The following is a 1,135,801-nucleotide window of genomic DNA, read 5'->3' on the forward strand; positions in this document are numbered from 1 at the left end:
GGCCCTGTTTGAGGATATGAAATGAAAGAGAAACTGAATGACCTGGACCACTGAAGATATATCCAGCATAGAAACATACACACATGCAATGAAGATGGATTGGAAAAGACCACATAAGTTGGTGGAAGGCCAATATTTAATTAAGTCACAGTCTAGGAATGTCAGAGCTGGTAGGGAATGATGGGGAAACCGAGGCTCAGAGGGGGGCAGTTAATTTGCTAAAGGTGTAACTTGTTTGACCCGGGAACATTTTTTACAGGATTTTTTTTTAGAATCCTGCAGAAACAGTTAAATACATTTTAAGGATGTTGTTGAAGACTCCATCCACTCTATTATTCAGCGTCCTCCATATGATATCCCCACATGAGAAATTTTAGAACTAAGTGCCAGGAAAATCTTTTTTTATCCTGAGGAACTGGTATGCTTTTATTCCTCATGGACAATACAAATCTGGTAAATAACCATGCATGATCATATTGCTTTGGCTGCCAGGATGTTCAGAGCCAAATTTGAAGCTCCAACTTTATTAACCATGTAGGATTCTATGGCTTGAACATCTATGTCCTATTCTGCCCTCTGGCTTTGTTGCTTTTTTTTCCTCCCAATTTTGATATTTAGTTAATATAATTTTTACATGTAATGTGTTGTATGTATAAGTTTGTATACATAAGTATGTATAAGTTGCCTCAAATCCTCTGTGGTATGAGGAAGGACATTAACATATAAACAGACGAATCCTATATTATTTTACCTCTGTGGTATAGTGAAAAAGCACTGGATTTAAAATAGCTTCTAGTCTAAGCGCTATCATTTTAATAGACTTCTTAGAACTTCAGTTCCCTTTGATCAGTTTGGATAGTGTAACCCCTGGCATCATTCAGTTGATTATTAAAGAGGAGAGGTATCTGAAACCTATGTGATGATTGTCCCTGATTTATAAAAGGTGTGTGTGATTTGAAAGAAACTTTTTACTCAATTCTGGATAGGAAACAAGGATTAGAGTAAGTTTCAAGATTAGTTAGAGAACAGTACTTAAAGTAAAATATATTCACTTATTTGATTTAAATTTTTTTTAGTTTTTCAAATTATCATACATACAGTCATACATACAGTATGACTGTATGTATGACAGTAAAATTGACTTTTGGGGAAGTACACAGTTACATGAATTTTAGCACATGTATAGATTTATGTAAACCATCTCCCCAGAAACCTTCCTTGTGCTATCATTTTATACTCACACTCTCCTCCCACCCATATGCCTTGATTTTATTTTAAAATGTTCTACCCAATATTTTAAGAGAATACATTAAGAAGATGAATTTGATTCAACCATTCATTTACTCTAGAGTTCCTACCAGATGCTCACCTCCATGGTAAGTTCTGTAGGCTATGTAAGAAGTATCATATGCAGACCAGGGCTTCAAGGATGTTACAGTATGGTTGGCAAGATCAGCTTAACACATTGGAAGCAATTAGAGGACCATAGAAGACACTGTATAAGCAAGTGCAAATCTGGCACAGATCAGGAGATGGGGAAACATCTGTCTAGGCTGGACTAAAGGCTTCTGCAATTGATGACACACAACTTGTATATGTATGTATCTTTCTGTGTGAGGACAGGTTGGAATGTATTTAGAAATGCAGAGTTAAGTTTTGCCTCTGAAAGTGATATAATAGTCTAAACAGACGAAAGGGAATCACATGCTTGTGAGAATATTTACAAAAGTCTTCAGACTCTACAGTCAAGGAAGTCTACCTAAGTACAAAAGATTATTATTTTACTTTTATAAGACGTGGAGAGACATATGACTGCCAAATGGCTTTGCTCTGTGTCCAGAGAAATTTAACAAAGCTGACATCCAGATATCTATTGCAGAAGTCTAACTAGAATTTTCCATTATGAATACAGTACATGTAAATTCTGAACATATGGCTCCCATCAGTGATCTATGAGGAGGTGATGGAATGTAGGTTGGGGAAGACAAGAGGAAGGCCAAGTCTCTGACTCTGAAGTGAGAGGCAGCTGGACACCATATGTGTGTGTTTGGACTTGGAGCCAGCTTTATGTCGAGGGCATAGGCAGTCACCTAAGCCTCGTGATTTGTAGGGTGTGGGGAAAGGATCTTCCTTTGTCAGATTCTTCCCCTACAGGCAAGCCCCAAGGCCTGAACTTCCCATTAGAGAAAGAAACAAAATATTGTTTGTTCTGGAGCCCCTCTCAAAAATATAGGGAGCTGGATGGGGAGGGACACCAATACATTAAGGTGGAAACAGTTATCAGAGACTTGCTGGGGAGGGGTTTATCTAATTAGTCTAGCAGAACTAGAGGGAAGAATAGGACCCATGGGATAGGGTAGGCGTGTGTGTGTGTGTGTGTGTGTGTGTGTGTGTGTGTGTGTGTGTTTGTCTGTATCTGTGTGCACGTGTGTGCATGCTAAGAGTCAGTGTGTTCGCAAAAGCTGACCCCATACAGATTACAATGATAGTATTTAGTGCACATGTATATATCTCAACTCATTGACCATATGTTTGGTGTCTGCAATGGTTTACTCTCTGAGATATTAGGTTGATTGCAGAGATCTGCTAAGAATTGATCAAGAAGATGGCCCACTGAAGCGTCACTGTCCTGAACATCTCAAGGGGCTTTCTTTTTTTTTTTGAGGATGAGGAAGAAGTTTATTATCTTGATTACTGTGGCAAAAGTTTCATGACTATATACATATGTCAAATCTTATAACATTATACATATTACTTTCAGTCATTGTATGTCAATTATACCTCAGTAAAGCTATCTATTAAACCCACACATATAAAACACATTTTTTAAAAGCCTGGTCATGGGCTGAATTGTCTCCCCAGAATTCATATGTTCAAGTCCTAACCCCTAATACCAAAGAATGTGACTGTATCTGGAGACAGAGTCTTTAGAGAGGTAATTAAACTGTAATGAGGTTATTACAGTGGGGCTGAATCCAGTATGACGGGGTCTTCATAAGAAGAGGAAATTAGCACAGAGACACACATGTATACAGAAAAAAACCTTGTAAAGACACAGGGAAAGACAGCTATCTACAAGCTAAAGAGTGAAGTCTTAGAAGAAACAACACTGCCAACATCTTGATCTCAGACTTCTAGCCTCCAGCACTGTGAGAAAATGAATTTTTGTTCTTTAAGCCACCCAGCCCATGGTGATATATTATGGAAGTCCTAGCAAACTAATATACCTGGTAAGAGATTCCATAATTTATATATGTAACTCACACTCTCCATGTGGCTATAGCATGAGTGCTTTCTTTCCTATCTCAATGATTTCCAGAAAGTGGGGGCAAAGTTAGGAGTGTGAAGCCCATGACGTGAATGGAGAGATTAGCCATTACAGAAGTTGTCACTTCTCTACAAATAACCTAGATAATTTAGGTTAGAAGCAGGACTGTCTGGTGTGTGTGATGCCTGCCAGAAGCCCCACCCTTTCTAAGCAAATGAAGTGATGTGGAAAGCAAAGCTTTCTGATTGTGTCCTCTATACTCTGTACTCTAGGTATGGCCCAGCCTTGCATCCTGAAAACTGACCTTACTTCTTAAAACAAAATTGCCTCTTGGGTCTTCTTTCCAAGCTATTTTTAGCAATCAGTCCAACCTCACTAAGCTGGGAAAACATAAAGCTCCCAGTTTGAAAGTGAAGGAAAATGTACTCTAAGAAGCTATGAAGATGTTGGACTTGACTACTTGAAATGTACAAGTAAAATCAGTCCAGAGTCTTGTCTAACCCTCAGAATATAGAAGGAGCATTGGACCTACAAAGAAGGAACTTTATGGAACTTAAAATCTAAGGCCAAAAGGAATGCCATGGGGGGGGGGGAAGGAATGCCACGTTCATCGACACCTCTTTGACCTAAAATAGTTAATTTATCATCTCACAATCCCATCTCACTTTGTTAATTCTACAACTGAGCCTTTTGTATTCAGAAAGACATGTACTTTTCAGAATGGTTTGGGGTGCAGAAAATCAACAAAACCCCATGTGGGTGTGGTGTTGGCTTTTCTGAGTTTAATGTTGGATGGAAAATTCAGATTACTTCTCCATGAGTCATCTGAAAAAATTGGATTTGCTCATTTGCAGGTGGAAAATTTAATGTGCCCATTAATTTCTTCAGATGATGACATTTAAAGGTGAAAGTGATAATGGTGCTGGGAAGGTGCCTGGCGATCATGATCTTTATGGTGCCGGGGCAGAGAACTACTGTTGCGGTCATGTGAATGGGCTTTGTCAAAGGCAGAAGCCAGGGTTCCCGTATGGTTTCCCAGTAGATTGATAATGGAAATTTCCCATTACAGCTGGTGGGCATGTGATGTATAAGCGATTCATAAATACAGTTCTTGGGACCTGAAACCTACTTTCTGCCAGATGAATGGGTGTTTGTAACTTTTGGGCGGTATCTAGGGTTGGGGCCCTGCTGGCTTTCTCAGCAGCCTGCTCCATTTCCGGGGAAGTCAGGAAACTTTATTTCCAACCATGTCCCTCTTACTTGACTTTTGCTCATTTCTCCTTGATCAGTGTTTCATTTACAATGAGAACAGCTTCTCAGTGCTGTCCCCATCCAACCCCTTCATGGACCATTGGACCATACTCCTCAAGCCTTCTCTAGGCTAAATAACTTTCTGTAGTGACAACATAGGCTTTTCTCAGTTCACTCCAGAAGAAATGAATCTTTAGGTTTCTTGCTTTTACAATAATAATGATAATAATAATAGCTAATAATCATCATTTTTAAAAAAGCTAACATTTATTGAGTGCAAATTGCCAGGTAGTGTGCTAAGGATTTTACGTGTATTAGTTCATTTTATCCTTCCAATAATCCAGTGGGGGTAGATATTATTATTTTGCCATTTTAAAGATTAGGAAACTGAGACTGAGAGTTAATTTGCCCAGGTTCACATACTCAGTTTAACCCATATCTTTCTGTGATGCTCTGTAGCTTCTCTGATTATTAAGAGTACTCTGGTTTTCTTGTATGTTAATTTTTCAAATATATATATATTTGTGTGTATATGCATAACACATACATATATGTGCATATGTAAGTATGTATGTAAATTTGCTAAATGAGTGCCACGCTACTTTGTGCCATGCTGAGGTATTAACACTTTTTAAAGGAAAGACTAGCTGACCTTCATCTGTACTGAAATTATTCCCTCAGGAATATTCCATTTCTTTTTTCCATTAATAAGCTGCCTTGAAGAACAAATTAGTTCTATGAAGGATGCTACATTAAGTTTCAAAGTGCTAAATCCAAAGGAATTTTAATATTTTCACCTTTATTCTATCCACATATGTCATAGTTGATAAAATTTTGCAGTAGCTCCTACTCTGTGCATTGCCTCCCAGTCCTAGGAAATGTCATGTGGTAACTAAGAGGAACCAATGCGTAGCCCCAGTGAATGGACCACAGGCCACTTTGCAACCCTTTATAGTCTGGTAGGAAGAATAAACTTAAGCATACACTGTAGGTGAAAACATCCCACGCTGCATGTGGCTTTTGTGCACTAAGTATATTTCCAGAGTTGCTCCTGGTCCTTGGAAGACTGAGGAACACAGATAGCAAAGTGGACATTTTCAGGGGGTTTAATAGTGTCTGGGAAGTCAGGGTTCCAGGATAAGCCATTCTGTTTAGGATTTGAAGGCAAGGACCCAAGGAGGATTAGAGGAGTTCCTGAAGTGGAATTCATTCGTTTTGTATTGGAATTGAGCTGCTGGCCCCAGATTGGCGCTGCTGTGTGCCATGTTAGGCTGGGGGCAGAAGGAAGAGAAGCGACACTTGAATCCTAAGCTTGGCTTTGCCATTTTGTAAGTTTGCAACCTTGAGCAAGTAAAGTCTTCCCTCTGGGCCTCAGTTTCCTCACTTATAAAGTGGGCATGAGACTACATATATCTCATAGGCTTGCTGTGATGATTAAACAGGTTAATAAATGGGAGACTGCTTTGAGTCTATAGGAAGCATTAGAAATGTTAGTAATTACTAACAATTATATTTTAGATACGTTGTATTCTATATGAAATTTCTTTATTAGCTTTTCTTTCTCAGAAACGTCTATTACTTTCATAAGAGTGTCTCACACTATGGAATTGAAAATATTGTTTTAGCACCTGATACTATTAAGTTTAGCCACTGATCCTATTTTGTCTTAGCTACTCCTTCAGCCCACTTCTGAGCAGACCTAGGATGGCCTTCCCCTGGTTAAGGACACTGTGTGAGCTACTCAACTCTCTTAATTACTCACCCTACCACCCACTTAGTCATTTGGCTTCAAAGTTTATGGCTTGCACTTAATCAGTAACCTAGGCCAGTGGTCTCCAAAGTGGAAGAAAGATGTATGGACCCCCAGGGGGTGTGCAAGATGACCTATTTGAGTATGAGGAAAACATTAAAATTTATATTGAATTTTTATCTCAAAAAGAAAGAAATTAAGCCTTACTAAAGTTTAATCTTTGGATTGACACTGCTCCCCTCACTTGGATCTCTGAGTTAGATGTGTCACATATATCCATCAGCACCGTGAAGGAAGAATGAGTGCTTCACAATTCAAAGTGGTTCTCAGCAGTGGCCTCACTTGTTCTTGCTTTCAGTGTATTACAACACGCTGTGGTCCACCTGTGCAGGGAGAAGGTTATGGCTCAAATAATCTTAAATAATAGAGTCTTTTGAATACTTTGTAGGAAGAATGACCATTGGAAATCTTTTGTACCACCCAGAGGGTTCACGAATTATCTTGAGGAAAAGATTTGAAAAGTAGTTGAACTTAGAGATGTTATACTCTTTTCTTTTAAACAAAAACAAGTATTCCACATTTGCTGACTTTTACTTGCTAAGTAGTTGGCAATAATATGATATAATATTATATATATAATATATAATAATATAATATGATATCCAGAAGAGATTATTTAAAAAGAAAAAGACTTAATCTATCCCTTCAAGGTGACTTTTAATGAGTGAAAAGTAACTGCTTTTAAAAAAAAGTGTCTTTTAAGTGGTTTTGTTGCTTTGTCACCTAAGAAAGATCTCTGGTATCTGCATAATTTTTAAAAATTGAAAAAATATTTCTAACCTCTTTAAAACTTCCAGATGAAGAATTTTGCAGGCATAATATCAGGAAATATGGAAATTTGCTAGACAAATTACAACAAAAACACTTGAATGATTGGAGTATGAAATCTTTAAAACTGCTTTTGTGATGATACATTAAGCACAGACAATGATGTACTTTTTCTCTTTGGATCTGTGTATCTTTGTGTCCTTTCTTTTTCAACCAAGATATCCAGTAAAACCTAGTATTGAAATAACCTAAATTTAGAACCAGTCCTTCAAATGGATATAAGATTTTAAAAATTAAGAAACTGTGTTGTCATATTGCTCTCATTTAATAAATTAAGCTGAATAATACTTTTAAGTGAGAAAGAAATTATTTTTGTACCATTAATAAAAATAGTCTTATTTCACTTATTTTTATGGAGGTATAGTTGATTTGCAATGCTATATTAGTTTTAGGTGTACAACATAGTGATTCAAAATTTTTATAGATTATATTCTATTTAAGGTTATTACAGAATATTGGCTATATCCCCTATGTACAGTATATCCTTGTAACTTATTTCCTTTATACATAGTAGTTTGTACCTCTTAATATACTATGCCTATCTTGCCCCTCCCTCCTAAAGTTTTATTTTAAATACGACTGATTTTATCTTTTCTCATCCTATTAAAATTCATATTTTGTGTATGTTTATATCATGATATATGCAATCCATTAGTATAGTTGTAGTATGTATATATAATTTGTAAATAAATTTATATTTACTTTTTTTTTGGACTATACACCTTTTTTTAACTTAATTGTGTTAAAAATTTGGAGGCCACTGAACTAGACTAACTAGACTACCTACTTGCTCCAGACACTCGATAGGGAACATAACCTTGAATTGTCTGCCCTAGCCCTTATCAAGAGCCTGGTTGAGATAACTGACATTAGGTGAGGGACATGTTACCCACTCCCACCCCCTCCACTCCTATAGGTATTATGTGTTCTATCCTTGGCTCAAGGTAGACCACTGAAAGGCTACGTATCTAGGAGGTCTAAAGATGGGTTAAAGTGAAAGAGTAGAAGCTGGGAAGGTACTAGAGAATGAATATGGGTCAGTAACCAGAGACGGAGAAATGTACCGCCGTATGGTGAGACTGAAATTTTTTGACGCTCTCCATCTCCAGTTTGACCCACCTTTAATCCTTAGAAAGGTCATCCCAAGATAATATTCTACAGCACGTCTCATTCTCCTTATGAACCTGCCTCCAGTCACACAAAGCACACAAGACCACAAAGAGGAATGAGAAGTGCTGAGCAGTATTATCTGGTATTGTTCCTTAATTGTTTTATGCACGTAAGCCCTGGATAATGGAGTAATAGTTAAAAGCAAGAACATCAGACAGACCTTAATTTGAATCCTGATTCCACGGGTTGATTGCTGACTGTGACTTAGGGCAAGTAATTTAACCAATTTTTTGGTTAATCTTTGTTTTGAATCGTAGTTCCTTCATCCACAAAATGAAGATACAGTTGTCCCTTGGTATCCATGGGGGGGTTGGTTCCAGGATGCCTATGGATACCAAAATCTGCAGATGCTCAAGTCCCCGATATAAAATGGCGTAATATTTGCATATAACCTACGCACATCCTCCCGTATACTTGAAATCAGCTCTAGATTACTTCCAATACCTAATACAATGTAAACGCTATGTAAATATTTGCTGACGCACAGAAAATTCAAGTTTTGCTTTTTGGAACTTTCTGGAATTTTTGTTCCCTGAATATTTTCGATCCATGGCTGGTTGAAACTGCAGATATGGAGGGCCGACTGTACTAAACCTATCTTACAGGGTGGTTGAGAGGATTAAATTCATGTAAATTCATGGGAAGCATTTAGTAACGAATCTGGCACAGAGCAGGTACTTAAGAACAACAGCATTATCCCCCAGATTGTTACCTCCTGATGGTTGGGACCATGCTAGATGCTCTATGCTTCTTTCCTATCCCCACACTGCCTAACACAGAGATCAGAGTACACTAGGTGCTCAGTTAGTACTTGCTGAACTGAATAGAAATAGTGGGAAAGACATATCAGGACAAGGTTGATTTAGGAATCTAGTGCAAGCTGAGATTAGAAACTTTCAATCAATTTACCTCCTTCAGCCCACCAAAATACCTTCTTCTGGGACAGCATTCTGAATTTTTTCTAACCTCAAATCTTAGTGCAGCATCTCTTTTCATAGATTTATACGTTTCATCCCTTTAGGGGAAAAACAAAAAGCTTCCCATTTCCATCAGTGGTATCACTTTTTATTAGTAAAGTTTGAAATACTTGGCTCTATCCTCTCCTTCAACCCTAATAGGCCAGTGCTAGCAATATCATTATGCTTCTCTCTGCATAAACACCATCTTCCCTGTTTGCCAGTGAAGCCCAAAGTCCTGAATCTGGCACTGAAGGCCTGATGTTTAACCTGGCCACATCTGACCTATCCAAATCTGTGTCCTACCATGCCTCCTGCTCCAGCCAGATGGGCCTTGCCATTGGGCTCTAAGCACTATGCACAACCCAAATTCTTATCTTTTCCTTTTGCTAGGGAGGGATCTCCCATTTCCAAATGTGACACTCTGCCTAGCTACTGAATGCCCACTGAGTTCTTGTACAATGCTCACTAGCTATACTGCTCGGATTCTTAGCTAAGTGTTGTATGTTGTATATTTGTTTTCCACAAATGAGATCTGACCCCCCCTGAAGGCAGGGAGAGTTATCTATTGCCCATAGTGCCATGTATTCTGCAGAGCACATAGTAAGTGATTGATTAAGATGAAAGAACCACGAAAGTGCTTTGTAAACCTACATATATATCAAAATTCATTCACGCATATAATAATGGTTTACTGGACACTTGCTGTGCTGGATAAGTAGGATAGATCTAAGGAATGTGTAAGTATTCCTTAGGGACTCTCAAAGACTCCGGAGAGGGAAATCTGGTAAAAGATTAGATTTTCTGTAGTTAAGTGGGATAATGCTCAGATTTGGTCATTAAAAGGTTGTGTGACCTCACAGATCAGTTAAATCAGAGATAATTAGGGGGCTTTCCTGGTGGTGCAGTGGTTAAGAATCCACTTGCCAATGCAGGGGACACGGGTTCGAGCCCTGGTCCGGGAAGATCCCACATGCCGCGGAGCAACTAAGCCTGTGCGCCACAACTACTGAGCCTGCTCTCTAGAGCTCGTGAGCCACAACTACTGAGCCCGCGTGCCACAACTACTGAAACCCGCGCGCCTAGAGCCTGTGCTCCTCAATGAGAGAAGCCACCACAATGAGAAGCCCGCACACTGCGACGAAGAGTAGGCCCCGCTCTCTGCAACTAGAGAAAGCCTGTGCACAGCAACGAAGACCTGATGCAGCCAAAAATAAATAAAATTTATTTTAAAAAAAGAGATAATTAGGTTGTAAATGTACTAACCTAGTTGAAAAAAGAATGCACCCATCAGAAGGGATTTGTTAATATCTGTATTACTCACCATTACATCTTACTGCCTAGAACACCGAGTCTGGCACACAGAAGGCTCTTAAGGAACACTGTTGAATGACTAAAGGTGAGACTTCTGGGAGATTCAATTTACTCTGGGTACGCTGACAAAATAAGGCTCCCGAGATCATAAGCCTGAAAGTCAGACAATGGTAAATTCACTAAGTTGCCGTTGCCCCAAAAGAGTTCTTGGAAAACACCCAGCCAGGTTGCTAAAGGGCCCCCAATCTGTCCTTGTCTATTTGAAACTTCCTTAAAAGCACCTTTTGGCAATAATAACACCTTTTCCTCTCATCTGCGAACTAAAGTAACTTGATATATTTTTCATACATAATTAAAACACTGGATCTTAGTTTATCTTCTTTTCCATATCTGGCCTACATTCACTGTGTTACATTTTGTAAGGACCACTCTGAAACAACCTACCTTAGTCAGTGTGTATCTCTTACTTGCGGTATTTGACACTCAAAAATTTTCAGTTAGCCGCCTTCTTCACTTTTAGCAACCTCATAGTAAACCACACCAAAATATGAGAAAACAGTTGCTCATTCTGTCACCTCAGAAGGCAGGTCATTTGGCAGTCATTTAGAAATACATGTAAAAAACTCGAGCCCAAGATGGGCTTGAGGACTAATTACTATTGCTGTTTTTGCTACTCAATCTAGGGAGGGAAAGTTCCCAAAATGATTTGGGAATCATTTTCATTCCACTGCTCAGAGCCAAATCATCTGGTTTGTGTGCTGAGTTCAAAAAAAACACTGCTGCATAGTTTCCCCAAGGAACAAGCCAGGGAGAGAGAATCTGAAAGATCACAGTAGGTTTTAGGTGAGAACTTCCAGAACTTCCTCGAAAATAAAGGTTACATGTGATAAAAATACTGTTTTCCAGCCATTGCCTCTGTGTTTTCTCTCTTGTATTAAATGGCAACGGAGGCAAAATGCCACTTGCCTCTCTGTTCTCTCTTGACCTATTTTTGGTGCTATTTCCTTCACTTCAGCCTTTTAAGTTGCTGTCCTTTAGTGAAAAGAGTGTGAAAGCAAGCATGGGGTGAGGATTGATATCTTGGGGGTTACAGGATGCATTTACCAGGCCGTATCAGCATTGGTCGTGTTACTAACTCTGGGAACAAGCATTGTGGCCTGTGTTCTGCTTGGATTGCTCTTCCTTTGGCTCTTGGCATGTTGAACTCCTAGTTCTTCATTCCTCAGGTTATATGTATGGTTATGTCTTCAAAGAGGCCTACCCTGACCATCCCCTCTAATGTAGCTGGTCTCTCCCCAGCCTATTCGCTCTCTGTATCATATTCCTCTAATGTCTTTCGAAGCAACTTATCACTATCTGAAATAATCTAGTTTATTACTTATTTTTCCCCTCTTCCCTCCCCACTAGACTATAACCTCTATGCAGGCAGGGACCATGTCTGTCATGTTTAGCTGCTGTGTATAACCAATGCTTAGCACAGTGCCTGGTGCATTCTAGGTGATCAGGAGCTATTGTTTGTTCAATGAATGAATGAGGAGGACAGAGGGCAATGCAGGATCGCCACAGTGTTCCTTCTTCCTGGAGTGGACAGCCACAAAACAGAGATTCTGCCAAGATTTGTCAAGCTCACTGACCTCTATCCACATTTGTTGATTCATGTGGGAACAAATGAAATAATCAAGAGACTGAACGGGTTTGTTAGTGATTCTGAAGTTGGATGTGAAACTTGAAGGGCTTGGGAGTTATAGGTAGCATTTTTATTTCTTTCATAGGGTGAAAGGGATGACCTTGGCAGAGAATGGAAGATACAAGAAATTAACAGTTGACCACATTCATGATGTTGAGCAGGATCTAATTTTCTGGACTGTGCCTCATGGTAGAACAATGAGGCTTCTGCTTAAGGATGAAATGTATCTTGTGAAGACAGAAAAAATAGATTTGTTTAGGAGACTCATGAACCTCCTCAGTGTAGGGTTGCCAGATTTAACAAAATCAAACAGGAAACCCAGGATGCCTAATTAAGTTTGAATTTTGAATTTCAGATAAACAATGAATACATTTTTAATATAAGTATGTACCATGCAATATTTGGTGTCCTGTATTTTACGTGGCAACCCTACACTCCAGTTTTCATCCAGTTCTCATTACTCTATAGTATTCACAAGAATATTATAAGAACTTTATCAGATTCCCATCCTCATGTCATGTGACCAGCTTTGCTGAAAGTTTTGGTTCTGTCACTGGGCCAGGTTTTGTACTGGCTGACTTTACCTTTCCTCATGGGTACAAAAAGCACAGAAACCTGAGATGTGGGCCCTGAAGAAAAATTTTACAGTCTGGCTTAGGGTCTTGCTGCTATCCTCAGCTGTGTGAGCAAGCCAGGGCCGTTCAGGAGCCTTCTGAGGTTGTGTGCTCCTGACCGCATATGTGCCCAGCTTAGATGAAACCCTGTAGTGGCAATCATTCATTGCTTTAGACATATTTTGTTGCTATGGTTTTTAAAGTAGAGTATAACAATCTTAGTGTGGAAAAAACTAGTTTATTGTAGGAATTAATTTGTGCATAATTTTCTAGGTAAAGTCAAGAATGCATCTTCTTCAAAGGTAAACTTAATGACATTTGGTTTATAAATACCATCATTCCTCACTGTCAGTCCTCTGTGAATGCTCTAGCCTCTGACATTCAATAGAGCAATAAAGAAATCAAACATGCCTACCTAACCTTTAGGAAAATATTTTAAATTATGATTTAATTTTTAATCTCCCATGGCAGCAGTAAAATAAATGATATAAATCTCAACAGGACCAACTGTCTGCTTTGCAATAACACTTTAGGGTATGGCCTAGACAGTCAAGATTTCCTCTTAATCATAAACCAGTGTGGCATGGGCTAGGAAAAGGGAGGGTGATAGATGTGAACATTCTGCATTTCCTGGGGACCATATATGGTCTTTCACAGTGGTGGAGAGTGGAGAGACGGTTTTGACGTGTCCTGTGTTAACAGTTTGGGTTTTCAAATAATGTCTTGTTCTTCCTTGCCATTAAACTTCTCCCTCTTGCCATTAAATAAACAAATACCAAAACACTCAAAACACACAAAACAACCACCACAACAAGAATAAGGCGCTTCCAATGCAGGGGCTGTGAGTTCAATCCCTGGTGAGGGACCTAAGATTCCCCCATGCTATGTGGTGCAGCCAAAAAATTAAAAAAAAAAAAAAAAAAGAAGAAGAAGGCAAGAAAAAGTGTGGCTTTTCTGTTTAAAAGAAATGAAAGAATTACTCAGTAGTCTAAAAAGATGGGATTTGAGGTTTACAGAGTCCACTGTGAAACCTCTTACACAAGTAGCTGAGGCCTGGGGCACTACACCACAGGAGTGGGAATGGGTAAATTGAGGGATGCCAAATTAAATAAGTTGGCTTATTGTGTTGAAATGATACTAATACAATATATTGTAGATGTAGTAACTAGTTTCTCAGTGTTTCCACAATTTAAAAAGCTAGAATCAAAAACCTCACACCCTTAGGAAGCAAATTTATTAGCTTTATAACATCTTGTGTATAATATATATTACATAAATGAATGGTTATATGAAGCTTAGGTTGTGAATACTTTGAGGCAGGCCAGAATCGGGCTCATATATACGTGCTCAGTACATGTATGTTGACCATGAATGTCTTATACATAACTGCAGTTTCAAGACAAAGTGATTAGATCTATGAGCAGTTGTCTATCCTACCAAATCTCTCTGGAGCCTCTGGCAACTCAGCTAATCTCTTAGATTAAATTGACGTGGTTTCTCAACCTAGGCATTGTTGACATTTTGGGCCAGATATTTCTTTATTGTGGGTCCTGTCCTTTGAATTGTAGAATGTTTAACAGCATTTCTGGCCACTACCCACTAGATGCTAGTAGCACACCCCTAGCTGTGACAACCAAAAATATCTCCAGATACTTCCAAGTATCCCCAGGGGGCCAAGGGGTTGGGTTGAAATTGCCCCCACTTGAAAACCACTGGGTTAGAAGATGGTAAAGGTTCAGGTTTCCATAAGTTGACTATAGTTCTGTATAGATCACAAGGTTCTGCCACACTTACTTTGACAGACAGGATCCAAAGACTTTCATGATTATAAGAGGAGGAGGCTCAAGATGAGAGGCCAGCCCAAAAGTCCACTAAATGGATAAATAAAATGTGATACATCCATATGATGAAATAGTATTCATCCTTAAAAAGAATGAAGTACTGATACCTGCTACACTGTGGATGAATCTTGAAAACATTATGCTAAGCGAAAGAAGCCAGACACAAAGTCACATATTGTATGACTTCATTTATATGAAACATCCGGAATAGATAGATCCACAGAGACAGAAAGCAGCTTGGTGGCTGCCAGAGGCTGGGGGAGGGGAGATGGGGAAAACTGCTTAATGGGTACCGGGTTTCCTTTTGGAGTGATGGAAATGTTTTAGAACTACACAGAGAAGGTAGTTGTACAACATCGTGAATGTACTAAATGCCACTGAATTGTTTACTTTGAAATGGCTAATTTTATATTATATGACTTTCAATCAATAAGTTAAAAGGAAAAAAAAAGGCCGGACAGATCCAACAGAGGCTCCACCAAGGGAGAAGGGAGCAGACTGGAGGAAGTAGAATTGCCCAGGTTTAAAAACTGTGTTTCATAGAAACAGTGAAAAAAGTGGTTGCCAGGGGCTGGGAGGTGGGGAAATAGGCAGAGATTGGTAAAAGAGTACAAACTGTCAGTCATAAGATGAATAAGGTCTGAGGATCTAATGTGAAACATGGTGACTATAGTTGACAATATTGTATTGTATAATTGAAATTTGCTACAAGAGTGGAACTTTATATATATATATATATACATACACACACACACACATATATATATATACACATATATATAGTGATTGATGTTTAACTAGATGGGAGGAATCCTTTCACAGTGTACATGTATATCAAACCATCACAACGTACACTTTAAATATCTTAACAATTGTATTTGTCAATTATACTTCAATAAAGCTGAAAAAATAAAATGCCATCTTGATAACTTTTCTCTTTCATGACACATTTCTTAAAGGGAACTATGAGAATGTGTGGGTGTAGAGGGACTTGAAGAAATGTGCCTGTGAAGAGAAAAACATTGATTGAAGGGACTTTGAAATGAAATGTATTTTGAGTGATCTCAAATTCCATACTGGGAGTTTAGGTGGCTCTTTCAGCTCTTTATGGGGAAAAAAAGGCTTTGGAGTACATCCTTTTCATTAGTATTAGACCAAGTTATTTTATATAAATAAGAAAAAGAAAGGCAAATGGGGGTTTTATGCTTTGGGCATGCTATTACATTTTTTTCCTTCTGATGCCATCTGTCTTCCCAGCAGATTCAGGAATTAGAGGGAGAGGTGAGGTAGAATTTTACCTACATAGAATCACAAACAAATGCATATTTGATCCACTGATGCTTTTCAGACTTCCTCTTTCTTTGTTTTTCCCAGTAGTATTGAAAAGTATTGGCTTCATATCAGATCTAGAAAAAGTTGGAGGGAGCTATGCACCGACGTGAAAAAAAATCACCTGATGAAAATATAATTCCTTCTATATAAGGAGATCCAAAATTGAATATAGATAAACATCTTTTATTGTTTGATTTAAACATTCCATTTCAATGGTAAATTGTATGAGCTTTGTTATTCTAGTGATGGATGTCTATTAGGAATAAAGACCCAGTGATTGGTTTTGCCTTTTCTAAATTCTGAGAAGGAGGTCTCAGAGGTTTCTGGCACATTTCCTACAGCAAAGCACCGGCTCCTTCTGAGAGGAAGGTTGGTTCTTTGGGCTGGTCATCTGGGGCACTCCACCTCGCTGCAGACTGCTTGCCCTGGACTAGTAGAGACTTCAGCTGGCTGCAAAACATGGCCATCAGAGACACATGCTCTTGCGTCTCTCAGCAGACCAGAGATCAAGAAATGAGGCCCTGGACAAGGAAGCTTGTGTTCAAGCAAACAGTAGGATTGTGAGCACAGTAGAAGCCTAAGCAAAGTTCTGACAGTGTTTCTTGTCCCTGAGAGAAGACAAGCCCCCTCTGGTTCCAACACCTTTGTAGAGGCCTTAAGAGTTGAGAGGCAGAGCCGGGAAGGGAGAGGGCCAGACCTTTCAACTCTTCTCCAGTTCCAGGAAAATAAATAAGAATGATTGATTTTTCAGGAAGGGAGCCATGTGCAAAAGAGGGCTCCAGGACCCCAGAAGAAGGCAAGGGGAGGTGGGAGGAAACAGATGTTTGAATAATAGCAAAGGGACCCAGGAGGCTGTTATGCCTTGTCAATGATGTAATGCTCAATTGAAATGACTCCTAACTAGAGATGTGCAAGCTGTCCCTTGTCCTGGGAGTAAAGACTGTTCCCATGCAGGTGCACGTTCCTAAGTCCCAGACAGCAAGTCACAAATAAACTCGTGCGTGCTCCAATCTGTGTATGTCATTTCGGCCCAGTCTGGGTCTTAACGCTTGGATGCTGATTACTCTGGGGATAGAGATGAAGAAAGCTTTGCAATGTGATTCAGGAAGAGCCCACGAACCAGGGCTGGAGAGGGCTGGTGACAGACCTTGAGCAACAGGTTTCCAGCTCTCCCAGTCTTATGCTTTCTTACCCTGCTTTCCTTGGACTGAAGTTCCCCTTTGATAAGACCCAGAACTTTTCTTATCTGTGGATTTCTCCTAGAAATCCCCGACAGTGCGCAGATCGTCCCTAAGGGCACAGATTATCCCTAAGGGCTGGACTACACACTTTATGGTGAGAACTGGCAGATGCCATGAAAGAAAAAAAAGAAAAAAACCTAGTAGAAAACCTACCATTTCCTTTCTTTTTCCCATCTCTATAGATTCATCTTATACCACTCTACCCCCCACTTATTATGCTCTTGTCTCCCTGGCTTTCTATCAGTTTCTAGAACACCCCGGGCTTTATCTCACTACCAGGATTTGGCACTAGCTCTTTTCTCTGCTTAGAAAGCTCTTCCCTAAGATCCTTGATGGCTGGCTCCTACTCATTCTTCAGTTTTCAGGGCCTAGCCAGTGCTTAGTATGTACCTGGCACCGAGGAAACACTGATTGGGAGCAGACTGTAGTGGGATGACTGTGTTTCTTTCGGCCTGGTGATAGGAAGGGGCTGCAGAGAGTTGGTGGAGGGGCCAGGATTGCGGGTGAGAATGAAGATAAAGATGGGGCTGTGAGGCAATTTGTAGCTAGAAGGAACAAATGGAGAGAGTAGAGTGAGCAGGGGAGGGGCAGCGGGCGATCCTTGGGTTTACTCTGTTATCCAAGGCGGGTGGAGTTCTAGTACTGGGAATTCACTGATAGGTGCTGCTATAACCTGAAGCAAGGAGTAAAACACCTGGTCAGACTCACTTATTGACATAATCTAAGAAAGCCAAATAGCAGCCCCTGGGATTGCTAGGGAGAATTTCATTTACATTTTTAATTAAGAGGCTGATTATTGAATTATCATCTCTTCTTGGCTGATCTCCATCTTTGAGAGATCTTTTTCCAAACTCCTTCCCACTCATGGCTGGAATAAGTGTCCTTCCTCTGCATACTTCACGGTACTCTGTGCTTCTCTCCAACAAGACACTCATGTCACTGTACTGTGCTTGGCAGGTATGAGTCTGTCTTCCCCATCTGGTTGTGGGCTTGGTGAGGGAAGGGTCCATATCACTAGCAGGTGCCTGGCAAGTGTTAGGGATTTGTTGCTGGATGAATGAATGAAACATTCTCTGAACTTCCATATAGCTGCCCCTATATATGTGTATATATGTGTGTGGGGGGGCACACAATGTCTTACCATACCCACTCACTCAATCACTCATTCATTCAACAACCCTTTTTCTCTTTTTTAAGCAATGAACTCTATCAAGACTTCTACTAAGCGCTAGAGCTACAAAGGCAGATAGTGGAGGAGACAGACAAGCTAACAGGTTATTGCAGTACAATGTGGTGAGTGCTAAGAGAGGGAATGTAAAAGGTGCTCTGGGGCACAGACAGGAGACTAAAGAGCATTCCAGGTGAAGGAAACAGCATGTGCAAAGGCCTAGAGGAGAGACAATGTGGAGCAATTGAAAAAAAACTGGTTGGAGCTGACAGTAAGTCTATTGTTTTTAGATCTGCCGCCAGCCAGAACTTGTGGCCTTGGAAACTATGTCTTTTGGGTGTGTCATCACCCAAAAGTGAGACAGGTCCTCTGACCACTAGGCCCACAGACCACGTCCTCAAAGAGCTCACAGAGATGAAATGCACCTGCCTCTCACCCCATACAAAACACCAAAAACAAAATGACTTACCATAAACAAAGTGAAAAGACAAGTATTAGTATCCAGAGTATATTGAGAACTATAAATCAAGACCAAAAAGGCAATCAACCGAATAGAAAAATGGGCAAATGAAAGGGAATTCATAGAGTAGAAAACACGAATGGCCCATAAATAGGAGAAAAAATGCTCAACCTCACTAGTGATCAAGGAAATGAAAATTAAACACAATGAGAAGTCATTTTGTACCCATCAGACTGACAAAAAGTGAAAGTCTGACAGTACCAATTATTGGCTGGAATGTGAATCAAAGAGAATTCTCACTCACTCCTGTTGAGTAGGAGCATAAATTGGTTTTGCACACTTGAGAGAGGAATTTGACAATACATAGTAAACTTGACACTGTGCACATAACCTAGCAATTATACTTCTGGGTAAATACCTAGATAACTCATGTACATATGGACAAAAGCCATTCATTTTAGCATTGTTTCTAATGGTGAAAAATTGGAAACAACCTGTATATTCATATGTAGACTTCTAAATAGCAGATGAAAGGAATGATCTATATCCATTTGCAACAAAATGTTGTATGAGAAAAGCAAGTTGCCATATATGTACATTTTAAAACATACCAAAAGTATACTCTGTTATTTATGGATGCATGTAAATGTATTTAAAGTATAGAAGATGTTCTGGAATAACATACACCAAATTTATGATGGCAGTTGCCTCTGAGGAGGGGGAAGGATAATGGTATTGGGAGTGTGGGTCCAAGACAAGCTGAATTTACCTGTACGGGCTTGCTTTCTTTTATATATAAGCAGTAGTGTGCTGATAAATGTCTAACAACTGGTTCTCCAGGAATTAAAAAAACCCTGATTTATAGCATTTGTAGATTTCTGTGGTATAATACTCCCACCATGGAAAATTTCAACCTACCAAAGATTTAGCAGTCAGCTCTCAAAATTCCCCAAAACTTAACAAAAAGCTCTTGAGAATAAGTTATGAACTGGCTGCAGTGCAACAGTGTGTGTGTGCATGCGCGCAAACTTGAAGCATTGATGACAATATTAACAATCCTCAGTTCTGTATAATGAAAATATATGTATTTTTTTATTATCCTCTGAAGTTTTATATACATTTTAAATTTCTTAGAAAAAAAGACAATCTTACAAGAATCAGAGTGAGTAGAAATACCTGACAGTTTAAATTGTAATTGGAAGTAGAATAAAGCAGGGCTTTGTCTTAGATGCCCTTCTCTCTACCTTCCATTTAAATAACTTGATAATTGAATATACTGAATAAACGCATAGTAAGTCAAGCACCTTCTTCTCTGCTGGTGACATAGTTTTATGAACCAGAAGGAGCCTTCAGAAACAGCAAACTTTTACAATCAAATTAAAAAAAAAAAAACTTGTAAGAAAAAACCCCAGCAAACTGAACAGAATGGTGTGAATAATTCCCCAGTATCTCTCACAGGGCCTGACACTTTGTTGATGTGCTGTCAGAATATGTCTCATTCCATGCATGCACCACAAAAACAATTGCTAGATTATTTGGACAATATATTTTTTAATGAGCTTCAAAATCTTAGAGAAGTGATGATATATTATCCTACTGTATATATGCTGTTACTTCTTTCTGTTACTGCAACTGAAAGAGGCTCAACTATTAGTGTGGAAGGAACAGAGCAGTTAAATGTATAAATAATTGTGCCTTGGTTCCCCATTCCCCTGCTATTTAGTGAGTGCCGAGAATGAATCTAGTTCCTATGGCTTTAAAACAGTTGTGAACTAATCAGGCATGCACTCCACTGAAGCATACACAATGAGGAAGTTATTCTTTCCTTAGTGATTGAATCTTTCCTTTGATTTTTGGAGATCAAAATGGGAAACCAGGAATCCAGAAAGAAATGCCTCAAAATGCCTCCTTTCTCCCTCTTTTATCAACCATTTATAAAATAATTTATTTTAGAAATAATATTCAGAAATTAATTCTATAAATAAGCTATATGATATCTGTTAAAAATATATTTATACTTAAAATTAGTATTTTATAAACAAATTCTGTTTATAATATTACAAATAAAATTTATAAAAATTACAAATTTATTTATAAAATAAATTAGGAATAAATTAGATTTATAAAATATACATTTAATAAATAATTTATTTGTAGATTTATAATGTATATATGAATCTTCTATATTTTCTAAATAAATCTGTAATTTACAAATAACACTGGAATAAAATGAATATTAATAAAGGATATTTGTGCTTTAGAATTAGATATAAAGAGAATTATTACTTGCTATGATAATTACATGTAATAAAAAGTCCTGTTATATTAAACATTTGTGTAAAATCAAACATTATAAGTAAAATCCACCCATGGAGGTGCCACACATAGGTTGCATGTTCTTGACCATTTCTAGCTTATGCAGCATGCTTTTTAGACAGATGCTCCTTCCATAGATCCAGGTTCATTATAAACAAAGATATACTCACATTCTTGATCAACTGGGAGTCCAGACCTCACTTAGCACATGCCACTGAAGAAGTTGAATTTTCTTATCTTTAATGCAGCCTATGCTTCCAAATCTTCAAATTGGATAGAGCACAGGGAATTGTTTCTAATACATTAATTTGGACTGTACCACTTAGTTTCCATGTGATGTTTTCTTTATTAAAAATACTTTATTTCTTGGAAAGATATACCATGCTCTTGGATTGGAAGCATTAATATTGTTAAAACGGCCATACTACCCAAAGCAATCTACAGATTTAATGAGATCCCTGTCAAATTACCCATGACATTTTTCACAGAACTAGAACAAATAATCCTAAAATTTATATGGAACCATAAAAGACCCAGAATTGCCAAAGCAATCCTGAGGAGAAAGAACAAAACCAGAGGCATAACGCTCCCAGACTTCAGACAATACTACAAAGCTACAGTAATCAAAACAGTGTGGTATTGGCACAAAAAACAGACATGTATCAATGGAACAGAATAGAGATCCCAGAAATAAACCCACACACCTACGGTCAATTAATCTTCAACAGAGGAGGCAAGAATATACAATGGAGAAAAGATGGTCTCTTCAAGTGGTGTTGGGAAAGCTGGACAGCTGCATGTAAGTCAATGAAGTTAGAACATTCCCTCACACCATACACAAAAATAAATGCAAAATGGCTTAAAGACTTAAATATAAGAAAGGACACCATAAAACTCCTAGGAGAGAACATAGGCTAAACATTCTCTGACATAAATTGTACCAATGTTTTCTTAGGTCAGTCTCCCAAGGCAATAGAAATAAAAGCAAAAATAAACAAATGGGACCTAATCAAACTTACAAACTTTTGCAAAGCAAGGAAACCATAAACAAAACAAAAAGACAACCTACGGACTGGGAGAAAATATTTGCAAACGATGTGACTGACAAGGGCTTAATTTCCAAAATATACAAGCAGCTCACACAACTCAATAACAAAAAAACAAACAAGCTGGGAATTCCCTGGTGGGCCAGTGGTTACGACTCTGAGCTTTCATTGCCGAGGGCCCTGGTCAGGGAACTAAGATCCCACAAGCCATGCAGGGCAGCAAACAACAACAAACAAACAACAACAACAAAAATCAAAAAATGGGCAGAATACCTAAGTAGACATTTCTCCAAAGAAGACATACAGATGGCCATGGCACATGAAAAGATGATCATTATCGCTAATTATTAGAAAATGGAAATCAAAACTACAATGAGGTACACCTCACACTGGTCAGAATGGCCATCATTAAAAAGTCTACAAATAATAAATGCTGGAGAGGGTGTGCAGAAAAGGAAACCCTCCTACACTGTTGGTGGGAATGTAAACTGGTGCAGCCACCATGGAAAACAGTATGAAGGTTCCTTAAAAAACTAATACTAGAGTTGCCATATGATCCAGCAATCCCACTCCTGGGCATACATCTGGAGAAAACTCTAATTCGAAAAGATTCATGTATCCCAGTGTTCACAGCAGCACTATTTACAATAGTGAAGACATGGAAGCAACCTAAATGTCCATTGACAGATGAATGGATAAAGAAGATGTGGTATATACATACAGTGGAATACTACTACTAGGCCATAAAAAAGAATGAAATTATGCCATTTGCAGCAACAGGGATTGACCTAGAGAATATCATCCTAAGTGAAGTAAGTCAGACAAATATCATATGATATCACTTATATGTGGAATCTAAAATATGATACAAATGAACTTATTTACAAAACAGAAACAGACTAACAGACACAGAAAATAAACTTATGGTTACCAAAGGGGAAAGAGGTGGTGGAGGGATAAATTAGGAGCTTGGGATTAGCAGATACAAACTACTATATATAAAATTGATAAACAACAAGGTCCTGCCATATAGCAGAGGGGACTATATTCAATATCTGGTAATAACCTATAATGGCAAAGAATATATATATATAACTGAATCACTTTGCTGTATACCTGAAACTAACATAATATTGTAAATCAACTACACTTAAATAAATACTATAACTTCATTTTCATGTTTTACTAATTGCAATTTTAGAAAATGTACATAATGCTGATTGTAGGGGGAATTCTTGTTTTGTCCCTGACTTTAAAGGAAATGCTTCTAGTGTTCTACCCTTAAGTAAGATTTTGGCATTTGGATTAAAAAACATTTTTATCTTAATAAAGAAACAGCCTTGTATTTCAAGTTTATCAAGAGATTTTTTCATTCTGTTTTTTAGAAGTGAAATTAATCAAATGTACTATTGCCATTGTGTTTATAAACACAATATTTTCTTCCTTTGCTTCAATGATGTGATGAATAGTATGGATAGGTTTCATTATATTCGTTATACTCCTGAAATAAACCATATTTAGCAACATATTCTTTTTATATGCTGTTGGATTCATTTTGCTGGTACTTTATATGGAATTTTTGCACATATAGCTAAAATTGGTCTTATGTTTGTGTGCACACACGCTATCAGCATGGAATAAGGATTATGATTACTTTGAAAAATAAACTGGAAGGTTTCCATTTTTATCTTTGTTTTTCTATTTAATAACTGTCATTTTGATTTCTTCTTTTTCTTTTCCTGTTAACCTTCTGCTTTGCATTTCTGTTTTATCCCACCTTCAATGTGACTATTACCTGGTATCATTTCACTCAACTGTGAGCTCTAAGAGGGTGGGGACAGGGTCTATAAAAGCAACCTAAGTGGCCATCAATAGACAAATGGATAAAGAAGTTGTAAGAGACATATTTATATACACCACACAAAATGGAATATTGCTCAGCCATAAAACTGAAATCCTGCCATTTGCAACAACATGGATGGCCCTAGAGAAGTAAAATAAGTCAGAAAGAGAAAGACAAATATTTCATGATTTCACTTATATGTGGAACCCAAGAAACAAAACAAAGTAGACAAACATAACTAAACAGAAAGAGAGTCATAGATACAGAGAAGAAACAGGTGGTTGCCAGAGGGGAGGAGGTGGGGCATGAGAGAAATAGGTGAGGGAGGTTAAGAGGTACACACTTAACAGTTACAAAATAACTGAGTCACAGGTATGAAATGTAGAGTGTAGGGAATATAGTAAAAAATTATCTAATATCTTTGTATGGTGACACATGGTAACTAAATTTTTCATGGTGATCATTTTGGAAGATATGGTTGAAGCACCTCCTGTACCCTTCCAGGGCCCCATTTTCCTCCATCCTTCCCTGCCCCCCCAACCCACCCCATGCACTATCCTGAACTTCATATTTAACATTTCCATGCATAGTATATACTTTCAATGTATACATATCCATAAATGATATTTAGTATTAGTTTTCTATAAAACTACATAAGTGGCATCATCGTGTATTTATCATCTTGCAACTTGCTTTTTGCTCAGTCGTTTGAGAAATTTTCCACGTTGACACACGTAGCTCTAGTTCACTCATGTTGACTTATCTGTAGTATTCAACTGAATGACTGTATCACAGTTTACTCATCCGTTATCCTGCTGATAATCATTTAGGTAGCTCTAAGTTTTGTTATTGTAAGAAATACAGCAATGAACATTCTTATACTAGTTTCCTTATGTACATATGTAAGAGATTCTCTAAAGTATTTACCTAGAAGTGGAATTGCTAGTGCTCCCTCCCCCTCCTTCTCATCAAATGCTTTAGTAGCTTATTAACAATTATTTAACTTCAGTTTTTCTGAGACTTTATAAGAGTGCCTTGTATTAGAGTTTAGACTAAATCAATATAACGGAGATACAAAATATGCTGGCCAAACAAAATAGAAGTATATTTCTCTCATGTAGTAGTCTAGAGCTCAGTTCAGATAGCTGGCTCTGTTCCATGAGTTGTTTCAGAACCCCAGGTCCCTCTGTCATAATGCTCTGACATTCCCTAGGGCAGGGAGCCACAAACTATAGTCCTAGGTCAAATCCTGTCTCCACCACTTGTTGTTTTATTTTTCCCCACCACTTGTTTTTTTGTTGTTTTGTTTGTTTTGTTTTTCTTTGTTTTGGCCACAAACTACGAGTGGTCTTTATATTTTTAAATGATTGGGGAAAAAAGACTATTTTGTGACATGTGAAAATTAGATGAAATTAAAATTCCGGTGTCCATAAATAAAGTTTTATTGGAACACAGCCATATCCATTTGTTTCCATATTGTCCAAGGCTGCTTTTGAGCTATAGTGACAGAGCTGGGTAGTTGGGACAGAGGCTACATTGCCCACAGAGACTAAAATATTTATTTTCTGGCCCTTTATGAGAAAAAGTTTGCTGATTCTTAGCCTATAGTGTAGTCCATGTCTACATGGTTCAAACTGGATAATGAGCATGACTTCTTCACTCTAGCCATGGAAAGAAGGAATGAGGGGTGGAGGATAGCCAGTTTCCTTTTCAAAGGATATAGTCCACTGATATCTCATTGGCCAGAACTTAGTTATCTTTTTGCTCTAATTTCTTCAACTTTATTTTTGAGCTTTATTTTCATTCTAATTATTCTTTTTCACTCTGTTACCCAGTTTTAAATTTCTAACAGCCTTTCCTTTTGTTCTCCAAATGTTCCTTTTTTATAGAGCCATGTTTTGTTTTGTGGATGCAATCTCCTTTCTTATCTCTATTAAGATATTAATATTTCTTAAAGTTTCCCTCAAATAGTCTGTTTCCTCCAAATTGCTCTTTGAAAAATATTTTATTGTAAATCAAAAGATGCAGAAAATAAACAAAACAAACATATAGTTCAATGAACTACTATAAAGAGAACATTCTTGTAACTATTACCCAGATCAAGGAACAGAACTTTGCCAGCTCCCCCAGAAGCCCTTCCATGATCCCCATCCCAACCGCAACCCCCTCATTCCTGTCCTAAGAAACCACTGTGCTGACTTCTAGAGTAATTGCTTCCTTGTGTTTTAAAAATAGTTTTATCATTAAAATATGCACATTTTGATATATCTTTTAAGTTTGTTTAATCTTTAGGCTCACCCTTTATCCCTCTCTTTTCTTTACAATTTAACTCTCAATGAACTCAGAGAATAAAATCTGTCGTTTCCCAGTCTGGTTTTTGCTGATTTCACACTCATGGTGGAATCCAACATGTTTCTCCGTCCTCTGTGTTTCTGGAAAATTGGCAGGTGAATGCAGAGACTGGATCAAACTCAGGTTTGATTCCTTTGGCAAAACTATAGGTGTTGTTTGGCAAGAATATGGGAGGCATATAGTGTCTGGCCGTCTCTCTTTTTGTGATGTTAGCAGCTATTGATGCTTAATGCTTATATCTATTAAGCCGTAGAAGTTGCAAAATGGTGATATTTTAATTTTATAATTTCTTTTCCATTCATTAGTTGGAATAGATTTATGAAGAGCAATCACATTCATCTACTATTGGGTTAACCAGTGGCATAGTTCCTGTGATTTAAACATATTAGACCTGTTTCAATTCTCTGTAATTTTTATCAGCTTGGCTAAGCTGGAACTATGTTTTTCAGAATGTTCTTCCCTTTATGGTACCAGGTTAGAATTGGCCAAAAGAGAAATTTGTTTGAGATTTGGAAGGGAGAGATGAAGCAGCTATTTCACTCTCTGAAGGCTGTTGTCACATGCAGTGAGAGCCAGATGCAGAGGTGCCTGCCAGTTCCAGCTTGTCCTTGCTTTCCCCCAACTCAGAGTCCTGCTCGTCTTCCCAACTGCCAGACTTGCTGACTAAGGGCTATCCCTGGCTAGGGCTGTGAGTTGCCAGGTAAATCAGGACACCAGTTAAACTGAATTCAGAAAAACAATGGATAATTTTTTAGTATAAGTATGGCTCATGGTATACACGCACACTACCTATATATGTATATATATGTAATTTAAAAATATAAAATATATTTCGATGTAAAATATGTATATATACATATACACACATGCACATATGTGTATGTTTTATACACATATTCAAAACATACATATATATACATATGTGTCTTTATACACATTACACACACAGATTTCCATAGACTTCTCCATCATCAATCCTGTGAATTCCTACTCTGACAGCAGGACATGCCTGGATGTTTTGTGTCTTTCCCCAATCTTCCAACTCTCTTTCTGATCCTTACTGTCCCAGCCTCTTTCACAATTATGTAAAGTTATATTCCTACAACAAATCTCTTATTCCATAATACATATAATTGTTCAGCTTTCTTGACTAAATCCTTTCTGCAAATACAACCACGTTTCATTCCTTGTCCGTAGGCCAACTCTAAAATTAGAAAACTAAGTAAAAAATTACATATGTTCATATAATTATCATTCGATACTGAGTCATGTAATGTTGGGCCAAGAAATGCCAAGCCAATCTGTGTTAAAAGTACATCACATTGGGCTTCCCTGGTGGCGCAGTCGTTGAGAGCCCGCCTGCCGATGCAGGGGACACGGGTTCGTGCCCCGGTCCGGGAAGATCCCCCATGCCGCGGAGTGGCTGGGCCCGTGAGCCATGGCCGCTGAGCCTGCGCTTCCGGAGCCTGTGCTCCGCAATGGGAGAGGCCACAACAGTGAGAGGCCCGTGTACCGCAAAAAAAAAAAAAAAAAAAAAAAAAAGTACATCACATTCTCTATGGATCCTACTATCAAGGTGAAATGAATTTTCTGTATGTGTGTATTTTATAGTATTTTCTTACATCAGTTGAATAAAAGTTATACTAATTTAGTTTGCTTGATGTTTGTAATATGGTTTCTTGTACATTTAAAATTTTTTTCTGGTATTTTATATTGGCTTTATTTCCTTCCTTCCCTCCTTCCCTCCTTCCTTCCTCCCTCCCTCCCTTCCTTCCTTCCTTCCTTTCCATGATTGGCAATGTTAGGTTTTTTTTAATTTTTAAAAACTTTTTATGGGAACTCCCTGGTGGTCCAGTGGATAGGACTCCACACTTTTACTGCCAAGGGCCCAGGTTCAATCCCTGGTTGGGGAACTAAGATCCCACAAGCCACAGAGCGTGGTCAAAATAAATAAATAAATAAAATCTTTTTATTAAAATATAGCACATGTAGAGAAAAGTAAAATGATCATAAATTTATTACAAAGTTAACAAACCCACATAACTACTACCAGGTCACAAAAAGTACATTACTAATCTCCCAAATGTTTCCATCATATAGCCTCCCAATTACCACTCCTCATCTTCCTCCAAAATAATCACTGTCCAGACATCTAGCGTTACAATTATTTTGCTTGTAGCTACAGTAATCAAAACAGTACAGTAGTGGTGCTGGGAAAACTGGACAACTACATGTGAAAGAATGAAATTAGAACATTTTCTAACACCATAAACAAAAATTAACTCAAAATGGATTAAAGACCTAAATATAAGACTGGAAACCATAAAACTCCTAGAAGAAAATACAGGCAGAACGAACACTCTTTGACATAAATTGTAGCAATATTTTTTTGGATCTGTCGCCTAAAGCAAAGGAAACAAAAGTAAAAATAAACAAATGGGACCTAATTAAACTTAAAAGCTTTTGCACAGCAAAGGAAACCATCTACAAAATGAAAGGGCAACCTGCTGAATGGGAGAAAATATTTGCAAATTATATTACTGATAAGAGGTTAATATCCAAAATATATAAACAGCTCATACAACTCAACATCAAAAAAAAAGAAAAAAAAACTTGATTGAAAAATGGGCAGAAGACCCAAATAGACATTTTTCCAAAGAAGACATACAGATGGCCAACAGGCATGGAAAAGATGCTCAACGTTGCTAATCATCAGAGAACTGAAAATCAAAACCACAATGAGATATCACTTCACACCTGTCAAAATGGCCATCATCAAAAAGACCACAAATAACCAGTGTTGGTGAGGATGTGGAGAAAAGGGAACCCTTGTACACTGTTGGTGGGAATGTAAATTGATGTAGCCACTGTGGAAAACAGTACGGAGGTTCCTCAAAAAACTAAAAATAGGACTACTGTATGTATGATCCAGCAATTCCACTCCTGGGCAATATCTGAAGAAAACTAAAACACTAATCCAAAAAGATACATGCACCTCAATGTTCACAGCAGCATTATTTATAATAGGCAAGATATGGAAGCAGCCTAAGTGTCCATCAACAGATGAATGGATGAAGAAGATGTGGTATATACTACACACACACACACACACACACACACACACACACACACACAGACACACACTGGAAATACTACTCAGTCATAAAAAAAGAATGAAATTTTGCCATTTGCAACAACGTGGATGAACTTGCAGGATATAATGCTTAGTGAAATAAGTCAGAGAAAGAGAAATACCGTATGATATCACTTATATGTGGAATCTAAAAAATAATACAAATGAATGTATATAAGAAACAGACTCACAGATATAGAGAAAAAACTAGTGGTTACCCGTGGGGAGAGGGAAAAGGGAGGGGCAATGTAGGGATAGGGGATTAAGAGGTACAAACTACTATGCACAAAATAAATAAGCTATAAGGACATATTGTACAGCAGAGGGAATATTGCCAATATTTCACAATAACTAAAAGTGGAGTATAACCTTTAAAAATTGTGATCACTGTGTTGTACACCTGAAACTTATACAATATTATAAATCAACTATACCTCAATTTTAAATAAATAAATAAATAAAATGATTAGTTCAGTTAAAACAGAAAAAACACTGCTCAAAAAACCCTCAACCACCAGCAGTTTTTTAAAAAAATTAATGTTCAGTATACTTGAAAAATTATAAATGAGTATGGTTAAACTGAAAAAAAAACTATTTTGCTCATTTTGGGACTTTATATGAGTGAAATCATACGGAATATATTCTTTTATGTCTGGCTTCTTATATTCAATCTTTGTGAGATTTCATCAAACGATTGTGAATAGCTGTCATTTGTTCATTTTCATTTCTATGTTGTATCCATGGTAATATTAGTTTTGATCAATTGGTTAAGTTGCCCATTCTTTTTTTTTTTTTAGTTGTGGTAGGAATACACATGACATGAAATTTACCATTTGAGAAAGATATTTAGTACTTTTACAATGTTGTGCAATTATCACCCCATCTAGTCTTAGAAAATTTTTGTCACCCCAAAAGGAAACCTCATACCACTGAGCAGTCACAACCCATTCCCCCTTCTCCCAAGCCTCAGGGAAATGCTGATCTGTTTTCTGTCTCTATGGATTTGCCTATTTCAGATACTCCATATAAATGGAATTATATAATATGTAGCCTTATGTATCTGGCTTCTTTCTCTCAGCATTTGAGTCCAAGATTCATCCATGTTGTAGCATGTATCAGGACTATATTCCTATTTATGGCTGAATAATATCCCATTGTATGGTTATTCCACATCTTGTTTAACCATTCATCAGTTGATGGACATTTGGGTTGTTTCCACTTTTTGGCTACTATGAATAATGCTGCTATGAAGATTTGTTATAAATTTTTGTGTGAACATATGTTTTCAGTTCTCTTGGGTATATTTCTAGGAGGAAATTCCTGGGTCATATTCTATGTTTAACTCTATTGAGGAATCACTAAACTATTTCCCACAGTGGCCACCATATTCATTCCTACCAGGAAAGTATGGGGGTGCTAATTTCTCTACATCCTCATTAGCATTTGTTATTTTCTCTTTTTTTGATTGTAGCCATCCTAGTGGGTGTGAAGTGGTATTTTGTGGTTTTGATGTACATTTCCCTAATGACTACTGATGTTGAGCATCTTCTTCTGTATGGTTGGTAGTAATTTCCCTACTTTCATTTCTGATTTTAGTAATTTCCATCTTCTCTCTATTTTCTTAATCGAGTTAAATGTTTAACAATTTTGTTGATCTTTTTTCAAAGTTCAGAAAACCAACTTTTGATTTAATTGATTTACTTCATTGTTTTTATATTATCTATTTCATTAATATCTGCTGTAAACTTTATTTCCTTCCTTCTGCTAGCTTTGAGTTTAGTTTCCTCTTTTTTTTTCTTCTTATTGATTATGGTGGGAAGCTAGGTTATTAATTTGAGATCTTCCTTCTTTTTTTATTGTAGGTGTTTACATATATAAATTTCCCTCTGAGCACTGCTTTCACTGCATCTTGTAAGTTGTTATGTTATTTTTTCATTTTCATTCATCTTAAAATATTTTCTAACTTTTCTTCTGATTTCTTCTCTGATCCATTGGTTATCTGAGAGTATCCACAAATGTGTACATTTTCCCAAGTTCCTTCTGTTGTTGATTTACAGGTTCATTCCATTATGGTCAGAGAAGATACTTTGTGTGATTTTAAACTTTTCAAATTTATTGAGACTTATTTTGTAGCCTGCCATATGGTTTATCTGGGAGAATATTCCATGTGCACTTGAGAAGAATATACATCCTGCTCCTTTTGCATGAAATGTTCCGTATACATCTGCTAGGTCTAGTTGGTTTATGGTGTCCTCATTTCCTTATTGATCTTTTGTCTGTTCGTAATTAAAAGGGGAGTACTGAAGATTGCAACTATTATTGTAGTACTGTTTCTCATTTCATTCCTGTCAATTTTTGCTTTATATATTTTGGGGCTCTGATGTTAGGTATGATATGTTTATAACTGCTATATCTTCTTGATGGGTTGACTCTTTTATCAACATATAAAGTCCTTCTTTGTCTCATAAAATTTTGACTTAGAGACTATTTTCTCTGATACTTATATAGCCAACCCAGCTCTCTTTTGGTTACTATTTGTATGGAATGTCTTTTCCCATCCTTTCAATTACAAATTGTGTCTTTGGATCTAAAGTAAGTCTCTTACAGACTTCATATAATTTGGCCATGTGTTTCTATCCATTCTGCCAATCTCTGTTTTTTAATTGCAAAGTTAAATTTCTTTACATTTAATGTAATTATTGATAAGGAAGGACTTCTGCCATTTTGTTTTCTATGCCATATATCTTTTTCCTCCTCAATTCCTCTATTACTGCTTTCTTTTACGTCTCATTGATTTTTTTCAGTGTACCATTTTAATTCCTTTCCCACTTATTCTCCCTATGTTTTTAGTTATTTTCTTAGTGGTTATCCTGAGGATTACAACTGACATGCTAAATGCATAACAAAGAAATTGAATTAATACTAACTTGTCTTCACTAGTATGCAAAAGTTGTATATAAAACTCCCATCTCATACAGCTCTGTCCTTTTCCCTTTATGTTGATATTGGCACAAATTACATCTTATACACTGCATGCACATTAACATAGATTTATAATTATTTTATTCATTTGTCTTTTAAATCATATAAGAAAAAAGGAGGAGTTACAAATGCAAAATACTGGATTTTATATTTACCTCTGTATGTAAAGAACATTTACTGGTGTTCTTTATTTCTTTATAGGGCTTTTACTGTCTAGTGTGCTTTAATTTCAGCCTGCAGGACTCCTTTTAGTATTTCCTAGAGGGCAGGTGCACTAGCAATGAACTCCTTCAGGTTTTGTTTATTTGTAAATGTCTTAATTTCTTCTTCACTGTTGAAGGATAGTTTTGCCAAATATATAGAGTTCTTGGTTCACAAATTTTTCTCTTTTAGCACTCTAAATATTTTATAGTCCTGCCTTCTGGCCTACAAGGTTTCTAAAGAGAAATTGGCTGTTGATCTTATGAGAATCCCTTATACATAATGAGTCACTTCTCTCTTTCTTATTTCAAGATTCTCTATCTTTCAACAATTTGATTATAATATGTTTTGGTGTGAGTCTCTGAGTTTATCCTACTTAGTGTTTGTTGAGCTTCTTGGATGTTTAGATTCATATATTTCATCCAGTTTTGGAATTTGGGGGCCATTATTTCTTCAAATATTCTTTCTGCTCATTTCTCTCTCTTTCTTTCTGGGACTTCCATTATGCCTAAGTTGGCATGCTTGATGGTATCCTACATGTCCCTTAGGCTCTGTTCATTTATCTTCATTCTTCTTTTTCTGCTCCTTAGAACCTATCTTTAAGTTCTCTCAACCGTTTTTCCTGCCTGCTGAAATCTGTTGAACTGCTCTAGTGAATTTTTTGTTTTATTGTATTCCAGAATTTCTATCTGTTTCTTTTTTTGTTTGTTTGTTTTTTCAAACATCTTTATTGGAGTATAATTGCTTTACAGTGGTGTGTTAGTTTCTGCTGTATAACAAAGTGAATCAGCTATACATATACATACATCCCCATATCTCCTCCCTCTTGCGTCTCCCTGCCACCCTCCCTGTTTCTTTTTTATAATTTATTTTGCTTTATTGGATATTCTCTATTTGACACAGTATTCTCTTAGTTTCCTTTAGCTCTCTGTCCATGATTTTCTTTAGCTCTTTGAGCATATTTATGACGTTGATTTAAAGTCATTGTTTAGTTAAGTCCAACGTCTAGGCTTTCTCAGGGAGAATTTCTATTGATATCATCTTTTCCTGGGAATGGGCCATACTTAGTTTCTTTGCATGCCTTGAAATATTTTGTTGATAACTGGACATTTTGAATATTAATGTGGTACATCTGGAGGTCAGATTCTCCCCCCTTCCCATGGCTTTTTGTTGCTACTTGCTTTGGGTTATAGTTGTTTGGTTGTTTAGTGACTTTTCTAAACTATTTTTGTATGGATTCTATTCTTTGTTTTGTGTGGCCAATGAAGTCTACAATCTATGAGCTTGGTGGTAAGCTAGTGTGTTGACAGTCTTCTTAAATGCCTGGGGCCAGAGAAGGAAAAAAAATCTGCTGCCATTCTTGACATACTAGCTTTGTCTTGGGCACTCCTTGAAACATTAGCCACATTGTTTACAACTCTGCCTCAGCTTTCACTTCATGCTTATACAGAGCCTGAAGGTCAGCCATAAGTGAAACTTACGGTCTTCTCTGGCCTTCTATGTTTAGTCATTCAGCCCTGGGTATGTGCATGGCCTTCTCAATTCCCTGGAATATCTGGGAGCTTTCAAAATCTGTTATATCCACACATAGCTCCTTTCATAACCTCTGCCTTCCTATATGTTTTGGTCTATTACTTGTCCCCATTGCTGCCCCTTGCCACAATCTGCTGCAGCCAATACCTGTGCCTTTAATTGCTTTTGGTAAATACTACCTAAGAAGCTGTCCCAGTTGTGAGAATACTGTGAGTCATGTGAAACAAAGACAAGCCTTTGTGCCTGTTCTTCAAAGGGCTGCCAGATAGGTAGAAATGGACAAGTCTTTGAGAATAAGTTTTGTTGCTCCCTCTGGTACTAACGACCTACTCCAGGAGTGTGGGCTGCCATCTTTGGAGCCACCGCCAATCTGGAGATTGGGGGATGATAGGCAGGCAATTTAAAATGCTGTATCTCTTTCTTTTACCATGTAGCAGTCACTTCTTTCTTCACCAAGCCTTCTCTGTATGTTTTAAGTTTTTGAGTAGATTCCAGAGTTCTGCAAAAGTTGATTCTGACAGTTTTTGCAAGCTCAATAGTTGCTTTTGTGAAGGGATGGAGCAGTGGAGTCCCCCACTCTGCAGTTTTTGGTGCTGTCACTCCCCTGTCCATTTGTTTTTAAAGAAAAATTACTGGGTAGCTGATGTGGGTTTCCTTTTTGTTGTTTTGGAAACCAGGTCTGTTTCCCAGGTAAAGCAGGTCTGTTTTCCAGGTAGCTCTCTTCTCTAACGGCTGACTGGGAATTCTGACAGGGAAGTCTTTATGAGGTAAGGCAGGCTTGGCAAGCTTTATTTCAGGGTTGGTAAGCTGGGAACTGATTGTCTGGCTATGAGCTCTCTAAATGCCCAGTGAAAAGGGCACTTCTCTGAGAAGCTGATATCCAAACTAGAAGTCTTAACTTTCTCTGTGGCATTCATTAGTTTTTAGATAAAAGCCCTCTAGTTTTTGTTTTGTTTTTAATTTTTTTGCTTGTTGGCAGATGCCAGTAACTGGTACTCTGGGCAAAGAATTCGGGGAAGATTTTGGTGGTGGAGACTGATGCAGCTGTTCTGTTTTACAAATCTTCAATTAATTCCCCAGTTTAAATCCCCACTTCTCATTCCTGCTCCCTTCTGTACTTGCTGACTCAGAGCCCAGAGTATCTCCAGGGTTCTGCCAGGCTGGCTGGCTCCCATCTCCTCTGTAGCTTCCTCATAATATATTCTAGACTGTGGTTTCATCCATCTGTTTCACCTGCCAACTTGCTCATATCCACTTTCCTTCTCCCAGAAATTTGTTGGAACCTCTTTTGTTGGCAGTCCCCTCACCTTCAACTCATTCTTTTTCCTGTTAGAGGTTCAGTCCTTTATGTACTGCTGTACTTTTATTTTAGTGGACTATAGGAGGGATTGTGAACAATGCATATACATAGGTCAATATCTTGAACTGGAGTCTACAAATAGTTTTGAGCACCTTCCCTATACCAGACACTATGCTAGGTTCTGGGGGTATAAAAGTGAGTTAAACTTATTTCCTGGTGTCAAAGAGCTCATAGTGTAGTAGTGAATGCAGTCCTATGCAAAAAATATTAAGATAGAACTTTCCTGTTTCGGTTTTAGATGAGAATCCAAAGTTGAAAACAAAGGGATCACATATTTAAAGCAAGGTGACACACCATCTTTATGGAATTTGCTGAAGGATGACTTCCAAAACATGATCTGTGGCCCCTTAGCCAGAGAATTGATTGAGAGAAAAGTAGCAGAAAGGATGATTTTGAAGAGAATTTTAAGAATGCCTTGGAGTCTTTTCTGCTCCTGGGGGAGTGGAGGAGGTACTTCCTACTCACTTAAGTGGAATGAGACTACAAGAGAAACAATCCAATGGCTTGATATGTATTCTCTGGGGATCGACATTTGCAGGGACTGGCTACTGACTTACATCTGAAAACAAAATCTTAAGGTGAGAGAGGCTATGGCTAAATCAGCCTGTGATAACAGAGGAAAGGGCTGCACTTGCAGAGAGCTGTATTTCCACCAACATATGGGCAAAGCTGTCTATTTCTGAGGGGCCAGAAATAGTCCCCATGGTAGGAATTTAGAGTTGGGTCATCTTATAAGGGATGTCCCCTAAGAAGAATACTCAGAGGTGTGAAGTGACTGCAACAGAGGAATGGACTGACAGAAACCAGGGACAGAGGAGTTGAAAGAGGCTGTTGCCAAAATAAGTTCACGTGCCCAACACACAGTGGGGCCAAACCAAAGTGTTTGGAGTTTGGAGCAGAGAAAGGTTTATTGCAGGGCCAAGCAAGGAGAATGGGTGGCTCATGCACAAAAGACCTTAACTCCCCAGTGCTTTTGGGGAAATAGTTTTTATAGGCAAAATTTGGGGTGAGGGCTATAGGATGAATCACTTTTTTCTGATTGGTTGGTGGTGAGGTAACAGGGCGGTGCTCCAGGAATCCTGTGCTCAGCCTGAAGTTACCATCCTCCACCTGGATGGGGACATTAGTTCCTGCAGAAGAACTCAAAGATATATATATATTGGGTTGGCCAAAATGTTCCTTTGGTTTTTAAGTAAAAATAAAAGACACATTTTTCATTTTCACCAATAACTTTATTGAACAACGTATTCACCCTTTTGCTCCACTACCTGCTGCCGTTTTTCAGGCAACTTCATAATTCCATCTTCCCAAAACTTTTTATCTTTTTGAGCAAAGAACTGTTCCAGGTGCCTTTTACAGTCTTCCAGGGAACTGAAATTGTTTCCATTAAGAGAATTTTGTAAAGACCTAAATAAATGGAAATCCAAAGGTGTAACATCTGGTGAATACGGCAGATAAAGCAAAACTTCCCAGACAAGCTGTAACAGTTTTTGCCTGGTCATCAAAGAAACGTGCAGTCTTGCGTTATCCTGATGGAAGAGTATGTGTTTTCTGTTGACTAATTCTGGTTGCTTTTCGTCGAGTGCCGCTTTCAGTTGGTCTAACTGGGAGCAGTACTTGTTGGAATTAATCGTTTGGTTTTCCGGAAGGAGATCATAATAGAGGACTCCCTTCTAATCCCACCATATACACAACATCACCTTCTTTGGATGAAGACAGGCCTTTGGTGTGGTTGGTGGTGGTTCATTTCGCTTGCTCCACGATCTCTTCTGTTCCACATTATTGTACAGTATCCACTTTTCATCACCCGTCACAATTTGTTTTTAAAATGGAACGTTTTTGTTACGTTTAAGTAGAGAATCGCATGCAAAGTATGGTCAAGAAGGTTTTTTTCTCTTAACTTATGTGGAGCCCAAACATCAAAGCGATGAACATAGCCAAGCTGGTGCAAATGATTTTCAGTGCTTGATTTGGATATTTTGAGTATGTTGGCGCTCTCCCGCATGGTATAACATTGATTGTTCTGAATTAATGTCTCGATTTGATCGCTATCAACTTCAACTGGTCTACCAGATGGTGGAGCATCGTCCAGTGAGAAATCTCCAGCATGAACCTTTGCAAACCACTTTTGACATGTTCGATCAGTCACAGCACCTTCTCCAGACATCACAAATCTTTTTTTTTTTTTTTTTTTTTTTTGTGGAGCACAGGCTCCGGACGCGCAGGCTCAGCGGACATGGCTCACGGGCCCAGCCGCTCCACGGCATGTGGGGTCTTCCCGGACCGGGGCACGAACCCGTGTCCCCTGCATCAGCAGGTGGACCCTCAGCCACTGCGCCACCAGGGAAGCCCTGCACAAATCTTTTTTCTGTGTTTCAGTTGCGTTTTAATAAAGCACAATATGCCAAAAATGTTGCTTTTTCTCTTTCATCTTCAATATTAAAATGGCTACATAAAAATTCACCAATTTTGATACGTTTTTTAAAAATGAATGCTGAAATGACAGTTGTCACAATACAATCTAACAAAATTGTTTCGAATGAAGTTAAAGACAACTAAGCGCTACTAGAGCCATCTTATGGAAAAAAACGAACGAACTCTTTGGCCAACCCAATATATATACATACTTTTTGGCCACGCCGGGCAGCTTGTGGGATCTTAGCTCCCCAACCAGGGATTGAACCTGGGCCATGGCAGTGAAAGCGTGGAGTCATAACCACTAGACTTCCAGGGAACTCCCTCAAAGACATTGTTATGTATAGTCCTTGAGGAGGACAATAAAGCACTCTGCTTTATTGCTGTGCTATTGCTTCTTGACTGCTTCTCCTTTGCTCTTGACTACATTCCTTCCCTTCCCTGATTAGCAACTGTTTGAATTTGCCCTTTGGTACTCAGGGAAGGTCTAGGAGGCTGAAACCTTTTCCCTGCAAACAAGAAACAGGACACAGAGAGGCTTTTGTACCGAGGAAGGCCCCACAGGGTCCTGCTCAGTCTCAAGGCCAGCCAGAGGAGGTGTTGCCCAGGCCAAGGAAACTGCAGGTGAGAGATCTCCAGTGACAGGGGAGTTCCAAGTAACCCCCTGGAGAAAGTATCAGATTTGGACATCTGCGACACTCTCCAATGCCAGGTTAAAATTGAACCAATGAAGGAAAGCTTGTTTAGGTCCTTCCTTCTAGTCCTTCCCTGTGCTTCAACCCTGGAGGCAGGGTTTGAGGCAGTACAGTGAGTGGGGGAGGAGGGATAAAAGAGAAAAATGGATGAGGGGGGAAGCCAGCCACACTCCATACCCTTCCCCCACTGCAAGTTTCCCGGCTGAGTTAGACCTGAGCTGGGAGAGGGGAGAAGCTTGGAAATAGGTGACAGACTGAAGCTGTGATATATTAGACCGGACTGGAATTTTTAATGCCTAAAAAACAAAACTATTTTTTAATATCTGAGAGTGACTGAAAAAGGTATGAGCTCTGTCTGAAATTTCATGCAGGGGTGGGGAAAAATGATTCCACAGAGCTTGTGGTGTGAAGCAGTGGTGTGAAAGAACTATATTGCTTTCTGCTTACACCCTACTGTGTCTAGCTCATTCAATAAACTAGTTTATATTAAGTGCCACACTATATGTATAGTCAAGGTTCAGTGAGTGGTAGCACATAGGAGAAAGTAATAAACTCTTCCCAGGGAGGCCAGGGAAGGCCTGACACCTTCCCTCAGAGGAGTTAGTGCTTGAGCTGGATTTTAAAGTACAAGAAGGAATTTTCTGGGTGAGGATGGGGTGGGAGGACATTCCAGGAAAAGGGAATGGTATGTACAAATGTAGGTATATATGCGCAACTGCATGTGGTTTAGTGATTTTGAATTACTATAGTATAAACTGTGGTTGGGTAGGGAAGGAGGTAGGCTAACATGTGGAAACATGCTTATGAAATGCCTTTTTTCTGAAAGCGACAGAGGGCCAGAAGAGCCAAGTATTTTAAGTAGGGGAGTGACACGCTCATGTTTGCATTTTAAATGATCACTCTTGTCACAGTGTGGTGGGTAGATTGGTAGGGACTGTGGATACTGGGAAGCAATGCCAGGTTAAAACTGACCCAGTCAAGGAGATCTCTTGATTATGTACAAATATCCTAATAATAGACCCATCTAGTTTTAAAAACATTTCATCTAAATATAGTAGGGTTCCCAGCTTGAGTCCTGGCTGGGATTTGGATTTGTCTGGGCTTATGCAATGAACTGCAGGGATGGGCAGCTATAAGTCTTTTAGCATGAGTACTCTTTAAAGAGAACTCATTCTAAGGCAGTGATTCTTAACCTGGGCTTCAGGAATAGAATTCATGGGGTCTGTGAACTTGGAAGGGAAAACAATTACAGCTTTGAAATTTAGCATTTTCCCCCAATTATGAACATAGGCAACAAACCACAATGGAGTAGCAGTATCTGTCACTCTGTCATGGAAACAAATCATAGATATTTTTATACCACACTGCGATTTTTTTCAAATGTCTCAAAATATTATTTACTCATGCACTACTTTGAATTATTGTGGTGTTAGACTTGCTGCTAGATCATTTATTTAACAAGCTAATAAAAAGCATATATATTACCATATAAAATTTGTGTTTAAAAATTGTTTGATAGGGACTCCCTGGTGGTCCAGTGGTTAAGACTTGTGCTTCCACTGCAGGGGGCGCAGGTTCAATCCCTGTTTGGGGAACTAAGATCCCACATGCCACGCAGCGAGGCCAAACAAACAAACAAAAAACCCCAAATTGTTTGAAAAACTGTATTTCAACATAATTGGTTTCCTTTGTAATCTGATGTATTTTATTTTATGCATATGAGAACATTATTCTAAGAAAGGGTCCATAGAGTTCTCCAGACTGCCAAAGGGGTGCATGGCATACAAAAAGGTCAGAAATTCCTATTTAAGGAAAATAGAATCACTCAGATTTGTCTCCCTGTCCATTTAAATGTGAGACTGAGTACTGTAGGGGAGGAAAAATTATTTCCCCTCTACCCTCTACATTCTTGGCTGCGACTCCTCCCTGTAATGAAACACAGATTAACATGAGAAAAATGAACAGAAGTTTAGTAGCATGTATTCCTCCTGCATACATGGGAGAGACCCAGGAAAACAAAGTAACTCTGAAATGGCCCAAGTCAACACCTTAAATACCATCTCCAGCTAAAGACAAAAGATGCTGGGGGCAGGGGAAGTTATGGGAGGTTGCCAGGAAAAGCACAGTAAACAAGGGTAAGGTTGTTATGACACTTTAAGTCATTGCCCTCTCCATTGGTAAGAGTTTCTAAAGATTTAGTCACCTTCCCCTCCTTTTCTTGGGGGAGAGACAGAGAGAAAGAGAGACGTGAGTGCTTTACAAATGGAGATTTCCCTAATAAATTCTAATATATGTAAATTTCTCTCATAAAAGGGTAACTTCTACGTGGTTTTCAGGGCTTCTCCTGTGTCTGCTGTTTTTTTTTTTAAAAAAAAACCAACTTAAAATAATCCTTATGCCAAAGAGGTATAGTTTCATGTTGCAAATTCTGCTCCCCTTTGGTAGCTTATGATGAAAACGATATCTGCATGCTCCCAATAAGAATGATGAGGCTTTTAGTTCACTTATAGTATCCACTCTTCCTCCTTTCACTAAAAATAACAGGGCATAAGCAGCCTTCTTCCCCACTTGTCCACACAGCACCATGCAGATCTGACATCTCTAGACTCCAGTGCCTCAGCTTCAATGAGACATCGAGAAGCCTGGTAGAAGATGGCAGAAGATGACTAGAGGGGGACAGTGGTGCCTGGCTGATGCCATAATGCCCAGCGAAGAGAGTGGGTACGGAAGGTAGAAGCAGAAGAAATGGCAGAAACCACATGGCAGTTGATTAGACAGTGGTTAGAGTTGTTTGTGCTCGCAGGTGATACCCATTCCCCAGGAATGCCTAGAGGGCTCTTAATTGAAGAAGTTGGGGTTTTGGGTGCACTGAGTGGAAGAAACAGTAAAATTTGGTGATTACATTTAGTTCTGTAGTATCCACAGGCTAGAGGGGCCTGAAGAAATTTGTGTTCTAAAGGTATTTGTTGTAAGAGTAACAGCCATCATGTTGGCTTTTATTATTACTTTTTTATATAAAAGATAAAAACCAAGCGAGGTCTCCTTTTTGTGTTCAATATTCCATTAGCTGAACATCCTCTACATGTGTTCACAGAAATATTTTATGACCTGAGTGTAACTTCAGAGGCTGAGAGCATATTTCCCCTAGCAGTTGCTTTAGAGCTCGCTCGAGTAATCACTTCCCAGCTTCCAGAACAAATCTTAGTTTTCTTGAACGGCAGTATCATCAGTCATTCACTGATGTATATTTGAATGGAAAAAATGCCAGGTGTTTCAACTTCATCCCCTGCAGGTTTACAATTAAGCTGTCAGTAGTTTGCTGTTGGTTTTATAAGGTTTGTTTGGTTGGTTTGGTTTGTTTGTTTTATGAACAGAAAAGGAATTCTCTAATCCTTTGGGTGGAGATGTACCACTGGAAATGCTGCTACCCTGTGACAGAAAAACGCCGGGTCTACCATCAGCGGTGTCCACTGAGATTTATCAATTGTAAACTGAGGCTCCTGCATTACAAATGCAGGGTATTCTCTCCCTTTTTTTTTTTTTTTTTGCGGTACACGGGCCTCTCACTGTTGTGGCCTCTCCCGTTGCGGAGCACAGGCTCTGGACGCGCAGGCTCAGCGGCCATGGCTCACGGGCCCAGCTGCTCCGCGGCATCTGGGATCTTCCCGGACCGGGGCACGAACTCGTGTCCCCTGCATCGGCAGGCGGACTCTCAACCACTGTGCCACCAGGGAAGTCCTGGGTATTCTCTTTTTCTGCAGGGTATTAATTAAAACTAGGCCATGGTATTAAATAAAATGATACGTGACAAGTGCTTAGAACAGAGCTTATTGGTACAGAATGAGTGCTTGATAAACGTTAGCTATCATCGTCATTATCACCATCACTATCACCATCATCACCCCACTCAAGAAGCATGAATTTGAATTCTACTCTCTAGGCTGCTGTCCTTCTGTATAGAGTATATATGTGAGCAGAGGGGCAGCGGAAGGGAGGAGTTGCAGACAAAGAAAGTCTTCTCACGTAGGTATGTGTTTGTTTGCAAGGTTATAGTTAATGCAAAAGGAGATAAACTAAAGCTTCAGCCTGGTAAGGGCTTAATTTGTTTAGGAGACAATTTCCCTAACCTTTTTCTGTGGAAAATTAGTCCTGCATGATTCCCTAGGAGAAAAGAGGTCCCTTGTCAAATAAGTTCGTGAAGCACTACATACTTTAGTTCTCTCTCAATCCCCACTTTGGAGAGTCATAATGTCCTTTAGCACATTAAGAGAGCTGAGAAGTCCTCCAGGAAAAAAAGCTATTTAATTTTTAAACTCAGTTTGACAAAATTCCTTGGCCACATAACTCCTTTTTCTGTCACACTTACTAACATCACCAAGCACTACTGTTCTACATGTAGTGGGTGTCCTATCCAATATACAATCAGCCCTCTGTATACACAGGTTCCAATTTCATGGATCCAACCAACCACTGATCAAAAATATTAGAAAAAAATTCTAGAAAGTTCCGAAAAGCAAAACTTGAATTTGCCATGCCAGCAACTATTTACATTGTATTTACAACTATTTACATAGCACTGACAATGTATTAAGTACTACAAGTAATCTAGAGATGATTTGAAGTCTATGAGAGGATGTGTGTAGATTATGCGCAAATACTATGGCAGTTATGCAAGGGACTCGAGTATTCACAGATTTTAGTATCTAGAACCAAACCCCTGAGGATACCGAGGGCTGACTGTAATTATATTTTCTCCTCTTCAGAGAAAGAAGCTGCCAGTTACTTTCCGTACAAGCAGTCAGAAGGGCACCCTGGAGCAGATCTTTGAGAGGCCATCTCAGTTATGCAGATGTTCACCAGACAGATGTACATATGTCTGGGGCAAGGGTGGGCCAGTCACGATGAGAAGTCCAGGGAGGGAAGAGAATTATATGTCCAGCCTCTCTGTCCTGAGATTTGGAGTTAGGAGGATCTATCAAGGTAGAGAGAGTGGCCATTTTTAAGGCCTAATGCCAGGGAAGGATAATAGGACCCATGAAATAAATTTACCAACAGTTTAAAGAGAGGCTGGTCTGGTGGGCTGTCGCTGGCACTGAGTAAAGAGGAGTGCAGGGAGTGGCAGCAGAACTGACAATATAATTTGTGGCGCCCAGTGCAAAATGAAAATGCAGGACCGCTTGTTCAAAAATTATTAAGAATTTCAAGACAGTAACAGCAAAGCATTAAACCAAGGGCGAGGCCCTTCTAGGCATAAGGCCCTGTGCAACTGCACAGGTTGTACACTCATGAAGCCAGCCCATGGTCTTGGTTTTCTGAGGCTGTGCACAAGAGAACTGTTCTTGCCCTGGCTCCTCTAGAGCTGCCTTACTAGGGAGGAAGGAGTTAGGTGTAAAATGAGATTGCTGGCCACTAAGAGCTATAACTAGATCCACTGAGGTCAGTTCCTTCATTTTCTATTGCTGCTGTAACAAATTACTACAAACATTAGTGACTTAAAACAACAAGAAGTTAGGATCTTCCAGTTCTATAATTCAGAAGTTTGAAATAGGTTTCACTGGGTTAAAATCAAGGTACTGGCAGGGCTAGTTCCCACTGAAGACTCTAGGAGAGAATGCATTTCCTTGTCTTTCCTAGTTTCTAGAGGCCACCTGCATTCCTTAGCTCATGGTGCCCTTCCTCCATCTTCAAAGCCAGATTATGTTGCATTTTTCTGATCATTCTTCTGTAGTCACATCTCCCTCTGACTCTACTCTTCGGCATCCTGCTTCCCCCCCCCCCTTTTTTTTTCTTTTTTTGCGGTACACGGGCCTCCTACTGCTGCGGCCTCTCCCGTTGCGGAGCACAGGCTCCGGACGCGCAGGCTCAGCGGCCACGGCCCAGGGGCCCAGCCGCTCCACGGCATGTGGGATCCTCCCGGACCGGGGCACGAACCCACGTCCCCTGCATCAGCAGGCAGACTGTCAACCACTGCGCCACCAGGGAAACCCCTGCTTCCCCTTTTAAGGACATTGGACCCACCTGGATAATCCAGGATAATCTCCCTATCTGCTGATTAGCAAATATAATTTCATCCACAACATTAATTCCGTCTTTCTAGGTAACCTATCATATTCACAGGTTCCAAGGATTAGGACATCTTTGGGGCATTATCCTGCCTACCAAACTCAGGGAGATCCAAACCAAACTGGACCTTGCCTTTAAAACAAATTATTGGTTTTAACATATAAAACATGCCCAAATTTTAAGTGTACAGCTTGATGAACTTTATATAAATATACGCCTGTGTAGTGTGTAAATATACACCTGCATAACCACCACTCAAATCAAGATACGAAATAAATCTACCATGCTATCACATGCTCCTTCTCAGTCAATATCCACCCCCAAGAGGTAACCGGTATTCTGTCTTATATCAATGTATTGGTTGTCTATCACAAACCACTCCAAAACTTGGTGGATCAATACAACAAAACAACCATTTTATTTGCTCATAATTCTGTGGTCAGGAATTTACGCTGGACTCAACTGAAAATTCTTCTGCTGGTCTCACCTGTGGTGACTCATTTGGTTGCAGTCATTTGACAGCTTGACTGGAGCTGGATGGTCCAAGATGGTGTCATACATGTATCTGGTGGTTTGGTACTGGTTGTCAGCTGGGCCCCACTCTCCACATGGGTATTTAATCCTCAAAGAGGTTAGACTGGGCTGCTTCACATGGAGATCTCAGGGCAGCAAGAAGGCACAGCAAATTGCCCAGAAGTTGTACAGTATCACCCCCACTGCATTCTTTCAGTCAAAGTAAGACACAAGGCCATCCCAGATTCCAGGAGTGGAGAAATAAACTCTACTTCCTAATGGCAGGAGCTGCAAAAAAGCTTGTGGCCATTTTTTTCCATCACATTACAATTCGTTAATTTTGCCTGTTCTTAAACTTCAGATAAATGGAATCATACTGAAAGTATTCTTGTTTCTGGCTTCTTTTGTTTAACATTATGTATTTGAAATCCAACCATGTTTTTGTGTGTGGCAGTAGACGGTCCTTTTCTATTGCTGCTGCTCATATTCCATTGTATGAATATGCCACAATTTATTTATTCATTCTATTACTGATGAACATTTGACTTGTTTCTAGTTTGTGGCCATTATAAAAAAGCTGCTATTATATTCTTGTGCATGTCTTTTGAAGGGCATATGCACTCAACTATCTTGGGTATCAACTATCTTGGCTATGTACCTAGGAATAGAATTACTGGATCTGGGAGTAGGCTAGTATTAAGCTTTAGAAAATATTGCCGAATAGTTTTCTGAAGTGATTGCATTAATTTACACACCCATAAGCAATGTATGAGAGCTTTGGTTGCTCCACATCCTTGTGAACACTTGGTACTGTCAGACTTTTAAATTTCAGCCATTCTAATAGGTATTTAGTGGTAATATCATTGTTTTGATTTGCATTTCCTTGATGACTAATGATGCTGAACATATTTTCACGTGTTTAACAGTCATTTGGCTATCTTTTTTGTGAAGTGCTTATTCAGTATTTTTGTGACGTGCCATTTAAAAAATTGGGTTGTCTGTCTTTTTCTTGTTGATTTGTAGAAGTTCTTTCTTTAGTCTGCCATGAGTCTGTTATTGTATATATCAACTGGGCCACACAGCAGAAGGTGAACAGCAGGCAAGCGAGTGAAGCTTCATCTGCTGCTCCCCATCGCTCACATTACTGCCTGAACCATAGCTCGCGTTACCACCTGAACCATCCCCCCAATTGCTCACATTACTGCCTGAACCATCCTCACCAACCCCCACCAATTTTTCGTGGAAAAATTGTCTTCCACAAAACCAGTCCCTGGTGCCAAAAAGGTTGGGGACCGCTGGTATATATGTATTACAAGTGGCTTGTCTTTTCCTTTTCTTAATGGTCTCTTTTGATGGACAGAAGTTCTTAATTTAAACAAAGTCCAAATTATCAATATTTTCTTTTATGATGAAAGTTTTTTGTGTTCTGTGAAATCTTTACCCACCCCATTGGATCCTAAATGAGTTTTATAGCTTTAACTATTACATTTAGGTCTTTGATCCATTTTAAGTTCAGTTTGGTATATGGTGTGAGGTAGGGGTGCAAATTTATTCTTTGGCACGTGTTTAGCTTTTCCAGCATCATTTGTTGAAAAGACCATTCTTTCCCCATTGAATTGTCTTGACATTATGAATGACAGCTTCTCCACAACACTGAAAACTGACAACACAGTAAGGAATTATCATGTCAAAAATGAAGGGAAAATGGTAAAGAGCATGGAAGCTCAATATTATAACAGACAATACAAAATTTAAGGTAAAAATCATTACTAGAGATGAAAAGGGAATCTTCATACAAATAAATGGTTCAATTCACCAAGAGATATAAAAATATAAAACATTTATGTTCCTAATAACATAGCCTCAAAACATAAAGGCAAACATTGAGAATACTACAAGGAGAATTAAACAAATCCACAATCACAATCAACATACTTCTCTCAATAGTTGACAGTACAGGCAGAAAAAAAAATTCTCTCTCTCTCCCTCTCCCTGTGTGTGTGTGTGTGTGTGTGTGTGTGTGTGTGTATAAAATTTGGACAATACAATAAATAAATGTGTTTTTAATAAACTTTTAATTTTGGAATAACTTTAAATATATAGAAAAGTTGCAAAGATAGTATAGAGAGTTCCCATATCCTCTTCACCAAGCTTCTATGCATATGAACATCTTAAGTAACAATAGAACATTTGTAAAAATTGAGAAATTAACATTGGTAGATATATTGTTAATTAATGTGCAGACTTTATTCAGATTTCACCTATTTTTCCACTAATGTCCTTTTTCTTTTCCAGTATCCAATCCAGGATACCACATTGCATTTAGTTGTCATGTGTCCTTAGTCTCCTCCAGTATGTCACAATTTGTCAGTCTTTGTCTTTCATGACCTTGGCTAAATTTGAATGATCAAGTATTTTGTAGAATGTCCATCAATTTGGGTTTGTTTGATGTGATATTTTCTCATGATTGAAATTTCATGATTTCTCTGGGGTTATGGGTTTTTGGAAAGAACACCATAGAAGTGAAGTACCCATCTCTTGCATCTTATGAGGGGGGTATGTGATTTCAATATGACTCATCACCAATGATGTTAACTCTGATCACTTGGTTAAGGTGGTGTCTGCCAGGTTTTTCCACTGTGAAGTTACTATTTTCCCTTTTTCATAGTCTATTCTTTGGAATTGAGCCATTAAGTCCAGCCTGTACTCAAGGAATGGGGTGTTATGCTCCCCCTCCTTTAGGGTAGGGTATCTACATAGTTTATTTCAAATTCTTTTGCATGGGAGATTTGTTTCTTCTCCCCCATTTATATGTTTATTCAATTATTTATTTATATGTGTAGAGACTCATGGATATTTATTTTATTCTGAGTTATAATCCAATATTATTATTTACTTTGTTGCTCAAATTGTACAATGAACAAATTTGAGCTAATGAAAGGATATTGAATACTATACCAAAAACTGCAGAATATAATTTTTTTCAAGGACATGTGGAACACTTATCAAATATGATCATGAACTGGGCTGTAGTGATATGCCTAATATTTCAAATAATTAAAATCACAGAGAATATACTTTCCAACTTTGACATAATTGAATTAGATATGAATTACAAAAATATATCCAGAAAACCCTCACATTTGGGAAATTAAGAAATAGATTTTGAAATAAGACTTGGATCAAATAAGACATTGGAAATTAAGAGATATTTTGAACTTCACAACAATGAATATATTACATATCAAAATCTGTGGGATGCAGTTAAAGTAGTACTTGGAGGGAAAGTTACAGCCTTAAGTGTATATATTAAAAAGAAGAAGCTTGAAATTTAAAAAGCTATGCTCATAAAGTTAAAAAAAATTAGTCCAAAGATTGCAGAAGGAAGAAAACAATAAAGATGATGTGAAAGACAAAATCACTGGACATTTAAGGAGATAATTTTATACAAGCTATTGCAATCAGGTGAATATTCCTTAAGAATGTCTTAAAAGGAAGGGGTCTGGGGTTTTATAGAAGCAGGTAAATAAGGGAATTGTAGGTAAGTCTTATGAGATTCACGAGGAGTGAGGAAGATGGATCTTACTTGAGGTGTTGAGGAAGAGTGGAGAAGGTATGTCTTCTTTAGGGATATGTGAGGGCAGGGTGGTCCTTTGCAAGTTAGCAGGAGTACTAAAGGGTGGGAACACAAAGCTCAGATAATGTTCAACATTGTCAGTAAGAACAGAAATTAATGAAACAGAATATAAAATAATAATACAACAGAGTAGACCAGCAACACCAAAAGTTCTTACAAAAAGAACAATAAAGTTAACAAATCTGTAGCAAGACTGATCAAGAAAATATGAAAACAAAAAATGAGACATCACTACATATGCCACAGACATCAAGTAGATGATAAGAGTGTATTATAAAAGACTATATGGAAAACATTAGATGAAATTGGAAAATTCCTAGAAAAATATTACTTATCAAAACTGACTCAGGAAAAATTAGGCAATTTTACTCCTACTCATCCTTGCATGCCGTGTCTCTATAAATTGAAGAAAATTCATGAAAAGTTGTCAGGTTTTTGTGAACACTCCTTCTTTCCTCAGTACTAATTATGGGAATGGAGGTGGGTTTGGAAGCACCAGATACTCTTTTCCCCTGGTTATCTCTTTTGAAAATTTACAGCATAAGGTTCTTCTCCTTTCCTTGTCTGGCTGCTGTTGATGAATTTGGGGCAGTGAAAACAAGACTGTTTTTTCTTAATTAGCAATCTTAATACAGAATACAGCAGAATGAAGCAGAATTACCTAATTTCAACCCTCTTCCCTCCCAATTCTTACATGGTTCTTCTATGACAGCCCTTAGTAAAAGCCAAACACATATTCTGTGGTAATGTGTAAAGGGGAGCAACTAATGCAGCCATATGTGTTGCTTTCTAATAGTCTAAATTAACATATGGTTAAAGGTGAAAAAAATCTTGAATAGTGAGTGTATGGTCAGAATGTAGCTGAGACCAGTGGTCTACAAACTCTAATTAACAGATCAACTGCATCAGGATCACCTGGGAGCATTTTGTCTGGGGCCAGGCCTGGAGATATGCATTCTATAAGTCCACTGGATAATTCTACTGGACATTGGGATGGGAACCAATGGCTTGGGAACCACTATCTTACACTGTTTCTCTTAGGCATCAGTTGTCTCAGCTCTGCTATTATGTTTAAGATGACTCTGTTTAGTAAGTTCTGAAATGCAGAAATTCTGTATTTGTAATCAGACTGAACTATAAACTGTTAAGACCATTCTGGAGAACAATTCAGCAATGTATAATAAAATTGGAGGTGCCTGTATGGGGAAAATTCCACTTCTAGGCATATACTCACATATATACACCAGTAGACTTGTACAGTGTTGTTGATCACAGCTGTTGCTAATGGTGAAAAAACTGGAAAATGCACATTCATAGAGTGAACTATTAAACAGCAGTTAAAAATGAATGAACTGATTTATAGTTATCAACATGTGAGGATTTAGAAAACATCACGTAAAGTGAAAAATGCAAGTTTGAAAACAGTTAATATCATTTACCACAGAGGTAATACTATATATTATTTATGGGTAAATACATATTTATAAAAGCATACCCAGGAAGATATACACCAACCTTGGGTTACTTTCAGAGAAAGAAGGAGGAAGGGAGAGAGGGAGAAAATGTGATGGAGGAGAACTTTAGTTGTATCACTAACATTAAAGTTCTTTAAAGAAAAAGATTGAAAACAAGTATGCCATCTTCACCAAAGTGTTAGATCCACCACTTCCTAGCTGTGTGATCTTGGGCAAATTACTTAATCTTTATGAGCCCCAGTTTCCTATCTGTAAAAAGGGATAATAATTGTACCTGTAATTCATAAAGTTGTCATGAGGATTCAATGAGGTAATATATAGTTGTTTTTTTTTTTTTTTTGCATAGTCACCACGTGAGCATTCCCTAAATCACAGCTGTTATTACCAGCAAGAAAGTGTCCAAAGCATTCACTCAGCTTTGGTCAGAGCAGATGGGAAAAAGTGCATTCCGGAGAGAGATGCTGGGTGGCACTTCAGAGCAGGAACACCTCTGGTGAGTGTACAGTGCCGAGCGTGCCCTTGAGCAGAGAGAGCAAGGCAGGAATGTTGCCCTCTCATTGTGCTGCTCTGTTGGGTACAGTGTCTGTCTCCCCTGAAGCGTGTGTATAAGTCTGTGTTTCTTGGGGTGGTGGGTAATGAGTGCCCCTATCTGGTACAAGGTTTTAATCTCAAATTTCCATAGAAAGAGGTGGTGCCTCTAGAGTGGTCTGCTGTCTTCCTAGCCACTGACTTGTGAAGAGCAGGACAGTAGTGGAGTGTGGAACTCAGACCCTGGCAGAGCTGGTGAAGAAGTCACCATCCTCTCTTCTCAGCCTTGAGGCAAGTCTGGAAGGATAACTGATTTCTTCTACCAATGGCTTTATGTCCTTCTCAGGTTCGGGAACTCTGGATAAAGTCCTATCAGCACTGCCTGTTGCCCATTCCTTTCTAATAGCTAAATGGAATCCACTGAGCAAGGGTCAAAAAGGTTATGGAAAAATCACAGGGATACCTTAAGTGGCATTTAAAAAAAAAAAAAGGCTGTGAGGTGGTGTGGGGTTAGGCTTGTCAGTGCTACCCTCACCAGAGAAAAACAGAAGTTGACTTCACCTCTTCCTGTTATTCAGTCATCAGCTATAGCCTATTGACCTTTAGGTATCCAGTGCCCTCAAAAGTCTCCTCCTTGCCTTCAGATCAAAACCAGAGCAGTAGTCATTTTACACTCTAGTATAAATGAATTTATATTAATAATATAAATGTATTTTGGAGATGGTGCTATTGGTAAGCTATTTCTAAGAACTGCTAGGGCAAAAAGGGCCTGTCAGTTTTCTCCAATTCTAGTCCAGTGATTTTTCCCAAAGGCTGCATCCCCAGTTTTTCTGTACCAGTCAGCCTATGCTTGTCCTGAGATAACTAGCTGCTCACAGATCTGCCACTTACTTGGTTCCTCCCCTTCTGCTTCAGCCCCCTACCTTCTGTACCAACCTTAAGACTCTCAGATCCTTGGGGATTGAGAGTCCATCCCTCTTTGTTTCACACCGCGGCACTTGGTTGATGGCTCATCTGTCTTTGCCCTCTCCTCCAAGTGTGGTGATCCAAGCATGACTTGCCAGTCAGTTAGTCAGCTGGAGCTTAATGCCCCAGAGTTCCTGCCTCCTTGAGTTCTCCAGGGCACCTTGGAATGTGAGCAGATGTAAGAGGTTGTGTATATGAGTGTGTTTGTGGTGGGAATGGGGGTAGGAAGACATAAAATTGTGAGTGATTTCAGGGAAAATGTTCAATAGTGATGTTACTTACCGATACTTGAAAACTAACATGGAGAAAGGAAATACAAAAATCCAGTTTGTCTGTGTAAAATGAATTTACAGAATCTGCTTACTCTTCGTGGCTAATTTTACCATATAGACAATAATAACTATGCAAGTTGTCAATATGGGTCAGATGAAATTAATTGTAAGCTATATTTACTTACAATGTGATATATTGTGTTCAGCTATGCTCACACTTGGGTTGATTATCTACTATGGTTTCCTGCCCATGTATTGTGCTCACATGGGGAAAAGAATTCAGGGAACGTGGCTCTAGTATTTCTGAGATTAACTGCCCAGGTGCCTCCTCTCTTTTCTTTTGGCATCTTCTGGGCAGCTATATCGCAGAGGTCACTGTGGGTGCAAAGTACAAGAAAAGAAAGCCTATGTAATAAAAGGTGTAAATTTTCCTAAAGCCGTATAAAACTGTTCCTCAGTACTCAGCATATATAGCTTATATTTACTGTATATGCTTTTTCTCTATTCTGTTTACCACCTCTGATTCCTGGGAGATTAAATCTTCACAAGCGTAGATACATACTAATATGATGAACTTTAAAATGTTATTTTCCTTCCTTTATCATCAATGATTATCATTTAAAGTTGTTATGAAGGCTTTGTGACAGAGGTTACACTAAAATTGAAAGTATATGAACTTACTGAAAATCATGTAAAAATTAGCTATGTTTTTAATGTGGTTTCTCAGATTGATTAATTTATGCAATTGAATTGTTCTATTCTCTTGTAAACATATATTCGCACTTTGCAAACTTGCACACCTGCAAAGTAAAGTGTGGTGGTATTTGTGATGTTATCATTGTTTCATCAAGAATGATAACTCAGTCAGGTTACTTTTAAAATCTCACTTTACAGGCCATTATCTATCACTTTCCTGTTTCAGTACAGTGGAAATTGATTCCATAAAGGTCTTAAAGGTCAAATGTATCTTAAATTTAATAATTTTAAAATACCTTGGCATTTATGAAGTGTTGTTGCATTAATTTAAAAATAGTTTGACATTGTTATAAAGTTTAACGTTGTATGAAAGCACTTCCCCACAAGATACATGCATCAGTTTGGCTATGGTGAATTTTTTTCTTTAGGGATGTGTATGTCTTTAACAAAATTACTATTTTGGGGGGGGCGGTGGTCGCGTCACAGAGTCCTAACCGCTGGACCACCAGGGAATTCCCAAAATTACTTTTTAAAAAAATTGAAACCATGACAAGGACATCCCTTTATAGGTTTCAGTTTGAATTTTAAACAGGATTATAGAAGTCATGGAATTGTCTGTTTCTCCCTCTTTCTTTCCCCCCATCTTCCATTATTCTGGTGTTCCTTCCCTTTGGCATTTATAAGCGCTATCATGTAAGTAGAACTATGTTAGGTGCTAGCGATCCAGAAATGAAAGGATACAGTCTCTGCCCTGGAGCGACTAGGTCTAGTTGGTGAAAAAGAAGAATAAAAAACTAATTACAGTATGGCTTGTAGAGTGGTCTTCCTGGAGGAGGTGATAGCTGAGCTGGAAGGATGAATGAGAGATGACAAGGAGATGAAATTAATCTTACTTGGATTATTAATGGTTTGGGGCTATGATAGCTTTCTTTATACCAAAGATGACAGAGTAGGGAACCCCAGGGCTCCATCCCTCCATTAAAGCAACTAATGAGCTGGCAAAACCTGTCAGAATCAACTTTTACAGAACTCTGGAGTCTAGTTGAAAACTTATAACAACCAGGGGAAAGCTTAATGAAGAAAGAAGCTGCTGCATTGCAGCAACAGAGTTCTCTGGTGTTTTAAATTGTCTACCAACCCTTCCCCACATACCAGATGGGAGGCAGCCATGAAGACAGCAGCCTGTACCCCTGGTGCAGGTTGCCAAGTACCTGAGGGAGCAATTACAGACCTTATTCTCAAAGAATTGTGGTTGTTTATTTCAATCTGTCTAGTGGCTCCTGGAAGGACTGGTACACAAGGGCTTGCCTTTGTTTCACCCGGTTCAGAGCATTCCCAGGTCTGGGGTGGCTTCCCAAATGGCATTTGCCAAAAGCACTTGAAGGCAAAAGTATTGGCCAGAGCAGCTTAGGGCAAGGGATAGCAGTCAGGACAAGCAAGAGACAGATCAAAAAGCCTGGTAAGAAAGAATTTGGGAAAGGAAATCTACAGGGGAGTGAGAGTTTTTAAAAGCTCCTGCTTAAGTCAGGGAATTGAGAAGGCCATGCATATGCCCAAGACTGGACACAAGTTCAGAAAAGGCCTAATCCTCAGAAGAGATCCTAAACTTTCACCTCTGGCTAACCTTCAGGCTCTGCACAAGCAGGAAGTAAAGGTGAGGGCAGTATTGTAAATGGCCTGGCTAAGCACTGAAGGCGTGTCCCAACACAGACAATCTTCAGGGAGTGGGGAGAGTTTTAAAAATTCTTTTAAAAAATATTATTGGGCTTTAGGTGTTTGTAGATACTCTGTCAATTCACTAGTTGACCACTAAACTAATGGAACACAGACTTCAGTGGCCACATATGATAAATGGAAATTTTACAAAAATAATTTAGAAAAGTAACTAAAATGACAATAACAAGTAGCAACAACAGACAAAACCAAAAAATTGAGTTAATTTTTGTATATGAGCTGAGGTAGTAGTCTACCTTCATTCTTTTACCTGTGGATATCCAGTTATCTCCAAACCATTTGTTGAAGAGACGATTCCTTTCCCATTGGCTGGTCTTGGTGTCCTTGTCAAAAATCAGTTGACCAGAGATGACAGATTTATTTCTGGACTCTCAACTCTATCCCATTGATCTGCATGTCTATCTTTATGCCAGTATCACTCTGTTTTGATACTCTAACCTTGTAAGTTTTGAAATCAGGAAGCATGAAAGCATGAATCCTACAACTTTATTCTTTTTTTTTTGCCGCACTGCGCGGCATGTGAGATCTTAGTTCCCTGACCCGGGATCCAACCTGGGCCCCCTGCAGTGGAAGCATGGATTCTTAAACACTGGGCTGTCAGGAAAGTCCCTATTTTTCTTTTTAAAAATTGTTTTAGCTATTAGGGTCCCTTAAAATTCCATGTTAATTTTAGGATCAGCTTTTACATTTTTGCAAGAAAAGAAAAGAGTCTGTTGGGGCACTGCATTGAATCTGTAGATCACTTTGACATCTTCCAATTCATGAACATGAGATGTCTTTCCATTTACTTAACGTTTCCTTCACATTCAGCAATGTTTTGTGGTTTTCAGTGTATAAGCCTTGTACCTCTTTGGTTAAATTTATTCCTAAGTATTTTATTCTTTTGATAGTATTGAAAGTGAAATCATTTTCTTAATTTTCTGGAAATGAAATCGCTCATTGCTAGTGTACAAAGATACCACAGATTTTGGCATGTTGATCCCGTACCCTGCCACTGTGCTGAATTTGTTTATTAGTTTTAGTAACTTTCTTGTGGATTCTTTGGGAATTTCTCTATATAGGATCATGTCCTTTATAAAGAGAAACAGTTTTACTTATTCCTTTCCGATCTGGATAGCTTTTCTTTTTCTCGCCTAATTTCTCTGGCTAGACATTCTAGGACAATGTTGAATAGCAGGGGTACAACTGGCATTCTTATCTGTTCCTGATCTTAGCGGGGAAGCTTTGAGTCTTTCACCGTGGAGTATAATGTTAGCTGTGGGTTTTTCATAAATGCCCTTTATCAGGTTGAGGACATTCCTTTCTATTTTGTTTTTTGAGTTCTTTTTTTTTCTCATGAAAGTGTGTTGCATTTTTTCAAAAGTTTTTTTGGTATCTATTAGATGATCATGTGGGTTTTTTCCTTCATTCTAGTAATACGGTGTTTTACACCAATATTTATTGAGCCATCCTTGTTTTCCTGAGATAAATCCCATTTAGTCATGTTTTATAATTCTTTTAATGTGCTGCTGGATTCCATTTGCTAGTATTTGGTTGAGAAGTTTTACACCTATATTTATAAAGGATATTGGTCTATAGTTTTCTATTCTTGTGATGTCTTTGTCTGGTTTTGGTAACAACATAATACTAGTCTCATTAATGAGCTAGAAAGTGTTCCCTCCTCTTATATGTTTAGAAGAGCCTGAGAAAGATTTCTGTTAATTCCTCTTTAAATATTTGGTAGAATTCACCAGGGAAGCTGTTTGGTCCTGGGCTTTTCTGTGTTGGCAGGTTTTTGGTTACTTACTCAATCTCTGTACTTCTTATAGGTCTGTTCAGATTTTCTGTTTCTTCTTGAATCTGTTTTGGTAGTTTTTGTGTTTCTAGGAATATGTCCATTCATCTAGGTATCTAATTCGTTGGCATATAATTGTTCATAGTATTTTCTTATAATTCTTTTTATTTCTGTAAGGTTGATAGTAAATGTCCCACATTCATTCCAGATTTTAGTAATTTGAATCTTTCTTTTCTTGAACAGTCTGTTTGTTTGTCAACTTTGTTGATCCTTCTGAAGAACCATTTATTGTTTCCTTTTTTTTCTATTGTTTTTTCTCTTCTCTATTTTGTTTATCTCCATTCTAATTTTTATTTCCTTTTTTCTGCTTGCTTTGGGTTTAGTTTTCTCTCCTTTTTCTAATTCCTTAAGGTGGGCTAGTTAGGTTATTAATTTGATATGTTTCTTTTTTCAAACATAGGCATTTGTAGCTATAAATTTCCCTCTGAACACTGCTTTCAGAGTCCCATTAGTTTGGGTATGTTGTGTTTTTGTTTTTATTAATCTCAACATATTTTCTAATTTCCCTTGTTATTTTTTTCTTTGACCCAATGGTTATTTAGTAGAGTTATTTAATTTTCACCTATTTGTATATTTTGCAAATTTCCTTGTTATTAATTTTTGATTTCATTCCATTGTGGTCAGAGGACATACTTAGTATGATTTCAATCTTCATAAATTTATTGAAACTTGTTTTGTGGCCTAACAAAAGGTTTATCCTGGAGAATCTTTTATGTGCACTTAAGAATATGTAGTGTGCTGTTTTTGGCTTGACTGTTCCACAGATGTTTGTTAAGTCTATTTGGTTTATAGTATTTTTCAAGTCTTGTATTTCCTTCTTGATCTTCTATCAAGTCTTTCTATAAATTATTGAAAATGGAGTACTGAAGTCTCCAACTCTTACTGTAGAACTGCCTCTATCTCCTCTCAATTCTGTCTACTTTTGGCATGTATTTTGGGACTCTGTTGTTAGGTGCATATATAAGGTGCACATATATTTATAATTGACATACCTTCTTGATGGATTGACCCTTTAAATTTTTTATTTTATTTTATTGAAGTGTAGTTGATTTACACTATTGTGTTAGTTTCAGGTATACAGCAAAGCAATTCAGTTATATATATATACTTTTTTCAGATTCTTTTCCATTATAGGTTATTACAAGATATTGATTATAGTTCCCTGTGCTATACAGTAAATCCTTGTTTATTTTATATGTGATAGTGTGTACCTGTTAATCCCATACTCCTAATTTATCCCTCCCTTTCACTGTCTTTCCCCTTTGGTAACTAAAAGTTTGTTTCCTAAGTGGATTGACCCTTTGTTTAACATTATATAATATCCTCTTTTTTAATCCTAATTTTTGTCTTAAAGTATACTTTGATATTTGGAGAGCTGCTCTAGCTCTTAATTAATTACTGTTTGTACAGAATAGCCTTTTCTATCTTTTTACTTGCAACCAATTCAAGTCTTTGAATCCAAAATAAATCTCTTGTAGACAATATACATTTAGATCATGTTTTTTAAAAAGTATCCATTTTGCCAATCTCTGCCTGTTAATTGGAGTTTAATCTATTTGCATTTAATATAATTACTGATAAGGAAGGACTTCTGACATTTTGCTATTTGTTTTCTAACATGTCTTATATCTCCCCCCATTCCTCCATTACTGCCTTGTTTTGGGTTTCATTGATTTCTTTTTTTTTTTTTTGTAGTTTACCTTTTTGATTTCCTGCTCATTTTCTTTTCTGTATATTTTTTAGTTATTTTCTTAGTGGTTGCTCTGGGGATTACAACTAACATGTTAAATTATAACAGTATATTTTGGATTAATACAAACAATTTCAACAGTATACAAAACCTTTGCTCCTGTATAGCTCCACCCCCTTTATGTTGTTACTGCCATAAATGACACCTTTATACATTGTGTGCCCATGAAGACAGATTTGTATTGTTTTATGCAGTCATGTTTTAAGTCCTATATTAAAAAAGAGGAGTCACAAAATACAGTAATACTGTCTTTTGTATTTACCTATGTAGTTACCTTTAGCGTGTGCTTTATTTCTTTGCGTGGATTCCAGTTACCATTTAGGGCTGCCTGCAGAACTCCTTTAGCATCTCCTGTATGGAAAACACAGATCAAGAGAGAAGCATTTAGTTTAAAATAAGAGAGACATCGTCTGAGAACAAAGTTGATCAGGTAAACATGAGAGTGAAATTACAGGGAGAGTTCAGGAAAAATTCATGGCTCAGTCCCCGGATTTTCTTGATGACAGGGATTCTAAGTTTACCTGTGCAGGATGCTGAGGGAAGCGTGCCGACAGTGGGACTGACTGTATTAAAGGTCTGATGTGTATCTAAGAACTAAGATGAAGCTGAGACAAAAGTAGAACTGCACCCACCTGTGCAGCTCCACCCAGCTAGAAATTCATTCCACCATGCTGGATATTGTCCTTCTGAAATTCTTAGAAACACTAAAGCCTTCTAGACGTTCACTGCGGCACCCAGTGCAGCTTCTGGCCTCTGCCACGTGTGGATTCACTGCTGCACCCAGTGCAGTTTCCGGCCTCTGCCACGTCTGGGTTCACTGCGGCACTCAGTGCAGCTTCCGGCCTGCTCACCCGGTAGGAGGGGCTCTGGCAGCGAGGTTGGTCCCAGCAGGCCTTGCGGAGCGACTCGGAGCTCACGTGTGAACCGTGGCGCCTGCGTCTGCCTTTTGGGGGTTGGCGCAGCGAGGGGATCTGCCTTACTTTCTGTGAGGAAAGCCGGACCGTGACAGAGGAAAGAGGCCGAGGAGGAGACCAGGACTGGGCTAGAACTGAAGGAGGACTGAGCCGGGAGGTGAGGGGCTTTACCGGCGGCGGCGGCGGCGGCGGCAGCGGCATCTCCCGTGAGGCGGTTGGTTGACTAGGCCGCAGCGGCCATGGCCGTGGGCCTTGGGGACCATGCCAGCGGGTTCCGCCACAACGAGGTGATAAGATTCATCAACAATGAAGTCCTTATGAACGGGGGAGGCCCCGATTTCTACGTGGCCTTCTGCTCGCGGTCCTGGAATGAGGTAGAGGATCGGCTGCGCGTCGTCGTCGCTGACCCACAGGTGCCGTGCGCCATCAAGAGGGCCTGTGCCTGGAGCGCGCTGGCCTTGAGCGTGCGTGTGGGCGCGAGGCAGCGGGAGCAGCAGGCGTTCCGGGTTCAGTGGCTGCAGGAGCAGGTAGGGGAACGCGAGGCGGCTTCCTGGGCCCTCTGAGCTGCGGCGCCTGCGCGAGGAGCGCGAGGAGTGGTCACGTAGCTGCGCCTCACGCGGGCCGCCTTGCAGCAGGCGCTGAAACAGCGCGATGTGCTTTGTGGGCGGCTGCTCCTGGTCGAGAGGTCGGCACAGGTCACCCCACTGGCCCAAGAGTTGCTGCCTGGGCCTCGAGCCGAACAACTTGGGGCTGCAGAGTGGCCCATGAGCGTAGAGCAGCAGAGAGATGTGGTAGCCATGGGGGAGCATGACAGGCTGTATTTCAAGAGCCAGATGCCAGCCCCGACAGATGTCCTTTATGTGCCGGGACCCCCGAGTCCTTGGGCCCAGGCCGTGCAACCCCCTCTGCCAGTGCCGATACCATACCCATTTCCATTCCATGCACCATTCCCGATGGGATTCCCATTCTTGCCACCTGTACCACCAGCAGTAGCCATATGGAAACAGAAGCTGGAGTCGTCCCATTTCAGGTGCCTCCTCTGGGCATCTCTCCACCTGGCCCGTGGGCTGCAGTGGTCTTTCAGGGGGAGATGGCCCCACTGTGGAACCAGAGGAGCTACAGCCAGTGGGAAGGTCCTGAGATCCTGCAGGGTACAGTCCCCTTAGGGGATATCAGAAGTCTTAACCAGGAAGAAGGTCTATAGAGGCCCCAGAGGATGGTCCCTCTTAGGGACAGCTGTGGTCTCAGTCAGGAAGAAGGTCCAGAGAGGTCCGAGGGAATGATCCCTCTTGGGGATAGTTGGAGCCACAGCCAGGAAGAAGGCCTAGAGAGACCCCAGGGGATGGTCCACTTGAGGGATAGCTGGAGTCTCAACCAAGAAGCAGGTCCAGAGAGCCCCCAGGGGATGGTCTCCCTGGGGGCCAATGGGAGCTACAGCCAGGAAGAAGTTCCCAAAAGATCCCAGGGGAATGTTCCCCGGGGGGACAACACAAGCCAGAGCCAGGAGGGAGACCTAGAGAGGTCCCCGAGGACCATCCCCCTGGGGAACAGCAGAAGTCACAGGCAAGACGATCCAGAGAGGCCCCAGGGGACTGGCCCCCTAGGGGTCAGCAGAAGCCAGAGCCGGGAAGGAGGTCCACAAGGGCCCCAGGGGATGCCCCCACCGCTGTTCAACAGGAGACATGGCCAGGAAGGAGGTCCAGAGAGGCCTCAGGCAACCGCCCAGGGGGACAGCTGGAGCCCTAGTGGGAGAGAAAACCCAAAGAAACAACAACCTCAGGGGCAGAAGACCAAGCGGCCAGAAGGGAAAAAAGCCTCAGAATCACACCACCAGGAGAAGTCTGCCTCAGGCTGCAGTTCAGTGAATTGGGAGTGCCCCGTGGTGTAAAGCAATGAATTTTCCATGGCACAAGACTTGCTATGAATGCAAGAAAGTCTGCATGGCGGTTGAGAGTGGAGGCCCCGACCCAGGACAAACCCACTGATTTCAGGAAGGTAAGTAAGAATGGAAACACTCCAAAGAAAAACCAGTTTTCTAAGACCCCCTCCTGATTAAAAAGTAACTCATTTACTTCACAGAAAATTTGTAACTAAAATTATGATATAGAAAATTAAATAAAATAATTCATTGTCCCATTACCCCAAATAACAACTTTTTATCATTGAGTACACACATAGATACATATGTATTTATATGCTTTCTTTTTTTTTTTCATTTACTTGAGCAAAGACGGATTGCTTTTGAGTATCACACTCACTCTTTAAGGAATTTCTCCTAATGCATTTATGTTTGCAGGTGCTGAATTCTGGGTGGCTGAAGCTGATTGGTTGACACCCTGCAGAAGCTGAAGTCAAGACTGTTTTTTTGAGGGAGACGCAAGAGGGAAGAGATATGGGAACATATGTATATGTATAACTGATTCACTTTGTTATAAAGCAGAAACTAACACACCATTGTAAAGCAATTATACCCCAATAAAGATGTTGAAAAAATTTTTTAAAAAAAGACTGTTTTTTCCTTTTTCACTCTTTTCTGTTTTCTTATTAACCTTGTTTTCCAGAAAATGCCATGTCTTTGGCTGGGAGCAGCCATGTGTTTTTGGTTATAAGCTATAAGGAATTTTAGGAGCACTGATTTTCCTTGAAAATGCTATCGTTCCTTTGTAAACTACGGCGGTGTTCATGTTTGCTTCTTGTTCTCGTTTTCTAAGTTTTATAGGTGAGGGTCTGTTTTTATGTCTCTGAGCCCCACGGAATTTGCTTGTTGCTGAAGAATCTGAACCTATCCCATTAGAAGATCTTCCAAGAGCCTAAAGAAAAAACTCTTCGTTTCTGACTGACCCACACTCAGTGAGACCCCTACTGACTGGAGCCGAGAAGAGCGAAAAGTCAGGGAAGAAGAGATGCTTTGGCACTTGGGGGAAAAGGGGGGCAAAATAATTTTGTTAGGATGTAATTTCTCTGTTGGGACAAAGAATTAATTCATAAGATGTGGTGGTTGTAGTGTTAAATTGTATAGATGATAGCAAACGTGACGAATTTCATTTAATTCATTAAACAGTTATTGTCTGATATGTGTTAGGAGCTGGACTTATATGTTATTATCTGGTGCACACATTATAACCTGATTTGGTGAGTTTGGTTAGATAACAGGAGAGAGCCTAATTTGGGATACAAGTTATATCAGGAGTGACTTCTTTGCCTTGCATGTAGTGTGACCTTTGGGTAAGCCCAAATGAAATAACATCGAGATATTTCTGCAGTTCCGGGGGCAACAAAGAGACTTTAATGGAAGGACTTGATTGCCGGACTGCTCATCTCACTGGTCCCATGTGAGACAAGTGAGTAGTGGCAAAGAGTGGAAAAGTGGCCTAACAAAATTGCAGGCAGGACTTTTCTGATACTCTCCTCATTTCCTCCCTTGAGAGGGACAGCTAGTTTCCTGGTTGCCTGAAAGACCACTGGGCGACTGTCTTAAAGAAGGACAGTGCTTGGGGGAGTGTTTGAGCCCTCAGCTTCGGGCAGCCACCATCCCAAGCCCCTTTCTGTTCAGTGGATGAAGAACAAAATGGATTCCAAGGACAGACATCGTGCTTTGGATGGCGCTTCTCTTGGGAGGACTAAATGGATTAAAACTAGAACTGGACTGGGACGAGCACGCTTGAGAATGCTCGTGGGCCCTTCTCTTCCACTTGGTGTGTTCTCTGCCAGCTTCTCAGAGGCAAGTGGAGCCCCGGGGCTGGGAAGTCAGATCAGCCTCCAGTCTGAGCAAAACGTGTCCTCGAGTTCCGCCAGGAGATTCCAGCTCACCAAGCTCAACCTTTGTCAGAGGTTTCCTGATTCTAACTAGTAATAAAGAGTGTGCACTTACTTGCTGTGTCTTCTGTGTAGTGTGTACCTCGGGGCAGGTTTGCTCAGAAGCGGCAGTTTGAATCTGCATTTTCCCTCCATCCCACTGAGGTGACAGAAAATCCAATCTCATTCACTATTGAAGGGCCCCTCCTCTTTCTGTGAGTTACTCAAGAATGGGAGGGCAGAGGGTATTCTACAGGGCCGTCAATCCATTGTGATTGTCCCTGCTCCCCTCACTGTCCAAGTCCCCACGGTTCCTTGAAGGTGGGCATCTCTGCTACTCCTGGGCCCGTGGGGCATGAGAGGTGAGGTGAGGAGGGGGCTTCTGCCTAGGCTGGGAGCCCTAATGCCTGGTGTCCAGCCTCCCTACAGGCACCGAGAAGCCATTTCCCTGAGGCCCCGTATCCCAGAGGTCCCTTGAGCAGAAATTTCCCCCCTGCATTTCTGCCCTGCAAGGCACTGCCCCCTCCCTCCTATGCATAATCCCATCAAGGTGCTCAGGATTCTGGAGAACAGCCAGGTTTAGACAGTCAGCTAACAAGACAAATGTTCCCTGAGGCAAAGGGGGGTAGAGTCTGGCTACCTGCTTGGAGTAGAGACAGGGAAGGGGCAGAGAACAGACGTGAACCTGACCCACCAGCATTCTCTCTTCCCTCGGAGTCCTGATTACCAGGAGGCCTGGGTAACTCGGGAGGGCGCTGGGGAGGAAGGGGACCATCAGGGACATCGACCCAAAGCTAGGCTTTCTGGGTTGGAGAATGGCTTTGTGATACACTTGTGTATGCTGATAGCTCTGTAGAATTCTGGGAAGATGAGACTTGGGAATTTTCCAGCATAATCCATTTTGGTGTACCAGCAGATCATTTTAGATCTCACTACATTTGCTTTAATTTATGGTTTCAAATGGACTCTGCTATTCATTGGCATGCCTTTAGGTCTACATGAAAGCACTCACCCTGTGCATAGCTTTTATATAGTTTAATATGATTACAGTCTTTCAGGGCTGACTTTTTCCAAAGCAACCTGAATAACTGAGGCTGTCAAATCACTACTTTCTTCTGGAATGGGTACACACAAGAAAAGGCAGGAGGTTTCTTAGGCAAGAACCTGGGCTTTGGAATTAGAGAGACCTGAGTTCAGATACTTGCTCTGCTGTTCACTAGCTATGTGAACTTAAACAAGTTATTGAACTTCTCTGAGCCCCAGTGAGTGGTTGTTCCCTTTCCCTGCCCTCAGGGTTCTGCTCTGGATGCTGTGGGAATGAGTATAAGGGATTATCAATGGTCGTAAAATCATTAATACCATTGAGTGCTTACTGTGTGCTAGGCACTCTAAGCACATTACCATTTTGGTGACTGTAAGGTATAATAGGTACCTGTATTAATAGTTCTTCAAAGTGAATATTATTACCCCCATTTTATAGATGTGGTAACTCAAAAATTTGGGAATTGGTGAAGCCTGGCTTCAAAATAAAATTTTACTGATTCTAATGTCTGTGCTCTTTCCATTATATCACACTGCCTTAACCTTTTACCCTTACTAAGTAATGTATTTGTATGTTAACATGGATTATCAATGTCTAAGCTCAATGAAATGACTATAATGGAGAGACTGAGGCATAGTGACAGTCTGGTGGTCAGGAGCTGCTCTTTTAGAATCTCTCAGGCTTTGGGATACGTGATCATCTAGGCTGCCAGTAAGTAGGACCACTTATCTCAGGACTGCAAAAAGTAAAAAGGGGGGGGAATGGTAATTTAGGCAGTGGGAGTGGCTTGTATCTGATTCAGCAGACTGGCCTTATGAAAAGATCTTTGAGCCGAGTTCAGTACTATTAAGATAGAGCCCATCTTGATTGCTTATCTAAAGTCTGTCTGAATTACTCAGTTTTTAAGTGGGTAAGGTGCCAGCAGTAACAGTCCAATAGATATGCATACGTACTTTTCAGTGAGGAAGTAGGGGGAAAGGAGACTTCAAAAGCTCCAGACTCATGTTGCAAATGGTAATGGAATCGATGTTTTATTTTTTTTTTACATCTTTACTGGAGTATAATTGCTTTACAATGGTGTGTTAGTTTCTGCCCCATAACAAAGCGAATCAGCCATACATATACACATGTTCCCATATCTCTTCCCTCTTGCATCTCCCTCCCTCCCACCCTCCCTATCCCACCCCTCTAAGTGGTCACAAAGCACAGAGCTGGTCTCCCTGTGCTATGCGGCTGCTTCCCACTAGCTATCTACCTTACGTTTGGTAGTGTATGGAATCGATGTTTTTAAAATCATGGTACTTTACAGATCAAGCAAACAGCATCCATGGAAAGAAGACTTCCTATGCACTAGGCAGCGTGTTAGACTCTGTGAAGGTGATCATTATTGCCCTCAGCGATGTCCTGTCCTGTTAGAACAAATAAGACAAATATACACCAGACACCATTTATCAGTCTTTTTTCTTCAATTTTTCCAACATATTTTCTGGCCTGTAGATGCTGGTTTTCGAAGGATTCTGTGCATCAAACAGCATTATTTAATAAATGATTATTTTCTCAGTTAAAATTAAGAAAGCTGGGAATTCCCTGGTGGCACAGTGGTTAAGAATCTGCCTGCCAATGCAGGGGACACGGGTTCGAGCCCTGGTCCGGGAAGATCCCACATGCCGCGGAGCAACTAAGCCCGTGTGCCACAGCTACTGAGCCTGTGCTCTACAGCCCACCAGCCACAACTACTGAGCCTGTGTGCCACAACTACTGAAGCTCGCGTGCCTAGAGCCCGTGCTCCGCAACAAGAGAAACCACTGCAATGAGAAGCCCGTGTAGCGCAACGAAGAGTAGCCCCTGCTCGCTGCAACTGGAGAAAGCCCACGTGAAGCAACGAAGACCCAACGCAGCCAAAAATAAATAAATTTTTTAAAAAAATTAGGAAAGCTTGTATAAAGTTTCCTTGCACAAGGTTGATATAATTCCAACTAAGAGCAGTCACTTTCCATTTAAGTTTAGGATTTTTGTGAGGATTCAATTAATATTATTATTATTACATGCAGCCTAATCGCAGGCAAATGGACCATTTTACTAGGCTGTTTGTAATACTGACAGTACCTCAGAATCCATCATTACTGCCTTCTTAAACTTCTATGAACCTTGGGAACACAAGTTAGGAACAAGGTGTATAGAAAGCTAGTAGTTTTAATACATGTTAAATACCAGTAAGTGCTAAAGGATTTTAGAGAAGTCCAAGTTCAGTATGGATCATTTTAGTTTGCAAAACTTCCATGATAGCCAGATGGTTTCAGATTGTGCCCTCATTTGATGAAGCAGTTGCTAGAAAAGTTGAGTTTGTTTTACTTCAAAATAATATGCAATATTACAGCTTCATTTGTGACATTCTGCAGCTTTTTGTTTTTATGTTTATATCTACTATTTTATGTTTTATTCTTCATTCTGCACTACATTACAAAAATAATTGCACACAAGGCAGAAAGTTGTGATTACTTTTCTGGCAGGCAGCAGTAAACCATACTCCAATGTTTATAAAATGATGACAAAGAGCCCTCTGAGGGTTTTGTCTGTAAGTAAAAGTTTTAGGATATTTAACCTCATTTACTTTTTTGTTTGATATGTATTTACTTTGATCATTTCAATGAGCCATATTGGTTCCAGGAAAGAAAAGACTGAGCAAATATTGAAAATTTCATGCTTTTGCCACTAAAATGCCTGATATTGTCTAGACAGTTTTGAAACTTCAGAACATATATGACCTGCTTTGTAAAAGACTCATACTATTGAACTCCCCGTTGATCAATGTTTCTAACATTTTTTCATGACATATTTATTATTGAGAAGGAAAAGAAAAATAATGCCAATGTTGCATCTGTAACTACAAAATTCATTCAGAAATCCATTAGCTAGTTTCCTTGCTGGGATATAATTTTTTTTTAAGATTTATTATTTATTTATTTTGTTTATTTTTGGCTGCGTCGGGTCTTGTTAGTTGCGGCACACAGGATCTTCGTTGAGTCATGTGGGATCTTTCGTTGCGGCACACGGGCTCTTCCGTTGTAGTGCGTGGGCTTCTCTATAGTTGTGGTGTGCGGGTTTTCTCTTCTCTAGTTGTGGCACGCGGGCTCCAGAGTGCGTGGGCTCTGTAGTTTGCAGCACATGGGCTCTAGTTGAGGCGTGCAAGCTCAGTAGTTGTGGCGCACAGGCTTAGTTGCCCCACGACATGTGGGATCTTAGTTCCCTGACCAGGGATCGAACCTGCATCCTCTGTATAGGAAGGCGGATTCTTTATCATTGGACCACCAGGGAAGTTCCTGGGATATAATATTTCATTTGTATTTACAAAGCTGCTTAGGGAAACATTTATAAAGTCCATTTCATTCCATTCTTTTGCCAAATTTTGGTGTTTGTGGTGTATAGATCAAACTGGTCATCCATGTTTCAAAGCATCAGAGATTTCCTAAAAAATGTTCAGGGAAAAAAAAAGTATGGATAAAATAGTCTTTTGGACTTTAATCTTTTAGTTTAAGCATCAGTGGTAGAACTTTCTCTTTGAGCTTCCAAGAAAAAGAATAGATTTTTATGAGGAACGCTGGAGCCTCCCTTACAAAGAGGTGATATTTTCTTGTCCTGATATCATACCTTGAGTGCCCACAGCCAGGATGAAGGGAGGTAGGAAGAAGATTCAGACACGATCCAAAGGCAATGGGTTTGAAGAGACCTAAAGGGCTACATGATGATTTATTTGTCTGTCAGGTGCTGAGATGTGAGTTATGAACTGTTGTTTCTATAAACCCATATGAGGCAGACCACAGGATTGTCATTGATAAACAGTGGATGTGAAAGAAGTCAATGTCAGAAATGATATACTCCTTGCGACAAATTTGCAAAGGGTTCTCTACGAAGGGAAAGAGGAAGGGGAAAGCAAGGGAGCTAAGTAGGTGCAGATTCTGTGTTAGGATCTGGGTATGTAAAGAGGAATACGACATCATCCCTGTCTTCTAGGAGTTCACAGACTAGGAGGAAAAGAAACTTTGAGTGTCTCTTAGTTTCCAGGCACATCACATATGTCATTTCATTTTATCTTCACAAGGAAAGATAAGTAAAAACTGGCTAGGAGTGGCCTTCATTTGGTGTAGAAAAAGAATTGGGCAATAAGACTTTACCAGTATATCCAGGTCTTCCCAGGATAGAAGATGTCCAGACCACTTAAAAATCAAACAAACAAACTACTCAGGGATCTATTACTTTGCATGGATAAGCTGATGCTCCAGATCCCAGATCTTAAAGCCTGGACGAATAGACCTTGACTCTGGAAGAGCCTTCCAAGGCATACTGACCAATGAGGCCCAGGATAGAGCAGTGTATCTGATCTCATAAGGCATATATAGATAGACATAGACATGCTACAAGTCGGAGCATGGGAACATTTGACACTTGAGAAGTGTGAGAAGAATATTCTAGAAGTCAAAATTACAGTTGCTAGATAGGAAACTGAAGCCTCACCAGTCTGGTGCAGTGACCTCAGAGTTAATATTGGGAGACAGAAGAGGATATGGTGAGATGCACAGGCTCTGAAGTCAGCTGCCTGTGTTCAAATCCCAGGCCTCACACTGACCAGTTGTGAAACCTTGAGCAGGCTACCCAGGATCTCTGAGTTTTGGCTTCCCCATTGGTAAAATGGGGATAATAATAGTATTTGCTTCATAAGGTTGTTGATATAAATAAATGAGATAATATATGCAAAGTGCTTAGCAGGAAAGCCTGGAATGTAGTATTCAGTTAACATATATTACCTATTTTTCCAAGAATAAAACCTCAGAAGCAGGCAGAGTTTCAGCTAGAATTAGGGAGTACCTTCTGAGTCATGAAGGAGGTAAACTTAGGACAAGTGAAAGGAACTGTACATAACAGACAGAAAGATAAAGACATTGCTGTCTCGAGCAGGTTGTGCAGGTTTAGAATGTAAGTTGAGTTAAATGTCCCATTACTGTGCCTCTAGAGCCCCATCCTTCCCTCTATCGCAGCTCTTATTGAGTTAATTGTAATTGTTTGTTTGCTTGTCTGTCTTCACTACACTATGAGCTACTTGAGATCAGGTATATGCTTTTCTTCTCTCTAACCTAAGTACCTACCACGGTGTCCATCATACAGTAGATGCTCATAAATGTTGGTTGAAAGAATAAACATATTTCTAGAAGGCTTAAATAAACACAACACTGTTTCTGAATCTTCACTTACAAAAGGGCATTAGGAAAATTAACCTCATAGGTAAACCAACATATCAAAAGGAGGTGCTCTTTTTTTTAAAAGATGTAATTTTTTTCTTTTCTCATTTTTGTAAAGGAAGTCAATTTTAGTAAGAGAGAATGTGTAAACTCACCACAGGTGACAATATCATAACACTGTCACAGGAGAATTCACACCTATAGATGAGCTAGTTGAAGAACAAAGTTAGTTTTGAAAGGTTAGAGAAAAAGATTTTGAAATGTCAGATCCACTCTATAAAACTAACCACCCTTGCCATCATCCTTTTAATCTATCTGGGTTTGAGAGTAGCCTAGAGTAGCCTTCATTTGAAATGAAGGCAATTAGCACCTCAGACAGGGCATCCACAAACAAAATGCTGTCACCTCTCAGAGACCTCAGGAGGTGACAAGTTTAGATAAGAAGATACTTTTGACCTTGGCTGACAGTTTGTCAATGCTTTTATATTTGATTTAAATGGCATTTATATTCTAAGAGGTTGTAGTTTGCTTTAAGCTGTGAAGCTCTCTTCCTCTACCTCATGGTTTTTATTTGTTAGGTTATTTAAAAACAACAAGAACAAAAATCTTTCCTCTATTGGGTAAGACCTGAGGAAACAGCTCTTGCTTCTTGCACACAAATGAGTTCAGTCCATTCCCCCCTCTGGTTCTCTCTAAAGTATGCTTGGCTTTCGTTTAAAGCACAGAATGTTAAAGTTGGAAGTAGCCTTAGGGGTCATCTGGTTCAACTCCATTTGACAGATGGAGAAAATGAGGCTCAGAGAGAGGAAGTGATTTAGTGGCAAAATATGGAGTATAATCAGACTCTCATAATTGCTGGACCAGTGCTTCCAATTCATCTTGCTATTTCAAAAGTGGGCCAGAGGCACATAGAACCAAATTTGTGTGTGTGCATGTGTGTATTTTTTCCTCTTATTTTCTTGAGAGCACTAATTTCACTCATTCATTCACTCACTCAGCAAATACATTTAGTATCTGATATGTTCCAGACACTGAGGATACAATGGTGACCAAGGTACACAAAATCTAGCCATCATGGACCCTATGTTCTAGTGGGGGAGACAGACAATAAACAATCAGATAATTCTGCTTCTAAGGGAGCTATATTTGTATCACGGGGCCCATTCTTCCTAAGTCTTTCTCTATTGGTGCCTCTACTATCTCTATTGCTCCCCTCTTGTATTTTTTGCCCTTTCCTCTCTTGTGGGTATGGTGAGAGAGAAGAAAGCCATTACAATTCTTCTTTCTCTATACTTCAAGCTCAGCGTGAGGTTTTGAATTTGCTAAAGTCAGGTTTAGTACTGGTGTAGCACTAGGGTGAAGATAGTATTTTTCATCAACACTGCAGTAGTGGGCTGGCTCAGCTGTCAGGCTGCTTGTGAGATGACAACGAGGGACGGGATGTGAGAGTTGTACTATTACCTTATAATTTATCTGTTCCTTTTTTATACAGTTTTAGTTGTGCTGAACCCCATCGTACCTGGCTGCTTTGACAGGCGTGCTATTTTAGCAACACAGGACAAAACAGAGAACGAAAAGAAGAATGCATGGTACGCTTTTGCTGTCAGCTTGAGGTTGCCCTGTTCCTAAATTTGTGGATGATTTGTTCAGGGTTGTTCAGAGACAAAAAAGCTTAGGTTTTGTTTTTGCCTATGTGACACTGAATGTTCTCACAGTTCACCTCATAGGTGGGCTGTTGTCCATAGGGAGTGAATGTGGGGATCCCCTTCCCTATCATCTCCTTTCGGGTTTGAAATTCCACCACTCTGGGCTAATCATTTGCCCACTAATCTCTGGGCTAATCATTTGCCCACTCAAAACATAAAGAGTTCAGGGTGGACTAACTTCTCAAGTACTTAACATTGGTGTATCCATTCACTTATCAGATCAATTTCTTCCTTGACCCAAAGCATGAAAAAGGGTGAGAGGTGGAGTTGGCCATAGCAAGTGAGGTAGGCAGATAATGAGACAATCTTGGCTCAGTTCCCCAGAGCCATGCCCCAACATCATCTTGAATGCTGTTTTATTTTTTTATTCTTGGTGTTGGAAATGAATGTAGGAGGCTTATGTTTACAGTTTATCTACCAAGGTTGATAGATTCTAAGGCCGAGTATGCATCAATCAAGGAGAGTAACTATGAGCTGCCACTGAAATCGTAGAGGATTGTTTTCAACCCTAGCAGATGGACAGCAAATATCTGGCTTTTGGCGTAAGGCAACTCTGCACATCTGATCCATCTGTAGGACTAGTGAAGATTTAAAAATTGTTCTCCCGGGCTTCCCTGGTGGCGCAGTGGTTGAGAGTCCGCCTGCCGATGCAGGGGACGCGGATTCGTGCCCCGGTCCGGGAAGATCCCACATGCCGCGGAGCGGCTGGGCCTGTGAGCCATGGCCGCTGAGTCCGCGCATCCGGAGCCTGTGCTCCGCAACGGCAGAGGCCACAACAGTGAGAGGCCCGCGTACCGCAAAAAAAAAAAAAAAATTGTTCTCCCTATTGGGCTCCCAGCTGTACCAGGTTCTCAAGGAGCTAGGTGCTGATGTTGTTGAAGAGATACAACAGACAACATAACTTCGGCTACTTAAATTCCAATTTAAAAAATTATTTTACATACTCAAAAGGAAAAATGTAGAAGACCGTTCAGCTTCAAACATTAAACAAAGTCTTGTTCTAGTGAAAAAGGAGGAAGTTTGGGGGAAATATTAACTGCACATCTTGAAATAGAAGAGAGAAGGAAATAAAGGTTGAAAGGTTCTAAAAAATTTATGATAGTTTAGCATGAACTGAACTAAAACCATATTCTCTATTAACAACAGATGATAAAAGTTACAACACAATTCTCAACACTCACAGTGTGATTTAAAACAAGTTCAATGCCCCAAATGCTAAAAGGTGGGCCCTATACATCAAAGGGCACGTACAAGTCCACATAAAGACAAAGCACCAATTAAATGGTTTATTCTCTCATCTAAGACCCATCAAATAGATAAATCTGGAACATTTTTGGATGCAGACTGATTTTTGTACCTCAACCAGCACCTTGGGATCTTGGACAAGAAGGTTGGGAAACTTTGATTTGTTCAGGATCAAGATTGCTGGAGATGACTAGGGCAGGGCGAGAGGAGGCACTTGTCCCAAGTCCGCTGTTCACTTACTACTTCTGATTCTGTAGGAGCCTCTTGGCTGTGCTCAGGGGTGTCTGTTCACTGACAGTACTGAGAGCTTCTGTGTTTTGGTCTCAGAACTTTGGGGCCTTTCATTCTCTGTCAGTGTGTTTCTGCCCCACATGAAGGTCATGTACAACTTGCCTCTATCATCAACCCCTTTGGGGACTGATTAGTTAAGCTAATTAAGTTAAGTCAGTTAGTTAAGCTAAGTCATGGTGGCCCCCTGGGAAAACCGCAAGGACAGGAGCATTACCAAGCATTCCTGTCTGCGTGCGTTGGGAGTACAGGCCAAATCTTGCAAAGTCCAATGGTCCTCCCCTCTCTGTCCACCCGTCCATCCGAACCCTGTGTTGTGTGGGTGGGCCTGGGAGGGGGATGGAACCCTACGGCAATAACCAAGCTGCTAAACTGCTGAGCTGGTTTTAATTGAACCGTGAGAGGGAGGTTTTCAGGCAGGTAGACAACATCCTGTTGTTCGGGCGCTCCTCTCTCTTTTTTGCACATCTGGCTGAACTGGGAGGCGGGTGGCTGACTCGTGTTGGGTTGCGGCAGCAGCAGCAGCAGCAGCGGTGGCATCTGTCCGCTGCCGTTCCACGCCTAGGTCCTCCCAAGAGTTCCCCAGGTCATGGAGGCGGTGGCTGTGTATCATGGCAAAATCAGCCGGGAGACGGGGGAGAAGCTCCTGCTTGCCACGGGTCTGGACGGCAGCTATTTGCTGAGGGACAGCGAGAGCGTCCCGGGAGTGTACTGCCTGTGTGTTCTGTGAGTACATGGTGGGAGCCTCCACTGCCCACCGTGCGGCCCAGGCCCGGCGGATGCCCTTTGGGGTGGGGAAACGCAGTGTAGAATTTACCTTTGCTGCCGAAAGGACTCAGGCTCCCGATTTCAGTTTTGACCTCTAATAGAGGCCAGCAAGGTGGAGGCCTGCGATGATGGTGCAGCGGCCAGCTTTGGGGCCACCTCCTCAGGGAAGGAGAAGCCTCTCTCTCCAGCTCTCTTGAAATGGCTTTGGAGGTGCCTTCCCAAAGGAACGTCAAATTCAAGGAGAGGAAGAAGACTAAGAAACTGAATCTATTACTTTAAGACATCAATACCAGTTAGGTCAGGATGCAGAGAGAGGGATGTTTCTGAATAAAACCACCTCTCTGGATCTACTTACTGAGTTTTCTTTAGAGGAGTTGGCAGGCAGAGGGGGGTTTCAGAAATAGGGCCTTTCTTGATAAAAGCTTGGACTGACAATAGTCATAAAGGGAATGGAGGGAAAACACCCTTGTATGATTCAGTTTTGCTCTTTACCTAAGCATCTTAGTCTAACGCCCCATTTTGAATCAGATGCACCTTCATCTTTGCTTCAGGGCTCCAGAGTCAGGCAGATCTGAGACCTAATCTTGTGCTGGTCTGATGCTGACTTTGGCAAGTTAACCTCTCAGCCCCTCAGTTTTCTTGTCCATAAAATGTAAATAATATTACTACCTACCTCATAGGCGTGTGAGGATTAAATGCCATATGCAGGTAGAAAATTTAACACTGGACCTGACACATACTAAATGTTCAGTAAAAGTAAGCTGTTGTTGTTGTTGTTATTATTATTATATTATTATTTTTTCAGTCTGTTTCTTTCGGTACTCAGTATTATTATTATATTCTTTGTTTTTTTCAGTCTATATCTTTAAGTACTCACAGGGCATTTCTACGGAAGTACCTAGCTCGATCACTCTTTGTTAGCAGGACAAAAACATCCACGAAAACACCAGCCCTGCACAGTAGCTTCTAGACAGAAACAAAATGAGGGGAAATGCTTGGTAGTAATTTCGGTGTCTGACGATACACTGCAAGGTTTTGAAGTTCCTTCTGGGTCATTGAAGAGAGATTGTATTGAGCCTGGTGTTAGAGGATTTTCATTGTTTATTGTGTTTTTTTAAACGGTCAAGACATGTTTGTGGCAACTATCAGGCCACGCTAGATACATTTGTTATAAAAGCTTCCAGGACAATACGTGCAAGCTATTGAATCTCTTGGGCTCAGATCTTACGTTTCCTTTATATTATTGTTTTTCTCAAGTGGAAACTGGAGACAGTCAGTGAAAGCCAACTAGTATTCCTAGGCTCTTTTCTTATCAAAAGAAGGTGAAGGAGTGAGTAGACTGGTGAAAGGGGCTTCTTTAGGGAAGCTGATAAAGGAGGTAATGGGCCCCTTAACCTAGAGGTAAAAAATAAGGTACAAAAGAAGCCTAGGAAGGGGTGGAAGAGCAGGGGACAGTGTGTGGCAGGATGCTCTTAAGACTTCAGACACACTGGCCTCTTTGTTGTTTCTCGAGCTTGCCAAGCTGCTCCCTGCTTAGGATCTTTGCACTTAACTATTCCTTCTGCCTCTTCCCTCAGAGAGGACTTCCTTGACCATCCTATCTAAAATAAGTGCCCTCTCCCTGTCCCAGTTACACTCCATCACTTTATTTTTCTTCAGGGAACTTTAAACTATCTGACATTTGCTTGTCTACTTATGTCTTGCTGGGCTTTCCTACTAAAATGTAATCTCCATGAGAACAGGGACATTGTCTCCCACACCAGGAACACAGCCTGGCACGTAACAGGCATTGTGAGGCACGCAATAGGTGCTCAATAAACGGTTTTGAATTAATGAATGAACTGTCAAGACAAATACTGTTCTTTACTGCAGAAAGCTTTTGGGCTGATATCAGGAGGCCAGGGTGTGGACTCTGGGGAAATCACTCAACTTCTCTGGGTCTTGGTTTCCATATTTGTAAAACAGGAATAGTAATGTATGTTCTACCTTCTGCATAAGATTACAGTTGGTAAAAGATGCAAGAGAGAAGGATAATCTTAGCCTTTTTCCCAAGTAGGCCAGAACTACATAAGGTATTAATTTAGGCAGGTGGGAATTTCTCAAGTTAAGTTTTCACCCAAAGTAAATCTTGCATAAATGCAGTTTTTATGACTCTTAGTTCTCCGTGCACACCTCCTTATGAAGTAGCAGAAAATTGTCGGCAAATTGGGAGTCCCCCTAGCATATCTTACGATGGGCACACTGAGGCCTCTGAGTCCTGGAGGGTGATGGCCAGACTGCTCCAGAGGAAAGACACAAGGATGCATTGCCTTTTATGACAGTTTCTCAGCCTTTTTTGAGCCAAGGATCCCTTTTGATAAACGTAAACATTTCATTTCCTCCTTTTTACTACTACGCTGTAGTAACAAAATCAAATTTTATTTTGAAACAAACCACATACTCATTTTAAACCAAAACATCTATGGTTATGATATACAGCAGAAATAACAATGTAAATGGTGTCATATATATATGAACAGCAAGGTATAGCTAACAAACATATATTTGACTGTAGGGTTCACTCAGAATAGTTTCTCAATCTGTCTTTTGTTTCTTCTCATTATCCAAGAAGGTTTGGTTGAGCTTCAGTTTCTGTATTTTTATTGTAGAAATAACACATTGCATATGCCTTTCTAACTCTACTTTAAACTATACTTTCTAACTAGGTTTGCTCCTTTCCCCAGTTCTGAACCCCCAATCCTGGCCTTTAGATAAGGCCTTTTCCTCTGTTCATTTTGGGAAATTGAATCTCATAAAGTATTAAAGAAATTTTCCATTTATAGGATTGCTCACCTTCATTTAAAGCGAGAAGTTTTTCTTCCAATTATTTTCAATAAGTAAATCTAGATTTTGGTATAAGTCTATTAAAAATAGTTCCTAAACACTCATTCATATTGTAGAAAGTTTTTAAAATGTAGATAATGGAAATGAGGGAAAATCATCTATAGTTTTATAACCTAAAGACAATTATTGTTGAAAATTAAGTGTTTTTTCTTCTGTATTTTAATAAAACAAATTGCTTTATAAACATATGTGCTCTTACACTATTGTATTCTGCTGCATTTTCCACTTAATGTGAAAAAAACACAGTTATATATAATGTTCTTACAAATGATTTTAAAACATTATTTTTAATGATTTCATGATAGTCCAACCAGTCCAACTATATTTTCCTTAACCAGTCATCTATTTTTAGACATTTGAATCATTCCAGTTTTTTGCTATTATAAATTCCGTCATGATTCATATTTCAATCCATAAAGGTTTCCTTGTATTTATGATGACTTCCTTATAATGAATTTCAAGATGTGCAATTTTTAGATCAGAAAACATGAACAGCTTAAGATTCTTGATGTATACATGATCACCAAATATTTTTTCCTAAATGGTTATTCCAGTTTATATATATGCTCACCAGTACTGCATGAAAGTGTCTGTCTCACCGCACCATCCCTAGAAATGGGTATTCTTGTTAAAAAAAAATTCTTCTTGAAATTTGGTGTCTCACTCTTTATTTCATATTTCTTTAGTGATTGAGTGTCTATATGGTTGGTAAACTTGTATTTCCTTGTGCATGAATTGGCTCTTTGTGTACTTTGCCTATTTAACCATTTGGATCTTACTATTTTTCTTAACACATTATGAGGTTTTTTTTTTTTTTGCGGTACGTGGGCCTGTCACTGTTGTGGCCTCTCCCGTTGCGGAGCACAGGCTCCGGATGCACAGGCTCAGCGGCCATGGCTCACGGGCCCAGCCGCTCCGTGGCACGTGGGATCCTCCCAGACCGGGGCACGAACCCGCGTCCCCAGCATCGGCAGGCGGACTCCCAACCACTGCGCCACCAGGGAAGCCCTTTTTTTTTTTTTTTTAATGAGTGTTTATATACTAATCCTTGATCTATTGAAAGTATCTTTTCTCAGTTTGGTGTTTGCCATTACTTTTCTTTGACACACAAAAAATTAACATTTTTAGTAGTCAAGTCCGTCACTCATTTTCTGTGTGTTTGACTTCCCCCTTTGCTTCCCAACTTAGAAAGTTCTTTGACCTGCAGAGATGTCATAAAACTTCACTTCAATTTTTGTTTTAAATTTATGGTTTGGCTAGTTTATACTTAACTCTTTCTTTTTTTTTTTTTTTTTTTTTTTTTTTTGTGGTACGCGAGCCTCTCACTGTTGTGGCCTCTCCCGTTGCGGAGCACAGGCTCCGGACGCGCGGGCCCAGCGGCCATGGCTCACGGGCCCAGGCGCTCCGCGGCATGTGGGATCTTCCCGGACCGGGGCACGAACCCGTGTCCCCTGCATCGGCAGGCGGATTCACAATCTCTGCGCCACCAGGGAAGCCCTATACTTAACTCTTTAATTCCATTTGGAATTATATTTTTATGTGGAGAAAGGATCCAATTTGATTTTGTTTCGAAATAGCTAATAATTTATAAATAGAACTTTCATTCCTGATTGATTTATTAGCCTACTTTACTATACATTAAATTCTTACATATAACAGTTACTGTTTGCAGTTATCTATTTGGCTCAATTGATCTATTTATTCTTATACCACTAGCGCTATATATAGTATGATAATGTTTTAATACATTTAAAAAATTATTTGCTGTTCTTACCTGTTGGTTCTTCAAGATGAAATCTAGAATGATTTTGTTAAATGAAAAAAATCCCATTGGGGTTACCTTAAACTCATTAATAAGGAGGAATTGTCATCTTTAAAGAATTTAGTCTTCCTATCCAAAAACCTGATATGTCTCTCCATTTATTAATTTTTTCATTTACATCCATCAATAGAGGTTTGTAGTTTTCTTCCCATAGGTCTTGCATAGTTTTTGTTGTTTATTTCTAGTTATTGTGAGTATGAATGTATGTGTCTATTTTTTTGTTTCTATCATGAATGGAATCTTTTCCCACTATATTTTCTTTTGCAACAGGAAAGCTACTGACTTTATGGGTTTTTTTTGTATCCATCCAGTATACTAAATGTTCTTATTAATGCAAATAGTTTAAATTTAATTTAATTTAATTTTACTCTTTTTGGTTTTCAAGGTATATCAAGTTTCTTTTCACTAAGGTACATGTGAGCTCTCACATTTCTCCCCTTTTCACCCCTAATGTAGACAGCCATTGGGAAAGTCCTAAATGCCCACTGGGATAGTTTGATGGTGATAAGAGAAAAACAAATTTAAAATATTTAAAATAATTACTTTGAAGAAATAGTTTATTTCTGTACATCCTCTGTACATATCTCAGTTTGCTACTTTTATCTGATGGAAGATTTGGAAAAAGAAATGCTATTATATTCTTTAGCCTCAAGGACACATAATGAAGTCATTTGACATATACGTCTTTAGATAAAAGGATAATTATCTTTTTGTCCTTTAAGATTTAAAGGATGACTGGGAATAAAGTGCCTATCAAACAATTGAACTGGAGAAATGGGTGAAGGAACAGTGACAAAATAAAACTCCAGCGTATCAGTTGTAATTGCAGGGAACAGAAGAATGAGAAATTATAAAACTTAGTTAATTTTTGAATACAGTTGGATATGTGTGTTGGCACCGCATTTATCTTCATGATAACTGAGGCCACTAGAATTACTTTGGATTATCTAAGTACAATCCATTAATGGCAGAGCAAGCCTGAAGGCCAGCCTAGGATTAAATGTGCAAATACACAAACCACCAAATGGACAATTCACAGGCCAATAAATCACGTGCTGACTCTGGTTGACAATGTAAAATTAAGTTGCAAGATTAGTCTGAAGATGTCATTTAGTTTAAAGCAAAAGGGAAGCCTAGGTTGACCTCTTTTGGGCTCTCCCCATCTTGTCTCTATGCTTTATACCCTTCCTTTGCCCTTTCTCTCCGGTCGTAAGGCCAAGCAGACTCCCTCTCCCTTTTTGAGAACTATGCTTTTGGATTCACCTTAAGATCAATTTGTTAACTCATTCCCTCTGATATAAGAGAGAGGCAGCATAGAAAGATGGTTAAGAGCCCATATCTTACAGCCAGACCCTCTGGGTGTGCATCTCAATTCTGGCCCTTAACCAGCTATTTTACCTTGAGCAAGTTACTTAAACTTTCTGTTTCAGGTTCCTTATCTGTGGAAAGGGTGACGGCAATAATAATACTACAGTACTTTACCTCATAGGGTTGTTATGAGAATTATTGCATGAGTTAACATTTGTAAAGTTAATATGTAGTAGGTGTTTGTTAATATAAATAAAAGCTCCATAAATAATTGTGAGACAAAGTTAGACCATTGTATGAGTACTTAAATAAAACGTTCTGTGGCACTTCAAGGGAAGAAGAGATTATATTTATTGTCATGACTCATCGAAACTGGTATTACATAGTTTTACCATCAAACTTGAAGCTGAATGACTTTTGATGGTTCTGAAAAATTCAAATTCACTGAAAGAATGAAGATTGGGCCATAGGAAATTCAAAAACTTCTTGGATCAAAGTGGCTTTCTATAGGATACCATTCCTCTGGGTATAAAAGCTCTGAAATATTTGTTACAAAAACAGTCACATCATAATTGTGCCTTGAATTTTGCATGTAACATTCGTTTGTATAGACACAGACAGCCTGGGCACTAGCTTGCTTTATTTGTGGTGTCATGAAGAAGTCAGATGTACCTAAACCTTTTCTTTTGTGTAGTCCTTGAAGTGGTATAAAGAAGGAATTGATGTGGTTTTGTCAATTGTAAAGCAAGACCTGTCCCCAACGCTGACCCTTTGAGAAAAGAAAAAATAAGTCAGGTTGCTTTCTTCTTGTCTCTTTCTAACCAGAACACTTTTTTAAGAGTTGGGGACAGCTTTTGAAAAATTAAAGGCAAATTTTAATATTAGCAGGGACTGAATCAACACATGCTTTGTGTCATTAAAATGCAAAATGTATTTTTTAAGAAATTAATTTTTTAAGAAAATTAATTAATGGCAACAACAACAACAGAAATCTCTATTGTTTTCTACCAATTATTTATTTTCTAGATTTTTTCATGATAAATTTAAAATTCCAGGCTTATCATCAAGTGTGACAAAAAGGTTTGATGGAGGAAGGAAGTTAAAATTACACTACATTCTTGGTTTGTCTATATTAATGGGGAGTCAGAGGAAAAATAATCCTAAAAGGGATGTAACAGTTTTTAAAGACGAATGATATTTTTCTGATCTGTGATTTGCTTAGGCTAGATTTGTAAAGCTCCAAGTTGTAATTTTACTTCTGTTTCTTTAAAAAAATGTTGTTAGTCATTTGTATAACTTTATAAGGGAAATTATAAGACTTCCCTGGTGGTCCAGTGGTTAAGACTCAGTGCTTCCACTGCAGGGGGCACGGGTTCAATCCCTGGTTGGGGAACTAAGATCCTGCATGCGGTGGCGTGGCCAAAAGAAAAAAAAATGGAAAATTAATATGCAAGGATGCATTTATATTAGTTTAAATTTACTTCTAGTTTATATACATATGGGGATAGTTTTGAACAGTAATCAGAGTGGCGGCTCTCCTTGTGTCCACTTCTTTCACATACCATCATTTTATATCAACATGGTCCAGGTGTTTAAAATTTTTTGAAAAATGTAGCTCTCTAATACCTTTGAACTTTGGTATAGTTTTGAACCATTCTTTCTGCTGCCATTTCCTTATTTTGAGTAACATTCCTTAGGTTAATTCCATTTTTCATTATTAAAATAGAACTACTATGAAAATCTTTGTCAAATTGCTTTTTCCATTTGATTCCTTAGAGTATATGAAGATAAAGAAGGTCATTAGGTAAAAATACGCACAGTTTTATGGCTCTTGTTATAATTTGTCAGTTTATTTCCTAAAAGAGTGATTTTTCAGTGGACAGGGAGAGAGTATGTGTAGTTTGGAAAAAACATAATCAATATTTTCATTTACTTTTGTATTATAGAATTATTGTTTCATAATACAAGCTACAGAAAACAAAACTATGAAATCTTGTTGGGGAAGAGGGAGTAAAAAGTTCAGAAACACTGTTCTGTGAAGACCAAAAGCATTGAAAAAGCTTCAGCTTTTATTTAAATAAAATTTCATTCTTAAAGCATAGACTAAAAAAAAAAATTGAGTGACTATGGGGGTGGTGAAAGAAGCCAGCTTGACTTTGGTGAAATTGCCATCAATATTCCCAATGAGGTGTGAGCATTTTCCATGCATTTTAATCAATCCTTCTGTAACTTTAATGTTCCTACAAATCATCTGGAAATGTTGTTAAAACGCAGATTCTGACTCAGCAATTCTGGAGTGGGGCCTGAGAGTCTACATTTCTAGCAAGGTCCCAGGTGATGCACTGTTATTACCCTGGGAACATAATTTGAATCGCACTGTTTTAAATCTCTTCCATCAGTGATATATGAGAGTATATCAACGACAGTTGGCTACAGGGGATCTTTGGTCAGTGACTTCAGCAACTTGGAAGTGGAAGAGATGAACTTCTGGCTTGTTTGAGGGGTGAAACAATTTTGCTCATTCAGAAATTTGAGGAGTTGTGGAGTAGGAGATTGTTAAAATTGGATGGGTTAATCACAACGAGCTTTATGTGCCACTAGCACCAGGTTGTTCAAGACTGAAGGAGGTAAGGACTTTTGAAGTGGTACTCAGGTTCCTGCTGCTTAACTGAAAGTGCGATAAGATCAGATTCGTTAGGAAATCATTTTCAAAACAGACTCATTTATTTTGACTAAATGAGGCTGAATGATAGTAGGGAGATAGATTCATTGTATCTTTTAGAAACCCACTGTTTGAGAAAGTGGAAAACTGGTTGCCTATGATTTTGTTTGCATCGTTGCTGAAATTTTAAATAATGCATTTCCACAACACCTTTAATGATACTGAATATTGCCATTCATCTCTTCCCATAGGGAAAATGGAACTAAAGGCCTATGCTATTTCCCTGCTCCTACCTCCATTTTGCCGTGTGACTTTTTTTTTTCTTTTCTTTTTCCGGCACCTTGTGGGTCTTTGTTCCCCGACCAGGGATTGAACCCGGGCCCTGGCAATGAAAGCACCGAGTCCTAACCACTGGACTGCCAGGGAATTCTCTGCTGTGCGACTTTAAGAAAACCACTTAAACCCTTATGTTTGGAGTCCCCATGGTGAAAAATGGAAATCAAAGCTCTTGCTTTGTTCCCTGTAGCGTACTTACTGAAATCAGTGAGGTACATTTCAATTGCTTAAAAAAACAAAAGACTTTACAATGTAATATTTTATATTTATTTAGCATATTATATATGCTAAAAAGTATACTATATGCATATATCAAGCTATTTCATATATGATCTAAGTATTCTGGCAAATCTTTATAACAAAAATGAAACATTTCCTGTAATTGTACCAGCAAATTAAATTGACCCTTTTTTGGGTTTCACAAATCGAATGAACGTGATTAGAGTGTTTTAGACCTAATTTTTTCATCCTTTAGGTAATAGTACTGATGGATAGTGATTAAAAATATAGTAATTTAATCCACATAAAGACTTTTAGTTCTATAGGGGATTAATGGTAAGTGAGGTCAGTTACTCAAGCTTGACCCTGTTTGAGATACTTTAGGTTCTTTTAGGTTTAAACACATTTAATTTTACCAGACTTTAGCATGTATTTTTTTTTCTTTTTTTAAAAAATTTTTTGGCTGCACCATGCTGCATATGGGATCTTAGTTCCCCAACCAGGGATGGAACCTGCGCCCCCTGTATTGGAAGTGTGGAGTCTTAACCACTGGACTGCCAGGGAAGTCCCAGCATGTATTCTAATCAAAGATATATTTTGACCCAAACTTGTGCCAAAGAATAGCAATCAGAAAATGTCTGAAATAAAACTCTGTGAAGATTCAGATTCATAATTTGAAGTAATTCAGCATAAAGTTTACCATACTTTTCTAGGAAGCAAAGGTTTGTTAGGCAAGTTAAGTAGCAGTACCATAGATACTAAAATATAATAAATAATCTATATCCATTACAGTGTGGGGATCAAAAGCCAGGGCTCTAGAGTCAAAGATGCCTGATTTAAATCCCATCTTTGATGCTTGATTTGTAGTGTGGCTTTGGTTACTTAACTTCTCAAAGTCTCAGTTTCCTCATCTATAAAATCAATTTCACAATATAAAGTTCATAAGATTACTGTGGGGCCCAAAAGAGATAATGCATGTGCTGTGGGCTGAATTGTGTCCTTGTCAAATTCATGTATTGAAGCCCTAACTCCCGATGGGGATGTACTTGGAGATAGGGCCTTTAAGAGGTAATTTAGGTTAAATGAGATCATAAGGGTGGGTCCCTAATCCAATAGCGTTCTGGCCTTATGAGAAGAGAGAGAGCACCCTCTCTCAATGCACACAAAGAAAAGGTCATGTGAGCACACAGCAAGAAGGTGGCTGTTTACAAGTCAAGAGAAGAGGCCTTGGAATGAAACCTATGTTGCTAGCACCTTGATCTTGGACTTCCAGCTCCAGAACTGTGAGAAAATAAATTTCTTTTGTTTAAGCCACCCAGCCTATGGTATTTTGTTATGGCAGCCTGAGCAGACTAGTACAGATTTTGGTACTGAGAAGTACAGTGCTGCTGTAACAAACACCTAAAAATGTGAAAGTGGCTTTGGAACTGGGTCATGAGTAGAGGCTAGAGGTGTTTGGAGATGCATGCTAGAAAAAGCCTACCAATACTGTGAACACAGTATTGGTAGAATGATGGATGTTAAAGGTCATTCTGATGAGGTCTCAGATGGAAATTAGGAACGTGTTGTTGGAAACTAAAGAAAAAGCCATCCTTAATTATAAATGGCAAAGAACTTGGCTGAACTGTGTTCTAGTATTTTATGGAAGGTAGAACTTGCAAAGTGGATATTTAGCTGGAGAGATTTCTAAGCAAGGTGTTGAAGGAATAGCTTGGTTCCTCCTGACTACTTATAATAAAATGCAAAAGGAGAGACATGAATTGAAGAAGGAATTGTTAAGCAAAAAGAAACCAGAATACAAAGATTTGGAAAATTCTCAGCCTACTCATATGGCAAAAAATGAGGAAGCTTGGTCTGGAGAGAATACCAAGGGAATGGCTGGATAATCACTCCTTAAGGAGATTGCCCATGATGTTAACTAGTCATCTCAACAGAAGCCAGGAATAGAGTTTGGACCAAAGCATCAGAGACACTGTCAGTTTGGACCAAAGGGAATAGGGCAGGACAATAGTGCAGTTTGGCTGCAAACATGCTTTATCTTTCAAGAAAATGGAAGAATGATCCTGAAGTTGTTTCAGAGATCATCAGGGTTACCACTCCCACCACAGGCCGAGAGTGCCTAAGCCCAGGTGGGCAAGGCTGCTTCCACCTAGATTTCAAAGGTGGGATCAGCTGCCCAACAGAGCCAAGTGGGTGGGGCTGCCCCTGCAGAGCCGTGGGGGTGGCAGTGCCACCCAGTGGGCCTGGAGGGCAGAGCGTCAATCCAAAAAGGATTATTCTCAAGCATTAAGATCTAATGGAATTTGCCTTATGAGATTTCGGACATTTTTGGGACCTGTCACCCCTTTTCCCCTTCAGATATCTCCCTTTTGGAATGGGAATATCTGTCCTATGCTTGTCTTCCTGTATTTTGGAAGCACATGACTTGTCTGGTTTCACAGGTTCACAGCTGGAGAAGAATTTTGCCTCAGCAGCAGTCATATCCCCAAGTCTCACCTGTATCTCATTAGATGATATTTAGAAGAGACTCTGGACTTTATTTAGACCTCAGAGTTGATGCTGGAATGTGTTTAAGACTTTTAAGGCTGTTGGGATGGAATGAATGTATTTTGTATGTGAATTTGGAGGTACCAGTGTTGGAATGCTATGGACTGAATCATGTTCCCTCTCCACCCATATTCATATGTTGAAGCTCAACCCCCGATGTGGCTGTATTTGGAGATAGGCCTTTAGGATGTAATTAAGGTTAAACAAGGTTGTAAGGATGGGGCCCCAATCCAATAGGACTGGTGGATTTATAAGAAGAGAAATCTCTCTCTTCACACACACACACACACACACACACACACAAAGAAAAGGTCATGTGAACACAGCTAAAAGGTGGCTGCCTACAAGCCAAGAGTAGAGGCCTCAGAATAAAACCTATGTTACTGTCACCTTGATCTTAGATTTCCAGCCTCCAGGGCTGTGAGAAAATAAATTTCTTTTGTTTAAGCCACACAGACTGGTATTTTGCTATGGCAGCCTGAGCAAACTAATACAACATGTAAAACTCTTGGCATGTAGTAGAAATCAACTATACAGATGTACAATATGCGTACACAGTGAATAATGGGGGAAAACGTTTACCCCATCTAAAAGGACAAGCTAATTTCAAGTACTTTAGCAGGACTCCTTTTTAATTCGAATTACTATTAGTACTATATTATGTATTATAAAGTTATATAGTAATAGTAATATCATAGGAATATACCACATTTATATTTATAATTAATATTATTATTAACTTAAGTGGGCCTGATAGTATCTTATCCCCAGTGAAATGTTTTCACCTTAAGGCTCTGTATGTACTCAAAAAATAATATTACTATGCTTTGTTGAATCTGTTTAATAATTCATAATTTTTACCAATTACAATAGGTCTCTAGTTTCTTTCTGTCCCAACAGTCTCTCACCTTGACAAATCCTTAGAAGTGTGAGCACCCTCGTTTGAAAAAAAAATGAAAAGATAAAGAAGGCGTACTAGAAACTGTGATATGCAAGCAAGTTAGATTCCACAGGCTTTTCTTTCTATGAATGCAGTGGTGCAATATACGTGTGTCCCAGTATATGTATCATTTATATGTAATAGTTAAAGCTCAAATTTAGAGCATCCGTTGTTCTTTTGGAATTTTTCAGTAATGGAAGTTTATTCTTTCACAGGTATCAAGGTTACATTTATACATACCGAGTGTCTCAGACAGAAACAGGTTCTTGGAGTGCTGAGGTATAGCTCTTTTATTTATTTTTGCTTCTGGGGGTATCAGGGAGGTATTTGAAATTTAGACTGCTTTTATAAAAGAGCTGTCAAATTCTACATTCCCAAAATATTCATCAGATTCAAATCACTAAAGCTCCAATCCAAAATTGCTCATGGATCATTAAGAAGCCTTTAGAGAATTTTGGTCCCAGTTCTGTTCAGCCACCACTGTATGGAGTGGTCTCACTTTGGGGGAAAGATAACAAAGTTTAAGGATTGTGTCAAACTTTTGGTGCCTATGTGAAATTTTAGATAGCGTATCAAAAATATATTAAAAAATCAAATCGACAATTATTTACCAAATGATACTAATGCAAGTGTTGGCTCTATGGGGGATTAAACAACATGACTCCTGTTTTCTAACAGCCTGTAAGACCCTTGAGAGATACAACATGAATTAAACAGCAATGTGAGAGCCTGGTGTTTGCTGTCAGGTGGATGTGTGTTCCAGGTCTTATCTACCCCCAACCCCTTTCTGAGAGGTCTATGACCTTGGGTAGGTTACCTAATTTTTCTTTGAACCAGTTTCTTCATCTGTAAAATAAGCCTAAAAATAGTCCCTTACTCATAGGGCTCATTTTGAAGATTAAATGAGATAATGCATATAAAGAAAGCTCTTAGTCACAGGACTAGCAAGCAAGCCCTCGAAAATGAGAACTCACCCAAGTTGCTGAACAATATGATTGTTTATAGTCAAGTGCTATCTAGCACAAGCATTTAAAGAATAGAGAATTTTCCAAGTATTAGGGTAATCAAGGCTGCTCTTCTGTGGAGGCAGGACTCCCAGCTTAGCCATATGGGAAGGACAAGGATAGGTAGAAAAGAGGGAGAGGGAACATTCCAGTGACTCTTAAGCTATGCTCCGCAAAATCCTGAAGTTCTTTCATTTGAGTGCCTTGGAGTTGCCCAGGGGGTTACAGAAGGATAGGAGGATGTGTGGGTATGCTTTGGGTCCCCAATTTGTCTTTAATCTGAGCAGTCCCTTTTAGTTTGCTTATCAACTGGGGCTCTGAGAAAAATTTCCTTAGAAAAATGGGTTCTTATGGCTTTGAAAACATTTGAAAGTCACAGTACCATTGCAAGAAATGCCTGTAGAGTGAATCTCTTTCCACATACCAGGGTAGTATCAATATATTACCATGCTAGCAAAGTAGAGGTCTCTGCAATGGAAACTTCTGACTTCAAATGCTTTCTCTGATTTCTGACTTTTTATAAAACCAGTCTGTCTTTATAATGAAAGGACTTCATTATGAGTTGTTTGAAAACGTAAATGCTAATATCAACCTGTATTAATAACTCAGTCTATGCATTTAAGAAACTCTGAAGTCTAGACTTAAAAAAAAAAGTAAAATAGCTCTAACCTTTACAGATGCACTGGTGAACTAGAAAGCACAAATTGCAGACTACAAATGTTTTGAACTACTGAGATGAATTAGGGCAAGTTTTCAAACACATTGTTGCTTTATATCAGGATAATTGATGCTACCATTCTAATTAGAGGAAAAGCAGTACTATTTCTAGTCAAAACTGTTTATATCCATTTATTTTTAAAAGTTCTCTGCATCACTGCAGAGATGATTGAATAGGTTGTTAAATTTCATTTATTATGAGGAATAGTAGTGTATGATATATACATATATAGTTGTATATAATTTGACCAGAAATAGCCCTTCTTCCTAGAGAAGTAGCCTTCAGCTGCTGAAGAATATTCTTTATGGAAAGGATCTTAAATTAGTAGGGCTTAGGTAACGTTTTCTTTAAACTTGTTTTCTTCCATTTCAAGTATAACATCATATGCAGATTGTTACATGTTTGTGATCATGTTAGGGAAGAAAGGGCTTATTGAACACAAATGCTCTCTCATTCTGTTGTCTGGTCTGACCCGTTTATCTAATAATATTGTAATTATCTGCACCAAGAGAGCAGAAGATTGGCATGTTTTCTCCAAAGGGAAAACAGTTTAAAAAAAAAAACTCTTTAGATTTATTTTTGAAATGCATATTGCATTTTTTTCTATCTACTAAATTTGCCTTCTAGTTATATTTTTCTATGGTGAATATTAAACTAGTGTGTATTCTTAGAGCTCATATCATCTGACTGGAAGAAATTTCTCTAGAGCATATTGAAGACCAGCTATGATCCAAAGCATGTTTCCATGGATAACTGTATGGGAAATGTGCAAATTTGAACAATAGCTGAGTTCAGTGACAGGATGGGAGATGTCAGTGGTACAATTCTTGTGGTAAATGTATTTTCAGAATGGGGTAAATAACAGATAATTTATATTGCTCTTTGGAACAATGCTTTAGTTTGCCACATTGCGGGAAAAATCTTGACAGTAGCACTAAATTTTCTGTGCAAAGATTGTGCTAGAAATCTAGGTGTGTCTGCAGTTTGTTTCAAAGAGTGGAGTGAAATTGAACCCTGGATCCACTGAACTACGAAAGACAAATATTATGTGATTTTCTAGCTTCAGGTAGACTTTTAGGTTTTATCATTGCCTAGTATATTAATTTATCTCATGTGACTCAGGCTAAAATTTTGCCAAATTGTTAATTCAGAGAATTCCATGTACAGTCACCTATCATTTATTAATATGTTCATTGTCTGTGGTACTTTGTAAAAAATGTACTAACATCCTCCTGCTGACTTCAGTGCTTTTGGGCTTTTCTGGATATTTGATCATCAGTAGATCAGTGGATGTTAAATAATTTTACTTATTGACCTAAGCAAAGCACTATAAATTCAGTCAGTTATTTGCCAATGCAACATTGCATGCCAAATTCAAATTGCTTTTTTACCTTCAGTGCTATTATTCCTCTCCATTGGCATGGAGAATCAAGTGTTAACTGCATACAAATCCTCATAAAAAAGATGCTTCTGTTGATAAATGGTTTTACAAGCCACAAGAACAGGTAAAAAGATGTGTGGTTTGAAATCTTTCCACACCGGGGGAGTGGATTAGTTTCTCTTCTGGTTGGTGACTCTAACTTCACTAGAACCTGTTTGGTCTCTAATCTGCCTAATCTGAAAGGAAAGAGACTGGGTCCTGGGATCTGGAGCCAGTTCTGCCTCTGCTTATCTGTGTGACCTTGGGCAAGCTGAATTATCTCTTTGTATTTCCATTTTCTTATCTGTCAAATGGGAGTAACCAAATCAGCCAGTAACTGCCAGGAGATGGGAAAGTGCTTTGAAAATGAACAAGTACTCCAAGGAAGACATAAGAAGGTTATTTTGTGCCTATGGCCTGCCTTTGACATTTGGAGATTCTATCCTGGAGCCAAAGAACTGTTTGGATCCCTGTAAGAATGGCCATATTATTTTGGATGAGGTCTCAATAGAGTTCTGGGAAGGTGTTTTGACTGTAAGGCTGGAGCTGAGTGGGAGCGTATTCTGTATCTACTGAGTAGCTGTGTGAGCCTATGAGCTGACACTAATTTAAAGCTAAAAAGAACTTTTTCAGTGTTTTCAGTGAAAAACTCTTTACCCCAGTGTAGGAAATGACCAAGAGTTATAGTGGACAGTGTGCTGTCTTTAGCATTTTGTCTAGCTGACACACGTCTGTATGCCAGCCTTCATGTTTTCTCATTAAATGCTAACAAACAAATAGCTCCCACCTCAAAAACTTTCTAGATGGAATAGCTGAAAAACAGCTTTCTAAAAAAACTGGTCATTGTTCAATTGCATATAGCAATACTATTTTATTTCATGTAAAATGACAGTTTTGAGCTGACGCTTAAAGCTTGGCTCATAAGCTTTTGCAGGAAATTGTTGTTGATTTCAAGTAGTGTCTTTACAAGAGAATTCATGTCAGGAGAGGAGTACATTTTAATACTCACCTGCAAATAATGATCCCTTCAAAACCAAACAAATAAATAAAGGTGACCTTAGTCTTTCATTTTCGTGTCATAGAGAAAACCTTGTCACAGTGAAGTGTTGACATAAAGAACAGTTTGGGGGAGGATAGGGAAGTTTCCCAAGGAGGAAAAAATTTAATGTGTAGGATGAGGCAGGACATATTGTGAAGTGAAAGAGTGTGAGGACTAACTAGCCTTGCATTGTGTGCCTCATAACAGCCAGTTTTTAATTTCCTGTGTAGCATTTTATATTGTGGAATGATGGCAGGGAGGATGGGTTGTAGTTGTTGTTTTATTTGTTTGTTTGCTTTTTTTTTTTTTTTGGTTCTTTAGGCTTTTTATTAATGACCTGTAGGATCTGTGGTTTTTCTCTGTTTAACTGCATCCTCTCTGTTGGTGAATTCATTGTGGGTAATGGCCTGTATACCCTTAGAGGTTCGGGATGTATGATGGGTAGCAGGCAGGAAGGGCAGGGCGATGAGCAGCAGCTTGTACAAACTAATACCACCCTCGGGAGAACTGAAATGACAGCTCATTAGCTCCTCTTGCAGGGAAATTCAGCCAACCAAAGTAAGCTCTTCTAGAATGTTGTTTTTCCTTCTTCCTTATGTTTTCAAATATTTGAACAAGTTACACAAATGTTACCTCTCTAAGCATCCCTTGCACATTTTGTAGGCCCTTTTTTGTATCATTATGAGGTAGATGAATAATCTGCTTGGCCTTTTATTTTCCAGACAGCACCTGGGGTACATAAAAGATTTTTCCGGAAAATAAAAAATCTCATTTCAGCATTTCAGAAGCCAGATCAAGGTATTGTAATACCTTTGCAGTATCCAGTTGAGAAGAAGCCCTCAGCTAGAAGTACACAAGGTGCTACAGGTATGGTTTACTGTTTATTTTTGACAGGTTTGGAAGCTTAGGGCTATGAGTCACCCTAGTCATAAACATATAGAAAAATGCAATAAGAAGATGGAGCCAGCAGCCCCAGTGAGAGGGGGCTATTCACATACTATGATTTCCACATGCTATACTATAAACTTTTAATAAAACTCTGCAAAAATATAAAAAATTCTATGAGCCCACAACATTTTAATCTCTCTTATCCCGTCTTGTTTTCCCAAGCCTGTTTTGTCGCTCCATGAGTACCATTTCACTTCACTAATTCAGACACAAATAATTTGAAAGACGGGACAATTCAGAGAACATCTGGACTTGTCCTTTACTTTTGCTTATTATCAGGTAGTGTTTTCCCTTCAGGGATGGAAAGGCTAATGTTAGCTTGGTCCACATGATCCCGATTTCTGAATTTGTGGTGCTTGAATTAATACAATTTTATTGTAGCAAAGGAAAGGAAGTTAGTAGACTTTATTTTTCCACTAGCGCAAATTGTTACATCTCCTGAGCAAAGCTATTTTAGTGGACATGTCAAGCTAATCACCGAATACTAGCCAATGTCCTCAGCTGTCAGATTTGTGATAGTTGATATCTATTGAAGGGGGTTAATCATCTGTCTTGAGTAAGAGGATACACGTTGATTGAAACAATAAATATTTATGATTAAATAAAATGAGTTGTTATTTCCTTTTTTGACAGGGACCCAGGCTCAGGCATAAACTGACAATTAGACTCAGACTCAAGTGGTGAATTAAATTAATGAGTAGTTAGCTTTTTTAAAAGAAATGTAAATAGAATTCCAATTTACAAATTGGCTCAGTATGCCATTCTCTATAACAGTTTTAAATACTTGTTGCTTGAGCTATATCATTGGATTGTATCTTTGTGAACTTTATGCAGTTGGAAATTTTATGTTTGAGTTAACCTGTAATTTTAATAGCTTGTAAGTTTATCTCTTCTTGATTTTTGTTATTATTTTTCTTTAGGGAGAAGAGAAGATCCTGATGTCTTCCTGAAAGCACCATGAAGAAAAATAAAACACACCTTGTACTTTATTTTCAGTAATTTAAATATATGCTAAGTCTTATATATAATTGATAATACAGTTCAGTGAGCTACAAAAGTATTTCTGAAACCATCATAGTCCTGTAATGGAAGCATCTATAGCATGATGTTAAAGCTGAAATGGACTTTTCGGATAATGAGGAGCTTTGAAATGAGGATTGGGGAAAAATAATTCCACAGGTTATTTTCAGTTATTGTATTTACAAATGGGAAATGACTTAAAACATAGTGATACTTTATAAAAGATTAATGTCAATTCTTGCCAAATATAAATAAAAATAATCCTCAGTTTTTCTCAAAAGCACCATTTTTAGTGAAATATTATTTGATAGCTACTGATTTTAAAATGTCTTGCTTGATTATATGGCAGGAAGCTGGTTCGTGTCCCTCGTCTTTGTCATGTGCGGTTCTACATTAGGTATTATGCTCTCCAATAGCTATAGTGTTATAGGCTCTCTGGGGATATATGAACTGTGCACTGTGTGCTAAAAACAAGTACTAGATAGAGAGTGAAGAATTTCTGTTTAATTCTGAAAGCAACCTTCTTGCCTAGTGTTCTGACGTTGGACAGTAAAATCCACAGACCAATCTGTAGTTTAAAATTCCCGTAATTTAAAATATGCTCTAAATGTTTATTATATTTGATGCTATAGGATTTGAAATTATATTACAAATCTGATGAAGTGGACTTTTCTTCTTTTCATTTACCTCTGCCCCAGTAGTTGTCACTCCATGTAAAAACAGCAGCTGCAGCTCATCAGCTGTGGCTCATGAGTAGCTGATTTACAAGCAGTCTCCCTATCAGGCCGCCCTACAAGACCACTGGAAGCTTACAGGTTACATTAATTTTTAACAATTCCAAGTAATTGTAACCTAAGTGAGAGCCAAGATTGTAGGCAGTGATGGGTATTGGTATTTTCTTCTCACATTTATATTTTCATGACTCTTACAATTCAATTATATGTCAAGTTGCTTCGGGCCTCATAGAATTCATTCACCAGCAAACACAATAGGCACTGGGGTAGAGAAGTAAAAACACCTGGCCTCCACGCTCAGGTAGCCCCCTGCCTAGTTGGACAAGAAAACAATAGCAATAAAAGACAATAAAAGAAAATAACAATAAAAGACAAGAAAATAACAATAAAAGGTGGTAAGTACATGGTAAGTCAGTGTCCCAACATGTAGGTAGATCTTTTTTTTAAAGGTTCTACTCCATTTATAGTTATTATAAAATATTGGCTATATTCCCTGTATTGTACAATATATCCTTGTAGCTTATTTTATACAGAATAGTTTGTACCTCTTAATCCCCTACCCCTATATTGCTCCTCCCCCCTTCTCTCTCCCCACTGGTAATCAATAGTTTGTTCTCTATACCTGTGAGTTTGCTTCTTTTTTAAAATATTCACTAGTTTGTTGTATTTTTTAGATTCTACATATAAATGATATCATACAGTATTTGCCTTTCTTTGTCTGACTTATTGCACTTAGCATAATACCCTCCAAGTCTATCCATGTTGTTGCAAATGGCAAAATTTCCTTCTTTTTTTTTATGCCTGAGTAGTAGTCCATTGTATATATATATACCACATCTTCTTTATCCGTTCATCTGTTGATGGACACTTATGTTGCTTCCATAGCTTGGCAGTAAATAATACTGCTGTGAACATTGGGGTGCACGTATCTTTCAAATTAGTGTTTTTGTTTTTTTCGGATATATACCCAGAAGTGGAATTGCTGGATCATATGGTAGCTCTATTTTTAGTTTTTTGAGAAACCTCCATATTGTTTTCCACAGTGGCTGCACCAATTTACATTCCCACCAACAGTGTACAAGGGTTCCCTAGGTAGATCTGTCTTTAAAGGAAGAATGAGTTAACCCAATACTCTGGCCCATGGTCCATAGGAAGCTGGTTCATTATAAGTTTCATTATAAACCAGTAACTTGGAATTCTGGGTTGTATGTGAGAGGTGGTGAGCTTGGTTAATAATTAGTGAACTGCCAAGAGACAAAGCTACTCTCTCTGCTGGCAACATCTGATTTCTGAGCATTTAACCTGGATGCTCTGGCAGTGCAAAAGTGGGGTATAGCCACAATGATGTATTGTGCTCCAGTTACCATTTCTGGAAGTAAAAGCATCACTTTAATTTGTAAAGGAATTCAGAAAGCTGACTTTCCAAATAAAATGCATATGTTTAGATACTTTTTAATTATTTGTAGCTTGGGTTTAAATTTTAATAGGTGTAACTAATTTTTACTCTAATTTGTTCATTATGGAATAATCCTAAATATAGGAATTGTTTGCATGTTCCTTTACCAGGGCCTTTTTTGAATTATTTATGTTTTCTCATATTTTAATAAAGTATTTGAAATCTTTATTTTTCTAATTTGTCTTAAAATATTCCTTTCAAAAATATTCAAAGATAGGTGCTATTAATATACTAAATAAAGCATCGATGAAGGTCATCTTATCTTATTGGACTGATTCACTGAAAAAGGTAAGTGCTTTTCTGATTTTGCTATTGTCAAATTTTCCAGTTGATGTGCCTACCCACTGTTTTCTTTTGCTGGCCTTTTATTCATCAAGTTTTTTGCACTTTTTCTTTCCTGGCATGAGCACCCTTGCTATTTCCCAGTACATAATAGCTTGCACCTTTACAGAAAGGTCATATCCTTGCCATATCTAAAATATTGCCATGTTAACATATACCTGTAAGATGCTGAGTAAAGGTAGAAAAATGCACATATATTTCTAAGTGCACACCTTTCTTCAGAAAAAAACGTGTGTCAGCAAGCCCACAAGGAACATGACAGTTTATCAAATACTTGTTCATTTCCTCTGAAATTTGTTCTGAAGAGATAAGGTCAGTAGGGACACAAGCTTAGGTAATTGTCCATTTGGCTGTTACAGGCAGGGAACTTTTGTGGTAGTACATAGGTAGAATAGGTCTACAGAGGATGCCTCTGATTAAGTCTTCTGGTATAAATCAAGGGCTGGATTTAAGATATTATTTGTGGTAGAATGGATAGAAAAGTTAAAATGTGAGAACCAGCTTTAAAATCTGTTAAGAATGTTTAGACATCAGCTTATGCTTTATTTGATTCACTTATTGAGTTCAGAATCCAAAGTCTATTAATAATAAAACCCAGATTTGCCCTTGAGCATTTCAAGGTTACAGATGCCTAGTCTTCCTGTTAGTGGGCTATAAATTCAACTTTGTCACCTATGTTTGCCCTTGCAGTAAATGGGACACCATAATTTTGCAGTTTGCAGCTCAGGGTGAAGTTAAACTGCCCAGTTTGGACACTTTCATAATTTGGGGTCATTGGCCCAACTTGCAGTAAAAGGCTGAATTTTCATCATTAGGTCATTTGCTTTTTAAATGAATATTTTTATGTGGAAAGAATATAACCTGATCGACTGGAGAGAGCCCATCAACATAGCAAATGAGACTTGAATTTGCTTTTCGGCTTTGTCACCGATTATGCCAGTGACCTTAGGTAAGTCAGTCCGTTGCTGGTATTGCATTTGCCAAATAGGAACAATTAAGTCTTGCTCACCTCACAGGATTATTGAGATACTAGAATTATATAAATTTATGGTAGTAATATTACTAAATGTTTAAATAGCATTGATATTTAAAGATCTCTAAAAGTGAGGGTGAATAGGGAAGGAACATGGAGAAATCCCTTATCTCCTTTATAATTTTCTCCACGTAGGAGCTCTTGCTTCTTTCTTTTTGTACTGAGGGTGGGATGCATATTTTGAAAAACCAATCGCCTGGTGTTACTAATATCCCCCAACTCCACTCCCCACCCCCATTGCTTTTTGCTGATTGGTGTGTTGAAACAATCAGGATTGTCTTCTGCTCTGTCAATCTTTTCACTGTATCTCTGTATATATCAGTGAATAAAAGGCAGCAGGGCATTTTAGAGTGGTGTAAATTCCAGGATTCCAAGCAAGTTTCAGTAACAGGCTGTTTGGACTATAGGTACCTCATTACTATCAAGATGAATTTTGGAAGATCTGTTGGCCAGCCTTCCCAGTGTCACTCGTAAATGTCTTTTTGTGAAAAATAAGTGCCAATGGCCATTGTAACTGCCCAGGACTTCGGGCCTCAGAAGAGTTGTTTTTTAGTCTTTCCTGATTGCCTCCCCTGCCCCATTCATTCTTTGCCAATGCGTTGGGTTGCCCTGCTCTCCTAGCTCCCTCCCACCCCTGTTTTTCAATTCTTAATTTTCTTTCTATTGCCCAGAAAGGCATCAGCAGGAGAGAGAACCTTTATGAGTCCTAGCCTAGAGGCATTTAAACTTGAAACAGCTACTCTTTTTTTATTTTTATTTTTATTAAATGGTCATTTATGGCAGAGATCCTATATGTATGAAAAATAAAAGTGAAGAGGCGTCTGCTTAGGATTAGTGCCTTTTTGACTTATGCACCTATATTTTCAAGGTGATGTGGTTTTATTGCTCCCTTTTAGGGAGCCACTTTTCAAATCTCAGGTGACCAGACTGACTTGAGAATGCAGTTTGGCGCATGAATAAAATGGGACACAGTGTTCATTTGCAATTTTATTTTTTAAAAATGAAATATTCAAAGTACTTTTTTCTTTCAAATATCGACACATAATGTTTAACTTTAAATATTTACAGCATGTTGTGATGCTCTTGTAGAAAAATGCATGCTTCTGGCCTGAAAGCCAGAGCAAAATGCAAAAGACCATTTAACTGCAGCCAGAGAACATGAACCTGTACAGTATCCAGTCACTTTTCAGCACAGGATTGAGAGCAGGAATACAAAACTGGAACCTATTGTTTCCTAGCAACATGGCTCAGGCCATTATAACACAATTTCCTGTATGATTAGAACCTCTAACTGTTGTTATATAGAAACTGAAAATCTTGGCATACACTGTAAACATCTTTACTTCTCATGAGAAAGTAAGCAGCTAAAAAGAATATTTTTCTGACGTAAAGGCTATACTTCTCTTTTTCACCTTCTTTCTTACTGATGCTTTTGCCAGAAGAATAGTAAAGATTTAGACATTGTCATGAATCATACAAGTAAAATATTTTCAAGGACACAATCTGATATACTAACATTTATTTAAGAGGTTAAAGTCCACCACTAAATCTAAGGAAAGATTTTTTTTAACTGCCAAACACGTTTCCTTTGACAAATAATGTAAGATGACAACTGCCAAGACAAAATCCACAGCAAGTTTAACTCTAACTATTTTCAGTTACTGTTTAGGAAGTAATTTCTTCTTACACACAGTAGTATATTTGGTCCTTAATAGCTTTCACGTGAAGGACACACTGAAACAGTCACTATTTTGTGGTTGAATTCTTTTTTGTTGTTGTTTGTTATTTTCTGGTTTTTTTCTTTGTTTTGTTTTTTTGCTTTTTTTGTTTTTTTGTTTTTTTGCAGAATAAAGAACCTTACAGAAGGCTGTGGAAGAGCAGTCTGAGATCTGAAGTACTAGTCAGGTCAGCTATGTGTACGTGAGTTCCTCTAAGAACACAAGAACGTTGCATCCAACCTGTAGCCTTCTGTTTTTCCACAAGCTATAATACTCTCCAGTCTCTCCAAAAGTTCCTTTCAGTACTTGATTACTGTACTTTTGCTTCCATTACCACTGAACTCCATTACAGTTGCCCTTACAGGAACATATCTTTATAAATGCAAAAACTTTGCCCTGACTTTCTTAGGTGCTATTACAGTAGGGCCTGGTCTGGTTAAAAATTTTTTTAAAAAAAGGAAAGAGAGGAAAAAAAGTAGAAACAACATGATAGGATGCTTGAAACTGTGTCAATAGTAATGAAAAAGAACAATCTTACAAAAATTAGAATTAATTGTATACCTCTCTACATAGCATGTGAATTCCAAATTATACATCATTAAGTTTTCATACATTTGGCTATGTTGTATATATTATATTATATATATAGTCTATATATTATAGATCTTCTAGATAAATTGACAGTAAAGGACACGCTTATTTTATACATTATTTTGTTGGGTTAAAAATAAAACATATGCCTATTTATATGGTGAGTGTTTTACTAAAAATTAGTATGAATTGGGCTTTATATCCCTTTCCTTCAGGAATCATGCTTCTAATCAGTAATGATTAGAATGACAACTAAAAATAAATATATTTAAATGTCTGTTCAACTGTGAACTTTTCAGCTCATTTGGATCTCTAGACTGTAGTGCAAGAGTCAAAACAAAATAAAACAAAGCACAAATAAAATGGGCCTAACTAGGAAAAAGAAACAACCATGGAGTATTCCCTGCCTCCGGCCCAGAATATTCTTCATAGGAGAGCCCAACTGCTGTGCTCTCACTTGAACTTACTTGAATGGTGTGTGGCTGTGTAGTGTCAGCCACCTGTCTTCTGGGTATGAGAAATTCATATATTTCTCTTTAAAATGCTTTTACTTTCATCAAGAAATACAAATGAATTGTTCTTTCATTAATTTAAACTTCAGAACTACAAGTCAATAAAGGCATCCTTTGTATTCACATGAATAGGAAGTGATGTACTCAATATCTCCATGTTCTTATTAAGAAATGCCAAAATGTTTCTCTTAGATTTACTACTCATTAGTGCTAACCTTTTGGGTTTTTTTCTCTTTCCTCCTAAAAAACTTTGGAAGTGGTAAAGAGAACAGTAGTAGTTCAAGGCAGTATTAAAACCACAGCTCTAAGTGATAAAAAGTGCATTTTCTGAATATAATACAAATATAACTTTAAGAAACTAAAGGCACAAATTAAATATGTATTTCAAACTAGAAATGCACAGTTCATGGTAATTACTATTAAGTAAAAGCTTCAAATACTTGTTTCTAATGGATATTTAAAGCAGTTTGAAAATGATACATCATCAGTGAATTGCAAAAAAGTATAATCGCTTAAAGTATAAGCAAAATAGACTCTAATATTGACATCTTGGATTAGTGATAAAATACATCATCACATTTATGAATGCACTCTTTATATACAGTTCATAAGTTACTTTTCCATTGATTTAAAAGAACATCAGAGGTTCTAGGAACTTAAGGTCCATTTTTAGGCTGGTGTGGAGGTATTCAAATTTTCAACAAGTTTGCTAGTAATTTTAGATCCTGTCCTGAATAAATACTATACCATTAACACAGGCCTGATTCAGGGGAAAAAAACCCCAATATGAGTGAGTTCATCGTGAATTCTTTCTCTCTCTTGGAATACATGTGTAATCCCAACCTGAAGGTTTTGAAAATGAAATGTCTGGATACACCCTCCCCTACTGTCAGTCAGCGGGCCCTTGCCTTTCTCTCACTCTTTGTGTAGTTAGGAGCCAGACTCTTTAAAAACCTTAATGTGAGCCTGGATTCTGACTTTGCATATTTTCAAAAAAGACTGTCATCACAAAGCAAGGCAATGACCCCACACTGCATTTAGGTAGTGGCTGGAAAGAATCCAAACTGTGACATTCCATCATAAATTCTCCTTCAGACATAGTGAGTGTCCAGACCTGGTGATGAAAGTGCTGAAGGTGGCTCAGGAGAATTTTCCACAGGCCACATTGTGCTGTCCTGTATTTTCATTTGTGGTAACTTACAATTGCACAGCAGTTTACAAACTGTCTCTTTGTCACTGGGCACAAAACTCCCAGCTCACCAAGGGGCTTCTTTTACGACAGGATTCATACAGATTGAGAAACTGCAGCTGATATTAACACTAATCCTGATCTTTTCTGCATTTTAAATGATTGTAGAACAAAATAACCCTTCCTGGAAAATAGCTATTTTCCTAGGCAGGAGAGATGATTAAATCAAAAATAAATGGGCAAAGACAGAGAACTAAAATAACTAACCATATAAATTATCTTAGTAAAAAATAGTCTGCCTCTCTATAATTAGTTGAAATGTTTTAGGTTGGAAAGGACTCACTTAATTAAATTTCCTATGGCTGGGAGATGTTCAATACAGAATTGCACATTTGAAAGATAAATCTAAGTGGGGTGAAACAATGTGGCAGCAACTTCCCGTGATGTTTAGTTTGGTCTTCCCTTTGGTACTTTCCTTTCACCTTAGTACTATGTCTATTTTTTTTTTAAAGGTTTTTGGCTCTTATGAATTTCTGCAGTAGTAGTGAGTGTAATGTGTCGGCATCCCAGGCATGTATGCCTGTGAAAGCCTATTTTTTTTTTTGTACCAGAATCACACTTTGTAGTAAATTACCTTTCATGTGCACAAAACCATTGGATTAGTGTATAAATACTGAATCACGAATGTGAAACTATGACCAAAACACACCCTATATATAAATGAGAAATTCCTACCCAGGTTAATAAAAGCTATGTTTTCATGACACTAATACAGCTGGACAACTGAGTACAAAATGTAGTCAAAACAAGTTGGGTGGGAGGAGTTACATTGGCCAGCTGCCTTGGTATCATGTACACACGAGCAAATAGTGGCAATTGGGTTTGGTGACCACACCCACAGGGAAGCGTGGTAGACAGAACCCAGCCACCACACGCCAAAACACAGCACAACAACATGGCATCTATTTCAACAAGCAAGGAGGAATCATCAGGGATGAAGGGCAAATGGGTCCTGACTCTAGGAGATGGTGGCCGAAGACATTTTACACTTCTTTCAAAGTTTCCTATAACAGATCTGGAACATGTGAAAGAGCTGGCAGTCTTTCAAAATGCAAGGTTCAGATATGATTGCACCACCTTTCAAATAGCCCGCAAGTTCTGCCAAAAGCTGAATATGAAACCACGTGTCACAATAGACATAGAGAACCTTGGGTTCTTTCTTTATATTTGAACATCGGCATGGTTCCACAAATTGAAAGCGGTGCTTGCTGAAAAAAATTTTTTTTTAGTTGAGTTCTACTTGTGTTATTTTGAATACTGCCACACAAGAACTAAAAATCTCTGTCATTTCTTAAAGAGTTTAAACAAACAATATTAAAATACCATCTTCCGTCACATTGAAAGGCAGTTGGATATGTTTCTCCTCCATATTTACATATACAGAGTTCTGATCTAGAAAACCAATACAATAAACCATTTTATGTTTTAAAAACAGGCAGTCTTTGGTGACGCAAAGGCAGAGATTTTTTTTGTTACCTCCTGCCTATTTCGCTCTGTCTCATAAAGTGAATATTGTTGGCACTGTCAGAAAGTTCTAAATACTGCTCAACAGACAAAACAAAATACCCATCATAACTTTGTACTCTCCCAGTGCTCAGCAGCTGCTGCTTTTCCCCCTCTGTCCATGCCCGGATACCCTCTTCCCCTTCTTGCAGCCTTCTTTGCTCCTTAGTCCAGGCCTGGGCCACAGCACGCTGTCTGGCGATCTCCAACACGTGATTCTTTTCCTCTTCGACAGTTGTCCCATACCGGATGTTGAAGCACAGAGCCCCGTGCTGGAGCTGGATATCTGCAAACCGTCTAGTCCTCCCATTCAACACCGAAGTCATCTGGGACACAGTGACATTGACACCATTCTCCAGAATGCGCCTCCCCCCAGTGTTCCCGATGAGCACCAGGTCTTCCTCCAGAGACCCAAGCTTAATGAAGTAGTGCGTGTCCCTCCCCTCTATGGTAAAATGTAGGTTTTCCAGGTAATGAGCATTATTGAGAATGGCAGCCAGCCGCCTGCTATCTTCATTGGCTACTCCTATAATATCGGCTGTTACTATGCCATCCTTGATGGCGAATTTTATACCTTTGCCGAAAACAGAAGGAACAGCAGCAAACCTCGGTTGCTTCCCTCCTTCAAGGCACCGTCCATCATTATATCGGGGAGTCATAGGAAGTTGGTCCAAGGAAATGAAATTCCTGAGCTGTTTCTGGAGCTCACACTGGATACCCAGGATGGTCTAGGAAAGAAGAAAGGCACAGAGCAAAGGCAGCAGACGATTAGACACCTAGCATACGCTTGGTCACTGTAGAAAGCAAAGGCTTGCCAGGTTGCTTCCTTCTCTCTTTAATTTGCTGGTTTGTGATTTAAAAACAAGCCACGTTTGGAATCTCTTCACCAGAGCTTTGGAAAAGACTAACAGGTGACTTGATCACCTGGCATATATTTCTTGATATCTTGGTGAGTTAAGAGTTAAGCATAAGCAAATACGTTAAAACTTGATACCACAGAATCACAGAGCTAAAAGGCACTTAAGTGGGTCTAGTTCCCCCCAAACAAAGACATTTTATTTTTACCCATTCAACGAACACTGACTAGCTGTTTCTTATTGGATGTAGAGTAATACATTAGCCACAGTGAGGTATAAAGAGACGGTATAAGGCATCATTCTTGCTTTCAAGTAGCTTATGACCTTATAAATCACAAGGGCAAATCAGCAAGTCCATGGATCTTTTTATGTGGATTTAAAAAAAAAACCTTTTTACTATGGCAGATTTCAAACATACTAAGAAATAAAGAGAAGAGAATAATGAACCTCCAAGTATCCATTGCAAAGCATCAGAAATTTTCAAAATTTTGTTAAACTTTTTTCAGGACGTTTAATTACAAAAAGCATTTACATGTTATATGTATTTACAAAAAGGGATAAGCCTATAGTACTTATTTAGAATTTCGTTTCCTTTATAATTTTTATACTTGAATTTCAAGCCCTCTCACCCCAAGTTTCAGTTTTATTTTGTTAAAGCCATTTTTTTTGGCAAACACAGATATTCCTCTTTCAGCTGAAAGATAAAGTTCTTTTCTTGTTGTCATTTGTACCTCATTAAGTGATGGAATTATCTGCCGAACCTTGAATGTTTTGGTATTCCTATTTTTCCAGAGACTTTCTCTCTGTAATATTTATTATTTTGCTTCATTACCCTTGTATACTGTTTTTTCTTGTTTTTTTTTTTAACATCTTTATTGGAGTATAATTGCTTTACAATGGTGTGTTAGTTTCTGCTTTATAACAAAGTGAATCAGTTATACATATACATATGTTCCCATATCTCTTCCCTCTTGCGTCTCCCTCCCTCCCACGCCTCCCTGTCCCACCCCTCTAGGTGGTCACAAAGCACCGAGCTGATCTCCCTGTGCTATGCGGCTGCTTCCCACTAGCTATCTATTTTACGTTTTGTAGTGTATATATGTCCATGCCACTCTCTCACTTTGTCACAGCTTACCCTTCCCCCTCCCCATATCCTCAAGTCCATTCTCTAGTAGGTCTGTGTCTTCATACCCGTCTTGCCCCTAGTTTCTTCATGACCTTTTCTTTTTTCTTAGATTCCATATATATGTGTTAGCATACAGTATTTGTTTTTCTCTTTCTGACCTACTTCACTCTGTATGACAGACTCTAGGTCCATCCACCTCACTACAAATAACTCAATTTTGTTTCTTTTTATGGCTGCGTAACATTCCATTGTATATATCGGCCACATCTTCTTTATCCATTCATCTGTTGATGGACACTTAGGTTGCTTCCATGTCCTGGCTATTGTAAATAGAGCTGCAATAAACATTTTGGTACATGACTCTTTTTGAATTATGGTTTTCTCAGGGTATATGCCCAGTAGTGGGATTGCTGGGTCATATGGTAGTTCTATTTGTAGGTTTTTAAGGAACCTCCATACTGTTCTCCATAGTGGCTGTATCAATTCACATTCCCACCAGCAGTGCAAGAGGGTTTCCTTTTCTCCACACCCTCTCCAGCATTTATTGTTTGTAGATTTTTTGATGATGGCCATTGTGACTGGTGTGAGATGATATCTCATTGTAGTTTTGATTTGCATTTCTCTAATGATTAATGATGTTAAAGCATTCTTTCATGTGTTTGTTGGCAGTCTGTATATCTTCTTTGGACAAATGTCTGTTTAGGTCTTCTGCCCATTTTTGGATTGGGTTGTTTGTTTTTTGTTATTGAGCTGCATGAGCTGCTTGTAATTTTGGAGATTAATCCTTTGTCAGTTGCTTCATTGGCAAATATTTTCTCCCATTCTGAGGGTTGTCTTTCGGTCTTGTTTATGGTTTCCTTTGCTGTGCAAAAGCTTTTAAGTTTCATTAGGTCCCATTTGTTTATTTTTGTTTTTATTTCCATTTCTCTAGGAGGTGGGTCAAAAAGGATCTTGTGATTTATGTCATAGAGGGTTCTGCCTATGTTTTCCTCTAAGAGTTTGATAGTGTCTGGCGTTACATTTAGGGCTTTAATCCATTTTGAGTTTTTTTGTGTGTATGGTGTTAGGGAGTGTTCTAATTTCATACTTTTACATGTAGCTGTCCAGTTTTCCCAGCACCACTTATTGAAGAGGCTGTCTTTTCTCCACTGTATATTCTTGCCTCCTTTATCAAAGATAAGGTGACTATATGTGCGTGGGTTTATCTCTGGGCTTTCTATCCTGTTCCATTGGTCTATATTTCTGTTTTTGTGCCAGTACCATACTGTCTTCATTACTGTAGCTTTGTAGTATAGTCGGAAGTCAGGGAGCCTGATTCCTCCAGCTCCATTTTTCTTTCTCAAGATTGCTTTGGCTATTCGGGGTCTTTTGTGTTTCCATACAAATTGTGAAATTTTTTGTTCTAGTTCTGTGAAAAATGCCATTGGTAGTTTGATAGGGATTGCATTGAATCTGTAGATTGCTTTGGGTAGTAGAGTCATTTTCACAGTGTTGATTCTTCCAATCCAAGAACATGGTATATCTCTCCATCTATTTGTATTATCTTTAATTTCTTTCATCAGTGTCTTATAATTTTCTGCGTACAGGTCTTCTGTCTCCATAGGTAGGTTTATTCCTATATATTTTATTCTTTTGTTGCATTGGTAAATGGGAGTGTTTTCTTAATTTCATTTTCAGATTTTTCATCATTAGTGTATAGGAATGCAAGAGATTTCTGTGCATTAATTTTGTGTCATGCTACTTTACCAAATTCATTGATTAGCTCTAGTAGTTTTCTGGTAGCATCTTTAGGATACTCTATGTATAGTATCATGTCATCTGCAAACAGTGACAGCTTTACTTCTTCTTTTCTGATTTGGATTCCTTTTATTTCCTTTTCTTCTCTGATTGCTGTGGCTAAAACTTCCAAAACTATGTTGAATAAGAGTGGTGAGAGTGGGCAACCTTGTCTTGTTCCTGATCTTAGTGGAAATGGTTTCAGTTTTTCACCATTGAGGACGATGTTGGCTGTGGGTCTGTCATATATGGCCTTTATTATGTTGAGGAAAGTTCCCTCTATGCCTACTTTCTGCAGGGTTTTTATCATAAATGGGTGTTGAATTTTGTCGAAAACTTTCTCTGCATCTATTGAGATGATCATATGGTTTTTCTCCTTCAATCTGTTAATATGGTTTATCACATTGATTGATTTGCGTATATTGAAGAATCCTTGCATTCCTGGAATAAACCCCACTTGATCATGGTGCATGATCCTTTTGATGTGCTGTTGGATTCTGTTTGCTCGTATTTTGTTGAGGATTTTTGCATCTATGTTCATCAGTGATAGTGGCCTGTAGTTTTCTTTCTTTGTGACATCTTTGTCTGGTTTTGGTATCAGGGTGATGGTGGCCTTGTAGAATGAGTTTGGGAGTGTTCCTCCCTCTGCTATATTTTGGAAGAGTTTGAGAAGGATAGGTGTTAGCTCTCCTCTAAATGTTTGATAGAATTCGCCTGTGAAGCCATGTGGTCCTGGGCTTTTGTTTGTTGGAAGATTTTTAATCACAGTTTCAATTTCAGTGCTTGTGATTGATCTGTTCATATTTTCTATGTCTTCCTGGTTCAGTCTTGGCAGGTTGTACATTTCTAAGAATTTGTCCATTTCTTCCAGGTTGTCCATTTTCTTGGCATAGAGTTGCTTGTAGTAATCTCTCATGATCCTTTGTATTTCTGCAGTGTCAGTTACTTCTCCTTTTTTATTTCTAATTCTATTGATTTGAGTCTTCTCCCTTTTTTTCTTGATGAGTCTGGCTAATGGTTTATCAATTTTGTTTATCTTCTCAAAGAACCAGCTTTTAGTTTTATTGATCTTTGCTATCGTTTCCTTCATTTCTTTTTTATTTATTTCTGATCTGATCTTTATGATTTCTTTCCTTCTGCTAACTTTGGGCTGTTTTTGTTCTTCTTTCTCTAATTGCTTTAGGTGCAAGGTTAGGTTGTTTATTTGAGATGTTTCCTGTTTTTTTAAGGCAGGATTGTATTGCTATAAACTTCCCTCTTAGAACTGCTTTTGTTGCATCCCATAGGTTTTGGGTCGTCGTGTCTCAATTGTCATTTTTTTCTAGTATTTTTTTGATTTCCTCTGATTTCTTCAGTGATCACTTCATTATTAAGTAGTGTATTGTTTAGCCTCCTTTTTTTTTTTATTTTGTGGTACGTGGGCCTCTCACCATTGTGGCCTCTCCCGTTGTGGAGTACAGGCTCTGGATGCACAGGCTCAGTGGCCATGGCTCAGGGAGCCAGCTGCTCCGCAGCATGTTGGATCTTCCCAGACCGGGGCATGAACCCGTGTCCCCTGCATCGGCAGGCGGACTCTCAACCACTGCGCCACCAGGGAAGCCCATGTGTTTGTATTTTTATACTTTTTCTTTATCAGAATAATTTTTTTTTTTTTTTTGGCTGCGTCATGAGGCATGCAAGATCCTAGTTCCCCAACCAGGGATTGAACCTGTGCCCCGTGCAATGGAGGTCAGAGTCGTAACCACCGGACTGCCAGGGAAGTCCCATTTATCAGAATAATTTAATTTGTTATTCCCATGCTCTTAATGCACTATGCCCTGAATTATTTTGCAGTTGGAGATCTGATGTTTTAGGTCTCTTAGTGAACAATTTTCTCTATATAGAATCCATAATTGCCCCTTTTTTATTTTAAAGATTTTTTTTGATGTGGACCATTTTTAAAGTCTTTATTGAATTTTTTACAATACTGCTTCTGTTTTGTTTCGGTTTTTGGACCATGAAGCATGTGGGATCTTAGCTCCCCCACCAGGGATTGAACCCACACCCCCTGCATTGGAAGGCAAAGTCTTAACCACTGGACCGCCAGGGAAGTCCCCCTCCATAATTGCCCTTGGTAGCCCATTTTAGAATTGTTAAAGTTCAGTTCCACTTTTTTCTTCTGCAGCAGTCATCAAGTCACACATTAGTCTTTTCTTTTCCCAAAGCTCCAATTCCCTGATCCTTTCCTCATGGAAGCTTTTTTCTACCTCCTTATTAATCATGGACATTTAAGTGAATATTCAAGAAGACTCAAACATAAGTAAGCAAATATATGTTTCACGGTGTTGGATGCTCTTCTGTTTTTTTCAGCTAAATAGAGATGGTAAAACATATACTAACCTTTCCAGGATCCCACTCTTGAGTTTTTGTCTGAAGCTGTAGAAGCTCATAAGTTAATTCCAAATTTTCTAATTCTGGTTTGGGAAATCCAGGTAGTACATTGTGTAGTTGGAAACCAAATAGCTCCAACCAACTTCCAATGTCTGTGAGACAAAAATTTAAAAGAAAAAAAGATTTTAAAGCCCATACTTTACAAATTTTGTGGAAAGCTTGAAAGATGCCTCTCCTGCCTTCGATATGTTTAGCCAATGGTAAGTTAGGGATAAACTCCCCCTTATGTCACCCACTCCAAAACATATGATCCGTTCCCCAGGGAAAGCTTTTGATTCATGGATAATCACAGAGATCAGCTCAGTTTACTGTGTGGAAATTCTCAATGTGGTAGTGGTAATAAGGCCACACAGACTGTGATATTAGATTTACTTGATGCAACAGAATCCCGATTTTTCTTCTATGAAATTATTTGTAGAAACTTTTAAGAGTGAAAACTACAAAAAGAAAGCTTAAAGGGAAAGAGAAAATGTACTGGGATGCAAAAGCATCATGTTTTATGCCAACATACACAGTTCTGCTCACTCTAGAAGACTAAGGAAGAGAGTGACTGCACAATAACTTGTGGGCTAGCTGGCAGGAAGAGGAAGCATATTTACAAAGGCATTGAGATTATGTGATAAACGAGTTTTCTCTTTACCTTAGCATAAAGTGTTACACCGTTTAAATACCTGTGGTATACTTTGCAACATCTTGAATTTTGCCAACTGGATAGTTATTTTCAAAAGAGTAGAGGTTGAATGGTTTAGGAAGGAGGTTCAACTGTTTCCATATGTGATGATTAGGCGTCGTCCATCTACCAGCAACAACATCATAGTCTCTTTGCCCCAGGTGCACTAATTTAGTAAGGAAATCATAGAGTCCTCCATGAAAACCAATGATGACCTGAAAGTCAGGGTAAGTGTCATGATAGATATCTCCATAAGGCGTGTACAGTATCTCTTTTATCACCTGACCTCGACTGCTGAACACGGCTAGCGGGGTTCCTGTATTATCACAGGCTACGTAATATTCTTCACCACTGCTTAGCTCCATGGCAATAAGGTGACCTTGGAGATCATAATACAGGGATGTAATCTCTGAGCTCGTGTGGTTGTACAAATGAGTAACTCTTATGGGGTTGGCAAGGTCTGCATAAAAGAACTGGAGGTGCTGTCCTAGGCTGGACTTACTGGCGACACGTCGCCCAAGCCCATCGTAGTAATACTGCACAGTCCAGCCAGAAGCCTTATTGTAGGCTTTCTGCAGCAGACCATTAGAATTATATTCGAATATGTCATTTCCCCTCTGCCTCAGAAAGCCATCTTCATCCATTTTATACTGAATTTCTCCTAGTCTGGTGATGCGATCTCGGAGGTCATATCGGAGAGGAGTAAGACGAGCACTATTCCCGTGGCTTAAGAGGTTGATGTTGCCATTCAGATCATAACTATAACGCCACTGGGTTTTATCATTTACAGAAACAGTTTGAAGTTGCCCATCAGCATCGTATTCATAGAAATATCTTGTTATATTGGCATCTACTCCTACTCTGATATCACATATTACCATTCGGCCCATATTATCGTATTGAATAGTCATCCAGTAGGCAATTGCCTTTAGGATTTCATACTGGACTTCAATGACTTGTCCATTGGCGTTGAAGATCTTGGTGTGCTTCATCACTGTAGTAGTTATGACCTGATTTAAATCGTAATTAATTACACTGAATTTTCCAAACTGCTCTGTTCTACCAGAGACATCAACATATCGGTACAGATCTATGGGCAAAGGGGTTTCATTTATCACAGCTTGCATGCTGGTGACGCGGAAGTTGTTGTAGCTGTAGTCAAACCGAGCATTCACAAGGCCTTCTTCACTGAATCTGAAAATCTGGCGCCCAATAAGAGGTCCTGAAGGGATCAAAATAAAAATAATGAGAACAAAGCTAGGCGCTCAACACTGAACAATCAGAAAGTTCTAGTGTTCTTTTCTTTAGTATGGATGCTTTTACATTCAAAATAAAATATTAGAGATTGACCTCTGATATCTAATGCCTGGGCATCTCATCTCATAGATATATATATTCTCATAGTTGTGGTCACCAAATATGAAAAAATTTTAAATACTGTATATTATAGTTATAGAATAATTTAACTATAGGAACTTTAGAAGTAATAACCCATCCAGTAGTTGAGGTGATGAAACTGATATTATAAACATGTTTTTTTAAAAACAATTACAGACAAAAATACTTTCAGTTTATTTAACCTGTGCTACAAAGTCAGAGGGTCAGGTTTTGACCAATTCCAGCATTCAAGTAACTGGATTTGGGCATTTTATAAACCGAAAGGATGAAGTATAATCAAAAGTTGTGACTTTTAAAGACATGTTGCCATCAATTGAGGCTTATAGAGGTTATATAGGGCTTGAGTTAGTTTCAGTGAGACTCATATCTTGCAGCTGCATCTTTGGGAAGATTTGGTGGTGAGTAGGGACCGGTACACAGTTAGACTAGGTACCTAGAACTCAACTTTCTTGAGAGCTGAGACACAGAAAGAGAAATGTACTGTATGTTTTTAAGGAATCAGCTTTCATGTCACTTATGTTTTTCATTTTCAATGGAAGATGATTTGATAATGCAAGTGAAATTTGGTTGAATTGAAGAATGTCTATAGGTTAATGCTTATATCTCAGACTGTGGCCAGCAAAAATTTCATAAGACTGATGTGGTTGTATACATCACCACCCTTTCACAACAAACCTGTTTGCCTGTATCTGATTGTGCAAATGAAGCCATCGTGCATCAGGTGTATTGTCTTAATCACTCCAGAAGACTCTTCATATGTTAATGTGACCTGGGTGGTATCATAGAGAATCTCGGACAGCCTTGCTTGCTTGGTGTACTTGTATAAAACTCTGCGCCCTGTCCCCAGCTGCAGGGTCTGTAGTAGTCGGCCATCTCGACTATAGTCTTGGATAAAAGAAGTGCTACTGTCTGGTGGGGAGTAGATGTTCCGGTAGTAGCCCACTGAAAGCATGGTTTGTAAACTGTGGCGCACCATACTAGGCATGGTGACTGAGAGCAGACAATCCGATTGGTCATACTCAAAGATATAACGCCGCTGGCTATGTAAGAGAAGCATCACAGACTGAAACGAGACAAAGGCACGACAGCATAATAGTACCATTGGAGTTCAGGAGATTAAAGAAAATACACATTCATCCATTCAACACAAATTTATGGAGCACTTACTGTGTGCCAGGCACTGTGGTGGACCCTAGTGGATGCAGTAGTGGGCAATAATGTGTCTATCTTAAACTTACAGTTTAATGGAAGAGAAAGACAAATAACCAGACAATTATAATATAGTGTGAAATGTGTTATGACAGAGGAAGTACAGGGCGCTTATGGGAAGCGGAGGAAGAGCAGCTAACTCAGATAAGAGGTCAAGAAAGGCGTCCTGGAGGCTGGGACATCTGAGTTGAGACATAAAGGGTGACTAGGGGTTGCCCAGATAAAGGCAGGGTGGTGGGTGGAACAGGATGGGGAGAGTATTCCTGACACAGGGCATAGCACTGTGAGGGTCAGGATAAGAAAGAGAACATGGCTTTTTCAGGGAATGACAGGAATTTTGTGTGGCCAGAGTATGGGTGTGTTGGAAGGGGTGGGTGAATGGCAAGAGCTGAGGCCAGGCAGGTAGGCTGGATCTAGATCACACTGGGCTTTCTAAGCCACGCTAAGGAGTTTGGACTTTAACCTGCTGGCAACAAGGAAAACGCTGAAAGCAAATCGAAGGACAGGGCAATCCAGTAGGTATTCCAGAAAGGTTACTATTGCTTCAATGTGGAGGTGGATTGGAGGGAGGTAAATGGGGGGCAGGGCATGCCACATATTAAGTATTAGTCACCAAAAAATACTTATTGACTTTATAGAGGTGTCTTTCTGAAAAGTTGTATATAAAATATTACTATTACAGTAGTCCCCTCCTTATCTGCAGTTTTGCTTTCTGAGTTACCCACAGTCAACTGCTGTCTGAAAATATTAAATGGAAAGTTCCAGAAATAAACAATTCATGAGTTTTAAATTGCACACTGTTCTGAGTAGTGTGATGAAATCTCACGCTGTCCTTCCCAGGATGTGGATCATCCCTTTGTTCAGTGTATCCACGCTGTATCTGCTACCTGCCCGATAGTACAGGAAATATCAGTATATATGGGGTTCCATACTATCCACAGTTTCAGGCATCCACTGGGGGCCTCGGAACGTATCCCCCGCAGGTAAGGGGGGACTACTGTATTGCTCTGCAATTCGTGTTTTAAACTATATTAGGGAAACATGCCATTAACAGTGAAGACTTCTCTGGTTATGCAAGCCCTCTCCCCCAAACTGATCTGTATTTCAGAAACAGTTATTTGTTGAGGTATAATGCTTTGCACGTTATGGGTGCTTCATTGATATTGGTTTATCTTATTTTAATTTTAAATATAGACATAAAAAGAACACTACTGTAGGGAGAACTCAAACCCTATTTCTAATTGAAAAGCATTTAAGCCTCATCTTTCAATAAAAATAAAAATTGTTCACCCCTGGGAATTCTGATATATCTCCCTAAGGGAGCTTTTACCCCTCCTTTCTTGAGAATTGGCTTATCAAGCAAAAAGATTTAGTTGAGCTTTATTTTCTGAAGTTTCTGTTATGAAAACAATAGGTATCTTTTCATTTTCTAAATATAAATTACATAGTTATGAATATGAATTACATAAGCATATATAATGTACTTTTAAAACTTCTAAGTATGAAATTATACTCTAATATTGAACATGCTTCTTGAAACTGCACGTCATCCCTGCTCGTCTGAGAATTGATATGGAATCGCATGTCAGTACTGTGAAGTCAAAGTCAGCACTTATTTGCTTGTTCGCTTATCCTTTCCTTCTTTTCCACCAAGTACTCTGCCCGGGGATACAGAGCTGTGTGGAAATCCTATCACCTCATCACCTGTGGACACCCTGTAGCTCCAGAAAATCTGCTGAACAGAAGGCTGGAGACTTGGAACTCCTGCGGGGGCACGAGGACACAAAGGGACCACTGAGTCCTTGACCACGGCAGAACTCAACAGAACCTGGGAGGAAATTGGTGGGAGATGCCTTTGCATCACCTCTATGCTGAAAGCCAGATTTCTCAGCTACTTTCCACTCTCTTCTGTCAATTTGCCATGAACAAATGACATCTGTCACCTGCGATGTGGGCCAGGGACAATCACCATATGGCTCGCACACATTATCTAGTACCAGCCTGCCTGGGCCAGGCCTTTTCCAGTCGCTGTACCAGCCTTGCCAAACATTTATAGCACATCGCCATTGTGTTCTCTCCCTGCTCTCATCCTCTGCGCTGCAGTAAACTACTGCCTGACCCTGTTCCTGGGTGGTGCTGATGCTGCGCTGTCTCAAAAGCTCCCTGGTCTGTTTTAAAGCTTCCTGCCAATGGCAAAAATGTGGATGATGTGATTAGAAATCTCATGAATGTAACCGTTGCGTTGCCAGACTACCATTTAGTTCTCACTTGCCTGCTTTTTCACTTTGGGTGGGCATTATTATCAGCTCTTTCAAAAACAATACTTATGAGTCCATCCAGTGCCCATAGTGCAGCTATACGGTAAAAGGCCATTTCTTATTCGTTGAAACAATGGAGTGGGAGACTTTGTATTTTTTAAAAATTGATTGTGAGATCCGAAAAGACTGTGACATCATTGTAAAGAAGAAAACAAGAACAATCATGGCTGTATACTCATTTGAACACGAGTAGAAATGAGAAATGGCAGAAATTTGAAAAATTAAAGCATTTGAATGACCACCAGATGGCAGTCTGGGGCCACCTGGAAGCACAAGCCAAAGGCTGCATTCTCTCCCTCGAGGCAGCCTTTGAAAATTTCAGCCCCAAAGAGGCAATTTTGTGTAAATGTATCAGACTAAAGCATCTTATTAAATGATTATAAAATATATTTAAATGTATTTAAAAATGAAGTTCTTAAGAACAATTTTAGGAAATGGAAAGATGTAAATTTACTGTAATACAAAATTTTAGCCCCACAAGTCTTCAAAATATAATTAACTCAGGGAAGGCTCATAAATCAAGATAGAGAATTAATGGCCGCACAGAGAAAACTTAAGAAACAATAATTGATTTTTTTAAATAGAGATGAGATCATTTAAGCCACCGCAGCTATCAGCCAAATAATTATTTTTCTCCTAATGGCTACAAATCATTGCGCATGAAAATGATACGAGTAGTTTTTACTTACTCTAGAGGAAGTCAAACAATTTTTACAAAATTTCTGCACATTAAGGTGAAATATCTGCTGTTTGATTTTTAATATATCATGGTATAGGGATGGCAAGCAAATTTACAGAGGTACTACCAGAAGTATTTTGAGGTATAAAAAGAGACTTATATTTTAAAGTTTGAGAACTCTTACTTCAAAATATACTACTAGAGCCAGCCTCTTTGTCTTGCTCTGCCCCAGACATAGTGAAAGAATGTTCCAGCGAAGGCCATGTTAAAGAGAGGACTTTAAAAGAGCACGGGGAGGCACAGAACCTCATCACCTCACTGGAAAAGTTACATGTTAACTGGATTTTGGTAAATTGAATATTCTTTACCTTTTCTTTCTAGAATCACAATTTCAAAGTTGCTTTAATTTCCTTCCTTTTTTCCTTCCTTCCGTTCTTTCCTGTTTTAATTTACCTTCAAGTAGCAGTAACTGCCAGCCTTTAAGTTCTTCGATTCATATAAATACTAGAATAAATACTAGAATGCACGATTTAAATGGAAAGGAATTAACTTTTATTGAATGACTAGATGTGCTGGGTGCTTTATATTGTTATTTCATTTAATCGCTGCTTCTATTCAGTGAATTGATTATTATCACTGGTAATAATAATGTTAATAAAATCAATCTCGTGATAGATGATTTTTGGAAAGTAAAGAACCATTCCATAATTATGTGTTTTGTAGGTTCTGAGTTTTGCATAATAGCATTGCTTAAGTCACGGGCTATCTTGTAACTAGAGAACAAATTAAATATGAAATCAAGAAAGGGAGAAAAGTCAACTAAAAGGCACAAGCGATTTGGCTGTCTCACTGGTCAGTTAACTAGTCTTTGGAAGTCACTGGGGCTTTTCTCCATACATTGTTTTGTGACAATAAGGTCTTATTTCTGTCTACTGCAGACACTGACAGTCTCAGGGAGCTCTCTTTGTTGTGTTTTTTTTTTTAAAGAATTATTGCCAAGTAAGTTTCTGTAGCAAAACGGACGTATGTGAAGTTTGCTTCACATCATTCTTTGCTGAAATAACTGTGCTGAAATAATCAGTTAATCCAGAAAAGGGGAACAATAAAATTGCTTCATTGGTGTCAGAGAAGAGGCTAAATAACTATATGCAGGGCTGAAATTTAAGTTTCAACAGGCTCTTTTGTCATCGTATGGACAGCCTAAAGGGAAAGTTCTACGAGACATAGAAGCAACTGTCTACAGGCAGTTAGCTCAGTGGCCAGACTGTGGCGCTAATGAGGCTGGGGCTCTGAGTTCAAAACCGTACATACTTTTTTTTTTTTTGGCTGTGCCCGGCGGCTTGTGGGACCTTAGTTCCCCCGACCGGGGATTGAACCGGGCCCTGGCAGTGAAAGTGCTGAGTCCTAACCACTGGACCACCAGGGAATTTCCTCAAAACTGTACATACTCATAATGAGTGCCAGCTCCTTCACTAGTCACACGTAGACCTGTGGGAGGATCAGCACAAACCTATCCTCATTCCTGGAAAGACTAATCAGCCTACATTCTGCTAGAATCAGTGGCATCTTTTTTTCATATGATGGTCATCATTATATGCCTTGCCTCTGTGAACGTACACCAAATCTTTGGATTCAGTTAATTTTTTTTTTTTTTTTTTTTTTTTTTTTTTTTGCGGTACGCGGGCCTCTCACTGTTGTGGCCTCTCTTTGTGGACAGTAGTCATACGATTTTGCCAATCATCCTTGTTACTAAAATTCAAAAGATAAAAGATCTACTCTGTAAAATTCAGATGTTCCCAGTGTAGAGTACAGATTATAGAGATTTCATCGATTTCTTCAGCAGAAAAGGACAGGAGGTGGATACAGCAGAGAACTCCCTCCTTTACCCTGGCTCCCAAGTGGAGCTCTGCTTTATCTCCTAGGCATTCCCAACTTGGCAAATTCCCCAGCGACTGGCTCTGGGAAATAATACAATAGTTTTATAATAACATACAACCGCTGGCACACTTTTTTTAAAAAAAAACTTTCAGGGGTATATCAGAAAGGCTTAGCATCATTATAGTGAAATTTTGCGATGTGAGCTATGAATGCCCATGACTTTCCTAAGAACTTCTAGGGGTGACTTTGCACTGACTACCCTTGAATCCTCAAGGGAAGGCATCTTCCAATTTTCCCAGAAATTAATTCAGGACTGATAAGTTGAATGGATAGATTTGGGAAAAAAGAGACAGTATCTTAGGACATCAGAGATTGAGATGGTAGATAGAGATCAATTTCTCTTATTGTCTTCTGATACTGATCCGGCTAGAAATCATTTTGCTGTGGGGGGCTGATGTTTGACAAATGGATCCAGTGATGGGATTAAAATCCTTGCCCATTCCAAGCAGACAGAGGCCACGAGCTCCTATTACAGATGCTACTGGAGAGTCATTACATACAAAGGACTATTACCAACGAGGCCCCACTGCTACCATTTCCTCAGACCGATTACTTGGGAAAATTAGTCTTCAAATGTATACCGCTAAACTTTTACTGACTATCCTAACAAAAGTAGAAGTCCTTATCCTCTGCGTAAGAGGCTCTTTTCCGGAGCTGCGATACATTAACACGCAATTTTATAATTTTCTACCTATTTTACTTCAGTGTGAGCTTTCATAATAATAAAGATACATTTTCAGGAGCATGAACAAATATGCTCAAATGAGGAGAAATCGAAGCCATTATCCTGACTTCAGTTTGAAAGAGTACCTGGCAGAGCGTGGGGTTGGGGAAAGTTTTCAGCTGAAAAACAGCTTATCCTTACAGGTATAATTTGTTGTTGTTACTTCTATAGAGCAGAACAGCCAGAACACAGACTTTTCTCCTGCAGGTCCTCAGCAAGGCGGGTAGTTCAGTGCCGCTTTCAATATTCTCATTCGGGAACTCAGAACTAGTTTATTTCCCCTACATGCTTACCTTTTCTAAGTAGGTATAGCTCCAAATTTTCCCATCAGCCCAAGTTCTTGAAATGATTTTTCCACTCTGGTCATATTCCATTTTTTCATTCCACGTCCCTCGTTGAATAAACGTCACCAATCCTGAAGGTGAATATGTGATATTCACTTCATTATATCTGCTTATGGGAGACCACAGAACAGGTCGTCCAGTCTGGTCATAAAGAATTCGAAGGGTGAATTTCCGATGGTCGTCATAGATCTTTCCTGTGCGAGTCATATGATCAAAATCTATGGAGAGCAGGTTTCTGTTATGGGCCTACAAAAAAGAGATAGGAAATACATTTGAAGCACTGCCTTAGCTCCCCTCATCAAGTGCATTCACAATTGAAAAGCTTTTTCTGTTTCTCCAGCAATGGGGCGTCTCTTGCCTTTGACTCCACCGGCTTCTCCTCGGATGACACTTGTCTTTATTCTCCCAGCAGACTGTACAGTCTTGGAAGGTTGGGGCTATGTCTTAACTACTGGTATGTGCTAGCTCCTCAACATACGGTTATTGATTGCTTTTGCCCAACTCAAGCCTCAAGTGTGCTGATACAATTTTCAGTGATTATGTAATCTTATTTTATGTGAGTCAGATGCCTACCAAGGAACGGGATTTCCTCCCCCTCTTTTACCAATGAAGTGGCTAAAACATAGAATGGTGAGTTATTTACATAATTAGAAATTAGAAAAAATGAATATAGAGCGCCCCCTCTAATTTATACAGAGAATCCCTTCTTGGGCTTCCTGTTCCTCTGGGCATGGAGCTTTATCACTTCACATCTATCACAGGGGAACACAGAGCAACTCAGATTGTCTCCTGAGATGGAAGCCCACTCAGCAATGTTTTACCAGAAGGTAAATGTGGCAGGTGTTGGTAGGCCCCCCAGTATTTGCGAGGGTGACACCACTCAGTGAGGTTAGAGCATGGAGTTCAATCTGGGTACCAAGTTTAGAAACAATTAGTAGCTCAGCTTGGTTCTGGTCTTAGGCTTCCTTGACTGCACGCCAGCATCCCCTCTGTGTACTTCACGGCCCCAAAGTTGTCCAGAGAAATCCTGCCTCTGAGGAAATTCAGCCTGGTCTACACAAGATAACCAAAGAACTAAATGGCTTAGTTAAAAAGTTTTTAAATTGGACAAAAGGCCACTTTTACTGGGTTTTCAAAGCAACTGGACAACTGACATGATCTGTTCTACTCTTCAGCTAGTAATGCCAATGTTTGGCACTCCTACCAGTAACTGCTATAGCAAGCTGATGACAACACAGAGCTGAAGAAGGCTCTGGAAGACAGGGGTTTTGAAGTAGGTGGGTGAGAGGCCAAGGGGAGGGCTTTAAAAATTTGTTTTATTTATTTTAGTTTAGCTCAGTTAAGTTTTCATTTCAGTGAGTCGTTTGTTTTGTTTTATTATAACTTTTTATGTGGAACTAGTCTGACTCACAAGAAGTTGCAAAAGTGGGGAATTCCCTGGCGGTCCAGTGGTTAGGACTCCAAGCTCTCATTGCCCAGGGCCCAGGGTTGATCCCTGGTCTGGGAACTAAAATCCCACAAGCCTCACAGTGCGGCCAATAAAATAAAATATGTAAATTGTTGGAGCTATTAAAAAAAAAAGAAGTTGCAAAAATGATACAGTAGCCATGTACTCTTCACCCAACTTTCAAGGAAAAGACTTCTTTTGGGTGAAGGGAGTCCAAGCATATCTGGAAGGAACCTTCTAGGTTCTTGGCTGAGACCCCCACACACTGCCACCCTCACCCTGTAATAAAAACAGGAGAAAAACAAACAAGTTTAATAACATGTATACCTCCTGTACACATGGGAGAGACCCAGGGGAACTGATTAACTCTCCAAAATGGCCCAAGTCACCACCTTATATACTATCTCCAACTAAAGACAAAAGATGTTGGGAGGAGGGAGCCAGTTATGGGAGGTGACCAGGCAAAGCACAGTAAACAAGGGTAAGGTTGTTATGCAGATTTAAGTCATTGCTTTCTCCATCAGTCTAAAATAATCTTTATACCAAAGAGGCATATTTTGGGGTGGCAAATTCTTCTCCCCTTCAAATAAAAAAGGAGAAACTTTGAGAAGTATAAACAACAGTGGCTCTCGGGAGTCAGGAGACTGAATTAGCTGCTTGCCTGTGCACCAGCCATCTCTTGTATTCGGGCCTTAGTTTTCTTATCTGTGAAAAGGGAGTGATATTTACCACTCTACACCACACACCTGTGTTAAGAATTAAATGAGATTACATATACGGGTACCTGGTGATGTGTAAAAATAATATTAGTAATTGTTGTTTTTAGATATCATTACTTTTTGCATTTTAGTTAGGCTTCTGAATGGGCCCATGTGTCAGATTCCAAGGACTGTAGCTTGGTGTATTAGATTTATATCTGTAGGAATTGTCAACACGATCCTGAACAGAATATTAAATATCTGTTTAATGAGGTAGGGGAAAAAAACCAACATTAGGATTTGACTACATTAATCATAGTCGGACTAAATGGATTCACTAGCTATTCAACTAAACTTCATGTTCATTTATAATTTTTGTGGTCAAGGATTTCTTTAAATATCTGAAAGCTATGTACTGTGTCCCCAGAAAAACGCACATAAGTACATAAACAAACATTTTAAACAAAATCTCAAGTGGGATCTGAAACTCAAACATGAAACCTTTAGGGGTCTTGAGTCCAATTTCAAACTCCTGGCTCAGAAAGAGGTTTTCAAAAATTTTTTGTTAAAATTTTTTTTTGCTATTTAAAAACTTGAGATATAACTGACATATACCATTATATTAGTTTCAGGTTCAATATGTGTATATATTGTGAAATAATTACCACAAAAATCTAGTTAACATCCATCACCATATGTAGTTACAACTTTTTTTTCTTGTGATGAAAACTTTTAAGATCTATTCTCTTAGCAACTGTCAAATACACAAAACAGTATTATTAGCTATAGTCACCATGCTGTACATTACATCCCCAGGACTTATTAATCTTTTAACTGGAGATTTGCACCTTTTCACCCCCTTCATCCATCTCGCCCACCCTTCACTACCTGCCTCTGGCAGCCACCAATCTGTTCTCTGTATCTATGGCCTTTTTTTTTTTTTTTGATTCCACATCTAAATGAGATCCAGAGTTTTTATCTTAGTGCCCTACATGACTGCAAAGCCAGCATTCTCATTTCAGACTCTGGTTTTCCTTTGCTCAGTAATTTTGTGCACTTTGCTTTTTAAAATAACCTCCTTAACTTCTACCCCCATCATAAAAGTGATATTTTTTCATTGCAGAAAAATTGGAAAATATAGAAATATACAAAGAAAATAATCACCTGTAATCCCATCCTTCAATGTGAATCATTGCTAGTACTTTGCAGCATTTCATGCCCACTTTTGTTTTGCATAATCTATGCCCATACACTTAAAGAATACAATTAGAATTATACTTAAAGTTTTGTGTCCTACTTTTTCAGCTAATGTTTTGTCTTGAGCATTCCTCATGTTATTAAATATTCTTAAAATGTGGATTTTAGTGGTTACATAATATCTTCTACATGGTAAGCATTTATTTTTCCTTTCTCCTATTGTTGGAAATTAGAGTTTTTGTTTTCCATTTTTCTTTTATCTTTCATGTTCTGTTGAACATTTTTGTAAATAAATATTTCCTTAATACAAAACCCTATAAGGGAAATTATGGGGTCAAATGATAACGCATTAAAGACTCCTGATGCAACTCGAGATATTACTTCATGGTGCACAAAGGTTTACAAATTTATGCTCTTATTAACTAGCAGTGGAAGAGTTCAACTCATTCCATCCTTACCACCATTGAGTATTGTCATTGTTAGTATGCTTTTCCCAATATGAGAGTGGGAAAATAGTATGTTACTGTGGTTTAAATTTGCATTTATTTGGTTACTAATGAGGTTGAACCCTTTTAAACGTCTATTCGCCACATGTACGTCTTCTATGAATTGTCTGCTATTTTCAACGTCTTTTGGTTTCAGTTTCTTCATCAGCCAGCTGGGGCTAATGATACTTGCCATTAATTTTGAGCTTCTGCAAGAAAAAAAAAAAAAAAAGGACAGCAAATGTTCCACGCCATGAATTCCAGAAGACTAGTGATTAGATACTCCAATTATTTGGGAGGAAGTCTTGTCAGTTGCAGGGGTAGGTTTCATTCAGGGAATAGAGCCACAGATTGGGAAACATGACTCTTTAACCATCTGTAGCCAATGTGTGCAGTGCCGTGGTGCATAAATACACAGTAAACTGCTGTTATCACCTAAAAGGGGATAGAGAAGCACGTATTTCCTGTCTTTTGATACACAGGGCTTGGAAACCTATACGAAACCAGGTGTTCTTTCTTCTACTACCTTTCCTGTGGTTTTATAGCCACATATCTCTAACTGTAATACTGTTCATTTACAATAGCTGTAAAATATCCATGTACTCCCAGAGACGGTTGTAACTGTTACAATTTATGTTATAATGATAGTTAAAGAGCCAAAGTAACAAGTGATTTCCAGTTCAACTAAATTTGTGGTTTTATTTGTCTGATAGATTAAGTTTACTACTCAAGAACACATTTCTTAATAAAGTCATTACAGCTACACAAGCAGGGACCACTGTTAAAAATCCACTACAGGCACTTCCCTGGTGGCGCAGTGGTTAAGAATCTGCCTGCCAATGCAGGGGACACGGGTTCGAGCCCTGGTCCGGGAAGATCCCACATGCCACGGAGCAACTAAGCCCGTGCGCCACAACTACTGAGCCTGCGCTCTAGAGCCCGCGAGCCACAACTACTGAAGCCTGCGCGCCTAGAGCCCGTGCTCTGCAACAGGAGAAGCCACCGCAATGAGAAGCCCGCACACCACAACCAAGAGTAGCCCCCGCTGGCCGCAACTAGAGAAAGCCCGGGCGCAGCAACGAAGACCCAACGCAGCCAAAAATAAATAACTAAATAAATAAAATTAAAAAAAAATCCACTACAAAGCGAGCAGAAGAAAACTCTGCCTAATGTTCTTTCCCTGCCTGCCAAGACTTCTGCAACCATGCTTCTGTTTCTGGATAATGCACTCGGATATTCAGATGTTGCTGAAACGCTAGTTTTAAAGTCAGGTTTGGAAGATAATGTAAAATTCGGCTAAGAGCTGAAAGGGGATGAAGGAATTGAAGATGCCACAGCCCCCCACCCTGCGAGTCTCCTATGGAACCCACATGTGAGAAGGCTGAGAGAAAGAATGCTAGGCTGACCGCCTTTGACTGCTGGGGTCATGAGCAAGGGTGGGAAAGCAACACGTTCATACAAACTCTTGTTTGCCTGAAAGACAACAATAGCCCTTGACCTAAGTGTGGGTCATCAATCCTTATTTTGGCTCTTCCTCCAAACAATCTATACCAATCTTTGCCCTGGAAAAGAGAGGGGCAAAGAAAAGGTTGACATTTGAGAATAGCCCCAAGTTAAAAAGAGTCTCTTTGGACATTGAGCAAGACACTTGAGTTTGGCAATTGATGAGTTGTATGTTGGGGTAAGAAAGTTGGACTTGGTAATTTTTTTAATAAGGAAAGTATTTATGCTTTAATTTATTCTTCGGTTTTCTTTAGGCTTTTTTTTAGCTTTGCTGAAGAGAAGTAAGGAGAAGGGCTTGCTTTTTTGTTCACACTTCGACCAGAAAGGGAAGAGGAAAGAGCATGCACTGGGGAGCCATGGGTTGTGTTGCCAGCAGAAATCAAAGTGCCTGCGAAGGGTGGGTACAGGCAGAAGCTCCAAAGAAAAGTGTCCTCTGCCTCCCCTCAGATCCTTTCCTTGCTCTTTCCTAGGAGTTTGAGTTTTAATTGCTTAAGAGAAAGTCCTTTCAACCCCTTGCAATTTGAGACTCATTCAATTAGTAGGATAAAAATATATTAGGTTGATAATATATAAAGATATATTAGGTTGATATATAGATATATAAGATATATAGACATATAAATATCCATAGGCAACTGCTGATATTTGAGTGTTTTGGGCCTACCAAAAGGGCAGTTTCCTATGGTTCAACCCAATACACACACACACACGTGCTGAACTCTAAGCTCCAATCATGGCAGTTGATTTTCTTCAGAATAAAGGAGGAGAAGGCTGAATTTTCAAGGATGCTGTCTAGCATTTCAACTCACAAGGCAACTGAGGTACGTGTTTGATTTTTGCTGAAGAAGTTGAAAGGTGAATAAGTGAGATGGGCCAAATAACCACATTACAGTTTGGGAGATGCACTGCATTTAATTTCCATGAAGCTGTGGGAATGGACAGAGTCACAGCTGCTTTTAAATTGGTACACGCTACTCTATTCTCACTGGTTTTAAGGTAATTAGTACGTGACTTTTAGAAATCGATCAATACAATTCTACAGATTTTATTTTTTATTGCTATTGCTACGCTGACAATGCAAACCGACTCAGGCTTGCTTCTGTTTCACAGAGTTGCCTACAGATGAACAGGGCATGTATGCAGGGTTAACATCAGCCTGCAGGGCTCCACTGGGAATTTCTTTATACCTGTTTTTCTTCTTTTTTCCTCCCAAGGCACTCTCTTTACCTCGCCAGACCACAGAATCTTAGTGCCAGAAGGAATCTTACGACATGGGCTATTGACCTGGACTGCCTGGGTTCAAATCCTGTGTCACCATTTACTAGCTGTGTGCCCTCTGTGTGCCTTGGTTTCTTTATCTGTGAGAATGTTAATAAGAAAACACACCTGATAAGGTGTTATGAGTAATAAATGAGTTAATATATGGCCATACACAGATAATATTTCAATGAATGTTAGTTGCTATAATTATGATTAATGGTAATAATACTACTAGTCATAATCATAGAGATTGTATAGCTCATATCCCTCATTTTATAGATGGGAAAAGTGGTGTAAAGTTATGGGCATACCAGTTCTTCTTCAAAACCTTACTCATTCCTCTCACTTGATTTCTGCCATACCATTTAACTTGGACACTTTGTGCACTAAAATAATTTGCTCTTGTTTAATTACTTTCCCGTTGGCGAATTCATCTGGGTAACCGTACAACAGGCATTTAAAAATTTTAATACCAAATCATTAATGCTTATATACAAGTGAAATAGTGTGTGAAATAATACTTTCTGTCTAGCTATCTTTGTGGAGTTGACCCAAGATTAACAAATATAGTAATTTGTTAAATTTACAAATCACAGTAAATTTCTGTGATTTGAAGGCCCCAAGAATCCCCTGACCCCAAAAACCAACACTGCCCAGTGGCCTCGATGCCTTAAATCTCCTGTCTCCAGGCGACTCCTTAGGGGTGAATATACTGCTACTTGGGACTGACACCCACAGATATATTTAAAAAATAGATGAATCTATCTGCAAGCAGGCTCCTTATCTAAATTTTCACAAAATGAAACCCTCCAGCAAACCTAGGGAGAACGAAGTTAAAAGTGTGAAGCAAACACATTTTCTGAGAAAGGAAGGAGACGCTGGAACCCTCTTGGCTGTCTCCCACATTCCCCATCATTTGTCAGCCTGGGACCTTGTGTTTCACCTGGGCTTGTTCCCCCTTTCAAAGCTCAGCTGGCATATGAACAGTCACATGTTGCATTTCAAAACAAATCTACCCTGTTCTCAGTTATCTTTGAATGGCGAGAAAAACAATCAATCGTGAGGGTTTTTAGATTAGTCTTGGCTTCATTTTGCTTGTAAAACATAATCATCTTACTTGATTTGATGACTTTGGTTTGAAGTGCTAAGCTTCTTGGTTTTTGTTTTTTTTTTAATAAAGGAGGCTGCAGTTCTGGAGTTTTGCTGTAACCTCACATCTCAGTCTGCGAAATCTTGTAAAGAGCTCTGAGGTCCAATGCTGGGATAAGTCACATTTAATAGCATTATTAGCCACGGACACAGCAAGGTGCAATCTGGATGTAGTTCCTAAACCAGTGTGCTTTTGGTGAACGTCTAATTTCTCTATTGTCCAGGGAAATGTATTTATGGGGACAGACTGATGCAGCAGATGAGAAGGTACATAGACTGGATGGGAAAGTACTTTGTAAGGAAAATGATTCAAATACAACTCAGGTTGGGGGGGAAATGGCTTTTTAAAATAAATGAAATTTCAGGATGTTAATGTGATTTATTTCACTTAATGGAGCTGGTGCCGGATGGCCCAGAGGTAACAAATCCCTCGCCTGCTCAGGCTAAGCAGGATATCATGTTTCCCAGCAGTTTGTTTCCTCACCTTGAAGAGGACCCCCAGTGTGTATAGAAAAAGAAAATCACCGATGGTTGGAGAAAAGCAACTCTTGTTGCTTTATCTTCAAGAGAGGTCTATCATTTTCTGATTTTTTTTTTTCTTTCCACCTAGAAGGTCTGGGGTGGATGTGATAGGTAGCTTTGGGGAACATTTGATGTCCATCATCTTACCAAGGAAGCCTTTAAACGAACCTGTCATTCTGTGCCCGAACAATTAGTGTTTTATGACCTGCTGCCCAAGCACATTTGCAAATTACAAGCACACCTCTGTGTGGTTTTTCAAAGAGGAGCCCTATTTCCCCCAGGGCAGCAGGGGTTTCTATGTTGTGTGACTATCTGAACCTGTTATTCTGTCTGAAGAGCTCTGGAACAGCAGCTCCTCCAGGAGAAATAGAAGATTCAGTGCAAGGTCTCCAGGTACTTGGGGGCACCAGAGAGCCTTAATCTTTACATAGATGTTTACGAATGGGTCACCGCATATTTGGCCCAGAGAGAGAGAAAGTTACATCTCATGTGTCATCAGTTTGCCCCTTGAAAGCTACCATAAGTGAAGGGGGCACCATCTATGAAATAATAAAGTCAGTAAGGAAAAAGAATTTGCCTGGTTAAAACTGGATCTACACCTGCCTTTGGGGAGCGTATTCATTCCATTAAATTGGATATGTCTAATCTGGGGAAACTGAGGCAGTAATATAAGCCAAAGTGCCTAAGGATAGGGACAGCAGGTAAGGATTACCCAGTTAAACAGCCTCCTTCCTCTTGCCGCCTCCACACTTTGCCTGCCCGGAGGCCAGCCAGTTGTCCCGCACCATCCACACTTGCCAGTACATTAGAGTCGATTATTTGTCTCTTTTTGTCAGCACTGAAATGAGGAGTCAGGCCCTGCCAAGGTGGCTCCACTGAGCGGGGCAGTGATTTATAGATTAATTATTTTAAGGAACAAGGCAGCACAGCATGATGTAGTGGAAAGAGTGCTGCGCTAGGCGAAGCCCTGCATTTTAGTGCTGGCTCGGATCCTTAATAGCTGTTTGACTTTGGGCAAATCACTTAACCTCTCTGGGCCTTAGTCTCTTTATCTGTAAATTGGGAATAACAATAATTGATGGTTGTTGGACTTCCCTGGTGGCACAGTGGTTAAGAATCTGCCTGCCAAGGCAGGGAACACGGGCTCGAGCCCTGGTCCAGGAAGATCCCACATGTCGCAGAGCAACTAAGCCTGTGCACCACAACTACTGAGTCTGTGCTCTAGAGCCCGTGAGCCACAACTATTGAGCCTGCGTGCCACAACTACTGAAGCCCGTGCTCTGCAACAAGAGAAGCCACCGCAACGAGAAGCCCACGCACCGCAACGAAGAGTAGCCCCCGCTTGCTGCAACTAGAAAAAGCCTGCACGCAGCAACGGAGACCCAATGCAGCCAAAAATAAATATAAATAAATAAATAAATAAATTTATTTAAAAAATTGATGGTTGTGGTGATCAAATAAAACCCTGACTATGAAAGCATTTTATTGATTGTAAGGCACTAAACATATGTAAAGGATTGTTATTGTTGTTAGATTGCTAGGGACATGTACAGTAACACCACCTAGCCATTCTTCAGTCCCAGGACCTCAGGAAGAACCCTAGAAGTCATAGAGGAGAGGGCCCTGAATTTGTTGCCCTTATAAGCCGTTCCACAAATCTGCTCAACTCTACCACGGGATGGGAAACGGGTCAATTATCAATGGTACTAACTAAATAACACTTCACTCTACTCAACACGAAAGAGCCCCCGTATGTTTTATGACCATTAGCTTCTCAGTATTAAGAACAATTTGGGATATGAGGTGCAAATTACAATTTACAGTCTCTCTCCATTATCCGTGCATATGGAAGGGAGAAAACAGGGTGGGTGATCGTAGAAAGTGGAAAATACTAAAGTCACATAGTATAGAATGAGTTCTCCTAAAGAATATAAAATCCCAAAGTCACATAGTGTATGATATGATTCACAATGTTTTATTCAGACTATAAGCTGGGGAGGCACTATGAGACCATTTATTTGATATAATTGTTCTGGGGTGAATCCATGAGGTTGGTGAGCCATATGTAGATAATTCTGACTTTTCTCTAGTATGACATTTCATTTCACAGGTGAAGAAAATAAAGGCGCTCCTTAAGCCAGTTGTAAGACTTCCCCATCGAGGGTTCTACCCAGGAGATCTCATTTCTAGAAGAACTCTGATAGAAACCCTCACTGCTCTCACACAGACAGGTTTGACTATTTGGACTGGTTTCACCTCCCAATTCAGTGGCATACCTAGTAAATAGTCTGGCCAATGGAATCAAAACCTACAAATTGACTTGTGCATGTAGACAACCTTAGTAGCTGTTACAAAAAACAAGCATGGAAGTCTGTGTCTTTGTGTTACCAACAGAAGTGACTGGAAAGTGAGCGCTAGTGTAGATCATTTAGTCCGTATCAAGCCATGGGACTGACTTGACGGCTTGTCACTGGAATTGGGTGGTTGTTTGGCATTGCGTTGCCACAGCCTAGAGGTTACCACATTTTTACTGTGAGTGAAATTTTACTGTGAGTGAAGAAAATGCAAGTGTTCCAGGTATCCCAGGCACGACACAGGTGCTCAAAGCAGGCCTCAATAATGAGTGATCTTCTCCCTCAGGCTGGCAGTTGCTCTCGGGCTGATATTGAATGTTACTATACTTGGAAAGTTGGTCATGTCATCCTAACATTGGTTCATGTTCAAGAAGGGACAGGTAGACAGAGCGCTGTGGTGTCTGTAGGCTTTGTGTGCTGCAGAAAGGCAATTTCGATTGAATGATCCCTGGTTAACTGTGGTGAACAGTGCTTGGTAAGAACTTGAAAACCCCCAAATCTTTCATTTCCCCGGGCAGCTGTCTCTGAGCACCATTAGCCCAATGTGAGTACTAGTCCTTGACCCCTTTGGCCCTTAATATGTATATTCATGACAATGATATCATTCACTGTTTTTGCCCTTTATCTTGCTTTTGTCCAGATGTTGCCTGATGTCTCACATCCTTCTGTGTGTGCCTGCCTGGCCTTTCCAAATGAAGTATCAACTACCGCAAAGCAGGGGTCTGGGACAGCTCAGTGGACCTGCTGACCATCTGCAGGCCTTGTGAGGGATTCTGGAGGGCCTCCCGACTAAACACATTTCTCTATCCAGATGTTCTTGGGTCCTGAAATTGCTATTGTCAGAGCACTTTAGCTGGCTAATGACAAAGAAAGCTCCTATTAGGAGGGGGAAGGGTAAGCTGTGACAAAGTGAGAGAGTGGCATGGACATATATACACTACCAAAAGTAAAATAGATAGCTAATGGGAAGCAGCCGCATAGCACAGGGAGATCAGCTCAGTGCTTTGTGACCACCTGGAGGGGTGGGATAGGGAAGGTGGGAGGGAGACTCAAGAGGGAGGGGATATGGGGATATATGTATACATATAGCTGATTCACTGTGTTATAAAGCAGAAACTAACACACCATAGTAAAGCAATTATACTCCAATAAAGATGTTTAAAAAATAAATAAATAAATAAAAAGAAAGCTCCTATTAGAATGTTCATTTCAGGGTACTGAACCATTATCAGCCTTTAGCACCCTCTCTTGAATTAGTATATCATATAAGCTAGTCAGTCAGCTAGAAAAGCTTTGGAGAAATGGGACTTCCAAAGAGGGAGGCTCTGCCGTTTTCAAAACTGAAACACCAATTCTATAGCTTCTATCAGGTCAAGCCTTACCCTCAGCCTTCTTTCAAAAGCGGAAATGTTGCCTTTGTTCTGCTCCTTCCGCTGCCGCCACTCGATGAGGTTGGCGTTGTGCTCTCCGGGCAGTGAGATGTTGCATTTGCCCAGGGTGGGGTTGACCGCCCCGGACAGGATGTGGGGCTCTGAGCTGAGGCTGATCTCCATCCCGCTGGCAAAAGTGACACGTAGGGAGCCGTCTGGACTCACCCGATAGGTACTCTGGGTATTTTCTGCAGACAGAGGAGCAAAGGAGGAAGAGGGGGAAGAAAGGGAAGCACAGAAGCAGAGGAGAGACAAGTTTAGCTTTAGGAGGTAAGGTTGGGAAAGGATGAGCAGGTGGGGTGCCGTGGACCTAACTGCCCTCTGGGCTAGACAACCACTCTGACAGGCCAACACACTCTGTCCATTTGGGTCTCGTTATTTTCACAGCTGGGCTGTCTTGTTTCTTGGATAAAAGACTCCTGTGTAATACTGCAGGCTGTTTTTGTTTTGAGAAACTTTCTCACTTTTAAAGAATTCCCTCACAAACTCCCTTTCTGACTTGGTGGACTGGCCTCCTCCATTTGATATGCTGGGAGCTAGAATGGGCAGAGTATGAAGTTTAACTCAGTATCATCACTGCGGGGGGACACCAGCACGGTTGCCGGACTCCACAAAATGATACGCTGACAAAGGTCGCCACCGATCCTTTTACAGTGGCTCAGCCTAACAATAGAAGGAGTCCTTAATGACTGGGCAGAGAGAAAACAATTTCTCTGTGTCCACCTCCCTCAGCTTCCAAGATATTCTTTCCAAATCCACCTCCCTCCCTCCCTTCCTCCCTTCCTTCCTGTTTACTCCTCTATTTCTCCCCCTCTCTCTCCTCACTTCCCTCCTTTCTTCCTTCCCTCTCTCCCTTCCTTCTTTTTCCTTCCATTCCTTTACTTTCCTCTCTTTGAACAGAATGAGCTTTTAATTCTCTCATTTCCCTTATATTCCTGCTTGGTGTGTATCCTCATTCATCCTTTTTATTCACCCATGTCATCATTGCTCTAGAATGCTAATCTCAGATGGGACACAGACTTCATTTCTTTAGTATAACCCAATTGGAGCTTAAAGAGCCTTACAAACAGCTGCGTGTTGGGAAATGACTTGATGGAAGAGTAGATTTGGCAGGGATTTAACCTCATAACTCCCACTGGGATGTGGCCCAATGTTGCTATAGGAACTTTGTGAAAGGTGTGACTTTGTCTGGGCTTCAGCCTCCATAGCTGGAATATTGGGAGAAGAAGTCATCTTCTCAGCCAAAAGTGAATTCTAGTCATTGACGGTGTGCAGAGGTTTGATGGTAGAAGTAAGAGAGATGCTGTTAGAGTCTGGCGAAGTTGGAAATATTCTTACCTTGTTTTAAAATATATATGGTACTAGTTGCTGTCAAATTGGTTGACATGAGGACGTTTTCGCGGTTGGAAGTATCTAGCTCCACTTTTGTCAGCTTCTCCAGGTCACTGTGGAAGCTGCTGACCTCTCCAGTGGGAAACGTTGCATTGGTCAGATGCCCCTCGGGGTCATACCTGAGGAATGTAACCAATCCCAATGTTGAAGTCTCTTGGCAGTGATAACAGGCTTTTGCAAAATAAAAATCACTTGGCAGCTAATACAGTTTAACTTTGAGTGATAACAAGTATTATTAACCTTGTTCAATAAGAAAAAAAAGGTCAGAGAGATGATTAATCAAACGAAGGTATTTTTTGCTGCTTCTGAATTCTTGATGACTTCCTTGAGCTGTGCTGTTTTACAGAAAAAATATATCTGGTAATGAATCACTAGGGTGGAAAACTGATTTATGAGTCATGTCCTGCTGTGTGCAATGTTGCAGGGAGCCCTCCGTTTGCAATTTGGGTCGATCCCATCAGATGTGATGGGTCACAAGGACCAGCAGAGGGTGCTGTTGACAAAGAAAAAGGAGGCATGACTGTCCGCCGCCCCGCCCCGCCCCGCCCCCACCAGCCTGAGAAGGCTAATAAACTGATTCTGCACTGTGATAGGAAAATTATGTTTGCTGATCTTTAAGTTGCCAAATTTGAAATGAATGAATCATTCTTCCAACAAAATGACCAAGCACCGAAGACAATGGAAACATGTTCATTAAAACATTCTGGAGCCCCCTGATCTCAGTGCCACTTAATTTTTTAATCTTTTTATAATATAGTACATAATGTGTTGTAATTTGCCTATATGAGTAAGAGACGAAAACAAATAATTACCTGGGATAATAGGCAATAACCTATATCTAGAAATATAGTCTTGTGAGTTGACTTTTTTTAAAAAATCAGAATTGGCAATCTCACTGTCCTCCAAGTGGAAACTGCCTCCCTGAAGGCTTTTGGTGTGGAGCTGTTCTTTTATTGCCAATAGAACCATGAAAAATAAACCCTTCATTAAAAGTAAGGACATGCACTTGGAAACCCATTACTGCTTTCAAGTTGCAAATTACAAAATAGTTAAGTACTTTTTTTGTTTTTAAAATGTTAAACAATTATATTCTTTTTACCCAAAGTGAGCAGGATACAGCCTGGACACAGTGGTAGAGTCTGGCTCTACTGCCTTCTCCCACCAAAATTATGCAAAATGGCCTAGTGATTCAGTGTTAATCCACTACGCTTTAAAGAACTCAGCCTGGATAGCTGCTGAAATTTTAAAACTTAGACCAGCCTTTGGTAGGCTTGGGAAAAGGGGCTAGACATTATTTTATAGGACAAAACTGAACTTGAGGCTATACACAATGCCATCTCAAGTTCAGTTCTGTTTGTACATGAGTGTGTGCACTGCACACACATGCTATCAGTTAAAAGAGTCAGGCACGCAAATAAAAATAATCAAATAGGTCATTTGACATCATAGATATGGCAAGCCCTAGTTGTTTAATTGGATGCACGCTTTGCTTAAATGGATTTCAGTCAAAAAGGTTATTGGCATGTTGCAGCTATGCTGCTAAGGCCTCATTATCGAGGAAAGGCTGAAGGGTGCTGTTTGCGCCTGGGGTTAATGGCAAAATCCTCCCCCCTGCTCAGCCCGTTTGCCCGTGGCCTGCTCGGGGCTCTGTGGCTGCAAGAAGAAGACCCCTGATGAGAAAGGGGAATGGAAGGGCCTGAACACCTAACACAGCTCCGACTTTGTCTGCCTGGTCTTCCTTCCAGGAGAGGAAAACGATATCCAGTTTTGATTCTTGCAAGGTACCAACCTGCTTTTCCCTGTAGGGAGGAGTTTCCAGGCAGCAGACAGAAGGGAGCTGCTGCAGGCCCCCCTCACTATGGAGACTGTGGTCCCACAGCCTGGACTACTCAGGCAGTTCCTCTCTGTTTCACATCCATCACCAGCAACTCTGCCTCATTGGTTTCCCTTTCCTGATTTCTGAAGGGTTTCCTCAGCACTTGGCAAGGTCACTCTTCATTATTCCTCCAGGAGATCTGACCTAAGATGCTACGCATGCAGGTTTCCAACGGGCTTTCCAGCTCAGGGCAGCTTCTTTCTTTCCCAGTCACATAGCCCCTTGTTTGAAAGCAAGATTTCATTGAAAGGTGATGGCAGTGGTCGTGCCCACTTCTCAGGGCAAGATGACAAGATCAGATGCTAACTGAGCCATCCATGAGCAGAGGTCAAAAATCTGAATGAACCTCAGCAGTGGCCTGTGGTGTAATTCCCTGGATAGATGTAGCTGGGAGGCTGCTGCCTGGCTCCTCGTCTGCTGAGAGAGGGAATGCAGTGGGGATAAGATAGAATTTCCCACAGTCCTGCCCAGGCACTAGAGAGCTAGAAAGTTGTATTGTCTGATTTCCTTTCTGTGGCTGGATAAGCCTCCTTATCTGAAAGTGTACATTTGACTTTATCATAAACAAAGCACTCTACCTTGAGGGCGTTATGCTAAGTGAAATAAATCGGACAGAGTAAGACAAATACTGTATGATCTCACTTATGTGTGGAATCTGAAAAAAAACAAAACCAAAAACCCGAACACAAAAAACTCATAGAAAGAGAGATCAGATTTGTGGTTACCAGAGGCAGGGGGTGGGTGGAGGAATGGGACAGAGGTGGTCAGAAGGTCAAAACTTCCAGTCATAAGTTACATAAGTACTGGGGACGCAATGTACAACACGACAATAGTTAACTGCGGTGTGGTATGTATGAAAATTCCTAAGAAAGTAAATCCTAAAAGTTCTCATCAGAAGGAAAAAATATTTTTCTTCTTTTTTTTTTGTATCTATATGAGATGACGGACATTCACTAAACTTACTGTCATCATCATTTTGCAATATATATAAATCAAGTCATTATGCTGCATGCCTTAAACTTATATAGTGCTGTATGTCGATTATATCTCAGTAAAACTGAAGGGAAAAAACCCAAAAAAACAAAGCACCCTACCCCCCCAGTACACTCACCCGCCCCAATTCTGCTAGTCACAGCCAAAGCAATGGCATTTGGTGTCTGCAGTGTGGTGCCTCTCCTGGGCTCATTCAAAACCTACAGGCCCAAGTCTCTTCTGTGGGGTCATGTTCAAAGGAAGAGCAGATCCCACAACTTTGGAAAGATTGCTCCAAACTGGATAAGAAATAAAGGAAGCCTTTGATTTCTTATGGCTTGCTTGAGGTTTCTTTTTGTTGTTGTTGTTGTTGTTTCCCCTCCATCACAGGGGACTGCATGTTTCCAGAGTGAATGTCAAAGAAACAAGTTTAATCAAAATCTCTTACGCTGTTCTGTGGGCTTCCCTCTGGTGCCTGCATCCTTTGGTGCAGAGAACACAAGCCAATATGCTGCAACTGATCCCTTCAGGCCGTAACAGGGTTGTAACTTCCACCGCCCTGCCCCCACTCCCCCTCCCTACCCTGGGCTGCAAATTCTGGTCGGTGAATTGTGTGATCAGGCATTGACTGTTGCCTTCATGGTCATCAGGAGTGAGCTTGGGAAGAGGAGCTTTGCCATCACCTTGTCCCTTCCCGTCCCTGATTTTACAGAGTTCCACTGTGTGCGTGCGCACACACGTGTCCCCGTGGATCAAAGGAAACATTTGTAAAGGAAATTCAGAATTCATTCTTGTCCTTGAGGAACATATAGTTTATATTAGGGGAGATGATATTTACACATTATTAAAAATATATTTGGTCTGATATTTTCTCGTAAGGGATAGCCTGCCCTTTCCCTTGAGGACAATTTAAGCCAGAGCTAAACCGGGCAGGGTAAAAACTAGTAGCTCTTCCATCTTTGCTCTTCTTAAGAAAATATTGAAGATTATAGAAGAAAAATTCATTACTTATTTTTTTTAAAGGAAATAGACCCTCTTTACCCTCTCATGCCGGAAACCTGACCAACCTAATAAGCGTTCTTTAGGAAATACTGGATTGCCCTTTCTTCACCAATAACTTCATGTGGCCCCCTATGATTCAGCCCATGTCCATAATGCCCTTCTATCTTCACTTGTCCTTCACTCAATAAATATCAGTCTTGCGCTAGGTACTGGGGATACTGTGGTGAATGAACTTCAAAGTCTAGTAGCGTAGATAAGATACGCACACAAACCACTCTGGTGCCAGAACATTGCCATATACTTCTGTAAACAAGGAGCTGCAGAAGCTCAGAAGAGGCAGAAGTTACTTCCAGGCAGGCTGAGCAGAAGAGAAGGAGGTGGTACTTGAATCCTGGAGGGTAGCTGGAGATCAGTCCCTTGATAGGTAGAGACTGGGGACGGGAGGAAGGCACTCCAAAGGTAGGCACACCGGTGGCTGGGATGACCATCGAGGGAAGGATGGTGCTGGAGCACACAGGTCCTCTCGGAGGGGAGTGGGAGATGAGGCCGGAGAGGCACGTTGGAAGCAGAGCACGGGGAAACTGGGGTGTCAGGCTCTGGAGGAAAGCATGCAGTCAGTAGACAATGGAGAGGCGTAGGAAGCTCTTCAGGGGGAGAACGGTATGATTCAAGCAGTTCTTTGGTGGCAGTGAATCTCGGAAGGGAAGCTATGGAGCAGGGAAACCTGTTGGGAGGCTAACGCCTCAGCTTGTGTAAGAGAAGATGGTGGCCTCTTGCCTTTATGAAATGCGTTGTGATCGCCTATCCTTGGGACCAGTCTTCCTTCCTAGGTTGTAAACTCTCGCATCTTTAGAGAGAGGACAGTGTCTCATCACCTCTGTATTTTCGGTGTGTGGCACAGAGCAGACTCTCACTGCATATACTTGTTGAATGAGAGAAACAGGATCTGCCAGTGGAAATGGGAAGGAAGGGGTGGGTATGAGAGTCAGCGTGGTGAGAGGATAGACAGAGCCATCCCAGGTGGTGTGGAGGCTTAGCTTACACGGACGTCCTGTGAGGTGCAGCTCATTTCCCAGCCAGGCTCTGAAAGCTCGTTCGGCCAGCAGCCTCTCTTCCTTCTGTTCAGTCCCTTTCTCTTTGGTAGTTCTCTCTCCCCAGCATGAGCCACGACAGTTCTCTCTGCCCATTCCTGAGCCTTACCAAGGGCATAAAGCACAGGGGGAAGGAACTGAGCAAAGGTGTCCAGTCTGTCTCTGGAGGACTGAAGGAACTGTTGGCAATTCTACGTTCTTCTTGCTTAAATGAAATCCCTCACCTGCCCAGAGGCAGGGGCCTGGACCATGTGGTGCCTTAGCTCTCTCCCTACTCTGAGATTCTCAAAAGCACTGGAAACACTTCGATGTGTTTGGACTGACTATTCACTTACATAACCAGTTCCGCATGGGAATCACATCCTCTGCTTAGGCAAATATCTCACCCGGAGACGTGGCTTGTGTACCTTGCCCCGCCTCCCCGCTCCCCGCCCCCGTTCTGCTAATCTTATCAGGGAGGAGAGAGAACCTCCCATTAGCCATCTTCCATAAGACTGAGCATTTGTAAAACAGCCTAGAAGGCACCCAGAGCTATCGTGAGGGCATTTCCAAGTTGTCAGTAAATGGCGTTTTCTTGGGGGGGGGGGGGTGGGGAATGTGCAAACCAAGTCCCGGGATAGAGAGAACACAGAAAACCAGGGATCAAGAGATTGTGCTCCCACAAAGGTCAAGGGCCTGAGGAACTGTCAGCTCGGCCTGCACTGGCAGCAGTGACAAAACTGACACTTTGGCCTCAGTCTGGGACCTTTTCAGTTGAGCGTAGCAGAAGCCTTTACCGGGGAAATGCTTGCGAAACAAGCAAGGGTGTCCTGGCTATCCTTGCAGCCTCTGCTGGGGCAGGGTCATCGCAATTAGGAGCCCGCCAGCCCCTCGGGCCAGAACCCCTGCCTCGTTCCTAGTTCTGCTTTGACAGCCATTTCTCTGTGGTCAGCTTTTCCCCTGACACTCAGGACACTTAGGCGCAGTCACATCAAGTACTAATACTTGGGGTGTGCAACTTTGATCCTGGTCCGAGTCAAACGGAATTATGGAAAGCAATGAATTATTTAAACAACATCACACTACACAAGACAAGCCCACATACTACCACGGCACCAGATGCATTTTAAAATCCCATTTGGACTGTCCACACTGTTCAGGGTCATCTGTGTCATTTCTCCCTGCGTTGTCGCTGATAACCGAAAGTTGAACGGATTACTGGCTTAGCTACCTCTATGCAGCAGTCTTCCATCCTTCCAACAATTTTGCTTCTGTTTCTCTTTTTCTGTTTCTCATCTCAGAACAGAAATCTGATGTCCACCTTAGCAAAGGATTTGTCACCTTTTGGCCAAAGAAGGCAGCCTCTCTCTCACCTCTGAGCAATGCTCAAGTTCTTTTAGGAGGGCCTGGTAACAGTGGCCCAAGGCCACCTTCTACTGACCTCAGCATGGCTGTAACCCTGACTGGAAGAGTAGGTCCGATTCGGTGCTCCCTGGCTTCAGAAGGAGAAGGAAAACCTCGAAGGAGTGCTCAGAACCGGCTAAAGCGTTGGAGGATAAAAGTGAAAGAAGCCAGAGTTTGTACAGAGTAGACTGGGAAGAATTAGTTTCATTTTGAAGGTTGGGAAGTTGCTCATTCCCGTATGTACATGCAGGAACCGACAGGGACAGCATTCCGTTGGGGACAGAATGCACTGCTTCAGGAGGAAGAGGAATCTTCTCTCCACAGAGGGTTTCCGCATAATACTGGCTGGAGTCGAGAAGGTGGGAGAAGGACGAAACGGATATTCAGCCTCCCTTTCTCTTTCATGGCGCTCTCATACTCCTCTTGTCCTGCTACTGCAGCAGAAATCTTCTAGCTCCCCAGACTTCCCATGGTCACTCCTGTAATCCCAAATCCTCTTCCTTTTTCTGGAAGGCAGTGGGGTAGTAGTGGAAAGAGCAGTGGGCTAGAAGCTCAAAGATCTGACTCTAGACCCAGCCAACCAGCAACATGAATGGGCAAATTAGTCCCCTACTCTAGGCCTCCATTTCCTTATTTGTAAAGTGACCTCTGATGTCTCCTTGTGGCCATAAAATTCCATGATTACCCCCGCGTGAATGCCTGTGTTTCTCATCTCTTAATGCCTCAAGATTGGTTACCCAAAAACAATGATGTTAGATGCTACTTTTTTCTCACTGCCAGCTGAGTCCTGGTAACAGGCCTGGGCTCTGCTTGCTGTAAGTATCCGCCGGGACCACAAACTATCCGACTACAACATTCTGCTCTCTATCTGACATCATCAGTTTTCCCCTCTGTATTGGATTATTTTCATCAGCACACAAATGTACCATTATTTCTTTCATTTTAAAAACCTCCTTCTGATTACTCTGTTCCCCCCCCCCGCTCCAATTTCTCTGCTCGTTACAGCAGTGCACTTCAGAAGGGTTCTTTACTCATTGTCCCCAAACTCTCCTCCCAGTTGCTCTCTTTATTATTATGATGATTATTATTGAAATATAATTAACATAGCATAAAATTCACCATTTAAAAGTACACAGTACACAATTCAGTGGCTTTCAGTACATTCACAACGTGTGCAACCGTCAGCACCATTTCTAGAACATTTCCATCACCCCCAAAATAAACCCCGTACTCACTGGCAGTCACTCCCCGTTCACTCCTCTCCCTAGCTGTTGGCAACTGCTAACCTGTTATACTTTGTCTCTATGAATTTGCCTTTTCCGGATATCTCATATAAACGGAACTATATAATATCTGTCCTTTTGTGTCTGGCTTCTTTCAGGTAGCATAACGTCTCTGAGGTTCACCCATGCTGTAGCACGTACCAGAACTTCACTCCTTTTCATGGATGGATAATATCGCATTGTATGGATATACCACATTTCGTTTGGTTATTCATGACTGGATGGACACGGTCCTCTACACCTCTTGGCTATTATGAATAACACTGCTATGAACATGTGTGTATCCATTATCTCTTAAACCTCCTCTGCTAAAGCTTCTGTCCCCCAGTGCCCACAGCACCTGTTCTTGTGAAGGTACACAATGATGTCCACAGTGTTGGATGGAACTGTCATTCTCCGTGCTTATCTTACTTGACTTATCAGGAGTATCTGACACGGCTGATCGCTCCTTCCTCCTTGCATCACTTGTTTTACTTCGCTTCCAGGACGTCCCACTCTCCTGGTTTTCTTCCTACTTCACTGGACTTTCTTTCTCCGTCTCTTTTGCTGGTTCCTCTTCATATCTTCAACTCAATGTTGGGGTGCTCTAGGTTCCATCATCAGATCTCTTTTCTTCCTTGACTACACTCACTTTTCCATGAAGATCTCGTGGCTTTAAACACAGTCAAGACACTGGTGGACGCTAAATTTGGATCTCCAAATTTCACATCTCCAGCCGCTCCCCTCAATTCCAGACTCATAAATCCAACTGCCAACTTGATATTTTCCCTTGGATGTCTAAACTGATCATATCCAACCCTGAACTCCCACCCAGTATCATGTACTCCTTGCCTGGTCTTCCCCATCCTGGTAAATGGAAAGTCCAACACCCACTTGCTCAGGCCAAAAACTTTGGAGTTATTTCTGACCCTTTTTTTTTCTCATACTCCACATCCCATCTGTCAGTCCTGACAGCTCTATTGTCAAAATATATTTAGAATATTATCACTTACTGCCCTCACTCCCTGGTCTAAGTCACCATTTTGCCTGGATTATTGCAATAGCCCCCTCCCTCCATTAGGTTCCTCTACTTCCACCATACAGTCTGTTTTCAATACAGAGTGATTCTTTAAAAATGGAAGGCAGATTCTGTCACTCCTTTACTTGACGCTCTCCAGTGGTCTCACCTTTTACTCAGAGTCAAAAGGTCTTTACAGAGGCCTGCAAAGCCCTATGTGAAGTGGCCCTGGCCACTTCGTTGATTTTGTCTCCCTACTGTGATTGTGCACTCCACTCCAGTCACAGTGGCTGCCTTACTATTCCTTGAACATGTCAGATTTGTTCCTGCTGCAGGGCCTTTGCACTTGCTGTTCACTCTGCTTGCAATGTTTTCGCCCTTCCTCCCTGGCAGATACCCACACGACTCACTCCCTCACCTCCTACAGGCCTTTACTCAAATGTCACCTTCTGAGTGAGGTCTTCCCTGACCACCCAGTCTGAAATAAAAACCCCTTCTGCCTCCAAATCTTGATTCCCCCTGACCCTGCTTTATTTCCTCCACAGAGCTTATCACCATCTGAAGTTCTGTGCATTTTACTTGTCTCCCTCCAGTACAATGTAAGCGCTGTGAAGGTAGGGATTTGTATCTGTCTTGTTCACGGCTATATCCCCAGCACCAGAACACTGCCAGGTGTATACTAGCTGCTTAGCAAATATTTGTTGAATAAATAAATGAATGGTTAAACGGTTATTTTGTGGGGGCTTTTTCTCTAGTTTTATTGAGGTATAATTGACAAATAAAATTGCATGTATTTCAAGTGTACAATGTGATGATTGGTAAATAAGTAAACGGTTGAACTGGTTATTTTGAAAACTAGTTAATAATTCTGCCATTTCTTGTTGCTTAACTGAATTTAACCATTAGTTTTCAAAATAGTTGTTTGTCGGGCTTCCCTGGTGGCGCAGTGGTTGAGAGTCCGCCTGCCGATGCAGGGGACACGGGTTCGTGCCCCGGTCCGGGAAGATCCCACATGCCGCGGAGCGGCTGGACCCGTGAGCCATGGCCGCTGAGCCTGCGCGTCCGGAGCCTGTGCTCCGCAATGGGAGAGGCCACAGCAGTGAGAGGCCCGCGTACGGAAAAAAAAAAAAAAAGTTATTTGTCTAATTTCAGCTGCAGTGTGATCTTGCATGAATTTTTGAAAAAAGATATTCTCATTAGAACTTTTATCTTTCTTAAGGGTAGTATATTTCAAAATGTGGGCTCTTGAGTCAGACTGTTGCAGTTTGAATCCTGGACATCTGTGTGAATCAGGACAAGCTCACCATGCTGGGCCTCAGTTTCCTCATCCATAAAACAGGCAAACCAGGAGCACGTATCCCATGTTGTTATTTTGGAGATCAAACAAAATACTTTATGTAAATCACCTACCCTAGGACCTAGCACATAGTAAACCCTCAGTGAACAGTAGCTTTTATTACTTTTATTAAGATGTAAGAGAAATTTTTCCAGAAATAGAGGAAGACCTGCGACAGAAACTGAATACATTTTTCTCAGTGAAACTAAAATAGCTGTCCAGCTCTTTTGTATAAGTGGCATTTCTTTGGGAAATGATCCAAAACTTGAAGGCCAACTGTTTTGTCCCTTTCCTCAGGAGGGTTTCGTGGGATCCAGTCTTTTCATATTCCCTACATTCTCACGGAAGAGTCACACCTGGAACTCCTCGTATTTAGTATCTCCGCTTCTCACGTTCCCCAACTTGAATGCCATTTCAGGCTCTGGGTTCAGTTCCATGCATTATCTTCACTCTGTAAACTGGTTAAAAATTCAGCAACTCCCTTCGTGGGGAAGAGGCTTGCCGAGCGCTGGCAAACTAGCTTTCTAAATGGGTTGACTTGCAAATAACGTTGTCCAGCCTTAAAAGGCAAGGACGATGGTCTCTATGTCCATGACAGGACACCTCCTAGTAGCCTGCCGTCAGACACACCTTCTGTTAATTCCCAGTTAAACAAAGTTATCACAGACCCGGTCTGTGAATACCCAAATGTATTGGAGTCTTTGCCTTGTGCAGGGAAACTGGGGGGAGGGCGCAGGCCTGTACTGAAGCTTTTGACTCCACATTTCCCAGAAGCAGCCAGTGGAGTGCAGCTTCTCCTGTTTCAGCATTTGCCCCACGTCATTTCACAACTTAAACTGAGTTGGGCTGGGCCGGGCTGCGCACACATTCATTCATTCATTAAACCCCACAGCGATCAATAAATACTAGTTAAGCTACACTGCTTCTTTGCTACTTTAGAACTATTTTCTAGTTTTGTCATTTAAATGAAATTTTCCCTTGTTTTCCCAGCTATGCTGTAAATTTCTCGAGCACGTGGACTTCCGCCTCATTCTTGTCTCGTGCAGCGCCATGCTTGATTCTTCATTCAGCCTATGTGTTTATTATTATGCTCTGCAAAAGTGCTTGCTCTGGAGAAATGGGTTCGAAGCCTAGGAGTTGGGTAAAATTTTCTCCTTGACTTTTTTTTTTTTATTGTGGCTGTTAGGAGAAAATAGCATGCAACACGCAGCAATTACTAAGTCATTTTCCCACTGTAATACAACTGCAAATACAAACCTAACAAAGCCCATGTTGAGATTTAGAAACTTACTCATAAACGGTTGTCCATCCATTTTCGTTACTTTTGGTAGCCAGAAGCCCCGTGTTTCCTGGGTAGGTCATCAAGGCCAGATTGTAGCCTTGGGCTGACACTCTTTTCAGGACTCCGTTGCTGCTTATGGTCAGCCAGTACACCTGCCCGCCAGGCACCACAAGCCAAAGGGGCATCCCGCTTGCGTCTCGGCGAATGTGCACAGAATTGCCGTTGTTGCTGGTAATCGCACCCAAGTCGCCTTCGGCATTGTAGGTGAAATTATACACATAGTCCCTCGTTATCAAGTTCAAGGTGTGCAGGTGGGTTCCATTGACAGTGAACTGGTACAGTTCCTGATCAGCAGGTGATGCAATCTCATAAAGGTTCATGTCATTCAAGTGGGCTTGGTTCCTGCTAATGGTACGAATTCGAACATTCCCAAGGTCTGCCACGTAGAGGGTACCATCAGGTGACACTGCTAAGGAGGAAGGGGCTTTCATCTTTGCATCTTTGGCATAGCCACCATCACCTGTGGGAGAAAGACCCTGATGTTAATAGTTGTGGTCACAAGCACTTATACAAACATACCACATACAGAAATCGCTGTGCATCAAGAATCATTTTAAAGGGAACAGTCAGTGAACCAACATTCTCCACATGCCCCAGCTGGATATTTGAAACCCATTATTCCCAATTCTTGAGTCAGTGCCACTAAAGATGAACAGTGAGATGCAATTCTCTCAGTTAACACCAATTTTGTGAAATCGTCAATCCTGCTCTTCTGTATCTAAAGATACAAAAACAGCAAATGATGACAGTCACCCCAAATCTAGCCAGAGACTTACGCCTGTCCATGCTCATAGCATCTATCTCAGGGCTTTCCAGTCCTACTGTGCCCAGACACCTTTCTTCTGTTAACTTTCATTGTCATATTGTCAAAGTACACTAAGTCTGCAAGTACGACAATGATTCAGAACATCAAATTTGATAACTGGAATAAACATTCCAGTTTTGCCTTGAAAGAAAGATATCAATTAGCAAAATAACTATAAAACTAGTTGTCTAGGAAAACATTGGAAATATCAATCAAAAGTAGTATTGACCAAGTTGCTCACTCTTGATTCCTCTGTCCCAAGGAAAGGCAAAGGTTAAAAGAACCATCTGGGCGTGGATGAGCAGTTTAATAGGGCGGCATGCAGCATGGAGGGATGTCCACGTACCAGCAGTAAATGCATCTATTGACATTTACAGGACTGTTTACTGTCTGGAATATCCACTCTGTGTTTTGGAGAAAAGGCTCTTTTCCCCCCCTCTATTTCAATTGAAGTAAAGGGCACTATTGGTTATGGAGAAAATTTTGGATTAAAAAAAAAACAATGTAAGTAGCAGACTGATGTCCTGAGAACCCTCCATTGTGAGATTTAATTTTGCCCTTGTATCCTGAAAGCAGTCTGCTTCTAGTCCCTTTGGGTTTCAAATAGCACACATTGTTAATCTGGAAACCAGTCACTTATTGGAAGTAATTTTTTCCTTAGCTAAATCAGTAAATGTAGGTTTTACCTAGCTTCCCTTTCTCCAAAGTACAAATAATATCATGATCTTACATTTGTAGAGTGGTGTTAACTTCTTAGAGTACCAAAACTTTTATTATACTAGTTTATCTTCAAAACAGCAAGGTGATATAACTGAGACACGTGGTCCCTCTACTTAGCAGATGAAGTGAGTCATGAAGGGGTTTTATGGCTTTCCTAGGGTCACTCAGTGAGTCAGCTGCAGAACAAGGACAAGATACTAAGCTATCTGACCCCCAATCCATTGCTTTCTCCAGTGCCTCACACCAATGTTTACAAGTAATACTTCTGTTCTTTTTTTGACTTTTCTGATGCACGTTTTTCTTTTGAAAACAGAGAGGGGGAGCTACTGAATTGCTAGAAAGGTCATACCTGAAAAACAGTCACAGTTGGGATCAATTTTGCAGTCACAGTCAGTGGGGGCACCAGCCATGATGGAGATCTCCCCATTGGTGGTAACTTGCTGAATGCGGTTTACTTTCCTCTCGTCTGTTTCAGCTATGAAGAGCAGCCCGCTGTGGGAGACGCTGATGGCCCTTGCTGACTCCAGAGTGGAGTGAATTGCTACCTTGCTGACCAAGAAATGATCGATGCCTGGCACCTGGCAGTGAATGGGGCGCCCTGCAATGATCCGCACTCGCCTGTTCTCAGAAATTTGAAGCACAATGTTGTTATCCAAGACGTACAATGAATTGTCCAAGGGATTGACTGCAAGGTCTGTTGGCCACTCTAATCGCACCTGCAAAAAGAACAGAACACACACCATTAGGTTACAATATCTTTCCGGGGCCGTTTTACCTTGAAAGAAAAATTGGCTTATTGGTTCCCCGTCTCATGAATTTCAGCAATGTTGGTGTTATCCGGCAAAGTTCGGAAGGACAGCTGATTAAGTGCTCTGGTAAACACATTTACCATTTATGCCATTTCCAACATAATGTGAATTATTTTCTGCTATAACTCCAGAAGGATCCTTCTCAGAGTGTGGTCTCTGGACCAGCAGCAAGAGCATCACCTGAGAACCAGTTAGAAATGCAAATCCTCAGGCCCCAACCTAGACTTATTGAATCAGAAACTCTGGAGTTGGAGCCCAGCCAGCCATGTTTTAACGAGTCCTCCACGTGATTCTGAAGCACAATAAAGTTTGAGGACCACTGCTCTAGGGCTTCTGTGGCACTATGAGATGCAAATCTCTCTCACTGCTCTGTAGATGCATGGAACAGCAAAGTCATAGAGGCATCTGGACAACAGAGTGCTAGAGAAACCCGATTTTACTCTATCAGCAACCTTTGGGGACAGGACCTTTCCTTGCACAGACCTAGCAGCTGTCTTGTGGAGTACTCAGGTACAGTTCATCAGCTGGGGATTTGGAATCCTAAGTTGTAATGCACTGCTCATGTGGCTTGACCTGGTTCACTCCACATCCTTCTTTCCTCAGCAAAGAAACAGGTTGGTTTGTTCTTTCATTGGATGTTTGCTGCGCACCTTCTCTGTGCTAAGCCTTGTGCTAGGCTTTGGGCATTCAAAAGATCTCCAAAATGACACAGCTTCTGTCTTCAAATGCCTCATGGTCTACAAGAACCCTTGGAGAGCCATCAGGCAATTACTCTCCATGTCATGAGAAGGAGGCAGCGGAGAGGACGCGAGAGCTCTTTACCCAGACTAGGAGTCAGGAGGCAGGGTATTTCCAGAGAAGGTGGTACCTAAATAGGGTCTGCAATGACCAGTAGGAGAGGAATGGGGTGGAAATGGCAGGCAGTAGAGTTGAGGGCAATCCAGGGAGAGGGAGCAGCATGGGTAAAGGTTCAGAGATTAGAGACAGTATGGCCCATCCAGATACTACAAACAATCCAGTAAGGCTAATACAGGCTGAGTGATGGAGAGGTGATCGGTGAGAATCAGGAGGTAGACAGTGGCTAGGTATCAGGACTGAATTGTGCCCCCCTAAATTCATATGCTGAAGTCTAACCTCTAATGTGACTGTATTTGGAGATGAGGCCTTGACAGAGGTAATAAAGGTTAAATGAGGTCATAAGGGTGGGGCTCTCAGGTCCTTATAAGAAGGAGGAAATACCAGGAATGTGTATGCACAGAGAAAAGCCCATGTGAGGACACAGTAAGAGGATGGGCGTCTGCAAGCCAAGGAGAGAGATCTCAGGAGAAGCCAAACCTGCCGACACCTTGATCTTGAACTTCCCACCTCCAGAACTATGAGAGTATCACTTTCTCTTGTTAAAGCCACCTGGTCTGTGGTGTTTCGTTGTGGTAGCCCCAGCAGACTAATACACCAGGTAATGGAGAGATGTACATGTCCAGTTTTATTCTGATGGCTTTAAGTAGGGATGTGACATAATCATATTTGGGTTCTAGAGGGATCACCCTTTCTGCTGTTGAGATCATATTGGAGGAGGAGGTGAGATGGGAAACAGGCCGCTAGTTAAGAGGCTCCTGCAGTGGTCCAGGTGAGGGATGATGGTGGCCTGAATTAGGTTGGCGACAGTGGGGATGGAGAGAAGTAGATGGATTTGAGACAGAGTTAGAAGCAAAAGGACTGGGGTGTGTGTGTGTGTGTGTGTGTGTGTGTGTGTGTGTGTCTGGCGTGCTGGTGCCAAGTGCTGTGCTGGGCACTGGGACACACAGGCCAAGCAAACACGGATCTACTCTAGCTCCTTTCTCGACACAGGAGTCAGCCCAATGTCTACCCTGACATCTCTTCGACACGACAGCTGCTATTTATCACCGGGCACTTCTCAGAGAACTACGTTACGTGCACTCTCGACTCCACCACTCACTTATTCTGTACTTTATTTCTCTTCTCTTATGGCTAGGCAAAGGCAGAAGAGTCTGCCCCATTCCTGGCCAAGATAGTAACAGTAATGTAGCTGCAATTCTTTTTGCCTTGAGTGAAAGCCCGAGGAAAGCTTTGTTTTTCTCATTGAATCCGAAAGTCTGAAAACAAGATATATGCTATCATCGCATTCTGAGGCCCACTATTTCCAGGTTGGAAGAGGCCTTCCACTCAGTAATGAAGTGGACAAAGGCCAGTCTGAGATAAAGCCCTTCCCTCTAATTCTGTCTCTTAATGGAGGACAACTGGTGATGTTATAAAGAAGACAAAGGTTGTCTTTGACCTCCCCTCTTGTACCACTTGGGTCTCTTTGTCCCCTGTCTCTGAGTGTCTCTCCCAGACATCCAGCAGCCTCAACCTGTCCTCCTGTCTCTACATGCCCTCAGCCTCGACATAGGCTGGCCTTCTCTGGTCAGTACCATATGCCTCTGGACAGCTAGGAATTTGAATGCTAATGGAGTATAAAGCTGAGCTTCTGTTATGCATGTTCTACAGAGCCTTTCAAACTGAGGCCATTGGATAAACATTAAACACCAGCCTTAACAGCTCCCAGAGCTGTTTGCTGTGATGTGTTCCTCAGCACGTCTGTCTGAGGCCCTTGCATGTCAGCGCCCTGCCACGGAGAGGGAGAGCAGGGAGATGGAGCGCCTGCGCTGTGGACCCCTCCGCAGCCCTCACTCTGGACCTCTATACACACCATCGGGCTGCTACAGAAGCTGTCTGTGTGCGCTGGGCCTCTGGAGCACGGTCCCCCAGGAAATAAGCTGGGGCTGGCTGAGGAAGAGGAAACCAATTGATTTCAGTCCAACACTCGTATTTTGATCAAGTCTGAAGTCAGTGACCCAGAAAAAACAAAGCTGGCAGAAATGACGTTCTAATTATCCCCACTCTGAGAGCTGAGGCCGGGCCAGAGGCCGGGGACGGCACACACCTGGCAGAAGTCAGAGAAGGCCATGTTTTGGACTCTGCTCTCTGCTGTCAAGGCGGCCTCTGAGATAAAGGCTGGTAGTTGGAAGACGAGCTGTTAAATTCTCCGACTCGCCCGAGCTGATTTAAGTCAACGCTACTGGTGTCATGTTTATTAGGTTTAAAATTGCCTCAAAAATACACCAGCTATTGTGTCTGTTTGTTTTCTGTTCCATCAAATAAGTCACCCTCTGGCAGTTTCCTGTGACTAAAGTGGCCTCTGTGCTTCTGAGACACTTTCTGTATGAGCTACACAGAATCCCTTTAATTCCCATTTGATTTGTCTCTGAAAACGCCTCAGATGAAAGATGTGTGGCTACTTAGTAGTCTAGGGTCTGTCTTTTCAGAAACTGGACCTCTTCACCTCTCGTAGGTTGTTAGTTCCTTCTATCTGCTTCTCATGGTAGATACTCTCTTTTCCACGTAATTTTTCAAGGAACTGGTGCTTTATACCGAGGCATTTCCATAACACACAATGTAACATGCGGATTGGAGTCTTCGCCTCATTCCGGCTGTCAGAATTAGCATCTGTTAGCTGCAGAGAGACCCCAGAATTATAGACTACTGAGGTGGGACTAAGGTTAACCCCTGAGGGCTGTTGGCATTTGTCCAGGTGGAGAAAAATAAACATTTCTTTTGGGGGTGGTGGGAGAATCTTTGCACAGTAACCCAGCCTGCAGGGAAACCATTTGGCCTAATTTGTGGTCGGTGCCCCACCTTGTAAAAATACATTAATTTGCTTGAAATGTCAAAATGTATTCAAGCTAAACTAGCATTAAAGGTCACTGGTGTAGCCGCCAGCTGGTAGAATGTGCCCATCTCCCAACAACCTTCCCTGAGAAATAACCCAGAGCAGAAAGGGGCTCTTGGTCTGGATGTCAAGCCTTGACAGTACCATGTCTTCCTCTGCTAATTGAAAATCTGCCTTGAAGGCGCTTGGCCCTCAGGTCAGCCAGTCTCATGGCTGGTTTAAAGAGTCAGCTAATTTTGACCTAAGTAGTAGTTTATAAAGCAACAGAATCCTATCGGGGAAAATCCATGTGTAACAGCAATATCTAAATATGAGCCCTTGATTAGACTAAACTAGAAAATTCCTCAGTTATCCCACACTGTAGACACAGACCATAATTTCTAAACTGAGGCTCTCCCTAACAGTTTCAAGGCTGGTTCCTTCCCATACTAGTGTGTAACCCTAGGCAAATGAGGTATCTTCTGTGAGTCTCTGATTTCTTCATCTGCAATAAGGAAAAGAAGCTGATGATAGTCTATCTACTTTTCAGAGATATTGCATGGATCAATTGTGATAAGGAGGCAAGGTACTGAGCCCAGTGCCTGGACAAAGTATGGGATAGCAAATGGTATTAACATGAAAAATGGTCTCAAAGTCATAAACCTTTAGCGCTAGAAGGAACCTAGTCCAGTTACCATTCAATATAGTTCCTTTTCAGCTCCGTTTCCCAGACTTCAGTTGTCCACATAACAGCTTCATGAATTTTGCCTTAGCTGTCCACCACTTGCACTATTATTGACTTAATATTTTTCTTTAAATTGACTTATTTTTAAATATAAATAGGTGCTGCCCCTTCCTTTGAACTGGTCCTAATCAGTAACATCTGTAAGATTACAGGCCCACTCATCTGAGCCTTTAATATAAGTAGCTACTGTTTACTGAGTGCTTCCTGTGTATCAGGCTCTTTACATGGATTATTCCTTTATATTCTTAGAGCAATCACTTGAGAAAGGAACTATCAATATCCCCATTTTCAGATGTCTGTGCTTTGCCTCTATGCCGTCTGATTCCTCACCTAGAAGAGTGGACATGTTTCTTCACGCTCTCCTCACCAAGTCTGGCCTCCCCTTTACCTGGTTAGATTCAACCTAAAGGTTGATTTCAACCTTTTGTTTTGTTTTGTTTTGTTCCTGGGAAGGTCAAAGCTCATTAGGAGTTGAGTGATTGTCTTTCTCTCTGTCATTTGCTATCTTTCAGTTCAATGCTTTGTGGTGCCTACTCTGTCTCAGGCACTATTATAAAGGTAAATAAAAAAGGTCCCTGCCCTTTATGAGTTCACGGTCAAGTGACAGAAGGCAGATACAGAAACAGGTCATTTCAATATCACGTGGTTAAGTGACACGATAGACACATGCCCAGGATGACATGGGAACACAGAGGAGGAAGCTTGGGGCAATACTCCTAGAAAAGAAATGTAAACTTAATCTTGAAGGATGAAGCAAAGGTACTGAGAAAAAGCAAGGTGGGAAGAGTGATCTCAGCAGAGGGAAAAGAATGAACAAAAGCACAGAAGCACGAAACCATATGGGAGTGTGGAGCTCACCGGAGTCTGGGATTGCTGGAGCATAAGTAGGGTAGGCAGTGGTGGTAAATGAAGTTTCAGTGTTTGCCGGGGACTAATTTTAAGTCTCTCCACTGAGGCACTATTGTCATTTGGGACCAGGTGATTCTTCGTTGTGGGGCCTGTCCTGTGCAGTACAAGATATTTAGCAGCGTCTCTGGCCTTTATTCGCTAAATGCAGGTAGCACCTTCCCTTGAGCTGTGACAACCAAAAATGTCTCCAGACATTACCAAATGTCCCCTAAGGGGAAAACTGTCCCTTGTTGAGAACCGCTGCATTAAGCCATGAAGGGCTGTGTAGGCTAAGGACTTTAGACTTGAACTGAGGGTGTTGAGGAGTCAATGAAGATCTTTAAAGTTGGGGGTTGACATGGTCAGACTAGGGCTTTAGAAAGATTACTTAGGCTGCAGTTTGGGGAGCAGGCTGGAGGGAGACCAGATTGATGCAGGAGAATCAATTTGGAGGCCAGATCTTCACCAGTACATTCACACATTTACATAGCTGTCCCTCCACGCCTCTCGCAAATATCTGATGCTGATTCAGACAGACAAGGTCCCTGCCTTCATGGGCTTAGAGTCCGCTACACTGTTTCTCATACTTTTTTGGATTTACAAAGTCCTTCGAGAATCTGATGGAAGCTATATACTCTCTCCGTAGAAAAAGGCTCAGATGTAGTAGAAGGAAGTGGTTAGGAGCTGGGGCTTCAGAGTTAAGACTTCCTGGGTTCAAAATTTTGTTATTTGCTAACTCTGTGACCTTGGAGCAAATCAGTTAACCTCTCTGAGCCTCAGTTTCCTTATCTAGAAATTGGGTATAGTAATAATACCTTCTCAAAAATTTATTATAGGAATTATACCAAAAAAATCTACATAAAGCACTTAGCACAGTGCCTGGTACACAGAAAGGGCTCTGTAAAGGCTACTTTTTATTATGGAACATGCCTGTATTTCTTCTCATTCCTGTCTGACTATGGACATGTTCTATTCCTTGGCTATCTCATGAACCCTTATTTGATTTTTTTTTTTTTTTTTTGGGCTGTGCCTCACGGCTTGTGGGATCTTAGTTCCCCAACCAGGGATTGGACCTGTGCCCCCTGAAATGGAAGTGCAGAGTCCTAACCACTGGACCGCCAGGGAAGTCCCTCTCATGAACTCTTAAGGGCAGTCACATCGTCATGCTCTTTCAATGTTTCCCTTGCTTCTCTGTCACCAGCCATTCCCTCCTTGTTCATTTATTCCATTGCTTGAGAATCCTTTTAAGCTATGTGTCCTCCAAGAAACATTTGGCTTATATTGGGATATATTATTTCTCATACATTTGTCAGCCAATTTCATGGCTAATATTTCAGCTTATTACTGGGATTCCCCACTGTTATTTGTAACAGTACTCTTGGTGCAGTTCCAAGTGTAGAACACGCTACTTTATTTTCCTTTCTTCTGCCAATAAATGGCTCTTTATCCCATTTTAGGCATTATGCTAGGCACTAAGGAGCCAGCTCTAACCAACACAGACTAGGCCCTGCCCTCATGTAACTGACAACCTTTGGCTGACTTCATTTCCTTCATTTTCTAATAGATACAGGGTGTTGCCAGTGACACAGAGCAGTAGACTACTTCTGTTCCACTCCATCCATTTTAAGAAATTACTTTCCATGGAAAAGCCTCAGAAACACATCATGACTGTTACTATATTTTGCCATTGCTACCAAGTGCTAATAACTTCTTTTCCCCAAGTTCAACTGTGCTGAAGAAACCAGCTGTTTCCCAAACGGCCCTGTCTCACTATCCTAAACAGGACACTTCTCATCTCCCTCCTTTAGTACATTTCCAGCCTTGTGGCTCATTTGAAAAGTGACTGTTTGCTTTTGATCTCTGAGGCCTCTTCAGCAGGAATTTCCAGGAAGCGTATGATTAGTGCTTCTGTAGTACGCCAACCTGGGGGAAGATGCAGTGACGGGACGCAGTGCTCTCTGCCAGGTGTTCTGCCAACTCCATGTTAGACTTCCCCATTCTTCTAAAAGCTGACAACTGCAGACTGTTAGCATCACTTTCTGTCAGTTTGCAAATGGCCTTCTCGTTTCTTGACACTGATACTGTCTGAGCTTCTTCAAATTTATAAAAGAGGGAAAAAACCGTCTGGAGAAAGTTTGGTTTTCTGCAGTTGGAAAGCGCGATGACACCTTTGAGAGCGATGGCCCTTATTGATCTTGCTTTTAAAAAGTGGAAATTATTAGAAGATGAAATACACTGAGACTACACGGACTCGTCAACCGGCAAATTATTTCCCATTATCTCAGATCCACATTCTTGTGTTTCTCTGCATAACGGCTGGAGAGTTTGAGGAACCCCTCAACCTTTGGTCAAATGTGTCAGCCTGGTCTGTGTCCATGGCTGCCCAATCAGAATAACTGACACGTAAGTCACATTATTCATTGCAGATGAATTGCCAGGATCAATCTAATCAAGAGTTACAATTGGACTGATCTTTAGAATCATTTTGCTGCAGAGCCTATAGATTAAATCACACCTACCCCAATGTTTCAAAAACATTGTGGAAGTTGAGGAAACAAAGCAAAGCAAAACAAACAAATAAAAACCCCCCAAAGCAGAGCTGGTATGTTTCATCTTGCAATAACTCACACTTTTTAAAAGGAAGATCAATAGGAACCATCACTCTGAAAAGTCATTGTGCTTTCCAAGTGCCCCAAACCAAATTTTTCCAGATGGCTTTTAGAAATTTGAAGAAGCTCAGACAGTATCAGGGTCAAAACAAAATGCTGAATTTGTGGTTACTAAGATGCCTGCGTTAGAGACTACTAGTTCTAGACCTACCCTATCATTCTTTCACTCTCTCCTCCTCCTTTAGTGCACTAATCTTAAAATTTGGGCATACTGCTATCTAGAATCGAAGGCATTCCAGCCTGATTTGCAGTTACCTGTAGCCATGTGATAAAGTTCAAGGCAATACGATGTAAGAGGAGGTGTGGAAGTATCCACACTTTTAAATTGATGCTGCTTAAGGACAGCTGACCCAACTGGAAGGAGCCTCTTTTTGCCCTTTCTTCCAATATGCAATATGGATAGAAGTGGTGGGAATTTTAGCAGATGTCTTAGACCATGAGGTGGCCATGAAAATGGAAGTTCTGTGCCGGGTGGGCAGGGCAGAATTATAGGAGCCTGGGTCCCAGACGACCTCGTGGAACTGCCATCCAGTCCTGGGCTATACTAATGTGGCTGCTATCCTGCTTATGTCACTGTTGTGTGTGTGTGTGTGTGTGTGTGTGTGTGTGTGTGTGTGTGTGGCGGGGGGAAGGGGCTCTATTATTCTCAGCCAAATCCAATCACAACCAAGAAAATGTTCTGTTAAGCTCTGTTTTTGACTGGCGCTACTGACTATACCAATATGGTCAATCCGGTCTAACAAATTTCTAGGTTTACATCTCTGGATAGATCACCAGTGTTTGCAAAATTAAATTAAACTGACATAAATTAATGTCCCAAAGAGACTGACACATGTGCCAAAGTCCACTAGGGCAGCCCTTTGTTATGAGGATGACTAATTGCTTACACTTAGTGATTAACCTCAAACATTCCTGAATACCCAGGGCTCCATCTTTGGGTACTTCAAGCTGTTCTTCCAGGTCCATGACTCATTCAGATCCAATGCTTCTCCATTATACTATAAATATTTGTTTGCCTTCCTTTGTCTTCTATTAGGTCTGTGAGTCTTCAAGGGCAGGAATGAGGTCTCATTCATTTTTGTATTTCCAGTATCTGGTATTACAGTTGACAAATGTTTATTGAATGAAAACATTAGTGCCTCACTGACTGTAACATCTTCAGTCCATGAATGCATTTTAAAAATTGTAAAACACAAATTAGCTCTAAGAAAAACTAATTTTCCTCAACATGTTCCAGTCAGTAAATCTGCATTTCCAGAGACCCACTGAGGTTAGTGGGAGTTGCCATATTTCCTCAATCTTAAGAACTGTATTTCCTACCCCTTCCATATTTTAAATTTTCTGAAGTGAGGTTGTGTCTTATAATCAACGCATACATTTAATGGAGCATCTCTCCTCACCACCTAAAGTTATCAAATTGATGCTACGTTTTAGAATACATGGTGTCTTAGAACTGAGGAAATATGGTATTTCCATTTTGGTCTGCAGACTTCGGGGATCCCTGAGACTCTTTCAAGGAGGTCTGTGAGGTCAAAATTATTCTTAATACTATTTGCCTTTTGTACTTTCTTATGAGTATATATAGTGGAGTTTTCCAGAGGGTGCCTGAGGCTACTATAGCTTTGTGTTTAAAAAAATTCACACTTTTACTTTCTAATAAAGTAAATAGATAAAACCCACATAGAGAAAAGCTCTTTGAAGTCTCCAACAATTTTTAGGAGTGTAAAGGGGTTCTGACACCAAAAAGCTTGAGAATAGGAAAGAAACAGTGAATGAAACCGCTCTGCTACATAAGAGTTTCATTCAAGCTCATTAAGAAAAAAGCACGTATCCCTTCCAAGATGGTTCCTGGGGCCATAAGCTCTGTCCAAAAGCACACTGACCGAGTGGCTGAAAATCTTTCCTTCCTCTAGAGACCCAAGGCCTGATGGGTGCTATAAAAGTTTGTTCTCAGAGGCTCCCTCAGAGCAATCGGCACGTACACACTCTGTATGAGTCTGCTGTGTAATTGCCACTACCTCATCTTCATAACAGGCATAATTGCTCTGAGTTTCCGTCACCCTTTCTTGCATCTCCTCTCTGAAGCCTCAATTTTGGAAATGGCACTTGTGAATACACAGAATGTTTAACCACTTCCAGTTTTTAATTTACAGTCAAAGTCATCTATCAGCAGGAGATGAAGGCCCAGTGTGAAAACTACAGCATGTCCTTCAGACTCCACAGCTAATTTGTTTGTAAATTTGATTGTTATTGTAAGAACACATTGTACACGATGCTACTTGCCGATTTACTATTTGTATCTCTCTGTATCTTGGGCTTTATCATTACAGTCAAAGAACTTAACACTTTCAGCACTTCTGCGGGTGGGGAGAGGAACATGAAAGTTGTACTGTTTTTTTGCTTTTTCTTTTGTGTCTCTATTTCAATTTAATTTTACATGTATTTCTTAAATTCCCAGTGTATAGCCAGCACTGTGGGAGATACACATACAGAAGGGGAGATGACCAGAGAACAGTCCAAGGTAACACGAAATCCAATGTGAGACCAGGTGATGAGACCATGCATTCTGAGAGAATCTGGAGTAAAGAGAAGACCATTGTGGGTCTTCATGCAGTAGCGGGTGGGGCTCTTGTCGACAGCCAAGGCTTTGCCTGCGTAGGAGCCAGGGACTTTGAAGAAGGCCCCAGAATCATTTGGTAGCGTTCCTTCCTGTTGAGCAGTTGCAGAAACTTGTCTGTTGCAGGTTGTTAATATTATAGTATTGGCTCGACAGGATAGACCACGCTTCCAATTCCCTTTGGCACCTAAAGCAATTTACGGGCCAGAAGTATGACTGCACTGCTTTTATGAAATGTTCTGATTTCATTGATCAGCCACTCTGAGATTATGTTTTCATTTCTGTAGCTACTGCTAACCCTGTTTTCCGGTATAATATTTCAGGAAGGAACTATTAAAAAATTTCACCATGGAGATCATTAGAAGTGGGCAGGGTTCTAAATGGGAAGAGAAATGTCACAAGTCACGATTGCTCTACTCAAAAGTTCATTTCAAGTTAGACTAGAATTCCACCACAGATTGTGTCTCATCTTAACTCTGTAATGTTTCCAAATGATAAGGACACTAATAAGAACAGATGGCCTAATGAACATTTAGAGGGAAGATTTAACTGGTCTTATTTTCATTAGGCCTCCAGTGCACTTCCGGGTTTTGCCCACCACTTCCCTGTGTGTAATACAAAACAGCACATCCTCAACAGATGGCCCAGCTCAGGCTTCATGCTTCTAGAACTCTGGAGACTGGCCATCTGACCACTTACCATGTGTACAGAATCATTTAAGGAAGCAGGCAGGCTACGGACTTGAGCCTGAACAAAAGCAAAAAATTGTGATGCATATTGAGTACCCGAGTTTCAACAACAGGGGAGTCAGAATCACTAGCAAACAAACTGAGCAGCTCTGGTTGAGGTCACCCCATAACAGCTTCTTATGGATTCAGTAATGATGAAATCCTCTGTGGCAAACAGTCCACTCTAATTAACATTTCATCCAAACCGTAAGCATATGTGAGTGACTCCGGCAGCAACAATGACATGGAAATCCAACACCTCGTTGCACAGTGTGTTAGTTAGTGAGCTATTGTCTCCCAGCTCCAGACTCACTCCTTTAAAGACACTGCTTTAGATGAACCGGTTTGCAGGGCAGAACTAGAGACACAGATGTAGAGAAACAAACGTATGGACACAAAGGGGGAAAGCGGCGGGGGGGGTGGGGGGGTGGGAAGAACTGGGAGACTGGGATTGACATATATACACTAATATGTATGAAATAGATAACTAATAAGAACCTGTTATATAAAAATAAATAAAATAAAATTCAAAAAAATAAATAAAGGGCTTCCCTGGTGGCACAGTGGTTGAGAGTCCGCCTGCCGATGCAGGGGATGCAGGTTCGTGCCCCGGTCCGGGAAGATCCCACATGCCGCAGAGCGGCTGGGCCCGTGAGCCATGGCCGCTGAGCCTGCGCGTCCGGAGCCTGTGCTCCGCAACGGGAGAGGCCACAACAGTGAGAGGCCCGCGTACCGCAAAAAAAAAAAAAAATAATAAAGACACTGCTTTGTGATACTGGGCTTGGGACTCTGCAAACTACATTTCTCTTTTTACCAGCTGGATATTTGATCCATCCTGACAATCTGGGAAATAAAGCGACTCTGGAAGGCTAGAGGAGGGCGAGGGCACTCACTCCTTCCTGCTTGCTTTCTGTTCCAGTCAGTGTTGCTATAACAGTAGCCCTTCATCCTGGTGGCAGTGGCTGGCTGCACTTTCCAGCTCTTCTCCGTAATCGGAGAATTGGTCTCATCATGCTCCCTCTCAGGGGCCGGAAGCAGGTTGACTGGTACCCTCTTCTCAGAGGAGTAGGTCCCACCTCTCTAGGTTCTGACAAGTCCAACCCCTTTCTTTTGTTTCCCCAGCCCTAGAGGTGGTGACTGCCTCATGCAGATACTACCTCTTTTCTTGCAACCCTCTAACACCTGTGCAGTCCATTCCCTATATTAAATCTCTCTCTGTTAAAATCACTAATTTCTGTTTTTCTGACTGGATCTTAACTGAGATTCACAGCATCAACCCATATACGACGACAAAGGAAGAGCAATACCCACTGCAGGGCAGTGGTAATAGAAAACTAGTAAAAGTGAACCAGAAGCAGCAAAGACTATCTGGTACTGAGAGAATTTATTAGTCAGTAGCATCCTCAGTGTATCTACTGGCCTGTGAAGCTGCCATGTCCAGAAAATAGCCACACAAAATAAATCCGCTGTGTTTGGACTTTAATGAAGTTCGTTGTGATTGACTTTAACCAGAGCTTCTCTGACTCTCTGGCGCTGCCATGTTGATGTCCTTACCGTTTAAAAGCTTCTCACCCTTGTGATTTTTGAGGATGATTTCATAGTGGATCATGCCACTCTCCCAAACATCTTTTGGAGAAAGAATTCTGTACTGAATGATTCATAAGGTGGGCCCATGACAATAGTTCCTGTGTGCTTAGAATTTACTTATTAAATAATAATACAATGGGCATTTACTACTAAATGTCTTTTATATTCTCTCTTGCTAGTCTCCTTGTCAGAAATTAGGATTGCTCCTTCAGAATCCTTTTCCCCTTGATTTGGAATGGGGAGTGTATTCTGAGGCGGATCAAATGAACACCAGTTTTTCTTATGTATCTCAAGATAAACACCTCTCAGCAGGTGTAGCCTCTTGGTGTTTCATATGTTCCCGTGTTCACTTTTTACATATATACTAACTTCTGCATGAAAAGATGACACGCCTCATGACAGCTAACAGAACTTTCTCTCTGAATTGTGTTTCCATTTAATAAATATGGGTTGGCACTGAATCATGAACTTCCCCCTCCCACAGTTAATAGAGAGCAAGGCTACATTTAAAGATAAAGTCTGAAAGATAGTTAGGCCAATTGGCTCACATTTGAACTTAGCCCAGGATGTTGGCCATAGATAAGCCCTAGATACTAACCACTGAATTTTCCAACCAGATACCTCTGCATCTTAGAGAGTTTCAGGTTTATTTCAGGTTATGGCGCCTGCCAGGCAAAATGTGTGCAAGACTGAGTGGTTCAAAAGTAGTTTGCAAGCTTTGCATCTTGTGACTCTCCCTGAACTCTGAAGATGCTTTTCCTCTAGTGCTTCATAGCTTTAATAAGAGCTAACATGCCATTGTCCTTTGTGTGGAAAGAGGACACTGCTGAGGGAGTTTTATTTATGCGATAAATTACGTTTTCGATATAGAATTGAGCACGGTACTTGACTTTTATTTTAAGGCCCCTGACAACTCTGGCTATTTGCTTGTGTGCAGACATTTCAGCAGAATTTGGATGTGCTGGAGTTGAAGATGTTGGCCTGCTGTTCTCCACTTCTTATATAAATAACCGAGCGTTCACTTTGGAGGGAGCAATGCAAATATCTTGGGTAATAGGCTATTCTACTCTGATTGTGATTTTACCTAAGAGATGTGGGCCTAAAAAGTGCAGTTAAAAGAAAAAGAGTTTGAATGAATTTGGAGAAGGGAAATGATTGATATTTAAAGAAACTCTGGGACTTCCCTGGTGGCACAGTGGTTAAGAATTCGCCTGCCAATGCAGGGGACATGGGTTCGAGTCCTGGTCCAGAAAGATCCCACATGCCGCACAGCAGCTAAGCCCGTGCGCCACAACTACTGAGCCTGCGCTCTAGAGCCTGCGAGCCACAGCTACTGAGCCCACGTGCCACAACTACTGCAGCCCTTGTGCCAAGAGCCTGTGCTCCGCAACAAGAGAAGCCACCGCAATGAGAAGCCCGTGCACCGCAACGAAGAGTAGCCCCAGCTTGCCACAACTAGAGAAAGCCCACGCGCAGCAACGAACACCCAACACGGCCAAAAAAAAAGAAAGAAACTCTGTGGGTAATTTTATTGTAATGCTTCTCCCAGTTTATAATTTTGTTAAATTTGGGTTTTTATACATTAGACTTTTAAAAACTGATTGACATGCTTGGAACCTGAATATCTTGATTAAAAAAAAGAAAAAGACAAAGCAACTCATAGACTAAACTTGCTTCAAAAATTCTAGGACACTGCGCTCTTTCTTATTATGAATATATTAGCCTCATAACTTCTTTCCTTTTGATTTTCCACTTAGCTGGGAGCCTCTGTTTTGTCTTGGGAGAGTCATATTCTTCGTATTGACCTAGAAAAACCCTGTCATCTTACTTATCTACTTTCATATTTAATTTTTTTGTGAAATTGACCCATCTAGGATGGCCACCCACTGAATGAGCTGCTCTTTACCTCTTGATTTCAAAGTGATGGAAGATGATCTAAAATCTATACATCTCAAATTCACAGACGTATGAAACTCACACTACATTCCAACCCTAGCTCCACAGTCCACGTGACACTTCTTGACAGTAGAAAGAAAATGAAGGATTTGGGGCAGCATTCAATGACTGCAGTGAACACGCTTTAAGCAATCCAGAGAGAGCGTCACATTAGCATTAGGCACACGAAACATCCTGTGAAGGTCACAGTAGATTAAGATCAGTCTCTGGAGCATATGCTTGATACAGCCCATGAAACTCATATACAGGTTTATGCATGCCTCTCTGCAAAAGGTACCCCTATGTACAAAGGACGGAAGGGAAGATTACACAATTTCTATAGCAGTTCCAAACTTCTTGGTCCTTTTATGTCTTGGTTCTGTAAATTATCACTTCAATTTTCTGTTCTGTGAATGGAAGGTCAAATACTACTACTGGTGCTGCTACTGCTCATCCTGCTAATTTATTGAGCACTTACGAGCCAGGTACTTTGCTAAGTGATTTTTTATATATCAGTATTATCTCATTTAATCCTCACAACTTCCCTATAGAGAAAAGTATCACTGTCATCTCCATTTACAGATAAAGATTTTTTCCCAGAGGCACACTTCTAGCAAGTGGTGGACCTGGGATTCAAATCCAGGAGGTCTGTTTTCCCAACCATTCAACTTTACTGAATTTTTATATTAATATTATTATGAAGGAGAATCTACCCTAAAGGCCTGATTTTTGTCTCCTGCACCCTCTATTAAAGGATTAGAGAAAAGTTTGGCTCCCCTTTGCAGTTCCAGAAGGTGTTTTCCTGCATCTGACAGAGCAAGGAGAGTAGGTCTGGACTGAATGAGCAATAAATAACATTATCCAGGAAGGCATTTAAAATAGAGACTGACAATCACAGATATTACAAAATCAGAATAAACACCTTGCAGACTTATTTTGTTCTTGTGTCCTCCCATTTTAGAAAGTGTATGATGAATCAACAGAAAATATTTCCTGAAGATGCCAATTAACATCTTACATCATCCCTTATATTTGTAAAGCAGTTCATACTCTTCCAAGTGCTTTCACATTAAAAAAAGCGATGACACTTAATCAACAATTGGGTCATTTACTGAATTAGCCTTCACAAGGAGGAATAATTAACCAGCTCTAAAATTCTAATGTGTGTTTTCCAAGTGTAGTGCTGAATTGGAAATGACAGAGAAACCTCTTTTAGGTCAAGAAGTAGACAAAAACGATTTAATTTTTAAAAAATATATTGCCAGAGGGAGAGACCTTCAAGAGGCAGAGGAGTAAGAGGTAGAGATCACTTTCCTTCCCACAAATACATCAGAAATACATCTACGTGTGGAACAATTCCTACAGAACACCTACTGAAGGCTGGCAGAAGAGCTCAGACCTCCCAAAAGGCAAGAAACTACCCACATACCTGGCTGTGTGGCTGACAGGGTCTTCGTTCTCCAGCCGGGCGCCAGCCCTGTGCCTCTGAGGTGGGAAAGCCGAGTTCAGGACATTGGTCCACCAGAGACCTCCTGGCTCCATGCAATATCAAATGGCGGAAGCCCTCCCACAGATCTCCATCTCAACACCAAGACCCAGCTCCACTCAACGCCCAGCAAGCTACAGTGCTGGACACCCTATGCCAAACAACTAGCAAGACAGGAACGCAACCCCACCCATTAGCAGAGAGGCTGCCTAAAATCATAAGGTCACAGACACCCCAAAACACACCACCGGACGTGGACCTGCCCACCAGCAAGACAAGATCCAGCCTCATCCACCAGAACACAGGCACCAGTTCCCTCCACCAGGAAGCCTACACAACCCACTGAACCAATCTTAGCCACTGGGGGCATATACCCAAAACAATGGGAACTACGAACCTGTAGCCTGTGAAAAGGAGACCCCAAACAAAGTAAGTTAAGCAAAATGGGAAGAAAGAGGAACACACAGCAGACGAAGGAGCAAGGTAAAAACCCACCAGACCAAACAAATGAAGAGGAAATAGGCAGTCTACCTGAAAAAGAATTCACAGTAATGAGAGTAAAGATGATCCAAAATCTTGGAAATAGAATGGAGAAAATACAAGAAACGTTTAACAAGATCCCAAAAGAACTAAAGAGCAAACAAACAATGATGAACAACAAAATAAATGAAATTAAAAATTCTCTAGAAGGAATCAATGGCAGGATAACTGAGGCAGAAGAACAGATAAGTGACCTGGAAGATAAAAGAGTGGAAATGACTACTGCAGAGCAGAGTAAAGAAAAAAGAATGAAAAGAATTGAGGACAGTCTCAGAGACCTCTGGGACAACGTTAAACACACCAACATTCGAACTATAGGGGTCCCAGGAGAAAAAGAGAAAAAGAAAGGGACTGAGAAAATATTTGAAGAGATTATAGTTGAAAACTTCCCTAATATGAGAAAGGAAATAGTCAATCAAATCCAGGAAGCACAGGGAGTCCCATACAGGAAAAATCCAAGGAGAAACACGCCAAGACACATATTAATCAAACTATCAAAAATTAAATACAAAGAAAAAATTTTAAAAGCAGCAAGGGAGAAACAACAAATAACATACAAGGGAATCCACACAAGGTTAACAGCTGATCTTTCAGCAGAAACTCTGCAAGCCAGAAGGGACTGGCAGGACATATTTAAAGCGATGAAAGGGAAAAACCTACGACCAAGATTACGCTACCCAGCAAGGATCTCATTCAGATTAGACGGAGAAATTAAAATCTTAACAGACAAGCAAAAGCTAAGAGAATTCAGCACCACCAAACCAGCTCTACAACAAACGCTAAAGGAACTTCTTTAGGTAGGAAACACAAGAGAAGGAAAAGACCTACAATAACAAACCCCAAACAATTAAGAAAATGGCAATAGGAACATAGATATAGATAACTACCTTAAATGTAAATGAATTAAAAGCTCCCACCAAAAGACACAGACTGGCTGAATGGATACAAAAACAAGACCCGTACATATGCTGTCTACAAGAGACCCACTTCAGACCTAGGGACACATACAGACTGAAAGTGAGGGCATGGAAAAAGATATTCTATGCAAATGGAAATCAAAAGAAAGCTGGAGTAGCAATTCTCATATCGGACAAAATAGACTTTAAAATAAAGACTATTACAAGAGTCAAAGAAGAACACTACATAATGATCAAGGGATCGATCCAAGAAGAAGATATAACAATTGTAAATATTTATGCACCCAACAGAGGAGCACCTCAATACGTAAGGCAAATACTAATAGCCATAAAAGGGGAAATCGACAGTAACACGATCACAGTAGGGGACTTTAACACCTCACTTTCACCAATGGACAGACCATCTAAAATGAAAATAAATAAGGAAACACAAGCTTTAAATGATACATTAAACATCTAAAATGAAAATAAATAAGGAAACACAAGCTTTAAATGATACATTAAACAAGATGGACTTAATTGATATTTATAGGACATTCCATTCAAAAACAAGGGAATACACTTTCTTCTCATGTGCTCAGGGAACATTCCCAGGAGAGATCATACTTTGGGTCACAAATCAAGCCTCAGTAAATTTAAGAAAATTGAAATAATATCAAGTATCTTTTCCAACCACAATGCTATGAGACTAGATATCAATTGCAGGAAAAAATCTGTGAAAAATACAAACACATGGAGGCTAAATAATACACTACTTAATAACCAAGAGATCACTGATGAAATCAAAGAGGAAATCAAAACTTACCTAGAAACAAATGACAATGAAAACACAACAACCCACAACATATGGGATGCAGCAAAAACAGTTCTAAGAGGAGAGTTTATAGCAATACAATCCTACCTCAAGAAACAAGAAACACCTCAAATAAACAACCTAACCTTATACCTAAAGCAATTAGAGAAAGAAGAACAAAAAAACACCAAAGTTAGCAGAAGGAAAGAAATCATAAAGATCAGATCAGAAATAAATGAAAAAGAAATGAAGGAAACAATAGCAAAGATCAATAAAACTAAAAGCTGGTTCTTTGAGAAGATAAACAAAATTGATAAACCATTAGCCAGACTCATCAGGAAAAAAGGGAGAAGACTCAAATCAGTAGAGTTGGAAATGAAAAAGGAGAGTAACAACTGACACTACAGAAATACAAAGGATCATGAGAGATTACTGCAAGCAACTATATGCCAATAAAATGGACAACCTGGAAGAAATGGACAAATTCTTAGAAATGCACAACCTTCTGAGACTGAACCAGGAAGAAATAGAAAATATGAACAGACCAATCACAAACACTGAAATTGAAACTGTGATTAAAAATCTTCCAACAAACAAAAGCCCAGGACCAGATGGCTTCACAGGCGAATTCTATCAAACATTTAGAGAAGAGCTAACACCTATCCTTCTCAAACTCTTCCAAAAAATAGCAGATCTATGAGGCCACCATCACCCTGATACCAAAACCAGAAAAAGATGTCACAAAGAAAGACAACTACAGGCCAATGTCACTGATGAACATAGATGCAAAAATCCTCAACAAAATACTAGCAAACAGAATCCAACAGCACATTAAAAGGAGCATACACCATGATCAAGTGGGGTTTATCCCAGGAATGCAAGGATTCTTCAATATACGCAAATCAATCAATGTGATACACCATATTAACAAACTGAAGGAGACAAAACCATATGATCATCTCAATAGATGCAGAAAAAGCTTTTGACAAAATTCAACAACGATTTATGATAAAAACCCTCCAGAAAGCAGGGCACAGAGGGAACTTACCTCAACATAACAGCCATATATGACAAACCCACAGCCAACATTGTTCTCAGTGGTGAAAAACTGAAACCATTTCCTCTAAGATCAGGAACAAGAAAAGGTTGTCCACTCTCACCACTATTATTCAGCATAGTTTTAGAAGTTTTAGCCACAGCAATCAGAGAAAAAAAAGAAATAAAAGGAATCCAAATTGGAAAAGAAGAAGTAAAGCTGTCACTGTTTGCAGATGACATGATACTATACAGAAAGAATCCTAAAGATGCTACCAGAAAACTACTAGAGCTAATCAATGAAATTGGTAAAGTAGCATGACACAAAATTAATGCACAGAAATCTCTTGCACTCCTATACAGTAATGATGAAAAATCTGAAAGAGAATTTAAGGAAACACTCCCCTTTACCACTGCAACACAAAGAATAAAATACCTAGGAATAAACTTACCTAAAAAGACAAAAGATCTGTATGCAGAAAACTATAAGACACTGATGAAAGAAATTAAAGATGATACAAACACATGGAGAGACATACCATGTTCTTGGATTGGAAGATGAACATTGTGAAAATGACTATACTACCCAAATCAATGTACAGATTCAGTGCAATCCCTATCAAACCACCAATGGCATTTTTCACAGAACTAGAACAAAAAATTTCACAATTTGTATGGAAACACAAAAGACACCGAATAACCAATGCAATTTTGAGAAAGAGAAACGGAGCTGGAGGAATCAGGCTCCCTGACTTCAGACTGTACTACAAAGCTCCAGTAATCAAGACAGTATGGTACTGGCACAAAACCAGAAAGATAGATCAATGGAACAGGATAGAAAGCCCAGAGATAAACCCACGCACATATGGTCACCTTATTTTTGATAAAGGAGGCAAGACTATACAATGGAGAAAAGACAGCCTCTTCAGTAAGTGGTGCTGGGGAAACTGGACAGCTACATGTAAAAGAATGAAATTAGAACACTCCCTAACACCATACACAAAAATAAACTCAAAATGGATTAAAGACCTGAATGTAAGGCCAGACACTACCAAACTCTTAGAGGAAAACATAGGCAGAACACTCTATGACATATACCACAGCAAGATCCTTTTTGACCCACCTCCTAGAGAAATGGAAATAAAAACAAAAATAAACAAATGGGACCTAATGAAACTTAAAAGCTTTTGCACAGCAATGGAAACCATAAACAAGATGAAAAGACAACCTTCAGAACGGGAGAAAATATTTGCCAATGAAGCAACTGACAAAGGATTAATCTCCAAAATTTACAAGCAGCTCATGCAGCTCAATAACAAAAAAACAAACAACCCAATCCAAAAATGGTCAGAAGACCTAAATAGACATTTCTCCAAAGAAGATATACAGATTGCCAACTAACACATGAAAGGATGCTCAACATCACTAACCATTAGAGAAATGCAAATCAAAACTACAGTGAGGTGTCACCTCATACCAGTCAGAATGGCCATCATCAAAAAATCTACAAACAATCAATGCTGGAAAGGGTGTGGAGAAAAGGGAAACCTCTTGCACTGCTGGTAGGAATGTTAATTGATACAGCCACTATGGAGAACAGTATGAAGGTTCCTTAAAAAAGTAAAAATAGAACTGCCATATGACCCAGCAATCCCACTACTGGGCATATACCCTGAGAAAGCCATAATTCAAAAAGAGTCATGTGCCACAATGTTCACTGCAGCTCTATTTACAATAGCCAGGACATGGAAGCGACCTAAGTGTCCATCGACAGACTAATGGATAAAGAAGATGTGGCACATATATAGAATGGAATATTATTCAGCCATAAAAAGGAATGAAATTGAGTTATCTGTAGTGAGGTGGATGGACCTAGAGTCTGTCATACAGAGTGAAGTAAGTCAGAAAGAGAAAAATAAATACTGTATGCTAACGCATATAGATGGAATCTAAAAAAAAAAAAAATGGTTCTGAAGAACCTAGGAGCAGGACAGGAATAAAGACGCAGACACAGAGAATGGACTTGAGGACACTGGGAGGGGGAATGGTAAGCTGGGATGAAGTGAGAGAGTGGCATGGACATATATACACTACCAAATGTAAAATAGATAGCTAGTGGGAAGCAGCTGCATAGCACAGGGAGACCAGCTCTGTGCTTTGTGACCACCTAGAGGGGTGGGATAGGGAGGATGGGAGGGAGACGCAAGAGGGAGGGGATATGGGGATATATGTATATGTATGGCTGATTCACTTTGTTATAAAGCAGAAACTAACACACCATTGTAAAGGAATTATACTCCAATAAAGATGTTAAATAAAATTTAAAAATAAAATAAAATATTGAAAAAAATATATTGCCATATTTCAGAGGAGAACAGAATAAATGATTCAGAAATAGATGTTCTGGGCTTCCCTGGTGGCGCAGTGGTTGAGAGTCCACCTGCTGATGCAGGGGACGCGGGTTCGTGCCGCGGTCGGGGAAGATCCCACATGCCACAGAGCGGCTGGGCCCGTGAGCCATGGCCGCTGAGCCTGCGCGTCCGGAGCCTGTGCTCCGCAGCGGGAGAGGCCACAACAGTGAGAGGTCCGCATACCGCAAAAAAAAAAGAAAAAAAAAGATGTTCTTTTCCTCAAATCTAGATATGGCAACTAGAAGAATTGTTTATTTAGTGCTATTTTGTAATTTCCAGCCATAAACGCTAATGGATCACTCCTTTACAGGTGAGTAATGTGGAGAGTCACTAGGGACTCCTAAAGTCGACTTTCTTTATGGTTCTTGGTGCTGTTGTCAAATCAGAGTCTGAACAACAGTAACTGCCATCTCATGCTGTGTGACAGTATACTTTGATTGCTATATAGTTGGAGGTTTGTGAAACCTTTCCACATGCCACTCACCTAACTGGTGGGGCGAAGGAAAACAAAAGCCAACGTTACATGTAATGCCATATGACCTCTCTCTTCACTTCTGATTAACACCAACAATTTACAGTTGCAAGTGCTTTTCAGAAAACAAAGGTCTTTCATATTTGTTTTCTTGTTTAACTATCACAATAGCCTTAGGAAACAATACGGGCTTTTATCCCACTTTCTATTGTTGAGGAAGCTCAGGCACAGAGACTTTAAGTAACTTGCCTGAGGTTGCACTGCTAATAAATGGTAGAATCTGGACTCACACCCAGGACTGGCTATGTTCTTTCTACTAGACATGCTACCTTAGTCAAAGGGAAGTGGGTGATTAGGAAATTGTCCAGAGAACTGGTAAAATATGGCTTAGTACTCCTGAAGAAGTGAATAACTGTTCCAAGCTTATAAACGTGTCTGACAGGAAGTTTGCTCATTTTTAGTCAATTGTCATCACTCTCTAATTTAAGTACTTTCACATTTAAGGTTATCGATATTTTGAGCTCTTTGAGAAGAGCGTGGCTAAGTTAGCAGCGCCTTCCTGCCACGGTTGGTGTAGACTAAGCTTCCTCTTTACCTTAGAGAGTAGCACTTCCCCCTCCCCCATTTTTACGTTCATGAGCCTTTGGATCTGCGGGAGGGACTGGCCGTGACTGATGTGGGTTGACAGAGTGCACGTGGCTCAAATGAATAGAGCAGAACATTCCTGACTTAGGATGCTTATATCTGGACTGCTGCAAGAACCGACTGCCGAGCAGCAAGACTGCTGCACTAATGATGCTGTCCAGGCATGAGAATAGGGAAAGAAAGTGAGAAAATCCATTGGAGGTTTGGTCGGTATGAGTTTATCATTATTATTGTAAAAAAAAAAAAAACCCACGCATAACATTTTTACCATCTTAACCTCGTTTAAGTGTGCAGTTCACTTGTGTTAAGTATATTCACATTGTTGGGCAACAGATCTCTAGAGCTTTTTCATTTTGCAGTAATGACACTCTATACCCATTAAACATTAATTCCCTCTCTCCATTCCCCTTGGTATCTACCTTGCTACTTTCTGTCTCTATGATTTTGACTACTTCAGATACTGCATATGAGTGGACTCATATAGTATATGTCTTTTTGTGACTGGTCTATCTCATTTTGCATTTCCTCAAGTTTCATCCATGTTGTAGGATGTGACAAGGTTTCCTTCTTTTTAAAGGTTATATAATACTCCATTGGCTGTATGTACCAGATTTTCTTTCTCGTGGTATGTTTTAATACCATCCAGTTCATTATTTGGTGGTCACTATAGAAGTGGTTGATTCAGGGACTTCCCTGGTAGTCCAGTGATTAAGACTCTGCACTTCCACTGCAGGGCACATGGGTTCGATCCCTGGTTGGGGAGCTAAGATCCCACGTGCCGCAAGGCAAGGCCAAAAAAAAAAAAAAGTGGTTGATTTAGTTGTTTAAACTAACCAGCCAAATAGGATGAAGTAAATGGTTGGCACAAGGGCTGTCAAATAACTTTTTTGGTTTCATTTTACTACTCCCTGGGCCTCATTAATCTGCTCTTTGAGCCATTCTCCACTCCCTAAACTTCTCTTATCCTTTCTGTCACCTCTCTTTTACTCCCACCTAGCTGTCCCTGCTGCCCACTGGCATTGCTGGCTCCTGATAGAGGTGTTTACAGATATTTCAGATTAACTTGCTTACATCTTCCCTGTTTGCCATTTACTGGCAAGTCACTCCTTCCTTCCACCGCACATCCCTTGGTCTGAATTATCTGGAGTGTGGCCACAGACCGTTTCTTTGCTTTGACAGTGAGATAGGTTCCATAGTCACTGAGGCCTTGGGAGGGGGTGGTGGAGGGGGTGGAGGTGGTGAGATTTTCATCTCTGGTGCCAAGAACTTTTAAAGTAAACTTTCTTTCTTTTTTTTTTCTCCCTGGGAAACCCCTTTATTCAAGCAAACCTATTATAATTCATATTTTCTTGATTCCCTACAGAGCTTCACAAAATTCAGAAGTCTGTCCCTGCAGGGAATTTCACTTGTAATGGCCTTCATTCCAAAGATATAATTCTGTCCTCTTTCAGTATGCACATGGGAGAGTGATGGAAGTGCATGAAGAAAGGCAAGTAACCCCTGAAGAACTTGAGTTTCAGTAGCTTCCATATCACTCAGGGTGATGGAGGACGTTCTGTAGAAATGAAAAGGTTGGCAGGGGAGAGAAGAAGAGACGATGAGGCACATTAGGCAAGAGTTTAAAAAGGGGAAAAGAAGGTGCCTTTTCTGTACTAAAATGACTGTTACTTTTCTTTGTTCTCCCTGGATTGCTGTAACTTTTCATGCATGAATGTTATTACATATAGTTTTTCAAAACAACAGGAAATGCTGAATCCACTTGTATAAAATTGAATTGACATGTAGATTTCAAAGAGGAGGCTTATATTTCTCCTTCTATCCAGTTGTGGTTAGGGTATCTGAGACTTGCAAAAAGTTTAAAGAACAATAGAAAATAGCTTTTCTTCAGGCACACAGAGACCTGAAATCTTTCAGGGAAGGCAAAGGTCCTCGGCTTGGGGCAGGTGGTATAATGCAGATGGATGAGAGAGAGGAAAGTTTTGTTTCCTTTGTTAAACAGAATGACCACAAAGAACATTGAGTCAAAGTTACTAAAGTCCAAGATGGGTGAAGGGACTGTAAAATAGCACCAAACTTCTTTAAACTGAGTTCAAGTTTCCTGGACAGAAAGAACTACCTCTTAGAATTGCAAACGAGTTTTTAGAACCAAGTTTTACAATTACTGAGAAATACTGGGCAGTAGAAGATATGTTGGACGATTAGAGGTGGTTAAACATAGGTCTGACCTCAAGAAGAATCCGAAGATGTGCCCCACAAACTGTAAGGAGGGAACCTGATGTTGATTTAGGAAAGGTCTTGGAATGGGTTATTAAACAGTTGTTTCTTAGTTCTTAGATGAGGAAATGGTGTTTATAGATACTATGGCTGGAAACAAATTATGTCAAGGGATTCTTATTTTCTTTTAAACAGAGTTACCAACTTGGTAAGGTTTCTCATGATACCTTCGTGGATGAGTTAGGGGAAATATAGGTGAGTGTAGTGGCTTTCAAGCTTGTTTTGACTGTGACCCTCAGTAAGAATTATATTTTAGACCATTATTCAGGATATACAATTGAAATAAAAGTTTCATGAAACAATACTTATTTACCCTTACCACACATGATACACTCTGATTTTTTTTGTTGTTGTTCTATTTCATTTTTCTTGAAAACTAGTCATAGGCCATCGTGTTGCTTTCCTGATCCACTATGAATCACAACCCACTGAATCTAATGAGATGGAATTGAATACAGACTAACATAAGATCCGGTACTATGATGTATGTGTAGTAAGGGTAAGTCAGTATTGTTTCATGAAACTTTTATTTCAACTATATATCCTGAATAATGGTGTAAAATATAATTCTTACTGAGGGTCACAGTCAAAACAATCGAAAAACCAACAGTGCAAGTACAAGATGAGGAGATGGGGATGAGAGACATGTGAATTTTTAGTCCTCTGTACTCACATCGTACGTCAAAAGTGTCCAAAAATCCAACTCAACTTTAACTGTGGTTTCTTAACCTGTGCTCTTTATTTCCCTAGCATTTTGCCCAAGTGCTTTGGGGGTTGCCATGCAAACTACCACTGGGTGGGAGTGAGCTTGAATAGAGAAGGTTCTAGGATACTACTTCTTGTTTGAATTTGCTGTTTGTATCAATTTTATAAATGGGGACTTCTTCTGTTTGAAGTAAATGTTCTTTGGCAAAAGTCCTTCTGAAAACCACCAGGCAAAATGACCCGAAACAGAGAATACAGAAAGAGGGTTCTGAGTTAGTCAGAGCACATCTGGATTATTTTACTCATTTCTGGAAGCCTCACTGTCAAAGAGATATTGATAAATGGGAACATGTTCAGAGAAGAATGAGGAGAATGGTGAAGGAACTCAAAACCGTGGCAAGTGAGGTACAGTTAAATGAATCAGGGATGTGACTTAGGAGGCCTGAGAGAGTTGTTCACATATATTGAAAAGGCTGTCATGTGGAGAAGGCAGTTTGGTATAATAGTTTGGTGAAAAGAATGTGAACTTTGGCATCAGGTCAACCAGGTTCAAATTTCAACTCTGCCACTTATTGGTTGTGTGACCTTGACCAAGTTTCTCAACTCCTCTGAACCTTGTTTTTCATGTTTATTAAAAATAGGGGAATATAATACTTCCCTTGAAGGACTGTCATGAGGATTAAATAAGATAATATATATGAAAGTACTCAGTATAGTGCTTGGTTCACAAATATATTTATTTCATAGAAGACAGATTAATTCATACCACGAGGCCTAAAGAGTTGCAGTAAAGACGAGATGGTGAAAGTTAAAGGAAGATTAAAAAGTTAGAGGGATCCCAGAAGAGTTTTCCATCAGTCAGAGACATTCAAGGATGGAATGCGCTGCTGGGGAAAGGTAGTGAGTTCCCTATCCCAAGAGGCATTTGAGGAGACGCTGGACTATTACTAAATGGTGAGAATATTCTGTAGGGAATGACTGGGGAGAGGAGGAGAATTCCCAGTAGGCTAGCTCAATAGATTGAATGCATGGGGTCAAGCTTGGCTCCTCCAAAGAACCAGATACTGTTCTTCTTTCATAACCATGAATGATGCCTCCTTCCACTTGTTAGGCCCATCGGACAAATGAGTGCTTTGGGGAAGCACTTTGTAGTATAAAGATGGTCCAACAAACATATACGGAGGACTGGTTATGTACTGGATACTCCAAGTGTGCACATTATGGACAGTGGGTGAACAGGATTATCTGCATACAAGAGGTCCATGGTGCTCGTGTATCTGCTATTGGGCTGATTTTGGGGAGAGCACTGGGCTGGCCCCAAGGAGTAAATCAGCTCTCAAATTTGGTAGCACACCAAGAGACTTGGTCTAACTCCCAATTCCATTCTAGTCAGGCACAAGATGGAAGTGAGTTACCAGAGCAAGATGATTCAAAAGCAGCAACGGAAATAAAGAGCCCAATCTCTTCATAATCACCTCATCTCCTGAAGTGAAAGGCCTGGTTGTTTATAGCAGTGCTGACAATGGGAAGTTATGCTTCAGAGTTTATACCGAGAGTTGTTTCACATTTCAGTAAATCAAAAAAAGATATTGATTTTGAACAAATGGCTGATTTTATTGTCAAAGCAAATTTCATTTCTTGAGATGATTAGATTTTACTAAACTCTTTCCTAAGTGCCACTAAACACACATTCTGTGAATAAACAGCATATTCCTCAACCAAATGACATTTGTCACCCACTAAATACAATTATATTTGGTCATCTCCAGTTGTCATTGAAAATGCAGAAGTGGGAAAATTGCACACTGGGAGTCAGAAAGTTTTTGCTCAACTCTTGGCTGTATGACTTAATAATTCTATGGTCATAGCACAATACATAATCCTTCTGACTACCAGTTTTCTTCTCTTTAGATGGGGAGGGTGGCTTCTTCTCTCAAGGGTGGTTGGGTCGTGGAGATAAAATGGAACAGTGTGAGTAAGATGCTTAGCATAGTTCCTGGCACATAGTAAGCTCTCAATAAGTAGCAGCAGTTATTATTAGAATTAACAGAAGGAGAATATTCATAGTCTGTTGAGGATTAGGGCACGCTTTTGAGGATTGATTCTTCCCAGGGGCTCAGGTTTGCCTCAGAAAAGAACAGAAAACAAAGGCATCACGTCCCAGCTTCCAAAGGTATTATACTATGCTAGCATGAATGGGCCTTCCCATGTTGGGGACTTTTTGTGTGTGTGTGGGGGGGATTTTAGTTTCCCGACCAGGGATCGAACCCAGGCCCCCCAGGCAGTGGAAGCGCTGAGTCCTAACCACTGGACAGGCAGAGAATGCCCAGGACCTTTTGGTTTTGAAATGTAGGGAGAGTAACAAGGAACTTTAGCAATTGGGTTATATTTCTGTAGAGAAACCTTCATGATGTTGTAAGGGCCCTTGAGAAAACAGTTGATCCATCTTCCTGATTCCAGAGAGGCCTGCATTCCAAGCATTCATAGATTACTGCTATCCAACATTTGCTTTAAAAGTTTCAGAAGGTGGGGATTCTATAAGATCTTTGGATAATGTATGACACTGCCACATTGTCTTAGAATCAGTAAGCTCTTCATAAGGTCTGATTCAAATCTTCATGCTGCAGCACAGGCCTCTATTTTTTCTCTTGCCTCTGCCTGTCAGCAGAATCTGTGTGCTCTCATTTAGACATTTGTCTCTACCCTCACCCATCAATATATTTTGATTTACTGAAATATAAAACTGAGCACTGTAAGCTCAGCTGGATCACTGTAAGTACTACTATAAACAACTGGGGCTTTCCTCTTGGAAGGTGTTATGAAGCTCCCTATTCAGCTTTCTTCCTTCCAGCTCAAGACAGCCCATGTTCTTAAGCAGAGTCATGGGAAACCTAAGTCCCCAATCTGCCACCATTGTCTAAACAGACAGTGGAAACTCTGTCCGTAGAGGCTGAGCACCTGGGAAGCTGTGCCACGCGCTGGCTTCCTCCCGGTAGACACTTTGACCCAGAGCATTTCCTTTGGTGTCTTCCAGCTTTTGTCCACCTGTGCCGCACCTGGGTGCTGATTTGCTTCAATGCCAGATCCTCCCCCTTCCCAGCCAAACATCTCAAAAGAGTGATCTATTTTCACTTTCTTCACTTCCTCACCTCCCACTCTACCACTGCAGTCCAACTCCAATTAAATTGCACTGTACCAAAGGCACTCTTATCAGAGTCACGAATGCTGTCCAACCAAATTGCTTCTTAAAACAACAACAGGGCTTCCCTGGTGGCGCAGTGGTTAAGAATCCGCCTGCCAGGGCTTCCCTGGTGGCGCAGTGGTTGAGAGTCCGCCTGCCGATGCGGGGGACACGGGTTCGTGCCCCGGTCCGGGAAGATCCCACATGCCGCGGAGCGGCTTGGCCCGTGAGCCATGGCCGCTGAGCCTGCGCGTCCGGAGCCTGTGCTCCGCAACGGGAGAGGCCACAACAGTGAGAGGCCCGCGTACCGCAAAAACAACAACAACAACAACAAAAACACACCTTATTTTACGCGACCTCTAAGCAGCATTTGATATCAACCGTTCCCTTTTGAAAAGCTTGCTTCCCTTGCGTTTTCGGACCACATGCATTCCTGGTTTTCTTCCTACTTGTCGGGTCTCTTCATCTCACTCTCCTTTTTGTGGGTTCCTATTCCTCATTCTTCTCTTGAATATTGTTATCGTTGGAGTTTGGTCTGAAGCCTTCTCTTTTTTTCTGCTTATGTACCCTCCCTGGGAGATCTCACCCACTTCCCTATTTACCATTACCATGGGATAAAACTGATAATCCCAAATCTCATCTCCATTTTAGGCCTTGATATCCAATTGCCTGCCAGATGTATTTACCTGACCATGCAACGGTACCTCAAACTCAGTTTGCCCCCAGATAAACCCCTCACCCAACCCTCACCCAAACCTGCTTCTCCTCTTCTTGTATTTCTTATCTCAGCGAATGGTACCACTCTACACATACATCCTTAATTCCAAAATTGTCAGTCAGCAAGTTCTTTGATTGTAGCTCCAATATTTCACTAATCTGTCTCGCTTTCTTAATCCACACTGCTGATACTTTAGGCTTGGCCATTATCATTGCGTGCCTATGTAACCCGCATGAAGCTGGGCAGCTTCACGGTCAGGGTCATCACGGAGTTGTATCTCAAAGAAATATCACCTGAACAGCCAAAAAAAAAAAACTGGAAAGCAATTTAATTTGCACTGAAGTTTCTTGAAAGGGGACTAATCATTTATTTATTGATGTTTTGTCCCTGTCACACCTACATTGCTTTGACTGCCTCTTAAGTGGTCTCCCTGCCTCTAATACTGTTTCCCTCCACTTGATTCTCTATACTACAGCTAGAATGCTCCTTTACAAATGGATTTCCATGTTTAAGACTATTTTAAAAATGCATTTTCTTGCTTAATGCTCTCATTGGCTCCCCATTGTCCGCTGGATAAAACTGGAACTCCATCACGCTTATAAGGTCCTTCACCACATTGCCCGCACTTAACTCCTTCATATTCTTTGTACCATATAGTGTCTTTTTCATATTGGTATATGTGTTAACGATGCCTGCTGAGCACTTACTATGCATGTCCAAAGAAGGTACAGTGGGAAACTCGTTGGATACATAGTTTGGCAACAGAGAGCGAATTATATATTAAACATTGTGATGTTAAATTCCAGGAAGGGAATGAGACCACAGAGAGGATTAGAAGCATTAGGGAAGGGTCCCGTGGAAGAGGTGAGGTGTAAGGGGGGTAGGGAAGGGGATTTGGACCAGCAGAAGAAGTTCCAGTCTGAAGGATCGGGGCCATGAGAAGCAGGCTCCTAATAAAAGTGGAAGGTCATACTCTGGACACTGAAGTAGACATCAGTCCAGACTCATTGTCCTGTGCAGGCCTAAGAGGAAAAATGCCAGATACTCTTTAGGGTGCTTGAAGCACACAACACGAAGAGATGGCCAGCAGCGGAGATAGAAGCCAAATAATTTGGACATGAAGCCTGATTTCTCTCCCAGGCTGTCCTGCTGGTTTCGAACACGTACCCTGACCCACCCCACTTAACTCTCCATCTCCTCCCCACCTCCCCCGCCAAAATGACTGTTTTTCTCAAGCCGATGTTGTTTAAGGAAAAGGGAAGGGGGATACTGTCAGGGAAACTGAGGCTTGAAATGAAATGTCATAGAGAAACTGTGACTCTGTCTCCTGTTCAGTGGGCTGCACTCTGCATGCCAACCTGAAAGGGATGAGGTAGCTTTTACGGCGGCAGTTATGGCTTACGAGGTGTCGTGTGAAAAAGGACCCTTCTCACGGTGATGAAGATCCTATGTTTGCTCTATTTAGACAAAGAATTCTCTTTTCAGCATAACTTTCCACACCGAAACACAAATTGTTTAGAGCTGACTGACTGCAATACTAAGTGTTCTACTTTAAAACTATTCCCACAAGTGAATCATATACGCGCATCTTCTCTCTTTCGTCCCCCTCCTCCATATAAACACATTCACGCCCTTCCTCACCGCCATAAATAATGCTCCTTTTGCTTGCCTCCCGCAGGACTTTGCATCGTGGAAAATTAGGCTGCTCTAGGACTTGATAGCCTGACCCACTCTTATCTCTCTTAAAGAGTGTTCATTCATTTTGTCAGTTTTCCAGGCCTTCCAATTCCGATTTTATTTTTGTAGTTGACTCTATTTGACTATTTTCTGAGGTTCTGGGGTGAGGCAGGGGCATCCTAACCGTGGAGAATATTGCTGGTTGCCTACTGAAGAGTAATCCTTCATTCCTTGCTAACAGAACCCTGATTTGGGTTCTAGAATTAGGTAGCAGTCTGCTCAGGGAGGTTGACCCAGTTCCAGAGGGTCTGAATCCATTTTGGAGATCCCATTTCCCCTTTGCCAGTGACTCACTTCTGGCCAATGTGACACAAGAAGGAAATCTGCCGGCATCTTTGCCTACTTCTGGTCATCTCACTATGTGAATTAATGAAACCTTATTGTTCAAATCACTTTTAGTTAAGTGTCTTACTACTTGCAGTCAAAACCATCCTCTCTGATACACTAACCAATTCTAAAACTCTCAACTTCTACTGTGATTCATTTGAAAAGATAAATCATCTACTTCATCAGAGTCATAGATTCATGGAATGTTAGTTTGAAAGTCCGTTTGACGACTGTCTAGTCTGTTTGCCTCACTGAACATACCAACTGCTTGTGTCTGCAAACTAAGAAACTCATCCACAAGGTGCTGGGACTGTGCTCTATGCTCTGTAATCTCTACATGTCTAATCCTGATTTTGCATAATTCTGGTAAAATCAGAATTTTGAACTCAGACGGGAACTACACTGAATTTTCCCTTTTATTCTCATTGGCAAAAGGCTCTCCTAAATACATGTAAAATAGATCTCAGAGGGAATGTTGCTTTTACTTCAAAAAAAAAAAACCCCACAAAAAACCGCCCTAGAAATAGCTATTTACATAGACATGAATGATAAGTCATGCTCATATATTCATTAAAAAAGATTTCCAGACTTTAGTAGTCAGTACTTTTCCAAATGTGAGTTATTGTATTATTCAAAAATAATAAAATTACATATCTTGGACCATGGTCAATAAGTGAAATTGGCCTTACCCTCTAATTGATTCAAATTTGAGAGACTTTAATGTTCACGCCAACATTCCACCCAGTGGTACTCCCATCCTAGTTTACTCTTTTCTCTCAACTGAGTTTTTCTGAGGAGGAAAAAAGTAACTTACATAAAGAGAAACTTCTGCTATCTGGTGTTATAATGGATACACCAGGCTTCCTTTCTACCTAATTTCTGTATGAGAAAATTGTTATCCGTTTCCATGATGCCAAATGGTGATAGCGCTTGAAAACCATTGGTGCCTACCTGAGTGATGTCCATTCCCGAGTCACAGCTCAGTGGCTGTGTGGAAGTCAGACCGTTTGAGCCGATTACAGTTGTGATCACACCATTCTCATCAATTCTCCGAATCATAGTCCCATCCACAAAGTAAATGAATCCATGCCTATCAACTGTGATGCCTGTTGGGGAAGAGCAATTGAGCATTAGTAGTCTAGAGGGCCACATTTGCGCCAAGATCAGTATTTTGAAAGAAGCCATAGAAATGAAAAGGCATTTTAAAGACATATGGATTCAATTTTGCTCAGCACAGACAGAACAGTAACGGGAGAGGTTTGTTTGGACACACATTCACTCCTCTGTGTATTGAGAAGAAACGACAAAATGTAGTATGTGGAGAGAAAGCCAGTCTAACAATTTTGTTGTCCAGTTTTACATTTCCACCCCCTGGATACTTGCTTACTCCCACAAACAGGAAAAAAAAAAAAAAAATCCTCTAAGACAAATGGGAAAAGACAGGGGAGGCAGTGTATGTTACATTTCTTTTAGAGTGCAGATGCACAGGCCGCTGCTTGTTTTCATAGTTGCATTAGAAATAACTGACTTGGAAAGCATTAAAATTATTTTCATCAATTCACTCTCAGTTAACAGAGTCTGTAATAATTCTGATAAACTGGACTGAGTTTTTTCTCTGTATTATCTGTTAAGAGGGCAGCTGGAGAGCAAAATTATGGTGTCACAAAAGGAATGGTTAAGCTTCTAGAAAAAATACAAGTCAATAAAATTCTCACAGTAGTTTTACACACTGTGCTAATTACAGTCTTGTTTCTTGGAAAATATATAAACGCGGTTAGAAGGCTGGGGTTCTAATACTGAATGCACCACTTACAACTGATGTGTGACTTTGAGTCATTCAGCCTCCTCTTTGGTAAAATATGGAAAAGATTATCTGCCTGTGATATTGTGATTTATAATAAAGAATTTTGGTCTCCGTTCCCTTTTCTAACACAGAGCTCCTAAAACTCTTGGGATGGCCTGTGGTGAGAGAGATAAAGGGGACTTTTGTTATGTTAATGAGGTGACTTTGGCTGCACTTTGGCCGAAAGAATAGGCTGGTTGCCAGGAGAACCAACCTGGTGATTAGAGGATTGGAACTTTCAGTCCCACCTCCTGACCTGGGCTGGAGATTGAGTTCAAAGGCCAATGGCCAATGATTTAATCAATTATGATTATGAGGCCTCCACTGAAAACCCAGAAGGACAGGCTTTGGAGAGCTTCCATGTTGGTGAACACAGGGCGATTTGGGGAGAATGGTGCACCTGGAGAGGGCCTGGAAGCTTCCTCTCCTTTTCCCCATACCTTGCCCCATGCATCTCTTCCATCTGGCTCTTCCTGAGTTACATCCTTTTTATAATAAACCAGTTATCTAGTGAGTAAACTGTTTCTCTGAGTTAGCTGAGCTGCTCTACCAAAATAATGGAACCCAAGAAGGGAGTTGTTGGAACCTCCTATCTACAGCAGTTCTGTCCGAAACACAGGTGACAACCTGGACTTGTGATTGGCATGTGAAGTGGTGTTGGGGGAAGGCAGTCTTGCAGGACTCACCCCTTAACCTGTGGGATCTGATACTATTTACGGGTAGATCGCGTCAGAATTAAGTGAAATCGTAGGACACTCAACTGGTGTAGAATTGCTTGGTGGTGTTGTTGGTGGTTCTCCCCATGCTGGAAATTGGTCTCAGAATACCTTTTATTGCTTTACTTGGCTAAAGTGACCAACTGTCCTGGCTTGCATGGGACTGAGGCAGGGTTCAGTTTTAAACCGGCGACAGTCCTGGACAAACTAGGATGAGTTGGTTATTCTATGCCTAGGTTGTAGTAAGTATCTGATGAAATAATGCATTTAAAAAGTGTCAGACACTGATAAAGAACATATGGTTCAACTCCTGCTTCCCTTGCTACTTTGAAAATAACCACATGGCATTACTTTAAAATTAGTTTACAATTTAGTCTTTTCCTAGTTCTCCTTTATTCAGACCTTGTGAAACTCACAATGTATGTTAAAGTTAGGAAGATCTGTGATAACCAGCATGTCCTCTTAGTGCTCATGCGTGCACCCACACACACACACACACGCACAATAATTTTCCTGGCAAAGAGTGAACTCATCTAAAGACAGTTTATAAACCCAACTTAATAAACTGCCTTTAGATGAGTTAGTTCATTGGCAGGAGGTTAATATTAAGGCTCGACTTTATGATGTACTTTGATTAATCCTGATGTTCCTCATGAAGTATTAATCCTTAACATCTATGAAAGTTACAGATTCATTTTTTAAAAATAAATTTATTTATTTTATTTATTTTTGGCTGCATTGGGTCTTTGTTGTGGTGCGTGGGCTTCTCATTGCGGTGGCTTCTCTTGTTGCAGAGCACAGGTTCTAGGTGCGCCAGCTTCAGTAGTTGCAGCACGCGGGCTCAGTAGTTGTGGCTCGCCAGCTCTAGAGCACAGGCTCAGTAGTTGTGGCGCACTGGCTTAGTTGCTCCGCGGCATATGGGATCTTCTGGGACCAGGGTTCGAACCCTTGTCCCCTGCATTGGCAGGCGGATTCTCAACCACTGTACCACCAGGGAAGCCCCAGATTCATCTTAACTTTCCCTGAATGCCTCTAAAGTCATCTACGTTTTGGTGAGTTCTCCAAGGAAACCAGCGTGTCCAAACAAGGGCAATTCCATGTCAGTAAGTCCCTTTATTATTCTGGGTGGCATAAAGACCTTAAAGAAGGTTTTTAAAAAGACTTTCAAGACCACGGCAGGTCAAAGGATGATGGCATAGGAACATTTCTTTCATCTCCAGAATATCTGGACTGAAGATGAATCAAGGGGTATTTCTGCTTTCTATTTTTCTTTGTGTTTTGGCGAAATCAATTTCTTAAATGCCTAGAATTTGGTCTGGTGTGTGGCAGGCCTATGATTTGGGGTCACCTTCTATGACCTCTGTATTCAATATCACTGAATGTGAACTTGGAAATCTGGCTGTCATAAGGGGATGAACTGAAAGATCAAGACTCAAATCTGGAGAGAGAAAGGCTAAGAGCAGACAGGCTTGAAGTGTATAAAATCATGAATTATCTACCAAACGCATACTGAATGGCACTGTGCCAAGTTCTGTGCGCACTAAAGGACGAAGAATTCAGGTACATGGAAAGCAAGACTAAGAGGATACTGTGAAGGTGCTGCTCTAACTGGGAGATGATAAACTTAGAGAATCAAATCCCTGAAAATTGAAACAGATTCCCAAAAGGTAAAGACAAATGTATTCCTCCAGAAACTAGCAGTACAGAAACATACATCTTTATGCTGACATCAGGGAGGACCATTCTGTTCCTTGACTACTACACTCCTCACCCCCGCCAGAGGGTGGAGCTTGGCCTGAGCTGGGGAGGATAATCTTGGACTTTCATGGTTTTCCCACTTTTAATTTTCGTGAACTTCTAAACACTGAACTGCTCTCTCTCTGTTCCTGTCAGCTGAACTCCACAGATGAGGCTTATTAAATCCTCGCTGTTGGCCTTCGGGGCTCATTTGGCTGACAGTTTGTAGGATATTCTCCTTTCATATATTTGTGTAGCAATTTCTTTTATCGCGGTCCAAATTCCAAAATACTCCAATTTTTGAGATTCTTTAATTAAATTTAATTGGGTTATACTGATGTTCGGAGTTGAAAAAGAAATAGTAGAAAGGGCTTTGAGGGACTGTGTGATAGGTGCTTTATTTATGCATCTAGGCATATTTTCTATGTACATATTTTCATTTCCTCTCATTTTCCTACCCCAACCAGTGAACCAACCAAACAACCAACACACAGACAAATTCCCCAAACAACTAGTTTTACAAACTCTTTGCTGGTGAGGTTTAAAGGGTATTTAATTTTCACTGAGGTTGAAAACCAAACTGGAAATCACGGGTAAGAAAAAGAGAATTATTTCTGCTATTATTTGGCTGGGGAGCGGGAGGGGGTGTGGTCATCTCCCATAATGAGTATCGGTATAGCCCGGGGATGTTGATGACGCAGTATGATCTATTACTGTTTGTTAGACTGAGTGGGAGGAGGTAGCACATGCCCAGTCTATTTTAAATTTTAGTCTTCAGAGATGGGGACGTGAGTGATTTCAGAGCACATAAAGCCATCTGGGGCTAGCAAGATCTTACAGATTCAATAAGACGTTCATATTTTGATATAGTTGTACCCAGATTTCCAAAATTTGTTACCCAATGCTGTGGGCATAATTTGTTCCAAGGGTCACGTCCCTTGATGTGCTTACTTGACAGGGTTTTCATTAGCACTTAAAACACAATGGAAGGCACAGTCTTTGAATGAGAAAGGAATTAAACTGCATTGAAAAGACTCACTTCCAGGGTTTAAAATTTTAACCAGTATTCATTTTTAGAGCAAGCAAAAAATATATAGCTCTGTGCGATTACCACAAGGTTAGGCAGTGATGCGGGGTGGGTGGGATAGGGGTGGGACGAACCACCAAGGAATACACTTCCCTCAGATGCCCAGACAGCATGTTTAGCTTGGAGCACATTTTTACATTTGTGAGAAAATAAATAAATCCTTGTAAATTAGTGCATATAATGAAAGCACTGACAGACCATAACCTGGAAGTGTGAATGGTACTGTCTCCATTCATCAGCATTAAGCCCTAACAAGCTCTTTCTATGGAGGAAACTGCTCATAAATAAAGTGCATCTTGTAAAACAAAAAATTATTCGCAGTGTCTTATGCAAAGTAGGGGACATTATATAATATCTGAACTGCAGGCTCTTTTCTCTGTGAAGCATAGCTCTGTATGAAACAGCTGCAAATTAACGGGCGAAAGTATTTGACTTCTACCCTTGTCTTATTATCCTCTAATGAATAAATACTATAATTCTTAAGAAGACAATTGCCTAAAGCTGGGGCAGCCTGGATAGTTACTAATAAATTTATCACCTGTTGGGGAAGAGGATGCTGCTGATCGATACTGAAGCAGCAGGGGCAACCTGATGTGGTATCACTGAGAGTCCAGATGTGGAGGTTAACAGCCTGGAAATAGTAGCTAAAATCCCAAATTAGATAACAGAGAAGATCAGAGTTTTTGGCTGTGCAGAATGCCAGTTTCAAATGTTGGCAGAAGGCATCTCTGTATTTAATTTATAAAAATTACAGCTGTTGAGGCCACCTACATTTTTATTATTTCTGTATTAAAAATGAACCTTCTTTCAGAATATAAGCTTTGGAAAGTAGTCATAAAATTCTCTCCATCTACAGCCCTAGCAACCACAAAACTGAAATACTGCTTTTTTTTTTTTTTTTCCTGCCACAATCTGCTCTTTAATTTTATGAGACAGAGGTAAATGGTTAAAATAAACTTTCAGGGAATGTCTTAAGTGCAATATGGCATCAGCTCAATCTCCAATACTGAGTGTGCTGAATTGTGTAGCTGACATTAGCCAGTTGATCATAAAGTGCCCTTTAAGTCAAAGAGTTTAAATTTTTTGCTTTGTTTCTGTGCATTTCAATTCTCTGAAAATTGGTATCATATGTGTGGTCTATATGGAAATTCTCCACTAGGCAGAAAAGTCCATTCCCCAACTGATCTAACTACTGTCCACTTACAACTACCTACCAAAAATCAGAAAGGGCCAAGTTACTTCTGTACAATAAGCCTGTTATCTTGCTAGGTAGACACCAAATGGAGCTTCTAGAATTTGGAGGGATTACAAATATCTGTGTGTTACTAGGGTTGGAAGGAAGCAGAGCTTAATGACCAGCTGAGATGATTTCACTGTGTGGTTAACAATGAGAACAGGAGTTCTCAAATATGACACTCTAATAAACCTACCGTAACATTACAGGACAAGTGAATAGTGTGAGTTATTTAATCAGATGACCTCTTTAATTAAAAAAAAGTTACACTATATTCTAACAGTAAAGGTCAATTTCCAAAGAATTTAAATACAAATTAAAAATGATAAGCATTCAGACTAATATGTCCTTCCTTTCAAGACTCAGAAGGCACTCAGAGACATCACGAGGAATGAGAGATTCGTGGGCTAGTTAAACCAAGAATTGTGATTGAGAGAAAGGCAGGTAAGGCCACTTGTCTTCACTTTCGCTCCTTCTGATTCTCTCAAAGCTTTAGCCCCCCAGGCAAGGAACAGTGAATGAAGAGCTCTCCCACCTCCACCAGCACTATTTTCCTAAAAGTTTACTGGGAAAGTTGTTTTTGTCCTCACTTATTAATTTATTCAGGATTTATTTTGAACCTATTATATGTCAGGCACTGTGCTAGGCACTGGGACTACTGCAGACTATAAAACAGATATGGCACTGCTCTTGAGAAGCTCAGAAACCAGTGGGGGAGACGGAGAAATAACCAGGCAATTACAGTGCCTTGAGATAAACACTAGTTTGGGGCAAGTCCACGGTACCATGGGAGCAGCCTTGGGGGATGGGCTGGGGAAATGAAGGTCACTAGTGTTTTCTCAGATTATAAATCACACGTAAGCAGAAATCTGAAGGACTATGTTGAATTTCTGATGAGCCCAGTGTGAAACCCAGGTAAGCACCACAAAAAACCCATTAAGGCTGACTATTATCACTAAATAATAACCATTTTCATTTGCTGAGAATACTAAGATATTCCAGGCACTGTGCTGGACTCTTTTTTTTTTTTTTTTTTTTTGCGGTACGCGGGCCTCTCACTGTTGTGCCCTCTCCCGTTGCGGAGCGCAGGCTCAGCGGCCATGGCTCACGGGCCCGGCCGCTCCGCGGCATGTGGGATCTTCCCGGACCAGGGCACGAACCTGTGTCCCCTACATCGGCAGGCAGACTCTCAACCACTGTGCCACCAGGGAAGCCCTGTGGACTCTTTACATACATTTTCTCTTTTTAATCCTCACAGTAGCCCTGTGAAGTAGGTATTATTAGTGTCATTTTTTAGAAGAGGAAATAGAGGTTCAGAGGTCAAATGACTAACTCCAGGTTGCCAATGCTAGATTTAGCTCATGTTCGTCTGACTTTCAATGTCCATTCTTTTGATCCCTATCCCATGTAGCCTAAGTGGGGCTATCAATCACTTTACCACAGGAGTGGTGTACAGAATGGTTTCTGAGGGTCCAGAAACTCCATGAAATTATCTGCAAAAAGTTTCGTGTATGTGTATCGTCATGAGGAGATGGTCCATTGCTTTTGTTAGATGGTCAAAGTGATCCATGATCCCTCCCCTGAAATTGTAAGAATTCTTATATTCCTGTAGAGCTCCTGGACCTTTTCAGAATTATTCTTCAAAGATATTCTGCAGCTTCATTCCTACAGAGCTGGTGAGTTTTAGGAAAGCACCCAGAGTTTCCATGTGATAGGGACTTTGGTAACTTGACTATTATTTATGATCTACTAAATAAAAAGGAGACCCCAGAAACAAGGGTCACAAACTCATATGTCATCAGGGGACAGGCAGGTAGCATTAGTCTGTGAGTTAGGTCAGGTGTTACATTATACAAGTTCTAGGGGAAACGAAGGTTAACTAAATAATGCATGTCCCACCTAAATGCACTCAATCTTTTTTTTTTTTTAATAAAGACACAGAGTGGGACAAATGAATTATATTTTGAACCAGATTTATTCCCTGAGTTGCCAATTTATGATGCTTGCTAGAGAACAATCAAGAGGAATATATCGTCAGTGAAGAGGCTGCTGTGAGCAGACAAGATCCATGAACTTAGAATAAATCTAATAACTAGTACTGCCGTTAAAAGTTATGTCCTGATAACAGAGATTTCCCATAAACCGCCTGCCTCCACATGCATACCTCTCCCACTATCAATGTCCTGCACCAGACTGGTATGTTTGTTACAATTAATGAACCCACACCGACACATCATTATCACCCAAAGACCATAGTTTACATTAGGGTTCACTCTTGGTGTTGGACACTGAGTTTGGACAAATGTGTAATAGCATGTTTCCACCTTTAGAGTATCAGACAGAGTAGTTTCAGCGTATAAAGATTCTGCTTAATTTTTCTGTGAACCTAAGACTGCTCTAAAAAATAAAGTCCAGTTAAAAAGAAGTTATGTCTTGGTTTATAAGCTCTGAGAAACCAAAGATAATCAAATCTAGTTCCAATTCTCCGTCACGGGAAAATGAAATCCCTGGATGGCTAGTGACACAATACTTGCTAAGCATGCAGCTTCTTTTGTTCCCACCAAGATCAAAGCTCAGAATTTATGACAAGTTCATCAAATTTAGTCAAATCAAACCAGAAAAGTAGGTGTTCAAGCTGAACTTGACTTTGCTCTTGCTCTGTCCCCCTTCTCTTCCTCATCCTTCCTTCAGGAAGCTCTCCCCCTTTAGTACGGCGGAGACAATGCTATGTATTCAGGTCATCCTGTCTGTTTTTCTTTCTGAGAATACAGCTAGATTACATTTCCCAGCCTCCACTACAGTTAGGTGTGGGAAGAAGTGATATATGCTACTTCTAGGCCTGGTCCCTAACAAAACCTCTGTTGAGCTCCTTTATGGAGCCCCCCCTCCCTCTAGGCTGGCTGGATGCAGAGTACCCACTGGAGGACTCCAAGGCCTAAGAGATTGACAAGCCACTAGATGGAAGGAGCCTGGCTCCTGAGTCACTGCTAGGAGCAGGGATTTCTCCTATCCCACAGGCAACCTTTTACTGCACTGTGATGTGAGCAAGAAATAAACGACTATTTTGTTAAGCCATTGAGATTGTGTGTGTGTGTGTGTCTGTGTGTAATATATAGTTGTTAGCTTGGCCTCACTATTACATTCACCAACCACCAATTCAAATCCTGTTTATCTTCTAAGGTTTTTATGAGATGTTTCTTTTCCAGGAAGCCTTCTCCATAAACTCCACTTTCTGGTCTCTCTGTTTTCTAACCTAAAGAAGCTTCTTTTTTTTTTTTCAAATGTGAATTATCCAGTCATGCTCTGTCTAGGCAAAAAGCTCCTTGAGGGCAAGAACTGGATTTTATGCTTTAGTTTTACATCTCAACAAATCCAGTAGAGCCGGGCACAAATGTTCAATAAACCTTGTTGAATTACAGGCTTAACTGCCACGCATCTATAATGAAGCACATCTATCTTGAATCAAATAAAGCATGCCACGATGTCAAGATCTGCATATGAATTTCTCTAAAAATGAGTTTAGAAAGGAGGCAATGGTAATCTCTTTCTCCAAAGACCTTTAAGAGGAGTACAGCCCCCTATCAATTAGTGATGATGAGAATATGGGAAAAAGGGGAATCGACCACTCGGAGAAAATAGCATAAGGACCATGGATCAATTTAACTGCAACTGAATTTGATCCATGTAGATAGCTACACTGAATAGCTCAGGTTCCCTGCAAATCCACTTTGCTCTATCAACACAACTTTGTGTTATGATCTTATGACCTCTTCCAACCGTACTCTAATGTTAGGAGTTCTAAGGAAACAGCAATATCTCAAGATTTCACCTTAATTTGCTTCACTCTGGACCACATAAGGGAAAGCAGAGAGAACACTGGCTCCAGGGTCACATCAGGGGATCTGGGCTTCAGGATGACCTCTCTTACAGATTAGCTGTAGAACTTGTCTTGATTTCCTAACCCACACCCTACCTACTGCACAGGGTTAAAACAGTGTGAAGCTCACAAGGGCCAATGAAATAAGAGCCCTTTGAAGAGGATGAAGTCTTACAGTGGTGCTAAGTGGTGTCCTAATTGCTCAGTCATTGCTGTAATTCTTTCTGAAAGTGACTTTTCTAAGCCTTAGAACCATAGACAAAGATTTCCACATAGGCTCTGCTTCAACATTTTAGGCTCTTCTATGTTGGACAGACATAGTCGAAGCTTTAAGTCCATAACACGGGTCAGTGGCACAGTGCCCTATGTTAGATTCACCACAGAGACAAGGCAGAGGTTGAAAACAATTTTGTTAGCTTAGGGGAAATACTGCACTACTGAACTACTGGTGTAGAAGCCTTCAAGCTTTTATAAGATAGCTAAAGTTTTCATCCAGAGAATCAAATAAATGAAGCTCCATGCTGTGCAACTGGCTCAGGGAGACCCTGGGCTGGGGGTGGTGCTGGTGTCTCAACATTTAACAGTGACACCAAACACTAGGGATGGTATGAGTTATTTTTCCTTGCTTTATAGAGGTCTGTGTGTGTGTGTGTGTGTGTGTGTGTGTGTGTGTGTGTAAGCGATTGGGTTAAATAGACAGTTCTAGTTCAAGTTGAAATGCATACCTCATGTTTTATTTTTATGCTAGAATTCTTGCTCAAAAGATGCCTATAGGTTGAGATTTAAGGGGACTCAGTACATTTGGGCTAAGATAAATGAGGTTTATTGGACACGATCTGAATATTTTATATCCCCCCCCTTAAAAAATTCTTCAATTATCAAGCAACTGTATCTGGGACACTACTCAGATACATTTTGAAGAAATGCCTTTGTCATCCTAAGGAAACAAACCACCTCACAAGAACCTTACGCGAACAATTAGCTTGAAGAGGGAAAGTTCATTTATTGCCCATGAACCAGCAAAAAACTAATTGCAGTTGTTACACTCTGGGGGAAAATGAGTCTCTTTCAAGATATGTGAACGACCAAAAGGTTCTGATAAAAAAGCAAACTAAGTAGAATACCTTGGCCTGAATACTCAATAAAAGGAGGATATGAGGAATTAAGCCTGACAGTGCTTACTATTCACAATAGTGGGCTAACTCAAGAAGAATGAAAATTTCTGCAGGAAAGTTATTTGCATGTAGTATCTATTCAAAGACAACGCGGAAGGCCCATTTAAAATTCTTCCAACAGCCGTACATCTTGACTAATGAAGCTAACACTAGAAGAGAAGTTCAGGAAGCCAGAAAGGCAGGGTGATGAACACTCTGTGAATACAATTTTCGAACATTTGAAATGAGGTTTAAAGAGACACTTAGGAGGACCAGTTTGGGCTTAATCAAAAATATATTATTAGAACAACAACAACAAACACAAATATGACAGTTGAGTAAAAGAAAAAAATTAAGCAAAGCAGTTGTCCAATGAGACAAACAACTCTTTGACTTTTTCTTTTCCACGCTCTGACCTACAGGTTTGACAATCTGAGTGCAGAAGAAGGTTACACTGAAAGGTATTGAAAAAAACTGGGATTTGCTGTTCAAAGGGGGCTGGTGACACCTCTGGCCTTGTCTTGATTGAGACTGGGGTTTCCAAGGCCATTTCCCCACCTTTTTCCCTCTAAGTTCAATTACCCAGACATGTTCAGGAGAGCTATGAGAGTAGCACATCAGGGTAGAAGCTATGAGGAGATCCTGTTGTGAGGCTGACTGTGACTTTCAAAAATTTACATAATCTCCCAGTCCTTGGGGTTTTGCCTTTGTCTAATTGCGAGAAGAAAAGCTGAGATGCCCATGTCAGTGGATTACTGTAAAGACCAAATAAAATCACATCGGAACAGAATAGTCTGTGAAATTGTTTTGAAAGGTTAACACAAATGGTGTTAATATTTCTGTCTTTGATTAACTGTTAGGTTTCTGGCATCTTGCTGTGGATTACCTGTTACATGATGACCTGCTTCAGCACAGCTTGACTTAGATGGCAGGAACCCTCTGTGCAATTCTGTCAGCGTCTCCTCCATGCTGATGGTGACGAGCAGTCTGTACAGGGGTCCTGTGTTACTTTTCCAGTCAAACTGGTCTATTCACTGTCTCTGAAACACATCTTTCTCTTTCCCTGGTTATCACTACATATTTGCCTGCACTACTCCTGTGCCCGGAATCCCCTCTCCCTCTCCTAGTATCCAGATCCTACTCATCTTTTAAGACACAGTGCAAAGTCTAGCCTCAATAATTATAATATATAAACTAACTCAAAGACTTGCAGATATCTTGATGGAGGTACTTCCTTGTCGAGTATATCAAACAATTTCATCAATCTTGTCTGATGGTAGAAATCTGAGCCTCTTAGAAGAGATGTGTTATTCCACCGATATAAGTGGCTGGGAATGAGGATCACATCAGGTATACATCATTAAGCTGCAAATCTAAAGCGTGGCCTGTAACTAAGAGTGTGAGGCTTTTTGACTAGACTCAAGAATGCATTTTACATACTGAGATAGGGTCATTTTAACCAACCCATTTCAAGACCACCCCAGCCTTCGTAGGAGGAGCTGAGTCATTCACTTCCCACTTAGGTGGCCTCTTTGTTCTCCACTGCCCTACCCTTACTTCTTTGCCTTGTTCTTTGATCTCATTCCTTTATGAATTCACTTAACCTACCAGGAAGAGAGGTTAGAATCTAGTTCCCAGTTTTTCTTTACCCACGTGTCCAGTCCTTTTTCAGATTCCTTTCCTTTCTTCCACATCTTCCCCCTTCTGCTCATTTTCCTCTCCCCTTTTCTCCAAATCCCAACCAGCTCTCCATTCTCTGAGCCCCTCGAGTGCTTATGGTTTATATCACACAACCTAATGCTGATTACTGTTTCCTCTGACGATGTCTCCCTTCATTGCCTAACCAGATCATATTTCACTCACAGGCAGGGATCAAGCCTTTTTACTGCACTTATAATTTCCAAATTTCCCAATGCAGACCAGATTGTCTGCTGCTTGAAAAGCTCAACAAAACACTGAAGGTCAGTGAACATGGTTCTTTTTCTACTAAGATATACCAGGAGCATGACATGGGTCTGACAGAGTAGCTAAAACCAGTGGGAGTCTTATAAATAGTATAGTGGGTCATTGACACTAGTGTCTCATTGACACTAGTTAAATATGTTGAAAGTATTAGTTAAGATGATGGCACCTCTGGACACCTGCTTGATAACCAGGAGATCTTTGTTGTAACAAGAGATGGTTGCAGTGTGTGACGACAGCATTTAGCATAGTTCCTGCCATACAGAAGTGCTTTATAGAATAATAAATGACTAAGCTCTATATTAGAAAGAGAACAATTTGAGCAATTAGAAAAACCCAAATTAATAAGAGCCAGCAAGTCTAATAAAGAAGGTAAAACAAAAGGAAACAGGCATTTACAGATACTGCTAGATAACATTTTGCAGCTGCAATGGTTCCTTAATTCAACTGCTCAAAATATATTCAGCATTTCCAGGAACCAGGAAGATATCAATTTAGGGCCAATTCAGAAGGCAGTGGTTTTGGTCATGTATTAATTGACTAATTTTTTTTTAAACATTCAAATAGATTATTTGAATAAAGACATGCTGTTAAAACTAGACCAGATATACTTGGGAAATAAAATAGTGCCCAGCATAACTAAAAAAACCCAAACAAACAAACAAAAATGAACACACACCCCCCCCCCCCACACACACACAACCACATAAAGAAAGGTTTTGAGGGCGCTAAGTGCTGATCTCTGGGTTTTCAAAAATTTCAAGCCTAACAGGCTAAAATCAGAAGATGTAAAAGTAGCCCTTCTTCAGACCGCTCTCCCCAGAGATGCCCCCAGTTTCACCACTCTGGGAAAAGTGGGAGGCACCTTTTGAGGGACCTCAAGCCCTAAGGTAGGGCTGGGGCAGTTGACTGCCTACAGTTCTGGTTTTACTTTGTTCAAGAGAACACAGAGAAAAGATTATAGAAACCAAAGTAGATAGTCTTGGCAGAAGGCATTCTGATGGGTTTTTGACTGGGGGGTGGTAGTGGGGAGGAGGACAAAGCAGACCTATCAATCCATTACCATGGCTTCAGTTTCCTTGGGTTAGAGACGCCTTCCACAATGAGGAATGATTCCTGCCTTCTAAGGGAAATTACTGCTGTAATCAGCTTTCTTTCCTGAGCAAATACTGGTAAAATGGGGCACCTACCCACCTTCCTTTCCCCAAAAACCTCTTATACAGTCTAACAAGCCTTTTGAAAGACCAAATGGAATAGCTAGTAAATGAAACTGGAAGAAAAACAGAGCAAAAAACACTGCAGCTTCCTGGCTAGGCTTTGATATTTGGGGCTTAAAGACAGCCTCACATTTCAGTTATTAAGCCTTTGATTCCTCAGAGAGAAACTTTAAATGGCCCAGGACTCACTCGCAAGGGAACAGTGACTTTCTTTGGTCAATGATAAAGCTGACTCATTATATCAAGGCTCTTTAATATTAAGGAAGTTCAGTGTCAGCCATTTAGGGAACTCCACATATGGACACACACTAGATGTGTTGGTGAGCTCTGCAGCTAATGGAAGAGCCTCACTCACATCCAATCAGTTCAGAAAATAAGGGATTAATACTGGCCACTGTAGGGGTCCCTGAAGACCCTACTCCAGGGCCAAAGCTGGTGTGTGTTCTGATATGTTGGTTCCTGTGCTTTAAAGGTTGTTAAATATTTTGAACACTGTCTCTGTATGACTGAAAGCCTTATTTAAAACAAACACTTTTTAAAATGGAATTTTCAGGTATAAATTTGCAAGTTGTTTTCTAAACCCTATTTCTGACTTAACATTTTTTTTAAATTATGAAAGATTTCAAATGGTCGACAACTCAGAAAATCATTACACACTGCCATGCATCTACCACCCTAATTTAATAGGTGTTAACATTTGTTTCATATAGCTCTTAAAAAAAAGAGAAAATATTATGAATACAGCCAAAACCCATGTCTTTATCTCTGTTCCCTTTTCCCTTCCCTCCTCAGAGGTAAGCACTAGTCTGCAGTTAGTGTGATCCCCTTGCATGTTTTTATACATTTGCTACATATGTATATGTCAAAAAATAATATACAGTATGTTTTTATGCTTCAGAAATTTATGTAGGAGATGGATGGTGGTGATGGTTGCACAACAATGTGAATGTACTTCATGTCTCAGAATCGTACACTTAAAAATCGTTAAAACGGGGGAATTCCCCGCTCCAGTGGTTAGGACTCCACGCTTTCACTGCCGGGGCCTGGGTTCAATCTCTGGTTGGGGAACTAAGACTCCGAAAGCCGCAAGGTACAGCCAAAAAAAAAAAGTTAAAATGGTAAATTTTGTTTTGTATATTTTACCACAAAAATATGCTAATGATATCACATCATATATATTCTTTTGTAATTTTCTCTTTCATTCGTGCAACCTTATGTTTTGTGACTTAATGTTTTTACACGGGCATCTAGTTAATTCATTTTTACTGTTGTATAATATTCCATCATTTGACCAAACCCGATTGACAGATTATTAGGTTGTTTCCATTTTTTATACTGTAATGACAGCGTAGCACATCTCCTTATACACATGTGTACTTGTGACTTTCCATACATTTTTCTTCAGCCAAGCTCCCTTCAGTACCTCTCTCCAAGTATTTTAAAAACATAGTTGCAAGTTTTCCTTTTAGTTGGACAATGTATTTTGCAGGCAAAGAGAATTAAAGTAGGGCTGTGTATATACAATCAACAAAGTTTGACAGAAGAGAATTTGAATACAGTAAAACAATTTTGAAAACAAAATGTTTACTACTAGTCTTGAAAACAATCCAGTTAATATTAGTTTAAAAAATTATTGGGCTTCCCTGGTGGCGCAGTGGTTGAGAGTCCGCCTGCCGATGCAGGGGACACGGGTTCGTGCCCCGGTCTGGGAAGATCCCACATGCCGCGGAGCGGCTGGGCCCATGCGCCATGGCCGCTGAGCCTGCGCGTCCGGAGCCTGTGCTCCGCAACGGGAGAGGTCACAACAGTGAGGCCCGCGTACCGCAAAAAACAACAACAAAAAAACAAAACAACAAAAAAAATTATTTACTTATCCTCCTTATCATCATACTTTATTTAGTACTTCATCTGTGCCAGGTACTGGCTTAACCCATATTGTGTCATTTTATCCTCTATAACCCTACAAGGAAGGTAGGAGCACTGTCTCCATCTTACAGATGAGAAAACAGTGGCTCAGAGATGTTAGTAATAAATTCGAACTCATTCTTACCTGCCTGATTCCAAAGTCTCTGGTTTTAACTACTCTAAACACTTCCTAAGTTTTCCAGATTTCACGGGGCCCAAATGGGAAATACAAAGAGTACGATTTAAAGGTCATTGAGAGGCCTGCCCACTTGCCTTAAAAGTACCTTTACTACAGGAAGGCTTTTCTAGAAGGACACAAACTTTAGAGATCTTAAGGACATATATTGCATATATTGCTAAATCTGACCAAATAAAGATAGAAAACTTCTACACTGTTAAAAGAAATGACAAACTTGGAAAATATTTGCAACACATAGGAGAGACAAAAGGATGCTTTTCTTAATTTTCAAAAGAGAAAGATCAACGGCTCAGTAGAAAATTTGGCAGAGGATATGAAAGTGAGTTTACTGGAAAAGAAATACACATGGTCACAACAGATATGAAATGACACTCCTCTTCACCTAAAATTAAAGGAATTCAAATTAAAGCTACAAGCTATGAGATACCATTTTCCACTGATCAGATGGGCATATATTAAGAGGTTTAATGATAGTGTGGCTGAGGGTATGGCAAAATGGGCATCCTTACACGCTATTGGTGTAAATGTGTTCAATCTTTTAGGAGGGCAATTTGGTAATATCTACTACTGCCGAAAATTAATCCGGTGTATATACTCACAAAAGTGTTTCAAAACACGTGAATTAGGTTGTTCAATGCAGTGCTACAGTGATAAAGGATTTAAAAAAAAAAAAAAAAACAACATCAATCAAGAAGCAAATTACTAAAAAAAAAAAAAAAAAAAGAAGCAAATTACTTAATAAATTATGGTATGTCCATATGTTGTAATATCATACATCTCTTAAAAACAGAGGCAGATATATACATGCTTTTATGGAAAGATCTTCAAGAAATATAATCAAATGAAAGAAGGAGGGTGAGGAGTAATGTATATGATATGATTCCTTTTATGTAAGAGAAAAATACATATAGAGGTCTCAAAGGAATCGCAAGAAACTGTTAACACTGGTTACCTTAGAGAGAGGGACTGGGGTGTGTGTGTTTGTGGTAAAGAAGCCTAGAATTTTCTTTCTGTGCTTTTCTACAGAGTTCCAACTTCCAAACCACAGACATATATTACTTCCATATTTTTATCTTTCAATATCAACAGGGCTTATCTAGATGGTGAGATTATAGGCCATTTTAATTTGTATTCTTTATATTTCTCTTTCTTAAAAAATAATAAATATAATTAAAATGTCTTTTACTACGGGCCTGCCAGGATGCCTTCAAGGTCTTCCACTGAGCTTTTTTCCTTGGCTGATGGTATAGCCCCTCCAGCAGGTCTCCAGTAACATGCTCAGATGAGAGCAACCCACTGGCAACCATCAGTACTATGAGACCCTCTCTGGAAAGCTGTCATTTATGAAAGCAAAGAGACCTGGGTCCTCAGAGGTCGGTCATAGGACAGGACAGAATGTGTGTGTTTTAAAATAATATGCTTTGTCTTTTGTTGCATTATAAAAATAACAAATGCTCAGAAAATTAAAGAGAACAAAGGCAAATCACTCAAAATTCCTCATGAAGCAATTATCATCGCTAACATTTACTTTCTTTATTTTATTTTATTTAAAAAATTTTTTGGCCATGCCGCACAGCATGTTGGCTCTTAGTTCCCCGACCAGGGATTGAACCCACGCCCCCTGTATTGGAAGCGTGGAGTCTTAACCACTGGACCGCCAGGAAAGTCCCATTGCTAACATTTAGATAAACTTCCTCTCAATTTTTTTTCTCTGTACATATATACCACCCCTGCCGCCTTACAGATGTAGCAGTATACAGTACATAGTTTTGTATCCTGAACTTTCCACTGAGTATTATTTTGTGAGTATTTTCCTTATACCTGCAGGTTTGGGGGCTATGGGAATGGTCTGTTCTGGGTGCAGACAATGAGGGGAGTGCATTTTTGATAGGAAAATTAAAAACAATAATAAAACTGATGAATAACAGGACTGTGTTTACTATCCCCATTCACTGGAAATTGTAAACAACATCAGGATAAAATATTCTTCGCACTGTCCAGTCTCCCTGTAGCATACACCACTGTATGCCCACACAGCTCTGACTAGGGGAGAGGGAAGGGAAAGGCTGGATTTCTATCTCGGGAAGACAGGCTGAGGGCTGCAGGGAGGGGGCTCAGAGTTAGCCAGGGGAGTCCCTGAAAGAGGGAATGAAGAGGTGACATTTCAAACAGCCTCTCCTTTACTGCTAGTTTGTTGCTTAGTTAGATTCAGTTCACTTGAGAATCTGCTTGACTTAAAAAAAAAAACTTAGCAGTTGTCTTATGTGCATATAACTTAAGTCATTAGTACCTTCAGAATGCTGGTCTAAATACCCTCTGTTGTGCCATCTCTAATCCTTGGTCTGAAATGGCCAAAAAACGCAATTAATTGATCAATTATAAAATAAAAATGGGCTTCCTGACTCCATTTCCAGCTGTGTTTTAGCCTGTGATGATGTTAAAATAATGGATTTCCTTAGTTATCTAGGTTTGCTGCATGTTGTTTGAGTTTTACACTCTACTAATTCATCCAGTATGGCTGGAGGATCAATGAAGCTAAAAACATCTTCTGATGACTCCTCTGTTGTGGAGCGAATATTCTTGGTTCCCTGGGAAGTCAACCCACGGTAGATTTCAGATTCCTTCAAGAATCAGCAAAGCATGCTAGACTCACCAGGAAATGACTTCCTCATTTCTTTGATTTTACAGTCAGCTCCATGCATTTGGTAAACTTGAAATTACTGGGCCATCTTATACTGATGGTGGAGCAATATGGGGCCATGATCAAAGCTTTAGCTCTAATACAGTTTCATGTTTTAGAACCTTAAAAACAAACATTTTGCATTGAAAGAAATTTCCTAATTAACTTCTGAAGAATTTGTACATTAAAACATCTTACCCTGCTGGAGAAGACTGATAGAGCAAACGTACTACCTTCTGCTGAAGAGAAACTGTATTTAGAAGGAACTTGCTATTCTCATAAAACTTTTAATAGGAAGAAGTGAATCAAATTCCTTAATTACCATTTTATGGTTGGTAAAAGGGCAAATTACATGCCATCCATTTCTAAACTTCTAAATGTCTCTGGTGCTTTTAATTAAAGCTGCCATCTAGAAACTACTAAAGCAATTTTACGCAATTAGTTATTTATAGGTTACCATAATACACCACTCAAAATATGATTTTAGTGATTTGCAGTCTGTTAGTGTGTGATCCCTGTCATTTTTGTTTGATGGAGAGGGGGTTCTTTTTTTAATCAGCTGAGGTGATGTGACACTGACGAGCTGTGATAAGGAAAGTTTTGGGGGCTAGTGATCTCAAATAAAAAGAGGAAGAATCATAATCCCGTTCTGTCTGTCCTGATTTGTAGGGGTTGAAGTTTCATTCTAGACAATACTGCAGAGAAGTATATCATGGTCATTCTCCCATCTCTCTCCACTTTGCTGCCCTTCTGCCCGATACCTAGCACTGCCCTTCCTCATGCTACCTGGAGTAGTTGCCACCTTGGCTTGTCCCCCTCCAGTGATCTCATCTCTCCAAACACATCCATCCTGTGCTCCATGTCCTTAAAGCCCCCATAAAGTGTTTTAATGAGGAATTAATGTGTTGCTCTCCTAGGCATTATCCTGCATTCAACACTGAAGTTCACATCTGAAGAAAACCCTCATGGAATGAATTTAATGGTAGGCTGCTAAGGGAATTATTTTGGTTACATGGGTCTTGGTGGGGGGGCTCCTCAAAATACAACACGTTGGAAAGACCCAGCACTAGAATTACTGCATCTCAAGGTCGGGAGGGATCAGCTAATCAAATCACATGTAATACTCGAATCCCACCCTACCTTGACTCCTGCTTCTTTTGTGGCACCATTCTACCCCAGAAATGACCAAGTCTCCTTGGACAATTTGGAACTTGCCTCCTTTAAAAGTAACTTGTTCCACGCTTGGGTCACTATTATAAGCAGCATTAGTATTAACAACCAAACAGCAAGCCTGATCATAATGGCAGGTAACACTTAATGTGTACACCCCACAGGCTGGGCACCGTGCTTTACAATGCACTTCACCTGCATTACCAAACACTCTCATGTAGGCACTATTACTCTTATTCTAACTTCATAGATGAGGAAGCTGAAGCTCAGGGAAGTTAGGTGACTTACACAAGGTCACACATTTAATGAGTGGTGGATCTGGAATTTGCATCCAGTTGTTTGACTCCAGAACCTGGGCACTTATCTCTCATGGTATTTGGCCTCTAAAGTATTATCTGTTTGCTAGAATGCTATACATGCATGAAAATTAAAATAAATGCAGAAGAAAAAGTCATTTAATGATGTATTTGTGGCTTTATAAAACCTGAATGAACTTAATACAAGTTCCGCCGTATTAACCATGGATGTGACCTGGACCAATTAGCCAAGGCTAGAAGTAAGTGCCTTCCTTTTGTCTGACTTCTCCACCAAAAGCTTATGGCTTTAGGATTGTGACAGAAAAGGCAGAAAAGGTTCTCAGATTCCAGCTGCTGACATAATGTAAGGTCTAAATCTTTTGACTATTCATAAGCAGATGCATTAGACCAACTGTGCAAATAACAAGTTAAGCTCTCATTCTGGTTGTATCACAGGTGCTAAGTAAGTCATCAGGTGTAGCTACCGTAAACTGAGAGACCAATAACATAGTTTAGGAAGGAAATACCCAGGAGTGGAAACAGCACAGGATCACTGAGTAATAAGGAACAAATATTTTACCTGAATTCTAAGGCTTTGTCAAACATATTTTTCTCAAGATGCCTCTGATTCTAGGACAAGGATGTGGGAGGAAAGTTCTCACAAGAAATGTCTTGACACTGAGCTGGGAATTTGGCATGGGTGGTAGAATGTTGATCTTACCCAAAAAGCTGACCTCACTAAGTGGTGTTTCCGAACCATTCTCACATACCTCAAGGCCTAACTGTACTTCCTCATTTTTAGCAGAATAGACGCACTTCTTCTAGAACACTGAGGCTATCAGAATGGAGTACCATCAACTTTCTAGCACCTTCTATCTACAAAGTTCTCAGCCTTACACCTACACATTATCTTAGGATGGTCTCTGCAATCTCCCCTCCCATTCAAGGCCTGCTCCAGTTTCCTCAAGATCTGGTTTCATCATTTATCCTCTGTCTCCTGTATCTTCCCATTTACCTATCATCATTGCCATGTCTCCCACAGAAAAAGCCTCCCCTGAGCGCCTTGTCCTCTTACTACTTATCACTCTGTCTTTCACATCCAAGCCTCTCAGAAGAATGATCTTCACTAATCATATTTACTTCCTCACCTCTCACTGGCTCATCAAATGCCTGAAATCCGGCTTCCACCTCTACCACCATTCAGACCACCAAAGGCAGGGTCACCAATGAGCTCCTCCGTGCCTCATCCAATGGCTACAAATGTGTGACATCTGATATTGTTTTTCACACCTTCTCGAAACAAAGGATTCCCTTGGCTTCCTGGACACCAAGCTTTCTTTGTTCACTTCCTTTTCTTGTGAAGATTTCCTCTCTCTTTCATTAGATGCTCTTCCATTGCCTACCCTATAAATATTAGCATTCCCTATGATTTCTTTGCCCCAGTCTTGCTCCTGTGCATTTACCCTGTCACAAAACAATCTATCAAGAATGCATCCATCAAGTGATCATGTCACTTTCCTGCTTCAAATCTTTTGCCTACAGGACAAAATGCAAACTTCTGATTCTGGCCCTGCTCCTATTACCCTCAAATATGTTTACTTTAATAATACTGGATTATTTCCCAAATATACCATTCATTTTACTCGTGCTGCAGCTTGCCTGTAATTTTGGTGAGGGCTGGCCCTGGTGCCAATCCAAATGGTTACGTCACCATAATGGATCATGTACTAAAGGAATTTAGGAAAAGTCTTACTGCACCCTAGTTGCATAGTAGAACCAGAAGAACATTCTCATGTGTGCTTGTGCACTACACTCTCTCCCTCATAGATACCAGTTACATGAACAAGATGTCACTGATGAGAGTTTTACCATCTTTCCACTAACCCCAAGTTTAGCCTTTCAGAATAGCATTTAGATACCAGGGGAATCAGCAGAGCTCCAGGATGCACCCCGGATAGATCTGGGTAGGGACAAAAACAGATTGCTTTTGTCTAGACTTTACCATACCCAGCTTTCTTAATTGCCAATGAAGTTAAAGGAACTCCTGTGTGATTAGTGTCATGAACAACCTAAAAACACTTTCGGAAGCCATCAAGATTTAAGGATCATTTCCCTCCTTGGGAGCGGCTCCAGGGCTGTTTGCATTTCTGGGGATACTGCCCAATTCCTGCTGAGTTCTGAGGTCAGTTATGCTTAAAGATGCACATGAAAATAGAAATATACTCCATGGTGAGGTCCAAGAAGACCAAATTAAGTCATTGATTAATTTCATCCTGTCCAGTCACTCCTTCACCCTCTGTAGCTACTTAAAAAAAATAAATGTATTCAGCTTGTCACAAATTTTATTTTATATCTCCACCTAGTAGCATTTCACATTCTGCTTAAGTACTTGGTCATCTATTACATGACTCATTAGTTTGAGTTCTCTGTAGAATTAAAGAACGTTGCAGTAAAAATAATAAATGGAACCTAAGTTTCAACTACATCAGCCATGCATGTTTTAAAAGCATCTTGCAAAGTCAGTTCAAACTCATATACAATGCCAGGGATTAGCACACCATCAACTTCTTTGCTAAACTTTTTTCCTTGCCCCATTACATTGAAGTACTGATGAGTAAAATGGCAAATGTTTCTCTTTACTGGGATTCAAATCAAAGTGTGTAAAACTGGATCAGATAAAGACTTCTTCCCAGGAGAAGTACCCAGGGGCTATCTTATATAAAACTCTATTCAGGGGTACTTCCATTTTTCCTTTAAACACAATTTTTAGCTACCAGTTGTAGTCAGTTTAATGAAGTTAAGGTTTCCTGACTCCATCTCTTAAGAAAAAGTTGAAGTTGCTAACTGCAGAATCTTCCAAAGAGATGTGACAATGTTTCCTGGAGATTTATTTGAACAATTCCATTTACAGATTATGCAAATGCTATGGAGTGCACTATGGGTATACTATCGGGTCAGAAAAATCAGAGGAATAGTTTTAATAGGAAAAGGAAACTGGACTGAAAGTCATTCATCTTCCAAATAAAAATATTTTGTTTTCACTGAATACATGTCATTAGATTGAAAAGCATTTTCCACTATTTCCTACCCTCCTAGAGAAGCCAACAGAGATCATGGATTTTAGCTGAAGGGAAGGCTACCCCGCCCCCCACCCCACCTCATGGGTTTTGGAGTCAGGTAGACCTGGTTTGAATTCCAGTGTTATCTGTAAACTGTCTGACCCTAGATAACTTTCTTAAGGTATGTGAGCCTCTATCTCCTCATCTTTACAATGGGGATAATACTATTTACCTTGTGAATTGTGAAGATTAGAGATACCCTGTGTAAAATATCGAACACAGTGTACAGCACACAGTAGACACTAAGTAAGTTAGAGCTATGGTTATTTTAATACATTAGAGCTGGGAGGGAGATCATCCCAAGCCCTTCAGTTTACAACTGAGCAATCTCAGGACCCAGTGTGTATATGACTAGTCCAATGTAACAAAACTAGTCAATGGCATCATTAAGTCTATTTCAGCGTTCAGGGAGGTACGGTGACTTTCCAAGAAACAGTGGCATTACATGGATGGAACACGAAAGCCTAGGCTCCCTAACCCAATATTCATCAAAATTTGCTGCCATTTCTCAAAAAAAAAAAAAAAAAAAAAAAAAAAAAAAAAATCCCATGGCTTCTGACCTTTTTTTTTTTCTGACCTTTTGCTGACTGGTTTTAATCCCATTTGATAATTTATTCCAATGTTAGGACAAATGATCTGAAAAGCAAATTTTATTTCATCCTATTTTTAGAATAGATTCAGAAAATAAATTAGCTGTCTTGCAGATTAACATTTATTTGACTTACCTTGCATAATTAAGGACATGCTGGAGAGCCTGCCTGTAATTGCAATATGTTGCTTGTTAAAGTCTTAGAGCGAGCTCTCTTTCCTAACCTAGAAATGATACTCCCTAGATGTACATTTCCATTTTCTACTGATCTACAGCTTTTCTTTATTAGCTTCTAGGTGGAGAGAAAAATCAAACCTCTCCTTCAAGAAATCCATTAAACATTTGCTGTCTTCTAAGGGGGAGGGATGAAGGAGCTGATGTTCATGGTAGCTGTAAAGCCAAAAAACAAACAAATTGGGCTTTCTTGAGAGATAAAGAACCTGCAGGAGAACCTCAAAGACATAATTAGCAATTAGCAATACTCTCCTCTCAATATGCCCACCGTGCCCTAATGACTTCCTGCATATTTCCTTCCTCTACGGAAGTCTACGAAATTGCCCTGCAGCATTCCATATAATGAGAACCTCACTTCTGATTCACTGCCAAGGGTAAGTGCTGTCTAGATTCAGCGTGGAGATAGGTGCCCTAGCTAGGCACCTCAGTGTTCTGACCAGCATTTTCAGATCAACCGATGTCTGGACATAGGTTCTGCCATCTGAGTGATTTCGAAGATCACTAACAGGGTCCTCAAACACTGTGAATATGGTTGAAGGAGGTGTGATGGACACTTAGTGTGAGTCACACATTCCCTCCCTTTAAACATCCTCATTCACTCACTGGATCAGAGCAGATGTTGCCAACAGCAGCTTTAGTACATTATGTGAAAGCTGTCTTGGATGGATTAGACATTCAGCTGTCTGAAGACTGGGCCAGCTGTTCTTAGGGCCCCTTACTGCTTTGGGATGAATAGTGTACCAGATTACTGTAAAAGCCACGCTCAGATAGAAGGTTGCGTAAGTCAAGCCAAAGGAAAATGTGCTACTAGCTATGACAAGAAGAAAAACTTAGTTTAATGTTAACTTTAATAGATATATAAATTTTGACACTCTCATTACTGACGTTTCCAGAGTTCATGTAAACCCTGCTCATCAGGACTCTATTATTGCTGCTTTCCAAGCCAAAAAAAAAAGCAGAGCTGCAGTGAACCAATTATTTGCTTTATTTGGAAAAGCTGACATTCATCCTGTGTGGCAGGTTGAATGTGGTAGGTGAGATGAGTGGTTTTCACACCAGCAGCAACTCAGGAGGGTGTCAATTTCAGGCACAATACAAGCTTGATTCCTCCCTATTTCTCATGCAGAAATCCTTATAATACCTGTAAGCGTTTTAAACCTGTGTAAAAGGTGGGACCCAGCCTGACGTATTTCCTTGAAAGATGAGCTGATTATATGTTGCACCCAAGTTATGCATTCACTCATCAAATATTTATTGCAGACCTACTATGTGTAAGGATGGAGCACAGGTACAAGAGGAAAAAAGAAACATTCCCAAACACTTTACCATGATACTTATGGGTGGGGACGCTTATGTTCCCTTAGGGAAAAAAGGTCATCCCCTTTAAGTGCCATTGAAATTCCTCTTAGGAATACTTGGGTATGGATAAGAGTTACCTAATTGGTCAATTACATAAGAAGCATGTGTAGTGGATCTCACACTGTGCAAGATATTGCTGAGGAGGTGGGGAAGAGTCAAAAGAAATATTAGATATAGTTTCTCATCTCAAGCAGCTCACTTTGGTAATAAAAAACACTCCATTCATGAAAGGACTGGAAAGTAAAAGAAGGCAAAATATAATCAGGTGCTAATTGGGTAGTGGAGACACTCTTAAAGAAATTCAGATTTAATGGGCTGGGTTAGCCAGAGGGGCTTTATGAAAGACACATGCCTTGAGTATGGCGTTGAAGAAAGGGACGGCTTTAAACTCCGACTGTAGTTGAAATTTAATCCCCATACGGCAAATGTCAAATAGCTAAAGAGTAACCTCTTAATATTTGAAATAGTAAGTTGACCATCTAACAAATTAAACACATTGACCTCACTATATTTTTCGGCATGGAAAGGTGTTCATAATACATTACGTATGAAAAGCAGATTACAGAACAGCATTCTATAATACGATTCCATTATTAGAGAATAAAATATATGATATGCATAGAGAAAAGTCTAGAAGGATATACACTAAAATGTTAACAGTGGCTTTCTAGATGTGGTAGGATTATGCGTGACCTCAATTAAAAACATTTTTTGTGTTCTCTCTTTCCTAATTTTTCTGCAACAATTGTGTATTATTTGTGTAATAGTTAAAAAGAAAAAACACATTGGGTTCTTAAAACCCACTACAATGAATACTTCATAAAACCTGCTGAAATAAAAGCACACATACACACAACATCTTGGAGAAGGAACAGAGAAGAATGATTAAATAATTAAGGAGATAGGGTGGATGATATATGACGACAGACTTAAAAGTTGACTATCCTTCAGCTTAGTGGCCTAAGATGGGAATATGATCCAAGTCTATAAAATCATGAAGCTGACTGGGAGGACACGTTTATTTACAAATCCCAGGCAACAGAATTGAGGGTTGGCCCTTTAAGGTTGAGAAGCTGAATTTAGAAAAAAATAACAGTAAGGCTGAGCTCTCACAGAAGGCCAAAAAAAAAAAAAAAAAAAAAAAAATTGGAATTTGTTATACTAGGGGTGATATAAATTGAAAATATAAATAGCTTCAAGAATGATTTAGATAAATTAATGGAAGATAGGTTCATTAAAGGTTGGTTGTTAAGGAAAAGCCAGGAGTGTCTAAAGTCTGTGAGATACTCAATATATTTGAAAGTGGTAGAAGGTGGCACAGACCTGATCCCCAAACCAGTGCAGGCCACAGTGCTAAAGCCTTCCTCCTGGAGGCTCTCTGCTGGCCAGGAGTTAACCCTTTAGTTGTTGGACTATTGGGAGTTTCCAGGAAGGAGATCATGGGGAGAGGCTGGGGTGTCCGGGAGGCAGAGGGTTCTGGGCAATAACTATTTATCAACCAGAAAAGAAGCATTCCAATATTTTAATAACAGTTATGACTATACTAATGCATATTGGCTAAAAATTAGTCCTGGGTGTGCCTATCTTCCGAGATAGACTTCAGAGATGATGTCTGTCAGAGGTACATTGGGACGGATGGACTACAGTGTGATAACAATCTTAGGATTCTGCCAAGTCAAATGAAACGTTTAGATAACCAAAGGATTTTTTATTTTTACCTCGAGGGCTGTTCAGTGAAGCTTCCGATGCTCTCCCTCCATCTCCACAGTGACTCTGGTCAAAGGGAAGGCACTGATCTCCTGTTCCTGCCACCACTTCAAAATTCTTGGACAAGTCTTTTGTTTCCACAAGAGATTTCAACTTGTAGACTTTTCGGGTATTGGTGTCTGATAGATAAAGTGATTCAGACACAGGGTCCATAGCCAGATAGTATTTGTGAGCAGGACTTGTGCTAAGGAAGAGAAAAGTAAAGTTATTCAAAGCAATTTGTTCAGCATACACTCCCTGGGGTCTGCCTTTTGTCACAAATGGAAAATTCTCTTAAGAGATAAAAGAATTAATGTATCTTCCTTATGTATCGAGCCGATAGGTACCTCTTTGTTTTTCTAGTAATGGGTCTGGGATTAAAAAATAATTCAGTGCGTACTGCTAACCTGTAATGTTCCTGATATTCCAATACCGTCCATTTGGGGGTAGAGAAAGAAGCAGAAGATAGAAAATCCCAGGAGATCCTTTTTCTCATACATACCTTTCATACCCCCCTCAGTTCTCCAATTACCTACTAGATGACTGCCTGGATGTCTAAGTCACCTCAAACTCAACAAATCCAAAACAGAAGTTATTCTCTTCCTGCCTTCCCCATCCTTCAAAAACCTACTTCTTGTCTTCTGGGCTTCCTGCCTCACTTGCAGTCACTACTGTCCTCCCAGGGTGCTGCTGGAAATTGAAAGGCATGTACAAAAAGGGAGGAGTGTGTCTTAGGGAGGGCTGTGCTGGAGATACTCTTCCACTCCAAGCTTCCTTTTGTTAGCTGACCACCGTACTTCTCTAATACACTTTTTCTTTTTCAGGACATAACAGAAGTGATCATATTTGACCTTGTCTTGGTTATAATTAAAATCATCCATACCTCCAAAAGGTGACACTCAAGTTACCTTGATCGGATTTTGGTATTCCTGAAACTCTTCAGTTCCATATTTTACATAGGATCTTGTGTTATTTTTATCTGCATACATGGCTGAGCTTATTCATTAGTTTTGACTATTCCTAATATCATTTTTCCAATAGCTGCAGGAACTTTGGTTTGGGGGACATTTTGCTTGAACTTAAGGTTCCTGTACTGCTGATATCATCCAAGCTCCCAACATGGAAGTCTAACCCTTACTCTCCCCTTTTCTCTCCACATTGTGCCTAATTGTGCCTGAAAACAAGCTTTCAGAAGCTTTGTCCCTCCTGCCATCACATTAGTTCTAACTCTTATCATCTGTGGCCTGGAATATTTTCTATAGTCCTGCCCATAGGAGGTGTTTTTGAAATCTTAAATCCATTTTTCCCCCATACTGACTCCAGGGTTATTCTGATCATTTGGTTCCCATCTTTAAAAACTGTACAAACTTTTAAATGTTCCTTAGTGTGGTGCACATTCCTTTCTTCACTTAGTAATTAATTCTCTTTAACCTTTTAAGGCTTTACTCAGGCATCATCTTCTGAAGAAAGCCTTCCGGAAATGTCTAGGCTCGGTTATTTGCACTATGCTTACCTCTATTCTCGGGAATCACACATCATATTACTTTTTTAAAAATGTATTGGTATGCCCCAGTAAACCATGAGAGCTTGGAGGAGAGTAATCTTGTCTTATCTCTAATGTGCTCACTGCACAGCACTCTGCCTCACACCCAATGGTCTAAGCCAGAAACCAGAAGCCATTCTTTACTGCTCCTTCTTTCCGCCGTTCCCCATATCCAGTAAAACATCATTAAAAAAAAATTCTACCTCCTAAACTCTTTTCCAATCTGCCCACTTCTCTTTATCTCCACCGTCATTAGTCCTGACATCTCTCAGCTGCACTCCTTGCTTGGTAATACCATTTCTGTATTGTGGATTTATTCAAGTCATTCAGAAGTATTTACTAAGTGCAAACAATGTGCCAAGGAACTGTGCTATGGTCTGGAGACCTACCTGTGTGCCCAATACAGCCCCTTGCTGCATGGAACTCACAGTCTAGTGGGGGAGTCAGATCAGTAAATAGGCTATGACTGTCATAAATCCAAGTGTTACAACAGAAGAAGAAAGGGAGAGAAATGAGCAGATAGGAGGGACACGTGACCTAGCAGCAGCTATCACATTGTATTAGCATTATTGTTTTAAATTATGAGGTCCATACTTTACTCCTATTTCCTTAGTTTTTAATTAATATCCTTTTTCTGTTTCAGGATTCCACCTAGGATACCAAGTTATATTTAGTCTTCGTCTCCTTAGGCTCCCCTGGGCTGTGACAGTTTCTTAGACTTCCCTTGTTTTTGATGACCCTGATAGTTTTAAGGAGTACAGGTCAGATATTGTGTAGGATGCCCCCACGGCATCGTTGTCTGATTTTTCTTTTTTCTCATAGTTAGACAGCGACTACAGGTTTTGGGGAGGAAGACCACAAGGGTAAAGTGCCATTCTCATCAAATCAAATCAAGGGTAGTAATATCAACATGACTTACTGTTGATGTTGACCTCGATCGCCTGGCTGAGGTAGTGTTTGTCAAGTTTCTCCTCTGCAAATTTACTTTCTCTCTTACTTTCCACATTGTATTCTTTGGAAGGAAGTCATTCTGCCAAGGCAACACTTAAGGAGTAGGGAGTTATACTCCACCTCCTTGAGGGTCGAGTAGCTACATAAATTATTTGGAGTTCTTCTGCATGAGAACCTTATCTTTTCTCCTCCATTTATTTATGAACTCAACCATTTATTTATATCAGTATGGACTCATGGATATTTGCTTTATACTTTGCATTAAACTCCAATGTGACTTTATTTTGTTGCTCAAATTGTTCCAGCTTTAGCCATTGGGAGTTCTTTCTGTGGGCTTATGTGCCCCTCATAAACCCCCATCAATGTCGGTGCGTTTTGGTTTTTTTTGAGCACTTCCTTACTTTCTGGAAGTACAAGATGTTGCAGGCTCATCTTGTATAATCCCTGCTCCAGGACTGGAACGAATCATTTCTCCAAGGACCCCTGGTTCCTTTCATTGAAGAATGGTATTAGAAACTGAGATCTGAGTGCTGGGTGTAAGCACTATTTTTTCCACATCTCTCTCTCTCCAGATACACTGTGAACTCTTTGCAGGAAAGAACATTATTCCGCTCTCTACCTCAGTGCCAACAGAGGGTCTGACAGGGTTGATGTTCAGGAAGTGCTGAACTAAACTGCAGGACATGAAACTAACTAAGACATAGAGGAGTTCGGGCCTTGGCTACTTAGCCAAGCAAAATGGAGGGGAGAAGGTCATTAGAATAATTAAGATACTCTTAAGGACTGGCATGTTCCTGATTGTATTTGTAATTGCATTTGCCCTCTAAGCATATTTATATTAATGATAGTAAGGCTGGCAAATACTGATTTGAGACCCAGTTTATGGTTTTAATTGGAAAAAAATCAAATCCAATCGGAATACTTGATTTTTTTCTACTTACCTTCATCAAATAAGAGAATCCGGTAGATTCCAGGGACATCTTCAACCCTGGAACCACCATGACAGCTGCTGTAAATAAACTGTAAAGGGTCCCAACAGATTCCAGAATTGATTTGGCAGTCATATCAGACAAAGCATCTCTGTAGCAAAGACTGCTTAAATAGGGGTTTGAGTAAAAGTTTTGACATATTTACTTGCACTTTTTGCCTTCAGAATAAAATTTTTCCAGTGCCCTTCGATCTTTCTAGAATACAGAAGGGGTCACAACCCTTCCCTGAAATAACCTTCAATACTTTGGTAGCCAGTCTGTGGAAGTTTCAACTGAGCCAGATCAATCATGTTTTGTTTAGGAGAAGTCCATAGGCTATTTTTCCAAGAGAAATGTTACTTGCACAAAAGCACTTTGGAATGCATTCCATTCATTTACTATCGAATATCCCCTATGTGCCTGTGAGGGAAGTTGGAATTATCATTCTTCTCAAACCTCAGCTGGGGAAACCCAGACACATAGAAGGCTCGCCCAAGGTCACCAACAAGCCTGTGCTTGGACTAATATTAGATTAGATCATATGTGACTGTGTATGCAAAATAAATACCTACAAGAATAGTCTTGTTCTGAAAGTGGCAAAAAACCAAAAAAATCAGCGTTACTGTCTTCTTCTAACTATGTTGCTCAGCGAGGCTGTTCTCAAACTTTGCACACTGGCCTTTAGAAAACAGAACAGCCCAACGCACCAAATTCAAATCTGATGGTTATTTTCTTGACAGCCAACAGTCAGGAAGGTCTCCAATATTGAGATGTAATTTCTTGCCATTTCATGCCATTTCCCAAGTGCACGTCAGCTCTTTTGAGATTGTTTCTTTCTACTTTGTGGAAACATGCCAAACCTGAGAAAGAAAAACCACTGGACTACATTCCAATTTGTTCTAATCCCTTGTGTCTAAACGCGTATTGCAATTTGAGATACGTGAAGATTTCTCTTACAACTTCAGTGTTGTTACACTTATTGTCACCTTCTGGTTCGTTTTATATTCAAGCAATGCCCTTCAACTTAGCAAAGATCCCTTCATTCATGCTAGTTAAAATCACACAGATTGTTAAATGGGCAATTAATGCTTATAATTAATACTGGGCAACATTTTCCCAGAAAGCAATTTGATAACCAATTTAATTTGCTTAAGGAATCAGTTATGCCAAAGTAGCAAGGCTGATCTTGTGCACTGGTATTTAGGAAGTGGCATCTCCCAAACAAAATCCAAATTACAAACCCTACCAGCGCCATTTTGATGACAATTGGCATTTGAAAGTGAACAAATTCAATTTTCTCCTTTGCAATTTCAGGTAATTTAGAACAGTTTTGACAAGTGTAATGCATAAACAAATTGAATACAAATACTCATTATGACTAATTTCAGAGTTATGTGCCCTTGTCAGTAAATGGTCAGTTTAAAGTTTATTATTTTTTTGGTGGGATAAAATAGAAACCATGAGGTCACATAAGAGGAAAATGGAAAAATCTTATTCAAGAAGGTCATCATGGGCACTCTCTCTTAATACACACGTCAACTACATTCCTGGAAGCAGGAAGATTGCTGTGCTACCTCTCTCTCTACCTGCAACTTGAAAACATCGAATCTATTTGAACTTACAGACTCACTTGTGATATCACCTAAGGAAAACATAAGCCTGAAAGTTTTGCTTTCCCATGAAGTACTGAACGGCCAGCTTTCACTTATCTTGTTTTCTTTTTGGTATATTTTGATCCTCCAGCAAATTCCCACTTAGTGGAGCTCTCTCCTTTTGGAAGACACTTACCTGAGTTATAACTTCCAAGTTCATGTTCACATTATGCCTTTAACCTTACTTAAGAAGTTTCCCTGTTAGCGCATTATTAGGAGGTGGCGTCTTAGGCAAGAAGGGGCATTAGGTAGCCACCCATGTGATTTGCTTACCTATGTCTGGTATCTCTGTTTCTAGGGTGCACAAGGTATCCACGAGTGGCAAGTAAAAGCAAACAGAGAGTCATCAGTGTCATTCAACAAGCCAAACCTAACCAGACACACCTATTCAATTCCTAACTCAGCTTGTGGCTATTAGAGGGACTCCACAGGGATCACTTAGATGTGCAAGCCAATCCCTCCAGATGTGGACCCAATCCCTCCAGGCTGCTCCTCCTAAAATGGTGTCAAGGTGACTGAATATCCTGCTTGGTGGGTGGGCAAAGCTCTAAGGCAGTTTTTTCAAAAAGTTCACTCGGGACCGTTTTCATTGGAATCGGTTGGGTTCTTGCCACTTACGCAGTTTCCTGGGGCTCTCCCCAGTCATATGAATCAGGACCTTGAAGTGGGAGTGGAATTCCCAGGAATTCCATTTTGAACGAACTCAGGTGGTGATTCTGATGCAGAATAAGGTTTAAGAACCACTAGGCTAGGTTTTGAAGAAGCAGCCACTGCAAAGGGTCTGACTGTTCTAGGCTCTATTTTGTTTTTCTGTTTTTTTGAATTTTATTTTATTTATTTTTTAATACAGCAGGTTCTTATTAGTTATTTTGAAAGCCACTTTATCAAAATGCAAACTCTTTCATTATCAAGTCTTGCGTGCAACAGACATCCCAAACCCAACTTTAAGCCACTTATATGATTGCAGAGATAAGACAGGGACATGTCTTGTGAACATTAGCACATTATTTAGCAATATTAAACAATTTAACAAATTGAAAGTATAAAAGTTTTCTCTTCGACCATGATAGAATGTCCCTGGCATCAAAACTGCTGCCTCAAAATAGCTTCAATAAAACACCATTTACATCAAACTCCTAGGGCCTTGTGTTGTCCAGTTATCCATGCACCAAGGGGGCAACCGGGGTGGGCAAAACAGAACTATGTCAGAAGCAGCAGAACGCTTCGGGGAGCCCCTGATCTGTAAGCCTCTTGGCACAGGGCACTGCCTAGGCTATTTCACTCTGCGACCTGGTATGGGTCTTCTCACCCCGGGAGCGCAGTTCGTGGACAGGCCTGACTTTGGGTCAAATCTACCCAGAATTAAAAGGCTATAATCATCTGTGAAATATAGTCATTTAAATTTTAAAATCCTTTTAAACCTGGCCCTTATGTCATTTTGAAAAATATGAAGATAACAAATCTTTTTATCTAAACTAGAAAATGTTCTTATTCTTTGGAACATCAGGAAAGAAGAAAAGATACAAAATGGTTTCTTTTGAAGCCATCTGCAACTACTGATTCAAGTCTTTCTAAAGAGAATCTTTCTGGGATTTTACTAGTTGGGTTATGGTGAGGATCCACTGACTTTTCTGTTTCATGGGGCCACCTCAAAAGGGTGGTATCCCCTGGGTTGACACAAAAGATCAAAAGGTAAGGGTGGGGAGATGTGATTAGAAATCTGGCCCCAGACATTTGAACCTCTTTGAGTTTTTTTGTCTTCAGACACTTCCTTGTTTTCATGGTCTCTAAATTACAGGCTGAGTGTGCTTGAGGCTGGCTCTAATCACCATTACAGGGTTGATCTTCCTGAAGGAAGCTGAGTTGTAAAAATACTAAAAGGATCTCATTAAAGCAATGGTTTCGTCTACCACAGAGTCTCATGGTACAGAACCATTTGTGTGGCTACAAAGGGTTCTGAAATTCTTAGGTGATGGCAAGGTGTGGGGAGGGGGATGGTCTGAGTTTCTTGCAGCTTCTTCTGATCCTGCCAATAATGTCACTGTGAATTTGGAAAGATGTCCCATATTATGCAGAACAGCTTCTCTCGTTAGCATCTCAGAGGGAGGAAGTGAAAATGACGGAATTTATTTCCAGTGTGTGACCTTGTTCTGTCCCAGAATTACTTTTAGTTAAAGATTTAGGATTGAGCTACCACCAAAGTCGGTCTGCTGTCTAGCTGGCAATGGACTGCATGCTGAGGTGTCAGCGTGTGAGCGCTTCAAAAGTGCCTGGGCCCATCAGCGGGCATCACCACCTGGCAACTGACTGACTTGAAGCTTGCGGTGAGTTCGGAGAAAGGAGTGGAATGGCGAATCTTTTTAGAGCAATAAATGCTCCTGATGGTAGGACCTTTAAGTAGATCTTTGATTTTGTTCAGGACCTACATGATTAAAAGGGTTGTCTATTCTTTTTTAATTAAAACCTTTTTATTGAGATATAATTCACAAACCATAAAATTCACGCTTCTAAAAAGTGCAATTCAGCAGTTTCCAGTACATTCATAGAGTTGTGCAACCATCACTATCACTGAATTCCAGAACATTTTCATCATCCCATGAGGAAACCCCGTGCCCATCAGCAGTCGTTCCCCATTTCCCCGGCTCCCCCAGCCCCAGGCAACCATTAATCTGCTTTCTGCCTCTATGGATTTGCTTATTCTGGACATTTCGTATGAACAGAATCATATAATACGTATGCTTTTGTGTCTGGTTTCTTTCACTTAGCATCACTTCTGACCTATTCTTTATATATTCAGTGAGGTGGGGGATGGAGAAAAAAGGGACATGCCAACTTCGGAGGTGCTGTCTCGTGACCAGTCGTGGCCTGCTCTGTGTTGGTTGCAGCACTTTGCTTGTTCTTCATGCTGTTTTCAGCTTCTTCCCTCATACGTAGCCAGAAATATCTGAAGTCAAAGAACGAACTTCCCTGCCTGCTCATCGTCCCATGGTAGTCTTCCTTTGAAGACCGAGTTCCCACTCCTGCCACTCGTTGACTTCTTAGATCTTCCAACTTCAGCAAACCCTCATCTAAGACTGTCCTCATTCTCTGGCTCTGTCCCTTGGCCTTATCTCAACTTACCTGTCTTGTGTTTAGGGTCCTGCTTTCAGCTAGCAGTTCGTTTGAAAAGCAGTCTCACAAACGAATCCATGCCCAGGGATTAATGATGACTTTAGCTTGATGGGTCATTCTAACACAGGTTCCTGTGTTGGGGACTCTTGGAGAGGCAATGTCTCAACTCAGAGGAACACATTTCTTAGAGTGGAAATTGGGGCACTGTGGAAGGCCAGCGAAGATGTTTTGGGGTGACGTAAAGGGAGCCTTTGAGTGTCAATGTTAATACATGAGATTACACTGGGAAGGTAACCACCTATTTCATCTACGTGTAGTTTGTTTCTGTCTTTGTAGCTCCAGCGCTGCTGACAAGAGGAAGGTTCTTGGTCACTTCTCAGATATTTTCAAAGCCCTCACAGTCCACATTCCATATGCCCCTCAGCATGCTAACTGCCCCTAAATGGGTGCTATTCCAGTTCTACTCAATACCTAGTCAAGGACAGGAGTTGAGTCCTGAGAACAATGTAGGAAATATTCACCAGTCACTGTAAAAGAAACAGTAACATCTCAAGAGAAATTTTCATGTCACATTGACATTTGTCAAGTCCAAATTACTCAAGGTACCAAGAAGCATCTGCCAGGCTCTTACTGTTTTTTCTTTCTTTCATTTTTAATGAAAGGACAAAATAAATATCTGGAGAATAACAGCATCTTGAAGAATAACAGCATGAGGTTTTTATAAAGAATAAGTCATTTCCAGTTATGCTTAATAAGTTTTCTAATAGATTCATGAAATTAGAAGATGAGAGGGGAGCAAGAGGATATTCATACTTAAATTCTTGCAAAGCACTTGACATGGTGTCTCCTGTTTTTACTTATATAACTATCCATGTAAGTTTTAGAAAACTGAAAAATGACCCTGAGGCCATAATCAAAGGAAGAGGAAACAGAGCCATTAATTGATGAGAAATAGTTGAAGGACTTGGGGATGTAGAGAATGAAGAAGAGAAAGCTCAGGAACCTATGGTAATCTGTCTTTACACTTGTGAAAGTTTCTCAGGTAAACAAGGGAAGTGGCTTCTGTGCTTCAGATGTTAACATTTGCCACTACTGAGTGGATGTTTCATGAAGACAATATAAGGAAGAATTTTCAACAGAGCATTCCAAAGATGCAGTGGACTGTCTAGAGAGATACGTAAGTTTTCTGTTATTGAAAAGGATCAAACAAAGTAGAGATGATCAACCGTCAGGGATGCAGTGGGCACTACGTTGTACCAGATACCTCCATGGACTCTTTCTATCGCTAAGCTCACAAATCTGTGATATCACTTTTGCGTTACTGAAATATGTGTGTGTGTTTAAAATTTTAACACGAGAAGCAAGTCACTAGGGATACCTAGGCCTAAACTATCTCATATGGAAATAAATCTATCTTAAAAAAAAATCTTCACAGAATGTATTTTTGAGACTCCCTCGGGTTTAATCGCATGATCTTATAAGCTTCCCTTCTTTATTATTTTATCTCAATTTCTCACTGGAAGGAAGCACTAAGATGTATATGTGCAGATGACATCTGCAGTAAACAGGCAAAGGGATACTATATACTTAAATAACAAGAAATAATATTGGTGTTCTTGGCATGTTGCTAATAATAATCACATAACTGACTTTTCCTTACCCTCCCCATTCAGCCAATGGGGGATCAGCTTGAGGAAATAAATGATCATCCAACAATGAAAATGAAATTATTTTTGAGGTCAGATGAAAGAAACTCAATTGGGGACAGTTTGGATCGGTAGAGCTGAGAGGAAAAATCTATAGTCTTCTAATCTTTGAAATGTCAAGGGGCATCTGGAATTGTTCAATGTGGCCCAAAATGGAACAAGAGGATGAAAGAGAAGGAAATCTAGAAGGGCAACCAGTAGGAGCAAGCTTTATGTCCTCTCAAAATGTCATCAAACTCTGGGCTGAGAAGTACACATCTGTGGATCTTAAAACAAGTTAAACCGTATAAGACATGTAAGAGGATGCTCAAATATTAACGTGAAGCCAATTTTATAGATAGAAAAGTAGAAAACAGAGTAGTTAAGTTATATAATGAATAACCTGACAGAGAGTGAAGATCTAGAATGTTCTGTATCCCTTTCTGTAACAACTTGTTGACGATATTGCTCTTTCATTCACAGCTTTAAATGCAACTAATAACATAATGACTATATATAGTCTGTGTTTCCAAGGAAACAGATGACTCAACCAAATAAAATGACTAATATGCACTGGAGGGGGGGTAATTAAATTAACTGATTTTAACATCAACCAAAAACTGGTACAAAATGAAGTTTCTGTCTATCTACATTAGAATTCAATGAACATTATGGTTGTTAAGCTAGCAAAGCCCCTTATATCAACTTATTTCTCCCCAGGAAGTTTAAGCCTGGAAAAGTTACAAAGCAAATATAAAAATTCACCAATTGTATGTGAAAGATGCAATGTGTACAGTATAGGCTACCGATCAGGATAGATACTTTTTTTAAAAAAGTGAATCTAATAAGAGCTATATTAGTTTCTGAGTAAACATGACAGATAATGTTTGCTGTCACAGACTGGGTGGATGGTATTGACTGCAGTCAAATAGGGAGTTACCTGTTAATTAGGTCAAAATGATCATATATATATATATTCAATCAGCTTATTCCTCCGATGGCCAGTCAGAGGAGTGTCGGAGTAGAGAAGGAAGAACTATTTTTTTCTTCTTGAACCTAATGCAGGGAATCTTAACCATGAGTCTATGAAAGGGCTTCATCCACAGGAAGGGGGAATGTGGGGAGAGGGAAAATATGTGACCCCTGAATTTTTTGTGAATGTTTTTTTCTGGGGAGAAGGCACATAACATACAATAGATTCTCAAAAAAATCTGAGAATTTTACAAAAGAATGTTAGGGGGCTTCCCTGGTGGCGCAGTGGTTGAGAGTCGCCCTGCCGATGCAGGGGACACGGGTTCGTGCCCCGGTCCGGGAAGATCCCACATGCCGCGGAGCGGCTGGGCCCGTGAGCCATGGCCGCTGAGCCTGTGTGTCTGGAGCCTGTGCTCCGCAACGGGAGAGGCCACAACAGTGAGAGGCCCGCGTACAGAAAAAAAGAATGTTAGGAAGAATTGCTCTACAGGAAGTCAGCTCAGAAGAGTCAGCTAGGGAGACTCAGGCTAAGTGAGAGCCTGGGTGTATGAGCTCATGGTGTGCACTCGCCTATGCATTTGAAGAGCTGTGACAGTGAGAGAGAGCAGTGTTTTGGAGTAAGAAGGAATAGAGGGATTGGAAAATACTTCACGCCATCAGAAATGAATTTTCCTTTATACTGAGAAAATCACTGCAATTAGGGTCCAAGTTATTCTACTTTAGTCTTCAAATGACTTTGTGTTGAAGGTCATAAGGTACTTTGGACTAAAATTCAAATTTGTGAACTGTTAAGGATCCTTGACGAGGGAGAATCTCCTTGATGAATGACAATTGCTCCACCTTAGGTAAATTTGCATTTAAATTACAACGGAAGGGACTAAATTTAGCTGGGTTTTCTTTTTTGTTTTTATAGATAATCCTATGGCTTTTTCCTCTGAGGAGTTAGCTATATAGGGGCTAGCTATATAGGTTTTATAGGGTTGGCTATATAGGGTCAGCAAGACAAGGTCTCTGTCTACCCGATGGCCAAGATCTGCATGCCTGGAAATATTCAGATGGTGAATGAATTGTTCAGTGCTCCACCCATGTTCGGCATCAGGTGGACAGAACTTCCCTAGGATTTTGAAAACAACATAGAATGTTGTATAAAACATTTGCAAATCCAGGCATACAGCCATCTTGGCCTTCCTTATTGACTTTCCAGTAAGTAGGTACCCAAAGGGATATAGTGCTTGTAATGACAAATCCTGGTGAGGTATGACGTCCCGAGGTACATGAACATTTGATTAGGGCAGGGTGCTATGAATTAGTACCTCTCTAGACTCTGTAGATGTGCTTTATCTTTATAAAATCTTAATTTTACAATCTATTTTTTTATCAGTCAAGGGATTTAACAGCTTTGTTCTCTATGACAGCGTTTGCAATTATAATTAAGAAATGTATTAAAACTGGAGTGAATTAATGTGAAAAATGGATGGGGGCTTGGGACTAGAAGATTTCCCCAGCTAGCTATGAAAGACTAACTCAGTCTGAGAAACGGGAGGTAGATTCCAAAGCAAAGCACGAGAATCTGAAAAATTTCGAGGACTGTCCTTATGTATTCAAATTTCCACGTTTGTGTCAACATGAGTATTAAATGAAAATGACCCAAGATTTTGCATGTGCTTTCACTGGTCTTGACTGTGCTTCCATACATACAAGTTGTTCCATCATTGTCTCTATTCTCCCAGTCACTACTTTTCAGGTCAATGAGGTGATGAATGAGGCAAGAACTGTTTTGTGGAATAGTTTATAGAGTGGCGCCAAAGTCTTCTGGAACATAGGGAAATTTTCAGCCTAATGCCCTGAAGGCATGTGTCAGGGATAAAGCTGTGATAACCAATGAGAAGAAAGGCTCTACCAGTTTACCCAGGGAAAGGGAAACAGGTCTGTTTATCTCTACTGGGATGAGAGAGGATGTTTTCCTTTTCTAGGACTCCAGGGGACATATATTTGGTCTTATATCCTTAGAAAGGGAGAAATAAAGCTGATTAAGCCATGGTCTATTTACTTGCTATCTTTGTGTAACTTCAAAATATGAAATACCAAAAGGTATGAATTCCTTTCAAAAGGTGCCAAAATACTTTGTACTCTCAAGAAAATTCCTAAAACAGAGGAAGAAAGCCTAAAGATGAATGCTTTAATCATTTTTTCCAATGGATTAGAGCTTTTAAGGATAAAAAAGTAATCCTTCCTCAAAATGTCACACAAACACAGACGGCAATTTTCCTTTTGATGAACTGATGACTTCAAAAGACTGGACCTGGAGAACTTAGAAAATTTAGCCTTTTGGATTTGACAACACCTCTACCTGCTAGAATGAATACTAGATATTTCTGATCAGTCTTCATAGTGGCCAGAGCACGGGTTGAGTGACTTACCTGAGCACTCAGAAGTACTGAGATCCACGTCAGTGACAGGAATGCACCCAGGGAAGGCCACACATACAGCGATGTCAACACTTCCTGGTTCTCCAAAGCAGTGCTCAAAGGTTTCTTCAAGTACGAGTAGCCATGGTGACCCTATTCCTGCATCTTAGCTCAGTACTACAATATGGGCAACTGCATTTTCTGCTCCTTCTGGCAATGCCTTGTCTCTTCCTGTTTTCTCATTCTTGCTTTTTCCTTATCCACTAAGCAAACACAGAGATTAGAGGAGACTTACCTTAATTCCAAAATACTAACGGAGTTTCCCGAGGGAAATATTCGCCTTACAAAATTGAAGTCACCAACATACACACTACCATCAGGGCCAGAAGCTAAGGCAACGGGAGCAAAGAGTTTGTTGTTGTGGGCGAGGCCATTGCAGTTGGTGCAGGCAACACTCCGTTGGTGTCCATTACCCATTATGGTTGATATGACTGGAGGCTGCTGGGAAATGAACATATTTTCTCCATTCCCTTTGTGTATGATTCCTAGATCCAAGGGAAAAAAAAAAAGAATTAAAAAAATTACCACACAGTATTCTCAGTGATATTTTAATTTCTCATTGTTCAAAGCAGGAAGGAGCGTTGGCCTGCTATAAAAGAACTTGAGAGTGAAGCGCATTGCCCCAGGTTTTAGTTAACTGCACAGCTACAACAAATGGCAGCATAACACTTTGCCTCAGTTTGCCCATCTGTGAAATGGAGTAATATACCCAGTCCTTTTAATGTTGATTCTAAATGCCTCAATGGAGCATTTAATGACTAACTTTTAATGATCTCCTGTTCACTTTGGGCTCTGTGAATCATCCATGGCTGATTTTTCATCTCTGGCTGGCTTTCTTCTGATGCCTGGCGCACACCTGTCTGACTTCAAACCACCCGCACTATGCAACGGCTTCGTGAAAAGGGAGTTATCAGTCAATTTAATATTAACCTTAGCAAAACACAATCAGGAAGGTAATCTACTTCTGTGAAAAGAAAAGAAATCATATTGCTAGAATGCACTTCAAAGATATAAGAAAAGGACTTGAATTTTCCACTCTTTTGGACCATATCTCACTATCATCAGTGCAGGAAATAGAGATACTGACTTATGAGAATGCTGGAAAATACTCTGCAGTCATTTTCTTTGGGCAATCTCATCCATTCCCACGGCTTTAACTCCCATCTCTCTATGCTGAAACTTTCTCCTGTCTAGTCTAGAGTTTTCACCTGACATGCAATTTCCTAGTAGATCTCTTTACTTGGATGCCTCACAGGTACCTCAAACTCAACAAATTGAACACTGAACTCGTTATTTTTATTTTATTTTATTTTTCTGCACTCCCCTACCAAACCCTCCTCCTCCTTCTGTGTTCCCCACTGATCTTCCGAGGTATCACTAGGCGTGTATTTACCCAAGTTGGGAATGTGGGCACCACTGTGGCTCTTCTTTTCCTCACTCTCTAAACCTAATTAATTACTAAACCCCCATTGAGTCTATCTCCTAAAATATGTTGAACCAGTTTCATGGTCTCCGTTTCTACCACGACTGCTTTCGTTCAGTTTGTCTTAAATTCTGGGTCTCCTGGTCTCCATGCATACCCATCTCCAAACCACTGTCCACACGCCTGCCATAGAGATTATGTCAATCTGTGGCTGAAAACCTTTTAATAGTTCCATACCCTCTGTGGAGTAAGGGGTCCATTCCTTATTATTAAGGAATACAAAGCCCTTCATGATTTGGTGCTTGCCTCTTTCTTCAGCCTTCTGTCTCATCGCCCTCTCATGTGTATCCCGAGCTTCAGCTACAGCAAACTATTTACAAGTATTTTCACATGCTTCCATTCCTCTCTGCTTTTTAAAAAAAATTATTTATTTATTTATGGCTGTGTCAGGTCTTTGTTGTGGCACGTGGGCTTCTCTCTAGTTGCCGTGCAGCATGTGGGATCTTAGATCCTCGACCAGGGATCAATCCCACGTCCCCTGCACTGGAAGGCAGATTCTTAACTGCTGGACCACCAGGGAAGTCCTTCCTCTCTGCTTTTGTACTTCGCTAGTCCCTCTATCCTGAATGCCTTCCTCATCTTGTTTGTTTGGGAAATTCTTACCTATCCTCCAAAGCTCAGCTCAGTTCTTCCCCAATGCTCTATCCAGCCAGAATTAGTTACTTCCTCCTCTGTATGTGCAGTTTTCCATAGCTCTGTTATAACACTTGACACATGTATGATACGGTTTTCACTACTTCTCTATCTTCCCCATTAGAACATGAGCTCCTTGAAGGAGCACCCTCTGTCTTACTCCTTCCTGTGTTTCAGCGCCCATCCCTGTGGCCAAGTTGTTATAAGTGCTCAGTAAATGTTGAAAATAAGCTTTGAGTCTCTTATAGTTTCCTTGTCCAAATTCCAATGATTTTGAAAACCTGCTGAGCCTGGGCAGAAAACCCAAGGAACAAGTACTGCTGTGCTAAATAGCTCAAGTCTGCCAGAATGAGCCAGGACAGGTATTAAAAAAAAAAAAAAAAAAAGCCATGTGGTGAGAAGGCATGCCAATGTGTCAGGCTGAAGTAACTGACAGCAAATGAATGAATGCAGTTATCCTGTCCAGTCTTATTTTTTCTCCCATGACCCCTGCTATCTATCTCCTCGGACTACCTGTTACTCTCCCTAAACATTTCCTGAAATGTCTCCCTCGGTTTTCTTCCAACTTTTAGTCCCATAGTCCTACAATAGAAACTACTGATCACTCTGAAATAGGAATGTTGCTGGCAAAAATAGACAAGAGGGTAAAACACGCACAAAACCATGGCACCAAATATGAACCTAGAAGGGGCCTTCCAGGAAACAGAAATCCCATACTCATATAGCCTTTGCATTTCAAATCTAAAGTAATTTTACTTTCCCTCACAAGGTGATTTCTGGCTATTTTTTCAACATATGATCTGCAGGACCAGCTATGAGCTTATGCCCCAACAAATTGGTCTGTCATTGTAGAACCATGAGATAGATATCTTGAGGCTCACTACTTTCTTATTTATTTTATTAATAACTTTATTAGGCAGTAAAGAAATTTCTTAAGATTTAGAGGAGTTAATTAAGTTAGATTAATAGGATGGAATTTCATTTCTCAAAAAACACTTAATTGCAATGTGATCAATACTGCAATTTAAATGAATTGGGAGAAAGTGAATGAGAACTGGCATGACGGTTGCACAACATCATTGAAAAGAAATCTCCTGATGATCACTCACTGAATATCCTACCAATGAGACCATGATATGTTCTTTAATAAATGAGAAAACCAACTGTTTAGCATGTCAGTATTTCAGCAATGCACTACAGGGTATATCATTCAAAAATATTTCCAAGTATGGGCTTGGAAATAGCAGACTTGCTATTAACATCTATTTTCACAGATAGATCTCCATTTTTTTTATATTAATATAATGGTATAGTTAACAATTACCTTCAAAATGACATGTTATTACCAGGCTCCTGCCAATTTAAAAACTAAGATGGCTATTCCAAACCATTCTTCTAAGCCTGCAATTCTAAAACTCCTCTTTTCTATTAGAAAGCCCAGCACTCCATCAAAGAAGAAGAATGATTAAAGGAAATAAAACATAAGGCAATGTACTTTCTGATTACATCTCAACAATTGATGTCTTGCTTTCATGCAAGGTACTAAAGTGCCCGTGTACTGAAATTACCATTCCTGTTTAAAGCTGAAGCAATCAAAACAAAAATGGGCAAACCCCTTTTGTATTGCCCTGGAAAGATAGATCATTTTGAAGGGTGTTTTTGTTGTTTCAAGAATCTGTTTAACCTTCCATTACATAGAACCGGGGCATACCATCTAGCAACAATGATTTAACACCAATTCTTCTGCAAAAGGTTGCTTTGAAAAGATTTTGTTTATGTTCCTGGAAATCTTGATCAATTACTGCTGCCTCCTTTCCAGTTTATTCTGCCACACATGCTCATTTTGAAAACAGAATCAAATGATCCTGAGACTACGCACATTATTTATATGAAGGCCAACTTCCTGCTAAGGATTGCGTGTCTTGTTTACAGTCAACAAAGAAACCCCACTGGCTGGAGCCCTACAGCACATTTTAGATCTCCCCCAAGGTTTCCTTTCCTCTGCCAAAAAGTCAAGCCTGTTGTATAGTAAGTTAAGCGTACTTTTAAACACACTACTCATACCTTCCTGCTACCTTGCTCAGAACTTCTTTTGAAGCTTATAAGTAAGTTTGAAATAAAAATTCCCCTTGGGAGCCAGTGAGTGGTGCTTTATGCTGATTTCAAAGAAGAAACCATTTTTCAGGCTTATGAACAACATGGGACCCAATACATATTTCTCTTAGGACTTGACTGAGAGGATATAAACACAAACTGGGAGATATGCCAACATGATCAATGGAAACTTACTTGTCCTCCCACTAAAACCATTTGCCAACAAACTACTGGCCTATCTTGGAAGCTAAGTTAAAGGAAATTCTTTATCCATTTCAGACAGATGACAATACCCAATTAGAACCCTGGATTGTTTTTTCTAATAATTTTAAACACTCAACTGGCATAATTTTAAAGAACTGATTTATCTTAAAAGAATAAATATGTACTCTCTGTAATCACTAAGAAGATGTATTTTGAAGGAATAATATTGAAAAACACAAGTTCCTAGTTGTTTTTTTTTTAATCTCACAGTGAAAGCAGGAACCATCTCCATATATCAGGCATAATATTTGGAAACAATGCTCCACAACCAATGGTTAATTGTCAGGTAAATACAATTGCTGCAACTGAAATGACAAATGGTCTGAAAACACTGCCTACTAGAAACTACCCGCTGCATAATGATTTTGGAGCCAAAGAAAAACTGCAGAATTGAATGGCAGCAGACATCCAATCTAATTACAGGTGTCTTTTTAACCAGCGAGAGGAAATTGGGGGAAGATAGATTCTTGTTTCTAATCTGCTATCTGTCTCAGATCAAAAAAGCGGGGTGCCTAAAGAGTTAGGCTCTGGCCTTAATCAGTCAGAAAAGACTGTCTGACCTGAGGGGGAAAGAGCATTGCTTTCTAATTGGTCCTCTCAAAGCTGCTCCTTCACACATATCATTCCTGTTTCGAAAACTGCATTTATGGGTGGGATTTAGGTTCTGAAAATGTCCCAAGAGAGGTGTTCGTGTCCAAGGGCAGGCTGAAAGGCACTGGCAGAGCTGCCTTCAGATCTGTTTCCTGGCAAGTGTGACCAGTTCTTGGTGAGAAATACAATGTGCCTACAAATGAGATGATAAAATGAACAAATCTTCCTTTTAAAAAATCTATCTTAAGTAAGGTTTCTTTCTCAGAATAAAATTCTCAGAAAGAGACAGAAAGTAGATTTAGTGGGGTTGGGGTGAGTACAAGGGATCTTTTGGGGTGATAAAAACATTCTAAAACTCTGTGGTGGTGACGGCTGCACAACTCTACCATTTACTAAAAAGCATTGAAGTGTACACTTAAAATGGGTAAATTTTGTGGTGTATAAGTTATACTTCAGTAAGGCTGTTAAAAAGATTCCCAGAAATAACTTGGTACCTATTACCTAAAAACCAATTACTGGTGAATTAGGGGTGAAAAGGACACATCTGTGGAAATCAGGGGGGCCCCTAAAGCCAACTCTCTGAATGGCTCCCCTCTGTTCTGAATTTTTAAACCTGGGTGAAGCAAATGGTAAGAGAATATAGGACTGGGAGCACACAGCTGGGGGCTGGATTGAGGTCATTTCCACTTTGTGTTTAATGTCAATGACAGGCATTTGAAAGAGACAATCCATACGAGCCAATAAAAGTGAGTGGAAAAGAAACGGCTGCTTAAAATGTCAAACTCTTTCAAATCAAAACAAAAAACCTAATAATTTAATAAGTGGCATCTGCCCTTTCGTTTTTATACTTTTAAAACTGTGATTCTCCTTTTGACAACAGAAAAAAAGTTGATATTTTATATCCGTGCCTGAATCTTTGCTCTTAAAAAAACAAACAGTCGGAAGTGGAATTTGGGATCTTCCTTGAATGGGGGGAAGAAGGTATAACACGGGCATATAGCAATGGACTCCACCTTCAGGGCCCACACTGGGACTCTGGTAGGTGGTCTCATTCTGTGGTTGAAGCAAACCTGGTTAGCTTTGCCGATCAAAATTTCCCAGCCTGTGTGGCTGGTTGGATTGGTTGATTTAACTACGGTGCAAATGAATAAGACCATAGGTGTGATTATAAAACAGATCTCTTAGCCTTGGTCAGTTCATGGCCTTACAAGATAACCCGGCCTTAGCCAGCTATTTCACAAAGGTAAGAGGGATACAAGGGCAGCTGGATGCAAGGGTGTAGCTGCCTCATATATACATTCATTTCCCCAGTCCTGGAGAAATAACCCAAAGTACACGTTCTACTAAAGGTTGGTCAGAAGCTGCCTCTTCAGATGAAAAGGAATATGATTTCACAGTGAAAACTTACCAGTAGATGTTCAAATGACGCTGGATGGAAACACCAACGATTGGTTTCCCAGCAAAAGGAGGTGAAGTGACTTGGATGAAGCATTTATAACCAGGGTAGCAAAATCAGTTTGTCTGAGAGAAGCATGGACTTAAGGGCCACCTGTGGTCTCCTCTCCTGATTTATTTAACATTTAAATTACAAACTAGGAGAAAGCGACAGCAGGAAAAGTGGTACAAAGAAGGCAAAGGTTGAAGATGAGAGTGTCCTGATTCTCACTGCTTTTCCCTCTTTCCTAAGTCCAGGACTTAGGAGGCTTAAAACTAAGTGAAGTCCAGAGCTGTAGCCTTTTCCCAGATTCTTTCTCTTCTTCCCCTGCGTTCCTCTTACCTCTTTTTCTCTATTACCCATTACTGTCCCTTTACTCTACCCCTAGCTTCTTACTGCATATACTGACATTTATGTGGATAAAAAACTGGCGTAGAGAAAGAGCACATGGACAGCTCTTGGCCACTTACTGTGAGCCCTAGGGGAAAGTAACGTGACTCAGCTTCGGAGTCTTGATTTTTAAATGGGGTTAAGGCCACACTGCAGGGTGGTTGTATTTAAAATGGGACAGAGTTCACTAAAACTCTTTGAAAACTGTATCACTTAGATTATTCATTAATTCTAAGATGCATATTTTGCTTCCTATTTTCACATCTCTGGAATAAGTATGTATCTTGCAATCAATGTGTGTCACTGTTTAATTGACACCGTTTTCCATAAAATAATGGTGTACTTATAATCGATGGTGTCTTAGATCATATGAAATACGGCAAATATTATTCCAATTTTTAGAAGTTGGTTACAATGTCAGATAAACTGGTTAATCACCTGGGATAGTGCAGTAATGACAGATGATTTTTTAAAAATAAATTTATTTATTTAATTTATTTTTGGCTGCACTGGGTCTTTGTTGCTGCGTGCGGGCTTTCTCTAGTTGCGGCGAGCGGGGGCTACGCTTCATTGCGGTGCGCGGTCTTCTCATTGTGGTGGCTTCTCTTGTTGCAGAGCACGGGCTCCAGGCGCGCGGGCTTCAGTAGTTGTGGCTCGCGGGCTCTAGAGCGCAGTCTCAGTAGTTGTGGTGCACGGGCTTAGTTGCTCCGTGGCGTGTGGGATCTTCCTGGACCAGGGCTCGAACCCATGTCACGTGCACTGGCAGACGGATTCTTAACCACTGCGCCACCAGGGAAGCCCCGACAGATGATTCTCAAAACCCAGTTTCATATTACTTTGTGAAGAGGTCTCACTCTACTAGCACTAATTTGAAATCAGATCCATTTGAAAAGAAATATAATGTGGTCATCTCTAGGTGGTGGACTTATAAGTACTTTTTTCCTTGTACTTTTCCAAATTTTCTGCAATAAGTATTACATATATACGTATATAGCATTAGGAAAATAGTATTAATAAATATCAAAAAATGTGCTTACCACTTTGAGGGTTCAAAATATGATGCTTATTCAATGACCAGCCTCCTAGATTAGACGCATCCATCTCGAAACCTTGTAAGATAACAGTCCTTTTTTCCCAGAGAATAAAGTCGGGGCACATTTCATATTCATATCCCACAGACACTGCAAACAAAGAGTTAATAACACATTAGAACATTTAAAAAGATTTGCTTCATTTTTGCACTGGTTGGTAAACCTCTGGCTAACACATCTGCTATTGAATTCTGATTTGGGTTGAAATTTGATCACAAATACTTTTCACCTAGCATAGCATCGGGCATCCGAAAGTGACCAGTCAGTGCATATTGGATAAATATATGAATGAGTGACTCACTGAGGCTGTCATTAGGTATGCACCATATGTTTTGGACATCAAGCTTTAGTATGGGCTTTTGGGTAAAAGGCTGCGTTGTAAAACTGAAGAAATAAGCTCCCTGAAGGCTTAAGCTGTGGTGATACAATTTCTTTCTTTACCTTTGTAGTAGAAGTGCAGGGAAAGTTGTTTTCTGATCTCTCTGGAGTGCAAAATGCACTTAGGAAGTTGGCTTTGGAGTACTGGGTCACTTATACAACAACTGACTACACATGAGACTAATAAAAATCGATTCGCCCATTTATATTTTCTCCCATGCTAACTGGCCTTTAGTTTGCCAAGAAGTCTGAGTTTGCTTAGAGTGCTACAAGCACTGTGAGTGTAAATTCCACTTTGTGCATGTCAGACTTTGGTTTCTAACCAATGGGACACCGCTGAACATTTGGCTCCAACCCTTATGAAGCACGGATGTCGTGCATTAAACTGGGAACCCCAGTACGGCGCTAAAATGGGAAGTGCAGAATGTGATAACTTGGGTGCCTCTGCTCTACTGAAATATGTAGAACTCAAGTATACCAAGTCCCAACCATTTTCTCAGTTGGTAAATCTGCTTACCTGTTGGAACCCCAGAGTTCTGATTCTTGAATTTAAAATGCTTTGTGTCCTCATAATGTTCTAAGCCTGAGAGTATTGGCTCATCACACTGCATGGCCCAAAGCTAGCTGCTTTTCCCCCTTTCTGGCAGCTTAAAATATCCCTAGCTGGTCGTGTGCTATTGCTTTCGAGTACCTGCCTCTACCTGACTCTTCAGATGCCCCTGGAGAACTCATTTCTTTCTTTGTCATCTGGTTATGAAAACTGGTAATGAAAATGTGTGCTTAAACAATGCCAGTGCAATAGGTCCTAAGAGGAAAAATTCAAGCAGACTAGTTTTGGATTTGGGCATTAGGTGAAGAGAAAAGATGGTAATTTTAGTCCAACTGATTTAGGTGTGCACGTGCATGTGTGTGTGCAAGCACATGCACAGATAAGCCAAAAAGTCCTTATGATTGTGAATATACAACTCGTTACCTTTGGGGGGTCATCTGTGGCCAATTTTAAACCACAGGCTGACTTCTCTTTGTCCCCCCTCCATCAAAGCTTTAAAAGGGACCAGGACCATCTTCACGTTTAGAAGGGCCCCATACTTGGTTTAATGTTCTCCTGTCACTGTCTTGAAATCCTTAGTACTTTTTTAACAAGAGGCTGGGTATTTTCATTTAACACTGGGCCCTGCAAATTATGTAGCTGGTCCTGATGGGGATGCCCTTCTACCCTGCCATCAGCTGGTGAAGACTCTTGGAATGCAAACTCATTTTAGTATTAGCCCTAACCAAGCACTATTAGCAAGGGAGATCAATAGGAAGCAGGAAAGACTAATCATACAGTGGAAATGATTTCTAAAGGGAAATTAGTTTGGGATCATCTGGTTCAATGCTGTTCTCTATTAAGATGGATAGAAACACAGAATTTCAGTGGTGAAGAGGATCTCAAAGGTAATCTAGTTCAGGTTACACGTGTGGCACAAATCATTGCTGTCTACAATCTCCTTGATATCTTATCATGTCCCCAGTGCTTTGCTAAAACAACTATGGTATAGTGGAGATAACTGGTTTCAGACCTAGAGTCAGAAGAGACTTCAATTCTTGGGTCTGCCATTAACTAGCTTTGTGGTTGCAGGCATATTATTCTCCATCTCCGGGAGTCTGTTCTTCATTGTAACAAAGGAGGAGGGGAGAGGATGGACTAGAATTGGTGGTTCTTAGACCCTTTTGGGTCAGGGAACCTTTTGTTACGAATGTGATAAAAGTTATGGATCTTCCTCCTAGAAAATCGCATATGCACACAAAATTTTAAATATAATTCTAGGGGGTTCACGGATCTCCTGAAGTCTAAATAAAGATCTCAGATCAAAGTCTGCTGTACTAGATAATTCTTACAGTCCCCCTTTAGCATTTCACTCTATGATTCTAAAGTGCATTCTTTCAAGATTGCATTTGATCAGTTCAAGTTGGGGAATCAAACCCAAAAGCCAAAGAGAGCACTGTATCTCATGTTGGAAAAATCAGGGGGTGAGAAAGCACACTTAGGGCCATGTTGGTGTGAAGAATAACACAGTTTCTGCTTCTCTTGCCAACACTTAAAAGTCTTGATTAATAAATAATCACAACGATAATGATTACAAGTTCCCTTAAAGCCACATCTCCTTCCCCGCTATTGTCAGGATCTGCCTCTTACACATTTGAAGCCTGATGTGCTCCCCTAGAATCTCTTCTCCGGAAGTTGATTGTGCAGTTTTGCAAGTAAGTAGTGTGCCCTGGTGACCTCCGATGGTGGTTTGGAGCCTGCTTTTTCCCTCTCAGGAGCAAAGATCCTCCCAACTCTGTGGCAGGAAATGCTTATATAAAGTATCCTCAGTGCAATGGTAATGAGACATCCTCTTCACCTCCTCATGTCTGAATTGCTCTCTAGCCCACAACAAAAAAGTGCACTGGCTGCAAACCCCACAATTATATTATTTTTTCCCCTAGTCATAGCAAATAGCAACAAGGCGGCCACTTAATAAGTTCCCTCTAATTTTTATTAGATTTACTTTCTCTTGAGAAAACTCTATGAGCTAATCATGTTATGATTTATACTTAAGACTTGTCCAAAATTCCAACTGACTTTAATGAGAATGGCTGTGTGTGGCTCCTTGCTCAGAGTAACAAGGCAAGGTTTCTTTCTGACAGCAGCCGCTTTAACAGAATCCTGGAACTTGCAGTTGGTGTATGAGAAGGCAGACGTTTCACCCCGCGGAGTTGAGCTGCTCTCCAAATGCACAAGGAACTGGCAAATACAGTAGCAACCAATCCTAGACTTCCTCTCATGGAAGCAGACTGTAACGCACTGAATGCCTACTCTTTTTCATATAATTAAATATGGGGGGAAAAAGGGCTACTCAGGGGTTGGCACTGAAAAGGCTGAGCACCGACATTACACTCTGCCTGGTACTGTGACAGCTGAGTCTCAGTTAACTAAGCAGAGTGGACCCACTACCACTTCCCAGGTGGCCTGGTGCCTATCACATCTGATCATCAACACAGCATGGTGTAGGCAAAGGATTCAGCCTCCAGCATTCTGGAGTGGGGCCTGGGAAGAACAGTGTAATAGGAAGAAAAGAATAATTATTCATCAACATTTCAGAGGCGCTATGGAGGACAGACCAGGCTGGCAGTGAGTGGAGACAGGTGGGGAAGGAGGGGGTCCCGGGCTATACTTCCTAGGGGCTGGTGTAGTGGTCCCATGCTGGTGTGTACATATTGGGAAGGCAGTTGAGAAAGAGCCGTTAATATGGCAGAATACTTTCTCAGAACCATGTGACTGCCTCTCTTGTGACACCCTTAATTCCGTCTGGATTTCTGTCTTCCCATATTCTCTCCCTCACCTTGACACAGAGATATTAATGGGATGTTCCTTAACCAAGAGTCACTGATTGTCAAGATAGCCTTGCTACTTTTGTAGAGGATGCCGTCCTCTGGTCACAGGATTTGCACCTGACTTCACTGTTAGTCATCTTGCAACAACACTGGCTTATAAAGAAGACTTTATTCTACTGGCTTATAAAGAAAGACTGCAGCTTGCTCCCCTAAAGCCATTTGACATTAGAAAAATAGTAACTGAATTACACTCTACTTATCAGAGCAGCAGCATTAGTGTGATGCAGGGACTGCAAGAAGGTGGAGGGCCACAGCGCTCCTGACACCCGACTTAGTGACTGTGACATTCACCTATAAAGGTTGCGATAGGAGACTGACATTATATAGCCAAGGTAAAGATGCTATGCAATGAAGCTGATGTGCAAAATATGACAAGATTAAGCAGATGATTTTCAACAGCTTCAGGCTAAGGCTTCAGAATTCATAATGGCTGCATTTATGAAGGCAATATATAATTAAAAGTAGTCTGATAGTCAGTGTGAGAAATTTATGTTACCTTCATGAACTCAAGGAACATCTAAAAATAATTTCATCACATTTAAAAGGTAAGTAACAACAAGATCGAAACGTTCTTATTGAAAAGAAATCATTAAATAGAACAAGAAATATTTCCCATTCTTTTAAAATAGTAGATTAATATAAAACAACAACAATAAAAGACGAGAGGCCTAACAAACCAAATGAAGGCCACGGCCACAATAGACAAAAACTACAGATAAAATGCTATCTACTGAGAACGGGTACCTGCTCCCAGAATGACTTCTACTTTCTCCTATTCTCTAGTGATTTCTCATAGGATAGGATAACCCCAGAGACTCCTCAATTTGACACAGTGCCCAGTGGCCTGAAATGCTTTGTTTATCTATTATTCCTGGCTTACTAAGAGTGTCAGAATCAGGTGATGAATTTTTACCAAGTGCCTTTTCAGTACTTATGGAGATATTCACATAGTTTTCTCCTTTAATCTATTGAGGTGGAAAATTCTAGCAATACATTCCCTAACGCTGAACCATCTTTGAGGTCCTAAAATACACTCTACGGTACTTAGTTATGATGTATTATCTTTTTAATGAGTCACTGGATTTGATTTGGTAATATTTTACTTAGGATCTGCACCTAACCAGTTTACAAAAATAACCCTACCAGTTTAAACATCATAGTTCTAAAAGCGACACAGTAGTTGAATGAAGAGAAAATACAGGTAGAAAAGGTAAAAAGCATCCAGGAGTGAGGTAGCCACACAGAGTTTCGGCCAAGAGGTCCTGTACACTGACAACTTATCTTATGAATTTTTTTTTCGGGCTGCTTTGTCCGAGCCTAGCCGCATAAAAGCGAACCCAGAACCCAGATGACCTGTGTACCACAGAAGGCAGGGTGAACAAATTCACGATATTTAATGAGTACCTCCTGTTGTCAGGCACTGGGAATGTGAGAATGAACAAGATAGCACTCCCGCCAGCGGAGCTCACGTTGCTCACATTCTAGTGAGAGGGACAAATATGAAACAAGACAACACGTACACACACAAATCATGATAACTGCTATGGTGGGAAAGTGCAGGGTATCATGAGACAGCGTAACAAGGGAATTTAAGTTGGAATGGGAAGACAAGAGAAAGCCTCTTCATGTAGAAGGGGTTTACCTCATGAAGAACAGGGAAGAACATTCTAGGCAGAGAGCATGGCATGTGGGCAAGGCTTTGAGGTTTCATATCTTTGGGAGATTGAAAGAAGGTCAGGGTAGCTAGACAGTCAATGTCTGGGGAGTGCATCAAAAACAAATGAAGGGGCTTCCCTGGTGGCGCAGTGGTTGAGAGTCCGCCTGCCGATGCAGGGGATGCGGGTTCGTGCCTCGGTCCGGGAAGATCCCACATGCCGCGGAGCGGCTGGGCCCGTGAGCCATGGCCTCTGAGCCTGCGTCCGGAGCCTGTGCTCCGCAATGGGAGAGGCCACAACAGTGAGAGGCCCATGTACCGGAAAAACAAAAAAAAATAACAAAAAAACAAAAAGAAAAACAAATGAAGAACAATCCCTTCCCCTTCCCCGCTCCCCCGCCCCTCACCCAGTACAAAAGAAAACAAAAGGTTACTATCTTCTAGCAGTATTTAGGCATTTTTCTTTGGGAGGGGGTTTAGGAGATGGATTCACCTTGAAAATGGACTAGTTATCCTTTGAAACAATGTGATTGATTAACGGGGATGCAATACTGTAATGGAAAGAAAGGTGCTGGTTATTTAATGACTCAGCAAACCTTCGCTGAGCAGTTCTACGTGCCAGACAGGTGATTTGCTAAGCACTGCAGACACAGTGGATATTACACAGGGCAGGATAATTCGTCATGTCAGAGAGGCCATACCCTGAAGGGTTACCTGCCTTTTGGAACTTTCATCCATGGCCTCCTTAAAATAATATCACCTTACATTTGCATAACACCTACCATTTTTGTGTATATTACCTAATTTGAAGACTCATGCAAGCTCATGAGGAAGATATATTTACTCCCATTTGATAGATGAGATAATAGACTCAGAGAGGTGAAGTGACTAGTCCAAGGTCATCTGACTAGTAGTAAATGGCAGAACCAGAGCTCAAACCCAGTCACTTCTTAGCAAGTGCCTTTTACTTCTATGCTAGATCACAGCTATTAAGGGAAAGACCCATGATTCAGAAGTGCTTTAAATAAATAACCTTTCATTTGCTCTGAGTTTAAGGTATAAGGATTGGAAGCTAGGGATAACCTTGAAGCAGAAGCACCATGTATCCTGGTTGGCCCAAAACAGTATCCAGTTATGCTATTGTTAACAGCATCCTCTTTCACTCTCAAGAGTATATTGGTTTGAATGACAAATTATATATATCGTCACCTAATCTTGAAGAGATATCACCATAATGCCCTGAGATGGGTTGGTAGCAGGGACTGGGAGGCAAGAACAGTCATAAATGCTGACTTGGAAAATAAACCATATGGTTTGGTAAATCATTTAATTTTTCTGTCTCTTGACTATATTACCTTGCCAATGGCTTTCAAATTCTTATGCCTGAAAGTCATTTAATTGTGACCCAACACACATGTAAAGATACACACACACACACACACACACACACACACACACACACACATATAAGTGAAAGGAAGTTTTCCCAAACCATACTCTCCTCATAGTTTTACATTCTGATCTATTCTATTCTATTCTATTCTATTCTATTCTATTCTATTCTATTCACTTATGTTCTATTCCATTCCATTCCATTTTATTCCATTAAAAAATATTGATTGACTCACCAAATGGATTTCACAGTCTAATACTGGGTGTGACCAGCAGTTTGAAATGGGCACAGACCACTTGCTTACCAGAGTGTCAATCAAGGGTCATTTAAAAACCCTGGTAAGCTCTAGGTACTCTTCGGAGGGCCAATCTCACATTTTATCAGAAATATTAAAATGGATACAACCCACAACCCATATCCAACACTGAACACATTTCACGTGTAAGTGTGAAAATTGAGTTGGAGTTGACAAGCTGACATAATGCTCCATTTTGCAGACATTTATTTAAACAATTTATTAATGTTGATTCCTGGTTTTCTTTGCACATTTTGGTGCCAATAAATTTATTTTTCAGGTTGTGAAGTTTTTGTAGGTCCTTGAAAAACTCATATCCTTGGTGCTGTGCCTATAAAGCTGAATGGATAAAACAGCCCTGCTCTCAGTTAATGATTACGAATTCATGAGTGGAGAGAAATGATGAAAGATTATTATCTCTGCTAGCTTCTTTGACAGAAAGCCACTGGGGCGTTGAATTGGGTACTCAGTAAAGTGGGTTGGTCCCTTTAGTGAAGACAGGCAGCAGTAAAAAGGCATGCAGAGCTCAGGACTGGGAGACCTGAGTTTGAATCCCTGCTCTGGAACGGTCTTTCGGCAAGTCACTTGTTGTTTCTGAACCTCAGTTTCCCGCTCTGTAACATGAAGATCATATTCATTGTGCCATACCTATCAGGCAGGAATGTTGTAAGGATTAAAATGAGAAAATGTATGTGAAAGAACTTTGTAAATTGCGAAGCACTACCCATTTATTATCGAAATATTCAGTGGATGCTATTTTTGTGGCTGCCCAGCCTGCTTAGGTTTTACTGAAGGGAAATTTATGAACACTAAAGCATCATTCTTGGGGATGTTTTGTGCGCACAAAGCAAACTTAGCTTAGCACCTATTACCATTAATGTTCCCCTGTTTCTCTCTAACACAATTTAGACAGACTCCGTTGCGTCGTGAACCTTTAGGAAGTCTAGTTCTCCCTGAAACACCACTCCTTCTTGCCAAACTACTGTACTAAATAATTATGCAGTTGTTGTTGCCAATAACCTTGAAGAAAAATAGAATTGTTTATAGCAGTGCTACTAAAGGCGGATGGCTGATTTCCTGCACTTCCAGGACTCCAAACCACTGCAGTTTAATTTAATTAAAATGAAGACCAGGCAGAATGCATTATTATATATTGATAAGGTATGCGGACACAGGCGGACATAGGGAATTATTTTGACAAAATTCATATAATGGATGCAGATCAGAGCCCCTGAACAAGCCAGTTTGTCAAATTAAATAAGCCGTCTCTAGAATTTTAACAGCACTGTGAACTTAAAAATGATTTTTTTTTACACTGTTTTGCAAGCAGCAGAGTTGGGAAAGAAACTAAATAATATACAGTGATTTCCAGACATCACACCTTATTTAGAGCCAGAGAATAAAGCACTAAGGGCAAATTAGTTCAAATGCTCACATGGAGTTTTTAGCAGGGGAGTCTTGTCTGTGTATCAGACACCAAAATCTTTAAGCCGGATGAACTAGTGATTGTGGTTTTTGTATTGCAACCCCGAGGGAGATTTTACTCTTCTTCCACTTGATCAATATTGTACTTGGATTAATCAATCTTATCAGCTGCCATTGATACTTCTCCAAGGAATTAGTTCACACAACCTCTGTTGGTAATTTATTCACTCTGGTATTATCCCTCTAGTTGCAAAATCTGTGTCACTGTAAAAACTGGTGGGATACCCTAGGATCTCAAGTACTCCTTTTCTCATTTTGCCTGTCTCTCAACAATCTGTTCTTCTTTTGTGACACTCTAGGCCTTAGAGATCACACCAATCTCCCACAGCTGAGCCATGGGGGAAACAAGAGTCCCACATTTCACACTAAGTGGGCATTTCAACTTAGATATTCACCATCATTTCCAATTCAGCTTGTTTAAATCTGATCTCTTTCTCTATCACCCAGAAACAGGTGGGAGAGGTTCATATTTAACTGGCATGGGAAGGAAGAAGAGTGGGAGACCTTTCAAGCCATAGTTTTAATCAAAATCCTAGCTATAACTGGGACTGTAAGGATAGTGGTCAAGGTTTGTTTCCTATTGCTGTTGTAACAAATTATGACGAATTTAAAGGCTTCAAGCAAGACAGATTTATCATCTTATAGATAAGGAGGTCAGAAGTCTGAAAAGGGTCTCACTGAGCTAAAATCAAGGGGTCAGTGGGCTGAGTTCCTTCTGGAGGCTCCAAGGCTCCATTTCCTTGCCGTTTCCAGCTTCTAGAGGCCACCCACATTCCTTGGTCCTTGGCTCCCTTCTTTTATCCTCAAAGCCAGCAAAACTGCATCTTGCTGTGCCTTTCTTCTATAGTTATATTATCCTCTAACTCTGACCTACCCTCTGCCTCCCTCTTCCACTTTTAAGGACCCTTGTGATGACAGTGGGCCCACCCGGACAATCCAGGATAATCATTCCATCTCAAGGTCAGCTGATTGGCATCCCTAACCCCATTTGTAACCTTAATTATCTTTTCCCATGTAACATAATATATTTCCATCTTTGGGAGGTGGTGGCTATTATTTTTCCTACCAAAAGCCTATACTAGGATTTCTGAATTTGAAGCAAACCTGAGAAGTGTCATATATAGCACCATTGTTAATATCTGGTGCAAAATTTAGTCTGTTTCTTCTAACATCAGTTAAGTGATTAAAAAATATGGCTAGGAGTACAACTAAATGTTTGCTTCTTTGTTTAGATTCAATCGTATCTATTAAGGTGTGAATTCAGTGGTAACATACTTGATCTCTTTGTGTCCATCCATTTATCACCTGAACTATTTATTGTCTGTTATGTTCTTAAGGCACTCACAATCCATCTTCAGAGAAGTAGATTGTCCATCTTCATTCTACCACACATCCTAATGCTTTACCACTGTCAAGAAAATTCCCTTAGTCTCCGCGGAGATGGAAATGGAGACTAGGTAGTAAATAAAATCCCTTTAACCATGATTAAGTTATCAGGAACACTTCCTACAAGGTAAATAATCCATATTCCATCTTAGGTACCACACCTGAAATTATTTTGGCTGTTTTCCTTGGGATCCTTGCCAATTTCCTTTCTCTACTCTAAAAAAAAATGTCCCTTAAGTATACACAAAACACCACGAGGAACATTTTTTCCCTCTCCCTTGGACACTTCTGAGTGGGTCAATTGTCTCTTGCTTTTATTACTGTTACTAGCCTTAAAAGGGAACCAACAATATATATTTCAGCATTTTAATTAAGGCCATGTTTATAGTCAGAATGCTGGAGCAAGTTTTGACCAGGAACTCAACTGTAGAAATAGGAAGTAAAACAACATCCATAGGCAAACAATACGGATGAAGCCTTCATCACTGGCGTGTAGACTAGAACACCTTTGTTTTTCTTTGTGTTTTAGTTGTTTATTCAATCATCCATGGATATATCAGAAACTAAGTCATTAAGAGTGCTTAACTACAACAAGGAGGAAAATTCTAGAATCTTCAGCACTGGGAGTATTTAAAAGGAAGATGTATAACACATTTTTATGCATAAAGTGAGGTTGATAAAATAGTGCAGTCACTGTGGAAAAGAGTTTGGCCACTCTTCAACATGTCAAACAACTACCATATGACCTACAGTTCTACTCCTAGGTATATCCCCCAAAGAATTGAAAACAGGTATTCAAACAAATACTTGTATGCAAATGTTAATAGAAGCATTATTCACAACAGCCAAAAAGTGGAAACAACCCATAAGTCCACCAGTTGATGAATGGATAAATGAAACGTGGTATATCTGTGCAACGGAATATTATTCAGTCATAAAAAGGAATGAAGGACTGACACCTGCTATGACATGGATGAACTTTGGAAACATTATGTTAACTGAAAGAAGTCAGATACAAAAGACCACATATTATATGATTGCATTTGTTTGAAATATCCAGAAAAGGTAAATCCACAGAGACTGAAAGGAGATTGGTGGTTGCCAGGGCCTGGAGGGGAGGGAGGAGTGACTAGTGACTGCTAGTGTCTATAGGGCTACTTTGTGGGGTGATGAAAATGTTCTGGAATTAGATGTTGGTGATGGTTGTACAACACTGTGATAATACTAAAACCCACTGAATGGTACATTTTAAATGGGTGAACTTTATGGTATGTGAATTATATCTCAATAAAGCTTTTACTTTTTTAAAAAAGTCAGGCTGAGTTGCATTTATGTGAACCCTAGCAAGAAATGACTGCTAGACACTGTCTTGGTCAGCTCTTCATCAGAGTACTGGGTAAGTTGCTAAGTGTCACAACTTAAGAAAAAAGTAAAAAAATAAAAACAAAAAACCCCCCAAATCTCACAACTTGGCAAGGGTTCTGAGCAAAGCCATAAAGAATTGGAAAACAAAGCCCTATGGAGAAAAGTTAGAGGGATTTTAGATTATTCTAGTGAAGCAAAGGCTTTAGGATAATATCCTGGAGAGGGGAATATGAGGCTTTGAGGAGGCATCAGCCAGGCTGTGATATTTGACTCCCAGCAGGAGTCAGATATCACACTCAGAAGTGTTCACAGTAAAGAGCTGTATGAAGGGACTATTTAAAGAAGCATGAGCAGGGTGAAGGGAATCAACAAGGGTCGTGACCCACCCAGGGACTGGCAACATTGGGAAGCTGTCTGGGCTTGCAGAGAGGGGTAAGGGGAGGGAGTGATACAGGAGACCAGAGAGAGCCTGGGGATTTGGAGGAGGGGCTACTCAACAGGAGCTCCCATCTTCCAGTGTAGTCACTGCCAGAACTGCAGTGAAGCAGGGAGAGGGATAAATACCCTGACCTCTCTCTCCTTCCACCCTGCTGTCTCCTGATGGTGCCATCCATTGACCAAATCAAGAGGGAAGCCAGAGAGCAAAGGAGTCCAGGCAATGTGGTCCACAGAAGCCAGTCTTTCAAAGCACAGAGACGGTCACAGAAGAGACTGTGTGTGCGTGTGCGTGTGTGTGTGTGTCTGCGTGTGTGTGTGTGTGTGTGTCTGGGAGGGCAAATGGAGAATAATTAACACAGTACCTACCTGTTAAGCCCACAGCTCCCTTATTAGAGAAGCTGAGGCAACAAACACCTGCATAGGCGCCATGCTTTATACCTTGTGATTCCAATATGCTGACCATACCAGCAACCAGCACTCACTCACCTCATTTAATCCTCATAGCATAATAATAATAGCAGGTGTGGTACCATAGCATAATAATAATCCTCATAGCATAATAATAATAATCCTCATAGCATAATCCTCATAGCATAATAATCCTCATAGCATTTAATCCTCATAGCATAACCTGTAACATTCTCTTTATGATAGATGGAAAAACTGTGGCATTTGGAGATTAAGTAATTAGATGGAAAAACTGTGGCATTTGGAGATTAAGTAATTTACCCAGTGTTGCATAGCTGCTAGTAAGTAGAGAAGGGATGATGTGAACTCAGGGAGGGAGTCTGGCTCCAGAGTTATTCTCTTCATCACTACACTCACTGGACTAGGGATTGGGCAGGACTCCACAGGCTGGCCAGCGACCTCATTGATAGTTAGCCTAACGGTAGAGCTCTGCCTTCGGATGTTCTCTACTGCATGGTGATTGGCTGACAAAACCCAATATTGTAAGAGAGATCTGAATGCAAAATACAGAGCAAGACACCAGATCATGGAGTTGGTAAGAGCTGAGAGAAAAAGGGGTAGTTAGTACCACAGGAGAAGTAATGAGCTCCACCATCACTATGGCTGGGTCACCATGGTGGGAAGCAGTGGACTCTTGCTGCAGAGGGGACAACTAGAGCTGTTGCTCAGCTGATAGAGCAGATGCTGATCTTCTAGGACTACAGTGTATCCCAAGCCAGGCTGCAATTTGATGAGGCCCACCTTTGAGGCTGCTGATGCCTTTTCTTGTTCTTTCCTTACTTTCCCCTGTGTCGTTACAATAATTCCTCACTAACTGAGGCAATCTGAACCACTCCATGGTCCTTGCATTCTAATAAAGCCCAACAGAGATGAGTTGATTATTTAAATATATGAGGGTCTCTTGGGCAAAGAAGAGTCACCAGTCTTTTTTTTTTTTCCCCCTCCCTATGCTTCCCTCTGGAAAGAAAGAGAGGAAATCGACACACTGTAGTCTAAGAAATATAGGTCAGTTATATGCGAATTATACCATGATAGACACTTCCAAGGGAGAATATGAAAAGATCTCCTCTGGAGAACTTTAAAAATAGTCTTCTCATCTGTCCAAGGGTGGTTTCCATGAGCTACTGCCTGAAGGCACAAGAGTCAATGGCTCCCAACCGTGGTTCCGAAGACCTGTCAGGTCTCTTAGGAAGTTTTCACTGTCTTCTACAGACTGAGAGAAATAAAGACATTGGTGTCTCTCTGCCTATCTGTCTGTCTGTCTGAGCATCAGTATTAGATTGCTTACTACCATTTCTTAAGACAGACTATTCCTTTTTTTGATGCTAAGGTATTCCTCCTTGATGAAATTATGGTACTGGTAGGCAATAGTAGATTGTAGGGGCTTTTTTTTTTCCTTTAAAAAATATTCTTACTTGGCAAAATAAAAAGTTGGCAAATCTGTCTCAGTCTCATTTTAAAAAAATGCCGTTTGTCTAAAGGAATTAAATATCTGAAGATCACAGACCCCCAAGGACCTCTTAAGGTCCCCGCTATTTGTAAGATTCTAGGTTTTAAAGTCAAAAGGACTAGGAAGGCAGGATGACTTTTTATTTAACCTACCACAGTAACAAGTTAATGGAGTCTAACTATCCTAGACATAAAAAATAGTACGTGGAGATGCCTGTAAGTTAAAATTTTGTACTTTCTAAGTGGAAATGACAGTCTAAATGTCAAATATGAAAGCATGACCTGAAGAACGCCACACCAAAGGTCACAGTTAGAAGTCAACACTCAGCTCTGGAGACAGTTACAAGTCAGATATTGTGTGATTCCACTGGTATGCAGCCATCATGAAAGAGGAACTAAAATCGTTTTGAAGCAAAAATGTGTCAAAAGGGAACTCTAAACAGGCCCAAAGGGAGTGTTTAAATGAAAAAGTGCCTTAGATCCCTCAAATAGAAGAAAACCCATAATTATTCCAAATACAAATTAATATGCAGCTAGTACTTTCTGTTTTGTGAACACAACACTGCTATTTACACAGAATTATTTCAACATACCCAAAGCCTCTGCCAGGCCCCAAACCTTCTGTCCATAGATGTCGGTCTTGTTCCAAGCAAATGTGTAGACAAGATTAATTGCAGCGGGAAACCACTTCTGTGTGAGTCGCCCTTCCACAGCTACTGTGAGGTGTACTTTTATCATCCCCACGGGAATGGTTGAATGTGTTAAAAGGATCCGAAGCAGGGTTTTATACCCGGGGGTGCGGCTGCTTAGGTAACTCAGCCTCACAAAGCTGGAAGGAATGGGGATCTCCTCCTGTACAACCTGAAAGAAAAAAAGTCACATTGGCTCTTATCAGCGGTCACAGGTAGGCAAGGATACTGCATGCTTTTGTCTTAGAAACATGCCAGAGGAGAGAGCTTAAAGGGATTATGGATGTCAAGGCATTTGGTCTAGAATCTTTGTGAGGCTACATGACCATAGGTTTCGAATTTTGCACCAAATCTGCATGCGGACAAGACGTCTAGCCTATCCTGAGGATTGCTCTCCTTTTTTTCCTGCCAGGAGAGACTGTGAAAATAACAATTTTGGTTTTTCAACAATGTTCCAAAAATTGCTTTGTAGGAGTTGGAGAAGATCACACTGCTGAATGTCAAGGATTTCAGTGCTATGGGTTCCATCAAAGGTTTTTTCTCATATATTCAGACACAAAAGCTTGTTCAATGTGTTAAGTTATATATCACAAACCACTGTTGTAGCTCTTATTCAGGTTAGGCTCTCTAAGAGGAAGGACTCTGGAAGCAGGCCCAGCAAGTGATATTTTATGACAGGTGTCTCTAGAACTAATCTTTCCTGATGCCATCAAACTTGCCTTCTTTGGAGCTTTGCAATGACCCCGAGGGCCAACTTTTTAATCAAATTTTGCTTGCATATTTCTCTGTGTTTGGATGTATCAATAGTTAGCAACAAGTTTTTCCAAGCTGGCACCTGTGACTGAGAAGCAAATAACTCCCATTAACTCCTCTGCAAATCTTTTACAAATGTTGGTCCCAGAGTGAAAATAACTCTTGGCTTCCTTAATTAATTACTATTACTTATTTGTTTATTAGCATGGATGGAGTTAACCAAAGGGGTCACTAAAATTACATCTTGTATTCTTTGTCTTTATTCCCGTCTTGACCCTAGGTTCTTCATGACCACCTAGAGGGGTGGGATAGGGAGGGTGGGAGGGAGGCAGACGCAAGAGGGAAGAGATATGGGGACATATGTATATGTACAGCTGATTCACTTTGTTATAAAGCAGAAACTAACACACCATTGTAAAGCAATTATACTCCAATAAAGACGTTAAAAAAAAAAAAGAAAAATGCTCAGGAATCCTAATATATGAAGTTTCAAAAATGTCTTCCTCTGACTATAAAGCTTGAACACTTAGAAAGCAGTTTTAGAGAAAATGCATAGGCTTGACAACTACCTTTACTAAACACAGCTAAACAAGAGGAGTTGTCATGACTTCTAAGAACAATGACAGCAGATGCAATTTAGACAGTGGGAGAAAACTAGATTTCTTAAGGAGCTTTAATTTCAGAACCACAAATGGTCCCACCTCATTGATTATACTGTTATCACTATTGAGCCAGTAAGCTCTGTTCTTTTGAACACAGTGTTCATCAGGTCAAGGTTTGGGGTCTAATCCTCATGACAGCTAGTTCATCTTGCTTTGTTCCATGGCCAGAGATAGCACCTTATAACCCCGGCCAATCACCTTGCAAATGTGTGCCAGAGAGATTACATTTGAAGGCTTCTCTTGGAAAATGAAGGGCAGCACATTTTAGGGCTGGCAGGAGTACCAGGAAAAGGAATCTAGCCATTATACACTGTTGAGCACGCCATGGATACTATGATTTTATACTTTCAAGGTCAATGTACCCACCTGCAGCTCAGGAACAATAGTTCCCCTCTCTGGACAGGACCCTCCAAATGATGTGAGTGGTGAAGGAAGCACAATAGGGTTTGGGCTGATAAAGTTGGAGATATCGCAGGATGGTGGGTCTGATACAACTCTCTGCATGGTCACTTTCTCCACCACAATAAACTGATTCCAAGGCAACCAGAGCGTCCTCTTCTCAGGTAGAAAAGGTGACCGATCAAAGATTAAGACGACAGAGATACCACCGACAGCTACGAGGTCAAAGCTGAGAAGGAAAAACAGAAGATAGTTTCAACCAAATGAACAACTAAAATAAAATTAAAGTTTAAAAAACAGGTAATTTCAGTGCTCTTTCCTTCTTTTGGGATGCAACTATATCCACTCGTATTCTCTATTTTATTCCTTCTATTCCATCTAACTAAATATTCATTTCATGGAGTGTTCTTTTCACTATCCAGTAGACTTGGTGAGAAAAAATTCCACATCACCAGTTGATATTCACCTAGGATTTATAAATCAATTTTAATGCTTTCTTAAACAAAATCACTGCATGTATTTCTGCAAAGCCAAATCCGACATCACTGCTCCTCCCTGTGCTAGAGAGAACTGAAAGATGGCCATTGAACATTAAGCAACATCTGTAATATGCTGCATTATTCATCTTAAAAAAATTCCTATAATGTAACTCAATAAAAGTAAGGAGCCAAAAGGTTAAATACCTTGTTCACAGTCACAAACATAGTGTCAGAAACCTGATGGTGACTTTGAGATGGCATTTGGAGAGAGATACCAGCTGAGGAAATTTGTTCAGTGAAATTTTCTTGAACAATACCATGCTTGAACCCTCCATATCTGGCTGCCCCCTTTGGCGCCTGATTCTACTTGAACTCTAGATTTAGGATTTCTGGTTCGCTCTAGAATGCCTCTTCGTTTCCTGTTGTAAGGAAGTCTGCAATGGACCCTGTCCATCTCCACTGACAACTCCTTCCATATCTCTGACTAAACAAGACTACCTCTTCTGTAAGTCCATCTGTTGGTGTGGTCTCTGAAATGACTCTTCAGCTGGAGCATAATAGACTGAGATTTCAGTTCATTCTGCACTAGATGGCTCTACCTTCCTGCTCTTTTAAGTACAATGATGTCTTTGAGATAATGTACTTGAAAGCATTCAAAAAGCATAAAATACTATGTATACAAGATAATGATAAATTATCATTATATCTTAAAAATGGATAAAGGGCAATGGATACTCCTTAATATTCAAAGCAACTTAAATCCACAGGAGAGAGATGTAAGCAATTCTGTGTTTAAAAAAAAAAAAAGAACTTTCTTAACACACTTTTCAATGGTAAAATGCTCTGATAGTGAATCAGACTTAATTATGGCTATCTCACCACTCCCTTCATATGACATTTATTATATTTATTATAGTATTACCAATTGTGTCCTGTTGCAGAAATCTGTCATGTAAAGATAAGTGGACAGTAACTAAAGGATAGCTAATACTGTATTTTTTATTGTTGCTTTTTCAGTCAAGTAGCTGTAATATTAAGGCAGTTTCCAAAAAGAGGATTTGAAGAACTGCATTAGCTTTAGAAAATAATTCAGGTTTGAAGTAAAAAAAGAAAACCCCAAACAGCTTATGGTTTAAGACAGAGAGGCTGAATTCATGATAATACAGGAGGAGTTTAAGGCAAGTGTAGTCGGGGAAAATCCTACATTGCTTGTCAAGAGACCTTTTCTCTGGTTCACATTCTACACTGATTCAACTGTGTCCTTGGGCAAGTTTATTTGCCTCACCCAAACCTCAGCTCTTGAGTCCTTAAAACTGAACTGCTTATTTATTTGAAAACAAAAACAAATGCAAACACGAAAACAAAATAAACTACCCAAACAAGAACATATGTACCTGGGAATTATTCTCTACTTCTAGAAAGATTAAGCAGACAGGCCAGGCTTCTTGTTTTGTAGAAAGAATGTGATTTTGGCTTCATACACACCTGGGTTCAAATCTCAAAATTCAAGCTTTGTCATGTTAACTTTGTGTCTTTGGGCTAATTATTTAACCTTCATGAACTTCAGTTTCCTCATTAGGAAAATGGGGCTAATATGGTCTATCACTCAGCTACTGCCATAAGCGAGTAAATAAGATAAAGACTTAAGAACCAAGCATATAGTAGGGACTCAACAAATGTTAACTTTCTTCTCAAATCAGATCCATTGCCCTATTAAATTTACAGATGTCTTCTCTTGTAGTTCAGATGAACTCTAGGCCAGTTTTTGATTATCTCCATAAGCAGATACTGAGTTTTAAGTTCTCCTGGGAACTTCCCCTAAGCATCCTGTGTTGGGTTAGTTTTATGTGTCAACTTTGTTGGGCTACAGTACCCAGTTATTTAATCAAACACTAATTTAGGTGTTGCTGGGGAGGTATTTTGTAGATGTGGTTAATATCTACAGTTAGCTGAGTTTAAGTAAAGGGGATTACCCTTGATAATGTGGGAGGGCCTCATTCAATTAGTTGAAAGAGCAAAACTGAAGTTTTTCAGAGGAAGAGGACTTCTGCCTCAAGACTGCAGACGTAGCATCTACTCGTTGCCGAGAGATTCCAGTCTGCTAGCTTACCCTGCAGTTTTTGGAGTTGCCAATCCCCACAATCACATAAGCAATTCCTTGAAATCTCTTTCTTTCTCCCTCTCTATATACAGTTAACCCTTGAACAACGTGGGGGTTAGGGTTTCCCCCCAAGCACAGTTGAAAATTTGCTTATAACTTTACAGTTGGCCCTCCATATCCACAGTTCCACATCCACGGATTCAACAGGCTGCGAATCATGTAGTACTGTAATACATGTTTATTGAAAAAAATCCACACGTGGACCCATGCAGTTCAAATCCATGTTGTTCAAGGGCCAACTGTATATATATTATACATATATATAATATACATTATGTATATTATAATACATATTATAATACACATGTATATGTATAATATATATAATATATACACACATGTATATACACACATATGCATGCATATGTACATGCATATATGCATGCATACACACACACACACACACACACACACACACAGAGGTTCTGTTTCTCTGTAGAACCCTGACTGATTTCTCCTCTTCCCACCTAGCTATTATATATAGTAAACACTGTCTGGGTGGCTCATTAATTGCCATGGTGGTGGAAGGTGGATCTGTAGCCAACGATCCATCTAAACGATTGCAATACCCAATAGAATGCTCTCTCGATGATTAATTCCTTTGGGATTTCCCCCACCACAAATGGTCTCCATTGGCAAGAGTCAGTAAGAACAGGTTACAAAGTCACGTGAGAGTGAGCATAAAACACCCAAGGGAGAGGGCATACTTGTCTGGAGACCGTTAATCCGTAATAAGTCAGACCCGTCCTATTCATAGATGGAAGACTATTGTAGCTTATGTAAAATGCTTATTTCTGCCTTATGGTATCCATAAATGAACAAACTCTTACCTTGAGGGGAATCAGAGGAAACCCTCTCTTCATCTCCCAAAGTCTTCTGAACAAAGTTCTTGAGACCTTTAATGCTCTCAAGAATCTTCTAGGAATGTCAGTGCTTCACCTATTTTGCTTATCATTAGCTGAACTATCAATATGAGCATCTGTTACATATCTAAGTTGAAGGTGGTAAATCATAGAAGGTAAGAGCAAGATTACTTGGGTTCAACTTTTGGCTCTACCCTTATTAGCTGTGTTAATTTGGATAAGTTTTCTCATCTGCCAAATGGGGAGGATGATAATTATGATTCCTATCTCATAAAGTTGTTATGAGGATGAAACAATATGTATGAAAATGCAAGGAATACAGTAGATACTCATACATCATCTTTCCTTTAGAATTGCCTTTTTTTTCTTTTCTGCTACTTTGGCCTCTCCCAATCTGCATACCTAATCTCTTCTTACTTTTAGAGGGACCCGTCTTCCACTCCCACCCTTCCTTCTGCTTTTTATACATCACTTTGGTCTCATGACCTAGACTTTTCCTGGTTCCCTATGGAAAGTTGTCAATTAACTTGTGCAGATGGATGATAATGTGGGTAATTAGTTCTCCGGCCACCATAACATATTTGCATATAACAGGGAGTTTGAAAGAGTCAATAACTTAACCCAAAGCAGTGATACCATTGATGGGAACAAAAGCCACAGTGGCAGAGAGGTGGGATTGAGATTTGGAGACAGAAAGCCAGAACTTTACAGCATTTTGCATATCACACCCTGTCTACCAGGTATCTAAATGCTAACCTCAACCTTTCTATAATCCTTTTGCCCTCAGGTATACAGATGGTCCCCAAGTTACAATGGCTTGACTTAGGGTTTTTCAACTTTATGATGGTGCAAAAGTGATAAGCGTTCAGTAGAAACCATACTTTGAATTTTGATCTTTTCCCGGGCTAGCGATATGCGATAGAAACTCTCTTGTGATGCTGGGCAGCGCAGCGGGCCACAGCTCTGTTGGCCACGTGATCACGAGGGTAAATAACTGATATGCTTACAACTCTTCCGTACTCACACAACCAGTCTGTTTTTCACTTTCAGTTCCGTATTCAATTGATTACATGAGATATTCAATACTTTATTACAACAGGCTTCGTGTTACATGATATTGCCCAACTGTAGGCTAATGGAAATGTTCTGAGCACATTTAAGGTAGGTTAGGCTAGGCTATGATGCTTGGTAGGTTAGGTGTATTAAAAGCATTTTCAACTTAAAATATTTTCAACTTATGATGGATTTATCGGGATGTAATTCCATCATAAACTGAGGAAGATCTGTAGTTTCTCTAGATATTCTACTTCTGAAATGTACTTAACTCAATCTGAGGTAGCAACCAGCAGAGACATATAAATGGAAACTCTCATCACACTGTCACTTTATGTCTAAGAGATGATAGTGGGACTGTCTGGTTGGTATTTGGGGCATATATTTTGAATGCCTACATCCTTTGTGGAGCCTGAGGGAAGAGTTACTGCCAGAGGGGACTCTGGCTAATATCTGTCATCTATATAAACCTGGTTCTCACAGTGAGCTCAGTGGGAGGGTCCTGGTATTTTACTTAAGATTAAAAACACAAAAATAACAATAAAAATTGTCATTCTTTAATGCTTTCTATAAACTGGAAACAGAAAGTTTATAGACTTTTTAGACATCACATTTCTTTTAGGTTCTTTTGTGAATATCGAATAACTCACTGAAACCTTTGGACACAAGCTAAAAAACCTAAGGCACATCATTTCTCCATAAGAAGCCAAATATCCCTGTGGGCATATTCTATTTAAAGAAATAATCCATTTCTCAATTTCTGGCACATGGTTGAACCTGCTGGCAAGGGAGAGGCCAGTTTTCTGTACCAGCTACTGGTGCGTGAACTATCAAAATTCCATCATTCAATCTAATTGAGAAAAAAGTCCATTTGAATTAGTAGAGAGCTCTGATTATAGAATATTTGAAAGGAAATAGTTTTTATTGCATATATATATATATATATATATATATATATATATTCAGACTAGATGCTCCCAGAGTAGTTCTGCTGAGCTTGTTATAATGAATAGATGGCTCATTTCTAATTAGCAATATAATTTACATACAAATAATTCATATAATTTCCTAAAATCTTAAAAAGTTTTTCTTAAATAGGTTTAAACTCTTCCTTAGTATCTTCTTTAACTATTTTTTGTAAGCCTTTTCTTGAGAGGCAGTTGAAAAAATAAATTCAGCATAGCCCAAGTTGAACAATTAACAATTCTGAAGTGGCTAGGACTAATAATAACGTCTGATTTTAGGTTCTTGAAATGACATAGTCTCTCACACTGTGATAAAGCTTCAAGGCAATAGGTCTCTTTATATGAGTACTGAAGCGGCTTGTTATCAGTAGGACATTTCAAGGGTAGCCACCTGGAGTCTAGGGTACCTCAAAGCCATCATTACAATGTTCCTGAGAATCATAAATAGGTACCTTTAAGCTGGACACACGGGCCTATTGACTCAAATATTCTAAACGAATGTCTACCTGAAGGATGGCAACAAAAATGTTTTTGTGAGCAAACCCTTTTCCACGAGGAAAAGATTTAACTAGTGGTCTTGCTTTCCAGGTCTCTGAGAACCTGGGGAAGCCCTTAGAGAGCAGCTTGGTGGTTGGTGCTTAAGGTTAAATCACTATGGTTATATAGACACCAAGGGAAATTGGTTAAGCTGGCCATGCTTTTCGACCTGTTATAGCCACTAGTAAAATAGGCAGTCTAGGGAGGACACATTTTTTTTTTCCTTTAATGTCTCAATGTGGTTGAATTGTATACCTTTGGAAGAAACCTTTTGGACAACTTTACCTCTGAAATATTTTGAGGCTATCATGGAAAGAACAGCCTAGGTGTTCAATGCTTCATTACCTGCATCATCTTACTGGATTTTGAATCTGTATTTATAAATGATGAAGGCTTAGATGAAGGCTAGACAGCTTTCCACATGGCCAGGGTTTCAGGAAGACTTGACAGTAATAGTACAGGGTTGGTTAGGAGCTAAACTTGGTTTGATTTAGATGGGGAATAGAGGAAATAAATAACACCAATGACTTTTTTAGATACAGCTTGAAGGAAGATGGGCTTATAAACACTGTATCACTTGAGCCCTGGTTTGACTCATGGCTAGAAGTCAGTATTTGGCCCACACAATGATCAGAAGCAATATTGACGTACCTTCCATCTTGCCGGCTGATGGTAAACCCATAATCACTGTGGTGCAAGAAACTAACATTCACCCCTACTAGAGGGGTTCCATCTACAGCCATCACTTGGCCTCGAATCACACAAGCACGCCTGCAACACAAGATCAAAGGCAAATATAAAAGCATGTTGAAACTAGATTCTAGAAGCCAAGTTGGAGAAAGTTTGGAAAACACAGTTCAGTATAACAAAGAAAACAATAATTTCACCAACGAGTAGTAACTTCTAATAACATTTTGGTGACGGTATGAATACCTTTTTTTACCAATAAAAATTGGGATTATACTCAGTATAGTTCTGAATCCTGATATTTTTTTCATTTTTTTTCTTTTTCTTTTTTTTTTTTTTTTTTTGCGGTACGCGGGCCTCTCACTGCTGTGGCCTCTCCCGTTGCGGAGCACAGGCTCTGGACGCGCACGCTCAGCGGCCATGGCTCACGGGCCCAGCCACTCCACGGCATGTGGGATCTTCCCGGACCGGGGCACGAACCTGTGTCCCCTGCATCGGCAGGCGGACTCCCAACCACTGTGCCACCAGGGAAGCCCATGAATCCTGATATTTTAAAGTTGGCAGTATATTATTAACACTGTCCAATGTAATTAGAAATTCCTTAATATATCATTTTGATATTAGATAATATAGCCCTAAAACAGTATTCCTTGTTTAATCCATTCCCTATTTTAGGATATTTAGTTGTTTCTTATTTTTTTCTGCAATGAATTTCTTATTATTTCCTTGGGAGATAGTCCTAGTCATGGAAAGATACTTTTCTCTTATTAAAATTAATTAAAATGAAAATTAGTTAATACATAAATACACTGTAGACGTGACTAAAGTCCCTGCTGACCACCTCCCTCCCAGTTCCTGGTCTTCTCCCCAGAGGTAATCAGCAATATCATTTTGTTGAGGGCATTTTCTATGCATTTACATACATAGGTGTGAACACTTTTAAGGCTCTTAATACATATTGCCAAATTACTTTTTCTGGAAAAATAATAATAAAAAAAAAAGCAGACTTAGTTGGGCAAATTTTAACAGTTAAAGTCTGCAAAAGAGACATGGTCCCTGACTATATAGCACCATGTTTCTCTGGCCTGATTGAAATAAAATATTTCAGGAGATTTTCCCTTTAAACAAATGAGTTTCATCTTTGCCAAATAAGAGGATTCCATTAGACTAGCCCTTAACAGAGCTGTCTCCCAGGGACATAGTCCACTAAAACGAGTATACTTTCAGCTCTAGCTTGGCCAACAAGTTGTAACAAAGTTTAGGAGCTTGGCAGTTAAGAAGGCCCAGGGGCAACCCCCAAGCACAGATTTTTCACTTGTCTGTCGTTTTTGGGGTTGGGGGGAAGGGGGTCTCACCAGAGTCCAGTCCTAGCCTTGGCAGCCCTGAGCTCTAGAACGTGCATTTTATAGCTGGAGCTGGTAGGGTTGAAGAGGTTGGGCAGGGTCAATGAGTTTTCCTAGGGCATTAATGTCATTTTTTTCACCAAGTGAGATCAGGGTATCCAGGCAAGCTCAATCTTGGATTAAAAGGGGCCATGTGGGCTTCCCTGGTGGCGCAGTGGTTGAGAGTCCGCCTGCCGATGCAGGGGACACGGGTTTGTGCCCCGGTCGGGAAAGATCCCACATGCTGCGGAGAAGCTAGGCCTGTGAGCCATGGCCGCTGAGCCTGCACGTCCGGAGCCTGTGCTCCGCAGCGGGAGAGGCCACAACAGTGAGTGGTCCGCGTACTGCAAAAAAAAAAAAAAAAAAAAAAAAAGGGGCCATGTGATTTGGGCAAACATGACTTTCCAAAGTAACCATAATAATTCCACCCTGGCATTATACATTCTTTCAATCAGCAAGTCAAGGCAATGTGTCTAAAGGCTCTTGGCCACAAAGATCGTTCAAGAGAAAAAAAAACTGTGAAAAAGCAAGAGACAGTTACCAGCCAAAGCTTGTGTTGTATGTTATGGCCAATAAACATCACTACTAAATTCTACTGCAATCAGAAGAACTGGGATATGTTATACTGATAGGATTTATCCTGCATCACCTAAAGCCTTCCCCCAACACAAACTATAAGCCATTAAGTATTGCACAAAGCTAAGCTAGTATAATTGTTGCTATTAGTGTCTTTATTGAACTCTTCAGACCGACATTCCTAGTTCTGACATAAATTAGTGGGTTTCTTCTTTCCAATGAGCTGTCCATCTTATGAATTCTGTAAATAATGGTTCTGAATGGCATGCAAATGGCACACTGGCACTTGCTTTGCCTTGTCTGATTCTTCCAGTTCCTTTTTGGGGAGATTTTGAAATCCCATTTGTTCTAATAGAGAAGATATTTGAAAGTCACCAAGTTCTGGATTTTGAACTAATCCTGACAGATCTGGTCCCTGGTTCTAAATCCAATGTAACAAGACATGAAAAGAGAAGGATGGCTCTAGTTTTATACAGTGACATTTTGAAGGTCTTTACAAAGCAAAATTTGACAAACTGTGTATAGATTAAGTAGAAACCAGCTGAGAAAATCTCCTGCAAACTACATAGGGATCGGAGCCAGAGGGGCTGAGAAGAAACGTGCATTAGTGAGGCCACCTTCATTTGAAGATCAGTTCAACATTGCTTCCTGAGCCCTATGTGCTGATGGCTTTTGGAGGGGTGTGGTAGGGGGTAATTATGAACTTGCCAAGTCTTTACCAGTTAACAAGGTGGGCTTTTCAACAGTGATGCCTACTTAGGTGGTCACTGATTCCCTACTGGCAAGACAATTCTACACGCGCTTATTTTACTTGTTCACATTAATCTAGACATTGTGTCTTCCCACAGCTGCACTAGGCTCAATTATTTTTGTTTTTATTTTGTCAAGCCTAGTTGACATTATTTGCTCATATTTTATGACAGACACAGATCTGTCTCTTCTCTTAGCTGCTCTTTTATTTTCTATACAGCTTATATTTATGAAGGATCCAGGCTGGTGAGTGAAAGTCTCATAAAAGTCATCATTATTCTGTGCACTTCTCTTGTATTCTTCTCTTCCTTCATTCTGTATCTCATTCTGAGTAGACTTGTCTTTTGAATCCTCTTCTCTTTAATATTCCTCATATTTTATGAAGCACACAGATTTGTGTGATAACGACTCATCAAAGTCATCATTATTCAAGACATTGTCTACCTGTTCTCATTCATTTCTCTCATCATTCATAAATAATGCTCAGACTTGTCTTTCAACTCCCCTACTTTTTTTATTCCTCATATTTTATGATCCACACCAACTTACAGCATATGATAAAGCCCCATAAAACTTATTATTTTACATTTATCAGCATTGAACTCTCTTTGTAATGTACTGGATTTTAAATGTTCTAAGATTCCCTGTATCTTGCTGCATTTGCTTCCATTATTTACACACTCCATGTCATCCATTTTTCACAAGAATAACTCTTAGCTCCTTTCATTCCTGGGTTACTAGTACTTACTATAATCTTTGACCAACATCAGCCATCCTGCATCAGTATAAGTTGTCTAAATTTCCGGACAGTATTATTCTTTTTTAATTGGCAGTAATTTGGATTGGCACTGCATGCAGAAACCTAGGAAAAAAATCTTCTCAGGCAAACTCTCCATTTCAAAAAGAATGCTCTCACGTCTGCTCGCTTCCCCAGGCTACTCGAGCTCCAGATGGCCCTTAGGGAACCTTCAGATGTAGTCTTGGCAGGTATGGTGTATTGTGCCACTTCATACAGCACAACTGCCACTTTGTACGCTCCAGCTTCTAAACTCAACTTTCTTCATTAATTGTGGGGGGTAGCCTTGTATCTGCTTTATTTTTCCTGATTTACGCAACCACTAAAATATACTTTCTCCCCCATGTACATAATCTGTTTGTTTATGTTTCCAATATCCAAGGTGGCCTGCATAATTCACCTTTTTCCTAGGTTAGATCCTTGCTGAAGTAGTGAGGCATCTATGGCTGGGGTCTGTCTTCAGTCATCCCACAATCCTACTTTCCGTGTTTTTTGTCATGCCCAATTGCGGTGCCTCCCTGTTTCCTGTCCAGCTTCTTCAAATCACCATTTAAGTGAGGCAGTCATACTTGGCCTGTCCTTGGTCTGTCCTGAGGAAACATCTTGAACTCTTAAACTTTTGCCACATGAAAAAGTTCAACGTGAGTCCTAAACCTTTAAGGACCTGTCTTTCCCTGAAACCTTTTCAATTAAGTAATATACGGAACTCTTGTGAACCTTCCAAACTAGATTACAGAAGCTACTGTCTGGACTATCATGAAGCTGGCCCTGCACATGTGTATAGCAGGTATGTGCCCAGTGTGACTGTCTTTTGTGTTGGTTGTGTGTGTGTGTTTGAGTACTCTCAATGGCGGGTACTGCATGCTTTCCATCTTTGTCCGGGGCTCTCCTTCTTTGATCCACAGACTTGGATGGGATATTTTGCTTCCTTGAACCTCTAAAAACAAGGACTTCTCCCTGCTATTGTGGGTTAGAGCAAGATAACTTGAACTTGGATGAACGTGTCCAATGTGACTTTAAAAACATGTATGGGGAAGATCACCCCTCACAAGTGTCTCTCTTCTTCTTCTCTGGATAATACAGGCCAAGCTGTCGACCTGCTGTCACTATGCTAAAGCAGCAACCTCAGAGGAACTGCTTCTCCCTTTAACTAAATGCTGAATCCTCTAGGTGTTTGGAGCTTGGTCTGAAGAACAGGGCATCTTGGGAAACGCAAGTCAGTACACTTTACCGAGAGCCTTATTTAACTAACAAGCTGCTTGTTAGACAGTTCTGATGCAAAAGGTCTAATTCATTCTGTATTTGCTATTTTCGTGGCATAGTCAAATTATCCCTAGGCTTCAATAAATTCTTGGTTTCATTTTCCTCTTCCCTTCTTTGTTGTCTTTTGTCTTGGGTGTCAAATTTCCAATATTCATTCAACACCTCAGGCAAAAAACATTAACCTCAAGCACAAAAGTTGGTTTGAAAAACAAGGCTGAAAACTAAATTGCTGAAAGAAGATGTAATTTACTGCATGGTATTTCTGATTAAAATCTTTCGTAAGGAAAATGAGGCTCAAGGGCTAGGGAAGTTATAGCTATTTGCTTTTGTTGCTAACAGGAGCATAAGCAACCTTTGAAGGGTAACATTCAAAATCAAGGACCTGGCCAGCAGGGGATCTAGCAGCAGGTGGACAGGTTAGGTTGTTTTTTCCACAGGAACAGATGAAATCCTTTCCACAGCTGACAGCTCTAGTCAAGAGATAGCATCGAGAAGGACTGGGCTGAGAGAGGCTATGTGAATCCTCTGCTCAGTGGTGTTGGAATCCTGCCCTGTAAATTCCTCTATGAGTTGTCAGTTGGTTCAAATCTCCAAGGGACAGAAACCTGCTGCATATGAGGTGTGGTTTCATGGTTCTCCTGACATCTTCTCCGCGGGCTTATTATACCGTAACGTTCCACAGCTGTAGACTGTGTCATTTGGGCTAAATCACTGCTGCTTCTGGGGGCGCTACTGGAATGCAAATACCTCTGAGCGGTTGGGACAAAGGGCTTATGATGCCCTCTTATCCACTGTGGCACACAATGAATAAAGGATCTTCTTTTAAGAGTGTAATTTCGGGACTGTAGTATTGGTCCTCAGTCCCTTCTGGTTATCTTTCTCTCATATACACCGGTGACTCTCAAACTTGATCATGCACCAGAATCACCTGGAAGTCTTGTTAAAACACAGGCTGCCGGGCCTGCCCTCCTGTGTCCCCTGCATTGGCAGGCGGACTCTCAACCACTGTGCCACCAGGGAAGCCCCAACTCAAATATTTTTATATGAAGTTGTAAAATACTTCCGGCCTATCCCACAGCACTACTTCAAGGGTTTCAGAGACCACTTTGAGGTTCCTGTGTAACAGTTCATTTATTAGAAGCCAGCATTCTGGATTGTGAATTACGACCTTCTCATCATGAGAGTTTTGTCTGATAATTGACTACTTCAGGGAATTAAATAGTACCCCTGTGATTGGAAAGAATGAATGGTCCTCCTCAAATGCTTAATTTATGAACACTAACCCCATTATTCCTTTATATACAACTATATAATTACAATTTGGTATTTCATAACTCAAATACATTTGAGGGTTCTAATATTCAGATATTTTGGGGGTTTCCACACATCACATGCTAGTTTTTTTTTGATGTATGTTATCTAAGCTGGTACAGTACCATGAAAACATTTACTTCTATAGCATAAACCTGTTTCCATGTTCTGCAAATGTGAACGCAGTGAATGTTTATATGTAAACCCAATAAAATCTCATTAGTTTTTAGTTAAATAGAGCAGGCTGATTTAATCCTACTCAGTTGGTCACTAGCCCAAATAAATAATACCTACCAAATGGGTAACATTAAAAGCAGCTAGGAGCATTACCCATCAACATTCTAGGACTTTGGGAAAGGTGGTGCTATTGCAAATGCAGATAGCTTTTTAAGAAGAATTATTTTCCTCATGGCTAGTGATGTTTCAAGTAAAACAAAATGGGGGCACTCACCCTGAGGTAGGGTGCCTATTTTCCCATCTGCCCTGGTAATTGCTTGTCAAAAGTAGACTTGCTTTTGATGCCTGAAATCCCCAAAGTAATGGGAAAAAGATCAAGTGTTTTGAAGCAATAAGAAAACTGACAACACAGTCACATTTTCAGGACTGCAGAAGTGCCAGTTTGCTTCATTTAGACACATGATTATTTCTGTCCAGAATTTGAATCCTGAAATATTTGCCCTGGAAGCCCTTGTAACTCTTGAATAGTCTCAAGTTTTATTTTATTTTTTTGGTTGGTTTGTTTTTGTCCTGTTTTCCACATTACTCAAATGGTTTATCTTTGTAATCAGCCTTATGGGGTTTTGTTAACCTCATTAACCTTTCCTGTCACTTCTCTGTGAATCTGCCCTTCAAATAAATGGATAGTCGTTAAATACAGGGCAAGTCTGTCTTGTTGGCTATAGCCTGGCCATGGATTACTCTTCCCTCCAGGAGGAAAAAGTGTGGCCTAACTGTCCACGCCAGTTCTAGCTCTGGCTTGTTAATAATCATCGATGTGACTTTTCCTAAGAAATGGGATTACTCTCAGCCTCCTTTGTTCCTTATGGAAAGTGAGAGTGATAGTTCTTCCCTGTCTTATCCCCAGTCACCTCACAAAGATGCTGTAACAATAAAGTAACCCAGTAAAGTGACTGTCTTTTGAACTGGAACTTTCAAATTATATTCTATTATGTACCCTATATATATAAAGTATATATATATATATATATGTAAATACATGTGTTTGTATAAATAAGATATTAAGCACTTACTATGAGTCAGGTACCATGCCAGGCACTTTTCTTATTTTATTTCACTTACCATCAATATAACCCTGAGTAGGTACTACTATTAGCCTGTTTTAAAAAATGAGGAAACACATTCAGAGAGGTTAAAAAAAATTGCTCAAGATAACGCAGCTAGTAAGTGGTAGAAATGGTGGACGTCTTTTGACCTGGACCCTAAATGGCCTAAGCTGTAGACTTTTTTAGTCAAGATGTAAATAATGTGGCTACAGATGAAAAGAAAGTGCTTTTCATCCACAGGATGTCACTACTTTGTAGACATTTACCAGCTGCTGAGCACTTTCTACGTGCAGGGTGTATGGTGGAGATGCACCACAAGATGTCATTTGTTCTTTCTCCCTAGACTTGCATTGACTCTGCCCTCTCCAGGGACAAGATAAGATGACAGAACTAGCTAGAGTCACTGCAAGCAAATTGTATGGCTGAGAAGTAGGTATTAAGGATTTGATCCTTTCGAATTTCAATCCTAATTGAGCAGTAAGTAAGATAGGTAAAATATTAGAAGACACCTATTCACACCGAGATAAGCTGTAGACAGCTACTGGTACTACTAATCACCATTATTAAGCACCTCAGAACATCTGAGTTTCAAAATATCACAAATAATCAATTGCACAGCTTTTGAAAGATTTGTGCTCAGATTTCTTTGCCCAAGAGCATTTGCAAAGAAGTGAAAGTCACACATTCCTTCTTTTTTGGTACCTTTAGGTGTTGACTGCTGATGTCAGGAGCTAGCCAGCACTATAAATCTTGGAACCTTCAGCACTTTGTAAGTTTTTAAATGTGTCTTGAACATGTTTCCTGAACTTTAGCATTAGACAAAATAGTTGTCTGAAAATCAGGAGATCCCATCTTCACACACGTAACACCTTTCACATACACGAGATCAAAGTGCTTTATTAGCAAGTAGCAGAAATCTTACTTCTCACTTGGGACGACTACAGAAGTGATAAGCAAAGGAGGTTGCTTAGGAAAAGCAACATGGGAAGACAGACAGACTCACAAGGAATCATGGCAGAGCCAACCCACTCTTGGGTCCCTCTTCCAAATGTGGGCAGGTTATGTGCAGTGCCTCACTTTAGAAAGAAAGGTGAACACAAGATAGATTTGCAGGTGCTGATGCCTTAGAAAGAGCTTCCCCCAGTCCTTAGTTTATTCAATTTATTCAGCAATTGTTGCATTGTGTGTTCATCAGTCCCTAGTTGTGTACCTGGCATAATGTCTTTCACATTCTTAAGATTAAAAATACACAAAGATTTGCCATTAGTAAGTATACCTGGAGGTCCTTAACTACTAGATTCATGAAAAAGTTAAACACAAAGCATATGAATTCAAATTTGTTCCTCAGCAAAATTATGAATGATTAGGTACAGACCTTCTGGGGGATACCTGTACATAGACTGTGAATGTTAACTCAATGAATGCTTTAATGTTATAATAACATTGCATTTCCTTATAAATATTCTAAAATATAAGCTTTCCTTACCTCCTCTTTTTCATAATTCCAAATCAGGATGTGGTTTCTACGTATCTGATTTCTTTTAGGGTCAACACTAATTGATGACAATCTGCTATTTTAAAAAATTCTTTTCATGACTTAAATGGTCGAGGGCTGTTGCTGATTTCTCTTTCAGAGGCCATTCAGTTTGTCTGAGGTATTCAGTTTTTCTCAATGTATTCCTGAAGGACAGGCACCCCATCCATTTATCAGTAAAACCTGGTACAATAACCAGTATGTAGTAATTCCTTGAGAAAGGTTTGTTCTACCTTTCTGTTTCACACAATGCCACAGAATCTTGATTCAGTGGACCCTAAAAGTGACAGCCAGGCTCTGGATTGTGTGATAAGCTGCTGCAGAAGGGTCCAGGTGGCAGGAAACATTCTTGCCAAGATCATCTAACATATAGATGAATGCTATGAGCTCTCTGCTCTAGTGCCAGAGAGGATTTCCCAGACCACTCTGTCTAAAATGGTCACTCTCTGTCCCTAAATTTTCTTTATCTCGTTTGACAGTACTTATACCTACCTGACATTTACCTTTTTCATTATTGTCAGTTTTCCTCACTAGACTGTATGGGGAAGGCAATTTGCTGTAGGCCAGAGCCTAGGACAGTGCCATTATGCGAACCAAGTAAACACTGCCATGTTCATCGATCTCAAGAGTGAAATGATTAATCTTCCCCAATGTGGATTATCTTGAAAGAAACTGTAGGGTCTATCATTACAAATGACGCCAAAGTGTGGTTAAATGGGAAGTTTTTTCAGTGTGGTAAATGGGAATTTTTTTGGATGATTGTTTTTTCCCCTTGAATTCATCTGTTTAACACAAACATTTCAAACTGTACTAAAATTATTTATAGGCCCAGATGTCAAAGGATGAAACTTCCTGCGAATAGTTAAGCTGCTCACCGTCCAAATAAGCTTTGTATTTTTTCTTGCAAGTCATCCAGGCGCCTCCTCAAGCTCACCTGAGTCGATTAGTCCCATCCCTGAGTTTCTGCTGAAAACTTCCAGGTCAGTCTCACTTCTGTAATTGTTTAATGACTTGGTCTCATTTGCTAGAATACCTTGTCTTACCTCCATTATGGTTACCTGACTGCTTCATCAAAGCAGTCGAATTTGGGACCCTGAGTTGATGAACCCCAAGCTCCCTGATGTTCCATTATCCACAGAATTTATTGCAATTTGTAATTCATTTAATTCTTTATGTATCTACTTGATGCTTTGACTGCTTCTACCACTAGAATGTAAAGGGAGTTCTGTGAATAAGGGGACTCTGTTTCTTTTGTTTACCTCCATCTGCACAGTTCCTGGCACAGAGTGGGTGACTCAAGAAATATCTGTTGAATAAATGAGTGAATACATATCCTCATCACTTTATAAAAATGAGTTGATAGGAGGATATTAGATTACATTAGAGACAGCAGAGGACTTTGGTATCTCTTGTAGAGAAATTTAAAGTTCTCAGTTACTCTGGAAATACTAATATTTCAATAAAATGTACATTTTAAAAAACAGGAATTTGTATCTGTCAAGTATGGTTATTCTTAAGTCTTCATCAGATCCGAGATCAACAGCAATGATCATCTTCCTGCAACCTTCGCCTTAACCTCATTCTTGATTTAATAACTCATTTTGCCATTCACAGGATTTCAAATGGTATACGTTCCCAGATCAACTAAGTGCAGAAAGGCATAATTTATTAAACAAGTTATGATAGTAATCATGGCTGTTGCCAGGTATCATGAATAATGATTTCGTTACTGAATGGGGTATAGTAAAGGAAGGGAAGGACTTGGGTAGGTAAAGAGTTTGCCAAGAATGCCATGCTCAAGGCATTTGCGGTACCTCAATTAGTTTTGGGGTGCTTGTCTTTGGTTTTCTCATGAGCTGGAACAGCAAAGTGAGCCAGTTCACAGCAGTATTCCTATGACTTCCTGATATTGCTCCTTATTTTCTAATTTTTCCTTGGTTTCAAATTTTGATTATCTAGCCCACTGAAGGCAGAGAGGATTATTGATGCTTACACAAAGTTATAAATGATGTCAATTATGAACAGGCTCTGGCAGTGGTGGAATGTCTCATAAGTTTAAAAAAAAAGAGTAATTACTTTGCTACTGTTATATAATCACTTCATCTTTTATGAATTTGTTCCTGTGCTATTTGGAGAACAGTAATCTTACCTTTAGGCTGCTTCTACATTTGGGAATTGACTTATTTGAGGTCCTAATATCATCTGTGTGTTCTAGGCAACCAAAAAGAGTTTTTCACTAGCAAATATGAGAAGAGCACTTCAATATCACTACAACTAAGCCACTCACTCATTCACTCATTTTCTTACCAATTTTCTGCCAGATGCTGTGTTCGGATCTGGGGATACAGTGGTATGGCAGATTAAGGATGGCCACGAATTCTTTGATACCTCTCTCCGCTAGAGGTAGGATTTATGACCCTCCCTTTGAATCTGGACAAGCTCTGTGACTACTTTGATAAACAGTATATAACACAAGGGACACTGGGACAATTTCTGGACCCAGGCCTTAAGAGACTGGTATCTTGTTGTTTCCTGTCTCTTGGAACGTTACCTCTTGGAGCCCTGAGCCACCGTATAAGAGCTCTGACAAACTCGAGACTGGCTGCCATGCCCATAGGAAACCCAAGTAGAGAGGCTGTGGGTAGAAAGAGGGATTCCTGGCTGCTGTCCAGCTGTTCCAGCCCCCAGCTATTTGAGTTATACCAGCTGAGAGCCCAAATATCATGGAGAAAAGAGAAGTCATCCTGGCCATACCCTGTCAGAATTTCTGTCTTTTTTCCCTACCCGGGAAAAGAAAAGAAAAGAAAAGAAAAGGAGAGGGGAGGAGAGGGGAGGAGAGGGGAGGGGAGGGGAGGGGAGGAGAGGAGAAAGAAGTTTCTTTTTTCTAACCCACAGAATCATGAAATGTAATCATAATAAATTGTTTTAATCCGTTATGTTTTGGAGTAGTTTGCTACACAGTGATAGATAATCAAAACAGGGAGAGAACAAATCAGACTTGATCCTTGTCCTCAAAGAACTTAGATTTTAGCAATGAGGACAGTTCAGAACTTAAATATTGCACATCCCAGTGTGGAGCAAGAAACTGAAATACAGCAACTTCACAGAAAGTTAGCACTAGAAGAAACCTATCACCCTGCTCAACCTCTTCATTTTGTAGCGTGTTAACAGTGCTGTCATGTGCTTAGTGCTGGATGAAGTTTGGTCCCAACTCTAGAACTTTTCAACTAAGGCTAGGGATCCCACCAGAAGCAGGCACAAGAGGCAGCCACACCCACACCCAGCAGCATTGCTGCAAAGTTTTAGATCTTTAAATTGTTCTTAAAACTTACTCTAAGTGACAAACAATCGTCAAATGCCTCTCAACATACACATCTTTCTCATAGAAAGTGGACATTTTGCTTCTACTATGGTGGGACCTGGGGGTTTATTACTCTAAGATGTGAGGCAGAATGTACATCAACTTATTCATGAGGTGTCCACAGGTCCCCAGTGAACTAAGGGGGGAAATATCCTTCCATTAATGTGGTTTTTAGCTTATGTTCGGTCACTTTTTTTCTCTTTTTAAACCAACACAGCAAAGGTTCAAAAATTAAGTAAAGAGTTAAGATTGGATTTTTAAAGACTCTCAGGGAAACAGATCAGAAAGAAAAAAAACGAACACTTGTGGCCTTTCCATGAAAAGCTATAGAAGCTGTGTAGTCCAGAGGTTACGAACTCAAAGGCCAGCAGGGCCAGGCAGGACCTTGAAAGTGAGGGAAGTGAGTCAGGTGCAAGGGAAACAGTGAATGGTGAGCTAGAGAGGCATGTCATAGTCATTCCAGAGGGGTAACTGGCCCTCAGCTCTGGATGGCCTCTACCAGAGATGTCAAGCTTTGTCAATTTTCTAGAGAAGGAAGACATTCCAATTTTTATGTTAGATCTCTTAGTTTCTAAATGTTGGGCCAAACAAAATACATCTGTGGGCTGATATTAAGCAATGCCTGATGTAGACACCTGACATGGACTGATGTGGGGATCAGCCTCTCGTGGCTACAAAACAGACAAATGAGTTTGGCCAGACCTTGCTGTCAGCGGTTGCACTAACCCCGGTAGGATTTTGTTTTTTAAATGCACTTCTCCATTAGTGATGATGAGTGAAATGTCCGGCTTTGCAAATTACTGCTGTCGTTTAGTTTAATGTACTCTTGTTTTTACATATTTATAAAAACCTTTTACATTATTAATAGTGATTAAATGCTTAGACACTGAAGATCAATAATGCTTCTGTTCACCTATTTACATTATTAAAAAGTAATAAGTCATACAGGGCACGTAGAATATGTGGTTTACTTTGTAGTCATGTTTGGAGTCGACTGAAAACAAGAAACTCAGGTTACAGGGTAAAATGTATTTAAGGAAAAAATGGTAACTGACTTGGGCTTGCTGGAGACTCTACCATGGGCAAGTGGCATGTTCCCAGTGACATGACACCATCAGGGACACAGGAGGTCTCATGTTCCATGTGCTCTCACATGCCAGTGCAGCACACTCAGAACAAGAAAGGCTAGTCTCACTTGGATGCACAAGGATGCACAGTTATTTAACCTTTATCTGTCCTTGCAACAGTCAGTCACCTATATGCCACCATCTTTAGCTCAAAGGCCTCTGATGGTGGCAACACTCAGCAGCAAGTCCTCCATGCGGGTCACATTTTGCCAGTAGGCAAATGAGCCCCTCGGCAATGCCTTCTTCATCCACCTACTCAGCTATCACTCAATTATGTGGCAAAAGCCAAAGAGGAGAATGGTTCCCCTGATTATAGTACCTAAGTGTTCTAGATCTGTCTGAGGAGAGCAACCCCACAGTCACAGATGGAAAAGGGTCATAAGTCTTCAGCAGAGCTTTCTAAGTAGCCAAAGTGGCTCAGCATGAGGTCAGGCTCTCAGTATGAATCTGCTTGGTTTCAAATCCTGGCTCTGACACTCACTGGCTGTGACCCTGGGCAAGTGACTCACTTGAAATCTCAGTTCTTGTTTTCTCACCTGAAAAGTGGGGATCGTAATGGTGCCTACCATATCGGGTTTTTGTAAGGATTAAATGAGATAACACATGTAAAAGCTTGGTAAGAGACCTGACACATAAGAAGTGGTTAATAACAATTTACACGTAGCAAAAGGCCTGTTTTACCAGTTGTTCAAAAGTGTTCTTCTACCAAGAAGCTCATTACCATTGACTCAGAGTTTGTAAATAATGTCACTGAAATGTGTTAAAATGAGCTGGATTTTACAATATCGCTCGGTTTCTAAGTTTCTTGTGTTAACCCAGATGTCATTCATCCAGTAAAAATGAGATCTGAGTCACTAGGCTCATTTAAGGACAAGTTGAAATGGGGCAGCAGTGGTATAACAGAAAGATTATAAGAGTTGCTACAAAGAAACTTGCTGGCTGTGTGATGTTGGGCAAGTTATTTAATCTCTCTGAAGCTCAATTCCCTCACATATAAAATGCACCAAGACAATACCTACTTCACAGGGATACTGTGAGGATAAGATGAAATAATGTACGTTTGAGAGCCGCACAAACTAAAAAGTACTATTGAGATGTAAGAGCTTGTACCTATTATTACTTATACTCTACATGATCAGAATTGGATTGATTTTATCCAGAGATAACCCGAATAACACTGCATGCGTTGATTTTTTAAAGGAAATATAGTTACATTGCTTGTCCTCAACCGTTTCCCTTGGAAAAGGCCTGCACCTTTTCTGACAGATTAGACATGTGTGTCAGAGCGGAGACCACTGGAAGAAGGAGTCGTTCTGAATTCAAATGTGACTTACAGGCCAAATGATAACTTGGAGCCTTTTACAAAAGAATGAGGAAAACTCAATCAAACCAGGAGGAGGAGAAGGGCATTAAGTACCACAAGTAATAGGCTTGTTCACTCTGTGAGTGGCTGGCAACGCTGCTGAAGCATGAAGCTGAACCGCAGGGGCTGGAGTTTCCCTTCACTTTTCTAAGTTTATTGCTCAAACGCCCTCCTCTGGATCACAATGACTTGGCTCCTGTCTCTCTCAGGTCCTGACTTTCTCCCTTTACTTGAGTTCAGTGAGTCATTTAATACATATCTCCGTGTCATGGCGGTGGTTATTTCATTTACCTATTTTTTTTTTCTTTTGGACTGACTTTTCCTTAAGCATGAATAATACTTTTTGTTTCCTTTGTTCGTCTGGTGTGCAATAAGTAAGGCTTCACTATCTCAAGAATTACTTTGACTACAGCCATTTGAAATTACCCCAGAGTTGTTAATGAGATGGGGGAAATACTTCAAAATGGGGATGACTGAGTCTCTTGGGAGAAGGCAAACTTTGACTAGATCCCCTGGCAGAAAAGGCCTTTCTTGTGATGCATTGGCAGTTGGCTTGGGGTTCTGTCAAAGATTTAAAAGGTTAGAACTGCACATAATAAACATAATGAGAAAGTTTTAAGTTTCACTAACAGTTCTAGTGTACAGTCTGTGAGAAGGATGCTGAGTGTTTTAAATTTCCACGCACATCGTTTTTTTTCCCTTTCCTAGTGTGTATAGGTCAAGATTGAGTTGTGATTTTCTTAGATTATCACTCATATCAATATAAACTCTTGACCGAGTTTTTCCTGGGGCCTGATAACACCCACCAGGATGCAACTGAGTGGGTGGGATGTAGACAGGAGCTCCTGGACAAATACTTTCCAAGTTTTTTTTTTTTTTTTAATTTCTGTTTGTAATAGTCTAGAAGCTAGTGAAATATGAGAAACAGTCAGAGTGAAGGGAAGAGTTTATATTCCATGCTTGGGGGAGTATTTTTCTCTTTCTTCCTTTGGTCCTTGTTGTATCTGAAGTGAACCTGCAGCTGCCACAGCCATCTTGCTACCAACCTAAGAATGAAGCTTATGCTGAAGATGGTAGAACAGAGAAATGGAAAGGACCTGGGGCCTAGATGATGTTACTGAACGCTTAGGTCAGCCAACCCCCAAGCCCAACTGCTGGACTTTCTATTCTGAGAGATAAACATCCTTATAGTTTAATAACAATATTTACACATGTTGAATTGTGGCATGAACAAGGCATGAACATTTTTAAGAGATCAGAAATGTTGACTTCAGTGACTTACTTATATCTAGTGCTAATGACTAAAATATATCATTGCTGAAGATGAAGCTGAGAAGAACAACGAGCAAATTCATGTTATTACACTTCAAATAAGTAAGTTAGCATTTTAAAATTTCTTCATCTTATGGGTTGGACTTCGGTCTCAGGTCTTTAGTGACAATTCACGCATTTGAGCTTGCCTAGAAGACAGATTTTCACAAGTCTTGCATTTCACATTGGGACATCAGACTCACCCAACTCATATGGAAACATTTTACACCATGGAATAAAACTTAAAATTTGGCTTTTGAAATTCAAGAATTTTTTAAGGGATCAATCCAAAAGCTGAACAATAAGTTTGTAAATTATACTTCTGTTTTTGTCATTAAAAGCCCCATTTATACTTTACTACGAATAATACACATCATGTGTTGTGTGTGTGTGTGTGTGTGTGTGTGTATCTTCCTTTCACGGTTAAGGAAAAACATGACCACTGTTCATTAAGGAATAGAATAAATACATATATACCTGCTGTCAAATGAGACCTCTGGAGGAATGACATGAGTACTGTCCTTGCCAATGAGGAATTTGATTCGATCATAGAAGAGTCTCGAAGTGTGCTGAGAGAAGAGCGGCTGGCTTTGCTGAATGAGGTCAAGAGGATCTGGTGAGCCTTGGCAGAGAGGACTTACATAACAGTTGCTTTGTTGACAACAATCGGGGTCCACACAGTCAGTCAAACCATCTGAAAAAGAATTTTTGAAATTTAGTGTCAAGAGAAACAACATAGTTAGTAACATGCACAAATGGAGAAATATCTAGAATATCGCCAAAGGTAATGGTCCACATTTTGAGTTTAGAATCTATTAAATTCACATGTCTCTCATGAATTATTACCCACTCTGAATTTACGTGGCACATCAGTGAAATTCAAACTATTGTGTTCATAAATCTTTCCTGAATCCTCCAGCAGTACTACATTGTTTAGCATTTGAAGAGAGTATTCTGTTAGTTATCACTCTTTTGAAGTTTCTTTCTTCCTCCGCAAGACCATTCCTCTGGGATTGCAACTATTTCTTATAATTTTTTGGAATTTCTCACATCATGTACATTTATGAACACATAATTAACAAATGTTTGCCAACCTGAATTTGTATTTTTAAAAGATTCTCCCAATATACTTGTCTATTCCTAATTCCCACAATAGAAGCTGGTATTCTGATGGTGACAAAGTGTCTAAAGCAGGGCAGTGATTTTCAAACATGTAGTCAATTACCTGGGGAGTTTATTAAATTTGTATATTCTTGAGTCCCGCCTATTGAAGCAGAATTTCTTCAGAGCCCAGGATTATGCCGTATTTAATCTGAGTGATTCCGAAGCATACTAAATTTTCAGAACCACTTTTTTAGGAATCTGTAGAAGTGACTAGAGCTTACTTGTTCCTAACTGCAGTTATTTGAAGCAAATACTAAGAAATTTCCGGTATATAGTGATGAATGGCTCTCTTTCATTTCCTAGGCCTTCACCATTTACTCCAGACTCCTGAATCCATGGTTGTTCCAACAAATAAATCACATAAAAGCTTCATTCTTTGGTAGAGGAATGATGTGGGACACAGGGGTTACAGAAGGAGGGGAGACTGTTGAGAACCTGATATAGTTGTCCCTCGGCATCTGAAGGTGATTGGTCCCAGGACGCCCGCGGATACCCACATCCGAAGATGCTCAAGTCCCTTATATAAAATGGCACAGTATTTGCACATAACCTACGCATATCCTCCCGTATACTTTAAATCATCTCTAGATTACTTATAGTACCTAATACAACGTAAATACCATGTACATAGTTGTAAATACAATGTAAATGCTATGTAAATAGTTATGAGGCACGCGCCAAATTAAAGTTTTGGTTTTAGAAACTTTCTGGAATTCTTTTTTTTCCAAATATTTTTCATCCGTGGTTGGCTGGATCCAAGGATGCAGAACCTGAGGATACGAAGGGCTGACTGTAGGTGCACAACACTGTGTTAGGTGCTTGGGGAAGGAAAGAGGTAAAAAAGAACCCTTTCCCTGTTTTTAGGAGCTCAGAATTTAGGAGGAATAGGTGCATAAAACAGCTGACTCTTACACTAGTTAAACCTGCAATAAGTGTTATAAGAATTACGTGCAAAGAGAAGGGGTTGGAGTGATTATTTGAGCATATGGACACTTCATTCCACACTCAATAAGCAAAAAAAAAAAAAAAAAGTTAAAGCCCTTCCATGGTCCTTAAAGCAGACCAGTAGCTCTAATTCAGATTTTTTGTTTGTTTGTTTTGCGGTACACGGGCCTCTCACTGCTGTGGCCTCTCTCGTTGCGGAGCACAGGCTCCAGATGTGCAGGCTCAGCAGCCATGGCTCATGGGACCAGCCGCTCCGCGGCATGTGGGATCTTCCCGGACCGGGGCACGAATCCTCGTCCCCTGCATCGGCAGGTGGATTCTCAACCACTGCGCCACCAGGGAAGCCCTAATTCAGATGTTTAACAAGGGTAAATATAAAAATGCTCATCTTCTTGGCTTGCAGTGGAATAGGGAGGTTCAGATGGATCACCCGCTCCTTAAGGCTGATGATGAAAGTTACTGGCACCGGTTTCACGCGGCTCTTTTGCTCGCTCTCTCTCCTTTACATGGCTGCCCCTGTTGAGCTGGAGGGGGAAGTACCACAGCTGGGGGCAATGAAAGTCAGGAACACCTAGAGAGCAGGCGTTTGGAACAGTAGCCCTAGGGCACCCTGGAAATATTCTTCCCCACATGAGGTCCTTTCAAATTCCCTGTACCATAGACACTACTTTGATTTAAAATGCAGTTTGCTGCTTTCTGGCCTCTACCCTGTTTGTTCAGTGTAGTTCTGCCCCTGATTTTTACTTCTCTGTATATATATTTCTTTTTCACTGATGAATAACTTTTGTGTGCATTAGTTTCCCTAAGAAGTTCCCTTCTGCTCCCCTTTCTCCCCTCATTCAGCAAATTACATTAACAGATTTTCTATAGATTTTAGATGCCACTATCACCTCTCTCTCCAATACATTGTTCTCAGCCTCCTATTAGCACATTATCTCTTTACTCTGCCAATTAAACATCTGGATGTGCTGGAAAGCTGGCAAAAATATCAATCTGATTTAAACAGTTTTCTGATGTCTGAAATTGATGCATAATATACTAAACAATGAAAAACTGCTTTTCAGATAGCCAGTCACCTTTATCTTTCAATCGGCAGCAAGTGCAGTAGTAATAATCAGATTGGGCATTCACAGGTTTCGACCTGTCAACCACACAATTCTAACTTATTTTTGAAAAGAAATAGATTTTAAATAAATAGTAATGCCCCAACGATCTTCAAAACCAGATTCTAAAACTAAACACAGAGCCAATTCAAAATTGGGACTCACATTCTCATCTAGTTATGTGCTATAAATTCCAAGTTAATGTTTCATATTCACTAATTGCCTATTATACAGGGCTGACCCTCTAAGACCTCTGTTTTCTGAGAACAGCAAGACTTCTGTTGAATCTAGAAAGGCTGCAGGCAAGCAGACCAATAATGGTATGCAACCCCGAATTATAATTCATAGGTAAGCCCAGTACATGGGCAAAGATCTACTTACCAATTATCACGTTGGATAACACTCCATACAGTATGTCTAGACTGTTACAAAGAAGTGCAAATGATATCACACTGCTTGTGTGGGTTTCCTTTTTTCTTTTTCTTTTTTTTTTTTTGGCTGTTAATGGTTCTTTTATCACCCTGAATTGGAAGCTGTGGCACCCTTGACAGCCAGGCTCAAGGTGTCAGATATGGACATATCAAATGTTAGCTTACTTTACTTTTAGGGCCTGTTCCCTTTAAAGGAATAAAAATAAAAGCTAGCAAAATAAAAGGGAGGTTAAATTGTCTTGAAGGACTAAACAGGGCATTCACTGGTCCTAGCTTTGCCAGCCAGTTAGGGACTATGCCAGCTGGCTCAGTTGGGGTTGATGAAGGTCAAGGACACTGGTTTCTTCTGTACATGATCAAGTCACTCACTATTAAACTTTTACCTACTAGATGTATGCCCTTGGTTGAAAGCAGGATTGGACAAGGGAATATGAACAATATAGGGAAAACCCACATTTTCCTAATCCTTAAAATGAATTTACAAATATATATCCTCTTAGGGACAGCACCCATATTATCACCTTGATAAAAACGGACAGCAAGTTCCATGGCAGGCTATCCAAAAGGATTTGGCACCACGTATAGATTAGTTAATATTTGTCAGGTATGGCACTAGGTACATCCTCATGTAGTATTTTAACTAAATCCTTGTGACAACCCTGTTAGGTAGACATTCTCATCTCCATTTTACAAATAAAGGAAGGGAAGCTGAATGTGGTTGGAAGAAATATGGGAGTCATATTAACACCCAGTGCTCTGACTACAAATCACACGTCCAACATCACCATCCAAGACGTATGACTAGTACTACTGACCTAGGCTGTAAGACCTCCAAGTGACTGATCAATGTAGGATTTAGAACACATGAAGTGGTTAAGGTGAAAGAATCAGACGACTTTGATTCTAATCTTGACTTTGCCACTTACAATGTACACGATCCTGGACAAATCAGTGCAACTCCTGGATTCTCAGTTTCCTCATCTACTAGATGGGATGAGTAGAACTGTCGTAAGGATCACATGCTCTCATAATCATACCAGCATCGTGCTTAGAGTTTAGTAGCTAGCACTCTCGATAAATGTTAGCTCTTGCCATTAACCAAATTATAGACTGTACAGGCTACAAGGAGTCCAGGGATAGAGTCCTGGGGTAGATGCCAATGGTCTGCAGTGGCAGCTGAAAATGTTCAGACTCACTTTTATTTAAGTTGCCTTATCACTGGCCAGAGGGCAGTTAACTTTTCTGTAGCATATTCAGGTCATTAAAATGTGTTCATTTTGTGAACTCTGCTTGGTTAGGTTGTCAGATAGGTAGGAATCTATGTGGCTCTAAACAGACACTAATGCTACAGTAAATCTTTATTCATTGAATTTCACAAATTCAGAATTTGTTATCATTTGGACAGGGGCTGGACTGAAGCTTAACCTTTTCAGCATCGATAGAATAGAGCGTCTACCAAGCAAATTAATAGTGAAAAAGAAACTGAAGGGCTGATCATTCCAGTGATTCAGTTGAACAAAATCTTCTCGGGCATTTTAGAAACCTACAAACAATGGACTCATTACAAATCATTCATAAATTTTTACTAAAGCAGGCCCTCTACTAGGCACTCCTGGTAGCTTAGTTGTTGTCATTATATGCATTGAAGGTAATATGACTGTATTTCCTTTGGAAATAGTCTCTAATTCATCTTTTTTCATTTATTCAGGCTGACTTTCACCCTAGTATTTTGCTGTATTGGTAAAAAGAAAGTGGGAGAAGTTCAAGTGCACTTAGTACTGGAACTGCCCAAATCATTGTTATAATATATTGTTATATATACATTTGTTTATTTGTTATATACATATATGTTATATATATATGTTAATATATACATATATTAATTGTTATATATACATTTATATATAAATGTATAACCTATACATTTACTTTTTCTGCATCAGGAAAGTAAATTGTTTATATGCCACTAATGTTCACGTCCTCCCCACCTGCCATCAATGGCTTCCCAAATCGCTCAGAATAAAAGCCTGTGTCCTGACCAAGACCTACTTCCTCACAGTCTGGTTCTTTACTGTCTCTCTCTTACCTCTCTGACCTTACCTCCCATTACCGTATCCCACAACCCCCTTCCCCACTGTTCCTATGCCTGGAATCTTCTTTTCTCCAATGTCAGTATGGCTCATCCCTCACCTCCTTTAAGTCTTTACTCAATTGCCACCTTCTCAGTAAGGCTTCCTCTGGCCACATTATTTAAAATGCCACCTCTGTCGCACACTCCCTATCCTTTTTTAACGGGCTTAAAAAACAATTTCTCCATAACACTTACCATCTTCTATCAGACTATTTAAAAAATTTTTTAGTTTATTGTCTGCCTCTCAAAACTAGAATATAAGATCCATGGAACACAGATTTAGTCTTTTTTATTCATTGCTATTTCCTCAATGACTAGAATAGTGCCTGACCCCAAGTAAGCTTTCAATAAATATTTATTGAATGAATAAATGGATGTCCTAAAAGTCCTATTTTTAGGACATTTATAAATGCACCTAGAGATTAATAAATGTTCAATGAATGCATCAAAATATGTTAAGTTACAAATAGATTCTTCATTGATACCACATCTTTATCACACACTTTATATTACTGTATTTCAAACATTCTCATTCATTTTCACCACTACAAAGTAGGAAGATGTCAAGTATTACTAGTCTTAGTCGATAAATAATGTGACAGTTCCATTATAGAGGGGTTAACTGAGTTATAGAGTTTAGATGTTCCAACTTCCACTCGTATCTGGAATCACTTGGCAGTTTAGGCTCTCATAACTAAGTGATGATCTTCTAATAAATGGGTTCCTTGGAAATGAGGGGGGTATGGTCAGAAGAGAATAATTAGGAATATGCTTTCTGTTGCCAGGTCTTTTTTCCCAGCCAAATCTTAAAAGTAAATGCAGAGAGGGGCCCTTAAACAGAGCAAATGTTACCAATTCATTGCTCCTTCTATTTCATTTTCCTATTTATTAAACCCTGCAGCATGCTGGTGACATTCAAAACATGAGGCTTATTGATCCATGAGCTTATATGTGTTCATAATTCACCCATGGTGCTGATTTCTAGATCTAGAAACACTGCATCATAAAACAGGCTTGCAAATAGCTATTGTTCTTAATGAATGGTGACTTGTTATGAAGAATGATTCCTGGAAGATCATTCTCTTTTAGGCAATTAACTTATTGATTTTACCAATGAATATGAATATAGACCACCGGAAGAGTTTATATAAGAGAAGCTTGGACAAACATGTGACAAACACTTAAAAGATCAGGGGGAAAAAGAGTGTTTTGATTAAACACTCTTATTGTACGTCTTTTTAACCTCCGTGACAATCGTTCCACAGTATCAGAAGTCACCTTCCTTCCTCTATGACTTGAGGGACTAAACTGTAATCTTGGATAGCTGAAGATCTTTAAAAATTTACAATGTTCTGTATAATCAGGCCAGTGCCTACCTTTATATTCTCATCTCCCACCAATCTCTCCCTGACTCATTGTATTCCAGCCACAATGACTTACCTTTCACTTTCTAGAAGAGTCTAGTATATTTCCACCTCAGGGCATTTGTACATGCTGTTTCCCTGGCCTGGAACATTCTTCCCCTGACTCATGTGAGGCCTTCCTTGCCATATAGACCTGGTTAGGTCCTGCTATACATGTTTATAGCACTCTAAAAACTTTACAGCACTCTAAACAATTGTAAATATATAGTTATTTGTGTGGTTTCTTGTTTAATACCTAAACCATAAGCTCCATGAAGGCAGAAACTTGTTTGGCATTTTCTCCTCAGTGTCAAGCACAATACTCGGCACAAAGTAGTCATGAATGAATGGAAAATTGGGTGCCCAATCTGAAATGTTTGGCTGAAAGGTAAATAACTCTTTGAGTCAAACATTTGGATCAGCGCTATCCAATAGAACTTTCTCCATTGATAGGAATGCTCTAGATGTGCACCAACACAGTAGTCACTAGCCTCATGTGACTGTTGAGCACTTGAGATGTGGCTAGTGCAACGGAGAAATGGAATTTTTAATGTTATTTAAAGAGTCATATGTGGCTAGTGGCTACCATATCAGACAATGCAGATTTTGGTATCTCCAAATAGATGTCGGATGGTCTATAAAACTTAGCCAAAGAATACAAAGAAGTTGGAAACTTTTATGAAGTCCAACTTATCATTTTTTTCCTATTGTGGTTTCTTTCCTAGCTTTTATGTTTAAGAAGTCCTTTCCAATCTTGAGATCTACCATCTATGTTTTCTTCTAATTGTGTTTGAGTTTTCTTTTGCCTTCAACTCATTAATCAGCTGCAGTGTTTTTATTTATTTTATTCTTTTGGAATAAGATATGAATTGAAAATCTAAGTTTTTTTTTCCTTAATAGTTGTCTCAGCACCACCTATTTCATAATGTTTCTTTTCCCCAATGATTTTTGATGCTGGTTTTATAATATCCTAAATATTTGTACTGGGGTGTGTTCCTGAAGCTTTTATTCGGTTGTACTGATCTGTCTATGCTTACATCAGTACCATTTTGTTTTAATTATCATAGTTTTAAAATATTATTTTAACATCTGATAGTTCTAGCTTGCTCTCACTATTCTTTGTTTTAGCTATTCTGATTCAGTTAATATAATGTCTAAACTTTTTTTCTCATGTCAATTCATATGTGCATGTAATGTATGGTGATTATATTTTTCAAACCCTAAATCAGGACACATGATGAACACATGAAAAATGTGGTCACCATAAGGTTAAGTCTCCTCTTCCAAGCACAAGGTTGTGTCCATGGTATGTGCTTGTTGACTAAAGGGATACATGAGGTCAAGACATTTGATAGATTTGTGATTTCTGTAGTAATTAGTTCTTAAATATACAATGTAAAAGACAGTTTTCAATTTTTTTGCATGTTAAGAAAAAAATCCAAGGGTTATTTGTTCTTAGCTCTGTTTTTATTATTCAAGGAGCTCTTAGGTAGCTCCTAGACCTGTGTCACCCACATATTCAATGAGCCCAACTAGTTACTAAGAGTCACAATGCACTGAATCAGAGTGTAACTAAAGTCAAAGCTTCAGGAAGTAGCAGTAATACTAATGAGTAATCAAAGCTGATTAGAATGCAAAAAAAAAAAATCCTGCCATTCTGTAAGTATCAGCAATGATATGTAGTAATCAGGAAGCAGCTACTTGAAACAACTGCTTGAAAGTGATTTTTTTTTTTTGACTGGGAAGATTTCTTAAGAATTAACATTTAAAAAATTAGGACCGGAGCAAAGAACAGACGCCCTCCGGCGACCTACACGCACAGGGGGGGCCAAATCCAAAGCTGAGCCCCTGGGAACTGTCAGAACAAAGAAGAGAAAGGGAAATCTCTCCCAGCAGCCTCAGAAGCAGCGGATTAAAGCTCCACAATCAACTTGATATACCCTGCATCTGTGGAATACCTGAATAGACAAGGAAATCATCCCAAATTAAGGAGCCCTGTGGATGAAAGGCTCTTGGTGCTGCAGCCAGGACTCAGTGCTGTGCCTCTGAGGTGGAAGAGCCAACTTCAGGACACTGGTCCACAAGAGGCCTCCCAGCTCCACATAATATCAAACAGCAAAAATCTCCGAAAGATCTCCATCTCAACGCCAGCACCCAGCTTCACTCAACGACCAGCAAGCTACAGTGCTGGACATCCTATGCCAAACAACTAGCAAGACAGGAACACAACCCCACCCATTAGCAGAGAGGCTGCCCAAAATCATAGTAAGTCTACAGACACCCCAAAACACACCACCAGACGTGGACCTGCCCACCAGAAAGACAAGATCCAGCCTCATACACCAGAACACAGGCACTAGTACCCTCCACCAGGAAGCCTACACAACCCACTGAACCAACCTTAGCCACTGGGGACAGACACAAAAAACAACAGGAACTACGAACCTTCAGCCTGCAAAAAAGGAGACCCCAAACACAGTAAGATAAGCAAAATGAAAAGACAGAAAAACACACAGCAGATGAAGGAGCAAGATAAAAACCCACCAGACCTAACAAATGAAGAGGAAATAGGCAGTCTACCTGAAAAAGAATTCAGAATAATGATAGTAAGGTTGATCCGAAATCTTGGAGATAGAATGGACAATAGAATGGACAAATTGCAAGAATCAGTTAACAAGGACCTAGAAGAACTAAAGATGAAACAAGCAACGATGAACAACACAATAAATGAAATTAAAAGTACTCTAGATGGGATCAAAAGCAGAATAACTGAGGCAGAAGAACGGATAAGTGACCTGGAAGATAAAATAGTGGAAATAACTACTGCAGAGCAGAATAAAGAAAAAAGAATGAAAAGAACTGAGGACAGTCTCAGAGACCTCTGGGACAACATTAAACGCACCAACATTCGAATTATAGGGGTTCCAGAAGAAGAAGAGAAAAAGAAAGGGACTGAGAAAATATTTGAAGAGATTATAGTTGAAAACTTCCCTAATATGGGAAAAGAAATCGTTAATCAAGTCCAGGAAGCACAGAGAGTCCCATACAGGATAAATCCAAGGAGAAATACGCCAAGACACATATTAATCAAATTGTCAAAAATTAAATACAAAGAAAACATATTAAAAGCAGCAGGGGAAAAACAACAAATAACACACAAGGGAATCCCCATAAGGTTAACAGCTGATCTCTCAGCAGAAACTCTGCAAGCCAGAAGGGAGTGGCAGGACATATTGAAAGTGTTGAAGGAGAAAAACCTGCAACCAAGATTACTCTACCCAGCAAGGATCTCATTCAGATTTGATGGAGAAATTAAAACCTTTACAGACAAGCAAAAGCTGAGAGAGTTCAGCACCACCAAACCAGCTCTACAACAACTGCTAAAGGAACTTCTCTAGGCAAGAAACACAAAAGAAGGAAAGGACCTACAATAACGAACCCAAAACAATTAAGAAAATGGGAATAGGAACACACATATCGATAATTACCTTAAATGTAAATGGACTAAATGCTCCCACCAAAAGACACAGATTGGCTGAATGGATACAAAAACAAGACCCATATATTTGCTGTCTACAAGAGACCCACTTCAGACCTAGAGACACATACAGACTGAAAGTAAGGGGATGGAAAAAGGTATTTCATGCAAATGGAAACCAAAAGAAAGCTGGAGTAGCAATTCTCATATCAGACAAAATAGACTTTAAAACAAAGACTATTAGAAGAGACAAAGAAGGACACTACATAATGATCAAGGGATCGATCCAAGAGGAAGATATAACAATTGTAAATATTTATGCACCCAACATAGGTGCACCTCAATACATAAGGCAAATACTGACAACCATAAAAGGGGAAATCGACAGTAACACATTCATAGTAGGGGACTTTAACACCCCACTTTCACCAATGGACAGATAAAAAAAAAAAAAAAAAAAAAATTAGGACCACTTTTTTTTCCCCCAAAAGGTTCAATTGGCACTTTCTGATTTAATTAAAACTCACACACATACATGCACAAACAAGTATGCAAATATTAATCATTAGCCATATACAATCATTCTGGATGGCTGGAAATGAATCCAGCCATTCTGGATAGCTGGAAAGCTGAGACCACCAAATGCAGGGCATTTAATATATTCTTAGGGATGTTACTTAAACAGTATAAAAATGGATTTATTGTCCAAAATCTTAGTCATGAGGCTTTCAGAGGTTATTTAATCCATCTTTCCATCGCAAAGTAGAACTAAATATTTATTTGTCATCAGTATCATCTTAATACTACCAAATGAAAAAATGGTAATTGAATATCTCAAGGAGCCTCCCCCTGCTACTCCCTAAAGAGACAATCATAAAAATACACTAAACTCACATCAGCGTCTTTGATTCCCACGTAGATACACAATTTTAAAGGAATGTTCATAGGTCAATACACATTCAGCAACATCTTCTATACCTTTTGTATCTATATATGCCACAGATATTGAAAATTGATAATCCATTATTTCATTAATATTTAATTGATCCATTCCTTAAACATTTTTGGCTCCCTTGAGGTGACCTTGACGCCACAGAAAATGCTTGATAATTATTCAATTATTTTTATCAAGCTGTACTTTATTAAGCAGGAAACTTATTTTAGCTCAACCCTGAGTCAGAAATTATACTTGGGACTTCCCTGGTGGTGCAGTGGTTAAGATTCTGCCTGCCAATGCAGGGGACACAGGTTCGAGCCCTGGTGCAGGAAGATCCCACATACCATGGAGCAACCAAGCCCGTGCGCCACAACTACTGAGCCTGTGCTCTAGAGCCCATGAGCCACAACTACTGAAGCCCGCGTGCCTAGAGCCCATGCTCTGCAACAAAGAGTAGCCCCTGCTCACCGCAACTAGAGAAAGCCCGCGTGCAGCAACAAAGACCCAACACAGCCAAAAACAAATAAATAGAGAAGGAAAGAAAGAAATTATACTTGCATAGGTTGTTAATGTATTTTCTGAGCATAACATTTTAATCAATATATCAATTGAGAAATCTCCATTACTGCCTCCGATCTGTTTTGGAATGAAGCAGACCACCTAGGTTTACACCCTGGCTCTATCGTCTACTTTCTATATGATCTTGAGCAATTTATTTAACTTCTCAGTGCCTCCGTTTCCTAATTTGTAAAGTAGTGTTAATAGTAGTTTCTACCTCATGAGGATTAAGTGAAATTATTCACATAAAGGACTCAGCACAGTGCCTTGTACATAGTAAACCCTGAATACAAGTGAGCTAATATTATTAGTAATTATATTGGGCATCAAACTATGGACTCTGAGTCATACTTAACATGTAACAAGGAAACAATATAGACAGGATATAATTTAGTGCTTGATTGTATGGTGCATATGATAAACACCATGGTAGGCTGGGGTGGTGGATGTCAGAGGTATCATGGGAAATATGGCTTGAGTTGGGACTTAAATGATGAACTGAGAATGATGGGTGTAGAAGACGAGTCTTGAAAAAAACAAAAAAAGAAAATGAGTCTTGGCGGACCACAGAAGTCAAGTAAATGGTTGATTAGTGTACCATTTAATTGAAAATCTCACTCTGGCCTCCCCAACAAAAATTTCAAATTAGATAGGAAGTAAACAGTCTCTTCAGAAAATGGTCTGTTACCCTAAATTTAGTGTGTGTGTGTGTTTGTGTGTGTGTTTGTGTGCACGTGTGCGTTGATTGGTGTAGTTTATCACCCTTTAAGTAGTGCACATGAATTATCTTGTTTAATTCTTATAACAACCCTATTAGACAGTTATTATTATTATCAGCCCCATTTTGAAGATAAGGAAATTGAAGCACAGAGATAGCAAGAAACTTTTCCCAAACCCTACAGCCAGAAGTACATAGCAGAGCTAATATTTGACCCCAGAAATTCTAACTTCAAGGCCCTGTGCTCTTAATCAGAAAGTTGCTTCTACTTAAAATTCATAAGGTCTTATAACTTTTAAAGGTAAACTGTTAGCCAGAACAATAACAGAGGACACTTTTACACCTAATTTGGTGCTTAAACGATGACTGCTACCTTATTGTTTTAAGCCCCATTTGGATTCAAATGACAAGGTATATAATTGTCTAAGCACAAATAGAAACCTTGAGGAGTCAAATTTAACAACCTACTTCATTTTAAGTCAATATACAGAAATTAGAAATAAATTTTTTTGTCAATTTCATGTTTTATTGAGTAGAAAGTAAGAGGAAAGTGAGGATTTGTTGTTTTAGGCTCACTCAGAGGTGATTTGGCTGTTTTGAGGCCTGACTGTACAATGTATTAGATGCCTTTGTTTGCTTGATTAAAACAGAAGTGGATACCCGGAGGCCTTGGAGCCACATACGGCTTTCTAAAACATGTGCGGCTCTTGAATTAAATGTAAAATACTCTACTGTGAATTGTCATGATGCTGTGTCCTTTGAAAGATGTAAAGTGGTACTAAAAGGTAAAGACACAAGAGGGAGCTCTAAATAACTAAGAACAAAGAAAACTACCTCATGATGTGTATAGTGCAAGCTACACTAGCATCTGACAGTTTAGACAGTGGTACGCTGATTTAATTTAGTAGAATAAATGCCACAGATATGGGAGGCAGCATGGTTGTAACAATTAAGAAAACAGAAACTGAAGTCATATAGCCCTGAATTGGAACCTTGGTTCTGTTACTTTCTAGCTGTGTGATCCTGGAAAAGTCACTTACCATCCCCACTCCAAGTATTAGTTTTCCCATTTGTAAACAAGGAAAATAGTACCTATACCTGATAACGTTATTGTGAGAATTAAATGAGATATAATACATGGAAAGAGTTTGGAGTATTGCCTGGTTACTGTAAATATTCAATAAATTGAGATTTACAAAATAGTGTGACTTTATAAGGATTCCTAATTTTCACTCTTGGCCAGATTGGTCATCACTGTGCTAGAGGCTGGGCTATTCCTTTCTTTTATGAACATTTAATAAATGACTCACCTCCATCATTGTCCAAGTTATCTCCACAAAGCATTTCCATGACAACATTGCAGCCTGTCCCACTCCAACCCACCTGACACACACAGTGCCAACCATTTTGATCCAGGGTACATCGCCCATTTCCAAAGCAGAGCCCTGGGCAGCCATCTGAAAAGACAGCAGAGAGTAACAAATTCAGAGACATCAGAATGGGTTTGGCCAACAATGATGTATCTGCCTAGAGGGAAAAATCGAATCATCTGGGCTCCATTCAGATGAGGTGTTGAATAAATGGAAGAGGAGCTTGCTTGCTTATACCACCTTCCCAGGGAACTTGTTATCCCTTACTCTGCTGTGCTTTTCCTTAGAGAGCCAATTAAACGTTATTAATGCTAACCCCAATTCCCAACCTCTGATTCAGACAGGATAAAAACTATGATGGGGACAAGACATGTTTTTTGTTTCTTTTCGAAAAAGGTATCTCCTCATCTCAATCAAAACTGGATGGATGATATTGTATCTAGTTATGACCAAAAAGTTGGGAAAAGACAGCAGTTTCTATGAAGAGATACTTCTCCTAACAACTGCTACTCTGTGCTGATTTTTCCCTTGTGATATGTTGCTTCAGGACTTAGGTATGTTGGTATACAGTTCAGACCATTAATTGCCCACATGGTGCCTTAGAAATGTGCTGCAGTTGCTTTACACCTATTCAGCTCTTCTCTTCAGGATTATTATTGATCTGAAAGCTAAGGATTGATTTTTTTACTTATCTGGTATCTCTCTCAGAAACTAGCATAATAGTATACCTGTAGTAAGTGCTCAACAAATGTTTATGGAATTAATGCACACCAAATTTAGACTTTCAGAATTCTAGAGAATAATTGGATAAATATAGTCAAGAGGAAATTATAATGCTTAAATGACTTCTATCCATTGATAACCCTAACCACAAACACTAACGACGGTCTCTATTTAGACTTTTAATTTCTCAGGGATGACCTACTCTTTCTACCAGTGGTTCAGAGATAGGCTATTCCAAAGGGCAACTCTGCATGTCCCAAGTGCTCAGTGGGCAGATGAACAGAGAGAGCAATAATGGCACATAGCTTCTGGAAATTTCCCCAGTAGCAACACAGGACCAGATCTGGATTTTACAGGAGAGAGTCCAATCAATATTCTTTCCATTTTCTGTCTTTGAAAGAAAATTCCAGAAGTATAAAAAGCAAAAGAACTTTTAAAAAAATCTGTAGAAGTAATCCAGTGTTTCTTGCAAATGGTTTTCCTAGCAACTCTCAACAGACCAGAGGAAGAAAAGACTTTAAAATAAAATGACAGATGGCTGTTAGAAAATATGAAAAGATTATATATATATTCCTCACGCACATGTATAAGATTAAGAAAGAAATTTATCTAGTTCCATTCTCATGCACATACAGTGGATAAAGAGAAATTAGGGATAATTTGAGTATGACATTTTCAACCTTCTGAGGCTGAGGTAATGAAAGGCACCAGGAAATCTGACAGAAAAACCCTTGCAGTCTCTATCGAATGCAGATCCCTGGTGGGGATGGATGATGAGGTACTAACAGGGGAATAATTCTTCTGCCATTGTAGGGATACTCTACACGGACTTAAAGCTATATTGTTATGTTAGAGAGAAAGTTCAGCTGTCTACCTAAACCTAGTTTATTTAATAATTACCTCTCTGTCATATAAACAGACACACACACACACACCCCTCGACATCAAGACAAAGAAAAATAATTCTTAAAACTGCTTATCAGTCTATTAAACTCTACGGCAAAAAATCAATCTTTGATATTGGGAAAGCAAATTACTTTTAAGTCTATTACAGCATGAACCTGACAATATTGCACTTAAGTAAGACTGCCAACATTAAAAACAACAACAACAAACAACACCCAAACCCCACCAACACTTCCTTTCCCACATGCATATTTTCAGTTTAAAGTATTTTTCTGTTATAAAACTAGAGAGAATGGGCTTACCTCGGACAGCATCTAAGTAGTGAGCTAAAAAGGGGGGAAAAGAGTGATTGAATGAATTTCTGGGAGACCAAAGCTATACAACAAGTACTAATGGTTTACCATCTGTTGCCTGGGAGAACAGCAAACTGTGAATTCTGAAATGCCTGCAGCTCAAAAGTTAGTACACTGGCCTGTGTGGTTTGTGAATAATATTTTCTGTGGGAAAGATATTAATGGCTTTTCTGTAAGAAACTCTATTAGGCTTCCTAAAAAAGTGTCATATTTCATTAAAAGTATAAGAACTGCATTTTTACATTTCAGTAATAACTCATGAAGGAGTGCTAGCTTGAACTTCTTATTAGTAATATCTTTAGAAGGGAGTTCTGGAGTAACCACCTTTGGTAATCATGACAATATTTAAATCCTCCTATGTGAAGGCAATAAACTTACTCTAGTGCAGGAATGTAATTACTTAAGCTGCATCTGAATCTCACCCCTCACCACCTTTTTAATGAATCTTAAGTATTTTCCACAGTCACAGAACAAGACTGACTGTAGTTGAGTAGTAATGCAGTTTATTAAAATTATGTTATATATATTATATATACTATACATTACTTTGGCAGGTTCCAACCATTATAACAAAAATCACCTAAAAATGAAAGCTGTAGTACAGTCTAGAGGGGAAAAAAAGCCCATAAACAATGAACTGTGTACCCAGAGGCCCACGCTTGCTTTTGCACTGTATGAATTCTCTGTGTGCTCATAGAATGACACTGGAACACTCTGTTACCCACTTTCCTTAGCTGAACAGTGGTAAACATACTTGTCCCTCTGTATATGCAGGGAACCTTGGTGGCAGATACATGTGTGTGTCAAGGGCTTTGATATTTTTCTCAGAAAAAAGTATTTTATAAATGAAACTTTCACTATTATTAGTGTTTTTTATGGTGTGAAGACCACGTGATAGATTAATTATTACATAGACTTTCTCACACCCACAGGTGTTCTCCCAGGAAGCAGCCTGAAAATTAGTGAAATTGGTGACAAGGGACGAGAGAGGGTGGATGCCTCGGTACGAACTCTCTATACTACCCAATAAACAATTCAACACAGATGTTCTATTGATAGCAGGTCAGGAGTATCTTCCTTATACACATTAAAGACAGCCCTTAATGATACTGAATGGCCCCTGATAAAGTAGTCCCATTTAATGAAACTGCCTCTAAGTGCTTTCAACCAAAACAACCTATACTTTTCAAAAGGAAAAATGGCCAGTGAATGTTAACTTTACAACAAAAGCACTTTTCTTATTAACTAATGACACTATATTCTAATGTATCATCTTTCATTTGAGTAACTCAAAGCACTTGAAAGCAGAAAATATAAAGAATAATGAAGTAATGAGAAAGGAAAAGACACAGAAATAAGTAAAATATTATCAACAAAACAGGAAACCTCCCAGTTAAGGAAACTTTCAAACTTATGGCCAGCCCTCCTACTTCTTCCCTCTTCCCATCTCAAATTCTACAAACAGGTTGGTGATTGACTTGCTAGACTGCTTTACTTCTTCAATTCATCCAATTTACTTTGTTCAAAGTATGGTGGTACTTACCGATTGTACAGTGGTCGCCCTCCCATCCAGGGCTACACTCACATTTTCCATCTTTGCATTGGCCATGCTCAGCACAATGAGAATGACAGGAGCGTTCTTCACATGTTGGTCCTACCCAACCTTCTTCGCATTGGCAAATTCCCCTTGAGCAGACTCCATGGCTACCACACTCCATGGTACAGAGCTCTGTGGGGAATTCAAAGAAGATGTATTTACATATTTTATTACAACCAGAGCCTACTTTTTCAAAAACACATTAGAATTATCAAAATCTCAGTCTATACCTGTATTTAAAATATATAATCAAAATGGCACAAAGCCCTCTAGCATTTGAGTGAATGTACAAGGAACTCTGTTAAAAAAGGTAGTTATATCTCAATGTATAAAATAAACTCTAAATCATATTGCTTTTGAGCAGTCCACAAAATGATAACAGCACTCAAGGCTTAGAAATGAAGTCAGTGCCAAACAAATGTCAAGTGGTTTTCACTAAACATTCATTAAGATTACAGGTAATGTTGTAGGGATTTTGTGATGCTACAAGAAATCACTGGGGAAAACACACAGTGCCCTAATTTCATTCGGGTTTTACAATCAGAAAGATGATAACTTTCTAATAAAATTCATAATATACAAGAGGTAAAGCTGCCAGTGACAGTAATCAACTGCTTTCTCTGATCATACTAACAATATTTGCATTTATTTTAAGGATTTAAAATGACTCCTGGTTGATTAAAATACACAGTCTTCTTATCTCAAAATGCCATTCAATATTTAGCCAATATAATCAAGGTGTATTATTAGCTCTGCCCAGTTTCTCTCTTCTGTATCCCTGACTTTTTTTTTTGAGAAACACTGAATATTAATAAAATCATGACAGTAGAAAACCAAAATAAAAGTTTGGCTAGCTTGTTTCTTCATAAAATTCCCTTGCTGGAGGAGCAGAAGGGAGATAAAAGCCTATCGAAAGAATGCAATAGGTTTTGGGTACAATTGGCCACATATCCTTGAATGAAAAAGAGGGTGTGCTGGAAGCCAAGTTGTCTATCTTTCATAGTCTTAAATTCTGAAACTGGTTTTATATATTGATAGATATTGACATATGATGATATAAGTATTACCCTATATTACATGTAACAAAGCTCTTCATATGTAACAAAGGTTCTACACTATAGGTAGCAGAGTTAATTTTTCAGTAGGTGAGAATATTCTTCTGATAAAGCCATGATTATGAATTTTATTACTATCTGGATCAATATATTCACTAATTCATTCACAAGTATTCTTTGAGGGTCAAGATTTCACAGAAAGAGTAAACGGTTTGGAATAAGAATTCCTCTGCATAAAAGCTGCGTATCCTTAGGCAAATTACTAACATGCTTTCTTAATCTCTGCTTGTGTAACTACACAATGAAAGTAATAATATTTACACCTGACAGGGTCATTGGGCAGTTTGAGGTATATTTTGGAGGTAGAACCAATATGAATTGCTTAAGAGAGGATATAGGAAATGAAGGAGAGGGAAAAATAAAAGTTTTGGCTTAAACAAATGGGTGAATAATGCTGCCACTAACAAAATGGAAAAGGATAAAGGAAGAATAAGATGGGAGATCAAACAGATTAACATTGAGATAACGTATAGATAGCCAAATGAAGATGTCAATTAAGCACTAAGATATATGAATTTGACAGGCCAGGGTTAGAGATATGAAATTGGCAACCATTAGCATATAGGTGGTATTTAGCATCTAAGTTTGAGACCAGATGATATCCCCTAAGGAATGAGCCCTGAGGTGTTCTGTGATTTAAAGATAAGGTAGAAGAAGAGGAACCATCAAAGGAGACTGGGAAGGAGAGGGCAGTGAGTGATAGGAGGAAATCTTATAGATTGTGGTACAGCTAAAGCCAAAAGAGGACACTTTTTCAAGAAGAAGGGGGTAGTCATCACAGGGACAGAGTAAAGGGCCAAAGTAGGTGATTAAACAGTTAATCCCACTAGGGGATTATAAGTAAAGAAAAAAGTATAGGAGACCCCTGTAAGTTAATGATCACTCAAGAAAGCAGGTTTGCTTAACCACAAAACCAAGCAGGCTTGCTTAGCAACAAAACCAGGTAACAGAAACATGAGACATGCCCCCAAACAATAAAACAATGGTGGCATGAGACCCACATCCTTCCCAGTGAGCTCAGTAAGTTAATGATTACTAGGACACGCTCCTCTGCACGCACTAAAAACAAAAATATAAGGAAAAGGTGACATTATACTAAAACCTGAAATGATTTAACATATTTTAGTATATGTTATTGCCTTTTTGCTCATTTCCATTGCACCATGACAGTCCCAGCTTGACCATGTAGGGACAAGAAAACTCTCCCACCCGACGTGGAGGAGGAACAGATGACGATGGAATTTTGATGTCTATTCAAGAATGAGGAAGAAGGTGGTTTTCTCCCCCTCCCCACTTTTCCTTTGATCATAAAACTGTAGCCCACTAAGTTCTTGGGGTGCGGCACCCTCTCGTCCACCTGCTTGTAAGCCTCACAAGTGTCCTATTCTAGTAAATCACTTCTTATCTATCACTTTGCCTCTTGCTGAATTCCTTCTGCGTTGAGACATAAAGAACTGGAGCTCCTCGGAGCCCCTGAAGTGCCACCTAATGGTTTCAGTTACGTAAAAAATATTGCTCAGAGGTCAAGTGAGACATGGGCAGAGAAGTACCCATTGGATTTACCACATGGAAATTGTTGGTAACTTCAGGAAGAGCTGTATTGATAAAGTGGTAGTTGTAAAGCCAGACTGCACTGGGTGGAAGAGTGAATAGAAAACTGTGTGTGGGATCACCAGGTTGTGAGAAAAGTCTAGGACCCAGACAATACCAAAAAGGGGGGACTTAGCCTAATAAATGGTAGCTCAAGTAGGTTAATCTTGAATTAGCACCAACACTCTATATCTTGATTTTGAATCTATGATTGATAATCTGGATTTTGAAATTCACTTCTTATAGCGAATTTGCTATTGTAATTCTGCTCCCCTTAATGGCCTCCCTCAAGACACTAAAAGCTGAACTGAAAGGGCATTTCTAAGATTAGAAAGCTAAGTGGTCAAAGCCAATCAAGCCAGAGCTGACTGAAACAATGAGAGGCAAACATTTTGCATATATTGCTTTATACAACTATAAATTTTAGACATAGGAGTACATCATTCTGATGATTTCCTGAAAAGTAGTAGGACTAGATGAAATAGTATTCATCTAGTATTCATTCACTGTTCAGAACTAGATGAACAGTATTGGCAAAATGGCAGACTAGGCTATCTTTAAACCACCTTGATATAAACCCTTAGAAATGGTGAATATAACGTAATAATTTTTAAAATTGCATGTCTTAGTTCACAAGAAAGAGAAATTCTCAAACACTGGAAGCAAAGAGGATGCTAACAGTCAAAGACGTAAGCATATAAGTCAACCCTCTGGCAGCATAGAGGGGTTATTATACCCAGTAATGACCAGGGGATTGGGTATCTGTGTCCACAAAGGGAAAAGAGATGAGGTCTTTGGCCCATTTAAGATGGAGAGTTGGACGGAAACACCTGCAGAAAGCAAGGACAACCCCTGAAAAGCTGCAATCTCAATGAGATGGGGACTAATAAACTATCCACTAGCTCAGAGAGATGGCAAAGAAGCACTGACTATATAATAGTAACAACAACAACATCAACAACAATAACAATTGGGGGGTTAGAAGACAGTAGTGAAATAAAATATTACCTTATTATAATATGTGCAATGGAGTACCCTGTGTTCAATATTTCTAAAGCCTTGTATTTTTCAGGAGTTAGGTAAGAGATACTTTGTCAAGTATGCATATAAAAATGTAAAGGTGGAGCTCTGTTTCTAGTGATTGTGACCTAAATAATTTTTACTATTCTCTTCTGATGAGAACTAGAAAATCTAGACAAAATATATTCTAAAATTTGTTGGATATTACTACTAGAATTCACAAAAGGGTAAAGAATTGCTGGGCCAAGTTCCAGCAATTATATTTGCTTATTATAAAGCTAGGAGAAAATGAAAACCCAGAGAGGTGTCTGATATTTTTGGATGCTTCTTTTCTAGAAGTGTCTGTCAATTCTGGTAGATGCAGCTGGAAGTTTCAAAGGTTGGGTAAAGCTTTTGTCAGTCTCATGGGGACAGAAAAAATACTTGACTGGATAATGGCTAGGAAATTTCCAATACTGAAGAAAACACCAAGCCAAATATTGAAGCAAAACTGAAGGAACAAAAAAGAGAAAAAGGCAGATTCACAATTATAGTCAGAGACTTTTATGACCCCCTTTCTCGTTAACTAACTGACAGAACAAGCAGACGACTTAGAAAGAATATGGAATATTTGACCAACATGATTAACAAATTTGATCCAATTGATACATACAGAACACTGCATTAAATAACTACAACATACACAGAAATTCCAAGTGCACAAAGAACATTTACAAATATTGACCACATGCTAGGCTATAAAGCAAGTCTCAACGTATTTCTAAGTATTGAAATTATATATAGCATGTTTTCTACCTACTATGGAATTAAACTTGAACTCAGCAACAAAAGATAATTATAAAATCCATATAATTTGGAAATTAAGAAATAGACTTCTGAATGAACTACAGAACAGAGAAGAAATCATCATGGAAATAGGAAAATATTTTTTTTTTTTTTTTTTTTGCGGTATGCGGGCCTCTCACTGCTGTGGCCTCTCCCGTTGCGGAGCACAGGCTCTGGACACGCAGGCTCAGTGGCCATGGCTCATGGGCCCAGCCGCTCCACGGCATGTGGGATCTTCCTGCACCGGGGCACGAACCCGTGTCCCCTGCATTGGCAGGCGGACTCTCAACCACTGCGCCACCAGGGAAGCCCAGAAAATATTTTGAAATGAATGAAAATGAAGGTACCACATATCAAATTTTGTGTAATATAACTCAGTCCCTATGTATAGGAAAATTTATAAGGTAGAACGGAAAACCACCTGGAGAACAATGACCCAAGCATCCAATTTTAAAAAATTAGGAAAAGAAGAGCAAAGTAAACTCCAAGAGGTATAAGGAAGAAAATAATAAGAGCTGAGATTAATTAAATAAGAACAAACATATGATAGAAAGGATCAACAAAGCCAATACCTGATGATTTGCATAGACTAATAAAACTGATAAATCCCTGATGGGGACTGACCAAGATGAAACTACAGAAGACCCAAATGACTAATATCGGGAATGAAAAAGATGACATTGTTGCAGATCCTTCAGACATAAAACATCATAAGAGGATATCACAAACAACTTTTTGTCAATACATTTAAAACTTTCAGTGGAATGGAAAAATCCCTACAAAAATACAGCTTACAATAATAAACACAAGAAAAACAGGAAACTGAATAGTTTCTATAAAAAACCTTAATAAACAATGAAAAATATTCCCTCGCCCACAAACAATTACAGTCTCAGATGACTTCATTTGTAAATATACCAAACTTTTAAGGAAGAAAAAATTGCCAATCTTGAGTAAACTTTTCCAAAGAATAGAAAAAGAGAAAACACTTCACAAATATGCTTTATGAGTCCAACATAACCTTGATGTAAAATTCTGACAAGTATATTTTAAGAAAAAATACAGGCCAATCTCACTCATAAGTATGGATGCAAAAACTCTAAACAAAATATTAACACAGTAAAACTGGTATTACACAACAAGAAATTGTATAATGACCAATTTGTGCTTATTCTAGAAATGCAAGATTGTATTAAAACTTGAAAATCAATCATTGTAATTCATCATATATATGGAATAAAAGAGAAAACTCATATGATCATCTCCACAGATATATAATGAGTATTTGATAAAATACTAAACATTCATTTGTGATAAAAACTTATAGCAAATTAAGACCAAAAGGAACTTTAACTGATAAAGATTAGCTGCAAAACCCCCCCACAGCAAACATTATTTAGTACTGAGATGTTGAATTCTTTTCTTCTACTACTGAGACTGAGAAAAGATGCCTATGATCATCACTGCTATACAACATAATTCTAGAGGTCCTAGCCAGTGCAATAATGCAAGAAAAAGAAAAAAAAGTATAAAAATTGAAAAGCAATAAATAAAATAATCATATGGTAGTTCTATTTTTAGTTTTTTAAGGAACCTCCATACTGTTCTCCATAGTGGCTGTATCAATTTATATTCCCACCAACAGTGCAAGAGGGTTCCCTTTTCTCCACATCCTGTCCAGCATTTATTGTTAGTGGATTTAAAAATATATATATTTATTTTATTTATCTATTTTTGGCTGCGTTGGGTCTTTGTTGCTGCTCGCGGGCTTTCTCTAGTTGTGGTAAGTGGGGGCTACTCTTTGTTGTGGTGCACGGGCTTCTCACTGCAGTGGCTTCTCTTGTTGCAGAGCACGGGCTCTAGGTGCGCGGGCTTCAGTAGTTGTGGCATGCGGGCTCAGTAGTTGTGGCTCACGGGCTCTAGAGCACAGGCTCAGTAGTTGTGGTCCACAGGCTTAGTTGCTCTGTGGCATGTGGGATCTTCCTGGACCAGGGCTTGAACCCATGTCCCCTGCTCTGGCAGGTGGATTCTTAACCACTGTGCCACCAGGGAAGCCAATTAGTGGATTTTTTGATGATGGCCATTCTGACCAGTGTGAGATGATACTTCATTGTAGCTTTGATTTGCATTTCTCTAATGACTAGAGATGTTGAGCATCCTTTCAATCCCACTACTGGGCACATACCCTGAGAAAACCATAATTCAAAAAGAGTCATATACCACAATGTTCATTGCAGCACTATTTACAATAGCCAGGACATGGAAGCAACCTAAGTGTCCATCAACAGATGAATGGATAAAGAAGATGTGGCACATATATACAATGGAATGTTACTCAGCCATAAGAAGAAATGAAATTGAGTTATTTGTAGTGAGGTGGATAGACCTAGACTCTGTCATACAGAGTGAAGTACGTCTGAAAGAGAAAAACAAATACTGTATGCTAACACATATATATGGAATCAAAAAAAAACAAAAACGTTCTGAAGAACCTAGGGGCAGGACAGGAATAAAGACGCAGACGTAGAGAATGGACTTGAGGACACGGGGAGGGGGAAGGGTAAGCTGGGACGAAGTGAGAGAGTGGCACTGACATACATACATTACCACATGTAAAATAGATAGCTAGTGGGAAGCAGCCACAGAGCACAGGGAGATCAGCTCGGTGCTCGGTGACCACCTAGAGGGGTGGGATAGGGAGGTTGGGAGGGAGACGCAAGAGGGAGGGGATATGAAGATATATGTATACGCATAGCTGATTCACTTTGTTATACAGCAGAAACTAACACAACATTGTAAAGCAATTATACGCCAATAAAGATGTTAAAAAAAGTTAAGAAAATCATTATTCACGGATAGTATGATTGTGCATGTACAAACTACAAAAAGAATCTGTATAGATAAATTATTAGAATTAATATGTGAATTTAGCAAGATCTCTAGATACATGGTTAATATAGATAAAAAAGTTATTTCTATATATGAACAGCAAACAATGAGAAAATTTTAAAATACCATTAACAACAGCATCACAATATCATATACCTAGTAATAATTTTAACAAAATATTTGCACGATCTATACTGGAAAACTATAGAACTTTATGAGAGAAACTAGAGAAGACCTGGATAAATGGAAAGCTATAACATATTTGTGAATTGAAAAATTCAAAATTAAAGATGCCAATTTACCCCAAATTCTTCTGCAGATTCAATGCAACCCCAATCAATATCTTGGAAGTTGTGTGTGTGTGTTTGTACATTTATGTGAATTTTGATCAGCCAAAGAAAGAAGCAGAATAAAGTGAGACGACGTACTCTAGCTGATAGCAAGACTTATTATAAAGCTATGTTAATTTAGACAGTGGGCTTTGGTACAATGGCAAATAGACCACTGAGAGTAAATAGAGTCCTAAAACAGATCCATACATATAAGGATACTTGATTTATGGTAAAGGTGGTACTGTAGGCAAGTGGGAAATGACTACTGTTTTATATTAAATGGTTCTGGGAAACTGAATATCCATTAAGAAAAAATTCATCTTTACCTCAGCACATATACAAAATCAAATCCAGATAGAATGTACTAAACATAAACTGATAAAGCTTCTAGAACAACATAAGAAAACAATTTCATGATCTTAGGGTACAAAAAAATTTTTTTTAACTGTACACAAAAATGCTAACCATAAAGGTAAAAGACAATAAATTGGACTGTATCAAAATTAAGAATTTCTTTTAATCAAAAGATAGAGAGGGCTTCCCTGGTGGCGCAGTGGTTGAGAGTCCGCCTGCCAATGCGGGGGACACGGGTTCGTGCCCCGGCCCGGGAAGATCCCACATGCCGCGGAGCGGCTGGGCCCGTGAGCCATGGCCGCTGAGCCTGAGCGTCCGGAGCCTGTGCTCTGCAAGGGGTGAGGCCACAGCAGTGAGAGGCCCGCGTACCGCAAAAAAAAAAAAAAAAAAAAAAAAAAAGATAGCGAAAAAGCATGCTATATCAGTGGTAGAGTATATTCACAGTGGTTACCAGGTGTTTCTTACTTGGATAGTTCACTGTACTGTACAGTTAGGACTTTTGTCCTTTTCTCTGTGTGTGTGTTATATTTTAATGAAATGTTAAGAAATTAAAGATAATGACCATGGACTTCCCTAGTGGTCCAGTGATTAAGAATCCGCCTTCCAGTGCATGGGATGTGGGTTCGATCCCTGGTCAGGGAACTAAGATCCCACATGCCACGGGGCAACTAAGTCACATGCTGCAACTACTGAGCCCACGCGCCACAACTAGAGAGCCCGCATGCTCTGGAGGCCACACGCCACAACTAGAGAGAAGCCCACACACTGCAATGAAGAGCCTGCGCGCCGCAACAAAAGATCCCACATGCCAAAACGAAGCTCCTGTGTGCCGCATCTAAGACCCAATGCAGCCAAATAAATTAATTAATTAAAAAAATTAAACCTCCCTTAAAAAAAAATAAAGATAATGACCAAAAGAAAATAAACAAAATATATAACTTCCTAACCAGAAAAAGAGAAATAAGAATGAAGATAACCCAGTCAATCAGAGCAAAGGCAGAAAAAGGGTAAAAGTCAGTGAAAAAATAAATGATGTAAATAGGAGACACAAAAGAAGATTATAGGATATAACTCCAAACATGTCAGTAATACTAGTAAATAAAAACAAATTGAACTTGCAATTTAAGAGTGAGACTCTGGAACTGAGTGAAGAAGAAAATCTAGTTATGTTCCTTCTGTTAATAAGAGATGTGCTGAAACACACTAATACAGAAAAGTTAGCAAAAAGGGAAAAAAGGCACTGTAGTAAAGTACCAAGAGAAACTTGATATAGTTATAATATTATCAGATGAAATAGATTTCAAGGTATAAAATATTATTATGGATAGAATCATTATGTAATGATAAAAGGATTAATTCACCAGGAAGATGTAACAATCCTGATCCTGTAAGAAAATACAGCTTCAAGATATATAAAGCAAAACTCGACATACTTATATTAAGACAAATTGAAAATTTCAACTTCAGGAATAAGAAGATAAAAAATTAGTGGATGTAGAAAATTTGAATAGTACAATTAACAACTTTAATGGACATATATAGAACCCCAAACGTATGACTATACAATACATATTCTTTTCAAGAACACACAGAATACCCACAAAACTGACAATTATTAGTTCACAAAGCAAGGCTCAACAAATGACAAAGATTCGACACCACATAGATCATGCTGTTTCAGCAAAATGCACTAAAATTAGAAATCAATAAACAAAAAGCAAAAGAAAAAATGCAGAAAAGTGTTCCTTAAAAATACACTTTAAAATAATTTATGAATCACATAAAAATTATATTGGAAATTAGGAACTGAATAACAATGAAAATACTATTTATAAAAACCTGTGGGATACAGCTTAGACAGTAACTTAGAGGAAATGTACAGCCTTTCATACATTTAGTAGAAAAGAAGAACAACTGAAAATTAATGAAGAAAGCATCCAACCCAAGGAGTTAGAAAAAAGACTACATATAAGTAGAAGGGAGGAAACAACAAAAGAGCTAAAGTTAATGAAATGAGAAACAAAGAAACAATAGAGAAGATGAACTAAACCAAAATCTGTGTCTTTGACATGAATAATAAAATAGAGAAAGCTTTGACAAAGTAGAACAAGAAATAAAGAAAGGAAATGAACAAGTAAGCATTAAAGATTAAAATATAAAAATAAATTAGAGAGTGCTATGAACAACTTTATGCCAGTAAGTTTGAAACCTTAGATGAAGTAAATTATTTTTCAAGAAAAAAAAATGAATTTGAGAAGAAACAGAAAGCCTGAATACACCTTAAAGACATTGAAAATGGCCCAGATGGTTTTACAGGTGTATTTAGCCAAACTTCTAAGCGACAGATAGATAATCTCTATTTTAAGTCACACCAGAGAACACAAAAAGAGAAAAGACTTCCTGAATCATTTTATGAGACTACTATAATCTAGTTCTAAAATAAGGTAAGTAAAGAAGAAGGGACTTTTTTGTAGGCCTATCTCACTTATAAACATGGCTGCAAAAATCTCCAATAAAAGATCTGAAAATCAAACCAGCAATGCACACACACGCGCACACACACACGTGCACACACACACACACACACATAGAAAATTACAACCAAGTAGGCATGAATGCTAGGATGGTTTAACTTTTGAAAATCTATTAATGCAATTCATCATTGAATTAATCTGTTTCACTTTAATCTCATTTCATAATGTATTAAAGAAAAAATATCTTATATACGGAAAGATTATATATTATATATTTATAAAATAACTCCTATTTATGATGTAATCTCTTAGCAAAATAGGACTAGAAGGGAATTTACTGAATATAATAAAGGTGATTTACCAAAATCCTAAAGTAAGCGTCAAATGTAGTAATAAAATAATAGAATTCCCTTAAAGTCAGAAGTACTACAATTAACTGCTGCTTCGAATTCAATGTGGTACTGGAGAACTTAGCTAGCACAATAAGGCAACCAAAAATATAAAATGTTTAATGTCTGGAAAGGAAGACACAAAATTGAATATACAGGTAAACTATGGAAACAGGAAGAGAGGATAGCAAAGTTATTGTAAACAAGATCAACAGAAAAAAATCAACAGCCTGCCTATATATCAGGAACAGCCAATTAGAACATGTAATTTTTTTTAAAAAGATCTCATTCATAATAATAACAAATCTAGCAAAAAAAGTTCAACATTCTTTTATATAAGAATTTAAAACTTTCTGAAGAACACATACCAAGACTCAATCAATGGGGAGATATACTGTGTTCATGGCTCACACACCTCAATATCATTAAGATGTCAATTTTCCTCTACTAGTTCTGTAAATTCAACAACCGTTTTCATAGAGCTTGAAAACCTGATCCTAAAATCCGTATGAAACAGAAAAGACTAAGAACATTTTGAAGTATATTCATTGATGTGTGTATGTGTGTCCAGCCTAAATGTACATCAATAGGAAAATGGATATATAAATTTTGGTGTAGTCATACAATGCAAAAATATACAGAAGTTAAGTTGAATAAAGTAGAGGTACATGCCTCAAAACGGATAAACCTTAAAAACATAATAATGGAAGGAAGCAAGTTATTCATATGAAATTTAAACATACGCAGAACAATATAGTTTTATGGGTATATACATATTTGTAAAAGCCTAAAAATATGTACAAGAATGATTAAATTTAGGGTAGTGGCTTCCACTGCAGGGAAGGGAGGGGACTGGAAGCACAAAAGGATACACAGGGAGTTATTTGTATTTGTTACTTTTTAAAGCTAAGTTGTGGGTTTACAGTTGTGCATTATATTGTTTTATGTGTTTGGAATATTTAGTAATAATATCCAAAAGAAAAGAAATAAAGAATAGATAAGAAATGACTGTCTTAGGACTTTCCTGGTGGTCCTGTGGGTAAAACTCCTTACTCCCGATGCAGGGGGCAAGGGTTCGATCCCTGGTCGGGGAACTAAGATACTGCATGCTGCAGGACGGGGCCACAAAAAAAAAAAAAAAAAAAAAAAAAGAAACGACTTGTCTGTTCTGGCTGCCTCTGAGTCTGAATCTCCCAAAGAACAAATTTCTAGGAGGCACTAGATTGCAGAAGAGTCGGGGACAGCATTCTCTCAAAGACCTTACATATTATATTGATGCCATACTCAGCAGTGAGCTATTCTATCCATTTGGGGAAATCTCCATAATTTTCAACTTGTAATCTTTTTAAAACCTTCCTGTATTTGTTACACGTGTGTGACCTGAGTGGTGTTGTCAGTGTTTTTGTCAATATTTACTATGTTTTTCTATTTAGGTTAATTCCAACAATTTTGTACTTTAATAAAATGTTGTAAACAGTGCAAGAAAAAGAAACAACTGTCTTTAGGGACCACTCTGTTGAATAAATAAGTGGAGATGTGACTTAACCTCAACACGAAACCCCCCACAGACATAAGCCACAACTACTAATCTGATTGACAGTTTCAGCACTGCAAGGATCCAGGCGGGAAGTGATATCTGCATGAGTAAGGGAATCCTCTAAGAAATAAATTACTACACATGGAGAAGCAGATCTTCAACAAGAAGCATTCCTCACTTTGAACTGCATCAACATTCCTGCAATTGCCTCCATTTCCAAATGAAGTTTCTGGACTCATCTAAGATGTTTTTCAATCCCAATCTTTCATGATTAGCAGTGGGGTGGGCGTGGGAGGACTAACAGAAAACAGATGCTGGCAATTGTATAATTTATAAACATGCTAGAAATGATATTTGCTCTAATATATTTGTCTTATGAATAGTTCTATTCCATGTGTAATATTTTCTATCTGGTTGAAAATACATTAACATTACAGGCTACAAAATATGACAAAAGAATGCTAAAATATAAACATTCTTTTGTGCAAATGTATTGGAAAAGAACATGAAAAATATAGGCAGACACTTTAAAGTTCTATTGAGACATTTCATTTTTAATAAGTTTCTTTATGCATGTCAACAATGAACAACACTTGTATAAACTGAACTAGGATACAACTGGAACACTTCTTTGTTGCATGCTGACAAAGAACAATTTGATTAAACAGTAAATCCTTCAGAGCCTCCCTCAGAACCATTTCTCTTAGGTTTACTTCTTAGACAAAAGTTCCCAGTAAAGTAAATTCTGTTATTCTTAGCACTTTGGCTGTGCCCAACATTAGACAATGATAATATTGGGCACCCTGAAATATTAAATCTGGGTATTAGTTAGGCTCTAAAATACACATTTATGTAACATTTTCAATAATTCAATATGGCATTCTAAACAAAGAAAGGACACCTTTGATGTAAAAATTCATGAAAATTAAGGAAGTATTACATGTCCACTTGTTCAACATCTACTAGAATCAGTTAAAGATCAAAGGAAATCAGGCTGGGAGCATAAGGAAAATCAAGAATTGGGAATGAATGAACCTGAACAGATAGAGACCTTCTCTTTGATAGACTATCATACAATTTTTATTGGGGAAACTATGAGATTTTCTCATTGTTTTATGTGATTAATATGGGAAATAAGAGTAAGGAAAAAAAGTAAGTTGATTTGATAAGTGTGAGCAGTACCAAGTCAAGCAGGTTAAGGACTGGAAAAGTTTTTACAGTGTATCCCAGGCTCTTCACTAAAATCAAGCAATGAATCAACCAAGAATAATAAATATTATTAAGAATAAAGGTTTGTGTACTTGGTATTATTTTTCAAATATTTGAATCGTTTTTATTTTACTACTACAGGTCCTTGCATTCCTCAGTGGCAGACATTCTACTTGAGAGTGGGACTATTATAAATAACTGTTAACTTTGTAGAACACATGTTCAGGCTCGTACACATGCAGGTTCGCACATAGACATGCATACACGCACACTTTTTGGGTCCCTGTTTCTCTGAAAAGCAATAGGGAAAATATTATCTATTTTATTGCACAGAGTTAAATTCAATACCACCTCCACCCGATCTTTATCAGTACGTTGCTATGACAAAGATTTGGTTTTACTGTGGGCCATGTATCACATTTTCTGTGTTTCAGGTGTAATAGTGTATCTCTCATTTTAACACAGAAACCTATGACATAAGCATAACACTTGTCTTTCAGCCCCAACATTACAATGAGCTTCAATATATTTTAGTAATCTGAACACTGTCTTACATTTGAACAACAATTTGATTGAAGAGACTACAAATGATACATGTCAGCTAGCTCTTTCTGTACAAATAGCAACATAGAAGCAGCAGTAACAACACCACCACACTCCATCCTATAAAACTCCTGAGATGAGTCTCAAATTCTCGGATAAGAACTAAATCTGAAGGAATCTAGTATGTGAAGATCAAAAGTTGAATTGACTTTCAGCTTAATGTTTCATGGAGTATGGTTATGACATGGCTTTGGATTTCCTTTATAAACTGGTGAACTGCTCTTTGGTAAACGTGAAAAACCTGACAAGACAGAAAAAATCATGCCTGGCTTACAACTTTTGAATTCAATAAAATACTCAACTGGCTTTTTTCAGTAGCTAGACTCTTTCCTTTGGAATAAATCCTGTTTGCTTTTCGGCCAAATGAAATATTCTCCCATAACTCTAGAGATCATATTTTGTTTAACTCAGTGATCAGAAGCTGGAAACACTGAGGCTGAGGTGAATTTCTACTTATTCATAGATACAGATGCAAAACTGTCTCAATCCTTTGATTACGAACCCAACATACTCGTCTATCCAATAATATCCCCAACTGACAAAGAATGTTGATATCTAGACACTTGTCTCACAACTGCTTTTCACTTGACCCAATCAGGTACCAGATTGTCAGGGTAATACCATTACCCTTAAGGAGAAAATATTAACTTTGGAAACTCCAAACATATGATTTGTAGCAGGCCCTGTGCTCTGAACTGATTGTTCAGCTGTGGAAAAGTTTGTGTCAGTCTATCCATAGTTTTGTGCTTAGACTTTCTTACCATCGTTGCTACCTATTTGCAGTCTGTGACCACCTAAAAGGGCAAGCCTCACTGGCTCATCAAGGTATCAAACTCATGTCCTTGGCCTCAATAAGACAGTGCCCTCACTCATTCAACTATATACAACTACTACTGGAGCAATTATCATTACATCCTGGCTCAGAGTGGCTACTTAAGAAGTATTTATTGGTAAGTCAGAAAGCTGTTCTTTATATATATATAACGTTTAGCATTCTTTTTGGCATGATTAGACATAATGTTAAAATTGTGCTAAGGAGAACTTTCTCTTCCTTCTGATTGATATTAGACCTCTTCTTGCCTCTTGAAAAAATTTTGATATTACCTCTCTTCTCCCCAAAATGAATTTCATTAAGCACATCTAAAACTCCTGCTTGGTGTTTTTCTGAGGCAATAAGCCTTCCAAGTGAGCACAGAAAGGTCTATGTTCCCTGAAGCGCTACAAATGATGGACTGAGAGATCTTCAGACACATCCAAGCTCCAAAACACATCTGATAGCATACTTCAGGGGTGAAGCCAAAGCTGTTTGCTGGAAGGACACTTCATGCAGACTGGAAAATTTACTCTGAATAAAAGAAAGCTTATATAACTGTTTTTACCCCATTCAACACTCTTGCTAAGGGCTCTCTGGATTTAGAAAATGAAGTCTAATTGGAGTCCACAAGAGAGACAAGGCTAGCAGTCATCAGGCAATCTCTGAAACTGTGGTAGGCTCCACCTGCATCCTTAATGTGTAAGGTGTGTTCAAGGCATTACACAGGCACAGAAAGCAGCTTTCTGTCAAAGACCTGGGGAAGGGCTGCATACATATTTACAAAGCTGCCATCATTGCCCAGCAGACCATGCACCTACAGTTTATTTTTACCCCTATAAATAAATATGACACGGAGAAATGAAATGTAAAGAATCCAGCGTCAACAAAATCCTCTGCACGATGAAGACAAAGGCATATAAATGCCTTATATATCATCTGAAGGCACAGTTTAGTGCTATTTAATACATTTAGCTTTTAATTTATAATTTTACTCTATGGCAATCACTAAAATGCTTAAAAGGCTGTATGGTTATTAGTGTCATCTGAACTTCAAGAGACATACTTTATATGTTTCCTAAAAGCTACCATATTCATTCTTCTAAGAACTAATAATGGGATTATTATTATATAAAGAATTTGACTTCATGTCTATCCTTGTGCCACAATATCAACATTCCACAGAGGCTGTACTGTACTGTGGGAAAGCTATGGGTAGGGAGTATATTAACCTGGCTATATTAAGACAAACTTAAAGTCCTTGACTTACTTTCAATTCCACAGATATCATGCTACATATTTCTACTTGGCTAGGCCATCATCACCTTAAACTCAAAATATTTATAACCTACCTTTTAATTTCTACTCATAATCCCATTTCTTACCCTGATTTCACTTTTTTTTAACATCTTTATTGGAGTATAATTGCTTTACAATGGTGTGTTAGTTTCTGCTTTATAACAAAATAAATCAGTATACATACCCATATGTCCCCATATCTCTTCCCTCCTCTTGCATCTCCCTCCCTCCCACCCTCCCTATCCCACCCTTATAGCTGGTCACAAAGCACCGAGCTGATCTCCCTGTGCCATGCGGCTGCTTCCCACTAGCTATCTATTTTATGTTTGGTAGTGTATATATGTCCATATATACACTACCACTCTCTCACTTTGTCCCAGCTTACCCGTCCCCCTCCCCGTGTCCTCAAGTCCATTCTCTAGTAGGTCTGCGTCTTTATTCCCGTCTTGCCCCTCGGGTCTTCATGACCTTATTTTATTTTTTTTTTAGATTCCATATATATGTGTTACAATACGGGATTTGTTTTTCTCGTTCTGACTTACTTCACTCTGTATGATGGACTTTAGGTCCATCCATCTCACTACAAATAACTCAATTTCGTATCTTTTTATGGCTGAGTAATATTCCATTGTATATATGTGCCACATCTTCTTTATCCATTCATCTGTTGGTGGACACTTAGGTTGTTTCCATGTCCTGGCTATTCTAAACAGAGCTGCAATGAACATTGTGGTACACGACTGTTTCTGAATTATGGTATTTTCAGGGTATATGCCCAGTAGTGGGATTGCTGGGTCGTATGGTAGTTGTATTTTTGGTTTTCTAAGGAACCTCCATACTGTTCTCCATAGTGGCTGTATCAATTTACATTCCCACCAACAGTGTATGAAAGTTCCCTTTTCTCCACACCCTCTCTAGCATTTGTTTGTAGATTTTTTTTTATGTTTCCAATTGAATTTATTTATTTATTTTTAACATCTTTATTGGAGTATAATTGCTTTACAATGGTTTGTTAGTTTCTGTTTTATAACAAAGTGAATGAGTTATACATATACATATATCCCCATATCTCTTCCCACCTGCATCTGCCTCGCCCCCCATCCCATCCCTCTAGATGGTCACAAAGCACCGAGCTGATCTCCCTGTGCTTTGTGGCTGCTTCCCACTAGCTATCTATTTTACGTTTGGTAGTGTAATTATGTCCATGCCACTCTCACTTTGTCCCAGCCTACGCTTCCCCCTTGCTGTATCCTCAAATCCATTCTCTAGTAGGTCTGCATCTTTACTCCCTTCTTGCCTCTAGGTTCTTCATGACCATTTACTTTTTCTTTTTAGATTTCCTATATATATGTTAACATACGGTATTTGTTTCTCTCTTTCTGACTTACTTCACTCTGTATGACACTCTCTAGGTCCATCCACCTCACTAGAAATAACTCAGTTTGTTCCTTTTTAATGGCTGACTAATATTCCATTGTATATATGTTCCACATCTTCTTTATCCATTCATCTGTCGAGGCACACTTAGGTTGCTTCCATGTCCTGGCTATTGTAAATAGGGCTGCAATGAACATTTTGGTACATGACTCTTTTTGAATTATGGTTTTCTCAGGGTATATGCCCAGTAGTGGGATTGCTGGGTCATATGGTAGTTCTATTTTTAGGTTTTTTTTTTTTTTTTTTTGCGGTACGCGGGCCTCTCACTGTTGTGGCCTCCCCCTTCATGGACCACAGGCTCCAGATGTGCAAGCTCAGCGGCCATGGCTCATGGGCCTAGTCGCTCAGCAGCATGTGGGATCTTCCCGGACCGGGACACGAACCCATGTCCCCTGCATCGGCAGGCGGACTCTCAACCACTGCGCCACCAGGGAAGCCCTATTTTTAGGTTTTTAAGGAACATCCATAGGGTTCTCCATAGTGGCTGTATCAATTTATGTTCCCACCAACAGTGTGTGAGGGTTCCCTTTTCTCCACACCCTCTCTGGCATTTATTGTTTCTAGATTTTTTGATGATGGCCATTCTGACTGGTGTGAGATAATATCGCATTGTAGTTTTGATTTGCATTTCTCTAATGATTAATGATGTTGAACGTTCTTTCATGTGTTTGTTGGCAATCTGTATATCTTCTTTGGAGAAATGTCTATTTAGGTCTTCTGCCCATTCTTGGACTGGGTTGTTTGTTTTTTTGATATTGAGCTGCAAGAGCTGCTTGTAAATTTTGGAGATTAATCCTTTGTCAGTTGCTTCATTTGTAAATATTTTCTCCCATTCTGAGGTTTACATTTTCGTCTTGCTTATGGTTTCCATTGCTGTGCAAAAGCTTCTAAGTTGCATTAGGTTCCATTTGTTTCTTTTTCTTTCCATTTCTCTAGGAGGTAGGTCAAAAAGGATCTTGCTGTGATTTATGTCATACAGTGTTCTGCCTATGTTTTCCTCTAAGAGTTTGATGGTGTCTGGCCTTACATTTAGGTCTTTAATCCATTTTGAGTCTATTTTTGTGTATGGTGTTAGGGAGTGTTCTAACTTCATTCTTTGACAAGTACCTGTCCAGTTTTCCCAACACCACTTATTGAAGAGGCTGTCTTTACTCTACTGTATATTCTTGCCTCCTTTATCAAACATACGGTGACCATATGTGCATGGGTTTATCTCTGGGCTTTCTATCCTGTTCCATTGATCTACATTTCTGTTTTTGTGCCAGTACCATACTGTCTTGATTACTGTAGCTTTGTAGCATAGTCTGAAGCCAGGGAGCCTGATTCCTCCAGCTCCATTTTTCTTTCTCAAAATTGCTTTGGCTATTCGGGGTCTTTTGTGTTTCCATACAAACTGTGAATTTTTTTGTTTTAGTTCTGTGAAAAATGCCAGTGGTAGTTTGATAGGGATTGCATGGAATCTGTAGATGGCTTTGGGTAGTACAGTCATTTTCACAATGTTGATTCCTCCAATTCAAGAACACAGTATATCTCTCCATATATTTGTATCAACTTTAATTTCTTTCATCAGTGTCTTATAATTTTCTGCATACATGTCTTTTGTCTCCTTAGGTAGGTTTATTCCTAGGTATTTTATTCTTTTGGTTGCAATGGTAAATGGGAGTGTTTTCTTAATTTCACTTTCAGAGTTTTCATCATTAGTGTATAGGAATGCAAGAGATTTCTGTGCATTAATATTGTACCCTGCTAGTTTACCAAATTCATTGATTAGCTCTTGTAGTTTTCTGATAGCAGCTTTAGGATTCTCTATGTATAGTATCATGTCATCGGCAAAAAGTGACAGCTTTACTTTGTCTTTTCTGATTTGGATTCCTTTTATTTCTTTTTCTTCTCTGATTGCTGTGGCTAAAACTTCCAAATCTATGTTGAATAACAGTGGTGAGAGTGGGCAACCTTGTCTTGTTCCTGATCTTAGTGGAAATGCTTTCAGTTTTTCACCATTGAGGGCAATGTTGGCTGTGGCTTTCTCATATATGTCCTTTATTATGTGGAGGAAAGTTCCCTCTATGCCTACTTTCTGAGGGTTTTTATCATAAATGGGTGTTGAATTTTGTCAAAAGCTTTCTCTTCACCTATTGAGACGATCATATGGTTTTTCTCCTTCAATTTGTTAATATGGTGTATCATGTTGATTGATTTGCGTATATTGAAGAATCCTTGCATTCCTGGGATAAACCCCACTTGATCATGGTGTATGATCCTTTTAATGTGCTGTTGGATTCTGTTTGCTAGTATTTTGTTGAGGATTTTTGCATCTATGTTCATCAGTGATATTGGCCTGTAGTTGTCTTTCTTTGTGACATCTTTGTCTGGTTTTGGTATCAGGGTGATGGTGGCCTCGTAGAATGAGTTTGGGAGTCTTCCTCACTCTGCTACATTTTGGAAGAGTTTGAGAAGGAGAGGTGTTAGCTCTTCTCTCAATGTTTGATAGAATTCGCCTGTGAAGCCATCTGGTCCTGGGCTTTTGTTTGTTGGAAGATTTTTAATCGCAGTTTCAATTTCAGTGCTTATGATGGGTCTGTTCATATTTTCTGTTTCTTCTTGGTTCAGCCTCAGAAGGTTGTGCATTTCTAAGAATTTGTCCATTTCTTCCAGCTTGTCCATTTTATTGGCATATACTTGCTTTTAGTAATCTCTCAGGATCCTTTGTATTTCTGCAGTGTCAGTTGTTACTTCCCCTTTTTAATTTTTAATTCTATTGATTTGAGTCTTCTCCCTTTTTTCCTTAATGATTCTGGCTAATGGTTTATCCATTTGCTTATCTTCTCAAAGAGCCAGATTTTAGTTTTATTGATGTTTGCTATCATTTCCTTCATTACTTTTTTATTTATTTCTGATCTGATCTTTATGATTTCTTTCCTTCTGCTACCTTTGGGGTTTTTTGTTCTTCTTTCTCTAACTGCTTTAGGTGTAAGGTTAGGTTGTTTATTTCAGATGTTTCTTGTTTTTTGAGGTAGGATTGTATTGCTATAAAGTTTCCTCTTAGAACTGCTTTTGCTGCATCCCATACACTTTGGGTCATCGTGTTTTCATTGTCATTTCTTTCTAGGTATTTTTTGATTTCCTCTTTGATTTCTTCATTGATCTCTTACCTGTTAAGTAGTGTATTGTTTAGCCTCTATGTTTTTGTATTTTTTACAGATTTTTCCCTGTAATTGATATCTAGTCTCATAGCGTTGTGGTTGGAAAAGATACTTGATATGATTTCAATTTTCTTAAATTTACAGAGGCTTGATTTGTGACCCAAGATATGATCTATCCTGGAGAATTTCCATGAGCACAAGGGAAGAAACTGTATTCTGTTGTTTTTGGATGGAATGTCCTATAAATATCAATTAAGTCCATATTGTTTAATGTATCATTTAAAGCTTGTGTTTCCTTATTTATCTTCATTTTGGATAATCTGTCCATTGGTGAAAGTGTGGGGTTAAAGTCCCCTACTATGATTGTGTTACTGTCAATTTCCCCTTTTATGGCTGTTAGTATTTGCCTTATGTATTGAGGTGCTCCTATGTTGGGTTAATAAATATTTACAATTGTTATATCTTCTTGGATTGATCCCTTGATCATTATGTAGTGTCCTTCTTTGTCTCTTGTAATAATAGTCTGTTTTAAAGTCTATTTTGTATGATATGAGAATTGCTACTCCAGCTTTCTTTTGATTTCCATTTGCATGGAAGATCTTTTTCCATCCCCTCACTTTCACTCTGTATGTGTCCCTAGGTCTGAAGTGGGTCTCTTGTAGGCAGCCTAGATACGGGTCTTGTTTTTGTATCCATTCAGCCAGTCTATGTCTTTTGGTTTGAGCATTTAATCCATTTACATTTAAGGTAATTATAAATATGTATGTTCCTATTACCATTTTCTTAATTGTTTTGGGTTTGTTATTGTAGGTCTTTTCCTTCTCTTGTGTTTCCTGCATAGAGAAGTTCCTTTAGCATTTGTTGTAAAGTTGGTTTGGTGGTGCTGAATTCTCTTAGCTTTTGCGTGTCTGTAAAGGCTTTAATTTCTCCATCAAAACTGAATGAGATCCTTGCTGGATAGAGTAATCTTGGTTGTAGGTTTTTCCCTTTTATTACTTTAAATATGTCCTGCCACTTCCTTCTGGCTTGCAGAGTTTCTGCTGAAAGATCAGCTGTTAACCTTATGGGGATTCCCTTGTATGTTATTTTTCCCTTGCTGCTTTTATTATTTTTTCTTTGTAATTAATTTTCGATAGTTTGATTAATATGTGTCTTGGCGTGTTTCTCCTTGTAATTATCCTGTATGGGACTCTCCATTCTTCCTGGACTTGATTAACTATTTCCTTTCCCATATTAGGGATGTTTTCCACTATAATCTCTTCAAATATTTTCTCAGTCCCTTTCATTTTCTCTCCTTCTTCTGGCACCCCTATAATTCGAATGCTGGTGTGTTTAATATTGCCCCAGAGGTCTCTGAGACTGTCCTCAATTCTTTACATTCTTTTTTCTTTATTCTGCTCTGTAGTAGTTATTTCCACTATTTTATCTTCCAGGTCACTTATCCGTTCTTCTGCCTCAGTTATTCTGCTAGCGATCCCTTCTAGAGAATTTTTAATTTCATTTATTGTGTTGTTCATCATTGTTTGTTTCTTCTTTAGTTCTTCTAGGTCCTTGTTAAACGTTTCTTGTATTTCCTCCACTCTATTTCCAAGATTTTGGATCATCTTTACTATCATTACTCTGAATTCTTTTTCAGGTAGACTGCCTATTTCCTCTTCATTTGTTAGATCTGGTGGGTTTTTATCTTGCTCCTTCATCTGCTGTGTGTTTCTCTGTCTTCTCATTTTGCTTAACTTACTGTGTTTGGGGTCTCCTTTTTCAGGCTGCAGATTCATAGTTCCCATTCTTCTTGGTGTCTGTCCCCAGTGGCTATGGTTGGTTCAGTGGGTTGTGTAGGCTTCCTGGTGGAGGGGACTGGTGCCTGTGTTCTGGTGGATGAGGCTGGATCTTGTCTTTCTGGTGGGCAGGTCCACGTCTGGTGGTGTGTTTTGGGGTGTCTGTGGACTTATTATGATTTTAGGCAGCCTCTCTGCTAATGGGTGGTGTTGTGTTCCTGTCTTGCTAGTTGTTTGGCATAGGGTGTGCAGCAGTGTAGCTTGCTGGTTGTTCAGTGGAGCTGGGTCTTGGTGTTGAGATGGAGATCTCTGGGAGATTTTTGCCGTTTGATATTACGTGGAGCTGGGAGGTCTCTGGTGGACCAATGTCCTGAACTTGTCTTTCCCACCTCAGAGGCACAGCCCTGATGCCTGGCTGGAGCACCAAGAACCTGTCATCCACAAGGAAAAAGAGGAAAAGGGGAAAAAATATATATATTGTTGCTTCCAAAGTCCACCTCCTCAGTTTGGGATGATTCGTTGTTTATTCAGGTATTCCACAGATGCAGGGTGCATCGAGTTGATTGTGGAGATTTAATCCGCGGCTCCTGAGGCTGCTGGGAGAGATTTCCCTTTCCCTTTTTTGTTCGCACAGCTCCCAGGATTCAGCTTTGGATTTGGCCCCACCTCTGCGCGTAGGTCACCTGAGGGCATGTGTTCTTTGCTCAGACACGTTCGTGGGGAGTTTCTTGCCTTTTGGGAGGTCTGAGGTCTTCTGCCAACGTTCAGTAGGTGTTCTGTAGGAGTTTTTCCACGTGTAGATGTATTTCTGATATATCTGTGGGGAGGAAGGTGATCTCCACATCTTACTCCTCCACCGTCTTGAAGCTCCTCCTGATTTCACTTTTGTTATTACTGTGATAATATTCCTGGTTTCCAAACTAGGAACCTTGTCATTATGTGTTCATCTTCTTTTTCCCTTCTGCTCGTATCTAGCCAGGTCTTTCAATTCTTCTGTTTAATTTTCCCCTTTTATTTCTCTCTCTGAGAGCCAGTAGAGCATAGTAGTTAAGAGTCTGGACTCTGAAGCCTGAATTTGTTGCCTGGAATACTAGGTGAGCTATGGATTAACTATGTGACCTTGGGCAAGTCACTAAATCTTTCTGTGCTTTGGTTTCCCATCTATAATATGGGTTGCTGTAAGGATCAAATGAGTAAATATATGTAAAGTGCTTACAACAGTGCGGGGTAGATAATAAATGCTATGTATGTGTTAGCTATCATGATGATCTCTGCTTATCAGGGCTTTCATCATTTGTCCTGAGTCTCACAAAAGCCTCCTTATTGGTTTCTCAAATGTTCTGTTCTCTCTTTAAACACGCCACAACCAATTATCTTCTTTCTTTCACCAATTTATTTTATTTCTGTCCGTTTGATCTACCAGAAATTGACATACTCTCTCTTCCACTGGTCTGCCTCTCGGATAATTGAAAATAGTTACGTGATCTCAAAGTTTTTCTTCTAACCATTCCTGAGTTCTTTAGGTGTTCTTCGTATTACATGGTTTGTTTACAGTTAACATCTTGGTTTCTCTTCTCTGGACAAAGCACAGCTCTGGTCACACATTATGTGTAAAAATATTTCATAATTTCCCAAAGCACACTAATGTCCAAAATCCTTAGCCTAGAAATTGAAATTCTTCCCAACCAAACGATGCACATTACCTTTCTGACTTTAGCTTTCATTATTCTATTTGCATCCTTTGCTACAGACAAATTTGACTACCAGCCTGTTCTGGAATCACCTTCCTCTTCATGCATCTGGAGCTACATCATGTTTTCCCTTCCTTCAATGCTCTTCCCTCGGTCTATCTCTATCTGCCCCAATGGTCCTTCAGCTTACAGCTTGAATGACACCTTCTTAAAGCCAACAGTCTATGGTCCATGATGCTCCAAGGCAGGGATGATATGACCCTCTTTGTACTCCTACAGTGCTTTGTTCACACATCTATTATGGCTGTTACTGCATATAATCTGTTACTGTAGCTCTGTATACATATTGTCCCTACTGTATTATAAGGTGATGAAGGCAGCAGCTGAGTCTCAATCTTTTTTCCTCTCTTTTACATTTCCTAACACATGATAAGCACTCAATAAATACATGTGGAATTATTTCATTAATTCACTTAGTAAACATTTATTGAGTACCCCATGTAGCTCAGGGTATAACAAGACCTTAATGTATGTTTTTTTTTTTAAGAACTTTCTGGATTGGTTTATTTATTTAATTAATTAATTTATTTATGGCCGCGTTGGGTCTTGTTGCTGTGCGCAGGCTCTCTCTAGCTGTGGCGAGCAGGGGCCAGTCTTCGTTGCGGTGCGTGGGCCTCTCACTGTGGTGGCTCCTTTTGTTGCAGAGCATGGGCTCTAGGCTCACGGGCTTCAGTAGTTTTGGCACACAGGCTTAGTTGCTCCGTGGCAATGTGGGATCTTCCCGGACCAGGGCTCAACCCGTGTCCCCTACATTGGCAGGTAGATTCTTAACCACTGCGCCACCAGGGAAGCCCCTTAATATATGTTTAATACATTGATTACTGATAAACATAAAAGTGTCTGACTGAAATTCTCAGTCTGGGTGACTACAAAAATGTTGGCACTATTGAGAGAAATCAGGAAGTCTAGAAAAGGCAGTGATTGATTGGGATGAGCATTGTGTTTGGTTTTGGATGTGTAGAATTTAAAATGCTGGCAAGAGATGCAGAATGATAGATATTTACGAAGCTGGCACATTGCAAGCTCCATGCTAAGTGCTGTTGTGGATACAAAAAGAAAGCAGGCACTCTTGGGCATATATCTGAAAACTCTAATTCCAAAAGATACATGCACCCCAATGTTCATAGCAGTGCTATTCACAGTAGCCAAGATATGGAAACAACGTAAATGTCCATCAACAGAGGAATGGATAAAGAAGATGTGGTACATATATATATATATATATATATATATATATATATAATGGAATATTACTCAGCTATAAAAAAGAATGAAATAATGCCATTTGCAGCAACATGGATGGACCTAGAAATTATCATACTAAGGAAAGTAAGTCAGAGAAAGACAAATATCATATGATATCACTTATATGTGGAATCTAAAATATGATACAAATGAACTTATTTACAAAACAGAAATAGGCTCACTGACATAGAAAACAGCTTATGGTTACCAAAGGGGGAGGGGAGGGATAAATTAAGAGTTTGGGATTAACAGATACACACTACTATATATAAAATAGATAAACAAAAGGACCTACTGTATAGCACAGGGAACTATATTCAGTATCTTGTAATAACCTATAATGGAAAAGAATCTGAAAAAGAATATATGTATACGTATAACTGAATCACTTTGCTATACACCAGAAACTTACATAACATTGTAAATCAACTATACTTCAATTAAAAAAAATTTTTTTTAAAGGCAGGAAAGGGGAGAGTGTTAATTCTTAAGCACTTGGCTGAGATTAACAATAAATCAAAGTAACGAGATAAAACCAGTGGCTATGAGTCACTACGTTTCTCTCTTAGATACCTGAATCTCTATTTTCATTCTTATCCTCATTTAGTGAGGACTTCATTCTATACAATTGTTGGTTTGAAAGGCCTAGAATGTGAGTATAGTTAAGTTTTGCCTAAACTTCAAAAGTCAGTTCTCACAAGTTACAACCTCCCAAGTCACTTGCAAACCAGCAATAGACACACTAGACAAATGCCTTTGCTCTTTTGGAGGAGCAAAATTTTGTTTTAATTTGAGGTTTGGTTTCCAACGTTTACGAACACAAGAGCAATCCAGATTCAAAGGACAGAGGTGGCTTCCACTCACTCTGCTGTCAGCTACCTCCTGGGGAAAACAATGTTTTGATCCACCTCTGAGTCAATCACCCCCAGAAACCAAAGTGTCCTTTAACTTGAAACAATATGAAATATAAATGATCAACAAATAAGTCACAATTATGTGAAATATTCTTTTATCAAAGTAGAAAATATCAGCTAACTTGAAAATTATGGAATGTATTTGCAAATAAAAAACAAATATTTTGATCACTTATAAGGGAAAATAACCCCTTAATCTTTTTCATTTTAGCATCTAAGTCCAGGCTGAGATTTATTTGGTTGGCTCTTATAAAAGGAAATGAAAATCAAAATTCTTATTTAGCTTCTAATATAGTCAACCACATTTCAGATTTTCTTTAACAAGCCTAAATATTAAAACAGCTTTTAAAAATGAGCACATAAGATAAACAAATCATCTTTATCATGAAAGCACTCTGATTTTACTTTCCTGCATATTTAAATGATGACCCTTTTAGAGTTATCCAAACCCTGTAACTGTCAAATTCTTAACTTTCCACTTTTTAATAAAAATGATTTCCATAAAGTTAGAAATTAATCTAACCTGACTCTCAAATCTAATATATTTTAGGCTGGAAGCTGTAAAAATTCACCTATCTAGTTTTAATAAAGACAGTTTTTTTCAATTTAAATATACATTGCATTTAATAAGCTTGCATGATAATTTCAACAATGTTCATGGGTTCTTTAAATTACCTTCCTGCTGTGTCCAGGATACAATCCAATTTCATTTTTGAGCAACTGAGTTAAGAAAACGTTTCAAAATCACAGAGTGATTTCTGAATGACACAAAGTGAAATGATTAGAAGCCGGCCAATCAAACTGGACCTTATGCCTGACTTTAAAAAGTAGTTTGCCTATATTTATGTAAACTTAAAATATGTGATTATTTGGATATATCTAAATGTTTGACTGAAATCTCTTACCCAAATATTTGTCTTTGGGAGGATCAGTATTCCTTCCTTTTTTACTTACTTTTAACTTTCTATCCATTCATCCATCTCATAAATATCTGTTGAATGTGCACCACGAGTTAAGCACAATGTGCTAACTGGTGAAATTACAATAAAGATAGATATGGACTCTGCCTTCATGAGCATAAAATCTACTGCATAAACATTCAAAGAACTATGTAGCTAGAAACCGCAGTAAGTACTATGGAGGAACAATACAAAGTGCAATGAAAGAATGTAACAGGGTGACCTAATTTAATTTGAGGATGTCAGGATTTTGACCTCATTCAGGTACTGGTATTTAAGTTGAAACCCACAGGATGTGTGGGGATATGCGTGTGGTGATGGGGTAGATAAAACAGATAATGTGTGTTCGAAGCAGAGTAAGACAGAGGAGTAGAATGGTGTGAGATGAGACTGGAGAAAAGACAGAGGTCAGAGAATTCAGGGCCTTGTAAGCTTTGCTAAAAATTTTGGACTTTATAGTAGTAGCAATGGAAAAGTATTGAAAGGTAGTAAGGAAGTGACAAAAATCAGATTTGTATTAAAAAGGTCTCTTTGGATACAATATAGAGAATGGGGTGGAAGGAAGAAGAGATTCAAGGAGATCATTTAGGTGACTATCATAAGAGTCCAGGTGACAGACGATGGTCGCTAGGGCTAGGGTAGGTGCAATAAGACTTAGTGAATTATTAGATAAAACAGGGGTAAAGGATATGGAGGTACCATGAATGATGTCTAGATTTGGCATGGGTAACTGCATGGGTAGTTAGGCTATTTCTATCAATATAGGGAATAATGGAGGAAGAGCAAGTTTTCGGGGGAAGATCATGAGTTCAGTGTTAGACATGTTAACTTGAGGTGCCTATAAGTAAAGATATCAAGTAAGCAGATGGGTTTATGGGTCTGGAATTAATAGAGGTTAGGACTAGAGATTAAATTTGTGAGTCACAAGTAAAAATAGTAATTGAAGCCAAGGGAATGAATGTAGACTAAGATGAGAAATGAATGGGGCCTAAGACTGAGGAACTTTAACATTTAAAGGTCAAGTAAAAGAGGCAGATCCAGCAAAGGAGAGTGAGAGGGATTTGCCATAGACGTTAAGAAGGAAATCAGAAAAATGTAGCATCACAGAAACCAATGGAAGTGTTTTCCATAAATATGGAGCAGTTAGCTATGCCAAATGCTACTAAAAGTCAAGTAAGATAAAGATTTAAAAGTGTCCATTGTATTTAGTAAAATGATGATCACTGGTAAATTGAGTGACAGCTGTTTTGGTGCAGTGATGAGGGGTAGAAGCCTGAATCAATAGGTTGATGAATGACATTATTAAGTACATATCATATATATGTATTATATATATTAAGATATATTAAGAGTACATATATTAAGGATAAGGGAATTAAGGCTAAACTCTTTCAGAGAAGAGACATACAAATATGAAAAGGGAGAAAACTAGAATAGACATTGTGTTGTTGGATCGGAATTGGAACTATTAATGGAAATTCATAGTTTTCTATAGATAGATAAAGTAATATAGATGTAAATAAGTATATTATGCTTGTAAATGTATGTGTATATTCCCTAGCCCTGTTCACTGTGAGGGTCTAGCAATGAATATACCTAGTGCCCAGAACTTGACTTCTAAATACCATTACACCAAAAGGAATCAAGCTCTTTGAAGAAATCCTGATTCCAGGGCTAGAACAGGGAAAATACAAAATGAGACTGGCACATCTTATTGTGCCAGAAAGTAGTGAAGTGCTCAAAGAATGATGAGGATATGTCCAAAGGACACAAAAGCCAGCTTGAAGGGGTTATTACTGGCCAAAACGAAACAATTTGAGTAACAAAATAAAAATAGCAACAAATATAATTTGTTGAATTATAGGGGAAACCATGAGTTCAAACAGATATAAAAAAGTGAATGTATAAATTGAAAGTTTGATGAGTAATAGAATATATACATAGTTTCAAAGTACCTCCCCACAAAATGCTTATTAATTACAAGTGGAAAGGGGGAGAGTACAATGGAGACGCCTTGCAGATACCATCTTAAGTATTCAAAGTTAACTTCACTGGTAGTGGGACAAATCAATAATGGACACCACCTGATGGGATACAATGAGAAGAACACAGCATTAATTCTGTGATATTCTTGTCAAAGACGCATAACCTAAATCTCATTATGAGGAAATATCAGGAAACCTAAAATTAAGAATCATTCTACAAAATAACTGGTGTACAACCTTCACGAATGTTAGTCATGAGAGTCAAGGAAAGACTGAAGCACTGTTCCAAGATGAAGGAAAATAAAGGGACGTGACAACTAAAATGCAATGCTTCATTTTGAACCAGATCCTTTTGCTATAAGGGACATTACTGGAACAAATGGCAAAACATGAATGGGGTCTGAGCATTAGATGATAGTGATGTTTGAATGTTAATTTCATTATTTTGATAGCTGCATTGTGGCTATGTAGAAAAATATCCTTATTTTAGGAAATAGACAATAAAAGAATTGGGGAAAATGGGTCGACAACTTAATCGTACATGTTCCGGGGGAAATTCTTTACTTAAAATTCTGTACTTAAAATGTTCTGTAATCTTGTGACTGTTTCAAAATGAAAAAGAAGTATGAATGGGAGGAAGTGAAGCAGTGAAGTTGAATCATGAAAGGGAGGAAAGAGATGATTGGCTAGCTAGCAGAGAATGTAGGATTCCAAATGAAATTTTTTTCAAATGAGAAAGACAAGATCATGTTTAAAAGCTCTTGAAAAAGATATAGCAGAAACTTTGGAGTTAAACTTATATGTGAGAGAAAATGAAACAGGGGTAGGGTCTTGAGCACAGGCAGAAGGACTGACGTTTGACAGGCAGGAGGAAGAAAGAGGGCATGGGCGCAATCTTATTTAAGATTTGATGGCGGGAAATTGAGAGAGTTCTCATGTGATGACTATTTTCTCTGTGAGGTAGGAGGCAAGGTCATCCATTGAGAGTGAATGGACAGTGAGGAAGTTGAAAGTTTGAGAAAAGTATTGCTGCGCAATATTACCGTTGAGGGCCCAGGTGAGGTTGGTGATCATGAATTTTTCTTGGTACCAATCTACACAAATGGTGATTTTTCTCCAACAGAGTTTGGCTGCTGGGTACAGACAGGGACAAGGCTACGGGTGACATCGTTCCTTGTTTGTTTTGCCAGGAAGGCCCAATGGGGCAGGGGATTTTAGGGTATTTGCAAGAGAGATTGAAATGACAGACCATTTGCGTTGGAACTCGGGGGAAATAAGTATTTGTGCATTCTCCCTTAAATGAACTATTTATATAGAAGTTCTGTAACCTTTTACTGATGGGGAAAAAATAAAACCCACTGAACCTATAATTTAGTAAACTTCTGAGGTGTCAGAATAAATCTAAAGTTGAATACTCTCCAAGCTGAAAATCTTACTCTTCCCAATAAATTACAGTAATGTTCCCTAGTTTGCTTATCATTTGAAATCACTAATGAGAACTTTAAAGCACTAGCACATAATTACAGATTTTAGGTTGAGAAGGTCCTATCTGTTCAGTATCATTACAAATGGGTTAAATATATTGATTCTGGAGTCAAAGGACAGCTACTCCTTTGCAGCTAGTGCCTGAAATCTCAACAACTAAGATATTATCCCATTACAGTTCAGATACCTCCATGTCCACATGAACAGCTCCACTGTTACCTGTGTTATTTATTGGGGCTCTGAAGAAGATTTAACTGGAAGTTTCTGTTGCCAAAAATGGAGTTCAAAAGTCACTGACTGATCTAGTGAAAAGAACCCCTAGCCAGTGTGTCAGCTTTCTCACAAATTTTAATCTTAAGGCTGACATTATTTTCCTTACCAGATTTTTAGGAGAATGCACTAAAAAGCATTGTTAAAATAAATGATAATAAGATTACTGGGAATTTGCAAGGAGAAAATTAAGTCTTGAATCTGAAGTGCTGCTCAGGGTAAAGAAGACTTGGGGGGGATGGCAGGTGGGTGTCCTAGGCAGAATGAGGGTGCTATGTGTAGAGGAGAGGAACAGAAGAGCCACATAGGGGAAGGCAAGAGCCTAGGGAGAGGTTATAGGCCACTGAAGATAAACTTTGCTATTTTCACAATTTTGATGAAATTATGTCTTTGAGACAAAGACAAAATGATACAGCTCTTCTATAGATTGACTGTGTCCCCACCCCCACCCCCAATTCATATATTGAAATCCCAATCCCCAGTGCGATGGTATTTGGAGGTGAGAACTTTGGGAGGTGATTAAGTCATGAGGGTGGATCCCTCATAAATGGGATTAGTGCCCTTATAACAGAGACCACAGAGAGCTAGCTCACCCCTTCTGCCACATGAGGATGCGGCAAGAAGGCATCATCTATGAACCAGAAAGCAGGCCCACACCAGACACTGAGTCTGCCAGTGCCTTGATCTTGGACTTCCCAGCCTCCAGAAATGCAAGAAATAAATTTCTGTTGTTTGTAGGCTACCCAGTCTGTAGCATTATGTTATACCAGGCTGAACGAAAAAGCCCTTTCCCTGATGTATCACTCGAAGAGTTGATGAAGGCAGAGGAAATGAAACTACAGATGTTTTACCTAGTGTGGTGAGTAGAATAGTATGTCCTTGTCATAACCCCTAGAGCCTATGAATTTGACCCTATTTTGAAAAAGGGTCTTTGCAGATGTAATTAAGTTAAGGAGTTGGAGATAATATCATCCTGGATTAACCTGGTGGCCCTAAATCCAATGATAAGTGTCCTTCTAAGAGACAGAAAAGGAGAAGAGAAGGAAGACCATGTAAAGATGGCTGCATAGACTGGAATTATGTCATAAGCCAAGAAATGCTGACAGCTACCAGAAGCTGCAGAAAGCAAGAAAGATTTTTACTCTAGCGCCTCCAGAGGGAGTGCTTCCCTGTTGGTATTTTAATTTCAGACTTCTAACCTCCAGAACTGTGAGAGAATACATTTCTATCGTTATTTAAACAAACAGTGGTTCTACTGTAGCTATCAAGACTACATAAAGTATTCTCAACCTGTACACCTGTTGGCACTAAGCAAGAATAATGATAGTAATAGCCATTGCTAGTATTTACTGGGAACTTTAGATACTAGACACTGTACTAAATGATTTAAATGAACTCTTTTCCTTAGTTCTCACAACGGCTCTATGAGAGAGGCACTGTTATGAACCCCACTCTACAGATGAAGGGATGAAGGCTTAGCAATTTGCCTAAGGTCATATAACTACCAGGCAGTAGAGCAGGGATTTGAACCCATACAGTCTGACTCTAGAGCCCACACTTTTAACTCCTATACTGGACTGCTTTCAAGAGTAGTTTGTTTGTTTGCTTGGGTTTTTTTGCGGTATGCGGGCCTCTCACTGTTGTGGTCGCTCCTGTTGCGGAGCACAGGCTCCGGACGCGCAGGCTCAGCGGCCATGGCTCACGGGCCCAGCCGCTCCGCGGCATGTGGGATCTTCCCGGACTGGAGCGCGAACCCATGTCCCCTGCATCGGCAGGCGGACTCTCAACCACTGCGCCACCAGGGAAGCCCCTCAAGAGTAGTTTGGATGCCCTACAGCAGTTGGTAGGCACTTGTATTCTGACTGGCTGGATAAGAAAGGGAATTTCATTTTTAAGTACAATCTAAATTCAGATAGTCATTGCTATATAATAAGCGCAAGTGTACATCACAATGAACTGGAAGCTTTACAAGACTTCTTATCACTTAGTTCAAGTGACCAGAGGCGACAAAAGCAGAAAAATTGTAACTTTTGCAACACCATACTTACCGCAGCCAACATTAAATTGGGATGTTATTCTAATGTGTCCAATTTTTCTTTTTTTCATTTAAGCTATTTGCTCTATAATATATGCAAATGACACTTTAATAAAATCATTACATTATCAGAATAACATTTTCACCCTTTAATTTGACTATATTCCTCTTTTATTCTCACACCTTTGCACTAACTTCTGTTGTAAATTTATTTAATCTACATATGTTTAGCATAATGGAAAAAAGACACAGTGATATGGTGCCATCTCAAAATCAGCAGTTCCCCCTCTGCTCTGCCCTGACATGTGGATTGCTCAGCTGTCATAGGAAATTCTTCTACTTAGACACCTTCCATTCCCTTGGCATTATCTCTTGATTATATTTTTATTTATTTCAGAAGTTAACAATGACATAAGAGAGTACTAATGTGCAGTAGGTTCAATCCCTTCTTTTTTTTTTTTTTTTTTTGCGGTACGCGGGCCTCTCACCGTTGCGGCCTCTCCCGTTGCCGAGCACAGGCTCCGGACACGCAGGCCCAGCGGCCACGGCCCACAGGCCCAGCTGTTCCGCGGCACGTGGGATCCTCCCGGACCGGGGCATGAACCCGTGTCCCCTGCGTCGGCAGGCAGACTCCCAACCACTGCGCCACCAGGGAAGTCCCAATCCCATGTTTTTAATATCTCTCTATGTATGAGATATCTTCAAATGTTGCCTTCCTCAAACAGAATCACATTGCTTTTTTCCAAAATTTCATTCCTTCAAGGGATAGAGTTCTTTACTTTTCTGTATTAAAATGCCCCAAATGATCAGTTTTTAAAGCGTTGGGGCAGAAACTCATCTTTAGGTACAAAGTCACTGATGTGTGACGTAGAATCAAGAGACCCAGCTGGGAGTCCCGGATCTGCTAATTATCATCCACATGAACTTGGATATGTGATTTAATCTTTCTGAGTTTACGTCTTTATGTGCAAAAGGAGTACGCTGTCACCTACCCTAATTTACAGGAATATCAAAAATATGGTGTAAATATGTGCAAACACTTTGAAAGCTTAAACAATAAACCAGAATAATCTTGATATACAGGAATAGTATGAGCTTTCATGATGGACAGACTTAGATTTGAATCCTGGATCTGCCATCTTCTAGATGTGTGGACTTGCAGAAATTAATCTTAGTTTCCTAATCTGGCAAATGAGATAAAAATAGCTACTTAAAAGGGTTGTTTTAAACAGGTGATATGGGGACTTCCCTGGTAGTCCAGTGACTAAGACTCCATGCTCCCAATGCAGGGGGCTGGGATTTGGTCCCTGGTCAGGGAACTAGATCCCACATGCCGCAACTAAGAGTTTGCATGCCGCAACTAAGGATCCCGCATGCCACAACTAAAGATCCCACACCGGCAATGAAGATCCCAAATGCCACAACTAAGACCCGGAGCAGCCAAATAAATAAATATTTAAAAATAAAATAATAAATAAATTAAATATTTATTTAAAATAAATAATAAATAAAATAAATATTAAAAAAATAAACAGGTGATATGTATGAGAGTATTTAGCACACCGACTGTCATATCATATCATTCCCTTCCTATCTCTCCCCTTTATGCCCTTTCTATTTCTGAAGAACACCCCTAGACCCAGGACAAATATGATAACCCATTTAGGACCAATATTTGGTTTCCTCTACATGGAGCTCATAAAAAAAAGCCCTGAGCATGTAAAGAGAGGAACCGGTCATGTGTATACCTTAGCAGGACTCTCAGGGTTTTCTGGAGACTTTATCAACAACTAAAATTGTCTTCTTTGATACCCTAGTTGGCCATCTCAAATAAAAAATAAAAAAACTCCAGCCTGAAAAGAAAAAAAAAGCCCTGAGGACGGAGCCCCAGGAACTACTGTGAAGTCAAAGTGTCAGGCTCCAAATTTTCTTAGAAAAATCAATTTGAGTCCAACCAGAAAGGAGGCTGCATTTTGGAAAATTGGCCTTTAATATCTAGAGTATGAGTTTTCAAAGTGTTCTCTAAATTCAATACCACTTTCACCATACTAGATGGGCTTTTCTTTCACTACAGATAATAAAAGGGGTGAATTTTACTACTTTTGACTGGGTGGTTTTGTGTGTATAAGAACAGTTTTGTCCTTTCTTAGGTCCAACAGAAAGTTTCACCTTAAAAATCACACATAAAACAACTTTTTTTCTCCTTTGGTCTATTGCTCAAATAACTCCAGGTGTGATCTATATATGGAGTCAAGGGGCAAGAGAATTGCTGGTGAGCTTTGGGAGCAAATTCCATTTTCTAATCTTCAGTATCTTTTCCCAATATTGAAAGCACAGCTACCTAAAATTTATGAATACCCTTCTGGTTTTGTTTTGCCAATTTCGTCTTTGGTAATGTTTGCTTTTCTCAGTGTTGTATTTTCAGCCTTTGAGGACTGATGTCACTTGTCCAGTAACCTAACAATGATTTTAAACTCCATTTTCCCATAATGAAAGATTATTAATCCTTGGGGTGTTTACTGTAATACAATGTATTAGATAATATGGAACATGATCTACTGTTCCACTGGAATGCCAATGTCATGCATCATTAATAAATGCACAGTTCCCATTAAGTGAGAGGGTTTTAATTAGCATACATACTTTTGTCACCATATATCAAACCAAGCAGACTTTTTTTCATCTTGTGTTACTTTTGCTGACTTGAAAAGCTGAATTCTTACTGTGGCAGTGTGTATTAACGTCTGAAATTTATAAACCACTTCAGTATGGAAATGACAATTCGATTTTCTCCAAGCTTTCTTAAATGAAGCAATGTGATGATGTTTTTCTTCTTAAAAATAATTTCTGTGGCACCTTTGCAACAAGACCATATACTGTCACCCTAAACCTGGTGCGTTTGGATTATATAAGTTTAGCTAAGTATGGCCCCCAGACCGCCTGCTGGAGATGCATTAAATATGTAGATTCTTGGGCCTTACTCCAGACCTACTGAATCAAAATGTGAGGGAGGGGCCTGGGAATTTGCCTTTTAACAATATTCTAGGTAATTTTTATGCATTCTAATATTTTAGAGCCACTGATTTGGGGGAGCAAGCACTCTTCAATCCCTCTCTTCTTTCCCTCTCTAAGAGCCTTTATCATCTTCTTCATCTGAATCCTTTCTCAGTAACCTCAAGCTGCCCAGCTGGCTGTTAAGAGATGTGTAGGTGTTCCACTGAGAATACAAGATTGGGAATAAGAAGGTTCCAGTCCTCATTTTGCCTCTTATTATCCATATGAACTTGGACAAGTCTTAATATTTCTGAGCTTTATTTTCACCAACTGCAAAATGGTGGAAGGTAGGAAAGGAAGGGGAGGAAGCAAGATTATTAGATGAGTTAATGTTTAAGATTTTGTCTGGATCCAACATTCCTGTATTTTATGAATGTTCTAGCTGCTACAGGGAGAGTAGCGGAGGGAAAAAGAGGACAGGAGGATAAGCTGAAAAAGCCACTAGGTTTGCAGGAGTGGAATGAGCATGAGTTTTGGAATCAGACAGACTGCAGTTTAGGTCATAGCTCTAATATACTATTTGAGTCATCTTGAGCAAATTACATTACTCTCTGGGTTTTAATTTGCTTGTTTATTAACGTGAGGATAATATACCTTATAGAGCTCATCATAATGAAAAGAGTGAGAACAATATCTGCAACAGCACCCAGCAACAGGTTCCCAATACATAATAGATGTGATAAAGAAGAGAAGGAAGGGAAAGAGGAGGAGAAGGACAAAGGAAACGAGGAAGGAAAGGAAGGGAATGAGACGAGATGGTCGGCCTTTTCGTGCTCTGGTAGATTTGTTTGCTAACAAATATTGGTTGGGAACTTATGATGTGCCAGGTACTGTTCCAGGCACTGGAGATACAGCAAAGACCAAAACAGATCCTTTCTACCTCGTGGAGCTTATATTCTGAAATGTATGTGTATGGGGAGGGGGTATGGGTAAGGAAGACAATAAATAAATGAATATGGAATATTTCAGGTGGTGATAACTGCTGTGATTAAACTTAAAGCAGTGCAAGGGGACAGAGTGATGGAGGGTGAGGAGCTGCCATTTTACATAGGGTGGTCTCTCTAATAATGTATCAATTATTAATAATGTTTCAACTGAACAGATAATTGAAGTGAGAAAGCCTTGAAGCCCTTTTGGGGAAGGGCAGAAGGAATAGCAAATAGAAAGGCCCAGAGTGTTGAGGAATAACAAGGAGGACAGAGTCCAAACTATGTAGCTGGAGAAGGGTGAACGAGGGAGAGAGGAGATGGTGTGAGAGAGGTCATGGGAGTGGGAGGGAACAGATTGTGTAGAGCCTTGTAAACTGTGGTAAGGAAGTCAGCTTTCACTCTGAAATGGGAAGACAATAGAAGGTTCTGAGCAGAAGAGTGACATGATGTGACTTACAAAGGACCAGTGTGTTAAGAATAGACTCTAGGGGGACAAGGTGGAAACAGAGAGACCAGTGAGAGGCTATTGCAATAATCCAGGCAAGAGATGATGGTGGCCTGGGACCAGGATACTAGCTGCATAGGCAGTGAGAAGTGGTCAGATTCTGGATATATTTTGAGGATGGAGCCAGGAAGATGTGTTGATAGACTGGATGTGGAAGGGAGAGAGAATGATGACTTCACAGTTTTTGGCATGAGCAACTGGAAAAACAAAATTGCATTTCCTGAGATGGGGAAGACAGTGGGCGTAGCAGGCATGGGGAAGATAAAGTACATAGGCGAATCAGTTGATATCGTGAGAAGAGTCAGTCAACTAACATTTAGTGAGCAGTTCCTGCGTGAGGAGCCCAGGAACAGGTGCTCTGGGATTTTATTAGTAAAGTGCTCTTGTTAGTATTATAAGGGAACTAGGGAATGCTGTCTTTAGCTTTAGCATAGTGCTCAGAAAATTATTTGGGGAATAAGCTGCAGTTTTCCTCATGCAAGGGAAGTCCACATTCAGCGTTAATATATATCACTTTTCAGCTTTCCAAAGCCACATTCATTATCTCTGAACTTCAGCTTTAACCAAATCAAATGAAAACTAGTACAAGTTGAGGGGCTGCAACTTTGCTATTTGCTTACTCACAGTGATGCCTTACCATCGCTCCAGTAACTGCCTTAATTGCTTTCTGGAAATAATCCTACCCCATCTGGTGGGATGTTTCTGAAGCATTAAGTGCTCCAAGAAAAAGAGCTTCTATGCTTTACAGTAAGCGCACTGCCATCAGGAGCCTCACTGACTGTTTTGTACTCAGTTTGTGCTGCTTCCCAAAGAGCTGAATGGAACGCTATTGTGTCATTTAAATCTAAAGAAGGCATTTGCACGCTGATGATGTTATCTCAAGTCCTAATTTGTGCAAACATTGATCTGCTTTGAACAGAAAAGAAATCTCCACGCAGACAGCAAGGACTGAGCTCAGATTAATAGTCAGGGGAAAGGACTAAAGCACCAGGAAGGGTAAACTTTTTTCTTTTTTTTTTCATTTTAGGATGCTTTATCAGATTTTCTTTCCAGATTTATTTCTGCTCCAACGAAGAATATTCTTTTTGAGCTAAATCCAATTTGTATATAAAAAATACACACCCATATTGATTTCACTCCGGTTTAAGATGGTATTTTTGCAGTGCAAAAATCTAATCAATACAGTCTTATGAGTTGGACTGGTAATGGTAAACATACTAACAGATATTTCATTTCATGGGGCCAAAGCTCTGGAAATTGATACTACTGAAAAGGATTACTCATTCACCATTGGGTATAACTTTGTTTACCCAACCATGATATAGGTGTAAAGCAGAAATACAATTATGCTGTGGCCAACACACAAGGGGTTTTTGAATAGTAGAACTTGCCTTCCGCAGTCCCCCCTAGGGCCCATAGATTGTATAAGTTGGCAGATCAAATAAGGATATTGTGGGAAATCGTTTACAATGAATGAAAAAAAGCTTAATCTGATAGGGTGGAAAATTAGACTGACATAGTTGTTGAAGAAATAAGAGTCTCCCAAGCCAAGATCAACTTTTTAAAAATGAAGCTTTTAGAGGAGATGGATTTGCAGATCCTTGAACCAGTGCTGTTATTTCTTCTCTCACATGTTCTCTAAAACATTCGGTTTTGAGTAAGGCATGCTACAAGTGAAATTGTAAGACAGTTGTTGCCAGGGGTTCAAATTGCAGCCAACAAGCCTTTTAACATGCTTAATCAAAATTGTGGCAACACCGAAGGAACTGTGTTCCATCATTTCTAGTGGACTTGGGGTGGGGAAATGAAATTCATCAAAAGATATAACTCAGACTTGCCTCTGTCTCATGCTCACGTAACCCTTGGTTGCCCTCACTGGAGTTAAGAGTACTTGAAACCTAGAGTGCAGAAGCACACAAAGAGTTGAGACTGGGAGAAATAATTCAGCTGGAGTACAGGAAAAAGCAACATTGTCCCTAAGGATTATGACTCTTGAATATAAGATTGATGCTTAAAGCCAAGGAAGCATGAAGGTAAGGAAAACATATGGCTATGGCTGTAAATATACCGTCACCATAAGAGGTAGATATTAAAAATTCAGACATAAATTTTACCCTGGAATCACCCAAGGGCAGTCTAGGCAATAAAGATTAATGCCGGTAAGCACCATGTTGTGATCACTGTGGGTGATCAGAAGATAATAATTGATACTTCCTATAATCGATTTGTAAGTGAGGGCTTTCTCACAATAGCTCACAATGCTTTCTAATTCTCTAACCCAAGTTAACATAGGCACATAATCACCTCATTAGAGATGGATAGCTATTTTTGTTTTGATAATTGAAAAAAAGAGGCCCAGAATAATTTGTTGAAAATCCTATAGCAGTTTCATTGTATTGCTTTAGACTCCTTCAGAAAGTTGACAATGTATAAGCTCAAAATATCATCTGATTCTGCTTATAGTGTGCAAAAATAGGAGCTAATAATTCAGAAATGAATAGGGAAAAAGATTGTCTTCCATGACATACAAATTTATACAGTTTAGGAAGTAGGTATTTGCTCTCTACCTTTGAACATATGAAATAACTGTAAGAGAAACACGTATTTTAAATGTCCAAATTTCAGTGTCCTTGGAATCTATTTTGTAGTAATTGTGTCATAATACAGAAAAGCTATGAATTCTACCTTTGTTTGTTGGTCTTTTACAAACTTTGTAAAGTTTACCGCCATCTAAATTCTTTGATTACGACGTCTTGCATTTCTTCCTATAAGTGTGTAGTCAAATCTCAACAGGAAATATTATTTCTTGGTGGATCCTTAGTAAAATGAGTCAGCCAGATTTAGGTATACTAGTGGCTTGGAAAAGGGATGATGCCTCCTTTACATAAGATCTTTTCTACCAGGGGAGGTACTAGGCACTTGGGAGAAAACACTTAGGAATTTGGTCTTTTGTTCTCCCCTTTAGAGACATTTTCAGCATTATATTGATTTGCAAACATTTATATTGGTTAGAGTTAATAAAATGATACTATAATTAAATAATTATTCTTTCATATCCAATATATCATTTTATCTCCTAAACATTCTATGAAGCATGCAGCTTACTTATTTCTGCTTTTTAATTTTTATTTATTTATTTATTTTAACATCTTTATTGAATTTGTTACAATATTGCTTCTGTGTTGTGCTTTGGTTTTTTGGCCCCAAGGCATGTGGGGTCTTAGCTCCCTGACCAGGGATCGAACCCGCACCCCCTGCATTGGAAGGTGAAGTCTTAACCACTGGAACGCCAGGGAAGTCCCTCTGCTTTTTTAAACAAGAGGAAATTGAAGCTCAAAGAAATGAGTGACTTGACTAAAGTCACAGTGTTGGTCAGTGGCAGAGCTGGAACTAGATCTAGGGCTCCTGACATTCAGCTCTTTCCATTATAGCAGTGGCTCTGAAAGGTCACTCTTGTACTAGTCAGTATAGGTTAGATCAGGTAACAAATGAGCCCTCAGCTCTCAGTGGCTTGAAACAACAGAAGCTTATTTCTCATTTATGCAACATGTCCAAAGTAGTTCAGGAGGTGATGTTCTGATCACTATTTAGAATATTGCCATTATGACATGAGGCTTTTCTTTTAGGGTTTTCCAAGACAGAATAAAAGAACTTGGAGAATTATGCAGTGGTTCTTAAGTGCTTCCCCTTGGAAGTGTTACACGTAACATCTGCTCATATTTCACAGGCCAAAGCAAATCATGCGGTCACACCTAATTACATAGGGGCCCCGTGCCCCCTAAGAGAAAACAGCTGGAATCTTGGTGAACACTAATATGTCTACCACAACACATTTTGTTCAAATGAAATCTTAATTAGAACCCCTGTTTATATAAAACAGATACAAAATGGTGAAGACATAAAAACCTATTTAACTTCCCCTTGCTTTTTAAAAAAAATTTTTTTAACATCTTTATTGGAGTATAACTGCTTTACAATGGTGTGTTTCTGCTTTATAACAAAGTGAATCAGCTATACATATACATATATCCCCATATCTCTTCCCTCTTGCGTCTCCCTCCCTCCCACCCTCCCTATCCCACCCCTCTAGGTGGTCACAAAGCACCGAGCTGATCTCTCTGTGCTATGTGGCTGCTTCCCACTAGCTATTGGTTTTACATTTGGTAGTGTATATATGTGCATGCCACTCTCTCACTTTGTCCCAGCTTACCCTTCCCCTCCCCACGTCCTCAAGTCCATTCTCTAGTAGGTCTGCATCTTCATTCCCGTCCTGCTCCTAGGTTCTTCATGACCATTTTAATGCACAGAAATCTCTTGCATTCCTATACACTAATGATGAAAAATCTGAAGGTGAAATTAAGGAAACACTCCCATTTACCACTGCAACAAAAAGAATAAAATACCTAGGAATAAATCTACCTAAGGAGACAAAAGACCTGTATGCAGAAAACTATAAGACACTGATGAAAGAAATTAAAGATAATACAAACAGATGGAGAGATACACCATGTTCTTAGATTGGAAGAATCAACACTGTGAAAATGACTATACTATCCAAAGCAATCTACAGATTCAATGCGATCCCTATCAAACTACCACTGGCATTTTTCACAGAACTAGAACAGAAAACCTCACAATTTGTATGGAAACACAAAAGACCCCAAATAGCCAAAGCAATCTTGAGAAAGAAAAACGGAGCTGAAGGAATCAGGCTCCCCGACTTCAGACTATACTACAAAGCTACAGTAATCAAGATAGTACGGTACTGGCACAAAAACAGAAATATAGATCAATGGAACAGGATAGAAAGCCCAGAGATAAACCCACGCACATATGGTCATCTTATTTTTGATAAAGGAGGCAAGACTATACAATGGAGAAAAGACAGCCTCTTCAATAAGTGGTGCTGCGAAAACTGGACAGGTACATGTAAAAGAATGAAATTAGAACACTCCCTAACACCATACACAAAAATAAACTCAAAATGGATTAAAGATCTAAATGTAAGGCCAGACACTATCAAACTCTTAGAGGAAAACATAGGCAGAACACTCTATCAGATAAATCACAGCAAGATCCTTGTTGACCCACCTCCTAGACAAATGGAAATAAAAACAAAAATAAACAAATGGGACCTAATGAAACTTAAAAGCTTTTGCACAGCAAAGGAAACCATACACAAGACCAAAAGACAACCCTCAGAATGGGAGAAAATATTTGCAAATGAAGCAACTGACAAAGGATTAATGTGCAAAATTTACAAGCAGCTCATGCAGCTCAATAACAAAAAAACAAACAACTCAATCCAAAAATGGGCAGAAGACCTAAATAGACATTCCTCCAAAGAAGATATACAGATTGCCAACAAACACATGAAAGAATGCTCAACATCATTAATCATTAGAGAAATGCAAATCAAAACTACAATGAGGTATCACCTCACACCATTCAGAATGGCCATTATCAAAAATCTACAAACAATAAATGCTGGAGAGGGTGTGGAGAAAAGGGAACCCTCTTGCACTGTTGGTGGGAATGTAAATTGATACAATCACTATGGAGAACAGTATGGAGGTTCCTTAAAAAACTAAAAATAGAACTACCATATTACCCAGCAATCCCACTACTGGGCATATACCCTGAGAAAACCATAATTCAAAAACAGTCATGTACCACGATGTTCACTGCAGCTCTATTTACAATAGCCAGGACATGGAAGCAACCTAAGTGTCCATAGACAGATGAATGGATAAAGAAGATGTGGCACATATATACAATGGAATATTACTCGCCATAAAAAGAAACAAAATTGAGTTATTTGTAGTGAGGTGGATGGACCTAGAGTCTGTCATACAGAGTGAAGTAAGTCAGAAAGAGAAAAACAAATACTGTATGCTAACACATATATATGGAACCCCTTGCTTTTTTAGAAGATAGTAAGGTACCTTTTAAGGAACCTCAGATTTAGTGAACACAATTCAAAATCGCTGCCCCAGTACACATACAAAGCAAACATATAGAATGAGTATCTTTATATTACAGATAAGAAGACCAATAATCTCTTTCAGGGTCACGAGATAAAATGGAAGCTATAATGGGAGCAAATCACAGAATGATCTATTCCTTGTCTCTTGTTTTACTCACTATACTTTGGTTCTCCCACTGTGATACCCAATCCTCAAGAGTATTGTGACTTTTTATATCACAGTGTATTAGGTGCACATAATGTTACCCATAGTGAATGCTGAATCTCAAGTGCACAGCATGGTTTAGAAACTAAATTCCAAAGGAGGTATACATTTTTAGATCCATTTTGAACTTCACAGCTGCCTATTACCACTAAGCAACTTGCCTTATATGCAAGAGTAAATGTTTTAATAAAATATGCCTATAAGTTTTTATCCTTGCTGAATTTTAAAATATGATTTGTTCAGAAAACAAAAATTCTTTATTGGATATGGCTGGAAGAAAAATGATCATTTCGAATATAAGAAAGGTCATTCAGTGTCACCAGCTTTTATGAGTAACAGTTTCAATCAAGACAGAAAAAAATCAGAGTATGTATATTTCAGGAGCACTTGTTTAGGCATAGAATAAAAATGGTTAGAACGGTGATGTCAAGGCGTGTGTGTGTGTGTGTGTGTGCGTGTGTGTGTGTTGGGGGACATATCAAAACCACCTGGGGGAGCTTTTTCAAACTATACCCACTCTACCACACCCATTCTGATAACTACCCCCTATTAAGAATCTATACTGTGAAAAGTTATCCTTACTGAGAGGAGGAGCCTATCATAGCCTTCAGGTAGATCAGATAGAATAAAAAGCTTGAAATCTAGTAGATTGAAGCAATATTCTGTACTGCAAACATATGTGACAATGTTTTTCCTAGGAATTAAACCCAGAATTCTCTTTCCAACAGTGTCATCCATCCATCTCCAACTGTGGTGATAAAAAGCATGCCAACAGCAAATCCCCACGAGAGAAGACATTTCTTATTGTGCTATGCATTTGAAATGACAACTGATTACGTAACTATACACAGAATAAAGATATTTTTGTTCAAGGCCTATAATTTCCAAGTTGGGGAAATAGAGGGAAGAGGAGGACCTATTAACCTGAATGTTCTCCCTTTCTCCCTTCCTGCCTCTCTCTCACTCGCATCCATCCATCCATTCATCTACTTATCTATCTATCATCTAAGCACATTCCCACATCAATTTTGTGTTCACACATGAATGCAAAGACTTTTCACGTATAACACATATGCAGTCGATCATATAAGAGATTAGCAAAACAATCTACTAGTCCCTCAGTCCATTTTCTTCCCAGAGCAGGAAAGAAAAGAAAATCCATATTCCATTCTATTGCCTAGATGTTACCTTTCTTTGCTTTCTACATTCTGTAAAGCTGAGTGAAGGCCTTAGCTCAAAATTCCCTTTTGGTGTTGAGTGAGGGGTACTATCTGAAGCAAGTCTGCTACAGAAAGATGCTGCCTGCTAAGATGATCAACAAGTTACATTTGTATAGAACTTTACTCTTTACCAAGCACTTTCTGATCCATTATCATAATGCCTCAAGTCACGTACATCACCTTAAACTTTCCCTGCTTCCTATGCCTGAGGCATTATGAGGAAAAAATAGAAATGACCAGGGCAAGAAATAAAGTTGAGAAAATCCAGGAAAGGGCCACCTGCTGATCCCAGTGTACTTGATTTTAATGTATATGCACACTGAACTTAATACGAAAATAAAATAAAAGAAGAATAGAGTAGTGTCCTAGTTTCAATAAACCATTAACAAAACCAAGTGTCCTTGAAAATTCAGACAGAATCCAGGCACAGAATGAAGAGACAGTGGGAAATGGAAGAACCAACTATAATATAGGTCAGGTGGTCATGAAGTATTTCATTCTTCAAATTATTTTTGTAACCTTTAAATCTGCCCATCTCATCCTCTGTTTCATTTCACTGCCTGATAACATCTCACCTGAATCACAAAACTCTTTTCCCCAATGTATTTTCTGTAGCACTAGATGGTTGGGCCTTAACAATACTAAAAACTCCAAGACACTATATCACCCTTAGACCTGGGCAACTAGGGTCTCCTTTGAGCCCATTTTGAATGGCCCCACCTGGCCTTCCTACAGCCACACTCCTCCTTTGGGGCAAGAAGTTCACTGGGTCAATGGTATATGCCTACCTGGAGTTTGCATCTCCAATCCCCATTAGACCACTTCCTGGGCAGCTGGGAGCCTGGAATTCCCTGTCTAAATGGCCTGAGCCTACTATGTAGGACTCTGCCTAGTAGGAAATGTATTGCCAATATGTGCACCACTAAGCTTGAGCAATGGCCAAAGGACAATTGTTTTTTGGGGGTGAGAGGGCATGGTATATGGATAGGGTGTATCCAGGAACATCCGTATGAAGCCCCTCATTGATAGTCAGTGCTGGGAGGAGACGGAGGTCTGGACGTAGGCAGGTCTCCATTTGTATCCTTGCTCGAGGCTCCACAAATATTAGCACAAATTTTAGGGGTGGCCATGTTTGCCCCTATTATACTTGTAAAGGATGCAGCCCTCACATAAGATTCTCTTTTGACAGCCTAATATGTGGAATGTCAAGGCAATCTAAAAAATTAGCCGTGGTATAGATGGTTGCACCTAAGAAGTTAATATATCTACCTCCCAAGAAGCTCCATGCTATGCTTGCTGCCCCATGAAAACAATCTCCAATTCTTCCACTTCTAGGTCATGCATATACAACAAGACTACACTGAAATGTGGTGGCTGCACATAGGATGGCATACAGGAGGAAAGGAGCCAGGGTTTATTCAAGCTAGAAGGGAGGTTACCCAGATAGCATTTTAGACGTACTGAACAGTAACTAGAAGGCAGAACCAAGGATGGAAACTAGGAGGAATTGAACATGCTTCAAACTGGAGGGAATTTGGTTGAAGGTATAAATGTAGAAGGGGGTTAAATATCATAATTAAAGAAGTTTGAAGAAAAAAACAAGAATTGAGGTATGAGATGGTCAAAGCCAAATGGTTTAGGATCTAAATCTATAAAATCTGGGCACAGAGTGGGTAATTTCTTTTTTGTGTGTTTTGGTTTGCTTAGTGCATTGGGCCAAATGCCCCTATCTGGGAAGTTATGATAAAGGTATTTCCAAGAGCAAAGTAGGGTCTCTTTGCTAAGAACAGGCCAAAGATTTAATATTAGGCCAGTAACTATGAACTATGTGACGTTACGCCTAGAATCCATCTTCTCTACAGCATTCTTAATTCCTGTTTCATCCACAAAAGGAAGAAGAAAGCAATGTGTATTGATGATAATACAAAGATTTATATTTACTTTTTTTTAAAATTACAAATGCATTGGAAGTTTCCTGGGTACTCTTTATTTTTTAAATTAATTAATCCATTCATTAAGTTTTATTTTTGGCTGCATCGGGTCTTCATTGCTACGTGTGGGCTTTTTCTAGTTGTGGCGAGCAGGGGGCTACTCTTCGTTGCGGTGCGTGGGCTTCTCATTGCGGTGGCTTCTCTTGTTGTGGAGCACAGGCTCTAGGTACACGGGCTTCAGCAGTTGTGGCATGCAGGCTCAGTAGTTGTGGTGCACAGGCTTAGCTGCTCTGCAGCATGTGGGATCTTCCTGGACCAGGGATCGAACCCGTGTCCCCTGCATTGGCAGGCGAATTCTTAACCACTGTGCCACTGGGGAAGTCCTATATTTACTTTTTAAAAAATGTGTAGCACTGGGTATAGCAGGACAATCAAAACAGTTGAGTAAATACTGGTTGAGGTAGCATTTCACGCCTAGATCAGACGTGTTTCTGCATGAAAGTGTCGTGGCTTCAAACCCTGAATTGAAAGGCTGTTGAAATTCAAACACACTTTACTGATACTCAAGCATGATCTCAGTTATTAAACAACCTGTACACAGGGTGAACTGGACTCGCTCAAGAAACTTAGTATTGGGCTTCCCTGGTGGCGCAGTAGTTGAGAGTCCGCCTGTCAATGCAGGGGACATGGGTTCGTGCCCCGGTCCGGGAAGATCCCACATGCCGCGGAGCGGCTAGGCCCGTGAGCCATGGCCGCTGAGCCTGCGCGTCCGGAGCCTGTGCTCCGCAACGGGAGAGGCCACAACAGTGAGAGGCCCGCGTACCGCAAAAAAAAAAAAAAAGAAACTTAGTATTTACTTGAGGCACTTCATGGACTGGGTGAACTTGAGCAAATCATGTATCTTCTCAGGACCTTGGCTTCCTCATCTGTCTAATGGTAAGAATATTTCCTTATAGGATTGTTGTATCAAATGCAATAATGATTGGGAAACAGCTTTGAAAAGTGCAATGCCACACAAAGGTAAGCTAGCATTTTTTAAAAGCCAACACCTCTTACAAAAGCTAACAACTTCTAGGAAATAAGGTGGAAAAAGAAAGATAATTCATATATTGCCTAAGTGTTTTCTCTTACTTTATCTTTTTATTTTGGTTTTTGGTAGTGTCATATACTCTACTATCACAACTACTTAATGACTTTTTTTTTTTTTTACTTAATGACTTTTCAATACCGATTAACTTCTATGAAGTCTGGATCATTCTGTAGGGAAAAGATATTTATTGAGCACCTACTGGAGCCATGAAATAAACATTTTTACATGTTATGTCATTTAATCCTGGCATTATTGGCATTATTATGTTCCTTTAGGGATGAGGACATAAATATTCCTTGCCATCATTAGTTGTCAACACTCAGATCTGAATCAGCCATTGGTGGATCGAAAAATTAAACCGTTTCAATAGAAATTACTTAGAGCGTTCTTCTTTACGCTTTGTCACCATGATTAGGAAAGAACTACAAAACCGTCCTTGCTGTGACTTGCCAGACTTTGGACATGTCTCAGTGTTAGTATGGCACCATCAGCTCAGTTATTTCGTTGGGCATCTTAATGGTTGAATTGACCACATATCTGTTCTGATAGATTGCACAGCAACTGGCTATTAATATGGCCGAAAGCCCAAAATCAACCACAAAATGGTCAATTCTGGGCTGTGTCTAGACTTCTTATATAAAGAAGATGCTAAGCATCTGTCTTCTGTGTCCAGAGAAGACTGAACAGAAAGTTAATTGCCTTAAATTAAAATATGTGAAATACTAATTAGCTATGAGCAAAAGTGCAGGCAGTGTTCTCAACGTGTTGTCCTTCTATCATCTGCATCGCAATCATCTGGGAAGCTTGTTAAACATGCTGATAACTGATCCCCATCCCAGGCTTCCCATAATAGAATCTGTGTGGAGGGGGGAGGAGGGGGGAGTGCAAAAATGTGTATGTTCAATAAGCACCTCAGTCATTTCAGATGCACATTCAAGTGAGATTTAAGAAACATATTCAACAAGGGAGTGAGTCCTTATTCTCGGTGAGGGTGCTATGGTAGAAGTAGAATGCATGGTCTCTATGTACCAGACCACCTCAAGTGTGAGTTCTATGAAGGGAGGGAATGGGTTAGGATTTTTTCACCATTGAATCTGCATCATGTAAGCACAGTGCCTGGCATAGAGTGAGTATTGGTTAAATATCTATAGAATGAATCAGTGGAAGAACTTACATAGGAATTCAGAGAAGAGGAAACAACAAAAAAAACCTACCTGCCCAAGATATTTCTATCTGAAGGAGGGAGGCTCTACCTTATTGAGAGTCCTCCCCGCTTTTAGACTTCCTTTGGATCATGCCAAAGTTCTGAGTGTCATTACTACTGATGTTAATTAGGTTTCCTTCTTTAAAGCAGAAATTAAGGTGCTTAGTATCTTGCCATACGTCCTAAGAGGTGTCACTAAATAGGAATGCCAAGGGTGACTTGAGACAAAAGGATACTAAGGGATTTCTAATCATCCCTCCCTAATTTTCACACCTGACTAGATTGAACAGTGCCAAGTATGAGGAAAATGATATATGTGTAATAAAGGTAGGCTTTCTGGAGAAGGTTTATTTTTGAGATAACTGGAGCTGAAGCAGAGGGGAATTGAGAATTGACTAGATATAACACAAAGAGGAAAGGGGGCAGGGAAGAGGCAATATTTCTGACCCTCCTGCCGGTAATATCAAGCAGCAAATGATCAAGTAAAGGTTGGCAGGCTAGCCTCTGCCTTGTAGGTTGCCTCGTTGTAACTCTAATACCTTTGACATATCCTATCTTTCAAATCAATGAATGACTGCATTAGGCCCTTCTGGTTCAGCTTGGACTGGTTCCAAAAACCTAGGGCTTTCCATCTTGCTGCCCTATGATTTTTACTTTAAATTCCTAGGAGACTTGAATTAAGCTTTTGTTCCTGTTATGATGACGATTTTTTTTCCCAGAAAGGAAACTTGTTCACCAGTTAGTTTCCCCCCTCCCTGAATTCTTTTAGAGTCTATAAGAAATACTGAGATTCCTGGACAATGAGACCTTATTTATAAACTCACCAGAAGAGGCAAGAGGTTGTGGATGAAATGAAAGTGAGGGTCATATATTAAGGAAAATAATACCTGGCTTCTATCACAAACATATTCATCCTTGAGAACTTCCCCTATCATTTCCTGTGTCATCACAGGAAAGTAAAATCTTTAAGTAAAAATATAGAACCTAAGAACCATGAAAAATCAGTATATTTAAACCAGTACCATTCAAAATTCTTTACGCTGTGGAATTACTCCTACTCTGGGGAATTCTATTCCACCCATCATTTTCCTACTTATTCAGAGAGACGTGGTAAGACTTTCATGCTGCTTGGGCTGGGATGAAACTTTTTGGTTTATCCATCCTATCCTTATTGATTTATCATACTCCAAATTCTTATGTGTACTCAGTTGCTTTCTAGACTTTCTATCCCATTCCATGATGTGTCTATTCAGGCATCAATACCAACTTGTTTTATTTACTTAAGTTTTATAACACATTTTGACACCTGGCAGGGCATTACTCAGTAGTTTGATACTTTTCTTCACAGTTCTGCACATTTTGTATTATTTAATCTTAAGAATTTTTTTTCCTTTTGTAAGCATGATTTTTTTCCCACTATATTTTGTCTCTCCCAGCAAACCCTGTTGCCACCATCCTTTTTAGCTTTAGCCTAATCTTCCTAGTTTTTTTCCTTGTCAAATGCCATGAACATCTATTTTAAACATTTGCCTCCATTTCTATATTGTATACCCGTTTCCTAATTTTTATTCGTCTTTAATTACATGCTATTACAAGTAATTAAAAAATACATTTTCACTGTAAAACTTTTGACTACAGATAAAACAATAATACATCTTGAGCCACCAGTCGTAGTTACTTCTCAAGAGGGTAACCACCAATAACTCTTTGATAAAATTCTCTGTGGACATCTTTCTATGCAATAAATTGATACACGTACACAGAGATACATGACTAAACAGTACTTTAACCTAAATGGTATAATATTGTATATATTTTTCTAGAACTGGGAAATATTTCTAAGACAATATTATTGTTCACTTAGAACTAACTCATTCTTTTGGTATATAGCATACCCTAGTCTGGATGTTATATAGTTTAATCTTTACAAATGGACATTTAGATAGTTTGTACACTTTTTTCTATTGTAAACACATGTGCAGTATTTCTCTAGGATATTTCTTAGAAATGGAATTACTGGGGTGAAGGCTATCTGCATTTTAAATTTTGATAGATACCGACAAAAGACTGTACCAATTAATACACCCATAAGGAGAGTGAAAGAACACTTGCTTCTAGATACTTTTGACCAATATGAGTGAAAAAAGAAGTCTCTTTTTGATTTTTATTTCCCTGATTACTAGTGAATTGAGCATCTTCTCCAGTTGCTTTCCTAAAGACTATCAAGATAGATTTGAACAGAATGGCCCATAATAAAGGGTATAATGTTCAGAGGCCAGAGTTATAGCATGTGCTCTGAGGGCACAAAATAAAAGATGTAATCAAAGGACGAAGTAATTTCAAGATTATAATCAGTTAACCCTTCTGCCTTTAGGAGACTGCCCAGATTGTTCCTGAATCTTCATAGGCAGATGAACAAATTGCTGTTCAAATCACCTAAAAAGGAAATGCCATGATTTGCCATCATAAACAATTCTGATTTTTAAATGATCTCCTCCCCCTATGAAATTTTCCCAGATGGCCAAACTTGATTTCTTTTGCTGTATTTTACTTATATCTTTTTACTCTCTCTCTCTCTCTCTCTATATATATATTTTTTTTTGTTTGTTTGTTTGTTTGTTTGTTTTTCAGTACGCGGGCCTCTCACTGTTGTGGCCTCTCCCGTTGCGGAGCACAGGCTCCGGACGCGCAGGCTCAGCGGCCATGGCTCACGGGCCCAGCCGCTCTGCGGCATGTGGGATCTTCCTGGACCTGGGCACGAACCTGTGTCCCCTGCATCGGCAGGCGGACTCTCAACCACTGTGCCACCAGGGAAGCCCCTTTACTCTATATTTTTATGGGGTTGGGAACACCTGGTCACTATACCTTATCTGAAAGCTTTACAAGTACTTGAAGACTATTACTAAGTCTCTTACAAACTCTCTTTTCTCTGAATGAACAAGGGCCTTAACTTATCTTCAAGTATCTTTTTGCCCAGAATTTTAAATTATGTTGCTCTCTACATTCCTAAATCCTGTGAGTCCCTAATACAGAAAAGAGTAAAGAAGAAAAAGACAGCCCCCCAGTCCAGTGAAAAATGCTACTGATATTTTGGCATCTTTCCTTCTATTCTGTACTTTATGGACATATTAGATACATTTTTTTAGTTTACTTTTGGACTTCCTATATCTTGAGAACTTTCTAATATAAATTAAAAATTCTTTGTAAACATTGTAACTATATTCCAAAACGCACCCTAATTTACCTAACAATCCTGATACTATGGCACATTTAAGTTGCAGCTGATTTCTCTCTCCTTTGAATAACAGGCATACTGTTTGGATTACCATTCTGTTTGTATGTCCCATTCTCACAACACATAGGATTCAGCACATAGTAGGTGCATAATATAAGCCTGTTGCCTTACACAGAGCCTGAGTAAGTTCTTTTTTCAGAGCTGAAATCATTCTTCTTATGGAGATAATTACTATAAATGGTCAAGGTCACAACCAAACAAAGCACGCAATATCACCAGTATGTACCTGAAGAATAAATAACAGGAGGAGTTACCTAGAAGAAGGGGGTAGATTGTATCTTGTCACTCTACTCGACAGGAGTTGCTAGAGACCCAAGGAGATAGGAGAAGAATAGAATAGAACAAAACTGTAGGTACCTGTATTGACAGAGACTGGGTTCAATCCATATAATAGAGAAATCCAGATAGAGTTGAAGATTTCTTAATCCTCCTTATGCAGGGGTAGCTGAAGATAAATGTTTTCAGCATGGAGATGGTTCAAATTATTAAGTATTATATTTGGCCCTGATAGTAAAAATGGAGAAACCCTTTGGGCAAGCTAGCTTACACACTGAGAACAGCCTGAATAAATGAAAGATCCAGACAAGGGAGGATGCACTTAAGTTTACTTGTATTGCAATTTGGACTGTTTAACAACATACCTGCTATTTGATTTCAGCCAGTTAACTTCTGAGTTATGTGTGGCAGGTTGGTTTTATTCCCATTTTTTAACACATGAGCTACTAGCAATTAAGTAACTAGCTACATGTCTCTGAAATGATTTTGAGATCACTTTTATTTTCAGTATACTGCTGGGGTCAGCACTCCTTTCCCTCCGAAATCTAGTTTTATTGAAAATATTAGCTTGAATCGTATGAAAATATCACATTTATAGGTTAAATATCAGCAATTTCATACAGTTCAATCTAATATTAGGGGTGGGGAAAAGAGGAGATGAGTAGCTTGACCATTTCCTCCAGGCTAGTGTCACCACCGTCCTTTGCAAAAAGATCACAGGGTCAAGTCTTCCACTGATAAGAGGTTTGCAAGTCCTTTGCAGAAGGTACCTCTTACACTGATATGTAATATAAGCAAAAGGACGTCCCACCAGAAACCAAAACAGAGCAGCAAACCCTGGGCACAGCTCAGTTTTCAAGAATATTTTAAATAGACATATGTTTTATTTTCATTGACAATCCTTGTCCTTGCCAAATCAGGATGACTGACACCATTAATTTGCAATTTCCTAAATTTCAAGAGGTTTTTTTTTTTGATTGCAATACATATAATGGTTTACCTAATTATTTTTTTTCAAGGTTTGGTTTTTGATGTTTAATTTCAAAATCAACTTAAGATGTCTCGAGCTCCATTAATACACTGTGATACTGCTTCACTCATTTTCTTGTGAGGCACTTACTTTAAAAAAATTCATCTTTCTAATGACTTTAAATTACTCTACAGTGCACATACCAATTTACAACTATTACAGAATTTTACATTTTTTTCCCAAAGCACTTCAGTTTTAAAGATGTTCTGTATTTGGAGGTAGAATGAGAGAGAGTTAACTTTCAAAAGGGCATGAATACAATTTGCAGCCTCTAACATTCTCTACCCTCTCTGATGTAGAATGTAACCAAAGTAAATAAATTCTTAAGTGTTCAATGGGCACATAAATAAGCTTAGGCTGAGGATTTTATAAAATAATTTTCTTTTCATTCAAACTAATGACAATATTCTTTATAAATGGACGTACACTGTGTGTGTGTGAGTGTGTTAATGTGTGCAAGTGTGCAGGGGTGTGAATGAGGGAGCAAGCATGTGTTTGAGTGCATGCATGAGTGTGCGATGGTATATTTCAGTATATGTGTGACTGTGCAGTGTTAAAGACTGTGTGCATGTTATTTTTGGTGTCTTCCCCCAGTGGCTAAGGTTGGTTCAGGGGGTTGTGTAGGCTTCCTGGTGGAGGGGACTGGTGCCTTTGTTCTGGTGGATGAGGCTGGATCTTGTCTTTCTGGTGGGCAGGACCATGACTGGTGGTGTGTTTTGCGGTGCCTGTGACCTTATGATTTTAGGCAGCCTCTCTGCTAATGGGTGCGGTTGGAGAACTATGAACCTGCAGCCTGTGAAAAGGAGACATCAAACACAGTTAAGTTAAGCAAAATGAGAAGACAGAGAAACACACAGCAGACGAAGGAGCAAGGTAAAAACCCACCAGACCAAACAAATAAAGAGGAAATAGGCAGTCTACCTGAAAAAGAATTCAGAGTAATGATACTAAATATATCTAAAATCTTGGAAATGGAGTGGAGAAAATACAAGAAACGTTTAACAAGGACCTAGAAGAACTAAAAAGCAAACAATGATGAACAACACAGTAAATGAAATTAAAAATTCTCTAGAAGGAATCAATAGCAGAAAAACTGAGGCAGAACAACAGATAAGTGACCTGGAAGATAAAATAGTGGAAATAACTACTGCAGAGCAGAATAAAGAAAAAAGAATGAAAACAATTGAGGACAGTCTCAGAGATCTCTGGGACAACATTAAATGCACCAACATTCGAATTATAGGGGTCCCAGAAGAAGAAGAGAAAAAGAAAGGACTGAGAAGATATTTGAAGACATTATAGCTGAAAACTTCCCTAATATGGGAAAGGAAATAGTCAATCAAGTCCAGGAAGCACAGAGAGTCCCATACAGGATAAATCCAAGGAGAAACACGCCAAGACACATATTAATCAAACTATCAAAAATTAAATACAAAGAAAAAAAATTAAAAGCAGCAAGGGAAAAACAACAAATAACATACATGGGAATCCCCATAAGGTTAACAGCTGATCTTTCAGCAGAAACTCTGCAAGCCAGAAGGAAGTGGCAGGACATATTTAAAGTGATAAAAGGGAAAAACCTACAACCAAGATTACTCTATCCAGCAAGGATCTCATTCAGTTTTGACGGAGAAATTAAAGCCTTTACAGACAAGCAAAAGCTAAGAGAATTCAGCACCACCAAACCAGCTTTACAACAAATGCTAAAGGAACTTCTCTAGGCAGGAAACACAAGAGAAGGAAAAGACCTACAATAACAAACCCAAAACAATTAAGAAAATAGTAATAGGAACATACTTAGCGATAACTACCTTAAATGTAAATGGATTAAATGCTCCAACCAAAAACATAGACTGGCTGAATGGATACAAAAACAAGACCCGTATCTAGGCTGCCTACAAGAGACCCACTTCAGACCTAGGGACACATACAGACTGAAAGTAAGGGGATGGAAAAAGATATTCCATGCAAATGGAAATCAAAAGAAAACTGGAGTAGCAATTCTCATATCAGACACAATGGACTTTAAAACAAAGACTATTACAAGAGACAAAGAAGGACACTACATAATGATCAAGGGATCAATCCAAGAGAAGATAAAACAATTGTAAATATTTATGCACCCAATGTAGGAGCACCTCAATACATAAAGCAAATGCTAACAGCCATAAAAGGGGAAATCGACAGTAACACAATCATAGTAGGGGACTTTAACCCCCCACTTTTACCAATGGACAGATCATCCAAAATGAAGATAAATAAGGAAACACAAGCTTTAAATGATACATTAAACAAGATGGACTTAATTGATATTTATAGAACATTCCTTCCCCAAACAACAGAATACACATTCTTCTCAAGTGCTCACGGAACATTCTCCAGGATAGATCATATCTTGGGTCACAAATCAAGCCTTGGGAAATTCAGGAAAATTGAAATCATATCAAGTATCTTTTCCAACCACAACGCTTTGAGACTAGATATCCATTACAGGACGAAATCTGTAAAAAATACAGACACGTGGAGGCTAAACAATACACTACTTAATAACCTGAAATCACTGAAGAAATCAAAGAGGAAATCAAAAACTACCTAGAAACAAATGACATTGAAAACACGATGACCCAAAACCTATGGAATGTAGCAAAAGCAGTTCTAAGAGGGAAGTTTATAGCAATACAATCCTACCTCAAGAAACAACAAACATCTCAAATGAACAACCTAACTTTACACCTAAAGCAATTAGAGAAAGAACAAAAAAACCCCAAGTTAGCAGAAGGAAAGAAATCATAAAGATCAGATCAGAAATAAATGAAAAACAAATGAAGGAAATGATAGCAAAGATAAATAAAACTAAAAGCTGGTTCTTTGAGAAGATAAACAAAATTGATAAAACATTAGCCAGACTCATCAAGAAAGAAATGGAAAAGACTCAAATCAATAGAATTAGAAATGAAAACGGAGAAGTAACAACTGACACTGCAAAAATACAAACGGTCATGAGAGATTACTAAAGCAACTATATGCCAATACAATGGACAACCTGGAAGAAATGGACAAATTCTTAGCAATACACAACCTTCCAAGACTGAACCAGGAAGAAACAGAAAAAATAAATAGACCAATCACAAGCACTGAGATTGAGACTGTGATTAAAACTCTTCCAACAAACAAAAGCCCAGGACCAGATGGCTTCACAAGCGAATTCTATCAAACATTTAGAGAAGAGTAACACCTATCAATCTCAAACTCTTCCAAAATATAGCAGAGGGAGGAACACTCCCAAACTCATTCTACGAGGCCACCATCACCTTGATACCAAAACCAGACAAGGATGTCACAAAGAAAGAAAACTACAGGCCAATATCACTGATGAACATAGATGCAAAAATCCTCAACAAAATACTAGCAAACAGAATCCAACAGCACATTAAAAGGATCATACACCATGATCAAGTGGGGTTTACCCCAGGAATGCAAGGATTCTTCAATATATGCAAATCAATCAATGTGATAAACCAAATTAACAAATTGAAGGAAAAAAACCATATGATCATCTCAACACATGCAGAAAAAGCTTTTGACAAAAGTCTACACCAATTTATGATAAAAACCCTCCAGAAAGTAGGAATAGAGGGAACTTACTTCAACATAATAATGGACATATATGACAAACCCACAGCCAACATCGTTCTCAATGGTTAAAAACTGAAACCATTTCCTTTAAGATCAGGAACAAGACAAGGATGTCCATTCTAACCACTATTATTTAACATAGTTTTGGAAGTTTTAGCCACGGCAATCAGAGAAGAAAAAGAAATATAAGGAATCCAAATCAGAAAAGAAGAAGTAAAACTGTCACTGTTTGCAGATGGCATGATAGTATAAAAAAAAAAGTCTGTGCACCTGCACCCAACTACATGTTTGCAATGTACCACAATGTTCACTGCAGCACTGTTTACAATAGCCAGGACATGGAAGAAACCTAAGTGTCCATCGATAGATGAATGGGTAAAGAAGATGTGGCACATATATACAATGGAACATTACTCACCCATAAAAAGACACGAAATTGAGTTATTTGCAGTGAGGCGGATGGACCTAGAGTCTGTCATTCAGAGTGAAGTAAGTTAGAAAGAGAAAAATACTGTATGTTAACACATATATATGGAATCTAAAAAAAAAAAAAAGAAATGATTCTGAAGAACCTAGGGGCAGGACAGGAATAAAAACGCAGATGTAGAGAATGGAGTTGAGGACACGCAGAGGGGGAAGGGTAAACTGGGACGAAGTGAGAGAGTGGCACGTACATATATACACTACCAAATGTAAAATAGATAGCCAGTGGGAAGCACTCGCGTAGCACAGGAGATCAGCTCGGTGCTTTCTGACCATCCAAAGGGGTGGGATAGGGAGGGTGGGAGGGAGACGCAAGGGGGAGGAGATATGGGGATGTATGTATATGTATAGTTGATTCACTTTGTTATAAAGCAGAAACTAACACACCATTGTAAAGCAATTATACTCCAATAAAGATGTTAAAAAATATAAATGCCTTTTTAAAATCTGAAATAAAGAAAAGAGTGTGTGCATGAGTACAAGTGTGTTAAGAGTGTGTGCATGAGTGTTTCAGTGTATGCATGTTTGTGCATTTGTGTGGCTGTGAGCATGTTGGACTGTGTGTGACTTTCTGGTTTAAATATGTGCTTGGAGATTAAATGCGATGTGCACTTTTATTTAGGCAGTCAGTAGAGTGTGCTCTAGCCTCAGCATAGAATGGGGGAAATGCCCCCCCACCAAGTGTATCTGGAACACATCTATAAGATATTTGCATAAACACGCACAGAATTTATACCTTGCTTGAAAATTTGCAGGGAAAAAACAGCGATATTTAAATTTTGCCCCAGGATTTTGCACCTGGTTATATCAGTTTAATAGATGTAAATCAGCTGCCAAAGTTGGGAAATGTTCCTTCCCTGTTGCTTTAAAAATTTTTTTGGATTACTTTATTCTCTCTGGGCTCCTTATTCTTAATGACACATGTCACTTTCACAGCGATTGAGGATACTTTGAGATTGATAGTTAAAAGACTGTAATTAACATCGTTTCCACTTCAGACCACCTTGAGGGCGCCAGGCACATTTCTGGGACCAGGTAGATGCCCCTTCGTCGATACATTTCCCTTTTGTTGGTTAAAGTATGCAGCTCTAGAAGGTAGAAGGCAAAGTCCTAGGGGCCAAACCTACCATGTCATGAGTGCCAGGTTCAGTGCTAGAATCTTTACATACATTACCGCGTTTAATCTTCATGGCAACCTTGCAAAGTCGTGTTAATTCCATGTTTGAGATGAGGTGTTGTTGCTCAGAGAGGTTAAATGAGTTGCTTAAGGTCATGTGGCTAATTAGGGGTGAGGCTGGCATCAAACTCAGTCTGTCTGACACTGAATTGTGTTCTTTGTATTACCCTGTGCTGAACCTTTTTGACTGAATCTGAAAGTATGACCTTTACAGAATTTATATCTTCCCTCCCTGGGCCTGGGGTTTATTTGATTGCCTGCTACTCTCTGGCCCTCAACTGCCTTCTCTAATGATGCCTAAAAACTTGATTGATATCAAGTTCACATCTATCTACCTTAGAGGTAATGAACAAATTCACGAACCATACTTCCAATGATGTTAAACCTCACTATGTGTTTTTTAAAAAAATATTTATTTATTTTGGCCGCTCCAGGTCTTGGTTGTGGCACGCGGGCTCTTTAGTTGCAGCATGCAGACTCCTTAGTTGCAGCATGCCAACTCAGTTGTGGCATGCATGTGGGATCTAGTTCCATGATCAGGGATTGAACCTGGGCTCCCTGCATTGGGAGCACAGAGTCTTACCCACTGGACCACCAGGGAAGTACCTTGCTATGTGTTTATTTCAAAGTATACTGGCTTGATTACACTTGTTTTAGAAACTATTTACTAACCATTATGTGCCAGAGATATTACACCCATTTTACAGATACTGACATTGAAAATTCAAGAGGTAAGGTAATTTGCTTCAGACTACATAACCAGAACCAGCCAGCTCTACAGTCCTGTTGACAGCCCTGGATAAGCTTTTCTGGCAAGGTCTGGGTAAGTCATTGGATCTAATCAAGCCTCATTTTCTTCATTTATAAAATGGGAATAACAGTACTCTCACTGCAGGATTGTTACAAGGATGAAAGGCAATATACATATAGCATATTGAACATAATAGTTAATACGTGATAACAATTATCTGAGTCATTACAGTTAATGATGAGTATGGGCTTTGGCAATAAATAGACCTAGCTTCAAAGGTTCTGCCTCCAAATGGCTATGTGATCTGAGGCACACTGCTGAACTTCTCTAGGTTTTCATTTCCTTATCTATAAAATGATGATAGCATTCTATAGCACCTTTTCCCAAAGTGGTTCCAAAGAGCACTTCTATCTCTGCAGGATATAAAGAAATGTTAGGTGAAACCGGGGTTTACTGATCAAAATTTTGTGGGAAGCTCTGGTAGACAGCTTTCCTTACGCAGGGAATTTTTAGAATCTATAACATGAGAATGTGCTTTGTGAATTTTCAAGTGGGAACTAACATGTAGATTTCTCCTTTTACTTTTTCACCATAGAATGGTTTTTGTTTGTCTATAACATCTTGCAGTAAACAGTTGTATAGAAAATACTTTGGAAATACTGACTTGTCATGAAGATTAAATGGATAATATTTGTAAAGCACGTATATAGTAAGAGCTCAATAAATGTAGTATCTTTGTCACTATTATTATTATCATAATCATCATTATAGTCATTAGTGAGCCCCACCATGGTACAGATTACCTGGGCCAGAAAAGGTATGTCTAATACATTTGCAGAAATAGGGGGTCTTCCAACTTTGCAGACAGAGGTTTTTGTCTGCCAGATTAGGTTGAATTTGTCCAGTGTTGGTAGAAGCTTCAACAGACAATGTACTATATAATAATTATATTGGTTGTATCTATCTATATAAAATAGAGTCCTCAGAGTCACCAAAGTGTTCTTTGATGACCAGGATTTTTCTGGTACATCCCAGGCTGGAATTCCACAGGTAGAGACCCTGTTGTTACACTGTCTTTTCTGATTGGTTTAAACATGTTCATGAGACCTTGTGTTTAACATAGGTATCTTCCCATATATGACAGTTTTGCCTCTTTCCCTCTCCACTTAGCTAAGAAACAATAACAACTACAAAACTTGGCAGAGGTAAGGTGAACCGCTATTGAATGTCTTGACTTATATACTGGACTGTCTTCCTTTTGGTCCTGATTCAGTTCGCTGACAATCTGGAAATGATTTGCCTTTACCCTTGTATATCTCCTGTCAAGGTGCACACAGTTTGCTTAGATATACAGCCCTTTTAAAATCATCTTTAAACTTTTATCCATTCTCTGCTCCTTTTGGTAGAATTAGTCATATCTTAAGAGTGGAATTCTAGGATGGTGGTGGATCCTATTGCTTTCTACCAGAAGTCTTCAGGGACTATGTGGGTTGCTTCCCCAGGAACCAATCTTTTAGAGAGAGATACATTTTTAGAGGGAGATGTATTAGCCCAAAAGGAAATTTCCTCACACATAAAAAATGTTTTCATGCACCAAACCTGCTGGTACTGAAGAGTAGGATGTGGGATAAATGTACAAGAAACTTTGTCTGTATCTAGCCTGGAGGCCAACATTATAGATTTTATTTGCTATATAGGATTATTGACTAGGATTAGCTTCTCTTTCTCACTACCTTGCTTAGATGGATATTACGAAACAGGCAGAAATTAATAATTTTGTCACTATTTTAACCCTTGGTATAGCTGTTCTAGAGCTTTCTTGCATTTATGTTTGGACTAACAATGCCAGGAGGCTGAGAGGATTGAGATGGACTGGGAGCTATCACACTCCATTGATTCCCAAGGACCGTTTCAATCCTTCCCTCATGGTCCTTAAGCGAGGGACATCTCTCATTATGAATGGGTTGATGATAATTAAAATGGATACACTCTCTGTCTCTACTGTCCTAGTATCTGGTTTGCCAAGAATGCTGGATAGAGAAAAACAAACGTGGTGACCTTCCTAAATAAAAAGAGGCCATCGGATTTTTATCAAAGTCAAGCTGTGTTTATGAAAAGCTTATTGCTAAGTAAAAACTCAGATTTCATATGACCTTGTGGAAAGATCTGAATTTGGTTGTTCCATAAAGAGGCCAGGGTCTGTGGTAGTTACACAGGTATGTACTTAGAGAGCAAGGTCATGGCATCTCAGATGACAACTGACAACTTGGTGATCCGGAGCCACCTCTGTCTATGTTTTAGTAATTCCCCCTTATATAGCACACATGATTTTTTAAACAATCAAGCTAAATAAAGCAGCTGAGGAAGATTTCATGGTTGAAGAACCACCCAAGAGCCACTCTGAATGACAAGCTCTAATCCGTGCCAGTTTGTTTATTATCTCTATAGGCTTTCTGGCTGGACTCAAGAGTGTTCTAACTCATTTTATGACATAAAAACTCTTTCGTCCATCCAAGTTAGAAACCTATTACTTCATTAGACATATTATTTAAAACATATACTGGTTTCCTTCTTGAGAGATTAAAAGTCTGGGCTTCACAGGCCTATGTTCTATACAAGAAGTAGGTTATCATTAGGCATTTAATTATTCTACTGTTGTCCCACATTTGTATTCTTTATCAGATTTTGCAGAACTCTGAGTATAATGACTTGATGCTTCTCTCTTAGGAAATATAAGTATAAGCATTCTTCTATACTTCTTTCTTATGGGCTTATTGTTATAAACTAGAACTGGATTTAATAATGGTTACCCTTGGTGTCTTAGTGCCAAAAAGGATTGTTGATCAATTATACTAAAACCCAAATCATCATTTTTGGTAAACCCTTTTCCACATATAGCTGACTTTGTTGACAATCCTATATTATAAGGTACTTATTCAAGTTACCTTGCTATCTGAATATGTTCAGTTTAATTTGGAAGATACATTTAGTTATATTATGTTCAGTTTAATTTAGAAGATACATTTAGTTATATTTTCCAGGCTAAACTTAATACTGCCATATGCTAGAGCAATGCTGTCCAATAGAAATATAATGTGAAACTCAAATGCAAGCCACAGATGTAACTTTAAATTTTCTAGTAGCCACATTAAAATATTTTTAAATACAGGTGAAATTAATAATATATTGTCATTGTCAAAAATATTATCATTTCAACATGTTATCAATACAATAACTAATAAGGAGATACCTTAATTCATTTTCCATACTAAATCTTGAAGAGGATCCGTAGGTGAAGTGTCTCACTGTCCCAATACAAAGAAAGTTTTATTTCCATTGAGCTATGGGTTTGGCTTTATGTTGAGGACATGGTGAGTCATGGAAGTGATCTTGTTGCCCTGGTGTGTTGGTTGGAAGCTAGAAAACTACAATGAAATTTGATGTTATTTAGCTGTGCACATGGCTTCCTTAAATAAAGATTACATTTCTTGGCTTCCTTTGCATCTAGGTGTGGTCACACGATTTAATTATTGGTCAATGAGATATAAATAAATGTTTCCAGCAGCAGCATCAATGAAGTCTCCTTAAAAGAGAGGAGACAGGCCCTTTTCTCCTCCATTCTTTCACCTTGCCTGAAATGAAGATGTGGTGGCTGGAGCACTGGCTGCCATTGTGTACTATGAGGATAAGGGTCCCATCTTAGGGATACTAGAGGTGTGAGCCAGCAGAAACTTTCTTTCTGGAGTCATCATATAAGCCTTGGTCTGCCTACCTCTAGATTTCTTTTGTGTGAGAGTAAGGTCAAAGTTGTATCTTGTTAAACCTACTCTTTTTTTGGCCTCCTCTGAGGGAGGTATTTCCTGTTACTGAATCTAATTTAGCAGACAGATCAGGAATATAAATTTTCCTTGAATGTGATTTTATGATGAATAGCAGGACTTAAAGTAAAGGGAGTGAAGAGATAGAATAAATACTTTATAGCCAACTTTTCAGTGAAACATCTATTCTACAAACACAAGAAATAATACCATTTGGGAAGGGACCAAAAAAAATGTAATGACTTTGGAATAGAAAGAATTTTCATACTCCTTTAAATTAATTCAGCTTTACCACGTCTGAAAATGAATTTCTTTGAGACAGCTACTAATCTATCTTCTACTTACAAAAGATTTGTCTTTGAAATGTGTCTTTACAATGAGAATTGAAATATAATGACAATAATGGCTACCATTTATTATTATAATTTAATGTCTACTATGGGAGAAGCACTATGCTAGGTGTTTCAGATATATTATCTCATTTAACCCTTACAACTACCCTACAAAGTAAGAATTACTTTCCCATTTTACAGGAGAGGCTCGAAGAAACCAATTAACTTACTCAAGGTCACACAGCAACTCTTAGAAGCAGAGCTGGGATTTGAGTTCATTTCTGTCTGAATTTCTCTATGCTGAACCTCTGATGATTTTCATAACATTGTTTTTTTTTTTCCAACACTGGCTCAGATCACTTTCATCAACCTACTTCTCCCCTAAATCATAACATTCTGATAGTCAAGGAAGAGACAGATGCTGGGATCCTGCCCTGTATATATGCTCATTGCCAATTTTCCAGAGATTCAGTGGCAGTGCTGACAAAGGAAAGGTAACATCTGTTGAATTTGAACAAGGCTCTCTGAATGGTATATTGGACAAAAGGTCTAAACCAGAAATCACGAGACTTGTCTCTCATATTAACTATATGTCTAATTAGCTACTTGACCTTACACAAAATCATTCAACCTTTCTGGGCCTCAGTTTTCTTTTATAACAGGAAGGGCAAACCTAGGTGATCTCTAAGATCTAATCCAGTGTCAATATTCCATGATTATGCCAAAAGTCTGTCAAAGGAGAAATAAACAAAGATGGTTGGAAATGAAAGCAGGCAGTAGTATTTAGAATGCTTTACCTCTCACTGCTTGACATGCAGAATTCAATTTTAAAAATGAATGGACCTAGCAGAGAACTGTGGGAAGCTCTCTTTGATTGTTGAAATTGTTTACTCTTGACTCTACCGTTAACTTTGACTGCTATGGCTTCAGAAATATCTTCTGAACAATACTTCTCAGAACATTCTTCCAATGCATACTAACTGAACCATTTTGCTAGCTGGAATAAACTCTTCTAGGTTTGTTGGACTCTAATGTGTTCACACATACCTTAGTAGAAAAAATTCTTGATTTAATTAGAACTTAAATATTTTTTCTCCACTTAAAGTGAAAAACGTTAATTATTAAAAATAAATTGAAATGCAAATTTAGCTGAAAAACACATTTTGCAGGTGTATAAACTGAGATCCATAGTGGCTGATTAGCTTAAGATTATATGGAGAGTCAGAGGTATGCCAGTACACCAGAGGCATCTGCTGATCTGGGTGACCTAGAGTTCTGGTGAGGGTCCAGAGTGGGAAACAGACTGTTAGCTGAACCTTGGGCCTGCACAGGATCAGGGATCCATATTAAAACCAATCTAGATGAAAATGTGCCTTGCAGAAACAGACTAGAAGGAAATAATCTGTCTCAGGCTTGGGTCTGAGGATGTTAAATAACAAGCCTCCTCTGATACTTCATGGTGACTAGCCAAGTTTCATGTGGGTTTGGGGCCTGAATTTGTACCATCTGTATGGTCCGAAAAACTGTAACCCGAGATTTTTAATTTAAACTTTAAATTAGGGCTTCCCTGGTGGCGCAGTGATTGAGAGTCCGCCTGACGATGCAGGGGACACGGGTTCGTGCCCCGGTCCGGGAAGATCCCACATGCCGAGGAGCGGCTGGGCCCGTGAGCCATGGCCGCTGAGCCTGCGCGTCCGGAGCCTGTGCTCCGCAACTGAAGAGGCCACAACAGTGAGAGGCCCGCGTACCGCAAAAAAAACCAAAACCAAACAAACAAAAAAACTTTAAATTAGTACAAATAGTTACCATGTTGTACACCTGAAACTAATATAATATTGTAAGTCAACTATACTACAGTAAAAAAATAAAGTTTGCCCTGATCTGTAGTGCAGACAGGTTCTGACAGAAACAAATGTAAATCTTCCCCAGACTCAGAATTTAAACATATTTGAACCAACAATTAAAAAATAAAAGAAACAAAAAAGCAAGCCATCATATACAAGAGTTGACAGAAACAAGAAACCACAGACCCAGACCCACAAAGCCTTAACATGATCTATTTTCAAATATAGCATATAAAATAACTATGTTTAGTATGTTTAAAGAAAAGAAAGTAAACAAAAACAGGATTAAGGAGCAAGAAATTGCCAAAAATTAATGAGGCATATTTGAAAAAAAACTGAATTAAAATTTTAGAAATTAAAGGAAATCACTGAAATTTAAAATCTAATGGAAGGGTTAACCATCATAATAAACACAGATGAAGAGATATTTAGTGAGCCAGAAGACAAATTTGAAGAAATCACCTATAAAACAAAAGAGAAACAAAGAAATGTAAAATCGGAAAAAGAATAAAAGACATAGAGACCAGAGTGGGACGGTCTAATGGAACTTCTGAAAGGAGGTAACAGAGAAAGTGGGAAAATCAAGATTCGATGAGATGATGACTGAACATTTTCTATGATTTATGAAAGACATGGGTTCTTTTCTTTTTTAACATCTTTATTGGAGTATAATTGCTTTACATTGTTGTGTTAGTTTCTGCGGTATAACAAAGTGAATCAGCTATACATATATCCCCATATCCCCTCCCTCTCGCGTCTCCCTCCCACCCTCCCTATCCCACCCCTCTAGGTGGTCACAAAGCACCGAGCTGACCTCCCTGTGCTATGTGGCTGCTTCCCACTAGCTATCTATTTTACATTTGGTAGTGTATATAAGACATGGCTTCTTATATTCAAGAAGCTCTGCAAGTCACAAGCAGGATAAAAACAAAATTAATCCACACTGATCCTTAGGATAGGACACTGGGCTGTGAATTCTATTGCCAACCTCAACTCTGAAGCATACACAATAAAGTAACTTTTTCCCTGTGTCTCACAGCAAATTAGTTCCTTCAGTTATAAAATGAGGAAACTTATTACCAACCCTGCTTAGACCTTATGGATGTTACGAGAGTAATAGAAACCTGTTTGCTAGGTTATTGGGAATGTGGAAGTACAAGTACAAGTCAAGTTCTTTATAGCAGAGGCAAGTACCCATTCAGAATTTCTATGAGCTCCACCTTATTAAGTTTCCAGGTAAAAATGTATGTCCTTACTCTTTAATGAAGGACTAATCTCTGTCCTTCCTATGCCTCTTCTTCTTTCCAATGACTCAGAAGAATACATGCAGAGCAAATCTCTGGAACAGTCCTGGAGGTATCTTGTATCATTAAAGCTCAATATGCAATCCACATTCTAATAATGACCCCGGCTTATGGCCATAATAATGAAATGAAGAAAATGGATATGTAAGTATTTGGAGAAAAAATTAAAACCAACAGATAAACGCAGGAAGTTTTAATTACAGGAAGGAAAGTATCCTTCAGTTTATTTGGGGGAGATGTATGGGGTGCTCTTCAATATCTCTAATCATTTGATTTTGCACAGGACTGGGACAACTTATTCTGATCCTTGCCCATGTCCTGGCCACCGACTGTGCACAATTGATTTCTGGCTTCCTTCGAGCTCTCTCAGTCATCTCCACTAGAGAAGCAGGCGGCAGGTCAGACTGTGGAGGTGGGCACCCAGGTGGCCACTTGCCCTGCAGGATCTCACCTACAGGGCCAAATACACCTTCTAGATACACCCTTTTCTGGGTCTGTTTTCATTTCATGTAGATAAATGTGAATTGAGAAAAATGCCAAATAGAAATAGAAAATGAACTGGAATTCAGAATAAGAATTTGGGTAAATGAGAGGAATGCATTTAATAGTGAAGCACAGAATTTTCCTGTTTTCTTTTGATGCCCCTATTGGTCTGTCCCAATGCATTCCTTATTATTAACTGTACTTTAACCATGTAAGTAAGCATGCATCTTCACACTCATGCTTACTTAATTACATTTTCATGCTTCACAGTTGCCACCTTATTTTAATATATGTCCCTGGTTTGAAAAACAATTTTAAAGCTTTAATGTCCTGGAACAGTCAGCAGAGTTAGTTCAGATTTACAGAGAGGAAGCTGCAAATGTACCTCCTTTTTCAAACTTGTCAAATTGTCAAAAGTTTCGCTGGATTTTTGCATTGCAGCCTGCTAATGATGGCAGAACAGGCATGGTTTTTATTGTCTCAGAACAGAATGTAAAAGACGTATTTTGAAAACATTTGATATTTGATGCGCTTTGAATCACCACACTGTGTATATAATCTTATGGCTATTAAATGAACTCTCTTTTATAAAAATAAGGGATTTTTGAATCTGAGAATATTTTGGGGTTCAATTTCTATTTTCACTTGAGACAAAAAAAACTTAGGGGGTGTCAAACCATCTCTGAGTAGGATGTGTTGCTAGGAAATCATGATAATAGTATGATTTTTTTTCCATTTCATATCTACCTCTCAAAAATATTTATGTGGATTCCATCTTACACACTTAATTTGAATTGAAATTCTATTAAGGATGCTCTTGGGTTATATTTCTAGTGTCACCAATGAACTTCATTTACTGATTCAGTAAATCTACAGTTAAGGTTTTGACCTCACTGTAGTGTTAATGGTGTAGCCACTATGTTTCAAGCAGGGGTTTGTTTTATTAAATCAATCAAATCAGAGTCACCTTAAGGTTTACCCTTTATTTTTTTACTGAGTAGAAAAAGAATTACTTTAAAATAAATTAGATCAGAGGTTGTCATACTTTGAATGCAAGTTAAAAATAATTAAGCCTACATAGGAATTAGTCATAAGCCTTTTGTCCCTGTACGCTAAAAAGTACTTCCCATGATGTTTCGGTGACTAGTTGTCTATATTTGAGCTTTTCTTTAAGTCCAGGGAATTTGTAGCATTATAATATATTAACATTGTTTACTAATTAATAGAAACTTTTCTTCTGAGAACTCAGCTACTGTGCCTAAGAAATTCAAGTGTGTTCCCCGAACTGAAGAGGGAAAAGTACCTGCAATCCTAGGTTCCTAATCTGGGTACATTGATTATCTATTTTCTACTGAGATACTTAATGGTAGTTACTTTATATATGAGTGGATTTTTCTCTTCAGTGGCATGATGAATGACTATATCGTTGTGCCCGCAGCATGTACATTAGATTTTGAACAAAGCTTCTTTATCAAATGGCAGGTACAACCCTGCTGTTACTGTAATATCTGTAGGAAAAATACAGCGTACGCACTAATCATTTCAAATGGCCTAATCAATACCTGGAAATTGCAGGAAAGTGATGCATTGCATATGATAGGTATGTAGAATCAGATGAAAATCTTTTGATTATTGGCACTTTCAATAAAGGGGAAAACTAATAATGTTTTAAAAGCATATGATACTTGTGTAATCAAGGAAAGTTTTCCTAGCAATAATAATTATGTGAGTCTTTTACAACTTCCTCCTCTAATTATCCGTTTTATTAGTAGATGCATATCACCATCCATTAGGCAACACTTAAAAACATAACGAGACATTGTTATATATACACATGTATATGTGTGTGTGTGCATATATATCTCTACAAATAGAGGTAGATTCTCAAACAGCATGGTCTATATATCAAAGTATGTTTGTCCTTATAATGAAAACAAAACTATTTACAGTTAATGTTTCTTAACTCCATAAACAATATGGAGTTAAGAGAGTTTATGGACTACATCCATGAACCATTCATAATCAGTGTCAACAGCTCAATAAACAGTATCAAGAATCATAGATCTCAGTGTTGAAAGGGGCCTCAAGGGTCATTTGGCTAATCTTCTACCATTTCAAAAATGAGGCAGCTGAGACTCAAAGAAGTTAAATTAGTTACTCAAAGTCACTGTGCTGTGAATAGACACACAGGTGCACACGCACACAAATACACACACGCAGTGTCATCTCTCTGATGGACAAGATGGCCACATGTCATAGGATAGCCTGAAAACAAATATCCTTATAACAAAGCCTTCTGGGATCTTCAGGAACTAACCCGGCTTGGAAGGGGTACATGATGATAGTACCTCAGATGATTTCTGTTATATAGCAAAAACAAAAAATATATAGCAAAAAAATATATATATATATCTGAGGTTCAGAAATACTTCAGGGCGTAATGTTCCATCTCTCTAGCTGATTAATCCAGTTCTAAGATCCAGTATAATGAGAGGTAACCATGGTAGAAAGAGTAGAAGCTGTCCTCTCTTTGTGAATGCTTACCTTCTATGAGCTTTTGTGCTCCCCTTCAAAGACTATGTGACCAGGAGAAGCCAGATTTTATGAAAGACATGTAGTAGATGCATTTTACAATGCTGATATTAGAAGCCAAGGCCAGTATCTTCAGTATAGGCTAAATGTATTACTGAGATTTCATGGCAAGGAGTTCTATTTTAAGGGAGTATGATTTGACCTGCGGTATATCCAAATCTAAACTATGTTATAACTAGCTTCTATTGTATTCCTCTTGAGGTATTTTTAAAGACTAATGAGTTAACCTTTGTGAAGTACCATGAGACCTTCAGGTTAAAGAATCCTGTATCAAGTATCAATTCACTGCCACTAACAATACTCAACATACCTAGAAAACAGACTGAAAATAATCAGTAAACCATTCACTGCAGTCCCCTTGGTATCAGAGCAGCACAGTTAACATGCTAACAGCTAAGCGTCATGCGCTTAGAGGAATAAAATGATCAATGGCAAAGAGCATATCCACCACCTTTGAAGTGACATGATCCATTATAAGAATCAGATGTTAAATTGCATCCTGTACTGAGCACACTCAATTAAAAGTCTGCACAGTGAGATCATCTCGATGGTTAAGTATGCTCTGTGGGAACAACCTTTATGGAGCTTAAAAATCACAGAAGGACTATTCATACCATGACACCGGAGATTTGGAAGGCATTTCCTCCCCCTATTTTTCAAGTTGGTAGTTTTATTAGGAAGCCTTTTTCCTGAAAGGCTGCAAAGTTTTGGATCATACTTATTCACTCTTTTGTTTCTTTGAGCAAGAGATGCTTCAAGTGTTTTTTCTACTGGGTCTAGAATGGATGAACGTGGCTTTAGTCTGCATTCTAATTTAGTCTACGTTTAGTCCACATTGTATCTGGACAAGAATGTGTCATTCATGCACTTGATATTTGATGCCCTTCATCTCCTTGAACTTTCCCTTTTCAGTAAGCTAATCTATACACCTGAGTCCCTGGCTCCTTGTCTAACTCTTCCTTTGGTGGGGGTGAGGGTGGAGGCTAGAAGGAACGCTAGATGTAGAATGAAATCAACAGCCCTGGTTTCTACTTGCACGTTTGCAAATTAGCCAGGTCTATGGCCTTGGACAAGTCATTGAACCTCGCTGGTCCTCAGTTTCCTCATGTTTCAAAAACTTGTACACTTCTTGTTCATCGTTTACTGTCTATCTCTCCCAGCCAGACTGCAAGCTCCACTAGTGCAGGAATCTTTGTATTCCTCACTGATGTATCCCAAGAGCTAGCACATGGCACATAGTAAGTGCTCAAGGAAAATTTGTTTAATAGAAGAAGTGTAGAGATATGTGGTTCAATGTTTCACAAATGTGGTAGCCTCTAGTTCACCTGTCTCAGCACCCTTAAGGATTCTAGTGCACTAAAGCCAGAGAGGCAAAGCAGTTTGCCCCTAGATGTGAGAGCTAGGGCACCATTCTAACCTCCTCATTTAATTGTCCATTGGCCAAACATTTATTGAGCCCCTATTATGTCCCTGTCATATATGTGGAATCTAAAATGTGACACAAATGAACCTATCTACAAAACAGAAACAGACTCACGGACATATAGAACAGACTTGTGGTTGCCAAGGGGGGGTGAAGAAGGGATGGATTGGGAGTTTGGGATTAGCAGATGTAAACTATTATATATAGAACGGATAAATAACAAGGTCCTACCGTATAGCACATTCAATCTCCTGTAATAAACCATAATACAAAAGAATATGAAAAAGAATGTATATATATGTATAACTGAATCACTTTGCTGTACAGCAGTAATTAACACAACATTGTAATTCAACTATACTTCAATAAAATAAATTAAAAAAAAAAAGACTTTTCCAAAGTCTTCTTGGCTGTAGGGTTTCTTCTCAAATAACCCATGCCCCCCTCTTGTGCTCTGCAGTACATGGCCTTGGACACAGCCTAGCAATGATACCTCTTTATACATGGTGAATTAGGTGATGGGCTCCCAGAGGACAGTATAGTACAATGGTTCAGTGCATGGAGCGTGAAGCCAGAATACCTCAGTCCAAATTCTGACTCTGATACTTGTTATAGGGGTGACTTTGGGCAAGTTATTTAATCTCTCTGTGCCTCAGTTTCCTCATGTGTAAAGTGGGCCTAATTACAGTACTTATCTCATAGGGTTGTTATGAAGATTAAGTGAACATAAGTCCAACAATTAGAAAAGTGCCTAATACACAATACTTGTTATGTAAGTGTATGCTCTAGGCCATGATACTATATCTGACACATGGAAGGATGGAAGGTATTTAATAACATTTAGTAAATAAATTAATAATCAGGTTAGAGTTATACTGTACAGTCCCCTAATATGCAGTTACTTCCCTTTTGTTAACTATCTTCTAATTGTTCAATGTGTGTTCTCCACTAGCTCCTTGTGTGCAAGGACCACGTCCATCTTGTTCATCACTATATCCCCAGCACCAAGCACCATGCCAAGCACATAGGAGGCACACTACATTTGCTAAGTGTATAAATGAGTGATTTTTAAGATTTGCATTTTAGTTATTATTACACTGTCTTTAGCATTTTAATCATTTTCTGAAATTGTAAAATGCCATCCTTTCTCCCATATTATTTCTATGTGAGGCAACAAAATTTTGTACAGTGAAGTATTAGGTTAGAATTAATTCCCTTAACAGAGCAATTCTCCTGTTTCTTTATAGTACAGGATTGCAGATTTTTGGTTCAAGACTATTTCAGGTGCTCACAGAGCACCTGTCCTTCTTGCTTATCACGTGCCATTTTACATCCGCAACAAAATTCATCAGCAGAGGCTTTGTAAGAGCTATTACTTATTAATTCTACTTACTTAATGAGCACATGGTCTGAGGATAAGAAAAAAATATATAAAGAACGATCCCTTATTTTTGGTTTAGGTGGAAAAACAAGTCACGTACTCAAATACCTACATCACAACGCCTTTTTTTTTTTTTTTTTTCCGGTATGCGGGCCTGTCACTGCTATGGCCTCTCCTGTTGCGGAGCACAGGCTCCGGACGCGCAGGCTCAGCGGCCATGGCTCACGGGCCCAGCCGCTCCGCGGCATGTGGGATCTTCCCGGACCGGGGCACGAACCCGTGTCCCCTGCATTGGCAGGCGGACTCTCAACCACTGCGCCACCAGGGAAGCCCCACAATGCCTTTTTGATTCTCTAGCAATGAGTGCGGTAGGATTTCAGAGGATCCTGTTGATGTGATCAGGAAAAGTTTTATAAAATGGCTAAAACTGTAGTTGGTCTGGGTGGATGAGTTGAATTTTCACAGGTGGAGAGGGACTAGCATTCCTGCTGAGCAAAGGGCATAAAGAAAAGTGGGGGTAAGGAGAGCATACAGATCACTTTAGTGCAAGGAGGGATTTATGCAGGAAGCAGAAGTAGAAGATAGGCTGGAGAGAGAGATATGGAATAGTTTGTACTGGGCTTTTGGTAACAGGCTAGGATATCTGAAGGTTTTCTATAGACAACGGAGAACTGTGGATGATGTTAGGGTAGAGAAGCAAAGTTGTGGGACTATTAATTGGGCAGGAACATGGCAATATAGAAATAAAGTGCCTGGCTAAGTTGAGTTTTTACATGATGGGACACCCAGTGTAAATATTCTGCAGATGGCTGGAAAGGAAGGACTACTTAAATTTGGGGAAGACATAGATTTCAAATAATCTGTATAGAACTGATAACAAAAGACTTGAGAATGGATGAAATAACTACAGGAGAATACAGAACGAGGACAGAAGTTCAACTACAGAACTATGACAATGAAAAATACGATTAAAAGCCCAGCAGTATGTTGTATATGAAAATCCAGTAAAATACTAGCCTAGGGAATACCTGGAAGCCCTTTATAACCCACGAAGGCATACAGATCAGAGTTTCAGAGACACTACCTTAAGGTAAAGACCAGTAAGAACTTGGGAGTGAAGGAAGAAGAACAAGAAGAAAACTCTGACATACCTGTTGAGCAGTCAGATCCTGTCCACTTGGGATCGCAGCTGCATGTTCCAGTGTCCAGGAGAAAAGTCCCGTGTCCTGAGCACTGCTCTTGACATATGGGAAGTGGCGTTTCACAGTTGATTCCTCCCCAACCAGTAGAACAGTGACATTCTCCTTTTACACAGATGCCATGGCCAGAACACATTGGGTCTAAGCAGTCCTCTGAAGGCCCCAAAAAGGAGGGAAAAGGTTGAAAGTAAACAGGTGTGGCCAGTTTACCTTAGGACAATGAAACCGAGATACATTGATTTCCTAATATTATATCATTTATGCTGTTTTAATTAGGCAATAAAATGACTCATGTAAACGCTGTGTTCAAACCAGAATATTATTAGCACTAAAAACATGGTAGGCTATCATAAAGGTTGCAACCTAAATTTAGAAGAAGGAAACCACACATATGTTATGTGAAATTGTGAGCAGTGTATAGTACTCCCACGCAAATGGGTTGGTGGACCAGTGTGGGCCTTCAATAAGAATTCCTTGGCTTTGTAAGAAAGATCAAGAATTTTTAGTAAGTCATTCCTCGTCTTTTCTGAAATTGGAATCATAGTTCCCAGAAATGGCTTTTATTTGATGTGTCTAGAGGAGTTTTTATATATATTTAAGTTTGGATTATTTAAGGTATTAGGTGAGGTGACTGCTGTTTCATGAAATCATACAATATAATCAATTTCTTATAATTTCTCATTTATCCCTAAGAAGCACTGAAAATGAAACATTTTTAATGTAATTTCAAAATTCTTTTCCTTGTGGCTTCTCCTTCTACCAGGATGCTGTGACATAGTTTTCAATGCTTTAGAATATCACAGACTCAATTATATTTGTCTCGGATTCTGTGAAGTCTGGAAATTTTTGGACACATTCTAACAAACACTCTATTTTAGAAGTAGATTCCTATGTTTGCCTTGGGGAAAATCATTTTGTGCTTTTAATTGAGTGACCATCCCACGGGAAATGGGAAAGTTGATTTCCAAATTTTTGATCTTCCCATACAAATAAGATGAGACCAAAATAACTTAACCATGATGAGGATGTATGCTTTGAATTACTTTTCCAGCAATGGAAATAGACTGATACAATCTTCCATCATCTGCAAGACTGGCCTACTTTTAAGGTGTGGCATGTACCATGGAACAGAGTAAGTCTAACTAAGCAGTATTATAATTAGTGTTATTGCCATTATAATTAGCCCATGATCTCAGGATCATTAGCACAATGCTTTAATACCTGAGCTAATCAGCAAATAAACACCAGAAGGTACATCTGATTTCATCCGTTCATTATTTGGAGGGAGAGGAAAAGTCTAAAATGTAGAATATTGTTTCAGAAGGAGGTAATTTTATTACATCAAAATACAATAATCTTAATAAATGATATAGTATTTAACTTAATATAGTTTCTTTTTTTAGAAGGCCACCTTCAATGAATAGGCAAGTCATACGTAAGTAAGAGGCACAAAGTCATACGGCTGAAAGGACCAGGTTGGTAGTATACATGAATGAGATGGGCTGGATGTAAGAAAACAGGGTGTCAAATGAGTTGAAAATTACACCCCCACGAAAACCTGCCCATGGATGTTTACAGTAGCTCTATTCATAAGTGCCTAAATTTGGAAACAGTCTTGATGTCCTTCAATAGATGAATGGATAAACAAACTGGTATATCAAGACAATGGAAATTCAGTGAAAAGTAAATGAGCTATCAAGCCATGGAAAGACATGGAGGAGACAAATTCATGTTGCTAAATGGAATAAGCCAGTTTTAACTTTTCCATACTGTGTGATTCAAATTATATGACATTCTGAAAAAGGAAGACTACAGAGACAGTAAAAAGCTCAGTGGTTGCCAGGGGCTGGAGTAGGACGAGGGATGAATAGGTGGAGCACAGAGGACTTTTAGGGCAGTGAAATGATTCTGGATGATACCATGATGGTGGATACATGACATCATCCATTCAGCAAAACCCATATAATGCACAATACCAGGAGTGAACCCTAAGTAAACTATGGGCTTTATTTAGTTACTAATCATAATGTACCAATACTGGTTCATCAATTGTAACAAAGGTACTTTACTAATGCAAGGTGTTAATAATAGGGGAAACTGTGTGTGTGTGTGTGTGTGTGTGTGTGTGTGTATGTGTGTGTGTGTGTGTGTGTGTGTGTAGGGGGTGAGGGCTATATGGGAACTCTGTACTTTTTGCTCAATTTTTATATCAGCCTAAAACTTCTCTAAAAAATAAAGTACATTAATTCAACAATTAAAAAAACAAACAAGGTGTGCTGGGAATAAGTGTCCAGTTTAAAGGAAGCTGCTGCTAATTGGCTACAATCATTGCCACCACATAGGAATGTGGGTCCAAGGTTACCAGATTTTCTAGTTGTTCAAGAGAAGCTAGAAACAGAGACTTTTATATGACATTTCTCTATTTTAAATTTTGGGAAATACGTCACATTAAACAACAACGAAAACACCACCACTACCGCTTTGTGAATCAAACAAAACCCACCCATGGGCCCAGTTCAACCTGTGAGCTCCTGGTTTGTGATGTCTGACTTCAAATATTTTTTGTTAAAAAACTGTATTTGAAAAGTTTATACCTTTAAACATGGTATTCCTTGCTATCTTGGTTATTCTGTAAATTTTCTTAGTGGCCCCTAGAAGGCAAACATAAGCTAACTCTTTTTTCCAAAGACTTACAAGATTTAAATTAGAAGGGTCTAAATTAATTAGGTTAAATGTTTTTCAGGGCAGATTGTAGACGTTGTGATAGACACCATTTTTTGGTGAATGTCTGTGTGTCCATATAGCATCTGAATATACAACTTAAATATCATGATTGCAGATGGATTCCCATAAAAACAGCTTCCAAAAGTAACTCAGGAACTCTACTGCCTTCCCTAGGCCCAATGACATTCACATTGGAACAGATACAATCTTTACACCAAAATTCTACTATGGCTAATGGGAAGTGGAAAGCTAAACTCTGGCTTGCTCATGGAGTGGAATGAGATCAAACTCTTTAAAATGCTGTGTAATCGTCTCAATGAGCCATCTTTAAAAAGCAATTATAGTGCATTTTCAGCAGTCTCTTTCCTGAACAACAGTTGTGATGAGACCATCTCCCATGGTAATGGTTTAATATTATTTCTGAAAACAGTCTTATTTGAGGAATGTGACATGAAAAAGGTCTGATTACTAGTAAATTTATTTTCCAATGTGTCTTCTTTAAATTATAAAACTATTACTATTTTGAAGTATGTTTTGTAAATGATAAAACTATTGTGTGTGTATGTGTAAAGGCTCCTTTGGGGGTGAATTTTAATATAAAGGCACTGCCTCAAAACTCATTAGTGCTAAGTCTACTTCCTTAGGCATGGACGTCAAGTTTCAGCAGGAGGTATGTAAAAATAAACAATATAAAGCAATAATAATAATGGTAATTACAAATCACTCCCAAAGAAAACATTCGTGAAATGGTTCCAAATGTGCACGTATTATTTTTATTATGTGCTTTAAAGTAAGATGTAGCCTAGTGCACTCTGTAATAATGAAAGCATGTAAATTAACACCTAAAATCATCAGTATGGAAATTCTCAAGTTATAAAACAGTGTTAAAACGAGGGGGGAAATGCCATTTTTCACTACTGCTCTGCAAGGGTCACAGATAAAGCCTCATGTTAATATTAGAGGCTGTCAGAAGAGACACGAACTCCCCCGCTCCATGTACTAAGGAGACATGTTGAGCATTTAATGGTTTGCAAAGACCACTTACATCTCTACTAGAAACCCAGAATGACACCTTGGACAATTCAGTGAGAGAAAAGCCTGGAGCAATAGATTAACACAGGGCTCTGACCTTCCTCGCATATTTCTCCTTTGTATCCTGGCACACAGATGCAGACTCCCATGATGCAGGTGCCGTGGCCAAAGCATGTTGGGTCAATGCATTGCTCTTCTGGAACGTCGCACTCTGGTCCCTTCCAGCCATTTCGGCAGACACAGTGTCCTTTCTCGTATTCTCCGTTCCCACCACACAGCACAGGGCACGAATCTGAAGGTTGGCAAATGAACTTGTAATGTTCGCATAATGCTTTTAAAATCTCCAAAGAGCAATTCTCTATCGATTCTCGTATAATATTTCTGGTAAAAAAAATTGTACTATTTCTGTCTTGCCATTTATTAAATCGGCACATGTTCGTGATTACAAACAGAATTTTCCTCTTATGGGATTGGGGGAAAGATAAATTATAAAAACATCCTGAGTGGAGAAATTATTTCAAGTACTTGCTTTTGATTCCACCATACTCTTAAACAATTATTATTATCATCATTATTATAAGCTAGGATTTTTCTCTTTTATGGTTTTTCTTCCTCAAGCAGATGTATGCTACTTTCAGGAAGAAAACCCTGAAAATCTGTAAAACTAGTAGGCAGTTATTCGTATTATAGAATGTTATCTTTAAAAAGTTGTGCATTTATTGAAATAAAAATATATATATAAAAATAAAAAGTTGTGCATTTAAAGAGATTTATGCTGGACAGATGTCTGTGCCTACCCCACACTGTACAGACCTTTATTAGAACACTCACTCCGCTTTGTCACTGTATGTCTCCTTATTAAAAATATGGGCTTCCTGAGGGCAGGGCCTGTACCTTCTCTTATTCATTTTTTCAATACCAGCCATCACCTCTACTTCTACCTCCCACCTCCTCAAGATCTATCAGAGAACTTGGAACCTAGCAAATGCTGTAGAATTTTCTGTTGAAAACAAATATCGTATATTAACGCATATATTTGGAATCTAGAAAAACGGCACAGATGAATCGGTTTGCAAGGCAGAAATACAGACACAGATGTAGAACAAATGTATGGACACCAAGGGGGGAAAGCGGGGGTGGGTGGTGGTGGTGGTGGTGGGATGAATTGGGAGACTGGGATTGACATGTATACACTGATATGTGTAAAATAGATAACTAATAAGAACCTGCTATATAAAAAATAAATAAAATAAAATTCAAAAAAAAAAGAATTCTCTGTTGAATAGAATTTAATCTAAAGAAAACGGAGTGGCTGAGAAACCTGAGATTAAAGCATTAGCAGACTGAGAACTTTACGAACACACTGCGAATGAACAGAAAGCATCTCTAAAGTAATAACTGGAAGTCTATGGGGAAAACACAGTGTGATTTATCTACAGCTTTTCAAGAATTAAACTACGGGCAAGTCTAGTTTTAGTAAAGTTTGAAAGTTTAACTTCTGCCTTTCCAGTCTTTCCTTTCTAGGCTACTCACGGATTTGGTGACTGTCTACCCCTTCCTGTTTACCTTGGTGTGTACAACCGGTTACCCACTCTGCCCTTTCTTAAAGTTCATCCATTATAAATGAGTTTATGAAGGGAATACAAGTATCATGGAGTGGTTGGGTCAGAGGATCCAGGTACAAATCCCAGCTGTTAGATAACCTTGGTATTTCACCTCTCTGAGGTTATTTCTTTGCCCATAAAACTGTGATAATAGATCTACATCGTAGGACTATCGTAGGATGTAGGAATTAAAAGAAGTACTGCAAAGTGTTTACAACAGTGCCTGGCAGAGCAAGTGCTCAGCTTTTGGTAGCGGCAGTTCGGGTGTTGTTGCTATTGCTGCTGCTACTGCCACTCCTGTCCCTCCTCTTCCTCCTATTGCTACTAATTCTGAGTTCTCAAACGACATTGAGCTCCCTAATCAATCAGTGTAACAGAGCAACCTCACCTCTAGCACAGTCAGGCCCAAGGAATCCTGGGAAGCAGTGACAATGGCCAGAGATACACTCTCCATTTCCATTGCAATTGGTCGAACAGTCATCCATTATTTCTGTTAATAGAGAGAAAAAGAAAAAAAAGAACAAACCTATAGATTGTAGAGTCCTTAATTTTTTTCTAAATTGCGAAAACTCTGGGCCTGTAACAATCTTTGCCCTCTGCTGTCTACAAAGCACTTCCTATTTAAAATCAGATGCCAAAGATTTCTGTAAGATGTCATATGCAGCACCAAATTATTAAAAGCGCCCTGGATTTGCTGAATTGGCTATTCAGGAATGAAACTAAAAACCAACCTCACCTCTAAAGTGCATAAAGGGTCTAGAGGAGTTGTATTCTTATGAGACATTCACGATAAAGCTAAAAATGTACGAGGATTATAAGTCATTTCTCAAAAGCAAAATGGACTTTAAAATGTAACCCAGAAGACGAAGTCTATTGTTTATTTTTCAAATTTAGGTTGCAGCAAATACAAATTTCTTCTCTAGCACCTAAAATGCTTAATCTACTATCTTGACAGCTTAAATACGATAATCAGTATTTCATTTTCATTAATAAGTGACAACGGAAAGCTTTTAAAGTAAGTGTTCATATTAAATTCACCACCACTAAAAGCATTAGAACCTAAGTATTTTGTTGAGAAATGCTTTCTTGACTGTAAATGCTTATCAGTTCTTTGCCACTAATTTCCCTTCAATCCATTCTTAGAGAAGAATAGGTTTCAGGGGAATTGAGAAGGCTTTGAAGGTGCCCATAGGTAGTTGTGGTGACATAAAGATGTGCAATGCAACAGTACTTTGATAAGTCTTGTGTTAAGTAACTTGACTGAAGAGGTATAAAGTTATACAAAAATCAGTCTCTGACGAGGACGTTAAAAACGGTTTTTAGTTTAAAACTGTATTTGAGTATGATAGCATCAAATTCCAAGTCCGTGAACTATTATGATATGCATGTTTTACTCCTGTAGCTTAAAAAAATAATCTTCTCATTACTCTTTTCTGGAAGTTTTCCATAACTTAGCACTCCTGGATTCTGACTTTTATGTTCTAGCCCATTACACTCATACTTCTCGTATGTACCAGTTTTTTCTTTTCAATCCAAATTATCTACTTCATCTAGTTTCACTTGGATAAGCTATTTCCAATTAGAAGGAAATATTCTAGTAAGTAGTCTTGGCATCTTCCATTAAACTATGAGAATTTATAAAGAGAGTTGGGAAATAGCATTTCTTCAGTTGTGGCCTTTTGACCACCTATATCAGTAGGATCACCTGAGGCACTTAAAATGCAGATACCTGAGCCTCACTCCAGATTTACTGAATTGGCCTCTGAGGGATGCAGCCCAGTAATCTACATTCTAGCAAATACCTCAGGTGACTCTACAGGTGATGACCGAATTAAAGCATTGAGAACCAATGCTTCAGATAGTAAATTTCCAGGTTAGAGGAATTCTAGTCTAGACTTGGAATTCTGCAATAAAACCAAGAGGAAGAAAGTGGTATCTAGTCCATTTAGGTCATTCTTAGAAAGCTGAGAATGAATCCAGTGGCTGTGTGGATAGCCACCCTATTATCAATCAGAGATTATTCTTCTGACATCTGTGTGAATACATCAGATTCCTTTTTGCAGGTTTATGGTGGCCTGTTTTCTGATCCCTGTGCTAGAAAACTGAACTGGATAAGAAACTGACACGTGTCATTTGCTGAACAACTGGGCTGGCAGGAATGTAACATTTGACAATGAGCTAACCATTTTTAACTCATTAAAGCATTAGTTATTTTCAGAAAATCATTAATTTATTTAAAAGGTCATTACGAAAAGGCACAAAGGGTCTTTTTTTCTCTTTTCATTCAGAGATGGAACAATTATTATCTATTTTCTTATCTTGCTTTCTTGTATCAAAAAGTAATGGCAGTTCTTAAATCTACATTTGGATTTCCCCTGCCCTGGATGGTTAATAGGAGGCCATGGAGGAAGCTTTCAAAGGTAAATATACTTGAATTTAATTTCACACCAGGTCCTATTGACAACTTTATGGAAGCAGCCTTGTGGGAATGTAGCTATTGTAGAAAAAATGTTTAATAAAGTTTCCTATCAAAATGAATAAAAATCCCTACATCTTATTGACTTATCTAAGAACCGTTCCTGGGCCCATAATGCCGCACAGAGCTTAACACCTGCGATGCAAATGAGAAGAGAAGGCAATATAGGAGGTTTTGGAAGCTGCCATCTCCACTGGGTATCAAAGAGACATCAGGATAGCCTAGGGACTCCAAAAGGAGGATGGCTACAGCAGAAACACATAGATAACTAGTGATGAAAAAGAATGTGCTTTTCTGTTTATACTGGCCTCCAGGAAGTTTGCCTTCTATCTTTTAAATCTTACTTCAGACTCACTTCCTAGACACCAGTTCATTAGAGTTGAGAATCATTTTAAAGTTCTATGCTTCAAACCCTGTTTTTATGCTACAGCCTAAAGCCCCTTGGTTTCTGCATCTGCTCTGATGATGGGTTTTGCTTCTGGCAGGTTTTCTCATGGGAAAAGCCAAAGCTAACGAATAATCGTATGGAATGAGTATGGTCTAAAGGGCAGGGGTTTGGAATCAGAGATACTGAGTGTCTCCAATCTCAATTTTGCCACTTGTTGGCTGTGAGACTTTACCAAATTATTTACTCATCCCAAGCCTCTGATTCCTTACTTGTAATGTAAGTAGCACTATACCTATGCTATCGAGGTTGTGATGAGAATCAAACAAGATAACTGAATGTAAAGCATCCAGCAGAGTGCTTGGGGTGGAATGGCACTCCATAGATGGTATATATTATCATGTTATTGAGCAGGTTGGCTGAGATTAGGGGATATTGATAACTGTGTCTATACAGCTAGAAAATAACATATAATAATATAGGCCAGTAGCTAGCCTATATTAGTCATTCAATAAATGTTGGTTATTAATGCTGTTTTGATCCCTATGAGTAGCAGACCAAATATAGTTAAGATCAATCAACTGACTCTAACATTATCATGAAATAGACAAAGGAGCAACATTTAGAACAGTTCATACAGACCTTAATTTGTTTAATCAAATACATTATCCTCTTTTTTACTATGATTAAGATAAAGTACAAAAACATAAAAATAATGGGGAGAATTTAGAGTGAATAACTTATATACCTTTGACATTTTGGGAAATTTACTTGGATTCTCTTTAAGTGGAATTATAGGAGAAATGTTTCTGTTGCTTCTAATCTTAAAGACAACAGAAGAGTAAAGAAAGTGACTTGCATAAGGAAAAGCAAATATGTTGTTGCAGATGAAACTAACAGCTTCATCTCTGGATAACAGAAAATTATATCTCAAAGGTTAGGTTCTTTGGGGGGAGGAAGTAAGGAACAGGAAAAAAACTTCAAGCATGTTTCTGGGTCTATTGATTTTTGGAAGGTTAATAGCTTGGTTAGTGTTTTAACTTGAGCTTAGGGGTAAGGATAACAGGAAGAGAGAAAATCTTCTTCCCAAATGTTTTAAATCTTCTAATTCCTCTGATTTCGTAGGAGAAACTCAACCTCTCATAACTCATTAGTATTTGCATTATCAAAACTAGGTCTTGGTGGACAAATATCATGAAAGGTGTGTCTGCTGAATTTGCCCCACCGAATCTGTGAGTGGCAAAACAGTGTCATGACTTAAAATACTTTTTTCTCTAATTTAACAAACACTTTGTCTTTTGAAGATGTAAGATCAGTGGAGTTTTCTCTAGGGGGAAAATCATCAGTGCATTTTTATTGCCTTTCTGATTACTTCAGAGGAAAGTTTTTGATAATCTTGCAGCGGGAATACCATTTTCTACTGACAAAAGGTCTTCAGCATCAAGTAAAAATAAAACATAATTGTTATAAAGAGCAGATGGTATATCTATTAACAGTCAACACAATTTCCTAAACATATGGTTGAACAGGTTAACTAAAGGATAAAGTGGTGAGAGGTGTATAGAAAACTGACAGCTGTAAGATACTGTCCCTTCTTTTAAAAGACATGTGTTTTAGGAAAATTCACACAGTAAAATACTGTGTCTGTGAGTTGTTTACCCTTAGGGCTCTAAATCTGCTAACGATCTCAGCTTTATTCACACAAAGGGTTATGAGGAATGACTTCACCCAAAAAAATGACAAGAGCTTGCTGTCTCTGATTAACTAGGGTGAAAGTGAATAACAGTGTGTGTAGACATTGTATTAAAAAGAACATGCTTTAAAAGGCTCTGAGTGCAGTGAAAGAGCCATTGTGATGATTTTTAAACTAAACAGTTCTAAAGAAAGAACTTTGAATGACCCAAGTTATTATCCTTAAGACTCTTCTCTACTCTTAAATTGTATTTTTAAATCTTAATGGTTCTAGAATCAGTTGTTGTAAAGAAGAACTGGATTGATGCTAGTTTTTTCATTTAAAAAGGTATTTATTCGCTTTTTCTTTTTTAATAGCACTTGAATTAACAGGGCTTCTCTTGCTTATCTCCCTTCTTCATGAAGTTGTTCATCTATGTATTCTCGGTAACAGTATTAATATTATCCAGGTAAGTATTCCTGTTGAAAACATATAAAAAGGAGCGTGGCAAGTAACCTAAAATAGCAGCAAATAAAGGAGCATTTTAAAAATCTTAATCAACATTTAAACAACATTACTGACAACAACAATATAAACCTTTCTCATTGTGACCTATCCCGAGTAATGACTTTAAGGTAGAATGAGCAATATGCTTAAATAACATCTGTATCACTTTCACCGCTGACTGTGTCTTTCTGGAGTTATACTGTCAATTCAAAATCATAGCCAAGGCAGCTTACCAATTGCTGTAGTTAACACAAATACTTGCTCCATCTTTTTTCCATCATTGTAAAATGCCAGATACCAAGGCCCTTGGTCCATATACTCTATGAAACCTGTTTCTTGCAGTGAGGTTAAGATCAGGTTCCGAGGGGAGTGCTGGGTATCATCAGAGCTCTTGGAGTCCTGTTTGACCAGTTGTTTTCCATCCATTAGTTTTACAAAATCAAACTGGAACAAATACAAACACAAATATGAGCTGCTACTTTTACTTCTAAGGCTGATAAACATCTCTCATTTCAATTGTGCTACTTCATACTTCTTTGCTTTGGAGGTGAGCAAAGTGGAAGAGGTTATTCATTCTTAAGACTATCTAAACCCAAAAGCATATTATTAATTCTGAAAAAAAAACTCTCTACTATATTTATAAATGTTATAAACCTTTCGGTTTTAGAGTATTAAAAATAACTGTTTAAAAATAACAAACCAAGAAATATAAAAATTCTTATTTAGTATTATGCAAGAGAATCTTGATATTTTACTAAAGTATCTGATAGAAGATACTTGAAAATAGACATTCCCCTTGAAATGTTACCATGACCTTCTTTACAAATTAAAAAGTTTTACAGTTTTTAAAACAAATAAATGAACAGTTGAAAACTTGAGAACATTCATCATAATTTACTACATTTGTGGTAACATATTTAAATATTCAAAGACCCTGTCCTTTTTTTTTTCCTAATCGGTGGACAAGCACATGGCACATGTATCCCAAGCCCCAGATGGTTATGATTCCCCATGCTACTTCTTAGATGGAGCAGGGCCTCAAATGGGTTCATGTAAGGAAGAGATAAGGGAAGGAAATTAAGGGAAATGATGTGGCAAAGGTTTATAAAAGGATCTTGTAAACCATAGAGGTTTTACATATTTGTGTTTTTATTAACAATAACAAGGAAAAAGTTTTACCTGCAAGACAAAACGTGCCTTTTTGACTCATTTCCCTCTTGATTTGCATTCCTTTATTGGGACCACAGGTCAGGAATGTATGGAAGCAGCGGAGGAGGTGTGGGCACCAAAGCTAATAAGTAAGAGGAGGGGGCTGGGAAGGCTCATGACCACCCTGTTCCAGGAAGCAGAACTCAAGTTGCAAGAATATTTTCTTAAACTCCCTTTTTTGAATCTGCTCTGCTAAATGCTAGTCCTTGTTTCTCAGTACCATTTTTTTCATTCGCTTGACTGTGATTATTCTCGATATTTGCTCATTACAAAAACTGTCTGCCTTCACCTTTGACTCCCACATACTTTGCAAGTCACAACCCCTAAACTATTCATCTCACCACTCTCTAAAAGGGTCAAGAAATACCTATAATATTATCAAATACCTGAGTATGTGTAGGTGGAATGTTTCTTCTGCCATAAATTCCCAGCAGAGAGTCCTTGGCTAAAGAAATATTGAATTTCAGATATATAGGATGGTGGATAGTAATCTGGAAACGCCAGAATAAGCCAGGTGGAATGGTCTGCATGACCTGTGCACCAATGTCAACTTCTCCGGTGTCTATTGCCCGTCCCTTCTGAAACACTGGTTTTAAAAGTAAAGAAAATTACACATAATATTAATCTTAATTTATAAAGCAATGGTTTTTAGATTTTCAAAAACAGGTATATCAAAAAGACTTACTCAGCTCTTTCTTCCTCCTCACCCCACCCATCTTTTAAGACTTTACCCAAATTTAATATCTTCCAAGGAGCCTTCCATAACCAACCACTATATCAGTCTCTCTTTCCTCTAAACTACTATTGCATTTATTTCCATCATTTGAGTCATTTTAACCATTATTTACTGAACTTTGTCTTGATAGCTGTAGGAGATACAAAGATGAGTAAAATACAGTTCTCGCTCTTAAGGAACTTTGAATATAAAAGAGAAAATAGGACAAGTACACAAATATCCACACTGTAAAGAAAAATACCTGAGCTGGGTATACAAAGGAAGGAAAAGGTTTTGGTTGGAGGATACTCATCATTCCTAGCTGTCTCAGTCCCCTTAATATTCTTTAATTTTCTCCTTAGCACTTATCACCACCTAACAGAGCACATGTTTTATTTATTTATTGTTTATCACCTGTTTTCTCCCAATAGAATATAAGGTCCATGAGGCTGTGGCTGTTTTGTTTATTGCTTTATCCCCAGTAACTAGAAAAATATAGGCAAATAGTATGTGATCAGTACATATTTATTCAATGAATGAATGAAAGAATGAACCAGAAAAGCCTATGTATGGGAAGTGGTACTGAAGATGGGCCTTAAAGGATGCAAAGGATTTCAACAGAGCAGTTGGGAAGGATTTCCCATGTGAAGGGAACAGCTTGAACCAAAACAAAGGGAGAAACCGTAAAGCTAAGGTGCAGGGTATGGGTATATAGAGAGGAGCAGTTGGAGATAGGGCTGGAGGGAAAGGACGGCATGATATTCTATAGCTCCTTGAGAGCCAGTCCTAAATAGTTTACTTAGTAAAGGATGGAAAGCCATTAAAGGTTTTTAGGAAGAGGGGAGAGGTTGGGTACATTAGAAAGGCTAATTTTGGGACTTCCCTGGTGGCACAGTGGTTAAGAATCCACCTGCCAATGCAGGGGACACAGGTTCGAGCCCTGGTCTAGGAAGACCCCACATGCCCTGGAGCAAGTAAGCCCATGCACCACAACTACTGAGCCCGTGTACTGCAACTACTGAAGCCCGCGCACCTAGAGCCCATGCTCTGCAACAAGAGAAGCCACCGCAACGAGAAGCCCGCGCACCACAATGAAGAGTAGTCCTCTCTAGCTGCACCTAAAGAAAGCCCGTGCTCAGCAACGAAGACCCAACACAGCCAAAAAAATAAATTAAAAAAAAAAAAGGCTAATCTTGAGGCAGAAAGTAGGATGCTTTAGAGCAGGAAGGCACAAGAACGATATAGGAATTATGGGGCAATAATTCAGGTGAATGACATGAAGATCTAAATTTAGGGTAGAACCAACAGCTCATGTGGAAAAAGTACATTCAATCAATTGTAAAATTAATAAGTGGGACTACATCAAACTAAAGAGATTCTGCACAGCAAAGGAAACAATAAATAAATTGGAAAGGCAACCTACAGAATGGGAGAAAATACTTGCAAACCATATGCAGCCATCCCTCAGTTCTGTGGGGAATCAGTTCTAGGATCCCCACGGATCCTAGAATCTGTGGATGCTCAAGTCCCGTATATAAAATGGCAAAGTATTTGCACGTGACCTACGTACATCCTCTCATATACTTCAAATCGTCTCTAGATGGCTTACAATACCTAATACAATGTAGATGCTATGTAAATAGTTGCTCACTTGTGGCGAATTCATATTTTGCTTTTTGGAACTTTCTGGAATTTTTTTCCCTGAGTATTTTTGATTCGAGGTTGGTTGAATCCGCAGATGCGGAACCTGAGAATATGGAAGGCTAAATGTATCTGATAAGGCATTAATATCCAAAATATATAAAGAACTTGTACAACTTAATAGCAAAACAGCAAATAATCCAATTTTTAAAAATGGACAAAGGACTCGAATATATATATTTTCTAAAGAAGACATATTAATGGCCGATAGGCATATGAAAGGTGCTTAACATCACTAATCACTGGGGGAATGCAAATCAAAATCACAAAATCACCTCACACCTGTTTGGTTAGATATTATCAAAAACACAAGAGATAGGGCTTCCCTGGTGGCGCAGTGGTTGAGAATCTGCCTGCCAATGCAGGGGACATGGGTTCGAGCCCTGGTCTGGGACGATCCCACATGCCGCGGAGCAACTGGGCCCGTGAGCCACAACTACTGAGCCTGCGCGTCTGGAGCCTGTGCTCCGCAACGAGAGGCTGCCATAGTGAGAGGCCTGCACACCGCGATGAAGAGTGGCCCCCGCTTGCCACAACTAGAGAAAGCCCTCGCACAGAAACGAAGACCCAACACAGCAAAAATAAATTAATTAATAAACTCCTACCCCCAACATCTTCTTTAAAAAAAGAAAGACAAGAGATAAATGTTGGTGAGGATGTGGAGAAAAGAAAACCCTTGTGCACTGTTGGGAGAAATGCAAAATGGTATTGCCATTTTGGAAAACAGTATGGAGGTTCCTCAAAAAACTAAAATTAGAACTACCATATGATACAGCAGTCCTACCCCTGGGTATATATCCAAAGGAATTGAAATCAGGATCCCAAAGAGATATCTGCACTCCCATATTCATTGCAGCATTATTTACAATAGCCAAGATATGGAAACAACCTAAATGTCCTTCAGTGGATAAATCGATAAAGAAGATGTGAGATTTTATATATATATATATATATATATATATGGGTATATATATATATATATATACACACATACATATATATATATTACTCAGCCATAAAATATTACTCAGCCATAAAAAAGAAGAAATCCTGCCATTGGCAACAACGTGGATGAATCTGAAGGGCATTATGCTTAGTGAAATAAGGCAGACAGAAAGAAGTCGATTTCATGGAAACAAGAATAGAATGGTGGTTGCCAGGGCTGGAGGGAGGGGAAAATGGGGTGATGTAGGTCAAAGGGTACAAATGTTCAGTTATAAGATGTTTTGAGGATCTAATGTACAGCATGGTGACTATAGCTAATAATATGGTAATGTATACTTGAAAAATGCTGTCAGTAAATCTTAAGCATTTTCACCACACACACACACACACACACACACACACACACACACACACACACACGAGTTGACTGTGTTAACTATGCGAGGTGATGAATGTGTTAATTATCTTGATCTTGGTAATCATTCTACAATATATATGTATACCAAATCATCATGCTGTATACTTTAAATATATATGATCATATTTGTCAATTATGCCTCAATAATGTTTAAAAAAATCACATATTACCTGGGAAGTGTAAAACTGGATTATCCTGAAGAATGGTACAAATATCAACTAACTTCAGATTATTATAAATTTTAAAAATCTTATAACTTCAAGCATAAATACTAAAAACGAAAAATTTATTTTTTGAACTAGCATAGAGAAAATAATACTGAGATAAAAATCATTTATCTAAACAAAGGTAAGAAGGGGAAGACAGACTAGATGGGACAATTAGAAAACATAAAAGAAGATGGAAGATAAATTTCATATATCTATATCTATAATTAAAAATAAAGAGTAATGAACTAAACGTTTGTGTTAAAAGGTAAGAACCACCATTTGGAATTAAGAAGTAAAATCTAATTATGTTTCTTACAAAAAACATATCTAAAATATAAAGAGAGTTATTTATAATAATAAAACAAATTATTTCCCCAGGAAGAAAAGACAAAAAAAAGAAAAAAAATGGAAGAAGACAATGTAAAGGACAGTTCTATAGCAGTGCTTCTCAAACTGGAATGTGTAGGGACTTCCCTGGCGGTCCAATGGTTAGGACTCGGTGCTTTTCACTGCCGGGGCCCGGATTCAATCCCTGGTTGGGGAACTAAGATCCTGCGAGTTCCCAACTAATGCCCATGCTTCGTGGTCCACAGCCCACATTCTGGGAAGCAAGGTTCTGAGGACCCTGGGAACCTACGTGTGGGGAATGCGGTGGGGTGGTCAAAATTGTAATTTTGTGTGACTTAGTGACAGTAGCAAAAACAGGAAACCTAGAAGGAGCTGGTTAGTATGAGACAATGTTAGTGTATCAGGTCTTTATTATTTCTTACCATATTTTCGAATTATTTCAGCTGTGCTAGCTTAATATAAGTTTCTTGGGATTCTTTATTATGTGGTGGTGGGGAGGGAAGAGAGAGAAGCAGAGGGGCAAGAATTAGTTTGCCTTGATTTTAAGCAAGGAGGATTACATCTCAGGAGGGCAAGTTCAATTTGGCCTCATTTCACTCTGCCTTTATATTTTGCAGCCATCAACTCCTTTTCCACACCAAACACAGTTTAAAAACACACATGGTCTCTGTCCTTTGTGTTCACCCACTATAAAATTAACAGCCCATTAAGAAACACACCTGCAGTGGCTTTATTCAGAGGCCAGTGCCTTGCAGCTTTTAACTCCCTAAAATACCTCCATTATTGCTTTCTGTGTTAAGGCTAAGAGTAATAACTATTTTAAGAATGTTCACTGTTAACTGTTAATAATAGATTTCAAATGCAATTTTGAACATAATTATGTATTACAGGACACATAATTTTGTGGAATTGACATTTATAATAAAATATGCCCTTTGAGATGATAAATGACCAACTGAGGACCTTATTTTTCAGTGGAAGTTACTTTTTTCCATGTGAGGCAGAACAGTTTGGTCCCTAAAGGGTTGATTATACATTTAACTCCTAAGGTCCTGGAGCGGACAAATCTCTTCAATCAGCAGTAATTAACAGACCATGTTTATGTGGACACGTCTGTTCTCAATTTAATGTTCAGTTTGTTCAACTGCTATCCTCATTAGGGGCTTTTATCACTTGTTAAAATGCATCATTTGGTCATGCAAACAATATTATAAACATAAGAATTTAAAATGTTTTAGGTTCAGTTTCTCCAAAGAAGACATACAGATGGCCAAGAAGCACATGCAAAGCTGCTCAACATCACTAATTATTAGAGAAATGCAAATCAAAACTACAATGAGGTATCACCTCACACCAGTTAGAATGGGCATCATCAGGAAATCTACAAACAACAAATGCTGGAGAGGGTGTGGAGAAAAGGGAAGCCTCCTGCACTGCTGGTGGGAATGTAAATTGATACAGCCACCATGGAGAACAGTATGGAGGTTCCTTAAAAAACTACAAATAGAACTACCATATGACCCAGCAATCCCACTACTGGGCATATACCCTGAGAAAACCATAATTCAAAAAGACACATGCACCCCAATGTTCATTGCAGCACTATTTACAATAGCCAGGTCATGGAAGCAACCTAAATGCCCATCAACAGACGAATGGATAAAGAAGATGTGGTACATATATACAATGGAATATTACTCAGCCATAAAAAGGAACGAAATTGGGTCACTTGTAGAGAACGTGGATGGATCTAGAGACTGTCATACAGAGTGAAGTTAAGTCAGAAAGAGAAAAACAAATATTGTGTATTAACTCATATATGTGGAACCTAGAAAAATGGTACAGATGAACTGGTTTGCAGGGCAGAAATAGAGACACAGATGTAGAGAACAAACGTATGGACACCAAGGGGGTGGTGGGGGGGTCGGATGGTGGTGGTGTGATGAATTGGGAGATTGGGACTGACATATATACACTAATATGTATAAAATGGAAGACTAATAAGAACCTGCTGTATAAAAAAAATTTAAAAATAAAATTCAAAAAAAAAAAACCCAGCATGAACATGACAAGTGCTCAATAAATGATCGTTATTATTTGTATCTAGAAATACCATCATTCCTGGTGCTGTGCAATGTAGATTTTCACCATAGTATTTAGCTCATTAACAGCAAATAAATTCACTTTGAAATTTTAAAAAAGTGACAAAAAATGTTTTAGGTTCAGCAAACGGTATTTTAAAGGTGCTGTGAACAGTCTCCAATGAATATAGATTCTGTCATTTTTAAAAAATCAGGACAAAACTGGCTGATGGACATTAACCTTTATATATGAGCTTTACCGAATGCTACACCATCTCTCCTTCTGTATTTTACAGCATCATATATTGCATAATAAGGCCACTTAAATGTTATTCACCAAATCTAAAGAAACTCATGAAGTTGTGTTGTTGGGGTTTCCTAGTTATTAGCATTACCAAATATCCAAAGCACATATACATGTCATTTATAAAAATGATTTTAAAAGAAGATGGTCTTACCCTTTGAGAGCCTGCATCACAGTTAAGACAAGGTAGGTAAAGAGACGTGACAACATGAATGAACATGTGGGCTATAACTTAAATAAAAATAGCAAAGCAAGCTTTTTGCAGTGATTTGGTATTAGAGAAATTCTCACAGCTTGCAGATGGAAAATTTCTCAGCCCCTAACCTTTTAGAGCTTAGTGCATCAGAAAGGAAGATATCTCCCTGTTAGCAATTTACTTCACTAAATAGACTGTTCCTTTTCCACTTCTCCCAAAATTAGTTATGGATTACAATGTAGTGATTATTGGTTAATTTATTATTTCATTATTTTTCTTACTGTAGTTCAAAGGAGGAAACTAAAGAGAAATAAATTACATGCAAAAAAACAATATGTAATGTGATTTCATGATGAAATTCTGCATCAATATATGTAAGTGGAATAAGTTTGGACAAACTTAACACTGATTCTGATCCTTCATTTGCAAATCGTCAGTGGCAGAGTTAAAATACAGCACTAAGGGTACAGATTTCGTTTTAATTATCATTTTAATACTCATGTTTTAATTATCACTTAATCACTTATTTTACTGAAGCATATCAGAAGGCCCAAGAGGGTCATATTCTTCAGTAACAGGCACTTCCTTGCACAAATCCAAGATGAAGTGCAGACAGCCACGGATTATATCAGACTGTGAAGTACTGTAGCTATCACAGTCTCACCAATATCCACCAATTTAGTTTGAGCTAAACACTCTCTTTATAGGTTGCAACACAGGCATCAACTGCAGAGTAGGAAAAAACAATGGCAGATAGGCTGGGCTGAATGATGGCAAACTGATGGTGCAAAAGGAGAAGGTCAAGCTACCTGAAAGATAAAATACAGAGGCTGGAATTGGTGACAGACATCATATGTAGTGGTTCTATTGACTAAACCAAAGCTTCGTTCAGACACATACCTGACTACTAATAACATGATTTTAATAGATTGTCCTTATAAGAGAGGGGGTAAATAACTGGACATATACATGTATTTGTTTTTTCTACTTAATATAGCTAGACTGGATTCAATGATTCTGTGCAAAACTCAGTGGGACATTAGTAGAAGATACTGACACATGGTTATTTAAAAGATTCCACTATCAGGTCCTTGTGTAAAAATGACTAGTTTAAAGGCTTTGGTTGTGTCCATAACAGCAATCTTAGAAGTCTTTTAAAGACATTTGCAAATTCCATAAAAAGTATCTAAGCTAAAAAAGTACTGTTTTAACTGAAGGGAATGTTGTCCAAAGAGATGAAAAAGAAATATGCCTTAAGATTCTATTTCCCCTTCACTTCATCCTATAGCACAAAATACACAATCAAGTGGCTTTGGTACATCTTTCACCTGAATTAGTCCTAGTGTGTCTCTCATGTTTTAAGTACCATCTTCTTTGTGTTCTTTCAAATACAATAATTGTTCCACAGTAACAAGTCATTGTGAAATTTAGAATATCAGTGCTTGGAGCAAAATGGGCCTATTCCCTGTGATCCAAAGGTGTTAAGAGATGAAAAGGGGATGGGGAAAAACCTAACCTGTCCATCTATGTGGCTTTGTATAATTTTCCTTATACGAACCATTGAAGAAAAGTATGTATTCAACTCACTTTCCAGATGGTGTATTACACAGGCCTTTTATATTGTTATACCCAGGAGTACGCAGGAGAAAGAAAAGGAAGAATGAACCTTGTACATAGTAGGCGCTTGGTAAATACTGTTTCAGTGAATTAATAAAATAGTAATCTTGATAATTTATTTAGTACTGTTGATCATTTATTTTGACATTTCAGTACAAGGTTTGGTGCGAGGAAGAATTGAAATCATCTACATACATAGACCTTTGGGAATTGACTGTGAATAAAATATGTTCAGCAATGACATACCTCTGTCTTACTGACAATGATAATAGCTGATTGTGTAGAAAAGTCCATTAACTAATCTTACACTTGAGAAGGACACTACTGTATAAGTGTAAATAGTTATGTCCACACACTGACAGACTTCAGATTCCAGTACAGTATCTTATCGAGTATTGCATACATCTTCTCAGACAGAAATAAAATGGCATTGTTAAAATCTTACCCTTAATTAAAGGACTAATTTTGAATTGCTTTTTGACTCTATAGATCTATTTTTGAACACATATCAGCATTATTCATAACAGCCAAAAAAGGTGAAAATCCACAAAGATCCATCAACTAATGAATGGATAAACAAAATACGTTATATCCATACAGTGGAAGATTATCATACAATGGAATATGATAAAAAGGAACAAACCTTGAAAACTTTATGTTAAGTGGAGGAAGCCAGAAAAGAAAAGGCTACACATTATGACCGCATTTATAGGAAATGTACAAATAGGCAAATCTATAGAAACAGAAAGTAAATTAGTGGTAGCTAGGGGCTGGGGAGAGCTGGGGATAGGAAGTGACTGCCAGTGCCTATGAAGTTTCTTTTTGGCGTGATGAAAATGTTCTAGAATTAAATAGTAGTGATGGCTACCCAACTCTGAATATACTAAGAATCACTGAACTGTAAACATTAAATCAGTGAATTATATAGTATGTAAATTACAGTTGGCCCTCCATATCCATGGGTTCCATATCCGTGGATCCAACTAATGGTGAATCAAAAATACTCAGAAAAACAAAATCCCAGAAAGTTGCATAAAGCAAAACTTGAATTTGCTGCACTCAAATATACAACTATTTACATAGAATTTACATTGTATTCGGTATTATAAGTAATCTAGAGATGATTTAAGGTATATGGGAGGATGTGCATAATTTATACACAAATACTACACCATTTTATATAAGGGACTTGAGCATCCACAGATTTTGGTCCCTGGGTGGGTCCTGGAACCAATCCCCGTGGATACCAAGGGACAACCGTATATGGATGCACATATTCCTGTCACTTTTTAAAAAAATTCTGATCATACAACTGTATATCTCAACAAAGCTATTACAAAAAATATGGTTGGAAGGTATAAATTGCCATGGATAACCTACACACACATTCACACAAACTATCATGCACTGTCATAAGAGTTTTGATGTGTTTCCAAATGGTATTAGAAGGTCACCTGTTACCTAGAAGCTGAACTGTCTCCTGGCCAGTACTTTTAGGACATGTAATTGGTAGTTCACAGCAGGGACGCCTATTTTCTATATTTTATACAATGTTAGATGTTTGTTATAGGTAGGTTACTATGATCACATCCTTCTGGACTTTGGGATAGTGGCAGGAGGGCAGGTCATGGCTCATTTTCTGTAGCTTCCCCCTTTGTATCTTCGAATATAAGTTCCCAGAGGACAGGACAGTCACGTCTGTCTAAATTCTTGACATCTACGTACCAGGCATTTAATAAACACAATTATATTATGACCCTCCTATCCCATAGCTGAGAGTAATGAGGGGGGTACATATCTTCTTATGCCAGGTCTTGGGAAAGAGAAGCAGCCAGCGTAGGCACCAGTTCTCATGGGTTGTCATATTGCTACAGATTTTGATACATTTTGAGAATCCAGAAAATCTATAATTATATCAAATTAAAACTTTGTGACTTCCCTGGTGGTGCAGTGGTTAAGAATCCGCCTGCCAATGTAGGGGACATGGGTTCAAGCCCTGGTCCGGGAGGATCTCATATGCCGCAGAGCAACTAAGCCCGTGCACCACAACTACTGAGCCTGCACGCTAGAGCCCGCATGCCACAACTACTGAGCCCGTGTGCTGCAAGTACTGAAGCCCGTGTGGCTAGAGCCTGTGCTCCGCAACAGGAGAAGCCACCACAATGAGAAGGCCGCACACCACAATGAAGAGTAGTCCCTGCTCACCGCAACTAGAGAAAGCCCGCACACAGCAACAAAGACCCAACGCAGCCAAAAATAAATTAATTAATTAAAAAAAATTAAAACTTTTCTTCACAAATAAAACTCATTACAGAGAGTAATAATAATAACATAACATCTATTGAACGTATTGTGTCCTCTCTTTGAACTCCTACCTCTTATTTCCACAATATCAAAGTGTCTCTCTCATACACAGTGTGCCATACAATCGGTGTCAGTTTATCTCTGAGGCTCCTCCCTCCCCTTCTCTCCTCCTCAGAGACTTTGTCCCTTTACCATCTCCTTTCTTACTAGCACCATCCATGTCGCCCTCTCTACTGGTTTCTTATTCTGTATATTCAAAGAACCACACATCTCTCTTCTTTAATAAAAAAAAAGGAATAAAATGAAACAACTGCCCCTTCATCTAGTTATCAAACTATTTATATCCTTCCTTTCCTTGCCAAACTGTCTCCATCTGCTGCCTCTATTGCTTCATTATTCATTTACCACATAGGTTATTACCACCTGCATTTCCCCCTTACCACCCTATCATTCCAGTCTCCTAAACGTGTGCTCTTTAAGGTCAACTAGGATTGATTTTTCTTGTTTCTCAAGGCTCAGCTCAAGCTACTTCTATAATAACAATCATCTTTTCATCTTCTTTCTTTTAAGTCTCTTAGTCACCTAACCATCTTATTTCTATTTCTGTACAACAGTTGGTTGCATGTTATTTTGCACTGTGTGTGTATGTATGCATGTTTCTTCCAGCTCTACTATTTAATAGGAACTTTCTCAAGGGCAAAAGCTATGTCTTCTGCTTCATTTTTTAACTCTCCACAGTACTTACTACAGTTAAAATAGCACCTTGACTCAAAGTAGCATTAAAAATCATGAGCTTCTACTCTATGTTTCTGAATACTAAGATTTCATTTTTCTTCCCTTGATATTATTTTAATGGAGAGTTTGAGGTGGTCAAGAATCTCATACAATTCAACTTTTTACATGTATTCTTCCCTCTCACTGAACCACTGGCAATGGCAAGACGGAATCCGTATACAGTCCTGGTGAAGACACCTTTGGTAGGATATAAAATGGAAATAGGAAAAGGCAACTAAAATGACTAAGGGAGCACAGGAGCTACAAGTAGTGTACAGAAGTAAAACCAAAGACTCTTAGTATTAGAAAAGCAAAGGCTAAGAAAGGATTTGTGATTATTATCTATGGGATTGCCAAAGTTATGCATAGGAAAAAATGCAGACTTGTGCATTAGATCCTGGAACTTTAGCACTTTATTTTCAAAAGTAAATTTTACATACTAGAGTTACCTTGACTTCACGAAAAAGCTACTAAATGTTTGAACTTCCTCCAAAAATAATACAGGCCGAAAGATATAACTGGACACTCAACAGGATTAGATATACACATGGTTGATAAATTTCTACAATGGACTGCTTCTTTCAAAAAACTAAGACATTATAAACATGTTATGGGAAGATCCCGTAGCTTTCAAAGGACTACTCCAGGAGGATAAATATGTCATTCTATAGCATACCATTTAGTGCCTCTGTCAGGTGTAGACTATTGGGGTAGAGGGACCAAAAGGCAGACATATTTCATAGGCATCACAGGAAAGGTATGTTTAAAAAAAAAGTTTAAAAAAAGGGAAAATGAGGATTAAAATGAAACAAGAATGAAACGTAAAACATATATGGCCAAGAACATTTAACATGAATTTTTTATAATGTAAATAAGTTGGCCTTTTAGCATAGTGAACGCTTTCCATAAATCTTTTTAGAAGTCAGGCCTCCAGTATGCTTTAGAAAAGCTTTTGTTAAAACTGAGGTATATTGATAAAGTGATTTAATATAGTGGAAAACAAGCTGCAGCACTCTAGCTGGGCCCCCTGAAACCCTGTGTTAGAGAAACATCTATATAGCATTATAGGAAACATTTACTGTAATTTGCCATCAATCTTTAAAACTAATAATGTTATGCTCCCAACACTGTTGTCTCTGTTAGTGCATTACTACTATTTTATTCATGTGGTTTGTTGTGCTTATATGAATTATTCGCAATTCTACAACAATATCCTAGGCTCTAATATCCTCTAAGTAAAAGATACTGAAACTATGGGCTGACTCAAAGGGCAACTGAGTGCATTTTAATATCGACAAGTCCTATGGACGAATATTGAAGAACCACAGAATTATAATGCAGGACTGTGTTCCATCTGAATGCACAATGATTACCTGGGTGGGGATGGTGCAGTTTTTTACTCTGGTACCACAAAATGGATCTTCACTTACTGACTGGGTCTGTGAAATAAATATCAGTGAAACTGTAAGTAAATTTAGAATTCAACCTGTTATTCAGGGCCCACAACTGTTATAGCATAAATTGCCTCCAAATGTATCTATGCTGTAGGTGGAAAGAAAACAAAACAAAGCCAAAAAACAAGCAACACACACACACACACACACACACACACACACACACACACACACACCCCTCTTCAGCTAAGTCTACAAGGAAAGGAGGTCAGAAAGGTGCATTCTGTGCTGTTGTTTAATTTTCAATTCCCAAGGGTACTTGCGTGTGTGCAAGTGTATGTGTTCTCCTTTGAGGAGAAGGGAGTGCTTGGGGAACCTAGATCTTTGGTGTGAAATGTAAGATTTGCAAAGTACTCTTCGGGAGAGGAGGGAGATACAGATGGCAGAGTAAGAGGACATGGAGCTCACATCCCCCTACCAACACATCAAAAATACATCTACATGTGGAACAATCCTCACTGAAAACTAAATGGAAACTGGTTAGAAGGACTCCTATACAACCAAGGTTATAAGAAAGATACACACATAATCGGGTAGGAGAGAAAGAAAAGTCTTGGCTTGGGACCTGTGCACCTGGGAGGGGAACTGGAGGAAAAGGGATATCACATAGGCAGATACCGGCCCTGGGGAGTGAGCAGGTCGAGCCACAGACTGGACGTCTCAGTCCATGAGTACTATGTGGAGAAGACAAGCCCCCTTAGCTGTCTGGAGGACCGCTGGATCAGACAGAAAGTCTGGTGAAGCCTGGACTCTGCTTGTGAGGTCTGCCCCAGCAGTTGCTGGGTTTCCTGAGACCACCATGCCATGAACCACAGCCTGAGCTGAGTGAACGCTCTGGCCCCGGTCACTCCACGCCATAGCACGGCACTGGATCTGGGGCTGATATGACCGGGGAAAAGATCAGATCACGGGCCGCCGAGGTGATCCAGTGCGGGGGCAGAGCTATTGTTAGCACTTATTCAGGCAGTGCCTCAGAAGAAGCCCAGATCTCTGACAGCAGCCGCTCTACTGCAGCTCACTACTTGATACACACGGAGAGTCCAAGCGGGTCCCGCCAGACCTGTGGAGCAATTCCACAAGGGGGCAGGGGTGGTGGAGGCAGTGGGCAGTGATCAACTGTGAGAAACGAAGGGGTCTCGCACCCGAGGCTGCATCTGAATGAAGCCTCAGACACCTACACAGGCAGTGCATCAGACCTCTGTCTGCACATGGGCCCCGCTTATTTCAGCACTCCCCTCCTCTGGGGCAAAGGTCTCAGTGTGGGGAAGGTGAAAATCACACACTTGAAACAGAGCCAGCTCAAGTCAAACCCTTGGGGCTTCTGCTCCAGCAACTTGATTAGACCCTGCCCCTGACAGGGCGGTGATAACCACTGAGGAGAGAGGAAGTCCCACCTCACACCCTGTGCAGCTCTAGTTCCTCCATTTCCAGCCCCACACCTTACCAAGCTGAGAGCTGCCAGCACACCCTGAGGGAAGATGTGATTTGCATCCACGTCAAATCCAGTCCTCCCATCAAAGGCGCTGGGCACTAGCAGTCTGTCTGGGGCTGCTCCCACATAAGAACACTCCTTCAAGACCACAATAGGTAACTGTTTCACCTAAATTCATACAGATGGAGAAAGTTAAGCAAAATGAAAATGCAGAGGAACTACTTTCAACTGAAAGAGCAAGAGAAAAGTCCTGAAAAAATGAAACAAAGTATCAGATAATAATTTATCAGATAAAGAATTCAAAACATTGGTATAAAAATGTTAACTGAATTACAGAAAAGAAATTATCTAAACAATGAACATTTTAACAAGGAATCAGCCCAAACAGAAATGAATAATCAAAAGCTGAAACAAAAAACGTATTAGAATGAATGAATATCAGACTAAGTGATACAGAAGAATGCATAAGTGGTCTGGAAGATAGAATAATGGAAATCACCCAATCAGAACAGCAGAAAGAAAAACAAATTAAAAAAAAAAATGAAAGCAACTTAAGAGATCTCTAAGATAATATCAAGCTTTCCAACATTTGCACTATAGGGGTTCCAAATGGAGAATAGAAAGAGAAGGGGATCAAAAATGTATTTGAGGAAATTATGGCTAAAAATTTCGCAAACCTGAAGAAGGAAACAGATATCCAGGTACAGGAAGCACAGAGGGTCCCAAACAAGATGAACCCAAACAGCCACAGCGAGAAATATCATAATTAAAATGCCAAAAGTTAAAGATAAAGAGAGAATCCTAAAGGCAGCAAGAGAAAAACAAAGATTCACATACAAGGGAATCCCCATAAGGCTACTAGCTGATTTCTCTGCAGAAACTGTGCAGGTCAGAAGGGAGGGGCATAATATATTCAAAGTCCTGAAAGGGAAACACCTGCAACCTGAGATACTTTACCTAGCAAGGCTGTCATTTAGAATAGAAGGACAAGTAATAAAATGGCAATAAGTACATACCTATCAATAATTACTTGAAGCGTCAATGGACTAAATGCTCTGATCAAAAGACATAAGGTGGCTGGTTGGATTAAAAAAACAAGACCCTTCTGTATGCCAACAAATTGGACAACCTAGAAGAAATGGACAAATTTCTTAAAAGATATAATCTGCCAAGACAGAATCAAGAAGAAATGGACAATACGAACACAGAGACCACTAGTAGTGAAATTGAAGCTGTAATAAAAAAAACTCCCAGCAAACAGAAGTCCAGGACCAGACAGCTTCACAGGGGAATTCTATAAAACATATAAAGAAGAACTAATACCTATCCTCAAATTATTCAAAAAAATTGAAGAGGATGGAACACTCCTAAATTCATTCTACGAAGCCACCATCACCTTGATACCAAAATCAAACAAAGACATGACCAAAAAAGAAAATTACAGACCAATATCTCTGATGAATATAGATGCAAAAATCCTCAACAAAATATTAGCAAACCAAATCCAACAATACACAAAAAGAATCAGACACCATGATCAAGTTGGAGTTATGCCAAGGACACAAGGATGCTTCAAAATTCACAAATCAATCAATGTGATACACAACACTGACAAAAGGAAGAACAGAAATAGAAATCACATGATCATCTCAATAGACACAGAAAAAGCAGTTGACAAAAATTTAACATCCATTGATAAAAACTCTCATCAGAGTAGGTATAGAGGGAACAAATCTCAATATAATAAAGGCCATTTATGACAAACTCACAGCTAACATCATACTCAAGGGTGTAAAACTGAAAGCATTTCCTCTAAATTCAGGAGCAAGACAAGGATGGCCACTCTCACCACTTCTATTTAACACAGTATTGGAAGTCCTAGCCACAAAAATCAGACAAGAAAAAGAAATAAAAGGCATCCAAATTGGAAAGGAAGAATTAAAACTGTCACTCTTTGCAGATAACATAATACTTTATATAGAAAACCCTAAAGTCTCCACCGAAAAACTATTAGAACTAATAAATGAATTCCACAAAGTTGCAGGATACAAGATTAATATACAGAAATCTGTTGCTTTTCTATATAATAATAATTAACTATCAGAAAGAGAAGGAATAAAATATCAAGGAAAAACTTAATCAAGGAGGTGAAAGACCTATACTCTGAAAACTATAAACATTGATGAAGGAAACTGAAGATGATACAAAGAAATGGGAAGATACCCCATGCTCTTGCATTAGAAGAATTAATATTGTTAAAATGTCCATAATACCTAAAGCAATCTACAGATTTAATGCAATTCCTATCAAAATATCCAAGACATTTTTCACAGAACTAGAACAAATAATACTAAAATTCATATGGAACCACAAAAGACCCTGAATTGCCAAAGCAATCCTGAGGATAAAGAACAAAGCTGGAGATATCACACTCCCAGAGTTCATACTATAATACAAAGCTACAGTAATCAAAAAGCACAGTACTGGGGCTTCCCTGGTGGCGCAGTGGTTGAGAGTCCGCCTGCCGATGCAGGGGACACGGGTTCGTGCCCCGGTCTGGGAAGATCCCACGTGCCGCGGAGCGGCTGGGCCCGTGAGCCATGGCCACTGAGCCTGCGCGTCCAGAGCCTGTGCTCCGCGACGGGAGAGGCCACAACAGTGAGAGGCCTGCGTATCGCAAAAAAAACAAAACAAAACAAAAAAAACGCACAGTTACTGGCACTAAAACAGACACATTGATCAATGAAATAGAATAGAGAGCCCAGAAATAAAACCCATGCACCTATCATCAATTAATCTATGATAAAGGAGGCAAGAATATACAATGGAGAAAAGACAGTCTCTCCAACAAGTGGTACTAGGAAAACTGGACAGACACATGTAAAACAATGAGATCAGAACATTTCCTCATACCATATACAAAAATAAACTCAAAATGGATTAAAGACCTAAATGTAATACCTGAAACCATAAAACTCCTAGAAGAGAACATAGGCAGAACATAATTTGACATAAATCATAGCAATATTTTTTTGGCTCTGTCTCCTAAGGGAAAAGAAATAAAAGCAAAAATAAACAAGTGGGACCTAATCAAACTTAAAAGCTTTTGCACAGCAAAGGAAACCAGTGACAAAATGAAAAGACTGCCTATTGCATGGAAGTAAATATTTGTAAACGATATGACCAACAAGGGGTTAATACCTAAAATATATTAACAGCTCTTACAACTCAATATCAAAAAAAACCAAACAACCCAATCAAAAAATGGGAAAAAGACCTGAACAGACATTTTTCCAAAGAAGATATACAGATGGCTAACAGGCACATGAAAAGATGCTCAACATCGCTAATTACTAGAGAAATGCAAATCAAAACTACAATGAGATCTCACCTCACACCTGTCAGAATGGCTATCATCAAAAAGTCTACAAATAATCAATGCTGTAGTGGATGTGGAGCAAAGGGAATACTTGTACACTGTTGGTGGGAATGTAAATTGATGCACCCACTGCGGAAAATAGTATGGAGTTTCCTCAAAAAATTAAAAATTAAACCACCATGTGATCCAGCAATCCAACTCCTGGGTATACAAATGGAAAAATGAAAAGATACATGCACCCTAATGTTCATAGCAGCTCTATTTACAATAGCCAAGACATGGAATGAACCCTAGTGCCCATCAACAGATGACTAGCTTAAGAAGATGTGGTATGTATATACAATGGAATATTACTCAGCCATAATAAAGAATGAAATACTGCAAGCTGCAGCAACACGGATAGGCCTAGAGAATATTAAGCTTTGTGAAATAAGTGAGACAAAGACAAATACTGTATGATACCACTTATATATGGAATCTAAAAAATAATACAAAGGAACATATATGCAAAACGGAAGGAGATTAACAGATGTAAAAAAACTAATGGTTACCAGTGGGGAGAGGGAAGTGGCAAATTAGGGTTATGGGATTAAGAGATACAAGCTACTATGTATAAAATAGATAAGCAACAAAGATATATTGTATAGCACAGGGAGTTATAGCCATTATCTCATAATAACTTTTAATGGAGTATAATCTGTAAAAATACTGAATCACTATGCTGTACACCTGAAATTAATATAGTATTATAAATCAACTATATTTCAAAAAAATTTTTTTAAATAGAAAATGCAGAACACTATGGAGACAGGTGAGAAGATTAAGTATACATCTGAAATTAAGTAGTGATGGCAACCAGATGTTAAGGATACAGCAAGAGAAAATTGATAAAACATGGTGGATATGGTGACTATTTATATTGGTAGTGGGACTAGAAAGGGTATAACTAAAGATGACTATCCACATGGGGAAGATATGGTAATGTATGTAGTGGGAGAATAAAAGACTTAAAACGAATTACAAGGACAATAAAATATCAATAAAAAAACTGCAGAAAATGGCAAACAAAAAGTATTCTTAGGAAGGGATGTGGCTATTAGCATTGAGATCTCTAATCAAGACAGCTGTTACTTAAACAACTGGCCTTGAGAATAGAATTTTTTAAAAAAGAAAGAAAAGACCCAAAAAAGGGTGCTGAGATAACAGTTAAGAGATTGGATCCTAATCTCAGCTCTGCCAGTAGTTATGTCTATTATGTAAGGCAAGTCACTTAACCTTCTTGTGTTCTCCTTTTCAACTGTAAAACAAGGGTAACAATAGCTGCTACAGCATAAAACTGTTATGTGGATAAAAGACATTAAGGTATTCTGAAACTGTAAATGCTCTCTAAGTGCATATGATTATTGTTATATACATGTCAAAACCCGAAACTTATAATGCAGAAAACTGGGAATTAATTATTTGAATGACAACAGAATTCTCTGCAAGTACTTTAAATGGGAAAACAGCGGTTTACAAATTTTACAGACACACATTTCAACCACTTCCCAGGAGTATATCCCCTTTTGCAAAACTAGGTCAACTTTTACTTGGAATGGCTAATTTTTCTTTGTTAACTGCATAATTCGGACTCACTGACTCATACTGTATACAGCTAGAAGGGACCTTAGAGATAAGCTAGTCCTACGGAGCAACACCCCGTCTTGTCAGAGCCTTAGCGGCTGGGAAGAGAATGGAGGAAAAGGAAGGAAAGAGTAAGGAAAAGAGAGGGGTGGCAGGAGTCTGCTCCCCTCCCTCACCTTATCTGGAGAAAGGTGGCTCTTATCTGCTATATATTTCTAATTGCTAGGTAAGATTTCATTTGCAAAAAGTGTTTCACTTCCCATGACCTCTCCCCCACAAAGGGTTGCAAGCTGAAGGGGAGCAGAATTTGCCACCCCAAAATATGCCTCTTTGGCTTAAGGATTATCTTGAGCTGATTATTTTTACAAAACAGCAGACATAGGAAAAGATCTGAAAAGTGAATAGGAGTTACCCTTTAGCAAGAGAGCCTTTAGCAAGTTAAAAATTACAAGTTAAAAGTTACCCTTTGCAAGATTTATAAGGGAAACCTCCATTTGTAAGGGTGTCTCCCCCTCTCTACCAGGAAGAGAAGGATAACTCTAAATCTTTGGAAACTCTGATCAAAGGAGAAGGAAATGACTTAAATCTGCATAACACCCATACTCCACTTACTGTGCTTTTCCTGATACCCTCCCTTAACTGACTCCCCTCGCATCTTTTGTTTTCAGATGAGATGGTATCTAAGGTGATGGCTTGGGTCATTTCAGGGAGGTGCTCAGTTTTCCTGGGTCTCTCTCATGAAAACAGGAGGTGCACATGTTATTTAACTTGCTTGTTTTTCTCCTATTTATCTTTCTTTTTATTACAAGGCGGTCTGAGCCAAGAACCTGAAGAGTAAAGGTAAAATTATTTTTCCTTCCCTTCAAAGCCAACTCCCTTTTTTTTCAGAGGAGAAACTGGAGCCCAGACAGGTGAAGCTATAGTCACAGTTTGGTCCTGGCTGAAGCATCTTCACGACAGGCTATAGATTGTGTCGTATGAATCAGCTATACGTTGTTTACATGGTCGTATATTCAGCAGACATCGACTAGAAAATGTCTTTTTTTTTCCTTCAACTTTGCAGAGATAGATTTTGTAGGATGAACTTAAAAGAAATGTCACTTCCTCCCAAGGCCAGCCTTTTGCAAAAATTGTAAAGGAGATAAAGGTTGTCTTTAGTGTCCTTTAGTTTTCTGTCTCTCTACCCACCCTTTTTGTTCCTGGGCAACCAACCTGCAGGAATTCAGTACCCTCATCTACCCAACAAACTTCTTCCTCATTCAGATTGTTACTGACAATGTTGGATTTTACCTGAGCCCTATGCCCCTGGAAAACAGAGCTGGTTAAGAGATTACCCCAAACTTTTGCTTTCAGATATCCTTCCACGCTTTTATGATTTAGGAAGTGGCTTACCACAAAACAAACAAATAAATAAGCAAAAATAACCAAATTGAAAACCCTTTTCCCTAAGACTTATTAGAGAAGGCTCTCTGTCCATTCTTTCTCAGCACTCCCGTAAGAATTGCACATGACTCCTTTGTTACCTGTGACAAAGCCAAACACAGACCTTTCCCCTTTTGCTGGAACCTGCTGAAAAACCAGATACAGACCCTCCAATTTCCCATTCTTTCATAAATAGTTATCGGAGTTTAGAACTGTTTGTTCCCCTTCAACTAGCTAGACACAGAGAAAACATTTCCTGTTCATCTGACTCACTGAGATTTGCCCTGAGTACAAAACAATTCCAACTGTAAATCATCCCGCTTGTAGCTCATGTACTCCTCCTATAAAAGCCTTAGGCAAAACTGATCTTTGAACCTGAGGTGCTCTCCCTATTGCAACAGCCTGAATAAAATTAATTTTCTTACCAGCTCAGTTTCTGTCTTTGATTCCCCCTTAGAAAACCTCTTTAGGAATTTACATGTTTAGATTGTGTTACATTATTACAATAATAGAAAACAGAAGAGGTGGAACCAGGAGTCCTTGGTTCTAGTCTCAGTTCTCTGTGTGTTCTTTTTTTTTTTTTTTAATTATTTATTTATTTATTTTTGGGTGTGTTGGGTCTTCGTTTCTGTGCGAGGGCTTTCTCTAGTTGCGGCGAGTGGGGGCCACTCTTCATCGCGGTGCACGGGTCTCTCACTGTTGCGGGCTCTCGTTGTGGAGCACAGGCTCCAGACGTGCAGGCTCAGTAGTTGTGGCTCACGGGCTTAGTTGCTCCGTGGCATGTGGGATCTTCCCAGACTAGGGCTCGAACCCGTGTGCCCTGCATTGGCAGGCGGATTCTCAACCACTGCGCCACCATCTCTGTGTGTTCTTGACCCCTCTGGACCTCAGTTTCTTCATCTTTAAATAATGATATTGGATTTGATAATCTTGAAGATTTTAACATTCTCTACTAGTTGATAAATTACACTGTAATTATTTTCAGTTCAATTTATGGACCTTACATGACTCAGGTCTAGGAACAAGTCTTTCATTTGTTCATATCCCCTGCTCTGTTTAAAGCAGCTGTTAACATAATATTTACAAGTTAAAGAGAAAGAGTGAGTTATGACTAGTTTGTAAGCTTCTAAGGTAGTAGGGCCTGTTTTAGTGCAATACTTTCAATTTTACATTAGTGAAAAACTGATAACTGATTTTTCTGGTAGATTCTGACATATGGTTGTGACTTATATCTTCTTTTTGAAACTAAATTTAAATTATTCAAATAAATTTAAAAAAGAAAATTTTAGCATACTAAATAATCAAATATTCTTTTTTTCTTTCATTTTGAAAATTAAGTGGTGAGAAAATTCTTTAATCTCCTAATGAGAAGCAGATACATATAGCTACTGTTAATGGGGAACCAATTCCAGTAAAATTTGATTATTTTTAAAGTGCTATTCTACTTATCCATGGCTTTGGTGATGAAAGTGATGATATTTTAAAAATAATAGATGTTAAATTGGTAAGTAAAGAGAAATCAAACTTTAAAGAGAGAAAACATCTAAATCCTAAGGAGGCCATCATTCATAAAAAAGTTGATGTCAGTTTGAAAGCAGGATCTATAGTATCTAATAGGATGCCAATACAAGGTAATTTTCCAATCATCTGACCCAATAATAATTATTTTGCTAAATTAAACAATGTCCTTTACATCCATTGTCTCACTTACTCCTTACAGCCACTCTATGCGACAGGTACTATATTATCATCCATATGTTGCAGGTTAGGACACTGGTTCAGCAAGGCTCTGTCAATTAACTGCCTGAGGTTGGAGTGCCAGCAAATGACAAAGTCAGTATTCAAAGCCAAACCTGACTCCAGAGTCCAGGCTCTTAACTACAGTGCTACACTGTAAAGTGCTACACTGTAAAGAAAACAGTGTAAAAAGAATTACCTGGTTTTCGAGTTTAGAACTGTATTTATGGAGTTGTGTGATGTCTAGAAAATTGTAAAAGGATACAGGTGACCATTTGAAAATATCCTTACAGTATATTCCATCTTCTGCAAGGTTTGGTTTAGTATACACAGGACTTTATAAAAGAGGAGCTATGTTTTTACTTGGTAAGTAATACACAGTAAAGACCTAATATAACAGAACTATGATGTGCAGCTATTGCTAACGTTTTGTCCAGACTTCCATAAAAAGTCAGTTTAAGATAATAATTTGGTATACATGGCATGAACCTTTAATGATTTTTCTTAATAAAGAAATTGGTTTGGCCTGCTTGTTGTTGTAATTGAGCAGAATCTTAAAAACATTTTCCATTTATGAAACTTGTCACAACACATTAAAATACAGAATTTACCTAAAATCTATCATGAATAGACACTGGGGCTTTGCTTTCAGGGTGTAAAATGTCTTTTGTGGTTTTCATATATGTTTCATGTGTGGATTTCAGTATAATGCAGAAGTTAAGAGACAAGTCTCTGGAATCAGACCACCAGTTTCTAGCTCTGTGACCTTGGGCAAATGACTTAAACTCTCTGTGCTTCTATTTCTCATTTGGAAAATGAAGACCATAGCATTACTTTCATGATATAAATACATGTTTAGTGTCTGGAGTAAATCTTGGCACATGGTAACTGTTTAATACAATTTAGTCATCATCATCAAACTATTTTTTGGAAAGGAATTCTAGAAATCTGAATTAGAATAAAAAAATGAATATGCTCTGATGACAACTATGTGATGACCTTCTGCTGTCTTGTATGCTTCATTTTCATCAAACAGATAATTCATGATTTTCAGTGTGACTGGCAAAAAAAATCCCTAAGCACATGATACCAAATGGTGGCTCCTGTACTTGCAGATATAAAGGAATCAAATAGCAGGAGGGAAGGTAAGGGAGAAAATGTCCAAGTGTATTCAGACCCTTTCCTCTGCCATTTCTGACCCCTGCACTACCCTCAGTCCCTCTCAGCAGCAACAATGAAATTGCTGGGAAAGTTCAGCCCAGGCTAGAAACAGTAATTCTAAAGGACATAAAGCAAACTGCACTGTGAATTGAAAACTGGAATAAACCATAATGTTTTCCTGAACCCTAAGCATTAATTTTTACTGAAGCATAGACCAAAGCAAAGTTCCTTTTTCAAAAGCAAACAAAAATAAAACAAACCCCACAAATAACTCCCCAGAAGGAACTAAAAACACAAGAGTAGTAATTGAAACAACTATAAAAATCTCTTATTTTCAACTAATGAACCAAAACTGATTTTCCACCTCTATAAAATTATAAGCTTCTTAATTTAAGGGTAGGGTTTGGGTCATTCATTCATTCATCTTTTTATATTTAATCTAAAAATATTTAGGATAGTACTGGCTATACGTTTTGTTTTCAAATTTTACTTTTTGAATTGACATCCCCGATATTTTACATGGCTCAAGGCCCTCTGTACTGTATCTTATATCAAGAGAAATCACAATACAAATTTTCAGTTATTTTCAATATTTGAATATTAAGACTAAGATCATTCAACATGAATAACATGTTGGGACTGCTGGTACAGTACTGTGACATTTATTGTAAATGTCAGGTAGTTCAAGCTTATGTTGGTTAAATTTAACAATTCAGTACTCAAAGTGCTTTTTTCTTTTCCCCAACTAGGAAGAATTCATGTTTCCCAACTAGGAAAAAAATTCATATTCTCCCACTTTGACATAAACATTCGCCGTTGTATTACACATAGAAGGCATTTTCTTATTATAAACAGAAGAAATTTCCATATATCCTTTGTAAAGTGTTATATATAAATGCTGGGCTTGGACACAGAGAACTTAATCAAAATCCCACGTTGCTTCAGGGTACTTATATGTGAAATGCAATTTCCATTGTATTGAAACCTCCATCCTGTAAATATTTATCTATTTTCAAAATTGCCAACATATTTGAAAGGTTTAATTGGTTTATATTCAAGGCACTAGAGAAAGGAAAATCTGCTTTCACAAGACATTTACATGTATTTATTCTGTCCACGTAGAGTATTTCTTTCGAGTGATCATGAAATTTAATGTGAAGTGAAACCATCCCAGGTTTGGTTCTGATGACTAAATTAGAAGAAAAGTAATCAATAATCAATCAGTCACTTTGATCACTGTACCTTTTTTCTCTGATTTATTGGAAACTTTTCCTCCAATTGGAGAGTAAGTGGTATCCATGGATTCAGTCCCTCTGTTCCCCTTGCTAACTCCATTTTCATAGAGCTGTCCTTCAGCTGGTTGCAACTGCCAAGTCAGGCCGAACAAATGTACTGCTGCAAGAAAACAAGCCATACATGAACTTATTCCAGACTTGTCAAAAAGTTCTCTAAACCAGCTGTCCCTTTCCACCCAAAAATGCCATGACTGGTTTTCTTTCAGTTAGGCCAAGCAACCTGGAGTTGATACCCACATCACACATGTAGTGACTTTCCCAAACAGTGCTTAAAATTTTGAGGCTGAAGCTATCCCAGTGATAGCAGAAGTTGAAATTCTGGTCAAGCAATTACAGTGGGATTGGACTCTGTTCCTCAGTGCTGTGACCCCTTCCTCTTCCATTTCCCTCAGTCGTGTAACTCTAGTTTGCACATGGAAACCGCAGAGTAATGGTGGACAGGCTATCGCGAGAACATGAGAGACCTTCTCTATGGCCCTTGTTCAATTCAATTCAGCAAATATTTCCTGAGTGCCTAGTATGCATAAGGTCCTATGATAGCTACTCCAGATGTTAACATCTAGATGCCTATTAGGGTAGGAGCTGAAAGTAATACAAGTATAAAATAATGATAATACACAGAATAATTGAGGTAATACAGGTTCAAATTGCTATCATATGGCTTCCTTATATGATAAGCCCGTGCACAGCAACGAAGACCCAACGCAGCCAAAAATAAATAAATTTATTTTAAAAAAATTGCTATCATAGGATTAAAAAATACTCAGTGTTGATCAGCATGCAGGAAAATGGGGACTCTCATACACTTTTTTTTTTAAGTCAATCTTTTTTTAGATTGACTTAAATCTTTTTTTAGATTGCGCGGGGGTTTTCTCTAGTTGCAGCGAGCGGGGGCTACTCTTTGTTGCGGTGCATGGGCTTCTCACTGTGGAGGCTTCTCTTGTTGCAGAGCACGGGCTCTAGGCGCCCAGGCTTCAGTAGTTGTGGCGCGAGGGCTCAGTAGTTGTGGCTCGGGGGCTCTAGAGCGCAGGCTCAGTAGTTGTGGCGCACGGGCTTAGTTGCTCCACGGCATGTGGGATCTTCCCGGACCAGGGCTCGAACCCGTGTCCCCTGCAGTGGCAGGCAGATTCTTAACCACTGCGCCACCATGGAAGCCCTCTCATACACTCTTTTTTTTTTAACATCTTTATTGGGATATAATTGCTTTACAATGGTGTGTTAGTTTCTGCTTTATAACAAAGTGAATCAGCTATACATATACATATGTTCCCATATCTCTTCCCTCTTGTGTCTCCCTCCCTCCCACCCTCCCTATCCCACCCCTCTAGGTGGTCACAAAGCACTGAGTTGATCTCCCTGTGCTATGCGGCTGCTTCTCATACACTCTTGATGTGAGTATAAAAAACCAGTCACCTTTTGGAGGGTAACGTGGCACCATTTATTAAGAAAACTTGAAATTTGGCTGAATCTTTTAGGAAACAATTCAATTTCTATGAATTAGCTATGAATGTGTACTAAACTACAAGTCTATCCATTGAAACATTTAAAAACTAGTAAAAAGTTATGATCAATCTAAATATTCATCAAAAGGAGATTAATTAAATAACCGATGATATAAATAATACAAGATTAAGCAGTTATTAAATCTTGTTGCAGAAGACTATGTAATGGCATGGGAAATATTTATGATGCATCAAATGAAAAACATCAGGCTACTAAACAGTATGAATAGTATGATCTATATTGTGTGTGTGTGTGTGTGTGTGTGTGTGTGTGTGTGTGTGTGTGTGCGTGCGCGCGCACATATGTTGCTGTGTGGAGAAAGAAAGGGCTGAGAGGATGTATTGCAACATAGTAACAGTATGCGGGGTTTATGGAGGATTTTATTTTCTTCTTTATGATTTCTGTATTGTCTATATTGTTTACAATGAATATGTGTGATGTTTGCCATCTGGGGAAAAAAGAAATTTTTGTTTTAAAAGAAATGGTTTAAAGGAACAATAGATAAAAATTGGCTTGGTTGATCAGGGATGATTTAATGAAGGAAGTAGGATTAGAGATAGACCTTGAAGGATATGTGGGGCAGGTGTCAACAATAGGTGGGGTGAGGGGGCAGGGTGAACAAAATATGACTTTGTAAAGCACAAGATGTATTTGAGGCAAAGGAAGTTGATGGGGTTGGTTGGAGTTTAGCTACATATAGAAGTTAGTGGAAGTTAAGGCTGGAAGGGTCGATAAGGGCCATATTGTGGAGGGCATTGAATGCCACACTTAGGTATTTGGATTCAATTTACTGGGCAACAGGGAGGCACCGCTATTTTCTGAGCAGATGAGGGCTATGATCAATTTTCTTTAGGAAGATTAATTTAATAGCAATGAGGAGCACTGATGATTTCTAGGCAAATAAATGATATCATCAGAGCACCCTCTGTAGAAAGATAAATCCAGTAGTAGTGTGGAGAAGGATGGATTGGAGGCCTAAAAATGTGGCAAGAACACAAACTGGGATGGCACTGCAATAATCTAGGTGAAAAATGATGAGTGTCTCATTTAGGGCCGTGGCTGTGAGAATGCCAAGAAGGCAATTCCTTAAGGAGAAATTGCATAAATGTCATTTCAGGATTTGGCAACCAGCTCTGTGTATGAGTGGGTGGGTGTGTGCTTGCACGCTTGTGTATGTGTGTAGGTGTGCTGGGGATGGGCATAGGAAAGAGTGACAGAAAGGGAGGAATCCAAAACGTTAAGGTTTTGAGCCTGATAACTGAAAGCACTGTGGAACCATTAACAGAGTTAGGGAATTCGCACTTAGCTCAGCACTAGCTACGAACAGTTGGTGCTGGATATGTGTTTGTTGAATGCTTACTAGTTGGTCTGGGGAAGGGTGACGTGATGGGAGGAATACAATGAATTAATATTTGGAGATTCCAGGTTCCAGGGACTGATGGGCTATCTAGATAGTCATGTCAGACACAGGAGTTTGAAGTTCTGGAGAAATATTAGGTCTAGGACAAGACTAGAATCACACATGCACATAAGCAACAGTTGAAGTGAGAGCAAGTGAGATTACTGAGTGGAGAGAATGTTAGGAGAAAACAGTGCCTCGGACAGAAGCTGAGGACATCCTTTTATTTGTTTTCTTACTGCAATTTTCAAATCAACCAAATCTTACCAAAAGGCAAAAAAAAAAAAAGTGTATCTGTTCATAAGCCATCTCATATTTTTCTTTATGTTCCTAGGCAGACTGAAAGGGGCTAATTTATATGTCTAACACAAATACATAGCATATGAATTAGCAACCGAGAACAGGAAAGCTAGCCAGATAGCCTATTTAAAAATCATTCATCCACTTTTAGTTGAGCTAAAGAGATTTCTAACACGTACCTTCTAATTTATCCTTAAAACTTTTAAGCATTTAATTGGTTTCTACCCTTTTCTTTGGATTAAGGCCAGTACTGCCTGATGAATTTCTCTTGCAATTACTGGAAACAAATGAAACTCAAATGATACTGGTTCTGAGTAAGGTACAGTATGGCATGCTAATAGAGCTATATTAGGGACATCCCTGAGATTTCCTTGCCAAAAGACTCAAAGTACAGTTGGTTTAACATCCTCGCTCCAATTAAAGGTATTTATCAGCTTTATAGAAAATTCAGTCTACTCAGTCCCCTAATAATTTGAATATGATGGATATTAGAAGCTATATTGAAAATGTGTTTGACTTTCTTGGTTCTGTTACTTTTTTGAAATTAGATGGGCCATAAGGAACAAAAGGCACAGTAGTTCGCATTTTGCAGATCAAGAGGGCTATTTTAAATACTTTATTTAAGTTAAGCCAGTTTCCTGAGGGCACTTAACAATGAGAGAGAAAATACATGTGCTGAGAATCACTTCAAAATAATAAAATAAGGTTTAATTTTTCACCATCAAATGAAAGGGACTGCTTGTAGCCAATCATGACAGATAAAGAGGTATGCACAATTAGTCAAATACCTGTTGAGGGTGGTAAAGCTTTATAATTTTTCGAGTTTACTTATGCCTTTTCTAGGCAATGAGCTGTGTGTAATGTACCCATTGTTTTGTGATGTCCCTATGTATGAATACATAATGAAAATGATTTGCTACAGACTATGGGTACCATGGCAAGGCTATGGGTCTTTTCTCTCCTCCAAACTGAACTTCCATATACTGAGTTGTGAAAGGAAATCAAAGAGTGCATTTATGTGCAGGGTAGACTGAGGTAACTAAATAACTCCAGTGTTTGTGTTCTGTTAGAAATAAATAATACTTTGTTCACACTAACACCAATACATAAAACTATGTTGAACTTTGGGATATACCAACACACCACTAGAAAGATATGGCAATACTTCTATTATGGGGATGTATTTATTGATTCATTCAACAAGTATTTTCAAAGCATATGCTGAGCACACCAGGAATGTCGGGAACACAGGAAAAGGTAATAAACAGCCAGGACTGCAAAGGTATTGGCTGACCCATACGGATGTTGGATGTAAACAACCAACATATCCTGACCAGGACCTACTGGCTGCGTATCAGCCTTGGATACACAATGAGGAAGATACAGAGTCCTTACCTTCTAATAGATCACCATTCAGATCTATGCTATGTATTTATAGCCACACTTTAAGCAAGTCCCCTAAACCCAAGTATAAACATTATGAGCCCACTCATAATGAAATAAGGGTACAACTGGTAATGAACAAACAGGGCAGTGTTAAGTATTATTCATATATTGATTCAACAAGTATTTCTTGAGTGCCTACTTTGTGCCAGGCACTGTTTTCCTAAGTTTAGAGCAGTGAATTAAAAAAAAATCTCTACCCTCCCAGAACTCATGTAAGAGGGTGGTAAGTTAAGAGAGGCAGACAATGAATAAATATATGATGTAATATAATATGGCTATATAGAAACAAAGAAGCAAATAAGTGAAATAATGTCCAGTAGTTACAAATGCTATAAAGGAAAAAAATAAGTCCGAGTAGTCAGGGAAGGTCTCTTGGAGTAGGTAATATTTGAACCAAGATTTGAATGAAGTGAAGGCATATGAATATCTAGTTGAAAAACCTCCTAGGAAGAAGTAACAGCAATTACAGAAAACCCTGAAGTCTTGTACGGAATATGTGAAGAACACTAAGGAGCTCAGTGTGGCCAGGGCTCAGTTAGGAAACAGAAGAGTGGTAGGAAAACTCAAAAACAGGATTGGGACCATAATCCTGTTATCTCTGTGCTCTAACCAACTTCACAAACTGGTCACCAATAAACTACAAATGAATAGAAAGTAATAAAACTAAAATCACACATGCCCCAACATATACCTACAAATGAGCACTACTGGTTATAGTAGGTCTAATATAACTACTCCTGACCCCAAACAAAGTTCTCTTTCCTAAAGACATATATAAAAATATACATACTCAATGAGCAAGGTTGGACACTAGCCAGATCTCTCAGGAAGTACCAGTTCCATTATTTGCACTTCACTAAAGTTCAATGGCCGGACAGAATGTGTCTGCCTATTCAGATATTCCAGGAGTAATGTCTTTTCAGCTGAGTAAGAATGGCAGTCCCTAATGCTCTCCTCACAAATGTTCCTTAGTGCTGAGTCCTGTAGATTTTATAATTCTTATCCTTCTTGTTTTATCCAATCGCAAAGAGCTATGCTCCGAAATTATAAATTTATTACAAAGTTAAGGTAACAAATGGAGTATCTTGCTGTCCCCAAGTGTCAAACTCAATCAAGCATCTTGGATCTCAAGGCAGCCTGACTTCATAAGAAGCCCTTCTTAACTTGCATATTTCTATAGGCTGGAGCCTCAAAGCCTCTCTGCAGTTATTTTTCTGTACTCTCTGTTAGGATGTTGGTCTTTGTTTCTCTTAAGTAAGACTGATGGTCTCTGGTAATGTTTATAATTGATAATGCTTCCCCATTCCATGCCCCTTCAAAAGGCAAATATTCACTTATAAGGGAGAGACTGCAGAAGTGCTTCAGAAGTAGATGTAGGAAATACATGCTGAATGACCTAGGTCTGTACTGTCTAATATGGCAGCCACTCACCACATGTGTCTATCAAGCATTTGAAATGTGGTTAGTCAAAGTCGAAGATTTCATATGAAAGTAAGAATGCAAATTATCCAATTAATAATTTTTATATTGATTATACGTTGAAGTGTTAATATTTTAGATATGTATTTCATTAAATTAAAAATCTATTTAAATTAACTCCACCTGCTTATTACGTTTTTAATGTGGCAACTATAAAATTTAAAATTATATATGTGGTGTGGGTTGTATTTCTATTGGAAAGTACTGATCTTGACTATCTAGAACATTTCACAAAGAGATATGGTGTTTCTCTCTTAGCACCTCGTTATAGAACCCACCATGCTATGTTGAAGATACCTATTTATATGAATGCCTCATCATTTTAAGCACTGAGAGGGTGGGTACCATGTCTTCTTCATCTTTTTGTCCCTGGTACCTAACTCAGCACCTGGTAGTCAAGAAGTACTCTTGCTTAAGCACTGCTGATAGGACTGTAAAGTGGTAAATCGGCTTTGGAAAGCAATTTTGTGATTGCTATTGATTGTCTATCAAAATTTAAATTGGGAATGTTCCTTGACCAAGGAATTCTACTACTAGGAATCTGCACTAAAGAAAGAATCACATACAGGCATGCCTTGCTTTGCTTCATTTTGCTTTATTATGCTTCCCAGCTATTGTATTTTTTACTAATTGAAGGTTTGTGGCCACCCTGTGTCCAGTAAGTCTATCAACACCATTTTTCCAACGGCATTTGCTCACTTCGTGTCTGTGTCACAATTTTGTAATTCTCACAATATTTCAAACTTTTTCATTCTTATTATATTTGCTGTGGTGATCTGTGATCAGTGATCTTTGATGTTACTACCTTAATTGCTTTGGGGCGCCATGAACCGTGCCCATATAAGACAGCAAACTTAATCGATAAATGTTGTGTATGTTCTGACTGCTCCATTGGCCATTCCCCCATCTCTCTTGCTCTCCTCCTGCCTCCCTATTCCTTGAGACACAGCAGTATTGAAACTGGACCAGTTAACCCTACAAAGTCCTCTGGGTGTCCAAGTGAAAGGAAGAGTCACATGTTGCTCACTTTAAATTAAAAGCTAGAAATGATTAAGGTTAGCAAGGAAGGCATGTTGAAAGCTGAGATAGGCCTTTTGTGCCAGTTAGCCAAGTTGTGAATGCAAAGGAAAAGTTCTTAAAGGAAATTAAAAGTGCTACTCTAGTGAACACGTGAATGATAAGAAAGCAAAACTGCCTTATTGCTGATTTGGAGAAAGTCTTAGTGGTCTGGATAGAAAATCAAACCAGCCACAATATTCCCTTAAGCCAAAGCCTGCTCCAGAGCAAGCCCTCCTCTTTTAATTCTATGAAGGCTGAGAGAGGTGAGGAAGCTGTAGAAGAAAAGTTTGAAGCCAGCAGAGGTTGGTTTGTCAGGTTTAAGGAAAGAAGCCGTCTCCATAACAACAAAGTGCAAGGAGAAGCAGCAAGTGCTGATGTAGAAGCTGCAGCAAGTTATCCAGAAGAATTAGCTAAGATAACTAATGAGCTGGATACCTTAAACAACAGATTTTCAATGTAGATGAAGCAGCCTTCTACTGGAAGAAGATGCCATCTAGGACTTTCATAGCTAGAGAGGAGAAGTCAATGCCTGGCTTCAAAGCTTTGAAGGACAGGCTGACTCTCTTGTTAGGGAGTAATGCAGCTGGTAACTTTCAGTTGAAGTCAATGCTCATTTACCATTCTGAAAATCCTAGGGCCCTTAAGAATTATGCTAAATCAACCCAGTCTGTGCTCTATAAATGGAGGAACAAAGCCTGGATGACAGCACATCTGTTTACAACATGTTTTCTTGAATATTTTAAGCCCATTGTTGAGAGCTACTGCTCAGAAAAAAAGATTCCTTTCAAAATATTCCTGCTCACTGACAATGTATGTGGTTACCCAAGAGCTCTGATGGAGGTGTACAATGAGATTCATGTTGTTTGCATGCCTGCTAACACAACATACATTCTGTAGTCCATGGATCAAGGAGTAATTTCAACTTTCAAATCTCACTATTTAAGAAATACATTTCATAAGGCTATAGCTGCCATAGATAGTGATTCGTCTGATGGATCTGGGCAAAGTAAATTAAAAACCTTCTGGAAAGGATTCACTGTTCTAGATGCCATTAAGAACATTTGTGATTCATGGGAGGAGGTCAAAATATCAAAATTAACAGGAGTTGGGAAGAAGTTGATTGCAATTCTCATGGATGACTTTGAGGGGTTCAAGACTTCAGTGGAGGAAGTAACTGTAGATGTGGTGGAAAGAGCAAGAGAACTAGAATTAGAAGGGGAGCCTGAAGATGTGACTGAATTGCTGCAATCTCATGATAATACTTCAACAGAAGAGGAGTTGCTTTGTATGGATGGGCAAAGAAAGTGGTCTCTTACTACTAGAGCTAATCAATGAATTTGGTAAAGTAGCAGGTTAAAAAATTAATGCACAGAAATCTCTTGCATTCCTATACACTAACGATGAAAAATCTGAAGGAGAAATTTAGGAAACACTCCTATTTACCATCGCAACAAAAAGAATAAAATACCTAGGAAAAAACCTACTTAAGAAGACAAAAGACCTGTATGCAGAAAACTATAAGACACTGATGAAAGAAATTAAAGATGATACAAACAGATGGAGAGATATACCACGTTCTTGGATTGGAAGAATCAACACTGTAAAAATGACTATACTACCCAAAGCAACCTACAGATTCAATGCAATCCCTGTCAAACTACCAATGGCATTTTTCACAGAACTAGAACAAAAAATTTCACAATTTGTATGGAAACACAAAAGACCCCTAATAGCCAAAGCGATCTTGAGAAAGAAAAATGGAGCTGGAGGAATCAGGCTCCCTGACTTCAGACTATACTACAAAGCTACAGAAATCATGACAGTATGGCACTGGCACAAAAACAGAAATATAGGTCAATGGAACAGGATAGAAAGCCCAGAGATAAACCCATGCACATATGGTCACCTTATCTTTGATAAAGGAGGCAAGACTATACAGTGGAGAAAAGACAGCTTCTTCAATAAGTGGTGTTGGGAAAACTGGACAGCTACATATAAAAGAATGAAATTAGAACACTGCCTAACACCATAAACAAAAATAAACTCAAGGGCTTCCCTGGTGGCACAGTGGTTGAGAGTCCACCTGCCGATGCAGGGGACACGGGTTCATGCCCTGGCCCGGGAATATCCCACATGCCGCGGAGCAGCTAGGCCCGTGAGCCATGGCTGCTGAGTCTGTGCGTCTGGAGCCTGTGCTCCGCAACGGGAGAGGCCACAACAGTGAGAGGCCCGCGTACCGCAAAAAACAAAAAACAAAAAAACAACTCAAAATGGATTAAAGACCTAAATGTAAGTCCAGACACTATAAAACTCCTAGAGGAAAACATAGGAAGAACACTCTATGACATAAATCACAGCAAGATCCTTTTTGACCCACCTCCTAGAGAAATGGAAATAAAAACATAAATAAACAAATGGGACCTAATGAAACTTAAAAGCTTTTGCACAGCAAAGGAAACCATAAACAAGATGAAAAGACAACCCTCAGAATGGGAGAAAATATTTACAAATGAAGCAACTGACAAAGGATTAATCTCCAAAATATACAAGCAGCTCATGCAGCTCCATATCAAAAAAACAAACAACCCAATCCAAAAATGGGCAGAAGACCTAAATAGACATTTCTCCAAAGAAGATATACAGATTGCCAGGAAACACATGAAAGGATGCTCAACATCATTAATCATTAGAGAAATGCAAATCAAAACTACAATGAGGTATCACCTCACACCATTCAGAATGGCCATCATCAAAAAGTCTACAAACAATAAATGCTGGAGAGGGTGTGGAGAAAAGGGAACCCTCTTGCACTGTTGGTGGGAATGTAAATTGATACAGCCACTATAGAGAACAGTATGGAGGTTTCTTAAAAAACTACAAATAGAACTACCACACGACCCAGCAATCCCACTATTGGGCATATACCGAGAAAACCATAATTCAAAAAGAGTCATGTACCACAATATTCATTGCAGCACTATTTACAATAGCCAGGACATGGAAGCAACCTAAATGTCCATCGACAGACAAATGGATAAAGAAAATGTGGTACATATATACAATGGAATATTACTCAGCCACAAAAAGAAACGAAATTATTTGTAGTGAGGTGGGTGGACCTAGAGACTGTCATACAGAGTGAAGTAAGTCAGAAAGAGAAAAACAAATACCGTATGCTAACACATATATATGGAATCTCAAAAACAAAAAAATGCTTCTGACGAACCTAGGGGCAGGACAGGAATAAAGACGCAGGCGTAGAGAATGGACTTGAGGACACAGAGAGGGGGAAGGGTAAGCTGGGACGAAGTGAGAGAATGGCACTGACATATATACACTACCAAATGTAAAACAGATAGCTAGTGGGAAGCAGCTGCATAGCACAGGGAGATCAGCTTGGTGCTCTGTGACCACCTAGAAGGGTGGGATAGGGAGGGTGAGAGGGAGACAGAAGAGGGAGGGGATATGGGGATATACGTACACTTACAGCTGATTCACTTTGTTATAAAGCAGAAACTAACACACCATTGTAAAGCAATTATACTCCAATAAAGACGTTAAAAAAAAAAAAGTGATTTCTTGAGATGGAATTTACTCCTGGTGAAGATGATGTAAAGATTGTTCAAATGACAACAAAGGACTTAGGATATTACATAAACTTAGTTGATAAAGCAGGGGCAGGTTTTGAGAGGATTGACTCCAATTTTGAAAGACATTTTACTGTGGGTAAAATGCTATTAAACAGCATTATGTGCTACAGAGAAATCATTTGTGAAAGAAGAGTGAATCAGTGAGGCAAACTTCATTATAGCTTTATTTTAAGAAATTGCCCCGGCCACCCCAACCTTCAGCAACCATCACCCTGATTAGTCAGCAGCCATCAACATCGAGGCAAGACTCTCCACCAGCAAAGATTATGACTTGCTGAATGCTCAGATGATGGTTAGCATTTTTTAGCAATAAAGTAGTTCTTAATTAAGGTATGTACATTGTTTTTTTAGACATAATGCTATTAAACATTTAATAGTCTACAGTATGGTGTAAACATAATTTATATACGCACTGGGGAACAAAAAAATTCATATGACTCACTTTATTGCAGTGGTCTGGAACCAAGCCTGCAATATCTCTGAAGTATGCCTATACATGCATAAACGGGCATGTACAAGGAAGTTCAAAACAGCATTGTTAATATAATGATTTTGTTAATATAGTAAAGAAAAAATACCCCACCAATATATCCATCTATGAGAGAATGGTAAACCCATAATATAAAATCCTACATAAGAATCAAAAGGACTGATACTGACAAACTGTCAGATTAGAGGACACTAAGAAGACATCACAGTTAAATGCAATGTGGTATACTAGATAGGATCCTGGAACAAGAAGAACAAATAGTGTAAAACTGAAGAAATCCGAAATAAACTCTGAGTTAATAGCACCATACTAATGCTAATCTCTTACTTTTAACAACTGTACTATGGTTATGCAAGATGTTAATATTGGCAGAAACTGAATGACAGGTTTACAGGAATTCTGTGCTATATTTGCAACTTTTCTGTAAGTCTCAATGCATTTCAAAATAAGATGCCAGAAAGAAAAAAAAAAACAAGAGAGAGAGAGAGAGAAAGGACTGACCTAGTGGTGTGATAGAGCCAGCTTCTACTGGTTTACAAGAGCCAACTGTGCACATCTCTTCCAATTCCACTTTCAGTGACTTCACATTGGTAGTTGAAATCACCATGGTGGGTGTTTTAACACTCCAGGAATCAGCAAATGTTGCACATCAAGGCTTTTTTGCCCAGAGAGCTGGTTGTTAAACATTTATCAGCACACCACTAGATGACCTATATGTACTGACATAGAAAGAGCTCTAAGATTTGTATAAAAAACAATGTAGAACAAGGCACATCCAATGACCCTATTTAAGTAAAAGAAAAGGTATCTCTATGTATGTAAATGCATAGAAAGAGAAATGGAAGGATTAATATCAAATTATTGATCTTTAGAGTGGGGAGCTGGGGGAACTTCAACATTTCCATAGTATTGTTAGAATCTTTTACAGTGATACTGTATTCACATATTGTTATACAATAAAAAAATAGTAGGTGCTCAACAAACCTTTTAAAAAGCTGAATGGATAGATGCATTCTTTTATTCCATCTCTTTAATTTTTGTTTTCTAAAATAGGGCTTTTCAAAACATTTTAAAGCAGTAGAACAATCCAGCAATTAAATATGAATAACCCTCAAACCCATCAAAAGATAAAACAGAACTCTTTTGACTGAAAGGAACTGGGAGTCCAAAAGCTCCACAGATATAGTTTGAAATGTACTGTCCTAAAAAATTATCCTTGAAATTATCTGAATCAAGAAAATTTGGGTGCTGGGAAGAATTCTTTCTAGGCAATTAAATTTGTTGGAATAGTTTCATAATGCCAGTGTCAGAAGATATGAAACCTTCCATGTTACTCTGTATCTCTTGGTGTTTTGTGTCCACTCTTTTACAGATAATATTCCAATCCACTTAATAATAAGGTAAATAGAGCTCTGATGATAAATACACAAGTAACCTTGAAATTGCAATATTTGCAAGGCAAATACAAGTTTGCTTTCAAGAAATTCATCTTGCATCTCAAACTGCACACATATTCAGCTAAGGGTGCTATATTTTTTATTACAAGAAATTTTTTGGTGCTATTTTCAAATTTGACTAAAATTTATTTTGAAAATTTGAAATCTGTCTTACAGATAAAAGTCCTGCCCATTATAGATGATGTCATAAGCTTCAAATCATGCCAAGACAAAAGCATGTGATATTTTTCAAGGTAATTTGTTTTTCCTCTTTGTCAGCAATTTTTGCCCCCACTAGTTCCCTTACATATCTTGCTTCATATTCCTTCAGGCTAAGGGATGCTACTGCTTTTGTACTTGCAAAGCTTGTCAAAGCTACAGATCTACTTGTATGTTGGACAGTTCCCTTCCTGAAAAATATACCAGGTACATTACCCAGATGGTGACCCCTGATGACTTCAGGCTTTCAAGTTAACTCCTGTTGGAAGCAATTTCACCAGACCAATACTTCAGTGGACATCGTGTGAAGCAAGAGGCTTCCACAATAAGGAACATCACTGCAAAAATAAATGCTACCTGAATTAAATGCAGTGACTGCTAACATTACAGAAACCAGGTTATCTTTCCATCTTAAAATAAATCCCATTTTCATTACATTAAACATCAAATTGGTGTATGAGTGAACTATAGCCCTTTGATAAATCACCTTCAGATCTTGGCTTTATCCTGGTAATAACCAGATTATATGCAGGATTGAAAACCATTAGTTTTCAGAGAAACATTTTTTAAGAACTAAACAGAGGAAGTAATGCATGTTTATTTATGGTACCTTACTTTTGCTTCAGCAGTTTCATTCAAATTTTCTCTTTTTTTCCTAGGGTTATACATATACATTTTCTACTAAAAATATTATCTGTGGTTGCACGACATCATAAACATAAATAAAACAGACTTAAATGTTCCTTTTCAAAGCAATTTGAATGGAGTCAGTATGGCTATGAGATTCCTTTCAAACCTTTTTAAAAGCTGTCATGTCGGGTATGGGTAGAATTTCCTTTGAAAGAAGGACTTCATTAATTTAAAAAAAAGTGAAAAAAAAGCGTTTTATAATTTGAACAGTTTTACGTAACACATTTTGCTAGTCTGCCACAGTGAAACAGTAAAATTAAATGCCAATTAAAGAGAAGACTGAGACAGTACAACAGAGGTAATGACACCTTTCTTGTTGCTCCACATGTTTGAATCCCTACATTTCCTCTCCCAAATGAAATGAAACATTCTCTACTGCAGCATACATTTTTTTTTTTGCCTTAGTACAGTCCTAGTTTTATCCAATATTGAAGCTAGAAAAGATTCTATCAAGGTAATAAATCATTTTAATATCCCAGTTCTATATTACATTATCTTAAAATTTTCATTTACTATGTATTTTATATTTTCCATTCCAAGGTTGCAGCAATATTTATAAATAACATGTCTATTTGGGTACCTTATCACAGGTTTAATATATGATCTCCATTTGAGTTGCGTAACGGGCCCATCTGTGTATTCCTTATCAGACAGACACAATTATTTAGTGTTTTCATCTCAAGTCACAGCACCAATAAATAAGTGCTCTCCATAACTCAAATCTTATTTACTTTTGTATTATTATTTGCTTTGTGGAGTCAGGAGAAATAAGCAGCATAATGATGGGACACTTTTTTTTTTCCCCAAAAAATCCCACCTTAATGAATAATGCAGCAAAAATGTCAATTTAGCCAGGACTCGGCACTTTTGATTCTTCCTTAAAATTTTCTTTTTCTTTCTCATTTTACTTCGTTTTCTGCTCAATGAAGTCTCCCTTTCGCTATGGTCCAAGTCATTGCCTATTACTTCATCATTACTGATGATGGAAGTCTCTTAGATTCCTAAACAGTCTCTCATCCTCTTTCCTGGTTGAATGCTTATTGGTAATAATATGCATATTCTTTTAAAAAGATCCATATAAAACTGGTGACTGGAAAGTGAGAAACAGACTTACACAGAAGCTCTCTCCTCCTCTTACTCATTTGACCTGAATGTATTTAAATTTAAAAAATGGGAATGTATTCATTGATTTATGTCCTCAACCCCTGGTAGCTGATGCTTTTAAACTCACTTTCCTGATCTGGCATCATGTTGTCACAGCCATGGATACCTGGCATGTGTTCTTCTGCAAACTTTTAGATTTTGAGATGTTAAAACCCTTTCCATTACCTGCTTATTCAGAGTTAGCATTAAACAGTAGGGCTCAGATGAGGTTGGGGAGTCAGAATATATAATAGAGAAGGTGGAAAACAGATGAGTAGGAGAAAACTACAGCTGGGTATGTACCAAGCCCTTCTACCTGCCTTATAACATTTGATCGGATGGGGCGATACAGAGAATGAACTGGTGGAGATTATAATGGCCCAGTTTGTTCTGAGTTTTCTGAGGTGGCATCATGACGGTGTTCTTCTGGAAGAGTCACCAATGTTTGGGCTTGATTCATGATCAGGATCCTCAAGCCTTTCCCTCCCTTCATGCAATAATTATTTGCTGGCCGACTACTAGGTATTAGACACCGTCCTACGTGTTGAAGATACAACAGTAACTGCTTGGTTACAAAAACGCTTGCCCTCCTGGAGCTTTACACTCTATCTAAAGGGAGGCAGTTGTCATGTGTCTGGAGCGGAAATGTCTTGTTTCAAATCTCAACTCTGCTACAGTTAGTATCAGAGGGACCTTGGGCAAGTTACTCAATCACCGTGTCTCAGTATCCTCACTATAAAATGTGCATAATAATAGCACCTTCCCCATAGGGTTCTAGTGAGGACCTTGTGAGTCAGTACATGTAAGGCACCTAGAAAAATGCTTGGTACATAATAAATGCTCCATAAATGTTAACCATTATTATTAGGCCTGGTTAATTGTCCCCTTAAGCTAGGCTTTCCAAAACTATCTTGGAAGTGGAGAAAGGCAGAAGGTCATTTGCCCATCGCATCCTTTGCTTTCTTGCCCTAAATGAGGTTTGTGTAGTTGCATTTTTTTGGCAAGAGCAATGTAGAGGGACTCAAGTCTCTAATAGAACTTCAGCTACCATCTTCACACAGCTCTACAGCAGAATTCAGACAAACACACACCTCACCTGATTTCCTAATTCCAAATCCTCAACTTAATTTAGAACAGACATTCATTTCTCTCCTCACCCTCACCAACATCCCCCAAACCTGCTCGTTTCTTCTTCTCCATCATATTGATCACTGGGATTTGGAAGTTGTAGATTTGGGGTTCTCTTGGTAAAAGGTTTCCAAAAATCAGAGCATCCTTAAAATTTGTAAAGTCATCATTTCTTTACTAAGAAATGTAGAGTGCACTTTCTACAAAGAAAGTGATTAGAGTCTCATTCTATGAAACATAATGGAGATTTCTCACATAGCCATATAGTATGAAATGGGTCCCAAGAAAATTTTCAGCTGAGTTACCCAGCACAAGTATACATTCCTGGGTAATGGATGCAACTCTAGCAAATTGATCTGTGCAGGTAAGGGAATCTGTATGTAACATAATAAAATCATGGTATGTCAGAGCTCAAAAAGATCACAGGCTAATGGTTTAGAAAAGAGGGAGGGAGTAACTTTACAGTAGAGAAACCCAGAAACACAACCTCAGCCGAGTGATCAAGATTAACATCATCAGTGATAGCATGTACATTGATAGCATGTATCCTTGACATGATGCGATGATAATGCACCTCTGTAGTCTTCCTCCTCCAAACCTATAACCCCAGTCTAAACATGAGAACGACAACTGGCAAAACTCAAATTGAGGGACATTCTGCAAAAAACCTGACCACTGCTACTCAAAACTGTCAAGGTCATCTAAGAAACTGTCACAGACTAGAGGAGACTAGGGAGACATGACACATAATGTAATATCCTATCCTGGATGGGATCCTGGAACAGAAAAATGACATTGGGGAAAAACTGGTGAAATCTAAATCAAGTGTCAGGTTCAGTTAATAGTAATATTCAATGTCGGTTTCTTAGTTGTGACAAATGTACCATGGTGATAGAAGATGTTAACAATAGGAGACACCAGATGAGGAGTATATGGGAATTCTCTGTACTACTTTTGCAACTTTTCTGTAAATCTAAACTTGTTCAAAAATTAAAAGCTTCTTTTGGAAAAAAACAAAACAAACAAACAAAAAAAGACCACAGACCAACCATTTGGTTCAATCTCATTTTACAGAAGAGGAAACTAAAAGCTGGAGAGGAAGTGCTTTGCCCTAGGACACACAGAGACCAGTTTCTCTCTTATTCGGGACCAAGAGAAGATGTGATCCATTTCTGCTAGTCACTGACATTTTGTACTGAAGTAATTTGGTTGGAATATTGGGCTAATGAGGCCAATGTTATAGGTTAAAGTTTTATGCCAACCAGTTGCTTTTGCATAGAGGAAAACTCTGCTCTTTGCCCACAGAATGATTACTCAAACTAATTTCGTCCATCCTTCTCAGGTAAGTGCATAGGAGAGAACTAGAAGCTCTCTAACAATCTTTCATCAATTCAAAATACAAGAACATGAGTAGAATCATCTTTTTATATGGACACTGATTATTTTATTGGATTTCTGGGTTACATGTAAGTGAAGTATACACCATATATTTTCTACTGGTTTTACAGTCTGTTTTCTTTTTTATCTCAACCTTCTTAGCATTTCTGTTAAAACTGATCACTTTGCTGTCCAAGCCTTGTTTTCTATTTTTGAAGCAGATTCAAGTTTTGCTTTAAAGAAAAGGTAGGCTATAGGAAGTTTACTCAACTTCATATAATTATCGAAAATGGGTCTAAATTTCTTTTTACTATTTCCTGAAATGTCTTGCCAGGATTTCAGGAGATGTGGGAAAAGAATATGGCAGTCTCTCAGTTTTATTTTTTTTCCCTATGATTTAAAATTTTAATTTTGATTCTTTTTTAGTCAATGTTAAAATATGCAGTTTATGTCAAAATCTTTAATATATAAAATTCCTTATAAATCAATAAATATCAGCTGACCCTCTAGTAGAAACACGGACAAAAGGTATCAACAGGCAATTCACAAAAGAAGAAATGCAAGTTAGCAGTGACATTTTAAAATGTTCAACCACACTGGTAATTTTAAGATGCAAGCTAAAACACTGAAATATCATTTTGCCTATCAAAATGGCTTTTTTTTCTTTTTTTATAATTGACGATATCAAAAGTTTTCAAGGGTTCAGAGAAATGAGCATTCTTGTGTACTGCTGGCAGGAGTGTAAACTGTTGCAAAATGTTTGGGCAAATTGGCAATATATACCTAAAGTGTTGGAAATGTTTTTAAACATTTTGATCCAGGAATTCCATGTTTAGAAATTTATACTAAGAAAAGGATCTGAATAAATTTTAAAACAACGATATTCAACATGATGTTGTATATAACAGCAAGATAAGGAAAAGTACTTAAATGTCCAGCAAATAGGGATTGATTATATAAGTGACTGTATACAGTAGAGGATGATGCTGCAATTAAAAATAATGTTGTAGAAAAATGTTAAATAATAGAAAAAGATGTTCCCAAAGCAGGTTATAAGACAGTATTTGTTATATGAGCTCATTTTTAGAGGCCAGTTAGTGTAATAAGGGCACCATAGGCTCTTTTTGAAAAGTCAGACAGACCTTAAGGTGATGGTCCTTCCTCTAACTAGCTGTGCGGTTGAAGGCAAGCTGCTTAACCTCTCTGAATGTCAGTTCTCACATATAAATTAGAAATAATAATACCTAATTTGAAAGATACTATGAGTATGCATAAAGGGATCTACATGAATTACAAAATAATTCAGATCTATTTCTAGAAATTAAGTGCCTTTTATTTTTAAAGTATTACAATAGACTCAGATTCTTTTTTGTTGTTGTCGTTCAACGTATAATCCATTACCATCATTACATACTCAAATTTGGCCAGTGGGAGCTCCTCTAAATTGGTTTCTGTGTCATTTTGACATGTCTCAACTCTTCCTTGCTTTCTAGCACAAGATATTCCAGGCTTAATTTGCACTGACTTTTTCTGACAGACCTAGAATCAGCCATTTCTCTAAGGAGCTTTCAGTAGAAAATGTATTTAGAAACCAAAGTCTAGTTTTAAGATATGCTCATTACTACTGAGGTGTCGTTGTTTTTAAGTCCTTTCAGGGAAAAGAGCAAGGATATAGACACATAGAACAAAACCTTTAGATTTTATCTTTGTTAATGTGTATGTGTGCGTGTGTGTGTGTGTGTATGTACACATATACACACGTACATATATCTGTATGTATGTTTTTTAAAGAATGAGTGCATATTGATATTCCCAATTCTAATCCAGCACCACAGAGCTCTTTCTCCCTAATCCCATAATTTTATCTCCTTTTTCACAGAGTGAACCAAATTCTCAATAACATCAATGTATTTACTCATTTGCTTATTGTACAAGACACACAAAATAAGTATTAGAGTTACTACACCAATGCCACTACCAGAATTAATCCTACTAAGTTCAAAGTTTGTGTTTTTTTTCCTTAGAATATATCCTCCTGAGGGTGTACAGAGTTGTGTATTAAAAATAGTGAATCTTCCTAATACGTAAAGAACTCTTAAAAATTGAGACAAAGAGGACCAAAAAAAAAAAAAAAATAGAAAAATGGACAAAAGATATGAACATACAGTTCACAAAAAAAGATCCCTAAACACATGAAAAGATATTCAGCTTCACTGAATATTCTTTCATAATAAGAGAAATACAAACTAAAGCTACCCCAAGGTACCCTTTCTAACCTATCGGATTGACAAAGATCCAAAAACTTGTGACACACTGATGGGAAGTCCATCAGGACATGGGCACAGTCACACACTGCTGGTGGGCGTACAGAATGCTACACCCCTGTGAAAGAGATTCATGCAAAGTAGCCACTTACCATGTTTTTAAACTTTCCTCTGTATCAATGGATATTTCCCGTCATTTCTTATTTTGCATACATTTCACCCTTTCCTCTTGATTTAAGGTAGCTTGTGGTCTGCCTGTTTGTTGATTTTTAACACCACTTTTCTATTACTTTTCTGTTTTCTACCCCATTTATTTCTGCTTTATTTTTATTATTTTCTTTCTTGTACCTTCTTCTAGCTTATTTTATGGCTTTTTAAGCTTTATTTTCATTCTTTTATTTTTACCGATACAAATTTTTTCTTATAAATGGTTTACTTATATCCCATAAATTTTGACATGTGCTGGGTTCATTATCATTATTTCTTAGAAATTTTATAATTTTAAAGTTTCATTTCCCCCTTTACCCGAGACTTAAGATTTTAAAAATTTCCAGGTGGAAGGACTTTCCTGGTTTTAAAATTTTTGTCCTAATTTTCAGTTTCATTTCACCATGATCTGGGAATGATGTTTGTGTAACTTCTACTTTATGAAACTCACTGAGGTTCCTGTTATGACCTAATACACAATCAAATTCTGTGAAGGTTCCATGAGTACTTGAGAAGAAGGTATATCCTCTATTATCAGGGTGTTAAGTTCAATATACAGCCATAGATCTATCTTACTGATTTTGCTTTTTTAGGTCTTCTATATACTTAATAAGTTTCTATCCATGTGACCTGAGTGATGGGTTAAAATATCCTATTACTAGTTGTTTTTGTTTATTCCTCCTTGAGCTCTTACAGTTTCTGTTTTGTAAAGGCAGTTGTTATTTGTGCATAGATAGTCATAGCTTTTTATAGAGTATACTCTTTGTTGTGTTTAATGGTTTTTGGCTTGAATTCTACTTTGTCTGATATAAAGATTATAAGCTTTGCTTTCTTACTGCTTCTTCCATTTGCCCGATAAACCTTTTGTCTATCCTTTAATTTTTAGCCATTTCTGACTCCTTTCATTTCAGGTGTGTCTTCTAAACAGCATAGAATTAGGTTTTGCTTTGTGAGCTCTTTTGAAAATCTTTTCCTTTTACTAATAGGTGATTAAACCCACTTACATTTACTGATATGACAGATATGTTTAGCCTCAACATATTATTTTGTTATATTTACAGTGTTATGTTAATTTTATTTCTTTATGTAGTTTGTTTCTTTGGTTTTTTAAAAATTTCTTTTGATAAACTGGAAGATTTGGATTGACACATACACACTACTATATATAAAACAGATAACTAATAAGGACCTACTGTATAGCACAGGGAACTCTCCTCAGTACTCTGTAGTGGCCTATATGGGAAAAGAATCTAAAAAGAATGGACATATGTATATGTATAACAGATTCAGTTTGCTGTACACCTGAAACGAAAACAACATTGTAAATCAACTATACCCCAATAAAAATTTTAAAAAAATTTTATTTTGGTATTTAAGAAGGTCTGTATTGTTGTTCTATTGATTACCTTTACGCTATTACTTTTTATAAAGCTCTTCATCCCCCTTCTGCTCGCTTGGCTTTCTACTATTTGGTTTGTCAGCCTGAAATTATACTCTCTCTATGTGACAATCATTGAGCTTATTTTACTTTTTTATTTTCTTCTCCCAAGCTTTAATTGTAATAACTACTTTATCAAAAATACGTAACATTTTAATACAATTCTCCATCGTTGTCCTCACCTTTGTTTTAACCTTAAATCTACAATTAAGCATATTATCATTCACCAACAGCCCTTCTGCCAAAGTTTCCCTCATTAACTCTTAGGTGGATTAAGCTTGCTCTCTAGATCATAAGTCAAAAAACTACAACTCTTGGCCAAATCAAGCCTGCTTTCTGTTTTTGTAGGGTCTGAGAGCTAAGAATAGCTTTTTTTTTTTAAGTTTTCTTTTCATTTTTTAAAAATTTAACTTATTTATTTGGCTGCACAGCACAGCTTGTGGGATCTTAGTTCCCCAACCAGGGATCTAACCCGGGCCGCTGGCAGTGAGAGCGCAGAGCCCTAACCACTGGACTGCCAGGGAATTCCAGCTTTTACATTTTTAAATGGTTGAAAAAGATCAAAAGAATAACAATATTTCAGGATACATGAAAATTTTATGAAATTCAAATTCCAGCGTCCATAAATAAAATTTTATTGGAACATAGTCACACTGATTCATTTACAGATTGTCTACGGCTGCTTTTGGGTATAAGTTGAATTGTTGTGATAGAGGCTGTATGGCCTGCAAAGCTTGAAATATTTACTACTATCTGGTCTTTTTTTTTAATATAAATTTATTTATTTATTTATTTATGGCTGTGTTGGGTCTTCGTTTCTGCGTGTGGATTTTCTCTAGCTGTGGCAAGCGGGGGCTACTCTTCATTGCAGTGCACAGGCTTCTCATTGCGGTGGCTTCTCTTGTTGCGGAGCATGGACTCTAGGCACGCGGGCTTCAGTAGTTGTGGCACGTGGGCTCAGTAGTTGTGCCTCGCGGGCTCTAGAGCGCAGGCTCAGTAGCTGTGGTGCACGGGCTTAGTTGCTCCACGGCATGTGGGATCTTCCTGGACCAGGGCTCGAACCCGTGTCCCTTGCATTGGCAGGTGGATTCTTAACCACTGCGCCACCAGGGAAGCCCCCAAGGGCATTTTAATTGATCAATTCTGCCATTGCTAGGCCCCAGCTCTCACATCTTCTTTTCTATTTAGTCTTCGTTTCACTCTTGGCTCTGGCATGGGCTACAGAGCTAGTTCTGCTTCTTTTGAGTATTTTTCTCTCCTTATGTGTAATTTGAAGTGTGTGGAATTCCATCTCCTAGTTATGCTATTGAAGTGGGTTATGTGTGGTTTTATTTGCTTTCCTTGCTGATCTGAATTTCTTTCTGGAGGACGGTGTGGAGAGATTTGAATTTAAGGGGCCAGCATTATTCTACGGGAACTCAGAACGCACTATTAGTATCTACTTTTACATTTGTATAACACATATTCAGAAACATATACTTGAACATTGTGTACCCAGTATTTACAGGACATTCATTTGAAATGAGGCTCTAATAATGAAGATGTGTTATAAATTTACCTGTCACTGTTCTTTATGTTCAATTCCATGCATCTATGAGATAGTTGGCCATGGTTAGGGCTACCATTAGTAACTGTGAACAGGGTAAGATTTTAATAGGGTGATTGTGTTATATTTTTCTGCCCCTTACATAATTTCTCCTCCTAAACTTCTAATGATAGGAAATTCATAATGAGTATTTCATTTCTTTGGCTGAAAGTAGTGATGGCAAATATATTCCAACTTCTGAGTAAACTCAAATTGCAGAATCTAGACTCAGCAGGAAAGAATGTTTGTTGCTTTGATTACTTATATCTTCCATGGGTCTGGGACAGGGAAGCAATGACATTAATGTCAGGGATTTGCCATTCTTGGCGTACAACTCTGTCTTCTGTTAAAATGCAAATAATCTTGGGGAGATATAATACATTTTCTTTGTCACAGCCCTTTTTACTTCAGTGTGAATTATCTTATTACATAGGTTGCAAGCGTAAATGCCAACTGAGAAGGAAGGCAGGTAGTATAAAAAAGTGAAGAGGGCAGTATGGCTACTCTGATGGACTGGAGAGTTCATGGGCCTTTTGGGAGCAGCCCCTATTTAGCTGCAGTCAATGGTTTTCATATTATTTTTGCAAAACAAAAGACTAGAATAGTGTGTAGCACATAGGTACTCAAAAATGTGTGGATGAATGCGTGAATGCACATCTGGGAATGTCAGATCTTCTTATTTTTAAAGAGAGGCTAGAAATTTTATGTAAACCAGAGATTTTATGTAAAATCTCTAGACTTAAGTCTTTAAATTAGTTGGGAGCATTTAACAACTTCTACGTGTGTCAAGCAAAACCTGCCTAGTTTATCAGATTCATTTCTGAGTTCAGGTTTTGTTAGGGGGTAGAAGGCAGGACTAGGTTTCTGATTTGGGGGATGGAGAAAAAAGGGAGATTGAGACCGTGGGCTTTAGTAATGAAACAGAACAGAGCTAAAAGGTTGAAACAGTAACTGAGCCCATGACCTTGGCCTCATTAGTGGGAATGCTGCTGAGACAGTCAGTAAGTAATCTAAATATTTTTCTTTCCTACCTACTCAAATCACAAAAGATACACACACTATTATTTCCAATAAAAATAGAACTATATTCACCAATTTGCTGTGTATGCTAACAACTAATTCTGTTTATTTTGGGGCAAAAGACATACCCATCACTGGACCCCATAAACTCATGTCATTTTTTTTTTGTGAATGTTTATTTATATATTTGATCTTGATGGCCCATTGCATCTCTTATTTTTAAAATTTAGCTTTTTTTCTCCCTCTGTTGATGGGTTCTTATCTCTACATTTTATATTTCACTGTTTCAAAAGACTAGACTGGTGCCTGTCGGCAAGGAGACTTACGCCAGCTAATCCAAGGGCAGGATTTGGTCAGGGAGACCAAACTAATAACATACAGCAGATAGGAATAGAAACCAAAGACACTAATGGTTTATTTGGGTTTTGTTCAATCTTGGAACAGGCTGTATTTTAGCCATGACAAAGGAAGAATCTATTGTGCCATCTGGCTTTCAAAAACTCCCACAGCCTTCTGTGTTGGTAAGTCTTAACTAGTGCCATGTCTGCAATATCCTACATGATAATCCTTGAGCATGTGCTATTACAGCCTGGAGTAGCACCGAGCATGTGCAATGCTTTACCACATTTTCCCACTGGCATAAAAATTTTCATCTCCCCAAAACCAAATAGTTCAACTAGGTTCAAAAGTCATCTGACCTTTCAACTACTCATGGGTTGACTAATGCCAGCTTTACCACCAAGGTGAATGATATAAAAAGACTTATTGCCTCTCTGTGAGGCGGTGGGGAAACTACTAAACTGTCTGATAACTTCAGAGGGTTTGGATTTATCAGAATTCTGTCTGGAGGCAGCACATGATCTTTTAACAAAAACTGCTTCATTTCAAAAATTTCCACTTTCTTTCATAGCAAAGTACACTTGTTCCTAATTTCTTAATAGCGGGCATCTCTCTTAAGCACTGTGTACCCAGTATTAGCTTGGTTGCTTGCTATGAGTAAAATCCAAAGTCTAATATGTACTCTCTCTTGATATTATTTTCACTTAACCCCATAATTTTATTAGTTAATGTTGCAAAGTATTTGGACCTATGGAATACAGAAAAGACACTGTGGTATTGTTATTTGCTATATTTAACATCTATGTTTAATTAAAATAAAGTTCAAGATCAAAGGGAATCTAGGTTCTTCCTTCAAGGAACAAAAGGCAAAACTGAATTAAGGTTGAAACAAAGTTATCTACAACATAAAAAGTGGGGCTGGTTGATTTGGTGAAACCTATGAATATCAAAAAGCAAAATCTGCCTCTTCTGTACCAGGTGGTAGAACAGCACAGATTGCTTGCTGTCAAAATCCCATTTGTACTCATTTTTGGCCATAGCCACAACTAGTTTATCTGAGAACTCACAACCTCCTCTGATGTTCCATGTACATATGCTAGCCTTCAGTCTCCTGATCATTTGATCAGGACATGAAGCTCATTTAATATAAAAGAAATGAAATGGAATCAAGAGTTTTTGTTTTTTTACAAAGCACCATATCATAAGTCTTTTCTTCCAGTTAAAAATTTCCTGTTGCCAATTCAACGTGATAATGAGACATTTGTGAGGCCCTTCCTTAGAAACTCTCATGGTAAGCAATTACTCTAGATGTTAACTATAATTTCTTATATAAGGTCTACATTAATTAGATTGGCAAAGCTATAATGAGGTTTTAATCAGCAGAAAATTACAGTGGGTCATCTTGGATCCTCTTAATTTGTTCATTATTATCCCACAGAGATCAACAGGATCCCCAAGAAAGGAGCTCTTGAGGAGCCATACTGTGATCTAGGATTCCACATGGGTCTTGTCTATATTGGAGGATCCAATACAATGTGGTGCTCTTATTTAAACACTATCCACACTTTGGTGAGCTTGTGAGTCTACCCAGGGAAGACCACCTTGTGAGATTATCCCTAGCTAAGAATCTAGTCTTCCCTGAACAAATGATTCATCTGGAAGGAGGTCCTCATATATGTTCCTTAACTAGGTCTAAAATATACAGGGGAGTCACATGTTTATGCTCCAAGTCTGAAATCTAAAATTCTGATACACTAGCCTCTGACCATCTCATTTTAGCTATTCAGCTTGCTCACAGCTACAACTACCCTACGATATCATTGATAGTTCTAGACACTTGGACCCACCTCTTGTTTAGAATGCCATTAGTTTCTTCTTCCTATTTGCCTTCCCTACTAAGTTTGATACTTTGGTTGACCACTTTAAAAACGTTATTAGCAGCACCTATAATTTCCTTATCTGTTTTGTCTTCTTTCTGCACTCGCCCTGCAAGCCTCCGTTTTGGTGCAACTTGGTCCTGTCTGCCAATTCCAACTTCCATACTGCCATTAGGGTGATTTTTCTAACCGCAAATCTGAGCAAATCATTTTCTTGTCCTAATGAAAGACCATAAAAAACTTCCCATTTGCTCTTAGGATAAATGCCAAGCTCCTTACCATGACTTAAAATGCCTTTCGTGATCTGCCCCTGCTTATTATCTTCATTTCCTGCCACTATATCCTCCATTTGTGCTGCCTCAGGTTTTCCAATATATTTGTATTTAATAAAACATATTATGCTTTTTCACCTCTCTTTAAAGGGAATATAGCTAAGCTCCAAATGTATGTGTCTCCACCCTGTAAGATGCCACCTCTTTGTTTTGACTGTGATAAATCAGATACTCTGCTGGTGATCCTGGCCCTCCCCATTCTGGCTGTTCTATATGAAAATTCAGTCACATTTCTGAAGTTTAAAATGGGTTAACCTGCCATCTGTTTCAAAGCCATTGCTCTAATTTAGTTTATTCTTATTCACTTCAGAGTAAGTATAGCTTAACGACTTACGCAATGTGGGTCTAAAAATATTCATATAACATATCTATATATGTATCCTATATATATAATTTGGATGAGCAGAAACTAAGCTAAACAGGAGTGAAATTTCCTTTATGCAAAAGAATTCAAATTATTTACTTTTTTATTTTTTGCGGTACGCGGGCCTCTCACCGCCGCGGCCTCTCCCGTTGTGGAGCACAGGCTCCGGACGCGCAGGCTCAGCGGCCATGGCTCACGGGCCCAGCCGCTCCGCGGCATGTGGGATCCTCCCGGACCGGGGCACGAACCCGCGTCCCCTGCATCGGCAGGCAGACTCTCAACCACTGCGTCACCAGGGAAGCCCTCAAATTACTTACTTTGAAAGAGATTTCTTGAGAGAGAATTTTTCCCTTGAATTTGCAAGATTGATTCTTGCTGTTGTAAAACTTCTTAAGCATGTAAACCTCCAAAATTACTAACATGCTGCCCAGTCCTCTTTCACTATGCCTTCCAGTGGATCTTTATCTATTGGGCTGGCCAAAAAGTTCGTTCGGGTTTTCCATACGGTGGTACCAAAAACCCAAACGAACTTTTTGGCCAACCCCATATTTCACAAATCCTCATTTTAATTTCTCTACCCAGGCTTAGACAGTGGTGTATGGGAAGTACTTAGTAGGGTGAATACCTCTCCTTGAGACAAAACAGTAATCTCTTGATGCAAGACTTATGTTTAGTATCCATTACTCACTCACCCAAGAAATTATCTCTCTTTATGTCTTAAACTACAGCATGCTAGAGTTCCAAAAAAAAAAAAAATAGAAGTATAGTATTTGCCTTTCATTAAAGTGCCTTCATTTTCAGCAATAGGTGCTAACTATGGTTCTGAAATTAGTTGTATGTGGCACAGGTTCTTCCTGTCATTTTAGTATGTTTAATTCAGATTGAATCTATACTTTTATTTATGACAGGTAAAAGTGCCACTTAACATAGTGGGGATAAAACTTATGGGACATATTACACCAAAAAGGTGATGTCAGATGCAAATATAAACCTTTTTTTTAAAGAAGAGTTCTGATAAATGCATGGATGGCAGATTTATAATTAGACTGAAGTTATACCACCATTTTCCAGATCCCTGCCTAGAGAGATGGCTAGAAAGTTGGTAGATTCATGGGCAGGAGGCAAAGTCAATGCTAACGCAGAAACTGCCATCATTATCATAAATGGGTCCACAAGAGTGAACTGAAAGTAGTAATAAGTATAAATGTGACACCAAAAGGATTGATTATGGTCTATAGGATAAAGTAAAATGCTTCTTAGCATTTTATGCTGAGTCATTTCTTGAATGTTATAAGCTATAATGCATTTTAAAGAAAATGTGTTTCAACCTAGATATGGCCTCCAGATAGAAATACAAAACCATTTGAAGGGCCAAAACACCAAGGAAAAGGGAAATTAGTAAAATAAAGGCAAAGTTACAGATATTATAGACCAGGCAGAAGGAAACAACAAACCCACTAGAGGATTCTTGTGAAACAGATATTCCAGCTCTGAAAAAACTGTTCTAGATGACTTTGGGAGGAAGGAAAACAAAAGTAGTTTATGTTAGGATAAACTGTATGCTCATTATGCTTATCTCAGCTCAAATTAATAATCCTAATAATAATCCTGTTCCACTAACAATAAGCATTAATCTTTACTTAGATCTGCTAAGCAATGTCCTGGGTGTTTTACATGTTTCCCTTCATTTAATTAAAAAGAAAATCTATCAGGAAGGTATTATCAACATTCCCACTTTATAGACGAGGAAACTGAGGCACGGAGGCATTAATGAAGCTACTAGTAAGTGAAAGAGATGGTTTTTGTTAAGTGTATTTATCTATACTTAGCAAACTTTGTGGGAAGGGGCATTGTCTATCTAGATCTGATGGGGGAAAAAAACTCCATTTCAATTCTCTCCATTAAAAAAAATAAGTTCTTGAATTTTCCAAAATCAAAATTTGCCTTACTCTATTTTGTTTCTTCCCTGTATTATAAAGTATTTGCATTTTTTTTTGTGATGGAGGCAAAATAAACACACTCCACTCCTCTCATTCTATCACTTTCAGCATGTTCTTATTCCACCGTCATAACAACCCTAGAAAGTAGAGCAATTTGGACTAGTATAAAGGAGGCAGAAGAAAGCACTAAAATCATTGTTACTCGATTTTGATGCAGAGAGCAAGGTGCAGTAGGCCCTTTGCCCTGTCGAATAGTTTCATCCCTAAACTTTCAATCACAGAATTGGGCTCAATATTCTATCTCTCCTAATTCTGTATTAACAACCATTCTGGTCAACTTTCTACACGTGGGCTATATAGTATGTCACGGCAAGGAGATTCACGGACTTAAATTATTTCATCTGTAGAGTTTGGACACTACCTGCATCCCCTGAAGGTGGTATGAATCACTACTAATTTCATGGCAAAAGAAGAAGAACATTGATATCATTAACTGATGATATTGGGTTTGAGAGACAGAAATCCCTACTCCCCAAGTCATTCAATGCAACAGTCCATTTGACCCCAGGCACAATGTATTCTTGTGAGTTTCTATTGCCTCTTATACAAACTGCTGACTGTGGAGAAACTTGATCAAAACATCAAAGATTACCAAAGAAGCCGAGTTTGTGCCCTTCACAACCATTGATGAAGCACCTTAACCTCGCCTCCTCTTGATGCCTTGCAAATGGTCATCTGTCTTCCTGACTACTACTTCATATGGCTTATTTGTAAATTCAAGCAAATGTGCTTCTGACTGGCACTGATACATCACTGATGCCAAAATATCAGAGAGGATGAAGTGTAAGGACATATTTTCTGATTCAGATGGAAAATATTACAGATTTATGGGTAAGTGATGACAATAGCCATTCCATAATATCTTCAAATAATCAGTATCTTTCCATGCCTCCCTTCACTGAATTTTATGACCTCAAAACTTATTCAAAGAAATTATCTACTTGCTGACCCAAAAGGTATAGTGGGTAGGAGTGGGGATGGGGCTGGTTGCCTGAATAATCCAGCTCTGACTTTTCACTTGTTGGATTTGCACTGCTTTCCAATGACCACTTACAGAGCCATAATGCACAGAACATCTATTGATGGCCCATTGATACTGATGTGATTTCCCGTAGTGGATTGAGGGCAGCACAGCCTATAGCCATTCGTATCTAAAGGTTATGTATAATGGATAATAGAGGAACATGAAATAGCAGAAAGAAATTTGCACGGGAAACAGAAGCGGTAAATAGTTTCAGTGAAAGATCTTACTTGGGTTATACAGAAACTGCAAAGGAGGACTGAAAAAAAACCAGATGACTCTTATAGACTCAGCAAGAGTTGAGAGTGAAATGGTTTCATATTTTGAAATATAATACTTTTTTATTTCAACCACAGAAAGCCATTTAAAAATCATCTTGTATGTTACAGTTCTTATGCGACATCTTTCACTTGAATGCCTCTTTATGAATTCTTACTCTGCCCTCCTGAGGTGGTCAGTGATGGATGAGGTAAGTAGAGGAAGAGATTTTAACTGATTATCCAAAGTCACATCATGTCCAGTCCATGACAGAACTCAGAACAAAGTTCCAGTGTTTGCCATCAACATCTCCTCATTTTGAACCCACTCAACCTACTGTGCTAGTATTTAGCCTGATACTTCTGCATTTTCAAAGTCACACAGAAAAGCATTTCAACAGATATCTCTCACTGATCCACGAATCTCAGTTGCAGTAACTACTGCAATGGATGACCTGGTAAATCTAATTTAATTTGTGATTTAATAAGAAAAAAAATGGTGGATTTATTTAGTAGACCAAGAAGTAAATGATCTGTAAGTTCTGCTGCAGTGCTAGAAGGGCAGCAAGGCCTAGCACTCAACAGCATGTCCTCTGGGGTCAGTCTGCTTCTCTGGCTTAAAGCTCAAAGCTCAGGATCCCTACTTTTTAGTGCTGTGACCTCTATGTGATCTCTTACCTTGGCTGTGCCTCAGTTTCCTCATTTATAAAATAGATTTAATACTGATAGCTACCTTAAGGACTGTTCTGATAATGCAATGAGCTAATACAAGTAGAGTGCTTAGCATAATTTGTTTTTTTCAATAAACTTTTACCGACAGGGCTGCTATGGGCCAGGCACTGTTCTTAGTGCTGGGGTACAGCCATGAATAAAATGGCTAACTCTGAGAACCAGTGAATTTTAATAGTGAATAATGATTATATAGGTAGTTATGGTAACAACAACAATAATAATATTTAACATTTATAGTATACTTACTGTGTTTTAAGTCCTATTCCAAGTTCTTTAGTTATATTAACTCATTTAATTCTTATGAAAACCCTATGTTACAGATACTGTTTTAAGACAGTTTTACAGATGAGGAAACGGAGGCCTTAAAAGGGTGAATAATTTGCCCAAGGTAACATGCCTAAGAAGCGGCAGAGGTCTGAAAAATCCATGCTCATAACCGTTGTACTATACAACCTTACTGTCATATCAGATTTATATGCCATTGTTTACCCTATTAAAAAAGGCAGTCCTTGAAATAACTGAAACATTCTGCTTTCACTTTTTTTTTTCTTCTGGCCGCACCACATGGCATGTGGAACTTCCCCGACCACGGATCAAACCCGTGCCCCCTGCAGTGGAAGCGCAGAGTCTTAACCACTGGACCACAAGGGAAGTCCTCCACTTTTGCTTCTGAAATGAATCAACATAATCTAACTAAACAAGTCTCAGAGTATATAATACAATTTTTTATATGAGTGGCCATATAATAAATTTAAATAGAAACATAGGTTTGAACACAGTATAAACCTATTAATAAGAAGCTTGCTATACCTGGATTTGTTTATTCCAGAGGTAAAGTCTTGAATCTAAAATATTATCTCTCTGTATAGTAAAAGTTAATAGAAGCTAACCTACAAGATAAGAGTTGGTCTCATAATTGAACAATAACATTTTAAAGGGCCTCTAATGTATTTCAACTTTTCAAATTACTCCTTGCTTTGAATGATACCATATTAAAACCCTGTTTATATTACAGTACTTTCTCATCTCCAACCTCCATTCCTTCAGCGCTATTCCTCATTAAACGTTATTACAAAACAAATAAACATACATGTTGGGTTATCCTGAAATGTCTGAGATAAAGGACACATTTTGATATTATAGGTTAATATTATCCACATTTAATAGAAGCATTGTTCAAACATATTCAGATTGTACGATGAAAATAGAAAAGAGATAATCATGAACATCAATATAGGCTATGATCCTATACTGTTGACATTATCAGTGACTCCCCTACAAAATATATCTGTTTATTTAACTTACTACCCTTTGTTCTGTGACTCTTATAAAAACTGGTTATGGGAAATTTCTTATTGTTCACGTTTTTTAATAAATCAGACTCAACAAAACTTACTTTTTTATAATTATAAGAAACTCTAAATCCCTTTTTAATCTATCTCTCAGAATCATATTCAATGTATCTTTGTGGGTAGCTCCCCTTCAATTAAGAAATCAGGCTAAACCTGAAAAGAAGATACAAGTGACGTACTTAGAATTCTTTTTCTACCATGATATGTTATTCTTCTAGGAAAAGTGCTTCCACAAAATACATGTTTTTTAAGTTAATTTACATCTTAGACTGTAAAACCACTCAGACAAGGAAATTAATGTTCAGTCAAAATAAAATGCCAGCCAGAAAACTCAATACGATTTGCTATCAAGTAAGGGTGACTTTAATCAAGATGCCTCAAGAACAACATTTTTCTTAAAAGTGGAAAGTGTGCCTCACTACTGTTTTCTCTTCTACCCTCACAAACACAGTAACCACACAATTCTGCAGCCATTTACCTAGTGAAAATAAGAAGACATTTTTTTTAGTCCCAGTGTAAAACTCTGCATTCTTGGAAAGAGATTATGCCCTGGATTTTCCGATAGCTTCCAAGTAACTACTACTTTAATGAAATTGCTACCTGAAAGTTTGGTAGCAGTATTATTGTTTAACTGTAATTTAAGAAGCTATTGTAGATTGGTACTTATGACTTCTAATGAGAAAACCGTAACAACCTTTTAATTGAAGGGGAAATGGTTAACTACAGTAATTGCAATCAATAAGACTGTGCTAGTAGCATAAATATTTCTTCTCAAAGAGCAATCCTTACGCTCCTCAGCAGTATTTAAGGTTAGGAAGTACCAAAAAATAAATAAATAACCTAATTAGAAATCTATTTGTTATTTTTTTTTTACATCTTTATTCGAGTATAATTGCTTTAAATGGCGTGTTAGTTTCTGCTTTATAACAAAGTGAATCAGTTATACATATACATATGTTCCCATATCTCTTCCCTCTTGCGTCTCCCTCCCTCCCACCCTCCCTATCCTACCCCTCTAGGTGGTCACAAAGCACCTAGCTGATCTCCCTGTGCCGTGACGCTGCTTCCCACTAGCTATCTATTTTACATTTGGTAGTGTATATATGTCCATGCCACTCTCTCACTTTGTCACAGCTTACCCTACCCCCTCCCCATATCCTCAAGTCCATTCTCTAGTAGGTCTGTGTCTTTATTCCTGTCTTACCCCTAGGTTCTTCATGACATTTTTTTCTTACATTCCATATATATGTGTTAGCATATGGTATTTGTCTTTCTCTTTCTGACCTACTTCACTCCGTATGACAGACTCTAGGTCTATCCACCTCATTACAAATAGCTCAATTTCGTTTCTTTTCATGGCTGAGTAATATTCCATTGTATATATGTGCCACATCGTCTTTATCCATTCATCCGATGATGGACACTTAGGTTGTTTCCATCTCCTGGCTATTGTAAATAGAGCTGCAATGAACATTTTGGTACATGACTCTTTTTGAATTATGGTTTTGAACCAGGGACCTTTCGCGTATTAGGCGAACGTGATAACCACTACACTACGGAAAGAGCTCTCTATTTGTTATTGATAATATTAAGCCTTAGTTCAAATTTGTAGGTCGCAGAGTAGAGAGAGAAACTCCCCCCGGCTCCCAACTCCACCACAAGCAAAACAATACGTTGATTAAGAAGAAAAGCGAAGCATGGAAAAAAGGGCTTACCAATCACATAGGCTAGTAACAAGGCCAAAGTCACTGTGATTGCAGTGGCACTCAAGGCCGTGCACTTCCAATTGCAGCACCTGTAGGGTTTGTTGAAGGTAAAGGCAGGTCTGGAAAAGGTGCTTCGAGGAAGTGGCCTGGGAGGAGGCGAGTACACAGTATTGGATGTCAGAGGGTAGTTCTGACTGGCTGCACTGAAGATGGCCGAGGAACCAGATCCATGTTTGAACAGGAAATGCCTGCGGAAAGGAAACAAAAGTTTGGGCTATCAAAACCAAAGCCACTTGCTACAGAAATACAAATTCCACTAATTTGAAACAATCATGCTATGACAAAGCACAGGACAACTAGGAGGAACTCAACAAAATTTTCTTATACCTAACACTTAACTACAAAGTGCCATTGGTGATCTCCTTTTTGTTTTCCTATTTTAGACTTTTAAGAGGAGGAAAGAGGTCTTCTGTTCCCTGACTTGTTGACTAATGAAATTCTCAAATTCTAAGCATTAACATTCCACATTTGATGGTATTAACTATACTGCTCCCTTTCATTAAATATAATACTCAAAAAGAGAAAGAGAAGTATCATCAAGCATTTTGATAATATCAATGGCCTAGAGACCAGTATTTTATTTAGAGACCAGCTTTGACAGACATATTTTCACCCAATATTTTATTATAAAAATTGCCAAACACATAGCCAAAGGAAAGAATTTTATAATAAACACACATCTACTCAAGAGAATATCAAGTAAAGAGATTCAGTAAATCTGGAGTAGGTCCTAAGCATGTATTTTTTAATAAAACGTCCTAGGTAAGTTTGATGTGCGTATCCAGTTGAGCAGCACTGGCCTTAGAAATGCTAGATTCAAATTTTAAAAGATTGTTATCAAATAAACAATTTTAAAAATTAAAAAAAACCCAAAACCACAGATGTACTTGTCAACTAAATTCTATATTTAACATATGACTATATTCACTCTATCACATATTTATCCATCTCTCCATTCCTATCTTAGTCCATCTTTTTTTAAAACATTTCATTTCATTTTTTATTCAAGCATTTCAAAGTAAGCTGCATACATCGGTACACTTCCCTTCACATATTTCAACTTTCATATTATTATCTAGAGTTCAGTAATTTTTTTACAGATTTTTAATGTAAAATTTATACATGATGGGTTTGAGTTTTTTAGATTCCACATATGAGTGATATCATACAGTATTTGTCTTTCTCTGTCTGATTTATCTCACAGCATAATATCCTCGAGGTCCATCCATGAACTTGTTAAAAATGAAGAGGAGAGTGTTGGTTACCGGGAGCTGAGAGGTGGGGGATAGGGAGATGTTTAAGGTTACAAATTTGCAACTAGCAGATAAATAAGTCTTGGAGATCTAATGCACAGTATTATTATAGACAATAATAATGTAAAATAAATATCAAACTTGCTGAGGCAGTAGACCTTAACTATTCCCACCACAAGAAAGAAATGATAATTATGTGACAGAGGTGTTAGCTAACATTACAAATGGCAATTGTACTGCAATATATAAATGTACCAAATCAACATGCTGGACACCTTAAACTTATAAACTGTTATATGTAAATATAATATAAAAAATTATACACAATGAAATGCACAAATTTTAAGTGTACATTTACTGAGACTTGAAAATGCAATCACCTGTGTAACCTAAACCCCTATCAAGATACAGAACATTCCCATCACCCCAGGAAGTGCCCTCCTGCCTTTTGAAGTAAATCCCTATTCCCTAACCCCCAAAGGCAACCACTATTTTGCATTTTTTCTACCCTACATTACTTTTGCCTGTCCTGGAACTTCATATTGCTGTCATGTTTGAATTACTAGAGGATGATTATTGACAGCTCATGACTATTGTAATATGGGTATTTCATAAACAGTAGTGATTTATTCACATGTAAGGAGTTGGCATAAAAATATGTTTTTGTGCAATACTCTACCCTTATCGGGTACTAAGTGCCATGCATTGTGTTAAACACTCATTATCTCAGTTAGTATTCATTCATATGAAATAGGCTACATTATTATCTGCATGGTGTATTTAAGGAAATGGAGGCCGAAAGAGGTTAAGTAACTTGCTTAAATCCACCTAGGAAATGAATAACAAAGCCAGAATGAGATCTCAAGCCATTCCAGCTCCAAAGTCCTCAATCTACTCTACTATGCTGCCTGGGGCAGTAAAATGCACTGCTAAACAAAAAACATTCTGGTGCCACATTTTCATGTAATACATCACAAGACCCTTCCGCTGAGCAAAGAGCCAACATCACCTTGTACATGTCACATACGCCCAAATGCATAAATCATTAAGAATATTTTAAGACTGATTTTAGCTTCCATTTTTAAAGAACAAAAGCATACATGTTTAAAGGAAAAAACAACTGTCAACATGCCAGTTAATGAAAATATCCACATTAGAGTTTTGCTTTAGTATATGAGGATAAAAGTTATTTAAAGGGCAGGATTGCCGAGGGGAGTGGAGATTCACACGCCTTTCTGGAAGATAATCTGGCATTACGTAACAAAAGACTTAAAATATGCATATTCCTTGTCCAAAAATTATGCCTATAGGAATTTATCCTTAGGAAATGATGTGTATGACAATGTATATAAAAAGTCATTCATTGAAGTGTTATTTATAACAGCAAAAGATAAACACCCAAATGCTCATTAATAGATAGTTGGGTAAGTATATTATTTTATAAACACGCAGTAGAATACTATACAACCATTACAAATTGTACTGTAAAAGAATATCTATTCACTAGGAAAAGTGTTTACAGATATCACCAGGTAAAAGCAAGTAGGTTTCAAAACAATATGGGCAATAGAATACAATTTTTAAAATAAAAAAATATATATGCTCATGGAAAGATAATAATTTGTGTTACCTTTGGATAGTAGGGGTATTTTTTGAAGTTTTCTGCCTTGAGCTTGTATTGTTCTTGTAACTAGTATCAAAAAGATTGGGAGTGGGGTCAGTGGGAAAAATGCAGTGACTAATACCAACCACATGAATAGTGGGTTCTATTTATGTGAACATAATTTATTGAGCACCTAGAAAAGCCAGGCACCAAAGTAGGTACAGTATATGCAATATTTTGATCCTAATACATCTGTGGGGTTGATATTATTATTATAATCTTACAGATGATGAAACAGAGATCGAAAGAGGTTTAGTAGGAGCAAAGAGGTAATGATAATAGTTATCATAATAATGATAATAAGAGGTAACATTCATTAAGTGCTTACTTGTGCCAGACATTATTCTAATTAATTCAGAAAGCATTACATAATTTAATCTTCACAACAATCCCATTACAGTAAGTATGTACATTTACAGATGAGAAAACCAGTGCACAGAGAGGTTAAGTAATTTGTCCACGGTCACGCAGCTAGTACTGGTAAAGGCAACTTTCAAGTCCAAGCAGTCTGGCTCCAGAGCCATTGATCTTAACCACGACATTACAGTACAGTATATCAGGGTTCTGCAGTTAGTGGACACATGAAGCTTTGAATCCAGGCCTTATAGGGCACAGAAGAAGCATGCTTTGTGTTGATTTTGGCATGTGGATGATATTGGATTGAGCCACACTTTTACCCTTTTTCTCTCAGGCCTTTGGGACCTGAGAGAAAAACGTGAGAATGATGGCTACAGAATCACAGAGTTAGAGAGATCTCAGAAATCAGCTAGCAGCCCAACACCCTCATTTTGCAGTTAGGGAAATGGAGGCCCAGAGAATAAAAGTGGATTATTTAAAAGAAACATCAGTAGTTAATGATATCAATGTAGTTAGAATCGAGGACTTGCAAAATAGTGTATTTCCACTACACTGTGCTACCTGCCAACCAGTCTTCACCAGATTACCACCAGGTTCTATCTAATCTTCTGGGTTAACTGACCAGGGCTAACCAAATACAATCTATTCAAACAGTACTTCATAATACATATCTATTTTTCTGTATGTCACATGTTCTCATAGTAAGTTTTAAAGACCACCTTAACTTTTTTGAATGAATGGGGAACCATTAGAAAGAAGCTAGTCTTCAGTCGTTAAGACTGTAAAGGAGTTATTGCTGCTTCTAAAGGCACTGAACGTATCCCCAGAATGGACAAACAGTATGTAGTAGAAATAAGATAAACATATTTTATTGAAAAAGTGACTCACAGCATTATGTTTCTTCCATTTGATTGTACTTCCTCTTTAGTCCCTGAAATAATCACCTCCATGTCATAAGGAGGTAGATTTCTTCTTTAATGTCTGGTTATCTCTCCCAGCCTATGTTTTCCCCTTTGGCCATCTAATTGACTAGTTGAGGAAGAAGTATAGCACTTTACAAACAGCAGAGTGGAGAAGCCTCCCCATTTCCCCACCACAACTTTGTGGTTACACTGGAGGCGATAATATGTCACTTGCATATAACTGATCCTATACAGCAACACTCTGATATGTTCCTATGGGATAGAAGAGAAATCTAGCAGTATGGGGCTTTTTTATTCACTGTTTGGAGATTAAAATCTTCGATCCTTTGCGTATTTATGAAGGAGAACAATTGGATTTTTGAGACAATGTAAGTGGCCCCATATGCTGGATATTGATTTGGTTTGGTATATCATTAAGAGGTAGAAGAAAGACAAAGAAAGACAGAGAATTGTTGGCTATTATGATGGCAATTACAAGCAATAATCAATATCCCTGAGCACTGTAATTTCATCTTGATATATACCAAAGGATTTCCAAATGCAGTTTCATAAGTAAAATATTACAACATAATGAATAAATTCGACAGTTGCAGCAGAGCAACATTTAAACTAATTCATATTTGAGTGGAATCCAAATCACAGTCCTCAGTGAGGGTAGATAATAAAATGAGTTCACATACTAAGGTTCCTGTTTTCTTATTAACAAACTGAGATTAAGATTCTCTGCTGAAAGTGATCTATACTTTGATGTGCATCATGAACAACAGCAATGCAAATGCTATGTACTGTCAAAGGCTTTGCAGTCCATTGTTGGAAAGCGAAACTACTGCCTAAATGTGTTTTCATAGTCCCTGAAAAAAGTAGGAGCATAAAGACAAATGCACACTGCTAGACTTCAGCTATGTGCTCATAAAATCAGATCATCTGTCTAAGCACATTGCTTTTCCCAGGGGACCTGAGGATATACTAAAATGTTGCTATCAATTTCATACAATTAGGTTTTTTTCCACAGAGGAAATGATAAAAATGCAGTTCAAGAGTTTATGTGTAAGTAGTACTCTCCTTTGCATCTGTTTTAATATTCAATTTCAAATTTAAAAAGGAAAAGTAAGATATTGCCAAAAGGAAATGGGCATATAAGGAAATTGAAAAAAATATATATCTTTAAGACTGATGAGACCCAGTGCTGGTAAATGGGAATTTAATAAATATTCCTGTAAGGATTTTAAAATCATCTATAAAAAAGGGGAAAATGTACTTTCTCTTTTTAAACCCTACATACAACATAATTCTGAGGGTACCTGTTAGCACTAAATGATGCGATTTAATGTGGCACTTGAAATTCTATAGGAAATAGACAGAAATCTACAGCTTTCTAACAACAGATGCATAAATGACCAATGAATTTTTTCTTTTACATCTTGTAAACATACTTATGAGTCTCTAAACCTGCATTCCCTTAGCTACAAATATTAGACTAATTTTTATACCCAAAGGAAGGAATTCAACTTACCTCCAGTTAGAAGCTGAGGTTGATTTAAAAAAAATAATAAAGAAGAAGACTGCAATAAAAAGGCCTTGAGTCAAGGTGTTAGGGCCAAATCACATTCAGATAAGACAGTGGAATTCAGGTATTTATTCTTTTAAAAAAATTATTAAATGCATTTTATTGTGATAAAAAACACAGAACACAAAATTTACCATCCTATACCGTTTTTAAGTGTATATTTCAGTAGTATTAAGTATATTCACATTATTGAGAAAGAGATCTCCAGAACTTCTTCATCTTGCAAATGTGAAACTCTACACTCATTAAACAACTCCTCTTTCCCCCTCTCCCCAGCCTCTGGTAACCACCATTCTCATTTCTGTTTCTACAAATTTGACAATTTTAGATATGTCATATAAGTAGAATCACACAATATCTGTCTTTTTGTGACTTGTTTACTTCACTTAATTTAACGTCCTCAAGTTTTATCTGTGTGACTGGATTTCTTTCCTTTTCAAGGCTGATGACTTGTACGTATATACTATATTTTGTTTAGCCATTCATCTGTCGATGAACATTTGGGTTGCTTCCGCCTCTTGGCTACTGTGAATAATGCTGCTATGAACATGGGTGTGCAAATATCTCTTTTGAGATTCTGCTTTCAATTCTTTTAAGTATATACACAGAAGTGGGATTGCTGGATCATATGTCAGCTCTATTTTTATTTTTTTGAGGAATCTCCATACTGTTTTCCATAGTAGTTGTATCATTTTACATTCCCACCAACAGTGCAAAGCGTTCCATTTCTCCACATCCTTGCTAACACTTGTTATTTCTTGTCTTTTTGATGATAGCCATCCTAATGGGTATGAGGTGATACCTCATTGTGGTTTTGATTTGCATTTCTCTGATGGTTAGTGATGCTGAGCATCTTTTCATATGCTTGTTGGCCATTTTTCATATCCTCTTTGAAGAAATGTCTATTCATAGGTATTCATTCTTATGCCTCCAAAAACATGAGAAGATAAAAGAAAATGTCATGCTGAGTCAGCCCCATTTTCTTCTCTGACAAGAATATCTAGTGAATATCTAGTGTTCTTTTGTGGCAAAGCGTGGTTACTGGCAAGATATCAACCTCAACATCTCTAGTTTTTGCATAATAGCCTATTCTTGATATTCCTTTTTAGGATAAATGCTCCTAAAAAGAGTATTTATCCAAACTCTCTCTGAGCCTAAATGGTATTATCAGCTTGGACAACCTCTTGGGGGTAACAATTTTTTTTTGTTATTAACAACTATATAAAGGTGGATTTCATTTTATTTGCCCTAGGTTTCTTTCTTCCAAATTTTAAGTCACCCTGTCCATATGTCCCATTCAAACCTTATATGCCAAGTGTTCATAAAAAAGTTTATAGTCTCTCCATGTTGTTCATAATTTTTAAGAGATTTTTAAAAAAATATACTTGCAGGATATATATATATCTAAACCTTAATTTTTCTAGGCTTAAGCCTTAGTTCTATAATCTATTCTTAAATGGTAATACTCTATGGTCTAGATTGGTATTCATGTGATTTTCCAAATGAGGTAGTTAGCAGCTAATGGGAGAGCTCTTTTAAAAATCTTTTTTGTGGCTATTATTCCCTCTTGTCTTTTAATCAGAAGTAGTATCTACCCTACCTCCTCAACTGCCTCTGGATTGTATATTCCGTTAGGGCAGGGACCAAGTCAACTTCTAGGTTCCTTGTCTCATACTTCAAAGGTACTCAATGAATATATATTGATTTGCATGATGTTTTTGCTTTTTCTAAAGGCTCTTGATTCTCTGTACAGAATGAATGAGGCTTGGGGACTCTAAAATAACTGTTTCACTCGTGAGCAAATATCTCCTGGTTTCCTGAATATAAAAGGACAATTACAAGCTTTCATTTTATTTTCACATAATCTAAAGGAAACAAATAAGTCAAAAAATAGTTGAGTCACATTTCGTCTCTATTTGAGACATCTGAGTAAGGAAAGAATTATTGTTAATAAAAATACTAATAATTAGAAATAATCGCTGTGAATGATAATGGCAATAGCAATGACCACTTACTGAACATCTATGTGCCAGGCACTCTGCTAAAGTAATTTGTGGGGTTTGTTTTCTCACTGAATCCTCAAAGTAACCCTATAAAGTAGATGATATTATCCACATGTCATAGTTTAGGAGGCTGAGGTTGAGCTACTAAGTTTAAGTACATTTCCCAAGGTCACGCAACCAGTAAATGATAGAATCTACTTCAGTTTTTCTGATTACTAGGATGCAATCTACATGAGAGTAGAAATTTCGTTTGTCTTATTTATTGCTGTATCCCCAGCATCTAGAATTGTGCCTCACAAAGACTAGGTGCTTAATAAATATTTTTACTTCTATGCACGAACAATGAAACCCATTTACTTAACCACTGTGCACATACTAACTCATGACATCCCTGATGTCACTCTTACTGCTAATCATTAAGGTAATAAAATCTTCTTAAATCACATGATCATCTGGCATTTCTCTGTTCAGAATGAACATATATGAGCGTATTATTCCACTGAATATGTTTTTATGGATATATTTATTTCAACTCTTTTAATTGTAGAATTGACAAATGATATTAGGAGGATACATACTTATGAAAGTGAACTGTCATGTCTCCTTGTTTAGAATACATCAGAACATTTTTCATTCAACAGTGTATCAGACTTCCCAATATAAATTAAACATTTCTGTAACAGGACATTTAGAGATACATTGGAGCTAGCAGGGTTGGAATATATATATATATATATATACATATATATATATATGGCATATATATAAATGCTAGAGAAAGAAAATACTACGTATTCTATAATGTTTGACCAAGATGCTTTAGTAGACTCCAAAATAAATGAAAATGAACAATTATCCTCCACTTCATAATAATGCCCTTTCAAGTCATCCTCTCTATCTCTAAGTTAAATCCATGCTCTATAGATGTACTTTATAATTTAAAAATCGATATTAAAAAATCCTACACCACTTGAAGGGTAAATATCAAATTAGTATTTTCTATTAATGTACACGTTCCTGTATTAAAAGGATAAGGCCAACATGTAAAAATTATTTACTTAGATTAGTAATCTTACCATTTTTTCATTCTCTTTGTATTTAAAGGTAATTTAGGTCCCAAGATATGGTGTGGAAGCTGTAATCCTTTCAAACTAGAAACAATCTGGAAAGCTACTGATGGGTGAGACTTTCAATCCTCTTATGATTTTATACATCTTCTCCATGAAGGCATAACAAAATGCCACCCCACAGTTTTCAAGAGTTCATTTCCCACCAGGGAACCATTTTAAATGGGAACAAACATGGAACCTAGGCAAAATTTATTAGCACACGTTTAAAATTAAACCAGACCCCAAATTTTCTAAGATTTAAGAGAATTTCATTCATTTTATAAAGAAATTCAATTATGCTTCCCTTTACAAAAGCTGAAAGTCCATTCCCAATTTTACTCACCAGAGCAACCTGCTGATTTTGTAGAATTGGTCTTCACTGGTTACTTGGCTTATTTATTTATTTCTCTTTTTAGAGGAGTGGATAGCGGGCAGAGTATCATATACCTTAATTACCTTTTTATTCACCCTCATTTTCCTCAGATATGTATTATCCTCGTTTGTTTTATGAGCCAGTTGACATGGTATACTTTTCTGTATCATTTCTTTTTATTGAATTGTAATCTATATTAGCAAAGACATTTTATTTTAAAGAGAGAGTGTTTCAAACTAAATACAAAGGAGTATAATAAGGACAGAACCTGAGAGTTTACCACTGAGCTCTTCAGGTTAAAAATCTAGATTATCATTCTCATGCAACTTTTAAAGGATGTTGATCAACACTTGCTTTCATTAGCTTTCACTTCTCTGAAAGTCTTACTCATACATGTATAATAAAGGCAAGAATGTTTTTTATAATGTTATAAAATAACATAAGAAATGCCACTCAAATCAGTCCTCTAACCTATTCAGCATAACGTTTCTCTAAGGGAGAAACTGGCAAAGGGCACGGCTGTCCTCTGAAATATCAGCCTCAAAAATCAAAGATGTGGCCTGAGGCAGAAACTGTCCACTCCTGACCAACGTCCATGTTCTCCTTTTCTCTTGGGCACACAGATAGACTACGTTTCCCAGTCACCATTTCCATTAGGTATGGTCATGTGACTAAGTTCTGGGTAGTGAAATGTGAAGGGTGAGAAAAAGTGGTGTTTGACACTTCCAGTCTTCAGCCCTAAAAAATTCCAACCCATGATTCTCAATGTCCTTTTGCATAAGAGAGCAGATTCAAATATGGAAGGAGTCTAGTCCATTCATTCCATGGAACATTATGACGTCAGAAAAAATATTAAGAATTTTTAACCATAAAAGCATATTAGATATGCTGACCTTTGTCTCTCTGCAAAGAGCCCTGGACAGAGCATCCCTATCCATGACTTTCCCAAACCCACTCCCCACTGCTCACGGTCATAGTTAATTGGACCAGAATTGGACATCCAACCTCAGAGACAATGATATTTTCTCTCCCTCCCTCTCTTCCCCTCTCTCTCTTCCTCTCTCTCTCTCTTCCTCTCTCTCTCTCCATCTTTCTCTCTCAGAAATCTAGACACAGAAACCTGTCAGCTAGGAAAGCCAAAATGCAAGGTCATTTTGAGCCAGAGCTGAAGTTGCAGCAGAACAGGGGAACAGATTAAAAAATCCCATTTAGAATGAAGCCTGAGAATAGAGCATGTGTGCAGAGAGAAGCACGCATGTGGCCCCAGAAAGAAACAGAACAATGGGGAGAGCTCTCTCTCTCATTAGGCCTTGTTGTACTCACTGTCCTTTCCCTGTGAGACTATCCTGTATCATTTTTTAAAACCTCCTTTTTACTAGATTTGGTTTTTTAAAGCATTTCTGTTCCCGTTAACCAGATAATTTCTAAGGCAATAAGTGGTTTTCCATGTTGGGAAACAAAACCCAGAATTCATATATACAGCACAACCACAACTACGTGCTGTCCCTTCCCACACAAAAACAACAACAATTCCAATTTCAAATCCCTATTCTGCAGAAATCTAACCCCAAAGAAAACGTATGGAAATCTTAATAGTAACTATCTTTGGGTAACAGAATTTGTAGATACATTTTTCTTTCTGATTTCCTGTGTTTTTCCTGTTTTTGAATGAAGGTCTGTTACTTTTATAAGAGCCTTCATAATTTGGCCTCTGCAGGCCTCTCTGACTCACCTCAGCTATTGTCTCCCGTGCTCTCTAAGCTCTGAACATCCTATGTCATATACGGTTTCCCAAATATGCCATTTTTTTTCAGGCTTCTGTGTTCTCATGTAAGCTTTTTAGAAATATCAGAAGAGCTAAGAAACGCCCAAGAGTGGTGTAGATATAAAGATAAGAAAGAGAGAATAAAGTGTGAATATAGGAAGAATGAAGAGTGTAGGGGAAGAGAAAGGAATAGAATAAGAAAGGAAATTTTATAGAGAGGTAGATGATGGATAGATAGATGATAGGTAGATAGATATGGCTGTATATGCAAGGGTAGGAGATCATTTGTTAGTTGCTTTAGGGGTCACTCTGGCCTCCCTTGTTATAGGCTGTCTAGCTATTAGTCAGCAATGATACACTGACTAAATGGATTTAGTTTAGTGGTTGTTTTAGTCCGCCTGGGCTGCTATAACAAAATACCATAGACTGGCTGGCTTATAACAAACAGAAATATGTTTCTCACAGTTTTGAAGGCTGGACGTCCAAGATCAGGGTGCTAGCATGGTAGGGTTCCAGTGAAGGCCCTCTTCTGGGTTGCAGACTGACAACTTATTGCTGTGTCCTCACGTGGCAGAAGGGGGTAGGGAGCAATCTGAGCTCTCTTTTATGAGAGCACTAATCCCATTAACAAGGGCTCTTCCCTCATGACCTAATCACCTCGAAAAACCCTACCTAATACCATCACCTTGGGCGTTAAGTTTTCAACATGTGAATTTTGGGGCGATACAAACATTGAATCTGTAACGGTGGTTTCCAACCCCAATTATGTTATAGACTGGAGAATTATCTAAACCCTCCAACAAAGGCTTAAGAAGAAAGGAATAGGAAGGGGGAAGGTGGGAAGGGAAAAAAGAAATTGCAAGAGTCTGAAGAGGGGTGAGTAAAGTGAGCAGGTAAGGAAACAATAGATTTTGTCTAGCCATTAATCTAAAAGGGTGTTTCTCAACTGGGGACAAATGGGCCCACATTTGGCAATGTCTGGGGACATTTTTAGTTGCCATGACTGAGGAGCAGGGACCCTGGCATCTAATGGGTAGAGGTCAGGGTTGCTGCTATACAGCCTATAATGCACAGGACAGCCTCCCACAGCAATGAATTATCCAGGCTGAAATATCAACAGGGGCAAGGTTGAGAAACCTTCGTTGAAAACTATTCCTCCGATTGGAACATGCAGTTTTGAAGTATTCCATGTCCCTATGGGAAGGAATCTGTCATTCTTTAAAGACTCTCAGAGAAAGATTTTCTTGCCTTTCTCCCCAAGCTCACAGCCGTTCCTCCCTTGAGACTATCTGCACTTGGGATTGTTCTATTATCCAAACAAATATCCTGAACCCTAGGACCAGAGAGCATATACAACTCACTCATAATTACCTCCAACGTTTACGCTGCTGACCAAATAAGAAATCTTTCTGAAATATGGAGAATAGAAAACATTTTCTACTTTCAATTTTTTTAAATTGCTTTTCAAACTGTACCCCTCATGAACCTGTCATGAGACATAAATCCAAAACCTGAACTACTGATTAAAACATACACAGTTGGGACTTCCCTGGTGGCGCAGTGGTTAAGAATCCGCCTGCCAATGCAGGGGACATGGGTTTGAGCCCTGGTCCGGGAAGATCCCACATGCCGCGGTGCAGCTAAGCCCATGTGCCACAACTACTGAGCCTGCATGCCACAACTACTGAAGCCTGCGCGCCTAGAGTCCGTGCTCTGCAACAAGAAGGGCAACCACAACGAGCAGCCCGCGCACCGCAGAAAAGAGTAGCCCCCGCTCGCTGCAACTAGAGAAAGCCTGTGCACAGCAACGAAGACCCAATGCAGCCAAAAAAAATAAAATAAATAAATTTTAAAAAAACAAACATGCACAATATATAATAATCACAGCAACTGAAATAGCATTAACTCCCCTCAGGTTAGGCCACCTAACAAACAGTCAAATTCAGCTTTGTGCCATGCTCTAAACTCAGTGATTATATTCCCACTTGAGCATAGAAGAATTTGTGGAAACCAGGTCTTCCTTCCACAGAAATATTCTCTCCCTGGTTCCCTGCTGAGCGGATTGAAGAACACAAAGGAGAAAGATTGGTTCATGTTAATTATTCAGGGACAACACAGAAAGATCAACAAGGTAAGACCAACTTCAAGAGTATAGTGATTTCATGTACTTCTTTGACCTCTAAACATACATCTCCATTGGGCAAATATATTATTAAACCTGAGCCTATTTTCTCTCTGCATTGTTGTCACTACACAGAAAAAAATTATCATGAATTTACACAATGCGATACAGTAGTGGCTGACTGGAACTTAAACCCAAAACAGACTGTATTTTTACCTTTGAATAAGAAACACAAAAATGAAGTTATATTTATATCACAATTAGACAGAATGACAATATGAAAGAAAATATTGAAACTACTGCTGCTTCACAATATGACCCAAGGCAAGATAAATTTCTGCATAAGGTGTTGCATGTTGAATCCTTTCTCTATGAAGGATTTTGTTCTTAAATTCATTTATTCAACAAACTTTTACTGAATACCGATTATGTATCAGGCAAAACGGAATCATAGACTAGTCATGCATTGGCCTAAGACTGCCTTCTTGATTATACTTGCCTGTCATTATCGCTACCCTCTGACACACAGGGATATATAGTGTTTTCCTCATTTCCTCTTGGCTACCGGAAATCCTGAAAGGAATCATGATTTCTCAACTTAAATTTATCTGACTTGTTTGGGGACCTCACCTAGAATTAGTAATCTTGCAATTAATTAGCATCCAACTAACTGGAAAGCTCAGTAGAGTCAAGGAGCAAATGACAAGAAGGCAAAAGCCATAGAATAACAGTTAGTAAAGCCAGAAACGACTTCAAATATCATTTAGCTTTATTCTCTCACTGGACTGTTGAGTAAAATGAAGTTGGGAGAAAGAAAGACACGTTATTGGGGCTTCCCTCGTGGCGCAGTGGTTAAGAATCCTCCTGCCAATGCAGGGGACACGCGTTCGTGCCCTGGTCCAGGAAGGTCCCACATGCAGCGGAGCAACTAAGCCCGTGCACCACAACTACTGAGCCTGTGCTCTAGAGCCTGCGAGCCACAACTACTGAGCCCGCGAGCCACAACTATGGAGCCTGCATGCTGCAACTACCGAGCCCATGCCCTAGAGCCCGTGCTCCGCAACAAGAGAAGCTACCGCAATGAGAAGCCCACACACCACAATGAAGAGTAGCCCCCGCTCACCACAGCTAGAGAAAGCCCACGCAGCAATGAAGACCCAACGCAGCCAAAAATAAATAAATTAAATAAATAAATTTTAAAAAAAGAAAGAGACATTATCAAGGTCACACAACTATTTAGTGGCAGAATTGGACTTGGACTCATGATTTCTAACTCTAAATTCAGTGCTTTTTCAACTACTCACAAGAGGCCATCCAAAATTTACAAAGGATATCCCAGGACTGCTAGACATTTTGTCCTATCAATATCTTTTACATCTAGAGTGCTGTACAATAAAAAATCACGTTCAAAATGACAACCCTCACTTACTGTAAGATTTTCAATTATAAAAGTTTAAATTATGATCATTTGGATTAAAATGGAAAGTAGATTCACATTTAAGAATGATTTTCAACAAGAATGGTAATTTTTCAAAAGTTCTATTTAACCTTAAGCTAACCACCAAATCCAATTAACCAGAACCCCCAGTTTTCTGGGCATTTAGGCTCATCAAGATTTTAATATAAATAGAATAAAACCTAGATTATGTCTCCAGGCAGGGAAATTTAACTGAACTATAAATATTCACCAAAAGACAAAAAGGGATGACTTGGGGTTCTTTATATTCCAGAGGCAAATAGTTACAGTACAAAGAATATTGGATTGGTTGCATGGAGACTTGCACTGTAGCTCCAAATCTTGTAAAAAACTGCCATGGGGAGAAGTGAGTAAAATTTCCCAAGACCCAGTTTCTTTATCTTTAAACTGGGCATGATTTCTATTATGTCTACCTCCCAGGGTTGTTAAGAGTTTAAAATGAGATAACGAGTGAAAGGACTTTGGACAGTAGATAATTATACATACATATTTATATATACACATATGCCTACATGTGTGTTCACACGCACATGCACATATATACAATATATTATCTAAAATCGGAGTATTTTGAGTATTACAAATAAGGAAAAGTATTTAGCTACAAGCGTATCTACTAAAAAGCAACCAACCATGGTGTTATAAAACTAAGTTAATGATACTATTCAGTATGGTAAGTGACAGATTTGAAAGATCTGACTGTCATAGACCAAAACCAACCAATTATTTTAGTTGAAAGGTTGAACGGTGGGGGAAATAGCAGATTGCAAATATTTTATTTGAAAAGAAAATCAATTTACTTAGGAGACTAATATAATGCCACAAAAGAAAAGAATCAATGATATCTTGATATTATTTTTATATCGTACTTGATATTTTGATAGTTCAATCGGAAATAGTCATAAGTTAGCATTTATGTCATCAATGAGGCCCTGGGCATACGTCACTATTGAGTACCTTCATCAACAACAGGGGACTGCCTAGAGTTTTGTATGTGCCAGGTGGAGACCAGAAGTCTGAATTATCATCTTGGGTTGGCCAATAATAGCTGCTTGCCCTTGGAAATGTGACTTATATTTGAAAGTCAACTTTAAATAAGCAAGGTATAATACCTCCCTCTAGTATGAGATTAGCAAAGACAAACTTTTTGCACCTAAGGGATGCATTATTCCCCAAAGGCAGTGTCATTATCAGTTGTATGCCCTTGTTGAGACTTGGCAACCCAGGATGCCTGTACCACTGTGGGATCATGCAGTTTTCCTCAGCATTATGTGATCATCTCTGCAAGTTTCCATATTCTTTACCATTAAGGAAACTTGATCTCTAACTTGGTCTGTAGGTTTCCTTCTGTCAATCACATCACCATCCTGGTGACTACTGTGTACCTCCTTATTAAATATAGTTCTCCCCTTTTCTTTTTCCTCCTTCCAATTTATAAGGACGTTTTACCCAGATTCAGCTTCTTCTCAATCTACTGTTCCATTTCAAAACAGTACTCTACCTTCTATTTCCATTTTCTCCCCTTTTACCAATTCTTCAAACCCATTGCAGCCTTGCTTCAATTTTACCACTGTACTGAAATTAGCTGCTTAAAAATCAAGAAGCCTGTAATGGACAGAATCAATGATGTTTTCTCATCCACATCCTATTTAATTCCTCTGAGACATTGGAAATCATGATCACTATCTCCTTGAAATTTTCTTCTCCCTGGTTTTGTTCTATTCTATGATTACTCCTCAGTCATCTGTACTGGCTTTCTCTCCTTCATGGACTCCCAAAAAGGGTTTCCACGGTTTGGTTTACTGTCCTCTTCTTACACTAAACTCTCCTATAGGTTTTTCAGTATTTCTTCCATCATTCACAGAAATTCAGTTATTATGTCTACCTATGAAATTCTTAGTTATCCACATCTATCATGAGCTGGCTTCATTACATACTAACTGGTGACCTTGTGGTACATTTTTCAACTTCTATAAACCTCAGTTTTAAAAACCGTAAGTTGGAATAAATGTGATAATGGCTTGGCACAATATTTGGCACACAGAAAGCATTCGGTAAGTGGGAGTAGAAAAACGTTTTTTCCTTTCCTGGGACACAGATCCATATTTGCAGCTATTTATTAGATATTGGACATTTCAAACTGGATGTCCCACATACATGTTTATAAAATAAAACTCACTGCTTCTACAAACTACTGTTTCTGATTTCAGAAATCTACTCCATCTGTAGTTCCTTGCTCACTTACTCTATCGGTCTATCCATATACCCTATAAAAATTTTGTTGAACTATATAAGCCAAGAACTAAGGAGTCAAAGTAAAAAAAGGGCATAGTCCTTCACTCACGTTGCAACGGGGAACAAAGACAAGTAACTGAAATATTTCGAGTGCAAATATACAATGGAATAAGGTCTTCACAGACACATGAACAGGGTGCTATGAGACCATAGATAAGGGGCAATTCTATGAAAGTTGCTGTGGGGAAGTGAAGGCAGGTAAAAGAAGACTTCTAAGAGGTATCTTCGTACCCTCTCCCCTGTCTCCCATATTACATCTAGCCAGGCCACAATTCCTACAGTATTATTAGTCTCAATATAATCAACATTTTAGGGTAAAAACTGTCTCCCCCACTAGAATGTAAACTCCATAAAGACAGAGATTTTGTCTATTTTGTTCTCTGATGTAGCCCTAGCAACTAGAACAATGGATGGTACGTGGTGGGCACTCAGTAAGTATTGGTCAAAGTTTGTTAAAACTCATCCATGCTAGAATTAATTCCTCATAGTGTTTATAATGAATCGTTTTTCATTAAAAATATTCACATTGTACACATTCTTATACCTTCAGATATTGTACCAAAAAAATTAACAGAATGGTGAAGCAGATGTTACTGTTTATTTGCTTATTCGTTCGCCAAAGGGGGCAATTGTTTTTGAGCTTTCCTGTTCTTTAAATGGAATACTCAGTACCACACTTTCACAATTCTTGCAGAGACATTTCAAAAACCTCAGGACTTAACCTGATCTTGTCTTTTGCTTTTAAAGCTACAAACATTTTTGTGTTGTGGAATTAATAAAAAACCAGCTAGATTTTCCCAAAGGGAGATGTTTAGTAGCATGTCTTTGACACACACACACACACACACACACACACACACACACACGCACGCATCCCTCTGTAGAAAATAAGGAGAATAATTGACAGGAAAATCATTTTTTGCTACTTCAAATATATTTTATACTTTTAGTAAAATACAACAGACAAGTATCTATTAACTCGACATGGCAATGAAAATATTTATTATGATTAACTGGATAAATAACTTTGTAGTCAATGAAGAACTAGTTTGTCTCTGGATCAAAACCGGATATTTTTGTTTAAACATACAACCCAGAATAGGGAAGTATATATGATGAGGGAGGGCAAAAAGGTTAGTACAGAGATTCCTCTAAAATGTATTTTTTGTTTGCTATACTTATATATTTCACCGATCAACTCATTTTTTATAATTCCTTAAAAATATCTGTTTAGATTCACATTTAGATTGCTAAATAAATATTCTCCATATTAAAACCAGATTTCACCTCACCTATAGTTAAATTCCTTTTCTTTATAAAATGAAACACATTATGTTTGCCTATGGTTTTAATTTTCAATTGAAACTATAGATAGTCAATTCAAAAGCATTTAAAAAAATAATATCACTACCAAAGTGACTAGAGACTATATCATGATAATCTCTAAAATATTGCTCTTCACTGTCCAAGAGCAATAGACTACTATAGATATATTTTTATTCTCAATATGTAAAATATATTTTAAAGGCTACAGAGTTCTCCTTCATGTAAATTTAACATATTCCACATCCATCATTTGGTGTAGGCTGAAAAGCTTGGTTGATTCCTGTTCATCTGTAGTAAACAGGATTTATAGGTCATAGATTAGTCCTACGAAGTCTTTTCTTGTCTTAAAAAGAATCTTTAAATCTGTGGCTGAAGATAGATTTTGCTAACCCCAGTGCTGTTAAAGGATTCAAGCATGCGATATTGTTGGATCTAAGCACTGAATATGTATATTCTGAGCTTGGAAAAAAATGATCACTGAATCTATTTTTCCACAGCAAACACCCTAAGGGAAAAAAGAAAACCTACTTATAAATGTTAGGTAGATTTTAGTAGTACTATAAAATAAAGATAACTACCACTAGAGACCTTACATTTATGGGTTAATATTTAAAGAGTATTATCCCATAGATATTTAAATCACTGCCATCACCACTAATGAATATTTCTTCCAAATGATTTTTATTTCCCCAAGATAGACACTAGCTGTATAAGTCTGGTAACAAGCATTGGTCATGTAGATTTCATTTCTCTTTCCATTCCTTGTCAACATCTCCTCCGCCAATGGCCCTGGCTCTTCTTTTGTAAAAATAACCCATTGGCTCCCGTTAACTGTCACATTGGCCTAAAGCCACCAAGGGCAGTTAGCCTCATAACAAGCTACAGCCATCTGTCAGAATATGCTAAAAATCAATGAAGATAGTTGCTACCCATTATTCTGGCCTGACTCCTCCACACAATTCTGATTTGTCGTTGTGAGTTGAAGTGGTGATGTTAATATCAGATCCAAGTTCTCCCTAGTACTGAATATCACAGCAAAACCTTTAAGCAGGATTCATTTTGGTGAAGAGATCAGGGAGTCTACAATAAGCCACTTGGCCAGATGGAGGAAATAGATGCTCCAACACAGTTGCTCCAAAAGTGTTCTAAGAGTAAGTGTAGTAAACATGAGTGGTTTCAGCTCCATAGACATCCACTAGACGTATCCTTTAACTAAAGGCCAACATCTGACAAGTTTTCAACCTCCACTGTTGACAACTCCACCTCCCAGAAGGTAGAGAAAATGATAAGGATATTTGTTTCTCTCACTGACTAAAAAAGAGAAACTGGTGAGTCGAAGGCAATAGAAACCTTCAGAGAAAGCAACCATTTTAGCTTAGAGTTCATAAGTATTTTATGAAGCAAAATCCTAGACTTTAGGAAAGCAGTTCTCTAAAGTGAAGTAGGTATGATTCCATGCCCGGAGACACTCTAAAAAAGGGAGATGAATTAAGAGTCAGCTGGGGAGCTTTGCTGACTATTGAAACCAGTGTGCCTGTACTGGGTGCTCTCCATCCAGTTTTGATTTCTAAAGAACATGTACTGAAATAAAGGGATGAAAATCAAGGATAAATAAATAGAAGAGGGCGTGGTGAAAAAAAATGCCAAGAAGATTCATATCCAAAATGACCCTAAAGGTTGAAAAATACCTGCTAAAGATGACAGAACAGTTTTTTTTGTTTTTTTTTTTGCGGTACGTGGGCCTCTCACCGCCGCGGCCTCTCCCGTTGTGGAGCACAGGCTCTGGACATGCAGGCTCAGCGGCCATGGCTCACGGGCCCAGCCGCTCTGCGGCACGTGGGATCTTCCCAGACCAGGGCATGAACCTGTGTCCCCTGCATCGGCAGGCGGACTCTCTTCCACTGTGCCACCAGGGAAGCCCAACAGAACAGTTTTTAAAAAATACGTTTAGAGCAAGAAGAGCAAGGATAGGATAGACATGCAACTCATGGAATAATATCGAATGACTGAATCTTTTTTGTGAAAAAGAATGATTCTAGACTTAAAAGGGTAGTCAATATCATAACCATAAATTGAAGCCTAAGATAGGCAAGGTGTCCCTAAGAAGGCACTCAACTGTTCTAAATGAATTAAAATTACATTGCAGAGTGGTGAGAGGTCTTGTGGATTGGATGGCCCAGTCACAGTTGCTAAAGTTTTGGGACTGTGGTATGGGTGACGTATGTCAGAAGACTGGAGACCTTAGTATTGGCTTTGGTTTTGAAAAGGGACAGAAAGCACATGGGGTCCTTAGATTAGGCAAGGGACATCATGTTGATTGAGTGCAAAAGCCTAAAACAGGTTATTAAAAGGATGATTTGTTAATGCTTAAGAAAAAAGTAGTAACCGTCAGAAGGCAGCATAAATTCTCTAAGAACAAGTCATGTTAGACAAATCTCATTTCATTTCTATTTTTGATATCATTATTGGATTGGCAGATCAGTAAAAATGTAGGCACTCTATCTGGATATCAGCAAGGCATTTGACAAGGTCTCTCATGATATGCCTGTGAACAAGATGGAGAAATGTGGGTTGTATGCTAGTAAAAGAATGCTGCCTGATGGATAAATGTCAACCTGCTGGGAGGTTTCCAGTGGTATGCCACCAAGCTCTGACCTTAATATTATCCTATATAACATTTTTATTAATGACTTACATAAAAATGAGGAAAACATACCTAACAAACTTACAGATGATACAGTTATGAGAGCAATAGAATGCAAATATTGGGATGGCCAAAAAGTTTGTTCGGGTTTGCAACATCTTTTGAAAAACCCGAACAAACTTTCTGGCCAACCCAATACTTTGGATGGCAGAATTAGAATTCAGCTACATATCCACAGGTTAACAAGATGAAATCAAATTAGGCCAAATCAAACCTCTAAACCTATTTACACCTACATCTTCCCAATCCCAAACACACAATTAAAATACCCACCAACTCTATAATTATAGAATAACTAAAATGTGGCTTAGCCTCAGAACTCGTTTAAAAGTTTTAAGAGTTTAGTTACTTAATGTTTTCGGTGTGTATCAGTAGTGTTATGTGTTCACCAAAAATGCTGATATTGGAGTAGACGGCATTAAGAGAAACTTTTAGTTAGAACCGGGGAGACATCTGATTGTTGGTCATAGCACAAATTCCTGAATGAGTCAGTCAAGTTGATTGTCTGCTGAGACTTCCATCTAAGGTACCTCAGATCTGCTCCCAGCTCTTGCTCAGGGGCAGCCATAGGTGTCCATACTGTTGCTTTTTAAATCACATGATCTTTCTCTCCCCTTAGTCTCAGCTGACTGAGAGAATAACTGACAGGGCTTGCCAAGAAACTTAAACACTGCCTGGTACAGAAGGGATGACCTGGGCTAATCAAATTCACTCTCTTAAGGTTTTTTGTTTTGTTTTGTTTTTTTTCGGTACGCGGGCCTCTCACCGCCGCGGCCTCTCCCGTTGCGGAGCACAGGCTCCGGATGCGCAGGCTCAGCGGCCATGGCTCACGGGCCCAGCCGCTCCGTGGTATGTGGGTTCTTCCCGGACCGGGGCACGAACCCGCGCCCCCTGCATCGGGCAGGCGGACTCCCAACCACTGCGCCACCAGGGAAGCCCCTCTCTTAGGTTTTTAAACCTAGAACTAGCAGGAGAATTAGGCAGGTAGCAATGGAGCAGGCGGTGAAGGGATAAAGTAAGAGGTGCTGGGAAGTATACTTGGAGTCACGTAGTGCAATGAAAACCTGACATTGCTATGAGAAGGTAGAAACTACGTGGTAGACAAAAGAAATATTAAGCTGACAATAAGCTATTGGGCAAAGAAAAAGACAGAGAGTGGCAAAACTGCAGAGAATTGCTGAGTCATATTGGTGCCAGAGATCTATAGGCCTTATCCTTCCTTGTGGGTTGACCAGTATTTCCTGGGTTCCCAGGGAGAGATAATAGTCTTAAAAAGATGTTCTCAATTATTTGAGGCAATCTGAATGACCTCTGCTCCTTTCAACCAAAGAGCCTAATAACCTATACCTGCATTTAACCTTGGCTGTGACACTTCAAGAGCAGTCTGGACAGACTGAAGTATGTTCTAAGGGAAGAGACCTTAGATGGAGGATTGAGGATTGATCCTCAATCAATGGAGGATGGAGGATTTGAAACCAGTTAATGTGAAGAGCAAGTGAAGGAACTGAGGAAACATTTAGTAGAGAAGTATCAGCAACAGTGAAGGGCTGTCAGGTGTGAGAGGGTTTTTATTTATTTTGTGAGACCCTAGAACTAGACCTGGGAGGAATGGGTAGAGTTAAGAGGTGGGAGATTTTGGTTCAATAAGACTCTTCCGGTAGTTGTCTGAGATGAAATGGAATGCCTTAGGAATGAGTCCATTCCTTATTTTGGAGATATTTAGGCAGAAGCAGGTAACCACTTAGTAGGCAGAGCAAGATTACCTTTAAATTCTATAATGCTTTATGATGTATGAGGCACATTCTGTTACACTAGCTTGATCTTCTTAACAATCTGTTGAGACAGGCATTTTTATTTATTTATTTATTTTTTAAATCGAAGTATAGCTGGCTTACATATCCATTGTTTTATTTATTTATTTATTGGCCACGCTGTGCAGCAGGCGGATCTTAGTTTCCCAACCAGGGATCGAACCTGTGCCCCCTGCATTGGGAGCGCGGAGTCTTAACCACTGGACTGCCAGGGAAGTCCCGAGACAGGCAATTTTATATTCATGTTTACAGATGAGGGAGCTGAGGCTCAGAGCGGTATGTCACACAGCTCATGATTAAGTGCCAGGGTACTCACAGAGTTACCTTCTATTGACTACATGTGAAATGAACACTGTAAAGGATAAATTTGGAAAATCCTTGCTGATCAAGCTGATAGGGTTTCTAGGTTTTTTAAAATTCAACTTTGTGACGTTGAATATATTTTCAAATGTACTAAAAAGGTACTCTCTCTCTGCTCAGTCTCACATGAAAACTTATGTTCTTCTCTGCGTCTTATGAAACTGAGACCAATTAATACATTCCTTGCATAGATACAGAAGGTCCGTGGGTGCAGTTTGTACAAACATGCCTAGATGTACATTTCAAATAAGAATAGTTTTCTCTTCGCATTTGCCTCAGCCCATTCCCCACCCTCCTTCCAGATTTCCTGTTATTTGGCTTCTTAGATGAAAGAAGTGTGTTTGCTTATCAAGATTGCTAGTTATCCAGATTGGCCCACTGCTTTCTTAGCTATCACTAGGCCCTGCAAAGGAATTAAAAGAAGAGTGAGTAAATCAGCACTGTCAGTGAAAACTCCTTGAAGATATACACTGCTCTCTGCTTCTCTCACTTCATTCACTTCCCTGCCTTTCAATTTAAAAATCAAAAAAAAAGGAACGATACACAAACCTTATCACTAGCACAGTGATAATTCAATTATCTTCACCATAGGTGCTGACCGCTATTTTACCTCTTGGGAAAGATTAGAAATATCAGTTTATGAAGCTATTTAATCTAGTTAGTGAGGGATGATATAGAGTTTCCTGGATTTGGGCCATAGTGCCATCAGTTTGTTGGTGGTGACATATTTCTGATGCTATGGTTGGCATTTAAGTTAATATGCTGCTAAAGAAAAATAGTCTTATAATGTGAGTTTATTAGTCTTCCCCTTTCCATTCCAATTCTCAGATTATTGGGATAGAAGTTGATCAGAGTTGACACCAGACATTGCTTATGAAGTGATATATTATACCCACAGTGTTTACACACAAATGTGTTTAGAAAAAGCTTTGGTGGTAGATCTAAAGACGACATACAGAAGGGGAAGTCCTTCAGTTTAACAAGATAACAGAATACTATGTTTTATTAGTTAATGTTTTTCTACTTTAATAGAAAGTTGTAATTTTTGACTTGAGAGAGTAACTAGAAATGATGAATAATTTCTCAATTAATCGCATCTAGTGCTAAAGTCTATTATGATCAAGGCACATAGAACTGTGGAGGAGTAGAACTTTAATCACCTGACAAAGACTTGAGGAGGAATCTGGAAACCTAATATATGAAGCAACAGAAAAACAGAGGCAAACTTTTTGCTCAAAAGATCAAACTTCATCCTAAAGGCAGAATCAAGTTTTTGAAATTACACATGGACTTCCGATGGAGCAAATCGTTTTTAAAAATGTTTGAAGGCAACTTACTTTGTCAAAGAATCTTAAAATAAATAAAATGTAAACTATCGCTGTTCCTCCAATTGTGTCTGGATTTTCCTGTAATATCGCAGCATCTGAAAACAAGGGACAAAAGTCTTTTCCTTCGAGGATACAATGACAGTTTGGGTAATTGCTTGGTTTCCTATGTTTTTTGTGGGTGTCCACCATAGGGGTGTTGATGCATCTGTGGTTTCCTCTTTACACGGGCGTCTGCTTTGGTCTGTGGCTGTGCCTGGATCTAGATTGTGTGCCTGTGGAGGGGTCTGCCTTTTTGCCCAGGCATCTGGGTGTGTATCTGTGTGAGTCTTTGTGCGTCTCTGCAGATGTCTATGCGTTTCTGTACTCAGTGGAATCATCCTGTGCCAATATTTAAGTTCAGTGGGATCAATAATAGCTCAAGTACCTGGTCTCCAACGGAATGTTGCTATTCAAGACCCAGCTGTTATGCAGATGAACTGAATCCTGTGTACTGGTTGGGGGAGCTGGAGCGGCTGGGCTGGGCTGGCTGCGGGTAGTCATTGATCTCCTCTGGAGAGAGTCGGCGGCAGAGGGCGGCTTCCTGGCGCAGGTGCAGGCGTGCGGAGGCGGCGGCGGCGGCGGGAGGGGTCTGAAGGTGAACTGGTTGTGTGAGCTGCTCTGCATGTCTAAAGAGGAGAGAAGGAGAAAAACACAAAATAGACACAGACTCTCTCACTTGGCAGGCAAGAAAACAGCACGGCAGACTTATCAGGATTTCAGAATAATATAACCTGTGGGGTGGGGGGAGAGTCTGAAGTTCAGTCTACTTGTAAAAATGTCACTTAACTTACAAAAACACGTGCAGCACGCTTATGAAATGTAAAACATTCACAGTCGCATTTACATGTAAATTCTTCAGGGCTATAGCAGCTCAAAAGTAAATGAGGCCGCCTCACACAATTTGTCATCGTTTCTGCTACTGAACAAATAAATCATCAACAAGACACTGAATTACAGAACAGAAGTGAGCCGATTTCCATGGTTGCAAAAGTCTCACTTCGGAAAACACCAGTGAAAGGGACAAATTTGTTGCAAGGAAGATCATTCCACACTTCAAATAAAAGTATAAGGCCACCTTCTAGCTTCCTCAGGAAAGGATGCTAGCCTGCCTACATGGGAGCAAATCCATACTTCGGAAAAACAGCTCACAAGTGTGTAACTGAACTGTGTGAGACTAATCTCTTCGCCAGCCCCCCAACTCAGAGTGCTACTTATAAAAGGGAGGCTAGAAGGAGTTTGTTTAGGTTGTTACACATATTTCCATGGCCACGCAAAGCACAGTCCACACTCCACCCACCTTTGCCACACCCTTCTAGAAGCTCTACCATATTAGCTGCAGCTTAGGCAGCAGATAGACTGTTCTTTCTGCCTGTTTGCAGAGGGGGCAGCCTGGGACAGCGGTCCTCAGACTTCTGTTGTTGTTATTGTTTGGTATTTTTCCTCCGTTTTCCTGGCAGGCACACGTACACACAGTAAGTTAGAATTTGGCCCATGAGAAATACCCCAATTAAACCTCTTTGAAAAGAAATCACTACTGTAGTTGATAACCACCTCTCTTTCACGGGAGAAACATAGCAGATGTCAAGTGATTTCTTGTAACACCAGCACATTCCAGATGAACTTTGTAGACAGCATGGCTTTGTCCCACCTCCCAAATGACTGAGAGTTGAAAAGCAGAAAAATGCCACAGACTTTCGATGCCCAGCAAAGGGCTCAGCTGGTTTGTGCCGAGACTCACTTTGCAGTGGCTGATCGTAGAAAAAAAAAAAAAATCACTCTTTTCAACCCTTCCACCTCAAACTTGAATTTTGAAGACACAGGCATCATTTTCGTATTTTAAAACGATACTAGTGCCCCAAGAGCATGACAAATTCTTGGCTGTGTTTTCTAGTACAGGTGGCTCTCCCTTTAAATAAGCTTGCTATATGAAGAACGCAACTGTACAAAAGATAAGGAGTGGTGATCATTCATTTTATACAAGAAATTCCTTTAGAAAGTCAGCTACCCTTGTATATTTAAAAGGAACTAAAATGCTTCATGAATTTTCTAAATCACCCCCATTACTCCAGGCCCAGCCCAAATCCCATATCCACTAAAAATATCATCACAAGTACTTAACATCTAGTTAATTTTTTTAAACCTCTGGGCTCATACTCATAACCTTAACCAGAAGCATGCTTTCCATCCTTGGGGCTCAAAGAAGCATTGAATGCTGGAACCCAAAACACCCGGGGAGACTCTAACTTTGTAGATGAGAAAACTGATGCCCAGAGAATTGCTTGTCCAGATACTTGGCAAGTTAGTGGCATGGCCAAGATCAGAACCCACACCTCCTGACTCTGGCCAATGCTCCGTTCACTGTCTTGCAGATCCCTGTAATACAAGTTCTCTTTACTTCCTTAAGATACAGAGATACAGATTCCTCCACATTTTCTGGGTTCTTCACTTATGACACACCACCTGCACTGCAGTTATTTGCTTCTATGTCTGCTCCCCTCTTAGACCGTTACAAAGGAATGCATACTGGTGTAATGGTGTGCAGCACAGCACAGTGGAAAGGGCACAGAACTTGCAGGTACGAAAAGCCTGGGTTTGAGTTCTGCCTCTACCGTTTAGAAGTTTTACTCCCTCATATGTTAAATGGAGATAATAATCCTTTTTCCTAATAATTAACTTTAATTCATGTAAAATGTGCTCAGACGTAGTATGTCAGTGACTGTCTTTTGAAGGTAGCAGGAGTATAAAATTTTAAGACTGGAGAATTCCTTGGTGGTCCAGTGGTTAGGATTCCGCCCTTTCACTGCTAGGAGTCTGGGTTCAGTCCCTGGTCAGGGAACTAAGATCCTGCAAGCAGCGCAGCATGGTCAAGAAAAAAAAAAGAGAGAGAGACTGGAATTGACCATAGGAATCACCCAGTTCGGCCCTCCCTCATTCCCTCTCCATTTTACAGCTGAGGAACCCAAGGCTCAGAGAGGTGAAGTGATTTGTTCAAAGTCATTCACCTTGTATGAATTTGCCTGCCTACGTCTGATGATTCCCAGCCCAGAACTCTTTGCATTATACTACTGCAGAAAATAAATGACTCTCTTCTCTGACTTCAACACTTACTATTTTTATCATAAAATTGGCCTCTGAGTTTGTAATTTTACAACATTCCCTTGCTACTCCATGTTTTTGTCCTATCTCCCCAAAGGGACAACATGTTTCTTAGAGCAAATCACCTTCTACCTTTCTTGAATGCCACGTAAGATTGAGCACAGTGCTGGGTACAGAGTAAGATCCCTAAAAGTTTTTTTGTTTTTGTTTTTGTTTCTTGCGGTACGCGGGCCTCTCACTGTTGTGGCCTACTCCCGTTGCGGAGCACAGGCTCCGGACGCGCAGGCTCAGCGGCCATGGCTCACGGGCCCAGCCGCTCCACGGCATGTGGGATCTTCCCGGACCGGGGCACAAACCCGTGTCCCCTACATCGGCAGGTGGACTCTCAACCGCTGCGCCACCAGGGAAGCCCCTCCCTAAAAGTTTTTATTGATAGCAAAGTGTTTCACTGGTCTGTGGGACCTAGAGAACCACCCTTAAGGTTCCCTTGGCTCTTCCATTCTGATATAGCCACTGGATTTCTAGACAGCTCATAGAGCACTAGGTTTCCCCCTTGGAGGTCTCAGGGACATCTCTCCCAGAGCCATGGGGAAGGACAATGATACCCTGAAGAGGGTGCTTAAAATCATGCCCTCTAAGATGCGAAGAGAGCAGCAGTGACACTCTACAGATTTGTCACCTAAATACATGAACTTAATGATGCAAGGAAGGGAAGCAAAAGGTGGGAGCCCAGAGTTAGAAAGAAAAGGAATCAGTTTTAGGTCTTGTGTTCAGAACACCTTCCAAGCAACACGTGTGACATCTACTCGCCTAATGAGTAGGTGTTTCTGTCAGTACAGTTGTTCGAAAGAAAGTTCCTGTTCAGTACAATTGTTCAAAAGAAAGGATCACTCATTATCATTTGGATTTACTGCTTGTTGGATTTCCTCAAAATCTTTGCAACTCCTTTCTAACTATGAAAAATGATAAAAATTCTACTTCATTGAAAAGTACAATCATTCTATTATTATAACATATTATATCATTTCTTCCACAGGTAGTACTGCTTTGTATAGTCATTATGATTATATATATCGATTATATGTATTGAAAACATATATTTTGATTATATATATGTATATTTTTATTTATATCTATTTTATTGTCTATTTTTGTTTCCACATTTTAAATATGCAGAGGTTTCCCTACTTGTTAATACTGTCTTTAAAATTCAGAATATTGGACTGAGTGGAATATATCCGGACCTTAAGCCTTTATGAAATGCAAATCATCTCGGCTTCATTCTTTTTTTCACCTCAAGAAAAAGATGGGGAATGCACTGGTTCCCTCCCAAATGAAGTAATTTAATCCTTGGGCTCCATGAAATGGGACTTCTCAACATTAAATACTAATAAAAACTACATTAGGGTTCAGTGTCAGGAGCTCTAGAACACCAGTTCCAAGGGGTTAAGAGTCACATGCACTCACTTCCAAACGTATCTGGCAACCATACATTTCTGTGCCCAAGAGAGAGACGCAAGGGAGAAGGGGGGAGTAGTGATTATGCAAATATGGGTATCCAGACATACTTATAAAGCTTTCTGAAAGTAAATTAAGTTTTCAGATGGAAAGGTCTAATTCACATAATATACTTGGGTGGGAGCCAGTTTCAGGTTTAAGGTCCTAAAATAACTTGGAAAGAAAATCTCTCGGGGGGTGGGGGGGTAGGAGTCCTCCAAACTCTATATCCAAGGCATTTTAGGTGTGGCAGAGCTGTTAACTGAAGTATAAGCCTTCAGAAAAAACATGATCCTTGTTGTCAAAAGGTAAGTGGGAGAAGAAAGGTGTCATGCATAGACTTTTTTTTTTCTCTTTTTCTGCAAATAAACCTTCTTCTGGATCATGTGTCAGAGAAACTTTTCACCAGAAATTAGAATATATCTGCCCAGAAACACTGTGTGGGAACTTCTCAAGGTATCCGCCAGGGTGTTTTACCCCTTTCATTTCATTAACACATATGGTCAATTCAGCTATAAGGTGATGTTTGCATTTTGAAAATTCATTGCGTATCACAAAATCATGCATGGGTAAGGGGCTTATGGGAAAAATGGGGTTTGGGCACAATATCTGAATGTGCTTGTGAAAGTGGGTGTCAGAAGGGTTGCAACCTGTGAGTTATTGTGAAGTGGTGGAAGGAGGGTTATCTGAATCAGACAGAAAGTTCTAACACCAGATGTGGATGGGCAAGGCTTCTAATACATGTGGTGAACGAAGATAGCTGGTGGATGTTTCAGATGTAAGCATGTGTGCATTTTGTGTATTCCTCCATGGCTCTATCTGCTGTATGCAGTTTCCTGCACTCACCTAGTATTTTTAACAGATGGATCGCACATATGCAAACATGCAATTTCTCTTACGTTCAAATTGTTCTCAAATATACCGATAGCATGGGAACAAATTAATGTTTTCAAAACATGCACTGTAGCAGAACTGACTGTACAGGCAAAATAACTTTCGGTAGGTGTTAAAAAAAATATTGTCATTAATATGGTAAAGTCAAATAGATAATTTTTCTTGAACAATTTGACCAAAGTGGACACAGGCCTAGTTTTTTAAACTCCATGTACTTAATTAATTAATTGATCATTCTTTTCTATAGTGACACTATGACAATATCCCCCAAAATATGTTTTTTCCTAAAGTCACTATACAGTATACTTTGCAAAAGGGGGCGCATATATTCCTATAGTTCTAGGAAAAGGTCACAGAAGGTCAGAGAACATGTCTGTACTTTCTCACTTTAGTCTTTGTTTCATTACCCCATTGGCCAAAGCAGGGATAGCTCCACAATGCTTTGACTGCAATTCTGGAATTGAAAAAATGTCTGAAAATGGAGGGGTTTTTTTCTAACTCATTGGTGGGAAAACCTAACCAGAACTGATATGAGGATATTTACAGTCTTTATGTATTTCATTTAGTGAATTCTCCTACCTTTAGCTACAAAAATACTGATGCATTTTATTAAGAGGTGCTGGCCCACATCCCAATCCAGGGGTTGCACAACAGACAGTATATATTTATACCATTGCTTTTATAAAGTCTGAAAAATTCTAAATTCTGAAACAAGTGGACCCCAAAGATTTTGGATAAAGGATTATGGGGCTGTATTTAACCACCTCTCTGAACTCTTATAAGGCAAAATTAATTAATACTTCTGAAGACCTTAGTAATCTACCTGAGCAAAGAACATCAGGGCACCAAGGGTTATGGCCATAACTACTTATATCAAGTCTCTTGAGGCCAATTGTAAGCCTTTGGTTCCTTGGGTTGGTTTTCTGAGCTGTTCTCCCTCCCAGGAAGGAGAGGGGATATAAAAAAAACAGGTTTAAAAGAAAAAAGAGAGGTTTATTAGTAATATTAACTATTCCTACTAATTCTAAATGTATCAATATATTACTACTTTATAGTACTTGTCACAAGGAGCTTTCACAACCGGTGAGGACATAGTTTATACATTTGCATGTTATGGCTAATATCCATTAACTTGATAGTGTTCAGGGATCATCAAATTAGTCTTAAGTGTATCTGGCTGTGGACATTTCTGTTCTTAACCTTATAATTATTATTAGAGGCTCAAAGAATATGAAGGTAAGAAAATTGATTTTCCAAAGAAAATTGAACAAGTATACCTTATTACTCTTCTGGCTCAAATAATACTGCCTTAAAATTAATATGCTAACAACCTTTAATAAAAGCAGATTCATTAGTTAAATAAACCATTAGATTGAGAACAGAAATAAAGTCTATTACATAGCTAATGCTTAATAGGTATTTGTGTGTATGTATTAGCATGTGAATGAGTGAGACACAGAAAACAACAGAAAGAGGCAGAAGGAAAGAGAAACAGAGAGAATTTGCAATGAAAGCAGATGACTGCAGGAGAGTCACAGAAGCCCTGCGGGGAAAGCCAACAATAATAAATTATAATGTCATCCAGTTTACATGATTTCAATCGGGTTCTGGATTACTGCCCTCTGCCTGCTCCCGAGCCCTGCAGTGTTTTGTACTATCTTTGAGATTGTAAAGTCCATCCCTTTGAGGACTTTGAATGGTCCTCTCACTAAGCCAGCAAGTAAGAGAATATGCTCTATTAATTTTTGTCAGTTAAGTTGATCTTCGTTACAACCACTAGAAATAAAGGTCAACAGTGAAGCACCTACTATCCTTTGACATGTTTGTGCTGAAACACATATTTGCACTTCAGTCTCTCCATAAGCTGATGCTTATCTTCAAAGGATGTGCTAGTCTACCTCCAGAAAACCTAAACTTTCTATCTTCTAGGTCTCATTAATCTCTTTTCCTGTTTTCCAGTGTGTTGTACAAGCATAACAAAGAGTTAAATATCCACAAGGCAGGACTCCCGCAATCCATTTCTCCTTGTCTCTGTTTTTGGGGGAACCCAACTGTGCTGCACGCTGTATTGGCTCTACATAGTGCAATTAGCCAATCTCAGGCATAATAGTCAATATTCCTGCCAATAAATGCCTGGTCTGTTAACTCAGTCAACTCTCTGACATAGATTAAGACAAACAAACTAGGACTTCACAACCAAAAAAAAAAAGAGAGGACTGTGGCTAAATGCTATTTTGCTTAAATTACTAATGTAAATGTTTAAACTATCTGATTTTCTTGGTTGTGAAAATACAAGAAGAATACATCTTTGCTTATGTTTTTAGAGTAATTTGGCAGTGTTAAAAAAAAAGAAAAGAAAAATGAATCCAATACATTTATTACCTATTTATTTTTCTAAGCAGAATGGTAAAGAGCTCTACTTCATGGCACAATTTGGAATTTTAAATGTCAAATTCTAAATATTAATATATGATATTAACAATTAAAATTAGTGGTTGGCCAAAGCCTTTTCCACTATGGTCTTGAAGGAAACTCTGTTATTCATTATGTATAAAACATGAAATAGATAATTGCCCTGTTTTATCTTATGCTGACAATGATGCTGTGGCTTCCATTATTAGTCAGTGAAGTATATCAAAAAGAAAATATAAAAAAGTAATGATCCTTAAAAGTTCATATTTAGTTTATACTCAAACTAAAGTCGTATGTAGGTATTTCAATTATTTTCAGTCCCCAAGTTCATTATTTATTTGCAAGTAGGTAATGGAGGGTTATGAATTAATTGACAGTGAATCATTTAATAAATTAGCTAATAACAGATATTATGGAATTTTACAAAGTTTTCATTTTCAGAGCTTCATTTTTCATTAGACTATTAAAAATGGTCACCCTATATTTGTTCAAAATGCAATGGATGAAAATCATTCTAATGTTATTTATGAAAATGGAATTCTGAATGTTTGAAGCACAAATTAAGAAAACATTGTGACCTGTGTCTAAAGCTCTAAGAAAAATATTTTTCAAACTACCATATGTTAAATAATGAGGGCAAACTATATTGAGTAATAAAAAACAAAAAGCAAAAGACAAAAAATTCCTAGAGGATAAAAAGAAAGCATGGAGAACTAGGAAAGGCTGGGGCAAGTTTTAGCCCCTCCACCCCAAGCTTTTCTTTTCAAAAAAAGACTGAAGAAAAAGTTCTTATTATTAACCATTAATAATGTTACATTAAACACCATCTAACAATCATTGTCTGGCTATTTGATGAGAAAGTTCCCCCATACCCTGTAGGTCCTCCCCCATGAACAACAGGGACCCACAGATGCCCAGTGGAGTGGTGGAGAGGGGTTCCAACATCTATACTTGGAAACTCAAAACATACGTAGTCTCCACCAGGGACAATGGGAAGAGACAGCACTGTTACAGCAGTATTTACAAGACCCAGATGATTCTCAAATTTCACCCATGTTTTGGTCTGTTGCACTAACTCAGCAGTTCTCTGCTACAGGATCTAAATAAACCAATGTTTTGCAATCGCCTGTTACTACAATAGAGGACTAAAGTTCACAGACAACTTATTTTAAAAATGGTAGATGAAAGTGAATTCAAGGTGATACCTCTAATACACTCTGAGTTACATTTGGATATGCTTTTCTGGATGGGAGAAAAAGGGGTGGGGCTAGAGTTAGTGCTAGTAATTGGGTACAACTCTGATCCCATAAACCAGTTCCATATCACATGCTTGTAAAATGAGTCTATGCATATAACAGGGATGATGAAAGTTTGGTTATTCTCACCCCCAAAAAAGAAAATGGGGAGGGGTGAATTGGGAAAAAAATCTTGGCATTTTCACAGGAGTGTTTTATACATGTACATGTTATTCAAATATATTGGAGCCAAATAAAAGGAGAATTGTGATATAAAACACTACTGGCTTCCATCAACCATTCTGCAGGATATCTTTTGGATTACTGAGGGAATCTCCCAAAAGGTATGGCTGAGAAGCGATAGTTCTGCAGGAAGGAGAGAGTATGTTTTATTTCTGTCATGCATTCAAGCGTTGCATCTACTTGTCATATATCAAGACCCAGGTCTGAATCATCTTTATAGCTCCCACACACTTAGCTCATAATTTTATTCAATACAGCTTTATAATTTTGTTTGCAAATTTAATTAATTTGAATGAATTCAAAATTCTAAAGTTTGAATTCAATTAAAATTTATTTTTAAAAAACCAATTATAGCCACTATGGTGGGAGAGTATTTGATGATGACAAATACCTTATTTGACTGAATTTTTCACATTCCTACCAGCTGTTTTGGCATTGTGTGGGCACAGCCTTTATCTGAAGTTTTCTGCCTGAAGTGTTCTGAAATGTTCATTGATTAATTCACTCATTATTACAAATTTTCATTTTCTTGTTTTTCAACATGTTATTTTAGTGAGACGTTAAATAGAGTTAATTTTTGGAGAGGTGCCAACATTAAGACCTATTAGTAAGCCTGCCTTATAAACTTTGTTTATGCTAAGCTACGCATATTTAACTCATTTTATTTTTCCTTCAAATTCTGATTCATTCCCTCAATTACATTACTGCTTATCTCCCTGGACTCCCTCCAATTTAACTAGGTCTTTATGGTTCCCCAAACAAAATGCAATATTCTGGATGAACATTGCCCAGAATACAAAAAAGTTATCTGAAAAATTCTTTTGTAATGATGTCTTTTCACATGTATCCTCAAATTATGTATAGATTGCACTTGAGACTTCATTAACTGGAAGATGGCTAATAAAGTCATGAGAAAGCGGCTCAATTAGGAAATATACTGATATATTGGTATAGATGTGTCTGCTAGAGGATCAAGTGAAAGGTCCCACAAAAATAAGCAAATTAGTGCAATCTATTAATATAACGTTAGACTTGAATGAACAACTGGTGAATTCAGACAAGTTCCTCCCAACTCTCACCCACTGAGATTTAATGTATAGATGCCTTAGGAAAACTAACAAATTAACTTGTCTCAAGAGGAAGAGTGTCAGCCTGCACAAACAGAAGGAAAAATGAGAACATATGTTGAGGAAACTATGAATATCTGAGACTGCAGTAACAAATAAATATAAATGGTAATCCTAGAAATTAAGAAAATATTTCATAGGTAGTGATTGATCAGTGTTTCCTTTAAGAAAGTATCTTAAGCAACTTAATTCTTAGTCAAGGTCATTTAAATAACCTTTTTCAAACGGGACTCAGGGGAAACATTTTATGTATGATAGATGAGATGCTGAGAGGGACAGAGGATTTAAACACACATTGCTTATGTGAAGCAGTTCTCAAAGAGACCTCTTGTAGTGCCTGAAATCAGTGAATGAGTGCACAGAAGCTCCTTCCTGTGTATTAATAAGGGGGATCTGCACCAGGCCAAACTGCAGTGTGATCTGGGTTCATGGTGGGGTGTGATGACAAGCTGGACTTGACTCAAGTTTGCTTTGTCAACTGCAAAAGATACTGAATAAAATTTGAACACAGGCATGTGTACACGGCTCCATTTGCCTCCCTTGTACTTCATGAAAACAAGCCTTGATTTGGTGGTTGGTAGCCTACACAGAGTGAAATGTCTAACGGGGAAAAGAACATAGTATTACAGGATTGCTGTCTTTTGTACTCCCAGATTCATTAGCATTTGGAAACAGCTTATGTAAAGCATAGTTCTGTGACTCAGTCATATCATGCAGGGTAAATGTCCAACCAGCTCCCTGATCTTCAAGTTCTTGCTATGGCCACACTAGGGAAATGTCCCCTTATCTCTCTGCACAATACAAGTTCTAGGTGTTTCCCATTTATTCCCACTTAGGGGATTTACATGGGCAAATTGGGCCACAGTATACCACAGGGCCTTCTAGTAGTAATCACAAAAAGTCAGTTGCAGGCTTCTCTGGTGGCGCAGTGGTTGAGAGTCCGCCTGCCGATGCAGGGGACACAGGTTCGTGCCCCGGTCCGGGAGGATCCCACATGCCGCGGAGCGGCTGGGCCGGTGGGCCATGGCCGCTGAGCCTGCGCGTCCAGAGCCTGTGCTCCGCAACGGGAGAGGCCACAACAGTGAGAGGCCCACGTACCGCACACACACACAAAAAAAATCAGTTGCAGGTCAAGGTATAGAAATAAAAGGTCAAGTGTGAACCACTATTGAAATATACTTTTGGGGGGTGACTTCCTTGGTGGCACAGTGGTTAAGAATCTGCCTGCCAAGGCAGGGGACACGGGTTCAAGCCCTAGTTCAGGAAGACCTCACATGCCCTGGAGCAACTAAGCCCGTGTGCCACAACTACTAAGTCTGCGCTCTAGAGCCCATGAGCCACAACTACTGAGCCTGCAAGCCACAACTACTGAGCCCACGAGCCAAAACTACGGAGCCCGTGAGCCACAACTACTGAAGCCCGCACGCCTAGAGCCCGTGCTCCGCAACAAGAGAAGCCACCACAATGAGAAGCCCACACACTGCAACGAAGAGTAGCTCCCACTCGCCGCAACTAGAGAAATCCCGTGTGCAGCAACAAAGACCCAACGCAGCCAAAAATAAATAAATAAAATAAATAAATTTTAAAAAAAGAAATATACTTTTTTTAAAAGTAGGGCTCATATCTTACTCGTATGTTATTACTGCTTATAATGTGCAACAGAAATGATAGAGGAGCCAAATCAGAGAGGGAATTAAACCTAATTAGTTATGGAACACCTTTCATTCAGTAGCAGAAGACAAAGGAGAGGGTGTCTTGGTTTCATTTGTTTATTTTCAATAAGGTGAAACAAGTATAGAGTACTTTCTCTAGTACTCATCTACTTAGAGAACTCAATCTGCACATAACTTGTTTAAATTTGTAAGTACATCCTGACATTTCCAAATGACAGACTTTAAGATGAGATCAATCTGAGTTTAAATCATAGCTCTGCCGTTTACTATCAGTTTGATGTTGAGCAATCAAACCTTTTTGAGACTGTATTTCCTTATCTGTAAAATAGGGATAGTACTAAACATCTCTTAATGTTTTTGTGAAAATTAAATGAGGTCATGTGTATAAAACACTTAGTAGAGTACCTGGCACATAGTAACCACTAAATAATATTATTAAATGAATGATCAGTTATTGAATCCAGCAAAATCTGTAAAATTCAAGCACTAGCTAGTAAGTAACCTAAGAAAAAAATCTATCTGATTCTAAGCTTTTTGATTATTTAAAACTTCTCCATTATAGTTAAAAAATATTTTACAATTTTCACACGTTTCTTATTTTCTTCCCAACAGTTCTAAGAAGCTATTATTGAAATCATGAGTCAATATAAGAACAGTTGAATCCTATCCTTTCCTCTTCCTCCAAGCCACACCAAACACTCTCTATTGATTAGCTTTATTATGCTCTCAGTCCCTTTTACTTCAGATAACAGACTCTATTTCTAAATGATAACACCTCCGGGATTTTAACATTAGAGCAAAGGATGTGAAGAAAAACCATTTTCATGAATACAACATTAGTGCTTTGTGTTTAGGAAGCAGCTTTCACCTGCATCCCTCAAAGACCTTCAGAATATTATCTGATGCTTTATTCACCGGGCCAAGCTGCAAACAAAACTGCCTTTCAATGAAGTTCGTCAAAGTACATAAAACCCCACGAGGGAAGGAACTGTAGATAGCTGGTTAAAGTGTCAAGAATATTCAGAGACATTTACAAATAGTATATACGAAAATATCAGTGAACAAACTATGATTACTACTTAGAAGTATGGGGTCCCATAGGTATAGCTTTCATTGTAAATACATACACAGGAACTTTGTTGTATTGGCACTGAGACCAATATCCGCATTATATGCTAATGATATTTGATCAATTTTGTAACCTATATATATATAAACACTGCATATTAATGATAGTCCCTAGTACATATAAAAAGCATGGGCGGGCTTCCCTGGTGGCGCAGTGGTTGACAGTCCACCTGCCGATGCAGGGGACACGGGTTCGTGCCCCGGTCCAGGAAGATCCCACATGCTGCGGAGTGGCTGGGCCCGTGAGCCATGCCGCTGAGCCTACGCATCCAGAGCCTGTGCTCCGCAACGGGAGAGGCCACAACAGTGAGAGGACCGCGTACCGCAAAAAAAAAAAAGCATGGGTGTCAAACCAGAATTGTATGCCAAGTACTTAGCACAGTGCCTGGTCCTCAATTAATGTTAGTTACCAAACTAATTATTATTGTAATTATTATCATTATGAATTTAGATTAGGAAAACATGGCTAACGTGCATGGCTACTTGCACGTTGAGACCTCTTCCAGCCTTCCGACGGGAATCATTTACACAGTGTCTGTTTGTCACAGAGACTATGGTTGTGGATATGTCCTTAAAACACATGGGTAATTCTGGGGGGTAGGGGAGGGGAGACTGTATCAAGTGAGAGCCTTTTTATAATCCAAATGAAATAACTGACAGAGTTTTAATCAATTGTATTGGTGCCATGAACACACATTAGTCTACACACATTCACAGTGGAGATACCATCAGCTTCATTTACTGCTTCTTAGTGTTAGTATTTTTGGTCCTCTATACTCTATTATCGTACCTTCTTGTTTACATAACTAATATGTTGTGAAATTGGACTATGAAAAAAATATTAAGAATGTGGGATTATGAAAGTCTTCTGAGGCGATGAATAATTTCCACTTCTTTGAAGAAAATGCATTGTTTTAAAGTCATATATTGTTCCGCCTTTAGAGATGACGAATATGAGGCTTAATGAAGTAAAGAACCTGGTCCAAGGCCTTGATACCATAGTACTGAACTAACTCCATTAGCTGCCACTCAGCCATCTCTCCTGGGATTCCAAGCAAATCACACCAACGGTGCTTCTATCACACTTGCCATTCATATTTATAGCAACCAATGAAGATAAAATGCTGTGACTGAATTAGCTATGTAACAACTCATAATGAAATCTAGGTAGTGGGTTACTCTATCTGTAAACCCAGTTCAGTATGCTCGTTCACACATCATTAAGTGCTTCTTTTTAATTCTCAGTAGCAAATATCCTCATTTCAGAAGTGTCTATATAATTTATGTGATCCTTATTAACAGTCTTTAACTTAGTTGGTATATCATTTTATCCGAAGTTGATCCTGAAAATATCAGAAGAGATTGCTTAATGGGCTTGCTTTAAAAAGACAACTGAGCAATTTATTTATGTTATTTTTCTTCCTTCACGTTAAAACCTAATCATATTTATTAATGAAATACTATGGCTCTAAAATAAATTCTTGTACAACTGGCACTCATGATGACCATCTCTCTATGGAGAGTACAAAATTGGTTTCAAACACATGTTATTAAAATAAAATGGATTTCCTTCAACTACGAATCACATGTAGGGATTTTTGTTTACTAAATATGTGTTAGAGTTACAACAATGGATAATCATGAGGATGGCTTAAGTTAGGGTAGTTCAAGTAGCAACCCTAGAAGTAGTACCACTACATGTCACTCAGTAAAATAGCTCTAACGGTTGGCTATATTATACAAATCCATAGTGTAATGCTTCATGGATATGTCAAAATCTAAACTCTAAAAATGCTAGGGATATTAGAGGTGGCTTTTATTTTTAAAGAGGAATTAAATGTTATTTTGTATTTTATGGATTTTAGTAACTCGTTATGCATCAATTACTGTATTCTTTATAACACAACCATTCTAATGTAATTTGTATTGCGCTTCCATTTGAAAGACCTGAAAATGTAAAAAAAAAAAAAAAAAGGAAAAGAAACTAAAACACAACATTCTCTAACACCATATACAAAAATAAACTCAAAATGGATTAAAGGCCTAAATGTAAGACCAGAAACCATAAAACTCCTAGAGGAAAACATAGGCAGAACACTCTTTGACATAAATCGCAGCAATATCTTTTTGGATCTGCCTCCTAAAGCAAAGGAAATAAAAGCAAAAATAAACAAGTGGGACCTAATTAAACTTAAAAGCTTTTGCACAGAGAAGGAAACCATCAACAAAACGAGCTACTGATTCAGACAAACTACTGAATGGGATAAAATATGCGCAAATGATATGATCCATAAGGGGTTAATATCCCACATGTATAAACAGCTCATACAACTCAACATCAAAAAAACAAACAACCTGATTTAAAAATGGGCAGAAGAACTAAATAGACATTTTTCCAAAGAGGAAATGCAGATGGCCAACGGGCACATGAAAAATGCTCAACATTGTTAGTCATCAGGGAAACGCAAATCAAAACCACAATGAAGGGACTTCCTTGGTAGTCCAGTGGTTAAGAATCCACCTTCCACTGCAAGGGGCATGGGTTCGATCCCTGGTCGGGGAACTAAGATCCCACATGCCACGATGCAACTAAACCCACGTGCGGCAACTACAGAGCCCATGCACCACAAAGAAGAGCCCGTGTGCTGCAATGAAAGATTCCACATACCGCAACTAAGACCTGACGTGGCCAAAGATAAAATAAATAAATATTTTTTTAAAAACCCACAATGAGATATCACCTCACACCTGTCAGAATGACTATCATCAAAAATAACACAAATAGCCAACATTGGTGAGGATGTAGAGAAAAGGGAACCCTTGTACACTGTTGGTGGGAATGTAAATTCATGCAGCCACTGTGGAAAACAGTATGGAGGTTTCTCAAAAAACTAAACATAGAACTACCATATGACCCAGCAATTTCACTCCTGGGTATATACTGGAAGAAAACAAAAACACTAATTCAAAAAGATACATGCACCCCAATGTTCATAGCAGTATTATTTACAATTGCCAAGCTATGGAAGCAACCTAAGTGTCCATAAACAGATGAATGGATAAAGTAGATGTGGTATATATACACAATGGAATACTACTCAGCCATAAAAAAGGAAATGTTGTCATTTGCAGCAACATGGATGGATTTGGAGGGTATTATGCTAAGTGCAATAAGTCACACAGAGAAAGACAAATACTGTATGATATCACTTATATGTGGAACCTCAAAAATACAACAAACTAGTGAATAAAACAGAAAAGAAACAGACTCACAGATACAGAGAAAAAACTAGAGGTTACCAGTGGGGAGAAGGAAGGGGGGAGGGGCAATATAGGGGTAGAGGAGTAAGAGGTAAAAACTATTAGGTATAAAATAAGCTACAAGGATATATTGTACAACATGGGGAACATAGCCAATTTTTTATAATAACTATAATTGGAGTATAAAAAGTTTACAAATTGTGAATCCCTACATTGTATACCTGTAACTTATATAATATTGTATAGCAACTATACTTCAATTAAAAAAAAGCAAAAAACAAAACCAAAAACAAACCCCTAATGCCCTAAACATTACAACAAGTTTGTTTATCCAGGAATCCAATGAGCAGAAGTATCAGAACAACATATTTTTCCTAAAAATTACTTTTTAAATGATTGTTCATTCTGTGAAGCAAAGGAAACAACCTGCAGAATGAAAGGCAATCTATGAAATAGGAGAAAATATTTTCAAACCATATATATCAGGGGTTAATATACAGAATATGTAAAGAACTCCTATAATTCAACAACAACAAAAAATCTTATTTTAAAATAGGCAAAGGAAGTGCAAAGACATTTATCCAAAGAATATGTACAAATGTCCAACAAGGCTACAAAAAGATGTTCACCATCACTAATCATCATGAAAATGCAAATCAAAACCACAATGAGATATCGCCTCATATCCATTAGGATGGCCACTATCAAAAAATAGAAGATAATGAGTGTTGGTGAGGACATGGAGAAATTAGAACTTTGTGAAGTGTTGATGGGAAGAATGTAAAATGTTGCAGTGCTATGGAAAATAGTATGGAGGTTCTTCAAAAAATTAAAAATAGAATTACCATATGATCTGGCAATCCCACTTCTGGGTGTACATCCAAAATAATTGAAAACAGGATCTCAGAGAGATATTTGCACACCCGTGTTTATTGAAGCATTAGTCACAATAGCCAAAATGTGGTAGCAACGTCAATGTCCACTGGTGGATGAATTGAAAAGAAAAATGTGGTATATACATACTATGGAATACTATTCAGCCTCAATAAAGAAGAAAATCCTGTTGTATGCTACAATATGAATGAACCTTGAGGATATTATACGTGAAATAAGCCTGTCACAAAAATACTGCATGATTCTACTTATATGCAATATCTAAAGTAGTAGTCAAACTATTAGAAAATGAATGGTGGCTTCCAAGGGTGGAGGGGAAGTGGGGAGCTGTTCAATGGGTATAGAGTTTCAATTTTGCAAGATTGAAAAAGAGACCCACTGCAAAACAATGTGCATATAGTTAACACAACACCACTGTACACTTAAAAATGGTTAGGATGGTAAATTTTGTATGTTCTTTTACCTCAATAAAAATGTCATGCCATTCTCCCACTAACTGAATCTTTATTTTACCTTAGTCATATAGTCATAGTGTGATAATGTGGGTTAGTGATATCACAGTGGCCAAATCCAAGCATTATGGACAGGGTGGACAAATTGTAATAGATGATGACATGGTCATCATCATAGATCTTGCTGGTAATACAAGAATTGTGGTGTTCCTGGCCATTTATGCTTTAATGGGCAAGAATAGTTTTAATGCACTGAATTGTGTAAATATGTACAGCCTATTCCTTAATTTATACAATGGAAAGAGAAAACAAGTGATTGCATTTGGAAAATTTGGGCCAAATATTTACATAAATAGAATGATAAGCAGCCAACTCTCTTCATCAGATCAGGCTGCTATAACAAAATGCCATAGACTGGGTGGCTTAAACAATAAAAATTTATTTTCTCACAGTTCTGGAGGATAGAAGCTTCAGATCAAGGTGCCAGCATGGTCAGTTTCTGGCCTTACTTGTAGATGGCCACCTTCTCACTGTGTCTTCACATGGCAGGGAGACAGGGAGACAGGGAGAGAGGGAGAGAGGGAGAGAGGGAGAGAGGGAGAGAGGGAGAGAGGGAGAGAGGGAGAGAGAGAGAGAGAGAGAGAGAGAGAGAGAGAGAGAGAGAGAGAGAGAGAGGGAGAGGGAGGGAGGGAGGGAGGGAGGGAGGGAGAGAAACCTCTCTGATATCTCTTCTTATTAAGGCAATGATCCCATCATTAGGGCCCCTCCCTCATGACCTCACCTAAACCTAATAATCTCCCAAAGGCTCCATCTCCAAATATATCACATTGGGGGTTAGGGCTTCAGCATATGAATTTTGGAGGGATGCAATTCATTCCATAGCATTCTGCTCCTGGTCCCCCCAAATTCATGTTCTCACATGCAAAATATTTTCACTCCATTCAAACAGCTCCAAAAGTCTTAACACATTCCATCATCAACTCAAGTCTAAAGTCCAAATTCTTATCTAAACATCATCTAAATCAGATTTGGGTGAGACTAGAGATATCATTTATCCAGAGGCAAAAAAAAAAAAAAAGGGAAGGAAGGAAGGAAGGAAAGAAAGAAAGAGAGAGAGAGAGAAAGAAAGAAAAGCAAGGAAAGAAAAGAGAGAGAAAAGGAGTGCTAGTTCTCTGGTGTCTTTTGTTATAAGGGCACTAATCCCATCATTACGACCCTGCCCTCATGACCTCGTCTAAACCTAATTTTCTCCCAAAGGTCTCATCTCCAAATACCATCACATTAAGGGTTAGGATATCAACATATGAATTTGGGAGGGGGGATGGGACACAATTCAGCCCCTAGCACCAACATATTCCTTAATTGATCTGGATAATAATATATAAATACTAAATAAACATTTTCTAAGACTCATGCTTTAAAATCTTATTTTCTACCATATTTTGCATTCCATATTATGTTTCATACTTCCTAAAAGTGTTGATTTAAAAAATTATTTGTCACTATACTTTACCATCCCACACTATATGGCATAATTTATGAGCTAACATCCCTTTAAAAATTGTTATGCTCATTTAGAATTAGGATATCTAAACACTGATATAATTAATGTAGAACAGATCAGGTCTCAGACTTCCCGAGTAAATGGTTTTCTACTGTATTTAATTACTCTCAGTTCTCTGACACAGAGAGAAGTGCAAACATCATTCCATTTACATATCATTCTCATTATAAGATGTGGTAAAGTATTATGATTTTACAGTTGCTGGTGCAATACATAAATACATTTAAATATAAGACGAAAATGAAGCACAGAAAATTTATGTTATTTGCCCAAGATCACACGGTCAAACAAGGGTGGCATTTCTGATGAAGGTAGCTTTACTCCATGTCATAATCACTTTCCACCTTTATACCAAATGATCGGCATCTTATGTCTTTCCCAAAACACACTATAGGCTGAACTAAGGAAGAACAAAAGATACATTTGTGTATTCTTTACTGACTAACCTCATTCCAAAGATTACAGACATAGAGCTGCCATTCAACCCTTTCACCCTTCCCCTAACATAGGCATTGGCCTGAAAAATCACCATAAGAAACAATGGGTGGTCATCAGAGATGGTAATACAACCGACACAGGGGGAGGGGAAGCACATTCATATGAACCTAACTGACTTAACCAGCAAGGAACAGTAAAGAGTGATACAGTTAAAAAGAGAGAGCAAGAGAACAGACGCATCTATAAGGTTTCACAGAAAAGTTGAGTGATAGGGAAGGGAAGTGGCCTGAGTGAAAGGGATCAGAGTTTGTTGGTGGCTTAGTGAATGACATGTAGGAATGGCAAGGTGGCAGGAGCAAATAATGAGATAAAAGATGGGACACAAAACTATACACATGCTAATGCTGAGTTAATATTTTCCCTACTCCAACCCGGTTATTTAATTCTCTAAATAAGCATTTATAGACTACTTATTAAGGGTTAGGCATGTTTTATACACAAGATATAATGGTGAAAGTGAATGTCACAGCTCTCAAAAGCTCACAGTGTGATGGGTTGGGGGCCGGAGCATGGGGGACAGACATGTATACAGTTAAAGCATATCACAAGACCATAGTTTTTTAAGTGCCAAGTCCATTTGTTTTAGAAGTATTTTCTTATTGCTGTAAATTATTTTCCATGAATCTACTATAACTTTTTATATTGAACTAACGGTATCTTGTTTTAATACCTTATAAATACTATTAATCCAAGATACTAGAAAGAAGTTCAATAAAACCAAATTACATGTTAAATCTTCAGCTTACATAAGAAAGCTTATTTCTATTATTTTATTTTATTTTATTTTATTTATTTATGGCTGCATTGGGTCTTTGTTGCTGCACTTGGGCTTTCTCTAGTTGCGGCGAGTGGGGCTACTCTTCGTTGTGGTGCACGGGCTTCTCATTGCAGTGGCTTCTCTTGTTGCAGAGCACGGGCTCTAGGCAGGCAGGCTTCAGTAGTTGTGGCATGCAGGTTTCAGTAGTTGTGGCGCATGGGCTTAGTTGCTTCGCGGCTTGTGGTATCTTCCCAGGCCAAGGATCGAACCCGTGTCTCCTGCATTGGCAGGCGGATTCTTAACCACTGCGCCACCAGGGAAGCCCCAAGAAAGCTTATTTCTATTATCATGCAGTCATACACACACATACACATACATCTTCTTCGAGTCAATTTGAAGAAATGGTGAGAACATGAGGTTCTTTGTCTCTGTAGAAACCTGTCTGCTATTCTCAGTAGAGCTGCCACTACTAATGGCCACATCATTAATCTGTATATAATCACTCCACAAATATTCTAAGTTTCATGGGAGGACACGTCTCTGTTTCTTTCCAGAGCCATTTATATGTGTGCTTTACAAGGTGATCAGTGCTATGGCAGTAGTTGAATTAGGTAACAGGCATAGAGATATCTCTTGGGTTTGAAATTAATTTGGAATAGGTGTGGATGCGGTCTTCTCTTTCTGGAGGGCGTTCAAGAGAAGCAAGAAGATACCTTTCTATCCTGGAACAGACTGGGACTTTGTTGAATCCTATTGTAATCAGGTCACCTTGAATTAGTTAGCCTCTATTTCCTGGAGAATTAGTAAGAAAAATAAAACACTTTTGCTAGTACATCTCAACTATTTAACATATAACTGTTATTTGCAGGGTTTGGTTAAACTTTGACCCAACACTTATCAAGGAATTTATGTGTTAAGCTCTTATTCATGTTACTTTATCAAAGGCAATCAAATTTTATCAGTGATTCATTGTTTGCTCTTCTGCCTTCTATTAAGAAAGACACTGAGATCCTCAAAAGACAGTATTTTCCAATGATGAATAAGTCTGAGACTCTGGAGAGGAGAGCATGGCTAAGTACAAATGGGAACAACATAGTCAGATGAGTTTGGGGGTGGGCAGCAATTGATTGTTGGCCTTTAAGCCCAGGACTAGATATTTCAACCTGAGAACCAATTAGGTGTCTCTTTGTGCTGCTGAAGGGTAGAGGAGGAAGGGATCTGAAAAAAGGTAAGGGGACAAGAAAGCTAATAAGGTAGTTGGGTAGTACTACCTGTGTACAATGGTTAGGGATTATGCAAGCACTTGGTGACAGCTGTCTACAAGTACCTGCTTCTGATACCATTATGTCTGTGTTTGTGCTTGTTTGTCTTGTCCCTCAACTAAATGGTGAATTCTAAAGACAGGGAATTTCTTATTTTATCAGTCCACACACTGCCTAGTGCTGTGCCTCACTAAATAACCTTGTCAATGGAGTGACAAATGTCTTCCAATTTCTGCAAAATAAACAGAAGAAAAGGCCAGTGGAAGACATTTTTTTGAAGTATGCTCTGTACAAACTGTTTCTTAAAATGGAAAACTATTTATATATATAATCATTTTATAAAATATATTATTATAATTTAATATGTATATAGAGATTGGTTACATTACAATTCAATTCAAAATTAAAAAAAATATATTTGGGAGGTTAAAAGGGCATCATTTTGCTGCAGTCTACCTTTCGCTACTTCCTCTTCTCCAACCAAATTGCAATGTTTGTCATTTAACAGACAATTAATGCATTCCATTTCTGAATGTTTATTTTCATACCTGAATTTCCACTTTGGGTGTCCTTTCATCTCATATTCTGTCTACATCCCACTCCTCCAAGGCCAGTTACCAATGTTACTCCTTTCATTAAGCATTCCTTGAAATCTAAATCTGAATAAAGAAGCAATGTTTTTCACTTCTGACCTCCTACAGCACTGTATTCCTCTTATGCTCTCAGCACCTCCTAAGACATGTGAAGCTAGGTGGTGGCAGGGAGAGAAGCAGATGGTCACAGAAAAAAGCAGACACGAGGCCAGTCACTGCATCATACCAACAGCAGAAGCCTAGGTAAAGATTCACAAATTTGTACTGCTGAGGTTTCTAGAGCTGGATTCATTTTCAGTCTTTGGATATGCACGCTGACAATAAATCCTTATCACCTGAGCTACTCTGAGCAAGTCTATGTTTCAAGCAACCGAAACAACCTAATATTGTGCCTTGTGTTTATGTACTTGTTTTACCTTCCCTAACAGGCCATAAATTCTTTGCAAGGCAGTGACCATGGCTTCTTTTTTTCTCATGACTCCACTAGTACCTGCAGTGTGGCACAGTCAGTGTGCCATTTATTGAGTCAGCGCTCAATAAATGCTTGCTGGAAGGATGGAGAAAACTGGGCAATTGATCATCACGTCATATTGCATTTCAGGTCATTTGTAGCAAGGCAAGAACCAAACACAGGTAGTTCATAATAATACTTTACTAAACATTGCTTTTTCAAATGAGTGGCTTGCCTGTCTCTCTCTTTCTATTAGAGTTCTGCAAACGTGTTTATGACATATCTTCGCCAAAGGCTAACTTTAGCAGTAGTACCATGTATCATAAAAGATGTGTCATATAAGCAAATTACATAATATGAAGCCATGCATTCCTCCCATTATTTTAACAAGTATCCTTGTTTAAAGGGTGGTGATCTGTATCAGGTTCTCTTCTGAGAGGCCAGAAATGTAAACTGTATTGAACTAATGTCACTGTTGTCTCTTATTCAGAATGGGAAACACTTTGTCAATCTTATTTTCATATATATCTGGTGTGGCTAGATACCCTCAAGGAAATTATTTTTCAAGAACGAATTTGAAGGATTAAAAGGTTCGCCAAAGTCACATGAAATACATAACAATGAAGTATAGTCTCATTTCATGGATATCACCTTCTTACACCTACATAGTGTTTTACGGTTTGCAAAGCACTTTGAAATATATTATCTCATTTGTTCCTCACAACAGGAGTCTGTGAGATAGACACAGAAGGCATCATCCCCACTTTGTATATTAAAAAATGGAGAAGTTAACTGAGTTTGCCAAGGTCACAGAGGTAGGAAATAGTGAAGAGAGCTAGGGAAAGAACCCAAGTCTTTCAACTTCTAATCCAGTAGTCTTCTGACTTCAGATCCAGTTTTCTTTCAACTAGTCTATCTATGACAGTGCTTTTTAAACTTCTGGCTATGACCAATTGATCGGTTGTGAGACCAACTTTGACCAGCATTTAAAGAATGAAATAGAACATAATATATCACAGAGCATTAGCTCCATGACTTCATTTTTTACTGTAAGTAAGAATTTGTTTAGTAAAGGAAAGAAGTGTTTCCTGAAACTTTTGTTTCAGTTTTGTCTATTATAATGTAAAATATGTTTCTGTGAGAAATTTTGAGAAAAGTACATCAAAAGTCACTGATCAGTATACCATGTTGCCCATTAAATCAAGTTGCTCAAAAGTAATTCATGATGCCAAAAAAGTCTCCATGTTTTTGTTTTTAACATTAAAATAATTGTGGATAATAAAAAAGTATTTTCCGGCAATCTTTCAGTTAGGTATTAATTATGTGGGGTAAATTCATTGTTTGACCTCTTTTAAGAGTTCTACTTGAATATTATATTTAAAAATTGAGGGTTTCTATATAGACATGATACTGATTATATTCAAGCTTTTATGGGAAAAAATGTTAATCATGCTTTACTAAGAAATCATCTTAGAAAATCTTTACCTGACTAAATATATTTAGGGTAATGTAGGAAACACTGAGTATAGATAACACCCTGGAATTCAAATATTTGATTCCTATCAAAGTAAGAATATCTGACAGCTGTGGAATTTATTAACAACGTATTTAATTACATATATGTATTATCAATGAATAATCAAAATGAATGAATCCACAACTGTTTTCTTAATTACGATTAATACAGTGGCTCTTCATTGCCTATAACAGGGGTTCCCAACTCCTGTGCTGCGGACCATTACCGGTCCGTGGCCTGTAAGGAACCGGGCCGCACAGCAGGAGGTGAGCAGCGAGCCAGCGAAGCTTCATCTGCAGATCCCCATCGCTCGCATCACCACCTGAACCATCCCCTCCCCCGCCCCTACCCCGGGTCCATAGAAAATCTGTCTTCCACGAAACCTGTCCCTGGTGCCAAAAAGGTTGGGGACCGCTGGTCTATAAGATATAGTGCAAAATCCTTAGTAGAGCATATAAGTGCCGGGAGCTTTATCTCCTGTCCCTCAACTTCATATAGGCCACGCTCTTCCATGTCTCTATAATTTTGTACATGCTTCCTTTGCTTGGATGCCATTGCCTCCCACCTTCCTCAATGAAGCTGGGTCTTAAAGGATGAATACAAGTCTTCTAGGCAATGTTACCTCCTCTGTGATGCCTTCATCCATTCCTTTTCAAGTGTTCTCACATAACTTATTACAGTTTATTTATCAGAGATCTCACATTACTATAATTATTTCTTTGTGTGAGTTTCTTCAGCTAGGCAAGGAGGTACTTGAAGTTGAAGTCTCTGTCTTATACATTCCTGAATCCTTGGTGCCCAGAACAATGCCTAGGACATAAGAGACACCTGATTCGTTGCTAAATATGTGAGATATATTATTTCGTTTTAATGGACATTTTGCATTTTGTAAATGCAAAACACAAAGCATTTTACAAGAGGTCATAAGAATTTTAATCTATTGTCTACTATTTTTCACACTGAAAGCTTCATTGTTCACTTCTAAATTAAAATATTAATTTAGGGGCAGAAGATTATACTTCTATCTATTATTCTGTGGTCCATATGTCGGCAAAAGAGCTGGCTGATTTGGTCTGTTCAAACCAACATTTAATCAAACTGCTGACATCATTTTATCTGATTATGTGCAAGATACAGACCAAGGCATTTTTACTTTTCCATAGGTTGAGATGGTGGCTTAGAGATATAGCCTACATGTTAGAATTTTCCCTCCAAATTTTAGTCATCATTGTATTAAGAAAAAAATGAAAAGATAAGCAATTTTTCATGGATAGTTGGGTCATTTAGTATTTTGTGATATGGTACCATTAAAGTTTCATTTATATTCCTATAGGGTTTTCTCCTCACTGTTTCAGCTAATAGATTTTGAAGTCCCAGTGTGTCTATCACTCCTTTGAGGGATTTTTTTTTTTAATTGTTGCTCTGAAAACACAGCACTAACTTCCTCAAAAGATAAAACAGAGAAACCACAGCTGGAGAAGTGTGAATGCCAATTTACTCTTCATAGCACAAAAAATTATACTCTATGATTGTAGAGGAAGGCAATATTTAATTGACAGATATTCTAATACATAAATGTATTAGGGTGACATCTGTTTGAAGGCTCTACTGTGCATATCTATGCTACAAAATAATTTCAAAAAATTATGGTAGGCTATGAATTTCTAACTCACGTGTGAATCTGAGAGACAAGTATTTTTTATTTTCCTCATTTGAATTCTTCACACATTTCTCCCTTGTATTACAGCTGATTGTTTACATGTTTAACCTTCAACTCAATAGAAAGCTTTAGGATGGTATCCAAATCTTACTCAGCTCCAGATTCCCAGTGTGGTCAACACCATGTTGACACATAATAAATGTTCAGCAAATGTTTATTGGAAAAATAAATGAATAGATTATTAAAGCCCTGATGCTTTAAACATCTCCCCTAGGAGCCATTTGATATTTCTCCTGTGTTATAATGTCACAAAGATAAAAACCTCACAATTTCTTTCTTTGCTTATTGAAAAAGATGGCAGTAATGACAGAGGAAGTTGGATTACTCATAACACACAAGACAATCTTTTATAAAAATCTAACACTTTGGCCTCCAGGTGTGAAGCACCTGAACCAAAGGTGAAAAATTCAATAAAATATTTGGATTTGTATCTTCAACTAAAAACCAAACTGTTGGATAGTAGGAAACATCTAGGTGATTAAACCATGCACATATTCAGTATTCGCCCAGAGCCTCGGGAGTCTAAATGTTGGCTATTGCTTTCAGGTTACTTGTAGAAATCACAACTGGCTTCCCTGCCTTTTCATCTGAACTTCAGTGTAACCGAGGATTCATTATTTTTTTTATATTTTGAGGAGCCAGCAAGTCATATTGTGTATTTTATCAGAACCTTGCCTTCTAGGTTAGTAAAATGCCTTTTAAAATAATGTTTTTTTGGATAATAGAAATTATACCTATCTAATATTAAATAAAACCATTACTATAACAAATATAAAGAAGTATTCAGCAAAACATACTTTATCAACTGATTCTAACCAACAAAATATTTTGAATGAGTGCACATCTATTAAAAGAATCCTCAAGATGCTGTAATTATTATTCATTTTCTGGAATTGTTTCACCATGAAGCTTTATGCTTCTATGGGGACTTTAATGTTTATGTTTTGTGACGGCTGCATTGACTATTAAAAAGCAATTTGGCTGACATTTTAGGTCTTTTGTTGCCAGTTTTAATTGGATTGTTCATCAAGCATCAACTCCCCCGTTAACTGCAAAAATTTCAGGCCAACGTCAGTTTACAGTAATGACTGTTTAATGATTTTATCCCGTCAGTATGCAAGCTTCGTATGGATATATGCATGATTAGTTTCATATCAAGACCTGTAATTAAATAATTGAAGCTTAAACAGAATGGATATCAAACGTGAACACATATTTAATAAAGACTCAGAAGCTTATCAAAATACTGATTAACAAGTCAAGTCAATGTTTTGAGTTCATCTGTGTTAGTACACTTATGGTATCTTAAAAAATATTTGTATAAAGTTTTTACCCAACGTTAAAAGAAATTCTCTTTAGCACAGCAGTAAATTTGGGTTTTGAAAAGGTAATTTATATCTACTTTCAAAAGGTAATTTATATATAGGCATCTATCTGCCTGAGTAAGAAAACTCACTTTAACTGTTACTTTTTCTGGAGAAAAATTAGCCAAAACAGAACACCCTAGAGCAGCAATAAATATTCTTATCAGTCACACACAATTCCAGTCCTTAAGAAGTTGACTTAATATACCCATATTATGCTGTCACCTATTTGCATTTCATAGAATGTTAGAGCTGGAAGGGACCTTGGAAACCATCTCTTCTAAATTCCTTATTTTACAACACTGAAGTCCAGATGAGTTAAATGAGTTGCTTAAGGTCATATAGCTAATTAGTGGCACAGCCAAGAAAAAAACTCTAGGTCCAACATGTTAACTTATGTATTCCTGGAGAATCAACAGGTAAAAAAGAATTTTATGTATTGGTATTGGTAAATTCCTTTTCTCCTGATTCCAATAATTAACGTTTCAAAACTAAAAACAAACCAACAAACCCCAACCTGTACACAGAGATATACACTGAGAAGTTTCATTTTCTCTTGTTTCCCAGTCAACCCCATTCTTCCTCCAACCCCTGCAGGTAACCATTTTTACTAGTTTCTTATTCATCTTTCCAGTATTTTTTCATGCCAATGCACAATGTATGAATGTATATTATTATTTTCTCCCTTTCTGTACGTAAATATAGTACACCCTACATACGTCTTTACATCTTGCTTTTATTCACTGAAAAATACATCTTGAGATCATTCCATATCAGTGCATAGAAATCTTCCTTGTTATTTTTTTCTTTTAAGCTGCACAGTGTTCCCTTGCATATATATTACAGTTTATTCAATGTGTTGGCAAATTACGAATAATTAATTGAAAATGTTTTAGATGCTAAAAATTATTTCACTCTACCTATAAGAAATACTTATCTGCATAATGGAAAATGTAGAAAAAATATATATCACGACAAAGACAGGGCAGTGTGCACAGCACTGAAGAAAAACTAGAAAAGCTATTACTTTCCCTTTGATTTAAAGTCCTAGTCTTGAAGCTCATTGCATAATTAAGATGTTTTCCCAGGGTTTACTGGTATGGGTAAGTGAAAATATGTGTTATAATGAAAATGTTTGTAATGCAGCACATAGAAACTTTTACTTTTATGTTATGTTCAGTAAGCATAGCATTTCAAAATCCTTCTATCTTCAGTCCAATAGATCATACTACTTATCCTCTGCTCATGGTAACCCACATATACCTTGCATTTTAAAATAGTTTCATTTCACATTGGAATGGAAGGCCTGCCTACACTGCTGTAGTATAGTGAAAGACATTAGGGGGACAGACCAATCAAGGTAGAAGCAGAATTCTTATCAAATGACAGGTCCCAGATTCCCATTTCATGAAACATGTACTCCTGCTACATGCCAAATTCCTATTAACTTCAAGAAGGAATTATGCACAGAAGAAATATGTAGGTTGAAGAGGGCAGGATAAATTAGTCCAGAGCGATCCTTAAATGTCAGTTTAAAATTCAGTGAACGCTTTAAATTATGTGTAGTCATGTTGTTTGCATTGAATATTACCCACTCACACCCTGTCTCTGACAACATCTTCAAAATGAATGAGACAAAAGATTACTTGAAATAGAGAAGAGACATGAGCAGCTCGATGTGGGATTGTAAATAAAAATGGAATCCAAAGGTGTGAGTAATGAAAATGTAATGATTCCTTAAGAAACAGCTTAAGAAAAAGAAACTGTGCTTTCCCTCAGTTTATAAAATATTTACATTTAAGAAAATGGGTAGAAATGTTTTTCACCTCTATAAATTCAGCCTAATTCAAAGAGTCAAGTTTCATTGTTAAGTTTGAATCACATTTAAAATACAAGTATGTTGTATTTACTTTCACGTGCACTGCAAATATGTTGCTACTACTAATGTCCTATAGAGGCACTTAGGGTCACGGATAAACAAAAACTGTAAAAATGTCTATTTGTTCTTATTACTGCTTTTAATGTGCTTAAAATGGTTTATGCTCTTAAGCAGGTGAAACGAGCTCTCTGTAATCTTCATAGTACCCTTTTCATGGGCTATTTCAAGGTAAATTTCAGCTCAACCCTGTCAATGTAAGTCTTAAAATTATGAGATTTTGCTATATTAAATTAAATAAAAAATTGTCCCTTAAATGGCATATAAAAGGTGTAAACATTATAAAAAGCCAATCTCTAATTTCCAATAGTTACTTGGTAGATAACAATTTAAAATCCCCTTTCTAGGAACTCTAAAACAATATCACAACATACTGTAAAGGAGATACCTTATTAAAAAGCAGATGTTGAAAGGCAGATATATGTCACTCTGTGTCAATTATATCAAAGAATGAACCCGTTTTTATTTTTGTTAATTGCATCGACCTGAGTTTGCATTTGTCACTAGATAGGACCTTGAATCTGTGGTTAATAATCTAGCAGCTGATTTCTTTTCACCCAGCTTTTACAGGATTCAGTAACATAAACTTTCTTAAGAAAAGTAAGTCTTTATTGACAAAATAAAACTTTATAACTTACACAACTAGCCAACTGGGTCACAATAGGCTTATTTCCTCACTGTTTCTTACCAAATGATAGAAAACAGATAACATTAAGAGCAATTTCCTTGAAACAATGGCTTATGCTAAAAAAGGAGCAATGTGACTTTCCAAGTACTCTCTAGAAAAGACCTCTGCTTTTTCACTGATGTAATGGTAAGACTGGTTAAAACATTTTCAAGCATCTCTCTGTCTAGAATGTCTGAGACCTCTCTAGTTGCCCTGGAAGCACTACAGTTTTCTCTGAAGTTAGAGGAATCAAGATTTTTTTCTAATAACATGGTTTCTTAAACTTTAAAGAGAAGATATGTCGATGGCAAGTGAAGTTTGATGCTTGGAAACCAAACTACAGGGAGATAGTATAGAGGAAGAATGAAGAATTCAGCTTCTGGAAATACTAGTAGACTAGAAAACCTAAAATTTTACACTACAAAACACTTAGAAATGCTGGACGAACACAGCATAGAAGAATGGCACTCAGAAGAAGTAGGAAAAAAACAACAAAAGCCAAAGCCAAGGTGGGAACTGTAAACAAGAGTGGCATGCTCAGGAGTTGATGCTGCAGCTCCCCTTCAAGTGGTAATCTAAGGACATAGGTTTAAAGGCTAAAGTGAGACAGGCAGGAGGTAGGCTTTGGGTCTTTGCAAGGCAGGGAGTTGCCCATATATATATGGACCTTTATACATGCTACAGGCCAAAAAAGGGTATGTTAGAAAAAGAGTCTGGTCTTTGGGGGGCTAATGGTGGACTCTGGGAGAGCTGACGCCAAGGAGTACTTCCCAGAACTCCTCCTACCAGTGTCCTTGTCCTCACGGTGAGCCACAGCCACCCTCCGCCTCTGCAGGAGACCTTCCAACACTAGCAGAATAAGTTGAGACCTGAGGGCAGACAGCAGAAGCAAGAAGAACTACAATCCTGCAGCTTCTGGAACAAAAACCACATTCACAGAAAGACAGACAAGATGAAAAGGCAGAGGGCTATGTACCAGATGAAGGAACAAGATAAAACCCCAGGAAAACAACTAAATGAAGTGGAGATAGGCAACCTTCCAGAATAAGAATTCAGAATAATGATAGTGAAGATGATCCAGGACCTTGGAAAAAGAAAGGAGGCAAAGAACGAGAAGATGCAATAAATGTTTAAGAAAGACCTAGAAGAATTAAAGAACAAACAAACAGAGATGAACAATATAATAACTGAAATGAAAACTACACTAGAAGGAATCAATAGCAGAATAACTGAGGCAGAAAAATGGATAAGTGACCTGGAAGACAGAATGGTGGAATTCACTGCTGCGGAACACACTAAAGAAAAAAGAATGAAAAGAAATGAAGACAGCCTAAGAGACCTCTGGGACAACAACAAACGCAACAACATTCCCATTATAGGGGTCCCAGAAGGAGAAGAGAGAGAGAAAGGACCAGAGAAAATATTTCAAGATATTATAGTCAAAAACTTCCCTAACATGGGAAAGGAAATAGCCACCCAAGTCCAGGAAACGCAGCGAGTCACATGCAGGATAAACCCAAGGAGAAACACACCAAGACACACAGTAATCAAATTGGCAAAAATTAAAGACAAAAAAAAATTATTGAAAGCAACAAGGGAAAAATGACAAATAACATACAAGGGAACTCCCATAAGGTTAACAGGTGATTTCTCAGCAGAAACTCTACAAGCCAGAAGGGAGGGGCATGATATACTCAAAATGATGAAAGGGAAGAAGCTACAACCAAGATTACTCGACCCAGCAAGGATCTCATTCAGATTCAATGGAGAAATCAAAAGCTTTACAGACAAGTAAAAGCTAAGAGAATTCAGCACCACCAAACCAGCTCTACAACAAATGCTAAAGGAACTTCTCTAAGTGGGAAACACAAGAGAAGAAAAGGACTTACAAAAACAAACACAGGGCTTCCCTGGTGGCACAATGGTTGACAGTCCGCCTGCCGATGCAGGGGACGCGGGTTCGTGCCCCGGGCCGGGAAGATCCCACATGCCGTGGAGCGGCTGGGCCCGTAAGCCATGGCTGCTGAGCCTGCGCATCCGGAGCTTGTGCTCCGCAACGGGAGAGACCATAACAGTGAGAGGCCCGCCTACCGTAAAAAAAAAAAAAAAAAGCCCCAAAACAATTAAGAAAATCGTCATAGGAACATACATATCGATAATTACCTTAAACGTGAATGGATTAAATGCTCCAACCAAAAGACACAGGCTTGCCGAATGGATACAAAAACAAGACCCATATATATGCTGTCTACAAGAGACCCACTTCAGACCTAGGGACACATACACACTGAAAGTGGGGGATGGAAAAAGATATTCCATGCAAATGGAAATCAAAAGAAAGCTGGAGTAGCAATACTCATATCAGATAAAATAGACTTTAAAATATTTTACAAGAGACAAGGAAGGACACTACATAATGATCAAGGTATCAATCCAAGAAGAAGATATAAAATTATAAATATATATGAACCCAACATAGGAGCACCTCAATACATAACGCAACTGCTAACAGCTATAAAAGAGGAAATTGACAGTAACACAATAACAGTGGGGGACTTTAACACCTCACTTACACCAATGGACAGATCATCCAAAATGAAAATAAATAAGGAAACAGAAGCTTTAAATGACACAATAGACCAGATAGATTTAATTGATATTTATAGGACATTCCATCCAAAAAGAGCAGATTACACTTTCTTCTCAAGTCCGCACGGAACATTCTCCAGGATAGATCACATCTTGGGTCACAAATCAAGCCTCAGTAAATTTAAAAAAATTGAAATCATATCAAGCATCTTTTCTGACCACAATGCTATGAGATTAGAAATCAATTACACGGAAAAATATGTAAAAAACACAAACAAATGGAGGCTAAACAGTACATTACTAAATAACCAAGAGATCACTGAAGAAATCAAAGGGGAAATCAAAACATACCTAGAGACAAATGACAATGAAAACACGATGATCCAAAACCCAGGGGATGCAGCAAAAGCAGTTCTAAGAGGGAAGTTTATAGCTATACAAGCCTACCTCAAGAAACAAGAAAAATCTCAAATAAACAATCTAACCTTACACCTAAAGGAACTAGAGAAAGAAGAACAAACAAAACCCAAAGTTAGAAGAAAAGAAATCATAAAGATCAGAGCAGAAATAAATGAAATCGAAACAATAGCAAAGATCAATAAAACTAAAAGCTTGCTCTTTGAGAAGATAAACAAAATTGATAAACCATTAGCCAGACTCATCAAGAAAAAGAGGGAGAGGATTCAAATCAATAAAATTAGAAATGAAAAAGAAGTTACAACAGACACCACAGAAATAAAAAGCATCCTAAGAGACTACTACAAGCAACTCTATGCCAACAAAATGGACAACCTGGAAGAAATGGACAAATTCTTAGAAAGGTGTAACCTTCCAAGACTGAACCAGGGAGAAACAGAAAATATGAACACACCAATCACAAGCACTGAAATTGAAACTGTGATTAAAAATCTTCCAACAAACAAAAGTCCAGGACCAGATGGCTTCCCAGCTGAATTCTAACAAACATTTAGAGAAGAGCTAACACCCATCCTTCTCAAACTCTTCCAAAAAATAACAGAGGAAGGAACACTCCCAAACTCATTCTACGAGGCCACCATCACCCTGATACCAAAACCAAAGATAGTACAAAAAAAGAAAATTACAGACCAATATCACTGATGAATATAGATGCAAAAATCCTCAATAAAATACTAGCAAACAGAATCCAACAACACATTAAAAGGATCATACACCATGACCAAGTGGGATTTATCCCAGGGAAGCAGGATTCTTCAATATACGCAAATCAATCAATGTGATACACCATATTAACAAATTGAAGAATAAAAACCATAGGATCATGTCAATAGATGCAGAAAAAGCTTTTGACAAAATTCAACACCCATTTATGATAAAAACTCTGAGAAAGTGGGCATAGAGGGAACCTACCTCAACGTAATAAAGGCCATATATGACAAACCCACAGCAAACATCATTCCCAATGGTGAAAAACTGAAAGCATTTCCTCTAAGATCAAGAACAAGACAAGGATGTCCACTCTCACCACTATTATTCAACATAGTTTTGGAAGTTTTAGCCACAGCAATCAGAGAAGAAAAAGAAATAAAAGGAATACAAATTGGAAAAGAAGAGGTAAAGCTGTCACTGTCTGCAGATGACACGAAACTATACACACAGAATCCTAAAGATGCCACCAGAAAACTACTAGAGCTAATCAATGAATTTGGTAAAGATGCAGGAAAAAAAATTAATGCACAGAAATCTCTGGCATTCCTATACACTAATGATGCAAAATCTGAAGGAGAAATTAAGGAAACACTCCCATTTACCATGGCAACAAAAAGAATAAAATACCTAGGAATAAACCTACCTAGGGAGACAAAAGACCTGTATGCAGAAAACTATAAGACACTGATGAAAGAAATTAAAGATGATATCAACAGATGGAGAGATAGACCATGTTCTTGGATTGGAAGAATCAATATTATGAAAATGACTATACTACACAAAGCAATCTACAGATTCAATGCAATCCCTATCAAATTACCAATGGCATTTTTTATGGAACTAGAACAAAAAATCTTAAAGTTTGTATGGAGACACAAAAGACCCCGAATAGCTAAAGCAGCCTTGAGGGAAAAAAACAGAGTTTGAGGAATCAGACTCCCTGACTTCAGACTATACTACAAAGCTACAGTAATCACGACAACATGGTACTGGCACAAAAAAAGAAACACAGATCAATGGAACAAGATAGAAAGCCCAGAGGTAAACCCACGCACCTCTGGTTAACTAATCTATGACAAAGGAGGCAAGGATATACAATGGAATAAAGACAGTCTCTTCAATAAGTGGCGCTGGGAAAACTGGACAGCTACATGTAAAAGTATGAAATTAGAACACTCCCTAACACCATACAGAGAAATAAACTCAAAACGGATTAGAGACCTAAATGTAAGACCAGACACTATAAAACTCTTAGAGGAAAACATAGGAAGGACACTCTTTGACATAAATCACAGCAAGATCTTTTTTGACCCACCTCCTAGAGTAATGGAAATAAAAACAAAAATCAACAAATGGGACCTAATGAAACTTCAAAGCTTTTGCACAGCAAAGGAAACCATAAACAAGATGAAAAGACAACCCTCAGAATGGGAGAAAATATTTGCAAACGAATCAACAGACAAGGGATTAATCTCCAAAATATAGAAACAGCTCATGCAGCTCAATATTAAAGAAACAAGCAACCCAATCCAAAAATGGGCAGAAGACCTAAATAGACATTTCTCCAAAGAAGACATACAGATGGCCAAGAAGCACATCAAAAGTTGCTCAACATAACTAATCATTAGAGAAATGCAAATCAAAACTACAATGAGGTATCACCTCACACCAGTTAGAATGGGCATCATCAGGAAATCTACAAACAACAAATGCTGGAGAGGGTGTGGAGAAAAGGGAACCCTCTTGCACTGTTGGTGGGAATGTAAATTGATACAGCCACTATGGAGAACAGTATGGAGGTTCCTTAAAAAACTAAAAATAGAATTACCATATGATCCAGCAATCCCACTGCTGGGCAATATACCCAGAGAAAACCATAATTCAAAAAGACACATGCACCCCAGTGTTCACTGCAGCACTATTTACAATAGCCAGTCATGGAAGCAACCTAAATGCCCATCGACAGACGAATGGATAAAGAAGATGTGGTACATATATACAATGGAATATTACTCAGCCATAAAAAGCAATGAAATTGGGTCATTTGTAGAGATGTGGATGGATCTAGAGACTGTCATACAGAGTGAAGTAAGTCAGAAAGAGAAAAACAAATATCGTATAATAACGCATATATGTGGAACCTAGAAAAATGGTACAGATAAGCCAGTTTGCAGGGCAGAAGTTGAGACCCAGATGTAGAGAACAAACGTATGGACACCAAGGGGGAATGCCGCAGTGGGATGGGGATGGTGGTGTGCTGAATTGGGCGATTGGGATTGACATGTATACATTCATGTGTATAAAATTCATGACTATTAAGAACCTCCTGTATTAAGAAAATAAATAAAATTAAATTAAAAAAAAAAGTCTGCCCACTTGTATAAGGGAACAAGAAAGAATCTTTTCTGTCCTGGAATGACCTCCGGGTGAAAATAATAAACACTCATTCCTGAGAATTCATAAGCATGGGTCTATGTCATGCACGGATTTAGAGTTGAGTTTACAGGGACTTCTCTGGCATCCATTGGTTAGGACTCTGTCCTTCCACTGCACGGGGCATGGGTTTGATCCCTATTTGGGGAATTAAGATCCCACAAGCTGCACTACATGGCCAAAAAGAAAAAAAAAAATGAATAGAGTTGGGTTTACAATTTCTGTGTGGTCTCAAAATTAGCAGTATGAGACCTTAATATAGAAGTATCTGGAGGCCTTGGCAGAGGCAACTGCAAATAAGATCACAATCCAAAATTAAACATTATATGAGGAAACAGTTTACCTAAACAAAAGTCAACAGATTCAACAAACTATAAGATTAGATCCCTGAGAATTTCAAATAATAGTGCCATTATTTAAAGACTGTAAAAAAGCATATGTTTCTATTCCTGTCCTGCCCCCAGCTCGGTGCTTTGTGACCACCTAGAGGGCTGAGATAGTGAGGGTGGGAGGGAGGGAGACACAGAGGGAAAAGATATGGGGATATATGTATACATATAGCTGATTCACTTTGTTATACCACAGAAATTAGCACAATATTGTAAAGCAATTATACTCCAATAAAGATGTTAAAAAAAAAAAAAAAAGTCTGTGCACATGCACCCAACCACATGTTTGCCATGTACCACAATGTTCATTTCAGCTCTATTTACAATAGCCAGGACATGGAAGCAACCTAAGTCTCCATCGACAGATGAATGGATAAAGAAGATGTGGCACATATGTACAATGGAATATTACTCAACTTAAAAAGAAACGAAATTGAGTTATTTGTAGTGAGGTGGATGTACCTAGAGTCTGTCATACAGAGTGAAGTAAGTCAGAAAGAGAAAAACAAATACTGTATGCTAACACATATATATGGAATCTAAAAAGAAAACAAAAAGGTTATGAAGAACCTAGGGGCAGGACAGGAATAAAGACACAGATGTAGAGGATGGACTTGAGGACACAGGGAGGGGGAAGGGTAAGCTCGGATGAGGTGAGAGAGTAGCATGGACATATATACACTACCAAATGTAAAATAGATAGCTAGTGGGAAGCAGCTGCATAGCACAGGGAGACCAGCTCGGTGCTTTGTGACCACCTAGAGGGGTGGGATAGAGAGGGTGGGAGGGAGACACAAGAGGGAGGGGATATATGTATACATATAGCTGATTCACTTTGTTATATAGCAGAAACTAACAACATTGTATAGCAATTATACTCTAGTAAAGATGTTAAAAAAAAGTATATGTTTAAAGTGGTCAAATGAAAACATAAGAACAAAACAGTATTTAAAAAAAAAGATCATGTAGACAATAAAAAGAACTAAGAGAAATTCTAAAATTAAAAAATATATAATATTGAAGTGAAAAACTCAATGGAAACTAAAACATAAAGGACAAGTTAAATAGCAAGTAAGGCATAAATAAAGCAAGAATTAGTGAACTTGAATGTCTGTCTCAGGAAATTACACAGAATGCAATACAGAGAGATAGAGAGATGGAAACTTTAAAAGAAAGGGTAAGGGTCACGGAAGACAGAATGACATGGTACAATATAGCTCTAATAAACGTTCTAGCAATAGAGAATAAAGAAAGTGGGAAGAAGCAATGATGGCTAAGAATTTCCCAAGACTGATTCAAGAATCTCAGATTCTGGGAAAATTCTCAGATTCAGGAAGCACAGCCCCCAAGCAGGAAATATAAAAGTAAATCCACACCTAAAGAACATCTGAGGCAGCCATGAAAATGCACCACACAGATCTGCTATGGGTGCAGAATTGACCAGTTCCGGCCCTTTTGAATCCAGTACCAGGTTCATGCTAAGGCCTACTCCTAGGCAATGATTGAATGAGGTTTAGGTACTAGTGCAGGCCATTCCTGCAAGATGGGGGACTCCTTTAATTGTAAGTTTGGTTCTAGGACTCTACATAAGCCTGGCTAAAACTTTCCTGGATCCACATTGTAGTATGAAATTCTTCCCACTCAATTTTTCCTCCCCTACAGGACAGACCTTGCATCTTGGTCTGAAAATCCTCCCTGGCTTCAGCTCTCTCTCCTGTATCCTTCAAAGAGACTTCCAAAAAACTCTTGCCTGTCTAATCCCACCTTGGCATCTGCTTCTTGAATTATGTGAATTATCACAATATCAAAGAGAAAGGGAAAATCTTAAAACAACTAGATAGAAAGAGATAACCTACAACGGAACTATATATACTTAATTAGACTGACAGCTGATTTCTCAACTGCACCCCAGGAGCTGTAAGACAACGTGTGCCAACCACTGTAGTTTGCCTACACAACAGTCATTAACCTCTTCTGCATTGCTAACAGAACCCTTAGTTGTTCGGGTATGAAAGATGTACCCCACCCTGAGTTCCATTACTGGTTTAAGCAAATCAGGGTATTTCATTCTCTTTTTGCCAGTGACTGGGTTAGAGGGTGGACATGTTTCTGGCAGAGAGGAAGTCTGAAAGAGGCTTTTGGGAAAGATTACCCTATCTGATATAGAGAGACAGACAAGGAGAAATCTGTCCTCTCCAGCCTCTGGACATTGTCATTGTGAGGACATGATGTTTGGAGCTGTTAGCCATTTAGCAACTAAAACAGACAAGCCAAAAGAGTCACAGAGAAGCTGATCAACAGCTCTCAATTAATCAGCTGCTCTCAATTAACTGAGCTTCTCAATTAATCACCCTTGCCTTGCCTAGCTCTGAATTGCTTGTTATGCGAGGAAAATACATATCTCTATATTTTAAGCTATCATTTCTGGATATTATATTACTTGTACCACACAATCTAACTGATAGAATTTTTTCAAAATGCTTAGAGAAAACTGTCGATATTGGATTCTATATCTAGTGAATTTGTTAGTCAAGACTGATGCTGAAATGAAGAAAATTTCTGACAAGGAAGGAGAAATTACCACCAACAAACCCTTGCTGAAAGCACTATGAGAGGAGGCACTTCAGGAAGCATAAAACTGAGTCTAGAAAAAAGGAGTGAGCTACAAGGAGTGGTGAGGAAAATAACTGGTAAACACAAGGGTAAATCTAAATGAACACTGAATGCGGAAAATATTATAATAAATAATTTTGGTGTGTTAAGAAAAAGTGATACCAAAAAACTAGATAATAATTACATGTAAGTGAAGAGGGGAGGATCAAATTAAAGCATTCTAAGCTCCATGTATTATTAAGGAAAAGGGTAGAGAAACTAATTTTTAGACTTCAAGCCAAAAAAGGCTGATAAAAATTAAAGTTATCTACTAAAATAATGGAATTAAAATGAATAATTATTAATAGAGGGAGAAAAGAATAAAATCAACTCAATAGAGGGCAGGAAAAGATAACAATTAAAAAGTAGTGATCATCTTTACTATCATTACTCTGAATTCTTTTTCAGATAAATTGCTTACTCCTCTTCATTTAGTTGTTCTTGTACTCAGCCATAAAAAAGAACAAAATAACGTCATTTGCAGCAACATTGATGGACCTAGAGATTGTCATACTGAGTGAAGTAAGTCAGACAAAGACAAATATTATATGATATCGCTTATATGTGGAATCAAAACAAGGCTACAGGGGCTTCCCTGGTGGCACAGTGGTTGAGAATCTGCCTGCTAATGCAGGGGACACGGGTTCGAGTCCTGGTCTGGGAGGATCCCACATGCCGCGGAGCAACTAGGCCCGTGAGCCACAACTACTGAGCCTGCGCGTCTGGAGCCTGTGCTCCGCAACAAGAGAGGCTGCGATAGTGAGAGGCCTGCACACCGCGATGAAGAGTGGCCCCCGCGTGCCACAACTAGAGAAAGCCCTCACACAGAAACGAAGACCCAACACAGCAAAAATAAATAAATAAAAATTAATAAACTCCTACCCCCAATATCTTCTTTAAAAAAAAAAAAGCCTTCAAATGAACTTATTTACAAAACACAAGTAGAGTCATGGATGTAGAAAACAAACTTATGGTTACCAGAGGATAAGGGGGGGAGGAATAAATCGGGAGATTGGGACTGATGTATACACACTACTATATATAAAACAGATAACTAATAAGAACCTGCTGCATAGCACAGGGAACTCTACTCAATACTCTGTAATGGCCTATATGGGAAAAGAATCTAAAAAAGAGTGGATATATGTATATGTATAACTGATTCACTTTGCTGTACACCTAAAACTAACACAACATTGTAAATCAACTATACTCCAATAAAAATTTTTTAAAGTAGTGATTGTGAGAGAATGAGAAAAAGCACACTATAGCCAGACTTAGTTCAAAGGCCTAATCCCAGCTCTGCCACTCATGTGCTAGGTAATCTTGAATAAGACACTTATTACTACTACTGTGTTTTTGGCTTCTTCAATTTCAAATGAAGATAATAATAGATTCTATGTCATAGGGATTTTGTAAAGATTAATGAATTAACCCACAGAACATACTGTGAATAGTGCCTGGCATATAGTTATTACTCAGTAAGTCACATCTGTTGTTGTTATCATTATTCATTCTTGCGATAGAACTGGTTTAATCAATTAAACATAGAAAAACATATTAATGTCATGAACAGAATGTCAAAAAATACTGTTTTTTTCAAAGAAGTAATAAACTTTTCCCATGAATACTGGCTGAAAAAGCATTCCAAACTATATCTCTGTTCATGTGCAAATTTATTAGGTTTAACATTTTACAAAATTTGATGAGTAAATATTAAACACAACTTTTTTTCAGTATGTCGCAAGTATTTCATAACAGGAAAACAAAGGACAAAATAAGTGGGAGACAGCAACCGAGCATAAGCCTATCAGGACATGCTGGAAATTAGATGGGCTGGACACACATATTCCATTTCTTTGAGTAAGCTTTCTGATTCACTTTCAGTAAGACACTGCTAATTGAAAATACATACTTCCTCTCCACGGAAGAGGTAGACAGAAGAGAGAGATCCAAGCAAACAGAACTTTAAGACTCATCTTCCCTAGCTTCATCATCACCTTTACTTCTTTGTTTTTCATATCTTGGCTTTCCACTTGAAATTTTGTTTGAAGAAAGGATTCTGCAAATAAAGTCTGAGTACCACTCCATCTAATTGTTTCCCTGTCTTCCTGATGCTGAACTCCTGTATTTCAGAAATGACTTTCTGCTTCTCCCTCAGATTCTGAATGTCACAATAGCTCCCTCTGTGGGATGGCTTGATATCAGTGTTGGTGTTTGTTTGAGGCCATTGAGTGATATTATGTCTGAGTGCATTAAGGTTGTACAACAGGGAGGTTAAAATGTTCTGTTTAATTTTCAATACCCTTTCTGATAACAATTAACATTTAAAGTAAAGTGGTGTCAGAAAACTATAAGCCACTGATGAAAGAAATAAAAAATGACACAAACAGATGGAAAGATATACCATGTTCTTGGATTGGAAGAATCAATACTGTGAAAATGACTATACTACGCAAAGCAATCTACAGACTCAGTGCAATCCCCATCAAATTACCAATGTCATTTTTCACAGAAATAGAACAAAAAAATTGACAATTTATATGGAAACACAAAAGACCCTGAATAGCCAAAACAATCTTGAGGAAAAAAAAAGGAGCTGGAGGAATCAGACTCCCTGACTTCAGACTATACTACAAAGCTACAGTAATCAAGAGAGCATGGTACTGGCATCAAAACAGACATACAGATCAATGGAACAGGATAGAAAGCCCAGAGATAAACCCACGCACCTAGGTCACCTAATCTATGACAAAGGAGGCAAGAATATACAATGGAGAAAAGACAGTCTCTTCAATAAGTGGTGCTGGGAAAACTGGACAGCTACATTTAAAAGAATGAAATTAGAACACTCCCTAACACCATACACAAAAATAAACTCAAAATGGATTAAAGACCTAAATGTAAGAGCGGACACTATAAAACTCTTAGAGGAAAACAAAGGAAGAACACTCTCTGTTATAAATCACAGCAAGATTTTTTTGACCCAACTCCTAGAGTAATGAAAATAAAACCAAAAATAAACAAATTGGACTTAATGAAACTTAAAAGCTTTTGCACAGCAAAGAAAACCATAAGTGAGATGAAAAGACAACCCTCAGAATGGGAGAAAATATTTGCAAATGAAGCAACTGGTAAGGGATTAATCTCCAAAATATAAAAACAGCTCATGCAGCTCAATATCAAAAAAACAAACAACCCAAATCAAAACATGGGCGGAAGACCTAAATAGACATTTCTCTAAAGAAGACATACAGATGGCCAAGAAGCACATGAAAAGATGCTCAACATCACTAATTATTAGAGAAATGCAGATCAAAACTACAATGAGGTATCACCTCACACCAGTCAGAATGTGCATCATCAAAAAATCTACAAACAGTAAATGCTGGAGAGGCTGTAGAGAGAATGTAAATTGATACAGCCACTATGGAGAACAGTATGGAGGTTTCTTAGAAAACTAAAACTAGAACTACCATATGACCCAGCAATCCCACTACTCGGCATATACCCTGAGAAAACCATAATTCAAAAAGAGTCATGTACCACAATGTTCATTGCAGCACTACTTACAATAGCCAGGACATGGAAGCAACCCAAATGTCCATCGACAGATGAATGGGTAAAGATGTGGCACATATATACAGTGGAATATTAGCCATAAAAAGAAACGAAATTGAGTTATTTGTAGTGAGGTGGATGAACCTAGAGTCTGTCATACAGAGTGAAGTAAGTCAGAAAGAGAAAAACAAACATCATATATTAACGCATATATGTGGAATCTAGAAAAATGGTAGAGATGAACTATTTGTAGGGCAGGAATAGAGACACAGATGTAGAGAACGGACATGTGGGCATGGGGGTTGGGAGGGAGGCGGGTGAGATGAATTGGGAGATTAGGTTTGACATATATACACTACCATGTGTAAAAACAGATAGCTAGTGGGAACCTGCTGTATAGCACAGGGAACTCAGCTCAGTGCTCTGCGGTGACCTAGATGGGTGGGATGGGGGAGGGGAAGGCCCAAGAGGGAGGGGCTATATGTATTCATATAGCTGATTCACTTTGTCGTCCAGCAGAAACTAACACAACATTGTAAAGCAACTATACCCCAATAAAAAAATATAAAAAAATAAAGTGGTGTAGAATATTCTCCCTATATTTATGAATTTGCTTCCATAATCCTACAATATTGAAATATTAAATTAGAATTTAATATTTACCTGAAATAACTTAATATTGCATAAGTCAGCAAACGTTTTCTGTGAAGGACCAGACAGTAAATATTTTGGGCTTTGCAGGTCTTTATGGTCTCTGTCCAAGTATTTCACTCTCCAAAGCAACCAATACATAATTAATGGGTGTGCCTGTGATCCAATTAAACTTCATTTATAAAAACAGGCAGTAGGCCAGGTTTGGCCCACGGGCCATAATTTGCTGACCCCTGTTGTACTGGTTTGGTTTTCATTGCTCAGTGAATTCATTTCACAAAACGGAGTTCACTGCCAGGATTATTTAATTGTCCTCTTAAACTGCAAACTACTTTTGTTCCACTGAGTGGAACTTTTGTGAAAAATTTGCTTTTAAGGACTGAAAGAAATGCTGCCTTGGTTTTTCAATATTCTAAAGGTACTTCAGCTTACAAGTCAACGGGATGCATTTATTATTAATTTTTAACATCTTTATTGGAGAATAATTGCTTTACAATGTTGTGTTAGTTTCTGCTGTATAACAAAGTGAATCAGCTACACATATAACATATATCCCCATAAGGGGATGCATTTATAGTTCCAATATATTTTAAGTCATAAAAAAAGTAAAAGAAGGAATTTCATCTGTCAATGTGTGTAAATTATATTCAACTCAATCACTTCCAGGAAGATTATTACAAATTTTACATTTAAATTCACAGATGGCACCTAATCTGCTTATAATTTTGTTGACAGCTGAATTTCTGTTCTTTTACCTATCTACAGAGAAGCCCTTGAAATTCAAGAATCTCTGTAGTTTTAATGCTTTATTTGAACACAATTCCTAAAGATTTTGTAAAAATTTTTAAGTGAAACTTACATTTTTAATTAGCTGCCATTTTAAATTACCCAAACAGTTCACCTTCATTAAAAAATGTGGATATTGGCAGGGTCACTGTGTAATGGTCAGGAGGTTGCACACTACAAAAGAGTGCACCACCCCAGGGAGTGACAATTCACATTGGGACACTATGGATCATTGAGTATAATGAAAATCTACAGATTTATTAAAACAGTTTTCTGGAAAATGGCTGTAGAGAGTCTTATTCTAACAACCAGTATTTTACAGTCATGTTTTGATGGATTGTAATAAAGTGTCTTGAGGAAGGGATGAAGTTTATATTCACATTAGAAACAAAAAACAAAAAACCCATAAACATCTGTTCCAGTAGTAGCCTTGCATTATATGAGGGAATTAGTCCCTTCCTCTAATAATTGTGGGCACAGGTGGTAGCTATCCTCCTTGGCAAGACTGCAAGAAAGATAGGAAACCATGAAAAGTTTATACCTCTCTATTCAAAGGACATCCATTTCCATTTTCTTCTTTTTGAAATGCTAAGGTCAGTAGGCATAGTGCACAATTTTCTTGTAGGTTTCTACTGCAGTGATTTCATCACACCAACCATAGAATAAATATTTAGATCACACAGGGATCTAACAGAAACTATACAGTGTTTTCCTAATCATCTTGCTATTGTTCTTAAAGTTACATTTTAAGTTTCCCCAGTCCTTTTAAATGTGTGCCACTGAGGGAATGGTTTTCAAATTGTGTTTCAGGAACATGTCTTATGGACTAGGATGGGGGTTGGAGCTTTGAGGTCCTCACTTTCACTTTTACCTGTTGTGTATATTGAAGTTGCACATAATACCTTGGTGCAAAGGGGGGAAAGTTTTAAAAGTGTTACATATGCAGAGGACAGTTCCAAACACGCTTTCCTCCTCCCCCAGAATAACTTTAATTGAAAGATGCAGACAACAATACTGGCGGCAATAGAAGTTTCCAATCTTTAAACACCTCATACTTGGTGATTTCCACAATATAATCTCTAAGTCTCAAAAAATCCTGCAAGAGGGTAGCTGTTACTTACAGACTGCTATGGAAGGAATGTTTTGTCCCCTCAAAATTCGTATGTTGAAACTTAATCCCCAATGTGATAGTATTAGGAGGTGGGGCCTTTGAGGGGTGCTTAGGTCACGAGAGTGGAGCCCTCATGAGTGGGATTAGTGCCCTTAAAAAGAGATCCCACAGAGTTCCCTGGTCCCCTCCACCATGTGAGGGTACAGTACAAAGAGGGCCATCTATGAATTAGGAAGTGGGTTCTCACCAGACACTGGTTCTGCTGCTTTCTTGATCTTGGATTTCCCAGCCTCTGAAACTGTGAGAAATAAATTTCTGTTGTTTATAAGTGACCCAGTCTATGGAATTCTGTTATAGCAACCCAAATGGACACAGATGAAGAAACCAAGGCTCAGAAAGGCTACCTTGTTAGTAAGTGGCAAACCTGAGAGCTGAACTTGAGTCTGTCTGACATCAAATATTCACCCTACCCTATTTTTATTAATGTAAGGTATTTATTAGTAGGAAAACACCAAAGAAGCTTTAGGTATACCTCATTTTAAAAGAGCATCAATTCTGCCCAGGTAGATTAGGAATTGAGCTCATGGAAAATTAAACCACAAAGTTTAAATTATAATAGATACTTATTTTATGCATAAACACACAAATGAGGATAGATACCGAAATTCCAATGAAATAAAATTACATTTTCAAACACCTTGCCCAAGTGCTCATTTCTTAACTTATTATCCTATTCTGAAATATTCCAGGTTAAAATTATTACCCTTTAAGGACCAAAGGGTACTTACATACTTCAAGCAGTAAATTTCACTAAGAAAATATGGTTGTTAGCTTTTAAGAAATATAGTTCTACTACAGTAAGAGAAATTCAAACCACTGGTGATTCACATCGCATAAAGCTTTTTTTGTTGGGCCTCCCTGGTGGCGCAGTGGTTGAGAGTCCGCCTGCCGATGCAGGGGACGCGGGTTTGTGCCCCGGTCCGGGAAGATCCCAGATGCCGCGGAGCGGCTGGGCCCGTGAGCCATGGTCGCTGAGCCTGTGCGTCCGGAGCCTGTGCTCCGCAACGGGAGAGGCCACAACAGTGAGAGGCCAGCGTACCGCAAAAAAACAAAACAAAAAAACTTTATTTGTTGCCTCAATCTGATTTTGACTTCAAGATGGTATTTGGTGACACTATTATTTCAGTTAGGCATCTCACTTTGAACAGAAATTGGGATTCAGAAGGCTTATATCAGTGATGGTTTGCAACTGTGATTTAAAGCAACCACATACACCAGCAAATGACTTTGTAGCCTTAGGGGAATGCAAAGTGAGGTCACCAGCAGGGACAAGTAGAACCTTCAACTACTGATGGAAAAATCATTATTTTACCACCTCTGTTAATTACTTTGATGTCTGAAGTTGGAGAGAAGTAAACTAAACATACTAGCAAGGACTATGAAAATGCATACAGGGATAGAATCCAACCTTTCTGAGCATCTGCGAAGGGCTAAGGACTATGGTAGGCAAGAGGGTACAGATATTAACACAATCTGGTTCTTACCCTCAGGAGCACTATACTTCACCTTCTGCCTACTCGTCATTTTTCCTTCTTTGCCTCTGTATTGGAAAGACCTTTCTTCACTCATCTTTCATCTTTGGTTTGTGTGGTCACCTGCGCTCTTCTTTCAAGACAAGCTCAAGGGTCTCCTTTACAAATACTTTCCTGAACACTCCTTCTTTTGTGCCCTGACTGGACCATTCTATCCTACCACCCGTTACACTTTTTCATACTAGCTGATTTACCTGTATGTTAATCCTATTGAACATATTACTTATTTCAAATAAGTCCCTCAAAAGCAAGGACTGTGTTTTATTTGTCTCATTAAACAATATTTAATTCAATAAAAAAATTAATTCAGCCCCTTTATGAGCAAGGCACTACAGTTATCAAGCACACCATACATTTAATACATGTTTTTTAAAAAGGAATAAAATCTAAACCCCAAACTTAGTCCAAATGATCCCATGTACCCCTGATCACAACTCTCCCCTGAATATCTCTAGCACTCTGGATTCAGTTTGTGGTGAATTAATTTATGTTACTGATACACACAAAATTCTCAAATTCTTCTTTTGGTATATTCTCCCTCCCCGGATAGATGAAAAACTCCTTGAGGGAAAGGGCTCTATCAAATATTTCTACTCTATCTGCCTATAGTTCTTAGTAAAGGGCACCGATCAATTAAGCACTCAGTAATTATGAGTCTAAGAAAGCAACCTTTTACTTTTGGATGTGCATTATTGACATGAAGCAGAGAATTCACCGTTCATTTAGTTGCTCATGTTAACAACCTCCCCACCCCCAAAATCTCAGTCACCTAATTCTGCCTCTGCAGTATATCCCTGTTTTACCCTGCTGCAAATGCCTTAGGCATTGCCTGAGGGGCCTCATTATGTCTCATCTGAACTATTACAACAACCTGCCTTTAGTATCCTCCCCTCCAGTCTAGCAGTAACATTGTCACCAGAACATGCTTTCTAAAAACTAAATCTGACTGTGCAGAACACAGACTACCTAGCTGTTCACCACCTTTTTCGTCTTCCAAGGAACACAGTTAGACCACATTTTCCAGCCTTTCTTACAGATAGGTCTAGGTATATGTCTGAGTCTAGAAAACAGAAGTGTTGAGCACCATTTCCAGGTCTGATCCATAAAAAACTCCTATTCATGATCTTATTTGCCCCTCTCCCCTCCTCTAGCTTAATGCAGACAAACATGGCAACTTTTCAAGCCATCTGTAGAAGACAGTGGAGCCATAGAGTGGAAAGAGCCTGGGACCTGGGTCAAACCTGGGAAAACTGCCTACTAATGAGGAATTCTCAGGTTGCATTTAGATGAACAAAAAAGAATTTACTATTTTTGAGCCAGTGTACATTTTTTGATTAGTTTGTAACAGAAGGTGGTACTGTCTTAACTAACACACCATGCTATTCTTCTGGTCAAAATCCTTCACCCATTGGCTATCATGCTCTACACAAATTCCTTAGAAGGACGTGTATAAGGCCCTTTATGATCTAAATGTGACTCACTCTACCAGTCTCATTCTACTTTAAATCCTTAACTTTTACCCTCCCACGGTCATATACCATAACTTCTGCTTCAACCACAATGAATTACTGTAGTTGGCATTCTCAGAAGGAAAAAGAATACATTCATGCCAACACCCAAGTTGTTCCCTCATCTTAGAATCCATTCTCTTTCTTCTGTTGCATACTTGAAATTATTTTTATCATTCATGATCCAGTTCACATGTCATCATCTCTGAAGACATCTTTCTCTGTTCCTCTTTGTCAGAATCAATTGCCTTCCCATTGGCACTCCCATAACACATTAAAAAAAAATCTGTATCATTAGCATTAACTTTATTTCTAAATTGAAATACATTTTGGCTGTTCATATGCCTATTTTCAAAACTAGATTGCTATCACCTTGAGGATAGGGATTGCTTCTCATTTATTCATATAAACCCCAGCAATTAGCACAGACGCTTACTGAAGAAATATAGGTTGAATTGATATTACTTGGTTTATTTATCAATTTAAACTTTTCAAAGTATTTTTCATATATATTATTTCATTGTTAGCCTTATAATGATTATGTAGACTTAAATGATTTGATTAAAATAAGGACAGTTGGTTAAATGTATAGTCTAGATCTCAGTATTCTGACACTGGTCATGGGCATGGTTTAACCACCTAAGGGAGGAGGAAAAGAAAACTAGTTTGTGATGCTACCCTAACCATAAAAATTCATTCATAAAAATGACCATTGCAACTTTCTCTATGAAAGTACCCAGTCTGTGAGTGTGTATGTGTTTGTGTGTGTGGATTGCAGTAGTAGTAGTAGCAAATTTATTTTAGATAATTCAAGATTTAAAGTGACTTGGAGAGATATCTATAACATAGTGTGAGTGTGAAAAACATATTGCAGAAAGATGATATGTAGTATAATCTCATTGGTGTAAAAAATATCAGGAAGAATACTCACCTCTCAGGGAGGAGAATGACAGGAGAATTTAAACTTCTAAATGTACTTTACATCATTTTGTGGTACTCGATTTCATGAATTAGTTAATATATGTAAAGTGCTTAGAACAGGGCCTAGCACAAATTAAGTGGTATACACATGCTAGCTACTTTTATTATATTGTTTTTACAGTAAACATGTGTAACATTAATTTGAAAAATGAAAAAAGTTAACTTATCATAAAAAGCAGTGAGAGTTATCCAATAAGTGAAGAGAAGTGTATAGCTGAGGAAACTTCTACCTTACTCTGCCCTCCTATAGACAATAACCACTGGACAAACTTCAATTAAAAAAAAAAATCAATGACCTTAGGCACTGGAGACTAAACAAAGGCAAGCAGATTCTGGTGGGGAATCGAAACTTGAAAGAAAAGAAAGTGTGACTGAGTTTCCATTTTTTATGTTTTTTTAACCTGAGGGTAGGGAGTGGTCAGAGCTGCAAAAAGTGGCAAAAACTCTGACAGAAAACTCTTAGTATCTGTGAGTTAAAGAACCAGAAGACAGGGACTTCCCTGGTGGCGCAGTGGTTAAGAATCCTCCTGCCAATGCAGGGAACACGGGTTCGAGCCCTGGTCTGGGAAGATCCCACATGCCGCAGAGCAATTAAGCCCATGTGCCACAACTACTGAGCCCACATGCCACAGCTACTGAAGTCCTCATGCCTAGATCCCATGCTTCACAACAAGAGAAGCCACCGCAAGGAGAAGCCCGTGCACCGCAGTGAAGAGTAGCCCCTGCTCGCCACAACTAGAGAAAGCCTGCACGCAGCAATGAAGACCCAATGCAGCCAAAAATAAATTTAAAAAAAAAAAAAAAAAAAAGAACCAGAAGACAGAGTTCAGGCAATGACAGTCACTGAAAAGTAAAGAGGGAGCCTCCAAAAGGAAATAAAGAAGCTACACCCCACATTCTGCATATAAACTCTGCCCCAGTCTCTGGCTGACCCGGGAGCCATGCATGTGTGGGGCAAACTCCAACTGAGAATAAAGGAACTGAATTGAGATTTGAGCTGCAACCCAAGAGGCAGAGTTTGCTGATTGAGTGAAAAAAAAAAAAATTGAATTGCTTGCTAAAGATAAAAAGGAAAAAGAAAATCAAAATTCTTCAGCAGAATATAACATAACACATTTTTTTTTTTGCATCCAAAGGTCCAAAGTTTTATTGTTTTGAATACATTCTCCAGCAACCCCCAACTTCCCTCCCCCCAACCTCCATCCCCAATACAGAATAAGGCTTGACCACAGACCCCCAGCCCAGGGGCCCCAGCTGGGAGGCAGAGGGGGCTTCCAGTTTGGTTTCAGGGCATCCTCTTCCCACCTGCCTGCCTACGGGCTAGTCCTAGGAGCAGCTGGGGGTGAAGGGGTTGGACTGGCGCTGGGGCGGGGAGTAGGAGAGGGATAGCAGGCACTTGTAGAGATTTGTGGCCTATGGGCGGCACCCCTCACCCTCCTCCACCCCCAACTCCCCCACCCACAGAATTTTTGTTTCATCATAAAATGTTCCTCCCTCCTCTGCTGCAACCCTGTGGGGGGCTATGAGAAACCCAGGCACTCATGGCCCCTGGAGTAACATAACAATCACAATGTCCAAGATATAATCCAAAATTAATAATATGATAAAATAGGAAAAAATGACCCATTCTCAAGAGAAAAGATAACCTTATAGAAACTCACCCCAAGGTAACCCAGATGCTGGAATTAGCAGACAGGGATTTCAAAGTAGCTATTGTAACTATGCTTATGAATATGAAGGAAGATATGCTTATAATAAATGGAAAGAAAGTAAATCTCATCAGAGAAATAGAAAATATTTTAAAAGACAAATGGAAGTTCTAATGTAAAAATCACAATAATTGAACTAAAAGGTGAGGATGTGTAAGTCAAGAACATGACTAATTCTCATTACCCTCTTCATAGGTAACAATTTGGGGGTATTTGCTTAGTTCACCCTCCCTTTTATTTGAAAACTGCCCAACACCCACAGAGAAAGGGCTCCTGTGACACTTAACGTGATTCTTCTTCTAATATTCTGAGGGCTAAATATCTTGGCAGTGGGCCCCTGATCCAAGATTTACTAATTAGATATCTCTCCTGGGATTTTAGAATTAGAACAGAGCCTTAGTCAGTCTCAGTCAAGTTTTTAAATTGAGATGTCATGTCAATTCTAAATCAGAGGTGTGGCCCTTCCCAGCCATGTACAGATTTAAGCAAACAGAACTCATCTGCAGAGAGAAACACATGGAGAAATTGAGACTTTGGGAGTTACTGATTTTTTTTTCCAATTCCTGGTTCCAGTCCCTCATTAGGCCTTATAATGATTTATGTTCTTGGGTTCTCTGATATGACCCTATATTTTTATAAGAAATTCAGTTTCCCACTTTTCTTGTTTACATTTCTGTTACTTGCTATCAAAAGAGTCTTGATTATGTGGCTATGTATATATCTATTCTTTGGCTATTCACCTATGCGTGAAGTGCGGGATGTGGCAATAATTCAAGGCTGAGAAGCGGAAGCAATAAGAACACGCAAATAAGGTATCTTCTCAAATTTAAAAGTAAAGGCCATTAATTGAGAATGAAATTAGGAAAATATGTAGTGAATGAGATCAGTTATTTGTAGAAGAAACCCATCCTGAACAATAATCTATAACTGAGTGGTCAAGTATTTCAGGAACAGCTAGATGTGATTAAATTGACATGCTAATATAGTTACAGTAGTTTATCTGAAGAAAGAACATGCTATCAGAAACATGAGTCATAGAAAAGGGGAATCAGAGGAAGAATTCATCACTGTCCCCCTTGCCCATTTTGTCTAGTGAAAGGGGTCCCCTGATTCAGGAACCTAAGTATCTGGCATTAGACTAGGTCTATCCCATACTGGGATATTCAGTTTGATCTTCCAAACTAACTCCTTTTTTCCCTCAAATCCATTGTTGTCAAGTGAGGGGGAGCAGAACACACTGCCCCAAAATGTAACACTTTGGCATATGTATTGTTTTGAGATGAAGGCAATTGAGACCAGCAGACTCAGGAAAAGCTTTTTACCTCCCCCTTAACTGCCTAGAAGAATTGAGGTAGGGGGCCAGTACCAGGAAGACAGCTATTACCAGAGAGAACTTCTATATCACAAAGCCTTATCTGCATGGCATGGCAAAAATTTGTTTGCCAAACATTTGCTCATCTTCCTGTGAATTGTTTTCCTTCCGTCTGAGGCCCTAGACCCCTACCCCCCTTCTGCATAGCTCAAGATGGTATATGAGTATTTTTATGGGCTCCTATATGTATGAAATTTGTTTTTCTCCTGTTGATCTATCTTGTGTCATTTTAATTATTAGATGAGCCAAAGAACCTAGAAGGGAAGAAGGAAAAATGTTTCTACCCCTACACAAGAAGAGTTCTGGTTATCATTTGATTTCCCATGTAGCTTCCCAAAGGAAGTTAATGCTTGGACCACTGACAAGAATATTTTAACCTGTTTAATAGCTATATTTCACATTTTAAAAGAATCAATTTACCTACTGGTTTTATGCATCAGTATCTTATGAGTTTGGCTAAGGAAAGGCAGACTCCCACTGGTCAAATAACTCTAGATGTCATAACAAAATAAAATAGACTTAATGTGCCAAATAGTGGTATAGGATAGTACCTCCCCAAGAGGCCCAGATTTGCAATCCAGTCTTTCTAGGTAATGACTCTATCCTGTCATTCACCCAAAAAAAATATCCAAGTAGGTTAAATTTCAAATTATTCACAAATATTGTATTTTGCTCAATTGTGTTTACTCTAGTCCATGAATATTTGGAAATTCTTATAGGAGCTTCATACTGAAAATACATTTGTCTCAAGTAGGAACTATATATAGCTGATGTATTGTATTATTCGTGTAATAGACCAATTTTACTTTTGAATATTAAAAAATATATAGATATATACAAATGTTCTAGGGCATTTCCAGGTAAAACTGGAAAATGTACATTGTAAGAATGTTGACTATAAAGCAAAATATATATTCACTATGAAATTATCTTACTTAGAAGCAGGGAAAGAAAACCACTCTATATTCTCTACCTTAACTCTGCACTTTCAAAGTGGGAAGCAGCTGATATTTATACAGGAAGACAAATTAATAAAGGAAATTTGCTTTTGCCAACGAGTTTTCAGACATATCTCTTCCGTGTGCAACATATATGCTCTGGCAAGTGTATATACATAATCAGTGCTCTGTTAAATTATATTTTAACCACATGATTTAAAATGAACTTGTAATAAATTATACTGCAAAATAAAGTATTTTTTTCTGTAGATCACTCCCTCTAATACCTATACACACCAATTTAGGCTTATGGTGTGCAGGAATACCGTGTGGTCAACTTCAAAGGATTTAGTGGACCATCAGTCAACATTCAAATTATTTTCTCAAACATTCAGGGAATTCTTAAGTGAACACTACCCACAAATTGAACATTTTGGAAATCAACTGTATCCAAATGAAAGAGCTTAAAAGAAATATATTTAATTGTTACAAAGCAGAAATGAAAAACCAGTGGAAGCCTGGTGCTCCTATAGCTGAGTTTTAATATGGAATGCAATATTATCACGGTCCAACAACTTGCTAGATTTTCATTTGAGCCACTATTTATATGGACAAAGCAAGTTATTACACAATGCTTGCCCTTCCTCTTCTTATCCATGATAATGCAAAAAGCAAGTCAGAAAGACAAAGCAAAGGAATGAACATGGCCTAACAACAACTCAATGCAAGTATGGGATGGAGAGACTTTTTTCTATTCTTTAAAAAATAATGGGGCTTCCCTGGTGGCGCAGTGGTTAAGAATCTGCCTGCCAATGCAGGGGGCACAGGTTCGAGCCCTGGTCCACGAAGATCCCACATGCCCCAGAGCAACTAAGCCCGTGTGCCACAACTACTGAAGGCTGCGTGCCACAACTACTGATGCCCGCGCGCCTAGAGCCCGTGCTCTGCGACAACAGAAGCCGCAATGAGAAGCCCGTGCACTGCAATGAAGAGTAGCCCCTGCTCGCCGCAACTTAAGACCGTGTGCAGCAAAGAAGATCCAACGCAGCCAAAAATAAATAAATACATAAATTTATTTTAAAAATAATGTAACTCACTATGAAAATGTGACACCAAAATCTCACTTTGAAAGAGGTTAATAGTTCTATAATCACGGGAATTCTATACTTTCCTCTTAGTGTTCATGAAAACATTAGTAATTTCATTCAATACCCCTTACTCTATCATTTAAATGAAAATGTTATTGCTCACCCAACACAAATCTCAGTTTTAAATGTTATACAGCATTTCATTGCGGTGCTAATTGTTAACACTTCTATACAAAAGCAGATGCATATTAGTTGCAACTGAAATATCTGAGATCATCAGCTATGGTATTGATCAGGCATCGAAGTTAATATTCTGCGAAACTGGGAAGTTTAATCCTACTAACAATCACTGTCTCTCTATAAACATTTTGTGTGTACCTTCACCATATGGAATTAATTCAGTTAAAGGATTTCACAAACTTTGGGAAAATTATCCTCTTGTAAATCTTGTCTTGATGTTATTGGCTATCAGCAGAATTTGAGATCAGGTTGTTTTTGGCTTCTTTCCAGTTTCTTTTAATTCTCTGACTTCAGGCCCTGCCTTTAGTAATACTCTTGATGTAGCCTGATATTCATAGTTTAGTACCAGGGTCAACCTCTATCAAAATGGTATTGGAGGGTCGCCACTTGCCAATAAGTTCTCGCTTGTCCCTAGAGATCATATTCAAATAACAGCATCAAACTACACTAGAGAAGCTCCTAAAACCAAGTAGAAGTTATCCTTTTGTAAGAGATATTTACAGTTATGTGGAAAATCTCCATTTGTAAGGGTATCTCCCAGTCTGTACCAGGGAAAGAAGGATGGCTCTAAATCTCTAGAAACACTTTTATAATAGAGAGTGTAAGGACTTAAATCTGCATAACAACCTTACCCTTGTTTACTGTGCTTTTCCTGAGCCTCCCATAACTGCCGCCCATGCCACCACAACATCTTCTTGTCTTTAGTTGGAGAAGGTATTTAACTTGGTGGTTTGGGCAATTTTGGGGAGTTACTCAGTTTTCTTGGGTATCTCCCAAGGTATACATATTATTAAACTTCTGTTTGCTTTTCTCCTGTTAATCTGTCTTCTTTATGGGGGTAGGGCTCTCAGCCAAGACCCTAGAAGGGTAGAGGGAAAACTGTTTTTCCTTCCCCACAAACTTTTAATATTATTTTATAAATTTCCAATTAAAACTACTTTAAACCTCCTCCCAGTTCCCTAAAGATGTGCTAAATGATTTACAGAAATCTAGAAAACAGTGAAAAAAGGAGCTAGAATGTAAAAGTACATGCACTTGAACAGGAACAAATAGACTAGTAATTTTAAGGCAGCACAAATTTGGCTAAGGCTTTCATCTGGAAAGCCTGTGGTTGCACTTTGTCATACCTTCCCATATTCTACTTTTCCTAACACTTGATGACAATTGTGTGGTGCTTTATACTTTATAAAATGCTTTCACCTGATCATTGGGTACAGTCAGAGAAAGTCAGGGACTACAAAAAGCTACTTCATAAACCATTTCCAAATGCAGTGTCATTTTCTTCAAAAGCTGTGAGGAATACTACTTCTCCAGAAACTTTTATTGAGAACATATCTAAAAAAAGAATAGTCAGTGGAAAAGAGGAACATTAAAGACTATTATTTCTATAAGCTGCCCCCAATTAAATACAACTTAACTTGATAAAGGACAAGTTTATTTTCTCTTCCATACAGCAAAGAAAAACTCAAAAGCAAAACTACAGGAATAGCATTTAGTTTTGGCTGAAAGAGTTTTATAATTTTATTATTTGACTATGTATTATTTACCTCATTTTTATTTATATATACACTATTTACAGCCAACGACCAAACAGTAGGTAATGCTAGTACAGAGACAAACAAGAAGTAAATGAATGAATCAGCATTTTACCTAGGCTTCTACTGTGATGAATACTAATTCGTTAATGTGCAAGTTTCCGCATTAAAGTGCTAAATTAGCCTTGGTCCTTGTTGTGAAATTTAGGCAATCAGAAAAGTTCAAATACATTATCACATATTAATTGCCAATAATGACTTGCATCAAGGTAATTTGTGTTATTTAAAATAGGTTAACAGAAAGAATCCTAATTAATGAATTTACCAATTATCTGTCTTGCTATAAGTATGAGCTTGTGTTTTGTTTTTAGCCCTATCCACATCCTCTTTTGAATTCTACTTATAATGATTTCTGAAGCTACAAAGGTTGGCTACATGACCTGTCCTATTCTCGGTGGCCATCATTTCTTTATTCACTCAATGCTTTGTCAGAGAATGAAGGTATCAAAGCAAATCAGAGTGTGTGTATATACAAAATATTTCATTAGGAAACAAATTCTTAAAAAAAATAACTTCATAAGGCACCCAAACAATACCACACATAAAAGAGAAATAATTCAAGTGAGGCATTGTATGATGAGACTTAATTTTCTCCCATTCTCTTAATATGCGTGGACCAAAAAAAAGCTTCTTTTCCATTACCTCATCTTAAGTAGTTTTTCAAATCAAACCCATACTCACACTCATGCTGTCACTGATAATGGATCTTGTCTCAAAGAAAAAGAGTATAAAGGACCCGATAATAAGTGCAATTATCAAACATCAAAAATGGAGATCAAAGTGGATTTCCTGACTCTTCCATATGCAGTCACTTCACAGCATTTTACTATTCATATCATGTGGCCCTGACAGGATATATTAATTTTCTGTATCATGAGAGCAATGGGATTGGCATACTTCAGTCAGAAGCTGGGAATAAGTAGAGTCATTATTTCTCTACCTTAATTTTAGTGGGGTGTGTGTGTGTAAAATATACCCCCCAGCACATCACACTGTGTCTCCAGAGGTGATAGCGAGCCTTCAGGGAAATGTTAACCTCCCTATAAAGGATGGATCCAGGCAAGGATTTTATTTCTTTCGGATAGTACAATATTTCCTCTCTCCGACCTATCTTTGGGAGGACTGAATTATCTCAGAGGGAAACTGGGAGTATTTCTAGAAACTTGCCAGCCTGAATCATTTCAATAACTCAAGTAATCTGATTTTCCACCTCCCTAAATCCCATACTCTCTCCTTTCCCCAACACTTTTCCTTATACATTTTTTCTTTGAGAGAATTTGCATTTTCTTTTCCTACTCAATGCTGAATAAAAATTGTGTGCTAAGTATTCCGTAGGTAGATTTCCAGAACTCTGATAGCCTGCAAGCTTCCAGTAACTGTAGGTCATTTTGTTTTATAGATTTTGTCTATTATTTGGTCAGGGCATTAAAAAAACATGTCAGTGACACAGGAATTACCTCTAAACCGACCTTCCATTGAAGTACTGTTGATGACGATCAAAAGAGAGAAAATTTTCTCATAATTTTTGCAAAGATCCATCAATAACTTCAAGAGACAGACGTTCTCAGTAATAAACTCTTCAGAGTCGTAAGTTTTTACCATTTCTCAGCCACAGAATAAGAGCAACCTCTGTTTCATATTTACTATAAAAATTGGGAACATATTTATTAAAAGGGAAGTAGATCATTTGCAAAAGAAAAAGGGCAAGACCATAGGCACAGGGACAGATGGGAACCAGGCATAAGGAAAAAGAAAAAGGTTTCTTTAAGATTTTTTTTTTTTTTTTTTTTTTGCGGTATGCGGGCCTCTCACTGCTGTGGCCTCTCCCGTTGTGGAGCAGAGGCTCCCGACGCACAGGCTCAGCAGCCATGGCTCACGGGCCCAGCCGCTCCGCGGCATGTGGGATCTTCCCGGACCGGGGCACGAACCTGTGTCCCCTACATCGGCAGGCGGACTCTCAACCACTGCGCCACCAGGGAAGCCCTCTTTAAGATTTTTAAAAAAACATTTAAAAAAGGCAAAACACTTTCAAATTAGTAAGTTGAAAATCAATTGATTACAATAAAGTTTCAATGAGTTTTAAGTATTTTGAGGTTAAAAAACAGCCAGTCATTAACATATAACTTTAAACTCAATAAAAGATCATTTTTGTTTTGTTTTAAACATCTCAATCAAGCTTTTCTCTACACTTGGGTAGTTCTTGAATGTTAGTTTGAAAATAGACTGGTTTCTAAACACGGGCTTAAATATATGACCAAACTAACTTAAAACTATCCCATTAAATAAATAAATATCATAATATATAGATTAGCCAATTAGCATGCCTCATTTCTCTCTGTGGAGTAAAATGGCTCAGAATCTGACACAGCTGCTGAGGTTGTTCACCACAATACTAGTTAGATATAAGTTTCTGGAATTAAATGTGCCAGGTAAGAAAATAATTTTATAGTCTTCTCCCCATGGGAGGAAATATGGTTAAAGAGTTTGAGATGGCAGACTTCATCAATAAATTATGGTCAGTATAACAGGGTTGCAGAATTGCGTGGTGGTTTCTATCCCAACCAGTGAATACTGCTCTTGTTACTGTTTTTAAAGGGCAAAGAGCTAGGAAATAAGAAAACAAAAATAAAATAAAGTAAAATAAAAATCACGAAATATGTAGACCAGGAAGCAGATATCTTCATGTTACAGAACCATCATCACAATTACTCTCCATGCCATAAAGTATGTGGAGCTTACAGAATGAAAAATAATGAATATTAAGATGTCAGTGGCACTCATGTTGAAAGACCGACTTATTAGAGATACATAAGGCCATTTACAATCACATTTTTATATTACTTGCAAACTTAAATGTATAGTGTAGTGTTTAGACCAGGGGTTCTGGAAGCTGACTACCATGGTCTTAATCCTAGCATACCACTTAATACCTCTGTTAATTTAGGCATTACTGAACCTCTCTGGGCCTGTTTCCTCATGTAAAAGTGGTCAAATAACAAATATCCCATAGATTTCTGGAGAGAATTAAATGAGTTAGTTCATGTACTTAGAATGGTGCCTGGCATATAGTAAGTGCTCACTAAATTTTGCAATTCTTATTAATAAAGAGGAATTCAGAATAATTTACATATAAATATTTAGTAGTAGGCGTGGTTCTATGCAAAGTTGTGAAATGACTCAAAGTTTCGTTTAGAGCACTTTCTTCCCTCTTTCTTTAAAACCCCCTTTCCTTTACAGCTTCCTCTTTTCCTCCCAAGTGGCCCTTTCCCCTCTGGCTACGAAATCTCACCCAAATATACATTCTTAAATAAAACTATAATCGAGTCCCTTTAAAAAACTTTTCTGTATCCCAACAAAACTCATTCAACCTGTGGCACATTCTCTCAAGTCAGTGCCGTGAGACAGCATCTGGAATGATCAACTACCATGGAGGTGGTGCCGATATTTTGAGTAGAGCCTTCAATGCCTGAATCCAAAGGGGTAAGTATTCAGGGACTATCATCAAGAAATGATGACTCTAAATGCAGCTGTTTGCTGACTCCTCCCAGTTAGTTGAAGGCTAACTCCAGAACTCCTAGAGCCTAGGTTTGTATATCCAACTGAAATTCAAGATATAGTCTGGGTATCTCATAAGCATGCATTTAACATCCCTAAAATATAACTCTTGATTTCCTTAATCTCACCACACTCTTTTCCTCATCTTACCTAGGTGACACCACAAGGTACCCAGTTGCTTAAGCAAGAAAATGGAATTATCTCAGATTTCACCTTTTTCCATACCTCCTACATCCAATTCATCACCAAATTCTATCGGCTTCCTTCAGAAGTGTATCTTGCACCTATCCACTTCTCTCTGTTTCCTATTCCAAGCTACTTTCATGTCTCACCTGAATAACTGCAATAATCTCCTTCTTGGTCCCCCGCTTCCAATCTTACCCTCTTCAATCTATCTCTTGTACAGTAACCAGCCCTAGACACACCCTTCCCTTGCTTACATCCCTTCAAAGGCTTCTTATTGCATTTAGGAAGACGTTTGAACTCATCATCATGGCCTCCAAAGCCTTGTGACTTGACCGCTGTTTAGCTTACAGTTTCCTGCTGAGCTGTTCTCCATCTAGTCCACCACATTTTTGGCACACTGGTCTTCTAGCAGTCCCTAGATGGGGTCATCTTTTCCCACAAGTCCTTTGCCTATGCTTGAAAGATTCTCCCTACCCTACCCTTGCCTCATCACATCTTGTATATTTCCTTCATAGTACTTACATCTTTAATTCAAAATTTTGTCTTTGTTTTTTTGATGTTCCCCTCTTTTTCCCACTAGAATATTAGCTCCATAAGCAGCATTATTCAATGCTGTACATCCAGTGTCTGGCTGTAGTTGGTGCTCAACAAATATATGAATAAATAGTACGTTTCAATACTTGTTTAATGAATGGTTGGGAAGGAACATGTTTTTTTAATCTCCTCTAAAACTGAAAGATGTACATAGCTTCTCATTGCCACCATGTATAAGACCAACCCATCATCTAAAAATAGTTATCTCAGTACAACACCCACTTGTCATTTTGATTATCTAAAAGCTAACTATCCTTCAGAAGGAGCTAATACTTTAAACAAGACAGTCAGTAAGTGTAATACTGCCTGCTTTTAACTGTCATACAACGTGTTCCAGTTAATACCTATAATATTTGCAAAATGTCTTTGCTTTAAACCTCCTATTGAAATAGTAGGTTCTGTCATTCCTTTTACAGATAATTAGAAAAACACCCTAAGAAATGAAATGTCACTTTAACCTAAGGTGGTGGTTTCTGAGTACCTAATATGTAATGAGATGCTAAAATCTTGGAAGAAACTTAAGTTTAAAATGAAAGGCATGAGATGGCTCTGGACTCAAACTTATCTTGGGGATTTATTTTCTAAAGATGGCCTCAAAAAAGCAACAAAAAGAAATTAGAATAGTAACTTTATTATAGGCACTTTCCTTTTAAAGATCAATAAGGGTTACTTGGTTCTATTTCATTCTAATAATATTCTAATGATGTCAATTAAAAGTCACTCTTATCTACTCTCAAGGACTGAGATAGTCTCTTAATCAAAGTCACTTTATTAGCTTTAGATTTGATCCGTGCCATGACATTCAAAAATAATTTTTTCTGGGCTTCCCTGGTGGCGCAGTAGTTGAGAGTCCGCCTGCTGATGCAGGGGACACGGGTTCGTGCCCCGGTCTGGGAGGATCCCACATGCCGCGGAGCGGCTGGGCCCGTGAGCCATGGCCGCTGAGCCTGCGCTCCACAGCAGTGAGAGGCCCGCGTACCACAAAAAAAAAAAAAAAAAAAAAAAGGAACAAGAAAAAAAAATAATAATAATTTTTTCTTTTTTTTAAAGAAATTTTTAGAAAATTCAAAATAGAGACAATAATATACTTTCACCTCCAGACTTACTATTTAAGCCTAAAGAGAATCTTATTTGTGTTATCTTCTGGTACCATAATTGCTGTCTGTGAGGAAGTAGTCATTTCTTACAGAGAACTCATATCCCTACCTCCTTTAAGTGTTTTTGGTATCAGATTAAATATTAATTTGAAGTACATCTGTGCTTATTCAGTTCAGCAGGTCCTGCTTATGAAGGGTGGTATAACACATTTTCATTTTGCAGCACATGGCAATATGCACTACACTGCTTTTCCACTAGGGATCACTATTTTGGAACAGATAGCAGACCCCTATGACCTTTGCATTATATTTTATGCACTTTTCTATCCAAGTCAATATATAAAATCAGGACTTCTCAACCTTAAAACACAGGATAACTCTTCTGTTTTCTTCTTTCTAAAACAAGTACCTTGAGTACCACTGTCTCGCGACCAGCATCAAACATTAGATTTCAAGAATGTTGTGCTCTGCTGGGGAGAGCTCATTATTATACTAAATATGGAAGATATACTTTGTCAAACAGAATAAAATTTCTGTCTGAAATTTTATAAAACATAATGTACAAAGCTATATCTTCTGGAGTACCAAATACAACCTCAGTTATTTAAACCTCAACTGTAAGATTTATACTTACGGGACCTTGACATTCATTGTTATAAATGGACTTTTTATGAAGGAAAAAAAAGTATCCCTGGATTGTAAAAGATAATCATACATCATTAATTTCACTTTGGTATTTAAAACAGCCATTTAAACTACAATGAATATTTCTAGATTTCTACTAATTTGTCTTCCATGAAAATGTGATAAGAATAAGGGGCATCAGTCCAACTGGAACCGTTTTATCTAGGAATTGAAAGAAATATAGTCATTTCCCATTCCCTGGCCACCTCTGCATGTCCCACTCTCCCATTCTTACTCCTATTCCAAAGTTAAGTAGAATTTGTATTTCATCTCCACAAGTAGACTATAAACTCCTTGTGTATTCAGGTTGTATCCTACTCAGTTTTAGCCCATGAAGTGCCTTGTATATGGTAATGACTCAAATATTTGTTGAACTGAAATTTAGTCCTACTGTGAGTGAACTGGATGTGAGTTTGGCTGGCGGTGTCCCACACAAATTCTCTTTTCAAGTCATATCAAGAATTTCAATTGCTGACAACTTTTATTAACAATTCTCCATGTTTCTGTCATTGAGGGAAAAGGAGGAAACAGCCTCCCTGGTGTATTTCTCATCAGAGAGGCATGAGTATTTTGCGCCTTCTCAATTTTTGAAGTAAGCTACATTTCAGGAGATGAAACAAAGGAAACTCTTAACATCTGTCAATATGTTTCCAGTTCTTATATCAAAGAAAGTGAAATAGCCACCAATCCTAAAGAAAGAAATCAAGTTTTATAATTTACTTAATTAGAAGATGTGAAGTCTACTTTGGCAAGCAAAGTGTTGTTGACAGAAGCTTTCAGGAAGAAGCACCTTAACTGCATGAGCCTTTCTGGTTATGTTTCGAAAGCCTCCGGGCTTAGCTGAGCTCCCCAGATGCTCTAGCGTGTGTGCGTGCGTGTGTGTGTGTGTGTGTGTGTGTGTGTGTGTGTGTATCTTCATTTTATTTTATTTTTTAAGCATCTTTATTGGAGTATAATAGCTTTACAATGTCATGCTAGCTTCTGCTGTACAACAAAGTGAATCAGCTATATGTATACATATATCCCCATATCCCCTTGTAAACCCATCATGTGCATTTCTCAAAATAAGCTTTAGTCCCAAATTCATTTTCACGTAGGTGAGTAGATGAACAAGAGCAATTTCCAGTTGATTATTTTCTAAGTGGTTTTCCATATCACATAGTTTTGGGGGACTTCGCAAAATGATTTATAGGAACCGTTTTCTCTCCAGCTTTTCAGTCACTAGGTACTCCTAGAGATTTGTTAATCCAGGTATAAAACCTTGATAAAGCCTAAAATACCACAATTCAAGAAATTCCTTTCAAGGATCTCCTATTTACTTGACTGCAGTTTTCAGAGAGGGTGGCATGATTTATTTTTCCCTGGGAACATAATTAAAGTCTTAACACTATAACTGAGCTAGCTAGGTGTTACCAGCATTTGATGCAGGATTGGCTTATTTAGTTGATCTTAATACAGGGATTTGGCTACCTGAAAAAGTCCCACTATTTAAGTCCCACTGTTTTAGCCCCAAGTGGTCTTATAACTATAAAAACAAATTATGGGACCTAAGAGTGGGGTGCGGCAGAAAGATGTGCTTATTGCCATGTTACATCTATTAATATCACAGCATTTATGTCATCTATAGGTAACGGGGTTTCCTAATAAGTGTCAGTAGCAGCTAAGGATGTTGACTACCTCAAGCATATAGAGTATTTTTCTAAAGACTAAATTGAGGCAAAAATAGATTAAAAGTTTTAACTCTACCTTATAGCAAATTAAACCCAGTTTATGCTACTGAAAGAAATTTTCAACTCCATCTTTTCTCATTTGTTTTTTCCCTTCACTGATCAGGTATTTCAATCACACAGAAAAGTACTGAGAGTAGATAACAAACATCCATAAATCCACCATGGGAAATTAACAAAAGTTAACCTTTCATCATATTAGCTTCATATCTCTTATTAAAGAATTAAAACATTACAGCTACTCTTGAAGTCCCATTCTTACCTCTGCTAAATTCTATTCTGCTCCCTTGTTCCCCAGAGGCAACCACTATCTTGAAGTGGGTATTGTATTCTTTTTGTCAGTTCTTTGAAGACATCAAGCTCTTTCCTGCTTCAAGGCCTTCCTAAGCACTGTTCTCTCTTGCTAATATGCTCTTCCTCACTCTCTTCACTATCACCTGCTCATCCTTTGGGTTTCAGCTGAAATGTTGCTTATTAATAGATAGCTTCCTAACTCTACCCAAATTGTGTCCACTTGACCCCATCATGTTTTCAAATGGCACCCTCTCATTTCACATGAGTGCTAATAATGATATTAATATATTTGTGTGTTTATCTGTATGTTTACTGTGTGTTTACTTGTGGAGCCCAACTAGACTATGAGCTCCATGAGGCACAGACCATTTCTGCCTTGTTTACCGCTGAATGCCTTGCACTTAATGCAATTCTTTACATACGGTAGGAACTGAATAAATATTATAACCCATAATAAAATCTCAATATTTGGCTATGATCAGTAACCAGCCAATGTACTTTTTACTTACCATTCTAACCTCATACATGACATTCCGCAAAGGAATAGCAACTTGATGCACTGTGTAATTAAAAGTACAAGTTATACATTATATGCCTTCTATGAACCTAAAGCACTAAGATGTATATATTTTTTAAAATTTTATAGGTGCTATAACTGTGTTCCCATAGACTTTAATGTTTTTAAAAATATTAATTGGCAGTAATTGCATTATTTACATGTTAATGAACAACACCTGGCCTCAGCTGGGTATAAAGACGCTGACAATGTTTTTCTCTCACCTCCTTGGCAAGGAACTAAGCATATGCAATTTTAAAGAGACCTGCTTGCCAGAAATAACACATTCATAATTGGTAGGACTATACGAAATTAGTTCACTCATTTCACCATTCTCAAACAAATGCATAATATTTTTCATGTTTAAAAGCTTTATGATTCAAAGAGGACCTTATTTCCTACACTTGGTGATTATTCACAATCATTAAATTATTCCTGTCAATGAATGTGCCAGTAACTGGCTAAATGGAGGCCCAAGTGGCCTCCTGTAATAAGGGCCCAGTTCCTGGCTTAATCCCTTGAAAAAAACCTGAGTTTCCTTTGAAGTCATTCAAAATCTGTAATTAAATATGTTAATTTCCTGGTCCCTCTATCCTATGATATTTTAAATCACTACAGTTTTTATTCCATTTTCCCCTACAATCCTAAAACCAATTAAGAGGTTGAAAAATGACTTTGAATAACAAAGATTTTGTGAGTCACAAAATGGTTCTTGCTAAATTTGTGTATCCAGTCATCTATAAACCAATAGACATTAGCAGGGACCACAACAAGACAAAAAAAGAAGTACCAGGTCCTCAAATTATATGTGTTCCTAGAATTATATCTTACCAATTGAAGAAAGTTTGACGCTGCTATCCTATTTTCACACATAGACAAACCAACCACCAAATATTTATTGAGTACCTGGTATCCTTGGCATTATAACACATGTTTTGGGGAGGGGAGTAGTGGACATACAAGGAGAAAAGTTTCACTTCAAGATGTTTATAATCTAGTTAGGGAGAAAAAAAATTACAAATAGCATCACTGCAAGATAGCATTGGTTTGTGTGACACAGGGAGTGTTTGCAGTTAAGAGGAGAGAGAGATTAGTTCAGAGGAGTGTGCATTCAGTGAAGTCTTCAACGAAAACTATGTGGAGTGAGGCTGGAGAGAAAAAAATTTAGTGTCTTCTAATGTGCCAGGAAATATGTTACCTGCTTTATCTCTTTTAACTTGCTCAAGGTCACACAGTTATTAAGAGCTAGTAAGATCTGGGACAAGAATCCAGATATGACATTATGTGTATTTCTCACTCAGAAACATGCTAGCCTTGAAGGATGGAGAAAACAGATAAGGTGAGAAGAACAACATGAGTAATGAGAAGAGTGATTTTGAAGTGTGCTGTGCTGAGGAGATTATTGCAAGAGCAAATATGTTGAGGAGTCTTAGGAAAATAACATCAAATAGATACAAAGGGAAGTGACAGATGATATTTCCAACCTTGAAAGCCTCAAAGAAGAATTTGGACGTAATGAGGTAGAAATTCAAATCAAATGAGATACGTGGTAAGATGGAACACACTAGTTTTTCAGAGGTTGATAGGGTAATAAGAGGTGAGAGAGGAATGGAGTCAGTATTATATAGTAGAGCTGGAGAGTCATGATGATAAAAAAAGGCAACTTCATTAAATAAGCCAGAATATATGCACCTCAGCGGAGCTGTATCTCCAGCCTTTAGCACAGTGCCTATATAATAAATGCTCAATAAAATTATGGTGATTATCATAATGAGTGAATAAAGGAATGAATGATTACGGGAGATATTTCTGATATCATGGACGTAAACCAGACAGAAATTTAACTTGACACTAAGAAAATGCTTTGGAACACAAATGAAATTATTTGTGCTAATAACTAACAACCATTTAAATCATTTCTTAACAGTTATCAAATAGGCTTGGTATGTAATGAGTGCTCAAGATAGTATTTCAAAAATTAAAAGCAGCTAAAATAAGAAAGCATTTAATGTGTCATTATTGATGACTTTTAAAATATTCATGTTTGGCTGGCATGAAAAGAAACAGGTGATCTCAATCATTGCTAAATATTAAGGTTTTATTTTACATTCCTATAGATAAATACAACTACCTAACAAATGTCATGACTTTATCAGTAGGCTTAATGACAGTATCAGTATCATAAAATTTGGTAACTTTTTATAATCCATTTTGGAAAAAGTTTTCCAATTTGTTTCCACAAATCAGAAACAAGGATCACAACAAAAAAATTATGCTGAAAGGTTTTCTTGTTTCTTCTTATTCTATTTTTACATTTATATGAATACACTGTGGTAACAAGAAAAAATATTTTTATGCATTTTATATGACACACTGTTCCAAGCATACAATGAACGCTTATACAAAATCATTTTTAGAATTAAAAATCTAGAATAGAAATTTTGAAATAAAGGATAAAAGTAACTAGTTTTGATTAAAATAAAACAAACCACTAGAACCTTCCCAACTACATCAAAAATTAGCCAGCCAATTTTGAAACTTTCTTCCTTCAGATTTCTTGATTAGTAAGTACAGTCTGCTTTTTACAGTACAGGTATTTTTAAACCATATAGAACATTTTAAAAAAACTATTATTCATACACACACACACACACACACACATACACACACACACCATTAAAAACATAAAAGAAACACAATGAAATGGAAAAAGTATTTGCAAATCAAATCCCAAATAAATGACTGGTTTCCTTAATATACAAAGAGCACCCTACAAATCAATAATAAAAGACCAACAATTCAATGTGGTAAACAATATGGTTTATAGAAAATAAAATATCAGTGGCTCTTGAACATATGAAAAATCCCCCCTCTCATTCATCGTTAGTAAAATGCAAAATGAAAATACACTAATATTGGATTTTGACTCTATCAGATTGGCAGAATTCAATAAGTTTGATAACACCCTGTGTTTGCAAGTGTTTGAGGAAACCGGCACTCTCACACATTGGTGATGAAATCAAATTCATCTAACTTCTGTTGATGGCAATTTAGCAATATTTGACAAATATTGTCAATGTTTATCAAAATTTAAAATGCACAGATACTTCAGAACAGAAATTCTACTTCTAGCACTTTTTCATGTATAAAATGACACACATAAAAATATTAACTATAGTATGTTTTTATAATAGCAAATGAAAAAAAGAAGAAAAAAGCAAATGAATGAAACTAATTTAAAGCAGTATTGGTAAACACATTATAGTACATTTGTGTAACTGGAAACTTGGTAGCTGTTTAAAATAAGGATCTTTAAGATACTGCTAAATGACAAAACGCAAGGTGTACAACAGTAAGTATAGTGTGCTTCTATTTAGGCCAAAAGAAGGAATATATATGTGATTGTATATTTACATAATATCTCTGGAAAGATACCTAGTATCTAGTAGGAGTGGTTGATTTCAGAGAAACTGGGGGGGGGGGAATGGGAGATATTTATCTTTACTGGATAACCTCTACATTAGGTTGAACTATAAGAAATTGCCAATACTGAACTGTTTTTGATATACAAAAACATCAATTTCATATGGTTCAAAAATAACATTACAATATCTACTCCTCCATGCATGTGTTTCCTATTATTAAAAAGGCATTTTTTTTCCTTTTTTTAATTGAAGTATAGTTGATTTAAAATATTGTATTAGTTTCAGGTATACAACACAGTGATTCAAAATTTTTATAGATTATACTCCAGTTAAAGTTATTATAAAATATTGGCTATATTCCCTGTGCTGTACAATATGTCCTGGTAGCTTATTTATTTTATACATAGTAGTTTGTACATCTTAATCCCCTACCCCTGTCATGTCACTCCCCTCTTCCTTCATCCCACTGGTAACCCTGGTTTGTTTATATCTGTGAATCTGTTTCTGTTTTGTTATATCCATTCATTAAGTTTTACCTTTTAGATTCCACATATAAGTGATAACATACAGTATTTGTCGTTCTCTGACTTATTTCACCAAGCATAATAACCTCTAGGTCCATCTATGTTATTGCAAATGGCAAAACTTCATTCTTTTTTATGGCTGAGAAATTTTCCATTGTATATATATATATATATATATATATATATATACCACATCTTCTTTATCCATTCATCTGTTGATGGACACTTAGGTTGCTTCCACATCTTGGGCTCTTGTAAAAAATTCTACTATGAACACTGAGGTACATGTATCTTTTTTTTTAAATTTAATTAATTAATTTATTTTTGGCTGCATTGGGTCTTCATTGCTGTGCACAGGCTTTCTCTAGTTGCGGCGAGTGGGGGCTACTCTTCATTGTGGTGCGCAGGCTTCTCACTGCGGTGGCTTCTCTTGTTGTGGAGCACGGGCTCTAGGCACATGGGCTTCAGTAGTTGTGGCTCGCGGGCTCTAGAGCGCAAGCTCAGTAGTTGTGGCACCCAGGCTTTGTTGCTCTGTCGCATGTGGGATCTTCCCGGACCAGGGCTCGAACCTGTGTCCCCTGCATTGGCAGGCAGCTTCTTAACCATTGTGCCATCAGGGACGCTCACATGTATCTTTTCGAATTACTGTTTTCATTTTCTTTGGCTATATACCCAGAAGTAGAATTGCTGGATCATACGGTAATTCTATTTTTCGTTTTTTGAGAAAACCCATACTGTTTTCCACAGTGGCTGCACCAATTTACATTCTCATCAACAGCGTTCAAGAGTTCCCTTTTCTCCACACCCTCTCCAACATTTGTTATTTGTGGGTTTTTGATGATAGTCATTCTGACAGGTGTGAGGTGATATCTCATTGTGGTTTTGATTTGCCTTTTCCTGATGATTAGTGCTGTTTGAGCATCTTTTCATGTGCCTGTTGATCATCTGTATGTCTTCTTTGGAAAAATGTCTATTCAGATATTCTGTCAATTTTTTAATTGGGTTGTTTGCTTTTAAATATTGAGTTGTATGGGCTGTTTATATATTTTGGATATTAACCTCTTATCAGTCATATTATTTGCACATATTTTATCCCATTCAGTAGACTGTCTTTTCATTTTGTTAATGGTTTCCTTTGTTGTGCAAAAGCTTTTAAGTTTAATTAGGGCCCATTTGTTTCCTTTGCCTGAGGAGACAGATCCAAAAAAATATTGCTACAGTTTCTGTCAGAGTGTCTGCCTATTTTTTCCTCTAGGGGTTTTATGGTTTTCAGTCTTACACTTAGGTCTTTAATCCACTTTGAGTTTATTTTGTAGATGGTGTGAGAAAATGTTCTAATTTCATTCTTTTAAATGTAGCTGTCCAGTTTTCCCAGCAGCACTTATTGAAGAGATTGTCTTTCTCCCATTGTATATTCTTGCCTCCTTTGTTATAGATTAATTGATCTTAAGTGCATGGATTTATTTTGGGGCTCTCTATTCTGTTGCATTGATTTATGTGTCTGTTTTTGTGCCATACTACAGTGTTTTGATTACTACAGCTTTGTAGTATAGTCTCTAGTCAGGGAGCATGACACCTTCAGCTTCGTTCTTTTTTCTCAAGATTGCTTTGGCCAAAAAGGAAGTGTTTTAATAAAAGCTGCAAGGCATGCAAAAGGTTTTGTTGTCTCTTACCAAAATTATTATAGTGTCATCAAATTAACTTAGGACATGGTCAATTATGTAGATGGCTGGGGAATGGAATGGCCAAGAGGGAAACAGCATAGTTTTTCTTTGGGAGGTAGTGTAGCGTAGAGGTTAAGAGCCCCATTTATGGAATGAGACTGCCTAGATTTGAATCTTAGCTGTGTGACTTTGGGAAAGTTAAATTATCTTTCTGTACCCCAGCTTTGTCTGTACAATGGAGATAGTAGTAGTGCCTAACTCAGCAGGCTATTGTTGGATAAAATAGACCTAATGTCTAATGTGCTTGGATCAATACCTGACACATAGTGCTCCACAATGTTAGCTACTATTATCATCATCATCACCACCATTATCATTGTTATTATTATTATTAACATGGCTTACTCACTTCTCCAGAGCTTCAAGCTCACTTTCATCCTTTTGTTCTCTCCTCATTTTCCTTCCAAAAGCCCACAGCAATTGTGCTTGTTTTGGATCTGTTTGCCCTCAGGTGCAGTATTCATGGTTCTCCTCCTCTGTGCCTTATCCCTGCTCCCCATTCCTAGGTTTCCATGTCAGTTGACTCTTCCCTTGTCCCTTCACCCAAGAGGCAGTGGTGGCTTCCTTCCATTTCTTATTGTGGTGGCCTCAGTGTCCCATATTCAGTTCTTCAGTTCCTCCACGATTTGTGTAACCAAGTTCCAATGTTAACTCCCTCTATTTTAATTTCTATTTCTCTCTTCCTGATTAGACCTTAACTGACACAGTAGGGCCAACACAAAGAGGTGTGATAAAGGATGGAAGGCAGGCAGGATGTGATTCACGTTGGTGGCCAGGAATGATTCCAGTTCCTGACCAGTCTTATTTAACTGAATCCTATGGGTATGAACTTACACTGAATGTTAGTACTGTGGTAACCAAGTCTTAACAGGATTTAACATTTTCACTAAATCAAACAAAAAAGTTATGTCTGCCTTGATGGCATATATCTAATGTTTCCATTAGCAACTGCTGGAAACTATTAATTAAAACTCTAGAGTAGGCCTAACCAGTACTGAAAGGCAATGCAGCATCAGTAGTAATGCATCATCAATTGAATATATTTATGACTGTTTCCTCATTATTTCCTAATGAGGAATTCAAGAGGCTATGCATGACTGTAAATGGCTGGCAGGCTACTACATCAATACCTTGGGTCTGTCAGAGTCAACTCAGGGTTTTAGAAATGCTTGTTTATACACTCCACGGAGCCCATGTGCATAAAATAAAAGGTTTACTCTCTACTTATCCTCCACCAAATCATATGCTGTAGCCCAAGTAAATACAAATAAATACATAAAACAATGTAACTTACAGTGCTCTACAATGTTTATGAAGACAATTTTCAATTTGGTCGCATGAAACAATACATTAAGGAAACATTCCTAAAACCAAGACACAATTGACTTACTCTGTTAAATCCAGGGATTTTTATTCCAACCCTGATTTCATTATACAGTAAATTATAACATTCTAATTGGGACTCTACAAAACACCAGACAATATTAAATTTTAAATGACTATTGTCCTCTGAAATCATTGCCAGAAAAATTATGGGCAGAAGCTAAATAGATTCTATTTTTTTTCTTTAAAATACCATCAGTATATACATAGCATTTTATACTTCAGAGATAATTTTCAATAATAAAAGATTCTCTGTTAATTAAAAAAGAAGTAGTTTAGGTGAATAAAGCAAATTTTATCTAAACACTGTACTCAGGGAAATAAAACTGATTTAAGACATTGTGAATTGTTCGATGAAACAGAATCGTTCAATGAAACAATCTGAAAAGACTTGGCAAATAGTTATTTGAACTTTAGATAGACTAGGAGAACTCGTATGAAACAAAAGCACGTAAAATAGAGAGAAGGATTCCTCTGTGCAAAAAATAGTATTTGTTTCAAATTTCAAGCAATTTTAAAGGAAATTACTTTTACTTAGGGGTTTAACATATTTGAAAAAAGTATTTTAAAATCTTGTAAAACTGTGTTAATGAAAATAAATTGGATATGAAGTTTGAAAATGAATGGAACATGTTTCTGTTTCTTTCTAAATATTTTGGAAATTATTCTATCTGTGAATGTATCAAGAGATGATTACAAAGATGAAAATCATACAGCTGTCATAAAGACAAAATCAATCATTGGGCATAAAATGGTAATTACATTAGTATGCTGGAAAGAAAGGAGATGATAAAACACAACAAAATAACCTTTCTTTCGGACCAACTTGCAAAAAGACTCATAAGAATTATAGTTCATTAAAAAGCAAACGATTAATATATGCATGTATGTATATATGTGTGCATGTGTGTATGCAGTTGTGTATGTGTTCACGCAACATATTTAAAATATATACAAGAGTTCAACATAGGCTAAAGAAACACTCCTAAGCACTTGCTTTTGGAAATATAGAAGAATGATTCACAAGTTGCATATCAGTTATTTCTATGTAAACGAGTGCTTAGAAAGTGTTTGAAAACACTTTGGTTTCCCTGAAGTATTGTATGCTATTTGCCACCTTATTCTATGCCTGAATTTGCTTATCACCTTACATAGAGCAATGGGATGTAGCCTAGCCATTGCACTCATAATCATAAATAATTAATAGTTTCAGGATTAATAGATTTTACTATACAGAATTCATAAAATGGACCATTTGCTGTAAAACTTTAAAAATTACCTTAGTTATTTTGGATTAGTATTTTATCATTGTCATTTGTTATAAAAGGAACAAGGTACTTTCATAATTAATTATCTGTATACAGCCCATTTGAGATTTGTCAACTTTCAAAGAATATTCTCTTGCCTATGCATCATACTTCATGTGTTTCTAAAGCAAGATATATGTTTTAAGTTGTCTTTCAGAGTGCATGAGATTCTCACAGCAGCGGCAACTATGTGATTTACATACACTACTCGTTCAATCTTCACAACAAACCTGAGACTAAGTGGGATTCTCCCCATTTCATAGAAGGGGAAACTAAGACTCCGAGATGTTAAGAAAATTGCCTAAATTACATGACAGCTAAATGACAGAACCAGGATTCTAATGTAATCTTTTCATACTCCAAAACCTGTGCTTTCTCCACTGTGCACTACTGGCTCTCCATGAGACCACTGGCAGAGGAAAACAAGGCTATATTAAAACATTAACAGCGTAACCCTGCCCACACTGGCGAGAAGGAAAAAACAACTTCTAGAGAATGTTATGAGATTATTTATGCATTTAATCTAATGTATTACACCTTCTCCATTTATGATTCTGTGTGAAACAACTGATGCTTGAAGCTTCTCCTGGGACCCTGAGAAAATCTTCAATCAGCTAATCGAAAATTCAAGAATGTCCTCTAGATTCTATTTAGTGAGGCAGGAAAGTCACTAATTTTTTTTTTTTAATTTGCAATGAAAAGGGTTAAAATAAAAAGGAAGTGTGATGCTCTGTTAATCATAAAATTCAATCAATTAATATACTTCATTTCTAGAACATTTATATTAGTAAAAGCTTTACTCTATTTAACTTGCTTTTCACATAGGTTTATATGGTGAGTAAATGTGATAATGCCTAGAACAGTGCCTGGCCCATCAGTTACTGAAATTTTTAGCTGTTGCTGTTGTTCATTTGTTCATGCAACAAAAATTTACTAAGTGCCTAGTATGTTCCAAGCACAATTCTAGGTGCTGGAGACAGACTGGTAAATAAAACAAAGTTCCTGCCCTCATGAAATTTACCTTTTGGGGATATAAATGTGATGTAGTAATGTGGTTGCTACTTTTATTGTTATCTTCTTTCTTATCATGCTTATCATTGTCATTTCTCAACCAACCAACAACCCAGGATACACCATCTCTGAACTTAATACCATGATTACATAGTCTTCTCACTATCAGGAGCACCTTTTATAAGACAGGATTAACCCATAATATCTTTTAGGACTCTCTTAGAGAAGTTGTCTGGCTGAATCTCTTAAGCACCTGAAAGGACAGTGAACTGGGATTTCCTTGAGTTTAGAGAACACGCTGAACAAACTGTTTTATATGCTAAACTGCTAATAAATGTTAATAATATATGTGTATATGGCAGGATTTGGTTTGAGATTTGCTTTTACTGTAACCTGATAGTGAGATTTTGGAGAGAGTAACCCTCAATCATCTCAAGACTTTTCCAGAGGCTACCGTTACTTATTAAAAAACCCTAAAAGTTCTGCATGCTCAGGTCAGTCCACAGCAGAAAGCTGTCAGGTTGTGTAAGAATACTTTAAACATTAAAGAAGAACTAAACAATTTGCCTAAGAGCAAATAGTAACCTCACAGTAAGGTCATTGCAAGGCTATACACCCCAGGCCAATTTTGGACAAAATAAGATAATGATGACATGAAGATAAATGATTCCGGGAAGATAACAATTTAATCTAATCCAAAAAATTGTAAACACCCCAGCCACAAATTTCAGTGCCTCCTGGTCTTAATCAGGCTATGGATTATTCTTATTATTAACAGCAATATCAAGAAGGACTTGCATGAAATAATTTGAGAAATTTATCTGAATTTCAAAACTTCCAGGTGCTCCAACCAATCCTAAATTTAAAAATATTTTCATTGCACAATCTTATGAACCAAGTCACTTAAAATTAAAAAAAAAATAGGACAGCAAAGAAGAAGGTACAAGAAGTTGGTGAATTTTTATAGCACCTTAAAAATCTCAAAGTGATATACCCCCTGTTTGATTCTTATGACATTCAACTCCATGAGGTGCAATCCCTATTGGCTATATGAGAAAAGTTATATAGATAGGTTCAGTGACTTGGCTAAAAGCTTGACATGTCATTGATGTCATTGGCAGAGTGTAAACCAGACTCTAGAATTGCCACTAGATCATGTGGTCTCAATGGTTTGACACCTAGAGTCTAAAGCTCTAATTCTTTCTTTATTACAGAGTGTTATAACGGAAACTTTTCCAATACAAAGTCTTTTTCAGGCAACAGGCAAAAGAACATAATGCCTGAGACAGTAGGAGAAAATGTTTCTGGCCTATATAATTGTAAGAAACTTCTTCCCCTTCTTTAATTACTGCTAACCTTCACTCTCTCTCACGCATAAGCACCATGAAATTCTCAAGTTCCAAGTGTTTAAATTAATCTGAATGATACTGGGCCATATGAATTTAAAATATTCCAGCCCCATTCCTTTTTCATATATCGGTCAATGTATTTTTGTCCTAGTGTTGCCGTCCCAATTTCACTTTCTGACATGCAGCCCATCATTTTCATTCCAGTTCTCCCCTGTATCAGACAACTCATTTCTCTTTCTGCTTGGCTTTTACTTATACTTTTCAGTAAGTCATACATTATTTTCATGTCTTCTCTTATTCTGATTACATAAATTAGAGTTTATTATCTTATCCAAAGTCAGAGAACCAACCCCCACCCCTTCACTGTTGAACACACACAGACCTTCAATTTTTATTCTTTCCATCTGGGTTCTCTCTTAATTCATCTGATGAGTAGAGATTAACTTGTGAAAATAGCATCCAATTTATATCTTCTAGGGGTTTCAGAGAGAAGAAGAGAGATCTCACTGTTTGCCCAACAGTAATCATAAAGTCCTCACATTAGAAGCATTCTTGAAGGTCACTGAAAGCAATCACTCGAAAAATCTTAGATAATATTTCTCCATTAAATATTATCGTTACTGGGAAAGTGAACTTCTCACACTTGTCTTGTTTTCCCTCAGTGTTCTGTATTCTCTATCAATAGGTAGTTTCTATTAAGTGTACAGCTACATAATTCAAATAACCACATAATCTCTTTGGGATCATAGTCGACTTAATGCAACCCCCTCATATTGCAGGTGGGGAAACTAAGGCCTAGAGAGAAGCAGAAACCTGCTCAGAGTCGCATACTCAGGTGGAAGATATCCCGGAAGCCACATCTCCTGCCTTACAGACCAGTCCTTTTCTTCTGATATAACCTATACTTAACATATTGCCTTGTCCTTTTGAGTAAGTATATGTTGTCTTCTATTTGATAAAGGCAAAGATCAACCAAAGGCTGAGTTCACTCTTCCTCCTTTATGTAACCCTCTACAACATCTAGAATAATATCTGGGAGCAGCAGTTAATTTATAAAATTTCATAAATATGCTCTTATTTCCTTCTCCTAATTTTCAAATTTCTCAACACATTAAGATAAAACAGATTTACCAGTGACTTACTAAATACTTCCCTTATTTGTCATTTATCAATATCTTGTTCTTATCATCATTTAGTTGACAATCTAACTCCAAGACTGAATTAGCATTGCAATTAAAATTCCATAAGATAAGTGATCACTACAGACATGTGGCTTCTTGTCCTTCCATTTCTGAGTTACAAATAAATCATCATGTCAACGGGATACAGGATGAAAAGTTGCTTAAAAATAGACATTTCTGCACAGCGTTCAATTGGTATAATTCCCAAGCTTGGATAAGATGATGCGCTACGTCTTATCCAAGATGACTATGAAAAATTAGAACAATTAGAAAAGTACACACTGTGAAAGCTATAAACTTCTATGACATTGATTATTATCCGTTTAATTTACTATAAAATATTTCACAAATAGACAACTATTATTTGAAACTTCAAAATGAACTGTTGAAGATTTTTTTCTGTAAGTGATTTTTAAAAGGCAAAGGAGGGCTTCCCTGGTGGCACAGTGGTTGAGAGTCCGCCTGCTGATGCAGGGGACACGGGTTCATGCCCCGGTCCGGGAAGATCCCACATGCCGCGGAGCGGCTGGGCCCGTGAGCCATGCCCGCTGAGCCTGCGCATCCGGAGCCTGTGCTCCGCAACGGGAGACGCCACAACAGTGAGAGGCCCGCGTACCGCAAAAAAAAATAAAAGGCAAAGGAGAAGAATTTAGTATAGAATAAAGTATTTCAACCAATTTTCCCTTGCCACTCTATTGTGAAATGAATTAATCAAAAGAGCAGGGCATTTGGTGCTGGTGGATGCACTGGTTTTGCAATTCACTCTTTTATAACCCATTGCTTCACAGCCTGATACTTAGGGGCAAAGATATGAGCTTTAAGCAGTCAAGGAAGTTTACTCAGTGATAGCCTGAGCTAGGCTTGGGAATGGTTTAGATCCTATCCTATAGAAATAGTGACAAGAATATCTTGGGTTTGAGTCACTTACATAATAGAAAATTCCCTGCTTAGGGAGATGGACTAGCCATCTCAGATCACTGTGGTCCATTTATGGCATGGTAATAATAGTGTACTGTGCAATAGGAATAATAGCTGTGGCAGAGACTACAAGCTCTATCCACCAAAATCTGTCTTCTCTTTCTTCCTGAGTAACATTTATAGAAATCACGTGACTGCCCAGCCAGAGACCACATTTTCCAGCCCCATTTCAACCAGGTGACCATGTGCTCACCAATGGAAGCCTTAACACATTGCAAGTATATTCCTCCATTCTTTCCAACTTCCTGTCTGCTGGAATTAGGATGTAGTAGGAGAAGTTTCAACTATCCAGATGATAACAGTGGCCCTAGGGATGATGGAATAACGTGAAGAGATGAATCTGGGTCTCTGCATGGCTGTGTGCAGCAGAGGTGTCTGCTCACCCACCTTGGACCGTTGCATGAGAATGCAATAATTTTCTTTGCTGGGTCTTTTTGTTACAGCAGCTAAGCCTTTTACCCTAATAAATGTACAAATATGCCAGAAACTTATTACACACCAGAAAGTATTTAAAGAGCTTATTATTACTTGTGTCCATTGCATCCATCTACTTGTGCCAACATGCTCCCCATAGTTTGGGTCATAACTGAAATGCAACTTCTCCACAAATCTTCTCCCCATTTACCTCCAAGCTCCCACTAGCTGAACACAACCTTGTTTGTTCCTTTCTCACGGGACTTCTCATTTTCTAACCTCATAACGTAAGTTTTGTTTGTGTATGTCTTATCTCTTCTACCAGAGCAAACTTCATGAGAGTGAGTTCATGTTTATTCTCCTGTGTAACCTCTAAAGTGCTAGTACTGTGCCTTTCTCAAGAATTGCTTACTGTCTGAATGAAGGACTGAAACATTTGAGCTTCATGCTGTTTGTCTATAACCCACTGTTGTAGCTGAGTGAGCCTGGAGCAAGGACATATTTGTCACAGGCAACAGAAGCAGAAAAGAATCTAGGTCCCAGAATCGATGACAAGTTGACCTCAAAACAACTTTTACCTATGACCTTGCTATCTTATGTCTTATGCTGCTTTCCGTTTCCAGCATTTCATAGCACCAAAGAAGATAAAGGATGCATGTTAGTTATCTTAAAGAGTTTACATTCACTTCTGACCAACCCCTGACTGGATTGTGGCAAAGTGCTCCTTCGTGGCAACTTTTGTCCCTTTACAAAAGCTTAGTAGAGTCAGGCACTGAATAGGCCAAGAACCATTTCGAGTCGAAAACCTACACTGTTATATTAAGCTGCTTTTCTTTCACTTGTCCTCACGTGCCACCATCATTTTTACAATATGGCAGAGACCTGTGTGTTATATTTCATACTAAGGAGCAACAGGCATTTGTAAAACTGGAAACTTACCTGAACTTTTCAAAGAAATTACTCAGAAACAGATAAATAAATATGCTTACCAATTTGCACATGAGATCTTGGGCTGAGATTTATTATTTTTTTCCTACCGTTCTAAATCAATGTAAAATAGGAAAGTTTGAGCAAACAGTCTAACAAACTTATTTTCTTCTTTGTACTTTGATATGTCATCATTCAATAACATTTCTCAATTCCCTGTGCCAGGCAAAGAGGAAAGTGAAAAGACAAAAGTGTAAAACACTAAATAATAGGTTTTTATCTGTGAGCCTAAAAGGCTAGTATGAGAATATACTATCCTTACAGAGTTCGTTTTCTTCCTTTACGTGAAAATATTTTAAATTTATGAAAGTAATGTAGGTTTCATACACTCATATGATGCCCAGAGATGACCATCATAAACAATTTTGTGGACATTCTTCTGGTTGATTTAAAACACATATAATTATGTTTTCCAAGAAATCGTGATCATTACATAGACACTGTTTTATAATTAGCGTTTTTTCCACTTAACACATCATGAAAAATGTCTCATGTCATTAGTCTTCTAAAGCATTATGGTTAATGCTGCATAATGTTCTGCTGTACAGATATACCCTAACTTATTTAACTAGACCTCCATTATAGGACTTCCCTCCTGTCTCTATGTCTCTTTCTTCCCTCACATTTATTTCATTTATACCTAATTACACAAAATGTGGGGGTAAAAATACTTATCAATTATTTAATAAGATATTTTAAGAGGAGTTTGCTTTTGTCAAAATTTTTCTTAAAAAGTTTTAAAAAGAAAATTGCTGCTTCTTTAGCCAATTAAAGGTAAATGAGGCAATGGGACTTCCCTGGCTGTCTAGTCGTTAAGATTCTGCACTTCCAATGCAGGGGGCACGGGTTCCATCCCTGGTTGGGAACTCAGATCCCATATGCTGCACGGCGTGGCCAAAAAATAAAAAAATTAAAAGGTAAATGAAGCAAATATCCCTGACTATGGCTCTCTGCACCTGTCAGCATATCTTTTCCTTAGCTGCTATATCCACTGTAGACATTTTTTGTTCATGCACTTCATGGAGGGCCACAAAACACACACATGAAGTGGGGTTAGTAGCCACGTGATGGAAGGAAGAACCAAATAGGTAAGTACAAGAGGGAGTATCACATACATGCATTTACATGGGCAGCCTGTAATGAAATGTGTGTGTACTTAATTCCCAATAATCTTATAATTTTCATCCCCAGTCTTAAAATTACTATTATTTCCATTTTACAGATTAGAAAACTTAGTTTCCAAGTATTTAAACTAAGATCACACAGCTGGTAAGGGGCAGCATCAGAATTTGAGACTTTGAGTCTGTTTGACTTCAAAGTCCATGCTCCAAACCACTGCCAGGGTGTTCTTATCATGTCCAAATAAAACAATAGCAGGATGTAACTTAGAAAATTACAAACACAATCCACTTAATGTGCAGTATTACTAACGTGCATTATTACTTCCTTTTTAAAAATTTATTGGAGTATAGCTGCTTTACAATGTTGTGTTAGTTTCTACTGTACAGCAAAGTGAATCAGCCACATGTATACATATATCCCCACTTTTTTTGGATTTCCTTCCCATTTAGGTCACCACAAAGCACTGAGTAGAGTTCCCTGTGCTATACAGTAGGTTCTCATTAGTTATCTATTTTATACATAGTATCAATAGTGTATATATGTCAATCCTGCATTATTACCTCTTACCTTCCATACTTTAAGGCCAGAGTAATGTTATTAAAGGACAGCATTTTTTCCAATTAGAGGATTTCTAGAAATAAACTGATTTCACATCCCAAACTTTTCCTTACCAAAAATAAAATTTTAAAAAGGACAGAAATTCTTTTCTCATTACACACATTTCCTTCCGCTGAAATAAAAAAAATGAAATGGGAAGGTGATGAAATATAGGAAAGTAAGGCAAATATTATTATTTTTTTTTACCAGATACAGTTAATTTCTTAACTCTCTACCCATGCTTCCAGGTTGGTTGAAAGAAAACATTTATCGCACATTCAGGCTTGGCTACAAACATCACACCAAACCAAAGCAAAGCACTCCAGGACGGGAAAGACAATGCTTAACATTTTTTTCTCTCAAGCTCTTCCCAGAAAGGTGATAATTTGGAAAATACTGTTATACTATAGACTGATTTTGAATTGAATGATATTCTAACAAGTAGAAAATGACAAGTTTCTCTTTCACACGAGTCAACTTTCTTTATCCCCTTTTAGCTAGAAAACTGGGCAGAAAATATCAATCCCAAAAGATCCAAACAATTCAGGATGACAACTTCTGCATGTTTTTACTCTTAAGTCTATGGGTTATGATATCCATGATTGAAAAGAAAAAAAGAATCAGGCATTAGTTATGCAAGCATTTTTCCTTTTGAACCATCCTAATCCCCAATTAACCATTTTTTGCATTTAACTGATATAAAATATGTGTGCATGATATACTTTTTATATCATTTCAAATATGCAGCAATACTGAATAGGCAATTTTTACTGTAAATAACGTGTCTCACTTCCTGAAGAAGAGCCTGTGGTGCAGGATCTGGCCTTCAGGTCTGTCATCAAGTTTATATTAGTTTGAAAATTGATCAAAGGCAAAAAAGGTTATTAAAACACAAAACCACCCTTTACCAACAAACTTAACAAAGATTAAAAAGATATTAAAACAGCGTTGGGGAAAGTGAGTAATGAGACAGGTCCTCTCATACATTGTTGTCTGTAATATAAATTAGTTACGTTTTTCTGGAAATTAATTTGAAACCATAATAACAGAAATCTTAAAGATGTTCCTCTGTTTGACCTATTATTTTATTGCTGGAAGCTCTCCTAGGGAGATAATCTGAAATGTATGCAAAAATTCATGCAAAAAGTAGTCAGTGTAGAATTATTCAGAATACCGAAAAACTGGAGACACCCTAAATATCCAGCATCAGGGGAATATTTAAGTAAATTACAGAACATGATAGAGCCACTAAAATAATTTCCAAAAAGTTGTTTACTGGTATTATAACTTACATGTGACTAGTGTTGAACAAAAGGCAAGATATGATATAAATAATACAATACACGTTAAATAAAAAATGAAAAACCTGTAAGAAAATAAGCCAAAACGTTGACAGTTGTTCCTTCTGGGTTGTGGGAAAATAAACAGTTTTCCCCCTTCCACTTTTATACTTTTCTGTATTTTTGAAATTTATTGTTCTGTGCTTTCTAAATTTTCTAGTGATCATCTATTTCCTCAAAAATCAGGAAAAAAAAAATTTTTTTAAATCACCTGACAGCAAAGGTTTGGACTCTGTTTTATTGACAGGACTAATATTTGTGAAGGTCACACTTCTGTCCACTGCAACATCCCTTGCTTGTTTCTGACGCTAGTGTTGTTTCAAATAGCGAAAATGTGTCACTTTTCTCCAAATTGCAGATTCTTTACAAGAGCAAAGCAAGGCAAGAAAAGTGAATTTGCTAAAAAGTTTATGTGGGTTTTCTGATTTTTATCAAGCCCACCTGGATGACTTTCACTTTCTAGTTGAGAGGCTTGCAGGCAGTCAATATGGAAGCATAAATACTGCCCAAGCAGCCCCATGCGATGCGACAAAAGGGCCTCACACTAAACCTGGGAGGGAGTGAAAATGCGATTATGTTGCAGTGAAGTGAATCTGAGGAATTCTTGTGTGAAAATTTTGCTTAGGAGCCCCAAATAAAACTTAGACCTTTGGCTCAGATCCAAAGTCTGTGACCTTCCCAACAGCCAAGGTTCACATTATTATTTTTTATATGAGGGAAGCCCTGACGCTGGGATTTACACCAAAGTCAATAAAACTATCTCCTGCTTCTGAAAAAAGTGTCAATCGGATAAGCAGCATGTGTGTCCTTAGTATCCTGAGAAGAGCCTGGTTATAATGCCAAGTCAAAGGCTATTATCTAGCCTCACTGCATTAAAAAAAAATTAATGTGCAGTTTAAAATATTTTTGGCCTGATTTAACTAGTCGCAGGTTTTTCCCTTTAGGAAAAGTCAATATAGTGAACACAGACTTAAAAGCATCGGCAAAAAAAGGTAAATTATTATTCACATAGAAAGTCAATCCTTTTCTTTCTCTGTATATATTTCAAAAGAAGGTGACCCTTAAAATAGAAAGGGCCCCAGTGCTAGTACTGTCAGATGATATAAAGAAAGCAAGAAATTAAAAACTTAAGATAAAACATTAGGAGTCATGGTCAATTTCAGAGCAATCAGAATGGAAGGTAACAGATTTCAGAAATTTGAAAGTAAATCAAATCAATTTAAAGACAGGCTTTGATTAACAACCATTTACACACATTTTCCAACGATATTTTCATTTCAAACAGTGACTTATCTTACTCTAGGGTTATTTCCTGGAATACTACAGTCCTTCTGCTCTGATATTAAAATCTAAGTATTTATAATGGCTAAAGGATACATTAGAATATCATTCTTTTGAAACACATTTTTCATAATTCTCAGATCTGTTAGAGTCAAGCATGGAATACAAGCAGTGTCTGCTGTATGCTATACTCCTAGTATACTCACTATCCAATTGTTTTAGCCATGACTAAATAAGAGATAAATTTAATTTCTGGCAAGCATTTGCAATTTATGAGTCAAGAACTCTCCGAGAAGAGAATTTGATGCACTTTCCACCTGCCCTTTTATCAACATTAAACAAACAGTATGTTTTACTACAACTCACTTCTGACATTTATCAGTTGCTTTTATTTGTTTCTCTGCCAACCTCAGCCTTGTCAGCGGGACTTCAACATGACAGCAATGGCAGCTCATGCCAGTTAGACCCTTTTCAAATAAACTGTTCTTTTTAGCACAGTACACATTTGATTAGACAAAAGGAATGTAGAGAATGATTATCAAAGAGGCCGAAGGCAAGGAACTAACCCATTCTACGTGTACCCATTCCTTTCCTTATTGAAGCAACAGAGACTCCCAACAGAAAGAAAGAAGGAAGGAAGGAAGGAAGGAAGGAAGGAAGGAAGGTAGGTGGAAAGGAAGAAAGAAACCACAGAATGTAAGTTCTTTGGTGACTTGAAACACACCATGATATTTATATGTTGTTTGGAAACAATACTGATGATTAGAGTATATTCCCAGGGCTTGAATTAATAACAAGTGATAGAACTCCATTTTTTCATGAATTATTATGAAAGTAGTAGATGGGAATTTTTGTCCTGAGGATTCTACCCACACTCTTCCCACACACATATGTACAAATCCTCTGAAAAAATGGCCTCAAGAAAGTCTCCCCTCTCTTTTATTTAACAAGGCACCACGCAGCTTGCCATCCTGGGCTAACAGCCAGAAAAAGATTACAGCAAAAATAATCACCTTTGCAACATTAAGGAAAACTTGAAACTGGCACTATGATTCAGGGGCTTATTTCTTTCCCTCTAAATATGATACCACGTTTTTGTATTTTATTTGGGAAATGCTTTTCTGCAAGACGTATCTGAAAAAAAAAAAAAGACTTGTTTTCAACAAATAGCTAGAAGTGCTGAGAGATTTCCTGTTAACACCATGTAAGGCATTCCACTACTTAAAAGGGAATTTAGTGTTGACGAAAGATGCCAGTTTGACAGCCATGGAAAATGAAGGAAGCATCCTTTATTCCCAGGGCACATCATCTCAAAACAAGGAATCATCTCTTATGGTTAGGAGGGCCATACCTTATTGTTTAATATTCATTGAGAGTACACGCATGCTAGATGACGGAAAGATACACAGGAGACACAGTCTGTGTCCTCTAAGACATTACATTCTTCAAACCAACATATCTCAAGTTTCAGGGGCATCATATATGAGACCAGTGGCCTCTACTTTTAAAAGGTCCAAGGCGGGGCTTCCCTGGTGGCGCAGTGGTTGAGAGTCCGCCTGCCGATGCAGGGGACGCGGGTTCGTGCCCCGGTCCGGGAAGATCCCACATGCCGCCGGAGCGGCTGGGCCCGTGAGCCATGGCCGCTGAGCCTGCGCGTCCGGAGCCTGTGCTCCGCAGCGGGAGAGGCCACAACAGTGAGAGGCCCGTGTACCGCAAAAAAAAAAAAAAAAAAAAAAAAAGGTCCAAGGCAACAAAAGCTAGTGGGTGAGAGATTCAAACGGGAGGGTGAAATCGCTCAGTTCAGAAATCTTTACTATTTCCTGTAAGTGTTCACCCTGTGTAATTAAAAGTTGGGACTTCTTGGGCTCATAGTTGTGTGCTGGCTGTTACATAGTTTATTATGTTATGATCTGTGGGCAATATTCATCACAAACTACCTCTACCCCACCTCCCCATAAAACAAAAACAAAACCCAAAACACCTCTTCTTAAATACTCATTCCTCATGTTTCTTCAAATAGCACATAAAACCTAGAAAAAAACATTTGGCCCCAGTACCTCAAACATAGTAAGTGGCACTAGGTATCCCAAGTTAGGTGGTTAGGTGGCACTAGGTATCCCAAGTTAGGTGGTTAGGTGGTCCTGACCTAGTATAAACTGAGAGTGAGCCTGGGAGATATAAGAACTCCCAGGGGAGTTTATTTGTATGAATGAATTAAATAGGGAGTAGGAGGAAAGATCTTTGAGTACATGTATTGTATGGAAATTTGTAGTGAGGGATATCTGGCCGTCAGAGATGGAGAACTGAGACTGGCCTGACGTAACACATTTTCTCTGCCTGCCCCCGGGAGCCTGTATGTTAATAAGGGCTGCTGACAAAAATGGAAGGATCTGTGTTCATGAAGGATTGAGCAAAAGTGAGTGGCGATGCTTCAGGGACCAGGTGGCAAAAGTTGACATAGAATAGGGGAGAGGGACAGTTTGATCATTTCTGTATGGAAAACAGTATGACTCTGGCAACACAGCAAGGGCTGAGAAGTAGTGGTAGAGTTTGGTACATTGAAGGGGTGGGTAACATTCGGAGTCCTGAAGGGGAAATTGGCTACATAAAGAGTGCATTAGTTGCAGCAATGGCAATAGAAAGGCAGAGCAGAAAACTGTGAAAGGATTGGCCTTGAGCATGTAAGGTACTGGGTGATTCCAGAAATAACTGGAGAGACAAAGGCAGCGAGAAGCTGTGATCCTGCACATTGCAGGGAAAACCTGTGAGTGCTTATTGGGATGTTAGGGAAATGTGAGTACTGACGTCCACGTGACCTCATTCGTTTCCAGACAGATGAAGGCCTATGGTCTTTGAATAATGAAAAAATTCAAGGCATTTTCTAAACAGGCTGTTGAGCTTATTCACAACCAATCCCACCTCTTACACACACAAGGCTGGCTACAAAGTTAGGATACTGAACTCCACAAGCCCTCGCGAGGGGACCAAAGAGCATCACATACATGTCAAAAGCCACTGGAGTTCCAGACTGGTTTTGTTTGTGTTCCAAGTTTTCAGGTATTCCTGGGAGTAACAGGCTGTGATGATTTAGCACGGAGGCAAGTCCATAGTTGTCTTCGTCTTAGTGAAGGACAATTTTTGAAGATCTGAATGTCCCTTGACTTTTTTCCTTGTTCCCAACACAACATTTTCACAGCTTCATTCTCTGTCCCCTGACTGCTCTACCTCTGGAGATTGTTTCTTTAGTTTTCACAATCCACTGCAGCCTTCTGCCTCTCCTCCCTTAAATTTCTTCTTAGGGCCTGAACTGAGAGCTTCCCTAGACAGCCTCTCTTTCCTAATCTCTTACTCAAAAGTTCTGAACAAAATCCTAGAGCATCTGGAAGTTCCTGCTGATTTAAGGCAGCTCACTCACTGTACCAGTATCCCACAGGCTGCACTGAATACTGAAGTGTATATGTGTGTGATGAGAAATGGTACTCAATGACTCTTGCAAATTTGGAAGCTGCTTCTTTTTCATTATCATATTTTATTCATCAGTGACCAGAAGGCTGAGACTTTAATGAACTTTGTACCAACAGAAATGTATTATATAAGGAACTTCACTCACTGTTTATCCAACAGTCCAGAGAAAAAGCAAGTTTATAGTCTATTAAGGCATGATGAAGAAGAACTTCGGAATTGTCTTCAAAACAGAGTAGTATTTAAAGGATTCTAAACCTTGGAAGTACTTTAATATAGGATCTACTGTTTTAAAACTATGAAACCCCGAATTCGCATTCTGAGAACTAATAATGCAACATGTTAGCATCAAGCTTCAGATGGAGTGGTATTTATTGCATTATGAAAATTGCGCCCTCTGTGAAGTCACCTAAGCATAGCTTGGGAGGGAAAAAGGAAAACCTTCAAGATATGGCAGCAGTCAGTGACTTTCCAACCTCTCCAAGTACATGTTTATCTCAGAGAAATATTTCACTGACTAGCACTTTGTCACACGGCTCACTTCTCATTACCATTTCAAATGCACTTTCTGTGCTCTGAGGTACTTCTCTGCTACCCCAGGGTTTTGCCAAGACACTAAAAAGTTTAGTTGCCATGCATAATATACAACACAAGTTACTAGTATGAATTTTTAACATTGTTTTGCTTTATCACATGCCAGAGTCCCTGGAGATCCTGGCAGGGGGTGCTTATTTACTTATTTATCCCCACCCCCTTCCTTTTTTTAATGCAACCCTTGCTATTGCCCTGGGTGTATATTCATAATAAGAAACTTAAACAAAATTTGAACAAATGAAAACATATGCATCTTAAGGCAACTCGCAAAACAGAAATAAATGCCTGGATGAAAACTTTAGCAGAGGAAAATGAGAGAAATAAATATTATTAAGGGAGTTATAATCATACCTGAACAGAACAGTGCTGTGTAATGTTCAAAACAGTGTCTGTTTCTTAGCCAGCAAAACATATTAGTTAGTATGATGAGAGGGTAAGAGCCTGGCTCTGGGGTCAGACTGCCACTGCCTGTGTTTGAATACAGGCTCTGCAATTTACTAGCTGTGTGGCCTTGGCCAAACTACTGAAGTTATCTGACTTCGATTTCCTCTTTTGTGAAATGGGAAACATAATAGGGTCTCTCTCACGTAAGGATTAGAGGAGTTCATATACACAAAGCACTTAAAACAGTGTCTGGCAGACAGTAAGTACGCAATGAACACATTAGATGTTATTGACACTATTAGATGTAATAGGAAAAAAGTTTTTGGTGACATGCCTTGTGGCCATCAAAGGACGTCTTTTATGGAAATAGCAAAAAATAAAAGTAGCTGAAAGAAAGGTCAATAGAAATTTTATGTCCTGTACTGATAGGTGGAAATTACCAAGAGCCAAAAGCTAAAAGTTAGGTACACATTACAGGTGAAATTGGTAGAGAGAAAGATGAACTTCTAAACGTAGGCTGAATCAGCTCAAGAGATTTTTACTAACACTTTTCAATGCTAGAGCTATGAGTGGTTATTAAATGATCCCTCTAGGTCTGGAGAAGCATTTCATGGAAAATCACCACCTTACTTTCCAAAATGTCTCTGCCCAGGAGATCCTGAGTTGAGTGAACCACAAATAGAGATGCTTATGTGCTTAGTGGATTCTTGGAGTTGTAGGTTTGGCAATTGAACTGGACAGACTCTACAGTTCATTTTGGCTTTAGGATTCTATGATTCTATGACACACAATATTTCTCATACTTTTAGTACATTACTTTCATGCTTAAAACTGTCCATTAGCTTCCTACAAAGAGTAACTCATTACCTCAATGTCCCATCTATCTTGCTTACCTTTTCTTTTTATCCTTAGTTCTCTACCCCGTAGTCACCAGACACTGTTCCTATTTTTAAGCCATATCCCCAAATATAAATGTACAAATAAGATTGTATACTTTTTCTCTCATTACTGAGAAACAACCATTTATACCACTCTTCAACTTCTCAGGGGCTTTGCTTGCCATTGACAACTTTATCTGAAGGGAAAACTTGGGGGTCATTGTAGATTATGTTCTTTCTTTCAACCCCTAGGTACAACTGGTTACCAACTTCTGTAGATCACAGCATCCAAATAGTAAAATAATATTAATTATTAATTGAAAGCTCACACCGGGCACCATGCCACATCACTGTATGCTCAAAGAAGTTAATAACTTTCCAAAAGCCACAGAGACAGTAAATGGTAATTGCTGGAATTAATAGTTATTTCTGACAGACTCCAAAGCCCATGCTCACACCATGTTGCCTCTTCCATCACCTTATTTCATCTTCCACAATGTTAGTCCAAACCATTATTTCTCATTTGGATCAATGGAACAACCTCTTAATTGGCTTCCTTGTCTCCAGATTTAACCATCTCTCATTCAGTCTTTATTTCAAGCTGCTGCTAGATTTAGCTTTCTGAAATGCAAATGCAATCATGTCACTTGCATGTTCCCCGTTGACTTTAGAATGAAGTCCAAATTCCACAGAGGACATAGAAGGAAGGCCCTTGGTAAAGTAGTCCCTGCCCACCTCTCTAGTCTCAACTCCCCCACGGGTACCTTTTGCTCTGGGTAAACTAAGCTGGCCTTAGTTTCTCCCATAATTCCATGCTCTCATGCCTCTGTGATTCCCACTGCCTGAAAAGGTCAACCCCGTTTCGTGACCTAGACTCCCATCTGTCCTTTAAGCCTCCTCAGCACATAGGATGTGCTCAGTAAATATCTTTTGGCTAAAACAACAATTATAAAGGCTATTTCCTTTTCAAAATTAAGGGCTAGAGATGAACATGGGTAAATACAGTAATCTGATTTGCTAAAATGCTATGAAAAGTACATTTGGGGCTTATGCTTCTAGAAATTGTTTTCCCAGCCATGACCTCTCATCTGTAAAATGTTGCCCAGTGAGCAGATCATAATTATGAAATATAATGTTTGGATATTAGGCAGTAGAATCCTTGCCATGTTCATTAAATATACATTAGTTGATATTTATAAATGTTTCATATATATTGCAAAATGTTAAAATACATTTCTGCTCTATGAATGAATTCATTACAACATTTGACTCTAGTTTTTATTAACATCTTACCCTAAGTGTTAATATTTCCCATCCTATTGGGAGCAATAGGACGCATTCCCCACATTAGCTTCTAAGAGGTCACTGATTTGTTTTCAGTTTGCTGGTCACTAAGAGTTGGCACAGAGAGTTACCTTCATAAATGATTCAACGTAATGGGAAATATTAAAATTAAAGAAATAACAGCAAAAATGGGGCTCCAGAAGTGAAAAATGATCATTGGAATATCACTCCTCAGGGGAATCATCTCACTTAGCCATTCATTAAAAGTTGCTTCAAGGACATAGGAAAGAGGCACAGCTGTTGCATGCACAATAGGGATGTTTTTGGAGGGGGTGAAATTCAGTTTAAAATACATAGTGTGGGCTCTGGAAAGACTCATGACGACTTTGCCAATAAAATGATTTTCCACGGACCACAGGTGGCTTAGTGATATTGGTTTAAGGGATAAGCAGGTGAACATTTTAAATCACAATCTCATGTCAGACCAGTAAAGCACGTTCAACATAACTTGATTTTAAGAACTGTTGTCTAAAATATATCACTTCCTAGGCCCACATCAGTACTCTGTACAGAAGAGTACATATATACCCAAATGATAAACATATTTGTGATTATGTAGGAAAATACGCCTTCCCTCCTTTCAAAGTACCATCTCTCTTTTATCTCCAGGTCCTTTACAACCCCCTCTTCTTTTTTTTTTTTTTTTTTTTGCGGTACGCGGGCCTCTCACTGTTGTGTCCTTTCCCGTTGCGGAGCACAGGCGGCCATGGCTCACGGGCCCAGCCGCTCCGGCAGCATGTGTGATCCTCCTGGACCGGGGCACGAACCCGCATCCCCTGCATCGGCAGGTGGACTCTCAACCACTGCGCCACCAGGGAAGCCCTACAACCCCCTCTTCATCATTAGTGTCCGAGTCTCTCTCCTAGCTCCCTCACAACCCTTACTTCAAAAACTTTGTATCTTCTTCCTCTTTCTCCTCCTCCCTTTTCCCTCCTTCTCCCACTCCTCCCTAGAGTACTTGTAATCAGTCTGACTACTACCCTTTATCTCTATATAAGCATAATAAAATCTTTATCCTTTTGAGAAGGGAGACATTTTTCTTGTAATTTTTTACCTCTTGCATATCCAAGCTCTAGAAAATATATAAAGATTAAAAATGCAGAACCACCTAAGTATTCTGCACCACCATCTTATTTGCCTGACTGTTGAACTGCCCCTCTCATAAAAGTAGACAGTTTCCTGATATTTGGATTTAGCATTAGTCCTCTGTGATGTGTCACATCCTAGAATCAGACTTAAAACACTTAGGAAAACAGCCTCCATGCAATCTCTTGATTTGCTATTACTTTATCTTTGCTTTACTTCCTAGAGCTCTGGCTTTCTAAGTTTGGATCTTTGTCACTCTTAAAGGATTTGTTTGGATCCTTGTTCTCTATCTGGATTTGGACTCTTACTCTACTGATTCCAGTTTGTTAATCCCATGACTTGTGATGTTAATCAGGTTATGTCCCTGGGCTGCTCACTTGCCTCAACCTGGTATGATCTAGATTGTAGTTTGAGCCTTAAGTTTTGCCATCCAACTATGACACATAGATCTTATTCTCTCTTACTCGCTCTGTCTTGACCAGTTGGTTCAGTGACACATACCTCTAATAAAACAGAGTTGAAAAAAAAAAACTACTTATTTCCCTTGAAGGCAATTATGTCTAAAGATGTGAATATGGCTCCATCAGCGTAGGAAACAAAGGCAGAAATGTTCTTTGCTTGGTGAAAATCAGTGAAGTGTAAAATGGGTTATGCTCAAACCATATAAATGCCGCCTCTAAACATATCATATTACCATCCATCAAGAACCTGAAACAATCAAATCTGAGTGAATGCAACACAGCCTCTTCCATACCTAAAATGTCTACTGGGCTTATGGGATAACAAAAGGGAATTACTGAAACTCACAAGGATGATGACAATGGAAAAATATTTTAAATGCGGCTTTATTTTAATTATAGGTTAGGGGAAAAAACACATAGAGTTTTGCAACACTGCAGAGAGGGATGTTAACTGTTGCATAGTTAAGGTGCAAAAAACCAACAACGCATCGCCAAATATTTTGTATTTTACAGATGTGTATTTTGGAAAAGTATGCTCCCTAATGTTATTCACAAACAGAAAATACATTGCTCACACGTAAAGAAAATGAAATCAAACAGGATAAAACATGAGCAGAGAGACTTCAGACATATCCCCCAGGCATACCAGCTCATCAAACTTGTGAAGAAGAGCAGTTCTCTAGCTAGATAGAGAGATTCTTCCTCCACCTGGGCAGATGGGTCTGGTAAATGCATAAGCTTTTGTGCTTAAGCAGAAAGACCAAGAGGAAAAGAAATAAATGTGCACCACATCAGTGCAATCCAAAATTAATCTTATTTTGCTCTGTAATCATAGAGATGCAGTAATCATTTTAGAATTTGAGCTGGATTTTTTTTTTTTAAAGTTTGAAAGTTATATGGAAGACAGGAAGATCAAAACAATTGTATTTACAGAAGGCATCTGTCTCTTAACAGGGTGTGAAGCTAAGTTTTCCATAATTTGTTTTCCATCAGAAAATTGAAATAAAAGAAAAAGATTGGAAAAGGTTACAAAACCATAAACAAAGTGAAAAGACAAGCCATAGACTGAGAGGAGATATTTTCAATGTATACAGCTGACAAAGGATCAGTATCCAGAATATATAAAGAATTCCTACAAATCAATTAGAAAAACATTAATTACTCAAAAGAAGGAACAGGAAAAGGACAAAATGAGGCAATTTACAGAGGAAGAAACTCCAGTGGTAACTGGTTAACTCTGGGAAGGAAAGGATGGGGTACAGCTTTACACAGGTCTTTAACATTTTATTTCTTTAAAAAGAAAGAGCGTTGTGGAACAAATGTGGCAAAATGTTAATATAGGTTTAATATTGGTTGTGGACACATAAATTTTATATTTTCTGCACTTTTTTGATATGGTTAAAAGGTTTCATACAGAAAAATAAAGTCTGTGTCTGTCTTTAGAAAAGACTAGGGGGCTTCCCTGGTGGCGTAGTGGTTGAGGGTCTGCCTGCCGATGCAGGGGACGTGCGTTCGTGCCCCGATCCGGGAGGATCCCACATGCCGCGGAGCGGCTGGGCCTGTGGGCCATGGCCGCTGACCCTGTGTGCGTCCGGAGCCTGTGCTCTGCAGCAGCGGGGGGTGGTGGGGGGTGGTACAGCAAAAAAAAAAAAAAAAAAAAAAAAGAAAAGACTAGGGACAGAAAATGGAGTGCCTCTGTACAAAAGGGCAATGGAGAGTTGCTGATTAGACAGAAGTGACATTATCAGCTCTGTTCATCTAATGAAAATGTTTATCAGCTAGTCATAAAAGGATACCATATTCAGAACAGGGAAATTAATGAAACATCTTCACAGCACTTTTTTCTAAATGAAGTACATCAGTGGTCATTTTAGGCATGGACCAAAAAAAAAAAAAAAAGTCCTTTTAAATCATCTGGTCCCTGTCCTTCAGATGTAATCAGCCTCAATCCATTCTGTCAAGTGATTGGACCTCATCTCTTTGGCATAGCATAAGTGAAGGAGATCCTGCTGTTTTTAGTTCTGCTTATAGTAAATCCTTGGCTTCACAGCTGAGTGACAGAAGTGGATAGAGTACAGGACTGGAGCCTTGAGAATTCAATCTCTGGCAATGACTTCTTAAAAGCTGGACATGTGGTTTGACCTCTCTGGACCTCTGTTCTTCCACCTTTCAAATGAAGATGATAATATTGACACTACTTTTAAAATATACTTCTTTTCTTGGATACTCATCATTAGATAAATGCACGGTGCTACACAAAAGCCTTATGATAATGATGTCATTGGAACACGTGGTATAAGATTCCCTTATAGTCAAAGGTCACCTTGATAAGTTCTTTTGGTACCCACCCCCCATCAAATAAACTGTCTTGGGAGGGCCTAGAGATTCATCTACTTCACAGTGATTATAATATGATTATAAAGTATTTATTAAATTTCCCAATTAACCTTCACTGAGCTATGAGTATTCACTATTCATTTTGCAATGAGACTTAGTAATAAACATAGCGGAAACATGGAAAAAACATTCAGACATTTATTTAACTCGCAGAATGACTTCTAAGGTATCTTTATGTGTACAAATTATGTTAGATGGTAAACTTTAGAAACAGCTTAGGACTAACCTCTTGAATGCACATTTGTAGATAAATGTGAAAAAGATAAAGGAGAGGGGCTGCCATATAGCTCAAAAATCATACAAATCTGCCAATGCACGTAGCATATCTCTGAAATGCCTTATATTCCAAAAAGCTGCTGATCTGTTCTCTTTAGGTTAAACAGATCATGCTTAAAATATGCGATACAATGAGATATCATCTCACACCAGTCAGAATGGCCATCATCAAAAAATCTAGAAACAATAAATGCTGGAGAGGGTGTGGAGAAAAGGGAACACTCTTGCACTGCTGGTGGGAATGTGAATTGGTTCAGCCACTATGGAGAACAGTATGGAGGTTCCTTAAAAAGCTACAAATAGAACTACCATATGACCCAGCAATCCCACTACTGGGCATATACCCTGAGAAAACCAAAATTCAAAAAGAGTCATGTACCAAAATGTTCATTGCAGCTCTATTTACAATAGCCCAGAGATGGAAACAACCTAAGTGCCCATCATCGGATGAATGGATAAAGAAGATGTGGCACATATATACAATGGAATATTACTCAGCCATAAAAAGAAATGAAATTGAGCTATTTGTAATGAGGTGGATAGACCTAGAGTCTGTCATACAGAGTGAAGTAAGTCAGAAAGAAAAAGACAAATACCGTATGCTAACACATATATATGGAATTTAAGAAAAAAAAATGTCATGAAGAACCTAGGGGTAAAGCAGGAATAAAGACGCAGACCTCCTAGAGAACGGACTTGAGGTTATGGGGAGGGGGGAGGGTGAGCTGTGACAGGGCGAGAGAGAGTCATGGACATATACACACTAACAAACGTAGTAAGGTAGATAGCTAGTTGGAAGCAGCCGCATGGCACAGGGATATTGGCTTGATGCTTTGTGACAGCCTGGAGGGGTGGGATAGGGAGGGTGGGAGGGAGGGAGACGCAAGAGGGAAGAGATATGGGAACATATGTATATGTATAACTGATTCACTTTGTTATAAAGCAGAAACTAACACACCATTGTAAAGCAATTATACCCCAATAAAGATGTTAAAAAAAATATATATGTGATAATCAGTACCCAACTGCCTATTTGACAACCTCAAGTGAAAAGAGCTAAAAATACCTGGAGATATGCATACGTATCTTCAGGTACGTACACACACACACGTTATAATTTTACTTAGGCGTTAATATGTTACAGCAAAGTTAATATGCCATTTTACTTTTACATTTCAGCTCGATTTCTCTAGCAAAAAAGGAATGAGGTTAGAATATGATTCGCTCTGCTTATTTCAAGGTGATTTACACTTTTTTGTTGATCAAAATAGGGACTTAGTCACCATGGATAAGATATTTCTATGCCTAAAATTACTTCTAGAGAGTTTATACCCAAGGGCTCAGAAAAGTAACACCTTTCCATGTAACTAGATACTTTTGGTAAAACGACAGGCAACAAAAATAGAAAATAGTTAGCTGTTTCTAAACATTATCCTCAGCTGGGTGGAGAAAGCATTTTTCCTGATGCCTTCCTACCTCAGTGGAAAGCACACAGTTAGATAAACACACCATCTTTCGTCCTTTTGGCTAAAGAAAGGGAAAACAGGAGAGCAACCAGATAAGCAATAGAATTTAAACTAAAACTAAACCTACCTACAATATTTAGGGAGCTTGTATTCTGTAAATGAAAGCAAGGACTCCTGGACTCCTGCAAAGGCAAAAAGACTTCCTTGGTACACAACATGTGTTCCCCATTATTAGAAAAGAGTGGACAAAACTCAGCTCAGAGGAGTACCAATCATGTACAATTGCTTCTGCATCATTCCCAGTAACCTGGGGCTTCTCAAAAGCTCTGCATGCAGAGCATAGGTTGTGACCCATCTTGGCTAGCAGGTAAGTAATCTGGCTGCTTCTTTCTGAGAATGATTAAGAAAAAAAAGGGAATGAATTTGGAGAGGATTTGATAGACACAGAATCAACATGCCACCTACTGGTCCTTTTACCTGTGGTCAAGACCTACTATGTCTTTATCACCTCAGATGCTCTCAAACCACCACCCACATACGGATCAGGAAGATGTGTGATGCCAGGATCACCTTCATGGAAACAAGAGACCCTGCTGGGGATTATATAAACTTCTGAAGATCTGTAAACAAAACCTCCAGGACATATCAAGAACATGTTGAATAACTTTGTCTTTCATGAATAATCACTTTAGGTTTATTTAGGTGATCTGTTTTGTTTTGTTTTGTTTTCATTTTTATTGGGGTATAGTTGATTTACAATGTTGTGTTAGTTTCAGGCATACAGCAGAGTGAATCTGTTATACATATGCATATATCCACTCTTTTTTAGATTCTTTTTCCATATAGGCCATTACAGAGTATCGAGTAGTGTTCCCTATGCTATACAGTAGGTCCTTATTAGTTATCTATTTTATATATAATAGTGTGTTTATGTCTGTGATCTGTTTTTCAATAGCTAGTTATACTTGCCATTGAGCAGTTGGCCTCTAGAAAGTCAATGTGGTTTCCTAGAAATACTTCCAAGTTTGCAGCACTTAATGTCTTACTTGCAGTGTTATCAGAGCTGAGTGTAGACAAAATCATGACACAGGTGTTTACCTTTCTTCCCCCTAAGTTTACTATGTCTCTTCTGATATTTTTTCATCACACCTTGGGATTTCCATGCTCTCAGTCTACTGCCTAGAAATCCATACTACCATGACCAAATGCCTAGTCTACCCTCTGATGCAAAGTATGCACTTAACAAATATTTGTGAAATAAATAAATGAATCAATGAAAAAAACCCCAAGGCCTGATAATTTCTCAGAGATGTGGGAAATGACCAGAAAAATGAGATAAGCTCATGGGTTTGAAATAATTAAGTTTGATATGCAAACATTGTCCATTCTTTACTCCCAAGCAGCAGATTCCTTTGCTGATGCTCTATTTATGAAAAGGAAACTAAGTTGGAAGTTGAATGACAACTACACTGCGTCTTAGTCAGCTTGGGCGCCATAACCAAATACCACAGATGGGGTGACTGAAACAACAGGAATTTATTTTCTCACAGTTCTGGAGGTTGGAAGTCTGAGATAAGCGTGTCAGCATGGACGGATTCTGGTGAGGACTTGCGGATGGTCACCTTCTTGCTGTGTCCTTACATGACAGAGCAAACACAGAGACAGCAAACTCTGTGTTTCACCTTATAAGAGCGCTAATGCCATCATGAGAGTCCCACTCTCATGACCTCATCTAAACCTAATTATCTCCCAAAGGCTCGATCTCCAAATACCATCACATTGGGGGTTAGGGTTTAAACATTTAAAATTTCAGGGACACAATTCAGTCCATAGCACACTGGTTTTGTTTTTAAGTTAATTACTAAGGATTTCTAGTCTGAAGGTCAGAATACAGTTAGAATAAATTTCTGGAAAAAAGCCCTGCATAGAATTCTTTGACACCATTACCATCAGCCATTCTATTCGGGTTCCCTTGTATCAATTGATGCCACTGCCTACATAGTCCCACCTCTTCTTTCAAACCTCAGGTCCTCTCATCAAGCATGAACATATCTGTATTAATGAAAGCCTCAAATGCTGTCATTCATTTTGCCTTATCTGAGCTCAAATGCAAGCAGTAACAAGAAGCAATCATGTACTAAGTATCCCTATTGGCACACCAGCCATATTAGAACTAGATAGCTAACAGCATTTCTATTACCTGTAATTAACAAATAAAATTTGTTCCCACTAAGCGTTGTTTCACTTTCAAAATGAGATAGTGGTTTTTTCCTTTATTTTTTGTTTTTATCCAAGCTGCACTCTCTTCGACTTTTCTAGATCTATGCCATTAACTCTTGGAGCAGCTTTGCCCAGCATTCTATTCATCTGGAACCCCTTGTTCTTACGGCTATTTGCCACTTCATTCAGAGCCTAGGAGTGTATTAGCCACAGCTGATTCCTGTTGCCTCTCCACTCCTCCTATTCCTATCACAACCTCCCCCATTTCAGAGACCTGATCCTCACTGCACAACGCCTCCTTAGTTGTTCTGCAGCTAATTTGAACAATGCTCAAAGCTGAGTGGAAGCTAATCAATTTATTTTTCACCTATTTCATAAAACACTGCAGCAGCCCACTGGGAGGAAATTCAGATATCATTAGCAGTTTTCTTTCAACCAAAAAACTGCTTTTTTAAAGGAAGGGTCCAAACTTGATTCTGTTTCTTCTTTATAAATCCGTGTAAGTAATGACACAGATCTCCGCTGGGCTCCCCTACCTCCTAAGCGGCGCCATGTGGTACTCATAGATCCATTCACTGAGATGCCTACTTTCCTTAGTGTTCTAGTTTGTGTTTTTGTTTAACTTCCTTGAGGTTTTATGTTTTATGGTGCTCTCCTCCTGGGATGCCCGAGGAATGCAATGAACAGATGCATTCAATGACTCATTACCATTAGCAGCCAGAGTGGAATCAAGAACTTTATCAACTTCCCTGCCGCCTCCTTTGGTTCACAGTGGAAGTACATAATGCCTCACCTTCCTCTCTAGATGCACAGTTTATGTAACAGACTTACGTTCTCCAGTTCAGTGCTCTGTGGAATCTTTACTTACCATAGGCAAAGCCTCTCCTTTACTGCTACATCTAGAGTTTACGGCACTGGACCTTCTAGCCAAGTAGAAAGGAATTTTCAAGGGCACACAACTATAGACATACTTTACTATTTTTAGCACACAAACTATTGTAAATGTGTCTTCGAGGTTATCACTTCCGATGTATCTAATAACTCAATACTAGAATCTGTTGCTAGGCATTTAAATAGACACATCCTGACCCAAGTTATTCTCAAGTTCTTATAAATGCATGGGCTACAATCTATAGATCTACATTGGATCTTTAAGGGAAAGTTCCCCTTCTGCAACATTCCCTTTGGTGCTCCCAGCAGCAATTTCTCATTCTTGACGGACTATGTGGTTGAATGGAGTGGTAGCAGTGGAGGACGAGGGGTGGTCATTTTGTACTACGTTTTGAGTGCTTCCTGTAAAAGACTATATACACTCTGATAGCTAATGATAGCTAAGGCTTTTAACCACAGGCCCTTCCACAGAACTAATACTTCATGTTGAAAAATTATGTGTCACTAACTGTGGAGCTTTGGCAAACATGAATAAAAGTTGTGCTGGAGGTAAAACATGTTGTTCACCTGGTCCCTTGAAAATAAACAATCTGCCATTTGGTATTGTATTTTTAAGGAAGTATCTACAATTGGCTTGATGCAGATGGTGTTTATTTTACTATATTTATATTGCATTCTCTCTCCTTATCACTCCCAATCTCCCACTGTTTTTCAAAATGAGATCCATGGACCATCTGCATCACACTCACCTTTGCAGCTTGTTAAAACGGGAGATTCATGAACCCATCACAGGCCACGTAATACAGAATCTCTGGGGCTGTGGTTGAGAAATCTGCATGTATAATAAGCACTCCAGGTGACCAAGGGGTTAAAAATAAAAGAAACACAATTATTCTAAAAATGAAAAATTAATATTTTGTCTCATTTTATAAAACACTGGGACTTATACTTTTTTAAAAAAAGTTTGACAAGGCGGGGAAATTACACGGTGTGACTGGATGTGTATGGGAGGGGGTATGGGAAGAGTCGTGGAGAAACTGGCGTTGAAGTTTAGATCTAAAGGCTGCATAGGAGTCTGGTAGGCTGGGAAGGAGATGGGTGAGTGGATGGGGGGAGAAGAGAGAGGAGGAGAATGTTTCAGGCACAGGGAACAGATTATACGAAGGCTTAGAAGTGATAAAAGTTTTGCATGAATAAGCACTTGGCCAAAATGTACCTTTCACAGAAAATATATTTAGACCCAAAGGAGAAGGTAATATGAAATTTCAGGCCTTGTGACAATTGTATAAATACTTTTTTTTTTTTCTTCTTGGGGGAAGCAGGGTAGTTGGAGGGAGGTTAGGAAGATATATGCCCCAAATCAGACTAGGTGTAAGCCTTGCCCATGATATAGTGCAGGGGAAAAAGGAAGCTTTAGTACTTTCGTCCTGCTAGGAAATTGCTGACCTGCTTCTTTTGATTGTGAAGAAAAACGACTTCAGTGGGTGTCAAGCGGCAGGTGGTGACCACTGTTTCTTTAAAGACAATGTATGAAACACTGAAAATTTATTTCCTAATAAACTTGACTTTCTGAGCTGAACCAAAAAAAAAGTGCCATACGATAAAAGCATAAGGAATAAGAATATTTCCAACTGCTATTAAATATAATCCAAGTGAAGTGATTCACTGTGGCTCAGGTGCAGGCTCCCCATCAATACAATTTATAATGGTTCAGCTTCAAAGCTACACTTCCATTTGACAGTAATTTCCTTCTTTATTTTGTTTTGTTTTAAGTTGACTACAATTTTCAATCACAGTTATCAGTTCATCACTTGGATGAAGGTGACCCAGCAGCCCTTCTTTATCAAATTCCCGAGGTGCCCTTAGATTATCTTTCACAAGCAAAGTCTACAATGGTAACAGGAAAAATAAATTCAAAGATGAGGGTTTATCAAATGCCATCTTCTGTGGGCTGTGTTTTTTATTAAACATGAATCAAATAATCTTCTGAAATGAGGGGTGTGGTTATCCAGAATCACCTTCTTCCCCATTGCATGGCTAATTCAACAATCTTAATTAATAAGGCTTTTATGATGAGTTTCATAAACAAAAGCTGCCATCAATTTGCCAGCCAAATGTATATCTTATTATTTTGAGATATATTTGTATTTTTAAAAGGAATGAAAATTTTCATCAAATGAATCAAAAGGAATGACATGAAACTAGCATGGTAAATGTTGAAATAAATATTTTACAGCTAAATAATTCTAATACTAGTAATGATATCTCTTAAATCAGCATTTCCTAATGTATGGGAATGTTCATGAGTGTTTCAAGAGAAAAAAGTTCTCAATACAAATAAATTTGGGAAACTTTGTGTTAAACACATGTTTAACAGGTTTCTTAATTACAGGATGTCTCAGAGTCTTTAATATGCTGATAGGTATCATCAATTACCAAGAGAAGGATATGGTAAGCAGCATTTCCTAGACACATTGACTGTTTATCTTTTTCAGTGCATAGTTCAAAACTAGGGCTTCACTTTAACATATTTTGAGAAATTACAATATATTGGAAATAATCATTATTTCTAAACTTAAGAAATGGTATAAATCTTGTTTAATCACTCCTTTAAAAACTGCCTGTATTAAAAATATCTTCAAATCTCTCAAAACATTTCACCAATGCTGTCCTCTAATCAGCAACTTTCAGCGTTGGCAGTGTAGTGTGTCTATAACTTCCAGATTGGACATGCAATTCAGGGTAATTAAACAAACTGGACTAAGCCAACACTACCACTTTACATGATCGATCCACAAATCGTCGACATAAAATTAATGAAAAGTGTGTGTGTGCAAAACAGAAAGCATGGAGAAAGAAGGTTTATTTGCTTGTTGTATTCCTCCTACACATTCTCCTTCAAAACAGAAAAACTAAATTGGAGTAGCTATCGGAATGGAGTTGTCCAGAAATTGGATAAAATTGAGTGTTTCTGCAGCATTCATAATTACTTTCAGAAGACTGAACAAGCAATGTGGGTCTCAACAAGCCACAATGGTTTGGAATGAGCCTTGGTATTCTGAGTAGGCTTTGTAATCAGCAAATTGAAAAATCTCCATGCAGCCCCAGAAATACCATCCTACAGTGTATCCTTTGGCATTATTATATATTATGAAAGCCACTGTATTTCTTTTTGGGGGGTTATGTATTGTGACATTTTTACATGATAGCTCTCAACAGGCTTTTTAGTACTCTGAGAGATAACCTAGTTTACAGAACTATTTTACTTGTTTTAAGAGGTCTCTAATCATGTAATCATAGATGATTTGGAAATGGCTTTGAAGAAGGACTCTTAGAGCTGTTGAGTTAATAACATGCGTTACCAACATTCCATGATACTTTTTATACTCCCAAAATGTTCACTCTCTAAATGAGCCATTCTCATTCTCTTTCCCTCCTCCTCCTCTCTCCCCGTCTATGTAGGTATGTGTACATAATGTGGGCTGAATTAGAATGAGTACTCTAATTTTATATACCACAAGAGATAGCATCTCTCGATATAATACAGCCCTGAAAGTCATTTTCAAACACTATTAGGATACTTAAGTTTTTTGTGGCCAGCCAAAAGGGCACTAACCTTGCCCATCGTTTCCAGTGCTTTCCCACTCCTACTCATGCCTATGCTCATCAACTTCTACTGCTCTCCCTATGGAGTTGATAAAATGTAACATGTTACTGATTTTGGAAAAGGCCATTCTCTGAAAAAGAATGGGTACTCTCATGTACACACTGTTGGTAGGACTGTAAACATATGCGGACTTCGGGGAGGACCTTTTAGCACTATATATATATCAGATATCTTTGATTATTTTCCTATCAAGATATTAAATGCGTATACCCTTTGACTCATCAATTCCACTTCCTAAAGGATAATTAACGCAGCTGCACAAATATGTATGCACATGGAATTCACTGTAGTGTTGCTCATGTAAGTAAAAAATTAGAAATGGCCTATTTGCCCCTACATATAAAGGAATATCAAGCCGCAGAGGTAGATCTATATATACTGACATAAAAGGATCTCCAATGTACATTGTTAAGAAAGGGAAGAAGCCAGTCATAAAACACATATAGCATGATCCTATTTAGGTTTTGAAAATATTACAGAAGGATACCTCCCAAACTATTATCATTGAGTACCTCTGGATAGGGGGATGGGTTAAGACAGGGTGGGGTGGAAAATAAAGGACTTTTCAGCTTTATACTTTTGTATGGTTTGTTTCATTTTTGCAATAAGCATATAACGCTGTATTAATTGTGTAACTAGTATTTTTACAGTAAAATGATACTGCAATAATCTCTGAAACATTAGTTTCAAAAGTCATACACTCAGAGAAAAGAAATGAGAGGCATTTGATAATAGTTCTCATCAGGCATATTAAAGAATTATTAAGGGACACACCCATTATTTGTCTTAGGTTTTAGGCCAGTGAAATACCTATTACAGTAAGTCCCCCACACACGAACCTTCAAGTTACCAAATTTCAAAGATGCGAACATGCGTTTGCATGTCCAATCACGTAAGTTAGTTCATGTGTCTGGCGTACATTGTCACATGTGTGCATCCTCTACAAGTGGTTGTGCTTCTGTGTACTTTACTGTACAATACTGTATAGAGTACAGTATCTTTATTTCAAGCTCAGGATGTCTGGAAGCAAGCGTAAAAGAAGTGGTGATGTAGCTGGTACTACTGTACTTTTCAAGGTACTGCACTGTAAGATTAAAAATGTTTTTTTATTTTTTGTATTTGTTTTTTATGTATTATTTGTGTGAAAATTATTATAAACCTATTACAGTACAGTAATATATAGCCATGTTAGTTGTGTTAGTTGGGTACCCAGGCTAACTTTGTTGGACTTACAAACAAATTAGACTTACGAACTCACTCTTGGAATGGAACTCATTCACATGTAGGGACTTACTGTACTTCTTTGAGTACTGTGGCTCATGGACCCTAGAATGTCCCCCATGTTCATGCCCTTACATAACCCCCTCCTTTGAGTGTAGGCACAGCCTATGACTTGCTTCTAACCAATAGAGTATGGCAAAGGTGATGGAATATCACTCCCCTAATTATATTACCACTTAGACATGTAAGACTCATTTTACCAGCATATAATAGAGAGTCTCTCTCTCTTTCTCTCTCTCTCTCTGATGCTGTCTTTGAAGAAGCTGCCATGCTGCGAATGGGCCTATGGAGGCAGTGTTGGAGGAGGTCATCAAAAAGACATGACCACCAGTTAACCCTGGAGCTGAACCTGGACAGTCAGAGGCTCCTCATCCCCTCCCCTGCCCTTGGATTGTACGTTCTGCCCACAGTTCCCACAGTAGGAGTTCTTTCAAAGAAGCAGCCTTGAGAAAGTAAAATGTTGTGGAGACCATCTGGATGGTATAAGTGACCAAACCCAGTTAAGGTCTCTACGTAAACTTTTAAGATTGTGACGAGCTGGTGCAGAGATTTACTCATCTTGCAGCCACCCAAGACAAACCTTGTGTGTAAGTTTCCTTGCTTATTAAAACTGCTACCTACCAATCTGGAGTGGTCTGCATCTTTCTTCAGTCTCTCCTTGCCCTCCATGTATGGGGGCATTTCAGATTTTACCTGGGGAACTCCTGAGTTTGCATACCAACAAGGGGGCCACGTGGCGAGGACTGGAGAGTAGCCTCTGGTATCTTGAGAGCGATCCCTGGCTTATAGCCAGCAAGAAAACAGGAAAGTCAGTCCTACAACCACAGGAATTTAATTCTGCCAACAACCACATGAGCTCAGAAGAGGATCCTCAGATGAGACATCAGTCTCAGCTAACATCATGATTTCAGCCTGGTAAAAACCACGTGCAGATAATTCATTTGAGTGTGCCCGGACTCCTGACTCATTGCAATTGTGAGATAATAAATGTTTGTTGTTTTAAGTCCTTAAGTTTGCACTCATTTGTTACACAGCAATAGGAAACTAATACAATTACGTTGTTTTACAATCTGTCTGATGCCACAGTAAGGAGTAGAAGACAAGAGAATGCACTCAATCAGCTAATTTGTCTACCAACTCCCTCTCACTGAATCATTAATGAGCGCATACATGCAAACTTTATAAATCACATTCTGTATGTTAGGCACTATCCTATGCATTTACATCCCTTATCTTACAACATCCTCACATGACTCCTATGAAGTGGCTACACATAAGGATGCTGTGGCTTTAAAAGGTTACAAAATTTGCCCAAAGTGGCACAGCTAGTAAGTAGCTAAGCCAGGATTTATACCCCAAATCTGTGTTTAACATGACTAAAAAAAAAAAAAAAGAAAAAAAGAAAAATCAACAAATGACCCAACGTTTAAAAAGTCACTTCACTTTCAGATAATACATTCAAAATCAGTGATTAAAAAACAAGATGGTAGTCTGGCAATCCACCCAAATAGTAGATCAAATGCTACTTCTTTCCCCTCAAATATGTTACATTTTCCAGTGATTTAAAATAAAAACTCAGTAAGAGTTATTAACAGTAGAACTTGGCTACAATACCACACAGCTTTATGTATTCTGCCATTCACATAATTTCCTCTTTGAGTTACACCAAATAGAGTAGTGGTTGATAACCCATGTCAAGGGTAGTTCTGTTCCTTAGTATCAGGAGATCAGTGACTTTTTAAGTTCAAATGGACTTCCTTTTAAAGGAAGTAAACCCTACAAAACTAAAAAGCCAGAAGCATAGAGCTGCATATCAGAATATGACACAATCAATGTAATCATCAATAGGCAAGTTGAGATAAACATCATACTGACAGGATATGTTGCTGAAAAAGGCCAGAGGAAGAATGACTTAATTTTACTTTTCCCATGGGCAAAGGCAGAAAGAGTGTCATCATGAACAAATTAAAGTCCTACCACAAAGCATTTGTACACTGTGCCATGCCAGAAAGCAAAGGGCAAACCACTAATCTCCACAGATAATAATTAGAAAAAAACAGTACAGAAAATATCAGGAATACTAAGGGCAAAAGGATGTTAGGAAATATCATTATCAATTGTGATTACTCTTCTAGAATGTGCATTTTGACTGATTTTATAGGTTGTGATTTTCTTACCGCAGGCACTGAGAATTGGCATTCAAACACTAGGAGAGCAAAGTTTAATTAACATAGACTTCTGAATAAAGAGACAACCAGAAAGCAAAAGGGACATCCAAGGCTATGGCTCAAATTTGCGGTTCAAACTGCAGACTATATGCACTGCTGCTTTTATTGCCTCTTCACCTTACCAGCTGAAAATTGTTGCCACATCAAGAAAATGATCTCTGTGATCCACATTTTATCCCATTTATGACCTCTCATCTTTCTGCTTTCCCTTCAGAATCAGTGCAATGTATAACTTGGACCCTGAGATCAGAGACTGAGGTCAAAATGGAGTAGACTCCAGAAGGACAGCGTTGAATATTACAGGATAATGCGAGAGGATAACCAGATAGATTCTCTGAGGACTCCAGAAAACTTTTGGTTTAGATCTGGTCATTTTAGGATGAGAATGGACAGAAAAGGACAGATAATAGGGCAAAATATATCTTGTATCTAAGTGGCATGCATGTGCCTAGGCACACACGTACCCAATACAAAAATAAATTCATGATATTCAGGCAACCCATAATCAAGTTCAAATTTGCCTATCCAAATATGCATCTCACTACTCTTCCACTTGACCTTGAGCAGGATGATGAAGCGACATCAGTGGAGTCTAAAAATTTTGGAGAACGTAGAGAAATCATTTTTCCCAAGGGAACAATTGAATAATAGTACTAATTTCTACGGAAAGTTTAAGTAGGATGAGAACTAAAATGAGGATTTGGCCAAAATGTTAGTGATGATCTTTATGACTAATAGAATAGTGGAAATAGAAGTCAAATTACAGTTTATTTTATTCATTTGATTCAATAAACTTATTTTTCTCCTACTATGTGCCAAACATTGTTATAGCTGACAAGGATTCAGACAAAAATCCCTGCCCTATGGAGTTATATTCTAGTGGGGAAAGCAGATATAAATGATAAGACAAGTTAAAGTATGTTAGATGGTGACAAGGGCTAAAGGCAAAATTAAAACAGAAGGGGGATAGGGTGTACATGTATGGGTAAGGAATCCAAAGTTGTCATTTTAGATTACATGGTCAGATAAGGACTCACGGAGCAGGTTTTCATTAGGTAAAGACCTGAAAAAATTAAGGAATAATCCATGAAGACTGAGGGCTTACTGGTAAAGGAAGAAGTATTTACAAGGTAACGGAGAAATTAATAATACACGTGAGAGAGAAGTAAAGGTTTAAGCTCCAAAGGAAGTGAAGAATGTACAGGATTGAAAACACAGAATGGGAATTGACATTGAAAAGGGGGAAGGCAACTTCTGACTGTGAAATTTCTGGTGAGACTGAGTATAAATACAGGAATGTTAAAGGTGGGGTGATAGGAAGTTGAGACAGAAAGCAAGATTTTCTGCTGTCTGTGAGGGTGTGAGTAAAGCAAGTAGTTCAAAGAAGATGGCAACAGAGCAGTAAGAATGGGGTGCTTAGAAAAGAAGCTGACTTAGGGATAAAAATAAAGACAAGGGGTAGTCTTAAAGACTTGGCTAAGGTTTGATATTATGAATTTGAAGTGGCACCAATCAATGAGGCATGCGATTTTCTTTGACAGTTGTCAGCACAATGGGAGAAGGAAGAAAGAAAACATCAAGTGAAAATGATCAACGTTGAGGATTGGCAAGATGGTGCAATACAAGGATGTCAATGAGTTAGTGGTAAGAATGTGTTGGGATTAGTAAGAAAGAAAGCATGAAAAGATCTGAATGGTAGATAGGTAGCTAGGGAGTTGTGAGGGCCTAGAGTTCTTGATGATACCAGAGGTGATTTAATGAGAGGAAACGAGTGGAAGCAGTGGAAGTGACTTGCTCATGAGGAGTGCAGGCAATGATCACTGGCCTGAAGAAGGTCAAGGAAGTATGAAGTAAGTTAGGGTTTCAGATGAGTTATCTATTAAAACATACAGGCAGATAATTTCAGATATTTTTTCTATCAAAAAAGTAGATTTCAGCCCAAACCAAAAATTCAGCAGAGTATAAATCTAGTACATGTTGTATCATCCTCATGATCCAATAAAACACTGAAATGCCAATCATAAAAGTCCAGCTAGAATTTCCCTTCAAGTGAAGGCTCCTTGCATCCCTCTTTATTCTGTCTCCTGGCCAAATTACTTACTTCCTCCTCTGCATTCCTTTACTCCTTTCTTCATATCTCAAGTATGGCATATATTATACTGTTATTATAGGATACTTACTTTTCTGCTTGTATCTTAATCTTATGGAGAGCAGGTACAATATATTGTTTATCTTTTCATCATTAGAGGCTGGCATGGTGAAAGAGGTAAATAAATGAACTGAATCATAGATCTATTTACAGTTGTCAACAGCCATTTAGTAAATGAGAAAATATCCCCCAAAATGCCAATTATAAAAAGCTCATTTCAATAGAACAACAGAAAATGTTTTGTAAATACTATTTGGAGAAAGAATCTCAAAATCTGAAGACACACTTTAACTAAATAGATACTCTCACTGTTGTTAGGTAAAATAGTGGAAAACACGTTTAAGTTTCAATAATGACTTTCAAAGTAATAAAATGCATTAACTCTGGGCAAGTAGGATAAACTTATTCAGTAAAAGATAACACGAGTCCAGCTATATACTGCATTAAACTCTGCCTGGTAGGATAAGAGAAAAATGTAAAATTGAATTGGGTTAAAAATGATTTTTTTTTTGGAAACGAACATGGAAAGAATATTTTATACTTGAAGACTGAATATTAGCCAACATCACTAAAGAAAAAAACTCATTAATTCAAGTCCACTTCATAGTCATCTAACCTATGTAATTGTCATTAGTGTTATTTTGAGATGTTCTGGCTTAAAGTCATTAGTCCCCAAGAATAAATGAAAGCATGTTTGCAATTTCGCAGGTAGGTGAGACTTTCATATACTTTACATTTGACAACTTTCATATATTTTACATTCTTGTATTTACCTTTATGTCATAATTCTTAACTGAAATCAGGATAAAGCTTGACTATAGAAGCATATACTAAACTTTTCATCTATGTTTTTTCTTACCTTATTTGGGCATTATCTGCCATTTAGAAAATATATATACAAAACCATCTTCCCCAGCCATTATTGGGCATTACTTAAATGCAGTGCTTTGTGTGAAATTCTCCACCCAAAGAAATAACAAATCGATACAAAAAAGGCTAAAATTGGATGTTTGATGGAGCTGTTATGATGACCTATGCTGGAAATATAGATTTTAAAAAGGATAGAGCTTGAATAAATAAAATGAAGAACATGTAACATGCTGGAGGGTTCTAATACCTTTACGTTCTTCCATTGTAGGATTCCCTCAGCCCTCACTGTGTGTGGTTACTTCTCAGTTTTGATTTTGCAGTAATTTTGCAATCAAAACTTAAGTTCTCTGAAATATCAGGGTGATAGGTAAAGAAGAAAAAAGGGAAGTTGAAGTTTCTGCCCTTCCCCCTCTAATCCAGATTGTATTTTCTGTCAGTTTTACATTTTGGATTCTTTTGGAAATGAAGGCCACAAGTATAAGAGGGAAAAGAAGACTCTGGACGGGGTGGTGCGGGAGGAATAGGAAATAAAGATAAGGGGAAAGGAAGGTTTGTGTATACGAGGTAGGAAGGTACTTTAGAGCAGTTTTCCCAGCTTATATGTGTTTGGGGAGAAGCGTGGGAAGGGAAAAAGAGTAAATTCAGCAATAATGTCCTATAGAAAGAGAATAAGAGTACTCTTCTACTTAGGAACCATGAAGAGGTGCTATGTAAGGTTGTAGGAATTGTAGTTTTAAAAAAACAGGCTGCTATTATATAGTATCATATTGTGTCCTAGACACACATTTTATTCACAGTTATTTCAATTCTAACTGGCAATTATCCTTCCTTCTAGAACCTAAACTGTTAAAACCAAATTTAGTAAAGCAGGGCATATGAAAAAAAATCTCAATAGTCTTTCAGGTTATTCTAGTTTCCACAGGGAACATTTTACTAATGTTTCCTTTGGACTTGTCACTCCAGAGAAACCTTGTCACCTTAAGACATCCTTTAAAATACAGGTGGGGCACATGAAAAGATGCTCAACATTGCTAATCATCAGGGAAATGCACATCAAAACTACAATGAGATATCACCTTTCACCTCACACTTGTCAGAATGGCTATCATCAAAAAGATCACAAATAACAAATGTAGGCAACAATGTTGAGAAAAGAGAACCCTGGTACACTGTTCATGGGAATGTAAAGGGCAACACGGGGTTAGGGTGCTATGAGGGACAAACTATTACGTAAAAAATAAGCTACAAGGATATATTGTTCACCACAGGGAATATAGCCAATTTTTTTATAATGACAATAAATACAGTATAACCTTTAAAAACTGTGAAACACTATATTGCACATCCGTAACTTATATAATATTGTACAGCAACTATATTGCAATTGAAAAAAAAGGAAAAAAAATTAGTGCACATGACAAATAACAAAATGAAATAAAATATAACACGGATGGGAAGTCCCATAAAGAGTTTGTCATGGTAACAACGTTTAAATGGTAAATCTTAGATTCTTGGTACAAAAGAAATATTATGGGTCATAAGAGGGAAGGTGATTCCTAAGAGAAGGGAATAATATGCATAGCACAGTTACTCTAATTGTTCCCAACATGACAAATTATGCCAATAATTACTCTTTTGCTTCTCAAGGTCAGTAGGTTGAGAACAAAGTTGTCATCATAGGGGCTTTCTATTATCCACAAACATTTGATGGGTATCAGACAATAAAAAATCATTCTTTAGCCATTACCTCAGAAAGATGAGAAAGTATCTTTCTGGATAGTGTTTTTGAATCTTCAGGTGGTGATCCATTAGTGGGTTGTGAAATCAATGTATGGGATGATGAAGGGCACTTTAAAACAAAAGAATATTGTAGGGTAGGGTAGAAAAGAATAGACTAGAATAGGATAGGATATCACAGTGCATTGGTATGCAGTGTTTGGTGAACTGTTTTGTGAAACTTTAGTATATTCATATATATTATGTGTTTACTGGGTTGCAATGGAAAATGTATTTATTATGGTGGATCACTGCCAAAAAAGTTTGAAAGTTACTGTTTTAGGAGCTGCTCTACATCTCACAGAGAGTAGAGAAAAGCTTTACTTATGACCACAGATATGACCAGAAGATTATTTTCCTCTGAGGGAAAACCACATTTATCTCATTCTCAGGAGAACAAATACTTCTCAACTGGGAAAAATGATATAGATGCACATGAATCTCCAAGATGATAAAAAAAATTCAGCAAGATGGAACAATAGAAACATAAAAGAAAAAAAGAGTAAACTCCCTGTGAAAATTTCCAAGAACTGGTGGATAAACAGATGTGTTGTATCCATACAATGGACCATTACTTGGCAATTAAAAGGAATGAAATGCTGATGCATATTATGCCATGAACAAACCTTGAAAACGTACAAAGGGAAAGAAGCCAGATGCAAAATGCCACATAGTATATGATTTCACTTCTGTGAGATGTTCAGAATAGGCAAATCTATAGAGACAGCAAGTAGATTAGTGGTTTCATAGGGTTGGGAGATACTGGCTTAGGGGTGTGATAGCTAAGGGGTTGGAGTTTCTTTTTGTGGTAATGAAAATGTTCTAAAATTGACTGTGGTTATGGTTGCATATAACTGTGACTATACTGAAAACCAGTGAATTGTATGGCATGTGAACTATATCTCAATAAAGCTGTTGAAAAAACAAAGAACATTCTTCAAAAACAAGAGGCTCAGTAGCAATCAGTATCAATATTAAGCACAGGTCAGGAGAAAGAACAACTAAGCCAAACAGTGTTGATGAGTTGTTGTTTTTGCTAGCCAGTACTTTTCAACCTTCTTTTTATAAAACTGTACCTTAAATATTTTCTTGTAAACTACCCCTCTATAACTCTCATGTTTTGGATGAGACTGATCTCATTCTCAGCTCCATAGGTAGGCCCTTAATGGGCTTAAACAATCAGCAAATCTCACTCCTCTGGCCATGGTGATTAGTTCAGGGTTGGGCAAATGACTAACCACTAACCAAAGGGAATGAGATGCACTTAGACATTTCCTAGAGTTTCTGGGAAAGAAGAAGGTTTTCCTCCCCGCTCCAGAAAAGTTTGTCACCACTACATAGCCTGACAATGTAGCTAAGACCCCAAGAGTAGACCTGAGCCAAGCAACAGAGATAAATTAGATCTTGGTGACATAGATTGAGCCCTGATCAAGATCAAGCCATATCTGAAGACAAATATAAACCTGAAGTCCAACATTCACCTCGTCCTTAGGCCAGATTAAATCAGGTGATCTGTCACTCTCAAACTGAAGGGTACTAACTGATATAGATACTAATCATGTATGCACAACCACACATACATACACACACACTTATACAAGAAAACAAGGAAAAATACAGATGCTTGTTGTGAGGAGAATAAGACTTGCTAGAAACCACAAGAAAAAGTACAATTTACTTGAAAAGTATATCCATCCTGCTACAGTAACCTTAACTAACTGCCTATCACTTCATCAATTCAGTTCAAGTGCAAAACCACCACCACCTAGTATTTGCAGTACATAGGATTATTGCAAAAATGTACTTAAAAATTAACTCAGCAAAATCAGAGGTACCTCTCTGTTTCCAAACAGACCTATATGGAAACAAGTGTGGAAGAGGGAAAAAAACAAAACAGAGGGCTTCCCTGGTGGTGCAGTGGTTGGGAGTCCACCTGCCAGTGCAGGGGACACAGGTTTGAGCCCTGGTCCGGGAGGATCCCACATGCCATGGAGCAACTAAGCCCGCGCACCACAGCTACTGAGCCTGCGCTCTAGAGCCCGTGAGCCACAACTACTGAGCCTACGTGTCACAACTACTGAAGTCCGCGTGCCTAGAGCCCGTGCTCCGCAACAAGAGAAAACAATGCAATGAGAAGCCCGCACACCGCAATGAAGAGTAGGCCCCGCTTGCTGCAACTAGAGAAAGCCTGCGCACAGCAACAAAGACCCAATGCAGCCAAAAATGAATTAATTAAAAGAAAAAAAAGTTTAAAAGAAAATCAATAAAATTAAAAAAACAAAACAGGGACCTAAGAGCCTAACATATAATGTATTTAGGTTAGTAACAGTTCATTAAAGATATGTATTTACAGAATAGACAGGTAAGGCAGTTATTGTCTGACTTGAAGAGGCATCAACAAGGGTCCTTTTGACTAATAAATACATTACCAACTAGCCTCATTGCCTGAAATCGATGAATAACTACATATACTGCAGGTCTACATTAGACAAAGCATTGTGCTAAGTCCTGTGGGATTGTATAAGGCATTCTTACTGTCTAGGAGCCTATAGACTATATGGGGAGAGAGGAAAATACGTGCACAAACACGCACATAAAAAGAACAATGAAAGATAGTATACAGAGTTAAGGAAACAGAGATAGAACGAAATGTGAGTACTGCAGGAGTTAAGAAAAGGTCAGTGTGGGCTAGAATACATAACAAGCAGACTCCTGATGACCCCATATATGAGATACACTTTGAAGAAGGGGTAGGATATGCCTGAGTAGAGAAAAGATTCAAGCCTATTCTCAGTAGAACAATCTAGGTAAAATCAAAAAGAGACAGAGCTGACTACAGTAGAATTTTCACATTGTTGAAATTAAATTAGAGATGAAGAAGAGTCAGATTATGGATCATTTTAAATGCCAGGAAGGGAAGTTTAAATTTATTATAAGAGAAATTAGGAAGTAGAAGGGATTCAATGTGAAGAAGGTTCTCCGTTGCTGAGATGGAAGAGGCTACAGGACAAAGACCTGAGAGGTGTCTCTAGGAGCTAAGAGTGGTGCCTTCTTTTCTCTTAATTGATATGGTATATATTTTCTCTGCTGTGTGTATTATATGTGCATATTTCTTCTGATAATGTGGAAGTTTTGTATTCTGTTTTTAGTTCTACTATTACCTACGAATGGTTACCTTTGCAGTTATAAATTATTTATTTATATTTATAACATATTATATACTTTTGTAGCCAGTATCTGGGGCTGGTATTAGGGAGAGACAAGTGAGGCGCCTAGAGCACAGAATTCAAGAAGGCACTAACTCTTTTGTGAAGAGTAGTGTTGGCACCTGAGATTGAGTGCTACCTTAAATTCAGTGGTCTAGACACCTTGCTTGCCTCACATTTCTTGAGCTCTATTTTTTACCCCAATGACTTTGTAGGCACTGATTCACTATTTACTAGTGTTGAACTTTATTGTGAAGTAGTCTCAGGGCACCCTGTTTTACCTAGGTGTGCTAAAGATTCTTGAAATCTCATCACTTTACCAGTGTGTGTCTCAATGATCATCCTTTTAACACTTTTCCTGGGATATGTTGTGCTTTTTCAACCTACAAATTCAAGTTAATTTCTAGAATGTTTTCTTGAATTTTATCTTCACATATTTTTGTTACTTTTGTTTGGTTCTTGTCTTTGGGAATAACATGTGCACTTAGATGGGATCTACTTTGTCCACATTAAATAGATTTGACTTTCTATTTCTTTAAAACTATTTGTTTATCCCATTAATTTCTTTCCCTTTTTTCTGTTCTGTTCTTCATGTGTCTAAACTGTATTTTTGGCAGTGTCTGTTCTCCTTACTGCTGCTTCCAATGTTTTCTTCATTTTCATGATTATTTTTTGCTCTTTTGTTATTTTCATGAGCTTCACTGTCTCACATTATTTCCCTTTATGTTGTCTGATTATAACTTTATGACTCTCTTCGAGCTCTCTGATTTATATACTATGTCCTTTCATGGCTATATCGTTTGTTCCAACTTTTTTCTGCTTGTGGGTCATATTTCTCTAGCGAGTGCTTAACTGCCATTTGTTTTTCCTATTTTTTATTTTTCTTCTAGTTCCTTTGTATAGATTATGTTCTGGTTCCATTTAGATTATTACTCATCTTTGAATAAGGTTAGTTCTTTCTAGACCAGCTATTAGTAATAGGTTCAGGTAGGGGACAGGATAATGCACTGTTCCTGACTAACAGAAATTTCCCCTGGTTCAGAATAAAGATCCTTTCAACACGGGTGTGTGTGTGTGTGTGTGTGTGTCTGTGTGTGTGTGTGTGTCTGTGTGTGTGTGTGTGTCTGTGTGTGTGTGTGTGTGTGTGTGTGTGTGTGTCAGAGAGAGACAATTGTTTTAGCTTTTATTTATCTCCAGTCAATGAATATTGGAAGTTGAATGGCTACTCAAAATTCAATCCCTCTCCTCTACCATTCCTCAAAATGATTACTGCAAAGATGATGTATGCACATGCTTCCTTCTTCAGACTTGAACTCCCTTTGGCCCATGGAAGCTTCCACCAACAGTCTATAACCCTATTCCCATTTTTCTAAATAAAGGATTATTGGTTTATTTCACAGTATGAGCTGATTACTTTGAGAATGTATGCTCTGCTTTGTCTGAAAACTAGTCACCTCTAGGCATCTTCCCACACTCCTTGATCATCATGGCACTTGGCAGGCTTTATCCATTCATTGTGATTCAGACATAAGGTTATTCTGCTTTTCATTCTCCTTTTGTATTTGGGTAATTTTAGAGAAAAGAAAGGGCAGGGTCCACTTTACTATGCCACTGTAAAAATGTAAGTCACCTCTAGATTTTCCTTATGCCACAATGTCTTTCTTCTCTGCCCATGTGACAAAGTTCTACTTTTCCTTTAAGTCTTAGCTAAACTGTCAACATACTTTCTGAAATGTTATCTTACTTCCTCAAGATAACTTAGGCACTCTTTGCTCTCTGTTCTCATTGTATTTTGGGCATAGTTATAATAAAGGACATATTATGTTGAATTGTAATCGTCTGCATATCTGTCTTTCTAACCAGGCTGAGTTTTCTAGGGCAGGGGCTATGATTTATTGGTCTTTTTATCTCTACCACTTGCCTGACAAATGGTAAGTATTCAATAAATACTGTTGAATTAGTGAATGAATTCCAATCAATATTCTGCAATGCCATAAAAGTTGTCTTTCTAAAGTACAAATCTTATCACATTAACAAATTGGTGGAGCTCCATATTTTTAGGAGAAAAATGCCAAGCATATGAGGCCCTTGCAAACTGTCCCCAAATTATCTTGACGTATCATCTTTTATCTGTCTCTGTTAGTATGCTATCACTTAGCCAGACTCAAATTCTTGCAATTTCTAGAATATGCCATGCCCTTTAATGCCTCTGTGCTTATGCACATTCAGTTCACTCTGCCTGAAATATCCTTCCTTTCCTTTTCTGCCTGGTAAATCTGTATTCATACTTCAAATATCACCTTCTGTGTGATGGCTTCCCAGATTTCCCCCGTTTGTTATTTTATTCTCTATGCTTTCATTGCATGCATTTTGCTTATATCTTTATTATAAAACTTACTACATCAAACCATAATTATTAGTTTGTCTACTCATCCACCCTACCAGCTGACAGTGAACTTCTCAAGGTCAGGGAAAATGTCTAATTATTCATTTCTGGGTCCCCAGTCCTTTGCATATGGTAGGTGCTTGACAAATGCTTGTTGAATAAATAAGTTCTAGTGTTGAAACATTCTTTAATAAATGCTAACAAATGTTTTCACTTTAAATTGCTAAAAACATCTTTTTCTACTTATATCTTTAAGACCCTTCAAATGACTTTACTCACTGAATCAATTCTGGATATAAATAATGACTTGCAGAAATCATCTGATGAGCTTGCTCTTATGGAACTGTTCCACCACATGGTACTTGCCTACTAACTTGCATTTGAATTTCCTCCAAGTGTGATTTATTTCAGTAATCTTAACTAATGAATTGGATCAACTGTGCAGTGATCTAGTCAAACCCGTGGTGATTGGCTGTCTTGACAATTGGGAAAAAAATACTGATCTTATTTGGTCAACTGGCCTAGTTGTATAGAGATAGGCTAATAATGCCATCAGAATTACTTTTATCAACACCATTAGGTCCAAGTAAGCAAGCTGTTAAGTAGAAGGCCTGTGACCACATTTGTTTTTAATCCGTTATCTCTCCCCGCACACCTCCCCATATCTTTCCTATAACAATGCCTTGCCCTCAAAGGGAATTTTAAAGTGTTTAACAACTTTGAAGTCTCACAGAATGGTAATAATGTGTCATACAATATCTGAAGTAAAGCAAATTCATACATTGTAGTTAATTATGTTTAAGGCATCAAACTGATTCTTTTTCTCTTGTTAACTCACCGGCATATGCAGCGTGCTGCTAATTATATAGGGAAATCTTGTCACAATGGCTTGGTCTAGAGAAGATTAAGATTGCAACATTTATATTTAATAGTCCAATCATATATCCATAATATATTTTTCTCTTCTAGAAAATGTTTCCCAAAAGAAATTTATTTCCCTTCTGAACCAATAAAACTAAATTTAACTGAGTTTCTTACTAAAATTCCTCCTTTTGTAAATATGTTCACCATTTCCATCTTAATTTTTTAATCTTTTGGATAGAGGTACCTGGGAGTTTAAATATTTCTGGAGCCTAGATGAGCCATTAAACATAGTAAGGCTTCAATTTGGTATGGGGTACATCATGTAGGAAAACATTTATTACTACTTAATATACATACTATCCCCAAAATGTGTGAAAAGTTTGAGGTTCATTTCTTTATTACTCTAACTGTTGAGGTGCACTGTTAATATAAGACTTCAAGTTTTGCAAAATACATGGGATAAATATAACCAGTAATTTAAATATTGTTCACAATGCAGTATCTTGAGAAATGATCCTGCCTGGAGCAAGTGTTTTGTTTTCTTATGTCCATATCCCTCTTGGGTTAATTAAAAATGTATTTCATCATATCCATGTTAGAAAATGTGACATTTAGCACAACTAATTTATTTAACAGAAAAAAGATGAACAAATTGCTGACCTAATTTTTTCTCCCACACATTTCACATATTTGAACTTCACACCTATCACAAAGAATAAGAGTTATATGATGAAACAATTAAAATCATAAGAAACTTGAAAGAAACACTAAATATTTTTCCGTCAAAAAACACAAATTTCTCCTTTTCTGCAAATGACTAATAAGTTTTAATTGCACTAGAAATAGGGGCCACCTTTAAATCCAGCAAACAAAAAGCCCAAGTCATGAAAATCATCAATTTGGGAGCAGGGTAATTATTTGCATGATAATGTGACCAGATTTTCTAAAAAATTAGTTTATATACTGATCCCCTACAGCAGGTAAACTATGAAAAGATTTGCATATGATGCTTTTTAAGAACATGCTTTGTGTGGGGATTAAGAGACACCTGAGCTTCAAAGGGGCACTTAAAAATCTACATTCTTAAACAAGCTAGCCAGTACTCAAATGCACCATGATAAGGCAGCAATTACTATGCATTAAAGTTACAAGACCTATAAATATATTATTGGAGAATGATTTTCTGAAGCAAAACAAAAATTGAACTGGCATGGAGAGGGAAAGAGCCAGAACAGTGAAGAACAAGCAGCAGTCTTTTCTCATCCATATCAGGACTGTGTAATAAATTACCCTCTTCTCTCTCATACTGTCAGGAGAAAACGATGTTTAGATTAAACCTCGCTAAGGCCTAAAAGGATAATTTGTCAGTATTTTCCAGTTTACTACCAATGCAGTATTGATTTGCTAGGGCTCTTCTTTCTATTTTATTTACACTAATTCAATCTGGAACAACTGAAACTTAACTTGTTGGAAGGCAAGATATTTCTTTAAGTCTCACAGGCCCAAGGTATAAGGTATAAGAAAATATGTCCAAATTATTCTTTCTAGTTCTTGTGGGTAAAGACCAACCTCTTCATTGGAGGCAAACCATTATCAGAGAAAACCACTTTTCTGCTGAGATTTACCTTGGGCTAATTTCTTTTTAGAAAATTATGGTTCTTAGAAGAACGTGATAAAAAACAAGTTCCAAATGACTGCCCAATTTAGCAGACTCGTGACTCCAGTTCCAGGCAGCTCCTTAGAAACAAGAAGTGAAACAGTATCACCTTGATAAACCTTCTTGTGGCTGAAGCTGATAAAAATGGCAGTGTTAGTCTGATGTACAAATGACAGAGCTCAGGGAGAAAACTACACTTGAGGGAAAAGATAAAATTACTTTCCAAATCCTTACTGCTTCCTGTGCAAGTTATACAAATTAATAAACGGTATCCTACAGATCCAGGACTAAAATGAAAGCAGCCAAAGGTTAAAATAATTTATGCACATATGTCGTGGGTAAGTAAACACATATATATCAAGTACTTAATTCATAGAGCTACTGCTTCCTTTCTTTCTTTTTTGTGGTTGTTTTGTTGTGTCTTGCTTTTCCTTCCTGAGGTACTTCAATATCGGTTGTGGCACTGTTTTGACACCAGTAAGTATGGAAGAACTGGTGAAAATGTCATGAGTTGATGGGTTCATGACTCTTTCAAGGCTGAAACGTTGAAATTTCATTTCCCACTGTTTTTTCAACTTGTACAGACACTTCCTCAAACTCTGACATGACTCAGGATTAGTAAAATCTCACTTTAACATCTTCATATAATTTCTTATCCTAGTCTTAATTTAGACTTGACTGTCCTATAGACTCACATTTCAATTTTGACTGAATTGATTGATCAATTCTAATTGGAATGGTTTTTTAAAAAATCAATTGATGCGTCATTTGACAAAATATGGTTGTGTCTTCATAAACAAAAGGTTCAATAACTTCCACCGGAATGACCAGGCAATTCAGTCAGACAACATATCAACTTAGGCAATGTCTTAAATGAATCAAACTGCTTGACAATTTTGATTGACTTGCTTATTTTCATAAATCACTCAAAAAGATATATGTATGCGCTTATTTATTTATTTAATTATGGATACGCAACCGATTGGTATTTGCTATTTCTTAGTCTTAAAACCAACTATGCTGACTATAAAGTTCTCCTACAATACTCATTTGACTTGTAGTTTAATTGTGATTGAATATGGTTATGTCTACATGCATTGATTTGGCATATCAATTGCAGTGGTTTTTCCATGCATAAATTAGCTTGAATATTTTACCTATAAAAGCCAGTACCGTCATCACAAACTGAAACTAAACAAATCCAGGAAACAAGTAAACAGGTCTGACTGATTCAACTATTAACAAAGGGGTTTAAGAACTACTGAGTTTATTGAGCTGACCGATCAAATCATTCAGAAACCAAATTGGTTTACGCATATAGACAAGGCGCTAAAAAAATCAATTGTGCAAGAAATAACAGTTCAAATCAATCAAAAACAGTTACTCAGTTCTGTGCAAAGACACAGTCAAAACATATATAGCAAGAATTACATCTCTATATTTATTTATTTGTTCAAAATATTTGTTGAATACTTACTAAGTGTCCAAAACTATTCTGATAGAAGCTTTAAATACTTCAGTGAACAAAACGGAAAGGATCCCAGCCCTTATGGAACTTGTAATTCTGATGGGGGGAACAGACAATAAACAATCATCACAGTACACAAGTAAATTATATAGAAGATGATACTTGAGGATGTGTGAGAGTTAAAGATGCAAGATCTGGAGGAAGAGAGTTCCAAGCAGAGGACTTAGCTAAGACAAAGTCCCTAAGACAGAAGTGTGCTCCAGTTTTTCTGGAGAGGGACAGAGATGCCACTGAAGTGGGAGCAGGAATAATAAGGGGAAGTGTAGAAGGAAGTGAGGTCAGAGAGATATCAGGGAGGGAATTTTAGACCACTGTAAATATTTTACTCTGAGTGAAATGAGAAGCCACTGCAATATGTTTAAGCAGAGCAGACTGACATTTTAAAAGGATCATTCTAGGAAGGAGGGAGACCTATTAGGGGGTATTAACCAGGCGAGAGATGATGGTGGTTTGGACAAGGGTGATAGCAGTAGGGTTGGTAATAAAGGAACAGTGTTTGCTGATAGAGTGGATGTAAGGTGTGAGAGTGAGAGAGCTTTCAGGACGATGCCAAGGTTTTTTGGCCTGAGCAAGTGGTAGGCTGGCATTTCCATCAACTGAAATGGGCGAGTCTGCAAGTGGAGCAAGTTTGAAGTAGAGGGAGGGTTAGGAGCTCAGTTTTGGACAAGTGAAATTTAAGATACCCATTAGCCATCCAGGTGCAATCATCAAGTAAGTTGAAAATGGATGTTGGAAGAGAGGTCTTGGCTGAGATATGAATTTGGGACTCATTTGTGTATTAGACAGTGTTTTAAGTATCAAGACCAAATGAGATCACTCAGTGAGTGAGTGTAAATGGAGAAGACTCTAGGACAAAGACAGCACTGGGACATTACAATATTAAAAGGTCAGAGAGAAGAGGAAGAATCAGCTAACAAGACAGAGAAGTGACTACTGAGATAAGCGGAAAACTAGGAGCATGGTAATCTGGAAGCCAGGTGAAGTAAGCACAGAAAACTCATGAATTCATCAGGAAATGAGATACTCCCTTAGTTTTAACCATCTCTTGTCTTGGCCCCTCTTTAGCAGAGGTAACCCAAGGTTTATAAAAAATGTGGCAGAAGGGAAATTCTTGGATTATTTCACAAGGCTGCCAATTTTCTCATAGTAAAAGTTATTAAACTTTTGCACAGAAGATTTCTACAGGCCACACAATCTCTCTAGCTGCAGGATTAGTTCAGCGAATATAAACTTGCCAAGGGACAATGAAAATAAAAGATAAGTTATCTCAAAAAAACTAGTTTTGCACTTACAAACAACAAAATAAATGAAAATTATTTAAACACAAATTTCTAGATGATAGGAGAATAAAACTGAAAACAAAAAATTAAAAATATAGACCTTGGAGAATAAAGAAATGCTATTTAAAGTCAACCGCCTAGTATAATAGTCATTTGTTCATGCAAACACAATTATGTGTACATTGCTGAAATTGTTAAATGACAAATACATGTTTTTGGTTTCAAAGGAAAATAGTATGGTATATATTACATGAAAGGTTTGAAATTCTCAGCTGTCTTTGTTTTAAAACTGCTCATTTTGGCAGACAACTTTTAAACATAAAACTGCTGGTCGGCTGGATAACAATACTTCCATGCCTTCCTTGCTTTCTCTGTAAGGCAGAAACGATCTCCAAACATAGCTTTTTTCCAAGTAAATAGAAGAATATGGCTCTTCCATAGACAGGGCTCTAATTTCATAATGACAATTAAAATGAGCAAGTGACTTAATGGTAATGTAAAGAGCAAAATATTACCCTTGGTCTAATAGATTTGTTTCTCATCTTATTTTTACAAGGAACACACACCAAAAAAGCTGTGTTAAAGAAATAAATCAAGAGCTACACCTGGAGACTGCCATAAAGGGAATATTTAATAATCTTGCGCTCATTTGTTTTAGGGAAGCTTTTATTTTTTTCATTTATTTTCAAACATTGGAAAGAACCCTGTAAGCAGCAATTAATTACTGGTTATTTTTCTTTTTTTTCTTTAAACATCTTTATTGGAGTATAATTGCTTTACAATGGTGTGTTAGTTTCTGCTGTATAACAATGTGAATCAGCTATACATATACATATATCCTCATATCTCTTCCCTCTTGCATCTCCCTCCCACTCTCCTTATCCCACCCCTCTAGGTGGATACAAAGCACCGAGCTGATCTCCCTGTGCTACGTGGCTGCTTCCCACTAGCTATCTAGTTTACATTTGGTTATTTTTAAAAAGTGGTCTAGAAAGCAAGTGAGTTGGATTCATTCCTCCTTGATACCATTGTCATTTTATTTACTTTTTAGTTATGTTAAATTAAAAATTTTAATAACACATGGTACCAAGTTCTAAAAGTGCAAAAGAGCACAGATGAAAATAAATCTCCCTCCAACCCTATCCCACAGTCACCTAGTTCCCTTCCACAAATGCAATCAGAATAATCCATTTACTGTGAATATTTCCAGAGAAATTCTATACATCTACAAGCATATATACATGTTGTTCCATTAAAAATCACACATCAAGTGTAGTGTACTGGACACCACAGTTTTTAAGTTGCAGGTTGTGACCTATGAATTGGTTAAGAAATAAATTTACTGGATCACAGTTAACATTAGAATGACAAGAAATAAAACAGAACAGAAAATGTCAGAGTGCGCTGTTCATAGTAAGGGTAGGTATTGTCTTATGAAAATTTTTTCTAGTTTTTATTTTTGTTTATAGATTCATTAAGAATTGGGTCACAATGTAAATTTTATTTCTTACTCTGGGTCACAGACAAAAAGGCCATTTCTATATACGATGATTCAAACCCTGTGGTTTTTGTTTAATGATGTATGTTGAAGATTGCTTTACTTCGATACATAGTTGTCTCATTTTGTTTGTGTTAAGTTTATGAAAAAATATTTCAGACATCCATAAAAGTGTATAAAGAGCAATAATGTAAACACTAATGTACCCCTACCACCTAGTTTAAGAAATAAAATATGATAAATAAATATGCAAATAAATATAGTGTCAACAGAGTTGAAATCTCCCTGTGCCATTTCCGCTAAGGCATTCCACTTCTCCTTCCACCATATATATTCACTCTTTGTAAGGCTACAGAGTATTCCATTGCATGACTCTACCATAAACTATACAAGTAGCCTCCTACTGATTTACATTTTGATTGATATCCCTGATTTTTAGATATTTCAAACGATGCTACTATGAACATCCTCACACGTTTCACTGCATACCCATTGACTAGCTGTAGGATAAATTCCGGGAAGTGAAATTGCTAAGTAAAAGGAGGTATATTTTTTGCTAGATATTGCCAAATTTTCTTTCATAGAGATTGTATCTATTTATACTCCTATAACCAACATTTTATACACATTTACCAACAAAGTATATTATCAAATTTTTTATTTCCAATGTGATCAGTGATAAATAACATAGTTCTATTATGCATTTCTCTTAGGAGTGAGGTTAACATATTTCATAGGCTCATGAACCATTCTTATTTCCTTTTCTATGGCCTAGAGTCACTTTATTTTTCATTTTATTGTTGAGACTTTTTTCTTATTGACTATGAATACTTTTTACATAAGAGAAATTAACCCTTTGTCTTTGGATGCTAATACAGATAGCATGACAACATTTTTGTTTATGGCTTCTTTTTTTGTTGTTGCTATATCTATAAAAGCTTTTCTACTCTAAGGTTAGGACAAAATTCTCCCAAATTTCCTTCTACTATTTATTTTCACATTTAAAATTTGATTCACCAGAATTTATTTTGGTGTAGGAAGTGAGGTAGAGAATCAATTTTATTGTTTTCTCGACAGCTACCCAATTGTCTCAACACCTTTTTTAAACAATCCATGTTTTCCCTATTGATCTGAAATGCTAGCATTATCATATATTATATTCCTATTTGTATTGGGTCCATTTGCAGGCTTCCTTTGCCATTCTAACACTTTATTCATGTATTAGAATATTAGTTTAATTAAAATGAACTTAAATATATTTAAACATCTGGCAAACTTATTATCACAACATTATGTTTTTTTCCAAATATTTTCAAGGTATTCTTGCATGTTGGTTTTTTTTTTCCCATTTGAACATTAGCGCCAGTAAATCAGAGTTTTTACATGACCAATTGATATTGTTATTGGAGCTATGTTAGAATTATAGATTAATTTAGGGAGAATTTTATGATAGTGATACTTATCATCCAAGAACAGGGTAGGGCTTTCCATTTACTTATGTTTTCTTCTATATTCCTCAATAGCATTGTTGTGTGTGTGTCTGTGTTTGTGTGTGTAAACGTATGTGTGTATGAGTGTGTGTCTTGGTCTTTTTGCTAGTTTATTCCTAGGCATTTTGGTTGTCATTGTTGCTTTTGTAAAAGTAATAATTTATTCAACCACATTTTCTAATTGGTTGTGATTTATATGGAAGAAAACTATTAATTTGGTGTCCTAATGTTATACCAAATTAATTTACTGAATTTTTATCATTTGTATTAATTTATTGTTTAGTTTTCTTAGAATTTTTAGATATACAACTGTATAACTTACAAATAATAATTGACCTCGTTGTTTCTAATTTTATTCCTCTTACTTCAGTCTCTCTTCTCATGGTTACAGTTGCTACCTTCATTATAAGTTTAAAGTAATTGGTGAAAATGGACATCCTTTTTCTGTTCTTGATTCTAACAGAAATCTTTGTAGTGTTTCCTCACTTAGAGTAAAACTGGATTTTGTGATTTTACATAAGAAATTATATATATTATATACTTTTTAAAATTAAGAGTCTCTATCAAAAATTAATGAGCAGTAGTATAGCACAGTGGATTTGGAATCGGACTGGATTTAAATCCTGGCTTTGCCACGTACTAGCTGAATAACTTTTTACTTATCCTCACTGTGCCTCAGTTTCCACATTTGTAAATGGGGATGTTATTAGTACCTAAGTCATAGAGTGGTTGTGAGAATTAAACTCATTAATATCTAAAATACTTAACAGTATCAAGCAGAGAGTAAATATTATGTGTTTGTTTAATACAACATTGGGTTTTATGAAATGCCTTTTTGTCATCTATGCAACTTTTCATATGGTTTATCTATACTTATCTATTCATATGATAAATTAGAGTAACAGAATTCCTAGTATTGAACTATCCTCGCATTCCCTAGTATGAACTGCACTTAGTTGTAGTGTATTATTCTTTTACTATATTGCTGGACCTTGTTTGCCAGTATTTTACTTAAAAATTTTGCATCAGTATTCACAACTACAATTGGTTTGTAGATTTACTTTGTGATTTCTTTTTCTGCTTTAGATCTCATTGCTTTTCTTCCTTTCAAAAAATTAAAAAAAGATTTGGAAGCTTCCACTTTTGTTATGCTCTGAAAACATTTAAGTAGCATTGAAATGATGTATGTGTTCCTTAAAGTTTTGGCAGATTTTGTCTATGAAACTGTCTACATTTGCTACTTTTTTTGGTTTGGGTGGTTCTTTGGAAATTTTATTTCTATAATATAAATTAGAAAGTTTATATTTATCTATCTTCTCAGAACATTTTGGTCATTCATATTTGTTCTATAAAATCATCTATTCCACCCATGTTTTCAAGCATATCTTAAAAGAGGTACACAAAGTAGTCTCTTATGAAGCAGCTGCCTCTTTATTTATAGTTATTTTGACATGCTTATTTCTTATTGTCTCCCATTTTCTTGATTGTCTTATCTATTTTATGCCCCCCATCCCAGAATTGGCTCTTGGATTTATTCATTAGTTCTAGACTTTTATGATACATATTTTCATTTTAACTAATATATTTTAAAATACTATGAACATGCCTATGTTTTAATTCAACTAAAATATCAAGTTGCATGGATCCTTATAAAGTAACATGCTGTACTGTAAGCACATTAACTCATTTTGGGTTTTGTTTGTTTGTTTGGTTGGTTGGTTGGTTGGTTGAGTTTTTTGGCCTCACCTCACGGCTTGCAGGATCTTAGTTCTGCGACCACTGATTGAAACCCTGCCCTCAGCAGTGAAAGCGCTGAGTCCTAACCACTAGACTGCCAGGGAATTCCCCACATTAACTCATTTTGGCTTCTTAGTACACTACTCATTAGTACACTATTTAATGTACTAATAAATAAGTGGTTAAACAATATATCAAGATCAATCATGATGACTAACCTAAAAAATTCTAATTTAAAAATTACATTATTTATGCTGTATTTATACTGAAACTACTTCCACATTGAAGTCTGTTTTCAGGTAAATATAACCATGATGCACACTACATTCATGCATACCATCCATTTAGATTTATGATCTGTATATAGATATTTATATTCTAACCTAAAATGAAAATAAATTTTCAAGCAGTTTACTTTTAGAATTAGGGACATTATAATATTGTTAACAATTATATCTGTATCTTTACCTACTATCTATTATCTCTCTATCTATCTAATCTTCATATACTTCCATAAGCTATAAAGTATAGATGGTTGAATTTGACCACTTAAAAATATAAAGCTCTATATCTACAAACACAACTGCATCATATGACCCTATTTCAAAAGGCAAATGAAAAACTAGGAAAAATGCATAATGCATTCAAGGTTTTTTTTTTACCTCTTATATGTAAAATGTTCTTGAAAATTAATAAGAAATATGAAAATTTGTATTAGATATAGAATGGATAAACAACAAGGTCCTATTTTATAGCACAGAGAACTATATTCAATATCCTGGGATAAACCATAATGGAAAAGAATATAAAAAAAGAATGTATGTCATATAACTGAGTCACTTTGCTGTACAACAGAAATTAGTACAACCTTGTAAATCAACTGTACTTCAACTTAAAAATTAATTAAAAATGAAATAGAAAAATTCAAATAGAAAAAATTGGTAAAGGATGTCAACAGACAATTTAGGAAAAAGAAATGTATATGGTCCATTAACATACAAAAAGATGCCCAAGCTCACTCATAAGTTAATTGCAAAATAATAGCACAAAAAGATACCATATTTCATCTAGCAGATTGGGTATTAGAAATCTTTTTCATTCCTTGCCAGTGTTGAAAAGGATACAGGAAAACAGATGCATTAGTAGTATATAGCATTAGTAGGAAGATAAACTGGTTGTTTAAAGGGGAAATTTGGTAATATCTATAAAAAATGTCAAATGTACATATCCTTAGCCCATCATTTCTACTTCTAAGAAATTATCCAACAGGTATGCAAAAAGATGTGTACAAAGATGTTAAGTACAGCATTGTTTTTTGTTTGTTTGTTTACGGGCCTCTCACTGTTGTGGCCTCTCCCGTTGCGGAGCACAGGCTCCAGAAGCACAGGCTCAGCGGCCATGGCTCACGGGCCTAGCCACTCCGCGACACGTGGGATCTTCCCAGACCGGGACACGAACCCGTGTCCCCTGCGTCGGCAGGCGGACTCTCAACCACTGTGCCACCAGGGAAGCCCCAGCATTGTTTTTAATATCAAAGTCCTGGAAACATAGATTTCCATAAACAGGGGACTAAGTAAAAAATGATACATACAGAAACAGAATACTATACAGCTATTAAAAAGAATAAGGCAGGGGAATTCCCTGATGGTCCAGCATTAGGACTTGGCACTTTCACTGTCAGGGCCTGGGTTCGATTCCTGGTCGGGGAACTAAGATCCCACAAACCACTCAGTGTGGCCAAAAAAAAAAAAAAGAATAAGGCAGATCTATACTGCAAACATGGGAAAATATAATATTAACTAGATGATAATATTACATATATTATATAGATATAATTTAACATTATATATATTTAATATTATATAGGTATAATATTAACTAGAAAAAAGTTATTGGTCTTCTTTTACTATGTTATCCCATTTGTACATGTACAGAACATTTGGGCAATGATACATAATACACTGTTAACACTGGCTACCTCTCAAGAGTGTCTTGATAATTTCTTGCCCTGGTGATACAACTGGAAGTCCTAGTTATAAAATTACCTAAAAGATTTATATACCGGTTAATAATTTTTATTTTCTTGCATATGCACGATGGAATCTTTGTAAACCTATGACTTTTATACTTTATATAGAAGCGTAAAGAGGGAGAGGATTTTCACTTTAAACATGTTTTTACTGTTTTAATTTTTAAACCATCAGCTGATATTACTTTCATACTAAAAAAATAGTAGTTAAAATTCCCTACTAAAAAGGAAAATATAAGCTTGTTATATCTAACTTTATAATGGCTTGAAATTTCAATATCATCAAAATTGTTTTCAACTGTAAGAGTATCATGGTCAACGCAGAAGTGTCTCACCCACACATAAAGTGATCCCAATGACTTACACTCTTCCTCTGATTGTGTAACGTCTCCAAAGGAGCCATTACAAAGTCATCTGCACTGTCTTATACATGCCTAATGGATCCAACAGAGCCATTAGGATGTCAGTTATATGGCAGGGCTCCTGCCAAAGCTATTACCAAGTCATTGCATTGTTTCACACACTTCCTTCGACATTCAGATGGTTCCCGAGGAACTGTTATGGCTATGGAAGTGTCCTGTATAACTTACACTATCAAGGGAAAACAAAAAAAGCAAAAGAAAGAAGTGTAGAACAAACAAATCCCTTCCATTAAATGCACATGAATGGCCCCACATGGTCAAATATCAGAAGGCATAACTCCTCATTTGGGTATAACTATTATATGTCATTCAAGAAACCCAGGTGTTAGGCTAGCTATTTTTTCACCACTCCTGCCTGCTGTTCCGATGAAGCAATTCAGGGTCTGAGAATGACAAATGCATGGCTATGATGGTATGGTGTTTATTGGTAGTACATGGTATATTACCAGGTTTCTGTGGTATGCAGTACAGAAGCAATAGGGAGTAGTACTAACGGATTTTTTGGCTATCATGGGATTGTATCAGATAATCTGTTACCTGTAAAGTTCCTGAGCAGTGCATAGGGAGCTCAGCTGCCCAACAATCATGGAAATCAACAGGGCTTCTGAGTAACTGAAATTCCAGCTCTACCTTAAGGGGCTACTACAATGACAATAGGACATACAATAGTACAAAGTTAACCCTCAACCAGGTTGAAGTGCTTCATTGAATTCCCTCTCATAGTCTTCTCTACTTAGAACAAGATTGTTGGCTATTAAAATGATGTATTATTTAAGGTAAGACAAGTGCAAGGAATTTTACCCAGTTTGAAATGAGAAGGTAGGCTGAACTCTGCTACACTAGAGTTTCCTGGGACACCAGATGTTTCAGAAGCCACATTGCATGTCTGGCTAATCCTTGATAAAAGAGACTTCACCCTGTAGCACCTACCTCACAATACATGCATAATAAATTCTTGTTGTGTGAAAGATAACCACGACTAAGATTTATTGAGCATTTAATTTAATATAAAACACTGTAAAGTGCTATATGTCCATTTTCTCATTTAATCCTCACATACAAAAACTAAAATAGGTAATGTCTCCATTTGACAGACAAGGAAACTGAGGCTTGGAGAGCTTTAGCTACCGGTCCAAGGACACACAGTAAAGTGGCAGAACCATGGCACAAACCTAGATCTATCTTATACCGCAGTCCATGTTCTTAATTACTCACCGTCCGGAGAACATTGTTATTTAGATTGCATTAATACAGCAATTTTTACTTTAATAAATGATTTCACATCCCTTGTGTTCTCATAGCAAGCTGCACATATTTTTTTATCAGGGTACTAACTAAATCATATTAAAGTTAGCTCTTTATCTTCTCTGGTAGACCTCACTGGGTATACATGCTCACTTGACTCTGACCGCCTGCATTGCAAACTGCTCCAAGAATCCAGTGGATGGGTTCCCAGAAAGCAACATTTGTATTGCTGACCTTACTCCCTGGTTGTAGCTGATGTGACCAGTGGTAGACATCTGACTCAAGCTGGGAAAATTAATCTGTCTCATTGGAATTTAGAAACGGCATTGAAAAACATCCAGTTAATCTCAACTTCTTTCCTGAACAGAAGAAATATAAACTGGAGAACTGTATGAGGTTTTATGCCTGCCTTGTGGATGGAGATTTAGAGAAAGTAAATCTGCAGAGACAGGACTGAAGGAAATGGATTCAGAAGCAAGAGGCAAAGCCCAGGCAATTCTTCTAATCTAGTTCCTTCTTTTGTCCTGGTCCCATGAAGCATTCACATGCCCTTTTTATGAATTTGTTTTTCTCTCTTTAAGCTAGCTCAAGCTGTTACCTGCAATAACAATAATAAATAATAATAAACAATCCTAATTAACAGGGCATCAATCTTGCCCACTAGACTGTAAATTCCTTGGGGGTGGAGATCATGTACTGGTCATCTTTTATAAATCCCCAGTCTCCAATACAGAGCCTGGCGAAGAGTAAGTGCTCAATAAGTATTGCTTACATAGAAATAGCATTATCAACAAGAGAATAGCCATAAATAATTTCTTTGCAACTTATACTTTATTAAAGGTTATAAATGTCTTTTCTCTACCTATTTCCCTCTATTTAGCTTCTTGATAAGCAATTTCGTTTTCACATTTTCTAATCCAAGTGTTTCATTTAGGCCATATGTGAGAAACACATTCTTGGAAATTGATTATTCAGATTTAGCTGTTGATATAGTTTTTTCCTCCAACCTAATGTAGAGTCAAATGTAATTATTGAGGAACACCCTAATCACTGAGGTTAATGCTCAAGTAGGACTGCCAAATCCTTCTAAGAAAAGCCCACTGGATCACCTGTTAGAGGCAGTTGTGTGTTAGATGACCAGAGGTTTGACCCACTGTAGCATTTCTATTAGAGAAGATCTACAAAATATATTATCTCTCAGTTTTAATTCTTCCCCTCAGAGCAAAGCACATTTTTCATTTATTTAGTGCCTACTGGGCTCCAGATCCAGTGGCTAAGTACTGAAGCAAAAATATGGAATAAACCAGGCTTTGTCTTCAAGTAGCTTCCTATCTAGTACTTATTAAAAACCATCGTGAAGATAGAAAATACACAACTCAAGTATAATGAATAGTAAGGTTGGTAGTAACGTGGAATGGGAGTAGAAAAGGAGTAAAATGAATAAAGTATTATGACTGATATCAAAGTGTCCTGCTCACGGGCCTCAGGCTGAAGCTAACTTGAGTAAATCTGCATTTTTCCTAACAGCCGATTAAGCGTCAATAGACAACAAAGGGTTTACTTAGGACAAATTTCAGGGAATGGAAATAAAGTGCCTTAGTGTTCTGACTGCCCTGTGAAAGATGAGAAATCCACATTCTCTTCTGTTACCTGCTGCTCTCCCTTCCTTGTACTGCAGACCTCTGTCTGTTTCGGTACTGAAATGGAAGGTTATTTATTTTAATTTTTCATGGGTTAAAGCATATCAGAAACTTCAATTCAATTAAGGGTAACCAAATAGAGTTTACGAAAATGAGAAAAAATAAATATTTTCAAAGGCTTGATCGATTAATTAAATGAAAGAAATAAGTCCTTATAGACATGATTTTGGAAATATAAGTAGAAAATCCAAGACATTATAGCCTAGGATGGATAGAATTCAAAGTGTCTTTGAAATCACATCTCAGAATCTTTCTCAGTTGAACAGCACACCCAAATTAACAATTTCCCCAATCTTCACTTCTCTCCCAAATTTACAGGAGTGAAGCTTAAATCATCCTAAACCGATCCATGATATTGTGCCCATTGCCTCATCAATAATCTAAAAATCAGAATGTATATAGGAAGACAGAAACAAAATAAAATGTCATTGACATTAACTGAAACACAGGGATGCAGTGGCATGGAGTCTGAGGTAGTGAAGTATATAAATCCCTCCAATTTTAAGCTATTTACTCTTTTCAACATAGTATATAGAAACTCAAATTACTGAAATAGATTCCTTGCTAGGCCTGCTTTCACGAATGTATGAGATCAATGGGAAATAAATAGCCACATTTGCACACAAATGTTAATTCGTTAAAAATAACTTGTTTTTTCAAATTAACATTTTTTTAGAAAAACCATTTACACTCTCAACTCAAACCTCCTCTGTGAGAATCTATGGAAATGTTGAAGGCAGGCCAGGCCTGGTATCACTGACTGAAAATTTTTGGAATCTAAATTGGTGAAATCTTACTCTAAGTCATAAGATTCCAAATTGTATACTCCTTACTGAAAATTACTAGTAGGAGCAGAGTAAAACTTAACAGAACTCTGAGTGGAGAAAAGTTGTTCAAGTTCATATCTTATATTCATTCATGATCCAAGGGAGGAAAAAAGTGGCTATTTGGAAAACAATCAATTGTATTTAGCTAACTTGTTTCTGAATTGCTGTTTAACTCTTCCTCCTATGTAAAATGCTGACAACAATAGAATCATTCCACAGATGGGAATGAAATGAGAGGAGGATGAAATGAGATAAAGATATTAAAAGTGTGTTTGGAAATTGTGAAGTGCTGATCAGTAAGAATAGTGAACATTCTTATTGTACTCATATGTTACAAGTACTATTCTAAACCTTTATATACATTAATTTATTCAATCATCACAAAATCTTAGAGGTAGATAGTAATATTCTCCTTGTTTTACAAATGATGAAGTTCAGGCACAGAAACTTTAGACAACTTTCCCAAGATCACACAGCTGGGATTTAAATCTAAGCTGTCTGGCTTCACAATACAAACTTTTTATCACTATGTTCTACTGAAGTCCCCCTTGGAGGTGCACATTGGGTCAAAAGAGGCTTACAGTTAAGGACTAGTTTTTAGCAGAGCGGATCATAGTTTTATATCGGCGCCCTGCCCAATTTTGTGGTCGCGCATCCAGTTCCTAAAATAAATCATAAGGAAAATAAACCTATAAAGAAAAGAAAAGATACACAGCCTTTACTCCTGAGTCTTCCAACTCTGTCTCAGTAAACAGTGTTACATGATCAAGGTAGATGGCTGATTATAGACTGAAGGCAAAACGAAACTGAACAGCCCCAAACATTCCTGAAGGTTCCTAACACATCCAAGGGACGTGGCACGTGAACACAGTGTGTATAGTGGCTCATCACAGTAAGCAGTTCTCGTGGTGGAAGAAGGGGAGGATAATATGCATTTTGATGAAGCTGATTCTAATATATCTTCCCTCTGATCCATTTCCCCCAGTTTCTTACATATTTTGAGTCATTGCCCTGTGGTCAGATGTGAGGATTCCCTCTGCCACAAAGTGTTTGATTTTCATTAAAATCATTAATAAATATTGCTTTCAGTATCCCTCTGCAAAGGGGCAAAGCCCAATGAGCACAATGAAGGCAAAAGTAAAAGGACACCAATGTCCCCTCACTAAGGAATGACACAGTATAAAAACAGGTCTACAGAAGAGAATGAACAACATTTCCTTCATTTGAAGGTGTTATTTATAATTGATGACATAGGTATAGTGTGATTCTTAAGCCAAGCCAGAGTGTCGGAAGGAAAAGACCAAGACCATTTGCTAGGTGTAAAGTTATGACAGTATCTGAACTATATACTATGTTAATGGCTAGAGTCATGTAAAAAATCATAGATAATGTATTGATAGAACAGAAAGTCATGAGGCCAAAACCAACCCAACCTGATGTAAATCTCTGCCTTCATGCTAAATCAACGTTTCCCTATTCTACCTAGCTCCCCCCTCACCTCCTCATTACTATCAACATACACATACATGAAGTCTTCCACAGGAAAGCAAACCAACAAGCTACCAATAAACTAATCTTTGACAGGTTAATTAACCAGGCCTGTGTGTTGTTTATCAGACAGGCAGGGTTGAATGTTGTAGGGTGGGTGTCAGGGATGGGGTGAGGTAAAATAATTTGTCATTGAATATTTGGAAACACTTGCCTTGAGTAGACCCAGCTTGAGCCTCCATGTCACAACAAACAGGAGAGAATTTAAAACCTGTAATAGCAAACATTTTTACTAATTAATCCTTGTCCAAGTCATCTGGGATTCTTCAATCTTCAATCCTTACCCTTCATCCAGTAGTATTTTTTAAATAACAAATTCAGTGAAATACGATTCACATACCATAATGTTCACACTCTTATTAAAGTGTACGATTCAGTGGCTTTTAGTATTTTCACAGAGTTGTGCAACTACTACCACTATCTAATTCCAGAGGTTTCATCACCCCAGAAGAAACCCATACCTAGGGTCTTGCAGGAGTAGAAGAATGGTGGAGCACTACGGGGAAATTCCTTTCTTTTATTTTAATGTTTCAACCCAGTGAACTGGCTATAACTTCCTTATGTCAGGAGTGAGATGACGAAGAACAATGTCTTTGAAATACAGGAGAGCCTCTATCACCCCATTTCACATAAATTTGGTCGTTATTTTTCCTGTTTGACAGTTGAGGCCCCAAAACTGTAGGGACTAGTCCAAGGTCCCCCAACTGCCATCCTATTGCTGCTTCACTTACATGAATATGCACGACATAGATCAAATATGTTCCCTTCTCACTTCCACACTTCACCTCCTCTACACTCTTCGCCTAAGTCAACAATACATACATACATACATGAAAATAAACCTAAAATATCAAGACCCTCAAGGATATTTGGTGATAGGATATTTAGTGATATTACAAATGTCATTCCTGATTATATCCTTGTGGCCAATGTCTCCTACAGGCTGAAGGAGGCAGAGGAGGATAGAATAGAAACAGCTGCAGGTACAGGGCTGTTGGCTACCTCTCTGACACCTGAGAAAATACTCATTAGCCACTGCTAACAGACCAGGCTTTGTGGTCATGGTGATGGGACCTATGAAATTTAGACAAACAGAATGAGGAGGAGATTAGATTAATGTGTTTAATAAGCAGTAATGTGATTTTTATGAAAGGACTTTGTTCTTCGGTAGGGACAGAAAAGCAGACAACAAAATAAATTAACCTCTTCCCAACAAATCAAAATGACAAACCTTTTCCATTTCTAAAAGTTGTAAGAAAATAATATATAACTACAATTTAATGACACTGCTGTTACTACTTATTGTCTGGCAAATGGCTGATGTTCACCTTCTGTTTTTTTTTTAATCATTTCAGTCCAATCTGGTTAATTTGCCTTTCTCTGTACACTTGGCAGGTTAATCTGAATCAGAATAGAGAGCACATACATAATAAGCTTGCTATACAGCTGTTCGTCTCATTGTTCATATATTGATACAAAGCCAAAATACATGACATGAGTACTTCTAAAATAAATATCACTAGTATTGCACTGGAAAATAAAGATGAAAATGAAAGGTGAGTAATGAATAAGACATGCACAATATTACTGACTCTATGAGATTTATTTCCTTCGGGGGAATCACCAGAAATAAAAAGTACTTCATCTATTATTGTAAATGTATGTGTCTATTTGCCAGATACTTAGGTACATGCCTTGTCCATGGGACCCTGCTAACCTGCATCTCCATTCTGCAGACAGAATGAAGGGTAGGCAGACATAGGGAAGGAAAACAAATCAAAGGCTAAAACCTGCATCCTCTCTGGGTTTTATGTAAACAATACAGATAGCTCTATTACCATTCTCTCCATCAGACTTCCTTTCATGGTCAGTGTCAGTCAAGGACAATGCGGAGTTGGCCCGGCTGGACAAACAGGAACTATGCTCTGACTTCATCCCCCTTATCCACATTCTCAGCGCATGGTCAGGTGAGGCAGCACCTTCGGTCTCCGTGTCCACATCAGATCCCATCTCTAGCTGGTAGCCATGCCGAGAAACACTGTGCATGTCTGTCTGGTAGCCAGAGCACAGAGTGTGAGGGGTTTCACAAAATTCCATCTCTGAGAAGACACAAAGTTCAGAGAAAAGGTTTATAAACATACAGAAATACCTGGTAAAATTCGACCTTTTTGTCCTTATGTCCCTCTCCCCCATTGCTAGTATTTATGTGTTTTTGCCAAGTTAGAATTCTGGTCTTTATATTTATGGTAGCTAGGATTCTGTGCTTATTTTGCACTTCCGTAGCTTAAAATTATGCTCCTGTTGATTCTTACAAGGTTCTGGAAAAAGCATGCCCAAAATAGCTTTATACCTACAATTTTAGGTTGCACAAATGTAATGAAATAAGTGAGTGCAGGGGAGTATAAAGTGTAGAGAGCTGTCCTTTAAAAGATATTTCTCTTCTAGGAAGAATATATATGATCTGCAGAGCACACCTATGCTTAAAATATTAAAATTATTGGCTTTTCTAAGTATTTAATATACCTTAGGGTTAAGAAGAAATAATTCAATGTGAAAACTCTGAGGAAAAAACATTAAGTATACTTTCTGAAAGTATTTTTCCTAAAACACATTAGTCTAAACTCTAAAATTATGAGTATTTAATATCACTACTTTCCATTGTCTCCAAAGAAGTATGAGGCTGACTTTATGCTAATTATTGTTTCATTCATTCTTTCAAGAAATACATAAAAAAACTTTCAATCGTATATTGCACCTCAGCAATGCTTCAAGGCTTGGATTCTCCCCCCAGTTCCCCCTAAGCCTTAGAATCATAAAATGTTTAAGGTCTTAGAGATGCTGTAATGAATCCCTTCTGCTTACAGTTGAGGAAAATGAAGTCCACAGGGTAGATGTCACTTGTCCATAGCCAATGTTAGATAGCAACAGAGCCCTTTTTCCTAAAACACTCATCTGGGCATGGTGCCTGCTAGACACCAAGGAAGCCCCATCAACTTACTGCATGAATATCAGGCATTCATTCAGTCTTCCAGTCAATTTTGCATTCAATTATGGCAAGGTGTCAAAAGGGGGAAAAGATGCTTTAACAGACCTTAATAAGTTAATGATGAAAAATGACCACATGCCAAGACATATCATCTGAAATGTCCATGTAATACTTAGATAAGGTAATCCGGGGATGTTGTACACTATATAGGATTTTCTCAGACTGACATCAGAGACAGGGTATGTCATTTGGCCAGGAAGAAGCTTAACTGAGCGCATCTAATCCTTAGCACATATCAATAAAATGCAAACCCTAAAATGAATTTAATTCTTTGAATACAGAAAGTGCTAGAATTTAGACTGACCGTATACTAGAAAGAAGAGTACAGAATACAAATATATTTTTAATAGCAATTTTTGTGACATGTAATTGCCAAACAAGGGTTTAACAAATCATATCTTAATGCTTATTCAACAGCCATTAGGTACCCAGCACTGTGTTCTGTGAAACAGGTATTACAGGTAAATAAAGCTACTATATTTTATTACGAAAAGTCAATTATAAATTCTGTCAGGGTTATATGTCACTGTTGAGGATGTTACTTATGATTTCTGTGATGAATGTCTTTTTCAAAAATAAATTTATTTATTTTTATTTATTTTTGGCTGTGTTGGGTCTTCGTTGCTGCGCGCGGGCTTTCTCTAGTTGCGGCGAGCGGGGGCTACTCTTTGTTGTGGTGCACGGGCTTCTCATTGTGGTGGCTTATCTTGTTGCGGAGCACGGGCTCTAGGTTTGCGGGCTTCAGCAGTTGTGGCACGCGGGCTTCAGTAGTTGTGGCTCGTGGGCTCTAGAGCGCAGGCTCAGTAGTTGTGGTGCACGGGCTTAGTTGCTCCGCGGCATGTGGGATCTTCCCGAACCAGGGATAGAACCCGTGTTCCCTGCACTGGCAGGCAGATTCTTAACCACTGTGCCACCAGGGAAGTCCTGTGATGAATGTCTTTAAGAGTAATTCTATTTTTCTACCAAAATTGTCTAAATTCTATAGGAGTGATGCTTAAGAAACGGCATGGTTTCCACTTGTCAAACATAAAACCTTATGAAACTGTGCTTCTTGACATAAGGCTAAAAGTAAAAATCCATTTTGCCCAATATAAATCTTAGTGATCTAGAATATGGGATTGGTTAATATTCATGCGTCTTAATTTCACAAAGTTTCATTATCCAATCCTACTGTGCAGTTGTTGCTACAGCAACCTCATCATGAATCTGTCAGCTTGGAGCTGTAGGAAAGGAATTTTATATAGGCCTGCATTCACAACTTCTTTCATTCCCCTAGACCAGTGGGTCCCAAACTTTGGCATGCTTCAGAATCACCTGGAAGGCGTGTCAAAACACAGACTGCTGGGCCTGACTTCCCCACGCCCCCAGTTTCAGTGTCTGATTCAACTGGTCTGCAGTTGGGCCAGAGGATCTGCATTTCTAACAAGTTCCCAGGTAAGGCCTATGCTATTTGTCCAGGGACTTTGAAAACTTTGAAAACTGCTTCTCTAGAGATTTCTCTGAAATCAGCGGGAGCCAGGAAAAGGGGAGAAGTGAGAGAGCAACCTTATTGTGGCATTACCAAAGATTTTTCAACAACAGCTCAAATTCTATTTGGAGACACAAGCAAGAAAGTGTTTGAACTGAATTACTGTGAACTGCTGCCCCCCCCAACCCCCCATTTATTTGCCATGGATTCAGGGCACTAATCAGGAAATTTACTTTAGGAATTAAGTTTACTTTAGGAATATTTAGGAAATAAATTTACAGACTTGCATTTATTTTCACTCATACGATGGCATATGAGATGAGACTTTCCAAAGATTTTAATATGAGCATCTGAGTCATAGTAAAGACATTCATTGGAAAAGGATGAGCAAATAAAAATAAATACATGGCTAACCTGTCATTTCAGATAATAACAGAGAAGTTTTTAAAAATAACCACTGATGGATGTTAGCACAATCCCTCTTTGTTAAAGAGATTTGTTTCCCATTCAAAAAGAAACTTGAACGTGGATTTGTTCCCTTCTAAGGAAATGTGGTGTAACACGATAAAAAAATTACATAATATTTCTATTGGAACTATGATTTGAATACAAAAAGACTAAACCCCACATTCTCTTAGATACAGTCAGATAAAAGTACACTGCCTTGCCGATAACTAACTTTTGAATGAAACAATGCAAGTAAGTTATCAGTTGTTCATTTTTTAATGATAAAGAAAGAAATTAATAAATAAATAAGGAAAGAAAGAAAAGGAAAAGTTTCACTTATTTACAGTAAGTGTTATTCATTGAACAGCCTCGCTTCTCATTCTTGAAATCAATGTTACCATTGTAAATTATTTCCTTAAATACACAAATGTCTTGGTGGTGTTCAAAATTCCCACAGGATGCATTTTCTATAAAGCATTTACAAAGCACCATAAGTGGATGTTTTTAGCCTTGCACATATAACCTTGTTACTAAAATGCTACAGATTCCCTAGAGAAGATAAAGTTCAATGGATTTATTATAGATCTATTCTTACCAAAAAGCTAGTCACAAGAGAAATATAAGTACAATCTTAGAATATCTAGGATTTAAATGGACAGACTGGAAACATGAGAAACTACATTTCAGGAGTAAACAGACACAGATGTTGCCAAGTGAATGATGTATGTGGGCCTTACAAACATGTATTTAATTCTTATTGTAAGGAAAACCTATTTTGCAGCCTTGTAGGAGACAAAATCTGAGCAAATTAATAAAGAGTTGAAATCCAGTTTTTAAAATGGGCAAAAGATTTGAAGAGATCCTTCACAAAAAAAGATACAGGAATGACCAATAAATGAATGAAACGATGCTCAACCTCATTAGTTATTAGGAAAGTGCAAACTAAAACCACAATGAGATACAACTACAGACCTACCAGAACGGCTAAAAAATTCTGATCACACCAACTGTGGAGCAACTACATACACGGCTGGTAAGAAAGTAGAATGGTACAACCACTGTGGAAAACACTTTGGCAGTTCCGTAAAAAGGTGAAGCTAAATTTAACAGGAGAGCAAGGCACTTCTGGTCATTTATCACGGAGAAATAAAAATTTCTGTCCACACAAAAATCTGTACGAGGTTGTTCAAAAGGTTTACTCACTAACAGCTAAAAATTAAAAACAACCCAAGTGTCCATGAATAGCTGAAATGATAAATCATCTGTGGTATATGCACACTATGGAATACTACTCAGTCAAAAAAAATGAACTATTGATATATAACAAGATGCATGGACCTCAAAATAAATGAGTGAAAAAAGACCAACAGAATGTGTATGTAATGCATGCTTCCATTTAAATAAAGTTCTAGAAAATGCAAACCAACCTATAGTGACAGAAAGTAAATCAATGGTTATCTGGGGAAGACAATAAGGGAGAAATGGAGAACAAAGGGGCACAAGGAAACCTTTGGGACGATCTAAATATCTGCTATCTTGACTATGGCAATAGTTACACATGTGTGTACATACCAAAGTTTATCATATTGTACACTTTGAGTATGTGTAATTTATTGTACTTCAATTATACCTCTACAATTGTTTTTTTAGTGGATTGTACCCCACCAGATAGTAAGAGAGTGGAGTTAAGCGTCTCTGAGCCAGAAGGAGGCCCTGCTTTTTTCCTCCTAGTGGAAGAAAGCACATGCAATATGAACAAAAAGGTAGTCAAAATTCTGTTTTGCTTATTTATAAGTCAAGAGGCAATCAAGGCTAAGTGACTCGTGATTTCTCACTGATCCTCTAGGGAGCACGTTTTTCCTAGGAACATTATTGAAAACCATTTTTCGAAAATCAGTTTTAGGGGGGAAACTGAAGATGAAACTGATCACTGGTAGCTTTCAGCAGCTAAGGGAACATTCTGTAGTTGGAAATCATGTGACTAGATTGAGTGGATTGGCACGAAGGATCACTTTAGGCCTCTACTAATGCCAATAATTTAATAATTTTTAAAAATTCTATGAAGTGCTGAATAAAATGAACTATTGTATATTCTCTCTGAATCTAGGGATTGATCTTCAGGTGTTCAGCCTGGAGAAGTCATTTATCAGAACTTGAAAGGGAAAGTAATACTTATATCAGCATTTTTCTAGAACTTCTGAGTTTCTGATGAGCTCAAGACTTTATTTTTCTTTAAATTCTACCCATCCACACTTCCTCTTAAAATGGAGCTTTAAGTCATCACACTCCAAATAAATAACTGGAGGCCAAAAAGCATGGTATATCTTAGCCATGACCTGAGTGATTTGGAATATAACTTCCAAAGAGTGTAGTCCATTTCCAAAATAAGAAAGAGGGAGAGGGGATAAAATTATTAGCTTTAATTACTGTAATTCATAACAAGACTTACAGACTATATGCAAAGACAGCTGTTATTAATTAGCCATGCAGTTTTTGGGTAAGTCATTTAATATCTTGGAGCCTCAGTTTTCTCATTTGCAAAATGTTCAGGTCCAACTAGAAACAAATCTCTAGGTGACCTCCCTTGACCTCTATAAATTTCTGTAATTATAACTTAAGCCTGTTATGGAAAAATGTGGAATGGTTAATATTTTCAAATTGGAATGGGAAAAGAACTAGTGGTTTTATGAGTCAAGGTGCTATTCATACTTCCACTGTGAAAGATAATCAGTCATATTAGCTAAATAAGATCTTGTGTCATGATTACAAGTCTTGCTATGTTAAAGTACTGATACAACCTAGGTAATCCATTGTGAATTGCAAGATTATTAATAAACCGAGTACATAAAATATATCATGTAAAAAGTCTACTTAATAAATAGTTCCTCATCAAACATGAAATTATCAGTTTATAAACATGGCTATTACAAACTGTACTCTATGGCATAGTGAATAAAAATTCACACAATTAAAAATACTACAGGGTTTCCCTGGTGGCGTAGTGGTTGAGAATCTGCCTGCCAATGCAGAGGACACGGGTTCGAGCCCTGGTCTGGGAAGATCCCACATGCCGCGGAGCAACTAGGCCCGTGAGCCACAACTACTGAGCCTGCGCGTCTGGAGCCTGTGCTCCGCAACAAGAGAGGCCACGATAGTGAGAGGCCCGTGCACCGCAATGAAGAGTGGTCCCCGCTTGCCACAACTTGAGAAAGCCCTCGCACAGAAACGAAGATCCAACATAGCCAAAAATAAATAAACAAATTTAAAAAAAATACTACAGACCCACTAATAATTCATTACTGGCTCTAGGGAAAAATACAATGAGTTATTACAGTCTTAAGCAAGAAATACAAAGGAAGGAATGAAGGGAGGGAGGGAGGAAGGAAGGAAGGAAGGAAGGAAGGAAGGAGCGGAGGGAGGGAGGAAGGAAGGAGCAACACTACACAGGAGGCAGATAATTTTCACAACTGGCTACCATTTTATATTTCTCAGTTTGGGGGCTTTGAAGGGGAAATGATATCAAATTGTCAAACAAATCAGTTCATCTAAGTTTACTTAAACACACCTCTGCTGAACATCCACTCAATTTCAAGTCAAGAAAACAAAACAAAATAGACTTCTCTGATTTCCCCTAGTCTTAGAAAATTAGCCCAATTTAATTCTCTCTTCTCTTCTGTTACTTTGTGAAAAAGGTGTATCAAATGCACAGTACTGTACTAGGCACTGAGCAGAGTGAGTTAACAGGACCATGTCACGTCCTTTGGCTAGTATCACAGAGAGCCTTTTTAAAGGTCCAAATGACAACAGAGTCTTAAAGGCACACCACCCAGACCTGACCTTTGTTTTTGTGCTCAGGGATCATCAGCCTTTTCTGGGGCACCAGAGTGAGAGATGGAGTGCTCCCACATGCAAGTCTGGAGCCTGTGGATATCAGATGACTTAAATAACTAAGCTTCCTGAAGCCTAATCTCCCCCCTCACAGTTCCAAATGCACCCATTATTTCGGTACTCAGGACCTACCAATTTTGCCTTATTTAATTTTCAAGATTTCCCCATCTGTCAGTATAGTGAAAAGTAAGGCAAAAAATCTGGTAGAGTTAAAAGCCCGAAGTATAAACATTCATCCTTTGTGACCGATATTGGCTAACTGGAGCCATCGCAGAACATAGTTAAAAGACTATGTTAATGTAAAAAAAAGATGCTCTCAAAAGTATAGTGATTTGTACACACTGCTATATTTAAAATGGATAACCAACAAGGACCTACTGTATAGCACAGGGAACTCTGCTCGATATTCTGTAATAACCTAAATGGGAAAAGAATTTGAAAAAGAATAGATACATGTATATGTATAACTGAATCACTTTGTTGTACACCTGAAACTAACACAACACTGTTAATCAACTGTACTCCAATATAAAATAAACAGTTAAAAAAAAGTATACTGATTTGCAAATCTGTAAAAATGGCTCAAACCAGAGAAGGACACAGAATTATAGCATAAAGTCAAAAGGAAGGGAGATGAGATAGGAACCTAGAAGAAATCAAAAGGGACTCCAATCTTATTTAGAAAAAGATGAAAATATCCTTCAGCAATCTAAGGAAGGAAGGAAATTTGATGTGGGAATAAACAACTTCTATTTATTTCCTTGAACTAATATTCATCTTAGTGCAGGGTCCAGCTTAGACTGTCCTCACATAAGATGGGAGAATTTGCTCTGAAGCTAACTCAGACAGCAGTTACCACTACAATAAAAAAAGGTGAGGCCTGCTCTACAGCCTTCATAACAAGAGTCTGGAAAAATAATCAAGGACTAGAAAAGATGGTGGGAGGTCCTGGACTTCAACAGAAATTTAGATCAATGAGAACCTGTGCATGTTCTCTTTATTTCAACATTTCAAATGAGACTGAGACTTCCTGGCCTAAATGAGAGATTTTCAGGGCTACTGAACACTGAAAATGCATGATGTTCAATGGCCCTAAAAATTTCTCATTTCTTACCTGTGCTGGTCCAATTTTCTGGCTGTTCATATCACTTTGGAGCCTGAATCTTTATTGACCACTATGGTCTTCCATGTATACTTCCATATTTTCATTATGTTCACAAAGTATGTGAAGCTGTTTGCTTAATGTATGTATTTGTATGTGTACGTGTGTGTGTTAAACTGCATTAATGTGCAGCACAATTTCATCTAGAGAAGTGAGAACAGTGAGCTCAAGAGTTAGATGCCCACTAAAAACACTTGAGAGTGCTTCAAACACATACTCTTAAAAGCAAACAATGTGACGTCTACAACATTCTACCCTAATCTGTAAGCATTTATTTTGTGATGATTCAGTAAAGATGTCAAGGTAGAACTGTGCACCAGAGTCACTGTCCACAAAGAACTACTGAATAAACTACATTCTGCTCCATTAGGGGATTCCTGTTAACCATCTTTCACAGATGACCTATTTATTTGTGCCTCAGTATCTTTGGACATGTTGTGTCAACCACCTGGAATACGGCCCTCTGATTTTTCACCAATCTAATTCCTAATATCCAGTTTGGGTCAGTACCTTCACAAAGTATTCTCTGACTTTCTTCTCCCTCCTCCTAATAATCTCATCCTTCCTTATAGCATTTCTATTCTTTACTACATGGCTTTAAGTCTGATTTTATATTTTTTTCTCTATATGTATATCATCTGTATTACCTCCTGAATCAGACCTCCGGATCCTGGAGTTTTCTAAACTTTTTGGTATCTCTCAAAATCAAATGAGATAATTTCTGCAAAGTGTTGTATGATCTATGAAGGAACATATAAATATAAGGTAGTATTGCCATCCCTTCCAGCCTTAGAATAATTCTAGGCAAGGAGTGAGCATAAAATACCAAAGTTTTAAAGTCAGTACTTAATATGAAACCACTCTTGAAAGGGTTAAGTTCTTGAACCCAATTCTGACACATATGAGATGGTTTTATTTAACATAAAACAATGCCTACCACTGCAAATTGAAAAATTGCTATTTTGGTAAATTAGCTATGCATTTTGACTGATGCGCCACAAATGTGGCAGAAAGAGAAAGACAGCAACACACTGGCTGTGGATTTAGGGAAAAAATCCAATTTATAGCAATATTAAACTAATGGGGAACAAGCTCTCTGTACCATCTTCTGACTGAGATAGTCTCACCAAGGAAGCTGTCCTCACTATTCTTTTTGGCTTAAAGAATTGGGAAACTAATTCCTATTAAAATTTTTCAAAATATACCCTAGGGTACAGAACTGGGAGGGCTTTGATCAAACCAGCCACAAAGCCTTGGTAGAAGACGATCTCTCAGCTGACTTGAGTCAAAACTTCTCTTGTCCTTCTTACCCATTGGTTCCATCCCATATACCAGATAGAAATTACCATCTTGGCAAATTTGTAGAGTGTCCTGGACTAAATAGGTGGCTCCTCTGAGAGACTCTGTTTTCATGAACTCAGAGAATGTGTCTTTTTTTTTTTTCCCGAGAGATAGAAGAAACTTTCCAAACGGGCAAAAGTTGTAGAAAGAACTTTTAGGATACTCATCAGGGACTTCTGAATTTGAATTCAGTTTAGAGAAAAACGTTAAATTCTGGAGAAGAATTCCACTTCCAGTCAAGATAGGGTGACAGGGACGAAATTTCTCCTCACGCCTGAAACAGCAGCAACAAAAACCAGACAAAATATATGTAACAATGGTTTTCAGACATTGGGCAAAAAAGGACGGTAATCCCTGAGATGTCGGAAACAAATGGGATGAGCCCTATGAGTGCGCCAGCTTACTGCCTGCAAAGAGTTTCCAGGCCTTAGCACAGGGGAGGGAGACTGTAGGGGAGCCTGGCAGTCTCTCTGAGTTGTGGAGACGGACCTGGTAGTCTGGGAAAGCCAAGACAGCTAGAGTTAGCAGTACAGAGTACCAAAGAGGAGAGAGCTGCAGAGAAAGAAAATTCCAGAGATCTGCAGAGGGTCCCCCTGGATGTTCACCGGGTCCGGAACAGCACATGGATGCAAGGAAACACTTGAGACTGGAGAAAGAACCATCTGAAAGGATTAAAGGAAGCAACTTTGAATCTGAAACAGGGCTACAAATCTGAAACAGGACTGCCAATAGTCCCTGTTCTCAACCAGAGTGAAAAACCTCATAATTCATGAGCACTGAGTAGAGTACGCAAAAAGGGTTTTGCATTCCTATACCTATTATTGAACTTTGTTTTGGTGTGTGGTCCATACTTGGCAACGGTTTTACCCGTTTGGGTCTTGCTATTAAGCTTTGTTAGGTGGGTGGAGTGCAACGTTTGCTCTAGGGCTAATTAGACCTTCACGTGTTATCAAGTTAAACATACACCTACCATATGATCTAACTATTTACCCAAGAGAAATGAAATCGTGTGTCCATACAAAGACTTGTACATAAACAACAGTTTTATTTGTAATAGCCAGAAGTTGGAAATAGCTCAAATAGCCATCAACAGGTGAATAACTGTAAACTCTCATATATCCATACAATGGACTACTGTTGAGCCATAAAAAGGAATGAACTATTGATACATACAAAAACATGGGTAAATATCAAGCTATGCTGGATTTTTTTTAAAGGGTCAAAAAGTCCATTTATGTAAAACTCTAGAAAATGCAAACTAATCTACAGAAAGCAGATCCCAGGTTGCCTGGGAGTGGAGTAGGTTGGGAGTGGTAGAGGAAAAAGCATTACAGAGTGGCAAGAGGAAACTTTGGGGTGTTATGGATATGCTCACTATGATGATTGTGGTGATGTTTTCATGGGTCAAAATTTGCCAAATTGCACACTATAAATATGTACAGTTTACTGTATATTAATTATACCTTAATAAGCAAGTTTTTAGAAAATGGAGAAGACAAGAATGTTTTGTTTGCCTAATTCAAATGTCACAATTGAACACTGGGAGCAGTGAAACAAAGTAACATAATTGATAAGACTGAAAAACCAATCTGTGTTCACAAACCGCCATGAATGAGGGAAATGACAGGTGAATTTCTCTTGACTTGTCTGCCATTTTGCCTTCATTATGGTGAAATCAGAAGGGCTTCGATTCTGGACACTAAAATTCCTGAATGCTTTGATTGTTAGACTGATGCAAACATGATCAACAAATTAGGTATGATCCTAATGTGGCAGGAAGGATTCATGGGCCAATCTGAGCTCAGCGATAAAGTACTGTGACAGATCAGGTGGACTCAATACCAGTGACACACATTTGCCATTCCTACCTTAACAGGCTAGTTGCCTTTGTTTTAGTCTACAGCTATAGATTTCTCACATAATCCTGGCTAACTGTTCTGTTCAAATGCATGTTATTCGTTTCAAAGAAGACTTAGATGAGAGGAAATGGTTAACTCAGTGCAAATGCAGCCCTAACCTTCAAAAGCTATCTCTCACTAATGGGAGGTTAGTAATGTCCCCTTTGTTTACCACTAATTTCTACAAGGGCTCTTTAGTAGCATAGTGTATATATAGTCAATTGTAGAATAGGTTATTACACAGAAACAGTAGCACAGTAGTCAAATAACTCTAGTAATCAGGGCCAGTCTTGACCTCATTCTAAAGTACAGTTCAACTGAACTGTATATTCTAATAATAGAATTATTTTTGAGAGTTGTGTTTACATTACAATCCTACCTGTACAAACCTATATTTAGAAAGAAAGGCCATTCTCTATTTGCTGTGGAAATTGAGATACTAATCTACCTCATTTACCAGGAAATTCATTTGTAACTGACAAAGTACAAGGTTTTAGACTTAAACACTTTGACTAGTAATTCTGATTTCAAAGCACACATTCTCCAGTCCTAGGGCACAAGCGGATGGAACTCAAGCTACCAAGGAACATGCAGGGGGATTTTTTTGCCTTTTTTTTTTTTTTTTTTATGTATTGAAAAAAAAGTACATCTGAGGCAGGAGGACCCTAGGCTGATACTCCAAGATAAAGATAATGGCAGGAGCAAGGAGGAACTGAGTCCTGCTTGGATAAAAGATAAAGAGACCACATATTTCTCCTTCTTGAGGTCAAGGAGACCTCCCAGACTACACATGCACAGGAAGCTCCTCAGAGGTCAGAGAAGGGAGGGGGCGCCAGACCATAATATGTTTGGTCTATTTTCCAGAAACCCTTGGAATCCATCTGGCTAAAAGATGCGTGCACACACAGGGGAGGGCCCTGACTGAGACCAAATATGGACACAGAGCCTGGCAAAGTAAGATGATTGGCCAGAGGAAACCCGGAAGAATTGCCTCCATATAAGTGATTTAAACTACCACAAAGGTGTGACTCTTTCTCTGAGCCTGCCCATGTGTGTCTATCCACACGTGCTTTTTTCCACCTAGTAAACACTTTACTTGTTTCACTACTTTCCGTCTTTCTGTTGAAATTCCTTTCTCCAAAGTAGACGAGCCAGGGCCTTGTAACCAGCCACTGGCCCTCGTGGTCTAGTGGCTAGGATTCAGCGTTCTCACTGCCGCAGCCTGGCTTCAGTCACTGGCCCTCGTGGTCTAGTGGCTAGGATTCAGCGCTCTCACTGCCGCAGCCTGGCTTCAGTCACTGGTCGGGGAACTGAGATGCTGCTTCAAGCCGCTGCAGGCCGAGGCCACCAAGATCACATCCAGATGTAAATTTAGCACCTTCAATGTACCAGGTCCCAAGACATACATTATTTTATATAATTCTCACAGTATGCCCTGTGAGAAAGGTTATTATTATCCCTATCATTTAAATAGAGCAACTGAGGCTCAAAGAGAGTTTATGTAAATTGTCCAAGGCCACATAGATACCAAGTGGCAAAGCCAACTTGGAACAATGTTATCACTGAGTCCTAATCACCTTATACAGCATATGAAGTTATAAGTAGCACATTCGAATTCACAGCCTAGTTTTCCTCTTTTGTACAGTGTGCATGTGGCTCATGCTAGAACTTCCTGCTTCTCGCCTTCCCAGGTTTCATTCACCTCGCTGCCGTTTCCATCTGGATTTTCACAGCCAGCCGCCAAAATACTTTGAGGGATATGGCAGCTGGGAGGCAATGAGCATTTCCTTTGTCACTGACAGTATGAAAAAGAGATCCTTAAACTATGCATATATAAGCTCATTGCTCTTATAAGAGTTTAATATATTTTTATACCTTTTGAAGTATTATTTCACTTTGTACAAATTCTTATGGATTCACTTCATCACCATCATGGCACTTTAAGTCACTGAAAGCAACAGTGATATTTTAGAGCATATTCCAGGCTTCCAGACAACACAAACAACATCTGTGTCTACAGGCGGACAAATAAAACGCTGGCCTCTCCTGTGTTTAGATCCCTAGCTCACAGCAGCTGCCTTGAGTTTTGAAATTATTTAACATTAACAAAATTGAGAGGAATATTATTCATTGGGAAATGCGTGTTGGAGTATTACTTCAACACATGATCACCCCTCCAGAGGAGACAATCAGATCAAAATTGGGGGCATTTCCTGTTTACAAGGTAGCATTACCATTTCAAGCTAAATAGATTGAGGCTAAATCTGTGATCTACGTTCAGAACTTTACATGTATTACAGCATTCAGAGAATGGCTTTGAGTTCAAAATATTCCAGTTTCTGATTAAATGTTGAGGAAGTTTCTCTTTATTTTAAATTTATCAAGGAGGTATGAAATTAGAAAAAGGCATGCTTCTCTTTAGCTATCATTTAGTGCTAACACTGCAGGCGATTTCTACAGAATGTGTTTTCCAAAACCTCTTAAAGCTAGAAAGCAAATACAAACAGCAACAATAACATTAATGCTTTTGAACTGGAAATTCATATGGCCCAATTCCTTATTAACGTTGCTCTAAATATTTAACCCAAACAAGCAAACGAACATTTCAGGCACTTAAAATACAATGGTCAATCTATATACATGAATGCAACTGTGTCCATTTTACAGATTTTGGAAAGATGTTCGGGTGAATCAGTCTATGAGAATTGCCCAACGACATTAATGATATAAGGACAGATATAATATGAGTCTACATAATGCCTGAACAGTTGACTCCATTCAGTCCCCAAATCATCACCTTGAGGGAAAAAAATCAACCTACACAAACAGCCAAAGAGAGATTTGATGTTGTATTGACAAAACATCTGCTTGGTTGAATACTCACTTCCGACATAGTCACTGGCTCTTTCAGTGGTTCCAAGGTTTGTCCTAGATATGATTCTAAGGCAGGTCTGTTCCTTTTGTCCACCCACTTGCCCGTTAGCCTCTCTGACTCCATATCCAGCATCCATTATTTTTATTGTGTCACCTCCTTGCCTAGAACTTTAACTCCATCTGTTTATTCTCTTTCTTTTTCAACTGTTCCTTTGTGTGGCCAGTTACCTCAAACCACAGCACTGTGCTAGCAAATCTGATAAATTTAAGCCAGGTTTAGTATACTTACTTTTTCCAAACTCATGCCAAATTATATATTCTCATTTTTAATAGAACACTCCCACCTTTAGTTTTCATACACTCAGTTCGTAAGTTATTTAATAAGCATTTATTAAGCACCTACTGTGTGATATACACTATGATATGATCCAGGCAGATAAGAAAGAAAGGGAAAAAAGACATGTCCTCTGCCCTTGAAGGGCTGACAATCCAGTGCAGACCTGGAAATGATGACAGGACAAGGAGGTAAATGCCATGACAAATTTATGCATAAAGGACTGTGGAGCCCAAGGGATGTGAGGGACTCCTCCTGCCTGGAAGATTGAGAATGGCTTCAGAGAAGAGATGATACTTTGAGTCGTACCTTAAAAAAGGATGAATATGCCTCTGGCAAGTTAAAAAGGTGGTAAGAGCATTTCTAGCACAGAGAAAGGCAAAGGTATGTGCAAGGAAATGGTAAATTCAAAGAATAGCAAATGATTTGCTGTCTATGCTATAGGTGTATAGGTAGAGGGGCCAGTTTGCAAAGGGCCTTACTTGTCTCAAATTATATCCCATGCTGCTTACTGTGCCTTATATGTAAGGGTGTCAGAATCATTACACACAAATAATCAAATTTTAAGACATTTTCAGAAATCTATGAAGCATCCTGGAAATTCTGGAGCTCTGAGTTTTCATCCAGAATGTAAGAAAATTCATTTTTTTAAGCAAATATTTATTAACCATATAATGTGGCAGGCACTGTTCTAGGTACTAGCGAAAAAGCAACGAACAAGACAGACAAAAATCCCTGCCATCATGGAGCTCATATTCTAGTTGGAATAAATTTGTAAGAATGGTGTTCAGACCAAACTCAGTATCAGTATTACACAGATTTTCATCTGTGTATTATTGTCTGTGTATTTCATCGGGGGGTTAATTTAAGGTCTTTCCAGAGGCTTCATTAAATTGTGTATATGAAAGCAGTGACACGGAGGAATTTAGCTTCTTGTAACACCTGAATCTACTATGTGAAAACAATGTCTTCTGTGCATCCTCCAGCAGGGAAGTTGAGGACCTCAGGAAGCTAGGCTGAGATATGCTACATTTGGCCCTGCTATATGTATTCACTTTGCTTCCAAAAATATTTTTGGCTAAATACTTGAGAGGTTAAAATAATCTTGAGTGCAGGGGAGGAAGTGAGAGGCTAGCCTGCAGTGACTGGGATTTGGTAGGGGGGAGAAAGAGAAAAATTGAATTATTCCACAGTTTATCTATAAAATGATACGTCTATCAGTGTTCTACTTCATGATATATAATCAATAAAAAAAGTACATTCTGGATAGGGTGCCCCATTTAAATACCAAATAATAGTTGCTCTAAGAATTTCAAGTCTGGGCAGGGTTATTTAAAACAGTCAATTTGTGAAGAGTTTAATTTTAGCATTAGGCTAAAATTATAGAAAGATAACTTTCACTCATCTAGGAAATCAGTTTTATTTCTTAACCTACATAAAATTCAAATGGGCCTTAGGAGAAGTGTGAAAAGAAAACTGGAAAGGCCATTTGGAATTCTAATTATTCATATATGAAATTGAAATATATATTATCTACTGGTATATTAAAAATGCAACTGGATTCCAAATTCACATTTTAATAAAAAAGCCCTTTACAATAAGAATTAGAATAATTTAAGTATAAAATTAGACTCGGCATGTAAAAGACTGGAAAAACGTTTATTATAACTTTTTTTTTTACTACTACTATTCGTGTAAAAGAGACACTGGATTTTTATAAGCAGAGGTAGCAATTTATGTCTACTATGCACTTATATACATTCCCAACATGATTCCATACATAAATATTTCATTAATTTAAATAAGGGGAAAAAATCCACACGGCCTCCCAAGGCTCTTCATGTTAAAAAAGAAATATCCTTGTTCTCTTGGTGAGGTGACAGAAAACTACTTAGTCTTCAGAGATACATTACTGAGGGGGGTGGGGATGGGGGTGGTGACTAGGGCATCATTAAGGCAACTGGAACAAGTAATTTATAAAAAGTACCCCCTACTTGTTTAAAGAGTTAATATGCTTCTCTCCTCTAAAATGAGTGATTTCTTTTCAGTTGTTAGCAACATAAAAACCAGTACATGGCACGCACCATAAGCAATGGGTCCTCTTAATAAAAATGATTAATACGTACATATTTATGTACATATAGCCACATGTGCACACAACTCAACACATTGTGATTTCCAGCCATACCTTAACTTATGCTTTCTGAAACCCAAGAGACTGTCTCCATTAGAACATTCTCTAAAACCAGGAGCCAAGCTCCAACCAGGGATAATGAGGACAAATTGACAGCTGATCTCCACTAGATGTCACATTAAATTATGGTACCTTCTGATCCTTACCAAAATAATAACAACAACAACAGCAACAACAAACAGTTACTCTAATGCTTACCATGTGCCAAACACTATGCTATGCACTTGGCAGATAGTATGCATTTAATCCTAACAATAACTCTCTGAGAGAGGTATTAGTATTATCCTGAATTAACAAATGAGGAAACTGAGAAGAGGTTAAAATACTTGACTATAGCCACCATTGCTAGTTAGAAGTGAAGTCAAAATTCAAATCCCAGTCATTTAACACCTTTTACTTCTAACTATATACTACCTAGTAGCAGAAAGGCTATACATTCACTTTGTTACAGGTAAAATGAACTCTTACTATATGTAGAGCTAGTGGCGGTAGTGAAGCATAGTCTAATCTAACATGGTCTCCAATTTCAAGGAACATACACGTGGTAGAGTATAAAACTGGAGCCCAATGAGTGGTCCAGACAATAAGTACTAGGAGAGCAGAGAGGAGAGGAAGGTCAGAGAGAAAAATAGCTCGGTGACATCTCATGGTGGTGGTAGATTAAGCTAGGATTTAATGAATGGATAAGGTTTGAATGAGCAGAGGGAAGAGTTTAGACCCAACACTGTGCTCCAGATTTGTATATCCAACTGTTCATCTGTCATCTAACTTAGATGCTTAAAATGTACCTCAAATAAAAAGAAAATATCCAAAGCTAATATGACTATTATTGCCTCTAAATCAGATCCTCCTCTTGGCATTGCCTTTTAGTGAATGAAACCACACAATTGCAGAAGCCAGAACCCTAGGAGGCATCCCCCCATCCCCGTATTCAACACAACATCAAACCCAGTCATTGTTATCTCTTAACTATACCCTGAACCTATCCAGTTCTTTCCTTTGCCACTTTCAATAATCCCTGGCTTAGATGACTGCAGTAACCTAACTGGTCTCCTTGCTTCTAATCTTGTTCCGTTCCAATCCATTCTCTGCATAGCCACCAAAGATATGATAAAACTAACCACATCACCCCCTTTCAATACTTTATTGTAATGTTTAGGGTAAATCCCGAAGTCCTTAATATACTGTCCAAAGCCCTCTATGATGTGGCTCCCTATCTATTTCTGTAGCCTCTTACTCTCTTCCTCCAGCAACCTTGTACTTCTTCCACTTTCTCAGATGTGTCATCCTCTTCACCTCATGATATTTGTACATATCGTTCCCTCTTCTCCTTCCCATCTCTTTACTCTTTACCTGGTTAATTCCTTCTTATCTTTCAGATTTCAGCTCACTTCTTTGGCCCTTCAGCCCAGATTAGGTCCTTTTTTCTTCGTAGCACTTACCACAGTTATAATTTTTGGATTATTTACATAATTATGCAATGACTGTCTAACATGACCAGAGTGTGAATTCCTTGAGAGCAGGGACCATATCTGTCTTGATCATCATTGTATATCATTGTATATAGCCGTGTCCAAAACAACTTTTTATACAAAGAAGCATCAATACATACTTGGTGAATAAAGGATTGCATTGGGAAGGCATTCTAAGTGAAGACAGTAGCATAAGCAGACAGATGTGAATGAGGATGTCAAATCTAGGGGACTGATGATAGCGTGAGAGTGGCTTCAGCACATGGTTCTCTGCTCAGGAAATACACCAGTCTGGCTGGATTAGAGTTCATATATAGAGGGTGAAAAGAAAGATAATATCATGAAGGACCTTAATTAATAAGGTAAGTATTTCAGAATTTATTCTGTAGGCAATAGAGAACAACTGAAGGCTTGAGGTGGTCCAGACATGCCTCTTGGTATCTGCTGCTCTCACAATCGCTCATGTAGTCTCCATTTCAGCCTAGAGTTTCCAAATACCTGTCCCAACCTTCAGCATCGCTAGACCAGCTGTGATTGGAAAGGTTCCTGCCCAATGGAACTGCCACATGTTTGAATGACTGGCTCACACTGATTTTCCCAGTGACCACTCTATCTGTAATCTCACTTCTTTAAGGAAACCATTCTTTTTTATCACCATTTTAGACTTGTGCTTTTGGAAAACAAGCTCCTACATTTGTGTTGCAGTCTTAGCCACAGTGATTATTCAAGAGGTAGACAGCTGACCTAGTCTGGGACCTAGGCCAGGCCAATCCAGGCATGTCCTCAGGTTTTCTTCCTTTGCTTTTTAAATGTTTTCTGCAAATAGGCAGAAGAGGACCCTTTCCTCTTAGTCAGCTAGGTAGGTTGATGGCCCAGAGCAGTCAGCACGGTCAGATTTCCAATTTTTGTACACAATGAAGCTGACATGCAGAGAGAGCTAGGCTTAAGAAGAGGTCTTGACTGTCCTCAAGTCCATGGTTCTGGCCTGTGTTCTAGCTTTCCCTAAGACCAGGTCCACCTCGTTGACTGGTTATATGAACCAAAAAAATTCTTTTCTTTTCTTAAGCTAGTTGGGGTTGGGTTTCCATCGTTGCAATCAGAGTCCTGACTACTAAAATAAAATCAGAGGAAACAGTTGTAGAGTTGGATTTAGAAAATATCTTCATGGTCAAGTCTCTGCTAATGGATGTTTGTATCTCATCCCTTAACCCCACACAGATTTACTGGCTCTTGTTTTTTGACTTGGATTTTTAACTGTCCTTGGGTGTATTCCCTGTACATCCCAGGACCAAGAGGAGAGCCTGGTCCATTATCAGTGCCTGTAAACTGTCTATTGAATTGAATTGTGGTAGATTCCTCCTGTAGATTTTTAATTTTCTTATCTCTTCAACTCCAATAAACTCTGTTTATGTGCTTGTTCTGCTAGCTGGTCACACTATTTTGCTATCGCCTGATATGATTTAACTCTGGACACCCCTGTTTAACTTATTCACCCTCTGCTTCTTTCTAGTACATTCACTGGCTCATCTGACTTTCTCACCTTTATCAAGTAAAATTAAGTCGCTTGCCTCAACACCCTTCCGTGGTAGCCAGGTAATGTATATACTCAGAGCTCTCTGACATCAGCTCTGCCCCCTAGGAACGAAACAGAAAGGGAACATGTAGCTTATAAGATCTGGACTCAAATCTCAAACCCAATTGTGATGCTGGTTTCTCAGCTCAGGTTAACCAAACAAAAACCTTGTCTACATTCTTCCTTCTTTCTATCCAAACTCCTTGGACTGAGTTTCACATCCTGGCTTGGGCTGTCTCTGAAGTACAGGAATTAATATTTACATATAAGAATTAGGAAGAGGAAGACAACTCGATGAAGATGCTGAAAACTTGAGTCAGAGAGTAGTCAGTTTTCTAACAGAAGCAAGGAAAAGTGTCATGGTGGGGCTCTAAGCCTGAAGAGAAATTCCAAGAAAAATATACTGCCCATTACCTATTCAGCCAAGTGAAAGAGGCCTTACTCAAGTCAATGTCAAGGAAAAGAAGAGAACTGACTGCAGTTAAGGGCCTACTTTGTGCTAAGAAAGAGCTTTACATAGATTTCACATTTAAAGATATAGTCATCACAGTTACTCAGAGAGGTAGCCATTATTAACTTTATTTTACAGATGAGAGAACAGGGTCAAGCTAAGTAACCTGGCAAGTTAAGTAACGTTGCCAATTTTTTTAAAATGGAGCTAGAATTTTAGAATAGAATTAAAATGGAGCTAGAAACATATCTGTTTCACTCTAAAGCCTGTTCCTGCCTAGCCTGAGTAAGGCAGGCCTTCAAGTACCTACACTCCAACCACACCTATGCTATTCAGTATTTGAATATTGTCCTTAAATTCCCACTTTTGCACTCAAGTGACTCTTTTGCACAGAAAGTTCAACCTCTCTATATTTGCCTGTTGAAAGTTATAATCATTTTTCAAGGCTCACTTCAAATCATCTCTTTTCAAAGTCTTGTTCTAACCACTTAGTCTTCTATTTAGTTTTATTTTACTCATTACTAAATACTCACTATTAAATGCCCTGTAGTAGTTCTTTGGTTTGTCTCTTTCTTCTACTACCAGACAGTCATAGAATGAAGGTTCAAAAGTGTTTCCTAGATATCACACAGACAGAAAAGGAATCATTTTTAAAATATTTTCAACAATTAAAGGTTGAAATTTTTTTAAAGTATGGTTAACCCTGAATCAACCAAAAATATGGATTTACTTGAATTCCTCGTTCTGTAAGCATCATATTAACTGATACATATCACAAGTTCTGTAACTTGTCTCTCTCACCTCTCAATACTATATCATGGACCTTTACCGTGTCAGAATATATAGATCTACTTCCTTCTTTTTAATACTTGCAAGGAATTCCACTGTCTGAAGATATCATGATTTATTTAACCAGACCTGCATATTTAGCTTGTTTTGAAGTATTTACTATTACAATCAAAGTTCAGTGACTCTCCTTGTACAGACATCTTTCTGCACTCTTGCTATTTTTATATAAGATATATTCCTGAAAGCCTGATTGCTGGGTCACAGCATATATGCTTTTTAAGTTTTGTTAGGTTCTGCCACGTTATGCTACAAAAGATTATTCTAATTCACATTCCCACCAACAGTGTGCCCAAGTGCCAGCTTCCTTATGTCCTTGCCAACAGTAGATCTTAGTCATCTTTTTGTTCCTTTTGCCAAATAAGAAGGTAAAAATGTTATTTCATTTTTATTTGCATTCTATTTATACGTATTTATATTCTTTTTATTTGAATGTCTTTTTATATATTTATTGGTTATATGTAATTCTTTCATTTGTACATGGAATGTGCTATCCCGTTGCATTTTATATGTGCCAAATATTATCTCTCAGCCTATTGCTTCTCCCTTATTGTTTCTTATGAGTGTTCAATTTTCATGTTATCAAATTTGTCAAGTTTTATCCTTTACAGGTTCTGGGTTTCATGCTTTGCTTAGGAAGGCCTTCTACATAACAGAATTGTTTTTATACTTTTTTCCCCTTTAATCTCACCCTCCCTTTATTAATGACTGAATTATGCTATTAACTCAGGTTTTGACTCCATCAAGAGAGATCAAATTCCTTCTACTCACCAAGAGCCATTGCTGTCTATTTCTCTTTCTCAGTCCATTTATACTATATAAGATGGTTTTGAAATTACCAAAACATTCCTCATTATAACGACTCAAACAATACAGATGTTCATAAAGACAAAATGAATTAATAACTCCTTCTCTGCCTCCTCCAATCCCATTACAAGGCAACTGATATTCATTAAAGAGTGACTGTCTTGCCTTACCTTTCTCTAGGCCCATAAACATATATACAAATATATAGACACATATGAATAGACTTTCCTCTTATGTTTATGAAAATGGGATATTTTATAAATTACATTACACTTGTTTATTTTACTTAATGATATAATATGGATGTTCTTCTATGATAGGATATGCATCTAATTCATGCTTTCCATATCTAGGAATATTCGATGTTATGAATGTGCTGTTAATTATTTAAACTAGTGTTCTATTGTTAGATATCCAGGTTGTTTCTTTTTCTTATTATTGTTAACTGTAAAAATGATATTACATTCAATATCTTTCTCCCTTATCTTCCTGACTTCATGAGATTTTCTGAGTGCTGTTACTTCCCCCCTTTTCCTCACCCCCAACTCTTATGTTTTGCTGAGATGGTTTAGTATTTTTAGTTATAGGTTTTCATTGTCCAATTATGGTAGCCTGTGACTATTGAGCACTTGAAATGTGGCTAGTCTGAACTGAGATGTGTTACGAGTATACAATACATATGTGGGGTTCCTAAGATTTAGCATAAAAAAGAAAGCAAAATATCTCAATAATTCTTTACACTAATTATACGTTGAAGTGTTTTAGATATATTGAGTTAAATAAAATATATTCATCTGTTTCTTTTTTATTTTTTAAAATGTGTTTACTGAAGAGTTTTAAATTAGATTTCATATTTCTATTGGAGAGTCTGTTCTGAATGTTATTACATTTCCCTTATAAAATATCCTTTCTGTTTAAAGAATACTAATTTAGACCTTTATCCGAAGCAATCTGCCTTTCTATTTAGATTTAAATATTTTTCCGGAGAGCAAGGTTCATTGCTTATCCTTGTTTCCTCCCTTATTTATCTTCTCTCACCTTGAAGTCTCTGTTCCGATTAATTTATTGTTGGGTTTGAGTTTTTTCTCAAATATTTTTTTCAATGCTGTATGAGAGTGATGTACTTTCTGAATTCTGGTATGTCCTCAAACATCTCTCTCTGAATCAAACAGGTGAATGATATCCTGATTGGGTAATAAGATGCTTGGATTGTCCTTTTTTCTTGGAAATTTCTAGATGCTATTACATTATATTCTAGCTTCCACCATAGAGATGAGAAAACCAATGCCTGTCTTAATTTTTTTCTTTGTAGATAACTTGCTCCTTCTGCCAGGAACACTGCAAGATTTTCTCCTTATTCCTGGAGTTCAGGAAATTTATCAATGTATGTTTCAGTGTAAAACAAAGAACTCCTGTTCTGTACATCTTTTTGTAGAACGAACTTTTGGCTTTTAAATTCTTTAAATAATTTTACCTTAGTTTCGTATGACTACTTTCATGTGATACATATATTTTTTCTTTTTCTGTTCCCTTGAATTGGATGTTTTCTTTCCAATATTTCCTTAAATTCATTTAATGCTATAAAATTTCCTTTGTGCTGTTTTTAGCCATATCCTTAGGCTTTTTATGAAGTAATCTGATTTTTGTTTATTTTTAAATAATTTTAAATTTGTTTAGACTTCCTTTCTCATCCAAAAATTATTTACGAAGAGTATTTTATGATTCCAAGGCTTTTTCCTATTTACTTTTTTGTCATATTTTGTATTGTTTATTTCTAAGCTTTATAAAATTCTCAACAGAGAATGTCACCTGTCAGTTCTCTACTTGGGAATTTATCCAGGTTTTTCCTGTGGCAAAGTACATGATCAATTTTTTTAATGGTCCAGGGCATATGATATGAATGTGTATTCTTTTCCATTAAAGTCTATAATTCTATGTATTTGTCAAAATATTAGGTCAAGTTTCTTAATTATATTATTCAAATACATTGTATTGTTACTTTTTTGCCTACTTATTTTTCAAATTGTGAGAGTTGCATCCCACAACTGCCTTTGTAGTTTTACCAAATCATTTGTGTATCGTTCCAAAGTTATGTATAATAAATATTTCTTGAATAAATGAATACATGTAGGTTCTACTTTAATGCTTTTGGCCTTAAATGCCACATTACCTGATACTGGCCTCTCTCTACTCTACTCACTATTTATTGAAAGTTTTCTTACACCTCTTTGTTTCTTTATTTTGAAACATTTTCACCATTTTGCTTAATGTTTCTCTCTTTTAGGCGTACATAAGTTAAAATTTATAAATCTGTGTGTTTTACTCCAGGAATAAGAAACGTCAACCCATTTTTATTATTGTGACAAACCCAATGTCTTAATCAGTGTAATAATTTATATTTATTATATTTGTGGTTGGCAGGATAATGGTCCCCCCAAAGATGTCTATGTCCTAATCCCGATGCCTTGATTTTAGCCCAGTGAGACTCATTTCAAACTTCTGACTTCCAGAAGTGTAAGATAACAAATTTTTGTTTTTTAAACCCAGTAAGTTTGTGGTAATTTTATTGCAGCAGCAACAGAAAATGAATACAATATTGTAAAATGTAGGTAACGGTACGTTTCCAAATTACTGGGGGCAGAAAGGAGAAGTAGATGGATAATGAGAAAAAGTCAATTCAAGAATTAAATAAGGATATTAACGTTCACCTTTGTTATTTATTCTTTACATTTTCTTATTTAATTTTTAAATTGGCTTTTTCTCCCTTACCTGCCCCTTCACAGCAATTTGCAACTTTACTGGTATCTTTATTTTACAGTATATCTCAATCTAAATTAACAAAAGCTTTCAGTTATAGTGGCCCATTCCTCAAGCACTAATACTAATTGAAGTCTTACTATCCTTTTAATTTATAACCAACAGATAACGTGAGGGTTAGCCCCAGGGAGGGAGTAGCAGGAAGTAGGTGAAATTTAACCTTATTTCACTTTTACCTCCCCATTTTACTGTCCCTTTCCTTTATCCCCAACCAAGAATGGACTGTTCAAGGCTCTCCACCAAAGAGTGCCATGACCTTCCTGGTGAATATCTTATATCTGGATCCAATTATTCTCTCTCTTCCCTTAAGAGTTACCTGTTCTGTGTCCTGTTCCCCTAGGGACTTGCTCTATGCTCCATGACACTTTGGCATGCAAAGCAATGAACAAGTTCATGCTGTTAATGAAACATATATTACTTATATGGGGGACAATGGCTTCACTTTTTTTCCTAAGCGGTTTTGCTTTCCAAAAGGGAACAATAACTATACTCAAAGAAATGGCTCTCCAAGGCTGGGAATCCCAGGCATTGTGGCCGGCTACATAAGGAGACATCTGTGGCTGGCTACATAAGGAGACATCTGTGGCTGGGACAAGGGAAGGGGACTTCGCATCATACTTCACCCTGCACTATGTAAGTGAGCTCCAACTACACCTGTGTGAAATCAAACAAGTAACAACAGAGTATGAACCACCAACCAAGACTTAGAGGTGACTGTGCCTCAGGGCAGCTCTAAGGCAACTATACGGACAGATAATTGGGCCTGTGAGATGACAAAACAACTTGTACCCATAACATTAAACACAACTGTAATTCACTCTGACTCTAGCAGAGGTTCCATTGTTTACCACTATAAAATAAATGCTATAAATCTTATAAATACGGAGAGAAAAAGAATTTAACATAATAATGCAATAGGGTACCTTATATCACGGAATACTAATAAAAACTTTTATATTATAGAAATACATTTTAATAATGCTGTGCTTAAGAATAATTATACTTTGATTTTCATGAAAAAGATCTTTTCCCACACACTTTTCAGTATTATCATTGGATTTCTCTTCTCACCAAAATTAGCTTAATAAATTATTTGGATCTTAAAGGTTATGGTGAGTAACAGACTTAACTAAAACATGGACTTCCAAACTGGCTTACATGCTTCCACACTGGCAAAATTCAACTACCATTATGAATTACTTGTTAATTATGCTGTTTATATTTTATATGCATGCTTGAGACTTAACATGTTTAGCATGTCTCACATTTTTTTTCCTTCATAAAGACTCACTGGATCATATTTTTAAATGGAAAAATAAAGAAGTTAGTGTGCAGTTTTGATTACCACTTACATGGTTGCTAAATCATAAAATATAAGCAAAGCGAGAAATACATGAAGGAAGAAAACTCACTGAAATATAGCTAAGGCTGTCAAATAAATAGTTAAAAGCTTAAAAGAAAAATATAACGTTTATAACTGAATTTTCAACATTGGATTATATTTTGGAACTGGAAGGGGCTTTTCAGACCATGTGGTCTAGTGAGTCACACATTCAAATACCTGCATGGGTCGGGTAGGTAAGTAATATAAGCGAGGGAAGTGGGTGGGTTATGGCCATAAGGATTGGTGGAGAGCCAGAGAATATACTCTGTCTCAAAGAGGTGCTACTGCTCAGCTTCAGCTGGTGTTGACAAGTGGTAATACAGGCTTGGAGGGGGCGGGGGGCAGACTTTCCAATACGTAAAGACAAGTTGGAAATCAATAATTTTAGACGAAATATGTTACTTTTAAATGCTAACTACTTCAATTTTTAAAATGTTACTATCTGCAAGACATATAGGGTGCATAACATGCCAGATTTAAATTTCTGATCAAGTCCAACATTCTTTTATTACAGAAAGGAATATGGAAACATAGATGAAGTCACTTAAGTACTTAGCCACATGTAGCAGAAAGAAAATGGGATTTGAACTCTGGTATATCTGAGTCCAATTCTAATTCTGTTACATAGCTACTATGTAACCTTAGGCAAGTTTCTTAAACTCTGAGCCTAGTTTCCCTCTCCTTAAAACAAAGGTAATAATACATATGACATAAGATACTTATGAAGATTATATAAACATAACATATGGGAGGTGCCTATAGTGGATCTTGACACATAGAACACATCCACTATTTTAGCCTCATTCATCACTCTATGGCCCTACCCTGCTCTATTTTTTCCCAATAGTAATTCTGTGCACCTGTAGTTTTATTATGCCCCACCTCTTAACTAGAAAGTAAGTTTCATGAGGGTAGGGAATGTGTCTATTTTTTTCACTACTTTATTCCAGGCTCTAAAATATTGCTGGGCATATAATAGGTGTTGAATAAATATAGACTGAATAGATTAATTAATGATTTCAACAAATGATAATGCCTTGACTCCTTCCCCTTAATGAATAAACAAATGCAAGTACATGTATGTGTATGCTGCCCAAGTTCAAAATGCAAGTTAATAACTGTACCTTGAACTTAAATTCATATCAACTTTCTTCTTTAGGATTATTTCCATAGCACTAATGAAAGCTGCCAAAATTACGTAATGTCCTACATGGACATAATTCTCTTTCAGCTTTATAGAGAACACAACCTTTGAGGAAAGAAGCCTTTCAAAAACAGTCTATTTCTTTCACTTCTACTGAATTTGATGGTTAAAGGCACTTATAGTGCTCTATTGATTCTTCCAGGCTTTTCATCCTGACAAAAAGTCTATTCGCTGGCTTTATAAATCATAATAACAATTTTACATATATCTAGCTTATTGTACTTAAAAATACTGTCAAATGAACACTCATAACTATAAATTTCAACTGAATTGCACATCAACCCTGTGAAGTAGATAGGGCTGAAACTATTTTCCTCATTTTACAAAGATCAGAGACATCCAGTGACAAGTGCCTTACCTAAAGTCACAATACAAATAACTAAAAGATCTAGCAATAGACTACAGTTCTAAAGTGGCATTTTCTATCCACAGGATCTAGCCAGGACTTTCCCGCTACAGCCACCACCAGTGCCTCCTACAATCTGGATTTTTCCTGCCCCTCACCCCTTATATAAAAACTCATGTGTCCTAGGTCCTATTTCCAATCCCAGTTACCACTTATATCTCTACTTAATATTAATTTAACGAACTTTACTGACCACAGCCCAGTGAGTGACATAAAAGGGAATAAAACTAGGACCTGCCCACGAGAGCTTTCAATCATCAGTGTAACATTAGTTTTTAGTCTCGTTAAAATATATGTCCTTTGCAAAAAGTGTTATGCCTTAAGGGACTATATAAGGAGGGAAGAGGGAAAGATGCTGGCTACCTATACCTATTACAATCCCCTAGGGAGCTTTGGAAAATACCAAAGCTTGAATTAATCTAGGGTGGAGTCCCAGCAGTGAAATTTTTTTAAAGTTCCCATAGAAATCCTAATGTACAGCCAGCGTTGAGAACCACTGGGCTAAAGGAAAGAAATCATGCTGTAGGGGAAGAACAGAGGAAGGCAAAAGACAAATAAGTAAAGATATACTTGACTTTTTCCCTTACAGTGTCATTTAATTAACCTCTCTTCTTGCTATCAATTATCTTTAAAAGGTTTTCATTGTAGAAGTAGCTTTCCTGAGTCTTCATTTCCAATTTGTTAAAGAAAAGTACTTCCTTCCCTCAAATCTAGCAATCAAGTACCCTTTGATGATGATATAAATATAACGAAGTTTACGCTTACAAAGTTTAACAGGAAAATAACCAAGTGCATGAATCAAAACTGAAATAACTAATTGTCTTAATGTTCATGTATAATTCCGCTGATATTTACTTTATGTCCTGAGTTCTCTGCAGTGCCCATCTTCTTATTCTAGTTTGTCTTTCTTTGGGATGGCTCTTGTTTGCTTTTCTATTTTCAGCTACATCCTGGGTTTTGGGTCGCCCACCTAAATTATTTTGATTTGCGTACATTTTCCTCTTGAAACACACTGTTTCTCCTAAAAACAAACAAACAAAAGAACTCCATCTTCTTTTATACGCTCCACTTTTCCTACAGTAAGAGTTGCCAAGCTATTTCATCAGCCTTAGATGGAGAAAATTTGAGCGCTAGCTCTAATAAAAAGGAGTGATAATTCCTAAAAGGAAATCTGTAGAAACCGAATCAAAATTGAGAACTGGAGATTTTCTACCCTGAGGTAAGTGCATGGTCCCTCTAACAACGGAATCTAGGACTTTGTTGGGAATGGCCTGCATGACTTCTTTGAGGGTGGGATTCAAGTCAAATATGTGCTTTTTTTTTTTTAACATCTTTATTGGAATATAATTGCTTTACAATGGTGTGTCAGTTTCTGCTTTATAACAAAGTGAATCAGTTATACATATACATATGTTCCCATATCTCTTCCCTCTTGCGTCTCCCTCCCTCCCACCCTCCCTATCCCACCCCTCTAGGTAGTCACAAAGCACAGAGCTGATCTCCCTGTGCCATGACGCTGCTTCCCACTAGCTATCTATTTTACGTTTGGTAGTGTATATATGTCCATTCCACTCTCTCACTTTGTCACAGCTTACCCTTCCCCCTCCCCATATCCTCAAGTCCATTCTCTAGTACGTCTCCGTCTTTATTTCCGTCTTACCCCTAGGTTCTTCATGACCTTTTATTATTTCCTTAGACTCCATATATATGTGTTAGCATACGGCATTTGTTTTTCTCTTTCTGACTTACTTCACTCTGTATGACAGATTCTAGGTCCATCCACCTCACTACAAATAACTCAATTTCGTTTCTTTTTATGGCTGAGTAATATTCCATTGTATATATGTGCCACATCTTCTTTATCCATTCATCCAATGATGGACACTTAGGTTGCTTCCATCTCCTGGATATTCTAAACAGAGCTGCAATGAACATTTTGGTAGATGACTCTTTTTGAATTATGGCTTTCTCAGGGTATATGCCCAGTAGTGGGATTGCTGGGTCATATGGTAGTTCTATTTGTAGTTTTTTAAGGAACCTCCATACTGTTTTCCATAGTGGCTGTATCAATTTACATTCCCACCAGCAGTGCAGGAGGGTTCCCTTTTCTCCACACCCTCTCCAGCATTTATTGTTTCTAGATTTTTTAATGATGGCCATTCTGACCAGTGTGAGATGATATCTAATTGTAGTTTTGATTTGCATTTCTCTAATGATTAATGATGTTGAGCATTCTTTCATGTGTTTGTTGGCGATCTGTATATCTTCTTTGGAGAAATGTGCATTTAGGTCTTCTGCCCATTTTTGGATTGGGTTGTTTGTTTTTTTTGTTATTGAGCTGCATGAGCTGCTTGTAAATTTTGGAGATTAATCCTTTGCCAGCTGCTTCATTTGCAAATATTTTCTCCCATTCTGAGGGTTGTCTTTTGGTCTTGTTTATGGTTTCCTTTGCTGTGCAAAAGCTTTGCAGTTTCATTAGGTCCCAACTGTTTATTTTTGTTTTTATTTCCAATTCTCTAGGAGGTGGGTCAAAAAGGATCTTGCTGTGATTTATGTCATAGAGTGTTCTGCCTAGGTTTTCCTCTAAGAGTTTGATAGTGTCTGGCCTTACATTTAGATCTTTAATCCATTTTGAGCTTATTTTTGTGTATGGTGTTAGGGAGTGTTCTAATCTCATACTTCTACATGTACCTGTCCAGTTTTCCCAGCACCACTTATTGAAGAGGCTGTCTTTTCTCCACTGTATATTCTTGCCTCCTTTATCAAAGATAAGGTGACCATATGGGTGTGGGTTTATCTCTGGACTTTCTATCCTGTTCCATTGATCTATATTTCTGTTTTTGTGCCAGTACCATACTGTCTTGATTACTGGAGCTTTGTAGTATAGTCTGAAGTAAGGGAGCCTGATTCCTCCAGCTCCATTTTTCTTTCTCAAGATTGCTTTGGCTATTCGGGGTCTTTTGTGTTTCCATACAAATTGTGAAATTTTTGTTCTAGTTCTGTGAAAAATGCCAGTGGTAGTTTGACAGGGATTGCATTGAATCTGTAGATTGCTTTGGGTAGTAGAGTTGTTTTCACAATGTTGATTCTTCCAATCCAAGAACATGGTATATCTCTCCATCTGTTTGTATCATCTTTAATTTCTTTCATCAGTGTCTTATAATTTTCTGCATACAGGTCTTTTGTCTCCTTAGGTAGGTTTATTCCTAGATATTTTATTCTTTTTGTTGCAATGGTAAATGGGAGTGTTTTCTTAATTTCATTTTCAGATTTTTCATCATTAGTGTATAGGAATGCCAGAGATGTCTGTGCATTAATTTTGTATCCTGCTACTTTACCAAATGCATTGATTAGCTCTAGTAGTTTTCGGGTAGCATCTTTGAGATTCCCTATGTATAGTATCATGTCATCTGTAAACAGTGACAGCTTTACTTCTTCTTTTCTGATTTGGATTCCTTTTATTTCTTTTTCTTCTCTGACTGCTGTGGCTAAAACTTCCAAAACTATGTTGAATAAGAGTGGTGAGAGTGGGCAACCTTGTCTTGTTCCTCATCTTAGTGGAAATGGTTTCAGTTTTTCACCACTGAGGACGATGATGGCTGTGGATTTGTCATATATGGCCTTCATTATGTTGAGGAAAGTTCCCTGTATGCCTACTTTCTGCAGGGTTTTTATCATAAATGGGTGTTGAATTTTGTCAAAAGCTTTCTCTGCATCTATTGAGATGATCATATGGTTTTTCTCCTTCAATTTGTTAATATGGTGTATCACGTTGATTGATTTGCGTATATTGAAGAATCCTTGCATTCCTGGGATAAACCCCACTTGATCATGGTGTATGATCCTTTTAATGTGCTGTTGGATTCTGTTTGCTAGTATTTTGTTGAGGATTTTTGCATCTATGTTCATCAGTGATATTGGTCTGTAGTTTTCTTTCTTTGTGACATCTTTGCCTGGTTTTGGTATCAGGGTGATGGTGGCCTTGTAGAATGAGTTTGAGAGTGTTCCTCCCTCTGCTATATTTTGGAAGAGTTTGAGAAGGATAGGTGTTAGCTCTTCTCTAAATGTTTGATAGAATTCGCCTGTGAAGCCATCTGGTCCTGGGCTTTTGTTTGTTGGAAGATTTTTAATCACAGTCTCAATTTCAGTGCTTGTGATTGGTCTGTTTATATTTTCTGTTTCTTCCTGGTTCAGTCTTGGCGGGTTGTGCATTGCTCAGAATTTGTCCATTTTTTCCAGGTTGTCCATTTTATTGGCATAGAGTTGCTTGTAGTAATCTCTCATGATCTTTGTATTTCTGCAGTGTCAGTTGTTACTTCTCCTTTTTCATTTCTGATTCTATTGATTTGAGTCTTCTCCCACATGTGCTTTTTTTACAGCTATGGTAATATTTGTATACTCTTCTCTCCCTTCTCTAACCTGTCCTGTATATCAGTATCATATTCACCTTCTTAAGATACTCCCTTAACGATCATGCTGTACTCCTATCTTGCAACTATCAATGGTTCCCCATTTCTCAATATATTTAATTCAAAATATCTGACCTGACTATTAAGGTCCTTTGACAATCTGGCCGTACCTAACTTATTTTCTACTGATCTCAAACCTGTCTTCCATGCCAATCAAACCAGTCTCCTTGTTAAACTATAAGAACACCAGGTTTCTTCTTTGCCTTCCTTTGAATTATTCTCCACATAAACTGATTTCCTTTTTCCACTCTGGAAAAAGTGGAAAAAAGAAATCTTTCCTTCATGAAGACTTCCCCAATCTATTGAGCTAACTGATCTCTCCCTTTGCTAACATCCTAAAATACTCACCCTTCTCCCAAGATGGCATTTGATTCAATATAGCCTTGTCACTATTTTAGTTACTTTAAGTATGTCAGCTTGGTTGCTCAAACTAGACTAAAGTATTTGAGGGGATTGTGTATGCCTCTTCTTTTATAACCCCCTCATTTCTAGCTTGGTGCTAGGCACATGGTCAAGACATAATAAATATTTGCTGACTGCTAACTGATTGCTGGTGTTGTCTAGTAGCCTGGGCCGATAGACACTGTCAGTTTTGTCAACAGAGGCTGTGAAATTTCTGCCAGAGATTACGTCTGCATAAAAATAAGCCTCTGGGGGCTTCCCTGGTGGCGCAGTGTTTGGGAGTCCGCCTGTCGATGCAGGGGGCGCGGGTTCATGCACCGGTCCGGGAGGATCCCGCGAGCCGCGGAGCGGCTGGGCCCGTGGGCCGTGGCCGCTGAGCCTGCGCGTCCGGAGCCTGTGCTCCGCAACTGGAGAGGCCGAAACAGCGAGAGGCCCGCGTACCGCAAAAAAAAAAAAAAAAAAAAAAAAAAAAAGCCTCTGGCATAAATTGTGATAACGGCCACTAGAGAATTCACCTGCAGGAAAGGGACCTCAGGCGTATTACTTGGTGCTCTAGGAAGCTCTTATGCCAGCTTTTCCAGTGTCATAATACAGCTAAGCCATGTGCTAATGTGATGATGTGAGTTTCTTAAATAATTCACTGCAAATCTCTACCTGCTTAGTTTTCTGACATGGCTTTGGCATTCTAATTTCCAATAGGCTATGCCCTAGACTAACCATGGATTACAAATATGTGGAAAAATTGGGCATACTCTAGAAGTCAAGAATTTAGCACTTTAAAGACACACTTTATTTTCTGTGAAAACACTATTTTCAAATTTAAATGTTCTCTTTCATTATGCATGAGCAAAATAAGTCCAAGGTTTCACTGACAAATCCATTCAGAAGGTAAAGAATTTAACTCCAAGATCTAGAACTATGAATTCTTCTCTTTGAACACACTCTCTTTTCTTGTACTCCTTTCCTCATTTAACTTACTATTCACCTATACTGTAACACCTAATTCCCAGACCCTGCCCTATTCTCCAAGTTTCTCTCTCTCCCTCTCTCTGTCTCTCTTTTTTTCTCTGCCTCTCTCCCTTTCCATATGTCTCTGGCGCTCTCTCTCTCTCTCTCTCTCTCACACACACACACATCACCCACCTCCCCAGGTAGACTGCAACCCATGGTCATACACTTAACACTTCAAGAATGTATTTCTTGGTAATTCCCTGTGGTCCAGTGGCTAGGACTGCGCGCCTCCACTGCCATGGCCTGGGTTCAGTCCCTGTTCAAGGGACTAAGATCCCGCAAGCCCTGTGGTGCAGCCAAAAAGTTTTTTAAAAAATGTATTTCTCTAAAGCTTATATTTTCTTGTTCTCTTAATTTTTCCACTCATTTTACACTGACACAGAGTAAAAATTCAATAAATAGTAGCAGTTATTATTATTATCTTATAACTCTATCAGAAGACAAACCTGTTTTCTGCACTGTTCATTCATCACCTTTACTGAAGTCCCTGAAAAGCCTCATGAGAAAAGCTCTTCCACTCACACCTTTCACTCCTCTGAAGCTCTCACTAAAGACGCCTACCTCCTTCCAACTGTGATCACACATTCATTTTATGCATCCCCCCCTTATGTACCCAATGGGCACTTGTGTCACTGTTACCCATCCGGTGCCTTCAAAATACACATAAGCCTTTTATTTGTATGCACTCTGTCTCCCTCAGTTCGTCTTAAGTTCCAGGTCCCTTGATTCCTTGAGTGTTGGAATGGTATGCTTGCTTCTTTTGTATCTTACCAGGGGACCACTATAAGGGTCCTGCACACTGTTCGGGCTCAGTAAGTGTTGTTATACTGAGAGCCGAGTGCATGCCTGAAAGTATTCCTTTAAAGCTAACTCTCAAATATCTACAAAATGCCCAAAGGAGCCCAACAGAGGCATAGGTAAGATTGAGCAGCAGTACTTATTAAAAATGATCTGGGTCTGTAATATAATTTCCTTGGGACTGGATTTTTCCTTAGGCTTAGGACATGTGCTAATTCTCTCAGCTGCTTTAATCATGTAGATATTAAACAACATGGGGGCATCAAATAGTCCTTTAGAGTTATGAGAAGTACACGCTATGAATAGAAACAAGGGAGGATAAAAGCCAAGCATGTTGTGACTGGCGGTCCCAGCAGCAGGTGTCTTGACTGAGGACAGATCCCAAGATCTACTGGAAAAGGCAAAAATGGAGAAACCCAAAGCTGTCACAGAAGAAGCCTTCAAAACTCAATCCAAATCAAAGAGGGCTGCGGACTTTCCTGGAGGCTTTTAAAAGGAAAACGTTAAGTTTGTCTGAATTGTAAATAGAATCCATCTGAAGACATATTTTCCCTTTTAAAAAATCAACACAAAGGCAAAAAAAAACCAAACAAACCAACAATGACAACAATGACATTTCAACAGAATATAAAGTCCAACGATGGCGGTTGACATCCAAACCTTTTTTAAAGTAATGGTAGCCAGGAAAGAAGATGATGGGTTGTAAGAATTCACCACCTGGAAAAGGGAGTTACCTGGGGAGTGACAGCTGCCATAGGAAAAGTAGAACAAACACACCTGCTGTCAGGCACACCTGTTCTTTTCAGGGAGAGGAACCATGAGGCTGAAACAGCAGAAAACGCCCAAGTGCAGGATAGGATTCCTCTTGCGACCCTGAACTATTGTCCCTGATTCCTCTGGAGTTATTTCCTTGGCAGGGCTGGCTTGCATAAGATTCCACGCAGGTCTCTCAAATTTTATAGTATCTCAAGTTGTTTTTCTGGCAGATAGAGGGAAATTTCTCAAAGATCTGAGCAGAGGAGAGAGGCAAACATTTTCTATGGCCTACGTTGGAGAAAGAAGATAAATTGTTATGTGCTATATTAAAATATGACGTAAGTATTAGAGCTCAGGTGGCATGAGGCCTATTGGGACTGGCGGGGCAGATAAAGAGGCCAAAAGGCCCTTCGTCACCACAGGAAGTGTTTGGTCTTTAAAAGTGTAGATGGTCACTTGTGAACATGCCATAATTTCTGGTTCCACAGAGTTACTACCTGGTCACCGATGCTTGCAAAAGTCGAATTCTGAGCTTCCACAGTCACCTAGAGAATACTGCAGTCCCATGAAAATAAATCAGACCAAAAGGGTAAGATAGCTCTATAACAGATTAGCTATACTAGCTTTGTAAATGCTCACAGTGCCCTACAGGAAAGCCTGCTGCCAGCAGATAAGCCAAACTAGAGTTCAGTATCAGTGGCAATATTTTGTCCTGCTTTGTAAAAAAAAAAAAAAAAAAAAATGATATAGTAAGCGATGGAACTAATTGAGGCAGTGGCAATAGTGAGATACAAAGAATTTTTAATGTAACTTGCGTAACAGCCTGAAAATGGACTAAAAATAAATCCAATATTACTGAGCACCCACTAGGTCCTCTATGTCAGGTGCTATAAGGAATTCAACAGACCTCTATGTCAATACAATTAAAACTATTTATAGTTCCTACCCTTAAGGAAGCTACCATTTCTTTGCAGAGACAAGCTTTATTACCAATGCTTAAGCTAGTAGTAAACAGTCAACTGCAAGACTGTGAATGTCAGACAATAAAAACCATAGGAGTTCACAGAAGGCAGTGCGCAATACATGAGGAAGTGGAGAAGGAAGACTTTATCAAAGGCAGGAGACTTGAGTTAGGCCTTGAGGGATGAGTAGGATTTGCAAATGCAAGAAAGAATCCCAGAAAGAATGTTTGTAACCAAAGCTCAGGGGAAATATGAGATTCCAAATATGACCTTCAGCATGAGTCACAGTTACTATGTTTACTCTTGAGTATAAGAATCAGTGGAGATATTCTTATTAATATGGAAATTAAAGTCCCTAGAGATTAAAATGAAATAAATCACAATTCATGTGGGGTTTTTTCTAAACTTGCCTATGATGCAAACAGAAAAATAAATTTAAAAAATTTATTTTAATTAAATTTCAGGCATCTCTGCATACTTCCGTTCAAGATCAGAATCAGTGCCAGAGTAAAAAAATCCCAAGAGGTGCCTCTGAATGTGTTTCATAATAAAGTCAGTACACTTGGTGAGTTCATGTTCAAATCAATCATAAATTCTGTTTAAAAATAATCCCAGGAATAATAGTAAAACCAAATCCTCCAACTCTACAGATTCTGACTCTTGATTATCCATGTGGTAGCAGTAGAGAAAATTAACCTGTGGTTTTCATAGAACCCTCCTCCTAGATTTTTATCCTGGGGGCAGCAGTATTAACCAGTTTCCAGCACTCTCAGGAAGGTGTTAATGAGCAGCTAAAAGGCCAAAGGCCAGCAGCCACAGAAAAAAAGGCAACCACAGTCTACCAACTGGGAAAGCCCTCTTTCAACAACCCAAAGTTGTGAGCGTCCGGCTCACCAAACAGAACATATCTATGATTTCAAAGAGGAAAAATAGATCTAAAGACACATCAAGGGTGATTAGAGCAATCTTGAGTGACTTCTCAACTTACAGACAATATTCAATTCAGTGTTTCAAAGAGTACTTTAAAAGAGGGATTAGATATTATCCATTTAATTTTAAAAAATGGGTAAAATCCTCTTTCATGGTCTAAAAATCCAGAATTTGTTAAAATTCCAACAGGCTTTGTCAGAAATTTACTATTAGTGAAAAAATACACGTAAGACAAATTAATTGCAAAATTAAAATTTGAAGAGAAAAAGCTTCAGCTATTTAAAATAAGCCTTTTAAAAAGTGTTTTAAAGGCATGCATTTACATTTCCAACAATTGGTAATCATTCTTATCTGTTCATTAAAGCAGACACCAAAGAATCTCTATTTGGCCACACTTTACCCAGTTTAAGTTCCTCTGCATTTAAAAATCATTTTGATATATTTTATTCCATAATTTTTATATAGCTATATAACACTATGTATATTATTTTGCACGATATATTTTCCATACAAATATTTTCACGTTATTTCATACTTTTTCATTATAAAAAAAATACTTGCACATGGTAAACATTTCCAAAAGAATTAAAAAAAGTATAGAATGAAAAGTGATACTTCCTCTATCGCTGTTCCTAAGTGCTACTCTCCATAGGTAACAGTTAAGAATATTTGTGTATCTTTTATGCATATACACACCTATATGTGTTTGTAATTGTGTGCGTGCTCCTTTGTATATGTGGATAAAAGTATAGTGCATGCGTATTTTTTGTATGAGTGTATGTATATTTTTTTTAAATTTTGGAACTTTTCACATAGGCTATTCTATACTTTGTTAACTTTGTTTAACAATATAATATCTTGGAGATATATCCATCCACATCCTTTTTAAGGGCTGCATAGTATCCCATTATATGGAAGAATTGTTTGTTTGTTTTTTTAACCAGTCCCTACTGACAGAGATTTAAGATGATTCCATTTTGTTTTTGTCAGATACTAGCACAATCTTCCCCCAAACAGACTGCATGGACTTGCATTACATAAGAGTGCTGATTCTCTATATTTTAGAGTAATAAGATTGCAATTCTTACTAATACATTCAAACGTTCTGAGGAGCTTCTTTTCAACTGGTCTAAATTAGTGAGGACCAGTATACAATCCTTTCCTTTGATTCTGAAGACACTGCTGCTACTGTGACATATTTTGCCCTCTTTGCTAGTTTTCAGCTCATTTATACTGTCTTTGGCATTACAGGGAGAGGAAGAAGATGAAAACTGTGTTATTCTCTGCTTTTGTATTATTTTGACTATATGGTTTGTGAGGAGCTGCTTTTCCTAGTATGTACCAAACTAGAAACAATGGTGGCAGAACAAGTAGGAAATCAATGGTACAGCTGAACAGAGAGTTAGTCTGGCAAAGGATAGGAGCAGTAGAAACAAAGGGCTAAGAGACAACCAAATGTAACTTAACTATGAATAGTCAGTTCTTTCATCTTTCCCCCAAAACACTGGTATGTCCTGTGGAAGAAATGGAAACATAAATGGCTTAGGAGGTAAAAAGAATGTTTAACATTCTTAACAATTAAGAACATTCTTTTGAAAGACTATATGTTAATGTTGCCCTATAAAGTTAAACAGTCCGTTTAATTGCAGATACCACTCACTGAAGGATTGCTTCACATTATTCCCTGTGAATTAAGGGGGAAAAAAATAACAGAGCAGAATCGGGGTATAAACGTAATCTGCCTGAGAATAAAATACTCTTTTGTAATAAGTAAACAATTCAGTGGTTTAAATTAATGCTTTGGGAGAGGGACCTTCAAGACAGCAGAGGAGTAACACGTGGAGATCACCTTCCTCCCCACAAATACATCAAAAATACATCTACATGTGGAACAACTCCTACAGAACACCTACCGAACACTAGCAGAAGACCTCAAGACTTCCCAAAAGGCAAGAAACTCCCCACGTACCTGGGTAGGGCAAAAGAAAAATGAAACAACAGAGACAAAAGAATAGGGACGGGACCTGCCCCTCTGGGAGGGAGCTGTGAAGGAGGAAAGTTTTCCACACACTAGGAAGCCCCTTCGCGGGCGGAGAATGTGGGTGGCAGAGGAGGAAAGCTTCGGAGCCGCGGAGGAAAGCACAGCCACAGGGGTGCGGAGGGCAAAGCGGAGAGATTCCCGCACAGAGGATGAGGGCCGACCGGCACTCACCAGATCCAGAGGCTTCTCTGCTCACCCGCCGGGGCGGGCGGGGCTGGGAGCTGAGGCTCAGGCTTCGGTAGGACCGAGAGGGAGTCCGGGGAAAAGTCTGGAGTTGCCGGAGAGGCAAGAGACTTTTTCTAACTTCTTTGTTTCCTGGTGCGCGAGGAGAGGGGATGAAGAGTGCTTCTTAAAGGAGCTCCAGAGACCGGTGTGAGCCGCGGCTAAAAGCGCGGACCCCAGAGACGGGCATGAGACGCTAAGGCTGCTGCTGCCGCCACCAAGAAGCCTGTGTGCGAGCACAGGTCACTCTGCACACCTGCCCTCCCAGCAGCCTGTGCAGCCCGCCACTGCCAGGGCCCCGAGATCCAGGGACAACTCCCCCGGGAGAATGCACGGCGCGCCTCAGGCTGGTGCAACGTCACGCCAGCCTCTGCCGCCGCAGGCCCACCCCGCACTCCGTGCCCCTCCCTCCCCCCCGGCCTGAGTGAGCCAGAGCCCCCGAATCACCGGCTCCTTTAATCCCGTCCTGTCCGAGCTAAGAACAGACGCCCTCCGGCGACCTACACACAGAGGCGGGGCCCAAACCAAAGCTGAACCCCAGGAGCTGTGCGAACAAAGAGAAAGGGAAATCTCTCCCAGCAGCCTCCGGAGCAGCGGATTAAATCCCCACAATCAACTTGATGTACCCTGCATCTGTGGAATACCTGAAGAGATAACAAATCATCCCAAAATTGAGGCGGTAGACTTTGGGAGCAACTGTAGACTTGGGATTTGCTGTCTGCGACTGACATGCCTCTGACTTTCATTTTTATCTTAGTAGAGATTTTAGCGCCTGTTATCATTGGTGCATTTGTTTATTGGTTTGGTTGCTCTCTTCTCCTTTTATTTTTTACTTTTTTATTTTAATAACTTTATTTATTTAGTCAGCCTTTGTTTTTTCTCCCTTTTCTTCTGAGCCGTGTGGCTGACAGGGTCTTGGTGCTCCGGCCTGCTGTCTGGCCTGAGTCTCTGAGGTGGGAGAGCCGAGCTCAGGACCCTGGTCCACCAGAGACCTCCCGGCTCCAGATAATATTAATTGGCGAGAGCTCTCCCAGAGATCTCTGTCTCAACACTAAGACCCAGCTCCACCCAACGGCCAGCAAGCTATGGTGCTGGACACCTTATGCCAAACAACGAGCAAGACAAGAACACAACGCCACCCATTAGAAAAGACGCTGCCTAAAATCATACTAAGTTCACAAATACCCCAAAACACAGAGCAGACACAGCCCTGCCTACCAGAAAGACAACATCCTGCCCCACCCACCAGATAACAGGCACCAGTCCCCTCCACCAGGAATCACACACAACCCACTGAACCAACCTTACCCACTGGGGGCAGACACCAAAAACAACGGGAACAACGAACCTGCAGCCTGCAAAAAGGAGACCCCAAACACAGTAAGTTAAGCAAAATGGGAAGACACAGAAATACACAGCAGATGAAGGAGGAGGTAAAAACCCACCAGACCAAACAATGAAGAGGAAATAGGCAGTCTACCTGAAAAAGAATTCAAAGTAATGACAGTAAAGATGCTCCAAAATCTTGGAAATAGAATGGAGAAAATACAAGAAACGTTTACCAAGGACCTAGAAGAACTACAGAGCGAACAAACAATGATGAACAAAACAATAAATGAAAGTAAAAATTCTCTGGAACGAATCAAGAGCAGAATAACTGAGGCAGAAGAACGGATAAGTGACCTGGAAGATAAAATAGTGGACATAACTACTGGAGATCAGAATAAAGAATAAAGAATGAGAAGAATTGAGGACAGTCTCAGAGACTTCTGAGACAACATTAAACATACCAACATTCGAATTATAGGGTTCCCAGAAGAAGAACAGAAACAGAAACGGACTGAGGAAATACTTGAAGAGATTATAGTTGAAAACTTCCCTAATATGGGAAAGGAAATATTCAAAATCAAGTCCAGGAAGCACAGAGAGTCCCATTCAGGACAAATCCAAGGGGAAACACACCAAGACACATATTAATTAAACTATCAAAAATTAATTAAAAAGAAAAAATATTAAAAGCAGCAATGGAAAAGCAACAAATAACATACAAGGGAATCCCCATAAGGTTAACAGCTGATCTTTCAGCAGAAACTCTGCAAGACAGAAGGGATTGGCAGGATATATTTAAAGTGATGAAAGGGAAAAACCTACAACCAAGATTACTCTATCCAACAAGGATCTCATTCAGTTTTGATGGAGAAATTAAAGCCTTAACAGACAAGCAAAAGCTGAGAGAGTTCAGCACCACCAAACCAGCTTTACAACAAATGCAAAAGGAACTTCTCTGTGCATCAAACACAAGAGAAGGAAAAGACCTACAATAACAAACCCAAGACAATTAAGATAGCGGTAATAGGAACATACACATCGATAATTACCTTCAATGTAAATAGATTAAATGCTCCAATCAAAAGACATAGACTGACTGGATACAAAAACAAGACCCATATATGTGCTGTCTGCAAGAGACCGACTTCAGACCTAGGAACACATAACGACTAAAAGTGAGGGGATGGAAAATGATATTCCATGCAAGTGGAAATCAAAAGAAAGCTGGAGTAACAATTCTCATATCAGACAAAAGAGACTTTAAAATAAAGGCAATTACAAGAGACAAAGAAGGAAATTACATAATAATCAAGGGACCAATCGAAGAAGAAATAACAACTGTGAATATTGATGCACCCAACACAGGAGCTCCTCAATAAATAAGGCAAATGCTAACAGCCATAAAAGGGGAAATAGACAGTAACACAATCATAGTAGGGGACTTTAACACCCAAATTTCACCAATGGACAGAACACCCAAAATGAAAATAAATAAGGAAACACAAACTTTAAATGACACATTAAACAAGAGGGACTTAATTGAGATTTATAGGACATTCCATCAAAAACAACAGGGTCCAATTTCTTCTCACGTGCTCAGGGAACATTCTCCAGAATAGATCACATCTTTGGTTACAAATCAAGCCTTGGTAAATTTAAGAAAATTGAAATTGCATCAATTATCTTTTCCGATTGGAATGCTATGAGACTAGATATCAATTACAGGAAAAAAACTGTAAAAAATAGAAATACATGGAGACTAAACATTACGCTACTAAATAAAGAAGAGATCACTGAAGAAATCAAAGAGGTAATCAAAAAATACCTAGAAACAAATAACAATGAAAACACGAGGACCCAAAACCTATGGGATGCAGCAAAAGCAGTTCTAAGAGGGAAGTTTATAGCAATACAATCCTACCTCAAGAAACACAGAAAATCTCAAATAAAACCTAACCTTACACCTAAAGCAATCAGAGAAAGAAGAACAAAAAGACCCCCAAAGTTCACAGAAGGAAAGAAATCATAAATATCAGATCAAATGTAAATGAAAAAGAAATGAAGGAAACAATAGCAAAGATCAATAAAACTAAAAGGTGGGGCTTCCCTGGTGGCACAGTGGTTGAGAGTCCGCCTGGCGATGCAGGGGACATGGGTTCGTGCCCCGGTCCGGGAAGATCCCACATGCCGCGGAGCGGCTGGGCCCGTGAGCCATGGCCGCTGAGCCTGTGTGTCCGGAGCCTGTGCTCCGCAACGGGAGAGGCCACAACAGGGAGAGGCCCGCGTACCAGAAAAAAAAAAAAAAAAAAAAAAAAACTAAAAGGTGGTTCTCTGAGAAGATAAACAAAATTGATAAACCATTAGCAAGACTCATCAAGAAAAAAAGGGAGAAGATTCAAATCAATAGAATTAGAAATGAAAAAGGAGAAGTAACAACTGACACTGCAGAAATACAAAGCATCATGATGGATTAGTATGAGTAACTCTATGCCAATATAATGGACAACCTGGAAGAAATGGACAAATTCTTAGAAAAGTACAGCCTTCGGAGACTGTACCAGGAAGAAATAGAAAGTATAAGCAGACCAAGCACAAGCACTGAAATTGAAACTGTGATTAAAAATCTTCCAACAAACAAAAGCCCAAGGCCAGATGGCTTCACAGGCGAAATCCATCAAATATTTAGAGAAGAGCTAACACCTATCCTTCTCAAACTCTTCTAAAATATAGCAGAGGGAGGAACACTTCCAAACTCATTCTATGAGGCCACCATCACCCTGATACCAAAACCAGGCAAAGATGTCACAAAGAAAGAAAACTACAGACCAATATCACTGATGAACATAGATGCAAAAATCCTCAACAAAATACTAGCAAACAGAATCCAACAGCACATTAAAAGGATCATACACCATGATCAAGTGGGGTTTATCCCAGGAATGCAAGGATTCTTCAATATACGCAAATCAATCAACGTGATACACCATATTAACAAATTGAAGGAGAAAAACCATATGATCATCTCAATAGATGCAGAGAAAGCTTTTGACAAAATTCAACACCCATTTATGATAAAAACCCTGCAGAAAGTAGGCATACAGGGAACTTTCCTCAACATAATGAAGGCCATATATGACAAATCCACAGCCATCATCGTCCTCAGTGGTGAAAAACTGAAACCATTTCCACTAAGATGAGGAACAAGACAAGGTTGCCCACTCTCACCACTCTTATTCAACATAGTTTTGGAAGTTTTAGCCACAGCAGTCAGAGAAGAAAAAGAAATAAAAGGAATCCAAATCAGAAAAGAAGAAGTAAAGCTGTCACTGTTTACAGATGACATGATACTATACATAGGGAATCTCAAAGATGCTACCCGAAAACTACTAGAGCTAATCAATGCATTTGGTAAAGTAGCAGGATACAAAATTAATGCACAGACATCTCTGGCATTCCTATACACTAATGATGAAAAATCTGAAAATGAAATTAAGAAAACACTCCCATTTACCATTGCAACAAAAAGAATAAAATATCTAGGAATAAACCTACCTAAGGAGACAAAAGACCTGTATGCAGAAAATTATAAGACACTGATGAAAGAAATTAAAGATGATACAAACAGATGGAGAGATATACCATGTTCTTGGATTGGAAGAATCAACATTGTGAAAACAACTCTACTACCCAAAGCAATCTACAGATTCAATGCAATCCCTGTCAAACTACCACTGGCATTTTTCACAGAACTAGAACAAAAATTTCACAATTTGTATGGAAACACAAAAGACCCCGAATAGCCAAAGCAATCTTGAGAAAGAAAAATGGAGCTGGAGGAATCAGGCTCCCTTACTTCAGACTATACTACAAAGCTCCAGTAATCAAGACAGTATGGTACTGGCACATAAACAGAAATATAGATCAATGGAACAGGATAGAAAGTCCAGAGATAAACCCACACCCATATGGTCACCTTATCTTTGATAAAGGAGGCAAGAATATACAGTGGAGAAAAGACAGCCTCTTCAATAAGTGGTGCTGGGAAAACTGGACAGGTACATGTAGAAGTATGAGATTAGAACACTCCCTAACACCATACACAAAAATAAGCTCAAAATGGATTAAAGATCTAAATGTAAGGCCAGACACTATCAAACTCTTAGAGGAAAACCTAGGCAGAACACTCTATGACATAAATCACAGCAAGATCCTTTTTGACCCACCTCCTAGAGAATTGGAAATAAAAACAAAAATAAACAGTTGGGACCTAATGAAACTGCAAAGCTTTTGCACAGCAAAGGAAACCATAAACAAGACCAAAAGACAACCCTCAGAATGGGAGAAAATATTTGCAAATGAAGCAGCTGGCAAAGGATTAATCTCCAAAATTTACAAGCAGCTCATGCAGCTCAATAACAAAAAAAACAAACAACCCAATCCAAAAATGGGCAGAAGACCTAAATGCACATTTCTCCAAAGAAGATATACAGATCGCCAACAAACACATGAAAGAATGCTCAACATCATTAATCATTAGAGAAATGCAAATCAAAACTACAATTAGATATCATCTCACACTGGTCAGAATGGCCATCATTAAAAAATCTAGAAACAATAAATGCTGGAGAGGGTGTGGAGAAAAGGGAACCCTCTTGCACTGCTGGTGGGAATGTAAATTGATACAGCCACTATGGAAAACAGTATGGAGGTTCCTTAAAAAACTACAAATAGAACTACCATATGACCCAGCAATCCCATTGCTGGGCATATACCCTGAGAAAACCATAATTCAAAAATAGCCATGCACCACAATGTTCATTGCAGCTCTATTTAGAATATCCAGGAGATGGAAGCAACCTAAGTGTCCATCGACAGATGAATGGATAAAGAAGATGTGGCACATATATACAATGGAATATTACTCAGCCATAAAAAGAAACAAAATTGCGTTATTTGTAGTGAGGTGGGTGGAGCTAGAGTCTGTCATACAGAGTGAAGTAAGTCAGAAAGAGAAAAACAAATACCGTATGGTAGCACATATATATGGAATCTAAAAAACAAACAAACAAAAATGGTTCTGAAGAACCTAGGGGCAGGACAGGAATAAAGATGCAGATGTAGAGAATGGAACTGAGGACACGGGGAGGGGGAAGGATAAGCTGAGACAAAGTGAGAGTGTTGCGTGGACATATATACACTACCAAATGTAAAATAGAGAGCTAGTGGGAAGCAGCCACATAGCTCAGGGAGATCAGCTCAGTGCTTTGTGTCCACCTAGAGGGGTGGGATAGGGAGGGTGGGAGGGAGATGCAAGAGAGAGGAGATATGGAGATACATGTACACATACAGCTGAATCACTTTGTTATAAAGCAGAAACTAACACAACATTGTAAAACAATTAAACTCCAATAAAGATGTTAATAAATAAATAAATAAATAAAATTAAGCAAAAAGAGAAACAATAAAATAAAAAAATTAATGCTTTGGGGCACCACTTAGACTTTGCATTCACAGCATACTTAGAATATTTGTAAAGGAAAAAGTAACGGTGGAATTGATTCTTTAGAAAGGCCTCTTTTCTCAGTCTAATTCCGCACCTGTAAAACTAGGTGGCTATGCCGGATGATTTCTAACAGCTCTTTCACTTCTACGATTCTGATATTGGGGACATATTCAATAATCATATTGTATAGACATAAAATATTCTGTGGTCAGAAAAATACTAAAATGCTCCTTTTCAGATTTATCATAAGTCCATTATTGACACAATTCTTTCCAATAAAGATACTCTGGAATGACTTCTGCTTCTCTGTGCCTGGCTAGATTTTACTTTTGAACCAAACTCAGATATCATTTTTCCAGGAATCTTTCCCTTACCCTTCCAATCCCCTATTTGAGTTAGATGTTCCTCCTACTGTTATTATCACACTGGATTTTAAATTATTCATGTTTTTTTTCCTCCAGTCTCCTCATTAGATTATAATAAACTCCCTATCGGCAGTGACTATGACTTACTATTCCTAGTGCTTAGTACAATACCTGCCACATAGCAGAGACTCAACAAATGTTTGCTGAATTAATTAAAGCATGACAGTCAAACCACTCTTGTCGATTATTTTCATGGAAGAAACTTCGGAACTTCCTACATCATTGTCTAGTAAATAAAAATACCTATTTATATTCTTAGATATCTAATGAGTGTCTCTAAGTGAAGATGTTTAAAACAAAATTCTTCATTCACAGCCTAAAACCCATTCATTTCTTATTCTTCTTCATATCAGTTGCTCCAGCCAGAAACCTGACTCGTTCTTGATTCTTCTCTCTCCCTCTCCACTTAAATATAACCTGGAACAGAAAGTCCTATAGGTTGTATCTCCAGAATATATATCAATTTAGTCCACTTCTCTCTAGCTTTACCTCTTATGTGAACTTCTGCAATAACTTTATAATTGATTTCTCCTATCCATCTTTTGTGTTCTCCAGTCATTATCCAATCAGCAGCCAAAGTAATCTTTTAAACGTGTAAATCCCCTCCTATCACAGATTAAAACCCATCAATATCTCCTATTACCCTTAAGAGAAAGACTAAAATCTTTAGCATGACCTACAGAGCCCTAAGTCTGGTCTTTTCCTATCTCCCCAGGTTCAAGTAGCACCTTTTCCCTCTTTCTTTGCACTACAGCCACAGAGGTCTCCTTAAAGTTTCTGAAACATACCAAACTTTTTCATGCCTTTGAGACTCTGCATATGCTGTTCCCCTGCTCAGAGTGCTCTGTCCCTGGTTCTTCACGTGCTTGGCTCTTTCTTATTCTCTTATCTCAGTTTAAAGATTACTTCTTTAGACAGGCCATCCCTGAACACACTAAGTAGGCCCCTAGCTTCATCCTCACATCTTCTAACAGTACACTCTGTTGGTTACCTTCATAGCACTGTTTGCTGTGTGTATCCCCTAGTAGATCATTAACTCAATGAAGGTAGGATCTATATTTCTTTCGTGTACCACAATAGTCAGCATATACATTTCAGTATGTTGAAATGTAATCCTAAGCAAATGCATAATAGATACCGATGGAGAGTACAAATAATGACAACACTGTCTTTGGTGCAAAAGCAAAATATGGTTAATCATGGAGGAGGGGTGTTCTTAATAAATAGATCTTTAGTGGTTAGTCACAATTCTTATAATGACCTATAATTATTTAGCACTTATCCACCACACCTCACCCACAAATACTAGCAAGAACCACTGAAAACATTCACCCATTTATTCAGTCATTCATTTAACAAATGACATAGTAATATGGAATCAATAATGACTATGATAACCTATATGTATAAAAACTGTTATCATAAATGGATGGATCCAGTTAAAAATAAAATAGAACTTTTTTTTTTTTGGTAAATTATATTTAACTGCCTGTAAACTCCTCCACAGGTATGTGCTTATTCTTCCTATGTATGGAGAATAGACGCTATACGTGGAGAGTAGCAACTGTAGATTTTATTTTTATCGTTCCAAGAGTGCCTATTGCAGTGCTCAACAAATAAACGATGCTCATGTCAGGGCTTCTCCCTGTATTAACAGACATAGACCATGAACTTTTCCATTAGGAAATTCACACTAAGATTCAAATGGAGACATTTCTGAGAAAGCACAGAGAAAATATAGATAAGAAGAAAAAACCCTAATGAGAACTGGAAACTTAGTCAGTGATGATGGGCACAATCACACTAGAAGAAGCACTATCATGCGGCATCGAATGCACATTCACATTTAATTTAGGGGTGGTACTAGGCTCAACACTGTATGTATACTAAGTTTGATTATCCCTTCTAGTAGCTTACCATCCAAGATGCTGATCATACTGTAAGGTACATAAATAAATCAAGGGCTATTATTCATGCTGCCTCATATAGCAACTCGATGGGCTATGTCATTGCAGTATATTATTTGTTATTGAACTTCCTCATTTTCATTTGCTGAGCTGATTTTTATCAATACTATCACAGCTTCTTTTTATTTATAGCTTCTATTAATCTTGACTGTGCATTGTTTGCATTAAGGAGTGGTCTGAAGTGTTTCTATTAAAATGATTAACATTTTTTTTCACTGAAATTTAGCCAAAATACTAAAGAAAATACATTGTGATAGAACGCCATATATGTTGGTGCAAAGAAAAATGTAATTTAATTTCAGTTGTAAATAACCCATCCTCCATAATATTATAAAACACAAATATAATATAAACTCATAAATGCTTGGACATGGGTACCATCCCCAAAATAGCATAGCATGAAGTAATATTTGACCAGAGAGAAAAAGCAAGATTTGGAAAATATCTTCTTAAAGGTAGTAATATCCTTACAATTTCAACTTCAAATTATAAGGACAAACTTGGGTAATTCAAACTGTTTTCAACAAGAAAAAGGAATTTAGGAGTGCCCTCATGTTTTTTCTGCCTATGAGATGTCAAGTATCTGGTTTATTTAAACTGTTCAACTTTCAAGTGACTATTGCAGTATCATACAAACACTGCCAAACGACCTTTACCATGAGCAGGCCTGTGATATGTGTGGATGACTACCACAACTTTAGGTTTCACAATAGCCACAGTAAGCGATTTGCGTCTAGCAACTCCATCGACCTACATGTCAGGAGAAGGACATGGTTTAATAAATTTGAATTGGTTCTGAAATAAGAATTGTGTAAGGATGACGATAGTGAGAAATATGGTATAATGAAAGAACTATTTTGAAATCTCTTTTCTTCATGTAGAACACTACTGAGAGTTTGAAGAATTACTGAAAAGGGCGAAAACTACATTTGTGGATTTCTTAGTGAACATAATCTCTCCACAGATTCCTGGCTAAATTGTAAAACTGCAGCATTCTGGTAAGTAATTGTATATACAACAATGCTCAAATGAAGGCATTCTGTAGAAGTTGTATGCACAATAAATCACCATCTGTACTTGGCCCTTGGAGTCTATTTGAATGCCCATTCAGTCCAAGGCGGCTGGCTAGATATGTCATTGATTTTCTTCTTCAGTACCATCCCTGGGAAAAAAGCCAGTGTTTAATAATGGAAAAGATCACAATTTAAAAACAGAGGGAGAAAAAGAGAGGGTATTTTGAACCCACATTAGAAAGTTCCTGGAAACTAGGTACATTAACAAAGTATTCAAGCATGTAGGTTAGACATAGGTAAAAATATGAAAACAAATATTCATCTGAACAAGAAAGGGCATTACAACACCTTTAACTAGGAAATCCCCCTCTGACAATGATTTCCTACCCTTCTACCTAATGGATTTTATCATGGCCGTAAAACCTACTCTTCAATTTGGTGGTCCAAAAACCACAAGGCTGAGGACATCTTCCTATTCTCCCAGTCTATCAGCCCCATTCTGCTTTACTTTATTCAGTCTATCAGTAGCCAGAAACATCTTGTTGTTTATTATCAGCCTCCCTTTATTAGAGTGTAAGCTCCCAGAAGTAGGGACCATAGCGACCACGTCTATGCTTTTCATCACTGTGTATCCAACACCTACAACAAGACCTGGCACACTCTAAGCACCCAATAAATACTTACTGAATTGATGTAATGAATTGCCATAGTTGATCAGTTCATGTGTGAGCACCTGACCCAAGCTTTATCAATCAGGGTACATTTCACAGGTCCCACCCACCCTTGGTCATAACTGATGGATCCGGAAGTAGGCAATTGAACCATGCAAGAATAATCAGAGTCCTTGCTTACTGTTTTAGGACTTAGAGTCCATAGAATAGAATCCTTTTCGCTCAGGGTGGCTAGAACTATAAGAGGAGAAGCTCATGAGCCCTTACCAGCCATGTTTCTGACTCTGTGGAGAAATTCTATGTGCATAAAAGAAAATGAAGCTTAAATATAAAGACCACTAGAAAGATTTAAAGACTATGCTGGTAATATTTGGTTCATTAGCTCTAGTTGTTTTTGGTGTCAGTCACAACCCTACCTTTTCCGAAGTTTGATATTCAAATTTTTTTTTCTAAAATTCTCTAAACAAATAAGTTCCCATTTTCTGCTTTGGTTAGTTTGAGTTGACTTTATCACTTAAAACCAAGATCCTAATTTATATGTTAACCTTCCCTGCAATCCTAATACCACTTAGCATATTTATTCCTAGTATGTTCAATGTCTTAATTATTCACTCTGCTAATGTCTTACCCCATTCACAACCGTCTCTCACTGAGTATTGGTAAATGACATTGTCTCCTACTTAACATAGAAAACAGATATTAAGAGACATCATGAATGCCTTCAATTATCCCTCCTTCTCTCATGTTTCAGAGACTCTTTCATCTGTATTCCAGATCCCATCCCTTTTGGCTTTCTCCAGGACCTTGCTCTATCAGTTATTACCTGTCTTTCCTATCACTTAAAATTTTCTTTCTTCATTAGTCCTTTTCTTTCATTGTATAAGCATCCATTCATTCACACTTCAAATATTTATTCATTGCCACTGTGGGAGATACAGGACTAGGCCAGCCTACATGCTCAAGTTTTTCTTTTTTTCCCATAAAATAAATAAACAAGATGAGAAAAATTCCTTCCTGGAACCTGTGCCCTCCTTAAGCTACTGTCCCTATCCTTGACCATCCCATCCCTTCTCAGCCAAGCATATTAAAAGCTTATACTTAATGTCCCCACTTCTTTCCTTTCCTCTCATTCTTCAATCCACTGGAATCTGTCTTCTGCCTTTGCTATTCCATTAAAAACTCTCTTGGTGAAGTCAGCAATGAACTCCTAATTGCCAAATCTGGTAAAGATTTCAGAGACCATTTTTCGTATATGATACTGTTATCCCCTCTTTCTGGATTCTGTTCTTTTTTGACTTCTGTAATACCACTTTGTCTTCATTCTCCATCTAGTTCTCTAACTACTCAGCATTTTTCCTGGGCTCCTCTTCCTACCGGTCCTTTAAATGTTTGTGTACACTATGATTTTGTCCATTATCTGCATTTTTCTGTGTTCTTCTCACTGTATATGCTCTTTCTGTGTGATCATATCCAATCTCATGTATCGATTATACATCAACAACTCCCAAATCCATTTTCCAGCACCACTACTTCAAGTTTATATCTAACTTCATACTAGATATTTCTACCTGGAAAACCTGCAAAGTCATGTTCAAATGAGAACACTTTTTCTCCAAAACTCTGTCTTTCTTGCTTCCCTACCTTAATTGTTAGCACCCCTCTTCACTCACTTACCAAAGATGGAAACCTTCATTCCTCTCTCTCCTTCATCACCCACATCCAATCAGCCACCAAGTCCTGCAAACTCTAATTTCTCTCTCATGTATGTCTCCTTTTCTTTACTCAGATATTCGATGCTTACGTTAAGCTCTTCATCATCTCTTCCTCTGGATTATTGCAATGCCTTCCTAACTGGGAACTTTTCAACCTGTCTTTTGCTCTTCCAATGGGCCCACTACATTCCCAACAGAAACCACAAAAGTTAGGAAATCTCCCCCAATGTACAGGAATGTGCTTAAAATACACCAAAGTCCACCTTGAGGACTGTACATTTTCCCCCCACCAGGCTCATTATAAATGATTCAAAAATGTACCTTTGAATGTTTCAGAGTTATTTTGATAAGGCTGTAATTAACTAAGTAAAGTAGAAGTCTATTAGTAGCAATAAGAAGTCACTGAATACTGGTAATAGCATTAGACAAAGAGGTAAAACAGTAGAGAAAAAGAGATGGAAATGTAATTTAGAGGAGAATTAAATTCTTACCTGACTTCTTATTACAATTTGGATATTGCTAGAGTTCAATCGCTTCTTCTGAACCATATCTATATGCAGATCAAGCCCGATATTATATGATTAGCATATATTGGAAGTCATTGCTGTTCTCTTGTACCTTAACACAGGCATCATAAAGAAATATCACCAGTTTTATTATTTTTATTTCAAATAGATGTCAGTCTCGTCATTTTCTAAGGTCTGTTCTTCAAATGAGGAATTATAAAGAAGAATCTCAGAAATGAGTATTTCAGTTTTAGGAGACTAAGGAGGATCAGACAGGCCAGTGCCAAAAAACAAAATCATCACACAGAGATATTGTTGATTATCTTAGCAAATCTCCCTTTCCATTTCACTTTTCTTCTTTGGTTCAAAGATTCTCTCTAGAGGCAGAAGGGAGGGCTGCACATTTCAAATCATTTTTAGGACTTTGATTAACTGTGCCACAAGACCCCAGGTGACTATTAATATACTAGTAAAGGCAGTTAAAAGAAGACCTAAGGTCATTCAGTGAGTGAATGAAGCAAAATTGAAAGCATGAGTCTTGACCCAGTGATGTGATCTTTCTGGTAGACAATATAGTAGAGGCTATCCAAAAGGGGGCAAATGGGAATAAGGGACACTATCTGCACAAAAGGTTAGAAGACAAGGCTTCTCAGCATGGAATTCTGTATTAAAATAAAAGAAGTTACCAAGTGAACTTTCAATGCATCCATTCTATCTCAATAAAGCACAATCCTGTTACAACGCAGCCCACGATTATAAGGCTGCAGATATACTATAGAGGAAATCCTGCGCCTTGAAATACAAAGGCTCAGTAAGACAAAAGCCAAAATAAAAAAGCTACCAGTTATGCTTCCAAACATTAGCTTTACAAAGGGCTGCTGCTGTATTTAATTTGTGACTGTGACCAAAAGGAAATTCTCTGAATAGTAAATGCCCCATAAATGCTTGTCTAATTGAATTATCTAATTGGCTAATGTCAATTTTTTAATGTTTAAGGAGCATTTGGGATTTTACATTGATTAGCTAACAAGTACTTCTCATCCAAAGAAAACCGGAAGCTCATGCCATAGCTTGCCAAGGTGTTCGCAAGAGGAGACAAACATTTATAAGATTGCTGCTAATTATGTTTCCACTTCTCATGAATTGTTTACTTTTATTATTTACCTATGTCTTGAATGGTATTGAAGCAAGCCATGTAAGTCCCTTTGTCAACTGCCAGAAGTATAATTCTCCACAATTAATCAGTAAAAAGAGAATTAAGCGTTGCTTCTTTAGAATTAGGAAAAACCTGCCGCTGATAAATTGAATGCATTAAGAAATTAACATACCAGTAAATGATTGATCATTATAATTACCTGAATTTGCATTTCTAGAACTCTACTGAAAGAACTCAAAATCACTCTTCTAAGATATTTTTAGCCACATTCCCCAACTGGATAAAGTAGTGCACAAGAGATGTGCTACTTTTTATTACAATTAGAAGTTCAAGCTTTTTTTTAAGATGTTCACAACTGGACTTTAAATAAGCTAATCCAATGTTCTAAAACACGAACTTCCTACAAGGTTTTACCAGCTAATTTTTTAAATCTGCTCTGATGTATAAAAGAACAGTTCATCAGTATGTCAGGAATCACAAAGGATTGTAAGTCACCCAACTATGAGGCATCTTGATTAAAAAACTGGAGGAGGGCAGGCCATTTCAATAAAAATTATTTGGCAGTTGCAAGCATCTCTATACAGGTGGCCCATGAAAATACTACTGGAGAGTAAATAAAATAGAGTAATGCCACCCGATACACCATTCTCAGTCAGAGCTAAAAGCAATCACTTCTGTTTGATGATAAATAGTAAGTACTGGTAACAATAACTAATATTCATTGAGAGCTAATTATGTACCAGACAGTCTTCTAGTGGGTTTGCATTAATTCAATAAATATTTATCAGATGCCTAATATGTTCCAGGCAATGTTCTAAGTACCAGGATTCAGCAGAAATCAAAACAGATAAAAAGTCCTGCTCTCACAGAACTTAATTCTAGTGGAGGAGATAGAAAATAAATGAGTAAAGTAAAATATAATAAAAATACAAATAACTATGTATTTAATTATACATTATGGTATACATACATAGTAAGTATAAATATATAAAATAAAAATAAGCAAAATAGTATGTCAGATGGTGATAAGTAGGGTGACCATAGTATCTCCGTTGTCTCAAGCAGTCTTGGCTTATATCTGTGGTCCTAGTGTGATTTTTCCTAGTGCGCTCTTTCACTCTCAAAAATGTCCCAGTTTGGACAATAAATTATACAGTCACCTAAGTAATAAGAACTATGAAAAACAAAAAAAGCAGAAAAGGAGTGTATGGGGGGAAGACTGTAATTTTCAGTAGTATGGTCAAGGAATGCCTCACTGAGGCGACATTTGAGTATGGACCTCCATCAGGTGATAGACCAAACCTGGTAGTTATCAAGGGGAAGAACATTCCAGGCAGAGGGAATAGCAATTACAAAGGCACTAAGGCAGAAATATGCCTGCATTGAGAACTATCATAGAGGCCACTGTGGTTTTAGCAGGACGACTGAACAAGTTAGTAGTCGATGAGGTCACAAATGTGAAGGGAGACCACATTATGTAGACTCTTATGTTCTGAGTTAGATGGAGAGCCATTGCAGCTTTTTTTTTTTTTTCCCTGCACCGTGCGGCATGTGGGACCTTAGTTCCCCGACCAGGGATCAAACCAGTGCCCCCTGCATTGGGAGCGCAGTCTTAACCACTGGACGGCCAGGGAAGTCCTGCCATTGCAGCTTTTGACTGGGGGGTGGGCATGATCTGCCTTAGGTTTTAAAATTATCATTCTGACAATTGTATTGAGAATAAATGTTGGAGTAGAAGGGCAGAAGCAGAGAGACAGGTTAGAAGACTACTGCAAAAATCAATATGATAAATGATACTGGCTTAGACTAGGAGAGTAACAGAGGAAGTAGGAAAAGTTAGATTCTGAACCTATTTTGGAGGTAGAGATGACAAGGTCTCCTGATAAAATAGATGAGGTTAGTGACCTCACCAAGGTTTTTGATAAGAGGACCTGGAAAGAAGAGCTGCCATAATCTGAGATAGAGAAGTAAGTTTTGGAGGGAGAACCAGGAGTTTGGTTTTGAATAATGTCTCAGTCAGGTTTCCCAAAAAGCAGAACCTGAGACAAGAGATTGTGTTGCCGGGAGTGAACTTTGGGAAGTGATTCCCAAACAGGAATGGAAGACCAGAATGGAAAGTCAATCCAAGGGTGAGTTTTTGAGCCAGTCACAGCTATGGGTAATTGAAGCTTAATCTTACTGGGGGCCCTCTGAGGAGCTTGTAAAATGCCTGGAAGATTATCTGCTTGATCTTAGAAGAGGGAGACATTCACGACTGGCTTTCTGTCTCTTATAGGTCAGGAATTGTCCCATGCCATATTAACTCTCTCACACTTCCCTGTTTACACATGCTTCAGATTGACTGAGTGGGCTCCCACAGGCATTCCACACAGAGGTAGCAGAAAAGACAGGAAATAGAGCTATCTGGTGCAGCTGAGAGGAGATGTTGTTAGTGTACATATGCACACAGCTGGTAGCTGCAATAACAGCTGGAATAAAAAGGTGGGATGAGAGAATGTGAGGTGGAGAACAAGAGGTGTTTGGTATAGATATGTTAAGTTTGAGATACTTATCAGCCACCCACGTGGAGATGAAAAATAGCCAGCTGGATATACGAATCTGAATTTGAGGGGAAAGTTCCAAGCCGGAGCTGTGAATTTTTTTTCAGCATATAAATGGTATTAATATCATAAGACAGGATGATAGGACCGAGGGAATAAGTGTATCAAAGATAAGAGAAGAAATCTTCGGGCCCTCCAATGTTTCATGGTTGGGAAGATGAGGAAAATCCAACAGAGAATCACAGGATGACTCAGAAGAATACAGATATCCTGAAAATCAAGTGAAGAGGAAGGAGGCGTGATCAACGGTGTCAAATGCTGCTGAAAGGTCAAGACGAGAACTAAGAACTGACCACTGAATTTAGCAACGTGGAGGCCTTGGTGATCTTGACAAGTGCATTTACTAAAATGCCAAAGAACTCTAAGGGTTAGATGTTAGAAAAACTGTTAACCTCAATGTTGGATTTCATGTAGATATTAGTAGAGAATGAAATGATGCAACATTCAGACACTGAAAAACACCTGTCAGTAGTCTGAAGATTGATAGACCACTTTAATGAGGCAGAAGGAAGGAGAAAACAAAAGTCAGATGGTATGAATTTCAACAGAAGAAAGGCTGTTAAACTGAAGGCCTGGAATAAATAGTTTATCAGTGAGTACACTACCTCTGGCTCAGTTAATTCAAGTAGTTAGAGCATAATGTTAGAATAAAGTCAAGAATTTGACCCTAATCCTAGATAGCTATTCTGACAAAGAAAAGAACACTGTCCCATGGCCATGGCATACACTATAGTCATGCACAGCCATACTGGCCTGATGCCAATGACAGTGGATTCCTGACATTAAAGAGCAGAAGGCTCAGGGTGTTACCCTATATCTAGGAAAACCATAAAGATATTTCTAATGGTAGGTAAAGAGCATCATCTTCTATTATAGACCTATTTGAACATCAACTACTATATCTGATGAATGAATTTTATATACACAGTATACTGATTAAGAACATGACCTTTAGGGACTTCCCTGGTGGTCCAGTGGCTAAGACTCCATGTTCCCATCGCAGGGGCCGGGGTTTGATCCCTGGTCGAGGAACTAGATCCCACATGCCACAACTAGGAGCCTGCATGCCACAACTAAAGATACCACATGCCGCAACTAAGATCTGATGCAGCCAAGTAAATAAATAGTTTTATAAATAAAGCAAGTATTTACCCTGTGTTTAAAAAAAAAAAAAGGACATGATCTTTAGTATCCAGCAGACATATGTTTAAGTCTCAACTAGGCCACTTACTAGATGTCATATTGGGAAAGGAACTTCCCTCTCTAAGTCTCAATTTCATCACCTGTGAACTGGGATTATAAGTGTGTCTAAACGTCATAAGTTTGTCTTAAAGTTCATGCTTAGCACAGTGTCTGACACATAATAAATATTAGCTCTTACTGTTCTTGAAAATGGGAAAGCATGAGCATTTATTTGCTGAAATATAATTGTTTACAGGGTCCTACCGTGCTGTCTTTGTTAGCCTAGAAGCGTTTTTCTGCAGCAGCTTTCAACTTTATTTTAAACTTGGGAACTCAACAGAGACTAATTTTTGTTTGTTTCAGCTTTTCAGAAGTCACCTATGAAGTTAAGCCTCTTATGTGGATTAAGTCAATGGCAATATTGATTTGGGCTTTTTATGAGCTATGAATTCTAGTTATCATAACCTTTCAAGGAAGAAAGAAAAATCCCCTAGAAGATTAGAAACTCTCCCATTCTCACTCTGAGTAGACTAAACTGTAAAATAATCCAGTGGATGCTTACTTAGGAAGGCTGTCAGGATAATAAAGAGCAATATTTCCATTTATTCAAACTACAACATCAATTAGAATGTGCCTCCTATACTCTACCAATGAAGGGAAGTGTTCAGATAAATTTGTTCAATTTTTTAACAGTTCCTGAGAACTCCCAGCATAATAGACCTATTAATATGTACAGAGTTTTGATTATATATATAGGTGTGCAATGATAGTAACTGAGATGAGATTGGATCACAAAACTTTTCAAATGGGTTTGTGGCATGAAGGCAATAGAAGGTGATAAAGAATCCAACAGGATAAGACTCATCTGCTACTGAAAGGTCTTTGAGGTCAGTGCTGTCAGCAAGTATTAAAGGGAGTACATGCTGAACTACTTTGGATAGAGTTTTTAGAGACCTACAGTGTAACAAAAGCCATGACACTTCTGCTAGATTATAGCAGAGGAAGACTCTTCTAATCTAATTGGTTAATATGCATGACTACAATACTGAAAAAGATGGATGTTAGACATTTGATTCTCATCAATATTCTTTCAGGATTTAAAATTTTTATTATCTGGTGTTAATCACGTCATTTTTAGCAGACATTCTCAAGAAGATCTGAAGTGAAAACCATTCTCTGGTGTTCCACAGCAACTTAATTGGAGGTCTTACAATTATAATCACTATGACAGAGCCAAAACATTTGTTAAGCCTGTTTCCACTACTGCTCATCCATATAGTTAAGCTACAGAGCAAATACAGAAGAATTTACGATCCTCAATGGACTCAGACCAGCTGGTGTGGACATAGCATGTGCCCTTATTCCCATACATAATGTTCTGCTTCATTCATTTTCATATTATTTCCAGTGACACAATTTCCTAGATCCTAAGAATGGGCAGGAAGTCACTCTCTGAAAACGGCTGTAATTGGCATTCTGTGAGTGGAAGGCACCTGTGAAAGGATTTGACAATTGGGAATAATATTTGTGTCCCAGCAGCTTTCAGAATGATTTATGTATACAATCTCAGTTGATCCTCTGTACCACAGTAAGCAAATACCATCTTCATTTTACATAAGAGGAAACAAAACCTTGTAAAAGTTATCTTATTAAAAGAAAAAATATGTTTTGAGAACTTACCTATGTAGCAAAGTCTACAAGAGTAAAAAAGACAGTCCCTGCCCTCGAGAAGTTTACAGTTTAGTTGGAGACACAAACAAGTTAATAGTCAGTTACAATTAAGAGTGATTGGTGCTTTGGTAGGAATATGTACTGAGTGCTGTAGGAGCACATAGGAGGGGCATCTAGCTGAGATTGCACAGGACCAAGAGAGGATTTCCAGAGCAGGCAGTGTCTAGATGGAAACATGCAGGCTAAGAAGGACCTAGCCAGGTGATGAGAGGGGAAGAGCAGGTTTATAACAATGCTTCAGCCACAAATGAAAGCTGGTGCAAGTGAACCTGGGGCTATAACAACATTTGGAATCAATAGGAAGAATTTTACCAGTTCCAAAAACAATACAGAAATAAGGGACCATGCCAGTAGGGTTGGTAAAGTGGTATAGCTAGATGGCATGCACCACAGACCATGCCAGTAGGGTTGGTAAAGTGGTATAGCTAGATGGCATGCACCACAGAGGAGCAGGATTTTTGTTTTATTGAGGTTTGTTGGTTTTTAACGTAAGGGTTTTAGTGCTGCAGTGGGAACTGAGGTTTGTGGAGTGTGAGAGAGTGAAGAGTAGCTCCAAGAAAGTGGCTGATGGAGAAATAGTAGCCTCAGAGGAGAGTCATGTCTGAGGCAGGATGGAAGGTATGAGGAATTGCATGAGAGGGTTGCAGGGGAAGGGGTGCCCAAGGCTTCATTCATTCAATTCAATGCCTTCAATCTTTGAGGAAATAGTTACTAAGCACTTATTCTGTAATGACACTGTGCTAGGCTATTAGGTAAATCACTGTTAGTTCAGTAGCCTTTCTCTTATACCATCCTGAATAATTTATCAACAAATACATCAAAACCAAGGTATTCAACTTTTTAATTCAATTTATAAATATTTGTTCAATTCCTGGCTCACTATGTGCAAAATATTGCACTATAAAAAATGCCCAGTTACTGGTTAATAATGTCTGGTTTTAATCCATAATCTCCAAGGATGGGACAAGGGGAAAGGGGCTTAAAGTTCTACCTGTGGAATTCTGGTAAAATACGCTCAGCAATAAACATTGTCAAACACTAGAAAATGGTACAAATTCCTTGATGCCTTCAAAATCAATAATCAACAAATACTTATTGAATGCTTCCTCTGGAAAACAATGATTACTGCGTTGAACTCTGGTGAGACTTAGGGTATAAAGAATGAATAATTAGAAATGCTACACTTACATAGGGAGGGAAAAATCAACACACCCCACTATCACCAAAGCTTGGTGATACAACTGAAATAGAACCAAATTTCTCAAAACTCGTAGAGAGGTAGGTTTAGTGTGTTCCTGCCTGAAGGCATGTTCTCTGAAGGTCCTTGGCAGCCTTGTGATTCAATTTTAAGTGCTTTGAACTTTGGTTCAGAACCTGAGTAATAAAAACTGCTTAATTGGGTTCCTTTTTACAGCTTCTATTTTGTTAAGCTTTATTTTAGCAGAAGTTCAAGTGTTTTACCAAGAGAATGACTCATGAGAGTTTGTTTACTTTATTGAAAAGGTAACTTTTTGATGGTACTCTTGTTGAATCTGGACATCACATAAGGTTACAAATCCGGGACAACAGCCCTCCACCGTGTTCTATCCTAACAACATGGGCTCCAAACTTTATACTGAAATTTACATTTCAATCCCACAATATTCAAGTATGTGCAAATAAGAATTGCAAATAGACCTTTTAGATCATCTTACTAGTACAGCATAACCATGATTAAAAGTCTAAATAATAGGGAGTCTCATTTAATTGGAATTATCTCCCTTTCCACTCATCACTGGCAGCTGGCATTGATAAGAATGAGATAAATATGAACAATACAAAGCCACCTCTGAGCTTTGTTTCTATATTTCTACACTGAGGTCATTCTTCATTGGCTTCTACATCTATAGCCTAGTACAATAAAACTGGAAGTAACTGATCAGAATAACACCCTCCTCATACACAGAAAGTCACTTAAACCAATCCCACATCCAAATCCAACTCTACAAACTAAGGCATGGGAAAAAAGAAGACTCACACATTTTAGAAAGCTTTCTGTCAATGAATTTTACGCTAACTGTTGTTAACTGCAAAAGGTTTTGAACTTATATTTTCAATTTTATCTAAATTTGTTATTTATGGTATGGCAAAGACTACAAACCATTCAGACAAAGTATCATACACTAAAACTATCAAATACTCTTCTATGAAAAGTAAAAAAGATATGTAGCAATCAAGGTGGGCAAAATTCAAATTTGAGCCTCTTACAAATTTAATTTACCAGAAGAGAATATTAAGTGCGACATATTTAATGAATTCATTTGTTCAATAAATATTCATCAAACACCTATTATGTGCCAAATACTGTTCTAGGCTCTAAAGTTAATTCCAAAAGCATGGTGGCAGAAAGATGGCATAGCCAGCCCAATTGTAAGTCAAATAGATCAGACAGGTTGCATAGCCCACTGACCATATATACTGGCCCCGCCAATCACAGTGTGGCTTGGAAACAGCATGCTGACTGAGGGACTTGGCAGTGTGTTACAGTTAGGATGCAGCAGAAATCAGCTTTATTGCCATCTATTTAAGAGGTAGTTTGAGAGGAACAATTGAGAAGCACATAGTTTGCCAGCCACTAACACTTGCTGAGCGTACTTGGAGCATAGGGCATTTGGAGTGGGAAACTATGGGAAAAACAGGAGGCATGTATCCATGTTCGAATTTTAGATGCTACTTCATATAGCTTCTCTTCTGTTTTGCCTCTCCATTATTATATACAAGTATGTCTTGCTTAAGAAAATGCAATCAATAGGAAAAAAATCAGAGAGCCGTTCCATTAAAAATTAATCTACCTCACTGTTTCTTTAAGTTACATATATAAATTATATAAATATAAAACTATACATTATGTTACATATATATAAATGATGATCACAAAGTATATGATATAAATATGTGTATTTATACATAGAAAATGTACAATAAAATTCTGCATTTCCTGTGACTCTCATTTTTCAATACCACACATTACTTTTTTTCCAATTAGTGAAGGTGGTTTTGGACCATATTTATTGATTAATTTCAGACACATTAGCATTCAGCCTACTTGTATGTCAATGTGATAATTTTTTAAAGTGTTCTCGAAACTCTAGACTTGAACCATTAATGAGGAGACATAATTGGACTTTAGTAGCGAAGCCTTGTAAATGTCTTAGTTGAAGGTAGAGAAATGAATCTTACCTTACACCTTTAAATTCTATGAAAGGTTTGGGCGTGTCCTTATTAATTTCATTTTTTTTTTTTTTGCCTTTGAGCTCATTTCTAACTTCTTCTTACATGACATAAAAGACACAAACGGTCATTTGCTCAAACAGTTAAAGGCTCAAGAGTAATAAAATTAAATACTTCATGTGTTACAGGAATGACTGGCACCAAAATAGCACTGCATATGGTTCAGTTTACACTGACGGGACAGCAGAATCCTCAGCTTTTAGTATAAAGGCTTCAAATGAGACTATTTCCAAGGTTCCAGAAGATTCAAGATTTATCTTCTGTCACCTCTAGACCCTTTCAGAATTATAATGAGAAAGAAAAGTGCTGAAGATAATAAATAGAACTTATTTGTATATGGAGCTAGTTCTGCATCACAGATGACCAAAAAAGCAGAATAACCGTTTTCTGACAGGGCAATTTCCTGACAGGACATGTTGGCATACCTCACAGTCATTCCTTTGCAAATATTTAAAACTGTTTTTTGCTGTTCACAGAAATATAAAGCTACATTTTCAAATGCCAATTCTGAAATCTTGTTCAAATCTTTGTAATAAAAGAGAATCAACATGTAACATGGATATAGTCTCAATCAACTCTATGAATCCTTCAAGACGCCACAGCTTCCCTGTTATGTACTGAAACAAATCCATGCCCCTTCACTTCACTTTTTAGGTTTAGCAACTGCTTTCTTCTATGTTTCACCAACCTCCCTTTTTCATCAATCTTCAATAGTCTCTCTGCTTCAGCCATGTTATCTATCATGTTTGTCATTCAAATGATCTGACTTACCCTTGTCCGGCCTTTGTGTTAACCATATAATAAATGGGCCCTAAAGAGTTAAAAGGAAAAGAACAAAGCTTTTTTCCCCCAGTCTTCACAACCCCAGGGTATATATCCCCTTTGAGCCTGCCCTGTAGCTGAAGCAGTTCAAAAAGAGCAACCAAATTATGCACCTGAAAAGAGGACAGTTGCTTTGTTTCCCGGGGCATAGTCATTTCTGTGACACTCAGCCAGGGAGCCAGTCTTTTCCTTCTGAAATCATGTAGATCCTCAAAGGAAAATACATAATTCCACTGAGTAAAGAGTTATTTAAGAAGAAAACACCAGAATTATTCTCCATACTGTGGTGTAGGTTTTAATCTAGATTGAGAAAGAAGCATTAAAGGGTTAAACAAAGTATTAAGCAAAGTGGGCTCAGGGATAGGCAGCTGAAATGGATGAGTGTGCAGAGATGAGATATTTTCAGACTGAGAGCAAAAGGCCATGTAGCCTCAGAAGCAGCAAGGCTGAAGAATTGGGAAACTGACCTAGCTATTCCTGGATAAAGAGTGTCCATCAACAAGAGAGATGGTCAAAGGTAAAACCACACTGTGTAATATGTCTATAATTAGTGGTAACTGCGTATTGTTTTATAAAGTTAGTTTAAGAATCTATATAGAGAATTACTTCCATGCAATTTAGCCCTACTAGGTGAACCTCCCATTTGATAATGACTTGGTATCTAGGAAGCGACGAATTGTGACCGACTGTGGCTACCTATACTCGTGGCTAAATGAAGAGCAAAGGGGAGTTTTACAGAAATGAGGACTTCCTGAAGGTTGCATGAAGGGACAACTTCTATAGTGCATCACTGTAAATATCCTTCCTCCAATTTTCCACCTGTTTGGTTCTCTTCCCTTCTCCACAGTCGGCATCCAAACTTACCTGTGCAATATACATTTTTGCACATATCAGCCTAACTTAAAATCATTTGTATGTAGGGGTGTGCTATATAAGTGTCTATATAAGGAAATATTGTCTCCCTTGTTGGAAACAAAATGCAGACAACCTGTGGATTTAGCACTGGGTAGAAAACTTCCTAGCTGATGAGGAACATAATAAATCAAGGTGACTGAGTGCCAAGGGAAGGTGAAATTCAGGGGCTGAGTCTTCCACCCCCAACACCTTCTCCTTGTAGCTTCTACTTTTAGTACTAGATCGTGGAAGATCTAAGTTGCATTAACTCAGGGGAGATGAAATTCCCTTAGCAGAGAATCTTAACCCATGGTCCATGGATGTAGAATGACTTCAAGCTTCCTGAAACCCTTGAAATACATGGCAGATACTGTGTGTATGTGCATTTTTTTCTGCAAAGAAGACAGAGAGCTTTGACTAGACTCTCAAAGCATTTAGTAGTGTGCCCCCCTCTACCCCCTGCTGTGAAGAACCACTTCTCTGGGCATTGGGACGTGCTGAAGGATTTTCAGAAGAATGGTGTGATCTGATTTGTGTTTTTACAAAGATCACCGGTAACAATATGGAGGAGAGTCTGGAGTTCCCTTTTCATTAGAAGAAGAAACTTTAACACATAAAGTAAATACCCTATCTCCTTTAAATCTGTTACAGAGTGGCATCCCCCAAAATAAAGAATTTCCAACTTCAGTTTGGCACTCAATACTGTTTGGAAACCATTTTTTCAAATGAGAATATTGAAAGCATGGAGCACAGTGTGGACATCATGTACTAGGGCTGCACCTAATAATGTAGTGGAAAGAACATCGGTCATAAATTTATTTTTTAGCTCTGCTATCCACTCAAGCTATGTACTTCTATAAAATAGGGGTCATGACGATTATCACTACATCACAGGGTTATGACAAGGACTAAATACAAGCAATATGTGAACCCACTCAGCAGACTACTTGACACATAGTGGTCAATAATATTTATTGTCATTAATATTCCCACATCTCCATCTTCCGTCCTGCATCACCTGAGCTGCAGATATGTATGTACACTCCATCTTGGCCAGGTCAAAAACCTCCCTCATTACTCATCTGAAGCTCCTGACGCACACTTTGAGCAGACAACCTTCCCCTCCTTTACCCAAGACTCGAACTTCAACACTTGCCACTCCGTTTTGGAATTTACTTCCTGTCTCAGAGGAAGCAATGAACCCTTTCAAAGCCTTTCCTTCCACCTGAGATTCCGAAACATTCTCCAATAGAGCCTTATTCCAGTCATTATATTCAGTTGTACTCACTCTTCAAATCCTTGGATTTGGCGTCTTTCTCTAAGATTATTGAAACTGTTTACTCTAAGGCAGTAGATCCTCATCTGAATGCACATTGGAATTCCTTGAGATATTTTTAATGCCTGGGTCCCACCACTGAAAATTCTGATTTAATTGGTCTGAAGAGCAGGGTTGGCACTGGAATTTGTAAAACTCCCTAGGTAATTTTAATGTCCAACCAAGGTAGAGAATCTCTGGTCTAAAGTCAGAAGTGACCTTTTAATTGCCTGTTTTATTGCTTTTTCTCAATTTTCATTCTATTTGTTGAAGTGTTTGACTATTTAGTCACATCTTCCCACTGGAAAGCCTCTTCCCTTAGCTTATGTGATACCCCTTCCCCTTGATTCTTCTCTGACATCTCAAGACCAACTCTTTTCTTCTGCCCACTCCTTTAAATTCAGATGTTTCTCAGGGTATTATACTTGGCTCTCTTTATTTCTGACTGTACATATTCTCACTGGATGATTTTTTTCTACTCTCACTACTTCAGGAACCATCTATTTCTAGATGATTTTACACACACACACACACACACACACACACACACAGTGACACCATTTCCTTGAACTTAAGATCTGAATTTGGAGCTATCTCTGCATACAGCAGTTGGATCTAATGTCAGACTGCCTGGGTTCCAATGCCAGTCCTATGACTTACTACCTCTGTAATATTGGGCAAGTTATTGAGCATCTCTGTGCCTCACTTTACTCATCTTTACAATGGGGATAATAATGATCCCAACCTCATAGCATATTGGGAAGATTAAATAACATAATCCATCTAAAGTGCCTTACTCAATGCCTAGTGCTTAATGAATGTTAGATATTTCACTTATAATCATCGTTATCATTCCCCAAAGAGAGTACATGTTTCTAGCTTCTAGACTCTCATAGTACTTTACCTACACCACTATTGCAACATCAATCATATTGCAGCACTGTAGCTGGTTTATACCTGCCTTCCTAAACGTACTCTGAATTCTTTGAGGGTAAAGATTGCTTCTTATTCATCTATATCTTCAGAGAACTTGGCACAGATAAGCAGAACACAGATAGGAAATAGGTTTCATCTCTCTTGCCAACTCTAATTGACTGACAATGTTTGCATGGAATGCTGTGATGATAAGGATGTGAGGCCGCAGTTGGGCTCAACAAGAAAGAGCACAACTGTTTGATCAGGGATGTCTGCCATAGGACAGGTAGAGAGAGCAGTGGCACAAGTGCCATTGATATCCCATACCAGTTTTAGACGCTATATAAATAATTATTTATTGATTAAATTTTCATGAACAAATTATATTGGCTGAAAGACATGAGCAAATTGGAGTTGTTGCTAAATAACTTACTTTTCTCTTAGAGTTTAATTTTTTGGGCAGTCATTATAGATTTTTATGCTAGAAACTTGTGACAACTAGAAGCATAACATACTTACAGCAGAAAATTCATCACAGGTGATCAAATGCTGTTGAAATTTTCATTTCATAGGCTTTGCTACATTATATTACACCTGCCATCTGTGACATTTACCACGTAAATACAGATTCTGAGGTTGAGTTCTTTCAAGATTTTTGTAGGAACTGTTATCCAAACTGTTTAAACATAAGCCAACAATAGTTTATACTACTGCTAAGTGCTTGAAATAAGAGTCAAGAAATGTGCTTTTCAAATCTGGGCTTCTGTCTACACCTTGAACCCACAAGTGGCAATACTGTTTGAGCAGCTTCCGCTGTGGGATGAAGTGGCTTATTAGCCAGGGGCAATTAAGAGGAAAATAACAGTCACTTGTGCCCATTTATTTCAAGATGAACTGCATTCACCTACCAAAGTACCTGGAACAGTTGACACTAAATGAATGTTTGATGCATAAATGAGTAACTGAAAAAACGGATGGATGGATAGATGGATGACAGATAAGCTTTGCTCCCATGTAATCTTGGTAAATACAGATTGGCAGTTTTAGTTTTTTTCCACCAGATGGCGATAATGTGAGATTTAGGTTTAGGCTGTAATACAGAAAGCAGAAAACAACCAACCAAACAAAAACCATATTAGGAGAAAGAGAAGCCACAAAACAGAGGTTAAGAAGGGAGAAATGAAATGTCTGTGTCAGCTTCAGTATCTCAGGAGTCTACGATCTTCTGGGATTTGTAATAGGTCCTCCCTATACCTTTTTTTATGCATGGGTGACTTTCATTCATAATTACTTTTCAGTAAAACGGCTATATTCAAAACTAATCTTACCTGTTATAAAAATTATAGGGCAATTCTCATAACTAAAATTATTATCCTTGATTTATATAACGATATTTTTTTTCATTTTTTTTTACTAATTTCTTAGTTAACGGATGCCTCCCTTGGAAGTGAGGCTGCTTGGGAAGAGTTGCTAGCCTGTGTGCCTCCAGGAAATGTACCCCTGCTATTAGACCTACCAAAAGTCATATTAAGTAAGCTTGCCTAAGCCTCATTCATCCTATTAGCAAAGAATTGTGAATAATATTAGATTAGTGTCCATCTCTTAATTCGAAAGCTTTTGGAAAATAAGAAAAGCAGTTTTAAAATCCAGCACTCTGTGTACATGGCGGAAGGGGGATTCTGCTTTCTTGGCAAATAAAGATAAGAATATGAAGATACTTTTAAATGGGATCAAGTATTTCCTCTTATTAATGTTTCCCCCCAACAAGCCCTGAATTGAATGACACAGTAACTTCCCTAAAAAGTGAAAAACAACAAACAGACTCAGGAATATTTCATTATAAATTACATAGCATATCATCTACCCTTTACTAAAGAAAATCAGAACAGAAAGCCTTTTTAAACCTCCTTGTAAACCCTTGGTCATCGGAACACAAAGAGGCTGACAAGTCTTTTAGGGAAGGAAATGAAGGGAAACTAACAATTACTGAGTCCCTAAAAACTTTCACACTTATGATCACAATTAATCCATATCACAACCTTATGATGTACATACGAGAGTCACAGACTTGATTTCCAAACCCAACTCTTACTACTTCTTAGCTGCAGAAACTGGAAAAGTATTTCTCTCCAAGCTTCAGTTACCTCATTGGTAAACTGGAGATAACATCTCATATCTCATAAGGCATGCATGAGCAGTAAATTTAAGCATCTAGCAGAGTCCTGGAAAAGAGCAGGTACTATTCAAGTTTTTTTATTATTATTATTACTACTTTTATCATTGTGATTATGGTGTTGATGATGATAATGATGAAGTCAACTTTGCAGTGAACTTTACAGGCTCAGCGGGCTGAAGTAACTTGCTTAAGGCTGCACAGCTGGTGAGCTTAAAAGGCATCTAGCACAGTGTCTGGAACTATAGCAGGTGTCCAATCAACACTATGTTATCTTTCTTCCTTCCTATCTTAAAACTCAATGATTTTCTAAGAATTTTACTCCTTAAAAATAATGTCAGGCTCACCTTTAGCTAGGTCGATGCAAGATGCTACCATGTATTTGTGAAAATCAACATTTTTTTTTACACATAGGTAGCAATATATGGACTAGAACAACAAAGAGGATTCCAGACTTCACAAAAAAGATGATCACGGGGCCCACAATTTTGCCTAATGCAGGTTAATTCATTTCTCTCCCAAAGAGGTACATATTTCCCTTCCTAGGCGTCTGTAAAGATCATGAAGTCAGTAGCAAGAAGACCCCAAGTTTCTAGACCTTCACCTCCTGGATATTTATACTTTACATAAGTCAATATAGCAAAGGATGGTGCTAGTTAAAATTTTAAATAGGTTGAAAACATGTTTATTTCAGTTCATGGATGATAGAATCAGGTTTTTGCCCTTGACTTTTTTCAGGTCTCACTCTACACATTCTACCTGGGTAATCTCATCCATCCCCAGGCATCTCCTACTATAAGAAACCTGTGAATTCAAATCTACTTATATCAACAGTCCAGATCGTTCCTGAACTCTAGGCACACATTAACAACTGCTTGACAGGAAAATCTACCAGGATGTCACCCAAGCAACTTAAACTTAACATGTTCAGAAAGAAACTCATTCTCTTCCCTTCCAAACCCACTCGTATTTTACTTCTCTTGGTAAATGGATCACCATCCTCCCAGTTTTCCAACCTTGAAATTTAGAGTCATCCTTGACTCTGTTATCTCTTTCAACCTCGACAAGTAATCAATTACTAAGTCTTATCAATTCTACCACACTAATACCTCTTGAATATGTTTCTTCACCTCTACTGATACAGCCAGAGCTTAGACATTCATCACCATTCTTAGCCTGGGCTATTTCAGTTCCTTCAGAGATTGTCTCCCTGCACCCAATTTTCCCCAATTGCAATCAATCGTCTATACTGCTGCTTACACAACTACAATTCGCTTCTACAATTATCATCCTAAAAATTATAATTCATCGTGAAATTCTCTATCACTTAAAAGCTTTTTGTAAAAAAAAAAGTTTAAAGAAAAAAAGGAACTCCTAAATTGGGCATGCAAGACTTTTTGTCATCTGGCGCCAATGCACCTCACTCTTTTTATATTGAAATTTTCATCATGCTAGGCCTTTTCACAGTTTTATCCTTTGCACCTGCTAATCTACCCTCTTGAAATGTCCTTTTCCTAGTAAACTCTTATTCAAATGTCAAGACCTTGATCAAATATCACCTTTCTATGGACCCTGACTCACCCATGTACTTCCATAGCACTTTATCTGTAAAAGTACTTACTACATTTAATTGTAATGATTTGTTGGATGTCTATTTTCTCCACCACATTATGAGTTTCCTACAAGCAGAAACTATCATGGTCATCTCCATCCCCAGCATCTGACTGGAGGCCTAACACATAGCAAGTGCTAAATAAAAACTTAATGAGTAGAGACCACTTCAAGATGGCAGAGGAGTAAGAAGTGGAGATCACCTTCCTCCCCACATATACATCTACATGTGGAACATCTCCTACAGAACACCTACTGAATGCTGGCAGAAGACCGCAGACCTCCCAAAAGGCAAGAAACTCCCCACGTACCTGGGTAGGGCAAAAGAAAAAAGAAAAATCAGAGACAAAAGAATAGGGATGGGACCTGCACCAGTGGGAGGGAGCTGTGAAGGAGGAAAGATTTCCACACACTAGGAAGCCCGTTCGCGGGCGGAGACTGTGGGTGGCGGAGGGGGGAAGCTTCGGAGCCACGGAGGAGAGCGCAGCAACAGGGGAGCGGAGGGCAAAGCGGAGAGATTCCCGCACAGAGGATCAGGGCCGACCGGCACTCACCAGCCCGAGAGGCTTGTCTGCTCACCCGCTGGCGTGGGCGGGGCTGGGAGTTCAGGCTTGGGCTTCGGTCGGAGCGCAGGGAGAGGACTGGGGTTGCCTGCGTGAACACAGCCTCCAGGGGGTTAGTGTGCCACGGCTAGCCGGGAGGGAGTCCAGGAAAAAGTCTGGAGCTGCCGAAGAGACAAGAGACTTTCTCTTGCCTCTTTGTTTCCTGGTGCACGAGGAGAGGGGATTAAGAGCGCCGCTTAAAGGAGCTCCAGAGACGGGCGCAAGCCGCGGCTATCAGCGCAGACCCAAGAGACGGGCATGAGACGCTAAGGCTGCTGCTGCCGCCACCAAGAAGCCTGTGTGCGAGCACAGGTCACTCTCCACACCTCCCCTCCCGGGAGCCTGTGCAGCCCGCCACTGCCAGGGTCCCGGGATCCGGGGACAACTTCCCCGGGAGAACACACGGCGTGCCTCAGGCTATTGCAAAGTCACACTGGCCTCTGCCACCGCAGGCTCGCCACGCATTCCATACCCCTCCCTCCCCCGGTCTGAGTAAGCCAGAGCCCCCGAATCAGCCGCTCCTTTAACCCCCTCCTGGCTGGGCGAAGAACAGACCCCAGAGGGTGACCTACACGCAGAGGCGGGTCCAAATCCAAAGCTGAATCCCAGGAGCTGTGCGAACAAAGAAGAGAAAGGGAAATCTCTCCCAGCAGCTGCAGGAGCAGCAGATTAAAGCTCCACAATCAACCTGATGCACCCTGCGTCTGTGGAATACATGAATAGACAACGAATCATCCCAAAGTTGAGGTGGTGGATTTTTGGAGCAACTGTAGACTTGGGGTTAGCTGTATCCAACTGACTAGTTTCTGATTTTTTTGTCTATCTTAGTATAGTTTTTAGCGCTTGTTATCATTGGTGGATTTGATTATTCGTTTGGTTGCTCTCTTCCCTTTTTTATTACTTTTTAAACTTTTTTGAAATTTTAATAATTTTTAAAATTTTAATTATTTTATTTTACTTATTTTTCTTTCTTTTTTTTTTTCTTCCTTTTCTTCTGAGCCATGTGGCTGACAGGGTCTTGGTGCTCCAGCCAGGCCTGAGACTCTGAGGTGGGAGAGCTGATTTCAGGACAATGGACCACGAGAGACCTCCTGGCCTCATGTAATATCAAGCAGCGAGAGCTCTCCCAGAGATCTTTGTCTCAACATTAAGACCCAGCTCCACTTAGCGACCAACAAGAGCCAGTGCTGGACACCCTATGCCAAACAACTAGCAAGACAGGAACACAACCCCACCCATTAGCAGAGAGGCTGCCTAAAATCATACTAAGGTCACAGACACCCCAAAACACACCACCGGACATGGTCCTGCCCACCAGAAAGACAAGATCCAGCCTCATACACCAGAACACAGGCACTAGTCCCCTCCACCAGGAAACCTACACAACCGACTGAACCAACTTTAGCCACTGGGGACAGACACCAAAAACAACGGGAACTACGAACCTGCAGCCTGCGAAAAGGAGACCCCAAACACAGTAAGACAAGCAAAATGAAAAGACACAGAAACACACAGTAGATGAAGAAGGTAAAAACGCACCAGACCTAACAAATGAAGAGGAAATAGGCACTCTACCTGAAAAAGAATTTGGAATAATAATAGTAAAGATGATCCAAAATCTTGGAAATAGAATTGAGAAAATATAAGAAACGTTTAACAAGGACCTAGAAGAACTAAAGAGCAAACAAACAATGATGAACAACACAATAAATGAAAATAAAAACTCTCTAGAAGGGATCAATAGCAGAATAACTGAGGCAGAAGAACGGATAAGTGACTTGGAAGATAAAATAGTGGAAATAACTACTGCAGAGCAGAATAAAGAAAAAAGAATGAAAGGAACTGAGGACAGTCTCAGAGACCTCTGGGACAACATTAAACGCACCAACATTCGAATCATAGGGGTTCCAGAAGAAGAAGAGAAAAAGAAAGGGACTGAGAAAATATTTGAAGAGATTATAGTTGAAAACTTCCCTAATATGGGAAAGGAAATAGTCAATCAAGTCCAGGAAGTGCAGAGAGTCCCAAATAGGATAAATCCAAGGAGAAACATGCCAAGACAAATATTAATCAAACTATCAAAAATTAAATACAAAAAAAAAATTGAAAGCAGCAAGGAAAAAACAACAAATGACATACAAGGGAATCCCCATAGGGTTAAGAGCTGATCTTTCAGCAGAAACTCTGCAAGCCAGAAGGGAGTGGCAGGATATATTTAAAGTGATGAAAGGGAAAAACCTACAACTAAGATTACTCTACCCATCAAGGATCTCATTCAGATTTGACAGAAATTAAAACCTTTACAGACAAGCAAAAACTAAGAGAGTTCAGCACCACCAAACCACCTTTATAGCAAATGCTAAACAAACTTCTCTAGGCAGGAAACACAAGAGAAGGAAAAGACCTACAATAACAAAACCAAAACAATTAAGACAATGGTAATAGGAACATACATGTCGATAACTACCTTAAACGTAAATGGATTAAATGCTCCAACCAAAAGACATAAACTGGATGAATGGATACAGAAACAACACCCATATATATGCTGTCTATAAGAGACTCACTTCAGACCTAGGGACACATACCGACTGAAAGTGAGGGGATGGAAAAAGATATTCCATGCAAATGGAAATCAAAAGAAAGCTGGAGTAGCAATTCTCATATCAGACAAAATAGACTTTAAAATAAAGACTATTACAAGAGACAAAGAAGGACACTACATAATGATCAAGGTATCAATCCAAGAAGAAGATATAACAACTGTAAATATTTATGCACCCAACACAGGAGCACCTCAATACATAAGGCAACTGCTAAGAGCCATAAAAGGGGAAATCGATAGTAACACAATCATAGTAGGGGATTTCACACTCCACTTTCACCAATGGACACATCATCCAAAATGAAAATAAATAAGGAAACACAAGCTTTAAATGATACATTAAACAAAATGGACGTAATTGAGATTTATAGGACATTCCATCCACAAACAACAGAATACACTTTCTTCTCAAGTGCTCATGGAACATTCTCCAGGATAGATCATATCTTGGGTCACAAATCAAGCTTTGGTGAATTTAAAAACATCGAAATCATATCAAGTATCTTTTCCAACCACAAGGTCATGAGACTAGATGTCAATTACAGGAAAAAAACTGGAAAAAATAAAAACACATGGAGGCTAAACAGTATGCTACTAAATAACCAAAAGATCACTGAAGAAATCAAAGAGGAAATCAAAAAATACCTAGAAACAAATGACAGTGAAAACACGATCACCCAAAACCTATGGGATGCAGCAATAGCACTTCTAAGAGGGAAATTTATCACAATACAATTCTACCTTAAGAAACAGGAAACATCTCAAATGAACAACCTAAGTTTGCACCTAAAGCAATTAGAGAAAGAAGAACAAAAAAACCCCAAAGTTCACAGAAGGAAATAAATCATAAAGATCCGATCAGAAATAAATGAAAAAGAAATGAAGGAAACAACAGCAAAGATCAAAAAAACTAAAAGCTGTTTCTTTGAGAATACGATAAACCATTAGCCAGACTCATCAAGAAAAAAAGGGAGAAGACTCAAATCAATAGAATTAGAAATGAAAAAAGAGAAGTAACAACTGACACTGCAGAAATAAAAAGGATCATGAGGGATTAGTACAAGTAACTATATGCCAATATAATGGACAACCTGGAAGAAATGGACAAATTCTTAGAAAAGTACAGCCTTCCAAGGCTGGACCAAGAAGAAATAGAATATATAAACAGACCAATCACAAGCACTGAAATTGAAACTGTGATTAAATATCTTCCAACAAACAAAAGCCCAGGACCAGATGGATTCACAGGCGAATTCTATCAAACATTGAGAAAGGAGCTAATACCTATCCTTCTCAAACTCTTCCAAAATATAGCAGAGGGAGGAATACTCCCAAACTCATTCTACGAGGCCACCAACACCATGATACCAAAACCAGACAAAGATGTCACCAAAAAGGAAAACTAAAGGCAAATATCACTGATGAACATACATGCAAAAATCCTCAACAAGGAGCCTGTGCTCCACAACGGGAGAGGGCACAACAGTGAGAGGCCCACATACCGCAAAAAAAAAAAAAAAAAAAAACTTCAACAAAATGCTAGCAAACAGAATCCACCAGCACATTAAAAGGATCATACACCATGATCAAGTGCGGTTTATCCCAGGAATGCAAGGATTCTTCAATATATGCAAATCAATCAAAGTGATATACCATATTAACAAACTGAAGAATAAAAACCATATACTAATCCCAATAGATGCAGAAAAAGCTTTTGACAAAATTCAACTCCCAAATATGATAAAAACCCTCCAGAAAGTAGGCATATAGGGAACACACCTCAACATAATAAAGGCCATATATGACAAACCCACAGCCAATATCGTTCTCAGTGGTGAAAAACTGAAACCATTTACTCTAAGATCAGGAACAAGACAAGGTTGCCTGCCCACTCTCACCACAATTATTCAACATAGTTTTGGAAGTTTTAGCCACAGCAACCAGAGAAGAAAAAGAAATAAAAGGAATCCAAATCAGAAAAGAAGTACAACTGCCACTGTTTGCAGATGAAAGATACTATACATAGAGAATCCTAAAGCTGCCACCAGAAAACTACTAGAGCTAATCAATGAATTTGGTAAAGTCACAGGATACAAAATTAATGCACAGAAATTTCTTGCATTCCTATACACTAATGATGAAAAATCTGAAAATGAAATTAAGGAAACACTCCCATTTTCCACTGCAACAAAAAGAATAAAATACCTAGGAATAAACCTACCTAAGGAGACAAAAGACCTGTATGCAGAAAACTATAAGACACTGATGAAAGAAATTAAAGATGATACAAACACATGGAGAGATATACCATGTTCTTGGATTGGAAGAATCAACATTGTGAAAATGACTATACTACCCAAAGCAATCTATAGATTCAGTGCAATCCCTATCAAACTACCAATGGCATTTTTCACAGAACCAGAAGAAAAAAAATTCACAATTTGTATGGAAGCACCAAAGACCCCAAATAGCCAAAGCAATCTTGAGAAAGAAAAACGGAGCTGGAGGAATCAGGCTCCTTGACTTCAGACTATACTACAAAGCTCCAGTAATCAAGACAGTATGGTACTGGCACAAAAACAGAAATATAGATCAATGGAACAAGGTAGAAAGCCCAGAGATAAACCCATGTACTTATGGTTACCTTATCTTTGATAAAGGAGGCAAGAATATACAATGTAGAAAAGACAGCCTCTTCAATATGTGGTGCTGGGAAAAACTGGATAGCTACATGTAAAAGAATGAAATTAGAACACTCCCTAACACCATACACAAAAATAAACTGAAAATGGATTAAAGACCTAAATGGAAGGCCAGACAATATAAAACTCTTAGAGGAAAACATAAGCAGAACACTCTATGACATAAATCACAGCAAGATCCTTTTTGACCCACCTCCTAGAGAAATGGAAATAAAAACAAAAATAAACAAATGGGACCTAATGAAACTTAAAAGCTTTTACACTGCAAAGGAAACCATAAACAAGATAAAAACACAACCTTCAGAATGGGAGAAAATATTTGCAAATGAAGCAACTGACAAAGGATTAACCTCCAAAATTTACAAACAGCTCATGCAGCTCAATATCAAAAAAACAAACAACCCAATCCAAAAATGGGCAAAAGACCTAAATACGCATTTCTCCAAAGAAGATATACAGATCGCCAACAGACACATGAACGGATGCTCAACATCATTAATCATTAGAGAAATGCAAATCAAAAGTACAATGAGGCATCACCTCACACCGGTCAGAACGGCCGTCATCAAAAAGTGTACAAACAATAAATGCTGGTCGGGGTGTGGAGAAAAGGGTACGCTCTTGCACTATTGGTGGGAATGTAAATTGATACAGCTACTATGGAGAACAGTGTGGAGTTTCCTTAAAAATCTAAAAATAGAACTACCATATGACCCAGCAATCCCACTACTGGGCATATACCCTGAGAAAACCATAATTCAAAAAGAGTCATGTATCACAATGTTCATTGCAGCCTTATTTACAGTAGCCAGGTCGTGGAAGCAACCTAAGTGTCCATCGACAGATGAATGGATAAAGAAGATGTGGCACATATATACAATGGAATATTACTCAGCCATAAAAAGAAACGAAATTGAGTTATCTGTAGTGAGATGGATGGACCTAGAGTCTGTCATTCAGAGTGAAGTACGTCAGAGAGAGAAAAACAAATACCGTATGCTAACACATATATATGGATCTAAAAGAAAAAAAATGGTTCTGAAGAACCTAGGGGCAGGACAGGAATGAAGATGGAGATGTAGAGAATGGAGTTGAGGACACGGGGATGGGGAAGGATAAGCTGGGACAAAGTGAGAGTGTGGCATGGACATGTATACACTACCAAATGTAAAATAGATAGCTAGTGGGAAGCAGCTGCATAGCACAGGGAGATCAGCTCAGTGCTTTGTGTCCACCTAGACGGGTGGGATGGGGAGGGTGGGAGGGAGACACAAGAGGGAGGAGAAATGGGGATATATGTATACATATAGCTGATTCACTGTGTTATACCGCAGCAACTAACACAACATTGTAAAGCAATTATACTCCAATAAAGATGTTAAAAAATAAACTTATTGAATAATAATAGGTTATTAAAATGAAATTAGGGTGACATCTTTGAAGACAAACTTCTCTTGTCTCAGAATTCATTTTGATCACAATGCAGAGAGACAAAATCCGAGGCTGGCTAGTTCTTTATATTGACTTAATATAAAATTGCTTATACTTTTAGAACAAACTGTCACCAGAAATACATTCTTATTTAAATTCACAACATTATTAGGTCAGGCACTCTACACTCCAATTCCATAAGCCACAAGTCACAATTGTAAGTTCATATTCTGTAAAGACAAACTTAATAGAAAAATATTTTAATGGTAACTACACATTTCTTAAAGTATAATAGAACACCCCCCCAAAAATTCTCATAAGACATTTTCCAATTTCCAGTTACGCAGAAGAATAAAATTACTCATAACAAAGTTTCAGTCTTTAGCTGAATAAATAGGGAAGATTAAAATGAATTACTTGAAAAGACAGATATAAGACCTTTAGCAAGTATGTTAAGAGCTAAAAAATGAGTAACATAGTTAATATAAACATTTAGTGCATATCTAAATGTTGGTATGAATATCTTAAATCTTTGGCTCCATTTAAAGTTTTTCTAACATAAGGTTCCAATACTAATTAGAATACAGCAATTTTCATTTGTAATAACCACACTTTACATGATCTTTGGTGATCCCAGAGAATTTGCCTTTCTAACAAGTCTGTGGGTGATGCTGTTCCTGCTGGGCCAAGGTCCATGCTTTGAGAACCACTGATCTAGATAATAAAATTATTTTTTTTTTAAATCTCAACACAGACTTCTTCTTTTTTAAAAAAAGTAACCTGTGCCAATGTCAGTATCTTTTTTTTTCCTGTGTAGTTAAAATAGTCTAATACCACGTATCTATCAATTGAAAAGAAATAAGGAAATAATATTTCTATCTGTTTTCTATTTATTAGAAACTGTCTTGTCAATCCATAATTGAAAAACCAAGGCTGTCCAAAGGATATGCCCCACATTACGGCTGTGGTAGGAAGGGTTCCAACCAATTCTTACCTTCCCTTAGGACTGTGTTGCACAAGGTTTCAGCATTCTGTGGACAAACTTTCTGGACCTTTGCTTGGTAGTCCCCACTAACCTTTTTAAAGCTCTTTTAGATGCCAAATATTTATTTGAGACTTTTGTCCCATATAGGCAATGGCTTGAAAAGCACTTAGCTGTTTACTTTTCATCTTACTATAAATTATTTATCCTTCAGTCTGTAAATGGCTATTTGTAGGATTAGACAAATTTTGAATGCTCTGATAAGAGGATTGTTGCATCCAAATTCATGCACAATCCGACAACCTCAGCTGGATTGGCATATGAAACAGATTCACTAAGCATATGTAAGTAGCGCAAATTATTAACCAGTTAACATCAGCAAATTTGTTTTTGAAACTTATGTTTATGCATACAAGCATTCCCTAATGAGAAATAATATTAGCTATAAAAATCCAATAAAAACATACCTTGAGTAGATTTCTCTACTTCTTTCCTCTTCCTACTCTGGCTATTGTAATTCATCCTCAGCTCTTGGTTATACTCATGCAGAGTTTCTCTGGAGTTGTATGACTGTCTTGGTTTTCTTCCATCTTCACTCTCATCGGAAGAACTAGTATAAGCTAGGTCCATTTCATGCTTGACTTTTGACAGAGGCTGATAGGGTTTGCAGTCTGTTTGCTCCATCTCTGATTAAGCAAGCTCAGTTTCATGAAAAAAGGAACTCCTTTAATGTAAGCAGTCCTGAAAGAAAGAGGGAAAAACACAAGCCATCTTAGATTTGTCCTTTTGCGAGAAAATGCATCTGGCCGATTCACAATTGGTCCTGATAATACTGTCAAAGGAGGGGAGCAAAAGACAAACTAGATGACATGAAGCTAGCCGGAGGCAATAATAACACTGTGTTACACGCATACCTTGTCAAGCAGTTAGGATTAAGCTGGAGGTAGCAGTATTAGAAAATACTCAAGGTGAAAGAGAGTCTTCAAAAATATTTGTATTGGAAGGCAAATAAAGGACAGCGTTTTTCTATGGTGTGTGCATGTGTTTAATGTTAAAGTCTGTGGTCAGATTAAAAAAACATTATAAGATTTGAAAGTGGCCAGAAGTACAAATATTAACCCAGCACATCCTACATCTGAAATGAAAACTGGTAAGAGAACTACATTCAGAAAAAAACACATACTTGCCTCTGGTTTAATACTGCATTTAAGAAAGGGGCTCTGAGGAAGAGAATGATTCTGAGTTAGAGAGGCTCATGAAATAAAGTGTCCTTAAGGGGGACCGAGCTCTATGTGTTCATACAGTGGCTTCTGCGCCTCAGGCTTGCAGAGCATTTTTAATGAGTTAGGTGGTGGTAAATTTTTGTTCTTCATAGTACCGAGAGGATATAAACAACACTTCTGGTGAGTATACTGGTGTAGGAACAGCAGGATCTAAATTGGGTTTAGAAATAGAGATTTAACACTTCATGATAAATCACTGAAAGAACCCCCCTTCCCCACAGAATGCTGAGCTAGGAGCCACTAAGGCTCTTAAGACCCATAGAGGCATTATCCACCTTACTTAGCACAGAGTGGTCAGAGAAGATCAAATGCCACCTGAGCTGTCAAAGTCTTCTGAAAAGTTTAAAGTCCTGTCAAAATGTTCTTATTTTCATTCTCATTTTCATCCACTGTTGTAACTCTGCAACTTGGTCCTTTCATACAATGTTAAAGAAACCTAGCTTGAAACCAAATAATGCCATGATTTTATTTTGCAGTGAAAATGACTCCCTTATTTTTCTTCAGCTCTTCACCATATGCATTGTCAAAGAAATCTTCAGGCATCTATGTAGTGGCTCCTTTATCATGTACAGTATCTCACTTTTTGGAATTTCTATTGCATGTACAGCAAAAAGAACACTGAAATCACTCAATAAAGCTTATCAATTGACTGATATGCATTCAATGGTACATAATGCTTCATAGTATGAGCAACGTTTCACCAGTTGAAGCCTTAGTTCCCTAACCAGGTCCTTGAAGGCAGACTCTGAGTCTTATTCCTCTTTATGTCCCCCATACCACTTAGCACTACTCTAGGCACATACATAGTAAAAACTATTTAACTCCTGAATCTACAAATTCCATTAAGTGGCCCACGGAGACACCTAGCTTGGTTGAATTGACAGCAAAGTTGAGCATCCTTGGAGAGAAAGCAGATAAAGTATTATAAATGAATATATACTGATGATTCAATAATAATCTAAGCTCATACCATCTGACGGCTTCACATACTGACTATACACTCACAGTCCCCCAATCTGTAGCTCCAGCAGAGGTCCCTCCCCTGAGCCATAGACTTGAATATCCAACTGCTTACTCTATGTCTCTACTTGGATATCTAAAAGGTATCTCAAACTTACTATGTTCAAAACTGCTTCCCTTCCCAAAACTGCTCCTTTCATAGTCTTCTCCACCTTGGTAAATGGCAACTTCGTTCTTCTGTTTGCTGAGGCCACACTACTTGAAGTCATCCTTGATTCCTGTCTTTCACATCCCACATGCAATCCATCAGTTCATCCTGTAGGTGTTACCTTTGAAATATATCCAGAATCCAACAACGTGTCTCCACTTCCCTACTACCACACCAGGATTATTGCAATAGCCTCCTAATTGATCCGCTGCTACACCATCAGTCCCTTATAGCAAGTTCCCCACACTCCAGCCAGAATGAAGCTTTTAAATCTAAGTCATAGCATGTCTCTTCTTGGCTCAAAAGTAGCAATGGCACCCTATTTCCTTTAAAATAAAAGCTGAAATCCTTACAATGACCTAGGTGGACCCCTACAGTGTCCACCTCTCCCTCCCCTAACGTCTCCAAACTCATCCTCTGATATTTCCCGCATCTCATGCACTCTAGATGTACTATCCTTCTTGCTGTTTCCAAAAATACCAGGCACGATTCCACCTCAGGGCCTTTGCAACCTCTCATTGTAAACCACTGAAAAGTGTCATTTCTCATCCTCCTTCCTGTCTTTCATAGCACTTGTCACTAAATGATATACTGTATATTTTGTTTATTGTCTGCCACCTGTCTCTCCCCTCTGAAATGCAACCTCTATGAAGGTAGATATTTTTATCTGTTCTATTCATTCCTATATCCCCAAAATGAGCACAGTGCCTTGCATATAGTAGACCTTTGCTAAATACCTGTTAAGTGAAATGAATAAACCATTGCCAAGACTCACAAGAGGGGCCAGGGAGAATATAGAAATGAATAGGCCATAGTCTCTGCCCCCAAGGAACTCACAGTTGTTATGTAATATAAGTGATAAATAAACAACTCTACTACAAAGCATAATGAAATGACTCAAAAAAAAGACAAAGTAATGTTTGAGCACCAAAGATGAAGATATTGGGAAAGGACTGCTTATTTGTTCATCACCGACACCATCACCACAACCACTGAAATTCCATTGAGCATCTAAAGCCAATTTTAATCTCTCTCTTCTTAGGTTCCCATAGCATATTCTTCAGAAAGTAAACAGTTGCCTGGATTTTAGACCTTGACTTAGCTACAAACAGTGCAAAGTGAGAAATGTACCAATAGCAGACTTCCCGAGATGCATTGTTGCAGCTGAAGATTGGACTTTCACCCAGAAAAGGAGGCATCAATAAAATTCACGCCACTTCATTTTAACCAACACATACAGTTCTTTGTTCATTAAAGACTGAAAGTTTACTGAGCAGGGCTGGAGAGCTATTTTCCACATAAGGTCATTGATAATGCAAAAATATCAATCAAGGACCTTATAATTAAAAAAACCAATAACATGCTTGATAAAATGTTATAATAAGGAGATAAATAGATATTATTTTATTTTCTAAAGCACACTTCCGATCTCTCACTTGCTCTTTCAGTAAAATCTTTGGTTCACTCTGCTTGGGATTAACATAGCAGAGGTATGGCCAAAATAATGCTCCCTCTTAAGCCTCAGCTGGTTATAAATTTATACCACTCGAACCTAACAAGTTAAATTTAAAAATGAAAAACATCTCACTTCTAATGCCTAACGTTGTGTTTTTGGTTACTATGATTTATCATGTTAAAATCACCTGTATTTTTATGTATGAAAATCTAGACATTCTTCTTTCCCTCAGTATGTGTACTTGCAACATGAAAGTGAGATGAGAAGAGAGAGAGATTCCTATAGCCATTCTGAACCATTCTTGAAGTTCTAATCACAGCTATTCACAGCTATAATCAGAGTGTCCGTTGGAAACAATCTTACATCACAAATTGGTAAAAACCAAGAGAAAATAATCTTTCCCTGTTCCCTGACCCTCAACCACAATTTCTTATGTTAAAATCTACGTCAGTGGACAGAGATGGCAGAAGATATACTCCAGCTCTCTTCAGACACGTGATACGGAGGCACACATAATCATGTGCCTAGAGCTGTGAAAGTATACAACTGTGAGATTTAACAAGGTCTTGAGAGACAGAGCTTGATGTTACTCAAAACTAGTTCACCTTTTGAAAATAAAAAAGTGGTAAAACATTAAGAAAGAGATTAATATTTTAAATGTAACGAAGTTCGAAAGCACAATAATTCTGAAAAGATGCTGTTCTAAATACTCTAAGGTAAAGAATAGGTTCATATCTGCTTAACTGACGTTTTCATTCAGTGCCTGGAGGTCCACTGACAAGCCAATGTCATTTAGACATGATGATGACATTATCAACTCGTAGAAAAACCAAAGGTACATATAATGCAATTCACATCAAAATAATTTTTTATTTCTCTATTATTTTGATAATGATAAACTTTTTTAAAAAAAGCAATTGTGTAGGTAAACGCATGCTGCTAATGTAACAGAGTAAAAAACAGAAGTCAATTATCTTTGCTACTGCAGAAGATCCATTCAGATAGATCACATAGTATAAATTTAAATGTCACCACCTGTGGTTTACCCTTGTGTTTTCCACTTTCTACTTGCTAACAAGATAAACTCCAAGGTGACTTCAGAGGAGACCCAATGAGGTTTTATGTTTATTTCTTTAGTCACATAAGGCTATGGACAGACAATTTGGTATGGGGAAATCACTGGCCTTGGAATGGCAGGATTATCACAACAAAAGCAGCAGCTGCCCCAGCAGCAGCTAACTCACGGCAGTTACCAGGTATCAGGCCTACCAGACACTGTTGTAAATGCTTTTCATATATTACCTCTTTTCATTCTTATAGCACCCTATGAGGTAGGTACTACTTTTATACCCATTTTATAAAGAAAACTAAGGAACAGAACAGTTAGGTGACTTGCCCAAGGTCACACAGTTAGTAAGCAGAAGAGCTGAGATTTCAATTCATACAATCTGTCTCCAAAGGACACACTCTTGATCACTATTCCACTTTGTCTTTCAGAAGAATACCTGGAATAGTGGCCTAAGGTACATCATCTTCCCTCTCTCGGGGCCTCTAGTTTACCTAAATATAAAAGGAGATTAGATTATCTCAAAGAGCTCTTCCAGCTCTAAAATCCCATGATTGTATATGAAATTGAAGGGAAGCTTAAATTGATTGCCTCCCCAAATGGTGGGTATGTTCAAAGCCAAGTTTACATTATTTATCATTCCTCCTCCTATCAGCTTGCCTTCCTTCCTTTCCCCTCCCTTTTCCCAACCCTTCATACTCATTCCAATCTATTATAGGGTAGTTTAAGTAAAATACTGCTTTTGAATCCGTGGGTCTGTGTATACATCTATTCATTGAGGATAACCTCTCTTCCTCTTCCTCTATTCCTGTTACTTTCTTTCCATATCTTGTTCTTTATCATATATGGCTGCCCTCTCAAATCGGAAAACAGACTTGTCCTACTCATAGCAACTGTTGGGGCTTTCACCAAAAAGGCTCACTCCACCCTAGAAAAAAAATTAAAGGGTACAGAGCATATTGCCCAAGGAAAACAGGCCTTCAGAGCACACCAGACAAGACCAAATGAGGCCACCAAGTACCTGGAGAACAGCTAGCAAAAGGGGGATCGTACTCTTTGGAATTATTACAATAATTTTCCTTAATAAGGACCTTTTATTTTGATGCAGATTGACTGACTCAGAAGACATTGGACTTCGGAAGTAAATGTGAATTCTTCGCTGATTCTTCTCTCACCTGTCTTTGTTTTTCTTAAGCAAACATTTAAGTAGTGAACTGTTGGGGGGCGGGGGGAAGCTTTAAAAGTAACATAATCACTTGCATCTTTGCAAAATTGAGGGAGAAATCTCCCCCATAATCCTACCAGCCTGTAAGAGTGACTGCTGTCATTCTGGCCCATTTCCTTACAGTCATAATATACACATATATTTTTTTCATGTTGTTTCCTTCACAGTAGATGTTTTTTGCATGTTTCTGTAGAATTTGTGTAACCATCATTTTTAATAGCAGTGTAGTGTGGATGTACTGTAATTTACACACCCATTCCCCTATTATTGGGCATTTATATTCTTCCCTTTCTATTTACAAGTATTCTAACTGGAGTCAAATAAAAATAACATGAACATCTTTGATATTTTTTATTATTTCCTTAGGGTAGATTCCAAGAAGTTGAATTAATGAGTCAAAAGGTTTGGAGGATTATAATGATTTACCCTGCTATTAGCAATGTATGGGAACACTCTCCTTTCGCTCTACCCTTGTCAACTTTGAGTATTATTTTTTAATGTCTACTTGAAATAAGTAAATTAAAGGTATCCACTTTTACTTTGCATTTCCTTGATTATTAGTGATGTTGAATATTTCCTCTGCATGTGTTTGCTAGTTCTTTATCCTCTTTTGTGAACTATTTATGGCTTTTGTGCATTTATCTACTGGGGTCCTTAGTGAGTTTTAAAAATTAAGCTATATTGGTACAATACGGCAAATAAATTAAGCCTTTATAATATTTGCTGAAACTGCCTTTCACAGTTTGTTGTTTGCCCTTTTTATTTTTGTCCTTTTTAGATGAATGAACTTTATACTAAAAGGAAAGCATGATCACTGGCTGGACATAAATCAGTTGCTTTAGATGCTTTAGAAAAATATGACAAACTTGATAAAACCAAGAGGCTTTCTGAAGACAATTTGTTAGTATCTAACTACCCAGCAGCTGTTTGATTGACTTCATTTACTCATACACCAAATAAACTGTAGTCTGACTGAATTCTATTATTTAAAAAACAAGAAAACCTATCAATATGTGTATGATGAGAGCCTAGATAGGTACATAAAGCCTAAAGCACTAGTTTGCTTTGTTATGGATTTGGCCAGGTATTATGGTGTCTCATGGATACTGCTATAACATTTTAGTAAATAAAAAGAGAAATAAATCATCATTTTTCAGGAGATAGGCTGAGAATTTTATGTACTGCATATGGGGCTTCTTATCCAGGAAATGATACCTTTAGAAGTAGACTGCTTTTGTGGTACATAGATATCCCATTATATCAAAGAGATAACACTCAAGAGTTGAAATGAAATTCTGTTTACCGCATTGGTTCACATGAGTTTGTTTAACCTAATTGTTCTATTAGTGCTTTTAAAGTCTTACAATGGAAGCATGAAAGGTCCCTCCTGGAAAAATATTCCTCTAAAACTGATTTGACTCAGTTGTGAGAACAGCTGCAGTGGATTTCCTCCCAGTGCCTCGGCAGGCTCTTTAGGCCATTTTGAAAAAGAAAAATGGAAGTCATTTAATTCCACAACTAAATAGTGATGATTAATCTCACATCTCTTTCTGTAGATGCTCTGTTTTCTTCTGGCTTCTTGTGTCTATTTTTTCTCATTATTTTTGGATAAAAACTCTAAACACTTTTATGGATATGGATGCTAGATCACATGAGACAAGCAGGGAGAGAGAAGAATTAGTAAATGGCAAAGTTGGTGTTGTTGCCAGACTCCACAAAACACTCTAATCTGGAAAATGATTTTAAAAGGAAAACATCTAGAATTCTAGACCAATTATTTTAGACACTCTAATTTCGTATTCCCCATTGCTGCTTAGGGAATTTGGACTCCAAAACTCACACACAGACACAGACACACAGACACACACACACAGACGTTTGGTCAAAGTTCTTGGGAACTGGAACAATATATATCATAATTTTAAAGATTTATTGAGTATTTCATAATATCCCATTAGATAAATGGCAACAGCTTACCACATGCCAAAATGAGGGCCCAGAATCTCTGGTTCATATTTCAAATTTGTTGAGGCAGGGATTTTTTAAAAACTGTGTACAAATACCTAGCACATCTCTATACCTTAGTAATTTGAAAATAATAATACATCTCTGAGTTGCAGTGACATCTATCTGCATCACACCATCCCTCTTTTGGAACTCCAACAACTACCTAAAGTAATTTCAAATTATCTTTCTCTTATAACTTCTCAATATCCTTTGTGGCAGATTATGTAAATCAGCTAAACACTTAATATGGGGAACACTCTTCAAAAAAACTGTATGTATACAGGTAACTCAATGTATAAAAGTCTTCTCACTCTTTGGAGAAGAACAATAGCTGCTTATTTCCCCCAAATAAACAATTACAGTCGATTCATTTTTCTTACAATGAAATCCACTGGGGTGTTGTAAATTTCATAGTAATTTTAGCATTAACACACTTATCCAAAATGTAGCATCAAATTTAACACAGTATCTTGAAAAGTAATAGGCTTTAAATATGACATTGAACAACCAGAGATATCACTTTCTTCCATAGTTTGCAAATAGCAAATACTAATCATAGCCTTCTGTTGCCATCCATCTTCTACATTAGTTCAGTGAAATTCGCACTTTATCAGTAACCCTCTCAAGTTTCATGTAAAACAATTGGGAGCAGAAACATTTTCACTACTTACTGCTTGAACTTCAATTTCAATTATGTTAAATATTAGGTGGAAAAGAAGCTAATCAAATTAACATAACATATGCTACAAAGATGTAGACCCTTTAGTGACTTAATTGTAGAGGTGGATACAGGGGTTAATAATGATTGCTGAGTTTTGCACCAAGTATTTTGCTCCTTTGGGCAAATGCTAACTATGTTAAAGGCAGCAGGCTGTATTAGAAAGAGCCCCATGAGAGAATCTTAAAATGTGTGTTCCAGACCCAGCTTTATGACAAAGTAGTGTACCACTATTTTCTTTTCTGTAAAGTGGGGAAAATACCTAATATCATTAATCCTATGAGCCTCACAGGGCTGTTACGGCTAGCACATGAAAATAATATGATTGAAAGTTGTAAAAAACAAGTACCAGAGGAAAGCCTGTAGTATAAGTTCAAGTTTTCGGCTTGCTTAAATAATAATTCTTCCTCTTCTTCTTCCCCCTCTTCTTCTCCTTCTTCTTCTTCTTCCTTCTTCTCCTCCCCCTCCTCCTCCTTATTATTATTATTATCAGAAGTAAAAGGACTAAAAAGAAGATCCAGGAACTCTTTTAAGCAATATACATCCATGATTGCATTTAATCCTCAAAATTTTCATAATGAGATATGTTTTCCTCATTGACAGATAAAGAAACAGAAGCACTGAAAGGTTAAGTAATTTCACCAAGATCACACAGCTAGTGAAGCTAGAATTCAAATCCAAAATGTCCAGCTCCATAGCCTGTACTCTTAGTCTCTTTGCTATGAGGGTCACAGATTCTTCGAAATAAGATTCAGAGGAAGGTGCTGGAACCAGAGTGGGAAACTCAGGCAAGATTTTAGTTTGCAGTTCAGCAGCTTAGGAGACTAAGTGGCTTCTAGATCCTACAAATCATCTGAAAAAGGTATTGCATATGTAACAAAGAGAATAAGCTTCATGGACAAGGATGACATAAAGATGCCCAGGAAAGGAGGAATTTAGATCTAAGTGGAAGGGTCCTACAATACCATGAGTGATACCAGTAAACCTATAAAAACATGGCTGTTCTGCAAACGCTATTGGGTATAAATCTCCAACACAATTTCTCCTGCCTACCACATTTTGCCTTTACTAGACACCCAGATGAAAGAGACCTAGAACAGGCTTGGTGTTGCTGGGTCAACGTGTGATCAGTTTGATACAGATTTCTGCACCATTCCAGGCCACAAGCCAGAAGTTTACTAGACTTCCTCAGCCTCCCTACCAACAAATGCTCAGTAAGAACAGAGCACAGATTGAGTTGTAATTTTCACCTTTGTGATTCCCTCTTCTAATATCTAAGGTTCCATATTTACCTACAGGGAGTAGTACAATGTAATTCCAATTGGGTTGCTACCACAGAAAGTGGGGTTGATATAATATAGCAGAAAGGGCACTGAACTTGGAGTCAGAAAGTCTGAGTTTGGGCCCATCTTGTGTCACTTACTGTATGGCATCGGATAAATCAGCTAACCTCTTCTCCTTTTTGCATAATAAAGGCTAAACAACCTTCCTCCCCCAGAGTGCTGACAGATGACCCCAATAAAATATATGAAATATATGAAAGCCCCATGTAAACTGCAAAACAATTTATACAGTTATGATTATTAATTAATGACTTTTGCAACTGTAAATGTAGCAATCCTAGGTTATCTGTTGTTTTGAAAAAATAATATTCAGGGAGTCAATCGTTACTGATCTTTTTGTTTTGTTTCTGTTGTTGGTTTACTATTTCTTTTTTAAACTGCTTTATTTAGATATATAATTTATATAACATTTATAGAGTTCATTTATAGAGTTGTGAAACCATCACCACCATCCAGTTTTTAAACATTTCCATCATCCTAAAAATAATCCCTAAATCCATCAAGCAGTCACTTCCAATTCAACCTCCCCCCCAGCACCTGGCAACTACTAATACACTTTCTGTCTATGGATTTGCCTATTCTGGACATTTTCTATAAATGGAATCACACAATATGTGGTCTTTTTGCATCTGGCTACTTTCACAATGCTTTCATAATGCTCTTGTTCATCCATGTTGGAGCATTTATCAGTCCTTCATGTCCTTTTTATTTCTGAACATAATCCTTTTTGTATGTTGTTGTGTTAAATTTGCAAATATTTTTGTTAAGCATGTTCTGCCACCCCTTTCTTTTTCCACTTCCTTCTGGGATCCATATTATGTATATGTTGGGTTTTTGGTGGGTTTTTTCTTGTATTCTTAATGTTGCCCCACATGTCCCTGAGGCTCTGTTCATTTTTCTTTGATTTTTTTTTCTCTCTGTTCTTCAGATTAAATAATTTCTATAGATCAATCTTCAAGTTAACTGTTTCTTTTACCATCATGAATCTGCTGTTGAGTCCCTGTAGTGAATTTTTTATTTCAATTATTTCCATTTGGTTTTTTTTATATTTCTACTTCTTTGTTGAAAATCACTAGTTTGTTCATTTTTGTCACAATTTCCATTGTCTTTATTCATGGTTTCTTTTTCTTCTTTGAACGTATTTATAATAGCTACTTTGAAGTCTTGTCTGTTAGTTACAACATCTGGCGATATTAAGAGACAGTTTATATTGACTGATTTTTTTTCTTTGCATATTTCATAATTTTGTGTTGAAAACTGGACATTTTGGAAATATAACAATTCTGGATTCTGACTTTTCCCCTGAAGGTAACTGTTGCTGATTTTTTAATTTATTTACTGACACGCCTGGGCTAAATCTGTGAAATATGTCACCCGATGATGTACGGCTGGTTTCTCTGGTCAGTATTTTTGTTATATTCTTTTTTAAGCTTGGTTTCCTAAGGGTGAACTCTGTGTCCCTGTAGCTTTGTGATCAGTCAATAATTGCAAAGAGGTTGTCCTCAACCACCTCGAATCTATAAGGGTTCTATCTTCTGCCAATGGATCTGTGTGTGGAAAAGGGAGCACATTCAAAGTTCATGACATTTTTAAGTTTGCCAAAGCTTTCATTTTCCACTGGGCCTCTTCACGTCTCCTCTGTGCACTGCCTCAGGGTTGATGAATAGAGCTGGCTTGAGGCTCTCTCAAGTCTCCACTGCCTACTGCACATGTGCACAGTCTCAGACAGGAATACGCTTACCACAATCTCAGATTAGCAGAACGGTTGGCCCGCCCCACTGGTCAAACTCCACTGAGATTATCACTTATACCAGCAATATCACTGGACGTGGGCATCGTGCACCTCTCCACATTAAGTGAACCACTGTCAACCATGGCAGTGCAGCTACAATTCTTACTGCCTGTCCCACATGGGCACTGATCAGTCTGTGTGTGTGCGTGCGTGCGTGCGTGCGTGTGTGTGTGTGTGTGTGTGTGTGTGTGTGTGTGTGTAAAGAAGGGGGGAGGGGTGTGTGTAGAGCACGAGTATTCCCAGGCCAAAAAACCACAGAGTCCCACTACTATTACTTAAAGTCCAATAGTTTACTCAAGTATGGGTGCCTTTTGGATTGTTGGAGGCTTTTGGTTGACTTCCAGGGTGCTTAAATGGTTGTTTTTGTCAACTTGTAGAGCTTCATAGTTTATAGCTGTTTTTTAGGAAGTGGTTTTGTAGATCCTTACTAGGCCACAGCCAGAAATCTAGCCCAAATCACTGATCTTTTAACGGCAGGACTTTATAAAAATGCTACACATTAGGGATTTATAGCCTTTTTGCTTAGTATTTCAAAGAATATAATAAAAACCATTTTAAATGCCTCATCAATAATTTTATATTGATGTGATAACAATTGGGCGTATCGGGTTAAGTAAAATATATTATTAAAATTAATTTCACCTGTTTTTTTTCCTTTTTTCAATGTGGCTCCCAGAATTTAAAAACTACATATGTGTCCTGCATTATATTTCTATTAACCAGTGGTGGTCCAGATCTAACATCCAGTTAATAGGAAATACTAAAGACAGAGAAACACATCAAATAATGCAACAGGAATGCAAAGAGCAAAATCAAGAGTGTGAGAAATGATCGAGTTTCCTCAACAAATAAATTGCAAGGAAAAAAATTAATAGCAGGAAGGGAAATACAGGAATTGAAAGAGATTTAAGAGACATAGCTATAAATTGTAATATGTACATCTTACTAGGATTCTCATTTGAACAAAGAAATGAAAAACTACACATACATTTATGAGATAGTCTGAGAAATCTGAAAATGTACAGCATATCTGATGATATTAAAGATTTATTGTATATTTTTAATGTGCAATATGGTATCAAAATTAGGTTAAGGAAGAGTCTTTATATCTTGTAGTCATATACTAAAGTTTTATGGATGAAGTGATATGATATCTTGGACTTCAAAAAAGTCTAGGGAGGCAACAGAGGGAAATGAGTGAGATGTAGATAAAGCATGATTGCCCATGAGTGGAAAATTACTGAAGTTATGTGATGGCTAAATATTGGATTCATTCAATCATGCTCTCTACTTCAATATATATTTAAAATTTTACATACTAAAAAGTTAAAATAGTTTCTGAGAATTTTTAATGATTTGGGGAAACACTACAATACAATGTTAAATGAAAAAAATAAGGTACAAAACTGAAATACTGAAAAATTGTTAAACCTAGTTTCATAGGAAGAGGGGTTGATTACAGAGAACTATTAAATTTTCTATAATTAACTTCTATTAATTTTTAACCAGAAAAGCAGTACCCCTCATACACAGAGGTTTATTACCAATTATTTTTTGAAAATTAAAAACTGAAAGGAAATACATCAAAATACTAATGGTAATTATCTTTGTGTTGTGTGACTATGAATGATTTTTATTTCCTTTATATTTTCCCTATTCTCTACATTGAGGATGTATTACTTTTTCACCAGAATATTAGGAATGACAAGTTTTGTGTGGAAAACTTGAAATTTTTACTGTCCTTCCTGCTTTTCCTATCCACGTTCATATATGCATGGCTATTTGGCCATTCATTAGAAGGTATATATTAAGAGTACCTCGCACTTTGCAAAGTACTTTAGACATTTTCAACTTTTAAATTTCACATACAATATTACAATTTATATGCTTACGCCCCTCTGACATAGCACGTTGGCAGGATATTATTACTCCCACTTTCAGATGAGAAAACAGAGCCTCAAATATTTGCAAAACACAGCAAGGCAGTAGCAGACTTTGGACGAGAACCCAGGTTTCATTATTCCTAGTCTGCTCCTCTTTTCACTATAACATGTTACCTCCCATAAAGAGTATCAAACTCAGAATAGTGTTAATTTAGCAAATAACTAACTTAGGCCCAAATGAATTCAAGTTATTTACATCAATTAACTGTACTATCCATTTTACTTAACTGCAACTGAGAGCCATGTGCAGGAAAGAGGCACTCAGATGAAATAACAGGGAGGAAGCAGTAGAATTTTGTGACATATGGCATGCTTGCTGATGAAATCAAAGGTATGTTTCATGCCAGCTTTTGGTCTGCAAAGTGTCTTTCATTTCACTAAGAGGTATACTCCATGCCAGGAAATGCACCAACCTCCTAGCCCTTTCTTTTAAAATCTAAACCTGTGAGAGCATGGACTTGGCATGACTTGATGGAACACTGAATGCAATATGCTTGACCCATTTGTGGATACAAACTATCCAGATTATCCACTGTGGAGAAGGACTCTAAGCTGTCATCTGGATTCGTCATCAGGTCAAGGAAAGTGGGGATACAACGGAGCCTTATGTTTATCTCTGGCTAGCGAATGGGGATTTATAATTTCAGAAAATGAAAGTAACCTCCAGGAAAGAAAATGAAAGTTAAACCAGGAAGCAACCAAGAATACTAAAAGCATAAGGGCAAAAGTAGCTAAGGGCTCCTATGCAGAATAATATCTTTGCCCTTTTTGCCCTCGGAGGTTGTAAAATCTCCAAGTAGCCCTTAGTTTGATACAAATGATCTAATCATTGCAAGTGAGTCTACTTCTTCTCTAACAGGGAGGGAAGATGCTGGAGAGCAGGGCACTGTGGAATATCTGAAGAAGACATTTCTGGTTTTGTCTGTTTGTTTTTGGCTGTGCCACACGGCTTGCGGGATCTTAGTTCCCCGACCAGGGATTGAACCCATGCCCCCTGCAGTGGAAGCGCAGAGTCTTAACCACTGGACCACCAGGGAAGTCCCATGAAGAAGACATTTCTGTAGATTTTTAAGAATAAGAAAATTTTGCTTTATCTGCTACAAGAACATTTGCTATCAGTTTAATAGAAACTCTCAGGGAAAATACCTCCTGTTTAAGTGAAGGGGTTCACTGAGTGAGACAGGGGACTTTTCCAGAAATATCACTGTCACTTTGGATGACAGACAGTGTCACTTGGTCCTCCAGCAGGTATGGTCAATCTTTTTTATTTGGTAAACCTTGTCTTACATGCATATGACTCCTTACTGGCAAGTTGTTTTGTATAGGGGAAGAAATGAAATATTTTGGAGTTCAGCCTAAGTGCAGATGTCTACTTAGCTAAAGGGAGGAGTATGTATCCTCAAATACCTCTATTACAGAAGAGTGAGAAGAAGCATACTGGAGAATGCTCTTGAGTCAGACAGACCTGGGCTCTACTACCTTCTCTTCCATTCACTTAACTTCATGTTTGCTCATCTATAAAATTAGAACAACAATATCTACCTTGCAATGTTGATGTGAGAATTAACAAAAACATACCCTGGATGTATTTTGTAGCAAAAGTTTGAAAGTATATATATCATCAAGGTATCAACAATGGATAAGATGGTAGAATTCTTAGGTTAATTATTAAATAATAGCACTAAGGCAAATTTTTACTGTTTTCTACCATCTTATTTTTTCTTACAATGAACACATTCTAATATTATAATGAGGAAAAGGATATCACATACTATTTTAAAATAATATATGTGAAGTTCCTATTCTAGTGTGGGAAACAGAATAAGGACTCATTCCTCATTGGTGGCTGCCATCATCATTGTCATTGATATCATCATCATCTTATTCCTCCTATTACAGCTGTGAAAATAGAGGCCTAAAGAGGTTTGGTAGCTTACTTATTAATTCCATGTATCTCAGAAGCAAGCAAAATGCCTAACATACTGCTTGAAATCTACACATATATAAACACATCTCATTTTATGAATCATGAATAAGTAGATTTGGTTGAGAAAGTCACCAACCCAAACTTGAGCAACACATAAGCCCTCACTCAATCCGACTGCTTAAAATGGAGCAAAATTTTGACAAGGGGACAAATGTATGCAAGAAATTATATGAAGATTTGAAAGAGTCATAAAATCACATCAAGAAAAGGAAGGGATTTCCAATATTGAAAATTAAAGAATAACAACAGTCTTCAATAATAATTTGCCAATTCTCAAAGATTTCCATCAGTAGGTAAAGCTTTTCTCTCTCTCTCTCAATATTGTATAGGTGCCTGAACACCCACACCCACACTCACGATCCCTTCCCCTTATTTCTTTGGAATTCCAGTGGCTTTTTGCTGCTCCCAGACTGAATAAAAGATCCTACCACAGTACCTTTCCTTCATCCCTACTCTAAATCTATCCCTCTTTCCTCTCCTTCATCAAAGGTTACTTGATCTGTCTATAAATCCCTTTCTCTCATGTCTTTTCCAGATGTTACCTGTCAACAACTTATTCAAAGTGATTAATGACTAATCAGAACTAAATGGGTTATCCCTACCAGAAGAAGTTAATTTTTACAGAGGGCATTTGGAAATTCAGCATCTTTGACTAAAGGTATTAATTTCTAGTTTTGAAAAATAAGCCCCATAGTAGACCATTAAGAAGATAGCCTGTGACTAGAGAGTGCTTTCCTTTGTGCTTCTAAAGTCAAAGTATTCCAGCAACCACCAACTTTACAGGGCTGAGTTCTAGCCAGACATGATTTTTTAAGCCTTAGGGCAGAGACAGGACTGGCCTGAATCCTCACGGAATGTCTCCCATGGGTTTAATATTAAGTGAGGAGAATTGAGCTCATCTCTAGATAGAAACTAACAAATGATAAAATTTTTCCCCTCTGCAGCCTCAGAGGGACTCAGTGTTACATCACTGGTTGCTTAAACATATGAATTAACACTGCTGAATAAGGTTAAGAATTTGTGACTTCCTATGAATAGTTGTATTCCTGTGCTTATATAAAATTCCTCTAATAGGATTCAGTGATACAAAGCTAGGGCTCTTTTCCCCCTCTGCCAATGCTGTAAGAGTCCTGAAGAAGCTACCGGCCTCAAGTTACTGAGAAGGAATTGGTATTTCTAGAATTTTTTTTTTCCACTGAGTCTCATTTGGTGTTTGTTTCAAATATCTAAGGTTAAAAATGCCCACAGTAACTGACTCTAACCCTTTTGTCGTCAACAAAGCATGTGAATTACAGTCAACACTCTGTGTTCTGGCATTCTGTCAGTAAGAAATCTCTCTTGATTGGGGCTTCAGTCAGTACTATAATAGCTAATTCTAATGATGACCCTGAAGAAGAGCCTCAACTGGAAGTGCCTTCTGAATATTCAAAGAAAGACTGTACTCCACTCATGGAAGATTTACATTTAAATATTGTTTACTAAATTCTCATTCCTTGGAAGTGCTACAAAGCATATTATTTGATTAAGCTGGGCATCTGATTATTCAATCATACTGCAATTATAAAAACACTGCCATCAAGACACAGACCTCTGAATCACCATCTAGGACCACTATAACTTTCTTTGATGCAGTGTCACCTTAAAACATTTACTCATGAGCAACTGTGACTAACACATGGGTGACATCCACTATGCTTAGAGATAAGTAGTCATTTGTATCTCTAAAGTATCTTGACATCAGAATACACATAGGTTGACAAATGTGGCATGAGCTGTAATCATTTACAAACTCCTTGTCACAGAAAATGAACTGGGTGTGGGCTATCTTTTGGCAATGCTGTCAGTGTTTCATATAATAGGTAGCCTGGACCTCCAACTGTGTCTAATTAAGAGAATATTATAAACACTAATTGGCTGCATAGTTTAAGAGGAAAAAAACTGAAAACAATAGACATGGTCTCTGTGCAATGTAATTAATGTTTGGGAAAAGCACAGCATAATGAGGCTGACAAGTCAGTAGCCCTGACATTTCTACACAACATCACAACTCAAACATCATTTTGAAAAGCATGGAAAATTAAATATGGCACATCAAATGTGCTCAGCTGCAGTGCCAGTGATGGGGGGAAATCTGGTAGTTAAACGTTTGCAGTCTCTTACTAATATTCAGGACATAGGTTAGAAAGAATGGTGTATGAGCTGACACAGTGGGGGAAATATAAGAAGAGGTGATCACTATTAATTTTTTAAATAATACTAATAATAATAGCTCTAGGGGCTTCCCTGGTGGCGCAGTGGTTGAGAGTCCGCCTGCCAATGCAGGGGACACAGGTTTGTGCCCCGGTCCGGGAAGATCCCACATGCCGCGGAGCGGCTGGGCCCGTGAGCCATGGCCACTGAGCCTGCGCGTCTGGAGCCTGTGCTCCGCAACGGGAGAGGCCACAACAGTGAGAGGCCCGCGTACTGCAGAAAAATAATAATAATAAATAAAAATAAATAATAGCTCTATTCAAAATCAGATAATCAGATATCTATTAAACAAGGAGTTATTTCATGTTCTATTTCTTATATTCCCTTTTCTTTGACCTAAGACCTTTCCATCAGTGAAAATGAAATACTAAGGTGTACAGTTTCTTTGGGAAAGGCTAGCCCAATGTTATCACATAATATACTTTTGAATTTTTTCAAGAATCTTTCTGAGCATGATGGTCAGGGTGACCTTTCTCCTCTTAATTAAGAAATGAAATGGAGTTGTCACTTTCACATAATAATACTTAAACCTTATGCTGAGGAAGAATTTGAAAGCCTCCTGGACTCAAGTGTGGAGGCTGCTGTCCTAGGGGTTACTTGATCACACAACACTCTCTTTTAGGCAATCTCTTATAAACGTTTCCCTCTGAATACAAGACAATATAATGTCCAACAACCTTAGAAGCATTTGAAGCTTTGAATTCTTACAGAGAATATTTAAGTGATTTTTCTATGAAACAAGGGCCTTCCCAGTGGATGTAACTCACCTCTCTCAGCAGCAGGCTTTAAGATGCTACATGTCTTCTTACTCTTCAGGGGAATTAACTGTACACCTTGCCCTACCATTCCTTCACCACATCCTTCCCCTAGACCTGGGTTCCTTATAAATCCATGATCTTGAAAGGCTTAAAGTTTTCCTGTGTTTCTGCTATACTATACCTTACCTTTCGCTCTCAAGAATTTTTTTTTTAGTATGCCAAATTGAGATCCCATGATAATAATACTAATTACCATTTTCAACATGTAAGGAATTCCAATAAGAAGTTTACGATCACAGTCTCTGCAGTTAGCCTAATTTTAAAAAAGAATCTGGTGGCTTTCCTATTTAACACTCGATTACAATCTCACCCCTATGAACCCATCCTAATTAAAAGAGACAAAATATTGGGGAAAGTTATATATATGAAGATGTTCATCTCAGCATTGTTTAGAGAACTGAAATACTTAGGGAAAAATCCAATGGGTCAAGGTAGGGAAATAGTTATATTTTGGTATACCACTTGATTTACTATGATGCCATCATTAAAAGTGAAGGCAACGAAAACTATGTAGAGACTTAAAGACATGTATATGATATACTGTTAAGTGAAGGAAAAAGAAATATATCCTATTGTTTGTAACTAAGTCAAAACAAATCTGTGCATAAAAACGACCAAATGTAAACACCTAAAAAGGACCAAATGAAAATGCATGAAAATGACAGCAGTTAAGATGCTGCAACTATAGATGATATACATTGCCCACATGCTCTCCATTTTATATATATCTTTTAATTTTAAAAGATGGCATAAGACTATCTTCAAAGACATTTATCTAATTTTCAACAAAGATTTTATACTTCCTAACAACCTTTATGTTTCTCCCCCTAGGAATTTAGAAGACAATCTCTAGAACCATGAACTCTGGCTGATTAATTCAAGCATTTACATTAACACCAGATTTTTGGTTGTTCCTCAAACAATCTGAAAACTTACTGTAGCTTAAAGTTCAAAGTGGTAGCTATTTTTGGAGTCAGGTTTGATTGGCTCAAGGTAATGGATTGTTTCTTAATGATTAAAACTTCCCTGAAAAAAAAATAGCAGTAATTTATACAGAAAAAAACTGTTTTTCTGTCACAGACATAGAGAATAAATCTGTGGTTGCCAAGGGGGGTCGGGGGTGGGGGAGGGAAGGATCGGGAGTTTAGGATTAGCAGATGCAAACTAGTATATATAGGATGGATAAATAATGAGGTTCTACTGTATAGCACAGGGAACTACAGTATATTCAGTATCCTGTGATAAACCATAATGGAAAAGAATATATATATGTATAACTGAATCACTTTGATGTACAGCAAAAATTAACACAACATTTTAAATCAACTACACTTCAATAAAATATTTTTTAAAAATGATTTTTCTGGGTAATTGTAGAATTTTGGGAAGGATGGAGTGGTAGATTATTGAAGAGAAGGAGAAACAAGTGCCTAGAGTTTAAGAAGCACTGACTATGGAATTCAGGATTGACCTATTTCTTCACTACCACCAAATAAAGTGGAAGACATATCAGGAATGAAGGTAGGGATATCAATACAGATCCCATAGACATTAAATAGGATAGGGACAGCTTTACAGCAATAAAAACATAGGTAAAATGGGCAAATTCTCTTAAAAATTGGCAAACTTACACAAGAAGCAATAGAAAATCTAATTATGCCCATATCTATTAAAAACATTGAACTTGTAGTTTTCAAACCAATTTCAGAAAAGAATTTTTGACCCAGATGATTTTACTGGTGGAGTCTATCAGACATTTAAAAAATAAATAAATAATAATCATCTTAGACTATTTCAGAAAATAGAGGAGGAAATATTCCCAACTCATTTTACAAGGCCACTATAACACCAATACCCAAACTTGACAAGGACATTACAAGAAAAAACATTATGCATCATTATCTGTCATAAACATAGACATAAAATCATCAATGTAACAAAGGTAATCAAGCAATATATAAAGAAGGATAATAAATCATAAATACATAGGGTTTATCACAGGGATGCAAGGTTAATACAACATTCAAAAACCAGTCAGTGTTATTCACACTATTGAGAGGATAAAAGATAAAATTCATATGATCACCTCAAAAAATGCATGCAGAAAATATTTGACAAAAATTAACACACACTTATGATTAAAAAAACTTTTGGCAAAGTATTAAAAAAGGGAACTTTCTCAATCTATAAAGGGGATCTATAAAAAATTTATAGTTAATATTATAACAGTGAAAGACTAAAAACTTTTCTCCTATGATCAGGCACAGGCAAAGGATGTATGGATTCACCACTTCTAGTCAATATTGTACTACAGGACCTAGACTATGCAATAAGGTAAGCAAAAATACAAAATAAACGAGATACCAGTTTTGAAGAAGGAAGTAAATCTGCTTTTATTTGCAAATTACAGGATACCTAGAGAATCCTAAGGTGCTAACAAATTAACTACTAGAAACTAATAAGTGAATATAGGAGGGTCACATGACTCATGATCAATATATGAAAATCAGCTGTATTTCTACATACTGGCAACAAACAACTAGAAAATCAAATTTAAAATGCCAGTAACTATAGCATAAATGAAAACATAAAATATTTAAGAAAAAATTTAACAAAAATGTGCAAGACCTCTATGCTTAAAACTATGAAATGTTACTGAGAGAAACTAAACAATATTTAGATAAATGAAGAAATATACTATGTTCATGGATATATATCATTAAGATGTTGATTCTCCCCAAACTGCCTCCCCAGTCAAAATAACAGGCTTTTTTTGGGTAGAAACTGACAAGCTGATTTTAAAATTTAGGTAGAAAAACACATAACTTAGAATAGTCAGAATAATCTTGAAAAAGAACAACGTTGAAGGAGTTATGCTACTTGATTTTAAAATGCATTACAAAATGGCAATAACCAAGAACGTATAGCATTGGTGTAAGAAAAGACAAATAGACCAATGGAACCAAATGGAAGCAATTTCTTAAAGAAGCCTTATGCAGGAAAAAAAGTCTGAAACCCCAGGTCTGGCATAAGGATATATGAAATGTATTCACTTATTAATAATCTTTACATTCCCCATAATGCCTTTCACAGTTCTGGTACATAGTTGGTGTTCATCAAACATTTGTTGAATAAATCCATCTTAAGCATTCAGGCTAGGGCAATAATCCATTTGGCAGAAATTTAATTAATTCTCTGTGGTAACTGACATCATATTATTTGAAAATAATCTAACTCCATCAACCTCAAAATTAATCATTTATGTGTAAAAGCAGATTATGTGCGTATAGCTTAGCAAGGTAAAATTAGCAAACCTTTTAAAATCTGTGGTAATATACTTCTTACGACCTCTTTTTTTAAATAGAATTTTTAAAGGTTACTCTTATGACCTCTTAAAGATATAATTGACCCCAAATGGAATACACCATGGTGAGTTAATCTGAAGCCTCCTGGATAATAGAAAGCAATAGAGTGAGGTATTTGTCTCCTCTTCTAAGATGTCCCACTACATGCTCCCCTTCCCAGTACCAAGAGAAAAATTACATTCAAAGTGGCATACTGTACGCACTGCAAACAAACATTTCATAAGAATACATTTTGGATAAATTTTATCTGGAAAATAATTTCAATTCAAATCCTAGCTAATCTAATTTCACAGCACCATGCATCTTATTAGGCTTAGCCATTCATCTTTGCCCAAAAGGTCTTGAGGTTTTGCTCTAGAGAATCCACAAATCTAATAAAATACTAAGGAAGGACAACCATAGATCATAATTCTGGCTTTTAAAAATTACTCATCAAAGCTGGCACAACACATAAGTGGAGTAGGTAGCTGTCTATATGGTGTCACTTCTGAGATATGTACATCACCACCTTCCTCCCCACCCCTACAACTGCAGCTTGGCACTGACTCTGGCTTTCTTACCCTGAAGATTCAGTCCTTTGACTTAAGGGATTATCTCCAGAATTGCTCCATTAAAATGCAAATAAGGTATGTAGGAGGGGTGACACATCAACATACTCACAGTAATTATGTGCTGCTATCATCCTATCAGTATTATTTATCAACTGTCCAGCAGAAACAAAAGCTCTGAGGGTATCTAATGTAGGAAAGATACAACTTAATGTGGGTGGAGCTAGGGATGAGCTCAGGTGTTGAAACCTAGGTAGAGCACTGTGGTGGCGGAGTTTGAGCAGCAAGGGAACAGCACTCGCTCCCTCAACCAGTAATCTTCCATTGAGTGCCTGTAACATGACAGCTACTGTGTTAGTCACTAAGGCTAGAAACAAAAATAAATTCATTTTTCACCTTCCTCACAGACACGGAGAAGAACTGGTGCCTGGAAAGACAGAGAATGTGCCTCCCTCACAAAACTGTGGTAAGGACTGAATGTGATAATGCATTAAGTGCTTAATATTCTGCTTGGCATGACATAAGAACTCAAAAATGGTTGCTGCTATTATTATTATTAAATTGGTTCTGGTACCAATTCCAGTGTGGCAGTGGGGGTGAGTCCTCACACAAACAAGCACTTCTCAGGACACCAGCTGGGTGGCCTACAATTAATTCAACTCAATTCTAACGCCTATCTACCCGGGGACAGCATTACATTCCACAGGTTAAGACTGCCCCCCTGCCCACTTTGGCCAGCAGTTGCAAGCCCAAACTATTTACCTGTGCTTCTGATAGACCAGCTATAGACTAGAGATTCCCATGACCTACTCCTTGGACTTCAGATGGCAGTTGCAAGTCCAGGTTGTTACCTGTACTTGTGACCAACTGGCTGTAAATCAGAGGATCCTAAGACCCCCTCCTTGGGTTTGATTCATTCGCTAGAGCAGCTCACAGAACTGAGAGAAACATTTTACTTACTAATTACTGGTTTATTATAAAAGGATATAACTCAGGAACAACCAGATGGAAAAGATGCATAGGGCAAGGTATGAAGAAAGGCTGCAGAGCTTCCATGCCCTCTCCCAGCACCTCCATGTGTTCACAACCCGGAAGCTCTCTGAACCCCATACTTTTGAGTTTTTATGGAGGTTTTATTACATAGGCATGAATAATTAAATCATTGGCCTTTGGTGATTCAACTCAATCTCCAGCCCCTTTCCCCTCCCCAGAAGTCAGAGGAGTAAGACTGTAAGTTACAACCCTGTAGTCACAGGGTTGGTTCTCCTGGCAACCAGTCCCCATCTTTAGGTGAGGTCCAAAAGTCACCTCATGAACATAACAAGAGACACCTTTATTGCTCTCATCACTTAGGAAACTCCAAGGGTTTTAGGAGCTCTGTGCCAGAAAAAGTGGATGAAGACTAAATATCTATTTCTTATTATAAATCACAATATCATGATTATCTATTATCACTGAGTGACAGTTAATTAAAAAATTAATTCTAGGGGCTTCCCTGGTGGTGCAGTGGTTGAGAGTCCGCCTGCCGATGCAGGGGACACAGGTTCGTGCCCCGGTCGGGAAGATCCCACGTGCCGCGGAGCGGCTGGGCCCGTGGGCCATGGCCGCTGAGCCTGGGCGTCCGGAGCCTGTGCTCCGCAACGGGAGAGGCCACAACAGTGAGAGGCCCGCGTACCGAAAAAGAAAAAAAGTTAATTCTAGAAGTGAAAGGAAATGTTGAAATAGGTCCAAAGCACATGAAATAATATCAAGAGAAATTTCATGAAAGAGAAAGGGTATTTAAGATATGATCATAAAACTAATTAGAGTTATTATATATTGAACATATTCTATGTGTCAGGCACTGTGCTTTGCACTTTTTATTCATTTCTCATTTAATTCTCACAACCCTCCTACAAGAAAGGGACTATTATTACCATTTTATACACGAGGAAATTAAGGTTTACAGAAGGTGAAATAACTTGCTCACAGTCACACAGTAAGTGGAAGAACCATGATATAAATAATATAAATAAATATATATAAATAAATGTAAATATAAAATAAATAAGCTCACCACAGACAAGACTATGTACACTTAAGGCTGGCTCTGCTGTCTTCTTGTGGATCCATATATTTGTGAGAGTGGAAGTGGTGTGTGTGTGTGTGTGTGTGTGTGTGTGTGTGTGTGTGTGTGTGTGTGAGTGACAGAGAAAGAGCATTCAAATTCATGTAGCAAAGTTGTTCTCATGACTCTATCATTTTCACTCAAATGATTGACGGAAAAGGGAAACTTATCATCCTGCTCTGACAATGACAGGATACTTGACTCCATATTCTTCTAATATGAGCAGCCAGTGTCACTAGGTACCCACATTTGTGTTCAATGCTCCCCCCTCCCATCTTTGAATCTGGGACCAGTTAGACAAGCGGAAAAATTTTTTAAAGTTCTAAGTGACTCAAGTGTCTGGCATCCAATCAACTTTGCTGCTAGACTTGCTCTAACCCTGTGAACTCTTAGTATTTCACTATTGCTCCTTTACAATTAAGCCCCACCCATGATCCTAGTTCCAGGAACCAAGTCTTTGTCTTGCCTTCTCATAACTCTCTAGCCTAAAACTACAGTTCCCCGGTCATGGCTAGTACCTTCACTCTAGTATTTCTGGGGAATGGAAACCTGGCTCTGAATCTCAGGCCCCATCAGCTCCTGGTAGAGCTAGACCTGACATTTAGCGACTACCAGAATACCTGAATATCTGTCACTGGCCTTCTCTGATACATGTTAAACTTGCTTATTAAGACTTTTATTTACTGCTTGGTTTCCCTGAGGACAATTCTCTACATGTCTAGATTTCCTTCTATTTATTCCCCACAACCAAGACCTTCCTGGGTTTGTGTAATGCTCTGTCTAGTCCCTCTCCATCTGCCTGGCTTCCAGATTTTGGCCTCTTTAGGTTGCCCTCACCGCTGGTCATGCTCCACTCACGAGAGGCAGAGACAGTGGCTTTGACTCAATGCTAGAGCAAAACTTTTGCTCAGAATTGGTGTCAACTAAGACTTGGCAAACGCCCTTCTTTTCCCCCTGCAACCATCTCAGTCTATAGTGTTCAGTAACAATAATATAGCATGAAGTAAAAGTATCTCATTAAATAAATCATGGAAATGTCAACCTACCTGTCTCAAATTGAAAGAATTTTATGAAAAATATCTTTGGTTTTAGGCTTAGCTTCCTTACATTCATTCATGACAAGTTGTAAAGAATGGAAACGAACTAGTATTTCATAAGGATGAATTATGGGTATGATTCCATTAAAATTTTTACTTTTTCCTGAGATACTCAATTATTCACCCAACTGCCATAGTCCATATACTCAGAAGCCTCATTTTGCACACCTATTGCATAAGTCATGCTCACGGTTAACCCTTGATCATCCCTGTTAATGGTGAGGAGCAGAAAAACATTTCATCAACAATAGTATATTATTCAAAACTTAAAATCTTCTGAGCTTTGGGAGTACATTATATGATGCTTCTACCCCATTCCCACACAAACATTTATTGAGCAGTGGCTACAGACAAAATATATACCAATTAAGGATGAGAGGAAGCTATTTCAGAAAACTTTGAGTGGCAAGGATAAAGCCAAATGAGACTTAAATACAGACAATTCACAAAGCTAAGAATAAGCATTTTTCAACAAAAAAGTTTATAAAACTAAGAGATGTCCAAAACATTCATTAAGTTGAAAAATCAGATTGCAATATAATATTCTTCATATAGTTTTATTCTGCCAAACGTGCACGTACACACGTATCATTTATGTACCTGGGCTGTCCCACTAATCTGAGGCTGCAAAACAAGAGGCAATGGCAACACCCATGACTGGAACAGGAAGTAACATCTGCAAAAACAATAACTTCTATTCAGAAAGTAAATGTCTAGTACAGCCCTCACTTCACAAGGATTGCTCTGATTTGCTTTGTTTAGTTATTGCATTGGTGGGTAATCCATACCTTCCTGATTGCCACCCCTTAAGTTGGCAGCTGGGTCTGTTATAGTCATAATACATATACTTATGTCCATTCAAGTCTACTGCTTCAATTAATTTTACTGATTTGACTCATTAACTGAATATACAATCAGTCCTTCATTGAACTGACTGATTATTTCCTGCAATTGATCAAATCAGTTGGCAGGTTTATGTTGACGTGGTCTTAAGGACATTATATCTGATAACTGAGGTAGAAAGCTTTAATCCAGCTACAACAGCTAAGTGGAGTAGTTGCAACAGAGGCCGCATGTTTCACAAAGTCAAAAATACCGTCTGGTCCTTTACAGAAAAAACTTGCTAACCTCTGCTCTAGAGGACACAGAGACCTCAATGAATCATCACCCTCATCTTACAGATTAGGAAATTGACGCCCAAACATGTTAAATGACTTCAATTCAATATATCTGATTTAAGAATGCATGGTTTTTGTTACCCTCCTGGACCCCCAGAATAATCACAATTCTTCTACAGTGTTCTTCATTTCAAGGAACAACACACCATCTACCTAGTTAGACAAGCCTGAAATCCACAAGTCATCTAACAGACCCCTCTATATCATCCCTAGATCCAGTCTAAGCTCTTCCAGTTTTGTGTCCTCCCTATTGAATCTTTCCACTTCTCTCCACTGCCACCATTCTAGTCCAAGCTGCCACCACCACTCCCCTGTACCACTGCAACAGTCTCCTAAGTACTCTCCCTGCTTCTCCTCTGGCCCTACTCTGATTTGCTCTTCATGCTGTAGTCAGAGTGATCTTTCACAATGCAAATCTGATCACAACTTACCTCTGCCTAAAAGTCTTCAAAGGCCTCTGATTGATCTTAGGATGAACAATAAACTTCTAATGTGACCCAAAAGGCCCTATAATATCTAGACTCTGCAGACCTCTGCAGTCTCATCTTGTTCCACCTGCATCCTCACTTTCTGCTCTAATCATTCTAACTTGCTTTCAGTCCCTTAAACTTGCCAAGCTCCCTCACACCACAGGGCCTTTGCACATGCTTTTCCTATGTCTGGACTGATCTTCCCTCCCCCTCTTTGCCTAATTTGTACCTTCAGGTATTAATCATCACTTCTTCAGGGAAGCCTGTTCTGACCTTCCTGACTTGTTCAAATTCCCCTATTTTATGCTCTTATTTAGCACTGTATCTTTCCTTTCACATACTTATCACAGGTACAGTTTTATAGTTTAGATGTATGATTATTTTAATAATGTCTGTCTTCACCACCAGACTATAAGTTCCATCAGGGCTGGGATCCTATTTTATTTTACTGTAGCCCCAATACCCAGCTCAATGCCTGCCCTTAGTTCAATAAATATTAATTTAATAAATTAATGCATGAATTTCCAGAAGTTCACAGAGTTAGAATTCAAGTTTCCTGAGTCCTAGTTTGGAACTCTTCATAGTACAATGCTGCTTCTATTTAGGTCAACAACACAGGATTGGGACATTTTTCTATTTCTTGGCTTCATATTAACCCCTTAACTTCTGCCAGCTGCTACACATATGTATGACATTTTTCACCAAGGGGAGTGTATGAATGCATTAGCAACTCAGTCCCACTGGTAGAACAATAAATCACATGCTTTAAAGAATGTGAGCACAAAGTGTTTTTATTATCATCAAAGTAGTACGTATATATGTGAATTTTAAAGGTAAGTAATTGAGCATTAACCATAAAAGGAAAGAATGTAGTACTATTACAAGCGCATTTAAGTTTCTTTTGAAAGTTTTTCCCAATACTTTCAGTTTGCTAACCTGGGTTTCTGCATTTCATTCTTCTTTAAAATGCCTAATGTTTTTATAGAAACATCACAAACAACCTTTCACAGACTAAGTTGTTACTTATTTGGAAGGAAAAAATAAAACAGAACACCGTTCTTCCTTAAAGAAACATAAGTGGAAATATGTATTTACGTTTTTAGATGTTTAAAGCTAAGTGACATAATAAAGAAAACTGATGAAATGCTTTTCTGGAAAAACTACTTATAGAAGGTTTTTATTTTAAACTCATAAGTAGACTTGTAATAGTGAAATCTGAGAATTGTGCATATTCTTTAGAAAATCCAAGTTATAATCCTGAAGTACTAAAATCATCTAATAGGTGCCTGATCTTTCCAATTCTTTAATCCTTCTCCATATTAACTTTTTGACCTAGCTTTTTGCAAACCCTCTTAAGTCCCTGAAAATATGTTAGTGACACAAAAACCTAATTTATTCAGGTTACCCTATGTTAGCAACTATCTTACAGATGTAGTTTGGTTCTGAGTAGTCCATATGAAAACATATGTCTAATACAGACTCCTAAAAATAGATATTCTAGTCGAAAGTCCAATTTTATTTTCTGAATTGCAGGATTAGAAACCTAACAGCTACTTACCAACAGATTCCATGTTAAATCAGAAGGGGATTTACTGCTTCCATTACAGCTAAAAGGCAAATAACCAAATAACAACAACAAAAACCCCAAACAAACAAATAAAAAAACCACAACTACCACCATCACAACAACCAACCACTTTTATCCTTCCAGAATACTACAACTGCATTTTCAAATGAAATTCAACCCTGTACTTCATTCATCATGAAATTCTCACTTTCTCAGAATCCTCCTTATAGTAGGCAATATATACTCATCAAATAAACAATTTCAAAGGTACATCAGGCCAATCAACCACTCGATCATAGATCAGTAAGTGTTGTTTATACGCTTAGCACTGTGCCAGGCACTCTGGAGGATTTATAAGTGAATAAGATGTGGTCCTTGCCCCTTTAGCCATTATAATCTTGTTAAAAAGATCTATCTTTGTAAAACATTTATCAACTAGCCAGCAGAATCTAGCACCTAGCCCCAAAGAAATTAAAGTAAAGAGGGAAAGCATAGAGGAGGCTATACTACAAGGAAAACTTTCAAGAAAAGGTGGGATTTAAGTAGACTTTAAAAGACAGGTAGTTTGAAAGCACAGAAGTATGAAGACAGCAGCTTGATTAAAGTACAAGGAAAGCTGGGAAAAGGAGGAATATACTTGGTTTATAAAGCAACTACCTTGTGCAGGGAACTTACAAGGGAATTTATGAAAGGAAAAGGCAAATTGGGACCAGATTTTGGAAGGTCTGAAATGCTAGTAGATTAAGGAGTTTGAATTTGAGCCAATAGCAATTAGCAACTCTATTCCAAAACCTCTCCAAAGCACAACTTTAGCTGAGAGTGCCATTTGTCTATGGCCCTGAGATACAGTTAATTCCAACTCTTCAAGGTGAATGAGTTGCATAATGGTACAGAATATGGTAAGTATAATTAATTAAAGGAAGAAGGCCTTTTAATTTTATGTTGGGGCAACAGGATGCTCAACTATAGAAATGAAATCCAAATGGCAGCAAATAAATTGGATCACAGGAGAGTCCAACCCAGATTAAATATGGGTCCTCTTAAATCTCACTTTAAAACCAAATGTCAAGTATCAACAAACGCAGATGTACATAGTGATTTGGCTGTTTCATTACTTTGTGTAATGAGAAATCTCAAAACAGAACATTATTCTGCAGAGACAAAAGGTCTCAGTTTAATGTGATTTAACATAACTGGTGTGCTCTCATCACAAATGCTTCCATTAATTTAGGTCAAGTGAACGATAAGAACTTTGACCATGTGCTCTGTCAAATGCCAAAGTCTCAAATTCCCTGGTACAGTTAGTGCCAGGTGTGAGGCAGTGGTTCTGGACACCACACGAAGACACAGAGGAGACCTGAACACAAACTGGGCTGTAATTTTCGACTTTAGATCTGATTGCTCCCTTGTCCCATTTTCAACATGGATAGTAAGGTTATTCAAGTAGAACAACATCTGACCATTTTTTAAACCACTCTGGAAAGCCTCCATCTCCTAAACCACTCTGTTTTCATCTATGTACAAGGTCAAGGCAATGATCCCTGAGTCTGTTTATTAACAGCATCAGTTGTCCATGTTCATTTTAGAAGGGATGAGTTTTTCAATTGCTTCACCTGTGATTCTATATTATGGCCAATCACCATGTGGCTTTGAACTGGGGAGTTTCATTTCAGAAAAAACTTTTTGTTTCCCACAAGTGCCTTTCTGGTTGCTGCTAGTTCTTCAACATAGCTCATTATGGTATTACTGTTATTTATTAACATAATTTACATGATGCTAGATACCATAAAGACATATAGTCTCTGACTTCAATGAGTGTAATAGGATATAAGCATTGAAACTGGCATCAAAGGGTTTTAAGTTAGAACAGAATTAAATAGGAAGCTACGGAGAGGTTTCAAGAATAAGAGAAAGCTCAGAAACAGATAAAGATGATTTTAGCAGGAGTGCTGTGTATGGTCACTTAACATAAGACGACTGGGATCCAAAATATGAAATGTGACCAGAGGATTTGAGAAAAGAAGGTAGACATGAACAAGGATTTATAAAGAACCAATGTTAACAAGAGCAGTTAATATTTACTGAATATTTACTGCATGGCAGGCTCAATGTATAACTGCTTTCTATGTATTCATATTTAGTGTTCATAGTATCCTATGAGACAGGCCTTATTATAACCATTTGACTTATGGGAAAAGTAAGGCACAGAGAACTTAAGTAAGTTTCCTGAGATTAAATGTCAGGTTGAGGCATGAGGTTACATTCTGGTTGAGGCAATTTAACATATGCCTCCTGAGAACACAGCAACCATGGATGATTTTTAACAATACAGCAGAATTTATACAAACAAATGAGGACTGTCTTGTTCAAAGTAGTCACCTTAGGGAGCCATACACTTACTACACTGCTGCAAACATTTCAAAACTCTATTTTTAGTGACTGTGTTCTAAACCTGAAACACACTTATCCTATTCACTAGTGGAAACCTTCTAACCTTGAGGTGAAGTTTAAATTTTGTAAATACCTAAAAATAAATAAATAAATTGGAATAAAGTCTGTCAAATGAAGTTAGCTATCAAGCTACATAATTTCATTGGGGATCAAGAACATGATGTGACATGAAGAAGTCAGATGGAATTTTTCTCTGAAAGGACTCCCCCCAAATTCTGGAGCAGTGGCAGCATCTTTAAAATCAGCAATAATTTCCCTAGAAGAAAACCTAACTCTATAAATTCTGGTTCTAGTATGTGCGATATTAAAATGCAAATCTTTATATTAAAATTAAGAGGTTATACATTTTACATCACACATTTCATGTAAGACCATTAGAGAATAATATTCCTACATGTGGATATCCATGCACAGATACATTATAAATACTATGGGTATTCAAATTATGTGGAGATCAGTATGGACTAGACTAGCTGACAAGGGCTTTATTGGAGAGATGTAGGGATGACCTGGGCTTGAAGAACGAGGGAAATTACAGTAAGTAAGGGAAAAGATCTTCCATGTAGTGTAGAAGAATCTGACTTGATGAGTTAATAAAAGTGGACTTGAAAAAGATTCTAATCCATGAAATAGAAGCCCACCTGAAACTCATTTTTAAACCAAACATCAGCAAAAGCAGATGTTAATATTAGAGAACAATGAGTGACAAACATAGACAATACGGTAGACCCAGATTACAGGGGGAGGAGGGCTGCCAATGAATGCTAGCTGGGGAGTTTGAGCATGATCTAAAGTTAGCCTAGGGACTTCCCTGGTGGCGCAGTGATTAAGAATCTGCCTCCCAATGCAGGGGACACAGGTTCATTCTCTGGTCCGAGAAGATCCCACATGCTGCGGAGCAACTAAGCCCGTGCGCCACAACTACTGAAGCCCGAGCGCCGCAATAAGAAGCCCGTGCACCGCAACCAAGAGTAGCCCCCGCTCGCTGCAACTAGAGAAAGCCAGTGCACAGCAATGAAGACCCAATGCAGCCAAAAAAAAAAAGTAGAAAAAAGCACAAAGTTAGCCTATTATCCTTCCACCTGTGATTTTGTAAGTCTCAAGGATCTGTCAAGGCCCACTAATAAATGTCTTGCTCTACAAAGGCAATTTAAGAAAAGAAAAGTAACATGGATACTTCAAATTCTCTCTCCCTTGAGTAAAGGCCCTCCCACTGACCTTGCTTTAAAGACAGGGCGAGCTGGCAAGATCGAAAAGGGGCCATCAGCAGCGTGTAGATAAGCTTTTATAAATGCCTTATTGGCTTTCAAAAGGATGAACAAGTTTTCAGGTAGAATTCAGTACATGCAGAGAATTCTTTTAACCAAGTATGAGTTTCCTTGGTTATTGGATAATTATTTTCTATATAAAATATGGCCCTAAAACAATCCTTGCTATTTTCTTAATTAAAGTAAATACTTGTTTACACTACTCTACTGAAAATCTTTAAAATGCAAGACAATAATGAATCCCATTTCACAGTGCATTGTAAATCATATTAGTAACTTCTGGTGTTCTCCAGGTTCAATAGGTGATAGCTTATTATTCATGTTCAGCATAAACTAAGTCATTAAAATTACAAATTTACAAGTAAGCTACAAAAATTATGCTTATCTTCAAGATTATGATTTTAATAACTGAAAATACTATCTGACCTAGAGGAAGGAAAATGTTGAAACTTGAAAGTTCATCTGAAATTCATGGTTGAGAATAACAGAAGTCTCTGAACACTGGGGCCATCTTTTTATTTATGTCAGAATAGAAAAATATAGAATACATGAACAAAGAAAATTACATTGTTTTGTGGAATTTATAGTTCCAGAATTCCTTTAAAACCATCATACTTCCAAAATGCATACGTTACAAATATGAGAGGAGCAAGTTAATGTACATCGAGTTAGAGTCTGGCATGAACAGATGTTTGCCTTAATATCAAAATAGTAAGTTTGTTTTTTTCACTAAGTGATAAACTGTATGGAAAATTCTGAACTCTGTTTGAGTCTGCTTTTTCATATAAAATGAGAAATGACCATGTACATGTTGTATTTGTTGCAGCCAGATGGTTTCTTGCTGGCCCACAAGCCCAGCCATCTAAGAAGTATATTCTGAAATAAAGTGTTTCCCAAACTCACCTTGAGCTGCTGACTCTATGAGGGTGAGGATTCTGTTTCTCGTTTTTGAGACTTCCAACGGCTTCTAATCGCAACCAGAGACTGACTCCACTGGAATTCAATTTACTGTACTTGAATGAGCTCAATTTTTTTTCCCCCACCTGTTTCAATTCAAATTAGTGTCTTGATTAAGCTCCAGAGAGGACTTTGCTTACAAGCCTGCCAAGGGCTTGCCCGCTGTCCTAAGAGTGTATTCCAGTCATCCCATATGTACATGTGCGACCTTGTTTTTATTTATTTTTGTCTAATTTCAATTCTTTTCAAATTCTGCTGTATATTTGAAAGGATCCTCGTACACATAAATTTATGAGATGAGGGAGGCAAATCCAAGCATCAGAAACAGTGAATAATGTGGATTAACTAAAACACCCCTCCAGCCTCCCTTGCAAAGTATAAGGAAGCAGGGCCCACCATAGTTAGCTACCTTTTATCATCTCCTTTGGTCCCACAATATCCTTTCCATACGAGATAGGACACACTTGGCTGACTGTGTCAGGTGAGATTTATTGACTGAAATGATAGTCTTAGAACTATTTGCTAGACTTCAGTTTCCTTGTCTGTAAAATGAGGTAGTTGGGACTAAATGATGTGCAAATTCTTTCCCCTGCTTTAACCATCTACAATTCAACTCACTTTAAATGTGCTCTATCATTTGATTTAATAATCTACACACATTTAGAAAATTATCTTCAACAAACATATGATAGGCACTGGGGAGACAAAGAGGTCTAAGATTCTACAGGTGGCTAGAAACCCAGTTAGAGAAATAAGATTATATCCATACAAGGATACAAAACAGTGCAGGGGGGCTTCCCTGGTGGCACAGTGGTTGAGAGTCCGCCTGCCGATGTAGGGGACGCGGGTTCGTGCCCCGGTCCGGGAAGATCCCACATGCTGCGGAGCGGCTGGGCCCGTGAGCCATGGCCGCTGAGCCTGCGCGTCCGGAGCCTGTGCTCCGCAACGGGAGAGGCCACAGCAGTGAGAGGCCCGTGTACCGCAAAAAAAAAAAAAAAAAAAAAAAACAGTGCAGGGTAGGAAAAGGCTACTATGTACCAAAATGAGAAGCACAGTGCATAGAGTGGAGTCCCTTAACTCCCACTCCCACCAATCCACACTGGACTAAGAACTAAGCAAAAAAATAAACTTTCATTGTGTTTAACCACTGTGATTTGAGGCTGGTTTGTTACAGCAGTATTGCTTACCCTAACTTCGTATATACTTCTACATATACCTTTACCTCTATTTGTCTAAAGAGGTTACACACACACAGGCACACGCACACACTTCAGGTCAAAGCATGAGGCCCTACTGCTCATCAGGAAGGTATCTATCAATACGACCCCCACTCCCCCACCCCCCCACCCCCATGACTAAATTGATCGCACTGGGGAGTATAGGTATAGCTATTGAATTTTCATCCCTCCTAGACTATAAGCCCCAGGAAGGCAGGGGTCCTGTCTTTTATATTCATCACTGCCTTCTCAGTACCTAGTGCCAGGATCATAGTAGGTGTCCAGTAAATATTTGTTTAGTCAATGAAGGAGGCCTTAAATTACATGGTGCTTCTCACCTGGGCTTCCTGCACCATCCTTGCACCTATCACTTTATACTGTAATTGCTATATATTGTCTGTCTCCTTCTTTAGAGAGCAAGGTGCTCAATAAGTATTTGTTTAATCAAGGTCTGAACTCAGTGAATGTTTTCATACTGTAAGTGGAGAATGCCTTCTGGGGCCAACAAAAGAGTTCTTGCCTTGTGTACATAAAGACCCTCAGTCAAACCTGCCCTCTAAGTCGCTTTCCCTTCCCCTGAGTGACTGAGGGTCCTTCCCTGCTTAAGACAAAGCTCAAAAGTGTCTTGGTACCCCCAAATCTCCTGAACCTTGTCCTTGTTCATTGCAAACTGGCCTGTAACCTGTCCTAGACTGAAAGCCTGGTTTTCTGCCAGAGTCCCCAATATCATTAAGAATGGTGGTGGCCAGGGGCTGGGGGTGGGGGGAATGAGGGAGATGTTGGTCAAAAGGTACAAACTTCCAGTTATAAGATGAATAAGTTCTGGGGACCCTGCAGCGTGGTGACAATAGTCAACAATACTGTGCACCTCAAATTTGTTGAGAGTAAATCTTGCGTTCTCACCACACAAAAAGGGTAACTATGTGAGGTGACAGATGTGCTAATTAGCTTGATTGTGATCAACATTTCTCAATGTATACATATATCCAATCACATGTTGTATGCCTTAAATATTATACAATTTGTTTGTCAATTATACCTCGATAAAGCTTAAAAATAGCCTCAACATTTATTGGTGTACATTTGACTCATAAAAGTAAGCCCTTTCCAAATGGGTTTCAGTTAAAATACTTCATATAGATTTAGATGAAAATAAAAGAAGAAAATGAACCACTTCCGTAAGACCTGCTCCTTCATCTTTTCCTCTTTACTAGACTCTGTTGTAGCAACTGCCAGAGAAAGACCCAGTAAATGGGTCCTTCCTCTACATACCCAAGTGAGTCTACTAATTAAAGGGCCCTCTGGTTTCTACAATTCACTTCTTCATAACTTGACTTAACTCTTGACTGTCCCAAGAGATTTGTTAAATGGAACTGGAAATTTTTCACAGTCCTAATGGCTCTAGAATTGAATAAATTAAAAGTAGGCAGGAAAGGAAACATTGTAAATGATATAAACCTATTGCAATACTGACTCATTGTACAAAGTGAGAACATGCCCTTGATTTGCCAGCAGGACAGCGCCAGTACATCTCATACTACAGCTGTCATGATTAGAAATGGCCATGGTGTCTATGAAGCCAAAAGCTTCTGCCATTTTTTGATGGGGCGACAGAAATAGGGAGAAGGTTCGAGGAAATTACCTGTAATGCTATGTCTGATCCTGTGTTTCCATGAACATTTGGGAAGAACGTTTGCCAAGCGTTAGCATAAAAAGTGAAATGCGATCAACAAAATGGCCTTCCTCATTAAGAAATGTAAGAACAGAGGGTTATATTGCTTTGCATTTAGAATACATATATAATGCCAAGTATGCAATTAGAGAAAAGTTCCCAAATTTCCATTTTCTCATCAATCCCCCCCGTATGGAAATAATTCTCCTCTTCTCTAATTCAACAAGTTAATAGAGGAATGTAGAGCATTGTGAATTCCTCTGAAGAAGCGTGATTTAGGATTTTATTTTCAAGTTATAAGATGTTAGCCACCTCTACCATAGAGCCTCAAGGGACAGAGTTTGGGCTGCTTTATAATTTTTGGAAGCCTCAGCCTGATGACTATGGTTTCCTTTTGCTTTTTACCAAAACTGAGAAGGACATTTCTACTTTAGTAACTAGTTCTAGTTAAATAGTAACTGAACCCGAACTCTGTGATCCAGTAAATTGAGTGCTTTTATATATGCTGCGGGCATGGAGATGGGATGCGACCCATCATCTATAGATAAGCAGACCCTGCTAGAGAATATCCTTGTCACAAAAAAACAATAAGCCGTCCACAACAACTCAGAAGATGTGTCTAAAAATACCTGCACAATGAAAGGTTCTCACTGCATGCCATAAGCATGCCTTGTGTGGATGGGACTGCTGTGGCACGCAGCAAGGCTCTCAGGTCATTAAGATAGTAGACACATTCTCAGCTCCTACCTCAATCTACTCACCCTGTGTAAACAGTGCTCAAAAGATGGAGAAGCAGGTTAAGTCAAGCAATGATACAATCTCTGTTAACTTCTTCCTATTAGTATAGAGTTAAGAGAGAATTAACACAATGCTAACGATAGAGAGTTTTCATACTGCACTTCAGTCTATGTAGATCGACACAATAGGTTAGAGCAGTGATTTGTGATTTTAAAAACTGAGCATGCATCAAAATCATTTGGGGGGGCTTGTTACAACACAGATTTCTAGACTCCGCCCCCAGAGTTTCTAACTCAGTAAGTCTGGGATAGGACCTGTGGATTTGCATTTCGAGCAAGTTCCCAGATGATGTCAATGCTGCTGGTTCAAGGAACACACTTTGAGAATTACTGTGCTAGAGCACGGTCATAATCAGCCTAAGGTTTTAAGTTCAAATCTCATTTCAATCAGTTGGTTTTACACAAAGAAAAATTCTGATGTGATCACCCTAACCAGATATGACAGTTCAACATTTGTCTGCCCTAGGTTACAGGGAGGACAAGACGGCAAAATAGGCATGCTTCTTTGTAATCTTATGTCCTGTTCTGTACAATCATGCAAACATGTCTAAATTGTAACTGCAGCTTTACATACAAAGAGCATACCACTTTTTTTAATTTTTAAAACTTTTAATTCAAAAAATTTTCAAACAGATTAAAAATAGAATAGTATAATAGACACCCACATACCTAGATTGAATAATTATTAATATTTTGCTAAATTTGCTTTATTTTTCTTTTTTGCTGGAGTATTTTAAAGTAAATCCCAGAAATATCTCTCCCCAAAGTATTTCTGTATATAAAAAGAACATAACCTTTTATATTGTACTTTTACTTCCAAAATATTTAAATTTCTACTATTTTCTCAACATCTATTAAGAACGTAGGTCAAGAGATCTTCCTTTTTTTAAGACAAAGAAACTTAAGAAATGTTCAAAAGATTGGTCTGAGATACCAAGGCAAGTTTGTAACAGAACAGAAACGATGGATCCCTTTTCTGTGTCAGACATTGGGCTAGGCACTAGGAATAAGGTAATGACAACTTGCCTGCCTCTTAGCTCAATGCCCTTTCCAGGAAACTAAGTTGCTGTTCAAAATTCATTCCAAAAGAATATTGAAAGAAATTAGACTGAGTCAGCATTAGCCAAAGTGCGTTCCACGTAATACTCATTCATTAGGATGCTAACAGGTGTTACACACACCCACAAAAAGACTGCTATGGTCAAATAAGTTTGGGAAACCCTGGTTCGAATAAACAGGTTTCTTTGTTGCAGAACTTTATAGAGCCTCTAATTAACTAATATACATTGGGAATCTCCAAGATAATATTACAGTTTGTATGCAGTATTTCTCCATTGTATTAAAGGATGAACTTTTGATTGTTGTTGCTGTGTATTATTTTTGTTGTTTAAGGGGTATCTCCAGAAAACATTTTGATAAATGCTCCACTAAGAGAATCTAGGGTTTGCTTTACTTTACATGTTGAAGAAAACTTTCAAGGAAAAATGATGGAATATTCCAGTGAGAGAAACTAAGAACAGATTCCTGTCCACTTTCAAATATTAAAATGAGACTACCCATGTAGAAGTGAATTGCTTCCTTACAACTTAAAAATATTAAAGTAGATTTTCAAATTAAATATATTTATAACTGTACTTTAAAATAAAAGAATCATATAATTATAATAATTTCATCATACCATCATACCCAGAGCCAGTTTTTTAGGTTGTAATAATTTAATTAAAGTGTTCTTTTTGATATATATCTTGATAATCTCATTATAGTAAATTGGAAAGTGACTTAGATATTCACAGAATAGTATAATAATTATATTTGCAAAAAATACTCTAAATCAAGTGAGAATCATATTTAACCCGAATTATACTTTGTTATCCCTAAAATCAATTTAAATAAAGGCTAAAGGAAGGAAACGTGAAAACACTGATATGGCACAAGACCAAAAATGGGTGTGCAAGAGATCAAAACAATTCATGGATATTAGCTGAGGTCATTTGGTGTCTAGTTGATTGATTATCATGGTATTTTAGTTTTATCTAAAAATATACGAGATGGCTAGAGCAACAAGCTTGTCAAGCATCTGATTTACAGATGAAAATAAACAACCAGATATTTTCAAAGTATCTGAAAGTTGGGCATTGTATAGATTGACTACCTAGTTAACAGGCAACATTTCACTTTTTCTATGAATGGTTTTTTTTATCCGGAAGACAGAACACCAAAATATTCAATATCTACAATTCTGTCTAGTGCTGGCTGAGGACGAAGATTCAGAGAAGTCCCTTATGAAGTTACCTCATCTTCCTGCACCTCACTGTCCCTCATCTCCAAAGCAGCTGGTAACATGTTTAGATTTATATGATGATAACCAGAAAAGACAAAACTGGTTATCTCAAAAATCAAGATGTCTACGCAAATGGGGATAGGCAATCATAAATGTAGAGTAACTACAAAATGATTGCTTTAGGTTAGAATTTTAGACACTTTATCTAAATTTTATTGCTGTAGAAAGTTTGTTTCGACAGTGAATTTTAAAGTGAGCCTGATAAATATCTTAGTATTTAATTTTAATAATAATCAGTGCTTAATACTTTAATCTACAATAACCTTAAAATACATAATTCATATTACAGTAACCACTAAAGATCCTGATTATTCATTTCTGCCTTTGGTTAACATGAAGAGCTAATATTGGATGTCAATTAGTAAAATGGTGTTTTCACACCTTTCCACCAAAAAATTTCACGGGGTAATTTGTGTTTTCCTTTATTTAGGAGGCTAGGATATGCCACAATGATAAACGATGGTCTGTGCTTGAGTGATATTATGTGATAAACTCAGAAATCAGTTTAAGTTTGGTATTTATTTTAGGTTGATTAAATCAAAGGGTAAAGATTTCTGAGTCACAGTGCTCTCCAACCTGAAAAGAATCAGTAAGTCCTAGTTAACTGACAGGCAACAGCCTAACCCGATTAAGCGTGTGAACCCTGGGCTGCTACAGCATTTCAGCAAGCTTAATCCACAAGTGGATGATACAATAGAAAACACTGCTATTACATATTTTTTGCATGATGCTAAACCTATCATTTGGGTGAAAATAAAACAAATATGTACAAGGAGAATTAATACATATCTCTAAGCTTCTTTCCTAGAGCTGTAATTGCCTAGATATTAATCTTCTCATAAAAACTTCCTCCTTTAAATCTAATAGTTCATATATCAATAGACACTTGAAGCACAGAAATGTGCAGTAATGTAATTTTTTAAATTAATTCAATAGAAATAAAAACAAGCTATGGTTTATAATAAAGATTATGATCTGATCCTCAATAGTTTAACCAGGTATCTCTCCACCCTGAGTTTTAGCTTTTTCATCTGCAAAATGGGAATAATATAATCATATCCCAGTGTTGAAAAGATAAATTGAGAAAAAATGCAAGGTATTATAATTTTACACTTGTTAACAATAAAAGGCTTTTCAGATTTGTATGTGGCCATTTTTAAAGGCAGCAGTCTTCTGCTTACCTATTTCTGGGCTTTCATATGGACCAGTGGTTTCCAAACTGAAGCTTTCTATCTCTACAACAGAATGGAAAACTGTAATTTTGTAATACACATTAAAATAACTATATAATTATATTTAACCTTTGTTGAAGTTACTCTTTGAGAAACACTGATTTAGCAAAAAAGAAAGAAAAATTTAAATGGATAGCTTGATTGAATACTTGACTTTTCACTGATTGGTTTTGGCATCTCTTAGACCACTGATTCTCAACTGGGGGCCTAATTCTCCAGGGTTGGATTTCAAAATCTCAAGAACAATGTTATATGGAGTGTAACTTGAAAAAGCATACTTACTATCATAATATAATTTTATATATGTAAAATGGAAAAGATTAAATATTTTCATAAAAGAATCTACAGAAAATAACACTCTCAAGGGAGTTCAGGGCCATAGGTTTTTATGTTTCTTAAAAGGAGATATGTGTTTGAATAGGTTAAAAAATAGTTCAAAGGTTTAGCCCCAGCTCCCAAAAGGCTCTGGGGAAAGGTTTCTGTTATGCCTGGATCACTAATCTGTTAACAGGTTCTGTAAATTGCTAGCATTAGCAACTGGCCCACAGTGATGCTCTGAAGATTCACTGACACACAGTAAAGAGAACAGCTAGCAAAGCAATCACCACCACTATTAAAATCAAGCAATGAAGAGCAGGCTGTCAAAAAGCAAATCAAGACAACCTTACATGGTAGATAATCTAGGATTGCCAGATTCAGCAACTAAGTCCCAGATGGGACATACTTACACTAAAAAGAAATATTAATTGTTTCTCTGAAGTTACAATTGACTGGGCATCTTGTATTTTATCTGGCAACACTTAGTGAAACCTTCCCTCTAGAGCATCAATAAGATAACACTTCCCAAGGGATTATGCAATATATCATAGAGCATACATGTAATATATCAGAGCAAGCAATTCAACTTGATCATTTATTCAGAAAATGTTCTTGCTCCCAGTGTTGCCCAATAGCTCTTTAATGAGAAAAAGCTGTGCTGTACATTAGTTTCAGCTGTCACTGCTGAGCTCCAACCTATAAAATAAAAACTGACCCCTTTATGGAGGAATCATTATTAACCTTAAAAGTTCCATATATATGCTTTGATATATTATCAATACTTTCTTTGTTTTGAGAGTGCAGCCTTATACTGGGACACAGTCTAAATAGCCAATCACCTACCCAACCCAAGTCAATGGAAATTAGGATTGAGGAAGCAAGGTAAATTAATTAAAAGAAACATGGTGCTGTAGAGGAAAGGGCAGTGAGTGGAAGGGGATTCAATTCTTTCCTCTTCTACCATTAACTTGTTGTGTGACCATGTAAAAGTCATTTCACCTCTTTGGGCCCCAGGTTCAAAAATAGTAAATAACAATAAGTTAGACAACTGACTTACTCATCAGTTGTTTACTGAGCACCTTTTATACACTAGACCCAGAGCTAATCAATCGAGACACACCTCTCAAGGGGCTCACAGTCCACTATGCTTCTGGTTCGAATATTCTACAATTTGGATTTTGAAATGACTTTTCAGGTCTTATCTATAGGGGAAAAAAACATCTCTAAAACTCACAACGTTACTTATCCAAACTTCTCCAAATTCTCTGTAAAAGTCTGAGTAACTTAAAAATTAAAAGCAGACTATTTCAATGGTAAATTTCCTAACTCCTTCCTCAAAACTAATACTAAACCCACCTAAAATTAACTAAGTTACAAACCTTAGAGATGATGACACTACAGTCTTTGAAATTTGCATCCTTTCTTTAGAGTGTGTCACAACTGTAATGTTAAAGTGTAGATAACCTTTTGAATATTGTCTTATTAAGAATCACTTGAATTATAGGTCACATGTAAAGCAGTTTAAAGGCCTTATTGACAAGCACATCCCTGCAGACTAATATGAGTAGACAGATCTTAGCTTGTCAGTTCAGCTTGGATGAAAACATACAATTAACAGATTGAACAAGCAATATAGATGTTTCACATCAACCTTTGACAAATGAAAGGTAAGCAGAGCTGTATGACTCTCATAAATTGCTGATTTTGTTGTGCTGAAGCTTGTGTTATATTGAAAATGCTTTACATCTGTGAATGGAAAATGAAAATCCTGTCAACCATAGCCAAATGTGTTTTGCACATAAGACAATGTGCACTACTTCAGTATGGACATAAACTCAATGAATACCCCACAAACCCAGGCCACTGCAGGTGGGCATTTTAGCATTAGTGCCAGGGAGGCTCAAAAATAAAAACAAAAAGCAAAACATAAAATAAACCAAACAAACCCCACTGAATTGCAAATTTACACTATGACTAATTCTATGCTCAAAGAACAATTCCCCTTTTAAAAATAAACCTATATGGGCAGAAGACCTAAATAGACATTTCTCCAAAGAAGATATACAGACTGCCAACAAACACATGAAAGAATGCTCAACATCATTAATCATTAGAGAAATGCGAATCAAAACTACAATGAGATATCATCTCACACCAGTCAGAATGGCCATCATCAAAAAATCTACAAACAATAAATGCTGGAGAGGGTGTGAAGAAAAGGGAACACTCTTGCACTGTTGGTGGGAATGTGAATTGATACAGCCACTATGGAGAACAGTATGGAGGTTCCTTAAAAAGCTACAAATAGAACTACCATATGACCCAGCAATCCCACTACTGGGCATATACCCTGAGAAAACCAAAATTCAAAAAGAGTCACGTACCAAAATGTTCATTGCAGCTCTATTTACAATAGCCCGGAGATGGAAACAACCTAAGTGCCCATCATCGGATGAATGGATAAAGAAGATGTGGCACATATATACAATGGAATATTACTCAGCCATAAAAAGAAACGAAATTGAGCTATTTGTAATGAGGTGGATAGACCTAGAGTCTGTCATACAGAGTGAAGTAAGTCAGAAAGAGAAAGACAAATACTGTATGCTAACACATATATATGGAATTTAAGAAAAAAAAAATGTCATGAAGAACCTAGGGGTAAGGCAGGAATAAAGACGCAGACCTCCTAGAGAACGGACTTGAGGTTATGGGGAGGGGGAAGGGTGAGCTGTGACAGGGCGAGAGAGAGTCATGGACATATACACACTAACAAACGTAGTAAGGTAGATAGCTAGTTGGAAGCAGCCGCATGGCACAGGGATATTGGCTTGATGCTTTGTGACAGCCTGGAGGGGTGGGATAGGGAGGGTGGGAGGGAGGGAGACGCAAGAGGGAAGAGATATGGGAACATATGTATATGTATAACTGATTCACTTTGTTATAAAGCAGAAACTAACACACCATTGTAAAGCAATTATACCCCAATAAAGATGTTAAAAAAAATAAAATAAACCTATAACAATAGTGATATTTACACATGTTGAGTTACTTTGAAAAGAGGAAGCCCAAAAAACTAAACATGGGTAATCATGTGTGATACTATATAAAATCAATCATATCCTCTATTTTGATCACAAATCACTGTGAAGTTTCAGATGGAAAATTTTGTTCTGATTATTTTTCCTAAGTAGCACATATTAAACCATCTTATTTTATCAGACAGAAATCTGTTGTCTGTTGTGGATATTAATTAGTATTCAGACATTTATAATTCCAGGTATAGCTTAAGATGGAATGGTATAATAAAATGAGCAATTTGGAAATTTGGAACAAAAAGTCTGAATTCAAGGCCCTACCTGCACAATTACTAAACTGTTCTCTGAGCGGAGTTGGGTAAGCTACTTGAGCTCCCTGAATGCCAAGTCTTCTTTTCCATAAAACGGGGATATTATGAGGACCCACACCACATGAGGTTCAAATGGTATGATATATGTGAAAACATCCCTTAACTCTAAGAGTTATAAAATCTTAACCATAATCTAACAAAAATAATGATAGCAATAAAATCCATGTCATAATTGTCCCTCGAAGGTGTTTTTGAGAACTGATTGGAAAACACAGGTTGGGTTTCAATGTTGAACAAAATCAAACAGTCTCTGGAATGAAATCTGCCTCCATACTGGGGTTAATTTCACATATTTCCATGTATCTTCTCTATAAACTCCCCATGAGTTTTCATCTTTCAGGTCTCAGCTCAAAAGCTACTCCTCAGGGAGGCCTTTGCTGACCATAGAGTAGTACCTCTTATCTCACTCTCTGTGGAATGACCTGTTTTTTTTAATTACATGAAACTCATTGCTTCCTGAAATAAGTTTTTTAAATACAGTTTTCATCTATCTCCCCCAACAAGAATGTGAGCTCCAAAGAGGCAGAGAACCTATTTGTCTTATCCACATGTTTACCTCTGTATTCCCAATAGTTCCGCAAGTACTTCGTATATAGAAAGATTTCATAAATATTTACTAAATCAACAAGTGAATAAATCTGCTAACTCCATGAAGCAATATAACTGAATTTTTTTTTTTTTTTTTTTTTTTTTTTTTGATCAAGAAAGGGTTTGGGCCTGTCGCTTCTGGGCTCAAATGTTTCCAAACTTGTTCCTTGGAGGGTTTTTCTAAATGGAAGGCCCAGGTTTATTTTTTTTTCCTAGTCAAATGCTTCAAAATTCAAGTTAATTCTCCAGGTGAGTAATTAGGATAAAACTTAAGTCTTCAGATGATTTCTAAAGAATTGATTATTTCTCCAGAGGCCATTGGGCTGCATTTAAATCACCATTTCACTTTGGACTCTGAATGATCCAATTTACAAATCCCCATGAATCAAATTAACTAGGTAACTGCCAAAATGTAATCCCATTTGGGGAGTGAAGTATCTGGTTTTAGTGTCTACATTAGTTAAACGAACTCCATTAGTTAAACTTCACTTCCATTTGTGCAGTTTTAAGATAGCCTATGTTGTAAGTTTGTAGTCCTAAAAATGGCTGTAGTCCTAAAATCTGCCAAATTTTCCTTGTATTATTCAAATTTTAATATTCCATTTTTTCTCCCTCTACCACTGAATTAATACGCTACACACTTACCCCATAGGAATATAAATATCTCACCAAGGCTTTATGTTGTGATTGTAAATAAATTGCCAAAATTTTCTATATGACTCATTAATAAAATAAAATGTAACTTTTACTTGAACTGGTTGATGTTATGTAAATTTTAAGGAAGTTAAGGTTTTGCCTTAGAAAACTGCTTTATGGTCTAGTAAAATTTATTGAGCTTTTGTTGGGCTGTCTATTAAAAATCCACCCCAGAGATTATACACATGAATTAAAGACAAATAATTATTTTGCCTGTGCTTCTTAATAGGTCTTTGGTGCAATTCCTATTATCATTTATCCTTTTTTTTTTTTCCCAGTGAAGACTTTCACATTTCCATTTCAGTTCCTATTCTTTAAACATCTGGCTGCAGCTATACCTGTAGTTTTGTATGAATGTGGACAATTATGGTAGGAATTATTGTTCTGTTCTTGGGCATTAGCACCTGTTACCATTAAAAAGGCCTGCAGGCAAATAGCTCAAAAATAATAGCAACAGATTTAGAAATGAAAGTCATAACGATTTGTGTTTATACTGCACTGTTTTTCCCCTAGTTGGTTTCTTTATGAGAACCATTTCATCAATCCTCTAAGTCAGGGGTTGGTAAACTTTTTTCTTTCTGTAAAGAACCAGATACTAAATTTTTTAGGCTTTGCAGTTCATATAGAATCTGTCATACACAGCTCTTCCTTTGTAGTGTGAAAGCAGTAAGTATGTAAGTAAATGAACATGGCTGTGTTTCAGTAAAGCTTTGTTTATGGGCACAGAAACTGGAATTTCATATAATTTTTACAGATCACAAAACATTATCCTCCTTTTGATTTTTTTGTTTCGACCATTCAAAAATGCTTCTTAGCTCACAAACCACAAAAAAAAAAAACAAAAACAGGAGGCAGGCTGCATCTGGTTGAGGGTTGTAGTTGGCTCACCCCTGCTCTAAGTTGTTCCGTGACACTTGTACATAGCAGAAATTATCATCCTTTTCTCCTCTGATGATGATACAACACTAAAAACTTAAGGAAGTTATAGCAAGTACTAGCACAATATATGGTCATTCATTCATTCAGCAAATTATTTGTTGAGTGTTTCTTTGGCTAGAAATGAATGTGTTAGCAACATCAAGCCCCTCCACCCCAATATTCAAATAATTGATATGTGCCTCACCCCTGTAGGGCAAATACATAGTTTTTCCACAAGGAAAAAGACCTCACTTTAGAGCTTAGTGACTCTATACTCGGTGGCTGAAAGACCCAAAGAAACTAAAATGGTAGAAAAAAATAAAACCAGAACCTTACAGGTTTCAGTCTTCTTAGTACTGACCACATCTACTGTCCCTCTGCAAAGAGGAAGCCAAAGAACTAGCAGAAGTGGTGCTCAGGGTTCCGTAAAAATAGGCTGAATACAAGATGAAAGCTTTCAGGTCAAAATGTATAAAATACATGATCTTGTTTTAGGTTAACTCCTCAGAGATTCGGGTGGCATTATAATATGGGGGCCAAGTAGCAAGATTATTACAGTAAACAGAGTTTGATGCTTGGTCTTAGCAACTTCAGTATAGCCCAGTGCTCTAAAACCTCCAGTCTCAAACATGATATATAATGAACCTTTTAAAGAGCACTTCTATGACTACTACAAAATTACTTTAAAATGTTTCTGTTTAGCATCCCAAGCATCAAAGGGCTTAATTAATTTAGAGTAAGGCACTTTCTACTAAAACGGACCATTTATCCCTCCAAGGTATGAGTTAAAGTACAATTGATTTTATATTTGAGAAACTTAGGTCTGCATTAAATGTGCATATATTCCCTGTGGATCCCCAAGAAATACAACTTAATTCTGTAAGACTTTTTCATTTCTCTTTCTTGTGTTACCTTTTTAAATGTAGATTTATTACACATCACATATTCTGCATATTGAATGTACAAAAATAATATGCAGGATTAAAGGAATAAGTGGTCCACTAAGCTTTGGGCCACATGAGTTCTGAAAGCCACAAGTATCAGGTTGTAAATCCACCATTTGGCTAAGTTTTAGGCATGGACATGTGACAATATATTTCGAAGACTGACCAGAGTCTTACAGCTCTTCATCAACTGGGCAGGTTAAGATTCTGGAAAGGAATAATGCTCCGGAAGAGTAACATTGGATGATGACAGATGATAACATGCATACACTTTTACTGAGTAGATTGTGCCTCATGAATAAAGACAAAAAAAACTAAAAAAAATTCACTGGATGGGTCAGTGGTATAAATAATGCTCCCAGATGATTCAGTATAAAGCATGCAGCCACTGTTCTCAGTCATGGATGCTGGTAGAGGAGATGCATTCTACAATGCCTCCTTTAACCCAAAACCTATACTCTTACTACCCATTAAAATATGCTAGTTAGCTTTATTATTCTCATCTAATTACTATCAATATGCTTTACCTAACGCAAAAGGGATCTTTACATTTTTAGCTGTTTTTGCAGTGAAGTGATTAGCTTTCACTAAATCTCCTGATAAGCCTCGAGAATGCAGAGTCCTGCCAATTCCCAATCAATTCTGTTTGGCCTTATGATTCACTGTTACTTGAGTGAGCTGGTTATCAACAGGCAGCATGACCTTCAGTTTTATACTGAAAAGTTGAAAGTTTTTAAAAAATTATGTTGAGAATATTCGACACAAAAGTATTATTTTATTTGGGAATAACACTTCTGAAGGCTCCAAAAAACAGGGTAATGTTCCTATAAGTATTAAGCTGCCTGACCATAAAGCAAAGAGGAATTTTCAACATTGCATGAAGAGGGGTGTTTAGTCAAAATACAAGATTAATTTAGGCTATAAGTATATATACTGTTGCTTGCGGGGCAGGGAAGTGAAAGTGAAGATGTTATACCAGTTCTTTATCTTTACAAAGGAATAAAATGCCTTAACAATATGAAAGCTACCGGAAGTCAAAATGACTCATCCCTCTATTCGCAATACACAGAAATGATAGATAATTCATACAAAGGGAAAAGCAAAACAGAAAAAAAACATAGCTGGATTCAAAGACAAGATTAGCATCTCCTTGGACTAGGAACAGAAGAGAAACTGCAAAGTGGTGTAAAGCAAATGATGTGCTGGGTTCTGAGTCCAAAAGCATGTGGTGCTAACCAAGATTTCAGTTCCAGAGGACTGTCAGCAATAAAAGTGCTCTGAGGCAGGCTAGGTGAATAGTAAAACGTCCTGATGGCAGGCCACCTGAACAGGGTCACAGATTTATAAGAAACTGCTGACCTAGGGAGAAAAGATAACAAGGCACAGACACCAGCACTGAGCTAAGTACCCACTGGCTCAGGGACAGGATTAGTGAGAGCCCTTGAACACAGTGATGAGCACTAAGAAATCAATGTTAACAGGACAATCCTTAACCCCTAGATGTATGGAAACTTTAACTGCACTGCTAAATATCTAATGAGTTAAATATGAAATCATAATGGAAATTAAAAAACACATTTAGAACTTAGAGACAGCAAGGGTCCACGTATCAACAACTATGGGACACACCTAAAGTTATGCAATGAAGGAAAGAGATAGCATTAAATGCCTTTATTAACTAAAAAGAAAAATGGAAAAATAAGTCAGTTAATATTTATTTCAAAAAGTTAGAAAAATAACCTCAGACTAAACTTACAGAAAGTAAAAGGAAGGGAATATAGAAATATGCACAGAAATTATTGCAATAGAAAAAAGGAAGCAGAGAAAGGAACAGTAAAGCTAAAAGCTGGCTCATTTTAAAAAATATACATAAAATGAACAATCCTTTGGCAAAACTGATAAATAAAAAATGAGAAAAGGCAAAGTAAGACCAAACAGAAAAAATACTAGTATAATAAAAACTACAAAAACCATAAAAGATAACAATACACATCTTTATGCAAATATTTTTGAAAAACTATATAAAAGGAATATTTTTTAGGAAAATGTAAATTACCAAAGCACTTTAAGGAAGAAATTAAAATTGAACAATAACCATTATACAAATGCAATGTGTAATCAAAAATCTCCCACTCTAAGATACAACAGGCTCACACAATTTTAAATGCAAAATTTATGACTTTCAAGGAATAGATAACTTCTGTCTATATAAACAGTTGCAGAGACTAAAAAAAGAGCGAAAGCTATCCAACTCATTCACTGAGGCTTGTATAACCATGATAGAAAAACCTGACAAGGGCAATTTAAGAAAGGAGAATCAGGCTTCCGGGAAGATGGCGGAAGAGTAAGACGCGGAGATCACCTGGCAGAAGACCTCAGACCTCCCAAAAGGCAAGAAACCCCCCACGTACCAGGGTAAGGCAAAAGGAAAATGAATAAACAGAGACAAAAGAACAGGGATGGGACCAGCACCAGTGGGAGGGAGCTGTGAAAAAGGAAAGGTTTCCAAACACTAGGAAGCCCCTTATCAGGCGGAGACTGCGGGTGGTGGAGGGGGAAAGCTTCGGGGCGGCGGAGGAGAGCGCAGCCACAGGGGTGCGGAGGGCAAAGCGGAGAGATTCCCGCACAGAGGATCAGGGCCGACCGGCACTCACCTACTCGAGAGGCTTGTCTGCTCACCCGCCGGGGCGGGCGGGGCTGGGAGTTGAGGCTCAGGCTTCGGTCGCAGCGATGGGAGAGGACTGGGGTTGGCGGCGTGAACACAGCCTGCAGGGGTTAGTGCACCACGGCTAGCCGGGAGGGAGTCCGGGGAAAAGTCTGGACCTGCCGAAGAGGCAAGAGACTTTTTCTTCCCTTTTTCTTTCCTGGTGCGCGGGGGGAGGGGATTAAGAGCGCTGCTTAAATGAGCTGCAGAGACGGGCGCGAGCCGCGGCTAAAAACGCGGACCCCAGAGACAGGCAGAAGACGCTAAGGCTGTTGCTGCCGCCACCAAGAAGCCTCTGTGCGAGCACAGGTCACTGTCCACAACCCCCTTCCGGGGAGCCTGTGCAGCCCGCCACTGCCAGGGCCCCGGGATCCAGGGACAACTCGCCCGGGAAAAGCCACGGCGCGCCTCACGCTGGTGCAACGTCACGCGGCGCGCCTCAGGCTGGTGCAACGTCATGGCGGCCTCTGCCGCCGCAGACCCGCCCCGCACGCCGTGCCCCTCCCTCCCCCCGTTCTGAGTGAGCCAGAGCCCCCGAATCAGCGGCTCCTTTAACTCCGTGCTGTCTGAGCGAAGAACAGACGCCCTCCAGCGACCTACACGCAGAGGAGGGGCCAAATCCAACGCTGAGCCCCTGGGAGCTGTGAGAACAAAGAAGAGAAAGGGAGATCTCTCCCAGCAGGCTCAGAAACAGCGGATTAAAGCTCCACAATCAACTGGATGTACCCTGCATCTGTGGAATACCTGAATAGGCAACGAATCATACCAAATTGAGGAGGTGGACGTTGAGAGCAAGATTTATTATTTTTTCCACTTTTCCTCTTTTTGTGAGTGTGTATGTGTATGCTTCTGTGTGAGATTTTGTCTGTACAGCTTTGCTTCCACCATTTGTCCTAGGGTTCTATCCGTCCGTTTTTTTCTTTGTTTTTTCTTAATTTTTTTTATTTTAATAGCTTTATTATATTTTATCTTATGTTATTTAATTTTACTTTATCTTCTTTCTTTCTTTCTTTTCTTCCTTCCTTCCTCCATCCCTTCTTTCTTTGTTTCTTTCTTTCGCTCTTCCTTCCTTCCTTCCTTCCTTTCTTTCTTCTACTAATTCTTTCTTTCTACTTTTTCTCCCATTTATTCTGAGCCGTGTGGATGAAAGGGTGTTCCTGCTGCAGTCGGGAGTCAGTGCTGTGCCTCTGAGGTGGGAGAGCCAACTTCAGGACACTGGTCCACAAGAGACCTCCCAGCTCCACATAATATCAAACGGCGAAAATCTCCCAGAGATCTCCATCTCAACACCAGCACCCAGCTTCACTCAATGACCAGCAAGCTACAGTGCTGGACATCCTATGCCAAACAACTAGCAAGACAGGAACACAACCCCACCCACTAGCAGAGAGGCTGCCTAAAATCATAATAAGTCCACAGACACCCCAAAACACACCACCAGACGTGGACCTGCCCACCAGAAAGACAAGATCCAGCCTCATCCACCAGAACACAAGCACTAGTCCCCTCCACCAGGAAGCCTACACAACCCACTGAACCAACCTTAGCCACTGGGGACAGACACCAAACACTACGGGAACTACGAACCTGCAGCCTGTGAAAAGGAGACCCCAAACACAGTAAGATAAGCAAAATGAGAAGACAGAAAAACACACAGCAGATGAAGGAGCAAGATAAAAACCCACCAGACATAACGAATGAAGAGGAAATAGGCAGTCTACCTGAATAAGAATTCAGAATAATGATAGTAAACATGATCCAAAATCTTCGAAATAAAATGGACAAAATGCAAGAAACATTTGACAAGGACCTAGAAGAACTAAAGATGAAACAAACAACGAGGAACAACACAATAAATGAAATGAAAAATACTCTAGATGGGATCAATAGCAGACTAACTGAGGCAGAAGAACGGATAAGTGACCTGGAAGATAAAATAGTGGAAATAACTACTGCAGAGCAGAATAAAGAAAAAAGAATGAAAAGAACTGAGGACAGTCTCAGAGACCTCTGGGACAACATTAAACGCACCAACATTCGATTTATAGGGGTTCCAGAAGAAGAAGAGAAAAAGAAAATATTTGAAGAGATTATAGTTGAAAACTTCCCTAATATGGGAAAGGAAATAGTTAACCAAGTCCAGGAAGCACAGAGAGTCCCATACAGAATAAATCCAAGGAGAAATACACCAAGACACATATTAATCAAACTGTCAAAAATTAAATACAAAGAAAACATATTAAAAGCAGCAAGGGAAAAACACAAATAACACACAAGGGAATCCCCATAAGGTTAACAGCTGATCTTTCAGCAGAAACTCTGCAAGCAAGAAGGGACTGGCAGGACATATTAAAAATGATGAAGCAGAAAAACCTGCAACCAAGATTACTCTACCCAGCAAGGATCTCATTCAGATTTGATGGAGAAATTAAAACCTTTACAGACAAGCAAAAGCTGAGAGAGTTCAGCACCACCAAACCAGCTTTACAACAACTGCTAAAGGAACTTCTCTAGGCAAGAAACACAAGATAAGGAAAAGACCTACAACAACGAACCCAAAACAACTAAGAAAATGGGAATAGGAACATACATATCGATAATTACCTTAAATGTAAATGGACTAAATGCTCCCACCAAAAGACACAGATTGGCTGAATGGATACAAAAACAAGACCCATATATTTGCTGTCTACAAGAGACCCACTTGAGACCTAGAGACACATACAGACTGAAAGTAAGGGGATGGGAAAAGATATTTCATGCAAATGGAAACCAAAAGAAAGCTGGAGTGGCAATTCTCGTATCAGACAAAATAGACTTTAAAATAAAGACTATCAGAAAAGACAAAGAAGGACAGACTCATCAAGAAAAAAAGGGAGAAGACTCAAATCAATAGAATTAGAAACAAAAATGGAGAAGTAAGAACTGACACTGCAGAAATACAAAAGATCATGAGAGATTACTACAAGCAACTCTATGCCAATAAAATGGACAACCTGGAAGAAATGGACAAATGCTTAGAAATGCACAACCTACCAAGACTGAATCAGGAACAAATAGAAAATATGAACAGACCAATCACAAGCACTGAAATTGAAACTGGGATTAAAAATCTTCCAACAAACAAAAGCCCAGGACCAGATGCCTTCACAGGAGAATTCTATCAAACATTTAGAGAAGAGCTAACACCTCTCCTTCTCAAACTCTTCCAAAATATAGCAGAGGGAGGAACACTCCCAAACTCATTCTACGAGGCCACCATCACCTTGATACCAAAACCACACAAGGATGTCACAAAGAAAGCAAACTACAGGCCAATATCACTGACGAACATAGATGCAAAAATCCTCAACAAAATACTAGCAAACACAATCCAACAGCACATTAAAACGGTCATACAACATGATCAAGTGAGGTTTCTTACAGGAATGCAAGGATTCTTCAATATATGCAAAACAATCAATGTGATAAATCATATTAACAAATTGAACGAGAAAAACCATATGATCATCTCAATAGATGCAGAGAAAGCTTTTGACAAAATTCCACACCCATTTATGATAAAAACCCTGCAGAAAGTAGGCATACAGGGAACTTTCCTCAACATAATAAAGGCCATATATGACAAACACACAGCCAACATCGTCCTCAATGGTGAAAAACTGAAAGCATTTCCCCTAAGATCAGGAAAAAGACAAGGTTGCCCACTCTCACCACTCTTATTCAACATAGTTTTGGAAGTTTTAGCCACAGAAATCAGAGAAGAAACAGAAATAAAAGAAATTCAAATCCGGAAAGAAGAAATAAAGTTGTCACTGTTTGCAAATGACATGATACTATACATAGAGAATCCCAAACATGCTACCAGAAAACTACTAGAGCTAATCAATGAAGTTGGTAAAGTAGCAGGATACAAAATTAATGCACAGAAATCTCTGGCATTCCTATACACTAATGATGAAAAATCTGAAAGTGAAATCAAGAAAACACTCCCATTTACCACTGCAACACAAAGAATAAAATATCTAGGAATAAACCTACCTAAGAAGACAAAAGACCTGTATGCAGAAAATCATAAGACACTGATGAAAGAAATTAAAGATGATAAAAATAGATGGAGAGATATACCATGTTCTTGGATTGGAAGAATCAACATTGTAAAAATGACTATACTACCCAAAGCAATCTACAGATTCAATGCAATCCCTATCAAACTACCACTGGCATTTTTCACAGAACTAGAACAAAAAATTTCACAATTTGTATGGAAACACAAAAGACCCCGAATAGCCAAAGCAATCTTGAGAACGAAAAATGGAGCTGGAGAAATCAGGCTCCCTGACTTCAGACTATACTACAAAGCTACAGTTATCAAGACAGTATGGTACTGGCACACAAACAGAAACATACATCAATGGAACAGGATAGAAAGCCCAGAGATAAACCCACACCCATATGGTCACCTTATCTTTGATAAAGGAGGCAGGAATGTACAGTGGAGGAAGGACAGCCTCTTCAATAAGTGGTGCTGGGAAAACTGGACAGGTACATGTAAAAGTATGAGATTAGATCACTCCCTAACACCATACACAAAAATAAGCTCAAAATGGATTAAAGACCTAAATGTAAGGCCAGAAACTATCAGACTCTTAGAGGAAAACATAGGCAGAACACTCTATGACATAAGTCACAGCAAGATCCTTTCTCACCCACCTCCCAGAGAAATGGAAATAAAAACTAAAATAAACAAATGGGACCTAATGAAACTTCAAAGGTTTGCACAGCAAAGGAAACCATAAACAAGAGCAAAAGACAACCCTCAGAATGGGAGAAAATATTTGCAAATGAAGCAACTGACAAAGGATTAATCTCCAAAATTTATAAGCAGCTCATGCAGCTCCATAACAAAAAAACAAACAACCCAATCCAAAAATGGGCAGAAGACCTAAATAGACATTTCTCCAAAGAAGATATACAGACTGCCAACAAACACATGAAAGAATGCTCAACTTCATTAATCATTAGAGAAATGCAAATCAAAACTACAATGAGGTATCACCTCACCCCAGTCAGAATGGCCATCATCAAAAAATCTAGAAACAATAAATGCTGGAGAGGGTGTGGAGAAAAGGCAACCCTCTTGCAGTGTTGGTGGGAATGTAAATTGATACAGCCACTGTGGGGAATGGTATGGAGTTTCCTTAAAAAAATACAAATAGAACTACCATATGACCCAGCAATCCCACTACTGGGCATATACCCTGAAAAACCATAACTCAAAAAGTGTCATGTACCAAAATGTTCACTGCAGCTCTATTTACAATAGCCCGGAGATGGAGACAACCTAAGTGTCCATCATCGGATGAATGGATAAAGAAGATGTGGCACATATATACAATGGAATATTACTCAGCCATAAAAAGAAACGAAATTGAGCTATTTGTAAAGAGGTGGAGAGACCTAGAGTCTGTCATACAGAGTGAAGTAAGTCAGAAAGAGAAAGACAAATACCGTATGCTAACACATATATATGGAATTTAAGATAAAAAAAATGTCATGAAGAACCTAGGGGTAAGACAGGAATAAAGACATAGACCTACTAGAGAATGGACTTGAGGATATGGGGAGGGGGAAGGGTAAGCTGTGACAAAGTGAGAGAGAGGCATGAATATGTATACACTACCAAACGTGAAGTAGATAGCTAGTGGGAAGCAGCCGAATAGCACAGGGAGATCAGCTCGGTGCTTTGTGACCGCATGGAGGCGTGGGATAGGGAGGGTGGGAGGGAGGGAGACGCAAGAGGGAAGAGATATGGGAACATATGTATATGTATAATTGATTCACTTTGTTATAAAGCAGAAACTAACAGCATTGTAAAGCAATTATACTCTTATAAAGATGTAAAAAAAAATAAAAAGAATTACAGACTAATCTTAACTCATGCAAAAATCCTTTAAAAAAAAAGAACAAACCAATCCAGGAATGTGTAAGAAAAGATAATGTATCATAGCCAAGCTGAGTTTATCCAAGAAATGAAAGGCTGGTTCCACATTAGCAAAATTAATCAGTGTAATTAACCAAATTAACAAATATGGAAACAAAAATGCATGTTATTGGAATAGATACAGAAATAGCATTTAACAAAATCAGCATCTATTTATGTTTAAAAATCTATTTTTATATAACAAATTAGGAATACAGCAGTAGTCCTTTGACTTCGTAAAGGGTACCTATTAAAAACCTGCAGTAAACAGAATAATCAATGGTATAATTTTGGAAGTGTTTCCATTAAAGTCAGGACAAAGACACCCACTCTCACTACTTCTATTTAACATTTTAATGGAGGTCCTGGACAATGCAGTAAAATAAGGAAAATAAATCAGGTATAAAAATGGAAAGGATGAGACAAAATTGTTATTATTTGCAAATGATATAACTGTCTACATAAAAAAAAAATCCAAGAGTCAGTAGAAACTATTAGAACTAACAAGAAAGTTTAGTAAGGTTTCTGGAAACAAAATCAATATACTAAAATCAATAGCAAACCCCTATACAAGTAATAACCAATTAGATAATTCAATAGAAAAAAAAGTAAGATCCTATTTATAGTATTAACAAAAGCTGAAAAGAACCTAAGAATAAATCCAGCAGAAGCTCTGCAAAACCTTTATGGAGTAAGCTGTAAAAGTTACTGAAGGACATAAAAGATTATAATGAATGGACGACTTAAAATATGTTCATGAATTGGAAGACTCAATATCAGAAAGATATGAACTGTACTCAAATTAATCTATAAACCTGTTGCAATGCCAATCAATCAAAGACACAAGAAACAAACTGAAAACACAAATCACAAACTTGGAGACAAAAACTGCAAAGATCCTAACTACAATGATTAGTGTCCAGGATTTATTTCTTTAAAAACTACAAGAAAAAAAAAAAAGTAGAAAAATAAACAAATGATACCAACAGGCAATTCTCAGACAAAGAAACCTGGAAAAGCCCTTTACTTCACAAGCAATCAATGACATATAAATTAAATCAGTGAGGAACAATAACATGCATGCAGACTGGCAAAAATTTAACAAAAATAAATGTTGATAAGAATATAGAGAATTAGGAATTTCAGGTAGTGATGGTGGAAGTCTCACCTCGTGCACTTTGGAGAGCAATTTGGCAATATCTAGTAAAGTCGAAGATACCCATGCTCTTTGACTCAGAAATTCCACTTCTAGGTATATACTCTAAAAGACTCTCTCACACATACACACAAAAAACACTCATGAGAATTTCTACTGCAGCTGTTTGTAAAATTAAATTTGAGGAACAGTCTAAATGTCTATTAGTAGGGGAGGATTAGTATATTAATTTAATAGACCATTTATATAAGTTAACAGATTGAAACAGAGCCTCACATACCAGTATAGTTAAATCACAGAAACAATGTTAAGAGACAAAAGACCATTGACGAAGCATATGTATTTAATGAAAACTTATGTGTTTGCTGAAAAAAAAGTATACATGAGAATGATAAATATCAAATTCAGGATACTGGTTACATCTGAGAATTGTATTTGAGAGCGAGGAAAACGAGGTGGGGGGATACATAAAAAGTTTCAATTTTGTCTGTAATGTTTTATTTCCTGAAAATAAATCTAAAGAAAATATGGTGACATGTTTAGATCTGAGCTGAGAAAAGAGCGATGGGTATACGCATATTTGCTATGTGAAATTCATGTATATTTGACATATTTCATCATTAATAAAAATATTTAGAGGAAAATAAAAACCATTTCACCCAATGTTCCTAAAAATTTCTCCCAAGTTTAGGAACCAGCCTGGCATTAAAAACCCAGGATAAACTCATCCAGAATTAAAAGTTTTATCCTGAGGTTCTAGTTAAGTTGGCATTTAGCAGCTGTATGCTGACTTCACATGCCACTAAAGATTTCCAAATATTGACTCCAAAGATACCAAATTCTATAAAACATCAAATGATTTAAATGAACAGAGAAGTTGGTTTAAATATATATTAATGCATCTTAATGCCCCCCCCCCAAAAAAAACGGCAGCAGTTAAAAGAGAAACCAAAGAAGCCTAAAAATTGTGAGCTGAGCAGAATTTTTTAAATTTCTTATGAATTGCTGCTAGGTTAAAGGTGCCTTTTAATGATATTTGACTTTAGAAGTCAAATATCTTACACAGTAATTGCCCAAAGCTTCAACAAAGAAGACAGTAGAGAGAGGGAGAGGAAGATAGGGAGGGGGAGGGAGAGACTATGTTCTGGGTATCCAAAACCCTGGAATTCCCCAAAGAGCTAGAAACCATTTCCAAGATTTTTAAGGGTTTCTTCCCCAAGTCCTTATCCCTGATGGCAGACATGATTTCTGTGTCCATATCCCCAGGTCCACTGGGGTCAAGAAGTAGCTGTTTGCAGGAGATGTGGATGGAGTTTACACATTGGCTGGAATGTCAACTGTGTATATGTGAGGACACTTAGAAGTGTTCTAAATTTGAACCTGACCCTCTAGGTCACTATGAAGATAAATTTCATAGGCAGGAAGGTGTACTACATTGTATTTCAAAGTATGTCAGTTTAATATACAGCTTTAACATTTTTAGTCATATGATAATATATATATTCTTACCCTGAGGCCTGGCAAATGTTAGGGGTGGGCCTGTCTTGATCTTTTATCCTTTTACTGCTTCTCCCAAACCTGTTTCCTGTCTATTAAAAAAGACTTTTTAAAAAAGATAAAAATAGCTGTCATGCCTCTCCCACAGACTCGTGATGAGAATTAATTGGCTTTATGGATGTGAATCCTATTGTCATTAGATAAAAATATCACTCTTGTTTTCCTGGTATAGTCCTCCATTTTATAGACGCTGGCCATGAAATATTCTGAATTCCTGCTCTGCGAATACCTTGGGCACTGCTGATCCTGCCGTGATGAACACTGAGTAATGATGACACTGGGCTTCAGGCTGGTCCTCAGGCTGCCTGACGGTGAACTTATAGGTAGTTCTTTCAACCTTCTTCTGGAGAGCTCTCTGGTTCCAGTCCATTGAAGTCTCGCTTTTATCTATGTTCTATTTGATTTTCCTTAAATCTATTCATAAGCCAGATGTTAAGAATAGTTCTTATTTATTTTTATCATCATGCTAAATCTCAACAACAGGTATTAATCACTCTTGGAAGCAGTCTATATTATATCAACTCTTTCCAACATCCAGAAAATACCCCATCTCTTCTTATGTCTTGCCACACTTTAAAATCAAAGCATTCTAGCAGGTAATAGGCATACTTTTGGCCATTTTACAGATGGGGAGCCTAGGCTCAGAGTGGTATAGCAACTTGCCTGAGGTTACATGGCAAAGCTCATGTGTGTCAAATCTGGGATTGGAATTTAGGTTGGTCTGATTACAAAGTCCGTGTTCTTCTCCTACGTTTAAGATAACTTAGTTAACCTCAAAAGTAAATATTACACTGCTCTGCTCTTCTACTTTTTGGAACTCATGCAACCAGCACAATAAGAAAGCTGCGGAGTCCTCCTGTAGGGAACACAGGCCCAAGTTCACCACAGGCCTCTTAGAAAGCCAAGAGGAAACAAGTGGCACTGCATATCCCTATAGTCTGCCCATGGCCTAGGCAAATAGAGACCTTGAAGTTGACACATGGACCAACCCAGTTCCCAAGGTAGGGCACTGATGAGAACTGAGGACCAATGTTACCAAGCAGGGGGCACATTGGCCATGGTAGATATTAGGAGGCCTTTTCCCCCCTCTTCAAATTGCAGAATCACAATTGGCTAAATATTACCAAAATTAAATCCTGAAAGATTCAAAGGTTGGTATTTAGGGACACATGAAGCTCAAATGAACTCTTATGGGAAAAATACATTTCTCACTCTTAACTACATTGTTGTCTTTGCTTCCTAAATGTATTTACTTTAACCATTCTTTTATCGGCTTCCCAAAAGACTTCAGTTCAAAAAGATGTCAAAGAAAATTTAATTATCAAGGTAAAAAGCCACTACTCTAGTTTTGAGCCACCACAGTGGCTTCCTATATCATGTAGGATTTTGTATTCCATACTTTCTTAACTACCTGTTCATGAAAAACATTCAATCTTATGTTTTCTTTTCCCCAGACTTCTCTTTCAAACTATATATGACAGATGTCAGAAGTTCATTTATCTCTACCCAAACAGTCTAACAGTTGTTCTGCTTAATGTTATATGTTAACACATGTAACATACAGAGGGTAAAATCTTAGTGGTGTAAGAAAATTGTGAATTTTTTTAAAAAGGTGTAAATTTTAAAATATTTTAATTAATGCAATAGTTTCATTAATTTGTAAACAATGATTCTTGTTAACTGCTACATGATGTTCCCTTAGGGACATTTAACGACTAGATTAATATGAAATTGGTATATTGATTGTATATAAATGGGCACTTGAGTAAAACTATGTTTTGGAAATGTATTTCTTCCGAAGTTTAAATCACCAGCCTAGGAATCTTGTATTAGTTATTAATCTGAATTGTTTTATAAATTAATAGACATTAGTGAGTTGTTGCCATATTATATTGCTATATTAATAACTATATTGCCCCTTTTCTGGTTACCTTAAGTAAGTAGCAATTGTTCTGAGAAGTAAGGACATATATCATTCCCTCTTCTAACCCTCTTCCAACTGAAATTTTAAAACACTGACAATTGAATAAAACAATCTGCTAAGAAAAACACAAGTTAATACAGTCCAATTCATCGTCAAGTTTTTTGTTTTTCAGAAACTAGAAGGCATTGTTCCTCTGTGAACTTCATCCATTCATATTTAAGAATTAAATTTTAGAGTTAAATGTTTCCTCTTATGCTCCCATTTCTCCTAGGAGCAGAGCAGATTGATGACTGAGTTGATTCTTGTTTCCATCTTCCAGTACTTTAAGGTTTTAAAATGTGAAATAAAGACTAGAAGATAAAACTATGCAGATTTTTAAAAATTATGCAAGTAATAGAATATGTTCCATTGGTACTAGAAAGGCAAGGAGAAGTAAAAAAGAAACATTAACAAATTTTGGTATCAAAATACCCCAAAGAGATGAAGAAACAGTAAAAGAAAAATGTGGATGGGAAAACAAAAAAGAAAAGGGAATGACATATTTTCCAACTAGATTATGGTAACAATTCCTCACTAGTCACCACTATGTGCCTTCTTATATCCAAATTATACCCAAATAACCAAATTCATCTTCATAAAATAAGACTTCCACTTTGTTATAACCTTGTACGCGAGCCTTTGGGAGCAAGGCTCAAGTCTAGACTCTTTGGCTGTCGACAGTCCGGTCCACTCCTACATAAACAAACATTTCTTATACTATCTCCCCAGTCTTCTAACCCAGTCAGCATGGCACCTTCCAAAACCTACTTTTATTTAATTTTGCTACTCTTATTTACAGAGGCTGCTAATCTCCCATTCAGTTTTGAAAGTCTACCTAGCCTTTAAGGCACAGCCCAAGGTAACAATTCATACAGCCCAGCATAATACAGTATTGCTTCCCAGAGCCCTAATGTACCAGTATTCTGTTCCAAAAATTCTTACATGTGATTTCATGTTCTTTTGAATTATTCTCCAATTGTTATGTTTTATGAATTCATTCCTTCAGAAAATATTAACTGAGCTCCCATCATATGCAAGGTAACATCTATGAGGCTACAAAACAGCAACTCTCAGTTGAGGGGACAGTTACCCCAAAGGTGGAAATGTGCGGGGGTGGTTTTGGTTGTTACAGTGACTGAGAGATGCTACTGGCATTCAGTGTACAGGGTCCAGGAATAATAATTCTCATGCAATGGTGTGGAGCAGTCCCATATATGAAGAATTCTCCCTCCCGAAAGGTGAGTGAAGACCCCAAGGTGAATGAGACATGGCTCATGGCCTCAGTGAGCTTACTGGTTCAAAGGGAAGATAGCATGAGTGTTATACATAAAAATGTTACATCTCAACATGTAAACTATTTGGTGTCAGGACTGTGTTGGTTATTTTCCATCAGTCCCTTGTGGTATCTAACACTAGTCTGGATACGCGGTAGACACTAGGTAAAGACTTACTGACTTGAAATCTATTTTTTTTAAAAAACCCAAAATTCAGTGTTTATTATGTCATCCAGGGGAAGGATAGTTCTACAGATAATCATATCATCCTTACCGCATTTTAAAATCAGTGAAGAAGACAAAGCTGTGACAGTAGAGCCTGCTCAGCCTCCTGAGGGACAGCAATGGGGTTTTAAGAGTGGAAAACGCAGCCTCTGGCAATAAGTAGTAGGAGACAGGGAACAACAAAGGGTCGGTAAAACAGTGGAAGTCGCAATTCCTTCTCTTGAACCATGAGTTTGCTATAGAACATTTTACTTTATAGAGATTGGTGCTGAATTACTGTGGATTTACTTTCTTTTTTCATATACTCTTCCTGACTATAACAATCATAAACTGCATGCATTGCAGAAGAAAAATGTACTCAGCTCATCTATACAATATTCTTCCTTTGTTCATAACCAAATTTTATTCATCTGTACCTCTTGTTGGGCTGCAACAGTTAAATAAAATGACAAATAGTTTTCATTATACATGTCAACAATGAAAAAACACATCATACGTGCATATCTAAGAACACTACTTTGGATGTATATTGTGCCTTTCTTCTGAAAGGAACACATTTTTTTTTTCTTTGCATTTGTCCTTATACTAGCACTATGAGATAGACATCATCATCCCATTTTATAGCTGTATAAACCGTGGCCCCTAGAGATAAAGTAACCTGCTAGATGTTACATAGTCTGTGTCAAGGCCTGGACTAAAAGCTAGAGTTCTTGACTCCCTAGGCAATATATAACTCAGGAGACTTTATTTATCTGCCTTTATTGCTTCACAGATAAGAGTCCTCCAGGAAAAGCAACAAATCTACATACCGTCCGAGATGCTAGACTTCTGCAATCTGTTTGGTTTTGCAGGATTTTCTATGTTATACTGCTCTTAGTTAACTATACACCAGAGGAGGCGGGAGACCAAAAATTGTCATTTGCAAAAGTTGGCATCAATATGCACTGATCAACAAATTCTAATTCAGTAAGTTGAGCCTGCTCTAAAGAAACAAGCTTGGGACTGCCTCATGCCTGCAACTCCCATGGAAAAAAAATGAAATTTTGATCTAAGATCACTGGTAGGATTATAGTAAACGCACAAACTAACACAAACCCAACAGGGCTGTAGACTACTTAATAGAAGATAAAGATCCTGTTATATGTAATGAAAAGCTTTGGAATAAAAAGCACAAAAGCAGATTGGTCAAATGAAGATTAAGATTTTACTATAATATCCTACTATATTCTTGATAAATCATTATAATATTCTATAAATCATTTAAAATTAGACATACAAAGGTTTTAACTTCAGAGACACCTACTTGAATTACCAGAAATTCTAAATTAATTGGTTTGTGAAAAAAATGAGAATGCAATTGACTTGGAAAACTGGATGTTGGACTTTCAGTTTATTTTCGGGTAAAACCCCTTATGCCTCTCAGGCCATCCTAAGGAACCAATCAGATGTAACTTTTATGACTTATCACTTCAAACAGATTACAGACTCCTTAAGAGCAAGGAGAACCCCTCATATGCTCATCATTAAAAGTAATAAGATATAATGCATGTAAAGGGATTACCCAATGTCTGACATATGGTGAGTGAACAACAAATGAAAGCTTCTATATTAATATCTTTATACACTGTAGTGCCAAGCACAGTGTTTGGATATAGTTAGGGCTTATACATACTGCTATTTAGCATCTAATTTTCAGATAAATAGAATGCTCTCTAAATTCTTAATAGTAATATAAGTAAAATTTACTAGAAATGATATACTACTTTTGGGAGTATCAAAAAGTGAGCATGGATAGCAGCATTTTAAAAATCTTTTTTAAAAAGCCCTCTTTGGGGATTTTTTTGTGCAGAAAATCTCTTAACTTGCAATCCATAATCTCCACATTATTAAAGTAAAGGTACATTGATTCTTTTAAAAAAGGCCGGTACTGGTCTTCAACTCCTATGATGTAAAACATTTTTCTAGATTTCTTTGTAGAGCTGATATTAGCACCAAGAGTCCGTTAAGATTCAGATGCTTCTGATACTCTGCTCTAATAACCAGTGAAGAGCAACTTCCAAGCTCATTAAGGTAGTAAATACAGTAGATCCTTGGAATTTATGGATTTAACATTCGCAATTTTGACTATTAATGAAGTGACTCCATGGGTCCATGACCTGTAGTAACCGGTTGTGTTGCTGACACAGGAATTTGGATCTTTGGTGTTGAGAGGCTGGTCTACTAAAGTTGGTATAGCTACTGAGTAGCTGGCCAACTACCCAGCATCCAAAACTCTATGCCCTTCTATATGTGTTGGGGTGTATGCAGCAAGTCTACTGAAGTGATAAAAGCTAACTTTATTTCTGTGTGAAAAATGGCCCTGAAAAGAAAAACAACTGCTAGTGAGAATCCTGGCAGTGAAAAGAAAGTGCTAGTTCTTAGCTAGAAAATGGCTTTGTAAATGACTTTGGTCTTCTATTTATAGAATCATTAATGGTCTGAAAAGGGTCTGTTAAATTTTTCAGTTATACTTTGCTACATTTTATGAGGGAAATTATATGCTAAAGTGATATTTGAGGACATGGGGAGTCAAGAAGGTCTCAGGGCCTATCCCTCGTGAATGGAGAAGGTGTGCTGTCCTCCCATTACGGTGCTCCACTAGAAACAATAGCATGTCACTCTCAATGGACAACTTTATAAAAAAAGACTGCAGGAACTATCTTGTGTATTATCTCAGGCTACTCTGCAGACTGAGGGCTAGTAGTCGGGTTAAAAGGACAATCTAATCATTATTAAAATTCCACAGAAACAATTAAAATGCATGCTCACTCTAACAAAAACTGCAGGTCCTTATTAATTGACATTTCACAAACAGAGATGCCTTTAATCCTTACTAAATAAATGTAAATGTATTCTTTAAGTCTTAGCAACATTATGTAGCAGTTGGCACTTAGTCAAAATTTTCTATTTCCACCTGATTTATCTTTTAATGTAATTTATGCTTGGTATTGCTTTTGTTATACTCATTTTAAGGATGCATTTGTTGAAAGTTCAACCACTGTATCTTTAAAAAGAATGATTTTTCACCCTAAATAAAGCATCACGGTTTTGCAACATATTTGTGTTGATTTTAAACATCTGAGAGTTAAAAAAACATTTAAGTTTGAAATGTTTACGAGTTAAGGTGTCAAAATGTGCAAAGAATTGTAAAGGGGAAACAAAGACAAAAACCCCATAGAGTTCAACTATAATACAGGGTACTGGGGAGAGGTTAGGACACGATACACTTGTATTTACATGTACAGAAATGCCCACCACAACTTGGAGTGTCTATGAGAATATTCGAATGGCCAACTGGGACTTTCAACTTAATGAACATGGGTGATTTCTAGTGACAGAGAATCAAGAGGATAAGCAAATGCTTTGGCAAGCTATTGTATAAAATAATCTTCATTTCTTCTACCAGAACAATGTTGTGAAACACGGTGATTTATTTTTCTTTTTGGCGGCACCGTCAGGCTTCTACTCTGTGCAGAATGACTTAATTTGAATCCAAAAGTGAGTGCTTCAATAGTGGCTCATTCTGAAGTCCTAACTTCCCCCAAGGAGTTTAAGTATTATGACGACCCCTGTCAACACCCTCCTGATAAGGTAGGCATAATCAGGGATACAAGAGCAGGGAGTAGTCAAAGGAAGAGCTTAAACATCATTCTGTACCAGTTCACTGAGCACCAGATATATATATATATATATATATATGTCAGGGCTCCACACACAGTAGTTAACTGACCTGATGAGTATGTATTTTTTGCTAACCATGTTTTACAGATTAGGATATTTTGATTCAATGAGATTTGTTCATTCATCCATTTATTCAGTCTATAAATAAGTGAATACTTACTATGTTAAGTAAAATGCCCAATTTGCAATGTCTAATCTCCTGAGTTCCAGCCTCTGGTCTCAGCTTGAAATAATACTTCCTCCCTCAGGAGAACAGGTTTTGATTCTCACTGGTGCCCCTCTTGCTGTAGCAACACCTATCCAGGGAACCAGGCACAAAAACTACTGGACGTGCCACTGGGCAATAAAAAGAAAAACATAACAACCTTAACTCGCACTATAACATTGTTATGAGCTAGATGGGCAATGACCTTCCCAACTCTAAGGGATATCAGACTCTAGAACCAGAGTATTTAACCTAGACTACACCTCTTGATATACGTCACTGCACCTTCTTGTAAAACTTACTGATATTCTTAAAACCCATATTGGGCCCTTTTATGTTTTGTTTTATTTTCTGAATCTATTTTACAGTATAGTAGATATCACCTGTCAAGAAGGTTTATACACCAAAATGATCCATTCTGTAATTCCAACTAATGTTTCTAGTTCATCTATAAGTAAATCCCTTCTCTCCTTGTTATACTTGTTCTTCAAATACTTATAGACAGGTCTCATGTTTCTCATTAGTCATTACTTAACCAAGCTGTATATAATTAATCCTTTTAATCTTTCCCCATAAATTAGTCTCTCTAGACTCTTGAAATGTTCTCAGTACTGTGCACTACTTTCTCCCAGACTTTTGTTATAAGCTGCCCTGTCTTCCTCATGCCATTACGACAGAACCAAGTGGGAAAGAACTTTGTCTGTTTCACATTGGTATATGGAACACCACATTCACAGGTGTATTTCTGCAGGGGCTGTAATCATTACCCCAAGGCAGAAAGACAGAGTCAGTAAAACAACAGAGCCTCACAGCCCTGTTTTCCACACTTCTCCAGCCATGCTTGTCTCACATTTCCTCTCTGTCTCATACTAGCCACTCTTGCAGATTATTATGATAAGTAGCTCTTAATAACTACATATTCTTCAGAATATAGTTTTGTAGATGTGAAATAGCTTTGCTTGGCTACTTTCAGAGATGTTTCTACACCCTTTGACAGCTTAGCCTTCCTTTGTTTTCCTTTATTCAGTATGGCTCTGGAGTCAGAAAGTTCAATCCTTCCATCTGCCACTTAGAGCTCTGTGAGCTTAAACAGGTTACTAAGCCTCTCTGTGTCTCAATTCTATCATCTGTAAAATGGACATAATAAGAGTGCCAAACCTCACTGATGTATTAAAAAGAGTAAATCAGTAAATATATTAAAGCACTCAGAATGGTGGCTGACTCATAGTAAGTGCTATATACATACATTTACTGTACAAAAAGCACCTTATTGTTTATAACAGCTATTATAGGCACGTGGCATTCTCTGCTATTTAAACTGAGACCTCTACTATAATTTTCTCTGAGGGCCACATCTAACTATCTGCAATAGATATCGTGGTCACAGGGACATTCACACCTGTTTTGAAGTATGACATGCATGTCTACAGTAGACGATTTTCAAGTTAAAATTTTAAATCAGCCTATAAAGTTGTCATTTTTCAATTTATTTTTCATGTCACAAAACCCACTGTAATTGACCTAGACCTCTATACCAAAAGTGAATAGCAGAAAAGGGAGAGTGAATATGAATTTAGTGGTGCATGAGCAGATGGTGACTGCAATGCTCATCAGTGGCAAGTGGCTTACAGACCTCAGTTTAAAGAACTCCAGACTAATATTCCAGAAGACTAAGCTAAAAAAAGTTTGATGCTCAACATGTATTTAACTAAACAGACTTTTGTCACTGGAAGGGACTAATTCCTATATGTTACAGAGAGGGACAACTTACAGAATTCAAGTGACATTCCTGAAGTCATACAGTTAGCTAGTAACCAAGTCAAAGAGTAGAACTAAGGTCTCATTCCCAATGAGCCAATTTATCACACTTATATCCCTAAATTCAAGTTGCGTGTGTATGAATACATTCCAATGACATTCATTATCTTCTTCTTGACTACACACCTTTAACTAGATTTATAGCCAAGCTCTTATCAGTTTTATATTTGGCATGGATCGATATCAGATAAGGTTTTTTTCCTTCCAGCAGGTTTAATTTTTCTGATGATTTGTGTTTTCAGACCAGTGTTTTAACCCCAAACCATAGCCAGAATGGTGAGAAGAATTTCAGGCACCAGTGCAGAACAGAGGGGGAGACATTCTGCAAGTGATCTTGTGGTGCCCCACAAATGGTACTACTCAGCGAGCCAAAAGCTTCCCTAACCTATATCACTGGTCCCAAAAGCATGAATCAATTGTGCTCATCCACCATTAGTAACCACCAACATATATTCTAACTTTTCTGCTAGTAATGATATACATAGACCTTAAGAAAAGCTTCTAATGAATTACAGGAAAAAAAGGCATAATTAAACTTGAAACTGATAGATAACAAAGTGTGTGTACAAAGGTTCTTATTGAAGCTGAAATCAACTTGATGCTGTTACTTTGTGAACTACCCAGACAGTAGACTCAGATGCCTAAAACTATGGTGATTCTAGATTAAATTGCAGACTATGTATCACAAATTAAAAACTGAATCATTACTGTAATCCTAGATTTCATTTTACATGTTATACAAGACCATCTGTTTAAGAGGGCATTTATGAAATTGTTGAGCCTTTTCTTATTAACCTTGATCAGACTGAATGTATTTCTTGGTAATTCCCATTTCATTGGTATAAAATGTACTACCAATGATTTAAAATAATTGTAACTAAATTCCTCAAGATGCACTGCATAAAAATATACCAGATTGTCACAGCACTATCAAAGTTTAATTGATCTAATTTAGATCTCATCAAACTGTGCATTATAATTTCGTCTTTCTTTGACCAAATGATTGCAATCTTGTCACTTGTATTTATACATGTCATTAGCATATCAAAACCGCTGCCAATATCAAAGGGTTGTGGCTTTTGAAAAATTTCCCTTTCCTTCACTGATCAACTACTGAATTATTTAATGGTGTGTTCTGCATGCCAGAGTGGATTTACCTTGAAGCTTAAGCCTCAGGGCACCTCACTTGCATAGGCCCCTTCTAAATATTCACTTTCATATCTAATTTTGCATTTGTGATCTTGTATTCTTTTTTTAAAGCGGGGCCCCCAAATTGTATAAACCTCAGGCCTCCAAAAAACCTGGATCTTCACCTGCCTGCATGTCTTCCAGAAGTGTTTCTGAAGGAAAAGCTGTAGAAACTTGGACACCAAAAATCGAATAATTGGAACTCTATGGAAATTAAACGTAATGATATGATATTTATTTCTCTCCCTCATGGTCAGCACCTCTTTAACGCTCCGATTGCAGTTCTCAAGAACTGGAGAATCTCCCATCCATTGCAAAAACCCATTCAGATGCTTAATATAGGCAACTTTCATCAGTTACAATATTTTAAAACATCTAGATACATGTTATGACATCAACTGTCTTCCTAATTAATATGACATATTTTAATTAATAAGATTCCATTTGGATCCACTGTTTCACTGCACAATAACTGTTCTATTTGGATTCACTAATTACATCTGTTTTGCTATATATAACATCCTTTCCTCTGATTTAAAAAATCTGAGCTGAAGGAAAAAAATTGATACTATTCATCATTTGGAACTTTGCAATAAAATTTAGGCACGTGACCTCAGTAAACTGGTTTTCACCAGATATTGCTATTTGTTTTCAGAAAGTAATCTTCTAGAGTTGGGAGAATCTGACCTACAATTCACTCTCCTTTCTATTAAAGGCCACTTTCATTGAATATTGTTTAATGTCAATTAGGGAGTTGTTAAAAACAATAAAAATTGCTAATAATACAACACCCCTCCCCAATCTTCCTAGCCATATTTCAGAGATTATCTTAAAAGTTGTAGACCCTACAAGGAAGGGTTCTATTTCAGAACCACCCTTATTCCTCCCCCTTTGGATTATTTTCCCTATGTTTGCCATTTCTCTATTTAGTATTACTACAGTATTATTATGTAGCATGTTCATATGAATATTTCCACAGAATAGGAGAAATTTGAGTGAGTTAAACAAAAAGTAATCACTGGACTAGTTCAATGGATAGAAAGAGGTCGGATTAGGAATCAGAATCAGGGCTTCTAGTAACACCTTTCTCCACAAAATAGTTCCGGGACTATGAGTTCATTTTAAAGTAAATGGAAGAACTAAGCTTCCACAGAACTGATAATGGCCAGAGAAGGTGAGCCCTAATGTTCTCTCATTCATCTATTTTACTCACTGAACTTTCATATCAAATCTCATTTAATGAAAGGATTCTGAAACAAAACAAAAAGAAACAAAAAATAAATCCAACTTTAATTAAAAACTGGAGAGGAGGGCTCCCCTGGTGGCGCAGTGGTTGAGAGTCCGCCGGCAGATGCAGGGGACACGGGTTCGTGCCCTGGTCGGGGAAGATCCCATATGCCGCGGAGCGGCTAGGCCCGTGAGCCGTGGCCGTTGAGCCTGCGCGTCCGGAGCCTGTGCTCCGCTATGGGAGAGGCCACAGCAGTGAGAGGCCTGCATAACGCAAAAAAAAAAAAAAAAAAAAAAAAAAAACTGGAGAGGACCTCAAAAATCCTTTCCAACTCTAACATGCCAGGTTACCTAAGTCTTAAGGAAATGGAACATTTAATCTTCTCTCTGCCTTCTAAGAAATAAATGTAAGTATACTTACTTTGGACATAGGCACTACCCGTATGGGTTTTTTTGTTTGTTGTTTTTTTATTTTTTAGGCTTAGCCACAAACCATAACGAAAATGGTGGAAATTTCAGGCACCAGTGCAGGACAGAACAAAAAACACTAGCAAGCAGACCTTGTGGCATCCCTCAAATGGTACCATTCAATGGTACCACTCAGGGGACTATATATACTTTAGCCTAGCAATGTTGTGAACAGCTGAAGGAAGCATGAATGAATAGTAAGGAGGATAAAAGGGAGAAAGAATAGAAAAAAAATTGAAGAGGATACAACCACAAAGGTATATACTGGCAAAGCTTATGTAAACATAGCAGGTCAAGTAGAATGTGTGCGCTTTAATGACTTTTAAAGATTATTCATTGTACTCTCCAAAGGATGATAAAACCTCTCATATCAACACATATCCCATACTTCAATTAATGGGCACTTTCTATTCAACAGCTTTAAGTATGACTCTAGTGCACTTTAAAAAAATACCGAAAAGCTGAGGTTGTTCATTAATTTCTCTTCATCACAGAATTAGACACAGTTTAAGTTTAAAAGCAGCAATATACCTTGAAGTGAATGCCAGTAATGAGCTGAGTTACATTTTTGAATCAGTGTTGGGCAGAACAGTAAAGTAGGTAATGTTGGTCTTTGCAGATCTGCTTTTCCTTCTAAGTCCTCTTTCCCTGTTTCTATAGCCCTCCCCTTGTTTATCTTAATAGGTAACACTAGTAATTTTAAACAGTCTTCTCACTTAATAGCAGAATGGACAATAATATGATCTTCAGGCTTTTTCCTCTCCTTCCCAAGCCAAGCCAAAACTTAACCTTTCCCTTAGGACTCTGCTCTCAAATGAGAAACCTGAAAATGACTTGGATAAACTAATCAAACAAAATATGTCAATACAAGTAATTGCATTTATAGCATGGGACTCCTAGAGCAATGATGCCTTAACTCTCAAGAAGGAATTTTAGGTACCATAGTGGGGTTGGTCAGAGATGTTTGGGGAGAAAATAAAAATGTGTAGATACCTAAAGAGAGGGCATTGATATGGAATTCCTCCTCTTTTATAATATACCAAGTGGAGCTCTTAAAACAAATATGATCGACCCATTAGAAGAGGATATCATTAGGTAACAAAGTTCAAGACCCTGAATAGACGCTGACATTTAAAAAATACCTGGAGGGATGGATGGTAGGTGACAAAAGTCAGATTCAGGCCTAGAGTTGAACAACAGGTTGGTCAGCACACTATACAGATTAGGGTATTACAAGGCAAGAAAATCATATCTGGGTATAATGTTTAGGAACAGGTTAATTTGACCTTCATCTTTAAAGATGAGTAGGTACCTAACAAATTACAGAGATTTAAAAATTATAAAATCATCAAATCGTATGTAATCTTCCTTAATAAACCCCGAAATAGAAATATATCTCTTTGGCAGAAGGATTCCTCACTAACCACAACAGAGACTATATAAATTCCAGGTGGTGGTATATTATCAGCCTAGAAAGCATTCACATCCAACTCATTATACAAGGATATTCTTCTATATTAAATGACAACTGAACCATTTGCAGGAATGGAGAGCTAACATACTACCAAATTTTGTAACTTGATGAGTAATTTCAAATTTGTTACAAGATATGACAATGACTTTATTATCTTTATACTAACGTTCGTATTCCATTACTGATTCAATTCTTAATAGCTAGTTCTTTGATTTCTTTCTGAAATATACCTAAGACTAATGATATTCTACGTAATCTCAAAGTTACGGAGTGGTCTCTAGTTTTGTTGTTGGTTGCAAGTACACTAGGTTGTAGATTGACATATTCCATTCCTATGCATATATCCAAAGGGAAAGGCGGAACGATGTTTGTTTTTTCTTTTTCCTTTACTCCTGAATGTTTTACTACCTGTGGCTATAGCTCAGCATTAAATGCCAGAGAAATTATCAAATCTATCTTCAGGATTCAGCAAATCCACATTCCTTAATCATTATGCCAGTTAGGCATAACTCTTGTCAATGGAAATTCTGACCATCGTTGTGACTTCAGTGAAAGTAGAAAATAGTCCCAACACCCAAGTAACTGAATTATTGTCACGAGTCAGCTCCAGATTCTTTTCTCCAACAAATTCTTCATTTTTTGCAAGAGTTTAAAGCACATCAATGACTCATTCAGTTTAAGCCAAAAACAGTTTTACCAATTAATTTCAACTTAATTTCAATTAAAATATTTTCTCTCCTGAGAAAATATTTGCAAACGATGTGATCAACAAGGGCTTAACTTCCAAAATATACAAACAGCTCATACAACTCAGTAACAAAACAAACAACCCAATCCAAAAATGGGCAGAAGACCTAAATAGACATTTCTCCAAAGAAGATATACAGATGGCCAATAGGCACATGAAAAGATGCTCATCACTGTTAATTATTAGAGAAATGCAAATCAAAACTACTATGAGGTACCACCTCACACCAGTCAGAACTGCCATCATCAAAAAGTCTACAAATAATAAATGCTGGAGAGGGTGTGGAGAAAAGGGAACCCTCCTACACTGTTGGTGGGAGTGTAAATTGATGCAGCCACTATGGAAAACAGTATGAAGGTTCCTTAAAAAACTAAAACTAGAGTTACTATATGATCCAGCAGTCCCACTCCTGGGCATATATCTGGAGAAAACTCCGATTCGAAAAGACACATGCACCCCAACGTTCACTGCAGCACTATTTACAATAGCCAAGACATGGAAGCAACCTAAGTGTCCATCAACAGATGAATGGATAAATGAGATGTGGTATACATATACAATGGAATATTACTCAGCCATGAAAAAAGAAGGAAATAATGCCATTTGCAGCAACATGTATGGACCTAGAAATCATCATACTAAGTGAAGTAAGTCAGACTGAGAAAGACAAATATCGTATTATATCACTTATATGTGGAATCTTAAAAAAGGATACAAATGAACTTATTTACAAAAAGAAATAGACTCACAGACACAGAAAATAAACTTATGGTTACCAAAGGGGAAAGGGGGTGGGGGTGGGATAAATTAGGAGTTTGGGATTAGCAGATACAAACTACTATATATAATATAAAACAGATAAACAACAAGGTCCTGCTGTATAGCACAAGGAACTATATACAATAATCTGTAATAAACCATAAGGGAAAAGAATATGAAAAAGAATATATATATATATATATATATATAAAGTATATATATGACTGGATCACTTTGCTGTACACCAGAAACTAACACAACATTGTAAATTAACTATACTTCAATTAAAAAAAAGAAAACTCGGGGTGGTGGTGTGATGAACTGGGAGATTGGGATTGACATATATACACTAATATGTATAAAATGGATAACTAATAAGAACCTGCTGTATAAAAAAATAAAGAAAATTCAAAACAAAAAAAACTCTCATATGCATTAGTATACCATTTTCCATTTACAAATACTAGAAACATTTCTTTTTCTCTTGAAGAAGCAGAGCAACCACTTCCTATATTTGCACTCCTGACTTGGAGGTAGTTTGGAAAAAACAAGATATTGGAAGAGTAGTACTAAAAATAAACAAAACCTCAAATTCTAAATTTTGCCAATCCATTTCTGGTGATAGAAACTAAACTGAGAGGAGGTCCACTAGGTAACCAAATCTGTTCACTTTTTATTGATGTTATTAAAGGATGAAGGAAATAAGTACAAAAACACTACCCTTTTAGAAAGTGTTATTTTTATCTGTATGCCTGCATTTAAAAAAGAGACAAACTTGCTCATGCACTCATACAAACTAAAAATCTTTCTTTGACCTCAGTCCAGAAACCTACAGTGTGTCTGAATTCAGTTTGATTCTGTTTGAAACCTTACACATGAGATATCTTAAATGGCTCTCCAAAGAACTCAAGCGCTTGAGCCTTTCAGAGGCATTCCTAATGAAGAAAATGTCCTAGATATCTACACTATATCTCTGTCATATAGCCATGAACTTGCTAGTTGCCCTTTGCTACTTGCTCACTTCTATATAATCCCATATCCATTGGTTAAAGCCCAGCACTAATGAGGCCGAGGTAGGGGTTTGATCTTCAAATGGACCAGTTCCCTTTTCTCTCTTCCATGGATACAGAAGAAAGCCTAACCCCAACCAGCTGCTGCAGAAATGTTCGCCACAGGGAACAGAGGAACTGGCAAGGTCATCTGCATTTCTAAACTCAAGGGACATGGCCTACTGACTGTGGGTCAGTGGGGTCATCTTCATTTCACCTCTAAATCCTTCCATGCCTCCAAATGAACGCCCCTAAAAACCTGGCAACTGAGAAGGTTAAGACAATGGAACCCACAGCGTATCTGCTCATTCAAACGTGTGTGTTGGGGGATGGGGTGAGAGCAATATATTTGAATAAGTAAATAAGGCTTATTACTACCCAGGCACCATTTAATAGAAACACCAGAAGAGAGCATGTGCACTTCTGGGGGAACAGTTCAGTTTTGAATATTCCAAAAGAGCAGTGGTATTTTTCAATCCTTTCCCCAATGTTTCCTGTTCAGTAGATGATTATATTTACATATTTCTGGTTCTAGAGGTCACAAACTGACTTCCAAAAAATGAGATTCTAAATACTATTTTAGAGTAAGAACCTTGTTGCATTTAGAACCAATTTTTAGAATTATTTAAAAAACACTGGCATGTCTGAATTATTAAATCTTTTAAGCATCCACCATGCTTTGAGTATATCAAGCACAAAATAGGTGCTTAAGGTTTACATAATAAGAATAACAATATTGTTACCCACTTTTAGCTCAGAGTTGACAAGCTATAGGCCTCCATTATGAGTAATGCATATTAGTTAGAATTCACTACTAAGCTGTAAGTTCACTATAAATCATTTTTAGAAACCCCAGCTATATTTATTATGCTATCTTTAAAAATAAATCATGAAGAATTTCTCAGGGCAATATGACATTGCCAAATATCTGGCCAGGTTAAATGAGAAAACACTAATTCTTAATTCCAATAATATAACACTCATAAACATATTTCAGAAATTAGTGGTAATTAAAACTCAAGGGCATTAGTATGTGCACTGTGAGTGTGATCACAGAAAAAGATTCCCAGAAAGAATACCTTTCTACTCGTTTTGCCTAAACCACTAATCCCTACTAAACTATACTACAGATCCTCTCTCAAGCATATACCCTCTCTCAAATACCTAGCCTGGTACTTAGTCAAGTACGGTCAGTTTCATTAATTCAAAGGTGACTTTCTAAATCCAACTCCAATTTAGAAACTCCCTTTCATGTTTTTGTTATACTTAATGAGGATTTTAAACTCCACCTTTTAATTTTTAGGTTAATTGTAACCCAGGGGGCACTAGTTACCTTTTGACACTCCCTCAAATTACTTGTTAACTGGAAGACATGCACTCAAACTGAAGTCAAGAGGGTCAGGAGGAAAAGCAGTAGCTTCGGGACAAGGAGGGTAGGAAAGGTTTTCTTGCAAAGCCACTTAGCAAAACCATTTAGCTAGAGGGCATTGTGCCAATTTCAAAGTCAAGGAAAGTGTCTAACAATTTCTGTATCCTTGCTCAGAAGCAAAATATACTTTTTGCAATCAAGATTTCCTTTTTTTTTTTTTGGTTAGACCCAGCTCCTCAGTAAAATAATGTAATTCCAGAAACAGGGCAAATCAAAACCTGCAATGTCCCTCCTTTGCCTTCGGTCCATTTAAATCATATTCAGTTATTCCCTTTTCTAGCCATGGAGGTTTCCAAGCCATTTTTAAAAGGAACTCTACGTTCTCAATTCCTTGGTTGTATCTATATCGACTAACACAATTTTAACAGATAATACAGTGATGCAAGTGGCTACAGGTAGCATTATCAATCTACCAGCACAGTGACAGATTAGTGGTTACTTAGGGCTGGGGGTGGGGGTAGGGGTTGTATGTGTTATAAGATGAAAATGTCCTAAAATTGACTAGGGTGACAGTTGCATATATCCGTGAGTATACTCAAGCAAAGAAACAAACATTGATGGGTGGTTCATTTAAATGGGCAAACTATATGGTATGTTAATTATATCTTAAAGTTATTATAAAAAATATAGGCAGGAAGAACACGTCATAGTCAAGACGGCCAGATGGCTATCTAGATGCTAAATTCCAGTCCTTGGACTTTTTAGCTTATGGGACCTTGGGTACATTATGAAGTAACTTAAGTAATGTTACTAAGCTTCAATTTTCAGATCTGTAAAAAGGAGAAAACGTATATTATCTATGCACATACAGTTGTTCTGAACATTAAATATGATCATGTGTTGCAAAATGCTTAGCCTAATGCCTAGAATCCAGTAAGTGCTCAATGTTGGCTATTATTCTCTCCCTTAAAAAAAATTAGTAACAGCTTTGAGATCTAATTTACATACTATAAAATTCACCCTTTTTTAAAAAAGTGTACATTTCAGTGATTTTTAGTGTAACCACATAATTGTGCAACTATCACCAGTATCTAAATCCAGACTATTCCCATAACCTGAGAAAGAAACCACTCATTAGCAGTAACTCCCCATTGTCCTCTCTTCCCTCAGTGGCAACCAATAATCTTACTTTCTATCTCTTTGGATTTGGCTATTCTGGACATTTCATATAATACGTGGCCTTTTGTGTGTGGCTTTTTCACTTAGCATAATGTTTTTGAGGCTTACCCACATTGCAGCATGTATCAGAACTTTATTCCTTTTTATGGCTGAATAATATTCCCTGGTAAGGATAGTTCACATTTTGTTTTATCCATTCATCACATGATGGACATTTTGTGAATTTCTATTTTTTCACTATCATGAATAATGCTGCTTTGAACACTCAAGTAAAATGGACATGTTTTTTGTTGCTGTTGCTTTTTTCATCAAGAGGGGGAATCAAAACTCCGTATGCCTTCCTACCCAACATCCCATATAAATATAGACGGTCTTAATGGCAAAGATATGTGTATAGGATAAAATGGTAACATTTTAAATGTTCATCACTGACAGAATATAAAAGTAAATGAAATCATCTTTTTAAGTTATGAAAAAGGAAAATATCTACTTCTATTTTATTTACTTATTTATATTTTAAATTGAGGTATAAGTAACATAGAACATTATATTAGTTTCAGGTGTATTAATGATTCGATATCTGTATACATTGTGAAATGATCACAACATGTCTAGTTAACACCTGTCACTTAAGAGTTTCATTTTTTTGTGTTGAGAACTTTTAAGATTTACTCCCTTAGCAACTTCCAAAGATGCAACCTGTACGTTACATCCCCATGACTTACTTACTTTATAACTGGATGTTTGTACCTTTAGACCCCCTCCACCCGTTTCGCCCAACCCCTATCCTCCACCTCTGGCAACCACCAATCTGTTCTTTGTACCTAGGAGCTCGGGGCTTTTTGTTAAGCTTCCACATACAAGTGAGATCATAGGGTATTTGTTTTTCACTGTCTGACTTATTTCATTTAGTATAATACCCTCGAGGTCTATCCATTTCGCAGATGGCAAGATTTCATTCTTTTCTTATGGCTGAAGTATATGCCACTGTATATGTGTGCGTGTGTGTGTGTGTGTGTGTGTATTTATATATAAAATCACATTTTCTCTCTCCATTAATCCATCAGTGGACACTTACATTGTCTCCAAGTCTTGGCTATTGTAACTAATGGTACAATGAACATGGGGTGCATAAATCTTTTCTAATTAGCGTTTTCATTTTCTTCGGATACATACCCAAAAGCGGATTCCTGGATCATATTGTAGTTTTATTTTTAATTTTTTAAGGCACCTCCACAGTGTTTTCCATAATGGCTGTACCAGTTTATATTCCCACCAACGGTGTACAAGGGTTCACTTTTCTCCACACCCTCACCAACAATTGTTATCTCTTGTGTTTTTGATAATAACCATCCTAACAGGTATGAGGTGATAATATCTCATTGTGGTTTGGATTTGCATTTCCCTGATGATTACTGATATTGAGCACCTTTTCACATACCTACTGAGCATTTGTGTGTCTTATTTGTAACACATCTATTCAGGTCCTCTGTCCATTTTTAAAATCACGTTATTTGTTTTTTACCTATTGAGTTGAAGGCGATCCTTTTATATTTGGATATTAACCCCTTATCAGATACATGATTTGCAAATATTTTCTCCCTTCCCCTAGTTTGCCTTTTAATTTTGTCAATTGTTACCTTTGCTATACAGAGCTTCTTAGTTTGATATAATCCCACACTTTTGCTTTTACTTTGTTTGTGTGTGCTTTGGTGGCATATCTAAAAGCATTGTACATTAAAAAAAGAAAATCATTGCCAAGACCAATATCAAGAAGATTTTACTTTATGCTTCTTCAAGAAGTTTTATGGTTGTAGGTCTTACATTTAAGTCATTAGCTATTTCAAGTTAATTTTTGTGTATGGTGCAAGATAAGGGTGCAATTTCATTCTTTTGCATGTGGATATCCAGTTTTCCCAACACCATTTGTTGAAGACACTATCCTTTGCCTATTGTATATTCTTGGCTCCTTTGACTATATACGTGTGGGTTTCCATTCTTTTTTCTTTTTGTTCCTTCAACTGGCTAATTTCAGATGACCTCTGTGAGTTTGATGACTCTTCCTTCTGCATGATCCAGTCTGCTGTTGAAGCTCTCTACTGAATTTTTCTGTACTATCATTGTATTCTTCAGCTCCAGGATTTTTATTCCACTCTTTTATGGTTTATATTTCTTTATTAAACTTCTCATTTTATTAACGCATTATTTTCCTGATTATTTTTTAGCTGTCTATCCATGTTCTCTTGCAACTCATTGAGCTTCTTTAGGAGGATTATATGAATTCTTTGTTAGGCAATTCATAGATCCCCATTTCTTTGGGGTCACTTACTGAAACTTTATTAGTTTCTTTTGGTGATAGTATGTTTGCCTGATTCTTCATGATCTGTAGAGCCCGGCATTGGTGTTTGCGCATTTGAAGAAGCAAACATCTCTTCCAGTCTTTAAAGAATAGTTTTGGCTGGTAAAGTCTTTATGTCAGGTCCCTCATCTGATGGTACAGAGTCATAGTCAAGCCATTTGGAGCTAGGTCACGTGGCTGTTTTTAAGTCCACAGTGGAGTGCATGGTTGGCGGGCCTATGACCAGGGTCGCAGGTGAGTGTGGATTCTGTCTGGCCCCTGAGTGGATGAGACTTCCTCCAGGACCTTGGTCAGTAGCACTGGGACTGTGACAAGCGTTCCCCAGTGTCTTCAGACAGCAAGACTATTTTCCAGGTATGCAAACAGTTGTGGCTCCTTCTGAGTCCCTGGGAAGGCTCCCAACAGGCCATTGGGCGGGTGGGATTGGCCCCGGATCACAGCTGAGTGGGGCTGAAACTGAGTAACAGGACTTCTTCAGGGCCCACAATTGGGACCGAAGATTATAGGCCTGCCTCAGGGCCACAGACAGGCATATCTCCCTCTGGGTCCCTGGGCAGACAGGACTATTCCCAGGCCATGGCTGCAAGCAGCTGGAGCCAGGTTACAGGACTGTTTCAAGGCCCACAATTGGACCAAGGTCAATGGGTCTACCTCCAAAGGCACAGGCAGGCATGGCTCCCAGTTGGCTCCTGGGTAGACAAGAATATTCTTGGCCCATGGCTGAGAGGGGCTTGAGCTGAGTTACAGGGATCTGCAGTTGGACCGATGTCACCGGGCCTGCTTCAGGGACATGGATGGGTGCATGTCTCACCCGGTCTCTGAGCAGGCCATGGTTAATGTTGCCATGTGTTGTCAACCCATGGCTGAGAGGGGCTGGAACTGAGTCATAGGCCCATTTCAGGATATGAAGGCCTGTCTCAGGGCACAGTCAGGCATGTCTCCTGCCCAGTCCCCAGGCAGGACTGATGACTGTGTGGGACTGGAGCCGGGTCATAGTCACAGTCAGGATTGAGTTCAGCAGGCCTGTCATCTGGGGCACGAGTGGGCATGATTTCTGCTAAGTTCTTCAGCAGATGGTGGTGGTAAGGCAGGACCAAAGCCAAACAGGGCTATAGCTGAGTCCACAAGGGACCATGGTTGGGGAATCTGCCACCTGGTCAGGGGCCTGACTTCTCAAAATGCCCTCCTCAGTGTTGGATTCCACCAAGGTTTTACAATCTCCTACCTATCTTCCCCTTCCCCATCCTTCACCTTCATCCTCCATCTTCAATTATTATTATTGTTGTTATTGTTATTATTACTATTACTTCATCTATAGGAAGCAAAAAAGTGCTCAGTAGAAATACTGATGCAATCACATTCCCATTCATGTTTCCTTGTAATTCTAAATGATTCTGATGTAAGCAACACAGGCAGGTTACTCCAGAACCCGACAGCTGGAGAAGTATAGAATCTTCAAAGTGACAGCAGAAACAGTATCAAGTGTCAGCCAGAAAGCAGGGTCTCAGGGGACATTTAATGTGCTGTTAAAAATAACGAGTGAAGCTAACCAACCATGCTTAGGGAGACAGACCAAAATCACAGAAAATCTGGAAATAGCAAATGGACGGGGTCAAACAGAAACAGCACCAAATGGCTCTTCAAATGGTTGTTTTTTGCATTGCTTTACTTTTTATCATCCCATAAATTAAAAGAAATGCAGAAACGAGAAAACATAATTACAGTGGAATGCTATCCTTTTCAATTACTGAAGTAATTGGATGCAGTGGGGAAATTTAATGCATTCAGTTTTAACCAAAAACACTTTATACGGGAGAGAGCAAGCTCAACTGCTACCATAGTGCCACACAACAAGCAACCAGATTTCTCCCCTCCTTCAAAGACATCACCACCACCATCATCATCACAACAATAATAATATGAAAAGGACATTTAGTTCATTTTGCACATGAAGACCAATATTGTTAAAATTTTTTAAAAGACCTGCAATCCAATGGATAGATCCCTCAAATAAAGCAGACAATCCAACTCCCACTCCACTGCTTGCCAGCACCAAGTACTTTTATGAGCGGAACACAAATGTTTCAGGCTTTGCCAACAGAAAACAGAAGCAGAGAAATGGTTGTTTGCCCAAACACATTTTCGAAAAGTGGCACAAATTTAATTAAATAAATTTTAAGGTAGCATGTTGACATGATAGTTGCTAAAACTATTATAAAAAAACAGTAGAAAGTGACGGAAAATTGTAGGAAAGAAAAATACTAGGTAATATTGATTGAAAGTTTACTATATTCGAATTTACTATGCTCTAATTTAGTTGAGATCAAACAAAGTTGAGATGACTTCAAAATCAAATATCTAATCTATGACAAAGTCCTCTTTGGGGAAGATGGTAGATGTGGGAGCCAACATGTAAAAATACCTGTATCCTTTGACATGCTTTTCTGCATGGGTTCAAATTCCATCTCTGCAGTTTACTAGTAGCATGACCTTGAGCAAGTTATTGAACTTTTTTCAAAATGGGAACTTTTGTGAGGACTAACTGAGTTAATACACCTAAAGCAATTTTCTCATTTGCCAACAGGTGACTGGCTTAGACTGGTGGTTTTCAAATTATTTCCAGGTTTTCAAAGTCTCTCCAGACTGCCTCTATTGGAAGAAAAAGGAATGGCTCCACATTGGTAGTGACTGTAGGGTGGAGTGTAGCTGAGCAGCACTGTCACTTCTGTCACCCTCTCCCATTCAACCAAAATGGTTTTCTTTTGTCTGCTGTATAGGCTTGGGTTCTATAAAAGATTATTTTTTGGAAAAATATTACACATTTTAATGATACTTTCTTGGGTGCCAAGCAGTGTTCTAAGCCTTTTTTTTTTATGCATTAGCTGATTTAATCAGCACATGATCCCCATTTTTTCAGATGAGACAATTGAGACACAGAGAAGTTAAGGATCTTGCCCACGTTCTCATAGCCAGTAAATAAAAGATGCAAATTTGAACCCAGGCAGTCTGGCTCCACCACTCACACTGTTCACCACTATGGCTATGCTGTCTCGAAAACAGAAGTTTCTGTTGCTTAAAAAATAAAAGGTAAAATTTTGAATCCCATTAGACTATATAAGCTCTAAAGACCTCTTTAGCTTTAAAAAATTCCATAGCTCTACAATGAGCTAATTAAATTAACATCAGAATTTACAGCATGGACACAAGGGTCTAGATACAATCAACTAAACCACCTATACCATCTCTAGGTACAATCCTGCACAGCAAAAGAAGAGTGTTTCAGAAGAATGAACATTATATATCTCAAATTTTGAATTATTTTGAAGAAGTATTCACTTATCTGCAATACTTTTTTATTTGTTCCTTCACTAGCAGGAGATACACAAGAAGCTTCTAGTTGAGACAGTTGTTTCAGAGGTTGGGGCTTCAGGATGATGTCCTTGCTAACAGTGTCTCATGTTTGCTATCCAAAAGCTATCCTAAATCCAGAGTATATCCATTACCTAAAGTAATCTGTGTTTTCTGTGCCCTGACTTGTAACTACTTAACTGACTCCAAGCCTCTAGCTGCATTTTCTGGGTTTTCCAGCTGCTGACACCCCGGCCTTGTACCTCACCTTAGAGGACCCTAGACACTCTCCTGCTCACAGAATGAGAACGTTGCAGAGCCCAGGGAGCCATGCCCACACTGAGCCTGATCTTCCCCTCCATCCAGACCATGTTGTGCCCCACAGTTCTTTGCCCAAAGTGTCTACAAAGAGCTGCGGATGGCAAGGAAGGGGGTCAGTTCGCAGGTCTGAGGCTACATTTGTATTTTTGTTCCAGGACCCACTGGGATGAGCCTGCTTGCTAGCTTAGGGAATGTCTTACCCTTCTCTTGTGTTCCTAAGCCTTAATTTTGGCTCCCTCGTCCATTTCTAAGGTTCTGTAGTCCATTTTCTAATTCTCTGCCCTCAGTGATGCCAAAGGTTTCAGAAAGATTAATTCTTATTCACAATTTAAAATCTATTCAAGTGTCTTATCTGTAGGGAAGCTTTTCCTGACCTCTTCAAAATGTGTTAGTCACCCCTTCTCAATGTGTCCTTTGCACAGTATAATGATTTGTATCACTTGTACTATTTCTGGAGTTTACCTATGTTTTCCCTAGTAGATTAAGCTCATTAAGGAGAGGAACGATGTCTTTCACCCTCATGCCTAGTACACAATACATACTCAATAAAGTTTGCTGAACTGAACTCAGGTTTCTCTTGTACTATTTCTGTACTTTTCCCTGGTACACTGATCTGCCCTTCTTTTATTAGAATCCAGTGCAAGGCTTCTCAACCTCAGCACTATTGACATTTGGGGCTGGATAATTCTTTGTTGGGGGAGGGAGGAGCCCTGTCCATTGTATGTTTAGCAGCATCCTTGGCCTCTGTGCACCAGATACTAAGTAGCATCCCACCCCCAAGTTGTGACAATTAAGTATGTCTCCATGAATATCCAAATGTCCTCTGGAGGGCAAAATCACCCCCAGTTGAGAACCACTGCCCTAACACAACAAATTGTCGTCCTTTCTTTGCATTGATCATTCCTGCCTTTCCTCCACCTTTCAACTTAAACGTCACTTGCTTAGGGAAGACTTCCCTGCCCACCAGAATGAGTTTAAGGCCATATATATATATATATATATATATATATATATATATATATATATATATATATATTTTTTTTTTTTTTTTTTTTTTTTTTTTTGGCCACGCCACGCAGCATGTGGGATCTTAGTTTCCCGACCACAGATCAAACTGCACCCCCTGCAGTGGAAGCGCGGAGTCTTAACCACTGGACTGCCAGGGAAGTCCCCTCTGAGATTATATATATATATTTTGTGTGTGTGTGTGTGTGTGTGTGTGTGTGTGTGTGGTACGTGGGCCTCTCACTGTTGTGGCCTCTCCCGTTGCGGAGCACAGGCTCCGGACGCGCAGGCTCAGCGGCCATGGCTCACGGGCCCAGCCGCTCCGCGGCATGTGGGATCTTCCCGGACCGCGGCACGAACCCGTGTCCCCTGCATCGGCAGGCGGACTCTCAACCACTGCGCCACCAGGGAAGCCCCCCTCTGATACATTTTTATACCATTCGGTAATTATCCTTCAGTATACTTATTACAATTTTAATTTTATAACTATTTCTTGTCTGTCTCATTATTAATTCCAGAAAGCAGAGACTGGGTCTGTTTTTTCATTGCTAATTACCCAATGCTTTGCATAGTAACTAGCATATAGTAGGTGCTCAAGAAATATTTCTTAAATGAATGAATGATAGCTATTGAAAAGATAACTGCCCTATCTTATCTGTTCATATTTCTATCACAGCACTCACCAAATTTCTACAGTAAGTCTCTATTTACACTGTGACCCTTCTTCAAGATGAGGGAAGGAGGTAGCATCTTATCTGCTTCCTCAGTATGTTTCACAATAGCTGGCACATGATACACATGTATTCCTTAATATACACATATACAGTGTGCTATCCACGCCTTTATTGAATTTACTAAGGAAGTAAAATTACTTACTGGGCTTTTTACTAGTAATAAACTAAAAATGAATTTAGGCTTAATAGTCAGTTAACAAAAACAAAATGTGATTAAGTTGACACTCCTACTCCAATGCAAATATTATCTCTCATTTGAAAGATACATTTAAGTCTGTACCAACATATCATAAAGTCAAAAGGCTCGAGAAGTGCAGTCAGTTAAAAAAAAAAATCTGTCTATAAACTGCCAACTAATTTGGCTGATTTTTTCCCAATAACTGAATGTTTCAACATTAAGTAAAGCAAGCTTGAAACCAGGGACATAAAGGACAGAGACAGGAAAACAGCACATAAAACTTTCTGCCATAAGTCAGGTTGAAGTATTTGTTTCTTTATTCAATGCTGGCCTTTCATGTCCTAAAGTGAGTCCAATTTTAAGGCTTCAGTTTGACAGGGAAGATATCAGAGACTAGAAAGGAGACATGTGGAGGAAGGGAGGGGAACGTTTTTCTGTGCACACGTTTCCTTGGCATGACCCTTACAAGGGAAGTATGAAGGAAAAATGTGTGAGACAGGAGTTAAGTGGCAAATGAAATTATTGTGTTTAAGGCAAGCGTAATATGCATTCCATGCTGCACAGATAGGAAATGTGTCACCATAAAAGCATGTTTGGTGTGATCTATAAGCACTTGTAAGGCTTTGGGAAAATAGTCATTTTCTTTTCTAATGTTTGTCACTTTTTAAATTGTAAAAATCATGTTTCCGAAAAGAAAAAAAAAAAAAAACTCAGCCACACAACTGCAATCCATATAAGCAAATTATATATTAATAATCATGATCTTACTTACCATTTATTTGACTGTTCACAAAAGACTAGTCACACTATATGCATAAATTATAAAGTTCACTGAAATTCTGTGAGGTAATTATTATGGAATTTGAATTCAGGTGTGCCTTTTATTTATTTAATGGAGGAGGAAATCGAGAAAGCCTTTAGTATAGTCAATCAATACCATAAAGACACTTCTTTCTCAGCACCTTACTCCAACCTCTGTCCTCAGACTATGAGTTCCTCAAGGGCATATGCCATCTTCTTCATTTCTATATTCCCAGCACCTACCACAGTGATGGGCACATAGTAGGTATTCAACACATGCTTTTTGAATGAAGGAATGACATCTTGTCAACATAAGTTCTATAAAACCATTTGAAGACGATTCTACCCACATTTTGCCCATTCAGTTGCAGTGAAGGGCCATGTTCCAAAAAGGAACAAACTAGTGAATAGAAACATGGAAGCCCGTATTTAACAAGAACTGGGACTGCCTGACACGGGCTTCACTGTATATAGACGTGAACAGTTGTATATTTAAAACAACATAGGATTAACAACACAGGATTGCCCCATCACATTTCATCTGAAAAAAAAATATGTTGATGGAAATGTGCAGTTAATTTAGAGGACTATTCTTCATTTTGAAAGTCAGGGCTCTTACTAAGAATCCAAATCATTGGCCTCCTCCTATCTACCCTGTCATATTTAGAAACCAAGTTTCACTTCTTATGAATGGCTTTTATTATTACTTTCTTTCATGCCCAACACATGGTACCACAAATCCTCTTTATAATCACAGTGCAATATTTTTCCTAGTTCTACTGCATCTAGCATTTGTACATGTTACAGAATGAAAAACAAATATTTGTGCCACAGTTCTTACCTAAACTAGGAAAGATTGACCATAGATTATTATTGTGCCCTCCATTAATTTAAATCTTAAGCTTCTATACAGGCCATCAAAGTCAATGAAAATAGCAGCTGTCCTGAAGCAAGAAACCCTTGAATATTAGGACATAATAATGATTTCATTAAGTGACAGCTTTTCTTTTTTTGTTTTTTTTTTTTGTTTTTTTTTTTTGCGGTACGCGGGCCTCTCACTGTTGTGGCCTCTCCCGTTGCGGAGCACAGGCTCCGGACGCGCAGGCTCAGCGGCCATGGCTCACGGGCCCAGCCGCTCCGCGGCATGTGGGATCTTCCCGGACCGGGGCACGAACCCGTGTCCCCTGCATCTGCCGGCGGACTCTCAACCACTGCGCCACCAGGGAAGCCCTAAGTGACAGCTTTTGAAAAGTTTTTTTTAAGTGTCTCAATGTGAATGATGATAGAGAATGTCATAAGATGTATATCTTACTTCTCTGAAGAGATAAGAGATGAATTTAAGCCAAACTAAAACAATATATCTGTGTCAGAAACAGACTATAATCAGACATCCTTTTAAAACTAGGTTTCTTTTTTAAAAAAAGAGTCTTTGTACAATGGGTTATTAAAGACTGCCAAAAAAATTCAGGGGGCTCTTCCTTACCTCTGCGATTGTCATTATACCCCTCGGGGCTACTGTCAGAAGCAGAAGTCTATGCTGGATGTACCACACTGCTGACCTAGAATGAGGCTTCTTCCCTTAAGCAGGGGAACTAAGGCAAATTTTATAAGTAGAACTCTGATATCCAAACACCAGTAAAGTGGCATTCATACATTCAAATGAGCCTTGGCTCCTTCACTGATTCGGTCATCTTGTGATGCCGTAAACATACAAACAGTGTTGTCATTACTCAAAATACAATTCCTCATTGATGATTATCTTTAGTGTTTGTTTATGGGCTGCTTTAAAAATCAGCTTTACTGTCTGGAGTTTTTGATCAAAGGTCATACTACATATTTTGAACACCTATATTCAACAGACTTGACTCCAAATAGCATTTGCTTATTCCCCCCAAATCAGTTCCATCTTCAAAGAAAACAAATTCCACCAGTGAGCACATTTCATGATAATTCGCAAGGTCTAAAAGCAGTCGTCAGAAAGAAACCCTAAGAAAATGTTTAGCAGTGATGGCACTAGATTTAGTGTATAGGCTGAGATGATTATTCCTAAGGGAATCACACTCATCTGTATGCATTTATTCTTGCAAGATGATATACTGCACACCCACACCCACATACCCATTTGTATTTCCATAGGAAATTTCAAGAAAAATACATTAAAAAAACTTGTACCTTCTGGGGCATTTCAATGGAGAGTTGGGGGGAATGCAGAGTAGGGGAGGTTTTACTTTATGTATCCTGTTTCCAATGATATATCTATATCTATCTACACACACACACACACACACACACACACATATTTTTTTTACCGTGTGTGTAATTGCTTTCATAACAAGGAAGGGAGAGAGGAAGAAAGGAAAGAGGGAAGGGAAAAAAAGCAAAAATGAAGAAACTAAAATAGAAATGAGGGAGAGAAGGAGGGAGAGATGAAGAGAGGGAGGAAGGGAAGAGAAAAGGAAAGTAGTACTAACAGCTAATACCCTATTGTCAGGTCTTCTGTGTTTTTAATTGCATTTTCTACTTTAAACCATTTTCTGTGCCTTTTTGTCTCCATTATAAAATTGTGTGTTGTAAAGACTCTTATCTGGTATATAAGAAAAGAGTAATAGAGTTATATTAGCATATAATGTAAGCACTGTGGCAGCTGTTATATTGAGTGAAGTGAGAATGCCTTGGCAAAAGAAAAATGATCTGAAATCTGTTCAATGTTATCATGTTTTTATTGATCAATCTGTGTCCAATTAAAAAATAAACAACCAAAAAATACCCTTAAACTTGAGGATGAGAATTAAGGAATATCTGATATCTATGAGGACAAGGGTCTGTGAAGTGGAGTATTGACAGCACTGGTAATTTGAGGGTTTCCTCCAGAGGGGACTTCATGGCCTCATCGAAAAAAAATAAGTCACATAAAGGTGTGATTTTAGTGTGAACTATATTTTCTATTGTACATCCCAGTCTATTTGAAAGCAACAAAGCAAACACTTTAAAGAAGTACCCATCCAAAAAATATCATAAACAGACAATAAAGAAAAATGAAACAGTGGGCAATCTTGGCAGCATTTATGACAGACAAGGGGCTAATTTCCTTAATGTTTGAGAGCTCTTACAAATCAATAATAAAAAGACTAATAGCCCAATAGAAATGTGAACAAAGCATACAGAAAATTCACAAGAAGAAAACATATGAGAAAATATAAGATGTTCAACTTTCTTCACAATTAAAAACTGAAATGAGAAAAAAATTTTTTTACTTATCATATTGACAAAGATTAACGAGTTTGATAATACCCAGTGTTAATTAGGAGAAATAAGTGCTCTCAAGCCCTGTCAATGGGAGTCTAAATTGGTCCAACTATTGTATAGGGCAATGAAGCAATCAATACTTATCAAAATCCAAAATGCACATTCCAGAAATAGAGACACAGATGTAGAGAACAAACGTGTGGATACCAAGGGGTGAAAGTGGCAGGGGGTGGGGGTGGGGGTGTGCTGAATTGGGCGATTGGGATTGACATGTATACACTGATGTGTATAAAATTGATGACTAATAAGAACCTGCTGCATAAAAAAAAAATGAAATAAAATTCAAAAATAAAATAAAATAAAATGCACATTCCCTTTCACTAGACAATTTCATGTCTCAGAATTTATCTTACAGACATGTTTCTACTGTCTTGTGAATAAATATGAAAGAATGTCTATGCAGCATTTTTGCAAAAACTGGAAAGAACTAAGAATTCTGCGGGAGGGAAATGTTTAAAAAGACTGTGATGTACCCACATAAAGGACTACTAGACAGCTGTTCAAAAGAATGTTAAAGCTGTATATGTGCTGATACAGAAAGTTTTAAAACATCATGGAGTGAAAAATCAAGGGACAAAACAGTGTTTCACCACTGAGTGAAAAATCAAAGACAAGACATATTAACAGTGGTTACCAGTAAGGAATGAGTCCCAGGGTGAGTGCAGATTGGGATGGGAGTGAAAGGGAGACTAACTTTCCAATATATATTCTTCAGTGTTGTTTGAAACTTTTCCTATGTGTACATTACTTTTCAACAGCTTTAGTGAGATGTATTTCACATACCATAAAATTCACCTATTTAATATGCACAGTTCAGTGGTTTTTAGTCTCTTCAGAGTTGTGCAACCATCACCACAATTGATTTTAAAATATTTTCTTCACCTCAGAAAGAAACCCTGTACCCATTTGCAGTCATTCCCCATTTCCCACTCTCCCCCTCAGCCCATGTTAACCACCAATCGTTTCTGCTCTATGATTTACCTATTCATGATACTTCATATACATGGAATCATACAATATGTGGCCTTTTGGGATGTCTTATTTCACTTAGCATGTTTTCACTGTTCATCATTACTGTAGCATGAATCAGAACTGTGCCCTCTTTTATGGCTGAATAATATTCCATTGTATGTATATACCACATTTTGTTTATCTATTGACCAGTTGATGGACATTTGGGTTGTTTCCACTTTTTAGCTATTAAGAGTAGTGCTAAAAAAAAAAAAAAAAAAGAATAGTGCTGCTATGAGCATTAATGTACATGTGTATGCATTACTTTTAAATAAAAACTAGTTCAAATATTAAAAATTAATATAGCCACCACAACTATTAGTTACTCAGAGGAAACCTCCGTAAGATGGTAAGACGGTGCAAAAGCAGATAAGGGTGGGTTTTCTACGGAGAGTTACTGTACCATCAGTTACTTATAGAATAGAAAATTCGAGGAAGTCTTCAATAGGAAACAGATTTAAACACTTTGTTTTTCTTTTCTGAAGGCATATTTCTTAGGATGAGTTTGTTACAAATAAAAATATCTACCTTTATATATTATATTCATGACAATGTTGAATTATACCAAAGCTTCAGAGCTAAAGTTTCACCTTCCCAATTTACATTCACGTTCCTAAAAGATAATCTACAATCTGGAGAAGCAGACCCTGAATAGTACAAAATTCTCTTGCTATAAAGACTTAGATGGTTACTTTTACGTGTAAACTTGGCTAGGCCATAGTACTCACTTACTGGTCAAACACCAGTCTAGATGTTGCTGTGGAAGTCTTTTTTTGGATGTGATTAACATCTAAATCATTAGACTTTGAGTAAAGAAGATTATCTTCCATAATGTGAATAAATCTCATCCAATCAGTTGAAGGCCTAAGAGAAAAGACTGAGGTGGCCTGAGGAATAAGGAATTTTGCTTCCAGACTTCAGACTCAAGCTGCAACACTAACTCTTCCCTGGGTCTCCAGTCTGCCAGCCTACCCTGCATGTGAGCCAATTCCTTAAACTCCCTCTCTCTCACTCTCACTCTCTCTGTCTATATATATATATCATATATATAGTTCTATATATATGATATATATATATTTTATAGATCAATCAATAATCAATTGATCCTATTGGTCTTCTTCTCTGAAGCACTCTAATTGTTGGAAAATACCTTAAATATCATCTAGATCGAATATATCATTTTATAGTTGGGAAAATTGAGGACCAAAGAGTTTAAGTGATGTGTATGTATGTACAGACAATCCTACAATCAAAGGAGAGTAAGCTAAGGACTTCCCAGGATGATAATTTATTCCAAAATTTTTTTAAGGTACATGAGACTAATGTCACAAAACGTGTCCCCATACCTGCGTGATTAGGAAAGGTGAGAGGGTAAGTAAAATTATCAAATTATCATTTAAACATATACAATGTGTTGAAAAACATTCAGTTTCCCAGTTTCCCCAAACTACTTTATAATATGATTATATAGTTCCTGGAGGCTAGTTATAATTGAATTATAGGGTGCCTTGTTCACATTCTAGCTGGTGAAAAAAAAATTGCTCAGCTCTGCTTCGTGGTTCTCTAAACACTGGCTAGAATACTCATGAGGCAGCTTATAATTCAATTATAACTCCCCTCTGGGAACCATATAATTATATATAAAAGACCTAAGCCGTCATATGTTCTCCATTTACTTTTTGTTATGAAAAGATTTGTCTAAAGTCTGATATTAAAATTTGAATAGGTCTGAGTCAATTTTTACCTCAAGATTTACCCGGATACTAAGATAATAAACTGTATTCACCTACCTGAAACACACTACGAGTTCATCTGTTTACCCAAACAAAAAACACATAATATTCTTATCTGTCTTTGGAGATTATATAAACACACATCCCATACAGATACACACTTGTGTTTTTAATTGAACTTGTGATGAGACAGCATAGTAAACTGCTGGCATAATTACTATGACTCAGATCTGAATAAGAGACTTTAACACACTGGATCAATTAGTTAATGGTTCAAAAGAGTGTATATTTTTCAGAAATAAGGCAGGGGGGCCACTGATACGGATCTTAATCCAAGGAAACTCTCTCTGCCTCTCTGACTCATTCATTTATTCATTTAGCAGTCACTGAGCATTGCTCTATGCCAGGTATTGTGTTTCCCCTCACTACTCACAGCTCATTTGAGAATGTGTTTGAGCTCCTGAGTGTGCACATGCGCACACACCTCCTCTAGAAAACAGCCCATTATATTTTTTTGAACAATGAATTCCAAAGTTTGTCACTTATTTAATTCCACAAGGATTTCACATACACCCCACATTTAACATCGTGCTTGGCTATAGTATGTGGGAAACATAAACCATACCCTCTAGAACTTTACAATTTAGCTGAAGATCTAAGGATAGCTTACAAGTAGAGAAAACCTAGAGACTGGCAGCAAGAAGCAGTAGGGTAGTTAAATGTGCAGAAGAGGAGATGAGGCATGCCAAAAACTAATTCTGTACACCCCACAGGTTTGCCTGTAAGATGTTCTGAGACTGCATCATGATTGCCCTGACAATTCAGCCTTTCAGTGTCTGACCTGTGTTCTCAAGCAGTAGAGTAAAAGTTTAGATCCCAGGCTATGGAATCAGAATGCAGGGCTTCCAGCTCTGAGACTTACTAACCATGGGATTTGGGGCAAGCTCTATGCCCTCATATGCTCATATGTGAAATGGAGATGATAGGATTTATCTCAAAGGGTTGTTGTAAAAATTAAGAATTAACAAGGGAAAAGCACTAGGAATATGTTATGGATTGAATGTTTGCAGCCACCCAAAACTCATGTTGAAATCCCAACCCCCAATGGGACAATGTTAGGAGGTGGGGCCTTTGGAAGGAGATTAGGTCATTTGGGTGGAATCCTCCTAAACAGGATTAGGACCCTTATAAAAGAGACCCCAGAGAGCTCTCTTGCCCCTTCCACCATGCGAAGGCACAGAAAGAAGTGGGCCCTCACCAGAACCTGGGTCAGCGGGCACCTTGATATTGGACTTCGCAGCCTCCAGAACTGTGAGAAATACATGCTTGTTGTTTATAAGCCATCCAGTCTATGGCACTTTGTTACAGCAGTCTGAACAGACTAAAACAGAATAGCTCTTGGCACCTAGGAAGTGCTTAATAGCTGTTAGCTCCTAGAATACTTTTGTTGCTGTCACTGCCATTTTCATAACCTTCATCATCATTATCTTAGTACTATTGACAGGAGACCAAAGGGAAATTTCCTTAAGATTAAGATATGGCTACAACTGGGAACTTTTTCACAAAGTCAGATTTTTTTTAAAGATGATGCTAAAAGATGAGGATAATAGCATATCATCAAGAATAGGGTCTGATTAGCTAAGCCTAATATAATCTAGGAAAGATGTGGAGGCCCAAAAATTCAGGGGTGGAGGGTTTTTAAGGTGTATCCAGGGCATGACGAAAAATGAGTGAATATGAACCCTGCTCGAGTCAGTGGCGTAATGATGATAGTCGTCAAGCAAACCCTGGAATCACTAAGTAGATAACCCCTACTTTGCATCTGTCTTTTCTATCAAAGAGATTTTTGAACTCGAAAGAATAACAGAATCATTAGTAAGAATAAATTGAAGCCCAGGATTCATGAGGAAGTACTGTTAAAAGCACTTATGTTTCTTGGCCCGCATGAGAGACTTCTGAGAGTACTGACTTAGCTCTGAGACTAGGATGCATCCAGAACGAGTAGCCAGCCTAGGCAACTCCGAATATGTCTTGACAGACTAACTTCACTTTCCTTTTGAGCAGGCTGACTCATTGACAGAACAGGGAAATAGGTAGATGTGTTTCATATTCAGCAAAGCATTCTGCAAAGTCTTTCGTGGTATACTATTAGATGAGTTTAAACAATATATGAGACAAATGACGGTGCCAATTAACACATAAATGAACGAACAACCATACCAAGGTTTAATTTGGTTAATTTGTCTCTAGCGATCTCCTTTCCTTCATCCTATTTAACATTTTTTTAAATCCATGCCATGGGTGAGGAAGTAGTTTTTAGGTGACACACAGCTAGCCAGAATAGCTAACATGTTGAATAATACTATCGTGATGCCCCAAATTGATGCCAGGATGGAACTATAAGCCAAATACGACATGTTATAATTTCATACACAGATATATAAAATCTTGCATTTGCATTAAAAAATATCAATACTACATAAGTACCTCGTGGGAGAAACTGGCTTTAAAATAGTGTGTGTATAGAGACTAAGAGATTTTAGTTGACTGTAAGCACAATGAGTTGGCAGGATGATGTGGCTGACGTGAGCATAGGCTGTGTGAATGGAAACGTAGACTCTAGGAAGAGAAATATGATACTCTTGATCTAATTTGGGCAGCCCAAACTATACCTAGAGTGTTGTATTCAACTACGGGTTCCCCGTCTTTAAAAGGCCATGGACCAAATAGAGCATGTTCAGAAGAGAGTGACGAGGATAGTTGAACAGCATGAAGATATGTCATCCCTGCATGTTTTTAATTGCCACTTGTCAAGAAAGTTGTGGAAAGGACTCAAACAACAGGAATAGATGACTTACATACCTATAAGGATTTTGCCAAGCCTAAGTCTGTGCCTTAAAGAGGCAAACTGGTGGGAAGCTGGGAACTAAGGCACACAAGATTGGTACAGAATTAAGGGTATTTCACAGATAAGTTTCTGTCTGGGTCAGCTTTTCTCTGAAACTCAGAAGGTCTGTGACAACCTTCCCCAGTTCCATCTACTACCGGCTTCTAGCCCAGAGTCCCTCCCTCCAATAAGCCTGATTCTGAGCCTAGCTACTTATGCTAATGAAGAGGAACAGAAACTTAGTGGCAACTTTTCACGCCCTTCATTATTGTTCTCTTCAAGTTACAATCCCCAAAGTGTTGACTACAGAGGGAACAACTTGCAGTATTGGAAAGATCACTGAACTGAGAGGATACCAAGGTTACATAAGACCTGCCCTTAGTTCATTTTCTCTGGGTCTCAATTTTGTCATCTGAGAAAGGAGGCAGTCAGATTAGTCTCTAAGGTCATTTTCAAATTGAAAATATACTATAATTCTATCACTATTGTGTTAATTTTTAAAGAATATCTTATGATATTTTTCAAAGGCAGTAACAAAGCATGAAAATAAGCCATCATTTGACTTAGTGAATTAAACTGAATGAAATAACTCCACACTACATATTCAGTTCAGAGAATGCTAAGAACTTTAAGGTCAGTGATTCAGGCAAACATAGTTTTATTTCCAGTTCTAATTGCTTTAAATGGTCTCTTGTTTGTTGTTTGGTTGGTTGGTTTAAACTCAGGTCCATTTTTTACAACATTAGTTTAATCTGGTAGAAATTCACACTATCCTTCTTTAAAGAGCTGCCTCTTAGCAGAGCAAATGCCAGGACAAGCCAAAAAGGAACTTGGAGCCAAAATTCTATGCTTGAGACAGAAGGTCAGAAGCCCTAAAAGGCCACAGAAGAAAAGTGAGCCTGCTATGAATTTTCCCAAGCAGGGTTTCTTCAAATTGGAATAGCTCCTTCTAGTTTTTGATTCAGGTTACATATTTGAACTTAAATGTGTCATTTATTTAAAGGCAGAAATATCTCACATTAGGAAAAAGTAAAAGGCCTAAACATACAGTATTTATAGATATAGAATTTAAAGCATAAATGCTTCATTTTCAGTGACTTTCAAATGTAATTTTTCTCAGAAATAGAAATGGCAGCTCAGAGACCAATTTTCACTTCTCACCATAATAATACATCGGTTTGCAGAGATGCACACCAAATGTTAACAGCTCATTCTTGCCTCAACACCCCCAAAGAAAGGGTTCATTCTCCTTAGAATTCAAGTCAAGGGATCTGGGGGAAAATCCAGTCTCATAAAAAATCCAATGACGTGGAGAGCTTCCCAAGCATTTTAGGGCATTTATTCCCAAAATAACATTGGGGTTCAAATAGATTTCAGTTTATCATGTTGGAGCCTTCTGGGTAAGGGACGTTTTGCCAGAGACTCTAGGTTAAAGAATTTGAAATACTATTTGTTGACAGGGAAGGGAAAATATAGTTTATCTAATGAAAGCTTTTCCTATTGCTCCCCTGTATTTTAAAAACCATTCAACTTTGCTCATCACTTCTTGGGTTCCAGTTGATCGACTATTATCACTTATCTGGGCTTTCAGTAACTCAAGTTCAGTCATTAAAAGGAATTGCTATTCAAAGATTGGTGAGGCAGGCAAACTTCTATCATGTCTGATCTACATAGCAGGCCACAGCTTTCTTACTGCTGCCAAATTTTGAAATGGCCTCTCTAGGTGGTTGTTTCTTGCTTTTGTTCTGTTTTTTGTTTCAGGAGACTGTTTCTGTTTTCAAGCTTTCACCTAAAGAAACTAACTTCAGGCTCCCATTCAACCTTTATACTTTTGCTTCTCATCCTTCCTCTCCTTTTTTGAGAGAATAAAAGTTGGCTTTGCAATATCCTGTAATTTTATATAAATTCCAGTGAAAAGTTGATTTAGAATTGATCTGCAATGCTTTGGAAGATGCATGTTCAAAGGAAGAGTAAGAACTAACATTCTAGTACCACACACTAAAATGCACATAATTTTAAGGACGACACTCTCTGGATTTGCATTATTGAGCAAAAAAAGACAAACTAATAATAAGCCACTGACTTGGAAATAATCACAACCGTTATGTGATTCAGTGAGAATCAGAAGCTGTCCTGGGGGAAGCAAGCAAGAATGAAAGAAGTAGTGATGGTAGTAGAACAATGCTGAGAATTTTCACCTAGGATGAATGGTGCTATCAGTTGCCATGGTGCCTCTCTCCCCACCCCTACCCCAATTATTCCTGCTCAGTGTTCTGCTCCACAACAGTTATGGAAAAGATCCAGAAAAAACCTCAATTAAAGGAATGGGGAACAAAAGAAGGTTCTTCAATCTGGAAAGACAAAGGTTAAGAAGAGAAGTATATGATAGAAATCTAACAAAAGAAGTTACAGATTGAATGAATCACATTGCAGAAAGGTAAAATTAGGTAACATCCTATGAAACTGATGAATGAAGTTTATGACCAATGAAATGAAATACTACTTTATATATCATTTATACATTAAATTTTTTCAAATATGTTAAATCTATGGGAAAGAAATATGAACAAGATATGGTATTTAACCTCAAGAGTTCACATACCAGTTGGGCAAATACATAAAACCTAAACATGATAAAATGTTATAAATGATTTAAAAGAGTTATGGGCTGTGAGTATAAGAACATATTAGGGGACTTCCCTGGCGGTCCAGTGGTTAAGACTCCGTGCTTCCAATGCAGGGGGCATGGGTTCAATCCCCGGTCAGGGAACTAAGATCCCACATGCAGCATGGCCAAATAAACAAAACAAAACAAAAAAAAGATGTTGTACATATATACAATGGAATATAACTCAGCCATAAAAAAGAACAAATTTTTTTTTTTAAAGAACATATTAGGGAATAGTTTTCTGATGGAAGGAGATGGAAATGAAGAGAAGCATAGGAAGATTTGACAAAAGAGAGGACATTTGACCTGGACCTTGAACTTGAAAGTTCACTGGTCTCAGAAGCGAAAGAAGGCTATTCTAGAAGACGGGCATGAATTAAAACAGAATAAATAACTCATTAATAAAACAGAGAAAGGTCAAAGGAGGTTGGAGTAAAGTCGGCATGGGAGAAATAATGGGAATTAAGGCCAAAGGTAGGCAGATCCTTAAATGCCATGATAAGGAACTTGGTACAATATCTTGGGCAACAGAGAGCCAACAGCAGATTTTAAGCAGTGGAGTGTTCTTGGTGCTACCTCCACCCTCTGGAGAACCAGTCTACTTGTTAAGATTCTGGGGCAAAAATCAGATCCAATAAGAGGACATGATTAACTGTTATTCAAGTATCTGAGGGGTTATGGTATGAAAGGAGTATGGTATGAAAGCCGTATTCTGTACATCTTAAACCAGCAAGCAGATGGACATATTTGAGATCAACATAATGAAAAGCTAACAAGGGCAGACATGGGTGGAATGGGCTGTGTCAGAAGTTCTCCAGATGATCTCAGTCACTTAATGGAATGCTGTAGAAGGGATTCAAATATTATATAGATATGTATAAGAGGAGGTATTGGAATAGGCAATTTTTCAGATCCCTTCCAAGTGGAATTCTACTCACTCTTCCATAAGAGAGCTCTTCAAAGAGATGAAAGATAGATCTATCTCCTGTTCTTTTTTCTTCAACCCGAATATATATATACATATATGTGTGTGTGTGTATATATGTGTATGTATGTATGTGTGTGTGTGTATATATATATATATACACATATATAGATATATATATATAGATATATATATATATATATATATATATATATATATATATATATTTTTGGCCGTGCCATGCAGCTTGCAGGATCTCAGTTCCCCAATCAGGGATTGAATCCAGGCCACGGCAGTGAGAGCACCAAGTCCTAACCACTGGACTGCCAGAGAAGTCCCTCAACACAAATATTTTAAATTTCTTTATCCATTTTGCATAATACATCTTAAACTTACACAATCTTATATGCCAATTATATCTCAATAAAGCTGGGTAAAAAAATAGCAACTCCCACATGCTTTACCTTTACTTTCTGGTTGATCTCTTCTGGATACCATGATGTAGTCAGCCCCTGTTCCTAACCAAATCTGGCACTGAAAGCCGAATGTACTAATTCCCAAAAACCCAACCAGATTCCCATGTTACTAATTAGGATTTTATGTACAGTAAAACCTTAATTAACTGAAGCCAAACTGATGAAACATTTTATTTCATGTTCTATACTCAACTTTTATGAGAAAAAGAAACATGGTGACTAAGCAAGCAGATATCTTGAATGTACTTAAAGAAAACCAAACTCATCTCCTAAGAAATGGTGTGGTCCAATATAAATTCATCACAATCTCTTGCTTTTCCTGTACAATAAGGACTGATTTCAGAATTATGAACTTGAGACCCTGAAAAAAATTCCAAATACTAAAGTAAAACTCAATTATGTTCACTAAACTGTACTTATTAAGGTAGTAAAATGGACTACAGTTTTATAAAATGTTTTAAACACAAAGACTGAGATAAAAGATAGCTGTACTGCTTAATTTTTTAAAAGCCTCAATTAACATCCCTTTCCCTAAGTATCTACTTAGTCAAGAATTTTCTATATTATAGAACCATGTCCTTCACTATTATGTGTGAAGGGAAAGGGACTATTTCATTTTCACTTCTATATTGCCGTCACGTCATACAACTAAGGTACATAATTATAAATAAGGTACATATGTATTATGTACATTCATCATTTTAGACTATAAGATATTAAAACCAAAAGGGAACCTGAAGGTCATCTAATTTAACCATAAAATTGTACAGAGGTGGAAACTAAGGTGCAGAGAACTTAAGTGGCTTGTTAAAGGTCATACAGCTTGTTAGTGATAGCGGTAGGACTGAAACATTGGATTTTCTTTCTCTTGGTCCTGTGATTTTTCTTCTACAACAAACTGGCTCTGCATTTTTTAAAGTCAAGTATGAAATAGGTATACATTTTTTTGTGCTGAAACAAGAAGTTTCTCAGAAATGTCATTCCATTTTGACACTAGAGTGCTCAAGCACAAAGAAGGCTGGTTTTCCTCTCCTTTATGAGAAGGGTATCTTGTGTATTTAATATTATATTCTTGCTACTCTAAAAATCAATCTGATGATGTTTTAAGAGACAATAAAAGCTGTAATAATAAGTCATAGATTTATCTTTTAGTGGCAATAATGCAGGAACTGCCATCTACTATTATATATCAGTAATTCATAAGCATACCTGTTGAGCACCACGATATGAAGAATTGATTTGTGTTATCAAACTAGTATCTTCTCCCTTTCTTTTTAAGAAATTATAATTCTTAGTAAATGAGTTGCCCACACAGGGACTGTCATGAAGCAAGGTTTGGGGCTGTAGTATTCAAATTTTGAGGGTCTGTAATGAACAAAAAACGTTCGAAGTCTAGGGAAGAAACTTCAAGGCAACACTGGTAAGCCTTCCATCTCTAGTGGAATCTTCCATGCCACCTTGGTTTTATATCTCATTTGGTTTTGACCATTATGAATGTTACATTATGTTCATGTTCGGTAAAGCCTTTTTATGATGAAGGGGGAGGTTTTCATTCATTTGCCTTATGATCACATCGAGAGAATAGCTCTAGAAAGAAGTTTCAAAAACTATATATAGTCTGGAATGACATGCTAAAATCTAACCTGGACAAAAAAAAAAAAAAAAGAGTTACTCATGGCAAACAAGCCTCAATAGGGATTCAAGAGTTGCTAGTCTATAAGAGTATCAAATATTTCAGACTGTACCCTATGTATCACATTGAGGCACAAAAGCAGGAGGCAGAAAAACGAATATGCTGTATGCTGTCAATCCTCTAAGCACTCAATAATCTTTGTGGATACAGAGGGAAATTTTAACAGAAAGAAACTTGATAACTCATGAAAATATTAAGAAAAGCAATAATGACCAAAATAATCCCATTTCTTCAGTTTGTGAACTGTAGTATCTATGGTCTTTGGGAAAATGGGACACATTGATGAAGAAGAGATTAAAAGCATTCTAAAACTTAATGGATGATCAACTCAAAAATATCACACACTTACTTTGTTGTTATGACCAATCATAAAGTGTACCTGAAAAAATAAAGATGCAATTTCAATTTCCTTGATCTTTTATGTTTATATTATCAAAAAATGATAGCATAGCTCTTTAATTTATACATCAGAACAGCCGTTTGAGGAAAGATGGGCTTTTACAACTCTAATCCTTTATAGGCACTTTTTTTCACTTTTATAATGGTGATTAAAACTCAAGATAGGAGTTACCCGCAGTATTTTTCATTTCTGTATCTGTTGATTGTCAACACTGGTTTTTCTGAGTCATTGTAGGTATGTGGGTAAGAAAATGAACAGTCATCATTTTCAAAATAAATCACAGTATGGATAGTGGGCAGGAGGGACTAATGGCTGTCAAGGTTTCTATTTAGTTTATCACTTCAAGGTCTACTTAGTGCATTTTTACTTCATTAATCAATGGCCAAATACTTAATAATTTCCTTCCAAGTTAAAGAACATCACTCACCAGACCCCATCACTGCAGAGCTGAGTTGCAGCAGATTATTGCCACAGTAGATTACTGAGATGCTTCACAAACTAGCTTATAATGTTTCATTCTTCCCCTGTCACGTAAAATTTAGCGGAATTAGGATTGACAGCAAGGGCATTTCTGAAAATGTCATGATCTTATCACATCGCTTAGATTAAGCACTGTAAGGATTTGCTTCAAGTTGGGTGGGAAATCTTTAAAATTCTAGACAACTTCTAGAAGACATGTGGAGACTTCTCCCCCAGAGACCTCACTGAATTTGTTGGAAAGCCATAAGGTTGACGGGGCTGCTTACGTAATTAACTCATAAGACTGGAAGGTAGTGTAGTCAGCGCTTCTTACCTAATTCTGGAGCAGCCAGAGAAAAGATAGCCAGCTGGATCACCACTTTTTTTTACCTACATGTCTCCACAACTCTATCTTTACCTTACCTGCTCCCAAGCTAGTCACTCTGGGCCTGACTCCTCAGGCTGGCCCTTCTAGCATACTTGCTCAGACATAAAACTGATCTTACTATGTAAGTTACTGCTTAGACACCTGTCACACCACATCACACCCCACCAGTATCACATCCTATCACCTAAGCTCTTCCGAACGAAATCGGCCTCTAAATGGTTTGGATCAGCACCAGCCAGCTGACAAACTGTCACTATCACCTGGGTGCTCTATCACTCAGACCTCTTCATTTCTACCTACTCGTCACCGGTATGTGTCTTCAGTGTGATTGCAGCAGTTCCTTATCTACCAATAGCCCCTAGTAGACTCCATACTCTAGTTAGCTCTAAAGCAATACTCATTACATTAGGCCTATTTCTCACTCCAGGCCACTACTCACACTATTTCCTTATCCTTCCTTCTTTCCTTCCCCATTATCTAGCCAAAACCTACCCACCACCCATCATCAAAGGTCCCTTTCTTCAGAAGGCCTTCCCTGATTGCTTCAACAAATATAAAAGCAATTATATTATAATATATTAAGCACATATTACTTGACACTTTGAATCCATTACAGTTTTATTGAGGTATAATTTATATACCATAAAATGCACCTATTTAAAATGTACGGTTCAATGGTTTTTAGTTAACTTACTGAGTTGTGCAAACATCACCACAAACCAATTTTACAATACTTATATTACCCCCCAAATATCCTTTGTGCCCATTAGCGGTCACTCCCTGTTCCCACCCCCAGCCCCTGGCAACGACTAATCTATTATTTGTCTCTACAGATTTGCCTTTTCAGGACATTGTCTATGAATGGAATCATACGATATGTGGTCTTTTGCATGTGACTTCTTTCACTTACCATGACACTTTTGAGATTTATCCATCAGAACTTCATTCCTTTTTATGGCTGAATAATATTCCATTGTATGGATATTTTACATTTTACTCATCAATTCACCAGTTGATAGACATTTGGGGTGTGCCTGCTTTGGGGCTATTAGTAATGACACTGTTATGAACATTCAAATATGTTTTTATTATTCTTGTCTCTCTACCTAGGAGTAGAATTATTGGATCATACGGTAAATTTTTACAATTTGGTAAATTTATATTTAACTTTTTGGATATATATATATATATATCACCTTATAATTCACCCATTTAAAGTATACAATTCAATGGATTTTAATATATGAACAGAGCTGTGCAACCATCACCACAATCACCTTCTGGACATTTTCACTACCCCAAAATGAAGTCCCAAACCAATGCATCCATTATTGACAATCTTCACAGGATCCCCTACAAGTTAGGTATTACACCCCTAGTTTTACAGATAAAGAAACAGAGGATCAGCAAAGTCACACACCCTCTAAGCATCAGAGCCTGCACTTGAACACAATCTGTATGACTCCATAGCTCACAATATTTCCACATCACCATGTAGTCACTAATCCTCTTCTTTGAGATCACTCTAGGATATTCACTTGATTTCCTGTTTACATCTTTTAGTATTTAATCAACAACTTCCTTATCTATGTCTTACACTTCAAAACAAATGCCTTGTATCTACGACCAAACCATAAGTTTATGAAGAGCAAGAAGTATGTACAGTAGCCCGCCCCTTATCCTTGTGGAGGTGATGGGGGGATATGTTCCAAAAGCCCAAGTGGATGCCTGAAATCTCGAATAGCACCAAACCCTATATATACCTTTTCTCCTATACATACATACCTATGATAAAGTTTAATCTACAAATTAGGCACAGTGAGAGATTAACAACAACTAATAATAAATAGAACAATTATAACAATATACTGTAATAAAAGTTATGTGAATGTGATCCCTCTCTCAAAATATCTTCTTGTACAGATTTAATGTCTTTTCCATCTTAACTAACCGCTTATCATGCACCGTGGCCATAACTTTAGCAGTTTGAGGTGCAACAGCAAAACTAGCACGAATTTCTTTTTCTTTCTTCAGTTTTGTGGAGAGGTTTGTTCTTACCATAGAGCTTACCAACCTCAGCATGCAATTTTTTTTCTTTCCTTATGAAGTCAAGAACTTTCACCTTTTCACTTAAAGGAAGCACTCTACAGATTCTCTTTAGCACATCAGAATTGCCAGCAACACTCCACTCGCACTTTGAGGCCATTATCAAGTAAAATAAGGGTTACCTGTTGATCTGATACCCGAGGTGGCTACTGAAAGGCAGACAGCGGGTTACGGCGGACAAGGGCCAAAGGCAGCGCGAGATTTCGTCACACTACTCAAAATGGCACGTAATTTAAAACATGAATTGTTTATTTCTGGAATTTTCCATGTAATATTTTCAGACCACAGTTGACTGCAGGTAACTGAAACCATGAAAAGTGAAACCGTGGGTAAGGCAGAACCACTTACTATATTTCCTTTGACTTCTCCTCGGTCCCAGAAAGTAGCATAAACAGAGCTCAGTATTTTTTTTTAATTAATGAAAGTTATTCCCTAATATTAACCTAAATCTTACTCGTATTAAGGTCAATATTCCGTCGTTTCCTTTAGTGTCAGTATGGCACCAGCAGCTGAAGCACCATCATATTTCGTCACGTCATCCCATAACAATCTACCTTTACTCGGAATTGCTCCAACAGCATGTATTTAGTCTGCTCCAGGTAGTCTTTTAGAGACTTATGTTTTACCTGAACTTGGACTTGTCCTCTAGGTGTTGCTGTAAATATGTTAGACCCTTGTCTTCCCTAATTGATAAAAAGCTTCTCATGGGCGAATACCATGTCTTTTTGTTTCGGATCCCCTGTGTTGACCAGCATAGTGATGAATAAACAGCATGTTTCTAATAAATGCTTCTTCCTGTGTTTGCATACTACCATCATCTCTCATGAGGATGTGTTATTTTTCTCTAGAAGAGTGGAGCTTGGCATTCTTCTATATGCTGAGGCTGCTACTATTTCACTGTGGGCCTTTGGAAAAATTGCTGCCCAGCCCTGGGCCCCTGTTTTGCCATCTGTAGCATGGGCACCGTTTGAATGAGAAAAATCTCAGCAGTGCTTCCCACTCCTGAATCATATGTTCAATATGCTTACTAGAAGTCCTCAGTTATACATTCAATAGTTTCAATATTCAATCATTTTTGCCTTACATTAATGATGTGGTAACTAAAAACTCTTACCGCCTTCCTAAATTCATTTTTATTAACCCGGGCCAGTTTTCACTTCTTTGTGGCAAATAAGTATGTAATATCTTTCACTCAACTTGAGATACTTTTGTATCCTTATCATACTTTCAAATTGCAGAAATATTTTCTCATGTCTAAAATTCTTTCCTTCAAAGGACAATCTGCTCTCCTGAATTCCCTTCTTAGACACATCCTATAGCAACTTTCCCACGTCATTATGCTTGTGTTTGCATTTTTCTTTTCTGCTAGTTTTTTTCTTTAGAAAAAACTGAGACAGAAATAAGACTTGGACATTAAATGCTGTCGTATTTCAAAAGAAATGGAGCCTTTTCTCATTAACTGATAGAAAAACGAGCATAAAATTTGATAAGGAATAAAATAATTGAGAGAAACTGGAAGTTTTCCAAAATTTTCATCCAGAGAAACCATTTAAACAGACTATCTTATTTTTTTAACAGCACCTTACCTTTATATATAGTCTTGAAAGTACCTAAACTAGCATGTTAATTTCCAAATGTTATTAGATAACATTCATACAGTTAATAATAGATCTTGTTGCCATGGAACCTTAACTGAATTTTCTAGCTCTGAGAGTTGATTTTTCAGCAATTAAGCCCTCAGCGCTAATGTTTCATTAACAGATTTTTTATATGAATGTAATTATTTGAATGAGGATATTGAAAACATTTCCTAGTTTGCAAATCATACTCAAATTGGAAGAAAAGCAAATGATGAAGGAACTGTAATCAAAACCTTAAAGACACATATTATTCAGGTGACTGAATCAATATAAGGCAAAGTATATTCTCACATTAAGGATATTCGGGCATAAAAAAGTACATTCGGGATCTTCCTACTCTCTGATCTATCACCATCTCTATACCTAGCCTTGAGCAACTCCCCCACTGAACACACACTCCATAAGAATAGTAAGAAATAGAAGTGATCAGGAGAGAAAGGAAAAACTCTTGAAATTATTGGCCCCAGGCAAAGTAGAACTAGGAGATTATTAGTGGTTTAATAATCTGCCAATGCCAAGACTATAAGTCAACCGAAGTAATCCTATTTATAGCCAAGATACTCATTATAGTACAACTGCACTTGAACCAGCAGTATTGATCATTCTCTTCCTGTTCCAGACCACTGCTTCAGAGTAGTACTTACTAATTAAAATGTGATCGCTAGCCCAAGTATTGAAATAGATGGAGAAATACAAAGTTTTCACATTTGGATTATTCTCACTGAATGGAAAATCAGAAATGCATTATCATAACTCATACCTACGAAGAAAAAGAAGACAAATTCTGGGGCATAATAACAGAGGATGCGCCGTCTTGGGTTGGCAGTAACTAGGGAATTTGGAGGAAATGGTCAACTCATGTGGTTCTGGAGGCAAGAGCAGCAGCCTAGCAGGGAAATGGCAAAGGATTTAGATTTAGAGAGTCTTTCTGTACAAACATGGGTTCTGAATTCCAAGTTGTCACGTGGTTAGTGAGAAGCAGAACTGTTATGTGAACTCAATTCAGCTGTTTTAACCAAGAATCATATCTCAAAATTTTTTTTAAGGGATAAGGCAAGGGAGTATTTGCAATTAGTTAAGTAATCAGTTTGAATCCTATTTGAGTGGCCTGAAACTTGCTATTAAATTTCTGTGAGTTTCAGTTTTCTAATTCATGTAATTAATGTGAAGAATAAAGGATATGACATAGTGTCTAAAACAAAGTAAAGCAGGTACTTGATAAATAGGATTATTATAATTAGTATTAATTATTAGTGAGAAAATGTTTTCCATTTACCCCACCTCATTACTTGCTTATTGATGGAAGCGTTTCCTAATTGCAGTTTCTAATTTTTTTTTTTTTTTGCAGTATGCGGGCCTCTCACTGTTGTGGCCTCTCCCGTTGCGGAGCACAGGCTCCGGACGCGCAGGCTCAGCGGCCATGGCTCACGGGCCCAGCCGCTCCGCGGCATGTGGGATCTTCCCGGACCGGGGCACGAACCCGTGTCCCCTGCATCGGCAGGCGGACTCTCAACCACTGCGCCACCAGGGAAGCCCTGCAGTTTCTAATTTTTTATGTATAATTTACTTCATGGTAGTTGCATCTGCAAACCAAATCTAAAGTGATGATGGCAAACATATAGAAATAATAATGCATTGAAGGAAATAAACAGAAAATAAAAGATATTGCTCCCATAATTAAAATGTATTTGTAGTCTGGCTGGGGAGATAAAACATGAGCACTGATAGGAAATGGTTTACCATTTAACATCATTAATCAGATTATCCAAAATATTTTGAATGCTTAGTAAGTGTTCACAAGCACACTGGTCATAGTTTAGGCTGGTTTAAAGTATTAACTCATTTATTACTTACAACAACTCTATAAATTAAGGACTATTATTATTCCTATGACTATTATTATTCATCATTTCACAGATGAAGAAACTGACATCAGGACCTTAAGTTAGCTCTCCAAAGTCACACAGGTAATAAGTGGCAATGGCAGGATTCGAATCGGTCTCTAAAGGCTATGCTCTTAAACACTTCACTATACTGCCTCTCATATCAATCAATCAAGTACAGAAAAAATTCCTAAAGGGCTGTGGATTGATAATTTTAAACAACAAAGAAAGACTGAACAATATACAAAGATAATAAATGCCTCTAAAATAATGGGATAAAACTTAATGTTTTATTCATTAAAAGGGTGGATCATGTTGAAAAGGCCAAGATATCTGAGGATATTCAGCGGTATCTGAATATACTGTCTATTTCAATCTCCATTTATCAGAGGACTTTCTTGAGGAAGGACTATTTTTGCAAGAAAATATGCTGGTCATATTGGAACAATATATTTGAAAGCCACATTTTTTATCCCAATAATCATAATGAAAGTCTTTCTGTATGTTACAAATATTTCTGATAAACAATATGCAATTTATATTGAATGATTTTTCAACTTTGCCCGAATTTCATTTTTAATGGTTGCTCATGTTCTGCAACAAACACTTCTCAGATAAACTTCTTTTAGTTGTGGGAACACTTTCTTGGCTACATTATTTCTCCATTGTCCTATCCATTCAAACAGGTTACAATAAAATCCCATTATGTGATTTTTCATGGAATTGAGAAAACATCATAAGGAGGAAAATGATAAAAACAAGATATATTACTCCATGGAGACTTTCCTCAGAAGCTCTCTCTGTAGTAGACAGCTGTGCACGCACATCTGTTTCAGGACAACATGGAGGTAGTAAGGGATCACATGCAGCGTTCTTGTTTTTGTTACCAGGGTTCCCCACCCCGAAATGCTCTCCTTACATGGGGTGTAATGTGAGAGAACCACTTGAGGCTGAGATGAGAAGCAGAAGTAATCACGGCAAGTGTGCCTCACTTATTTGAGACTCACATCACTGATTGTCCCAGCTCTATATTTTCTAGTGTTCTCCAGATAGGTTTCCTAGCTCAATGCTACTCAAAGTTTGTTTCATGGAAAGCAGAACCAGCATCAGCAACTCCTGGGAACTTGTTAGAAATGCAGAACCTCAAGCCCCACCCTAGACCTACTGAATTGAGATCGGCATTGCAACAAGATCCCGCGGTGATTCCTGAGCACATTTAAGAAGCACTGCTCTAGAGATAGTAAGATGCCCAGTTGAAGAAAATATTTTCTTTCTCTCTGAGATAGCTGAGAGGGGACATATGAAAAGATCTTGACCCACACACAGTGAACAATGAAAGGATGAAATTAAGAAAAAAATTTAAAAGTACAAAACCAGACATATTTACCAAGCATTGACATCGATTACCTATGAGCCTCAATTAACCCGGTTTCTTCCCTCAGTTTGTTGGGAGGAAATATCAGACTGATGGAAAGCAATACTAGCTCAGCTGTAGAAGATTCTCAAACTTTATTATCATCAGAAGCAGTACTATTATAACATTTATTCACTGTGTACTATATACCAGGCAACTTCTTAGATACTTTCCATACTTTTCCATACTTTTCACTTTAATCCACACATGACTTTGGAACCTGAGCTCATAACCAGTTACTGCCTTTTTGATCTTTTCTCTACTTGTGACTCTAGGATGCCTTTTCTGGCACAATGTGAATGTACTTCTATTCCATATCTACCCTGAGTAAGAAAGATATTTTCCCATAGACTCAAAAACTTCTATCCAAGGCTTCCTCTGCCTGTATGTTCTCCAGAGATACCTAACCTCACTTCTGGAGGGGTCCCTGACTCTGATCCTCTTCTGCTTCCCCACACGTATCCTGAATACTCATTTTCTCTGTCTCCTGGTTTAACTGGAGGATATTGACTTAGCAATTGTTATGTTTGTTTTACTCTTTGTAAAGCTCAACGTTTTAATCTATCTTTCTGGGCGACACTTTTCTCCTAATCCTTTTATCAGCCATGCAGCTTTTCATTCTAAGCTCTGTAAGGACAGAAGCTCTATTTGGTTCTCCACTACATTCCCAGAGTTTAGAACAGTGCCTAACCTGTAATAAGCACTCAGAAACATTTGCTGACTGAACAAATAAATCTCAGTGAGAGCAATTTCTGTGGAATGCATATCTGTTGGAGCTCTTCTCTATCTACACCCATTCCCTAGATTATTACATCCAGTCCCACAGTTTAAATACTATGTATCCACTCCTCAAACTGTAACTTCAATCATGACTATACCCTGAACTCATGTATCCAACTACTTACTCCTAATGGCCACTTGGTAACAGTACAGACATCTCAAATTTAACATGTTCAAAATCTGTCCCTTGATTTGCGTCCCAAACCTTCCCCACCTTTATAACCCCACCTCTATAAATGGCATCACTACTTACCCAGTTACTCAGACCAAAAACCTTGGTGCCCTCTCTGGTTCCTCTCTCCCTTCCATCGCACAGCCAATCAATCAGCAAATTGTATCACGTTTACCTTCAAAACATCTGAATCTAGTCAGTCCTCACCACACCCACTCTCATCCACACCACCATTAGCCTGCACCTAGACTATGGCAATAACCTCTTAACTGGCCTCACTGTTTCAATTCTTGCCTCCCTAAAGTCTCTTCCTACCCAGCAACCAGGGTAATGTTTTTAAAACATAAATCAGATCACCTAACTCCTCTGCTCAAAGGCCTCCAATGGCTTTCCATCAAACTTGAAGTGAATTCCCCATCATGGCCTACAGGGTCCCACACAAACTGCCCCTGCCTCCTTCAAAATCACTCAGCTCCAACCTCACCGGCTTGTTTCTGTTCTTCTAACACTCCAAGCTTAACACCACCCCAGGGCATATTCATTTATTGATCAATCTGTTTGCAGTGCTGGTCCCTTCCCTGCTAGGCTTTGCATGGCTGCCTCCTGCACTTCATTCATGTCTCTGTTCAAGTGTCACCTCCTCAGGAAGAAGGCCCCTGATGACCATGATAGCCAAAATAACACTCCAACTGCACTATACCATTCTTTATCCCCTTGTCTTGATTTATTTTCTTTATAACATTTATCCCTAGCTAACACATTATACATGTTATTTGTTTATTCATTTATTGTTTGTCTTCCCATTAGAACGCAAGTTCCATGAAAGCAGAAACTTGGTAGATCTTGCTTACTGTTGTATCCCTGGTGCCTAGAACACTATCTGGCACATGGAAGGCACGCCAAAAATATCTGGTAACTGAATGAATACTGGCGGACACCACCTTTGTCTTTGAAACCTTCCTCATTCTAGTATTCTCTTTTGAAGCCAACTAAGTATGTGCCCTTTTCCTCTTTCATAAAGCCTGACATCTCTTGTGGTCTTTCCACAAAGATTCACTTTCTCTTTGAACAAGTGTATGTACTTTTTGGTTTATTTACAAAGCATACATAATTATCATACTCCAATCCCAATAAATGCTTAATCCTCCCTTCGAGTCCCATTTTTATTCCTGAATTCCTGGGGTCTAGATTCTATTATGTTACCCTTATCAGTCAAGTCCGCTTAACATCACATCTATTGGCACCCACTCCTCCACCACTTCTGAAGCTGAACGTGTCCTACCTGGGCTTTTGTACCCTGGTCATGACTATGGAAAAATCTACCAGTCTGAAATCCTCATAGGACTTCCTACAATAAAGAAATGTGTATGTGTGTGTGTGTGTGTGTGTGTGTGTGTGTGTGTGTAATCTGGGAGATTACTGAATTTTTTGAAAGCCCCTCAGAATCCTTGTATTTTAAAAGATTCCAAAAACCATGGCAACCATGTGCTTCCAACTTTTTTTTTTTTTTTTTTTGCGGTACGCGGGCCTCTCACCGTTGTGGCCTCTCCCGTTGCGGAGCACAGGCTCCGGACGCGCAGGCTCAGTGGCCATGGCTCACGGGCCCAGCCACTCCGCGGCATGTGGGATCTTCCCGGATCGGGGCACAAACCCGTGTCCCCTGCATCGGCAGGCGGACTCTCAACCACTGCACCACCAGGGAAGCCCGTGCTTCCAACTTTTTAGGACAGCCCTAATTTCAGAGAATTTTATTATTTCCAATAATGGTAATTTATTAAAGGATATATGACATATATATCTTTTGAGATTGTCACCATGAATGCATTCACATATTAAAAAAAAATCTTTGGTCAGACCATGTGTCCCAATTTAAGGCTCAGAAAATAGGTCACTCTGGCCATGGTCCTTTTGCTCTGTTAGCCTAGATTCTGGATCCCCACAGACTTCAGAAATAGCTCCCTGGAGTAGTCTCTGCCTTGTCATCTTGTCACTAATTTTCACTAGGAGGGTGGAAGTGAAGAAGGGGATTCTCAAGTCCATCAGTAAGGCCGTAAGAGTTTGCCTTTCTTACAGTATGTTCCCTGCTATTTCAGTTGGGTGTGAAAACAACATAAAGGACATGAGGGGCTTCCCTGGTGGCGCAGTGGTTGAGAGTCCGCCTACTGATGCAGGGGACACAGGTTTGTGCCCCGGTCCGGGAAGATCCCACATGCCGCGGAGCGGCTGGGCCTGTGAGCCATGTCCGCTGAGCCTGCGCGTCCGGAGCCTGTGCTCCGCAACGGGAGAGGCCACAGCAGTGAGAGGCCCGCGTAACGGAAAAAAAAAAAAAAAAAAAAAAAAAAAAAGGACATGAGGATCGTAATTCAAAAAGTTGAAGATGTTTTCACACCCTTGCATCTCCCTTTATCTTACCTTTCCCGTCTCTTCCCAGTTACGTATGTCCTCTCTTCTCCAGGCACACATGCACTGTATTCCTTCACACTACTCCCTGGCTACCAGGGGCTTTGATTTGTCACACCTCGGCCAGCCAGCCAGCCAGTGAGCCATCCATCCATCCATCTATTCAACAAATCTTTGTGTACTACTACCTGCTCGGAACTGTGCTAGGTGCTGGGGATAGAGAAATGGAAGAAATGGATGAAGTCTGTAAGAGCTACTTGCTCAGAACATTTCCTGAGAGCTACTTCTTTCCTTTTTAACTTAAGTACTTAGACTGGCAGCTCAGCTGATATTCTGTCCTTCTGGTAGCATTAGCTGTTAATGATAACAATAAAGTACCTTTTCCTAAAAACCTCAGTATTTTCTTTAGACATTCATTGTCTCCTGCAGTCCCTGATACACAATAGTAGTAACAATAGCTACCATTTTAATCGCCTACTATATCTCAGGCAATGAACTAAGTGTTTTATATATATTTTATCTTTTATTCCATAACAAACTAAGGCTCAGAGAGGTTAAGCCATTTGCCTGAAGTCACTACCTAGCTGGTAGAAAAGCTAGGTATATCTGACCCCAAATTCTATGCTCATCATTCTGTTTCATGATAGATTAAGTGTCTTAACCCAAAGCACAGTCATTTTCAATGGCAGAGGGTTGTCTGGGAGACCTACATGGTATCTCCCCCTTCATACTAGGGAGACAGTAGAGGACAAATTTGAAATATGGGTGAACAACCAGAAAGAGTAGCGACCCAGCGGTAAGGAAAAGAGAGTTTCAGGAAAGTGAATGATCAACCTTTTGATGTACCTACTTGGGAGTAGAAACTGAGTTCTTTACTGGGACATAGTTTCTGAAATCTTTTCAGAGTTAGGTGATCTAAGCAGGTCGCAAGTACAAGTGTAATTTGATACTGCAAAACAGCAAAAGAGCAAGGTCCTGACCCAGGCCAAAAAATCCAACTGGAAACAGTGAATAGCACCTGTGTATAGTTTTGGAAATTCTATAAAGTTTCCTTGATTCAAATATCAATCTTTTAATTTGATAAGGCTCAGGGATGAAAAGTGCAGGATGAGAAAAAGTTACCTACTCAAATGACAATTCAAATCATGTAAGCCACATGGTTGTAAATGCCTGCACATTATGCTAATGGGTGTACTATAATTTTCTTTTAATATTTCCATCTTGTAGGTATTTAGATTTTCCCCAGTCTTTCACCACTGGTAATAATAATAAAATGACTGACCTTGCAAATATCTGTCCACATCCTGATCATTTTCTCTTGATTGTTTTCTAGGTACAAGATTCCTGGATTAAAGCTTAATAGCTTTGTAAAGTTCTTTGTACATATTACCATTTGCTTTCCAGAAAAAATATATTAATTTACACTCTTCTAGAAGTACAGGAGATTGCCTGTCTCACAGTACCTTCACAAGAACTTCACAAGAACTAATCTCTGTGAATATCATTGGCAAAAAAAAAAAAAAAAAAAAATCTGCTTTTCCAAATGTTTATTGTCCATGTGCATTTCTTTGCATTTCCTACTCAGATCTTTGCCTTTTTCCTACAGGGGTGTTCACCTTTTTCTTAATGATTTATGAGACATATTTATATATTATTAGGCCTTTGTTATATACATTGCATATATTTTGCATGTTTATGATTTGCCTTTTCATTTTGTTAATTATGTTTTTTAAGAAAAAGTATTGGTTGTTATAGATTTAAACCCATCAACCTTTTCTTCTGGGATTTCTTCTCGTCATAAAGTTAGTTAATAGCCAACTGTATTTGTTTTTATTTTTAAACTTTTAAAACATTTAACTCAAATGTTTCAAAAATTTATTTAGGCATATAGTGTGAAGTGAGGCTCTAACCTGAGATTCTACAGTAAATTCCCTCACCTCTCAAACAGCCAATTTTCAAAGAACTATTTATTGAATTATTCTTTTCCCCATTTTTCATGTTTTTTATTATAAAAATAATACTTTTTCAAGGCTATCTGGTTCATTTTATTCACCTTTCCATTCTTACAACCTTACCACGCTAATAATTATAACTCTGTGATACATTTTAATATCTTTTATTGATGTTTTTAAAACACATTTTAACTATTAAAATCTGCTTATTCTTCCAAAATGAACTTTAGAAACTTTGTCCAAAAAGTAAACAGAAATTTTTGTTGCATTTATATGAAACTTACAAATTAATTTTTAATTTTCTATACTTGCAAACCTATAAATTAATTAAATTGGAAAAACTTACATATTTTAGATATTCAGATATCCTAGCCAAGAACATGATGCATCTTTCCATTTAATCAAATTTTACTTTAGTTTCTCCAGAAATTTCGGTAATTTTGAAGAAAATATAGGCCTTATAGTTTTCTTGTTAAAACTGTCCTTAGAATTTGAAGATATTTATTTTTAAGTATTGCCAATAAACTCTTTTTTCATATTTATAATTTCTAACTGGTTATTGTGGCTACATCAACAGAGAAATATAGCACAGCCCATAGGGACTACATTAATAGGCATAAAAAAAAAAAAGGAAGACGGAACACTGTCATTTCAGAAACATTCTCTGCTGGAAGTTGCCTTCTGTAGAATCAAAGAGTTATGATATTACACATCACCCATCAAACTCAGAGAATTTAAGGCCATGTTCTCATTCCACAGTCATCATTCTCAGATGAGAGAGAAACCATTTATCAAGACACAGGAAGAAAGTAGCTATCCACAAGTCAAAGCACTGGGACAATAACAATGATTCTGATTAAATTTTCAAAGGAAATTTTCACAGTTTGCAATTGTGTTTGGCAAGTTTAAATCCCAAATGAAATTTTAGAGATGTTATATGCCCTTGAAAAGCAAGTTTACAATGAAAATGCTGACAGACCTTATGAGAGAAGACTGTAGTATCGTGAGCACCTCTAATGTCACTTATGTGTAAGTGGCAATCTCTGTATACATAGGCAGTATATGTAAACTGATAAGGTTTTTTTTTTTTTCCTGAAAATCATTTTCTTATTTATCATATCTAGTGTCCATTGTCTCCCTTAAAGTTACTATTAGGACATAATCAATCTACATAGCCTTTCAATTATTTAGACAATATATCATATTTTCAATATTTTATACTGAAAAATGTCTTCTTCTAACTCATTAATTGTAACTAATGCCTATGATGTCTGGGCACAAACATATCAACTACTTTTTTCTAAAGACTAAGGTTGATTCAGTGAATCTAAAATCCACAGAAGGCTTTGTAAATTTATGAAAGTCATCACCCACAAATTCCAGTTTAGTAGTATAGAAAACAGTTTAATTTTTTGGGAGATCAATATAAAGCATGAGAAGAATTCTTATTAACTGCAATCTGAAGTCATAGATGAGAGACTAGTAAAGGCTTAAGTCATCCCACTTTTCTAAACTATTAATCAGCTTGTTCTGGTCATCTGTGATCATCTAACAGCTTCACAAAAATCAGTAAGATTAAAAGCAAAGAGCTGAATGTACAAAATGAAATGGAAATGAAGAACAGGAGCATCCCATTGTTCCAAAAAATAAGTAAATGCTTAAAAAAAAAATAACCGACATTGATGGGAGTATGTCAGAGGGTCACAGGAACCAAGTGAAAGATCTCCTAAGTTGGAACAATTTGAGCAACAAAAAAAATAGTATTGTACTATAACCCAAAGTATAAAATAAATATCCAAGAGTCCCTACTGATATAAATAAATGATTGAATAAATAAATGAATGGGGGAGAAGAGACAAATATCCTGTGCAGTATTGCAAATAACTTGTATAGATATTCTACCTTCAAGGAGGTGGACTCTAACTCTACTCATTAAGTGTGGGCTGCACTTAATGATTTCTTTCCAGGGAGTATACTATAGAAAGGAGGAAGAAGAGTAAGCTTACGGTGGAGAACCCTAACAAACACTATCCCAGTAAGGTGATGTAAGGCCAATATCAACAATAATTCTTGTCGATAATATGTACCTGTGATAATTTGTGAAGAAGATTTTATTTGCCTCTGTGGTCTTCCTACCAAACACCCATGACCCCAGTCTAATCATGAGGAAAACATAATACACATTCCAATAGAAGGCCATTCTACAAAATGTCTGACCTATACTCCTCAAAACTGTCCAAATCATCAAAAAACAAAAAATCTAAGAAACTGTCAGAGCTAAGAGGAATATAGGGAGACATGACAAGTAACTCTAATGTGGTAACCTGGATGGGATCCTGGAACAGAAAAAAGACATCAGGTAAAAACTAAGGAAATCTGAATAAACTATGGACTTTAGTTAATGAATCAATGTAAATTTCACTAATTGTAACAAATGTTCCATAATAATGCAAGACGTTAATAAGAGGGGAAATTCTGTGTGTGTGTGGGGGGGGGGTATAATGGCAAATCTCTGTACTATCTGCTTAATTTTTCTGTAAACCTAAAACTATTCTAAACATAGCCTATTAATTTTTTTACTTCATTTTGTAAAACAGCAGTGGTCAGAAAAATTAGGAGATTATAGTGAAGAAAGAGGAAAAAACTGAACTCCTGGACCTCTTGGAGGAAAATGGGTATAAAGACAACACCAGACAAGCTTTTCCTAACATCAAATCCACTTCATCTAAATGTCAATGTCATAACATAGCTCATTACAGTAGGATAAATTACAATATGAATAAATTCATATATCATGAGTCAAATCATAGCTTCAAAAATCCCTATACACAGTAAAATCTAGATATAAAACAGTTCTCCCCCAACACCAGTGACGTAAAGAGGGCTCACTGTATTCCAAATTAGCCCAAAGACTGTTCACTTTCCTAAATGGGATGCCAAAAAAGGGATAAGAGAGCTGAATAGAGGTTTGTCCTAGAATGTATGATATCAAGCATGCATTCTAACCATAGGATCTTAGACCTCAAAGGACCTCCAAGTTTATTATTGTCTGTAACATTTTACTGGGGTGTTGATCTTTTATAAAGATCTCCAGAGAAGGTTCATAAATTATCAGGGTCATCCTCACAGTTAAAGATCCCTCTGTTATGGTTTTAGCAATTACTTTGTAACACCCTATTTTGTCAAACTTTTCTTGGAGTTACCTGCACTAAGATACTTTTAAGACTGTTGGCTCTAAGATTATTGATTAGTACCACCTAACTTTAATCACCCTTATAAATGACTGGTAACTAAATTCCAAAAAACTACTTAAAAATTTAAAAGCAAGAGGAATGCATCATTTCAAACTAGTATATGAGAATATGACATCCACATAGGGCATGATGAACATTTTTCTGAGTACTCTGTGGTTTGGCACACAGTAGGTACTCTTAATCTGACTGTTGAATTAATGAATAAATAGGGCAGTCTCTCAACACATTTGGTTTAGAAACTCATAATTTAAACTCATGTTATGCCTCTTAGTGGGCGGTTAGATCTATTTAGTCTTTTGAGACAGAAGTCAATAAAAATATTAGGCATGCTGTATGGGATAAAGCCAAATGGGAGGAGTCCGATGATGGTAGCAGGTGAGGAAGGGAGTAAGTTGAACCATCCTTCTTTTGGTGTTTCTACCATGGAGAAGCACAAGGAAGGACATTCAGTAACACCACAGTCAAGCGGTAGACATGACCCTTTGGGAAAGTATTTCTGGAGAGAAATGAAAGATACGGACTTCCTATATCCATCTAGGAGGACTACAGGAAGTGCCAGATAGAAAATCTAGAAGTGTGTGTGGAAGTCATGGGATGGAGAGGGGACCCATCATTGTCGGCCATTCTGCCTCCCTGTTTCTCTTTCTATCCCTGCACCCCTACTCCCCCACCACCAACACAAAAGACTCAGCTTGTGTACGGCTTTAGCAATCCCATAACTATCTCTGCCACTATCCATGTCATCTCCAACTTTGACTTTGCCAATTTTGTTGTAATGCTGTTTATCTTTTCAAGTGTCTGGAGTTTGAGGCTTCAAGTTATGCTTGACTATCCAAAATGAAATCTGTTCTGCTCGCTTGTATTTCTTCTACTTGCTCATTCAATAATATGGAGTATCTAATGCACGTCAGGCACTCTGCTAGAAAACTGAGAAACAAACATGATTAGGACTGGATGCTCACAAGGCTAGTAAGGATAGAAAGGCATGTAAACACATAATCGAAGGCAATGTGGAGACCCTGTACAGAAATATGCAAACGGGGCCATGGAAATGTATAGAAATTGAATGCTGCCTAGAGGTGGTCTTGAAAAGGCTTCACATGGAGGCAATATTTCAACGAGGTCTTGTAGGATGAGTAGGAACTTACTATGTCCAGAAGATATTGTAGGAAAAGGGAATAGAGATAGCTTCATGAGCAAAGCACAGAGATATAAAATTACCACTCGAGTGGCAAATCGCTCTGGCTACACTGAAGAGAATGGATCAGTGGGCTGGGGGACAAGACTGGAGACAATGTTAGTTATAAGATGACAGATGACGACAGTCTGAATTATCAGATTGTAGCAAGAAAGTAGAAAGCAAAAGGACAAATGAGCAAATACTGGCAAAACAGGTTTGTTACTCAAAAACAGGGAAAGAGGAAAAATGCTTTGAGCATATTTTTAAGCCTATTTTGAAGCATATTTTGAAGATAGAGGTGAGGAAAGTTGAGGGCGTTCATGCTTGACAACCTCCATTTTCTTGGTGAAATTAGAAGGCCTAATCATCTACTGTGAGGCAGACACGGCTGGAGACAGCTATTGAAAGGAATGGAAAAAGAAGCTTGTCTTATAAAAGAAATGCAGAGAGCTCAGCTAAGTTGGGAAGTGTTAAATGGTAGTACAGTCAACTCACAGGAGACCAGGTAGGTTAAGTGTGTTAAGTAAATGACACAGGGTGTCAGGAGAATTGATCCATGGGGGAGCATAAAGACAGGTGGCCAGAAACCTGCTCCCGAGCAGACAGAATACCAAGAAGGCCATCTAGGGGTCAGGAGGGCTAGCCCAATGTTCATTCACAATAAAGAGTCCTAAGATCCAAATCTATCAGCTAGGGAACATAGGAAAGAAGAGAAAGTATTTCCTTTGCATCTAATGTGGACCTATAATTCAAACCATGAGTAGTATTTCTAAGGGGAGAAATGGATGATTTTGTGGTAATTAGGACAAAGGATTGTTAAAAGTTTTTTTTTTTTGGCTTGGGATATTTACACCATTATCTGCCAAAGTGATGTTTTGAAAAGAAAGATATCCACATGAAAGTAGGAAAAGAAAATGTCCAAATAATCCCTACCAACGGCAGAAATCTTGTCCCACCCTTGTATATAAATTCTTTCAATCAAAGCACACATCAAATGAAACTCTCTAGAATGTGACAACTCAAAACAATCTACCAAACAAACACATGCCTTGCTTAAATAGCTTATCAATCTAAGGATCCCAACAGACGGAAGCTATTCAATCAAGAAAACAAAGGGGGGGGCAGAGTCAAGATGGCGGACTAGGAGGACGTGGAATTCGCATCTCCACACAACTAGGGCACCTATCAGGCATCAGTGGGGGACCACGGACACCTAAAGGGATGGGAGGAACCCCCAGTGACCGGGTAGGATGTGGGCCATGGGGGAAGTGAAGGGGGAGGGGAAGTGGAGGTGGGATGGGACTGGGCCCCTGAGGGTGGCTGGGGGAGGGGACAGGATCCCACGCCAAAAGGGGGAAATTGGGGGACCACTTGGAGGGAAGAGGATCAAAAGGGAGTGTGGCCAGTTTTCCCCTGCCCACTTGGACCCCCAGGAACCTGCTGAGATCTGGGGCCTGATCCTCTGCCCACCGAGGCCCCCTCCAGCTGCAGGGGTCCTGAGGGAGCAGGAGGGACGGAAGGGGGAGCAAAAGTAAAGGCTGGACCTACAGGACCGGCACCCCTGAGGGGTGGCTGGGGGAGGGGAAGAGTTCATACACCCAGCGGCACCCACCCACGGTTAGGGGTCTAGCAGGGACGGGGAGACCCTGAGGGAGATGATGGGGGGCGGCACGGAGGAACAGAAGGGAACGCCGCCAGCACTTTCCCTGTCCACTTAAGCACCAGGGAGCCTGTTGAGCTCCCAGGCCTAATCCTCTGCCCTTGGAGCCTCCCTCCTGCCTCGCAGAGCCCAAGCCCCGCCCCTACACCCCCACCCAGGGCCTCACCTCTACACTTAGAGACCCCCTCCAACGGGCCGGGCCTAAACCCCACCCACACACTCTCATTCAGGGCCCTACCTCCAAACTCCGGAACCCCACACTCCCGAGACCCTCCTTTCCATGTGCTGCCTCTCCCCTTCCACTCAGGTCCTAAGGAGAGGCCCTGCCCCATGCTTGAACTTGAACGTTGCCCTGCCTAAGCCCCGCCCCCAAGGCCTTTTCCGGCTGCATGGGTCCTGAGCCTAGGTCCTGCCCCACCCTAAACCCCACCCCTGCCTAAGTTCCACCCCCGCCTGAACTCCACCCCAATAGACAAGGCTTTTTTTTTTTGTTCCTCTTTTACACTGGGGTTCTGTTTTACCTCATTGATTCATTGTTCTTGATTCATTTATATTTTTATTTCTCCTAATAAATCTTTTATTATTCTAATTTTGTTTTATTCTTTATACTTCCTTATTGTTCTTTCCTTTTGGCTTGTTCCGCCCACACCCCCTTTTTTTTTCTTTTCTCTGTTGTGGTTTTATTTTAACTTGTTGCAGGTGTTTTAATTATAATTTTGTTTTTTCCAACTATATTTTTATCTTTCTAATTTTATTTTGTTTTTTATTCTTTGATATTGTACTGCTCTTTTTTTTCTTTTTTTGCCATGCTACGCAGCTGGCAGGATCTTGGTTCCCAGGCCGGAGGTTGACCCAAGCTCCTGTGGTGGGAGCTCCGAGTCCAAACCACTGAACTAACAGAGAACCTCAGACCCCAGGGACTACTAATTGGAGTGAGGCCTCCTGGAGGTCTTAACTCAGCACGAAGACCCAGCTCTATCCAACTGCCTGCAAACTCCAGAGCTGGATGCCTCAGGCCAAACAACCAGTAAGAAAGGAATACAGCCCCACCCATTAAAAAAAAAAAAAAAAGAAACAACAAAAAAACACATTACAGACAAAGGAACAAGGTAAAACCCTACAAGACCAAATAAATGAAGACGAAATAGGCTACCTACCTAAAAAAGAATTCAGAGTAACGATAGTAAAGATGATCCAAAATCTCGGAAACAGAATGGAGAAAGTACAAGAAACATTTAACAAGGATCTAGAAGAACTAAAGAGCAATCAAACAGAGATGAACAACACAATAACTGAAATTAAAAATACTCTAGAAGGAATCAATAGCAGAATAACTGAGGCAGAAGAATGGATAAGTGAGCTGCAAGATAAAATGGTGGAAATAACTGCCAGGGAGCAGAATAGAGAAAAAACAATGAAAAGAATTGAGAACAGTCTCAGAGAACTCAGGGACAACATTACACGCACCAATATTTGAATTATAGGGGTCCCAGAAGAAGAAGAAGAACAGAGAAAGGGTCTGAGAAAATATTTGAAGAGACTATAGTCGAAAACTTCCCTAACATGGGAAAGGAAACAATCAACTCCAGGAAGGGCAGAGAGTCCCACAAAGGATAAATCCAAAGAGAAACAACCCGAGACACATATTAATCAAACTATCAAAAGTTAAATACAAAGACAAAATATAAAGAGCAACAAGGGAAAAGCAACAAATAACATACAAGGGAATCCCCCATAAGGTTAACAGCTGAACTCTCAGCAGAAACTCTGCAAGCCAGAAGGGAGTGGCAGGACATATTTAAAGTGATGAAAGGGAAAAACCTACAGCCAAGATTACTCTACCCAGCAAAGATCTCATTCAGATTTGATGGAGAAATTAAAACCTTTACAGACAAGCAAAAGCTAAGAGAATTCAGCACCACCAAACCAGCTTTACAACAAATGCTACAGGAACTTCTCTAGGCAAGAAACACAAGAGAAGGAAAAGACCTACAAAAACAATCCCAAAACAAGAAAATGGTAATCATATCGATAATTACCTTAAATGAAAATGGATTAAATGCTCCAACCAAAAGACACAGACTGGCTGAATGGATACAAAAACAAGACCCATATATATGCTGTCTACAAGAGACCCACTTCAGACCTAGGGACACAAACAGACAGAAAGTGAGGGGATGGAAAAAGATATTCCATGCAAATGGAAATCAAAAGAAAGCTGGAGTAGCAATTCTCATATCAGACAAAATAGACTTTAAAATAAAGACTATTACAAGAGACAAAGAAGGACACTACATAAAGATCAAGGGATCAATCCAAGAAGAAGATATAACAGTTGTACGCACCCAACATAGGAGCACCTCTATACATAAGGCAAATGCTAACAGCCATAAAAGGGGAAATTAACAGTAACATAATCAGAGTAGGGGACTTTAACACCCCACTTTGACCAATGGACAGATCATCCAAAATGAAGATAAATAAGGAAACACAAGCTTTAAAAGACACATTAAACAAGATGGAATTAATTGATATTTATAGGACATTCCATCCACAAACAACAGAATACACTTTGTTCTCAAGTGCTCATGGAACATTCTCCAGGATAGACCATATCTTCGGTCACAAATTAAGCCTTGGTAAACTAAAGAAAATTGAAATCATATCAATTATCTTTTCTGACCACAATGCTATGAGACTAGATATCATTAACAGGAAAAAAACTGTAAAAAATACAAACACATGGATGCTAAACAATACATTACTAAATAACCAAGATATCACTGAAGAAATCAAAGGGGAAATCAAAAAATAGCTAGAAACAAATGACAATGAAAACACGACAACCCAAAACCTATGGGATGCAGCAAAAGTTCTAAGAAGTAAGTTTATACCAATAAAATCCTACCTCAAGAAACAAGAAACACCTCAAATAAACAACCTAACCTGATACCCAAAGTGATTAGAGAAAAAAGAACAAAAACCCCACAAAGTTAGCAGAAGGAAAGAAATCATAAAAATCAGATCAGAAATAAATGAAAAAGAAATGAAGGAAACAATAGCAAAGATCTGTAAAACTAAAAGCTGGTCCTTTGAGAAGATAAACCAAATTGATAAACCATTAGCCAGACTCATCAAGAAGGATAGGGAGAAGACTCAAATCAATAGAATCAGAAATGAAAAAGGAGAAGTAACAACTGACACTGCAGAAATACAAAAGATCATGAGAGATTACTAAAAGCACCTCTATGCCAATAAAATGGACAACCTTGAAGAAATGGACAAATGCTTAGAAATGCACAACCTTCCGAGACTGAACCAGGAAGAAACAGAAAATATAAACAGACCAATCACAAGCACTGAAACTGAAACTGTGATTAAAAATCCTCCAACAGGGCTTCCCTGGTGGCGCAGTGGTTGAGGGTCCGCCTGCCGATGCAGGAGACACGGGTTCGTGCCCCAGTCCGGGAAGATCCCACATGCTGTGGAGCAGCTGGGCCCGTGAGCCATGGCCGCTGAGCCTGCGCATCCAGAGCCTGTGCTCCACAGTGGGAGAGGCCACAGCAGTGAGAGGCCCGTGTACCACAAAAAAAAAAAAAAAAAATCTTCCAACAAACAAAAGCCCAGGACCGAATGGCTTCACAGGAGAATTCTATCAAACAGTTAGAGAAGAGCTAACTCCTATCCTTCTCAAACTGTTCCAAAATATAGCAGAGGGAGGAACACTCCCAAACTCATTCTACGAGGCCAACATCACCTTGATACCAAAACCAGACAAGGATGTCACAAAGAAAGCAAACTACAGGCCAATATCACTGATGAACATAGATGCAAAAATCCTCAACAAAATACTAGCAAACAGGGCTTCCCTGGTGGCGCAGTGGTTGAGAGTCCGCCTGCCGATGCGGGGGACATGGGTTCGTGCCCTGGTCCGGGAGGGTCCCGCATGCCGCAGAGCGGCTGGGCCCGTGAGCCATGGCCGCTGAGCCTGGGCGTCCGGCGCGTGTGCTCCGCAATGGGAGAGGCCACGGCAGTGAGAGGCCCGCGTACCGGGAAAAAAAAAAAAAAAAAAAAAATACTAGCAAACAGAATCCAACAGCACATTAAAAGGTTCACACACCATGATCAAGTTGGGTTTATCCCAGGAATGCAAGGATTCTTCAATATATGCAAATCAATCAATGTGATACACCATATTAACAAACTGAAGGAGAAAAACCATATGGTCATCTCAATAGATGCAGAAAAAGCTTTTGACAAAATTCAACACCCATTTATGATAAAAACGCTCCAGAAAGTAGGCATGGAGGGAATCTACCTCCACATAATAAAGGCCATATATGACAAACCCACAGCCAATGTCATTCTCAATGGTGAAAAACTGAAACCATTTCCTCTAAGATCAGGAATAAGACAAGGTTGCCCAGTCTCACTGCTATTATTCAACATAGTTTTGGAAGTTTTAGCCACAGCAATCAGGGAAGAAAAAGAAATCGAAGAAATCCAAATTGGAAAAGAAGAAGTAAAGCTGTCACTGTTTGCAGATGACATGATACTATACATAGAGAATCCTAAAGGTGCTACCAGAAAACTACTAGAGCTAATCAATGAATGTGGTAAAGTAGCAGGATACAAAATTAATGCACAGAAATCTCTGGCATTCCTATATACTAATGATGAAAAATCTGAACGAGAAATTAAGGAAACACTCCCACTTACCACTGTAACAAAAAGAATAAAATACCTAGGAATAAACCTACCTCAGGAGACAAAAGACCTGTATGCAGAAAACTATAAGACACTGATGAAAGAAATTAAGGATAATGCAAACAGATGGAGAGATATACCATGTTCTTGGATTGGAAGAATCAACATTGTGAAAATGACTATACTACCCAAAGCAATCTACAGATTCAGTGCAATCCCTATCAAACTACCAATGGCACTTTTCACAGTACTAGAACAAAAAATTTCACAATTTGTATGGAAACACAAAAGACCCCGATACCCAGAGCAATCCTGAGAAAGCAGAATGGAGCTGGAGGAATCAGGTTCCCGTATGCAGACTCTACTAAAAAGCTACAGTACTAAAGACTGTATGGTACTGGTACAAAAAAAGAAATACAGGTCAATGGAACAAGATAGAAAGCCCAGAGATAAACCCATGCACATACGGTCACCTTATCTTTGATAAAGAAAGCAAGAGTATACAATGGAGAAAAGACAGCCTCTTCAATAAGTGGTGCTGGGAAAACTGGACAGCTACATGTAAAAGAATGAAATTAAAACACTTCCTAACACCATACACAAAATAAACTCAAAATGGATTAAAGACCTAAATGTAAGGCCAGACACTATCAAACTCTTAGAGGAAAACATAGGCAGAACCCTTTATGACATAAATCACAGCAAGATCCTTTTTGACCCACCTCCTAGAGAAATGGAAATAAAAACAAAAATAAACAAATAGGACCGAATGAAACTTAAAAGCTTTTGCACAGCAAAGGAAAACATAAACAAGATGAAAAGACAGCCCTCAGAGTGGGATAAAATATTTGCAAATGAAGCAACTGACAATGGATTAATCTCCAAAATATACAAGCAGCTCATGTAGCTCATATCAAAAGAACAAAACAACCCAATCCAAAAATGGGCAGAAGACTTAAATAGACATTTCTCCAAGGAAGATATACAGACTGCCTACAAACATATGAAAGAATGCTCAACATCATTAATCATTAGAGAAATGCAAATCAAAACTACAATGAGATGTCATCTCACACCAGTCAGAATGGCCCTCATCAAAAAATCTAGAAACGATAAATACTGGAGAGGGTGTGGAGAAAAGGGAACCCTCTTGCACTGTTGGTAGGAATGTAAATTGGTACAGCCACTATGGAGAACAGTATGGAGCTTCCTGAAAAAGCTGAAAATAGAACTACCATACGATCCAGAAATCTCACTACTCAGCATATACCCTGAGAAAACCATAATTCAAAAAGTCATGTACCAGAATGTTCATTGCAGCTCTATTTACAATAGCCAGGATATGGAAGCAACCTAAGTGTCCATCAACAGATGAATGGATAAAGAAGATGTGGCACATATATACAATGGAATGCTATGCAGCCATAAAAAGAAACAAAATTGAGTTATTTGTAGTGAGGTGGATGGACCTAGAGTCTGTCATACAGAGTGAAGTAAGTTAGAAAGAGAAAACCAAGTACCGTATACTGACACATATATATGGACTCTAAAAAAAAAATTGTTCTGATGAACCTAGGGGCAGGACAGGAATAAAGATGCAGACGTAGAGAATGGACCTGAGGACAAGTGGAAGGGGAAGGGGAAGCTGGGACAAAGTGAGAGTGGCACTGAGATATATACACTACCAAATGTAAAATAGATAGCTAGTGGGAAGCAGCTGCATAGCACAGGGAGATCAGCTAGGTGCTCTGTGACCACCTACAAGAGTTGGGGGGGGAGGGAGACACAAGAGGGAGGGGATATGGGGATATATGTATGCATATAGCTGATTCACTTTGTTATACAGCAGAAACTAACACAACATTGTAAAGCAATTATGCTCCAATGAAGATGTTAAAAAAAAACTGAAAAAAAACTCAAAAAAAAAAGAAAACAAAAGGGAAAGTTCAAATTAAATTTAAGTGTTTTATGCATTATAAAATTACTATTTTTGCCAATATTACTTTTCAGTTAAACGTTTGTAGACTTTATAGCAGCCAAAAAATTGCAGAACTAATTTAACGTTTCTCCCAAAAATGCTGTCAATAAAGGCAACAATAAAAAATCAAAGACACATTAAAAGTAGTCATATGAAAGACAATATTCTTCAGGAACATAAAACCCAACTGCAGATGTGATTCCAAGGAATGTAGTTGCTACGAAAACCAATTTTTGGATGAAGCTTAATTCTATGGTCTAATATGGGAGTAAGGTGCTCCAGAAAAGTAGAAATTTGTGAACCAGGGAAACTACAAGTTAATATGGGTTCTGACCCAAGTACCACCAGAAAATAACAAGGATCATATATGGAACAGAACTAAATATATGAATCACATCAAATTATAAAAACAACTAGCAAACAACACACAGAACATTCTCTATGATTCAATGTTGTTTACTAAAAGTATTTACATGAAAGGAAATCATTTTTCGTAAGGCTTCTTCCCATATTCCTAGAGCTAGTAAGAATTATGGGGATATTATTGGAGCTTGATATTTTTAGTTATGTATTTCTTAGGTTACACCTCAGGATTCCTGCTGAACATCTTGTGCCTGACTAACAACTGCAGAATCTATATACACTGCATATTCAAATGAGGAAAACTACCTAGAACCTTCAGTTGGTTTTTCCCATTCCTGTGTAAACAAGAACCTTGGGATATTGTTGCTTATAAGTATATTCTATATGTAATAGGCTCTTCCCCCAGAGAACTATCTCTACTTGGAAAATTAAAGGAAAACACAAAAAACTTTGTTAACAGAATAGGATTTTTGTAGGTCACCTATCCATTTCTGAAATATACTTGTAAGGCTGACACAGTGGACGTTGAAATGTGACCTGGTTTGCTGCTCTTGAATCTCAAGCTATTCAAAATGTATTAGTGTAGGGCATCACCCCTCTGCAGCTCAGACCCCAGTGGGCCAGATAACAGCATGGGGAGTCACTCCCTCTAAATCCTAGAGGTAGTCATTATATACGAGATGGTTCCCTGAATTCCAGAATTCACACAGTTGTAAGAATCATACATATATTCTATCAGTCAACGTGAATCACAGGTGATTTTTACCTATAGCAAATATTGTAGGCAGGATGACTAGCTCGCTTTAAAATAGCAATCTAGTCATTTCTTTGTCTCAAAAATCATTCCTTTCTATTTATGTACCAAATTTCACCAAATTTCCTTTCTATTTATGTACCAAATTTCACCATTCCTTTCTATTTATGTACCAAATTTCAGTAAAATTCACAGCATATATGATCATTTAAAATGTTATAGAGATGATGTACATCCCAAATTTTTCATTAACTTGACCAAGGTCACAAAGCAGTAACTGTTGAAATTACGATTAAAACCCTGGGCTTTCTGACTACAAAGTCTCAGTTCTTTCTATTATAACACTAACGTGATCCTTGTATGATTTCTAGAAATATTATGGAACTCTTTTGGTATTCTGAGACTCAATTTCCAATGGGCGGGGGTGGGTGAGTGGGGGAACACCAGCTGGGTGTCCTACAATTTAACTCAATTCTGACACTATCCACCTGGAGACATAATTGAGACAGGAGCTCGATGGGCCCCAGGCTGTGCAGCTGGAGTTCATCCCCTGTGGATAGACTCCAAGATGAAGACAATAACAGGAGGCAGGAGAAGCTAAGCCCTGCCCAGAACGTCAAAAAGGGAGGGGACGCCACCCAAAGTAGGTGATGTCAACCTACCCATAGGCCTCTTCACTAGAATCCATCTTGGCTAAATGATGCACACGCACACACATGGGAGGACTCTGAGATAAACCAAATATGGACTCAGAACCAGGCAAAGCAAGATGACTGACCAAAGGAAACCCGAGAGAAATGCCCCATAAAAGTGATTCAAACTACCACAAGGGCTTGACTCTCTGAGTCCACCCGAGTGTCTATCAACTTGTACCCTTTTTCCTCCTAATAAACACTTGTTTCACTACTTTCCATCTGTATGTTGAAATTCATTTCTACACAGCTGATGGGCCAGGGCCTTGTTACTGGCCACTGGTCCCTGTTGATCTAGTGGCTAGGATTCAGCGCTCTCACTGCCACGGCCTGACTCAATCTCTGGCTGGGAACCAAAATCCTGCTTCAAGCTGCTGCAGGCCGAGGCCACCCGAGATCAGAATCAGATTCCGCACAGGTAAAAGGCTCAGTCCCACAAGACTGTCCCCCTGCCGCCCCCTCCCCCAACTTCAGAGTGAAGTTGCAAGTTCAGGTTATTTACCTGTACTTCTGACCAACTGGTTATAAATCAGAGGTTCCCATGACCACCTCCTCAGGTTTGATTAATTTGCTAGAGCGGCTCACAGAACTCAGAGAAACATTTTACTTACCATGTTACCGGTTCCTTATGAAAGGATATAGCTCAGGAACAGCCAGATGCAAGAGATGCATAGGGCAAGGTATGTGGAAAACGGCGAGGAAGCCTGCATTCCCTCTCGGAGCTCGCCATTCTCCCCAATCTCCACTTGTTCACCAAACCAGAAGAGTGCCTGTTCGGGTTTTATGGAGGCTTCGTAAAGTAGTAATGTTCGGTTAGATAATTGGCTATTGTCCATTGATTCAACCTCAAGCTCCTCTCCCCTCTCCGGGGGTTGGAGGGTGGGGTGGAAATAAAAGTTCCAACCCTCAATCACTAGGTTGGCTCTACCAGCAACCAGCCCCCACCCTTAGGCTTTTTCCAAAAGCAATTATTAACATAACAAAAAACACCTTAATCTCTGTCAACACTTGAAATTCCAAGGGTTTGGGGAGCTGAGATCCAGACACCATGGATAATGGTCAAATATATATGAGAAATATATTTTGGTCATCTAAATGACCAAATATATTTTTTTCTTATAAATCACAATATCACAGAAACCAAGAGGGACCAGGTTATGCCTTTTCAGCCCTTACCATAGCACAAGTTCTCCATGAAAGTGTTCTGTACCTTTAAGGTACAGTCAGAGGCACATGAGAGTAGAAATATCTTTGTGCAAAATAGAACAAGACAGTCCCTCGAGTTGGAGGAATTACCACAGGGTACCATCTCCAGGCAGAACAACTACAAAGGGCCCACAGTGAGTGGAGCGCAGACTAAATTTCAACCCAAATTCATGTCCCCTCAGTAGGGCATCCTTGTACACAAAACAAATCGCACAAGCATCTGTGAGGCCCTGCTGACTGCCTAAAATCATCTATTGGATTTGTTCTCTGGAGCTATCACTCCAGAGGACTTGGGCTGTTGGCTGGTATTTTCACCTTAGATCTTCACGTCCTCACAGGATTGGTGATCAATAAACCTGTATATCGCCAGCCACTTCAGTAAACAAAAGATGTGGCCATAAAGCCACCTGCCCCTGGTGCACCCTGAAGGGAATTCAAGATGGAAAAAGACAGGATACTGGTGCTAGATAGTTAAGGTTTATATCAAAGGAATAATTTCAATTAGCCCAGACTCTTGCCTCTTCCCATCCGTAGAAAAGCACTAAAATTATTAACTTGAGATGTCTGTTTTTTGTGATTAGCAGTAATCTTTTGATGTCCAACTATATGGTTTGTTTGTTGTTGCTTTTTTTTCAGCAAAAACTCCTATGAATTCTGGCTCCTCCCTCACCTCATTGAACAGTTTCTCAGGGCTCTCTACACGGCTGTATCCCAGGCTTACAGTCCTCAGTAATGCCCCAAATAAAACATCATTCTCAACTTTTAGGTTGTGCTTTTTTTTTTCAATCGACAAACCTCATTGTCCTTTTAATATTAAATAGGGGTCTACTCTATCCAAAGACATTTTACTCTGAGCCATGATGCACCCTGCTGTATTTTTGTAACTTAGGCTGTTCCTAAGAAATGAAAAATACCCAGAAAAAATTTTAATCAAACTAGCTTGCTTTGATAGGGAAACAAAATATCCAGAACCATGTTCTAAACTTCAATTAACTTAAAAAAGCCCATTTGCACTTTGACAAATTCAGACTAGTCAGATGCCCCATGGAAAGGGCCTGTCGTTTTGTTTTGTTTTGTTTTTTCCTACAGACTGAATAGTGCACTGTGGTAAGTGCTGTGATTGAGATATGTTTTGGATATTATTGGATGGTGGCTATATGAAATAGACTGTCTAGAACAGTCTGAATTCCAACTATGCTGCCATGTTGTATGACTGTGAGTCAGATAATATAAATCCACAGTCATCATGAAAATTGAAGACTTTTGAGAAATATAACCATTTTGATTGCCAGAGCGCTGTGGAAATAAAACTTTGACATAATATGCCAAATTTTTCTGGACATTTTAAGAGTTTTGCTTATAGATGAAACTTAACAGATTGATTATCACTCATCCAATTCTCAGTGTGTGTAAAGCAATGTGGTAAGTGCTTTCTATAAATACTCCTCATGTAATCTTTAAAGCAATCCTATGAGGTAAGTATCCATCATCATCCTCATCTCATAAATGAAGAACTGAGGTTCAGACACATTAAATAATTTACTACAGGTACCTCAGCTAGAAAATTGCATGGTGTCAATTATGAACTCACGTGTTTTCAGTCTCAGAACTTGAGGTTTCTACTGCTTCTAACACACTCCTTTCTAAGTCAACCTTAACAATGAAAATATAAAGATGCTCTGATATTGAAAAGTAGATTCAAAATCTCAATACTACTACCCTAGTGATTTGCACACAATGCTAAAATTCTTCTCCAGGATTCGATTTGGTGGAAATAAATAGTTGGGGCTAAACTTTTGCAAATATACTTGCACAAATATAAATAAACTATATTAAAAATAGGATATTTGGGGCAAGTTTGGGAAATCATTGGATTTTTTTTTTTTTTTTTTTTTGCTTTGTGCAGAGATTAATTAAAGTAGACCCCCCCCCCCCCCCCAGGGACTTCCCCGGTGGTCCAGCGGTTAAGAATCCACCTTCCAATGCAGGAGACGCGGGTTCGATCCCTGGTGGGGGAACCAAGATCCCACATGCTGCAGGGCAACTAAGCCCGCATGCTACGACGAAAGATCCCACGTGCCGCAACTAAGACCCGACGCAGCCAAAAATAAATGAATAAATAAATATAACAATAGACCACCCCAAACCTGCAGTTATAAGAAAAATTAATTAATACATGTCTTTTAAGTGAAATGATATTTAAAGAGCAATTATTTTTAAATGCTGCATTTGAAAGCCTTACCTCCCACACATTCAAAAATATCTATTATTTTACAAACTACACTAATTAGTGTATACAATTTCAAACGACTATTCCTCCAGATAGAAAATTACAATACAAGTATACTGAAACCACACCAACTAAATTATCTAGGCACAGAAAGACACCCCAGTGTTATAAGACATCCCAAAAATATTTTCTGCAAAAATAAAGCAGGATTTTGACCAACATTACTTCCTGAAAAGAGGTGGCATTGGCTTTATGAAGAGTTGATGAGCCACTATATTTAGAAACAAAATTATTACCAGTTTTGCTCTGGAAAAAATTGGGAGAGCTAATAATAGGAAAAGATGATTTGCCTCTTGAAAAAAAAAAGGTTTGCAAACCACAAAGACCAGAGGCCCGGGCAACTGGAAATTCTCTTCTCAAGGATTTGTTACTGATTAGGGAAATTAGCAATCAGAACCAAAGGGTGATGGTTTATGGAATGATACCAACCTTGCCCAGTCCTGTTCATCATTTCTAATCAACAGTTTGAATAAAGATGTAGATGGCATGCTCATGACATCAGTGAATAGCACAGATCTCAGACTGCTGATGAATGTACGGGATGACACAGTCAGGATCCAAAAAGGCAAGCTGGAGAGGTGGGCTGGATCCAATAAGATGAAATGTAAAAAAGAAGACCAATACTTGAATCCAAAAAGCCAAGTGCAGCAAAACAGGAAGATGTGACTGAACAGCAAGTTGTAGTAGAGAATAAGACTCAAGGAGTCTAAGGTCAGCTTGATATGAGTCCAAAAAGTCAATGCAATTTTAAGTTGCTTTAATAAATATGTATTATCTAGAAAGACATATACTGAAGCATTTTCTGTAGAATGGATATTAAAATATGTTATATGGGAGAAAGAGGTTTCATGACCAAATCAGTTGAGGGAAGCTCTAGGTTAATTTAAACAAGTCTATTTTCTGTAGGAATACTCAGAGCCTAAATGGTGACCATTACTTCTCAAACTTATTTGACCATGGAACACTTCTTTTTGTAAAGTACCTCTTGGGACTGCCACTAAAGAAGATACCCCTGAGGAAACACTGAATAAGGGCTGTCTCAGGAGGCAATGAGTTCCTTGTGAGATTCTTTTTAAAAACAGAAGACAACCAAACATCAGATGTATGTTGGCCTAAAGACCAGAAGGTTGCCTCCTACCGTGGAAGTCTGTGATACCTGATTAACTAGACCTAATACATAGCACTAATTCCCTATGACACCTGGAGCACAGTATCTAGTGAGGAAAATTTCTCTGGAGAACTACCACAGTAGCAGAGTGATGGGAAAAACAGTTTCTCCAGCAAGCACATGCTTCAGAAAGGCTATCTTGGGACTTCCCTGGCCGTCCAGTGGTTAAGACTTCACCTTCCAATGCAGGGGGTGCGGGTTTGATCCCTGGTCGGGGAGCTAAGATCCCACATGCCTCGTGGCCAAAAAACCAAAACATAAAAAACAGAAGCAATATTGTAACAAATTCAATACAGACTTTAAAAATGGTCTACATCAAAAAAAAAAATCTTAAAAGAAAATACATTTAAGATGCAATCACTCAGGCTGCATGATAAACACACGTGCACAAATACACACTGACATTTAGGAAAAAAAAGGCTAACTTTTCAACTATCTTAATGGTAAAATATTAGGAGAAGGATTATTAAGATTGGTGAAAAGAGACAGCAGTGTGAAAACAAGAGCCCGGTAAGTCACAGAAAAGCTGGACAAAGAGTGGCACTGTGTTTCGTGTGCTCAGCCACCACAGAAGAGTGCGGCCCTGTGCTCCAGGGCTGTCCAGTCTCCACATTCACCAACCACCACTACCCGACCCTCCTACTAGAAAGCTGGTTCCTCATCTGGGCCTACCTACTGAAGACTGGGTTTCTGGTACCGAGTGGTAGTTGTGACCTAATACCTGAGAACAAGTTGACGTGATGAGAGGGTATTTTCTGTTCCTTCTTTACCCCCTTCAGTATAATGTAAACTAGCTCAAACTCCAGAATATTTTGCTGGCCTACACCATAACCAATCAGGAAGGTATACATTGAATTAGACAAGTGGATTCATTAACTATGTTGTGTCTACCAGTTTTGACTGAATCCAACCTTCTTTTCTCAACTGGGGTCTCAACTGGTGTGTGTGTGTGTGTGTGTGTGTGTGTGTGTGTGTAGAAACAATCACAAAGCCCCATTTCTACAAATTCAAACAATGTTGTAAAGCAACAAAAAGCATTTTTTAAAATCTCACCTAAGGTGCAAAGACCTGTTACCAAAAATTCCAAATAACCTTCTCACACCCCAAAAGCCTCACTGATTTTTAATTTGTTCAATTTTATTTACTAAATGTATTAAAATTGAGGTCTGTGACACAAACATAGTACAGTATTTCTTATTTTGATCCTGAGGTAATGTGCCTTCCTGGGAAAAAAGCTTAGCAATGTAAATCACATGATTACACAGACCATTACAGAAAAGTCTGTCAGTGTTTTCTTAAAAGGCTACCAGTCAAGCAATTTAAATTTCCAAAAAAGTCACTAATTCAGCAAATATGTTGCTCTTTGCACAGTTACTAAGTATTAAAGTTTTGAAAATATACCATGCTTACTGATAAATATTGCCACCAATTTGGCCTCATTCTGCTAAAAATCTGATATTTAAAATTTTTAATTTTATTAACTACAAATTTTAAACTTAAGAAATTGTCCTGCTATGTTCGCAAAAAGCATCATAAGGTATATTTAGCACAATGCCTTGAACAATGTGATCAATAAATGAGTGAATAAATGAATGAATGAGTGAATAAATGAATAAATGAGTGAATAAATGAGTGAATGGATAAATAATAAATGAATAAATGAGTGAATAAATGAGTGAATGGATAAGTTTATAATAAATGAGTGAATAAATAAATGAGAATAAATGAGTGAATGGATAAGTTTCAATGTTGAAATTTACTTTTAAATCGCACTGGTAGACAAACTGATGGATTGATTGGAATTGTACTTGACACTTATGTAGGAAGAACAAAATAAGTGAATATTGGCTTAAATTGCGGCCAAAAATAGCCTTATTTCTTTTCAAGTTCATAAGTAGGGATTATCAAGCCTAAAGAAAGCATCAAGGAAATGAAAAACATATTATCAAAGCAAAAAGGAGCATCTCCATCTCTATATCTTTACAGGGCATGGAAAACTTTTGCTTAGCAAGCTGAAACCAAGGTTTTGTTCTGCAGCTCTGTGGATCAGAGACTGTGATTAGACACTATCTTTTGCCCAGGAAAACAAGCTAATGAAATTTACCATCCAATTCATGTAAAGAGTAACAGCAATTGCTGATTAGGGACTAAAAACTAGTTGCAACATTTTAATTACCTTTCAATGCAAGACTATAAATTAATTTATCCAGATGAAATACTGTACTATATTGGTTTACAAAATGGCTAATTAGCCCATCCAGAACTTGAAGGAGACCAAAGGACTTTCTATTTAATATATAAAGAAAATAATGAATAAACAACCACCAGCAAATTACTTCAAGGACATAAACATTTATTTCAGGCCAGAATCAATATTAGCATAGATCTTACTTCAACCTCAGTCCTTCCTAAGTCACTGCTTAGCAGCAGAAGGCTCAGTATTTAATGAGTGTTAAGAAGTACTTCTGATACTTGCTTCATCTTTTGAGCTGCACAAAGACCAAAGGGTTTAGAAAAGAGTGAAAGAGGTTTTTGTTTTTATGTCTGTCTGCTTGTTTTTTATTGTCCATCCCATTCAGTCCCATAAGCTCTATTGAGCAGAACCCAGACGGTAGCATTAATCTACCCTACCCATGAGGCTGCCTTTAGAGAAATGCTTTTAGCAGAGTATAAGCTCGTTTAGGCTATGTACAGATTCCATGGCAATTACCCTTTTTTATATATTGAAACCATTCTTTAAACAGTGCCATTATTTTTCTTCTATTATTTACAGTAAAGATACGGATGCACACCTTTCAAGAAATCACAGTTATCAGAGAATGAAGCTTGTAATTTGAGGCTCTAACAAAGGACCTGGAATGTCATCACATCAAAGGCAGTTCTGCCCTCTCCAGTACATCTGGCACTACACCTCAGAGACCAAGTGGCCAAAGAAAGCAGCTTTCAGTGAATCTGAATGCTATCAGTTCCATCTCCTCTTTTCAGGATGTATTCTCTGTGTCTAGAAACCAGAGGTGACAATAGTGCCTAATCATATCAGAAACTTTTTAAAGGTTAATGAATTCTGGCATAAAGTAATGTCAGAGCCATAAACAACTCATAAATACAAAAATCTAGGAAAACCACGGAAACACCACACTTTTGAGAATGGTAGAACCCCGGATGATAAAACCACCATGGACTTTTAAATTATTCTTTTAATAAACTTGGTGGAGTATTATACTATATATCAATATTTATGATACCAGCTAATGATAGTTTAGGGATACAGAATGCAAAATTCAGTCTGCCTCAGTTCAGTTGTGCGCTGCCTTGGTAATTACTTCTAGATTGGAAACGGGATTCAGTTCAACTTAGGTAACAAGGAAATCAGTTTCCAATTTGGCAAGGTAGACATCTAATTAGCAGTCTCCTTCCTCTTTGTCATAAACCCATCACCACATTCAGGTCAGTATGTGGAGTACGTTTGGAGAGAACTGGAATTATGTGTTACATTGTGTTATTTATTTATCTGTAGAATTTACAGGTGGAACACATTTTTAAAGTCTCTCGAAATTTAGGGGGAAAATGTATCTACATCCAAATTATTCAAAACTCTTGCCAGAGGCTGAGTAGAAATGAGTTTACCTCATATGGTGAACTTGACAAATTAAGAGAGACAATAGAGTCCTAGGAATCAGGTACCATTCGGTAGAATTGGTAGAGTGAGGCTTAAAGCCATAGAAGCAAAGAAAGTTGCAGTTAAGGATCAAAGTTCCAATATCTAGTCATAATGTATTTCTAGTCTTAACATTTCAAAACGGTACCACTGGGTGCTTTAATGCTGTACTACTCAATTTGATCAATCCGTGAATCTGAGAATCTATACCAAAAATTTACAGCATTTACAAAATGGAAATATATGCGCTCTGGTAAACATTCAGGGCAGATGCAACTATTTGTGTGTGTGTGTGTGTGTGTGTGTGTGTGTGTGTGTGTGTGTGTGTGTTCTTAAAAGTCAGCACTTAGCATTATATGTTATGAGTGAGCATGTTTCCTGGGACTAGTTGTTGCCCTCTTCTTCCTCCTTCTCCTCCTATTTTTGTAAAGTACAAATGCTACTTGTGTGGCACTTTTTTGTCAAAATATGGTAATATAAATTCAATTCCTTTCATCTTTAAACCAACATCATTATTTTGATGTGACTCATAGATAAGGAAATTAAGGCAAGATTGACTGATTTGTCCAAAACGGTCGTACATAGCTAATTGCTGGCAGAGTCAAACATGAAAACCCACTATACAAGACTCTGTCACTGTTTGATCTGGAACAAATCATTTAATATAGCGGAACCTCAGTTCCCTATCTTTAAATATAGATAGTAATACCTAATTTAGAGTCTTATTGTGAAAATTCGATAAGCTAATATATACCTGACACAGAATACTCACTAAATGTTATTTCTCTTCCTAAGATCAAATATGTTTGCTAAATGCCAAGTTAAACAAATTAAACAGATCTTTTTGCTGCAAGACTCTTTGGAGCCTTTAATATGCTATGTGATGCTCCAAGAGGCAGAGTATGTCACATTTCTCCTAGCAACCAAGCGAGCAGTTATTTTTTCAGGAAGCATCTATTCATATCTCATGAAATACTAATATTCCATAGGACACACTTTGAAAACTCTGCTGCAGACCACAAAATATTTTGGGAAATATGTGAAATAAGTTATTTAGGTATGTAATTAATAAATTAATGGTTTAAATAGTCTGATCTGAATTCCTAAGCACCTTTTTGAGGTCACCCAAAACATCTAATACACAGGAAGTAACAAAGACTGGGAAATGGAGCCCCAAGCTCAGGAAAACACTTGAGTGTGTCAATTTTATTGCAGGTCTCTGTGAATGTTGGACACATTGTATGGTTATTTGTGCTTCCAAAGTAAAAATACAGGCAGCTTTCAAAAGAGGAAAGGTTCTTAGTGATTCTGCCTATTTCCCCCAGTGTGCTACATCACCTTTTCTGTGGTTTGTTACTATACGGGTCAAATCTTCAGGACAGTAAAGTGAAAGGGGAAAAGTGGGGGAGGTTTTTCATTTTTTCTCTATCACTCTTAATTAACTAGAATCCTCTGTGTCACAATGGATGAACTCTGCTCATTGAGTGGGGTACTGACCATTAAAACTGTGCTCCAGTGCGTGGGAGCTGTGACCCACATATGTGTCATCAATTCAACAACAGTTTATTAAATGCCCAATTCTGTGCTAAGTAGTTCAGGTTGTAAGAAAATAGATTTGAGCAACTTAGAATCCTGCAGGTGAGATATGACATATCCAAAAGGAGAAGTGCAGGGAAAGTATACCAAAGAGTACCTAATGAAGAGCTAGATCTTCAGGAACAAACTGTAACTGTCATATGAACCTAGAGAAAGAGGAAAAATCACTGAGCATCACGGGCTGGAGTTGGCACTTGAGCTGGACCTTGAAAGCCTGTAAGGGGGTTGCCACAGGGCTTCTGTAAGCAAAGCCAGTTCACCCCCTAATGTGCACCAACTGTCAAGGGGGTATTGGGGCCACTCTTCCTTTTCAGGAACAATAGAGGAAATGCAGAGATTTTTGCTTCTTTGCCTCTCCTCCTCTCTGCAACGGATGGATGTATCAGCTAAAGAGCCTCAAATCAGTAGCCCTTCCCTCTGGGTCACAGTGAGGATTTGGCTGCTTGCTTGTCCAATAAAGAAATAGGAAAAAAAAAACATCAACCATAACAACAACTTGAGGGTTAGAGCTGCGTAAGAACAATTCTGCAATAAGAGAATCTACACGGGCTTGTGTGGAAAGACGAGTGCTATTTTCTGCTTGAGTCTGTGACTGGTAGAGAATCACTCAAGCCTATGATTGTATTATTTATACAGAACTCACGAGGGCACCATCTGGTGCTAAGCTAACCGCAAAAACAGGAAAATCAAACCCAAAGCCAACTGTCTTCATTGGAGTTTTTGCTAATGACCTGTTCCTCGCCAATATTCCAACTGATCACATTCTAGTTTGAAACAGGAAAAGACATTTAATGCTTTAAAGGGAAGTCTTAAAGGGAATTTAGTTAGACATACCCTTGAAAAGATTCTGTACCTATCTAGATCTTCTCAGCTGAGAGGGCACTGCCCCTATTTCAGGTCTTATTACATCTTATTAAGTTGTCAGATCAAGTTCATAATGTCCCATCTCAGTACCCACTCACCAAGAGATAAGGGTGACAGCTGATCTTGCAAGATCATGTCCTGGAGATGGAAACTTAAGCCAAAACAGTGAGGAAGTTTCTGCTGAAGTATAAGAAACAAACTAACAAATGTCATGATGAAAATAATTCTAATCTGAAATGATTTTTAAATCCCACATTTTGACTCTCAATAAATTATTCTTGTTGAGGTAGCAGACTTGACATTGCACACATATTTTCCTTTGTAATCAAAAATTTTTAAACTATAATGCAAAAGGTAAGTGTGTGTGTTGAATTTATATACTCTTAATTTTTAAAAATCCAAATATAAAGATTTTCCATTTTAGTTATTTTTAATTTATTTATTTTATTTTTTGGCTGCATTGGGTCTTGTGTGTGTCATATTTTATTTATTTTTTTATTATTTTTTTAATGTTTATTTATTTTCTTATTAGTCATCCATTTTATACACATCAGTGTATACATGTCAATCCCAATCTCCCAATTCATCACACCACATGCACTGGGTCCTTTGTTGCTGCACGCGGGCTTTCTCTAGTTGTGGCGAGCGGGGACTACTCTTCATTGTGGTGCACGGGCTTCTCCTTGCGGTGGCTTCTCTTGTTGCGGAGCACGGGCTCTAGGCGTGCAGGCTTCAGTAGTTGTGGCTCACAGGTTCTAGAGCACAGGCTTAGTAGTTGTGGCACAAGGGCTTATTTGCTCTGCCACATGTGGGATCTTCCCGGACCAGGGCTCGAACCCGCGTCCCCTGCATTGGCAGGCAGATTCTTAACCACTGCACCACCAGGGAAGCCCTCCATTTTAGTTCTTATTGTTTTTCTTAGATTCTCCCAGCTCTAGTAATTTTCTTTTTGACATACGTATTGTAAAATGGTACCCCAAGTTAATTTGGTTTCAATATTATAAATTCAGCATGAAAGCTGTGAACATTTCTAGTCCCATTTTGTTCTCATTTGGAGCTAACACTTCAGGTCTTAATGATACCTCAGTACATAATCAGGTGCCTTGGTTCCCATGCTGGCTAGTGTTTGGAGTTCTCTTTGGCCCATGGTGCAATTGTTCATATTTTTAGGGCTCTGTTTTCATACAACCCTTTAGATATTTTTGACAATCCCAAGAAAAAGCTAATCACATATCCCCAAACTGTGATATTAAGAGGGATTGCTCTCCTAAACTTGACAGCAAAATGAAGTATCATATAGAGTGGTTCCATAAAGTATCTTTCCATAATTCAACCATCTAATTATTTCCAGAGTTAGGGAGGTCAATCTTGCTTGCTTAATGTAAAATTAAGACTTACTTACAGTCAGAAGCTTCGTTATGATGCACATTTAAAACTACAAATAAACCAGCAATTTTAAATAAGGCAGTTCATTCATGTCATCACAAGGGCTGTAGTGTAAAGAGAAGGTAGGCTGTGGTTTGAATCAGGAATCTGCCACTTACCAGCTTTGTCCCTTGAGCAAGTTACTTAAACTCTTTAAGGGTGAGTGGCATCCTTTCACCTGTTAAGAGGGCTTTACATTTCCTCCCAGTGTTTTTGTGGAAAGTGGATGGGATAATATTTAGAAAAATCTTGTAACAGTTCCTGGCACATTGTAGGAGGTCTGTAAATCTGAGTTCAACTGCTCTTTCTCAGTTACTTCCAAAACTTTTCCCTAAGACCAGCAACTCTGAAAGGGAAGTGATTTACATGTAGCACATCACTGATTACAAAAGCCTAGGGAAACTAAGATCTATCTCTAACTCCATCCTTCATTTAAGATATTGTCAAATGTCCTTCACAAAATTCCGGACCTCGTTGGACCCAATTTGTCACTGTATAGCTGAAGTGTGCTCTTCATTAGTAAGAGCTTCTTCAAAGATCCAATTCCCTCCATCCTCAACCATAAGGGAACAACCAATTTCCTCACATTAAAAAAGAAAGTTTTACATTAGTAAACAGAGTACTTATAAGCAAGCAGAATACTTACAATTGGACAACTTAATCTAGAGCTACCCCAAGGATGAAATAACTAGAAAGGAAAAAAAAAAGAGAAAAGCCTTCCTAAAAGTTTTTATTTTAATTGTCGGAAACCTAAACACAACAATGTGTTGGAAGAATTAATAACTGCTTTCTAGCAAGAACTATAGACTAACCCTAACTAATTCAATTTCTCTGTCTGTAACAATGGCAAAGCAGCTATATTATTCGTCTTCCACATCTAATCCATAAAAAATATCCTCTTGGCTCTATTTCCAGGATATTCACCTCAATTTTTGTTCATTTCCCTACATTTTATGTAAAGATTGATATTTTCTTGGGGGCACTTTCTATGAGCTTTAACTTCATAATCTTTGACATATCATAAACCCTACCTTATAGGATTGGTTTGATGACTAAACTAGATTGCATATATGGCAATATTTGTGAGCATGGTACAAATAGAAGTTGCTTTTAACAATAAGAAGGCAGTTTGGTGGGCATAGAATCTGAGAAAGGGGCTTGGAGAATTCAGCAGGCAATATTATCCCCACTCTGGTGGAACCAAAAAAAAAAAGTCCTACTGCACTATAGAGACAGCTTTTCTAAGGACTCAAAGCCACCACACGTAGTCTCTGTGCCTTGGACATGTAGAGAAATCTCAGTCTCTAACACCTTTTTCCAAATTCCTTATTAGACACCCAAAGCTTCCATCCTCCTGCTGTCTCCTCACGAAGCACATGCTGAAATGACTGATGCTGGCTGCAGGGTCTCTCCCCGCCACAGCTGCACCTTCACTCCTCTGTCTTGAGGTTCAGCTGCAAGAAGTGGCACTGACCTACTCCAGGAAGATTCATGTTGCCTTCCATCTTGGGGGGGGGGTTCTTTTTCTGATCTGGTCCCCCAGTTCTGGCTGTGCCCTTCTGTTGAGAACAATGAGGGGTTCCCACTCTGAGCCAGGGCAGGGGTGAAATTGGGGAGGGGCAGTGACAGCATAGAATGGATGGTTCTAGAATACCGGAGATCTGAGCATTCCTCTGGGACACTGAAAAACAGGTATCATTCACTATAGCAAGAAGCAGGATGAGGGGACACAAGGGGCCCAAAGGCAAATCTCAGAAGCCGGACTGGTAAACCCAGTGTGGACTCCCCACTGTCCTTGGAATCATACCCAAGCTGCATAGCCCTTGAGGCCCCAAGTGACCCAGACTCCACCTGCTTCTCCAACATCACCTCATATACTCACTCCCCCCCTACCCCATCACTAGCTCTGTCCACACTGACCTTCTTTAGGTTATTTAGACCTGCCAACTCATTCCCAGCCTGGAGTCTGTGCACCTGCTCTTCCTCCTGTCTGCGACCCTCTTCTCCTATATGTCCTATATCTTTGCCTGGCCGAGTCCTTCCCCCCATTCAGGTTTCAGCCCAAATGTCACCTCCTCGGGGGTGGGGGGGCTTCTCTGACAACAATCTTAGTTGATGTTTCCCAGCTCTCCAATACCACCACCACCAAATCATTCTATCCCGTTATCTTGTTCTATTGTCTACATGACACTAATCTGAAATTACCTCGTTTACTTACGTATTTGTTTGTCTATTACCTTTCTGTCTCATTACAGAATGTACAGTCAGGATCCTTGCCAGTTTTGCTCACCATGACAGCTCCAATGCCTAGCGTACTACTATAGTACCTGACACATGGCAGGTACTCAATACACAATTGTTAAAGTTTGAATGATTTAATGAATATTTCAGGACATGAGAAATGGCTATTTGTAAAACTATCTGGGATATTAAGAAAGGAAACAACCTTTACTATGATGCAAAATACCACTGGGGATAGGAAGATCTCATTTATGAGCTGTGTTATAAAATGGGTAGTAGTGGGGACTACCCTGGCGGTCCAGTGGTTAAGGCTTCGCCTTCCAATGCACAGGGTGTGGTTTCCATCCTTGGTCGGGGAGCTAAGATCCCACACGCCTCGCGGCCAAAAAACCAAAACATGAAACAGAAGCAATATTGTAACAAATTCAATAAAGACTTTAAAATTGGTCTACACCAAAAAATATCTTAAAAAAATAAAATGGGTAGTAGGGACAGGGAGAAGGGGAAGGAGCACGGAAATGCCAATTAGTTAACGTTCTGCTTCAGACAGAATGATAGAAAACTATTAAGAGCTTCGGCATCAGTGCAGCTGCACGCTTTCCAAATGGGCTCTGCATCAGTTAATTCTTTATTTCTAAATGTTACTGTTGTAGGTTGGGTCATGGTCCTACATTTAGTTAATCTGAGGTTAAAGATTTGCATGGCTGCATGTACTAATTCAGAGTAATCAAGTATTGATTTTGTCTTTTAGCAACAATGAAATAACAATAGTCGGCTTTTATTCGGTGCCCTGAGTCTTCTCAAATCCCGGAATAACCAGTGAATAGTTCATTTAAACAGTTGCATTGTGAGGCATAGTTGAAATATTATTCCTAAATTTTAAAACAAAAACTCAGTTTGCTCAATATCTTGTAATAACCTATAATGGAAACAAATAAAAAAAAGAATATATATATGTATATATATATATATATATATATATATATATATATACGAATCACTTTGTTGTACACCTGAAACTAACACAATATTTTAAGTCAACTATACTTCAATTTAAAAAAAAAACTCAGTTTGCCATTTACTCAGTTTGTCAAAATTTTACGGAAGTTTTCTTCGCAATGTGAAAATTCAAAATGAAGACTTCTCTCTGCCTCCATTAAATTCTATCAAACATCAAGCCTGAGAATATTTACTTAACAAAACATAAAATTAATACTTTTGGAAATGACTATATTTCCACCTTTAAATGAGGGAAGTAGCCCAACCCTTGGTAAGACTGGAGCAGTAGACACTTTCTCCTCGATTCCATTGCTCCCGATGCACAGCTCTCACCCAAAGCCCCTCATTTATGGTTTCTCAGAGTCCTATCTGCAACACCATCTCATGTTCCAAGGCAATCCACTATAATGAATTCACACTATGCACAAGGCTCTCTGCTAAATGCGTGCAGAAATTAATCAGAACAGTCTCGGTCCTCAAGTAGCTGATAATCCACAGACATCAGACAGATTTAAAACAAAACTCTATAAAACACTAGGAAGCTTATGCTATTTAGCAAGGAAAATGTAAACAATTTTCAAAGGAAGGAGCATTCTATCCTTGGTGCTCCACTCTTTTACACTAAACTCCTATTATTGCCAATATACTGATGGTTCTAGATCTGTATATCCAGTCCAGATCTCTCCATGTGTATTTATAAATCTCTAGTGACCAGCTTCAATCCCCTGGAAGATCCTGAAGTTTATGAAACATCCAAATCCAAATTCATGAATACTTCCCACCACTCCTCTCCCTCCTAATGCAAATGGGTTTACCATGTCCCCCAAACCACATCTCCCCAGGTAGAAACCTTAGAATCATCCTGAATGCCTCACTCTACTTCATCCCTCTACATCAAGCCAATTACCAAGCCACATCAACACTATCTTTCTACCTCATAGGATGCCTCAGAGGACGCAACTCCCCCTGCTCTATATCCATGTTGCTAACGTCACTGCCTCATTCATTCATGTTCATGGACTCTGCGGTCATTCACACCTAGGTTTGAGTCTTAGCTCTGCCTTTTCCAGTTGGTAATCTTGGGCAACTACTTATTTTCTGCCTCAGTTTCCTCAACTATAAAATGGGGATAATAATATTCCTTATATCTCATATGGCTGATAGAAATCTTTGGAAAAGGCAATGTATATACAGCATTTAACACACAGCAGGTGTTCAATAAATTATAATTGCAATTATTACTGTAATATGATCCACAAACTGGCTCTAATCTACCTTCAGAGCCTCATTTCTCATTATTTTCCACTCCCTCCTCACCCCAATTCTATACTGAAACCTCATTAGACTCTGTGATTCCCTGGACACACAGAACCCTTTCACATGCTCAATCCTTCTGCATCTTCTGTTCCCTCTGTCTCAAATGTCCTCAGTGCTCTTGTTCACCTTGAAATTTTACATACCTCAAGTTCACACTCAAATGTTACTTTCTTAGTGAATGATTACCTACATCCATTTGCCACATCTCCCTCTGTGTTTCCATAGAAGACATACACAAGGATACACACACACACACACACACACACACGCACACACAGAAGGGTAGTACCACATCATATTACAATTTGTAAAATTTGTAAAAATTGTTTTCATGTGTGTCTCCTGTTTGTGATGAACTCTCAGGTCACTTTGGTCCTCATTTCTAAGGTAATATCTTACACACAGAGTTGGTGCTCAGTACCTGGTCTTTTAAAGTAACACTCCCTAGCTGAGATAACCTGGACGTACTTCATAAAAGGATATTTTACTGGGAGAGGGGAGCAGAGAGAAAAAGAGAAAATTTTTTTCAATCCTGCCCTCCCCTCTTTGAAATGCTATCAGCACTTCCATCATCACACCACCATCCACCCCTGCAATACCAAACCTCCCTATCCTTAAACAACAAGCGCTCTGACCTACTGAAGAAACCCTGGGGTCTACTAATTGAGCTTGAGTGAAATGTTCACGTAGAGTGGTAGGGAGGAAACAGCTGGGGTCAGATTGTGGAGGACCTTGAATTTTGAGCTAAGAAGTTTGAACTTTACCCACTAGATAATACAACACCATTGGACACTGTGTGGCAGGGCACAACAGGATCCAAAAGCTGTTTTTAGGAGATTGCTATGGTTGTAGTATACAGGATAGTTTGGACTGGGGAAGGATGGGATGTATAGAAGTTTATTCAAGAATAAAGTCAATTCTTAGGGGAACAGAAGAGAAGGACTAACATTTGTGGGAAACGTCTATGTGGCAGTCATTATTGTAAAAGCACTTTATATACATTAACTCATTCAATCCTAGCAATAATAATATATCCATAAAGTACTATCATTAATTCTGAGTTAATAAAGCAATGCTTTAGAGCGGTTAAATAAATTGCAAAAGTAACAAGGTAGTAAATGGAAGAGCTGGGACTCAAATGCTAGTCTGCTTGATGTCAAAGTCTAGACTGGATATTCTTGATTGACTTATGTACCCTGGAGGCATTTGAGGACAGAAACTCAAAAAAATGAAAAGGCAACCTACGGAATGGGAGAAGGTATTTGCAAACCATCTATCTGATAAGGGGTTAGTATCCAAAATATATACAAAAACTCATACAGCTCAATAGCAAAAACAAAAACCTGACTGAAAAATGGGAAAAGGATCTGAGTATAGACACTTCTCCAGAGAAGATATACAAATGGCCAACAGTTACACGAAAAAGTGCTCAACATCACTAATCACCAGGGAAATCTAAATCTAAATCTCAATAAGATATCACCTCACACCTCTTAGGATGGCTATTATCAAAAAAACAAGGGATAAGTACTGGCAAGGATGTGGAGAAAACGGAACAGAACCCTTGTACTCTGCTGATAGGAATGTAAATTGGTACGACCATTTTTGAAGATAGTGTGAAGGTTCCTCAAAATATTAAAAATAGAACTACTCTGTGATCCAACAATCCCACTTCTGGGTATAAATGCAAAGAAAAGAAATCAGGATCTCAAAGAGATACCTGCACTCCTATGTTCACTGCAGCATTGTTCATGCTATTCAAAAATATGGAAACAACGTAAGTGTTGATGGATGAATGGATAAAGAAAATGTGGTATATAAAACATATATATACAGTGGAATATTATTCTGCTTTTAAAAAGGAGAAAATTCTGCCATTTGCAACAACACGGATGAACCTGGAGGACTTTTGGCTAAGTGAAACAAGCCAGCCACAGAAAGACAAATACTGCATAATTGCACTTACGTGGAATCTGAATAGTTGAACTCATAGAAGCAAAGAGTAGAATGGTGGTTGTCAGGGGCTAGGGGGAGGAGGAAATGGGTGATGTTGGTCAAAAGGTACAAAGTTTCAGTTATGGAAAATGAATAAGGTCTCAAGATCTAACATGCAGCAAGGTGAATATAGTTAACAATAATGTAATGAATACTTGAAATTTGCCTAGAGGGAAGCTCTTAAGTATTCTCACAGAAAGGAAGGAAGGAAGGGAAGGGAGGAGGGAGAAAGGAAGGAGGGGAGGGAAAACGGTAACTTTGTGAGGTGATAGGTATGTTAAATAGCTTGACTGTTTTGACTATTTCACAATGTAGACATGTATCAAAACATCAAGGTGTACACCTTAAACATACACAATTTTTTATCTGTCAATTATACCTCAGTAAAGATGGAAAAACAAACCCAAAAAACCCCTCCTTCTAAGTGAAAGAAGTCATATACAGAAGAGTAAATACTATATGATTACACTAATGTGAAATTCTAGAAAAGGCAAATTTAATCTATGGTGACAGAAGGCAGATCAGTGATTCTCTGAGACTGGGGATAGCGCAGAATTGACCAGGAGGGGGCAAAAAAAAAAAAAAAAGAAAGAAAGAAATCTATCCTAAGTCTTGAGCAGTGGTGGTGATTTTATGGGTATATATATTTATCAAAACTCATTAATGTATGTACTTAAGATGAGTGCATTTTATTGTATGGTAATTATACCTAAATAAAGTTGATTTTAAAAGGAACAAAAAATGTTCTCTAATTCCCTCAAAATTTTTTGCACAAATTTTCCAATTTAAATTTAGTAGTTAATTAGAAGGAACACCAGGAGAGTTACTTTTACGTGAAAAAGGATTATATGAAAATATCATAATGCTTATTTAGAAATATTGGGGTTTTCTAAATGCACACTTCTCTGGGATCTCAGAATCAACAATTTTTGTCATTTAATGCTTTTTCTCTTCATGGTAATGGATCTAACACCTTCTATTCACATTTTCTCCTGCACTACCCAAAGCAGAACATAAAGAGCATCTGACCCAAGACAGATTTTCTCATCTAAGTGTCCAAAGTACTTGTTAGGGGTGCTTTGACTTTAAGGTAAGAAATGCAGAATGCTTTCCAAGTTTGTTAATTAATAGCATCCCTAGACAAATACCGTCTTACTGCTGTGCCTGATTACTAAATCTCTCTGCTTCAAGGCAACAGATGGCTTAAGTTCTCCCAGAATTAAAAAGGAAATAATCTAGAATTCCTTGTGATTCAAGGGACTAAATTTAATCAGGTTATCCTATTTTACAAGCTATAAATATCCTAGAAAAAAATGAAGATGATCAAAATGGAAATGAATGGTTGCTATCTTCTAATTGTGTGAGTAGTGAGTAATAATCTTTATAGCACCAGTTGATGACATACTGTTACCATAAAATCAGCATGTACTAAACCCAACCAAAGCCTCCAACAGTCTTTCTTCATGAACTTCTTCTTATGATAGCACTCTTTCACTCTGGACTTAGAAGATAATATAGATTGCAGGGTTCCTTGAGCAGTCTTCAATACCTCTGATTCAAAAGTACGAGTGACAAAACCCTTTCCTAGAAATTTCCTCTTAAGGTTCACTTGGATCAGAGATCTTTTCTGGATTAATCTGGATAATAACTATTCTATGCACTAACAATATTTAAATATCTGTCTGAGCAACGTTTAAAAAATTGTTCTTCTTTACAGTGTCATATGGTCCCCTCTAGGCTGAAAGTTGTCTAAAGGCAAGAACCAAAATGCCTGCATCCATTATATTATAAAAACACACTGCTCATAGATCCTCAACAAATGCATAATTATTGACACTATTTTAACATCTGCCTGTTGTACGGGATATGCCACGGCCAACGTAGCCTTATAAAGTATATCACCAGCTTGTTCCATATCGGTATTTTCTTTTCTTTCTTTTTATTGGAGTATAGTTGATTTACAATGTTGTGTTAACTTCAGGTGCACATCAAAGTGATTCAGTTATACATATACATGTATTGGTATTTTCTATTATCATTCTACTCACTCAAATCTTTGTCTGTTACTATATAACTATAGTCATGCAGGTTGCTTGCAAAAATAGGGCCTGTTTTTTAACACAAATATCTCTCCAAATCTCTCTCATCTGTATTTCTTGCAGATGTTCTGGCCTTTCCACTGCATTTTCCAAGGCATTCACTTTGAATAGAGATTAATTTTTACTTTGAAAGCACATTTTAATATTCTTTATTATTTAGCAATATCTTACAGTTCTTTAGCTATACAATTTTAGAATTTTTACTTGTTTTATGACACAGAAGCAGGGAATCAAAATTTTTAAAAAATCAAGGAAAATGATGCCCAGCCTTTTATACCAACTGCATACATCATTCTCCACTCCATCCCCACCTACCAACCCCGACCTGTAGCACAACTATCAACCACTTGCTACTTTGGTAGAGAGAGGAGACAAGAATATTGAAAAGAAAAGAAGTGGGTACCTTATATTTTAATAATGTGACAAGGTTTAACCAACAAAATTAACCAACAAAATTATTAAATATTCAGATTATTTGAAAGCAAGCAATATGTGAAGCAGTCATCCTCAGTCTGTCTTTGAGCCTCACCCCATCCCTGATCTACATGCCGGAAGAGTATTAAATGACAAGAAGCTCACAAATAGAGTAAAAGATGAGGTTGGCCTTCGGCACCATCTGGCATCCACATGACATAAAACTAGGAGCCACGTGCTTATCACACATGCTCTTCTCACAACGGAGTATCAGTCATAATTCATTTTGTTTGCTGAATGGTCACCATTTCAAATTGGATGATCTCTTAAAGTTACAATGGTCATACTTAATCTCTAGTGATATACAGATTTAGCCTTGTAATCATGGAATTTGTCCTGTTTTCCAGTAGAATATGTTTTTTAAATGGCTATTTGTTTTTTGGTAGGTTTCTTGATTTCACTAACCCCATAAGACACTGGGGATGATGGATGAGAATAATTCTTCTAACAATTTCCACAGTGGTATACATACATTATATGGTAGCACTCTTATAATCATGGTTTTGGAAGACAAAACCACCCCTCTCCCTTGGAGGTTAACTCAATTGTATGCATTTTTAAAATACTTCTCTTTTTTATGACTATAAAAGCAATATATTTTAATGAAAAAAAATCAAACAATTTAAATACGAGTAAAGCAGGAAGAGAAAGAGCCATGCAGTCTGAGTGGTAGAGATAGAACTAGGTTCAGTAATGTTTGATATGATATACAATCCTTGGAAGGAAAAAAAACAGTGATTTTATATTTGAAAGTATTATTTAGATGTGGTTATGTCAATATGCTCCATCAAAAAAGTCCTGTCAAAGAGCCATATCAAAACGCTCTGCTTTGAGAGGGAAACTAGTGAAACACAAGAGGGAAAGTATAGGGTAAGATGTGGTAAAGGAGGCATGCTCTTAAGAGGTCTATGTCATTTTTATCAATGTTGGGGAAGCTATCAAAGGGATCTGATAAGCAGCTGCAGTGTAATTGAGGGTTCATTCATTTTAAAGATCAATTTCTGCATCAGATTTTAAGACATTCCTAAATCATATTTCAAAAATGCTAAATTATATGCACAAACATTAATTGATTCCATAATAATTTGATAGCTACTCATTGCTAGGCACTGTTCATTACCCTCTTGTACACTATATTGTGTAGTTATCATAGCAGCCCAGAGTCGTAGTTATTATCCCATTTCATAGATAAGAAAGGAAAGCTATGGCCTCAGAGAGGTTACAGAACTACAAGGTCATATGGACTTCAAGGGTTATCATAGGTACTTAGCACTGATTCATCTGGTAAAGAAATAGGAACTTATTTTGCTGCACTTTCTGGCATAGTTACTATTTCTAATAAATACATTTCTAAGTTTAGGTTATTCTTTCTATAAGTCTGCAAAAAAAGTGTCATTTAAATTGAAAGTGAAAAAAATAAAAACATTCATAAATGATTAGTAGCAAAATAACAGGAATGCAATTACATTGTAAGATTTCTATACATGTAGAATGATACAATTGCTTTCCATAGTAATTGGCCTCTTTCTCCAGCAGAAATATGTCAATATTAAATTGCAGTGAAATAATTGTATTACACCCTAAAGCTAAAAGTATATTATACAATTAAACATATTTAATTTAAGTCCTCTTTTTAAAAAGTAATTTGCATCAGAATATCTTTAACAATCCTCACACCTAGCAACAGATAGTTCAAATCTGAAGCAATATCATTTTTCAATTTTGGTAGTTGGCTTATTTTATATATGAGGTTGTAGAAGATAGAAATTCCAGCTTTAAAACCCATAATTTTATCAATGTGTGAGTGCAAATAACTTTATTTTTTCCATTAGTTGTGTAGATTGTTCCTATATGAAAATCATTACTATAATTTATAAAATAGCATGAATATAATAAACTCGATTCTGTACATTCTGATATGATTCATGCATTTAATTTATTCCAGCAGCTTAAATAAAGCAATTTAACAAACTAAACACATACTTTACCTTGATGAATGGTATTATACAGATTTACTCCAATGTATTACAATATAACCACTATTATCCAACATATTCTCCACGTTTATTTAAAAGCTATGTAATGTGGTAGTTAGAACCAGGCAGATGTACATTTGAATATTGGCTCTGCCACTGAGTAGCTGGTGTGTCACTGGAGAAGCTCCTTAACATCTCTGAGGTTGGGTTTCTTCCTCTATAAAAAGAGTGATAAAAATAACTACCGCACAATGTTGTTGTGAAGTTGCTGTTAAATAAGTTTACATACATGACAGTGTTTGGCCCAGAGCAGGCACTCAGTGCACGTAAGTATATTTCCTTTCTCAAAATATTACATGACTAATTTGGAATGGGGTGCTTCCAAGTATTCAGTTAAAAAGGCTTATCTCTGTGTTTTAATTTAACTACCCTACATAAGCAACCAATTCTCAGCATTGTTTAAAATCAGTTAGTATAAAAAATACACTCTAGCTATTCTTTGTCAATTGTCACAAGATCTGAGAACTTAGTGACATGCGTTTTGGATTGGACTAAAAAACCCAGGGTTTTCTTCAAAATGACTATGAGTATGCATTCAGGTAACAATAAAAATGAATGCTGGGTCATTAGGTTCATCTTCTGGCTTTTCCATTGTTTAAAAAGATAGATTAAATAATTATTACACAAATCATTTGGGTGCTGTGATGAGAGAATGAGATTAGGAAGGAGCTTTATTACCAGCCTATAAATGTGTCATAAAAGTACAAAGTCATTTTATTGCCTTTTCTATTTCAAGCAGCTGTCATTTTAGTCATATGTGTTTTCTGCCATCCATGATACATAAGTATGTATTTTCAATATTTCTGACCAGTTAACAAGACAGGTAAGTAAAAGGCAGAATTTCCTAAGTCCAAACTCAAAGTTTTTAAGAGGCGAATGCAATTTTTTAAAGCTAAAGCAATTTTTAAAGCATTTTAAGGGAAAAAGTCACTTGCTTCATGTTTATATATCTTTGTCTAACCTAGTGAATTGTAGACATCTTAAAGTGGAAATAACCTCTAAGCCTCTTTTGACAGTTGGTGAATATTTCTGTCTGTGGTCTACATATCAACCAGTGTCCTGGCATAAAAGTGTTACTTATTTTAAAGAACTAGGTCAAAATAGTCCTTAATTTTTATTTCAAAAGGACACTTCAACCCCCCACCAAGAGTAAATAACAGTGTTAATGATGGCCTATACAATTAGAAAAACATTTCTGAATCATTTGATCATTTCACTGAAAAGGATGGTCAAGATATCATTAAAAAAAGTAAATGTCAAACTGATTAGTTAAAGTGCAATGAATGGCTGTTGACTTGCATTGACTCATATCTAGATAATTCTGAGTGAGAGCGACACATAATCTACCTTAAATAAATGTGTTCCTTTGATCCTGCCAAGAAATCAACAAATGACCTCATCGGGTTTGGCTAATAATAGACTAGTGAAGAAATAACTTTAAACAAGTATCCAATGCAACCCCAGATAAGTTTACACCAAACTCAAACAACATGATTTTTTAAATTTACTATTTAGAAGTTATTCTTAAAATTCTCTTTGGAAGTCCAGTCCTATGATTAACTAACCTTTCAGTGGAGAATTCCTATAAAAATAACCTCTCTCTTGCTACATCTGAGCCAGTGCTCACCTATTTGTCCTATGTTCAAATTTCAAGAAAACAAGGGCACTTACAGAGCCAAAATGGCAGTTTGAGGTTTACCTTTTCCAAGGCTTTAGATGCCAGAGTGCTTTAACATTGCCCAGCTGTTCCAGTTACTTCCACATGTCTTAAATTTCCCCTTCACTGCGACCTTAATGTGCCTGTCTAATGTACAGCTGCACTCTCTTGAGTAGGCAGGTTCCTCCCACAGCATAGTTAGTAACTTAGTGGTACAGAATCAATACATCATAAGAATCGTTTGACTCACTTTGGAGGAAGGCAGGTAAACTTGACATCTGTAGTCATGATTCTTTCCAACCAACAGGAAGCTTTAAAGCCTATCAAAAGATGCTATTCAAATACTATGGCTACAAATAAATAAATCCCATCACGAGCCTATGAGCCTATATGCCAGTCCCAAAGCATTGCTTTTTTTTCCCCATCTTAAACTCAAAAATATATTTTAAAAATAGTTCAAACTGGCTGTTTCTAAACTTTTACTTTAATGTACACTAAGCCTTCAGAAATAATTATTCATAGCAAGCCAATTTATGTGTAATGTGAGTCTAGGAGATTATCACACTTATCTTACCATTTATTGAAAATACTTTATTCCAGGAAGACTCCTTCTGTGTCACATTTAATTGCCTTTGAAGCTCCTGCCATTTGAATCTGTCTTCTGGAACATGCATTTCATCATTATTTTTTAGCCTTGTTACATCAATCACCACAACTGCTATAGAAGATTTCTGGGCTGTGAAGTGATAATTTGTTCCAGTGGTATTAATGAGGCAAGCAGTGGTCTTGAGGGAGGTGACAGCCCATTGCTTTACAGACAGCACCAGATTAAGGTGCTGGACAACATACGAGGATTTCAACATATACTCTAGAGCCTTTGGAGCGTTTTATAACTTTCCTTATCAAACTTAACATAGAAGAGATACCTCCGACACCTTATCTACAATGAGCTAGGCATATCTAATCACCAAGGGGGGAGCGTTAATAGTGTTGCTCAACTTACTTTGAGTTACAGACACATAAGAGAAACTTTGTACTGCTCCCAACTTGAAGGCTCCCTAATGCCTTATAGGCTCTGAATTGGTCTATTTCCATTACCATGGTTGTAATGGCATGTCCCTAGCCACAGAGGAGTCTAATTCCCTGAAGTGCAGCCCATGAAAACTTGTATTTCTGGGAATTAAGTCCCAGAACTAGGAATGCCGATTTGTTGTTGTTATAATACCATGCCCATGAATACTGCCTCTAGGAAGCAGTACATCTGGAAACAACAGATGGTACATGTGGAAATGGGTTGGATGGAGTATTTTAATATCCACACATCTCTAATTCAGTTCTACAAGTCTGGTTTCAATGTTTTCTCAGATTATAAAGTGTTTCAGAATTGGTAAGACAGGTCTGATCCATATTATTGCTACTATCAACAGCACCAGATGAAAGCCTAATGTTGTAATGTCATTGTCTATGAACTCTCATTTGACCACATATATATGCACAGGCAACAATCTGGACTTAGCTTTTAATAATGGAACAGGTCAGTCCAGTGCACTTCCCTATCTCGTTACCAACAACCACAGAACACAAATTTATTTTAAGATGAAAGTATCCCAGTGTGCTACTCTCCTTAATATAGGAAGGAAACATTTAAGCTCTTTCACACTGTCTAAACACTTTATCTCCCTCCACCTTCAAAAGCTACCAGAACTATTATAGTATTGGAGAGATTTCACTTAATATGGTAGGAGAACAGCTTTACTAGAGCAATACTTCCTTCTTGTGCTTCAAGAAGGCTGAATTAAATTGTCTTTGAGATATGTTGGCATTTTTAAGAAACATACCATCTGAATGGTAGAAAAATAACTTTTTTAGGAGCTTAGAATTTCATATTCTATAGTTTCTTAGTGCAACTTAGCTAGAATTAGGATAGTATGGAACTATCCATCAAAAGAAAATGAACTCTCTTCATAGACTGGAAGAATATTGTTAAAATGATCATACTACCCAAGGCAATCTACAGGTTCAATGCAATCCCTATCAAAATACCAATGGCGTTTTTTCACAGAAATAGAACTAATGATTCTAAAATTTGTATGAAAACACAAAAAACCCTGAATTGCCAAAGCAATCCTGAGAAAGAAGAACAGAGCTGGAGATATCATGCTTCCTGACTTCAGACTAGATTACAAAGCTACAGTAGTTGAAATAGTATAGTACTGGCACAAAAACAAACACATAGATCAGTGGAACAGAACAGACAGCCCAGAAATAAACCCACTCACTTATGGTGAATTAATCTACAACAAAGGAAGCAAGCATATACAATGGGGCAAAGGCACTCTCTTCAATAACTGGTGCTAGGAAAACTGGACAGCTACATGTAAGAGAATGAATTAGAACATTTTCTCACACCACATACAAAAATAAAGTCAAAATGGATTATAGACCTAAACGTAAGATCAGAAACCATAAAACTTCTAGAAGAGAACATAGGCAGAACACTCTTTGACATGAATTGTAGCAATATATTTTTGGATCTGTCTCTTAAGGGAAAAGAAATAAAAGCAAAAATAAATGAGACCTAATTAAACTTGAAAGCTTTTGCACTGCAAAGGAAACCATCAACAAAACAGACAACCTATTGAATGGGAGAAAATATTTGCAAATAATGTGACTGATTGGGGTTAAAATCCAAAATTTACTAACAGCCCATACAACTCAATATCAAAAAAACAAACAATGCAATTAAAAAGTGGGCAGAAGATCTGAATAGACATTTTTCCATAGAAGACATACAGATGATCAACAGGCACATGAAAAGATGCTCAGCATCACTAATTATCAGGGAAACGCAAATCATAACCACAATTAGATATCACCTCACACCTGTCAGAATGGCTATCATCAAAAAGACCACAAATAACAAATGCTGGCAAAGATGTGGATAAGAGGGAACCCTTGTGCACTGTTGGTGGGGATGTAAATTGGTGCAGCCACTATGGAAAACGTATGGAAGTTCCTCAAAAAACTAAAAATAGAACTACCATATGATCCAAAAATTCCACTCTTTTGTATATATCTGGGAAAAACGAAAACACTAATTCAAAAAGATACATGCACCCAAATGTTCACAGCAGTATTATTTACAATAGCCAATATATGGAAGCAACCCATGTGTCCATCAACAGATGAATGGATAAAGGAAATGTATCAATAGTATATATATACAATGGAATACTACTCATTCATAAAAAAGAATGAAATTTTGCCATTTGCAACAACATGGATGGACCTGAAGGGTATTATACTAAGTGAAATAATTAGGACAGAGAAAGACAAATATGGTATGTTTTCACTTATATGTGAAATCTAAAAAATAAAACAAATGAATGAATGTAGCAAAACAGAAATAGACTCATAAATATAGAGAAAAAATTAGTTGTTACCAGTGGGGAGAGGGAAGTGGAGAGGGAAAAGATAGGTGTAGGGGATGAACAGGTACAAACTAATATGTATAAAGTAAATAAGCTACAATGATATATTGTACAGCACAGGGAATATAGCTAATATTTTATATAATAACTTTAAATGAGTATAATCCATAAAAATTTGAATCTCTATGTTGTACACCTGAAACTAGTATAATACTGTAAATCACCTATACTTCAATAAAAAAATTTTCTTTAACTCTCAACTACAATATAAGAATGGAAAAAATAGATGTTTGTTGAACATTGCAAATCAACCAATGCACCATTTAATGTGGTACAATGGAAAGGAAGCCCAATCCAAGTGGCTGTAAGTCACCCCAGATACAAAAAACAAGTGGCAGCCTATTGTCATTTATATTCAGTACTGTATTCACTTAGATAAAAGGGATGGGGGAGTCTCTTATCCCCGCCCTGTCTTGGATCACTTCAGGAACCTCTTAGCTCAGTGGGAAGCAGTACCCTATTCTTGACCTTTCAACTTCTGGTCAACACAGACAAATGGATTCAGATTCCAAGATGAGTTTGCATGGTCTCTTTGGACAGTACAACCTCTTTTGTTGAAGAGGTAGTCATGGGTGGACAGACAAAAGACTTCATATACTTTGATATAACCATCATACCCTAAACACATTCAAAGTAACTCTATTAATTTATGCCAATGAGGAAAAGACCCTAATGGTGAATAAGCTTCTATTAACAAGTACAAATAAGATTGAATATAATGAACAGCATCCAACACTTCCACCAAAAGCTTGTTATTCTCGTTTGTTCTCCCTCTCTCCTTCCTTTATTTCTTCTTTCCTGTTTTGTTTCCTTCCTTCCTTCCTTCCTTCAGCAACAAAACAAATTAAAACTAAACAAACTGATCTATTATCCAAACATAGCAACTTGCTAAAACATCTTTGAGGGATGGTTGAAACATTTCAAATATTCCCTATAGTAATGAAATAATACTTTTATCCCTAGTTCATAAAGAACAGCATAGCGTTTAAAAGCAAACCTCTGAAGTTAGACTGAGTTCAACACCAAATTACTAGTTGTGTTACTTTCAGCAAGTTACTCATCCTTTCTTCATTGGTAAAATAAGCACAACGATGGTACCTACCTCAGTGGGTTACTGTGAAGATAAATGAGTATGCTAGAGGTTGCTAAAGCTCACCAAGATCTGTATTTCTTTGTTGTCCTCTTCCTCAACACACAGGTAGACTGCATCTCTCAGCTGTTAGGTATAACCATGTGATTAAGTTCTTGCTAATGAAAAGTGGTAAAGTATCATTTTCAGGCACAGACCATAAAATCCTACCTTTTGCAATCCTCACTCTTTTTTAATCATCCACTGGCTAGACTCCTAGGACTTAGAGGAAACCAGAGCCATGTGATGGAAAGAGTTTGTGTTTTAAATAATTACATGGAAAAGAGCTCCTCTCACTGACCCTCATGGGATTGTGATGTGAATGCCAAATAAATATTTATTGTGGGGAGTTACCAAAATATTTGACTACTACAATGAGATAATTCATTTAAAGTGCCTATTACAGTACCTGGCACATCCAAAAAAGTGCTTGATAAAAGTTACTCTAAACATTACTGTGGTGATGCTCTTGCAGTTTGTTATGGATTCAATGTTTGTGCCCTGCCTCAGATTCTTTTTTTTTTTTTTTTTTTGCGGTACGCGGGCCTCTCACTGTTGTGGCCTCTCCCGTTGCGGAGCACAGGCTCCGGACGCACAGGCTCAGTGGCCATGGCTCACGGGCCCAGCCACTCCACAGCATGTGGGATCTTCCCGGACCGGGGCACGAACCCATGTCCCCTTCATCGGCAGGCGGACTCTCAACCACTGCGCCACCAGGGAAGCCCCCCCTCTCAAATTCTTATGTTGAAGCCCTAACCCCCAGTGTGGCTATATTTGGAGATAGGGCCTCTAAGGAAATAATTAAGGTTAAATAAGATCATAAGGGCAGGTGCTGATCCAATAGGACTGATGTCCTTATAAAAAGAGACACCAGAAAATGCTACACAACTGCTCAAAACAGAAATAAAAACTGAAATTAAATAGTAAAATGCTAGTAAATTGTAGTGTTATCACTCCATTTTGGTTAACTTACTACTGAAATTTCTTCAAAATGGCATTATGTAAAGGAACAGTAACCTTGTTTTATTATTATTAAATCCTAGACTGCTGTGCTTAACAAAAAGGATTTCTTTCCTCATAGGCTCTGTTTCAATATTTCATGGGCTCACATCTTCATGTATTCTCCTTTCTCTAAAATGACAGCTTTATTGATGCATTGGTCTAAACATGCATTTATAGAAATCCCTTACATTTATATTAAGGATCTCCTGCCACCTAGTGAATAAAGAGAACACTACTTTGATTACGGTATCAACTGCCCCACAGGTCAAAAGTCCCAAGTCTCAGAATGTGGGAAATTTCTACTCAGAACTTAAAAGTCCCACTTAACCAAAAATGGTTAACTCTTCATCAGCTATTGTCCAATAAGTTTGTATGTTGAACTTCAATACTCATGAAAGTAACTCAAGCTTGGAACCAGGAATTTCTCAGGTGGAAGGCATCTGGCTGAATACCCTTGGAAAATGGTGTAGAGACTAAGAATGAATTAGTAGAAATGGTGATCAATTACTAGAGGAACAAGTGAAAAGGATCCTATTTATTCTCACTTTTATATTAAAATGAAGGTCAAACCAGCAATGGCAGGAATCAGGCTAATTTAGCTCCATCTGCACACAGCTGGTTACTTTGTTGAGTGCTGTAAGAAGAAACATGGACATTCAGGCAAATGATCTGAAATTGAGTTAAAGTGGCCCAACCTAATATTTTCACATAGCTTTTGCACAATTTGAATAATATTTGGCACACAAAAAATCCATGGCTTTGAAAGTTCAATAGATTTAACTGATCAATTTAATACTTAATGATTATTCCTTATATCTCACAGGTAATGGAACTGATTTAATTCAGTCATTAAGACAGATAAACATGTTTGGTTGACCATTATTTTCCATTGCATGTGCATGGCCTTACAACTAGTTTTGAACCCTCTTTGAGTTACAGGCCAGAACATTAGATGAATTTTACGTAGTGGGTTTCTCAAACAGAGCTTAATGAAAGCCGATCGATCAATCTCATTGATTGATCACATGTTGTTGGTTTTTTTTTGTCTACAATCTAATGACCTTAGGGGTTTAGAAAGGAAGGGTTGTTTTAGTGTAGGACACACTGAGTGTGGCACCTGAGACAATTGCTAGCCAGTGGCTTTCTAGTGACCATGCCTCTTAGTATAAAGTTCCATTTATCTTTGTTTTTAAATTTTGCCCTTATTTTTTTCTCACTGCCTTATCTTTTCATCTCCTGCTTGTACGCACTGACTTACCGTGTCTCTCCTTACCAACATTCTTACCACTTGGAAGCACTATACTGTTGTGGAAATAGCAAGAGCTTTAGTGCCTGACATGTTTGGGTGGTAAAAGGGTGGTGATGATGACGATGACGATGACAACGATGATGACTACAAATAGATATCCTTTCTGAGCAGTTACTAACAGTATGGGACAGTGCTAAGTGACTTATACACGTATGTCATCAAATATCCACAAAATGCCTTTGATTATATGTGCTATTAAAATGTCTATTTCAGAGATGGTGAAAACAAGGTACAGAGAAAGTTTAATGATCTGTCCCAAGGTCATACTGCTAGAAATTAGGGGCAGCTAGAATTCAAACTCAGCTTCCTCTGCCTCCAGGGCCCTAATTCTTAACCACAATGTTTAACAGAGTTACTTGACATCTCTGAGCTTCAGTTTGCTCAACTGTAAACTGAGCATCCAGTTTACTCAAACAAGGATGATAATATATACCAACTCATAATGTTATTATGAAGATCAAATGCACAAATGGTGGGTGGTTTTCTCTCCCATTTCTCCCTCTCCATTTCTTAGGAACCCAGGAGAAGCTTCAATTCTTCAGGTATCACTGAGAACTTATTTTTGTCAGACTCAAATGGAGCCCTAACTTTCTTGGACTTATTGCCCCAGAATTCTTTAGGGCAGTCTCCCCTATCATCTTTCCTGCCCTCAGGGTTCCAAGTGATACTCTCTGGTTCATTGCTTCAACATCATGGCATAATGCCATCAAAAGTAATTAGCAGCTTGTTAAGCATCCCCTTAAAGACCTTGCCTCCTTCCCCTCTCACTCACCCAAGGGCTTACGTTTGCCTTTATTCCAGAAAGGGCACTAGTATCTGTTTATCAAATCACAGTTGACACTATGAAGAAATAATATACATCACTGTCTAAGTTGAAACCAGTATAGTAGCCAACGTGCATCAAACTAAATGACTAGAAGTACAAGTTGAATGTTTTAAAATAAAAATTGAAATAAATTTTTAAACAGGGACTAATTTGGTACTTACCACTGTACTTAACAGATTCACTGATCACCTGGAATTTACCACAATCTAAGAACACTTTCTGGGAAATCTACTGTCCTTAGGGACTAAGAGATGGGAAAAAAAGTTCTATTCAGATACCAATTGGTTTCCTCTGTTCTAAATGTTAAAAGCTGCTTTGATAGGAGTCAGCCTATATTCTGTATTTCATTGCCAAGAAAGAAGGAATTGTAAGAAAAGGTCCGATTCACTGTAGCCCTCAGACACTAGATATCATTTGACCTTCAAATGAATGTTTATTCATATTAATATGGTGTCAAAGGTAAAATTATAAGAGCTCACTCCAGGATCCCAGTCTGTGTTGCAATACCCAGGATCAGTAGCAGCCTGCCTCACCTGAGGAAGTAGCCCAAACCAGTATTCCTAAACCAAATATATCAGAAAAGTTGTTTAAAATCAGGGCAAGGGGAGGAATATAGATTCCCACCATGGTTGTGTTATTAAGTAGACATGCCTATCTGTTTTGAATCTGGGTCAAAACTCTTATCACCTGTTTCTTCTTATCTGACATGAATGTACTTGGACTCCATTCCTGCCTGTACCCTCTAGCTGTGCTTGATCCTCTGGATGCAGTTCTTTCTCCCATCTACACAAACTAACCAGGCTTCCATTTGTGTCCCTATCATGGCTGGACTTCTTATATGGCCTCCCAGCTCCCCTGACATTCCCAATTGTGACACAGGTCCTCTGGTTTGAACGGACAGCCTGACCCCAAGTTTGCTCACCAAGATCACGCATCACCTCGTCCTTCTGCACAGTGATCCACCAAACCTGGCACGTACTCTTAAACTTGAACACTCAGAGGGCAGAAAATGTGTCTCTGTAATTCTCTTGGCATAGCACACACGCACTTAAGTGCTTTTTGATTATGATAACTGAATGTGCTCAGAAGTTCTCATAATGGAAACAAATTAAGTCCCTTCACAATGAAATTTATGAAGGCTTAGCAGATTAATGCTACCTCAGAGTGGTGGAAGAAAATGTCTTTTCACCACCAGTAGAAATGAATCACCCTCAACTAACAGGGCAATGTCTTTATGAACAGGTAGAAAAGGAAAGTTGATGGGGGAGGAGAAGCAGAAAAGGCCCTGAATAGCAAAAGGCACACAGAGACCTGCAGAAACCAAACAAGAATCTTACTAACACCCACTGCCTTCAACATCCTTTATCTAGATTCACTTCAGTTAGTGCAATTTCTTTAGAAAAATCAGGAGAAACAATGGTGTTGGGTGGGTATTCTATGAACATGATTGCAAAGTGTTTTTTTATCACTGAAAGTTGCTGGGTTTCCTCCTTATTAATACAACTTTTTCAAAAGCCTAAATTATATAACATTCAGAGTAAAAAGAAGATCATTCTACATGTGTGGTCTGTGTTTTAGCTCCCTGGGGATCTGACTGTTTCTAACACAGGCCTATAAAGCAAATTCTGCATTGTTGGCTCTCAAATGTTTTGCAGCAATGATTGAAAGAAATTGGATAGGAAGTTTAAAAATTAAAGTTCTCGTTACAATGGTAATTGGTTATATGCAGGATTTTGGATTCACTGGATGACTACTAAATGATGTCTATCAAACCCTGGGGCTAATTATCTTTTTCCCCCCTCTGAATATATATCACTTTTATCAACACCAAAATTTAGGCAAAGCATGTGTTTCTGTAAACTGAGCATTGCATTAATAAGAATTCTACAAGTGAAGCTATACACCAGAAATCCAAGGAAACTCTAGAATGAAGTTATTAACATTGCAATAGATGTTAATCACCTTCTACCTTCTACTTTTCAAGGAGATTCGAAAGATCACTGATAGGCTTTTACTGGAAAGAAGGAGGTGGAGTAGCACATGTCCCTGATCTTCGGGAGAGTTCAACTCTACGGAATTCCTATATTTTTTTTCCCATAAAAGTGATGCATAAAATGTATAAGCACAATTTAGTTGTTACGCCTCCATAATCTTAGCCTATATATCAGACTAAAAATCTGAAAAAAAAAAAATTCTTTGTTAGACCATGTGTCCCAATCTTTGTTTTGGAATATATAAGAATCACAGGGCCAGGTAAATAGGCATGAATTCTGCTCTTACATTTTAAAGGTTTATAATGCTAGAACACATATGATTTGATTTGATTGGGGTTAGTTTATATTTTTGTGGTTATTCTTTGGACCTTAAGGATGGGAAGACAGGCTCCTAAAAAATCTAAGTTTGAGAAACAAGATTCTTTTGCAATGATAGCCTCCATTGAACTGGTGAACCTAAACTCTGGGTGATAAGAAACATTTTCTGGCCCTGTTGGAACAAGAAAACCTTCTGAGGGAGGCAACCAAGTTAAATATTGAGCAGGGGAAGAGAGACTGCCAAGGTCCTATAAGTTCAAAAACCATTCCTAGTATCACTGTTATTAATATTTCTTGAACACTTACTATGTGCTCTTTATTATTTTGATATATGCTTTCACTTGCATCATCTCATTTAATCCTTAAACTAGCTCTGTGAGGTTGGTTCTATTATTTGATCTACTTCACAGAAGAGGAAGCTGAAGTTCAAAGAGGTTAATTAACTTGCTACATACAGGTCACATAGGTGACAGGAGGAAAAGGCAGGCTTCAAACCTAGGACTATCCAATTCTAAAACCCAGTCTTACCAATATGTCAAAAATGACTGGGAAACAAATCAGTTGAGCGTATAAATATATCCAAATCAGCAGTTGTGTTTGTTTCAGAGACTTATTTTAAATACGCCAGGGTTCTCAAAGTATTAGGAAAATATAATGCAGAAAAGAAACGTGGGCCTTGGAGTCAGATAGACCTGAGTTCATAATTCAGTGCTTGGAAAAACCAGCTATGTGACTGAGGGCTAGTTATCTGACTTGGCCAAGACATACTTCCCTCATTTATAAGGGAAGTAATAATGATACCTGCTTTGCTGGATCACTGAGAGAATTAAATGAGATAATATATGTAAAGTGCCTACCAGTTCCTGGCACCTAGTATACACCCAATAAGTAGTCTAAGTGGTATTGATTACTATTGTGTATGGAGCCATAGTGGCCTGCAAAGACCTCTCAAGTGGTGTCTGGCCTGGTTCAATATGCAGGTCACACAAAATTGTGGGTTTTAAAAGTGTCATTTTGACCACTTTAAAAGGCAATAAAAACATTTTAAAATGAGGCCCAGTAAATAATAGCTCTTTATTCAAGCAACAGCACAACACCTTTTTTTTTTTTTTTTAATGTGCGGTACTAAGAGTGGAAGGAGGAAAATAAATGGTGTCTTTTGCCTCCAAGTGGTCTCTGGCATAAAGTCGGAAAATGCTTGAGAGGGAGACAGACACACTGCATGAGCCAAAGGCACATCTTATTTCATTCCTTAAGTTTTAAAGCATTTTTAAGGCTTGAAGAACCCTGATCATGATCAAATGTAAAGCGAAAGGCCTTTTCCTTCTAAGATCATGTCAACCAGCCCCCTGGCTCCAGGCACACTTGCCTGAGACTCATGCTGAACACATGGCCACCGATTCCCCAGCTGTCTTCAGTAATTTGTGCAAGTGTTTGGCAACCTTGTCTGTCAGGGAGTGCTTCCTCATTATATTGGACTCTAGAAGAGTTACTCCTCACCTTCCATAGATTATTTGCTGCCACATGTATTTTTAAAAAGAGATTTTCTAAGGGAAGGTTATTAAGGTGTATTTAATTAAAGCTTCTACCTTTCACTGTCACAAAAACATATAACTCATGATTAATAACTCGAAGAGATTTCTTCATCCCGAAGGCCTGTCCTTGCCAATTTTAAATCACACATAGTATCCTATTTTTATCTGTCTCTGTGTTAAAGTCCAGAAACTTAATCAGTTTTTTCATCGCCCCTCCCCCCCGTAGGTCTTCTCATAACCTCATGCATTGAGAAGGAAAGAACCATGTTCCAAAACTCAGTTTAATAAACACCTTCAGGACATATGCATTAAGAATCAATAATTAAATGCTGCCCCTGGTATAAAGAAGTGGTACTACTGACACACCTCAGGGAGAGAGCATGGGCTCAAAAGACTTTTTATTTTTTTGCAGTAGCAGAGATGGACTTCAGTGGATCAGTAAGTATTTTTCCCAAGGGAAAATATTTGTAAGCTACATGTCTAAGATTTGGGAAGCAAGGGTAGAGGAAGCAAAGAAGGCCAAATGAACTTAATAGAACATGGCTCACCTCAGCACATAAATCTCCAATCTTCACTCTGTATGACTAACCTCCTTCTCCCATTACCTTGGCCTCTCACTATGTCTTGGGATTCACTTCCACTATTTAAAAAGATTAAGTGTGGACATGCAACAATATGGCTGATGGATGAATCTCACAAACACGATATTGAAAGGGTACAGACTATGATTCCATTTATATAAAGTTAAAATGGACAACTAATGTATGCTGTTAGAAGACAAGATGGTGGTTAACCCTGAAGGGATAATAACTGGAAGAAGGCATGAGGGGAGCTTCCAGGGTATTGGGGATATTCAGTTTCTTGATCTGTGTGTTGGTTACATGTTCAATGTATGAAAAACATTGGCCTGCACATTTATAATAAGGGAGACTTCCTATATTTATATTAAACTTTGATAAATATTTTTATTTTATTTTTTGCGGTATGCGGGCCTCTCACTGTTGTGGCCTCTCCCGTTGCGGAGCAAGGGCTCTAGAGCGCAGGCTCAGTAGTTGTGGCGCACGGGCCCAGCCGCTCTGCGGCACGTGGGATCTTCCCAGACCAGGGCACAAACCCGTGTCCCCTGCATCGGCAGGCGGACTCTCAACCACTGCGCCACCAGGGAAGCCCCAATAAATATTATTTTTAAAAGGTAGGCGTGAGGACTTTTCATGTAGTAAGATTTGCTCAAACTCCTCAACCCTTTCTGCATGGATGCCACTAATACTAACCAAGTGAATATGAGAGACACAGCCAGTGTGGCAATAGATTTCTTATATGTTTTCTAGAGTGAAACAATGGCTTATGCGTCTCCTTTGTAATCATGGGTGATAGTGTTCCATTGCTTTCTTCATTCATCCATCCATCAAATACTTACTGAGCACCTTTTATGTGCGAGGCACTGTGTAAAGCACTGGGGATACCAATGGTGACTGACATAGATATGGTCCTTGCCCTCTCAGAGCTTACAGTCTGATGGGAAAACATTCAATAAAGCATAAAATGATTAAATAACTGTAGATTGTGATAAAGAAAATGTAGAAAATTAAACAGAGTGTAAAGTGAGATAATAGGAGGGATGAGGAGGCTGTTGTAGACAGGATAGCTGGGGAGGGCCTCCCTGAAGTGACAAGTCATCATCCATGAAGTCTAGGGGACTCATCACATATGAAGGCCCTGAGGTAGAAAAGCTTGAGCAACCACAGAGTGGCTAGCCCTCTCTAAGCTAGCACTAAACCTGCTGACACTGTGGGGAAGGCAAGAGGTAGTATCTAGAAGCAAAGCATCTCCAGGAAAAACTCTCAAACCTGAAAGTGATATGCTGCCGAGTTTGAGGAGTTGTTGATTATGACCATCTTCTTTACTTCCTCAGTTAAACGTTCATAGTGAAAGATGCCCGAGGAGTACCAAGGAAGCCTTTTTAGGCTTTTTAGAAAATTAAAGAGTTGCAAACTCACAACATGATACATCAAGACTAGACTCATGTACCCTAGAATTATCTTAACCACTTCCTTATATATCACAACTCTTATCATCTAGTTAAATCATAAGGGCCAAAGTTTGATATAACCTTATTAGCCTATAATGAAAGCATTACTCCAGCCTCACACTGCAATTCTCCATTCTCATCATAGACACACACACACACACACACACACACACACACACACACACACACACGAGTATAAAAGGGCTGCACTGTAGTTTGAGGATGTTCTTTGAAGTCCTGGGCCTTAAACGGCAGCAGCATTATAGATACTTCTCTTTCGTGTATGCATGAACCTACGAGAAACAAAGCATCCAGTACATCTTATTCACAGAAATACGTTTCCTACTATTTGCACAAGTAAGACAACTCCAGGCAAGGTGGACTACATTCATGTTTCTTACCCATGTCTAAAGCAACTCTTCAACATGGTAAAGGCTTTTTATGTTGTTCATTCTAATTCAAAAAGTAGTTTTATAAGGATTGACTCCATACAAAAACAAATACCCAAGAACATTGTTTTCCATTTATTTTCCTACAAAGGTTTCTGAGCCCTCTGCCACTCTCTGGGATGCCCAGATCTAATTGAACTAAACATGTCTCCTACTACGAGTCCTGCATGGAACAATGTGACCTCCTTTGTAGGAGAAAGTCCTGCTAGCTACCACAGTCCCTCCTTCCCTCCTATCCTAGAGTAATTCGGGTACAGGGGAGAAGAGTACACGTGGAAGCAAAGTCCAATATAAAGGAAAGTATACATGACATGTCTTGGGGTTTAGGCCCTACCTAGAGTCTCTACCGAAAGGACTATATCTGAACCTGTGAGCCTCACCAATATAGCTGACTGGACCAGGGATGAATACCTAATGCAAGAAGGAGGGACTCTTCCGGAGCTGGGCCGAGCCAATCATAAGCCATCAGGAATTTAAACCTAGACATGTGGAGGAAAAGTCCAGGTACTGGATCTGAAAGCTCATGCCAAGTTAGGGCTTGGACATCCATAGTGACCAATGCTTCAGAGGACTAAGAAGAGGAATCCAATTAAGGGGAGTAGAGGTGTGAGGGGAGAAAGAGCAGATGTTCCATGAGAATCCGGGAGAAAGTAGCGGGCATAAGAAAAACCATGCACTTGCAGAGAGGTGGAAAGAGATGCCTAAGTTTCTAATATAGTATTCGTGGGTTTTTTGTTTGTTTGTTTTTTGGTCATGCCACGCGGCATGTGGGATCTTAGTTCCCCGGCCAGAGATCGAACCCATGTCCCCTGCAGTGGAAGCGGGAAGTCCTAACCACTGGACTGCCAGGGAAGTCCCTAGTATTCGCGTCTTGCCTTTGCATTCTGTGAGCTAGCTCTGTTTTTTTCAATAACCTCCCCACTTTACTATCTTAAGTGAATTTCCATTTTTTGTAATCAAAAAGAACCTTGACTAGAGGAGAGGAGGACCTAGCCCCCTTAAGACTGTGCAACTCTCTCCCTACTGAGAGAGAAGGGAAAGGAGTAAGGAGAAAGAATATACTAAATATATTGCAGATGAAAGGAAGAGGTACTAGCATAGTAGTACACAGGCAGTAAATGAAAAAGACTGCATTTGTGGTCAAAGGCGTCCCTATGCAGATTTTCCAGAACTCTCTTGTATTTCCCTTCCATGATATCCTTGCCTCCCCTCATTATATTATTGGGAAGGTAGCATAACACTGGGGAAAGGGTATGGGCGTCAGCCAGCCAGTTTAGGGTTCAGAATCCAGATTCTTCACTTCCTAGCTGTGCGACCTTAGATAAGTTTCTTTATCTCTACAAGCCAAATTTTCATTATTTGTTAAATAAGAATAATGGCTATCTCCCAGGGTTGTTGTGAGAATTAAATTAGAGAATATAATACACACGGCAGGGCACCTGGCAGGCCGTAGATGCTCAACAAAAATTAGTTCCCCTCCTGCCAGCGGGGTGGATATGGGGGTAGGTGTGGAATCCAGTTTTCAAACTACATGAAACTTCATCACGTTTCATATATTTACTTAATCTTTTGTTAAGATGGTAAAGATGGACAGGTTTTTAATTCTTCCTGCATCCAGTTTGCATAGCAGGACTATTATTTTTATGTGAACTGATATGACTTTCCTAAACAGCTGACACTCCAATTTTAAAATGTAAAAAAAACCTTTTAAATATTCCAAAGTCAATGATCAATGATTTTCCAAAAAATTTTATTATTACCCCAGTGGTTTTCAATCTCATTTTTCAGAGCACTCAGGACTCCAAAGAGGTATGGGATAACGAGGAGGTCATGCAGAAGGCAGAGCAGACGAGAGACTGCTCTAATCCAGGCAAGTTCATTTTCTTAATTATTTTAGATATTGGAGTTCCACATAGGATTTTACTTAAAAAGATGGTTGTATTTCTTTAAGGAAAAAAGCTGTAAAACCCCACTGCTATACAACATGGCCTCTTTCCCTTGGCATGGACAGTCAAGCCTGGTCTGCAATTCCACTTGAGTCTAACTCTTCCACATTTCTAGCCATCTCATTCTAGTACAGCTATAACCATAAGGCTTCAGGTCATTCTAACATGGATCAGAATCGCTATCTGAAAATATAACCTATTCTAAGTATACTTGTATAAGTGCATGCTGCCCAAACACAGTCATGAACAAACTTATACAAAGGAAATAGCAGTAGGGGTTTGGATTCACCAGACCAGTGGCATGCAAGAACCCTTTGGAAATAATATGTAGGCCCCTGAACTGACTCTCCAAGAAAATGTCTGTTAATGATCAGTAATACTTGACAGGGTCTACCAAAGGAGAAAAAAGAAGGAGATAAAAGAATATGAACACTGAAGACAGTTCAAGTATGAAGCATCATCATGGGATACATACACAAGCAAAAAATGTAAAAAATAATAATCTCAGAGAGTCAAACAGGGTTTTTCAGGCAAGAGAAGCTATCTCAGAGGGTCCTTCTGGAACTGAACAAACTGATTTTTTTTAAGTTGCCCAGAGAGTGTATGACTATTAATAACATGATTAGTCTCAGAGTCACAGATAAATGGGTTCCCAACAGAGCAAGGGTATGTATCTCCACTGTACACAGTATTCCAATATATTTTTTTACTCAGTCTCAAACCAACTCCCTCTAATTTTATTTAAAGGAAAGGTTGTTATTCCTGAATGTGTAATGATACCAGAGCTAAAAGATTTCCCAATATAGACTCAGCTGGGATGTTACTCTAATATTATTAACCTAAATGAAAACTTTCTTGAGCAAAGCTGATCTTATTTCTATATTGTCAAGACTGACAATAGCTTATGTATCTTCTGCCATGGAAACTAATGTTAGCTACTAGGTAAAAGTAGTGCAACCATTTGTAACTTTCTTTAAAGTACCTATCACCAAAATACCTACATGCTAACATAGCGGTATTAGAAATCTGAAATTCTGTCAAAGAGAAATTAACTATCCTCTACACAAAGCAAAGGCACATAACAGTCTAGATTGTGAAACAAGAATTTTTCTAATACTGTAATGATTAATCCCATGAAGAAAAAAATCAGAAAAAAAAGCCATAAGTCTTCTTGGAAAAGAGACTAATATAGCATTTACTTTTTCTCCCTTTACATTATCTAAAGTATCAATAGCAGATTTGGGAAAAATAGTCAGTGTAGAGGTTAATTTTCCTAGACCATGAAATTAAACACCTGGATGTCTCAAAAAACATATGGATAACTTATACACTTTTATTTTTCAGAGTTTTAAAAAAAATTTTATTTTATGCTGGAGCATAGTTGATTAACAATGTTGTGTTAGTTTCAGTGTACAGCAAAGTGATTCAGTTATACGTATACATATATCTATTCTTTTTCAAATTCTTTTCCCATTTAGGGCATTATAGAATATTGAGCAGAGTTCCCTGTGCTAGACAGTAGGTCCTTGTTGGTTATCTATTTTAAATACAGTAGTGTGGTGTACATGTCAATCCCAAACTCCCAGTTTATCCCTTCCTCCAACCTTTCCCCCCCTGGTAACCATAAGTTTGTCAGAGATATTTCTGATGTCTTATTGACACTGAGGAATTCTGAGTCATAATGCAAATCCTTTTATTTAAGAGAGCAAGAAGTAACTAAATTCCTCAAAACAGAATGATTTTGAAATGTTTTTGTTCCCTAGTAAAGTACAGAATGGTATGTTACTACATCCAAATGTACACGATGTCTGAGGATCATTCTGATGATAACTTTTGGTCAAATTCATTAGCATTGTTAGCGATCCTGAGTCATTTATAAGTTAGGAAAACTAACCTTCCAATAAATCCAAAGATGTAGCTCACTTTTTACATTGTTCCTCTCTTATACATTAATACTTGTTCTGACAATACATAAAAATGTAAACACTGAATAAAACAGTTGCATTCATAATCACAGCTTACATCATAAAACTAAAATAAGAAAAAAAATGGTCTGGAATAAATGTCACTTCTAACTCCTGTGTAGCCAAACTGGGCTTCTAATTCCTGTCACTTTCCAAAACAATCATGAAAAACTTGAAATGGAGTCCTGTGCTGCCTATAGAACACATCCTATTTGCTAATCCATTGTGAAAGTTTAGGCAGGCAGTCAAAAAGGGAAAGAGGTAAGGAGAGAACAGCTAAGTTCTTCACATCAGTTTTGTTCAGCAATAACTCTCCTCCCTTCTCTCCACCTCTAAATCTTAATCATCTTTATTAAGTTAGGACTTTGACCAGAAAGATCCAGCCAAATTCCCCAAACAACTAACAATACCAAAGAAGCACATGAGCACCACATTTGAGAAGTAAAGGGATGAATATCCATGAGGGCAAGAACTGTCTTATTCACAGGACCCATCATAGACCTGACTCATAATAAATGTACTCACAAATATTTAATGAATGAATGAGTGAAATGAAGACATGTCCAAGGCTTTCTCCTTTCCCATTTTCCATTTCCCCCCTAACTATTATTTTAACTCCCATCTCCCACAGAAAATCTGGGCCTGACTTTTTCTTTGAGGCTGTAAGCATTTCACTGCAGCCAGAACATGTGACTCCCTTACGGGGTTCATAGTGGTGGGACTGACTTGTATTAGAGCATGGAGGTTTCTGCTTTTCAATTACCAGATACCTATATGTTTTGCATTAGTCCTCATTTGTTTTTGTTTTTGTTTTTGTTTTTTTGCGGTACGCGGGCCTCTCACTGTTGTGGCCTCTCCCGTTGCGGAGCACAGGCTCCAGACGCGCAGGCTCAGCGGCCATGGCTCACGGGCCCAGCCGCTCCGGCGGCACGTGGGATCTTCCCGGACCGGGGCACGAACCCGCCTCCCCTGCGTCGGCAGGCGGACTCTCAACCACTGCGCCACCAGGGAAGTATGATGATTGAGACATCACTACAAATACTGGAAATCATTAAAGCTATAACCAGATTTTCTCATAAATATTTCAAATAAATCCAAGTGATTCTCCAATTTTTAAAAATTTACCAACAAATAAAATGCACCTGAAAATTACAACTTAGCCTTAAGCTCTATAATTGCTATAGATTCTTAGTTTGCAAAATTTGCAAAATGTAACCTTGTATTTATTTAGCAAAGCTACATTATGTGCAACTTTAATATTAATAAAACAAGCCATCTCATTTATCTTTATTAACAAGACTGTCACTTCATAAATTTTCAACTAACACTCAATGACTTTTTATATTTGAATGCAAAAAAGACAAATTAAAATTCCTCATCCATTTCACTTCCACTGAGGGAAATCAAGCAGAAAACACTGAGAACAAATGCCCTCTTAGATCTGAGAACTCGAGTTTGGTTTGATCAAGGTTGGGTTCACTGGCATAGGACAAAGTTAAATTTTTACAACTTGCTTTCTAACTTTCTTAATCACGGAAACCATATTGATTCAGGACACTATGATAGCAAAACTAACTAGAATGCTGTCCCTTTTCAGAGAGAGCCTTTACACCTTTTAATCGGCACAAATGATCAGCAAAATTTACTAGGCAACATATGTGAATTTTACACAAACACAAAGTCAATACATCAACATAGAGGTATAAAGATCAATTCAAGAAGACATTTCTGAGGTAGAACCAACCATAATTAGGGACCAACTAGATAGGGGATGAGAGAGAGTTAATGGTAAATAGAGTGAAGGGTAGAGTTAATTGGCAGTTTTTTCATATTAATAAGGAAAATTTATTCACGTTTTAGTGAGATGTAAAAAAACTTAAAAATTTATTCACATATTTAGTGAGGTGTAAAAAAACGTAAAAGGTTCATGATTAGCAAGCCAGACCTTCCTCATCCATGGTTCATTTTTGCCTCCCAATTAACCCAAAATATGCCATAATTGAATTTGGTTGATTTCTAACCATTTCTTCAATATGTAAAAGTCATTTTTGAATTCTAAGCCCACCTACCAAGAATCTAAGCATAGCCCCTAATAGTTTCTGTTAGCTTCTCTCAGGTCCAATCTTTCCCTTTTCAGTTAAACACAGATTCATCTATTTTTTCAAGCTTTTCTTGTTTCAAATAGGCTGAAATAAAAATATATAATATATATCATATATAATAAATATTAATATATATAACAATGTATATATGTTTGTGTATATATAAACACACACAATATATATACAGAGAGAGAAAGAGTATTCCATTTCCAGCTTCAGTTTTTCTGATTTTATTCCTATAAACTTGTGCAACTCAAATCACAGGCACACACACCTCATGGGAGTCTAAAGATTCTTTTCATGTTTTACTCAACATTACTTTTTAGTTATAAAAATTAGTTAAGCCATAATAGACTCTCTGTTTACATCTGCAAGACTCTAACATTATAATTAGATGTTAAAATATACTTTTTCACTCCCGCTAAATCTGTTTTTCAACCTCAATGAAACCTCCAATTACATCCTAGTCTATCAGCCTCTTCCTGACTACCCTTACATGCCCACCTGACACTCATCAGTAATCACAGTTCCCTTGTGCCCCTGACCTGCCAACACATGGGACCTGCCAATTCACAACCCTGTACCCATCCCTCCTTCGTTTTTTGTTTTCTTCTCTTTTTTAACTCTTCAAGCTCACAGGCAGCTGAAAGCAAGAGAAAACCCACATGACCTTGCTGATTGGTTCCACTGTAGAGCTGGAATTTTTTTTTAACAACTGTTGGTCCTTAAAAATCTAACATTGATGCTTTTACTCAGCCCTACTTCATTCAGGCCAACTCACTCTCTTGGTCATGGATGACTTTTTCCCTTATTCTTACAGAAATCAAGGGTCATCAGGTCTGAACTCTCAAATTCCCTTACTTATACCTTCAAAATGTATTTTCATCTATTCTTACTCTTTTCTGCATCAGAGGAAGAAATGTCCTCCTTATTTTCCAAGAATCTTCCCACATCTGTGCTTTTAATTCCATCTCACCTGTATGGTCTTTTCTGAAAATTTGCTCTGTTAGTTATATTTCCTTTCAAAATTCTGTCTCAAACTGTGTGTGTGTATATCTATCTATCTATCTATCTTTCTCTCTCTTGCTCATTCTCTTGCTCTCTCTCTCTCCCTCCAGCATTCAATATCTTTCTCAATCACTCTGTCTCAATTTCTCTCTCAATCTTTCTCCCTTTCTTAATTTCTCTCTTCTCATTCCTTCTATTTTTTCTCATTCTCTTCTTTCAAGTTTCTCAGCAGCACTCTATCCTAGATCTCCTCTAGTCTGATCATGACACCTCTAGCTTTACCTGCTTCTTTTTCTCTACCAGCTTCTTAAAACCTGTCTTTCCCCTGAGTTTTGTCCTCTTCCCTGTACTCTTCACAATTCTATATGCTCTCACTGAGCAATTTCACTCAGGTCATGGTTTTAACTACCCCGTATATGCTGATGACTCTCAAATCTGTGTCTGGCTCTAAATTCTCGAACTCCAGTTCCATTGTTCTGAATGTTCTGCATGCCTAGCGTTCTACAGTAATCTTCTAACAAACACATCCAGCTTCCCCTTCCCCAATCAAACCTCCTCCCCTCCTCCCCCTCCTCCCCCTCCTCCCCTCCTCCCCCTCCTCCCCTCCCCCTCCTCCCCTCCCCCCTCCTCCCCCTCCTCCGCCTCCTCCTTCTCCCCCCTCCTCCCCCTCCTGTATTCCTCTAGCTGGTAGCTGAAGCCTTTGGGTCATGCTTCCCTATTGTTCCTTATGCCCCAAATGTAATTAGTTACTAAGTTCTGTCTATCATATTTACAAAATATTTCTTCCTTTCCATTTACATTGCCCATGAACTAATTCAGACACTCATTATCTATCACCTGTATAATTGCAGTGAACTCCTAACTGATTCCATTACATCCCATATCCTTTCCCTCTAATGCATCTTCAATACTGCTACCAAAATTCTCTCTATAAAATGGAGATCATGCCAGAATCCTGCTTAAAACACTTCCAATGGCTCTCTATGCCTACAAAATAAAGTCCAAATTCATTAATTGGCATTCGAGGTTCTATCTTTCTAGTATTATATACATTAAATTGTCCCAATGCAACACTGGAACATATGACACAGATGTCAAACAAGTCATGTACTTCCATGCAACAAAGGATAAATTCTATTATACTTCGAGTGCTATGGAATCGAGTATATCTAAGCAATTGTACTGTAATGCTATATAAGACATTTTTCTGTCCCCATCTGGGAAGAGGAGTTAACTGTGATCATTGAAGGAAGTAAATGGAGAAGAAAACAGAATCATTTTTCACTTCTAATCTAAGAATACCCTAATCAAAGGAAATAAAAGTACCTTTCATATGTGAGGCACTGAACTAGGATGGAAGTGTACAGTGAGGGAATATAACATACAATCTAACCACAACTTACATCTTTTAGGTATCTGAGGACCCACTTCCTCTAGGGTCCAACACAGGCAACATCCTTATTTTTTAGCCTAATTATACCATTATTTCAGCAATGAACACATGTTTGTAAAATGTGTAATGAGGATCATCACTAGCTAAATATTTCTATAAGAAATGGAAGGAAGGAAGAGAGGGAGGGAGATAAGGAAAAGTCCAAAATGGTGGTTAGCTGTGAAAAGGGACTTTGCACATAGCAAACACAGACTCTGTTTACGTAAAGCCGGAATGAATAATCTGAGTTATTATTTGGTTTTCACTTCTATTTCCTCCTCTCAACTGTTCTAAATAGATCTACATGAGCTGTAAAAATTAAGGCCTAGTCAAAAGTCACAGAAAGCATATTGTAGTTGAAAAATACTAAAGTAAATAAACCTAGTACTTTATATGATTCTAGCAAATTTTCTCTATGGTGACTGAAGTCTGCCGAGTCTACATTCCTTTCACATGGTCTCTGTTGTGACAGCTGGCCTGGGTAAGAGGGCACAGACTGGCAAGAACACAGAGTGAAAATAGGTGGCTCATTTGGGGGAATTCTAGCTTGCTTCAAAGCAACCAGTCATATACTATTAAACATACATGTGGCTATTCTACCACATCTCCTAGTGAATATTTAACCTAAAATAAAGTTGTAATCTTGTTTTGTCTCTAAATATATCTACAGATAAAGATTTAATAAATTAAAAGCTATCAACATATTAAAAGTATGCTTTTTATTCATAAAAATATGGGTAAACAAGCAGGACAAAGCATCACAATAGATTTTTAACCAGACATAATTTCTAGCAAAATTTGAGCACAGAGAAAACTTCTGTGTGATGAAAGTCTTTCTAAGAAAAATTGTTTCAGTGAGATCGTGATTCAATGTTTGACATTCCCTATTGTTTTCTATTAAAAGGCTTTTAGCAGTTCTCAGCAGAAAGTCAAACCAGTTCATGCACCAATATTTATTACTTAAATAGCACAGTGAGGTTTATACAAAATCAAAGTTATCTTTAAATAGGAAATCTGTCTGTATAAAATTCCTGCAAATGTGACGGGAAAAAAATCGAAATTCTAGTGGGCTGACTGGTCTTGAAAATGTATGATGCATCTCAAGCTTATAGCAGCAGTTATGTTGAAAGGGTACACTTAACAAATAAATCATCAGAATATGATATCTTAAAAAGCAATGCTGGCTAAAAATCCTTAGTAGAAAAGAAATCCCCTAAAATATTAAAATAAAGTGTCTTTAATCTTTCCAGCAAAGTTACAAAGCAATGAAAGTATTTATCCAAAATAGTTTAGCATCACTGCTTTAAAAATAATGGCAAGTCAGCATAACACACGGATCAGAGACCAATGCAGAAAACGACACAGATGAACTGTTTGTGGTATATTATAGATTATTGCTTTGTAAGAGAAAATGCTTGACAATGGGGCTTGGGTAAGGATATTATAAATTACTTTGATAATCATGTCACAGTCATAGAAAAGCGATGAGGCTATTTTTAACTCTTCAAATATAGGAAGTATATTCAGAGTCATGAGGGTATTGTATATATAGTTTATATTGGAAAGTGATTGTATCTTTTTAATGAAAGGCCAGGCCCAAGATACTCAAACCCAGTAGGTATCAACTGGAGGAAATTTTGTCCCCATCACCCCCCACCCCCCGCATGGGGACATTTGACAATGTCTGGAGAAATTTCTGATTGTCACAGTTAGTGGGGGATATGCTACTGGCATGTAGCAAGTAGAGGCCAGGGATATTGCTAAACATCCTACAACACAGAGGACAACTTCCTCACAACAAAGGACTGCCAACCCCAAATATCAATAGTGCCTCTGCAGAGAAACCCTCTCCTAAGTGACTATATCGAGACCTCACAAACCTTAGATAACATCAACTGAAATTTGTCACAAAGAATACCATCTTAGATCTCATGTCCAAGCACTGTACAAAACATATTAAAAGATATTTTTACCTAGGAGTTGATTTTACTTTTAATATGTGTGTCTTCCTAGAAAGCATTATAATAAATCTACTCTGTGTTTTCATCTAGTAGGGCTATATACTCCATGGAAGGCAGTGAAGAGTCAGAAGTACTGTGAATGTGCAGAGGAATATGTGTGTGAATGTGAGTGGCTTTAAGAAGATAAAAGATGACTTGATCAATTGAAGGGGAGCAGAATACACCATCCCAAAATGTGCCTCTTTGGCGTAAGAATTATTCTAGGCTGATTATTTTTAAGAAACAGCAGATATAGGCTCTTCAGGCAAGGGAAACAAAATAAGAATAAACCAATGGGACTACATCAAACTAAAAAGCTTTTGCACAGTAAAGGAAACTATCAACAGAACTACAGCGCAGCTGACTAACTGCAAGAAAATATTTGCAAGTGGTACATCTGATAAGGGGTTGATACCTAAAATATACAAAGAACGCATACAAATTAACATCAGAAAAACAGACAACCCAGTTAAAAAGTGGGCAGAGGACCTGAATAGACATTTTCCAAATAAGATATACAGATGGCCAACAGACACACGAAAAGGTGTTCAACATCACTCATTATCAGGGAAATGCAAATCAAAAGCACCATGAGATATCACCTCACACCTGTCAGAATGGCTATCATTGAAAAGACCACAAATAACAAAGTGTTGGTGAGGATGTGGAGAAAACGGAACACTTGTGCACTGTTAGTGGGATTGAAATTGGTGCAGCCACGATGGAGAACAGTATGGAGTTTCTTCAAAAAATTAAAAATAGAACTACCATATGATCCAGGAATTCCACTTCTGGGTATTTCCACAAAGGAAACAAAAACACCAATTTGAAAAGATATATGCACCCCAATGTTCATTGCAGCATTATTTACAATAGCCAAGATATGGAAGAAATCCGTGTGCATCGATAGATGTATGAAGATGTGCTATATACATCACACACACACACACACACACACACACACACACACACACACACACACACACACACAGTGGAATATTACTCAGCCATAAAAAAGAATGAAACCTTCCCATCTGTGATAACACGGATGGACCTAGAGGGTACTGTGCTAAGTGAAATAAGTCAGACAGAGAAAGACAAATACAGTATGATTTCACTTATATGTGAAATCTAAAAAACAAACATAACAAAACAGACTCATAGAGAACAAACAGGTGGTTGCCAGAGAGGAGGGAAGTGGGGGGATAAGTGAAATAGGTGAGGGAAATTAAGAGGTACAAACTTCCAGATACAGAATAAATAAGTCAAGGGGATGTGATGTACAGCACAGTGAATATAGTCAATACTATTGTAATAATTTTGTATGATGACAGATGGTAACTAGACTTATTGTGGTGATCATTTTTTTTTTTAACATCTTTATTGGGGTATAATTGCTTTACAATGGTGTGTTAGTTTCTGCTTTATAACAAAGTGAATCAATTATACATGTACATATGTTCCCATATGTCTTCCCTCTTGCATCTCCCTCCCTCCCACCCTCCCTATCCCACCCCTCCAGGCTGTCACAAAGCACCGAGCCAATATCCCTGTGCCATGCGGCTGCTTCCAACTAGCTATCTACCTTACTACGTTTGTTAGTGTGTATATGTCCATGACTCTCTCTCGCCCTGTCACAGCTCACCCTTCCCCCTCCCCATAACTGATCATTTTGTAATGTATAAAAATATCAAATCACTACGTTGTACATCTGAAACTAAAATAATATTGTAAGTCAATTATACGTCAATAAAAAATTTAAATAAATAAATAAATAAATGAAATAGCAGACAAAGGGAAAGCTTGAAAACCCCTTTTGTAAGAGATATTTACAAGGGAAATCTCCATTTGTAAGGGTGTCTCTGTCTCTGTATAAGGAAGAGAAACATGACTCTAAGTCTCTAGAAACTCTTATCAATGGAGAAGGCAAGGACTTAAATCTGCATAACAACCATACCCTTGTTTACTGTGCTTTTCCTGGTAACCTCTCATAACTGCCCCCCACCCAAATCTTCTTTTGTCTTTAGCTGGAGATGGATTTAAGATGCTGGCTTGGGCCTGGAGTTATTCAGTTTTCCTGGGTATCCCCCATGTATACAGGAGGTATACATGGTATTCCACTTCTGTTTGTTCCTGTTAATGTGTCTTTTATTAAGGGAGGTCTCAGCCAGGAACCCAGGAAGGTACAGGGGTAATTATTTTTCCTCTCCCACACAATGCAGATATGGTTGAGGAAGAGAAAATAGTCACAAGTATGGAATACTACTTAGTTGTAATTAAAGGAGAGGACATGAATTATACAACAGAAAAATGATTATTTTTGTTCATTTGGTCAAAAACAACACATGCACTTTGAATCTCTGTTCACAATATTCAAAGGAAGCTTTCCATATGACTTAGGAGCCATCATTACATAAAAAAATTTCGAATAAGAGAGCTACAGCCATGTAGTTCTAGGAATACACAGAAGCAGATTTGCCTGACCAGTTTGTGCAAACTGATATTGTGAAGAAGGAAGCTTGTGAAGACCAAGATTACTGCCACCCCAAAATACCTTCTGGATTCAAGATGTGTTATATGGTCAAGAAGCTGGTAGATGTTATTAAAAAGGACAGTATGACAAGGCTAATCCAAAGTATACACACTGGAAATGTTGCTTCAGAAAAGGGAAAAGAGGGAAGGAATAGAGAACCATTAAGTCAGTGATAATGCAAAAAATGGAGGTGTGTCTTAAAATCCCAAAGAAACAATTCCTTCCTGAGCAAGCTGAGTCTCAAATGAAAAAGCAAATCATAAGGCTAGAGTCCCCCAACTGCTGTTTCCTCACTGGAGGAAATGTCTTAGTAATTCAGTTACCGCTTAAAGGAGAAAGGAATCTGTCAGGAGCCCAGGAAAAGCTTGAGGGAGACTCTTGTTTCCCCAAGAAGGAGCTAAATCAAGGAAATTTGGTGCTTAAGAAGGACTGCCACCAAGTGTTCTTTTTTAACACTGGAAAGGTAAAACAAGCTGAGTTCTCCGAGTTTCAACTGTTAGAATGCCCTTGGGTGGGGCGGGGTGGGGGGTGGACGGGGGATGGGGGACGGGGGACAGGGATTCTATTCAAACGCAGTTTCCAGAATCACTTACTGCATTAATTATAGGCCTTTCTACACTAGTTCAATCCTTTGGAGAAAAAGGTCTTTTCCGCTTTTAGATGTAAACTGAATTAATCTCCTGAGTGAAAAATAATAATAAAGAAAGCCTAACTGGCTTAAATTCCTCAGGTGAGTCTACTAAAACAGAAGTGAAAGTTACTTCTTTTTTTCCCCCTGTTTCTTGATGGGTAATCAGAGAAAGTTTACTAATCAGCAAAAAAGAGGGTGTTTAATGCCAAGCACACTTGAGTACAATAACCCCATCTAACATTCTGAAGCTTTCATTTTCACAAAGCACTTCCTCACTGGAGTCCTCTTATACCAACTGTATCTACATAAAGCTGGGATTTTCAGATTAAGCTATTCTTTGACCCTTAGTTTCTCCCTACTCTGGTACTGTGATTCTGCTAAAAGTCAAATTGGGTGTTAAATGTAAGGCACAAATTCACAGACAGCAATTCAGCATGAAAGTGCTTCAAAAGGGAACACTTGGAAAGGATTTGAATGTAGTGTCTGAGCAGAGATGAATAATGCACACTCACGTCATCCAGCAATGACACAGAAATCTTTTACACAAGACATCTGTCTCCACACTTAATAGATTGGTTGATTGTCATTTTCACTGCATGTAAGTTGTATTGACTATTGTTGAGCGGTATTTCTTCCATACCATAAGCTAAAACTGCATTTTAATCCTCACGTCGTCTCCTTAAACATTAGTATTCTCAAGACACTGTGTGATAAAATATAACACCATTCTCAAAGAACAGCGGGATGTTTTTACTGCTTCATACATAACTCAATTGCAAACATGGAATTAATAAAAAGAAAATACAATCAATTAGTTAAATGTTACCTGATTCACTACCCAACTAGATTTACTATAGGCCAAAGTAATTATCAAATCCCAGCTATGCCAGCATTTGGAGCCAATCTACACTAAAAAGAAAGGGCACTGGCATTACATTTCTTAAATTTACATATTTAAATAGGAGTCATAACCCTGGGGTATGGGATAAACTCTGAAGTCATTGAAGTTATGACAGAGTAAGAGATGGAAACTAGTTTGAAAATTTTCTGTTTGGAAAAGTTTCTGAGATGCAATTAAGAGTAAGCTAGATCTCAAAGTAGGAAGTTACACCAAGAATATAAACCAGAGACATTACTGTGCTACCAGACTTAGAAACTACCTTGAAAATTCTACAGAGGTCTCTTGCTCTGTTTACTCAACATATTTTCACCTTCCTCCTCTTTATATTATTATGAAAAGAAAAAGCAGACCCACCTGAAGTAGTATTTGTTCCCATTTCTTAAGGGAGTAAAGACCAGGAAGGAGAGCACACAAAATGGAGAACATGGAAAATTAGTAAAACTATGTAGGTTACAAACACCTTGAGGTCAAAGCCTGCTATATTTTTGTTTTTGACACTTTTGCATTTTAGGCAAGACACAAACATAATGGGCCATTAGTTAAGAAACCCTCCTAATGAGGGCTTTTGTGAGATTATATTCTTTGTAACCACTCACAGCTCTCATTAAACATTTAGCAAATGTTGCTATTTGAATGCCTAAAAAACTGAATCTAAATGTTCATGTTTCTACCAACTCAACTGCTGATAACTTTGCATTTAACAAGTATTTATTGTGTCAGGCACTGGCCTATTCTCACAAGGCATACAGTTAAGCCCAGCAATTCTCAACTTCGGTTCAACATTACAATCATCTCGGGGACTTAAAAAAAATACTGATGCCTGGGCCCCACTCCAGACCAATTAAATCAGAATTGGTGAGAGCAGAGAGTGAGTGTCATTATTTTTTAAAAATTTCCCTAGCGGATCCTAATATGCTGGCAGAGTTGAGGTAGTCATACATGTAGACATAGGCTGTTTGCCTTATATTAGAAGCACTAGGACAATGTTATACTTCTGTTTAACTAGCTTGTTACAGCAATCACCCCAATATGCAATACAGTTTGAAAATAGCAGCACCAGGTCACAATCCAAGTACTCAGCACAAGGCTGCATGCAGATAGACACTTTTATATATTACATATACTTTTGTATCCATCGACTGATATCATGTTTTTGTTGCTCTTATAGATTTTGGAGCACTTTACACTATGCACATGTAATAAAACTTGATGATGATTGTTTTCTCTGGGAGTAATTTCCAAGAATGGCTGACCTCCTAACGAGTCTATCTGGTGTGAACAAACATGCTGCAATTTCCAAATAACTTTGCATTATGAATTCAACACTGATGGCCATGTTTGGAATGCATTTCTAAAGTGAAAGGAATCCACAACCAAGGTATAAAAATAAAATCATGTTATTCAGAGCTTAATTAGATTACAATTCACAAAAGAAAACCTAGAAATGTCGAAATATGTTCCCCAGCACACTACACTGGGACATATATCTGAGCAATAATCTCACTAAATCAGGGGAAAAGGGTCATCATTTGAACAAACTCACTAGCTGATAAAAAGTAAAAGAGCAGAATACTCAATATGCTTCAGTATTCCTAAAACCCATCTTTTCAACTGAATGTATACAGCATATATCACACTAATGTGAAGAAACTGAACTTTCTATGATACACATCCCTAAACCAAAAATAAAGACATCGAATTTATGGATGGGAAGGAGTATTTTTTTGGATGTGTTCTTACCTACATCCTGACATAGATAACAAATATATTTTTAAAAAATCACAGAAAATACCAAACTGAATCAATAGGGTCCTTCCCAGGCAAGATGGTCTTTGTAGAGGTATCAAGGAGCATTTTGGAGTAGGGATAAAGGGTTGTGAGTGTCTACATGATATCAACCAGAAAAATTTAGGGTAGTATCCGAGCATAGCCCTTTATGGCATTAATATGCATACTTCTCAAAGCAATTTTTTAGGAAGTTAGACTAGACGCACATTTTAATTACTCTTGGGAACTCGTAAAGCACCAATTTTGGGTTCCACTCCTAGAGATTCTGATAATAGGTTCCCAAGAGAGAGCAAGGGCCCATATGGTATTAGTAGGCAAAATATGATGCTCAGACCTGTTTCAAGGAACCACTGTATAAGTGTGAACCTGACCACTAATAGAGGTTAGTGTTTGAGATGCCAAGCCTATTGGCTTGAATGTAGTTCCTACAGTTAGAAAATGAGGACTAAACGACTTTTAAGTTCCCTCCATGTATAAAATATCAAGTATGATTATGACTCTAGGATTCTAGGATTCCTGAAAAATATCTGATATTATGTTAACAAAAAAGGAAGAGCAGATGGTTGTTGGATAGGCAAGTAGTGGTATCTGATCTTACTTATGCGCTTATTCAAACAAGGAGAGTTAGAGTCATCTCCAGAGATCCAAGTTGTGTAGGAGAGCCAAGGCAGAAACAGTCCATAAACACATGAAGAGGTGAGATTTTGAGATCCAAAAAGGGCACAACTAACCAGTAGGAAACCAAGTTCAGTCAAAAAAGAAATTGTACAATGACCCATAAATAATCAGGGAGGTAACATAAAGCACTATGGGCATATAATTGCTAATCACAAGAAAGAAGCTATAGACTCTCATTTGGTTTTAAGCCCCTTAACTTCTCATGTTAGCCCCCTTGACATTCTCAGACTGAATTTAGCTTTGGCCTATGGATTTACAGGACTCACACCCCCATCTCCTGAATAAGTCTTCCTATGTGCATGATCATGTTTCTAAAAAAATTTAACTTTGCCATTCTTCACCAAACCCAACTCCCAGTCCTGGGATAAATGGACCTGACAAGTATTCTGGTCTTCTGGGAATTGATGTTATAACATTGATTATTTCTTGTATCATTCATACCATCTACTGGGGGTAATTAATACATCAGCCCAAATGAATTTGAAGAGTTATATTTTTCATACCATATTTTAGTTATAGAATTGATTATTCATGGTCTTACATTTAGGTCTTTAATCCATTTTGAGTTTATTTTTGTACATGTTGTGAGAAGATGTTCTAACTACATTCTTTTACATGTAGCCATCCAGTTTTCCCAACACTACTTATTGAAGAGACTGTCTTTTCCCCATTGCATATTTTTGCTTCCTTTGTCATAGGTTAATTGACCATATATGCGTGAGTTTAATTTTGGGCTCTCTATTCTGTTCCATGGACCTATGTGTCTGTTTTCATGCCAGTACCATGCTGTTTTGATTTCTGTAGCTTTGTAGTATAGTCTGAAGTCAGGGAGCTTGATACATCCAGTTTTGTTCTTTTTTCTTAAGATTGCTTTAGCTATTTGGGACCTTTTGTGGTTCTACACAAGTTTTAGCATTATTTGTTCTGGTTCTGTGAAAAATGTCTTGGGTATTTTCATAGGGATTGCACTAAATCTGTAGATTGCCTTGGGTAGTATGGACATTTTAACAATATTAATTCTTCCAATCCATGAACATGGTATATCTTTCCATTTATTTGTATCATCTTCAATTTCCTTCATCAATGTCTTATAGTTTTCAGAGTATAGGTCTTTCACCTCCTTGGTTAAGTTTATTCCTAGGTATTTTATTCTTTTGATGCAATTATAAGTGGTATTGTTTTCTTGCTTTCTCTTTCTGGTAGTTCATTATTATTGTATAGAAAAGCATGAAATTTTGCCATTTGCAACAACATGGATGGACCTCGAAGGTATTATGCTCAGTGAAGTAAGTCAGACAGAGAAAGACAAATACTGTATGTTATCACTTTTATGTGGAATCTAAAAAATAAAACAAATGAATGAATATAACAAAACAGGAAGACTCATAGATACAGAGAACAAACTAGTGGTTGCCGGGGGGAGGGGGTGGGGAGAGGGGCAAGATTGGGGAATGGGATTAAGCGGTACAAATTACTAGGTATAAAATAAATAAGACACAAGGATGTAATGTATAGCACAGACAATATAACCAATATTTGATAATAACTTTAAATGGAATATAGTCTATAAAAATATTGAATCACTATGTTGTATACCTGAAATTAATATAACATTGTAAATCAACTATACTTCAGTTTTAAAAAAGGATGATTATATCCAGGTATGTTTGCTTATTATACTGAATCTTTCTCGAGTCAGTAACTGAGAAATTCTGAGAATTCAAAGAAATGTATAGAATATGAAGTTGAAGGGGGACTAGAGAGTGACTACTTAAAGGGTATAGGATTTCCTTTAGGGGTGATTTAAATGTTCTAAAATTGACTGTGGTAATGGTTGCACTACTCTGTGAATAGACCAAAACCATTGAATTTTACACATTAAATGTGTGAATTGTATTGTGAGTTATATCTCAGTAAAGCTGTTTTAAAAAGTCCATCCACAGCCCCGTCCTCAGTCCCAGCTAAGGCTGCAAGCCCAGACTCAGACCCAGACTCAATCACAGAGTGTCACTCTTGATTAGTGTACGTAGATTATGGTAACTCCACTTTCTTTGGTCAGCAATTGGCTAAGGAAAACTCATGCGACCCAATTTTAGCCAATAGGATGTAAGGGAATGGTTTCTTGAGGATAAAAGGATGAGAAAGATTTCTTAGCACTTAGAGACTTACAAGAAACAAATAATTCTTTTTTCTGCCCCTTTCTGCATTGTTGTATGACGATGTGATACCTGGAGCTGTTGCAGCCATATTGATATTACGAGGGGCAAATTACTCTACATATTGTGGATGGAAGAGCAGGAAATAAAATGATGTCTTTATGCTACAGAAGTGACAAACACTACCTTTGGAGTTCTTGTTATGGTGAGATAATAAATCTCTTCATTGTTAAAGCCACTCTGAGTTGTATTTTTTTCAATTTGTAGTTGAGAACATCCTAAATAATAAAAAATATTTATTTATATTCCATCTTATACCAAAATCACTTGAAGTACCTAAATAATCGTTTAAAATTAAGCATTATAAAAGTCTTTAGGAGCTCATATTACCATGTCCATCAACCCTATCTGACAGTGAACCCTGCACCCCATTATTGAAGAGATGATAATTATTTAAATCACTAGTAGACTTTTAGAGAATGAATGCATTCCTCTCTCTCCATCACTTTTCAGTGTTTAACAGATCTCCTGGAAAGTTCTTCCTTGTATATAACCTGATGTGAAAAATCTTAACATTATATAGAAACATGCAAAACCACTGGTAGTATAAATTTTAGGCACTACAAATGTTTAGAAATTGTAAGTTAACAAGTAGTTCTAAACATAATAACCAGGTTAAGTAGATTTGATGCAGATGCTTAAGTCTGGATGATAAACCAATTAGATGAAAGAATGTCAGCAATGTTTTGTCTGAGAATCATGACAAATGTTTAATGAAACAAAACTCTAAATCATTCTCGGTTCTAGACAGAAAAGCCTCCATTTCACAATAGACTTTAAGTCAGTGTGTGTGCATGTCTATTTAGGTTAGGGAGTTTCTGGAGTTTCTGTTAAGATCATTTGCTAATATACATGAAGTCCCTAGTTATTACAACTGCTTTGAAAAACAGACAAAGAAACTAGGGGCATTTCACCACAAGCCCAGTACCAAACACTGGCACTGAAGAATAAAAATGTCAACTTCTCCTTTCTCAAAAGACATGGGAGCACGTGTGAGCCCTTGCCAGTGGAAAAGCTTTTATTTGGTTGTTTTTCCCTGAGGCAATCAGTGTGTTAAGACAGAGATTCTCAAGGGAGTCGATTCAATTCAACTAACAGTTGTTGAGTGCCTACTATGTGCCAGGTGCTGGGAGACCCAGAGGAACTCAGAAAAGGATTCACTAAGGGAATGACTTCCTTGACTTCATCTCTGTTGCTCCCTGTTTTGGCTGTGAAAATTACAATGGCTGTTGACAGAATTTCACAGTGCTATACTGGATTCATGGGAGATAAGCATATGGACTTGGGGCTATACCTAAGGAAGCATTTGTGCACTGTCAGAATTAAAATCCATAACCTTAAGGCAGTTTTCATATTTCGTTTTGCTTTATCACCATAGTTCCTATCACTGATGATACGTGCCCTAGCATGTATTTCCTACTTCTACTTCTTCAGTAACTCATTGCAATCTGATATCTGCTCTTTCCACTCCACTGAAATTGCTCCTGAAATAAAGGTCACCAAAGTGTCAAAGTGCCAAGTGCCTTTTTCAGTCCTCAGTCTCTTCAACTTTTCTGCAACATTTCATAGTGCTGACCACCCTCACACCTCTTGATTCCCTCTTTTCCCTTAGACTCCAAAACACTACATTATCATGGTTCTCATTCTATCTCTTTTTTTTTTTTTTTTTTTTTTTTGCGGTACGCGGGCCTCTCACTGTTTTGGCCTCTCCCGTTGCGGAGCACAGGCTTCGGACGCGCAGGCTCAGCGGCCATGGATCACAGGTCCAGCCGCTCCGCGGCATGTGGGATCCTCCCGGACCAGGGCACGAACCCGCATCCCCTGCATCGGCAGGCGAACTCTCAACCGCTGCGCCACCAGGGAAGCCCTCATTCTATCTCTTTGACTGCCCCTTCACTAACTCTTTGATTGGCTACTCTTCCTCCACCAGCACCTCAAGGTCTTTTCCTCAGTCCATTTTATTTTGCTTTGTTTTCTTTGCTCTCTATATTCTCTCCATGGGCAATTGTATCCATTGCCACAGCTTTAGTTAACACCCAAACTCTGAATATACTGATGAATTCATATCTACATCTCCAGCCCTAATCTCTTACCTAAACCCCAATCTCACAATCCCAACAGTCAGTTGACTTTTACCCCCTTGGGCACCTCAAAGACATGTCCAGGATGGAACATCTTTCCCCATCACAAACCTACTCCACCTCCTAAATATCCAATTTCATTTAATGGTACCCACACTCCCAGTTGCCCAAGATTGAAACTTTGGAGTCATTTTACCTTCCCTCTCACTCTTAACATTGCATATTCCCAGAGTTACCAAAGTTTGAATGTCTCAATCGTATGTCCATCTCTTAACTACCCGCACTGCCAATACTTTAATTTGGACAAATGTCAACTCTTTCCTGGACTGTGCCAATGGCCTCTTAAATAGTATTCCTGCCTCTAGTCTCTCTGGATGCTGTATTACTGATATAGCTATAAATTGGAAGCTGGAAATAAATTAGTAGTGGCAGCATGTGGTTATTGGGCAAGAACTGCCACAGAGAAGTGCTTCTTTTCTCAAAGGGATTTTCTTGCTTCATATTGCCCCACTTACCCTAGGGCACATGCCATTAGTCAGTGAGTAACCCTTGCCACTGGTTGTCACAACCAGATTAACTTACTCAGCATTGACAATGTCATCATAATAGCTATCTAGAAAGCATTGATAGCTAATGTTCAAGAGAGATTGATATAACTAACTATTCTATGTAGATTGGCTATGAGAAGCAAAAATAAAGATGTCCCAGGATATCATTAAGGATAGAGTAGTTGGTTGGTATTCCTTCAGGAAAAGTAAGTTTGAAACATCATTCAGATCTGAGAAAATGAGTGTTTAAAAAAATATTCATGACCCCTGCTGAATGTTTAGCATGGTACTAACCCTTTGGAATATGGTTTTGACAAATGAACTCCTTCTCTTCAGAAAAGACTGTTTCCTTGCAATAGCGTATTCTTCAATATGGATTATTTTCAACATGATACATAAAATAAAGTGCTTTTAAGTCACCTTTTTCTCCTCAACCAGTCTCCATTCTGTAAATTTTAATTTATAAGTTAGCAAATTCTAAACCACTGAAAGTAATTTAATATACCATATGGGTTTTTGTAATTTCTTTGCTCAAGGATTTATTTTGCTACGGGAGATAACTTAAGTCTTTCCTAACACCTAGAAATTCTAACATATCTCAGTACTGCCTGCCAATATCTTATGTAACTCTTAAAAGGCTGTATCGACACAACACTGAAACTTCCAGCTGAAAAGCCAAATTTTTAGGTAATCTACAAGCTGGTTTGCTTGTGAGCCATGAAACAACAAGCTTAAGTGATTTTTTTTCTGAGTGTAATTAACACATAGTGCTGCTATAATAATGAGCTGATTTGGAGAGAACCAACTGAATTCAATCAAACTGGTTGTTTTCACAACAGTTTCAAGTCACTTAATTTCAAAACAACTAGGTCTTTGACTTATTGCAGTCACGTGTGAACACAAAGCCTGAACTGGCCATTTGTTTAAGTAATGTACAAACATAGTTTACTGTGATACCCTTTTAAACGATGAACCCCCATCCTCCCAAGCCACTTTCAATCCCTCCAATACTATCATTTATCATGTCACCTACCTGCTTAAAATCCTCAAGTAATTTTTTCTTGCCTACAAATAAAGTCTGAGCCTTTGATTATGTCATTCTGCCCAAATGGAAAATTTTCAATCTTCTTCTCAATCTCTCCAGATTATAGATTCTCCTCAAGCCCCAGTGTCTCAACTCCTCTACAAAAGCAACCATAACTACTACAGTGTGCACTAAGTTTCTCTTCTCTGAGTATGTATTGCACTGAAAATCTAAAGAACAGAAAGTTAACATGTGAAAAACACGTGTCAAAATTATTGCTCTGTACCTGGCAGAGTACCTAACAGAGTACCTAGCACATAGTAGATACTCCATGGACACCTGTAAACTTGTCTCATCGACTTCTACCAATGGAATAAGAATGCACCTAAGGTGTGATAACAACCTTCCAAATTATACTTCACTTAGTAAATAACAGGGAAAATCTCCTTTCCTTTGTGCCTTTAATTCTCCACTGAATCAATGTTAATTTGCATAAGTATACCATAGTTGTAGGCACTGTTCTATCACTGAAGACATAACAGAGTGGGTCAGCCTGCAATGGGCAGTAGGTTTCTGCAGAAGGAGTTAGGGCTTTCTTCCAATACCAATCACCTCCTCCATTCAACTTCTACCAAAGAGGTATTCATGACTGAATATCATGTTTATGACTAGAAAACAGACTTGATTCAGTAGGACAAGGGTTGCTAAAGCTGGCATAAAAAGCTGTCAGTGACACAAATGACACTGAGTATCATTACAGATTAGTTTACAGTGAGAAAGCGATTCTCATTCACATTATCTGGGCCATCAAAAGAAACTTTCTGTATTAATTTGCACAACCTCTATTTAATGAAATTATACCAATTCTTAACATTATGAGGATAGAAGAGACACAGGAGGAGAAGGCGGGAAAGAACAGGATGGAGAAGGATTGGTTTTGCATATTAAACAGAAATGTGGAGGAAGTTGGATTTTTGCCATATTCTCTGGCTCTATTAATAGACAATACACCAATGGTTCAAAACAAAATCATCAGACACTAACAGAGAGAAATGTGCATGCAGATCTGACACATTATTTTATTTATAAGACATCCTCTCCATAGGAAGACTAAATTTACTACACTGCATGAAATAAAAAGTGGAAAAAGAAATATTTAGACATCTGCATCATAAAGGCATCACAATGACAGGTAATATTCCTTGATGTGGTGAGACTCCCATGGATACAGGTGGGGGAGGAGAAGCAGAGACGCTTTTAATGACAGTAGGAAGACAAAAGCTGAACTACTTTTCTGTTCAACTTTTGAGAGACTGGTGGTACCAGGTCCACAATTCAGGAAGAGAATTATGCTAACTCCTTAAGCTTGTTTCAACAGAGGACACAGGTAGTGAAAATTACATGGACTTTTTTTTCTGGGAAAACATTTTGTCTTCTCCCTGTTCACCAAATATTTTATCACTACTATAATTAACAAAGTAGTCACATTTTTAAGCCATCATGGTTGGTCTGAGGTACTTTCTGGGCGCTTCAAGAGCCACAAGTCTTGCCATTAGAGAGAAAAACAATTTTAGTAAAGAATGAATCAAATGACTTGGTGCTGATGACATTCAAGTTTTGCACGTGTGATATATACTGACATAGAGCATTTTTTGAAATGCATATGGATGCACAATAGCATTGCAAGCAGAACAACCCAATATCTGTTCCTCATTCTGTACCCTACTTGTTAGGAAGTAGAACCTAGTAACATATAATGCCTTCTTTAAAAAAAACATATCATTAGGAATCTTTGAGAAACTTGGCCCTTTTCATTTACACCTGATAACTTTAAAACATCATAACCTCTTTAGGAAACAACATTGAAGTTCAGATGAAGCAAAGCTAACTTAAGAATGCTCATATTCACACTAGGGAATGAGCACCATTTACAAAAGTTTTACCATATGAATTTACCATATGAATTTAAATAGTAACCCCAACCAAGTTATCAACATTTGCTATTATTATTAATAGCTACTCCTTCCACTCCACTTCATTTTCTGCAGAGTATTTCTGCATACACTATCTTGATTTTTCATCACAGTAGCCTTGGGAAATAAACTAGAAAACCAAGGCCTAGAGAGGTTATGTGAATTCTTCAATGTCACACAGCTAGTTAGTAATAAAGTCAGCAATTGAAATTAAAGGACCCAGATTACTAATCTAACGTACTTATAGTATAAAATGAAAGGCTCATTATGTTTACACTATAACATATTAAATATTGAAAAACTAGAAACATTTAAATTTATTCTTCTTAAAGAGATTTTTAGAGAAACAGGATACCAAAAATGGTTGGCTGTAAGGGTTGGTATAACTTTAATGTGTCTGTGAAATGAGATACAAATAATTGAAGACAGATAAAATTGAATATTAGGTGGTATCTAAATGGCTATGGAATCATAAATTCCATTTCCCCATAATCAAATCCCCATAACTAGTTTGGTTTGCGGCTGTTAGCTTCAGCCAGATATGACACTGTTGTTTAATCTTTGAGTTTCACCTGCAGAAAACAAACAAACATTGCAATAGAATCCTGAGAGAGCTTTTGCAATTACCTTTCGAGATACCTATATGAAGCAAACGCCCATTCCTCTCAGGATTTAGTGCCCAGCACACTCTCCCACTGACAGGACAAGGCAGCTCCAGGTGACTAAGCAGTAACTCCAGTATACCATGTAAAGTCTACATGCAGACAGTAAGGATACAAAATTAAAAACTGACTAAACATTTGGCCTAAAGTAGTCTGAATAATATTTAGCACATAAAATCTGGGGCAAAATTGGATGAACTGCAAACATCCCAAAGTGGGTTTGAAAAAGCAGACAGCAGTGTCCTGAAATTTATTATCATCACTGTCAGTTGTGCAATAGCCTATGTGAAATGATTTGGTGATTTCAGTCTCATTCCCAATGGGGCAGATATTCACATCATTACAATCACTGTGAAAACGGTACACTTGTTTGTAGTCTCAGTAGAAATATCAAGAAACTTATGGAGCATGGAGAACCTAATCGTAAGAAGTGGTCTCTCTAGGTGTGTCTGAGGACACTTTTTAGGGACAATGACTTTTACTTTCATAAACTCTTGAGTATAAATACTCTGACTCCATAAAGAACTCCAACCTCCATGGTTTGGGGCTTCAAAATGAACAAGGTTAAAAAAGGGCCCACCAAACACAGAATAAAATGGGAAATCTTGTATTACAAAATAGAACTAGAGAAGCTGGATACTTTTGTTTTCTATACTATTTTTTTCTCTCCACCTTCCTTCCTTCCTGTTAAATTGTAAGTATCCTACAGAAAACTCTGGATATGGAATAAGAGAGACCTAGGTTTTTGCCCTTGTTTTCTGCTATATCGCTTATGTAATTCTGGACAAAGAATTCCTCTGTAAAGTGGGAGTGGAACTTTGCTCTGTGTATGTGATAGGATTCAGATCCAAGAGAGTCAAACAAATTGTAAGTGATATGTTAAATGCCCTGACTGATCTGAGAAGCTTCTTTGCTCACCACATACATTACCTGAATAGACTCAATAGTGAGAACTTCAAACCCTGGCCTGGATCATTACAATTTCCCACCTTCCTCACAAGCTAAATAAAGAGGCCAGAATAAAGCAATCACAATTTTGTGTCCAGGGATATATTTGCAGATTGTTATATACAGTCAAACTCACTTCTGTTGCTTTGTTGACATGCTTATGTGTGTGTCTGTGTCTGTCTGTATTGTACCTCCACAGCAAGATATAAAGAACTCATGGCTATAAGTAAACATATTATTATCATCTATTTATTTAGTATTTCTTTTTCAGACAAATACATCTAATAGGGTTCTGGAGTGTTCTGGAACTGAACATTGTTTGTCCTCAAGAGTAACCTAAGGTACTTGCCACTCAGCATTTACTTCAACCTTAGAGCTTAACAGACGGCCTGGTGTACAGTAAGCATACAGTAAACGTTTGCTGAATAAATGAGCTACCCCCATGCAGGGTTTACCCATTTTTTCTGTGTTCCCTCAGTCCCTGTGCACACTTTACACTTAGATTTGTTGTCTGGACCAAGGTACTTGTATAGCCTTTGCTTGTATTTAGTGTCTGCTGTACGTGGCAAACACATCCTAGGATAACACCCAATAAGTCATGCCCTTATGTTATCCCTGCCCCTTGTGTGTGGACAGAATCTGTCACTTGCTTCTAATCAATAGAATATGGAAAAGGCAAAAGGATTTTTCAGGTATAATTAGGACCCCCTAATGAGTTGACTTTAGTTTAATCAAAAGAGAGATTATCCTGGGTAGACCTAATGTGGACAGGAGAGCCCTTTAAAACACTGTTAAGGCCATCTCTGAAATTAGAGATTTGAAGTAGCAGAGTCTCTCTCTCTCTCTCTCTCTCTCTCTCTCTCTCTCTGTGGCTGACTTTGAAGAACCAACCTGCCATGAATTTTATAGTTGGAAAGAAATTAACTCCAACAACAACATAAGGGAGTTGGAAGTGGATTTTTTCCCCAGTCTAGCCTCCAGATGAGAACAAGCCCAGCCAACAACCTGAGTGCACCCTTGTGAGACTCTAAGCAGAGAAATCGTGGAAGTCATGCCCAGACGTCTGACTTACAGAAATTGTGAGCTAATAAATTGGTGTCGTTTTCAGCCACTCAGGTTGTGATCATTTGTTACAGGGCCATAGAAAACCAGTACACGCTGTGTGTGTACAGATCATACTTCTCATCCTAGAGGATAAACACTTTGAGGGAAGAAAGCACATCTTTTGCTTTCCCTCTCTCTCAGTGCCAAGTGCCCAGCCAAGTACACAGCACAGGCATACTTGTAGGCTGAAATAAATCGTTTCTACTTGTGAGCACTAGGTATTATACTGTACTTTCTGCTGAAACTGTTTTCTACTGAGGAAGTGAAACGCAATATACTGACTTCTGTTTTGTCACATATTTTTCAGCAGAGTGGCAAAAATTAGACACACATGAAAAACAGTGGGAGCTGTGTACCTACTTATCAATGCATGAAGCTGAAAAATGACCACATTCCTTTTAAAGATGGCAATAATGTAAGATGAAAAAAAAATAATTCAGCAATCCAATTACAATGAACTGACTAACAAACTGGCTATGGTGGCCACACATGGCTGGTATAAATCAGAATTATTTTCCTCTTTCTTAATTTGCTTCTCAGTCAGGCTACAGCTTTGCTTTTAAAGTAACGGAGGTATCTATTTCCTATCTGACCCTTGGAGAGTTTTTAAGAGATTTAGTTTTATCTTAAAACTAAACACCCCGAGCCCATGCTAATTTCCCTACAAAAAATGCAGTTCTCTTAATAGCTAAGTTTCTATTCAAAACCTTAACACTCTCCTTGCCAATCAAAGATCAGTTTCTTAAACTCAGCAACATGTAGGAGAAGCCAAAGTAAAGGTCTTATAGGAAAGAACCCAAGGCCCGGAAAACCATTTCTTCATTCAGTCTAGTTTTTTTTCTTTTGTTCTCACTCTCTTTTTCTCTCCAACTAAAATATTGTTTATTCATTACTATAAAGGGAAACAATAAGTGTGGGAAATAGCATGGAGAATCAAATCCTTCATACAGTTTTTATTATAGAAATCTAGCTATATATTCTTATTTCAGTTGCAAGAAATATCAAAACTCAAGCAGCTTAATATTATGGGACAAGATGAAAGGACATAAAGTGTTATCAGTGACTTCTTGTTAATGTTGAGGTAGCAACTACCAGGGAATTCTAAAGTCTGTTATTTAAGTTAAGCAAGGCCTTTATCCCCTTGTTAAAATGCAAACAGCACTGGGAGACCATCTCTCAGAGCCTTAAGTCACTTTAGGGTTCCAAATGACAAAGTTTATCAGCTTCTTTTCTGAAAGTAGGCTTTATGTTTTCCAGGGAGTAGACACAAAGGAAGAGGGTAAACTTAAATCCCCTGGTTGCCTGAGGCAATAGGAGACATCCACCACTGAGACTTGAAAAAGTACCCAAGGAAGCGAGATCCGCATTCCAAACTGCCTGAAGAATTTTTCTGTATTCAAGCCTGAATGGGATGTAGTGTCAGCTGTCTGGGTGGCTGCCTACTGCTATGAGTTGTAAGATTTCAGTTTCAGGTGCATACTTGTTTTTTCCATTTTAATTAGTCATTAAAATGAATTAAGACAATCTCATCATTCCTAATGCAATGGAAAAGGACGAAAAATTACTGCGTGGCATATATAGAACAGTTGAAGAAGTTGACTGAAAATTTTATGGCAGAAAGGAATATATTTCCACAAATTCCTCTTGTATACTATCTCCCCCACTGCATGGCCTTCATCACTTTTAGAAAATGCTCAATGATATATATCCTTTAGGGAATTAAATAAAAGTACTTGGAAGATCAGTGATAAGCTAGGAAGCAGGCCTGCTACTCCAGTCCATTCTTCTGAAACGATTTCCCTAAACATCCTATAATTTAGCCATACCAGATGGTCCCTCAGACATACCATAGATTGCATGCCTTTATGCTTTTACTTATTATAATATACCCAAGTTAGATTCACTTTTCTATCTTTTCTAACAGCCAAGTTCCTAGTCATTTTCTAAAGTCCAAATAAATGTCACCTTTCTATAGTATATTCCCAGATATAAAACATGAGATACAGTCAGAGACTTCCTTCTCTGTGACTCTAAATCACTTCATATATACCTCTATTACTGTTCATTTTACATTATATTGTAGGGGGTTTTGTTTGTTTGTTTTTACGTTAGTTGTACCTCAACTTCCACACTGTGAACGCCTTGAGGCTAAAAATTATGTCCCATCAGTCTTTACACACAGCAGTCTTCCTCCAAACCCATCACAGTGTCTACAACAGAACATGGCCATAGTGTGTGCTCAATTTATGTTGGCCGGATTGGATTAGAAAATTGATATTAGAGGTCCAGAGAAGAAAAGTAACCAAAATAGCTCTTTCTTGCCAAACAGGTACTTGTTTCTCACAAATGGAATCCCCCAGATCTAAAGAACCAGAAACATTCTTTTTGGTTGGAATATTACTTCAATTTAAAGGCTCTAGAGCAGTAATTTCAGAGGAGGCCTCTATACCCTTTTTTAGCTACCAGAGAATCAACTGCCCATGAAAAGAGGCTATCTTTGTTTATACTCCAAATTCTTTCAATACAGGCGATAAGCGATTCACATCTCATCCAAATCAATTAATAATTTTATGTACTTCATAATGTAACAGGTTTAATGAAGGAAATAGGAGAAATATAAGACATATTCTTATATTAAAAACTCCTGCAATATAGTGGGGGAGATCATTTTAATGCACAAAAAAGAATTAGATAAAATGTGACTATACAAACATGCAAAATTCTGCATTCTGACTATATAAAAGCTGTACGCATTCAAAAAATGGGAAAGTCAAGTTAGAGTCATGCAGCTTAGAATATTTCATGGGCCTGAAAGAATTTAATAATGCAAAGAGAGTTGAAATAAAGGCTGCCTAAGACTTAAAAACATCTCAAAGAATTCTAGACCACGCAAGGAAATTAAGAGACGATTCTTCCTAAACTCCGTATTTTATATAAGAAATAAACCCAGATAGAGAAAATGACTTACCCAAGGTCCCAAAGTGGATGTGTGCAATGCTGGGAGAGAATCTTCATTGCTCCTATCACCTCAAGTAGTCTCCTACAAACTCACTTAAATTACATACAGGCTATTTGTTTTCTATTTATGTGGGGGAAGATGTGCTCAGATGCAAACTTTTTTTTTTTTAACATCTTTATTGGAGTATAATTGCTTTGCCATGGTGTGTTAGTTTCTGCTTCATAACAAAGTGAATCAGCTATACATATACATATGTTCCCATATCTCTTCCCTCTTGCGTCTCCCTCCCTCCCACCCTCCCTATCCCACCCCTCTAGGTGGTCACAAAGCACCGAGCTGATCTCCCTGTGCTATGCGGCTGCTTCCCACTAGCTATCTATTTTACATTTGGTAGTGTATATATGTCCATGCCACTCTCTCACTTTGTCGCAGCTTACCCTCCCGCCTCCTCGTATCCTCAAGTCCATTCTCTAGTAGGTCTCAGATGCATACTTTTTTGCTAGGAAAAACGCCCTGTTAAAACATTGTCTAGATCAATTTCTAAAAGAGAACCTGGAAATGTTGACAATATAACCATAAAAACTTGAGTAAATCTATTGCATTTAAACAACAACAGAAAATGACTTCTGGGGAGGGAGATGCATAAAACCAGAATAACATTTCTATTATAGACTTTGTGTTATAGAGATGAGTTACGTCATCACATACATAGGAAACAAGAGTTCCCCAGAAATATAATTGAGCTTGTATTATAAGTGAATTATACTTTTTTCTTTTTTCAAAATTAGCCAATGGTTAACAAAAATGGCACTGCCCAGCAGAGACTATTGGCCCTCTGATAGAAGGTGTCTTCTGTTTTTACATGCTAATCCCTGACACACAGAAACAATTTTAATTTATGTTCTGGCAGCATCTGAGCTGCAAGAAACTGAGGCTACCGACATCTGGCTTGATAAACCACATAGCTGTAAGCAAGCTTATAAATTAAATTATTTAAGTATCCCCATTTAATTTCCAGCATCTCTAAGCACAGGATGACAGACTGAAATGTGTCAAACTCAAAGAAACCAGCCTAAACTCATCTCAAACATGACACTTAAAGTAATTCAATAACATTCCACATTTCACAAACAGACATGAAAACACATTTCACCCCATCAGTATAATTTGTAGTGCCCAAGCAGAATCATGCCATGATATCCCACAAGAAGCATAATTTAGAATGGACATAAATTTTACTTAAAGATTCAATTATTGCCTTAAATATATGACTGTGTGGAAAAATCTCAGTATGTTTGGTACAATCCCCTCAGTCTAATATATTAGAGCAAATGAGGCAAGTCATCAGGAGACTTTTGTTCTCCCATTTGGGGACAGCATAGTTATCATTATCATTGGCATTTATTCATTAATTCATCCAACATATATTTGTAAATACCTACTAGATGCTAGGTACATAGCTAGGTGCTGGGGATCTGGCAGTGAATAAAGTCTAGATAGTTTCCACCGTCATGGAGATTATTATCTCACCCTCACTAGATAAAACGTACTGATTGTCAACAGGAACTCTCATGCATTGCTGGCAGGAACGCAAAAATGGTGCAGCCACTTAGGAAGACATTTTGGTGCTTTCTTAAAAAACTAAACATAGTTTTACCAGACGATCCAGCAATCATACTCCTTGGTATTTATCCAAAGGAAATGGAAACTTATGTTCACACAAAAACCTGCACAGAGATGAGTATAGCAGCTTTATTCATAATTGCCAAACGGAAGCAACCAAAAGATGTCCTTCAGTCCTTCAGTGATGGATAAATAAACTATGGTACATTCAGACAATGGAATATTATTCAAGGCCAAAAAGAAATGAGCTATCAAGCCATGAAAAAACTATGGAGAAACCTTAAGTACATATTACTAAGTCAAAGAAGCCAATCTGAAGAGTATTTCAACTATAGGACATTCTGGAAAAGGCAAAACTATGGAGAAAGTAAAAAGATCAGTGGTGCCAGGGCCTGGGGAAGGGAGGGGAGGGATGAATATGGGCGATGGGTGCACAGAGGATTTTTAGGGCAGTGGAACTATTCTGTGTGATACTATTATGGTGGATTCATGTCACTTTACATTTGTCCAAACCCACAGAACATACAATACCCAGAATGATGCTGATGTAAACTGTGGGCTTTAAGTGATTATGGCATGTCAGTGTAGGTTCATTATTTGTAACAAATGTCCACACTATGGGGATGTTGATGCTGGGGGAGGCTGTGCATCTGGGGGGGTGGGGGCAGGGGGCATATGGGAAATCTCTGTACCTTCCTCTCAATTTTGCTGTGAACTTTAAACTGCTCTAAAAATTTGTCTTGTACTGATTGTCCTTCTAAAGCTTTGGAACTCATTAATTCAGGATCTATTTAAATCCCTTTCCCCCTAGCAGCTCACAAAAGATAGATATATAATACTGACCCTGATAAAATATATACACTTGGCTACAAAAGGAATATTGCGCACGTGCAGGAAAAGATGGACTTCCAAAAATCTGGTTCCAAAAGTGACTTGCTCATTGTTGCTAGAGGTAGGAGGGAACTTGTGCCTCAGTCAATCACAAAACAAAAATACACTGAGTTCCTGCTACGGGCAAGGCAACACACTAAGCTTTGGTAGGGCACTAATGAGCAAGATGCTAAACTGTCTAAACTAGAGGTAAATCTCATGGCAGTGATATAAAAAAGAAAGGAGGGAAGTGAAAGACATTACGAACCACCAATGGGACACAGTGACTGATTATATACAGAAAGCAAAGTACAAGGAGGGGGCAAAGAAAGCCTCAAGGTTTTAAGCCTGGGTAGCTAGAAGAATAATGGAATTTCTGACAGAAAGCGAGAAGGTGAATAGGGGATCCAACCTCTATGTTTCCAACCTCGGAAACATGATGTGCTCACCTTTAGAAACGCAATGCGTTTCCCACATCAGCAGAATATCCAAGCATACATATGTGGCAGGAAGTTGGAGATTATGGGACCATAGTGCAGGAAACAGATTTTTAAAAAATAATTTATATAAGAAATGGTAGTTAGACTCATAAAGGTAGATGAAATCTCCAAGGAAGAAAAGGTAGAGGAAGAAAAATAATGGATCTTGAATATATCCATAGTTTGAGTATAAAAAACAAAATAATCCAGGAAGAAATCTCCATTTTCTTTACTCAAGAAAGCTTCACGGGAAATGAACAACACTGATATCAGGCAAAGAGAAGACAAACAAGTTCTTCTCAGAATGGTGATATGAGTAGGCAAAAGATTAGGGGACACCACAAAACCAAGTTACTCTGATTCACTTCTCCTTCCTTCCTTCCTTCCTTCTTCTTTCCTTCCTTCCTCTCTTTCTTCCTTTCTTTCTTTCTCTTTCTTCCTTTCTTTTTATTCAGACTACTGCAAACACTTTTAAGACTATATTTCAGAATATACCTACTAGAATTATACTTTGGAGGCATCACATTAGGATCCTTTAGTTGAGGTATTCTACAATAAAAGCACTCTCTGGGCAGGTGTCTGAAATTCACCTGCCATATCCAAAGGTCCAGTCCAATATTCAGATGCCTTAACTTAGGAATTCCAAAATTTGGAATTTAAAAACAAGTCAGAAAACAAGAAAAACAAGTCAGATTTTAAAAAACCAGAGTTCTTTTCTTAACTGATTTAGTAACAAATAGAGATATAAGAGTAGCTGAAACCATATTTGTATACTGGCCATACCACTCAGTTTCTCTGTAACCTGAGCCAAATTACTTAACCTCTCTTGGCCTCTGTCTTCTAAACTTTATAACTGGAGATGATAGTAGTACCAGCTTCATAAAGTTATTGTGGGGATTAAATGAGATAACAGGTGTAAAATGAATGGAATAGTTCTTGGCGTAAAGCAATTGTTCATAATTTGTTACATCACACCCGTCAATAAGCAACACATAGAAAATTCTACATGATTTTTTAAATACTAGGTCAAAAACTGAATTTTCTACTATTATTTAAAATACAAGTATGTCAGTCACATAGGATTATCTATCTTCTAGGCAGAAAACTGAGAGAACAAGATGAAAAGTTATTTATAAAGACCTACTAAGTTTATAAAATAAAAAAAAACACAAACTCAAGAATGAGAAGAGAAAATATAAAATGAAGAAAGTATATTCACCCTCTTTTGCCAAATGTCAAGAATGAGAAAAAAAGATTCTCATGTGATTTGGCAAACTGGAAATTTAAGATGGGAAATCATTATTTAAGGAATAGTCTATATGCAGCCCCCTTTCCAATTCTAGTCTTATCCAAAAGTACTATCATTAAAGAAAGGATCTTAAGACAATGGAAGTAACTGTCAATGCTATGTGGATATCAAATTATTCTAGGCCAATTTTATCCCTTTCCAAGATAAAATGACAAGTCACAGAGATGAAGGCAAAATGATAAAATAATCTATTTTGATTTCTATAAGAAATTTAACTTCAATTACGTGACATTCTTAAAAGCAATGAGAAGAAAGGAGGCTTACGCTAGAGTTCAGTAACCTCATTACCCTGGAAGAGTGCTAAGGAAGGCCTGTGGCAAAACAAAGAAACAAGCAGTGGAAAAGGGAAGCAGAAAAAGATGTACTAAGAAAAATTACGGGAAAAAAGAAAGACTAGAAGGAGGGAAAAGCAATGCCATGACAAATGTGTCCAGCTAATGTTTGTTAAGTGCTCAGAACAGTGCCTGACACACAAATGCTATATATATATATATATATATATATATATATATATATATATATACACACATATTTGCTAAATAAAGGATTCTATACTCGTAACGCTGACAACATGACTCCCTTACCCTTTGTATAGACATTCACATGCTTGAAAGCAGAAGCCTAGAGCAAATGATTTCTCAAGGTCCTCTGCAGCTCAGTTATTTCATAGCTCTATGTTTTCCATCATTTTAAGAGATTTCACTAGAGAAAAAAACTGATGGCATTGTTGACGCATCAGAAATCTATTTTCTACATCATCATTTTCCATTTTACCTAAAGGTATGATAGAACTACTTTTTTACTAGACAGCACTCATTTGGTAGATTTCTTAGAATTTGTGGGCTTCATCTAATACTAAACACATTAATAGCTAGTATTCTTTAAACAGCCCGTTCATTTATAAGGTACCCCTGTCAGTAAGCTCTACTGTAGATCATTTGGTACACCGAACTCTGTATTCCCATCAGTAATGAAGTAGGCATTTTTATTCAAATGTAGCAGGATGTTCAGCTCCCAGGATAATGATTAAGTGAAGATCTTTTTTATTCTGCAGACAAAGCAGATACCATACTTACAGTTCAGGCTCTCAGGGACAAAAATCTTAATGGGGGCCAAGATTTCCTCAGACTTTATGGAAATAATCTTTTTGAAAGTTTGCGTTCTGTGGTCCCTCTCTATGGCAATTCTGATTTCTTTTTCCTAGGGTCAGAGTATTCTTGACAGGCCTCCCACTCCCTTGCTATTCTTTAATAGTACTGTGATTTCCTCACTACTCTTTCTAATGAATATTTCATCTGTCTGAAGGAATAATCATTGTGTGTTTACCAAATGACAGAATGACTTACAAAAATGTACTTAACTGAAAATCAGCCTTTCTTAGAATTACCAAACAGTCTTCTTTCAGCTCCTTCCTCCACTTCCTCAAACTACTGTCAACAATAAAATGAGTAGTAACTTCATGTGCTCTCTTATGATTAAAACTATAAGCTTGATGTAAATTAGTACTCATAGGTAGCATTCACATCATACAGTATGTAGATGCAAGCTTAGATCACGGCATGCAAAGAAGTGCATCTTTCATTTTGTGTTCATACACAGGATACAAAAGAGTCAAGCATGAATCAGAGTGCTTTTGAACAAAGCAGTGTGTAAAATTAAATAAAATTAAGAAGGGCATTGAAAACTTGTATTCTTTACATTAATTTATCATTGGAGGTTTACATCATACACTATGAATTATATCTAACCCACTTAACCAGGTGAGAACTTTGCAAATAGGAAGAGAACAAATCAGTCATCTATTACACACAGTGATAGTCAACCATATCACTTAAAGTGTACCTTTCAAAATTAAAGTTCACATGCAGTCGTACAGATGAGTCTGGGACAAAATAGGTAGCTGATGTGTTCTCGGAAAACAGCCACTTAAAATCATATAAGTTGAATAGTTTCATCTGACATATGTCAGACATCTAGCGAAAGCAGAACAATATTTGAAGGTCACCAATTCAATGCCTATCCTATAGAAAAGACCCTGACTACTTCGGGTAGTGCACCACACGGCAAGGGATTACATTGCCCCTTTATACTTATTTCAGAATTTTTGTCATTGATTTTTCAATTTTTTTTACCTTTTTAAAAAATAATATATAATGATTCTCAATATACCTTGTAAGTATGTTAGGCTGAAGAAATAGTGATTTCAAATTTATAATGGTGAGATGGAGGGCTGGACTTTGCCTCACCCAAAAGACACTTTGCCACATTCAGCTGTCAGGTTAGCAATATTATGGGGCTGAAATAACACTCCTAAGGAAGATCATCTACTCAGAGAGATTTTCCAGAAACCCTAAGAGCCATTTCTATTAACTCTGATTCCATATCCTAAACATCCAATGTTGGACTTTCTGTTGGGAAATAATGGATGCATTTCAGATTCTGGCTTATCTAGAAACACTTAGGAAAAGCCCAAGGCTTTGTTTTCAGTTTTGTGATTGTGTGTGTGTGTGTGTGTGTGTGTGTGTGTGTGTGTGTGTGTGTGTGTGTGTGGTGTGTGTGTGTTTCCTGGAGTAGAGGAATAAGTACCAACTAAGCAATACTTCCATTTTCCTTAAAAGATTAGAGCTAGGGCTTCCCTGGTGGCACAGTGGTTGAGAATCTGCCTGCCAATGCAGGGGACACAGGTTCGAGCCCTGGTCTGGGAGGATCCCACATGCCGCGGAGCAACTAGCCCCGTGAGCCACAATTACTGAGCCTGCGCGTCTGGAGCCTGTGCTCCGCAACAAGAGAGGCCGCGATAGTGAGAGGTCGGCGCACCGCGATGAAGAGGGGCCCCCACTTGCCGCAACTAGAGAAAGCCCTTGCACAGAAACGAAGGACCAACACGGCCATAAATAAATAAATAAATAAAATAAAATAAAAAAGATTAGAGGGCTCCCCTGGTGGCGCAGTGGTTGAGAGTCCGCCTGCCGATGCAGGGGACGCGGGTTCGTGCCCCGGTCCGGGAAGATCCCACATGCCGCGGAGCGGCTGGGCCCGTGAGCCATGGCCGCTGAGCCTGCGCGTCCGGAGCCTGTGCTCCGCAACGGGAGAGGCCACAACAGTGAGAGGCCCGCGTACCGCAAAAAAAAAAAAAAAAAAAAAAAAAAAAAAGATTAGAGCTAAATGCTATAAGAAAATGAATTGAATCTACAAGTTAAGTATTTCTGCTCCCAAATTAAGATAATTCTACAGTTTCATGGAATTATAAGCTGACAAGTGAATTGGGAATCTATATATATCTATATATCTCTATCTACCTGTCGCTATCTATCTGTCTACCTATCTATCTATCTATCTCTGTAAGGATATACTCTATGCCAGAAAAGATCGACTTACCTGTACAACTGCCCCCTTGCAACAAAATCAAGTCTATCGGTTTAATTCTTCTTGCTTAGTATCCACTTCTTCTGCTTCTCCAAAGTCTAATAGGCTGTTTTATTCCTCATGTCACCATTGCACATAGGTACTTCATCCTATTGTAAGATCTTTTCTTTGCCTACTCTCAACCTTACAGAGATAGCTTGTAGCTTTGGTGAAAAATCTGAACATTACTGAAATAGGCCACACACAAAAAAAGAAAAGTAGAAAAAAGGGCAACCTAAATGATACTCTCTTACTCTCCCCTACTTAACAGCATGGATATTCTGCCATACTTTGATTTTTCTTTTAGGTGAAGCGGCAATATAGAGAAAGCTAGGTCACAGGAGGGTTCAAGGGGAATTTAAAAATGAACATGTTTGGATTCACCGATCTATACTATAAAAAGGATGAGTGTCAGCTACGAGCAAATTTAGCACTGAGAAATCCTTATAGGATTGACTGCAAATATACAGGAAGTCACTAGATGAAAGCTCAATCTAACTACAGGACCTATACCTTGACTATTCTGCTTTTACATAAAGAAAAGATGATGACCAAACTGAAATGAGATTAACTTATTTTAAATTCAAAAAACCTAAAAAACCCTAAAGCTTTAATTATTTTTTTGAGGTTCCCTCATTTAGATGCCCCATAGGCTCCTTAAACAAACAGGTATAAAATGGAACTCCTTAACCTACCTCCCCTAGACCTCTACTTTCACTTCTATCACCAAGGCAGGTAAATGGGATTGGGGTGGGGTGCGGTAGGGTTGGGAAAAACTGGTACAAAAGTACAGGGTCAAGATATCTAAAAGAGGGCCCTTTAAATCCTATTTAAAGATTTTTAGCTGAGGTTCCCTTGCTAGGGTCATGAAAAAGAATTTTTCAACTCAGCCTAAACTTGATCTCAGTAACACTGAATGGTATCACCATCCACTCAGTCTCCCAAGCCAGAAAGCTTTCCCCTACTCCCCATATCTACTGAGTGACCCATGCCTGTCAGTTCTACAGTTAGCATATCTCAAATGTCGAGATTCCCAAATTGTAGTCCCTGAACCAGTGGCATCAGCATCCCCTGAGAACTTGTTAGAAATGCAAATTCTTGGGCCCCACCCCAGACTAACTGAAACAGAAACTCAAGAGTAGGCAGGGTCTAGAGATTTGCAACTTAACAAGCCCTCCAACAAACCCTCAAGTTTGAGAACCACTGTTCAAACCTATCCCTTTATCACTGTTCCCACTGCTAACGGCCACCTGGCCCTCGTCATCTGTCATCTGGCCTATAATAATAGTTTCCTAACTGGTTTCCTGGCCATCAGAAGTTCTGCCCCCTCCAATCCATTCTCCATACTATCACCAGGGTGAACCCTCTATATCACGAATATGATTATTAAAGTCCTTTCCTAGTTCCTCTATGACTATAGAAGTGGCTTTTAAGCTGTGTTCCTAGGTAAACCTGTTTCAAGGGTTGCCTGACAGACAAGACGAAAGCTCAGTGGGCAGTACACCAAACTTCAAAGTTCATAGTAGTGTTAAAAAACACTGGTCTCCTGGACCATCATCAAAAAATCTAGAAACAATAAATGCTGGAGAGGGTGTGGAGAAAAGGGAACCCTCTTGCACTGCTGGTGGGAATGTGAATTGGTACAGCCACGATGGAGAACAGTATGGAGGTTCCTTAAAAAACTACAAATAGAACTACCATATGACCCAGCAATCCCACTACTGGGCATATACCCTGAGAAAACCATAATTCAAAAAGAGTCATGTACCAAAATGTTCACTGCAGCTCTATTTACAATAGCCCAGAGATGGAAACAACCTAAGTGTCCATCATCGGATGAATGGATAAAGAAGATGTGGCACATATATACAATGGAATATTACTCAGCCATAAAAAGAAACGAAATTGAGCTATTTGTAATGAGGTGGATAGACCTAGAGTCTGTCATACAGAGTGAAGTAAGTCAGAAAGAGAAAGACAAATACCGTATGCTAACACATATATATGGAATTTAAGAAAAAAAAAATGTCATGAAGAACCTAGGGGTAAGACAGGAATAAAGACACAGACCTACTAGTGAATGTACTTGAGGATATGGGGAGGGGGAAGGGCAAGCTGTGACAAAGCGAGAGAGAGGCATGGACTTATATACACTAACAAACGTAAGGTAGATGGCTAGTGGGAAGTAGCCGCATAGCACAGGGAGATCAGCTCGGTGCTTTGTGACCACATGCACGGGTGGGATAGGGAGGGTGGGAGGGAGGGAGACGCAAGAGGGAAGAGATATGGGAACATATGTATATGTATAACTGATTCACTTTGTTATGAAGCAGAAACTAACACACCATTGTAAAGCAATTATACTCCAATAAAGATGTCAAAAGAAAACCCAAACAAAAAACACTGGCCTCCTGGAAAAAGGAGATGTTCTTAGGTCAGAGAAGTCCCTCTTCATCTGTCCCCAGCCTACCTCTCCAGCCTCATCTTCTCTCATGTCTACCTTCTACATCACCCTTTAGCTGAACAGGATGATTGCAGTTCCTCTAAGAGACCAGGCTATTTGGTGTTTTTGTGCCACTGCTTCTTTTGCATAGAACATCTGCCTATCTCCACCATTTGTTCATCAGATAATACCAAATTGCTAGTCCCTACCCCCACCAGTGCATACCTACAGAAACAGCTCCAGTACTAGCATTACCTTCTCCATGAAAACTTTTCAGATGCCTGCTTCTCATCCTTTTACTAGATGGACTTGATTAACCCCCCTCTGTGCCCTCACAGTGGTGATAATAGTAGTGGGAGTGACAATTAATATTTATTGAGGATGTACTATGCTGTATGTGCAAAGTGCTTTATGTGTCACGTGCAGGCTATTTTAAACTTCACAAGTCTATGAGGTGTGAGGTATAATTATTATCCCATTTTAGAGGTGAGAAGACTAAAGTTAGAAAGACTCTGCTTATTCTACTTGCCCAAGTTGTACAGCCAATATGTGGCAGAATTGAATCATCTCACCTATTTAAACTCCAAAGCATTTGCACTTAACCTCTACAGCACAGGGACCAGGATCATAACACACAAGTCAGGTAAGCAAGGAATAAGACAGTAGGGGGGTGGCAGACACTATGGAATTGAACAGGGCACACTCAAGCTATAAGCATTTTAAAAAGGAAGGGGAGCGGAGAGGAAGGAGTGAGGAAGAGGAGAGTCCTGGGATGCAAACAAAATATATCTGAGGAATGATCCTGAGCAGTAGGCCACTAGCTTGAGACTCCTGTTTCATACTATATTCAATTCCCAACTTTATGCTTGTCGTAAAGCCCCTGCCAGGATAATTTATTAGATAGTAGTGCCTGCATCTTTCTCACTGCTGTAGGTACCCCATGAAAGCAAGATAATTTTCCACTTTTCACCTGTCCACAAACCTTGCATCCTAGACCTCAAGGCAGAGGGAGGAAGGGCAAGGGGAGGGGAGGAAAGGGCATAAGTGGTCTACAGAAGAAGAGGGAAAGAGGGCTACATTCTCCTTGAGACTCGGGGTGGGAGCAAAGGAGAACTGCCAGGTATTTCAGGGATCTCATAGTGGTCATACTTCTAATAGAGGGGCCTGATATGGATATCCAGGAAAAATAATCACTAGACAAATATCTCTGTGTACCAAGATCAGCACAAACCATACCTTTCAGCCACAGCAATTGCTAACAACTAGAGACTTCTCCCCAGATTTTCTGTATTGGGCAGACCTCAATATACTTGTTCTCTATTACCATTGTAATAAACTACCACAGACTTGGTGGCATAAAACAACACAGATTTATCTTACAGTTCTCTAAGTCAGAAGTCATAAATGGGTCTTGATGGGCTAAAATCAAGGTGTCAGTAGCACTACATTCCTTTCTAGAGTCTCTAGGAGATAATCCTTTTCCTTACTATCTCCAGATTCTAGAGGCTACCCCCCATTCCTTGGTTCATGGCCACTGTCTTCAAAGCCAGCGATATCAGGCCGAGTTAACCAGGATAATCTCCTTATTTTAAGGTCAGCTGAATAGCAACCTTAAATCCATCTGCAGTCTTAATTCCCCTTTGCCATGTGATGCAACATATTCACAGGTTCCAGGGATTAGAGCATGGACATGTTTGGGGGCCATTCTGCCTACCATGACCAGTGATTCCTATAGATTTTTTGAGTGGGGGGTTATCGAGACTATACATCTCACTGCCCTACTGGTTAGGTTCTGATGTGTGAAGTTTTTTTAATTTAGAAAAAAGAATATGAATGCCATGAGCAAATAAATTCATATGCATTCCACACCTACAACACTTGATTATTTTACTTCTTTCTATATAGGTCAGTCCTCACCTCTCTATCAATAGCTTGTGATTGGGGACCGTGTCCCTCACTGATTTTTGTTTCCCCAGCAACTAGCACCATGCCTGGCACATTGCAGAAACTTACTGTTATCACAGTAATAAATAAATGAAAAATGCTTCCTCTGGCGAAAAAAATCATAGAGTTGTATTTGTTACTTATTTCAGAGCTGTACATATCTCGAAAGCTGAATCTACTGCTAAAAAGGGAGAAGGAAGCTGAACATACACGATTTAAAAAAATCTATTTAAAATAGACGTCAGAGGTATTTTTTAATTATTTCTAAAATGGATCATTCATCAGTGGAATAAGAAGCAAAAGAAAGGGAACTGTTCCCCTAAACCATATGAATTCTCATTTATATTTCATTTCAACCAATAAGGGGAAAGTCACTTCTAAAATATTATGATTCATGAACTTCATTTACCGCTCCTTCTCTTGGTTTGATCAGAATAGACATCTTTATATAGTACTAGAATTGTTGACATTTTATTGCATTACCACATCTCATTATTATGTATTAAACGCTATTATTTATGGCTACTACTTAATCTGATGTGAGACAGAAAAATTATTGAAGGCTTGGCATCTCAGGAATAGGCATTTTATAGGGATGAAGGACTGACTAGGAAGAGTCAACGGTCCTTCAGCTGCCCCTCAGATCATTAACTCCAAGTGGTTATTTGCTCCCAGGCACTGTCCTGTGCCCAGGGTGTTATTGCTGTGATATGTAGATGAAGGAGAATATATTTTAAGTGCTTTAATATGAATTCAATGCTATGAAGGGTGCCAGATTGAAAGCATTGGAGTCTGAAGTCATCGGGTTATGCACTTGGCTGGTTCCAAGTTTCAGAGAGATACTTGACCTTGAATGACCACCTTGCAAGAGGGAGAAAACATACAGTTTTGCTGAACTTCAACAGACTGACAGAGGAGCGGCACAGCAGCACCCCAAAGTTGAGCATTTTTATCAAGGAGGAAAATGAGACTACTAACTAAACTTCTACTTGAATCTATTTAGTATAATGCCACTACTGGTGTGCACAGTGGAGGGTAGGGGGGTGGGCAATGGTGTTAGCATACACAGTTGCTTTAAGATAAAAAGTAAATAAATGCCCTATTACCAATGCACTAAACCACTTAAACAAGCAGCAGTCAACAACTGGTGTGCGTATTCCAACTTAATGGCCAGTTTAACAACTGGTGTGTGTATTCCAACTTAATGGCCAATCTTGACTCCATTTTGCATACTTGAGAAGAGCCCTTAATTTTTTAAAAATCATGGACTGTTTTATCAGGAAGAAAGTTTTTATTATAGATGTGAGAAAACCAAGGCTCAGAGCAGATAAGTGACCTAGGAGGACCATATCGCTCTTATAAGACTGGGAGTAGATCCTATGTTTTCTGATTGATAGGCAAGGGCTTTTCTGCTATACCATGTTGTCTCTCTAAGGGAGGGAAAGTAGCTGCTCTCTGAACCTTTTAAATATTTAGTGCCAATTATTTTCATAAGTGTGCGTTCTTTTGGCCTGCTAGGCATTTTTCCCCCATTCTTTGCAAGACCATCATTTTTCACACATTTAAACCTTTTTAGTATGAAAAAATACCTTTCAGTTAATATTACACAACTGGCAGACTCACAATTCCCAAATTAAGAAAATTATTTTCACAAATGACACAATATGCGAAAATCTCTTATTCCTTCCCAGTAAGTTTCTTTTTTAATGTCATTTTATTTTCTGATCTTACTTTTTTTTTTCCTGTAGTGAAATGAACTTTTGGCAATGGTATCCCCTTAAAGGCAGTACCTCTAGAAGAATGGCAAATAGAACTAAGCGCAGAGTTAAAACTGGCAAATCCATTTAAAATTTCCCTAACAGACTAATCTCAATTAACTGGAGCCCAATTAAAAAACAAAAACAAAAACAAAAAAACCCTTAATGTATTTGTAGTGTATTTTTTGAAGGGCAATGCAAATTCCAAGATTTTAAAGATTTCATTTTTTATGTAATTTCATTGTTTAATGTTCTTTAAAGGAAGTATCAAGTGATTCCAAAAACTTAACACAAATTCAGGTCATTCTTTTGATGGGTGAGAATTCATATTTGAATAACGATACGTAGCAGTGCCAGATACAGGTATTAAAGAAAAAAAGTCAATGCTTCCTATTCCCTACTTACTAAGAACTTAACAATGATGAATATTTCTAATAAGAATGAAGCCCAGTGAGGGAAGTCTTTTAAGTAATTGAAGATTTTGATTAATCTGAAAATCTCCCCCATCTTGCCACATTTTCTCACATATTTCACCTAACATAGGACTGAACATAGAAGCAGTCACTGTCTCAATATTCCAGGTGAATTCTATCTACATTGGCATATTTACCAAAGGAAAAGACACAATGACTTGCAACCAGTATGGTTCAACAGATGGATAGATGAAAGGAAGTAAAAATGGAAGGGTAAATAAATTAATGTAATACCATGACAATACAGATATTTTACTTCAGACTTTCCTAAAAAATTAAAACATTCTTTTCAGGAGGCAAATATTTGTTTTGTCAGTAAAATTATCTGCATGGAAATACTTTTGCCATTGTTATGGAGAAATTCCATGTTTATTTGCAGTCAATGTTAACTACTAAATGGTTTAGCAAACATCCTCATTGGCCACTGCTGTTCCCTTGTACTCTGCAGATATTCCCATTAGTTAAAGAGTCTCCTGGTTTTAGTAGCTGTGTGTGGAAAAGGTCACAGAATCATTCAAATACAGAGGGCAGCCTGCATATTTGGTTTTGCAAAGACTCAAGCAATTATGGAGTACAGATACAAGCTTATCTATACAATGGCCGGATGGGTTTTTTAAAGTTTAAAACAATGTATTTCATTCACGTGGCACGCAATAAATATAACTGATTATAAAGGTGGAACATTCTGTTCTTTTCACATTATATATCAATGTGTTCAATTTCCAAAGTAAATTTCAGTGTAGAATGCACATACCTTGATAGATCCAGAAGTTATGGGAATCAAAAAGGAGACAGCTGAATAAAGGTCACCCTTGTAATTCCTGTAAACAAATTAGGCCAAATTATCCTTCAAACATATGTACAAGCAGGTCCAAAGCAGTCCTTATATGAGGGAAAGGAAGAGACACGTGCGGTGGGGGTGGGAGTGGGCATGGGAGTTGTGAATATTAGGCTTCATTTTGCAATTCACAAAGGATAAAGGGGTCAGTTTCTTAAAAGATCTGCTTGAAACTCCAAACAATTATGTTAACTATGCTGCTAATAAAGAATTTCTTCATTACGAATGAGTAGACCTGGAGGGCTATGGAATTCTCACCTACAAAGACTCTTCCAACTTAATACTATTCAATTTTTGCTCAATATACCGCTCATTTTGAGATGAAATGCCCACAATTTCAAGAAATTTTCACCAATGTAAACAATTTATAATAATTGTAATTTCTTATATTAAAATAGTCCTTTACAATTTACAGAAAACCTTCATATATACATTTCATTTAATTCTCAGGAAAGTGAGGCCCAGAGGGATTAAATGGCTTGCATAAAGTCACATAATGTGGTTAGTGGCAGAGCCAGGACTAGGATCCATGTCTCCTCACTTTGGTTTCCCAAGTCCCACATGACTTCCTTTATTCAAGTTATAAAATGGAGCATATGTCTCCATGTGCCACACTTGGTACTGGGCAATAGGGCAGGAAGTGTACCCTATAATGATCCCCATTAATTTATTCCACCTGACAGATATACTTCTCCCTCTGATTTATATAGGGCCCAATATGAAGTCACATAGATGTTTAACATATGAACTTTAAAAAACCCTTCAGCAGTAATATAAATTGGTACAGTATTTTTGGAGGGGAACTTGTCAATAGGTACCCAAAGCCTTAAAAATATGCGCTCCCGGGCTTCCCTGGTGGAGCCGTGGTTGAGTCTGCCTGCCGATGCAGGGGACACGGGTTCGTGCCCCGGTGCGGGAGGATCCCACATGCCGCGGAGCAGCTGGGCCCGTGAGCCATGGCCGCTGAGCCTGTGCGTCCGGAGCCTGTGCTCCGCGACGGGAGACGCCACAACAGTGAGAGGCCCTCGTACCGCACAAAAAAAAAAAAAAAAAAAAAAAAAATGCACTCCCTTCAATCGACTTACTGCATGTTTATATATTTATAAGGCAATTATCAGAGATGTATACAAAGAAGTATAAGAATTTTTTCATTGATGTTTTTTACATAAATACTGGAAATTACCTAAATGCCCAATCATTGGAGTTTGGTTAAATAAATCAAGGAACAACCATAGGATGTTTTACTATGAAGCCATTAAATATGATGTGAGAACTGTCAGGATGTTAATTGTCATTCCATATCATCTCTACCTATGGCTTAATTTGCTGCTTTTAAACTATACTCTGGAAGAGCGGGGGGAGTGGAGAATTACAATTATTTTTTTACATTTTTGGTTGTTTTTTCACCTCTCTGTGTCTCTGTCTCTCTGTCTCTGTATGTGTGTGTGTATACATATATATTTTATTGAAATAGAAATATGTTAACAATATATTGATAAACAAAAAAGCACATTATTTTCTAATTTTTCTAAAATGAACTTATATCACCCATATATTAAAAAGCTACATGTTTTAAATTCTTCAAAAATCCATTTCAGAAAAGGCAGTGTGGGGACTTCGCCGGTGGTGCAGTGGTTAAGAATCCGCCTGCCAATGCAAGGGACATGGGTTCGAGCCCTAGTCTGGGAAGATCCCATATGCCGCGGGGCAACTTAGCCCATGTGCCACAATTACTGAAGCCCACGCACCTAGAGCCCACCGCAACAAGAAGCCTGCGCACCTCTGTGAAGAGTAGCCCGTTTGCCACAACTAGAGGAAGCCTGCACACAGCGACGAAGACCCAACGCAGTCAAAAATAAATAAATTAATTTAAAAAAAGAAAAGAAAAGGCAGTGTGATGAATTATAAAGCAAAAGAAAAAGGAAAACATTAACATTCCAATATTTTATGACTGGCAATTAACCTGATGGCCCCAACTTATCAATCAAGTAATTCCCAAACCTATTTCTTTAATATTTGAGGCAAAAATCTTAGTAATAAGGGCAAACAATTTAAAATTTCTACACAGTGAATCAAGACAGAAGACAATATCTAAATGCAATTTTTTAAAAATGTAGGTCAATAACATCATTGTCACCTTTGACAAAGATCACCAAGGTGACCTTGCAATGATAATAGAGTATAATATTATTAGTAATGATCTCCATATCCAGTACACTATATATAAATCATTCATAATAGACTAAAGTGGTGCTCTTGATTAGTTGCAATCTAATTGCCCGATGTGCATTTTTCATCACTGTTAATGTTGCTCAGAAAAGACATGGTTCTGCTCAAGTGTTCATGTAGTTCCATAATAGTGCTAAGATAGAATCTTTTAAGGGAAGACATTTCAGAAAGTACTTAGATCTAGACTACAAAAAGTATTTCTGGCTCTTCTGCCACATACACCAGAGCAAGTCTGTAGAAATTGGCTTCATACTCATCAGGCTGATTCTGCAAGGCAGCTAGCAAAATTGCTTTAAAAAACAGACTGCCCTATATGCAGCATTTTGCCTGGGTGAGATCCACAGAGGACTGGGAAGCAAGAGGGCTTTAAAATCATATAGCTCTTCTCTGCTCACTTCTCAATTGCCTTCTGACTGAAGCCTTTAGGAGTCTATCTCCCCCTTTATGATTAGAGAAGGCCAGTTCACACGATCTATGTAAGATACCCCAGGTTACTTTCCATAACTTACCAGTTCCCAACATGTACCACGTCCCTCACCTTTTACCTTTTTGTTTGACTCAAGAATTCATTTCCACAAAAGAAACTGTTGACTGTCTTAATACTGCATGAGGGCTAGCTACCCTTAGAGTAAAAACAAGTTAGAATGTTTGACAGGACCATCATTGAACGCAACCAAATAATGCATACCAGAGGCAAAAACAGCAGGAGCCACAAATGTTAGAAATGCATCTCACAGAACAAGCTCTAGTCCTAAATCTAAATTGGAAAAGCTCATCAAGGGATCATCTAACCCAAACTTTCATTAGTGCCACTACCTCTTGTTTGGGCCCACCTAGAGAATAATATACTACATCCTTCAGTTCTCAGCTTCTTAAAATGAAACTATCATCTGAAACTGGCTATGGAGATAAAATGCATAAACTGGAGGTGAGCAGAAGAAAGGTCTAAAACTCTGGTTCAAAAAATATATACATATATATGAACATGCATATATGTGTGTATAGATAGATATCTTTCTCAGATGCATTTAAAAAGTATAATTCCTACTCATTTAGAAAATGGGACTTTTTAAACTTGTTTTTCAATAATTACTCAGTTATAAACTAATTATAACTATAACACCTATATTAACACTATATTTTCAAAAGACTTTGGGATGCATACAGGTCACACTTTATTTTACTAATGAGTGTATCTTTACATATTGCTACACATGCTTTGACACCCCTAATGCTATTTTTCTAATGGGACGTTTACTCAAAGACCTTGTAGAAAATAATTGTGTTAATAACAGAGACAGTTTCCCCATTACAATGATCAGTGCTCTCAGACAATTAATGCTGCAACACTCTGTATTGTCACTTTCTTCCTCAGGGCCTAGAGAACATCTAGGTTTACATTATTGGCTGCAGCTTCTTTTTTTTCTGGCAATATGGGCATTTCTAATGATGAGACCTGCCAAAACTTGTCAATGCTATTTTTCTTCTTTTCCATTAGAGGTGACTGTGGCTGAATAGCCAAGTAATCTATAGTCTAACTTCACTTAATTGTTTTTACTACATGACATGAAGAAATATAGTGAGTAATCACTTCTGTTTTACATGAAGCAAATTGCTAGTGCTTTCCACAGCAATATGAAGAAGACTTAACTTGCCTAATCTCCCTCGAACATCCTGTTTAAATCCTGACATGATAAACTCAACCTTCCTTGGTTCTCCAGTGAGTGAAGACTAGATTGGATCAGTGGATCTCAATTATTTTCCCTGGCTGTGGACCTCTTCAAAGTAAAGCTGCCACAGAACAGTTGGCCCCAATTACAATTGGTATATTCCTCTCCCTCCAGCACCATCTCTCAAGGAGAATAGGTTTATTCTCCTTGTTTTTTATTACCTAAACCTCACTTGTAAGGTGGCAATATTTATATTTGTGTTTTTGTTTCCTCTTTGTTTTATAAATGTATTTTTTCTGTAGTGAAAGTTATATGGACTTATTACAGAAAACCTGAAAAATACAGAAAGGAAAATATCACCTATTACCCACCTCCTCCAAACAGAGATAATTATTTTTGGCACTTTTGTGCATCTTTTTCCAGTCTTTCTTTTCTTACCTATTGGGTATATATAATTTGGTATCCTGCCTTGATAGTATAACATAAACGTTCTCCTTTTATCATAAAATATTTGTAAACATCATCTGTAACAGCCATAAAATATTACATTGTCTAAACGTACTATAAATCACTTAGCAATTCCCTTGTTGAACATTTAAGTTCCTTCATTTTTTCCACTATTACAAATAATGCTTGGTGAAAATCTTTGCAAATAATGCTTTTTCTGCCTTTCACATTATTTCTTTAGGACAAATTCCCAGAAGTAGAATTATTGGGTCAAATAGTATGAGCATTTTTAATGCTTCTGCTGCAAACTGCCAAATCTATACCAACTAACATTTCATCATGTCCTTATTATTCATTCATTTATTCAACCAATTCTTATTAAACACCTACTGTGTACCAGGCACTGTGCTTGCTAGGTGATATGGATGCAGTAGTGAACAAAACAGACATCAAGTCCATGCCCTCAGGGAGCTAGTATGTTAGTAGATTTCATAAATCTAAATAAACAAACATACAGTGTGATACCAGGTAGTGATGAGTAATATGAGGAAAAACAGAAGTGGATAAAGGCATAGAAAATAAACCACGATAGGACTCTTTACATAAGATGGTCCGGGAAGGCCTCTATGATGAAGGAAAATTTGATCAAAGATTTGAATGAAGTGAGAATTCATTTCAAGCAGAGGAAAGAGCAAGTGCAAAAGCCCTGAGAGACAAAAATGCATGGCATGTTTACGGAACAGAATGGAAGGCAGTTTGGCTAGAATGTTATGAGCAAGGTTTGGTGGGAAAAATGGAATGATATGAGACTGGATAAATAGGGAACAAATCCTGTAGGACTGTGTAGGACATGGTAAAGATTTTTTAACTTATTTTAAAAATTTTATCTTATGTGTGATAAGAAGCCAGCCATCAGATGACAGAGTGGGAAAATCAGAAGATCTTATTTATTTTTTAAAAGGATCACCCTAGCTGCTGTGTGGAAAACTATGTGGAGGCAAAAATGTATGTAAGGGCATCAATTAGAAGGCTATTTCAGTAGTCCAGATTAGCTAGCGGTGATGGTGGTTTAGACTAAAACACTAATGGTGAATGAGAGGAGAGGCAAATGATTCAAAGGATATGGCTTGAAGGTAGAGTCATGTCAGGTGTGAAAAAAAAAGGAATCAAGAAAACTCTAAGGTTTGGGACTTGAGCAATTACACCGAGCATTATCTTACAAAACAAACAAACAAAACAACCCTTGTATTTATTTTTTCTAATTTGCATTTATTCTGATTACTGAAGACTGAGCTTTTTTCACATTTATTAGCCATTTTAATTGCCTCTTATGAATTAGCTTTCCACGCCTTTGCCCAGATGGCACTTACAAAATCCTTTCCTCCCTTAGCTTCTATTTCATTATTTCCTGGTTTGCCTCCTACGTCTCTGACCTTATTCTTGACCTGCTCTCTCTTGAAGTCTCCTCTTATTTCACCAACCTCTTTAGTTCAGTGTGTCTCGAGATTTCATCCTTACTTCTCTTCTCCCTCTACATATACTCCCTAGGTGAACCCACCTTCCTATGATTTCAACTACTACATTGACTGATGACACACAGATCTCTACTTCCAGACCTGATCTTCAGATCTGTAATTTCCATCTGTGACAAATCATCTCTATCTGGATGTCAAGATAGTGCCTCATATTAAATAAATCCAAACCTGACCTCATTATTCCCACCCAAACTGGCTTTTTCTTCTATGTTCCCTGTATTGCTTAATGGCATTACCTAATTTTCCAAGCCAAAAGCCTCAGTGTCTTTCCTCTCTCTCCCTCAGCCTCTAAATGTAATCAATTCCCACGTCCCACTGATGTTACCTTATGAGTGGCTTTCAAATTTTCCCCCTCCTCTCCATCTTTACTGTCACTGCCATGGTTCACACCTTCATAACCGCTCACCGTTGCAACATAGCCCCTTAATGTCTCACTGCTACTACTCTTAATGCACTTTAATCCATCCTTCATACAGGTGCCATCTTTCTAAAACTCAAAGTTGGTGACCTGCCCTCCCCTCACTTTAAAGCCCTTCATCTAATTCAGTAGATTCTGCTACAATGCATTACATTGTGTAATTTTGGATAAACATCATAAAAACCACAATTCTCCAATATAATTCTCCATGCAGGAAAATCCTAACACATCCAGTCATTCAATAAATATGTACTAAGCCCCCTCTGGGTGTCAGACACATGTAAGGAAATAAAATAAGACATTATCCCTAACATCTGTTCCCCAGATCTGGGTAGGAAATAAAATGACACTCTATTTTCCTGGGTTGGTATTCCCCAATTCTAATTTAGCCATGTACCCTTTCACGATCTTTTAGCCCTGTGGACTGTGGGTCTCCATAGTCTCTGACTGAAAAATTCTTAGCTATTCTTTAAGAGCCAATTCAAATGTCTGTCTCCCCCATTAGATGGTAAGTTTTTTTTTATGTCTTTGCAGCACTGGGTAAACAGAGACATTTAAAAAGTTTTGATGAATGAATGAATGAATGATTGAACAGATGAAGTTCTTTCCTCATGAAGATTGTTTTATGATGTATAACCAAAACCCTGTAATACTGAAGTCTTCAGTAAAAAAAGAAGCCAGTCCATGAGACTTGGAGAGTCTTTGTGGAAAACACTTGAGATTTCAAGACCCATTGTCCTAGAGCTCTGGGTAAACATTGATTCTTCTTCTGCCTTTTCAACAGCAAAGCAGTCCCAAGCATTTTGCTAAATGTCTAGGACCAGTGTTCCCTTCTTAGTAAGTCTAGTGCTGTTTTACACATTTTCTTCAACATGTTTTACTCCATGTTTAGCAGAAATATATCATTAAATTTTTCTCTATTCCGTGTTAAATTACCCTTAAAATATTTCCCTTGCACTGAATTCTAATTGTTTGTATTAAAATTACCTCACTTTCACAAGTTGTCCAATGTTTCATCAAGGCAATGGCTCAAATAGGGGAAAAGAACAAAACAAAAAAGAAAATGTAGCACTCTTGTGTTAACACTTCATGTATTTGAAACCAAAAATAATGATGTCACACCTAAGGGTTGACGTTTTATTAGACTAAACATGAAAGATCAATCACAAATGCACTCACAATGAATGGATACATGCACAGAGTAAATCTGTAATAAAGGGTACCAATCCAGAAAATCGGTATGTTATTTTAGCTCCTACCCAAGATAATTGAAAGAATGTATGAGCCAAAAACAATATAAAAATAATATTTCACTTTATACTTATATTCGCTAGTATATACCTAAGGAATTGGTCAGATTTAGAAAAAGAATAAAAAGATTAATCACTCCAAAAACTTTAGTGAATGTCCCAGAGTTTCTTTTCTCATAAATCTATATACTACCTCAACTCTTGGAAACAGCTGAAAGAAAGAAAAAGAAAAAGAAAGGAAGGAAGGGAAGGAGGGAGGAAGAAATGAGAGTGATGTTATTGGTATTTCAAGGTACAAGAGTCTTCTTAAGTCGAAGTAATAGGTATCAAGTGGCCAATCAACTGCACAGCCTTCTCCCTTAGAGGTCACTAGATCTCCTTAGTGAAATTTATAAAAGGAGTTTCTTATTTGACTTGCACAGCAATTCTGTCAATGTTTCCCTACATCGCTTAAAGCTCTAAAGATATGTCACAATCACAAAAATATATTCATTTCAAGCACGCAGTAAGCAAATAGGTGATGTATGTTTCTGTGAACGATGCTTGCAAAATCCACATCAAAAATGTACACATAATTTTTAATAAATATTCCTTTAGTCAAAAAATCCCATCCCCACACACATAAATACAAGTATATTTGGGGGCTAGTTAATGGAGCAGGAGATCACACATCAATATCACTGAAATGCCTGCAATTAAGCAGAGCAGCTTTAAAAAAAGAAAATCATTAATGCTAAAGGGGGGTAATGCACAGATATAAATTCAAAATGTTGATAAGAAACATTTTGTTGATAGCAATTGAGTTAGCTAGGAACACTTTGGGTTTAGAAAGCTTCCAGCCACTGTGTGGTTGTAGTGTATTTATACACCTCTATATTTAAACACAGGTGGTAATTAGCAAGATTGAGACACCTTTAATAAGGCATCATCATAGGTGCAAAGGATGTGTAGTATGAGTTCATTATCAATAACTTTCCTGAATTAATCATCTCTCAGGACATTTAATTTTAAATGTACCTGAAAAAACCTGGATTACTGAGATAGGCCATCTGCAGTATCTTTTTCTAATTTCCCTGAACAACTGAAGAGTTTTCTTAAAATGTCTATATACATCTGGGACACAGGGAAGGCAATATCTAATAAACCAATTGTCCAGCTAATCTGGCACCTTCTCTTTGACAGGTGTCTAAACCAGATAGAGGCATTAGAAGTAATATAAACACTTAGAATCCACCAATTATACAAAACCTTGGAACTGGGAAATTTTCTCCTTGACCTTAGCCTGCGATCATATTTTCCCTGACGTATGCAAACTGATAGCAACGTATTTTTTATTTTGGTTGCTTTAAAAACCCTCATTCAGACAGGCAGTTAAAAACACTAAGCAGTGATTCCAAACATTAAAATGAAACTGGATTTCCTTTGATAAAACCATATAGGGGTTCTACTTAAAGTCACACACATATACATGCACACACACACATATATATATGCAATCAACATTCTGAATATTTACAGTACCTTTCATCTAAATAGGAAAACAATTTAAAAGTAAATATACAGTCATTTCTAAAGGGAAACTGAGGCTGTATCTTCACAATATCATTTGGTTGAACAGTTAAAATTCATTGATCAGATCTTTGGAACTATTCAGATGATTGACTAATTTTTTTTTTCACTGTACATCCAAATGCCAAGCATCTGCTGAAAGGTTAGAGGAAATCGACATGACAAAGAAGATATGACATAGATAGATACTAGGAAATCTACATGTTCAATAATGATGATTGACTGAATTTTTCATGTTTTACTCAGATATTTTGGTATTTTTACTCAGATATAGCTCAAGTAACAAAAATAAACCAGTTATCAAAATATATGCAATTCAATACCCAACAACTGGATACTGATATCAAGAATATTCTCTAACATGTAAAAATGAAAATATTATTTTGCCTAAACTTTTTTTTTTTTGGCCACACAGCACGGCATGCGGGATCTCAATTCCCCGACCACGGATTGAACCTGGGCCCCCTGCAGTGGAAGCACGGAGTCCTAACCGCTGGACTGCCAGGCAATTCCCAATTTTTCCTAAACTGTTAAATCCTACTTCATTCTATCTTTAATAATTCTGTCTGGGACATTTATATTTTGAAATTATAGTCACTTTAAAACAGAAAATTACCTGGTGACATATAAATATAGATATAGATTTAGATCTCCATTCTTTTTTTCCTTACCAAAATCCTTTTTGGGAATCACTCTTTTTAGCCATAATACAGAAATTTGTTTACAGCTATAAATTCAGACAAAAAAAATTAGTTTATCAGAACCAATAGCTGATAATATTGCAAAAGGCTTAACATGGATTGAAATTCAGCTCATATTAGAGTTTGTGATCCCAAAGTTCAATTTTGCAAGTCATAATCAGCCACAAAAATGTTACAACAGAATATGAGAAACATTAAAAGGCAATTTCCTCATTGTTGACTACTTATCAACTGATAACTTAGTCAATTAAAATTAAAACAATCAGTATGCTTTATAGTGATGGGTAAAATGAGTGTTTTACAGATTTCAAATAAATGTATTCAAATCCATTTGGTCTCTGTAATAAAAAAAAAGTGGGGCACAGATATTTTAATAAAATTGTTTTTATACTTGAAAAGGAAAAATAACTAATCTTACCAGAAAATTCAAGCATGATTTATATTTAACTTTACTGTGATCTCTAACTAGGCTTCTTCAAAGTCTACAAAATCATAATTTGACTGAACATATTTTTTCAATGTAATAGCTATTATGAAACTATTTAACAGCTGTGAATGTCCTCATAGAACAAAAAACTCTCTGTAGCATACACATAAATACCAATAGGAATGCACAAATCAAAGCTCTATTTCTGTGATAATTTTTAAAGAACTGCTTGAGTAGGGACAAGGCAGGTTGCATAAAATCTTCAGGAAAATGACAGAGATGGCACTGATTTTTGTTCTGCTTAATCATTTATTGCTCGCAAATTCAATCTCCCAGCCCTTTACAGTTACTCTCAGGGACCAACAGGCTGGCATGAAATTAAATTAACAAGCAGGTTCCCATCCTGAATTAGTGACTCCCAGCTGTCTGTCCCACCTAGTTTCCATGGCAGTAGAAGAATAGGTGAAAAGTGAGGTGCAGGAAACTGTAAGAAGCCAACATATCAAACTCTTTAAGTCGATTTCTTTAAGCTGATGAATCAGTACCGGGGGCGGCGGCGGGGAGGTAGAACTGAAGTTAAAGTGTTTTATTTCCTGGCTTTTTGAAAAGGCCAGTGTGTTTCTGTTTTTGTCACTGCTGAGGGATGCAAGCAACAGCTCCTTACACATTTCATAGAAGACTGTAGATTCAGGATGGCATTTGGCTCATTATGTATTTTATAGTAACCCAAGAATGTTTAAGGGTCTCTACATGTATTTTAAAGCGTTTCATTTTATGTTTTTCTTTCTTTTTTGACATAGATATTAAGATTCATCAGCCTGTTAAATGACTCCAAAACATCCAGAAACTAAGTAAAAAATTCTCTCAACCAACCAGATGTTTGTTTGCATCACCTCAAACAGCTGGATGGTTGACGGAACTTTTCACTCACATATTTGGGTGTCACCTAGATACAGCCATAGAGACCTGTCATAAGTACCCAGGAAAAAAATATTAATCTTGGCACATACCTACCATAAACACAGATATGAAGGCTCTGAGTAAGAGCTTCACAGGGCGTAATTCACTGATATAAAAAGAGATGATTTAACACATTTTCCTGTGTCCACTTTCCAATTATCTTCTCCACTCCACTTAGAGTAGGTGGGAATGGAGAACCCAATATTTCAGAATCATTACATCACATTGAAAACATCATCCAAGAGACAGTGGTTAGTTGGCATATATGCATGTTTCACCATATGCTATTGTTTACCTAAAGTGGAGGCCTGGACAGGAAGTAAAAGTCAGAATTTTTTTTAAGTTGTAAATTATCCAAGATTATACTCCCAGGTGTAGAAATGTGTCCTGAAGTTACATAAGAATTTAACAGGCTTTATTTATCAGACTCTAAATTATTATTTTTAAAACATTAGTGATCCAACATCAATTGTAAAAATATTTACTAGCTCCAATTAAAACTAGTTTGCTTTGATTATATATAGAAATGTTAGCAGTACAATTAGTACAAATATTGTTATAAAACAATTTTCAGTTTAGGCCATTATATTCCAATTTCCTCAGCCCCATTTTTCATGGGTTCCAAATGTAAGCAATTTCATTGGTCTTGCTAAATTGTACCATAGTACAACTAGCAAACTACAAAATCTCTATACATTATATAAATTGTCATAACTGGGTACCACATTTGGAAGAGACACATATGGTTGGACCATCAAGGTTGTTAGGAATAATCCAAAGCTGTGTGAAAGCTTTTATAGCATTCACCTGCTCAAACTAAGCACAATTCTGGCTGGTTCTATTTGATATTTACTTTCCTCAGTTCTAAAAAAAAAAATCGATGGAAAACAGAAAGGAAAAGAAATAATACATTAAGCCAGGATTCAGAATGTTTTACCATTTAGGGGAAGGAAACAGACTAATTTCAATTCAAAATAATGATTTAATCTAATACTCAGAATCTGCAGAAGATTTAAAGCAGTTTTTGTATATGGAAACAGTTCTGAAATCTGATTCCTTTTAATTTTTTATAATCAGCAGCTATATTTCTAGCTATTGATATATGTTGTTGATCATAACTGCTAAATACTATCCCTTACAATATTCTTCATCATTTAATCTGCCTGTAGTTGTGCTAGTAATCCAATTCAAACCACTCTGGTAAAGGATGGGAAGCTTCTTTAAAAAAAAAAAAAAAGCACGCATGGATTACTACTTTTAAGGGTAAATCGACAGGAACTTAAATATATGTAATATTAATAAAATTATCATACATGTCTCATATCTGATGCATGGCACTCTCATGAGATTGCTTCTAAACGTGTGTGTGTGTGAGAGTGCTAGAACAAATATGTGAATATTATAAGAAAATCTGTTTTCGTTAAAATAATTAATCATTGTGTCAAGTATTCAAAGTACTGGTCTTCTTTTGACCTCAGGTCAGTAAGTATGTAAGTAAATAAATAGATAAATAAATCACTTGTTTGGGAAACCTTAGAAAATTTATTAACCATAATCTATACCAAGTACTTGATAACTATACTGAAAACTGAAACTGATGGACTTTCCAGAAAAGCAAGCTTCAAGTAAAATTTACATGGATTCTAATTGCTATCTCTAACATAAAATGGAAAAAATCTTTGTTAATACTGAACCTTCTTACCATTTCCAAGTTTTTAAGGCTGTCATGGAAAATAAATTTCCACTAAGCCTTCTGTTTTCAGAGGCAACATATCAAAAGAATATTTTGCAGTCTGACAATTTAAAGTCATATTGTACAGAATAAACTTGAATGTTGGACAGTTCTGCTTCAGCAAGAATCTTTGTATTAAAAGCATCAGAAAGGTGCAATGACTATAAGGGAAACTATGATCATGTCAGCATTATTTACACATATGATAGCTGAAATGAAACACCGAGACCTTTAGAGTACTCAGATTTCTAATTAGGCCTTTGAAAGAGATGGTAGTTAACATACAATCTGATTTTACTTTTTAACACATCTATTTGTTTGAATATTTGGAATCTCACTTAATCTTACAGCACAATGATTCCACAAAGCATTCTTTCCTTCAGCTCCATTGTATATTTTGTCAAATGACATGATGGTTCTTAATTCATAATGGGGACTTAGAACTAATGGTAAATACTAATTCATGTGTTCAAAAAATACTCGTTTTCTACTATGTGTCTGGCATGGTTCTAGGGACTAGACTCTATTGGTTTTATTATATAAATGTTAACATTTGTTCGTTGAGTTGTTTTCCCAGAAACACCTGTTTTTCAAAAACATTCTGGGGGACAATCTGAAAACTTTTAAATAACATTTAGAGCATGGCTTCATTTTAGAAATTACCCAAACCACCTTAAAATGCATCTTGTGACTTTCTTTTATTATCATTAAAAGGTTCCAACATGACTTTGGCATACTTGCAAGCTTTTAACTACCTTTTAAAAAAACTTTGCAAAGGTAAATTATTTAACGCATCACACACACAAAAAGTCTTATGAACTTGGACAAAAATGGCAAAACTAGGATTCTGTTCTTCCAGTTAACTACTTAAAGGGTCATACTATGCCTTATGAAAATTCATTTTTCCCCACGTTGAAAATATTAAGAGCAAGGGTGAGGGGGCGGTGAGCAAGCAAGCAAATGCTGGGTAACCATGGAGCAGAATGTAAAGCTGTGGATCTCATCATCATCATCATCATCATAATAATAAGCCCTTTCTTCTTAGACTGTCATCTTTCTTGGCAGCACTGGAGTACCCTATGCTCCAAATCGGAAGTCTTCGGACTAAGAAGATGGACAAGGATATTTCAGCCAAAAGATAATAATAGAGCAGACATTTGCAATGTTTTCCCCAAACAGGTTAAGAGTAGCGATTGATTCTCACAGTACAGTGTACCTGGTTTGTTAATTATAATCATAGAACAACAATCTAAAATTCAAGGAAGCTGTCTGTGACCCTCACCACGAACGCGATCAATTAAGTGCTAATCTAACAGTACCTAACAGGATCCACTGGAGTGTTTCGTTTCCTTTTGGTTTCTAAACCCGAGGGGCTACTAATTTCCCTTCTATGGCACTAGGAACTTCTCTTTGTATTTCTTCGGGCCACCTCAAATACTCCTCAGGATTAACAACCCAGGGGGGGAAAAAAAAAAACGGGAAAGTTCAAGACGTCTCCTGACCAATTGCTTCATTTTGAAGACCTACCCATATTATCATATCGCCCGTAACAGTGATGCAGATCCGCTAAACCCAAAGCTGCCGACGGCAAGCAGGAGCTGCAAACCAGCCCCCGCCCCCGCCCCTACTCTCCCGGTGGCGAAATTGATGTCGAGAAGACTTGTACTAGTGGAGTGAGATCGTCTGTCTCCGCAATTGTAAACAACCGGCTGCACTGGGTTTGCTGAAATCTTTAAATACACTCCTGACTGCAAACACATCCACTCACCAAGTCGCGCTAACAGTCTCCCCTTCTCCACCTCTAGGAAAAGCATCCTAAAACTGAACTGGCAATTCGCCCGTTGTGGAGTGGAAGAAAGTGAGGTTACATTTCCTCAGGCATGCCCAGTGGGTACTTGGCAGTCCGCAGAGATGCTGGCCGCTGCTAGATTGCCGGTACCACGTCTCAGGATGAAATGCGAAAACACACAAACCCGCACAGCTTAAGCGCGTGGTTAAAGCCAACACCGACGGCTCCCAGAGCACCTACTGCTGCGTAATGACTGTCTCTTATGACAGAGATTGGGGTGTAGGAAGGACGCATTGGGTAGGGCCCCAGACGGCGTAGGTTAGAAGGAGGTCCTGCAGTTCCCCCCGGAACATGGGCTCCCCGAGTGAGGTTCAAAGAGAAATTCAAAAGCAAACTGGTACTAAAGTGCCTCCTAGCCCCTGAGCATCTTCTCTCAGAGAGACGGCAGGAGCGGGACCCGAGTGGCCGAGCCCCTGGCGGACGCTCCTGGTGGGAAGGATGCTGGAGAAGAGGCGCCCCCTTGTCTCTTCTCGGACCGAGCCCACCCCCCACTTCCCAGCGTCCAGGTCCACTTGTTAGAGCGCCAGGGCTCTGAGCGAGAGCTGAGGAGAGGGCCCCCCTTTCAGAACTGGAGGAGTTGGTTGGCAAAAGTGTCGCCTGAGAAGGCTAATGAGCCCTCGAAGGGCAGCGCCCCCAGGGCCCGCTGAAAGCTTGAACTGAGAACAAGGCCGACCTCCCATCTCCCCCGGGTGGTCCAGAGCCCCGGGCCGGGCGAAGAGCAAAAGAAGGAGCCGAGGTTATGCCACCTCAGGCAGGACTCCCAGAGCGGACGCTGCCCGCCACTCACGGCCGGGAACCGCCATCCGCCGCCTGCAGCCTTGGGGCGAAGTTCGCCGGGAGTCCTTGGGGTGGGAAGTGGGGGGTTGGGGGCCGCGAGCCAGAGGGAAGGAGGTGGGAGCCGGCAGCAACGCACCTACCTAGTCCAGGCGTAAGTTTCGATGGCGTCCCCAGGTGCGGTCCCCCGCCCCCTCACCAGGTGCTCAGCCCCGCCGGGCGCTGCCCGTGCCCGGGACCTCAGGCGTCTCAGCCGGTTCCTGCGGGAAACGACTGTAAATCCACATTACTGTTCGAGCTGCCGCTCGGGCCCCCGCATCGCTCTCCTCCGGTTTGCGGCGGCGGTGCTCTCAGCCGGCAGCCGCCGGGGGCAGGGACCGAACCTGGCTACTACCGCGCCAGCGGACGATCGCTGCCAGGAGGGTGCTTGCGCCCGGGGTCGTACGTGGGTGCGAGAGTGTGTATACGCGTTTATGTCCGTGAAAGAGAGAGTGTGCGTGTGTGTGCGAGCAGAAGGGGTGAGCCCAGCCCCCGGGGCACTCGGAGGTGAACTCCGGGCTAAGCCGGAGCCCGCCGCGCTCCCGGGTGCGGGCCCTCTGCACGGCTGATGGCTGTGCTGATGTTGCCGTGGCCGCCGCCGCCGCGCTCTAAGGCTGGTCGCGGTGGTGCAAAAAATGTTTCTCTTCTACTCGAGACCAAAAAACCTGCCCTGTCTACTGAGCATGCCCGGTTTGACAGCTCCACAGCCAAGGTTTTTTTTTTTTTTTTTTTTTTTTTTCCTTTTCCACTAAGACTCCAGGTTTTAGCCGCAGCTGAGATGGGGGGGCGGGGGGGGGGAGCTCCGGAGGAGGAGGGCTTAGGGACCAGGTAGCGGGCAAAGGAAGGGAAATCGAGATGAGAAAGATCAGGGTGTTAGAGGGTGGAGAGAGGGAAGAAGAAAGCTGGGGGTGGGAGCAGAGGAAGGAAATAAGGATCAACAAAATTTAGATTTCGTACCACAATGAGTTCCCGGCCAGGGTACTCTCATGACCAGTTTCTATTTTTTCCGGAGGGTTAGGTGGGGTGGGGGTGGTTCGGAGGAGTGTTTGTCATCCCCAAAGCAACCTGGAACAGTGTTTTATAGTCATGACATACACAAACGCGCGCGCTGTTGCACACACACACACACACACACACACAGGAGCGCGAACGCTACAGCGATGTGTAAAGCCTGAGGACTGACTTAGAAAGAATGCAAAGTCTCTTGCCAGTATAACTTTGGCAAAAAAAAAAAAAAAGAAAGAAAGAAAGAAAGCGAGCGAGCGAGAGACCGAGAGAGAGACAGGGAGAGAGAAAATTGTTTGGATTCCTCCTTTCCCCCTCTTCCCCGCCTTCCAGAAAAGCCAAGCCCGTGAGTGCGGTGCGTAAGAGACCCGCAAGCTTTCTAGCGTGCGTGCGTGTGAGAGCACCGCCGACTGCCTCCCGCTGACAGTGTGACCCCAGCGCGCCAAGGCCGGCCGGCCACATGCAGCAGCCTCCTGGCGGCGCGTCGGGTCAGCGCTGACAATCTCCCCCTGGAGAGGGGCCCTGCGCTCCAGCTTCGACCCAGCCTGGCCGCCAAGGTCCCTGGGCTCCCCAACCCGCTCCACCGCTCACCCAGCCAGGCACGAGGGCAAGTACCCGGACGAACCCAGCGCGCTGCCCCAAGCCCTGGATCCCTCCCTTCCCGAGTGTCTTCAGCTTCCTCGAAAAAGCGGAAAAGCGGAATCTGCATGCCCAGAAACTCGCTTTGGGAGCCTAAGGAGTCCTACTGGGCATGCTCAGGACTTGGGGCGCCTCGCGTGGAGGAACTCTCCAGCCGCCAACATCTGCACGGCTGGGCCAGATGTGAGTCTGAGGTGGGAGAAGTTGGTCCGGGATTGGGGTTTGGCTCCGGTTCCGTGAAGGGCGGCGGCGACGCCCACAGTCGCCTTCTCCTTCCTGGCTTCCCAGCTAGAGGAAGACCGTGGGAGATACCAAGTGCCGAGCCAGGGGAGAGGCACCAACAGGAGTCTAGCGTACTCCCAGACCCCCTTCCCCCCAGCGCCACCCCTGCCGTAGGCAGGTAGGGGGCGCGCAAAGCAGCAAAGAGAGCCTCGTGTGTGTTTGCAGGGACTGCTAGCCTCTAGGTAAAGAAAAGAGAGCGCGAAGAGTTGAATCTTTAGGAGACAGACGTTACTGATGGTTTTCTTGAGTGAAGAAAGAAGGGCATGTGTGAATGTGTATGTGTGCACGCATGTTTGTAATTTTTCTCCTCAAGAGCAGGGACAGGAAAGCGAGAAGCTACTAATGAGTTGAGAGCCCGCTAGGGGTTGCGATGAGGCACACTTGGAGCCTTGGCTGGCGCTAATTACCGGGAAGAGTTGCTCGCGGCGCGGTGGGCGCGCACCAAAGCTTCCAGCTGTTCTTCTCCCTGGGTGGTGGCAGCTGCGTGAGAACGGCTTCCGGGCTGGATGGTCTCTGCGCTCCCTAGCAGGGGGACCGGATTCAGTTTCCTAAAAAGAGAGAGTATAGGGTGACGCCAGGGATAGATCTCGGAACCGTGTGTTCCCATCTTCCTGGTTTTTGATACAGGTATTTGCAAAGAGGGAGCATTGTAAGCCCAGCACACTAACGAGGGGAGGAAATATAGCGAGCTGAACACTCTCAGGGTAAGAATCGGGGAAGAAAGAGCATGTTTATTCCCATCGTCCCTTTTTAAACACTGCCTTCAGCTTCGGGCAGGAATCGTTTGGATCCCAGCCGCTCACCATCACCCCTCCCACGCCCACCCCATCGCTCTGCCGACAAAGAAACAAAAGATGACAACTCGACTCTGTAGGGGGATAGCAACTGCTTCCAGAACCATCTCTCTGTTGGGCGGTTGAAAAAGCAGCGGGGAAGGGATGGCTATAAAACCTGTGTCTAGCCACCAATATGTAAACGAACCTTCCTAAAACCCCCTACTCTCCTCCCAAACAAAACGAAAACATATATTTAGGAGCTATAGGAGATATGTTTACATATATCTCCTAAATAAAATAAAGATTTCCCATTAAGAACTACATGAACTGTGGAGGGAAAAGACTCAGGATACCTCCCCAATTCCCATCTAAGAGTTCTGGAAGGAGGAAAAAGAAACATCTGGCCAGTTAGTTCTCCAGTGACTGGAAACACTCTGAGTCTAAGGAAACTCTGTCACCAATGATTAAAGAAAGAGCTCCTCATTAATGAAAAGGGAATTTTGGCAGAATGAGACTTGGACAAATCATAACAGCCATGGAAATGGAATATACGATTTAAAACCATGATCATCATCACGCTCACACTCGCTGCCTCTTTGTTACTCTTTTCGAAGACATAGGGAGGAAGGGACAGTTGATCCCCAGGGATTTCATGAAAGGAAACTCAGCTTGTTTCTCTCCTGGCGATTCGGCAGTCTGTTTAATCATTTTTAAAAAACTCTCTCCTCTACCGGCTCCTCCTTATGTTTTCTCTCACGTTCTTCCCTCTCATTTTCCTTATCCATCTTCCACAGCTCCCTGGAGTCCTTAATTCATTTGGTCTGCGCCTGTCTCCCTTTAGTCCCTTCAAAAACATTGTTTCCCTTTCTAATTCCAAAGTACAGAGGGCTCTGTGACTTTTCTCCATTTCCAAAGAACTGATTTACTGCTTCTAGAGGTCCATAGCCTGAAACTGTAGGTGGATTTCCTAAAGCGTTTATTCAACTTTAGAGATTCCCTAGACACATTTAAGCAACAGGAAATTGCAGAATTTTTAAGTCGTTTTGCTCATGGGACCAAGAATTTCTATTTCAAATGTGGATATCAGGAAGAAGCCACACTAAATTGCTAGTTTCAGAATGGCCAATGTGAAGGAAAATATAACCAATTGTAATGGAGCATGCAGTCTGTGTAAGACAGTTACCCAGTTGCCTGGGTTATATTATTCAAATAATGTGCTAGGAATTGTTAAAGAGATTTGCCTTTTCGTTAACAAAGACCACACACACGCATGCATACCCACCCTTATACATATTCCCAGAACTAATGTAATTACATAATTCAATTCAGCAAATGCTTATGGAGCATCTACTATGTGCCAGGAACTGTGCCAGCACTGAGAATAGGTAAAGAAATTACAGAAGGTAAGATATGTTCAAAGATTTTTGAACAATTCACTAATCAACAAGTCATGTACCTAGAACAATTACCATGTACCTATGTTACCATGTACCTAGAACAATTCAGTCCTAGAGAATAGTATTTAGATTTGATTTTTTAAAGTATTTGTTTAATCCATAGGTTGCATTCTCTGCAAAGAATGGAAAATGGAAAATATCACTTATTTCAATCTTGTTTCTAAGTACCCTCATAAGTAAAAGTGTAAGTACAATAATATTAAAAGACTGAAGTCAATAACAATTACATAAAGAAAATCAATGTGAACCATCTGAAATGGAGGAGTTTTGTTTGGTTGCTTGTCTAATGCGAAGATGATTTCAAAGGCACACCTTCAATACATACTTCTTGTGCTGAACCATTATTTTCTATTGCAATTGATAACAGTGTCGTCTAGAGATTAACTACCAGAGATTATGAATGGTGCTGGCACCTCAACTTTTGGCTACAATGATTGGAAGCAGGAAAGGTAGCTTAATGATTTTCTACCCAAACAGTTTTCATAAACAGAGTTGTAAAATTGCAGTCACCAGTTTGCTGCTAGAGAGTGCCCATTTCCAGTTAGCTATGGGCCCCTCTGGGGGAAGCAGCCACACTGAAGGAAGTTCACTTGAGCCTGGATGTGAACAGGTTGTGGCCATGATTCTGCATCCATAGGTTCGGAGCAGACAGGCACATTTTTTCACTCTCAAGCCTCAGGAGAACCACAGACAAACCAATTCAAGTCTTCTCTTTACCTATCCCTACTTAGTACCCAAATGGATCCTCCGGATCCACTTCTCTGGCTAGAGTTCCAAGGAGAAGCGAAATACTTTTTTTTTTAACTTTGGGCTTTAGCAAGTCACTTTGTATTCCATATAGCAAGTCCTGTTCATGGAAGTGTACATTCATACAGAATATCCCTTACTGGAAGGGCTCCATCAATGCTTCTGCACCTTACTCTCTGCACCTTACTCTCAAAATAAAATGTAGCCCTAATACAGATTAATCATAACCTTCAGAAACCAAGGTTTCTCAATAGGGTGTAGTGGCAATTCATCTGTATTATTGATATAATGGATTCAAATAATTGCCTAAATTTAAAATTATAGACAGTTAAAAGAATGGCACCTTGGTCTTTAATTTATATGAAATTCACTTATATTTGATATGCATACACATAAAAATATGGCAATAACAATAATTTGTACCCTCATAAAGATGACATAGTACCTTCCCTTGCAGATCTGAAAGCTGGCCTTATGCTAGTGTTTGCCTTTTTATCGTAAATATTTTTAAGAATATTACTTTTTGGCACACTTTAACTATCACAGTTGTTGAAAAGGGGAAATACTGATTTCAAAATGTACCATGATTTCTGTTTGAGAGATGAAATTACACTCCAGAAAAAGAATTTGAAAAGAGTATAGAACAATTAGGATTGTTCTGTTGGCATTTAAATGCACTTGAACTTCTCTCTAACTTTTGACCTCATCGTCATAACCTTTTAAGTGAATTGTTATCATGATTGACGTACAGGTAACTATTAATTTGTATTGAAATAACTAAAGCATTTAGTGCTTCTAAAATGCATGCTTAATCATGGCCATAAGAAGACTTTTATAGCCACATACATTAACAATTGCTATTAGATGCTAACAATTATTAGGATAGTCTATCATAAACAGATTTTAAACACATTTTATAAGAAAATTGGGAACTAAGATGCTATCATTTTCCATGCAACACAATAAACACGAAAAATTTCTTCTCAGATTAAGGAAACAGGATCTCCACACGTATCTTCATTCTCTCATTCATACTTTCATTAGGCAAAGATTTATAGAATACCTACTATGTACCTACTCAGTGCTAAGTACTGGGAAAAGAGTGATAAAGAAAACATATCTGTTCCTGCCTTTGTGGAGATTACAGTCCACCGGCAGGAGATGGACAAAACCAATCCCACGATGAGGGCTCTGAAAGAAAGGAACACAGTATTGGCTAGAGAACGGAAGAGTCTCCATTTAGATTGAGGTAGGCGTCCCTGAGGCAGCAGCTACTAATCTGAGGCATGAAAGAGTAGTAGTTAGCATTCCAGGCACCGAGTAAAGAAACTATGGTATTCGACATGAGAAATATGCAATGTCAAGGTACACAAGGACAGCCTGTGCATCTGGAGTGTAGTGCACATAAGTAGTGTCCTGGGGGTTGCGGGTGGCGGAGAGTGACATAAGATGAGGAAGGAGAGGCAGGAAGAAGCCAAATCATACAAGGGTTTAGGGGCCTTGATAAGGATTTTGGATTTTGCCCTAAGGACAATGGGAGGATGTGTTATGATCTGATTTACAGTTCAATGGCTCTTTACCTGCTCAAATTCTGATACTTGCCAACTCTCAAATAGTAACCCCTTTTCTATCCTTATTCCTCCTGACCTCTCTCTGGTCCAGAGACTCCTGGGAGTTCCTTAGAGACTTAAGGTGTCTGTGTAGTCAACGTTATTTTCACAATAATACCAAGATAATATTTGCCTTTCACTCACATTCTCTTACAAATGTACATCAATTAATTGAATACAAAAACAAATATGAGAATTTAGCTGTTCTATTAAGCCAGGTATTAAAGATAACAATATAACTTCTCAATAATTGGGAAAATATAGTACTTTTTCATGAAACTCTTATTTATTTTAACATGTATTAAGTTTATTACTGTTATATTAAGTACATCAGTACATAAATATTTAATTTCTTTCTGCTTTAACTTCTGATAAATAAATATCAATAGAGATAACCCACAAAGACAACAGCACTTTGGGGTCTTCAAAAAATTTTTAGAGTATAAAGCGGTCCAGAGACCAGTGCCAACCACTGATCTTCTTCTTTTCTTAAAACTGCTTTTGGTTTCCCTCCTATCAGTATCTTTTTCTGTTCCTAAAGGCTCAGTCTTAGATTTACAATAAGAAATTGACTTTTACATTGCAATCCAGAATGATTACTTACAACTACTCTATGATGCATTTTGAAATGATCTATTCTATTCCAACCAAATCAATTGCTTTCTTAACCCAGTAAAAAGTTTGGGTGATCTCACCCCATTTCCAGGTTGCAATAATTACTTCTAGTTTGATAACTTTGAGACCATATTCCCTGTCCCAGCATTCCTCCCAGGTGCCACCTCTAACAGCTGGCTAGACATTTCCTCCTTAATATTTCACAATTACCTCAAACTCAACTTGTTTAAAACTGAACTGATCCCCCAAATATTTTAAAATAGGAAATATGGGAGATTACAAAAGCATGTAATCTGAGATTTATATGAATTGACTAAAAATAAATTATTTACAAATAGATGCATGGAGAAGGGACTAGGAAAAGGAAATCACAGTATTAATAGTGATTCATGGGATTGTTAGTAATTTTAATTTTCCTTTTTCTATATTTAATTTTCCATAATAAATATGTACTAATTCATAATCAGAAAGTTACAATTAAAAAATTAAAACAGAACTAATCTTCCTTACATATCCTATACGTCTTCATGCCTTTCATTTAAAGGTATGATTTTATTTATCTCAAAATTTGCTTTAAACACATTTTTTCAGTCATGATCATTTTAATAATGCAGACTCCTCCAAGACCACTTTATTTTATTACCAAAGGAATTCCAATTGCAGGATGGGTATAGGTAGGAGTCACATACCACCACAAAGCAGGTTCATCAATTTTCTAGGACACCTAATACATTGGTTGAAGCTCTAGATGCTATAGGCTACTGCGTTCTCTCTTTTTTTTTTAACATCTTTATTGGAGTATAATTGCTTAGTTCTTAGTCCATGTCGTGGGAATGTCTAAGAGGTAATATTGTGATTGAAAGAGATTCTATGTATCTAATAAATTAGGCTTTTTGGATATGGTGTCAATTATCTACTGCTGCATAACAAATTACCCCAAAACTTCATAGCTTAAAACAACATTTTACCATTTCTCACGATTTTGTGGGTGAGATGGGAATTTTTTCCTGCCAGTCTTGTCTGGGCTCACTCAAGTAGCTGCATTCAGTTGGCAGGTCACATGGCCTTATGTGTCTGGTGACTTAGCTGGGTTGGCACGAACAACTGAGGTGTCAACCTCTCTCCGTGTGGTGTCTCCATGAGATGCCATATCCTCTGTATCAGTTAACTATTGTTGCATAACAAATGACCCTAAAACTTAGTGGCTTAAAACGACAGCAATTTATCATTTCTCATGATTCTGTAGGTAACTACACGTTTGCTCTGCTGATTTTTCCTTGACACATTCATGTGGTTTCATTCAGCAGGAGGGTTGGCTGGGCTCAAAGGTACAAGGTGGCAATAGGTACTGGGTGCTGTCTGCATGCCTTAGTTGTCAGTTCTTCTCCACATGGTCTCTTTTTCTAGAGTTGGCTACACCAGCTGCCTCAAATGCTGGTGCCAGGGCAGCGTCCCAGGATGGCAAATGTAGAAGCTACAAGGCCTGGAAAGGCCTAGGCTCTAGAACACACACAGTGTTGCTTCTGCTGGGTTCTATTATTCAAAGAAAATCACAGGACTGGAGAAATAGACTGTTCATCTCTTGATATGAGGAGCTGCAAAATAATGTGGCCATGCTTTTCTTTGTACCATAGGCACAATTTCAGACATGAATTATTATAAATTCGATGTTCTACTGGATTCTGATGTAGTTAAAATTCCAGTGCAGGTGATATAATTTTTTCCTTTTTTCCCTTTTTTATTTAGAAGCATTTCTGTCCCATTCTCATTTTTTTCCTTTTTTGTTAATAAGAAATCCATGAATGCATTCTTGTTGCAAAATGTTTAAGGCATACAATAATAGCAGACTCTTATACAGTAAGCTCATACTATGACCAGGCTTCATTTTAAGTGCTTTATATAACATTGCCTCCATTAAACCTCACAAGTCTTTGAGGTAAGCAATAATATCACCACCATCGTGTAGACAAAGAAGCTGAGGCACAGAGAGCTTAACTTAGAGGTCTAACTTGCCAAGGTCACATAGCTAGTAAGTAGCAGGCCACTAAATTCTGTGACCACAGAGCCTATGTACTTAACTACTCTGCTATAACTCTCCTTAATCTTGCCGCTACTTTCACCCTGTTGACAATTTGATATGCATTTCTTTAGTACTAGTTCTACACATTTATGTATATGAATATGTTCAGATGCATTTTCCTTACCTAAATTGGATCACATTATATGCTGGATTCTGAAACTTGCCTTTTCTACTTAAAAATCAGTCAAGGTGATATATCAGTATCTACAGATCTATCTCCTTTTTTAAACAGCTGCATAGTATTCCATTTTGTGGATGTACTATAATTTATTTAACCATTTTCTATTGATGGACATGCAGGTAGTTTCCAATTATTTCCTTTTACAAATAATGCTATAATAAACATTCTTGAATTCGTTCTTTTTTTATTCATTAGAAATTTTTGCGTACTTGTATGAGAATTTCCTTAGAATAGATTCCAAGAGTGGCTGTGATGAGTTAAAGACCAAGCTCTATACTGCCAAATTTCCCTTCAAAAAAGCAAAAGTGTGTGAAAGTGTGCATTTCCCCTATACTCAACAACATTGTACAGCATCAAACATTTTAAATTTGGTGGACAAAAATATCTTATTGCTTTGTTGTTGTTCGTTTTGTTTTTTCTCATTGACATTTTACTACGAATTTGCTTGATTACTACATATTTGCTGAACTTTTTTCATATGATTATTGCCTTTTTAAATTTCTTTTGTGAAGTACCTGTGTCATTGTCTCATTTATCTAATAAATTATCTTCCTTTTCCTCATGGGTTTGTTGGAATTCTGTTATATTCTAGGCATTACTCTTTTGTATATGTTGTCGGTATCTTCTCTCAGCCTATCATTTGGTGTTGTCAAATCTGTCAGTCTTTTCTTTCATGGAGTCTGGGTTTTGTATTTTGCTTAAGAATATTTTACCACCCACATATTTTTAGAATATCCATTCTTTTCTTCTACTATTTTCAATATGTTTTAAAACCATGACTCTAATGTTTATTTTTGTTAGTGGCTTCTATTTAGGGTACAGCCCTTTTTTTTTTTTTTTTTGTCCATTTGATTGGCCACTTGTCCCAAAACCTTTAATGACAGGTCCGTCCTTTTCTCAGTAATCTGAAGTTTATTATAAACCAAATGAGCATACCTTTATACATTTTTTAAAATTTATTTATTTTATTTATTTATTTCTGGCTGCATTGGGTCTTCATTGCTGCGCGCGGGCTTTCTCTAGTTGTGGGGAGCGGGGGCTACTCTTCATTGCAGTGCGCGGGCTTCTCATTGCGGTGGCTTCTCTTGTTGCGGAGCATGGGTTCTAGGTGCACGGGCTTCAGTAGTTGCAGCATGTGGGCTCAGTAGCTGTGGCATATGGGCTCTAGAGCAGAGGCTCAGTAGTTGTGGCGTGCAGGCTTAGCTGTTCCGTGGCATGTGGGATCGTCCCAGACTAGGGCTCGAACCCGTGTCCCCTGCATTGGCAAGTGGATTCTTAACCACTGTGCCACCAGGGAAGCCCTACATCTTTTAAAAAAATTCTCAGTTATGCTCCGTGGATTTGACTGACTTTCCTGAACGAATACCATCCTATATTAACATTGTTTTATAGTGTATTTTGACATCTCTCCAGGAAGGCATTCCGCTTCCTCTCTCATCCTTCTTTTTTCAACTTTTTTTGTGGTTAAAAAAAGAAGAGTATTTGTGCACGTTTTTCCCCTATATGAACTTTCAAGATCTTTCTACTACACAGAATTTTTTATAATGACCCCACATGTCTATCAGGAATGCTCTGGAAACTTGATTATGAATTTGGATTATTGTTACATGACAGTATTTGATAATGTATTTCCCAGAAGAAAATTATCTGTAACACCAAGGAATAAAACTTTCATCAGAAAAGAGAGTCCATGTGAGAAATTCACAGAGAAATTCGGTTGGGAGCCCCATGAGGCAGATAAAGAGGATCAAATTATTATCTTGAGTGAAGGGCCCAAGAGCTAGGACACATAAGCTAAGCTTCTTGCTCTCATTGTCCTACTTACTCAACCATACCTAATACATGTTTCAAATAAACAATTTTGGAATGGAGCTACTCACTGGACAACTTTCACTTTCACCAGGGATTGCTCTTGGTATCCACCTGTCTCCCAGGAGCCACAAACTACTTGGACCTGTCCGTCTACCTATAGTAGACACCCTCCTTTACCAAACATCAAATAAACCAAACACTAAGCAGCCAGCAGTTTGTTACTCTTTCCCCCTTTTCTTTTGTTTGTCTAATCTGAAGGAAAGGAGGAAGAAAGAAGGATGAGTAAAGCCACGTAGAGACATACAACACTCTCATCATGGCAGAATCTTCTAGAAAGATGGGGGGAGCTACTAGTTATATCATTATGCAGAGTTGTTGTTGTTTTGACTATTTACTTTATGCTTCTTTTTGATATACCTGGTAGTACTATATGCCATTAACAAACTATTGGTTAGTAAGTATATTCAACTCATATTTTTAAACTTAGAATCTCCTCAAAGCAGGAGTAGTCTATTTAAGTATAGCCTCTAAAATTGTCCCACTAGCAAAGCAAATGTAATCTATCAAGTGTTAGTTTACAATATGCTTGTTTTCTAAGTAAGGTAAAGATGTTGCACATTGTACCTTCACAGGAAGACTGCCAAAATTATTAATATAATTTCTTTGGAGGAAAGGAGGAGAAATTGTTTCCCTGATGTCTGCGTAAAATTTAAATGGAAATGAATGTGATTTGAGTGTTAGTATTCAGGACTGCTAGTTCTCTGTTAATTTACATTTATATTCTTAATGTCTAGGTTGAGCCTAGGGAAATTTAAAACTCAATTTCATTAATGCTATAACTTCCATAGGAATCTCAATATGCACAGAAGTTCCTAGATCGTGGAGTTATTGGATGAGAATATAGCAGCTAAGCATAACTGCTGAGTGGTTATGGTAGTTAAATATGTACTGTGAATTTTGATTTTCGAAATTCCTCTGGGCCTAAACCCAGTGTCCAAAAAATTTTAAAATATGACGCTAATATAGTAATGAATTTTAACATCTTTTAAATGGAAACATTACATTTCTGAACTATTGCCCATCTCATTAATTATGATTTAAAGTAGACCATGTTTCACATTTGCAACTATTACATTGACATACGTAATGTTTGCAATTACTGTATAACTTGAGGTTTGTAAGTTCAGCTCACTAGATTTAGGGATTTTTTCATTTAGTTGCTTTTATCACAAATATGATCACTACTCCCAGTTGGCAAAGGTACTATGAATAGGAATATTGGGTCCAAACAATAATGTTTTCCCCTGTGTCTCAAATAGATATACCTTTATTTTTCTTCTTTATAAGCTATGTATAGATATACTTTAAAAATATAATATTTAAAGATTATGCTTATGAAGTAAGCTTTTGGGGAAGAAAATCCCTGAACATCCCAGAAATCCTCAACAGAAGCAACACTTTAAACTTATTCTTAATTCTCACTTTGGTTGTTTTGATAATACTACTCATTAGATTACCCTGAATTGTGTTTTAGAATTATACCCACCCCAGAGAAGTTCTACAGCTCTAAGACTTCAGACTTTTAAGCCTCTTGCAACTCTAGGCCATGAGAACCTTGGCTTCAAGACTCATTTATCTTACTGCCTTCTTTCATAACCTGAAGCTGAAGTCCTTTTTATAAGTTTCAATTAACTTGCAATGGTAGTAAGGTGAGAATAAGGGAGAGAAAAAGGAGGAGGGAAGAGGAAGGGAAGGAGGGGGAAAGGGAGGGAAATACTATACTATTACACAGTGGTTATCAACTGCTCTGTCTCTAATCACACTCATGGCTATACTGAAGGCTACAGCAATGATTCTTTACCAAGGAAACAACCTCCCCTAGCAGGTAATATCATAAGGTGGGGCAGAAAGGGAGGAAAAGAAGAGGGCATATGTGTCAGGTTTGAAAAGTTTTGCAAGTGCTATGGAAAGTAAAAAAAAATTTTATGGATAATTTTTTTTCATAGAGAAAGAATTGTCTACTTTCCTCTTATCAGAAAAATGAAACAACAGACCTAATGGCTTTCTGCTCTTTGTTTCTGAAGCTGGAGCCAGGGGTAAATTTATTTAGACAAATATGTCCTTTAACAACTTCCTAGAAATAAGACGAACACAAATTTATTTGATATAATGCATTATGGTCTTCTCAATGTTTCTATTCTGCGAGATATTTTAAGTACAATTGAAATGAATTATTTTGAAAGAAGACTTTAACTTCATGGTAACATAGTTTAATATCCCGCTTCCATTAATAATTTTGAAAATTTGATATTTTAACGGGGAATAAATGCATGATATGCATTCAGCTAGGAGTGTAAGAACCTAATTTTTTTATTGTTATCAATATTGCAAATGAAATATGGTTACATGTAAATATACATTAAAGGTTCACTCATCCAGCATGGTTAAGTGGGGCATAAGCCCTTCCAGGTACACATATTCAGGGTATACTGAGGGTCTTGCCTGCCACTGTTCATTAGAGATTGTGTGTGGTGTAAGACCTAAAATTAAGGCCGCGAATTATGTGCTGCTTTGGCATCTCGTGAAACCAGGAGCGCCTCAAATAGCCCAACCATATTTTTCCTCCCCACTCTGCTCCCATGGAGGAGGTCCCCTTGTCTAACAACCGTCCTTATCCAGGAGAGCAGGCACAGTTCCTGCTTATCCCTGAGTAGTGAGCTTCAGTTCTTTGTCAATCTATGGAATTATTCAAACAAACCAATCACATCCTCCAAGGGCACCAGGGGTCACCCCTCCCTCCTGATAATATAAAGCCTGCTTCCTGCAGCCCCTTGTTCTTCACTTGGTTCCTGAGTACAACCCCATCCCCACTCTGTATGATGTTGCATAGCATGTGGTGTCTCCTGCCCCAGACTGTGAGTATATGTGATTAATAAACTGCTTCTAATCTCATCTGTCCTGTGTTGGGTGTAATGTGTTCAGCCTTCTCCATAACCCTAGGGTGGGAATACCTCCCTCACCAGTAGGGTGAAGAGGATGAAATCCAAACATAGTGAGGCCTTGTAGAATACGTTTTATTACCAGACTAAACAATAATAAAATCTCCAGTAATTTTTCAATTTGGGGTAGGAAATGGAGGGTGCTGGGACACAAGTGGAATTTGCATTTTTTCCAGTTGACTATCATGATTTTGTAAGCATTAAGGAATACAGTGATTTATCAGGCGGTTCCATAGCTGTGTCAAATAAGATAAGCTGGTTTTCTGGACCATGGTATAAACCAGCATTTCCTCAATTTCCTGGATAAGATTCACTAGAAGGAATTATTGACAAAACAGATAACCAAGCCCCTCCTCCTGAAGATCCTCATTCACTGGGTGTGGGGTCTAGAAGCTGCCCACATTTCCTTGTCATGTGATCTATCACTGATGGAGGTTCACAACATGGATTCTTATCATCAGGGAAATCTGGGAAACACTGTTAAACTGTAGTAGTGATAGGCTCAGAAAAGTGGAGAAAGTGAATTTTCTGGGCCAGCAGAAGTGTCTCTCTGATGTTTCACCTTCTTTTAAAGAGCTCACCTGATTATGCCAAGCCCATTTGCTTTTGATTAACTCACAGTCAACTGATTAGTAACCTAATCAGAGAAGTGATATCTCATCATATTCATAGATTTGATCATATTTAAGAGGAGGAACTTATGTAAGGCCTGTACACCAGAGGGGAGGAATCTTTGGGCCCATCTTAGAATGCTGCCTACCACAAATGTGATTCATAATTAGAAGGCAATGATGGAAATAAAGAATAAGAATTGTGTTATGACCCAGTTCATCAAAATGAGCACCCATATGAAAATCCAAGAATCTTAGTGTAGAAATGTGGTGCAGATATTTTATTAGGTTAAAGGAAAAAGAGGGAGAATTTATATGATTTTTAAAAGCATATATACACTACCCAAATAGACAGAGACTATGGTAGATATCTGTTTTAAAATACCCCAGTTCTTACATAGGCAAGACATCATAGGGATTAGAGTTTCACCTATATACATATTTTAGAGTTATTTATGCTAAAAGTAAAAACACTTATATATTCCTGTCTTAATTGTTGTTGACGATTTAATTCCTCACAAGGAAAGAAGGAGAAAGCACCAATGGGAAACATTTCTTTGGACTTTATATTTACTAACAATGCAAAACTAATTGAGGAAATGATAGCAATAGATGCATTCAGAGAGAATGACCTCTTTTAAACTGAATAAACAAGGGAAAAAAAAACCATAGACAGTTAACATACCATAGGCCTTAAGGAAAGTAACATTCAAAACGTTAAGACAAATAAAGTTAAGATCTAATGACTATATATTCTAAAAGCAAAGAACTATAGGAGGATCTAAGAGGTAGAAGGGAAATGAGTCAAGAAAGAGTCCTTAGAGGAAAGAACTCCTGGGCTGAAACTTGAAGGACCAGAGAGAACAGACAGGTTCAGAATCAGGGAAATGGTGGTGAATGGAGTGAGATGAGAAGAAAGGGATTCCGTTTCCAAAAGAAAGGGTATAAAGTAAAAACAGAAGAGGGACTTCCCTGGTGGTGCAGTGGTTGAGAATCTGCCTGCCAATGCAGGGGACACAGGTTTGAGCCCTAGTCCAGGAAGATCCCCACATGCCGCATAGTAACTAAGCCCGTGTGCCACAACTACTGAACCTATGCTCTAGAGCCCCCGAGCCACAACTACTGAAGCCCGCACACCTAGAGCCCGTGCTCCACAAGAAGAGAAGCCACCGCAATGAGAAGTCTGCGCACCACAGCGAAGAGTAGCCCCCGCTCGCCACAACTAGAGAAAGCTCACGCACAGCAACGAAGACCCAATGCAGCCAAAAATAAAATTAATTAATTAATTATTTTTTAAAAAGTAAAAACAGAAGAGATCCTAGGACAGAATGGGAGGAACATCAACAGGTAGGAGATGGTCAGAGGAGTATAAGAGATAAAAGGATAACCTAGAGAAAAATAGTGTCATAAGAGCCAAAGTAAGAGATCATTTAAGAACGACGTACAGCCTTTGACTGGTATGTCTAAAAAAAAATGTATCAACTGGATTTGTCAACAAGCAGACATTGAAGACCTTGGTGAGAACCCCTTACTTGCAAATCCTGATTGTTGCCTAGGGTAGTTTAGCAAAAGGAGGCAAGGAAGCATAAATGAAGACAATGAATGAATATACTCTAGATATCAAGAGAGTCAGTAGCAGGTGGCAACAGACTCCAAACTCAGTCCTACAAATTTTTGTTTGTTTCATCCTAACTTCCAGATATAACTGTCTTCTATCCCAGAAAAAGCATCTGCAAGCTGATTGAGTGTCTAAAAACTAAACCGTGGAAAACTGACCAGGAAATCTGTGGATTATAGTAATGGAGTACGTTAGAGAATGGTAAAGCCATCCTCAAGAACAAGATATGTTAGCAGGAAGGTGAAGTAAAGTTTTGAAAGCAGTAAAGGAGAGCTAGCTAATACTTATTCCTAGGAACACCCTGTCCTCTCCCCTCACCCAAAACATAAGGATGAGTAGCTTTTCCTCCAGAGGACTTCTTAGAGGAAACTTCCTTGTCTTTGGGAGAGAACAAACAACAGGAACAAAGGAGAAGAGGTAGGTTGTTTATCATGAAACAGATTGGCATAGTGGAAAGCATTGTAAGGGAGGAAGATGTTGGAAGGTTGGAGAGGGGAACCCTATCCCCATTGGAAGAATGGGAGGAAGGAGAAAGTTCAAGGCAATAGAGGGTTGAGAGTTTGAGAAAGCATATGTGATGAGAAGACTGGAGACAAGCAGATGGCTTCAGGTTTCTGAATAGAACTTTGGTCTCAGGGGAGAAAAGATAGGCTATCCTTAATTTTTGAATGCTTGACTTTCAAGCCTTCTCCTCACCTCGTCTTGACTCAGATCCACACAGTGAAAAAAAACCTCATGTTTATGGCATCCTAGGGACTGTAATTGATGCCAGTATGAGGATAAAACTGTAAGGTAGGCACAAAGCCAATATAATCAACAGTTAAAAGAAAGTGTGCTGGGCTGATACATGAGGTGGAAAACCTTTTTTTTTTTTTTTGCGGTACACGAGCCTCTCACTGTTCTGGCCTCTCCCGTTGCGGAGCACACACTCCAGACGCACAGGCTAAGTGGCCATGGCTCACGGGCCTAGCTGCTCCGTGGCATGTGGGATCCTCCCAGACCAGGGCACGAACCCGTGTCCCCTGCATCGGCAGGCGGACTCTCAACCACTGCGCCACCAGGGAAGCCCCGGAAAACCTTTTAACTGCATGGATGCATGGTCAGATACAACAAATTCAAATGCCTCTGAATCAAGCAAGAATTTTGGCAAAGACATTCTCTTTTCAGATTGCTTAAGAACATGCATAGTGAAATATCAGAGGAAGATGTTTTTTTCTCATGAGATCTGCTTCAGGAAAAAAAATAGATAATAACTTCAGAATTGAGGGAAAGCTGCAGATATAAAACAGGGAACTCCTTTCTCTCTTAAAACTTACAAGGTTCATCTTGTGATCTTTGGCCCAGAATAAATGGGGAAGTAAATTAAGAGTTGCATGTTCTTTCTATGAAAACATTCCATACGAAGAGTGGTTAACATAATCTGCAGTGATTAGCCAAAGGAAGAGAAAAAAACATAATTGCTACCTTAAAATACTGTCATATGGAGAACAGATTACGTCTAATTTTGTCTTCTTCAGAAAGCCAACTAGGCCTAATAAATGGAAGTACAGACAGTCTGCTAAAACAACAAAATCTAAAATTACTGTACAATAATGGAATGGACTACTTTTCATGCTGCTCGTCACTGGCAGTGTTAAGCAGAGACTGGATATCTACCTACCAGGCATAATGTAGAGGGAAACTCTGCACTGCTCATAAGCTGTGCTCAGGAACTCTCACAATCTCTTCCAACTCCTAGATTCTATGGTATCAAAACGATTTGCGAATTTGAGCAGCATGAGGGGGTGAGCCAAAGAGTGCTTTGGCATTCTGCAAACATTCATACATGTATTATTATTATTTTTCTTATTATTATTATCTTACTTCTTCTGGTATCATGTAGTAATAGAGATACCCCCATTTTTAAAACAGCAATGGATAGCAAACAGTGCTTTCAGTTAAAGCCTTTGGCTCTTTTATGTTTTAATGTTGTCCTCTGATTGTAATGTTGCACTACTGTTACCTCCTCAGTGGGCCATAATCTTTGGTTTCCATTTCAGTAGAAACAACAGATTTGTTATGAGTTGTTCATCTTCTCTGCCCAAATCCTCTTTGTGTCTTCCATATATTTATGAAACTGATGGGGTTACTGGTCCAGTCTGTTACTTTGTAACAAAGTAAAACAAACAGCTTTATCTACAAGGCTATCAAAATGTTGTCATTTTTAATCCCATTCTTCAGCCCACTAAACTGCAAACTTTAGTTAACTTGCTGAGTGTATTCTGCATTTGATTCATGACATACATGTGTCTTACTAATTGAATCTGGTTATTACTTTGCAGTCATCGAAAACTTTGTATGATCATTGGCATTTTCAACAGAAAAGTAGAATACTAAAATATTATAATAACATGGAAAGATAGTCTATGTGGAAGCAGTATAATATGGTGGTTAAATGTATAGGCTCTGTAGGCAGACAGACCTAATTTAGGGTTAAATCCCAACTTCATTACTTACTAGCTTTGTGATCTTTTCAAATTACTTAACTGCTCTGTGCCTCAGTGTCCTCACCAATAAAATGGAATAATGAAAGAAACTGTTTCAAATTTTGTCATGAGCAGTGAATGAGATAATACATGTGAAGCCAAAAATTTAACTATTGTTATTACTACTCTGATTTCATAACTATGTGAGACTGAGAATGTTGTAAACTATATAATCGCATGAAAAATTTAATTCAGTTTGAAAATAAACATAGGAATAGTCTTTAATAAGTATATTTTATGATATATTCATCTATCCTTTCCATATATAATGACTCATTCTGTTCTCCCAAAGAAAGCAATGAATAAATATAAAATGTGCAATAGCACATTTTAGTTTAGGTGTAGCTAAAACTGTCCTGGAGGTAATAAAATATAATATAAAATATCATCTGTTGCATTATGTAAATCAGAAGAGCTTATTAAAACTAATGAACTGAGTTTGTGAAACAAAGCTTACATATTAAAAAAATATGTGGTGGTTGAATGCCTAGTTGAAAAGCCATGCACAATAATAATAGCATTTTCCTACTAAAGGAGAAAAAAACAAACTTTGATTTGCTGTTAGATACCCAAGCTTGATTTTTTTGATTAACATAATCTTTCATAACACAGTGAAAATAAAGATTTGTATGATTTCTCACTCTCCTTGTATTGCCAAAGGAAATGTAGTTCTGCAAACCACAAATGAACTGTGTTAACAATTATGAACCATTTGATAGTAGAACAACATTATTGTTGAGAAACCTAATTTGGACAAGGCGTAAATTGGGTGATGTCCAACCAGGTCACATTGAAGCTGTGTGATTTAGTTCAATGTTATTAGTGTTACTTCTCTCTTACACCCAATCTTTAAAATTTTAACAGAAAGCAAACACAATGGCGTATGTATTATTACATGCAGAATCTGCAGTGAGATGACACAGAATGAAACAATTTTTATCACATTTTAAAAAATCATACACATTATTTTTCTCAGTTTTCGTATTAGTGAGGTAGGAAAGAAATAGACCTAAAAATATTTCATCTTTTCCTTTTTAATGATTACATGATAGGAAAATGATAGAGCTTAGAAAATGGAAAACATCTAAACTGGAGCAGAAATCATGTGAATTTTGAAAACCTAAGTGCAATTAAGAAACGTATGTATATATTAGAATTCTTTCCCGAGCTTGTGTACTTTTATTTTTTAATTATTTTTTAAAGTAAATGTATGTATTTATTTATTTAATTTTTGGCTGCATTGGGTCCTCGTTGCTGCATGTGAGCTTTCTTTTAGTTGTGGCGAGTGGGGGCTACTCTTCATTGCGGTGCGTGGGCTTCTCATTGCGGTGGCTTCTCTTGTTGCGGAGCCCGGGCTCTAGGCCCACGGGTTTCAGTACTTGTGGCTCGCGGGCTCTAGAGCACAGGCTCAGTAGTTGTGGCGCACGGGCTTAATTGCTCCACGGCATGTGGGATCTTCCCAGACCAGGGATTGAACCTGTGTCCCCTGCATTGGCAGGTGGGTTCTTAACCATTGCGCCACCAGGGAAGCCCGCTTGTGTACTTTAAAATTTTATCAGCTGCTGAGGTCCACAGACCTTAGAGGTTTTCTATATACAGGACTGACTTTTCCATTAGGCAGAGTTCCTAGAACCCATAGCACTTTTAGGGGTCCACAAAAATGTTTTCATTTTAATTTCTTTTAACATCAGAAGAAAAAATGAACACAATAATAATACACATATATTAATGATAACAGTGAATACATGAATATTTATGTTTATATCACTGCAGTCAAAATATAATTTTAAATTTCTTTTTGGAGGAAAGGACCACATAAACAAAAGTGTCTATGGCCCACAGAAATCATATGTGGCCCGGTATGTACTTCAGAAGGGAATGGTAGGTTGAACAGTGGCCCCCCCCAAAAGATATCAATGTCTTAATCCCTGGAACCTGTGAATGTTGCCTTATATGGAAAAAAAGGACTTTGGAGGTGTGGTTAAATTAAGAATCTTGAGATGAGAAGACTACCTTGGATTATCTGGGTAGACCTTAAATGTAATCACATGTATCCTCATAAGAGGGAGGCAGAGGAAAGTTTGACACACAGAAGAGAAGAAGGCAGTATGACCACGGAGGGAGAGATTGGAGTGATGTGGCCACAAACCAAGGAATGTGGACAGCTACCAGAAGCTGGAAGAAGCAAGGAATGGATTCTCCCCTAGAGCCTCTGGAGGGGGCATGGATGGATCTGCCAGTACCTTCATTTAGGCCCAGCGAAACGGTCTTCACAATTCTAGCCTTCCAAATTGTAACAGAACAAATGTCTGCTGTTCTAAGTTACCTAGTTTGTAGTAATTTGTTATAGCAGCCATAGAAAACTAATACAAAGTGTACTCAACTTTAATTTGAATTTGTTTATTCCTTAAATACATTTTCCCATTTGTACTGAAAAAGAAAAATAAATTGTATGAAAAATAATAAACACTGATGAAAAAATTATCCATTCAGAATATTTAAATAAAGCAAAAATTGTCAGTATGTTTGAAACTAAAATGAATTATGGTTAAATGAGTTAGTAGCACTTGTGTTTTGTTAATGCTAATTAACCAATGATAAAATTTTGTCTAAAATTAACAGAAACTAAAAAATATGCTTTATAGCAACATCAATTATACTTGCAACATATAGACAAAGACACTTTTTAAAAAGACAAGTTGATTAACCACAGAAACCACTCATAATCATGAACACTAAATCTTTACCTCATTACCCCTTTCCCTGCTGGAAAAAAATGTATTTCTTTTCATCACAAGAGGAATGGAAGGGTACAAATTTTCTGAGCTGCTGAACCTTGTGATTGAAATTAAGCTTTATGACACTGCTTACAGAAATAAGAAGGGCAAATGTCAATGCATTTTCAAAAGCAAAAGGCAAGAAATGGATTGTTAAATGGACAGAGTTAAGTGTTCTCCCGAAAAAGGCATCTACTGAATGTGATATGTCAAAGAAGTAGTCTTAATGTGTTGATACAGATTTGTTACCGTAAGCTCTGCATTCAACAATATCCTTGCTTTAAAACTTAATATCTTTGGGCTTCCCTGGTAGCGCAGTGGTTAAGAATCCGCCTGCCAACACAGGGGACACGGGTTCGAGCCCTGGTCTGGGAAGATCCCACATGCCGTGGAGCAACTAAACCCATGCGCCACAACTACTGAAGCCCGTGTGCCTACAGCGCATGCTCTGCAACAAGAGAGGCCACTGCAATGAGAAGCCTACGCGCCGCAATAAAGAGTAGCCCCTGTTCACCACAACTAGAGAAAGCCCACACGCAGCAACGAAGACCCAACGCAGCCAAAAATAAATAAATTAATTAATTAATTTAAAAAACATTTAATATCTTTGAATCTCAATGGTTTTCAGTGAGATTGATCCATTTAAATGCTGAATGACTTGGAAAATACCTGTCCCTTTGCTCATCTTTAAAGAGATGTGTATTCTAGAGTTTAACAAGAAGTGGGGAGGTAGTGCCCTTATTTTTCTAACATAATCCAGTCAATTTCCTTTCCAAATTCACAGAACCCAATAAACCATATTGATTTGAACATTCTCCAAAGCTCCTCATTCAAAAAGTAATTCATCGCAGAAGAATGCTTTCTAATTCACAATACTTCCTTGTGGATTTAAAAAATTAATTTCTTCTTCATGTGAAAACTAAGCATGTCTGCAGAGTGATTTAGATTATTTTACAACTAGGCTATAAGAATATCTTTGCCTAGGGGCTTCCCTGGTGGCGCAGTGGTTGAGAGTCTGCCTGCCAATGCAGGGGACAAGGGTTTGAGCCCTGGTCTGGGAGGATCCCACATGCCACGGAGCAACTGCGCCCATGAGCCACAACTACTGAGCCTGCGCGTCTGGAGCCTGTGCTCCACGGCAGGAGGCCAAGATGGTGAGAGGCCCGTGCACCGCAATGAAGAGTGGCCCCCGCTCGCCACAACTGGAGAGGGCCCTTGCACAGAAACGAAGACCCAACACAGCCAAAAATAAATTAATTAATTTTTTAAAAAAAGAATATCTTTGCCTATAATATATATGTGGACAGAAATAGCCATTGCTGTATGTTCTAAGTAATATTTATACTTAGAAATTCATCATGTCTAATTATTCTATAACCCTGAGGCCAAAGGCAATATCAGTCTCATTCACCATTGCATTTCCAGTGCCTTGCACAGTGTATGACTCTTGGTATTTCTTAAATGGATGACTAAATGAATGAATGAATGAACTAAACAACCACTGTTATCATACCAGAAACTGTGGATGCTGTAGTTAAAAGATGTGACAGGTTGAAGAACTGGACGTCAGCCTCTACACAAGTGGAGAAAGTGCCTACCTACCCAATGTTGTTTTAGAAGTACAGTCAAAAGTCCCATGTGGCTAAAAATAGTGCCTACCTGTTCTTTTTTAGTGCTAGCAATCCCAACATTAGAGAATCATTCCTTTGGTATGAATTTTTGCATTCTCCAATGTTGTCTTTTGAAATACAGACACCTTGCGAAGAAGATAACAATTTCCTTTATTCTTAATCATTAACACAACGACCAGAATTTGTTTATAGACTCAGCACCCTTTAGGGTTAATGACAGGACTTTAAAAGTTAGATACATCTGGGTTTGAATCCTGTTCTTCCACACAGGAGCTATGGAATATCAGCTGAATTAACTTCACTGAGCCTGTTTCCTTAACCATAAAATGAGGAATAAAATATTTTTCCAGGATTGTGAAAATTAAATGAGATATTATATGGAAATGTTAAGCAAGGAGCTTGACACTTACAAAATGCTCAATATGCAATAGTAGCCCTAATTGTTATTTTAATGATCTCCAACAAGCTGTCTGTTTTGAAAAGGAGCAAGATGAGGAATTAAAATCTCCTTTTAGGGTCCTAGAGGCACAAGTTGGTACTGAGAGTCTAGAATGGTGGATTCTGAAAAAAAGAGTGAGAAGGAGCCAAAGGAAACCTCTCTAGCTTTGCGATATTACTTGAAGTCAATCTTGTCCACTGATGGCCATTAATTGGGGGCGATAGGATTGCTTTAGCTTCCCCATCCAAGGCACCGGGTTGTTTTGGAGAGGTTTGTTTTGTTTTGTTTACGTCCTGTCCACATAGGCAGTATCTTTACCTAGCAAAGGTGATATTATGGGGAAAAAAAAGAATGTATGGCCAAGAGGCCAAAAGGCTCATAAACTGCTAACAGTATAAGGAGATTCCTTCTGACAAACTTAGTGGAGGGCCAAGGTTCATGCTTCTGTCACTGGTATTACCTTTCCATCTGTACGATATATTTTTAAAAAAATAATTGAAATTTATTTTTAGTGAAAAACAAATCCAAATCACATTTCGATATTATATTTCACTCATCATATTGATATGTAAAAGGCTTGACAATTATGTGAGTTTGAGGAAGCATGTACTATTTCTATGCTTGTATGTTGTCAAGTCCTTTGAGAGAAAATTTTGCAAAGTTTAAAAATTATATAGGCTTTACTATGGAGAATAATATAGAGGTTCCTTAAAAAACTAAAAATAGAACTACCATATGACCCAGCAATCCTACTACTGGGCATATACCCAGAGAAAACCATAATTCAAAGACACATGCACCCCAATGTTCACTGCAGCACTACTTACAATAGCCAGGGCATGAAAGCAACCTAAATGTCCATCGACGGAGGAATGGATAAAGAAGATGTGGTACATATATACAATGGAATATTACTCAGCCATAAAAAGGAACGAAATTGGGTCATTTGCAGAGACGTGGATGGACCTAGAAACTGTCATACAGAGTGAAGTAAGTCAGAAAGAGAAAAATAAATATCGTATATTAATGCATATATGTAGAATCTAGAAAAATGGTAAAGATGATCTTATTTGCAAAGCAGAAATAGAGACACATAGGTAGAGAACAAACATATGGATACCAAGGGGGAAGGGGGGGTGGGATGAATTGGGAGATTGGGATCGACATATATACACTACTATGTATAAAATAGATAACTAATGAGAACCTACTGTAGAGCACAGGGGACTCTACTCAGTGCTCTGTGGTGACCTAAATTGGAAGGAAATCCAAAAAGAGGGGATGGATATATGTATACATATGGCTGATTCACTTTGCTGTACAGCAGAAACTGACACAGCAGTGTAAAACAACTATACTCCAATGAAAAAACAACTACAACAAAAAAACCTTTTGTGCTTCACCATTAAGAAGTGAAGTGACAACCCATAGAAGGAGAGAAAATATTGACTCATATAACTGATAAGGAATGTCTATCTGGAAAACATAAAGAACTCTCACAACACATCAGTATAAACACAAATAATCCATTTAAAATATGGGCAAAGGATCTGACTAAATTTTCTCCATATTTCTCCAAAGAAGATATATAAATGACAAATAAGCTCATGGAAAGATACTCAGCATCATTAGTAATCAGGGGAATGCAAATCAGAACCACAATGTGATACCATTTCACATCCACTGGCATGGCTATAACCAAAAAACAGATAATAAGAAGGCAAGATAATAATAATGGCAAGGATGTGGAGAAATTAGTACACTAAGCAACTGCTGCTGATGAGAATGTAAAATGGTGCAGCTGCTTTTGAAAACAGTCTAGTACTTCCTCAAAAGGCTAAACATAGTGTAACCATATGACCCAGCAATTCCACTCCTAGGTATATACCCAAGAGAAATAAAAACATGTGTCCACAAAAAAACTTGAGCATGAATGTCCACAGCAGCATATTTATAAAAGCCAAAAATTAGAAACAACCCAAATGTCCATCAACTGATGAATGGATAAAAAGATATGGTATAGTCACACAATAAAATACTATTTGGCAAAAAGAAATGAAATATTGACACTTGCTACAACATGGGTAAACTTTAAAAACTTTATGCTAAGTGAAAGAAGCTAGTCACAAAAGACCATATACAGTATGGTTCCATTTATTTGAAATGTCCAGAATAGGCAAAATCTATAGCGATAGAGAGTAGATTAGTGGCTTGCAGAAGGGTGGGTGGAGATGGGGAGTGGCAGCTAATGAGTGTGATTTTTTGTGGGAAGGGCAGGTAATGAGAATGTTCTAAAATTGATTGTGGTGATGGTTGAACAACTCTGTGAATACACTAAAAACCACTGAGTTGTACACTTTAAATAGGAGAATTGTGTGGATATGTGAATTTTATCTGAATAAAACAGTTCTTTAAAAAAATAAAAACTAAAAAATATATAGGCTTTGATAAAGCAATTCATGCATGGGAATTTGCCCTAAACATGCATTCACACATATATGGAAAATATAAAGTGTACAACTGTATTTTATGCTTTATTGCTTATGGTTGCTAAAAGTCATGGGAAAGCCTAAATATCTCATAATAGAAGGATGATTAATCTACTCTGGCAAATGCATGCAGTAGAATATTATGCACCTGTTAAAAAGACGTTTAAAGATTGTATACCATGTATTAATACCATCTGGTCTCCTATAGTCTCCTGTACTGGATTTTAAGGTACTTTAAGATATGGGCCCTGCCTTATTTATCTCTATGTCTTCTACGCCTAGTGCAGAGCCTGGCAGATACTAAGTGCTCAGTAAATATGTGATAAATTGAAGCAAACATAAAAAGTGATGATGTTTAACAAAACTTTTAAAAACTATACAAAACAGCTTAAGTTAGCTCTATTTTGATGCTTTTTAATTTCAGGGTGTGGGGAGTGGATATTATCTCTGAGAGTCTGAAAAGAATACTTGTCCACATCAACACGGGCTGCTATAAAAAATACCATAGATTGGCTGGGTTAAACCACAAACATTTCTCATAGTTTTGGAGGCCAGGAGGTCTACCATCAAGGTGCTGGTGGTAATGGGTGTATGATGAGAGCCCTCTTCCAGTTTTCTGTGTCCTCACAAGGCAGAGACAGAGAGAGGTCTGATCTTATAATCACATCATGGGGGCTCCACTCTCTTGATCTCCTCTAAATCTAATTACCTCCAAAGGCCCCACCTCTAAATACTATCACTTTGGGGATTAGGGCTTTAACATATGAATTGGGGATAGGGCATAAACATTCAGTCCATAGCAACCCCACTGAGACACCATTTCATTTACAGTATGGTCCCATGCCATGAACCACGAAGGCGACATCATCGTAAGGCGTTGGTCTCCACATGGCCTTGCGTGGCTATTTTCACTCATTGCCTGCATTTTCAGGCAGAAAACAATACTCGGTAGAGAGCTTCCTTACTGTGCTTGTTTGTGAATCAAGCACTTTGTTCACTTAGAAGAATTTAATATTCTTAATGTGCACTTTGATTCTTTATGTCTTTATCTTTGTTCTGAATTTCTGGGGAGTTTCCTTCTTTGGGGAGCATTAGCTTTCCAGTGGATACCATTTCTGTTCTGCCTGGGGTATTCTGTTTCATCTTGTTCAAGTGCTGCTTTTGTTCAAATAGTCTTTTTTGACCTCGAGTTTTTTTTTAATCAAGCTTTTTGCTCATTTTTTTAATCCCTTGCAGGGGGTATGGATTAATTTATTTTTTTCTGTCTCCCTTCTAGTAATTTTGAGTTAATCTTGGTCACACATGCTAAGCTTGTGTCTCACTGATGCTTTTCCAAATTCTCTTCTTTGATTAGTCTATATAGCAAAGGTCTTTGATAACGAGAAGGATAAACATTCATGTAGCCTTGTGTTTTTGAAACAGTCACTGTTCTAATCTATAGCAAACTGAATATAATGGGAACAAAGCTATTGGTATGACTGAATATTTCAGATAATTGAGATGAATCCAAATAATGCATGCGTATTAACACCAGACTTTGGTGTTTATCTCCACTATTTTTCCATGTAAATCTGTACCCTTCTCCCAGTGGAGTGCTGGGACCTGCAACTGCTTGCTTGGCTACTCCCAATAAGCCCTATTACCTGAAAATCTGGATTCTTTGCACTCAGACATCGGAAAAATACTTTTTATTTTTATTAGTTATATTAGCCCTGTATTGCCTTGCTTCCATGGTGAGTAGCACACATTAAATAAAAGACAGGTCAGAGGGCAAAACAAAGTTCTGAATTAATTTGTTTCATGGGCCCGATGTCATTTAAAAATTTATTCAATGGAGTGGAAAATTAAGTAATGTATTTTCTAGGAAATTCCAGTGTGTACCATAGACTCATAGAATATCAGAGCTGTTCTTACAGGTGTGGAAATTTTTAAGGTCCAGAGAAACAAAGTGATGGGGTTCAGATCAACTGGCAAAAAAAGTTGCCTAGCTAGCATATTTTCCAGGCATTCAGACTTCAAGTCCAGGATTCCATTAGTCTTGCAGGGCATGTGACCTGTGCATTCTCCAAGGGCCCATGGTACTTTAAGATATGCAGAAGGGACCTACACTTGGTTTAATGCTCTGCCGTCACTGCCTTGAAATTCTTAGTACATTAAAAAAAAAATTTATTGGGGTACAGTTGATTTACAATGCTGTGTTAGTTTCAAGTGTACAGCAAAGTGAATCTGTTATACATATACATCTATCCACACTTTTTTAGATTCTTTTCCCATATAGACCATTACAGGGTATTGAGTAGAGTTCCCTGTGCTATACAGTAGGTCCTTATTAGTTATCTATTTTATATATAGTAGTGTGTATATGTCAGTCCCAAACTCCCAATTTATCCCTACCCCCCTTTTTTAAATACTTTTTTGATTAAAGAATTCCCACATATTCATTTTGCACTGGGCCCCTCAAATAATATAACTGGTCTAAAGTCTTAGTATTACAACATCAAAACTCTATTGTTTAATAAAGTAAGACATTTAATTGTTCTGTTTGATTTGGCTAAATTACTTGTTAGGTGTTTTGTTTCTTTTTAAGAATATCCAGTTTCTTTCGCCTAAATGAGTTAAAGTAGGGAGGGCATTTGGAAATCAGTTAGATAGCTCTGAAGTGAATTGGGAACTTCCTCAAGGAGGAAAATAGGAAAGAGAAGGAAAAGTTATTGAGAGTCTGTTTTGTGCGAGGCTCTAGGCTAAGTGCTTCTCCCACGTAATTTCTTTTATACCCACAAGATCACTGAGCATAATAGCTCTCCAGCCTGCCCTATTCATGGGATTTTGTTCTTGCACTGGAGTGCTTGTTAATGTCTGTTGCATGATGCATGTTGGCTTCCAGGTTCCCACCCTCTGTTCTTTTCTGAGGTTATTTTACAGGTGTCCCCTCTCCAGTTTCTCTTCCTACCTCTGGAGATCACTGCCTCCAGATCTAATGAATTAGACTCTTCATGTGTCGCAGGCTTGTCAGATATTTGGTAATAACTCCCTCTGTGAATTCTGATGTGTGTTCCTGGTTAAGAACCATAGGTAGAGTTTAAGTCTTTATTTCGTAAATGAGGAAAAGGGCTGAAATAAATTATTTGTATAAGGTCAATCAGCTTGTCAGTGGAAGATTCGAATGTAAACGTTAATTTTCTGACTCCCAATCCAATGCCCTTTCCAAAACGCTGTGCTACCTTCTTGGACATCCTATTTGTCACCACTCTGATAATATTTACATTACATGAAAACACTCAACCACCACATATAGTAGGGCAGTGCTTCTCAAACTTCAGCATGTATAAGAATCACCTGGGAATCTCTTTAAACAATAGATTCTGATCCTGTACATCTGGGGCAGGGTTTACATTTCTAACAACCTCCTAAAATTTGCCAATTCTGCTGGTCCATGGGTTATATTTTGAATAACTGGTTATTAATGCATTATCCAAAGTTTGACTTAAGCAGGCCAAATTTCTGACATGAATCTGCAAATGCACTGCATTGTTAATAATGATAATTGCCAACATTTATTGAGAAATTTGTTAAATATTCTATAGAATTATATAATTTAATCCTCCTAAAAACCCTATGAGGTAAGTATTGACCCTTACTTTATAGATAAGAATGTTGACGGTCAGGAGGTTTAAGTAATTTTCCCAAGATTATGCACTAGTGAGTAACAGCTAAGATGCAAGCTGTGTATTTTCAGAGTTTAATCCTATAACCACACAAGTTCTTTCTTCTACCTGGAAAGAGCTAATATTTAGAAGAGTGAGGGAAGAAGGAAGAGGAGATAGAGAAAAAACTAGTATTTATTAAGAATCTGGTGTGTGCCAGAGACAATGCTAGTTCATTTTCCATAATATCTCATTTACTCTTCAAAATAACCATGGAAGTTCGGCATTATCGTCTTCCTTCTACGGATGAGAAAATCAAAGATTAGAGATACTAAGTCATTTGTTCAAGAACACACGCGCACAGAATTAGTATACGGTGAACTTGAGAATTAAACACAAAATTCATTAAATGATTTTGCTTCTTATTGGAATCAGTTGAGTGAAAGTTGGATTTATAACTTTTAGAAAGTAAATCAAGAGTCCTTAACTAGGATCCCAAAGATCACTACAGTGTCTTTGATTTCCTTCTCACTTCTTTGAAGAATATTTCTCTTCATTCTAAGGGAGTCTAGAAGGGTATAGTAGACATTATTACTACTCATCAATATCCAGTTCTGTTCTCCTCTGAGTAACTGCAAAACTATACTTCCCAGATCCCTCACATGTAGGTGGGATCATCTTCATATTTCTGTTCAAAGGGCTGTGCAGACATAATGTGTGTCACTTCTGGGCTGAAACACTTATGACATAGTGTACAATTCCTCAGCTCTCACTTCTCTTCTTTGGCAATTCTGGAACCTTCTGTATAAATGGTTGAGTCAATCAAGAAAAAGAGGGAGAGGACTGAAATCAATAAAATTAGAAATCAAAAAGGAGACGTTACAACAGACACCACAGAAATTCAAAGCATCCTAAGAGACTGCTACAAGCAACTCTATGCCAATAAAATGGACAACCTGGAAGAAATGGACAAATTCTTAGAAAGGTATAACCTTCCAAGACTGAACCAGGAAGAAATAGAAAATATGAACAGACCAATCACAAGTAATGAAATTGAAACTGTGATTAAAAATCTTCCAACAAACAAAAGTCCAGGAACACATGGCTTCACAGGTGAATTCTATCAAACATTTAGAGAAGAGCTAACACCCATCCTTCTCAAACTCTTCCAAAAAATTGCAGGGGAAGGAACACTCCCAAACTCATTCTACGAGGCCACCATCACCCTGATACCAAAACCAGACAAAGATACTACAAAAAAAAGAAAATTACAGACCAATATCACTGATGCATATAGATGCAAAAATCTTCAACAAAATACTAGCAAACAGAATCCGACAACACATTAAAAGGATCATACACCATAACCAAGTGGGATTTATCCCAGAGATGCAAGGATTCTTCAATATACGCAAATCAATCAATGTGACACACGATATTAACAAATTGAAGGATAAAAACAATAGGATCATCTCAATAGATGCAGAAAAAGCTTTTGACAAAATTCAACACCCATTTATGATAGAAACTCTCCAGAAAGTGGGCATAGAGAGAACCTACCTCAACATAATAAAGGTCATATACGACAAACCCACAGCAAACGTCATTCTCAATGGTGAAAAACTGAAAGCATTTCCTCTAAGATCAAGAACAAGACAAGGATGTCCACTCTCACCACTATTATTCAACATAGTTGTGGAAGTCCTAGCCATGGCAATCAGAGAAGAAAAAGAAATACAAGCTGGAAAAGAAGAAGTAAAACTGTCACTGTTTGCAGATGACATGATACTATACATAGAGAATCCTAAAGATGCCACCAGAAAACTACTAGAGCTAATCAATGAATTTGGTAAAGATGCAGGAAAAAAAATTAATGCACAGAAATCTCTTGCATTCCTATACACTAATGATGAAAAATCTGAAGGAGAAATTAAAGAAACACTCCCATTTACCATTGCAACAAAAAGAATAAAATACCTAGGAATAAACCTACCTAGGGAGACAAAAGACCTGTATGCAGAAAACTATAAGACACTGATGAAAGAAATTAAAGATGATACCAACAGATGGAGAGATATACCACATTCTTGGATTGGAAGAATCAACATTTTGAAAATGACTATACTACCCAAAGCAATCTACAGATTCAATGCAATCCCTATCAAATTACCAATGGCATATTTTACGGAACTAGAACAAAAAATCTTAAAATTTGTATGGAGACACAAAAGACCCCGAATAGCCAAAGCAGTCTTGAGGGGAAAAAATGGAGCTGGAGGAATCAGACTCCCTGACTTCAGACTATTCTATAAAGCTACAGTAATCAAGACAATATGGTACTGGCACAAAAACAGAAACATAGATCAATGGAACAAGACAGAGAGTCCAGAAATAAACCCACACACCTATGGTCAACTAATCTATGAAAAAGGAGGCAAGGATATACAATGGAGAAAAGACAGTCTCTTCAATAAGTGGTGCTGGGAAAACTGGACAGCTACATGTAAAAGAATGAAATTAGAAAACTCACTAACACCATACACAAAAATAAACTCAAAATGGATTAGAGACCTAAATGTAAGACCAGACACTATAAAACTCTTAGAGGAAAACATAGGAAGAACACTCTTTGACATAAATCACAGCAAGATCTTTTTTGCTCCACCTCCTACAGTAATGGAAATAAAAACAAAAATAAACAAATGGGACCAAATGAAACTCAAAGCTTTTGCACAGCAAAGGAAACCATAAACAAGACCAAAAGACAGCCCTCAGAATGGGAGAAAATATTTGCAAATGAATCAACGGACAAAGGATTAATCTCCAAAATATATAAACAGCTCATGCAGCTCAATATTAAAAAAAAACACAACCCAATCCAAAAATGGGCAGAAGACCTAAATAGACATTTCTCCAGAGAAGATATACAGATGGCCAAGAGGCACATGAAAAGCTGCTCAACATCACTAATTATTAGAGAAGTGCAAATCAAAACTACAATGAGGTATCACCTCACACCAGTTAGAATGGGCATCATCAGAAAATCCACAAACAACAAATGGTGGAGAGGGTGTGGAGAAAAGGGAACCCTGTTGCACTGTTGGTGAGAATGTAAATTGATACAGCCACTATGGAGAACAGTATGGAGGTTCCTTAAAAAACTAAAAATAGAGTTACCATATGATCCAGCAATCCCACTACTGGGCATATACCCAGAGAAAACCATAATTCAAAAAGACACATGCACCCCAGTGTTCATTGCAGCACTATTTACAATAGCCAGGTCATGGAAGCAACCTAAATGCCCATCGACAGATGAATGGATAAAGAAGCTGTGGTACATAATCAATGGAATATTACTCAGCCATAAAAAGGAATGAAAGTGAGTCATTTGTAGAGACGCGGTTGGATCTAGAGACTGTCATACAGAGTGAAGTAAGTCAGAAAGAGAAAAACAAATATCGTATATTAATGCATATATGTGGAACCTAGAAAAATGGTACAGATGAACCGGTTTGCAGGGCAGAAACAGAGACACAGATGTAGAGAACAAATGTATGGATACCAAATGGGGAAAGCAGTGGTGGGTGGGGGTGGGGGTGGGATGAATTGGGAGATTGGGATTGACATGTATACACTGATGTGTATAAAATGGATGACTAATAAGAACCTGCAGTATAAATAAATAAATAAAATAAAATTCAAAAGTTAAAAAAAATAGATAACTAATAAAGACATGCTGTATAGCACAGGGAACTCTACTCAATACTCTGTAATGACCTAAAAGAATATAAAAAAGTGTGGATATATGTATGTGCATAACTGATTCATTTTGCTGTACACCTGAAACTAACACAATACTGTAAATCAACTATACTCCAATAAAACTTTTTTAATAAAAATAAATAAATAAATAAATGGTTGAGTCAAGTTATTGCAGGAGTCTAGTCTAATTATTGCAGGAATCACCACCACATGGAGGGAAACTGCCCTGGAGAGTTGTCTCAACCCACACTGGATTTTGTGGGAACGAGAACTAAATATTTTCTGTGTTAGGCCGTTAAAGTATGGCTGTTAATGCTACACCAACCAGCCTAGCCTATTCTGATTAATATAGGTGGCCCGGTATGCTAAATGAGCACCATCAGTATATGATTCTTATTATTGCCACATTATGACATCTAGAATTATTTCTCTTGTTAGGAATTAAAGAAAATGTATCCAGCTATTATAATCACAGATGATTGCTTTTGTTTACAATGAACCTAGCTTAGGTTAGAAAATTTCCAAAGTAAGAAAGCACAACAGTGTCTAAGTATGCATTGATTTCCTTTCATTGCAGTACATGATAGAATACAAAAACTGTGACACTTCTAATGTGACCCAGTTCTAGCCAATGAAAACTGAAAGAGCATATCTATGCATTTTGAAAATTACTTTATTTTTGATGGAAATACTTATAGAAAGGATTAGTCATCCTCTGAATTTATAGAGTCTACTGAATATAACTCCAATTGAGATAATGATTCTAGGTCCTCATTATGAACACCCATATTCTGTGATCTCTATTATACAGTCATGTTCATAGGAGCTGTAAAAGTGTATAGCAGTTACTGTTAATTGTTAACAGGGTAAAATTATATGTGTACACACACACACATATACACACACATGCATACATAAACATATATGTGTAAATATCTATAACGTCAGTGTTTTTCCTATTACTTTAGAAATTGTGTGAAAAATGTATTCAAATAATGTTGTTAAGTGTCATGAGGTATGAAATATATATGTGTGTCTATAGATGTGTGTACTTACATGTGTATGAATATATTTTCCCTTTGATTTTGAAAACTGTGTTGAAATATTTTATCCTAACTATGTTATTAACTGTGGGGTGGAATGAAAGGTCACACCAGGTAATATTACAATGCTCTGACTTTTCATACAGTTTAATGTTAATTTAAATTAAAGAAAACATAGTTAACAGTAATGGACATATTGTTTATATCTGCCCAAGCCTAAGTGGGAAAACACAAAAAAATTAAAATAATGTATTAAAATACTTAAGGTGTACTTTGGTTTCACTTTCATTACTGAATATGATGTGACACAAAGCCATAATACTTAACTATGTGCCAAAGATTTTGTCAGTGGAAACATGAAGCCAACAGTGTGGATTTTTAAAAAGATAGTTCAGTTTGAAAAGACAAGGAAATAACCAGGACTTAAATTTGCCTCAGCACAAAAACCTTTCTAGTATTTTCCTATAAGATTGCTTGTCACATTGTCTGCCAAAAGAAGCCACATATACTTTCAGGGATTTGGTGAAGCCATGTGCTCTGGAAAAGGCTGAACTGGATTATGACTTAGGGAAACCAGAGAAAATATGAGCAGTGTTTCTGTCAAACCCATCAACTCCATAATTGATGATTTTTCTTCAAATATTTTGAAATGAGACATGAAGAAATAGGCAGCTAAAACGTTTGCCTCCAGCAAGAACTGGAACTGGATAGCATCACTCATCTCTCTCAGTGCAGACTGCATCTAGTATTTATATGTTATATACATGCTAATGTCATAAAAGAATTCCTGTTTTTGTGAGCCCCTTTTAGAAACTCAGATGTTGTTGCTGTCTTTAAAAATGGAAGGTTATTTGCCAAGCAAAAGTTCAATAGGGAAAACAATCTTGGTAGTCTTTTATACAGTATCCACAATGCTTGACCGTACATTTGCTTTTACAAAATACCATAGACTGGGTGGCTTATAAACAGCAGAAATTTGTTTCTCACAATTCTAGAGACTGGAAGTTCAAGACCAAGGCACCAGCAGAATCTGTCTGGTGAGGTTTGGTGTCTGGTGAGAGCCTGCTTCCTTGTTCATAGATGGACTTCTTGTTGCACCCTCCCATGGCAGAAGGGGCAATGAACTTTTCTAGGGTGTCTTTTATAAGGGCAAGAATCCCATTCATGAGGGCTCTGCTCTCATGACCTAATCACGTCCCAAAGGCCCTACCTCCTAATACCATCACATCAGATATTAGATTTCAACTTACAAATTTGGAGGGACACATTCACTCTACAGGAAGCTCAATCTCTATACCGTAGTCCCCTCTTATTTGCCGTTTCTATTACCCAAGGTTGACAGAGTTCCGAAAACATTAAATAGAAAATTCCAGAAATAAACAATTCATAAGTTCTAAATTGCTAATATCTATGGTAAGAACAAATCTTCTCGGGACTTCCCTGGTGGCGCAGCAGTTAAGAATCCACCTGCCAATGCAGGGGACACAGGTTCAATCTCTGGTCTGGGAAGATCACACATGCCGCGGAGCAACTGAGACCGTGCACCACAATTACTGAGTCTGCACTCTAGAGCCCACGAGCCACAACTACTGAACCCGTGTGCCACAGCACTGAAGCCCACGTGCCTAGAGCCAGAGCTCTGCAGCAAGAGAAGCCCGCGCAACGAAGAGTAGGCCACGTTCACCGCAACTAGAGAAAGCCTGCATGCAACGAAGACCCAACACAGCCAAAAAAAACAAAAAAAAACCCCAAAAAAAACATGCTAGTTTTGCTGTCACACTTCAAACTGCAAAAGTTACAGCCACAGTGCGTGACAAGTGCTTAGTTAAGATGGAAAAGGCATTAAATTTATATAATAAGACATTTTGAGATAGAGAGGCCACATTCACATAACTTTTATTACAGTATATTGGAATAATTGTTCTATTTTAGTAATGGTTGCCTAAATTATAGATTAAACTTCATCAGACATATGTATGTAGAGGAAAAACATAGTATATATATATATGTGTGTGTATATATATATATATATCTGTGTGTGTATACATATACGTGTGTGTGTATATATATATATGTGTGTGTATATATATATATATCTGTGTGTGTATACATATACGTGTGTGTGTATATATATATGTGTGTGTATATATATATATATCTGTGTGTGTATACATATACGTGTGTGTGTATATATATATGTGTGTGTATATATATATATATCTGTGTGTGTATACATATACGTGTGTGTGTATATATATATGTGTGTGTATATATATTTCATACTATCTTCTGTTTTAAGCATCCACTGGGGGTCTTGGAATGTATCCCCTGCAGATAAACGGAGACTACAGCCAAGCCTAAATTGCCACCTTTGTGGTGCACCTGTAGATTGGCACCAGGAGACTTACCCCTTCTGTTCTTTTTTGTCTAGACCTAAGATATTGTAGAATTTGTCAACTTTCTGAAAGCCTGAATCTGGAAGCACCTTCTTTTCAAGAGGCTTTGTGAAGAAAGGTGAACAGAATTTGAAATTTTTGACTACATAGGCTTTCCACAAAACAAGTTCTAAAGTGTTTGATTAATTAACTTAGAGCTTACTTACCAGATGATGGTTTGGCTTATTTGAAGATTTTTGGCCATAGGGTTAAGAAAAATCTTTTCACTCGAAGTCCTGCAGTCACAACTATGGTTGCCATGGAAAAAACATAAAAATTTTGTTGTTATTGTTTTTTTGTTTTGCCAAGATTGCTATTCTGGAAGACGGGATTGGAAGCAGGTAACTTGACAAACTTTTCAAACTTGGACAAACTTCTCCTGGGTGGAGCCAAGATTGACAAAACTGGGTCAAATTTTCTACAGGCACAAATTTGCTGATACTTAAAAACATTACCTAATTCTGTGAAAGTTCTTGCTCAGACGATGTTGAAACTGAAGTATTGATTTTTAAAATAAATTTATTTATTTATTTATTTTTGGCTGCGGTGGGTCTTCATTGCTACACTCGGGATTTCTCTAGTTGTGGCGAGTGGGGGCTATTTTTCGTTGTGCTGTGTGGGCTTCTCATTGTGGTGGCTTCTCTTGTTGCGGAGCACGGCCACTAGGCATGTGGGCTTCACTAGTTGTGGCACGGGAGCTCAGAAGTTGTGGCTCACGGGCTCTAGAACACAGGCTCAGTAGTTATGGCTCATGGGCTTAGTTGCTCTGCGGCATGTGGGATCTTCCCAGACCAGGGCTCGAACCCATGTCCCCTGCACTGGCAGGCAGATTCTTTTTTTTTTTTTTAACATCTTTATTGGAATATAATTCTTTACAATGGTGTGTTAGTTTCTGCTTTATAACAAAGTGAATCAGTTATACATATACATATGCTCCCATATCTCTTCCCTCTTGCATCTCCCTACCTCCCACGCTCCCTATCCCACCCCTCCACGTGGTCACAAAGCACCGAGCTGATCTCCCTGTGCTATGCGGCTGCTTCCCACTAGCTATCTACCTTAAGTTTGTTACTGTATATATGTCCATGGCTCTCTCTCGCTTTATCACAGCTTACCCTTCCCCCTCCCCATATCCTCAAGTCCATTCTCTAGTAGGTCTGTGTCTTTACTCCTGTCTTACCCCTAGGTTCTTCATGACATTTTTTTTTTCTTAAATTCCATATATATGTGTTAGCATATGGTATTTGTCTCTCTCTTTCTGACTTACTTCTCTCTGTATGACAGACTCTAGGTCTATACACCTCATTACAAATAGCTCAATTTCGTTTCTTTTTATGGCTGAGTAATATTCCATTGTATATATGTGCCACATCTTCTTATCCATTCATACTCTGATGGACATTTAGGTTGTTTCCAACTCCGGGCTATTGTAAATAGAGCTGCCGTGAACATTTTGGTACATGACTCTTTTTGAATTATGGTTTTCTCAGGGTATATGCCCAGTAGTGGGATTGCTGGGTCATATGGTAGTTCTATTTTTAGTTTCTTAAGCAACCTCCATACTGTTCTCTATAGTGGCTGTATCAATTTACATTCCTGCCAACAGTGCAAGAGTGTTGCCTTTTCTCCATACCCTCTCCAGCATTTATTGTTTCTAGATTTTTTGATGATGGCCATTCTGAATGGTGTGAGGTGATACCTCATTGTAGTTTTGATTTGCATTTCACTAATGATTAATGATGTTGACCATCCTTTAATGTGTTTGTTGTCAATCTGTATATCTTCTTTGGAGAAATGTCTATTTAGGTCTTCTGCCAATTTGTGGATGGGGTTTTTTGTTTTTTTGATATGGAGCTGCATGAGCTGCTTGTATATTTTGGAGATTAATTCTTTGTCAGTTGCTTCATTTGCAAATATTTTCTCCCATTCTGAGGGTTGTCTTTTCATCTTGTTTATGGTTTCCTTTGCTGTGCAAAAGCTTTTAAGTTTCATTAGGTCCCATTTGTTTATTTTCATTTTTATTTCCATTTCTCTAGGAGGTGGGTCAAAAAGGATCTTGCTGTGATTTATGTCATAGAGTGTTCTGCCTATGTTTTCCTCTAAGAGTTTGATAGTTTCTGGCCTTACATTTAGGTTTTTAATCCATTTTCAGCTTATTTTTGTGTATGGTGTTAGGGAGTGATCTAATCTCATACTTTTACATGTACCTGTCCAGTTTTCCCAGCACCACTTATTGAAGAGGCTGTCCTTTCTCCACTGTACATTCCTGCCTCCTTTATTGAAGATAAGGTAACCATATGTGCGTGGGTTTATCTCAGGGCTTTGTATCCTGTTCCATTGATCTGTATTTCTGGTTTTGTGCCAGTACCATACTGTCTTGATTACTGTAGCTTTGTAGTATAGTCTAAAGTCAGGGAGCCTGATCCTCCAGCTCCGTTTTTCGTTCTGAAGATTGCTTTGGCTATTCGGAGTCTTTTGTGTTTCCATACAAATTGTGAAATTTTTTGTCCTAGTTCTGTGAAAAACGCCAGTGGTACTTTGATAGGGATTGCATTGAATCTGTAGATTGCTTTTGGTAGTAGATACATTTTCACAATGTTGATTCTGCCAATCCAAGAACATGGTACATCTCTCCCTCTATTTGTATCATCTTTAATTTCTTTCATCAGTGTCTTATAATTTTATGCATACAGGTCCTTTGTTTCCTTAGGTATGTTTATTCCTAGATATTTTATTGTTTTTGTTGCAATGGTAAATGGGAGTGTTTTCTTGATTTCACTTTCAGATTTTTCATCATTAGTGTTTAGGAATGCAAGAGATTTCAGTGCATTAATTTTGTATCCTGCTACTTTACCAGACGCATTGATTAGCTCTAGTAGTTTTCTGGTACCATCTTTAGGATTCTCTATGTATAGTATCATGTCATCTGCAAACAGTGACAGCTTTACTTCTTCTTTTCCGATTTGGATTCCTTTATTTCTTTTTCTTCTCTGATTGCTGTGGCTAAAACTTCCAAAACTATGTTGCATAAGAGTGGTGAGAGTGGGCAACCTTGTCTTGTACCTGATCTTAGGGGAAATGCTTTCAGTTTTTCACCATTGAGGACGATGTTGGCTGTGGGTTTGTCATATATGGCCTTTATTATATTGAGGAAAGTTCCCTCTATGCCTACTTTCTGAAGGGTTATTATCATAAATGGGTGTTGAATTTTGTCGAAAGCTTTCTCTGCATCTATTGAGATGATCATATGGTTTTTCTCCTTCAATTTGTTAATATGGTGTATCACGTTGATTTGCATATATTAAAGAATCCTTGCATTCCTGGAATAAACCTCACTTGATCATGGTGTATGATCCGTTTAATGTGCTGTTGGATTCTGTTTGCTAGTATTTTGTTGAGGATTTTTGCATCTATGTTCATCAGTGATATTGGCCTGTAGTTTTCTTTCCTTGTGACATCCTTGTCTGGTTTTGGTATCAGGGTGATCGTGGTCTCGTAGAATGAGTTTGGGAGTGTTCCTCCCTCTGCTATATTTTGGAAGAGTTTGAGAAGGATAGGTGTTAGTTCTTCTCTAAATGTTTCATAGAATTCGCCTGTGAAGCCATCTGGTCCTGGGCTTTTGTTTGTTGGAAGATTTTTAATCACAGTTTCAATTTCAGTGCTTGTGATTCGTCTGTTCATATTTTCTATTTCTTCCTGATTCAGTCTTGGCAGGTTGTGCATTTCTAAGAATTTGTCCATTTCTTCCAGCTTGTCCATTTTATTGGCATAGAGTTGCTTGTAGTAATCTGTCATGATCTTTTGTATTTCTGCAGTGTCAGTTGTTACTTCTCCTTTTTCATTTCTAATTCTATTGATTTGAGTCTTCTCCCTTTTTTTCTTGATGAGTCTGGCTAATGGTTTATCAATTTTGTTTATCTTCTCAAAGAACCAGATTTTAGTTTTATTGATCTTTGCTATCGTTTCCTTCATTTCTTCTTCATTTATTTCTGACCTGATTTTTATGATTTCTTTCCTTCTGCTAACTTTGGGGTTTTTTTTTGTTCTTTCTCTAATTGCTTTAGGTGCAAGGTTAGGTTGTTTATTTAAGATGTTTCCTGTTTCTTCAGGTAGAATTGTATTGCTATAAACTTCCCTCTTAGAACTGTTTTTGCTGTATCCCATAGATTTTGGGTTGTCGTGTCTCCATTGTTATTTGTTTCTAGGTATTTTTTTATTTCCTCTTTGATTTCTTCAGTGATCACTTCGTTATTAAGTAGTGTATTGCTTAGCCTCCATGTGTTTCTATTTTTTACAGATCTTTTCCTGTAATTGATATCTAGCCTCATAGCCTTGTGGTCAGAACAGATACTTGATATGATTTCAATTTTCTTAAATTTACCAAGGCTTGATTTGTGACCCAAGATATGATCTACCCTGGAGAATGTTCCATGAGCCCTTGAGAAAAATGTGTATTCTGTTGTTTTTAGATGGAATGTCCTATAAATATCAGTTAAGTCCATCTTGTTTCATGTATCATTTAAAGCTTGTGTTTCTTTATTTATTTTCATTTTGGATGATCTGTCCATTGGTGAAAGTGGGGTGTTAAAGTCCCCTACTATGAATGTGTTACTGTCAATTTCCCCTTTCATGTCTGTTAGTATTTGCCTTATGTATTGAGGTGTTCCTATGTTGGGTGCATAAATATTTAGAATTGTTATATCTTCTTCTTGGATCGATCCCTTGACCATTATGTAGTGTCCTTGTTTGTCTCTTGTAATAGTATTTATTTTAAAGTCTATTTTGTCTGATGAGAATTGCTACTCCAGCTTTCTTGTGGTTTCCATTTGCATGAAATATCTTTTTCCATCCCCTTACTTTCAGTCTGTATGTGTCTCTAGGTCTGAAGTGGGTCTCTTGTAGAGAGCAAATATATGGGTCTTGTTTCTGTATCCATTCAGCCAATCTGTGTCTTTTGGTGGGAGCATATAGTCCATTTACATTTAAGGTAATTATTGATATGTATGTTCCTATTCCCATTTTCTTAATTGTTTTGGGTTCGTTATTGTTGGTCTTTTCCTTCTCTTGTGTTTTTTGCCTCGAGAAGTTCCTTTAGCAGTTGTTGTAATGCTGGTTTGGTGTTGCTGAACTCTCTCAGCTTTTGCTTGTCTGTAAAGGTTTTAATTTCTCTATCAAATCTGAATGAGATCCTTGCTGGGCAGAGCAATCTTGGTTGCAGGTTTTTCTCTTTCATCATTTTAAATATGTCCTGCCAGTCCCTTCTGGCTTGCAGAGTTTCTGCTGAAAGATCAGCTGTTACCCTTATGGGGATTCCCTTGTGTGTTATTTGTTGTTTTTCCCTTGCTGCTTTTAATATGTTTTCTTTGTATTTAATTTTTGACAGTTTGATTAATATGTGTCTTGGCGTACTTCTCCTTGGTTTTATCCTGTATGGGACTCTCTGTGCTTCCTGGACTTGATTAACTATTTCCTTTCCCATATTAGGGAAGTTTTCAACTATAATCTCTTCAAATATTTTCTCAGTCCCTTTCGTTTTCTCTTCTTCTTCTGGAACCCCTATAATTCGAATGTTGGTGCGTTTAGTGTTGTCCCAGAGGTCTCTGAGACTGTCCTCAGTTCTTTTCATTCTTTTTTCTTTATTCTGCTCTGCCGTAGTTATTTCCACTATTTTATCTTCCAGGTCACCTCTCCGTTTGTCTGCCTCAGTTATTCTGCTATTGATCCCATCTAGAGTATTTTAAATTTCATTTATTGTGTTGTTCATCATTGTTAGTTTCATCTTTAGTTCTTCTAGGTCCTTGTTAAATGTTTCTTGCATTTTGTCCATTCTATTTCCAAGATTTTGCATCATCTTTACTATCATTATTCTGAATTCTTTTCAGGTAGACTGCCTATTTCCTCTTCATTTGTTAGGTCTGGTGGGTTTTTATCTTGTTCCTTCATCTGCTGTGTGTTTTTCTGTCTTCTCATTTTGCTTATCTTACTGTGTTTGGAGTCTCCATTTTGCAGGCTGCAGGTTCATAGTTCCCGTTGTGTTTGGTGTCTGTCCCCAGTGGCTAAGGTTGGTGCAGTGGGTTGTGTAGGCTTCCTGGTGGAGGGGATTCGTGCCTGTGTTCTGGTGGATGAGGCTGGATCTTGTCTTTCTGGTGGGCAGGTCCACGTCTGGTGGTGTGTTTTGGGGTGTCTGTGGACTTATTATGATTTTAGGCAGCCTCTCTGCTAATGGGTGGGCTTGTGTTCCTGTCTTGCTAGTTGTTTGGCATAGGATGTCCAGCACTGTAGCTTGCTGGTCGGTGAGTGAAGCTGGGTGCTGGTGTTAAGATGGAGATCTCTGGGAGATTTTCGCCGTTAGATATTATGTGTAGCTGGGAGTTCTCTTGTGGACCAGGGTCCTGAAGTTGGCTCTCCCACCTCAGAGGCACAGCACTGAGTCCTGGCTGTAGCACCAAGAGCCTTTCATCCACACACGTCAGAATAAAAGGGAGAAAAATTAGAAAGAAAGAATTAGTAGAAGTAGAAAGAATGAAAGAAGGAAAGAAAGAAAGAAGGGAGGGAGGGAGGGAGGGAGGAAGGAAGCAAGGAAGGAAGGAGGGAAGGAAGGATGGAAAAAAGGAAGAAGATAAAGTAAAATAAAATAAAGTAAGATAAAATATAATAAAGTTATTAAAATAAAAAATAATTATTAAGAGAAAAAAAAGAAAAAAAAATTCAAACCCCCCCCCCCCAAACGAACGTATAGAACCCTAGGACAAATGGTGGAAGCAAAGCTATACAGACAAAATCTCACACAGAGACATACACATACACACTCACAAAAAGAGGAAAAGGGGAAAAAATCATAAATCTTGCTCTCAAAGTCCACCTCCTTAATTTGGGATGATTCGTTTTCTATTCATGTATTCCACAGATGCAGGGTACATCAAGTTGATTGTGGAGCTTTAATCCGCTGCTTCTGAGGTTGCTGGGAGAGATTTCCCTTTCTCTTCTTAGTTCTCACAGCTCGGAGGAGCTCAGCTTTGGATTTTGACCCGCCTCTGCATGTAGGTCGCCGGAGGGCGCCTGTTCTTCGCTCAGACAGGACAGGGTTAAAGGAGACGCTGATTCAGGGACTCTGGCTCACTCAGGCCAGGGGGAGGGAGGGGCACGGAGTGCGGGGCGGGCCTGAGGCGGCAGAGGCCGCAGTGACGTTGCACCAGCCTGAGGCGCGCCGTGCGCTCCCGCAGGGGAGTTATCCCTGGATCCCGGGACCCTGGCAGTGGCGGGCAGCACAGGCTCCCCGGAAGGGGAGTGTGGAGAGTGACCTGTGTTCGCACACAGGCTTCTTGGTGGCGGCAGCAGCAGCCTTAGCGTCTCATGCCCGTCTCAGGGGTCCGCGCTTTTAGCCGCGGCTCGCGCCTGTCTCTGCAGCTCCTTTAAGCAGCTCTCTTAATCCCCTCTCCTCGCGCACCAGGAAACAAAGAGGGAAGAAAAAGTCTCTTGCCTCTTCGGCAGCTCCAGACCTTTTCCCGGACTCCCTCCCGGCTAGCCGTGGCGCACTAACCCCCCGCAGGCTGTGTTCACGCCGCCAACCCCAGTCCTCTCCCGGCGCTCCGACCGAAGCCCGAGCCTCAACTCCCAGGCCCGCCCGGCCCGGCGGGTGAGCAGACAAGCCTCTCGGACTGGTGAGTGCGGGTCGGCCCTGATCCTTTGTGCGGGAATCTCCCCGCTTTGCCTTCCGCACCCCTGTGCCTGCGCTCTCCTCCACGGCCCCGAAGCTTTCCCCCTCCGCCACCCGCAGTCTCCGCCCGCGAAGGGGCTTCCAAGTGTGTGGAAACATTTCCTCCTTCACAGCTCCTTTCCACTGGTGCGGGTCCCATCCCTATTCTTTTGTCTCTGTTTATTCTTTTTTCTTTTGCCCTACCCAGGTACGTGGGGGGGGGGGGGTTCTTGCCTTTTGGGAGGTCTGAGGTCTTCTGCCAGCGTTCAGCAGGTGTTCTGTAGGAGTTGTTCCACGTGTAGATGTATTTCTGGTGTATCTGTGGGGAAGAAGGTGATCTCTGCGTCTTACTCTTCTGCCATCTTCCCGGAAGCCTTCCTGACAGGCAGATTCTTAACAACTGCGCCACCAGGGAAGTCCCTGAAGTATTGATTTCTAAGCTCTCCCTTAGTAAAATGAACAGCATCAACAAGGTAAATTCTGACAGAATTTACCTTTATTCATTTGAGAACAAGCGACATGTTGGGACATGATTTCAACTGGAATAATTCTGGGGAATTCTGAGGCTCATTGACACAAGTTTACTCTCATCTGGCAAAGCTGTGTGATTCAATTTGTTATTTAACATAATTTTGTCAGTCAGAGTTTTCAGCACTTGTGGCCATCAAAAGTCACTTGGTGACTCAAATTGCATATACTGTCATCTAAATTTTAAACTCATTTGAAACATAGACATTCTCATTGAAATTTACTTTTGAGCAAAATTAAAATTTGCTTTTTATTTTCAGAATTTCAATGTGTTTTCATGAGTGTGGCAGACATACTTAAAAAAACATTTTATAGTATCTTTATGTGAAGAAAACTATAATTGCTAGCATTTTCTGGAAGAAGGGCAAAATTTATGTCAGATTCTCAGAGTTATCTGCAAACCCAAAGAGGTTTGAAACCTCAGCATTAAGTTTTTTTATTTTCCAACAGATTTTTTTATTCATCCAATAGTTCCTCACCTAGGAATTTACCCTTAGGAAATAATGGGGAAATTGTACAGAAATTTAAGTATCAAGATTTATACAGTGTTATTTATAATAATGAAAAATTAAAAGCAAACTAAACTCTCAACATTAGAGGAATGTTTAAAAATTTATGGAATGTCCGTATGAAAGAATACTACATAGCCATTTAATATTATATTTTAAAAAACCTTTTTAGTATTATAAGAAGATGCTTATGACATAATCTTAAGTTAAAATGATACAAAAATCATGTATTTAAACTCTATAATATTTATAGAAGTATTTGGAAAGAAGTTTGCTGAAATGTTAGCACTAATCATCTCAAGTTGGTGGGTTTATGAAAAGGCTATTTCTTTTCCTGATACACTTTTACAAAATTTACAGAATGACTACACATTATTTTTATAATCAATGTGGAAACATTAAAAAGAAAAAAATCCATTAAAAAAGGGTTTGGCACAGTAATCTTCTTGCAACATCTACATTATTTTTAAAATATTTTCAATTAAAGAAATAATATGCTCTAAATAAACAATAATTCTGAGGACAAATTTTATTCATCCTTCAGCATTAGGCAGTCTTTTATTTATTTTTTATAAATTTATTTATTTATTTTTGGCTGCATTGGGTCTTCATTGCTGCACACGGGCTTTCTCTAGTTGCTGTGAGCGGGGGCTACTCTTCATTGCGGTGCGCGGACTTCTCATTGTGGTGGCTTCTCTTGTTGCGGAGCATGGACTCTAGGTGCGTGGACTTCAGTAGTTGCGGCACGCGGGCTCAGTAGTTGTGGCTCACAGGTTCTAGGGCGCAGGCTCAGTAGTTGTGGCACACGGGCTTAGTTGCTTCACGGCATGTGGGATCTTCCCGGATCAGGGCTCGAGCCCATGTCTCCTGCATTGGCAGGCAGATTCTTAACCACTGTGCCACCAGGGAAGCCCAGGCAGTCTTTTAGACACTGCAGCATCAAGTACACATTTTTTTCTGGATTTTGTGATAGACACATATGAAATTTTTGTTTTCAAGAGCTATACATTAACAGTGAACACAGAGAACTCATAGATTTTTGTTTGTTTTCAATGCAGGTTTAGGATATTTTGGAATTTGAACTCCTCAAATAATCTGTAGTTAGATGCCACTGAAATATGCAAAGAAAAGTGTGGCAAGTATCTATTTTTAAATCACTGCAATTCTTCCTGGAGGATTTCCACTGAAAGCACAAAGGACATAGAAATCTAAATTAAGCACATTTGGGAAAACAGAAGAATCTCAAGCAACATAGTCTCTCATCAGCTAGATGTGTTCAGATAGGTCGGTAGAATTTTGCCTAAGGCTATATGAGCTGTTTTGCCCCAGAGACATCAATTTCAGTTCTCTCTTTGGTATTCACTGGTGTACAAAGTTCTTCAGAGGATTGTTTTTCTCACTAGAAATAGTTTCTCCTTTACCCACGCCACCTTCTTATCCCTCAAAAATCTAAGCCATTTACCTGGAATTTTCATAAAACTTGGTAGTGAAAAGATTCCAAAAACTGTTATAGAAGAAACTATATCACAAAACCATGGAAACACATATTTTGTTATATAAGAGTTTACAGTACAGAGATGTATCATCTGATATATGGCTCAATTTTTAAAAAGTACAGTTGACGAGGGGTGGGAACAATGATATATTAAAATGTAGTAAACGACATGAAAAATTTAATTAATTTAAACAAATCTCATGACAGTGTTGTCAGTGAGTGACTTCAGCTCTTCAGGTTCAGGTTCAATGTTAAGAATAACTGTATATTATCCTTCATAAAACTGAGCTTTCATGGGTTACCACTGAATGGCAGTGCTACTTTGGTTATTATTAAAAAACAGCAACACATGAAACTATAGGGTATATGGTTTGTTTGATGTTTATGTGGGATTCAGAGAAGTCAGGCAGGACCAGGCAGGGCTTCCTGACCGGAATTTAGGGTTACAGTAAGTGAGGGCAGGACAGGGCGGAGCAGGGTCAGGTGCTGGGTGGAACTGGGTGCGTGTGGAGGAGGTAGGTAATGGGGGAGGCTCATCTGTCTTTAAGGGGATTCAACTAGAATGTTACTATCAAATAAAAATTATTCTATCATTTCTTAGAAAAATCTGTCTCCTGAGGGACGAGCTGGGGAGACAACTCATTTGAACAGTCTAAATACACAGGCCTACAGAAGTGGTACCTGAAACATAGAGGCAAAGGAACGAAGAACCAGGAATAGAGAGACAGTAAAATGAAAAGCCCAATACAATTAATGTCACCTAAGAGGCATGCCAAGGTAAGTTACACTATGGAAGGGGGGAGGGGGGAGAACTGAATCCTCAGAATAGAGATTCAAGGATAGAGAAGAATAGTACTGTTATGGACAGAACGTTGTCTCCCCAAAATTTGTATGTTGAAACCCTAACTCCCATTGTGATTGTATTTGGAGATAGGCCTTTAAGGATGTAATTAAGGTTAAATGAGGTCATAAGGGTAGGGCCATAATCCGATGGGACTGGGGGCCTTTTAAGAAGAGGAAAAGGCACTAAGGATCTCTCTTCATGCAGAGGAAAGGCCATGTGAGGACATAGTGAGAAGGTGACCATCCACAAGTCAGGAAGAGAGCTCTCAGCAGGAATCAACTCTGCTGACACCTTGATCTTGGACTTTCAGACTCCAGACTGTGAGAAAATACATATTTTTTGTTTAAGACACCCCAGTCTATGGTATTTTGTTGTGGCAGCCCAAGCAGACTGCTCCATGAACCTGAGCAGCTGGAGAAGAGCCAAAGAGATAACTGACTCTGATGGTGAGCTCATCTGAAGCTCTGAGTTGGGGGCTCTTACCTCTGGCTCTTCTGGTTTATTAGGGCTGAGAGGTGCTTCAAGGCCATGTTAGGTGTGTTCTGATAGCCACTTTCTCAGTAATAGCATTCTTCCAATTCTGAGAACTGAGCACTTTAAAAATAATATTTTATTTATTGGATTTAAAGTGATTTCATGATAGACCTAAAGGTAACAACAGATAAAGAAATGGAGATTAAAGCAAAAGTAGATATATTTTCATAGTAGAGAGTATAGACATATTAAGGATGTGAAAATGGAGAAAAGAAAATGTTGTTTGTGTGTCACACGGGTAGAAAGCCGCACTGGAGAACCTGTATAATGAGCCCCATAAGAATTAGATATTTTAAAGAATGACAAAAATCATTTTCTAAAGAATAGTTTTAAAATTGTCCTACTAAATGAAATCAGCACTCTAAGGAGAAGGAAAGACAATTAGTAAAGGGAAAAATTTCTCTTCCCTCCATAGATACAAAGACACAAAGAACTCTGTTAGAACAGCAATTACAGCAATTCTTCCCAGAACATCAGTTTTATGATTTACCAGAACCCATTCTGACCCTTAGAGAAAAGATTAACACCTTCTGTAATATTAGGAACTGAGCATTCAGGCTAAACTAATACATACTCTAAGTAGAAGGGGGTGGGGGTGGAGAATAAAACTGGTAAGAGTTCTGGTAATCTGAGTCACGAGCATGATGCAAAGACAGTACATACTGTCTTTTGTACGTTAAGGTGACACCTGTGGCTCATTTATTAGGAACAGTGTTGTTTCTCTCCTAGATAAGGGGATACTCTGTTTTGAGCTCTCCACACTCCCCTAAATACATGCATTTGCAGAGTGGCTGATGAGGGGGGTAACCGTGACAAGGGAAAAGAGATTTTCTCTCTGATTACCAAACATCCTCTAAAAGGAACAAATTGGCAATTCTGTATTCTAGCTTACATTAGGCAGACTAACTAGTCCAGACCAAAAGATAGAAAGTCCACTAGTAAGAATATTTAGTAATATAATATTTATAATTAAACATTATAATATTTTACCATGTCAGCTTTTCCTTCTCAGGCATGAGTTTCTTTTAAGAACCCAGAAACTACGTATTGAATAATTAATATGTTTGACTAAAATTTCTTTCATCTGCAATGGTTTTATATACATCACCATCCAAATTTCTTAGGCTTTGTCAGCAAATGCTTTTTTTCTTGGTATTCTTCACAACTTAAATAAATGTGTACATTCTATTTTCTGTGGTCCTAAAAATAAATTACTACCTTCTTATTAATTGGAAAGAAAAAATTATATTGCTTTGTTGACCACTTTTACCAGGCACAGTGCCAGCAGGGCACAAGACCCAAACAGGAAGAGATACTTTGTAATATACATGGTCTAAGTTTGTACCACTGTGAAATAATGTATTATTCTAGTAAAGAGGCAAAAAAAAAAAAAAAATCATGGTTACTTTCACCTCTAGGCTTTTGTGTTGAAATAGACCAGCTGTTTCTACAATCAACCTAAATGAGAAGATCCATAATAAAAAATATTGAAGGCTATTAAGGCTAAGTGTAGCATTTAGGGCCAGGCAAGTTTCAAACTTAATTCCTTAACATGATTTGAAAGTAGAAAGCAGTGTGAAAGGCAGGGTATTTCTGATATATAAGATAGTGCTTCTTTTTAAGAGTAGAGGTTTAAATATAAGTTCTTTACTCTGCAGCCTATAACCATTTTGCTATTCACTTTGCATAAGAGTATATATAGCTTTCAAACTCTTCTCATGTTTTACATTTGTTAAATGCAGAATGTAAGATGATCTTCTAGGGCAGAGATCTTTGTTTTATTGATGGTGTTTCTCGAGTACTTAGAACAGAGCCTGGCACATAGTAGAAACTTAATAAATATTTATTAAACAATTGAAGTGTGTATTTTTTGTCCCAACTGAGATATAAGCTCTTCATTGATAGACCCTTGTATGAAAGTAGTTTGTCAGGTATGTGATGTGTGATAGTATGTAAGGCATTGTAAATACTATAATCATCATAATTCTATGCCTTTGTGTCTTCAGAGTCAAGTTTGAGTCACTGGATATATATGGACACTCAATTAATCAATTGTACATTCTTATACATTTGTAGACAGTTTCAGGGAGTTTAAGAACCACATCTCTGAAACCATCCATGTACCCCCAAAGGAGCCACAGATCCCATTCAGAGCTCCTTAACAAACCAAGAAAACCAAAAGGAGGTGGGTCCTCCAGGGCAGGATTGAGGACCATTGGCAAAAAAACTAAAAACCGTAGAAGAGCACTTTAGCTGTCTGATATGAAACAAGGCGGGATATCCCCAGAAAGCTAATTGTTTTGGTTGGCCAGGTGGCTAGAGAGAATCCACATGTTTTTTCCCTATTCTGAAAAAGACACCTGTGCCTGGGTGGGGTACCTGTAAACTTTTCCAAGTGTCCTACTTTTCCGAGGACTTATTTATCCTGCTTTGTGACAGTCATTTCACCCTAAATATGACTCTAGTTTCTATGTTGTTTGCTTAGAAATATATTAGAGTCGTTAAGTACAGATATGATTGAAAAAACTATTGAAAAAGAATATTGTCTTATTGCTATTGCTCAGTTTTATTCTTAGCAATCCATCAATTCTAAACTGGCATGTTCTGCCCCTTCTGTGTGCATTCATTCCTACGGCCCTTTGGTAACTACTGTTTTTTTTTTAATTACATTGTAAAATCTAGTGCTTTCTCCGTCTGCATGGCTGATGCAATATTTCTGATTCTAGAATGTTAAACATGGGAACATATTGTTTTAGTTCGAATAGAAACTCCCTAAGTATGAAAATGCTGCTTGATATTTTAAAAGATAATAACATTCCTAACTTTCATTTATCAATTTCCAGCATTTAAAGATCTCAATGATTTACAGTGTTGAAATAGACAATGTACAACCAGAATTTAAATATTCAATAAAAACAATGAATTTTCATCCATTAAATACCATAATCAAAACAAAGGCATGACATCCAGTATATAAATTAGTAGTAGCCCTTTAAAGTTTTGTTGCTCTGTCACTCATTTCCCTCTACCCTGTATTAAGTTCTTGCTGTTTTTAGAAGGATCTGTCTTCATAGAGAACAGACTTGTGGTTGTCAAGAGGGAGGGGATTGGGGGAGGGATGGAGTGGGAGGTTGAGGTTAGAAGATGTAAGCTAATGTATATGGAATGGATAAACAACAAGATCCTACTGTATAGCACAGAGAACTATATTCAGTATCCTATGATAAACCATAATGGAAAAGAATATAAAAAATGTATATATATGTGTAACTGAATCACTTTGCTGTACAGCAGAAATTAACACATTGTAAATCAACTATACTTCAATTAAAAAAAAAGGATCTATGTCTTCAGATGGGAGATAATGCATGAGATAAGATCAAGAGATCCTTCTGAATTCTGGTTGCAGCCAATCTGTTATTGTCACTATTTTACCAGGAAGATTTGTGACAGAATTGTGTGACTAAATGAAGCCACATTGTGATTCCTCTGACTTAAAAGGCATTTTTCTCAATGAATGATAAGTAGCTAACATTTCTTTAGTGTTGACCATCTTTCTTTTTTTTTCTTTTTCCCTCTACTAAGAGTCTCTTATACCTGTACTACACTGAATTTTCTATTTTTAAAAGTGTACAGGGAGAAAGAAATTCTATTCCTTGGAGAAGAAAGGAATCTACCTATGGAAGGAACCTAGGTCTACTAAAAGAACAGAATTCATTCCCCAGTTAGCTCTTCCAGTTTTGAAAGAGCCAAAGGTAATATATGTGAGTTGCCAAGGTATCAAGAATTCAGTGCTTGGATCAGAGGAAGAATGTGTACCCTTTGGAATTATGATGAAGAATATGCCAAAATAAGGAGGTTAAGCCTTCGTTTTAAAGAAACTGTGACTCATCTTTTAAGGAAGTTTACAGAGGTATATGGGAGGAACCAACAAATGTGGAAACACCTGCATTCTATCCCCAGCTCTGATGGTAATTTGTCGTGTGATTGTGATGTCACTCGGACTCTCCATTCCTTCCTCTGTAAAGATATTGAGTCAAACTAGAGGATATTTAAGGTCATTAAGCCCTAAAACTACTTGAGTTTAGGAGATGGAATTCCAAATGATTCAAGTATTAGAAAGAAAGCTTGTGAGGATTTTTAACTTAGATCATTGTTATATTGATTTGTGCAAATTGTAAACCAAAGTGGACTCATCAAAATATATCACTAATCGTATAATTTAGTATAGTTAGACTTGTCTCTATCATACGAATTTGGGTGGGGATATTATTGCATAATATAAACTTTCTCGGGACAACTTCTCATCTGATTCAAGTCTCAAGTTAAAGTGAACTTCTAAGCAAATCATCGATTGTTATAAAATGAATACTATGGTAGCATATAGTATCCTTAGAACTGATCAGGCTTCCCTCTTTGCATTGGCTACTAGAAAGCTAGAGCTCACCTGTAATATATGTATGTATGGTATGCATTTTTGTATTAACCTCATTCTTAGGTTTCATTTTATGTTGCTGTCCTTGATTTGCTTTTTTACCCCTTTTGTGCCAATGTTTAATTTATACTGTCTTGTTTTATGGTATGCATCCTTGTACACTACTTTAGCCTTTTAGGAACAAAGCAGGTTTTAAATAAAACAGCCTGTAAATGGGTTGTTAACTGGAGTGGTTTGTCACTACTGCTGCTGTAACAGATGCCATAACAAGTTTGTGTAATGGCTTAAACAATATAAATGTGTTATCTTATAGTTCTGTGGTTCAGAAGTCCAACACAGGTCTCACTGGGATAAACTCAAGATATCAGCAGGGCTGCATTCCTTTTTGGACATCCTAGGTGAGAATTCATTTCCTTGCCTTTTTCAGCTTCTAGCAGCTACCTACATTCTTTGGCTCATGGCTCATTTTTCCATCTTTAAAGTAAGCGACATCACATCTAGCTGACAATTATTCTGTAGTCATATCTCCCTCTAACTACATCCTGGAAAGGTTCTACACTTTTAAGGACCCCTGTGATTACATTGGGTCCACCCAGATAATCCAGGATAATCTCCCATCTCAAGGTTCTTACTCTTAATCAAACCTGCAAAGTACCTCGTGTCATGTAAGGTAGCATATACAAAAGTTACAGTTATTAGGACATGGACATTTTGGGGGGGGCATTATTATGTCTACTAGACTAACCCTTACTAGTTTTTAAGAGAAAAAGTGGGAAAAATGAATAGGAAATAGTTAAATTTTTATTCATAGTCATAGTAGTTAAATACTGAAATCTTACATGACATTTCCTGTGGATCAAGAATGTAGTGCTTACTATTGGTGGGCATATAAATTGGTACAGCCACTATGGAAAACAGTATGGAGGTTCAATAAAAAATTAAAAATACAGCTACCATATGATCTGCAATCTCACTTCTGGATATATATCTGAAGGACCTGAAATATCACTATCTCAAAGAATTATCTATACTTCCATGTTTATTGCAGCTTTGTTCACAATAACCAAGGCATGGAAACAACCTAAGTGCCATCAACAGATGAACAGATAAAGATGATATATAATATATATATGTATATATATTTGAATATTATGCAACCATAAAAAAGAAGGAAATGCTGCCATGTGCAACAATATGGATGGATCTTGAGGGCCTTATGCTAAGTGAAGTAAGTCAAACAGAGAAAGACAAATACTGTATGATCTTGCTTATATGTGCAGTGTAAAAACATCTAACCCATAGAAACAGAGAGTAACGTGGTGCTTGCTAGGGGCTGAGGGATGGGGTATATGGGAAGATGTTGGTCAAAGGATACAAACTTTCAGGTCTAAGATGAATAAGTCCTGGGGATGTAGTGTACAGCGTAATGACTATAGTTAACAATACTGTATTGTATAGTTGAAAGTTGCTAAGAGAGCAGACCTTTACTGTTACCACCACAACAACTAAATGGTAATCGTATGAGGTGAAAGTTAACTAACCTTATTGCGGTAAACTTCACTATATACGCATATTATCAAATGATCATATTGTATACCTTAAACCTACACGATGTTGTATGTCAATTTTATCTCAACAAAAGCAGAGGGGGAAAAAAGAATGTATTGCTTGGATTAGAAGAAAATGTGTTCTTATATTAAATCTTTAATACCAGAATAAGAAGGTTATAGGAAAGGCTGGACTAAAGTAATAAAAAAATTTCTTCTATAGAATTTTTACATCAGGAAATCTTAGTTTGAGAAATAGACTGATCATCTTAGAGCTCTACTATCTGGGCATATCTGAAGGGTTGGTAGAATAAACTGCAAGGTAACTATTTTTATGAAGGGTTAGAGACCATCCTGGATTGGGAGTGAGGATGGAGCTCATTATTAGCAAAGAGAAAATTGTGGCAGATAAGCCTTGTCCAAGGGACAACAGTCAGTTTCATATGGGTAGAATGATCTTGTCACTTTCACTATCCCATTGTCCAGTCCTCATGTTCTTCTGCCAGAGTCCAAAGGAGAGGAGCTACACTAAATTCGTAAAAATCTGCTTCACTAAATCTCTGTAGGACTTAGTGATGTGATAGATATGTTCTTCATTTGTAGTCACTTTTAGAATACAACATGTGCACAGCACCCGGAACAACAAACCAAACCAGCCTACAGAAGGGCATAAAGGAGACACCAAAGAGGACATCATCTATTTGGGCTCTTGTGATTGCAGGTGAGAGCTGTTAATTATAGCAGCCAGGGAAAGAAAATGGCAGAACATATCCAAGAAGATGACCCTCCAGAGAACTGCGATCTTGAGGACATCTGAAAGGAACGTGATGGACACCATGTGATAATCAAGCAATGCACATGTTCATGTTCATGTGAGATACTCCTCAGGGACTCACTGAATGGAACAAGTTGAAGGGAGCAGCAAAGCAAGGTAAATACTTTGCCATTGTTACTGCGCCCCAATTAAGAGCACATGGGTTGTACTAGCTTTATTAGTATAAGCACAAAAGCTCATTTCTAGTTCTGAATATGATACTAACTTGCTATGTGATCTTGGACATGCCAGTTACTGTCATTGGGCCTGTATACTCGTTCATAATATGAGGGATTTGGACTAGATAGTCTCTGAGTCCCCTCAGCTCTAAACTATGATGTACAAGATGTGAGGTTAATGCATTCAGTAACACAGACTAATTGTTAATGGGGTACGGTCAAATACAAGCACTCTAAAATAGGTTAGAATGACTTATAGCAATTTATACGTGTGTATATAGCATTATTAAGGGGACTTAAATAGGGGGAAATACTTGGAGACATCTAAAAACATAATGTTGAATGTAAAACAGAAGGTACATATAATACAATTATTTTACATAAATTTAAAAATCACACAAAACAGTATCATTATGGGTATATGTAGAAATAGTAAAAGTCTAAAAATTATGTGCAGGAATAATATATACATAACTTCAGGAAAATAAAACCTCTAGAACTTGATTCCTGGGGAGGGGGTGAGACTTTAGCTGCATCTGTAATATTGAGTTCTTTTTGAAGGAAGAGTTAAAATAAGATTCAGCAAAGTTTAATACTGAAAATTGGTAATGTAAAAATTAATATTTTAAATATTGTTTTTGAGTGTTTAAAATATTTTATATTGAAAAGAATAATCTTTGAAATAAAAATGACCTTTAGGGATATACACTAAAATGGGGTTGGCAAACTTATAGCCCGTGGGCCAATTCCAGTTCAGGATCTGTTTTTGTATGACCTTTGAGCTAAGGAGAAGGGTTTTTACATTTTAAAAGGTTTGTTAAAAACAAAATAAAACAAAACAAAAACAAAACGCAAAACTGACAGAGATCTTATGTGGCTCACAAAGACTAAAATGTATATTATCTGGCTCTTTACAGAAGGTTTGTTGACCTCTGCTGTCTAAAATATTAGTTGTGGGTATCTGAGTTATTGGATTATTGGAAATTTTGATTTTGATTTTTCTTTCTGCATTTGTATTTTTCCCAAGTTTCCCATGGTGCTTTTATGATGAAGGAAATAAAAACCATCAAAGTGATTTTTAAAGAGGGCTTGGAAAGTGTACTTTCTTATCAAATTGAACATTTCCCTAGGTTATCTGATTCAAACCCTTAATTACATGGAAAATCTTTCTCTCACAGTTATTACAAAAGCAAACTTCAAACCCAAATCCATTTTGATCATCAGAAATTCTGAATTTGGAATTTGCAGATGAATAAGGTGTTAATGCTTCTGACAAAGCTGATGGTGCAAAAGTTCTATCTCAGATGAGTACAATTACTGTTAGGAGCCTGAGGCTAGGCACCCTAACCTCTTCAGATCTCTTCCCACTCCCTGGTTAGTTGTTGCTGATTTTTATCTCCATCAGGAATTTCTAAGGATCTCTTATTTGTGCTACTGACACACAGTGAAATAGTGTTAGAATTTTTGGTTATTGACGTATCTAAATGTTATCTAAATGTTTCCATTTGCTCTGTTATGCAAAGGATCTATAATAGAAATAGAACTCCTGAGAGTTCACCTGACATATTTTATTTTATAAATGTTTTTATTAGCTGCATTCCCATATCCCTGAAACACCTTGTGACTTGGAACAGTGTTTTGTATGCAACACGATTAACTTCCTCTATATCATGCACACATATTTAATCAAAAAAAAAGATTTGAACAAATGTGTACTACCCTTTCCCAGAACTTTCCAAGGGTGTACGAATTTCCTGTAAACCAATATCTGAAATATGAAGGCAGTGAGAAATTCTTTGCCAGTAAAAGCCCTGCAAAATACTTTGGGGAAGAGTGTGGCCTATAACTGCAGAAAGTAGAGTGCAGTGTAAGTATTGTTTTAAAACAACGTTTCCAATGTGGGTATCTCAAAAAGGATACTTATAAGCATAATGCATTTTAAATATTCCGAAATCTCAAAGATAAGCATATCTAGATACACAAAGTGCTAGCACATAGCACTTTCCTGGAAAGTGCATGTTATTGTAGGTTGTAATTTTACAGATTCTGGTTCTGAGGTTTGGGGCATATTCATGTGGGAAATGGAATGAATGAATAAAGAGAACTGTAAAATGCTAAATAGCTTACTCTTTCATTGATTCATTTGAGAGTTACTTTCCTATATAATTTCTTCATGCCTCAGTGGAAGAATTGGTTCCATAGAGTTGATTTATTTACATAGTAAATAAAAATATTAATGCATGCATATTGGTGCATATTCAAAATTCTCTTTATAGAACACAAAACTTTAAGTGTATTTTTTTCCATTGAGCACCAATGCCTTAGTTATTTTTCTAATTTTAATTAAAAATATTCAGTCATTTCCACTCAAGTGTATCTTTTTCAGGTTTTTGCCAAATGCTTCACTACTTTGATATGTCATGCCTAGTTCTCACAATCTTTTTACATAGTAAATCAGTCAGGTTATATTTTGCCACAGATATATTGTTATAAATTCTAAAGCATAAGGATTTCCTCATGTTAGAGGTAAAAAATACTGCTTCTTTTCTTTCCTTTTCTTTTCTTTCTTTCCCTTTCTCCTTTTTTTCTTTTTTATAAATTTATCTATTTATTTATTTTTGGCTGTGCTGGGTCTTCGTTGCTGCACGTGGGCTTTCTTTAGTTGTGGCGAGCGGGGGCTACTCTTCGTTGCGTGCACGGGCTTCTCATTGCGGTGGCTTCTCATGTAGCGGAGCACGGGCTCTAGGCACGCGGACTTCAGTAGTTGTGGCATGTAGGCTCAGTAGTTGTGGCTCATGGGCTCTAGAGTGCAGGCTCAGTAGTTGCGGCACACGGGCTTAGTTGCTCCATGGCATGTGGGGTCTTCCGGGACCAGGGATCGAAACTGTGTCCCCTGCATTGGCAAGCAGATTCTTAACCACTGTGCCACCCAGGGAAGTCCCTCTTTCTCCTTTTTTAATCAAAAGACTCAATTTTTTAAACATCCATGATACAGTTCTAATTCAAAGGTGAATCCAGGGTGAACACTGAATCCTGACTCTTGTGAAAGACACTATTATAAGCATTATTATACTTCAGGTAAGATGGGTCTGTCTAAGAAATCAACCATCTATTAATTGATAGAATTTCAAAAATCTTTGAATTCCAGACTAAATACATATTCCAGATTTAAAATAACAGGATGAAAATCATACTTTAATAACCACTTAAACATTTATATGAACAGGTCTCCACATATGTCAAAGAAGAGATATGACTTTTGTCTGTAAGGGAGGGATAACATGTAAAGCCATTTGATTTACTGAGGTAGAAGGAAGTGATTCAATCTTATCAATTACTCAATAAAACTTGCATTTTTAACATAAAATATTTCTATACCGATGAGTGAATGGAAGAACACTAAATGTTAATAGTAGTTGTTTCTAGGTGGCAGGATTTGGAGAGTTACTATTTTTCTTTTTCCTTGCCTGTTTTTCTAAATATAGAAGAAATGTTGCTATTTTAATAAGAAAATTTTTTAAAAAAGAGCACAACAAAATTCACTTAAAAAACATAATATTTCTATTTTAAAACAATTAGATGACAATGCTATAAATATAAAAAATATAAGAAAAAATGAAATATAACAAGGGTATCAAATACTGATCTGGGAGTATATATATGTATATATATCTCCCTGCTAAAGTTGGTTCTCCCTTAACCATAATCATATATATATATCTATGAGATATATATATATATATATATATATATCCATCTTCTTCCCAGATCAGTGTTTGGTATCCTTGTTATAAGTGATTTTTCCTTATATGATCATATGACAGAACAATGGAGAACCACCCCTTGCTGGGCTATTAAATAATTCTCAGTGTAAGAGAAAATAAGAATACTCACTTATTCCAGGTAGATTAGCTCCTGTTTCTTCCTTTGGGAAACATGGCCCACTGTGGTTTCTGGAGCATTTTTTTTCAGCTAGGCTAAAAGTTATGTCATGCTGACTGTATCCCTTGCATATCTAGAATACAGTCATTCCTCGACATCCAAATGCTGAAGATTGGTTCCAGGATCCCCAGGGATTTGCTACGTCCCTTACACAAAATGGTGTAGTATTTGCATATAACCTATGCACATCCTCCCCTATACTTTAAATCATCTCTAGATTACTAACACAATGTAAATGCTATGTAAATAGTTATAAATACAATGTAAAGGTGATATAAATAGTTGCTGGGAGCATGACAAATTTAAGTTTTGCTTTTTGGAACTTTCTGGAATTTTTTTTATGTAATATTTTCGATCTGTGGTTGGTTGAATCTGCGGATGCAGGACCTGGGGATATGGAAGGCTGACTATAATACTTCCTTTGTACCTTTAACACTTGATCAAGCTTTTTATATAATCTAGAGGTTAATATTCCCAGTAAGTCTCTCCTTAGAAGTAAGTTAGAGGCTTAGGGAGCCCACTAAGTCTCTTCTAGCAGTTATGCAGTAAGTAGCTAAAAACATTAACCACTTCGCTCACTTCCCAGAGAGAGACTTAGGCACAGGAGAGAATATGGCTAAATATATTTTATTTTATTCATTGGGTTTATTGTGCTTATTACCCTCTAGGCACACATAAATACTGTACAAAAATCTGGTTTGGATAAAGTCAGCTATAATCAAGGAAAGTTTGGCTGATAAGGTTTAAAAAACCGCTTATACTTTTTTGTTAAGACCTGGCTCCTCTATTTTGAAACCTCTGCTGCACAATCATCAGCTGAGATGACAGTTACAAAATGAGATAAAAGTCTTGTTCTTCAGCAACAGAAATGATTTTTTAAGGTCTAGTATAAATCCTTGATTTGTACTGAAGAAACTTCTCTGGTTTCTACCAATGTGCTTCACATGAAATTTCCTGTTGGGCTGGAAAGATTGATCTGTATTTGAGTATTCCATGTCACTGTAAACTGTCACAAGGCAGGCAGCATCTAAAGGGTTATCTTCTAAAGTAAAAATAATTACTTTCATTCTGCATCACTGTTCTGACATATGTTCTTTTTCAAAATGCCCCCATTTTGTCTTGTTTTATTTTTTTGTTTTTGTCAGTAACCTATTAGTACCTTGATGAGGCCAGCATGACCTAACTTTTCAATTCCTTATTTAATAACATCTTTACAATCTTCTTTTATCCTTAAAGTTTCCATTCGACTGCTGATATTTTTTCTCCTTATATTCATGTGCTTAATACAGTCATGACAGTTTGACCTCTTTTTATTAGCTGCCCATTAGTAAGAATATCTGGAGCAGTCTCGCATAGCATTCTTTGTTTTCATGGTTTTATGAAGTAATGTATTAGTGATCTGAAACTCTGTTTATCAATAAAGATTATTATCTTTTTCATATAATGAATGCACCAGTGTGGACCTGCCGTGCACTTGGATTTGTAGCTTAGTGACTGACTTATTTTCAAGAGGGTTGGACTAAACAAGCTCTTCTGAAAATGAGTTGTTTTTTTTTTTTTAAATAAGGCAGCATTCAGTGAGGGTAGAATTCAGAAAAAACTCCAACTAAAGACTTTTTTTCTTCCCTTTTTCTTTCCTCTAAAGGAGAAAAAAATCAATTTGTCCAGTGCTTGCCACCTTGAGTGGGTTTCAGTGAAGGAGGTAGGATAATGCAGTGGGGGGAAGACACTTGGTCTTAGCAGACTTGGTTTCTGGGCTAGGTTCTATGATTGTATTAGCTCTAGGCAAACTTACACACAAATTAGTTAATATCTAGACCTTAACTTGCACATCTATAAACTGGAAAAGTTAATATTAGACATTCCTACCTCAGATATTCCTCTGAGGGTCTAATAAAATAAGAAAATATATGTATGTGAAAGATTTTTGAAAACCATGAAGAACCAGAAAGAGGTTAGGTATATTTATTAAAAGGTTTCTTGTGGGGGCTTCCCTTGTGGCGCAGTGGTTGAGGGTCTGCCTGCCAATGCAGGGGGCACGGGTTCGTGCCCCGGTCCAGGAAGATCCCACGTGCCGCGGAGCGGCTGGGCCCGTGAGCCATGGCCGCTGAGCCTGCGCGTCCGGAGCCTGTGCTCCGCAACGGGAGAGGCCACAGCAGTGAGAGGCCCGCGTACCGCTAAAAAAAAAAAAAAAAAAAAAAAGGTTTCTTGTGTAATTATTTTTTAATTTGAGGGAACTGCCAGTTTCCACATAATTTCATTTACCAATAAAAGAATCACAGAACATTTTATTATAATTAAGGTTCATGAGCCTCAATCCCACCTCTCAATGCGGTGGTAAATAAATTTAGTCAAATTAGCTTTAAAATTTTAATCCTTTGGTTTTATACATGTATAACTCACAGTAGATCACTCATATTTGCTGTTAATGTTCATTCTAACCAATGTGCCACAGTTTATTTGCACAATGCAATTAACAGAAATCAGTGTCAGTGGAGCTAATGATACACTGCTGCACCCATGAGCAAGTCTCTATAAGATGTCATAGTGATCAGCATTTTGATCAATTTCCTAAAACATGAAACAAAACAAAAAACATGCAGTTTCATTCCATGGCAGACTCAGGGGCCTGGAAAAATGAACTTCTAGGTAGAAAGGAAAACTAGTTCAGAGTGAAAACATTGGCCTACCATGTAGTCTAGACCAGAGGCTTCCAAACATACCTGGCAAATAGCAAAATGGCCCGAAAATGTTTAAAAAATCAGACAAATTCCCACGTCCTTTCCCCAGAGATTCTGATTCAGTAGGTATGGTGTGGAGTCTGAGAATTTGTGCTTTAAAAATCTTCCCAGGAAATTCTGAGACTCAACCAGATTTGAGATGCACTAGTCTAAATTACCACAAGAGGCATAATGGGAGGGGTTTGTCCTCAGCACTGTCTTCCTCAGAGACATTGAGTCCTTAATTTGAGTTTTGCAGTCCAACTGCATCCTCCTTTATGGTTCTATATTGTGAACATAAAAAATATCTCATTGTCAGAGACTAAATCTTACCTCTAGGACAGTGAACATCAAACTTTAGTACACTTAACATCATGTAGGGAGCTTGCTGAAAATTCATATAACATGGTCTCCACTCCCAGAGATTCTGATTCAGTTAGTTTGGGAGGGGACCCAGGATTCTGCATTTTTAACAAGTACCACAGATGATTCTGATACACATAACTAGAGAATCACACTTGGAGAAACACTGGTTTAGACAGCGTTCTATATCAACTTTAATGTGTTGCCCTTACTAGAGTATAAGACCCTATTTTCAAATTAATATTTTTAGTGAATATACACATTCTCAAAAAATATTATAACCTCTTTCAAATTCATTATACTTCATTCAAATCCTTCCTGTTAAACATGGATCAGAATTAAATGGACCTCTTTGGATTTACATAACACAAAGTTGAAAAGTGCTGTTGAGTTCTATTTTTGTATCCTTAGCATTGGCTACTTCAATCTAATTTTAGGAGAGTAGTAATGGATCAGTAAGGATTACATATATGACCATTTGGCTCATTAGAACAAAGGAAAATGCTTGGATTGTCTCCTACACATTTTATTATGAATTAAATATAGCTCCCAGATCACCAGATTATCAGCTGAAACTGGATCAATGATTTTTATAGCCTCTTCCTTCTTCTGCTTTGGAGTATTACTAACATACATTTTTCTATCAATCCAGTCCACATCCTTCATGTGATTTTTGTTAATATTCTATTGTCATGCTAAGTTTGTGGATGCTACTTGGGTTCAAAACATTCAGAGTGTATAAAGAAGGAAATGAAAATCACCTGAAATTCCATTATCTAGAGGGAACGCTATGGATATTGGGTGAACTTCCTCTCTCTATATATACATGAATATGCACCTGTATAAAATAGAGCTAATATAACACTGTATATAGAGTTTAAGCATTAAATCATATTTTCCAGGTCACTAAATAATTTTTTTAAGCATCATTTTCAGAGTTTCATCTTAATGTTAACATAGAGCCATGGAATCAATAAAAAATTAAACCTAGAAGTAGGTTAGGCATATTTATTTGTGTTCACTGTTCAATTGTTTCTACCTCATAAAGGTGTTTTGAATATTAAATAGGTAAATACATATTCAGCACTTAGAACAGTGTCTGGCATATAGCAAGTGCTCAAATAATGTTGGCTATTATTATTCAAAAGTGTTTTTGGTCTCTTTATATTAGCAAAAGATACTAATGCCTTAGATAAGCAGATGACATTACATTTCTCCTGGTTTCTCTCATTAAAGCAGCAAAGTTGAATATTAATAAGTATAGAGAATTATGTTGTCATGCATGTTAGTCTGGAAAATATAAATTCATCTCATAAAAAAAGTCAAAGGATCAAAGAAGGCTTTTACTGTTAATTGGAAACAAAGTGTCATTGGTGTCCTGATTTAAGGGGCACTCAATCATGATTAGCTAATAAAAGAAGAAAAAATAAATAAAGAAAAATAATGTTAAAGTGAAGTTATTATTAGCTCTTATTTCACTAAAATCTTTTCCTCATAGCCCATGGCACCAAATAAAATTAAATATAGAAAAGTTTCATAATTCACGATGACATTCTCAATGTTAAGACATTTTTAAATAAAAAATGCATTACTGAAAGCACACTTCAAAATTATTAGATGTAATATTTTTATAGCCAAAAGCATTTAAATTTTAAGAGTTGAACAACTGGAGGACTGGAATGCTATTTATAGATTTAGGAAGATTTAGTCACTTTCATAAGTTAAAATTCGTTCTCTCTTTAAGCCACCTGTTCTCTCTCTCTCTTTAGAAATGGTTTTGTTAAAAATAATCTCAAGGTTCTGACTATTTTCTATTCTAAGGAAACCACATCAAGAGGAAAGTAGGATATTTTTCTTAATTATTGGTAAAGAATTTCGACAGGTTCATGGGCAGACAGTTCACTAATTTGTTATAGTCCTTCCCCTAACATTTGAAAAACTGGTCTGGAAAATCTCAGAATAGACACTGCCTGAAATAAAACCAGGGAACTGACCTAAGTTCAGTGAAGTGCTGAGAATATGTGTTACCTGAAACTTTAGCTTAATGAGTTCCTTAATTAGGGAAGACATAATTTAAGGTGCTAAAAAGTCCTGTGGCTGAGTATTTGAATTATTGTATGTTTACACCAATTTAACTAGAAGCTATAATTATCAGTTAGGGGGAGTCCAAATTAAAAGTCTACTCCCACTTCCACCACAGCTAAAATATTTCTGAGGAAGTATTAATGACATGCTTTTGTTATATGCTTTAGACACATTTATTCACAGACATAGTTATTCATTTCCATAAATGAGAGCTCAAGTAAATGAACAATACTAGAAAGGATAAGTGTTTTAGAATGTAGTATTATCCAACAAACAACAAATAATAGTCTCTGGTTACATACATTCTTTCTCAACATAGTGTAGTTTTAAATATGTTTAATATACTTCTAAGTGTAACCTTTTATTTAGGCCATTTTTGTAAGTTACTATTAAAAAGAAACTCTGAAAATGATGTTTACAAAGAATTATAAAGTACTTGGGAAAATGCATAAGATATGCAATGTGTGAGAAAAAAAGAAAATGGGATACAACTGTATATAGAATATTAGCTTTAAACTTTCTGTTTTCCCAATTTTCTATGGTGAGCATATACTATATTTACAGTCAGGTAACATATTTATTTAATGGGACCCTAGTCAAAACCACAATTAGAAGAGAACAATTACAACATCTGTCTATTTTGTTTCATGACTCTATGAAAGTAAAATTTATTATTTCAGCATTTCACATCATGGAACCCAACTTAGAAAATACATTCATTTTCTACCCTTTTATATATTGATGATGATAATCAAGGCAGTACCCCTTTCATTTTTTTTTTTTTTTTTTTTTGGTTGCGCTACGTGGCTTATGGGATCTTACTTCCCTGACCAGGGGTCGAACCCATGTCCCCTGCAGTAGAAGCACTGAGTCCTAACCACTGGACAGCCAGGGAATTCCCAAGGCAGAACCTTTTTATAAAACACATTTTTAGCCTTTAGCATGGCAAGTTAAACAGAAGCAAGATTTTTTTCTAAGCACAGTTATTATCTGAAATCATCAACAATAATAGGTTGTTGGCTAAATAAGCAAGCAAAACTTAGTACCATAACCATTTTGTCAAGATGCCCATGAACTTTGATATTTTATCACATACAAAACATTGATCCATGACTGAAAGGGAGACAGGGTTTGCATAGACACATCTAAACCTTCTGCTTCCCATTGACTAAAATATTTTCATTGTATATTTCATTCTACTTTTAAAAATCCAGTTTACCAGCTGTTTTCTTACATAATAATATGTACTTAGTTATATTTTTTTCTTACACCATAATATTTAGGAGATATAGGACTTATTTAACTTTTTATTTCTCCTCTGGAAGAGAACTGCTGCATTTTATTACTCTTTCATGAGGGCGATGTCTAGCATTTTCCCCATATGTCAGGTATCCCACACTCCATTCTCAAGACAACACCTAGGAAACAATAAGGAGAATCAAGTAAATCATTATGAAAATAATAGTAATTGTGATTTCTAGCCCTTGATGTTTTCTTTTAATGAATTATGAGAATAAAGCCTATTAAATTATTAACCAGAAAATAATTAAATCAGTAGTAATTTTTTTTTTTTTTTTTTTTTTTTTTTTTGCGGTATGCGGGCCTCTCACTGTTGTGGCCTCTCCCGTTGCGGAGCACAGGCTCCGGACGCGTAGGCTCAGCGGTGGCTCACAGGCTCAGCCGCTCCACGGCATGTGGGATCTTCTCGGATCGGGGCACGAACCCGTGTCCCCTGCATCGACAGGTGGTCTCTCAACCACTGCGCCACCAGGGAAGCCCAAAATCAATAGTAATTTTTAAGAACTTCAAATAGAAATCAAGCCAATTTTAAGAATCCATCAATAAAAAAGACAAAATTTGCAACAATACATTACAAATGGAAAGGATTTAGAATGTTTATAGATCCTTTTAGATTTAAACAGGCATCGGTTTACCTTCTGAATAAAATCTTTTTACAAACAATCACCAGAGTTGTAAAATATGAAAAAGTGAAACTAGGATTCTGCATATATAAAAATAATTTTCAGATTCTGATTTCAAGAAGAGGTTTGGTTAGGCCATGGCCTCAACACATATGAAGTTAGTGATTCTGTATACTCATTTGATCACTTACTGAAGTTCTCTTTTCATGACATTTATTCCTAGATATAAATCAGTTTTCTTATTTTTAGTTGCTAATAAATATTTATTTGATATCTGGTACTTAGCATTTTATATATCATAATTTCAGCCTACGACAGTATTTACTACAAAACTAAAATTACCTTGGCTTTCAACAAAATTATCATGTGAAAATCTTTACTCACAAAAATAACCATGACTTTGCAGAGAAGTTAATCTTAGGGAGATGGTAATTCTCTCTTTAATAAATTTTTAAGAACTCTACATGAGATTACATGTAGGTGTGATGAATAAACCAATGAAAGTTACTTGTTAAATACCTACTGTGTTCAATTCTATTTGGGGACATAAGAGGGGCAAGACAAGGGTGGATGTTGAAGAATCAGAAAACTATCAGTGTCCTCAAGGAACTTAAAATAGAATTGGATAGAATGATTGATGAATGATTCAAGATAGAACCAAATTAAGTGATAAGTTGTGAGATACAGACAGAGATGGTTATATTCATGAAGCTAATGAAACTTAAACTTCAGAGACCCTTACTAGAATGGGTCCCTTGCAAGGTCCTAAGAGGGACTGTGTTAGTTCATTAGGACTGTGTTAGTTCATTAGGGCTGTCCTAACAAAGTACCAGAGACTGGTGACCTAAACAACAGAAATTTATTTTCTCACGATTCTGGAGGATAGAAATATGAGATCAAGGTGTCAACTGGTTTGGTCTCTTCTGAGGCCTCTCTTGTTGGCTTGTATATGGCCATCTTCTCCCTGTGTCTTCACATAGTCCGTATCTGTGTCCTAATCTCCTCCTTTTATAAGGCTACCAATCATATCGCATTAGGGTCCACCTATGTAACCTCATTTTTACTCAAGTACCTCTTTAAAGACCTTATCTTCAAATACAGTCACATTCTCAGTTACTGGAGGTTAGGAATTCAACATATGAATTTGGGGGGTGGGGAGAAAATTCAGCCCATAATACTCTGCCCCCTGGATCCCCAAAATTCATGTCTTTGCCACATGCATATTACATTCATCCCAACTCAACAGCCACAAAAGTCTTAACTCATTCCAACATGAATTCTAAGTTCAAAGTCTCATTTGAATCAAATATGGAAAGATTCCAGGTTTGATTCATCCTGAGGCACAGTTCCTCTCCAGCTGTGAACCTATGAAAACAGCAAGTTATCTGCTTCCAAAATACAATAGGGGGGAGGCATAGGATAGAATTTTCCAAATCTTCAAGTTCAGATTCCTTGTTGCTCAACAATTTTTTCTTCAATTTATCTCTCTCTTCTTGCATTTTACTGTAAGCAGCAAGGAGAAACCAAGCTGTGCCTTCAACACTTTGCTTACAAATTGCCCCAGCTAAATATCCAGATTCATCACTTACAAGTTCTACTTTCAACAGAACACTAGAACACACTTTGGCCAAATTTTTGCCAATTTATGACAGGGATTGCCTTTTTTCCAGTTTCCAATAACATGTTTCTCATATCTGAGATCTCAACAGAAGCACCTTTAACATTCATATTTCTACCAGCATTCAGTTCATGATGATGTATGTATATCTCTCAGATTATATAAGCTTTATCCACAGCTCTCCTTTTTTCTTTCTAAGTCCTCACCAGAGTTTACCTTTAATGTCCATATTTCTATCAACACTCTCTTCAAGGCAATCTAGGCTTTTTCTAACATGCACCTCAAAACTCTTCCAGTCTCCATCCATTACCCAGTTCCATTTCTATATTTCACCTTTGTCTTCCCACGCCCTTTGCCTTGTATAGACTGGGGTTGGTGTAGCCACAGGCACATTAGAGATCTGGCTAAGGGGAAGATCATTTAGTCTGGCATTAGTAGGATGTATCTATGTGGTTCATAGTCACTTTTCTGTATAGTTATTACTAGCTGCCCCAGGGTCGGAGTGGCTTCCAGGAATACTCCTGTCACCTCTGTGCCTACCACATGAAGATGCAAAGCTAAAGCTGTGTTGTGATATGAATATGACACTATAGCTGCTGGCACTGGAAATACAAAGGCAATGAAGGATAAGCAAGATTTGAAATGTATGAAGTCAGAAGCCTGTCTATGCAAAAGTCTTCCAAACATTAAACATATAAAATTATAAGCAAAGGATTTGGTTCTCACAGAGCCTAGTCAAATATTCTCTCCGATCAGCAATATTCTTCAAAATTGACTATAAAAGGACCATATGTTTCTTTTCATTTTTGATGGAAATTATATGAAATATAATTTATCAAAATTTCTGTTTGTAGGGCACTTATCTATAGCAGTATTATAAGCAGTGAACATGTCTGTATGAAGTTACATGCGTTATGCTTATTTATTAACAATAATAGAAAAGGCACCAGTTTTGATCTTGTGAAAAACTAAGTTATCTTTCTATTCTCTCTATAGACAATGAAATTTACAAAATAATTGTCATTTTAGGAGGTGATCAAAAGTATGCATTTGGAGTTCCGGGAAGATGGCGGAGGAATAAGACGTGGAGATCACCTTCCTCCCCACAGATACACTAGAAATACATCAACACGTGGAACAACTCCTACAGAACACCTACTGAATACTGGCAGAAGACCTCAGACCTCCCAAAAGGCAAGAAACCCTGCACGTACCTAGGTAGGGCTAAAGAAAAAAGAATAAACAGAGACAAAAGGATAGGGACAGGACCTGCACCAGTGGGAGGGAGCTGTGAAGGAGGACAGGTTTCCACACACTAGGAAGCCACTTCGCGGGCGGAGACTGTGGGTGGCGGAGGGGGGGAAGCTTCAGAACTGCGGAGGAGAGCGCAGCAACGGGGTGTGGGGGGGCAAAGCGGGGAGATTCCCGCACAGAGGATCAGGGCTGACCGGCACTCACCAGCCCGAGAGGCTTGTCTGTTCACCCGCCGGGGCGGGCGGGGCTGGGAGCTGAGGCTTACGCTTCAGTCAGAGCGCAGGGAGAGGACTGGGGTTGGCGGCGTGAACACAGCCTGCAGGGGGTTAGTGCGCCACGGCTAGCCAGGAGGGAGTCCGGAGAAAGTCTGGACCTGCCGAAGAGGCAAGAGACTTTTTCTTCCCTGTTTGTTTCCTGGTTCGTGAGGAGAGGGGATTAAGAGTGCTGCTTAAAGGAGCTCCAGAGACAGGCGAGAGCCGCTGCTAAAAGCGTGGACCCCACAGACGGGCATGAGACGCTAAGGCTGCTGCTGCCGCCACCAAGAAGCCTATGTGCGAGCACAGGTCATTCTCCACACTCCCCTTTCGGGGAGCCTGTGCAGCCCGCCACTGCCAGGGTCCTGGGATCCAGGGAAAACTCCCCCGGGAGAACGCACAGCATGCCTCAGGCTGGTGCAACGTCACGGAGGCCTCTGCCGCCGCAGGCCCACCCCGCACTCCGTGCCCCTCCCTCCCCACGGCCTGAGTGAGCCAGAGCCCCCGAATCAGCGTCTCCTTCAACCCCGTCCTGTCTGAGCGAAGAACAGACGCCCTCTGGCGACCTGCACGCAAAGGTGGGGCCAAATCCAAAGCTGAGCCCCGGGAGCTGTGAGAACAAAGAAGGAAAGGGAAATCTCTCCCAACAGCCTCAGAAGCAGCGGATTAAAGCTCCACAATCAACTTGATGTACCCTGCATCTGTGGAATACATGAATAGACAACGAATCATCCCAAATTGAGGAGGTGGACTTTGAGAGCAAGATTTATGATTTTCCTCTTTTTCTGAGTGTGTATGTGTATGCTTCTGTGTGAGATTTTGTCTGTATAGCTTTGCTTCCACCATTTCTCCTAGGGTTCTATCCATTCGCTTTTTTTTTTTATCTTAATAATTATTTTTTTATTTTAATAACACTTTATATTTTATCTTATTTTATTTTACTTTATCTTCTTTCTTTCTTTCTTCTTTTCCTTCCTTCCCTCCTTCTTTCCTTCCTTCCTCCCTCCCTCCCTCTCTCCCTCCCTCCCTCCTTTCTTTCTTTCTTTCTACTTCTACTAATTCTTTCTTTCTACTTTTTCTCCCTTCTCTTCTGAGCCGTGTGGATGAAAGGCTCTTAGGGCTGCAGCCAGGAGTCAGTGCTGTGCCTCTGAGGTGGGAACGCTAACTTCAGGACCCTGGTCCACAAGAGAACTCCCAGCTACACATAATATCTAACGGCGAAAATCTCCCAGAGATCTCCATCTTAACACCAGCACCCAGCTTCACTCACCGACCAGCAAGCTACAGTGCTGGACATCCTATGCCAAACAACTAGCAAGACAGGAACACAACCCCACCCATTAGCAGAGAGGCTGCCTAAAATCATAATAAGTCCACAGACACCCCAAAACACACCACCAGACGTGGACCTGCCCACCAGAAAGACAAGATCCAGCCTCATGCACCAGAACACAGGCACGAATCCCCTCCACCAGGAAGCCTACACAACCCACTGTACCAACCTTAGCCACTGGGGACAGACACCAAACACAACGGGAACTATGAACCTGCAGCCTGCAAAAAGGAGACCCCCAAACACAGTAAGATAAGCAAAATGAGAAGACAGAAAAACACACCGCAGATGAAGGCGCAAGATAAAAACCCACCAGACCTAAAAATGAAGAGGAAATAGGCAGTCTACCAGAAAAAGAATTCAGAATAATGATAGTAAAGATGATCCAAAATCTTGGAAACAGAATGGACAAAATGCAAGAAACATTTAACAAGGACCTAGAAGAACTAAACATGAAACAAACAATGATGAACAACACAATAAATGAAATTTAAAATACTCTAGATGGGATCAATAGCAGAATAACTGAGGCAGAAGAATGGATAAGTGACCTGGAAGATACAATAGTAGAAATAACTACAGCAGAGCAGAATAAAGAAAAAAGAATGAAAAGAACTGAGGACAGTCTCAGAGACCTCTGGGACAACATTAAATGCACCAACATTCGAATTATAGGGGTTGCAGAAGAAGAAGAGAAAACAAAAGGGACTGAGAAAATATTTGAAGAGATTATAGTTGAAAACTTCCCTAATATGGGAAAGGAAATAGTTAATCAAGTCCAGGAAGCACAGAGAGTCCCATACAGGATAAATCCAAGGAGAAATACGCCAAGACACATATTAATCAAACTGTCAAAAATTAAATACAAAGAAAACATATTAAAAGCAGCAAGGGAAAAACAACAAATAACACACAAGGAAATCCCCATAAGGTTAACAGCTGATCTTTCAGCAGAAACTCTGCAAGCCAGAAGGGACTGGCAGGACATATTTAAACTGATGAAGGGGAAAAACCTGCAACCAAGATTACTCTGCCCAGCAAGGATCTCATTCAGATTTGATGGAGAAATTAAAAGCTTTACAGACAAGCAAGAGCTGAGAGAGTTCAGCACCAGCAAACCAGCTTTACAACAAGTGCTAAAGGAACTTCTCTAGTCAAGAAACACAACAGAAGGAAAAGACCTACAATAACGAACCCAAAACAATTAAGAAAATGGGAATAGGAACATACATATTGATAATTCCCTTAAATGTAAATGGACTAAATGCTCCCACGAAAAGACACAGATTGGCTGAATGGATATAGAAACTAGACCCATATACTGGCTATCTACAAGAGACCCACTTCAGACGTAGAGACACACACAGACTGAAAGTAAGGGGATGGAAAAAGATATTTCATGCAAATGGAAACCACAAGAAAGCTGGAGTACCAATTCTCATATCAGACAATATAGACTTTAAAATAAAGACTAACAGAAGAGACAAAGAAGGACACTACATAATGATCAAGGGATCAATCCAAGAAGAAGATATAAGAATTGTAAATATTTATGCACCCAACATAGGAGCACCTCAATACATAAGGCAAATAATAACCATGAAATAAGCCATGAAATAATAAGCCATGAAAGGGGAAATCGACAGTAACACATTCATAGTAGTGGACTTTAACACCCCACTTTCACCAATGGACAGATCATCCAAAATGAAAATAAATAAGGAAACACAAGCTTTAAATGATACATGAAACAAGATGGACTTAATTGATATTTATAGGACATTCCATCTAAAAACAACAGAATACACATTTTTCTCAAGTGCTCATGGAAAATTCTCCAGGATAGATCATATCTTGAGTCACTAGTCAAGCCTTGGTAAATTTAAGAAACTTGAAATTTTTTCAAGTATCTTTTGTGACAACAATGCTATGAGACTACATATCAATTACAGGAAAAGATCTGTAAAAAATACAAACACATGGAGGCTAAACAATACACTACTTAATAACGAAGTGATCACTGAAGAAATCAAAGAGGAAATTAAAAAATATCTAGAAACAAATGACAATGGAGACATGATGACCCAAAATCTATGGGATGCAGCAAAAGCAGTTCTAAGAGGGAAGTTTATAGCAATACAATCCTACCTTAAGAAACAGGAAACATCTCAATTAAACAACCTAAACTTGCACCTAAAGCAATTAGAGAAAGAAGAACAAAAATCCCCAAAGTTAGCAGAAGGAAAGAAATAATAAACACCAGATCAGAAATAAATGAAAAAGAAATGAAGGAAACGATAGCAAAGATCAGTAAAATTAAGCTGGTTCTTTAAGAAGATAAACAAAATTGATAAACCATTAGCCAGACTCATCAAGAAAAAAAGGGAGAAGACTCAAATCAATAGAATTAGAAATGAAAAAGGAGAAGTAACAACTGACACTGCAGAAATACAAAAGGTCATGACAGATTACTACAAGCAACTCTATGCCAATAAAATGGACAAGCGGGAAGAAATGGACAAATGCTTAGAAATGCACAACCTGCCAAGACTGAATCAGGAAGAAGTAGAAAATATGAACAGACCAGTCACAAGCACTGAAATTGAAAGTGTGATTAAAAATCTTCCAACAAACAAAACTCCAGGACCAGATGGCTTCACAGGCGAATTCTCTCAAACATTTAGAGAAGAGCTAACACCTATCCTTCTCAAACTCTTCCAAAATGTAGCAGAGGGAGGAATACTCCCAAACTTATTCTACAAGGCCACGATCACCCTGATACCAAAACCAGACAAGGATGTCACAAAGAAAGAAAACTACAGGGCAATATCAGTGATGAACATAGATGCAAAAATCCTCAACAAAATACTAGCAAACAGAATCCAACAGCACATTAAAAGGATCATACACCATGATCAATTGGGGTTTATTCCAGGAATGCAAGGATTCTTCAATATAAGCAAAACAATCAATGTGATAAACCATATTAACAAATTGAATGAGAAAAACCATATGATCATCTCAATAGATGCAGAGAAAGCTTTCGAAAAATTCAATACGCGTTTATGATAAAAACCCTGCAGAAAGTAGGCATACAGGGAACTTTCCTCAACATAGTAAAGACCGTATATGACAAGCCCACAGCCAACATCGTCCTCAATGGTGAAAACCTGAAAGCATTTCCCCTACGATCAGGAACAAGACAAGGTTGCCCACTCTCACCACTCTTATTCAACATAGTTTTGGAAGTTTTAGCCACAGCAATCAGAGAAGAAAAGGAAATAAAAGGAATCCAAATCGGAAAAGAAGAAGTAAAGCTGTCACTGTTTGCAGATGACATGATACTATACATAGAGAATCCTAAGGATGCTACCAGAAAACTACTAGAGCTAATCAATGCATTTGGTAAAGTAGCAGGATACAAAATTAATGCACAGAAATCTCTTGCATTCCTATACACTAAGGATGAAAAATCTGAAAGTGAAATCAAGAAAACACTCCCATTTACCATTGCAATAAAAAGAATAAAATATCTAGGAATAAACCTACCTAAGGAGACAAAAGACCTGTATGCAGAAAATTATAAGACACTGATGAAAGACATTAATGATACAAATAGATGGAGAGATATACCATGTTCTTGGATTGGAAGAATCAACATTGTGAAAATGACTCTACTACCCAAAGCAATCTACAGATTCAATGCAATCCCTATCAAACTACCACTGGTATTTTTCACAGAACTAGAACAAAAATTTTCACAATTTGTATGGAAACACAAAAGACCCCGAATAGCCAAAGCAATCTTGAGAACAAAAAACGGAGCTGGAGGAATCAGGCTCCCTGACTTCAGACTATACTACAAAGCTACAGTAATCAGGACAGTATGGTACTGGCACAAAAACAGAGACATGGATCAATGGAACAGGATAGAAAGCCCAGAGATAAACCCACGCACATTTGGTCATCTTATCTTTGATAAAGGAGGCAGGAATGTACAGTGGAGAAAGGACAGCCTTTTCAATAAGTGGTGCTGGGAAAACTGGACAGGTACATGTAAAAGTATGAGATTAGATCATTCCCTAGCACCATACACAATAATACGCTCAAAATGGATTAAAGACCTAAATGTAAGGCCAGAAACTATCAAACTCTTAGAGGAAAACATATGCAGAACACTCTATGAGATAAATTACAGTAAGATCCTTTTTGACCCACCTACTAGAGAAATGGAAATAAAAACAAAAGGGACCTAATGAAACTTCAAAGCTTTTGCACAGCAAAGGAAACCATAAACAAGACCAAAAGACAACCCTCAGAATGGGAGAAAATATTTGCAAATGAAGCAACTGACAAACGATTAATCTCCAAAATTTATAAGCAGCTCATGCAGCTCAATAACAAAAAAAAACCCAATCCAAAAATGGGCAGAAGGCCTAAATAGACATTTCTCCAAAGAAGATATACAGACTGCCAACAAACACACGAAAGAATGCTCAACATCTTTAATCATTAGAGAAATGCAAATCAAAACTACAATGAGATATCATCTCACACCCGTCAGAATGGCCATCATCAAAAAATCTAGAAACAATAAATGCTGGAGAGGGTGTGGAGGAAAAGGAACCCTCCTGCACTGTTGGTGGGAATGTAAATTGATACAGCCACTGTGGAGAACAGTATGGAGGTTCCTTAAAAAGCTACAAATAGAACTACCATATGACCCAGCAATCTCACTACTGGGCCTATACCCTGAGAAAACCATAATTCAAAAAGAGTCATGTACCAAAATGTTCATTGCAGCTCTATTTACAGTAGCCCAGAGATGGATACAACCTAAGTGTCGATCATCGGATGAATGGATAAAGAAGATGTGGCACATATATACAATGGAATAATACTCAGCCATAAAAAGAAACGAAATTGAGCTATTTGTAATGCGGTGGATAGACCTAGAGTCTGTCCTACAGAGTGAAGTAAGTCAGAAAGAGAAAGACAAATACCGTATGCTAACACATATATATGGAATTTAAGAAAAAAAAATGTCATGAAGAACCTAGGGGTAAGACAGGAATAAAGACACAGACCTAGTAGAGAATGGACTTGAGGATATGGGGAGGGGTAAGGGTAAGCTGTGACAAAGAGAGAGAGAGACATGGACATATACAGACTACCAAACGTAAGGTAGATAGCTAGTGGGAAGCAGCCGCATAGCACAGGGAGATCAGCTCGGTGCTTTGTGACCGCCTGGAGGCATGGGATAGGGAGGGTGGGAGGGAGGGAGACACAAGAGGGAAGAGATATGGGAACATATGTATATGTATAACTGATTTACTTTGTTATAAAGCAGAAAGTAACACACCATTGTAAAGTAATTATACTCCAATAAAGATGTAAAAAATAAAAAGTATGTATTCAAGAAATGAATGTCAGGCAGTTGACTAATAAAATGTGTTATTTTTCCTGATTTTTGTGATGTTTATGGTATTTGTCAGTTATTGAAATGTGTAATTTGTTGTGACTTATTTCCTAATTCTAAGCAAATTTTCACTTCTGGACCTAATTGTATATTATTTTCTTTAAGGAGGATTCCCCAAATTGTATATAATTTCAGTCTGCACAAACTTTGGATCTGGCTCTGGATATAGGCTAATCATACTTAAAGAAATCATAGGAGAGGCCAATAAAAAATGAAATAATCAGGGAAAATCACCAGTCATTTTTATGGAAAGAAATCAGTTTTATTCTTCAAACACTTGGGTCCTCTGTGTAGAGGCAGGAAGTTAGTACTATATTCAGAGTTATTAAGAACTATTAAGTCTTTCTGAGACCAGTCACATTGTGGCGAAAGATTTTGGCTACACTGTGGCAGGCATTTTCCAATCATTTGACAACACAGACCCCCTAATTTCATTCCAGCTCTAGCAAATTAATCATGATTGTTCTAAGTTACCCTTTGATTTGTTAGTAATTGGTCTAGGTGTAGGCACATTACCTAATTCTTGCAAATAAAAGTCTGATGGGGCTTTCTGGGAAAGATTTTTATCTCTAAAAAAACAGGGCATGAGCCGAGTAAGAAGAAATGCCTTTTTGCCCCGCACTCTTTCAGATATTGGTGTAAGGGTGTAGTATTTAGAGCTGTGGCAACAATCTTTTGATCCCCACACAATGGCCAAGTGAATTGAAGTGATACCAACCCAACAGTAGTACTGTGATATCACTGAACCACCAAAGCAACTCTAGGACAGCCTGGTTCCAGCCTTCTAGTTATGAAATATAATTAAATACTATCTAAAACATTGTTGGCCAGAGATTTTTTGTTAGATAGAGCTGAAAATATTTCCAATTAAGAGGTGGGATAGGGAGGGTGGGAGGGAGATGCAAGAGGGAGGAGATATGGGGATATATGTATATGTATAGCTGATTCCCTTTGTTATAAAGAAAAAACTAACACAATTGTAAAGCAATTACACTCCAATAAAGATGTTAAAAATTTAAAAAAAAAAGATGATGGATGAAGTGTGGAATTAAGAAGGGAGAAAGCTTTGAATTAGCTCTCATAATAGCAAATACCTTCCCTCAAAACACAACTGTGAAGATGTGCCTTATTGTCTGAAATACTCACTTTAATATTTGAAGGTTTTTATTAATTTTCATGTGGCATGCCAAACTAAGATGGAAAAATTAAATGAAAAACTTTAAATAAAAATTTTATTGAGATATAATTTACATACCATAAAATTACCATTTTAAAGTTTACTATTTAGTGGTTTTTAGTGTATTCACAAAGTTGTGCGTTGATCATCAATATCTAATTCCAAAACATTTTCATCACTCCTAAGGAGAACTCCATATCTATTAGTAGTCACTCCCCGTTCCCCCATCTCTCAGCCCCTGGCAACCACTAATCTACTTTCTGCCCCTATAGATTGGCCTATTCTGGACATTTCATGTAAATGCAATCACACAATATGTGGCCTTCTGTGTCTGGCTTTTTTCACTTAGTATAATGTTCTCAAGGTTCATCCATGTCGTATCATGAATTAGTACTTCATTTCTTTTCTTTTTTTTTTTTAAACATCTTTTTTGGAGTATAATTGCTTTACAATGGTGTGTTAGTTTCTGCTTTATAACAAAGTGAATCAGCTATACATATACATATCTTCATTTCTTTTCATGGCTGAATAATATTCCATTGTATGGATATACCATATTACGTTTATCCACGAATCTGTTGGTGGACATTTGAGTTATTTCAACCTTTTGGCTAACGTGAGTGCTGCTATAAACATTGGTTTACAAGTTTTTGTTTGAACATCTGTTTTCACTTATTTTGGGTATGCCTCTAGGAGTGGAATTTCTGAGTCATGTAGTAATTCTATGTTGAATTTATTGAGGGAACTGCAAAACTTTCCGAAAGTAGCTGCACATTTTACAGTACTACTAGGAACATATGAGGATTTCAATTTCTCCACATCCTTGCCAACACTTGTATTTTTTTGGTCTGTCTTTTTTATTTATTTATTTTTTTGCGGTACGCGGGCCTCTCACTGCTGTGGCCTCTCCCGCTGTGGAGCACAGGCTCCGGACGCGCAGGCTCAGTGGCCATGGCTCACGGGCCCAGCCGCTCCGCGGCATGTGGGATCCTCCCGGACTGGGGCACGAACCCGTGTCCCCTGCCTCGGCAGGCGGACTCTCAACCACTGCACCACCAGGGAAGCCCTTGTCTGTCTTTTTGATTATAGCCATCATAGTGGGTGTGAAGTGGTATCTCATTGTGGTTTTGATTTGCATTTCCCACATTATTTCATGTACTTATTGGCCATTTACATATCTTCTTTGGAGAAATGTCTTTTCTGATCTTTTGCCCACCCTTAATTGGGATAATTGTCTTTCTGTTCTTGAGTTGTTAGAATTTTTATATATTCTGGATTCTAGACCCTTATCAAATATATGATTTGGAAATATTTTGTCCCATTCTGTGGGTTGTCTTTTCATTTCTTTGATGGTGTTCTTGGAAGTACAAACATTTAAAAATCTGGTGAAGGTCAATTTATCTCATTTTTCTTTGGTTGTTTGTGCTTTTGGTATGACATTTAAGGAACCATTGGAAATGCTGGAGGCTGAGATATGGTGACAAATTTCCACAGTAGAGAAGATGGGAGCTTAAGACATTTTGCTTAGATATTAAAAGGGACCTGATAACATCTATGCTATATTTAGGTACATGTTCGGAGTACAATATTAAATACTGATCACCTATATCAGAATCACCTAAAAATTCTTGTTAAAAATACAGATCACATGGCTCCGTCCAACATATCAAAACAAATCCCTGGGCTTAGGGCTAAGGAATATGAATTCTAAACAAGTTCTTAAACAGATTCTGCTGTATATGGACGTTTGAGAACCACTGAACTATGCCATGTGCTCTCCAGTAAGCATAAATGCATATTTCTTTAGTTCTTGGTAAATGTCAGCACCATTGTCAACTTCTCCTAGATTCAATGCAACATTATAAAATGTGCTCTTACTTTATGCCAGGCACTGTGCTAGGCACTAACGATAACCCACAAAGAAAATTTTGGGAGAATATTTATTTATTTATTTATAATAATTAATTAATTAATTAATTAATTTAGTTTTAGCTGTGTTGGATCTTAGTTGCGGCACGCTGGATCTTTTGCTGTGGCCCACGGGCTCCTCCTTGCGGTACACGGGCTTCTCTCTAGTTGTGGTGCATGGGCTCCAGAGCGCCTGGGCTCTGTAGTTGTGGCGTGTGGGCTCCAGAGTGTGTGGGCTCTGTAGTTGTGGCACGTGGGCTCTCTAGCTGCGGCACATGGGCTCTCTGGTTGTGGTGTGTGGGCTTAGTTGCCCTGCAGCATGTGGGATCTTAGTTTCCCAACCAGGGATTGAACCGGCATCCCCCGCATCACCAGACGGATTCTTAACCACTGGACCGCCTAGGAGGTCCCGAGAATATTTAAATGTGATAATTATTGTGGTACATACAACTATCCATAGATACACAACACAGGCAGATACATCAGGTGCAAAATTGTCATTTCAAAGCTAATTGTGTTGATTCATTTATGATTCCACAGAATCTCATTATGGGAGGCTAGGTGTCAGCTTCCATTTAGTCATAACAATGATTTACTAATCAGAATAACACTTTATAAATGTTACATAATTTTTGGTCGATACAAGAATAGGAGCACTACGTAAGTTGTGAGCTCTCCATGAGGAGTTCATGTCTTAAACACAATTTATTGTATTTGAGAAAGAAATCTACATACACTTGTATATATTTTCAGCCTTTGAGCATGCTGTGGTTTGCAATATAATTAAGATCTTGCAGCAACAGAAATGAAGATATATGAGATACATATTAATCTAGACACTATTGTAATGTGATTAAAGTATTAGGAGAAAATGAGAATAGGTCCTGAAAGACTCTATGGGCAGATGTATCTAAATCCACAGTCACTGATCGTGGTGACCAGTCTCCAATATGACCCCCAATGATACCCATCTCCTGGTATTCTCATCCTTGTGTAGCCCACATCACATGGTACCAGAATTGGCCTGTGTGACCAATAGAATATGGCAGAAATGATGTAAATGGCTGTGGCTTCTGTCTTGGGCATGCTCACTGCCACTTGTCCTCTTTCTGTCTTTCTTGGATTACTTACTCTTGAGAAAGCCATGTCAGAGCAGGCTATCGGAGGGGCCCATGTGATGATGAACTGAAGCCTCTTGCTAAAAGCTATAGGAGTGAACTTGGAAGTGGATTTTTCAGCTTCCTCTCAGCTAGTCTTCAAATACTCTATCCCTAGCTGACAGCTTGACTACAATCATATGAGAGAACTGAGTCAAGGCCACCTAACTAACCTGCTCCTGGATCCCTGACTAACAGAAATCATGAGGTATTTTTTGTTTTAAAGCTCTAAATTTCATAGTAATCTGTTATTCAGTGATAGATAACTTAGCATGCAGATCAAAGAAATATTATTGGATGCAAATGAACAGATTTCTATAAAGTAATACTTTGAGGAAACGTGTAACCTTAAAATTCCTACAGTTATCTCAGTACCAAAAAGGTTAAAAATTTCCCCAGCAACATAGTCAAAACCTATATAAGACAAAATTCCATATTAGTCAATATTTCTTAAAAAGTGTATTACAATTCTAGTCATAAAGAAACATTATGAATTGCTCAATAATATAATATGGCTTTTATGTGGAGTAAATTCTCTCTGGGTCATACAATGTCTACAGTCTTAAATTATCATTATTACTTTATTTTTAATACCAGTTAACATTCAGATGCTTACTATGTGGTAGACATTGTATTTCATTGTTTCATGCCCTTATGCTTACTGCCTGTAATATATTCCCACTTATTTCTCATAATAACCCCACAAGAGAGGCACTATTTATTATCCCTTTTTAAGTTCACACAGCTAGCAAGTGGCAGAACATAGATTTGACCCTAACTCCTTTTCCAGAGCCCAAGTTTATGAAAGAGTATATTGAAATAATTTTATATGAAGTAATCCCTGACAAAGACTCATTAACCAAACTTCAGTCAGGCTCCTCTAAGTCCTTTATCATTATGTTATGTACATAATTCTCCCTGATAATTTTCCTTGATCTTAATTCTGCTCTTTCTGAAATTTATGTAGCTACTTATGCTTTCTTTTGATTAGTGTTAACATGGTCTATCTTTCTCTTTCCATTTACTCTTAATCTATGTGTGTCTTTACATTTAAAGTTGGTTTCTTGTAGACAACATATAGCTGGGTCTAGTTTTTGATTCACTCTGACAATCTCTGTCTTTTCATTGGTATATTTAGACCATTGACATTGAAAGTGATTATTGATATAGTTGAATTAATATCTACTATATTTGTTACTGTTTTCTGTTTGTTGCCCTTGTTTTTGTTCCTATTTTTATGTTCCACACTCTTTTCTGCTTTTTTTGGTTTTAATTGAACAGTTTATATGATTTTATTTTCTCTCCTTTCTTAGACTATCAATTATACCTCTTTTAACTTCTTTTTATACTTGTTGCCCTAGAGTTTGCAATACATATTTACAACTAATTCAAGTCCAGTTTCAAATAACACTATACTGCTTCATGGATAGTGGAAGTATCTTATAATAAAATATTCCTAATTCCTTCCTCCCATCCTTTGTATCATTGCTATCATTCATTTCACTTATACATATACATAAGCATATATAAATATATGTATGTCCACACATAAAATTAAATACATTGTTTCTTTTATTATTTTGAACAAACTGTTATCTGTTGGATCAATTCAGAATTTTTAAAATGAAAGTTTTTATCTTACCTCCTTTTCTCCATTCTTCGATGTTTTTCCTTTCTTTATGTTGATCTGAATTTCTGACCTATATTATTTTCCTTCTCTCTGAAGAACTTCTTTTAACATTTCTTGCAAGGCTGGCTTTACTGGCAATAAATTCCCTCAAATTTTGTTTGCCTGGGAAAGTCTTTATTTCTCCTTCAATTTTGAAGGATAATTTCATAGGAACAGGATTGTAGGTTGGTGGTTATTTCTCTCAATACTTTAAATATTTTATTCTACTCTACTGCTTTCATGGTTGGATGTAATTCCTATATTTGCTCCACTATACGTAAGATTTTCTTTTTTCCTTTAGCTTCCCTCAAGAATTTTGTTTTAGCTTCTATTTTCTGAAGTATAACTATGATATATATTTGTTGTTGTTGTTGTCATTTATCCTGCTTAGTGTTCTCTGATCTACCTTACTCAGGGGAAATTCTCATTCATTATTGCTTCAACTATTGCTTCTGTTCCTTTCTTTCTTTCTTCTCCTTCTGGTATTCCCATTACACATATGTTACACCACTTGTAGTTTTCCCGCAGTTCTTAGACGTCCTTTCCTGTATTTTTTCAGTCTTTTTTCTCTTTGCTTTTCAGTTTGGGAAGTTTCTATTGTCATATTCTCAAACTCAGATTCTTTCCTGAGCTGTGCCCAGTCAACTAATAAGTCAATCAAAGGCATTTTTTATTTCTGTTACATGTTCTTGATGTCTAGCATTTATTTTTGATTCTTTCTTAGAATTTCAAACCCTCTGCTTACATTATGCATCTGTTGTTCCATGTTGTCTACTTTTGGCATTAAAGTCCTTAGCATAATAATCATAATCTTTTTAAAATTCCCGGTCTGGTAATTCCAACATTCCTGCCATATCTGACTCTGTTTCTGATGCTTGTTTGGTCTCTTCAGATTGTGCTTTTTGCCTTTTAGTATGCCTTGTAATTTTTTTTTAAAAGGTAGATATGATATACAGGGTAAAAGGAATTGCAGTAATAGGCCTTTAGTGGGGGAGGTGAAGCATTGCAAAGTCTGGTGATTAGGTCTCAGTCTTTTGGTGAGCCTGTGCCCCTGGATTGTGAACCTCATCAGTGCTTCTCTTTTCCCCCTCTCCCCAAGGCCTTACCCCTGCCCCCTGCTGAGGTGGGACAGGATGGCTGGAGAGGGCTGGAGTTGTTCCCTTCCCCCATATAGAAGGTTAAAGAGACCTGGTGTTGGATATCCCTCCTCTTCCCCAGGTAAGCTAAGCTCTGATATAATGTCAGCAGGTTAGGCTCTGGTAAAATCATTTTTCCTACAGCAAGCCTTGTTAAGAGAAATAGAATTCTCTGGCATATTTAAAAATGGTTCCTTTTCCATTCCCCCTGCCCAAAGCATGGGAAGACTTTTTTCTGATATTCACTCTGAGGACCTGGTAGGGCTCCTGGAGGTAAAACCCACAGAAGTGTGAGGGCCTCTCTATGACTAGGTCCTTCTGGATTTTTTATTCCTTAGGCTTGTCTATACTGAGCCTCTAGCAATTTGCAGTTACATTTTAGGTTTTCCAACCACAGCACTCATTCCCATAGAGGTTGCTGCTCATGGATTTCTGCCCCTGTAAATCGTGCTTCTCTGTATCCACCTGTCTGTCTCTCTAATTCTGGGGACATTGGTTTGCCGTGTGACTTCACTTCTCTGATGGATCTAAGTAGTGTTGGTGATTTTTCATTTTGATCAGCTTTTTATTTGTTGTTAGGATGGAGTGAAGACTTCTAAGCTCCATACCTGCAGGACTGAAAATCAGAGGCCCTTGAGACATAATTTTCATTTCTGTCTGGCATTTGCTTTTTAGAGACAATGTAGTATATCTCCACCAAGATTACCTGAAACACAATGGGTCCCTCCTGTTGCAAATTCTACTCTAATAGTTCACTTCCATTCCAGATTAAATTTATTTCAAGTATTTCGAGACAAAAAGCATCTGATAAGGAAAACTTTAAAGAAGTTATCCCTCTTGTCCTCTTGGCTGCCCTGGAACGGGTGAAGAGGGGGAAGGGCACATTTGTGAGACTCTTGGGAATGGACAGCAATGTTGCAGCAGGAACTTGAGATTCTCCCAGTGGAATTTAAATTCTAATTTTTTCTAGGAAGAATACCTTTACTGGATCACAACTTTCTGTCAAGACCTTACATTATATTTTTGAGTCTGTATAAGAAATGGCCATGTGGAAAATATTTCTGTACATTCCATCAAATCAAAGTGGAGGTCAATGCCTGTCATGTTCCTCCATATCTGTGTCATGTTCCTCAAACACTCATGTGATAGTTTAATGCCAGTAACATTAGTTTCTGCAAACAAATACTTTTGTTTCCTTTTACAGAAAATAAGAACTATATGACCCCTTAATGTTTCCCATTTTACCTCTGAGTCCAGGAAGATTAGAACTAGATTGAAAGCTCAATTGCAACTAGATCAAGCCTAACTTCCCAGCAAAATTCAAATTTTACTGACTAATGGCATTTGATTGTCACATGTACTTTAATATTTAAGTCAATTCAGTAATTTTAATGTATGATGGTACTGATTAATATAACAAATCAATTTAAAATAAGATAAAATATATTATACCCTTTGGAATAATTTTCAGATTTTGAGCAAAATAATGTGAAGATAAGCATGAAGAGAAAATGATTTGAATTTGGAAGAACTAGAAATGGAAATATAAATGCTTCTTTTCAAATGTTTTTTTATATTAAAAAAATTCAAACTAGGAATTTAAACTTCTCTGCTTATTTTAGAGTTATGCCAGAACAGTTGGGAATGTTGTGAACAATTGGGAATGTTGTGAGTTCATTTTATCTTTTAACTCGTAGGACAATTTTTTTTTTTTTTACATCTTTATGGGAGTATAATAGCTTTACAGTGGTGTGTTAGTTTCTGCTTTATAACAAAGTGAATCAGTTATACATATACATATGTTCCCATATCTCTTCCTTCTTGCGTCTCCCTCCCTCCCACCCTCCCTATCCCACCCCTCCAGGCGGTCACAAAGCAGCGAGCTGATCTCCCTGTGCTATGCGGCTGCTTCCCACTAGCTATCTACCTTACGTTTGGTGGTGTATATATGTCCATGCCTCTCTCTCGCTTTGTCCCAGCTTACCCTTACCCCTCCCCATATCCTCAAGTCCATTCTCTAGTAGGTCTGTGTCTTTATTCCTGTCTTACCCCTAGATTCTTCATGACATTTTTTTCCCCTTAAGTTCCATATATATGTGTTAGCATACGGTATTTGTCTTTCTCTTTCTGACTTACTTCACTCTGTAGGACAGACTCTAGGTCTATCCACCGCATTACAAATAGCTCAATTTCGTTTCTTTTTATGGCTGAGCAATATTCCATTGTATATATGTGCCACATCTTCTTTATCCATTCATCCGATGATGGACACTTAGGTTGTTTCCATCTCCGGGCTATTGTAAATAGAGCTGCAATGAACATTGTGGTACATGACTCTTTTTGAATTATGGTTTTCTCAGGGTATATGCCCAGTAGTGGGATTGCTGGGTCATATGGTAGTTCTATTTGTAGTTTTTTAAGGAACCTCCATACTGTTCTCCATCGTGGCTGTACCAATTCACATTCCCACCAGCAGTGCAAGAGGGTTCCCTTTTCTCCACACCCTCTCCAGCATTTATTGTTTCTAGATTTTTTGATGATGGCCATTCTGACGGGTGTGAGATGATATCTCATTGTAGTTTTGATTTGCATTTCTCTAATGATTAAAGATGTTGAGCATTCTTTCGTGTGTTTGTTGGCAGTCTGTATACCTTCTTTGGAGAAATGTCTATTCAGATCTTCTGCCTATTTTTGGATTGGGTTGTTTGTTTTTTTGTTATTGAGATGCATGAGCTGCTTATAAATTTTGGAGATTAATCCTTTGTCAGTTGCTTCATTTGCAAATATTTTCTCCCATTCTGAGGGTTGTCTTTTGGTCTTGTTTATGGTTTCCTTTGCTGTGCAAAAGCGTTGAAGTTTCATTAGGTCCCATTTGTTAATTTTTGTTTTTATTTCCATTTCTCTAGTAGGTGGGTCAAAAAGGATCTTGCTGTGATTAATGTCATAGAGTGTTCTGCCTATGTTTTCCTCTAAGAGTTTGATAGTTTCTGGCCTTATATTTAGGTCTTTAATACATTTTGAGCTTATTTTTGTATATGGTGTTAGGGAGTGATCTAATCTCAGACTTTTACATGTACCTGTCCAGTTTTCCCAGCACCACTTATTGAAGAGGCTGTCCTTTCTCCACTGTACATTCCTGCCTCCTTTATCAAAGATAAGGTGACCATACGTGCGTGGGTTTATCTCTGGGCTTTGTATCCTGTTCCACTGATCTATGTTTCTGTTTTTGTGCCAGTACCATACTGTCTTGATTACTGTAGCTTTGTAGTATAGTATGAAGTCAGGGAGCCTGATTCCTCCAGCTCCGTTTTTTGTTCTCAAGATTGCTTTGGCTATTTGGGGTCTTTTTTGTTTCCATACAAATTGTGAATTTTTTTGTTCTAGTTCTGTTAAAAATGCCAGCGGCAGTTTGATAGGGATTGCATTGAATCTGTAAATTGCCTTGGGTAGTAGAGTCATTTCCACAATGTTGATTCTTCCAATCCAAGAACATGGTATATCTCTCCATCTACTTGTATCATCTTTAATTTCTTTCATCAGTGTCTTATAATTTTCTGCATACAGGTCTTTTGTCTCCTTAGGTACGTTTATTCCTAGATATTTTATTCTTTTTATTGCAGTGGTAAATGGGAGTGTTTTCTTGATTTCACTTTCAGATTTTTCATCATTAGTGTATAAGAATGCCAGAGATTTCTGTGCATTAATTTTGTATCCTGCTACTTTACCAAATGCATTGATTAGCTCTAGTAGTTTTCTGGTAGCATCTTTAGGATTCTCTATGTATAGTATCATGTCATCTGCAAACAGTGACAGCTTTACTTCTTCTTTTCCGATTTGGATTCCTTTTATTTCCTTTTCTTCTCTGATTGCTGTGGCTAAAACTTCCAAAACTGTGTTCAATAAGAGTGGTGAGAATGGGCAACCTTGTCTTGTTCCTGATCTTAGTGGAGATGCTTTCAGTTTTTCACCATTGAGGATGATGTTGGCTGTGGGTTTGTCATATATGGCCTTTATTATGTTGAGGAAAGTGCCCTCTATGCCTACTTTCTGCAGAGTTTTTATCATAAATGGGTGTTGAATTTTGTCGAAAGCTTTCTCTGCAGCTATTGAGATGATCATATGGTTTTTCTCCTTCAATTTGTAAATATGGTGTATCACGTTGATTGATTTGCATATATTGAAGAATCCTTGCATTCCTGGAGTAAAACCCACTTGATCATGGTGTATGATCCTTTTAATGTGCTGTTGGATTCTGTTTGCTAGTATTTTGTTGAGGATTTTTGCATCTATGTTCATCACTGATATTGCCCTGTAGTTTTCTTTCTTTGTGACATCCTTGTCTGGTTTTGGTATCAGGGTGATGGTGGCCTCGTAGAATGAGTTTGGGAGTGTTCCTCCCTCTGCTATATTTTGGAAGAGTTTGAGAAGGATAGGTATTACCTCTTCTCTAAATGTTTGATAGAATTTGCCTGTGAAGCCATCTGGTCCTGGGCTTTTGTTTGTTGGAAGATTTTTAATCCCAGTTTCAATTTCAGTGCTTGTGATTGGTCTGTTCATATGTTCTATTTCTTCCTTGTTCAGTCTCAAAAGGTTGTGCATTTCTAAGCATTTGTCCATTTCTCCCAGCTTGTCCATTTTATTGGCATAGAGTTGCTTGTAGTAATCTGTCATGACCTTTTGTATTTCTGCAGTGTCAGTTGTTACTTCTCCTTTTTCATTTCTAATTCTATTGATTTGAGTCTTCTCCCTTTTTTTCTTGATGAGTCTGGCTAACGGTTTATCAATTTTGTTTATCTTCTCAAAGAACCAGCTTTTAGTCTTCTTGATCTTTGCTATCGTTTCCTTCATTTCTTTTTCATTTATTTCTGATCTGGTGTTTATTATTTCTTTCCTTCTGCTAACTTTGGAGTTTTTTTGTCCTTCTTTCTCTAATTACTTTAGGTGCAAGTTTAGGTTGTTTATTTGAGATGTTGCCTGTTTCTTAAGGTAGGATTGTATTGCTATAAACTTCCCTCTTAGAACTGCTTTTGCTGCATCTCATAGATTCTGGGTCGTTGTGTCTCCATTGTCATTTGTTTCTAGGTATTTTTTGATTTCCTCTTTAATTTCTTCAGTGATCGCTTTCTTTTTAAGTAGTGTATTGTTTAGCCTCCATGTGTTTGTATTTTTTACAGATCTTTTCCTGTAATTGATATGTAGTCTCATAGTGTTGTGGTCGGAAAAGATACTTGATACAATTTCATATTTCTTAAATTTACCAAGGCTTGATTTGTGACCGAAGATATGATCTATCCTGGAGAACGTTCCATGACCGCTTGAGAAAAATGTGTATTCTGTTGTTTTTGGATGGAATGTCCTATAAATATCAATTAAGTCCATCTTGTTTAATGTATCATTTAAAGCTGTGTTTCCTTATTTATTTTCATTTTGGATGATCTGTCCATTGGTGAAAGTGGGGTGTTAAAGTCCCCTACTATGAATGTGTTACTGTCGATTACCTCTTTTATGCCTGTTATTATTTGCCTTATGTATTGAGGTGCTCCTATGTTGGGTGCATAAATATTTACAATTCTTATATCTTCTTCTTGGATCGATCCCTTGATCATTATGTAGTGTCCTTCTTTGTCTCTTCTGTTAGTCTTTATTTTAAAGTCTATATTGTCTGATATGAGAATTGGTACTCCAGCTTTCTTGTGGTTTCCATTTGCATGAAATATCTTTTTCCATCCCCTTACTTTCAGTCTGTGTGTGTCTCTACGTCTGAAGTGGGTCTCTTGTAGATAGCCAGTATATGGGTCTAGTTTCTATATCCATTCAGCCAATCTGTGTCTTTTCGTGGGAGCATTTAGTCCATTTACATTTAAGGGAATTATCAATATGTATGTTCCTATTCCCATTTTCTTAATTGTTTTGGGTTCGTTATTGTAGGTCTTTTCCTTCTGTTGTGTTTCTTGACTAGAGAAGTTCCTTTAGCACTTGTTGTAAAGCTGGTTTGCTGGTGCTGAACTCTCTCAGCTCTTGCTTGTCTGTAAAGCTTTTAATTTCTCCATCAAATCTGAATGAGATCCTTGCTGGGCAGAGTAATCTTGGTTGCAGGTTTTTCCCCTTCATCAGTTTAAATATGTCCTGCCAGTCCCTTCTGGCTTGCAGAGTTTCTGCTGAAAGATCAGCTGTTAACCTTATGGGGATTTCCTTGTGTGTTATTTGTTGTTTTTCCCTTGCTGCTTTTAATATGTTTTCTTTGTATTTAATTTTTGACAGTTTGATTAATATGTGTCTTGGCGTATTTCTCCTTGGATTTATCCTGTATGGGACTCTCTGTGCTTCCTGGACTTGATTAACTATTTCCTTTCCCATATTAGGGAGGTTTTCAACTATAATCTCTTCAAATATTTTCTCAGTTCCTTTCTTTTTCTCTTCTTCTTCTGCAACCCCTATAATTCGAATGTTGGTGCGTTTAATGTTGTCCCAGAGGTCTCTGAGACTGTCCTCAGTTCTTTTCATTCTTTTTTCTTTCTTCTGCTCTGTAGTAGTTATTTCCACTATTTTATCTTCCAGGTCACTTATCCATTCTTCTGCCTCAGTTATTCTGCTATTGATCCCATCTAGAGAATTTTTAATTTCATTTATTATGTTGTTCATAGTTGTTTGTTTCATGTTTAGTTCTTCTAGGTCCTTGTTAAATGGTTCTTGCATTTTGTCTATTCTTTTTCCAAGATTTTGGATCATCTTTACTATCATTATTCTGAATTCTTTTTCAGGTAGACTGCCTATTTCCTCTACATTTTTAGGTCTGGTAGGTTTTTATCTTGCTCCTTCATCTGCGGTGTGTTTTTCTGTCTTCTCATTTTGCTTATCTTACTGTGTTTGGGGTCTCCATTTTGCAGGCTGCAGGTTCGTATTTCCCGTTGTGTTTGGTGTCTGTCCCCAGTGGCTAAGGTTGGTGCAGTGGGTTGTGTAGGCTTCCTGGGGGAGGAGACTAGTGCCTGTGTTCTGGTGGATGAGGCTGGATCTTGTCTTTCTGGTGGACAGGTCCACGTCTGGTGGTGTGTTTTGGGGTGTCTGTGGACTTATTATGATTTTAGGCAGCCTCTCTGCTAATGGGTGGGGTTGTGTTCCTGTCTTGCTAGTTGTTTGGCATAGGATGTCCAGCACTGTAGTTTGCTGGTCGTTGAGTGAAGCTGGGTGTTGGTGTTGAGATGGAGATCTCTGGGAGATTTTTGCCATTTGATATTATGTGGAGCTGGGAGGTCTCTTGTGGACCAGTGTTCTGAAGTTGGCTCTCTCACCTCAGAGTCACAGCACTGACTCCTGGCTGCTGCACCAAGAGCCTTTCATCCACACAGCTCAGAATAAAAGGGAGAAAAAGTAGAAAGAAAGAATTAGTAGAAGTAGGAAGAAAGAAAGGAAGGAAGAATGGAGGGAGGGAGGGAGGGAGGAAGGAAGGAAGGAGGCAAGGAAGGAAAAAAAGAAAGAAAGAAGATAGAGTAAAATTAAATAAAGTAAGATAACGTATAATAAAGTTATTAAAATAAAAAATAATTATTAAGAGAAAAAAAAGAAAAAAAAACGGATAGATAGCACCCTAGGACAAATGGTGGAAGCAAAGCTATACAGACAACATCTCACACAGAAGCATACACATACACACTCACAAAAAGAGGAAAAGGGGAAAAAATCATAAATCTTCCTCTCAAAGTCCACCTCCTCAATTTGGGATGATTCGTTGTCTAAAGGAGGGAAGGAAGGAAAGAAAGAAAGAAAGAACATAAAGTAAAATAAAATAAAGTTATTAAAATAAAAAAATAATTATTAAGAAAAAAAAAAACGGATGGATAGAACCTTAGGACAAATGGTGGAAGCAAAGCTATACAGACAAAATCACACAGAAGCATACACATACACACTCACAAAAAGAGGAAAAGGGGAAAAAAATCATAAATCTTGCTCTCAAATTCCACCTCCTTAATTTGGGATGATTCGTTGTCTATTCATGTATTCCACAGATGCAGGGTGCATCAAGTTGATTGTGGAGCTTTAATCCGCTGCTTCTGAGGTTGCTGGGAGAGATTTCCCTTTGTCTTCTTTGTTCTCACAGCTCCTGGGGCTCAGCTTTGGATTTGGCCCCGCCTCTGCATGTTGGTCTCCAGAGGGCATCTGTTCTTCGCTCAGACAGGACGGGGTTAAAGGAGACGCTGATTCGGTGGCTCTGTCTCACTCAGGCCGTGGGGGAGGAAGGGGCACCGAGTGCGGGGCGGGCCTGCGGCGGCAGAGGCCGGCGTGACGGCGTGACGTTGCAACAGCCTGAGGTGCGCCGTGCATTCTCCTGGGGGAGTTGTCTCCGGATCCCGGGACCCTGGCAGTGGCGGGCAGCACAGGCTCCCCGGAACGGGGGTGTGGATAGTGACCTGTGTTCGCACACAGGCTTCTTGGTGGCGGCAGCAGCAGCCTTAGCGTCTCATGCCCGTCTCTGGGGACCGCGCTTTTAGCCACGGCTCGCGCCCATCTCTGGAGCTCCTTTAAGCAGCGCTCTTAATCCCCTCTCCTCACGCACCATGAAACAAAGAGGGAAGAAAAAATCTCTTGCCTCTTCGGCAGCTCCAGACCTTTTCCCGGACTCCCTCCCAGCTAGCCGTGGCGCACTAACCCCCTGCAAGCTGTGTTCACGCCGCCAACTCCAGTCCTCTCCCGGCATCCGACCGAAGCTCAAGCCTCAACTCCCAGCCCCGCCCGGCCCTGCGGGTGAACAGAGAAGCCTCTCGGGCAGGTGAGTGCGGGTCGGCCCTGATCCTCTGTGCGGGAATCTCCCCGCATTGCCCTCCGCACCCCTGTTGCTGCGCTCTCCTCCGCGGCTCCAAAGCTTTCCCCTTCCACCACCCGCAATCTCCGTTCGCAAAGGGGCTTCCTAGTGTGTGGAAACCTTTCCTCCTTCACAGCTCCCTCCCACTGGTGCAGGTCCCGTCCCTATCCTTTTGTCTCTGTTTATTCTTTTTTCTTTTGCGCTACCTAGGTACGTGGGGAGTTTCTTGCCTTTCGGGATGTCTGAGGTCTTCTGCCAGCGTTCAGTAGGTGTTCTGTAGGAGTTCCACGTGTAGATGTATTTCTGGTGTATCTGTGGGGAGGAGGGTGATCTCCACATCTTACTCTTCTGCCTACTTAAACTTTTTTAGGACAAATGTTTTTAAAGAAGGGTTAAGCTTGTTTGTTGGTGTGGATTGTAAATAATGAGTTTATGGTGGAAATAAAAATTTGAACTCTTTGGTGCCCTTCCTTGAGAGCTATACAGTCCCCATTGGTGTTCTCCTCAAGGTTCCTGTCATGTAGCTGTCCTATATGGAAAAGTTCTTTAGAACTATTTCCTTCTGATACTTACAGAAGTAGTACGCTTGTACTAGTATCTTTGTATGAGTTTTAATTTTCCATTTCACTGCAACCAGTTTTATGTCATGTGGGGAACAAACTCAGGGTCATTCTTTTTAGATGTGAGGCAAGTATCTGTACTATTTAAGTAAAAAGTAAACTGTGTGGGTACTCCAGAGTGGCTGTCAATATTGACTAAATTGACAGAGCAATTACTCAACTTTCTATTTCATTTGCCTTTGTACACATAGCGGCAAATCAACTGGCTCAGTTAACTTACTCTGAGGAATTCATTTCCTATGAAAAGGTAACTTTTAAAATGATACAATTTAATAATAGACTGGAAATCTTCAGAGTGGGCAAACTTTGAAACTACGGGTAACATTAAATTTGGTACTCAGATTCTTGAGGGCAGTTATAGTTAGGTTCATTTTAATAATTTCAATGACTCAGGCAGTTTTATTCATTCAACAAACGTTCACTGAGGCTTCCTATGTGCTTTTCACAGTGTTAGATATGGGGATACAATTTAAAATGTCAAGTCTCAGCCTTCAACAAATTCACAATCCAGTGGGAAAATCAGACAAGTAAAGAGATAATTATGCAACAATATTATAAGTACAGTCAGTGGCAGAGTTGTATATATAAGATAGTATTTCAAGAAAATTAATGTGGTAGCACTATGTAAAGTGCACTTGAGTTAAGGATATCAAATTAGTGGTATAAAGTAGGTACTATTACTATTCCTATTCTGAACATAAGGAAATTTCAGAGGGTTAGAGAGATTCAGTAATAGCCTGGAATCACTCAGGTTATTCATTAATGTGTTCATTCATTGACACATTTATTCATCAGAAACTGTTCTAGGAACTGTGAATAGAGCAGTGATCAAGACAGACTGGACCCTGCCTTAAGGATCTTATAAGAGATCCAGAAGTGCTGTGATAATTCAGAGAAAGAGATAATGATAGTGGGTTTGAAATTCTAGTAGGGACAATGGACCTAAATACTCAATTATACATTAAAGGGCAGAGCTGAGAGTCAAGCTGGGTTCATCCCAGTTGTGTGTGAAAGGTAGCTCTCCCACATCCTGGCAGCCAGGTTATAGAGTGTGGGGAGGGCTTTACTGACATTAACACATATGTGGGCCTGCAGGAGTCAGTGAGTTATACTGTTTGAGTGGGAATTTAAAATACTTCAGGGCTGTGTTAGCAGTGTGATGGGTAAGAGAAAAGAAGTTAATTCTAATTAAAATCCTAGGGTTGACTAATTACCAAATGAAGTGTCTTTAATATGTAGCAACACTTGGGGGCTAGCTAATTAGCTGGTGAACTATCTTAAATAAATAGCAGTGTTAAGATATGTGATTGGTTAGGAATAGCACAAGAAGACCAAACTCTTTCATATGAATGAGATGTTGGAAATCGGGAAGCCCAAAAGCCTTAGGCACAATGCTTAATGTCTGAAGCTTATTGACCCTGCACCTCCTATTCATCGAAAATATTGCCACTTGGTATGGCTACAAGGCTTCCACATTCTGCCATTTAGGGTGGAAGAATATAATTGTACTTGTTTCAGAGTGAGCCTTTCATGCAAGGTAGACTTGAGGGCATAGAAAAGGACTTCTTTTATCTATAAATGGGTTGCCAAGAAATATTAGTTCCTTTGGTGGAATTTGGTTTGAGAATTGCTTTCTCCTGGTAGTATACTTCAGGATTAAAGATAGGTAACCTCCATTTATTTTCTAATCACTAGAGGTTGCTGAGATTTACCAGAAGAACCTGACATTCCCAGAATTGCCAAAATATTGGGTTGGCCAAAAAGTTCGTTTGGGTTTTCTCTTACAGCTTACGGAAAAAACCCGAACGAACTTTTTGGCCAACTCAATAGCTTAGACCTATTTGCTACAGTAGGGAATTCATTGCCAAACAGCAACCAGAATCAACATTTCCCCCAATACTGGCATTGACATGTACATGCTGCTATATTTTAAAAGGATAACCAACAAGGACCTACTGTATGGCACAGGGAACTCCGCTCAATGTTATGTGGCAGCCTGGATGGGAGGGGAGTTTGGGGGAGAATGGATACATGTATGGTTGAGTCGCTTCGCTGTGCACCTGAAACTATCACAATGATGTTAATCGGCTATACTCCAATATAAAATAAAAAGTTAAAAAAAATTCCCCAAATATCAAGTTATCCATCATCAGAATGTTGGGGGTCAATGAAAGGGAAGGAATTGCTTTGTTGAGGGAAGCTCAGTAGGCTTGTTGGTTTCTATACGTTCTATCCTCTGGGGTAAGTTAGAACAGAGCAACAATACTTTGCCTTTACTCCTGAATACTTCCCAAAGATAGTGAGGGTTCATCATTTCAATTCAGCTAATACTTATTTTTTCCTACTTAGGGTATTTGGTCATTAAGCTAAATATTATTCAACCCTGATTGCATACTGAAATTGAATTCTTATGGATCCCTAACTTCTAATTGGTTGTAGATGTTAATTAAGACATTTCATAGCATTGCAAATTTCACTTTCAGTTTTACCAATGGTTTCCAAATCTCTCTCTCCCATCATTTGTCTTGTAATTTAGCCTTTTCTTTTTACATTGCCATTCTGGAAGTTGTACAACCCTAAATGTCAAACTAATGATTAACTAATACATTGTTTAATCTACAGATCTATTCTTTCATCCAGGAAACCACCTGTATGAAAGATTAGATCTGTAGGGTCAGAGCAATTGACCAATGTCTCTTTACTGCTAGGCTTACCAACAGTAAATTACAGATGAATTAGTGTCCTTTTATTTCTCTCACTCTCCTTGTCCGGAGACATTTTGTTGTAAAGTTTCAGTTCACCTCCAGCCAAAGGTATTCTTCAGTCTATGGGAGGAATAGCCCTTATAGAGAGGGCTTAAGCACTCTCCTTTTAATTCTTATTATCCTAAACCTCTCACACATGACAATTATGATCACTCCATCCAAAAAGAAGTCCCCTCTCATTTGTTGGCTCTGAGACACAGTAATATCTTATTTCTCTTACGTTTCTTCTTACTCTCTGTGAATGTTCTCCTTGGCCATCTTCTAGTCTCATGCTATGTGACGCTGCTCAACTACTTCCTCATTAGGCCAGTCTCATCACTTTTTGGAGAGTTTCATCAAAGAAATTCATAAAGTAAATAGGTAGCACGTGGGGACTAGTTGAATATTGGGAGTAGGGGAGGAAAACTAATTTTCCTTCTACACTTCCCGGTTCTTGGCTGAGACACTCCAGCTGTGCCTGTAATAAAAGTCAGATTAACAGAAGAAAATCAGACAGAAGTTTAATAGCATGTGTTCCTCCTGCATACATGGGAGAGACCCAGGAAAACTGAGTAACTCCTGAAAATAGCCCAAGTCATCACCTTAAATACCATCTCTAGCTAAAGACAGAAGAAAGATTGGGGAAATGGGGGTATGGTTGTTACACAGATATAGGTCATTCCTTGCTCCAGGAGTTTCTAGAGATTTAGTCATCCTCCTCTTCCTATTGCAGAGAGGGAGAAACTCTTATAAATGGAAATCTCCCTTATAAATGTAAATGGCCCTTACAAAAGGGTAACTTTTACTAGGGCTTCAGAGCTTCTTCTGTGTCTCCTCCTTCTTGAAAATAACCAGCTCAAGGTAATCCTTATGCCAAAGAGGTATATTTTGGCGTAGCAAATTCTACTCCCCTTTAAGAGTGATTTTGAAAGACGAATTAGGAATAGTGCCTAGGGTTCAAATCTGAGATTCCTGAAACATATTAATGCCATCAATAAAATGGAAATAGGAGCTGGTATAGCAGACAGCCAGAGTAAATGAGACTGAGTCTTGTAGATGCTGTTTGAAAGTTATTGGAATAGAAGTGAGAACAAACTTCCTGTAAGCATAATGCTTATTAAGATCCAGAACTAAGGCAGTCGATATTAACATTACTAGTACAGCAAATTTTTCCTTAGGAAAATAAAGTTGTAAATAACTTTATTGTTTGTTTCAGGAACTTTCTGAAAAGTTATTTATTAAAATAATAAGCTGGCTTAACTAGTTGCCCTTCTCAAGGCAAGAGGTTACGGGTCAGAGTAAATATCACCATTCTCAGATGGGAAAATTGCTCACTCATCAAATGATTATTCAACAGGACATACTTCAAAACTCTTGCCTTGCTATAATCACCAATCTAAGAATCTATATCACAAATTTTGTCCAATTCCAATCAGATCCCTGCATTGAAAGAGGTTCCTTAGACCAAACCCCTAAACTTTACAAATATCTGCCTTTGACTTTCTCCTTCCAAGATACTACTAAGACTCTGTCAAGGTGATAGTGTAAGGTCGGATGTTAACAAACGGCACCGCGAAACAGAGGAAAGCTTCAAGTGAGCTTTATTAGGGAGCGCTCCTGGGCGAGGTTCACCGGTCGGAGAGAAAGGGGCCAGAGAAGTCGCGCCCAGGCGAGGGTTGGGCAAGATTTTATAGGGGAAGAAGGGAAAGGGGTGTGGTGAATCTGGGAGGGTGCAGGGTATTCCTTATTTGGTGGTCTTTTCGGGTATCCTAGGGGACCGTTAGTCCCGCCCCTCAAAAGGCGGGAAGCCTGGGCCGGGTGGAAAGTCCCCAGGTCAGTTCCTGGAACTGAGTGGGTGGAAGCTCCAGGTCAATTCCAAGAACTGGGTGTGTGGAACGTTCCGGGCTGATGCAACCTGTGAGTCTGATTGCGTTCCCCTGCCTCGGGCCAGTTGGCCTTACAGATAGTTCTTACTAAAATACGTAATACATTAAGTTTCGTTTGTGAAACCAAGCAGGACCCTATGGGGCCCTCTTGGGCACAAAAGCCTTTCTGTGTCCCCCCATTTCTTATTTTCAGGAAATAAGAGTGCCTGAAATTGCAGCATCTAAAGGCAGCTCTTTATTCTCCCCAAAGAAAACTATTATAGGACTGATGCTGATATCTGATCTGCATGTGTCTTGATCACCATACTGGATCATCCTACACTGAAATAAATAAATCTTTGTGTGACACCATATTTTGCATAAAATTTATGCTTCCCAAATTAATAGCCTTTGTCAATTTAGAATTTTAATCAATGCATGCTAATTTGCTATTTAAATCTCTTGAAAATTAGACTAGATAAAAGGTAAGATAATTACTACAAATTAGCAAGATAGTTGATCTATTGAATACTTCTAAGTTCACATTCAGACTTAAATAATATTAGTCCCCAAAAGAAGTTTGGATAGTACTATTCTCAGAAGGGAAGTAAATGGGGAAAAATGGAGATTGCAATGGCTGTGCCTTGTCAAGCTCAACTACAGAAGTAACAACTTACTTTGTAATGCATTTTAACTTTGATATTCTATGAACCATGCAAGTTTCATAAACTAGATGCTTGCAAATAATGTGGTTGTGGTATCAATCTTAAGGTCAAAGCAAATAGAGATATTTAGGAGTAAATTCATTAAAAAGTTCTGTCTGTAGGCCTTTCTTATTTAATCATGAAAGCATACCATCACAGCATTGCACATGCCTTTTATTTACTATAGATCATGCTGTTCTGATTATTTAATCACCTGCCGGTACTTCTTATACTTTATTTTAACTTAGAATTAGGAAAAACAACAAAATTTAAAATATATTACATTGCAGGGCTTCCCTGGTAGTGCAGTGGTTAAGAATCCGCCTGCCAATGCAAGGGACACGGGTTCGATCCCTGGTCCGGGAAGATTCCACATGCTGCAGAGCATCTAAGCCCATGTGCCACAACTACTGAAGCCCGCGTGCCTAGACCCTGAGCGCCGCAACAAGAGAAGCCACCGCAATGAGAAGCCCGCGCACTGCAACAAAGAGTAGCCCCCGCTCCCTGCAACTAGAGAAAGCCCATGCACAGCAACAAAGACCCAACGCAGCCAAAAATAAATAAAAATAAAATATATTACATTGCAAAATATAGGCCAAGTGCTTTATATTGAAATAGTACATTTAGTCCTCACACCAAATCATGTGAGATAAGTACTGTTATTATCCTCGTACTCCAGAAAAGGAAAGTAAAGCACAAAATGATTATGATACTTTATAGTAGTAGAAGAGCTCATAAGTGGCAGAATTGAGTCTTGACCAAGTTCTTTTCATCCCAAGATCCCAATCTCTTAACTACCCTAAAATATCACTTCTGAATAAGACTATTGGGGGTGAGGGTGGAGAGTGCAGCAATACAGCTGGTTAATTAAGTGTCCATTATGGACCAGGTTTTAGTACTGCACTGGATGTGGCAGATTTCCCATGGAGGGGGGTCTTTCTTATCCAGTTAGTTATTTTATCATTTGATAAAAATTAAAATATGATGAAATATATAAACAATGTGCACTTTGAGACCCTTTTGTAAGAATAGTTAATACAAACCTACCACCAGACCAGTCATTTCAACAGGATGCATAGGAGAATTGAGGAGTATGTCTTTGTGAACCATTGCACTAGACTCTGAATTCTTTGAGAGCATTTTGTTCACCTTTGCATCTCCAATGCCAAATATGGGGCCTATCATAAAATAGAAAATACAGGATGTAAAGGGGAACCGGTCTGTGACGGGATGCTTACATTTGTATAACCTTGGGTCAATCATATCCTCTGAACCTCAGTTTTATTATTTCTGAAATATAGTTGGCTGCTGGCTAATTATAAAATTTGAAAAAGATAAAGATTTTTCCCTTATGAAGTTTGCCATCTAATGCATGGAAAACAAGCCATAGTAATACTTATCCTACCTTGTTCACAGAATTGATGTGAAGGTCAAATGAGATACTGTATGTATTTTGCGCATTATGAAATACAATTGACCCTGAACAACGTCGAGTTTAGGGGCACTGACCCTTCAGGAAGTAAAAAATCTGTGTATAATTTATAGTTGACCCTACGTATCCACAGATTCAACTAAACCCTGGATTGTATAGTACTGTAGAATTTACTATTGAAAAAAATTCGTGTATAAGTGGATCTGTGCATTTCAAACCAGTGTTGTTCAAGGGTCAACTATACTCTACAAAAGTTAGCATTAGAATTTTGATCATATAAAGTTGTTGTCATCTATCTATTAGTCTGGTTTATTTTGGTTGCAAGAGATGGAAATCCAACTCCAACTAAATTAAGGGGGTAATATGAATGTATTGAAAGTGCATAGGGTAGCTCTCTGAATCAAGAAAGAAGGAAAAAATAAACTGCAAGGACAGGGTAGCTCTAGGAATATCGGGTATGTAAAGTAAGGTCTCATTGCCATGGATTTCTTTTTCTCTCGCTTTCTCTTTTTCTCCTGCTTCTCTCTCCCATTGGAGAATACAGTATTCCCCCTTTATCCATGGGGAATATGTTCTAAGACTCCCCAGTGGATGCCTAAACCACAAAGAGTACCAAACCCTATATATACTATGTTTTTTCCTATACATACATACCCGATAATGTTTAATTTATAAACTAAGCACAGAGAATATCCAAAATGCCAGCATCACGACTCTTATGCTTTGGGGCCACTGTTAAGTAAAATAAGGATCACTTGAACACAAGCACTGAGATACTTTGACAGTTGATCTGATAACCAAGACAGCTACTAAGTGATTAATGGGCACGATACGCTGGCAAAGGGATGATTCATGTCCCAAGTGGGATGGACCAGGACAGCGTGAGATTTCAACGTGCTACTCAGAATGGTGCACAATTTAAAACTTATGGTTTATTTCTGGAATTTTCCATCTAATATTTTTGGACCATGTTTGACTGTAGCTAACTGAAGCTGCAGAAGGCAAAACCATGGATAAGGGGGGGACCACTGTATTAGGTATTTCCTCTCAGGCTTCTCTACTTGGGGGAAAACATAGCCTATGGTACCCCTAGAGTCATATCCTTACAGTTCTTTGATATCCTTACAGTTCCTTGACTAGAGTTAAGAGAGACACTTCACCACCACCTCCAGCTGAAAAATCCTGAGGAAGGACTCTGATTGCATGCAAGAATGGCATGCTCATCCCATTGCTAATCACCAAGGTCAAATAACTGGGTTACTATGATGGTCTCAGCATGGGTCACATGTTCACTCATTTTTATTAAAAAATGGGGCTAGGAAAATATCTTGAGCAGACAAAGATAAGAATTACTACATATCATAGTTTTATTTGCTTGATGATTTATGTATTAAAAATACAAGGGAGTTTCCTGGTGGCCTAGTGGTTAGGATTCCAAGCTTTCACTGCCATGACCTGGATTTCATCCCTGGTCAGGGAACTGAGATCCTGGGGAAAAAACCCAAAAAAACAAAAGAAATTTATTTGTAGAATGCCTTAGATTCTCTCTGTTTCTCTTACTCTATGGTAATACTTGCAACAAGAGTGGGATACGTAATTTGCAAGGCCTGTGCAAAATGAAAGTGTATGGTCTCTTGTTCAAAAAGCAGGAAAAAGTAGTTGAAAGTGCTAAAATATAAAGCTTTTTTCTTTGAAATTTTTTTTTTTTTTTTTTTTTACGGTACGCGGGCCTCTCACTGTTGTGGCCTCTCCCGTTGCAGAGCACAGACTCCGGACGCGCAGGCTCAGCGGCCATGGCTCACGGGCCCAGCCACTCCGCGGCATGTGGGATCTTCCCGGACCGGGACACGAACCCGTGTCCCCTTCATCGGCAGGCGGACTCTCAACCACTGCGCCACCAGGCAAGCCCTGAAATATTTTTTTACTTATAAAACTTAATAGGGGTAATAAAAACACATGAATAAAAACATAACCTTGCAAATTGAAAAAAATATTTTGGTGTAGTAATTTTATAAAATACAATAAATAATACTTTATTAGTGTGATATCTTGATCCATCAAAAGATTTTTCTGGCTCATTGCTCTGTAATTTCATTTATTAGCTCATCAAAATGTGTACTTTTAGCCACTTTATTTTCTTTTCCTTTTTTAAAAAATTGAGGTACAGTGAACTTATATTAGTTTCAGGTGTATAACATAATAATTTGATATTTTTATATAATATACCTCATACAAAGTTATTATAAAATATTGACTATATTCCCTGTGTAGTACATTACATCCTTGGAGCTTATTTATTTTATACCTAGTAGTTTGTACCTCTTAATCCCCTTCACCTATTTTGCCCCTCGTCCCACCCCTCTCCCCTATGGTAACCATTAGTTGGTTCTCTGTATCTGAGCCACTTCATTTTCAATTGCTGGAACTGAAAGTGACATCAGTTGCTCTTGGCAAATGCAAGATTGCAAATAATTTTTGATAATTTTTGTTTGATAAGGATCTTTCTGCTGATGCAACTGTTAAGAGTATTTTAGAGGCCATGATGACATTGAGACAATTTCTGATAAATTAGTTCTAAATAAAAATTTTAGTACATCTAAAGCTGATATTTTTTTCAGAACAATTTTTCTAAAAATATTTAACTCTTCATACAATTCAGTTTCATGTAAGTCTGAATTTAATTTTAAATGCGAACTCATATAATGGCATTTTAATGTGTCCTCTGACATTTTCTGTAACTTGTTAAGGTTGTAGAAGAAACTGAAAGTGTGTCCATAGCTCAAAATGCCTGTTTATACATTCTATTGCTTTATCTTCAATTATAAGGAAAATTAATTTTTAAATTTTCTTCCACATTAATAATTGGTTCATGTGATGCTCAAATGGAAATAGTGTTCTTTAAATTTAATTTCTATTACTAAGCCTGTAGATATTTGCTTTACAATGTTGCAGCAATTTTCAAATCCAGAAATTCTAAACTCTTAAAAGAATTCTAATAATTCCTTGATATGTTTTATTGCAATGTCCATGTATATGTTTTCACTTTGTAAAAATTAACTGAAAAAATTTACTGCCTGTTCCCGAGCTCTTGCAGTTCCTGCTCAGAGAGTTAATATTTGTACAGATGCTGCAGGGGTGGGATGCCAGGATGGACAGGCAAGCTGACCTCCCACTGCAGTTCTCAGCATTGCCCCCATGAGGAACCCCTCCTCTTCCCCAGGCCACAGCCACTGCCACCACCACTGCTAATTCTACTGCTGCTGCCATCACTGTAGCTGCATATATATGGGTCTGGGTCGTGACCCCAGTCATTCATTAGGGTCCAGCAGAGCCCCAGACTGCCCTAAGGTAGCAAGTGGGTCTCAGGCAATCAAGTACAGTGCTCGTTGTGCTCCTGAGCCTGAGCTTTGGGTATGTATGCTGGCGCCATGCATATTTCCTCCGCTCATGCCCGTACTCCATTGTACCTTTGGATTTGATTTACGAAACACAAGTTCAAAGGCAAAACTATTAAGAATTTCATGATAGTGACAGCAGAACATTAAATCAAGTGTGGGACTCATGAGATCAGGGCCTCCTAACTACATAGGTCTTAAGCACGTAAAGCCTGTCTTCCAAGATGGGCTCACTTGGGAACACAAGGTCCCTGTTTATCCTCTAAACAGGTAGTTGCTCAAAAGCGCTTAAGAAATGTTGAAAAAAAGAAATGAAAATAGTCTTCTACTTGGGTTTTACTTATACACATGCACGTGCATGTACACCCACCCACCTACACCCACACACCACATTTCTGAAACAAAAATATTATGAAAAAACACTGAATCTTACTATGTTCTTTTTAAAAATGCTTGTTCTGACTCACTATACACATACAATTTCCTTGAAATTTGACCAACTTATCCTGGTTTGCCTGGGACCTTCCTACTAGCATTATAAGTCCTGTGTCTCAGGAACCCCCTCAGTTCTGGGAAAAGCAGGATGAGTGGTCATCCTGTCTCCATGTCTTTATTCTATGCCTACAACTCCCTGTCTTTGCCTTGACTTGTTTTCAAACATCAGCTTGAAGGCTTGGCCTAAGCAGTCCATCTCCTCCATGAAACTTTCTGATACTTACTGGCTAAGTTCTCCTTTTTCTCTGCTCCCATAGAACACTGGATATCACTTTTACAGAATTTACCACATTGCTTCCTTGGTCGTTTTTCCCATTAGACAAGAGCTCCTTAGGGCAGAAACTGAGTTTTTTCTCATCTCTGTGTTTTTGGGTGCCTAACAAGTAATCAATACCGGTTTCCCCCTCTATCCAAAAGTAGAACGTTCCTATGAAACCTTTCATAAGCCAAAATGGCGAAAAGTGAAGAAGCAGTTACCTTAAGACACATCTTGCTAACAGATGCACAAAATAAACTGAGATAAAGCACAGATACTCACAAACCTGGTACAAAGCTATGGTGGCTTGATGCTGAGATGCTGAGTGTAGTTCGTGGGGAAGGAGCTTCCACTCCCACTGCTTGGGGTGCCCACTGCTTCTGTAATGGCTCACTGAAAAACAAACACCAAATCCTATTTTCACTTTTTGCCTTTATCTTTCGTAAAAGTGAAAATCCTATTAGGATTCCTTTCTGTTAGTGAAAACAGATGCTAATGTTGGTCTTTAGTAAAACAGAAGTGGCATCAAGTGAACTTTTGAAAAGTGGATGATAACTGTAAAAATTTATTGAAAAGATGAATGAAGCACTGGATCTAAAACTGCTCTTTATCATGAGGACTGGAAAACTGAACTAAGCGCTAATGGTCAATAGTCCTTCACTTTGTTAGAAAATCAGATTGGACAGTCTCAGCTTCCTTCGGAAACACTAAACCAATCGACCCACACTCTAAATGCTGGGGATGAGTTCAATTAATTCCTTATTTAACCCTAGTCTTCTTTTACTTAATGGGATGTGTTTTCTTTAAACTTGATTTAGGAAATCTATTACAGTCAGCAAACAAAATGGCCTTATTTTGTTCTGAAAACAAGTTTCAGTATCACTGGACATAGTTGTAGAACTCTCATGTTACTGAGAACTTAACACTATTATCTGCATATTACATATTAAGAGCTTTTCCTAACCATATTGATGTCACTGTAAGCTGAGTTTGAAGAACACAGATATAAGATTAAAGTTTGGACTCAGACTCAGTGAGAAAAAAGTTTTGTTTGAAAATTACCTGTCTAATGCTGACATAAAGCTGATGAATATAATCAGTTTATTTAGTGAGATGAAAATACCTTGGTCAAAAGGCTTTGATTTTAGTGAAAAAAAGAAACAGTGAATGTTTTTGTTTACACCAAAAATTCAGTTTTGTGCACTGAAATATATGATTTCATAAATGATGAGTTTGATTTGATGATTGACTAGAAAAGTTATTTTGGCAATATTATTATGATTTATGGTGTTGAAAAAATTTATAAATATATATTTGAAAATTTGTTTGTATGGTCCTGATGCATTATGGAAATCTGCAGTGGTCAACTTTTATTAAATATTTCTGATGTTATACTCTAAGTCAGTTTTTACTGGATTATTGGAAAGACTCCTGGTGCTAGCCATGTGGAGTTAAGCCAAACTTCACAGGTTAAGGGCACAATCCTCCCCAGAATGTCCTCACCTCAGACATTGGCCAACAGCCTGAGGTAAAGGAGGTCTCAAACCATGCACATTTCTGACCAACAGGCTATAAATTCAACATTTCCCACTACCCCATTAGGTTCAATAATTCACTAGAATGACTCACAAAACTCAGGAAAGTGCTATACTTAGGATTACAGTTTTATAATAGTAAAAAGGATACAAATCAAGATCAGCTGAAAGAAGAGATGCATGTGGCAAGATCTGGTAGGGTCTCAAATGTGAAGCTTCCAGGGTCCTCTCCCAATGAATCAGGATGTGTCATCTTTCTGGCACATCAGTGTGTAACAATAAGTACACAGTATTGTTAACCCAGGAAGCTCACCTGAGCCTCAGTGTCCAGACTTTTTATTGGAGTTTCATTATATAGATATGATTGACTGAATCTCTGGCCATGTGACGGAACTCAGTCTCCCGCTTTCCGCCCCTCCCTGGAGGTCACGTGGTTCAAAGCCTTGAACTTCTAATCATATAGTTGTTCTTTCTGGCGTGGCCAGCTCTCCTACCCTAAGTCATCTTAGCTAGCTTCTATAGAAACCCACCATGTGTCCCCTCATTGGCATAAACTATCAGCACCTACCATGAATAACAAAGACACTCTTATCACTCAGGAAATTCCAAGAATATAGAAGTTACTTCCCAGGAACTGAGGACAAAGGCCAACTAAATTCTTTGTTATACAAGTATTCATTGACATGTTGGAAACTATTAAGATTTCTTATGCGCATACAGGCTAGCATTCTTTATCTATGGAGAACACACACTTTATTTTATATGTTCCAAACAGAATATACCAAAAGGAAAACATTTTATCCATAAGCTTTTGCAACAACACACTGATCTATTTTCTTAAGTGCAGGTCAGGGAATAAGGATTTGAGGCCACTAAATCTTATTCTTTATTAGTGTCTTTCTTTTACTGGATAGCTTTCAGAGCAGCAAAACAGCTTCCTGAGTGCTTCACATTGTTCCAACTGTGTAATACCACTCAAGTTCTTGACATACATACGGAATATGCAACTACCGAAATTCATTAGTTAGAGTGTTCTCCTTTTTCTTTCTTTTTTTTTTCTTTTGGTCCCATCTTCTCTCTTTGTGGCAGTATTTATTTCTTCAGTTTCTTTTATACTGTAGGAGAGAAAAATAATTTTTCCTCTACCCTTCTAGGTTCTTGGCTCACCTCCCCACCCCACCCCCCACCCGTTATAAAAGACAGATTAACAGGAGAAAAATAAAGTTAAATTTATTAGCATGTATACTTCCTGTATACATGGGAGATATCTGGGAAAACTGAGTAACTCTCCAAAATGGCCCAAGTCACCACCTTAAATATCAATTCCAGCTAAAGACAAAAGAAGATGTTGGGTGTTGGGGAGCCAGTTATGGGAGGCTATTAGTAACATGGGTATCATTGTTATGCATATTTAGGTCTTTGCGTTCTCCATTGATAAGTGTTTCTAGAGATTTAGTCATCCTTCTCTTCCTGTTACAGAGAGGTAGACATTCTTACAAATGGAGATTTCCCTACAAGATAATCCTTATACCAAAGAAGCATATTTGGGGGTGACAAATTCTGCCCCCATTCAACACCTTGGTTAATCTCAAAGTTTCTGAAGTCAGAATACCTAGGTTCAAATCTCTGCTCTTCCATTCATTAGCTGCATAACATTGGGCAAGTTACTTGGCCTCTATATGGCTCAGATTTTTTCATCTATAAAACAGGGATAATAGTAATAGTTACCCTTAGGATTTTAGTGAGGATCCAAATAAATAATATATGTAAAACACACAGAAAAATTATTGTACAATAAAACTCATTAAATGTTAGCAGTTATACTTTTGATTTGAGCATAATACATGCTTTGTACAGTAGTTCAAGGATAACAATTGCTTCTGTATAACTAAAAGATTCCTTTGAGGTCAGCTGACCTACACTTTATTCTCTCTCAGTTATAAATGTAGGCAACAAACCACATATAAAAGTCCAAGGGAGGCTAAGTTGAAACCGTGCAACTCAGATTGGGACTTGAACCCACAGGCCAGGACTCGAACCCAGCCAAAACCCAGATTGGGACTTGAACCCATGGTCTTTTTTTTAAAATTAATTAATTAATTAATTAATTAATTTTTGGCTGCGTTGGGTCTTCGTTGCTGCACTCGGGCTTTCTCTAGTTGCGGCGAGCGGGGGCCACTCTTCGTTGTGGTGCACGGGCTTTTCATTGCGGTGGCTTCTCTTGTTGTGGAGCACGGGCTCTAGGTGCGCAGGCTTCAGTAGTTGTGGCTCATAGGCTCAGTAGTTGTGGCTCACGGGCTTAGTTGCTCCACGGCACGTGGGATCTTCCTGGACCAGGGCTCAAACTTGTGTCCCCTGCATTGGCAGGCAGATTCTTAACCACTGTGCCACCAGGGAAGTCCAACCCATGGTCTTTTAACTGAGATCACACACCTGGACTCAGGACTTAATGAAGCTCAGGTTCTTGATGTCTCGTCACAGAAAGAATTCAGTGAGAGACGAAGTGATAGGTAAGAAGTAGATTTATTTAGAGAGAAACACACTCCCCAGTTAGAGTGTGGGCCATTTCAGAAAGTGAGAAAGGCACCAGGGTATGTTGTTGTCAGTTTTTATAGGGGTGGGTAATTTCATAGGCTAATGAGTGGGAGGAGTATTCCGGCTATTTTGGGGAAGGGGTGGGGATATCCAGGAATTGGGCCACTGCCCACTTTTTGACCTTTATAGTCGGCCTTGGAACTGTCATGGTGCCTGTGGGTGTGTTACAATGAGCATATACTGAAGTTTGAGGTCTGGTGCTAGTCAACTTGTTTGCCATCTTGGACCTATTTAATTCTAATCAGTTTATGTCATGTCCTTGGACTATGTCATTCTTTTAGAGGTTGTGCCCTGCCCCCTTCCCTCCTGTTTCAAAATGACTTGCCTAAGGTCACATGGTGAGTAGCACTGTTGTGATTGGGATCCCCCTTACATGCTTCCAAGCCGAGTGTTCTTTTCACCACATTGTACTACATCAAGTCGAATGCAACTTATAATCATTCCAAAGCATATAGTACTAAATCAGAAATCTTGGGAAAGAAAGATTCAAAGGGGCTGATATGCTGAACAAGACTCAACCTAGAAGTACCTTCTCTAAGAATATTCAAAAGAGCATGCAAATGCCTAAATTTCTTTAAATGTGGGTTTATATGCATAAGTTTGTGAAGAGAATTCTGTACATATCTCATGGTAAGTGTATGTGTGCATCTCTCTCTTTCTGTGGAGATATATATATATATATGGTTTTTTTTTTTGCTATGTTCCGTTAAATTGATCCTTCTTTTCCTCAGAACATTTTTATTTTTTCTTTTGCTTTGGTTGTTGACAGATTTATTTTCAATTCAGTACAGCTCACTGAATTGCAAAGGAAAATAATGAGTGTGAAAGTGTTACAGTACACCCACATAGCCCTTCCACCTGGTTGCCTTATCCTTCCAAACAGACTCCACCCCAAAGCAAGCTATGTAGCTCAAAAACAATGATGAAAGGAAAGTGGTAACAGTCTGATGCAATATCCTTATTCAAATGCTATCTTGAATGCTTTTCTTGGGCTCTTGTGATAATAGCTGACGTGATTCTGTAATGAACAAGGCAGCACTTTCAAAGTGGAGTCTGTGGAATGCAAGTCTGTTTGAGATACTAATAAGTATTCCACAAAAATAAGGTTTTTGGGGGCAAATAGTCTCGGACAAGTCTGAGTTAGAGTTTTTAAAAAAAATATTTCTTGACTTCTCAGTACCTTTCAATGCCTTGGAACACATCTTCAAGACACTTGGGGAAACACTACATCAAGATTTTGGTATTGCGAGTGTTTGTTGGGGAGGAAGAAATTTTCTCTCCCCTTCTAGGTTCTTCTGGCTGGTCTAAGAATTAAATTGACATGAGAGTTTAACAGGAGAAAATAAAACAAAAGTTTAATAACATGTATACATGGGACAGACCCAGGAAAACTGAGTACAAAATGACTTAAGCCCTCACCTTAAATACCATACTCAGCTAAAGACAAAAAGAATGTTGAGGATGGGGAGAGTTAGTTATGGGAGATTACCAGGAACAGCACAGTGCTGTTATGCAGATTTACGTCATTGCCTTCACTTCTCTGATGAGTTTCTAGAGATTTGGTCACCCTCTTCCTGGTACAGGGAGGGAGACACCCTTACAAATGGAGATTTCCCTTATGAATGTAAATGTTTCTTACAAAAGGGTAACTCTTACTTGGTTTTCAGAGCTTTTCCTTTGTCTGCTGTTTCTTGGAAAATAACCAGCTTAAAATAATTAATATGTTAAAGAGGCATATTTTGGGGTGGCAAATTTTGCTCCCCTATAGGTTCTTAACCTGGAGTTTGGATTTTTTAACTGGAATTTTTATTAAGGTAATTATAGATGCACATTCAATTGTAAGATACAGAGAGGTCCTGTATACCCTTAATCCAATTTCCCCCAATGGTAATATCTTACAAAACTATAGTATAATATCAGGCCAGGATATCAATATTTACACAATCTACTGATCACAATCAGATTTCCTCAGTTTTATAGTCAAGTGCGTGCGTGTGTGTGTGTGTGTGTGTGTGTGTGTCTAGTTCTGTACAATTTTATTACATGTGTAGGTTCAAATATCTGGTATCCATGAATTTTTATGGGAAAATTATTACTTCTTTACTTCCACTACTCTGTTACTGAAATTTAGCACTTCCTTCAATTATCAATTTAGGTTAAAAAAAAAAAACCCACACAGTTGTATTAGTTGTACCTGTGACTTTTTCATCAGTGGAAATCACATTTAGGTTTTGTAGATATCTCAAAATATCATTCATGCTCATCATTACTTCAAAATTAGGATAGCTATTAAACCTGCCAATAGATCTTGCTACTTACGGCTTTAATTAACATGTATTTTACTATGTCACAATTTTTAATAGTTTTATAGCTTTATTTCAATATGTTTAGTTTCTTTGTGATCTTATGTATTTTATTTATTTAAAAGTGTTATTTTGAGAAGAGGCTCATAAGCTTCACCGGACTGTCAAAGGGGTCTATGGCCCAAAAAGGGTGAAGAACTCTCTTGTTGTGGGGAAAAAAACACCCTGAAAAGAGAGACAGAAGAGGTTGTTTTGATTTCCAGCTCTGCTGCTTATTACCTACAATACATACCTTAGACGAGTATGTAAATGCCAAGCCTTAGTTTCCTGAACCAATAAAATGAAAGTGAGTCTAATAGATTGCTATTGTTCCCTTATAGCTCTAAACCTCACAGAATCTATACAAAAGCAAACAAATCACCTTTACACCATTTTCTGAACTAGTTCAGATCTTATAAAATAAAATTTTTCCTTTGAATTTCTAATGATATATGGATAACTTGGAGATTTTTCAGAAAATAGCTTTACACCATTCATTCATTCAAAAATAATCTCTACTCACACTCCACACACACTAAAACTGTGCACCTGGACCTTTGGGAACACCTAAGAAGGTCAACAAGATTAATTGTTAATTAACGATTAAATAATTATTTCTTTGTTAACAACTGAGGGACATAACCAATCTTGGAACAAATTGTTATCAGCAAAGAATTCCTAGAGGAGGAATTTGAATTTGAATTGAATTGAATTGACCATGTGAATTGAGTCCTGCAAGATCACTGAGCAGTGAGCGCATGGTGTACTTGGAAAACAGTAAGTCATTGTCTGTATCTTGTGGGAGGGTCAGAAAATGACCCTGGACATCATTAAGGGCCTCCTATGTCTGCCAGGCTATGCTAAGAGATCATGCATTGTATTCTGAAGTTAGTGGTGACCGACAGACAAACAGTTTTAAGAAGGAAAAGTGAGATAATCTCTCTCTTTCATTTATTTATTTTTTAGCCGGGCGACGTGCCATGCGGGATCCTAGTTCCCAGACCAGGTATCCAACCTGTGCTTCCTGCAGTGGAAGTGCAGAGTCTTAACCACTGGACCGCCAGGGAAGTCCTGAAAAGTGACATAATCTCATTTGCAATTTATATGAGTCCTTTGACAGTAGACTGAAGGAAGAACTAAAAGGAAAGCTGGAGGTAGGTAAAGTAGTTAGGAGACTTGCAACAGTCCCGTTGTAATAATTTGAGGGCTTCAAATAAAGACATGGTTGTAGGAACATGGAATAAGAAATGTATTTGAAAGAAATGGAGTCAAAAAGCCTTCTAGGTTTCTATCTTAGAAAACTTTGTGTTTAACAAAAGTAGGAAACGTATGAGGAAAAATAGATTGGGGAAATAGAGAGGAACAAACAACTGGTTCATACTTAGGTAGACTTTGAGATAACTCCAGAACACCTAGGTGGGGATATACAGTAGCTGGTTGGAAATTTAAATGTGAAGGTCAGGAGTTTGGGCTCAAAATATAGAGTCATCTGTACTTATATGTTAGTTGATGCTACAGAAGTGGACACTATCATTTAGAGGAATCATGAAAAGTGAAAAGAGAAAAGCAATACGTTCCAAATTTTATTGGTGATGTATTTCATCCATAAAAACGTTTGGCTTCTATGCGTGTATGGGTATATTCGTTTAACTGTATATTGTATATTTTGTAAATATTTTTATTACAGATACCACCAAAATGTCAATATTAAAAAGATGATATAAGAATATGTACACATAAGAGTTCTAATATTTTCCACACTCCAAAGCACCATCTTGTGTACTCCCTCAAGTGTGCACTCCTCACTGTGGAAATCAATGGAGAATGAGAATAACAATGGAAACCTGGAACCTTAAAGGGTGAGTAAGAAAGTGGTCGAGACAGCTTGGGAAGGATATTCTAAGTAAGGAGGACATCTTGAGCAAAGGCGTATAAGTGAACAGTGGGAAAACACAAGAGTAGAGTTGCTGGAGAATAGAATGCAAAAAAGGAAGTAACTAGAGTTTATGCGGAAGAGTTTGATAGAAGTTGGGTCCTCAGGATCAATGGGGAGCCAGGGAAGGGCTTAAGGTAGGGAATTAACATGTTTCTGTTTACATTTGGCTCAAATCACTGGTGGTGGTAGGGATTAGAATGGGTGAGATTAGAGGCAGGGAGATAGAACGAAAGATACAGAAAATAGATTTACGGAGATAAATGAAGTGAATTAGGCTTACTTCTGGAGAATGGATGGCTAAGGGGTGACTTGGTCACAGTCTTCCAATATAAGATTTTAATGTGAAAGATTTTTGTCTACTCTCTGATTACCGTGAAGTGGAAAAGAGTAAAGAAAATGATAAAAGTGGGAAACTTTGAGTTGGTTACCAAGTAAACTTTATGGATCATCCGGGTGATGATGTATATATGTTTAAATTCTTTACCTCTAGAAATTTTCATGAGGAAAATGGCATTAGTGACTGACTTATGACAGGCAGATGACAAATGACAGAGAGGTATGGATGTGGGATTATTGAGGTTGTTTCTTTTAAAAATCTTGTGACAATTATTATAGGAAGGCTAGATTCAACTTGAGGGCCGCCAGTTTGTGTGAATTATGGTTTAGCCATTCACCTAGTTTTAAGAATGGGTTCAAACCAATTAGATGCTCCCAGGAGGTCCCTTTGTGCCTTGTAATACTCTGAGAAGGTGATCAACAAAACAGCACGCATTTAATGACAATTTACTATGTTCTGGGTTAAAAACAAAGGTTTACCGTGTAGTTTCTGTTCTCTAGGAGCTAATCATCTAGTTTGGGATAACAGGACATATAGGTGGAAAAGTAATGGTATAAAGGAGAACGTAAGTGCAAAGATAACTTACGATTAGCCCATAAACTTCTGGTGAGTCATGTTTGGTGATGCACCATATTTAAAAATCTATGTGTTACTGGAAGTTTCCCTAATGATGTTGTTTCTGAGAAACTCAGGTTAACAGAAATGAATGCATTTTAGAATGTTTTTTCCCCCTCACAGTTAACCCTGACATATCTAGTTCTGCTATGTAAAAGGATAAAAAGGTTAGAAATGAATAACAATGCCACTAATCTTATTTGATAATTCAAGAATTAAATTAACATTTACTCCAAGTATTATTCAGTTTGAGTAAAAATGGTTTATAGATTAAGCAGAATAAAGATGTTCTAGAATAAATAATAGCTAACAATTTATTTATTGGGTTTTTTTAATAGATCTTTATTGGAGTATAATTGCTTCACAATACTGTGTTAGTTTCTATTGTACACCAAAGTGAATCAGCCGTATGCATACATAGTCCCCATTTCCCTTCCCTCTTGAACCTCCCTCCCACCAGATTCCACCCCTCTAGGTCATCGCAAAGCACAGAACTGATCTCCCTGTGCTATGCTGCTGCTTCCCACTAACTATTTTACATTCGGTAGTGTATATATATTGATGCTACTCTCACTTTGCCCGAGCTTCCCCCTCCCACCCTGTGTCCTCAAGTCCATTCTCTATGTCTACATGTTTATTCCTGCCCTGCAACTAGGTTCATCAGTACCACTTTTTTTTAAGATTCCAAATATATGTGTTAGAAAACGGTATTTGTTTTTGTCTTTCTGACTTACTTTACTCCGTATGACAGACTCTAGGCCCATCCACCTCACTACAAATAACTCAATTTCGTTTCTTTTTATGGCTGAGTAATATTCCATTGTATATATGTGCCCCATCTTCTTTATCCATTCATCTGTTGATGGACATTTAGGTTGCCTCCATGTCCTGGCTATTGTAAATAGTGCTGCAGTGACCATTGTGGTACATGTCTCTTTTTGATTTATGGTTTTCTCAGGGTATATGCCCAGTAGTGGGATTGCTGGGTCAGATGGTAGTTCTATTTTTAGTTTTTTAAGGAACCTCCATACTGTTTTCCATAGTGGTTGTATCAATTTACATTCCCACCAACAGTGCAGGAGGATTCCCTTTTCACCACATCCTTTCCAGCATTTATTTTTTCTAGATTTTTTGATAATGGCCATTCTGACCAGCATGAGGTGATACCTCATTGTAGTTTTGATTTGTACTTCTCTAACGATTAGTGATGTTGAGCATCTTTTCATGTTCTTCTTGGCCGTCTGTATGTCTTCCTTGGTGAAATGTCTATTTAGGTCTTCTGCCCATTTTTTAATTGGATTGTTTGTTTTTTTGATATTGAGCTCCATGAGCTGTTTGTATATTTTGGAGATTAATCCTTTGTCTGTTGTTTCATTTGCAAATATATTCTCCCATTATGAGGGTTGTCTTTTTGTCTTATGTTTTCCTTTGCTGTGCAAAAGCTTTTAAGTTTAATTAAGTCCCATTTGTTTATTTTTGTTTTTATTTCCATTACTCTCGGAGGTGGGTCAAAAAAGATCTTGCTGTGGTTTCTGTCATAGAGTGTTCTGCCTATGTTTTCCTCTAAGAGTTTGGTAGTGTCTGGTCTTACATTTAGGTCTTTAATCCATTTTGAGTTTATTTTTGTGTATGGTATTGGGGAGTGTTCTAATTTCATTCTTTTACATGTAGCTGTCCAGTTTTCCCAGCACCACTTATTGAAGAGGCTGTCTTTTCTCCATTGTATATTCTTGCCTCCATTGTCAAGGATAAGGTGGCCATATATGTATGGGTTTATCTCTGGGCTTTCTATCCTGTTCCATTGATCTATATTTCTGTTTTTGTGCCAGTACCATAATGTCTTGTTTACTGTAGCTTTGTAGTATAGCCTGAAGTCAGGGAGCCTGATTCCTCCAGCTCCATTTTTCTGTCTCAAGATTGCTTTGGCTATTCTGGGTCTTTTGTGTTTCCATACAAATTGTGAAAATTTTTGTTCTAGTTCTGTGAAAAATGCCATTGGTAGTTTGATAGGGATTGCATTCTATCTGTAGATTGCTTTGGGTTGTATAGTCATTTTTACAATATTGATTCTTCCCATCCAAGAACATGGTATATTTCTCCATCTGTTTATGTCATCTTTGATTTCTCTCATCAGTGTTTTATAGTTTTCTGAGTACAAGTCTTTCACCTCCTTAGGCAGGTTTATTCCAAGGTATTTTATTCTTTTTGTTGCGATGGTAAATGGAATTGTTTCCTTAATTTCTCTTTCTGATTTTTCGCTGCTGGTATATAGGAATGCCAGAGATTTCTGTGCATTAATTTTGTATCCTGTGAGCTTACCAAATTCATTGGTTAGTTGTAATCGTTTTCTGGTGGCATCTTTCGGATTTTCTATATATAGTATCATGTCTGAAATGAGCATTTATAGTTGTTTACATTAATATATGCTGAGAGACAGTGTAGTGTGGTGATAAGAGTACTGGACTGATAATTGAGAAATTTTTTCCAGTTTAATTCTGCCGCTAATTAGTTCTATGATTGCCCTGATTAAAATAGTGTTATAGTAATGCCAATCTATTCTTCCCAAGGAGTAACAAATTGGATAAAATTATCATTACTCTAAGTCTAAGAAAAATATTGAGATTTGAAGGCCACTCAAATGGAAAACATGCTGAAAGTAAAATAACACTGATGAATGGCCTAAACAAAATGCTTAAATAGAGTTCAGCTACCAAGAATATTTGTCATGATAGGTAATATGGCACTTGGGTGAGCAAAAATTTTGAGATTATATGGCAAAATTTGGGGATAAAATGTAAGAATTTGGTTCTCCTTTCACATAGGAAGCAGAGCTCTAGAAGTGAGATATACAAACCTCCTTGAATATCACAATTTCATAAAAGGGACATAAAAACAAGTAAGAAAGAGAAAGGGATAAAAACATTTATCAAGTACGTATTATTTGTGAAAAATTTTCCAGTCTATTTTCATGCAACCTTTATCGTATGAGGAAAATAATATAGATCAGTGTTTCCCAATCTTGTCAGGTCATTATATTCACCTGGTACAATTGTTAAAAATACAGATTCCCTGCCCTCAGCTTACTTCCTGAATGGTAATCAGGAGGAGTGGCCTGATATAATGTAACCCAGGTGATTCTTATGGTAAGGCAATTTTAGAAAATGCTTCTATAGACTCTCAATGTTCACAAAGGACATATCCAGAGACTTTTGGAAATTCTCAATATTGTAAATACCACTATAATCATTGTAATTTCACACATAGAAGTTCTATTTTGCTGGCTCAGAACCATCGCTACCTTAGAGCTTCTCATTTTCTCTTTTTCTTCATTTCTATCACAGACACCAGCAGTTGGATATTTTGGGGTATTTTTCACAAAGAAACAAGAGTTTTATTACTTTAAAGGGAGTTACTGAGCTCATGAGGAGAAAAGAGCTACAAAGACACACTGATGCTAGGCATGTACTTCTCTACATAAAGTGGAACTGGGATGTCTCACAGGTATAAATGCTAAGATTAATCTTATTTTTCATATATTTATAATATAATGTTTTCTAAATGTTTGTTGAATAAAACTATGTGGAAGAGCGAATCCATAATACATTTGCCAAGTTGGCAGTTAATATCACAGTCTTTTAGGTTAGTGAAATGCTAAGTTGGAGGTTGTAAAACAAGGAAAATGCATCCTCTGTGAGATCACTCTAACATTGTGTAATGCAAAGACATGAATTCAACCAGGGACTTTGAGGGACCACTTTTAACATTTCCCTGACTAAAATGAATTAGAAGATGTGATTAAAGAAAGGAGGTATGACTTTTAAAGGTGAGTAGGCAGGAATGTGGCGAGTGAAAGTTCATATGGTACGCAGCATGAGGGTAATAATCCAAATTATACTCATAGGCTAATGGATTCCTAGTTTATCAGTTACATCTATGGAATGGAGCTGTGAGTCTGTCTAATATAGCCTCTCCAGGCACCCAAGGACACTTTATCATATCCACCTGTTTTATTTTCTTTATAGCACTTGCCATTCATATTTTATTATTCCTTATTTGTTTGTTGTCTCTGTTGACCTCTCCCATCTCCAAATCAAGATGAAAGCTCCATGAGAGTAGGTACCCTGGTTTTAGTTGTTATTATCTGTTGTGCTGAATCATCAGCTCCTAGAAAAAAAAAATAAGACACTTGTTAAATATTTGTTGAATGCATGAATATCTTGAAGACCTCAATTTAGCATGCTACTGTGGCCAAAAGTTCAAGAAAATTAAAAGCATAATCACAGTGGATATCAAACATAAAAAGTACAGCATTCTACTTTGTTTAAAAAATTAAAAATTTATCCCCATATCTTGAAGATGTGTTTGAACTGGAGAAGTTCTAAATATAAGTAACAAGTAATCGGGATGATTGAGGAGCAAATTTTCAAGAGTAGACTATGAAGAGTAAGCTTCTTTAATCTGACAAGCCGGAAGCTGAAGGTTAGACATTGTAAGGGAAAGAATGAGTTTAGGACTGTTCATTGTATGTCCATATTTAATAACTAGGGGTTGCCCTTCAGAATTCCTTCTTTCAGTAGTCATGCATTGTGTAACAGGTACTGTGCTAGATGCTGGAGACACAAAGATGAATAAAATAAAATAGTTCATAGGATAGTCCATAAAAGCCTGATATGGGAATTTTAGGAAATGCTCTCTGGATAAGGTGATACTTATTTTGAATATTAAAATATGAATAGAAGATAACCAGGTGAAGAGTATTTGGAGCTAGGCAGAGAAGACAGCAGAAACAAAGGAAATACAAGAGAAACCGGAAGGGGGAATTCCCTGGAGGTCCAGTGGTTAGGACTACGTGCTTCCACTGCAGGGGGCACAGGTTTGATCCCTGGTTGGGGAACTAAGATCCCGCCTGCCACATGGCTTGGCAAACAAACAAACAAAAAAAGAGAAACAGGAAGGCATGTGTAAGGGACTACAAGCAGTTCAACATTGCTTGAATGTAGCATTTGATAGGGGAATGGATGAAAAATGAGATTGGCAAGGCCAATAGGGATAATCATGAAGAGCTTAAATAACATATTAAGGAGTTTGGGCATTATTGTTAAGGAAATATGGGCATTCATTTATTTTTAGGCATAGTATTTATATATAAATTTTAAAATATATCATCCTGGAAGCTTTTTGGAAGATAAATTTGAAAGGGAATATATAAGAGGTTGGGAGAACAGTTAGGAAGCTGTTGTACTAGTCTAGGCAAATGATGACAGTTGCCTTGGATAATGGTGGTATGGATGTTAAAGTGATGACAGACCCAGGGAATATTAAGGAGGATATAGCCACCAATTGGATATAGGAGGAGGGAAGGAGAGGGAGGAGTCTAGATGACTTTAAAATTTCTAGTTTTGGTGATTGAATACATGCCAATAGATACCAAATAATTACAGAGGGAGGAGAGGATGTGACATGAGATTTAGAGATGAGCTCAGTTGTGGTATTAAGTTCTGTAAGACATTTAGCATGCAATTTAGTACAAGTCTTAAGCCTGAAGGAGTGATATAGGTTAGAGATATAGATGTAGGAGTTATGAATATATAGGTAATATTTAAGAACTTGTGCATGAATTTGATCATCTGGGGAAAGGTGTAAAGTGAGAAGATAAGAGGAATGATACAGACTCTGGGAAACATCAATATTTACTGAGCAAATGCAAACAAAAAAATGGTTGAAGATATACTAAATTAACTGGAGGAATTTGGGGGCCTGGGGGTCAAGAATGAAGAATTTCAGGAAAAGAGAGTGATTATCATTACCAAATACAGTAGAGAGGTCCAGAAAAGTAAGGGTTAAAAAATCTCCCTTGGAGCTTACAATTAAAAGCTTTGCAAGGTCAGTTATGATAGTGAGTATAGAATCTAGAATCCAGGAAATTGAGGATTGAGTAGGAAGCTAAGAGGGCAATACTTAGGATTAATAGAAGGATGTTCCCTTCATTTCTTTTACATAGACCAGGTAGAAGAGCCCTGGAATTTCTAACTTCCAAGACATGATACAGATTGAAAAAAACTCTTACATTTTTTAGATAATTTTGTGAGTTGCAGATACATGGCATTTATTAATAAAAGAAAGGTTGTTTGCAGTTGCTTCATTAAACTGACATGCATAGACATAAAAGGCATTTCTTATGTTTTTATCATAACACTCACCCATAGGACCATTTGTAATGTTGTCTGGATTAATACCAAATGGGTGATAACTCATGGGTTTATTTACCCTATTGACATACTATAAGCGCAGGGATGGGAACACATGACTGCATCCTAATTTTCCTGTCAATTTAGAATGCAATCTCAGAAGGGTAATGCAATATTTTTAGCTTTCTGACAAAGACTATTGAGAGGAAAACAACAGAAGCAAGACCACAGGGGTAGAGTAGGAAATAACTCTCCTGGGAAGTAAAACACACTAAGCTTGCCACTAGAAATATGAACAATGATGACCTAACTGGTGGATCAAAAGCAATAGTATTCTATTACAGCCATCTAAAATTAATTGCTAATACTCATTAGTTATAGAAGGTCAATTCTTGAAGTAGAACATCAGAGAGGGGTATTGCTTTAGTGGAATATTGGCAGTTATTATAACATGTAACCAAACATTTTTAATTTTTTACAAATGCTATATTATTTGTAATTTCAATTATTTGTAGGGCTTTCAGACAATGAGAAACATTACAAATGGCACTATATATCTGATTCTCCCTAAAATTATAATGATTATCTTGATTAGTTTAGGTCAAGTAGGTGAAACCTGTGGCTGCATGAATCCTGACATAGAGTTGTTATCTGGGATGGATATATCTTTGTGGGGATACCCCATCCAGGATATGCTTCTCAGCTCTGTAGATCAGATGCTCAATTTGATCAGGTTCCCAAATATTACCAATTTATACAAGACTAGATTATATTAGTTTAATTCAAAAGGGATCAACGTTTAAAATCAGAGTGTTGCTTTATTTGTTTACAATTATAAGCATAACTGTCAAGCAGACTGCAACACTTAGGTTGATGATAAGGGAGTTCCCTCTATATTTGTAAGTTAAACTGGAAGTCCAAATATTATCAGGAAACAATAGATGAACATGTAATGAGAACGACTGGAATAGGTTGGAAGATTTTCGTAGAATTTTGTCATGGAATGCTCTGATCTGATGCCTCTGTCTCCACTATAGAGACAGATCTGACCAGAGGACCAGAATGTTACCATCCATTCGTTAGAACAACCTCTACACTGTACAGGTTTTAATGCCAATTTCAATTTGTACCCTCTGATTCCTGCTTTCCTATGTTTCAAATTGTTCATTTCTCTTCATTCGACTCATTTTTAAAATATGTTTAGGCCACCTAATAGGTTATAGGCAAGAGTTGTTTTTGTTTCTGGATTGAAAGACATTTTCTCTTTTAGTATGACTTTTGCACATGTATAATCACAACTATCATGTGTTGACTTTATTAGTTTGGGTCTCAGCATTCTGGGGAAATGTGTCATTGAAGGCAGTAGAGTGTAATGTTAGGAGCATGGGTTTTGTACTCAGACCAATCACGGTATTAGTTCTGGCTTCACCACATACTAGTGGTGGGTCCTTGTAAAAATTATTTAGCTTTCTTAAGCCCCAATTTCCATATTTAAAAAATGAAGGTAATACTGTTACTTAACTCACATGGTTGTGGTGATGATTGCATGAAATAAAGCTCACAAACTATGCACAGCATCTAGCACATAGTAAGTACTAAAAAGTTATCTATTATTTATTACTATATAAAAAGCCCAGAAGAGAAACTTTTTATTAACACCATTATTATTGTTTATAATATAAATATGCAAGAAACTATTGAAAAGATCATCAGTGAACAACTTTAGTTTTAGTTTAAATGGAATCACTTCTACCTTCACATAATATGCAACAATAATTAGTGCCAATTTGGAAATTAGATCTGGTAATATTGATAATTGCTCCTGTTACACCTGAATGCTTTTTTATATAGATAGAAAAACAGTGCAGTTATTTATAATATTTTTTCTATACTTGGTAAGTTGAACAGGTCCAAGCATGAAAATGTTTTTATTCTCAGGGAAAGCTGTTATCTGGTTATCTACATAGAGACATATATAAACACACTGAATGTAGCTTTTTAATATTTCGGGGTCATACCAGATTTTTCCATTTTATTTTCATTTTTCTATTACTGACCTAAGAAGATATGATTATTATTATATATAAAATCATTTACCCTCATAATTATATCCTCTTAATATGTTTTCTTTTTTTTCTCTATATTCCAATTATAGTCTTATATGTACTCTCTAACAACTCTATCTTTCTACTTTCATATACAGGATACGTTTTGTTTCTGATCAGAGACAGATGATGCCTCAGCACCCAGAAAGCAACATAGATCCTGGAAATATCACAAATATCAGTACTCACATGGTGCCTCCTTGGTGGTATCACATGTGTAGCTCTAGCAAAGGGCATCCATGGAAATAGCTGAAATGTAGAAGGCAAGTAGGTGGGGGACCAGATGTCAGCTTCTAAAAACATAGTGGAACAAAAGCACAAGAGGCAGTTGTTATATGAATTGAGCAATATAATTCAACTGGATATGGAAGAACTGGGTGACCCGGTACAAATCTTGGCTAAGCAGTTGATTGGTAAATAACAAAGAAACATATTTTGTCAATTTCATTCTCTCCCTCACTGTTCTCATCTAAATTCTACCTATTGTTCAAATCCCAGATAAAGCCCTACCTTCTGCATGAAGATTTCTTTAATAATAATAAGGATGATATGATGAAAGTGAAAATTACTATATATATATATATATATATATATATATATATATATATGTTCTTATTTTATCCTTGCAACAACTCTTTGAGGAAGTGGATCCTCAAAAATGGTAAGAAATTTGGCAAGCCATTTGTCCAACGTAGTGTTGATTTTAGGATTTGTGGAAAATAAGGTGCCTATGGAAGATCCAAGTAAAGGTTTCTAGTTAGTTGATTAGGTAAATCTCAAGTTTGGGACACAGAGCAGGACTGGATATAAAGTTTTTGAGTCTTTGGCAATTAATTATGGTAGTTAAGAACAAGAGAATAGATACAATAGAATAGAAAAAGTGTCTGGAATAAGGAAGGGTACCTAAAAAAATTAAGGTGTCTAAGGACAAAACTCAGGGAGGCACCAGTATTTAAGGGCTGAATGGAAGCATAGCAGACAGCAAAAGGAAACTAAGAAGGAACAGCCAGAAAGACAGGAGAAAATCAATAGAATTTGGTGTCACCAAAGAAAAGGGAAGATTGAATTCCAAAAAGGGAGTGATCAATAAAGTCTACAGAAAAGTCAAGTTAGAAGAAACTTGACCTAATAGAGGGTAGAAGGTCACTGGTGTTACCTTTAGAATATTTTCTTTAGTTTTATGAGTGTAAATTAAGGTACAGGAATGTATATAAGAACATTTTACAGGATGGAAGAAGCTTGAACATGCTCATACCATGATGGGGAAAAGCTAGTAGAGAGGAAAAGGCTGAAATATAGAAGACAGTGGAGAGATTCTGACTGGATTTAACTCCCTAAGGAGATGGAAGAGGCTAAGACACAAATCACAGGTGAAGGATGTAGCTTTAAAATTGAGGAGAGAAAATTCTTCTGCAAGAGCAAGTGAGGCGGGAAATATGTAGGAGGCTTGAGGAGAGGATGGCAACTAAGAAGTATAAGAGAAGGAGCTGAGCAAAGAGAACTGCCTTCCACACAATCCAGAATGGAAAACCCCTTTATATGGCTTGTGGTGTACTCTTGAAGCCCCCAGAAATATTTGAGATTCAACATCTTCACTATGATTCACTTGTCCCATACTTACTCACAAACATTGTCTCATCATCCATTAGAGTACTCCAGCTTGGAATGCTAAAATCTGAACAGTCTTTCCCTCCTCTTCACTGAATCAGGTCACTTATCCTCAGTGTGGCTTCCTATTCTTGAGAGCTCCCTATTTTCCCAGAACATCTTGGTCTGGCTTCCCATTCCTCCTTATCCACTCGGACATGATTCTAGTGCCCCTCACCAGACTTCACCAACAAGTTTAGACTTATAATCTCCTGTAGTTGCCAGGCTTTCCCTTCACTCATGTGCAGGGTACACAACTGAGCCTGTGTAGGGGCAAAAAACGATTCCCTTCTTCCTTATAGGTTCTTTGCCTGGTCTAATAATTAAATTGTCATAAGATAGATTAATAGGAGAAAAACAAATTTACGTATGAGAGCACCATAAAAATATGAGACGAATAAGTGGCCAAAGCAGGCAGCTTTTATACTTTTAGACAGAGAAACAATGCATTTGCAAAGATTTGACAAGAGAAAAATGTTTGGGTTTGGGGTAGTAAATTAGTGAAGTAACAATGTTTGTTATACAGCCTTCTTGGCCCTAAATTCCCTATTTCTGGTGTGAAAAAGAATAAAGGAAAACCCCCATTCAAAATGGAATTGGGAAGCCCTGAAGGGAGAGCTCTCACATACAGTACTTGTCATAGTCTATTTTACACAACCCAGAACTCTCGCTCTCCTCCAACGAACCTTGTCTCAAAACAGCCCCTCCCAAATTCTTCCTTTCCTCTATAAAAGAGTGCTCCTCTCCTATATTCTCTGGACTTGGCTATGGTTTGCCATAGCTCGCATGTCCTGAATTGCAATTCCTCTGCCATTCTTGAATAAACTTGATTTCACCGGTTCAACCACTTATCTTTTTGTTTTAAAGGTTGATATTACTTGGTGTCCGAAGTGGGATAGAAGGAGCTGAACTCTGGAGGAACTAATGACCCCTGCAACTGTGTGCAGTACCCACTTGAGCCCCTTGTGCTCTTCATTTCTAAGAGTTGTCTTCTTCCTTCTGATCTGGCAAGTCTCTCAGATTTGAGCTCCTTCTTTTTGATTGAGTTCTCTGACTTTAATTGGGATCTGTTTTTGTGTGTGTGTGTGTGTGAAGGTATTGCCTTTTTGGTAAGTACTCATTTGTTTTCTTAACCTCTGGTTTTACTTTATTTTTACTTATTTATTTATTTATTTTTGGCTGCATTGGGTCTTTGTTGCTGTGCATGGGCTTTCTCTAGTTGTGGTGAGAGAGGGCTACTCTTCGTTGTGGTGTGTGGGCTTCTCGTTGTGGTGGCTTCTCTTATTGAAGAACACAGGCTCTAGGCATGCAGGCTTCAGTTGTTATGGCACACAGGCTCAGTAGTTGTGGCTCGTGAGCTCTAGAGTGCAGGCTCAGTAGTTGTGGTGTATAGGCTTAGTTGCTCCACAGCATGTGGGATCTTCCTGGACCAGGGCTCGAACCCGTGTCCCCTGCATTGGCAGGCGGATTCTTAACCACTGCGCCACCAGGGAAGTTCTTAACCTCTGGTTTTAAAGTATGTGATCCCAAGCCTCTAAATTCTCTTGGAAGGGTCCTCCTTCTGGGACTCTGGCTGGTTTTATGTTAAAAATTATGGTTCCTCCTCATGCACATTTTTAACTAAATGGGTCAACTTAACTAAAAATAATTTAAAACTCCAATGGCCATTATGGGGAACTTTAGACCTCTCCAAACTTGTTTTTCTCAGAACTAAGTTAGAACACTATGCCTCTAAAATTAAAGAGACTGAATGGGATGCTATTTTAATTGGTACCTGGAAGCTTTCAAACACATTCAAGCCTCTAAAATTCCCTCTTTATAAGATACCATTTCTAAATAAACTGAGGGGAACAAATAATTGGAAGAAAACAAAAAAGATTCTGAGGACTTTTCCCCCTTCCCTTTCCTCTTTGTCTCTATTTCCATCTTCCTCTTTCCCTTCTGCACCATTCTACCTCCTCTACACCCTCTGCTTCCTCATTTGAATCCCCCCACTGAACTTTCCCTTTTCTCCCAACCTCCCCCTGCTTCTTTTTCCCCTGAACCTCTTAAAATCAGACCCTCTGAGGATCTAAATGCTAAACCCCTATTTTCTTATGTTCCTTGGATTAAAGCTGAACTATAAGCCATAGTCAAAGATTTCCCCCAAACAACTGGGGATCCCCACAGATTTCCTGAGGAATTTAATATAGTCATTCAAACTTGTCATCCTGGTTTCTCTGACTTATCAGCTAGCTCATACGCCTGTTGATGAAGGCCAGACCCAACACTGGATAAAAACTGCTAATTGGAATAATCCTTGGAAGTCTTTAGAGTTACACCCTGGAGATAAACTAATCCCTGCTGTTTTGTTATACCATCGGGCTTGGGGAATCACCAGGCAACTACAGTTGGCAATTCCTAGGGTTTTGCCAAAGCCAGTTGATGGGAATAAAATTCAGGCTTGTACCCAGAAGCCCAATAAGCCCATGCATGATTATTGTAGCTGATTCAAATTGTTTTTAAAGAAAATTCTGCTCTTCTTTTGAATGTTGAATTCACTTGGGTAGCCTTTATGAGACTGACCTGCTGCCTACTGCGCTACGGATTTGCAGATTTTGAGGAGGATAGGTGTTAGCTCTTCTCTAAATGTTCGATAGAATTAGCCTGTGAAGCCATCTGATCCTGGGCTTTTGTTTGTTGGAAGATTTTTAATCACAGTCTCAATTTCAGTGCTTGTGATTGGTCTGTTTATATTTTCTATTTCTTCCTGGTTCAGTCTTGGAAGGTTGTGCTTTTCTAAGAATTTATCCATTTCTTCCAGGTTGTCCATTTTTTGGGCATATTGTTGCTTGTAGTAATCTCTCATGATCCTTTGTTTCTGCAGTGTCAGTTGTTACTTCTTTTTCATTTCTAATTTTATTAGTTTGATGTATGCCTATAGCTATAGATAGAACAAAAGCAATGAAAAGCAAAAGTCAAAGTAAAAGAAACAGATCCAACACGGAGTCAGATTTTGTTCTTCCCTGTTACAATTCCTCACTGTCAATGTCCATTCCACAATCTTGTGGGATAAAGGGCGATGACAGCTCTAACGGCTTCCTGCTGTGTAGGGGTGATGAGGGGTGATGGTGGAATGGAATTGATCAGCCTTGGGTAGGGAATAATTTTTAGTAAATAGTACAACTCTCAATTATTTGAACCTGATGCTATGTTGTTCAGTAGAACAGGATTAAACAAATAGATTGACCCACGCTTCTCCAGCTGTAAAGAAATTGCAATCTCAAGTTATGGAATTTAGTGCTTTTCTATGTAAGGGAAGATACAAGAGTCTGGGCTCACTGAAATTATTCCTTTGATATGCACCTCACCTATCTGGGGCCAGTATCCTGTGTTTTCACATCCTGACTTTCCTCAAGGCTCACCATAGGGAGTGGCTGCAGTCTGATGGCTGCTTGATGGCAGGCATTCTTTCCTTCCTGATTTCCCTCAGGGCTTACCAGCTCACCATCAGTGGTGGCTTCAATCACTGAAGACTGTGGCAGGAAATATTCCATTTCTCAGATCCCCCTCTTGGTTAGGAATTCGACCAATATTTGGGAGACATTTCATGACCAAATTTTGTTCCATGGTGCTGAGAGGCTCATTCCAGATCAGGTGAAAATTCTTGTTGATATGCCACTCCAGGTGCTAATTTCCAGATTTGGCCCTGTTGATTACTAAAGATTCTCTGGATCCTCTGTCTTACTAGTCTATTATGATCCAGGAAATGTTTTCCCTTATTGCTTTTCCCATACCTAGAATCACACTATTACAATTATTCTCTAAGAGTCATAAATGTGATCTATTTCCTCAAGATGTTTAGCCATCATCAATTTTGTTGGAGGCCTGGTTACATACTGGGTACTGTAAGAGACAACAGTCATAAAATAGGATATAAGTAATGCAGCTAGTAATACTGACGAAGTCCTAGTTTAGCAGGGAGACACAAAGCATAAACAATTTGGAAACAAAGAACACATTAAAACAATGCTTAGTATAACTGGTTGTAATCCAGTTACAATAAACCATCAAATCCACAGTAGAGCTGGCTGGAGAAGCCAAATTCTGGCAGGATCATGTAGAGAGGAAAAGATAAATGTTTCATCTTTGTTTACAAAGGTATACTTTATCAACTTGTTGTAGGTCATAGCATAAGAGAAAAGGTTTTTCTGGAAAACAGAGATTAAGGCTAGCATCAATACATTTCCCAAACTCATAAAGTTATAAGTTATATTCATCAGTTCATTCAGTCCCATGTAATTAATTCCTGTTGATCTGGGTGCACTAATCAGGTTTTCCATTAGTTTTGTCATTTGTTACCCAGTGGTATTATCTAAAGGCTATCAGAAACTTATATATTTTTTAAAAGTTCTTTTTCATGAGTCTTCTTAGAGATGTGGCAGTTTTGCAAAGCATCACCTTAGCTGCCTATGAATGATAAAGGTCTTAAAAAGGCAAGGTTAAAGATCTGATTACAATTCTTCCTGGCAATGAAGCTTATCTAAGTTGTTGTGACATACAACATTTTAAGATAATGACTAAAATTATAACATTATACCAGGACATATACAAATTTCAGAAACTTTATATAATTTCTAGAATGTCTATATTAATAACATTTATTCATACCATATACTCTGAGGAGGCTTATCACTTATTTGACAATGCTTTCTATGTAATTTAGCATAGCAACCAATTCTAGTCAGTTTAATATATATATATACATATATATATGTATATATATATATATACATTTTTTTTCTGAGGTGCCTCAGGGTTACAGTTCCCTAGCCCCAAAATAGGAAGATTCCCAACTAATGCCCCGTCAGTCCAAAAGGGGAGAACCCCAGCCAGTGCCCCACTGGAGATGAAGCTGAATGAATGATCAAGGCTAGTTCAAAAGAGAAAATCCCAACCAACACCTCGCCACAGGCGAAACGTACGCCATAGGGAAGGTTCTCAGGGGCCTTCTGAAGCATCCCAAAGCTAGCTGAAGTCAAAAGAACTTTAATTAGAATTTGATAGGAAGTTTGTCAAAAGTATCAAAAAGTTTTTTGAAAAACATTTGGTCAGATAGAACATTTAAGAATACAGACCAGTTAAAAGCAAGATAGTTCACACAATCTGTTATCAAAAGCAGCATTCTAAGTAAACTTGTTCTCTTAGCAGAGAGGAACCAAGTCAAGTCCTATACCAGCCTACTTTTAATAGCAAAATTCATTTACCCAATTAAGTTTAATCTAATTTCAGACCATGCATAAAACTCCTTTTTACTCAAAACATGTATCCCACTTTCCTACTGTATAGTGAAAGGTTTTGTTATTTTTAGTTGCTTTAATTACATATTTAAATTAGAATCCCCAACTCTTAAAAACCATAATTTCTAGTGAAAACCAAGAGGCAAGTAATAGTTACCAAAATCTGGAAAGACTGTTTTAGATAATTTTCAGAACGTAATTATTTCTAGTGTTTACCTAAAAGCTCTTTATCTCGTTTGCATTTAATTCACTCATAAAAATTTTATCATACCAAGTTATTTTTCTTGCTGACAAATTTGCAACAGATATAACAAGATTTCATTTAACTTCTATTAAACCTAGGTGCAGGGAAAGTATTATATTTAATGTTGATGACTCTAAAGGCAAGTCTATATTAATTAGATCAACAAACAACCTTTTATACCAGGTGTCAACTTAATATTGAATACTTCCCAGTTCACATGAACCTGAAGGTCATTTTGGCCGGTTTCTTTAATTTGTAAGCGCTTACTTTTAAATTGAATAGAGCTCTTTATCAATTCAATTTTGATAATATTTTTTCAGAGATAGAGATCTCTTATGTATAATGTGTACACAGACATATAATATAAACAGGGCCCCTTTCTGTTCCAGCAAAGAAAGGACACAGTGAGGAACATACACAATGGTGGGTTGCCCCAGGGTAAACTTCTCAGCTTCCTGAAGTACGTCACAAGTAGCTGCTACAGCTCCGAGGCAAGGGGGCTATCCCTTCTAGTCGTTTTGACAAGTAGGCAGTGGGTCGAGGGATATTCCCCAGGGTTTGAATTAACACCCCAAGGCTGATGCCTTGTCTCTCCTGTACATACAGTTTGGAAGGTTTCTTAAATCCTTGAGGCAGGACTGTCCAACAATACTGTTAGACTACCTGTGTTTCTGGGTCCTGCCATTTAAAAGTAAACAGCTGCTGTGATTCTTCTGCAATAGGAATGCAGAAAAAAGCATCTTTCAAGTCCAGGACTGAAAACCAGCTGTATTCTCCTGGAATAGTTGTGAGCAGAGTGTATGGATTAGGTACCACAGGGTGTAAGTCTTGGACTACTTCATTAATAGCCCTCAAATATTGGACAAAGTGATACTCTGCTGAGTTTGGCTGTTTGACTGGGAGGATAGGGGTGTTATATGGGGACTGCAAGGTTTAGTCAGTCTTGTTTTCAAAAACTTTCCCATAATTGGCTGAATACTCTTTTGGGCCTCTTGTCTCAGAGGATATTGTTTTAGATTAGGTGTCCCAGAATCCCTTTTACAAAGGAGATCTCGTCCCAAAAGGGGGATTGGACACTCTGGATGTTTCAGGGTGAGGTCCCCTAGTTGGCATTCTAGAAGTTGTAAGAACGAACGGTTTTCTACTTCTCCAGAAACTCCCGTGACCGGGATAAACTGAGATGTTTTCTGTGCCACCTTGGTATTTACCACAGAATATGTGGCACCCGTATCATTTAGAAAGTCAAACATACAGTATTTATTTTTCTCTTTCTGACTTACTTCACTCTGTATGACAGACTCTAGGTCCATCCACGTCACTACAAATAACTCAATTTTGTTTCTTTTTATGGCTGAGTAACATTCCATTGTATATACCATATGCTAACACATATATATGGAATCTAAAAAAAGAAAATGGTCATGAAGAACCTAGGGGCAGGATGGGAATAAAGACACAGACCTGATAGAGAAGGGACTTGAGGATACGGGGAGGGGGAAGGGTAAGCTGGGACAAAGTGAGAGAGTGGCATGGACATATATACACTACCAAATGTAAAATAGATAGCTAGTGGGAAGCAGCCGCATAGCACAGGGAGATCAGCTCGGTGCTCTGTGACCGCCTGGAGGGGTGGGATAGGGAGGGTGGGAGGGAGGGAGACGCAAGAGGGAAGAGATATGGGGATATATGTATATGTATAGCTGATTCACTTTATATAAAGTGAATCAGCTGTTATAAAGCTGAAACTAACACACCATTGTAAAGCAATTATACTCCAATAAAGATGTTAAAAAAAAAAGTATATCAAAATGCATCCCACATAGCAAAAGTAAAAAAAAAAAAAAAAAAAGTCAATCAACTTGTTCCCCACTGTCAGAGTTACCCAGGGCTCCTGTGGGGGAAATTAGAATCAGATGCCTCAAGTCCAAGGGAGTCCTCGGGCCTCTTAATTCATTATCAGAGTTTTCCTCTCTTTCTACCATGTGAGAGGCTCCTGTCTTCCTTCTGTTATTCACCTCCTTATTCTAGAGACTCTGATGGATCCTCATTTGGTTTTTGTTTTATCTCCTAAATTTTGTTTAAGCTTTTTTGTCTAGGTCCCTCCTTGGGTTTTCTTTCAGACCGCCGCACCATAAGGTGGCAGCCCTCTGACTCCTTTTCCTCCTGATGCAATAGCATAAATGCTTCTACATACGAAATCTCATCTCTTTTCCCTGCTCTTTTGCAAAACACTTCTAATTGTGAGATCGTATAATAATTGAGTGAGCCATTCAGGGGCCATCGCTCCTCTGATCCTAACATATATTGGGTCCACACCCTATTACAATAATATATCACCTCTTTCTTAGTCATAGGCTCATGGCTATGTTTTGCCCATTTATCTAATATATGCCCCAAAGGGCTCTCCTTTGGGATAGATGGAGTATTTCCCATTTTTATAAGTTTGATAACACCAAAACACAAAAGATGCAAACAAATTCCAACACAAAAGATACAAGCAAATTCCAACACAAACAAATTCCAACATTGATGCACACAAAACAAAAGCAAATGAACCGGTTCCCATATCAGGTAGAGTCCAACAATTCCCCTCTCCAGTAGGGTACCCCAACCAAATGCAAAACAAATTGAGGGGGGAATTTATTCCTGGTTATACACACCAGAGCAACTTACCCAGCAAAGGCCGAGTCCGTCAACTCACAGAAGTTCGTCAACTCCTTGCTCCAACTGCCAAGTGCTGGGGTAGCTGGTGCTGCTTCAGGGAATTTTGAAGGGAATATCCTCAGGACAAATGGTCCCAGCAGCTGCTAGGGCCTTGCCCCAAAATTCCCTGACCCGGGCCGGCTAGCCACGAGCAGCAAGGCTCCTGGATGGCTAAGCCAAATTTGTTACCGAGTCCAAGTTCGCTCTGCTTGCTGCACAACAGGCCAATAAACTGGGAGGTGAGGTGTTGAGGCAAGGAATAGCGACTTTATTAGGAAAGCCAGGCATCTGAGAAGATGCCAGACTAGTGTCCTAGAGTACCATCTTATCGGGGTCTGGATGCTAGTTTCTTTTATAGAACAGAGAGGGGGAGGAGGTGAGGAATTAAAGTAAAAAGGCCATAAGTCTTGCAAAATATCTCCTAGTTTTTATCAGCCTCAGGGAGGGGATGTGTTAATTTCTTCTTTTCTGCAGCCATTCACAGGTGGGCAGGGTCAGGGTGTTTCCCTGTGAGCTGAACAAAGGCACTTTTTTTTTTTTTATTAATTAATTTTTATTGGAGTATAGTTGCTTTACAATGTTGTGTTAGCTTCTACTGCACAGCAAAATGAATCAGCCATACATATACATATATCCCCTCCCTTTTGGATTTCCCTCCCATTTGGGATACTACAGTGCATTAAGTAGAGTTTCCTGGGCTATAAAGTATGTTCCCATCAGTTGTCTATTTTATATATAGTATCAATAGTGTATATGTGTCAGTCCCCATCTCCCAATTCCTCCCACTACCCCTTTCCCCCTTGGTATCCATACATTTATTTTCTACCTCTGTGTCTCTATTTCTGCTTTGCAAATAAGATCATCTCTACTATTTTTCTAGATTCCATATATATGCATTAATATATGATATTTGTTTTTCTCTTTCTGACTTACTTCACTCTGCATGACACTCCCTAGGTCCATCCACGTGTCTACAAATGACCCAATTTCGTTCCTTTTAATGGCTGAGTAATATTCTATTGTATATATGTACTATACCTTCTTTATCTATTCCTTTGTTGATGGACATTTAGGTTGCTTCCATGTCCTGGCTATCGTAAATAAAAGGCACTTTAGCTTAGCATTCAGGCAGAGGGGCAGGTTTCCCTGAGGCAGGCCATTATGTATGCCTATAGCTAGAGACAGAACAAAAACAATGGAAAGCAAAGGTCACAGTAAAAGAAACGGATCCAACATGGAGTCAAATTTTGTTCTTCCCTGTTACAGTAGTACAAGCACAGCCTTCTCTCTCAAGTCTCTCCCAGCACCGTCCCTCCCCTTTCCTAGGTTTTGAAAGATGCCAAACTTGCACCCTATTTACCTCCCTAAACTAGGGGTCTTGCAGCCCCCGTCTCCTCCACCTCAACTCCCTCCCTCCCCCAGAAGTTCTCCGACCTCCATTGACTCACCCTTCCTTTTAGAACAGGAGTGTGTGTGTGTGTGTGTGTGTGTGTGTGTGTGTGTGTGTGTGTGGTTGCAGGCCCTAGGTGTGGGATTGGCAACTATTAGCATCTCCAAGGGATCCGCTATGCTAGCTGCCACTGTGCGCCTGCGCCCCGCTGCCTGCTCCCACTCCCCCCTCCCCTCTGCCACGTCTGGATTCACTGCGGCACCCAGTGCAGCTTCCCGCCTCTGCCACGTATGGGTTCAGTGCGTCACTCAGTGCAGCTTCCGGCCTGCTAGCCCGGTAGGAGGGGCACTCAGTGCAGCTTCCGGCCTGCTCACCCAATAGGAGGGGCTCTGGCAGCGAGGTTGGTCCCAGCAGGCCTTGCAGGGCAACTCGGAGCTCACGTGTGACCCGTGGCGCTTGCGTCTGCCATTTTGGGGTTGGCGCAGTGAGGGGATCTGCCTTACTTTCTGTGAGGAAAGCCGGACCGTGACAGAGGAAAGAGGCCGAGGAGGAGGCCAGGACTGGGCTAGAACTGAAGGAGGACTGAGCCGGGAGGTGAGGGGCTTTACTGGTGGTGGCGGCGGCGGCGGCAGGCGGCATCTCCCGTGAGGCGGTTGGTTGACTAGGCCGCAGCGGCCATGGCCGTGCACTTTGGGGACCATGCCAGCGGGTTCCGCCACAGCGAGGTGATCAGATTCATCAACAATGAAGTCCTCATGAACGGGGGCGGCCCTGATTTCTACACGGCCTTCTGCTCGCGGTCCTGGAATGAGGTAGAGGATCAGCTGCGCGTCGTCGTCACTGACCCGCAGGTGCCGTGCGCCACCAAGAGGGCCTGTGCCTGGAGCGCGCTGGCCTTGAGCGTGCGTGTGGGCGCGAGGCAGCGGGAGCAGCAGGCGTGCTGGATTCGGCAGCTCCAGGAGAAGTTAGGGGAATGCGAGGCGGCTTCCCGGGCCGTCTCCTGCGAGTTGAGGCGCCTGTGTGAGGGGCACGAGGAGGCAGCAGTGCAGCTGCAAAGCACGCAGGCCGCCTTGCGGGAGGCATTGGATGAGCGAGATATGTTGCATGGGCAACTGCTCCAGCTCCAGAGATTGGTCCATGTAGCCCCATTGGCCCATGAAATGGTGCCTCAGCCTCAACCCGAGCAGCTTGGGGCCACAGCGTGGGCCATGGATGCAGGGGAGCAAGGCCAGATGGTAGCTGTGGAGGCACAGGGTGTGCCTCAGTCAGAGGGCCAGATGGCAGCCACAGCAGCTGTGGTTTATGTACCGGGGTCCCAGAGCCCCTGGGCCCAGGTCATGCAACCCCCTGTGCCAGTGCAGGTGCCACAGCCATTCGCATTCCATGTGCCATTCCCAGCGGGATTCCCGTACTCGACATCTTTACCATCCTCAGCAGTTACGGAAGGAGCAGCCACCGCGACAGCAACAATAGCAGCAGTCACACCCCAGAGCTCTACTCCGGGAACCTACCCACCTGGCCTGTGGGCTGTAGTGGGGGCCCAGGAAGAGATAGCCCTACCGTATGGCCAGAATTGCTGCTGCCAGGAATATACCGAGAACCTCCAGGGGGAATATTCCCTGGGAGACAGCAGGAGCCACAGCCAGAACGAATATCCACTGCTGCTCCAGGAAACATATCCCCTGGGGAAGAGCGAGAGCCACAAGCAAGAAGAAGGTCCAGAGAATTCCCAGGGGACATCCCCCCCGGGAGGCAGCACAATCCATGATGTGAGAAAAAGCCCAAAGAAACAGCAGCCTCAGGAAAAGAAGGCCAAGCAACCAAAAGGGAAAAAAGCCTCAGATTCCCAGCATCGGGGGAAGCCTGCCTCATGCTTCAGTCCTAATAATTGGGAGTGCCCGTCGTGTAAAGTGATGAATTTTCAATGGCGCAAGGTGTGCTATAAATGCAAGAAAGTCTGCATGGCAGTTGAGAGTGAAGGCCCGGACCCAGGACAAACCCAGTAATTTCAGGAAGGTAAGTAAGAATGGAAACACTCCAAAGAAAAACCAATTTCCTAACAACCTCCCCTCTTTTTTTTTTTTTTTTTCTTGCGGTACGCGGGCCTCTCACCGCCGTGGCCTTTCCCGTCCCGGAGCACAGGCTCCGGATGCTCAGGCCCAGCGGCCATGGCTCACGGGCCCTGCCGCTCCGCGGCACGTGGGATCCTCCCAGACCGGGGCACGAACCCACGTCCCCTGCATCGGCAGGCGGACTCCCAACCACTGTGCCACCAGGGAAGCCCCCCCCACCTTTTGATTAAAAAGTAATTCATTTACTTCACAGGAAATTTGAAAACCAAAATCATGATATAGAAAATTAAATGAAGTAATTCATTATCCCATTACCCAAATTAAGCAATTTTTATCATCTGAGTACACACACAAATATATATACACACACACATTTATATTCTTATTTTGTACATTTATTTTAACAAAGATAGACCACTTTGAGTATCACACTTTTAAAATAAGGGATTTCTCCTAATTTCTTGTGTGTTTGCAGGGGCTGGATTCTGGATGGCTGATGCTGATTCGTTGACACCCTGGAGATGCTGAAGTCATGAAGAATTTATTTTCTTTTTCACTCATGTCTGTTTTATTAACCTTCTTTTCCTGAAAATACCATGTCTTTGCCTGGGAACAGCCATGTGTTTTTAGAGTTATAAGCTGTATTGAATTTTAGGAGCACTGCTTTTCCTTGAAAATGCTATTGTTGCTTTGTAACCTACTGCAGTATTCATGTTTTCTTCTTGTTCTTAAGTTTTATAGGTGAGGGCCTCTTTTTGTGTCTCTGAGCCCCACAGAATTTGCTTGTTGCTGAAGAATCTGAACCTGTCCCATTAGAAGATCTCTCAAGAGTCTAAAGAAATAACTCTTCGTTTCTGACTGACCCACACCTCAGTGAGACCCCCATCCCCCCACCACTGGCTGAAGCCAAGAAGAGTGAGAAGTCGGGGAAGAAGAGATGCTTTGGCACTTATTAGGGGGAAAAGGGGGGCAAAATAATTTTGTTAGGATTTCTCTGTTGGGACATGGAGTTAATTCAGAAGTGTTGGGGGGGATTGCAGTGTTAAATACTATAGATGATAGCAAATTTGTTGGATTTCATTTAAGTAATTAGTTATTGATTGCCTAGTGTATGATAGGAGCTAGAATTATGTGGAATTATCTAGTGCACACATAACTCTTTTTGGTGAGTTTGGTTAGATGACAGGAGAGAGCATAATTTGAGATACATTACAGATCAGAGGTGACTTATTTGTCTTGCATGTATTGTAACCTTCAGGTAAACCTAATTGATATAACATCCAGATATTTTTGCAGTTCTGGGAGCAACCTCAAAGAGACTTTAATGGAAGGACTTGATTGCTGAACTGCTCATCTCACTGGTCCCATGTGAGACAAGTGAGTAGTGGCAAAGAGTGGAAAAGTGGCCTAACAAAATTGCAGGCAGGACTTTTCTGATTCCTCATTTCCTCCCTTAAGAGGGACAGCTAGTTTCCTGGTTGCCTGAAAGACCATTGGGCGACTGTCTTAAAGAAGGACAGTGCTTGGGGGAGCGTTTGAGCCCTCAGCTTCGGGCAGCCACCATCCCAAGCCCCTTTCTGGTCAGTGGATGAAGAGCAAAATGGATTCCAAGGACAGACATCGTGCTTTGGATGGCGCTTCTCTTGGGAGGACTAAATGGGTTAAAACTAGAACTGGACTGGGACGAGCACGCTTGAGAATGCTCGTGGGCCCTTCTCTTCCACTTGGTGTGTTCTCTGCCAGCTTCTCAGAGGCAAGTGGAGCCCCGGGGCTGGGAAGTCAGATCAGCCTCCAGTCTGAGCAAAACGTGTCCTCGAGTTCCCCCAGGAGATTCCAGCTCACCAAGCTCAACCTTTGTCAGAGGTTTCCTGATTCTAACTAGTAATAAAGAGTGTGCACTTACTTGCTGTGTCTTCTGTGTAGTGTGTACCTCGGGGCAGGTTTGCTCAGAAGCGGCAGTTTGAATCTGCATTTTCCCTCCATCCCACTGAGGTGATGGAAAGTTCAATTTCATTCACTATTTAAGGGCCTCTCCTCTTCCTGTGAATTACCCAAGAATGGGAGGGGGAGGGCCTTCTATGGGGCTTTCAATCCATTGTTATTGTCCGAGGTACTCTCACTGTCCCAAGTCCACGTGGTCCCTTGAGGGTGGGCATGTCTGCTTCTCCACAGCCAGTGGGGGTTGGAGGTGTCTTCCAGTGCCAGAAGCCCTAATGCCAAGGGTCCAGTCTCTCTAAATACCCCATGCAGCCATTTCCCTCTGGGGCTGTGCCTTCTCCCTGGGGTCCTGGCATGGAGTAAGGAGTGCTTAGGTATCATAAGCAGCATTCTCCTCCTTTCTGTTCTCTAAGTCACTCCTGTCTCTCTTAGCCTAATTCGGTTCAAGTGGTCAGGATTGTAGAAAACCAAATACAGGCTGGCAGCATAAACCTCCCCTGGGATAAGGGGGGCCAAGATCTGAACACCTTTGGAATGGGTATGGTGAGATGAAGGGGTGGATGATAAAAATGACCATCGTACCAGAACTCTCTTCTCTCAGAGATGACTAGCCGTTAACAACCTTGGTTACTTGGGATAGGAGTAAAGGAAAAGAAGAGGGCTGTCGGGGGAATAAACGTGAAACTGTTTGAGGGGGAGGAGAGGAGATACTATGATATTTTGTAGATCCTAATGTCCCCTGTACACTTGGAAAGATGGGCATGTGCTGGTATTTTTCCTGCTGTATCTAAATTCAGTGCTGGTGCAATAGAGGAAGAGTATAAATGGTGGTGGAGCAAAGGAGGAAAGAATCAGGCCTGGCAGCAGCTAATGCCATTATTGATGGTAGGGGTGGGCCTGGCACTTGTCCCTTACAGGCACTTATGAAGGTGGTGATGCTGGAGGAGGGATATGGGTATTTCTCTGAGCAGGAGAGTGCAGGGGAGGTGGGAAGAGGCCTTTTTTTTAATTTTTTTTTTTTGCAGTATTTGAATTAAATACGATGAAAACTTGGTTTACTTTTTTTTTGGACATCTTTATTGGGGTGTAATTGCTTTACAATGGTGTGTTAGTTTCTGCTTTATAACAAAGTGAATCAGTTATACATATACATATGATCCCATATCTCTTCCCTCTTGCATCTTCCTCCCTCCCACCCTCCCTATCCCACCCCTCCAGGCGGTCACAAAGCACGGAGCTGATATCCCTGTGCTATGCGGCTGGGGAAGAGGCCTTTTAAATCCTGTGGGAGCTTCAGAGCAAGAGAAGAAAAAAATCTGTGTGGAGAAAGTGAAGGATCATAGCAATATTCTCTTCCACTGCACCTCCTCACCCATTCTATCACTCATACCTGCTACTGGACTCTACACAGGAGCAGTGCCTTCAAACACCCATTCCCATTTCCACAATTAGTATACCATCTATCATTTAACCCCTTCCACTCCCACTAACAAAAGCAGAATCAGAAGCATGTCAAATAAGAGCACTGCCTGTGAGAGCATCTGCTGCTAGCATAGCATATTCGCAGGTGTGGGTTACGGAAAAAAGTCCCTGTGGTAGACAAGAGGTGGCGGCAGCTTCAGTGGCAGAATGGACAGGAACAAAGGGCTCAGCATTTCTTAAGATCCCTTAGGGATGAGAGAATTATACCTTGTAAAAACCAAGGGACTGGAATGATGAAAGTGGTAAAAAATGATTCCTGGGATGCAACCATGCTTCAAATGAAGGAGATGTCTGATCCTGGACAGGAGTTCTGTCTCCTTATGGGGCAGTCCTCTTTGATTTCAGAAATGTAAGAGAGAACCAAGGAGACCTGAAACAACAGAAATCAATTTCCTGGGTAGGTCTCTGGTTATAAATATAGCTATATTTTAAAAAAGCTATAAACATAGCTTAATTTCACTTTAGAAAAATTAGAAAACAGAAAAAAAGAAAAAAAAAGATTCAACCAGAATCTCACCACTAGAGGTACCACTGTTTATATTTTTATGTGTTTAATTCCATACCTGTACACATACACACACAGACTGGCATGATACATTTTTTAAAAACATCCTTTACATGCAATTGTACGTATTTTATAGCCTTTTTTTGTGATTAAAAAACCAACATGAGATCTACCCTCTTCACAAAATTTTAACTGTAAACTTTTACTACACTGTTAACTATAAACACAATGTTGTACAGCAGGTCTCTAGAACTTTTTCATCTTGCATAATTGAAACTTTATAGTCTTATTTTTAATTAATTATTTTTCTTTTACACCTGGGTGCCCCAGTGTTGGAGGCCCCTTGTCCCAGACTCCTCCGTAAGGAGTGTGGCTCATGCCACCCATTAAGCCCAATCCTCCTCAATGCCTTCCCTCCTACTCAAGAGTCACAGTGCAGCACCGCCTCTGCTCAGGGCCTGTGGCCAGGTGTCCGGGACAGGGCTCTGGCTCCGAGACTGTGTAGGGGCAGGACTGCCGGAGGCCAGAACGGGGGAATGGACTGCACATGCAAGGGGCGCAAGTCTCTCCTGGGGCAGTGATGTGGGCCTCTGGCCAGGAACCATGGGGCCCCAAGGTCCAAGGCCAAAGCAACCCGAACACACCGGTTCCGCTGCACATCGTTGGGGCCAGTTGTTTCTCCCAGCAGTAGTTAGGTGTCTAGAATTCGTCCCAGGAGACCATCGCTGCCTGTACCTGGAGCCTCTCCCCTGAAGAACAGACTCAGGGCACTGCTCTCTCGGACCCAGCCCAACTGCTAGCACCCTGCGATGAGGAAACGGGCCCATTTACCCAAGCCCCTCCATCCGTAAATGTTCCCTTTTCAACATAGGGGATGCCTGCAGGCCGGGGCGAGGACCAGGGCCTGGTCCGGCTGGATGGAGTGTGGGGTTTGCCGGGAAGGTAAAAACAGAGTGCAGTTGGAGCGCGCAGGGTATACTTTGTGGCTTCGGGTGTGTGTGGAGGTGTAAATGTGGGTACAGATGGAGGGGCAGGGAGAGAATGGGCTGGGGCGCGCTGACTGCGAGGCGTGGCTTACAGGATGGCAGAATTAGGCTCAAGGTGTGGCCACCGTTACTGCATTCCCCAGAGGAAACCAAATCTCGCGGGATCTCTCGGGATCTCGCGGGATCTCGGGGGTTCTACGGGGGCTGGCAGGACAGCCCTAGGGTGAGAAATACCGGCGTGTGGCGGAGGCCAGAGGCCTCTGGTCCCAGACTCGTTCACAAGGAGTCTGGTTCGCACCACCTATCAGGCAAACGCCGTCCTCGTCGATGCGTCATCCCCCCTGTACTCCCCCACTGAGAGTCACTGTATGGCGCCTGTTCGCAGGGGCCCGTGGCCCGGTGCTGGGGACCGGGCTCAGGCCCGGAGGCTGAGCAGGGGCGGGACCGGGACTGCTGACACCAGAACGGGTGAGTGAACTGTGCATGTGATATATTAATATTAACATTTTAATATTAATCCGTGAACAGCATCTGCAAAAGTGTATGTGATAAGATATTCTCATAAGCCCTAAGTATAAGAGGCTGGGGGCAAATGACAGCTACACGACCCGAGCAACCTGTGATGGAATGAGCATAGGGAAACAATGGATCATCTCACAGACCAGAAAATAGGAAAACCCTAAAATACTCTGCGAACCCAAGTACTCTACAAGTATTTACTAGAGAGTACAGTGGACCAATTTGAGAAAAGCAAGTGGAACTAGAATGGGTGCAAGCGGTATGTGGTAAGGTTGATGGGGTTGGATCACCTAGGCGTTATGAACTCTCAAAACTGCATCCCAAGCTCCCTTCCAGGACAAACGCACATTGAGAGGAGAGATGTCATTCTGCTTTGTATTCTCTTTTATAGTAACTTTGGGATTTTACTTCTGTCATTTTCTGTTGCTCATTTTTAAATGAAATTAGTTTTCCTGAACTTGTAGAAAGAGGCACGTTCAGCAGAGCTTTTTTAACATCTCACAGCTCATATCTTTTGATTCGGTGTGGTCTTCAAAAAGCAGTTTGGTTTCTTACGGTTCTGGAGGCTGGAAGTTCAAAATCAAGGTGTTAGCAGAGTTGGGCTATGAGGGGTGTGCAGGAAGGATCTGTTCCAGATCTCTCTCCTTAGCTTATAGATGGCCATCTTCTACCAGCTCCTCTTCAAATCATCTTCTCTCTGTGTGTGTCTCTGTCTCTGTGTCCATATTTCCGCTTTTTATAAAGATACCAATCATATTGGATTAGGGCCCACCCTAATGACCTCATCTTTAATTACATCTGCAGTGATCCTGTTTCCAAGTAAGGTCACATTTTGAGGTACTGGAGTTTAGTACTGCTTCATCATGTGAATTTTTAGGGGACACAATTCAACCCGTGAGAATCCTAAATATGTTTTTTTCTACTTAGACATCTGAATTTAAGAACAATTAAAACTCTCAAAGCTCTTAGAACTCTTTTCTAGTATAGTGAGTAAAGTAGATTTGAATCTCAGTACTGCCAATTGTTAGCTGTGTGATATTAAGCCAGTTCCTTATCACTTCTGTGCCTCAGTTTTCCCATCTATAAAATGGGAATAATAATACCTACTGAATAAGGATGTTATGGGGATTAAATGAAGTAATATATGAAAACGCACTTAGAACAATACTGGTTTCAGTTTATAAAATAAATTGTATGATTTGTTTTCTCAGAAGTAACAACGAAACCTAACTGGTTAGTATTAAACAGGTAATCTCTCTGAATAGTTACCAAATACAAGCATATGGAAATGTACAATTTTAGACTTTCTTACTAATGAGAGACAGAGTTTCGACTAATATTCCTAATGTGTTTTTTTTTCCCCCATAAATTTATTTATTTATCGCTGTGTTGGGTCTTTGTTGCTGTGTGCGGGCTTCTCATTGCAGTGGCTTCTCTTGTTGCAGAGCACGGGCTCTAGGCGCGTGGGCTTCAGTAGTTGTGGCCCGCAGGCTCTACAGCACAGGCTCAGTAGTTGTGGCACACGGGCTTAGTTGCTCCGTGGCATGTGGGATCTTCGCGGACCAGGGATCAAACCCGTGTCCCCTGCACTGGCAGGCGGATTCTTAACCACTGTGCCACCAGGGAAGTCCCTCCTAATGGTTTTTTAAAAGAGTGATCATTTGGCTGATGGGAACATAGTGCTAAAGAAACAAACTCTTGAGCTCTAGTCTACCTAGGGCAATTAGCTTCACTCATTATCTCCATGATTTAAGCAATTGAGTGAATCAGTTACAGATCAATTGGTATAGATGTCACCCATTGAATATAACAGAAGTTTTAAAAGGTAAATCAACTTTTCATTTTTTAAAGCAGTATCGTCTCTTGGTGTTCCTTGTTTTACAAAGAAGAAAAAAGCATTCTTAATTTCTGAAGAAGAAAAAATTTAACTAGCAACACATTAATTTGATTTAAGCAGCTAAAATTTCAGTTGAATGTACCACAATTTCTTTATAATTACAAGCATTGTGGTGTAGCTGGGCCACCATGCCTTTTCTTCTGACTGATCATCTTTCTATACTGTAATCATATTTTGAGGATCAGTCTGTTGCTAAAAGAAGAGTGATTTGTATTGTTGATGTAATAGAATTACTGTGTGAGTGTTGCAAATTGGAGCTTTTCATTACAAACACTGTCATAATTGATCATTTTAGCTATTGAACTTAAATGTAACTCCTAATTTCCACAACTTGAAATCAGTGGAGTACATTTATTTTTAATTAAAAGGATGCCAAAATAAAATCGAGGGAAAATGTGAAAATAAAAACAATAACTTAAAGTACTGTATTAGTTGTTGCTGTGTAATAAATTACCCAGAATTTCACAATTTAAAGCAATATACGTTTATTATCTCACAGTTTATATGGAACAGGAATCTGGATATGGTTTAGCTGGGTCCTCTGCTTCAGGGTCTCTTACGAGGCTGCAGTCAAAGTGTCAGCCAGGGCTAGAGGCTCATGTGAAGGCTCCACTGTGGAAGGATTCACTTCCAAGCTCACTTACTTGGTTATTGGCAGTTGTGGTAAGCAGGATAATGGTTCCCTAAAGAAGCCTATATCCTAATCCCTGGAACATGTGAATATGTTATGTTACATGACAAAGGGGAATTAAAGTTGCAGATAGAAATTAAGGTTGTTAATCAGCTGACCTTAAAATAGGGAGATCATCCTGGATTATCTGGGTGAGCCCAGTGTAATCACAAGGGGCATTAAAGGTAGAAGTGGGAGACAGAAGAGAAATCAGTGTGAGAGTGATACAGTGAGCTAGAGCTGTCCATTCATTGCTGCATGGCTTTGAAGATAAAAAAGGGTGGGGTGTGAGTCAAAAAATGTGGTCATGTTGTCAAAGCCAAGTTCATGTGCCCTACGCACAGTGAGGCCAAACAAACCAAAACATAGGAGTTTGGAGCAGAGAAAGGTTTATTGCAGGACCAAGGAATGAGAATGGGTGGCTCATGCTCAAAAGACCTGAACTCCCCAATGGTTTTCAGGGAAGAGTTTTTATAGGCAAAATTTGGGGGGAGGGCTGCAGGGTGTGTGACCTTCTTCTCATTGCTTGGTGGGGAGGTAACAGGGTGATGTTCCAGGAATCTCTATCATCAGCCTTCTGGTTCCAACCAGTCTGGGGTCCATGTGCTTGTGCTCAGCCTGAAGTTGCCATCCTCCACCTGGGTGGGGGGCTTAGTTCCTGTAGAAGAACTCCGAGATACATATCAGATTGTTATGTATATCCCTTGAGGAGGAACCAGGACCCTGCCACATCGGCTGCATTATCATTTTTTGACTGCCTTTCCTTTATTTCTGCATTCCCTCACTCCTCTAATTAACTGTTTGAATCTGCCCTTTGGAACACAGGGGAGGTCTAAGAGGCTGAAACCTTTTTCCTACCAACAAGAAACGGGAGACAGGAAAGGCTTTTGTACTTGGGAGGGCCACACAGGGTTCTGCTTGATTTCAGTTAGCCTCTAGAAACTGGAATAGGCAAGGAAATGGATTCTTCTCTAGAACCTCCAGAAAGGAATGCAGCACTGCTGATGCCTTGAGTTTAGCCCAGTGAGATTCAATTCAAACTTCTGATTTCCAGAACTGTAAGATAATAAAGTTGTGTTGTCTTAAACTGCTAAGTTTGTGATAATTTGTTATAGCAGCAATAGGAAACTAATGCAGCAGGATTCAGTTCTTCAGGGGTTATTGGAGTGAGGGCCCCAGTTCCTTGCTGGTGGTTGGCTGGAGGCCATCCTTAGTTCCTTGCAATGTGGACCTCTCCAGCTTGATTCATCAGAGCAACCACTCAAAAAGAGCAAAAACAAGAGAGAGCAAGAGAGAGCAAGAGAGCAAGCAAGAGAGAGAACTGAAAAGATGGAATTCACAGTGTTTTGTAAACTAGTTACACAAGAGATATCTCATCACTTTTGGTGTATTCCATTTGTTGGAAGCCAGTTATTAGATCCAACCCACAATGGAGGGGAGGGGATTACATAAGATTGTGAACTTGAGGAGACAGGGATCATGGGACTATGTCAGAAGCTGTCTACTACAAGTACTGATACAGAACTCACAGTATTTTCTTCATGTTTAAAATCATGTGAACTTCCAGCTGGCTCACTGTTCTTTGTTTAGTTTTCTCTCTCATCTGTTGTACTTTCTTTAAAATATGTATGCATGTGGATATATAGAAATATGAAGAGAATGTGAATGAAATATTAAATGTTGTGATCTCTGGTGGAAGGATTTCAAGACCTTTAAAATGTTGTTCTTTTCAAGTTTTACAATGAGCATGTTTTATATATATAATCAAAATTAAAATTTTATGAAACTTTGAAAAATTAGAAGATAAAACTTTCCACATTTATGAACACCCTGAACTAATTTTGATATGTGCATTGGGTTCTTAGCTTACTTTTTGTTGAATACAGGTCATATTCTGCATTCATGAACCATACACCCCAGCACTGTTTTTCATTGCAGAGTAAGTGGGTCATAGGTTTCATTGGAAAAATAATTAAAGGACTTAGAATAAATTAAAAATGTATTATGAAAACACAGAAACCTCTCTTCACCTCTTATAAGAGATACATAGCAACAGAACTTTGAAATAATAAACTGATTCTTTAAAACCACACACACAAAGGTCTTACATGTATCTAACACCTTCAGCTGTTTTTTAATGGAATTTGTCATACCTCTGGATAGTTCCATATTTAGACATGTAGAAGAAAATCTTAACTGAAAAAAAGCCACTTTTCCCCTGATTTGTTATAAGTAAGAAGATTTGTTGTAACACTGAAGGTGAAGAATTCTGCTCTGAGGTTTCTCTGAAAAAAAATGACAACGTGGCAGTGATTCAAATTGGGCATCCTTTTGCCTTTATGAGAGAAGCAAAGTGAACATATTGATTTGATTTCCTCATGAGTCACATGACCAGCTAAAACACTAGCAAAGAATAATTCACATATAATTACATTCTGTCCCTAGGAAAAATTGAGTGCTTTATAAAACTGCTTTGAGCTAAGATAATATGAAAAGAAAAACATATTGTCTTTTGGAAAAATATATTCACAACATGGCTCTTTGTTATATTCCTCACTTTTAAAAGAAAGATATAGTATCCATTATTAGCTAGGAGTAATCACCTTTTCATCTGCCTGCAATTTGGCTTTACACACTGAATACTTTATGTTTGATTAAAGTAATTCATAGTTGTGTGTGTGTGTGTGTGTGTGTTTGTGTATGTGATTTCATATGAGAGGCCAATATTTCTCTGAAGCTTAAAGACATAGCTTCTCCTGGCCAGAGAAAAGGTGACCAAATAAACAAGTAACTTTATTTGCTGTGGTACTTAACAGATGCACGTAACATTCGTTTTCTTTTGATCCCTGTTATTTGTGTAAGGTCGGATCTTAACAAACAGCACCACGAAACAGGAAAGCTTCAAGTGAGCTTTATTAGGGAGCGCTCCCGGGCGAGTTTCACCGGTGCGAGAGAAAGGGGCCAGAGAAGTCGCACCCGGGCGAGGGTTGGGCAAGATTTTATAGGGGAAGAAGGGAAAGGGGTGTGGTGAATCTGGGAGGGCACAGGGTATTCCTTATTTGGTGGTCTCTTCGGGTATCGTGGCAATATCCGGTGCCGGTTGCATCAGTCTTGGGACCGTTAGTCCCGCCCCTCGAAAGGCGGGAAGGCTGGGCCGGGTGGAAAGTCCCCAGGTCAGTTTCTGGAACTGGGTGGTCCGGAAAGTCTCCAGGTCAGTTTCTGGAGCTGGGTGGTCCAGAGAGTTTCGGTCTGATGCAACCTGTGAATCTGATTGCGTTCCCCTGCCTCGGGCCAGTTGGCCTTACAATTTGCACTTGTAATATTCTGTGAGATGATAAAAGGGCAAAATAAAACTAATAGTGCCTAATAATAATGATGAGAAAGTGACTGAAGGAATATTTGAAAATGTGTTTATCCTCTATAGCATGAGAGACAACACATGATGCTGTAGAACTATTTTTAACCTTTAAAAAAATAAATGCAAACATGCATAAGGTTTACTGAGTAAAGGGAACTATATATATTAGAGTATTTGTGTTCATTTATTGTTATTATTTTCTGGTAACTTTTGAAATTTATAGCTGTGGCTTTAAACTGCACAGAACACATCACTCCTGGAAATCATTGGTTTATGTGTAATTATGTACATTCATGTGGATAAGATTTATGTTTTGAATACCTAATATTTTAAGTACCTAAGTTTCATGATGATCATATGTTATGATATGCTTTGGGATGCCTAACTATGCTATGATATATTGAAGGATGCCTTACTGCCTAGTGGCCATATAGCTGCTTTCCCAGAAGCAGTGATAAACATGGTTAGGAATGTAACAGTGATTAATACCATTAATGACATGATTAGTGGAACCAGTCATTTTCTTTCAGGTGCTTTTTTTTTTAAACATCTTTATTGGAGTATAATTGCATTACAATGGTTTGTTAGTTTCTGCTTTATAACAAAGTGAATCAGCTATACATATACATATATCCCCATATCTCCTTCCTTTTGCGTCTCCCTCCCACCCTCCCTATCTCACCCCTCCAGGTGGTCACAGAGCACCCAGCTAATCTCCCTGTGCTATGTGGCTGCTTCCCACTAGCTATCTATTTTATATTTGGTAGTGTATATATGTCTATGCCACTCTCTTTGTCCCAGCTTAACCTTCCCCCTCCCCGTGTCCTCAAGTCCGTTCTCTATATCTGCGTCTTTATTCCTGTCCTGCCCCTAGGTTCTTCAGAACCATTTTTTTTCTTAGATTCCATGTATATGTGTTAGCATACGGTATTTGTTTCACTCTTTCTGACTTACTTCACTCTGTATGACAGACTCTAGGTCCATCCACCTCACTACAAAGAACTCAGTTTTGTTTCTTTTTATGGCTGAGTAATATTCCACTGTATATATGCGCCACATCTTCTTTATCCATTCATCTGTTGATGGACACTTAGATTGCTTCCGTGTCCTGGCTGTTGTAAATAGAGGTGCTATGAACATTGTGGTAGAAGTCTCTTTTTTTTTTTTAACATCTTTATTGGAGTATAATTGCTTTACAATGGTGTGTTCGTTTCTGCTTTATAACAAAGTGAATCAGCTATACATATACATATATCCCCATATCTCTTCCCTCTTGCATCTCTCTCCCTCCCACCCTCCTTATTCCACCCCTCTAGGTGGTCACAAAGCACCGAGCTGATCTCCCTGTGCTATGCGGCTGCTTCCCACTAGCTATTGGTTTTACATTTGGTAATGTATATATGTCCATGCCATTCTCTCACTTTGTCCCAGATTACCCTTCCCCTTCCCCATGTCCTCAAGTCCATTCTCTAGTAGGTCTGCATCTTTATTTCCATCCTGCCCCTAGGTTCTTCATGACCATTTTTGTTAAAATTCCATGTGTATGTGTTAGCATATGGTATTTGTTTTTCTCTTTCTGACTTACTTCACTCTGTATGACAGACTCTAGGTCCATCCACCTCACTACAAAGAACTCAATTTTGTTTCTTTTTATGGCTGAGTAATATTCCATTGTATTTATGTGCCACATCTTCTTTATCCATTCATCTGTCGATGGACACTTAGGTTGCTTCCGTGTCCTGGCTATTGTAAATAGAGCTGCAGTGGTACATGACTCTTTTTGAATTATGGTTTTCTCAGGGTATATGCCCAGTAGTGGGATTGCTGGGTCGTATGGTAGTTTTATTTCTGGTTTTTTAGGGAACCTCCATACTGTTTTCCATAGTGGCTGTATCAATTTACATTCCCACCAACAGTGCAAGTGGGTTCCCTTTTTTCCACACCCTCTCCAGCATAGATTGATTGTAGATTTTTTGATGATGGCCATTCTGACTGGTGTGAGGTGATATACCTAGTTGTGGTTTTGATTTGCATTTCTCTAATGATTAGTGGTGTTGAGCATCCTTCCATGTGTTTGTTGGCAATCTGTGTATCTTCTTTGGAGAAACACCTATTTAGGTCTTCTGCCCATTTTTGCATTGGGTTGTTTGTTTTTTTGATATGGAGCTGCATGAGCTGCTTGTAAATTTTGGAGATTAATCCTTTGTCAGTTGCTTCATTTGCAAATATTTTCTCTCTTTCTGAGGGTTGTCTTTTTGCCTTGTTTATGTTTTCCTTTGCTGTGCAAAAGCTTTTAAGTTTCATTAGGTCCCATTTGTTTATTTATGTTTTTATTTCCATTTCTCTAGGAGGTGTGTCAAAAAGGATCTTGCTGTGATTTATGTCAAAGAGTGTTCTGCCTATGTTTTCCTCTAAGAGTTTTATAGTGTCTGTCCTTACATTTTGGTCTTTAATCCATTTTGAGTTTATTTTAGCGCATGGTGTTAGGGAGTGTTCTAATTTCATTCTTTTATGTGTAGCTGTCCAGTTTTCCCAGCATCACGAAGAGACTATCTTTTCTCTATTGTATATTCTTGCCTCCATTTTCAAGGTTAAGGTGGCCATATGTGCGTGGGTTTATGTCTGGGCTTTCTATCCTGTTCCATTGATCTATATTTCTGTTTTTGGGTCAGTACCATACTGTCTTGATTACTGTAGTTCTGTAGTATAGTCTGAAGTCAAGGAGCCTGCTTCCTCCAGCTCCGTTTTTTTTCTCAAGATTGTTTTGGCTATTCGGGGTATTCTGTGTTTCCATACAAATTGTGAAATTTTTTGTTCTAGTTCTGTGAAAAATGCCATTGGTAGGTTGATAGGGATTGCATTGAATCTGCAGATTGCTTTGGGTAGTATTGTCATTTTCACAATATTGATTCTTCCCATCCAAGAACATGATATATCTCTCCAGCTGTTTGTATCATCTTTAATTTCTTTCATCAGTGTCTTATAGCTTTCTACATACAGGTGTTTTTTCTCCTTAGATAGGTTTATTCCTATGTATTTTATTCTTTTTGTTGCAATGGTAAATGGGATTGTTTCCTTAATTTCTCTTTCAGATTTTTCATCATTAGTGTATAGGAATGCAAGAGATGTCTGTGCATTAATTTTGTGTCCTGCTACTTTACCAAATTCATTGTTTATCTCTAGTAGTTTTCTGGTAGCATCTTTAGGATTCTCTATGTATAGTATCATGTCATCTGTAAACAATGGCAGCTTTACTTTTTCTTTTCTGATTTGGATTCCTTTTATTTCTTTTTCTTTTCTGATTGCTGTGGCTAAAACTTCCACAGCTATGTTGAATAATAGCGGTGAGATTGGGCAACCTTGTTTTGTTCCTGATCTCAGAGGAAATGGTTTAAGTTTTTCACTATTGAGAACGATGTTGGCTATGGGTTTGTCATATATGGCCTTTATCATGTTGAGGAAAGTTCCTTCTATGCCTACTTTCTGCAGGGTTTTTATCATAAATGGGTGTTGAATTTTGTCGAAAGCTTCCTCTGCATCTATTGAGATGATCATATGGTTTTTCTCCTTCAATTTGTTAATATGGTGTATCACGTTGATTGATTTGCGTATGTTGAAGAATCCTTGCATACCTGGGATAAACCCCACTTGATCATGGTGTATGATCCTTTTAATGTGCTGTTGGATTCTGTTTGCTAGTATTTTGTTGAGGATGTTTGCATCTGTGTTCATCAGTGATATTGGCCTGTAATTTTCTTTCTCTGTTACATCTTTGTCTGGTTTTGGTATCAGGGTGATCGTGACCTTGTAGAATGAGTTTGGGAGTGTTCCTCCCTCTGCTATATTTTGTAAGAGTTTCAGAAGGATAGGTGTTAGCTCTTTTCTAAATCTTTGATAGAATTCGCCTGTGAAGCCATCTGGTCCTGGGCTTTTGTTTGTTGGAAGAGTTTTCATAACAGTCTCAATTTCAGTGCTTATGACTGGTCTGTTTATATTTTCTATTTCTTCTTGGTTCAATCTTGGAAGGTTGTGCTCTTCTACGAATTTGTCCATTTCTTCGAGGTTGTGCAGTTTTTTGGCATACAGTTGCTTGTAGTAATTTCTCACGATCCTTTGTATTTCTGCAGTGTCAGTCGTTACTTCTCCTTTTCCGTTTCTAATTCTGTTGATTTGATTCTTCTCCCTTTTTTTCTTGGTTAGTCTGGGTAATCGTTTATCAATTTTGTTTATCTTCTCAAAGAATGAGCTTTTAGTTTTATTGATCTTTGTTATTGTTTCCTTCATTTCTTTTTCATTTATTTCTGATCTGATCTTTATTATTTCTTTCCTTTTGCTAACTTTGGGGTTTGTTTGGTCTTCTTTCTCTAATTGCTTTAGGTGTAAGGTTAGGTTTTTATTTGAGATGTTTCTTGTTTCTTGAGGTAGGATTGTATTGCTATAAACTTACCTGTTAGAACTGCTTTTGATGCATCTCATAGGTTTTCAGTCATCGTGTTTTCATTGTCATTTGTTTCTAGGTATTTCTTTTTTTTTTTTTTTTTGTGGTACGCGGGCCTCTCACTGTTGTGGCCTCTCCCGTTGCGGAGCACAGGGTCCGGACACGCAGTCTCAGCGGCCATGGCTCACGGGCCCAGCTGCTCCACAGCATGTGGGATCTTCCTGGACGGGGGCAGAAACCCGTGTCCCCTGCATCGGTAGGCGGACTCAACCACTGCACCACCAGGGAAGCCCTCTAGGTATTTTTTGATTTCCTCTTTGATTTCTTCAGTGATCTCTTGATTATTAAGTAGTGTATTGTTTAGCCTCCATGTGTTTGTATTTTTTACAGATTTTTTCCCTGTAGTATCTAGTCTCATAGCGTTGTGGTCAGAGAAGATTCTTGATAGGATTTCAGTTTTCTTAAATTTACCAAGGCTTGATTTGTGACCCAAGATATGATCTGTCCTGGAGAATGGTCCATGAGCACTTGAGAAGAAAGTGTATTCTGTTGTTTTTGGATGGAATGTCCTATAAATATCAATTAAGTCTCTCTGGTATTTTTGTGTCTTTTAAAGCTTGTGTTTCCTTATTTATTTTCATTTTGGATGATCTGTCCATTGGTGAAAGTGGGGTGTTAGAAAGTCCCTTACTATTTGCTCCCAGCAAATCCGTCTGCAGTGGGGCTTCAGGTTCCATTTATCCAATAGTAAAACAAAAGTGAAAAGAAAATCTGCTATAGCATTAGTTTTTTTTTTTTTTTAATATGTGTGAGTGCAGGTATACAGATATTTTGAAAATATTCACGTGAAATTTTGTCTCCTTTAATCTGTCAGTCATCAGAGAGATATATTACTTTTCATGTAACTACTTGACGTTTATCATGGAGTTTATTATACTTTTTGCTTTAAAATATATGTTTCTACTGCTAGTTTCAAATTTGTTTTATGCCAATAGAGTGTCAGCTAACAGGTATCATGTAAAAGGTTTAATGTAAGGATTTGCAGTCCTGTGGAGTTTTAATATTCTATCTTTTAAAATTATTATAATTTAGAGACAAGGCTTAGTCTACAAAAGGATGTATAGCATATATATTTATTTTTAAAAGTATTTACTTTGGACGTTGGAAAGGACCTTAAAGGTCATTGAACATCAGAACATTCCAATACTTCAGTCCTGTTTGCAACATTCCTTAAAGTGATTATTTGGTTTGCAAGTGTCCAAGTAAATAGTTTACTCCGTCATTCTACACAAGAACTTATAACCTCTGGAGAAAGCAGAGTTTTTCCTATACCAAGATGAAAGCTGACATGTGGCAACTTTCACCCAGCAGTCCCAATTTCTTCTTTTGGGAGTTTACAGAAGTAATCTAGTGTCTTTCTGTTGACTTCTCTTTTTCAGATTAAATATTACTAGGTTCTTTACCTATTCTTCATGTAAAATGATTTCAAGTTTTCTCATCATTTTGACTGCTTTCATATAAACAGATTCTTAAATTATCGCTCACAAAACTGAACACCATACTCAGGTGTGGTCCAAGCAAGATTATTTACTCCCATCTTTTATTTATTTATTTAATTTTATTTTATTGCAGTACGCGGGCCTCTCACTGTTGTGGCCTCTCCCGTTGCGGAGCACGGGCTTCCGGACGCGCAGGCTCAGCGGCCATGGCTCACGGGCCCAGCCGCGCCGCAGCATGTGGGATCTTCCCGGACTGGGGCACGAACCCGTGTCCCCTGTATCGGCAGGTGGACTCTCAACCACTGCGCCACCAGGGAAGCCCTGACTCCCATCTTTTAAATACTATGCTTGTATTAATATAACCTAAATTGCAACCCACTTTTTGAAGGCTAACTCATTTTGTATTAATTTTAAATTAAAATGTCCAAATCTTTTTCTTTTCTATATTTTGTTAATATGTATTGTTGCTGAGTCACGTCTTTCCCATGCTGCACTTGTAGAGTTGGTTTTTTGAGTCCAAATTCAGGATCTTACACTTATCTCTATAATTATTCATCTTGTTAGATTTTACCTGTCATTTGCCAAACCTGTGATGATCAATCCATAGTGATTCTGATTTTTGCCAACAAAAGCATTTTCTCCTCTGCCCAGATATGTGGCGTCTACTAATATCCTAGATATGCCATTCATATTTTCAGAGAATTCACTAATCAAATTATTAAACAGGCCACAGACCAGAGAACTTCTTTGGCATATTGTTGATCTCCTTTTAGGTTAACATTATTCCATTTTAGGTCAACATTATTTTGTTAAATTGCATCCTTTTAGTTATTCAACTAGTTATACATTCCCTTAACTTTAGTGTCATCTGGCCCACATGATACTATCCTGTTAAAATTTCTCTAGCCTGTTAAAATCTGGCAAAAATCTGATATCTAAAGATACTATTTTGGAGTGTATCCTTTGTCTACCAATTATTTACCCTTCCAGAAGAGAAAATTAAAATTAAAGTGAAGTGGGTTTTGTTTGTTTGTTATTTTTAGAAAATTTGTTGAGCCAGCAAAAAAGTTCTTCAGTGGCTGCTCTAGGACATGGTTCTGAAAGCATCATGGTGGTGCTTTACCTGTTACTGAATTACTTCATGAAATCAAATCAAACATTATTTACTGACCACTTACTCTGTTCAGAGTACTGCGATAGACAAGTAGGACACCAAGAAATAACTATATGATCCTTTTTAATGAAACACATTGTATTTTTACTGTCACAGACTGCTCTATACCTCAGTGTTAGCTAATCACCTTACAATTCTGTGGCTGTGATCACAAGGGGGACTTTGTGATCAGGGCCAGTCTCTCTGTGAGAGATTATGAATGGCACATTGTGAACACATCCTGTCAGAAACGAAAACCAAATCCCAAACTTTAATGTAGTCCTTTTCAATTTTTTTTAAGTGCAAAAGATATGCATTTTATATCAAGGCGTATTGTATATGTGTGTTTGTGTGTGTGTATATGAATGTATGTTTATATATGTGTGCACATAAGTATATGTGCATATATATAATTATATTGCATATGTGTATGTAATGCAAAACAAATATTTCACAATATAATATTTACCCTTCTTTGCTGGTTTTTCTAAGCTTGTGTAGTCTATTAAAATTGTTTAATTTGGTGACACTAAATTTCTCTGATGATGGTGGGTTTGCCATATTAGCCTTAGTCTTGAAATAGGGAGACATATACTCAAAGGTAGCAGAGATACATTCCTAGTCGAAGCACAATGAGGATGTATAGCCCTCTATATTGTCTAGGCCACCATCTCGTCTATGTGATCTAGGGTATGGTTCTTTGTAGGTTAGGGTATTCCAGGGAGAATGTTTATTTGTCTAGTCTTCCTTGGGGAAGGATAGATGTGAGCAGAATGTTGGCGGCAAGGATGCAACTGAACATTTATAAAGTGACTATTATGTACCAGCCACCGTTTAAGGTATTTTGCAAATCTGGTTAATTTGGCCTTCAAAAAGAAGTGAGGGTCAGAGACTACAGTAATCTCTCTAAGGTCACTGAATTCCTTTATCTAAGAAGCCTGAATTTAGGCCCAGAAGTCTTTCTGACTTCAGAGCCTATGTACATTCTTCTATGCTGCATTAACTTGCGCTTTAAAATCGGACTAGCTTTTATGTATTTGAACTGCATTTTCCTTTCCACCCAATTCATAAAACTTCAGTTGTCTTTCGAGCAAGAATTCTCCTTTGGAATACAGATTGTTGTACTCCAAGTCCCTTCTGTATTCCTTATTTGAGACTCAGATTTGTATGGTGGTTAATAGCATAGACTCTAGAGACTCTGGAGCCAGATATCCTGGGTTTGAATCTTGGCCCTTCCACTTTGTTAGCAGTGTAAACTTGGACAAGTTATTTAGCCTCTCAGTGCCCAAATTTTCTCATCTGTAACAATAAGATATTAGTAGCTACCTCATAGGGTTCGTGTGGGGATTAAAGTGAGTGAGTAATGTAAAGCACTTAGATGGTATAGTGCCTTGCACATAGTGCTATATAAGTGTTATTATACATGTCCTGTGTGCTTACCTGTAGGCTGCATTCTGTTTCAGAAGAATAGCTAGCTGCCTGTTATGCTGTGTGAGATGCTGAAAGGACCAACTGGAAGAAAACTGTCTCATAATGCACTTTCATGGTGTTCCTTCTGACTTGGTCTGAAATTCTAGCCATTAGAGTTACTGATGGAAAACACAGAGAGAAGGAGGGGGCACTATCTCCAGAAGGACTCAGCAACTAACTCAAGTTACTAGGAAACTATGTACTCTCTTGTTCTCTGACATTAAACCAGACTTAAATATATCTGATTAAACCGGGGACTGGTAAAGGATGGAGAGGCCTAGCAGGAGGAGTTGTGGCCCATTGCCTCCAGCCCTGCTTCAATCACGGGGCTGTTTGCCTCCTCCACTCCTAGAGGCAAAATTAGCAATCTCCCTCCCCCTTGTGTATATATCCTGGGTCACTCGCTGAGCCCTAATTAAAGTTAACCTCCAAATAGTCAGTTTGAACCATATAATTGAGAGTTTACTGTATTATTCCCATTTTAAATATGAGGAAGCATAAAAAGGCTAAATAATTTGCCTTATTTGACAAATGGATATGTGGATATGTGTGGCATTATTGACATTTTGGTACAGATAATTCTCTGTTTTAAGGGGCTATCTTGTGCATTGTAGGATGTTTAATACCTTCCCTAGTCTCTACCAGTAGATACTAGTTGCACTCACCAGCTGTGCTAACCAAAAATATCTCTAAACATTGCCAAATATTCTGGGTATTTGAGGACAGGGTATAAAATTACCTCCTGTTGCGAACCACTGCCTTAGGTCATAAGCTTGTAAGGTGGGAGCTGGGATTCAAACTCAAGTCTACCTGATTCAGAATCCCATGATTTTTAACATTATGTGAAACTGTTCCTAAGAATGTGACATAGATATGCCCTGAATGGCCAAGCAGAATAAAGGAGTACATGCTACGAGAAGTCAGGTGTGGATGCCCAACTTGACCTAACTCATGATGACTGAAAAACTCGTTATAAATGGCTTCTTACATTAGAGCTTCACACTGCTAAGGGGAATGTAACAAGTGTGAGGCCTTGAGGCCCTTTCTGAAGTGAATTAAAAAAGCTTCCACAGCAGGGACACAAATGTGCAGGTGGTGTAGGAAAACCTTCAGGACATTAGGCTCTTTAACATTTGCTTCAACTACCCAAAGCATTTGAAGTAATTATGCGGAGTTCTGATATGGACCAAAATGCCTGGATACACCCAATCTATTTTATGTTTACTCACCAGAGTGAAGGTACTTGAGGAACTGGGCAGACGTCTAAATTTATTTGAAAATAGTATGGATCTGAGATTCTCCAGGAAATGCACTTAGTTTCCAGAGACAGTTATATTCTACACCCCCTTTCAGTCCTTGAAAACCTAAGAACAAAACAAAAACAAAAAGAAGGCAAACTTTGGAGCCTGGAACCCTGCATGTAGGCATCTTCCACATGATTTACTGCTCACAGTGCAGGATACAAATAATGGCCATACCAGCATGTGAAAGCTTAAAATACATTCTAATGAAGATCACATTGTGAGCATTGCCAAAGCAGAATAAAATGCAATCAGGATTTAAATGTAGCTAAAATAATCGCTCCTTGGATTCAAACACACTGATTAATGCCAGAGACACTTATGAAATGATGATGTGTGGTCATCAGTGTTATTTTTCTTGTGGAACACTTTGTACTAAAAGCAATAAAAGAGGACAAATAAACTAAGAAGAGAATCCCTTATTCTATAAAATTAAGATGACTCAGGTGAAGTGCTTCTGTTACAGATGATCTGTGTTCCAAGATTGATAGGTTATCAGCATAACTTACTTTGAAATGTGCATACTCCCAATATTTCTGAAATATTCACCTTTCACAGCATATTCTCTTGCTTTTCTCATGTCTGCATATAAATGTAAATTTTGTGCTTACTGTATACTCAGCTTTTTTTATTTGAGGAGCCAAAATTAGCTTTAAAGATGTCACTCGTATCATTTGAAGAGGAAAACGTGCCTAAATTTAACAAGAACATTGAAGCAACTGGTAAGCATTCCTTACTTCAGTTTCATAAGTTAAGATGGTAGTTAAACAAATACATGTCCACAAAGGCTGACAAAAGACTGGGTCACAAGAGTTACTGATAAGAGTACATGGTAAATACTCTTTATTACTCTACTTTGTTTGAAACACAAAACAATAATGAGCACAACAAAATAAAGCCCACCGTGTGCATCCCTCATATCTCCTGTATATTCTTTCTTTCTCATGAGGTAAGAGTTGTTAGGGAGCAAGCAGAAACTTGTTTGTACTCATAAAATCACCTACTGAAACTACCACCCATTGCTAAGAATGAATTGAGTTGGTAAAGCTGTTTACTTGTTGCTCTTTTCAGATAACACTTTGATGTAGCTGATTTAGTAAGAAAAAGTGCTAGTCATGATGAAATTTCAGCATAGCAATGTAGCATTAACTACACTGTGTCTTTACTAACTATAAATATATTCCCACTATTACCATTGTGTAGCACGAAGAGGAAGAGATTGGGAAGTGACACCTAGGTGCTAACCCTGGCTTTATGTGTGTTTACACTTTTACTCTGCTTTCATTTGTAACATAAAACTTGATAAAGACAAAATGAGGAATGTAGCTAAAATAAATGGAGTATTGTAGGAACAAAACAATTGGTAGATTTTATTTATTAAATTATTAATACAACTAATAGGTTTGGCCTGTTGTAGTACCGTTGGAAGACTACTAGACTAAGAACCAAGAGACCTGGATTCTAGCTGTGGTTCCGTCACTAATTAGTATGTGATTGTAAACAATTTATTTAGTCCTTCTGTGACTCAACTTTTTCATCTTTAAAATGAAGCATTGGATCAGATGATTTAGCTTCAAGTTTCCTTCCCCTCAAACATCTTACATTTCACTGACTTTGGCTTATATAGGAAGACCCCGTCTTGGCCATAGCCAGCTAAGTACTACTTTATTACCATTCATTGTGAAATTACTACTGGAGTTTAAAAGAGTTCTTTAAGAATTAGCCCAGTATACTTGAAATATAAACTATTTCAGCATGCTGCTCATTGATAAAAAATTAAGCCTAGTAGTTCAGGCAACATGATATATTAAACTACTGCACATGCCCTTTTAAAAATTGTTATATAAATGAACTAAAGATAGCCTCTGTATATTGGCCCCTAGGTTGTTTATTCCTACAGAGCAGGCTGACATCCTAGCCCAAATGCCCTCTGGCACCAACTCAAATTTTTACACATCTGATTGTTTTAAACATATCCAAATAAGAAGATTTTTAGCCATTTAGAGAGTCTGCCTGTTTTGCATACCCAGTGAAACTACAAGACATCTGTTAGCCACAGATAAGATAAACCCTGTGGCTATAAAGACTCCCAGCCACTGCTGCCCTTCAGAGGGCTCTGACCCAGAGACTCCCTGCAGTGCTGCTGAGCCACATCACCTAGACACCTGGACCTCATCTCTGATTGCCTCTCCTGGAGTTCCCTTGCCCACATTCTCTTCTGGATGGTAACCATGCACCAGCACCAAACCCTTGGGCAGTCTCATGCTGTGAGGGACTTCCAGCATGCATGCAAACCTGTCATTGTGTCACTCAAATAAAGCTTGCATGTGCAACTGCCATATGTGGAAATTAAAAGCACCTGAAGGAAGAAATTTCTAAATAAGTAAATGATCCAAATAAGAAACCATAATGGATATTATTAAATACTTATAACTGAAGGATAATGAAACCACTATAAATCAAAACTTGTAGAATGCAGAAAAAGCAGTTAAAGAAGGACATTTATAGCCTAAAAGGAATGTATTTGAAAAGAAATATTGAAAATTACTGAGGCGAGCATTCACTTTGAAAGTTGGACAAAGAACAGTATAAAGCAACCCCCCCTGCCCCAAAATACAAGTAACTCAGAAAAGCAGATATTAATTCGAAGAAAAGACAGAGAAACAATAGGATAAAAAACTGAAATACTAAATATTTGAAATAATTATTAAGATATAGGAACTTCTGGCAATATTGTTGAACAAGTAGAAGGCACAATTACATAGTATTAGTATGAAAAGGGGGCCATTGTATTGCTTTGGTAGGAACTTTTGAAGTTATAACATTACTATCAATAACTCTATTCCACTAGATAAGAAAACAAAGATGAAATGGAAAAACTTCCAGGTAAATGTATTAACAAAGTTAGATCAATTTACTCAATTACTCAGAATAGTCCTACAGACATTAAATATACTGAATTAATGTTATTAATCTACTCCTTCTCCAAAGTACCAGGTCCAGAGGGTGTAAAAAAAGGAAGTTTTGGAAACCGTCCAGGAACAGGTAATCCCTTTCTTTATTCAAACAGTTCCAGAGAGAAAAAGGGAGTGTTTTTCCTTATTTTATGAGAAATTTGTGACCCTGATACACCATATTGATAAGAATAATAAAATAAAGGACAATAATAGGCAAATATCAGAAACATAGATGCAAAAATACTGAGATGTATATTAGCAAATATAATCCAGCAACATTATTTTATTTTATTTTTGGCTGCGTTGGGTCTTCGTTGCTGCACGCCAGTTTTCTCTAGTTGTGGCGAGGAGGGGCTACTCTTCGTTACAGTGTGAGGGCTTAACATTGCGGTGGCTTCTCTTGTTGCAGAGCACAGGCTCTAGGTGCGTGGGCTTCAGTAGCTGTGGCACGCCGGCTCAGTAGTTGTGGCACATGGGCTCTAGAGTGCAGGCTCGGTAGTTGTGGCGCATAGGCTTAGTTGCTCCGCGGCATGTGGGATCTTCCCGGACCAGGGATTGAACCCATGTCCCCTGCATTGGCAGGCAGATTCTTAACCACTGTGCCACGAGGGAAGTCCCAGCAACATATTTTTAAAAAGAAACTCAAATATATTATATTCTAAAAATTAAGAAAGATTTAATATTAGAGAATCTATTAATTAGCAGAAGAAAAGAGGGATAAATAGTATCATCTTAAGATATACAGAAAAAGCTTTTAATAAAATTAACATCTAATCATAGCAAACTATTAACTTCTTTAACCTTATCAATGGTATCTATCTTCCAAAAACCTATTTAGATATCATAGTGAAATACTAAGTGCATTCTTTAATGTCAGCAAGCAGAAATGCTCATTCTCATCTTTTTCAACATTGCAATAGAAATTCTAGCCAGTACAAAAATAAAAGGAAAAAAGAAAAACAGTTATCAGAAGGGAGGGAATAAAAATTCTATGCATTCAAAGATGATTTAAGTATCTAAATAAAAATCCAAACAAATATTAAGACCAAATATTAAAACTAATCAGCAGTCTTGTTGAACCTAATTATATTTGTTCGTTTTATGGATAAATGATTTTATTTTTTAATTTTTTAACATCTTTATTGGAGTGTGATTTCTTTACAATGTTGTGTTAGTTTCTGCTATATAACAAAGTGAATCAGTTATATGTATACATGTATACCCATATCCCCTCCCTCTTGCGCCTCCCTACCACCCTCCCTATCCCAGCCCTCTAGGTGGTCACACATCACCTAGAGCTGAACTCCTTGTGCTATGCAGATGCTTCCCACTACAGATCTGTTTTACATTTGGTAGTGTATATATGTCCATGCCACTCTCTCACTTCGTCCCAGCTTACCCTTCCCCCTCCCCGTGTCCTCAAGTCCATTCTCTACGTCTGCGTCTTTATTACTGTCCTGCCCCTAGGTTCATAAGAACCATTTTTTTTCCAGATTCCATATATATGTGTTAGCATATGGTATTTGATTCACTCTTTCTGACTTACTTCACTCTGCATGACAGACTCTAGGTCCATCAACATCACTACAAAGAACTCAATTTTGTTTCTTTTTATGGCTGAGTAATATTCCATTGTATATATGGGCCACATCCTCTTTACCCATTCATCTGTCAATGGACACTTAGGTTGCTTCCATGTCCTGGCTATTGTAAATAGTGCTGCAGTGAACATTGTGGTACATGACTCTTTTTGAATTATGGTTTTCGCAGGGTATATGCCCAGTAGTGGGATTGCTGGGTCACATGGTAGTTCTTTTAGTTTTTTCAGGAACTTCCATACTGTTCTCCATAGTGGCCGTATCAATTTACATTCCCATCAACAGTGCAATAGGGTTCCCTTATCTCCGCACCCTCTCCAGCATTTATTGTTTGTAGATTTTTTGATGATGGCCATTCTGACTGGTGTGAGGTGATACCTCCTTGTGGTTTTGATTTGCGTTTCTCTAATGATTAGTGATGTTGAGCATCCTTTCATGTGTTTCCGGGCAATCTGTATATCTTCTTTGGAGAAACGCCTATTTAGGTCTTCTGCCCATTTTTGCATTGGGTTGTTTGTTTTGTTGATATGGAGCTGCATGAGCTGCTTGTAAATTTTGGAGATTAATCCTTTGTCAGTTGCTTCATTTGCAAATATTTTCTCCCATTCTGAGGGTTGTCTTTTGGTCTTGTTTATGGTTTCCTTTGCTGTGCAAAAGCTTTTAAATTTCATTAGGTCCCATTTGTTTATTTTTGTTTTTATTTCCATTTCTCTAGGAGGTGGGTCAAAAAGTACCTTGCTGTGATTTATGTCATAGAGTGTTCTGCCTATGTTTTCCTCTAAGAGTTTGATAGTGTCTGGCATTACATGTAGGTCTTTAACCCACTTTGAGTTTATTTTTGTGTATGGTGTTAGGGAGTGTTCTAATTTCATTCTTTTACATGTACCTGTCCAGTTTTCCCAGCACCACTTATTGAAGAGACTGTCTTCTCTCCACTGTATATTCTTGCCTCCTTTTTCAAAGATAAGGTGACCATATGTGCGTGGGTTTATCTCTGGGCTTTCTATCCTGTTCCATTGATCTATATTTCTGTTTTCGGGCCAGTACCATACTTTTTTTCTTTAACATCTTCATTGGAGTATAATTGCTTTACAATGGTGTGTTAGTTTCTGCTTTATAAAAAAGTGAATCAGTTATACATATACATATGTTCCCATATCTCTTCCCTGTTGCGTCTCCCTCCCTCCCACCCTCCCTATCCCACCCCTCTAGGTGATCACAAAGCACCGAGCTGATCTCCTTCTGCTATGTGGCTGCTTCCCACTAGCTATCTACCTTATGCTCGGTAGTGTATATATGGCCATGCATCTCTCTAGCTTTGTCACAGCTTACCCTTCCCCCTCCCCATATCCTCAAGTACATTCGCTAGTAGGTCTGTGTCTTTATTCCTGTCTTACCCCTAGGTTCTTCATGACAGTTTTTTTTTCTTAAATTCCATATATATGTGTTAGCATACGGTATTTGTCTTTCTCTTTCTGACTTACTTCACTGTGTAGGACAGACTCTAGGTCTCTCCACCTCATTACAAATAGCTCAATTTCGTTTCTTTTTATGGCTGAGTAATATTCCATTGTATATATGTGCCACATCTTTATCCATTCATCTGATGATGGGTACGTAGGTTGTTTCCATCTCCGGGCTATTGTAAATAGAGCTGCAATGAACATTTGGTACATGACTCTTTTTGAATTATGGTTTTCTCAGGGTATATGCCCAGTAGCGGGATTGCTGGGTCATATGGTAGTTCTATTTGTAGTTTTTTAAGGAACCTCCATACTGTTCTCCATAGTGGCTGTACCAATTCACATTCTCACCAGCAGTGCAGGAGGGTTCCCTTTTCTCCATACCCTCTCCAGCATTTTTTGTTTCTAGATTTTTTTGATGATGGCCATTGTGACTGGTGTGAGATGATATCTCATTGTAGTTTTGATTTGCATTTCTCTAATGATTAATGATGTTGAGCATTCTTTCATGTGTTTGTTGACAGTTTGTATATCTTCTTTGGAGAAATGTCTATTTAGGTCTTCTGCCCATTTTTGGATTGGGTTGTTTGTTTTTTGTTATTGAGCTGCATGAGCTGCTTGTAAATTTTGGAAATTAATCCTTTGTCAGTTGCTTCATTGGCAAATATTTTCTCCCGTTCTGAGGGTTCTCTTTTCATCTTGTTTATGGTTTCCATTGCTGTGCAAAAGCTTTTAAGTTTCCTTAGGTCCCATTTGTTTATTTTTGTTTGTATTTCCATTTTCTAGGAGGTGGGTCAAAAAGGATCTTGCTGTGATTTATGTCATAGAGTATTCTGCCTATGTTTTCCTCTAAGAGTTTGATAGTTTCTGGCCTTACATTTAGGTCTTTAATCCATTTTGAGCTTGTTTTTGTGTATGGTGTTAGGGAGTGATCTAATCTCATACTTTTACATGTTGCTGTCCAGTTTTCCCAGCACCACTTATTGAAGAGGCTGTCCTTTCTCCACTGTACATTCCTGCCTCCTTTATCAAAGATAAGGTGACCATATGTGCGTGGGTTAATCTCTGGGCTTTCTATCCTGTTCCATTGATCTGTCTTTCTGTTTTTGTGCCAGTACCATACTGTCTTGATTACTGTAGCTTTGTAGTATAGTCTGAAGTTACAGAGCCTGATTCCTCCAGCTCCATTTTTCGTTCTCAAGATTGCCTTGGCAATTCGGGGTCTTTTGTGTTTCCATACAAATTGTGAAATTTTTTGTTCTAGTTCTGTGAAAAATGCCAGTGGTAGTTTGATAGGGATTGCATTGAATCTGTAGATTGCTTTGGGTAGTAGAGTCATTTCCAAAATATTGATTCTTCCAATCCAAGAATATGGTATATCTCTTCATCTATTTGTATCATCTTTAATTTCTTTCATTAGTGTTTTATAATTTTCTGCATACAGATCTTTTGTCTCCTTAGGTATGTTTATTCCTAGATACTTTATTCTTTTTGTTGCAATGGTAAATGGGAGTGTTTTCTTCATTTAACTTTCAGATTTTTCATGATTTGTGTATAGGAATGCCAGAGATTTCTGTGCATTAATTTTGTATCCTGCCACTTTACCAAATTCACTGATTAGCTCTAGTAGTTTTCTGGTAGCAGCTTTAGGATTCTCTATGTAGAGTATCATGTCATCTGCAAACAGTGACAGCTTTACGTTTTCTTTTCCGATTTGGATTTCTTTTATTTCTTTTTCTTCTCTGATTGCTGTGGCTAAAACTTCCAAAACTATGTTAAATAATAATGGTGAGAGTGGGCAACCTTGTCTTGTTCCTGATCTTAGTGGAAATGGTTTCAGTTTTTCACCATTGAGGATGCTGTTGGCTGTGGGTTTGTCATATATGGCCTTTATTATGTTGAGGAAAGTTCCCTCTGTGCCTCCCTTCTACAGGGTTTTTATCATAAATGGGTGTTAAATTTTGTGAAAGCTTTCTCTGCATCTATTGAAGTGATCATATGGTTTTTCTCCTTCAAATTGTTAATATTGTGTATCACGTTGATTGATTTGCGTGTATTGAAGAATCCTTGCATTCCTGGAATAAACCCCACTTGATCATGGTGTATGATCTTTTTAGTGTGCTGTCGGATTCTGTTTGCTAGTAGTTTGTTGATGATTTTTGCATCTATATTCATCAGTGATATTGGCCTGTAATTTTCTTTTTTTGTGACGTCTTTGTTTGGTTTTGGTATCACGGTGATTGTGACCTCATAGAATGAGTTTGGGAGTGTTCCTCCCTCTGCTATATTTTGTAAGAGTTTGAGAAAGATAGGTGTTAGCTCTTTTCTAACTGTTTCATGGAAATCGCCTGTGAAGCCATCTGGTCCTGGAGTTTTGTTTGTTGGAAGATTTTTAATCACAGTTTCAATTTCAGTGCTTGTGATTCGTCTGTTCATATTTTCTATTTCTTCCTGGTTCAGTCTCGGCACGTTTTGCATTTTTAAGAGTTGGTGCATTTCTTCCAGGTTGTCCATTTTATTGTCATAGAGGTTCTTGTAGTAATCTCTCATGATCCTTTATATATCTGCAGTGTCAGTTGTTACTTCCCCTTTTTCATTTCTAATTCTATTGATTTGAGTCTTCTCCCTTTTTTTCTTGATGAGTCTTGCTAATGGTTTATCAATTTTGTTTATCTTCTCAAAGAACCAGCTTTTAGTTTTATTGATCTTTGCTATCGTTTCCTTCATTTCTTTTGCATTTATTTCTAATCTGATTTTTATGATTTCTTTCCTTCTGCTAACTTTGGGGTTTTTTGTTCTTCTTTCTCTAATTGCTTTAGGTGCAAGGTTAGGTTGTTTATGTGAGATGTTTCCTGTTTATTAAGGTAGGATTGTATTGCTATAAACTTCTCTCTTAGAACTGCTATTGCTGCATCCCCTAGGTTTTGGGTCGTCGTGTTTTCACTGTCATTTGTTTCTAGGTATTTTTTGATTTCCCCTTTGATTTCTTCAGTGATCACTTGTTTATTAAGTAGTGTATTGTTTAGCCTCCATGTGTTTGTATATTTTGCAGATCTTTTCGTGTAATTGATATCTAGTTCATAGCGTTGTGGTCGGAAAAGATACTTGATAGGATTTCAATTTTTTAAAATTTACCAAGGCTTGATATGTGATACGATCCATCCTGGAGAGTTTTCCATGAGCACTTGAGAAAAATGTGTATTTTGTTGTTTTTGGATGGAATGTCCTATAAATATCAATTAAGTCCATCTTGTTTAATGTATCATTTAAAGCTTGTGTTTCCTTATTTATTTTCATTTTGGTTGATCTGTCCATTGGTGAAAGTGGGGTGTTAATGTCCCCTACTATGTTTTTTTACTGTCCATGTCCCCTTTTATGGCTGCTAGTATTTACCTTATGTATTGAGGTGCTCCTGTGTTGGGTGCATAAATATTTACGATTGTTATATCTTCTTCTGGGATCAATCCCTTGATCATTATGTAGTGTTCTTCTTTGTCTCTTGTAATAGTCTTTATTTTAAAGTCTATTTTGTCCGATATGAGAATTGCTACTCCAGGTTTCCTTTGATTTCCAGTTGCATGGAATATCTTTTTCCATCCCCTCACTTTCAGTGTGTATGTGTCCCTAGGTGTGAAGTGGATCTCTTGTAGACAGCATATTTATGGGTCTTGTTTTTGTATCCATTCAGCCAGTCTGTGTCTTTTGGTGGGAGCATTTAATCCATTTACATTTAAGGTAATTATTGATATCTGTGTTTCTATTCCCATTTTGTTAATTCTTTTGGGTTTGTTATTGTAGGTCTTTTCCTTCTCTTGTGTTCCTTGCCTAGAGAAGTTCCTTTAGCATTTGTTGTAAAGCTGGCTTGGTGGTGCTGAACTCTCTCAGCTTTTACTTGTCTGTGAAGGTTTTAATTTCTCCGTCAAATCTGAATGAGATCCTTGCTGGGTAGAGTAATCTTAGTTGTAGGTTCTTCTCCTTCATCACTGTAAATATGTCCTGCCACGCCCTTCTGGCTTGCAGAGTTTCTGCTGAAAAATCAGGTGTTTAGCTTATGGGGATTCCCTTGTGTGTTATTTGTTGTTTTTCCCTTGCTGCTATTAATATGTTTTTTTTTTGTATTTACTTGTTGATAGTTTGATTAATATATGTCTTCGTGTTTTTTTCCTTGGATTTATCCTGTATGGGACTCTCTGTGCTTCCTGTACTTGATTAACTGTTTCCTTTTCCATATTAGGGAAGTTTTCAACTATAATCTCTTCAAATATTTTCTCAGACCCTTTCTTTTTCTCTTCTTCTTCTGGGACCCCTATAATTCAAATGTTGGTGCATTTAATGTTGTCCCAGAGGTCTCTGAGACTGTCCTCAGTTCTTTTCATTCTTTTTTCTTTATTCTGCTCTGCAGTAGTTATTTCCACTATTTTATCTTCCAGGTCACTTCTCCGTTCTTCTGCCTCAGTTATTCTGCTATTGATCCCTTCTAGAGTTTTTTTAATTTCATTTATTGTGTTGTTCATTGTTGCGTGTTTCTTCTTTAGTTCTTCTAGGTCCTTGTTAATGTTTCTTGCATTTTCTCTATTCTATTTCCAAGATTTTGGATCATCTTTACTATCATTATTCTGAATTCTTTTTCAGGTAGACTGTTTCCTCTTCATTTGTTAGGTCTGGTGGGTGTTTACTTTACTCCTTCATCTGCGGTATGTTTTTCTGTCTTCTCATTTTGCTTATGTCACTGTGTTTGGGGTCTCCTTTTTGCAGGCTGCAGGTTCGTAGTCCCGTTGTTTTTGGTGTCTGTCCCCAATGGCTAAGGTTGGGTCACTGGGTTGTGTAGGCTTCCTGGCAGAGGGGACTAGTGCCACGTTCTGGTGGATGAGGCTGGATTTAGTCTTTGTGGTGAGCAGGTCCATGTCTGGTGGTGCGTTTTGTGGTGTCTGTGGCCTTATTATGATTTTAGGCAGCCTCTGTGCTAATGGGTGGGTTTGTGTTCCTGTGTTGCTAGTAGTTTGGCATAGGGTGTCAGCACTGTAGCTTGCTGGTTGTTGAGTGAAGCTCGATGTTGGTGTTGAGATGGAGATCTCTGGTAGATTTTCGCCGTTTGATATTATGTGGAGCTTGGAGGTCTCTTGTGGATCAGTGTCCTGAAGTTGGCTCTCCCACCTCAGAGGCACAGCCCTGATGCCTGGCTGTAGCACCAAGAATATTCATCCACGTGGCTCAGAGTAAAAGGGAGAAAAAATAGAAAGAAAGAAAGAAAGAGGATAAAATGAAATAAAGTAAGATAAAATAAAGTTATTAAAATAAAAAATAATTATGAAGATAAAAATGTTTTTAAAAAGTAAAAAAAAGAAAAAAAATGGACGGCCAGAACCCTAGGACAAATGTTGAAAGCAAAGCTATACAGACAAAATCTCACATAGAAGCATACACATACACACTCACAAAAAGAGGAAAAGGGGAAAAAAATAATATATCTTTGCTCCCAAAGGCCACCTCCTCAATTTGAGATGATTCATTGCCTATTCAGGTATTCCACAGATGCAGGGTACATCATGTCGATTGTGGAGATTTAATCCACTGCTCCTGAGGCTGCTGGGAGAGATTTCCCTTTCTCTTCTTTGTTCTCACAGCTCCCAGGGGCTCAGCTTTGGATTTGGCCCTGACTCTGCGTGTACGTCGCCAGAGGGCGTCTGTTTTGTGCTCAGACAGGACGGGGTTAAAGGAGCCGCTGATTTGGGGGCGCACTCAGGCCAGCGGGGAGGGAGGGGCACTGCGGGCGGGGCGGGCCTGCGGTGGCAAAGTCCGGCGTGACTTTGCACCAGCCTGAGGCCCGCTGTGCGTTCTCCCGGGGAAGTTGTCCCTGGATCCCGGGAACCTGGCAGTGGCGGGCTGCACAGGCTCTGCGGAAGAGGGGTGTGGAGAGTGGCCTGTGCTCGCACACAGGCCCCTTGGTGTCGGCAGCAGCAGCCTTAGCGTCTCCCGCCCGTCTCTGGGGTTCGCGCTTTTAGCCGCGGCTCGCGCCCGTCTCCGGAGTTCCCTCAAGCAGTGTTCTTAAATCCCTCTCCTCATGCACCAGGAAACAAAGAGGGAAGACAAAGTCTCTTGCCTCTTCGGCAGGTGCAGACTTTTCCCCGGACTCCCTCCCGGCTAGCCGTGGTGCACTAACCCCTTCAGGCTATGTTCAAGCCGGGTGAGCAGACAAGCCTCTCAGGCTGGTGAGTGCCGGTCGGCCCTAATCCTCTGTGCGGGAATCTCTCCGCTTTGCCCTCCACACCCCTGTGGCTGTGCTCTCCTCCAGGGCTCTGAAGCTTCCCTCCTCCACCATCCGCAGTCTACGCCCGGGAAGGGGCTTCCTAGTGTGTGGAAACGTTTCCTCCTTCACAGCTCCCTCCCACTGGTGCAGGTCCCGTCCCTATTCTTTTGTCTCTATTTATTCTTTTTTCTTTTGCCTTACCCAGGTATGTGGGGTGTTTCTTGCCTTTTATGATGTCTGAGGTCTTCTGCCAGCATTCAGTGGGTGTTCTATAGGAGCACTTCCACTTGTAGATGTATTTCTGGTGTATCTGTGGGGAGGAAAGTGATCTCCGCGTCTTACTCTTCCGCCATCTTTCTAGCCTCCAGCACCACTTATTGAAGAGACTCTCTTTTCTCCATTGTATATTCTTGCATACATTGTTACGGATAAGGTGGCCATATGTGGAAGTGTTTATGTCTGGGCTTTCTATCCTGTTCCACTGGTTTATATTTCCCTTTTTGTTCCAGTACCATACTGTCTTGATTACTGTAGCTTTGTAGTATAGTCTGAAGTCAGGGAGCCTGATTCCTCCAGCTCCCTTTTTCTTTCTCAAGATTGCTTTGGCTATTTGGGGTCTTTTGTGTTTCCATAGAAATTGGGAAATTTTTTGTTCTAGTTCTATGAAAAATGCCATTGGTAGGTTGATAGGGATTGTATTGAATCTGTAGATCGCTTTGGGTAGTATCGTCATTGTCACAATGTTGATTCTTCCCATCCAAGAACATGGTATATCTCTCCAGCTGTTTGTATCATCTTTTATTTCTTGCATCCGTGTCTCTACAGTTTTTTGCATACATCTCTTGTCTCATTAGGAGGGCTTATTCCTATGTAATTTATTCTTTTTGTTGCAGTGTTAAATGTGGTTGTTTCCTTAATTTCTCTTTCAGATATTTTGTCTTTAGTGTATGGGAATGCTAGAGATTTCTCTGCATTAGTTTTGTACCCTGCTACTTTCCCAAATTCATTGATTAGCTCTAGTAGTTTTCTGGTAGCATCTTTAGGATTCTGTATGTATAGTATCACGTCATCTGCAAGCAGTGACAGCTTTACTTCTTCTTTTCCGAGTTGGATTCCTTCCATTTCTTTTACTTCTCTGATTGCTGTGGCTAAAGACTTCCAAAACTATGTTGAATTATAGTGTTGAGCGTGGGCAACATTGTCTTGTTCCTGATCTTAGAGGAAATGGTTTCAGTTTTTCACCATTGAGAATGATGTTGGCTATGGGTTTGTCATATATGGCCTTTATTATGTTGAGGTAGGTTTTCTCCATGCCCACTCTCTGGAGAGTTTTTACTATAAATGGATGTTGAATTTTGTCGAAAGCTTTTTGTACATCTGTTGAGATGATCATATGGTTTTTCTCCTTCAGTTTGTTAATATGGTGTATCATATTGATTGATTTGCGTATATTGAAGAATCCTTGCATTTCTGGAATAAACCCCACTTAATCATGGTGTATGATCCTTTTAATGTGCTGTTGGATTCTCTTTGCTAATATTTTGTTGAAGATTTTTGCCTCTATGTTCATCAGTGATATTGGTGTGTAGTTTTTTTTTGTGGCATCTTTGTCTGGTTTTGGTATCAGGGTGCTGATGGCCTCATAGAATGAGTTTGGGAGTGTTCCTCCCTCTTGTATATTTTGGAAGAGTTTGAGAAGGATAGTTGTTAGTTCTACTCTAAGTGCTTGATAGAATTCACCTGTGAAGCCATCTGGTCCTGGGCTTTTGTTTGTTTGAAGATTTTTAATCACACTTTCAATTTCAGTGCTTGTGTTGGTCTGTTCATATTTTCTATTTCTTCCTGGTTTGATCTTGGAAGGTGGTGCTTTTCTAAGAATTTGTCCCTTTCTTCGAGGTTGTCCATTTTATTGGCATAGAGTTGCTTGTTGTAGTCTCTCATGATCCTTCGTATTTTTGCAGTGTCAGTTGTTACTTCTCCTATTCCATTTCTAATTTTGTTGATTTGATTTTTCTCCCTTTTTTTCTTGATGAGTCTGGGTAATGGTTTATCAGTTTTGTTTATCTTCTCAAAGAACCAGCTTTTGGTTTTATTGATGATTGCTATTGTTTCCTTCATTTCTTTTTCATTTATTTCTGATCTGATCTTTTTTATTTCTTTCCTTCTCCTTTGGTTTGTTTGGTCCTCTTTTTCTAATTGCTTTAGGTGTAAGGTTAGGTTTTTATTTGAGATGTTTTTTGTTTCTTGAGGTAGGATTGTATTGCTATAGAAGTCCCTCTTAGAACTGCTTTTGCTGCATCCCATAAGTTTTGGTTCATTTTGTTTTCATTGTCATTTGTTTCAAGGTTCTTTTTGATTTCCTCTTTGATTTCTTCAGTGATCTCTTGGTTATTTAGTAGCATATTGTTTAGCCTCCATGTGTTTGTATTTTTTACAGATTTTTTTCCTGTAACTGATATCTTGTCTCATAGCATTGTGTTCGGAAAAGATACTTGATATGATAGCATTTTTGTTAAATTTCCCAGGCTTGATTTGTTACCCAAATATGATCTATCCTGGAGAATATTCCATGAGCACTTGAGAAGAAAGGGTATTATGTTGTTTTTGGATGGAATGTTCTATAAATATCAATTAAGTCTCTCTCGTATTTTTGTGTCATTTAAAGCTTGTGTCTCCTTTTCAGTTTTCTGTCTGGATGGTGTGTCCATTGGTGTAATTGAGGTGTTAAAGTCCCCCACTATTATTGTGTTAATTTCGATTTCCCCTTTTATGGCTCTTTGCATTTGCCTAATGTATTGAGGTGCTTCTATGTTGGGTGTGTAAATACAATAGTTATATCTTCTTCCTGGATTGTTCCCTTGCTCATTATGTAGTGTCCTCCTTTTTCTCTTGTAATAATTTTTATGTTAAAGTCTATCTTGTCTGATATGAGTATTGCTATTCCAGCTTTGTTTTGATTTCCATTTACATGGAATATCTTTTTCCATCCCCTCACTTTCAGTCTGTATGTGTCCCTAGGTCTGAAGTGGGTCTCTTGTAGGCAGCATATATATGGGTCTCGTTTTTGTATCCATTCAGCCAGTCTATGCCTTTTGGTTGGAGCACTTAATCCATTTACATTTAAGGTAATTATTGATATGTATGTTTCTATTACTGTTTTCTTAATTGTTTTTGTAGGTCTTTTCCTTCTCTTGTGTTTTCTGCCTAGAGAAGTTCCTTTAGTATTTGATGTAGAGCTGGTTTGGTTGTGCTGAATTCTCTTAGCTTTTGTTTGTCTGTAAAGGTTTTAATTTCTCCATCAAATCTGTATGAGATCCTTTCTGGGTAGAGTAATCTTGGTTGTAGCTTTTTCCTTTTCATCACTCCAAATATGTCCTGCTATTCTCTTCTGGCTTGCAGAGTTTCTGCTGAAAGATCAGGTGTTAACTGTATGGGGTTTCCTTTGTGTGTTATTTGTTGCTTTTCCTTTGATGCTTTCAACATTGTTTGTTTTAGTTTAATTTTTGATAGTTTGATTAGTATGTGTCTTGGCACGTTTCTCCTTGGATTTATCCTGTATGGGACTCTCTGCGCTTCCTGGACTTGGGTGGTATTTCCTTTCCCATGTTAGGGAAGTTTTCAACTATAATCTCTTCAAATATTTTCTCAGACCCTTTCTTTTTCTATTCCTGTTTTGGGACCCCTATAATTCGAATGTTGGTGCGTTTAATGTTGTCCCATAGGTCTCAGACTGTCCTCAATTCTTTTCATTCTTTTTTCTTTATTCTGCTCTTTGGCAGTTATTTCCACTATTTTATCATCCTGGTCACTTATCTGTTCTGCCTCAGTTATTCTGCTATTTATTCCTTCTAGAGTATTTTTAATTTCATTTATTGTGGTGTTCTTCATTGATTGCTCTTACGTTCTTCTAGGTCTTTGTTAAACGTTTCTTGTATTTTCTCCATTCTATTTCCAAGATTGTGGATCATCTTTAGTATCATTACTCTGAATTCTGTTTCACATAGACTGCTTATTTTCTCTTCATTTGTTTGGTCTGGTGGGTTTTTACCTTGCTTCTTCATCTGTTGCATTTTTCTCTGTTTTCTCATTTTCTTTAAGTTACTGTGTTTGGGGTCTCCTTTTTGCAGGCTGCAGGTTTGTAGTTCCCATTGTTTTTGGTGTCTGCCCCCAGTGGGTGAGGTTGGTTCAGTGGGTTGTGTAGGCTTCCTGCTGGAGGAGACTGGTACATGCCTTCTGGTGGGTGGGGCTGTATCTCGTCCTTCTGGTGTGCAGGACCATTTCTGGTGGTGTGTTTTGGAGTGTTTGTGAACTTAGTATGACTTTAGGCAGCTGCTCTGCTAACGGGTGTGTTTGTGTTCCTGTCTTGCTAGTTTGGCACAGGGCGTCCAGCACTGGAGCTTGCTGGCTCTTGGGTGGAGCTGGGTCTTTGTGTTGAGACGAAGTTCTCTGGGAGAGCTCTCTGATTGATATTACGTGGGCCAGGAGGTTTCTGGTGGTCCAATGTCCTGGACTGGGCCCTCCCACCTTGGAGGCTCAGGCCCGACACCTGGCTGGAGCACCAAGACCCTGCCAGCCACATGGCTCAGAGGGAAAGGAAGAAAGAAAACAAAAACAAGAACAAAAACTAATATAGCAAAACGAATAGACAGAACTGTAGGATAAATGTTAAAAGCAAAGGTTTACAGACAAAATTACACAAGGAAGCATATACATACACAGTCACCAAAAGAGAAAAAGGAGAAAAAATAAAATATACAAAAGGAAGAGAGCAACCAAACCAACAAACAAATCCACCAATGATAACAAGCATTTAAAAACTAAACTAAGATAAACATAAACCCAGAAATTAATCAGACGCAAAAAGCAAACCCCAAGCCTACAGTTGCTCACAAAGTCCACCGCCTCAATTTTGGGAACATTTGTTGTCTATTCAGGTGTTCCACAGATGTGGCGTTTATCCAGTTGATTATGGGGATTTAATCTGCTGCTCCTGAGGCTGCGCTGAGAAATTTCCCTTTGTCTTCTTTGTTCACACAACTCCTGGGCTTCAGCTTTGGTTGTGGCTCTGCCTCTGCATGTAGGCTGCCCTCAGGCGTCTTTTTCCCTGCCCAGACAGGAGGGGGTTAAAGCAGGTGCTGATTAGGGCTCTCTTGCTCACTGAGGCGGGGGAAAGGGAGGGGTATGGTAGTTATATTTGGAATGGTCAGTGAGCCTGAGGTGGCAGAGGCTGGCATGACGTTGCCACAGCCTGAGGTGTGCCGTGTGTTCTCCCAGGGAAGTTGTCCCTGGATAGTGGAACCCTGGCAGTGGTATGCTGCACAGGCTCACTGGGGGTGTGGGTAGTGACCTCATTTGCACACAGGATTCTTGGTGACATCGGTAGCAGCATTAGCGGTTCATGCCTGTCTCTGGGGTCTGAACTGATAGTCGTGGCTCGTGCCCGTCTCTGGAGCTTGTTTAGGTGGTGCTCTGCCTTCTGTGGGCACAGTGGGAAGGAATCCCCTCTCCTCGCGCACCCAGAAACAAAGGTCTCTTGACTCTTAGGCACTTCCAAACTTTTTCCAGGATTCCCTACAGGCTAGCTGTGGTGCACTAGCCCCCTTCAGGCTGTCTTGCAGCCATCCCCAGTCCTCTTCCTTGGGTCTGACCTCCGAAGCCGGAGCCTCAGCTCCTAGCCTCCGCCCGCCCCAGCAGGTGAGCAAACAAGCCTCTCAGGTTGGTGAGTCCTGGTCAGCACTGATCCTGTCTGCGGGAATCTCTTCGCTTTGTCCTCTGCCCTCCTGTTGCTGCGCTCTACTCTGTGGCTCCGAAGCTCCCCCCACCCCACCCACGTGCCATCTCTGCCAGTGAAGGGGCTTCCTAGTGTGTGGAAATATTTTCTCTTTCACAGCTCCCTCCCTCCCAGAGGTGCGGGTCATGTCCCTATTCTTTTGTCTCTGTTTTTTATTTTTTCTTTTGCCGTACCCAGGTACATGGGGAGTTTTTTGCCTTTTGGGAAATCTGAGGTCTTTTGCCAGCGTACAGCAGGTATTCTGTAGCAGTTGTTCCACATGTAGATGTATTTTTGATGTATTTGTGGGGAAGAAGGTGATACCCATGTCTTCTCTGCCATCTTGAAGGTCTCGGACCTAATGTTAATATATACAAAACCCAGTAGTGATCCTACACACCAGCAACAGCAACTAGAAATTGCAATTGAAATTTTAAAAAATCATATTCTCAAAAGATTCATGAGGTAACTAGGTGTAAGTCTAACAACTGATGTTTAAGAACTATTTAGAGAAAATTATATTTATAACTTTATTAAGTGTCCAAAGTGTAGTGTAAATTAAAGATACATAATGGTGGAAGGCAAGGATTCAATATTGTCAAGATATCAATTCTCATTAAATTTACTTATAAATTCAGTGCAATTACAGTCAGTGACAACTAGTTTTTTCACAGATCAGTGGAAAAATGGTGAAGAATTATCAAAACAATTTGAGGAAAAAGAAAGGTCCATTTTAGCTGCTAGTTTCTAAGACATATTATAAAGGTACAAAAATAAAGTGCCATATTGTGGGGAGGGAGAGAGGGAGGGAGAAGGAGAGAAGGAGATGGGGTAGAGAGGAAGAAATGGACCAGTAGAACAGAACTGCACATAAATAAGAAATTGGTATATGACAGAAGTGGCATTTAGATCAGAGGGAAAGGAGGGACTAATCAATAATAAGTTTGGGAATTAAAGTTTTAGAAATAAGTAGTGTTCAATATTCATCATAGTGATTACCCCAATTTAATTAATGCACATTTTATTATTAACATAAAACTACTTCTTGAATGATCAGAAGACTTATCCAGGTTGTGTATTATTTTTCATTTTCCTCCTTTCTCCTTTCCCCTTTCCTCTTGGTCTATTTTTGGGGTAACAGTTGAACCTTAGGGCAGGGAAAGGAGAAAGCACTCAAGTTTCAACATACTGGTTGGAAGAAATTTGAAGTTTTTAATTAAAGTTCTATTTAGGAAAACTTCCACTTCCTGTGGCAGACTAGCTAAATAGCTAATGCTGACCAACTTGCCTACTGAGAACACCTAGAAAACACCTGAACAAAATGTTTAAAAGCATCTATTGGAAGACATAGGAAAATTAACTGGTATTGAAGAATTATGGAGTTGAGAACTGGGTAGAAGAAGGAAACTGAGTTCTGCTTTGGGGCAGCTTTTTCTCAAGGGATACTTGTTGATTTTGGAAGAGGCTGTTGAGAGCCTGAGAAGCTGAACACAGTTTATAGGGGTATCTATGGCTCACCACAGAGTGGGAAACTTTGTAAACCCTTTATGCTTTGGGTTCAGACTCCAAAGAATTATAACTTAGATTAAGGGTGAGCTAGAAATACTCTGGCACTGTTGGGGGACTAAAGGTATACTTCAAATAATCTGAAACTCTATAACTGGATTACATTGATCTACATGATTAGTATCCTAGCCCTTTTCCCAGAAGCAAATGCAAATCTTCTATGGAAGAAGACAATATCATCCCAGGCCTCAGTATATTTTTTATGATGTTAATATACAACAGCCAGTCCACAATAAAAAACCAGCCAGGCACATGAAGATAGTGAAACAGGGTGACCAAAACCAAACAGATGAACAAAAAGAAAACAATACACAACAAAGAGAGAAACACAGAGAATTCTGATCATAGAATTCTGAAAACCAAACTTTAAAATAATTGCCTGTTAAGATCAAGGATTATAAACAAAAAACATAACAAAACCCTAAAAACTATAACAGAGAGCCACATAAAAATTTTAAAACTAAGAAATACAATGAATGAAATTAAGAACTCAATGGATGGGTTTAAGAGATTAGACTCAGCTGAAGAGTTATGTAGGGAAATGGAATATGGTAGAGTAAATATGTAGACTGAAGCAAAGAGAAAAAATTTTTAAAGCATACAGAAAAAGAATGTAAGAGCATAAGGGGTATAGGAGGAGTTCTAACACATATTGTAATGTAGTCACATATTGAAAAGAGAAAGAAAATGAAGCAGAAACAATCTTTGACGTGATAATAGTCAAGGATTTTCCAAAACTGATGAAAAGCATTAAGCCGTAGATTTTATTTCATTTCTTACTTTTTCTCTCCCCTCCCTCCCCTCCCCCTCCCTCCCCTCCCCCTCCCTCCCCTCCCCTTCCCCTCCCTCCATCCCCCTCCTTCCCTCCCTCTCCCTTTCCCCTCCTCCCTCCCTCCCTTCCTCCCTTCCTTCCTTCCTTCCTTCCTTCCTTTCTCTAACTGTTCATTTTATTTTTTATTGAAGTATAGTTGATTTACTGAAATGTTCACTTTAAAATGGTTAATTGTGTTATGTGACCCTCACCTCAATTTTTAAAAAAATCTGTGTTGGTTATCCTTTTTTTCCCCCTTGATTCTCAGAGTTCCCCTCATGCTTTTTTTTTTCAAATTGAAATATAGTTGATTTACAATATTGTGTTAGTTTCAGGTATACAGTAAAGTGATTGTTTTATATATATATATTTCAGATTATTTTTCATTATAGGTTATTACAAGATATTGAATATTGTTCCCTGTGCTATAACGTAAATCCTTGTTGCTTATCTGTTCTATGTATAGTAGTTTGTATATGTTAATTCCATGCTCCTAATATATCCCTCCCCTGCTGCCTGGCTTTCCCCTTGGTAACCATAAGTTTGCTTTCTGTCATGAGTCTGTTTCTGTTTTGTAAATAAGCTCATTTGTATTATTTTTTTAGATTCCCTATATATATGATATTATATACCATTTGTCTTTCTCTGTCTGACTTCACTTAGTACAGTAATCTCTAGGTCTATCCATGTTGCTGCAAATGGCAATATTTCATTCATTTTTATGGCTGAGTAATATTCCATTGTATATATATATCTTCTCTATCCAGTCATCTGTCGATGGATACTTAGGTTGCTTCCATGTCTTGGCTGTTGTAAATAGTGCTGCTATGAATATTGGGATGCGAATATCTTTTCAAATTAGAATTTTCATCTTTTCTGGAAATATGCCCAGGAGTGGGATTGTTGGGTCATATGATAACTCTATTTTTAGTTTTTTAAGGAACCTCCATACTGTTTTCCATAGTAGCTGCACCAGTTTATATTCCCACCAACAGTATAGGAGGGGTCTCTTTCCTCCACACCCTCTCCAGCATTTACGGTTTGTAGGCTTTTTGATGATGGCCATTCTGACCAGTGTGAGGTGATACCTCATTGTGGTTTTGATTTGCATTTCTCTAATAATGAATGATGTTGAGCATCTTTTCGTGTGTCTGTTGGCCATCTGTGTATCTTCTTTGGAGAATGTCTATTTCGGTCTTCTGCCTATTTTTTGATTGGGTTGTTTGTTTTTTTGATATTGAGCTATATGAGCTGTTTGTATATTTTGCAAATTAAGGCCTTGTCGGTCGCATGTTTGTGACTATTTTCTCGCAGTCTGTAGGTTGTCTTTTCGTTTTGTTTATGGTGTCTTTTGCTGTGTATGATCAATTGATTTTTGACAAGGGTGCCAAGACCATTCAGTGGGGTAAAAAATAATCTTTTCAACAAATGGTGCTGGAATAAGTGTTTATCCACATGCATAAGAATGAATTTTGATTCCTACCTCACACCATAGGCACAGACTAACTCAAAATGGACCCAAATACAAGAGTTAAAGTTGTAAAATCCTTAGAGGAAGACCAGGTATAAATATGATCTTGGATTAGCTCACAATTTATTTAGTTATGACACTAAAAGTATAATCAATAAAAGAAAAAAATAGATAACTGGACTACATCAAAATTGTAAACTGGTATCCTTCAAAGGGCATTATCAAGAAACTGAAGACAACCTATAGTATGGAAGGAGATATTTGCTCATGATTTATCTGACAAGGGATTTGTATCCAGAATATGTAAAGAACTCTTATAACTCAATCACCAAAATACAAACAACCCAATTGTAAAATGGACAAAGGATCCAGATAGACTTTTCTCCAAAGAAGATATACAAATGGCCAACAAGCACGTGAAAAGATATGCAACACCATTAGTTGTTAGGGGAATGCAGATTAAAAAAAATGACAATAAGGAAAGTTGGTAAAGACGTGGTGAAGTTTGAGCCCTTATACATTGTTGGTGGAAATGTAAAATGGTGAAGGTGCTGTGGAAAACAGTCTGGCAGTTCCTCACATGGTTAAACAGAGTTACCCTCTGATCCAGAAATTCCACTCCTAGGTTTATACACAAGAGAAATGAAAACATATGTCCACACAAAAGTTGTAGACAAATTATTCATAGCAACATTATTCATAATGGCGAAAATGTGCCAACAAGCCAAGTGTCCAGCAGTTGATGAATAGATAAGCATAATTGGTGTGATGAATAGATAAACTTCATTGGTGTGTCCATACAGTGGGTTGTTATTTAGCCATTAAAAAGGAATGAAGTACTGATGCATACTACAACATGGATGAACCTTGGAAAACATGTTAAGTGAATGAAGCTAACCACAAAAGGATACCTCTATGTTTCCATTTATATCATGTCCAGAGCAGGCAAACCCATAGATACAGAAGGTAGATTTGTTGCCAGAGGGTTGGGAAAGAGAGAATTGGGAATGACTACTAACAAATATGAGGTTTCAGTTTGGGGTGATGAAAATATTCTGGAAATAGATAGTGGTAGTTGCACAGCATTGTGAATTACTAAAAACCACTGAAGTGTACACCTTAAAATGGTAAAGTTTATGGTATGTGACTTATGTATCAATAAAAAAATGCAATTTTAAAAAGGTAGTGCAATTCCAACTAAATACCAACAGATTTTAAGTGGAACTTGACTGATTCTAAGATTTATTATTGAAATACTAAGGGCCAAGAATAGTGCAACAATGTTGAAGAAAAGAAAATTTCAGAGTATTTGATCTACTTGATATCAGTGTCCATTTTAAAGGTACAGTAATGAAGAGAATGTAGTATTGGCACTGGGCTGGATAAAAGACAAATGAAAATAGAGTAAAAAAAAAAGACCTTCACATATATGGGCAAAGGAGACTGCAGAACAGTGAGGAAAAGACAGTCTTTTTAATAACTGTTGCTGGGTCAGTTGGATTTTCATATGGAAAATAAAGTAAATTTGGCCCCTCACAGCATATGCAAATGCATATTCCACATCCTAAAATCAAAGGCAAAATGACACAATGTCTACAGGATAACACAAGACTATCTACATGAACTTCAGGTAGGAAAAGATTTATTAAAGAGGACTGAAAAGCACTAATATAAGAGAAAAGCTTGATAAACATACATCATTAATAGAGTTTAAAAATAGAGCCAAGACACAGAGTGGAAAAAATCATTTATAACACACATAACGGACAAAAGACTCATATCCAGAACATCTGAAGAACTTGTACTAATCAATAAGAAAAATATAGACAACCTAATAAAAAATAGGTGGGGATTTAAACCGACACTCACCAAAGACATTCAAATGACCAATAAATTGTGTAAACGTGCTCTTCATTAGTAATTAGGAAAATGAAAATTAAATGCACCACAAGATTTTACCACCAGAATGACTATAATGAAAATGATGAAAAATACAAAATATTGGCAATAATGTGGTGCAACACAAGATTTTCACTTTTAGATAAATACCCTAAAGAAATATGTATACATTTGCCCCAAGAAAGATATATAAGAATGTTCATAGCGGAATTATTTGGAGTATCCCTAAACTTGAAAGAATCCAGATGCCCGTCGAGAGTAGAATTGATAAAGAAATTGTGTTATCATCACACAGTGAATAGCATGTGATAATGAAAATGAATGAATTACAGCTACATGTAACCAACCAATCACATGGGTGACTCTTACAAATATATATATGTGAATGAAACATGCTAGGCACAAAAGAATATATATTGTTTTAGTCAATTTATAAAAAGTCCCAAAATACGCAAATCTGAACTGTGATGTTTAGAAATTAAGAGTGGTTAAATTCAGAGAAGAATGAAGGAGTACTGATAGGGAAGGAGTAGGATTTGGAGAGTGTTCTGGGATAATGATCTCAATTGGCTAGGAGTTACATAGATGTTCACTTTGTGAAAACTCATTTAAGTTGTTCATTTCCATTTTGTGCACTCTTCTCTAGGTGTTTTATACTTCACAATAAAAATAAATAAAAATAGAACAATTCAACTTCTGGGTATATATCCTAAAGAATCGAAAGCAGAGTCTTGAAGAGATATTTGTATACCCATGTTCATAGCATTCTCCACAATAGCCAAAAGGTGGAAGCAACCCACATGTCCATTGGTGGATGAAGGAATAAACAATATGTAGTATATACATACAATGGAATATTATTCAGTCCTAATAAGAAAGGACAGTTTGCTACATGCTATAGCATGGGTGAACCTTGAGATCACTATGTTAAGTGAAATCAGCCCATCACAAAAAAATAAATACTGTATGATTCCAATTATATAAAGTATCTAGAAGAGTCAAACTCAATAGAAAAAAAAAGAATGGTGGTTGCCAGGGCCTGGGGGAAGAGGGATATGGGGAGCTTTTGTTTATGGGTATAGACTTTCAGTTTTGCAATATGAAAAATTTCTGGAGATGAGTTGCACAATGTGAATATACTTAATGCTTCTAAAGTATGTAATCAAAATGGTTAGAATGATAAATTTTGTTATGTGTATTTTACCACAATTACAAATTTTAAAATTAAAAAAAGATTTAAAAAATGGCATCATTGGGACTTCCCTGGAGGTCCAGTGGTTAGGACTTTGCCTTCCAGTGGAGGGGGTACGGGTTTGATTCCTGGTTGGGGAGCTAAGATGCCATGTGCCTTACAGCCAAAAAAAAACCCAAAACATAAAACAGAAGCAATATTGTAACAAATTCAATAAACACTTTAAAAAAAAATGGCATCATTGGAAAAACTGGTGAAATCCAAAATGTGTAGTTTAGCTATTAGTAGCATACCAAAGTTAATTTCTTAGTTTTGATAACTTTACTATGGCTATGAAAGACATAACAAGCTGAGTGAAGGCATTAAATAGAACTGTGTATTTTTTAAAATTAATTTTTATTGGAGTATAGTTGCTTTACAATGTTGTGTTAGTTTCTACTGTACAGCAAAGTGAATCAGTTATATGTATACATATATCCCCTCTTTTTTGGATTTCCTTCCCATTTAGGTCACCACAGAGCATTGAGTAGAGTTCCCTGAGCTATATAGTTACCTATTTTATACATAATATCAATAGTGTATATATGTCAATCCCAGTCTCCCAATTCATCTCCCCCCTTCCCCCTTTGGTGTCCATACATTTGTTCTCTATGTCTGTGTCTCTCTTTCTGCTTTGCAAATAAGATCATCTATACCATTTTTCTAGATTTCACATATATGTGTTAATATATTTGTTTTTCTCTTTCTGACTTACTTCACTCTGTATGACAGTCTCTAGGTCCATCCACGTATCTACAAATGACCCAATTTCTTTCCTTTTTATGGCTAATATTCCATTGTATATATGTGCTGCATCTTTTTTTATCCATTCCTCTGTTGATGGACATTTAGATTGCTTCCATATGCTGGCTATTGTAAATAATGCTGCAATGAACATTGGGGTGCATGTGTCTTTTTGAATTATGGTTTCCTCTGGGTATATGCCCAGTAGTGGGATTGCTGGGTCATATGGTAGAACTGTGTATTGTTTTTGCAAACTTTGTGTAAGTCTAAAATTATTTTAAAATAAAAAGTAAAAAACAATAAATGAAAATACATACTTGGTGAATTTCCATGCCAATTTGGGGGACAAGCTTGAATTTACAGAGCTAGATAGATTATCTGAGCACTAAAACCTCTTTTCCATTTTGGTGTTTTTCCTTCTGTTTTCCTTACACAATGACCAAACGTTCCAAAATCCCAAGATCCCAATAGCAGCAGCCAGTCAAAGTATCCCATTCTCATGAATGACCAAGAGGTCCTGGATATGAAGAGGAAATATTAAACAGACTACTTCATTGTCGCCGAAGCCCATATTTTCTTTGGTTATTTCAATGTTTTTATTCAAAAAGCAACTCAGGGTTTGCTACTCCATTCCCATAATAGAATGAATAGAGAAACTTGTGTCATTATTAAAAAATGTTCCAAATCCTGTAATGTGGTGTGTTGGTTTTTTATTTTCTGCCAATGTTTTTAGCTTTTCTTCAGTGCAGAAGAACACTTTGTGTTTTTCCCTGATACTGGTAAAACTTCGTGACTAAATTTACAGCTAAAAATCTTTTGTTGGAAGGAATAATTGAAAGCAGATACTCTGATGTCTTCCACTAACTTAAATCCTAACTAGAGTATTAATTTCTTGTCAAATAATGGGATAGATTTCCATTTATTAATATTAAAGGAACTTATGTAATATCTACTGCAACTTAGTTTTATATATATATATATATATATATATATATTGCTTTTTCCTTATCTATGACCAGTAGAGCCCAATATAGTATCTTTTACATAGTATAGAGAGTAGGTCCTTAATGTTTATTGGTTACTTAAATTAAATTAAGACAAATTAAGACTGTATGTGATAAAAGAATGAAGGTGATAAGTGAACCACCTTAAAAATAAGACAACTTTTGACTTACTCTCATATCAATTGCTTAAGCAGGTTCAATGAACTCAGATTGGGACTAACGCTAGTACTTGCTATCTTGAATTAGCTAAGCTTAGTAAGAGCAGAATTGGCACTAAATTAATGGGTTGCCACTGATAGGCTTTGATCTCACCATGAGAATCATTGCCAAAGTACACAGAATCTCTTAACAAAGAAACATTTCTTTTTAAAATAAAAGATATCCAAGGTCACTTGAATCTACTCTGTGATTTTGCTTGACAAACTAAAGAAATGGGAGGATTGGAAGCATCCACCATTATTTAAGCAAAAAGATAAAAGATATGTTTTAGTGTAATGGCACAAATACTGGAGGTTTAAATTTCTAAACAGAGAAGTACTTTATAGCAGAACGTAGCTAGAGGTGACTTGGTGAGCCAGTGAAATGACACCAAAGAAGATTTTAAAGTTAAAAGTATAAAATACGTGTTTTAAAATTTGCTATTAAAAGTGATATAGTCTCTGTTTGAAAATGGAACATAGAGACAAGCATTGTACGTTAGAAATTGACATTGTTAATCATGACCATAGTTTTTTGTTTTTAACAAAAAAAATCTTTAACATCTTTATTGGGAGTATAATTGTTTTACAATGAGGTGTTAGTTTCTCCTGTATAACAAAGTGAATCAGCTATATGCATACATATATCCCCATATCCCCTCCTTCTTGCATCTCCCTCCCGTCTAAGTGGTCACAAAGCACTAAGCTGATCTCCCTGTGCTATGTGGCTGCTTCCTACTAGCTATCTATTTTACATTGGTTAGTGTATATATGTCCATGCCACTCTCTCACTTCGTCCCAGCTTAACCTTCCCCCTCCCCGTGTCCTCAAGTGCATTCTCTACGTCCGCGTCTTTATTCCTGTCCTGCCCCTAGGTACATCAGAACCTTTTTTTTAGATTCCATTTATATGTCTTAGCATATGGTATTTTTCTCTTTCTGACTTACTTCACTCTATGACAGACTCTGGGTGTATCCACCTCACTACAAATAACTCAACTTCGTTTCCTTTTATGGCTGAGTAATATTCCAATTGTATATATGTGCCACATCTTCATTATCCATTCATCTGTCTATGGACACTTAGGTTGCTTCCATGTCCTGGCTATTGTAAATAGTGCTGCAATGAACATCATGGTACGTGACACTTTTTGAATGATGGATTTCTCAGGGTATATGGCCAGTAGTGGGATTGCTGGGTCATATGGTAGTTCTATTTTTAGTTTTTTCAAGAACCTACATACTGTTCTCCATAGTGGCTGTATCAATTTACATTCCCGCCAACAGTGCAAGAGGGTTCCCTTTTCTCCACACCCTCTCCAGCATTTATTGTTTGTAGATGTTTTGATGATGGCCATTCTGATTGGTGTGAGGTGATACCTCATTGTAGTTTTGATTTGCATTTCTCTAATAATTAGTGATGTTGAGCATCCTTTCATGTGTTTGTTGGCAATCTGTATATCTTCTTTGGAGAAATGCCTATGTAGGTCTTCTGCCCATTTTTGGATTGGGTTGTGTGTTTTTTTGATATGGAGCTACATGAGCTGCTTGTAAATTTTGGAGATTAATCCTTTGTCAGTTGCTTCATTTGCAAATATTTTCTCCCATTCTGAAGGTTGTCTTTTTGTCTCGATTATGTTTTCCTTTGCTGTGCAAAAGCTTTTAAATTTCATTAGGTCCCATTTGTTTATTTTTGTTTTTATTTCCATTTCTCTAGCAGGTGGGTCAAAAAGGATCTTGCTGTGATTTATGTCATGGTGTGTTCTGCCTATATATTCCTCTAAGAGTTTGATAGTGTCTGGCTTATATTTAGGTCTTTAACCCACTTTGAGTTTATTTTGTATGGTCTTAGGGAATGTTCTAATTTCATTCTTTTACATGTAGCTCTCCAATTTACCCAGCACCACTTATTGAAGAGGCTGTCTTTTTTCCATTGTATAGTCTTGTGTCCTTTATCAAAGATAAGGTGACCATATGTGCATGGGTTTATCCCTGGGCATTCAATCCTATTCCATTGATATATATTTCTGTTTTTGTGCCAGTACCATACTGTCTTGATTACTGTAGCTTTGTAGTATAGTCTGAAGTCAGGGAGCCTGCTTCCTCCAGCTCCGTTTTTCTTTGTCAAGATTGCTTTGGTTATTCGGGGTCTTACGTGTTTCCATACAAATTGGGAAATTCTGGGTTCTAGTTCTGTGAAAAGTGCCACTGGTAGTTTGATAGGGATTGCATTGAATCTGTAGATTGCTTTGGGTAGTATAGTCATTTTTACAATGTTGATTCTTCCAATCCAAGAATATGGTATATCTCTCCATCTGTTTGTATCATCTTTAATTCCTTTCATCCGTTTCTTATAGTTTTCTGCATACAAGTCTTTTGTCTCCTTAGTTAGGTTTATTCATAGGTATTTTATTCTTTTTGTTGCAATGGTAAATGGGCGTGTTTTCTTAATTTCTTTTTGAGATTTTTCATCATTATTGTAAAGGAATGCAAGAGATGTCTGTGTATTAATTTTATATCCTGTTACTTTACCCAACTCATTGATTAGCTCTAGTAGTTTTCTGTTGGCATCCTTAGGATTCTCTATGTATAGTATCATGTCATCTGCAAACAGTGAGAGTTTCACTTCTTTTCCAATTTGGATTCCTTCGATTTCTTTTTCTTCTCTGATTGCTGTGGCTAAAACTTCCAATACTATGTTGAATAATAGTGGTGAGAATGGGCAGACTTGTCTTGTTCCTGATGTTAGAGGAAATGGTTTAAGCTTTTTACCATTGAGAACGATGTTGGCTGTGGGTTTGTCATATATGGCGTTTATTGTGTTGAGGTAAGTCCCTTCTATGCCTACTTTCTGGAGGGATTTTATCTTAAATGGTGTTGAATTTTGTCGAAAGCTTTTTCTGCATCTATTGAGATGGCCATATGGTTTTTCTCCTTCAATTTGTTATTATGCTTTATCACATTGATTGATTTCCATATATTGAAGAATCCTTGCATTCCTGGGATAAACCTCACTTCATCATGATGTATAATCCTTTTAATCTGCTGTTGGATTCTGTTTGCTAGTATTTTTTTGAGGATTTTTGCTTCTGTGTTCATCAGTAATATTGGCCTGTAGTTCTCTTTTTTTGTGACATCTTTGTCTGGTTTTGGTATCAGGGTGATGGTGGCCTCCTAGAATGAATTTGGGAGTGTTCCTCCCTCTGCTATATTTTGGAAGAGTTTGACAAGGATAGGTGTTAGCTTTTCTCTGAATGTTTGATAGAATTTGCCTGTGAAGCCATCTGGTCCTGGACTTTTGTTTGTTGGAAGATTTTAAATCACAGTTTCAATTTCAGTGCTTGTGATTTGTCTGTTCATATTTTCTGTCTTCCTGGTTCAGTCTCAGAAGGTTGTGCTTTTCTAAGAATTTGTCCATTTCTTCCAGCTTGTCCATTTTATTGGCATAGAGTTGCTTGTAGTAATCTCTCATGATCCTTTATATTTCTGCAGCATCAGTTGTTACTTCTTTTTCATTTCTAATTCTATTGATTTGAGTCTTCTCCCTTTTTTTCTTGATGAGTCTGGCTAATGGTTTATCAATTTTGATTATCTTCTCAAAGAACCAGCTTTTAGTTTTATTGATCTTTGCTATTGTTTCCTTCATTTCTTTTTCATATATTTCTGATCTGATCTTTATGATTCCTTTTCTTCTGCTAACTTTGGGGTTTGTTTGTTCTTTCTCTAATTGCTTTGGTTGTCAGGTTAGGTTGTTTAGTTGAGGTGTTTCTTGTTTCTTGAGGTAGGATTGTATTGCTATAAACTTCCCTCTTAGAGCTGCTTTTGCTGCATCCCATACGTTTTGGATCATCGTGTTTTCATTTTCATTTGTTTCAAGGTATTTTTTGATTTCCTCTTTGATTTCTGTAGTGCTCTCTTGGGTATTTAGTAGTGTATTTTTTAGTATCCATGTGTTTGTATTTTTTACAGTTCTTTTCCTGTAATTGATATCTAGGCTCATAGCATTGTGGTCAGAAAAGAAACTTGATACGATTTCAGTTTTCTTAAATTTACCAAGGCTTGATTTGTGACCCAAGATATCTATTCTGGAGAATGTTCCATGAGCACTTTAGAAGAAAGTGTATTCTGTTGTTTTTGGATGGAATGTCTTATAAATATCAATTAAGTCCATCTTGTTTAATTTATCATTTAAATCCAGCTTTCTTTTGATTTCCATTTGCATGGAATATCTTTTTCCATCCCCTCACTTTCAGTCTGTATGTGTCCCTAGGTCTGAAGTGGGTCTCTTGTAGACAGCATATGTATGGGTCTTCTTTTTGTATCCATTCAGCCAGTCCATGTCTTTTGGTTGGAGCATTTAATCCCTTTACATTTAAAGCAGTTATCAGTATGTATGTTCCTATTACCATTTTCTTAATTTTTTTGGGTTTGTTATTGTAGGTATTCTCAATCTCTTGTGTTTCATGCCTAGAGAAGTTCCTTTATTGTAAAGCTGGTTTGGTGGTGCTGAGTTCTCTTAGCTTTTGCTTGTCTGTAAAGGTTCTAATTTCTCTGTCAAATCTGAATGAGATCCTTGCTGGATAGAGTAATCGTGGTTGTAGGTTTTTCCCTTTCATTGCTTTAAATATGTCCTTCCACTCCCTTCTGGCTTGTAGGGTTTCTGCTGAAGGATCAGCTGTTAAGCTTATGGGGATTCCCTTGTATGTTATTTGTTGCTTTTCCATTGCTGCTTTTAATATTTTTTCTTTATATTTAATTTTTGGTAGTTTGATTAATATGTGTCTTGGTGTGTTTCTCCTTGAATTTGTCCTGTATGGAACTCTCTGTGCTTCTTGGACTTCACTATTTCATTTCACATAGTAGGGAAGTTTTCAACTATAATCTCTTCAAATATTTTCTCACTACCTTTTTTTTTTTTTCTTCTTCTGGGACCCCTATAATTCGAATGTTCGTGAGTTTAATGTTGTCCCAGAGGTCTCTAAGACTGTCCTCAATTCTTTTCATTCTTTTTTCTTTATTCTGCTCTGGGGTAGTTATTTCCACTATTTTATTTTCCAGGACACTTATCTGTTCTTCTGCCTCAGTTATTCTGCTATTGATTCCTTCTAGATAATTTTTAAGTTCATTTATTGTGTTGTTCATCATTGTTTCTTTGCTCTTTAGTTCTTCTAGGTCCTTGTTAAATGTTTCGTTTATTTTCTCCATTCTGTTTCCAAGAGTTTGGATCATCTTTACTATCATTATTCTGAATTCTTTTTCAGGTAGAGTGCCTATTTCCTCTTCATTTGTTTGGTCTGGTGGGGTTTTACCTTGCTCCTTCATCTGTTGTGTGTTTCTCTTGTCTTCTCATTTTGCTTAACTTCCTGTATTTGGGGTCTCCTTTTCGCAGGCTGCAGGTTCGTAGTTCTCGTTGTTTTCGATGTCTGCCCCCAGTGGGTAAGGTTGGTTCAGTGGGTTGTCTAGGCTTCCTTGTGGAGGGGACTGGTGCATATGTTCTGGTGGATGAGGCTGGATCCTGTCTTTTTGGTGGGCAGCACTGCATCTGGTGGTGTGTTTTGGGGTGTTTGTGAACTTATTATGATTTTAGGCAGCCTCTCTGCTAATGCCTATTGTTGTGTTCCTGTCTTGCTAGGTGTTTGGCATAGGGTGTCCAGCACTGTAGCTTGCTGGTCGTTGAGTGGTGTTGGGTCTTAGCCTTGAGATGAAGATCTCTGGGACAGTTTTCGCTGTTTGATATTATGTGGAGCTGGGAGATCTCTGGTGAACCAATTTCCTGAACTTGGCTCTCCCACCTCAGAGGCACAGGCCTGACACCTGGCCAGAGCACCAAGACCCTGTCAGCCCCATGGCTCAGAAGAAAAGCGAGAAAAAAAGAAGGAAAGATAGAAAGAAAAAATAAAATAAAAAGAAATAAATTTATTAAAATTAAAAAAATATTTAAAATTAAAAAGTATTAAAAAAGAAAAAAGAAAGAGAGCAACCAAACCAAAAAACAAGTTCACCAATGATAACAAGCATTAAAAAGTATACTAAAACAAACAAAGAAACTAACAAAGCAAATGTACAGACAGAACCTTAGGACAGATGGTAAAAGCAAAGTTATATAGACAAAATCACACAAAGAAGCATACACATACACATACGCACGAAAAGGAAAAAAATATATGTAAAAAACCGGAAGTGAACCACCAAATCACTAAAGAAATCTACCAATAATAATAAACTGAAAATACTAAACTAAGATAAACGTAAAAGCAGAAACAAATAAGATGCAGAAAGCTAACCCCAAGTTTACAGTTGCTCCTGAAGTCCACGGCTTCAATTTTGGGATGATTCGTTGTCTATTCAGGTATTCCAGAGATGCAGCGTTCATCAAGTTGATTGTGGAGATTTAATCCGCTCCTCCTGAGGCTGCTGGGAGAAATTTTCCTTTCTTTTCTTTGTTCACACAGCTCCTAGGGTTCATCTTTGGATTTGTCTCCTCCGTGCATGTCGGTCCCCCAAGGGCATCTGTTCTTTATCCGGACAGGTCAGGGTTAAGGTAGCAGCTGATTAGGTAGCTCTGGCTCAGTCAGGCTGGCGGGAGGGAGGGGTACAGCATGCTGGGCGAGCCTGTGGTGGCTCAGGCCAATGTGACATTGCAACAGCCTGAGGCGCGCCATGTATTCTCCCGGGGAAGTTGTCCCTGGATCATGGCACCCTGGCAGTGGCGGGCTGCACAGACTCCTCGGAGGGAAGGTGTGGATAGTGACCTGTGCTTGCACACAGGCTTCTTGGTGGCGGCAGCAGCAACCTTAGTGTCTCATGCCCATCTCAGGTGTCTGTGCTGATAGCCGCGGCTCCTGCCCATATCTGGAGCTTGTTTTAGGCAGTGCTCTGAATCCCCTCTCCTTGTGCACCCCTAAATGATGGTCTCTTTCCTCTTCGGCAGTTCCAGACTTTTTCCCGGACTCCCTCCCGGCTAGCTGTGGCACAGTAGCTCCCTTCAGGCTGTGTTCATGCAGCCAACTCCAGTCCTCTCCCTGGGATCTGACCTCCAAATCCTGAGCCTCAGTTCCCAGCCCCCAACTGCCTCAGCGGGTGAGCAGACAGGCCTCTCAGGCTGGTGAGTGCTAGTCGGCACTGGTTCTCTGTGTGGGAATCTCTCTGCTTTGCGCTCTGCACCCCTATTGCACTCTGCTCCGTGGCTCTGAAGCTTTACCCCTGCCACCTCATGTCTCCGCCAGTGAAGGAGCTTCCTAGTTTGTGGAAACTTTCCTCTTTCACAGCTCCCTCGCAGAGGTGCAGGTCCTGTCTCTAGTCTTTTGTCTCTGTTTTTTCTTTTTTCTTTTGCTGTACCCAGGTACGTGGGGAGTTTTTTGCATTTTGGGAAGTCTGAGGTCTTCTGCCTCTGGTCAGGTGTTCTCTAGGGTTTGTTCCACATGTAGATGTATTTGTGGGGAGGAAGATGATCTTCACATATTACTCCTCTGCCATCTTGAACGTCTCTCTACCATAGAGTTTTATGTGGTGGGATACTTACATTTTATTTGGAATCTAATTATGTTGTTTTCATTTATGGAGGCAAAATCATTTTATGAGCTAATTTTTTACAGTAAAAATCTAAAGGAGAAGCTGATTAGCTTTTTTAAGAGAAGTTGGATATTTATTTATATTATTTTTATAATGATGTGTAATTTCTGAGAAATGCTGAATTCATTTTTTTCCCCTCCATTTCTAACCAGAGGACCAGAAAATGGATAAAGAAACATGTCAAATGAGTTCTACTACATTTGCTGCCAGATAGCATCTTGTTTGGTTATCGAAATGATCTCTTCTATTTAAAATGTACACATGACTAAGTAAAATGAATTTTATTACTCTCCGAGATATCTTTACTTGGCTGTATTTTGGAAAGTTATAAAAGGAATATGATATAGCTACAGAAAGATTTTGGAAGATTCTTACATAAAGTAATAAAATATACACATTAGAAATAGCCTTCTAGTTTGCAATTATTCATGAAAAATATATTTATATGTATAAACTACACTATGTGGGTAAAAATACATTCTAAGTAAAGGTAGAAGTGCAACTTACTTTAAAACAGCCTCTTATTAAAAAAATACAGGTTTAAAATAAATAGAGCAGGAAATTAATAAATAATCACAATTAGGTTTCAAATGAACGTTAAGTATTCCACTAAAAGTGCAGGGTGATAATTAACAATCTCAACTTCGGGTGTATGGTGTTTCTGTGTATATCCTATTTTCAAAACAGAATTTTTAAATAGTAATTATAAAAGACATATTTCTTATTTTTTTATTTTTTATTTTTTGTGATACACGGGCCTCTCACTGTTGTGGCCTCTCCCATTGAGGAGCACAGGCTCCAGACGCACAGGCTCAGCGACCATGGCTCACGGGCCTAGCTGCTCCACGGCATGTGGGATCTTCACAGACTGGGGCACGAACCCACGTCCCCTGCATTGGCAGGTGGACTCTCAACCACTGCGCCACCAGGGAAGCCTATATTTCTTATTTTTAAGAGCAAAATGCTCTTTGATGCCATGCCACTGGTACACCATGCTGTTCTATCTGGGTGCTACTATAAAAAAGTTCTTTTGAATTTAAATCCAGTAAAACACATGCAGTGTACTATTTGTACTCCCAAGGGTTCCTTCTTGGATGACAGAACTTAGAGATGGGGTTTCTATAACATGATTCAATTCACAAAAATATAATTTGAACACAAACATTTATAAATATCAGTATTTTATATAAAGAAGAATGTCTACACAAGCCAATAATGAGAACTAACTATAGCATAGAGGAGGGTAGGCAAATTTTTTTCTATAAAGGACCAGATAATAAATACTTTGTAGGCCATATGGTCTTAGTAACAGCTACTCAGCTCTGCCATTGTACAATGAAAATAGGCCTAGATAAAATGAATAAGTGTGGCCATATTCGAATAACACCTTAATAAAAACACATGATGAGTCAATTTGGACCTGGGCCATAGTTTGCTAAGCTCTGTGGACTCTGTTTCTCCTAAGCCCCCTAACTAAAGTGCAGAATGTTAATAAATAAATTAGAGAATGGATGAATGAAAGAATGAATAAGTAATAAATAAACTAAACTAAAGTAGATGAAAACTAAAGGATACTTAGTCAAGACATTCTGCTGTGAAGTTGGGTGGTTAAAATAGGCAAAGTTTAGGTGTTTGATTCCTATTAAAAAGAACATGACAAACATGCATTTTGATCCTAGAAAAGTCTAATTTAACATAGTACTTTGGAAATCTCCTTTAATTCCATAGGAATTAAAATAATATTCCCAAATAATTCTATCTATATTCTACCAGTCAAGATGAGGTTTTCACAGAAGTGACATCAGCAAGATGGCAGAAAAGTAAGCAACAGACCTTCCTTTCACAGAGACACCAATTCAATAATACATGCACCAGTTTCCTTTGTGAGAAGGTTAAGAGGCTCCTGCACCCCAGGTGAGTGTGAAACTGACCACATTGAAGCCAGTAGGAAAATTCATGTCACCTCCTCATGATACTCTCTTTTCCTGGCACAGTGCCATCCTCTTGGGAGGAAACTCCCAGCTTCTGGCTTCTCCCTGGGGAGGAAAAGAGGAATTATATGTCCAGTGTTCTGACATTTCTGGGGGCTGCCCAAGTACTAGCTTCTGTCTCACTTTCTTGGAGCACTGATATGATCCATCATGCTTTAGATGCATGGAGACCACTAAGACTTAAAAACAAAATTCTGGGCAACATGTTGCTGCTCCAGAGGATCTGCAGTACAGAATACAAAGGTCAATACAGCTTAATAGTCTCTTCCTCATGGGGAAAGAGAAGAATGGAACATTCTGGCTTTTTTTAGGGGTGACCTGAGGGACCGGTATCTGTCTCACCTCTCTCAGAACATGAACAGGATCTGACGTACACTAGAAGCCTGGGGCACTGAGCACATAAAAGAGCTGGACTCATGCTGCTGTTCCAAAGGGCCTATGGTAAATTAGACAGAGGATAATACAGTTTGTGGCCTTTCCCTTAGGGGGGAAAGAGAAGAGTGGAGCAAGTGTACAATGTTCTGGCTTTTTGGAGAGCTGCATGAGGAACTGGATTCTGTCTCACCCAACAGGATGTAGATAGGACTTAGGATACTCTACCACCTGGGAGCCACTGGAAACAATAAAAGGGATGGGTGGTGTGTTGCTACTCCATGGTCCAAAGGGACAGCAGAGAGATACCAGAAGGATCAAGAGATAGCAAGCTCCTGAAAAAAAGAAACTGGCAAATCCCTCTGATAAGGAATCTACACACAGAAGGTTAGAGAAGTCACATCCACAGAAAAGGTTTGAGAGGCCCCCCAAATCTCTAGTCAGGATGATTGATGATCTTTCCCTATACAAAGTCAGTATATACAGCCTGGTTTCTTCACATGTATGGATACTGACACAAAGTTACAAGGTACACTAAGAAACAGAGAAAAATTGTCCAAAGGAACAAAATAAATCTCTAGAAACTGACCCTAAAGAAGTGGAGGGTATTTGAATTACCTGACAAAGAATTAAAAATAACCACCATAAAAAAAACAACAACAAAAAAACCATCATGAAGGTGTTCTATGAGCTCAGGAAAACATTGTGTGAACAAAACAAGAATTTCAGCAAAGAGAAAATACATAAAAGAACAAAACAAATTTTACAGCTAAAAAATGCAATAACTGAACTGAAAAATTCACTAGAGGGGTTCAGGAGCAGACTTGATCAAGCAGAAGAAAGAATCAGTGAACTTGAAGACAAGTCATTTGAAATTATTCAGTCAGAAATGCAAAAAAGAAAAGAGAATGAAAAAGAGTGAAGGGCTTCCCTGGTGGCGCAGTGGTTGAGAGTCTGCCTGCCAATGCAGGGGACGCGGGTTCGTGCCCCGGTCCAGGAAGATCCCACATGCCGCCGAGAGGCTGGGCCCGTGAGCCATGGCCGCTGAGCCTGCGCATCCGGAGCCTGTGCTCCACAACGGGAGAGGCCACAACAGTGAGAGACCTGCGTACCGCAAAAAAAAAAAAAAAAAAAAAAAAAGAGTGAAGAAAGCTAAGGGACTTACGAGACATCGAATTTTAGGAGTCCCAGAAGGAGAAGAAAGAGAGAAAGGGGCAGAAACCTTATTCAAAGAAACTGGTTGAAGACTTCCCAAATCTAGGGAAGGAAGTGGACATCCATATTCAAGAATACCACTGGACTGGTGTTTAAAAAGAGAACACACTGAGACACAGTATAATCAAATTGTCAAAATTCAAAGACAAAGACTTGAAAACAGCAAGAGAAAAGTGACTTAGCATATACATGGGAACCCCCATAAGACTATCAGTGAATTTTTCAGCAGAAACATTGCAGGCCAGAAGGGAGCAGGATGGTAGTCTTTCAAAGTCCCAAAAGAAAATAACCTGTCAACCAACAATATTATACCTGGCAAAAATTTCTTTTAAAAATGAAGAAGAGATAAAGACATTCCCAGACAAACAAAAGCTGAGCGAGTTCATTAATAGACTTGCTGAGGGCTAAAGAGAGTCCTTCAAATCGGAACAAAAATATGCTGAACAGCAACATAAAAGCATATGAAAGTATAAAACTCACTGGTAAATATAAATATATAGAGAAATACAGAATATTGTAATATTGTAACAGTGGTACATAAATCACTTTTAATTCTGGCATAGAAATTAAAAGTAAATAAACTATAAAAATATGTTAATGAATACACAAAATAAAAAGATGTGATTTGTCACGTCACTAACATAAAGTGTTGGGAAAGGAGAGCAAAATGTGTAGAGTTTTTGTATGCAATTGAACTTAAATTATTATTGGTTTAAAATAAACAGTAATTGTTATAACTTCAAGATGCTTTATATAATCCCCAGGATAACCACAAAGAAAATACCAATAGAAAACATGCAAAAGGAAAAGAGAAAGGAAACAAAGTGTGTCAATACAAAAAAATCAGTGAAACACAATGGAAGACAGCAAGAGAGGAAAAGACCGACAAAAGAACTACAAGACTAACAGAAAACAATCAACAACATGGCAATAGTAAATAGTAATAGTAAATCCTTCCCTGTTAATAATTACTTTAAATGTAAATGGATTAATCTCCCCAATCAAAAGACATGGAGTGACTGACTGAATTAAAAACAGGATCCAATTCTATGCTGTCTACAAGGAGACTCACCTCAGATTTAAGGATACCCATACTTGAAAGTGAAAGGATGGAATATGATATTCCATGGTTATGGCAACAGGAGAGAGCAGAGGTGGCCACATTTATATCAAACAAAATAGACTTCAAGTCAGAAACTGTCACAATAGACGATAAAGGACATTATATAATGATAAAAGGGTCAATTCCCCAGGAAGATGTAACAATTGTAAACATATATGCATTCCACATCAGAGTACCTAAATATATGAAGCAAACATTAGCTGAACTGAAGGGAGAAACAGACAGTAACACAGTAATGTAGATTTCAATATCCCACTTTCAATAACAGATAGAATATCCAGACAGAAGGTCAATAAGGAAACAGAGGACTTGAATAATACTAAAGACCAAATGGACCCAACAAACATATAAAAAGCAATCCACCCAACAACAGAATACACACTCTCAAGTACAACATTTCTCCAGGATAGATCACATGTTAGATCACAAGCTTTCTTAAACAAAATTTAAGAATATCGAAATCATACTAAGTATCTTTTCTGGCTCTAATAGAATGAAAACTAGAAATCAATAGCAGAAGGAAAAGTAAATTTCAAAATATGTCAAAATTAAACTCTTGAACAACCAATGGGTAGAAGAAGAAATCAAAAGGGGAATTAGAAAATATTTTGAGACAAATGAAAATGAAGACACAACATACCAAAACTTATTGGATGCAGAAAAAGCAATATAGCAGTAAGTTTATAGGGATATATTTACAATAGAAAAGAAGGAAAATCTCAAACAACCTAACTCTACGCCTCAGGGAAAAGAAAGAACAAACTAAGCTCAAAGCTGACAAAAGGAAGGAAATAATAAAGATAAGAGCAGAAATAAAGTAGGAAATAGAAAAACAATGGAAAAAATAAATGAAACTGAGTTGTTATTTTCAAAAAATAAACAGAATTGACAAATCTTCTGTTAGATTAAGAAAGACAGAGCAAAGACTCAAAATCAAATGAAAGGGGAGACATTACAGCCGATGCCAGAGAAATAAAAAAGCATTAAAAAAGAATACTATGAACAGTTATACACCAACAAATTGGACAATCTAGAAGAAATAGATAAATTCCTAGAAGCATTTGACCTACCAAGACTGAATCATAAAGAAATAGAAAATTTGAACATTCCTGTAACTAGTACGTCAATTGAATCAGTATTCAAATATCTCCCAACAAAGCAAAACCCAGGACCAGATGGCTTCACTCATGAATTCTACCAAACATCTAAAGAATTCATGCCAGTTCTTCTCAAATTCATCCGAAAAATTGAAGGGGAAAGAGTACTTCCAAACTCATTTTATGAGGCCAGTATTAATCTGATACCAAAGCCAGAAATTAAAAACAAACAAACAAAAAACAAACTAAAAGAAAAGAATACCACAGGCCAGTATCCCTTATGAATGTAAATGCAAAAATTCTCAACAAAATACTAGCAAACTGAATTCAACAGCACATTAAGAGGATCATGCACCATGACCAATTAGAATTTATCCCTGTGTTGGTAATGCTGGTTTAAAAACATACAAAAGTAAATTTTATAGTAAATTAAAAAACTTAATTATTTACTTCTGTTTCAACATCCCCACAAACAGGCTGTTTGCACCCTGTTCAGGTGACCGGTGCACTAGTGTGATAAGGCTGGCCCCTGCCTCTAGTTCCCCTTTTTGCCCTCCCCACACTGTGACATTCAAACACACCAATGAAATCACCTCATGCCTTTTGCTTGGTACTCCATCCAGACCCCCAATAAAGGTACTTGCCCATGGGTTCTTGCTCTTTCTCTCAGCTCCTACCTGCTTGGTGGAGCCTGCTCCCTTGGTGCTCACCCTGTGTGGTCCCCTCATGGAATGCAGTGACTCTGTCTCTCTAGGGCTTGTGAGTATAATACATTTTGTTTTCCTGTACCCCTCTTGTGTCCCCCTCTTGTGGCTGAACCTGACTGACCATCTCATGAAAAAAAGCATCCATCAAAGTGATACACCACATTAACAGAACAAAGCATAAAAATCACCTGATCACCTCAATAGATGCAGAAAGAGCACTGACAGATTTCAAAACCCTTTCACGATAGAAACAACAAACTAGGAATGGAAGGAAATTACCTTAACATAACAAAGGCTATATATGAAGAGCCCATAGCTAGCATCATACTCAATGGTGAAAAACCAAAAGCTTTTCCTCTAAGATCAGGATCAAGGTAAGGATGCCTACTCTTGTGACTTCATTTCAACATAGTACTAGAAGTCCTTGAGAGAGAAGTTAGGAAAGAAATATTTCCAATTTTCCAAATTGTAAAGGAAGTAGTAGATTTATATTTGTTCATAGATGATATGATCATATATATAGAAATCCCTAAAGATTCCACAAAAACTGTTGTAACTAATAAATGAATTCAGTAAAGTTGCATCCTATAAAATCAACATAAAAATCCGTTGTGCACATTGATACACTAACAACACTACACTAACAATGAATAATTCTGTAACTACAAAACACTGATAAAAGAAATTAAAGCAGACAAAAATAAATGGAAAGATGTTCCACGTTTGTGAATTGGAAGAATTAATATTGTCAGAATGTCTATACTACCCCAAATAATCTACTGAGTCAGTGCAATCCCTATCAAATCCCAATGGCATTTTTATAGGAATAGAAAGAAACAATCCTAAAATATGTAAGAAACCACAAAGGACCCCGAATAGCCAAGTCAATCCTGAGAAAGAAAAACAACGCAGGAGGCCTCACACTTCCTGATTTGAAAATATATTACAAAGCTACAGTAATCAAATAGTTTGGCACTGACAGAGAGACATATAGACCAATGGAATATAATAGAAAACCCAGAAATAAAGCTATGTATGTAGGATCAAATGATCTTTGACAAGGGTGCTAATAATACACAATGGGGAAAGGATAGTCTCTTCAACAAATGATGCTGGGAAAACTAGATATCCACATACAAAAGAATGGAATTGGACCTTCACAAAAATCAACTTGATATTAAAGACTTAAATTGAAGACCTGAAACTGTAAAACTCCTAGAAGAAAATATAGTGGAAAAACTTTCTGACATTGGCTTGGTAATGATTTCTTGGATATGACACCAAAAATAAAAATAAACAAGTGGGACTATTTCAAACTAAAAAACTTCTGTACAGCAAAAGAACCAATCAACAGAGTGAAAAACCAACCTATGGAATGGGTGAAAATATTTACAAACCATATATTTGATAAGGGGTTAATATCCAAAATGCATAGGGAACTTCTGTGACTTAGCATAAAAACATATAACCTGATTAAAAAATGGGCAAACAACTTCAATAGACACTTATCCAAAGTGGAGACACAAATGGCCAACAGACACATTAAAATATGCTCCACTTCACTAATCATCAGGAAATGCACATTGAAAGCTCAATGAGATATCATCTCACATCTGTTAGAATGGCCATTATCAAAAAACCAGAAAATAACCAGTGTTGGTAAGGATGTGAAGAAATTGGAATGTTGGTGGGGATGTATAATGTCACACCTGCTATGGAAAACAGTATGGAGGCTCCTCAAAAAGTTAAAAACAGAACTGCCATGTTATCCAGCAATCCCAATTTTGGGTGTTCAGAAACATTGAAATCGGGATCTGCTGGAGATATTTGCACTCCCATGTTCATTGTAGCAGTATTCAGAGCCAAGAGGTGGAAACAACCTAAATGTCCATTGACAGATGAACAAATAAAATGTGATATATAAATACAGTGGAATATTATTCAGACTTAAAAAGGGAGGAAATTCTGTCATATGCTGTATGAATGAACCCTTGAGGAAATTATTCTAAGTGAAATAAACCAGCACCGAGGGACAGATACTGCTTGATTCCAGTTATATGAGGTATCTAAAGTAGTAAAACTCACAGAAGCAGAAAGTAGAATGGTGGTTGTTGGCAACTGGGGGGAGGAGGAAATGGGGAGGTTCTTTCATTGCATATAAAGTTTCAGTCATGCAAGATGAAAAATTCAGAGATATGCTGTAAAACATTGTGCTTACAGTTAATAATACTGTATTGTACTTAAATATTTAAGAGGGTAAATCTCATGTGTTTATTTTATAATAATTTTTAAAATGAGCTTTGCATGGATCAATTATTGCACTGGAGAATTATTTCTTCTTCTTGACTCTTCCAATAGAAAAGTAATGTTTTTGTCATATAAATGTTCTTGGAACACCAAGAAGAAATGTTTAAGAAGAACACATTTCCTTAAAAAGAGAGAGCTGAATCAACCTCTCCCTCCCTCCCTCCCTCCCTCCCCTCCCTCCCCCCCCTTCCTCCCTTCACTCCTCCTCCTCCTCCTCTCCCTTCTCTCTGACTACTGGAACCTTTAATATCTACAACTGCAGAGAGTAGAGGAAACATCAGACTAGTCTCTTTTGAAGAGAAACAGTAATCCTGGTAGTGCATACTATTTTAAATATACTATTTAAAATTCCATAAGTATTTTTTCAATTTTGAAAATCAAACTCACTTGATTATTGTAACGTCACACATCACCATTCAGTATTGCACACGTGACAAGCTTGACATTTTAAAATAAAATTGTTTTGAATCATTTAGCAGTGAGAAAAGCATATAAATAATTTCATAGTGACTAGAATATGTGTTTTAGGCCAGACTCACTACAAAACGTTGACGCATTTTCTAAAACTTTCTAAAATAAAATGGACAGTTAGGCTAAGAACAACCATAAAAACGTTTACCTTCACAGATCTTTCTGTGAGAAATAAAAGCCTTAAAATTATGTGCTTATAGGGCTTCCCTGGTGGCGCAGTGGTTGGGAGTCCACCTGCCGATGCAGGGGACACGGGTTCGTGCCCCGGTCCGGGAGGATCCCACATGCCGCGGAGCGGCTGGGCCTGTGAGCCATGGCTGCTGAGCCTGCGCGTCTGGAGCCTGTGCTCCACAACGGGAGAGACCACAACAGTGAGAGGCCCGCATACCACACACACACAAAATAATAATAATAATAAAAATAAATTATGTGCTTATAGTCTGGTTGCCTTTTTAGCCTTAAGTATAGCATTCATGGTGACACTGTATTTTCTGACACGACACTCATTTAAATGTGTTTTTACGTTAATTCCCTTTTATAACCAGACTCTTGGAGTTATTTAAGAAACAACTGTGATTACAAATGTCCTGAGACTAAGGATTGGCAATGCAATTTAAGGGAAATGAGAGTGACAAACCAGTACTTGCACTATTAGGTATTAATCTTTACTTATGCAACTTTTAAGCTGCTATGTCCATTGTTTATATTGCTCAGATATAATATCTATAATAACTGTGTGCATGTTTTATGTTACTAGGAGAAATAGTCTCATCTGAATGTTTGTCTATTTATTCAGTAACACTTCACTATGGGCCTAATGTGTACTAGTCACAGAATTAGAGATACAGATACAAAATATAAAGTCAGAGTCTCCAGGGCACTTGGTCTGTGCATTACAGTTCATGCATAAGCTAATTGTTCCAAGTGACAGTTGCTAATGAAGTATATAACAAGCTTGTGACACAAATATCTAAATAAGAACACAGGTAAAATAGGGGAAACAATTATATAATTGCCATCTAGAGCTAGCAGGATTTCATTCAGCAAACATTTTTGATGTTTAAAGTACTGGAAAGGATGACATGGTCTCTGTCTTCAGGGAGTGTGTAATTTAGTGGGAGTGGGGGGAAAATGAAGTATAATGCAAGATGGAACAAAATAAGTTGAAATAAGCTTTATTATAGTGGTACAAAAAGCTGATGTAGAGTGCAGAGGAAGGAATAATTAATGCCAAATGGATGGGAAAATGGGAGAAATGGGTATTCCATACCAGAATCATGACAGAAGTGATGAGGCCTGAAAATACATGGCTTACTATGGCTAGCGCATAAGATATGTGTTAGGATGCAGTCATTGAAAAAGCTAGGAGGTACATTTAAGGCCAGATGGTGACAGACCCTAAATATCATTGATAGGAAGTTTAAATTTCATTCTACAGGCAATGTGATGATGGGTAGGTAAGACAGAGCAGTGAAGGTTTTTGAGCAGTTTCCAAAAATGGTTCTAAGTCCTTTTTGTTCATTTAAAGGAATAGTGCTATATGGGTTAAGTTTCTTGAATGTTCTACAACAATAATTTTATACAACAAATGATTCTCTGATCTCTGCACTATATCAGTATTCCATACTTTATTATAATATTCATTTTATTTTGCCTTGTATTATACTTAGTTATTTTTTTTAAAGAACAGGAATCTTTTTTTATAGTTTTTTTGTTTGTTTTTAATTTTATTTATTTATTTATTTATTTATTTTTGGCTGTGTTGGGTCTTCGTTTCTGTGTGAGGGCTTCTCTAGTTGCGGCAAGTGGGGGCCACTCTTCATCGCGGTGCGCGGACCTCTCACTATTGCCGCCTCTCTTGTTGCAGAGCACAGGCTCCAGATGCGCAGGCTCAGAAATTGTGGCTCACGGGCCTAGTTGCTCCGTGGCATGTGGGATCTTCCCAAACCAGGGCTTGAACCTGTGTCCCCTGCATTGGCAGGCAGATTCTCAACCACTGCGCCACCAGGGAAGCCCTACTTAGTTATTTTTAAATGCATGTACCTCCTCCATGCTAGATTAAAAGTTCCCCAAAGGGCTTCCCTGGTGGCGCAGTGGTTGAGAGTCTGCCTGCCGATGCAGGGGACACGGTTTCATGCCCCGGTCCGGGAGGATCCCACATGCTGCAGAGTGGCTAGGCCCGTGAGCCATGGCCACTGAGCCTGCGCGTCCGGAGCCTGTGCTCCGCAACGGGAGAGGCCCCAACAGTGAGAGGCCTGCGTACCGAAAAAAAAAAGTTCCCCAAAGGCAGAGAGCATGTTTATATATTCATTTATCATTTATCTATAACATGCATTTAATAAGAGTACCCACCTCTCTGGGTTATTATAAAGATTAAACAAAAGAAAACACATGAGAGGCTACGGATATGCTTGGTAAAAGTTTGAACTCAGGGACCCAACTGCTTGAGTTTGAATCCCAGTTCTGTCACTTACCAGCTGTGAAATCTTGAACAGGTTACTTAATCTTTTTTTAAAACAGTTTTATTGAAATATAACTCATACCATACAATTCGTCCCTTTAACGTTTACAATACAGTTGTTTTTAGTGTATTCATAGATGTGCAACCATCATCACAGTCAATTTTAGAACATTATTATTGCCACAAAAAGAAACTCCCATACCATTTTGCTATCATCCCAGCATCCCCCTTTCCCTTTCCCTCAGCCCTATCAACCAGTAATCTACTTTCTGAGTCTGTAAATTTCCCTGTTCTGGACATTTCATACGAATGGAATCATATAATATGTGGTCTTTGGTGACTGGCTTCTTTCATTTAGCATAATGTTTCTAAGATCCATTCATATATAAGCACAAGTTAGAACTTCATTCCTTTTTAAGGCAGAATAATATTCCACTGTATGGAAAATCAGATTTTGTTTATCTGTTTGTTAGTTGATGAGCATTTTAGTTTCCATCTTTTGGCTATTGTGAATAATATTGCTATAAACATTTATATATAAGTTTTTATGTGGACATATGCTTTCATTTCTATTTGATATATTATATATCTGGGAGTGGAATTTCTGGGTCACATAGTAACTCTATATTTATCATTTGAGACACTGCCAGTCTATTTTCAGAAGTGACTGTACCATTTTACATGGTGCACTAGAACAGCTAAAGGGTTTTAATTTCTCTACATCCTTGGCAACACTTGTTGTTTTCTGATTTTTTGATTCTAGCCATACTAGCGGGTGTGAAGTTGTATTTTATTGTGGTATTGTTTTGCATTTCCATGATGACTAATGATGTCATTTGTGTATCTTCCTTGGAGAAATGTCTATTCAAGACCTTTCCCCATTTTTTAGTTGGGTTATTTGTCTTTTATTATTAAATCGTAAGTATTTTTATGTATTTGGGATACAAGTTGCTTAGACATATGATTTGCAACTAGTTTCTCCCATATTGTGGGTTATCTTTTTACTTTCTTCTTGGTATCCTTTGAAGAACAAAATTTTTAATTTTGATGAAGTCAAGTTGAGCTGGGTTTTTCTGTTGTTGCTCATGCTTTAGTGTCATAAGTTATATCTTGATGCATTTCAGTGTCCTTATCTGTAAAATTGTAATGATTAGGCTATCTCATAAGGTTGTTAGAATTAAATGAATATAAGTACTTAGAATAATACTTGACTCATTAACTGTTATCTGTCAATATGAATGTTGCTTTTAGTATTATTATATAAAACAAGTAAAACAGTGCCAGGCACATTGTAGGGACTCAGTAATGTTAGCTCTTATTATGTAACAAGGATTTCCTGTATGTTATTAAATAATAAAATATGCATTGAGTGGAAAATAAATATAAATATTTTGGAAGGAAATATTTTTAGGAGAAAAAGATCCATTTTATTTAAAAAAAGATTAAAAGGGCATAATTCTAAATATTTTATCTAAAGTTCTTTATATTAAAAAAATAAGACCAGGACAATGATGAATAGTTCAAAAATTTCCTTTAATATGGTGCCTTTTATTCTGTCTTTAGCTCTGACTTGGGTGGTCATCAGGGATAATTTGGATTTTATGATAATAGAGGAAATGGCAAGTCAGTTGTGAAATATTATGGCAATAATGACTTTGTACTAAAGATAAGTCCTTTATCTTCTCCAAAGTAATATGATGTGTCAATAAATGTAAAGTAAAAAGACATACATATTTGTTTAGCCAACAACCTTTAGGGAAGCTTGCCATGTGTAATAATAAAACAATTTTAATAATTTTCATTTAGACAAAAGAAGTTTGGGAAAATGCATCAAAATTTCTTTCTGTTTTTCTTTAGGCTTAGTCCTAAGCATGTGTGCTATATAGATGAACATTCATTCAAATGAAAATATAATTGTGTCAATGTAAAAAAAATTGTTCACAACCAGGAGAAATGTACATGTAAATTATATACACAGGAAAGAAAGATGGAACTGGAAGATCCATAGCTAAAGAGGAAATTGGGATTCTTATTAAAGAGAGACCAATTATTAACTCATTCGTTGTTCACATTTATTTTTCTTTTGTCCACTACAATTCTTACTTGCCCATCACAGGTCTCCTTGTTTATTATAGCATTAATTGCTATCAGTGACAGACAGTGTTTCTGAATATTACAACTATGTGAAAATTGCACACTTGCTTTCTCAATCTGGGCTTTTCTCAAAATCAGAGTAAACAGAATGGTCTTAAGGAGACTTCCTGAGCTAAGGAGTGATTAGTTTTCTCTCTTTAGTAATAATTTAATACTAGGGCTTTGGTATCAGGTAAAGCTGAATCTGTATGAAGAGAGATTGGGATCTGTTTTTTGTAAGTTTTGATATAGCTGACTAGACAGGGAAATGGCTGAGGCTGTCCCTACTCCTGTGGGAATCTAATATGAAAGCATCTGATCAAGGCTCTGTTGAGAAAAGGACTCTCTGCTCTTGTCTATCTCACTAGGGACCTTTGAAGAGGTTATTCATTCTGACTCTGTTCTTCAAACCAGAGGATCAGAGCAGGAGACAAGGTTTTTCACCTTAGTTGATAGAATGTTTGGTAGCTTTTTATTTGCTTTAATTTTTCTTTATAATGACAAAGGACTTTGCTTAGTTCTTAGCGTCCCTCCTTAACATAGTGGAATTAATGTTATCACATTGGAATTAATGTTACGATTTCCAAGTAACATGCTTTTCCCCCTCTTTACGGAATGCCATCTTGTTATTATCTGTGTGGTAAATTTCCCCTACTGCTCTTAGAGTCTATGGAGTTTTTCTCTCTTCTAGGAAAATTTCCCTGACTCCTCTCTGCTCCCTCTTATGTGTTCCCAGCTGCCCTGTATATTTCTCCATTAAAGTAATTATCATATTATATTAAGTTTACATTTACCACTCCTTTCATAATTTAAACAGTAAGCTCATTGAAGGCAAGACTCACCTTTTCAAACCATGTATCACTAAATTCTGTCCTCTTATAATAAGTAGTCAATTCATATGTATTCAGTAGTTCAAACACTTTAAATACCAAAATTGCTTCAGTTAAAAAATGTTTCTGCTAGGTTTGGCAGATTAAAGATAGCTGCAAAGTATTTGACATTCCTCTCTCTAAATGTGGGCTGGTTTATGATTGTTTTGACTAACAGAATATGATGGCCTAACCATTAAAAGAGCTTCCACAATGGTCTCTCAGAACCCTAAACTGTCATGTAAGGAATCTAACAATATGGCTGGAAAGACCAATGGGAGAGCTCTAGAAACAACAAAGAAAGGGAGAAGGGCCTACCTATGGCCAGCCTTCTAGCCAATTCTGCCAAGGTTTCAGGCATGTGAGTGAAACTGTCTGGTACCCTTCAGATCAGTCTAGCTGCTTGTTGAATATTACAGAGTGATTCCAGTCAACAATATGTGAAGCAGAATTGTCAAGCCAAGCCCTGACTGTATTCCTGACTCCCAAAATCATGTGGGAAAGCAAAATGGTTGTAATTTTTAACTACCAAGCTTTGGGATAATGTTTTTCTTTTTGAATTTTATTTATTTATTTATTTTTCTACAGCAGGTTCTTATTACTTACCTATTTTATATATAATAGTGTATATATGTCAATCCCAATCACCCAATTCATCCCCGCCCCCTTTACCCTTAGATGTCCAGATGTTTGTTCTCTACATCTGTGTCTCAATTTCTGCCTTGCACACTGGTTCATCTGTACCATTTTTCTAGATTCCACATGTATTTGTGTTTCTCTTTCTGACTTACTTCACTCTGTATGACAGTCTCTAGGTCCACCCACGTCTCTACAAACGACCCAGTTTTGTTCCTCTTTATGGTTGAGTAATATTCCATTGTATATATGTACCACATTTTCTTTATCCATTCATCTGTTGATGGGAATTTAGGTTGCTTCCATGGCCTGGCTATTGTAAATAGTGCTGCAGTGAACATTGGGGTGCAGGTGTCTTTTTGCATTATGGTTTTCTCTGGGTATATGCCTAGTAGTGGGATTGCTGGGTCATATGGTAGTTCTATTTTTAGTTTTTAAGGAACCTCCATACTGTTCTGCATAGTGGCTGTATCAATTTACATTCCCACTAACAGTGCAAGAGCGGTCCCTTTTCTCTACACCCTTTCCAGCATTTATTGTTTGTAGATATTCTGATGATGCCCATTCTAACTGGTGTGAAGTGATACCTCATTGTAGTTTTGATTTGCATTTCTCTAATAATTAGTGATGTTGAGCAGCTTTTCATGTGCTCTTGCCCATCTGTATGTCTTCTTTGGAGAAATGTCTATTTAGGTCTTCTGCCCATTTTTTGATTGGGTTGTTTGTTTTTTAATATTGAGCTGCATGAGATGTTATATATTTTGTCCATTGATTCATTTGCAAATATTTTCTCCCATTCTGAGTGTTGTCTTTTGGTCTTGTTTATGGTCCCTCTGCTGTGCAAAAGCTTTTAAATTTCATTAGGTCCCATTTGTTTATTTTTATTTCCGTTACTCTAGGAGGTGGGTCAAAAAAGATCTTGCTGTGATACATGTCGAAGAGTGTTCATCCTATATTTTCCTCTAAGACTTTTATAGTGACTGGTCTTACATTTAGGTCTTTAAACCATTTTGAGTTTATTTTTGTGTACGGTGTTAAAGAGTGTTCTAATTTCATTCTATTACATGTAGCTGTCCAGTTTTCCCAGCACCACTTATTGAAGAGCCTGTCTTTTCTCTATTGTATAACCTTACCTCCATTGTCATAGATTAGTTGACCATAGGGGCATGGGTTTATCTCTGGGCTTTCTATCCTGTTCCATTGATCTATATTTCTGGTTTTGTGCCAGTACCATACTGTCTTGATTACTGTAGCTTTGTAGGACAGTCTGAAGTCAGGGAGTATGATTACTTCAGCTCCATTTTTTTCCCCTCAAGATTGCTTTGCTATTCGGGGTGTTTTGTGTCTCCATACAAATTTTAAGATGATTTGTTCCAGTTCCGTAAAAAATGCCGTTGGTAATTTGATAGGGATTGCATTGAATCTGTAGATTGCTTTGGGTAGTATAGTCATTTTCACAATATTGATTCTTCCAATCCAAGAACTTGGTATATCTCTCCATCTGTTGGTATAATCTTTCATTTCTTTCATCAGTGTCTTTTAGTTTTCCTTTTTTTTGTTGAAAACATCTTTATTGGAATATAATTGCTTTACAATGTTGTGTTAGTTTCTGCTGTATAACAAAGTGAATCAGCTATACATATACATATATCCCCATATCTCCACCCTCTTGTGTCTGCCTCCCACCCCTCCAGTTGGACACAAAGCTCCGAGATGAACTCCCTGTGCTATGTGGCTGCTTCCCACTAGCTATTTTATATTTGGTAGTGTATATATGTCCATGCCACTCTCTCACTTCATCCAAGCTTGCCCTTCCCCCTCCCCACGTCCTTAAGTCCATTCTCTACATCGCGTCTTTATTCCTGTCCTGCCCCTAGGTTCGTCAGAACCATTAAAAAAAAAAATTAAGATTCCATATATATGTGTTAGCATACGGTATTTGTTTTTCTCTTTCTGACTTACTTCACTCAGTATGACAGACTCCAGGTCCATCCATGTCTGTACAAATAAGTCAATTTTGTTTCTTTTTATGGCTGAGTAATATTCCATTGTATATATGTGCCACATCTTCTTTATCCATTCATCTGTGGATGGACACTTATGTTGCTTCCATGTCCTGGCTATTGTAAATAGAGCTGCAATGAACATTGTGGCACATGACTCTTTCTGAATGATGCTTTTCTCAGCGTACATGCCCAGTAGTGGGATTACTGGATCATATGGTAGTTTTGTTTTTAGTTTTTTAAGGAACCTCCATATTGTTCTCCATAGTGGCTATATCAATTTACATTCCCACCAACAGTGCAAGAGGATTTCATTTTCTCCACACCCTCTCCAGCATTTATTGTTTGTAGACTTTTGGATGATGGCCATTCTGACCGGTGTGAGATGATATCTCATTGTAGTTCTGATTTGCATTTCTGTAATGATTAATGATGTTGAGCATTCTTTCATGTGTTTGTTGGCAGTCTGTGTATCTTCTTTGGAGAAATGTCTGTTTATGTCTTCTTCCCTTTTTTGGATTGGGTTGTTTGTTTTTTTGATATTGAGCTGCTTGTATATTTTGGAGATTAATCCTTTGTCAGTTGCTTCAGTTGCAAATATTTTCTTCTATTCTGAGGATTGTCTTTTCATCTTGTTTATGGTTTCCCTTGAGCAAAGAATTTGAATAAACAAAGAGGATTCTTGCCTCTATGTTCATCAGTAATATTGGTCTGTAGTTTTCTTTTTGTGACATCTTTGTCTGGTTTTTGTATCAGGGTGATGGTGGCCTTCTAGAATGAGTTTGAGAGTGTTCCCTCCTCTGATGTATTTTGGAAGAGATTCAGAAGGAAAGGTATAGCTCTTCTCTAAATGTTTGATAGAATTCACCTGTGAAGCCATCTGGTCCTGGGCTTTTGTTTGTTGGAAGATTTTTAATCACAGTTTCAATGTCAGTGGTTGTGATTGGTCTGTTCATATTTTCTGTTTCTTCCTGGTTCAGTCTCAGAAGGTTGTACTTTTCTACGAAATTGTCCATTTCTTCGAGGTTGTCCATTTTATTGGCATGGAGTTGCTTGTAGTAATCTTTCATGATCCTTTGTATTTCTTCAGTATCAGTTGTTATTTCTCCTTTTTCACTACTAATTTTCTTGATTTGAGTCTTCTCCCTTTTTTTCTTGATGAGTCTGGCTAATGGTTTATCAATTTTGTTTATCTTCTCAAGGAACCAGCTTTTAGTTTCATTGATCTTTGCTGTTGCTCATTTCTTTTTCATTTATTTCTGATCTGATTTTAATGACTTCTTTCCTTCTGCTAACTTTGTGTTTTTTTCTTCTTTTTTCTCTAATTGCTTTAGGTGTAAGGTTAGGTTGTTTTTTTGAGGTTTTTCTTGTTTTTTGAGGTAGGATTGTATTGCTGTAAAATTCCCTCTTGGAACTGCCTTTGCTGCATCCCATAGGTTTTGTATCATCGTGTTTTCATTGTCATTTGTCTCTAGGTATTTTTTGATTTCTTCTTTGATTTCTTCAGTGGTCTCTTTGTTATTTAGTAACATATCATTTAGCCTTCTTGTGTTTGTGTTTTCTACGTTTATTTCCCTGTAATTGATTTCTAATCTCATAGCATTGTGGTCGGAAAAGATACTTGTTATGATTTCAATTTTCTTAAATTTACCGAGGCTTGTTTTGTGACCCAAGATGTGATCTGTCCTGGTCAATGTTACTTGTGCACTTGAGAAGAAAGTGTAATCTGCTGTTTTTGGATGGAATGTCCTATAAATATCAATTAAATCTATCTGGTCTATTGTCTCATTTAAAGCTTGTGTTTCCTTATTAATTCTCTGTCTGGATGGTCTGTCCATTGGCGTAAGTGAGGTGTTAAAGTCCCCCACTATTATTCTGTTACTTTCGATTTCCTCTTTTATGGCTGTTAGCATTTGCCTTATGTATTGAGGTACTCCTATGTTGGTTGCATATATATTTTTAATTGTTATATCTTCTTCTTGGATTGATCCCTTGATCATTGTGTATTGTCCTTCTTTGTCTCTTGTAACATTCTTTATTTTAAAGTCTATTTTATCTGATATGAGTATTGCTATTCCAGCTTTCTTTTGATTTCCGTTTGCATGGAATATCTTTTTCCATCCCCTCACTTTCAGTCTGTATGTTTCCCTCGGTCTGAAGTGGGTCTCTTGTAGACAGCATATAGATGGGTCTTGTTTTTGTATCCATTCAGCCAATCTGTGTCTTTTGGTGGGAGCATTTAGACCATTTACATTTAAGGTAATTATCGATATGTATGTTCCTATGACCATTTTCTTAATTGTTTTGGGTTTGTTTTTGTAGGTCCTTTTCTTTTCTTGTTTATCCCACTTAGAGAAGTTCCTTTAGCATTTGTTATAGAGCTGGTTTGGTGGTGCTGAGTTCTCCTAGCTTTTGCTTGTCTGTAAAGTTTTTAATTTCTCCATCGAATCTGAACGAGATCCTTGCTGGGTAGAGTAATCTTGGTTGTAGTTCTTCTCTTTCATCTCTTTGAATATATCATGCCACTCCCTTCTGGCTTATAGAGTTTCTGTTGAGAAATCAGCTTTTAACCTTCTGGGTGTTCCCTTGTATGTTATTTGTCGTTTTTCCCTTGTTACTTTTAATAATTTTTCTTTGTCTTTAATTTTTGTCAATTTTATTACTATGTATCTCGGCATGTTTTTCCTTGGGTTTATCCTGCCTGGGACTCTCTGCACTTCCTGCACTTGGGTGGCTATTTCCTTTTCCATGTTAGGGAAGTTTTCAACTATAATCTTTTCAAATATTTTCTCGGGTTCTTTCTCTCTCTCTTCTCCTTCTGGGACCCCTATAATGCAAATATTTGTATGTGTAATGTTGTCCCAGAGGTCTCTTAGGCTGTCTTCATTACTTTTCATTCTTTTTTTCTTTATTCTGTTCCATGGCCTTGAATTCCACCATTCTGTCTTCTAGGTCACTTATCCGTTCTTCTGCCTCAATAATTCTGCTATTGATTCCTCCTAGTGTATTTTTCATTTCAATTATTGTATTGTTCATCTCTGTTTGTCCTTTAGTTCTTCTAGGTGTTTGTTCTTTAGTTTTTCTGGGTCTTTGTTAAACATTTCTTGCATCTTCTCGATCTTTGCCTCCATTCTGTTTCTGGGGTCATGAATCATCTTCACTATCATTATTCTGAATTGTTTTACTGGAATATTGTGTATCTCCAGTTCATTTAGTTGTTTTTCTGGGGTTTTATCTTGTTCCTTTGTCTGGTACATAGGCCTCTGCCTTTTCATCTTGTCTATGTTTCTGTGAATGTGGTTTTCGTTCCACAGGCTGCAGGATTGTAGTTCCTTCTTACTTTTGCTATCTGCCCTCTGGTGGATGAGGCTATCTAAGAGGCTTGTGCAAGCTTCCTGATGGGAGGAACTGGTGGTGGGTTGAGCTGGGTGTTGCCCTGGTGGGCAGAACTCAGTAAAACTTTAATCTGCTTGTGTGCTGATAGGTGGGGCTGAGTCCCCTCCCTGTTGTTTTGCCTGAGGCAACCTATCACTGGAGCCTAGAGGCTCTTTGGTGAGGGTGATGGCAGACTCCAGAAGGGCTCAGCTAGGGAGTACTTCCCAGAACTTCTGCTGCCAGTATCCACCCCACGGTGAGCCACAGCTGCCCCCTGACTCTGCAGGAAACCCTCCAACATTAGCAGGTATGTCTGGTTCAGTCTCATGTGGGGTTACGGCTCCTTCCCCCTTGGTCCTGATGTGCACACTACTTTGTGTGTGCCCTCTAAGAGTGGATTCTCTGTTTCCCCCAGTCCTGTCAAAGCCCTGCAATCAAATCCTGCTAGCCTTCAAATTCTGATTCTCTGGGAATTCCTCCTCCCATTGCCGGACCCCCAGGCTGGGAAGCCTCACGTGGGACTCAGAACCTTCACTCCAGTGGGTGGACTTCTGTGGTATAATTGTTCTCTAGTTAGTGAGTCACCCACCTAGTGCTTATGGGATTTGATTTTATTGTGATTGTGCCCCTCCTACCATTTCATTGTGGTTTCTCCTTTATCTTTGGGTGTGGGGTGTCTTTTTTCGTCAGTTCTAGTGTCTTCCTTTTGATGATTGTTCAGCAGTTAGTTATGATTCCAGTGCTCTCGCAAGAGGGAATGAGCGCATGTCCTTCTTCTTCGCCATCTTGAACCAATCTCCCCTGGCATAGTTTTTGTTAATAGATAACTAAAAGACCAAGTTTCTTCAACCATATACTTCTTTTTCAACATTTTTTTTGAAAAATTTCAAACATACAGAAAAGTAGAAAGACTCATACAGTGAACACCCATATATCACCATCTAAATTTTCCAATGAAATTTTTGACATATTTGCTTTATCATGTTTATCTCTCTTACCATGGTTCTATTGATGCATCAAAATACCTTATCTTTTGATACATTTCAAAATAAGTTGTCGTCAGTATACTTCATCCCTAAACATTTTAGTGTGGATACTGTTAAGTAGAGTTCAATATGTGGTTATATATATTTTTTCTTTTGAGAGAAAATTGATATACAGTGAAACACAGAGATCTTAAGTGAAATTTGCTGAGTTTTAACCAGTTCGTGCACATGTATAACCCCAAGCCTTCATGAAGATATAGGATGTTAACATTGCTGCAGAAAATTCCTTTATGTCCCTTCTAAGTCATGTAGCTAGCACCCCAAGAAGGCATTTGCTTAATTTTTTTCTACTATAAATTTAGTCTGTTCTAGAACTTAATATAAAAGTTACTATAGATTTTCTACTCTTTTGTGTAAGACTTATTTCATTCGGATTAATGGTTTTGAGATTCATCCATGTTGTGTTTAGTAGAGGTTTATTTCCTTTATTATTAAGTAGAATTCCATTGTATGAATGCATCCCATTTTGTCTATCCATTTTTCTGGTCGTGGATCCAAATTGATTCCAGATTTTATTTATTGTGAATAAAACTGTTCTGAACATTCTCATATAAGTCTTTTTGTGAACATAAACTTTCATTTCTCTTTGGTAAATACTAAGGAGTAGGATTGCTGGGTGATATAGTGTAAGTGTATGTTTAATTTTATAAGAAACTGCCTGATGCTTTTTCAAAGTAGTTATATCATTTACATTCCTAATAACAATGTATGAGAGTTCTAGTTACACTACATCCTTGCCAGCATTTGATGTTGTAGTCTTTTAATTGTAACTGGAGGGTGTCTAATGGTATATCATTGTGGTTTTAATTTGCATCTGCCTGGTGATTAATGATGTTGAGCATTTTTTCATGTGCTTATGGGCTGTTTGTATATCTTCTTGGTCAAATGTCAGTTCAAGTCTTTTGTCCCTTAAAAATGCTTTTGTCTTTTTATTATTGAGTTAGAAGAGTTCTTTATATATTCTGGATGACTATTTTATCAGACTATGATTTTCAAGTGTTTTCTTCCAGCCTGTGTTTTGGCCACTCACTTCTTTAATTGTGTCTATCAACGAGCAGCAGTTTTATTTTTAATCAAGTCAAATTCATTACAGTTTTCCTTCATGGTTGCTGCTTTTTGTGTCACGTCTAAGAAACCCTTGCCAACCCCCAAGTAAAAAAAAATTTCTTCTGTTTTCTACTAGAAATTTTATAGTTTTAGTTTTTAGTTTGGGACCATGGCACATCTTAATTTAGTTTTTGTGTGTGATGTGAGGTAGGTTGTTCTAGTGACATTTATTGGATTGCTTTGGTACATTTACCAAAAATCAATAGACCATATAATGTGGGTATATTTCTAGGCCCTCTGTTCTGTTCCTTTGGTACATTTGTCTATCCTTATGCCAGGACTATATTCTCTTGATTTTTATAGTTTTATAGTAAGTGTTGAAATCAAGTAGAATAGTTCTCCAACCTTTTTTTCCTTCCAGTTTAATGAGATGTAATTGACATACAGATAATTCCTTCAACTTTATTCTTCCTTTGCAAGATTATTTTAGATATTCTGGGTCTTTCGACTCCACATAAATTTTAGAATCAATTTATCAAAGTCTAAAGAAGGCCTGGGAATGGATGGAGATATATGTGTGTGTGTATGTGTATATGTGTGTGTGTGTGTGTGTGTAGAGAGAGAGAGGAGCAAGGAATATTATATATAATGTATAGTACTGTGTATATCTTATAAGATATATATGACACATGTATATCTTGTAAGCCTTAGGTATATAGATATAAAATATTACATATCTATTTTTTAGCAAAATGACATGATATATCTTGGTATGGATTTCCTTGTATTAACTTGACAGGGTTTGCTGAGTTTTGTTAGTCTCTAAATTTATATTTTTCACGAAATTTGAGAAAATTTTAGTCATTTTTCTCTTTATATGTTTTGTTTTCCTGACCTATTTTTTCTCTCTTTTCTCCTTCTGGTACTAAATTTACATACATGTTTAACCTTTTGATATTATCCTTCAGGTTATTGAGACGCAATCATTTTTCTCCCAGTCCTTCAGATTGGATACTTTCTATTGATATATCTTCATGTACATTGACTTTTTCTTCTGTCATCTCCCATGTGATAATAAATCTAGCCATGTGATATTCTTTCTCAGAAATTATATTTTATTTTCTCAATTTCCCTTTGGCTCTTTTTTTTTTTTTTTTTTTAAATTTATTGTTGGCTGCATTGGGCTGCAGCTGCATTGGGCTGCATTGTTGGCTGCATTGGGCCCTCGTTGCTGTGCACGGGCTCTCTCTAGCTATGGAGAGTGGGGTCTCCTCTTCGTTGTGGTGCGTGGGCTTCTCATTGCGGTGGCTTCTCCTGTTGCGGAGCACAGGCTCTAGGCATACGGGCTTCAGTAGTTGTGGCCCGTGGTGGGCTTAGTTGCTCTGGGGCATGTGGGATCTTCCCAGATCAGGGCTTGAACCCGTGTCCTCTGCATTAGCAGGCAGATTCTCAACCACTGCGCCACCAGGGAAGCCCCTGGCTCTTTTTTTTTATAGTTCTATTTCTTTGCTGAAAGATTCTATTATGTAATTTCTTACAAGCAGAGTTTCCTGTGTTTTTGAGCATAGTTATAATAGCTACTTTAAAACTCTTATATGCTAATTCCAACATCTGGTTCATCTTGATACAGTCTCAGTTGGTTCCCTTTCCACTTGAATATTGGTCACATTTTCCTGCTTCTTTATATGTCTAGTAGTCTTAGATTATATTCTGGATGTTATAAATGATACACTCCAGAAATTTTGAATTCTGTTATATTCCTCTGAAGGGTATTGCTTTTTGTCATTGTTGTTTTTGTTACAACAGGCAGTTAACTTTGCTCCTAGCTCTGTCTCCCCTGTGGTGGCCAGGAGTTGAAATCTCTGTTTAGTTCTTTTAGTCATAATTGGGATGCTTTCAATCTGTCTCACACCTTTGTAATTCAGAAGTCAGCTAGATATATAGGAAGATTTTACACACTAAATCCCCCTCTGTAGCTCCCCCTCTATAGCTCTCTCTTTTATGAGATACTGCCTTCACTTTCCAGCCGCTGTCATTGCTCCTAAGTCTCTTATTTATTTCTTCAAGTCATTATGGTTTGGGGTTTTCTATTCAATTTTATCTATGTCAGGTGGGACTGCCTAGGGCCTCCCTTCATGCAGAAAGCTCTAAAATATGGAAACTCAACCATTGCCCTTTCCTTCTTCCAAGTATAATCTCCCTAAAGTATCTGCTTGCTTCTGCTTGCTCTCTAGTACCTTCAGGCATTTTTTTCCCTAGAGTTGTATCTCTAGGAGTGTTGGTCCTATAGTAGTTAATCCTCTGTTACAGGGAATATTCAAACTATGTGATTTTAGAATATATAAATAAGATAGTAAATGGTACTAGCTGATTCCCAATCTATATTTTTTGACTGTTGTACAAATATAACCTTATTTCAGACTTAATATATCAGTAGAAGGAATTGGAGGTTGATTGATTGATTTAAATGTTTCTTTATTTCTTATGTTTACCCCTTTTTAATTGTATATTTTGCAGAATGAGAATTTAAGTATTATATTTTAACTTGTATATTTTTCTTTTGGTGAACTTGATGTTTTTAAATTGGTTATATTTTTTATTATTGGACAGTTTTTCTACTAGATAAGGATGAGTTTAGATACATAAATAATTATAATTTCAAGTGCAAAAATAAATATGACCAAAGATTATATATTCACTATACATGACAAATTTAAATAAAAATTAACGAAACTCATCTGTCTTAACAAAGTGAAATAGCAAATCCAAATGGTTTGACTTTTGACATTTTAAGTGTTGTCAAAACCGTTTTAAAAAACAAAGATGATATAGTTAGCATGACATTTTGCTACAGTTCATATTTCAATTCTAAATTTGTGGAATTGAGTGTGATTCTTAAAATAACCTCAAATGCACTGTAAATTATAAATTTCTAGTACACTGTAAACAGGATGTGTTGTTTACAGCTGTTTAGATCCACTAAATATCTGTAGATTTGCTTCCTCAGCTAGCGTAGGAACTTACTGGCTATAACTCCCTGCCTTGTTCAATAACTTCCAGTAATTATCAGGAAGAAAGTGCAGTAAATTCATGTAATAGACTACCCCTTTGCTATAATATACAATCAGAGGCGATCAATGCTTCTTACAATAAGGAGAAGAATTACAACTGTGTTTTATTTTATAGCTTTGGTAATACAGCTTTGGAAACCACCAGAGGGAGTAGAGTTAGACTTCAGTGGTCAAATTCCATTGCGGTAAAACATAGCCTCAGGCTGACATTTTACAAAGTAGCAACACAACAAGGGGTTGTGTACTTTTTAGCAGACTATTTTATTTGTTCACCCATACTACTAGTGGAAGACCTCCGTGTATTGTTGCTCTCTTAGTTCATATGCCTGGAATAATGAGATTCTCTCTGAATATAATAAATAATAATCAAGTTTAACCTTTGGCCACATCATTACAAGAAGGGAAAGATAGGCATAGCTGATAATGAAAACTCCAGTGTTGCAACAACCCACAGTGACTTGTTCATTACAAAGTTATATTTGTTATGGTTTTAAAAATATACTTTTATTGTGGTTTAAATCAAAGGGCATTTTTGAGCCCTGCCTAGTTATGCTTAAAGTATAATTACACGCTACATATCTTGTTAAGTAAATGAAAGCCTTTTTTTGGTTATTTGTTATAAATTTTACTTTGCCTATAGCTAAGTGAAGGCCAGGCCTCTAAAGTGTTTCAAGTATAATGCACAATGAATATAAAACAGTCCATTAATTGGGATAATAGGTCCCAGCATGTAATTGCATTTCTTAGGTACTATGGATAGTAACTGCGTGAAGTAGTATTTATTCAAGGTTGTTAGTCACCCATGGATAACTTTATTTGTCCACTGATGCTTAAATAAATGCATCATCCATCATTAAGAATATTTATGAAGAAATTTATAACAAAAATCATCTCAAATTATGAAAGGAAACAGTATATAAAAGTTATTGAAGAATGCCACAATAAAGTCTTACCAGTGCCTCAGGTTACTTGCTTTTATGTTGGTGGACAGTAAAATATTGTAGAAACTCAAGAATAAATGTGAACCAAACATGATTACTGTACTTTGCTTTATATTGTGCTGTCCAACAAAATATCTGTAAGACATAGAGTAAGTTCCATCAGCAATTTCCAGTCCCATGAATTTGCAGTTTTTCAAGAAAAAAAGAATTCACCAACAGTCTGTCAATGTGCCACAAACCTTTGCAGTCTCTCAAATAGTGTGTGTGTGAGGCTTTATTTACAGTTGTAAAAATGTTTCCTTTGGTTTTCATTGAATAGGTGGTTGGCTATTTCTGAGGTGTTAAATAAAACAAATGTTCTATTTTATCGTGTGGAGGCCTCCACATCTCATTCAAGAAGAGTCAAGAGGAAGTCCCAGAGTCAAGAGGAAGTCTCCATTAGCTTAGGACAAGATTACCTTCTTTCCCAGAAATCACTGGCAGGACTGAAAGGGGAGGGCCCAGAACTTCGGTCCACCACCCTTCTGGACCTCTCAGTGTCCCAACTTCACCTCTGTTATGTGTTGTGAGACTATCCTGATGAATCCCATGATGTCCTCTCTCCTGTTTTCATCAATCCCTGAAAGAAGTCCAGGATTTCTAGAATCCTAGATCATCCTTTTCCTAACCGTATTCCCTGTGAAGCTCTGTAGCCTGTGAGGCAACCCTTCTACTTTCTCCACCATATCACTTCCTATTTCTTTGCTTTATTCTTCTCTATACCAACTACCAACTTTTCATTTGTTAAATAATTATTTATTTGTCTGTTTCCTGTCATAGCTGATGCACTAAAACTATTTCTTGAACGACTGACTGAATGACCGAATAAAGCTTTTCTCTCTCTTTGATGCAAAACAGACACTTCTAAAATTAAAATGGAAAAAAAGTGTTCTATTAAAAGATGAGGACTCTCTGGAGCTCCAAGAGACAGTGTATAACATCTTCGTGTGCTATTAAATAACCCTTGGGAAACAAATATATTTCTCCTGCCCATACCAGGAATTTTTCTGTACGTATTTATGTTACTGATCACATCACATAATACCACTAAATGTGAGAATGGTTTTGTTTATTGACTTGGGAAATTTTTGCTGCTTCTGGTGTTTCTGTTAGACTACAATACTTAGCACTGCTTATATTTTCCTCAGTTTGTATTCATGTATGATCCTTCATATAGGTTTAGGTATGTATAATGTACTATAGGTAAAAACTGCTTGGCCCAGGAACTTTTAAAATTTGAATTGATACACTAGCTTGAATTGATCCAGTAGCTTGTTGATTCAGACTAAAATTTTAAGTTGTTCCCTTTTTCTCAATTGTAATAAGCCTTTAGAGAATTGCTATGAGATGATAAAGATATTTGGCAAAGAACTGAAAATTGAGAAAAAATCTGTTGAGTTGTATCAATTTCATTGGCAAGTCTACTCTTACATACACATGAGCCAGTGTTCTAAGAGTCTTGGCATTTTCATTTCAGCTACAAAGAAATATGAGACACAACTTAATTGCTTTATCCTTTAAACCTTCTAGATGCATTTTGTTTTAAAAAGGAGGCATTTACTCATTCTTCAGATTTTTCTAGGAGTAAACATTTTTTGAATAACAAAGAATACGGAAGTGTCCTATTATAACACTGTATAGCAGGACAAATAGAATATTTAAAACAGAAGACAGCAATTACTAATTTTGAAATCAGAGCTTATTAATAACCTACTGTAATATAATCATTAATATTGATGAGTCTTTAATATGTTTAATATTTCTATACCTTTTCCGTAACAAGTCAGGAAGGAGAGGCATTATGTTTATGATATGTTATCCTTCTAACTTCTTGATCAGCAATGTCATATTTCTGGAGAATATAATGCTATATGCTGTCTTTTAGAATCTTATTGGGAATGGTCATTAAAATTAGAATAACTATGTTTTTCAGGGATTCAATCTGGATTATGTGTCCTTATTGCCATTTTATAACTAACAGAGGAGTACATTGATGTATAGTTTTATGGTTGAAAGGGTAATGAATAAAAACAATAAAAGTAAGATGCTCTACAGACTTCTAATGTGGTGTACCTAAAGAAATTTTCAGTGAGAAGACTACATCTATTCTGTCCCCAGATCATCCTTGGGGAAAAAACAGGCAACCAAAAATTATTGTTAAATAACATATTGCTATCTCCTATCTTAGCACGACTCCTTCTCTGCACTATCAAATTTCTTTATTTTCCTTTGAAACATAAATTGACTTAAAATCTACTTTCTTAAGAAGCACTAGTGAAGGGTTTTGAAATGACATTATCTTTATAATGTATATCCCTATTGATATTTAAGCATCAATTTAAACTTTGTATTATACACCTCTCTTCAAAGTTCTATGAAGATGGAACAGTGCCAGTTATATTAACATGTCCCTAATTTAGACTAGAATTTCGACTTATGGTTGACTCAGAGATGTATCGTTCAGACCCTGCAAGGAAGGACTAGTTGCCTCAGCTGTCAGCAGCTCTAGGTAGTGACTCAACTACAGAAAATTGCCCTGTTTGAGATCACGTCCTTCCAGGGGCAGCCCATAGCCAATGACTGCTTGAGATGAGGTATAAAGGCCCAACCATTTTGGTCCACTGTGGGATAAGTCTGAAGGGCCATATATGCTACAGAGCTCCTGGTGGAATTGACCAAAAATGTCTAGGTCTACATCACAGTTTGACTTCACCCTGTGCCCAATTTTGCTTTCTCCCTCTTCCTTCCAAATGTTAGAACTTGGTTCCAGAGACCTCCAACCTGCAATATTACTTTTTATACCTCTAAATTCTCTTCTAAATCTGACTAGACCTCTGCTTTCTTCTATGTATAGATTCTCTGGCAAAATCACACATTTTTGCCTTATCCCTTCATTACCAATAAGTAGACACTTGAGCAACGTGGGTTTGAACTGTGTGGGTCCACTTATACATGGATGTTTTCCACATGGTCTGTAGTTGTTCGAATCCATGGATGTGAAACCACAGATACAGAGGATTTCTGTGTAAGCTGTGTATTATACACAGATTTTTCAATTGTGTGGAGGGTTGGTGTCCCAATCCCTGTGTTGTTCTAAGGGTCTATTATATTACAAAAACAAAAGGTGACTTGGCTTTCAACACTGTGAACTGCGAGGGTCACATCTTTTGAAACTTTTTATATATTCACTGTGGTGGGAATGCTCCATAATTGGTAAAATAGTATACAAGCAAAAGTAAATCATATCACCTTTTTTTTTTTTTTTTTTTTTTGCGGTACGCGGGCCTCTCACTGTTGTGGCCTCTCCCGTTGCGGAGCACAGGCTCCGGACGCGCAGGCTCAGCAGCCATGGCTCACAGGCCCAGCCGCTCCACAGCACGTGGGATCTTCCCGGACCAGGGCACGAACCCATGCTCCCGGAATCGGCAGGCGGGCTCTCAACCACTGCGCCACTAGGGAAGCCCATCACCTTTGATTATTCCTTCTACCCTCCTTCCTGACCATATCCCATCACCCATCTGCTACTTTCATAATATGATCAGAGTGAAAATGGAGGAGAAAGGAGTTCCAAGGGCTGATATCTCCAAATAAACACTGAAAAATGAGTGAAAACTTTCAAAATCAACTTTTTTGGAACTCTGGGAAATAGGCAAAAATAAATAGCAACCAAGCAATAACAGAATCAAGAAAAAGGTGACTTACACATGGAAGTCAGGTTTTGTGGTGTTTTAATTAGCCTTACTCCATTCCCCTTGCTGGAGTGGCAGTTGTCTTAGAGACAGCACTCACATTCTTGGTGTGGGTACCTGTTTTCAGAGGGAGCAGAGCAGAGCTTATTTCTAAGAACTTGTGTGTATCTGCTTTGACCTATCTGAGGATTCCTCAAAGGCCTGACACAAGGTTTTGTTTTGTTTTTTTACCTAACTCAGAACTCTCTCAGGGTGGAAAAGGACTAAATAGAGGGTGTTTGTCAAAAAATTATAAGGCATATGAACAAACTACTGCCTACTAGGGGCAGAGTATTACAGTTGGAAAAAATGCTGAAAGCTCAGGTAGAAAATCTGGGGAAAGAGTTAGTTTGGTGAATAAGAGAATTGAAAAACTCCCACAAATAACAGGGAATCTGGGCAGTCATGTGCACATGTTCAGAGAAGACCTGTGAAGGCCTTAAGCTTTCACCTGTGGCTGATCTTTTGGCTCAGCCCAACTAGGACCTAGTGAAAGCTAAGGTAAAGTTGTTAAGAGGGTTGGTAAGTATTGAGGGAGTATCCAGTGCACATATAATTTGCAAAGACCAGGAGAGTTTTTTCTTTTCCTTTTTCTTTTTTGCTCCAGGCATTTAAGGAAATCTCTGTCAATCACTAGTTGACCACAAGCTAAAGAAACAGAGACTTCAGAGGCCACATACAACAAAGAAATAGTCTTTAAATATACTTTAGAAAAGTCACTAAATAAGCAAGTATCCACAACCCACAGTAAGTAAGAACAACAAACCCTGAGGAGAAGGAAGAATCTGATTTTCAGGGTTAGCACATTATAATATTCAAAACATCCAATTACAGCAAAAAATTATAAGCATGCAAAGAAATAAGAAATTTGGAATCCTAGCTTTCCAATAAATAGCTCATAAAAGTATTTATTAAAAGGTTAAGCAGAGGTCTTTTCTTATTCAGGGTGGTTAATTATTCCAGGTAACATAAATTAATTACAATACAATGTAGAGAAAATTACAAAACAATCTTGAATTTGTATATTGACATAAGGGATTAGTAGATTAGATGATTCTTTCTGTTATTTAGCTCTTATATTCATTGCATGGACCCACTGCTTATTAGGGTCTGTGAATACGTGTAACAATAAAGGAACAAAGAAATGGTTCCTGCTCATCTGTAATAGACTTTTTCTCACTTGCTTTCATTCTTACAATTGCACATTTTTCTCCATTTAAATAGAACTCCAGTTTCTATTTAAACATGTGTTTGTGCATTATCCACCTGCTATCTTGCTCTTTCAAGTCACTTACCTCCTGTCTCACAGGTTCCTTAGGAACATTTTGGGAAGTGGTATTTAACCCCCCTCCCCCCACTGCTTTGCTCTCCTTTTACTTTGCTACCTTTAATTCTCACAACTCATAATTTTAGTTTGGGATGAGGAAGATCATGTAGCCTGTATTTCTCAAATCTGACTAATTTGTACATCATTTTCCCACATGATCCATATTTACCCTGACACAGCTTGCACTTCTTCCAAATGAAATTTATCTCCTGCCCCCTCCTGTTTTCCACGTCTGGCAGAGGACAGGCTTTCCTGAAAGCACAGCTGCTTGGCGTTCATCTGTGCTTATTGGTGACCCAATGAAAGGGTGTGTTTTAATCACTTATTTACCTGTTGGTGAGGGAGGATTCCTGCCGTAGGATTAGGAGTATGGCTAAACACATGACACCCAGTACCCAACAGATGAGACTGACAGTAGTTATTAGGCACATACAGTCACAATCCAGAGGAGGACACAGTATACCATGCAGGGTGACCTGGGGGTTGCATTTGAGAACAGAGTAAATAACCACAGGCTGTGGGAGGCAGGTTTTATAGTATTAAGAGGGTGTGGTGCCCCCCTGGTTCCCACAGGAGGATGTGTTTGTCTTGTTTGCATAATTCTGTGAGCTGGCAGGGGACTGCAGTCTACTGCTCAGGGATAAATAGGAACTGTACCTGGTCTTCTTGATGAGGAGAGTTACTTGGTTAGGGGGCCTTATCTGCAGGAACATACTAGGGAGGGGAACTTCTGGTTACACCATTTGAGGCCCTCCCAATTTTGTCACATGTCAAGGCAGCACATAATATTGGCTCTTAATTTTAGGCCTTACACAGCAATTGACTCCTTGATACCTTGACATCAGTTTAAACCTAGGTGATGACTAGGACTTCAAGGAAGTAGGTAGAGTGCCTCCTTAGGAAATAAAGTAGGCCCTTGATCAAAAGGGAGAGGGCACATGGTGAGGTGGTAGTAAAAACCATGAACTTTAGAAGTATTCCCCTTTATGGCCAATAAAGTCAATTGAGAGACCTGTGTGGCATTAGAGTAATGAATACACATTCCCAGGGGCCATGAATTTAGACTAATCAATGCCTGTGGCAATAGTGACAACCACAAGGGGGTCCATTTGACTCTTTTGAACTTAAATAGGAGTTCTTTGAGGAGCCCATTATTCCTCAATTATTCCAGCTGCCTAGGGCTTATGGGGGAGGTAGAAGTTTCATCGAATGCCTTCTTCAAGAGCCCAGCATTGTGTATTCTGAGAAGTGAATTGAGTGTCTTGGTCACTATCAGCAATGTCTGGGGCTCTGAAGTTGATAAGGTATCCTGGTAAGACCTTGTATTATGGTCTTAATATCATAGAGACATCTGTTACTTTGCTTTATATTTTGGGTATCTGTGAGGCAAGAGATTGCCAGAGTTCTTTACCCCAGAGGGGACAGCTCTTAGGCAGTGGTCTAAGAGTTTGAAAGAATGTCTAGGTGGGGCCATTTTCTGGCCAGGGCATCCTGTGCTGAGGTGATTGTATGAAGTGCAGCCAATTGTGCTGACATTTAGGTCTGGCCCCTTATCAGGGAGGTCCTGGTTAAGGGATGAAAAAGCAGCAACTCCCCAATTAGCTCCATCACCTACATGGTGGCAGTACTATCCATAAAGTGTATGAATTTCTGTTGCTCTCCACTCATTTGATCCCAAGGGACTCTCTGAGTAGCCAATGGGTCTGGAAGAGGAGTGACCCCTCCAGTACCATGGCATCTGGCAAGGGACTGAGAGCAAAGGAGTCCACCCCTTCCTGTAGGTGTGATATGCCAGAGGGACCAGGTTTGGCTTCATCCTGTAGCAAGGAGCCCTTAGTAGCCATGCCAAGCTTTCAAGGTGCTGCTTTTGTAACTCGAGGTATAATGATCAGCTAAGTACAGAGGGTTGTGGGCCCAGGGCGTAAACTTCCAAAAGAGCCAAGTAGGTGGCCAGCTATTGCTGATGTAATGGTGTATAGCATGTGGCCAAGGAGGGCAGTGTCTTGCATCAGAAGTTTGTGGGCAATTTTTAGTTATCATGGGTGGTCCAGAGACCAGGAGACATGAGAGGAGGTTGCTTAAAGCCTCTAAAATTAAGTCTCAGGGTCACTAATGGGAGCGCCTGTTGTATGGCAATTTGGACACATTCTAGAGCCTTTTTTGAGTGGCTGCTATTCATGGTGGGCTGATTTGCAAGTAACAGACTAAATAAAATTTTTGAATGAGGATTTTGTTGCCTCCAGAGCCTAAAAAGGCCTAAAATATGTTGGACTTGTTTTAACATTGAGGGTGTGGAAAGGATCAATAATTGTCTCTTGACAGTGTCAGGGGTGGAGCAACCCTTAGGTTACCAAATAATTTTTAGGAATTTAACCAAAGTGGCATGGCCATTGCATTGTATATAGGACAATGGCCCATGCCGCTTTTATGAGCCCTTTTATAAATGTGTATGTCCTGAATAAATGTGCAAATGAATTTTCTCCTCAGGATGTCATCCATCTTATGTCATATCTATGCTCATGGCGAAAGGTTGATACAGTTAAAATATTGCCTGTGAAGACCGTGTGTGATTGCAAGGCTGCTGAGGTACTCCATGGGGTACCAAGTATCATTTCCCTTTGGACATGAAAGCAAACTATGACTGAAAGGACGTTGAAATAGGCACCCAGCATAACATATTGGCCAAATCTGTAATAGCAAAATGTATACCATTTGCTTATTGGATGGACTTTGTAATTTAGATAATATTGGGTATTGGATTTGGAGGCCTTAATGGATGGGACCACAGCATTAAGGTTGTGTTAACCACTGTGAGGTGCCACTCATTCCGAGCTTAAGAAAATGCAATTTGACTGCTGAAAGGGGAAACGGGATAATCACCCCTTTACTAAATAGGTCTTGTATGATGGGTGTCAATCCTTGAAGACCCTGTTTTAATTTACATTGGGCCATGTTACCTATTGTAACTGGGGTGTGATTTATGGAGTCCCATCTTCTTGAGCAAATTTGTGTCAGACTTAATTTTAACTTATTACTCATTGTGTCAGAGTGTCTATACTCACCGTGAATTTGTCTTAAAATTAGGCCAGTGGGTGCTATGACCATGGGGAATTTAGGCAAAGGAATGGTTCCGTTGGTTAAGGTGAAACATATATATATATATATATATATATATATATATATATATATATATATATATATTTTGTGTGTGTGTGTGTTACGCGGGCCTCTCCCTGTTGTGGCCTCTCCTGTTGCGGAGCACAGGCTCCGGACGCACAGGCTCAGCGGCCATGGCGCACGGGTCTAGCCGCTCCGCAGCATGTGGGACCTTCCCATACCGGGGCACGAACCCGTGTTCCCTGCATCGGCAGGTGGACTCTCAACCACTGCACCACCAGAGAAGCCCCATATATGTCTTTTATATTCAGTAACTTTACTAAGATTACAGGGTGTGCCATGTTTAAATTTAGTGAGATCCCCAGGTGTAACTGTAATCTGAGCCCCAGTATTGATTAAGATCATGAAGCCTTCACAGCTGATGCATTTCAGCAGCTATTGAAGTTAATTCAAAACCTATGTTGCAAAGATGCAAAAGACAATCAGCAACCTTTACCTTTTTCTTATATAAATTCTTTTAGTAAACTTTGAATTTCCAGTTAGCTCAAATTGTGGACCTCTGTTTCAGTTTCCTCCCCTGTATCCAGGTTTGTTTCTTTCCTGTTCCCCAGCCCTAACTTGATATACTTCAGGAGTTGTCCCCTTTATTCTGCTCATATTTATAAATGTCTTCCTCCAGAGAGCCTCAAATCAAATATTCCCAGGGTTAGGGGCCTCCTGCATGGCCATGGTTGCTTTATAGGGCTTTAGGACCCCAGGCTTGAGTCAGGTTTGAATTAACCCCTTCACTGTGCCACAGGGGTACCATGGGTGTTTCCCCTATAACCTTGAGAACCAGAATCTTTGCTGTTACAGTCATAGGCGGCAGCAGCAGTAGTATTTAAGGGTGCTAGTGAATTGTCTGCTGTTAGGAATGTGGACCTCAGTTTACAATCTAATGGGTACTTTTCCCTCCTTTCTCTCAGTACAGATTCCCACAGAATATGTTGGAGTTCTAGCTACGTGAAATCACAACTTTCAGTTTCTGTCTCCATCTGATTACCCACCGTGCAAACCTTCTAGTTGGTTACAGGGAAAGTTTGAGTGCCCAGTGGCTCATCTCATAGGTTGCTTCCTCCTTCTCCAGGGAGTGTCTCCCCGTGTTGAGGGGGCCACATCAAATAAAGTCATTTTGTCTGTGAACCAGGTAGGGGTAATTAAGCCCTGTGATTGCAAGATTAACTCTTCATGTGTTGGTAGGCAGCAGCACTAAGCAAAAGCCCAGGTACACTGGCTTGGGATTTTGTATTGGGAGAGTAATTAACTTACCTTTTCAGTGTTTTTGGAAGGCATATGCTCACCACTATACCACCAACGCGACCTTCTTGTTTTTTTTTTTTTTAACATCTTTATTGGAGTATAATTGCTTTACAATGGTGTGTTTGTTTCTGCTTTATAACAAAGTCAATCAGTTATACATATACAGATATCCCCATATCCCCTCCCTCTTGCATCTCGCTCACACCCTCCCTATCCCACCCCTCTAGGTGGTCACAAAGCACGGAGCTGATCTCCCCGTGCTATGCTGCTTCCCACTAGCTAGCTATTTTACGTTTGGTAGTGTATATATGTCCATGCCACTCTCTCACTTTGTCCCAGCTTACCCTTCCCCCTCCCCGTATTCTCAAGTCCATTCTCTAGTAGGTCTGCATCTTTATTCCCATCTTGCCCCTAGGTTCCTCATGACCATTTCTTTTTTAGATTCCATATATATGTGTTATATACGGTATTTGTTTTTCTCTTTCTGACTTACTTCACTCTGTATGACAGACTCTAAGTCCATCCACCTCACTACAAATAACTCAATTTTGTTTCTTTTTATGGCTGAGTAATATTCCATTGTATACATGTGCCACATCTTCTTTATCCATTCATCTGTTGATGGACACTTAGGTTGCTCCCATGTCCTGGCTATTGTAAATAGAGCTGCAATGAACATTTTGGTACATGACTCTTTTTGAATTATGGTTTTCTCAGGGTATATGCCCAGTAGTGGGATTGCTAGGTCATATGGTAGTTCTATTTTTAGTTTCTTAAGCAACCTCCATATTGTTCTCCATAGTGGCTGTATCAATTTACATTCCTGCCAACAGTGCAAGAGGGTTCCCTTTTCTTCACACCCTCTCCAGTATTTATTGTTTGTAGATTTTTTGATGATGGCCATTCTGAATGGTGTGAGGTGATACCTCATTGTAGTTTTGATTTGCATTTCTCCAATGATTAATGATGTTGAGCATCCTTTCATGTGTTTGTTGTCAATCTGTATATCTTCTTTGGAGAAATGTCTATTTAGGTCTTCTGCCCATTTGTGGATGGGGTTTTTTGTTTTTTTGATATGGAGCTGCATGAGCTGCTTGTATATTTTGGAGATTAATCCTTTGTCAGTTGCTTCAGTTGCAAATATTTTCTCCCATTCTGAGGGTTGTCTTTTCATCTTGTTTATGTTTTCCTTTGCTGTGCAAAAGCTTTTAAGTTTCATTAGGTCCCATTTGTTTATTTTCGTTTTTATTTCCATTTCTCTAGGAGGTGGGTCAAAAAGGATCTTGCTGTGATTTATGTCATCTAGTGTTCTGCCTATGTTTTCCTCTAAGAGTTTGATAGTGTCTGGCCTTACATTTAGGTCTTTAACGCATTTTGAGTTTATTTTTGTGTATGGTGTTAGGGGTGTTCTAATTTCATTCTTTTCCATGTAGCTGTCCAGTTTTTCCATCACCACTTATTGAAGAGACTGTCTTCTCTCCACTGTATATTCTTGCCTCCTTTATCAAAAATAAAGTGACTATATGTGCGTGGGTTTATGTCTGGGCTTTCTATCCTGTTTCATTGATCTATATTTCTGTTTTTGTGCCAGTACCATACTGTCTTGATTACTGTAGCTTTGTAGTATAGTCTGAAGTCAGGGAGCCTGATTCCTCCATCTCTGTTTTTCTTTCTCAAGATTGCGTTGGCTATTCAGGGTCTTTTGTGTTTCCTTACAAATTGGGAAATTTTTGTTCTAGTTCTGTGAAAAATGCCAGTGGTAGTTTGATAGGGATTGCATTGAATCTGTAGATTGCTTTGGGTAGTATAGTCATTCTCACAATGTTGATTCTTCCAATCCAAGAACATGGTATATCTCTCCATCTATTTGTATCCTCTTTAATTTCTTTGATCAGTGTCTTATAATTTTCTGCATACAGGTCTTTTGTCTCCTTAGGTAGGTTTATTCCTAGATATTTGATTCTTTTTGTTGCAGTGGTAAATGGGAGTGTTTTCTTAATTTCAATTTCAAATTTTTCATCATTAGTGTATAGGAATGCAAGAGATTTCAGTGCATTAATTTTGTATCCTGCTACTTTACCAAATGCATTGATTAGCTCTAGTAGTTTTCTGATAGCATCTTTAGGATTCTCTATGTATAGTATCATGTCATCTGCAAACAGTGACAGCTTTACTTCTTCTTTTCTGATTTGGATTCCTTTTATCCCTTTTTCTTCTCTGATTGCTATGGATAAAACTTCCAAAACTATGTTGAATAGTAGTGGTGAGAGTGGGCAACCTTGTCATGTTCCTGATCTTAGTGGAAATGCTTTCAGTTTTTCACCATTTAGGACAATGTTGGCTGTGGGTTTGTCATATATGGCCTTTATTATGTTGAGGAAAGTTCCCTCTATGCCTACTTCCTGGAGGGCTTTTATCATAAATGGGTGTTGAATTTTGTTGAAAGCTTTCTCTGCATCTATTGAGATGACCATATGGTTTTTCTCCTTCAATTGGTTAGTATGGTGTATCACATTGATTGATTTGCATATATTGAAGAATCCTTGCATTCCTGGGATAAACTCCACTTGATCATGGTGTATGATCCGTTTAATGTGCTGTTGGATTCTGTTTGCTAGTATTTTGTTGAGGATGTTTGCATCTATGTTCATCAGTGATATTGGCCTGTAATCTTCTTTCTTTGTGACATCTTTGTCTATTTTTGGTATCAGGGTGATCGTGGCCTCGTAAAATGAGTTTGGAAGTGTTCCTCCCTCCCTATTTTGGAAGAGTTTGAGAAGGATAGATGCTAGCTCTTCTCTAAATGTTTGATAGAATTCGCCTTTGAAGCCATCTGGTCCTGGACTTTTGTTTGTTGGAAGGTTTTAAATCACAGTTTCAATTTCAGTGCTTGTGATTGGTCTGTTCATATTTTCTGTTTCTTTCTGGTTCAGTCTCAGAAGTTTGTGCATTTCTAAGAATTTGTGCATTTCTTCCAGCTTGTCCATTTTATTGGCATATAGTTGCTTGTAGTAATCTCTCATGATCCTTTGTATTTCTGCAGTGTCAGTTGTTACTTCCCCCTTTTCATTTCTAATTCTATTGATTTGAGTCTTCTCCCTTTTTTTCTTGATGAGTCTGGCTTATGGTTTATCAATTTTGTGTATCTTCTCAAAGAACCAGCTTTTAGTTTTATTGATCTTTGCTATCGTTTCCTTCATTTCTTTTTCATTTACTTCTGATCTGATCTTTATGATTTCTTTCCTTCTGCTAACTTTGGGGTTTTTTGTTCTTCTTTCTCTAATTTCTTTAAGTGTAAGGTTAGGTTGTTTATTTGAGATGTTTCTTGTTTCTTAAGGTGGGATTGTATTGCTATAAACTTCCCTCTTAGAACTGCTTTTGCTGCATCCCATACGTTTTGGGCCGTCATGTTTTCACTGTCATTTGTTTCTAGGTATTTTTTGATTTCCTCTTTGATTTCTTCAGTGATCCCTTCGTTATTAAGTAGTATATTGTTTAGCCTCCATGTGTTTGTAATTTTTACAGATTTTTTCCTGTAATTGATATCTAGTCTCATAGCATTGTGGTCGGAAAGGATACTTGATACGATTTCAATTTTCTTAAATCTACCAAGGCTTGATTTCTGACCCAAGATATCTATCCAGGGGTGTGTTCCATGAGCACCTGAGAAGAATGTGTATTCTTTTGTTTTTGGATGGAATGTCCTATAAATGTCAATTAAGTCCATCTTGTTTAGTGTATCATTTAAATCTTGTGTTTCCGTATTTATTTTCATTTTGGATGATCTGTCCATTGGTGAAAGTGGGGTGTTAAAGTCCCTTACTATGATTGTGTTACTGTCGATTTCCCGTTTTATGGCTGTTAGTATTTACCTTATGTATTGAGATGCTCCTATGTTGGGTGCATAAATATTTGAAATTGTTACATCTTCTTCTTGGATTGATCCCTTGATGATTATGTAGTGTCTTTCTTTGTCTCTTGTAATAATCTTTATTTTAAAGTCTAATTTGTCTGATATGAGAGTTGCCACTCCAGCTTCCTTTTGATTTCCATTTGCATGGAATATCTTTTTCCATCCCCTCACTTTCAGTGTGTATGTGTCTCTAGGTCTGAAGTGGGTCTGTTGTAGACAGCATATATACGGGTCTTGTTTTTGTATCCATTTAGCCAGTCTGTGCCTTTTGGTTGGAGCATTTAATGCATTTATATTTAAGGTAATTATTGGTATGTATATTCCTATTACCATTTTCTTAATTGTTTTGGGTTTGTTATTGTGGGTCTTTTCCTTCTCTTGTGTTTCCTGCCTAGAGAAGTTCCTTAGCATTTGTCGCAAAGCTGGTTTGGTGGTGCTGAATTCTCTTAGGTTTTGCTTGTCTGCAAAGGTTTTAATTTGTCCATCAAATCTGAATGAGATCCTTGCTGGGTAGAGTAATCTTGGTTGTAGGTTTTTCTCCTTCATCACTTTAAATATGTCCTGCCACTCCCTTCTGGCTTGCAGAGTTTCTGCTGAAAGATCAGCTTTTAACCTTATGGGGATTCCCTTGTGTGTTATTTGTTGCTTTTCCCTTGCTGCTTTTAATATTTTTTCTTTTATTTCATTTTTGATAGTTTAATATATGTCTTGGTGTGTTTCTCCTTGGATTTATCCTGTATGGGACTCTCTGTGCTTCCTGGACTTGGTTAACTAGTTACTTTCCCATATTAGGGAAGTTTTCAACTATAATCTCTTCAAATATTTTCTCAGTCCCTTTCTTTTTCTCTTCTTCTTCTGGGACCTCTGTAATTTGAATGTTGGTGCATTTAATGTCCCAGAGGTCTCTGAGACTGTCCTCAATTCTTTTCATTCTTTTTTCTTTATTCTGCTCTGCAGTAGTTATTTCCACTCTTTTATCTTCCAGGACACTTATCCGTTTTTCTGCCTCAGTTATTCTGCTGTTGATCCCTTCTAGCGAGTTTTAAGTTTCATTTGTTTTCTTGTTCATCACTGTTTGTTTGCTCTTTCATTCTTCTAGGTCCTTGTTAAACGTGTCTTGTATTTTCTCCCTTCTATTTCCAAGATTTTGGGTCATCTTTACTATCATTATTCTGAATTCTTTTTCAGGTGGATTGTCTCTTTCCTCTTCATTTGTTAGGTCTCGTGGGTTTTTACCTTGCTCCTTCAACTACTGTGTGTTTTTCTGTCTTCTCATTTTGCTTTTCTTACTGTTTTGGGGGTCTCCTTTTCGCAGGCTGCAGGTTCGTAGTTCCCGTTGTTTTTGGTGGTTGTCCCCAGTGGCTAAGGTTGGTTCAGTGGGTTGTGTAGGCTTCCTGGTGGATGGGACTGGTGCCTGTGTTCTGTTGGATGAGGATGGATCTTGTCTTTCTGGTGGGCAGGACTACGTCTGGTGGTGTGTTTTGGGGTGCCTGTGACCTTATGCTTTTAGGCAGCCTCTCTGCTGATTTGTTGGGTTGTGTTCCTGTCTTGCTAGTTGTTTGGCATAGGGTTTCCAGCACTGTAGCTTGCTGGTCGTTGAGTGGAGCTGGATCTTGGCGTTGAGATGGAGATCTCTGGGTGATTTTCGCCCTTTGATATTATGTGGAGCTGGGAGGTCTCTTGTGGACCAGTGTCCTGAATTTGGCTCCCCCACCTCAGAGGCACTGCCCTGACGCCTGGCTGGAGCACCAAGAGCTCATTTGGCTGTAGGTAGGAGGCCTCAGTTTCTTTCCACATGGATCTCTCTTTAGGGCTGCTTGTGTGTCCTCATGACATGGCAGCTGGCTTACCCCAGAATGAGTGATCCGGCCTGTGGTCCGCAGGACTGTCACGGCTTTGGCTGCTGGGGCCCCTCCAAAGCTGGCAGCCTCAGTGAGGCTGCCCTCCCCTCGGGCTCTGGGGTAGTTCAGTGATGGCGGAGGGAAGAGACCCTGAGCCAGGAGTTCCAGCTCTGTGGAAACACGGGCTCCTTTCTGGGCGCAGGGGGTGGGACTGCTCTTCTTCACTGTTTTTAAAGGGGCTAATACCAAATATTCCTTCCCAATTTCTTTCTCATTAGCACCTGGGCAATGGACTACCATAAATGTGCACCTTGATATCTTTGGGGGTCAGGAGACCCCAGATGACCCCCAGCCACAAGGGAAACAGCAGTACAGGAGATGGACAAGGCAGCCACCTTGCCTGAACAACAAGAGTCTTGTTAGGCAACTGGGGTGCTATTGTTAATTTTCCTCAGGTTGGTGGCTTCCTTATTTTCCGCAAAGGCTCATTCTTGAGCTCGTCCTAGCAATGCACAATCACAAACAATGTCCATATGGCTGCCCCAAGCACCCAGTGATGGTCACAGGCTATATGCTGTGTCCAGAGAACTCTAGTCTGATCTTTGGTATACGGAACTCAAGTGTCAACTGGTTAAGGTGCTGTGTTGTCACCACCTTAATAGGTGGGAACCTCAGAGACCACTTCCCAAACACAGGTTGAACCTAACAGCACATCATGCTGGGGTATATTCAGTTAACATCAGGTATCACCTTGAGGACAAGAGCATTTTAGGGTGAAAAGAGATTGTGACCTCCAACAAAGGCAGCAAAGTGCTGCTCAGGACAAAGCACAAGCCCGGCAGCAATTAGTGGTTCCACTGTAGGTGGCCTTCACTATGTCATGGAGCCAGTTAGCCAAGATTTAGGTAAAGTTAAGCAGGTGTCATCAGTCATGGTGGACCATCCTGTTTATGATGCCAGTTGTTTTGTTTTCTATTCACCCAATTGATGAGGGAGGGATTCCTGCCATAGGGTTATGGCGAATGCCAAACACATGACACCGGATGCTGGATAGATGAGATGGACAGCAGTTAGTCAGCCACATACACTCATGGCCTGGGAAGAAGATAGAGCATGCCATGCAGGGTCTCATGGGGGTTGTACTTGGGAACAGAGTGAACAAGTAGAGGCTGTGGGAAGCAGGCTTTGTAGTATTAAGAGGATGAGGTGACACCTCGTACCTGCAGGACAATGTCATTGGCTTATTTAATTCCATGGGCTTGCATGGAACTGAAATTCATGACTCAGGGAAAAGCAGAAAGTGTACCTGGTCCATTTTATAAGGAGTTGTTTTGCTTGGATATTTTATCCACAGGAGCAGAGTGGCGAGGAGACTATGCCGTTAGGCCATTTAGGACCCTCGCAGGTTCACCAGGTGTCAAGGCAACACATAATATTGGGGCTTAATTTTAGGCCTTACATCACAGAGTGTAAGCAACCAAAATGGGCAGTGGAAAGGGGAGGGGTAAAATAAGGAACTGTGAAAGGAAATTTGTTCACCTGAGATTTGACTTGTTGGGTAGTTGAAGGTCTGTGTTTAACAGTACTTTTGTGGATATTAGCTGAACTTTATTCCTCCCATCCAGAGAGGAATCAGGGCTGATTGCGGAGTTGGATGCAACTCTCTTTTGCACTGGTTCAACTGTGAGGAATTAAACTAGGTGGGCTCAGAAATACAGTATTCAGTCATGAAATTAAGATTGAGAGCCCAGTACCAAGTCTAACAAAAACATCGGATCAACTAAGTGTTCCATACACATCTCCTCATTTAATCTTCAAAACTGCTGAATACATTTTCTGAATGGTTCAGCAAGTCAATTCTCCTGGGTTCAGTTTCCCCATTAGTAGAACAGGGATAATAATTGCATTCACTTTTTAAAGGCTGAGATAGCAGTTTTTCAACCTCATAAAGCTGTTGTGAAGAAAAAATGAGGTAATAGAGGTAAAGTACAATTTAAGCACGTAGTACATGCTCAATAAATAGTAGCTACTATTTTAATTCTTTGATTTACTTTCCCTGGCAGGGGACTATATGTGGCAATGGTTACTGACTTACATGCACCTCTTATAGGTGACATTTTATTCCCCCACTGCCTGTCTCTGTACAGACAAGCATTCCTCTGGCATGGTTACTAATCTAAAAGAGTAGCTACAGCTCACAACTTTCACATGAACCATTTACTTGTATAGTAGCTGCTGCATTTTCACTAATGGATGCAATCATTATTTAACACAAAATAACTGAAAAAAAACACCTTCTGAGTATTCTGAGAATGAGCCGTGGCACTGGTAGGATGTTGATGGAAGCATTTATTGGACCTACTGTAGCATGTTACTCATGCTACCCATGGAATCATATATGAGTAATATTTGAGTGCTTACTATGTGCCAGATGCCATAATAAGATGTTTGATATAATTAGATGTTTCTGTTTTCTACTCCTCTCAGCCATCTTATGAGCTAGGTATTATCACCTTCTATTTTACAAAGAAGAAAATAGAGTCTTAACTAAATTAAGCCATTTAACCGATGTCATAAAAGTGTGTAACTGGCTAGCAATTCTATCAGACTCACAAGCCCAAGCAACTACTTCCTTTCCCTCTATTCTACTCTTTGCTTGATTCTTTTTAAAAAAATATTTATTTAATTTATTTTCCTTATTTTTTTTCTTTGGCTGCGTCAGGTCTTAGTTGCAGCACACGGGATCTTCATCGAGCCATGCAGGATCTTTTCATTACAGCGCGTGGTCTCTTTTTTGCTGTGTGTGGGCTTCTCTGTAGTTGTGGCACATGGGCTTCTCTGTAGTTGTGACATGCGGGTTTTCTCTATTTGTTGCATGTGGGTTTTCTCTCTCTAGTTGTGGTTCATGGACTCCAGAGCGCGTGGGCTCTGTAGTTTGCAGCATGCGGACTCTCTCGTTGAGGTGCGTGCGCTCAATAGTTGTGGCATGTGGGCTTAGTTGCCCCGCGGCATGTGGGATCTTAGTTCCACGACCAGGGATCAAACCCGCATCCCCTGCATTGGAAGGTGGATTCTTTACCACTGGACTACCGGGGAAGTCCCTCTTTGCTTGATTCTAATCTACTTTCTGATATACAGTATCTGCCAGTATGAGCTCTCATAAATAAAATAAAACTCTCATCTTGTTTTACATAAGAAAGATAGTAAGAAATTTACTTCTTATGTCCCGAGAATACTGTGAAAATTCATTTTCAAGCATACGAATTATGACTCACAAAAGGGATGACAGATTTTTGTTGTTGTTCTATGTTATAAAGATTTAATTTAGTATGTTTTAAAGAGTATTCTGAATGGAACATTAGACTTATGGAATAATCTTTGAAAAAATAGTTCTGTGTCCAAACATGTTTGGAAATTTCTGCATACTGTATCCCATTACTGAAGCTTCATAATATCCATTAACATTTTAAAAGATTTGAGAAGTCTTGCAGTAAAGAAGTCTAATTATGTGTGATTTATGTTTTTTTTTGTATTATGTCTTTTTTGTTCTTTTGTTTCTCTGTTTCTGCCTTCTTTTGTGTTAGATATTTTCTAGTGTACCATTTTAATTACCTTCACATTTCTTTCACTGGTTTTTGAGTTATTTTTGTAGTGGTTGCCATACGGATTACAATTAATATGTTGACTTGAAACAATCTATTTCATATTAATACCAACATAATGTGAATAGTATATAAAAACTTTGCTCCTATGTAGCTCCATTTCCTACCCTATCTTTTGTGCTTTTATTGTCACACAAGTTACATTTATATATATTTTATGCCTGTCAAACAGATTTGTCTTTTAAATTAGATGGAAAAAAAACAGTTACAAACAAAAATGTATTTTATATTGTCTTTAATATTTACCTATTATGTTCTTTATTTCCTCATTAGATATGAGCTACTGTCTAACAGCCTTTCATTTTAGCTAGAAACACTCTGTTTAGTATTTCTTCTAGAGTGGTTTTGCTAGCAATAAATTCTCACAGTTTTTGGTTATCTGGAAATGTCTTAATTTCTCCTTCATTTTTTAAGAATACTTTTGCTGGATATAGAATTTTTGGTTGACAGTAATTTTCTTTCAGCACTTTGAATATGCCATCACACTGCCTCCTGGCCTCTGTAGTTTCTGATGAGAAATTGGCTGTTAATCTTATTGAGGATCCCTTATACATAATAAATGGGTTCCACCTTTCTATTTTCAAGACTTTCTCTTTGTCTTTAGACAGCTTTCTTTTGACGTGTCTAGGTATGGATTTTTTTGAGATTATCCTACTTGGAATTTGTTGAGATTCTTGGATGTTAGATGAACGTTTTTCATCAAATTTGGGAAATTTTATGCTATTTTTTCTTGAAAATTTTTTTCTGACTCTTGTCTCTCCTCTCCTTCTGGGACTCTCCTCATGCATATTTTGGTACTTTTGATGGCATCCCACAGGTCTCTTAGGCTGTGTTCAATTTTTTTCTTTCCTTTTTCTTTCTTCTCCTCAGACTGGATAATTTCAATTGATCTATCATTAAGTTCAATGATTCTTCCGCCTTCTCAAATCTTACATCAAGCTTCTCTAGTGGAATTTTTCACTTTACAGTTTAAGCATTTCTATCAGTCTCTTTTTATATCTATCTCTTTCTTTAAATTCTGTCTTTGGTGAGACATCATTCTCATACTTTAATTCTCTAGACACATTTGCTTTGAACATATTTCAAATAGCTGGTTTAGAATCTTTATCTACTAAGTCTGGGGCTTCCTCAGGATTGGTTTCTACTGATTCTTTTTTTCCTGTGAATGGGCTATATTTTCCTATTTCATTGCATGTCTTGTATTTTTCAATTGAAAACTGAATGTTTTAAATAATATAATGTAGCAACTCTGGATATCAGATTCTCCACCCTCCCCAGGTTTGCTATTTTTGCTATTAGTTGTTGTGCTTGCTTGGTGACTTTTATGGACCAATTCTGTAAAGTCCGTTTCCTTTGTTGTGTATGGCCACAGAAGTCTCTGCTTGGTTAGTTTAGTGGTTAGCTAATGATTAGCCAAGATTAGCCAAGATTTCCTTAAACGCATAGAACCAATACGTTTCTCAGTCTTCGCCAAGGGGCTCTGTATGTTTGTTGAGGCATGTCTTCCACACTCAACCAAACAGTTAAAAACTCTGCCTTAGTCTCTATTTCCTGCTTCTGCAGAGCCTCAAGGTTAGCCAACTATGAGAAATAAGGGCCTTCTGAGATCTTTCCTGACTATATACACAGTACCGGGCTGTGCACAGCCCTACACACATGGACTTCTAAATTCCCAGGAATATTTCATAGCTTCTTAAGCCTCCTTATTCAAAAGTTTTTACTTTTAAGCTTTTTGGATAATCTGTTGTTTGCCCCAACTGGTATACACTGACCTAGGCAGCCATAATTGCCTGCAGTTGTCTTTGACCAAGGCTCCTGGGCAAAAGGCTTTCACACTGGATAAGCTCCTAAAATAAAGACATTCTTATAAGTGAGATCTTTCAGGGAATAGCCAACAGGTCAAATAATGATAATCCTCTGGGAATGGGGCTTAGAAGGATCTCAAACTCCTT

At 38.3% G+C, this 1,135,801-nt stretch overlaps 4 protein-coding genes and 1 long non-coding RNA gene across 8 annotated transcripts; 4 read left to right on the forward strand and 1 right to left on the reverse strand.

The window, feature by feature from the left end:
• The first annotated feature begins 59,202 nt into the window (after positions 1–59,202).
• Positions 59,203–61,020, forward strand: LOC307180645 (testis-expressed protein 13D-like). Its single transcript, XM_079911010.1, is given in 3 exon segments — positions 59,203–59,758; positions 59,804–60,193; positions 60,196–61,020. Coding segments are annotated over 3 exon segments (918 nt in total). The 5' UTR covers positions 59,203–59,437; the 3' UTR covers positions 60,403–61,020.
• Positions 61,021–72,948: 11,928 nt separating this feature from the next.
• On the forward strand, positions 72,949–94,439 carry SH2D1A (SH2 domain containing 1A). Its single transcript, XM_079910024.1, has 4 exons — positions 72,949–73,234; positions 86,209–86,272; positions 90,897–91,041; positions 92,043–94,439. Exons 1-4 carry the CDS (start codon positions 73,098–73,100, stop codon positions 92,081–92,083), a joined length of 387 nt encoding a protein of 128 aa, XP_079766150.1. The 5' UTR covers positions 72,949–73,097; the 3' UTR covers positions 92,084–94,439.
• A 4,233-nt stretch (positions 94,440–98,672) lies between these two features.
• Positions 98,673–718,320, reverse strand: TENM1 (teneurin transmembrane protein 1). 4 transcript variants are annotated; one of them, XM_079909820.1, is made up of 32 exons: positions 717,852–718,320; positions 667,469–667,742; positions 588,520–588,780; positions 586,836–586,892; positions 452,281–452,521; positions 427,370–427,608; positions 393,495–393,647; positions 368,819–369,018; positions 367,457–367,667; positions 362,572–362,673; positions 360,677–360,871; positions 356,776–356,976; positions 282,176–282,361; positions 280,582–280,605; positions 278,591–278,737; positions 264,890–265,106; positions 248,320–248,439; positions 241,578–241,839; positions 239,701–239,968; positions 225,323–225,466; positions 217,631–217,880; positions 204,018–204,250; positions 176,873–177,027; positions 143,343–143,709; positions 141,418–141,928; positions 130,133–130,305; positions 128,747–128,982; positions 116,699–116,995; positions 110,213–110,600; positions 108,141–109,361; positions 107,419–107,561; positions 98,673–102,008 (listed from the first exon to the last, which is right to left on the reverse strand). In XM_079909820.1, exons 2-32 carry the CDS (start codon positions 667,683–667,685, stop codon positions 101,250–101,252), a joined length of 8,178 nt encoding a protein of 2,725 aa, XP_079765946.1. In that variant the 5' UTR covers positions 667,686–667,742; positions 717,852–718,320; the 3' UTR covers positions 98,673–101,249. The 4 variants fall into 4 exon arrangements, with proteins under 4 accessions (XP_079765946.1, XP_079765943.1, XP_079765944.1 ...); XM_079909817.1 differs by lacking the exons at positions 586,836–586,892; positions 588,520–588,780; positions 667,469–667,742; positions 717,852–718,320 and having other exon boundaries at positions 452,281–452,495; XM_079909818.1 differs by lacking the exons at positions 116,699–116,995; positions 586,836–586,892; positions 588,520–588,780; positions 667,469–667,742; positions 717,852–718,320 and having other exon boundaries at positions 452,281–452,495.
• A 226,955-nt stretch (positions 718,321–945,275) lies between these two features.
• On the forward strand, positions 945,276–952,929 carry LOC307180748. The gene is made up of 5 exons (XR_013825771.1): positions 945,276–945,421; positions 949,652–949,777; positions 950,771–950,855; positions 951,506–951,685; positions 952,726–952,929. It is a non-coding gene; the product is annotated as an uncharacterized lncRNA (long non-coding RNA).
• Positions 952,930–1,030,725: 77,796 nt separating this feature from the next.
• LOC307180388 (putative testis-expressed protein 13C) lies at positions 1,030,726–1,034,207 on the forward strand. The gene is made up of 2 exons (XM_079910605.1): positions 1,030,726–1,032,257; positions 1,032,789–1,034,207. The coding sequence occupies exon 1, from the start codon at positions 1,030,919–1,030,921 to the stop codon at positions 1,032,245–1,032,247; it is 1,329 nt and encodes a 442-aa protein (XP_079766731.1). The 5' UTR covers positions 1,030,726–1,030,918; the 3' UTR covers positions 1,032,248–1,032,257; positions 1,032,789–1,034,207.
• Positions 1,034,208–1,135,801: the final 101,594 nt, after the last annotated feature.

Source organism: Stenella coeruleoalba (assembly GCF_951394435.1).
Source record: "Stenella coeruleoalba genome assembly, chromosome: X".
Classification (NCBI taxonomy): domain Eukaryota; kingdom Metazoa; phylum Chordata; class Mammalia; order Artiodactyla; family Delphinidae; genus Stenella; species Stenella coeruleoalba.

Excerpts from the sequence above, each read along its gene's own strand:
- LOC307180388 (XM_079910605.1), top strand. The coding sequence starts at position 1,030,919 with ATGGCCGTGCACTTTGGGGACCATGCCAGCGGGTTCCGCCACAGCGAG.
- TENM1 (XM_079909820.1), bottom strand. The coding sequence starts at position 667,685 with ATGGAGCAAACAGACTGCAAACCCTATCAGCCTCTGTCAAAAGTCAAG. Across the intron at positions 225,467-239,700 it reads GGGCCTGGCAGAGGCTTTGG|TGTCTGTGGGATATGAATAT; the intron begins GTATGTTGAAAT and ends CTTTGTTTGCAG. Across the intron at positions 130,306-141,417 it reads GGATGGACAACCGTTTATGA|GTATGACCCCGAGGGGCATC; the intron begins GTAAGTTTCTAA and ends TACATTCCTCAG.
- SH2D1A (XM_079910024.1), top strand. The coding sequence starts at position 73,098 with ATGGAGGCGGTGGCTGTGTATCATGGCAAAATCAGCCGGGAGACGGGG. Across the intron at positions 73,235-86,208 it reads GTGTACTGCCTGTGTGTTCT|GTATCAAGGTTACATTTATA; the intron begins GTGAGTACATGG and ends ATTCTTTCACAG. Across the intron at positions 91,042-92,042 it reads AAGTACACAAGGTGCTACAG|GGAGAAGAGAAGATCCTGAT; the intron begins GTATGGTTTACT and ends ATTTTTCTTTAG.